Genomic DNA, 1,153,433 nt, shown 5'->3' with positions numbered 1-1,153,433 from the left:
AATACATAACACAAAAAAGTTCTGGAAACAAACATAAGCAAAACAAGACATAAATTGTAGCAAAAATTTCTTATGTCACTCTGTGAAATATGTGAAAACAATAGAAACAATATAAACAAAAGGTCCAAATTAAATTTAAAAGCTACTACACAGCAAAATATACAAAATGAAAAGATGAAATTCCAAATGGGAGAAAACATTAGGAAACTATGCAATTAACAAGAGGCTAATTTCTTAAATACACACATTTTTCTTACAACTCCATTAAAAAATCTACAAACAACTCAGACAGAAAATGAGCAGAAGACAAATCTCTAAAGAAGACACAGAGATGACAAAGAGGAAAAGAAAAACATGCTCACATTGCTAATCATTATACAAAAATAAAAGACAAAAATAAAATAATGTTTTACATCACAATATTGAGAAGGGCTTTCAAACAAATGTCTACAAGCAATAAAGAATGAGGTGGCTGTGGAGAAAATGGGACTCTCCAACGCTGTTGGTGGGAATGAAAATTGGTGAAACCACTTTGGAAACTGTATGGAAGTTCATTTAAAAAATAAAAATAGACTTATCATATGACACAGCAATCCAACTTCTGGGCATATAAAACATAAATCCTGAAAACAAAGAATCCTAGAGTAAAACATAAGAATTACACTCTGACTTTGGATTTAATATGATTCTACATATGTCTCCTCTGGCAAGGGAAGCAGAAGCAAAACTAACAAAATATGATTGTATCTCTCTAAACAGATATACGCTGCAGAATAAATGATCAATAAAATGAAAAGTCAAGAAACACAATGGGAGAATATATTTGAAATTATATTTTCCAATCTAGAGTTAATATCCAATATATATGGCAAACTCTAACCTCACAACAGCAACAAAAAAGACCAAAAATCCAATGAAAAAAATGTCCATAGGAACTGAATAGATTGATCTGAATCAATTTTCTATAGAAAATATACAGTTGGCTGAATGACACATGAAAATATGTTCAGAGTTTTAAATTATTAGGAAAGTCATAAACCAAGAATGAGACAAGACCTCACAAATGTCAGAAGGCTCTCATCAAAAAGAAAACAAATAAATATTGGTGAGATTGTGGAGAACAAGGAACATCATGGACACTGTTGATAGGAATGCAAATTATTGATTCCATTGCATATATACATCAAATTTTCCTCATCCATTTTTGTGTCAAGGGATGTTGGGTTTGTAGGCCCCTGTCTGAAGTCTCTAGAGAATAAGCCCATGGGCTGAACTGATAAACAAGCTGTGAGGATTGTCTCATATCCAGTCTGGATAAGAAATGGCCTTCTGAATGTATCCAGCATGGTTGGCTGGATAGCCTATGATGGGTAAGATCCTCAGAGGAGGACAACCTAAGACAGGCACAGCCGGCTAGATAAGAGATGGCCTACTTAATGGAGTTCCATGATGAACTTTAAAACAATCCTTGGTCATTTAAAATCCTGTGCTTACTGCAGGAGCATGGGGACATAAATAGCTTAAGATTATTAACATTGTTATAGTTTAGATGATATGTGAGGCATTGTGCATGTCCTATATAAACCCTTTTTCTAAGAATCAATAAAGAGAATTGCTTCGCTTCTCTCCACAGAGTGTTTGTGTGTATATGATATCATGCCACTGACAGGGTTAATTTAATTTGTTGGGAGTATCTTAAAAGTGTGTTGCATTATATACAATGCCATTTCTGCACCTATTGAGTTGATTATGTGAGTTTTATTTCTCATTCTCTTAGTGTGGCATGTCATCTTTTTTGATTTGAATATTTTGAAGTATCCTTAAACCCAGGTATAAATCCCTTTACTCATGTATGTGTATGATACATTAAATGTGTTATTGAATTCATTTTGCTTGTGTTATGTTGAGAATTTTGGCACATATGTTCATCAGGGATAATATTCTATACTTTTCATATAATGTCCTTTCTCTCATTTTTATGCAAATAAAGCTGGCATCAAAAAACGTGTTTGGAATCTTTCACCCCCTTCAAATTCTTGGAAGATTTGCGGAAGTATTGTTGAAAAAATTGTCTTCAAATGTATGACAGAATACACCAGTAAAGTCGTCTTGAAATTTTCTCTGGTTTGGGAAGTTTGAATTATTGATTTACTCATTCACACTTTTGCTCTATTTAAATTTCTTATATCTTTTTGATTCAGTATTGGAAGACAAATGTTACTGGGAATGTGTCTTTTGTTCTAAGTCATTCAAATCATTGTCTAGTGGTAACTACTTATGATGTTTGCATCTCTCCAGCATCAGTGGTAATATATTCACTTTTATTTCTAATTTTATTTTCTTAGTCAACGTAAACTTTTGCCACTTTATGTTTAAAAGAAACAGTCTTAGTTTTTTTTTTATATTTACAAATGTTTCTCTTGTTATTTGCCTTCCTCTCATTCATTCAATTTTCCTCTTTATTTTTTCTGTTTTCTCCTACATTTTGAGGTGAAAAGATAAGTACTGTGAATCTTTGTATTTCATTTATTACTGAATATTTTTTATTTAGATACTATTTATTTATATGTTTATTTATTTATTTATATATATGTTTATTTATTTATTTACATATGTATTCATTTATTTATCATTGAACTACTGCCATTTTCAGTGTGTCATTCTGTGGTCTATAGCAGAGTGTTCCCATACATGCTAACATTTGTGTACCTATTAAATGTTAGTTCATGGTATTTAACTTACTGCCCTGTGTCATACAAAAGAAATTTTAAAAAAATATATTTTTATATATAGAGGATAACATTTATAAATCTAAATATCCCAAGTATATCCCCTCACAGCCCCTTTCTGCCGTAATTATAAAATTGTTTAGTAGGTCTGCGAGTGTGCTTAAATTTTGTAGATGAAATCATTGTGTTCTCATCCAAATATTTTTTAACATTCCACATATTTCATGTCATGTGTTATTTTTCTTTCTCTTTCTGTCTAACTTCAATTAGAATGACAATTTTGGGGGATATCCATTTGGCTGCAAATGTCATTGTTTTATCATTTTTTATTGCAGAATATTTTTCCATTGTGTAAATATGGCATAATTTCTGTATACTGTCATCTGTTGTTGGACAATTAGGTTGCTTCCATGTTGTGGCTGTTGTATACAGCACTGCTGAGGACATTGTGGTGCAGGTGAGTTTTTTGAAATAGGGTTCCCTTTGATATATACCCAGAAGTGGGATTGCTGGTTCATATGTTAAGTTTATTTTTATCCATTAGAGGAATCCCCATACTGGTTTCCAAAATGACTGCACCAAACTACATTCCTACCAACAGTGTAGGAAAGTTCCCTTTCTCCACAGCTTCCCTAGCATTTATTGTTTGTGGACTTTTGAATGATGACCATTGTGACTACTGTGAAGTGATACTTCATTATACTTTTGAATTGCTCTACTCTGACATTGATAGTGAGCAATTTTTTTTTCATATATCTATGTGGCATTTGAATGTCCCTATTGGAGAATTGCTTGTTTATGGCTTCTGCACATTTTCAGATTGGGTTTCTTGTTTTTTTTATTATTATTAAGTTGTACGAAGTCTTTATATTATGGAAATTAAGCCTTTGTCAGTTGCATCACTTCTTAATATTTTCTTTAAACCTGTAAGTTGTCATTTTGCTTTGTTTATGGTTCCCTTTGCTGTGCAAAAGCTTATAAGTTTTATTAGGTCCCATTTATTAATTTTGCTCTTACATCCCTTCCCTGGGTAGTCTATTCTAGGAGATCATTGCTAAGGTTTATCTCAGAGTGTTTTGCCTATGTTTTCTTCTAGGTGATTTACTGTGTCTTCCTTATATTTACGTCTTCAAGCCATTTTGAGTTTATTCTTGTGTATGGAGTGAAGGAGTATTCTAACTCCATTGCTCTGATGCTGCTATCCAGTTTTCCCAACACCAGTTGGTTAAGAGATGGTCTTTTCTCTGTCATGTTCCTGGCTACTCTGTCAAAGGTTAATTGAACATAGGCCTACTGATTTATTCCTAGGCTCTCTATTCTGTTCCATTGGTCCATATGCCTGTTTCTATACCAATATCATGTCATTTTCATTATCGTAGCTCTGCAATAGTGTATGGAGACCTGGTGGGTTATTCCTCCAGCCTCTTTCTTTTACTTCAATATTGCTTTGGAAACTATGTATTTTTTATGACTCTATGTAAATCTTCAGATCATTTGTTTCAGTCCTAAAAAGAAATATTTTGCATAATTTGATAGGAAATCAAATTTTCTTGACTGAACGTTGTGGCTTGGAGTTCCAAGACTATATTGAATTGAAATTGAGAATGGGGAAACTTGTCTTGTCTCAGGTTTTTGTGAGAAGGGTTTCAGTTTTTCACCATTATGTTGCTGGCTATATATTTGTCATAAATAGCTATTATTATGTTGAGATATGGTCTCTCTGTATCCTCTGTGATAAGAACTTTATTTGCAGATAGGTTTTAAATGTGATCAAATGATTTTTCTGCATCAACTGAGATTCTCATGTGGTTTTTTGTCCTCTCTTTGGTGATATGGTGTATCACAATTGATTGATTTATTTGCATATGTTACACCATCCTTGTGTTCCTGGGATGAACCTAACTTGACCATGGTGTATGATCTTTTTTTACATGCTGTTGGATTCTGTTTTTTAATAATTTCTTAAGGACTTTTGCATCTATGTTTATCAATGATATTGGCATATAGCTTTCTTTTTAGGTAGTGTCTTTGTGTGGTTTTGTTATCAGGTTGATGTTTGCCTTATGGTGTGAGCTTGGGGGTACTCTCTCCATATCAAACTTTTGGAAGAATTTGAGGAGGACTGGTATGGATTTTTCTTTGTATGTTTGGTCAAATTCCCCAGTGATGCTATTTGGGTCTGAATTTGTGTTTGCAGAAATTTTTTATTTTATTGGCAATTCTATTCCGTTTCTGGTGATCTGTCTGTTCAAGTGGTCAATTTCTTCTTGATGCAATATTGGTGGGCTGAATATATCCAGAAACTTCTCCATTTCTTCTAGGTTATCCAGTTTGTTTCCATAGAGTTGCTCATGGTATTCCCTTATGATATTTTGCAAATTTGATATACACTTTGTAGTTTCCCCAATTTCAATTCTTATGTTATTTGTGTTCACTCTCTTTTCTTGTTGGTGAGCCTGCCTTGAGTTTTGTCAATTTTGTTTAGTATTTCAAAAAAGAGTTTGATTTTTTCTATTTTTTAGACTCTATTTCAATTATTTCTTCCTTTATCTTTATTATTTCCATCTTTCTGCTGACTTTTTGTTTTGTTTGCTCTTCTTTTCATGATTAGTGTACATAGAACATTAGATTATTTGTTTGAGATTGCTCTTCTACTTTGAGGAGGGCCTTGTCAGTCTGAACTTCCCTCTTAAGCCTGCTTTATTTGCATTCCATAAAATTTGCATAGGGTTTTGTCATATTTCTCGATATTTTTTAAATTCTTATTTTACTTCTTCAACTCCCCTACTTGTTTTAATACCATGTTGTTTAACCTACATGCTGTCATTTTTTCTCCCTTTTTTTCTGTGATTGATTTCTACCTTCATTATATTATACTCAGAAATGTAGCTTGAAATAATTTTTATGTTCTTAAATTTGTTGAGGCTTCTTCTGTGCCTGAGTAGATAATCTTTCCTAGAAGATGTTCCATGTGCACTAGAAAAGAATATATATTCTGTTTTGGGGAGAAGTACTGTTTTGAAAATATCAACCAACTCCAATTATTTCATTGTATCTTTTAATATCTTTGTTTCCTATTTAATTTTCTGTCTCAAAGACCTGTCTAGTGATGTAATGGGGAGTTATAGTCTCCTACTGTGATTGTGTTCCCTCCAACTTCTCCCTTTTTATCTATTAGTGACTGCTTTACGTATTTAGGTACCCCTATATTGAGTGCATGTATCTTAATGACTATAATTCCCCTCATTTTTTATTGCTCCTTTCATCATTATAACATGTCCTTGTTTATCTTTCTCTATGGCCTTTCATGTAAAGTCTATTTTGTGTGAAGTCAGTACTGCTAGTCCTGCTTTCTTGTCATATGCATTTGCATGGAATATATTTTTCCATCTTCTGGCTTTCAATTGATGTGTGTTCCTCTTACTAAAGTGGGTCTCTTGTATGCTTCATAATGTAGGGTCTTGTTATATTATCCCATCTGACAATATATATCTTTTGATCGAAGCAGTTACTCTATTAACATTTGTGATAATTATTGATAGACTGCTGTTTATTTCCATTTTGAGCTTCATTTCCCAGTTGATTTTGTATATCCTTTTTGTTCATTTCTTTTTCATTGTAAGCTTTTGATATATGGTTCCCCTGTTTTGTATGTATATTGACCAGTTACTATATATGTTTATTTGACTGATAAGGATACAAACTCTAACCCCTCCTACAGAGAATAGAAACAAGAAGAAAATACTCTGTATTGTCCTGTTTCACTCTGTGACAATTAAAAATTTTGATGTACTGTTTTACAACATCATGTATATTCTATTGTATGTCATTGCAGCTATTGCCAATCTAATTATGCCTTTCTCCTTTCTATAGCCTCCTGCTTCTTTTCTTTAGAGTAGATCTTTCATTATTTCTTTTTCTGTTGCTAAATTCTTTTAGTATTTGCTTTTATGGAAGGTATTTATCTCACCTTCTATTCTAAAGGATAGCCTTGCTTGATAAATTATCTTAGATTACAGCTTTCTTTCATTCAGGACTTTGAATATGTCTTGCCAATGCCTTCTGTCTTATAGTTGTGTAGGAAACGTGTTTACAAATATAATGTATATAATTATATGTATATATATGTAAAGAATACCTAGAAATGAAGCTAAAAAATAAGATGAAAACCTATACATTAAAAAAAAGAAAACATTGATGAATGAAATTAAATCTTATCCAAAGAAAGGAAAAGATCTCTTATGTTAATGATGTGAAAGTATGTGGTTGAAAAAACATTCTACCCAAAGCAATCAACATTTACTGTGATTCATGTAAAAATACCAATGAGATTTTTCCATTAAATAGAACAAATATTTTCAAAATTTATATGTTGCCACAAAGATCATGAGTTGCCAAAATAATCTTGAAAAATAGTATTAAATCTAATAGTGTAAAATACTCTGATGTTAAAGAGTCCTATAAAGCTTTTGTAATTTAAACAACATGATACTTGGTCAAAAACAGAGAGCAATCAATAGGAGAGAATAGAGCAACCAGATATAATCCCTCACACCTATGATCAATTAACCCATGAAATAGGAACCAAGAGTATAAAATGAAGAAAAGACATTCTCCTCAATAAGTAGTGCTGGGGAGATTGAACATGTGAAAAATAGATTAGAGTATTTCCTCACATTGTATACAATCCATGAGCACAGAATATCTTTCATTTAATTTGTTTACTTATATTTCTTGCACCTTTAATTTATAGATCTATGTTTAGATCTTTTATTTCACTTATCAATTTTATTCCTATTTTATTCTTTTTAGAATAAGTATACACACAATTGTTTTCCTAATTTCTCTTTCTGATAATTTGTTGTTAGTATATAAAAATGCAATAGATATTTGTATATTGATTTTGTATTCTGCAAGTTTACTAAGTTTGTTGACTGTTACAAGCACTCACTGGAGAAGTCTATGGGGTTTTCCACCTATGTATAATTATGTCATCTGTAAAAATTTTACTGCTTGTTTACAAGTTGGATGCCTTTTATATTTTTTCTTCACTAGATTTTCTGGCTAACACTTCTAGTAGTGTAATTTAGGACTTGTGAGAATGAGCTATTTTTTCTTATTACTGGACCAGAGGAACACCTTCCTGTATGTTAACATTGAACTTGATATTAGTCACGGGTTTTTCATAAATGGCATTTTTTATCTTTAGTTATATTCTATCCAGAGAGAATTTGTTAAGAATTTTTTGTATACAAAAGTTAAGATAAGTTCTGTCAATAATTATCCTACATTTTTTGAGATTATTTATTTTGAATTCTCTGTTTTCTAAGGGATGGTATCACATTTATTGATTTGCATATGTTAAATAAATTTTGTGGATCAGGACTAAATCCAACTTAACTATAGTTTATAATACTAAAAATATGCAATTTATTCAGGTTGCTAATATTTATTTAGAATGGAATATACACATACTGAATGAGAAATTTACATTGTAGCTTGAGTGTACATATATTTATTAAAAAATTTTTCACTCATTTTGAATTTGACTTATGTTTAATGGAATTTATTTCTAAATAATAAATATAACTTTTGGTAGAACTGGATTTACTACAGTTTACTGATACAGAACATAGCTATTATATACAATTAGTGCACAAAGCAGTGGCCTTAAAACACCGTATTATAATAACAATGCCAACTGTTTCAGGACTTGGGAACATATTGCTTCCTAAAATTCATTACCTGGTCTTATCCACCCCAACCCACATATAATGTTATTTCTTTGTTTTTTGATTGTTTTTTGGTTGCCCTTTAATGGAGTTACTGCTTATAGAACCCAGGATATTTTGCATAACTGAATTTATCAACATCATTTTGGAACACTTAACAGAAGCCACAAGAGTATGGATTATAAAGATGACAAGAAAATTTATTCCTTCTAGGGACTGAAAACCCTCTGAAAGAAAGAATGTCAAAAATAAACATTTGTAAGTGTACAAGATTTTCTCTTGTGCAATTTTAAAGTAGAAAATTAAATTACATTTGTTTTAATTATAGCACTGAATTACAAATTGAAACAAAAATTCCCCCCTTTGGGATTTCTTAAATTTGATTGATTATTTTAATTTAATTTTAATTCATAAATATTTAACATTTATTTACAAACATACCAAATAAACTGATATTTATTCTGCTGATGTTTTGAATATAGAGATACTTACTTTAAAGTACACCAAGAAATAAATACTTCCGTTTCCAAATCAAATTTTGTTTCACTTTAATTACAAATGATAATGAAATTGTTATACCTTTTCGATAAATGTTTTACTCAAATTTCACTTTAAATACCAAAACTTTAATATTATTTTATTTATTTTGTGCATATTTATACTCTGTTCACCAATCTGGTATAAATTTGTGTACAAAAGGAAGGAGATTGGTTTTATTTCAAATAACCCAAAATTAAATTATTTCAAAAGATTTTGTGGGGAAAATATTTGCACATCACATTATAAAAATAAACATTCTGTATGTTTCATTTTAACTGGATGAATGAGAAGGAAACACTCACTGAATTTTACACTTTGGTTGCTAGGAGACCTGTCATATTGTGATGTCACAACCACTCAGGATGAGAACCATTTTGATGGCCTAGCAGTTTAAATGTGCAGGCCTGCTAAAGCAGCATTTGAAGCTGCAGTGCTCAAAATCATTCAGATTAGAAAAGTAGCTATAGAAAAAGTTATTTGAGATGGAACATATTTCTTAAGAAATTCAAGATGTGTCTCGTAAAAATGGACAAACTGGTTCAGGAAACTCTGGTAGATCTCTATTGTGTGATCAAACATTCTCTGAGGACTTGGACTTGAGGTGTATGATTGAAGAAAATGCTTTTCAGACTTTGTCAGAAGAATCCTTGATAAAAAGACCATGTTACACACATTGTGTCTCAGAACCAGATGAAGATAATGATTTTCGTTATCTGACACTTCCAAGTAAACTCTGGAAAATGGCTTGGAGTGACCAATTTAAATCCATCTGTTGGGATGATAATGGAACTTCCATAGTGATTGACGAAGATGTCTTTAAGAAGGATGTTTTGGAAAGAATGGCCCCTTTCAGAATATTTGAAACTGGAAGTATGAAATGTTTAGTTAGACAGCTTATCTTTTATGAGTTTAATTAAGTACGGCAGAATTTTCAAAGATCTGCTTGTCTAGCTGACTTTCTGGCAGAAGAAATAGAAGTCTCTGTTTTAAGCAAGATATTCAGAAATTTTAGTTACGTCTTGGTAACTGATGTATAAAATTTTATTTTGTACATCACTCTGTGGTAATATAAATATGAAGGTAGGTTTTGAAAATTGTATAAAACTACAAAGGCTAAAATTCTTTATTTTTTCTAAAAATGAGAACAGTGCCTTAAGTATTCAAGATTTTGAGAAACTTTGCTAACAACTATAAATCTTATCAGAAACCTAAATAAAGGTATTAAAGCTGCTTTTCAAAATTGGCATTCACCGTTACTGCAAATGCTAACTTCTTAAAATGATGACTATACTATTTAAATGTGTATTTTCCAAATAAGGAACTTCAAAATATCGTCAGCAATTTTCATATTTTGATGATATTACCTTTGCATAGTAAAAGTGAAATCTGAGGTTTTATAGGTTATTCTTATTATAGTCTTGTGTTTTGGTTTAAAATATTACTAAAATCTTTCTCCTTTGGTTGTAACTTCAGTTCTATCATAATCCAAATATTAAATGAGGCTTTCCCCTGCTTTTAGAGAGAATAAAATGAAGAATTGGGATGAAAAATGCCTCTCTGGTATCTTCATTGGCTCAAGATGTGAACAAGAAGCTCTTTAAATGAGGGGGCAATGTTCGTAAACATAATTCTGATTTTATCGCTGACACTAGTTGAGAAAGTGCATTTTTACCTTCTCCAAATTTAAACATGCCTCTAATAAGAAAGCCCTCTACTGGCCACGTAATTGGTGATACAACTACCCAGATCAGAAGTGATTTTTCTCCTCCATCATCAATGTCATTTAGAACACCAGAACAAATTGCAGTGGATCAACGTGCTAATTTAAATCGGTTGACCACTGTCCACGGGCACTCTCAAAGCAGATACACTGAAGCAAATGGCTGTGTTTTGAACTTCATTACAACTACAACTTCTACTTCTCAGTAGAGCATCTTGTCTCCCATACAGAGGAATTAATTTGGACTGATGGTGGAGCCTTCTACTTTTCAAAATAGATATCACAACATATCTGCCAATAAATGTCATTTTTCTAAAGTTCAACCAGGGAGCAACCCACGGTTTCCAGTGACAGTGATAGCTGATACATCAGCTACCTCCCTTTCAAGGGCAACTCATCAGCCATCTTCAGTTTATGAATGTCATCCTAATTAAAACTGATCTACCAGAAGACTACCAGATTATGCAGGATTACAAAGATTAAATTTGATGTTGGTAAATGTTGACAAATATCTGCAATTTTCTTATTTGAACAATAAACTTAGATGTGTAACTTAATTATCCTTATTTTTTTAAAATAGTGTAAAAAGTTAAACGTGAGACTAAGTTACCATTTAAAGAATAAAAGAGATATTTGATTGATATGATCATTTAATGCAACATAATGGTATAAAATTAAATAATTTCTAAGGAAGAAGAAAAAATTGAAGAATTTGTAAAAAAATTAAACATGGAGATAGGGTAAATTACTAAGTGGTCTCTGGTTCATCCTGGAAAGTATTAAAAGAGTTAAGTTAGGATACATTAGAACAGGAGATAAATGCAGGAACCGGCCCAGGGATCATGGTCTCTATTATGTCATGCCTGGTATCATAAAAGTCACATGATATAGACTCAGATGTCACATTAAGCATGTGGTAGAATTTAAAAGCAATTTTATCTATGGTCTTCTTTGTGATGTTTTCAAAGCATTCCAATTTGTGATTTCTTTTCCTCCCCTCAAGAGTCTACACTATATTTTCAAGTGAATATTTTAAGTTACATTTATGATCCAGACAAAGACAAGCTTACATCCTAAAGGTGGCACTAAATGCCTTTCCAACTCTAAGCCCACAAACTCAACATAGTTTAGTCATTTCATTATAGATCTGACATCTTACTAATTTGGCATATCTTTATGTTTCACTGTTTCTGGAAATATATCCAGGCAAATATTTGTGGACCATATTAAATAAAACCTCACAACTTTGGCTCCAGCTCTTCCTTCGACTTAGGATGTCCTCCTTTTACCTATTAAGATTTTCCTAGTCTCAGCAGAGAAATCACCTCTTCAGGATATTAAATCTACTTTCCTGAAACAATAAAACTATCATAGTTTTCAAACTGTTTCATTATGTTCTTTACTCTTCACCACAAACTAGCTCTTTTCGTAGCCCAAGGACTAGTCACTCAAAACTGTAATTGGAGGTATGTACAGTAGACAAAGTATTATTTTCTTCTTAATTCATGTCTCCAGAGGCATAAATCATTCCATTATCACTTGCTGAATTTTTTCCTGTCTCTTCATCACCCACCCACTCCAAAATATATGATTTTCTTCCACATACAATTAAATATACTGATTTCTAATTAATTGACTTCCTAGAATCAGAGTGTATCCAGAAGAGACAGTGCCAATGCAAACATTTAATGTACGTTTATACACCCCACATAACTTGTGCCATTCTAACCTTCACACAGGAAGTATTTAAGAGGTACTAGACCCTTGGTTGGGGTGGGTGAATTCAGTAACTAAATTGCAATCTAAACTGTGTGGACTAAAAAGAGGTGACGGTGGTAGAATTAAAAATTTGTACAACTGCAAGAATATCAAATTTCTGCAGATACTAGGAAATATAAAATATTCATGGAATACTTTGACTATTTCCCATTAATTTAAAATAAAAGGTGAAACATTTTCAGAATGTGAAATGAGCTGAATTTCTGGGATAAGTGTAGGCAAGGTCAGGGAGCCTAAGGCTTCTGCTCACAATCATGCAGCCAGTGTCAGCGGATAAGACTGAAACGGCAACATTGTGTCCTGAAAATGTGTCACCTGTTGTGAAGATAGACTTTGATAATCTGGAAAATGGGTTAATGTGTCAGGGTAAGCTCTAGAAACATCCCACCAATATGACCTTTACCAAGAGATGAAAAGAGCCCACTTTCAGCAGGAGACCTGTGTCTGGACAGCAGTGGGGGTCCCTATAACACAAATATCAAGCTTTTAAATTTGTCAGCTCAACTCTGATGGTGGCTATGTTTTCGCTTATATTAGCAGTCTCGGGTTCAGATGGGCTGGTTCAGCAGCTAATTACCAGCTCTCTTATCAGACAGTGGGTCTTACCGTGATCATCTTAACAAGGTTCTACTCTGATAAGTCAAAAGCTACTGTTTACTTTCAGAATAAGAAATCCTAAAGAAAAATATTGTTTGTTTGTCCATCTATAGTTTTCTACCTGGGAAAAGTAGGCTATTTGCAAAAGTACAAAAGTTGGCTGGTGTTTTGAAAACTATTCTCTGAGCTCTGCCCACTGAATTCTTCCCACTAAATACTACAGATTTGTCTACCACTGTGTGTGTATGAGAAGATGGATTTTTAAGCAGTAACTAAGATTGTCTTAGTTGAGTCATCAGTGGATTATTCCTCTGCATCTTTCAGAATTTCTGTGAATTAAGAGTTTCATTGAGCCACCAGATTTTCTTCTGATCAGGGAGAGGTAGATTATATTTCTCCCAGTATACTAATTGTTACTGTTCATTGAATCCCGAGCTGATGCTAGGGCCAAGCCACTGAACCCTTGAATTGGGCTGAGGCATATACAGTCTCCAATCCCCAGAGCCCAGCACAGGACTGTGTCTCCTTTTTAATTTAAGCTTATGTCCAAGTTTATTTTTCTTTTAATTCTCATTGTTGACACAACTTATTTTGTATTTGAACACCCGTTGACTAATTTATAGAGACAGAACCGCTGATGTGTTCCCGTTCATCTACAAATAGCAATAACCTTCCTTTCATTGGACTACCTGAAATACAGTGAGCATAGTCATCATTTTGAAAGCAGTCCTCAGTCCTAATAATGCAGAACCTTTACACTTCTTTGCCAGCACTTGAGCGAGGATGTTTCTTATGGATCTCAAGGATTATTCTCACATCCCCTTATACATCCTTGAGAAAACACCATATTGTTATCCAAAATAATGTTTTTGTCAGTATTGCATTCCCATTGCAAAACAGTTAAGAACTGTAGGAGTTCTGAGATTTTACCATGCTGAGATTTTTAGCAACCTAGTATGTTCCTTTCTTACTGATGCTGTTGGGGAGATGAGACCTTTGGTCAGAGACAGTGAAATTGATCTCTCACAGCAAAAGCAGCCATGGTTAAATTTTGTATCCATTTCCTAATCTCAGATAATACACAGAGTGAAATTTTGACGCCTACAGAATCAGTGGGCTGTTATCATGAAGAAAGTTTAGAGCATGATAATACCCTAATTATATTAGTATCTTTATGTATATTTTATTAGAATCACTTATTTATTAGTATCCTTCTCTAAGATAAGTCTATCATGACTCAAGATTGCTTGCTGCAAAAACAATCATGAGAAATGACTTGGGAAACAATATCATTGTCTTTCCATTTTTCCTTCTGCTTTTATTGAGATATAATTGACATAAAACATTGTGTAAGTTTAGATGCACAGGGTAGATATTTGAGTTACATTATCATGAAGTAAATATTATAGCAACTTTAGGGAGAATTCATTATATCATTTAGATACAATATTAAAGAAATACAATTACTCCTTTTGTTGTGATGAGAAAACTTATGGTCTACTCTCTTAACAACATTCATATATAACATAAAGCATTATTCATTGTATTTATCATGTTAAAACGTAGCATCCCTTGAACACGTTTATTTTATGGCTGGAGGTTTGTATCTTTAGAGTGCATTAATCTAAATCTCCTTTTCCAACCCCTTCCTCTGTTAACTACAAATATGTTTTTTTCTATAAGTATGTCTGTTTGTTTTTGAAGTGTAGTTTAATGTATAACACTGTGTTCGTTTCTCTTACATAACATAATGTTTGCAAATTTTAATACAATTCAAATTGATCACAAGAATAAAACTAGTTATGATTTGTTGCTATTTAAAGATATTTCATAGTTATTGACTATTCCCCATACAGTACATTTCTGGTCCCTGACTCAATGAATTTGCAACTGGAAAATTTTCTCTCTTAATTTTCCTCACTATTTCTTTTTCTTCACCACATTTCACTCCTTCTTGTAAACAACCTGTTTCTTTCTATATCTCTAACTCCTTTTCTGTTTTGTTATGTTAATTTGTTTTAAATTCTTAACATGAGTAAAATAATTTAGCATTTGTCATTATCTGGGTAACTTATTTCACTTAGCATATTATCCTCTTGGTCTACCCAATTGTTGCAAATGATAAGAACTTATACTTTTTAGAGCTGAGTAATAACCCATTGAAATTTTATGTGTGTGTGTGCATATATAAATATATATATATATACTGTACATATATATATTTAGTGTACGTGCATATATATATAAATATAGATAAATCTTTAGTTGATATATTGTTCGATATATATATTATAAACAGACATTTTCTTTATCCATCATTTATTGATGAGAAATTAGTTTACTTCTATATCCTGGCTATAGTAAATAATGCTGCAGTGAATATAGGGTTGAATTTATCTTTTCTGAATGGTGTTTTTATTCTCTTGGAATAATTATCCTGATATGGAAATGTTGGATCATATTTCATTTTTTTTTTTGATAAAACTCCAGAGTGTTTTCCATAGTGGCAGTAAAAATTTACATTCACTCAAGCATTGCATCAGGGTTCTTTTTCTTACATCCTCACAAATATTTATATTTTTTATCATTTTGATCACTGTCATTCTGACAGGAGTGACATAATTTCTCATTGTGTTTTGGACTTGCATTTTTCTGATGGTTAGTGATGTTGACCATTTTCATGTGCCTGTTAATTACCTTTCCCCTACTATATATTCATTTTATTGTAATGGGCTAAATGACCATAACTGTCTGATTTCATTTATAGGCATTCTGTAGTGTTCCATTATTCTCTTGGTTCTGTGCCCATACCATATTCATTATTGTAGTTTGTATTACAGTTTAAAATCAGGGACAGTGATACTTCCTCTTTGTTCTTTGTAAAATTTGTTTGTGTTTTTAGTTTGTTTTTTTTTCATTTCTTTTCTTTTTATTGATTTCAACTCTTATGTGTTTACATGTAAATTTAAGAATTATATTTTGTGTCTGAAAATGCACTTTGTATTTTGATAGGCACTGAAATTAATTTGTGTATTTTCTTCACTAGTACTGTCATTTAAACAATATATTTTTCCTAATGTATGAACACTGTATATCCTTTCATCTGTTTCCATTAGCTTCAATTTCTTTTATAAATTATTTATAGTTTTCTGGGTACAGACATTTTACCTCCTTGGTTGGATGCATTTCTTGAATTTTTTTTTTTTTGTAATGCAACTGTAAATGAGACAGTTCCCTCACTTTCTCTATCTGTTAGCTTGTTGTTAGTGTGTAGAAATGCAAGATTTCTGTATGTTAATTTACATTCTGAAATTTTACCAAATGCATTGATAAGCCCTAGTAGTTTTGTGGCGTCTTCTTTAGGATTTCTTTTTAAAGTATTTCATCTGCAAACAGATACTTTTACTCCTTTTCTGAAATAGCTATATTTTATTAACTTTTACTTTGGATAGCTATGAATAGAATTTCCAATATTATACTGAATAACAGTGGTAAAAATGAGCATTCTTGTCTTCTTCCTGCTCTTACAGGAGATGCTTTCAGATTTTAATCAGTGAGTGTCATGTTAGCTGAGTTCTTGTCATATAAGACCTTAACTGTGTTGAGGTATGTTTCTTCATGCCCACTCTGAGGAGAAATACAATCATAAATAGATACTGAATTTATCAAAATATTTTATAACACTTTTGAGGAGACCATATAATTTTTATATTTCAGTTTGTTAGTTTGGTGTACCATATTGATTAATTTGTGGGTAATGAATCACTTTTGCATCCCTGGAATAAAAGGGACTGAATCATACTGTATAATTCTTTTAATGTATTGTTTGATTTGTTAACAATTTAGTGATGATTTTTTCATGTATACATTTCAGTAGTATTTAACCTGTAATTTTATGAGATATTTGTTCCTGCCTTAGTAGGAGTGTGACACAGAAATGTGGAAGCCTCCCTTCCTCTGCAAATTTTTGGAATTCTCTAAGAAGTATAGGTGATAGCTCTTCTCTAAATTTTTGGCAGGAGTCACCTGTGAAGATGTCTAGGCCTGTAATTTTGTTTCCTGGGAGATTTTGTTTAATTACTAATTCAATTTCATTAGTGCTAATCTGTTAAAATTTTCTATTTCTCATTCCATCCTGGAGAATACGTCTTTCAAAAAATCGTCCATTTCTTCTAGGGTTTCCATTTTAATTGGCATATAATTTGTTGTATCATCTTATGATGCTTTGTGTTACTTTGATATAAGCTGTAACTTCTCATTCATTTTTGAGCTTTTTAATCTGTACTCTCTTTTTTGCTCATTAGTCTCGTTAAAGCTTATCAGTTATATTTATATTTCAAAAGCAATTATGTAGTTTGATTAGATGTTTCTATTTTTAATATTTTTTAATTTATATTCTGACCTTTCAGCTGTCTTTCCATCAACTAACATGTTTGTTTATTATTTTTCTACATCATTTCTTTGTAAGATTACGTTATAAGAGAGAGATGTTTCTTATTTGTATAAGTGGGATTATTTTGCTATAAGCATCCCTATTAATACTTCTTTTCCTATACCCCATGGAATTTGTTTTTGTTGTCATATTTCTTTATAGATATTTCCTTTGATTCTTAGAGCAATCCTTTTTTGTTTAATATTGTATGATTTATCCTCCACACTTTACAATTTTTCTCAGGTTTTTCCTTTCAGTAAATTTCTATTCTCACAGAATCCATATGTTTCTTCACAAAATACAGAAAAAAATAATAAAATTTATACAAAATTGTGAAAGATCCAAATTTTCTAATATTATCTTTGAAAAATGAACAAACCTGTGGGTATTATCCTCCCTGACTTAAGAATATACTTCAAAGTTACACTAATCAAAACATCAAAATATATCACTTAAAGAGTCACATAGATTAATGGAACAAAGAGTCCTAAAATAAACCCACACTCATATGGTCAGTTAGTCTACAATGAAGGAGGCAAGAGTATACAATGGAAAAGGGGCAGTCTCTTCAACAAGTAGTTCTGGGAACACTGGACAGTACATGTAAAAGGAAGATGTAAGAGCACTTCCTTCCATATTATACAAAATAAGATAAAAATTGATTAATTTCCTAAATGTAAAACCTGAAACTACAAAATTTCTGACCAAGAACAGGAGCAGAACTGCCTTTGAGGTAAATCATAGCAATATTTACTTTTTATCTATCTCCTAAGTAAAAAAAAAAAGGAAAACTAACAATAACTGTTTTTAATTTTACTGAGGAAATAATAGATGTACTCGGTGATAAAGGGATTCCACTTCTTGTGTAAGTGTGAAGTGCAAAACATCTTGCATAGCAAAGGAAACCTTCAGCAAGATGTATGACAACACACAGAATAGAAGAAAGAGTTTCAGACAATGAAACCAACAAAGTATTAATCTCCATAGTATATATATAGCATATTAGAATCAAGAGTTAAAAAACAAAGACCCCAATTTAAAAACAGTTCAAATATCTTCATCGAAGCTTTTCAAAAACAGACATGTAGATGATTTTCATGCACATAAAAAGAAACATAGCTTTGCTATTAATTAGGAAATCCTAAATCAAAACCAGAATGAAATATAATCTCACAGCAACCAAAATGGCTATTAACAAAAAGTCTACAAATGACAAACATTAATAAGAATTTTGATAAAAGGGAACCCAGGTACACTGTTGGTGGAAATATATTTTGATGCATCCACTATTATAGAAGTGTGGACACTGCTCAGAAAACTAGAAATATAACCACTATATTTTGCAGCAATTCCAGTTTTTGGTATAAATCTCAAAGAAAATGAAAACATTAACTTTAAAGGATATACTACCCCCAATGTTCTTAACATCATCATTTGTAATAGCCAATGGTAGAAGCACAACTCAACTGCCCATAAGAAGATGATTGGATGAAGTAGATTTGAGATACGGATAAAGTAATAAATACTTAGTCATTGTCATATCAAAAAGTAAATTTCTGCCATTTGGAACAATGTGTCTGGACCCAGAGAGTGTTGCACATAGGAAAATATGTCATACAGAGAAAAACACTCTATGTTACCACTTTCATGAGGAAACTAAAGATATAAGGGAAACAATATTAAGAAAACAGGAACAGAATCACATATATATGTGTACTGTAACAAGTAGTGTTTTCCTGTGCAGACAGGGAAGAAGGATGGAGAAGACAGATATGTGTAAGCTATTAGTAATAAATTAGAGAACCAACAGGGCTATATTTACAACACAAAGAAATATTTTAATAATTTAATTGATTTATAAGAGATTATAGGGATATTTTATAGTAAAATGTGCATGAAGGTGGGAAAAACATTGAAGAAAAAAACCCAGGAAAATCAAAATATCTTGTAGTACTATGATATTAGGGGAGGTGATTTGTTCACTTTTTTTAGTGTTCTTATAATGTCCTTAGTAGAATTTAAGCTTTTAATTGAAAAAGTATATACTTTAAAAATTGACATAAGTTTAATCTATTTTTGTCTCTCCCCTTATATCTATAGTCAGTAAACCTTTCACATCTCAACAAAAAGAAATACAACACAAAACAAAACTCCAGAACACATGTGAAAATGTGAATTTGGTGGACTAAAACACACAAAGGAGGCTGAAGTGAGGGAAGAGCAGATTTGGTGTCTGCAACAAGGCCCCCTGACTAGGATATCTGAGTCCACAAGTTCAGAGTACCCAGCAGAAACAGGGTCTCAGTGGTTCACACAGCTTCGGCCCCCAACTGCACTATTACTCATGGTCACATGAAACTAGGAGGGAGACAAAATAGACACAGAATTTCCAAACTTTAGACACTCAGACATTCATGACTTTGTAACTACTCCCCATTCACAGTGGTGGAGACAAGATACCTTGCAACACTGGACATAGCAAAGGCACTTGCCTGATTCCAAATACCCACCAGTCTTTGCACCTTTCCTCAATGTGTACACTGAGTCTCAAGGGATATCAGATAAAAGGAAAAGATCGCCTTCCCAGTGACAGAAGTGACATTAACTACCAGAGAAGTCTAAGAAGTGACAATGAAAGCACATCTTTTATCCAGACAGTAGCGACTGGAAAGTGCCATTTTGAAATATTATCAGAGGTAGCTCAGGTAAGTAAAACCAAAAATTGTGCAATATTGCCAACAACCAGAATACAAAAAAAAGACCCCAACTCCCAATCTGTTATTTAGTGTCATCAGAGCAATAATTTATCAAGATCATGACCAATCACAGTAACATTATAGGGCACGAACACACACAGATACACAGACACAGACACCGACAGACACAGACATGCACACGCACCTGCACACACGCACACACACACACACACACACAATGTCAACCATGCAGTAAACTTAAAGTCATGGTATATTGCCATATAACTAATAGAGAATCCAAAGAGGTGTCATACAGAAACTCAATACAAAAACAATACTAAGAAATTAGTTTAGTGGGCTCACAAATAAATGAAATGATGATAAGGAATACATTACCAAAGAGACTGAAACTATAAAATAACCAAACATTGTTTGAGGACCAGGAGAACTTAATAAATGAGATGAAGAATGCAACAGAAAGCATTGGAAGTAGACTGTCTCTGTGGAAGAGAGATTAGCAAACTCACCAATACAAAATTAGAAATGATAAGAGAGGGCAGAGATACAAGATATTAAAAAGTGAGGAAATTCTACAGTAGCCTTCAGACTTCTTCTGGAAGTGCACTTTAGTGTGGAATCCTGGAGGGAGAATAATATTAGAAGGAAGCTGATGGTTTATTTAAAGAAGTAATAGTTGATAAATTCCTGAACCTGTGTAAGGAACTGATATACATGTCCGTGAGCCAATAAAACACCAATAACTTTAAGACAAAGGGACCTCTTTCAAGATAAGTCATATGCAAATTGTCAAGTCAATGACAGAGAAAAAATTTTAAAGGCAGCCAAAAAAAGTTATGATAATGTACAAAGGAACCCCCATTAGGCTCTCAGAAGATTTCTGAGCCGAAAACATAGGGCAAGGGTAAATAAAATTACATTTTCAAACTTCTGAAATAAGAAATATCTCACCCAGTAATACTTAGACAGTTATCACTTAGATATAAAGTGAAAACAAAGACATTACCTGACAAAGAAATCCTGAATGTGATAAAAAACAAAACCGGGACACCTAATAAGAGATGAAGATAAGACATCTTCTAAGAAATATAAAATGGCAAATATATTCAAAATATTTATCAAAATGCTAAGGGGATACCACGAGAAATTTGCAACTGTTTCTTTGGGTATGTTTTTAAATGCTACTATACTACATGGATTAAAGAGAGAAAATTAGGAAATCAGGGGCAATAAATATAGATACTTCAAACTGGTAACATGTTTACAAAAGTAAAAGAAATAATTTGAATCAGTAATCATAAAAGGAAAAGAGTAAAAATAAATCAATATTAAAGGAAGCTGCTATCAGCTGAAAAATGACTAAATAATACATGAGGTGTTTTATTTTTAATTGAAGTACAGTAGATGTACTATATTGTGTAGTTTCAGATGTACAGCATAGGTATTCTAACCACTTTGGTGATTATATTTCATTATGAATTATTGAAATGAATTTAACATACAATTATTTTAAGACATTGTGTATAATTCCATGATCTATACAGATTATCCTTGTTGCTTCTCTCCTTTATGTATACTACATTCGATCTGTCAATGTTCTACCATTAAATTCTCTTTCCTTTCCCTTTGGTAAACATAAGCTTTTTCCCATATCTTTAAGTCTGTTTAAGTCTTGTCTATCTAATCTCTTAACCACTCTATCATGTCTCTATCTATCTATCTATCTATCTATCTATCTATCTATCTATCTATCTATCTATCTAACTAACTTTACATTTATCTCTCATCTATCTATCTATGTATCTATCTATCTATCTATCTATTTATCTATCTATCTATCATCTATTTATCTACCTTTCTAACATGTATTATCCTTCTAACTATCTATTTATCTGTCATCTATCAACAGATAGCTATAGATAGATGTACACAGATATTTGTTATTCTTTATATTCCACATATAAATTGAATTATATTCTTTTGTCTTTGTCTAAGTTATTTCACTAAGCACAATATTTTGTAGGTCCATTCATGATGCTGAAATAGCAATATGTTACACTTTTTCATGTCTGAGTAATATTCCATTGCATATTTATAGAAACATCATATATTCTTAAGTCCATAGTCTACTGTGGACACTAGGATTGCTTCCCTGTCTTGCATATTATAAACAGTGCTGTTTTGAACATTGGTTCTTCTCAATTTAGGTTTTCTTCACCAGATTTTTTCTAGGAGATTTATTAGTGTGTCATGTGGTAGTTAACTTTTTCGTTTTTAAACAAATCTGAATACTGTTTTCCATACAAGTTACAACAATATACATTCCTACCAAGAGTATACAAGAGATTGGTTACCTCCACATAGTCTCCAACAATTTCTATCAGTAGAATTTTTCATAATAGCCATTTGACCAGTTTTAAGTGATACCTCATTGTGGTTTTTATTTGCAATTAACTAATATTTAGTAATGTTGAGCCATTTTATCACTTGCCTGTTACTCATCTGTATGTTTTCTTGGGAAAAATATTAACTCAGGTATTCTGCTCTTGTTTTTGATTGGGTGTTTGTTTTTCACCTTGAGTTGTATAAACTAAATCCACGTTACATCTATTAACCTATATCTATTAACCCCTGGTCACTTGCATTGTTTGCAAATATGTTCTCCAATTATAAAGGCAGTGTTTTCATTTCACATATAGTGTCCTTAGCTGTGCAGAAATTTTCAAGTTTGTTTAGGTCCCACTTGCTTATTTTTGCTTTTATTTCTTTTGCCTTAGGAGACTGAAATATGAAAATATTCCTATGATATATATACAATAGGGTATCACATATATTCCATTCTAGAAGTTTTATAGCATCAGGTCTCATATTTAGGTCTTTAATTCACTTGGAGTTTATTTCTGTATATGATGTCAGGGAATGCTCTCATTTCAATGTTTTACATGTAGATATCCAGCTTTCCAAACACCATCCATTGACGAGACTGTAATTTCTCCATTGTGTACTCTTGCCTCTTATATCATAGATTCATTGCTCATAGGTGTGTGGAATAATTTCTAGGCTCTCTATCTGATTTTATTGATTATATCTCTGTGCAAATGCCATGCTGTATTTATTACTGTAGGTTTATAGTATAGTAAGGTATCTGGGAGAGTTATACCTACAGATTTGTTGTTTTTACTCAAGATCATTTTGGCAATTTTTAATGGTTTCATGTTAAACTTAGAGTTATTAATTTTCTGGTTCTGTGGAAAATACTACAGCTTTGTAACAGGAATTGCACTAAATCTGTAGGTTTCTTTGTGTAGTACGGCCATGTTAACAATATTAACTCTTTCAATCCAAGAGCACAAGACATCTTTCCATTTCTTTGAATCATTTTTAATCTCTTAGTCAATGTTTTATAATTTTCAGTGTGTTGATCTTTCACATATGTGGTTACTTTATTCCAAGTTATTTGGGGTATAGTGTTTTAAATATTATTGCTTTCAAGGTCCATTATATGGTATCTCATGTTTAATACGTTGAAATGCAAGAGACTAATTTACATTAAACTTTTACCCTGCTCCCATGATGAAATTATTTATTGTTCATAATAGTCAGTGTGGAGCCCTAAGGACTCTCTATGTAGATTGTTATGCCATCAGTACTGGTGACAATTTTGCCTCTTTCTTTCCATTTTGCATTTCTTTTACTTCTTTTTCTTTTTCTTTTATTTTTTTCTATTACTATTGAACACAAGTGCTGAGAGTAGGAATCCTTGTCCTGTTCCAGAATTTACCCAGAAGGCTTTCAGCTTTTCCCCTGAGTATTATAAATTGTTATAAATGGCCTTTAGTATGTTGAGAGATGTTCCCATTGTACTCAATTTCATGAGATTTCTGATGATGAATGTATGTTGAATTTTGTCAAATGCTTTTTCTTTGTGTATTGACATTGTCTTGTGAATTTTGTCCTTCCTTTGTTAGATATGTGTCACGCTGATTGACTTGTGTATGTTGAACCATCCTAGTGACTCTGGAAGGAATCCAAGTGATCATCATGTATAATCCTTTCTATGTATTCCTGGATTCATTTGTTGATGTATTTCAAGCATTTTTGAGTGTATATTTATCAAGGATATTGGATATTCATTTTCATTCTTTTTTGTTAGTGTTTTGACTGGTTTTGTTATCAGGGTAATGTTGGCCTCATAGAATAACTTTGGGAATTTTCCTTCCTCCATCATTTTTTAAAATAGTTGGAGGTAAAGAGGTTTTAGTGAAGGCATCCAGGCATTTTGTTCAAGGGGTGTTTTTTAAATTATAGATTTTACTAAACTTATACCGATTGCTCTTTTCAAGTTCTCAGTATTCTTTTTATTCATTGTGGTTAGGCTGTACGTTTCTAGAAATATGTCCATTTCTTTTAGGTCATCCAATTTGTTGTCATGTAATAGCTGATACTGCTTTCATAATCATTTTTTGTATTTCTGTAGTATCAGATATTATTTCTACTTTTTCATTTCTTTCTTTGTTAGGGTCCAGTCTCTGTATTTCTTGATAAACCTGGCTAAATGCTTACCTGTTTGTTAATATTTTTAAGAAAAATTAAAGCTGTTGATTTTTTGATTTTAATTTATTTTTCAACTTTTATTTTATTTATTTTCAACATAATTATTAAAGATATCTCATTCTACTACCTGTGGGTTTTGTTTATTCTTATTTCTTGTTATTTTGTGTTGTATGCTTGGTCCTTTGTATGACGTTTTTCTTGTTCCTTGTAGAATACATGATTTGTTCTCATCTTCCCTCTTAGATTTGTGTTTGCTGCATCTGATACGTGTTATGAAAGTGTGTTTTCATTGTAATTTGTCTCCAGGTATGATTTTATTACCTCTTTGATTTCATCACCTCTTTGATTTCATCATTGACATTTTTATTTTATTTTTTAAAGGATGTGGTTTGACTTCATGTTTGTGATTTTCCTATTCTTCTTTGTAGTGTTGATGCACAGTATCATACTTTTGTGTATGGAAAAATATTTGCTGTAATCTATATTTGCTTAATGTCCCTGACGCTCATTTCATGACATAATATGTGGTTAATTCCTTAGATAACATCCTGTACACACTTGAATTGTTTATATGTTCTGCTTTTCTGATGCAGATTCCAATAGCTCACTTAGGTTCAAATGATCTAATATGTTAATAAGACCTCTGTTTCCTTACAGATATTCTTTCTGGATGATCTGGCCATCAGAATAGTGAAGTGTTCAACTCATCTACTATAATTTTTTTATAATGAATTAATTCTTTCATGTCTACTAAAATTTATTTTTATACTTGGGATCTATGGTGTTGGGTCCATATATAATTTAATGAGTGTAATACCCTTATTTTATCTATTTTTCTTTATATAATCTCATATTTTTTTCATTTTGGCCCTTATTTTAAAACATATTTTGAATGGGTTGAGCATTGCAATCTGCACTTTCTTGTCATTTCCATGGAATATCTTTTCCATTTTTTCCAGACTATGTTTATCTTCCACCATAAAGTGAGACTTTCTGTGGGGGATGCAAAGATGGTGGAGAAGAAAGATGCTCGTAGCTCACCCTTTCACACAAATGCACTAAGTGTCACATCCACAGACCCACTCAGTTAACCAGAGAACCAGCAGAACTCTGACAGAACATCGTCCTCTTCAATAGATAACTATGTGAAAAATATGGTGGGAGAAAAGGAAGAAAGAAGAAGAAAAGTCAAAACACAGTGGGACAGGTCCCACGGGGAGAGAGCATCATAGAAGGACTGGTGCTCATTCACAGTGTCTCCCCTCTCCAACTCAGAGATCGGCAGGATGGAGGGGGAGCCTCCTAGGCTTGGACCTGTACAGAGTATAAGTTGACTGACAGAACTAAGATAAACAGGCACAGAGAATCCCTGTGACACCCAGATGAAAACCCCCAGAAGCTGGGGGCAGGGCCATGCTGCCCGAGCAGGGTGGTAGATGGGAAATGGCTGCACTGTGGCGGCCCGGGAGAATGGAGTGGGCTTTGTGCCATGGCTATGGATGAATAGCACAGAACAACCTGGGCCCTTCATAAAACAACAGGGCAAATGTGCCCTGTGCGGGGAAGGGTGCAATTCGCATCTCTGAAAATCCACAGAAGTTTCTAGGTGAAGAGAGCTGGGCTCAGACACAGCCACCATAGCCTCCGGTGCTTTGTACCCAGTAGACAGTGGGGGCAAAACCTACATCTACACCTAAGGATTTAGCAGCATCAAGGGCCAGACTGAGACTTGTTGACAGCATGAGGCAAATATGATCCTACTGCCCTGGTTTCTCAGATAACTTGTCTGCCAAGACAAACAAGGAGCTGGATTTTGGCCCAGACCAGGGACAGGGCTGTTCCTCAGTCTTCCCTGAGCCCACTTCTGGTGTGCAAACCTGATGCAGAGCGTACAGTGGCACAGAGCAGCAGAGTGATCTGCAACCTGAAGGGGTGGGTGTACCCTCAAATTTGAGCTGGAATGCAGCCCCTGACCATGGTGCTGGGAGAGGGCATGATGCCAATCCTGCCTGGTCAGTCTGCATCATCTGACTGCAAAATCGGGCAGGGAAGTGACAAGCTAGCCCAGAGTAAAGAGAGCTGCTCCTGAACCAGTGTAGGGTGTAGGAGCGATCTGCTTGACAACATGCCCTGGGAGCAGCACAGATGAGGGCTCCAATGGAGGGTCTCTGGAAACAGCAAGCTGAGATTCCAAAACAGAATGAATACAGAAAGAATTCACATTAAAATACACACTCTCCAGCAGGACACAGACGACCCCCTTATTTTAATCTGTTTTTACCGGTTCCATTTTCTATTATCCTCTTAATTTTTACTTCTTATTCAATTATATATATCCCCATTTTAATCCCTTTGAAATTTTTAAAAATAATTTTATTATTATTATTTTTCAAAACTCTGCTTCAAATTTCTTTAAAATTATTCATTATACAATGTCTTCAAAGCTTTATTTCTCCCTTCTTTAATATTCTTTACCTCTCGCTCTTTTTTCTATTTTCTATGTTGTATTACTACATAGGCATTAGGTAGATATACTCCTTTAGGACAACAGTATATAACTGATACTCCATAAACCACAGTGCCAGAGAGGTAGTAGAAAGATGAAGAAGCAGAGATGCCATTTCCAATTAGGAGAACAAGAGAAATCCCCTGAAAGAATGATCAGTGAGATAGACATCGATATCCAACTAGATGAAGATTTCAAAATTGGAGTGATCTAAGTACTGAAGGAAATAAAAGAGATAGTGTTTAGAGACATAAAATATGTCAAAAATGAAATGGAAGCTATAAGGAAGAGCCGGGTAGAATAGGTAAACCCGTTGACTGAGATGAGGAATGATTTAAAGGTGTAGCAATGCTGACAATATAGTGCAGAGGAACGAATTAGTGACTTATAAGACAGGACAATAAAAAGCAACCAATCAGTAGAGCTACAAGAGAAATAACAAGAAACAAATTAAAAAACCATAAGGAACCTATGGGATAGTAGAAAACATGCCAAACTTGGCATGATAAATGTCACAGAAGGGGAAGAAAGATCAAAGTGGATTGCAAAGATTTTGTAGATATCATGACTGAGAACTTCCTAAACTTAAAGAAGGAATCAGATATCCAATACAGGAAGCTCTGAGTGCCCCAAACAGGAAGAACCCAAATACACCCATACCAAGACATATAATTAAGACGCCCAGAGTTAAGGATAAAGAAATGATCCAAAAGACACCAAGACAATAGCAAAGAGTGTGTTACAAGGGAATCCCCATAAGGCTTCCAGCTGATTTCACTGCACAAATACTACAGGCCAGAAAGGAGTGGCAAATTATATTCAAAGTCCTGAATGAAAAAAATTGTATACCCTAGGATACTTAAACCAGCAAGGCTATTCTTTTTGGTAGAAGGAGACATAAAGAATTTCACACACAAGAAAAATGTTCAAAAGTTCAGCAAAACTAGACCCATGCTAAAAGAATTATTGAAATGTCTTCTCTAAAAGGAAAAGCAGCAGGATGCAACAGAAATGTGAAACTCACAGCTGGAAAGGTGATAATTCATGAATTACAAATAAAATAAACACAAAATTTTAAAACAAGACTTGCAAATCATTGAGAGTGGGAGAGGGAGGCAGGAAAATAGAGAATTTTTTTTTTGGTCTTTCCATTTAAAATATTTTGTTCTCGGTAGGATGGGTTTGATATCATCTTACTATCCGTTTAATAAAATCAATTATAGTAATGGTGTAATGGACTTAAAAAAAGGGTAACAAGAAGACAAAAAATTACCAGGGTGTCACAAAATCGAAATAAATTTCATGATAATACAAAGGAAAATGACCAAACAATAAAAGGAACATGAAAGGAACAAAGAGGAAATAACAAATGAACTGCAAAGATAAGGTGAAACTGGCTATAAACACAAGCCTATCATCAACAATTGTAAATGTTAATGGACTAAATGCTCCAGTAAAACTCATTGAGTGGCAGGCTGGATGATAAAGCAAGAACCTTCAATATGCTGCATACAAGAGACTCACTTCAGAGAGAAGGACACATATAGATAGAGAGTGAAAGGTTGGAAAAGGGTATTCCATATAATTTGAAAAGCCTAAAAGCAGGTGTTGCTGAACTGATTTCAGACAAAATAGTCTTTAAAACAAAGGCCATAAAGAAAGATAAATAAGGACATATTATAATGATTGAAGGAGTGATACAATATGAGGATAAAACACTCATTAATACATATGCACCAAATACAGGAGCAACTAAGTACATAAAATAATTACTAACAGATATAAAGGGGGATTCATATTTGGAGATTTCAAAACTGCATTAACATCACTGGACAGATCATCGAGACAGAAAATAAATTAGGCAACAGAAAACTTAAATAATACAATAGAAATATTACACTTGGTGGATATTTTAAGAGCATTGCACCCCCCACAAAATAGGATATACATTATTTTCAAGTGCATGTGGGACATTTTCCAGGATTCATGATGTACTTGGGCAGAAAGAAACCTCAGCATTTCAAAGAAGATAGAAATTACCTCAAAATTCTTTACTGACCACAATGCCATGAAGCTAGTAATCAACAAAGAGAAGAAAAGGAGAACATTAGGAAAACATGGGGTTTAAAAAATATGTTATTCAAAAACCAATGGGTCAATGAAGAAATCAAAGTTGAAATGAAAAATTAGCTTGAGACAAAAGAAAATTAAAGCAAAACCCCACAAAATTTATGGGACACAGCAAAAGCAGTGATGAGAGGGGTGTTTATAGTGATACAGGCCATCCTCAAAAAAGAAGAACAATCACAAATAAACAATTTAACCCACCAGCAGAATGAACAAGAAAAAGGAGAACAAAAAACCCCAAAAGGAAGCAGAAGGAAGGAAATCATAAATATTGAGGAGAAAATAAATAAAATAGAGATTAAAAAGACCATAGGAAAAACTCAACCAATTCAAACCTGGTTTTTCCAAAATGTAAGTAAAATCGACAATCCTCTGTCCAAACTCAAAAAGAAGAAAAGAGAGAGAGTACAAATTACCAAAATAAGAATGGAGAATGTAGAAATTACTACAAAAAATTAGAAATACAAAATATCATACGAGAATATTATGAAAAGTATATTGAAACAAACTGTATAACCTAGAAGGGATGCACAAGTTTCTGGAAACATACTGTCCACCAAGACTTATCCAAGACATAACTGATCCCTTGAAAAAGCAGAGCACTAGAAATGAAATCAAAATAGCAGTATAAAACCTCCCTACAAATAACAGTCCAGGACCGGACGGATTCACTGTGGAATTCTACCAAACATAAAAGAAGAATTCATACCTGTCCTTCTCAAACACTTTCAGACGATTGAAAAGGAAATAATATTCCCAAAGTCACTCTGTGAAACATCAATACCACAACCAGGGAAATACACTAACAAAATCAAGATTATAGGCCAATATCACTGATGAATACAGACGCCAATATCCTCACCAAAATAGCAAAAAATAGAATTCAAGACAGAAAGATTATACATCATGACCAAGTGGGATTCATGCCAGGGACACAGGGGTGGTTCAACATATGGAAATCATTCAATATAATACAGCACATCAACAAGAGAAAGAACCAAAACCACATGATCATCTCAATTGATGCAGGAAAAGCATTTGATAAAATTCAACAAACATGTATGATAAAAATTCTCACCAAATTGGACAGAGAGGGAATATATTTCAACATCATGAAAGCTATAGATAACAAACCTACAGCCAGCATAGTACTCAATGGTGAGAAAGTCAAATTCTTCCCACTAAAATCTGGGACAGTAAAAGAATGCACACTATCACGACTCCTACTCAAGATAGACTTGGAAGTCCTAGCCACAGCAATCAAACGAGAGAGAAGTAAAAGGGATGAAAATTGGAAATGAAGAGGTAAAAGTCTCACTATATGCACAGAATTCGTTACCATATATAGAAAACTCTTAAAGATCCAGACAAAATTTACTACAGCTGATCAAAGAATTCAGCAAGGTAGTAGGTTACAAGATTTTGCTTCAAATATCAGTGGCATTTCTTTATGCAAAAGATTCAGATAATACTATAGAGCTATAGTCAACATGACAGCACTCTATTGGTAGAAAAACATACATATAGGTCGAAGGAACAGAATAGAGAGCCCAGAAATGAACCCACAAAAGTTTGGTCAATTAATCTGAGACAAAGAAGGCAAGAATTTACAATGGAATAGAGATAGTCTCTTCAGAAACTGGTGTTGGGAAAACTGGACAGCAGCATGTAATTCAATAAAGCTAGAACACTCCCAATGAAGCTAGAACACCATACAAAAAATATAAACTCAAAATAGGAAAAACACTTAAACATAAGACAAGATACAATAAAATTCCAAGAGGAAGATAAAGGCAAAGCGTTATCTGACATATGTCTGGAAAATTTTCTCGTAGAAGAGAAAAAAGCAAGAATAAATAAATGAGGCCTAATGAAACTTACAAGCTTCTGCACAGTAAAGGAACCGGAAGTAAAACAAAAAGACAACCTACGGAAAGGGAAAAAAATTTGCTTAAGAAACCGTCAAAGGCTTGATCTCCAGAGTATACAAGCAGCTCATCCAACTGAATAAGAAAAAATAAACAACCTAATCCAAAATTGATCAGAAGACCTAAACAAGCAATTCTCCAAGGAAGACATACAAATGATCAAAAGGCACATCAGAAAATGCTCAATATCACTGATTATCAGAGAAATGCAAATCAAAACTACAGTGAGGTATCACCTCACACCAGTCAGAATGGCCATCATTCAAAAATCCACAAATGACAAATGCTGGAGAGGCTGTGGAATAAAGGGAACCGTCCTTCACTGCTGGTGGCAATGCAGGTTGGTGCAGCCACTGTGGAATACAGGATGGAGATTCCTCAAAAGCCTAGGAATAGACTTACCATATAACACAAGAATCCCGCACCTGGGCATAAATCCAGAAGGAACCCAATTTCAGGAAAACACCTACACCCCAATGTTCATACCCAGCACTATTTACAATAGCCAAGACATGGAAACAGCATAAATGTCCATCGACATTTGACTGGATAAAGAAGAGGTGGTATATTTATACAATGGAATAGTAGTCACTCTTATAAACTGACAACATAATGACATTTTCAGCAACATGGATGGTCCAGGAGAAAATCAGTCTAAGTGAAGTTAGCCAGAAACAGAAAGAAAAATACCATATGAGATGGCTCATGTGTGGAATCTAAAAGCAAAACCAAACCAAACAAAAAAGGCATAAATACAAAACAGAAATTTACTCGCATGCAGAAAATACAAAGTGTTGGTTGCCAAGGGTTGTGGTGTGGGAAGATATAGGCTGGGTGGTCAAAAAACAGGATTGTACTATATAGCACAGGGAAACATATAAAAGATCTTACGGCAGCTCACAGGGGAAATAATGGAACAACAAATGTATATATGTTCGTTGTACATAAAAAATTGTGCTCTAAAATGGAATTTGAGACAACTTTGTAAAATGATTAAAAACCAATTTAAAAAAGTTAAAAAAGAAAAAACATGATCCTAAATATTACAGGTGTAAATATAAATTATAGAGTATAAACAACTATGCAGAAGAGTAGTAAAACAAAAGATTTTGTTTTTGTTTTCTTTTTAAGATAAGCAAATTCAAAATACCTCTAGAAAGATGCATCATGAAGAAAAGAGAGATGCTCCAAAATAATAAAGTCAGAATTAAAAGTGGAGAAATAACAATTGTTCCCTCAGATATACAAAAAAGGGAACATTTTGTCAACATTTACATGCCAATAAACTGGACAACATAGAAAAAAAGACAAATGTCTAGAAATAGACAGGAATAAGGTGAAACAAATAATTTGAACAAACTTATTTCTAGAAGAAAGATAGAATCTGCATTTAAAAAATTCGTTAAATACTAGGGCAGATTTTAACAACTTCAGTGGAGAACTGTACAAAAATATAAAGCAGAACTTATACTCTTCAACTATACAAAAATTGTGAAAATGGGGGAAACTCACAAATTAATTCTATAAAGCTTACATCACCCTGAAAGCAAAGCCAACAAAGTACAAGCAAAGAGAATTTGAAGCCAATAACTTTGGTTGATATAGATGCAAAAATTCAAAAAAAATATTATTAGAAAACTAAATCCAGCAATACCTAAAATGAATCATACTACATGATCAACTTTAATTCATTGCTGGGTCATAAGAGAGTTTGAAATTACATGAAATCAATCAGTTTTATACAGCACATTAACAAAAGAAAAAGGGAAAATGATGTGGTCATCCCAATAAATCGATAAAAAGCATTTCACAAACTTCAACTTTTATTCATTAAAACAGCAGCAACAACACCAACAACAAGAACAATAGGATCAACAAAAACAGAAACCACTTACAAAAGTAGGATTCAGGAAATAAATCTCAACATAACTAAAGTCATTAATTACAGAAAAACAGACAACAGAATATGCAAAAGTGAATAACTGAAAGCAAAGTTGAGGAATAAAACAAGGATGCCCACTCTCACCCTTTCAATTAAACACAGTATGGGAAGTCCTAGCAACAGCAATCGGACAAGAAAAAAATTTTTGAAGTTGGATTGAATGAAGTTAAACTGTTATTATTTTAGATGACACGATAATCTATACAGAGAACCCTAAAGATTCTCCACACCAAAACAACTAAAACTAATAAAGACATTTAGCAAAGTAGCATGATCCATGATTATTATACAAAAACTGTCACATTTCTTTACACTAACCATGAAATATTCCATAATTTTAAAAAACACATATGAAAGCAGATCAAAATGAAAAACCTATGAAAAAAACAAGATAATACAGTCAATAGGAAACTGATAAATAAATTTGAAGATGATGAAAAGAAATGGAAAGAAGTCTCAAGGTCTTAGTTTAGAGGAATTAATATTGTTAAAATATATATACTACATAATGTGTGTACAAATATAAAGTGATTCAGATTGAACTACATGATATTTTCCACAGAAGTTAAAACAGTCCTAAGATTTGTATAGATCTGAAAAAGAACCAGAACTGCAAAATAAACAATGAGGAAAAAGAACAAATTTGGAGGCATAAACCACAACCCTCCCATCTCAGACTATATTACAAAAACAGTAATTAAAACAGCACAATACTGGAAAACAAACAAACATCTATATCACTGGAACAGAACACAGAGGCAGAAATAAAACATCACACTTATGGTCAACTAAACCATGACAAAGGAAACAAAAATATACAATGCCTTATTTACAGATTTCAGCAAGAGATGTTGAGAAAGCTAGACAGCTGCATGTAAATCAATGAAATTAGAACACTCCCTCACACTGTATAAAAATAAACTCAAAATGTTTTAAATATCTGAATCTAATACATGACACAATATAACTCCTGGAAACTAACATATGCAAAAGAAGACAAAAATTGAAGCAAAATTTTCTTATGTCACTCTCCCAAGCTGAAAAGTATAAAAGCAAAATAAACAAATAGGTCCTAATTAAACTTAAAAGGTTCTACACAGCAAAATTAACAATATGTAAAGATGAACTTCCAAATAGGAGAAAACTTTTGGAAACAAAGCAATCAACAAGAGGCTAATTTCTAAAATACACACATCGTTCATACAACTCCATTTCAAAAATCTACAAACAACTCAGCCAGAAAATGAGCAGAAGGCATGTCTCAAAGGAGACACGCAGATGACAAACAGGAACATAAAAACGTGCTCACATTGCTAATCATTATACAAAGGCAAGACAAATATAAAATAATGTATTAACTCACACTACTGAGAAAGGCTGTCATCAAAATGTCTGCAAATAATAAATACTCGGGAGGTTGTGGACAAAAAGGGACTCTCCAATGCTGTTGGTGGGAATGAAAATTGGTGCTACCACTTTGGAAACAGTATGGAAGTTCTTTCAATAATAAAAATAGACCTAACATATGACACAGCAATCCCACTCCTGGGCATATAAAAAATAAAACCTGAAAACAATGAATCCTAGGGTAAAACATAAGAAGTACACTCTGTCATTGGACTTAATTTGATTCTACATATGTCTCCTCTGGCAAGGGATGCAGAAGCAAAACTTACAAAATATGATTGTATCACTCTAAACAGATTTACACTGCATAAGAAATGATCAATAAAATGAAAAGTCAACCAACACATTGGAAGAATATATTTGCATGTGATATTTTCCAATCAAGTGTTAATATGCAAATATATGGCAAATTCATACACCATATCAACAACAAAAATGACCAAACAATCCAATTAAATAAAATGTCCGTAGGAACTGAATAGACAAATCTGAATCAATTTTTTGTAGAAAACATACAGTTGACTAAATGACACATGAAAATATGTTCAGAGTTATAAATTATTAGGAAAGTCATAAACCAAAAATGAGACAAGACCTCACACTTGTCAGAAGGCTCTCATCAAAAAGAAAAGAAATAGATGTTGGTGAGATTGTGGAGAAAAAGTAACACCATGGACACTGTTGATAGGAAAGCAAATTATTGATACCACTGCATATATACATCAAATTTTCTTCATACATTTTCCTGTCAAGGGATGTTGGGTTTGTAGGCCCCTGTCTGAAGGCTCTATAGAATAAGCCCATGGGCTGAACTGATAAACAAACTGTGAGGAATGTCACATATTCAGGCTGGATAAGAAATGGCCTGCTCAATGTATACAGTATGGATGGCTGGATAGCCTATGCTGGGTAATATCCTTAGAGGAGAACAACCTAAGACAGGCACAGCCGGCTGGATAAGAGATCCCCTACTTAATGAAGTTCCGTGATGAACTTTAAAACAATCCTCGATCATTTAACATCCTGTGATTACTACAGGAGCATGGGGACATAAATCGTTTAAGATTATTTACATTGTTATAACTTAGATGATATGTGAGGCATTGTGCATGTCCTATATAAACCCTTTTTCTATGAATCAATAAACAGTGAACTGCTTCGCTTCTGTCCACACAGTGTTCGTGTGTATATGATATCATGCCACTGAGAGGGTTAATTTAATTTGTTGGGAGTATCTTAAAAGGATGTTTCATTATATATAATGCTATTTCTGCACCTATTGAGATGATTATGTGAGTTCTTTTACTCATTCTATTAGTGTGGCATGTCACCTTTATTGATTTGAATATTTTGAAGTATTCTTAAACCCAGGGATAAATCCCTTTACTCACGTATGTTTATGATACATTAAATGTGTTGTTGAATTCATTTTGCTTGTGTTTTGTTGAGAATTTTGGCACATATATTCATCAGGCATAATCTTCTATATTTTGCGTATAATGTCCTTTCTAGCTTGGTTATGCAAATAAAGCTGGCATCATAAAACAAGTTTGGAATCTTTCACCCCCTTCAAATTCTTGATAGGTTTGGGGAAGAATTGGTGAAAAATTGTCTTCAAATGTATGATAGAATTCACCAGTAAAGTCATCTTGTTAATTATTCCTGGTTTGGGAGTTTTGGATTACTGATTTACTCATACACACTTCTGCTATATTTAGCTTTCTAATTACTTCTTGCTTCAGTATTGGAAGACATATGTTTCTGGGTATATGTCTTTTATCCTAGGTCATTCAAATCGTTGGCTAGTGTTAAATTCTTATTATGCTATGCATACCTACAACATGAGTGGTAATATCTGCTCTTTTATTTCTACTTTTATTTAAGTCTTTATTTTCTTAGCCAACCTAAACTTTTGTCCACTTTATGTTGAAAGGAAACAGACTTAGGTATAATGTTTTTATCTTTTCATTTGTTTCTCTTGTTATTTGCCTTGCTTTCATTCATTCAAATTTCTTCTTTATTCTTTCTGTTTTCTCCTAGTTTCTTGATGTGTAAAGTTAAGTAGTGTGAATCATTGTATTTCTTTTATTATTAAATATTATTTTTTTAATTATTTATTTATTTATTTACATGTTTATTCATTTATTTATCATTGAATATGCCATTTACAATGTGTCAATCTGTGATGTATAGCACAGTGTCCCCGTACATGCATAAATTTCTGTGCCTATTAAACTTTATTTCATGATATTTAACTTACTGCCCTGTGTCATACAAAATAAACTTTGAAAACATCTATTTTTATATATAGTGGATAACATTTAGAAATCTACAGCTCCCAAATATATCCTCAACCAGCCCCTTTCTGCAGTAACCATATGATTATTAAGTAGATCTTCAAGTGTGTTTCAGTTTTGCAGATGAAATCATAGTGTTCACATGCAAATTATTTTTTTCAGGTTCTACATATGTCATGTCCTGTGTTATTTTTCTTTCTCTTTCTGGCTTACTTCAATTAGTATGACACTTTTTGGGGACAACCATTTTGTTGCAAATGTCATTGTTTTATCATTTTTTATTGCAGAGTATTATTCCATTGTGTAAATAATGCATAACCCCTGTATACTGTCATCTGTTGTTGGACAATTAGGTGGCTTCTATGTCGTGGCTGTTGTATATAGCACTGCTAAGAACATTGGGGTGCAGGTGTCTTTTTGAAATAAGGTTCCCTTTGATATATACTCAGAAGTGGGATTGCTGGATCATATGTTAAGTTTATTTTTATACTTTAGAGGAATCCCCACCCTTTATTCCACAGTGACTGCACCAAACTACATTCCTACCAACAGTGTAGGAGGATTCCCTTTCTCTACAGCTTCCCCAGCATTTATTGTTTGTTGACTTTTGAATGATGGCCATTGTGACTATTGTGAAGTGATACTTCATTATACTTTTGAATTGCCCTTCTCTGATATTGATAGTGAGCAATTAGTTTTTCATATATCTGTGTGGCATTTGAACGTCTCTATTGGAGAATTGCTTGTTTAGGGCTTCGGCCCATTTTCAGATAGGGTTTCTTTTTTCATTATTATTATTAGTTTGTATGAAGTCTTTATATTTTGGAAATTTAGCCTTTGTCAGTTGCATCATTTCTAAATATTTTCTTTAATCCTCTAGGTTGTCATTTTTTCTTGTTTATGGTTCCATTTGTTGTGCAAAAGCTTATAAGTTTAATTAGGTCCTATTTATTAATTTTGTTCTTACATCCATTACCTGGATAGGCTGTTCAAGGAGATCATTGCTGAGATTTATCTCAGAGTGTTTTCCATATGTTTTCTTCTAGGAGATTTACTGTGTCTTGCTTTACATTTAAGTCTTCAAGTCATTTTGAGTTTATTCTTATGTATGGGGTGAAGGATTGTTCTAACTCCATTGCTCTGATGCTGCTATCCATTTTTCCCAACACCAGTTGGTGAAGAGATGATATTTTCTCTGTCATAGTCTTGGCTACTCTTTAAAATTTTAATTGAACATAGGCCTGTAGATTTATTCATAGGCTCTCTATTCTGTTCCATTGGACCATATGCCTGTTTTGGTACCAATATCATGTTGTTTTGATTATTGTAGCTCTGCAATACTGTAGGGAGAACAGGCGGGTTATTGCCCCAGCCACTTTCTTTGTCTTCAATATTGTTTTGGAAATTATGGATCTTTTAGATTCTATATAAATCTTATGATCATTTGTTTCAGTCCTAAAAAGAAATGTTTTGAATAATTTGATAGGAACTCAGTTTAAGTCTGTGTATTGCCTTGTACAGTATGGCCATTTTAACAGTATTATTTCTTCCATTACAAGACCATTGGGTATCTTTTCAATTGTTCAAGTCTTTCTTGATTTCCTCAATCAATGTTTTCTTGTTCTCCATGTATAAATCATTCACCACCTTGGTTAGAGCTATTCTTAATCATTATATCCTTTAGGGTGCAGTTATAAAAGGGGTTGTTTCTGTACTTTGATTTCCTTTTGATACAATGGTAGTGTAAAGAAATGTAATTGGTTTTTGTAAATTAATCTGGCTACCTTAACCAGTTCCTTTTTTAGCCTAAGTATTTTTTTGTGAAGCTTCAGAATTTTCTATATATAGTGTCATGTCTGCATATCATGACAATTTTAACTGTTCTTTTCCATTCTCAATAGTTTTACTTATTTTACTTGCCTGATCATTGTGGCTAGGAATTCCAAGACTATATTGAATTGAAATTGTGAGAATGGGCATCCTTATCTTGTCTCTGGTTTTTGTGGAAAGGGTTTCAGTTTTTCACCATTGAGTATATTGCTGGCCATATATCTGTCATAAATAGTTTTATTATGTTGAGATCTGGTCCCTCTATGCCCACTGTGATAAGAACTTTTATTGCAAATAGATGTTAAATTTTATCAAATGCTTTTTCTGCACCTACTGAGATGATCATATCGTTTTTGTCTTCTCTTTTGTTGATATGGTGTATCACAATTGATTGATTGATTTGCATATGTTCAACTATTCTTGTGTTCCTGGGATGAACTTAACTTGTTCATGGTGCATGATCTTTTTTTTACATGATTTTGGATTCTGTTTGTTAATAATTTCTTAAGGACTTTTACATCTATGTTTATCAATGATATTGGCCTATAGTTTTCTTTTTGGGGTAGTGTCTTTGTCTGGTTTTCGTGTCAGGTTGATTTTGGCCTTATGGTGTGAGTTTGGGGGGTACTCTCTCCATATCAATCTTTTGGAAGAGTTTGAGGAGGACTGGTATGGATTTTTTCTTTGTATGTTTGGTCAAATTCCCCAGTGAAGTTATTTGGGTCTGAATTTTGTTTGCAGAGAATTTTTATTTTATTTATAATTCTATTCCATTTCTGGTTATCTGTCTGTTCTAATGGTTAATTTCTTCTTGATGCAGTATTGGTGGGCTGAATGTTTCCAAAAACATCTGCATTTCTTCCTGGTTATCCAATTTTTTTCCATACAGTTGCTCATGGTAATCCCTTGAGATATTTTGTGAATTTGTTGTATTCTTTGTAGTTTCTTCATATTCATGTCTTATATTATTTGTGTTCTCGCTCTTTTTTCTTGTTAGTGATCCTGTCCAGAGATTTGTCAATTTTGTTTAAAATTTCAAAAAAGTGTTTGATTAATTTTTTTTCTATTTTTAAATCTCTATTTCAATTCTTTCCTCCTTGATCATTAATTTTCCCTCTTTCTGATGACTTTGGGTTTTGTTTTCTCTTGTTTTCATGATTAATTTACATAGAACATTATTTATTTGAAATTGTACTTCTGCTTTGAGGAGGGCTTTGTCAGTATGAACTTCCCTTTTAAGCCTGCTTTAACTGTATTCCATAGACATTGTGTACTGTTTTGTCATATTTCTCAAGATATATTTTAAATTCTTCTTTTACTTCAACAACTCCCCCCTTTGTTATAGTACCATGTTGTTTAATCTGGGAGCTGTTATTTTTTCTCCCTGCTTTTCTGTGAAGGATTTCAAGTTTCATGACATTATACTCAGAAAAAAACGCTTGAAATAATTTTTATCTTCTTAAATTTGTTGAGGCTTATTCTGAGCCTGAGTACATAATCTTTTCTAGAAAATATTCCATGTGAACTGGAAAAGAATGTATATTCTGTTTTGGGGAGAAGTACTGTTTTGAAAGTATCAACCAACTCCAATTATTTTATCGTATCTTTTTGTATCTTTGTTCCCTTATTAATTTTCTGTCAGAAAGACCAGTTTAGTGATGGTAATGGGGAGTTATAACTCCTACTGTGATTGTGCTCCCATCCATTTCTCCCTATTTATCTATTAGTATTTGCTTTATGTATTTAGATGCTCATATATTGAATGTATATATTTTAATGAGTTTAATACCCTCATTTTGTATTGCTCCTTTAATCATTATATCATGTCCTTGTTTATATTTCTCTATGGCCTTTTGTTATAAAGTCTATATTGTGTGAACTCAGTACTGCTAGTCCTGCTTTCTTGTCATGTCCATTTGCATGAAATATACTTTTCCATCTTCTGACTTTCAATTAATATGTGTTCCTCTTACTAAAGCGGGACTCTTGTATGGTTTTTAATGTAGGGTCTTGTTATATTATCCCATCTGACAATATATAATTTTTGATTGAAGCACAAAGTCCATTAACATTTGTGATAATTCTTGATAGACTGGTGTTTATTTCCATTTTGAAGTTCATTTTCCAATTGATTTGGTATTTCCTTTATGTTTGTTTCATTTTCTTTTTGTGGCTTGATAACTTTTCTTTTATTATCTTTGTTTCTTTTTGGCTTTGTTACTTCATTGTAAGATTTTGACTTATGGTTACCCAGTTTTGTATGTGTATTGACCCATTATTATAAATTTTATTTTAACTGATAGGAATACAAACTCTAACCCCCCATATAGAGAACAGAGACAAGAAGAAAATACACCGTATTGTTCTGTTTCACTCTCTGACCCTTAAAAATTTTGATGTTCTGTTTTACAACATCATGTTTATTGTATTGTAAGACATTGTAGTTATTAACTTTCTAATTATGGCTTTCTCCTTTCTATAGCATCCTCTTCTTTTTTATTTAGAGTAGATCTTTCATTATTTCTTTTTCTTTTGCTAAATTCTTTTAGTATTTCCTTTTGTGGAAGTTATTTATATCTCCTTCTATTCTAAAGGATTGCCTTACTTGATAAATTATCTTAGATTAGAGTTTTCTTTCATTCAGGAATTTGAATATGACTTGCCACTGTCTTCTGTCTGTTGTATTTGTGTAGGGAGCGTGTTTACAATTATAATATATATAATTACATATATATGAATTGAATATATAGAAATGAAGTTAACAAATAAGGAGAAAACTTATACGATGGAAAATAGAAAACATTGATGAAGGAAATTAAAACTGATCCAAAGAAATGAAAAGATCTCTAATGTTAATGATGTGAAACAATGTGGTTGAAACAACCATTCTACCCAAAGCAATCTACATTTAGTGTGATTCATATCAAAGTACCCATGAGATTTTTCCATTTAATAGAACAGATAATTTAAAAATTTATATGTAACCACATAGATCATGAGTTGCCCAAATAAACTTGAAAAAGTGTATTAAATCTAATAGTGTAAAGTTCTCTGATGTTAAACAGTCCAACAAAGCTTTAGTAATTTAAACAACATGATACTGGCTCAAAAACAGACACCAATCAATAGAAGAGAATAGAGAAACTAGATATAATCCCTCACACCTATGATCAATTAACCTATGAAAATGGAAGCAAGAGTATAAAGTAAATAGACATTCTTCTCTATAAGAAAAGCAGGGGAGATTGAAAATATAAAAGATAGATTAGAATAGTTCCTAACAGTGTATACAATCCATAAGCAGAGAATAACTTTATATTTATTTTGTTTACTTATATTTCTTACACCTGTAACTTATAGATCTATGTTTAGATCTTTTATTTCACTTATGAAATGTATTCCTAGTTTATTCTTTTTGGTATAAATATACACACAAATGTTTTCCTAATTTCTCTTTCTGATAATGTTTTGTTACTATATAAAAATGCAATGGACATATGTATACTGTTTTTGTATTCTGCAAGTATACTAAGTTTGTTCATTATTCATAACAGTCACTGGAGGAGTATATGGTGTTTTCCATCTATGCATAATTATGTCATCTGTAAAAATTTTACTGATTTTTTACAAGTTGAATGAAATTTTTATTTTCTCGTGACTAGATTTTCTGGCTAAGACTTCTAGTAGTGTAATTTAGTACTTGTGAGAATGAGCTACCTTTTCTTATTACTGGACCAAAGGAAAACCTTCCTGTACGTTAACATTGAACTTGATGTTAGACATGGGTTTTTTATATATGGCTTTTATTATGTTTAGTTACATTCTATTTAGAGTGAATTTGTTAAGAATATTTTTTATAAAAAAGTAAAGATCACATCTGCGAATAATTTTCCTACATTTTTTGAGATTGTTGTTTTTGAATTCACTGCTTTTTAAGGGATTGTATCACATATATTGATTTGCATATGTTAAGTAATATTTATGAAACAGGACTAAATCCCTCTTAACTATAGTTTATAATACTTATAATGTGTAATGAATTCAGTTTGCTAATGTTTATTTAGAATCGAATGTACACATACTGAAAGAGAAATTTACATTGTAGCTTGAGTGTACATTAATTTATTTATAAATTTTATCCTTCATTTTGAATTTGGCTTATGTTTAATGGAATTTATTTCCAAATAAAGTATATAATTTTTTGTATAACTGAATTTACTACAGTTTACTGATACAGAACATAGCTATTATTTACAATTAGTGAACAAAGCACTTGCCTTAAAATGCCGTATTTTACTAACAATATCAAATGTTTCAGGCTGAGATACATATTGCTTCCTAAAATGTATTATCTGGTCTTTTCCACCCGAACACACATATAGTGTTATTTGTTTTTTGATTGTTTTGTTTGTTTGCCCCTTAATGGAGGCACTGCTTATTGAACCCAGGATCTTGTCCATAAGTGTATTTATCAACATCATTTTGGAACACTTAACAGAAGCCATGATGGTATGGATTATAAAGATGACTGAAAAATCTCTCAGTGAAAGAACGGCAATAATAAGCATTTGTAAATATACAATAAGATTTTCTCTTTTGTAATTTAAGAGTAGAATATTAAATTACAATTGTTTTACTTATAGAACTGAATTACAATTTTAAAAAAATTTCACCCTTTGGGATTTTTTAAATTTGATTCATGATTTTTATCGAATTTTCGTTCATAATAATTTACCATTTATTTATATGCAAAACAAATAAACTGATATTTATTCTGTTCATGTTTTGAATATACAGCTAGTTATTATAAAGTACACAAATAAATACTACTTCCATTTGCAAATGAAATTATGTTTCACTTTAATTACAAATGATTTTGAATTAGATATACATTTTCTGAACACATTTTACACAAATTTCACTTTAAATTCTAAAAGTTTAAAATTATTTTATATAGTTTTGCCTTATTAATTCTCTGTTCACAAATCTGGTATAAATTTCTGTACAAAAGAACAGAGATTTGTTTTATTTCATAGACCTCAAAATTAAATTATTTAAAAAGATTTCATTGGGATAATATTTGCAGATCACCCTATAAAAATAAACATCTTATATGTTTTATTTTAACTGGATGAATGAGAAGGAAACACTGGCTGAATGTTACACTTGAGTTGCTGGGAGACCAGTCGTTTTGTGATGTCACAGCTTCTCAAGTTGAGAATCATTGAGAAGACCTAGCAGTTTATCTGTGCAGGCCTACCAAAGCAGCATTTGAAGCTACAGTGCTCAAAACCATACATATTAGAAAAATTGCTGTAGAAAATTTATTTGAGTTGGCACATGATTCTTCGGAAATTCAAGATGTGTCTCTTAAAGATGGACCAACTGGTTCAGGAAACTCTGGTGGACTCTGTTGTGTGATCAAACATTTTCTGTGGACTTGGACTTGAGGTCTATGAGTGAAGAAAATGCTTTTCAGACTTTGAAGAATCCTTGATAAAAACACCATGTTACACATATTGTGTCTCTGAAACCTTTCCTTGTCTAACTTGGATACCAGCACAGTAAGCACAGCACACGCCACAGGATGCATTTTAGTATTTAGTGAATGAAAAATACATGTTGACTTTAAGCAAAATCTACTTTCCTGAAATAACAGGACTCTCATGGTTTTTGAACTATTTCATTATGGTCTTTACTCTTCACCACAGACTAGCTCTTTTCATAGCCCAAAGACTACTCAATCAAGACAGTAAGTGGAGGTAGCTACAGGAGACAAAGTATTATTTTCTTCTTAATTCATGCCTCCAGAGGCCTATGGCATTCCATTCTCATTTGCTGGATATTTTCCTGTCTCTTCATCACCCACCCACCCCAAAATAGCTGATTCCTTCCCCATACCAATAACTATACTGACTTCTAATTAATTTACTTCTTAGAATCAAAGCTATGTCTGGAATAGAGAGTGCCACTGCAAACATTTAATGTAGCTTTATACAACCCACATAACTTGTACCCCTTCTAACTTTCACACAGGAAGTATATAAGAGGTACTTGCCCCTTGGTTGGGGTGGTCGTATTCAGTAACTTAATTGCAATCTAAAATGTGTGGACTAGAATGAGGTGAGGGTGGTAGAATTAAAAATTTGTCTAACTGCAAGAATACCAAATTTCTGCAGATATTAGGAAATATAAAACACTCATGGAAGACTTTGACAATTTCCCATTAGTTTAAAATAAAAGGTGAAGCATTTTCAGAATGTGAAATGCCCTGAAATGCTGGAAAATTTATAGGCAAGGTCAGGATATCTAAGGCTTCTGCTCATAATCATGCAGCCAGTGTCAGCTGATAAGACTGGAATGGCAACACTGAGTCCTAAAAATATGTCACCAGTTGTGAAGAAAGCCATTGATAATCTGGAGAAAGGGCAAATTCGTCAGGGTGAGCTCTTGCAACATCCCACCAATATGACCATTACCAAGAGAAGAAATGAGACCACTTGCAGCAGGAGAACACTTTCTGGACAGCAGTGGATTTTCCTAGAACAGAAACATCAAGCTTTTAAGTTTGTCAGCTCAACTCTAATGGTGGCTATGTTGTTGCTTATATTAGCATTCTGGGGTTCAGATGGGCTGGTTCAGCAGCTAGTTTCCAGCTCCCTTATCAGACAGTGGGTCTTACCATGATCATCTTAACAGGGTTCTATACTGACAAGTCAAAATCTACAGTTTACTTCCAAAATTAGAAATTCTGAGGAAGAATATTATTTGTTTGTCCATCTGCAGTGTTCTACCTGGAAAAATCTAGACTATTGGCAAAAGTACAAAAGTTGGCTGGTGCTTTGAAAACTATTCTCTGAGCTCTGCCCACTGAATCTTCCCAGTAAATACTACAACTCTGTCTACCACTGTGTGTGTGTGTGAAATGGATTGTTAAGCTGTAACTAAGTTTGTCTTTGTTGAGTCATCAATGAATTATTCCCCTGAATTTGGAAGAATTTCTGTGAATTAAGAGTTTAATTGAGCCACCAGATTTCCTTCTGATCAGGGAGAGGTAGGTTATATTTCTCCCAGTATACTAATTGTTACCTTTTCATTGAATACCAAGCTGATGCTAGGGCCAAGCCACTGAACACTTCAATTGGACTGAGGCATATATATTCTCCAGTACCCAGAGCACAGCATAGGACTGTGTCTCCTTTTCAATTTAAGCTTATGTCTAATTTTTTATCTTCTAGTTCTCATTGTTGACACAACTTATTTTGGCTTTGAACACCCGTTGACTAATTTATAGGGACTGAACCACTGACTTATTCCCATTCACCTATAAATTGAAATAGCCTTATTTCCTTTGACTACCTGGAATAGAGTGAGCATAGTCATCATTTTGAAAGCAGCCCTCAGTGCTAATAATGCAGAACCATTACAGTTCTTTGCCCAATACTTGAAGAAGAATATTTGTTGTGGATCTCAGGGATTATCCTCACATCCCTTAATGCAACCATGGGAAAACACCACATTGTTATCCAAAATCAAGACTTTGTCAGTATTGTATTCCCATTGTAAAACAGTTAAGAATTGTAGGAGTTCTGAGATTTTACCATGCTGAGATGCTTAGCAACCAAGCATGCTCCTTTCTTACCGATGCTGTTGTGGAGATGAGACCATCAGTTAGAGACAGTGAACTTTATCAGTCACAGCAAGAGTGGCCAGGGTTAACATTTGTATCCATTCCCCAATCTCAGATGAATACACAGAGTGAAATTTTGATGCCTACTGACGCAGTGGGCTGTTAACATGAATAAAGTTTAAGGCATGTTCAAACACTAATTATATTAGTATCTTCATGTATTATTTAATAGATTCACCTAGATATTAGTATCTTTACCAAGGATAAGTATATCATGACTCAAGTTTACTTACTGCACTAACAATCGTGAGAAATGACATGGGAAAAAATGACCATTGACTTTCCATTTTTCCTTCTGCTTCTATTGAGATATAATTGGCGTAGAACATTGTGCAAGTTTAGGTGGATAGGACAGTGATTTGATTTACAAGTATCATGAAATAAATATCGTAGCAACTTTAGGGAGAATTCATTATCTCATTTAGATAAAATATTAAAGAAATACCATTTGTCTTTTGGTTGTGATGAGAAAACTTATTGTCTACTCTCTTAACAACATTCATATATAACATAAAGCAGTATTAATTTTAATTTTCATGTTACTATGGGTCATCCCTTGAATATGTTTATTTTACGGCTGGATGTTTTAGCTTTTGAGTGCATTAATCAAATTCTCCATTCCCAACCCCTGCCTCTGTTAACTACAAATCTTATTTTATTTTCTATAAGTATGTTTGTTTTTGAAGTGTACTATAATCTATAACAGTGTGTTAATTTCTCTTACACAACATACTGTTTGCAATTTTTAATACATTTCAAACTGATCACATAAATAAATCTAGTTTTGTTATGTTACTATTTAAAGATATTTCATAGTTATTGACTATTCCCCATACAGCATATTTCTTGTACCTGACTCATTTAATTTGCAACTGGAAAATTTTCTCTCTTAATTTTCCTCAACTATTTCTTTTTCTTCACCACATTTCCCTCTTTCTTGTGAACAACCTGTTTATTTCTATATCTATAGCTCCTTTTCTGTTTTGTTATTTTCATTTATTTTAAATAACAAGTATGAGTAAAACCATTCAGAATTTGTCATTCCCTGTCTGACTTATTTCACTTAGAATATTATCTTCTTTGTCTACCCATTTGTTGCAAATAACAAGAATTTATTCATTTTAGAGCTGAGTAATAACCCATTGTATTTTATGTGTGTGTGTGCATATTTTTATTTGTGTGTATATATATATAAATATAGATAAATCTGTAGTTAATAGATGTGTAGATATATATACTATAAACACACATATTCTTTATCCATTATCTATTAATGAGCAATTAATTTGCTTCTATATCCTGGCTATTGTAAATAATGCCACAGTGAATATGGGGTTGAATTTATCTTTTCTGATTAGTGTTTTTGTTTTCTTGGAATAAGTACCCTGATATGGAATTGTTGGATCATATTTCATTTTTAATTTTAAGATAAAACTCCATACTGTTTTCCACAGTGGCAGCACAAATTTACATTTACTCCAGCAGTGCATCAGGGTTGTTATTCTTACATCCTCCCAACACTTATATTTGTTATCTTTTTGATAATAGTCATTCTGACAGGAGCGACATAAAACCTCATTGTGTTTTGGACTTGCATTTTTCTGACCGTTAGTGATGTTGACCGATTTCATGTGCCTGTTGCTTACATTTTCCCCACTGTATATTAATTTTTAAAATAGGATAATTGACCATACACTCTGATTTCATTTTTAGAAGTTCTCTTGTGTTCCATTATTCTGTTTGTTCTGTGCCACTACCATATTCTTTTTAATACTGCAGCTTTGTATGATAGCTTAAAATCTGGGACTGTGATACATCCTGTTCGTACTTTGTCAAAGTTGTTTGTGTTTTTAGTTTGTTTGTTTTCTTTTCTTGTCTTTTTTTTTTTAGTGATTTCAACACTTATGTGTTTATATGTAAATTTAATAATTAATTTTTGTAAGTGTCTGAAAATGCCCTTGGTATTTTGATAGGCACTGAATTTAATTTGTGTATATTGTTGTCTACTACTGTCATTTAAACAATTTTTTTGTAATCTATGAAAAGTGTATATCCTTTCATTTGTTTGCATTATCTTCAATTCCTGTTATAATTATTTTATATGTTTCTGAGTACAGATCTTTTACCTCCTTGGTTGCATACATTTCTTGATTTGTTATGTAATGCAACTGTAAATGAGACAGTTCCCTCATTTTCTCTATATGTTAGCTTGTTGTTAGTGTGTAGAAATGCAAGATTTCTGTATGTTAATTTTACATTGAAATTTTACCAAATGTATTGATAAGCCCAAATAGATTTGTGGCATCTTCTTTAGGATTTCAATTTAAAGTATGTCATCTGCATACAGATTCTTTTACTCCTTTTCTTAATTAGCTATATTATATTTACATTTATTTTGGATTGCTATGGCTAGAATTTTCAATACTATACTGAATAAAAGTGTTAAGAGTGAGCATTCTTGTCTTCTTCCTGCTCTTAAAGGAGATGCTTTCAGCTTTTAATCAGTGAGTGTCATGTTAGCTGAGTTCTTGTCATATAAGAACTTAAGTCTGTTGAGGTATGTTCCTTATGCTCACTTTGAGGAGTAATATAATTATAAATAGATACTGAATTTTTCAGAACAATTTATGACTCTTTTGAAGTGACCATATAATTTTTATTCTTCAATTTGTTAGTGTGGTTTATCATATTAGTTAAATTGTGGTTAATATATCACTTTTTCATCCCTGGAATAAAATTAACTTAATAATAATCTATAAACCTTTTAATGTATTTTTTGCTTTGCTAACATTTTAGTAATGATTTTTGCATCTATGCATATCCATAGTATTTTACCTGTAATTTTATCAGGTATTTGTTCCAGTTTTAGTAGTAGTGTGATACAGAAAGTTGGGGTAGGAAGCCTTCCTTCCTCTGCAAATTTTTGGAATTTTCTGAGATTTATAGGTGATAGCTCTTCTCTAAATGTTTGTCAGAAGTCACCTGTGAAGCTCTCTAGGCCTGGAATTTTGTTTCTTGGGAGATTTTGTTTAATTACTTATTCAATTTCATTTGTGAAAATCTGTTCATATTTTCTATTTCTCATTCCGTCCTGGAGATTACGTCTTTCTAAGAAATTGTCCATTTCTTCTAGTGTTTCCATTTCAATTGGCATATAATTTGTGGTATATTCTTATGATGCTTTTTGTTATTTTGATATAAATGGTAACTTCTCATTTATTTTGGAGCTTATTAATCTGTACTCTCTATTTTGCTCATGAGTCTGGTTAAAGCTTATCAATATTATTTTTCATTCATAAGCCATTATTTAGTTTGATTAGATGTTCCTATTTTTAATCTTTATTTTATTTATTTATGTTCTGCCCTTTCAGCTGTTTTTCTTTCTACTAACATGTTTGTTTATTATTTTGCTGCATCTTTTTTTTGTAAGATTCTATTATAAGAGAGAGATGTTTCTTATTTGTATAAGTGGGATTATTTTGCTATAAGCATCCCTATTAATACTGCACTTTCTATACCCCATGGACTTTGTTTTTGTAGTCATATTTCTTTATATATTTTTTCTTTGATTTATATAGTAATCCATTTGTTGTTTAATATTGTATCCTCCACAATTTACAATTTTTCCCAGGTTTTTCCTTTTAGTAAATTTCTTTTCTAACAAAATCCATATGTTTATTCACAAAACAAGGAGGAAAATAATAAAATTTATTCAAAAATATGAAAGACCCAAATTTTCTAAAATTATCTTTGAAAAACCAATGAAACTGTGGGTATTATCCTCCCTGACTTAAGAACATACTACAAAGCTACAGTAATGAAAACATCAAAAAATGGCACTAAAGAGACACGTAGAACAATGGAACAAAACGAAGTGTCCTAATATAAACCCACACACATATGGTCAATTAACCTACAATGAAGGAGGCAAGATTATACAATGGAAAAAAAGCAGTCTCTTCAACAAGTAGTTCTGGGAATAATGGAGATTACATATAAAACGGAGATGTAAGAGCACTTCCTTCTATAGTATAAAAAATAAGATAAAACATGGATTAATTTCCTAAATGAAAAACATGAAACTATACAATTTCTTACCAAGAAGAGGAGCAGAACTGCCTTTCAGATAAATCATAGCAATATTTATTTTTGATCTAACTCATAAGTAGAAAAAAAGGAAACTAACATTAACAGTTTACAATTTTACTGAGGAAAATATAGATGTAATACGTGATAAAGCGATTCCACTTCTTGTATGAGTGACGTGCAAAACCTTTTGCAGAGCAAATGAAACCTTCAGTAAGACTTATGACAACTCACAGAATCGAATGAAGAATTTCAGACAATGAAACCAATATTTTGTTAATATCCATAATATATAAATAACATATTAGACCCAAGATTTAAAAAACAAACACACCAACTTAAAAAAGTTTAAGGATCTTCATGGAAACTTTTCAAAAACAGACATGTGAATGATTTTCATGCACATAAAAAGAAACATAACATTGTTATTCATTAGGAAAACATAAATCAAAACCAGAATGAAATATAATCTCACAGCAACCAAAATGGCTATTAAAAAAAGTCTTCAAATGACAAAAATTAATAAGAATATCGATAAAATGGAACCCAGGTACACGGTTGGTGGAAATATAAATTGATGCATCCACTATTATAAAAGTGTGGACAGTGACCAGAAAACTAGAAATAGAAGCATTTTATGTTGCAGCAATTCCAGTTTTTGATATAAATCTGAAAAAAATGAAAACGTTAACTTTAATGGATATATTACCCACAATGTTCTTAACAACATCATTTATAATAGTCAAGGATAGATGCACAACTCAACTGCCCATCAACAGGTGATTGGCTGAAGTAGATGTGAGATATAGATAACATAATAAATACTTAGTCATTGTCATATCAAAAAAAAAATTCTGCCATTTGGAGCAATGAGACTGGACCCAGAAAGTGTTACACATAGGAAAATATGTCATACAGAGAAAAACACTCTGTGTTATCACTTACACTAGGAAAGTAAATATATAAGAGAAATAATCATAAAAAACAGAAACAGAATCACATATTTATGTGTAGTGTACCAATAGTGGTTTCCTGTGGGGACAGGGAAAATGGAGAAAATAGAAATGTGCAAACAACTAGTTATATATTAAAGAAGCAAAAGGGCTATATTTACACCACAGAAAAATATTTTAATAATTTAAATGATTTAAGGAGATTATAGGCATATATTATAGTAAAATGTGCATGTATGTAGGAAAAACATTGAAGAAAAGAACCCAGGAAAATCAAAATATTTTGTAGTACTCTGATATTAAGGGCGGTGATTTGTTCAGTTTCTTCACTGTTTTTTAATGTCCTTTGTAGAATTTAAGCTTTTAAATGAAAAAGCATATACTTTTAAAACAGTGACATAAGGTTAAAATATTTCTGTCTCTCTCCTTAAATCTACAGTTAGTGAAACAATAGCATCTCAACAAAAATAACTAGAACATAAAACAATACTCCAGGACGCATATGTACAGCTGAAGTTTGGTGGGCTAAAACACATAAAGGTGGCTGAACTGAGGGAAGAGCAGATTTGGTGCCTGCGTCCAAGGCCCACTGACTAGGGTATCTGAGCCCAGAGCTTCAGAGTACCCAGTAGAAACAGGGTCTCAGTCATTCACACAGCTTCAGCCTCCAAATGCACCAGTACTCATGGTCACAGGTAACTAGGAGGGAGCCGCAATGGAGACAGATATTCCATCCTTCAGACACTCAGACATTCATGACACTGTCCCTACTCCCCATTCACAGTGGTGGAGACAAGGTACCTTGCAACATTGGTCATGGTAAAGGCACTTGCATGATTCCAACTACCCGCCTGTCTTTACAACTTTCCTCAATGTGTATACTGAGTCTCAAGGGGTATCACATAAAAGGAAGGGTTCACCGGCCCAGTGAAAACAGTGGCATTAACTACCAGAGATGTCTAAGGAGTGACAATGTAAGCAATCTTTTATCCAGACAATTGCGTCTGGAAAGTGCCAATTTGAATTATTATCAGAGGTAGCTCATGTAAGTAAAACCAAATATTGTGCAATATTTCAAACTGCCAGAAAACAGAAGAAAGAACTCCAACTTCCAATCTGTTATTTATTGTCATCATAGCAATTATTTATCAAGACCATGACCAATCACAGTAACATTATAGAGCATGCACACACACAGATACACACACACGGGCACCGACACAGATGCAGACACACACACACGTACACACACACGTGCACACACACACACACACACACAATGACAACCCTGCAGCAAACAAACTTAAAGTTATGGAATATTGCCATAAAAGTAATAGAGAATCCAGAGACATGTCATACAGTATCTCAATACAAAAATCAAAACTCAGAAAGCAGTTTAGTGAGCTCGGGATTAAAATAAATGATGATAAGAAATACATTACCTAAGAGACTCAAACTATAAAATAACCAAACATTATTGGAAGACCAGATGGACTGAATAAATGAGATGAAGAATGCAACAGAAAGCATTGGAAGAAGACTATCTTTGTGGAGGAGAGATTAGCAAACTCACAAATACAAAATAGAAATGATAGGAGATGGCAGACATACAAGATATTAAAAAGTGAGGAAATTCAACAATAGCCATCAGACTTCTTCAGGAAGTGCACACTGGAGTGAAATCCTGGATGGAGAAGAAAGTTAGAAGGCAGCTGATGGTTTATTTAAAGAAGTAATATTGATAAATTCCCAACCTGGGTAAGGAACTGATATACAATTCTGTGAGCCAACAAAACACCAATAACTTAAAGACAAAGAGACCTCTTTCAAGATACGTCATATGCAAATTGGCAAGTCAATGACAAAGTAAAATTTTAAAGGGAGCCATAAAAAGTTATGATAATCTACAAAGGGACACCCATTAGGCTATCAGCAAATTTCTGAGCAGAAAACATATGCCAAGGGTAAATAAAATGACATTTTCAAACTACTGAAATAAGAAATCTCTCACCTAAAAATACTCTACCTTGCACAGTTATCACTTAGTTGTGACGTGAAAATAAAGACTTTACGAGAGAAACAATGCTTGAATGAGATAAAAAAACAAACCTGAGATTCCTTACAAGAGGTGCAGAAAATAGCTCTTCTAAGAAAAATAAAATGGCAAAAATACGCAAAACATTGAACAAAATACTAAGCAAAGACCACGAGAAAGTTGCAACTGTTTCTTTGGGTATGTTTTTAAATGTTACTATTCTATATGGATTAAAGGGAGAAAAACTAGGAAATCAGTTGCAATAAATATTGATACATCAATCTTGTAAGATGTTCACAATAGTAAAAGAAAAAATTGGAATCTGTATTCATAAAAGGTAAAGAGTAAAAATAAAACAATATTAAAAGAAGATGCTATCAGCAGAAAAAGGATTAAATTATACATGAGATATTTTATTTTTATTTGAATTAAAGTCGATGTACTATATTGTGTTGTTTCAGATTTACAGCATAGTTATTCCAACCACTTTGTAGACTATAGTTCATTATAAATTATTACAATAATTGTAACATAAAATTATTATATGTTATTATGTATAATTCCCTGATCTATACAGATTAATCTTGTTGCTTATCTCCTTTATGTGTACTACTTTGTATTTGTCAATGTCCTACCATTAAATTTGCTTTCCCTTCCACTTTGGTAAACATAAATATTTTCCCGTATCTTTCAGTCTGCTTCAGTCTTGTCTATCTAATCTCTCTATCTCTCTACCATTTCTCTATCAATCTATCTGTCTGTCTATCTATATATCTATGTATCTATCTTTTTAACTATCTATCTATCTAACATGTATCTATGTATCTATACTTCTATCTATTTATCTGTCATCTATCAATAGATAGCTATTGATAGATGTACACAGATATTTGTTATACTTTAGATTCAACATAAGTTATATTATATGCTTTTGTCTTTGTCTAAGATACTTCACTAAGCACATTAATGATGCTGAAATAGCAATGTGCTATAATTTTTCATGGCTGAGTAATATTCCATTGTATATTTATAGAAGCATCATTTCTTCTTAAGTCCATAGTCTACTGTGGACTCTTGAATTGCTTCCCTGTCTTGCATATTATAAACAGTGCTGTTGTGAAGATTGGTTTTTCTCAATTTAGTGTTTTTCCCCAGATTTTTCCTAGGAGAGTTATTACTGGGTCTTATGGTAGTACTCTTTTTATTTTTAAAGTTATCTGAATATTGTTTTCCATAGAAGTTGTACCAATTTATATTCCTACAAAGAGTATACAAGAGGTTTGTTTCTTCCACATCTTCTCCAACACTTTCTATTTGTAGACTTTTTGATAATAGCCATTTGACCAGTGTGAAGTGATACCTCATTGTGGTTTTGATTTGCAATTACCAAAAATTAGTAATGTTGGGCATTTTTATCATTTGCCTGTTACTCATGTGTATGTTTTCTTTAGAAAAATATTAGCTCAGCTACTCTGCTCTCTTTTTGATTGGGTTTTTGTTTTTCATATTGAGTTGGGTAACCTATATCCATTTTACATCCATTAACCTACATCTATTAACCCCTGGTCACTTGCAATGTTTGCAAATATGTTCTCCAATTACACAGGCAGTGTTTTCATTTCAATGATATTTACCTTAACTGTGCAGAAGTTTTCAGGTTTGTTTAGGTGCCACTTGCTTAGTTTTGCTTTTATTTCTTTTGCCTTAGGAGACTGATATAAGAAAATATTCCTATGATATATATCCAATAGGGTATCACCTATATCCCTTTCTAGAAGTTTTATAGTTTCAGGTCTTATATTTAGGTTCTTAATACACTTGGAGTTTATTTTTGTATATGATGTCAAGGAGTGCTCTAATTTCACTGTTTTACATATACATGTCCAGCTTTCCCAACACCATCCATTGATGAGATAGTCTTTCCTCCATTGTGTACTCTTGCCTCTTTTATCATTGATTCATTATTCATAGGTGTGTGGAATTATTTCTAGGCTCTGTATCTGTTTTTATTCATTATATCATTGTGTCAATGTCATGTTGTTTTTATTACTGAATGACTGTAGGATAGTAAGGTATCCGGGAGATTATACCTTCAGATTTGTTGTTTTTCTCAACATCATTTTGGCAATTTTTAATGGTTTCATGTAAGACGTAGAGTTATTCATTTTCTGGTTCTGTGAGAAATACTACTTTCTAAACAGGAATTGCAATAAATCTATATGTTTCATTGTGTAGTACGGCCATGTAAACAATATTAACTCCTTCAATCCAAGAGCACAAGACATCTTTCCATTTCTTTGACTCATGTTTAATTTCTTTGTCAATATTTCTTTATTTTCAGTGTGTTGATCTTTCATAAATGTGGTTACATTTCTTCCAATATATTCGGGGAGATGAGATTTTAAATAATATTGCTTTCAACGTCCATTTTATGGTATCTCACAATTAATGTGTAGAAATGCAAGAGACTTATTTTCATTAATCTTGTACCCTGCTCCCTTGCTGAAATATTTTATTGTTCATAATGGTCTGTGTGGAGCCCTTAGGACTCTATGTAGATAGTTATGTGTTTTGTACTGGTGAGAATTTTGCCTCTTTCTTTCCATTTTGCATTTCTTTTACTTCTTTTTCTTTCCTTTTCCTTTCTTCTTTTACTATGGAACAGATGAGCTGAAAGTAGGAATCATTGTATTTTTCCCGAAATTACCCAGAAGGCTTTCAGCCTTTCCCCTAAGTATTATAAATTGTTATAAATGGCCTTTAGTATGTTGAGAGATGTTCCCAATGTACTCACTTTCATGAGAGTTCTGGTCATGAATGTATGTCGAATTTTGTCTAATGATTTTTCTGTGTGTATTGACATTGTCCTGTGTATATTGTCCTTCCTTTATTAGATATGTGTCATGCTGATTGACTTGTGTATGTTGAACCATGCTTGTGACTCTGGAAGGAATCCAACTGATCATCATGTACAATCTTTTATATGTATTGCTATATTAAACTGTTGATGTTTTTTGAGGATTTTTGAATGTATATTCATCAAGGATTTTGGCTTTACATTTTCATATTTTTTTGATAGTGTATTTCACTGGTTTTTAATATCATGGTATTGGTGGCCTCAATGAATAACTTTGGGAATTTTCTTTCCTCCTTCATTTTTTAAAATAGTTGGGAGGAAAGAGGTTTTAGTGAAGGCATCCAGGCATTTTGTTTTAGGGGTGTTTTTAAAATTATAGGTTTTATTTAACTTATAATGATTGCTCTTTTCTAGTTGTAAGTTTTCTCTTTATTCAGTGTTGGCAGGCTGTACGTTTCAAGAAATTTGTCCATTTGTTTAAGGTCTTCCAGTTCATTGTAACGTAACTGTTCAGAGTGCTTTCATAATCTTTGTTTGTATTTCTGCATTTTCAGATATTATTTCTTCTGTTTCATTTATTATTTTGTTTGGGTCCACTCTCTATATTTCTTGATAAGCCTGTCTAAATGCTTATCTATTTGTTAATATTTTTAAGAAAATAAATGCTGTTGATTTTATGATTTTTAATTTATTTTTTAATTTTTATTTTATTTATTTTCAACCTAATCATTAATGATTTCTCATTTTACTGACTTTGGGTTTTGTTTGGTCTTTTTTATAGTTATTTTGGGTGGTAAGCTTGGTCCTTTGTGTGAGTATTTCTATTTCTTGTAAAAGGCTATAATTGTTCTAAACTTCCCTCTTAGATTTGCATTTGCTGCATCCCATACATGTTATGAAGCTGTGTTTTCATTGTAATTTGTTCCCAGGTATGATTGTATTACTTCTTTGATTTCATTTTTGACCTTGTTTTATTGTATTTTCTTAAAGGATGTTGTTTAATCTCATGTTGGTGCTTTTCCTGTTCTTCTTTCTAGATTTGATGCATTCTTTCACACTTTTGTTTATGGAAAAGTACTTGCTGTAAACTATATTTGCTTAAAGTTCCTGAGGCCCTTTTCATGACATAATATGTGGTTAATTCCTTAGAAAACATCCTGTGCACAGTTGAGAAGCTTATGTATTCTCATTTTCTGATGCAGTGTCCAATAGTTCATTTAGGTTCAAATGATCTAATATGTCATTAAGACCTCTGTCTCCTTACAGATATTCTTTCTGGAAGAAATGGCCATCAGAATAGTGAGGTGTTAAACTCTTCTACTATTATTGCTTTATAATGAATTAATTCCTTCATGTCTACTAATATTTTTTAATATACTTATGATCTAAGGTGTTGGGTCCATATATAATTTAATGGGTGTAATACTCTATTTTAATATTGATCTCTTTTTCATTATATAATCTCATATATATCATTCATTGTGGCCTTTATTATGAAACATATTTTGTGTGAGTTGAGCATTGCAATCTGCACTTTCATATCATTTCCATGAAATATCTCTTCCATCTATCTCCAGGCTGTGTTTATCTTCCACCATAAAGTGAGCATTTATTGGGGGGGAGGCAAAGATGGTGGAGTAGAAGGATGCTCGTTACTCACCTTTTCCCACAAATGCACCAAGGCTCACATCCACAGACCCACTCAGCTAATCAGCTAACCTGCAGAACTCTGGCAGAACATTGTCCTCTTCAATAGGTAAAGATGCATAAAATATGTAGGAGAAAAGGAAGAAAGAAGAAGAAAAGGCAAAACAGAGTGGGACAGGTCCCACGGGGAGGGAGCAGCAAAGAAGGTCTGGTGCTCATTCACTGGGTCTCCCCTCTCCAACTGAGAGTTCGGCAGGATGGAGGGTGTGCTTCCAGGCCTTGGATCTGTACAGAGTATAAGTTGACTTACACAACTAAGTTAAACAGGCACAGATACCCTGCCCAAAATGCAGCCCAGAAGCTGGGGGCAGGGCCATGCTTCACAAGCTGGGTGGAAGATGGGGATTTCTGTACTGAGGCATTCCGGGGGAATGGATGGAGCTGTGTGCCATGGCTGTGGCTGTACAGGGCAGAACAACCTGGGCCCTCCATTAAACAACAGGGCAGTTGTGCCCTGTGGGGGAAAGGGTGCATACCCAATGCTGAAAATCCACAAAAGTTTCGAGGTGAAGAAACCTGGGGATCAGACACAGCCACCATACCCTCAGGTGCTATGCACCCACGTAGCAGTGGGGGCAAAATCTGCATCTACGCCTAAGGACATAGCAGACTTAATGGACAGATGGAGATTTCTCTAAAGCCTGAGGCAGATAAGATACATCTGCCCTGGTTCCTCAGAGAACTTGCTTCACCAAGACAAACAAGAGCTGGGTTTTGGGCCAGTCCAGGGACAGGGCTGTTCCTCAGTCTTCCCTGAGCCCACTACTGGTGTGCAAACCCGAGGCGGACTGTACAATGGCACAGAGCAGCAAAGAGACTGGCACCCTGAGGGGGCATGTTGCCCCCCATTTTTTGGGTTGGAATACAGTCCCTGACCATGACGCTGGGAGAGTGAGTGATGCCCACTCCTGCCAGGTCAGTCTGCAATAGCTGACTGCAGCATAAGTCAGCATAGTCACAAGCCAGACAACAGTAAAGAGAGCTGCTCTGGAAGCAGTGTTGGGGTTAGGAGCCATCTGCTGGCTGACAGGCACTGGGAGCATCACAGTTGAGGGCTCCAATGGAGGGCCTCTTAAAACAGGAAGATGATCTTCCAAAACAGGATGAATACAGAAAGACTTAACATTAAATGTACACAGTCTGCAGGAGGACACAGACCACCCCCTTGTTTTAATCTGTTTTTACCTGTTCCATTTTCTATTACCCTCTTAATTTTTACTTCTGACACAATTATATATACCCCCATTTTAATCCCTTTGAAATTTTTTAAAAATAATTTTATTATTAAAATTTTTCAAATCTCTGCTTCAACTTGCTCTTCTACTATGCATTATACAATGTCTTCAAATATTTATTTCCCCCTTCTTAAAAATTCTTTGTCTCTCTCTGTCTTGTTTCTCTTTTCTAAGTTGTATTACTACATAGACATTAGGTAGATAAATTCCTTTAGGACCACAGTAGATAATTGATACTCCAAAACCACAGTGCCAGAGAGGTAGGAGCAAGATGAAGAAGCAGAGAAACCATTCCCAATTAAAAGAACAAGAGAAAAACCATGAAATAATGAACAGTGAAATAGACGTCGATAGCCGACTAGATCAAGATTTCCAAATAGGAGTGACTAAATTACTGAAGGAAATAAAAGATAGTGTTCAGAGATATAAAATATGTTAAAAATGAAATGGAAGCTATAAAGAAGATCCGAGCAGAATAGGTAAACTCATTGACTGAGATGAGGAATGATCTAAATGCATCGCAGAGCTGACTAGATATCACAGAAAAATGAATTAGTGACTTAGAAGACAGGACAATAGGAAGCACACAATCAGAATATCTACAAGAGACACAACAAGAAACAAATGAAAAAAGCATAAGTGACCTATGGGATAATAGAAAGCATGCCAAAATTGGCATGATAGATGTCCCAGAAGGGGAAGAAAGGTCAAATGGGATTACAAAGGTGTTTGAAGAAATCATGACTGAGAATTACCCAAACTTAAAGAAGGAAAAAGATATCCATGTAAACGAATCTCAGAGTGTCCAAACAGGAATAACCCAAATAGACCCACACCAAGAAAAAAGATTAAGATGGCCAGAATCAAGGATAAAGAAATAATCTAAAGGCAGCAAGAGAAAAGCAAAGAGTTACAAGGGAAATTCCCATAAGTCTCCCAGCTGATTTCACTACACAAATACTACAGGCCAGAAGGGAGTGGCAAGATATATTCATAGTCCTGAATGAAAAAAATGATATAACCAAGAATACTGTAACCTCAAATGCTATCCTTTATGGTAGAAGGAGACATAAAGGATTTCACAGACAAGAAAAAGCTACAAGAGTTTAGCAACATTAAACCCATGCTAAAAGAAATTTTGAAAGGTCTACTCTAAAAAGAAAAGCAGCAGGATGCTACAGAAATGTGAAACTCACAGCTGGAAAGGTGATAACTCATGAATTATTAATAAAATAAAAAAAATATTAAAACAAGACATATAAATAATTGAGAGTGTGAGAGGGAGGCAGGTAAATAGAGAAATTTTTTTTGGTCTTTCATTTTAGCCTTTTTTCATTTTGGTAGGATGGGTTTGAGATATTGCTACTATCCATTTAATAAATGCAGTTATAGCAACGGTCTTAAAGACTTATATAAAAGGGTAACAACAAAACGAAATCTTACCAGAGTGTAACTAAAACTAAGTAAACTTCATGATAATACTAAGGAAAATGACCAAACCATAAAAGGAACATGAAAGGAACAAAGAGGAAATACAAATCTACTGCAAATATAAGGTCAAAATGGCAATAAACATAAATATATCATCGATAATTTCAAATCTTAATGGACTAAATGCTCCAGTTAAATGTCATAGAGTGGCAGGCTGCATAATAAAGCAAGAACATTCGATATGCTGCATACAAGAGACCCACTTCAGGGAGAAGGAAACATATTGATTGAGAGTGAACGGATGGAAAAGGGAATTCCATACAAATGGAAAAGCCATAAAAGCAGGTGTTGCAGTACTGATTTCAGACAAAAGAGTCTTTAAAACAAAGGCCATAAAGAAAGATAAAGAAGGACATTTTATAATGATTGAAGGAGTGATACAAGTTGAGTATAGAACACTCGTTAATACATATGCACCAAATAAAAGAGAACCTAAGAAAATAAAATTCTTATTTACAGATATAAAGGGGGATAGTGATGGGAATCTAATCCCATAGTTGGAGATTTCAACACTGCATTAACATCACTGGACAGATCATCGAGACAGAAAATAAATTAGGCAACACAGAAGTTAAATAATACAGTAGAAATATAACAGTTGCTGGATATTTTCAGAGCATTGCACAACCCACAAAATAATATATACATCCTTTAAAACTGCACATGGCACATTTTCCAGGATTCATGATATATTGGGCACAAAAGAAACCTCAGCAATTTTAAGAAGATAGAAATTACCTCAAGCATCTTTACTGACCAAAATGCCAAGAAGCCAAAAATCAATAAAATAAAAAAAAAGAACAAAAGGAAAACTTGGTGATTGAACAATATATTATTAAAAAACCAATGGGTCAATGAAGAAATCAAAGCTGAAATGAAAAAGTACCTTGAGACAAAAGAAAATGAAAGCAAAACCACACAAAATTTATGGGGCACAGCAAAAGCAGTACTCAGAGGGGAGTTTATAGTGATACAGGCCTTCCTCAAAAAAGAAAAACAATCACAAATAAACAATTTAACACAGCAGCAGAATGAACTAGAAAAAGAAGAAAAAATACACCAAAAGGCAGCAGAAGGAAAAAAACATAAATATTGTGGAAGAAATAAATAAAATAGTCATTGAAAAAACCATAGGAAAAAAATCAAGCATTCCAAAAGCTGTTTTAGAAAAAGAAAGTAAAATCGACAAACCTCTGTCAAAACTCAAAAAGAAGAAAAGAGAGAGTGTACAAATTAGCAAAATAAGATAGGAGAATGGAGAAATTGCAACAAATAAAATTGAAATACAGAATATCATGTGAGAATATTATGAAAATTTATGGAATCAAACTGGATAACCTAGAGTAGATGGACAAATTTCTTGAAACATACTGCCCACCAAGACTGAATCAAGAAGAAACTGACCCCTTGAACAAGCAGAGCACTAGAAATGAAATCAAAATAGCAATATAAAATCTCCCTACAAATAACAGTCCAGGACCAGGCAGCTTCACTGTGCAATTCTACCAAACATTCAAAGAAGGACTCATACCACACATTCTCAAACTCTCCCAGAATATAGGAAATGAAGGAATACTCCTAAAGTCATTCTATGAAGCCATAATCACCCTGATAAAACAACCAGGCAAAGACACTACCAAAAAAGAGGATTATAGGCCAATATCACTGATGAACACAGACGCCAAAATCCTCACCAAAATAGCAAATAGAATCCAACAAAACAGTAAAAAGATTATACATCATGGCCAAGTGGCGATCATGCCAGTGACACAGGGGTGGTTCAACATATGCAAATCAATCAGTGTAATACAACACATCAACAAGAGAAAGGACCAAAACCACATGATCATCTCAATAGATGCAGGGAAATCATTTGATAAAATTCATCAACCACGTATGATAAAAGCTCTCACCAAAGTGGGCATAGAGGGAACATAACTCAGCATCATGAAAGCTATAGATAACAAACCTACAGCTAGCATAGTACTCAATGGTGAGAAAGTTAAAGCCTTCCAACTAAAATCTGGGACAAGACAAGGATGCACTCTCACCACTCCTACTCAATATAATCTTGGAAGTCCTAGCCTCAGCAATCAAACAAGAGAGAGATGTAAAAGGGATGCAAATTTGAAAGGAAGAGGTAAAAGTCTCACTATGTGCAGATAATATATTACTATATATAGCAAATCCTACAAGATCCAGACAAAAACTACAATAGGTGATCAAAGAATTCAGCAAGGTAGCAGGTTACAAGACTAAGGTTCAAAATTCAGTGGCATTGCTTTAAGCCATGGGGTGGGGTGTGGGAAGAGATAGACTGGAGGGTCAAAATTGTACAATAGATAAACAGGATTGTACTGTATAGCACAGGGAAATTTATAAAAGATCTTATGGCAGCTCACAGGCGAAAAAATGGGACAACAAATGTATATATTGTTTAATCACCAAAAATCAGTGGCATTTCTTTATTCAGATAATTCTATAGAGCTAGAGTCAACATGACAGCACTGTACTGGGAGGAAAACAGAAATATAGGCCAATGGAACAGAATAGAGAGCCCAGAAATTAACCCACAATCTTTTGGTCAATTAACCTTCGACAAAGGAGGCAAGAAAATACAATGGAATAGAGACAGACTCTTCAGCAAATTGTGGGAAAACTGAACAGCAGCATGGAAATCAATGAAGCTAGAACACTCCCAATTAAGCTAGAACACGATACACAAAAATAAACTCAGAATGGATAAAAGACTTAAACATAAGTAAAGGTACAATAAACCTCCTAGAGGAAAATATAGGCAAAACATTATCTGACATATGTCTCGAAAATTTTCTCGTAGAAGGAAAAAAAGCAAGAATAAAAAAATGAGACCTAATGAAACTTACAACCTTCTGCACAGTAAAGAAACCGGAAGTGAAATAAAAAGACAACCTACGGAATGTCAAAAAATATTTGCATATGTAACCGACAATGGCTTGATCTTCAGAGTATATAAGCAGCTCATCCAACTGAATAAGAAAAAATAAACAACCCAATGCATAAATGGGCAGAAAACCTAAACAAGCGATTCTCCAAGGAAGTCATACAAATGATCGAAAGGGACATCAGAAAATGCTCAATATCATTGATTATCAGAGAAGTGCAAGTCAAAACTACAGGGAGGTATCAACTCACACCAGTCAGAATGGCCATCATTTAAAAATCCACAAGTGACAAATGCTGGAAAGGCTGTGGAGAAAAGGGAACCGTCCTTCACTGCTGGTGGCAATGCAGTTTAGTGCAGCCACTGTGGAAAGCAGGATGGAGATTCCTCAAAACCCTAGGAATTGACTTACCATATGACACAGGAATCCCGCTCTTGTGCATAAAACCAGAAGGAACCCTACTTCAGGATGACACCTGCACCCTATTGTTCATAGCCAGCAGTATTTAAAATAGCCAAGACATGTAAACAGCCTAAATGTCCATCGAAAGTTGACTGGATAAAGTAGAGGTGTTATATTTATACAATGGGATATTAGTCAGCTATATAAAATGACAACGTAATGCTATTTTCAGCAACATGAATGCTCCTGGATAAAATCAGTCTAAGTAAAGTAAGGCAGAAAGAGAAAGAAAAATACCATATGAGATGGCTCATCAGTGAAATTTAAAATTAAAAAAAAAGCACAAATTCAAAACAGAAATAGACTTGCAGACATAGAATACAAATTTTTGGTTACCATGGGGCAGGGGGTGGGAAGAGATAGACTGGAAGGTCAAAATTGTAGAATAGATAAACAGGATTGTACTTTATAGCACAGGGAATTCTATAAAAGATCTTACGGCAGCTCATAGAGGAAAAAATGGGACAACAAATGTATATATTTTCATTTTAACTGAAAAAATGTTCTCTAAACTGGAATTGGAGATAAATTTGTAAAATCAATTTAAATCAATAAAAAAAATTAAAAATAGAGAAAAACATTATCATAAATATTACAGGTATAAATATAATTTCTAGAGAAAAAACTATGCAAAGTAGTAGTATAACCAAAGACTTTGTTTTATGTTTCTTTTTAAGATAAGCAAATCAAAAAACCTCTAGCCAGGTGCATCATGAGGAAAAGATAGATGCTCCAAAGAAATAAAGTCAGAAATAAAAGAAGAGAAATAACTATTGTTACCTCAGATATACAAAAAGGGGATCAACTTGTCAACACTTACATGCCAATAAACTGGACAACTTAGAAGAAATAGACAAATATCTAGAAAGAGACAGAGATAAGGAGAAACAAATAATTTGAACAAACTGTTTACTAGAAGAAAAATATAACCTGCATTTAAAAAAATCGTTAAATAAAAGTGCAGATTTAAACAGCTCCCGTGGCGAACTGTACAAAAATACAAAGCAGAACTTATTCTCTTCAAACTATTTAAATATAATGAAGATGTGGGAAACACCCAAATGAATTCTATGAAGCTTTCACCACCCTGATATTAAAGCCAACAAACAAAGTACGGGCAAAGAAAATTTCAAGCCGATATATCTGATAGGTTTTGATGCAGAAATTCTACAAAATATTATTAGCAAACTAAATCCAGCAATACCTAAAATGAATCATACACCATGATCAAATTGGATTCATTGCAGTGTCACAAGAGCGGTTCAACATACACAAATCAATCAGTTTGATACAGAATATTAACAAAAGAAAAAGAGACAATGATATGGTCATCCCAATAAATCCATAAAAAGCATTTCATAAACTTCAACATTTATTCATTAAAACAGCAACAACAGCAAAAACAACAACAACAACAACAGCAACAATGACAGAAATCTCTTAGCAAAGTAAGATTCAGGAAATATATCTCAACATAAATAAAGTCATTAATTACAGACCCATAGACAGCATAATATGCAAAAGTGAAAAACTGAAAGCCAAATTAAGGAATAAGACAAAGATGCCAACTCTCACCATCTCTATTAAACACAGTATGGGAAGTCCTAGCAACAACAATCGAACAAGAAAATGTTATTCATGTTGGATTGAATGAAGTAAAACTGTTATTATTTTAGATGACTTGATAATCTATATAGAGAACCCTAAAGATTCTCCATACCAAAACAACTAAAACTAATAAAGACATTTAGCAGAGTAGCATTATTCATGATAAATATACAAGAATTGTCACATTTCTTTACACTAACAATGAAATATTCCATAATTTTAAAAAATGCATATGAAATCAGATCAAAAAATGATAAACCTATGAAAAAACCATGATAATAAAATCTATAGGACACTGATAAAGAATGTTAAAGATGGTGCAAAGAAATGGAAAGAAATCTCTAAGTCTTAGTTTAGAGGAATTAATATTGTTAAAATATACATACTACAAAAGATGTCTACAGATATAAAGTGATTCAGATCAAACTACGTGATGTTTTCCACAGAACTAAAAACAGTCCTATGATTTGTATAGAACTTCAAAAGAACCAGAACTGCAAAAGGAACAATGAGGAAAAAGAGCAAAGTGGAAGGCATAACCCATAACCCTCCCAGATCTCATATTATATTACAAAAATACAGTAAACAAAACAGCACAATGCTGGAAAACAAACAAACATCTATATCACTGGAACAGAACACAGAGGCAGAAATAAAACATCACACCTATGGTCAACTAAACAATGACAAGGAAACAAAAATATACAATGCCTTAAAGACAGTATTCAGCAAGTGATGTTGAGAAAGCTAGACAGCTACATGTAAATCAATGAAATTAGAACACTCCCTCACACTGTACAAAAATAAACGCAAAATGATTTAAATATCTGAATCTAATACATGACACAATAAAACCCCTGGAACCTAACATATGCAAAACAAGACATTAATTGTAGCAAAATTTTCTTATGTCACTCTCCCAAGCTGGAAAGAATAAAAGCAAAATAAACAAAAAGGTCCTAATTAAACTTAAAAACTACTACACAGCAAAATAAACAAAATGTAAAGATGAACATGCAAATGGGAGAAAACGTTAGGAAACAATGCAATCAACAAGAGGCTAATTTCTAAAATTCACATATCGTTCATACAACTCCATTTCAAAAATCTACAAACAACTCAGCCAGAAAATGTGCAGAAGACAATTCTCTAATGAAGACACACAGATGACAAAAAGTAACATAAAATCATGCTCATATTTCTAATCTTATACAAATGCAAGACAAAAAAATAATGTTTTACCTCACACTATTGAGAAGGGATGTCATCCAAATGTCTACAAATAATAAAAACTGGGGTGGTTGTGGAGAAAAAGGGACTCTCCAAAGCTATTGGTGGGAATGAAAATTGGTGAAACCACTTTGGAAACTGTATGGAAGTTCATTTAAAAATAAAAATACACCTATAATATGACACAGCAATCCCACTCCTGGGCATATAAAACACAGAACCTGAATACAAGGAATCCTAGGGTAAAAGATAAGATGTACACTTTGACATTGGAATTAATTTGATTCTACATATGCCTCCTCTGGAAAGAGAAGCAGAAGCAAAACTAACAAAATAAGGTTGGATCTCTCTAAACAGATTTTCACTGCAGAAAAAATGATCAATAAAATGAAAAGCCAACCAACACAATGGGAGAATATATTTTCAAGTGATATTTTCCAATCTAGTGTTAATATCCAAAATATATGGCAAACTCTTACCCCACAACAACAACAAAAAAGACCAAAAATTCAATTTAAAGAAATGTCCATAGGAACAGAATAGATAGATCTGAATCAATTTTCTTTAGAAACATACAGTTGGGCTAAATGACACATGAATATATGTTCAGAGTTATAAATTATTAGGAAAGTCATAAAACAAAAATGAGACAAGACCTCACACTTGTCACAAGGCTCTCATCAAAAAGAAAAATATAGATGTTGGTGAGATTGTGGAGAAAAAGGAACATCGTTGACTCTGTTGATAGGAATGCAAAGTATTGATTCCATTGCACATACACAACAAATTTTTTTCATCCATTTTTCTATCAAGGGATGTTGGGTTTGTCGGCCCCTATCTGAAGGCTCTAGAGAATAAGCCCATGGTCTGAACTGATATAAAAGCTGTGAGGAATGTCACATATCCAGGCTGGATAAGAAATGGCCTACTCAATGTCTCCAGTATGGATGGCTGGATACCCAGTGATGGGTAAAACCCTTGGAGGAGGAAACCCTAAGACAGGCACAGCCGGCTGGATATGAGATGGCCTTCTTAATGAAATTCCTTGATGAATTTTAAAACAATCCTTGATCATTTAACATCCTGTGCTTACTGCAGGAGCATGGCGACGTAAATGGCTTAAGATTATTAACATTGTTATAACTTAGATGATATGTGAGACATTGTGCATGTCCTATATAAACCCTTCTTCTAAGAATCAATAAACAGAGAACTGCTTTGCTTCTCTCCACATAGTGTTTGTGTGTATATGATACTGTGCCACTGACAAGGTTAATTTAATTTGTTGGGAGTATCTTAAAAGGATGTTGCATTATATACAATGCTCTTTCTGCACCTATTGAGATGATTATGTGGGTTTTGTTATTCATTCTATTAGTGTGGCATGTCATCTTTATTGATTTGAATATTTTGAAGTATCCTTAAACCCAAGGATAAATCCCTTGACTCATGTATGTGTATGATACATTAAAAGTGCTGTTGAATTCATTTTCCTTCTGTTTTGTAGAGAATTTTGGCACATATGTTCATCAGGGACAATATTCTATATTTTGCATATAATGTCCTTCCTAGCATTGTTATGCAAATAAAGCTGTCATAAAACAAGTTTGTAATCTTTCACCCCATCAAATTCTTGGAAGATTTGGGGAAGAATTGGTGGAAAATTGTCTTCAAATGCATGACAGAATTCACCAATAAAGTCGTCTTGAAATTTTTTCTGTTTTGGGAAGTTTGAATTACTGATTTACTCATACACACTTTTGCTTTATTTAACTTTCTAATTTCTTCTTGATTCAGTGTTGGAAGACATATGTTTCTGGGAATTTGTCTTTTGTTGTAGGTCATTCAAATCGTTGGCTGGTGTCAATTTCTTATGATGCTTTGCATCTCTACAACATCAGTGGTAATATCTTCTCTTTTATTTCTAATTTTATTTGAGACTATATTTTTTAGCCAACCTAAACTTTTGTCCAATTTATGTTTAAAAGAAACAGGCTTAGGTATATTTTTTTATCTTTTCAATTGTTTCTCTTGTTATTTCCCTTACTCTCATTCATTCATTTTCTTCTTTATTCATTCTTTTTTCTCCTAGTTTATTTAGGTGTAAAGATATGTAGTGTGAAACTTTGTATTTCATTTATTATTCAATATTTATTATTTATTTATTTTTTATTTATTATTATTTATTTATTTATTTACATATTTATTCATTTACTTATCTTTGAATTATGCCATTTACAATGTGTCAAACTGTGGTGTATAACACAGTGTTCGCATACATGTATACATTTCTGTGCCTATTAAAATTTACTTCACTCTATTTAACTTACTGCCTTGTGTCATACAAAAAATTTTGAAAATATCTATTTTTATATATAGTGGATAACATTTATAATACTACAGCTCCCAAATATATCCTCTCCCAGACCCTTTCCACAGTAATCATAAAATTCATTTGTAGATCTGTGAGTGTGCTTCAGTTTTGTAGATGAAATCATAGAGTTCTCATCCAAATTTTTTTTTAAGGTTTCATATTTGTCATGTCATGTATTATTTTTCTTTCTCTTTCTTTCTTACTTCAATTAGAATGACACTTTATGGGGACATCCATTTTGCTGCAAATGTCATTGTTTTATCATTTTTTATTTCAGAACATTATTCCATTGTGCAAATAAGGCATAAGTTCTGAATACTGTCAACTGTTGTTGGACAATTAGGTTTCTACCATGTCATGGTTGTTGTATATAGCACTGCTAAGATCATTGGGGTGCAGGTGACTTTTTGAAATCAGGTTCCCTTTGATATATACCCAGAAGTGTGATTGCTGGATCGTACGTTAAGTCTATTTTTATACTTAAGAGGAATCCCCATCTTAGTTTCCACAATGACTGCACCAATCTACATTCCTACAACAGTGTTGGAAGGTTCCCTTTCTCCACAGCTTCCCAGGCATTTATTTTTTTGCGGACTTTTGAATGATGGTCATTGTGACTATTGTGAGGTGATACTTCATTACAGTTTTGAATTGCCATTCTCTGATAATGATAGTGAGCAATTTTTTTTTCATATATCTGTGTGACATTTGAATGTCGCTATTGGAGAATTGCTTGTTTAGGGCTTCTGCCCATTTTCAGACTGGGTTTCTAGTTTTTTTTTTATTATCATTAGGTTTTGTGAAGTCTTTATATTTTAGTAATTAAGACTTCGTCAGTTACATCATTTCTAAATATTATCTTTAACAATGTAGGTTGTCATTTTTCTTTTTTTATGGTTCCATTTGCTGTGCAAAAGCTTATAAGTTTAATAAGGTCTCATTTATTAATTTTGCTCTTTCATTCTTTACGGGGTTAGGCTGTTCTACGAGATCATTGCTGAGATTTACCTCGGAGTGTTTTGCATATATTTCCTTCTAGGAGAATTACTGTGTCTTGACTTTCATTTAAGTCTTCAAGCCATTTAGAATTTATTCTTGTGTATGGAGTGAAGGGTGTTCTAACTCCAGTACTCTGCATGCTGCTATCCAGTTTTCCCAACACCAGTGGTGAAGTGATGGTCTTTTCTCTGTCATATTCCTGGCTATTCTGTCAAAGATTAATAGAACATGGGCCTGTAGATTTATTCCTAGGCCCTCTATTCTGTTCCATTGGTCCATATGCCTGTTTCTGTACCAATATCATGTCATTGTGATTATTGTATCTCTGCAATAGTTTATGGAGACCTGGTGGTTTATTCCTCCAGCCTCTTTCTTTTTCTTGAATATTGCTTTGGGAATTATCGATCTTTCATGACTCTATGAAAATCCTAGGATCATTTGTTACAGTCCTAAAAAGAAATGTTTTGCATAATTTGATAGGAAATTACATTAACTCTGTGGATTGCTTTGGGCAGTATGGCCGTTTTAACAATATTGTTTCTTCCTGTACAAGACCATTGGGTATCTTTTCAATTTTCATATCTTTTTTGATTTCCTTAATCAATGATTTCAAGTTCTCCATGTATAATTCATTCATCTCCTTGGTCAGATTTATTTTTAAACATTTTATAATTTTGGGTGCAGTTGTAAAAGCGGTTGCTTCTATAAATTTTTCTCCTGTTGATTCAATGGTAGTGTAAAGAAATGCAATTGGTTTTTGTATATTAATCTGGTTACCTTGCACAGTTCCTTTTCAGCCTAAGTAATTTTTGTGAACCATTTACAGTTTTCTATATATAGTGTCATATCTGCACATAGTGATATTTTATCTCTTCTATTCCATTAGAATATTTTGTTTCTTTTTCTTTCCTGATCTTTGTGGCTAGGAGATCCAAGACTATATTGAATTGAAATTGTGAGAATGGGCAACCTAGTCTTGTCTCAGGTTTTTGTGGGAAGTGTTTCAGTTTTTCACCATTGAGTATTTTGCTGGCTATATGTTTGTCATAAATAGCTTTCATTATATTGAGATATGGTCCCTCTATGCCCACTGTGATAAGAATTTTTATTGCAAATAGGTGTTAAATTTTATCAAATGCTTTCACTGCATCTACTGAGATGATCATGTGGTTTTTTGTCCTCTCTGTTTTTGATACGGTGTATCACAACTGATTGATTGATTTGCATATGTTCAACCATCCTTGTATTCCTGGGATGAACCTAACTTGACCATGGTGCATGATCGTTTTTTACATGATGTTGGATTCTGTTTGTTAATAATTTCTTAAGGATATTTACATCTACGTTTATCAATGATATTGGCCTATAGTTTTCTTTTAAGGTAGTGTCTTTATCTGGTTTTGGTATCAGGTTGATGTTGGCCTTATGGTGTGAGTTTGGGAGTACTCTCTCCATAGCAAACTTTTAGAAGAGTTTGAGGAGGACTGGTATGGATATTTCTTTGTACATTTGGTCAAATTCACCAGTGAAGCTATTTGGGTCTGAATTTTTGTTTGCAGAGATTTTCTATTTTATTGAAAATTATATCCCATTTCTGGTGATCTCTCTGTTCAAATGGTCAATTTCTTCTTGATGCAATAAAGTGGGCTAATATTTCCAGAAACTTCTCCATGTCTTCTTGGTTATCCAGTTTGTTTCCATACATTTGTTCATGGTATTCCATTATGATATTATGCAAATTTGTTGTACTCTTTGTAGTTTCTCCATTTTCATTTCTTATGCTATTTGTGTTCTCTCTCTTTTGTTGTTGGTGGGCCTGTACAGAATTTTGTCAATTATGCTTACTATTTCATAAAAGAGTTTGATTGATTTTTTCTATTTTTTAAACTCTATTTCAATTCTTTCTTCCTTGATCATTATTATTTCCCTCTGATTTTTTCTATTTTTTAAACTCTATTTCAATTATTTCTTCCTTTATCTTTATTATTTCCCTCTTTCTGCTTACTATTGGTTTTGTTTGCTCTTCTTTTCATGATTAGTTTACAAAGAATGTTAGATTATTTATTTGAAATTGCTCTTATACTTTAAGGAGGGTCATGTCACTTTGAACTTCCCCCCTTAGCCTGCTTTAATTGTATTCCATAGACTTTGCTGGGGAGATTGAAAATGTGAAAGATAGATTAGAGTATTTCTTCACATTGTATGCAATCCATGAGCACAGAATATCTTTTAATTATTTTGTTTACTTATATTTTTTCACCTTAATTTATAGATCTATGTTTAGGTCTTTTATTTCATTTATCAAATTTATTCCTATTTTATACTTTTTGGTATAAATGTGCACACAATTGTTTTCCTAATTTCTCTTTCTGATAATGTGTTGTTAGTATATAAAAATGCAACAGATATTTGTATATTGGTTTTGTATTCTGCAAGTTTACTAAGTTTGTGGACTATTTCTAACACTCACTGGAAGAGACTATGGAGTTTTCCATCTGTGTATAATTATGTCTTCTGTAAAAATTTTACTGCTTGTTTACAAGTAGGAGTCCTTTTATACTTTTTCTTGACTTGAAATTCTGGCTAGGACTTCTAGTAGTGTAATTTTTGACTTGTGAGAATGAGCTACTTTTTCATATTACTGGACCAGAGTAAAATATTCCTGTATGTTAACATTGAACTTGATGTTAGTCATGGGTTTTTCATATATGGCTTTTATTATGTTTAGTTGTATTCTATTCTAGAGCGAATCGGTACAACATGTTTTGTATACAAAAGTTAAGATCAGTTCTGTCAATAATTTTCCTACATTTTTTGAAATTTTTACTTTTGAATTCTCTGTTTTGTAAGGGATGGGATCACATTAATTCATTTGCATATGTTAAATATAATTTATGAATTGGGACTAATTCAAACTTTACTATAGTTTATAATACTTACAATATGCCATGAATTCAGGTTGCTAATATTAATTTAGAATGGTATATATGCATACTAAAGGAAAAATTTACATTGTAGTTTGAGTGTACATTTATTTATTTACAAATTTATTCTCTCATTTTGAATTTGGCTTATGTTTAATGGAATTTATTTCTAAATAAAGAATATAACTTTTGGTACAACAGGATTTACTACAGTTTACTGATACAGAACATAGCTAGTATTAACAATTAGTGCACAGAGCACTTGCTTTAAAATGCGGTATTATAATAACAATGCCAACTCTTTCAAGACTGGGAAAAATATTGCTTCCTAAAATGCATCACCGGGTCTTTTAAACACCAAACCACATACACTTATTTCTTTGTTTTTTGATTGTTTGTTTGCCACTTATTTGAGGCACTGCTTAATGAACGCAGGATCTTGTGCATAACTGTATTTATAAACATCATTTTGGAACACTTAACAGAAACCACAAGAGTATGAATTATAAAGATGACAAGAAAATGTATTACTTCTAGGGACTGAAACACCACTGTGTGAAAGAATGGCAAAAATAAATATTTGTAAGTATACAATAAGATTATCCATTGTGTAATTTTAAAGTTGAATATTAAATTACATTTGTTTTTTTAATAACACTTAATTACAATTTAAAACAAAAATTACCCCCTTTGGGATTTCTTAAATTTAATTGATTATTTTAATCTAATTTTAAATCATAAATGTTTACCATTTATTTATGAACATACCAAATAAACTGATATTTACTCTGCTCATGTTTTGAATATAGAGCTACTTATTGTAAAGAACACAGATAAATAACTACTACCATTTCCAAATCAAATTATGTTTCACTTTTATTACAAATGATAATGAAAATGTTATACATTTTCTGCAAAGATTGTAAACAAATTTATTTAAATTCAAAAACTTTAAAATTATTATATTTATCTTATGCATTATTTATACTCTGTTCACCAATCTGGCATAAATTTGTGCACAAAAGAAAAGAGATTGGTTTTATTTCATAGACCCCAAAATTAAAGTATATGAAAAGGTTTTGTGGGGATAATATTTTCAGATCACACTATAAATGTCAGCATCTATATGTTTCATTTAAACTGGATGAATGAGAATTAAACACTGGCTGAATGTTACACTTGGATTGCTAGGAGACCATTCGTTTTTGATATCACAGCTACTCAGGTTTAGAACCATTGTGATGGCCTAGTAGTTTATTTGTGCAGGCCTGCCAAAGTAGCATTTGAAGCTGCAGTTCTCAAAATCATGCAGATTAAAAAAGTAGCTGTTGAAAAGTTATTTGAGATGGCACATATTTCTTCAGAAATTCAAGATGTGTCTCCTAAAAATGGACCAACTTGTTCAGGAAACTCCAGTAGATCTCTATTGTGTGATCAAACATTCTCTGAGGACTTGGACTTGAGGTCTGTGATTGAAGAAAATGCTTTTCAGACTTTGTCTGAATAATCCTTGATAAAAAGAGAATGTTACACACATTGTGTCTCAGAATCAGATGAAGATTATGATGTTGGTTCTCTGACATTTCCAAGAAAACTCTGGAAAATGGCTGGTAGTGACCAATAAAAATCCATCTGGTGAAATGTTAATGGATCTTCCATAGTGATTGATGAAGTTATTTTTAAGAAGGAAGTTTGGAAAGAAAAGTCCCTTTCAGAATATTTGAAACTGAAAGTATGAAGTTTACTTAGACAGCTTAACCTTTATGGGTTTACTAAAGTGCAGCAGAATTTTCAAAGATGTGCTTGTCTAGCTGACTTTCAGGCAGAAGAAAAAGAAGTCTCTGTTTTAAGCAAGGTATTCAGAAATTTTAGTTACCACTTGGTTACTTAAATATAAAATTTTATTTTGTACATCAATCTATGGTAATATAAATGTAAAGCTAGATTTTGAAAATTGTATAAAATTACTAAGGCTAAAATTTTTTATTTTCTCTAAAAATGAGGACAGTGTCTTAAGTATTCAAGATAATGAGAAAAATTGATGGCAACTATGAATCTTATCAGAAATCTAAATGAAGGTATTAATGCTGCTTTTCAAAAGTGGCATTCACCATTACTGCAAATGCTAACTTCCTAAATTGGATGACTACACTATTTAAATGTGTATTTTCCAAATAATAAATTTTGAAATATCATCAGAAATGTTCACATTTTGATGATATTATCTTTGCATAGTTAATGTGAAATCTGAGGTTTCATAGGTTAGGCTTATTGTAGTCTTGTATTTTGTTTTAAAATATTACTAAAATCTTCCTCCTTTGGTGGTAGCTGCAGTTTTACCATAATCCAAATAATAAACGAGTCTGTCCCCAGCTTTTAGTGAGAATAAAAAGAAGAGTTGGGATTAAAAATGCCTCTCTGGTATCTTCATTGGCTGAAGATTTCAAAAAGAAACACTTTAAAGGAGGTGGTTATGTGGATAACCATAATTCTGATTTTGTGATTGACACTAGTGGAGAAAGTGCATTTTTACCTTCTGCAAATTTAAACATGCCTCTAATAAGAACACCCTCTACCAGCCACATAATTTGTGATACAAGTACCCTGATCAGAGATGATTTTTCTCCTCCATCATCAATATCACTTAGACCCCCAGAACAAATTGCAGTGGATCAACGTGCTATTTTAAGTCAGTTTACCACTGTTCACGGGCACTCTTAAAGCAGCTACACTGAAGCAAATGGCCGTGTTGTGAACTTCATTACAACTACAAATTCTAATTCTCAGTACAGCAACTTGTCTCCCATACGGAATAGTTATTTTGGACTAATGATGGAGCCTTCTATTTTTCCAAATAGATATCACAATATATCTGCCAATGAAGCTCGTTTTTCTAAACTTCAACCAGGGAGCAACCCACGGTTTCCAGTGCCAGTGATAGCTGATATATCAGCTACCTCGCTTCCAAGGCCAACTCATCAGCCATCTTCAGTTTATGAACGTCATCCTAATTACAACTGATCTACCAGAGGACTACCAGAGTATGCAGGATAACAAAGATTAAAATTGATGTTGGCAAATGTCGACAAATATCTGCATTTTTCTTATTTGAAAAATAAACATAGGTGTGTACCTGTATTTTCCTTATATTTTTTAAAATAGAGAAAAGAGTTAAACGGAGACTAAGTTACCATTTGAAGAAAAAAGAGATATTTGATTGATATGATCATTTGATGGAAAAATATAGGAGTAAATTTAAATAATTTCTTGTAAGGAAGAAGAGAAAATGGAAGAATTTGGAAGAAGACAAAAACATAGAGAGAGGGAAAAGAACTAAGTGGTTTCTGGTTCATCCTGGAAAGTATTATAAGTGTTAAGTTAGGATAGGTTGGAACAGGAGATAAATGCAGGTTCCGGCCCAGGGATCATGGTCTCTCTTATGTCATCCCTGGTATCATGAATTTCACATGATGTAGTCTCAGATGGCTTATTCTGCATGTGCTAGAATTTAAGAAGTAATTTTATCTATGGTCTTCTTTGTGCTGTTCTCAAAGCATTCCAATTGGTGTTTTCTTATTCCTCCCCTCAAGAGTCTACATTATATATTCAACTGAATATTTTATGTTACTTTTATTTTCCAGCCAAAGACAAGATTAATTCCTCAGGGTGGCACTTAATGCCTTTCCAAACGTAAGCCCACAAACTCAACATAGTTTAGTCATTCCTTCATAGACCTGGCACCTGACAACCTTGGCAGATCTTTATGTTTCACTGTTTCTGGTGATACATCCAGGTAAATGCTTGTCAACCATATTACATCCAACCTCAAAACTTTTGCTCCAGCTCATCCTTGGTCGTAGGATGTCCTCCTTTTATCTAGTCTGATTTTCCCTGTCTCAGCACAGAAACCACCTCCTTCAGATATTTTCTGTCTATCCCCCTTTCCTGGTCTAACATGGATACCAGCACAGTAAGCACAGAACTTGCCACAGGATGCATTTTAATATTTAGTGAATGAAAAATACATGTTTACTTTAAGCAAAATCTACTTTCCTGAAACAAAAAATCTCTCATGGTTTTCAAACTATTTCGTAATTATCTTTATTCTTCAATACAAACTAGCTGTTTTCATAGCCCAAGGACTAGTCAATCAAGACAGTATGTGAAGGTAGATACATGAGACAAAGTATTATTTTCTTGTTAATTCATGCCTCCAGAGGCCTAAAGAATTCCATTCTCTTTTGCTGGATTTTTTCCTGTCTCTTCATCACCCACCCACCCCAAAATAGCTGATTCTCTTCCCCATAGCAATAACTATACTGCCTTCTAATTAACTTCTTAGAATCAGAGCTTTATCCAGAAGAGACAGTGCCATTGCAAACATTTAATGTAGGTTTATACACCCCACATAAATTTTGACCCTTCAAACTTTCACACAGGTAGTATCTAAGAGGTACTTGACCCTTGGTTGGGATGGTCGTATGCAGTAACCAAATTGCAATCTAAACTGTGTGGAATAAAAAGAGGTGACGGTGGTAGAATTAAAAATTTGTCTAACTGCAATAATACCAAGTATCTGCAGATATTAGCAAATATAAATTATTCATGGAAGACTTTGACAATTTCCCCTTAATTTAAAATTAAAGGTGAAGCATTTTCAGCATGTGAAATGCCCTGAAATGCTGGAAAAATTGTAGGCAAGGTCAGGGAGCCTAAGGCTTCTGCTCACAATCATACAGCCAGTGTCAGCTGATAAGACTGGATTGGCAACATTGAGTCCTGAAAATGTGTCACCAGTACTGAAGAAAGCCTTTGATAATAGGGAGAATGGGCAAGTGGGCCAGGGTAAGCTCTAGCAACATCCCACCAGTATGACCTTTACCAAGAGAAAAATGCCCACTTGCAGCAGAAGATCTTTGTCTGGACAGCAGTGGTTGTTCCTACAACAGAAACATCGAACTTTTAAGTTTGTGAGCTCAACTCTGATGGTGGCTATGTTGTTGCTTACATTAGCAGTCTGGGGTTCAGTTGGGCCAGTTCAGCAGATAGTTTAAAGGTCTCTTATCAGCCAGTGGTTATTGCCATGATCATCATAACAAAGTTCAATACTGATATGTCAAAAGCCACAGTTTACTTTCATTATTAGAAATCCTAAATAAGAATATTATTTGTCCATCTGTAGTTTTCTACCTGGGAAAACTCGACTATTGGCAAAAGGAGAAAAGTTGGCTGGTGTTTTGAAAACTATACGCTGAGATCTGCCCACTGAATTATTCCCACTAAATACTACAAATCTTCCTACCACTGTGTGTGTGTGTGAAGTTGGATTGTTAAGCAGTAACTAAGTTTGTCTAAGTTGAGTCATCAGTGAATTATTCCTCTGCATCTGGCAGAACCTCTGTGAATTAAGAGTCTTATTGAACCACCAGATTTCCTTCTGATCAGGGAGAGGTAGATTATATTTCTCCCAGTATACTAATTGTTACCTGTTCATTGAATCCCGAGCTGATGCTAGGGCCAAGCCACTGAAACCTTGAATTGGACTGAGGCATATACATTCTCCAGTCCCCAGAGCCCAGCACAGGACTGAGTCTCATTTTTAATTTAAGCTTATGTCCAAGATTTTTCCTTTAATTCTCATTGTTGACACAATTTATTTTGGCTTTGAACACCCGTTGACTCATTTATAGAGACTGAACCGCTGATCTATTCCCGTTCAACTACAAATTGCAATAACCTTCCTTTCACTGATCTATCTGGAATAGAGTGTGCGTAGTCATCATTTTGAAAGCAGTCCTCAGTTCTAATAATGCAGATCCTTTTCAGTTGTTTGCCCAGCACTTGAGCGAGAATGTTTGTTGTGGATCTCAGGGATTATCCTCACATCCCCTAATGCAACCATGAGAAAACACCTCATTTTTAAACAAAATGAAAACTTTGTCAGCATTACATTCCCATTGCAGAACAGTTAAGAATTGAAGGAGTTCTGATATTTTACCATGCTGAGATTTTTAGCAAACTAGCATGTTCCTTTCTTACAGATGCTGTTTGGGAGATGAGACTTTTGGTCAGAGACAGTGAACATTATTACTCACAGAAAAGAAGCCATGGTTAATTTTGTATCCGTCCCCTAATCTCAGATGAATACACGGATTGAAATTTTGATGCCTACAGAAGCAATGGGCTGTTATCATCAAAAAAAGGTTAAGGCATGGTAAAACACTAATTATATTAGTATCTTTATGCATTATGTATTAGAATCCCTTATTTATTAGTATCTTTACCTAGGATAAGTCTATCATGACTCAAGTTTACTTGCTGTAAAAACAATCATGAGAAATGACATGAGAAACAATGATCATTGTATATCCATTTTTCCTTCTGCTTTTATTGAGATATAATTGGCATAATACATTCTGTAAGTTTAGGTGCACAGGGTAGACTTTTGTGCTACATGTATCATAAAATAAATATCATAGCAAATTTAGGGAGAATTCATTTTCTCATTTAGATACAGTATTAAAGAAATACAATTTGTAACTTTGTTGTGATGAGAAATCTTATGGTCTTCTCTCTTAACAACATTCATATATAACATAAAGCATTATTTATTGTATTTATCATTTTAATACATAGCATCCCTAGAACACGTTTACTTAACGGCTGGAGGGTTTTATCTTTCGAGTGCATTAATCTAATACTCCTTTCCCAAACCCTGTCTCTGTTAACTACAAATCTGTTTTTTTTATAAGTATGGTTGTTTGTTTTTGAAGTGTTCTTCAATGTATAACACTGTTTTAGTTTCTCTTACATAACATACTGTTTACAATTTTTAATACATTTCAAACTGATCACAAGAATAAACCTAGTTATGATGTGTTGCTATTTAAAGATATTTCATAGTTATTGACTATTCCTCATACAGTATATTTCTGGTCCCTGACTCATTTAATTTGCAACTGGAAAATTTTAACTCTTAATTTTCTCAACTATTTCTTTTTGTTCACCACATTTCCCCCTTTCTTGTGAACAACCTGTTTCTTTGTATGTCTATAACTCCTTTTCTGTTTTGTTATGTTAATTTGTTTTAAATTCCAAATATGAGTAAAATCATTTAGCATTTGTCATTGTCTGTCTGACTTATTTCACTTAGCATATTACCCTCTTGGTCTAACCATTTTCTGCAAATGTCAACAACCTATAATTTTTAGAGCTGAGTAACAACCCATTGAATTTTTATGTGTGTGAGTGCATATAGATATATATAGTGTGCATATATATATATTTATTGTGTGTGCATATATATATACAAATATAGATAAATCTGTAGTTAATTAATGGGTAGATATATATACTATAAACACATATTTTCTTTATCCATCATTTATTGATGAGCAATTAATTTGCTTCTATATCCTCTTTATTGTAAATAATGCTGCAGTGAATATACATTTGAATTTATCTTTTCTAGTTTGTGTTTTTATTTTCTGGGAATTGGTATCCAGATAAGGAATTGTTGGATCATATATCATTTTTAATTTTTAGATAAAAATCCATAGTTTTTTCCACAGTGGCAGCACAAATTTACATTCACTGAAGCATTACATCAGGGTTCTTTTTCTTACATCCTCACCAATATTTATATTTGTTATCTTTTTGATCATAGTCATTCTGAGATGAGTGACATAAAATCTCATTGTGTTCTGGACTTGCATTTTTCTGATGGTTAATGATGTTGAACATTTTCATGTGCCTGTTGATTACCTTTCCCCCACTGTATATTCATTTTTTGTAATGGGCTAAATGACCATAACTGTCTGATTTCATTTTTAGGCATTCTGTTGTGCTCCATTATTCTGTTTGTTCTGTGCCACTACCATATTCATTACTGTAGCTTTGTTTTATAATTTAAAATCAGGGACAGTGATACATCCTCTTTGTTTTTGTCAAAGTTGTTTGTGTTTTTAGTTTGTTTGTTTTCTTTTCTTTTCTTATTTTTAGTGATTTCAAATCTTTTGTGTTTACATGTAAATTTAAGAATTATGATTTGTAAGTGTCTGAAAATGTATTTTGTTTTTGATAGGAACTGAATTTTATTTGTGTATTTTCTTGGCTTGTACTGTCATTGAAACAATATATTTTCCTAATATATGAACACAGTATATCCTTTCATTTGTTTGCATTATCTTTAAATTCTCTTATAAATATTTTATAGTTTTCTGAGTACAGGTCTTTTACCTCCTTGGTTGGGTACATTTCTTGAATTTTATTTTGTAATGCAACTGTAAATGAGACAGTTTCTTCACTTTCTCTATCTGTTAGCAAGTTGTTAGTGTGTAGAAATGCAAGATTTCTGTATGTTAATTTTACATTCTGAAATTTTAACAAATGCATTGATAAGGCCTAGTAGTTTTGTGGCATCTTCCTTAGGATTTCTGTTTAAAGTTTTTCATCTACAAACAGATATTTTCACTTCTTTTCTGAAATAGCTATATTTTATTTAATTTTATTTTGGATAGCTATGGCTAAAATTGTCATTACGATATTGAATAACAGTGATAAGAGTCAGCATCCTTGTCTTCTTCCTGCTCTTACAGTAGATGCTTTCAGCTTTTAATCAGTGAGTGTCATGTAAGCTGAGTTCTTGTCATATATGACCTTAATTGTGTTGAGGTATGTTTCCTCATGCATAATTTGAGGAGAAATATAATTATAAATAGATACAGAATTTGTCAAAACATTTTATGACTCTTTTGAGGTGACCATATAATTTTTATTTTTCAATTTGTAAGTTGGATGTATCATATTGATTAATTTGTGGGTAATGAATCACTTTTGCATCCCTGGAACAAAAGGGACTTAATCATACTGTATAAACCTTTTAATGTACTGTTTGCTTTGCCAAGATTTTAGTGATGATTTTTGCATATACGCTTATCAGTAGTATTTAAACTGTAATTTTATGAGGTATTTCTTCCTGTTTTAGTAGTAATGTGATACAGAAATGTGGGGTAGGAAGCCTCCGTTCCTCTTGAAGTTTTTGGAATTCTCTGAGAAGTATAGGTGATACCTCTGCTCTAAATGTTTGGCAGAAGTCACCTAAGAAGCTGTCTAAGACTGGAATTTTATTTCTTGGGAGATTTTGTTTAATTACTTATTCAATTTCATTCATGATAATCTGTTAATATTTTCTATTTCTCATTCCATCCTGATGATTTTGTCTTTCTAAGAAATTGTCCATTTCTTATAGGGATTCCATTATAATGTCATATAATTTGTTGTATCATCTCATGATGCTTTGTGTTACTTTGATATAAGTTGTAACTTATCATTTATTTTGGAGCTCTTTACTCTATACTCTCTTTTTAGCTCATGAGTCTCATTAAATTTTATCAGTTATATTTATCTTTCAAAGCCATTATATAGTTTGTTTAGATGTTTCTATTTTTAATCTTTATTTTATTTATTTATGTTCTGACCTTTCAGCTGTCTTTCCTTCTACTAACAACTTTGTTTATTATTTTGCTGCATCTTTTGTTTGCAAGTTTATTTTATAAGAGAGAGATGTTTCTTACTTGTGTAAGTGAGATTATTTTGCTATAAGCATCCACATTAATACTGCTTTTGCTATACCCCATGGACTTTTTTTTGTTCTCATAATTCTTTATGTATTTTTTCTTTGATTTATGCAGCAATCCATTGGTTGTTTAATATTGTATGATGTATCCTCCACATTTTACAATTTTTCTCAGGTTTTTATTTTAGTAATTTTCTATTCTCATAGAATCCATATGTTTCTTCACAAAACAAGGAGAAAAATAATAAAATTTATGCAAAATTCTGAAAGACACAAATTTTATAAAATTAACTTTGAAAAATGAACAAAAATGTGGGTATTATTTTCCCTGACTTTAGAACATACTTCAAAGCTACAGTAATCAAAACATCAAAATATATCACTAAAAGAATCACATAGATCAATGGAACAAAATAAAGAGTCCTAAAATAAACCCACCCACATATGGTCAATTAGTCTACAATGAAGGAGGTGAGAGTATACAATAGATAAAAGGCAGTCTCTCCAACATGTAGTTCTAGGAAAACTGGACAGTGCATGTAAAAGGAAGATGTATGAACACTTCCTTCCATTTTATACAAAATAAGATAAAAATGGATTAATTTCCTAAATGTAAAACCTGAAACTATACAATTTCTGACCAAGAACATGAGCAGAACTGCCTTTGAGGTAAATCATAGCAATATTTATTTTTAATCTATCTCCTAAGTAAAAAAAAAATAAGGAAAAATAAAAATAACAGTTTATAATTTTACTGAGGAAATAATAAATGTAGTATGTGATACAGGGATTCCACTTCTTTTATAATTGTGAAGTGCCAAACCTTTTGCAAAGCAAAGGAAACCTTCAGCAGGACTTATGACAAAACACAGAATAGAAGGAGGAGTTTCAGACAGTGAAACCAAAAAGGTGTTAATTTCCATAATATTTATATAGCATATTAGACTCAATATTTAAAAAGCAAAGACCTGAACTTAAAACAGTTGAAGGGTCTTCCTGGAAAGTTTTCAAAAACAGACATGTGGATGATTTTCATGCTCATGAAAAGAAACATAATGTTGCTATTGATTAGGAAAATGTAAATCAAAACCGGAATGAAATATAATCTCACAGCAACCAAAATGGCTATTAAAAAAAGTCTTCAAGTGACAAACATTAATAAGAATGTTGATAAAAGGGAACCAAGTTACACTTATGGTGGAAATATAAATTGATGCATCCAGTATAATAAAAGTGTGGACAGTGCTAATGAAACTAGAAATAGAAGCATTATATGTTGCAGCAATTCCAGTTTTTGATATAAATCTGAAAAAAACTGAAAACATTGACTTTAAAGGATATATTACCCCAATGTACTTTACATCATCATTTATAACAGCCAATGATAGAAGCACAACTCAACTGCCCATCAACAGATGATTGGATGATGTAGGTGTGAAATATAGATAACATAATACTTAGTCATTGTCATAATAAAAAATAAAATTATGCCATTTGGAACAATGTGACTGGACCCAGATATTGTTGCACATAGGAAAATAAGTCATACAGATAAAAACACTCTATGTTACCACTTACATGAGGAAATTAAGATATAAGAGAAATAATCATAAAAATACAGAAACAGAATCACATATATATGTGTAATTTACCAAGTAGTGGTTTCCACTGGGGACAGGGAAGATGGATGGGGAAGACAGAAATATGCAAGCTATTAGTTATAAATTTGAGAAGCAACAGGGCTATATTTATAGCACAGAGAAATTTTTTTATGAATTTAAATGATTTTAAAGAGATTATAGGCATATATTATAGTAAAATGTGCATGCTTTTGGGAAAATATTGAAGAAAAGAACCCAGGAAAAACAAAATATTTTATAGTACTCTGATATAAAGGGAGGTGATTTGTTCACTTTCTTTCCTGTTCTTGTAATGTCCTTATTAGAATTTAAGTGTTTAAATGAACAAGTATAGACTTTGAAAAAAGTGACATAAGTTTAAATTATTTCTGTCTCTCCCCATAAAGCAACAGTCAGTGAAACGATCACATCTCAACTAAAATAACTACAACACAAAACAATACTCCAGAACACATGTGTACAGCTGAAGTTTGGTGGGCTAAAACACATAAAGGTGGCTGAACTGAGGGAAGAGAAAAATTGGTGTCTGCAACCAAGGCCCACTTACTAGGGTATCTGAGCCCAAAGTTTCAGAGTACCCAGTAGAAACAGGGTCTCAGTGATTCCCACAGCTTCAGCCTCCAGCTGCACCAGTACTCATTGTCACAGGTAACTAGGAGGGAGCCACAATGCAGACAGAATTTCCATCCTTTAGACCCTCAGACATTCATGACACTCTCCCTCCTCCCTATTCACAGTGGTGGAGACAATGTACCATGCAACATAGGACATGGCAAAGGCACTTGTCTGATTCCAACTTCCCACCTGTCTTTACATCTTTCCTCAATGTGTGCACTAAGTCTTAAGTGATATAAGGTAAAAGGAAGGGTTCACAGGCCCAGTGACATCAGTGGCATTAACTACCAGATTTATCTAAGAAATGACAATGTAAACAATCTTTTATCCAGACAGTAGCGACTGGAAAGTGCCATTTTGAAATATTATCAGAGGTAGCTCAGGTAAGTAAAACCAAATATTGTGCAATATTACGATCGACCAATAACAAAAGCAAGGACTCCAAATCACAATCGGTTTTTTAGTGTCAGCAGAGCAATAATTCACCAGGATCATGACCAATCACAGTAACACTATAGGGCATGCTCACACACAGATACAAACACACAGATATCGACACAGATACAGATACACATGCACAGGCACATGCACACACACACACACACACATACACTGTCAACCCTGCAGCAAACAAACTTAAAGTCATGGAATATTGCCGTATAACTAATAGAGAATCCAAAGAGATGTCATAGAGAAACTCAATACAAAAACAAAACTCAGAAAGCAGTTTAGTGAACTCAGGAATAAAATAAAAGTTGATAAGATATACATTACCTAAGAGACTGAAACTATAAAGCAAACAAACATTATTGGAGGACCAGATGAACTTAATAAATGAGATGAAGAATGCAACAGAAAGCACTGGAAGAAGACTGTCTTTGTGGAAGAGAGGTTAGCAAACTCACCAATACAAAACTAGAAATGATAGGAGAGGGCAAAGATACAAGATATCAAAAAGTGAGGAAATTCTACAATAGCCATCAGACTTCTTCAGGAATTGCACATTAGAGTGAAATCCTGGAGAAAGAAGAAAGTTAGAAGGCAGTTGATTGTTTATTTAAAGTAGTAATAGTTGATAACTTCCTGAACCTGTGTAAAGAACTGATATACAAGTCCGTGAGCCAACAAAACACCAATAACTTTAAGACAAAGGGACCTCCTTCAAGATACGTCATATGTCAATTGGCAAGTCAATGACAGTGTAAAATTTTAAAGGCAGCAAAAAAAAGTTATGATAATCTACAAAAGAACCCTCATTAGGCTTTCAGCAGATTGCTGAGAAGAAAACATACGCCAAGGGTAATTAAAATGACATTTTCATACTCCTGAAATAAGAAATCTCTCACCCAAGAATACTCTACATTGCAGAGTTATCACTTAGATATAAAGTGAAAATAAAGATTTTACCAGACAAACAAACCTGAATGAGATGTAAAAAACAAAACCGAGACACCTTAAAAGAGGTGCAGAAAAGAGGTATTCTAAGAAAAATGAAATGGCAAATATGCGCAAAACATTGAACAAAATACTAAGCAGAGACCACGAGAAAGTTGCAACTGTTTCTTTTGGTACGTTTTTAAATGTTACTATTCTATATGGATTAAAGGGAGAAAAATAGGAAATTAATTGCAATAAATATGCGTACATCAATCTGGTAACATTTTCACAACAGAAATAGAAATAATTAGCGTCAGTAATCATAAAAGGTAAAGAGTAAAATAAAACAATATTAAAGGAAGATGCTATCAGCGGAAAAAGGACTAAATTATACATGAGATGTTTTATTTTTAATTGAAGTACAGTAGATGAACTATATTGTGTAATTTCAGAAGTACAGCATAGTTATTCCAACCACTTTTTAGATAATATTGCATTATACACTATTACAATGTTAACATACAGTGATTATAAGTTATTGTGTGTAATTCTGTTTTCTATATAGATTATCCTTGTTGCTTATTTCCTTTATGTATACATATTTTTATCTGTCAGTGTCCTACTATTAAATACTCTTTCCCTTCCACATTTTTAAACATAACTTTTTTCCCGTATTATTCAATCTGCTTCAGTCTTGTCTATCTAATCTCTCTATCTATCTACCATGTCTCTATCAATCTACCTATCTATCTGTCTATCTATCTATCTGTCTGTCTATCTATTTTTCTATCAATCTATCTTTCTATGTATCTTTCTATCTATCTATCTATTTATCTATCTGTCATTTATCTATGATTATATCATTCTATGTATCTATTTGTCTGCCATCTATCAATCGATAGCTATAGATAGATATACACAGATATATGATATTCTTTAGATTCCACAGATAGATTAAACTATATACTTTTGTCTTTGTCTACGTTACTTCACTAAGCTCAATATTTACTAAGTCTTTTCATGATGCTGAAATAGCAATGTGTAATACATTTTCATGGCTGAGTAATATTCCATTGCATATTTATAGAAACATCATATCTTCTTAAGTCTGTAGTCTACTGTGGACTCTTGGAATGCTTACCAGTCTTGCATATTATAAACGGTGCTGTTGTGAACATTGGTTCTTCTCAATTTATGGTTTATTCCCCAGATTTTTCCTTGCAGAGGTATTACTGTTTCATATGGCAATTCTGTTTAAATATTTAAAGAAATCTGAATACTGTATTCCATAGATGTTGTACCAATTTACATTCCTACCAAGAGTATACAAGAGATTTATTTCCACCACAACGTCTCCAACACTTTCTATTTGTAGACCTTTTGATAATAGTCATTTGACCAATGTGAAGTGATACCTCATTGTGGTTTTGAACTGCAATTAACTAATAATTAGTAATGTTGAGCATTTGTATCACTTGCATATTACTCATCTGCATGTTTCCATTGGAAAAATATTAACTCAGGTACTCTGCTTTTGTTTTTGATTTGGTTTTTGTTTTTCACCATGAGTTGTGTAACCTAAATCCATGCTACATCTATTAACCTACATCTATTAACCACTGGTCACTTGCATTGTTTCCCAATATGTTCTACATTTAAACAGGCAGTGTTTTCAATTCATTAAAAGTGTCCTTAGCTGTGCAGAAGTTTTCAAGTTTATCTAGGTCCCACTTGCTTATTTTTGCTTTTATTTCTTTCACCTTAGGAGACTATGATATATATCCAATCGTGTATCACCTATATTCCCTTCTAGCAGTTTTATAGTATCAGGTCTTACATTTTGGTCCTTAATATACTTCTAGTTTATTTTTGTATATGATGTCAGGGAATGCTCTCATTTCACTGTTTTACATGTAGATGTGTAGCTTTCCAAACACCATCCATTGACGAAAGCGTCTTTTCTCTATTGTGTACTCTTGCCTCTTATATCATTGATTCATTGCTCATAGGTGTGTGGAATTATTTCTAGGCTCTCTATCTGATTTTATTGATTATATTTCTGTGCCGTTGCCATGCTGTTTTTATTACTGTTGCTTTGTTGTATAGTATGGAATCTGGGAGGTTTATACCTCCATTTGTTTTTTTTCCCAAGAACATTTTGATAATTTTTAATGATTTCATGTAAAACTTAGAGTTATTTATTTTCTGGTTCTGTGGGAAATACTAAATCTTCGTAACAGGAATTTCACCAAATCTGTACTTTTTTTGTGTAGTACGGCCATGTTAACAATATTAAATCCTTCAATCCAAGATCACAAGAGAGCTATCCATTTTTTGAAAGCCTTTTCATTTCTTTGTCAATGTTTTTTAATTTTCAGTTTGTAGATTTTTCATATACATGGTTACATTTATTCCAAGATATTCAGGGGGATGGGATTTTAAATAGTATTGCTCTCAACATCCATTTTATGGTATCTCATGATTGATGTGTAGAAATGCAAGAGATTACTTCACATTAATCTTGTGCCCTGCTCCCTTGTTGAAATTATTTATTATTCATATTAGCCTGTGTGGAGTACTTAGGACTCTATGTAGATTGTTATGTCATCAGTACTAGTGACAATTTTGCCTCTTCCTTTCCATTTTGCATTTCTTTTACTTCTTTTTCTTTCCTTTTCCTTCCTTCTTTCACTATGAATCAGAAGTGCTGAGAGTAGGAATCCTTGTCTTGTTCCCAAATTTACTCAGAATGCTTTCAGCTTTTCCCCTAAGTATTATAAATTGTTATAAATGGACTTTGGTATGTTGAGGGATTTTCCCATTGTACTCTATTTCATGAGCGTTGTGATCATGCATGTTTTTTGAATTTTGTTTAATGCTTTTTCTGTGTGTATTGACATGGTCCTGTTAATTTTGACCTTTCTTTATTAAATATGTGTCTTGCTGATTGACTTGTGTATGTTGAGCCATCACTGTGACTCTGGAAGGAATCCAACTGATCATCGTGTATAATCCTTTCTATGTATTGCTGGATTAATTTGTTGAGTTTTTTGAGGATTTTTGGAAGTATATTCATCAAGGATATTTTCTTTACATTTTCATTTTGTTTTTTGATAGTGTCTTTGACTGGTTTTCTTATCATGGTATTTGTGGCCTCATAGAATAACTGGGAATTTTCCTTCCTCCTACATTTTTTGAAACAGTTGAGAGGAAAGAGGTTTTAGTGAAGGCATCCAGGCATTTTGTTCAAGCGGTGTTTTTAAAATTATAGAATTTATTTAACTTATACTGATTGCTCTTTTCCAGTTTTCAGTTTTCTCTTTATTCAGTGTTGGCAGGATGTACATTTCAGGAAATTTTTCCATTTTTTAAGGTCGTCCAGTTGGTTGTCACTTAACTGCTCTGAGTGCTTTCATGATCTTTGTTTGCATTTCTGTGCTATCAGACTTTATTTCTTTTGTTTCATTTCTAATTTTGTTTGGGTCCACTCTCTATTTCTTGATAAGCTTGGCTAAATACTTATCAATATGTTAACATTTTTAAAAAAAACCTGTTGATTTTAGGAATTTTAATTTACTTTTTAATTTTTATCTTATTTATTTTCAGCCTAATGATTAATGATTTCTCGTTCTACTGACTTTGGGTTTTGTTTCTTCTTATATATAGTTATTTTGGGTGGTAAGCTTTGTCCATTCTGTGAGGTTTTTCTTTTACCTTGTAGAAGGCCTGAATTGTTTGAAACGTCCCTCTTAGATTTGCCTTTGCTGCATTCCATACATTTTATGAAGCTGTGTTTTCATTGTTATTTTTCTCCAGGTATGATTTTATTACCTCTTTGATTTCATCATTGACTTGATTTTATTTTATTTTTTTAAAGGATGTGGTTTAAACTCATGTTTGTGCTTTTCCTTTTCTTCTTTCTAGAGTTGATGCATAGATTCATAATTTTGTGTATGGAAAAATACTTGCTGTAATCCATATTTGCTTAACGTTCCTGAGGCTCATTTCATGACATAATATGTGGTTAATTCCTTAGATAAAATCCTGTGCACACTTGAGAAGTTTTGTGTTCTCCGTTTCTGATGCAGTCTCCAATAGCTCATTTAGGTTCAAATGACCTAATATGCCATTAAGACCTTTATTTCCTTACACATATTCTTTTTGGATGATATGGCCATCAGAATAGTGTTCTGATGTTCATCTCATCTACTATTATTGTTTTATAATGAATTAATTCCTTCATGTCTACTAATATATCTTTTTATACTTAGGATTTTCAGTGTTGGGTCCATATATAATTTAATGAGTTTAATGCTCTTTTTTTATTTTGATCTCTTATTCTTTATATAATCTCATATTTATCTTTAATTGTGGCCCTTATTTTAAAACTTTAAAAAGTTGAGCGTTGCAATCTGCACTTTCTTGTCATTTCCATGAAATATCTTTTCCATCTATTTCCTGGCTGTGTTTACTTCCACCATATTGTGAGACTTTTTGTGGGGGAAGCCAAGATGGTAGAGCAGAAGGATGCTCACAGCTCACCCTTTCCCACAAATGCACCAAGACTCATATCCATAGACCCTCTCAGTTAACCAGAGAACCTGCAGGACTCTTGTAGAACATTGTCCTCTTCAATAAATAAAGATGCAAAAAATCTGATAGGAGAAAATGAAGAAAGAAAGAAGAAAAGGCAAAACAGATTGGGACAGGTCCCACAGGGATGGAGCAGCAAAGAAGGACTGGCACTCATTCACTGGGTCTCCCCTCTCCAACTGAGAGGTTGGCAAGAAGGAGGGGTAGCCTCCAAGGTTTGGACCTCTACAGAGTATAAGTTGACTGACAGTACTAAGTAAAACAGGCACAGATGATCTCTGTGACACCCAGCCCAAAATGCAACCTGAGCTGGGGGCAGGGCCATGCTGCCCGAGCTGGGTGGAAGATGGGGTGGCTGTACTGAGGCAGCATGGGGGATTGGAGGGGGCTGTGTGCCATTCCTGTTGGTGCACAGGGCAGAACATCCTTGGCCCTCCATTTAACAACAAGGCAGACATGTCCTGGGAGGGGAAAGGTGCATTCTGAATCTCTAAAATTCCACAAAAGTTTCTAGGACAAGAGAGCTGGGACTCAACAGCAGCCACCATACCCTCTATTGCTTTGCACCCAGGCAGCAGTGAGAGCAATATCTGCATTCACTCCTAAGGACTTAGCAGCCTCAAGCACCAGATGGGGACTTGTCTACAGCCTGAGGCAGATAAGATACTTCTGTCCTATTTCCTCAGAAAACTTGCTCCACCAAGACAAACAAGGAGCTGGGTTTTGGCCCAGACCTCGGACAGGGCACAGATCAGTGGAGAGACTGGCACCCTGAGTGGGCTGGTGGCCCCCCACCTTTTGGGATGGAATGCAGCCCCTGACCATGTGGCTGGGAGAGGGTGTGATGCCCACTCCTGCCTGGTCATTCTGAAACATCTGACTAAGGCATCGGTTAGGGAAGTGACAAGCCAGCACACTGTAAACAGAGCTGCTCTGGAACAAGCGTTGGGGGAAGTAGTGGTCTGCTTGTTGACAGGCCTTGGGAGCAGCACAGATGATGGCTCCAATAAAGGGCCTCTGGAAAAAGCAAGCTGAGTTTCCAAAACAGGATGAATACAGAAAGACTTCACATTAAATTACACAGTCTCCAGGACACACTGATCACCCCTAGTTTCAAACTGTTTTTACCTGTTCCATTTTAAATTATCCTCTTAATTTTTACTTCTTAGGCAATTATATATACCCCTATTTAAGTCTCTTTGAAATTTTTAAAAAATATTTTTATTACTATTATTTTTCAAAATTCTGCTTCAACTTGCTCTTCTATTATGCATTATACAATGTCTTCAAACATTTGTTTCCCCTTCTTTAAAATTCTTTGTCTCCTTCACACATTCTTCTCTTTTTTATTTGTATTACTACATAGGCATTAGGTAGATAAACTGCTTTAGGACCACAGTAGGTAACTGATATTCCATAAACCACAGTCCCAGAGAGGTAGGGGCAAGATGAAGAAGCAGAGAAACCATTCCCAATTAAAAGAACAAGAGAAATCCCCTGAAAGAATGATCAGTGAAATAGACATCAATAGCCTACTAGATCAAGATTTTTAAAGAGGAGTGTTCAAATTACTGAAGGAAATAAAAGATAGTGTTTAGAGATATAAAATATGTTAAAAATGAAATGGAAGCTATAAAGAAGAGCTGAGTAGAAAAGGTAAACCTGTTGACCGAGATGAGGAATGATCTAAAGGTGTTACAAAGCTGACTAGATAACACAGAGGAACGAATTAGTGACTTAGAAGACAGGACAATAAAAAGCACCCAATCAGAAGAGCTACAAGAGAAACAATGATAAACAAATGAAAAAAGCATAAGAGACCTATGGGATAATAGAAAGCATGCCAATCTTGGCAGGATAGAATTCCCAGAAGGGGAGGAAAGATCCAAGGGGATTGCAAAGGTGTTTGAAGAAATCATGACTGAGAACTTCCCAAACTTAAAGAAGGAATCAGATATCCAAGTTCAGGAAGCTCAGAGTGTCCCAAAAAGGAAGAACTCAAATAAACCCACACCAAGATTTATAATTAAGATGGCCAGAGACAAGGATAAAGAAATGATCCTAAAGGCAGTAAGAGAATAGCAGAGAACGAGTTACAAGGGAATCCCCATAAGGCTCACAGCTGATTTCACAACACAAATTCTACAGACCAGAGGGGAGTGGCAAGATATATTCAAAGTCCTAATGAAAAAAATGATATACACTAGGACACTTTAACCAGCTAGTCTATACTTTCTGGTAGAAGGAGACATAAAGAATTTCACAGACAATAGTAATTTACAAGAGTTTAGCAACACTAGACCCATGCTAAAAGAAATATTGAAAGGTGTACTCTAGAAAGAAAAACAGCAGGATGGTTCAGAAATGTGAAACTCACACCTGGAAAGGTGATAGCTCATGAATTATAAATAAAATAATCACAATATTTTAAACAACACATACAAATAATTGAAAGTGGGAAAGGGAGGCAGGAAAATAGAGAATTCTTTTTTGGTCTTTCATTTTAAAATATTTTGTTCTTGGTAGGATGGGTTTGAGATCATATTACTATCCATTTAATAAAATCAGTTATATTAATGGTATAATAGACTTATACAAAAGGGTAAAAACAAAGCAAAAACTTATTCATGGGGTCACTAAAACTAAATAAATTTCATGATAATACCAAGGAACATGTCCGAACCAAAAAAGGAAGATGACATGAACAAAGCAGAAATACCAAATCAACTGCAAAGATAAGGTCAAAATGGCAATAAACACAAACATATCATTGATTATTTTAAAAGCTAGTGGACTAAATGCTCCAGTCACAGTCATTGAGTAGTAGGCTGGGTAATAAGGCAAGAACCTTCAGTATGCTGCATTCAAGAGACGCAATTCAAGGAGAAGGAAACATATAGATTGAGAGTGAAAGGATGGAATAGTGTATTCCATACAAATGGAAAAACCAAAAAAGCAGTTGTTACAGTACTGACTTCAGACAAAACAGTCTTTAAAGCAAAGGCCAGAAAGAAGATAAAGAAGGACATTTTATAATGATTGAAGGAGTGATAGAAGAATAGTATAGCACACTCGTTAATACATATGCACCAAATAGAGGACAACCTATACATTAAAAAATTAATAACAGATATAAAGGGGGATAGTGATGGGAATCTTATCATAGTTGGAGATTTCAACACTGCATTAACATCACTGGACTGTTCATCGAAAGACAAAATAAATTAGGCATTAGAGAAGCTAAATAATACAATAGAAATATTACAGTTGGTGGTTATTTTCAGAGCATTGCACCCACAAAAAATAGTATATACAATCTTTTAAAGTGCATATGGGACATTTTCCAAGATTCATGAAATACTTGGGCACAAAAGAAACGTCAGCAATTTTAAGAAGATAGAAATTACCTCAAGAATATTTACTGACCACAATGACATGTAGCTTGAAATCAACAACAGAGAAATACAGGAGAACAAAAGGAAAACATGGGGATTAAACAATATGTTAATAAATACAAATGGGTCAAAAAGAAATCAAAGCTTAAATGAAAATATACCTTGAGACAAAAGGAAATGAAAGCAAAACTACTCAAAATTTATGGGACACAGCAAAAGCAGTGTTGAGAGGGGAGTTTATAGTGATAGAGGTCTTTCTCCAAAAAGAAGAAAAATCACAAATTAACAATTAAACCCATCAAGAGAATAAACAAGAAAAAGGAGAACAAAAAACTCCAAAAGGAAGCAGAAGGAAGGAAATCATAAATATTGGGGAGGAAACAAATAAAATAGAGTTTAAAAAGACCATAGGAAAACAATCAACCAATCCAAAAGCTGGTTTTTTGAAAAAGTAAGTAAAATCGACAAACCTCTGGCCAAACACAAAAAGAAGAAAAGAGAGAGAGCACAAATTAGCAAAATAAGATAGGAGAATGGAGAAATTACAACTGATAAATTAGAAATACAGAATATCATACGAGAATATTATGAAAAGTATATGGAAACAAACTGGACAACCTAGAGGAAATGGAAAAGTTTCTGGAAACATACTGTCCACAAAGACTGAATCAAGAACAAACTGACTCATTGAACAAGCAGAGCACTAGAAATGAATCAAAATATCAATATAAAACCTCTCTACAAATAACAGTCCAGGAGCAGAAGGCTTCACTGCGGAATTCTACCAAACATGCATAGAAGAACTCATACCAGTCCTTCTCAAATTCTTCCAGAATATTGAAAAGGAAGGAACACTCCCAAAGCCATTCTATGAAGCCACAATCACCCTGATACCACAAACAGGCAAAGACAATACCAAACAAGACAATTATAAGCCAATATCACTTATGAACACAGACGCCAAAATTCTCACCAAAATAGTAGCAAATAGAATCCAGAAACACAGAATAAAGATTACACATCATGACCAAGTGGGGATCATGCCAGTGAAACGGGTGGTTCAACATATGCAAATTAATCAATGTAATATAGCACATCAACAAGAGAAAGGAACAAAACAACATGATCATCTCAATAGATGCAGGAAAATCATTTGATAGAATTCAGCACACACTTATGATAAAAACTCTCACCAAAGTGGGCATAGAGGCAACATATCTCTGCATCATGAAAGCTATAGATAACAAGCCTACATCTAGCATAGTACTCAACAGTGAAAAAGTCAAAATCTTCCCACTAAATTCTGGGACAAGACAAGGATGCACACTATCACCACTCCTATTCAACATAGACATGGAAATCCTAGCTACAGCAATCAAACAAGAGAAAGAAGTAAAAGGGATGCAAATTGGAAAGGAAGAGTTTAAAGTCTCCCTATATGCAGACAATATGTTACTATATATAGAAAACCCTACAAGATACAGGCAAAAACAACTACAGCTGATCACAGAATTCAGTCAGGTAGCAGGTTACAATATTATGGTTCAAAAATCAGTGGCATTTCTTTATGTTAATGATTCAGATAATAATATAGAGCTACAGTCAAAATGACAGCACTGTATTGGTAGGACAAGATACACATAGGCCAATGGAAATGACTAGTGAGCCCAGAAATGAACCCACAAACTTTTGGTCAATCAATCTTCGAAAAGAAAGCAAGAAAATACAATGGAAGGGAGACAGTTAGTTGGGAAAACTGGACCACACCATGTAAATCAATGAAGCTAGAACACTCCCAATGAAGCTAGAACACCATACACAAAAATAAACTCAGAATGAATCAAAGACTTATACATAAGACAAGATACAATAAACTGCCTAGAGGAAAATATAGGCAAAATATTATCTGACATACGTCTCATAAATTTTCACGTAGAAGAAATAAAAGCAAGAATAAACATTTGAGACCTAATGAAACTTACAAGCTTCTGCACAGTAAAGAAACTGGAAGTGAAACAAAAAGACAACCTACGGAATGGGAAAAAATTTGCATATGAAACCGACAAAGGCTTGATCTTCAGAGTATATAAGCAGCTCATCCACCTGAATAAGAAAAACTAAACAACCCAATGCAAAAATTGGTAGAAGACCTAAACAAGCAATTCTCCAAGGAAGACATACAAATGATCAAAAGGCACATCAGAAAATGCACAATATCACTGATTATCCGAGAATTGCAAATCAAAACTACAATGATATATCATCTCATACCAATCAGAATGGCAATTATTCAAACATGCACAAATGACAAATGCTGGAGAGGCTGTGGAGAAAAGGGAACCATCCTTCACTGCTGGTGGCAATGCAGTTTGGTGCAGCCACAGTGGAAAACAGGATGGAGATTCTTCAAAAGCCTAGGAATAGACTTACCATATGACCCAGGAATCCCACCCCTGGTCTTAAATCCAGATGGAACCCTACTTCTGGATTACACCTGCACCCCAATATTAATAGCCAGCACTATTTACAAGGCCAAGACTGGGAAACAGCTTAAATGTCCATCAAATTTGACTGGATAAAGAAGAGGTGGTATGTTTATACAATGGAATACTGGTTAGCCATATAAACACACAACATAACGCCATTCTCAGCAACAAGGACGCTCCTGGAGAAAATCAGTCTAAGTGAAGTAAGCCAGAAAGAGAAAGAAAAATACCATATGAGATGGCTCATCTATTGAATCTAAATACAAAACAAAACAAAAAATGCACAAATAAAAAACAAATAGACTCGCAGACATAGAATAAAAAGTTTTGTTTACCAAGGGGGTGGGGGGTGGGAAGAGATAGACTGGGAGTTTTAAGTTGTAGAATAGATAAACAGGATTGCACTGTATAGCACAGGGATATACATAAAAGATCTTACGCAGCCCACAGAGGAATTAATGGGACAACAAATGTATATAAGTTCATTGCAACTGCAAAATTGTGCTCTACACTGGAATTGGAGACAACTTTGTAAAATGACTGTAAATCAATAAAAAAATTAAAAAAAGAAAAAAACATGATCCTAAATATTACAGGTGTAAATACACATTAGAGAGAAAAAGAAAACTATGCAAAAGAGCAGTAAAAGCAAGATTTTTTTATGTTTTCATTTTAAGATTAGCAAAATCAAACAACCTCTAGCCAGGTCCATCATGAAGGAAAGAGAGATGATCCAAAGATAATAATGTAAGATATAAAAGAAGACAAATAACAATTGTACCCACAGACATATAAAAAAGGGATCATTTTGTCAACACTTACATGCCAATAAACTGGACAACTTAGAAAAAATAGACAAATGTCTAGAAAGAGACAGAGATAAGGAGAAACAAACAATTTGAACAAACTGTTTACAAGAAGAAAGATAGAATCTGCATTTAAAAAAAATTGTTAAATAGAAGTGCAGATTTAAACAACTCCCATGGAGAAATGTACAAAAATACAAGGCAAAAGTAATACTCTTGAAACTATTCAAAAATATTGAAGGGGAGGGAAACTCCCAAATTAATTCTATGAAGCATTCATCACCCTGATAGCAAAGCCAGCAAACAAAGTACAGGCAAAGGGAACTTCAAGCCAGTAAATTTGATAGATTTAGAAGCAAAACTTCTACAAAATATTACCAGCAAACTAAATCCAGCAATACCTAAAATGAATCATACACCATGATCAACTTGGATTAATTACAGGATCATGAGAAAGGTTTAACATACACAAATCAATCAGTTTGATACAGCACATTAAAAAAAGGAAAAAAGAAAATGACGTGGTCATTCCAAAAAATCCATAAATTGTGTTTCACAAAATTAAACATTTGTTCATTAAAAGAGCAACAAGAGCAACAAAAACAAGAACAACAACAGCAACAACAACAGAAGCCTCTTAGCACAGCAGTATTCAGGAAATATATCTCAACATAACTAAAGTCATTAATTACAGATTCAAAGACAACATAATACGCAAGAGTGAAAAACTGAAAGCCAAATTAAGGAATAAGACAAGGATGCCCAATCTCACTATTTCTATTAAGCACATTATGGGAAGTCCTAGCAACAGCAGTCAGAGAAGAAAAAATTTATTCAAGTTAGATTGAATGAAGTAAAACTGGTATTATTTTAGATGACATGATAATATATGTAGAGATCCCTAAAGATTCTCCAAACCAAAACAACTAAAACTAATAAAGACATTTAGCAAAGTAGCAGATTCATGATTAATATACAAAAACTGTCACATTCTTTACACTTACAATGAAATATAACAATTTTAAAAAATCAATAAGAAGTCAGATCAAAAAATGAAAAACCTATGGAAAATCAAAAATAATGAAACCTATACGACACTGATAAAGAAATTTGAAGAAGATGCAAAGAAATGGAAAGAAATCTCACGGTTTTAGTTTAGAGGAATTAATATTGTTAAAATACACATACAACAAATTATGTCTGCAGATATAAATTGATTCAGATTGAACTACATGATACTTTCCACAGAAGTAAAAACAGTCCTATGATTTGTATGGAACAGCAAAAGAACCAGAACTGCAAAAGAAACAATGAGGAAAAAGAACAAATTTGAAGGCATAACCCATAACACGCCCAGATCTCAGACCATATTACAAAGATACAGTAATCAAAAGAGCACAATGCTGGAAAACAAAGAAACATCTAAATCACTGGAACAGAACACAGAGGCAGAAATAAAACATCACACCTATGGTCAACTAAACAATGACAAAGGAAACAAAAATATACAATGCCTTAAAGACATTCTTAAGTAAGTGATGTTGAGAAAGATAGATATCTACTTGTAAATCAATGAAATTAGAACACTCCCTCACACTGTATAAAAATAAATTCAAACTGTTTTAAATATCTGAATCTAATACATGACACAGTAAATCTCCTGGAAACTCACATAGTCAAAACAAGACAAAAATTTTAGCAAAATATTTTCATGTCACACTCCCAAGCTGAAAACAATAAAAGCAAAATAAAAAAATAGGTCCTAAATTAAACTTAAAAGCTTCTACACAGCAAAATAAACAAAATGAAAAGATGAAGTTCCAAATGGGAGAAAGCTTTAGGAAACAATGCAATCAACAAGTGACTAATTTCTAAAACACTCAAATCGTTCATTCAACTCCATTTCAAAAATCTACAAACAACTCAGCCAGAAAATGAGCAGAAGAGAATTCCTTAAAAAAGGCACACAGATGACAAACAGGAACATAAAAAACGTGCACACATTGCTAATCATTATACAAAGGCAAGACAAAAATAAAATAATGTTTAACCTCACACTAATGAAAAGGGCTGTCATCCAAATGTCTACAAATAATAAAATCTGGGGAGTTGTGGACGAAAAGGGAGTCTCCAACGCTGTTGGTGGGAATGAAAATTGGTGCAACCACTTTGGAAACACTATGGAAGTTACTTTAAAAAATAAAAATACACTTATCTTATGACCCAGAAATCCCACTCCTGGACATATAAAACATAAAACCTGAAAACAAAAAATCCCAGGGTAAAAGATAAGAATTACACTCTGACATTGGGCATAATTTGATTCTTCATATGTCTCCTCTGGTAAGGGAAGCAGAAGCAAAACTAACAAAATATGATTGTATCACTCTAAACAGATTTACACTGCAGAAGAAATGATAAATAAAATGAAAAGTCAACCAACACAATGGGAGAATATATTTCAAGGGATATTTTCCAATCAAGTGTTAATATCCAAAATATATGGCAAACTATTACCCCAAAACAAAAACAGAAAGACCAAACGATCCAATTAAAAAAAAGTCTGTAGGAACTGAATAGATATATCTGAATCAATTTTCTGTATAAAACATACAGTTGGCTATTTGACACATGAAAATACGTACATAGTTATAAATTATTTGGAAAGTCATAAACCAAAAATGAGAGAAGACCTCACAATTGTCAGAAGGCTCTCATCAAAAAGAAAAAAAATAAATGTTGGTGAGATTGTGGAGGAAAAAGTAACACCTTGGACATTGTTGATAGGAATGCAAAGTATTGATTCCATGGCATATAAACATCAAATTTTCTTCATCAATTTTTCACTCAAGTGATGTTGGGTATGTAGGCCCCTGTCTGAAGTCTCTAGAGAATAAGCCCATGGGGTGAACTGATAAAAAAGCTGTGAGGAATGTCACATATCCAGGCTGGATAACAAATGGCCTACTCAATGTATCAAGAATGGATGGCTGGATAGCATATGCTGGGTAATTTCCTCAGAGGAGAACATCCTAAGACAGGAACAGCCAGCTGGATAAGAGATGGCCTACTTAATGAAATTCCGAGATGAACTTTAAAAAAATTCTTGATCATTTAACATCCTGCGCTTACTGCAGGAGCATGGGGACATAAATAACAAGATTATTAACATTGTTATAACTTAGATGATATGTGAGGCATTGTGCAAGTCCTATATAAACCCTACTTCTAAGAATCAATAAACAGTGAACTGCTTCGCTACTTTCCACACAGTGCTTGTGTGTATATGATATCCTGCCACTGACAGGGTTAATTTAATTTGTTGGGAGTATCTTAAAAGGATGTTGCATTATATACAATGCTCTTTCTGCACCATTTGAGATGATTATGTGAGTTTTATTTCTCATTCTATTAGTGTGGCATGTCACCTTTATTGATTTGAATATTTTGAAGTATTCTTAAACCCAGGGATAAATCCCTTTACTCATGTATGTGTTGTTGAATTAATTTTGCTTGTTTTGTTGAGAATTTTAGCACATATGTTCATCAGGGATAATATTCTATATTTTGCATATAATGTCCTTTCTAGCATTTTTATGCAAATAAATCTCGCATCATAAAATATGTTTGGAATCTTTCACCACCTTCAAATTCTGGGAAAATTTGGGGAATAATTGGTGAAAAATTGACTTCAAATGTAAGACAGAATTCACCAGTAAAGTCGTCTTGTAAATTTTTTCTGGTTTTGGAAGTTTGCAATATTGATTTACTCAAACAAAATTTTGCTCTATTTAACTTTCTATATACTTCTTGATTCAGTATTGGAAGACATATGTTTCTAGGAATTTGCCTTTTGTTTTAGGTCATACAAATCGCTGGCTAGAGGTAATTTCTTATGATGCTTTGCATCTCTACAACATAAGTGGTAATATCGTCCCTTTAATTTCTGATTTTATTTGAGTCTTTATTTCCTTAGCCAAACTAATCGTTTGTCCAGTTTATGTTTAAAAGAAACAGTCTTAGGTATTTTTTTTTATGTTTTCTATTGCTTGTCTTGTTAATTGCCTTACTCTCATTCATTCAAATTTCTTCTTTATTCTTTCTGTTTTCTCCTAGATTCTTGATGTGTAAAGTAGTGTGAATCTTTGTATTTCATTTATTATTAGATAGTTTTTATTTATTTATTTATTTATTTATGTATTTTTTATTTACACATTTATTCATTTTTTTATCTACACATTTATTCATTTTTTTATCATTGAATTACTGCCGTTTACACTGTGTCATCTGTTGTGTATAGCACAGTGTCCCCGTACATGCATATATTTGTGTGCCTATTAAACGTTACTTCATGATATTTAACTTACTGCCCTGTGTCATATAAGAGAAATTTTGAAAAAAATCTATTTTTATATTTAGTGGATAACATTTATAACTTTACAGCTCCCAAATATATCCTCTCACAGCCCCTTTCCACAGTAATCATAAAATTGTTTAGTAGATCTGTGAGTGTGTTTCAATTTTGTAGATGAATTCAAAGTGTTCTCAACCAAATTTTTTTTTAAGGTTCCATATATGTCATGTCATGCATTATTTTTCTTTCTCTTTCTGGCTTACTTCAATTAGAATGACACTTTTTGGGGACATCCATTTTACTGCAAATGTCATTGTTTTATCATTATTTAATGCTGAATATTAGTCCATTTTTTAAATACGACATAACTTCTGAATACTGTCATCTGTTGTTGGCAATTAGGTTGCTTTCATGTCTTGGCTATTGTATATAGCACTGCCAAGAACATTGCAGTGCAGGTGTCTTTTTGATTTAGGGTTCCCTTTGATATATACCCTGAAGTGGAATTGCTAGATCATATATTAAGTCTATTTTTATTCTTTTGAAGAATCCCCATCCTGGTTTCCATAATGATTGCACCAAACTACATTCCCTCCAACATTGTTGGAGGGTTCTCTTTATCCACAGCTACCCCAGCATTTTATGTTTGTGGACTTTTGAATGATGGCCATTGTGACTAGTGTGAGGTGATATTTCATTATAGTTTTGAATTACCCTATTCTGATAATGATAGTGAGCAATTATTTTTCTTATATCTTTGTGGCATTTGTGTGTCTCTATTGGAGAATGGCTTGTTTAGGGCTTCTGTCCATTTCAGATTGGGTTTCTTTTTTTTTTATTACTATTAGATTGTATGTAGTCTTTATATTTTAGAAATTAAGACTTTTTCAATTGCGTCAATTCTAAATATATTCTTTAACCCTGTTGTTTGTTATTTTGCTTTGTTTATGGTTCCATTTGCTGTGCAAAAGCTTATAAGTTTAATTGGGTCCCATTTATTAATTTTGCTCTTACATCCATTACATAGGTAAGCTGTTCTAGGAGATCATTGCTGAGATTTATCTCAGAGTGTTTTGCCTATATTTTCTTCTAGGAGATTTACTGTGTCTTGTCTTTCATTTAAGTCTTCAAGCCATTTTGAGTTTATTCTTGTGTATGGAGTGAAGGAGTTTTCTAAGTCCATTGCTCTGCATGGTGCTACCCAGTTTACACAACACCTGTTGGTGAAGAGATCTTCTTTTCTCTGTCATTTTCCTGGCTACTGTTTCAATGTAAAATTGAAGAAAGGCCTGTAGATTTATTCCTAGGCCCTCTGTTCTGTTCTTTTGGTCCATATGCCTGTTTCTGTACCAATATCTTGTCATTTTGATTGTTGTATCTCTGCAAAAGTATATGGAGACCAGGTGGTTTATTCTTCCAACCTCTTTCTTTTTCTTTAATATTGCTTTGGAAATTATGGATCTTTTATGGTTCTTTGTAAATCTTAGGATCATTTGTTTCAGTCCTTAAAAGAAATGTTTTGCATAATTTGAAAGGAAATCACATTAAGTCTGTGGATTGCCTTGTGCAGTATGACCATTTTAACCATAATGTTTGTTCCATTACAAGACCATTGGGTGTCTTTTCAATTCTTCAAGTCTTTTTTGATTTCCTCAACCAACGTTTTCTAGTTCTTCATGTATAATTCATTCACTTCCTTGGTCAGATTTATTCTTAAGCATTTTATAATTTGGGGTGTATTTATAAAAGTGGTTATTTCTATATTTTGTTTTCCTGTTGATTCAATGGTAGTGTAAAGAAATGTAATTGGTTTTTTTACATTATATTGGCTACTTTCCCATTTCCTTTTTTAGTCTAAGTAATTCTTTGTGAAGCTTTTACATTTTTCAATGTATAGTGTCAACTCTGCATATCGTGACAAATTTACCTTTTCTTTTCCATTCTGAAACTTTTAATTCTTTTTCTTGCCTGATCATTGTGGCTTGGAATTCCAAGACTATATTGAATTGAATCTGTGAGAATGGGCATCCTTGCCTTGTCTCAGGATTTTGTGGGAAGTTTTCAAATTTTCACCATTGAGTATTTTGCTGGCTATATGTTTGTCATAAATAGCTTTCATTATGTTGAGATATGGTCCCTCTATGCCCACTGTGATATGAAATTTTAGTGCAAATATGCCTTAAAATTTATCAAATGTTTTCTCTGCTTCTATTGGTATGATAATTTTTTTTGTCTTCTCTGTTGTTGATATGGTGTATCACAATTGATTGATTTATTTGCATATGTTAAACCATCTTTGTGTTCCTGGGATGAACCTAACTTGACAATGGTTTATGATCTGTTTTTACATGCTTTTGGATTCTGTTTGTTAATAATTTCTTAAGGACATTTACATCTAAGTTTATCAATGATAATGGCCTATAGTTTTCGCTGAGGGTAGTGTCTTTGTCTGGTTTTGGTATCAGTATGATTTTGGCCTTACGGTGTGAGTTTGGTAGTACTCTCTCCATATCAATCTTTTGGAAGAGTTTGAGGAGGACTGGTATGGATTTTTCTGTGTATGTTTGCTCAAATTCCCCAGTGAATCTATTTGGGTCTGAATTTTTGTTTGCAGAGTTTTTATTATTTTATTGATAATTCTATTCCATTTCTGGTGATCTGTCTGTTCAAACAGTTAATTTCTTCTTGTTGCAATATTGGTGTGCTGAATGTTTCCAAAAACTTCTCCATTTCTTCCTGGTTATCCAGTTTGTTTCCATACAGTTGCTCATGGCATTCCCTTATGATATTATGCAAATTTGTTGTACACTTTGTTGTTTCTCCATTTTCATTTCATATGTTAATGGTGTTCTCCCTTTTTTCTTGTTGGTAAGCCTCTCCAGTGTTTTGTCAATATTGTGTACTATTTCAAAAAAGAGTTTGATTGATTTTTCTATTTTTTAATCTGTATTTCAATTCTTTCTTTTTTGATCTTTCTTATTTCCATCTTTCTGTTGACTTTTGGTTTCATTTACTGTTTTATTCATGATTAGTTTACACAGAACGTTAGATTAGTTATTTGAAATTGCTCTTCTACATTGAGGAGGGCCTTGTCACTGTGAACTTCCCTCTTAAGCCTGCTCTAACTGTATTCCATAGACATTGTGTAGTGTTTTGTCATATTTCTCAAGATATTTTTTAATTTATTCTTTTACTTATTCACCTCCCCCCTTGTTACAGTACCATATTTTTTAATGTATATGCTGTCATTTTTTCTCCATGTTTTTCTGTGTTTGAGTTCTAGTTTCATGGTATTATACTCAGAAAAGTTGCTTGAAATAATTTTTATCTTCTTAAATTTGTTGAATCTTCTTCTGTGCCTGAGTACATAAAATTTCCTAGAAATAGTCCATGTGAATTGGAAAAGAATGCATATTCTGTTTGGGGAGAAGTACTGTTTTGAAAATATCAACCAACCCCAATTATTTTATTGTATCTTTTTGTATCATTGTTCCCTTATTAATTTTATGTCTGATAGACCAGTCTAGTGATGGTAATGGGGAGTTATAGCCTCCTACTGTGATAGTGTTCCCATCCATTTCTCCCTTTTTATCTATTAGTATTTGCTTTATGTATTTAGGTGCTACTATATTGAGTGCATATATCTTAATGAGTATAATACTCTCATTTTTTATTGCTGCTTTAATCATTATATCATGTCCTTGTTTACCTTTCTCTATGGCCTTTGTTGTAAAGTCTATTTTGTGTGAAGTCAGTTCTGCTTTTCCTGCTTTCTAGTCATGTGCATTTGCATGGAATATATTTTTCCATCGTCTGACTTTCAAATGATGTGTGTTCCTCTTACTAATGTGGCTATCTCGTATGCTTCATAATGTAATGTCTTGTTATATCATCCCATCTGACAATATATATCTTTTGATTTAAGCACAAAGTCCATTAACTTTTGTGATAATTATTGATAGACTGGTGTTTATTTCCATTTTGGACTTCATTTTCCAGTTGATTTTGTATTTAATTTTTGTTCATTTCCTTTTCTTTTTGTGGCTTGATAAGTTTTCTTTTACTATCTTGGATTCTTTTTGGCTTTGTGACTTCATTGTAAACATTTGACTTATGGTCGCCCTGTATTGTATGTATATTGAACCATTACTTAATCTGTTTATTTTATCTGCTAGGAATACAAATTCTAAACCCTCCTACAGAGAACAGAAACAAGAAGAAAATACTCTGTATTGTCCTGTTTCACTCTTTGACCCTTAAATTTTTGATGTCCTGTTTTAAAACATCATTTTTATTCTATTGTAAGACATCGTAGTTATTTCCTTTCTAATTATGACTTTCTCCTTTCTATAGCATCCAGCTTCTTTTTTATTTAGAGTAGATCTTTCATTACTTTTTTCTCTGTTGCTAAATTCTTTTAGTATTTGCTTTTGTGGAAGTTTTTTATCTCTCCTACTCTAAAGGATAGCCTTGCTTGCTAAATTATCTTAGCTTACAGCTTTCTTTAATTCAGGACTTTGAATATGTCTTGCCACTGCCTTCTGCCTGTTGTATTTGTGTAGGAAACATGTTTACAAATATAATATATATAATTATATATATATGTAATGAATAAATAGAAATGAAGTTAACAAATAAGGAGAAAACATATACGTTAAAAAAAATTGATGAAGGAAATTAAAATTGATCCAAAGAAATGAAAAGATCTCTTATGTTAATGATGAGAAGCAATGTGGTTGAAACAACCATACTACCCAAAGTAATCTACATTTAGTGTGATTCATGTCAAAATAACCATGAGATTTTTCCATTTATTAGAGCAAATAATTTCAAAATTTTACATAACCACATAGATCATGAGTTGCAAAAATAATGTTGAAAATGTGTATTAAGTCTAATAGTGTGAAGTTCTCTGATGTTAAACAGTCCTACAAAGCTTTAGTAATTTAAACAACATGATAAAGGCTCAAAAACAGACACCAATCAATAGAAGAGATAGAGCAACCAGATATAATCCCTCACAACTATGATCAATTAACCCATGATAAAGGAAGCAAGAGTATAAAATGAAGATTAGACATTCTCCTCATTAAGTAGTGCAGGGGATATTGAACATGTAAAAGATAGATTAGAATAGTTCCTCACATTTTATACAATCCATAAGCACAGAATATCTTTCTCTTTATTTTGTTTAATTATATTTCTTGCACCTGTAATTTATAGATCTATGTTTAGATCTTTTATTTCACTTATCAAATTTATTCCTATTTTAATCTATGTGTTATAAATATACACAAAGTTGTTTTCCTAATTTCTCTTTCTGATAATGTGTTGTTACTATATAAAAATGTAATGGATATTTATATATTGATTTTGCATTCTGCAAGATTACTAAGTTTGTTCATTATTACTAAAAGTCACTGGAGGAGTCTATGGAGTTTTCTACCTATGCATAATTATGTCATCTGTAAAAATTTTACTGCTTTTTTACAAGTTGGATGCCTTTTATATTTTTTCTTGACTAGTTGTTCTGGCTAGGTCTTCTAGTAGTGTAATTTAGGACATGTGAGAATGAGCTACTTTTTCTTTTTCCTGGAATAGAAGAAAACCTTCCTGTATGTTAACATTGAACTTGATGTTAATCATGGGTTTTTCATATATGGCTTTTATTATGTTTAGTTACATCTATCTGAAGTGAATTTGTTAAGAATATTTAAAAAAAAGTTAAGATCAGATCTGTCAATAATATTCCTACATTTTTAGAGATTGTTATTTTTGAATTCTCTGCTTATTACTGGATGGTATCACATATATTGATTTGAATATGTTAAATAATATTTATGAAACTGGACTAAATCCTGCTTACCTATAGTTTATAATACTTACAATATGCAATGAATTCAGGTTGCTAATGTTTATTTAGAATGGTATATACATATACTGAAAAAAAAATTTACATTGTAGCTTGAGTGTACATTTATCTGTTTAAAAATTTACCCTCTCATTTTGAATATGGCTTATGTTTAATAGAATTTATTTCTAAAAAAAAATATAACTTTTGGTAGAAGTGGATTTACTACAGTTTACTGATACAGAACAAAGCTCTTATTTAAAATTAGTGCACAAAACACTAACCTTAAAATGCCGTATTTTACTAACAATGCCAGCTGTTTCAGGACTGAGAAACATATTGCTTACTAAAATGCATAACCTGGTCTTTTCCACACCAAACCACATATAATGTTATTTTTTTTTTGATTGTTTGTTTGCCCCATAGTGGAGGCACTACTTATTGAATCCAGGATCTTGTGCATAAGTGTATTTATCAACATCATTTTGGAACACTTAACAGAAGCCCAAAGGGTAAGGATTATAAAGATGACAGGAAAATTTATTCCTTCTAGGGACTGAAAAACCTCTGAGTGTAAGAATGGCAAAAATAAATATTTATAAATATACAATAAGATTTTCTCTTTTGTAATTTTAAAGTAGAATATAAAATTGCATTTGTTTTACTTATAACACTGAATTAAAAATTAAAACAAAAATTCCCCCTTTGGAATTTCTTAAATTTGATCCATTATTTTAATCTAATTTTATTTCATAAATATTTACCATTTATATATATACATAAAAAATTAATTGATATTTATTCTGCTCATGTTTTGAATATAGAGCTATGTATTGTAAACTACACAGATAAATACATATTTCTATTTCCAAATCAAATTATGTTTCTGTTTAATTACAAATTATAATGAAAATGTTATGCATTTTCTGTACAGGTTTTGCACAAATTTCACTTTAAATTCCAAAACTTTAAAATTATTTTATATATTTTGTGCATTTAAACTCTTTTCACAAATTTGGTATAAATTTCTGTACAAAAGGATGGAGATTGGTTTTATTTCATAGACACCAAAATTAAATTATATAAAAAGATTTTGTGGGGATAATATTTGCAGATCAAACTATAAAGAAAGCATCCAATATGTTTCATTTTAACTGGATGAATGAGAAGGAATCAATGGCTGAACGTCACACTTTAGTTGCTAGGAGACCAGTCATTTTGTGATGTCACAGTTACTCAAGATGAGAAACATTGTGATGGCCTATCAGTTTATTTCTGCAGGCCTGCCAAAGCAGCATTTGAGGCTGCAGTGCTCAAAATCATGCAGATTAGAAAAGTAGCTGTAGAAAAAGTTATTTGAGATGGCACATGTTTCTTCAGAAATTCAGGATGTGTCTCGTAAAGATGGACCAACTGGCTCAAGAAACTCTGATAGATCTATATTGTTTGATCAAACATTCTCTGGAGACTTGGACTTGAGGTCTATGATTGAAGAAAATGCTTTTCAGAATTTGTCTGAGGAATCCTTGATTAAAAGACCATGTTACACACATTGTGTCTCTGAACCAGATGAAGATAATGATTTCGTTCTCTGACATTTCCAAGAAACCTCTGGAAAATGCCTGGGAGTGACCAATTTTAATCCATCTGGTGGGATGGTAATGGAACTTCCATAGTGATTGATGAGATGTCTTTAAGAAGGAAGTTTTGGAAAGAAAGGCCCCTTTCAGAATATTTGAAACTGGAAATATGAAAAGTTTAGTTAGACAGCTTAACCTTCATGTGTTTAGTAGAGTGCGTTAGAATTTTCAAATATCTGCTTGACTAGCTGACTTTCTGGCAGAAGAAAAAGTTGTCTCAGTTTTAAGAAATGGATTCAGAAATTTTAGTTACCACTTGGTAACATATATAAAATTACATTTCATACATCAATCTATGGTAATATAAATTTAAATATAGATTTTGAAAATTGTATAAAACTATTAAGGCTATAATTTTTTATTTTTTCTAAAAAATGAAGACAGTGCCTTTATTATTCAAGATTATAAGAAATTTTGCTTGCAACTATGAATCTTTCCAGAATTCTAAATAAATGTATTAAAGCTGCTTTTCAAATTTGCATTCACCATGACCACAAATGATAAATTCTTCAATTTGATGACTATAATATTTAAATGTGTATTTTCCAAATAAGGAACTTCAAAATATTGTCAGGAATGTTCATAATTTGATGATATAATCTTTGCAGAGTAAGCATTGAATCTGAGGTTTTATAGGTTAGGTTTATTGTTGTGTTGTATTTTGGTTTAAATATTACTAAAATCTTTCTCCTTTGGTTGTAGATGCAGTTCTACTGTAATCCAAATATAAAACTAGGCTGTCCCCAGCTTTCAGTGGGAATAAAAAGAAGACTTGGGATGAAAAATGCCTCTCTGTTATTTTCATTGGCTGAAGATTTCGACATGAAGCACTTTAAAGCAGGGAGTAATACGGATAATCATAATTCTGGTTTTGTGTCTGACACTAGTGGAGAAAGTGCATTTTTACCTTCTGCAAATTTAAACATGCCTATAATAAGAAAGCCCTCTACTAGCCACATAATTAGTGGTACAACTACCACGATCAGAACTGATTTTTCTTCTTCATCATCAATGTCAGTTAAACCACCAGAACAAATTGCAGTGGATCAACGTGCTATTTTAAATCAGTTGACCACTGTCCATGGGCACTCTCAAAGCAGCTACACTAAATAAATGGCCTTGTTGTGAACTCCATTACAACTACAAATTCTACTTCACAGTACAGCATCTTGTCTCCAATACAGAACAATTTTTTTGGACTGATGGTGGATCCTTCTACTTTTACAAATAGATATCACAAAATATCTGCCAATGAAGGTCATTTTTCTAAACATCAACCAGGGAGCAACCCATGGTTTCCAGTGCCAGTGATAGCTGATACATCAGCTACCTCTCTTTCAAGGCCAACTCATCAGCCATCTTCAGTTTATGAACGTCATCCTATTTAAATCTGATCACCCAGAACACTACCAGATCATGCAGGATAACAAAGATTAAAATTGATGTTGGCAAATGTCAACAAATATCTGAAATTTTCTTACCTGAACAATAAACATAGATGTGTACCTGTATTTTCCTTTCCTTATTTTTTTAAATAGAGTTGAGTTAAACAGGAGACTAAATTACCATTTAACGAAAATAAGAAATATTTGATATGATCTTTTGATGGAACAATATGGGAGTAAATTTAAGTAATTTCTCATAAGTAAGAAGAGAAAATGGAAGAATTTGGAAAATGTCTAAAACTTGGAGAGAGGGAAAAATACTAAGTGGTTTCTGGTTCATCCTGGAAAGTATTAAAAGTGTTAAGATAGGGTAGTTTGGAACAGGAGATAAATGCAGGAACCGGCCCTGGAATCTTGGTCTCTTTTATGTCATCCCTGGAATCATAAAGGTCACATGATGTAGTCCCAGATAGCATATTCAGCATGTGGTAGAATTTAAGAAGTAATTTTATCTATGGTCTTCTTTGTGCTCTTCACAAAGCATTCCAATTGGTGCTTTCATTTCCTGTCCTCAAGAGTCTATGCTATATTTTCTAGTCAATAATTTATTTTCCTTTTATGTTCCAGCCAAAGAAAAGCTTACGTCTTCAGGGTGGCACTTAATGCCTTTCCAAGTCTAAGCCCACAAACTCAACTTAGTTTAGTCATTTCTTATAAATCTGGCATCTGACTACCTTGGCTTTTCTTTATGTTTCTCTGAATCTGGTGATACATCCAGGCAAATGCTTGTCAACCATATTAAATCCAACATCACCAATTTTGCTCCAGCTCATCCTTGGACTTTGGATGTCCTCCATTTACCTACTTAGACTTTCCCAGCCTCAGCACAGAAACCATCTCCTACAGATGTTTTCTGTCTCTCCACCTTTCCTTGTCTAACTTGGATACCAGCACAGCAAACACAGCACATGCCACAGGATGCATTTAGTATTTAGTAAATGAAAAATACATGTTGACTTCAAGCAAAGTCTACTTTCCTGAAACAACAAAACTACCATGGTTTTCAAACTATTTCACTATGTTCTTTACTCTTCACAGCAAACTAGCTCTTTTCAAAGCCCAAGGACTAGTCAATCAAGACAGTAATTGGAGGTAGGTACAGGAGACAAAGTATTATTTTCTTCTTAATTCAAGCCTCTGGAGGCCTAAAGCATTCCATTCTCATTTGCTGGATTTTTTCCTGTCTCTTCATCACCCACCCACACCAAAATATCTGATTCTCTTCCCCATACTTATAACTATACTCCCTTCTAATTAATTTACTTCTTAGAATCAGAGACTTTCCAGAGGAGAGAGTGCCATTGCAAACATTTGCTGTAGGTTTATACACAACAAATAACTTGTGCCCATTCTAACCTTCACAGAGTATGTATGGGTGGTCTTATTCAGTAGCCAAATTGCATTCTATAATATGTGGACTAGAAGGAGGTCAGGGTGGTGGAATTAAATATTTGTCCAACTGCAAGAATACCAATTTTCTGCAGATATTAGGAAATATAAAATATTCATGGAAGATTTTGACAATTTCCCATTAATTTAAAATAAATTATGAAACATTTTCAGAATGTGAAATGCCCTGAAATGGTGAAAAATTTGTAGGCAAGGTCTGGGTATCTAAGGCTTCTGCTCATAATCATGCAGCCAGTGTCAGCTGATAAGAGTGGAATGGCAGCATTGAGTCCTGAAAATTTGTCTCCAGATATGAAGTCAGCCTTTGATAATCTGGAGAAAGGGCAAATGGGCCAGGTTACGTAAGCTCTTGCAACATCCCACAAATATGACCTTTACCAAGAGAATAAAAGAGCCCACTTTCAGTAGGAGAACAGTGTCTGGACAGCAGTGGTTTTTCCTAAAACAGAAACATCAAGCTTTTAAGTTTGTCAGCTCAATTCTGATGGTGGCTATGTTGTTGCTTACATTAGCAGTCTGGGATTCAGATGGGCTGTTTCAGCAGCTAGTTTCCCGCTATCTAATCAGACAGTGGGTCTTACCGTGATCTTCTTAACAAGGTTCTATACTGATAAGTCAAAAGCTACAGTTTACTTTAAAAATTAGAAATCCTAAAGAAGAATATTGTTTGTTTGTCCATCTGTATTTTTCTACCTGGAAAAGCTAGGCTATTGGCAAAAGTACGAAAGTTGGCTGTTGCTTTGAAAGTCATTCTCTGAGCTTTGCCCACTGAATTCTTCCCACTAAATACTACAAATCTGTCTACCACTGTGTGTGTGTGTGTGAAGATGGATTGTTAAGCTGTAACTAAGTTTGTCTTAGTTGAGTCATCAGTGAAATATTCCTCTGCATCTGGCAGAATCTCTGTTTATTAAGAGATTCATTGAGCCACCAGATTTTCTTCTGATCAGGGAGAGGTAGATTATAATTCTCCCTGTATACTAATTGTTACCTGTTCATTGAATCCCAAGCTGATGCTAGGGCCAAGCCACTGAAACCTTGAATTGGACTAGAGAAACACATTCTCCAGTCCCCAGAGCCCAACACATGCCCGTGTCTCTGTTATAATTTAAGCTTATATCTAATTTTTTTCTTCTAATTTTCATTGTTGACACAACTTATTTTGGCTTTGAACACCTGTTGACTAATTTATAGAGAGTGAACCACAGACTTATTCCCGTTCTCCTAGAAATTGCAATAACCTTTCTTTCCTTTCACTACCTGGAGTAGAGTGAGCATAGTCATCATTTTGAAAGCAGTCCTCAGTGCTAATAATGCAGAACCATTACAGTTCTTTGCCCAGCACTTGAGCAAGAAATTTGTTTTGGATCTCAGGGATTATCCTCACATCCCATAATGCATCCATGAGAACACCCCACATTGTTATCCAAAATCAACTCTTTGTCAGTATTGCATTTCCATTGGAAAACACTTAAGAATTTCAGGAGTTCTGAGATTTTACATGCTGAGATTTTTTGCAACCTAGCATGATCCTTTCTTACCGATGCTGTCGTGGAGATGAGACCATCGGTCAGAGACAGTGAACTATATAACTAACAGCAAGAGGTGCCAGGGTTAACTTTTGTATCCATTCACTAATCTCAGATGAATACACAGAGTGAAATATTGATGCCTACAGAAGCAGTAGGCTGTTAATAGGAAGAGAGTTTAAGGCATGGTGAAACACTAATTATATTAGTATCTTTATGTATTATTTATTAGAATCACTTATTTATTAGTATCTTTAAATAGGATAATTATATCATGACTCAAGTTTACTTGCTGCAGAAACAATCATGAGAAATGACATGGGAAGAAATGATCATTGTGTTTCCATTTTTCCTTCCACTTCTATTGATATATAATTGGCATAGAACATTGTGTAAGATTAGGTGCACAGGATAGTAATATGATTTACAAGTATCATGAAATAAATATCATAGCAACTTTAGGGAGAATTAATTATCATATTTAAATACAATATTAAAAAAATACAATTTGTGTTTTGGTTGTGATGAGAAAACTTAGGGTCTAGGCTTTTAACAACATTCATATATAACATAAAGCAGTATTAATTTTAATTTTCATGTTAATATGGGGCATCACTACAACACGTTTATTTTACAGCTGGCGGTTTGTAGATTTTGAATGCATTAATCAAATCCACCTTTCCCAACCCCTGTCTCTTTTAACTACATATCTAATTTCTTTTTTTATAAGTATGTTTGTATGTTTTTGAAGTGTACTTTAATCTATAAACTGTATTAGTTTCTCTTACACAACATACTCTTAGCTATTATTAATAGATTTCAAACTGATCACCAGAATATATCTAGTTATTATATGTTGCTATTTAATGATATTTCATAGTCATTTACTATTCCCCATACAGCACATTTCTTGTTCCTGACTCGTTTAATTTACAACCGGAAAATGTTTTCTCTTAATTTTTGTCAAATATTTCTTTTCCCTCATGCCATTTCCCTCCTTCATGTGAACAACCTGTTTCTTTGTATATCTATATCTCATTTTCTGTTGTGTTATTTTCATTTGATTTAAATTCCAAATATGAGTAAAATCATACAACATTTGTCATTCTTTGTCTGACTTATTTCACTTAGCATTTTACCCTCTTGGTCGACCCATTTTTTGAAAATGACAAGAACTTATTCTTTTTATAGCTGACTAATAACCCATTGTAATTTTATCTGTGTTTGTGCACATATATATATATATATATATACATATAAATATATAAATGTACATAACTCTTTAAAATATAAAAATAAAAAATTAGATGGGAAGATATATATTCTATAAACACATATTTTCTTTATCCATCATCTATTGATGAGCAATAAATTTTCTTCTATATCCTGCCTGTTGTAAATGATGCTGCAGTGAATATAGGTTTGAATTTATCTTTTCTGGTTAGTGTTTTTATTTTCTTGGAATATGTATCCATATATGGAAGTGTTGGATTATATTTTATTTTTAATTTCTAGGTAAAACAGCATACTGTTTTCCACAGTGGCAGCACAAATTTACATTCACTCCAGCAGTGCATCAGGGTTGTTTTTCTTACATCCTCACCAACACTTTTATTTATTATCTTTTTGATAATTGTCATTCCAACAGAACTGACTTAAAATCACATTGTGTTTAGGACTTGCATTTTTTTGGTTAGTGATGTTGACCGATTTCATATGCCTGTTGGTTACCTTTCCCCCAGTGTATATTCATTTTTTGTAATGGGCTAAATGACCATAAGTGTCTGATTTCATTTTTAGGCATTCTTTGTGTTCCATTATTCTGTTTGTTCTGTGCCACAACCATATTCTTTACATTACTGTAGATTTGTATTATAGTTTTAAATCAGGGAAAATGATACATCCTCTTTGTTCTTTTTTAAATATGTTTGTGTTTATTGTTTGTTTTCTTTCCTTTTCAGTGATTTCATTACTTTTGTATTTACATGTAAATCTTTGAATTATTTATTGTAAATTCTGAAAATGCCCTTGGTATTTTGATAGGCACTGAATTTAATTAGTGTATTTTCTTGGCTACTACTGTCGTTTAAACAATATTTTTCCTCATCAATGAACACAGTATATCCTTTCATCTGTTTGCATTATCTTCAATTTCTGTTATAAATATTTTATAGATTTCTGTGTACAGGTCTTTTACCTCCTTGGCTGGATATATTTCTAGATATATTTTTTGTAATGGAACTGTAAATGAGACAGTTCCCTCACTTTCTCTATCTGTTAGCATGTCGTTAGTGTGCAGAAATGCAAGATTTCTGTATGTTAAATTTACATTCTGAAATTTTACCAAATGCATTGACAAGCCATAGTAGTTTTGTAGTGCCACCTTTAGGATTTCAATTTAAACTATGTCATCAGCAAACAGATACTTTTACTCCAATTCTTAATTAGCTATATTATATTTACATTTAATTTGGAAAGCTATGGCTAGAGTTTCCAATACTATACTGAATAAAAGTGGTAAGAGTCAACATTCTTGTCTTCTTCCTGCTCTTAAAGGAGGTGATTTCAGCTTTTAATCAGTGAGTGTCATGTTAGCTGTGTTCTTGTCATATATGAACTTAACTGTGTTGAGGCATGTTTCCTCATGCTCAATTTAAGGAGAAATATAATCATAAACAGTTACTGAAATGTCAAAAACTTTTTATGACTCTATTGATGTGACCATTTAATTTTTATTCTTCAATTTGTTAGTGTGTTGTATCATATTGATTAATTTGTAGGTAATGTATCACTTTTGCATTCCTGGAATAAAAGGGACTTAATCATACTGTATAATGCTTTTAATGTATTTTTTGATTTGCTAACATTTTAGTGATAATTTTTACTACTATGCTTATCAGTAATATTTAACCTGAATTTTTTGAGGTATTTCTTCCAGTCTTAGTAATAGTGTGATACAGAAAGTTGGGGTAGGAAGCCTTCTTCCTCTGCAAATTTTTAAAATTCTCTGAGAAGTATAGGTGATAGCTCTTTTCTAAATGTTTGGCAGAAGTCTCCTGTGAAGCTGTCTAGGCCTGTAATTTTGTTTCTTGGGAGATTTTAATTACTTATTCAACTTCATTAGTGTTAATCTGTTAATATTTTCTATTTCTCATTCAATCCTGGAGATTATGTCTTTCTCAGAATTTGTCCATTTCTTCTAGGGTTTCCATTTTATTGACATAATTTATTGTATCTTTTTATGATGCTTTGTATTTCTTTGATATAAGCTGTAAATTCTCATTTATTTCTGAGCTTATTAATCTGTACTCTTTTTTTACTGATGAATCTGGTTAAAGTTTATCAATTTTATTTATCTTTCAAAAGCCATTATTTAGTTTGATTGAATGTTTCTATTTTTAATCATTATTTTATTTATGTTCTGACATTTCAGATCTTTCCTTCTACTAACAAGTTTGTTTCTGATTTTGCTACATCTTTTGTTTGTAATATTATGTTGTAAGAGACAGATGTTTCTTATCTGTATAAGTGAGTTTATTTTGCTTTAAGCATCCCTATTAACACTGCTTTTCTATACCCCATGGACTTTGTTTTTCTTGTCATTTTTCTTTATATATATTTCCTTTGATTTTTACAGCAATCCATTTGTTGTTTAATATTGTATGATTTATTCCCCATATTTTACTATTTTTCTTATGATTTTTCTTTTAGTAAATAACTATTCTCACAGAATCCATACGTTTCTTCACAAAACAAGGAGAAAAATAATAAAATTAATACCAAAATCGGAAAGACCCAAATTTTCTAAAATTAACTGAAAAATGAACAAAGCTGTTGGTATTAACATCCCTGGCTTTAGAACATACTACAAAACTACAGTAATATAACATCAAAATATATCACTAAAAGAGACACATAGATTAATTTAACAAAATAAAGATTCTGAAAATAAACTCACACACATATGTTCAATTAGTCTACAATGTAGTAGGCAAGAGTATACAATGGAGAAAAGACAGTCTCTTCAACAAGTAGTTCTGGGAAAATAGGACAGTACATGTAAAAGGAAGATTTATGAGCACTTCCTTCCATAGAATACAAAATAAGATAAAAATGGATTAATTTCCTAAATGTAAAACCTGAAAATATACAATTTCTGACCAAGAACATGAGGAGAACCTACTTTGAGATAAATGATAGCAATACTTACTTTTGATCTGTCCCCAAATTAAAAAAAAAGGTAAAATTAACAATAATACTTTTTAGTTTACTGAGTAAAAATTAGATGTACTACCTATACAGGGATTCTATTTCTTGTATAAATGTGAAATGCAAAGTCTTTTGCATAGCAAAGGAAACCTTCAACAAGACATATGACAACACACAGTATAGAAGGAAAAATTTCAGACTTTGAGACCAAAAAGGTGTTAGTATCCATAATATATATGTAGAATATTAGACACAATATTTTAAAACACAGGCCCCAACTTTTAAACAGTTTAAGGATCTTCATGGAAACTTTTCACAAACAGATATATGGAAGATTTTCATTCACATAAAAAGAAACATAATGCTGCTATTCATTAGGAAATCTTAAATCAAAACTAGAATGAAATATAATCTCACAGCAACCAAAATGGCTATTTAAAAAAGTCTTCAAATCACAAACATTAATAAGAATGTCGATAAAAGAGAACCCTGGTATGCTGTTGGTGGAAATATAAATTGATGCATGCACTATTATAAAAGTGTAAACAGTGCTAATGAAACTAGAAATAGAAGCATTATATGTTGCAGCAATTTCAGTTTTTGATATAAATCTGAAAAAAAATGAAAATATTTACTTTAATGGAAATATTACCCACAAAGTTCATAACATCATCATTTATAATAGCCAAGGATAGATGCACAACTCAACTGCCCATCAACAGATGATGGGCTGAAGTAGATGTGAGATATAGATAACATAATAAATAGTCATTGTCATATCAAAAAATAAAATTCTGCCACTTGGAACAATGTGACATGACCCAGAGAGTGTTGCCCATAGGAAAATAAGTCATACAGATAAAAACACCCTACATTATCACTTACATGAGGAAACTAAAGATAAAAGAGAAATAATCATAAAAAAACAGAAACAGAATCACATATATATGTGTAGTGTACCAAGTAGTGGTTTCCATTGGGGACAGGGAAGAAGGATGGGGAAGACAGAAATATGCAAGCTACTAGTTATAAATTAGAGAAGCAGCAGGGCTATATTTACAGCAGAGGGAAATATTTTTTAATTTAAATGATTATAAAGAAATTATAGGCATATATTATAATAAAATGTGCATGTATGTGGGAAAAACATTGAAGGAAAGAACCCAGGAAATTCAAAATATTTTGTAGAACTCTGATATTAAGGGAGGTGATTTGTTCACTTTCTTTCCTGTTCTTGTAATATCCTTATTAGAATTTAAGATTTTAAATGAAAAAGTATAGACTTTAAAAATAGTGACATAAGTTTAAACTATTTCAGTCTCTCCACTTAAATCTACAGTCAGTGAAACGATCACATCTCTACAAAAATAACTACAACACAAAACAATACTCCAGAACACATGTGTACAGCTGAAGTTTGGTGGGCTAAATCACATAACGGTGGCGGAACTGAGGGAAGAGCCTGGTTGGTGCCTGCGACCAAGGCCCACTGAATAGGGTATCAGAGCCCACAGGTTCAGAGTACCCAGTAGAAACAGAGTCCTAGTGGTTCACTAGCTTCAGCCACCAACTGCACCAGTACTCATGGTCAGAAGTAACTAGGAGGGAGTCACAATGCAGACAGAATTTCCATATTTTAGACACTCTAATATTCACGACATTCTCCCTACTCCCCATTTACAGTGGTGAAGAAAATGTACCTTGCAACATTGGACATGGGAAAGGCAGTTGCCTGATTCCAACTACACGCCTGTCTTTACAACTTTCCTCAATGTATGCACTGAGTCTTAAGGGATATTAGATAAAAGGAAGGGTTTACCAGCCAAATGACAATAGTGGCATTAACTACCAGAGTTGTCTAAAAGTGACAATGTAAGCAATCTTTTATCCAGACAGTAGAAACTAGAAAGTGCCATTTTGAAATATTATGAGAGGTAGCTCAGGTAAGTAAAACCAAATATTGTGCAATATTGCAAACACCAGAAAACAAAAGCAAGGACTCCAAATCCCAACCTGTTTTTTAGTGTCATCAAAGCAATAAATTACCAAGATCATGACCAATTACAGTAACATTATAGGGCATGCACACACACAGATACACACACAGACACACATGCACAGGCACACGCACACATGCACGCACACACACACACACACACAAATTCAACCCTGCAGCAAACAAACTTAAAGTAATTTAATATTGCCATATAACTAATAGAGAATCCAAAGAGATGTCATACAGACACTCAATACAAAAAACAAAACTCAGAAAGCAGTTTAGTGAGCTCAGGAATAAAATAAATGGTGATAAGGGATACATTACCTAAGAGACTGAAACTATAAAATAACCAAACATTATTGGAGGACCAGATGAACTTAATAAGTGAGATGAAGAATGCAACAGAAAGCACTGGAAGAAGACTGTCTTTGTGTAGGAGAGATTAGCAAACTCACTTATACAAAACGAGAAATGATAGGAGAGAGTAGAGATACAAGGTATTAAAAAGTGAGGAAATTCTACAATATCCAACAAACTTCTTCAGGAAGTGCACATTAGTGTGAAATCCTAGATGGAGAAGAAATTTAGAAGGCAGATGATGGTTTATTTAAAGTAGTAATAGTTGATAACTTCCTGAACCTTGGTAAGGAACTGATATACAAGTCCGTGAGCCAACAAAACACCGATAACTTTAAGACAAAGAGAACTCCTTCAAGACACGTCATACGCAAATTGGAAAGTCAATGACAGAGTAAAATTTTAAAGACTCAAAATTAGTTATGATACTCTACAAAGGAACCACCTTTAGGCTATCAGCAGGTTTCTGAGCAGAAAATATCGGCCAAGGGTAATTGAAATGCCATTTTCAAACTACTGGAATAAGAAACCTCTCACCCAAGAATACTCTACCTTGCATAGTTATCACTTAGATATAAAGTGATAATAAAGATTTTACCAGACAAACAAACCTGAATGAGATTAAAAAACAAAACCGAGACACCTTAAAAGGGGTGCAGAAAAGAGCTATTCTAAGAAAAATATAATGGCAAATATATGCAAAACATTGAACAAAATACTAAGCAGAGACCACGACAAATTTGCATCTGTTTCTTTGGGTATGTTTTTATATGCTGCTATACTATATGGATTAAAGGGAGAAAAATAGGAAATTAGTTGCAGTAAATATGCATACATCAATTTGGTAACATTTTTACAAAAGTAAAAGAAATAATTTTAGTCAGTAATCATAAAAGGTAAAAAGTAAAAATAAAACAATATTAAAGGAAGATGCTATCAGCAGATAAAGCATAAATTACACATGAAATGTTTCATTTTTAATTGAAGTACAGTAGATGTAGTATATTGTGTAGTTTCAGATGTACAACATAGAGATTCCAATGACTATGTTCATTATATTGCATTATAAATTATTACAATAATTTTAAAATAGAATTATTATATGTTATTGTGTATAATTCCCAGATCAATATAGATTATTCTTGTTGCTTCTCTCCTTTATGTATACTACTTTGAATCTGTTAATGTCCTACCATAATATTGTCTTTCCCTTCCCCTTTGGTAAACATAAATTTTTACCCATATCTTTCAGTCTGCTTCAGTCTTGTCTATCTAATCTCTCTATCTCTCTACCATGTCTCTATCTATCTATCTATCTATCTATCTATCTATCTATCTATCTATCTATATTTTTATCTCTCTATCATGAGCCTATGTATCTATCCTTCTATCTAAATATTTATCTGTCATCTATCAATAGATATCTATAGATAGATGTACACAGATATTTCTTATTCTTTAGATTCCACATTTAAATTATATTATGTAATTTCGTCTTTGTCTAAGTTACTTCACTAAGCACAATATTTACTAGGTCCATTCATGATGCTGAAATAGCAACGTGTTATACTTTTTCATGGCTGAGTAATATTCCATTGCATATTTATAGAAACATCATATCTTCTTAAGCCCATAGTCTACTGTGGACTCTTGGATTGCTTCCCTGTCTTGCATATTATAACAGTGGTATTGTGAACCTTGGTTCTTCTCAACTTAGTGTTATACCCCAGATTTTTACTAGGAGAGGTATTACTAGGTCATATGATAGTTTTCTTTTTAAATTTTTAAGAAATCTGAATACTGTTTTCCATAGAAGTTGTACCAATTTACATTCCTACCAAAGTATACAAGAGATTTGTTTCTCTACATCATCTCCATCATTTTCTATTTGTAGAATTTGTGATAATAACCATTTGACCAGTGTGAAGTGATACCTCATTGTGGTTTTGAATTGCAATATACTAATTAGTAATGTTGAGCATTTTTATCACTTGCCTGTTACTCATATGTATGTTTTCTTTGGAAAAATATTGTCAGGTACTCTGCTCTTTTTTTTCATTGGGTTTATGTTTTTCACCTTGAGTTGTGTAACCTAAATCCATGTTACATATTTTAACCTACATCTATTAACCCCTGGTCACTTGTATTGTTTGCAATTATGTTCTCCAATTACACAGGCAGGGTTTTAATTTCATTCATACTGTCCTTATATGTGCAGAATATTTCAAGTGTATTTAGGTCCCACTTGCTTATTTTTGCTTTAATTTCGTTTGCCTTAGGAGACTGATATAAGAAAATATTCCTATGATATATATCCAATAGAGTATTACCTATATTCTCTTCTAGCATTTTTATAGTATCAGGTCTTACATTTAGGTACTTAATACGCTTGGAATTTATTTTTGTCTATGATTTCAGGGAATGCTCTAAATTCACTGTGCTACATGTAGATGTCGAGATTTCCAAACACAATCCATTGACGAGACTATCTTTTCTGCATTGTGTACTCTTGCCTCCTTTATCATTGATTCATTGCTCATAGGTGTGTGGAATTATTTCTAGGCTCTCTATCTGTTTTTATTGATTATATCTCTGTGCCAATGCCATGCTGTTTTTATTACTGAAGGTTTGTAGTATAGTAAGGCATCTGGGAGTTTTATACCTCCAGATTTGCTGTTTTTCTCAAGATCATTTTGACAATTCTTAATGGTTTCATGTAAAACTTAAAATTATCTATTTTCTGATAATGTGGGAAACACTACAGCTCCGTAACAGGAATTGAAATAAATCTGTAGGTTTCTTTGCGTAGTACGGCCTTGTTAACAATATTAACTCCTTCAATCCAAGATCACAAGACATCTTTCCATTTCTTTGAATCATTTTTAATTTCTTTGTCAATGTTTTTTTAATTTTCAGTGTGTAGATCTTTCATATATGTGGTTACATTTATTCCAAGATATTCAGGGTGATGGGATATTAAATAGTATTGCTTTCAACGTCCATTTTAGTGTATCTTATGATTAATGTGTATAAATGCAAGAGACTTATTTACATTAATCTTGTACACTGATCCCTTGCTGAAATTATTTATTGTTCATATTAGTCTGTGTGGAGTCCTTAGGACTCTATGTAGATTGTTATGTCATCAGTAATGGTGACAATTTTGCATCTTCCTTTGAATTTTGCATTTCTTTTTCTTCTTTTTCTTTCCTTTTCTTTTCTTCTTTTACTATGGAACAGAAGTGCTGTGAGTAGGAATCTTTGTCTTGTTCCTGAATTCACCAAGAAGGCATTCAGCTTTTCCCCAAAGTATTATAAATCATTGTTAATGGCCTTTAGTAAGTTGAGGGATTTTCCCATTGTACTCACTTTCATGAGAGTTCTGATCATGAATGTATGTTGAATATTGTCTAATGCTTTTTCTGTGTGTATTGACATGGTCCTGTGAATTTTGTCCTTCCTTTATTAAATGTGTGTCCTGCTGATTGACTTGTGTATGTTGAAACATCCTTGTGACTCTGGAAGGAATCCTACTGACCATCGTGTAAAATCCTTTCTATGTATTGCTAGCTTAATTTGTTGATGTTTTTTGAGCATTTTTGATTGTATATTCATCAAGGATTTACATTTTTACATTTTCATTTACGTTTTCATTTTTACATTTACATTTACATTTTCATTTTTTTTTGTTGTGTCTTTGGTTTGTTATCATGATTTTGGTGGCCTCATAGAATAAAATTGGGAATGTTCTTTCCTCCTACATATTTTGAAATACTTGAGATGAAAGAGATTTTAGTGAAGAGATCCAAGCATTTTGTTCAAGGGGTGTTTTTAAAATTCTAGATGTTATTTAACTTATACTGATCGCTCTTTTCAAGTATTCTGTTTTCTCTTTATTCAGTGTTGGCAGGCTGTATGTTTGAATAAAATTGTCCATTTCATATGATATTCCAGTTGGTTGTCACGTAATTACTCACAGTGCTTTCATAATCTTTGCTTGCATTTATGTACTGTCAGACATTATTTCTACTGTTTCATTTCTTATTTTGTTTGGGACCACTCTGTATTTGTTGATAAGCCTGGCTAAATGCTTATCAAATTGTTAATATATTTAAGAAAAAAAAAGCTGTTGATTTTATGATATTTAATTTATTTTTTAATTTTTATTTCATTTATTTTCCACCTAAACATTAAAGATTACTCATTGTACTTCCTTTGGGTTTTGTTTGTTCTTATTTCTAGTTATTTTGGGTGGTAAGCTTGGTTTATTCTGTGAGGTTCTTTTTTCCTTGCAGAAGTCCTGAATTGTTCTAAACTTTCCTCTTATTTTTGCATTTGCTGCATCACATACATGTGATGAAGCTGTGTTTTCATTGTAATTTGTCTCCAGGTATGATTTTATGACCTCTTTGATTTCATCTTTGACCTTGTGTTATTTATTTTTTTAAAGGATGTGGTTTAATCTGATGTTTGTGCTTTTCCTGTTCTTCTTTCTAGAGTTGATGCATAGTTTCTTAATTTTGTGTATGGAAAAATATTTGCTGTAATCTTTTTGTAAAGTTCCTGAGGCTCTTTTCATGACATAATATGTGGCTTATTCCTCAGATAACATCCTGTGCACATTTGAGAAGTTTATGTGTTCTGCTTTTCTGATGCTGTGTCCAATAGCTCAGATTGGTTCAAATGATCTAATATGCCATTAAGACCTCTGTTTCCTTACAGATGTTCTTTCTGGATGATATGGCCATCAGAATTGTGAGGGGTTCAACTCATCTGCTATTATTGTTTTATAATGAATTAATTCCTTCATGTCTGCTAATATGTCTTTTTATATTTAGGATCTACGGTGTTGTGTCCATATATAAATTAATGAGTATAATACTCTATTTTTATATTGATCTCTATTCTTTACATAATCTCATATTTATCTTTCATTGTGGCCCTTATTTTAAAATGTGTTTTGTATGAGTTGTGCATTGCAATCTGAACTTTCTTGTCATTTCCATGAAATATCTTTTCCATCTATTTCCTGGCTGTGTTTATCTTCCAACTTAAAGTGATACTTTTTGGGGGTAAGCCAAGATGGTGGAGCAGAAGGATGCTCGTAGCTCACCCTTTCCCACAAATGCACCTAGACTCACATCCACAGACCCACTCAGCTAACCAGAAAACGTGCAGAACTCTGATAGAACATTGTCCTCTTCAAAAGATAAAGATGCAAAAAATCTGGTTGGAGAAAATGAAGAATGAAAGAAGAAAAGGCAAAACAGATTGGGACAGTTCCCACAGGGAGGGAGCAGCAAAGAAGGACTGGCACTCATTCACTGGGTCTCCCCTCTTCAACTGAGAGTCTGGCAGGATGGAGTGGGAGGCTCCAAGGATTGGACCTCTACAGAGTATAAGTTGACTGACAGAACTGAGTTAAACAAGCACAGAGGATCCCTGTGACACCCAGCACAAAATGCATCCTGGCAGCTGGGGGCAGGGCCATGCTGCATGACCTGGGTGGAAGATGGGGATGGCTTCACTGAGGCAGCCCGGGGGGAAAAAGGGGGCTGTGTGCCATTGCTGTGAGTGCACAGGGCAGAACAACATGGTCCCTCAATAAAACAACAGGGCAAACGTGCCCTGGGAGGGGAAAGCTACATTCCCCATTTCTGAAAATACACAAAAGTTTCTAGGTGAAGAGAGCTGGGGCTCAGACACAGCCACCAAACCCTCTGGTGTTTTGCACCCAGGCAGCAGTGAGAGCAAACCTGCATTCACCCCTAAGGTCTTAGCAGCCTCAAGTGCCACATGGGGACTTGTCTACAGCCTGAGGCAGATAAGATAGTGCTTTCCTATTTCCTCAGAGAGCTTGCTCCACCAAGATAAACAAGGAGCTTGTTTTTTGCCCAGAACAGGGACAGGGCACAGAGCAGTGGAGAAAATGTCACCCTGAGGTGGCTGGTTGCCCCCCAAATTTTGGGCTGAAATGGAGCCCCTGACCATGTGGCTGGGAGAGGGTGTGATGCCCACTCCTGCCTGGCCAGTCTTAAACATCTGACTGCAGCATTGGTCAGGGCAGTGACAAGCCAGGACAAAGTAAAGAGAGCTTCTCTGGAATCAGTGTTGGGAGTAGGAGTGATCTGCTTGCCTACAGGCCCAGGGAGCAGCACAAATGAGGGCTCCAATGGAGGGCCTCTGGAAAAAGCAAGCTGAGCTTCAAAAACAGGATGAATACAGAAAGACTTCACATTAAATTACACAGTCTCCAGGAGGACACAGGACACCCCCTTGTTTTAATCTGTTTTTACCTGTTCCAAATTATATTACCCCCTTAATTTTTACTTCTAAGGCAATTATATATACCCCCATTTTAATCCCTTTGAAATTTTTAAAAATATTTTTATTATTATTATTTTTCAAAATTTTGCTTCAATTTGCTCTTCTATTAGGCATTACACAATGTCTTCAAATATTTATTTCCTTTTCTTTAAAATTCTGTATTTCTGTCTCTCTTTTTTCTCTTTTCTAAGTTGTATTGCTACATAAGCATTAGGTAGATAAACTCCATTAGGACCACAGTAGATAAACTGATACTCCATAAACCACAGTGCCAGAGAGGTAGGAGCAAGATGAAGAAGCAGAGAAACCATTCCCAATTAAAACAACAAGAGAAATCCCCTGAAAGAACGATCATTGAAATGGACATCGATATACTACTAGATCAAGATTTCAAAAGAGGAGTGATCAAATTACTGAAGGAAATAAAAGATAGTGTTTAGAGATATAAAATATGATAAAAATGAAATGGAAGCAATAAAGAAGAGCCAAAGAGAATTGGTAAACACATTGACTGAAATGAGAAATGATCTAAAGGCATCGCAAAGCTGACTAGATACTGCAGATGAACGAATTAGTGACTTAGAAGACAGGACAATAGAAAGCACCCAATCAGAAGACCTACAAGAGAAACAATGAGAAACAAATGAAAAAAGCATAAGGCACCTATGGGATAATAGAAAGCATGCCAATCATAGCATGATAGAAATCTCAGAATGGGAGGAAAGATCAAAGGGGATTGCAAAGTTTTTTGTAGAAATCATGACTGAGAAATTCCCAAACTTAAAGAAGGAATCAGATATCTAAGTACAGGAACCTCAGAGTGTCCCAAACAGGAAAAACTCAAATAAACCCACACCAAGACATATAATTAAGATGGCCAGAGACAAGGATAAAGAAATGATCCTAAAGGCAGCAAGAGAATAGCAGAGAGTGAGTTATAAGGGAATCCCCATAAGCCTCCAAGCTGATTTCACTACACAAATACTACAGGCCAGAAGAAAGTGGCAAGATATATTCAATGTTCTGAATGAAAAAAATGATATACACTAGGATACTTTAACCAGCAAAACTATCTTGTATTGTCGAAGGAGACATAAAGAATTTCACAGAGAAGAAAATGCTACAAGAGTTTAGCAACACTAGACCCATGCTAAAAGAAATATTGAAATGTCTACTCTAAAAAGAAAAGAAGCAGGATGCTACAGAACTGTGAAACTCACAGCTAGAATGGTGATGACTCATGAACTAAAAATAAAATAAACACAAAATTTTAAAACAAGACATACAAATAATTGAGAGTGGGAAATGGAGGAAGGAAAATAGAGATTTTTTTTTGTCTTTCCTTTTAAAATATTTGGTTTTCAGTAGGATGGGTTTCAGATCATGTTACTATCAGTTCAATAAAAGAAGATAAATAATGGTCTAATAGACTTATATAAAATGGTAATAGAAAGACAAAACTTATTCACGAGTCGCTAAAACTTAATAAATTTCATGAAAATACAAAGGAAAATGACCAAACCAAAAAAGTTAGATGAAATGAACAAAGAGGAAATACCAAATCAACTGCAAAGATTAGGTCAAAATGGCAATAAACACAAACATATCATCGATGATTGTAAATGTTAATGGACTTAATGCTCCAGTCAAAAGTCATTGAGTGGAAGGCTGGATAATAAAGCAAGAACCTTCAATATGCTGCATACAAGAGACCCACTTCAGGGAGAAAGCAAATATAGATTGAGAGTGAAAGGATGGAAAAGGGTATTCCATACAAATGGAAAAGCCAAAAGAGGAGGTGTTGCAGTACTAATTTCAGACAAAAGAGTCTTTAAAACAAAGGCCATAAAGAAGGATAAAGAAGGATATTTTATAATGATTGAAGGAGTGATACAATATGAGGATAGCACACTCGTTAATACATATGCACCAAATAGAGGAATACCTAAGTACATTAAATAATTACTAACAGATATAAAGGGGGATAGTAATGGGAGTCAAATCATAGTTGGAGATTCAAACACTGCATTAACATCACTGGACAGATCATCAAGGCAGAAAATAAATTAGGCAAAAGAGAAGTTAAATAATACAATAGAAATATTACCCTTAGTGGATATTTCCAGAGCATTTCATCCACCACAAAATAGTATATACATTCTTTTCATGTGCACATGGGACATTTTCCAGAATTCATGATATACCTGGGCACAAAAAAACCACAGCAATTTTAAGAAGATAGAAATTACCTCAAGCAGCTTTACTGAACATAATGTCATGAAACTAGGAATCAACAACAGAGAAACAAAGAAGAACAAAAGGAAAACATGGGGATTAAACAATATGTTATTAGAAACAAATTGATCAAAGAAGAAATCAAAGGTGAAATGAAAAATTACCTTGAGACAAAAGAAAATGAAACAAAATCACACAAATTTTATCTGACACAGCAAAAGCAGTGTTGAGAGGGGAGTTTATAGTGATAAAGGCATTCCTCAAAAAAGAACAAACACAAATAAGCAATTTAACACATCAGCAGAATGAACTAGAAAAAGAAGAACAAAAAACCCCAGAAGAAAGCAGAAGGAAGGAAATCATAAATATTGGGGAGGAAATAAATAAAATAGAGATTAAAAAGACCATAGATAAGAAATCAACCAAACAAAAGGCTGGTTTTTTGAAATAGTAAGTAAAATCGACAAACCTCTGCCAAACCCAAAAAGAAGAAAAGAGAGATAGCACAAATTAGCAAAATAAAGAAAGAGAATGGAAAATTACAACAAAAAATAGAAATACAGAATATGATATGAGAAAATACTGAAAAGTATATGGAACCAAACTAGATAACCTAGAGGAGATGGACAATTTTCTGCAAACATACTGTCCACCAAGACTGAATCAAGAAGAAACTGACTCCTTGAACAAGCAGAGCACTAGAAATGAAATCAAAACAGCAATATAAATCCTGCCTACAACTAACAGTCCAGGACTGGCCGGCTTCAATGTGGAATTCTACAAACATGCATAGAAGAACTCAAACCATTCCTTCTCAAACTCTTCCAGAAGATTGAAAAGAAAGGAATACTCCCAAAGTCATTCTGTGAAGCCACAATCACCCTGATATCACAACCAGGCAAAGACACTACCAAACAAGAGAATTATAGGCCAATATCACTGATGAACACAGACGCCAAAATACTTACCAAAATAGTAGAATATAGAATCCAACAACACAGAGAAAAGATTATATATCATGACCAATTGGGGATCATGCCAGGGACACAGGGGTGGTTCAACTTATGCAAATCAATCACTGTAATACAGCACATCAACAAAAGAAAAGACCAAAACCGCATGATCTTCTCAATAGATGCAGGAACAGCATTTGATAAAATTCAACACTCACGTATGACAAAAATTCTCACCAAAGTGGGAATAGAGGCAACATAACTCAGCATCATGAAATCTATAGGTAGCAAACCTACAGCCAGCATAGTACTCAATGGTGATAAATTCAAAATCTTCACACTAAAATTTGGGAGAAGACAAGCCCAATGCAAAAATGGTCAGAAGACCTAAACAAGCAATTTTCTAAGGAAGACATATAAATGATCAATGACACATCAGATAATGCTGAATGTCACTGATTATCAGAGAAATGCAAATCAAAACTACAATGAAGTATCACCTCACACCAGTCAGAATGGCCATCATTCCAAAATCCACAAATGACAAATGCTGGAGAGGCTGTGGAGAAAAGGGAACCGTCCTTCACTGCTGATGGCAATGCAGTTTGGTGCAGCCACTGTGGAAAACAGGATGGAGATTCCTCAAAAGCCTATGAATAAACATACCATATGACCCAGGAATCCCGCTCCCGGGCATAAATCCAGAAGGAACCCTATTTCTGGATGACACCAGCACCCAAATATTCTTAGCCAGCACTATTTACAATAGGCAAGACATGGAAACACATTAATGTCCATCAACAGTTGACTGGATAAAGAAGAGGTGGTATATTTATACAATGGAATACTGGTCAGCCATATAAACCGACAACATAGCACCATTATCAGCAACAAAGATGCTCCTGGAGATAATCAGACTAAGTGAAGTAAGCCAGAAAGTGAAAGAAAAATACAATATGAAATGGCTCATTTGTAGAATCTAAATACAAAAAAAAAAAAACCAAAACAAAAAAGCACAAATACAAAACAGAAATAGACTTGCACACATAGAATGCAAAGTATTGGATGCCTAGGGGGTGGGGGTGTGAAGAGATAGACCTGAAGGTCTAAATTGCAGAATAGATAAACAGGATTATACTGTATAGCACAGGGAAATATTAACAGATTTTACGGCAGCTCACAGAGGAAAAAATGGGACAATAAATGTATATATGTTCATTGCAACAAAAAAATTGAGCTCTATGCTGGAATTGGAGACAACTTTGAAAATGAATGTAAATCAAAAAAAAAACCTGAAACAAGAAAAAAATGAACTTAAGAATTAGAAATATAAATATACATTAGAGAGAAAAATAAAAATGTGCAAAAGAGCAGTAAAAGCAAAGATTTTTTTACGTTTTCATCTTAACATAAGCAAAATCAAAAAACTTCTAGCTAGGTGCATCATGAAGGTAAGAGAGATGCTCCAAAGAAATAAAGTAAGAAATAAAAGAATACAAATAATAATTGTTACCTCAGATATGCTAATAAGGGATCATTTTGAGAAAACTTACTTGCCAAAAAACTGGACAAATTAGAAGAAATAGACAATTGTCTAGAAAGAGACAGAGATGAGGAGAAACAAATAATTTGAACAAACTGATTACTAGAAAATAGATAGAATCTGCATTTAAATAAATAGTTAAATAGAAGAGAAGATTTTAACAACTCCCTTGGATAACTGTTCAAAAATACAAATCAGAACTTATACTCTTCAAACTATTCAAAAATATTGGAGATGTGGGGAACTCCCAAATTAATTCTATGAAGCTTTAATCACCCTGATAGCAAAGCCAACAAACAAAGTACAGGCAAAAGGAAATTCAAGCCAATAAATATGATAGGTTTAAATGAAAAAATTCTAAAAATTATTATTACCAAATTAAATCCAGCAATACCTAAAATGAATCATACACCATGATCAACTTGGATTCATTGCAGGCTCACAAGAGAGGTTCAACATACACAAATGAATAAGTTTGTTACACCACATTAACAAAAGGAAAAGAGAAAACGACATGATCATCCCAATAAATCCATAAAAATTAATTCACAAAATTCAACATTTATTCATTAAAACAGCAAGAACAGCAACATGAACAACAACAACACCACCACCAACAACAGAAACTTCTTACCAAAGCAGGATTCAGGAAATATATCTTAACATAACTAAAATCTTTAATTACACACCAACAGACAAAATAATATGCAAAAGTGAAAAACTGAAAGCCAAATTAAGGAATAAGACTAGGATGCCAAATCTCAGCTTTTCTATTAAACACAGTATGGGAAGTCCTAGCAACAGCAATTGTACAAGAAAAAAAGTTATTCAACTTGGAATGAATGAAGTAAAACTGTTATTATTTTAGATGAATTGATAATCTATATATAGATCCCCAAAGATTCTCCCCAACTAAACAACTAAAACTAAAAAAGACATTAAGCAAAGTAGCATGATTCATGATTAACATACAAAAAGTCACATTTCTTTACACTAACAATGAAATATTCCATAATTTTAAAAAATCCATATGAAATTAGATCAAAAAATAATTAACCTATGAAAAAACCATGATAATAAAATCAGAAGGACACTGATAAATAAATTTGAAGATGTTGCAAAGAAATGGAAAGAAATCTCGAGGTCTTAGTTTAGAGGAATTAATATTGTTAAAATATGCATACAACAAAATATGTATACAGATATAAATTGATTCAGATTGAACTACATGATATTTTCCACAGAAATAAAATCAGTCCTAAGATTTGTATGGAACTTCAAAAGAACCAGACCTACAAAAGAAACAATGAGGAAAAAGAACAAATTTGGAGGAATAACCAATAATCCTCCCAGAACTCAGACTGTATTACAAAAATACAGTAATCAAAACAGAACAATGTTGGAAAACAAACAAACATCTACAACCCTGGAACAGAACACAGAGGCAGAAATAAAACATCACACCTATGGTCAACTAAACTATGACAAAGGAAGCAAAAATATACAATGCCTTAAAGGCAGTCTTCAGCAAATGATTTTGAGAAAGCTAGACAGCTACATGTAAATCAATGAAATTAGAACACTCCCTCACACTGTATAAAAATTAACTGTAAATGTTTTAAATATCTAAATCTAATACATGTCACAATAAAACTCGTGGAAACTAACATAGGCCAAACAAGACAAAAATTGTAGCAAAATTTTCTTATGTCACAATCCCAAGATGAAAAAAATAAAATCAAATTAAAAAGGTCCTAATTAAATTTAAAATTTCTGCACAGCAAAATAAACAAAATGAAAAGATGAACATCCAACTAGGAGAAAACATTAGGAAACAATGTAATTAACAAGAGGCTAATTTCTAAAATACACAAAACGTTCATACAACTCTGTTTAAAAAATCTACAAGCAACTCAGCCAGAAAATGTGCAAAAGGCAATTCTTTACAACAGACACACAGATGACAAACAGGAACATAAAAATGTTCTCACATTGTTAATCATTATACAAAGGCAAGACAAAAATAAAATAATGCTTTACCTCACACTACTGAGAAGGGCTGTCATCAAAATGTCAACAAATAATAAAGACTGAGGAGGTTGTGGAGAAAAAGGGACTCTCCAACGCTGTTGGTGGGAATAAAAATTGGTGAAAACACTTTGGAAATGGTATGGAAGTTCCTTTAAATAATAAAAATAGACCTATCATGACCCAGCAATACCACTTCTGGGCATATAATACATAAAACCTGAAAACAAAGAATCATATGGTAATATATAAGAAGTACACTCTGATATTGGACTTAACTTCATTCTACATATGTTTCCTCTGGCAAGGGAAGCAGAAGCAAATTTAACAAAATATGATTGTTTCACTCAAAACAGAAATACACTGCAGTAGAAATGATCAATAAAATGAAAAGTCAATCAACACAATGGGAGAATATATTTTCAAGTGATATTTTCCAATCAAGTGTTAATATCCAAAATATATGGCAAACTCTTACCCCAAAACAACAACAAAAAAAGACAAAATAATCCAATTTAAAAAAATGTCCGTAGAAACTGAATAGATAGATCTGAGTCAATTTTCTTTAGAAAACATACTGTTGGCTAAATGACACATTAAAATATGTTCAGAGTTATAAATTATTAGGAAAGTCATAAACCAAAAACGAGACAAGACCTCACACTTGTCACAAGGCTCTCATGAAAAAGAAAACAACAGATTTTGGTGAGATTGTGGAGAAAAAGGAAAACCGTTTACACTTTTGATAGGAATGCAAAGTATTGATTCCATTGCATATATACATCAGATTTTCCTCATCCATTTTTCTGTCAAGGGATGTTGGAATTGTAGGCCCCTGTCTGAAGGCTTTAGAGAATAAGCCCATGGGCTGAAATGATAATCAATCTGTGAGGAATGTCACATATCCAGGCTGGATAAGAAATGGCCTACTCAATGTATCCAGTATGGGTTTCTGGATAGCCTATGCTGGGTAAGATCTTCAAAGGAGGACAACCTGAGACAGGCCCAGCCGGCTGGATTAGAGATGGCCTACTTAATGAAGTTCCGTGATGAACTTAAAACAATCCTTGATCATTTAACATCCTGCGCTTACTGCAGGAACATGGGGACATAAATAGCTTAAGATTATTAACATTGTTATAACTTAGATGTTATGTGAGTCATTGTGCATGTCCTATATAAATCCTTTTTCTAAGAATCAATAAACAGAGAACTGCTTCACTTCTCTCCACACAGTGTTTTGTGTTTATATGATATTGTGCCACTGACAGGGTTAATTTAATTTGTTGGGAGTATCTTAAAAGGACGTTGCATTATATACAATGCTCTTTCTGCACCTATTGAGATGGTTATGAGAGTTTTATTTCTCATTCTATTAGTGTGACATTTCACCTTTATTTATTTGAATATTTTGAAGTATCCTTAAACCCAGGGATAAATCCCTTTACTCATGTATGTGTATGATACATTAAATGTTTTTTTGAATTTATTTTGCTTGTGTTTTGTTGAGAATTTTGGCAAATATGTTCATCAGGGATAATATTCTATATTTTGTGTATAATGTCCTTTCTAGCATTGTTATGCAAATAAAGCTGGCATCATAAAACAAGTTTGGAATCTTTCACCCCTTTCAAATTCTTGGAAGATTTGCTGAAGAACTGGTGAAAAATTTTCTTCAAGTGTATGACAGAATTCACCATTAAATTCGTCTTGTAAATTTTTTCTGGTTTGGGAGGTTTGGATTATTGATTTACTCATATGCACTTTTGCTCTATTTAACTTTCTAATTTCTTCTTGATTCAGTATTGGAAGATATATATTTCTGGGAATTTGTCTTTTATTCTAGGTCATTCAAACCATTGATTATTGGTAATTTCTTATTATTTTTGCATCTCTACAACATCAATGGTAATATCTATTCTTTTATTTCTAATTTTATTTGAGTCTTTATTTTCTTAGCCAACCTAAAAATTTGTCCACTTCATGTTTAAAAGAAACAGACTTAGATTTTTTTATCTTTTCAATTGTATATCTTGTTATTTGCCTTCCTCCCATTCATTCAATTTTCTTCTATATTCTTTCTGATTTCTCCAAGATTTTTGATGTGTAAAGATATGTAGTGTGAATCTTTGTATTTCATTTATTATTAAATATTTTTATTTATTTATTATTCATTTATGTATTTATTTATTTACATATTTATTCATTTATTTATAATTGAAGTACTGCCATTTAAGGTGTGTCAATCTGTTGTGTATATCACAGTGTCCCTATTCATGTATATATTTGTGTGCCTATTAAAGTAAACTTTACGATATTTCACATACTGCCCTGTGTCAAACAAAAGAAATTTTGAAAACATCTATTTGTACATATAGTGGATAACATTTATAAATCTATAGCTCCCAAATATATCCTCTCAGAGCCCATTTCCGCATTAAGCATAAAATTGTTTAGTAGATCTGTGAGTGTGTTTCAGTTTTGTAGATGAAATCATAGTGTTCTCATTCCAATTTTTTTAAGTCTCTACATATGTCTTGTCATTTATTATTTTTATTTCTCTTTCTGGCTTACTTCAATTAGAATGACACTTTTTGGGGACAACCAATTTGCTGCAAATGTCATTGTTTTATCATTTTTTATTGCAGAATATTATTCCATTGTGTAAATATGGCATAACTTCTGAATACTGTCATCCGTTGTTGGACAATTAGGTTACTTCCAGGTCGTGGCTGTTGTATATATCACTGCTAAGAACATTCTGGTGCAGATGTCTTTTTGAATTAGGGTTTCCTTTGATGTATACCAAGAAGTGGGATTGCTGGATCGTATATTAAGTCTAATATTATACTTTACATGAATCCACATTCTGGTTTCCACAATGACTGCACCAAACTACATTCCTACCAACAGTGTAGGAGGGTTCCATTTCACCACAGCTTCCCCAGCATTTATTGTTTGTGGAGTTTTGAATGATGGTCATTGTGACTATTGTGAGGTGATACTTCATTATCGTTTTGAATTGCCTTTCTCTGATAATGATAGTGGGCAATTTTTTTTCATAAATCTATGTGGCATTTGTATGCCTCTTTTGGAGAATTGCTTGTTTAGGGCTTCTGCCCATTTTCAGGTAGGGTTTCTTGTATTTTTTATTATTATTATTAGGTTGTATGAAGTCTTTATATTTTAGAAATTAACACTTTGTCAGTTGCATCATTTCTAAATATTTTCTTTAATCCTGTAGGTTGTCATATTGCTTTGTTTATGGTTCCTTTTGCTGTGCAAATCTTATAAGTTTAATAAGGTGTCATTTATTAATTTTGCTCTTACATCCATTACATAGGTAGGCTGTTCTAGGAGATCATTTGTGAGATTTATCTCAGATTGTTTTTCCTATATTTTCTTCTAGGAGACTTACTATGTCTTGCCTTATATTTAAATCTTCAAGCCATTTTGAGTTTATTCTTTTCTATGGAGTGAAGGAGTGTTCTAAATCCATTGCTCTGCATGCTGCTATCCAGTTTTCCCAACAGCAGTTGGTGAAGAGATCGTCTTTTCTCTGTCAAATTCTTGGCTACTCTGTCAAAGATTAATTGAACATAGGCCTTTAGATTTATTCCTAGGCCCTCTATTCTGTTCCATTTATCCATATGCCTGTTTCTGTACCAATATCATGTTATTTTGATTACTGAAGCTCTGAAATAATTTATGGAGACATTGTGGTTTATTCCTCCAGCCTCTTTCTTTTCCTTGAATATTGATTTGTGAATTATGGATCTTTTATGACTCTGCAAATCTTAGGATCATTTGTTAAAGTCCAAAAAAGAAATGTTTTGCATAACTTGGTTGGAAATCACATTAAGTCATTGGATTTCTTTCAGCAGTATGGCCTTTGTAACCATATTGTTTCTTCCATTACAAGACCATTGGGAATCCTTTCAATTCTTCAAATCTTTTTTGATTTCCTTAATCAATGTTTTCTAGTTATTCATGTATACGTCATTCACCTCCTTGGTCAGATATATTCTTAAGCATTTTATAATTTTGGATGCAGTTGTAAAAGCGGTTGCTTCTATATTTAGCTCTCCTGTTGATTAAAAGTTAGTGTAAAAAAATGCAATTGGTTTTTGTACATTTCTCTTGGTACCTTGCCCAGTTCCTTTTTCAGCCTAATTTTTTATGAAGCTTTTACAGTTTTCTATATATAGTGTCATGTCTGCATATCGTGACATTTTACATCTTCTATTCCATTCTAAATATTTTATTTTTTTTCTTGCCTGATCATTGTGGCTAGGATTTCCGAGACTATATTGAATTGAAATTGTGAGAATGGGCAACCTTGTCTTGTCTCAGGTTTTTGTGGGAAGGGTTCCAGTTTATCACCTTTGAGTATTTTGCTGGATGTATGTTTGTCATGAATAGCTTTCATAATGTTGAGATATGGCCCCTCTATGCCCACTGTGTTAAGAACTTTTATTTCAAATAGGTGTTAAATTTTATCAAATGCTTTCTCTGCATCTACAGAGATGATCCTATGGTGTTGTGACCTCTCTGTTGTTGATATGGTGTATCAAAATTGATTGATTTATTTGCATATGTTAAACCATCCTTGTGTTGCTGGGATGAACCTAAGTTGACCATGGTGCATGATCTTTTTTACATGCTGTTGGATTCTGTTTGTTAATAATTTCTTAAGAACATTTACATCTAAGTTTATCAATGATATTGGCATATAGTTTTCTTTGAGGTAGTGTCTTTATCCAGTTTTGATATCAGGTTGATGTTGTGTGAGTTTGGGAGTACTCTCTCCATATCAATCTTTTGGAAAAGTTTGAGAAAGACTGGTATGGATTTTTCTTTGTATGATTGGTCAAATACCCCAGGGAAGCTATTTGGTTCTGAATCTTTGTTTGCAGAAATTTTTTATTTTATTGATAATCATATTCCATTTCTGGTGATCTATCTGTTCAAATGGTCAATTTCTTCTCAATGCAGTAATGTTGGGCTAATGTTTCCAGAAACTTCCCCATGTCTCCTTGGTTATCCTGTTTGTTTCCATGCAGTTGCTCATGGTATTCCCTTATGATATTATGCAAATTTGTTGTACTCTTGTAGTTTCTCCATTTTCATTTCTTATGTTATTTGTGTTCTTTCTCTTTTCTTGTTTGTGAGCCTTGTCAATTATGTTTACTATTTCAAAAAAGGGTTTGATTGATTTTTTTCTATTTTTTAATCTCTATTTCAATTTTTATTCCTTGATCTTTATTATTTCCCTCTTTCTGCTGACTTTTGGTTTAGTTTGCTATTTTTTTTCATGATTAGTTTACAAAGAACGTTAGATTATTTATTTGGAATTGCTATTCATTATGGAGGGCCTTGTCAATATGAACTTCCCTCTTAAGCCTGCTTGAACTGTATTCCATAGACTTTGTGTAGTGTTTTGTCACATTTCTCAAGATATTTTTAAATTTCTTCTTTTAAATCTTCACCTCCCCCACTTGTTATAGCACCATGGTTTTTAATGTACATGCTGTCATTTTTTCTCCCTGTTTTAATGTGATTGATTTTTAGTTTCATGTTATTTTACTCAGAAAAGATGCTTGAAATAAGTTTTATCTTCTTAAATTTGTTGAGGCTTCTTCTGTGCATGAGTACATAAACTTTCCTAGAAAATGTTCTATGTGAACTGGAAAAGAATGTATATTCTTTTTTGGGGACAAGTACTGTTTTGGAAATATCAACCAAATCCAATCATTTTATCATATCTTTTAGTATCTTTTTTCCCTTATTAATTTATTGCCTGAAAGACCAGACTAGTGATGGTAATGCGGACATACAGTCTCCTATTGTGATTGTGTTCCCATCAATTTCTCCCTTTTTATCTATTAGTATTTGATTTATGTGGTTAGGTGTACCTACATTGAGTGAATATATCTTAATGAGTATAATACTCTCATTTTGTATTGCTCATTTAATCATTATATCATATCCTTGTTTATCTTTCTCTATGGCCTTTGTTGTAAAGTCTATTTCGTGTGAAGTCAGTACTGCTAGTCCTGAGTTCTTGTCATGTCCATTTGCATGGAATATATTTTTCCATCTTCTGACTTTCAATTGATGTGTGTTCCTCTTACTAAAGTGGTTTTCTTATATGCTTCATAATGTAGGGTCTTGTTATATTATCCCATCTGACAATATATAACTTTTGATTGAAGCACAAGGTCCATTAAAATTTGTGATAATTATTGATAGACTGGTGTTTATTTCCATTTTGAACTTTATTTTCCAGTTGAATTGTTATTTCATTTTTGTTCATTTCTTTTTCTTTTTGTGGCTTGATAAGTTTTCTTTTATTATCTTGGATTGTTTTTGGCTTTGTGACTTCATTGTAAGCCTTTGACTTATGGTTATCATGTTTTGTATGTATATTGAACCGTTACTATATCTGTTTGTTTTAACTGATAAGACTCCAATTTCTAACCCACCCTGCAGAGAACAGAAACAAGAAGAAAATACTCTGTATTGTCTTGTTTCACTCTCTGACCATTAAAAATTTTGATGTCCGGTTTATCAATATCATGCTTATTCTATTGTATGTGATTGTAGCTATTGCCTTTCTAATTAAGCCTTTCTCCTTTCTATAGCATCCTGCTTCTCTTTTTCTAGAGTGGATCTCTCATTATTTCTTTCTCTGTTGCTAAATTCTTTTAGAATTTGAATTTGTGAAAGTTATTTATTTCTCCTTCTATTCTAAATGATAGCCTTGCTTGATAAATTATCTTAGATTGCAGCTTTATTTCATTCAGAACTTGAATATGCCTGCCACTGCCTTCTACCTGCTGTATTTGTGTAGGAAATGTGTTTACAAATATAATATATATAATTATCTATGTATGTAAAAAATACCTACAAATGAAGTTAACAAATAAGGAGAAAACCTATACATTAAAAAATAGAAAACATGGATGAAGGGAATTAAAACTGATCCAAAAAAGTTAAAAGATATCTTATGTTTATGGTGTGAAAGAATGTGGTTGAAGCAACCATGCTACTCAAAGGAATCTACAATTAGTGTGATTTATGTCAAAATACCCATGAGATTTTTCCATTTAGTAGAACAGATAATTTCAAAATTTATATGTAACTACAAAGATCATGAGTTGCCATAATAATTTTGAAAAAGTGTATTAAATCTAATGGTGTAAATTTCTCCATTGTTCAACAGTCCTACAAAGCTTTAGTAATTTAAACAACATGATACTGACTCAAAAACAGACACCAATAAATAGAAGAGAATAGAGCAACCAGATATAAGCCCTCACACCTATGATCAATTAACCCATGGAAAAGGAAGCGAGTATAAAGTGAAGAAAATACATACTCCTCAATAAGCAGTGCTGGGGAGATTGGACTAGTAAAAATAGATTAGAATAGTTCCTCACATTGTTTATAATCAATAAGCACAGAATATCTTTCTATTTATTTTGTTTACTTATATTTCTTTCACCTGTAATTTATAGATTTATGTTTTGATCTTTTATTTCACTTATCAAATTTATTCCTATTTTATTCTTTTTGGTATGAATATACACACAATTGTTTTCCTAGTTTCTCTTTCTGATAATGAGTTGTTACTATATAAAAATGCAATGGATATTTGTATATTGACTTTGTATTCTGCAAGTTTCCTAAGTTTGTTCATTATTTCTAACAGTCACTGGAGGAGACTATGGAGATGCATAATTATGTCATCTATAAAATCTTTACTGCTTTTTTACAAGTTGGGTGCCTTTATATTTTTCTTGACTAGTTGTTCTGGCTAGGACTTATAGTAGTGTAATTTAGGACTTGTGAGAATGAGCTACTTTTTCTAATTACTGGACCAGAGGAAAACTTTCCTGTATGTTAACATTGAACTTGATGTTAGTCATGGGTTTTTCATGTATGGATTATATTATGTTCAGTTACATTTTATCTGAAGTGAATTTGTTAAGAATATTTTTATAAAAAAGTTAAGATGAGATCTGTCAATAAATTTCCTATATTTTTTGAGATTGTTATTTTTGAATTTTCTGTTTTTTAAGGGATGGTAGCACATATATTGATTTGCAGATGTTAAATAATATTTATGAATCAGGACTGAATCCAACTAAACTATAGTTTATAATACTTATAAAATGCAATGAATTCAGGTCACTAATGTTTATTTAGAATGGAATATACACACACTGAAGGAAAAATTTACATTCTAGCTAGTGCGTACATTTATTTATTTAAAAATTTTGTCTCACATTTTGAATTTGTCTTATGTTTAATGGAATTTATTACTAAATAAAGAATGAAAGATTTGGTAGAATTGGATTTACTACAGATTGCTGATACAGAACATAGCTATTATTTATAATTAGTGAACAAATCACTTGCCTTAAAATGCTGTATTTTAATAAATAGGCCAACTTTTTCAGGACTGAGAAACATAATGCTTCCTAAAATGCATTACCTAGTCTTTTCCACCACAACGGACATATACAGTTATTTCTTTGTTTTTTGATTCTTTGTTTGCCCCTTAATTGAGGCACTGCTTATTAAACCCAGGATCTTGTGCATAAGCTTACTTATCAACATCATTTTGGAACACTTATCAGAAGCCACAAGAGTATGGATAATAAAGATGACAAGAAAATTTCTACCTTCTAGGGACTGAAAAACTTCTGAGTGACAGAATGTCAAAAATAAACTTTGTAAGTATATTATAAGATTTTCACTTTAGTAATTTTAAAATAGAATATAAAATTACATATTTTTTATTATAGAACTCAATAAAAATTTAAAAGAAAAATTCCCCCCTTTGGGATTTATTAAATTTGATTGATTGTTTTAATCTAATTTTATTTCATAAATATTTACAATTTATTTATAAACATACCAGATAAACTGATATTTATTCTGCTCATGTTATGAGAGGAGAGCAACTTATTGTAAAGTACACAAATACCTACTTCCATTTCCAAATCAAATTATTTTTCAGTTTAATTACAAATGATAATGAAATTGATATACATTTTCTGTACAGGTTTTACACAAATTTCACTTTAAATTCCAAAACTTTAAAATTATTTTATATATTTTGTGCATTATTTATACTCTGTTCACAAATGTGGTATAATTTTGTGTACAAAAGGATGGAGATTGGTTTTATTTCATAGACCCCAAAATTAAATTATTTAAAAAGATTTTGTGGGGATAATATTTGCAGATCACTCTATAAAGAGAAGCATCCTATATGTTTCATTTTAACTGGATGAATGAGAAGTAAACAATGGCTGAATGTTACACTGGATTTGCTAGGAGACCAGACGTCTTGTGATGTCACAGCTACTCAGGTTAAGAACCATTGTGATGGCCTAGCAGTTTATATGTGCAGGCCTGCCAAAGCAGCATTTGAAATTGCAGTGCCCAAATAATGCAGATTAGAACAAAATATGTAGAAAAAGTTATTTGAGATGACACATGTTTCTTCATAAATTCAAGATGTGTCTCATAAAGATGGACCAACTGGTTCAGGAATTTCTGGAAGATCTCTATTGTGTGATAAAACATTCCCTGGGGACTTGAACTTGAGGTCTATGATTGAAGAAAATGCTTTTCACTCTTTGTCTGAAGAATTCTTGATAAAAAGACCATGTTACACACATTGTGTCTCTGAACCAGACAAAGATAATTATTTTCACTCTCTGACATTTCCAAGAAAACTCTGGAAAATGGCTGGGAGTGACCAATTTAAATCTATCTGGTGGGATGATAATGGAATTTCTATAGTGATTGATGAAGATGTCTTTAAGATGGAAGTTTTGGAAAGAAAGGCCCCTTTCAGAATATTTGAAACTGGAAGCATAAAAAGTTTAGTTACAGTGCTTAATCTTTATGGGATTAGTGAATTGCGACAGAATTTTCAAAGATCTATTTCTCCAGCACACTTTCTGGCAGAAGAAAAATAAGTCTCTGTTTTAAGCAAGGTATTTAGAAATTTTAGCTACCACTTGGTAACTTATATATAAAATTTTATTTTGTACATCAATTTATGGTAATATAAATGTAAAACTAGATTTTGAAAATTGTATTAAACTATTAAGTTTAAATACTTTATTATTTCTAAAAAAATGAGGACAGGGCCTTAAGAATTCAAGTTTATGAGAAACTTTGCTTGTAAATATCAATCTTAACAGAAATCTAAATAAAGGTATTAAGTCTGCTTTTGAGAAGTGGCATTCACCGTTACTGAAAATGCTAACTTCATAAATTTGATGACTAATCTATTCAAATTTGTATTTTCCAAATAAGGAACTTCAAACTATCGTTATGATGTTCATATTTTGATGTTACTATCTTTGAACTGAAAACATGAAATCTGAGGTTTTATAGTTTAGGCTTATTGTAGAGTTGTAGTTTGGTTTAAAATATTACTAAAATATACCTCCTATGGTTGTAGCTGCAGTTTTATCATAATCCAAATATTAAACAAGGCTGTCCCCAGATTTCAGTGAGAATAAAAAGAAGAGTTGGGATTAAAAATGCCTCTCTGGTATCTTCATTGGATGAAGATTTCAAAAAGAAGCATTTTAAAGCAGGGCGTAATGTGGATAAACATAATTCTGGTTTTGTGTCTGACACTAGTGGGGAAAGTGCATTTATACCTTCTGCAAATTTAAACATGCCTCTTATAAGAAAGCCCTCTACTAGCCACATAATTAGTGACACAAATACTCTGATCAGAGGTGATATTTCTCCTCCATCATCAATGTCAGTTAGACCACGAGTGCAAATTGCAGTGGATCAACGTGCTATATTAAATCAGTTGACGAATCTTCACGGGCACTCTCAAAGCAGCTACACTGAAGCAAATGGCCGTGTTGTGAACTTCATTACAACTACAACTTCTAATTCTCTGTACAGCATCTTGTCTACCACACAGAGTAATTATTTTGGACTGATGGTGGAGCCTTCTACTTTTTCAAATAGATATCACAACATATCTGCCAATGAAGGTCGTTTATCTAAACTTCAACAAGGGAGCAACCCACAGTTTCCAGTGCCATTGATAGCTGATACATCAGCTACCTCTATTTCAAGGCCAACTCATCAGCCATCTTCAGTTTATGAACTTCATACTAATTACAACTGATCTACCAGAGGACTACCAGATTATGCAGGATAACAAAGATTAAAATTGATGTTAGCAAATTTCGACAAATATCTACAATTTTCTTTTTTGAACAGTAAACATAGTTGTGTACCTGTAATTTCCTTATTTTTTTAAATAGAGTTAAGAGTTAAATGGGAGACTAAGTTACCATTTAAAGGAAAAAGAGATATTTGATTGATATGATCATTTTATGGAACAATATGGGAGTAAATTTAAATAATTTGTTACAAGGAAAAAGAGAAAGTGGAAGAAATTGGAAAAAGACTAAAACATGGAGAGAGTGAAAAGTACTAAGTGGTTTCTAGTTCATCCTGGAAAGTATTAAAAGTGTTAAGTTAGGATAGATTGGAACAGGAGATAAATGAAGGAACCGGCCCATGGATCATGGTCTCCCTTATGTCATCCCTGGAATCATAAAGGTCACATGATATAGTCTCAGATGGCACATTCAGCATTTGGTAGAATTTAAGAAGCAATTTTTCCTATGGTCTTCATTGTGCTGTTCTCAAAGCATTCCAACTGGTCCTTTAATTTCCTGCCCTCAAGAGTCTACACTATATTTTGTAGTCAATACTTTATGTTGCATTTATGTTCCATCCAAAGGCAAGCTTACGTCCTCAGGGTGGCACTTAATGCCTTTCCAACTCTAAGCCCACAAACCCAAATTAGTTTAGTCATTTCTTTATATATCTGGCATCTGACTACCTTGGCATATCTTTATGTTTCACTGTATCTGGAGATACATTCAGGCAAATGCTTGTCAACTATATTAGCTCCAACTCAACACTTATGCTTCAGCTCATCCTTGGACTTTGGGTGTCCTCCTTTTACCTTCTTAGACATTCCCAGTCTCAGCACAGAAACCACCTCTTCCAGATGTTTTCTGTCTATCCCCCTTTCCTTGTCTAACTTGGATACCAGCACAGTAAGCACAGCATACGCCGCAGGATGCATTTTTTTATTTTGTGATTGAAAAATATATGTTGATTTTAGCAAAATCTACTTTCCTGAAACAACAAATGTCTCATTGTTTTCAAACTATTTCATTATGGTCTTTACTCTTCACCACAAACTAGCTCTTTTCATAGCCCAAGGACTAGTCACACAAGATAGAAATTGGAGGTAGGTGCAGGAGACAAAGTATTATTGTCTTATTAATTCATGCCTCCAGAGGCCTAAAGCATTCCATTCTCATTTGCTGGATTTTTTCCTGTCCCTTCATCACCCACACACCCCACATTGTTGATTCTCTTCCCCATACCAATAACTATACTGACTTCTAATTAATTTACTTCTTAGAATCAGAGCTTTTTCCTGAAGAGACAGTGCCATTGCAAACATTGAATGTAGGTTTATACAACCCACATAACTTGTGCCCTTTCTAACCTTCACAAAGGAAGTAACTAAGAGGTAATAGCCCCTTGGTTGGGGTGGTCATATTCAGTAACCAAATTGCAATCTAAATTGTGTGGACTAGAAGGAGGTGAGGGCGGTAGAATTAAATTATATCAAACTGCAGGAAAACCAAATTTCTGCACATATTAAGATATATAAAATATTCATGGAAATCTTTAATAATTTCCCATTATTTTAAAGTAAGTGGTGAAGCATTTTCAGAATGTGAAATGCCCTGGAATGCTGGAAAAATTGTAGGCAAGGTCAGGGAGCCTAAAGTGTTCTGCCTACAATCATACAGCCAGTGACAGCCGATAAGACTGGAATGGCAACATTGAGTCCAGAAAATGTGTCACCAATTGTGAAGAAATCCTTTGATAGTCTGGAGAATGGGCAAATGGGCCAGGGAAATTCTAGCAACATCCCACCTATATGACCTTTACCAAGAGAAGAAAAGAGCCCACTTGCAGCAGGAGGACTGTTTCTTGACAGTAGTTGTTGTTCCTACAACAGAAACATCAATCTTTTATGTTTTTCAGCTCATGTCTGATGGTGAGTATGTTGTTGCTTATATTAGCAGACTGGGGTTCAGATGGGCTGGTTCAGCAGTTAATTTCCAGCTCTCTTATCAGACAGTGTGTTGTACCGTGATCATCTTACCAAGGTTCTATACTGATAAGTCAGAAGCTACAGTTTACTTTAAAAATTAGAAATTCTAAAGAAGAATATTGTTTGTTTGTCCATCTGTAAATATCTACCTGGGAAAATCTAGACTATTGGCAAAAGTACAAAAGTTCTCTGGTACTTTGAAAAGTATTCTCTGAGCTCTACCCACTGAATTCTTCCTATTAAATATTACAAATCTGTATACCACTGTTTGTGTGTGTGAAGATGGATTGTTAAAAAGTAACTAAGTTTTTCTTAGTTGAGTCATCATTGAATTACTCCTCTGCATCTGGCAGAATCTCTGTGAATTAAGAGTTTCATTGAGCCAACAGATTTTCTTCTGATCAGGGAGAGGTAGATTATACTTCTTCCAGTATTCTATTTGTTACCTGTTCATTGAATCTCGAGCTGATTCTAGGGCCAAGCCACTGAACCCTTGAATTGGACTGAGGCATATACATTCTCCAGTCCCCAGAGCCCAGCACAGGACTGTGTCTCCTTGTTAATTTAAGCTTAAGTCCAAGTTTTTTTTTCTTCAAATTCTTATTGTTGATACAACTTATTTTGGCTTTGAACACCCGTTGGCTAATTTATAGGGACTGAACCACTGACATATTCCTGTTCACCTAGAAATTGCAATAACCTTTCTTTCCTTGGACTACCTGGAAATTAGTGAGCATAGTCGTCATTTTGAAAGCAGTCCTCAGTCCTACTAATGCAGAACATTTACTTTTCTTTGCCCAGCAATTGAGCAAGAATATTTGTTGTGGATCTCAGGGATTTTCTTCACATCCCTAATGCAACCATGAGAAAACACCTCATTGTTATCCAAAATCAAGTGTTTGTCAGTATTACATTCCCATTGCAAAACATTTAGGAACTGTAGGAGTTCTGAAATTTTACCATGCTGAGATTTTTAGCAGCCTAGAATGTTCTTATTTACAGATGCTGTTGGGGAGATGAGACCATCTTTCAGAATCAGTGAAATTTATCAATCACAGCAAGAGCAGCCAGTTTTAAATTTGTATCCATTCCGTAATCTCAGATGAATACACAGAGTGAAATTTTGATTCCTATAGAAGTAATGTGCTATTAACATGAAGAAAGTTTAAGGTATGTTAAAAACTAATTTTATTGTTATCTTTATGTATAATTTATTAGAATCACTTATTTATTATTATATTTACCTAGGATAAGTATATCATGACTCAAGTTTACTTGCTGCAAAAACAATCATGAAAAATGAAATGGGAAAAAATGACCATTGAATTTCCATTTTTCCTTCTGCTTTTATTGAGATATAATTGGCATAGAACATTTTGTAAATTAAGGTGCACAGTATAGTGATTTGATTTAGAAGTATCATGAAATAAATATCATAGCAACTTTAGGGAGTATTCATTATCTCATTTAGATACAATTTTAAAAAAATACTATTTGTCATTTGGTTCTGAAGAGAAAACTTATGGTCTACTATGTTATCAACATTCATATAGAACATAAACCAGTATTAATTGTAATTTTCATGTTACTATAGGCATCCCTAGAACACTTTTATTTTACGGCTGGAGGTTTAAGATTTTTTGTGCATTAATCAAATCCTCCTTTCCCAAACTCTGCCTCTGTTAATTACAAATCTAATTTTTTTCTATGTTTGTTTATTTTTGAAATGTACTTTTATCATTAACACTGTGATAGGTTCTCTTACACAATTAACTGTTTGGTATTTTTAATACATTTCAAAATGATCACCAGAATATATCTACTTATGATATGTTGCTATATAAAGATATTTCATAGTTATTGACTATTCCCCATACAGTATATTTCTTGTCCCTGACTCATTTATTTTGCAACTGGGAAATTTTCTGTTTTAATTTTCTTCAAATATTTCTTTTTCCTCACCCCATTTCCCTCCTTGTTGTTAACAACCTGTTTCTTTGTATATCTATATCTCTTTTTCTCTTTTGTTATGTTCATTAGTTTTAAATTCCAAATATGAGTAAAATCATACAGCATTTGTCATTCTCTTTCTGACATATTTCACTTAGCATATTATCCTCTTGTTCTACCCATTTTCTGTAAATGACAAGAACTTATTGTTTTTAGAACTGAGTAATAATTCATTGTATTTTTATGTGTGTGTGTGCATATATATATATATTTATATATAGTACATATATATAAGTGTGTGTATATATTTATATATATAAATATAGATAAATCTGTAGTTAAGTTGGGTAGATATATATACTATAAACACACATCTCAATTATCCATCATCTATTGATGAGCAATTAATTTGCTTCTATTTCCTGTCTATTGTGGGTAATTCTGCAGTGAATATAGGGTTGAATTTATCTTTTCTAGTTAGTGTTTTTATTTTCTTGGTATAAGTATCCAGGTATGGAAATGTTGGTTTATATTTCATTTTTAATTTTTAGATAAGGCTCCATGTTGTTTTCCACAGTGGCAGCACATATTTACATTCACTCCTGCAGTGCATCAGGGTTGTTTTTCTTACATCCTCACCAACAATTATGTTTGTTATATTTTTGAAAATAGTCATTCTGACAGGAGTGACATAAAATCTCATTGTATTTTGGACTTGCCGTTTTCTGATGGTTAGTGATGTTGAGCGGTTTCATGTGCCTGTTGGTTACCTTTCCCCATCTGTATATTCATTTTTTGTAATGGGCTAAATGACCATAACTGATTTCATATTCAGGCATTCTTTGTGTTCCATTATTCTGTTTGTTCTGTGCCACTACCATATTCATTTTATCACTGTAGCTTTTTATTATAGTTTAAAATCAGTGGCAGTGATACATTCTTTTTGTTCTTTGTCAACCTTGTTTGTGTTTTTAGTTTGTTTTCTTTCCTTTCTTTTTTTTTTAGTAATTTGAAAACTTGTGTGTTTACATGTATATTTTACAATTATTTATTGTAAGTGTCTGAAAATGTCCTTGGTATTTTGATAGGCCCTGAATTTAATTTGTGTATTTTCTTGGCTAATACTGTCATTTAAACAATTTTTTTTCTCATCTGCGATCCCAGTGTATCCTTTATCTGTTTGCATTATCTACAATTTCTGTTATAAGTATTTTATAGTTTCTGAGTACAGGTCTTTTACCTCCTTGGTTTAATATATTTCTTTTTTTTGTTTTGTAATGCAACTGTAAATGAGACTGTTTCCTCACTTTCTCTATCTGTTTGCTTGTTGTTAGTGTGCAGAAATGCAAGATTTCTGTATGTTAAATTTACATTCTGAAATTTTACCAAATGCATTGATAAGCCCTTGTAGTTTTCTGGCACCATTTTTAGGATTTCTGTTTAAAGTATGTCATCTGCAAGCAGATTCTTTTACACATTTTCTGAAATACCTATATTTTATTTACTTTTATTTTGGATAGCCTATGGCTAGAATTGCCTATACTATACTGAATAAAAGTGAGCATTCTTGACTTCTTCCTGCTCTTATTGGAGATGCTTTCAGCTTTTAATCAGTGAGTGTCATGTTAGCTGAGTTCATGTCATATATGACCTTAACTGTGTTGAGGTATGTTTCCTCATGCCCAATTTGAGGAGAAATATTTTCATAAATAGATACTGAATTTGTCAAAACATTTTACGTCTCTATTTAGGTGACCATATAATTATTATTCTTCAATTTGTTAGTGTGGTGTATCATACTGATTAATTTGTGGGTATTGAATCACTTTTTCATCCCTGGAATAAAATAGACTTAATCATAATGTATAATCCTCTTAAAGTATTGTTTGATTTGCTTACAATTTAGTGATAATTTTTGCATCTATGCTTATCAGTAGTATGTAACCTGTAATTTTTTGAGGTATTTGTTCCAGTTTTAGTACTAGTGTGATACAGAAATGTGGGGAACGAAGCCTCCATTCCTCTCAGAATTTTTGGAATTCTCTGAGAAGTATAGGTGATAGCTCTTCTTTAAATGTTTGTTCAAAATCACCTGTGAAGCTGTCTAAGCCTGGAAATTTGTTTCTTGGGAGATTTTGTTTAATTACTTATTCAATTTCATTAGTGATAATCTGTTCATATTTTTTTCTCATTCCATTCTGGAGATTATGTCTTTCTAAGAAATTGTACATTTCTTCTAGGGATTCCATTTTATTGGCATATAATTTGTTGTATCTTCTTATGATGCTTTGTATTTCCTTGATACAAGCTGTAACTTCTCATTTATTTCTGAGTTTATTATTCTGTACTCTCTTTTTGCTCATGTGTCTGGTTAAATTTTATCAAATTTATTAATCTTTCAAAAGACATTAATTAGTTTGATTAACTGTTTCTATTTTAATCTTTATTTAATTTAATTATGTTCTGTCCTTTCAGTTGTCTTTCCTTCTACTAACAAGTTTGTTTATTATTTTGTTAAAATGCTTGGTTGTAAGAATATGTTATAAGAGAGAGCTGTTTCTTATTTGTATAAGTGGGATTATTTTACTATAAGCATCCCTATTAATACTACTTTTGTTATACCCCATGGATTTTGTTTCTGTTGTCATTTTTTATATATTTTTCTTTGATTTATACAGCAATCCATTTGTTGTTAATAATCTATTATTTATCTTCAACACTATAGTAATTTTCTCAGGTTGTTTCTTTTAGTAAATTTATATTCTCACAGAATCCAGAAGTTTCTTCACAAAAGATGGAGAAAAATAATAAAATATATACAAACATCTGAAAGACCCACATTTTCCAAAATTATATTGAAAAATGAACAAAGCTTTGGGTATTACCCTCCCTGAATTTATAACACACTACAAAGCTACAGTAATCAATACATGAAAATATGGCACTTTAAGAATAACATAGACCAATGGAACAAAATAAATAGTTGTAAAATAAACCCACACACATATGGTCAATTAGTCTACAGTGAAGGAGGCAAGAATATACAATGGAGAAAGACAGTCTCTTCAACAAGTGGTTTGGAGAATACTGGACAATACATGTAAAAGTAAAATATAAGAGCACTTCCTTCCATAGTATACAAAATGAGATAAAAATGGATTAATTTACTAAATGTAAAGCCCAAAAGTATACAATTTCTGACCAAGAGCAGGAGCACAACTGACTTTGAGATAAAACATAGCAATGTTTATTTTTAACCTGTCTCCAAAGTAAAAACAAAAATGAAAACTAACAATTACAGTTTTTAGTTTACTGAGGAAAAAATAGATGTTTGTGGTGATACAGGGATTCTACTTCTTGTATAAGTATGAAGTGCAAAACCTTTTGCAGAGCAAAGGAAACTTTCAGCAAGTCTTATGATATCAGACAGAATAGAAGGAAAATTTCAGACAATGAAACCAACAAGATGTTAATATCCATAATATATATATAGCATATTAGACTCAATATTTAAAAAACAAATACCCCAACTTAAAAACAGTTGAAAGATCTTCATGGAAACTTTTGAAAAACAGACATGTGGAAGATTTTCATGCACATAAAAAGAAAGTTAACGTTGCTATTTATTAGGAAACCATAAATCAAACCAGAATAAAATATAATCTCACAGCAACCAAAATGGTTTTAAACAAAAATTCTACAAACAACAAACATTAACAAGAATGTCAATAAGAGGGAACCCATGTACACTTTTGCTGGAAATATATATTGATGCATCCACTATTATAAAAGTGTGGACAGTGCTCAGAAAACTAGAAATAGAAGCATTATATGTTGCAGCAATTCCAGTTTTTGGTATAAATTTGAAAAAAGAAAACATTAACTTAAAGGATATATTACCCTCAAAGTTCTTAACATCATCATTTATAATAGCCAAGGATAGAAGCAGAACTCAACTGCCCATCAACAGATGATTGGCTGAAGTAGATGTGATATATATATATAACAAAATAAATGCTTAGTCATTGTCATATCAAAAAATAAAATTCTGCCTTCTGGAACAATGTGACTGGAACCAGAGAGTGTTGCACATAGGAAAATAAGTCATACAGATAAAAACAATCTACGTTCTCACTTAAATGAGGAAAATAAAGTTATAAGTGATATAATCATAAAAAAAGTGAAACAGAATCACATATGTATGTGTAGTGTACCAAGTAGTGGTTTCCTCTGGGGACAGGGAAGAAGGATGGAGAAAACAGAAATGTGGAAGCAACTAGTAATATATGAGAGAACTAAAAGAGCTATATTTATGGCACAGAGATGTATATTAAAAATTTAAATGATTTTAAAGAGATTACAGGCATATATTACAGTAAAATATGCCTGTAGTTGGGAAAAGCTTTGAAGAAAAGAACCCAGGAATATCAAAATATTTTGTAGTACTATAATATTAAGGGAGGTGATTTGTTTACTTTCTTTAGTGTTCTTAAAATGCCTTTAGTAGAATTTAAGCTTTTAATTGAAAAAGTATATATTTTTAAAAGTGACATAAATTTAAACTATTTTTGTCTCTCCCCTTACATCTACAGTCAGTAAAACGTTCACATCTCAACAAAAATATCTACAACACAAAGCAATACTCCAGAATGCACGTGAACAGGTGAAGTTTGGTGGACTAAAACATTCAAAGGAGGTGAAATGAGAGAAGAGCAAATTTGATGTCTGCAACAAAGGCCCACTTAATAGGATATCTGAGTCCACAAGTTCAGAGAAAACAGTAGAAACAGGGTCTCAGTGGTTCATAAAAATTCAGCCTCCAACTGCACCAGTACTTATGGTCACATGTAACTAGGAGGGAGCCACAATGGAGATAGAAATTCCATCCTTCACTCACTCAGACATCCATGACACTGTCCCTACTCCCCATTCACAGTGGTGGAGACAAGTTACCTTGCAACAGTGGACATGGCAAAGGCACTTGCCTGATTCCAAATACCCAACTTTCTTTACACCTTTCCTCGATGTGTACACTGAGTCTCAAGGGAAATCAAATAAAAGGAAGGGTTCGCAGTCCCAGTGACAACAGTGGCATTAACTACCAGAGAATTCTAAGAAGTGACAATGAAAGCACATCTTTTATACAGACAGTAGCGACTGGAAAGTGTCATTTTGAAATATTATCAGAGGTAGCTCAGGTAAGTAAAACCAAAAATTGTGCAATATTGCAAACAACCAGAAAACAAAAACAAGGACTCCAACTGCGAATCTGTTACTTAGTGTCATCAGAGCAATAATTTATCAACATCATGACCATTCACAGTAACATTATAGGGCACCTACACACACAAATAGACACAAACAGACACCGACACCGACAGACACAGACGCACACGCACCTGCGTGCACACACACACACACACACACACACACACAATGTCAACCCTGCAGCAAACAAACTTAAAGTCATGGTATATTGCCTTATAACTAAGAGAGAATCCAAATAGGTGTCATATACAAACTCAAAACAAAAAACTAAACTAAGAAAGCAGTTTAGTGAACTCAGGAATAAACGAAATGAAGATAAGGAATACATTACCAAAGTGACTGAAACTATAAAATAACCAAACATTATTGGAGGACAAGGAGAACTTAATAAATGAGATGAAGAATGCAACAGAATGCATTGGAAGTAGACTGTCTTTGTGGAATAGATTAGCAAACTCACCATTACAAAACTAGAAATGATAGGAGAGGGCAGAAATGCAAGATATTAAAAAGTGTGAAAATTCTACAATAGCCGTCAGACTTCCTCAGGAAGTGCACATTAGATTGGAATCCTGGAGGAAGAAGAAAATTAGAAGGAAGCTGATGGTGTATTTAACGAAATAATAGTTGATAACTTCCCGAACCTATGTAAGGAACTGATATACAGCTCCATGAGCCAACAAAACACCAATAACTTTAAGACAAAGGGACCTCCTTCAAAATACGTCATATGCAAATTGGCAAGTTAATGACAGAGTAAAATTGTAAATGCAGCCACAAAAAGTTATGAGAATCTACAAATGAACCCCCATTAGGCCATCAGCAAATATCTGTGCAGAAAACATAGGCCACGGGTAAATAAAATGACATTTCCAAACTAATCAAATAAGAAATCACTCACCCAATAATACTTACACAGTTATCACTTAGATATAAAGTGAAAATAAAGAATTTACCAGACAAAAAAAACCTGAATGAGATGAAAAATACAAATCCAGGTCACCTTATAAGAGGTGTAGAAAAGAAGTCTTCTAAGAAATATTAAATGGCAATAATATGCAAAACATTGAACAAAATGCTAAGCAGAGTCCATGAGAAAGTTGCAACAGTTTCTTTGGGAATGTTTTCAAATGCTGCTATACTACATGAATTAAAGAGAGAAAAATAGGAAATCAAGGGCAATAAATATAGATACAACAAACTGTTAAGATGTTCACAACAGTAAAAAATATAATTTGAAAGAGTAATCATAAAAGGTAAAGAATAAAAATAAAACAATATTAAAGGAAAATGCTATCAGCGGGAAAAGGACTAATTTATACATGAGATGTTTTAATTTTAATTGAAGAACAGTAGATGTACTATATTGTATAGTTTCAGATGTACAGCATAGTTATTCTAACCATTTTGTAGATTATATTGCATTATGAATTATTACAATAATTGTAACATACAATTATTTTAAGCTATTGTGTATAATTCCCTGATCTATACAGATTACCATTGTTTCTTCTCTCCTTTATGTATACTACTTTGTATCTGTCAATGTCCTACCATTAAAATCTCTTTCCCTACCACTTTGGTAAACATAAATATTTTCCCATATCTTTGAGTCTGCTTAAGTCTTATCTATCTAATCTATTTACCTCTCCATAATGTCTCTATCTATCTGTCTATCTAAATATCTATCTATCTATCTATCTATCCATCTATCTCTCTTTCTATCATGTATGTATGTATCTATCCTTCTATTTATCTGACATCTATCAGTAGATAGCTATAGATAGATGTACACAGATATTTGTTATTCTTTAGATTCCAAATATAAATTATATTATATACTTTTGTCTTTATCTAGGTTACTTCACTAAACACAATATTTACTAGGTCCATTAATGGTGCAGAAATATCAATGTGTTTTAATTTTTCATGGCTGAGTATTATTCCATTGCATATTTATAGATACATCATATCTTCTTAAATCCATAGTCTACTGTGGACTCTTGGATTGCTTCCCTGTCTTGCATATTATAAACAGTGGTGTTGTGAACATTGGTTCTTCTCAATTTAGGATTTTTCCCCAGATTTTTCCTAGGAGAAATATTACTGGGTCATATGGAAGTTAACTTTTTAGTTTTTAAACAAATCTGAATACTGTTTTCCATAGAAGTTGTACAAATTTACATTCCTACTAAGAGTATACAATAGATTTCTTACATCCAAGTAGTCTCCAACACTTTCCATTTGTAGACTTTATGATAATAGCCATTTGACCAGTGTGAAGTGATACCTCAATGTGGTTTTGATTAGCAATTAGCTAATAATTAGTAATTTTGAGCAATTTTATCACTTGCCTGTTACTCTTCTCTATGTTTTCTTTGGAAAAATATTAACTCAGGTACTCTGCTCTTGTTTTTGAATGTGTTATTGTTTTTCACCTTGAGTTGTGTAACCTAAATCCATGTTATATCTGTTAACCAATGTCTATTAACCCCTGGTCACTTGCGTTGTTTTCAAATATGTTCTCCAATTACACAGGCAGTGTTTTCATTTCATTGACTGTGTCCATAGCTGTGCAGAAATTTTCAAGTTTGTTTAGGACCACTTGCTTATTTTTGCTTTTATTTCTTTTGCCTTAGGAGACAGATATAAGAAAATATTCCTATGATATATATCCAATAGGTTGTCACCTATATTCCGTTCTAGACGTTTTATATTATCAGGTCTTACATTTAGGCCTTTAATACACTTGGAGTTTATTTTTGTATAGATGTCAGGGAATGCTCTAATTTCACTGTTTTACATGTAGATGTTCAGCTTTCCCGACACCATCCATTGACGGGAATGTCTTTTCTAAATTGTGTACTTTTGCATCTTTTATCATAGATTCATTGCTCCTAGGTGTGTGGAATTATTTTTAGGCTCTCTATCTGTTTTTATTGACTATATCTCTGTGCCAATGCCATGCTGTTTTTATTACTGTAGGTTTTTAGTATAATAAGTATCTGAGAGTTTTAAACCTCCAGATTTCTTATTTTTCCTCAATATCATTTTGGCAATTTTTAATGGTTTCTTGTAAAACTTAGAGTTATTTATTTTCTGGTTCTGTGGAATATACTACAGCTTTGCAACAGGAATTGCACAAAATCAATAGGTTTCTTTGGGTAGTACGGCCATGTTAACAATATTAACTCTTTCAATCCAAGAGCACAAGACTTCTTTCTATTTCTTTGAATCATTTTTAATTTCTTTGTCATTGTTTTATAATTTTCAGTGTGTAGATCTTTCACATATGTGGTTACATTTATTCCAATATATTCGGGGGAATGGGGTTTTAAATATTATTGTTTTCAACGTCCATTTTAAGGTATGTCATGTTTATAGTGTAGAAATGAAAGAGACTTATATACATTAATCTTGTATGCTGCTCCCTTGATGAAATTATCTATTGTTCATAATAGTCAGTGTGGAGACCTTAGGAGTCTCTATGTAGATTGTTATGCCAGCAGTTCTCGTGACAATTTTGCCTCTTTCTTTCCATTTTGCGTTTCTTTTACTTACTTTCTTTTCCTTTTCCTTTCTTATATTACTATTGAACAGAAGTGGTGAGAGTAGGAATCTTTGTCTTGTTGCCGAATTTACCCAGAAGGCTTTCAGCCTTTCCCCTGAGTATTATAAATTGTAATAAATGGCCTTTAGTATGTTGAGAGATGTTCCCATTGTACTCACTTTCATGAGAGTTCTGATGATGAATATATGTTGGATTTTGTCAAATGCTGTTTCTTTGTGTGTTGACATGGTCTTGTGAAATTTGTCCCTCTTTATTAGATATGCGTCATGGAGATTGACTTGTATATGTTGAACCAACCTTGTGAATCTGGAAGGACTCCAACTTATCATTGTGTATAAGTCTTTCTATGTATTGTTGGATTAATTTGTTGATGTTTTACGAGGATTTTTTAATATATATTCATCAAGGATATTGGATTTTCATTTTCCTTTTTTTTGTTAGTGTCTTTGACTGGTTTTGTTATCAGGGTAATGTGGACTCATAGAATAAATTTGGGAATTTTCTTTCCTCCTTCATTCTTTAAAATAGTTGGGGGGAAAGAGGTTTTATTGAAGGCATCCAGGCATTTTGTTCAAGGGGAGTTTTTAAAATTTTAGAAATTATTTAACTTATACACATTGCTCTTTTCAAGTTCTCAGTATTCTCTTTATTCAGTGTTGGCAGGCAGTGCGTTTCTAGAAATTTGTCCATTTCTTTTAGGTCATCCAGTTGGTTGTCACGTAGCAGCTCATAGTGCTTTAATAATTTTTGTTTGTGTTTCTGTAATATCAGAAGTTATTTCTACTGTTTCATTTCTTATTTTGTTTGGGACCACTCTCTGTATTTCTTGATAAGCCTGGCTAAATGCTTAACTGTTTGTGAATATTTTTAAGAAAAATTAAAGCTGTGGATTCTATGATTTGTAATTTATTCTTGAACTTTTATTTATTTTCAACAAAATCATTAAAGATTCCTCATTCTACTGCATTTGGGTTTTTTTTTGTTCTTACTTCTTTTTATTTTGGGTGGTATGCTTTTTCCTTTGAATGAGGTTTTTCTTGTTCCTTGTAGAAGGCATGATTTCTTCTCAACTTCACTCATAGATTTGTCTTTGCTGCATCCCATATGATTTATGAAGCAGTGTTTTCATTGTAATTTTCTCCAGGTATGATTCTATTACCTCTTTGATTTTATTATTGACCTGATTTTATTTTATTTTTTTAAAGGATGTGGTTTGACCTAATGTTTATGCTTTTCCTATTCTTCTTTCTAGAGTTGATGCACAGTTTCATAGTTTTGTGTATGGAAAAAAACTTGCTGTATTCTATATTTGCTTAAAGTTCCTGAGGCTCATTTCATGACATAATATGTGGTTAATTCCTTAGATAGTATCCTGTGCACACTTGAAAAGTTTATGTGTTCTCCATTTCTGATGCAGTTTCCAATAGCTCAGTTAGGTTCAAATAATCTAGTCTGCTATTAAGACCTCTGGCTCCTTACAGACATTCTTTCTGGATGATCTGGCCATCAGAATAATGAGCTGTTAAACTCATCTACTATTATTGTTTTATAATGAATTAATTCCTTCATGTCTACTAAAATTTCTTTTTGTACTTTGGATGTACTGTGTTGGGTCCATATATTATTTAATGAGTGTAAAACCCTATTTTTTTTATTGATCCCTTTTTCTTTATATAATCTCATATTTCTTTCATGTTAGCCCTTATTTTAAAATGTATTTTCTATGAGTTGAGCATTGCAATCTGCACTTTCTTTTCATTTTCATGGAATATATTTTCCATTTATTTCCAGACTGTGTTTATCTTCCACCATAAAGTGAGACGTTTTTGGGGGGAGGCAAATATTGTGGAGTAGAAGGATGCTTGTAGCTCGCCCTTTCCCACAAATGCACCAAGACTCACATCTACAGACCCATTCAGGTAACCAGAGTACCTGCAGAACTTTGACAGAACATTGTCCTCTTCAATAGATAAAGATGTGAAAAATCTTGTAGGAGATAAGGAAGAAGGAAAGAAGAAAATGCAAAATAGAGTGGGACAGGTCCCACGGGGAGGGAGCAGCAAAGAAGGACTGGTGCTCATTCACTGTGTCTCCCCTCTCCATCTGAGTGGTCAGCAGGACAGATGTGGAGCCTGCAAGGCTTGGACCTGTGCAAAGAATAATTTAATAGAACTAAGTTAAACAGGCACAGAGTATCCCTGTGACACCCAGCCGAAGATGCAGCCCAGAAGCTGGAGGCAGGGCCATGCTTCCCTAGCTGGGTGAGTAGATGCAGATTGCTGCACTGTGGCAGCCTGGGGGAATGGACTGGACTTTGTGCCACTGCTCTGGGTGCACAGGGCAGAACAACCTGGGCCCTTCATAAAACAACAGGGCAGATGTGCCCCATTGGGTGAAGGGTGAATTCCTCATCTCTGAAAATCCACAAAAGTTTCTAGGTGAAGAGAGCTGGGGCTCAGAGACAGCCACCATGCCTCTGGTGCTTTGCACCCAGGAGGCACTGGGGGCAAATCCTGCTTCTACACCTAAGGACTTAGCAGCCTCAAGGGCCAGATGGAGGGTTGTCTACAGTCTGATGCAGATAGGATCCTACTGTTCTGGTTCTTCAGTGATCTTGTCCACCAAGACAAACAGGGAGCTGTATTTTGGACCAGACCAGGGACAGGGCTATTCCTCATTCTTCCCTGAGCCCACTTCTGGTTTGCCAACCCAAGGCAGAGTGTAGCATGGCACAGAGCAGCAGAATGATCATCACCCAAGGGGGCAGGTGCCCCCCAAATTTCTGGCTGGAATGCAGCCCCTGAACATAATGGTGAGAGATGGCATGATGCCCAATCCTAGCTGGTCATTCTGCAACATCAGACTGCAGCATCGGGCAGGGCAGTGACAAGCCAGCCCAGAGTAAAGAGAGCTGCCCATTACACAGTGTTGGGTGTAGGAGCGATCTGCTTGCTGACATGCCCTGGGAGCACCACAGATGAGGGCTACAATGGAGGACCTCTGGAAACAGCAAGCTGAGCTTCCAAAACAGGATGAATACAGAATGATTTCACATTAAATGTACAGTCTCCAGGAAGACACTGAAAACCCCCTTGTTTTAATCAGTTTTTACCAGTTCCATATTCTATTACCCTCTTAATTTTTACTTCTAAGGCAATTATATATACCCCCATTGTAATCCCTTTGAAATATTTTTAAATATTTTTATTATTTTTATTTTTCAAAACTCTGCTTCAACTTGCTCTTCTATTATTCATTATAGAATGTATTCAAATATTAATTTATCCCTTTTTTAAAATTCTTTATATTTCTCTCTCTTTTTACTCTATTCTAAGTTGTATTAATACATAGGAATTAGGTAGGTAAACTCATTAAGGTCCACAGTATATAACTGATACTCCATAAATCACAGTGCCAGAGAGGTAGGAGCAAGATGAAGAAGCAGAGAAACTATTCCCAATTAAAAGAACAAGAGGAATCCCCTGAAAGAATGATCAGTGAAATAGACATCAATATCTTACTAGATCAAGATTTCAAAAAAGGAGTGATCAATTACTGAAGGAAATTATATAGATAGTGTTTAGAGATATAAAATATATCAAAAATGAAATGGAAGCTATAAAGAAGAGCTGAGTAGAATCGGTAAACTCATTTACTGAGGTCAGCAATGACCTGTAGGTGTAGCAAGGCTGACTAGATAATGCACAGGAATGAATTAGTGACTTAGAAGATAGGGCAATATTAAGCACCCAATAAGAAGATCTACAAGAGAAACAACAAGAAACAAATGAAAAAAGCATAAGGGACCTATGGGATAATAGAAAGCATGCCAAACTTGACATGCTAGAAGTCCCACACGGAGAGAAAAGAACAAAGGTGATTGCAAAGGTTTCTGTAGAAATCTTGACTGAGAACTTCCCAAACCTAAAGAAGGAATCAGATATCCAACTACAGGAAGCTCAGAGTGTCCCAAACAGGAAGAACCCAAATACACCCACACCAGGACATATAATTAAGATGGCCAGAGTCAAGAATAAAGAAATGATCCTAAAGGCAGCAAGAGGATAGCAAAGAGTGTGATACAAGGGAATCCCCATAAGGCTCCCAGCTGATATCACTACACAAATACTACAGGCCAGAAGGGAGTGGCAAGTTATATTCAAAGTCCTGAATGAAAAAAATGATATACCATAGGATAATTTGACCAGCAAGACTATCTTTTATGGTAGAAGGAGACATAAAGTATTTCACAGACAAGAAACAGCTACAAGAGTTTAGCAAGACTAGACCCATGCTAAAAGAAGTATTGAAAGTTCTTCTCTGTAAAGAAAAGAAGCAGGATGCTACAGAAATGTGAAACTCACAGCTAGAAATGTGATAAATCATGAATTACAAATAAAATGAACACAAAACTTTAAAACAAGACATAAATATCATTGACAGTGGGAGAGGGAGGAAGGAAAATAGAGATGTGCTTTTTTTTTTGGTCTTTCCTTTTAAAATTTTTTGTTCTCTGTAGGATGGGTTTGAGATCATGTTACTATCCATTAAATAAAAGCAGTTATATTAAATTTCTACTCAACTTAAAAAAAGGGTAAGAAGAAGACAAAAACTTATAAGGGAGTCATTAAAACTAAATAAAATTCATGATAATACAAAAGAAAATGACCAAACCATAAAAGGAATATGGAAGGAAAAAGCGGAAATAACAAATCAACTGCAAAGGTAAGGTCAAAATGGCAATAAACACAAACCTATCATCAATTATTTTAAATTTTAATGGGCTAAATGCTCCACTCGAATATCTTAGAGTGGCAGGCTGGGTAAAAAAGCAAGAACTTTCTATATGCTGCATACAAGAGACCCAGTACAGAGAGAAGGACACATATAGATTGAGAGTGATAGAATGGAAAAGGGTATTCCATACAATTGGAAAAGCCGAAAAAGCAGGTGTTGCAGTACTGAATTCAGACAAAATATTCTTTAAAACAAAGGCCATAAAGAAAGGTAAAGAAGGACATTTTATAATGATTGAAGGAGTAATACAATATGAGGATATCACACTCGTTAATACATATGCAACAAATAAAGGAGCACCTAAGAACATAAAATAATTACTAAAAGATATAAAGGGGGATTAATATTTGGAGATTTCAACACTGCATTAACATCACTGGACAGATCAAAGAGACAGAAAAAAATTAGGCAAGTGAGAAGTTAAATAATAAAATTGAAATATTACACTGGTGGATACTTTCAGAGCATTGCACCCCTGCAAAATAGGATATACACTCTTTTCAACAACACATGGAACATTTTCCAGGATTCATGATGTACTTGGGCACAAAAGAAACCTCAGCAATTTTAAGAAGATAGAAATTACCTCAAGCATCTTTACTGACCACAATGCCATGAAGCTAGATATCAACAACAGAGAAACAAAGGAGAACAAAAGGAAACATGGAGATTAAACAATATTTTATTAAAAAACCAAAGAGTCAATGAAGAAATCAAAGCTGAAATGAAAAAGTACCTTGAGGTAAAAGAAAATAAAAACAAAAACTCACAAAATTTATGGGACACAACAAAAGCACTGCTGAGAGGGGAGTTTATAGCAATATAGGCCTTCCTCAAAAAGAAGAACAATCACCAATAAACAATTTAACCCACCAGCCGAATGAACTAGAAAAAGAAGAGGAAATATCCCCAAAAGGCAGCAGAAGGAAGGAAATCATAAATTTTGGGGAGGATATAAATAAAATAGAGATTAAAAGACCATAGGAAATTATTCAACCAATCCAAAAGCTGGTTATTCAGAATAGTAAGTAAAATCGAAAAAACTCTGGCCAAACTCAAATAGAAGAAAAGAGAGAAAGCACAAATTAGCAAAATAATAAAGGAGAATGGAGAAATTACAACAAATAAAATACAAATACATAAAGTCATATGAGAATATTATGAATAGTATATGGAATCAAACTGTATAACCTAGAAGAGATGGACAAGTTTCTGGAAACATAGTGTCCACCAAGATTGAATCAAGAAGAAACTGACCCGTTGAACAAGCAGAGCACTAGAAATGAAATCAAAATAGCAATATAAAATCTCCCTACAAATAAAAGTCCAGGACCAGATGGCTTCACTGTGGAATTCTACCAAAGATACAAAGGACTCATACCACTCCTTCTCAAACTCTTCCAGAATATTGAAAAGGAAGGGATACTCCCAAAGTCATTCTATGAAGCCACAATCACCCTGATACCACAACCATGCAATGACACTACCAAAAAAGGGGATTTTAGGCCAATATCACTGATGAACACAAATGAAAAAATCCACACCAAAATAGTAGGAAATAGAACTCAACAACACAGAAAAAAAGATTATTAAACATGACCAAGTGGGGATCATGCCAGGGACACAGGGGTGGTGCAACATATGCAAATCAATCAATGTAATACAGCACATCAACAAGAGAAAGGACCAAAACCACATGATCATCTCAATAGATGTAGGAAAAGCATTTGATAAAATTCAAAACTCACATATGATAAAATTCTCAACAAAGTGGGCATAGAGGGAACATATCTCAGCATCATGAAAGCTATAGATAATAAACCTACTGCTAGCATAATACTCAATGGTGAGAAAGTCAAATTCTTTGCACTAATATCTGGGACAGTAAAAGGAATCACACTATCATGACTCCTACTCAACATAGACTTGGAACCTAGACACAGCAATCAAAGAATAGAGAGAGGTAAAAGGGAGGCAAATTGGAAAGGGAGAGGTAAAATTCTCACTAAATGCAGATAATATATTACTATATATAGAAAACCCTACCAGATCCAGACAAAATTTACTACAGCTGTTCAAAGAATACAGCAAGGTAGTAGGTTACAAGATTAAGGTTCAAATATCAGTGGCATTTCTTTATGCTAACAATTCAGATAATACTATAGAGTTACAGTTAACATGACAGCACTCTATAGGTAGAAAAACATACATATAGGCCAATGGAAAAGAATATAGAGTCCAGAAATGAACCCACAAAGTTTTGGTCAATTAATCTTTGACAAAGGATGCAAGAAATTACAATGGAAAAGAGACAGTCTCTTCAGCAACGGGTGTTGGGAAAACTGGAGAGCAGCATGTAAATCAATGAAGCTAGAACACACCCAGTTAAACTAGAACACCATACACAAAAATAAACTCAGAATGGATCAAAGACTTAAACATAAGACAAGATACAATAAACCTCCCAGAGGAAAATATAAGCAAAACTTTATCTGACATACGTCTCGAAAATTTTCTCATAGAAAAAATAAATTCAAGAATAAACAAATGAGACCTAATGAAACTTACATGCTTCTGCACAGTAAAGAAACCGGAAGTAAAACAAGAAGACAATCTATGGAATGGGATAAATATTTGAATATAAAACCGACAAAGGCTTGATCTCCAAAGTATGTAATCAGATCATTCAACTGAATAAGAAAAAATAAACAACCCAATCCGAAATTGGGCAGAAGACCTAAACAAGCAATTCTCCAAGGAAGACATACAAATGATCAAAAGGCACATCAGAAAATGCTCAATATCACTGATTATCTGAGAAATGCAAATGAAAACTAGAATGATGTATCATCTCACACCAGTCAGAATGGCCATCAATCAAAAATCCACAAATGAAAAATGCTGGAGAGGTTGTGGAGAGAAGGGAACCATCCTTCACTGCTGGTGGCAATGCAGTTTGGTGAAGCCAATGTGGAAAATAGGATGGAGATTCCTCAAAACCCAAGGAATAGACTTACCATATAACCCAAGAATCCCGTTCCTGGGCATAAATCCAGAAGGAACCCTACTTCAGGATGACACCTGCACCTCAATATTCAAAGCCAGCATTATTTACAATAGCCAAGACTTGGAAACAGCCTAAATGTCCATCGACAGTTGACTGGATAAAGAAGGGGTGGTATATTTATACAGTGGAATAGTAGTCAGGCTTACAAACCGACAACATAATGTCATTTTCAGCAACATTGATGGTCCTGGAGAAAATCAGTCTAAGTGAAGTAAGCCAGAAAGAGAAAGAAAAATACCACATAAGATGGCTCTTGTGTGGAATCTAAAAACTAAACCAAGTCAAACAAAAAACGCATAAATGCAAAACAGAAATAGACACGCAGGCAGAGAATACAAAGTTTTGGTTGCAAAGGGGGCGAGGGGTGGGAAGAGATCGGCTGGGAGGTCAAAACTGTAGAATAGATAAACAGGATTGTATTGTATAGCACAGGGAAATATATAAAAGAACTTACGGCAGCTCACAGGGGGAAAAAATGGGACAACAAATATATAAATGTTCATTGTAACTAAAAATTAGTGCTCTACACTGGTATTTGAGACAACTGTGTAAAATGATTAAAAATCAGAAAAAAAAGTTAAAAAAAGAAAAATATTGATCCTAAGTATTACAGGTGTAAATATAAACTATAGAGAAGAAGCAAATATTCAAAAGAGTAGTAAAACCAAAGATTTTGTTTTTTGTTTTCTTTTTATGATAAGCAAAATTAAGAAAACCTCTAGCCAGGTGGAAAATGAAGAAAAGAGAGATGCTCCAAAGAAATAAAGTCAGAAATAAAAGTGGAGATATAACAATTGCTTCCTTATTTGTACAAAAAAATGATCATTTTGTATACACTTACATGCCATTAAACTGGACAACTTAGAAGAAATAGACAAATGTCTAGAAAGAGACAGAGATAAGGAGAAACAAATAATTTGAACAAACAGATTACTAGAAGAAAGAATCTGAATTTAAAATAAATCATTAAAAAGAAGTGCAGATTTAAACAACTCCCGTGGACGACTGTACAAATATACAAAGGAGTACTTATAATGTTCAAACTATTCAAAAATAATGATGTGGGAAAATCTGAAATTGATTCTATGAAGCTTTCATCACCCTGAGAGCAAAGCCAACAAAGTACAGGCAAAGAGAATTTCAAGCCAGAATCTTTGATTGATATAAATGCAAAAATTCAAAAAATATTATTAGCAAACTAAATCCAGCAATACATAAAATGAATCACACACCATGGTCAACTTTATTAATTGCAGGGTCATAAGAGAGCTTGAACATACATGAAGTCAATCAGTTTGATACACCAAATTAACAAAAGAAAAGGGAAAATGACGTGGTCATCCCAATAAATCCATAAAAAGCATTTCACAAACTTCAACTTTTATTCATTAAAACAGCAGCAACAACAACAACAAAAACTAGAACAACAGAAACAAGAACAGAAACCTCTTACTAAAGTAGGATTAAGGAAATATACCTCAACATAACTAAAGTCATTATTTACAGACCCACAGACAATGTAATATGCAAAAGTGAATACCTGAAAGCCAAATTAAGGAATAAGACAAGGATGCCCACTCTCACCATTTCTATTAAACACAGTATGGGAATTCCTAGCAACAGCAATCGGACAAGAAAAAAGTTATTCAAGTTGGATTGAATGAAGTAAAACTGTAATTATTTTAGATGACCTGACAATCTATATAGAGATCCCTAAAGATTCTCCAAACCAAAACAACTAAAACTAATAAAGACATTTAGCAAAGTAGCATGATTCATGTTTAATATACAAAATCTGTCACATTCCTTTACACTAACAATGAAATATTCCATAATTTTAAAAAATCCATATTAAATCAGATAAAAAATGAAAAACCTATAAAAAACCCAAGATAATAAAATCAATAGGACACTGATAAAGAAATTTGAAGATGATGCAAAGAAATCTCAATGTCTTAGTTTAGAAGAATTAATATTGTTAAAATATACATATTACAAAAGATGTCTACAGATATCAATTGATTCAGATCGAACTACATATTTTCCACAGAAACAAAAACAGTCCTAAGATTTGTATGGAACTGCAAAAGAACCAGAACTGCAAAAGAAACAACGGGAATAAGAACAAAGTTTGTTGCATAACCCACAACCCTCCCAGATCTCAGACTAGATTACAAAAATACTGTAATCAAAACAGCGCAATACTGGAAAGCAAACAAACATCTATATCACTGGAACAGCACACAGAGGCAGAAATATAATATCACACTTATGGTCAATTAAGCTATGACAAAGGAAACAAAAGTATACAATGCCTTAAAGACAGTCTTCAGCAAGTGATGTTGAGAAAGCTAGACAGCTACAAGTAAATAAATGAAATTAGAACACTCCCTCACATTGTACAAAAATAAACTCAAAATGTGTTTAATATCTGAATCTAATACATGACACAATAAAACTCCTGGAAACTAACATAGGCAAAACAAGACATAAATTGTAGCAAAATTTTCTTATGTCACTTTCACAAGCTAAAAACATTAAAAGCAAAATAAATAAATAGGTCCTAATTAATCTTAAAAGCTTCTACACAGTAAAATAAATAGAATGAAAAGAAGAACTTCCAAATGAGAGAAGACAATAGGAAACAATGCAAACAACAAGAGGCTAATTTATAAAATACAAAAATCGTTCATATAACTCCATTTCAAAAATCTACAAACAACTCAGACAGATAATGGGCAGAAGACAATTCTCTAAAGAAGACACACAGAGACAAACAGGAACATAAAATCATGCTCACATAGCTAATCATTATACAAATGGAAGACAAAAATAAAATAATATTTTACCTTACACAAGTGAGAAGGGCTGTAATCAAAATGTCTGCAAATAATAAAGACTGTGGAGGTTGTGGAGAAAAAGGTAATCTCCAACGGTGTTGGTGGGAATGAAAATTGGTGCAACTATTTTGGAAACAGTATGGAAGTTCCTTTAAAAAATAAAAATAGACCTATCATATTACCCAGCAATCCCACTCCTGGGCATATAAAACATAAAACCTGAAAAAAAAAACTCCTAGGATAAAATATAAAAAGTACACTCTGACATTGGACTTAATTTGATTCTACATATATATCATCTGGCAAGGGATGCAGAAGCAAAACTAACAACATATGATTGCATCACTCAAAACAGATTTACACTGCAGAAGAAATGATCAATAAAATGAAAAGTCAACCAACACAATGGGAGAATTTATCTGCAAGTGATATTTTCCGGTAAAGTGTTAATATCCGAAATATATGGCAAACTCTTCTCCCCACGACAACAACAAAAAAGACCAAAAAATCCAATTAAAAAAATGTCCATAGGAACTGAATAGATATATCTGAATCAATTTTCTGTAGAAAACATACAGTTGGCTAAAGGAAACATGAAAATATTTTCAGAGTTATAAATTATTAGGAAAGTCATAAACCAAAAATGAGACAAGACTTCACACTTGTCAGAAGACTCTCATCAAAAAGAAAAGAACTAGATGTTGGTGAGATTGTGGAGAAAAGGAACACCGTGGACACTGTTGATAGGAATGCAATGTATTGATTCCATGGCATATATACTTCAAATATTCTTCATCCATTTTTCTGTCAAGGGATGTTGGGTTTGTAGGCCCCTGTCTGAAGGCTCTAGAGAATAAGCCCATGGGCTGAACTGATAAACAAGCTGTGAGGAATGTCACATATTCAGGCTGGATAAGAAATGGCCTACTCAATGTATCCAGTATGGATGGCTGGATAGCATATGCTGGGTAAGATCCTCAGAGGAGGACAACCTAAGACAGGTATAGCAAGCTGGATAAGAGATGGCCAACTTAATGAAATTCTGTGATGAAATTTAAAACAATCCTTGATCATTTAGCCTCATGTGCTTACTGCGGGAGAATGGGGACATAAATAGCTTAAGATTATTAACATTGTTATAACATAGATGATATGTGAGGCATTGTGCATATCCTATATAAACCCTGTTTCTAAGAATCAATAAAGAGAGAATTGCCTCGCTTCTCTCCACACAGTGTATGTGTGTATATGATATCGTGCCACTGACAGGGTTAATTTAATTTTTGGGGGGTACCTTAAATGGATGTTGCATTACATACAATGCTCTTTCTGCACCTATTGAGATGATTATGTGAGTTTTATTTCTCATTCTATTAGTGTGGCATGTCACCTTTATTGATTTCAATATTTTGAAGTATCCTTAAACCCAGGGATAAATCCCTTTTCCCATGTATGTGTATGATACATTAAATGACTTGTTGAATTCATTTTGCTTGTATTTTGTTGAGAATTTTGGCACATATGTTCATCAGGGTTAATATTCTATATTTTGCATATAATGTCCTTTCTAGCACTGTAATGAAAATAAAGCTGGCGTCATAAAACAAGTTCTGGAACTTTCACCCCCTTCAAATACTTGGAAGATTTGGGGAAGAATTGGTGAGCAATTGTCTTCAAATGTATGACAGAATTCACCAGTAAAGTCATCTTGTAAATATTTTCTGGTTTGGGAGATTTGGATTACTGATTTACTCATACAAACTTTTGCTCTATTTAACTTTCTAATTTCTTCTAGATTCAGTATTGGAAGACATATGATTTTGGGAATTTGTCTTTTGTTCTAGGTCATTCAAATTGTTGGCTTGTTCTAATTTCTTATGATGCTATTCATGTCTACACATCTACAATATATTCTCTTTTATTTCTAAGTTTATTTGAGTATTTATTTTCTTAGCCAACCTAAATGTTTGTCCACTATATGTTTAAAAGAAACAGACTTAGGTTTTTTTTTGGTTGTTATCTTTTCAATTGTTTGTCTTTTTATTTCCCTTACTCTCATACATTCAATTTTCTTCTTTATTATTTCTGTTTTCTCCTAGATTTGTATGTGCAAAGTTAAGAAGTGTGAATATTTGTATTTCTTTTATTATTAAATATTATTTATTTATTTATTTACTTACTTACTTATTTACTTATTTATTCATTTATTTATCATTGAGGTACTGCCATTTACAATGTGTCAATCTATGGTGTATTGCACAGTGTCCCACTTCATGCATATATTTGTCTACCTATTGAAGTAAACTTCACGATATTTACATACTGCCCTGTGTCATACAAAAGACATTTTGAAAAAATCTATTTTTATATATAGTGGAAAATATTTATAAGGCTACAGCTCCCAAATTTATCCTCTCATAGCCCCTTTTGGAAGTAACCATAAGATTATTAAGTAGATCTACAAGTGTGTTTCAGTTTTGTAGACGAAATCATAGTGTTCTCATCCAAATTTTTTTTCAAAGTTCTACATATGTCATGTCATGTATTATTTTTCTTTCTCTTTCTGGCTTACTTCAGTTAGAAAGACACTTTTTGGGGACATCCATTTTGCAGCAAATATCATTGTTTTATCACTTTTTATGGCAGAATATAATTCCATTGTGTAAATATGGCATGAATTCTGTATACTGTCATCTGTTGAAGAACAATTAGGGTGCTTCCATGTCGTGGCTGTTGTATATAGCACTGCTATGAAAATTAGGATGCAGGTGACATTTTGAATTACGGTTCTCTTTGATATATACCCAGATGTGTGATTGCTGGATCATATTTTAAGTCTGCTTTTATTCTTTTGAGGAATCCCCACCCTGTTTTCCACAATGACTGCACCAAACTACATTCCTACCAACAGTGTAGGAGGGTTCACTTACTCCACAGCTTCCCCAGCATTTATTGTTTGTGGAGTGTTGAATGATAGCCATTGTGACTATTGTGAGGTGATACTTCATTATAACTTTGAATTGCCCTTCTGTGATAATGATAGTGAGCATTTTTGTTTTCAAATTTCTATGTGGCATTTGTATGTCTCTAATGGAGAATTGCTTGTTTAGGGCTTCTGCCCATTTTCAGATTGGGTTTCTTGTTATTTTTTTTATTATTAGTTTTTATGATATCTTTATATTTTGGAAATTTAGCCTTTGTCTGTTGCATCATTCCTAAATATTTTCTTTAATCTTGTAGGTTGTCATTTTCTTTGTTTATGGTTCCCTTTGCTGTGCAAAAGCTTATAAGTTTAATTATGTCCCATTTATTAATTTTGCTCTTACATCCATTACCTGGGTAGGCTGTTCTAGGAGATCATTGCTGAGATTTATCTCAGAGTGTTTTGCCCATGTTTTCTTGTTGGAGATTTACTCTGTCTTGACTTACATTTAAGTCTTCAAGGCTTTTTGAGTTTATTCTTGTGTATGGAGTGAAGAAGTGTTCTAAATCCATTGCTCTGATGCTGCTGTCCAGTTTTCCCAACATCAGTTGGTGAAGAGATGGTATTTTCTCCGTCATATTCTTGGCTACTCTGCCAAATATTAATTGAACTTAGGGCTGTAGATTTATTCCTAGGCTCTCTATTCTGTTGCATTGGTCCATATGCCTGTTTCTGTACCAATATCATGTCATTTTGATTATTGTAGCTATGCAATAGTGTACGGAGAACATGCGGTTTATTCCTCCATCCTCTTTTTGTCTTAAATATTGTTTTGGAAATTATGGATCTTTTTTGATTCTATATAAATCTTATGATCATTTGTTTCATTCCTAAAAAGAAATATTTTGCATAAATTGATAGGAACTCAGATTACGTCTGTGGATTGCCTTGGGCAGTATGGCCATTTTAACAAATTTATTTATTCCATTATGAGACCATTGGGTATCTTTTCATTTCTTCAAATCTTTCTTGATTTCCTCAATCAAAGTTTTCCTGTTCTCCATGTATAAGTTATTCACCTCCTTGGTCAGAGTTATGCTTAAGCATTTTATATATTTTGGTGCAGTTATAAAAGGGGTTGTTTCCATACTTTGTTTTTCTGTTGATTTAATGGTAGTGTACAGAAATCTAATTGGTTTTTGTACATTACTCTGTGTACCATGCTCAGTTCCTTTTTTAGCCCAAGTAAATTTTTGTGAAGCTTTTACAGTTTTCTATATATCGTGTCATGTCTGCATATCGTGACAATTTTACCTCTTCTTTTCCAGTCTGAATCATTTTATTTCTTTTTCTTGCCTAATCATTGTGGGTAGGACTTCCAAGACTATATTGAATTGAAATTGTGAGAATGGGCATCCTTGTCTCCTCTCAGGTTTTTTGTGGGAAATTTTCCAACATTGAGTATTTTGCTGGCTATAAGTTTGTCATAAATAGCTTTCATTTTGTTGAGGTGTGATCCTTCTATGCCCACGGTGATAAGAAATTTTATTGCAAATAGGTGTTAAATTTTACCAAATGCTTTTTCTGCATCTACTGAGATGATCATATCATTTTTTTCTTCTCTTTTGTTGAAATGGTGTATCACAATTGATTCATTGATTTGCATATATTAAACAATCCTTGTGTTCCTGGGATGAACCTAATTGTCCATGGTGTATGATCTTTATTTTACGTGCTGTTGGATTCTGTTGGTTAATAATTTCTTAAGGACATATACATCTAAGTTTATCAATGATATTGGCCTATAGTTTTCTTTTTGGGGTAGTGTCTTTTTCTGGTTTTGGTGTCAGTTTGATGTTGACCTTATGGTGTGACTTTGGGAGTACTCTCTCCATATCAATCTTTTGGAAGAGTTTGAGGAGGACTGGTATGGATTTTTCTTTGTATGTTTGGTCAAATTCCCCAGTGAAGCTATTTGGGTCTGAATTTTGTTTGCAGACATTGTTTATTTTATTCATAATTCTATTCCATTTCTGGTGATCTGTATGTTCAAATGGTTAATTTCTTCTTGTTGCAATATTGCTGGGCTGAATGTTTCCAAAAAACCTCTCCATTTCTTCCTGGTTATCCAGTTTGTTTGCATACAGTAGCTCATGGTATTCCCTTATGATGTTTTGTAAATCTGTTGTAGTTTCTCCATTTTCATTTCTTATGTTATTTGTGTTGTCTCTCTTTTCTTGTTGGTGAGAATGTCCAGAGATTTGCCAATTTTGTTTACAATTTCAAAAAGTGTTTGATTGATTTTTTTATCATTATTTCAATTCTTTCTTCTTTCATCTTTATTTTTTCCCTCTTTCTGCTGACTTTTGGTTTTGTTTGCTCTTCTTTTCCTGATTAGATTACATAGAACATTAGATTATCTTTTTCAAATTGTTCTTATATTTTGAGGAGGGTCTTATCACTATGTACTTCCCTCTTATTCCTGCTTTAACTGTATTCCATAGACTTTGTGTAGAGTTTTGTCATATTTCTCAAGATATTTTTTAATTTCTTCTTTTAATTCATCACCTCCCCCCTTGTTTTAGTACCATGTTTTTTAATCTGGATGCTGTCATTTTTTCTCCCTGTTTTTCTGTGATTGATTTCTAGTTTCATGGTTTTATACTCAGAAATGATGCTTGAAATATTTTTTATCTTCTTAAATTTGTTAAGGCTTCTTCAATGCCTGAGTACATAATCTTTCCTAGATAATGTTCCATGTGCACTGGAAAAGAATGTATATTCTGTTTTGGGGAGAAGTACTGTTTTGAAAATATCCACAATCTCCGATTATTTTATAATGACTTTTAGTATCATTGTTCCCGTATTAATTTTCTGTGTGAAAGACCAGTCCAGTGATGGTAATGGGGAGTTACAGTCTCCTACTCTGTTTGTGTTCCCAGGGATTTCTCTCTTTTTATCTATAAGTATTTGCTTTTTTTTTAAGGTTCTCCTCTATTGAGTGCATATATGTTAATGAGTATAATATCCTCATTTTCTATTGCTCCTTTAACCATTATATCTTGTCCTTGTTTATCTTTCTCTATGGCCTTTCTTGTAAAGTCTATCTTGTTTGAAGTCAGTACTGCTAGTCCTGCTTTATTGTCATGTGCATTTGCATAGAATATATTTTTCCATCTTCTGACTTTCAATTGATGTGTGTTCCTCTTACTAAAGTGGGTCTCTTGTATGCTTCATAATGTAGGGTCTTGTTATATTATCCCATCTGACAATATGTATCTTTTGATTGAAGCACTAAGTCCATTTACATTTGTGATAATTATTGATAGACTGATGTTTATTTCCATTATGAACTTCATTTCCAGGTGATTTGGTATTTCCTTTTGGTTAATTTCTTTTTCTTCTTGTGGCTTGATAAGTTTTCTTTTACTATTTTGGTTTCTTTTTTCTTTGTGAATTCATTGTTAGTTTTTGATTTATGGTTACATTGTTTTGTATTTATATTGACCCGTACTATATCTGTTTATTTTAGCTGAAAAGAACACAAACTCATACCCATCCTACAGAGAACAGAAACAAGAAGAAGACTCCCTGTATTGTCCTCTTTCACTCTGTGACCCTTAAAATTTTGATGTCCTGTTTTACAACATAATATTTATTCTGTTGTAAGTCATTGTATCTATTGCCTTTCTAATTATGCCTTTCTCTTCTTTATAGTGTCCTGCTTCTATTTTATTTAGAGTAGATCTTTCATTATTTCTTTTTCTCTTGCTAAATTCTTTTAGTATTTGCTTGTGTGGAAGTTATTTATCTCTCCTTCAATTCTCAAATATAGCCTTGCTTGATAAAGTATCTTAGAATGCAGTTATATTTTATTCATGACTTTGAATATGACTTGTCACTGCCTTCTGCCTGCTGTATTTGTGTAGGAAACTACTTTACAAATTTTATGTATATAATTATATATATTTATGTAAAGAGCACCTAGAAATGAAGTTAATATATAAGGTGAAAATCTATACATTAAAAAACAGAAAACATTGATGAAGAAATTAAAACTTATCCAAAGAAATGAAAAGATCTCTTATGTTAATGATATGAAACAATGTGGTTGAAACAACCATAATACCCAAAGGAATCTACATTTAGTGTGATTCATGTCAAAATACCCATGAGAATTTTCCATTAAATAGAACAAATTTGAAAATTTATATATAATCACAAAGACCACGAGTTGACAAAATAATTTTGAATAAGAGTATTAAATTTAATGGTGTAAAGTTCTCTGATGTTAAACACTCCTACAAAGCTTTAGTAATTAAAACAACATGATACTGGCTCAAAAACAGACACCAATCAAAAGAAGAGAATAGAGCAACCAGATATATCTCCTCACACCTATGATCAATTAACCCATGGTAAAGTAAGCAAGAGTACAAAATGAAGACATTCTCCTCAATAATTAGTGCTGGAGAGATTGAACATGTAAAAGATTGATTAGAATATTTCCTCACATTGTATATGATCCATGAGCAAAGAATATCGTTCTATTTATTTTGTTTTCTTTTATTTCTTGCACCTGAAATTTATAGATCTATGTTAAGTTCTTTTATTTCACATACCAAATGTATTCCTATATTATTCTATTTGGTATAAATTAACACACAATTGTTTTCCTAATTTCTCTTTCTTATAATATGTTGTTACTATACAAAAATGCAATGAATATTTGTATATTGATTTTGTATTCTGCAAGTTTACTGAGTTTGTTCGTTATTTCTAACAGTCACTGGAGGTGTCTATGGAGTTTTCTATCTATGCATAATTATGTCATCTGTAAAAATTCACTGCTTTTTTACAAGTTGGATGACTTTTATATTTTTGTTGACTGATTGTTCTGGCTAGGACTTCTAGTAGTGTAATTTAGGACTTGTTAAAGTGAGCTAGTTTTTCTTATTACTGGACCAGAGTAAAACATTCCTGTATGTTAACATTGAAATTAATGTTAGTCATGGGTTTTTCATATATGGCTTTTATTATGTTTAGTTACATTCTATGAAGAGCAAACTTGTAAAGAATATTTTTATTAAATATTTATGATCAGGTCTGTCAATAATTTTCCTACATTTTTTGAGATTGTTATTTTTGAATTCTTTGTTTTCTAAAGGATGATATCACATATGTTGATTTGTGTATGTTAAATAATATTTGTGAATCAGGACTAAACACAACTTAACTATAGTTTATAATACTTGTAATATGCCATGAATTCAGGTTGCTAATATTTATTTAGAATGGAATTTATAGATACTGAAGGAAAAATTTTCTTTGTAGCTTGAGTGTACATTTATTTATTTAAAAATTTTATCACTCATTTTGAATTTGGCTTCTGTTTAATGGAATTTATTACTAAATAAAAATATAACTTTTTGTAGAACAGAATTTACTTCAGTTTACTGATACAGAACATAGCTATTATTTACAATTAGTGAACAAAACACTTGCCTTAAAATGCCGTATTATACTAACAATGTCAACTGTTTCAGGACTGAGAAATGTACTGCTACCTAAAATGAATTGCCTGGTCTTTTTCACCCCAAACCACATATACTGTTGTTTCTTTGTTTTTGATTGTTTGTTTCTTTGCCCCTTAATGGAGGCACTGCTTATTGACCCAAGGATCTTGTGCATAAATGTATTTATCAACATCATTTTGGAACACATAACAGAACCCACAAGAGTATGGATAATAAACATGACAAAAAAATTTATTTCTTCTAGCGACTGAAAAACCTCTGAGTGAAAGAATGGCAAACATAAATATTTGTAAATATACAATAATATGTTCTCTTTTGTAATTTTAAAGTAGAATATTAAATTATATTTGTTTTACTTATAGCACTGAAATAAAATTTAAAACAAAAATTCCCCCGTTTGGGATTTCTTAAATTTGATTGCTTATTTTAACCTAATTATATTTCATAAATATTTACCATTTATTTATAAACATAACAAATAAACAGATAGTTATTCTGCTAATATTTTGAATATAGAGTTATTTATTATAAAGTACACAGATAAATACATACTTCCATTTCCAAATCAAATTATTTTTCACCTTAATTACAACTGATCATGAAAATGTTATAAATTTTATGTAGAGGTTATAAACAGTTTTCACTGTAAATTCCAAAATTTAAAATTATTTTATATATTTTCTGCATTATTTATACTCTGTTCCCCAATCTGGTATAAATTTATGTACAAAAGAATGGATATTGGTTTTATTTCATAGACCCCAAAATTAAATTATTAAAAAGATTTTGTGTGGATAATATTTGCAGATCACACTATAAAAATAAACATCCTACATGTTACATTTTAACTGGATGAATGAGAAGTAAACACTGACTGAACATTACACTTGGGTTGCTAGGAGATCAGTCGTTTAGTGATGTCACAGCTACTCAGGTTGAGAACCATTGTGATGGCCTAGCAGTTTATCTGTGCAGGCCTACCAAAGCAGCATTTGAAGATGCAGTGCTCAAAATCATGCAGAATAAAAAGGTAGCTGTAGATAAAGTTACTTGAGATGGCACATTTTTCTTCAGAAATTCAAGTTGTGTCTCGTAAAGATGGACCAACTGTTTCAGGAACTCCGGTAGATCTCTATTGTGTGATCAAACATTCCTTGTGGACTTGGACTTGAAGACTATGATTGAAGAAAATGCTGTTCATTATTTGTCTGAAAGATCCTTGATTAAAAGTCCATGTTACACACATTGTGTCTCTGAACCAGATGAACATAATGATTTTTGTTCTCTGACATTTCAAAAAAACTCTGGAAAAAAGGTGCGAGTGACGAACTTAAATCCATCTGGTGGGGTGATAATGGACCTTCCATAGTGATTGTTGAAGATGTCTTTAAGAAGGAAGTTTTGGAAAGAAAGCCCCCTTTGAGAATATTTGAAATTGGAAGTAATTAAAGTTTAGTTAGACAGCTTAACCTTTATGGGTTTGGTAAAGTGCAGCAGAATTTTCAAAGATCTGCTTGTCTAGTTGACATTCTGGCAGAAGAAAAAGAAGTCTCTGTTTTAAGAAAGGTATACAGAAATTTTAGATACCACTTGGTAACTTATATATAAAATTTTATTGTGTAAATCAACCTATGGTAATATAAATGTTAAGATAGATTTTGAAAATTGTATAAAACTACTAAGGCTAAAATACTTTATTTTTTCTAAAAAATGAGGACAGTACCTTAAGAAGTCAAAATTATGAGAAACTTTGCTTGAAACTCTGAATCTTACCAGAAATCAAAATAAAGGTATTAATGCTGCTTTTAAAATGTGGCATAAACCATTACTGCAAATACTACCTTCTTAAATTTGATGACTATACTATTTAAATGTGTAGTTTCCAAACAAGAAACTTCAAAATATCGTCAACAATGTTCATATTTTGATGATATTATCTTTGCATTGTAAACGTGAAATCTGAGGGTTTACAGGTTAGGCTAATTTTTGGCTTATATTTTGATTTAAAATATTACTAAAAATTTTCACCTTTGGTTGTAGCTGCAGTTCTATCATAATCCAAATTTTAAATGAGGCTATCCCCAGATTTTACTTAGAGTATATAGAAGAGTTGGGATTAAAAATGATTCTCTGGTATCTTCATTGGCTGAAGATTTCAAAAAGAAGCACTTTAAAGCAGGGGGTAACGTGGATAATCATAATTCTGGTTTTGCGGTTAATGCTAGTGGAGAAAGTGCTTTTTAACCTACTGCAAATTTAAACATGCCTCTAATAAGAAGGCCCTCTACCACCCAGATAATTGGTGATACAACTACCCTTATCAGAGGTGATTTTTCTCCTCCATCATCAATATCACTTAGACCCCCAGAACAAATTGCAGTGGATCAATGTGCTATTTTAAATGAGTTGACCACTGTCCACTGGCACTATCAAAGCAGCTAAACTGAAGCAAATGGCCGTGTTGTGAACTTCATTACAACTAAATATTCTACTTCTCTGTACAGCATATTGTCTCCCATACAGAGCAATTATTTTGGACTGATGGTGGAGCCTTCTACTTTTCCAAATACATATCACAACATATCTACCAAAGAAGGTCGTTTTTCTAAACTTCAACCTGGGAGCAACCCACGGATTCTAGTGCCAGTGATAGCTGATACATCAGCTACCTCTCTTTCAAGGCCAACTCATCAGCCATCTTCAGTTTATGAACTTCATCCTAATTACAACTGATCTACCACAGGATTACCATATTATACAGGATAACAAAGATTAAAATGATGTTGAAAAATGTCGACAAATATCTGCAAATTTCTTGTTTGAACGATAAACATAGATGTGTAGCTGTATTTTCCTTTTATTTTTTTAATAGAATTAAGAGTTAAACGGGGAGTAAGTTACCATTTAAAGAAAAAAGAGATATTTGATTGATATGATCATTTGATGGAACAATATGGGAGTAAATTTAAATAATTTCTTGTAAGGAAGAAGAGAAAATGGAAGAATTTGGAATAAGACTAAAACATGGAGAGTGGGAAAAGTACTAAATGGTTTCTGGTTCATACTGGAAATTATTAAAAGTGTTAACTTAGGATAGGTTGGAACAGGAGATAAATGCAGGTACCAGCCCAGGGATCATGGTCTCTATTATGTCATCCCTGGAATCATAAAGATCACATGATGTAGTCTCAGATGGCACATTCAGCACGTGGTAGAATTTAAGAAGCAATTTTATCAATGGTCTTCTTTGTGCTGTTCTCAAAGCATTCCAATGGGTGCTTTCATTCCCTGCCCTCAAGATTCTACACTATATTTTCTAGTCAATCATTTATATTGCTTTTCTGTTCCAGCCAAAGGCCAGCTTACATCCTCAGGGTGGCACTTAATGCCTTTACAACTCTAAGCCCACAAACTCAACTTAGTTTAGTCAGTTCTTTATAAATCTGGCATCTGACTACCTTTGCATATCTTAATTTTTCACTGTATCTGGAGATACATTCAGGCAAATGCTTGTCAACTATTTTAGCTCCAACCACACCGCTTTTGCTCCAGCTCATCCTTGGAAGTTGTGTGTCATCCTTTTACCTACTTACACTTTTCCAGTCTCAGCACAGAAACCACCTCCTCCAGATTTTTTTTTGTTTATCCCACTTTCCTTGTCTAACTTGGATACCAGCAAAGTAAGCACAGCACATGCCAAAGGATGAATTTTACTATTTAGTGAATGAAAAATATATGTTGACTTTAAGCAAAATCTACTTTCCTGAAACAACAAAACTCTCATGGTTTTCAAACTATTTTGTTATGGTCTTTACTCTTCACCACAAACTAGTTGTTTTCATAGTCCAAGGAATAGTCACTCAAGAGAGTAAGTGGAGGTAGATACAGGAGAAAAAGTATTATTTTCTTCTTAATTCATGCCTCCAGAGGCCTAAAGCATTCCATTCCCATTTGCTGGAATTTTTCCTGTCTCTTCATCACCCACCCACCCCAAAATAGCTGATTCTCTTCCCCATACCAATAACTATACTGACTTCTAATTAATTTACTTCTTAGAATCAGAACTTTACCCAGAAGAGAAAGTGCCATTGCAAATATTTAATGTATGTTTATACACCCCACATAACTTGTGCCCCTTCTAACTTTCACACAGGAAGCATCTTAGTGGTACTAGCCCGTTGGTTGGAGTGGTCATATTCAGTAACCCAATTGCAGTCTAAAATGTGTGGAGTAAGAGGAAGTGAGGGTAGTGGAATTAAAAATTTATCTAACTGCAAGAACACCAAATTTCTGCAGATATTAGAAATATAAAATATTCATGGAAGACTTTGACTTTTTCCCATTATTTTAAAATTAAAGGTGAAGCATTTTCAGAATGTGAAATGCCCTGAAATGCTGGAAAAATTGTAGGCAAGTTCAGGGAGCCTAAGGCTTCTGCTCACAATCATGCAGTCAGTGTCAGCTGATAAGACTGAAATGGCAAGATTCAGTCCTGAAAATGTGTCACCAGTTGTGAAGAAAGCCTTTGATAATCTGGAGAAAAGGCAAATGGGCCAGGGTAAGCTGTAGCAACATCCTACCTATATGAAATTTACCAAGAGAAGAAAATAGTCCACTTGCAGCAGGAGAACTTTGTCTGGACAGCAGTGGTTTTTCCTACAACAGAAATTTCAAGCTTTTAAGTTTGTCAGCTCAAATCTGATTTTGGCTATATTGTTTCTTACATTAGCAGCCTGGGGTTCAGATGGGCTGGTTCAGCAGCTAGTTTCCAGCTCTCTTATCAGACAGTGGTTCTTACCACAATCATATTAACAAGGTTCTAATATGAAAAGTGAAAAGCTACAGTTTACTTTCAAAGTTAGAAATCCTAAATAAGAATATTATTTATTTGTCCATCTGTAGTATTCTACCTTGCAAAAGCTAGACTTTTGGCAAAAGTAGAAAAGTAGTCTGGTGTTCGAAAACTATTATCTGAGACCTGCCCACTGAATTCTTCCCACTAAGTACAACAAATATGTCTACCATTGAGTGTGTGTGTGAAAATGGATTGTTAAGCAGCAACTGTTTGTCTTATTTGAGTCATCAGAGAATTATTCCTCTGCATCTAGCAGAATCTCTGTGAGTTAAGAGTTTCAGTGAGCTACCAGATTTTCTTCCAATCAGGGTTAGGTAGTTTTTATTTCTCCCAGTATACTAATTGTTACCTGTTCATTGAATCCCGAGCTGATACTAGGGACATTATAATGAACCCTTGAATTGGACTGAAGTATATACATTTTCCTGTCCCCAGAGCCCAGCATAGGACTGTGTCTCCTTTTTAATTTAAGCTTATGTCTAATTTTTTTCATCTTATTCTCATTGTTGACACAATTTATTATGGCTTTGAACAGCGTTGACTTATTTATAGAAACTAAGCCACTTATTCCCCTTCAACTAGAAATTGCAATAACCTTTCTTTCCTTGGACTACCTGGAATAGAGTAAGCGTAGTCATCATTTTAAAAGCAGTCCTCAGACCTAATAATGCAGAACCTTTACAGTTCTTTGCCCAGCACTTGAGCGAAAATGTTTGTTGTGGATCACAGGGATTATCCTCACATCCCCTTTTGCAACCATGAGAAAACACCACATTGTTATCCAAAATCAAGTCTTAGTCAGTATTGCATTCCCATTGCATAACAGTTAAGAATTGTAGGAGTTCTGAGATTTTACCATTCTGAGATTTTTAGCAACCCATCAGGTTCCTTTATTACAGATGCTGTCGTGGAGATGAGACTTTCGGTCAGAGAAAGTGAACTTTATCACTCACAGCAAAAGTAGCCAGGGTTACCATTTGTTTCTATTCTCTAATCTCAGATGAATACAGAGTGATATTTTGTTGCCTACAGAAGCAGTGGGCTTTTAACATGAAGAAAGTTTAAGGCATGAAAAAACACTAATTTTATTAGTATCTTTATGTATAATTTATTAGAATCACTTATTTATTTGTATTTTTACCTAGGATAAGTATATCATGATTCAAGTTTTCTTGCTGCAAAAACAATCATGAGAAATGACATGGGAAAAAATGACCATTGGTTTTCCATTTTTTCTTCCACATTTATTGAGATATAATTGGCATAAAACATTCTGTAAGTTTAGGTGCACAGGATAGTGATTTGATTTACAAGTATCATTAAATAAATATCATAGCAACTTTAGGGAGAATTCATTATCTCTTTTAGATACAATTTGAAAGAAATACAATTTGTCTTTTGGTTGTGATGAGAAACATTATGGTCTACTCTCTTATCAACATTCATTTAGAACATAAAGCAGTATTAGTTGTAATTTTCCTTTTACTATGGGACATCCTTACAACACGTTTATTTTATGGCTGGAGGTTTGTAGATTTTGAGTGCATTAATCAAATTCTCCTTTCCCAACCTCTGCCTCTGTTGACTGCAAATCTAATTTTTTTCTATAAAAATGTTTCTTTGTTTTTGAAGTGTACTTTAATCTAAACACTGTGTTGGTTTCTCTTACACAACATACTGTTTGCAGTTTTTAATACATTTCAAGCTGCTCACCATAATATATCTAGTTATGACTTGTTGCTATGTAAAGATATTTTATTGTTATTTACTAATACCCATACAGTATATTTCTTGCCCCTGACTCATTTAATTTGCAACTGGAAAATTTTCTCTCTTGATTTCCCCCAACAATTTCTTTTCCTTACCCCATTTCCCTCCTTCTTGTTAACAACCTGTTTCTTTCTATATCTATAACTCATTTTCTGTGTTGTTATGTTCATTTGTTTTAAATTCCACATATGAGTAAAATCATTCAGCATTTGTCATTCTGTTTCTGACTTATTTCACTTAGCATATTACCCTCTTGGTCTACGAATTTGTTGCAAATGACAAGAAATTATTCTTTTTACAGCTGAGTAATAACTCATTGTATTTTAATGTGTGTGTGCATATATATATAGTGCATATAAATATGTAGTATGTGTATGTATATATAAATATTGATAAATCTGCATTTAAGTTGGGTAGATATATATACTATAAACACACATCTTTATCCATCATCTATTGATGAGCAATAAATATGCTTCTATATCCTGTCTATTGTGAATAATGTTGCAGTAAATATAGGTTTTAATTTATCTTTTCTAGTTAGTGTTATCATTTTCTTGGAATAATTATCCAGATATGGAAATGTTGGAATATATTTCATTTTTAATTTTCAGATATATCTCCATGTTGTTTTCCACAGTGGCAGCACATATTTACATTCACTCCAGCAGTGCATCATGGTTGTTTTTCTTACATCCTCACGAACACTTATGTTTGTTATCTTTTTGATAATAGTCATTCTGACAGGAGTGACATAAAATCTCATTGTGTTCTGGACTTGCATTTTTCTGATGGTTAGTGATGTTGATCGGTTTCATATGCCTGTTGGTTACCTTTCCCCCTCTGTATATTCAATTTTTGTAATGGGCTAAATGACCATAAGTGTCTGATTTCATTTTGAAGCATTCTTTGTGTTCCATTATTCTGTTTGTTCTGTGCCACTACCATATTCTTTTAATTCTGTAGCTTTGTATTGTAGTTTAAAATGAGGGACAGTGATACATCCTCTTAGTTCTTTGTCAAAGCATTTGTGTTTTTAGTTTGTTTGTTTTCTTTTCTTTCTTTTTTTAATTGATTTCAACTATTTTGTATTTACATGTAAATTTTAGAATTATTTATTGTAAATTCTGAAAATGCCCTTGGTATTTTGATAGGCAATGAATTTAATTTGTTTATTTTCTTGGCTAGTACTGTCATTTAAAATTTTTTCCCCTCATCTACCAACACAGTATATCCTTTCATCTGTTTGCATTATCTTCAATTTCTTTTGTAAAAATTATATAGTTATCTGAGAACAGGTCTTTTAACTCCTTGGTTGGATACATTTCTTGATTTTTTTTGTTTTTTGTAATCCAGCTGTAAAAGTGATATTTCTCTCACTTTATCTATTAGCTTGTTGTTAGCGAGTAGAAATGCAAGTTTTCTGTATGTTAATTTTACATTCGGAAATTTTACCAAATGCGTTGATAACTCCCTAGTAATTTTGTGGCACCATTTTAGGATTTCTGTTTAAAGTATTTCATTTGCAAACAGATACTTTTACTCCTTTTCTTAATTAGTTATATTTTATTTACTTTTATTTTGGGTAGCTATGGCTAGAATTTCCAGTACTATACTGAATAAAAGTGGTAAGAGTGAGCATTCTTGTCTTCTTCCTTCTCTTATTGGGGATGCTTTCAGCTTTTAATCAGTGAGTGTCATGTTAGCTGAGTTCTTGTCATATATGACCTTAACTATGTTGAGGTATGTTTCCTCATACCCACTTTGAGGAGAAATATATTCTTAAATAGATACCAAATTTGTCAAAAAATTTTATGACTCTATTGATGTGACCATATAATTTTTATTCATCATGTTGTTAGTGTGGTGTATCATACTGATTAATTTGTGGGTATTGAATCAATTTTGCAAACCTAGAAAAAAATGGACTTAATCATAATGTATAATCCTCTGAATGTATTGATTGAATTGCTAACAATTTAGTGATGATTTTGCATCTATGCTTATCAGTAGTATTTAATCTCTAATTTTTTGAGGTATTTGTTCCAGTTTTACTAGTGGTGTGATACAGAAATGTGGGGTAGAAAGCCTTCCTTCCTCTTGAAATTTTTGGAATACTCTGTGAAGTATAGGTGAAACCTCTTCTCAAAATGTTTGGCAGAAATCCCCTGAGAATCTGTCTAGGCCTGTAATTTTGTTTCTTGGAAGATTTGGTTTAATTACATATTCAATTTCATCAGTGATAATCTGTTTATATTTTCTTTCTCATTCCATTCTGGAGATTAGTTCTTTCTAAGAAATTGTCCATTTCTTCTAGGCTTTCCATTTTATTGGCATATAATTTGTTGTATCATCTTATGATGCTTTGTATTTCTTTGAAATAAGATGTAACTTCTCATTCATCTCTGAGCTTATTAATCTGTAACTATCTTTTTTGCTCTTGTATCTGGTTAAAGTTTATCAACTTTATTTATCTTTCAAAAGGCATTATTTAGTTTGACTTTATGTTTCTATTTTAATCTTTATTTTATTTAATTATGTTCTGTCCTTTCAGCTGTCTTTCCTTCTATCAAAAAGTTTGTTTATTATTTTGCTACAACATTTGCTGGTAACTATATTTTATAAGAGAGAGATTTTTTCTATTTGTATAAGTGGGATTAATTTGCTCTAAGCATCCCTATTAATACTGCTTGTGCTATACCCCATGGATTTTGTTTTGGTTGTCATGTTTTTTGTATATTTTTTCTTTCATTTATACAGCAATCCATTTGTTGTTAATATTGCATGATTTATCCTCCACACTTTAGTATTTTTCTCAGGTTTTTTCTTTTAGCAAATTTTCATTCTCACAGAATCCATAATTTTCTTCAAAAAACAAGGAGAATAATAATAAAATTTATACATAAATCTGAAAGACCCAAATTTTCTAAAATTATTTTGAAAAATGAACAAAACTGTGGGTATTACCCTCCCTGAATTTATAACATACTGCAAAGCTACAGCAATCAATACATCAAAATACGGTACTTAAAGAAACACATAGATCAGTAGAACAAAATAAAGAGTCCAAAAATAAACCCACACACCTAAGGTCAATTTGTCTACAATGAAGGAGGCAAGAGTATACAATGGAAAAAAGGCAGTCTCTTCAACAAGTAGTTCTGAGAAAAGTAGACAATACATGTAAAATGAAGATGTAAGAGCACTTCCTTCCGAAGTATAAAAAATGAGGTAAAAATGGATCAATTTCCCAAATATGAACACAAACTTATACAATTTCTGACCAAGAACAGGAGCAGAACTGATTCTGAGATAAATCATAGCAATGTTTATTTTTGATTTGTCTTCAAATTTCAACCATAAAGGAAAACTAACAATTACAGTTTTTAGTTTACTGAGGAAAAAATAGATGTATTATGCGATACAGGGATTCTAATTATTTTATATGTGTGATGTGCAAAACCTTTTCCAGAGCAAAGGAAACCTTCAACAAGACATGATATCAGACAGAATAGAAGGAAAAATTTCAGACAATGAGACCAAAAAGAAGTTAATATCCATAATATATATATAGCATATTAGACAAAATATTTAATAAACAAAGACCCCAACTTAAAAACAGTTGAAGGATCTTCATGGAAACTTTTCAAAAACAGACATGTGGATGATTTTCATGCACATAAAAAGAAACATATTGTTGCTATTCATTAGGAAATTAAAAATCAAAACCAGAATGAAATATAATCTCACAACAACCAAAATGGCTTTTAATAAAAACTCTACAAATGACAAATATTTATAAGAATATCAATAAGAGGGAACCCAGGTACACTGTTGGTGGAAATATAAATTGATGCATCCACTATTATAAAACTGTGGACAGTGCTCAGAGAACTAGAAATAGAAGCATGATATGTTGCAGCAATTCCAGTTTTTGGTACAAATCTCAAAAAAATGAAAACATTAACTTAAAAGATATATTACCCACAGTGTTCTTAACATCATCATTTATAGTAGCCAAGGATAGAAGCACAACTCAAATGCCTATCAACAGATGATTGGCTCAAGTAGATGTGAGATATAGATAACATAATAAATACTAAGTCATTGTCATATTAAAAAATAAAACACTGCAATTTGGAAATATGTGAGTGGACCCAGAGATTGTTGCACATAGTAAAATAAGTCATACAGAGAAAAACACACTATGTTGTCACTAAAATGAGGAAAATAAAGATATAAGAGAAATAATCAAAAAAAAAAACCAGAAACAGAATCACGTATATATGTATAGTGTACCAAGTAGTGGTTTCCTATGGGGACAGGGAAGAACGATGGAGAAGACAGAAATGTGCAAGCTGCTGGTAATAAATTAGAAAACCAAAAGGGCTATATTTACAGCACAGAGAAATATTTTAATAATTTAATTGATTTTAAAGTTGTTATAGGGATATATTATAGTAAAATGTGTATGTAGGTGTAAAAAACATTGAAGAAAAAACCCAGGAAAAACAAAATATTTTGTAGTACTATGATACTAAGGGATGTGATTTGTTCACTTTCTTTACTGTTCTTATAATGTCCTTAGTAGAATTTAAGCTTTCATTTGAAAAAGTATATACTTTTAAAAGTGACATAAGTTTAAATTATTTTTGTCTCTCCCCTTACATCTGCAGTCAGTAAAGCATTCACATCTGAAGAAAAATAACTACAACACAAAGCAATAATCCAGAACGCATGTGAACAGGTAAAGTTTGATGGACTAAAATACACAAATGAGGCTGAACTAAGGGAAGAGCAGATTTGGTGTCTGCACCCAAGGCCCACTGACTAGGATATCTTAGTCCACAAGTTCAGAGAACCCAGTAGAAACAGAGTCACAGTGGTTCACACAGATTCGGCCTCCAACTTCACCAGTGCTCATGGTCACATGTAATTAGGAGGGAGCCACAATGGAGACAGAATTTCCATCCTTCAGACGCTCAGACATTCATGACACTGTCCCTACTCCCCATTCACAGTGGTGGAGACATGTTACCTTGCAACACTGGACATGGCAAAGGCACTTGCCTGATTCCAAACACCCACCTGTCTTTACATGTTTCCTCACTGTGTACACTGAGTTTCAAGGGATATCAAATAAAAGGAAGGGTTCACAATCCCAGTGACAAGAGTGGCATTAACTACCAGAGAAGTCTAAAAAGTGACAATGAAAACATATCTTTATCCAGAAAATAGTGACTGGAAAGTGCCAGTTTGAAATATTATCACACTTAGCTCAGGTAAGTAAAACAAAAGCTGTGCAATATTGCAAACAACCAGAAAACAAAAACAAGGACTCCAACTCCAAATCTGTTATTTAGTGTCATCAGAGAAATAACTTATCAACACCATGACAAATCACAGTAACATTATAGGGCATGAACACACACAGATAGACACACAAAGTCACCGACACAGACACAGTCACACACGCACATGCAACTGCACACACACAAACACACAAAATGTCAACCCTGCAGCAAACAAACTTAAAGTCATGGTATATTGCCATATTACTAATAGAGAATCCAAATAGGTGTCATACAGAATCTCAATACAAAAAACAAAACTCAGAAAGCAGTTTAGTGAGCTCAGGAATAAATGAAATGATGATAAGGAATACATTACCAAAGAGACTGAATCTATAAAATAACCAAACAGTATTGGAGGACCAGGAGAATTTAATAAATGAGATGAAGAATGCAACAGAAAGCATTGGAAGTAGATTGTCTTTGTGGAAGAGAGATTAGCAAACTCACCAATACAAAACTAGAAATGATAGGAGAGGGTAGAGATTCAAGATATTAAAAAGTGAGGGAATTCTACAATAGCCATCAGACTTCCTCAGGAAGTGCACATTAGAGTGGAATCCTGGAGGGAGAAGAAATTTAGAAGGCAGCTAATGGTTTATTTAAAGAAGTAATAGTTGATAACTTCACGAACCTGTGTAAGAAGCTGATATACATGTCCGTGAGCCAACACCAATAACTTTAAGAAAAAGGGACCTCCTTCAAGATACGTCATATGCAAATTGACAAGTCAATGACAGAGTAAAATTTTAAAAGCATCCAAAAAAGTTATGATAATCTACAAATGAACCCCCATTACGCTATCAGCAGATTTCTGAGCAGAAAACATAGGCCAAGGGTAAATAAAATTACATTTTCAAATACTGAAATATAAAATCTCTCACCCAATAATACTTATACAATTATCACTTAGAGATACAGTGAAAATAAAGACTTTAACAGACAAACAATACCTGAATGAGGTAAAATAAACAACCGAGACAACTTATAATAGGTGTAAAAAAGAAGCCTTCTAAGAAATATAAAATGGCAAAAATATGAAAAACATTGACCAAAATGCTAAGGAGAGACCATGAGAAATTTGCAACTGTTTCTTTGGATATGTTTTTAAATGCTACTATTATATATGGATTAAAGACAGAAAAATAGGAAATCAGTTGCAATAAATATAGATACTTCAAACTGGTTACATGTTCATAGCAGTAAAAGAAATAAATTGAAACAGTAATCATAAAAGGTAAAGATTAAAAATAAAATAATATTTAAGGAAGCTTCTATCAGCGGATAAAGGACTAAATTACACATGAGATGTTTTATTTTTAATTGAAGTACAGTAGATGTACTATATTGTGTAGCTTCAGAAGTAAAGCATAGTTATTTTTACCAGTTTGTAGATTTTATTGCATTATGAATTATTAAAATGATTGTAACATACAATTATTTTAAGCCATTGTGTATAATTCCCTGACCTATGCAGATTATCCTTGTTGCCTCTCTCCTTTATTTATACTAGTTTGTATCTGTCAATGTCCTACCATTAAACTCTCTTTCCCTTCCGCTTAGGTAAACATAAATATTTTCGCATATCTTTGAGTCTGCTTAAGTCTTGTCTATCTAATCTCTTTACCTCTCCATCATGTCTCTGTCTATCTATTTATCTATCTATCGATCGATCTTTCTATCTATCTACCATGTATGTATGTATCTGTCCATCTATCTATTTATCTGTCATCTCTCAATAGATAGCTATAGATTGATGTAAACTGATAATTGTTATTCTTTAGATTCCACATATAAATTATGTTATATTCTTTTGTCTTTTTCTAAGTTACTTCACTAAGCACAATATTTACTAGGTCCATTCATGATGCTGAAATAACAATGTGTTATACTTTCTCATCACTTAGTAATATTCCATTGCATATTTATAGAAACATCATATCTTCTTAAGTCCATAGTCTACTGTGGACTCTTGGATTGCTTCCCTGTCTTGTATATTATAAACAGTGCTGTTGTGAACATTGGTTCCTCTCAATTTTGGGTGTTTCCCCAGATTTTTTCTATGAGAGGCATTACTGGGTCATATGGTAGTTAACTTTTTAGTTTTTAAAGAAATCTGAATACTGTTTTCCATAGAAATTGTAGCAATTTACATTCCTGCCAAGAGTATACAAGAGATTTGTTACCTCAACATCATCTCCAATACTTACTATTTGTAGACTTTTTGATAATAGCTGTTTGACCTATGTGAAGTGATACCTCATTTCAGTTTTGTTTTGTAATTACCTAATAATTAGTTATGTTGAGCAATTTTATCACTTGCCTGTTACTCATCTGTAAGTTTTCTTTGGAAAAATATTAACTCAGGTACTCTGCTCTTGTTATTGATTGGGTTTTTGTTTTTCAACTTGTGTTGTGTAATCTAAATACATCTTACATCTATTAACATACATCTATTAACCCCTGGTCACTTGCATTGTTTGCAAATATGTTCTCCTATTACACAGGCAGTGTTTTCACTTCATTGATATTGTCCTTAGCTGTGCAGAAATTTTCAAGCTTGTTTAGGTCCCACTTGCTTATTTTTGCTTTTATTTCTTTTGCCTTAGGAGACTGATATAAGAAAATATTCCTATGATATATACAAAATAAGGTTTCACCTACATTCCCTTCTAGACGTTTTATATTATCAGGTCTTATATTTAGGTCCTTAATACACTTGGAGTTTATTTTTGTATATGATGTCAGGGAATGCTCTCATTTCACTGTTTTACATTTAGATGTCCAGCTATCCCAACACCATCCATTGACGAGACTGTCTTTTCTCCATTGTGTACTCTTGCCTCTTTTATCATAGATTCATTGCTCATAGGTGTGTGGAATTATTTCTAGGCTCTCTATCTGTTTCTAATTGATTATATCTCTTTCCCAATGCCATACTGTTTTTATTACTTAGGTTTGTAGTATAGTAAGGTGTCCAGGAGAGTTATACCTCCAGATATGTTGTTTTTCTCAAGATCATTTTGGCAACTTTTAATGGTTTCATGTAAAACTTAGAGTTATTTAATTTCTGGTTCTGTAGAAAATACTACAGCTTCATAACAAGAATTGCACTTGATCTGTAGGTTTCTTTGTGTAGTACGGCCATGTTAACAATATGAACTCTTTCAATCCAAGAGCACGAGACATCTTTCCATTTCTTTGAATCATTTTTAATTTCTTTGTCAATGTTGTGTAATTTTCAGTGTGTAGATATTTCACATATGTTGCTACATTTAATCCAAAATATTTGGGGGAATGGGGTTTTAAATATTATTGCTTTCAATGTCCATTTTATAGTATCTCTTAATTAATGTGTAGAAATGCAAGAGACTTTTTTACGTTAATCTTGTACCCTGCTCCCTTAATGAAATTATTTTTTGTTCATAATTGTCAGTGTGGAGACCTTAGGACTCTCTATGTAGATTTTTATGCCATCAGTACTGGTGAAAATTTGGCCTCTTTTTCCATTTTGCATTTCTTTTACTTTTTTTTTCTTTTCCTCTTCCTTTCTTGTATTACTATGGAACACAAGTGGTGACAGTAGGAGCCCTTGTCTTGTTCCCGAATTTACCCAGAAGGCTTTCAGCCTTTCCCCTGAGTATTAAAAATTGTTATAATTGGCCTTTAGTATGTTGAGAGATGTTCCCATTTTACTCACCTTCATGAGAGTTCTGAAGGTGAATGTATGTTGAATTTTCAAATTCTTTTTCTTTGTGTATTGACATGGTCTTGTGAATATTGTCCTTCCTTTATTAGATAATTGTCATACTGATTGAATTGTGTATGTTGAACCATCCTTGTGACTCTGGAAGGAATCCAACTGATCATCATGTATAATCTTTTCTATGTATTGCTGGATTAATTTGTTGATGTTTTTCGAGGATTTTTGAATATATATTCATCAAGGATATTGGATTTTCATTTTCATTTTTTTTTTGGTAGTGTCTTTGACTGGTTTTGTTATCAGGGTAATGGTGGCCTCATAGAATAACTTTGGGAATTTTCCTTCTATCTTCATTTTTTAAAATAGTTGGGGGGAAGTGGTTTTAGGGAATGCATCCAGGCATTTTGTTCAAGGGGTGTTTTTAAAATTATAGATTTTATTTAACTTATACTGATTGCTCTTTTCAAGTTCTCAGTTTTCCCTTACTTCACTGTTGGCAGGCTGTACATTTCTAGAAAATTGTGCATTTCTTTTAGGTAGTCCAGTTTGTTGTCACGTAAAAGCTCATAGTGCTTTCATAAACTTTTTTTGTATTTCTGAAATATCAGATGTTATTTCTACTCTTTCATTTATTATTTTGTTTTGGTCCAGTCTCTGTATTTCTTGATAAGACTGGCTAAATGCTTACATGTTTGTTAAATTTTTAAGAAAAATTAAAGTTGTTGATGATATGAATTGTAATTAATTTTTCAACTTTTATTTTATTTATTTTCAACCTAATCATTAAAGATTTCTCATTCTACTGCCTTGGGTTTTGTTTGTTTTATTTCTTGTTATTTTTGGTGGTATGCTTGGTCCTTTGTATGAGGTTTTTCTTGTTCCTTGTAGAAGCCCTGGCTTCTTCTCAACTTCCCTCTTAGATTTGTCATTGCTGCAACCCATACATTTTATGAAGCTGTGTTGTCATTGTAATTTGTCTCCAGGTATGATTTTATTACCTCTTTGATTTCATCATTGAACATGTTTTATTTTATTTTTTTAAAGGATGTGGTTTGACCTCATGTTTGTGCTTTTCCTATTCTTCTTTCTACAGTTGATTCATAGTTTCATACTTTTGTGTATGTAAAAATACTTGCTGTAATCTATATTTGCTTAAAGTTCCTGAGGCTCATTTCATGACATAATATGTGGTTAATTCCTTAGATAACATCCTGTGCACACTTGAAAAGTTTATGTGTTCTGCTTTTCTGATGCAGTGTCTAATATTTCAGTTAGGTTCAAATTATCTAATATGCTATTAAGACCTCTGTTTTCTTACAGATATTCTTTCTGGATGATCTGGCCATCATTATAATAAGGTCTTAAACTCATCTACTATTATTGTTTTATAATGAATTAATTCTTTCATGTCTACTAAAATTTCTTTTTATACATAGGATCTACGGTGTTGGGTCCATATATAATTTAATGAAAATAATACCCTATATTTTGTTGATCTCTTTTTCTTTATATAATCTCAAATTTCTTTCATTTTGGCCCTTATTTTAAAAAGTATTTTGTATGAGTTGAACATTGCAATCTGCGCTTTCTTGTCATTTCCATGAAATAACTTTTCCATTTTTTTCCAGACTATGTTTATCTTCCATCATAAAGTGAGACTTTTTTTGGGGAGGAGGCAAAGATGTTAGAGCAGAAGGATGCTCGTAGCTCACCCTTTCACACAAATGCACCAAGACTCACATCCACAGACCCACTCAGCTAACCAGAGAACCTGCAAAACTCTGCCAGAACATTGTCCTCTTCAATAGATAAATGTGCGAAAAATCTGGTAGGAGAAATGAAGAAAGAAAGAAGAAAAGGCAAAACATAGTGGGACAGGTCTCACGGGGAGGGAGCAGCAAAGAAGGACTGGTGCTCATTCACTGTATCTCCCCTCTACAACTGAGAGTTCGGCAGGACGGAGGGGGAGCCTCCAAGGTTTGACCTTTACAAAGTATAATTTGACTGACACATCTAAGTTAACAGGCACAGAGGATCCCTCTGAAACACAGCCAAAAATGCACCCCAGATGCAGGGGGCAGGGCCTTGCTGCCCGAGCTGGGTGGAAGATGGGGATGGCTGCACTGAGGCATCCCAGTGGAATGGAAAAGGCTTTGTGCCATTGCTGTGGATGCAAAGGGCAGAACAACCTGGGCCTTCCATAAAACGACAGGGCAGATGTGCCCTGTTGGGGGAAGGGTGCTATCCCCATCTCTGGAAATCTGCAAAAAGTTCTAGGTGAAGAGAGCTGGGGCTCAGACACAGCCACCATACCCTCTGGTGCTTTGCACCCAGGTGGCAGTGGGAGCAAAACCTGCATCTACACCTAAGAACCTAGAGGCCTCAAGAACCAGATGGAGACTTGCCTACAGCCTGATGCAGATAGGATACTACTGTCCTGGTTTCTCAGAGATCTTGTCCACCAAGACAAACAAGGAGTTGGATTTTGGCCCAGAACAGGGACAGGGAAGATACTCAGTCTACCCTGAGCCCACTTCTGCTGTGCAAACCCAAGGCAGAAATTACAGTATCACAGTGCAGTAGAGTGATCGGCACCCTGAGGGTGCGTGTGTTCCCCCACATTTTGGGCTGGAATGCAGCCCCTGACCATGGTGCTGGGAAAGGTTGTGATGCCCAATCCTGCCTGGTCAGCCTGCAATATCTGACTGCAGCATCGTGCAGGGCAGTGACAAACCAGCCCATAGTAAAGAGAGCTGAACCTGACCCAGTGTTGGGTTTAGGAGCGATCTGCTTGCCGACATGCCCTGGGAGCACCACAGACGAGGGCTCCAATGGAGGGTCTCAGGAAACAGCAGGCTGAGCTTCCAAAACAGGATGAATACAGAAAAATTTCACATTAAAATTACACAGTCTCCAGGAGGACACTGACCACCCCCATGTTTTAATCTGTTTTACCTATTCCATTTTCCATTACCCTCCTAATTTTTACTTCTTATGCAATTATATATACCCCCATTTAAATCCCATTGAAATTTTTAAAAATATTTTTATTATTATTATTTATCAGATTTCTGCCTTAACTTGTTTTTCTATTATTCATTATACAATGTCTTCAAAGCTTTTGTTCTCTCCTCTTTAAAATTCTTCGTCTCTCTCTCTCTTTTTTCCATTTTCTAAGTTGTATTACTACATAGGTATTAGGTAGATAAACTCTTTTAGGACCGCAGTAGATAACTGATACTCCATAAATCACAGTGCCAGAGAGGTAGGTGCAAGATGAAGAAGCTGAGAAACCATTCACAATTAAAAGAACAAGAGATATCCCCTGAATTAAAGATCAGTGAAATAGACATCAATATCCTACTAGATCAAGATTTCAAAAATATAGTGATCATATTATTGAAGGAAGTAAAAGATAGTGTTTAGAGATATAAAATATGTTAAAAATGAAATAGAAGGTATAAAGAAGAGCCGAGAAGAATTAGTAAACCCATTGACTGAGATGAGGAGTGATATAAAAGCATCACAAAGCTGAATAGACAATGCAGAGAAAAGAATTAGTGACTTAGAAGACAGGACAATAGAAAGCACACAATCAGAATAGCTACAAGAGAAACAATGAGAAACAAATGAAAAAAGCATGAGATCTATGGGATAATATAAAGCATGCCAATCTTGGCATGATAGAAGTCCAAGAAGGGGAGGAAAGATCAAAGGTGATTGCAAAGCTGTTTGAAGAATTCATGACTGAGAACTTCCCAAACATAAAGAAGGAATCAGATACTCAAGTACAGGAAGCTCAGAGTGTCCCAAACAGGAAGAACACAAATACACCCACACCAAGACATATAATTAAGATGGCCAGAGCCAAGGATAAAGAAATGATCCTAAAGGCAGCAGGAAAATAGCAAAGAGTGAGATACAAGGGAGTCCCTATAAGTCTCCCAGCTAATTTCACTACACAAATACTACAGGCCTGAAGGGAGTTGAAAGCTATATTCAAAGGCCTGAGTGAAAAAAGATATACCCTAAGATACTTTAATAAGCAAGTCTATCCTTTTTGGTAGAAGGAGACATAAAGAATTTCACAGACAAGAAAATGCTTCAAGAGTTTAGCAACACTAGACCCATGCTAGAAGAAATATTGAAAAGTCTACTCTAAATAGAAAAGAAGCAGGATGCTTCAGCTGGAAATGTGATAACTCATGAATTACAAATAAAATGTGCACAAAATTTAAAATAAGATATACAAATCATTGAGAGTGGGAGAGGGAGGCAGGAAAATAGAGAATTTTTTTTTTTTAGTCTTTACTTTAAAAATTCTTTTGTTTTTGGTTAAATGGGATTGAGATCATGTTACTATCAGTTTAATAAAAGCACTTATAATAATGGTCTAAAAGACTTATAATGAAGGGTGACAACAAGACTAAAACATATCAGGGAGTCACTAAAACAAAATAAAATTCATGAAAATACAAAGGAAAATGACCAAACCATAAAAAGAAGGTGAAATGAACAAAGAGGAAATAACAAATCAACAGCAAAGATAAGGTAAAAATGGCAATAAACACAAACCTATCATTGATTACTGTAAATGTTAATGGAATAAATGCTCCAGTAGAAAGTCAAAGAGTGGCATGCTGTATAATGAAGCATGAACCTTCAATATGCTGCATACAAGAGAACCACTTCAGATAGAAGGACACATATACATTGAGAGTGAAAGGATGGAACAGGGAATTACATTCAAATAGGAAATCCAGAAAAGCAGGTGTTACAGTACTGATTTCAGACAAAATAGTCTTTAAAACAAAGGCCATAAAGAAAGATAAAAAAGGACATTTTATAATGATTGAAGGAGTGACACAAAATGAGAATAGCCCACTCTTTAATACATATGCATGAAAAAGAGGAGCACCTAAGTACATAAAATTATTACTTACAGATATAAAGGGGGATAGTGATGGGAATCTAATCATAGTTGGAGAATTCAACACTGCATTAACATCACTGGAAAGATCACTGTGACAGAAAATGAATAAGGCCACAGATAAGGTAAATAATACAGTAGGAATATTACACTTGGTGGATATTTTCAGAGCATTGCAACCACAAAAATAGAATATACAGCCTTTTCAAGTGCACATGGGGCATTTTCCACGATTCATGATATACTTGGACACAAAAGAAACCTCAGCAATTTTAAGAAGATAGAAATTACCTCAAGCATCTTTACAGACCACAAACCCATGAAGCTAGAAATCAACAACAGAGAAACAAAGGGGAACAAAAGGAAAACATGGAGATTAAAAGATATGTTATTAAAAAACCAATGGGTCAATGATGAAATCATAGCTGAAATGAAAAATACTTTGAGACAGAAGAAAATGAAAGCAATACCACACAAAATTTATGGGTCACAACAAAAGCAGTGCTCAGAGGGGTGTTTACAGTGATACAGGCCTTCCACATAAAGAAGAACAATTTCAAAAAATATTTAAACCACCAGCAGAATGGACTGGAAAAAGAAGAACAAAAAACACCAAAAGGCAGCAGAAAGAAGGAAATCATAAATATTGGGGAGGAAATAAATAAAATAGAGATTAAAAACACCATAGAAAAAAATCGACCAACCCAAAAGCTGGTTTTTCAAAAAAGTAAGTAAATTCAACAAATCTCTGTCCAAACTCGAAAAGAAGGAAAGAGAGAGACCACAAATTAACAAAATAAGGAAGGAGAATAGAGAAATAACAACAAATAAAGAAATACAGAGTATCATACAAAAGTATTATTAAAAGTATATGGATAACCTAGACGAGATGGAAAAGTTTCTGGAAACATACTGTCCACCAAGACTGAATCAAGAAGAAACTGACCCCTTGAACAAGCAGAGCACTAGAAATTAAATCAAAATAGCAATATGAAAACTCCCTACAAATAACACTCCAGGACAGGACGGATTCACTGCAGAATTCTACCAAACATACAAAGAAGAACTCATACCAGTCCTTCTCAAACTCTTCCAGAAGATTGAAAAGAAAGGAATACTCCCAAAGTCATTCTATGAAGCCAAAATCACCCTGATACCACAACCAGGCAAAGACACTACCAAAAAAGAGGATTCTAGGTCAATATCACTGATGAACACAGATGCAAAAATCCTCACAAAAATAGTAGCAAATAGAATCCAACAACACAGATGAAAGGTTATACATCATGACCAATTGGGGATTATGCCAGGGACACAGGGGTGGTTCAACATATGCAAATCAATCAGTGTAATACAGCACATCAACAAGAGAAAGGTCCAAAACATCATGATCTTCTCAATAGATGCAGGAAAATTCTTTGATAAAATTCAACACTCACGTTTGATAAAAAATCTCACCAAAATATCTCAGCCTCATGAAAGCTAAAGATAAACCTACAGCCAGCATAGTACTGAATGGTGAGAAAACTAAACCTTCCCTCTAAAATCTGAGACAAGACAAGGATGCACACTATCAGCATTCCAACTCAATATAATTATGGAAATCCTAGCCACAGCAATCAAACAAGAGAGAGAAGTAAAAGGGATCCAAATTGGGAAGGAAGAGGTAAAATTCTCACTATATGCAGGTACTATGTTACTATATATAGAAAACCCTGCAAGATCCAGACAAAAACTACTACAGCTGAATGAAGAATTCAGCAAGGTAGCAGGTTACAAGATTAAGGTTCAAAAATTATTGGCATTTCTTTATGCTAATGATTCAGATAACGCTATAGAGCTACAGTAAAAATGACAGCATTCTATTGGTAGGAAAACAGACATATAGGCCAATGGAACATTATAGAGAGCCCAGAAATGAACCCACAAACTTTTGGTCAATTAATCTTTGGCAAAGGAGGCAAGAAAGTACAATGGAATTGAGACAGTCCCTTCAGGAAATGGTGTTGGGAAAACTGGACAGCAGCATGTATATCAATGAAGCTAGAACACTCCCAATGAAGCTAGAGCACCATACACAAAAATAAACTCAGAATGGATCAAAGACTTAAACATAAGACAAGATACAATAAATCTCCAAAAGGAAAATATAGGCAAAATGTTATCTAACTTACGTCTCAAAAATTTTCTTGTAGATGAAATAAAAACAAAAATAAACAATTGAGACGTAATGAAACTTACAAGTTTCGGCAGTTAGAAACCGGAAGTGAAACAAAAAGACCACCTACAGAATGGGAAAATAATTTGCATATGAAACCTACAAAGGCTTGATCTCCAGAGTATATAAGCAGTTCATCCAACTGAATAAGAAAAAATAAACAACATAATACAAAAATGGGCAGAAAACCTAAACAAGCGATTCTCCAAGGAAGACATACAAATGATCAAAAGGCACATCAGAAAATGCTCAATATCACTGATTATCCGAGAAATGTAAATCAAAACAACAGTGAGGTATCACCTCACACTTCTCAGAATGGCCATCATTCAAAAATCCACAAATGACAAATGCTGGAGGGGCTGTGGATAAAAGGGAACAGTCCTTCACTGCTGGTGGCAATGCAGTATGGTGCAGCCACTGTGGAAAACAGGATGGAGATTCTTCAAAAGCCAAGGAATAGACTTATCATATGACACAGGAATCCCGCTCCTGGGCATAAATCCAGAAAAAACCCTATTTCACGATGACACCTGCACCCCAATTTTCATAGCCAACACTATTTACAATAGCCAAGATGTGGAAAAGGCCAAAATGTCCAACAACAGTTTGCTGAATAAAGACGAGGTGGTATATTTATACAATGGAATGCTATTCAGGCTTATAAACTGACAGCATAATGCCATTATCAGCAACATGGATGCTCCTGGAGAAAATCAGTCTAAGTGAAGTAACCCAGATATAGAAAGAGAAATACCATATGAGATGGCTCATCAGTGGAAACTAAAAACAAAACAGAACAAAAAACAAAACAAAACAAAATTCAAAACAGAAATAGACTCATAAATATAGAATACAATGTTTTGGTTGCCAAGGGGGCACGGGGCGGGGAGAGATAGACTGGGAGTTCAAAATTGTAGAATTGATAAACAGGATTGTACTATATAGCACAGGGAAATATATAAAACGTCTTACGGCAGCTCACTGAGGAAAAAATGGGAAAACAAATGTGTATATGTTCATTGTAACTGAAAGATTGTGCTCTTCGCTGGAATTTGAGTCAACTTTATAAAATGAATGTAAACCAATAAAAAAAGTTAAAAATAGAAGAAAACATGATCCTAAATATTACAGGTGTAAATATAAATTAGAGAGCAAAAAATCTATGCAAAAGAGTAGTAAAACACCAGATTTTGTTTTATGTTTTCTTTTCAAGGTAAGCAAAATCAAAAAACTTCTAGCCAGGTGCACCAAGAAGAAAAGAGAGATGCTCCAAAGAAATAAAATAAGAAATAAAAAGAGAAATAATAATTGTTACCACAGATATACAAAAAAGGGATCATTTTGTCAACACATAGATGTCAATAACCTGGACAAATTAGAAGAAATAGACAAATGTCTAGAAAGGGACAGAGATAAGGACAAACAAATAATTGGAACAAATTACTAGAAGAAAGATAGAATCTTCATTTAAAAAAATCGTTAAAAATTAGTGCAGATATAAATAGCTGCTGTGGAGTACTGTACAAAAATACAAAACAGGACTTATACTCTTCAAACTATTCATACATAGTGAAGATGTGGGAAACTCCCAAATTAATTCAATGAAGACTTCATCAATGTGATAGCAAAGCCAACAAAGTACAGGCAAAGAGAACTTCAAGCCAATATATTTGATTGATTTAGTTGCAAAAGTTCTACCAAATATCATTAGCAAAATGAATGCAACAATATCTAAAATGAATCATGCACTATGATCAACTTGGATTTATTGCAGGGTCACAAGAGAGGTTCAACATACACAAATCAGTTTGATACACCAAATTAACAAAAGAAAATGTGAAAATGACGTGGTCATCCCAATAAATCCATAAAAAGCATTTCACAAAATTCAACATTTATTCATTAAAACAACAACAACAGCAACAACAACAACAACAGCAGCAACAACAACAACAGAAACCTTTTGCAAAAGTAGGATTCAGGAAATAAATCTCAACATAACTAAAGTCATTAATTACAGACCCACATACATCATAATATGCAAAAGTGAAAAACTGAAAGCAAAATTAAGAAATAAGACAAGGATGCCCACTCTCAAGATTCCTATTAAACACAGTATGGGAAGCCCTAGCAACAACAATTGGAATAGAAAAATAATGTATTCAAATTGGTTGAATGTAGTACAACAGTCATTATTTTAGATGACATAATAATCTATATAGAGAACCCTAAAGATTATCCGCACCAGAACAACTAAAACTAATAAAGACATTTAGCAAGGTTGCATGATTCATGATTAATATAAAAACTGTCACATTTCTTTAACAATGAAATATTCCATAATTTTAAAAAAACCATATGAAATCAGATGAAAAATGAAAAACCTATTAAAAACCAAGATAATAAAATCAATAGGACACTGATAAAGAAAATTGAAGATGATGCAAGAAATGGAAAGAAATCTCAAGGTCCTAGCTTAGAGGAAATAATATTGCTATAATATACATACTACAAAAATGTCTACAGATATAAAGTGATTCAGATCGAACTACATGATATTTTCCATAGAAATAAAAACAGTCCTAAGATTTGTAAGGAACTGCAAGAGAAACAGAACTGTAAAAGGAACAAAGGGGGAAAAGAACAAAGTTGGAAGCATAACCCATAACCCTCCCAGATCTCAGACAATATTGCAAAAATACAGTAATCAAAACAACACAATGCTGGAAAACAAACATCTATATCACCGGAACGGAACACAGAGGTAGAAATAAAACATCACACCCATGGTCAACTAAACAATGACAAAGGAAACAAAAATATACAATGCCTAAAAGACAGTCTTCAGCAAGTGATGTTGAGACAATTAGACAGCTACATGTAAATCAATGAAATTAGAACACTCCCTCATACAGTACAAAAATAAACTCAAAATGATTTAATTATCTGAATCTAACACATGACACAATAAATCTCCTGGAAACTAACATAGACAAAACAATAGATAAATTGTACTGAAATTTTCTTATCTCACTCTCCCAAGCTGAAACAATAAAAGCAAAATATTCAAATTGTTCCGAATTAAAATTAAAAGCTTATACACAGCAAAATAAACAGAATGAAAACATGAAATTCCAAATGGGAGAAAACATTTGGAAAAAATGCAATCAACAAGAGGCTAATTTCTAAAATATACACATCATTCATACAACTCCATTACAAAAATCTACAAACAACTCAGCCACAAAATGAGCAGAAGACAATTCTCCAAAGAAGACACACAGATGACCAACAGGAACATAAAAACATGCTCATGTTGCTAATCATTATACAAAGGCAAGACAAAAATAAAATAATGTTTTACCTCACACTAGTGAGAAGGGTTGTCATCAAAATGTCTACAAATAATAAAGACTGCGGAGGTTGTAGAGAATAAGGGACTCTCCAACGCTGTTGGTGGGAATGAAAATTAGTGCAACCACTTTGGAAACAGTACGGAAGTTCCTTTTAATAATAAAAATAGACCTATCTTATGACACAGTAATCGCACTCCTGGGCATATAAAACATAAAACCTGAAAACAACGAATTCTACGATAAAATATAAGAAGTACACTGTGACATTGGATTTAATATGATTCTTCATATGTCTCCTCTGGCAAGGGAAGCAGAAACAAAACTAACAAAATACGATTGTATCACTCTAAAAAGATTTACACTACAGAAGAAATGATCAATAAAATGAACAGTCAACCAAGACAATGGGAGAAAATATATCCAAGTGATATTTTCCAATCAAGTGTTAATATCCAAAATATATGGCAAACTCATTCACCACAACAAAATAAAGACCAAACAATTAAATTAAAAAAAGTCCATAGGTACTGAATAGATAGATCTGAATCAATTTTCTGTAGAAAACATAGAGTTTGCTAAATGACACATGAAAATATGTTCAGAGTTATAAATTATTAGGAAAGTCATAAACCAAAAATTAGATAACACCTCACACTTGTTACAAAGCTCTCAACCAAAAGAAAAGAAATAGATATTGGTGAGATTGTGGAGAAAAGGGAACACCGTGGAAACTGTTGATAGGAATGCAAAGTATTGATTCCATAACATATAAACATCAAATTTTCTTCATCCAGTTTTCTGTCAAGGGATGATTGGTTTGTAGGCCCCTGTCTGAAGGCTCTAGAGAATAAGCCCATGGGCTGAACTAATAAACAAGCTGTGAGGAGTGTTACATATCCAGGCTGGAAAAGAAATGGCCTTCTGAATGTATCCTGTATGGGTGGCTGGATAGCCTCTGCTGGGTAAGATACTCATAGGAGGACAACGTAAGACAGGCAGAGCCGGTTGGATAAGAGATGGCCTACTTAATGAAGTTCCGTGATGAACTTTAAAACAATCCTTGATCATTTAACATCCTGTGCTTACTGCAGGAGCATGGGGACATAAATAGCTTAAGATTATTAACATTGTTATAACTTAGATGATATGTGAGGCATTGTGCATGTTGTGTATAAAACCTTTTCCTAAGAATCAATAAACAGAGAACTGCTTCGCTTATCTCCACACAGTGTTTGTGTGTATATTATATCGTGCCTCTGACAGGTTTAATTTAATTTGTTGGAAGTAACTTAAAAGGATGTTGCATTATATACAATACTCTTTCTGCACCTATTGAGATGATTATGTGATTTTTATTTCTCATTCTATTAGTGTGGCATTTCACCTTTATTGATTTGAATATTTTGAAGTTTCCTTAAACCCAGGGATAAATCCCTTTACTCATGTATGTGTATGATACATTAAATGTTTTATTGAATTCATTTTGCTTGTGTTCTCTTGAGAATTTTGGCCCATATGTTCATGAGGATTATATTATATATATTGCATATAATGTCCTTTCTAGCATTTTATGCAAATATAGCTGGCATCATATATTTAGTTTGGAAACTTTCACCCCATCAAATTCTTGGAAGATTTGGGGAAGAATTGGTGAAAAATTGTCTTCAAATATATGACAGAATATACCGGTAAAGACTTCTTGTATATATTTTCTGGTTTCAGAGGTTTGGATTACTGATTTACTCATACACAGTTTTGCTATATTTAACTTTCTAATTTCTTCTTGATTCAGTATTGGAAGACAGATCTTTCTGGGAATTTGTCTTTTGTTCTAGGTCATTCAAATTTTATCTAGTGGTTATTTCTTATGATGCTATGCATCTCTAGAACATCAGTGTTAATATCTTCTCTTTTATTTCAAATTTTATTTGTCTATATTTTCTTAGCCAACCTAAACTTTTGTCCACTTTATGTTTAAAAGAATCACACTTAAGTATATTTTTTGTTATCTTTTCAATTGTTTCTCTTGTTATTTGCCTTACTCTCATTCATTCAATTTTCTTCTTCATTCTTTCTGTTTTCTCCTAGGTTCTTGATGTGTAAAGTTAAGTAGTGTGAATCTTTGTATTTCATTCATTATTAAATATTATTTATTTATTTAATTTGTCTATTTATTTACTTATTTATTTTCTTATTTACTTATATATTCATTTATTTATCATTGAACTAATTCCATTTACAATGTGTCAATCTGTGGTGCATAACACAGTGACCCACTTCATGCATATGTTTGCATGCCTATTAAATTTAACTTCATGGTATTTGACATACTTCCCTGTGTCATACAATAGACATTTTGAAAATATTTATTTTTATATAAAGTGGATAACATTTATAACTCTACAGCTCCCAAATATATCCTATCCTTGCCCATTTCGGCAGTTACCATAAGATTATTATGTAGATCTGCAAGTGTGTTTCAGAGTTGTAGATGAAATCATAGTGTTCTCATCCAAATTTTTTTTTAGGTTTCTAAATGTGTCATGCCATGTATAATTTTTCCTTCTCTTTCTGGCTTAATTCAATTAGAATGACACATTTTGGGAGATATATTTTGCTGCAAATGTCATTGTTTTATCAATTTTTATGGCAGAATATTATTCCATTTTGTAAATAAGGCATAAATTCTGTATACTGTCATCTGTTGATGGACAATTAGCGTGCTCCCATGCTGTGGCTTTTGTATATAGCACTGCTAAGAACATTTGTGTGCAGGTGACATTTTGAATTAGGGTCCTCTTTTATATATACCCAGGAGTGGGATTGCTGGATAAGTTAAATATATTTTTATTCTTTTGAGGAATACCCATCCTGGTTTCCACAATGACTGCAACAAACTACATTCCTACCAACAGTGTAGAAGGGTTCCATTTCTTCATAGCTTCCCCAGCATTTATTGTTTTTGGACTTTTTAATGATGGCCATTGTGACTAATGTGAGGTGATAATTCATTATAGTTTTGAATTGCCCTTCTCTGATAATGAGAGTGAGCAATTTTTTTTTTCATATTTCTATGTGGCATTTGTATGTCTCTAATGGATAATGGATTGTTTAGGGCTTCTGCGCACTTTCAGATTGGTTTTCTTTTTTTTTTTTGTATTATTATTAGGTTGTATGAATTCTATATTTTGGAAATTTAGCCTTTGTCAGTTGCATCATTTCTAAATATTTTCCTTAATCCTGTAGTTAGTCATTTTGCTTTGTTTATGGTTCTCTTTGCTGTGCAAAAGCTTATAAGTTTAATTAGGTCCAATTTTAATAATTTTGCTCTTACATCCATTACCTGGGTAGACTGTTCTAGGAGATCATTGCTGAGATTTATCTCAGAGTGTTTTGCCTATGTTTTCTTCTTGGAGATTTACTCTGTCTTGCCTTACATTTAAGTCTTCAAGCCATTTTGAGTTTATTCTTGTGTATGGAGCGAAGGAGTGTTCTAACTCCATTGCCCTGCTTGCTGCTATCCGGTTTTCCCAACACAAGTTGGTGAAGAGATGGTCTTTTCTCAGTCATATTCTTGGCTACTCTGTCAAAGATTAATTGAACATAGGCCTGTAGATTTATTCCTAGTCTCTCATTTCTGTTGCATTGACCATATGTCTGTTTCTGTACCAATATCATGTCATTTTGATTATTGTAGGTCTGCAATAGTGTATGGAGACCAGGAGGTTTATTCATCCAGCCTCTTTCTTTGTCTTCAATATTGTTTGGAAAATTATAGATCTTTATTGTATCTATATAATTATTATGATCATTTGTTTCAGTCCTAAAAAGAAATGTTTTGAATAGTTTGATAAGAACTGAGATTAAGTCTGTGGATTGCCTTGGGCAGTATGGCCATTTTAACAATATTATTTCTTCCATTACAAGACCATTGGTTATCTTTTCAATTCTTAAAATCCTTTTTGATTTCCTCAAACAATGATTTCCTGTTCTCCATGTATAAGTCAATCACCTACATGGTCAGAGTTATTTTTAAGCATTTTATAGTTTTGGGTGCAGTTATAAAAGGGGTTGTTTCTATACTTTTTTTTCCTGTTGATTCAATGGTAGTGTAATGAAATCTAATTGGTTTTTGTACATTACACTGGCTACCTTGCTCAGTTCCTTTTTTACCCTAAGTATTTTTCGTGAAGCTTTTACAGTTTTCTATATATAGTGTCATATCTGCATATCATGACAGTTTTAACTCTTCTTTTACAGTCTGAATCATTTTATTTATTTTTCTTGCTTGATCATTGTGGCTAGGAATTCCAAGACTATATTGAAATTGTGAGAATGTGCATCCTTGTATTGTCTCAGGTTTTTGTGGAAAGGGATCCAGTTTTTCACCATTGAGTATTTGCTGGCTAAATATTTGTCATAAATAGCTTTCATTATGTTGAGATATGATCCTTCTATGCCCACTGTGATAAGAACTTTTATCGCAAATAGGTGTAAAATTTTATCAAATGCTTTTTCTGCATCTACTGAGATGATCATATCGTTTTTGTCTTCTCTTTTGTTGATATGGTGTATCACAATTGTTTGATTGACTTGCAAATGGTAAGCCATCCTTGTGTTCCTGGGATGAACCTAAGGTGTAAATGGTGCATGATCTTTTTTTACATGCTGTTGGATTCTGTTTATTAATAATTTCTTAAAGATATTTACATCTATGTTTATCAATGATATTGGCCTATAGATTTTTTGGGGGGTAGTGTCTTTTTCTGCTTTTGGTATCAGTTTGATGTTGGCCTATAGTGTCAGTTTGGGAGTACTCTCTCCATATCAATCTTTTGGAAGAGTTTGAGGAGGACTGGTATGGATTTTTCTGTGTATGTTTGCTCAAATTCCCCAATGAAGGTAATTGGGTCTGGATTTTGTTTGCAGAGAATTTTATTTTATTGATATTTCTATTCCATTTCTGGTGATCTGTCTGATCAAATGGTTAATTTCTTCTTGATGCAATATTGGTGGGTTGAATGTTTCCAAAAACTTCTCCATTTCTTCCTGGTTATCCAGTTTGTTTACATACAGTTGCTCATGGTAATCCCTTATGTTATTTTGCAAATTTGTTGTACTCTTTATAGTTTCTCCATTTTCATTTCTTATATTATTTGTGTTCTCTCTCTTTTCTTGTTGGTGAGCCTGTCCAGAGATTTGTCAATTTTGTTTACTATTTTAAAAAAGAGTTAGATTAATTTTTTTCTATTTTTAATCTCGATTTCAATTCTTCCTTCCATGGTCTTTATTTTTTACATCATTCTGCTGACTTTTGGTTTTGTTTGTACTTCTTTTCTTGATTAGTTTACATAGAAAGTTAGATTATTTATTTGAAATTGTTCTTCCTCTTTGACGAAGGCCTTACCACTATGAACATCCCTCTTAAGCCTGCTTTAAGTATTCCATAGAATTTGTGTTGTGTTTTGTCATATTTCTCAAGACATTTTGTAATTTCTTCTTTTACTTCATCAACTCTCCCCCTTGTTTTAGTACCATGTTTTTATTCTGGAAGCTGTCATTTTTTCTCCCTGTTTTTCTGTTTCATGGTATTATACTCAGAAAAGAGGCTTGAAATATTTTTTATCTTCTTAAATTTGTTGAGGCTTTTTCAGTGCCTGAGTTCATAATCTTTCCTAGAAGATATTCCATGTGCACAGGAAAAGAGTGCATTTTCTGTTTTGGGGAGAATTACTGTTTTAAAAATATCAACCATCTCCAATTATTTTATAATGTCTTTTAGTATCTTTGTTCCCTTATTAATTTTCTGTGTGAAAGACCAGTCCAGTGATGTAATGGGGAATTATAGTCTCCTACTCTTATTGTGTTCCCAGGGATTTCTGTCTTTTTATCTATTTGTATTTGCTTTATATATTTAGGTGCTACTATATTGAGTGCATATATATTAATGAGTATAATAATCCCATTTTGCATTGCTCCTTTAATCATTATATTATGTTCTTGTTTATCTTTCTCTATGGCCTTTCTTGTAAAGTCTCTATTGTGTGAAGTCAGTACTGCTAGTCCTGCATTCTTCATATGTACATTTGAATGGAATATAATTTTCCATCTTCTGACTTAAATTTGATGTGTGTTCCTCTCGCAAAAGTGGTTCTCTTGTATTCGTCATAATGTAGGGTCTTGTTATATTATTCCATCTGACAATATATATCTTTTGTTTGAAGTAATAAATCCATTAACATTTGCGATAATTATTAATAGACTGGTGTTTATTTCCATTTTGAACTTCATTTTCCAGTTGATTGGTATTTCCTTTTTGTTCATTTCTTTTTCTTTTTGTGGCTTGATAAGTATTCTTTTATTATCTTGGTTTCTTTTTTGCTTTGTGAATTCATTGTAAGCTTTTGACTTATGATTACATTGTTTTATATTTATATTGACCTATGATATTTCTGTTTATTTTAACTGATAAGAATACAACTCAAACCCATCCTGCAGAGAAGAGAAACTAGAAGAAAACACTCTGTATTTTCATGTTTCAGTCGGTGATGCGTAAAATTTTGACGTCCTGTTTTACAACATCATATTTATTCTGTTGTAAGTCATTGTAGCTCTTTCCTTTCTAATTATACCTTTCTCTTTTCTATAGCTTCCTGCTTCTTTTTTATTTAGAGTAGATCTTTCATTATTTCTTTTTCTCTTGCTTAATTCTTTTAGTATTTGCTTGTGTGGAAGCTATTTATCTCACCTTCTACACTAAAAGGTAGCCTTGCTTGATAAAGTATCTTAGATTACAGCTATTTTCATTCAGGACTTTGAATATGACTTGCCACTGCCTTCTGCCTGTTGTATTTGTACAGGAAATGTATTTACAAATATAATGTATTTAATTATATATATGTAAATAAAACCTACAAATAAGTTAACAAATAAGAAGAAAACCTATACATTAAAAACAGAAAATATTGATGAAGGAAATTAAAACTGATCTAAAGAATTGAAAAAAATCCCTTGTGTTAATGATGTGAAACAATGTGGTTGCAACAACCCTACTACCCAAAGCAATCTACATTTAGTGTGATTCATGTCAAAATACCCATGAGATTTTTCCATTTGATAGAAAAAAAATTTCAAAATTTATATGTAACCACAAAGATGATGAGTTGCCAAAAGAATCTTGAAAAAGTGTATTAAATATAATAGTGTAAAGTTCTCTGACGTTAAATAGTCCTACAAAGCTTTAGTATTTAAAACAACATGATACTGGCTCAAAAACAGACACCAATGAATTGAAGAGAAAAGAGCAATCAGATATAATCCCTCACACCTATGATCTTTTAAACCATGATAAAGGAAACAAGAGTATAAAATGAAGAAAAGACATTCTCTTCAATAATTAGTGCTGGGAGATTGAACATGTAAAAGATAGATTAGAATATTTCCTCACAATGTATACAATCCATGAGCACAGAATATCTTTGAATTTATTTTGTTTGCTTATATTTCTTGCACCTGTAATTTAAATATCTATGCTTAGATCTTTTATTTCACTTATCAAATTTTTCTTATTTTAATCTTTTTGGTATTAATTTACACACAATTTTTTCCTAATTTCTCTTTCTGATAATGTGTTTTTAGTATACATAAATGCAACGGATATTTGTATATTGATTTTGCATTCTGCAAGTTTACTAAGTTTGTTCATTATTTCTAACAGTCACTGGAGTAGTATATGGAGTTTTCTATCTATGCATAATTATGTCATCTGTAAAAATTTTACCGCTTTTTTACAAGTTGGATGACTTTTATAATTTTTCTTGACTACTTGTTCTGGCTAGGACATCTAGTACTGTAATTTAGGACTTCTGAAAATGAGCTAATTTTTCTTATTACTGGACCAGATGAAAACATTCCTGTATGTTAATTTTGAACTTGATGTCAGTCATGGGTTTCTCATATATGGCTTTTATTATGTTTAGTTACATTCAATCTAGAGCGAATCTGTTAAGAATATTTTTATAAAAAAAGGTAATATCCAATCTGTGAATAATTTTCCTACATATTTTCAGATTGTAATTTTTGAATTCTTTGTTTTCTAATGGACGATGTCACATATATTCATTTACATATGTTAAGTAATATTTATGAATGAGGACTAAACCCAACTTAACTATAGTTTCTAATACTTATAACGTGCAATAAATTCAGGTTGCTATTATTTATTTAGAATGGAATTTACAGATAATGAAGGAAAATTTTACATTGTAGCTTGAGGGTACATTTATTTATTTAAAAATTTTATCTCTCATTTTGAATTTGGCTTATGTTTAATGGAATTTATTTCTAAATAAATATATAAGTATTGGTAGAACTGGATTTACTACAGTTTACTGATACAGAACTTAGCTATTATTACAATTAGTGCACAAGACACTTGCCTTAAAATGCCGTATTATACTTACAATGACAAATGTTTCAGGACTGAGAAACATGTTGCTTCCTAAAATGCATTACCTGATCTTTTCCATCCCAACCCACATACACTGTTATTTCTTTGTTTTTTGATTGTTTGTTTCCCCCTTATTGGAGGCACTTTTTATTGAACACAGGATATTGTGCATAAGAGTATTAATCAACATCATTTTGGAACACATAACAGAAGCCCCAAGGGTATGTATTATACAGATGACAAGAAAATTTTTTACTTCTATGCACTGAGAAACCTCTGAGCGAAAGAATGGCAAAAACAAACTTTTGTAAATATACAATAAGATTGTCTCTCTTGTAATTTAAGGTAGTATATTAAATTACATTTGTTTTATTATAGCACTGAATTACAATTTAAAACAAAAATACCACCCTTTGGGATTTCTTAAATTTTAATGATCATTTTAATCTAATTTTATTGCATAAATATTTATCATTTATTTATAAACATAAAAAACAAACATATTTATTCTCATGTTTTGTATATAGAGATACATATTTTAAAGTACACAGATAAATAAATACTTCCATTTCAAAATCAAACTAAGTTTCACTTTAATTGCAAATGATGATGAAATCGTTATACCATTTCTTTACAGTTTTTACACAAATTTCACTTTAAATTCCAAAATTTTAAAATTACTATATATATTTTGTGCATTATTTATACTCTGTTCACCAATCTGGTATAAATTTGTGTACAAAAGGATGGAGATTGGTTTTATTTCATAGACCCCAAAATTAAATTATTTAAAAAGATTTTGTGGGGATAAGATTTGCAGATAACACTATAAACATAAGCATCCTATATGTTTCATTTTAAGTAAATGAATGAGAAGTAAACAGTGGCTGAATGTTACTCTTGGGTTGGTAGGAGATCAGTCTTTTTGTGATGTGACAGCTACTCAGGTTGAGAACCATTGTGATGGCCTAGCAGTTTATCTGTGCAAGACTGCCAAAGCTGCATTTGTAACTGCAGTGCTCAAAATCATGCAGATAAGAAAAGTAGCTGTGGAAAAATTTATTTGAAATGGCACATGTTTCTTCAGAAATTCAAGATGTGTCTCGTAAAGATGGACAAACTGGATCAGGAAATGCCGGTAGATCTCTATTGTGTGATCAAACATTCTCTGGGGACTTGGACTTGAGGTCTATGATTGAGGAAAATATTTTCCAGACTTTCTCTGAAGAATCGATGATAAAAAGACCATGTTACACACATTGTGTCTCTGAACCAGATGAAGATAACAATTTTCGTTCTCTGACATTTCCCAGAATACTCTGGAAAATGACTGGGAGTGACCAATTTAAATCCATCTGTTGGGATGATAATGGAACCTCTGTAGTGATTGATGAAGATGTCTTTAAGAAGGAAGTTATGAAAAGAATGTCCCCTTTCACTATATTTGAAACTGGAAGTATGAAAAGTTTAGTTAGAGGGCTTAAGCTTTATGGGTTTAGTAAAGAGTGGCAGAATTTTCAAAGATCTGCTTGTCTAGCTGACTTTCTGGCAGAAGAAAAATTAGTCACTGTTTTAAGCAAGATATTCAGAAATATTAGTTACGACTTGGTAACTTATATATAAAACTTTATTTTGTACATCAATCTATGGCAATATAAATGTAAAGCTAGATTTTGAAAATTGTATAGAACTACTAAGACTAAAATCCTTTATTTTTTCAAAACAATGAGGACAGTGCCATAAGTAGTCAAGATTATGAGAAACTTTGCTTGCAACTATGAATCATACCAGAAATCTAAATAAAGATATTAAAGTTGCTTTAAAAATTGGAATTCACCGTTGCTGCAAATGTTAACTTCTTAAATTTGATGACTATACAATTTAAATTTGTATTTTCCAAATAAGGAACTTCAAAATATCGTCAGCATTGTTTATATTTTGATGGTATTTTCTACGCACAGTAAACGTGAAATCTGAGGTTTTATTAGTTAGGCTTAGTGTAGTCTTGTATTTTGGTTTAAAATATTACTAAAATTTTTCTCCTTCGGTTGTAGCTGCAATTCTATCATTATCCAAATTTTAAACGAGTCTGTCCCCAGCTTTTAGTGAGAATAAAAAGAAGAGTTGGGATTAAAAATGCCTCTCTGGTATCTTCATTGGATGCAGATTTCAAAAAGAAGCACTTTAAAGCAGGGGGTAATGTGGATAATCATAGTTTTGGTTTTGTGTCTGACACTAGTGGAGAAAGTGCATTTTTACCTTCTGCAAATTTAAATATGAATCTAATAAGTAAGCCCCCTACTAGCCACATTATTGGTGATACAAATACCCCGATCAGAAGTAACTTTTCTCCTCCATCATCAATGTCAGTTAGACCACGAGTGCAAATTGCACTGGATCAACGTGCTATTTTAAGTCAGTTTACCACTGTCCACGGGCACTCTCAAAGCAGCTTCAATGAAGCAAATGGCACTGTTGTGAACTTCATTACAACTACAACTTCTAATTCTCAATACAGCATCTTGTCTCCCATACAGAGCAATTGTTTTGGACTGATGTTGGAGCCTTCTACTTTTCCAAATAGATATCACAACAAATCTGCCAGTGAAGGTCGTTTTTCTAAACTTCAACCAGGGAGCAACTCACAGTTTCCAGTGCCAGGGATAGCTGATACATCAGCTACCTCTCTTTCAAGGCCAACTCATCACCCATCTTCAGTTTATCAACGTCATCCTAATTACAACTGATCTACCAGAGGACTACCAGATTATGCAAGATAACAAAGAATAAAAATTGATGTTGTCAAATGTCCACAAATATCTGCAAATTTCTTATTTGAACAATAAACATAGATGTGTACCTGTATTTTCCTTATTTTTTTAAATGGAGTGAAAATTTAAATGTGAGACTAAGTAACCATTTAAGAAAAAATTATTTGATTGATATGATCATTTGATGGAACCATATGTGAGTAAATTTAAATAATTTCTTGTAAGGAAGAAGAGAAAATGGAAGAATTTGGAAAAAAACTAACACATGGAGAGAGACAAATGTACTAAATGGTTTCTGGTTCATCCTTGAAAGTATTAATAGTGTTAAGTTAGGATAGGTTGGAACAGAAGATAAATGTAGGACAAGCCCAGGGATCATGGTCTCTATTGTGTCATCCCTGGAAGCATAAAGTTCACATAATTTAGTCTCAGATGGCATATTAAGCATGTGGTAGAATTTAAGAAGCAATTTTATCTATGGTCTTCTTTGTGCTGTTCTCAAAACATTCCAACTGGTGGTTTCATTTCCTGAACTGAAGAGTCTACAGTATATTAACAAGTCAATAATTTATGTTGCTTTTACGTTCCAGCCAAAGACAAGCTTACGTCCTCAGGTTGGCACTTAATGCCTATCTATCTCTAAGCCCAGAAACTCAACTTTGTTTAGTCATTCCTTAATAAATCTGGCATCTGACTTCCTTGGCATATCTTTATGTTTCACTGTATCTGGAGATACATCCAGACAAATGCTTGTCAACTATTTTAGCTGCTACCTCACCACTATTGATCCAGCTCATCCTTGGAAGTTGTGTGTCATCCTTTTACCTTCTTAGACTTTCCCAGTCTCAGCATGAAACCACCTCCTCCAGATGTTTTCTGTCTATCCCCCTTTCATAGTCTAACTTGGATACCAGCACTGTAAGCACAGCACATGCCACAGGATGCAATTTAATATTTAGTGAGTGAAAGATACATGTTGACTTTATGGAAAATCTACTTTCCTGAAACAACAAATCTCTCATGCTTTTCAAACTATTTCGTTATGGTGTTTACTCTTCACCACAAACTAGCTCTTTTCATAGCCCAAGGACTAGTCACTCAAAACAGTAAGTGGAGGTAGGTAAAGTAGACAAAGTATTATTTTCTTCTTAATTCATGCCTCGAGAGGCATAAAGTATTCCATTCTCATTTGCTGGATTTTTTCCTGTCTCTTCATCACACAACCACCCAAAATAGCTGATTCTCTTCCCCATACAAATAACTCTACTGCCTTCTAATTAATTTGCTTCTTAGAATCAGAGCTTTGTCCAGAAGAGACAGTGCCATTTCAAACTTTTAATGTAGATTTATACACCCCACATAATTTGTGCCCCTTCTAACCTTAACACAGGAAGTATCTAAGAGGTACTAGACCCTTGGTTGTGGTGGTCGTATTCAGTAACGAAATTGCAATCAAATATGTGTGGAATAGTAGGAGGTGAGGGTGGTGGAATTAAAATTTGTCCAACTGCAAGATTACCAAATTTCTGCAGATATTAGGAAATATAATATATTCCTGGAAGACTTTGAGTATTTCCCACTTATTTAAAATAAAAAGTGAAGCATTTTCTGAATGTGAAATGCCCTGAAAGGCTGGAAAAATTGTAGGCAAGGTCAGGGTGTCTAAGGCTTCTGGTCATAATCATGCAGGCAGTGTCAGCTGATAAGACTGGAATGGTAAAATTGAGTCCTGAAAATGTGTCACCAGTTGTGAAGAAAGTCTTTGATAATCTGGAGAATGGGCAAATTGTCCAGGGTAAGCTCTTGGAACATCCCACCAATATGACCTTTACCAAGAGAAGAAAGAGACCACTTGCAGTAGGAGATCTGTGTATTGACAGCAGTGGTTTTTCCTACAACAGAAACATCACGCTTTTAAGTTTGTCAGCTCAAATCTGATGGTGGCTATGTTTTTGCTTACATTAGCAGTCTGGGGTTCAGATGGGCTGGTTCAGCAGCTAGTTTCCAGCTCTCTTATCAGACAGTGGGTCTTACTGTGATCATCTTAACAAGGTTCTATACTGATAAGCCAAAAGCTACAGTTTACTTTCAAAGTTCAAAATCCTAAAGAAGAATATTGTTTGTTTTTCCATCTGTAGTTTTCTCCCAGGGAAAATCTAGACCATTGGCAAAAGTACAAAAGTTGGCTGGTGCTTTGAAACCTATTCTCTGTGCTCTGCCCACTGAATTCTTCCCAGTAAATACTACAAATCTGTCTACCACTGTGTGTGTGTGAAGATGGATTGTTAAGCAGTAACTAAGTTTGTCTTAGCTGAGTCATCAGTGAAATATTCCTCTGCATTTGGCAGAATATCTGTGTATGAAGAGTTTCATTGAGCCACCAGATTTTCTACTGAACAGGGAGAGGTAGATTATATTTCTCCCAGTATACTAATTGTTAACTGTTCATTGAATCCCAAGCTGATGCTAGGGCCAAGCCTCTGAACCCTTGAATTGGACTGAGGCATGTACATTCTTCAGTCCACAGAGCCCAGCACAGGATTGTGTCTCCTTTTTAATTTAAGCTTACGTCTAAGTTATTTTTCTTTTAATTCTCATTGTTGTCACAACTTATTTTGGCTTTGAACACCCGTTGACTAATTTATAGAGACTGAACTACTGACTTATTCCTGTTCACCTAGAAATTTCAATAATCTTTCTTTCCTTGGACTACATGGAATAGAGTTTGCATAGTCATCATTTTGAAAGCAGTCCTCAGTCCTAATAATGCAGAACATTTACAGTTCTTTGCCCAGCTCTTGAGCGAGAATATTTGTTGTGGATCTCAATGATTATCCTCACATTCTCTAATGCAACCATGAGAAAACACCACATTGTTATCCAAAATCAAGTCTTTGTCAGTATTGCCTTCCCATTGCAAAACAGTTAAGAATTGTAGGAGTTCTGAGATTTTACCATGCTGAGATGTTTACCAACCTAGCATGTTCCTTTCTTACAGATGCTGTCATGGAGATGAGACCATAGGTCAGAGACAGTGAACTTTATCACTCAGCGCAAGAGCAGGAAGGGTTAAATTTTGTATCCATTCCCTAATCTCAGATGAATACACACAGTGAAATTTTGATGCCTACAGAAGCAGTGGGCTGTTAACATGAACAAAGTTTAAGGCATGGTAAAACAAATTATATTAGTATCTTTATGTATTATTTATTAGAATCACTTATTGATTAGTATCTTTACCTAGGATAAGTATATCATGACTCAACTTTACTTGCTGCAGAAACAATCATGAGAAATATCATGGGAAAAAATGAATATTGTCTTTCCATTTTTCCTTCTGCATCTATTGAGATATAAATTGCATAGAACATTGTGTAAGTTTAGGTGCACAGGATATTGGCTTGATTAACATGTATCATGAAACAAATATCATAGCAACATTAGGGAGAATTCATTATCTCATTTAGATTCAATATTAAAGAAATACGATTTGCCTTTTGGTTGTGATGAAAAAACTTATTGTCTACTTCCTTAACAACATTCATATATAACGTAAAGCAGTATTTATTGTAATTTTCATATTACTATGGGGCATCCCTTGAACACGTTTATTTTACGGCTGGAGGTTTATAGCATTTGAGTGCATTAATCAAATTCTCCTGTCCCAACCCCTGCCCCTGTTAACTACAAATCTAATTTCTTTCTAAAAGTATGTTTCTTTATGTAGTGAACATTAATTTATAAACTGTGCTAGTTTCTCTTAAACATCAATCTCTTTGCAATTTTTAGTACATTTCAAACTGATAACCAGAATATATCTAGATATGCTATGTTGCTATTTAAAGATATTTCATAGTTATTTATTATTCCCCATAGAGCACATTTCTTGACCCTGACTCATTTAATTTGCAACTGGAAAATTTTCTCTCTTAATTTTCATGAAATATTTCTTTTTCCTCACCCCATTTCCCCCATTCTTGTGAACAACCTGTTTCTTTGTATATCTATATCTCCTTTTCTGTTGTGTTATTTTCATTTGTTTTAAATTACAAATAAGAGTAAAATCATATATCATATGTCAGTCTATTTCTGAATTATTTCACTTAACAAATTACCCTCTTTGTCTACAAATTTGTTGCAAATGAACAAATTATTCTTTTTATAGCTGAGTAATAACCCATTGGAATTTTATCTGTGTGTGTGCATATATATATACATCTATATATACATCTATATGTAAATATAGATTAATCAATAAAATCAAAGATAAAAATATAGCTGTGTAGATATATATATTATAAACACACATTTTCTTTATCCATCCTCTATTGATGAGCAATTAATTTGCTTCTATATCCTGTCTATTGTATATAATGCTGCAGTGAATATGTGTTTGAATTTATCTTTTCTGGTTAGTGTTTTTATTTTCTTGGAATAAGTATCCAGATATGGAAATGTTGGATTATATTTCATTTTTAATTTTTAGAGAAAACTGCATACTGTTTTCCACAGTGGCAGCACAAATTTACATTCACTCCAGCAGTGCATCAGGTTTGTTTTTCTTACATCCTCACCAACACTTATATTTGTTATCTTTTTGATTATATTCTTTGTGACAGTGCTGACATAAAATCTCATTGTGTTTTGGACTTGCATTCTTCTGATGATTAGTGATGTTGACCGGTTTCATATGCCTGTTGGTTACCTTTCCCCACTGTATATTCATTTTTTGTAATGGTCTAAAGGACCATAACTGTCTAATTTCATTTTTAGGCATTCTTTCTGTGCCATTATTCCCTTTGTTCTGTGCCACTACCATATTCTTTTTATTACTGTAGCTTTGTATTATAGTTTTAAACCAGGAAAAGTGATACATCCTCTTTGTTGTTTGTAAAATAAATTTGTATTTATTGTTTGTTTTTTTCTTTTGTTATTTGTTTTAGTGATTTCAACAATTTTGTGTTTACATGTAAATTTTAGAATTATTTATTGTAAATTATGAAAATGCCCTTGCTATTTTGATATGCACTGAATTTAATTAGTGTATTTTCTTTGCTAGTACTGTCATTTAAACATTATTACCTCATCAATGAACACAATATATCCTTTCATCTGTTTGCATTATCTTCAATTTCTTTTATAAATATTTCATAGTTTTCTGTGTACAGTTCTTTAACCTCCTTGATTGGTTATATCTCCAGTTTTTTTTTTTTTTGTAATGCAACTCTAAGTGAGACAGTTCCCTCACTTTCTCTATTTGTTAGCTTGTTGTTAGTGTGCAGAAATGCAAGATTTCTGTATGTTAATTTTACAATATGAAATTTTATCAAATGCATTGATAAGCCCTAGTAGTTTTGAGGTGCCATCTTAAGGATTTCTGTTTAAAGTATGCCATCTGCAATCAGATACTTTTACTCCTATTCTAAATTAGCCATATTTTATTTACATTTATTTTGGATAACTATGGCTAGAATTTCCAATACTATTCAGAATAAAAGTTGAAAGAGTGTGCATTCTTGTCTTTTTCCTGTTCTTAAAGGAGATGAATTCAGCTTTTAATCAGTGAATATCATGTTAGCTGAGTTCTTGTCATATATGATCTTATCTGTGATGAGGTATGTTTCCTCATGCCCAATTTGAGAAGAAACTTACTCATAAATAGATACTGAATATTTAAAAATATTTTATGACTCTTTTGAAGTGAGCATATTATTTTTATTCTTCAATTTGTTAATGTGGTGTATCATATTAATTAATTTGTGGGTAATGAATCACTTTTGTATCCCTTGAATTAAATGGACTATTCATACTGTATAATACTTTTACTGTATTTTTTTCTTTGCTAACATTTTAGTGATGATTTTTACACCTATGCATATCAGTAATATTTAACCTGTAATTTTTTGAGGTATTTGTTCCAGTTTTAGTAGTAGTGTGATACAAAAAGTTGGGGTAGGAAGCCTTCCTTCCTCTGCAAATTTTTGGAATTCTCTGAGAAGTATAGGTGATAGCTCTTCTCTAAATGTTTGTCAGAATTCACCTGTGAAGCTGTCTAGGCCTGGAATTTTGTTTCTTGGGAGATTTTGTTTAATTACTTATTCAATTTCATTAGTGATAATCTGTTCATATTTTCTCTTTCTCATTCCATCCTGGAGATTATGTCTTTCTAAGAAATTGTCCATTTCTTCTAGGGTTTCCATTTTATTGACATATAATTTGTTGTATCTTCTTATAATGTTTTATATTTCTTTGATATAAACTGTAACTTCCATTTATTTATGAGCTTATTTATCTGTATTCTGGTTTTACTCATGAGTCTGGTTAAAGTTTATCAATTTTATCTATCTTTCAAAAGCCATTATTTAGTATGATTGAATGTTTCTATTTTTAATCTTTTTTATTCATGTATCTTATGACCTTTCAGCTGTCTTTCCTTCTACTAACAAGTTTGTTTCATATTTTGTTACATCTTCTGTTTGTACGATTATGTTGTAAGAGAGAGATGTTTCTTATTTGTATAAGTGGGATTATTTTGCTATATGCATCCCTATTACTACTGCTTTTGCTATACCCCATGGACTTTGTTTTTGTTGTCATTTTCTTTATATATATTTCCTTTGACTTATACAGCAATCCATTGGTTGTTTAATATTGTATGATTTATAATCCAAATTTTAGTATTTTTCTTTTGTTTTTTCCTTTAGAAAATTTCTATTCTCCCAGAATCCATATGTTTCTTCACAAAACAAGGAGATAAATAATAAAATTTATTCAAAATCTGAAGACACAATTTTTCTAAAATTATTTTTGAAAAATGAACAAAGCTGTGGGTATTACCCTCCCTGATTTTAGAACATACTACAAAGCAACAGTTTTCAAAACATCAAAATTTATCACTGAAGGACACACATAGATCAATGGAACAAAATAAAAAGTCCAGAAATAAACCCACACACATATGGTCAATTAGTCCACAATGAAGGAGGCAAGAGTATACAATGGAAAAATGGCAATCTCTTCAACAAGTAGTTCTGGGAAAACAGGACAGTACATGTAAAAAGAAGATGTATAAGCACTTCCTTTCATAGAATACAAAATTAGATAAGAATGGATTAATTTCCTTAATGTAAAACCTGAAACTATACAATTTCTGACCAAGAACATGAGGAGTACTGACTTTGAGATAAATTATAGCAATATTTATTTTTGATATGTCTCCTAATTAAAAAAAATAAAGGAAAATTAACAATAATAGTTTTAAGTTTACTTAGGAAAAATTAGATGTTCTACGTGATACAGGGATTCTTCTTCTTGTATAAGTGTGAAGTGCAAAACCGTTTTCAGAGCAAAGGAAACCTACAAGAAATATGACAACACATAGAATAGAAGGAAAAACTTCAGACAATGGGACCAAGATGGTGTTAATATCCATAATATATATGTAGCATATTAGACCCAATATTTTATAACACAGGCCCCATCTTAAAGACAGTTTAAGGGTCTTCATGTAAACTTTTCAAAAACAGACATGTGGATGATTTTCATGCACATAAAAAGAAACATAACGTTGCTATTCATAAGGGAATCATAAATCAAAACCAGAATGAAATATAATCTCACAGCAACCAAAATGGCTATTAGAAAAGTCTTCAAATGACAACCATCAAATGATAAAACAGAACCCAGGTACACTGTTGGTGGAAATAAAAATTGATGCATCCACTTGTATAAAAGTATAAACAGTGAACAAATAACTAGAAATAGAAGCATTATATGTTGCAGCAATTCCAGTTTTTGGTATAAATCTGTAAAAACATGAAAACATTAACTTTAAAGGATATATTACCCCCAATGTTCTTTACATCATCATTTATAATAGCCATGGATAGATGCACAAATCAACTGCCCATCAAGAGATGATTGGCTGAAGTAGATGTGAGATATAGATAACATAATAAATAGTCATTGCCATATCAAAAAATAAAATTGTTCAAATTGAAACAATGTGACTGGACCCAAAGAGTGTTGTATATATGAAAATAAATGATACAGACAAAAACACTTTAAGTTATAACTTACATGAGAAAATTAAAGATATAAGAGTAATAATCATAAAGAAACAGTAACAGAATCACATATATATGTGTACTGTTCCAAGTAGTGGTTTCCTTTGGGGACAGACAAGAAGGATGGGGAAGACAGAAATATGCAAGCTACTAGTTATAAATTAGAGGAGCAACAGTGCTATATTTACAGCACAGAAATATTTTAATAATTTAAATGATTTTAAAGAGATTATAGGCATATATTTTAGTAAAATGTGCGTGTATGTGGGAAAAATATTGAAGAAAAGAACCCAGGAAAATAAAATATTTTGTAGTACTATGACATTAAGGGGGGTGATTTGTTCAATTTCTTTACTCTTCTTATAATGTCCTTATTATAATTTAAGCATTTAAATGAAAAAGTATATACTTTTAAAAAAGTGACATGTTTAAATTATTTCTGTCTCTCCCCTTAAATCTACAGTCAATAAAACGTTCACATCTCAACAAAAATAACTAAAACACAAAACAATACTCCAGAACGCATATGTACAGCTGACGTTTGGTGGGCTAAAACACATAAAGGAGGCTCTACTGAGGGAAGAGAAGATTTGGTGCCTGCAACCAAGGACCACTGACTAGGGTATCTGAGCCAACAGGTTCAGAGAACCCAGTAGAAACAGGGTCCCAGTGGTTCACACAGCTTCAGCCTCAAACTGCACCAGTACTCATGGTCACAGGTAACTAGGAGGGAGCCACAATGGAGACAGACATTTCATCCTTCAGACACTCAGACATTCATGACATTATCCTAACTCCCAATTCATATTGGTGGAGATAAGTTACCTTGCAAAACTGGTCATGGGAAAGGCACTTGCCTGATTCCAATTACCCACCTGTCTTTGCACGTTTCCTCAATGTGTACACTGAGTCTCAAGGCATATCAGATAAAAGGAAGTGTTCACCATACCAGTGACAAGAGTGGCATTAACTACCAGAGAATTCTAAGAAGTGACAATGAAAGCACATCTTTATCCAGACAGTAACGACTGGATAGTGCCATTTTGAAATATTATCAGAGGTAGCTCAGGTAAGTAAGTAAAACCAAAAATTGTGCAATATTGCAAACTACCAGAAAACAAAAGCAAGGTCTCTAACTCCCAATCTGTTACTTAGTGTCATCAGAGCAGTAAATTACCAAGACCATGACCAATCACAGTAAAATTATAGGGCATGGTAACATACAGATACACAGACACAGACACCAAAACAGACACAGTCACACATTAGCACACACACGCACACACACACAATGTCAACCCTGCAGCAAACTTAAAGTCATGGCATATTGCCATATAATTAATAGAGAATCCAAATACGTGTCATACAGAATCTCAATACATAAAACAAAACTCAGATAGCAGTTTAGTGAGCTTAGGAATAAATTAAATGCTGATAAGCAATACATTACCAAAGAGACTGAAACTATAAAATAACCAAACATAATTGGAGGACGAGATGAACTCAAAAACTGAGATGAAGAATGCAACAGAAATCATTGGAAGCAGACTGCCTATGTGGAAGAGAATTTACCAAGCTGACCAATACAAAACTAGAAATGATAGAGGAGCGCAGAGATACAAGATATTAAAAAGTGAGGAAATTCTACAATAGCCATCAGACTTCTTCAGGAAATGCACTTTAGTGTGAAATCTTGGAGGGAGAAGAAAGTTAGAATGTAGCTGATGGTTTATTTAAAGAAGTAATAGTTGATAACTTCCCAAACCTGTGTAAGGAACTGATATACAAGTCCGTGAGCCAACAAAACACCAATAACTTTAAGGCAAAGAGACCTTCAAGATACGTCAGATGCAAATTGACAACTCAATGACAGAGGAAAATTTTAAAAGCAGCCAAAAATATTATAATAATCTACAAAGGAACCCCATTAGGCTTTCAGCAGATATCTCAGCAGAAAACATTGGCCAAGGGTAAATAAAATGACATTTTCGAACTCCTGAAATAATAAACCTCTCACGCAAGAATACCCTACCTTGCACATTTATCACTTAGCTATAAAGTGAAAATAAAGTCTTTACCAGACAAAAAAAACCTGAATGAGATGAAAAAACAGAGACACCTTACATGGGGTGCAGAAATGAGCTCTACTAAGAAAAATAAAAGAGCAAAAATATGCAAAACATTGAACAAAATGCTAAGTAGACACCATGAGAAATTTGCAACAGTTTCTTTGGGTATGTTTTTAAAAGCTTCTCTACTATATGTATTAAGAAAGAAAAATAGGAAATCAGGGGCAATAAATATATATACATCAATCTGGTAACAACTTCACAAGAGTAAAAGAACTAATTTGAGACAGTAATATTAAAAGTTAAAGAATAAAAATAAATCAATATTAAAGGAAGCTGCTATCAGCGGAAAAAGGGCTAAATTATACATGAGATGTTTTATTTTTAATTGAAGTACAGTTGATGTAGTATATTGTGCAGTTTCAGATGTACTGTTAAGGGATTCCAACCACTTTGTGGATAATATTGCATTATAAATTATGACAATACTTTTAAAATTAAATTATTCTAAGTTATTGTGTATAATTCCCTGATCTATACAGATTATCTTGTTGTTTCTCTCCTTTATGTATTCTATATTATATCTCTCAATATCGTACCATAAAATTGTACTTCCCTTCCACTTTGGTCAAGATAAATGTTTTCCCATATATTTCAGTCTGCTTCAGTCTTGTCTATCTAATCTCTCTTTCTTTCTACCATATCTCTATCAATCATTCAATCAATCAATCAATCAATCTGTCTATCTATCTGTCTATCTATCTATCTATCTATCTATCTATCTATCTATCTATCTATCATCTATCTATATATCTATCTATATATCTATCTCTCTATCATTTATTATCCTTCTATCTATTTATCTGTCATCTATCAATAGATAGCTATAGATAGATTTACATAGATATTTGTTATTCTTTAGATTCCAAACATAAATTATATTATATAGTTTTGTCTTTGTATAAGTTACTTCACTAAGCACATTATTTACTAAGTCCTTTCATGATGTTGAAATAGCAATGTGTTATACTATTTGATGGCTGCATTTTATACCATTGCATATTTATAGAATTATCATATCTTCTTAATTCCATAGTCTACTGTGGACTCTTGGGTTGCTTCCCTGTCTTGCATATAATAAACAGTGCTGTTTTGAACATTGATTCTTTTCAATTTAGGGTGTTTTTCCCAGATTTTTCTGTGGAGAGTTATTAATGTTTCATATGGTATTTGTCTTTTAGGTTTAAAGAAATCTGACTATTGTTTTCCATAGAAGTTGTTCAAATTTACATTCCTACCAAGAGAATTCGAGAGATTTCTTACCTCCACATCGTCTCCAACACTTTCTATTTGTAGACTTTTAGATAATAGCCATTTGAGAAGTGTGAAGTGATACCTCTTTGTGGTTTTGTTTTGCAATTACCTAATAATTAGTAATGTTGAGCAATTTTATCACTTGCTTGTTGCTCATCTTTATGTTTTCATTGGAAAAATATTAACTCAGTTACTCTGCCCTTGTTTTTGATTGGGTTTTTGCCTTTCACATTGAGTTGTGTAACCTAAATGCATGTTACATCTATTTACCTACATCTATTAAACCCTGGTCATTTGCATTGTTTACCAATATGTTCTCCAATTACACAGGCAGCATTTTCATTTCATTGATTGTGTCCTTAGCTGTACAGGAGTTTTCAAGTTTGTTTAGGTCCCACTTGCTTATGTTTGCTTTTATTTCTTTTACCTTTGGAGACTGATATAAGAAAATATTCCTATGATATATATCCAATAGTGTATCACCTATATTCCCTTTATCAGGTCTTATATTTAGGTCCTTAATATACTTGGAGTATATTTTTGTATATGATGTCAGGGAATGCTCTAATTTCACTGTTTTACATGTAGATGTCCAGCTTTCCCAACACCATCCATTGACGTGACATTTTATCCATTGTGTACTCTTGCCTCTTTTATCATAGATTCATTACTCATAGGTGTGTGGAATTATTTCTAGACTGTTTTTATTGATTATATCTCTGTGCCAATGCAATGCTGTTTTTATTAATGTAGGTTTGTAGTATAGTAAGGTATCTGGGAGTGTAATATCTACAGATTTGTTGTTTTTTCTCAAGATCATTTTGGCAATTTTTAATGGTTTTATGTAAAACTTAGTTTTTTTTTCTACTTCTTTGGAAAACACTACAGCTTTCTAACAGGAATTTGCTTAAATCTGCAGGTTTCTTTGTGTAGTACGACTATGTTAACAATACGAACTCTTTCAATCCAAGAGCACAAGACATCTTTCCATTTCTTTGAATCATTTTTAATTTCTTTGTCAATGTTTTATAATTTTCAGTGTGTAGACCTTTCCCATATGTGGTTACATTTATTCCAAGATATTCGAGGGGATGGGATTTTAAATAGTATTGCTTTCAACGTCCATTTTAGGGTATCTCATGATTAATGTTTAGAAATGCAAGAGACTTCTTTACATTAATCTTGTACCCTGCTCCTTTGCTGAAATTATTTATTATTCATAATAGTCAGTGTGGAGCCATTAGGACTCTTTATGCAGATTGTTATGCCATCAGTACTGGCGACAGTTTTGCCTCTTTCTTTCCATTTTGCATTTCTTTTACTTCTTTTTATTTTCCTCTTCCTTTATTGTTTTACTATGGAACAGAAATGGTGAGAGTAGGAGTCCTTGTATTTTTCCCGAATTTACCCAGAAGGCTTTCAGCTTTTCCCCCTGAGAATTATAAATTGTTTTAAATGGCCTTTATTATGCTGGGAGGTGTTCCCATTATACTCACATTCATGAGAGTTCTGATCATGAATGTATGTTGAATTTTGTCAAATGCTTTTTCTGTGTGTATTGACATGGTCCTGTGAATTTTGTCCTTCTTTTGTTAGATATGTGTCATGCTGATTGACCTGTGTATGTTGAACAATCCTTGAGATTCTGGAAGGAATCCAACTGATCATCGTGTATAATCCTTTCTGTGTATTGCTGGATTAATTTGTTGATGTTCTTTTGAGGATTTTTGAATGTATATTCATGAAGGATATTGGATTTTTTTTTTTTTTGGTAGTGTCTTTGGTTTTGTTATCAGGGTAATGGTGGCCTTATAGAATAAATCTGGGAATTTTCCTTCCTCCTGCATTTTTTGAAAGAGTTGGTGGGAAAGAAGTTTCAGTGAAGGCATTTTGTTCAAGGGGTGTTTTTAAAATTATAGATTTTATTTAACTTATACTGATTGTGCTTTTCAAGTTTTCTTTTTTGTCTTTATTCAGTGTTTGTAGGCTACACGTTTCTAGAAATGTATCCATTTCTTTAAGGTCGTCCAGTTTTTTGTCACGTAACTTCTCACAGTGCTTTCATAATCTTTTTTTGTATTTCTGTAATATCAAATGTTATTTCTACTATTTCATTTCTTATTTTGTTTGGGTCCACTCTGTGTATTTCTTGATAAGCCTGGCTAAATGCTTACCAGGTTGTTAATATTTTTAAGAAAAAAATCTCTTGATTTTAGGACATTTAATTTATTTTTTGATTTTTATTTCATTTATTTTCAAAGTATTCATTAAAGATTTCTTATTCTAATGCCTTTGGGATTTGATTGTTTTTATATCAAGTAATTTTGGGTGTTATGCTTGGTCCTTTGTGTCAGGTTTTTTTTGTTCCTTGTAAAAGGCCTTAATTGTTCTAAACTTACTTGATAGATTTACCTTTGCTGCATCCCGTACATTTTATGAAGCTGTGTTTTCATTGTAATTTGTCTCTAGGTATGATTTTATTACACCTTTGATTTCATAATTGACCTTGTTTTATTTTATTTTTTTTAAAGGATGTGGTTTAATCTCATGTTTATGCTTTTCCTGTTCTTTCCAGAGTTGATGCATTGTTTCATACTTATGAGTATGGAAAAATACTTGCTGTAATCTATATTTGCTTAAAGTTCCTAAAGCACTTTTCATGACATAATTTGTGGTTAATTCCTTTGATAACATCCTGTGCACACTTGAAATGTTTATGTGTTCTGATTTTCTGATGCTGTGACCAATAATCCAGTTAGGTTCAAATGATCTAATATACTATTAAGACCTCTGTTTCCTTACAGATATTCTTTCTGGTTGAACTGGCCTTCAGAATAAAGAGGTGTTAATTTCATCTACTATTATTGTTTTATAATCAGTTAATTCCTTCATGTCAACTAATATGTCTTTATATAATTTGGATCTATGGTGTTGGGTCCATATATAATTTAATGAGTGTAATAACCTATTTTAATATTGATCTCTTTTTCATTATATAATCTCATATTTATCTTTCATTGTGGCCCTTATTTTGAAACGTATTTTGTATGAGTTGATCACTGCAATATGCACTTTCTTGTAATTTCCATGAAATATCTCTTCCATCTATTTCCAGGCTGTGTTTATCTTCCACCATAAAGTGAAACTTTTTGGGGGCAGAGGCCAAGATGGTGGATTAGAAGGATGCTCGTTACTCACCATTTCCCACAAAGGCACCAAGACTTACATCCACAGACCTACTCAGCTAAGCAGAGAACATGCAGAACTCTGCCAGAACATTGTCCTCTTCACTATGTAAACATGTGGAAAAGCTGGTAGGAGAAAAGGAAGAAAGAAAGAAGAAAAGGCAAAACAGAGGGGGTCAGGTCCCCCGGGGAGGGAGCTGCAAAGAAGGGCTTGGGCTCATTCACTGGGTCTCCCCTCTCCAACTAAGAATTCGGAAGGATGGAGGGTGAGCCTCCAAGGCTTGGGTCTGTACAGAGTATAAGTAGGCTGACAGAACTAAGTTAAACAAGCAGAGACACCCAGATCAAAATGCAGCCTGGAAGCTGGGGGTAGGGCCATGCTGTACAAGCTGGGTGGTAGATGGTAATGGCTGCACTCTGGCAGCCAGGGGAAATGGAGGGGACTGTGTGCCATGGCTGTGGTTGCACAGGGCAGAACAACCTGGGCCCTCCATAAAACAATAGGGCATATGTGCCCTGTGGGGGGAAGGGTGCATAACCATGTCTGAAAATCCACAAAAGTTTCTAGGTGAAGATAACTGGGGATCAGACACAGCCACCATACCCTCTGGTAATTTGCACCCAGGCAGCAGTGGGGAAAAATCGGCATGCACCTCTGATGACATAGCAATCTTAAGGGCCAGACGGAGAATTCTTTACAGCCTGAGGCAGATCAGAACCTTCTGTCCTGGTTCCTCAGAAAACTTGCTTCACCAAGACAAACAAGGAGCCGGGATTTGGGCCAAACCAGGGACAGGGCTGTTTCTCAGTCTTCCCGGAGCCCACTTCTGGTGTGAAAACCCGAGGCAGACAGTACAGTGACACAGAGCAGTGGAGTGATCGGCACCCTTAGGGGGCGTGGGGCCCCTCACTTTTTGGGCTGGACCACAGCCCCTGAACATGGTGCCAGGAGATGGTGTGATGCCCACTTCTGCCTGGTCAGTCTGCAACAGCTGACTGAAGCATCTGGCAGGAGAGTGAAAAACCAGCCCAAGGCAAAGAGAGCTGCTCCAGATGCAATGTTGGGGGTAGTAGCGATCAGCTTGCCGACAGACACTGGGAGCAGCAGAGTTGAGGGCTCCAATGGAGGGCCTCTGATAACATGAAGATGAGATTCCAAAACAGGATGAATACAGAAAGACTTCACATTAAGTATACACAGTCTCCAGGAGGACACAGACCACCCCAAAGTTTTAATCTGTTTTTAACTCTTCCATTTTCTATTAACCTCTTAATTTTTACTTCTAAGGCAATTATATACACACCCATTTTAATCCCTTAGAAATTTTTAAAAAATATTTTTATTATTATTGTTTTTCAAAACTCTGCTTCAACTTGATTTTCTATTATGTATTATACAATGTCTCCAAACTTTTGTTTATCCCTTCTTTAAAATTCTCTGTCTCTCTCTCTCTTTTTTTTTCTAAGTTGTATTACCACATAGACATTAGGTAGACAAATTCCTTTAGGACCACATTAGATAACTGATACTCCATATACCACAGTGCCAGAGAGGTAGGAGCAAGATGAACAAGTAGAGAAACCATTCCCAATTAAAAGAACAAAAGAAATTCCCTGAAAGAATGATCAGTGAAATAGACATTGATATCCTACTAGATCAGGAGTTCAGAAGAGGAGTGATCAAATGACTGAAGGAAATAAAGTATTTAGAGATACAAAATATGTCAAAAATGAAATGGAAGCTATAAAGAAGAAATGAGTAGAATATGTAAACTCGTTGACTGAGATGAGGAATGATCTAAAAGTGTTGCAATGCTGACTAGATAATGCAGAGGAAAGAATTAGTGACTTAGAGGACAGGACAATTGAAAGCACCCAATTAGAAGAGCTACAAGAGAAACAATGAGAAACAAATGAAAAAAGCATAAGGAACATATGGGATAATAGAAAGCATGCCAATCTTGGCATGATACAAGTTCCAGAATGGGGGAAATATTAAAGGGGATTGCTAAGGTGTTCGTAGAAATAATGACTGAGGACTTCCCAAATTTAAATAAGGAATCAGATATCCAAGTATAGGAAGCTCAGAGTGTCCCAAAAAGTAAGAACCCAAATACACCCACACCAAGACATATAATTAAGTTGGCCATAGAAAAGGATAAAGAAATGATCCTAAAGGCAGTAAGAGAATAGCAAAGAGTGAGATACAAGGGAATCCCCATAAGGCTCCCAGCTGATTTCACTACAGAAATACGACAGGCCAGAAGGTACTGGCAAGATATATTCGTAGTCCTGAATGAAAAAAATGATATATCATAGGATACTTTAACCAGCAATGATATCCTTTCTGGTTGAAGGAGATATAAAGATTTCACAGACAAGAAAAAGCTACAAGATTTTAGCAATACTAGACCCATGCTAAAAGAAATATTGAAAGGTATATTCTAAAATCAAAAGCAGTAGGATACTGCAGGAATGTTAAATGCACAGCTGGAAAGGTGATAACTCATTAATCATAACTAAATTAAACATAAAATTAAAATAAATACATACAAATAATTGAGAGTGGGAGAGAGAGGCAGGAAAATAGAGATTTTTTTTGTCTTTCTTTTAAAATTTTTCTTTCTCAGTAGAATGGGTTTGAGATTTTGTTACTATCAGTTTAATAAAAGCAGTTATAATAATGGTATAAAAGACTTCTATAAAAGGGTAACAAAAAGACAAAAACATATCAGGGAGTCAGTAAAACTAAATAAAATTCATGATAATTCAAAGGAAAATGACCAAACCATAAAAGAAAGATGAAACGAACAAAGAGGAAATATCAAATCAACTGCAAAGATAAGGTCAAAATGGCAATAAATAAAAATATATCATCGATTATTGTAAATTTAATGGACTAAATGCTTCAGTCAAATGACATTGAGTGGCAGGCTGCATGATAAAGCAAGAACCTTCAATATGTTGCATACAGGAGACCCACTTCAGGGAGAAAACAAATATAGATTGAGAGTGAAAGGATGGAAAAGGGTATTCCATACAAATGGAAAAGCCAAAAGAGGAGGTGTTGCAGTACTGATTTCAGACAAAAGAGTCTTTAAAACAAAGGCCACAAAGAAGGATAAAGAAGGATATTTTATAATGATTGAAGGAGTGATACAATATGAGGATAGCACACTCGTTAATACATATGCACCAAATACAGGAATACCTAAGTACATAAAATAATTACTAACAGATGTAAAGGGGGATTGTGATGGGAATCTAATCATAGTTGGAGATTACAACACTGAATTAACATCACTGGACATATCACCGAGACAGAAAATGAATAAGGCAACAGAGAAGTTAAAAAATACAATAGAAATATGACACTTTGTGGATATTTTCAGAGCATTGCACCCCCCAGAAATTAGTATATAAATTCTTTTCATGTACACATGGAACATTTTATAGGATTCATGATGTACTTGGGCACAAAAGAATCCTCAGCAATTTTAAGAAGATAGAAATTACCTCAAGCATCTTTTCTGAACACAATGCCATGAAGCTAGAAATCAACAACAGAGAAACAAATGGAAACAAATGGAAAACATGGAGAGTAAACAATATGTTATTAAAAAACGAATGAGTCAAAGAAGAAATCAAAGCTGAAATGAAAAAGAACCTTGAGACAAAAGAAAAGGAAAGCAATACCACACAAAATTTATGGGACACAGCAGAAGCAGTGCTGAGAGGTGAGTTTATAGCCATACAGGCCTTCTTCAAAATAGAAGAACAATCACAAACTAACAATTTAACCCACCAGCAGAATGAACTAGAAAAAGAAGAACAAGAAACCCCAAAAGGCAGCAGAAGGAAGGAAATCATAAATATTAGGGAGGAAATAAACAAAATAGAGATTGGAAAAATAATTGGAAAAAAATCAACCATTCCAAAAGCTGTTTTTTTGAAAAAGTAAGTAAAAGCAACAATCCTCTGTCCAACCTCAAATAGAAGAAAAGAGAGAGAGCACAAATAATCAAAATAAGATAGAATGGAGAAATTACAACAAATAAAATACAAATACAGTATATCATACGAGAATATTATGAAAAGTTTATGGAACAACCTGGATAACCTAGAGGAGATGGACACTTTTCTGGAAACATAATGTCCACCAAGACTGATTCAAGACATAACTGATCCCTTGAAAATGCAGAGCACTAGAAATTAAATCAAAATAGCAATATAAAGCCTCCCTACAAATAACAGTCCAGGACCGGATGGCTTCACTGAGGAATTCTACCAAATATAGAAAGAAGAACTCATACCAGTTTTTCCCAAACTCTTGCAGAATAATGAAAAAGAAGGAGTACACCCAAAGTCATTCTGTGAAGCCACAATCACCCTGATACCACAACCAGGCAAAGACACTACCAAACAAGAGAATTATAGTTCAATATCACTGATGAACACAGACGCCAAAATCCTCACCAAAATAGTAGCAAGCAGAATCCAACAACACAGAAAAAAGATTATACATCATGACCAAGTTGGGATCATGCCAGGGACACAGGGGTGGTTCAACATATGCAAATTAATCAATGTAACACTGCACATCAACAAGAGAAAGTAGCAAAACCACATGATCATCTCAATAAATGCAGGAAAATCATTTGATAGAATTCAACACACACTTATGATAATAACTCTCACCAAAGTGGGCATAGTGGCAACATAACTCAGCATCATGAAAGCTATAGATAACAAACCTACAGCTAGTATAGTACTCAATGGTGAGGAAGTTAAAACCTTCCCACTAAAATCTGGGACAAGGATGCACACTATCACCACTCCAACTCAATATAAACTTGGAAGTCCTAGCCACAGCAATCAAACTACAGAGAGAACTAAAATGGATGCAAATTGGAAAGGAAGTGGTAAAATTATCACTATATGCAGATAATATGTTATTATATATCGAAAACCCTGCAAGATCCAGACAAAAATTACTACAACTGATGGAATAATTCAGCAAGGTAGCAGGTTACAAGATTAAGGTTCAAAAATCAGTGATATTTCTTTACACTAATGATTCAGATAATACTATAGAGCTACCGTCAACATGACAGCACTGTATTGGTAGGAAAACAGACATATAGGCCAATGGAATAGAACAGAGAGTCCAGAAATAAACCCACAAAATTTTGGTCAATTAATCTTTGACAAAGGAGGCAAGAAAATACAATGGAAAGGAGACAGACTCTTCAGCAGGTGATGTTGGGAAAACTGGACAGCAGTATGTAAATCAATGAAGCTAGAACACTCTCAATGAAGCTAGAACACCATACACAAAAATATCAGAATGGATCAAAGACTTAAACATAAGACTAAATACAATAAACCTCCTAGAGGGAAATATAGGCAAAACACTATCTGACATAAGTCTCGAAAATTTTCTCATAGAAAAAATAAAAGCAAGAATAATCAAATGAGACCTAATGAAACTTACAAGCTTCTGCACAGTAAAAAAACCAGAAGTAAAACAAAAACACAACCTATGGAATGGGAAATAAAATTTGCATATGAAACCAACAAAGGCTTAATCTTTAGAGTATATATGCAGCTCATCCAACTGAATAAGAAAAAATAAAAAAAACAATCAAAATGGACAGAAAACCTAAACAAGCATTTCTCCAAGGAAGACATACAAATGAACAAAATGCACATCAGAAAATGCTCAATATCAGTGATTATCAGTGAAATGAAAATCAAAACTACAGTGAGGTATCACCTCACACCAACAATGACAAGAACAACATTAAAAACGACAGAATCCTCTTAGCAAATTAGGATTCAGGAAATATATGTCAACATAACTAAAGTCATTAATTACAGACCCACAGACAACATAATATGCAAAAGTGAAATACTGGAATCCAAATTAAGGAATAAGAAAAGGATGCCCACTCTCACCATTTGTATTAAACACAGTATGTGAAGACCTAGCAACAGAATTCGGACAAGAAAAAAAGTTATTCATGTTGGATTCAATGATGTAAGTCTGTTATTATTTTAGATGACATGACAATCTATATAGAGAACCCTAAAGATTCTCCACACCAAAACAACTAAAACTAATAAAGACATTTAGCAAAGTGGCATGATTCATGATTAATATACAATAACTGTCACATTTCTTTACACTAAAAATGAAATATTCCATAATTTTAAAAACTCCATATGAAATCAGATCAAAAAATGATAAACCTATGAAAAACCCAAGATAATAAAATCAATAGGACACTGATAAAGAAATTTGACGATGATGCAAAGAAATGGAAAAAAATCTCAAGGTCTTAGTTTAAAGGAATTTATATTGTTAAAATATTCATACTACAAAAGATGTCTACAGATAAAGTGATTCAGATTGAACTACATGATATTTTCCACAGAACTAAAAACAGCCCTATGATTTGTATGGAACTGCAAAAGAACCAGAACTGCAAAAGTAACAATGAGGGAAAAGAACAAAGTTGGAGGCATGGCCCATAACCCTCCCAGATCTCAGACTATATTAAAAAATACAGTAATCAAAAGAGCACAATTCTGGAAAACAAAGAAACATCTATATCACTGGAACGGAACACAGAGGAAGAAATAAACATCACATCTATGGTCAACTAAACTATGACAAAGGAAACAAAATTATACAATGCCTAAAAGACTGTCATCATCAAGTGATGTTAAGAAAGCTAGACAGCTACATGTAAATCAATGAAATTGGAACACTCCAAGAAGAGGCAAGATGGCGGAGTAGAAGGACGCTCGTAAGTCACCATCTCCCACAAATACAGCAATACCCACATCTACAGACCCACTCAGCCAACCAGAGTACCTGCGGAATTCCGACAGAACATCTCCCTTTTCAAAAGATAAAGACGCCAAAAATCTGGTAGGGGAAAAGGAAAAAAGAAAGAACAAAAGGCAAAGCAGCACGGGACGGGTCCCGCGGGGAGGGAGTGGCAAAGGAGGGCTGGCGCTCGCTCACTGGGTCTCCCCTCTCCAACTGAGAGGCCAGCGGGACGGTGGGGGAGCCTCTGAGGCTCGGATCTGTACAGAGTAGACCTTGTCTGACAGAACTAAGTTAAACGGGCACAGAGCGTTTCCCCGACACCCAGCCTGAGACGCGGGCAGGCAGCGGTGTGCAGAGCCAGGCTGCACAAGCCGGGCGGAGGACAGAGGCGGCTGCACGGAGGCAGCCCCTGGGAACTGAAAGGGGCTGGGCGCCGTGGCTGTGGGTGTACAGGACAGAACAACCTGGGCCCTCCATAAAAAGGCAAGATTGATGTGCTCTCGGGGGAAGGGTGCATACCCCATCTCTGAAAACCCGCAGAAACTTTTCAGGGGAAGAGAGGTGGGGCTCAGGCACAGCCGCCATATTCTCCGGCGCTGAACACTCAGGCGGGGGCGCGGGCAAAACCTTCATCCACACTGAAGGGCTTAGCAGCCTCAAAGGCCAGACTGAGACTCGCCTACAGCCCGGGGCAGATAGGATCCATCCATCCTGGACCCTCAGAGAACTTGCTCCACAAAGACAAACAAGGAGCTCGGTCTTGGCTCGGAGCAGGGAAGTGGCTTTCCCTCAGTCTTCCCTGAGCCACCCACGGAGCACCGACCAGGGCAGAGCGCCAACCCGGGCGGAGCGCGCAGCCGCACAGAGCAGCAGAGCTACCAGCGGCGCAGGTAGAGGGAGAGTGGCCCCCGCCTGTCGGGCAGGAACACAGCCCCTGACTGAGGTGCTGAGAGAGGGCACGACCCGCCCTCCTACCTGGCCAGTCTACAACATCTGACTACGGCATCCGGAGGGGCAGTGACCCGCCTGCCCGCAGCAGAGGAAAGCTGCATCTTACCCCGTGTTAGGAGGAGGAGCGATCTGCTTGTCGACAGGTGCTGGGAGCAGCAAAGAAGAGGGCGCCAACTGAGGGCCTATGAAAACAAGCTGAGCTTCCAAAACAGGACGAAGACAGAAGTACTTCACATTAAAAGCACACAGACTCCAGGAGAACACCGACAACCCCCTTTTTTTGGTTTGTTTTTTGTTTGTTTTTTGTTTTTGGTTTGTTTTGTTTTGCTTTTTAATCTGTTTTTACCTGTTCTATTTTCAATTACTGTCTTAATTTTTACTTCTTAATTCATTTCTATTTCTCTTGGGTTTTGATGTCCTGTTATTGATTAGACACAGGCTTCAAACACATATATTCATCTCCCCACCCCCTTTTTTTTAAAAGGTTTTAAAATGATGTCTCCACCCGAATAATACTCTGCTTCAACCCGCTCTTCTATTATTCATTATACACTGTTTTCAAACCCTCTTTCTCCCTTCTTTTAAAAATCTTTCTCTCTCTCTCTTATTTTTTTCTCTTTTTTCTTTTTTTTCTTTTTCTTTTTTTTCTAAGTTCTATTCCTAAATAGGCATTAGATAGATAAAATCCTTAAGATCCAAAATAGACAACTGATACTCCATAAACCACAGTGCCAGAGAGGTATGAGCAAGATGAAGAAGCAGAGAAACTTTCCCAATTAAAAGAACAAGAGGAATCCCCTGAAAGAAAGCTCAATGAAATAGACATTGATAGCCTACTAGATCAAGGTTTCAAAAAAGGAGTGATCAAATTGCTGAAGGAATTAAAAGAGATAGTGCTTCGAGAAATAAAATATGTCAAAAATGAAATTGAAGCTATAAAGAAGAGCCAAGCAAAATGGGAAAACTCATTGACAGAGATGAGGAATGATCTAACAGCTGGGCAAAGCCGACTAGTTAATGCAGTGGAACGAATTAGTGATCTAGAAGACAGGGCAACAGAAAGCACCCATTCAGAAGAACTACAAGATAAGTAAATAAAATATAATGATAATAGCATAAGGGACCTATGGGATAATATAAAGCATCCCAATCTTCACATAATAGGGGTCCCAGAAGGAGAAGAAAGATCAAAGGGGATTGAAAAGGTTTTTGAAGAAATCATGACTGAAAATTTCCCAAACTTAAAGAAGGAATCAGATATCCAAGTACAGGAAGCTCAGAGGGTCCCAAACAGGAAGAAACCAAATAGACCCACACCAAGACATATCATAATCAAGATGGCCAGAGTCAAGGATAAAGAAATGTTTCTAAAGGCAGCAAGAGAAAAGCAAAGAGTGAATTACAAGGGAACCCCCATAAGGCTCTCAGCTGATTTCTCTACACAAACACCACAGGCCAGAAGGAAGTGGCAAGACATATTCAAAGCCCTGAATGAAAAAAAGATGCAGCCTAGGATACTTTATCCAGCAAGGCTATCCTTTAGGATAGAAGGAGAAATAAAGAGTTTCACAGACAAAAAAAGCTACAGGAATTTAGCAACACTAAACTCATGCTCAAAGAAATATTGAAAGGGATATTCTAAATAGAAAAGCATCAGGATGCTACAGAAATGAGAAACGTACAACTGGAAAGGTGATAACTCATGAATTACAAATAAAGAAAACATGAAATTATAAAAGAAGACATACAAATCACTGAAAGAGGGAGGCAGGGATATATAGAATTTTTTATCTTTTCTTTTAAATTTTTTTAACAGTAGGATGGGTTTGAGATCATGTTATTATCAGCTTAATAAAAACGGGTATAGGATAATAGATTTACAAAAAAGGGTAACCACAAGCCAAAAATTTACAAGGGAGTCACAAAAATTAAATAAAATCCATGATAATACAAAGGAAAATTACCAAACCACAAAAGGAAGAAGAAAGGAACAAAGAGGATATACCAATTCAACTGCAAAGATAAGTTCAAAATGGCAATAAACACATATCTATCATTAATTACTGTAAATGTTAATGGACTAAATGCTCCAGTCAAAAGACATAGAGTGGCAGAGTGGATAATAAAGCAAGAACCTTCAATATGCTGCATAAAAGAGACCCACTTTAGGGAGAAGGACACATATAGATTGAGAGTGAAAGGATGGAAAAGGATATTCCATGCAAATGAAAAAGCCAAAAAAGCAGCTGTTGCAGTACTGACTTCAAACAAAATAGACTTTAAAACAAAGGCCATAAAGAAATATATAGAAGGACATTTTATAATGATTAAAGGAGTGATACAAGATGAAGATATTACACTCGTTAATATATATGCACCCAATATAGGAGCACCTAAGTATATACAAGAATTACTAACAGAGATAAAGGGGGATATTGATGGGAATACAATCATAATTGGAGACTTTAACACTGCATTAACATCACTAGACAGATATTCCACACAGAAAATAAAAAAGGCAACAGAGAAATTAAATACTACAATAGAAAGACTAGATTTGGTGGATATTTTCAGAGCTTTACACCCCCAAAAATTAGAATATACATTCTTTTCAAGTGCACATGGAACATTTTCCAGGATCGAAATTGTACTTGGACACCAAAGAAACCACAACAAATTTAAGAATATAGAAATTATCTCAAGCATCTTTACTGACCACAATGCCATGAAACTGGAAATCAACAACAGAGAAACAAAGGAGAAAAAAAGAAAAGCATGGAGATTAAACAATATGTTATTGAAATAACAATGGATCAATGAGGAAATCAAAACTGAAATTAAAAAATACCTTGAGACAAATGATAATGAAAGCACAACTACTCAAAACCTATGGGACACAGCAAAGGCAGTGCTAAGAGGGAAGTTTATAGCGATACAGGCCTTCCTCAAAAAAGAAGAAAAATCTCAAATAAACAAGTTAACCCACCACCTGAATCAATTAGAAAAAGAAGAACAAAAAGCCCCAAAAAGCAGCAGGAGGAAGGAAATAATAAAGATCAGAGAGGAATTAAATACAATAGAGATTAACAAGACCATAGAAAAATCAACCAAACCAAAAGCTGGTTTTTTGAAAAAGTAAATAAAATCGACAGACATCTGGCCAAACTCACAAAGAAGAAAAAAGAGAGAGCACAAATTACAAAATAAGAAAGGAAAACTGAGAAATTACAACAAACAAAATAGAAATAAAGAATATCATACGAGAATATTATGAAAAACTATATGGAACCAAGCTGGATAACCAAGAGGAGATGGACAAGTTTCTGGAAACATACTGTCCACCAAAACTGAATCAAGAAGAAACTGAACACTTGAACAATCCGATCACTAGAAAGGAAATAGAAATAGCAATTAAAAACCTCCCTACAAATAAAAGTCCAGGACCAGATGGCTTCACCGGGGAACTCTACAAAACATACAAAGAAGAATGCATAACAGTCCTTCTCAAACTCTTCCAGATGATTGAAAAGGAGGGAATACCCACAAATACATTCTATGAAGCCACTATCACCCTGATACCAAAACCAGGCAAAGACACTATAAAAAAAGAGAATTATAGGCCAATATCACTGATGAACATAGACGCCAAAATCCTCACCAAAATTTTAGCAAATAGAATCCAACAACACATAAAAAAGATTATTACACCATGACCAAGTGGGATTCATCCCAGGGACACAAGGCTGGTTCAACATATGCAAATCAATCAATGTAATACATCACATCAACAAGAGAAAGGACAAAAACCACATGATCATCTCAATCGATGCAGAAAAAGCATTTGATAAAATTCAACACTCATTTATGATAAAACTCTCGCCAAAGTGGGTATAGAGGGAACATATCTCAACATAATAAAACCTATATATGACAAACCTACAGCCAGCATACTACTCAATGGTGAAAAACTCAAAAGCTTCCCACTAAAATCTGGGACAAGACAAGGATGCCCACTATCACCCCTCCTATTCAACATAGCCCTGGAAGACCTATCCACAGCAGTCAGGCAAGAGAAAGAGATAAAATGGATCCAGATTGGAAATGAAGTGATAAAAGTGTCATTATATGCTAATGACATGTTTCTATATATAGAAAACCCTAAAAGGTCCACACAAAAGCTACTAGATTTGATTGAAGAATTCAGGAAGGCAGCTGGTTACAAAATTAACGTTCAAAAATCAGTTACGTTTCTTTTTACTAATGATAAATCAACAGAAAAAGAAAGTAAAGAAACAATCCCCTTTAAAATAGCACCCAAAATAATAAAATATCTGGGAATAAATCTAACCAAGGAGGTGAAAGAATTATACACAGAAAACTATAAACCATTGATGAAGGAAATTAAAGAAGACTTTAAAAAATGGAAAGATATTACATGCTCCTGGATTGGAAGAATCAATATTTTTAAACTGGTCACACTGCCCAAGGCAATCTACAGATTTAATGAACTTCCTATCCAATTACCCAGGATATATTTCACAGAACTAGAACAAATCATAATAAAATTTATATGGAACCATCAAAGACCTAGAATTGCCAAAGCATTGCCGAAGAGAAAGAAAGAGGCCAGAGGAATAACTCTCCCAGACTTCAGACAATACGATAGAGCTACAGTCATCAAGACAGCGTGGTATTGGTAACAAAACAGACATATAGACCAATGGAACAGAATAGAGAAACCAGAAATGAACTCACAAACATTTGGTCAACTCATATTCGACAAAGGAGGCAAGAATATACAATGGAAAAAAGACAGTCTCTTCAGCAAATATTGTTGGGAAAACTGGACAGCAGCATGTAAAACAATGAAGCTAGAACACTCCCTTAAACCACATACAAAAATCAACTCAAAACGGATTAAAGACTTAAACATAACACAAGATAAATTAAACCTCCTAGAGGAAAACATAGGCAAAACATTATCTGACATATATTTCAAAAATTTTCTCCTAGAAGAAATAAAAGCAAGAATAAAGAAATGGGACCTAATGAAACTTAAAAGCTTCTGCACAGCAAAGTAAACCAGAAGTAAAACAAGAAGAAAACCTACAGAATGGGAGAAAATTTTTGCAAGTGAAACTGACAAAGGCTTGATCTCCAGTATATATAAGCAGCTCATATGACTCAATAAGAAAAAAATAAACAACCCAATCCAAAAGGGGGCAGAAGACTTAAACAAGCAATTCTCCAAGGAAGACATAAAAATGATCAAAAGGCACATGAAAAAATGCTCTATATCACTAATTATCAGAGAAATGCAAATCAAAACTACAATGAGGTATCACCTCACACCAGTCAGAATGGCCGTCAATCCAAAATCCAAAAATGACAAATGCTGGAGAATCTGTCGAGAAAGGGGAACCATCCTACACTGCTGGTGGGAATGCAGGTTGGTGCAGCCACTGTGGAAAACAATGTGGAGATTTCTCAAAAGACTAGGAATAGATTCAACATATGAGCCAGGAATCCCACTCCTGGGCTTGTACCCAGAAGGAAATCTACTTCAGGATGACACCTGCACCCCAATGTTCATAGCAGCACTATTTACAATAGCCAAAACAAGGAAACAGCCTAAATGTCCATCAACAGGTGACTGGATAAAGAAGATGTGGTATATTTATTCAATGGAATACTACTCAGACATAAAATCCAACAACATAATGCCCTTTGCAGCAACATGGTTGCTCCTAGAGAATGTCATTCTAAGAGAAGCAAGCCAGAAAGAGAAGGAAAAATACAATATGAGATCGCTCATATGTGGAATCTAAAAAACAAAAATACAAACAAACAAAGAAACAAAAACAAAGCATAAATACAGTTCAGAAATAGACTCATGGACAGAGAATACAGAATTGTGGTGAGCAGGGGGTTAGAGGGTGGGAAGGGATATATGGGGATTTCAAAATTGTAGAGTAGATAAACAAGATTACACTGTGTAGCACAGGGAAATATACACAAAATGTTATGCTAAATCACAGAGAAAAAAATGTGACAATGAGTGTGTATATGTCCATAAATGACTTAAAATTTGTGCTGAACATTGGAATTTGACCAAAATTGTAAAATGATTATAAATCAATACAAAATGTTAAAAAAAAACAAAAAAGAACACTCCCACACACTGTACAAATATAAACACAAAATGATTTAAATATCTGAATCTAATATATGACAAAATATAACTCCTGGAAACTAACATAGGCAAAACAAGACATAAAATGTAGCAAAATTTTCTTATGTCCCTCTCCCAAGCTGAAAACAATAAAAGCAAAATAAACAAAAGTCCTAATTAAACTTAAAAGCTTTTACCCAGCAAAGTAAACAAAATGAAAAGATGAAATTCCAAATGGGAGAAAACATTAGGAAACAATTCAATTAACAAGAGGCTAATTTCAAAAATACACACATCGTTCATAGAACTCCATTTCAAAAATCTACAAACAACCCAGCCAGAAAATGAGCAGAAGACAATTGTCAATGAAGACCCACAGATGACAAACAGGAACATAAAGATATGCTCACATAGCTAATCATTATACAAAGGCAAGACAAAAATAAAATAATGTTTTACCTCACACTAGTGAGAAGGGCTGTTAAGCAAATATTTACAAATAATAAATACTAAGGTGGCTGTGGAGAAAAAGGGACTCTCCAACGCTGTTGGTGGGAATGAATATAGGTGCAACAACATTAGAAACTGTATGGAAGTTCTTTAAAAAGTAAACATAGACCTATCATATGACCCAGCAATCCCAATCCTGGGCATATAAAAGATGAAACCTGAAAACAAAGAATCCTAGGGTAAAACATAAGAAGTACACTCTGACATTGGACTTAATTTGATTTTACATATGTTTCCTCTTGCAAGGGAGGCAGAAGCAAAACTAACAAAATATGATTGTATCACTGTAAACAGATTTACACTGCTGAAGAAATGATCAATAAAATGAAAAGTCAACCAACACAATGGGAGAATATATTTGCAAGTGATATTTCCCAAACTAGTGTTAATATCCAAAATATATGGCAAACTCTTACCCCACAACAACAACAAAAATACCAAACAATCCAATTAAAAAAATGTTCATAGAAATGAACAGATAAATCTGAATCAATTTTTTGTAGAAAACATAAGGTTGGCTAAATTACACATGAAATTATGTTCACAGTTATATATTATTAGGAAAGTCATAAACCATAAATGAGACAAGAACTCACAATTGTCAGAAGGCTCTCATCAAAAAGGAAAGAAATAGATGATGGTGAGATTGTGGAGAACAAGGAACACCGTGGAAACTCTTGAATAGAATGCAAAGTATTGATTCCATTGCATATATACATCAAATTTTTTTCATCCAGTTTTCTATCAAGGGATGTTGGGTTTGTAGGCCCCTGTCTGAAGGCTCTAGAGAATAAGCCCATGGGTTGAATTGATAAACAAGCTGTGAGGAATGTCACATATCCAGGCTGGATATGTCTATCCAGAAATGTCCTAATCAGTGTATCCAGTATGAATGGCTGGATAGCCTATGATGGGTAAGATCCTCAGAGGAGGACAACCTAAGATAGGCACAGCTGGCTTGATAAGAGAAGGCCTACTTAATGAAGTTCTGTGATGAACTTTAAAACAATCCTTGATCATTTAACATCCTGTGCTTACTGCAGGAGCATGGGGCATAAGTTGCTTAAGATTATTAACATTGTTATAACTTAGATGATATGTGAGGCATTGTGCATGTCCTATATAAACCCTTCTTCTAAGAATCAATAAACAGAGAACTGCTTCGCTTCTCTCCACACAGTTTTTGTGTGTATATGATATTGTGCCACTGACAGGGTTAATTTAATTTGTTGGGAGTATCATAAAAGGATGTTGCATTATATACAATGCTCTTTCTGCACCTATTGAGATGATTATGTGTTTTATTTCTCATTCTATTTGTGTGGCATGTCACCTTTATTGATTTGAATATTTTCCAGTATCTTTAAACTCAGGGATAAATCCCTTTACTCATGTATGTGTATTATAATTTAAATGTGTTGTTGAATTCATTTTGCTTGTGTTTTGTTGAGAATTTTGGCACATATGTTCATCAGGGATAATATTCTATATTTTGCATATAATGTCCTTTCTAGAATTGTTATGCAAATAAATCTGGCATCATAAAACAAGTTTGGAATCTTTCACCCCCTTCAAATTCTTGGAAGATTTGGGGGAGAATTGGTGAATAATTTCTTCAAATGTATGACAGAATTCAGCAGAAATGTCGTCTTGTAAATTTTTACTAGTTTGGAAAGTTTGCATTATTTATGTACTCTTACACTCTTTTGCCCTATTTAATTTTCTTATTTCTTCTTGATTCAGTATTGGAAGACATATGTTTCTGGAAATTTGTCTTTTGTTTTAGGTCATTCAAATCATTGGCTAGTGGTAATTTCTTATGATGATTTGCATCTCTACAACATCAGTGGTAATATCTTCTCTTTTATTTCTAATATTATCTGAGTCATTATTTTCTTAGACAACCTAAACTTTTGTCCACTTTATGTTAAAAAGAAACAGAGTTAAATATATTTTTTTATCTTTTCAACTGTTTCTCTTGTTATTTGACTTACTCTCATTCATTTAATTTTCTTCTTTATTCTTTGTTTTCACCTAGATTCTTGATGTGTAATGTTAAGAAGTGTGAATCTTTGTATTTCATTTGTTATTATATATTTTTTATTTAGTCATTATTTATTTATTTATTTATTTATTTATTTACATATTTATTCATTTATTTATCATTGAAATACTGCCATTTACAATGTGTCAATCTGTGATGTATAGCACAGTGTTCCCGTACATGCATATATTTGTGTGCCTATTAAAGTTTACTTCACGATGTTTAACTTACTGCCCTGTGTCATAGAAAAGATATTTTGAAAAAATCTATTTTTATATATAGTGGAAAGCTTTTGTAAATCTACAGCTCCCAAATATATAATCCCGCAGCCCTTTTCGGCAGTAATCATAAAATTGTTTATTAGATCTGCGACTGTGTTTCAGTTTTGTAGATAAAATCGTAGTGTTCTCATCCAAATTTTTTTTTAAGGTTCCAAATATGTCATGTCATGTATTATTTTTCTTTCTCTTCCTGGAATTTTTCAATTAGATTGACACTTTTTGGGGACATCCATTTTGCTTCAAATGTCATAGTTTTACCATTTTTCATTGCAGAATATTATTCCAATGTGTAATTATGGCATAACTTCTGAATATTGTCATCTGTTGTTGGACGAGAAGGTTGCTTCCATGTCGTGGCTTTTGTATATAGCACTGCTAAGAACATTGGGGTGCAGAAGTCTTTTTGAATTAGAGTTCCCTTTGATATATACCCAGAAGTGAGATTGCTGGATTGTATGTTAATTCTGTTTTTATTCTTTTGAGGAATCCCCATCCTGGTTTCCACAATGACTGCACCAAACTACATTCCTACCAACAGTGTAGGAGGGTTCCATTTCTCCACAGCTTCCCCAGCATCTATTGTTTGTGGACTTTTGAATGATGGCCACTGTGACTATTGTGAAGTGATAATTCATTATAATTTTGAATTGCCCTTCTCTGATAATGAAACTGAGCAATTTATTTTTTCATATATCTATGTGTCATTTGTGTGTCTTTATTGGAGAATTGTTTTTTTAGGGCTTCTGCCCATTCTCAGATTGGGTTTCTTTTTTTTTATTATTATTATGTTGTATGAAGTCTTTGTATTTTGGAAATTAAGACTTTGTCAGTTGCATCATTTTTAAATATATTCTTTAATCCTGTAGGTTGCCATTTTGCTTTTTGTCTGGTTTACTTTGCTGTGCAAAAGCTTATAAGTTAAATTAAGTCCCATTTACTAATTTTGCTCTTACATCCATTACCTGGGTAGGCTGTTCTAGGAGATCATTGCTGAGATTTATCTCAGAGTGTTTTGCGTATTAACTCTTCTAGGAGATTTACAGTGTCTTGCCTTTCATTTGAAACTTCAAGCCATTTTTTGGTTATTCTTGTGTATGGAGTGAAGGAGTGTCCTAACTCAATTGCTCTGCATGCTGCTATCCAGTTTTCCCAACACCATTTGGTGAAGAGATGGTCTTTTCTCTGTCATATTCTTGGCTACTCTGTCAGAGATTAATTGAGCTTAGGCCTGTATATTTATTCCTAGGCCCTCTATTCTGTTATGTTGATTATTGTAGCTCTGCAATATTGTTTGGAGAACTGGTGGTTTATTCCTCAAACCTCTTTCTTTTTCTTGAATATTGCTTTGGAAATTATGGATTTTTATGACTCTGTGTAAACCATAGGAGTATTTGTTTCAGTCAAAAAAGAAATGTTTTTAATAATTTGATAGGAAATCAAATTAAGTCTGTGGATTGCCTTGGGCAGTATGGGCATTTTAACAAAATTGTTTCTTCCATTACAAGTTCATTGGGCATCTTTCCACTTCTTCAGATCTTTTTTGAATTCCTCAATCAATGTTTTCTAGTTCTCCATGTATAAGTCATTCACCTACTTGGTCAGATATATTCTTAAACATTTTATAGTTTTGGGTGCAGTTAAAAAAGCAGTTGTTTCTATACTTTGTTTTCCTGTTGATTAAATGGTAGCATAAAGAAATGCAATTGGTTTTCCTACATTACACTTGGTACATTGCCCAGTTCCTTTTTTAGCCTAAGTAATTTTTTTGTGAAGCTTTTTCTTTTTTCTTTATATAGAGTCATGTCTGCTTATCATGGCAATTTTACCTCTTCTTTTCCAGTCTGAATGCTTTTATTTCATTTTCTGGCCTGACCGTTGTGGCTAAGATTTCCAAGACTATATTGAATAGAAACTGTGAGAATGGGCAAACTTGACTTCTCTCAGGTTTTTCTGGCAAGGGTTTTGGTTTTTCACCATTTAGTATTTTGCTGGCTATTTGTTTGTCATAAATAGCTTTCATTAGCTGAGATATGGTCCCTCTGTGCCCACTGTGATAAGGACTTTTATAGCAAATAGTGGTTAAATATTATCAAATGCTTTTTCTTTATCTACTGAGATGATTATGTGGTTTTTTGTCCTCTCATTTGTTGATATGTTGTATCAAAATTGATTGATTGATTTGCATATGTTCAACCATCCTTGTGTTCCTGGGAAATACCTAACTTGACCATGGTGTATAATCTTTTTTTACATGCTGTTAGATTTTGTTAGTTAATAATTCCTTAAAGACATTTACATCTGTGTTTATCAATGATATTGACCCATAGTTTTGTTTTGGGGTAGTGTCTTTGTCTGGTTTTGGTATCAGGTTGATGTTGGCCTTATGGTTTGAGTTTGGGTGTACTCTCCCCATATCAATTTTTGGAAGATATTGAGGAGGAATGCTATGGATTTTTCTTTCTATGTTTGGTCAAATTCCCCAGTGAATCTATTTGGGTCTGAATATTTGTTTGCAGAGATTTTTTATTTTATTGATAATTCTATTTCATTTCTGGTGATCTGTCTGTTCAAATGGTCAATTTCTTCTTAATGCAAAAATGGTGGGCTGAATGTTTCCAGAAACTTCTCCACTTCTTCCTGGTTATCCAGTTTGTTTCCATATAGTTGCTCATGGTATTCCCTTATGATATTTTCCAAATTATTTGCAGTATTTGTAGTTTCTCCATTTTCATTTCTTATGTTATTTGTGTTCTCTCTCTATTCTTGTGATGAGTCTGTCCAGAGTTTTGTCAATTTTGTTTACTATTTCAAAAATTTTTTGATTTTTTCTATTATTAATCTCTATTTCAATTCTTTCTTCCTTGATCGTTATTTCCCTCTTTTTGTTGACTTTTGGTTTTGTTTGTTCTTCTTTTCATGATTAGTTTACATAGAACATTAGATTATTTATTTGAAGTTGCTCTTCTACTTTGAGGAGAGCCTTTTCACTATGAACTTCCCTCTTAAGCCTGCTTTAACTGTATTCCATAAACTTTGCATAGTGTTTTGTCATATTTCTCAAGGGTTTTTTTTAATTTCTTATTTTACTTCATCAGCTCCCCCCTTGTTTTAGTACCATGTTGTTTAATCTACATGCTGTCATTTTTTCTCTCTGTTTTTCTGTGATTGAATTCTAGTTTCATGTTATTATACTCAGAAAAGATACTTGAAATAATTTTTATCTTCTAAAATTTGTTAAGGCTTCTTCTGTGCCTGAGTACATAATCTTTCCTAGAAAACATTCCATGTGCACTGGAAAAGAATGTATATTCTGTTTTGGGGAGAAGTACTGTTATGAAAATATAAACCAGATCCAATTATTTTATCATATCTTTTAGTATATTTGTTCCCTTATTAATTTTCTGTCTGAAAGACCAGTCTGGTGATGATAATGGGGTGTTATAATTTCCTACTGTGATTGTGTTCCCATCAATTTCTCCCTTTTCATCTATTAGTATTTGCTTTATGTATTTATGTGCTCCTGTTGTGAGTGCATATATCTTAATATGTATAAAGCCCTCATTTTGTATTTCTCCTTTAATCACCATATCATGTCCTTGTTTATCTTTCTCTATGGCCTTTCTTGTAAAGTCTCTTTTGTGTGAAGTCAGTACTGCTAGTCCTGCTTTCTTGTCATGTCCATTAGCATGCAATATATTTTTCCATCTTCTGACATTCAATTGATGTGTATTCCTCTTACAAAATTGGGTCTCTTGTATGCTTCGTAATGAAGGGTCTTGTTATATTATCCCATCTGACAATATATATATTTTGATTGAATCACTAAGTGCATTAACATTTGTGATAATTATTGAGAGAGTGGTGTTTATTTCCTTTTTGAACATTTTCCATTTGATTTTGTATTTCCTTTTTGTTCACTTCTTTTTCTTTTTGTGGTTTGATAAGTTTTCTTTTATTATCTTTGTTTCTTTTTGGCTTTGTGACTTCATTGTAAGCTTTTGACTTATGGTTAACCTCTTTTGTATGTATATTGACCCGTTATTATATCTGTTTATTTTAACTGATAGGAATACAAATTCTAACCCATCATAAAGAGAACAGAAACAAGAAGAAAATACTCTGTATTGTCCTGTTTCACTCTCTAACCCTTAAAAATTTTGATGTCCTCTTTTTTACATCATGTTTATTCTAATGTAATTCATTGTAGCTATTACCTTTTTAATAATGCCTTTCTCATTTCTATGGCATACTGCTTCTTTTTTTCTTAGAGTAGATTTTCATTATTTCTATTTCTGTCACTAATTTCTTTTAGTATTTGCTTTTGCGGAAGTTATTTATCTCTCCTTCTATTCTAAAGGATAGCCTTGCTTGATAAATTATTTTAGATTACAGCTTTCTTTCATTCAGGACTTTGAATATGTCTTGTCACTGTCTTCTGACTGTTGTATTTGTGCAGGAAATGTGTTTACAAATATAATGTATATAATTATATATATATGTAAAAACTACATAGAAATGAAGCTAATGAATAAGATGAAAAACTATACGTTAAAAAATAGAAAACATTGATGAAGGAAATTAAAACTGATTCAAAGAAATGAAAAGATCTCTTATGTTAATGATGTGAAACTATGTGGTTGAAACAACCATACTACCCAAAGCAATCTACATTTAGTGTAATTCATGTCAAAATACCCATGAGATTTTTGCATTAAATAAAAAAAATAACTTCAAAATTTATGTGTAACTACAAAGATCATGTGTTGTCAAAATAAACTTGAAAAAGAGTATTAAATCAATTAGTGTAATATTCTCTGATGTTAAACAGTCCTACAAAGCTTTAGTAATTTAAACAACATGATTCTGGCTCAAAAACAGACACCAATCAATAGAAGAGAATTGAGAAACCAGATATAACACCTCACACCTACGATCAATTAACCCATGAAAAATGAAGCAAGAGTATAAAATGAAGAAAAGACATTCTCCTCAATATGTAGTGCTGGGGAGATTGAACATGTGAAACATAGATTAGAGTATTTTCTGACATTTTATGCAATCCATGAGCACAGAATATCTTTTATTTCTTTTGTTTACTTATATTTATTACACCTTTAATTTATAGAACTATGTTTAGATCTTTTATTTCACTTATCAAATTTATCCCTTTTTTATTCTTTTTGGTATAAATGTACACACAACTGTTTTCCTAATTCCTTATTCTGATAATGTGATGTTAGTGTATAAACATGCAACATATATTTGTATATTGATTTTGTATTCTGCAAGTTTACTAAGTTTGTTCATTATTTCTAGCATTCACTGGAGGAGTATATGGAGTTTTCCATCTGTGTATAATTATGTCATTTGTAAAAATTTTACTGCGTTTTTACTAGTTGTAAGCCTTATATAATTTTTCTTGACAAGTTGTTCTGGCTAGGACTTTGAGTACTGTAATTTAGGACTTGTGAAAATGAGCTACTTTTTCTTATTACTGGACCGGAGGAAAACCTTCCTGTATGTTAACATTTAACTTGATTTTTGTCATGGGTTTTTAATTTATGGCTTTTATTATGTTTAGTTATATTTTATTTAAAGCAAATTTGTTAAGAATTTTTTGTATACAAAAGTTAAGATCACTTCTGTCAACAATTTTCCTACATTTTCTGAGATTGTCACTTTTGAATTCTCTGTTTTTTAATTGATGGTATCACATATATTGATTTGCATTTTTTAAATAATATTTATGAAACAGGACTAAACCAAACCTAACTATAGTTTATAATACTTATAATATGCCATGAAATCAGGTTGCTAATATTTATTTAGAATGTAATATACACATACAGAAGGAAAAATGTACATTGTAGCTTGAGTGAACATTTATTTATTTAAAAATTTTATCTCTCATTTTGAATTTCACTTATGTTTAATGGAAATTTTATCTAAATAAGAATATAACTTTTGGTAACTGAATTTACTTCAGTTTACTGATACAGAACATAGCTATTATTTACAATTAGTGCACAAATCACTTGTCTTAAAGTGCCATATTATACTAACAATGCCAACTGATTCAGGACTGGGAAAATAATGCTTCCTAAAATTCATTATGTGGTGTTTTCCACACCAACCCACATGTACACTTATTTCTTTGTTTTTTAATTGTTTCTTTGCCCCTTAATGGAGGCACTGCTTATAGAACCCAGGATCTTGTGCATAATTGTATTTATCAACATCATTTTGGAGCACTTAACAGAATCCAAAAGAGTATGGATTATAAAATGACAGGAAAATTTATTCCTTCTAGGGACTGAAAAACCTCTAAGTGAAAGAATGGCAAAAATAAACATTTGTATGTTTACAATAAGATTTTCTCTTGTGTAATTTTAAAGTAGAATATTAAATTACATTAGTTTTACATATAGCACTGAAGTACAATTTAAAACAAAAATTCCCCACTTTGAGATTTCTTAAATTTGATTAATTAAAGTTTTCTAAATTTAATTCATAAATATTTACCATTTGTTTATAAACATACCGAAAAAACTGACATTTATTCTACTCATGTTTTGAATATAGAGCTACTATTTTAAGGTACACAGATAAATAATTACTTCCATTTCCAAATCAACTTATGTTTCACTTTAATTACAAAAGATAATGAAATAGTTATAAATTTTCTGTACAAGTTTTACACAAATTTCATTTTAAATTCCAAAACTTTAAAATTATTTTATTTATTTTAAGCATTATTTATACTCTGTTCACCAAACTGGTATAAATTTGTGTACAAAAGGAAGAGATTGGTTTTATTTCATAGACCCCAAAATTAAATTATTTAAAAAGATTTTGTGGGGATAATATTTGCAGATCACACTATAAAAATAAGCATCTTATATGATTCATTTTAACTGGATGAATGAGAAGGAAACACTGGCTGAATGTTAATCTTGGGTTGCTAGGAGACAAGACGTTTTGTGATGTCACAGCTACTCAGGTTGAGAACCATTGTGATGGCCTACCAGTTTAAATGTGCAGGCTTGCCAGAGCAGCATTTGAAGCTGTAGTGCTCAAAACCATGCCGAATAGAAAAGTAGCTGCAGAAAAATTTATTTGAAATGGCACTTGTTTCTTCAGAAATTCAAGATAAGTTTCCTAAAGATGGGCCAACTGGTTCAGGAAACTCCAGTAGATCTCTATTTTGTGATCAAACATTCTCTGGGGACTTGGACTTGAGGTCTATGATTGAAGAAATTGATTCTCTGACTTTGTCAGAAGGATCCTTGATAAAAAGACCATATTACACACATTGTGTCTCTGAACCAGTTGGAGATAATGATTTTCGTTCTCTGACATTTCCAGGAAAACTCTGGAAAATGTATGGGAGTGACCAATTTAAATCCGTCTGGTGGGATGATAATGGATCTTCCATAGTGATTGATGAAGATGTCTTTAAGATGGAAGTTTTGGAAAGAAAGGCCCCTTTCAGAATATTTGAACCTGGAAGTATGAAAAATTTAGTTATACAGCTAAAGCTTTATGGGTTTAGGTAATTGCAGCAGAATTTTCAAAGATCTGCTTGTCTAGCTGTCTTTATAGCAGAAGAAAAAGAAGTCTATATTTTAAGCAAGGTATTCACAAAGTTTAGTTACCACTTGGTAACTTAGATATAAAATTTAATTTTGTACATCAATTTATGGTAATATAAATGGAAAGTTTTTGAAAATTGTATAAAACTACTAAGGCTATAATTCTTTATTTTTTATAAAAATGAGGATATTGCCTTAAGTAGTCAAGATTATGATAAACTTTGCTAGCAACTATGAATCTTAACATAAATCTAAATAAAGATATTAAAGCTGTTTTCAAAAGTGGCTTTCACCGTTACTGCAAATGCTAACTTCTTAAATTTGATGACTATATAATTTAAATGTGTATATACGAAATAAGGAATTTCAAAAATAGTCAGAATTGCTCATATTTTGATATTATCTTTGCATTGTAAACGTGAAATCTGAGGTTTTATAGGTTAGGCTTATTGTAGTCTTCTATTTTGGTTTAAAATATTACTAAAACATTTCTACTTTCATTGTAGCTGCAATTCTACCATATTTCAAATTTTAAATGAGGCTGTCCCCAAATTTTAGTGAGGATAAAAATAAAATTTGGGATTAAAAATGTCTCTCTGGTATCTTCATTGGCTGAAGATTTCAACAAGAAGCACTTTATAGGAGGGGGTAATATGGATAATCATAATTCTGATTTTGTGGCTGACACTAGTGGAGAAAGTGCATTTTTACCTTCTCCAAATTTAAACATGCCTCTTAACAGAAAGCCCTCTACTAGCCACATAATTGGTGATACAAATACCCCGATCAGAGGTGATTTCTCCTTCATCATCAGTGTCAGTTAGACCATGAGAACAAATTGCAGTGGATCAACGTGCTATTTTAAATCAGTTGACCACTATCCACAGGCATTCCCAAAGCAGCTACACTGAAGCAAATGGCCGTGCTGTGAACTTCATTACAACTACAAATTCTATTTCTCATTACAGCATCTTGTCTCCCATACAGGGCAATTATTTTGGACTGATGGTGGAGCCTTCTACTTTTCCAAATAGATATCACAACATATCTGCCAATGAAGGTCGTTTTTCTAAACTTCAACCAGGGAGAAACCCACGGTTTCCAGTGCCAGTGATAGCTGATACATCAGCTACCTCACTTTCAAGGTCAACTCATCAGCTATCTTCAGTTTAATAACGTCATCCTAATTACAATTGATCTACCAGAGGACTACCAGATTATGCAGGATAGCAAAGATTAAAATTTATGTTGGCAAATGTCGACATATATCTGCAATATTCTTATTTGAACAATAAATATAAATGTGTACCTGTATTGTCCTTATATTTTTTAAAATAGAGTAAAGATTTAAACGCGAGACTAAGTTAGTGTTTAAAGAAAAAAAGAGATATTTGATTGATATGATCATTTGATGGAACAATATGAGAGTAAATTTATATAATTTCTTGTAAGGAAGAAGAGAAAATGAAGAATTTGGAAAAAGACAAAAACATGGAGAGAGGGAACAGTACTAAGTGGTTTCTGGTTGATTCTGGAAAGTATTTAAAGTGTTAAATTATGATAGGTTGGAACAGGAGATAAATGCAGGAACCGACCCAGGAATCATGGTCTCTATTATGTCATCCCTGGAATCATAACAGTCACGTGATGTAGTCTCAGATGGCACAGTCAGCATGAGGAAGAATTTAAGAAGCAATTTTTCCTATGATCTTCTTTGTGCTGTTCTCAATGCATTTCAATTGGTGCTTTCTTTTCCTCCCCTCAAGGGTCTGCACTATATTTTCTAGTGAAAACTTAATGTTACTTTTATATGCCAGCCAAAGATATGCTTACATCCTCAGAGGGGCACTTAAAGCCTTTCCAAATCTAAGTCCACATCTCAACATAGTTTAGTCATTTCTTTATAGATCTGGCATCTGACTACCTTGGAATATCTTTATGTTTCACTGTATCTGGAGATATATCCAGGAAAATGCTTGTCAACCATATTAACTCCAACCTCAAAACTGTTGCTCCAACTCATCCTTGGACTTAGGATGTCCTCCATTTACCTACTTAGATTTTCCCAGTCTCAGCACAGAAACCACCTCCTCCAGATGTTTTCTGTCTATCCAACTTTCCTTGTCTAACTTGGATACCAGCAAAGTAAGCACAGCACATGCCACAAGATGCATTTTATTATTTAGTGAATGAAAAATACATGTTGACTTTAAGCAAAATCTACTTTCCTGAAACAACAAAACTCTCATGGTTTTCAAACTATTTCGTTATGGTCTTTACTCTTCACCACAAACTAGCTCTTTTCATAGCCCAGGGACTAGTCATTCAAGACAGTAAGTGGAGGTAGGTACAGGAGACAAAGTATTATTTTCTTCTTAATTCATGCCTCCAGGGGCCTAAAGCATTCCATTCTCATTTGCTGGATTTTTTCCTGTCTCTTTATCACCCACCCACCCCAAAATAGCTGATTCTTTTCCCCATAACAATAATTATACTGCCTTCTAATTAATTTACTTCTTAGAATCAGAGCTTTGTCCAGAAGAGACAGTGCCATTGCATATATTTAATACAGGTTTATAGACACCACACAACTTTTGCCACTTCTAACTATAACACAGGAAGTATCTAAGAGGTACTTGAACCTTGGTAGTGGTGGTCATATTCAGAAACTAAATTACAATCTAAAATGTGCGGACTAGAAGGAGGTGAGGGTGGTAGAATTTAAAATTTGTCCAACTGCAAGAATATAAAATTTCTGCAGATATTAAGAAATATAAAATATTCATGGAAGACTATGAGTAATTCCCTTTTACTTAAAATAAAAGGTGAAGCATTTTCAGAATGTGAAATGCCCTGAAATGCTGGAAAATTTGTAGGCAATGTCAGGGTATCTAAGGCTTCTGGTCATAATCATGCATCCAGTGTCAGCTGATAAGACTGAAATGGCAATATTGAGTCCTAAAAATGTGTCACCAATTGTGAATAAAGCCTTTGATAATCTGGAGAATTGGCAAATCGGCCAGGGTAAGCTTACGGAACATTCCACCAATATGTCCTTTACCAAGAGAAGAAAAGAGACCACTTGCAGTAGGAGATCTGTGTATGGACAGCAGTGGTTTTTCCTACAACAGAAACATCAAGATTTTAAGTTTGTCAGCACAACTGTGATGGTGGCTATGTTGTTGTTTACATTAGCAGTCTGGGGTTCAGATGCGATGGTTCAGCAGCTAGTTTCCACCTCCCTTATTAGACAGTGGGTCTTACCGTGATCATCTTAACAACGTTCTATACTGATAAGTCAAAAGCTACAGTTTACTTTCAGAATTAGAAATCCTAAAGAAGAATATTATTTGTTAGTCTATCTGTTGTTTTCTACCTGGGAAAAGCTAGACTATTGGCAAAGTACAAAAGTTGGCTGGTGTTTGAAAACTATTCCCTGAGCTCTGCCCACTGAATTCTTCCCACTAAATAATACAAATCTGTCTACCACTGTGTGTGTGTGAAGATGGATTGTTAAGCAGTAACTAAGCTTGTCTTAGTTGAGCCATCAGTGAATTATTCCTCTGCATCTGGCAGAATCTCTGTGAATTAAGAATTTCACTGAGCCATCAGATTTTCTACTGATCAGAGAGAGGTAGATTATATTTCTCCCAGTGTACTAATTATTACCTGTTCATTGAATCCCAAGCTGATGCTAGGGCCAAGCCTCTGAACCCTTGAATTGGACTGAGGCATATACATTCTCCAGTCCCCAGAGCCCAGCACAGGACTATGTCTCCTTTTTAATTTAAGCTTATGTCTTAGTGTTTTTTTCTTTTAATTCTCATTGTTGGCACAACTTAGTTTTGCTTTGAACACACGTTGACTAATTTATAGAGACTGAACCGCTGACTTATTCCTGTTATCCTAGAAATTGCAATAACCTTTCTTTCCTTGGACTACCTGGAATAGAGTGAGTACAGTCATCATTATGAAAGCAGCCCTCAGTCCTAATAATGCAGAACCTTTACACTTCTTTGCCCAGCACTTGCACAAGATTGTTTGTTGTAGATCACAGGGATTTTCCTCACATCCCCAAATACAACCATGAGAAAACACCACATTGTTATCCAAAATCAAACTTTTGTCAGTATTGCATTCCCATTGCAAAACAGTTAAGAATTGTAGGAGTTCTGAGATTTTACCATGCTGAGATGTTTACCAACCTAGCATGTTCCTTTCTTACTGATGATGTCATGTAGATGAGACAATCGTTCAGACACAGTGAACTTTATCACTCACCGCAATAGCAGCCAGGATTAAATTTTGTATACATTCCCTAATCTCAGATTAATACACAGAGTGAACTATTCAAACATACAGAAGCAGTGGGCTGTTAACAAAAAGAAAGTTTAAGGCATGATAAAACACTAATTATATTGGTATCTTTATGTATTATTTATTAGAATCACTTGTTTATTTGTATCTTTACCTAGGATAAGTATATCATGACTCAACTTTACTTGCTGCAGAAACAACCATGAGAAATGACATGGGAAAAAATGAACATTGACTTTCCATTTTTCCTCCTGCTTCTATTGAGATATAATTGGCCAAGGACATTGAGTAAGTTTAGGTGCACAGGAGAGTGGTTTGATTTACAATTATCATGAAATAAATATCATAGCAACTTTAGGGAGCATTCATTATCTTATTTAGGTACAATATTAAAGAAATACAATTTTTATTTTGGTTGTGATGAAAAACCTTAGGGTCTACTCTCTTAACAACATTCGTATATAACATAAAGCAGTATTAATTGTAATTTTTATGTTACTACGGGGCATCCCTAGAACATGTTTATTTTACAGCTGGAAGTTTGTTGCATTTGAGTGCATGAATCAAATTCTCCTTTCTCAACCCCTGCCTCTGTTAACTACAAGTCTATTTTTTTCTATAAGTATGTTTCTTCTTGAAGTGTACATTTATCTACAAACTGTATTAGTTTCTCTTACACATCATACTCTTTGCTATTTTTAGTACATTTCAAACTGATCACCAGAATATATCTAGTTATGATATGTTGCTATTTAAAGATATTTCATAGTTATTTACTATTCCCCATACAGCACGTTTCTTGTCCCTGACTCATTTAATTTGCAACTGGAAAATTTTCTCTCTTAATTTTTGTCAAATATTTCTTTTTCCTCAACCCATTTCTCCCCTTCTGGTGAACAACCAGTTACTTTGTATATCTATATCTCCTTTTATGCTGTGTAATTTTCATTTGATTTAAATTCCAAATACGAGTAAAATCATACAGCATTTGTCATTCTCTTTCTGACTTATTTCACTTAGCATTTTACCCTCTTGGTCTACCCATTTGTTACAAATGAAGAAATTACACTTTTTATAGCTGAGTAATAACCCATTGTATTTTTATCTGTTTGTGGGCATATATATGCATATATATATATTTATATATATAAATATAGATAAATCTATGAAATATAAAAATAAAAAATAGACGGGTAGATATATATACTATGAACATGCATTTTCTTTATCCATCATCTATTGATGAGCAATTAATTTACTTCTATATCCTGTCTATTTTAAATAATGCCGCAGTGAATATAGGTTTGAATTTACCTATTCTTGTTAGTGTTTCTATTTTCTTGGAATAAGTATCCAGATATGGATATGTTGGATTATATTTTTAATTTTGAGAGAAAACTGCATACAGTTTTCCAGTGTCAGCACCAATTTACACTTAGTCCAGCAGTGCACCAGGTTTGATTTTCTTACATCCTCACCAACACTTATATTTGTTATCTTTTTGATTATAGTCATTCTGAAAGGACTGATATAAAATCTCATTGTGTTTTGGACTTGCATTTTTCTGATGGTTAATGATGTTAACTGGTTTCATATGCCTGTTGGGTACCTTTCCCCAACTGTATATTCATTTTATGTAATGGGCTAAATGACCATAACTGACTGATTTCATTTTTAGGCATTCTATGTGTTCCATTATTCCCTTTGTTCTGTGCCCCTACCATATTCTTTTTTTACTGTAGCTTTGTATTTTAGTTTTAAATCAGGGAAAGTGATACATCCACATTTTCCTTTGTAAATTATGTTTGTGTTATTGTTTGTTTTCTTTTCTTTTCTTTTTTTAGTGATTTCAAGTCTTTTGTGTTTACATGTAAATTTTAGAATTATTTATTTTTAAATTCTGAAAATACCCTTGGTATTTTGATAATCACTGAATTTAATTAGTGTATTTTCTTGGCAAGTACTCTCATTTAAACAATATTTTGTTCCTTCAATGAACACAGTATATCTTTTCATCTGTTTGCATTATCTTCAGTTACTTTTATAAATATTTAATAGTTTTCTGTGTACAGCTCTTTTACCTCCTTGGTTGGATATATTTCCAGGTTTGTTTTTATAATGCAACTGTAATGAGACAGTTCCCTTACTTTGTCTATCTGTTAGCTTGTTGTTAGTGTGCAGAGATGCAAGCTTTCTGTATGTTAATTTTACATTCTGAAATTTAATTAAATGCATTGATAAACCCTAGTAGTTTTGAGGTGCCATCTATGGATTTCTGTTTAAAGTATGTCATCTGCACACAGATACATTTACTAATATTCTTCATTTTCTATATTATATTTACATTAATTTTGGATAGCTATGGCTAGAATTTCCAATATTATTCTGAATAAAAGTGGTAAGAGTGAGCATTCTTGTCTTCTCCCTGCTCTTAAAGGAGATGCTTTCAGCTTTTAATCAGTGAGTGTCATGTTAGCTGAGATCTTGTCATGTATTACCTTATCTGTGTTGAGGTATGTTTCCTCATGCCCAATTTGAGGAGAAACAGTCACAAATAGATACAGAATTTGTCAAAATATTTTACGTCTCTATTGATTTGACCATATAATTTTTATTCTTCAATTGGTTAGTGTGGTGTATCATATTGATTAATTTGTGGGTAATGAATGACTTTTGCTTCCTGGAATAAAATGGACTTAATCATAATGTATAATCCTTTAAATGTTATTTTTTGCTTTGCTAACAATTTAGTGATGATTTTTAAACTATGCTATCAGTAGTTTTTAACCTGTTATTTTTTGAGGTATTTGTTCCAGTTTTAGTAGTAGTGTGATACAGGAAGTTGGGGTAGGAAGCCTTCCTTCCTCTGCATATTTTTGGGATTCTCTGAGAAGTATAGGTGATAGCTGTTCTCTAAATGTTTGGCAGAATTTACCTGTGAAGCTGTCTATGCCTGGAATTTTGTTTCTTGGGAGATTTTGTTTAATTACTTATTCAATTTCATTAGTGGTAATCTTTTCATATTTTCTATTTCTCATTCCATCCTGGAGATTTTGTGTTTCTCAGAAATTGTATATTTCTCCTAGGTTTTCCATTTTATTTACATAAAATTAGTTGTATCTTCTTATAATGCTTTGTATTTCTTTGATATAAGCTGTAACTTCTCATTTATTTCTGAGCTTATTAATCTGAACTCTTTTATTACTCATGAGTCTGGTTAAATTTTATCCATTTTATTTATCTTTGCAAAGACATTTTTATTTTGATTGAATGTTTGTATTTTTAATCTTTATTTTATTTATGAATGTTCTGACCTTTCAGCTGTCTTTCCTTCTACTAACAAGTTTGTTTCATATTTTGCTACATCTTCTGTTTGTATGATTATGTTATAAGAGAGAGATGTTTCTTATTTGTATAAGTGGGATTATTTTGCTGTAAGCATCCCTATTAATACTGCTTTTGCTATACCCCATGGACTTTTTTTTTTCATTTTTCTTTATATATATTTCCTTTCATTTATACAGCAATCCATTGGTTGTTTAATATTATATGATTTATCCTCGACATTTTAGGGTTTCTCTTAGGTTTTTTCTTTTAGTAAATTTCTATTCTCACAGAATCCATATGTTTCTTCACAAAACAAGGAGAAAAATAATAAAATTTATACAAAAACTGGAAAGAACCATTTTTCTAAAATTATCTTTGAAAAATGAACAAAGTTGTGGGTATTATCCTCCCAAACTTTAGAACATACTACAAAGATACAGTAATCAAAACACCAAAATATATCACTAAAAGAGACACATAGATTAATGGAACAAAATAAAAAGTCCAAAAATATACCCACACACATAAGCTCAATTAATCTACAATGAATAAGGCAACAGTATACAATGGAAAAAAGACAATCTCTTCAAAGAGTAGTTCTGGGAAAACAGAACAGTACATGTAATAGAAAGATGTATGAGTAGTTCCTTCCATAGAATACACAGTAAGATAAAAATGGATTAATATCCTAAATGCAAAACCTGAAAATATACAATTTCTGACCATGAACAGGAGCAGAACTGCCTTTGAGAAAAATCATAGCAAAATTTATTTTTGATCTAACTCATAAGTTAAAAGAAGGAAAAATAACAATAACAGTTTTAACTATTACTGGGAAAAAATAGATGTAGTATGTGATACAGGGATTCCACTTCTTGTATAAGTGTGAAGTTCAAAACCTTTTGCAAAGCAAAGGAAACCTTCAGCAAGATTTATGACAACACACAGAATAGAAGGAAGAGTTTCACACAAGGAAACCAACATTTTGTTAATATCCATAATATATATATGTAGCATATTAGACCCAATATTTAAAAAACAAAGACCCCAAAATAAAAACCGTTTAAGGATCTTAATGGAAACTTTTCAAAAACAGACATGTGGATGATTTTCATGCACATAAAAAGAAACATAACATTGCTATTAATTAGGAAATCATAAATCAAAACCAGAATGAAATATAATCTCACAGAAACCAAAATGGATATTAAAAATATTCTTCAAAAACAAACATTAATAAGAATGTTGATTAAAGGGAACCCAGGTACACTGTTGGTGGAAATATAAATTGATGCATCCACTATTATAAAAGTGTGGACACTGCTAAGAAAACTAGAAATAGAAGCATCATATTTTGCAGCAATTCCAGTTTTTGATATAAATCTGAAAAAAATGAAAGCATTAAATTTAAAGGATATATTACCCCCAATGTTCATAACATCATCAATTATAATAGCCAAGGTAAGAAGCACAACTCAACTGCCCATCAACAGATGATTGGCTGAAGTAGATGTAAGATATAGATAACATAATAAATACTTAGTCATTGTCATATCAAAAAATAAAATTCTGCCTTTTGGAACAATGTGACTGGACCCAGAGACTGTTTCACACAGGAAAATAGGTCATACAGAGAAAAACACTCTACATTACCACTTACATGAGGAAACTAAAGGTATAAGAGAAATAATCATTAAAAAAATAGAAACAGAATCATATATATATGTGTAGTGTACCAAGTAGTGGTTTCCATTGGGGACAGGAAGAAGGATGGGGAAGACAGAAATATGCAAGCTACTAGTTATAAGTTAGAGAAGCATCAGGGCTATATTTACATCACAGAGAAATATTTTAATAATTTAAATGATTTTAAAGAGTTTATAGGCATATATTATAGTAAAATGTGCACGCATGTGGGAAAAACATTGAAGAAAAGAACCCAGGACAAACAAAATATTTTGTTGTACTCTGATATTAAGGGAGGTGAATTGTTCACTTTCTTTACTGTTCTTATAATTTCCTTATTAGAATTTAAGCTTTTAAATAAAACAGTATAGACTTTGAAAATAGTGATATATATTTAAACTATTTCTGTCTCTCCCCTTAAATCTACAGTCAGTGAAACGTTCACATTTCAACAAAAATAACTACAACACAAAACAATACTCCAGAGCACACGTGTGCAGCTGAAGTTTGATGGGCTAAAACACATAAAGGTGGCTGACTGTGGGAAGAGCAGAGTTGGTGACTGCGACCAAGGCCCACTGACTGGGGTATCTGAGCCCACAGGTTAAGAGTACCCAGTAGAAACAGGGTCACAGTGGTTCACACAGCTTCAGCCACCAAGTGCACCATTAATCATGGTCACAGGTAACTAGGAGGGAGCCACAATGCAGACAGAATTTCCATCCTTTAGACACTCAGACATTCGTGACACTCTCCCTACTTCCTATTCACAGTGGTGGAGACAAGTTTCCTTGCAACAATGGACATGGCAAAGACACTTGCCTGATTTCAAATTCCCACATGTCTTTACAACTTTCCTCAATGTGTGGACTGAGTCTCAAGGGATATCAGATAAAATGAAGGGTTCACCAGCCCAGTGACAACAGTGGCATTAACTACCAGAGTTGTCTAAGAAGTGACAATGAAAGCAATCTTTTATCCAGACAGTAGAAACTGGAAAGTGCAATTTTGAAATATTGTCAGAGGTAGCTCAGGTAATTAAAACCAAAAATTGTGCAATAATGCAAAATACCAGGAAACAAAATCAAGGACTCCAAATCCCACTCTGTTTTTTAGTGTCATCAGAACAATAATTTACCAAGTTCATGACCAAACTCAGTAACATTTTAAGGCAAGCACACACACAGATACACAGAAACAGACACTGACACAGACACAGACACACACGTGCATGCACACGGACACACGCATGGAAACACACACACACACAAAATATCAACCCTGCAGCAAACAAACTTAAAGTCATGGAATATTGCCGTATAACTAATAGAGAATCCAAAGGGATGACATACAGAAACTCATTACAGAAAACATAACTCAGAAAGCAGTTTAGTGAGCTCAGGAATAAAATAAATGGTGATAAGGAATACATTACCTAAGAGACTGAATCTATAAAATAACCTAACATTATTGGAGGACCAGATGAACTAAGTAAATGAGATGAAGAATACAACAGAAAGCACTGGAAGAAGACTGTCTTTGTGGAAGAGAGATAAGCAAACTCACCAATACAAACTAGAAATGATAGGAGAGGGCAAAGATACAAGATATTAAAAACTGTGGAAATTCTAAAATAGCCATCAGACTTCTTCAGGAAGTGCAAATTAGCATGAAATCCTGGAGGGAGAAGTAACTTAGAAGGCAGCTGATGGTTTATTTAAAATATTAATGGTTGATAACTTCCCGAACCTTGGTAAGGAACTGATATACAAGTCCATGAGCCAACCAAACACCAATAACATTAAGACAAAAATACCTCCTTCAAGATACGTTATATGCAAATTGGCAAGTCAATGATGCAGTAAAATTTTAAAGTCAGCCAAAAAAATTTTGATAATCTACAAAGGAACCCCCTTTAAGCTATCAGCAGATTTCTGAGCAGAAAACATATGCCAAGGGTAATTAAAATGACATTTTGAAACTACTGAAGTAAGAAATCTCTCACCCAAGAATACTCGAACTTGCACAGTTATTACTTATATATAAAGTGAAAATAAAGACTTTACCAAACAAACGTGAACAAGATGAAAAAAAACAAAACCAAGACACCTTAAAAGAGGTGCAGAAAAGAGCTATTCTAAGAAAAGTAAAATGGCAAATATACGCAAAACATTGAACTAAAGCAGAGACCACGAGAAAGTTGCATCAGTTTCTTTGGATATGTTTGGAAATGTTACTATTCTATATGTATTAAAGAGAGTAAAATAGGAAATCAGATGCAATGAATATAGATACATCAATCTGATAACATGTTCACAAGAGTAAAAGAAATAATTTGAGTCAGTAATCATAAAAGTTAAAGAGTAAAAATAAAACAATTTTAAAGGAAAATGCTATCAGCAGAAAAGGGACTAAATTATACATGAGGTGTTTCATTTTTAATTGAAGTACAGTAGATGTAATATATTGAATAGTTTCAGATATACAGCATAGTGATTCCAACCACTTTGTAGATTATATTGCATTGTAAATTATTATAATAATTGTAACATAAAATTATTAAATTTATTGTGTAAAATTCCCTGATCTATACAGATTATCCTTGTTGCTTATCTCCTTTATGTATACTACTTTGCATCTGTTAATGTCCTACCATTAAATTGACTTTCCCTTCCACTTTGGTAAATATGAATTTTTTCCCATATCTTTCAGTCTACTTCAGTCTTCTCTATCTAATCTCTCTATCTCTCTACCATGTCCCTATCAAACTATCTATCTATCTATCTCTCTATCTATCTATCTATTTGTCTATCTATCTATCTTGTATGTATGTATCTATCCTTCTATGTATATATTTATCTGTCATCTATGAATAGATAGCTATAGATAGATGTACACAGAGATTTGTTATACTTTAGATTCAACGTATAAATTACATTATATTCTTTTGTCTTCATCTAAGTTAATTCACTAAGCACTATATATATTAGGACCATTCATGATGCTGAAATAGCAATGTGTTATACTTTTTCATGGCTGAGTAATATTCCATTGCATATTTATAGATACTTCATATCATCTTAAGTCCATAGTGTACTGTGGACTCTTGGATTGCTTCCCTGTGTTGCATATTATAAATAGTGCTGTTGTAAACATTGGTTCTTCTCAATTTATGGTTTTTTCCCCAGATTTTTCCTAGGAGAGGCATTACTCTTTCATATGGTAGTTCTCTTCTGGTTTTAAATAAATCTGAATACTGTTTTCCATAGAAGTTGTAACAATTTACATTCCTACCAAGAGTATACAAGAGATTTCTTACCTCCACATCGTCTCAAACACTTTCTATTTGTAGACATGTTGATAATAGCCACTGACCATTGTGAAGTGATACTTCATTGTGATTTTGAAATGCAATTAACTAATAATTAGTAATGTTGAGCATTTTTGTCACTTGCTAGTGGCTCGTCTGTATGTTTTCTTTGGAAAAATATTAACTCAGGTACTCTGCTCTTTTTTTTAATTGTTTTTTTTTTTCACATTGAGTTGTGTAACCTAAATCCATGTTACAACTATTAAACTTCATCTATTAACCTCTGGCCTCTTGCATTGTTTGCAAATATGTTCTCCAAATACACAGGCAGTGTTTTCGTTTCATTCATAGTTTCCTTACATATGCAGAATTTTTCAAGTTTATTTAGGTCCCACTTGCTTATTTTTGGTTATATTTCTTTTACCGTAGGAAACTGATATTAGAAAATATTCCTATGATAGATATCCAGTAGAGTACCACCTATATTCCCTTCTAGCAGAATTAAAGTATCAGGTCTTATATTTAGGTTCTTAATACACTTGGAGTTTATTTTTGTATATGATGTCAGGGAATGCTCTAATTTCACTGATTTGCATGTAGAAGTCCAGCTTTCCAAACACCACCCACTGACGAGACTGTCTTTTCTCCATTGTGTACTCTTGTCTCTTTTATTATTGATTCATTGCTCATAGGTGTGTGGAATTATTTCTAGGCTCTCTATCTGTTTTTATTGATTATATCTCTGTGTCAATGCCATGCTGTTTTTATTACTGTAGGGTTGTAATATAGTAAGGTATCCAGGAGATTTATACCTCTAGATTTGTTGGTTTTTCTCAAGATCATTTTGACAATTTTAAATGGATTCATGTAAAACTTAGAGTTATTTATTTTCTGGTTCTGTGGGAAATACTACAACTTCGTAATAGGAATTGCACTAAATCTGTAGGTTTCTTTGTGTATTATGGCCATGTTAACAATATTAACTCCTTGAATCCAAGATCACAAGACATCTTTCCATTTCTTTGAATCATTTTTAATTTCTTTTCCAATGTTTTTTAATTTTCAGTATTTAGATCTTTCATATATGTGGTTACATTAATTCCAAGATATTCAGGGGGATGGGATTTTAAAAAATATTGCTTTCAACATCCATTTTAGGGTATCTCATGATGAATGGGTAGAAATACAAGAGAATAATTTACATTAATCGTGTACCCTGCTCCTTTGCTGAAATTATTTATTGTTCATATTTGTCTGTCTGGAGCCCTTAGGACTCTATGTAGATTGTTATATCATCAGTACTGGTGACAATTTTGCCTCTTTCTTTTCATTTTGCATTTCTTTTATTTCTTTTTATTTCCTTTTCCTTTCTTCTTTTACTATGGAACAGAAGGTCTGAGAGTAGGGATCCTTATCTTGTTCCTGAATTTATCCAGAATCCTTTCAGCTCTTCCCCTAAGTATTATAAACTGTTATAAATGTCCTTTAGTATGTTGAGAGATGTTCTGATTTTACTCACTTTCATGAGAGTTCTGATCATGAATATATGTTGAATTTTGGCTAATGCTTTCTCTGTGTCTATTGACACGGTCCTGTGAATTATGTCCTTCCTTTATTAAATATGCGTCATGCTGATTGCTATGTGTATGTTTTACCATCCCTGTGACTCTGGAAAGAATCCAACTGATCATCGTGTATAACCCTTTCTATGTATTGCTGGATTAATTTGTTGATGTTTTTTGAGGATTTTTGAATGTATATTCATCAAGGATATTGTGTTTACATTTTCATTTTTTTTTTTGGTAGTGTCTTTGGCTGGTTTTTTTATCATGGTATTCATGGCCTCATAGAATAACTTTGGGAATTTTACTTCCTCCTACATTTTTTGAAATAGTTGAGAGGAAACAAGTTTTAGTGAAGGCATCCAGGCATTTTGTTCAAGGGATGTTTTTAAAATTATAGATTTTATTTAACTTATACTGATTGCTCTTTTCAAGTTTTCAGTTTTCTCTTTATTCACTTTTGGCAGACTGTACATTTCAAGAAATATGTCCATTTATTTAAGGTTTTCCAAATGGTTGTCATGTAAATGCTCAGAGTGCTTTCATAATCTTTGTTTGCATTTCTGTACTATCAGACATAATTTCTACTGTTTCATTTCTTTTTTTGTTTGAGTCCACTCATTTGTTGATAAGCCTTGCTAAATGCTTATCAATTTGTTAATATTTTTAAGAAAAAAAGCTGTTGATTTTATGATATTTAATTTATTTTTTGACTTTTATTTTATTTATTTTCTACTGAATCATTAAAGATTTCTCATTCTACCGCCTTTGGGTTTTGTTTGTTCTTATTTCTGGTTATTTTGGTTGGTAAGCTTGGTCCTTTGTGTGAGCTTTTCCTTTTCCTTGAAGAAGGCCTGAATTGTTCTAAACTTCCCTCTTATGATTGCCTTTGCTTCATCCCATACATTTTATGAAGCTGTGTTTTCACTGTAATTTGTTTCCAGGTATGATTTTATTACCTCTTTGATTTCATCATTGACCTTGTTTTATTTAATTTTTTAAAGGATATGGTTTAATCTCATGTATGTGCCTTTCCTGTTCTTCTTTCTATAGTTGATGCATAGTTTCATACTTTTGTGTATTGAAAACTTCTTGCTGTAAACTATATTTGTTTAAATTTCCTGAGGCTCTTTTCATGACAAAGTATGTGGTTAATTCCTTAGAAAACATCCTGTACACACTTGAGAAGCTTATGTGTTCTCCATTTCTGATGCAGTGTCCAATAGCTCATTTAGGTTCAAAGGATCCAATATGTGATTAAGACTTCTGTTTCCTTACAGCTATTCTTTCTGGATGATATGTCCATCAGAATAGCGAGGTGTTAAACTCATAAACTATTATTTTTTATAATGAATTAATTACTTCATGTCTACTAATATTTCTACTTATAATTAGGATCTACAGTATTGGGTCCATATATAACTTAATGAGTGTAATACTCTATTTTTACATTGATCTCTTTTTCTTTATTTAATCTCATATTAATCTTTCACTGTGAACCTTATTTTAAAATGTATTTTGTATGATTTGAGCATTGCAAGGTGCACTTTCTTGTCATTTCCATCAAATAACTTTTACTTTTATTTCCTGGCTGTGTTTATCTTCCACCATAAAGTGAGAATTTTTTGTGGGGGAGGACAAGATGTTGCAGGAGAAGGATGCTCGTAGCTCACCCTTTCCCTCAAATGCACCAAATCTCATCCACAGACCCACTCAGCTATCCAGAGAATCTGCAGATCTCTGATAAAACATTGTCCCCTTCAAAAGATAAAGATGCAATAAATCTGGCAGGAGAAAAGGAAGAAAGAAAGAAGAAAATGCAAAACAGATTGGGACAAGCTCCACAGGGAGGGAGCAGCTAAGAAGGACAAGCACTCATTCACTGTGTCTCCCCTCTCCAACTGAGAGTTTGGCAGGATGGAGGGGGAGCCTCCAAGCCTTGAATCTGTACAGAGTATAAGTTGACTGACAGAACTAAGTAAACAGGCACAGACACCCAGCCCATGATGCAGCCCAGAAGCTGGGGGCAGAGCCATGCGGCATGAGCTGGGTGGAAGTTGGAGATGGCTGCACTGAGGCAGTCCTGGGGAATGCATGTGGCTGTATGCCATTGCTGTGGGTGCACAGAGCAAGACAACCTGGGCCCTCCATGAAGCAACAGGGCAGATGTGCCCTGTAGGGGGAAGGGTACTTAACCATCTCTGAAAATCTGCAAATGTTTCTAGGTGAAGAGAGTTGGGGTTCAGACACAGCCACAATACCTTCTGGTGCTTTGCACCAAGGCAGCAGTGGGTGCAAATTCTGCATCCACGTCTAAGGATTTAGAAGCCTTAAGGGGCCAGACGGAGACTTCTCTACATCCTGAGGCAGATAGGATTCTTCTAACCTGGTTCCTCAGAGAACTTGCATCACCAAGGTAAACAAGCAGCTGGGTTTTTGGCCAGATCAGGGACAGGGCTGTTCCTCACCCTTCCCTGAGCCCACTTCCGGTGTGCAAACCTGAGGCAGATCGTAGAGTGGCATAAAGCAGCGGAGCAACCGGCACCCTGATGGGGTGTGTGGCCCCCCACATTTTGGGCTGCAATTCAGCCCCTGACCATGGTGCTAGGAGAGGGCATGATGCACAATCCTGCCTAGTCAGTCTGCAACATCTGACTGCAGCATCAGACAGGGAAGTGACAAGCAGCCCACAGTAAAGAGAGCTGCTCCAGATGCAGTGTTGGGTGTAGGAGTGATCTGTTTTCAGACAGGCACTGGGAGCAGCACAAATGGGTTCTCCAATGGAAAGCCTCTGAAACAGGAAGATGAGCTTCCATAGCAGGATGAATAAAGAAAGACTTCACATTAAATGTACCCAGTATACAGGAGGACACAGACCACCCCCTTGTTTTAATCTGTTATTACCTCTTCCATTTTCTATTACCCTCTTAATTTTTACTACTTATTCAATTATATATACACCCATTTTAATCCCTTTGAGATTTTTAAAAAATATTTATTATTATTTTTCAAAACTCTGCTTCAACTTCCTCTTATATTATGCATTATAAATTGTCTTCAAACATTTATTTCCCCTTCTTTAAAATTCTTTATCTCTCTCTCTCTTTTTTCTATTTTCTAAGTTGTATTACTACATAGGCATTAGGTAGATAAACTCCTTTAGGACCACATTAGATAACTGATACTCCATAAGCCACAGTGCCAGAGAGGTAGGAGCAAGATGAAAAAGCAGTCAAACCATTCCCAAATAAAAGAACAAGAGAAATCCTCTGAAAGAACGATCAGTGAGATAGACATCAATAACCTACTAAATCAAGATTTCAAAAAAGGGGTGATCAAATTACTGAAGGAAATAAAAGATAGTGGTCAGAGATATAAAATATGTCAAAAATGAAATGGAAGCTATAAAGAAGAGCCGAGTAGAATAGGTAAACCCATTGACTGAGATGAGTAATGATCTAAAGGTATCTCAAAGCTGACTAGATAATGCAGAGGAATGAATTAGTGACTAAGAAGACAGGACAATAGAAAGCACAGAATCAGAAGAGCTACAAGAGAAACAATGAGAAACAAATGAAAAAAGCATAAGGGACCTATGAGAGAATAGAAAGCATGCCAATCTTGGCATGATAGAAGTCCCAGAGGGGAGGTAAGGTCAAAGGGGATTGCAAAAGTGTTTGAAGAAATCATTACTGAGAACTACCCAAACTTAAAGAAGGAATCAGATATCCAAATACAGGAAGCTCAGAGTGTCCCAAAAAGGAAGAACCCAAATACACTCACACCAAGACATATAATTAAGATGGCCAGAGTCAAGGATAAAGAAATGATCCTAAAGGCAGCAAGAGAATAGCAAAGAGTGAGTTACAAGGGAATCACTATAAGACTCACAGCTGATTTCACTAGACAAATACTAAAGGCCAGAATGGAGTGGCAAGATTTATTCATAGTACTGAATGAAAAAAAAGGTATACCCTAGAATACTTTAACTAGCAAGGTTATCATTTATGGTAGAAGGAGACAAAAAGGATTTTGCAGACAAGAAAAAGCTACAACAGTTTTGCAATACTAGACCCATGCTAAAAGAAATACTGAAAGTTCTACTCTAAAAAGAAAAGCAGCAGGATGCTACAGAAATATGAATCTCACAGCTGGAAATGTGATAACTCATTAATTATAACTAAAATAAACACTAAATTTTAAAACAAGATATACAAATAATTGAGAGTTTGAGAGGGAGGCAGGAAAATAGAGAATTTACTTTTTTGGTCTTTCTTTTACAAAGTTTTGCTCTTGGTAGAATGGTTTTGACATCTTGTTACTATCCGTTTAATAAAAGCAGTTATAGAAATGGTCTAAAAGACTTATATAAAAGGGTAACAACAAGACAAAAACTTATCAGAGTGTCACTAAAACTAAATAAACTTCATGATAATACAAAGGAAAATGACCAAACCATAATAGGACGATGAAAAAAACAAAGAGGAAATACCAAATCTACTGAAAAGATAAGGTCAAAATGGCAATAAACACAAACATATCATCGATTATTGTAAATGTTAATGGACTAAATGCTCCAGTCAAATGTCATAGAATGGCAGGCTTGATAAAACAGCAAGAACCGTGAATATGCTGCATACAAGAGACCCACTTCAAGGAGAAGGACACATATAGATTGAGAGTAAAAAGATGGAAAAGGGTACTCCATACGAATGGAAAAGCCAAAAAAGTAGGTGTTGCAGTATTGATTTCAGACAAAATAGTCTTTAAACAAAGGCCATAAAGAAAGATAAAGTAGGACATTTTATAATGATTGAAGGAGTGATACCAAATCAGGATAGCACACTCATTAATACATATGCACCAAATTGAGGAGTACCTTAGTACATAAAATAATTACTAACAGATACAAAGAGGGGTAGTGATGGGAATCTAATCATTGTTGTAGATTTCAACACTGCATTAACTTCACTGGAGAGATCATCGGGACAGAAAGTAAATTAGGCAACAGAGAAGTTAAATAATACAATAGAAATATTACAATTGGTGGATATTTTCAGAGCATTACACTCCCCACATAATAGTATATACATTCTTTTCAAGTTCACATGGGATATTTTCCAGGATTCATAATATATTTGGGCACAAAATAACCCTCAGAAATTTTAAGAAAATAGAAATTACCTCAAGTGTCTTTACTGACCACAATGCCATGAAGCTAGAAATCAACAAAAGAGAAACAAAGGAGAACAAATGGAAATCATGGATATTAAACAATATGTTATTAAAAAACGAATGGTTCAAAGAAGAAATCAAAGCTGAAATGAAAAATTACCTTGAGACAAAGAAAATGAAAGCAAAACCACACAAAATTTATGGGACACAGCAAAAGCAGTGCTCAGAGGGGAGTTTATAGTGATACATGCCTACCTCAAAAAAGAAGAACAATCAGAAATAAACAATTAAACCCAATAGCAGATTGAACTAGAAAAACAAGAAGAAAAAACCCCAAATGGCAGTGGAAGGAAAGAAATCATAAATATTGTGGAGGAAATAAATAGAGATTGAAAAAACCATAAGAAAATAATCATCCATTCCAAATTGTGGTTATTTGAAAAAGTAAGTAAAATTGACAAACCTCAGGCAAAACTCAATAAGAAGAAAAGAGAGAGAGCACAAATTAGCAAAATAAGATAGGAGAATGGAGAAATTACAACAAATAAAATAGAAATACAGAATATCATATGAGAATATTATGAATAGTTTATGGAACCAAACTGGATAACCTAGAGGAGGTGGACAAGTTTTTGGAAACATACTGTCCACCATGACTGAATCAAGAAGAAACTGACCCTTTGAACGAGCAGAGCACTAGAAATGAAATCAAAATAGCAATAATAAATGTCCCTACAAATAAAATTCCAGGACCGAACGGCTTCACAGTGGAATTCTACCAAACATACAAAGAACTCATACCAGGGTTTCTCAAACTCCTCCAGAAGATTGAAAAGGAAGGAATACTCCCAAAGTCATTCTATGAAGCCTCAATCACCCTGACACCACAACCAGGAAAAGACAATACCAAAAAAAAAAAATTATTGTCCAAAATCACTGATGAACACAGACGCCAAAATCCTCACCAAAATAGTAGCAAACAGAATCCAACAACACAGAAAAAAGATTATACATCATGACCAAATGGGGATAATGCCAGGGACACTGGGGTGGTTCAACATATGCAAATCAATCAATGTAATACAGCACATCAGCAAGAGAAAGGACCAAAACCAAATGATCATCTCAATAGATGCAGGAAAAGCATTTGATAAAATTCAACACCCACATATGATAAAAACTCTCACTAAAGTGGGCATAGAGGGAACATATCTCAGCATCATGAAAGCTATAGATAACAAACCTACAGCTAGCATAGTACTCAATGGTGAGAAAGTTAAAATCTTCCCACTAAAATCTGGGAAAAGACAAGGATGCACACTAGCACCACTCCAACTCAATATAAACTTGGAAGTCCTAGCCTCAGCAATCAAACAAGAGAGAGAATCAAAAGGGATGCAATTTGGAAACGAAGAGGTAAAAGTCTCACTATATGCAGATAATATGTTACTATATATAGAAAACCCTTTAAGAACAAGACAAAAAGTACCATAGCTGATCAAAGAATTCAGCAAGGCAGCAGGTTACAAGATTAAGGTTCAAAAATCAGTCATAATTCTTTATGCTAATGATTCAGATACTACTATCGAGCTACAGTCAACATGACAGCATTGTATTGATAGGAAAACAGACATATAGGCCAATGGAACAGAATAGAGAGCCCATAAATGAATCCACAAAGTTTTGGTCAATTAATCTTTGACAAAGGAGGCAAGAAAATACAATGGAATAGAGACAGACACTTCATCAAATGGTGTTAGGAAAACTGGAGAGCAGCATGTAAATCCATGAAGCTAGAACACTCCCAATGGAGCTAGAACACCACATACAAATATAAACTCAGACTGGATCAAAGACTTAAACATAAGACAAGATAAAATAAACCTCCTTGAGGAAAACGTAGGCAAAACACTATCTGAAATAAGTCTCAAAAATTTTCTCGTAGAAAAAATAAAAGCCAGAATAAACAAATGAGACCTATTGAAACTTACAAGCTTCTGCACAGTAACGAAACATGAAGTAAAACAAAAAGAACACCTATGGAATGGGAAAAATAATTTGCATATGAAACAGACAAAGGCTTGAACTTCAGAGTATATAAGCAGTTCATCCAACTGAATAAGAAAAAATAAACAAGCCAATGCAAAAATGGGCAGAAAACCTAAACAAGCGATTCTCCAAGGAAGACATACAAATGATCGAAAGGCACATTAGAAAATGCTCAATATCACTGATTATCAGAGAAATGCAAATCAAAACTACAGTGAGATATCACCTCACACAAGTCAGAATGGCCTTCATTCCAAAATCCACAAATGACAAATGCTGGAGAGGCTGCAGAGAAAAGGGAACAGTCCTTCACTGCTGGTGGCAATGCAGTTCGGTGCAGCCACTGTGGAAATCAGGATGGAGATTCCTCAGAATCCTAGGAATAGAATACCATATGACCCAGGAATCCCGCTCCTGGCCTTAAATCCAGAAGGAACCCTATTTCAGGATGACACCTGCACCCCAATTTTCATAGCCAGCACTATTTACAATAGCCAAGACATGGAAACTGCCTAAATGTCCATCGACAGTTGACTGAATAAAAAAGAGGTGGTATATTTATACAGTGGAATACTAGTTAGCCATAAAAACCAAAAACATAATGCCATTTTTAGCAACAAGGATGCTCCTGGAGAAAATCAGTCTAAGTAAATTAAGCCAGGAAGAGAAATAAAAATGCCATATGAGATTGCTCATCAGAGGAATCTAAAACAAATCAAAACAAAAAAAGCACAAATAAAAAATGAAATAGACTGCAGACATAGAATACAAAGTTTTGTTTGCCATGGGGTGGGGGGTGTGAAGAGATAGACTGGGAGGTCAAAATTATAGAATAGATAAACAGTATTGCACTGTAAAGCACAGGGAAAAGTACAAAAGTTCATACAGCAGTTCAAAGACAATAAAATGGGACAACAAATGCACATATGTTCATTTTAAATGAAAAATTTTGCTCTACTCTGGAATTGGAGACATCTTCGTAAAATGACTGTAAATCAATAAAAAAAGTTAAAAAATGAAAAAAAATTATCCTAAATATTACAGGGGTAAATATAAAATATAGAGAATAAAAAACTATGCAAAAGAGTAATAGAACCAAAGATTTTGTTTTATGTTTTATTTTGAGATAAGCAAATTAATAAACCTCTAGCCAGGTGCATCATGAAGAAAAGGTGGATGATCCAAAGAAGTAAATTAAGAAAAAAAGAAGAGAAATAACAATTGTTACTTCAGGTATACAAAAAAGGGATCATTTTGTCGAAAATTACATGCATAAAAACTGGACAACTTAGAAGAAATAGACAAATGTCTAGAAGGAGACAGAGATTAGGAGAAACAAATAATTTGAACAATCTGTGTGCTACAAGAAAGGTAGAATCTGCATTTAAAATAATCGTTGAATAGAAGTGCAGATTTAAACAACTCCCGTGGAGAACTGTACAAAAATACAAATCAAAACTAATACTCTTCAAACTATTCAAACATAGTGAAGATGTTGGAAACTCCCAAATTAATTCTATGAAGCTTTCATCACCCTGATATCAAAACCAACATAAAAATTACGGGCAAATGCAATTTCAAGCCATTATATTTGATAGAATTACACGCAAAAATTCTACAAAATATTATTAGCAAACTAAATCCAGCAATACCTAAAATGAATCATACACCATGATCTACTTGGATTCATTGCAGGGTCAGAAGAGAGATTCAACATTTACAAATCAATCAGTTTGATACACCAAATTAACGAAAGAAAAAGAGAAAAACAAATGGTCATCCCAATAGATCCATAAAAAGCATTTCATAAAATTCGACATTTATTCATTAAGACAGCAAATACAGCAACAACAAAAACAGCAACATCAGCAACAATGACAGAAACATCTTAGCAATGTAGGATTCAGGAAATATATCTCAACATAACTGAAGTCATTAATTACAGACCAACAGACAACATAATATGCAAAAGTGAAAAACTGAAAGCCAAATTAAGGAATAAGACAAGGATGTCCACTCTTACAATTTCTATTAAACACAGTATGGGAAGTTCTAGCAACAGCAATCGGACAAGACAAAAAGCTATTGAAGTTGGATTGAATGAAGTAAAACTTTTATTATTTTAGATGACATAATAATCTATATAGTGATCCCTCAAGATTCTCCAAACTAAAAGAACTAAAACTAATAAACACATTTAGCAAAGCAGCATGATTCATGATTAATATACAATAACTGTCACATTTATTACACTAAAAATTAAATATTCCATAATTTTATAAGATCCATATGAAATCAGAACAAAAAATGAAAAACCTATGAAAAAAATAATAAAATGAAGATAAAGAAATTTGAAGTGGATGCAAAGAAATGGAAAGAAATCTCAAGGTCTTAGTTAAGAGGAATAAATATTGTTAAAATATACATACTACAAAAGTTGTTTACAGATATAACGTGATTCAGATCGAACTACATGTTATTTTCCACAGAACTAAAAACAGTCCTATGATTTGTATGGAACAGCAAAAGAACAAGAACTGCAAAAGTAACAATGAGGAAAAAGAACAAAGTTGGAGGCATAACCCATAACTCTCCCAGATCTCAGACTATATTAAAAAATACAGTAATCAAAACAGCACAATGCTGGAAAACAAATAAACATCTATATCACTAGAATGGAACACACAGGCAGAAATAAGATATCACACCTATGGTCAACTAAACTATGACAAAGGAAACAAATATATACAATGCCTTTAAGACATTCTTCAGTAAGTGCTGTTGAGAAAGCTAGACAGCTACATGTTAATCAATGTAATTAGAACACTCCCTCACACTGTACAAAAATAAACTCAAAATTATTTATATATCTGAATCTAATACATGACAAAATAAAACTCCTGGAAACTAACATAAGCAAAACAAGACATATATTGTAGTAAAATTTTCTTATGTCACTCTCCCAAGCTGAAAATATTAAAAACAAAATAAACAAATAGGACCTAATTAAATTTAAAAGCTTCTACATAGCAAAATATATAAAATGAAAAGATGAACTTCCAAATGGGAGAAAACATTAGGAAACAAAGCAATCAACAAGAGGCTAATTTCTGAAATACACACATCTTTCATACAACTCCATTTCAAAAATCTACAAACAACTCAGACAGAAAATGAGCAGAAGACATTTCTCTAAAGAAGACACACAGATGACAAATAGGAAAAGTAAAACATGCTCACATTGCTAATCACTATAAAAAGCGAAGACAAAAATAACGTAATGTTTTACCTCACACTACAGAGAAGGGCTGTCATCAAAATGTCTTCAAATAATAAAGACTGGGGTGGTTGTGGAGAAAAAGGGACTCTCCATCGCTGTTGGTGTGAATGAAAATTGGTGCAACCACTTTGGGAACAGTATGGAAATTCCTTTATATAATAAAAATAGAGCTATCATGTGACGCAGCAATCCCACTCCTGGCATATAAAACATAAAACCTGAAAACAAAGAATCCTAGGATAAAATATAAGAAGTACACTGTGACATTGGATTTAATATGATTCTTCATGTGTCTCCTCTGGCAAGGGAAGCAGAAACAAAACTAACAAAATACGATTGTATCACTTTAAAAAGATTTACACTGCAGAAGAAATGATCAATAAAATGAGAACTCAACAAACACAATGGGAGAATATATATGCAAGTAATAATTTCCAATCTAGTGTTAAAATCCAAAATTTATGGCAAACGCTTACCCCACACCAACAACAAAAAGACCAAACGATCCAACTAAAAAAAAGTCCATATAAACTGAAGAGATAGATCTGAATCAATTTTCTGTAGAAAACATACAGTTGGCGAAATGACACATGAAATTATGTTCAGAGATATAAATTATTAGGAAAGTCATAAACCAAAAGTGAGACAAGACCACACACTGGCCAGAAGGCTCTCATCAAAAAGAAAATAGATGTTAGTGAGATTGTGGAAAAATGAAACCCCATGGACACTCTTGTTAGGAATGCAAAGTATTGATTCCATTGCATATATACATCAAATTTTCTCCATCCATTTTTCTGTCAATGGATGTTGGGTTAGTAGGCCCCTGTCTGAAGGCTCTAGGGAATAAGCCCATGGGCTGAACTGTTAAAAAAGCTGTGAGGAATGTCACATATCCAGGCTGGATAAGAAATGGCCTACTCAATGTATCCAGTATGGATGGCTATATAGCCTATGCTGTGTAAGTTCCTCATAGAAGGACAACCTAAGACAGGCACAGCCAGCTGGATAAGAGATGGCCTACTTAATGAAGTTCCGTGATGAACTTTAAAACAATCCTTGATCATTTAACATCCTGTGCTTACTGAAGGACCATGGGGACATAAATAGCTTAAGATTATTAACATTGTTATAACTAAGATGATATGTGAGGCATTGTGCATGTCCTATATAAACCCTTCTTCTAAGAATCAATAAACAGTGAACTGCTCCACTTTTGTCCACACAGTGTTTGTGTGTATATGATATCGTGCCACTGACAGGGTAAATTTAATTTGTTGGAAGTAACTTAAAAGAATGTTGCATTATATACAATGATTTTTCTGCACTTATTGCGAAGATTATGTGAGTTTTATTTTTCATTCTATTAGTGTGGCATGTCACATTTATTGATTTGAATATTTTCCAGTATCCTTAAACCCAGGGATAAATCCCTTTACTCTTGTATGTGTATTATACATTAAATGTGTTGTTGAATTCATTTTGTTTGTGTTTTGTTGAGAATTTTGTCACATATGTTCATCAGGGATAATATTCTATATTTTGCATATAATGTCCTTTCTAGCATTGTTATGCAAATAATGCTGGCTTCATAAATCATGTTTTGATTCTTTCAAACCCTTCAAATTCTTGGAAGAATTGTGGAAGAATTGGTGAAAAGTTGTTTTCAAATGTATCGCAGAATTCACCAGTAAAGTCATCTTGTAAATATTTTCTTATTTGGGAAGTTTGGATTATTGATTTATTTATGCACACTTTTGCTCTATTTAACTTTCTTAATTCTTCTTGATTCAGTATTGGAATACATATGTTAATGGAAATTTGTCTTTTGTTCTAAGTCATTCAAATCTTTGGCTTGTGGTAATTTTTTATGATGCTTTGCATCTCTACAAAATCAGTGTTAATATCTTCTCTTTTATTTCTGATTTTATTTGAGTCTTTATTTTCTAAGCCAACCTAAACGTTTTTCCACTTTATGTTTAAAAGAAACAGACTTAGGTTTTTTTTTAATCTTTTCAATTATTTCTCTTATTTGCCTTACTCTGATTCATTCAATTTTCTTCTTTTTTCTTTCTGCTTTCTCCTAGATTCTTGAGGTGTAAAGATAAGTAGCGTGAATTTTTGTATTTCATTTATTATTAAATATTTTTTATTTAGATACTATTTATTTATTTATTTACATATTTATTCATTTATTTATCATTCAATTATTGCCATTTACAATGTGTCAATCTGTGGTGTACAGCACAGTGTTCCCGTACATGCATACATTTGTGTGCGTATTAAAGGTTTCTTCATGTTATTTAAGTTACTACCCTTTGTCATAAGAAAGAAATTTTTAAAAAATCTATTTTTATATATAGTGGATAACATATAAATATACAGCTCCCAAATATATCCTCTCACTGCCCCTTTCCGCAGTAATCATAAAATTGTTTAGTAGATCTGCAAGTGTGCTTCAGTTTTGTAGGTGAAATCACTGTGTTCTCATCCAAATTTTTTTTAAGTTTCCACATATGTCATGTAATGTATTATTTTCCTTTCCCTTTCTGGCTTACTTCAATTAGAATGACACTTATTGGGGACATACATTTTGCTGCAAATGTCATTGTTTTATCATTTTTTATTGCAGAATAGTATTCCATTGTGTAAATATGGCATAATTTCTGATTACTGTCATCTGTTGTTGGACAATTAGATTGCTTCCATGTCATGGCTGTTGTATATAGCACTGCTAAGAACATTGGGGAGCAGGTGTCTTTTTGAATTAGAGTTCTCTTTGAAATATACCCAGAAGTGGGACTGCTGGATTGTATGTTAAGTCTATTTTTATTCTTTTGAGGAATCCCCATCCTGGATTCCACAATGACTGCACGAATCTACATTCCTACCATCAGTGTAGGAAGGTTCACATTCTCCACACCTTCCCAAGCATTTATTGTTTGTGAACTTTTGAATGAAGTCCATTGTGATTATTGTGAGGTGATACTTCATTATAGTTTTGAATTGCCCTTCTCTGATAATGAAAGTGAGCAATTTTTTTTTCATATATCTGTGTGGCATTTGTATGTCTCTATTGGAGAATTGCTTGTTTAGGGCTTCTGCCCATTTTCAGATTGGGTTTCTTGCTTTTTTTATTATTATTAAGTGGTATGAAGTCTTTATATTTTGGAAATTTAGCCTTTGTCAGTTGCATCATTTCTAAATATTTTCTTTAATCTTGTAGGTTGTCATTTTGCTTTGTTTATGGTTCCCTTTGCTATGCAAAAGCTTATAAGTTTAATCAGGTCCCATTTATTAATTTTGCTCTTACATCCATTACCTGGGTAGGCTGTTCTAGGAGATCATTGCTGAGATTTATGTCAGAGTGTTTTGCCTATGTTTTCTTCTAGGAAATTTACTATGTATTGCTTTTCATTTAAGTCTTCAAGCCATTTTGAGTTTATTCTTGTGTATGGAGTGAAGGAGTGTTCTAACTCCATTGCTCTGCATGCTGCTATCCAGATTTCCCAACACCAGTTGGTGAAGATATCGCCTTTTCTCTGTCATATTCCTGGATACTCTGTTAAAGATTAATAAAACATAGGCCTATAGATTTATTCCTAGACCCTGTATTCTGTTCCATTTGTCCACATGCCTGTGTCTGTACCAATATAATTTTGATTATTATATTTCTGCAATAGTTTGTGGAGATCTGGTGGTTTATTTCTCCAGCCTCTTTCTTGAATATTGCTTTGGAAATTATGGATCTTTTATGACTCTGTGTAAATCTTTGGATCATTTGTTTCAGGCCTAAAAAGAAATGTTCTGCATAATTTGATAGGAAATCACATTAAGTCTGTAGATTGCCTTTGACAGTATGGCCATTTTACCAATGTTGTTTCTTCCATTACAAGTCCATTGGGTAACTTTTCAATTCTTCAAATCTTTTTTGAGTTCCACAATCAATGTTTTCTAGTTGTCCATGAATAAGTTAATTAACTTATCAGATGTATTCTTAAGCATTTAATTGTTTTGGGTGCACTTATAAAAGCAGTTGTTTCTATACTTTGTTTCCCTGTTGATTTTTTGGTAGTGTAAAGAAATGCAATTTGTGTTTGTACATTACTCTGAGTACCTTGCCCTGTTTCTTTTTTAGCCTAAGTAATTTTTTGTGAAGCTTTTACAGTTTTCTCTATATAGGGTCATGTCTGCATATCGTGGCAATTTTACCTCTTCTATTCCAGTCTGAATAATTTTATTTCCTTTTCTTGCCTGATCATTGTGGCTAGGTCTTTCAAGACTATATTGAATTGAATTTGTGAGAATGGGCAACCTTGTCTTGTCTCAGGTTTTGATGGGAAGGGTTTCAGTTTTTCACTATTGAGTATTTTGCTGGCTATATATTTGTCATAAATAGCTTTCATAATGTTGAGATATGGTCACTCTATGCCCTCTGTGATTAGAACTTTTATTGCAAAAAGGTGTTAAATATTTTTAAATGCTTTTTCTGTATCTACTGAGATGATCATGTGGTTTTTTGTCCTCTGTTTTGTTGATATGGTGTATCACAATTGATTGATTGATTTGCATATGTTGAACCATCCTTGTGTTCCTGATATGTACCAAACTTGACCATGGAGTATAATATTTTTTTGCATGCTGTTGGATTCTCTTTGTTAATAATTTCTTAAAGACTTTTACATCTATGTTTATCAAGGATATTGGCCTATAGTTTTCTTTTGAGGTATTGTCTTTGTCTGGTTTTGATATCAGTTTGATGTTGGCCTTATGGTGTGAATTAGGGAGTACTCTCTCCATATCAAACTTTTGGAAGAGTTTGAGGAGGACTGGTATGGATTTTTCCTTGTATGTTTGGTCAAATTCCCCAGTGAAGCTATTTGTGTCTGAATGATTGCTTGCAGAGATTTTTTATTTTATTGATAATTCTCTTCCATTTCTTGTGATCTTTCTGTTCAAATGGTCAATTTCTTCTTGATGCAATAATGTTGGGTTAATGTTTCCAGAAACTTCTCAATGTCTTCTTGGTTATCCAGTTTGTTTCCATACAGTTGCTCATGGTATTCCCTTATGATATTATGCAAATTTGTTGTGCTCTTTGTAGTTTCTCCAATTTCATATCTTATGTTATTTGTGTTCCCCCTTTTTCTTGTTGGTGAGCCTGTCCAGATATTTGTCAATTATGTTCACTATTTCAAAAAATTGTTGATTGATTTTTTCTATTTTTAATCTCTATTTCAATTCTTTCTTCCTTGATCTTTATTATTTCCCTCTTTCTGCTTACTTTTGGTTTTGTTTGTTCTTCTTTTCATGATAGTTTACAAAGAACGTTAGATTATTTTTTTGAAATTGCTCTTCTTCTATAAGGAGGGCCTTGTCACTATGAAATTCCCTCTTAAACCTGCTTTAACTGTATTCAATTGACTTTGTGTAGTGTTTTGCCATATTTCACAAGATATTTTTTAATTTATTCTTTTAAATCTTCATCTTCCTCCCTTATTCTAGTAGCATGTTTTTTAATCTACATGCTGTCATTTTTTCTCCCTGTTTTTCTTTCATTGATTTCTAGTTTCATGTTTTTATACTCAGAAATGATGCTTGAAATAATTTTTATCTTCTTAAATTTGTTGAGGCTTCTTCTGTGCCTGATTACATAATCTTTCCTAGAAAATGTTCCATGTGCACTGGAAAAGAATATATAATCTGTTTTGGGGAGAAGTACTGTTTTGAAAATATCAACCAACTCCAATTATTTTATTGTATCTTTCAGTGTCTTTGTTCCCTTATTAATTTTCTGTCTGAAAGACCAATCTAGTGGTGGTAATGGGGAGTTATAATCTCCTTGTGTGATTGTGTTCGCATTGATTTCTCCCTTTTTATCTATTAGTATTTGCTTTTTGTGTTTAGGTGCTCCTATATTGAGTGCATATACCTTAATGAGTATAATACCCTCATTTTTTATTGCTTCTTTAATTATTATATCATGTCCTTGTTTATCTTTCTCTATGGCCTTTCTTGTAAAGTCTATTTTGTGTGAAGTCAGTACTGCTAGTCCTGCATTTTTGTCATGTCCATTTGCATGGTATATATTTTTCCATTTTCTGGCTTTCAAATGATATTTGTTCCTCTGACTAAAGTGGGTCTCTTGTATGCTTCATAATGTAGGATCTTGTTATATTACCCCATATGACAATATATAACTTTTGATTGAAGCACTAAGTCCATTAACATTTGTTATAATTATTGATAGACTGCTGTTTATTTAAATTTTGAACTTCATTTTCCAGTTGACTTGGTATATCTTTTTTGTTCATTTCTCTTTCTTTTTGTGGCTTGATAAGTTTTCTTTTTTATTATCTTGGTTTCTTTTTTGCTTTGTGAATTCATTGTAAATTTTGACTTATTGTTACCCTGTTTTGTATGTATATTCACCCGTTATTATATCAGTTTGTTTTAACTGATAAGAATCCAAATTCTAACCCATCCTACAGAGAACAGAAACAAGAAGAAAATTCTCTGTATTGTCCTGTTTCACTCTCTGACACTTAAAAATTTTGATGTCCTGTTTTACATCATGTTTATCCTATTGTAAGTCATTGTAGCTATTGCCTTTCTAAGTATGCCTTTCTCCTTTCTATAGAATCCTGCTTTTTTTTTTTAGAGTAGATCTTTCATTATTTCTTTCTTTGTTGCTAAATTATTTTAGAATTTGCTTGTGTGGAATTTATTTATCTCTCCTTCTATTCTAAAGGATTGCCTTGCTTGATAAATTATCTTAGAATACAGCTTTCTTTCATTCAGGACTTGAATATGTTTTGCCACTGCCTTCTGACTGTTGTATTTGTGTAGGACACGTGTTTAAAAATATAATATATATAATAATATATATATGTAAAGAATACCTAGTAATGAAGTTAACAAATTAGGAGAAAATCTATTAGTTAAAAAATAGAAAACATGGATGAAGGAAATTAAAACTGATCGAAAAAAGTGAAAAGATCTCTTATGTTTATGATGTGAAACAATGTGGTTGAAACAACCATACTACTCAAAGGAATCTACATTTAGTGTGATTCATGTCAAAATACCCATTAGATATTTCCATTTAATACAAAAGATAATTTTATAATTTATATGTAACAACAAAATCATGAGTTGCAAAAATAATCTTGAAAAAGTTTATTAAATCTAATGGTGTAAATTTCTCTGATGTTTAACAGTCCTACAAAGCTTTAGTAATTTAAACAACATGATACTGGTTCAAAAACAGACACCAATCAATAGAAGAGGATAGAGCAACCAGATATAATCCCTCACACCTTTGATCGATTAACCCATGAAAATGGAAGCAAGAGTATAAAATGTAGAAAAGACATACTCCTCATTAAGTAGTGCTGGAGAGATTGAACATGTAAAAGACAGAATAGAATAGTTCCTCACATTGTATACAATCCATAAGCACAAAATATCTTTGTATTTATTTTGCTTACTTATATTTCTTTCACCTGTAATTTATACATCTATGATTTGATCTTTTATTTCATTATCAAATGTATTCCTATTTTATTTTTTTTGGTATAAATATACACACAATTGTTTTCCTAAATTCTCTTTCTGATAATGTGTTGTTACTTTTTAAAAATGCAACGGATATTTGTATATTGATTTTGAATTCTGCAAGTTTACTAAGTTTGTTCATTATTTCTAATGGTCACTGGAGGAGTCTATGGAGTTCTCCATCTATGTATAATTATGTCATCTGTAAAAATTTTACTGCTTTATTACAAGTTGGATGCCTTTTTATTTTTTCTTGAGTAGTTGTTCTGACTAGAACTTCTAGTAGTTTAATTTAGGACTTGTGAGAATGAGCTACTTTCTCTTATTACTGGACCAGAGGAAAACCTTCCTGTATGTTAACATTGAACTTGATGTTAGTCATGGGTTTTTCATATATGGCTTTTATTATGTTTAGTTACATTTTATCTGAAGAGAATTTGTTAAGAATATTTTTATAAGAAGGATATGATGAGATCTGTCAATAATTTTCTACATTTATTGAGATTTTTAAATTTGAATTCTCTGTTTTGTAAGGGATGGTATCACATATATTGATTTGCATACATTATATAATATTTATGAATCAGGACTAAATCAAACTTAACTATAGTTTATAATACTTAAAATATGCAATGAATTCAGGTTGCTAAAATTTGTTTAGAATGGAATTTACAGATATTGAAGGAAAAATTTACATTTGTAGCTTGAGTGTACATTTATTTATTTAAAAATTTTATCAATCATTTTGAATTTGGCTTATGTTTAATGGAATTTATTTCTAAATAAAGGATAAGAGTTTTGGTAGAACTTGTGTTACTACAGTCTACTGATACACAACATAGCTATTATTTACAATTAGTGAACAAATCTCTTGCCTTAAAATATCGCATTTTACTAACAATGGCAACTGTTTCAGGACTGAAAAACATAATGCTTCCAAAATGCATTACCTAGACTTTTCCACCCCAACCGGCATATACTGATGTTTTTTTGTTTTTTGATTGTTTATTTGCCCCTTAATTGAGTCACTGCTTATTAAACCCAGGATCTTGTGCATAAGTTTATTTATCAACATCATTTTGGAACACTTAACAGAAGCCACAAGAGAATGGATTATAAAGATGAAAAGAAAATTTATTCCTTCTAGGGACTGATAAACCTCTGAGTGAAATAATAGCAAAAATAAACTTTTGTAAGTATACTATAAGATTTTCTCTTTTGTAATTTTAAAGAAGAATATTAAATTACATTTGTTTTATTATAGCACTCAATTACGATTTAAAAAAAAATTGTCACCTTTGGGATTTCTTAAATTTGATCCACTATTTTAATCTAATTTTATAGCATAAATATTTACCATTTATTTATAAACATACCAGATAAACTGATATTTATTCTGCTCATGTTTTGAATATAGAGCTACTGATTTTAAAGTACAAAGATAAATACCTACTTCCATTTCCAAATCAAATTATGTTTCGCATTAATTACAAATGATAATGAAATTGTTATATATTTTCTTTACATGTTTTACACAAATTTCACTTTAAATTCAAAAACTTTAAAATTATTTAATATATTTTGTGTATTATATATACTCTGTTCACCCATCTGGCATAAATTTGTGTAAAAAAGGATGGAGATTGGTTTATTTCATAGACCCCAAAATTAAATTATTTAAAAGATTTTGTGGGGATAAAATTTGCAGATCACACTATAAAAATTAGCATCTTATATTTCATTTCAACTGGATTAATGAGAAATAAGCACTGGCTGATTGTTACACTTGAGTTGCTAGGAGACCAGGCGTTTTGTGATGTCACAGCTACTCAGGTTGAGAACCATTGTGATGGCCTAGCAGTTTATCTGTGCAGGCCTGCCAAAGCAGCATTGGAAACTGCAGTGCTCAAAATCATGCAGATTTGAAAAGTAGCTGTAGAAAAATTTATATGAGATGACACATGTTTCTCAGAAATTCAAGATGTGTCTAATAAAGTTGGACCAACTGGTTCAGGAATCTGCGGCAGATCTCTATTGTGTAACAAAACATTCTCTGGAGACTTGGACTTGAGGTCTATGATAGAAGAAAATGCTTTTCAGAATTTGTTTGAAGAATCCTTGATAAAAAGTCCATGTTACACACATTGTGTCTCTGAACCAAATGAAGATAATAATTTTCATTTTCTGACATTTCCAAGTAAGCTCTGAAAAATGGCTGGGAGTGACCAACTTAAATCCATCTGATGGGACGATAATGGAACTTCCATAGTGATTGATGAATATGTCTTTAAGAAGGAAGTTTTGGAAAGAAAGGCCCCTTTCAGAATATTTGAAACTGGAAGTATAAAAAGCTTAGTTACACAGCATAACCATTATGGTTTTAGTAAACTACGGCAGAATTTTCAAATGCCTGCTTGTCTAGCAGACTTCCTGGCAGAAGAAAAAATGTCTCTGTTTTAAGCAAGGTATTTAGAAATTTTAGTTACTACTTGTTAACTTACATATAAAATTTTATTTTGTACATCAATCTATGGTAATATAAATGTAAAGATAGATTTTGAAAATTGTATAAAAGTACTAATGTTAAAATACTTTATTTTTTCTAAAAAATGAGGACAGTGACTTAAGTATTCAAGATTATGAGTAACATTGCTTACAACTATGAATCTTATCAGAAATCATAAAAATGTATTAAAGCTGCTTTTGAGAAGTGGCATTCACCATTACTGCTAATGCTAACATCTTAAATCTGATGACTATACTGTTTAAATGTTTGTTTTCCAAATAAGGAACTTCAAAGTGTCGTTAGTAATGTTCATATTTTGATGATATTATCTTTGCGTGGTAAACGTGAAATCTGAGGGTTTTATTAGGCTTATTGTAGTGCTGTATTTTGTTTTAAAATATTACTAAAACCTTTCTCTTTGGTTGTAGCTGCAATTCTATCATAATCCAAATTTTAAACGAGGCTTACCCCAGCTTTTAGTGAGAATAATAAGAAAAGTTGGGATTAAATATTCCTCTCTGGTATTTTCATTGGCTGAACATTTCAACAAGAAGCAATTTAAAGCAGAGGGTAATGTAGATAATCATATTTCTTGTTTTGTGGCTGACAGAAGTGGAGAAAATGCATTTTTACCTTCTACAAATTTAAGCATTCCTCTAATAAGAAAGCCCTCTACTAGGCACATAATTGTTGATAAAACTATCCCGATCAGAGGTGATTTTTCTCCTCCATCATCAATGTCAGTTAGATCACCAGAACAAATTGCAGTGGAACAACGTGCTATTTTAAATGAGTTGACCACAGTCCACGGGCACTATCAAAGTTGCTACACTGAAGCAAATGGCCGTGTTGTGAACCTCATTACAACTACAAATTCTACTTCTCAGTACAGCATCTTGTCTCCCATAAAGAGCAATTATTTTGGTGGAGCCTTCTACTTTTCCAAATAGATATCACAACATATCTGCCAATGAAGGTCTTTTTCTAAACTTCAACCAGGGAGAAACCCACGGTTCCAGTGACAGTGATACCTGATACATCAGCTACCTCTCTTCCAAGGCCAAATCATAAGCCTCTTCAGTTTATGAACGTCATCCTATTACAACTGATCTACCAGAGGACTACCCGATTATGCAGGATAACAAAGATTATAATTGATGTTGGCAAATGTCGACAAATATCTGCAATTTTCTTATTTGAACAATAAACATAGATGTGTAACTGTAATTTTCTTGTATTTTTTTTAAATAGAATTAAGAGTTAAAAGGGAGACTAAGTTAACATTTAAAGACAAAAAGATATTGGATTGATATGATCATTTGATGGAACAATATGGGAGTAAATTTAAATAATTTCTTGTAAGGAATAAGGCAAAATGGAAGAATTTGGAAAAAGACTAAAACATGGATAGAGGGAAAAGTACTAAGTGGTTTTTGGTTCATCATGGAAAGTATAAAAAGTGTTAAGTTAGAATAGATTGGAACAGGAGATAAATGCAGAAACTGGCCCAGGGATCATGGTCTCTATTATGTCATCCCTGGAATCATAAAAGTCACACTCAGATGGCACATTCAGCATGTGGTAGAATTTAAGATGTAATTTTATCTATGGTCTTTTTTGTGCTGTTATCAAAGCATTACAATTGGTGCTTTCATTTCCTGCCCTTAAGAGTCTACACTATATTTTGTAGTCAACACATTATGTTGCTTTTATGTCCCAGCCAAAGACAAGCTTATGTCCTCAGGGTGGCACTTAATGCCTTTCCAACTCTAAGAGCACAAACTCAACTTAGTTTAGTTATTTCTTTATAAATCTGGCATCTGACTACCTTGGAATATCTTTATGTTTCACTGTATCTGGAGATATATCCAGGCAAATGCTTGTCAACAATGTTAGCTCCAACCTCACCACGTTTTCTCTAGCTCATCCTTGGAATTTGGGTGTCCTCCCTTTATATACTTAGACTTTCCCAGTCTCAGCACAGGAACCACCTCCTCCAGATATTTTCTGTCTATCCCCCTTTACTTGTCTAACTTGGATACCAGCACAGTATCACAGCACATGCCACAGGATGTATTTTAGTATTTAGTGAAAAAAATACATGTTGACTTTAAGCGAAATCTACTTTCCTGAAACAACAAAACTCTCATGGTTTTCAAACTATATCGTTATGCTCTTTACTCTTCACCACATACTAGCTCTTTTCATAGCCCAAGGACTAGTCACACAAGACAGTAAGTGGAGGTAGGTACAGGAGACAAAGTATTATTTTCTTCTTTATTCATGCCTCCAGAGGCCTAAAGCATTCCATTCTCATTTGCTGGAATTTTTTTCTGTCTCTTCATCACCTTCTCACCCCAAAAGAGCTGATTCTCTTCCCCATAACAATAACTATACTGCCTACTAATTAATTTACTTCTTAGAATCAGAATTTTGTCCAGAAGAGACTGCCAGTGCAAACATTTAATGTAGGTTTATACAAACCACATAACTTTTGCCCATTCTAACATTTACAGAGGAAATAACTAAGGGATACTAGCCCGTTGGTGGGGGTGGTAATATTCAGTAACCAAATTGCAATCTAAAATTTGTGGACTAGAAGGAGGTGAGGGCAGTAGAATTAAAAATTTGTCCAACTGCAAGAATACCAAATTTCTGCATATATTAGGAAACAAAAAATATTCATGGAAGTCTTTGAAAATTTCCCATTAATTTAAAATAAATGGGGAAGCATTTTCAGAATGTGAAATGCCCTGAAATGCTGGAAAAATTGTAGGCAATTTCAGGTAGCCAAAGGATTCTGCTCACAATCATGCAGCCAGTGTCAGCTGACAAGACTGGAATGGCAATATTTAGTCCTGAAAATGTGTCACCAGTTGTGAAGAAAGCGTTTGATAATCGGGAGAATGGGCAAATGGGCCAGGGTATATACTTGCTACATCCCACCAATATGACCTTTAACAAGAGAAGAAAAGAGCCCACTTGCAGCAGGAGAACTGTGTCTGGACAGCAGTGGTTTTCCTACAACAGAAACATCAAGGTTTTAAATTTTTCAGCTCAATTATAATGGTGACTATATTTTTGCTTATATTGGCAGTGTGGGAATTCTGATGGGCTGGTTCAGCAACTATTTTCCAGCTCTCTTATCAGACTGTGGGTCTTACCGTGATCATCTTAACAAGGTTGTATGCTGATAAGTCAAAAGCAACAGTTTATTTTCAAAATTTGAAATCCTAAAGAAGAATATTGTTTGTTTATCCATCTGTAGTTACCAACCTGGGAAACCTAGACTATTGGCAAAAGTACAAAAATTGGGTGATGCTTTGAAAACTATTCTCTGAGCTCTGCCTACTGAATTCTTCCCACTAAATACTACAAATCTGTCTACCACTGTGTGTGTGTGCCAAGATGGATTGTTAAGCAGTCACTAAGTTTGTCTTAGTTGAGTCATCAGTGAATTTTTCCTCTGAATCTGGCAGAATCTCTGTGAATTAAGAATTTCACTGAGCCACAGATTTTCTTCTGATCAGGGAAAGGTAGATTATATTTCTCCCAGTATACTAATTGTTATCTGTTCATTGAATCCCGAGCTGATGTTAGGGTAAAACCAGTGAAATCTTTAATTGGACTGAGGCATTTACATTCTCCAGTCCCCAGAGCCCAGCACAGGCCTGTGTCACCTTTTTAATTTAAGCTTATGTCCAAGTTTTTTTTTTTTCTCATTGTTAACACAACTTATTTTGACTTTGAACACCCGTTGACTAATTTATAGAGACTGAACCACTGACTTATTCACGTTCACCTAGAAATTGCAATAAACTTTCTTTCCTTGGACTACCTGTAATAGGGTGAGCATAATCATCATTTTGAAAGCAGTCCTCAGTCCTAATAATGCAGAACCTTTACACATCTTTGCCCAGCACTTGAGCAAGAATGTTTGTTTTGGATCTCAGTGATTTTCCTCACATCCACTAATGCAACCATGAGTAAACACCACATTGTTATCCAAAATCAAGTCTTTGTCAGTATTACATTCCCATTGCAAAACAGTTCGGAACTTTAGGAGTTCTGAGATTTTACCATGCTGAATTTTTTAGCAACCTAGCATGTTGTTTTCTTACAGATGCTGTCGGGAGATGAGACCATCTGTCAGAGACAGTGAACTTTATCAATCACAGCAAGAGCAGCCAGTTTTAAATTTGTATCCATTACCTAATCTCAGATGAATACACAGAGTGAAGTTTTGATGCCAACAGAAGCAGTGGGCTGTGAAAATGAAGAAAGATTAAGGCATATTAAAACACTAATTTTATTATTATCTTTATGTATACTTAATTTGAATCACTTATTTATTAGTATCTTTACCTAGGATAAGTATATCATGACTCAAGTTTACTTGCTGCAAAAACAGTCATGAGAAATAACATGGAAAAAAATAACCATTGACTTTCCATTTTTCCTTCCACTTTTTTGAGATATAACTGGCATAAAACATTGTGTAAGTTTAGGTGCACAGTACAGTGATTTGATTTACAAGTATTATGAAATAAATATCATAGCAACTTTAGGGAGAATTCATTATTTCATATAAATACAATTTTAAAGAAATACAATTTGTCTTTTGGTTGTGATGAGAAACCTTATGGTCTACTATCTTAACAACATTCATATTGAACATAAAGCAGTATTAATTGTAATTTTCATGTTAGTACGGGGCATACCTAGAACACGTTCATTTTTTGGCTGGAGGTTTGATTCTTTTGAGTGCATTAATCAAATTCTCCTTTCCCACCCCTGCCTCTGTTAACTACAAATCTAATTTTTTTCTTTAAGTATGTTTGTTTGTTTTTGAAGTGTAATTTAATCTATAACACTATGTTTATTTCTCTTACACAAATAACTCTTTGCTATTTTTAATACATTTCAAACTGATCACAAGAAAAAATCTAGTTTTGATATGTTGCTATTTAAAGATATTTCATAGTTATTGACTATTCCCCATACAGTACATTTCTTGCCCCTGACTCATTTAATTTGCAACTGGAAAATTTTCTCTCCTAATTTTCCTCAACTTTTTCTTTTCCTCACCTCATTACCCTCCTTCTTGTTAACAACCTGTATCTTTGTATATCTTTATCTCCTTTTCTGTTTTGTTATGTTCATTTGTTTTAAATTCCAAATATGAGTAAAATCATACAGCATTTGTCATTCTCTTTCTGAATTATTTCACTTAGCATATTACCCTATTGGTCTACCCACTTGCTGCAAATGAAAAGAACTTATTCTTTTCAGAGCTGAGTAATAACCCATTGTATTTTTATGTGTGTGTGCATATATATATATATATATATATATATAGTGCTTATATATATATTTAGTGTGTGTGTATATATATATAAATTAGATAAATCTGTAGTTATTAGATGGGTAGATATATATACTATAAACACACATCTTCATTATCCATCATCTATTGATGAGCAATTAGTTTGCTTCTATATCCTGTCTATTGTGAATAATGCTGCAGTGAATATAGGGTTGAGTTTATCTTTTCTAATTAGTGTTACAATTTTCTTGGAATAAGTATCCAGATATGGAAATGTTGGATTATATTTCATTTTTAATTTTTATATAAAGCTCCATGTTGTTTTCCACAGTGGAAGCACAAATTTACATTCACTCCAGCAGTGCATCAGGGTAGTTTTTCTTACATCCTCACCAACACTTATGTTTGTTATCTTTTTGATAATAGTCATTCTGATAGGAGTGACATAAAATCTCATTGTATTTTGGACTTGCATTTTTCTGATGTTTAGTGATGTTGATCGGTTTCATGTGCCTCTTGGTTACCTTTCCCCAACTGTATATTCATTTTTTGTAATAGGCAAAATGACCATAACTGATTTCATTTTCAGGCATTCTTTGAGTTCCATTATTTTGTTTGTTCTGTGCCAATACCATATTGTATTTATTACTATAGCTTTTTATTATAATTTAAAATCAGTGACAGTGATATATCCTCTTTGTTCTTTGTCAAAGTTGTTTGTGTTTTTAGTTTGTTTTCTTTTCTTTCTTTTTCTTTTTGTATTTCAACTCTTTTGTGTTTTCATGTATATTTTAGAATTATTTGTTCCAAGTATCTGAAAATGCCGTTGGGATATTGATAGTCACTGAAATTTATCTGTGTATTCTCTTGGCTAATACTGTCATTTAAGCAATATTTTTTCCTCATCTATGAACACAGTATATACTTTATCTGTTTCCATTATCTTCAATTTCTGTCATAAATATTTAATAGATTTCTTTATACAGGTGTTTTACCTCCTTGTTTGGATACATTTCTTTTTTTTTTTTTTTGTAATGCAACTGCAAATGAGACAGTTCCCTCACTTTCTCTATCGGTTAGCTTGCTGTTAGTGTGTAGAAATGCAAGATTTCTGTATGTTAATTTTACATTCTGAAATTTTAACAAATGCATTGATAAGCCCTAGTGGTTTTATGGTACCGTTATTAGGATTTTTGTTTTAAGTATGTCATCTGCAAGCAGATACCATTACTCCTTTTCTGAAAAAGCTATATTTTATTTACTTTTATTTTGGATAGCTATGGCTTGAATTTCCAATACGATACTGAATATAATTGGTAAGAGTCAGCATACTTGTCTTCTTCCTGCTCTTATTGGAGATTCTTTCAGCTTTTAAACAGTGAGTGTCATGTTAGCTGAGTTCATGTCATATATGACCTTAACTGTGTTGAAGTAGGTTTCCTCATGCCCAATTTGAGGAGAAATATATTCATAAATAGATACTGAATTTGTCAAAACATTTTATGACTCTATTGAGGTGACCATATAATTACTATTCTTCAATTTCTTAGTGTGGTATATCATACTGATAAATTTGTGGGTACTGAATCACTTTTGCATCCCTGGATTAAAATGGACTTAATCATAATGTATAATCCTCTTAAAGTTTTGTTTGATTTGCTAACAATTTAGTGGTGATTTTTGCATTTATGCTTAACAGTATTATTTCACCTGTAATTTTTTGAGGTATTTGTTCCAGTTTTAGTATTAGTGTGATACAGAAATGTGGGTTAGGGAGCCTTCCTTCCTCTGCAAATGTTTGGAATTCTCTGAGAAGTATAGGTGATAGCTCTTCTCTTAATGTTTGAATGAATTCACCTGTGAAGCTTTCTAGGCCTGGAATTTTGTTTCTTGGGTGATTTTGTTTTATAACATTCAATTTCATTAGTGATAATCTGTTCATATTTTCTCTTTCTCATTCCATCCTGGAGAATATGTCTTCTAAGAAATTGTCCATTTCTTCTAGGATTTCCTTTTTAATTGTCATATAATTTGTTGTATTTTCTTATGATGCTTTGTGTTACTTTGATATAAGCTGTAACTTCTCATTTATTACAGAGTTTATTATTCTGTACTCTCTATTTTGCTCATGAGTCTGGTTAAATATTATCAATTATATTTTTCTTACGAAAGCCATTATTTAATTTGATTAGATGTTTCTATCTTTAATCTTTATTTTATTTATTTATGTTTTGACCTTTCAGCTGTCTTTCCTTCTGCTATCAAGTTTGTTTATTGTTTTGCTACATCTTTTGTTTGTAAGATTATGTTATAAGAGAAAGGTGTTTCTTATTTGTATAAGTGGGATTATTTTGCTATAAGCATCCCTATTAATACTTATTTTGCTATACCTCATGGACTGTGTTTCTATAGTCATATTTCTTTATATATATTTCCTTTGATTTATATGGCAATCCATCTGTTGTTTAATATTGTATGATTTATCCTCCACACTTTTCTATTTTTCCCAGGTTTTTTCTATACATAAATTTTTATTCTCACAGAATCAATGTTTCATCAAAAAACAAGGAAAAAGTAATAAAATTTATACAAAAATATGAAAGACCCAAATTTTCTAAAATTATCTTTGAAAAATAAACATAGTTGTGGGTATTATCCTCCCTGACTTTAGAACATACTGCAAAGCTACAGTAATCAAAACATCAAAATATGGCAAAAAGAGACACATAGATTAATGGAACAAAATAAAGAGTCCTAAAATAAACCAACACACACATGGTCTATTAGTCTACAATGAAGGAGGCAAGAGTATAAAATGGAAAAAATGCAGTCTCTTCAACAAGTAGTTCTGGGAACATTGGACAGTACATGTGAAAGGAAGATGGAAGAGCACTTCCTTCCATAGTATAGCAAATAAGATAAAAATGCATTAATTTTCTAAATGTAAAACTTGATACTAAAGAATTTCTGACCAAAAACAGGAGCAGAACTGCCTTTGAGATAAATCATAGCAACATTTATATTTGATCTATCTCCTAAGTAAAAAAAAGAGGAAAATTAACAACAACAGATTTTAATTTTACTGAGGAGAAAATAGAAGTACTCTGTGATACAGGGATTCCACTTCTTGTATAAGTGTGAAGTGTAAAACCTTTTGCAGAGCAAAGGAAATCTTCAGCAAGTCATATGACAACACACAGAATAGAAGGAATAATTTCAGACAATGGAACCAACATTTTGTTAATATCTGTAATATATATGTAGCATATTAGACAAATGATTTAGAAATCAAAGACCCCAACTTAAAAACATTGTAAGGATCTTCTTGGAAACTTTTCAAAACAGACCTGTGGATGATTTTCATGCACATAAAAAGAAACATATCGTTGCTATTCATTAGGAAAATGTAAATCAAAACCAGAATGAAATATAATCTCACAGCAACAAAATGGTTTTAAAAAAACTCTTGAAATGACAAAAATTAAAAAGAATGTTGATAAAAGGGAACCCAGGTACACTGTTGATGGAAATATAAATTGATGCATCCACTATTATAAAAATGTGAACAGTGCCCGTAAAACTAGATATAGAAGCATTGCATGTTGCAGCAATCCCAGTTTTTGGTATTAATCTGAAAAAAATGAAGGCATTAAATTTAAAGGATATATTACCCCCAATGTTCTTAACATCATCATTTATACTAGCGAAGCATTGATGCACCACTCAACCTCCCATCAACAGATGATTGGCTGGAGGTGTTGAGAGATATAGATAACATAATAAATACTTAGCCAATGTCATATAAAAATAAAATTCTGCATTTGGAGCAATTGGACTGGACCCAGAGTGTGTTGCATATAGGAAAATAAGTCATACAGAGAAAAACAATATACATTATCACTTACATGAGGAAACTAAAGATATAAGAGAAATAATCATAAAAAACAGAAACAGAATCATATATATATGCATAGTGTACCAAGTAGTTGTTTGCTGTGGGGACAGGGAAGAAGGATGGAGAAGACAGAAATGTGTAAACTACTAGTTATAATTTAGAGAAGCAACTCAGCTATATTGACAACAGAGAAATATTTTAATAATTTAAATGATTTTAAAGAAATTATAGGCATATATTATAGTAAAATGTGCATGTATGTGGGAAAATCATTGAAGAAAAGAACCCAGGAAATACAAAATAGTTTCTGATACTCTGATATTAAGGTAAGTGATTTGTTCAATTTCTTTACTGTTCTTATAATGTCCTTAGTAGAATTTAAGCTTTTAAATGAAAAAGCATATTCTTTTAAAAAAGTGACATAAGTTTAAATTATTTCTGTCTCTCCCCTTAAATCTACAGTCAGTGAAACGATCTCATCTGAACAAAAATATCTACAACACAAAACAATACTGCAGAACGCATGTGTACAGCTGAAGTTTGGTGGGCTAAAACACATAAAGAATACTGAACTGAGGGAAGAGCAGATTTGGTGTCTGCAACCAAGGCCCCCTGACTAGGATATCTGAGTCCACATGTTCAGAGAACCCAGTAGAAACAGGTTCTCAGTGGTTCACACAGCTTCGGCCTCAAACTGCACCAGTACTCATGATCACATTTAACTAGGAGGGAGCCAAAATGGAGACAGAAATCCCATCCTTCAGACACTCAGACATTCATGACACTGTCCCTAATCCCCATTCACAGTGGTGGAGACAAGATACCTTGCAACACTGGACATGGCAAAGGCTCCTGCGTGATTCCAAATACCCACCTGTCTTTACACCATTCCTCAGTGTGTACACTGAGTCTCAAGTGATGTAAGATAAAAGGAAGGATTCACCAGTCCAGTGACAACAGTGGCATTAACTACCAGAGATGTCTAAGAAGCGACAATGTAAGCAATCTTTTATCCAGACAGTAGCAACTGAAAATTGACATTTTGAATTATTATCAGAGGTAGCTTAGGTAAGTAAAACCAAATATTGTGCAATATTGCAATCTACCAGAAAACAAAAGCAAGAACTCCAAATCCCTAGCTCTTATTTAGTGTCATCAGAGCAATAATTTCCCAAGAGCATGACCAATTTCAGTAGCAGCATATGGCACACACACACACCGATACACACAGGCACCGACACAGATGCAGACACACACGCACACGCTCATGCACCCACACTCGTGCGCACACACACACACGCACACTCAAAATGTCAACCCTGCAGCAAACAAACTTAAAGTCATATAATATTGCCATATATCTAATAGGAATCCAGAGAGATGTCATACACAAACTCAATACAAAAAACAAAACTCAGAAAGCAGTTTAGTGAGCTCAGTATTAAAATAAATGATGATAAGGAATACATTACTGAAGAGACTGAAACTATAAAATAACCCAACATTATTGGAGGACCAGATGAACTTAGTAAATGAGATGAAGAATGCAACAGAAAGCATTGGAAGAAGACTGTCTTTGTGGAAGAGAGATTAGCAAACTCACCAATACAAAACTAGAAATGAAAGGAGATGACAGAGATACAAGATATTAAAAAGTTAGGAAATTCTACAGTAGCTGTCAGACTTCTTCAGGAAGTGCACATTAGAGTGAAATCCTGGAGGGAGAAGAAAGTTAGCAGGCTGTTGATGGTTTATTTAAAGAATTAATTGTTGATAACTTCCTGAACATGTGTAAGGAACCGATATACAAGTCCGTGAGCCAACAAAACACCAATAACTTTAAGACAATGAGACCTGATTTAAGATATGTCATATGCAAATTGGCAAGTCAATGACAGAATAAAATTTTAAAAGCAGCCAATAAGTTATGATAATCTACAAAGGATCCCCCATTAGGCTATCAGCAGATTTCTGAGCAGAAAACATATGCCAAGGTAAATAAAATGACATTTTCAAACTACTGAATTAAGAAATTTCTCACCTAAGAATACTATACCTTGCACAGTAATCTCTTACGTATAAAGTTGAAGCATTTACCAGACAAACAAAACCTGAATGAGATAAAAAAAACAAAACCGAGACACCTTACAAGAGGTAGAGAAAAATGCTATTCTAAGAAAAATAAAATGGCAAAAATAAGCAAAACTTTGAACAAAATACTAAACAGAGACCACGAGAAAGATGCAACTGTTTCTTTGGGTATGTTTTTAAATGCTACTTTTCTATATGGATTAAAGAGTGAAAAATAGGAAATCATTTGCAATAAATATAGATACACCAATCTGGTAAGATGTTCACAACAGTAAAAGAAATAATTTTAGTCAGTATTCTTGAAACGTAAAGAGTAAAAATAAAACAATATTAAAGGAAGATGCTATCAGCAGAAAAAGGACTAAATTATACATGAGATGTTTTATTTTTATTTGAAGTACAGTAGATGTACAGTTTTGTGTAGTTTCAGATGTGCAGCATAGTGATTCCAAACCACTTTGTGTATTATATTGCATTATAAATTATTACAATAATTGCAACATTAATTATTATATGTTATTGTGTATAATTCCCTGATCCATACAGATTACCCTTGTTGTTTCTCTCCTTTATGTATACTACTTTTTATCTGTCAATGTCTTACCATTAAATAGTCTTTCACTTCCAATTTGCTAAACATAAATTTTTCCCCATATCTTTCAGTCTGCTTCAGGCTTTTCTATCTAATCTCTCTGTCTTCCTACCATGTCTCTATCAATCTATCTATCTATCTATCTATCTATCTATCTATCTATCTATCTATATATATCTATGTATCTATCTATCATGTATCTATGTATCTATCCTTCTATCTAACTATTTATCTGTCATCTATCAATTGATAGCTATAGACAGATGTACAGAGATATGTGTTATTCTTTATATTACACATATAAATTATATTAGATACTTTTGCCTTTGTCTAAGTTACCTCACTAAGCACAATAATTACTAGGTCCATTCATGATGCTGAAAGAGCAATGTGTTGTACTTTTTCATGGCTGAGTAATATTCCATTGCATATTTATAGAAACATCATATCTTCTTAAGTCCATAGTCTACTGTGGACCCTTGGATTGATTCCCTGTCTTGCATAATATAAACAGTACTGTTGTGAACATTGGTTCTTCTCAATTTAGTGTTTTTCCCCAGATTTTTCCTAGGAGAGGTATTACTGGGTCATATGGTAGTACTCTTTTTACTTTTTAAATAATCTGAATACTGTTTTACATAGCAGTTGTACCAATTTACATTCTTACGAAAGTGTAAAAGAGATTTGTTTCCTCCATATATTCTCTAACACTTTGTATTTGTACTTTTTGATAATAGCCATTTGACCAGTGTGAAGTGATACCTAATTGTGGTTTTGATTTGCAATTACAAATAATTATTAATGTTGAACATTTTTAACACTTGCCTGTTACTCATCTTTATGTTTTCTTTGGAAAAATATTAACTCAGGCACTCTGCTCCATTGTTTTATTGGGTTTTTGTTTTTCACTTTGAGTTGGGTAACCTAAATCCATGTAACATCTATTAACCTACATCTATTAACCCCTGGTCACTTGCATTGTTTGCAATTATATTCTCCAATTACACAGACAATGTTTTCATTTCATTGATAGTGTCCTTAGCTGTGCAGAAGTTTTCAAGTTTGTTTAGGTCCCATTCGCATATTTTTGCTTTTATTTCTTTTGCCTTAGGAGGCAGATATAAGAAATTATTCCTATGATATATATCCAATATGGTATCACCTATATCCCCTACTAGCAGTTTTTTAGTATCAGGTTTTACATTTAGGCCCTTAATAAACTTGGAGTTTATTTTTGTATATGATGTCAGGGAATGCTCTCATTTCACTGTTTTACATGTAGATGTCCAGCTTTCCCAACACAATCCATTGACGAGACTGTCTTTTCTCCATTGTGTACTCTTGCCTCTTTTATCATTGATTCATTACTCATAGGTGTGTGGAATTATTTCTAGGCTCTCTATCTATTTTTATTGATTATATATCTCTGTCAATGCCATGCTGTTTTTATTACTGCAGGGTTGTAGAATAATAAGCTATTCGGGAGTTTTATACCTCCAGATTTCTTGTTTTTTCTCAAGATCATATTGGCAATTTTTAAAGGTTTCATGTAAAACTTAGAGTTATTTATTTTCTGGTTCTGTGGGAAATACTACAGCTTCATAACAGGAATTGCACTAAATCTATAGGTTGCTTTGTGTAGTACAGCCATGTTAACAATATTAACTCCTTCAATCCAAGAGCACAAGACATCTTTCAATTTCTTTGATTCATTTTAATTTCTTTGTCAATGTTTTTTAATTTTCAGTGTTTAGATCTTTCATATATATGGTTACATTTATTCCAAGATATTCAGGGTGATGTGATTTTAAATAGTATTTCTTTCAACGTCCATTTTAGGGTATCTCATGATTAATATGTAGAAATGCAAGAGAATTCTTTAAATTAGTCTTGTACCTGGCTCCCTTGATGAAATTTTTATTGTTCATAATAGTCAGTGTGAAGACCTTAAGACTCTATGTAGATTGTTACATCATCAGTACTGGTGACAATTTTGCCTCTTTCCATTTTGCATTTCTTTTACTTCTTTTTCTTTCCTTTTCCTTTCTTCTTTTACTGTGGAACAGAAGTGCTGTGAGTAGAAATCAATGTGTTGTTCCCTAATTTACCAAGAATGCTTTCAGCCTTTCCCCTAAGTATTATAAATTGTTATAAATGGCCTTTATTATGTTGAGAGATGTTCCATTGTAGTCCCTATTACGAGAGTTGTGATCATGAATGTATGTTGAAATTTGTCTAATGATTTTTCTGTGTGTATTGACATGGTCCTGTGAATTTTGTCCTTATTTTATTAAATATGTGTCATGCTGATTGACTTGTGTATGTTGAACCATCCTTGTGACTCTGGAAGGAATCCAACTCATCATCGTGTATTATCCTTTCTATGTACTGCTGGATTAGTTTGTTGATATTTTTTGTGGATTTTTGAATGTATATTCATCAAGAATATTGGCTTTACATTTTCTTTTTATTTTTTGTTAGTGTCTTTGACTGGTTTTGTTATCATGTTATTGGTGGCCTCATAGAATTACTTTGGGAATTTTCTTTCCTCCTTCATTTTTTGAAATAGTTGGGAGGAAAGTGGTTTTAGAGAAGGCAACCAGATATTGTGTTCAAAGGGTATTTTTAATATCATAGATTTTATTTAACTTATACTGATTGCTCTTTTCAAGTTTTCAGTTTTCTTTTTATTAAGTGTTGGCAGGATGTACGTTTCAAGAAATTTGTCCATTTCTTTAAGGTCGTCCAGTTGGTTGTCACGTAACTGCTCAGAGTGCTTTCATAATCTTTTTTTGTATTTCTGTAATATCAGATTTTATTTCTACTCTTTCATTTATTATTTTGTTTGGGTCAGCACTCTGCATTTCTTGAAAAACCTGACTTTATGCTTGTCAATTTGTTAATGTTTTTAAGAAAAAAGAGCTGTTGATTTAATGATTTTTAATTTATTTTTTAATTTTTTATTTATTTTCAACCTAATCATTAATGATTTCTCTTTCCACTGCCTTTGGGTTTGTTTGTTCTTATTCCTAGTTATTTTGGGTGGAAAGCATGGTCCTTTGTATGAGGTGTTTCTTTTTCCTTGTAGAAGGTCTGAATTGTTCTAAACTTCCCAGTTAGATTTCCCTTTACTGCAACCCATACATTGTATGAAGCTATTTTCATTGTAATTTGTTTGCAGGTATGATTTTATTACCTCTTTGATTTCATCATTGACCTTGTTTTATTTTAATTTTTTAAAGGATGTGGTTTAATCTCATGTTTGTGGTTTTCCTGGTCTTCTTTCTAGAATTGATGCATAGTTTCATAATTTTGTGTATGGAAAAATATTTGCTGTAAACTATATTTGCTTAAAGATCCTGAGGCTCTTTTCATGACATAATAAGTGGCTAATTCCTTAGAAAACATCCTGTGCACACTTGAGAAGCTTTTGTGTTCTCCTTTTCTGATGCAGTGTCCAATAGTTCATTTTGGTTCAAATTATCTAATATGCCATTAAGACCTCTGTTTCCTTACAGATATTCTTTCTGAATGATATGGCCATCAGAATAGTGAGGTGTTAAATTCATCTGCTATTATTGTTTTATAATGAATTAATTACTTCATGTCTACCAATATTTCTTTTCATACTTAGGATCTACGGTGTTGGGTCCATATATAATTTAATGAAAATAATACCCTATATTTTGTTGATCTCTTTTTTTAAGTAATCTCATATTAATCTTTCATTGTGAACCTAATTTTGGAACATATTTTGTATGATTTGAGCATTACAAACTGCATTTTATTGTCTTTTCCATGAAATATCTTTTCCATCTATTTCCTGGCTGTGTTTATCTTCCACCATAAAGTGAGACTTTTTTGGGGGGGAGGCCAATATGTTGGAGTGGAAGGATGCTTGTAGCTCACCCTTTCTCACAAATGCACCAAGACTCATCCAAAGACCCACTCAGCTAAACAGAGGACCTGATGAACTCTGATGGAACATTGTCCTCTTCAAAAGATAAAAATGCAAAAAATCTGGAAGAAGAAAAGGAGGAAAGAAAGAAGAAAAGGCAACACAGATTGGGACAGTTCCCATGGGGAGGGAGCATCTTAGAAGCACTGGTGCTCACTCACAGTGTCTCCCCTCTTCAACTGAGAGTTCGGCAGGATGAAAGGGGAGCCTCCAACGATTGGATCTCTACAGAGAATAAGTTGACTGACAGATCTAAGTTAAAAAGGAACAGGGGATCCCTCTGTCACCAACCCCAAGATGAATCCTGGCAGCTGAGTGCAGGGCCATGTGCAAGAGCTGGATGGCAGATGGGGATGGCTGCACTGAGGTAGCTTGGGGAAATGGAGGGGGCTGTGTGTCATTGCTGAGGGTGCACAGGGCAGAACAACCTGGGCCCTCCATAAATCTACAAGGCAGACATGCCCTGGGAGGGGAAAGGTGCATTCCCCATTTTTGATAATCCACAAAAGTTTCTAGGTGAAGAGAGCTGGGGCGCAGACACAGCCACCATACCCTCTGGTGCTTTGCACCCAGGTGGCAGCGGGAGCAAAACCTGCATCCATTCCTAAGGACTTAGCAGCGTCAAGCGACAGATGGGGCTTGTCTACAGTCTGAGGCAGATAGGATACTTCTGTCTTATTTCCTCAGAGAACTTGCTCTGCCAAGACAAACAAGGAGCAGTGTTTTGGCCTAAACAGGGACAGGTCTGTTCCTCAGTCTACCTTGAGCCCAATTCAGGTGTGCAAACCCGAGGCGGAGCGTACAGTTGCACAGAGCAGTGGTGAGACCGGCACCATGAGGGGGCTGGTGGCCTCCCACGTTTTGAGCTGGAACGCAGCCCCTGACCATGTGGCTGCGAGTGAGCATGATGCCCAATCCTGCCTGGTCAGTTTGAAACATCTGACTGCAGCATTGGGCAGGGCAGTGACAAGCCAGCCCACAATAAATAGAGCTGCTCTGGAACCAGTGTTGGGAGTAGGAGCGATCTGCTTGCTAACAGGCCCTGGGAGCAGCACATATGAGAACTCCAATGGAAGGCCTCTGGAAAAAGTAAGCTGAGCTTCCAAACAGGATCAATACAGAAAGACTTCACATTAAAAGTACACAGTCACCAGGAGGACACTAACTACCCCCTTGTTTTAATCTGTTTTTACCTGTTCCATTTTCTATTACCCTTTTAATTTTTACATCTCAGGCAATTATTTATACCCCATTTTAATCCCTTTGAACTTTTTTAAAATATATTTATTATTATTTTTCAAAACTCTGCTTTAACTTGCTTTTCTATTATTCATTTACAATGTCTTCAAACCTTTATTTCTCCCTCCTTTAATATTCTTTATCTCTCTCTCTCTTTTTTCTCTTTTCTAAGTTGCATTTCTACATAGCATTAGTTAGATAAAAACCTTTAGGACCACAGTAGATAAATAATAATCCATAAACCACAGTGCCAGAAAGGTAAGACCAAGATGAAAAAGCAAAGAAACAATTCCCAATTAAAAGAAAAAGAGAAATTCCTTAAAGAACAATCAGTGAATTAGACATCAATAACCTACTAGGTCAAGATTTCAAAAAAAGAGTGATCAAATTATTGAATGAAATAAAAGGTAGTGTTAAGCGATATAAAATATGTTAAAAATGAAATGGAAGCTATAAAGAAGAACCGAGAAGAATATGTAAAACCATTGACTGAGATGAGGAATGATCTAAAGGTTTTGCAAATCTGAATAGAGAACTCAGAGGAACAAATTAGTGACTTAGAAGATAGGACAATAGAAAACACACAATCAGAATATCTACATCAGAAACAATGAGAAACAATTGAAAAAGACATAAGAGACTTATGGGATAATAGAAAGCATGCCAAACTTGCCATGATAGAAGTCCCAGAAGGGGAGGAAAGATCAAAGGGGATTACAAAGGTGTTTGAAGAAATCATGACTGAGAACTTCCCAAACATATGGAAGGAATCAGATATCCAAGTAAAAGAAGCTCAGAGTGTCCCAAACAGGAAGAACACAAATACACCCAAACCAAGACATATAATTAAGATCGCCAGAGTAAGGATAAAGAAATAATCCTAAAGACAGCAAGAGAATAGCAAAGAGTGAGTTACAAGGGAATCCTCATAAGGCTCCAGCTGATTTCACTACACAAATACTACAGGCCTGTAGGGAGTGGAAAGATATATTTAAAGGTCTGAATGAAAAAAAAGATATACCCTAGGATATTTTAACCAGTAAGCCAATAATTTAGGCTAGAAGGAGACATAAAGAATTTCACAGACAAGAAAGAGCTACAAGAGTTTAGCAAAACTAGACCCATGCTAGAAGAAATATGGAAAGGTCTACACTAAATATAAAAGCAGCAGGATGCTTCAGAAATTTAAAACTCACAGCTGGAAAGGTGATAACTCATGAATTACAAATAAAATACACAAAAAATTTTAAAAGAAGACATACAAATCATTGAGATAGGGAGAGGGAGGAAGGAAAATAGAGAATTTTTTTTTTGGTCTTTCCGTTTAAAATTATTTGTTCTCAATAGGATGGGTTTGAGATCATATTACTAGCAGTTTAATAAAAGCAGTTATAATAATGGTCAAAACACTTATAAAAGTGGTAACAACAAGACAAAAACTTATCAGGGAGTCACTAAAACTAAATAAACTACATGATACTACATAGGAAAATGACCAAACCATAAAAGAAAGATGAAAGGAACAAAGAGGAAATACCTAATCAACTGAAAAGATAAGGTCATAATGGCAATAAACACAAACCTATCATCGATTATTGTAAATGTAAATGTATTAAATGCTCCAGTCGAATGTCATAGAGTGGCATGCTAGATAATAAAGCAAGAACCTTCAATATGCTGCATACAAGAGACCCAATTAAGAGAGAATGACACATATAGATCGAGAGTGAAAGGATGGAAAAGGTTATTCCATTCAAATGGAAAAGCCAAAAAAGCAGGTGTTACAGTACTAATTTCAGAGAAAATAGTCTTTAAAACAAAGGCCATAAAGAAAGATAAAGAAGGACATTTTATAATGATTGAAGGAGTGATACAAGATGAGGATAGCACACTCGTTAATACATATGCACCAAATTGAGGAGCACCTAAATATATAAAATAATTACTAACAGATATAGAGGGGGATAGTGATGGGAATCTAATAATATTTGGAGATTTGAACACTGCATTAACATCACTGGACAGATCATCACGACAGAAAATAAATTAGGCAACAGAGAAGTTAAATAGTACAATAGAAATATTACACTTGTTGGATTTTTCAGAGCATTGCAGCCCCCACAAAATAGGATATACATTCTTTTCAAGGGCACATGGGACATTTTCCAGGATTCGTGATATATTTGGGCACAAAAGAACCTCAGCAGTTTGAAGAAGAAAGAAATTACCTCAAGCATATTTACTAACCACAATGCCATGAAGCTAGAAATCAACAACAGAGAAACAAAGGAGAACAAAAAGAAATCAAGGAGGTTAAACAATATGTTATTAAAAACCAATGGGTCAATGAAGAAATCAAAGCTAAATTGAAAAAGTACCTTGAGACAAAAGAAAATGAAAGCAAAACCAAACAAAATTTATGGGACACAGCAAAAGCAGTGCTGGGAGGGGAGTTTATAGTGTTACAGGCCTGCCTGTATAAAGAAGAACAATCACAAAAAAAACAATTTAAACCACCAGCAGAATGTACTAGATAAAGAAGAACAAAAAACCCCAAATGGCAGCAGAAGGAAAGAAATCATAAATATTGGGGAGGAAATAAAATAGTAATTAAAAAGAACATAGGAAAAAAATCAACCAAAGCAAAAGCTTGTTTTTTGAAAAAGTAAATAAAATCAACAATCCTCTGTCCAAACTAAAAAAGAAGTAAAGAGAGAGAGCACAAATTAGCAAAATAAGGGAAGAGAACTGAGAAATTACAACAACTAAAAATGAAATACAGGATATCATACGAAAATATTATTAAATCTATATGGAAACAAACTGGATAACCTAGAGGAGATGGACAATTTTCTGGAAACATACTGTCCACCAAGACTGAATCAAGAAGAAACTGACCCCTTGAACAAGCAGAGCACTAGAAATGAAATCAAAATAGCAATATAAAACATTCCTACAAATAAAAGTCCAGGACTGGAAGGCATCACTGAGGACTTCTACTAAACATACAAAGAAGAACTCATACCAGTACTTCTCAAACTCTTCCAGAAGATTGAAAAGGATGTTATACTCCCAAATTCATTCTATGAAGCCACAATCACCCTGATACCACAGCCAGGCAAAGACACTACCAAAAAAGAGGATTATAGGCCAATATCACTGATGAACACAGATGCCAAAATCCTCACCAAAATAGTAGCAAATAGAATCCAACAACACAGATAAAACATTATACATCATGACCAAGGGGGATCATGCCAGGGACACAGGGGTGAATCAACATATGCAAATCAATCAGTGTAATACAGCACATCAACAAGAGAAAGGACCAAAACAAAATGATCTTTTCAATAGATGCAGCAAAAGCATTTGTTAAAATTCAACACCCACGTATGATAAAAACTCTCACCAAAGTGGGCATAGAGGGAACATATCTCAGCATCATGAAAGTTATAGATAACAAACCTACAGCCAGCACAGTACTTAATGGTGAGAAAGTTAAAATTTCCCACTAAAATCGAGACAAGTCAAGGATGCACTCTATCACTACTCCAATTCAATATAACCATGGAAGTCCTAGTCACAGCAATGAAACGAGAGAGAAGTAAAAGGGATTCAAATTGGAAAAGAAGAGGTAAAAGTCTCACTATTTGCAGATAATATGTTACTATATATAGAAAACCCTACAAGATCCAGAAAAAAACTACTACAGCTGACCAAAGAATTCAGCAGCAAAGCAGGTTACAAGATTAAGGTTCACAAATCACTGGCATTTATCTATTCTAACAATTCAGATAATACTATAGAGCTACAGTCAACATGACAGCACTGTATTGGTAGGAAAACAGACATATAGGCCAATGGAACAGAATAGAGAGCCCAGAAATGAACCCAAAACTTTTGGTCAATTAAACTTCAACAAAGGAGGCAAGAAAATGCAATGGAATTGAGACAGCCAATTCAGCAAATGGTGTTGGGAAAACTGCACAGCAGCATGTAAATCAATGAAGCTAGAACACTCCCAATGAAGCTAGAGCACCATACACAAAAATAAATTGAGAATGTATCAAAGACTTAAACATAAGACAAGATACAATATATCTCCATGAGGAAAATATAGGCAAAATGTTATCTGATATAAGATTCGAAAATTTTCTCAAAGAAATAAAAGCAAGAATAAACAAAATAGACCTAATGAATCTTACACGCTTCTGCATAGTAAAGAAACCAGAAGTGAAGCAAAAAGACAACGTATGGAATGGGAAAATAAATGTGCATGTGAAAGCTACAAAGGCTTGATCTCCAGAGTATATAAGCAGTTCATCCAACTGAATAAGGAAAAATAAACAATGCAACCCAAAAATGGGCTGAAAAACTAAACAAGCAATTCTCCAAGGAAGACATACAAATAATCAAAAGACACTTCAGACAATGCTCAATATCACTAATTATCAGAGAAATGCAAATCAAAACTACAGTGAGTTAACACCTCACAATAGTCAGAATGGCCATCATTCAAAAATTCACAAATGACAAATGCTGGAGAGGCTGTGGATAAAATGGTACTGTCCTTCACTGCCGGTGGCAATGCAGTTTAGTTCAGCCACTGTGGAAAGCAGGATGGAGATCCTTCAAAAGCCTAGGAATAGACTTACAATATGACCGAGGAATCCCGCTCCTGGACATAAATCCAGAAGGAACCCTATTTCAGGATGACACCTGCACCCCAATGTTCATAGCGAGCACTATTTACAATAGCCAAGACATGGAAACAGACTAAATGTCCATCGCAGTTGGCTGGATAAAGAAGAGTTGATATATTTATACAATGGAAGATCAGTCAGCCATATAAACCATCAACGTAATGCAATTTTCAGAAACATGGGTGCTCCTGGAGATAATCAGTCTAAGTGAAGTAAGCCAGAAAGAGAAAGAAAAATACCATATGAGATGGCTCATCAGTGGAATCTAAAAATAAAAAAACAAAACAAAAAAAGCACAAAATTAAAAGAGAAATAGACTCACAGACATAGAATACAATGTTTTGGTTGCCAAGGGTGTGGGGGTCAGGGAGAGATAGACTGGGAGGTCAAAATTGTAGAATAGATAAACAGGATTGTACTTTATAGCACAGGGAAATATATAAAAGTTCTTACAGCAGCTCAGAGAGGAAAAAATGGGACAAAAATATATATATGTTCATTGTAACTGAAAAAGTATGCTCTACGCTGGAATTGGAGAGAACTTTGTAAAATGAATGTAAACCAATAGAAAAAAGTTAAAAAAAAAAAGAAAAAAGCATGATCCTAAATATTACAGGTGTAAATATAAATTTGAGAGAAAAAAACTTGCAAAAAAGTAGTAAAACCAAAAATTTTGTTTAATGTTTTCTTTTTAAGTTAAGCAAAATCAAAAAACCTCTAGCCTGGTGTGTCATGAAGAAAAGAGAGATACTCCAAAGAAATAAAATATGAAATAAAAGAAGAGAAATAACAATTGTTAACTCAAATATACAAATAAGGGTTCATTTTGTCAACAATTACATACCAAAAAACTGGACAAATTAGAAAAAGTAGGCAAATGTCTAGAAAGAGACCAAGATAAGGAGAAACAAATAATTTGAAAAAACTGATTACTAGAAGAAAGATAGAATCTTCATTTAAAATTATCGTTTAATATCAGTGCAGATTTAAACAGCTCCCGTGGAAAACTGTACAAAAATATAAAACAGGACTCATACTCTTCAAACTATTCAAAAATAGTGAAGATGTGGGAAACTCCCAAATTAATTATATGAAGATTTAATCACCCTGAGAGCAAAGCCAACAAACAAAGTACGGGCAAAGGGAATTTCAAGCAAATATATTTGATTGAATTCGACGCAAAAATTCTACAAAATATTTTTAGCAAACTAAATCCAGCAATACCTAAAATGAATCATACACCATGATCAACTAGGATTCAATGCAGGGTCACAAGAGAGGTTCAACATACAAAAATCAATTAGTTTGATACACCACATTAACAAAATGAAAAGGGAAAATGATGTGGTCATAAATCCATCAAAGTATTTCACAAAATTCAACATTTATACATTAAAACATCAACAACTGCAACAACAACAACAGAAACCTCTTATCAAAGTAGGATTCAGGAAATATATCTCAACATAACTAAAGTCATTAATTACAGACACACAGACAAAATAATATGCAAAAGTGAAAAACTGAAAGCCAAATAAAGGAATAAGACAAGGATGTCCACTCTTACCATTTCTATTAAACACAGTATGGGATGTCCTAGCAACAGCAATCGGACTAGAAAATAATTTACTCTTATTGGATTGAATGAAGTAAAACTGTTATTTTAGATGACATGATAATCTATATAGAGATCCCTAAAGAATCTCCACACCGGAACAACTAAAACAAATAAAGACATTTAGCAAAGTTGCATGATTCATGATTAATATACAAAAACTGTCACATTTCTTTACCCTAAAAGTAAAATATTCCATAATTTTAAAAAATTCATATGAAATCAGATAAAAAATGAAAAAAACCTGTGAAAAAACCAAGATAATAAAATCAATAATACACTTATATATAAATTTGAAGATGATGTAAAGAAATGGAAAGAAATCTCAATGTCTTAATATAGAGGAATTATTATTGTTAAAATATATATACTACAAATGATGTCTACAGATATAAAGTGATTCAGATCGAACTACATGATATTTTCCACCGAAATAAAAACAGTCCTAAGATTTGTAAGAAACTGCAAATGACCCAGAACTGTAAAAGGAACAATGAGGAAAAAGAACAAAGTTGGAGGCATAACCCATAATACTCCCAGGACCAAGAATATATTACAAAAATACAGTAATCAAAACAACACAATACCAGAAACCATACAAACATCTATATCACTGGAAAAGAACACAGAGGTAGAAATTAAACATCACACCTATGGTCAACTAAACTATGACAAAGGAAACAAAAATATACAATGCCTAAAAGACAGTCTTGAGCAAGAGATGTAGAGAAAGCTAGACAGCAACATGTAAATCAATGAAATTACAACACTGCCTTACACTGTACAAAAATAAACTCAAAATGTTTTAAATATCTGAATCTAATACATGCCTGAATAAAACTCCTGGAAACTAACATATGCAAAACAAGAGATAAATTGTAGTAAAATTTTCTTATGTCACTCTCCCAAGCTGAAAACAATAAAACAAAATAATCAAATAGGTCCTAATTAAACTTAAAATCTTTGACACAGCAAAATATACTGAATGAAAAGATGAACTTCCAAATGGGAGAACACATTAGGAAACAGTTCAGTCAACAAAGGCTAATTTCTAAAATACACACATCGTTCATACAACTCCATTTAAAATATCTACAAACAACTCAGACAGAAAATGAACAGAAGAAAATTTTCTAAAGAAGACACACAGATGATAAACAGGAATATAAAAACATGTTCACATTGCTAATCATTATACAAAGGCAAGACCAAAATAAAATTATGATTTACCTCACACTAGTGAGAAAGGCTGTCATCAAAATGTCTATAAATAATAAAGACTGTGGAGGTTGTTGAGAAAAACGGACTCTCCAAAACTGTTGATGGGAATGAAAATTGGTGCAACCACTTTGGAATCAGTATGGAAGCTACTTTAAATAATAAAATAGATCTATCATATGACCCATCAATCCCACTCCTGGTCATATAAAACATAAAACCTGAAAACAAAGAATCCTAGGGTAAAACATAAGAAGTACACTTGACTTAATATGATTCTTCATATGTCCTCTGGCAAGGGAAGAAGAAGCAAAACTAACAAAAGATGATTGTATCAGTCTAAACAGATTAACAATGAAGAAGGAATGATCAATAAAATGAAAAGTCAACAAACACAATGGGAGAATATATTTGCAAGTGATATTTTCAAATCAAGTGTTAATATACAAAATAAATGGCAAACTCATACACCACTACAAAAAAAGACAAAATAATCCAATTAAAAAGAATGTCCATAGGAACTGAATAGATAAATATAAATCAATTTTCTATAGAAAACATACAGTTGGCTATATCACACATGAAAATATGTTCAGAGTTATAAATTATTAGGAAAACCATAAACCAAAAATGAGACAAGACCTCAAACTTGTCAGAAGGCTCTCATCCAAAAGAAAATAAATAAATCTTGGTGAGATTGTGGAGAAAAAGTAACACCATGGACACCGTAGATAGGAATGCAAAGTATTGATTCCACTGCATATAAACATCAAATTTTCTTCATCCAGTTTTCTGTCAAGCGATGTTGGGTTTGTAGGTCCCTGACTGAAGGCTCTAGAGAACAAGCCCTTGGGCTGAACTGATAAACAAGTGTGAGGAATGTCACATATCCAGGCTGGATAAGAAATGTCCTAATCAGTGTATCGAGTAGGGATGGCTGGATAGCCTATAATGGGTAAGATCCTCAGAGGAGGACAACCTAAGACAGGCACAGCTGGCTGGATAAGAGAAGGCCTACTTAATGAAGTTCTGTGATGAACTTTAAAACAATCCTTGATCATTTAACATCCTGTGCTTACTGCAGGAGCATGGGGCATAAGTTGCTTAAGATTATTAACATTGTTATAACTTAGATGATATGTGAGGCATTGTGCATGTCCTATATAAACCCTTCTTCTAAGAATCAATAAACAGAGAACTGCTTCGCTTCTCTCCACACAGTTTTTGTGTGTATATGATATTGTGCCACTGACAGGGTTAATTTAATTTGTTCTGAGTGTCTTAAAAGGATGTTGCATTATATACAATGCTCTTTCTGCACCTATTGAGATGATTATGTGAGTTTTATTTCTCATTCTATTAGTGTGGCATGTCATCTTTATTGATTTGAAAAATTTGTAGTATCCTTAAACCCAGGGATAAATCCATTTACTCATGAATGTGTATGATACATTAAATGTTTTGTTGAAAATTTTGGCACATATGTTCATCAGGGTTTATATTCTATATTTTGCATATAATTTCCTTTCTAACATTGTAATGCAAATAAAGCTGGCATCATAAAACTAGTTTGGATACTTTCACCCACTTCAAAATCTTGGAAGATTTGGGGAAGAATTGGTGAAAATTGTCTTTAAATGTGTGATAGAATTCACCAGTAAAGTCATCTTGTAAATATTTTCTGGTTTGGGAGGTTTGGAATACTGATTTACTCATGCACACTTTTGCTCTATTTAATTTTGTAATTTCTTCTTGATTCAGTATTGGAAGACATATGATTCTGGGAATATGTCTTTTGTTCTAGGTCATTCAAATTGTTGGCTAGTGGAAATTTCTTCTGATGCTATGCACCTCTACACATCTACAGTATCTTCTCTTTTATTTCTAATTTTATTCGAGTCTTTATTTTCTTAGCCAACCTAAACGTTTGTCCACATTTTGTTTAAAAGAAACAGACTTAGGTTTTATTTTTATCTTTTCAATAGTTTCTCTTGTTATTTCCCTTACTCTCATTCATTCAATTTTCTTTATTCTTTCTGTTTTCTCCTAGTTCTTGATGTGTAAAGTTATGTAGTGTGATTTTTGTATTTCTTTTATTATTAAATATGATTTATTTATTTATTTATTCATTCATTCATTCATTTATTTATTTACTTACTTATTTACTTATTTATTCATTTATTTATCATTGAAGTACTGCCATTTACAATGTGTCAATCTATGGTGTATAGCACAGTGTCCCGCTTCATGCATATATTTGTGTGCCAATTAAAGTAAACTTCATGATATTTACATACTGCCCAGTGTCATACAAAAGGCATTTTGAAAAAATCTATTTTTATATATAGTGGATAACATTTATAACTCTACAGCTTCCAAATATATCCTCTCCTATGCCTTGTCTGCAGTAACCATAAGATTATTAAGTAGATCTGCAAGTGTGTTTCAGTTTTGTATATGAAATCATAGTGTTCTTATCCGAATTGTTTTTTAAATGTTCTACATATGTCATGTCATGCATTATTTTTCTTTCTCTTTCTGGCTTACTTCATTTAGAATGTCACTTTTTGGGGACATCCATTTTGCTGCAAATGTCATTGTTTTATCATTTTTTATGGCAGAATATAAATCCATTGTTTAAATATGGCATAAATTCTGTATACTGTCATCTGTTGATGGACAATTAGGGTGTTTCCATGTCGTGACTTTTGTATATAGCACTGCTAAAGTCATAGGGTAGCAGGTGACATTTTGAATTATGGTTCTCTCTGATATATACCCAAATGTGGGATTGCTGGATCATATGTTAAGTCTAGTTTTATTCTTTTGATTAATCCCCATTCTGTTTTCCACAATGACTGCACCAAACTACATTCCTACCAATAGTGTAGAAGTGTTCCCTTTCTCCACAGCTTCCCCAGCATTTATTGTTTGTGGAGTTTTGCATGATGGCCATTGTGACTATTGTGAGGTGATACTTCATTATAGTTTTGAATTGCCCTTCTCTGCTAATGATATTGAGCAATTTTATTTTCATATTTCTATGTGGCATATGCATGTATCTAATGGAGAATTCTTTGTTTAGTGCTTCTGCCCATTTTCAGATAGGGTTTCTTGGGTTTTTTATTATTATTAGGTTGTATGATGTCTTTATATTTTGGAAATTTAGCCTTTGTCAGTTGCATCATTTCTAAATATTTTATTTAAACCTGTAGGTTGTCATTTTGCTATGTTTATGGTTCCCTTTGCTGTGCAAAATGTTTTAAGTTTAATTAGGTCCCATTTATTAATTTTGCTCTTACATCCATTACCTGGGTAGGCTGTTTTAGGACATCATTGCTGAGAATTATCTCAGAGTGTTTTGCCTGTTTTCTTCTAGGAGATTTACTGTGTCTTGGCTTACATTTTAGTCTTCAAGCCATTTTGAGTTTATTCTTGTCTATGGAGTGAAGTAGTGTTCTAACTCCATTGCTTTGCATGCTTCTATCCAGTTTTCCCAACATCAGTTGGTGAAGAGATGGTCTTTTCTCTGTCATACTCTTAGCTACTCTGTCAAATATTAATTGAACATAGGCATGTAGATTTATTCCCAGGCTCTCTATTCTGTTCCATTAGTCCATTTGCCTGTTTCTGTACCAGTATCACGTCGTTTTGATTATTGTAACTCTGCAATAGTGTATGGAGACAAGGCGGTTTATTGCTACAACCTCTTTTAGTCTTCAATATTGTTTTGGAAATTATGGATCTTTTTTGATTCTATATAAATCTTATGATCATTTGTTCATTCCTAAAAAAGAAATGTTTTGTATATTTTGATAGGCACTCCGATTAAGTCTGTGGATTTCCTTGGGCAGTATGGCCATTTTTACAATATTATTTCTTCCAATACGGGACCATTGGGTATCTTTTCAATTCTTAAAATCTTTCTTGATTTTCTCAATCAATGTTTTCTTCTTCTCCATGTGTAAATCATTCACCTCCTTGGTCAGAGTTATGCTTAAGCATTTTATAGTTTTGGGTGCAGTTATAAAAGGGGTTGTCTCTATTCTTTGTTTTCCTGTTGATTCAATGGTAGTGTAAAGAATCTTAATTGATTTTTGCACACTAATCAGTCTACCTTGCCCAGTTCCTTTTATAGCCTAAGTAATTTTTTTGTGAAACTTTTACACTTTTTTATATATAGGGTCATGTCTGCATATCGTGACAATTTTACCTCTTCTTTTCCAGTCTGAATCATTTTATGTCTTTTTCTTGCCTGATCGTTGTGGGTAGGACTTCCAAGACTATATTGAATTGAAATTGTGAGAATGGGCATCCTTGTCTTGTCTCAGGTCTTTGTGGGAAAATTTCCAGTTTTTCACAATTGAGTATTTTGCTGGCTATTTGTTTGTCATAAATAGCTTTCATTATGTTGAGATGTGGTCCTTACATGCCCACTGTGATAAGAACTTTTATTGCAAATATGTGTTAAATTTTACCAAATGCTTTTTCTGCATCTACTGAGATGATCATATCATTTTTGTCTTCTCTTTTGTTGATACGGAGTATCACAATTGATTGATTGATTTGCATATGTTAAACCATCCTTGTGTTCCTGGGATGAACCTAACTTGACCATGGTGCATGAGCTTTTATTTACATGCTGTTGGATTCTGTTTGTTAATAATTTCTTAAGGACATTTACATCTATGTTTATCAATGATATTGGCCTATAGTTTTCTTTTTGTGGTAGTGTCTTTGTCTGGTTTTGGTATCAGTTTGATTTTGGCCTTATGGTGTGAGTTTGGGAGTACTCTCTCCATATCAGTCTTTTGGAAGAGTTTGAGGAGGACTGGTGTGGATATTTCTTTGTATGTTTGGTCAAATTCCCCAGTGAAGCTATTTGGGTCTGAATTTTGTTTGCAGTGATTTTTCATTTTAATCATAATTCTATTCCATTTCTGGTGGTATGTTTCTTCAAATGGTTAATTTCTTCTTGGTGCAATTTTGGTAGTCTGAATGTTTCCAAAAACTTCTCCATTTATGCCTGGTTATCCAGTTTGTTTGCATACAGTTGCTCATGGTATTCCCTTATGATATATTGTAATTTTTTTGTACTGTTTGTAATTTCTCCATTTTCATTTCTTATATTATTTGTATTCTCTTTCTTTTCTTGTTGGTGAGCCTGTTCAGAGATTTGCCAATTTTGTTTACTATTTCCAAAAAGTATTTGATTGATTTTTTCTATTTTTTATCTTTATTTCAATTGTTTATTTTTTCATCTTTATTTTTTCCCCCTTTCTGCTGACTATTTGTTATATTTCCTCTTCTTTTCTTGATTAGTTTACATAGAACATTAGATTATTTATCTCAAATTGTTCTTCTACTTTGAGGGGGGTCTTGTCACTATGTACTTAGCTCTTAAGCCTGCTTTAACTGTATTCCATAGAGTTTGTGTAGTGTTTTGTCATATTTCTTAAGATATTTTTTAATTTCTTCTTTTACTCATCACCTCAACTCCTTGTTTTTCTACCATGTTTTTTAATCTACATGCTGTCATTTTTTCTCCCTGTTTTTCTGTGATTGATTTCTAGTTTCATGGTATAATACTCAGAAAATTTGCTTGAAATAATTTTTATCTTCTTAAATTTGTTGAGGCTTATTCAATGCCTGAGTACATAATCTTTCCTGGAAATTGTTCCATGTGCACAGGAAAAGAATGTATATTCTGTTTTGGGGAGAAGTACTGTTTTGAAAATATCAGCCATCTCCAATTATTTTATAGTGTTTTTTAGTAACTTTGTTCCCTTATTAATTTTCTGTGTGAAAGACAAATCCAGTGATGGTAATTGGGAGTTATATTCTCCTACTGTGCTTGTGTTCCCAGGGATTTCTCTGTTTTAATCTATTAGCATTTGTCTTTTTTTTAGGTACTCCTATATTGAGTCAGTATATATTAATTTGTACAATACCCTCATTGTTTATTGCTCCTTTAATCATTATATCATGTCCTTGTTTATCTTCCTCTATGGCCTTTGTTGTAAAGTCTCTTTTGTGTGAAGTCAGTACTGCTTGTCCTGCTTTCTTGTCATGTGCATTTGCATGGAATATATTTTTCCATCTTCTGACTTTCAATTGATGTGTGTTCCTCTTACTAAAGTGGGTCTCTTGTATGCTTCATAATTTAGGGTCTTGTTATATTATCCCATCTGACAATATATATCTTTTGATTGAAGCATTAAGTCCATTAACATTTGTTATAGTTATTGAAAGACTGGTGTTTATTTCCATTTTGAACTTCATTTTCCAGTTGATTTTGTATTTATTTTTGTTCATTTCTTTTTCTTTTTGTGACTTGATAAATTTTCTTTATTATCTTGGTTTCTTTTTGTCTTTGTGACTTCATTGTAAGATTTTGACTTATGGTTAACTTGTTTTGTATTTATATTGACCCATACCATATCTGTTTATTATAACTGATAACAATACAAACTAAAACCCATTCTACAGAGAAGAGAAACAAGAAAAAACACACTGTATTGACCTGTTTCACTCTGTGAGCCTTAAAAATTTTGATGTCTTGTTTTACGTAATTTTATTTATTCTTTTGTAAGTCATTGTAACTATTGCCTTTATAATATTGCCATTGTCTTTTCTATAGCATCCTTCTTCTTTTTTATTTAGAGCAGAATTTTCATTATTTCTTTTTCTCTTGCTAAATTCTTTTAGTGTTTGCTTGTGTTGAATTTATTTATCTCTCCTTGTATTCTAAAAGATATCCTTGCTTGATAAATTATCTTAGAATACCATTTTCTTTCATTCAGGACTTTGAATATGTCTTGCCACTGACTTTTGCCTGCTGTATATGTGTAGGAAACGAGTTTACAAATATTATGTATATAATTGTATATATATGTAAAGAACACCTAGAAATGAAGTTAACAAATAAGGTGAAATCATACACATTAAAAAACAGAAAACATTCATGATGGAAATTAAAACTGATCCAAAGAAGTGAAAAGATCTCTTATGTTAATGATGTGAAACAATGTGGTTCAAACAAGCATACTACCCAAAGGAATCTACATTTAGTGTGATTCATCTCAAAATAGCCATGAAATATTTCCATTAAATAGAACAAATAATTTCAAAATTTATATGTAATCACAAAGATCATGAGTTGCAAATATAATCTTGAAAAAGTGTATTAAATCTAATGGTGTAAATTTCTCTGGTGTTAAACAGTCCAACAAAGCTTTAGTAATTAAGACATTATATGGGCTCAAAAACAGACACCAATCAATAGAAGAGAATAGAGCAACCAGATAGAATCCCTCACACCTATGATCAATTAATCCATGGAAAAGGAAGCAAGAGTATAAAATGAAGAAAAGACATTCTCCTCAATAATTAGTGCTGGGGAGATTGAACATTGAAAAGATAGATTAGAATATTTCCTCACATTGTATACAATCCATGACAAAGAATAACATTTTATTTCTTTTGTTTACTAATATTTCTTGTACCTTTAGTTTATAGATCTATGTTTAGATCTTTTATTTCACTTACCAATTTATTCTTATATTATTATTTTTGGTATAAATTTACATAGAATTATTTTCCTAATTTCTCTTTCTGATAATGTGTTGTTACTATACAAAAATGCAACGGACATTTGTATATTGATTTTGTATTCTTTAAGTATACTAAGTTTGTTCATTATTTATTACAGTCACTGGAGGAGTCTATGGAGTTTCCTATCTCTGCATAATTATGTCATCTGTAAAAACTTTACTGCTATTTTACAAGTTGGATGACTTTTATATTTTTTCTTGACTAGTTGTTCTGGCTAGGACTTCAAGTAGTGTAATTTAGGACTTGTGAAATTGAACTACTATTTCTTATTACTGGACCAGAGGAAAACCTTCCTGTATGTTAACATTGAACTTGATGTTAGTCATGGGTTTTTCATATATACCTTTTATTACGTTTAGTTACATTCTATCTAGAGTGAATTTGTTAGGAATATTTTTATTAAAAAGTTATGGTCAGATCTGTCAATAATTTTCCTACATTTTTTGAGATTGTCATTTTATAATTCTTTGTTTTTTCAGGGATGGTATCCCATAGTTTCATTTGCATATGTTAAATAATAATTATGAATGAGGACTAAATTCAAATTAACTTTAGTTTATAATACATATAGTATGCCATGAATTCAGGTTGCTTATACTTATAAAGAATGGAATTTACAGATACTGAAGGAAAAATTTACATTGTAGCTTGAGGGTACATTAATTTATTTAAAAATTTCATCACTCATTTTGAATTTGGCTTATATTTAGTGGAATTTATGTCTAAATAAATAATTTAATTTTTGCTAGAACTGGATTTACTATAGTTTACAGATAAAGAACATAGCTACTATTTACAGTTAGTGCAAAATACACTTGCCTTAAAATGCCGTATTATACTAACAATGCCAGTTGTCTCAGGACTGAGAAACATATTGCTTCCCAAATGCATTACATGTTTTTTCCACCCCAACCCACATATACTATTATTGCTTTGTTTTTTGATTGTTTGTTTGCCCCTTAATGGAGGCACTGCTTATTGAGCACAGGATCTTGTGTGTAAGTGTATTTATGAACATCATTTTGGAACACTTAACAGAAGTCACAAGAGTATGGATTATAAAGATGACAAGAAATTTTATTGCATCTGGGGACTGATAACCCTCTGAGTGAAAGAATGGTAAAAAAAACTTGTAAATATGCAATAAGCTTTTCTCTTTTGTAATTTTAAAGTAGAATATTAAATTATATTTATTTTACTTATAACACTGATTTACAATTTAAAACAACAATTACCCACTTTGGGATATATTAAATTTGATAGATTATTTTAATCTAATTTTGTTTCATAAATATTTACAATTTATTTATAAACATAACAAATATACTGATATTTAGTCTTCTCATGTTTTGAATATAGAGCTACTTATCATAAAGCACACAGATAAATACCTACTTCCACTTCCAAATAAAATTATGTTTCACTTTACTTACAAAAGATGATGAAAATTTATAACTTTTCTGTACAGGTTTTACAAAAATTTCACTTTAAATTCCAAAACTTTAAAATTATTTCATATATTTTGTGCATTATTTATACTCTGTTCACCAATCTGCTATAAATTTGTGTACAAAAGGATGGAGATTGGTTTTATTTCATAGTCCCCAAAATTAAATAATTTTAAAAGATATTGTGAGGATAATATTTGCAGATCACACTATAAATATAAGCATCCTATATGTTTCATTTTTACTTTATGAATGAGAAGGAATCACTGGCTGAATGTTCCACTTGAGTTGCTAGGAGACCAGTCGTTTTGTGATGTCATAGCTGCTCAGGTTAAGAAACATTGTGATGGCCTAGCAGTTTAACTGTGCAGGCCTGCCAAAGCAGCATTTGAAGCTGCAGTGCTCAAAATCATGCAGATTTGAAAAGTACTTGTAGAAAAAGTTATTTGAGATGACACATGTTTCTTCAGAAATTCAAGATTTGTCTCGTAAAGTTGGACCAACTGGTTCAGGAAACTCCGGTAGATCTCTTTTGTGTGAACAAACATTTTCTGGGGACTTCAACTTGAGATCTATAATTGAAGAAAATGCTTTTCAGAATTTGTCTGAAGTATTTTTGATAAAAAGACCATGTTACACACATTGTGTCTCTGAAACAGATGAAGATAATTATATTCATTCCCTGATATTTCCAAGAAAACTCTGGAAATTGGCTGGGAGTGACCAAATTAAATCCATCTTGTGGGATGATAATGGAGCTTCCATAGTGATTGATGAGGATATCTTTAAGAAGGAAGTTATAGAAAGAAAGGACCCTTTCAGAATATTTGAAACTGGAAGTATGAAAACTTTAGGTAGACAACTTAAACTTTATGGGTTTAGTAAAGTGCAGCAGAATTTTTAAAGCTCTGCTTGTCTGACTGACTTTCTGGCAGAAGAAATAGAAATCTCTGTTTTAAGCAAGGTATTAAATAATTTTAGTTACCGCTGGGTAACTTATGTATAAAATTTTATTATGTACATAAAATTATGATAATATAAATGTAAAGTTAGCTTTTGAATATTGTATAAAACTACTAAGGCTAAAATCCTTTATTTTTTCTAAAAAAAGGGCAGTGCCTTAAGTAGTCAAGATTATGAGATAGTTGCTTGTAACTATGAATCTTACCAGAAATCTAAATAAACTTTAAAAGCTGCTTTTAAAAAGTAGCATTCACCCTTATTTCAAATGCTAACTTCTTAAATTTGATGACTATAAAATTTAAAAGTGTATTTTCCAAATAAGGAATATCAAAATATCTTCAACATTGTTCATATTTTGATGATATTTTCTTTGCATAGTAAACGTGAACTTTGAGGTTTTATAGGTTAGGCTTACTGTAGTGTTGTATTTTGGTTTAAAATATTACTAAAATATTTCTACTTTTGTTGTAGCTGCAGTTCTATCGTAATCCAAATTTTAAACGTGGCTGTCCCCTGCTTTTAGTGAGAATGAAAAGAAGAGGTGGGATTAAAAATGACTCTCTGGTACCTTGATTGGCTGAAGATTTCAAAAAGAAGCACTTTAAAGAAGGGGGTAATGTGGAAAATCATAATTCTGATTTTTGGCTGACACTCATGGAGAAAGTGCATTTTTACCTTCCGCAGATTTAAACATGCCTCTAATAATAAAGCCCTCTACTAGCCACATAATTGGTGATACAAATATCCCGATCAGAGGTGATTTTTATCCTCCATCATCAATGTCAGTTAGACCACCAGAACAAAGTGCAGTGGATCAACATGCTATTTTAAATCAGTTGACCACTCTCCACGGGCACTCTCAAAGCAAATACACTGAAACAAATGGCCGTGTTGTGAACTTCATTACAACTACAACTTCTAATTCTCAGTACAGCATCTTGTCTCCCATACAGAGCAATTATTTTGGACTGATGATGCAGCCTTCTACTTCTCCAAATAGGTATCACAACATATCTGACAATGAAGGTCGTTTTTCTAAACTTCAATCAGGGAGCAACCAATGGTTTCCAGTGCCAGTGATAGCTGATACATTAGCTACATCTCTTTCAATGTGAAATCATCAGCCATCTTATTACGTTTAGTTACATTCTATCTAAAGTGAATTTGTTAAGTATACTTTTATAGAAAACTTAAGATTAGAACTGTCAATAAATTTCCTACAGTTTTTGAGACTGTTATTTCTGAATTCTCTGTTTTTAAAGGTATGGTATCACATATATTACTTTGCGCATGTTAAATAATATTTATGAATCAGGACTAAATCCCTCTTAACTATAGTTTATAATACTTATATTATGCAATGAATTCAGGTTGCTAATGTTTATTTCGAATGGAATATACACATACTGAATTAGAAATTTACATTGTAGCTTGAGTGTAGATTTATTTATTCAAAAATTTTGTCTCTCATTTTGAATTTGGTTTATGTATAATGGATTTTATTTCTTATTTAAGAATATAAATTTTGGTTGAACTTGATTTACTACAGTTTACTGATAAAGAACATAGCTATTATTTACAATTAGTGAACAAAACACTTGCCTTAAAGTGCCGTAATTTACTAACAATGACAACTGTTTCAGGACTGAGAAACATATTGCTTCCTAAAATGCATTGCCTGGTTTTTTCCACCCCAACCCACATAGTCTCTAATTTCTTTGTATTTTGATTGTTTGTTTGCCCCTAAATGGAGGTAATGCTTATTGAACCCAGGATCTTGTGCCTAAGTGTATTTATCAACATCATTTTAGAACACTTAACAGAAGCCACAAGAGTATGTATTATAAAGATGACAAGAAAATTTATTCCTTCTAGGGACTGAAAACCTCTGAGTGAAAGAATGGCAAAAATAAACATTTGTAAGAATACTGTAAGATTTTCTCTTGTGTAATTTTAAAGTAGTATATAAAACTACATTTATTTTACATATAGCACTGAAATACAAATTAAAACAAAAATTCCCCCCTTTAGAATTTCTTTAATTTGATTGATTAATTTAATCTAATTTTATTTCATAAATATTTACCATTTATATATAAACATAACAAATAAACTAATATTTATCCTGCTCATGTGTTGAATATAGAGCTACTTATTTTAAAGTACACAGATAAAAAACTACTTCCACTTCCAAATCAAATTATGTTTCACTTTAATTACAAATGATTATGAAATAGTTATAAATTTTTGTAAATATTTTACACAAATTTCACTTTAAAATCCAAAACTTTAAAATTATTTTATATATTTTGTGATTATTTATTCTCTGTTCACATATCTGGTATAAATTTGCATACAAAATGATGGAGATTGGTTTTGTTTCTTAGACACCAAAATTAAATTATTTAAATAGATTTTGTGGGGATAATATTTGCAGATCACCGTATAAAATTAAGCATCATATATGCTTCATTTTAACTGGATGAATGAGAAGTAAACACTGGCTGAATGTTACACTTGAGTTGCTAGGAGACCAGTCGATTGTGATGTCACAGCTTCTCAAGTTGAGAACCATTGTGATGGCCTCGCAGTTTATCTGTGCTGGCCCGCCAAAGCAGCATTTGAAGCTGCAGTGCACAAAATTATGCAGATTAGAAATGTAGTTGTAGAAAATGTTATTTGAGATGGCACATGTTCCTACAGAAATTCAAGTTGTGTTTCCTAAATATGGACCAACTGCTTCAGGAATGTACAGTAGATCTCTATTGTGTGATCAAACATTCCCTGGGGTTTGGACTTGAGGTCTATGATTGAGGAAAATGTTTTTCAGACTTTGTCTGAAGAATCCCTGATAAAAAGGCCATGTTACTAATATTGTGTCTCTGAACCAGATGAAGATAATGATTTTCGTTCTCTGACATATCCAAGAAAACTCTGGAAAATGGCTGGGAATAACCAATTTAAATCCATCTGTTGGCATGATAATGGAACTTCCATAGTGATGGATGAAGATATATTTATGAAGGAAGATTTGGAAAGAAAGTCTCCTTTCAGAATATTTGAACCTGGAAGTATGAAAAGTTTAATTAGACAGCTTAACCTTTATGGATTTAGTAAAGTGCAGCAGAATTTTCGAAGATCTGTTTTTCTAGCTGACTTTCAGGCAGAAGAAAAAGAAGTCTCTGTTTTAAGCAAGGTATTAAGAAATTTTAGTTACCACTTGGTAACTTATATATAAAATTTTATTTTGTACATCAATCTATGGTAATATATATGTAAAACTAGATTTTTAAAACTGTACAAAACTATTAAAGCTGAAATACTTTATTTTTCAAAAAAATGAGGACAGTGTCTTATGTAGTCAAGATTATGGGAAATTTGCTTACAACTATGAATCTTACCAAAATTTAAATAAAGTTATTAAAACTGCTTTTAAAAAATGGCATTCACCATTACTGCAAACGCTAACTTCATAAATTTGATGACTATACTATTTAAATGGTATTTTCCAAATAAGGAACTTCAAAATATCGTCAGCAATGTTCATATTTTGATGATAATATCTTTGCATAGTAAACGTGAATTCTGAGGTTTTATAGGTTAGGCTTATTGTAGCCTTGTATTTCGGTTTAAAATGTTACTAAAATCTTTCTCCTTTGGTTGTAGCAGCAGTTCTATCATAATCCAAATTTTAAACTAGGCTGTTCCCTGATTTCAGTGAGAATAAAAGGAATAGTTGGGATTAAAAATGCCTCTCTGGTGGCTTCATTGGCTGAAGATTTCAAAAAGAGGCACTTAAAGCATGGGGTAATGTGGACACTCATAGTTCAGATTTTGTGGCTTACAATAGAGGATAAAGTGCATTTTTACCTTCTGCAAATTTAAACAAGCTTCTAATAAGAAAGCCCTCTACTAGCCACATAAATGGTGATATGAATACCCTGATCAGAGGTGATTTTTCTCCTCTATGATCAATGTCATTTAGACATCCAGAACAAATTGCAATGGATCAACGTGCTATTTTAAATCAGTTGACCACTATCCACGGGCACTCTCAAAGCAGCTACAGTGAAACAAATGGCCGTGTTGTGAACTTCATTACAACTACAACTTCTACTTCTCAGTACAGCATCTTATCTCCCATACAGTGCAATTATTTTGGACTGATGGAGGAACCTCCTACTTTTCCAAATGGATATCACAAAATATCTGCCAGTGAAGGTCGTTTTTCTAAACTTCAACCAGGTAGAAACCCACGGTTTCCAGTGCCAGAGATAGCCAATACATCAGCTACTTCTCTTTCAAGGCCAAATAATCAGCCATCTTGAGCTTATGAACGTCATCCTAATTACAACTGATTTACCAGAGGACTACCAGATTATGCAGGATAACAAAGATTAAAATTGATGTTGTCAAATGTCGACAAATATCTGCAATATTCTTATTTGAACAATAAACATAGATGTGTACCTGTATTTTCCTTATATTTTTTAAGTAGTCTTCAGTGTTAAATGGGAGATTAAGTTACCATTTAAAGAAAAAAAGAGATATTTGGTTCATATGATCATTTGATGGAACAATATGGGAGTAAATTTAAATAATTTCTTGTAAGGAAGAAGAGAAAGTGGAAGAATTTGGGAAAAGACTAAAACATGGAGAGAGGGAAAAGTACTAAGTGGTTTCTGGTTCATCCTGGAAAGTATCAAAAATGATAAATTAGGATATGTTGGAACAGGAGGTCAATGCTGGAACCGGCCCAGGGATCCTGGTCTCGATTATGTCATCCCTGGAATCATAAAGGTCACATGATGTAGTCCCAGATGGCACATTCATCATGTGGCAGAATTTAAGAAGCAATTTTATCTATGGTGTTCTTTGTGCTGTTCTCAAAGCATTCTAATTGGTGCTTTCATTTCCTGCCCTCAAGTGTCTACACTATATCTTCTAGTCAATACTTTAAGTTGCTTTTATATTCCAGCCAAATACAAGTTTAAGTCCTCAGGGTGGCACTATAAGCCTTTCTAAATCTAACCCCAGAAACTCAACTTAGTTTTGTTATTTCTTTAAAAATTTGGCATCTGAGTACCTTGGCATATCTTAATGTTTCACTCTATCTGGAGATACATACAGGCAAGTGCTTGTCAACTATGTTAGCTGCAACCTCACCACTTTTGCTTCAGCTCATCATTGGGCTTAGGATGTTCTCATTTTACCTACTTAGACTTTCCCAGTCTCATCACAGAAGCCACCTCCTCCAGATGTTTTCTGTCTATCCCCCCTTCCTTGTCTAACTTGGATACGGGAACAGAAAGCACAGCACATGCCACAGAATGCATTTTATTATTTAGTGAATGAAAAATACATGTTGACTTTAAGCAAAATCTACTTTCCTGAAACAACAAAACTCTCATGGTTTTCAAACTATTTCGTTATGGTCTTTACTCTTCACCACAAACTAGCCCTTTTCATAGCCCAAGGACTAGTCACTCAAGACAGTAAGTGGATGTAACTACAGGACACAAAGTATTATTTTCTTCTTAATTCATACCTCCAGAAGCCAAAAGCACTAAATTCCCATTTGCTGCATTTTTTCCTGTCTCTTCATCACCCACCCACCCCAAAATTGCTGATTCTCTTCCCCATATGAATAACTCTACTGACTTCTAATAAATTTACTTCTTAGAATCAGAGTTTTGTCCAGAAGAGACAATGTCATTGCAAACATTTAATGTAGGTTTATACACCCCACATAAATTGTGCCCCTTCTAACCTTCAGAAAGTTAGTATTTAAGTGGTACTTGATGGTTGGTTGGGGTGGTCATACTCAGTTACCAAATTGCAATCTAAAATGTGTTGACTCAAAGGAGGTGAGAGTGGTGGAATTAAAAATTTGTCCAACTGCAAGAATACCAAATTTCTGCAGATATTAAGAAATATAAAATATTCACGGAAGACTTTGTCTATTTCCCATTAAACTAAAATAAAAGTGAAGCATTTTCAGAATGTGAAATGCTGGAAAAATTGTAGGCAAGGTCGGGGAGCCTAAGGCTTCTGCTCACAATCATGCAGCAAGTGTCATCTGATAAGTCTGAAATAGTAAGATTGAGTCCTGAAAATGTGTCACCAGTTGTGAAGAAAGCCTTTGATAAACTGGAGAAAGGGCAAATGAGCCAGGGTAAGTTCTAGCAACATGGAACCATTTTGACCTTTACCAAGAGAATAAAAAGGCCCACTTGCAGCAGGAGAACTGTGTCTGCACAGCACTGTTTGTTCCTACAACAGAAACATCAAGCTTTTAAATATGTCAGCTCAGCTTAGATGGTGGCTATGTTGTTTTTTGCATTAGCAGTCTGGGATTAAGATGGGCTTGTTCAGCAGCTATTTTCCAGCTCTCTTATCAGACAGTGGTTCTTAGCGTGATCATCATAACCAGGATCTATACTGATAAGTAAAAATCTACAGTTTACTTTCAAAATTAGAAATTCTAAAGAAGAATATTGTTTGTCCATCTGTAGTTTTCTACCTGGGAAAATCTAGACCATTGGCAAATGTACAAAATTTGGGTGATGCTGTGAAAACTATTCTCTGTGCTGTGCCCACTGAATACTTCCCACTAATAACTACAAATCTATCTACCATTTTGTGTGTGTGTGAAGATGGTTTGTTAAGAAGTAACTAAGTTTGTTTTAGTTATCAGTGAATTATTCCTTTGCATCTGGCAGAATCTCTGTGAATTAAGAGTTTCACTGAGCCACCAGGTTTTCTTCCGATCAGGGAGAGGTAGATTATATTTCTCCCAGTATACTAATTGTTAACTTTTCATTGAATCCAGAGCTGATGCTAAGGTCAAGCCAATGAACCCTTGAATTGGACTGAGACATATATATTCTCCAGTTCACAGAGCCCAGCACAGACTGTGTCTTCTTTTTAATTTAAGCTTATGTCTAATTTTTTTAATTCTAATTGTTGACATAACTTATTTTGGTTTTGAACACCCTGTGACATATTTATAGAGACTGAACTACTGACTTATTCCAGTTCACCTAGAAATAGCAATAACCTTTCTTTCCTTGGACTACCTGGAATAGAGTGAGCATAGTCATCTTTTTGAAAGCAGTACTCAGTGCTAATAATGCAGAACCATTACACTTCTTTGCCCAGCAATTGAGCTAGAATGTTTGTTGTGGACATCAGGGATTATCCTCATATACCCTAATGCAACCATGAGAAAACACCACATTGTTATCCAAAATCAAGTCTTTGTCAGTATTGCATTCCTATTGCATAAAAGTTAAGAATTGTAGGAGTTCTGAAATTTTTATCATACTGAGATTTTTAGCAACCTAGCATGTTCATTTTTTACCTATGCTGTCGGGGAGATGAGCCCATAGGTCACAGACAGTGAACCTTATCACTCACAGCAAGAGCAGCCAGTTTTAAATTTGTATCCATTCCCTAATCTCAGATGAATACACAGAGTGAAATTTTGTCGCCTACAGAAGCAGCAGGCTGTTAAAATGCAGAAAGATAAAGGCATGGTAAAACACTAATTTTATAAGTATCTTTATGTAAAATATTTTAGAATCACTTATTTATTATTATCTTTACCTAGGATAAGTATATCATGACTCAAGATTACTTGCTGCAAAAACAATCATGAGAAATTTCATGGGAAAAATTACCATTGATTTTCCATTTTTTCTTCCGCTTTTATTGAGATATAATTGTCATAAAACATTGTGTAAGTTTAGGTGCACAAGATATTGATTTGATTTACAAGTATCTTGAAATTAATATCAAGGCAACTTTAGGGAGAATTCATTATATCATTTAGATACAATATAAAAGAAATACTATTTGTCTTTTGGTCATGATGAGAAACCTTATGGTCTAATCTCTTAACAACATTCATATAGAACATAAAGCAGTATTTATTGTAATTTTCATGTTACTACGGGGCATCCCTAAAACACGTTTATTTTACGGCTGTAGATTTGTAGCTCTTGAGTGCATTAATCAATTCTCTTTCCCAAACCCTGCCTCTGTTAACTACAAATCTAATTTTTTTCAGTAAGTATGTTTGTTTTTGAAATTTACTTTAATCTATAACACTGTGTTAGTTTCTCTTACACAACATACCCTTTGCTATTTTTAATGTATTTCAAACTGATCACCAGTATATATCTAGTTATGATATGTTGCTATTTAAAGTTATTTCATAGTCATTGACTATTCCCCATACAATACATTTCTTGCCCCTGACTCATTTAATTTACAACTGGAAAATTTTCTCTCTTCATTTTTTTCAGCTTTATATTTTCCTCACCCCATTTCCCTTCTTCTTGTGAACAACCTGTTTCTTTCTATATCTATAACTCCTTTTCTGTGTTGTTATGTTCATTTGTTGAAAATTACAAATATGAGTAAAATTATTCAGCATTTGTCATTTTCTTTCTGAGATATTTCACTTAGCATATTACCCTCTTTGTCTACCCATTTGTTGCAAATGACAAGAAATTATTCTTTTTATACCTGAGTAATTACCCATTGTAATTTTATGTGTGTGTGTACATATATATATATATATATATATACACACACATAGGGCATATATATACAGTGTGTGTATATATATATATATAAATATAGATAAATCTGTAGTTAATATTTGTAGATATATATACTATAAACACACATCTTCTTTATCCATCATCTATTGATGAGCAATTAATTTGCTTCTATATCCTGTCTATTGTGAATATTGCTGCAATGAGTATAGGGTTGAAATTATATTTACTAATTAGTGTTTTTATTTTCTTGAATTAAGTATCCAGGTATAGAAATGTTGGATTATATTTCATTTTTAATTTTTACATAAAGCTCCATGTGGTTTTCCACAGTGGCAGCACATATTTACATTCACTCCAGCAGTGCATCAGGGTTGTTTGTCATACATCCTCACCAACACTTGTTTGTTATCTTTTTGATAATAGTCATCTGACAGGAGTGACATAAACTCTCATTGTGTTTTGGTCGTGCATTTTTCTGATGGTTAGTGATTTTGATCAGTTTCATGTGCCTGTTGGTAACATTTCCCCCACTATATATTCATTTTTTGTAATGGGCCAAATGACAATAACTGTCTGATTTCATTTTCAGGCATTCTTTGTGTTCCATTATTCTGTTTGTTCTGTGCCACTACCATATTTTCTTTCTTATTGTAGATTTGTATTATAGTTTAAAATCAGGGAAAGTGATAAATCCCATTTGTTCTTTCTCAAAGTTGTTTGTGTTTTTAGTTTGTTTGTATTCTTTTCCTCCTTTTTTTTTGTGGTTTCAACTCATTTGTGTTTACATGTAAATTTTAGAATTATTTTTGTAAGTGTCTGAATATGCCCTCGGTATTTCGATAGGCACTGAATTTAATTTGTGTATATTCTTGGCTAATACTGTCATTTAAACAATTTTTTTCCTCATCTATGAACACAGAATATCCTTTCATGTGTTTGCATTATCTTCAATTTCTGTTATAAATATTTTATAGTGTTCTGAGTACAGGTCTTTTACCTCCTTGGCTGGATACATTTTTGATTTTTCTTTGGTGTTGCAAGTGTAAATGAGGCAATTCCCTCGCTTTCTCTATCTGTTAGCTTGTTCTTAGTGTGTAGAAATGCAAGATTTCTGTATGTTAATTTTACATTCTGAAATTTTACCAAATGCATTGATAAGACCTAGTAGTTTTGTGGCATCATTTTTAGGATTTCTGTTTAATGTATGTCATCTCCAAACAGATTCTTTTACTCCTTTTCTGAAATAGCTATATTTTATTTACTTTTATTTTGGAAAGCTATGGCTAGAATTTCCAATACTATACCGAATAAAAGAAGTAAGAATGAGCATTCTTGTCTTCTTCCAGCTCTTATTGGAGAGGATTTCAGCTTTTAATCAGTGAGTGTCATGTTAGCTGAGTTTTTGTCATATATGACCTTAAATGTGTTGAGGTATGTTTCCTCATGCCCACTTTGAGGAGAAATGTATTCATAAATAGATACTGAATTTGTCAAAATATTTTTTGACTCTATTGTGGTGTCCATATAATTTTTATTCTTCAGTTTGTTAGTGTGGTGTATCTGATTAATTTGTGGGTATTGAATCACTTTTGCGTCCATGGAATAAAATGGACTTAACCATAATGTATAACCCTCTTAATGTACTGTTTGATTTGCTAATATTTTAGTGATGATTTTCACATCTATGCTTATCATTACTATTTAACCTGTAATTTTTTGAAGTGTTTGTTCCAGTTTTAGTTGTAGTGTGATACAGAAATGTGGGGTAGGAAGCCTCCCTTCCTCTCGAAATTTTTGGAATTCTCTGAGAAGTATAGGTGATAGTTCTTCTCTAAATGTTTGCAGAAATCACCTGTGAAGCTGTCAAGGCTTGGAATTTTGTTTCTTGGGAGATTTTGTTTAATTACATATTCAATTTCATAAGTGATAATATGTTCATGTTTTCTTATTCATGCCATTCTGGAGATTAGCTCTTTCTAAGAAATTGTCCATTTCTCCTAGGGTTTTCATTTTATTGGCATGTAATTTGTTGTATCGTCTTACAATGCTCTGTATTTCTATGATATAAGTTGTAACTTCTCATTTATTTCTCAGTTTGTTAATCTGTACTCTCTTTTTTGCTCATGTGTGTGGTTAAACTCTAACAACTATATTTGTCTTTCAAAAGCCATTATTTAGTTTGATTAAATGTTTTTATATTTAATCTTTATTTTATTTAATTATGTACTGTCCTTTCACCTGTCTTTCCTTTACTAACAAGTTTGTTTTAAATTTTGTTACAACTTTTGTTTGTAAGAATATGTTATAAGATTGAGATGTTTCTTATTTGTATAAGTGGGATTATTTTGCTATAAGCATCGCTATTAATACTGTTTTTGTTATACCCCATGGATTTTGTTTCTGTTGTCATTTGTCTTTATATATTTTTTCTTAGATTTATACAGCAATCCATTTGTTGCTAATATTGTATGATTTATCTTCCATAGTTTAGTATTTTTCTCAGGTTTTTCCCTTTAGTAAATTTCTATTCTCACAGAATCCATAAGTTTCTTCACAAAACAAAGAGAAAATAATAAAATTTATACATACATCTGAAACACCCAAATTTTCTAAAATTATTTTAAAAAATGAACAAAGATGTTGTTATTACACTTCCTGATTTTATAACATACTACAGAGCTACAGTAATCAATACATTAAAATATGGCACTTAAAGAAACACATAGATCAATAATACAAAATAAACAGTCCAAAATAAACAAAATAAAGAGTCCAAAAATTAACCCACACATATATGGTCAATTAGTCTACAATGAAGGATGCAAGTGTACACAATGGAAAAAAAGCAGTCTCTTCAACAAGTAGTTCTGAGAAATCTTGACAGTATATGAAAAAGGAAGATGGAAGAGCATTTCCTTCCATAGTATACAAAATGAGATAACAATGGATTAATTTCCTAAATGTAAAGCCCGAAACTATACAATTTCTGACCAAGAATAGGAGCAGAACTGACTTTGAGATAAATTATAGCAATGTGTATTTTTGTTCTGTCTCCAAATTAAGAAAAAAGGAAAACAAACAATTTCAGTTTTTAGTTTACTGAGGAAAAAATAGATGTACTATGTGATATAGGGAATTTACTTCTTGTATAAATGTGAAGTGCAAAACCTTTTGCAGAGCAAAGGAAACTTTCAGCAAGACATATGATAAAAGACAGAATAGAAGGAAAAATTTCAGATAATGAGAACAAGATGTCAATATCCATAACATATGTATAGCATATTAGACTCACTATTTAACAAACAAAGACCTCAACTTGAAAACAGTTGAAGAATCTTCATGGAAACTTTTCAAAAATAGACATGTGGATGATTTTCATGCACATAAAATTATACATAACATTGCTATTCATTAGGAAAACATAAATCAAAACCAGAATGAAATATAATCTCACAGCAACCAAAATGGCTATTAACAAATAGCCTACCAATGACAAAAATTAATAAGAATTTGATAAGAGGGAACCCAGGTACACTGTTGGTGGAAATATAAATTGATGTATACACTAGTATAAAAGTGTGGACAGTGCTCAGAAAACTAGAAATAGGATCATTATATGTTGCAGCAATTCCTCTTTTTGGTATAAATCTGAAAAAAAGGAAAACATTAACTTAAAGGATATATTACCCCCAAAGTTCTTAACATCATCATTTATAGTAGCCAAGAATAGAAGCACAAATCAACTGCACATCAACAGATGATTGGCTGAAGTAGATGTTAGATATAGATAACATAATATATACTTAGTCATTGTAAATTAAAAAATAAAATTCCGCCATTTGGAACAATGTGAATGGACCCAGAAAGTGTTGCACATAGGAAAATAAGTCATACAGAGAAAAACACTATACATTGTCACTTAAATGAGGAAGATAAATATATAAGAAAAATAATCATAAGAAAACAGACAGAATCACATATATATGTGTAGTGTACCAAGTAGTGGTTTCCTGTGGAGAAAGGGAAAAAGGATGGAGAAGACAGAAACGTGCAAGCTACTAGTAATATATTAGAGAACCAACAGGGCTATATTTAGAGCACAGAGAAATATTTTAATAATTTAATTGATTGTAAAGAGATTATATGGATATATTTTAGTAAAATGTGCATGTAGGTGGGAAAAATATTGAAGAAAATAACCCAGGAATATCAAATTATTTTGCAGTACTATGACATTAAGGGAGGTGATTTGTTCACTTTCTTTTGTGTTCTTATAATGTCCTTAGTAGAATTTAAGCTTTTAATTGAAAAAGTATACACTTTTAAAAGTGACATAAGTTTAAATTATTTTTGTCTCTCCCCTTATATCTGCAGTCAGTAAAGCATTCACATCTGAAGAAAAATAACTACAACACAAAGCAATAATCCAGAACGCATGTGAACAGGTAAAGTTTGATGGACTAAAATACACAAATGAGGCTGAACTAAGGGAAGAGCAGATTTGGTGTCTGCACCCAAGGCCCACTGACTAGGATATCTTAGTCCACAAGTTCAGAGAACCCAGTAGAAACAGAGTCACAGTGGTTCACACAGATTTGGCCTCCAACTTCACCAGTGCTCATGGTCACATGTAATTAGGAGGGAGCCACAATGGAGACAGAATTTCCATCCTTCAGACGCTCAGACATTCATGACACTGTCCCTACTCCCCATTCACAGTGATGGAGACAAGTTACATTGCAAAACTGGACATGGCAAAGACACTTGCCCGATTCCAAATACCAACCTGTCTTTACACCTTTCCTCATTGTGCTAACTGATTCTCAAGGGATATCAAATGAAAGGAAGGTTTCGCCTCCCAGTGACAACAGTGGCATTAACTACCAGAGAAGTGTAAGAAGTGACAATGAAAGCACATCTTTTATCCAGACAGTAGTGACTGGAAAGTGCCATTTTGAAATATTATCAGAGGTAGCTCAGGTAAGTAAAACCAAAAATTGTGCCATGTTGCAAACTACCAGAAAACAAAAACACGGACTCCAACACCAGATCTGTTATTTAGTGTCATCAGAGCAATAATTTATCAAGATCATGACCAATCACAGTTACATTTTAAGGCACACACACTCACTGAAAGACACACACATACAGCGACACAGACACAGACAAACTCGCAGACGCACCTGAACACACACACACACACAATGTAAACCCTGCAGCAAACAAACTTAAAGTCATGGTATATTGCCACATAATACTCAATCTAAATAGATGTCATACAGAAACTCAATACACAAAACAAAACTCAGAAAGCAGTTTACCGAGCTCAGGAATAAATGAAATGATGATAAGGAATACATTACCAAAGAGACTGAAACTATAAAATAACCAAACATTATTGGAGGACTAGGAGAACTTAATAAATGAGATGAGGAATACAACAGAAAGCAATGGAAGTTGACTGTCTTTGTGGAAGAGAGATTAGCAAACTCAGCAATACAAAACTAGAAATTATAGGAGAGGGCAGAGATATAAGATATTAAAAAGTGAGGAAATTCTACAATAGCCTTCAGACTTCCTCAGGAAGTGCACATTAGAGTGGAATCCTGGAGGGAGAAGAAATTTAGAAGGCAGCTGATGTTTTTTTAAAGAATTAATAGTTGATAACTTCCTGAACCTGTGTAAGGAACTGATATACAATTCCGTGAGCCAACAAAACACCAATAACTTTAAGACAAAGGGACCTCCTTCAAGACACGTCATATGCAAATTGGCAAGTCAATGACAGGGAAAAAGTTTTAAAGGCAGCCAAAAACTTATGATAATTTACAAAGGAACCCCCTTTAGGCTATCAGCACATTTCTGAGCTGAAAACATAGGCCAAGATTAAATAAAATGACATTTTCAAACTAATGAAATAAGAAATCACTCACCCAATAATACTTACACAGTTATCATTTAGATATAAAGTGAAAATAAAGACTTTAACAGAGAATCAAAACCTGAATGTGTTGAAAAAAAACAAAACGGATACACCTTATAAGACGGGTACAAAAGAAGTCTACTAAGAAATATAAAATAGCAAATATATGCAAAACATTGACCAAAATGCTAAGGAGAGACCATGAGAAACTTGCAACTGTTTCTTTGGTTATGTTTTTAAATGCTACTATACTATATAAATTAAATACGGAAAAATATGAAATCAGTTGAAATAAATATTGATATTTCAAACTGGTAACATGTTTACAACAGTAAAAGAAATAATTTGAAACAGTAATCATAAATGGTAAAGAGTAACAATAAAACAATATTAAAGGAAGATTCTATCAGCAGAAAAAGGACTAAATTATACAAGAGATGTTTTATATTTAATTGAAGTATAGTAGATGTGCTATATTGTGTAGTTTCAGATGTACAGCATAGTGATTCCAACTACATTGAATATTATATTGTATTATGAATTATTACAATAATTGTAACATACAATTATTTAAAGTATTGTGTATAATTCCATGACCTATACAGATTACCCTTTTTGCTTCTCTCCTTTATGAATACTACTTTGTATCTCTCAATGTTCTACTATTAAGTATTCTTTCCCTTCCCCTTTGGTAAACATAAAGTTTTCTGCATATCTTTGAGTCTGCTTAAGTTTTGTCTACCTAATCTCTTTACCTCTCCATCATGTCTCTGTCTGTCTGTCTATCTATCCATCTATCTATCTATTTATCTATCTATCTATCTATCTATCTATCTATCTATCTATCTATCATTTATGTATATATCTAATCTTTTATCTATTTATCTGTCATCTATCAATAGATAGCTATAGATAGCTGTACACAGATATTTGTTATTCTTTAAATACCACATATAAATTATATACTTTTGACTTTATCTAGGTTACTTCACTAAGCACAATATTTTCTAGGTCCATTCATGATACTGAAATAGCAATGTGTTATGCTTTTTCATAGATGTCTAATATTCCATTGAATATTTAAAGAAACATCATATATTCTTAAGTCCATAGTCTACTTTGGACACTTGGATTACTTCACTGTCTTTCATAAAATAAACAGTGCTGTTGTGAATATTGGTTCTTCTAAATTTAGGGTGTTTTCCACAGATTTTTCCAAGGAGAGGTAATACTGGATCATATGGTAGTTAACTTGTTAGTTTTTAAACAAATCTCAATACTGTTTTCCATAGAAGATATACCAATTTGCATTCATACCAAGAGTATACAAGAGATTTGTTACCTCCACATCGTGTCCAATATTTACTATTTGTAGACTTTTTGATAATAGCTGTTTGACTAGTGTGAAGTGATACCTCATTGTGGTTTTGTTTTGTAATTACCTATTAAATAGAAATGTTGAGCAATTTTATCACTTGCCTGTTACTCATCTGTATGTTTTCCTTGGAAAATTAGTAATTCAGGTACTCTGCTCTTGTTTTCGATTGGGTTTTTGTTTTTCACCTTGAGTTGTGTAACCTAAATCCATGTTACATCTACTAACCTACTGCTCACTTGCATTGTTTGCAAACATGTTCTCCAAATACACAGGCAGCGTTTTCATTGCATTGATAGTGTCCTTAGCTGTGCAGAAATTTTCAAGTTTGTTTAGGTCCCACTTGCTTATTTTTGCTTTTATTTCTTTTGTCTTAGGAGACTGATATAAGAAAATATTCCTATGAAATATATCCAATAGGGTATCACCTATATTCTCTTCTGGCAGTTTTATAGTATCAGGTCTTTCATTTAGCTCCTTAATACACTTGGAGTTTATTTTTGTATATGATGTCAGGGAATGCTCTAATTTCACTTTTGCATGTAGATGTCCAGCTTTCCCAACACCATCCATTGATGAGACTTTCTTTTCTTCATTGTGTACTCTTGCCTATTTTATCATAGATTCATTGCTCATAGGTGTGTGGAAATATCTCTAGGCTTTCTATCTAATTTTATTGATTATATCTCTGTGCCAATGAAATACTGTTTTTATTACTGTAGGTTTTTAGAATAGTAAGGTATCCGGGAGGATTATACCTCCAGATTTGTTGTTTTCTGGTTCTGTGGAAAATACTGCAGCTTCGTAACAGGTATTGCACTAAATCCTTTGGTTTCTTTGTGTAGTATGGCCATGTTAATAATATTAACTCTTTGAATCCAAGACCACAAGACATCTTTCCATCTCTTTGAATCATTTTTGATTTATTTGTGAATATTTTACAATTTTCAGTGTGTAGATTTTTCACATATATGGTTACATTTGTTCCAAGATATTCGGGGGAATATGGTTTTAAATATTATTGCTTTCAACGTCCATTTTATGGTATCTCATGCTTAATATGGAGAAATGCAGGAGACTTCTTTACATTAATCTTGTACTCTGTTCCCTTGATGAAATTATTTATTGTTCATAATAGTCAGTGTGGAGCCCTTAGGTCTTTCTATGTAGATTGTTATGCCATCAATACTGGTGACAATTTTGCCTCTTTCTTTCCATTTTGTGTTTCTTTTTCCTCTTTTTCTTTTCCTTTTCCATTCTTCTATTACTATTGAACAGAAGTGGTGAGAATAGGAATCCTTGCCTTTTCCCCGAATTTACACAGAAGGCTTTCAGCCATTCTCATGGGTACTATAAATTGTTATAAATGGCCTTTAGTATGTTGAGAGATGTTCCCATTTTACTCACTTTCATGAGAATTCTGATCATGATGTATGTTGAATTTTGTCTAATACTCTTTTGTGTGTATTGAAATGGTCCTGTGAATTTTTTCCGTCCTTTATTAAATATGTTTCATGCTGATTGACTTGTGTATGTTGAACCATCCTTGTGACTCTGGAAGGAATCCAACTGATCATCGTGTATAATCCTTTCTATGTATTGCTGGATTCATTTGTTGATGATTTTCGAGGATTTTTGAATGTATATTCATCAAGGATTTGGCTTAACATTTTCTTTTTTGTTTTATTGATAGTGTCACGATGGGTTTTGTTATAATGGTATTGTTGGCCTCATAGAATAACTTTTGGAATTTTCTTTCCTCCTTCATTTTTTTTGAAATAGTTGTGACAAAAGAGGTTTTAGTGAAGGCAACCAGGCATTTTGTTCAAGGGTTATTTTTAAAATTATAGATTTTATTTAACTTATACTGATTGCTCTATTCAAGTTTTCAGATTTCTCTTTATTCAGTGTTGGCAGGCTGAACGTTTCAAGTAATTTGTCCATTTCTTTAATGTCGTCCAGTTGGTTGACACGTAACTGCTCAGAGTGCTTTCATAAACTTTGTTTGTATTTCTGTAATATCAGATATTATTTCTACTGTTTCATTTATTATCTTTTTTGGGTCCACTCTCTGTTTTTCTTGATAAACCTGGCTAAATGCTTATCAATTTGTTAATATCTTTAAGAAAAAATAGCTGTTGATTTTATGATTTTTAATTTATTTTTATATTTTTATTATATTTATTTTCAAAGTAATCATTAAAGATTTCACGTTCTACTGCCTTTGGGTTTTGTTTGTTCTTATTTCTCGTTATTTTGGGTGGTAAGCTTGGTCCTTTGTGTGAGGTTTTTCTTTTTCTTTATAGAAGGCCTTAATTTTTCTAAACTCCCTCTTAGATTTCCCTTTGCTGTATTCCATACATTTTATGAAGCTGTGTTTTAATTGTAATTTGTTTCCAGGTATGAATTTATTGCCTCTTTGATTTCATCATTGACATTGTTTTATTTTATTTTTTTAAAGGATGTGGTTTAATCTCATGTTTGTGCTTGTACTGTTCTTCTTTCTATAGTTGATGCATATTTTCATAGTTTTGTGTATGGAAAAATACTTGCTGTAAACTATATTTGCTTAAAGTTCCTGAGGCTCTTTTCATGACATAATATGTGGTTAGTTCCTTAGAATACATCCTGTGCACACTTGAGAAGCTTAGGTGTTCTCCTTTACTGATGCGGTTTCCAAAAGCTCATTTAGGTTCAAATGATCTAAACTGTCATTAAGACCTCTGTTTCTTTACAGATATTCTTTCTGGATGATATGGTAATCAGAATAGTGAAGTGTTAAACTCATCTACTATTATTATTTATAATGAATTAAATACTTCATGTCTACTAATATTTTTCTTATAATTAGGATCTACAGAGTTTTGTCCATATATAATTTTATCAGTGTAATACACTATTTTTACATTGATCTGTTTTTCTTTATTTAATCTCATATTTATCTTTCATTGTGAAACTTATTTTAAAACATATTTTGGATGATTTGAGCATTGCAATCTGCACTTTCTTGTCATTTCCATGAAATATCTCTTCCATTTAAAGATGCAATAAATCTGGTAGCAGAAAAGGAAGAAAGAAAGAAGAAAAGGCAAAACAGTTAGGGACAGGTTCCACGGGGAGGGAGCTACAAAGAAGGACTGGCACTCATTCACTGGGTCTCCCCTCTCCAACTGAGAGTTTGGCAGGAAGGAGGGGTAGCCTCCAAGCCTTGAATCTGTACAGACAGTAAGTTGAGTGACAGAACTAAGTAAACAGGCACAGACACCCAGCCCAAGATGCAGCCCAGTGACTGGGGCAGGGCCATGCTGCACGAGTTGGGTCGAAGTTGGGGATGGCAGCACTGATGCAGTCTGGGGGAATAGATGCAGCTGTTTGCCATGTCTGTGGGTGCACAGGGCAAAACAACCTGGGCCCCCCATAAAACAACATGGCAGATTGCCCTTTGGGGGGAAGGGTGCATAACTTTCACTGAAAATCCACAAAAGTTTCAACGTGAAGATACCTGGGGCTCAGACACAGCCACCATACCTTCTGGTGCTTTGCACCCAGGCAGCAGAGGAGACAAAGTCTGCATCCACGTCTAAGGATTTAGAAGACTTAAGGGCAAGAAGGAGACTTCTCTACAGCCTGAGGCAGATAGGACCCTTCGGTCCTCGTTCCTCAGAGAACTTGCTTCACCAAGACAAACAAGGAGCTGGGTTTTGGGCCAGACCAGAGACAGGGTGGTTCCTCAGTCTTCCCTGAGCCCACTTCTGGTGTGTAAACCTGAGGCAGAGCGTACAGTGTCACAGAACAATGAAGTGACCGGCACCCTGATGGGGCATGTGGCCCCCACATTTTGGGCTGGAACGCAGCCCCTGACCATGGTGCTGGGAGAGGGCATGATGCACACTCCTGCCTGGTCAGTCTGCAACATCTCACTGCAGCATCAGGCAGGGCAGTGACAATCAGGCCTCATTACAGAGAGCTGCTCCAGGTGCAGTGTTGGGTGTAGGAGCGATCTGCTTGCTGACAGGCACTGGGAGAAGCACAAATGAGGGCTCCAATGGAGGGCCTCTGAAAACAGGAAGATGAGCTTCCAAAACAGGATGAATACAGAAAGACTTCACATTAAATGTACAGTCTCCTGGAGGACACAGACCACCCCTTGTTTTAATCTGTTTTTACCTGTTCCATTTTCTACTACACTCTTAATTTTTACTTCTTATTTAATTATATATAACCCCATTTTAATCCCTTTGAAATTTTTTAAAAATATTTTTATTATTATTTTTTTCAAAACTCTGCTTCAACTTGCTTTCTAATATTCATTATACAATGTCTTCAAAGCTTTATTTCTCCCTTTTTTAAAATTTTTATCTCTCTCTCTCTTTTTTCTCTTCCAAGTTGTATTACTACATAGGCATTAGTTAGATATACTCCTTTAGGACCAGAGTAGATAACTGATACTAAATAAACTACAGTGCCAGAGAGGTAGTAGAAATATGAAGAAGCAGAGAAACCATTCCCAATTAATAGAACAAGAGAAATCCCCTGTAAGAATGATCAGTGAAATACACATCGATATCCTACAAGATCAAGATTTCAAAAATGGAGTGATCAAAGTACTGAATGAAATAAAACAGATAGTGTTTAGAGACACAAAATACATCAAAAATGAAATGAAAGCTATAAGGAAGAGCCGAGAAGAATAGGTAAACCCATTGACTGAGATGAGGAAAGATTTAAAGGTGTAGCAAGCTGACTATATAACGCAGAATAATGAATTAGTGACTTAGAATACAGGAAAATAGAAAGCACCCAATCAGAAGAGCTACAAGAGAAACAACAAGAAACAAATGAAAAAAGCATAAGGGAGCTATGGGGTAATAGAAAGCATGCCAAACTTGGCATAATAGAAGTCCCAGAAGGTGAAGAAAGATCAAAGGGGATTGCAAAGTTTTTGTAGAAATCATGACTGAGAACGTCCCAAACTTAAAGAAGGAATCAGATATCCAATACAGGAAGCTCAGTGTGTCTCAAACAGGAAGAACAAAAATATACACATACCAAGACATATAATTAGGATGGCCAGAGTCAAGGATAATGAAATGATTCTAAAGACAGTAAGAGAATAGCAAAGAGTGAGTTACAAGGGAATCCCCATAAGGCTCCCAGCTGAGTTTGCTACACAAATACTACAGGCCAGAAGGGAGTGCAAGATATATTCAAAGTCATGAATTGAAAAAAAAAGGATATACCCTAAGATACTTTAACCAGCAATGCTATCTTTTTGGTAGAAGGAGACATAAAGAATTTCACAGACAAGAAAAATCTTCAAGAGATCTGCAACACTAGACCCATGCTAAAAGAATTATTGAAAATTCTTCTCTAAAAATAAAGCAGCAGGATGCTACAGAAATGTGAAACTCACAGCTTTAAAGGTGATAACTCATGAATTACAAATAAAATAAACCCAAAATTTTAAAACAAGACATACAAATCATTGAGAATGGGAGAGGGAGGCAGGAAATAAAGAATTTTTTTGATCTTTCTCTTTAAAATTTTTCTTCTCGGTAGGATGGGTTTGAGATCATGTTACTATCCATTTAATAAAAGCAGTTATAGTAATGGTCTAATGGACTTATAAAAAAGGGAAACAAGAAGACAAATACTTATCATGGAGTCACTAAAACTAAATAAAATTCATGATAATACAAAAGAAACTTACCAACCATAAAAGTAAGATGAAAGGACAAAGAGGAAATACCAAATCATCTGCAAATATAATGTCAAATTGGCAATAAGCCAAAGCATATCATCAATTATTGTAAATGTTAATGGCCTAAATGCTAAAGTTGAAAGTCATAGAGAGGCAGGGTGGGTAATAAAGCAAGATCCTTCAAAATGTTGCATACAAGAGACCCACTTCAGAGAGAAGGACACACATAGATTGAGAGTGAAAGGACAGGAAAGGGTATTCCATACAATTTGAAAAGCCAAAAAGCAGGTGTTGCAGAACTGATTTCAGACAAAATAGCCTTTAAAACAAAGGCCATAAAGAAAGATAAAGAAGGCCATTTTATTATGATTGAAGGAGTGATACATTATGAGGATAGCACACTCATTAATACATATGCACCAAATAGATGAGCACCTAAGTACATAAAATAACTACTAACAGATATAAAGGGGGATTCATATTTGGAGATTTCAACACTGCATTTACATCACTGCACAGATCATCGAGACAGAAAATAAAATAGGCAACAGAGAAGTTAAATAATAGAATATGTGTAATAGTAATATTACACTTGGTGGATATTTTCAGAGCATTGCACCCCCCAAAAAATAGGATATACATTCTTCTCCAGTGCACGTGGAATATTTTCTGGGATTCATGATGTACTTGGATACAAAAGAAACCTCAGCAATTTTAAGAATATAGTATCTACCTCAAGTGTCTTTACTGACCACAATGCCATCAAGCTAGAAATCAACAACAGAGAAACAAATGAGAACATAAGGAAAACATGGAGATTAAACAATATGTTAGTAAAAAACCAATGGGTCAATGAAGAAATCAAAGCTGGAATGAAAAAGTACCTTGAGACAAAATAAAATGAAAGCAAAACCACACAAAATTTAAGGGACACAGCAAAAGCAGTGCTCAGAGGGGTGTTTAAAGTGATACAGGCCTTCCTTAAAAAAGAAGAACAATGAGAAAGAAACAATTTAACCCAACAGCAGAATGAACTAGAAAAAGAAGAAGGAAAAACCCCAAATGGCAGCGGAAAAAAAGATGTGATAAATATTGTGGAGGAAATAAATTGAATAGAGATTCAAACATCATAGGAAATAAATCAACCATTCCAAAAGGTGGTTTTTTGAAAAAGTAAGTAAAATCAACAAACCTCTTTCAAAACTCAAAAGGAAGAAAAGAGAGAGATCACAAATTAGCAAAATAATTTAGGAGAATGGAGAATTTACAACAAATAAAATAGAAATACAGAATATCATACGTGAATATTATGAAAAGTTTATAGAATCAGCCTGGATAACCTAGAGGAAATGGAGAAGTTTCTGGAAACATACTGTCCACCATGACTGAATCAAGAAGAAACTGACCCCTTGAACAAGCAGAGCACTAGAAATGAAATCAAAATAGCAATATAAAACCTCCCTAAATTTAACAGTCCAGGACTGGACAGATTCACTGAGGAATTCTACCAAACATACAAAGAAGAACTCATTCCAGTCTTTCTCAATCTCTTCCAGAAGATTGAAAAGTAAGGAATACTCCCAAAGTGATTCTATGAAGCCACAATCACACTGATACCACAACCAGGCAAAGACACTACCAACAAAGAGAATTATAGTCCAAAATCACTGATGAACACAGACGCCAAAGTCCTCACCAAAATAGTAGGAAATAGAATCCAACAACACAGAAGAAAGATTATACATCATGACCAAGTGGGGATTATGCCAGGGGCAAACGGCTGTTTCAACATAAGCAAATCAATCAATGTAATACAGCACATCAGAAAGAGAAAGGACCAAAACCACATGATCATCTCAATAGATGCAGGAAAAGCATCTGATAAAATTCAAAACCCACATATGATAAAATATCTCACCAAAGTGGGCATAGTGGGAACATATCTCAGCATCATAAAAGCTATAGATAACAAACCTACAGCTAGCATATTGGTGAGAAAGTTAAAATCTTCCCACTAAAATCTGGGAAAAGGAAAGGATGCACACTATCACCACTCCAACTCAATATAATCTTGGAAGACCTAGCCAGAGTAATCAAACAAGGGAGAGAAGTAAAAGGGATGCAAATTGGAAGGTAAGAGGTAAAACTCTCACTATATGCCAAAAATATGTTACTATATATAGAAAACCCTTCAAGATACAGACAAAAATTACTATAGCTGATCAAACAATTCAGCAAGGTGGCAGGTTACAAGATTAAGGTTCAAAAATCAGTGGCATTTTTTTACGCTAATGATTCAGATAATACTATAGAGCTACAGTCAACATGACAGCACTCTATTGGTAGGAAAACAGACATAGAGGCCAATGGAAAAGAATAGAGAGCCCAGAAATGAACCCACAAATTTTTGGTCAATTAAACTTTGACAAAGGAGGCAAGAAAATACAATGGAATAGAGACAGACTCTTAAGCAAATGTTGGGAAAACTGGACAGCAGCATGTAAATCAATGAAGTTAGAACATTCCCAATGAGGCTAGAACACCACACACAAAAATAAACTCAGAATGGATCAAAGAATTAAACATAAGACAAGATACAATAAACCTCCTTGAGGAAAATACAGGCAAAAGATTATCTGACATGTCTCAAAAATTTTCTCGTAGAAGAAGTAAAAGCAAGAATAAACAAATGACATAATGAAACTTACAAGCTACTGCACAGTTAAACGAAACTGGAAGCAAAACAAAAAGACAACATACGGAATGGGAAAAGAAATTTGCCTATGAAACCGACAAAGGCTTGATCTTCAGAGTATATAAGCAGTTCATCCAACTGAATAAGAAAAAATAAACAACCCAATCCAAAAATGGGCAGAAAACCTAAACAAGCGATTCTCCAAGGAAGACATACAAATGATTAAAGGGCACATCAGAAAATGCTCAATATCACTGATTATCTGAGAAATGCAAATCAAAACTACAGTGATGTACCACCTCACACCAGACAGAATGGCCATCATTCAAAAATCCACAAATGTCAAATGCTTGGGAGACTGTGGACAAAAGGGAACCATCTTTCACTGCTGGTGGCAATGCAGTTTGGTGCAGCCAATGTGGAAAACAGGATGGAGATTCCTCAAAAGCCAAGGAATAGACTTACCATATGACCCAGGAATCCCACTGCTGGGCATAAATCCAGAATGAAATCTAATTCAGGATGACACCTGCACCCCAATATTCATAGCCAGCACTATTTACAATAGCCAAGACATGTAAGCAGCCTAAATGTCCATCGACAGTTGACTGGATAAAAAAGAGGTGGTATATTTTTACAATAGAATACAAGCCAGCCATATAAACCGACAACATAACGTCTTTGTCAGCAACATGGATGATCTTGGGGAAAATCAGTCTAAGTGAAGTAAGCCAGAAATACAAAGAAAAATACCATATGAAATGGCTCATCAGTGGAATCAAAAAACAAAACATAAAAAGCACAAATAAAAAACAGAAATAGACTTGCAGTCATAGAATATAAACTTTTGGTTTCCATATGCCTGGGGGTGGGAAGAGATAGACTGGGAGGTCAAAATTGTAGAATAGATAAGCAGGATTGTACTGTATAGCACAGGGAAATGTATAAAAGATCTTACGGCAACTCAAAAATGAAAAATGGGATATCAAATGTATATATGTTTTTTGTAACTGAAAAATTGTGCTCTACACTGGAATTGGAGACAACTTTGTAAAATGTATGTAAATCAATAAAAATGTTAAAAAAAAGAAAAAACATTAACCTAAATATTACAGGTGTAAATATAAATTATAGAGAAAAAAACTATGCAAAAGAGTAATAAAACCAAATATTTTGTTTTATGTTTTCCTTTTGAGATAAGCAAATCAAAAAACCGCTAGCCAGGTGCATCATGAAAAAAAAAGGTAGATGCTACAAAGAAATAAATTAAGAAATAAAAGAAGAGAAATAACAATTGTTACCCCAGATATACAAAAAAGTGTTCATTTGGTCAGAACTTACATGCCAATAAACTGGACAACTTAGAAGAAATAGACATATGTCTAGAAAGAGACATAGTTAAGGAGAAACAAATAATTTGACCAAACTGTTTACCAGAAGAAAGATAGAATCTGCATTTTAAAAAATTTTTGAATAGAAGTGTAGATTTCAACAGCTCCTGTGGAGAACTGTACAAAAATACAAACCAGACCTTATACTATTCTTTGTATTCAAATATAGTGCAGATGTGGGAAACTCCCAAATTAATTCTATGAAGTTTCATCACCCTGATAGCAAAACCAATAAAAAAGTATGGGCAAAGGGAAATTCAAGCCATTATTTTTGATAGATTTACAAGCAAAAATTCTACAAAATGTTATTAGCAAACTAAATCCAGCAATACCTAAAATGAATCATACACCATGATCAACTTGGATTCATTGCAGTGTCACAAGAGAGGTTCAACATACACAAATCAATCAGTTTGATACACCACATTAACAAAAGAAAAAGAGAAAATGACATGGTCATCCCAATAAATCCATAACAAGCATTTCATAAAATTCAACATTTTTTCATTATGACAGCAACAACATCAACAACAACAATAACATCAACAACATCAACAATGACAGATACCTCTTAGCAAATTAGGATGCAGGAAATATATCTCAACATATCTAAAGTCATTGATTACAGACCAACAGACTACATAATATGCAAAAGTGAAAAACTGAAATCCAAATTAAGGAATAAATCAAGGATGCCCACTCTCACCATTTCTATTAAACACATTATGGGAAGTTCTAACAACAGCAATTGGACAAGAAAAAAATTTTTGGAGTTGGATTGAATGAAGTAAAACTGTTATTAATTTAGATGACATGATAATCTATATAGTGATCCCTAAAGATTCTCCAAACTAAAACAACTAAAAGTAATAAACACATTTAGCAAAGTAGCATGATTCATAATTAATATACAAAAACTGTCACATTTTTACACTAACAATGAAATATTCCATAATTTTAAAAGATCTATATGAATCAGACCAAAAAATGAAAAACCTATGAAAAAACCAACATAGTAAAATGATTAGAACACTGATAAAGAAATTTGAAGATGATGCAAGTAAATGGAAAGAAATCTCAATGTCTTAGTTTAGAGGAATTTATATTGTTAAAATATACATACTACACACTATGTCTACAGATATAAATTGATTCTGATCAAAATACGTGATATTTTCCACAGAACTAAAAAGAGTCCTATGATTTGTATGGAACTGCAAAAGAACCAGAATTGCAAAAGAAACATGAGGAATAAGAACAAAGATGGAGGCATGACCAATAACCCTCCCAGATCTCAGACTATATTACAAAAATACTGTAATCATAACAGCACAATGCTGGAAAACAACCAAACATCTATATCACTGGAATGGAACACAGAGACAGAAATAAGACATCACACGTATGGTGAACTAAACTATGACAAAGGAAATAAAAATATACAATGAATTTAAGACATTTTTCAGCAAGGGATGTTGAGAAAGCTAGAAAGCTACATGTAAATCAATGAAATTAGGACACTCCCTCAAACTGTACAAAAATAAACTCAAAATGATTTAAATATCTGAATCTAAAACATGACACAATAAAACTCCTGGAAACTAACATAGAGAAAACAAGACATAAATTGTAGAAAAATTTTCTTATGTCACTCTCCCAAGCTGAAAACAATAAAAACAAAATAAACAAAACGGTCCTAAATAAATTTGAATGCTTCTATACAGCAAAGTAAACAAAATGAAAAGATGAATTTCCAAATGGGAGAAAACATTAGGAAACAATACAATCAACAAGCGGCTAATTTCAAAAATACACACATCTTTCATACAACTCTATTTCAAAAATCTGCAAATACCTCAGCTAGAAAATGAGAAGACAATTCTCTAAAGAAGACACACAGATGACAAACAGGAAAAGAAAAACATGCTCACATTGCTAATCATAATACAAAGGCAACACAAAAATAGAATAATGTTTTACCTCCCAATATTGAGAAGTGATGTCATCCAAATGTCTACAAATAATACAGACTGGGGTGGTTGTGGAGAAATAGGGACTCTCCAACGCTGTTGGTGGGAATGAAAATTGGTGAAACCACTTTGGAAACTGTATGGAAGTTCCTTTAAATAATAAAAATAGACCTATCATTTGACACAGCAATCCCACACCTGGGCGTATAAAACATAAATCCTGAAAGCAAAGAATCCTAGAGTAAAATATAAGAAGTACACTCTGACATTGGACTTAATATGATTCTACATATGTCTCCATGGCAAGGGAAGCAGAAGCTAATCAAATAAAATATGATTGTATCACTCTAAACAGATTTGCACTGCAGAAGAAATGATCAATTAAATGAAAAGTCAACAAACAGAATGGGAGAGTATATTTTCAAGTGATATTTTCCAATCTAGTGTTAATATCCAAAATATATGGCAAACACTGACCCCAGAACAATAACAAAAAAGACTCAACAATGCAACTAAAAAAAGTCCATAGGAACTGAATAGATAGATCTGAATCAATTTTCTGTAGAAAACATATTTGGCTAAATGACACATGAAAATATGTTCAGAGTTATAAATTATTAGGAAAGTCATAAACCAAAAATGAGGCAAGACCTCAAACTTGTCAGAAGGCTCTCATCAAAAAGAAAAGAAATAGATGTGGGTGAGATTGTGGAGAGAAAGTACACCATGGAAACTGTTGATAGGATTGCAAAGTATTGTTTCCATTGCATATATACATGAAATTTTCTTCATCCATTTTTCTGTCAAGGGATTTTGGGTTTCTAGGCCCCTGTCTGAAGGCTCTAGAGAATAAGCCCATGGGCTGAACTGATAAACAATCTGTGAGGAATGTCATATATCCAGGCTGGGTAATATATGGCCTACTCTATGTATCAAGTATGGATGGCTTGATAGAATATGCTGGGTAAGATCCTCAATGGAGGACAACCTAAGACAGGCACAGCCGGCTGGATAAGAGATGGCCTACTTAATGAAGTTCCGTGATGAACTTTAAAACAATCCTTGATCATTTAACATCCTGTGTTTACTGCAGGAGAATGGGTACATATACAGCTTAAGATTATTAACATTGTTATAACTTAGATGATATGTGAGGTATTGTGCATGTCCTATATAAACCCTTCTTCTAAGAGTCAATAAACAGAGAACTACTTCACTTCTCTCCACACAGTGTTTGGGTGTATATGATATCGTGTCACTGACAGGGTAAATTTAAATTGTTGGGAGTATCTTTAAAGTATGTTGCATTATATACAATGCTCTTTCCTCACTTATTGAGATGATTATGTGAGTTTTATTTCTCATTCTATTAGTTTGGCATGTCACCTTTATTGATTTGAATATTTTGAAGAATCTTTAAACCCAGGGATAAATCCCTTTAGTCATGTATGTTTATGATACATTAAATGTGTTGTTGAATTCATTTTGCTTGTGATTTTTGAGAATTTTGGCACATATGTTCATCAGGGATAATATTCTATATTTTGCATATAATGTCCTTTCTACCATTTTTATGCAAATAAAGCTGGCATCATAAAACATGTTTGTAATATTTCACCCCTTTCAAATTCTCAGAAGATTTGGGGAAGAAATGGTGGAATATTGTCTTGAAATGTATGACAGAATTCACCAGTAAAATCGTCTTGTAAATTTTTCTGGTTTGGGAAGTTTGGATTATTGATTTACTCATAAACACTTTTGCTCTATTTAAGTTTCTTATTGCTTCTTGATTCAGCATTGGAAGACATATGTTACTGTATATTTGTCTTTTGTTCTAAGTCATTGAAATCGTTGGCTTGTGTTAATTTCTAATGAAGCTTTGCATCTTTATAACATCAGTGGTAAAATCTTCTCTTTTATTTATAATTTTATTTGAGTCTTTATTTCCTTAGCCAACCTAAAATTTGTCCGATTTATGTTTAAAAGAAACAGACTTAGGTTTTTTTTATCTTTTCAAATGTTTCTCTTGTTAATTTCCTTACTCACATTCATTCAATTTTCTTCTTTATTCTTTCTGTTTTCTCCTAGATTCTTGAAGTTAAAAGTTAAGTAGTGTGAATCTTTGTATATCATTTACTACTAAATAGTTTTTATTTAGATATTATTTATTTAGTTAGTTAGTTAGTTACTTAGTTAGTTAGTTAGGTATATATTTACATATTTATTCATCATTGAAATACTGCCATTTACTATGTGTCAATCTGTGATGTATAGCACTGTGTTCCCGTACATGCATACATTTGTGGGCCTATTAAATGATTCTTCAAGATATGTAACTTACTGCCCTGTGTCATACACAAGAAATTTTGAAAAAATCTATTTTTATATATAGTGAATAACATTTATAAATCTACAGCTCCCAAATATATCCTCTCACAGCCCCTTTCCACAGTAATCATAAAATTGTTTAGTAGATCTGCGAGTGTGCTTCAGTTTTGTAGATGAAATCATTGTGTTCTCATCCAATTTTTTTTTAAGGATCCACATGTTTCATGTCATGAATTATTTTTCTTTCTCTTTCTGGCTTATTTCAATTAGAATGACACTTATTGGGGACATACATTTTGCTGCAAATGTCATTGTTTTATCATTTTTTATTGCAGAATATTTTTCCATTGTGTAAATACGGCATAACTTCTGAATACTGTCATCTGTTGTTGGACAATTAGGTTACTTCCATGTCGTGGTTGTTGTATATAGCTAAGAACATTGGGGTGCAGGTGTCTTTATGAATTAGAATTCTCTTTGATACATACCCAGAAGTGGGATTGTTGGATCATACATTAAGTCTATTTTTATTCTTTTGAGGAATCCCCACCCTGGTTTCCACAATGACTGCACCAAACTGCATTCCTTCCATCAGTGTAGGAGGGTTCCCTTTCTCCACAGCTTCCGCAGCATTTATTGCTTGTGGATTTTTGAATGATGGCCGTTGTGACTATTGTGAGGTGATACTTCATTATAGTTTAAAGTTGCCCTTCTGTGATAATGACAGTGAGCAATTTTTTTTTCATATATCTGTGTGGCATGTGTATATCTCTATTGGAGAATTGCTTGTTTAGGGCTTCTGCCCATTGTCAGATTGGGTCTCTTGTTTTTTTTTATTATAATTAGGTTGTATGAAGTCTTATATTTTGGATATTAAGGCTTTGTCAGTTGCATCATTTCTAAAAATTTTCTTTAATCCTGTAGGTTTTCATTTTGCTTTGTTTATGGTTCCCTTTGCTGTGCAAAAGCTTATAAGTTTAATTAGGTACCATTAATTAATTTTGCTCTTACATCCATTACCTGGGTAGGCTGTTCTAGGATATCAGTGCTGAGATTTATCTCAGAGTATTTTACCTATGTTTTCTTCTAGGAGATTTTCTGTGTCTTGCCTTACATTTAAGCCTTCAAGCCATTTTGAGTTTATTCTTGTGTATGGAGTGAAGGAGTGTTCTAAATCCATTGCTCTGATGCTGCTATCCAGTTTTCCCAACACCAGTTGGTGAAGAGATTGTCTTTTCTCTGTTATATTCTTGGCTACTCTGTCAAAGATTACTTGAACATAGGCCTTTAGATTTATTCCTGGGCTCTCTATTCTGTTCCATTGGTCCAAATACCTGTTTCTGTACGAATATCTTGTCATTTTGATTACTGTAGCTCTGCAACAGTGTAAGGAGACCTGGTGGTTTATTCCTCCATCCCCTTTCTTTTTCTTTAATAGTGCTTTGGAAATTATGGATCATTTATGACTCTATGTAAATCTTAGCATCATTTGTTTCAGTCCTTAAAAGAAATATTTTGCATAATTTGATAGGAAATCACAATAAGTCTGTGGATTTCCTTGTGCATTGTGACCATTTTAACCATACTGTTTATTCCATTACAAGACCATTGGGTATCTTTTCAATTCTTCAAATGTTTTTTGATTTCCTCAATCAATGTTTTCTAGTTCTCCATGTATAATTAATTCACTTCTCTGGTCATATTTATTCTTAAGCACTTTATTATTTTCATTGCAGTTATTAAAGTGGTTGTTTCTAGAGTTTTTTTTCCTGTTGATTCAATGATAGTGTAAAGAAATGCAATTGGTATTTGTACTTTACTCTGGGTACATTGCCCAGTTCATTTTTTAGCCTAAGTAATTTTTTGTGAAGCTTTTATATTTTTCTATATATAGTGTCATGTGTGCATATGGTGAAAATTTACCTCTTCTTTTCCAGTCTGAACATTTAAATTCTTTTTCTTGCCTGATCGTTGTGGCTAGGAATTCCAAGACAATATTGAATTGAAATTGTGAGAATGGGCAACCTTGTCTTGTCTAAGGATTTTGTGGGAAGTTTTCAGATTTCCACAATTGAGTATTTGGCTGGATATATTTGTCATAATTAGCTTTTATTATGTTGAGATGTGGTCCCTCAATTCCCACTGTGATAAGAACTTTTATTGCAAATAGGTGTTAAATTTTATCAAATGCTTTCTCTGCATCTACTGAGATGATCATGTGGTTTTTTGTCCTCTCTGTTGTTGATATGGTGTATCACAATTGATTGATTGATTTATGTATGATAAACCATCCTTTGTTCCTGGGATGAAACTAACATGACTATGGTGTATAATCTTTTTTACCTGCTGTTGGATTCTGTTTGTAATAATTTCTTAAGGACATTTGCATTTATGTTAATCAATGATATTTGCCTATAGATTTCCCTTGGGGTACTGTCTTTGTCTGGTTTTGGTATCAGATTGAAGTTGGCCTTACAGTGTGAGTTTGGGAGTACTCTCTTTATATTAATCATTTGGAAAAGTTTGAGGAGGACAGGTATGTATTATTTTTTGTATGTTTGCTCAAATTCCGAAGTGAAGCTATTTGGGTCTGATTTTGTATACAGAGATTTTTTATTTTATTGATAATTCTATTCGATTTCTGGTGATCAGTCTGTTCAAATGGTTAATTACTTCTTGATGCAATATAGGTGGGCTGAATATTTCCAAAAACTTCTCCATTATTTCCTGGTTATCCAGTCTGTTTCCAAACATTTGCTCATGGTATTCAATTATGATATTATGCAAATTTGTTGTACACATTTCAGTTTCTCCATTTCATTTCTTATGTTAATTGTGTTCTTTCTCTTTTCTTGTTGGTGAGTCTGTCCAGAGTTTTGTCAATTTTGTTTGCTATTTCAAAAAAGTTTGATTGATTTTTTCTATTTTTTAATCTGTATTTCAATTCTTTCTACCTAGATCTTTCTTATTTCCCACTTTCTGCTGACTTGTGGTGTTTTTACTAATCTTTACGTGATTAGATTACATAGAATGTAAGATTATTTATTTGTAATTCCTTTTATACATTGAAGAGGGCCGTGTCAATTTGAACTTCCCTCTTAAGCCTAATTTAACTGTATTCCATAGACTTTGTGTAGTGTTTTGACATATTTGTCAAGATATTTTTTAATTTCTTCTTTTAATTCATCACCTCCCCCACTTGGTATAGAATCACATTTTTTAATGTACATGCTTTCATATTTTCTCACTGTTACTCAGTGGTTGAATTCAAGTTTCATGGTATTATACTCAGAAAAGTTGCTTAAAATAATTTTTATCTTCTTAAATTTATAGAGGCTTCTTCTTTGCCTGAGCAGATAATCATTCTTAGAAAATGTACCATGTGCACAGGAAAAGAAAGTATATTCTGTTTTGGGGAGAAGTACTGCTACATTCATAACCTGGGCTGGGATTATGGTTTGGTTTGAGGCACAGGATGCGCAACAGCTCTGTGGTTGCCTTCGTGCACCCGTGCCACAAGCATGAGAGGACAAGGAAGAGTGGTCCAAGTCCACAGCATGAGAAGATGAAGCATTTCCTTCAGCACTATCTCCCAAAAGCAGATGATAAATTTTGGTTGGCACTGGCATGGTACAGCACCAAAGACACCAAGGTCGGTCTGCAGGATCATTCCAGAAGACCCTGATGTATAACATCCACTGGTATGTTTCCACTGGTGTTTCTGTAGACAGACAAGCTCTGGGAAGAAATAGTTTCATTGGGAACTTCCCATGGCACTAGAGAGCACAAGTGCACTCTCAGTTTGCTGTTTTGGAAACACTCCAAATTGACATAGAGAAGAATGCAGAGCTGAGAAATTTTAGAAGCATCATTTCCACAAGAGGAAGTGTCCTGTGCACTTTCCCCTTTGCGAGATAAGCGTAATCAAAATGAGGCTATGCTAATCGAAATACTACGGGGTGTTCATCACAACTAAGGCAACACCAGCAACTGGAGATATACCAGACAACACACACAGGAACAGGACATGGCATCAATGTCTAGGAGAAATTGTCCTCACAGATATCCCATGGAATTGCGTAGAAACCAAGAGTCTAAAATTTTGACTTAACAAAGCCCTAGAAATCTACATTAGATACCTGAATTTACCTGACCAGTAGAGATGAAGAAGTACAGTAAAAGAAACAGGAAGTACCATTTTCAGTTCAAAACGGATTGAAGGCCCAAAAGATAAGCTTTCAAACAACTAGACTGCAAAATGCTATCCAGAGCAAGTATTGAAAACGGAGGTGAAGGAAACACTGAAGAACAACAGTGTCTCAGAATCACAAAAGGCAGAATACCAGAAATGGGGAAGAGAAAGTCTAACGATGAGCCAAATAATATAAGAAAACTCAATGGATGAGATAATATCAGGTCTAAAATTCAGTCCTAAGCAAACTAGATAATGCAGAGGGACGCATGAATGACTGTGAAGACAGGGGAACAGAAATCACTCGGTCAGAAGCAGAATAAGGAAAGCAAGTGCAAACCAATGAAAATATTGCTGTTGAATCCTGGGGTAAGACAAGGCATGAAAGACTAGGATTCATAAGAGTCCCAAATGGAAAACAAGAGATAAAGGAACAAAAAATATCTGAAAAGATATTTGTAGAAAAATCTGACTGAAACTTGCTGAAAGCGAGGAAAGAATCATCTATGCAAATTCAGGAAGTACACAGCGTCCAAAGTAGGTGGAATCCCAACAGACCTCCCAGCAGTTGTGTGACTCAAATCAACAAAGTTCATGAGCATCCCAGTGACTTAAAATGCGCCTGGAGGAAAGAAACATAGTCACCAGAGAACTTCCAGAGGGGTTTCAGCTGATATCTCGGCAGCAATCGTGCAGGACAGGGAGGAGTGCCAGGACATAGGCCATATCCTGAAAGGGAAAATGCTGCCATCTAGGGTAGTCTATGCCACATGACTGCCATTTCTAATAATGGCAGAGCTAGAGAATTCCACAGACCGGCAAATCTTAAAAGAATTCAGCAGTTAGAAACTTATCCTAAAAGAAAGGTTGAGAAATCTACCCTGAATAGAAGAAGAGCAAGATTAACTGGAAAGAAGAAAAGCATTATTGGAAATGCAAGAAGAGCATGAGTTCCAAAGAAGAAACAAGAAGAAGGCCAGGAGGACATCAAAACCCGAGTATGGAGAGGGAAGCAGGAAATCATATGTGATTGGAAGCACTATATTAAGAGAATCAGCTTATGCTGATTCTCTGAAGTGAATGGAGTGATGCATAGTCTGATGCGTCTGCAAAACAAACAGGAAGCAGACAAACAAATAATCAAACAAACAAACAAACTAGCATCAAAAGCGTACGGTTGGCTGACATATAACAAGGGAACCAAGAATATTCAAAAGAAAATACCCAAGGTGAAGTCAAGGATCATTCAACACTCATCGACCCTGTATTGCGGCTTGCATGTATTCAACACACTTGTTTTTGGAATTCAGAAGCGTGCATTTATATTCATAAATATTGATTTCTAAGAGAAAATCGTGACTTAAATCAAATGATGATTTGGAATAAAATGGATTCATAGTTTGTGATATAGATTTGCAAGTATTTCAACAGAATGAATGAATGCCATATTTTACCCTACGTCGAGAGGAAATGGAATTAGCCAATGACAAAGAAAATTAGCTGTGCAAAAGTGTACTAAGAGCAAAAGACACAGACAGTGAAGTGCACTTTAGGATTGGTTTAATTGCTAGAAATTTCAGACCCCATGAAACAAATGGTTCCATGTCCTGAAAGTGCGGGAGTTTCAGCAGAAATCAAACGATAGATATGCATTCTGGGTGTATGGATATCACAGGAACATAAGTTTCATTTAGTGAGTCTCTGTGTACTGTGAATTGTTACAAAGTATAAAGGCATGTGAAAACATCAACTAAAAATGGACACACTTCCCTCCGTTTGGGCTGTGAATACAGAAACGAACAAAAGGAATGAGGGAAGAAAAAAGGCCCATGGGATGCTAGTGGGGAGATTCACGTTTACCTTAGGAACCATTCGTTGGATGCAGCCCTTCCACCAACAATGACAACATGCAGCAACCTTTGGGGATGGCAATTACCGGTTGATTTCCAGGTGGAATGTTGGTGTGTAACACAAGGCTTGTTGTGGATGGTGGATCCTAGGTAAACGGGCAGAGCTCTGTGGGTGGATCAGTGTGATGGAGGGGCTGGAAACCTGTGTGGAGCTTGACTTAGGTCTTTGGTCCGGGAAACTGTGTAAGTTCGAGATACTGCTGCTGCCCAAAGACCTGAGTTCACGGGTCAGTTTCCAGAACCTGAAAGGGCAGACAGTGGAAGATCTGCCTGTCATCAGCTTACTGGTGAGGCTGCGAGGTTCTTTCAGACTTGCTCAGTCCCGGTGGAGTCGACTTTATGGGAGACACCAAGAGAAGCTGGCCGGAAAGCTGGCTGCACGGATTGAGGAGAGATGCGAACACATTGATGAGAGACGTTCTGCTACAATGGAGAATACTGGCCTGGAGACAGCTGTAGAGGATGCCAGGCTCGCAAGACATTCATGAGACATATTGAACCTCGCTGATACTGGCAGAAACATACGGAGTGCCAACGTGGACTTGAGGAAGTTCCTCGATTCTCTGCTCCAAGTACGGGTCCAAGATCCCTGAAGTCTAAAAGAGAAGAGATGGCAGAGATGATCAAAACGCTCATGTTCTTGGAAGAGGTCGTGACAATCCACACGTCCCAAGGGGCATTTCCAAGCCACTCAGACCTAAATGCACCAAGCCCAGGTAAGCCTTTTTCCCAGGTTTGGGCCTAGCTATCAAGCACTTGCTCTTCCCTCCCCTCCACTCAGGCTTCCACTTGGAAGGATCAGTACCTGAGCTGCAATGAAGCCAGTACGAGAAGAGCAAGCCCCTCCTAGGATCAGAGTTCCTCCAGCTTCACACTCTGTGAACAACAGTGAACTCCTAAAGGTCAAAGAGTCTCGACTGAAATAGATAGGAATTGAATACTTAGCTCACACAAAGAAACGATGGCCTTCCGCTAGATTCAGCAAATGCTGGGTTTATGTCTTCTCTGGGGTGAAGGGAGTGTGGTAAGTGAGGGGAATCATTGACTGAACTTGTATATGTATTAGGCCTCAGTTTTTCAAGACAGTATAGGTACATAGTATAAGTCAGATAGTGAACTGAACCGTAAAAGTCGCCAATGACATTAAAGACACAGATTATGTGGACCATCTTTCACTTGATTCAAGCCCTGGGGGGCACTATATCATGGGGTTGTAGACTTGGTTGCCTTAAATTGCTTTACCCAACATGATCGGATGATTAAGCGTTCTCATCACTGATAGAAGAACACCTGGTTCTCAATACCCTAGCATAGCTGCAGCAGGGTTCTCATAACTATAATGCCTGTAGGTGATTTTGGATTCAATCCTAAATGTATATATTTGGTTTGTTTTCTCTTGTATTTTCCTAGAGAGGGATGTTAGCCCTTGAAATGCCAACATTGGCCAGTAGGTGTCATTGGGAGTAAAGGGCACAACATGCACAAGTAAATCCAAGGTTGGGGGTTATTTCATATTTCCAATAGGTATTTCATGGTTCCTGTTGGTTTCGGAGGTTTCAACAGTAAAGAGCTGACATGAGCCCTTTAACAGTTTGGACTGCTAGTTTGCATTCTATCTGTCTATGTTTTCCTTAGAGCTGACAATATGTTACCAAAATTGACAAGTCTGGCTTCTAGGTCGATTTAGTATGTTTCAAAAACTCACTTCATTTTCGTATAACTCCCAAAACATGTAAATCAATTCTATTAAACTACTTAAAGACTGCAAATGGGATATCAACACAATGTCAAAACTGGAGTCTTCGGACAATCCCTCCCACCACATCTGTATAGAAACTAAGAGCTAAAAAAATCACATTTCTGTGAAATGTATCTGGAAAGTGTTGATTCATCGATGCCCAGTTGGCAGAGAAGCAGGGCAACCTGCGCTCACTTTCTGCCATGTACACAGCAATGGAAACATCCACTCACCCAGCCCTTGGCACAGGACACTTGCCGAAGAGAGGTCTGTTATTCCAAAGACAGAATGAGGCCTCAGAACACCTGGAAGCAGTAGAAGGCAAATCAGGGAATGGAAGCCAGTGCAGGGTCTGACCCCCGGTGATGGAGAAGCAATGGTGAAACTCTGTTTAACTTGGACGCACACTCTCAAGCAGACAGGAGACATGGGATTGAAGGTGATGCGCTGAGTGTTAGAAGAGTGCACAGCAGATGCTTGGCTGACAGAACTCAAAGAAACCAGCGCAAAATATCCCCACAGTTGATTCTGAGACCAAGATGCGAGCTGCCAAATTTGAGGCAGCAGAGGCAGCGTTCAGTGAGCGATAGGGCTACGGATGATGGCACACGCTGAGTCTCAGGGATCTGGAGTGCGTTGTGGGATGTGGTGGGTCCTATCAAGAGAGCAAACCGACCTGTGACCCCAATGATAAAGAAACCACACTGGTGAACGTGGTTGAGATTATCGATATGTCCCATGGCCACACCCAGTGCATCTGCAGGACCAGGGACCAATTGGGCATGTTGCCAATAGAGCACGTGTGGGGCTGAATCAGAGATATCATGCATCTGGTCTGAGGGATCCAGGGGGCCTTGGGTTTGAAATCAGAATGAAAAGCCTTAGGATCTGCTACTTTAATAACCTGGGCTGGGATTATGGATTGTTTTGAGGCACATGATGCACAAGAACTCTGTGGTTGCCTTCGTGCACCCGTGCCACAAGGGTGAGAGGACAAGGAAGAGTGGTCCAAGTGCACAGGGTGAGAAGAGGGAGCATAACCTTCAGCATTATCTCCCAAAAGCGGATGCTACCTTTTGGATGGCACCGGCACGTTAAGGCACCGAGGACACCAAGGTCGGTCTACGGGATAATTCCAGCAGGCCCTGATGTGTGACATCCATAGATATGCTTCCACTGATGTTTCTGTAGACACAGAAGCTTTGGGAAGAACTGGTTTCATTGGGAAATTCCCGTGGCACTACAAAGCACAAGCGCACTCTCAGTTTGCTGTTTTGGAAACACTCCAAATTGACATAGAGCAGAATGCAGAGCTGAGAAACATTAGAAGCTTCATTTCCACAAGAGGAAGTGTCCTGTGCACTTTCCCCTTTGCGAGATAAGCGTAATCAAAATGAGGTTATTCTAATCGAAATACTACGGTGTGTTCATCACAACTAAGGCAACACCAGCAAATGGAGATATACCAGACAACACACACAGGAACAGGACATGGCATCAATGTCTAGGAGAAATTGTCCTCACAGAAATCCCATGGAATTGCATAGAGACAAGGGTCTAAAATTTTCACTTCACAAGCCCTAGAAATTTACATTAGATACCTGATATTACCTGACCAGGAGATATGAAGAAGTACAGTAAAAGAAATAGGAAGTACCATTTTCAGTTCCAAAGAGATTGAAGGCCCAAAAGATAAGCTTTCAAACAACTAGACTGCAAAACGCTATCCAGAGCAAGTATTGAAAGCGGAGGTGAGGGAAACACTGAAGAACAACAGTGTCTCAGAATCACAAAAGGCAGAATACTTGAAAAGGGGAAGGGAAAGTCTAACGATGAGCCAAATAATATCAGAAAACTCAATGGATGAGATAATATCAGGGCTAAATATCAGTCCTAAGCAGACTAGATAATGCAGAGGGACGCGTGAATGACTGTGAAGACAGGGGAACAGAAATCCCTCGGTCAGAAGCAGACATAGGAAAGCAAGTGCAAAAGAAAGAAAACATTGCTGTTGAATCCTGGGGTAAGACAAGGCATGAAAGACTAGGATTCATAAGAGTCCCAGATGGAAAAGAAAGAGATAAAGAAACAAAAAATGTCTGAAAAGTTATCTGCAGAAAAATCAGACTGAAACATGCTGAAAGCCAAGAAAGAACCATCTATGCGAATTCAGGAAGTACACAGCGACCAAAGGAGGTGGAATACCAATAGACCTAGCAGCAGCTGTTTGATTCAAATCAACAAAGTTCATGAGCATCCCAGTGACTTAAAATGCGCCTGGAGGAAAGCAACATAGTTACAAGAGAACCTCCAGAGGGGTTTCAGCTGATATCTCGGCAGCAATTGTGCAGGACAGGGAGGAGTGCCAGGACTTAGACCATATCCTGAATGGCCAAATGCTGCCATCTCCGGAAGCCTATGCCACATGACCGCTGTTTCTAATAACAGCAGAGCTAGAGAATTCCACAGACCGGCAAATCTTAAAAGAATTCATCAGTTCGAGAAAAAAAAAAAAAGAATTCAGCAGTACGATTCTTATCCTAAAAGGCAGGATGAGAATTCTCCCCTGAATAGAAAAGCAGCAAGATGAAATGGAAAGAAGAAAACCATTATTGGAAATGCAAGAAGAGAATGAGTGGCAAAGAAGAAACAAGAACAAGGCAAGGAGGACATCAAAACCATAAAGATGGGAGAGGGAAGCAGGAAATCTTAGGTGATTGGAAGCACTATCTTAAGTTAATCCGCTTATATGACTCTCTGTTTGAAGCGAACGGAGAGATGCATGGCCTGACGTGTTTGCCAAACAAACGAGAAGCAGACCAACAAAGAATCCAACAAACAAACTAGCACCAAAAGGGTACGGTTGGCTGACATATACCAAGGGAACCATGATTATTCAAAAGAAAATACTCAAGGTGATGTCAAGGATCATTCAGAAGGCATCGACACAGTATCGCGGCTTGCATGTACTCAGCACACTTGTATTCGGAAATCAGAGGCGTGCATTCATATTCGTAAATATTGATTCAAAAGGGCATAGCGTGACCTAACCCAAATGCCGATTTGGAGTCCAGTGGATTCCTAGTCCTTGATATAGACTTGCAAGTCTTCCAACAGAATGAATGAATGACATATTGTACCCTACGTGGAGAAGAAATGGCATAAGCCTATAACAAAGACAAGTAGATCTGCAAAAATGTATTAAGAGCAAAAGAGACAGATTGTAAAGTGCACATTGGGGTTGGTTTCATTTCTAGTAATTTCAGCCCCCATGGAACCAATGGATCCGTGTCCTGAGAGTGCGGGTGTTTCAGCAGAAATCAGGCGACGCATATGTATTCCGGGTGTACGGATATTACAGGAACATAAGTTTCCTTTAGTGGGTCTCTGTGTACTGTGAACTGTTAGAAAGTTTAATGACGTGTGAAACCATCAACTGAAAATGGACACGCTTCCCTCCATTGGTACTGTTCATACAGATCTGAACATAAGGAAAGAGGGAAGAACAAAGGCCCATGGGACTATAGTGGGAAGAATCACATTTACCTTAGGAACCTCTGGTCCGATGCAGCCCCTCCCACAACACTGACAAGATGCAGCAGCCATTGGGGATGGCCGTTACCGGTTGGATTCCAGGTGGAATGTTGGTGTGTACCACGAGGCTTGTTGTGGATGGTGAATCCTAGGTAAACGGGCAGAGTTCTGTGGGTGGATCAGTGTGATGGAGGGGCTACCGCCCTCTGTGGAGCTTGGCTTAGGTCTTTGGTCCGGGAAACTGTGTAAGTTCGAGATACTGCTGCTGCCCAAAGACCTGAGTTCACGGGTCAGTTTCCAGAACCTGAAAGGGCAGACAGTGGAAGATCTGCCTGTCATCAGCTTACTGGTGAGGCTGCGAGGTTCTTTCAGACTTGCTCAGTCCCGATGGAGTCGACTTTATGGGAGACACCAAGAGAAGCTGGCCGAAAAGCTGGCTGCACGGATTGAGGAGAGATGCGAACACATTGATGAGAGACGTTCTGCTACAATGGAGAACACTGGCCTGGAGACAGCTGTAGAGGATGCCAGGCTCGCAAGACATTCATGAGACATATTGAACCTCGCTGATACTGGCAGAAACATACGGAGTGCCAACGTGGACTTGAGGAAGTTCCTCGATTCTATGCTCCAAGTACGGGTCCAAGATCCCTGACGTCTAAAAGAGAAGAGATGGCAGAGATGATCAAAACGCTCATGTTCTTGGAAGAGGTCGTGAGAATCCACACGTCCCAAGGGGCATTTCCAAGCCACTCAGACCTAAATGCACCAAGCCCAGGTAAGCCTTTTTCCCAGGTTTGGGCCTAGCTATCAAGCACTTGCCCTTCCCTCCCCTCCACTCAGGCATCCATTTGGAAGGATCAGTACCTGAGCTGCAATGAAGCCAGTACGAGAAGAGCAAGCCCCTCCTAGGATCAGAGTTCCTCCAGCTTCACACTCTGTGAACAACAGTGAACTCCTAAAGGTCAAAGAGTCTCGACTGAAATAGATAGGAATTGAATACTTAGCTCACACAAAGAAACGATGGCCTTCCGCTAGATTCAGCAAATGCTGGGTTTATGTCTTCTCTGGGGTGAAGGGAGTGTGGGGAAAATTTGACTGAACTTGTATGTGTATTAGGCCTCAGTTTTTCAAGACAGTATAGGTAAATAGTATAAGTCAGATAGTGAACTGAACCGTAAAAGTCGCCAATGACATTAAAGACACAGATTATGTGGACCATCTTTCACTTGATTCAAGCCCCCGGGGGCACTATATCATGGGGTTGTAGACTTGGTTGCCTTAAATTGCTTTATCCAACATGATCGGATGATTAAGCGTTCTCATCACTGATAGAAGAACACCTGGTTCTCAATAGCCTAGCATAGGTACAACAGGGTTCTCATAGCTATAATGCCTCTAGGTGATTTTGGATTGAAACCAAAATGAATATATTTGGTTTGTTTTCTCTTGTATTTTCCTAGAGAGGGATGTTAGCCCTTGAAATGCCAACATTGGCCAGTAGGTGTCTTTGGGAGTAAAGGGCACCACATGCACAAGTGAATCCAAGGTTGGGGGTTATTTCATGTTTCCAATAGGTATTTCATGGTTCCTGTTGGTTTCGGAGGCTTCAAAAGTAAAGAGCTGACATGAGCCCTTTAACAGTTTGGACTGCTAGTTTGCATTCTATCTGTCTATGTTTTCCTTAGAGCTGACAAAATGTTACCAAAATAGACATGTCTGGCTTCTAGGTCGATTTAGTATGTTTCAAAAACTCACTTCATTTTCGTATAAATCCCAAAACATGTAAATCAATTCTATTAAACTTTTTAAAGCCTGCAAATGGGATATCAACAAAATGTCAAACCTGGAGTCTTCGGACAATCCCTCCCGTCACGGCTGTATAGAAACCAAGAGCTTAACTAAAATCACATTTCTGTGAAATGTATCTGGAAAGTGTTGATTCATCGATGTCCAGTTGGCAGAGAAGCAGGGCAACCTGCGCTCACTCGCTCCCATGTACACAGCAATGGAAACATCCACTCACCCAGCCCTTGGCACAGGACACTTGCCGAAGAGAGGTCTGTAATTCCAAAGTCAGAATGAGGCCTCAGAACACCTGGAAGCAGTAGAAGGCAAATCAGGAAATGGAAGCCAGTGCAGGGTCTGACCCCCGGTGATAGAGCAGCAATGGTGAAACTCTGTTTATCTTGGACGCACACTCTCAAGCAGACAGGAGACATGGGATTGAAGGTGATGCGCTGAGTGTTAGAAGAGTGCACAGCAGATGCTTGGCTGACAGAACTCAAAGAAACCAGCGCAAAATATCCCCACAGTTGATTCTGAGACCAAGATCCGAGCTGCCAAATTTGAGGCAGCAGAGGCAGCGTTCAGTGAGGGATAGGGCTACGGATGATGGCACATGTTGAGTCTCAGGGATCTGGAGTGCGTTGTGGGATGAGGTGGGTCCTATCAAGGGAGCAAACCGACCTGTGACCCCAGTCATAAAGCAGCCATACTGGCGAATGCTTTTGAGATTATCGACATGTCCCATGGCCACACCCAGTGCATCTGCAGGACCAGCTATAATGGCATGTTGCCAATAGAGCACGTGTGGGGCTGAATCAGAGATATCATGCATCTGGTCTGAGGGATCCAGGGGGCCTTGGGGATGAAATCAGAATATAAAGCCTTAGGATCTGCTACTTTCATAACCTGGGCTGGGATTATGGATTGTTTTGAGGCACATGATGCACAAGAACTCTGTGGTTGCCTTCGTGCACCCATGTCACAAGGATGAGAAGACAAAGAAAAGTGGTCCTAGTCCACAGCATGAGAAGTGGGAGCATATCCTTCAGCATTATCTACCAAAAGTGGATGCTACATTTTGGATGGCACTGGCAGGTTACGGCACCGAGGACACCAATTTCGGTCTGCGGGATCATTCCAGCAGTCCCTGATGTGTGACATCCATAGATATGCTTCCACTGCTGTTTCTGTAGACACAGAAGTTTTGGGAAGAACTGGTTTCATTGGGAAATTCCCGTGGCACTACAAAGCACAAGCGCACTCTCAGTTTGCTGTTTTGGAAACACTCCAAATTGACATAGAGAAGAATGCACAGCTGGGAAACTTTAGAAGCCTCATTTCCACAAGAGGAAGTGTCCTGTGCACTTTCCCCCTGCGAGATATGCGAAATCAAAATGAGGTTATGCTAATCGAAATACTACGGTGTGTTCATCACAACTAAGGCAACACCAGCAATTGGAGATATACCAGACAACACACACAGGAACAGGACATGGCATCAATGTCTAGGAGAATTTGTCCTCACAGAAATCCCATGGAATTGCGTAGAGACAACGGTCTAAAATTTTAACTTAACAAAGCCTAGAAATTTACATTAGATACCTGATATTACCTGACCAGGAGATATGAAGAAGTACAGTAAAAAAATAGGATGTACCATTTTCAGTTCCAAAGAGATTGAAGGCCCAAAAGATAAGCTTTCAAACAACTAGACTGCAAAACGCTATCCAGAGCAAGTATTGAAAACGGAGGTGAGGGAAACAGTGAAGAAAAACAGTGTCTCAGAATCACAAAAGGCAGAACACCAGAAAAGGGGAAGAGAAAGTCGAACGATGAGCCAAATAATATCAGAAAACTCAATGTATGTGATAATATCAGGGCTAAACTTCAGTCCTAAGCAGACTAGATAATGCAGAGGGACCCGTGAATGACTGTGAAGACAGGGGAACATAATGCATCGGTCAGAAGCAGACATAGGAAAGCAAGTGCAAAAGAAAGAAAACATTGCTGTTGAATCCTGGGGTAAGACAAGGCATGAAAGACTAGGATTCATAAGAGTCCCAGATGGAAAAGAAAGAGATAAAGAAACAAAAAATGTCTGAAAAGTTATCTGCAGAAAAATCAGTCTGAAACATGCTGAAAGCCAAGAAAGAATCATCTATGCGAATTCAGGAAGTACACAGCGTCCAAAGGAGGTGGAATCCCAATAGACCTAGCAGCAGCTGTTTGATTCAAATCAACAAAGTTCATGAGCATCCCAGTGACTTAAAATGCGCCTGGAGGAAAGCAACATAGTCACAAGAGAACCTCCAGAGGGGTTCCAGCTGATATCTCGGCAGCAATCGTGCAGGACAGGGAGGAGTGCCAGGAAATAGACAATATCCTGAATGGCCAAATGCTGCCATCTAGGGAAGCCTATGCCACATGACCTCTGTTTCTAATAACGGCAGAACTAGTGAATTCCACAGACCGGCAAATCTTAAAAGAATTCATCAGTTCGAGAAAAAAGAAAATAATTCAGCAGTTCGATTCTTATCCTAAAAGGCAGGATGAGAATTCTCCCCTGAATAGTAAAGCAGCAAGATGAAATGGAAAGAAGAAAACCATTATTGGAAATGCAAGAGGAGAATGAGTGGCAAAGAAGAAACAAGAACAAGGCAAGGAGGACATCAAAACCCTAAAGATGGGGGAGGGAAGCAGGAAATCATAGGTGATTGGAAGCACTATCTTATGTGAATCAGCTTATATGACTCTCTGTTTGAAGCGAACGGAGAGATGCATGACCTGACGTGTTTGCCAAACAAACGAGAAGCAGACCAACAAAGAATCCAACAAACAAACTAGCACCAAAAGGGTACGGTTGGCTGACATATACCAAGGGAACCATGATTATTCAAAAGAAAATACTCAAGGTGATGTCAAGGATCATTCAGCAGGCATCGACCCAATTTCGCAGCTTGCATGTACTCAGCACATTGTATTCGGAAATCAGAGGCGTGAATTTATATTCATAAGTATTGACTCAAAAGATCATAGCATGACCTAACCCAAATGCCGATTTGGAGTCCAGTGGATTCCTAGTCCTTGATATAGACTTGCAAGTCTTCCAACAGAATGAATGAATGACATATTGTACCCTACGTGGAGAAGAAATGGCATAAGCCTATAACAAAGACAAGTAGCTCTGCAAAAGTGATCTAAGTGCAAAAGAGACGGACAGTAAAATGCACATTGCGGTTGGTTTCATTTCTAGGAATCTCAGCCCCATGGAACCAATGGATTCATGTCCTGAGAGTGCGGGTTTTTCAACAGAAATCAACAGACGGATATGTATTCCGGGTATACGCATATTACAGGAACATATGTTTCCTTTAGTGGGTCTCTGTGTACTGTGAACTGTTAGAAAGTTTAATGACGTGTGAAACCATCAACTGAAAATGGACACGCTTCCTTCTTTTGGCACTGTGCATACAGATCTGAACAAAAGGAAAGAGGGAAGAACAAAGGCCCATGGGACTATAGTGGGAAGAATCACATTTACCTTAGGAACCTCTGGTCGGATGCAGCCCCTCCCCCAACACTGACAAGATGCAGCAGCCATTGGGGATGGCCGTTACCGGTTGGAATCCAGGTGGAATGTTGGTGTGTACCGCGAGGCTTGTTGTGGCTTGTGGATCCTAGGTAACCGTGCAGAGATCTGTGGGTGGATCAGTGTGATTGGGGTGCTGCCGCCCTCTGTGGGGCTTGGCTTAGGTCTTTGGTCCAGGAAACTGTGTAACTTCGAGATACTGCTGCTGCCCAAAGACCTGAGTTCACGGGTCAGTTTCCAGAACCTGAAAAGGCAGACAGTGGAAGATCTGCCTCTTATCAGCTTACTGGTGAGGCTGCGAGGTTCTTTCAGACTTGCTCAGTCCCGATGGAGTCGACTTTATGGGAGACACCAAGAGAAGCTGGCCGAAAAGCTGGCTGCACGGATTGAGGAGAGATGCGAACACATTGATGAGAGACGTTCTGCTACAATGGAGAATACTGGCCTGGAGACAGCTGTAGAGGATACCAGGCTCGCAAGACATTCATGAGACATATTGAACCTCGCTGATACTGGCAGAAACATACGGAGTGCCAACGTGGACTTGAGGAAGTTCCTCGATTCTCTGTTCCAAGTACGGGTCCAAGATCCCTGACGTCTGAAAGAGAAGAGATGGCAGAGATGATCAAAACGCTCATGTTCTTGGAAGAGGTCGTGAGTATCCACACGTCCCAAGGGGCATTTCCAAGCCACTCAGACCAAAATGCACCAAGCCCAGGTAAGCCTTTTTCCCAGGTTTGGGCCTAGCTATCAAGCACTTGCTCTTCCCTCCCCTCCACTCAGGCATCCACTTGGAAGGATCAGTACCTGAGCTGCAATGAAGCCAGTACGAGAAGAGCAAGCCCCTCCTAGGATCAGAGTTCCTCCAGCTTCACACTCTGTGAACAACAGTGAACTCCTAAAGGTCAAAGAGTCTCGACTGAAATAGATAGGAATTGAATACTTAGCTCACACAAAGAAACGATGGCCTTCCGCTAGATTCAGCAAATGCTGGGTTTATGTCTTCTCTGGGGTGAAGGGAGTGTATTAAGTGAGGGGAATCATTGACTGAACTTGTATGTGTATTAGGCCTCAGTTTTTCAAGACAGTATAGGTAAATAGTATAAGTCAGATAGTGAACTGAACCGTAAAAGTCGCCAATGACTTTAAAGACACAGCTTATGTGGACCATCTTTCACTTGATTCAAGCCCCCGGGGGCACTATATCATGGGGTTGTATACTTGGTTGCGTTAAATTGCTTTACCCAACATGATCGGATGATTAAGCTTTCTCATCACTGATAGAAGAACACCTGGTTCTCAATAGCCTAGCATAGGTGCAGCAGGTTCTCATAGCTCTAATGCCTCTAGGTTATATTGGATTCAAACCTAAATGTATATATTTGGTTTGTTTTCTCTTGTATTTTCCTAGAGATGGATGTTACCCCTTGAAATGCCAACATTGGCCAGTAGATGTCATTGGAAGTAAAGGGCACCACATGCACAAGTGAATCCAAGGTTGGTGGTTATTTCATGTTTCCAATAGGTATTTCATGGTTCCTGTTGGTTTCGGAGGCTTCAACAGTAAAGAGCTGACATGAGTCCTTTAACAGTTTGAACTGCTAGTTTGCATTCTATCTGTCTATGTTTTCCTTAGAGCTGACAAAATGTTACCAAAATTGACATGTCTGGCTTCTAGGTCGATTTAGTATGTTTCAAAAACTCACTTCATTTTCGTATAAATCCCAAAAGATGTAAATCAATTCTATTAAACTATTTAAAGACTGCAAATGGGATATCAACACAATGTCAAAACTGGAGTCTTCGGACAATCCCTCCCGCCACGGCTGTATAGACACCAAGAGCTTAACAAAAATCACATTTCTGTGAAATGTATCTGGAAAGTGTTGATTCATCGATGCCCAGTTGGCAGAGAAGCAGGGCAACCTGCGCTCACTTTCTGCCATGTACACAGCAATGGAAACATCCACTCACCCAGCCCTTGGCACAGGACACTTGCCGAAGAGAGGTCTGTTATTTCCAAAGACAGGATGAGGCCTCAGAACACCTGGAGGCAGGAGACGACAAATCAAGGAATGGAAGCCAGTGCAGGGTCTGACCCCTGGTGATGGAGCAGCTAAGGTGAAACTCTGTTTAACTTGGACACACACTCTCAAGCAGACAGGAGACATGGGATTGAAGGTGATGCGCTGAGTGTTAGAAGAGTGCACAGCAGATGCTTGGCTGACAGAACTCAAAGAAACCAGCGCAAAATATCCCCACAGTTGATTCTGAGACCAAGATCCGAGCTGCCAAATTTGAGGCAGCAGAGGCAGCGGTCAGTGAGGGATACGGCTACGGATGATGGCACACGCTGAATCTCAGGGATCTGGAGTGCGTTGTGGGATGTGGTGGGTCCTATCAAGAGAGCAAACCGACCTGTGACCCCAATGATAAAGCAACCAAACTGGCGAAAGTGGTTGAGAGTATCGATAGGTCCCATGGCCACACCCAGTGCATCTGCAGGACCAGGGACCAATTTGGCATGTTGCCAATAGAGCACGTGTGGGGCTGAATCAGAGATATCATGCATCTGGTCTGAGGGATCCAGGGGGCCTTGGGGTTGAAATCAGAATGTAAAGCCTTAGGATCTGCTACTTTCATAACCTGGGCTGGGATTATGGATTGTTTTGAGGCACAGGATGCGCAACAGCTGTGTCATTGCCTTAGTGCACCCGTGCCACAAGGATGAGAGGGCAAGGAAGAGTTGTATAAGTCCACAGCGTTAATAGATGAAGCATTACCTTCACCATTATCTCCCAAAATCAGCTGCTATATTTGCATGCCACTGACACTTTACAGCACCGAGGACACCAAAGTTGATTTTCGGGACCATTCCAGCAGTTCCTGATTAATGACATCCGTAGATAAGCTTCCAATATTTCTTGTGTCGACAGAGATATTCTGGGAAGGACTTTTTACATTGGGACCTTCCCATGGCACTAAGAAGCATAAGCGCAGTGTCAGTTTGCTGTTTTGGAAGCACAGCAAAATGACATAAAGCTGAATGCAGAGCTGAGAAACTTTAGAAGCTTCATTTCCACAAGAGGATGTGTCCTGTGCACTTTCAGAATTATGAGATAAGCGTAATAAAATTAGGTTATATTAATTGAATTAGTATGGGGTGTTCATCACAACAAAGTCAACACCAGCAATTGGAGATATACCAGAAAACACACACAGGAACAGGACATGGCATCAATGTCTAGGAGAAATTGTCCTCACAGAAATCCCATGGAATTGCATGGAACGAAGTGTCTAAAATTTTCACTTAACAAATCCCTAGAAGTCTACATTAGATACCTGATATTACCTGACCAGTAGATATGAAGAAGTACAGTAAAAGAAACAGGAATTACAATTTTCAATTCCAAAGAGATTGAAGGCCCAAAAGATAAGCTTTCAAACAACTAGACTACAAAATTCTACCAGAGCTTGTATTGAAAACGGATATGAGGGAAACACTGAAGCACAACAGTGTCTCAGAATCACTAAAGGCAGAATACCAGAAAAGGGGAAGAGAAAGTCTAAAGACGAGCTAAATAATATCAGATAACTCAATGGATGGGATAATATCAGGACTAAAATTCACTCCTAAGCAGACTAGATAATGCAGATGGATGCGTGAATGACTGTGAAAACAGGGAACAGAAATCCCTCGGTCAGAAGGAGACATAGAAAAGCAAGTTCAAATCAATGAAAACTTTGCTGTTGAATCCTGGGTTATGACAAGGCATGAAAACTAGGATTCATAAGAGTCCCAGATGGAAAAGCAAGAGATTAAAAAAAAAATTCTTAAAAGATATCTGTAGATAAATTATACTGAACCTTCCTGAAAACCATGAAAGAATCATGTATAAGAATTCAGGAAGTACACAGCATCCAATGGAATTTGAATCCCAATAGACCTACCAGCAGCCAGATGATTCTAATCAACATAGTTCATGAGCATCCATGTGATATAAAATGCACCTGGAGGAAAAAAATGAAAAAAATGCACTTTGAGGAAAGCTACATAGTCACAATGGAAACTCCAGAGCGCTTTCAGCTTATATCTCGACAGTAATATTTCAGGACAGGTAGGAGTGTCAGGATTTAGACCATATCCTGAAAAGGAAAATGCTGCCATCTAGGGTAGCCTATGCCACATGACCACCACTTCTAATAAAGGCAGAGCTAGAGAATTCCACAGACCGGCAAATCTTAAAAGAATTCAGCAGTTCGAAACTTATCCTAAAATAATGATTGAGAAGTCTTCACTGATTAGAAAAGCAGCAAGATGAAATGGAAAGAAGAAAACTATTATTGGAAATGCAAGAAGAGCATGAGTTGCAAAGAATTAACAAGAAGAATGCAAGATGACATCAAAACCCTATAGATTGGAGAGGGAAGCAGGAAATCATAGGTGATTTTAAGCACTAACTTAAGTGAATCTGCTTATATGACTCTCTTAAGTGAACGGAGAAATGCATGGCCTGATGTGTTTGCAAAACAAACAAGAAGCAAACAAACAAACAATCAAAGAAACAAACAAGAATCTAAAGGGCACGGTTGGCTGACATAAAACAATGGAACCATGAATATTCTCAACAAAGTACTCAATGTGATGTCAAGAATTTTTCAGCACTCATTGACCCAATATCATAGCTTGCATGTACTCAACACACTTGTATTCAGAAAACAGATGCGTGCATTAATATTCATAAATATTGATTCATAAGAGCATATCGTGACCTAATCCAAATGCCTATTTGGAATTAAATGGATTCATAGTTCGTGATATAAACTTGGATGCCTTCCAACAGTTTGAATGTATGCCATATTCTACCCTACGTAGAGAAGAAATGGCATAAGCCTAAAACAAAGACAAGTAGCTCTGCAAAAGTGTATTAAGAGCAAAAGAGGCAGACAGCAAAGTTCACATTGGGGTTGGTTTCATTTCTAGGATTTCAGCCCCCATGGAACCAATGGATCCATGTCTTGAGAGTGCGGGTATTTCAGCAGAAATCAACAGACGGATATGTATTCCGGGTGTATGGATATTACAGGAACATAAGTTTCCTTTAATGGGTCTCTGTGTACTGTGAACTGTTAGAAAGTTTAAAGACGTGTGAATGCATCAACTGAAAATGGACACGCTTCCCTCCGTTGGTACTGTGCATACAGATCTGAACAAAAGGAAAGAGGGAAGAACAAAGGCCCATGGGACGCTAGTGGGTAGAATCACATTTACCTTAGGAACCTCTCGTCGGATGCAGCCCCTCCCCCAACACTGACAAGATGCAGCAGCCATTGGGGATGGCAGTTACCGGTTGGATTCCAGGTGGAATGTTGGTGTGTACCGCGAGGCTTGTTGTGGCTGGTGGATCCTAGGTAACCGGGCAGAGTTATGTGGGTGGATCAGTGTGATGGAGGGGCTGCCGCCCTCTGTGGAGCTTGGCTTATGTCTTTGGTCCGGGCAGCTGTGTCAGTTCGAGATACTGCTGCTGCCCAATGGCCCGTGTTCACGGGTCAGTTTCCAGAACCTTAAAGAGCAGACAGTGGAAGAAATGCCTGTCATCAGCTCACTGGTGAATCTCCGATGTACTTTCAGAATTGCCCAATCCTTTTGAATTTGACTTTATAGGAGACTCGAAGAGAATCTGGCAGAAAAGCTAGCTGCACGGATTGAGGAGAGATGCGAACTCATTGATGAGAGTTGTTCTGTTACAATGAATAATACTGGCATGGAGACAGCTGTAGAGAATACCAAGCTTGGAAGACGTTCATGGACATATTAAGCCTCGTTGATACTGTCAGTAACATGTTGAATGTGAACGTGCACTTGAGGAAGGTACTGAATTCTCTGCTCCAAGTACGGGTCCAAGATTTCTTCCATCCAAAACAGAAGAGAAGCTAGAAATGATAGAAGTTCTCATGTTCTTGGAAGATGTCTTGAAATTCCAAACTTCCCTCGGGGCATTTACATACCACTCAGACGACCAAGCACCAAGCCCTGGTAAGCCTTTTCCCAGGTTTGGCCCTTGCTCTCAAGCACTTGCTTTTCCTTCCCCTTCACTCAGTTATCCATTTCAGAGAATCAGCCCTTGAACTGCATTGAAGCCAGTAGGAGCACAGGAAGACCCTCCTAGAATCAGAGTTCCTCCACCTTCAAATTCTGTGCACAACAGTGAACTCCTCCGTGGTCAACTACTCTAGACTAAAATAGGTTGGTTTGAATTCTTAGCTCACACTGTGAAATGATGACCTTCCCCCAGATTCAGATCATGCTGGAGTTATATCTACTTTGGTGTGAAGGGTGTTTTGTAAGTGAGTGGATTCTTTGCCTGAATTTGAATATTTATTTATCCTCAGTTTTTCAAAACAGTATTTGTAACTATTATAATTCTGTTATTGAAATGAAGTGTAATTGTTGGCATAGATATGTAGTGACACATTTTTTGTGGACCATCTTTTCCCTTCAGTCAAGTATCGGGTGTAGGATATAATGTGGTTGCCATATTTGTCAGGTTTAATTGTGTTTCTCAACATAATTGGACGATTAAACATTCTCATCTTTCATAGAAGAGCACATGATTCTCAATAGCCTAGCAAAACTGCAGCAGTGTTCTCATATCTATAATGTCTCTAAGTGCTATTGAAACCAAGCCTATATAAAAATAAATTGTTTGGGTTTATTTGTGCTTTCCTAAATAGCAATGTTGCCCCTTGAATCGCCAACATTGACCAGTATGTGCCATTATTAGGAAAGGGCACCACATGAACAATGGAAACCCATGGTTGTGGTTGTTATTGATTCTAAGAATTATTTCACTGTTTTTCTTAGTGTTGGAAGCACCAAGAGAAAAGTGTTGACCTGCCTCCTTCATGACTTTTGGCTGCTAATTTATATTTTCTGTGTATTTTTCTTATTTGGGTATTTCAAGCTGATACCTAAATATGGCAACTCTGTCTTGCAGTTAGATTTAGTATATTTCTAAAACTATCTTTATTTTGATACACTTCCCATAGTATGTAATTCAATTCTGTTAACTATTTGAAAGTCTGCAATGGAGGTATGTACACATTGTCAGACTTGGAATCTTCGAACACATCCTTCCACCATTGATATAGAGAAAAATAGCTAAACAAGGATCAAGTGTCTGTGAGTTATGTCTAAATTGTGTTAATTTATCCATGACAAACTGGCAGAGTACCAGTGCAAACTTCGCTCACTCTCTCCCATGTATACAGCAAGATAAACATCCACTCTCCCGGCCCTTGGCTCAGGATCCCTGCTGAATAATGGCCAAACATCTCGTACTTCAAAAGTTCTCACATAACCTGGAAAGAGTAGAAGGCAAAGTAGAGAATGGAAATCAGTGCAGGACCTGACCTTGGGGGAAGGAGCAGTAAAGGGGAAACTGTGTTTTACTGGGATGCACACTCTAAAGTGGACAGGTCATTTAAGATGGAAGACGATGTGCTGAGGGTTAAAAGAGTGCATAGTGGACGTTTGATTGACATAACTGAAAGCAATAATCACAAAATTTCTCTGCAATTGATTCCCAGACCAAGACTGCATCTGCCAGTTTTGAGCTAGGAGTGCCTGTGGAATCTGTGTTAGGGGTGTGGCTGATGTCACAAATTTATTCCCAGGGGTTTAGAGATTGTTTTGGGCTGTGGTTTGTACTATCTAGAGAACAGATCTGCCTGGGTCCTCTCTTAATATTAAATCTGCTGGCATATGTGTTGTGGATTAGCTTAGTAACCCAGGGCCTTAGTCACAGCATTTTCACATCCACAGTATAATTGCTCATTTTCTCCATAAAGGAGAAATGGTCTCAATCAGTGCCATCTTTATCTGGTTTCTAGAATCCAGGGCAATTTAGTGTTGAAATAAGATTCTATAGCCAAAAGATCTGCAACTTTCTTAGGCAGGATTGAAATTTCTTATTGTCCAAAGCAGAGGTTTTTGAAATGCTCCATGCTTGCCTTTGAGTTCCCATGCCTTATTGACAAGAGTTCTTGGAGCAGAGATCTGCTGAAAAATAGGAGAATTTGAAGCCTTTCCATCAACCTTGCCTACCACATGCTAATGCAACTATAGTTGTGGTGCTGACCCAGTACTACACTAAGGACCCAATTGTGGCACTGCAGGATTGTTTCAGCAGGATCTAATGTGTAACATCATTAGATTTGTTTCCACTTTTGTTTTTGTTTGCAGAGAACCTGAGGGAACCCATTATAAAATTTTGACTTTTCCGTAGCAACAGTAAGGACGAATGCACTTTCATGAGTGTGTATTGGAAAAATTCCCTCTCCACATATCCAGCCTGCAGCCCAGAAACCATTTGGAAACCTCTATTCCAGCAAAAATTAGTAGTCCCAGCACTGTCAGAGCTATGATAAACATTTAACCAAAATGACACTCTGCTAACTTTACTAGAATAGGTTATATTCACCACAACAAAAACCGCAGTAGCAATCATAGATATAACAGGCAACAGACACAGAAGGAATGCATGGCATCATTACATACCAAAAACAATCCTCACAGCATTAAAACTAAATTTGCACAGAAATGATTTCACTTACAAAAGCCGTTCAAGTCTATAATAGATAACTGATAATCCTTAACCCATAGCGATAGAGAGATATAATAAAGTTAAAAGAACTATTCCAAATTTTCAAAAGACAGGAGTCTCCTGAAAGAACATCCAATGTATTAGACCCCCAAAATTTACTAGAACATGACTTGAAAAGGGAGGACATAAAAACACTGAAGGAAATCTTGAGTCTATGAATACAAATGCAGGCTAGAATAAATGGAAAGAGAAACACTTTAGATGAGCCAAATATAATCAGAAAACTCAATGGTGAGAATAGCTAAGCTAAAGACAGTCCAAATCGGACTAGATAATGCACAGGAACAAATAAATGACTTAGAAAACAGGATAACCGCAATTACTCAGTCAGAACACGACATAGAAAAGCTAGTGAAAACCAATGCAAGCAATGCAACTGAAACCTGGGATAAGAGAAAACATACCAGTGTATGACTCATAGGGATCCCACATGGAAAAGAATAAAGACAAATGGTTTGAAAAGATGTTTGAAGAAATCAGACTGAAATTTTCTTAAACCAAATATAGAACCGGCTATCTCAACACAGCAAGCACAGAGCGTCCAAGCATAATGAACCCCAGTAGGCCTACAACAATATATATTCTAATTTAAATGGCAAAAATTGATAATAAGGAAATGATTCTAAATGTACCAAAATAGAAACAAGTGCATTGCAAGAGAACTTTTTAATGTCTTCAGCTGATTTCTCAACAGATAGATTGGTAATTTTTTCTTCCCTCTTTCGTTTTGTGTTGATCTCTATTCCAAGAACTGATGAAAGGCAGATTCCTTCAATCTAAACAAGATGAGTTGGCAGAGATTCTAAAAGTGTTCAAGTTCTTGGAAGAGGTCATCAGAATCAACACATCTCAAGGGGCTTTTTCAGACAATACAAGAGACCATGCACCAAGCCCTGTTTATCCTTTTCCCAGGAGTGGGCCAGTGTATTAAGACTTGCTGTTCCTTCACACTCAACCAGCCATGCAGGTATACCCTCAGTCTGCTACTGCAGGAGAATTAGAGCCAGGTCCAATTTTACCAATACTGTAGGGAGAACCTGAGCCTGCTACTGCAGGAGACACAGCACTGTGTCCCATTTCACCAATCTTTCAAGGAGGCCCTAAGCCTACTCCTGCAGGAAACTCAGAGCCGAATCACATTCCACCAGCTGTGTAGGAAGACCATCATGCCTTCACTTGCAATGGATCCAGGAATGTGTCCAATTACACTAGCCTTGTAGGGAGACCTTGAGCCTGTTCCTGCAGGAGAAACAGATCTCTGTCATAGTCCACCATCCCTCCAGGAAGATGCAGGGCCTCCTCCTGCAGGAGACTCAGGAATTGGTCCAATTTCACCAGTCCTGCAGGAAGACTCTGAGCCAATTCCTGCAGGAGACCCAGGACTGGGTCCCATTCCATCAATCATGCACTAAGACCTTGAAGTGGGTCCAATTCCACTAGCCTTGCTGGGTGACCCACAAGCCTGATCCTGCAGGAAAATTAGAGATATGTCATATTCCAGAAGCCCTGCAGGAAGACTGAAAGCCTGCTTCTGCAGGAGACCCAGGAATAGGTCCAAATACGCCAGCCTTACTGGGAGAGCACAAACCTGATCCTGCAGTTGATACACAGTGAGGTACAATTCCAACAGCCCTGCAGGGATATCCTGAGGCCACTTCGGCAGGAAACACATGACTGGGTCACATTCCAATACCCCAGAAGTGAGACCGTGGGCCTGCTACTCCAGGAAACCCAGAACTTCGTCCCATTCCACCAAACCTGTAGTCAAACACTAAGACTGCATCTGTAGAAAACACAGTGTGGGTCACATAACACCAGCCCTGTAGTGAGACTACAAACCTGCTCCTGGGGGAGACCAAGCCATTCACAGAGAATATGAGCCAGCTCCTGCAGAAGAACAAGAGTTGTGTGACATTCTACCAGCTCTGCAGGTAATCCATAGGCTTGCTTTTGCAGGAGACAGACATCCCAGTCCAATTCCATCAGCCTCTCCAGGGAGAACCCCAGCCTCCTCCTGCAGGAGAGCCAGAACTAGATCCCATTCCACCAACCCTGCATGGAAACACTGAGCTTGCTCCTGCAGCATACCAACAGCCAAGTCATATTCCACAAACCCTGCAGGGAGACACTAAGCCTGCAATTGTAAGAGACCCAGGACTGGGACCAATTCCAACAGCTCTCCAGGGAATCCCTCACCTGCTCCCATAGGAGACTAAGAGCCATCAGTTCTGGTGGGGTCCCTGAGCTTGCATCTGCAAAAGAACCACAGGGTGGAGTCACATTCCACCAGCCCTGCAAAGAGAACAGAACCTGCTACTGCAGGAGACACAGGACTAGGTCCCATTCCACCAACCTTGCAGGGATACCCTGAGCCTTGGACCAAGGAATGGGACTAATTCTGCTAACCTTCTAGGGAGACCATGAGCTTCTCCTGCAAGAGAACCAGAGATGGGTCATATTACAGTATTCTTCCAGGAAGACCCAAGGCCTGCTCCTGCAGGAGATGCAAGAACAGGCCCAATTCCACCAGCCTGAAGGCAGAGTCCAAATCTGTTCTGGCAGGTGACCTAGAGAAGGGGCCCATTCCACCAGCCCTGCAGGGAGACTCTGAGCCTACTACTACAGGAGACCCAGGAATGGGTCCCACTAAACCAACCCTGAAGGGAGACACAGAATCTATACTTGCAGGAACCACAGAGCCAGGACACATTTCATCAGCCCTGTAGTGACCCCTGAGCTGGGTCCAATTACACTATCCTTGCAAGGAGACTCTGTGTCTACTCCTGAAGCAGAACCAGTGATGGGTCATGTTCCAACAGCCCTGCAGGAAGACCTGGAGCTGCTTCTGCAGAAGACTCAGGACAGGGTCTGATTCCACCATCCCAGCAGTGAGAAAACTAGCCTGCTCCTGCAAGTGACCAAGGTCTGAGTCATATTCAAGTAGCCATGCAAGAAGAACATAAGCCTGCTGTTGCAGGAAACTCAGAACCATGTGCCATTCCAGCAACACTGCAAGGAGACTCTGAGCCTGCCCCTGCAGGAAACAGAAACCCAGTCACATTCCACAAGCCCTACAGGAATACCAGGGCCTGCACATGCAGGAGACCCAGGCCTGGGACCAATTCTACCAACCCTGTGGAAAGGCCCTGAATCAGCTCTAGCATGAGACTAAGAGCCATGTCACATTCCACCAGCCCTTCAGGTAATTTATCAGCCTGCAATCTACACCTTCAAAAGACCCAAGAATTGGACCAATTCCAATGGCACTGCAGGGAGACCATGAGCCATGTCCAATTCCACAAGCCCTGCAGGAAGGCCCCGAGCCTACTCCTGCAGGAGAACCTGAGATTGGTCATGTTGCAACATGAGCCTGCTCCTCCAGGAGACCCAGGACTATGTCCCATCCACCAGCCCTGAAGGGAAACCCTGAGTCTGTCCCTTCAGGAGAACCACAACTGGGTCACATTTCACTAGCAATGCAGGGAGACTTAGAGCCTACACCTTCAAGACACCCAAGAATTGGAACAATTCCAGCAGCACTGCAGGGACATCATTAGCCAGGTCCAATTCCACTAGCCCTGCATGTAGACCCCGAGCATGCTCCTGTAGGAGACCCAGCACTGGGTCTCATTCCACAAGGCTTGCAGGGAGAAACTCTGCCTGTTTCTGCAAGAGACCAACAGCTGAGTCACATTTCACCAGCCCTGAAGGGAGACCCCAGTCCTACACCTGCAAAGGACCTAAGACAGGAACAAAATCGACTAGCCCTGTAGGGGGACCCTGAGCCTGCTTCTGAAAGAGAATCAGAGATGGGTCATATTCCAACAACCCAGCAGGGACAGTCCAAGCCTGCTCCTGCAGGAGTTATAGAGAAGGGTGAAATTGCAAAACCTTGCAGGGACACCCTGAATCTGCTGCTGCAGGAGAAAAATGATGGGGTCTCATTCCACAAGCCTTACAAGGATACCCTGAGCCTGGTCTTGCATGAGATCCTGAGCTGGCTCCTGCAGGAGACCCAGGACTGGGTCCCATTCTAACTACTCTGCTGGGGAACCCGAGCCTGAACCTGCAAATCACACAGAACCGTGTCACATCCCACCAGCTCTGCAGACTGTAAGACTAGCCCTACAGGAGATCTAGAGCCAGGTTACATTACCAGTCCTGCAGGGAGACCCTGAGCCTGATTTTGTAGCTCCCCCTGCACCTACACACATATTTCTATGAGACCCAGAGCCAATTCAGGCATCACCACCCCTACGGGCTGAGATGTCTCTGCAACCACAAACACTGTCATCTAATTCTAAGAATCAACCCACTCCCAGACCTGAACTTTACTTCCCTTCTTCTGGCATTATTTTTGTTTGTTTTTTCCGTCATTTCCTTGTTTTCTTTCATGTCATTTAGAGTACCATCTATTTTTATGTTTTAAGTTTACCATAATAAAATTTAGATGTTTTTCCATTTTAAATTGTGCAATTCAGGAGCATTAAGTGCATTCACAATGCTGTGTAACCATCGTCACTGTCTAGTTTCAGACTATTTCTTTCCTCAAAATAAAACCCCATATCCAAAGCACACATTCTCTTTTCTCCCTCCCCCAACCCCTGACAAGCCCTAATCCTCTTTCTCTCTGTGTGTCTTTCCCTACACTGGATGTTCCCTATCAATGAAATCATACAAAAGGTGGCTGTTTGTGTCTGCTCTCATATTTTAACAAGGGATTGGTGTTTTTTTTTTTACTTGAAGTAGCATTTTGGTTATTTCAAAGGGAAATCCAGGTGGATTAAAGATGAGATGTACAAGATGAATATTTTTAGTAACTATGTGCATAATCTCAAGATAGGCACTGCTATTCTATGTGTGAACCCAGAGCCAGGAGGGAGATGCTTAGCTCTTCCTGTGGCAAAACATAACCTAACAAAATAAAAAAAAATAATAATAATCAAAATCCATGAAAGACAAACCACAACATGGAAAAATCATTTTTCATAACCTAAAGTCAGAGAAAGGTTTCACATCCCTGTGGTCCAAAAATATCTTGAAACACTGTGTTCTAAACAGAAACAGAACAAACACATGCAATTCCAACAAGAGGCAATGCAGGTGGCCAGTGTATATTAGAGATGCTCGACCTCTCAAGTGAGAATTCACGAAGATGTTCACACTTCTGAGACAGCATTGGTCAACATCACACTGGCAGGCCTTTAGCCTGGTGACAACCAGCTCTAGTGACAACATGAGGAGGCAGAGGCCACAGTAGATCCCCTGGAGTGAAGAGTGAGCAGACTCTCCTCTCTGGGAGAACAGTATGCAGGATGTATCACAGTTCCACAAGTGCACCACTTTCCGAGCAGTGCTAATGCTTAGTGTTGATCATACTAAAATTCTTGCACAATTTTTCAAAGATGTCTTTTCAAGGATGTTCATCACAGTCCTGTTTAAACTACTAGGGAAATGGAAGCAACACTAATGTTCATGGAGAGGGGGTGGGATTCATCAGTTCTGGTTCACATGGAGGAATGATTGTTGTGCAGCTGGAAAAATGAGTGCTAGGTCTTTACCTGATGTCAAGGAAGCCCTCAGTTTGGATGCCTGTTAATCCATCATCTACATCCAAGTTGCCATCTCTATGACCACATATGTGTCAAATCATCATAGATGTAAATGAATCTTGTGGTGTGTGAGAGACAGAAGCAGAGAGAATGAGAGAGATAGAGACTGAGAGATGTTCACCAAACCATTAATGACTGTCACTTCTGGGAGTGGGATTTGCAAATCTCTGCACTTTTCCTTTAGGCAACATTTCAAGCGTTTATAATGTATCTATATTGCTTTACTAATTCTAAGGTATTAAAAGCATATGTTACTTGAGATTCATTCATATTTCATCTATAGAATAAAATTTATTATTTTTATTTTAAAATATTTGTTACAAGTACAATCAGCATTTATGAGAGTAAAATGATAAATTCTAAAGAATTAAGAATCAGATAAAGAACAAAACCTTTTGGTGACTCAGACACAGGCCAGCTAGTTGGCAGTAAATGGCAGGGTGGGACAGGTTTCTCCAGAAGGTTGTGTATGTTCTGAATCAGCATCCAATAGAGGCAAGGAAAAATTACAAGACATGTACGCTGAAAACTACAACAGCTTGTTGAGAGTAATTAAGAAAGACCTAGCCCTATTTTAAAATTTGAAGGAGCCAAAATGGCAGAGTAGACAGACTCACAGCTTGACCTCTCCCACAAATACTCAAAGAATTACATCTACAAAAATATTGAATTGCACAGAAACCTCCTGAACTCTGGTAGAGTGTCTCTTATTTTGAAATACAGGAAGATTCTCACAAAATTTGGTAAGGAATAAAAAGAGAAAAGAAAAATTCAGTGCAGAACTGATCCTGCAGGGAAAGAGTAGCATAGGAAGAAAGGCACCCTCACACTGGGACACAACCTCTCTAGCTGGGAGATCAGCTAGGAAAGAAGCAGAGCTTCAAAGGTTTGGAGGAGACAGTGGCAACTGCATGGCAGGCAGAACTGGGGAAAACTGACACAGAGGTCCCTGTGATGACCAGCCCTAGACATGAGCTAGCAGGGATGAGCCAGAACTGGCTACTGGAGTCAGTGAAGAGCCCAGGCAGAGTGCTGGGTCACACTGCAGAGAGGCAGCCTCAGGAAACTAGAGGGCAGTGTGAGCTCTGGCTGTGTGTGTGTGTGTGTGTGGAACAGAACAGACTGAAACTCTCATAAAAAAGCACCAATGTTGGTATAATGGGGGAGGAATGAAACACAGCTGTGCCAAAGTCACTTTCTCCACTTGGCTCCACTGTTGGTGTGTTCTCATGAGAAGAGAAATGGGGCTTGGTGTTAGCCAACACTGCTGCACACAGGCAGAGCTGAATGTTGACTCCATACCCTGTGCCATTGCAACTTCACAGGCAGGAATGAGATTTGTTTACAGCCCCAGGCAGAGAGGGTGTATTTGCTGTATCTGGTCACTTTGTGGATCCACACCTCTGAGACTTACAGGCGGTGAGTGGAGTTCTGACTCAAGAAGGGTGGCCAGTGAGGGTATTTAAAACAGGGTGGTGTATGGTTCCATATGTGGGTGCGGGATTGGGGTTTGAGCTGAACCTGTAGTGGACCACAAATTCATGTGTGTGACTGCACACTTGCTAAGGCAGGTCCAAGGGACTGACACTGCTGGATCTGCACTGATGTTTCCTGGGGCTCAGTACCTGAGGGGCACCAGAGTAGGTGGCTGACATTCCCATAGCTAAGGCAGGGATAAAGCCAACATCAACAAATAGTACTTTGTAAGTCTGCATAAAAAGTGACAGGCAACACCACAGAGAGAACTCCCCAGTGAACATCTTCTGCCTATTTTTCTTCACAACTGAATTGCTCCAACCCTGCCTACTACATATCACAGCTCAGAAACGGGTCTAAAAGAAATACATAGAGCCAGAGAAATATAAGTAAAATAAAGAAGCCAAGGAACCACTTTCAATTAAAAGAACAAGAGAAATCCCCTGAAAGAACAATCAGTAAAATAGACTTTGATAGTCTACTAGACTTCAAAAAGTGAATGATCAACTCACTGAAAGAACTAAAAGAGACTATCAATAGAGACAGAAAACTTTAAAAAGAAAATTTAAACTATAAAGTAGAGCTAGTTAAAAATAGAAAATTCAACTACAGGCAATCAAAAGAAGACTAGATAATGCAGAGGAATGAATAAATGGCTTAGGAGACAAGATAAAAGAAATAACCCAAAAAGAACAGCAGACAGAAAAGTCAATAAAAACCAATTAAAGCAAGATAATATAAAGTGTGCCAGCCTATGCATAATGATGAGTCCCAGAAGGAGAAGAAAGAGAAAGGGGGATTGAAAAGATAGTTAAAGAAATTATGACTGAAAACTTTCCAAACATTAAGAAGGAAAGAATTATCCAAGTACAGGAGGCAAAGAGGGTCCCAAACAAGGAGAAACCAAACAGACCTACACCAAGACATATTATAGTTAAAATGGTTAAAGTTAAATAAAATATTCTAAAGGCAGTGAGAGAAAAACAAAGTGTTTGTTACAAGGGAGTCCCATAAGCATTCAGCAGATTTCACTACCTAAAATCTTCTGGCCAGAAGGGAGTGGCAAGATATATACAAAGTCCTGGATAAGAAAAGGCTGCAAACTAGGATATTCTATCTAGAAAGACTATCCTTTAGAACAGAAAGAGAGAAAGAATTTCACAGACAAGCAAAAACTAAAAGAATTCAGCAGTACTAAATCTATGCTAAAAAAATTTGAAAGTTCTAATCTAAATAAAAAATAAACAGGAAGCTATGGAAATTAAGAAACCATAATTGGAAATGCGATAAATACAGTGAGTTGCAAGGGAAAACATGAGGATATAAATAAGTCAGTAAGTCAATAAAGAAAACAAGGAAGCAAACAAGAAAGGGAGAATAGCAAAATCATGAAAGGTGGAAGAGGAGAGCAAGAGAATATATTTTTTTCTCTTTTTTTTTTCTTTTTTCTCTTTGTCTTCTTTCTTTTTAGGATGCACTTGAGCCCACATGACTATCAACTAAAACCAAACAGATGAAGTAAGTGGTTACCATACTTGAATGACAATATAACCACAAATCAGAAGTATATAATAGAGTCATAAAACCCAAAAAGAAACCAAGCTAATAGAAAAGGAATTTATCAAACCACAAAAATAAAAATAATTAAAAGAAAGATCAAATAATTACCAAAATCAACTGGAAAACAAATTTCAAAATGGCAATAAACCCACATCTATAAAATAACTACTATAAATGTCAATGGACTAAATGTTCCAATCAAAAGAAAAAGAGTGAAGGAGGAGGAAAGATGGTGGAGTAAAAAGATGCTCAGAGCTCACCCTCTCCCACAAATTCACCAAGAGTGACATCCACAGACACACCCACCACCCAGAACACCTGCTGAACTTTGACAGAATATTGGCTTCTTCAAAAGATAAAATTTTCCACAAATCTGGTGGGAGAACAGTAGAAAAGAAGAAAAAGGAAAATAGTTCTGGACCATTCCAATGGGGAGGGAGCAGCAAAGAAGGAATAGCATTAATACACTGGGTCTCCCCAACTCCAATGGCCAGGTCAGCAGGATGGAGATGGAACCTCAGAGGCTCAGATCTGTATAGAATAGACTTTGACTGACAGAACTAAGGTAATTGGGCACAAAGGGTCCCAACGATCCCCAGCCCTAGACGCGAACCAGCAGGTGTGGGATGGGACAGGCTGCCTGAGTTGAGCAGAGGACTCGGGCTGACTCTACAGAGGAAACCTTGGGGGACTGCAATGTTCTGTGTGCCATGGCTGGGAGAGTATACAGAACAGCCTGGGTCCCCCATAAAATACAAAATAAAAAAGGCAGAAAACACTGCTGGTGTGCCCTGGGGGGAAGGGGAGCCATAGCCTTTGTGTCCGCAGACCCACAGTGCCATTATTGGAGACTTCTTGGGAGAAGAGAGTCAAGGCTCAGCCATAGCCACCATATTTTCTGGTGCATGGTTCCCAGGTAGAGGAGGGGTCAAAACCCAAATCCCTACCTAGGGGCTCCACAACCTCATAGGTGGGAATGAGATTTGTTTACAGTCCCAAGAAGAAGGGACCATTACACACCGATGCCTCTCTGAGTTGGCTCTTCTAAGACAAATGCACAAGAAGCAGTGTTCTGGAACAGAGCAGGGGTGAGGGCTAGTGCAGCTGTTTCCTCTGAGTCCACCTACAAAGCATGGACCTAATGCGGCAGGGGAGCTACCTGCCAACTACCTTGCACAAGTGTGGTCCTGGGACCAGGCATCTGGTGGGGGGTGCAGACCACCCATTTACCGATGCTGGGACACAGACCAGGGGCACGATTAGACGGCCTCTGGAACCAGCAAGTGGAGTTTTCACAGCAGGATATGGGCAGGAGTGTGACAACCACAGAAAAAAAGGAGCTCCTGTTCAATAGCCAGGGCAGATTCAGGCCACCAGAACACCAGCCACACCACCAAAAAAGGGGATAACAGGTAAAAGGCGTTGAAGGAAGACTTGGCAAACACCCATAGTTAAAAATAACCTTATGACAAAATTATTAAGAGTGTATATTCTTGAAGAAAGACCAAGATAGTGGAGTAGAAGGATGCTTGTATCTTATCCTCTCCAATAAATTCACCAAGACTGACATTCACAGACACACCCATCCACTCAGGACATCTGCTGAACTTTGATAAAACATTGCCATCTTCAAAAGACAAAATGTGCCACCAATCTGGTAGGAGAAAAGGAAAAAAGAAGGAAGAAAATGCAAAATGGCTTGGGGTTGGTCCTTTGAAGAGGGAGCAGCAAAGGAGGGATAGTGCTGGTTGACTGGGTCTCCCTCTTTCCAACGGAGAGGTCAGCAGAATGGACAGGGAACCTCTGAGGCTCAGATGTGTACAGAACCACCCTTGACTGACAGAATTAAGTTAAATGGGCACAAAGTGTGTCAACAACTCCCAAACCTAGAAGTGAATCAGGGGTGGGGAGGGACAGGCTGCTGGATCCAGGCAGACTCTGGTTGACTGCACATAGGTAACCCTGGGGGACTGCAGTGTGCTGTGGACAACTGCTTGGATTGTATACAGATCAGAACAGCCTGGGCCTCCCATAAAATAAGAAAAAAAATAAAGCAGACCAATATTGCTGGCTTGCCTGGGGGAAGGGGTGTTTTGTCCTTTGTTTCTGCTGACTCACGGCAACATAACTGGTGATTTCTCAGAATAAGAGAGATGAGGCTCAGCCACAGCCATCATACCCACCCAGGCAGACATGGGGTTGAAACCTGACTATGTACCTGGCAGTTCTGCAAACTCATAGGTGGGACTGAGACTTGTTTACATCCCCAGACATATAGGAAGTTTCTGTCCTGGTGCCTCTACGAACTCATACCTCTAAGACAAATGAACAAGGAGCAAAGTTCTGGCAAAGAGCAGGGACTAGGGCTGGTGTGGCCATTTGCCTCAAGCCCACCCACAGAGTGTGGAACAGATATGGAGTGGAGAGTAGCACTGAATAGGGGAGCAACCAACCCAACTACTGTGGAAGACTGCTGCACCTGGACACGGCATTGGGAAGGGGCACAACCTGCCCACCTACCATGCAGGAGTGCAGCACCAAGATGCAGCACTGGGAGGAGATGTGACATGTCTACCTACAGGCACTGGGAGCAGCACAGACCAAGGGTGTGACCAGAGGGTCTCTGGAAACAACGAGCTGAGTTCATGAAGCAAGGCAAGGGCAGGAGCTGTGACAACCACAAAACAAAGAGGAGTCCCCATTCAATAGCCAGGGTAGGCTCTGGTTAACAGGTTAATGGCCACATCATTAACCAAAGGGATAACAGACAAAAGGCACAGAAGTAAGACTTGGTAACCACACATATTTAAGAAGGACCTCTTGATAAAATTACTGAGGGCACACAATCTCCACAGGAACATACTCTTTTCTTTTTCTGTTCCATTTTCTTTTACTTTTTAAATGTTACTTCTTAAATAATTTTTATATTTCTATTTTTAATCCCTTTTAAAATTTTCTTTTAAAATACTTTTATTATTATCTTTCCATTTGTCAAATTTCATTTTTATCCTTGTTTTGTTCTTCTGTTGTGATTATACTCTGTTCTCAAATATTTTTTCTTCCTTTAATATTTTAAAAATTCATCCCAACTCAATTGTTATCTTGTTTCAATATGTTCTTCTGTTATTGATTATATTGCTTTTAAAACTAATTTCTTTGTGCTTAGTTTTATTTCTGCATCCACTTTATAGATAAATAAATAAACTCTTAAAAGACCACAGTAGATAATTTATACTCCATAAGCCATAGTGCCAGAGAGATATAAGCAAGATAAAAAAGCAGAGCAACCTGTCTCAATTAAAAGAACAAGATAAACCCCCTGAAAGAACAATCAATGAAATAGACATTGATAGTCTACTAGATGATTTCAAAAAAGGAGTGATCAAAGTACTGAAGAAACTAAAAGAGATTGTGTATAGAGACAGAGAATATGTCAAATAATGAAATTGAAACTCTAAAGAGGAGCCAGTGAAAATTGGAAAACTCATTTGCTGAGAGGAGAGTTGAGGTAAAGGCTGTAAAATGTAGGCTGGATAATTGAGAGGAATGAATATGTGACTTAGAAGACAGGACAACAGAACAGCTGAGAGACAACAAATAAAAACCAATGAAAGCAATATAAGGGACCTATGGAATAACATAAAGCATGCCAACCTACTCATAATGGGGGTCCCAGAAGGAGAAGAAAGAACAAAGGAGATTGAAAAGATATTTGAAGAAATCATGACTGAAAACTTCCCAAACCTAAAGAAGACATCAGATATCCAAGTACAGGAAACACAGAGTGTCCCAAACAAGGAGGACCCAAACAGACCCACACCAAGACATATTACCATCAGGATGACCAGGGTTGAGAATGGGAAATGATTCTAAAGGCAGTAAGAGAAAAACAAAGAATGAGATACAAGGGAACCCCCATAATACTTTCAGCTGATTTCTCTACAAAAACAGTACAGGCCAGAAGGGAGAAGCAAGGTATATTCAAAATCCTGAATGAAAAAATGATGCAACCTAGGATACTTTATCCAGCAAGGGTATCCTTTAGAATAGAAGGAGAGATAAAGAACTTCACAGACAAGCAAAAACTAAAAGAAGTTAGCAACACTAAACCTATGCTAAAGGAAATATTGAAAGACCTACTCTAAATAGAAAAGAAGCAGGATGCTACAAAAAGGAGAAAACCATAATTGGAAAGGTGATTGCTACAATGAATTACAACAGAATAAACATGAAATCATAAAAGAGGGCATCTAAATCATTAAGGGTGGGAGAGGCGAGCAAGAAAATATACAGGTTTCTCTCTCTCTCTCTTTCTCTCTGTCTCTCTCTCTTTTTTGCTCTTGGTAGGATGGGTTTGAGCTTATATTACTATCTGTTTAAAACAAACAGATATAGTAATGGGTTAATATATGTACAAAGTAGGGTAACCACAAGCCAAAAAGTTACAATAGAGTCACAAAACTAAAAAGACACCAAGATAATAAAAAGGAAAATTATCAAACCACAAAAAGAAAAAGTAAGGAACAAAGAGGAAATACAAAATGAACTGCAAAACAAAGTTCAAAATGTAATAAACACATTTCTATCAATAATTAATATAAATGTCAATGGACTAAATGCTTTAATCAAAGGACATAGAGTGCAGAGTGGATAATAAAGAAAGTATCTACAATACACTGTATAAAAGAGACCCACGATTGGGAGAAGGACACACATAGATTGAAAGTGAGAGGATTAAAAAAGATATTCCACACAAATGGAAATGACAAGAAAGCAGGTATATCAACAGTGATTTCAAATAAAATAGACTTTAAAACAAAGATTATAAAGAAAGATTAAGAAGGACATTTTATAATGATTAAAGGAGTCATAGATGAAGATATTACACTCATTAACATATATGAACACAACATAGGAGCACCTAAATACATAACAGATAAAAAGAAAATACTAACAGATAAAAAGGGAAAATTTGATCGGAATACAATCACGGTAGAAGACTTTAATAATCCATTAACATCACTGGACAGATATTCCATTCATAAATTTAATAAGACAACATAGAAATTAAATGATACAATAGAACAATTTGTCTTGGGTAATATTTTCAGAACATTATATTTCCCTAAAATAGAACATACATTCTTCTCAAGTGCACATGCCATATTTTCTAGGATAGATCATATACTTTGGCACAAAAGAAGCATTAACAATTTGAAGAAGATAGAAAATATTTGAAGCAACTTTTTCTGACCACAATACCATGAAACTAGAAATGAACTACAGAAAAATAAAGGAGAAATAAATGACAGTATGGAGGTTAAACAACATACTACTTTAAAAAAAATGGGTGGATGATGAAATCAAAGAAGAAATAAAAAACACACTGAGACAAATGATGATGAAAACACAACCACACAGAACCTATGGGATCCAGAAAAGGCAGTGCTTAGAGGGAAGTTTATAGCGAGAGAATCAGGTCTACCTCAAAAACGAGGAACAACTGCAATAAACAATCAAACTTACCACCTAAAAGAATTAGAAAAAGAAGGGCAAAAATAACAAAAGTAAGCAGAAAGAAGGAAATAATAAAGATCAGGGAGGAAATAAATAAAATAGAGATATAAGAAACATTTGAAAAAATCAAGCCAAGAGATGGTTTCTTGAAAGAGTAAACACAATTGACAAAATTATGTTCTATGCTGGAAATTGACACAACAATGCAAACTGACTATAACTCAATAAAATAAAAATTAAAAAAAATAAATATATTAACAAAAGAAAAAATAAAAGGTAGTTTCTACTCACCAGACTGGAGGAGGGGACTGCAACCCATGCTTGGTCACACCCCATGGGAAAGCCTGGGGTCAGGATCGGAGGAACAGGGTGCTGTGGACATGATCTCTCACAGGGTTTCTTCAGGAGGGGAGTGTGAGGCATGTGAGCAGGCTGAGGACTGGCCATTTGAGTAAGTTCATGGGCTCTGGGGAGGAGGGACTCCCCCAAGTGTCTGGACTTGACTCTGGGTGAGTTGGGCAGGTGGACAGTGGCTCAGTGTGATTCCAAGTCCAGTGGAGGAGGTAGTGAGTTAGATCTAGAAGGACTCCTTCTGGGGTGGGAGGGCCCACAAGGGAGGCAGGAGGCCAAGTCCAGGTGACTGAGAACAGGTTGTGTCCTGCATAGGGCTGCAGGGCAGATGAAAGCATCCAGTCTACAGAAGGTGGAAACACGGTCCATACAAGGGCTCAGCTCAGATGTCACCTCCTCAGAGTAGCCTTCTCTGCCTGCACAGTCTACAGGGACAGCCTCCTCCACGCACATCTCCCCAGCAGACAACTGCTCCATTTCCTGCATAGCATTCAGGACCCGGGCCCCTGCTCCGTACCCAGCCATGGTTCCGCTGCCCTGAGGAAAAGCCCTCACAGGAGCCATAAAGCCCTACACGACCTGGGCCCCACCTCTCTGTCTCCTCTGGCACCACTGTCTCCACCTGGCCCTCTTCTCCTCCACTCCTGCACTCCTGACTTCCCCCAGCCCTATGTGCTCTCCAGAGCACATGTCCCTCCTAACATCCTGTGTGTGCTCACTGTGTCTAATCCAATGCATGCCTCCCACCCAGGTCAGTATCCAGCACACAGTAGGGCTCAGTAACTAGAGAATGAATGACTCTAACCATGACTGCTGGGAAGGCTTTTGTCTGTGGCCTACAGTGATCACACACCCGTCACACAATCTCTGAGGTCCTACTGTGTGTTGGGTGGGTTCCAGATACCGGGCACAGCAGGTAGTGAAGCAGTCAGGTCTCCATCCTCATGCAGCAGACAGCCTGGTGGGGGACACAGAGAAAATTAAGTAAAATATACACAATGTCCGGAGGTGATATGTTCCATGGAGAAAAATAAGGTCAGGGAGGACATTTGAGCAGATTCCTGGAGATGTTTAAGAAGCAGGCGGAGAGAGATCCTGGCTGAAAGAGCAGCCATCCCAAAGGCCCTAAGGGCAAAGTGGGATGTATGTGGAGGGTCTTAGTTATCCGTGTGAGTTCTTAGTCCTGCCTTGAATATGTATGTTGCTTTTATTTGTAAATCTTGATTTCACCTTTATAGCAAATTAACCTGCATCATCAATCTGCATAATTTAGCCAACTCTGTTTCAGGAGTTGTGGGCACAATGGCAGGCTAATTACTTGGGTTGGTAAAGAATTACCAGCGTCTGAGAAGGGTTTAGGAAAGTTCAATAGGGACACTGCTATAGGCAATATCAGGCCACACAGGCAAGAGGTGCCTACACGAGCGTCAAGGTTGAGTGTGTGGGGTCTGTTATTGGGGGGGTGGTGTGCACACAAGGAGGAGGGGGCTGCATGATCAATTCATACACAGGTACCTGGTTGGTTGTGAGATCTGTCAGGGGCTTCTCTGAACAAAAGGCTTTACCACTTTAATAAGGGAAGGATGTGAGGCCTCTCTTCCTGGGGCAATGAGGTTTCATAGGGTAAACACACAGCAAGAGAAGATGTTTTATAGCTTGTGGAAATGCAGGTGTGCAAAGGGTCCTGCAGTGGGGAGTGGGAGGTAATGGGCCACTGGGCTCTAGGCACACAAAGAGCCCATGGGTGAGGGTGTATGACTCTGAAGAGTGGCTGCCAGCTTCACACCAGGGACTTTATGTGGAAAGAGGAGAATCTAGGTTATCGGCACGTGTCTACTCAGTGACCTCCCTAAGCCTAGCTCCGTCAGGCACCAGATGGCTGTGAAATGAACATGAAGGTCCCCACCCTGAGGACCCCAATGAATGAACATCTTGATATCCTCAAGCCCCTTCCCCTGCACCACCGCCCCACCACATCTGGGTCTCAGGCTTTGACCCTGACATCAGTGGCATCTTCGTTCCCGACATCCAACTACTCTGGACATCTCTGTGATGAGCTGTTCCATGTCAGCAAGCCCCAAACTGAGCTCTGCCTTTACCCCATGATTGCTTCCTTCCTGTGAAGCCCCTCGTGAAGGAGCCATCACTAGCAGGATCCTACAGCTCTGAGGCTCTGCCTTCCCCACCCCTCCAATGTCTCCCACCCCATGATCCCCTCTGGAGGTCCCTATTATCCTCTCCCTCACACTTCAGTCTTGGGCTGCACAACAAATCCCTCTTCACAACCTCCCAAAAGACAGGTCCAGGTCCACTTGGGGACACTGAGGTGACACAGGCGGGTGTTGCTGGGAATGAAGAGCAGGATACTGTAGCAGAGGAGAGGAAAGGGCTCCCAATCCACCAGAACACACGCTAAAGTGGTGACAAGACACCCATAAAGGGTGAGGCAGGCATCACACTGTAGCCCCGCCCTCTGTTCCCCCAGGGTGCCCTGTGTTTCCTGCTTTGGTCTAGGGGACTCCCCCCCTCACTCTCTGTTAGAGGGGTGCCCATTCATTCATTCACACCCTCATTAACCATGTACATGGGTCCTGCTCAGTGCCAGGCCTCAGCTAGATGACAGCTCATCCTTGGGGACACAGCTCAGATCTCACCTCCTCCATGAAGCAGTTCTGGATTCCCACCCCCCCTGAAGCTCCTCTGGCCTCAGTTGAGACCACTAGGGCTGTGACCACACTCTGATTACATCCCAAGTCTGTGATCTCTGTGAAAGCCCTGGGCCCAATGTAGAAAGAGACTCAGAAAAATGGGGCCAAAAGGGGCTAAGAAAAATGTTACTAGTTCTCTATTACACAGAAGGGCACTGAGCAGAGAGAGGGCAGTGTCCAACCAAAGCCACAGAGGAGGGTCTCAGTGAGCCCTCCCATGGCCCTGTTACTAGTTCTCTGTTACAGATGAGGACACTGAGCCACAGAGAGGGAGCAGAGCCCTGCTATAGACTTGGCCCCATGGCCTGTGTCCTTTATGACTAGCTCCATGCTGCCAGTAGGGGTGTGGGCCTGGAATGGACGTTGAAAGCAGCCTGACCCCCAGGCCCCCTTCATACACAAAGTCAGTCTCAGGAAACACCCCTCAAGACCTACCCTATACCCCTGGGATTGGGACCTGATTGCTGTTCCTGGAAGCTGGCTGGGCTTCCCTGTGAATTGCCCCAGGAGATGCTTGGGACAGCCACAGGGCCCCTGAGGCTTCCTGTCCCCAGCTGAGCAGCTCTGGTCCCCTTGACTGTCCCTGGCCCAGGCCTGATTACATGACGTTTTGGCCGGGTAGCCAGCTGTGGAGATGACGAAATGGGGGCAACATGCAGGTACATGCAGAGGTTCAGTTATTCACTCAACAATCATTGATTCAGGCTTTGCAGTGTGGCTGGCCTGGGCCCAGGCCTGGGTGTCCAGTAGTGAATACAGTCAACCCCTTGAGCCTTCTGGGAAAGCAGTCCTCAGAGAAAAGGGCCCTCAGTGCACCCATCATGCTCCCCATGAACAATCACCCTGAGATGAGGCTGCGGCCATGGGTCCCAGAAGAGGATGAAGGGAGGAGGAAAACCCAGAATGGGCACTGACCATGAGCCTGGACACTGGAACCAGATGACCTGGGCTCTGTAATCTGGGGTGGTCACCTCAGCTGTTCTCTCTCTGCCTCAGTTACTTCTGCAGTAATGGGTGATAATGCCCGTCCCTGCCCCACAGATTTTTATGAGGAGTCAGTGAGCTTCTCTAAGGCGTGTAGGACAGTGCCTGGCTATGGGTCAGGATCCTGCTCACCTCACAAGAGTCTGTCCCACTTTAAAGATGATAAAGCCAAAGCTAAGGGGGTTATGAGACCAGCCTGGGCTAGCCCCCTTCTCATGGTCTGCAGTCCAGGTCTCCTGCTTTTACATCATACCTCTACCCCCATATCCACCCAGCAAAGTAGATGCTGAGAATCTGAACAAATCAGAGTATGAATGGAGGCACACCCTCTCCCCAACTTGGGCTCTTGGGGTGGTGGGCAGGTTGGGGATATCGGTCTCCTCCAGACTGTCCAGGAGGCCCAGCATGTCGGTCACCTCATTTCCACTCAACACGGAGTAGGTGTGTGGCCAAGGGCCAGAGGGCGCTGGAGTAACCCAGGGTGGGTGGATGCTAGGTAGGTGTGGGAGGCACAGAGTGGCCCCTGGAAGACAGTGTCCAGGCAGCCAAGGTGCGATGAATGAGGGTCCCCAAAAGGGGCAGAGGACAGAGTCCAGCCTGGACACCACCCCCTGCTGGACCCTGATCTGGGGTGAGAATTGGGACAAGCCAGGGCCCTGCTGGGACTCTACATCCAGCAAAGAGGTGAGGAAAAGTTAAGGAGAACGTGCTCCCTGTGTGAGGGCACTGCTTCCAGGATCCTGGAGGTTCCATAGACCCTTGTGAAGTGGCTGCTGTTTCCAGCCCCATGTGGGCAGAACTGAGGCAGGGAGGACAGAGTGACTCAGGACAGAGCTAGGATTCATCCAGGAGTGTGTGCTGAGCCTCTTGCTAAGAGCAGCCTCTGGGCATCATGGACTCAGGAAGTATCTTGTCGTCCCTCTTAAGGCTCTTGGCATGTTAGGCAGGAAAGGTCCCAGTGCCCATACCTGGGCCTCTCTGGGTGATTCTGACATGTGGGATCATGATGGTCGTGAGAAAGGAGAGAGAATGTGGGCTGGGCGTCAGGTCTGCATCAGACCCTAATGATGTCCCTAATGTTGTGTGACCTGGAAACTCCCTGACCTCTCTGTGCCTGGCTTTCCAGCCCTGACTCAGAGGACTGCTGTGATTGGCACACAGTAGGACCTCAATCAGAGGAAAAAGCCAGCCCTTCCCCAGGAACCTCTCCTCTTACATTCCCAAAGCTAAGCCCATGTTCCACACATCACCAGAGCTGAAACTTGACAAACAGGGCAAGTGAAATCCAGCAACTCCTCCCTCCTGCCTGAGGCCCTTCCCTCCTCAGTGACAGTGGCTCAGAGCAGGTCTCTGCATCCCAGAAGTCTGAACTGAGCCTTGTGACCTGGAGGAGTCCCTGTTCCACACAACTTTGTTTCCAGGTCCTTCCAACAAGACACAAGAGCACCTGGTCAGTGTCTTAGCTGCAAGGTCCTCCCTTTGCAAATTGCCCCATCACATCCGGGCTAGATGATGTGAGTTCCAGAGCACATGACCATCCAAATGATGACTTCAGGGAAACATCCCTGCCCACACTGCACTCTTCAGAGCCCACCTTCTAAAATAAGGGGTAGTGACCCACGGTTGTGCACACTTTTATCAGAACACAGCCCTCACCCACCCACCATTGGAAACACGTGAGAAGCAGAGATTCCCAAGTGCCTGGACCCCTGTCATCCAGAAAGCAGAGGGTAGGATAACAGTCAGAAGGGGAGAAAGTACTTTCAGACTATATATCTGATAAGGGGTTAACACCCAAAACATATAAAGAACTCTTACAATTCAACAGCAAAAAACAAGCAATCTGATTTAAAAAGTGGGCAGAGGAACTGAATAGACATTTTTCCAAAGAAGTCACACAGATGTCTAACAGGTACATGAAAAGGTGCTCAACATCACTCACCATCAGGGAAATGCAAATCAAAACCACAATGAGATACCCCCTCTCACCTGTCAGGGTGGGTGTCATCAAAATACAAGAGATAATAAGTGATGGTGGTGGTGTGAAGAAATGGGAAACTTGTGCAATGTTGGTGGGAATGTAAATTGGTGCCATCACTCGGGAAAAGAGTAAGAAGGCTCCCCCAAAATTTAAAATTAGAACTTCCATATGATCCAGCAAGTCCACTGCAGGGAATATATCCAAAGGAAATGAAATCACTATGTCAATGAGACAACTGCACCCTCATGTTCACTGTATCATTATTTACTATAACCAAGATATGTAAACAACCTAAGTGTCCATCAGCAGATGAATGGGTACAGAAAACGTGATGCATATATGTGTATAGAAAATGGAATCTTATTCAGACATTAAAAAAGTGAAATACTGCCATTTGTGACAACTTGGGTGGACCTTCAGGGTATTATGCTAAGTGAAATAAATAAGACAGAAAGACAAATACCTATGATCTCATTTATATGTGGAATCTACAAAATAAACCGTAACACATAGAAACAGAGATCAGGTTGGTGGTTGCCAGAGGTGAGTCAGGGGGTGATTGAAATTCGGGAAGATAATCAAAATGTACAAACTTCCAGTTAGAAGATAAACAAGTCCTGGGGACATAATGTACTGCAAGGTGACTGTAGTTAACAGCACTGCGTTGTGCATTTGATAGTTAAGAGAGTACCTCTTAAAATTTCTCATCACAAGGAAAATAGTGTGTGACTATGGGTGATGACAGACGTCAAGTAAACTTAATGCACTGATCATTTCACAATATGCACATGTAACAAGGCATTATGCTGCACACCTAAAGCCAACAAAGTTATGTGAAAATTGTATCTCAGGAATACTTATGTCAGGAAGCGGGGGTGCGAGCCTGGACTACCTACTGCAGGAGCTGCCTTTGCCCTCCAACAGCAGAGGGTGGTAGTTGTGACAGGGACTGTAGGTCCCTCAAAGCCTAGAATGTTTACTGTCTGGACCTTCACAGGGAGAGAGTGCAGACCCTGCCCTGGAAGGCAGTGGTCATGGCAGCAACAACGGCCTGCCTGTATGCAGGCTCAGCCCAGACAGCTCCTGTGCTCTGCTGTCACCGCATTTACTTCCCTCCACACCCTCAGAGGGAGAGGCTTCAAAGTTCTCATTTTACACATGAGAAAACTGAGGCTCATTTGCTTTGAATTATTGACAAATTGGTGGGGGAAGCTTTGAACTCCAGTGTTCTGATTTCAAAGCCACATCTCAGTCCTGATTTTTAGAAGGTGGAGGTCCAGGCACTGGGGACCCTCCACCTTCCTCACTTGTAGTCGTACTCCAGGGCTGCCACCCCCAAGGCGTCTGGGTGAACACATTTAATCCGCTTACTCTGCACCAGCTGAGCCCTTGGCTGCCAGTCTGTTGTCACTGCCTGAAACCAGCTGAGGTTTTACAAGTGAACCATCACCCCCTGCCAGCCCACCTGCCCTGCCATGTGGGGCAGACCCCTCCCAGCCTGGACATTCTAAACCCTTAGCTCACACATTTGCACAACTGCATCAAAAGGGCCCTACTCCCTGTGTGGAGATATCGACAAGGGGAAGGGAGGGGAGTTTGGGGTGGCCGCTTACTGTGAAGGTGACACATGACAGGGACATGTTCATGTCCATAATAGCACTCAATTTGAAGCTTAGAACATGGTCAGAGCGAGGGGTAAAAGCTGAGAGGCTACAAGGTTGCCTAGAAAGGGGCTTGACTATTGAATTGTAAATGTGTAATTTAATTTAAAAATTAGCCCCCTGGGTGATAAGAATTTGCCCCTAAGGCCAGAATTGGCCACCTGACCCCTGGGAACCCCTCAATTCCAGAATGTAATCATCTGAGCATGGAGGGGGCTTAAATTGGAGTGCTGTCCTCTCAGTCATGGTGCACCTGCCCACGTGTGCACCCATGATCTGCAGTGCTCACAAATCAAGGAGGTCCAGGTCATAAGGAAGGGATGACAGACTGTGAGGTCACACGTGTGCCCCTACAGGGGTGAATGTTGTATAGAGAAAAGTACCCCACTCTCACCTCCAGGAGGGGTGATTGAGGGAGCAGGACTCCTGAGCCCCTAGGCTTAGCAAGCATCCTGGCTGAGGGTGGGGAGGCTGTCCACTCTGAAGTCATAGGTCAGATGGTAGATTGGGGTCCCACCCCCACATCTCACCATTGAGACCGTCTAGTCTGCTTTCTCTGTAAACTGGAACCCAGTCACCCTCACCCTCAGAACTGGGGGCAGCCTGTGTAAATTACAACACAAAGCCCTGGGCTTTTTCAGGTGCCCGGGGGTGCCCAGCCCCCCTAGGCCTGGCAGGTGGGAGAGGAGAGGTGTGGGTTAGCAGGTGTGACAGCAGAGCTGAGACTTGGCTGAGTGAATGCACTCTAATATCCAGGAACTGGGAGCTACCAGTAGCAAATCTGTTCAATGAGGCCATGTGTACTCTCCCTTGTCATTTACAATCCCCTGTTTGAACAGAGGCCTCTGAAGTCTATTAGCCACATTGTTGCCTGTCACCTCACTGTTGCAGTTCCAGGGTCTCCATTTAGCCAGCTTGAAGGAATAGTCAAACTTTTTCTTAAAACCACTGACAGAAAACCAAAGTGGCTTAAAGAAGCAAACAGGGCAGGAGAGAATGACTTACCTAACTGAGACGTCCACAGGGAGATAGCTTCAGGCATGTCTGTACCTGGTGCTCAGTGACATCAACAAAAGTCATCCTTCCCCACCTCTGGGCTCTGCCACTGTTGTCATCTTCACATGGCTCTGCCTTTATGAAAGCAAATAGTCACCAACTGCCACAGGCTGACATCACCACCCCTCAACTCCCAACTGAAATAGAACTTCTCTGCTCCCAGGATTCCAGCAACGAGGCCTGACCTCCGTGGAGCCTGATTGGGCTGGTGCTCAGCCTTGAGCCAATCACAGTGGCCAGGGAGGATGGAAAATGCTGATCGGCCAGATCAAGGCCATGTGACAATCCTCTCCAGGAAACCTGTGAGCTGTTCACCTGTTTCCAGCTTGGGAGATAGTGATGTCTCCCAGAGGATCCTGCTTCTAGCACAATCTGCTGGTGGCACAATGAGCTGGAATGAGCCAGTCTGCTTGGTGACAAGTGACAGGTCACTTAGTGGTTCCTTGCTCCAGGGAGGGAGGCATGTCCACACAGTATTGGGGCTTCAGAGCCAGAATGTAGTAGAAAAGCCTCCTGGTCTCCCAAAACGTGGGAAAGTGAGCAGTGACACTGGAAAGGCACTCCTCTCTGTGGCCCTTGGCTTTCTCCTTGTTACAGTGGAGAGTGCAGTGCTGCCCCTGACAGCCCACTTCCCTGCTGGGAGGCCTTTGCAACAGGTGGAGAGTGCTTGGAAAAGCCCATTTATTCTGAGGAACTGTTATTGCTCCTGGTGGGATCATTATTTTCATGTCACTTGTGACGTGGGCCCTGAGGGGTCCCTGATCTGGAGGCACCGACACCCACAGAAACTTGGCCCAGTATTGCTGTTCATTCAACAATGACTTACCAAGCACCTTCTGTGTGCCAGATTCCCAGGGTAGAGCAGTGATGTTGACAGGACAGGTCCCTGCCTCACCTCATCTCTGCATCCCAGGTGGGGTCACCAGAGTGGGAGTTCAGGAAGCAGAGGACGTGTCCGAAGTCTTGTGGGAACCCCTGGGTTTTTCTCTGTGCTGAGGGCACTAGCAGCACACCGATTGTGGGACTCAGTACCCGCAGGACCCAGCATTGATGGGAAAAGGAGAGGGGCATTTCTACAAGCCCATCCTCACTAACCCCAGGCTCTGGAGGGCAGCTCCAGTCTGCTCAAACCCAGGGGGCAGCTTCCGCCATCCTGATCACCCTCGGGTATTACTCCCCGTTCAGTTGCAATTTTCCCTGTGGCAGCTACACTCAGAATATGTGTTTGTTTCTCTCCCATGTGGTTAAGTGGACTTCAGATGCATGATAGCGATGGAGTGGCTAAGCCTCTGGGCAGATTGCTGGGTGACCCGCGGAATTTGCTGCACATGGTGAGCTCCCTTCTGCCAACCAATGGGCCAGGCCCCACCACTGTTCTGTCTGTTCTACCTCACTTAATCTGCACAGACACTCTGTGCGGGACATCCTGTTATCCCCCATCTCTGCTGACCTTGGGTGGGCAAAGCTTGGGTTTGAGAAAGTTGCCCAGGTCACATGGTTGACAAGTGGGGAGCTGGGGATTTGCACCCTGGCCCCAGGAGTCTGGATCATGGAAAGGGCTGGGTGGGGCAGCTTATTGCAAAAGGAAGTCCTGCCCAAGCCCCTCCCATGAGAGCCCACACAACAGCACATGTAGCAGAGTCACCATTTCCTGGACCAGACGGACAGAACCTCAAAACTTCTTTGCAGATTGTTTCCATGTTCTTTTGCAAGCACAGAAAGGCCGCAGGCCAGGGAAGGATAAGGCCAAGAGTGTTTTCATTGGGGAGAGTGAAGGACAAGTGTGAAGAAACACAGCACTCCCAGCAGCCCTCTCGGCAGAGCCTGCCACTGGGTGAGCAGCTACCGTGACTACCTACCATAACCCTGTGAGGTTCATGCCTGTACAACTCTGCCTGTGAGAAGAGCAAAGTGAAGCTCAGAGAGGTGTGGGGACATTCCAAAAACGAACAGATATGGTGGGATCATCACCACCATGCTGTGCTGGGACAGGCAGTCACCTGTCACACTGCTCATGCATGGCCTGCTGGGAGTAGTTAAGGCCTGATAGGAGCACAGGAACACTGTGGTGAAGGTGATGTTTCTACCTGGGACAGCTGGTACTGGGGACTCTAGCTGATTCTTCATTGTGCCTGCTTTGAGTGTCAGCATGTTGCAGCCTCATTTAGGGGAAGGGCTGTCACCTTTCCACACCGGTGCAAAAGAGCATGTACACACTGGCATCACCATAGACCACTGGCAGGATCAGGATCTGGAGCTCAGAGCAGAAACTGCCAACACCTCAGGAACTGGTGCAAGAGGAGGACCTGAGTCCCCCCGAAACATTTCTAGTTTTAAAAACATAATTCATTAGGGGGAAGTGATAAACAATTGATTCCTTCAAAATATTCTGTTATCCAAGGAACAATAGCACCTCAGCATTGTAAGAGGATTAACACAGTCATTAATAACCATCACTATAGGTATGAGAAAACAGAGTGTTAGGAGTTACAAAAGGGTCTCAAGATCATGCAGGTCAGAACTGAGAACCGTCCAAAGCATGTGCTGCATGATAGCCTCTCTAAGCTACCTGATGCTTGGTCTGCTCCTGACACAGGGCAGATGGTTCTGAGAAAACCACACTCCTCAGGGGACCCCAGGGAGTTGACAGAGTTGAGTTTGGGTTCCTGGTCATCTAAGTCTGGATTTTGAGAGATTCTTCTGCACCTGTCCTTCCTCCAGAACAGAATCTGATTCCGGCGGGATTCCAAGGACTGAGGCATGTGCCAGGCAAGAGAGCAGGCATGGCCGGATGAGAGCATCACCAGTGCCATTAAAAAAGAGGCCAGGGCACTGAGATTTCCAGTGATTTAGCATCATGGCTGGGAGGGGTCATGTGTTCTACAGTGAGTTCCGAGTATCCTGCACCGCCCTCGAGGACCTGCAGGGGGTGCACGAAGCCAGCGTGTCTTAGGTAGCGGTGCGCATGCACAGTCCGCATCAGCAGCCAGCGTCTTCCCTGGGGGCGGAGCTTGTTTTCCTCAGGACTGAGCGGGCGGCGTCAAGGAGGCACCGGGACCGCGCTGCCTGCGTGTCTGCGGGAGGAGGATGCTCCCCGCTCTCTGAAGTTACGCCGGTTTCCCACGGCCTGAGCCCGCTTCCTGCCGGGGTGTGTGTGGACCTGACCGAGCTGGGGCCCCGGCCGGCAGGGCAGGAGGGGACGGGTGCGCTGGCGGGCCCTCTTCGACTATTCTCCTCGCCCGCCGGGAGCGGGTGAGTGTCCGTGTCCATCGGGGCCACTGGGGTGTCCGTGCCCCTGGTCCTGACCTCCCGGGTCCCCCCCTCCCCCGTGTGAACGGAGGTGTGTACACCAAGGGTCAGAGCGGAGTCGCCTATGTAATGGGAAAGGGGCTGAGAACGTACTGAGAGTTAAAGAGAAGTGTGTAAAATCACATTGTTAATTTTTATATTTTAAGTGTGTCAAAGTCAGAGTTTATCATGCTTTTACTTTCTTGTCTTAAAAGGAATGCAATCATTTAGTTTATACTTAAAATATGCTTCTCAGCTTATCTCATTTTCAAGTCAAAATACTGCCATGGTTGACATTTTCTCATAATATAGTGACAATCTTAAACATGTGTGAATATAAACTCATTGAAAAAATCTTGCAGTATTCCATGGTGAGTAGTCTTGTTAAAAATAATATTCAGGCCATTACTAAATTATTACAAAAATATAAATTTTTTGAAGCACTTTTAGAAGTTCCACACACAGTGGTATTTTTAAAACACCAACCACTGCATAGTGCTTAAGATCATTTAAGATGAAATATATTCAAACCTAAAACTTTAGAATACTCAAAAGGCAGGGTAATGGCTGTTTTTTCATTGCAAATACATTTTTTTCTTCATAAGTGCAAAATACGAAGGTATTCAGCTAAATTTTGTATATCTTTATTCAAAAGTTGAAATTAGAATATAATCTCCTTATTTTTTATTTTAAGGCTATTTCCCATAAAAATTGGTATTTTTATCTGTAGGACCTTAATTGTCTATTCATTTGTTTTTTTCTTTTGGTTTATTTTCTTTAACAGAGAGTGCATTCTTGTGTCTTGTTAGAGTTTTTAATTCTCCTAACTTATTCCAAGACTTTCTGACACTGATAGTAAATAATGGGAGAGGCCTTATAGTAACTGTGCATCTTATCATGTAGTCAGGATGTTTTTTTTTTGGATAACTTTTTTTTTACAATTTCCACTTGGTTCACAATATTATCCCATTATGACAACTCAATAAAAAATTGTAATCTGTTTACACCAAGACACTTATGTCAGCAAAGTGCTTTTGCTGATATGATTTTACGTTAGATTATAATATAATATTTGATTTGATTTACATATAGACTAATACCTATTTTATATATTTACACACATATATGAATATCTGCTAAATGCCATTAATTTGCATGGGGTGGTAGCTGATAACATGTGATCTTTCTGACCATTGGCTATTCTTATGTGTGTCTAACGTACTTCTTAGAACAGATACTAGAACATCACACCTCTCATTATACAGTATTTTAAAGGTTATATTTTATTTTACTTATTTTAAAACATTTTTTATTGAGTAATAGTCATTTTACGGTTATGACAAATTCCAGTGTAGAGCACAATTTTTCAGTTATACATGAACGTACATATATTGTCACTTTTTTATTTTTTGGTGTGAATTACAACAAGATCTTGCATATATTTAAGATTCCACACATGAGTAATCTCACATGGTATTCCTCTTTCTCTTTCTGTTCTGCTCCACCTAGAATAACATTCTTCAGGAGCATCCATATCTCTGCAAATGGCATTATGTAGTCAGTTTTTGTGGCTGAATAGTATCCCATCATATAAATATCCCACATCTTTATCCAGTCATCTGTTGATGGACATTTTAGGCTGTTTCCATGTCTTAGCTGTTGTAAATAGTGTAGAAAAATCAGCTGAAAACCTTATGGTGGTTCCCTTGTAACTCACTCTTTGTTTTTCTCTTGCTTCCATTAGGATCATTTCTTTATCCTTGACTCTGGCTATCTTGATTAGGATATGCCTTGGTGTGGGTCTGTTTCGGTTCTTCCTGTTTGGGACCCTCTGAGCCTCCTGTGCTTGGATATGATTCCTTCTTTAGGTTTGGGAAGTTTTCAGTCATGAGCCCTTCCCATACCTTTTCAACCCCCTTTGTTCTTTTTCCCCTTCTGGAACTCCTATTATGCATACATTGGCACAGTTTTTTTTACCCCATAGGTCCCGTATATTGTTTTGTTTTTCATTTGTTTTTCTCTCAGCTGTTCTGATTGGGTGCTTTCTGTTGTCCTGTCTTCTAGGTCACTTATTTATTCTTCTGTATTTTCTTGTCTGCTTTGCACAGCCTTTAGGTCAGCTCTCATCTCAGCCAATGAGTTTACTAATTCTACCTAGTTCTTCTTTGTAGTTTCTATTTCATTTTTGAACATTTTATATACCTAAACACTATTTCTTTTAGTTCCTTCAGTACTTTGATCACTCTTTTTTTTAAATCTTGATCTAATAGACCATCAATGTCTATTTCCTTGATCATGCTTTCAGGGGATTTCTCTTGATATTTTAATTGGGAGTGGTTTCTCTGCTTTTTCACATTGCTCATATCTCTCTGGCACCGTGGCTTAAGGAGTAGCAGTTACCTACTTATCCTGGAGATGGTGTGCCCTTAATGATTTTATTGAGAGGTCTTTGTGTCTTTGCCCTGCTTCATGAACTCAGCTTGCTGTTTCATAGGCCTTCTGTTGGTGCCCTCAACTGTGCTGCTCTCAGTGGCTCTTGGCCAGCAGATTGTGCCCCCTCCTAACAGTAGGTCAGGAGCTGAGCTCTTACCCAGTGGGTGGGCAGGTCACTCCCCCTCCTGATGCCACAGTCAGATGCTGTGCTTGGGGGGAAGCAGGTGGGCAGATCACACCCCGTCCCAGCACCGTGGTCAGGTGCTGTGTTCCTGCCAGGAAGGTGAGTGGCTGCCCACCTGCCGTCTCCTGGTGCTGGTCGCTCCGCTGCTCTGTGCAGCTGCCTGCTCTGCCTCGGGTAGGCGGTCTGTAGTTGGGCTCGTGGAAGACCACGGAACAGCCCCGCCTATGCTCTGTTCCAAATCTGAGCTCCTTGTTTCCCTTGGCAGCACAAGTTCTCTGAGGTGTCAGGGTAGAAAAATCCTCTCTGCCTCAGGCTATAAACAAGTCTCAGTCCTGCCTAAGAGGTTGTGGGGCCCCCATGTGCAGATTCAGGTCTCAGCCCCGACCCCGCCCGGGCACTATGCACAGGAGGAGATGGTAGCTGTGGCTGAGCCCTGCCTCTCTTCTTGCGAGATGTGCCAGTAATGGCACAGGTCTGAGGAGACAAAGGCTTCAGCACCCCTCCCCCCAGGGCACATGCCTGTTTATAGTTTTGTTTACCTTCTGAGCTAAAATTTACCTGACAATGAAATGTATAAATTAGGCTTTTGAGGTTCATCTTTGCATCAGTTGTTGATTCTTTTTTATTGTTGAATTTATTCCATTGTTTGAATATACTATCATTTGTTTTATCCATTCTCCTACTGATAAATACTTAGGCTTTGGATATCTTTTTTTGCAAGCAAACATTTTTTAAAAAAATGCAAATATAATATACATGCTTAAACGTGAACATATCTTAAGTATACAGCTCAGTGATTTTTCACAAATTAAACACATCTATGTAACCTTCATCCAGTCAAGAAACAGAACATTGCTGTTCCACTTTGGGTTTCTTCCCAGATACTATGGCATCTCTTTGATGGATTCACCATCCTAAATTCAGCCACCATGGATTGGTTTTTTTGGCTTTTGAAATTTTTAGTCCCTTACATTCCACTCAACATTATGTAAGATTCATCCACTAGAGTTTTCTTTAAACTAGTATATTTATTTTTATTGCTTTAAAGTATACAACTTGTATGCATGTGCCACCACTTATGGTTATGTATTTATTGTTGACAGGTGTTTGGGTCATTTTCTATTTGGGGCTATAACAAATAGTGATTATGAGAATTTTCTGGATGTCCTTTTGTGCTCAGATGTAGAAGCTTCTGAAGGGTACACAGGGAGTGTGTGTGTGTGTATGTATGTATATATGTGTGTGTGTACATATATACACACACACATATATATATATATATACATATAACTTTCAAAAAGCCTATTTTCAAAGTATTTGTAAGAATTTATATTCCCACTGGCCATGTGTAAGAGTCCCCATTGCATGTTGCCCTCACCAATGCTTCATATCACTTAACAACTAACTATTCTAGTGGATGTCTAATGGTGATCCAAGTGTGGTTTTAGTACGTATTTTTATTATTACTAAAGAGGTCAGCCCCTTTTCATAGCTTATTTGGATTTTTTTTTTTTTTTGTGAAGCACCTGTTCAATTTTTTTGCACATTTTAATATTGAGGTTTTGCCTTTTTCTCCACTGGTTTTTGTTCTCTATTTGCCCTAGATACAAGTCTTTTGTTGGATATAGGTATAGAAAATATATTTTCCCACCGTGTGGCTTTTCACTTTCTTAATGGTATCTGTTGATAAAAATAATTCTGAATTTTACTGAAGTCCAACTTAAAACTCTTCTTTTATGTTTAGTGCTGTGTCCTGTTTAAGAACTCTTTGCCATTTCAAAGTCATTAAAATATCTCCTACACTATTTTCTAGATGCTTTATTTTGGTGGAGGATTAGGTTATTTATTTTAATGGAGGTACTGGGAGTTGAACCCAAGACCTTATGCATGCTAAGCACACATTCCACCTGAGCTTTACCCTCCCCCAGATGCTGTGCTTTATGTTTCAAATTTATTAGATTTATAATCTATCTAAAATTACTGTTCATGTATGGTACAGGGTTTAATTCAATACTGTTCCATTGGTCTATATGTCTAACTTTAGGTAGTTATCACATAGACTTAATATTGTTTTATAATAAGTTCTTTAACATTGTTCTTTAATATCAGCTTGGCTATTGTTGGCTCTTCAAGCTTCTCTATGTATTTAGAATCAGCTTGTCAAGTTCTACAAAAAAACAGTAACAACAATTAAGTTTTGGGGATTTTGATGTGCACATATAAATCTTTGAATCAGTTGAAGGGGAACTGACATCTTTAAAATGTTGAGCCCTCCAATCCATAAATTTGGATTACCTCCCCTATACTTGTTTTTATCACTGCTGTAACAAATTATCACAAATTTTGCAGCTTAAAGCAACACAAACATTATTTTATGGTTCTGTAGGTCAAGTCAGGAACAGATATCACTTGGCTAAAAATCAAGATGTCAGCAGGGCTCTATGCCCTTCTGTAAGTCAAAGGAAGAATATATTTCCTTGTCTTCTCCGGCTTCTAGAGTTCACCCACATTTCTTTACCCATGGCCCTTCCTCTATCTTCAAAGCTAACAGCTTTACAGCTTTCTAATCCTTCTTCCAAAGTCATATCTTTCTGACCACATCTGGGAAAGATTTTCAATTTTTAAGGACTCCTGTTGTTAGAGTAGGCCCATGTAGATAATCCAGGCTAATCTCCCTGTCACAGAGTCCTTAACCTGATACATCTGCAAAATCCCCTTTGCCATGTAAAATAACATATTCACAGATTTCAGGATTAGAATATGGATATAGGTAGGGGTCAGTGTGGTGCACTATTCTGTTTATCAAACTGTTTAACATTTGACGCTTTCTGACAAACGTACAAGGTAGAAGATCCTGATCATGTTTAGAATGCTTCCTCTGCAAAATACTGGGCACTGAGTTTATTTGAAAGGACTGAAAATAATATTACCACAGGAATGGTTTCCTAATTCTACTGACATTTACTTACTTTATACTTAAATACCCAAAATGGTCAGCCAGGTGTGGGATCTTGGCAAATAAAATAAAAGTATAATTCAAGCTTTTATCACTGAATTTATTAGCTAATTCTATTTTAGAAACAGACAGAAAATAAAACAATTTAGAGTAAGTCTGCTTACTTATATATTAAGTGAACATAAAGTTTTAAAAGCATGTCTGAATATGGGATAAAGTGAGCATCATAAAATGTAATGTTAATATTTAGTACCTGCAAATCTCAAACTCCCAAGTCATAAACAAGTTCATACTGTATAGCACAGGGAACTATATCCAATACTGTTTTGTAGTAACTTAAGGTGAAAAAGAGTATGAAAATGAATATATGTACGTTCATGTATGACTGAAGCATTGTGCTGCACACCAGAAATTGACACAACATTGTAAACTGACTACATATATATATATTTGAAAGGACTGAAAGGACTATATATACCAAGAAAAAAATTAGATTGCTAACCAACAAAAAATCTGTCAGTAATATAATGCTAGAAACACTGAGACACAAAAGAAAATTTCAGGCATACATCTGTTTATAAAGTCATAGAAAAAATAGTGCCTATGCAAGTCCCTGATAAGCATGAGAAAATAGGAAAGGCAATACAAAAGTTCAAAATGCTTTGCTATGTAAGAGCTGCAAGATGACTCAGACACAAACTTAAGTGGTCAAAATGTCTATATAATTAATGATAAAGTAATTGAGGACATCATTTTAAATGAGATAAAAATAGCTGCTCAATTTTCATATTACTAAAGCAAGTCATTTCTGTTTATAGTAGGTTTATATTATTTTTATATGTATTTATACTTTATAAAGACATCAAATTAGATCCTGGCTGATAACTGACAGTGGAGCAACTGATTGATTTAAATGGGCATCATAGGCTTATCAGATTTCATATGCTTTAAATATACATTAGTTTTTAGCTGTCAGGAAGACTTCAATTTTCATTTATTCTAACATAGCTGTGCCACAGGCAGGTTACTCTGTATTTACAATGGAGGATCACGATAGATATAAAGATATCAAGCCTTATTGATCTTCATAGGGGTGCTTTTATAAGAAAAGGAGAATAAAATAAGGAAAATCTAAAATACTTCTTTTTTTATAGTGTTCTAACAGTTTTATCTTTTATTTTTTTACTGAGTTATAGTCCATTTACAATGTTGTGTCAATTTCTGGTGTACAGCACAATTTTTCAGTCCTTTATGAATATACATATATTTGTTTTCATATTTTTTCACCATGAGCTACTACAAAATCTTGAATATATTTCCCTGTGCTATACAGTATAAGCTTGTTTATCTATTCTATATATACAGTCAGTATTTACAAATCTTGAACTTCCAGTCTGTCCCTACTCACACCACTCCCCCCTGTAAAATACTATTAAATCAACATATATTTTTGAAGAACTATGAAAAATGGGAAACTATAAGTTGTTTCTTTAAATTGGAGCAAAGAGAACTACTTTAACTGGGAAAATAGTTAAAATCTGGCAAGTTTTATGATTTCATGTTCACCCCTGACAGCTTTTCTTTCCTCCTTTCTCCTTCAATCTTTATTGGATCTTCTAAAGAATTAAATTACAAAAAAAGAAAAAAAGAAAGAAAGAAAATTAAGAAACAGTTCTGCATCTAAAATAACCTCCTAACTGGAAAGATGGTATACTTTGTGAAAAAGTTACAGCTGCCAACTTATGATCTATGTCTCTGTCCACACTGCCTTACTTGTTAGGAAGGGTCTTAAAAAAAAGTAAAGAAAAATAGCAAATTATAATGGCTTTTACATTTTAAATTCTTTTCTATGTGTCTACAATCTGCTCTATCATGAGTTATTAAGATAAACATTATCAGCTATACTCTACTTTCCTATCATGCACATTGTGACTCTGAGAAGCACGCATGCTCTATCTTACCATCTGCAGGTGGTGTACAGGTTAATGCAGTTCTCTTGAAAATATATGGTTTGTAGTCTAGTTGTCTAACTACTACACAATGGAAAAGATGTAGAACTACTGTTACCACTGCCCTCAGTCTCTGTCATTTACCTTAAACATACCTGGAAAAGTAGATTCAAAAACTCATTGGCAAGAACATTTTTCACACTCCAGATCTGATATTCTTCTAGAGTTAAGATGGCCATTCTGAAAGAGAAACTATATTTAAGAATACCTTAAATCTTCATTTTCTTATACTATTTGAATTAAATTTATTTTATTAAACTTGCAATAGTCATTTGTCTGAAAGAAAACTAATGATTTAATGTAGATGCTATGTATTCATCTGAAAGTAGGCCAGCAAAAGTAAGTTCAAAAGTAACCAAACTCTGAAGTAGTCAGTCATAACATGGGCAATTTATCACCAAAAATCTTCTTCCTCCAGTAAGACCTGGGAAATAACTCACAGTATCTTCTGGTTCAAGGTGAAGTTTACTAACAGAACCCACAAAAGGCTCTGGGTAGAGAAAAAGGACTATTTACTAACTTTGAAAGCATTTTTCCAAACTCTTTGGATTATGCCCTTTGACCCTAACAACTTTCTAAGATCTTTAAAACATCTGGCAATATTATTAGACTTCTTAAGAGATTTAAAAGAACTAAATATATATAATAAATGAGTATCAATATTAACATTTCCTCAAAATAAAATTTAACATTACTTTCACAAGTTGAGTAAAGCAGTATTTTTTTTTTTTGGTGTCAAAGTGTACCAAAAATTACATTTATATACAGTAGACAATATTTCTTGGCAGGCAAAAATATAACCAAATGCTTCTTACTTCATGTTTTGAACAATCACCTTAACAATCCTAGATGAATAATAAAGTTCTTAGTGTTTATTACTTAATTATATTTTTATTATCTAATGATTTATTATTTAATGATATTTAATTATATTTACTATTAATGATATTCATGTATTCATTCAATATATATTACCATTTATTACAAGAAAAGATTTTAAAGCACTGTGATGGTAATTATTGGCTTTCATGATGCAACTTCCATTGAAGTATATTAACACCAATGTAATGGTACAAAATAATGGGTAATATTGTCACCATCTAGTCACCAGTGAATATGGGTAATAGGTTTGGTTGAAAGGTCCAAATTCTATTCTAAATTTTTACCATTTCATTATTATGGTTACACGGAGATGGAGAAGCTAAATGATCTTTTTTTTTTTTAATGTTCAAAAGTACAGCCATAAGAAGAAACTCGGTGTTATATAAAAATAGACAGCAATGGTAACCTCCATACTTATCAAACACCCAGAAGAAAGGCGATGGAAATTGTATCTCTACATAAGGTATTTCCTAATAGAAACTTTCCTGTTTTTCTGTTTTCATATATACCAAATAGAAATGGCTACTTTAGTTTTGGGCAGAAAAGTAAATGAAGACAGTTATCTGAATTGCCAAACAAAGATCAAGCGCTGAAAAATTCATTTCTATTGTTTATTTCTATTGAGTGTCAGTTAATAAGACTATGATGATTTCTTCTGGATTTGTGATTGAAAAACATGTTACTTATTTTTCTAAGCCTGTGTAAGACCACTATGGTCTACATCCTACCATCTGCAACTTGGTACATGTCAACATTTGAATAGAAAGGGTCAAATTAACTCATATGTGTCTCACATATATGGATTATCTTCAGTTTCACAGGGATACATAGACATTAAGGCAAACCTATTATAATATCTTTAATAAATGTTGTGAAACTAAAAAATTCAAGGCTTTATTCTTTGTAAAGTACATGCTTGTTTCTGCTATTATACACTTATTCTGGCTGCTATTAAAGAACTTAGGACAGACCCTCACCAATATTATTGAAAAAAATTTTAAAAACTATAAACACCACCCAGATTGAGATAAAAAATAATTTCCAACATCCCAGATATCCTATGGTCCTTCTCAGTTAAATCACCCATCTCCAAAATCACTATTGTAACACTTATTAAAATTAGTTCTGTCTCTCTTCTAGAACTTCATATAAATTAAATTGTACAATGTGTTCATTTATTCTGTGGCTTCTTTTGCTCAATATAAGTTTTGTCTTACCATAATGTATTAAACTGGGAGAAGTAAAGATTATAAACTACAGATGGCAAGGGCTGTCTCTACTTAATTTTTACAAAATGCCTAGCTCATAAAATATATTTTTATGTAAATAACACTTAATGGAGTTTTTTAAAGGTCAAATGGGCTTTCCTTAGGGACAACTTGGAGTTATTGTAACCACAGGTCCAAATAAGCATTTAGCAGGGATGATGTAGAAGAGATTCAAGTATGTATATGTAAGGTATGTATACCAATCCAGAATATAATGTATTTTTAGAAAAGAATAAATTAGTCTCTGCTAGACTCACCTTTGTGGTGTCATGTGCATTCTATGTGTCTTCTACAATGTTGGATAGATCCACAAGTAATTCCTTTAAACCCAGAAACCCAAATCAGTAGTTAGGAAAGAGAAGGTATCATTTTTATTAGCCAGTAGCTGAAGTATAAAATATTTTCGGTCAAGTTTTTTTTTTTTTAATTCCAGAAATAGATTGCTTGTTTGCCATAAAAATTTATGACAATTTTCCAGTGGTTTCATTTTTTATTTTTACATAATACATACAGTTTACTAAATTTTCTAAGGCAAATTCTCTTCCCAATTTTGCATCTTTGGCTATGAATATTTTGAGAAGCATAATATAGAACCTAGAAGTAGTAAGAAATATTTTTCTCAACCTCTTTTAAAAAATTCTTCACTCTATGTTCCTGTTGGAAGTTTACATGCAAGATGTATACAATCAGACTTTACCAGGGTATCATCGGTGCAGTTGTCCTTCCAGACCTCTGTGCAACCACGTGTCTCTCAGTTCAAGCCTAGAGAGAACTCCATCACCGTCAACATCAAATACCTTGAAGCAAACTAAAGAAAAGAAACTCTTATGGAGGAAAATTACTTTTATATTCTGAAGTATAATACATTTTATTACAAGCTGCCCTAATGAAATTACTTAGTTCCTCAAACAACTACATTCTGGATTAAGTTCTTATTTGGAGGAGATTGTGTCATTAAAGTCCTTTGAACTTGTAGGAATTCCTGTACACTTCACAAGTCTCTCTCCTTATATCATTAGCCAGCTTAGAGAACTCTATCCTTCACCTAAATCTAAAGTTAAATTTCTTGCAAACTGAAAAAGAAGGGCCAAGTTACTATACAATATCTCACAGATTTTGAGAAGGTAATTCAAGCTTTTAAATTAATTTCTAATATTTATAACTGATCACTTCAGAGTTGATTCTTACAATGCTGAAAATATTCCATCTACATTAAGAATCAACAAAAAGCTGCTACAGTCAGCCCCCTGTATCCATTGGTTCTGCATTCACAGGTATAAACAATAGATCAAAATATATATATATATATAAATTTTCCCAGAAAGTTCTCAAAAGCAAAACTTGAATTTGCTATGCACTGACAACTATTCACATATCATTTACATTGTATTTACAAATAATTACATTGTACTAGGTATTACAAGTAACCTAGAGATGATTTAAAGCATACAGGAGGATGTGCATAGGTTATATGCAAATACTATGCCATTTTACATAAGGACATGAGCATCCATGGATTTGGTATCTGAAGGGGGTCTCAGAACCAATCCTCAGCAGATAATGAGAGATGACTGTATAAAGATTTTGCCTCTCCAATGTAATTAATGTGCGCCCAATATTTTTGCCTAAGAACAATTTCAAATCTTCAATGAAGTTTATATACAACAAGCTAAAAACCCAAAATATCAGCACTTTGCTAATTAACAACAATATCAGCAAAATTGCTAGTTAGTCTAGTTGGTTAACTTCCACTAGTCCACTGGCAAAAAAATAAATTTAAAAAAAATTTAAGACAACAATTAACCTCAATTGAGAAACAAAGACTTCAGCCTCTTTAATACCAGAACTTTAATGTGAACAAATAATCTAACACAAAGCCAGGTTAGAGTAATGGTATACTATCAGGGAAGATAAAAGAAATCTAAATTTTTAAGATTAAGTAATTATCTACTTCACACACCCATGTAATAATTATGCTATTAAATTAACTGAGTGCATCACAGTACAACATTACTAAAGAATATTGAACTATTAATTATCATACCCAAAATATGCAGTATTTGTGAAGCTATATTTTAGAAAGATGCAGAGATAATGACCCTAGTGAATATGTAAGAATTAGGTTCCAATTAAATGTAAACTGCTGCATTTTTCTAAACAAATATGGTTAAGATTTATGAATATAATATGCTTATAAATTATGCCATAATATTTTAGCTAGGTTTAAAAGATAAATTTAGTATTTAATAAAATTGCTTTATCATAAATTTAATTTTGCTAATAAAATATCAATATACACAGTGATAGAAAATAAGTTGGAATTCAAGTTAAGCATGACAAATTTTCTATATAGACTACCAGAAAATATTTTCTATATGCTTAACATTTTCAAACACATCATGACTGATGTAGTTCATTTATCACGAATTGCACATTTATCTGGAAAATCAACCATTATTAATAACAAAGATCTTAAATTACTCCACAGTAAAAAAGAATAGATGATTGAACATTTACACTGACCTCAGTAAAACCTCAGCAAGAGATTGCTATTTGCAAAAGGGATGAAAATTCAAGCCTTAATCAGACGATTTTTCACATGAATGGATGCTAATTTTTTTCTCTGTATAGCTTCCAAATTTTGTGATGTTTAACACACTTACATTTCTGTCTTTCAGCCAGAGGTCCTCTGCAAAAAGCTGATAGCCCACAGGATATCTCCTTAAAATCTATGTGGCTGTCATGATTTTCACCAAAAGCATTAAATAAACCTGTAAAATAGGAACACAGAATAAATCACAGCCAACAAACTTCCTGTTAATAATGACATGCTTATGAAAGGAGGCATGACTCGCATAAACTGATTTAGTTTTTAAAAGTTATCAGTAGTTTCCACTGTCTTAGGAAGTTTGTTTTTTTTTTCCCCCTGGCATAATTATAACCAAAATTTAACTTCCTAGAAGAAAATACTATCATTTAGTGTTTGGTTTTGTCTGCATACCTGTCTCTATCTTATATTAATTCCAAAAGTCAAAAGTGATTGTAGAATGTAAAAAACAAAACTGTATTTTAAAAATTTAACTGGAAAAAAGTCAGAGACGACAATTACCTAATTTGGAAAGATTAAGAAGAAAAAGGAAAAAAGAAGAAGAAAAGTTGAACTCTATCAAAGATATAATGTGTTGTTATTAATGAGTTTCATACAGCTCCTTCATGAAGCAAAGAAAACTAACACACTATAAGAGACAGAAATTCTGTACTGCAGTCTTCATTGTACCACTTAATCTGTATAACTAAATATATTAAATTTCAGAAATAAAGGGCAATTTATAATCTAATCCTGTGGTTTTTAAACCTTTCATAAAAAATAAATGGAATCATTTTATTTTCAAATGAAATGATTTCTCAATCTCTAATTATAAAACGGTAAAAACATAACTGCACTGCTGAAGTAGAAGCCCTGTCTGTTCTAGCTCCCCTAACAAATATTTCTAAAACACACTAGAAACCTGAAGAATACAGACGATCTATTTCAAGAATCTAGTTCTGTGTCCTCAAAGAGCAGAAAATTGAAGCTAAGAAGTAGTTAAATGACTTGCTAAAAGTAAGAAATTTTTTTAAAAAGGTCTGAATCAGAAGAAGAAACCAAGCTTTCAGATTTCAAATACAGTTTTTGTGATTATCACACACAACTGCTCCTTGTAAACCTCATTTAATATATATAGTAGTGAAAAGATTAGAGCTAAGTGGGGACCTTAGAGATGGTCTAGTCCAGTGGTTTCTCTTAATTTTTTAAGGGTGGGGGAGGGATACAGCAGTGGAACCTTCTTCTATATAAAAGAAATACAATAGACATTCCTCAGCTGAGGAAGAGGTGGGGTCAAGTGTGGAAGCTAGAGCTTTGCCTATTCAGTGTCCACCACCCTGACCCTGCACCAGACGCTGAGGCACCGCACTGGAGCACAGTTTCATAATGATTGTCTTGGTCAAACTGATTTTATATATGAGAATATTCAGGTGCAGAAAGGTAAACCGACTTACACAAGGCTCCAAAGGTGGAACAAGGCTCACGTGTTTAGCAAAGAACATTTGTAGAAAATAGAAGGATTCCCACCTTCACTCAGAGATGGACGAATTGGTGGTGAAGGCAATGAGCCAAATGTCTCTAAATCAAATCATCCAGTTCGGGATTGAGCCCTCAGCAACCAATAGCATTTCTCCAGATGAATGATGTCTGATTCTTCCACTGACAATCAAATCAAACAAGATTATAAAATCTCACTCTTCTCTTCTGGACAATTAATTAGTTCATCCTGATAATGTAACTTCTAAATATACATTTTAATTTCCCAGTTAAACTGTTAAAAAACTACCTAAAACAAAAACTCTGAAAGACAAATATATTGTATCTAAAGTGGCATGAAAATTCAATTCAAATTAACATAAAAGAGGCTTTAAAATGGGGAAAAAATTTGCAATTTCCCATTAAGCAGGCTGTTTAATTCCAACATGTAAAATAATAAACTAAGATACTTATTTTTTGCTTCCCACACTTTTATCTGTATTCGCTTTGGTGATTTTAATCTCTATCTTGGATTTGAAAATTCTTGATCATAGTCTCTCCTGGCTACACAGGTAACACACTAATAGCAGAAACTATGTTTGATTTATCCTGTCACTATGGTAACCACTTAAACATTTAATACTTATTAAATAAATGTACAAAGGGGATAGACCTAAGCTTCTCCTTCTTGGTCCTAAAATTCTTACTACCCCTCCTATAAAGGCAGGAGCCTCCTCTGTAGGACAGAGTGTAAATGTATCTCCTGAGAAGGATTCCCCAACAAGGGCTGTCTTTACAGCATGCTTTTAGATGTTTTTATGGGACATTTCAATAAAAGGATCAAGGACCTAAGCTTCCCAGTATGGTGGGAGTTGTGATGGGCATGGGAGGATGCTCACTTGGGAGGATGAGATGTTAAAGACACTAACAGTGAAAAGGACAGGGCAAGATGAAGGGCGATTGGGAAACAGGACCACAGAGATGTGACATCTAATTCCCACTGTCATCTGAGTGATACCTACTTGAAAGAAACATTTCTACAGTTAAATTCTACAATGGGGTTTATTTAAATGAAGCACACATATACTCAATGAGTAGATCACATAATTTTTAGAGATTCAGAGTGCAGTAGCATTTTCAGAGTACTTTTTACATCAATAACTAGTATTTATAAATTCCTGTGTGCTAAATAAGTATGTGGAATTATTTCCGTTTTGCTTTTAGACTTACTACAGCTTAACCTATTTACTGCACTGATACAGAGTAATTTTTCTAATGAATAAAAATGATAATGTACAACCTTGTTAAAGATTCTTTAACTTCACCATCACCAGATTTATGAACATTTAGGCCTATGTGTCAGGCCCCGTTTCTTACCAGCTTTTTCACCAACACCTTACATTGAGGTTATATTGCATTACCCAGAGGTCAGGAAATGTTCTTTCATACAGCTACATCTTTATTAGGCCCTGTGTCCTCTGAGGAGGAGAAACCTTCTCCCCACTTTCACATCCTTCCATTTTACAGCCTAAACACTAATCCTTCTCTAAACACATTCTAATGCTTTCCAACCTCACCAGCTATCCCAGGATTTTAACTTCTCTCTTCTGCAACTGTCCCCCACTATATATAGTATCCAATATTCAAGTGAATTATGAGTCCTCATTTACAGGTCTGTGGCCTCTCTAGATTACAAAGTATTTGGATTCAGTAACCTTGTGCTTTTATCACTGTTGCTGTTAGAGTTCCTTTCATAGGACCTGATACATAGTAACCACACAATAAATACTTCCTGAATGAATGAATGAATGAATGAATGAATAGCCAAGGCAATCTTCACAGCCAAGGCTTCCCCAACCCAGCTCAGTATTCTTTCTGTTATATCAAAGAGACTCTGCCCCATGAAACAATAGATACTGCACATTTTAACAAATGTATACAATTATTAGGAACTATTATTAGAACAGAGACTAGCACTACTGTTCTCATAGTTATGTCACATAAGTAGTGTATTAAAGCTCGTTCTGATTTCTTGTTTATACAAATCAGCTATGTCTGTCACCTGTTTAAATATTAGTAATTTAGAAAACAAAAGTTATTGATTTATCTACTCATCAGAAAACATTACGACAGATTTACATACCTCTTATGTCAGTTTATATACCAACTGGAAAAGAAGGGGTGTACAGTCAACTCTGAGAGTATAATTGCCTGCAAAATAAATAAGAGAGAATTTTAATACCTCCAAATGGACTTCAAACCTGTATTTAATTCTAACTTTATTTTCTAATTATAAACAATATATAACAGATTTCAAATTGAAGGCATCATTCCTGGAGAATTAAAAATAGGGTGGACCCTACAGATTATCATATTCAGTGAAGTATGTCAGACAGAGAAAGGCAAATATCAAATTCTATCACTTATATGTGGAATGTAAACAAACAAAAAATGATACAAAAGAACTTATTTACAAACCGGAAATAGATTCACGACATAGGAAAGAAACTATGGTTACCCAAGGGGAAAGGGGGAAGGGAAGAGATATGTTAGGATTTCAGGATTAACAGATATACACTATTATATATGAAACAGATAACCAACAAGGACCTACTGTATAGCACAGGGAATTATATTCAGTATCTTATAATAACCTATAATGGAAAACAATCTAAAACAATGTGTATGTATATGTATATGTATATGTATATGTATATGTATATGTATATGTATATAACTGAGTAACTTTGCTGTACACCTGAAACTAATATTACAAGTCAAATGTACTTCAGTAAAAAGAAATAAATAAAATTTTAGAATAGATAGATAGGTAGGGTGATAAATAGACAGACAGGCAGACAGTCTGGCTAAAACTAAAACACAAGGTGGAAATAACACTTCAGGAGCCAGAGAGGCTGCAGCACACACTCAGGATAGGAGACTGCAGAGGCGGACTCTGCTGCTAAGGCTCCTGCAGTAACAGTAAGGGTCATTGCTCATTATGGCAGCAGTACCTAGGGGTCTTTGGCAAAGGAAGTGGTAAGGCCATAATGTTCATGTTTTTATTCATTCATTCAATTCAATGTCAAGACTTTAGACTAGAGGATGTCAGTAACTAACATGTGTCCTGTGACATTTACCTAGAAATAACCATAATACGATGAAAGCCTACAGATGCACATGCCACATGTCAGGGTCAAAAGGAAGTCTGTAGTGGGTGCTTATTTCAGAGTTGTTCCAATACATACAGGAACTATTTCTGTATGAAATATTTTAGCCCAACTTTTAAAAATAGCTCCGCAGGAAGAATGTCAAAAGTACTAAAGTTTTAAGTAGTAATCCAAGATAGGCAAATGGTAAATATACTAAAGAAATTAGGATCAATAGCTTAGCTATGAATCATAATGATTCATTTGAATCATTATAATGTTCTCTCTGGTAAAATGGAGAAATGGAGGTATTATTGAGGCATCTCATAGAAAGAGGATAATCCTAGTTTATGAGTTGGACTTGACAGACTTAAATACTGGTATACTATTTAATGACAATCTGAAATAAAATTTACCTTCTGTGTATGAGTCTGCATTGATATATGCAACCTCTCTCTCGTGGTGTGTTTTCACATTCTCCTGTAGTTGAAGCAAAGCAGTCACTTAACTCACAGCGTTTACAATTGTGGAAATACAAGCAAAACAAATTAATTCAGTAAAAGAGTGGTTTGCAGGTGCCATTATAAATCAAACACCTATGCTTTTGACCATAATTTTAAGAAAATAGTATTAACTGGTTGATAATGCAATTAAAACAAGAAAGAAAAATATTAGTGATGCTGTAGCCACTGTTCATAGCAGCAGCAGGGACACCCAGAGGAAAATTGCCCCTGATCCCCTGCACCAGAATATGAAGGGGGAAGTCTCCAGATGCTCAGCATCACCCTGGATCTACTGGAAGAGGACTGCTCAAAGTAAGGCCTGGAAATCTGTATTTTTAAAAGTTGTCCCTGGCAATCCTTACAGACATTAAAGTATGAGATCCCTTGATGCTGGGGATCCAAGTAACTTTACCATATTAAAAGTGAGGAAGTTGGAAATTAGATTTATCAAGAATTTTTTGAAAGAGAAGATATTGATGAAAAAGAAAAATATAGGAGGGGAGGATAGAGAAAAAACTAGAGGGAGGGAAGAGTGGCTATTAGGACAAAGACATTTCTCACACATACATGCACACACGCACACACATTCTAGAAAAATACAGCAGAAGAAGACTAATGCCATCACACACATGGGAATATGCAGAGAGAACTCTTTTCTTCTCTCTGTTTCTCTCTCTCTCTCTAGCTTGCTACCTTATAAAAGCAGTTACAGTAAAAACATTTAAAGCTGTGAGTGGTCATCCCACAAATGAGAATTCTCACCTCTGCACTTGGCCACATGGGATAGATGACAGCTGATTCTGCTGCAGAGTTTCCATTATGACAGAGCTACAGTAGAAATAAAAAAGATTCCTTAACTATATGTAAAGGTAAATGTGCTGCTGAATATGATCAAGATAGTAGAAAATGGGAAACAATATTCAAATTGTCTTTTAACTCACATGAATTTAAATTAATGCAAGGCATATTATCTTGTATCTTGGATTTATTTTATCTGTATTTTAAGCTGCTTAAATTATAGAAAGACACATGTATTTCTATATACATGTATTCAAAAGAAATTACATATTTCTAAAAGTAGATGTCCTTAATGAATAAGATCTGATTCATCTAAATAAGTGTATTATGAAATGCATGTTCATAACACCAACATAATAATAAGACTTTGCCATATAAATGGAATCAAATGTGATACAAGTAACTGTGATTTTATTCCCATACTTATTTGATTCATATTATTATTTTAAAGTATGCAGAAATGAGTCAGAAGGAAAGCATTTTAAAAACCAGACACAATAATAAGAAAGATATGACATTCTTTAAATCAATTCTATAAAATTTGGACTCATAAATGATGAACAAAACAGAGGATAGTCACAGGAAAGTGCTTTTTGGTGCGCCTGCCTTTAAAAAAATACACAAGCCTACCTTGAACATGTAAGAACTTAGAGTTACTGGACAGAGAGCCTAAGGGAAGAAGATGAAAGAAGGGGGTCTATGAGAGACACTTTAAAATAAAGCATTAAGAGCCAGTGACAAATGAAAATTAATCATAATTGAATTAAAAATAAATCCTTGAAATTTTAGAGTAATTCAATTTACAAAACCATTGTACTATACTTCCCAACCAGGCACTTTTGTAAATGGTAAAATACACCTATGGTTACAATTTAGTGTGGAATCCATAAAGGAGAGACTATAATCAGAGTATAGTCATCTTAAAAGAGCATGTTGTTTTCCTGGATAGAAGAAATCCAAGGAAACTGTAAAAAATTGAAAATTAATGCCAAGGATCTAAATCAGATTTTCAATAAGCTAATTCACTTGTCAGAAGCAGCTTCCTAGGTTTGACTATTTTCTGAGCTTACAGATTTTACTTACTTATCACAAAACAAACATAAATAGAAACAAAAAATATTTTAAAATTAATGAAAAAATTGGTTTGTGCTTAGTAATTAAGAGGTTGTTCTGTTTTGCCAAACTGATGTAAAAGCAAAACCAAACTCTATTTCTTAAATTTTCTTGTTTTTATCCAAATTAAAACAGTATCAGGTAATGGAACACATCTGTGATTACCCTGAGATACTTGTTGACCAAGAAGATATGTTTACTGTCTTAGTTACCTCAGTCCATTTGTGGAACCCAGAAGTCCAAATTTTTCTGCATCCCAGCTGGCAAAAATGGCAGTTCTTCTCGGTCTCCAGCCTGTAATCATTGTTAACATATATGGTTAGGTACACCTGCCTAAAAACAAAGGAAAATTCACTGAAGTCACTTTCTGTCATCACTTGCCAATGAAACATTATTTACCTCTACTAATCAGTTTTCCAAAATTCTGGACAACTTCTTATAAATCAGCAGTTCCACTGGTTAGGTCAATACCTCCAAATACCCAGAATTCCTGATGATCTCCCAGAATAACACATCTGTCTGGAAAGGAAGGCATTCAAAAGAATGACAACTTAGAATGTATTATAAAGAGCAGTAATTTATGTTTTTAAATTAAACTTCCTCCTGCTTGAGTTTCCTCCATAGAAAACCATTAAGGTAGTGTCTCCTTTTAGAATTTACCTTTTTTTCCCCACATTTAATTATATCACATCAACCAGGAAAAAAATATTAAGAGTTGATTAAGATTTATCTTCTCTTACTCCTGTAATCTTTGTAAAAACAAAATGTTTTAAGACATTTTAAAAAATTCACCAATTCACCAAGTTTCACAGGTCCTCAGGTAGTTCTGATTAAATCGTACATGCTTGTGATTTTCTTGATGTTATGAACATGCATTTTAACCTTCCTAGAATTTCACAAAGGGAACAAATTACTTCACATAGAGTATTATGTCTAACAGGTTCCTTCCAATGTTTTATTATAAGTCTCAGAAGTACAGAAAACTGTTTAATAGGATGATAAATTCCCATATGCCCACCACCTAAACTCAATCATTGTTAATACTGTTGAACTATTTGCAAGCGAGTTGCGCAAATCATGACAGTTCTCTCCTATGTATTTAAGAATGCACTTAACGGTGAAATAAAAAAAATCAGTATTTTATATTTTTCCTCCTTCATAGCTCCATTGTTGGTATTTATTTAAACTTCAAAGTTATTACTCAACGTGAAAAACAATCTTGTTCTTAGCAATTTTTTTTAAAAAAAAATTTGTATTTGTCCATTTAGAGCTCAAATCAATTAAGGGATATAAGCCCCAGGTGCTTTTTTTGATAGTTTGACCAGGGAAAATTTCTGTTTCTGACTTTTCTCTTAAACTGTTACTGAAGCTACATGCTCTGTTTTCCTTGTGTCTGTATGTATCTGTTTATAAATCACATTTTTCATTGTGTACCTCTAGAGGGTATTAATACATGAGATAATAAAGTCTCCTATGTTAAAGGAACTCCGTTCTAATTGAGTTAAATAAACACTTTTTAAAAAATTCTTATAAAATAAAACAACTTCTAATACCTTAAGAGTTCTGAAATTTTAAAACAAGCTTCTTACAGAACTTATAAAATACTTGCAGAATCCAAATTCACATTGCTAAGGCAAATCATTAACCAACAAGGCTCATTCAACCATTTTAGTTTAATAAAAAACAGCTATCTCCTCTCTGATTCATCAGTGTGAATTTTCCCTTTCCCTCTACATTTCAAGCCAGTCAAACTAAAGTTCTGATCATGCCATGCTGTTTCCCAGCCCTGCACAAGCTGTCCTCTGTAGCTGGTGTTTACTGCCTGTCTTGATTCCGTGGAAAACTTACTGTTTGTGTAAAATTAAGCTCAATGAGCACATGTTCCGTGGTCATGCCTCCTTAACACCAGGGCTGTTTGGGGTTAGTAACGGTAAAGACTATTGTGGTAAGCGCACGGGGCCATGTAGCAGTTACGCGTTCACCACTGTGACCACTTAACCCACCCCCACAGAAATGACCGGTGAACTTCGTTCCTTTCCCCCTTCTCTCCTACTCCTTCCCTTAAGTTGACCTAGTATTTTGCATGCACAGTGTTTTGACAGTTATCTGAAACACTGTTTTAAGCCGTCAGTTGAAAAGGGAAGACAAAACGTTACACCTGGCCCGGACGAGAGGGGTGTGGAGTGGCCCAGAGGAAGCCGAACGGGGCGCGCGGCCTCGGATCACAACACAGCCCCGTTCCTTCCCGAGTTTCGCAGCCGGGAAAGAAGAAGCCTGGGGCCCGGACAGCATCGGGGCCTTCGTGGGAGGCCGAGGGAGGGACGGAGAACCGCGCAGGGTTGGGGAGGGGCCTGTAGGGACTCACCGTCTGTGCAGCGGCTCCTGACCCACAGCTGGGCGGGCGGCGGTGGCGGTTGAGGCGGCGGTACCGGCTGAAGGGGCTGAGGCGGCAGCGGCGGCCGTACCGGCTGAGGCGGCTGGGTGGTCGCCGGCTGCGGTGCCGGCTTAGGGGGGCTGAGGTGGCGGCGGCGGCGGCTGGAAGGACTTGAGGGACTCGAAGGCCTTTGCCAGCTTTACCAGGGTCATCATGGCGGCCTCCCGCCACGCGGGGTTAGCCCCCGGAGTCGCCGGGCCGACTGGCGGCTCCGGTCAGCAGCGGTGGCAGTGAACGGAGCTTGGCCGCCAGCAGTTGCGGACCCCAAGCGCGCGGCCATCTTGGAGCCGTCCCGACAGTCCCCGCGGCCCTGCGTCCTGCCATGCTTGGCCGGTGGGGCGGGGCCGGGCCGCGGGATTGACAGCCGGAGGCAGCGGCCTCCGCCAATGGCTGCCTCGCTCGCCCCTTGGGCTCAAAGAGCCGCCAGGGCTGCTGGAGTCACTGCCGTTCTTCTTGGCGAGGGGCGGGGGGTACTGCACGGAGATCGGGAGGGCGGTTGGAGGGCGGGGTTGTAAGGCAAGGCGAGGAGGGTGGGGAGGGCGGGTGACTTGTGATTGAGGGTCTCTCTCGGTGAGGGGCGTCCCCGGATGACGCATAGCATGTGGCAGGGAGGCCGGGCAGTGGGCTGGGAGCCCAAGACCCCCGCGGGGCGCTTGCCCACCCCGCGGCGCGGGCGGAGGGCCGGCTCGCCGGACAGCCTGCTATAATATGTTGACTGTTACATATTTGGCCTTACCCTTGTTAGTAGCCTCAAATCACTCCTTGTTCACCTTCAGGATCATTACCATAGATATACTTCTGACAATCCTCGTACTTAACTATGTTCCCTCATGCTACAGGGGCATGCACATGCTATTCTCACTCTTAGAAATAATCTTTTACAGATCAGTCCCCTACTCCCCTCAAGGGATTTGCCTATCTAATTCCAATCACTCTCATTGCTCAGCTAATTTGTGAATTCACAAAGCCCATTACATTAACATAATTCCTTAACACCATGTAATTCTCCTTTATCACAATTATTAAAGTATACTTTATAATAACATAAAAACTCTTCCATGCATGAAGGTTGATATACAACAATTAAGTTCACTGTATGAAGTTGTAAGTACATATACTGTATATTATGAAAAATGTTAAGGAATTACATACTATAGTTAAGTTCATTCATATTTTTTCATAGAAATATGGAAATATTTATTCCAAGTTGGATCATCACTATATGTGTGCGTGTATATATGTATATATCTTTCATCCTTCATTCACATTATAAGTTCTGATAAAATATTGCCAACAATTAACTTTTATACCAAGGAAGGAAAGAAGGAAAGAGGAAGGAAGGAAAGAAGGAAATGGAGGGGTTTTAGAACTCTTGAGATTGAGACATAGTAGATAAAAACTCAGATCTGTACATTTGTATATGATAATTATTTTCCTGAAATTATATAAAAACGCATAAAGAAAACTGAAAGCTAAATATAAAATTATTTACAACCCAAATTTGAGTTTAATTTATATCTTCAATTGATATGCATTTTTTTTAAATTTAATACTACACTGTTCCATTGCTATAATCAAATTCATATACAGAAAACTATATATGATATATAATCCTCTCACCATTTATAACATCTCTGAAAGCATTTTTGAAGTAGAATATTTTATATTTAAAGTTTTTATCATTAGAAAGGCTTTGAATATTTTAACACTATTAGATTTAATTTACTTCGTCGTATTATTTTTTCCAATACATGTGAAATAATATCTTATATGGTTTTGATTCATTCTTTAAGTAGTTTGTTAATATTGTGTAATAAGTGAATTCATGGAATATTGTTATAGAGTTAGACATTTTTATTTGAAGATGTCATCTTTTGTAGTATAATAATAAGGCCATTATTGTAGGAATGTGAAGGAGTTAGACATTGCTTTTAGTAAAATCATCACTCTAACGGGCATATTGGCAATAGCAGCATGTGGTGAAGATCATGTCAATTTTTTGTAAATTTTTAACAAATTCTGAAATCACTCTGGTTGCTTGCAAATTTATAAAACACAATTACTTAGTGGAAGAACAAGGCTGTAATCAGTGCATGACAAAGGAATGCTGCTTAATAAATAAGTGAGAAGAATTAAGTTTAATTCAAGGAAAGCAGCATTCTTAAAATATTTTGAATTGATTCGAGAAACAGAGATTTTGTGATTATTTAGCAGAGTTTATATAGACATTTATGTGTGTGTGTGTGTGTATCCTTCATCTCTGTATCAATTCAAATAAGATTTTGCCAAAAAAATAAATTTTAGAGCCAAAAATACCAATCAAAAAGAAAGAAAAGAAGAGGGAAGGAAAGCAGGAAGGCAACTTAACATCAAAAAATTTCATCATTATTTAGAGTAAAGATCTATATCAACTAAACATTTGTATTGTGACCTCCACATTCCACTAAAACTTATGTCATTTACCTACAAATATAAGCTTTTATTTGCTTCTACAATAAATAATACATAAATTTAATGAAACTGCAGCTCAAAAGACGGAAATACCATTAGAAATTCAGTCATCCAGTGCAGTAGCTAAAGCATGGGTATGACCTGACTCTAAGCAATCAGAGAACAACCAAGAAAATGTGCCAAACTGTTGGATATCCAGATTTGTTCCCAGGGCAGGGAAATAGGCATATCAAGATAAGTAAAAGAATATACCATGTTTAAAGCTTAATTATAATGCAAAATAGATATATATCTATATCTATTTCAAAATGTTAAATTTAAAAGTGGACCAGAAAAAAAAATAAACAAAATTACTTCAATAGAGAAAACAAAGAATAGCCTTGTCTTCTTCTAGTAAAGACTGACTAGCCACAAAATATTATGGAAATAGCTATAAAGCTTTGAGAAAAATATTATAATTCTATAACTGTGTTACCACTAATGTTGTTATGTTTGTAGTTAAGCCAAAGTAATACTAAGACATTCAAAGAATCAGAAGGAATGGTAACTATATATTTATCCTAAAAAATAAATATAAATACTAAGAAAAGGATACATTTTTTAAAATTTAAGAAGTACGATATGATTATATAAATGCTATGTTAAAGGGTATTGAATCTACAGGTAGACAAAATAAGGATCACGTCTATTTTGAAAATATTTCAAAATAAATGCCAATAAATAAAAGTAATTCTTAAAATGATACTTCCGTCTAAATTGTTTGATTTCGTAAATGCATGTTACATTATATCAATTTGCATTATTGATTATTATATGGTTAATAACACAGATACAATTAAAAGAAAATTATAAAAAAGTTGAGATAGCAAAAATAACTTTCTTTTCTAATATTTACAAATAAAAGATTTAACAGTGAATTTTTTATCAATCATAAGTCTTTATGTTTTCAGTAAAATATAAAATTATAATGGAGAAAAAAGTAAGCAAAAAATGATTCAAATAAAAATGTTAAGGGGAATAATCGTTTATAACATTTGCCATCTACCTCTGCTTGGTACTATAACCAATCACAAGCCACTGTAGCCGCTGACCTCCAACACTCCCTAAAAGTTCACAGTGGAGATCAGGAATGGAGCACTTTGTGCTGTGGGAAAACTGACAAAATAGAGCTTCAGATAGATGTTTTCAGGAGATTTTATAAGTCCCAATTCTTGCATCTCCTTATATCTAGAAGAGCACTAAATTCATTAATGGTGACGTCTGCTCCCCATAACTGGCAAAAGAACTCAATGTGTGTTTGATTGCACGTACTCCCCTTCACTAAAATTACATATATAATATTGAATTTCCCCCTGCCTCTTCAGAAAAGGTCCTAAGAGCCATCTGAGGTGCTGTCTCCTAGATTATAGTCCTCAGTTTGCCCAAATAAAACTTAATCCACAACTCTCATGTTATACAATTTTATTTTAGTAAACAGCATGTATATTAAAATAGTTCAAAACATTGATTAACAATTGGTGAAAAGATACCTCTGCCTATATAATTTCAAATTGAAATAAAAAAAAACTGGGCCACCATGATAATGAATCTGTGTAAGGAGAGACATTTTCAGCATGATGAAAGGAAGATAAATCACTCTAAGCTTAAAACTATGCATCTGGACAAATTAGCAGTTGTGAGAGTAATAACCAAATATACTTCTAGAAATAAAAAGGATGAAAAAAAATTTACACCCAGACATCTTCACAGAGAGAATTTCTGGAGGATGTACTTCAGCCCAGTCTGCTTGATGATCCATGAACTGGTCCAACACAGAGGGGAAGGAGACCATAGAAAGAAGCAGAGCCCTGCAGCTTAGTGGGCAGCAGGTTTTATCAGCAAGATAACTTACTTATGAGACTTGTCTTGAGCAGCCACAAGAGTCTCCCTGCAACCCCACCAGAATCTTAAAAGTTTATATAGAAGCCTTAAAATACTGTCCGATGGTCTCGGCAACAAGCACATTACTGTCACAAGGCTGAGTACTTGGTGGGGCTTCTGCAGGGAAGGCAAGCGAAACACATTCCAGTAGTCATGTCCTCTTGATGATCCCTTCAAGACTGATCCCTATCAGGTATAAGTAGTGGGGAAAAAGAAGAAAAGGAAAACAGAGTTAATGACTTGTTGGATATGTAAAACATTTTAAAATTTCTGTGCAAAATTTATAATTAAAATAATGAGTATATTTTTAATGATACCATTCTGGAAGTCTCTATATCAAAGATTAAATTTAGTTAATTATGGGCTTGTGAGTAATATTTTTTCTGTTTCTATATTTCATAATCTATATTATTCACTAAAGATTTTTAAGAATTTAATTACAAAGTTAAATCATTTCAAATGTATAAAGAGATATTAGAATGGTTATTTTAATAGAAAAATGACAGTGTGAAGCATTAAAAACAATGTAACAACGTCAGTAAAGCTGAGTAATTATATTTCTTATGGTTTTCAAAAATAAAAAGTTACTTTGTTATTAATAATTATATTTACAGTCTTTGAAAACCATCAAGGATTCTCAATATAGAATGTCTAATGTTCATAAAGCAAAATTGTGTGCATAAGTTGATTCTAGGACAAAAATATACATATATATAATATACACACACATAATACCCAGGAATTACATACAAAAAAGAATGTTTAATTCTTTATTTGTTACATTACAGTAAGATCTGATTTTTTTTTTTGCATTTCTAAATTATGAAACATTTGATACATACAGGTTATGATTATAAAATATTTATCCATTACTCTACCACCCAAACTGAGAAATAAAACATGACATTTCCAATATATTTACCCTTGCTCATTTATGTTGCTTAAAACTAAAACTGATATAACTACATTTTATAGTAATAGATATTTCTTTCTGGTGTTTCTTTTTCTATATTTTTATTTTCAATAATTTTTGCAGCATGTTTAAGTGTTCCTCTTGCAAATATCCTAGAGATTTCCCCCAAATATCTGAGAATTTATGCATTTTAATGTCTTTTAATAGGAAAATTGACTTAATTTAGGCTTATCCATATGTATTATTGTCTAATTTATTTATGACTTTATTTTGTTTTCCACATATAACTTTGTTCATTAATTTTCTTTTTTTTGAGTGACTTTCTTTTGTTTTTCCTTCAGATGTGTTTTTCAGGCATTAAACACCTCATTCGTTATACCACTGAAGATAATTTCATTTACTTCATACTTGTATAATATTTTGGCTATTTCTAGAATTTAAAATTCAAGATGACTTTTCTACAAAACATACATTTCAAGAAGCTGTCTTCTAATCCAGTTTTGCCAATATTATATAAAAAACAACCTGTTTATTGTTATTTTCTGACAGTTATTATTCTATCCTACACAAGGATAGTTAAATTTTTTCTGATTATATATTTTTATATATATTTTCTACTTTATATCAAGAAAATAATCATGTTAACTGTTTTTTATATTATAAATTCATTATGGTATTTTGCTCCATCTTTGGAAATTAGTTTCTGCTATTTAAAGGATTATCTAGTCCATATTTTGACTTTGTTCACTTTACTTTTTGATATAGCACCAAAGGCATGATCAACGAAAGGAAAAATTTCTAAGCTGAACTTTAAAAAAAATTACAATTTGTTTTCTTTGCAAAAGACATTGTCAAAAGGATGATAAGACGCCACAGATTGGGAGGATGCATATTCAAAAGATATATCTGATAAAAGGCTATTAGCCAAAATATACAAAGAATTCTAAAAAGCTCAACAATAGAACATTAAACAACCTGATTTAAAAAATGAGCAAATTACCTGAGCAGATACCTCACCAAAGATGATGACAGATAGCAAACATACGAAAATATGTTCAGCATTATATGCCATTAGGAAACTACAAATTAAAACAAGAAGATACTACTACATACCTATTAGACTAACCAAATCTAGAACACTGACAACACCAAACACCCTGCCAAGATGTAGAGCAACAGGAACTCTTACTTATTGCTGATGGAAATACAAAATGATTAAAACAGTTTGGAAGGTAGTTTGGCAGTTTCTTACAAAACTAAATGTGCTCTTACCATAAAATCCTTCAAGTCTACTCTTTACAGTTTACCTAAAGGAGCAGAAAACTATGTCCACATGAGAACCTACACAAGGATATTTACATCAGATTTGTTTGTAATTATCAAAACATGGAAGCAACAAAAATATCCTTCAGTAGGAGAATGGATAAACCATAGCACAATCAGACAATGGATTATTATTCAGTGCTGAAAATAAATGAGCTATTACGCCATAAAAAGGTAATATAGATCCTTAAATGTATAATGATAAGTGAAAGAAGCCAATCTACAAAGGCTATGAATTATTTGATTCCAACCTCATGATATTCTGGAAAAAACAATACTATGGAGATAATAAAAAGATGAAAATTTGCTAAGTGTTATGAGAAAGGGAAGATTGATTAGGTAAAGCATAGAGGATTTTTAGGGCAGTGAAACAATTGTGTGTGGTACTGTAACAGTGGGTAAATACCATTGTACACTTGTCCAGACACATAGAGTATTCAACACCAAGAGTGAGTCCAAAGGTAATTATGAGTGATTATAATGTGCCAGTGTAGATAAGTATATATTTATATATGCTGCTGGGTCCTATAGATCCCAGGACATGGGCTTTCTCTGGGAAGAATGATTGTTGCATCAGGGTCTTGGTCCTCTCACATATGTAGATATAGGGTAGACTGATAAAAAAAGAATGTCTGGATATTGAGAAACTCAAAATTAAAGTGAGAAGATTTACAATAATAAAAACCAACTAATCCCTTGAAGATTTCTAGAGTAATTAGACAAAAAAGAACAGGGAGGATTTTCTTATAGAGTTTCCAACCTTTGTCTAACAATTTGTACACCTCACAGAATATATATTTTTAAATGTACATATAAAAATGACAAAAAATAACTATATAGTAAGTCAGAAAGGAAGAGTCCACAAATTTCATGATGCTAAAGTTCTACTATTTTCATAAAAATAAGTAAGATAAAATTTAAACAACAAAAATGGCTAATTGTCTGGCTAACTGAAATTTATGAACCTTCTTTTTGAGATTAACTAAAACATGTACTTTATTATTAAAGCCCTTAATGTGCTTTTATTTTTATCCTATTTACCTCTCTTTCTTCACTACGGAGTATCCTGAGATTTTAAAATGCATTCTCCTGCTTTTCTTTATAATTTCTTGAACACACTTATATATAAATAAAATGATATCATTTAGTTTAAGTTGCCATTTATATTTATTAAATGTTATATTGTTGTTCAATTTCCCCTGAAACATTCTCTTTAATGCAATTTTTATATTTAGAATTATTAATTTTTATAAAACTGAAATTTTTATAATGCAACTTAAAAATTACTCCATTAATCCATTTTCCAAAAAGTGGATATTTGAGTTATCTACAATGTTTGATTACTATAAGCAATGGTGTTATAAACATACTTGTATATTTATCTTGGTGCACACTGAACACAGGCAGAAGGTTTAAGGTAACTTAGGAAAGAAATTGCTAGATTTCGTGTGTTGAAACCTTTAATTTATAAGGATATTATAATTTTCTGAAGTTAATGTAATAGAGGGGAACAAATCTGACTCTATATTAGATCTGTTCCTTTAGCTTTGACCACTGTGCCCTGTTTCCTAGGCTTGGTCTTGCTAGCTTTACACTCACATAAAGATAACAAGCTGTAGAATAGAGAATAACATTTGTTTGTTGGAGGTTTACAGGGACACCATGAACTGACCCACATGGACAGCTGCAAGAACAAAGAATTTCTACAGCTAGAAGTTTGCAACAACCAACCATACACCCTCCCTTGTTTTTTGTTTGTTTGTTGTTGTTGTTCGTTTTTGTTTTTGTTTTGTATAAAAGAAGCCTGTATTGTGACTGGACCTGGATGGTTCTCCAAGACATTATTCAGCCATCCTCTCAGTCTGCCAGCTTTCCAAATAAAGTCGCTATTCCTTGCCCCAACACCACGTCTTTTGTACTTAAAGTTTAAAGTTTAAACTTAAAGTTTCACGTTTGGGTAAGTGTTTTTCTAACTTTTCTGCTAAGTGTTACTGTCTAATATTTATGGCTGGAATTTACACTCACCTAAATTTCTTCAAGAATAACTTGACTATCGTTGGCTGTGTCTTTTTCCATATAAATTTTAGAGTAAGTTTGTTGAGTACCATTCAAACCTCTGCCAGCATTTAATCATAGAGATTAAATTTGTGAATCACTTTGGTAAGATTTTATATGGTTAAAATATAGGCTTTCCATATATTCATGAAGAAGCTATATTTCTCCAGTTACTTTTGTATCTTTAATGCATTTCCACACAGCCATATTTTTTTTCTGATGGCTCACAAGACTTTTATTTGGTGAAATTCTTTTCTTCATATTTTCTGTGGTTAAAATTATATCTGTTTATTGTATTTCTAACATTTTGTTTCTAGGCATAGAAATACACCTGATATTTAGTCCCTGAAAACTACTCTTTTATATCTATTTTTTTAACGTAAACAGTTTATATTATTTCTTTCAGATTCTAGTAAATAATACATTTGATTCTGTTTCTTACTAAGTTCTTAAGTACCTCCCTTACAATGATGAATGGAAGAGGTCATAGAGGATATTGTTACCTTGTTTCTAATTTTGAATTTAATGTTTTTACCTTTTTTGTATTAATCACAATAGTTTACTTTGGGTGTTTTTTTTTCCCAGATATTCTTTGTCAGAATAAAGAAGTTCTTTCATTTCTTGTTTTCTAAGAGCTTTTTATTAGGAATATTATTGGACTTTAATCACGTACTTTCTCTGCATCTTCTGAAATGATCAATTGCTTTTCCCCTTGTAGTTTTGTAATCTATTAATGTGCCATACTACATTAATTTATTGTATACAGGCAAACTAATTTGCATTGTTGGAATAATCCCATTTATTTTTACAGGTCAATTTTGCCTACAGATTCATATTTTTCTACTGTATTTATTTAGTTTTCTTCTGTTATTTTGTGTGATAGTAAATATGAGACAGTTTACGCTTTAAGAATTAAATATGCAATGCTGAATCTCACTTTTTTCATAAGGGGTACATGAGCTCAAACTATTTAAATTGTGAGTTATGAACAAGTAACATTTAGTCAACCTGTGATGAAAGAGTCATGGTGAAAAAACGCCCACTATAAAACTATGTAAAGTGAACGCTAGGTCCTTGCTTCACCTAATCCACATAACTGGATGTTTACATTTGCTTTTCTCACAGGAGGGTACATCCTTCTTTTAATTTTATATTTATATATAATATGCTGGAAGGAGCATATTCTTGTCAGAGATTTTATAGTTACTAATAATTTAATCTAATTTTAAAGGGGTCCATGTCAAAGTGTACCAAATAACTACTTCCAGAGATTTGAGTTGTGACCATAATCACTGAAAATACACAGTTAATTTATGCCAAATGACTTTCTATTATTAGTGTACATATGTACATGAAAAGGTTGTTTTAGTAAATTTAGTACATTATACAAGGACTAACAATACAAAGGTCCCTAAACATTTAAATTTTCATTAGTAATATATTTATGTGTGATCATTGTTTTAATCACGTAATACTGTTTATTGCTCATACATGATATACCAAAATCATGAAAGACATAGCTCTAAGGACTAGAGGTGTATAATATAAAATAAGAGTGCGCTTTATTTTAAGGAGTTAACAGTTACATATTAATGGCTTTAAGTCTAGCATATATTTCTTTCTCTTAGTGGCCTTGAATTTTTATATTTACATTGCCTATTTGTCATTTTTTGAGCCAACTCAGATGAAACACAAACACAACTCTAAAAAAATACCTAAACACACTGACATAAATTTTTTTTAAATCAAGAAGCAACTCCATCACTGTCTTCCATGTTTATGTAAACTGGTTAACTACACAGGGAGCTTACAGGGCCTTCTGAGGAGAATAATTTGCCTATACTTTGATGATCACTTAAGAAATTGTCATGGATACATTTGGTAGAATATAATCATTCATATTACTACATTTATTGCATTAATGTTTTCATTGTTTCTGCCTTTGTTGCTTGGTTCTTAAATTATAGTTAAATAATTATGAAGCCTCTGTTTCCTTAAAAGAGGGAACACATATTTATACTCCTGTAAATATTTTTAAATACAAGATCTAAAAAGAAAAACATATCTGATATTGCAATCACTGTAAAACACAGATTCATTTGTGTCTGTCAGCTATGGGTCTGCAACAAAACATCCCATAACTTAGAGGTTGATAAAGATAAATATTCTTATGCACTGACTAATTGTTCAGCTGGGGTTCTAACTCAAACTGCTGACCCACAGGGCCAGCTCTGCTGAGACCTCTGATGCCCTCACTTTTGTTTAGTTCTAGGACATGGGTTCAGTTCAGGTCTAATCTTAAGTGCCTTTGATTTGTTTGAAACCAATCAGCCTACTCAGCATGTCTTCATGGTAGAGGTAGAGTACAAGAGAGAAAGCCCAGTGCATAGGCACATTTCAAGCCTTGGCTTGCATCACATCATATCTGCTGATAGCCTAAGGGCCAAAGCAGGTTACAAGTTCAAGCCCAAAAGTAGGAGAAGATAAATACTCCTCATGTGGAAATATAATGGCAAAGGATATTCTAATATGCACCATAACCTTCTCTGACCTCCACTCAAAAGTTCCCCACTGAAAATTAGAAGCTTAATTGTAATGGTTAGTAATTTTAAAAAAGATATTTTTTAGAAAAAGGACTCTATATTAATGCTTTCTATATCACTGACATTTAAGACAGTGCTGGTCACGTATTAGGCACTCTCTAAATGTTTACTGGCTAGCTGGCTGGGTGACCTGGTGTCAGACACATAGACATGTTATCAATATAATAATGTCCAACTAAAAGAAAGTTACATTATTGTACCAAGAACTGGATTGTCTTGCTCACGCAGTTTTTAAAAAATATGCATATAAAATATAATATACAGTATAATTCACTCAGTTCACAATATGAAACACAACAATGAAGGTAATATTCCCACTGGATATTCCCCATTGACATTCTCTGATGTATTAACTCTCCTGGAAGGAGTTGCATTAATTATTAGATATTTAATTAGATTTTCACTAATGGTGTAAACACAATATGAAAATTCACTTTGATTTGCATTGTCATTTAGATTCACTAATCAACTGAGAGATATGAACAATCATGGCAGGAGACTGAAACTTCAGCATTGAGGGGTTTTTAATATATGCTTGGCATCATTAGATGAACATATATTCTCGATTACAGAATGTGAAATTCCATTAAATTACCCCATATGAGTCAATGCCCAGAGGACCATTTTTGATCAGGGTAGAATAACTCATTTTCTAGGAACTTAGGATGGAAAATTTCATATTTTAATGAAAAGTAACATCATGAATACTCTTTATTCCCTCACTGTAAAAGGCAGGAACTGTTATTCCCCTTCAGTAAGTATAACAGTTGCTTGAAAGAATAAACAGAATTTGAATTTAAAAACTAGAAAAATTCTTTGTTTTTGTTTGTTTGTTTTTTTTTGTGATTTAGATTCCACGTATGAGCGATCTCATGTGGTATTTTTCTTTCTCTTTCTGGCTTACTTCACTAAGAATGACATTCTCCAGGAGCATCCATGTTGCTGCAAATGGCATTATGTTGTCAGTTTTTATGGCTGAATAGAATTCCATTGTATAAATATACCACATCTTCTTTATCCAGTTACCTGTTGATGGACATTTAGGCTGTTTCCATGTTTTGGCTTTTGTAAATAGTGCTGCTATGAACATTGGGGTGCAGATGTCAACCTGAAGTAGATTTCCTTCTGGATACAAGCCCAGAAGTGGAATTCCTGGGTCATATGGTATGTCTATTTCTAGTCTTTTGAGGAATCTCCACACTGTTTTCCATAGTGGCTGCACCAAACAGGACAGAAGTAGACTCACAGACAGAGAATACAGACTTGTGGTTACCAGGGGGGTGGAGGGTGGGAAGGGTAGACTGGGATTTTAAAATTGTAGAATAGATAAACAAGATTACACTCTAGCACATGGAAATATACACAAAATGTTATGATAACTCACAGAGAAAAAAATATGACAATGAGTGTGTATATGTCCATTTTTGACTGAAAAATTGTGCTCTTCAATGGAATTTGACACAACATTGTAAAATGATTATAAATCAATAAAAATGTTAAAAAAAGAAAATAAAAAATAAAAAAATAATAAAAAAACTAGAAAAATTCTGTACTTTTTACTTATTTTGCCAGTGATTTTCTTTATAATTATTAGTAGTAAAAATCACAAAGTCAATTGGGATCTATGTCCCCCCTTTTTTTTTAGTATCGGCTAAATGAGCTAACCCTGCAAATAACACATTATCTTTGCCCACAACAGGCATGTGTGTGTGTGCCCCCACATACACAACACAATATATACACACACCCTCCTTAATACTATTTATTGTACTATAAAATCTCCTAAGATTAGGACCAAAGTCATTGTTTTGAACTCTATGTCTCTGATGAAAACACAGAAATGAATTCTTCACTGCCTCTCCTATGAAACAGTCATTGTCAAACACTTGCACTGCTCTGTAACTACTGACTACATGTCTTTCACTATCTTAATAAGACCACATACTCCCAACATCAGGCACTGTGGTTTGAACCTCAGTCTATATACCGTGTACATAACAAAGCCTAGCCCAGATTTGTTTAAAATCTGTTTTCTGCAATAGGGCCATAGGTTTGATTGGGATAGTCTCTTGCAAAGTCTCCTTTGATTTTTCTTTAAAATGAATTTCTAATTCCTCAGTTGTCTTAGTTATGATAAGGTTTACAAACCCAAATGAATTTGGAACACACCATAATCAACATTTGTATGAATGAATCATAGAAATATGTGCACAATTGGTAAAATATATACCACAGTGGTTGGTGTAAGTAGTCAGTTTTATTACAAAAAACAATAATAAAATAAAACAGGCACATGAAAAGTTCAGTAAATTATACAAAATTTTATTTATGATCTATATAATTTTTCTTACTTTATCTGGGTAATTTTCTATTTTATCTATCGAATGATAGGATTAAGAAAGATAATTTTGAAATTTCTCTTCATTTCCAAGAAAAATATAGTAGAACTTAGAAATCTATATATTAATGGCATTTGCATTTATTTATACACAGTTCCTATGTGTTTCTGGTTAGAAGTAGAAATTACTCGCTTAAATGTGTGCTGGTTTCCACTGTTCACTAGCTAAAATTGAAGTAAATAACTATTAAAAGTAATAACTATTTAAAATTCAAAGCACTGAATTTTTTTCCAACTAATTTTATCAGAGCAGCAGTTACATAAGATTTAAATCTATATTTATATTTCTCTTGGTAGTACATGAACTTCAGAATTCCATGTAATAGAATTTGTAAACTATCCACCTCTTTGTCTGTATGTGTCATGAACATTAAATTATTAATATATTATCTTAGAAGTTACAAGTAAGGATTTAGTTAACAAATGATTATTGAATTTTTTATGTAAATTTTGTGTCCTGCAGTGTAAAAATTTGAAATCTACAATCATAGACTATAGAACAAGCAGATATACACAAGACAAGTTAAGCCCACACTGTTTCAAGAGGCTTCTATTTTTAAAATGTATTAAATATTTATTTTCACAGATTGATGTGTTTAGGCAAATCGTTTTAAAATATGTTGTCACAATTACTTTGGAAACAACAATAATTTTTATCACTGTCATAATTTTCAGTGTATATTCACATGTGATTCCAACAACTATGACACTGAGTTGCTGAAGCAAAATCAAACATTTTAGAAATAAAGAAATTAAATTATAGGAAAGTTAATTGACTTGCAGCAATTTTTTGCACTGTCATCTTGGCTAAGCTAGAATAGTTTACAAGAATCCCCTATGCTGTATGATACTTTGTTAACTGGCCCAAATAAGAAAATCTTTTTACAAATTTTGGAAGGGGAAAATAAAGCAGCTCATCTGAAATCTGTTATTTTAGAGGTACGGGTAACCAACAAACAGATACATGTGGATTCTAGCTAGTTCTTGCTGTCTTTCGCTCCACACCCACATCAACTTCCCAAATGAAAATCTTGCTGACCAAGAGCCACTGAGACCCAACAGATAATTGGAGACAGCAGCTTTTCATAATCTTTTCCACCTTTGCAGACCCACTTGGGCAGCCCAAACTGCTTTATTTCAAAGGGTTGGATATTGTCTTTTCTCTGAACCTCCAATTCTCCCTTTTAGAAATTTATGACCCCAGCAATACACACAATTTGGGGAAGTGCTATCACATATCTAACCCTTTTTTACATAATACTCATATTTGTTTTCATTTTCAGATTGAATATGACTGAGACATAACTTTGATGAGATCACACTGTTATTAAATGTCAGTATTGAAAATAAAATATTTCTTACTATTTCTCAATCTTGAAAGAAAAAATATTTCCAAAAAAAAAAAGAGGATTTGTTAGGGTATGTATTTACTCATAAAGAATTTGGGAGCAAGAATAAGAGATTTCAAGAGAGAAAGAAGTGAGAAAAAAGAAAATAATCTAGCAGGAGAGAATAATTCATGCTTAAGAATGTTTTCATGGTACCCAATGCTAACTGCCAGGTGGCTGGTTATATCAGAAAACACTGGTATAATTGATAACATGGAAAACTTTCAAAGCTTCATGCTCTTAACTTTCATTGAGGATAAAAATGTCCTGATTTTGTATATAGGCTAGATATCCTCATATGTGTGTGTGTGTGTATGTATGTGTGTGTGTGTATATATATATATATATCTCCAAATTTCAGTGGATTAAACAACAAAGATTTAGAATTTACTCTAGCAAAGTCTGTATCCAGATAAGAAGCGAGATGAACTGTTCCACAACCAGCAACTCAGTGATTCAGAACAAGGAAAGTACCACCATCTTGAAGCAACATCATATGGAGCTTACTGCCTCCTCATGGGCATCTCAGAAAAAGAGGCACCTGCAGAGCCATTGCTGGTTTTTCCATGCTTTGTGCCAAAACTTATACATGTAAATTTGACTCATGGCCATTGGACAAAGCTAATTACATGACCTCAGTTATCTTCAAGTGGATAAATAATATAGTCTTGCTTGTGCACAGAAAGGATACTAATGAACACTGATAATAATTTTTACATAAAGCTTAATATTTGAAATATTTGACTTTGGCAAAGGGCTTTATGATATTGGGTATATTATCTGTTAAATTATCTGTTCCTCAATTTTCTCACTAATAAAATGGAAGGCAGTAATATTCCACTATTAGAACAATTAGGGGATCAAATGCAGGCATATAGCACTCAATAATATTAAACATTATCAAAATCATCATTATCATCATCATCATTCTCTATATCTCTAGTCTTTGACAACATGTATCACTGAGGCTGATAGATTTTGACAAAAAAATAAAATATTAGAGTTGAAAAGAATTTTAGAAATTACGTACTCTGGTCCTGCCCTTTCATTTATGAGAAAAGAGATGTCCATCAGTTAAGTGACCTTCCTGGGCCCAAATCTCCTTAACAGCAAAATTGGAAACAGATGTCTAAGTCCAGTGTCCTTTGTTCTCAAGATAGGGAAATTAGAACTTTCTATCAAGCATAGACTGAAGATATCCAACTCTTTTGTATATTGCTAAATCTGTTCCATGTTACCTTTGCTCATTTTACTCCATCGATTAATTGACATTTTGTAATTAATTAAAATCTTCCCAAAGGTGCAAGCTTAATGACTTTATAAGCATGGCAGAAATATGTTGATATAGTAAAGTGCTTATTGCCTGAGCAAATGCATTTTCCAATTTCAAAGAACTAGTCACCCAAGGAAATTTTGCATACTGTGCTAAAAATTAGGGATATTCATGGGGGGAAATGAACAAGAAAAAAATAAAAAGAGAAACTGTTAATAGATAAGTTTACTTAAAATATTTAATTATTGAAAGAAAGTAGTATTTGACTTATAATGATGCAAATGATTTTTTATTCTCCCATTTCCACCAAAACAGAAAAAAAGATGCTATTAGAATTGTATGGATCAATAAAACCGTACAGAACACAAAATAAAGAATATAACTAATATTCTTGCCATTATGAACTTTCTCTGGGGAAGAAATTTGTACCATCTGGAAATATATGAATAAGACAGAAAAGGCCAGGTGACAAAAACACATAAAATTGCTTAATAAATGGATAAAACTTAAAATGCTAAATGCCAAAATGTCAAAATTCCACTTCAAGTTTAGAAATGCTATTTTAAAAGACTTTCCAAAGCATTTTACCAGTTTTTCTATGAAATCAAAAATTCCCTTTTAATCACCTACAGATGCACAAGAACCTCATTTAGACTCACAAAAAGACCAACCAAGAAATATGTTTGCTATATCCATGGCATGTTGCTGACACAAATGAGAAAAAAAGAGAGAGTGATGACTTTGTGTGTGTGTGTGTGTGTGTGTGTGTGTGTGTGTATGCATGTGTTTGGGGAGGGGCAGGAGGTTTGAAGGTGAAGTAGACAGGGAAAAAGAGGCTTTGATTATGGTGTTTTAAACTTAAAAGATAATAAAAACACTGATGTAAATTTATTTAAATCTGCAATGTTTCATCATTACAAAGAATGGAAATCAAAATGCATTAAGATTAAAGAAATCTAGATGCTAAAAATAGATAGATGTTTTGCATAAATGAACTACATCTAAAAACTGTTATTCTCATTAATGTGTATTAAGAATCACAATTTCAATTTATTTGTCATTTATTCCTGAGTTAAATGAAAAATAAAATTAAAAAGTCACAATACACTCTGTTATATCTTTCAGAACAGAATGTGTCTTTAAACAGAACAACTTTCAAGCAATGAATTGGGGGAAGTACATAAGGCAGAAGTCAGAAATGCTAGGTAGGAAAGTACTGTAGTTGACCAGGAGAGAATGTAAAGTGTTATAAAAAGCTGGATTTATTGAAGAATTTTTAAGGAGATAGAATTGATGGGCTTATGTACTATTTAAAATTAGGACATGAAGTTGACAAATATAGATTGACCTTCATTCAAGATTCTTGCTGGAGTAACTGAGTCAAAGGATTGACTTACAACAATAGAGAGAGTGGGGAAGAGATAAGAAGATAGGGAAATGCACCAAGTGTAGTGAATTCAGTATAAGATATGTTGGGTAATCTGTGCCTGATTTTAGAAGGCATATGCAATTTCGGTATATAAATGAGTACTAGTTTAAACCACAGATTTTGATATTATTCTAAAACTGTATATAAAGGACGATCCTCAAGAAGACCAGCATTTTAGGCATTATAGGGGATGGTAAATTCAAATTTTTTAGAGACTCTTAAAGAATCATATTAAAGATGAAAAAGCCTGGAAAGAATAGTGGATTTGATAAAGAAAAGAAAAGGCTATATATTAACTGATGAGGCCTGCAAAATACCACAAACTAAGTGGCTTAAGCAGCAATTTATTGATTAGGATGCTAAAAGTCTGAGATCTAGGTTTTAGTGGGGCTGATTCCTTCTAGGGTTTCTCCCCTAGTTTCTGGTGGTTTTCTGGCAGTCCTTAGCATTCCTTGGTGTGAAGAAGCATTGCCCCAATCTCTACCTTCATTTTCACGTGGCATTGTCCCTGTGTCCATATGTATCCATGCTCTAATATTCCCATTTCACAGGGACTCTGGTCATATTAGGTTAGAGGCCCACACTAGTCCAGCATGATTTCATCTTCACTAATCACACCTTCAACAGCTCTATTCCATATAAGGTCACATTCTGAGGCAGCCAAATTTTAGACTTCAGCATACAAATTATACAGGGACACAGTTCATTCTATAACAAAATTCTTGCTCAGTGGTAGAGTGCATGCTCAGTATACACAGGATCCTGGGTTCAATTCCCAGTATCTTCATTTAAAGACACAAACAAACAAACAAATGATAAATAGATAGATAGATAAACAAATAAATAAATACCTCCCCCATCAAAACAAAATTTAAAAAATATGATCACAAGGAAAGTCATTTTTACTAACCAGTTTCAATTGGTGGTAGAGGCTGATGTTGAAAATCATTTACTTAGTTTAAAACATAAACTAGAGACAATAAATTTAAACTCATTTAAAAAGGCACTTGGATTTGAAGTGAAGGTCAAATATAAAGACACGGTTAGAAGAGGGAGATTGATCTTGAATTAAATATGAGAAAAAGATAGATGTTCATTTTTTTATTTAATTTGGCCTACCTTGAAATTTCTTTTGAGAAAGTATTCTGTGGAGATAGACCTGGGCTGCCTGGATCTATTTCTGGAAGTAGCATTGTCTAGCAGAATGAGTAAGAGATTTTGAGTCACAAGATTCACTGTGTGGTTCTGGATCTAAAATCTAAACTGTGCAACTTTGAACATGTTTACTGACCTCTCTCGGACTCACTTCTCTTCAATTGTAGATAATAGCATTCCTGTACCAGAATGTTATGAAAATTAAATATTATAATGTTGTCTGAATGCACTTTTATCAAAATATTATATGTGAATAATATTTTTATATTGTCAGCATCATTTTATTCTGTCTAGCTATAAAGCTTTTATAAACATTTAGAAAATGCAGAATTTGACTTCCTCTGATTGCCAGAGCATAAGAAGGATTGTTAGAAACATAACCATCCTACCAAAATTGTACAACTTTTTGTCTTAAATTACTAAAGGAATGTATTACTATAAAAATGTGTTGTATTGTGGCAATGGCAGAAACAATTCTTAAGAAAACTTTGTGAACCTCACTCAAGACACAGAATGTGCAAACCAAATGGGCAGCAAAACAGAAATATTTTTGAATTTAATAAAATAGTACAATTGCATTCTGGTGCATGGACATCATCCCACAGGAAATATTAATAGCTATTATACTCACATTTATAATTCAATAAAATGTAATTTTATATCCTTTTTAAAATCAGAAAACACTAATAAGATAGATTGATTAAATTAGATGTGAGTAATGACTATGATGCCAATGAGAAAATGGTAAACCACAATGTTGTTTCAATCACAAAAGCCCTCGGTGTTTGCTTCCCCAAAATAAAGCAGATAGTGCCCTTTAAAGATTGATAAGAAAATTTTGAAATTGTGAATTTTCTCATCTTAAAGTGCTCTTTTCTATACAGTGAATTAAAATGTGTTAAATTTATATTCTATTTACCTGTAACATCAGGTTGTCTGACAGACTATAAGACTGCATAATTTATCCAAAAGTTTAATTGAATTAAATTAAATATCTAAGGAGATATATTATATATATATATATATATATATGTATATATATATATATATAATAATATTATATATATATGTATATGTATATAAAAAATACTAAAAAGTAGCTTATTTTGGGGGGGGTACACATTGTAAGAGGAGTAGAAATCTATCGTGTCATATTCCAGAGCATTCTGTGCCCACCATCCCCTCCAGCCATCCACAGGTAGTGTGATTGCCCTGATCACCTACTCCAATTACCCCGCAAGCAAGCTGCATGTAAGGAGCATGACCTCAGTGTTTCACATACAAAAGGGAAACTTAAATCTTCTTAGTGCTGTACTTAGACATTTACCTGAATCCGTCATTCTAGCCAGTGGCAGAATTCTCCAGTTGAGTATGCTATGGAGTTTCCTATTGAAACACTCATCTTCACCCAGCATCTTCATGATGTGTACATGTTAGTGATCAAAATGCTCAAGTACACTTCTACAAGAAAGTACATGTATTGAGGAACACATAAAAAAAGAAGTACCCTAAACTCATTTGCCTTATTGATTGAGTATATTTACATGTTGTCTCTTTCCCGAAACAAGTGGAAACACTTTTTCTTCTACTTTCCTTTTGAATGCAAATTACTAAGGATTTATCTCCTGGAAAATGGGAAGAATGTATTACTCACCTCTACAGTAAAGTGTATAGTATAATACATTATAGTATAATATAATATGTAGCATATATGTTATAGTATGTATAACATAACATATTCTATATGTGGCATGTGTATGTGTGGTAAAGTTGTTCATGCTGGTTGTTGAAATACTTGTCATCTTCTCATTGTACTATGGGTGCCTGGGGGTCTGTAACACATCACAATTTTATGTATATTTTGTTCTCTCCTAAAGTAATTATCAGGACTAACACAGATCTTCATATGCATTAAGTCCGATCAAAATTTACTCAATGAATAGTATCATCCAAATGTATTTAAAATAAAATACAACTACCTGTCCCATGCTCTAAGCACAGGCTTAAAGGAACCAAAAATAATTATAACAATCTCATAACATCCTGAAGGCCTTCAGTGTCGAGGACTGAGAAGTGTCTAAAGTTTCTTTAGAACAGAGTTCATCTCTTTCACAATAGATCAATTTTGCTTTTGGCATCTGATAGTTTCTCCTCTGAATGAGCAGCTGACTTACTGAGAGCAAGTGACGTTAGAGCAGAGGAAGGCAGGACACAAATGCTTACTCTTGATTCTGAAACTCACTTTTCTTTTCTGTGAGACAAGGGTTGAGAGTCATAAAACTACAGGTTTATAAGAGGATTTACACTGATTCTTTGTTAAAGGAGTTGTGGGCCAGACTGCCAGTTTTCTATCATTCAATGTCTGCTGCTCCTTTCCTGGGTAGAAATGATAGTTGTTCTTATCTGGGAACATTTCCCAGCATGACTTGTAGCTAGATTTAGTGACTAAATTGTAGTCAGCCACATATAAAAGTAAGTGTTGTTCTTTGAGTACAATTTTAAAGGGTTTCAATGCCCTTCTTCATCCTTCTTTTCAGCTGCCCCGGATACATATGCGCTGGCTTGAGGACCAGCATATTGAAAGAACTTGAAAATGGAATCCCACTTCCACCCTACTGCCCTCCTTAACAGAAAAGCAACAGGACTGGTTCCTGACATTGTGCCCTGTGGAGCTGTCATTACAGCTTAATCACTCCACTCACCAGAGAACTCAACATATCACATCACATGTCTTAAGACTATTTAGGATGATGGCACACATTCCAAGCCAACTTTATGATTTCCTTATTGGTGATCTCCTACTATTGAAAAGTAAAATGTCCTCCCAAAGTTTGTTTTCTGACTTTGGTTATTTTAAGTGTCCACTATCAGATTGCCATTCTCCCCTCTCTTTTCTCATGTTCTCCTCTGAATGGATAGCCATCCCTTTGTCATCATTTTGTCTAGTTTTCTAATATCCTAACCATTCTCTTAATTTCCAGTTCCATCTCCTGTATACAAGGAAAATTATTCTGGAAGACACTTCCCTGAAACATGAGTTTCAACAGAAACTTGGGGGCAAGGGTTCTGCCCATACAGTGAGAACAAGCAATTATAACCTTAAGAGAGCATGGGAATTCTGATGTCACTACTCCGTGATTCTTTATTTTCAGTCAATAAATAACATGTACCTCTGATGATGGCTGTATGGTCAGGCAACCCAAGATGGCTGCTCTCTATACATCTCCTGCTTGACTGGTGCCTGCTTCACCTACACACAACTCACATGACTGATCTTCCTTCATATTTGTCCCAGGCCCCAGCTAATGACTGTTCTAGATTTAGAGCGGAACTCACCACTATGCTTATCATAGGGGTGGTAAGAGGCATGACCCTCTGCTGATTACCCTGGTAACCAATGAGCCAACCTGACATCAACTCCCCTATAACTGGTAACCTTTTCTTCCCTACCAGGAGCAAAGACTGCCATCATGTCCTGCCCTCCAGCTCCCACACATGGCAGGATTTTGCTCCAGGACTTTGCTTCAGATGTGCAGGATCACCCTAATCATTAAACTATTGATTATCTCTGTTGCTGACTCTGGGCTTTTTCTCAGGTCTTGAAGCTGGGCAACTACAGGGCTTGTAGACCTGCAGGGTGCAGTCCAGTGCTGACATAGCTAATTAATATCCTCACATAAAACACTTTGTTTTTATAAACATAATGTAACTAGTAGCCAAATTGGGTTCAAAAGAATAGAAATACATGGAGATCAGAAGCAACCTTAGCTCTAGGGTTCCTCAGTGGGATATCATGTTACAGCACAAGGCTTGTGGGGAGAAATGAATAGCAGGCACAGCTTTGTCCATCTCTTATCTAATTCTCAATAGTTCCTTCTGCTATTGGACCAAACTGGGATGTGTCTATGTCCATCCAAATACTATCCCTTTCTGAAACTCTTATGAAAATTTCAGTGCACAGTCATGTTAATTATGATGTTTCACTCATGATGCCACTTAAACATATCATCATCTTGCATTGTTTCAAAATATTGAAAGTATGTAATTACTGTAATTATTTATGTTGCCTTATTTTAGCTGTAATGGCTATATGTTTTTCCAGGTTTATTTTCTTCAATTGTAAAACTGCTCAAGCAAAGTAGATCTACCCAGTGTTTCACAATGATACCCTGTACACTCTGCCTTCCCAAAATGTTACTTTAAATATTCTATTTGAAGAGTTTTCTCTCTCTTCTCACTCTGTGAGAATAGTGTTCATCCTTCAAAAAGCAGTCAATGCCGGTGACTCCAAAAGTGTCATTCCTCTCACAAAAGAGTATCTGACCTTGTGCCTATGCTTTTTCTCAGAAAAAAACATGAATTTGCATAATTTGTTTGGAAGTTTCTATATACAGGTATATCTTATTTTATTGTGCTTCACTTAACGGTACTTTGCAGATATTGAGTTTTTTCCTTACAAGTTGAAAGTTTGTGGCAACCTGATCTCTGGAAGTCTATCACTGCCATTTTTCCACATTGTATCTCTCTGTCACACTTTGGTAATTTTACCAGTATTTCAAACTATTTCATTGTTATTATATTTGTTATGGCGACCTGTGGTCTTTGATGTTACTATTGTAATTGTTTCAGGGTGCCATGAACCCCACCCACATGAGATGAAAACCAGATTCACAGATGATGTGTGTGTTCTGACTGCTCCATTGACTTGACTGTTCCCCCCTCTCTCTTTCTTTTCTTGGGCCTCACTATTTCCTGAGACACAATAATATTTAAATTAGATGAGTTGATAAACCTACAGTGGCCTCTAAGTGTTCAAGTGAAAGAGGAATCAATCAATATTTCACTATCAATTATTATTTATTGTTATTTTAAGAAATTGCCAGACATCTCAACTTTCAGCAACTGCTAGCCTGATCTGCCAGCATCGAGGCAAGACACTCCACCAGTAAAAAAATTATGACTCACTGAAGTCTCAGATGATGGCTAACAGATTTTAAAGTATTTTTAATTAAGATATGTGTATTGCTTTTTAGATATAATACTATAGCAAGCTAAATAGACTACAGTGTAGTATAACAAATTTTATATGCACTTGGAAAACAAAAAAATTATGTGGCTCATTTTACTGTGATATATGCTTTAGTGTAGTTGTCTGGAATTGAACATGCAATATCTTTGAGATATTCCTGTATACATTCTTGTATCATGTATCTAATTATGTCCCTATGAATCTAGTTTCACATCTACCCATATATCACTTAGTTTGTAAATGTTAAGAAAGTTAATACAATTTTAGGTACCACTTCACACCTACCGGGATGGCTATCATTAAAAAAGAAAAAAGACAAGCAATAACAGGAAAGAATGTGAAGAAATTGGAAAAACCATACATTGCTTTGAGTCGGGGGGATGTAAATTGTGAAGACAATTTGTAAGGCAGCTGGTTCTTCAAAAAGTTAAAGAAAGAATTATCATATGATCCAGCAACTCCACTGTTATGCCCAAGAAAATTTTAAAAATACGTTCAAAAATTTGTACACAAATATTCACAGCATCAATATGCATGATATCCCAAAATGAAAACAAGCCAAAGTCTATCAATAAGAAATTGGGTAAATAAAATGTGGTATATCCATACAATACAACATTATTTGGCCATAAACAGAATGAAGTTCTGATTATGCTAAGTGAAAGGAGTCATACACAAAAAGCCATATATTGGATTCCATTTATATGAAATGTTTGGAATAAGTAGGACGATAGAGAGAGAAAGTAGGTCAGTGATGGTCAGGGGCAATAACCAACTGATATATGGTTAAATAGAGGACTGACTAAATTATAAATAATAAGATAAAGGGGTACTTTGAAAAAATCCAATCCAATTTTCCTCTTTTTGTTTATTATTTTTGTTGGCCTTCTTTTTCCCTTTTAAATTTTTTAGTTTCTTTCTTTCTTTCTTTCTTTCTTTCTTTCTTTCTTTCTTTCTTTCTTTCTTTCTTTCTTTCTTTCTTTCTTTCTTTCTTTTCTTTCTTTCTTTCTTTCAACTGAAGTAAAGTCAGTTTACAAAGTTGTGTCAATTTCTGGTGCACAGCATAATGTTTCTGTCATATATGTATTCATGCATATATTTGTTTTCATATTATTTTTCATTTTAGGTTGCTACAAAATACTGAATATACTTCCCTGTGCTATAGAGAAGAAGCTTGTTGCTTATCTATTATATATATAATAGTACATATATCTACAAACTCCTAATTTATTCATTCCCAACTCCTTTCACCCTAGTTACCATAAGTTTACTTTCTATGTCTGTGAGTCTATTTCTGCTTTGTAAAGAAGTTCATTTGTGTCTTTATTTTTAATTTGTTTTAGATTCCACATATGAGTGATATCACATATAATTTTTTTTTTCCTTTCTGGCTTACTTCACCTAGAATGATAACCTCCAAGTCCATCCATATTGCTGCAAATGACATTCTTTTATTCTTTTTATGGCTGAGTAGTTATCCATTGTATAAATATTCCACAGTTTCTTTATCCTGCCATCTGTCAATGGACACTTAGGCTTCTTCCATGTCTTGGCTATCTGTATATAGTGCTGCTATCAACACTGGGGTGCATGTATCTTTTTGAATTAGAGTTATCTCCAGATATATGCCCAGGAGTGGGATTGCTGGATAATATTGTAACTTTATTTTTAGTTTTTGTTAAGGAATCTCCATACTGTTTTCCATAATAGTTGTACCAAACTACATTCTCACCAGCAGTGTGTGAAGGCTCCCTTTTCTCCACACTCTCTCTTGCGTTTATCATTCATGGACTTTTTAATGATTGCTTTTGGTAGTGTGACCACTTTAACAATATTAATTCCTCCAATCCAAGAACATGGGATATCTTTCTATTTCTTTGAGTTATCTTCAATTCCCTTAATTAATGTTTTCTAGTTCTCCTGATAAAAATCATTCCCCTCCTTGGTCAGATTTATTCCTAAGAATTTTTTTTAATTGGATGAGATTTTAAAAGAGATTGTTTCTTTATTTTCCTTTTCTGATATTTCATTGTTAGTGTGAAGAAATGCAAATGACTTGTCTATGTTAATCTTGTATCCTGCTACCTTGCCAAATTTTTTATTGGCTTTATTAGTTTTCGTGTAGAGCCTTTAAGGTTTTCTATATATTGTATCATGTAATCCACATTTAGTGACAATTTTACTTCTTCTCTTCGAATTTAGATTCCTTTTATTTCTTTTTCTTGTCTAATTGCTGTGGCCAGTACTTCCACTACTCTGTTGAATAAAAGTGATGAGAATGGGCATCTTTGTCTTGTTCCAGATTTTAGAGGGAAGGTTTTCACCTTTTCACTGTTGAGTATTATGCTGGCTGTGGGTTTGTTATAAATAGCTTTCATTATGTTGAGATATGTTCCTTCAATGCCCACTTAGGTAAGAATTTTTATCATAAATGATTTTTGAATTTTATCAAATGCTTTTTCTGCATATATTGAGATGATCATGTGATTTTTGTCCTTTCTTTCGTTGATGTGGTGTATCACATTGTTTGATTTGTGTATATTGAACCATCCCTGTGATGAATCCCACTTGATCATTGTGTATGATATTTTTATGTGTCGTTGGAGTCTGCTAATATTTTGTGAGGAATTTTTGCATCTATGTTCATCAATGATATTGGCCTATAATTTTCTTTTTTGGTAGTATATTTATGTGGTTTTGATATTGGGGTGATGGTGTCTTTGTAGAATGAGTTTGGTAGTATTCCCTCCTCTTCAATCTTTTGGAAGAGTTTGAGAAGGATCAATAGGAGTTCTTCTTTGTATGTTTGGTAGAATTCCCCAGTGAAACCAAATGTAAATTTTCTTTGCATTCTTCATAGGATGTGTTAGAGCCTTTATGACTACCACTCTAAAGCAAATAGATATACTAATGGGCTAACATAATTAAAAAACAGAGTAACCACAAATCAAAAACAGGGTACACAGACCTATGGTTGATGCCAAACACATCCCCAATGTGCACCAAATTTCCACTCATTTGTCTTAGAGGCACAGTTCCACAAAGGCACCAGGAGAGCAAATCCACCACCTCTGCCTGGGACTAGAATGACAGTCTTGCCTGTGATGTTGCAGGGCCCCTGAGTAATGGTTCATGTTTCAGCCCCTCCTCTGCCCAGAAGACGAGCACCAGCAGTTGTAACGCTCCAGAGCATGCTGAGAAGATGGCTGTGACTGAACCCCGCATCTCTTCTCACAAGAATGCTCATCAACATTGGTGCAGAGCAACACCCTGTGCACTAGTAGAGATGGCAGCTATGAAGGTTGCAATGCACCCCTCATCCCACATGCAATGGTGCTTTCTATGGAGGGACCCAGATTGATTTGCACTCTCTTCTAGCCACAGCCCACACCACACTCCAGGCTCCTGAGGCTGCCTGTGTGCAGTCAACCCCAGTCCTCTCCCCAGGCTCATCCGTGGAAGCCTGAGTTCCAGCAGCCCAGCCCAGCCTGTCCCCACTGGCATGCATCTTAGGCTAGAATTCAAAGGGACTCTCACTGCTGGTTTCTCTTAGTTCTTTCTGCTAAGTAGCTGTTGCTGCCTCCTCTGAACCTCTGAAGCTCCTGTTCTGTCCCTGTGGATCTCCTTGCTGGAGAGGGAGCTTCCCAGGTTGAGGGCACTTTCCTTTCTATGCTGCTCTCTTTCTGTGAAGAATATCATGCACCAATTTCCTTTTTCTTTCTTCTTTTTCCTCTACCTGGTTTTGTGAGGCTTTCCTTGTATTTCCAAAGTAAGAGAAATTATGTCAAATTTCAGGAGTTATTCTGTGTGAATTGTTCTGTATTTGTATATAATTTTTTTTGTGTTCATGAGACAGGGTGGGCCATGTGTCCTTCTACTCTGTCATCTTGTCAATCCCTTTTCTGGTTTCTAATTACCATACATTTTCTTAACAAATAACACCAAGTGTAAGTGCATAGCAGTTATATGACTGTCCACTGCTGAGCTTCCCTAAAGAGTCTTAAAGAATGTGAATGGATCTACACTTAAAAGTGCAAGTTTTCAATCTTTGATCTCAATTTTTCAAAGGCATTCCTTGCAGTTGCAGTCAATGCTTGGCTGTGTGGCTGAAATGCATGAATTCAGTCGGTGGGTTTATTGACGTTGAACAGCAGGAACTTGTAAATACAGACAGTTGAAATTGTCAGATTACTGATAAGCCCTTGCATGGGTAAGCAGTTGAAAGTCCCCTGCAGTCAGCCTTGCAGAGAAATCTCTAGTAAAATGGTAGAATTTCTTAACTTTTTCTCCCCGTTTTCTGCCCTTAAGAAGTCAAATACAATTCCTTGGTTTGACCCATTTTAATTATTCACAAGAAATACCATGCACAAAATTTTGCAAATGATGATTTAAGATTAATATAAAATAAGGAGAAACAAAATATGAGGTCAAGCTATGGCCAAAGGTGCTATTTTAAATACCAACATCTAAAATTTAATATGAAAATATCCTATCTTTTGTTTCTAAAGTTATTAAATGGAAATAATTCACCTTATCCCACAGGAAAACCACATAACATTCAGATATGAAGATGCAAATATGTCTAAGTCCTTTTTAAGACTCAAAGAAGCTGAATCATCTATAGAAGCAAGTACTGATATTGCCAAGTACTGCACTTCTTTCCATTAAGGCTTTTTAAAATTTGCTCATGACAGGTAGCTGAAGTATATTTCAAGTTAGTGTGTTATTTTTTCTTTCTAATTTGTTGGTAGAGATTTCATATCCTTTCACTCATATCAATTTTTATTTAACATGCAAAATCATTGCAGGGGAATGAGCAAACTGCATAAATGATGGTCATTTATTTAGATGGCCAAACTCCCTTAGCCACGCACCTCCCTTTAGCATAGTTTAATTTAGTATAGTTTAATTTTGTACTGAGAAACAAAGCTGACCTTATGCTTGTGTTTCAGAATTTGTATTTATGCAAGTTTAGTAAAACAGGAATAATTCTATTTGTATTATATTATTACAAACTTTCAAAAGTGTATCTCAAAAAAGTAACTATTTTTATTATTAAGAGATATCCCAACAAGACGTCATAAAAAATGACATCTAGAACAGACTGTGAAATAAATATTTTAAGGAACAATTAGGCCCTTTGTCCCATTCAATTTCTTGCTGATTAATTTTAACTACCATTAATTGAATTTATCTTCAGCATGCTGAGTAAAAAAATATCTTAAAATCAAATGTTTTGTATGGGAAATATTTTTTCTATTTCTACTGTTACAATGGTGAAATAAAGAGACATTATATCCTGAGTTTTTGCTGGTGATTATCATAGTTAGAGGAAAGTGGGTAAATGATAAAAATAAATAGTAGTAAATATTTGTTTAATCAGTCTATGTTTAAGTAACTTTTGTTGTCCAGATATAATAAAAAGTCAATAGTTTAAAGTCCTGTTTCTTCCTTCATTATTTATGTGTTCATAGAAAGTTTATTTAATATTCTTAAACCTTGATGTTTTCACCTTGGGAATAAAAAGCTAAAATAAATTCTGGGTACAATAGAACTAGTGTTGGAGAATTAAGGAAAGAATTTATTTTAGGGCCTGACATGTAACAGTTTGACTACAAATCGTTCCTTCCTTCCCTTCTTTTTCTCTTTAACTCTCTCTCATCTTCCTCTCTCCCTCTCTTCCCTACGTTCTCCTTATTCCTTCCTGAATTTAATAATCAGATTTACTAGCTAGCAGGACCATTTTACTACCTCTGTAGATCCAGTCATCCACAATTATAGCCATGTTATTCCACATTATATTAGTGTTAAGCACACATATAGATTACTTTTATCAAATATGCAACTTATACTTTTGATTTTAAGTTAATTAGCTATTTAATTCAGATTGTCCATCATTTCTTAGAAGTCACTGAGTATTCTTTCCAACAATTAAATGAGATATGTAACCAATGGAATTTTTTCAACAGAATAGTGAAATTGAGTTTTAACAGTGACATGCAATAGTTTTGTGGATATTTATTGATAGAATTTTGTAAGATCTCTTCTGTAATGTATACAGTATTTACATTTTTCCACCTGTCAAAGAACTCCAGGATTTGATAAGAGAGGTTCTAATGGATCATGTGTTAAACTGCATTGGTTGCTTGATCCTTATAAAAGCATGTTTAGTCATTGCTGTTTTTGGTAGTGGCTTTACCAAAAATTCTGACAAATTTAATTGTGATAGTTAACAAATAATTGATAGATTATGTGTTATCATATAACATAGAATGAATAATTGAATACAAAAAATTCAACATGACTACTTCTACTCTATTGAAGTGTTCATATTGACAACTACCATCTCCTTACACAATAGTTGCATTTAGTTAAATGTCTTGAAAAACATTATTTGGAAAACTCAAGGTCGTAGGGAGCCAGAACCTTTAATGTGCAATTCATTTTCACAATTTATGGTTCTAAGAGAGTTGCTCCAAGTCAAGATGAGGGAATCTGTTAATCAAAATTGGCAGAGAGTACAGAGAGGATTGCTTCAAGGTAGTTTTCTTTTTTCAAAGACACACAGGCATTGTGTGAACAAGACACTTCTGTTGTATTTGTTTTTGAGTTAAGATTTTATTGATGAATTCTGATCAAAATAATTTATACATTTTAAACTTGCTCTGAATGAAGGGAAAATCTGCACAAGATGGATTGGTTAGATTGAACTTTGTATTCTCTTTTGACAAGTGTGTGTCCCTATACTTTTGCATATAGATTAAGAACAATATTTCAAGGCATTCTCACCAACAGCAAGCAGATCTCCAATTTAGAGTGTCTTGTCTTGCTTTTAATTTGCTTTTAGTGTGTACCTTATTCTAGTTGGGAAGTTGTAGTCTCACTTCTGTAAGTGGAATAGTGAAGCTGTTTATATATCTGAACTTGTTATATGTTGGTATCATTGTGTCTGTTGGGGACTGGGAAATAAATAAGCTTAATAAATTGATTCAATTTTGAGTGTGTTTGAATTTAATGAAACCTAAATTGTACTGATTAATTCTCAACACTATAATTACAGGTTAATTTCAGATCACTGAATTGTTTTACTTACATCAGGGCATCACAGATAGGCTAGAATGATATGTTGTAATATTTTGGATACAGTTATTTTGGTTTTCACACTAATTAAAAGTTTTACCTCCATCTCTGCCAAGGACAAAGGGACAAGAATACAGTTGTTTAGAAAATGATACATTTGTAGACCATCTGATGTTTCCATAGAACTGTATGAGCATTTGCTTATAAGAAGGAATTATGCTCCTCTTTTTACTGTACAGATTAAAGACAAGTCAGGAGAGAAAATATTAATACAGACAATGAGAGGGCAAAAGCAATATGATTTGTTAATTACTACAGGAATGTAAAATAAAGGTGAAAATGTACATCAGTGAATGTTAAGCTAAATCTTGAATTGTGAAACAAGCTACAACCATGTAATTAAGCTGAACTATTTACAATTGTTCAAATGCTTTAAATTTTTTTAATCTCAAATCTTTGCTCAGGCAAAGAATGTTCTTGCCTGTTTCCTATTAGCTTGTTATTTATTTTGAAGATTTTTCAGAATTGCTCCATATTATCCTACTGTAACTCTCCTCTGAACTACCCTCAGTAGAATTAAATGTTTCTTCCATTGTGCTCCCTTAGTAGCCAGTACATACCTTTATCATATAACTATTCAGATACTTGTTTATCTCTTCAGTTTGACCTTAATCCCCTAGAAGTCAAAGCTTTGTACTATTTTTTCCATATCTACATTACCTAGTGCATGCTCCCAGATTTTATTCCTCTACTCAAACCTTACTATTGAATCTATACTGGAAGTATCTTCTCTAGACACTCTTTGGGGAACCTGTTTTTATGACTTATACTATCAGCCCAAGACATCTCTCATTATACCTCTAACTTCAATCTGATCACCTCCTCTGAAGTTTGACCTATACTCAGCTTTCCATCTGACATCTCTGCTTTAGTGCCAGAAACGATGTCTCTAACACATTTTGCAAACTCATCTCATTCCTTCCATAAACTATGTCCCCTGTTTTGCTGCTTAAGCTCAGGTTTAGGGGTCATCCTTGATACTTCTGTATTCCTTAGTCCTCACATAAAAAATATCACCAATTCCTGATAATTATATTTTCAAAAAACACCTTCATGATCTTCAACATCATGGCCACCACCCAGCATCTTCTAATATATTCCTCTCCTTTTATTCACTGAATTTCAGTTGCACTGGACTCTGGTGTACTGAAGACTGTGACTTTTACCCATCTCAGTACTTAAATGTGATGATATTCTATCAGAAAAAACATGAATTTGAATTCTTGGGCATGGCTATATCCTTCTCTTCACTCAGCTCTCAGGTTGATTTACTTCTTTTAAGGACAATACTGGGCTACATATTCTATACAAGAATCTGCTACCCTGATTGTTTTCTTACAGAGAATTTGTCTCTTTCTTAGTGCTTAAAATCTCATTATTTTTTATTCAGGTCTACCTTTATTATATAATATTCATTTCCCCATTCTAATTTAAAAAACACGAAGATAGTAATCATCTCACCATTATGTACCAAACACGTAGAACAAAGCCAAGCACATAAGAACACCATAAATATTTGTTAAAAAATGAATGCATAGATTGAGAAAGAATCAAGAGAAACACCATAATCAGAAGGATAGAGGATGCTATAATACAAGCTTCATGGAGGGAAGCATATTTTGTTTTAAACATTATATCCCTTTGTCTAAGGACATTCTGATGTGTTATATGTATTTAATATTTGTTGAATAAATGTAAGAATTTAGAAAGCAATGCTTAAAGCAGTTTTGAATGACAGCATCAATGTCAGGATATAGATTCAAGAAAAATAAAATTAAATTCTTCCACATCCATGAGAAACTTCAGTTTTTACAAAAGTTCTGCTAACTATATTCACTGCCTTATCAATCAGTGAATAAAAGGGGTAAAAGCAGTTTTTTGTGTCACTGTATAAGATAATGTAATTAAGATAATGAAGAAGCAGAAACAACTTAAAATCAAGGAACACAGTAATAAATGGACTAATTATCAAAATGACTTTCATGGAGAAGAAAAAATAACAAAAAGCACTCATTTTAAATTTTGATCTGTAAGTAACAAAAGCAAAAACAAGAATTTAAAGAAAAAAATTAAGTATGCATTTAATGGTATAAAACTTCTATTAATATTGGTTTTCTTCATACAGTAGTTATCCAACTGCAAAACTGCAATAATAGCTTTCACATTTATTTCTTCTTAAAGTCTATGCTTTAGGCTAATTTCTCCTATCCCATTTCTGTTTCTTTTCACTCTTTCCAGAAGACAATGGAAAAGATTTCTAAATAACTACAGCATTTGCCCAGTTCACAATGGAGGAAAAAATGAACAGCGTAAGGAGCTAAAAATCATCTATAGTTTGAGTTTTAACTTTCAGATGATAAACAACACTCAATCTATTCTAGATTCTATTTTAGAAAGAACGAGAGGAGTAAATATGACATAATTAAATGCCCATCCAATTAAATTTCAGAAATACACATAAATAGATTTTTAAAAAAGTTATCATAAAAGCATAATTTAAATTACAACTTAAAAAAGGCTTAAATTTTATCCAATTAAGGTACACATAACTTAGTATAAAGTTCAGTGTGAGGATCTTATTAAATAAGTGTTTTTTCTAAGTCTTCTCAAAAAGCAAGAACATTATATTTCTTTCCATATGCTTAATGATATTTGTTTTGTAGTGTACTCTGATAGACACTAAAAAAATTCCTTTTATGGGCCCCAAGATTCCTGACATCACAAGGAAATGATTCATTTACAACTTGGGTAACAGATGAGTTTTTTAAGAAGTGATTTGGGGCTATTGTTAATAACAAGGTACATGAAAGCTTCTTTATAAAACTAAAATTGTATAATAAAGGAGGGTTTATTATAGTAAATGGTAAATGTATAATGTAAGTTTTTTCATGGAATCCCACACTTGGGACCTGGGCCTATTTTTTTCACTTTGAATAACAGATTCTACCCTAAATCATTTGAAATCTGTTCCCTGTAAATTTTAAATTGGATAACATTATTTTGTTTTAATAGAGTAGTGTAAATTTAAGCACAACCATTCTGTTTCAATTATAGAAGTGTCATTGGGATTTCATTACACAATTTGAAAGACTGACAGCAAAAACCACCTGCATGTTCCTGATCTGGTAAGGAAGGCCTGGCTCCTCTAGACCAGGGTTTCTGGACTTTGGCATTATTGCCATTTTGGATGGGATTGTGCTTGTGTGTGTGTCTGTGGTGGGGGGGAGTGAGGAGGGATGCTGACTTGTACATTTTATGACATTTAGCAGCATCTTATATGAAATCGCAATAGCATTTCACTCCTAGTATGACAATCAAAAATCTTTCCAGATCTTACCAAATGTCCCAGGGGAGAATTACTCCAGGTGGAGACCTACTGCTTAAAAACAAAAAACAAAAAACAAAAAAACTCTGAGAAACCCACCTAGCCACTTAAAAGCATAATCCTTCAGCCTCTCTTCCTTGGAAACCTGGTGGAATCAGTGCTGCAGCTGTCACCCATTCCCTACGAAAATCCCTGCCTTTGTCTGAAGTAGTAAAGCTGAGATACTGCATTCAAGAGCTCACTACCAAGCAGTGAGCAATCTCCTCTCTACAAACATCATGGACTCAAGTCAGGAGCCCTTTATCCCTTGCCCTCTTCCTCCACCCTCTAAGGTAGATGGAGGTAATAACCAGATGTGCTTTATTCAATCTATGGTTTCTGCTAATAGCCACATTAGAGAAATGAAGCTGCTCTTATTGGTTTAAAAACTGATCCCCATACATAGAGTGCAAACAGAGACTGAAGAAAGAGGCAAACCTCTCCAGACTGGTATGTGGCAGGTTTAATAAGCATGGGAAGTTACATATGAGGTTTGTCTTGGGTGGCTATGGGACAAATAGACTTCTGAACCTGCCCATCAGAATCTTAAAAGTTTATTTGGAGGCCTTTACTGGATTCAGTCACATGTACTTTCCAGATGTTCTCCATCATACATTGCTTTCTCAAGGCTGTGTCCTTGAAAACAGCTCCAGCTGTGGGAGAGGTGGTCAGAAGTTACATGGCAAGGGCAGAGGAGAGGGTGAGGAGCCTCTGATTGGTGGGTCCAGCTCATGAGTCAGCTGAAGTCACATCCTCTCATTGATGACCTCCAATATCTCTTTGTTTCTTTTTTGAAGCTCAAAGATCAATCTTTACCTAAGCTTTGGTTAAGGACCTGTATGTGTTAATAAGCCAGGCCTGTTGACATTTTATATCTATTTAAAAGACCATGGTGATGTGTCCTTCCATGGATTGTGATCACATGTAACCATAGGTCCACAGTTTCTGCTCTGGAGAAAATAATAAATAGGAACAGTGCAGAATCCCACCTTTAGATGAGCAGCTACCTTCAGAGGTGGCTGACAGAGGACAAGGTCAATAAGCAGGCTAATCCACTCTCATCCATCCTCTCTAAGAAAGAAGCAACCTCAGCTCAGGGTCTCTAGAATTTCTAACAGGTGAAGAAAGCCACATTCTGGCAGAAGGCATGAATAATGAACTTAATATCTAGATCTCACTTGACATTTAATTTGTCAAGGAAAACTTATCGAAATAATTTTGTCCTATTCCTGTTGATCAGTGTTGTATCAGTTATTTTGTGTTGAATAAAAGAAACACCAGGAAACTTAACAACTTAAAAAGATAACCACTACTTCTGTCAGGTTCTCTAGGTCAAAGCAAGTCATAGACAAGCCCAGATTCACAGAACTGAGATGCAGATTCCATCTCTTGAATAGGAGGTGCTGTAAAATATGTTAGTCATTTGTTTTGTAATTTTTCTTAGATGTTCTGAATTTCATTAATTTTGCAGTTAAAATAATTAAATGAGGTGTTTTTCAAAGTAAGAAAATATCCTTAATTTTGGCAGGAGCTATGAAATTTATAATATGGATTTGCACAACGTTTATAAATGATTCTATTTGAAGAGCAGACATAGACAATTGTATTTTATAAAGCACCAAGCCCAGGAATAAGGTACTGCTTCTAGGAAAATTGAGTGCAAGCCTTTTTCCTACTTATTTCTTTTTCTTCCTTTGTTCTTTCCAGTCAAATTCTTGATACATGAATGTCTTCAGGTGGTAGAACAGAAGTAAATTTTAAAATAACATTGAATAAATATTTTACTATATCCTCTTACACAGTTTCCTGTAATATTAATCTATAGGTTTATTCACTTTTAGGGGAAATCATGATTCCATTAATATGCCCAGGATCTTTTAAAGAGTGTTTTCGGTTCTTATTCAGATAACAGATGCTCTGAGGCTATTTAAACTACATAACTTTCTCTCTGCCATGCCAACAATTATAAGCACTTTGCTTATGGCTTATTTCTGTAGCTTTTAATATATAAAAATTCTAAATTATATGATTTTATATTTGGTGTCTGTGTATTTGCAAACATACTCTTCACATGGAGATTTTGCTTATAAGCTTAAAAATGACCAAAATATTCATATAAAATTATAGATTTAGGAGCCCTATATAGTTTGCTAATCTATGATCATATATATATATTACATATTTTTCTCTTAAAAAGATAAGATATATTACAAATGTACTCTAAGACTGTAGATCTAAGAATAAAGGCTTATGCCACAAAGAAATAAAGCACAGTAGGAAAAAGGACATGAAGAAGGGATATAAGAAAGATTGAAGCCATTAAGTAAGAAAGGACAGTAGAAAAGAGGATGAGGAGGAGAATGATATAGAGTAGTTTAAAAAAATAACAAAAAAACAATGTATATGTTTTCTTTCCTCCTTTTCATAGTTTTATGTGCTTTTATTGTTTTCAGAGTAAGCCACACAGTAAAGGAAAACCCACATTCTATTGCTGAATACTCAAGCATGCTTTGAAAGTAGCCATGGTTTAAACTGTGTGGGACAGCAGAATAATTCGGTGGACTTGAGCTCAGTTCTAGTCCTACCCCGACATTTGCCATCTGAAATGAGCTGAGGAAGCCTCCCTGAAACTCATTTTCTTCAACAGGAAATTGAACATGATAATAGTTCCCTGTTAGTGTCAATGTAAATTTTGAATTTCTTTTTTTAAATGCAATCTTTTCTTGAGGTGAGTAGGGGCCAAGGTAATTTGGTCTGTTTTTTTTGTTTGTTTGTTTGTTTAATGGAGGTCCGGGACTGAACATAGGACCTCGTGCATGCTAGGTATGCACTCTACCACTGAACTCTACCCTACCCCTCAAATCTGAATTCTTGAAAAATTAAAATTTGTACAGAACAGTGTAATAGTCCAATAAAGGTTAGATATTTTACAAATATACACCAACATATTTTTGAGGAACCACTTTTTATTCTGTTTCTGGTATACAAGAAATTTTTATATTTGAAGTAAATAAAATATATGCAGATACTTGAGAAGTCAACCTCCCAACCTTTACTCAAACTTTAAGCAAATATGTCTAGATTGTTTAAAACTTCAGGGATGTCAAAAAATTTCAGTTGCATCTTGCTGATATTTGTTTTTTTTGACAAAATCAAGTTTAAAAAATGTTAGTGTACAGTTGATTCACCAATAATTAAATACTTAAAAAATGCTTTTTCCCTCTTGTTCATCTGGACTGGAACTCAAAGCTTTCACAATTCAGTTCTCATATTGATTCCTTTGGACACATTTCTCTGACTTCTTTAAGTACCCGGTGTCCTATCTCTGTGTCTAGACAACTTTTTCATAAGACACAAGATGCTGGAGTAGTGTGTGTGTGTGTGTGTGTGTGTGTCTGTGTGTGTGTGTGTGTGTGTCTGTGTGTGTGTATGTATGTGTGTGTAAAATTTTTTAGAAATTATCTAATAGATAATATCACTGCCTTAGAGAAAATGCTCCACTGAAGATCAATTGCAATTAGCAGAAAACCTAAGACTTTTTCATGGCCAAATTGAGCCCATATTATTCCTTCACATCCACCCCATAAAACTTGTCATTGTTTTCTTCAATCCCACTAACATTTTCTCCTCTTTTTCTCTCTTTCTCTCTCTCTCTCCCTCTTCTTCCTCCCTTTTCTTCTTCAATTCTTTAGAAACCTCAAGCCACTATCCTCTTTGGAAATTAAGCCTGACACTCTCTTCTCCCAATATCCTGTTGTGGCTGAGTGTCCATTTGTCACACCCCAGCTTGAACTGTAACTCCCTAAGAGAAGCCATTCAGAATGCTAGCTCTAAAGTAGCCATGAAAACTTCCTCACTCTATACCTCTCCCCCTTATTTCTTCTTTACTTTTTTTATTTTTTGCATTCTGAAATTACTTTACTTATTTTCTTTCATTTAGAGTGTCTCTCTCCCAGTTAGAATGTAAGTTCTTGGAATGCAAAAATTCCACAGCCCTTTAGTATAGAGAAAATGTGTGATGAATACATTATATATATATTTGAATGACTAACCTTTTGAATCAATAGATGTATGAATATATAAATAAGGGCTGGAGAGGGGACAGGGAGACACACTCTGACTTACTCCATTCATAATTATTTCCTAAAGAATGGGTGAGTGATTTATCTCCTGGAACATGTCTAAGTCAGCATTACACTCCTATGTGTGTGTGGGAAGGAAGTTTATTATGACATCACTGAGTGGCTCACTCGAATCTCCTTTTATCCTGAAAATGTTTAGATATATCTGCTGTGGTACACACAGAAAAAGTGATAGAGAAAACTGCCCACCACTTAGTTTACTCCCTTCCAAGTCCATTATATTTTTCAATTTAAATATGAGAGATAATCAATACACTGGGTGCACTCCAGATGTTTTTAAGACAGTAAACTGTAAATGTGATATGACCTGAGATTGAAAAAAGAAAACTGTGTGCAGAGGGATCAGTGAATTTCAGTGCCATCACTGAGCAGAAGTAGCAAGAAGGATTTTGAAAGCAGGGAATGCAGCTTTTTCCTAGGGGCATTCTAAGCTTTGAGCAGTTTCTGCTTTTTTTCCCTTCCAAAAATATTAAATGATCTTACCAATGTTATTCATCTTTCTTACAGTAATTATATTTCACATATTTACCATGGCTGATTCTACTAGAACCTGAGCTAACCTACCACAAGGAAATCATTCTGAACAGAGACACAGTAAATTACCACAAGGTATGGGTTAAAGCAGTTTCTGAAAAAAGTATCTATTTTACTCAGGAAAGAACTTAGAGGGAAATTGGATTAATTCTTTTCAGGAAGCAGAAAATGTTTATTTAGTTATCTGCTTAGACATCAGGCATATAATGAAATTATAGATAGATATGCACGTATATGTATATAAAGTCCTGCTCTTCTTTTCTTCAAAAATCCTAGACTTTCTATGAAGTCTTTTCTATTAGCTTCATTACATTCACCCTTTTATTCATTTATCTATAAATAAAGTTGTATTATAAAATTACCAAATGCCAGGCACTAATCTATAGTAGTGAATACACAGGTCCTTAGCCTCACAGAGTTTACACTGTATTGGAAATTATTAGCTGGCATTTAAGAGCACTCCTGATACTCCAGCAGTCTTAGTTCTTTGGTGGGCATTATGTTAATATCATTTCTCATTCAAAGGACAAGGAGATGAAGTCTCATACCATGCAAATCACTTCTTCAAGATCATCAAGCTAGTAAGCATCAAATATGAGATTTAATCCCATCCAGGTTGCCCATGCCCACGAGTCCAGCTGCCATGCTAACAGACTCACCTTTTTAACACATATTCTTCTAATACATATTATCTATGCTACTCACATGTTTCCTTGATTTTTTTAGTAAATGTAATATTTTAATGGTGAAAATAGAAAACAACACAGAAATTTGGAAAATGGAGAAAATATTCATATTGACACCATGTTATAACTATTATTCTCTAAATATTCTCATGTTTCAATCTGTTAACTCTTGGAATCATAGTTCATGAGCAATTTCACCTCCTGTCTTTTCCTTTTTATTATAATGTTTCTATTATGTTACATGCAATTCACATACATTTTATTATAATGTTTCCACAATGCTACACAGAGTTCATAATCATTATTTTTAGAGGCCACTTAAATGTCTATTGAGTTGATATAGCATAATATAATTAATAATCTCATTGGTAGATATTTTACTTCACTGCAGGGAAGAATCATATAAAAAAGTCTTTAGAATTTCAATTCAAGTTAAATTGAACATGTACAATTGTTGACATCTTTATGGTAACTAGCCTTCCAGGTACTGATATGTCTCCAAAAATGCACTTCAACAAACATTTCGTGTAGCCTAACATTCACCACTCCCTGTGATAGGTCTTAAAGATGTCTCATTGGTGGGAAACAGTCTCTAAACTTAAGAAGCTTCTAAATCAGTCACAGGTGACAGAAATCCAAAACAGTATGAGCAAGAACATATCAAAATGCAGCAAGTCTAATAATGTGGTGTGATGAAAATGGATGTGATAGAAAGGGCTTTGGAAAAGGTGATATTTACACAGAAATCTGAAAGGGCGGTAGAAATTAGTGGCTTAGGATGAGCCTGCTTAGACTGCTATAACAAGATACCACATGTTGGGTGGCTTAAACAACAGGCACACTTATTTCTATACCATTCTGGAGGCTGGCAGTCTGATATCTAGTTGCCAACAGGTTGGTCTCTGGGAGACCTCTCTTTCTGCCTTGTAGATGATGATCTGCTCTCTGTGTCTTCATATGTCCCCTTTTTTGTATGTACATGGAGAGAGACCCAGTATCTTTTTCTCTTTTGATAAAGACAGAAGTCCTGTGGGATTAGGGTCCTACCCTAATGACTTAATTTAACTAATTACCTCATAAATGTCCTATGTATGGCCACAATTACATTGGGGGTTAGGACATCATATGGCATCATATGAATTTTAGAAAGACACAATTCAGTCCACAACAAATAAGCAGAAGTGTGGAGATGAGAAATGAGTTAAATCCTGAGGAAGGGAAGGGATAGATAGATAGGTAGGTAAAGTTCATCAATAATACATTTAGAAAATTGTTTTAAAAATTTATGATGGGGAGAGAAGAAACTAGTAAAATAACTGCATACTATCTTAGAGGAGATTAAGTTGAAATTTCCAGCAAAATTAACAATCACAGTTTGAACAAGTCGCTTAAAACAAGAAAGGAAATCAATTATTTAACAGCATTTTTAGTTTATAGATTTGCTTCTAGTTAGGGTCAAGTATGAATAATTAACTTAGTTGATTACAAAATCATTCTGAATAATCTGCTCATATTTTTAAAGATAATATGAAAACTATAATCTTAAAATGTGAGAGAAGAGAATATATAGAGAGACAAAAGAAGATTGTTAACAAGAAATATGTACCTCCAACAGAAGTCTCTAAAGAAATTAACTAAACCTTTGTCAGGGCAGGAGACTGGAATAAGATTATAGACTCAGATTCCTCTTTTGACCAATATTTGGACAAACTTGATCAGATTGATAAAGATGGAAAGATGACATCTGCCTTAAACTTATTATCTAATAATGATGTACAAATGTTTTCAAAGGCTGTCTGTATTTCAATATATGAAATCTCTTTCTGTATTATGGGAGTTAGAGTTCAAAAAATCTTCCTTTGTGGACTCACAATATATGTTAATATGACAGCTAAACTTTTCACATATTTTTAGAAAACGAAAGTGATTTATTAAATACAATTTTAAAAATTTGATTTATAAAAGAGCTGGAGGTGGCAACCCACAATAAATTAATCTATTGTGAACTATGAAAATGTTAATCAGCTTGATGTAAACATCTGTGGTTCACAGAAATGGCCTGGAATTATTTATCAGTGTCATTTCTCCTTTCTGCCTCACCTAACTCCAGTTAATGACAGGAACTCGCATATCTTTGTCATTACATAGGGAATAGAATATGTGCCAAAACATACAGCTCAGGGTTTAAAAGTTAAATTGCATGAATATTTATGAATACACTGTCTAGTATACAAAAATTCTAAAATACCTGAATGATTGAGATTTAGCATTCAACTTGACAGAGTGAGAAAATGTTAGCTTTAAATTTAAAACAAAATAACTACCATTTCTTAAACTGTTAGACTGTACTAACAGCTTTACTGCCCCTATTTAATTTAACTGTGCAAAACATTTTATTTAAAAAATACTGAAGAATGCATGGAAATGCAAATTGATGGTAAGTTATAAAGCCAGAATTTGAAATCGAGTAGATCTGATTCAAGATGCCATGTTCATTTTTCTCATCTGCAAAATTGAAAAAATATATACCATGTCCTCCTTAACTCACGTTATATTGAGGTTCAAATGTAAGAGTGAAAATATTGTAAATTGTGACATCTAAATAGTTGTATAATTATTTATTTAGCTATGGGTGATGGTTGCTAGTACAAGCTAATAACAACTTAAAACTCATATGTATGTGGATAGTTGAGTTAGAATGAAGTTCTTCAGTGAATTAACAGGAATTAGTGAAAACTAGTTTTGTGGTTAAGTTCATCAAATCATTGAAGAAGAAATGTTTGAAAAGTCCTTTAAATCACATAAAGAAGGTAGATGTTTGATCCAATTCCAAATCAATATCCCTTCCTCCTTTAAAAATATATGTCTAATTCCCAGCTCACTTTACCAATATTTTCCCTAATCTTTCAAACCTCTATGGCATTCTTCTCTGGTGTTTCTATATGAAAAGCTTCCTGGATGTTTGTTTTATATTGTTCTAGTACTTATCAAAATATTCATTTTTAATTAACATTTCCTATCTCTGTTTCCTAAGGCTGTTATGTAACTATATCTATGATACCAGAGAGATCACGGACTTTGCTTCTGTAAGTCACAAAACCCTTCAACTAATTATCCTGCAATTAGCAATGTACAATGAAGAAGTAAGTTCTTAATATTTGCTTGTGGTTGACAAGTATTATGACAATGCAATTTTCTGAAAAGATTACCAGCTCACTGGGAGTATTTAACAACCTGGGGCCTGACATAATGGACAATATTGCATTCATATCTAACATCATGAGGCCCACTATAATATAAGTGATGAAACTAAGCAAATAGATAACTGATAGAGACTTTATGCATGGATTAATGTCTTTGAAAAATCTTTATTAGTGTATTTGTACCTCCAGTATGTCTGAAAAATGTAGGTAATAATCTACCTTCTGGAACAGCACTGAATATATATATATGTATATGTGTGTATATAAATATATATATGTATATGTGTATATATATGTATGTGTATATATATATGTGTGTATATGAATATATTTACTTAGTTTCACATCCACACATCCACAAGCAAACATACAAAATATCCATTATATATATTTGTAAACTTATATAGAGGACTTCCTTTTTTATGTGTGAACTATTCACGTGGTATCTTATTTTTAAAACACAATATGCATATAAGAAAGACTGCATTACACATATCCATATGTAGGAGCCAAAGCGATTGTTGATCTTTTTTTTAAATAGAACTGTTATTCCATGATCTCTTATTTCTAAATCCAGAACTCTCTTCCCTACTGTCCTGTGAAGGGGAAAGTGGAGTGTGTGTTGGAGAGCAGAATTAGATAAGAGGCCTTAGTAAATCAAAGAATGAAAACTCATCATGTTGTCCTTAGATATGTGACATACAATTTAACCACATTCATCAAAGGAAAAGCATTCAGGAAAAATTTTAAGTCCCCTAGTTCCATTTGTTAAAGGTGATATAAGTTGATCTTTTTTATTGCTTTATTTATTTATTTTTTTGAAAAATGAATTTTCCTCATGGAAGAAATTTGCCCTGACTTGGAAAACAGCTTGCCATCAAACGTGTTCACCAGATATTTACAAGCTTGATGCATTAAAGGGAAGGATGTTTGCATACAAATCTTTTCAAATTTTCTTGGATGTAATGCCAGAAGGGTTTGATTTGTATGAGATTCTACTTGATGGAAAACAGGGCAGAGCTATCACATGGTTCCCAGTAGGCTTACACCCAACAGCATGAAAACTTGGAAGTCTGCCTGTATTACCTTATGTGATGACTGCAGAGCTCAATCACATTTAAGATTTAATATCATTGGCAAGATGCCTCCAGCAGCCACCGAATAATATGGAGTAAGAATGTCTTAATCTCCAAAAGATTGCTGCCTTGTGAAGTAAATTACTCTAGTTACATTAACAAGTTAACTAGGTACAAGGTGAGAATATAAAATCTTACAATTTAACTCTGGTTCATATATATTCAAAAGGTAGCAGGATAAAAGCAATGGATAGGCTAAGAAGAAGCAGGGAGAAATTTGTGATGTTTGGACACCAAAGAAGACTGAAATTTATGAGAAAGAAGTATCAGCCTAGTGTACAAAGTCGGGTCTCCTTTGGCTCTAATAGTAAGTTTGTCATTTATAAGTAGTGTGATCTTGCACAAGTAACTTAAATTCTTTATTTCTGTTTTCTTGATTGTAGAATTAGATTAATAATGAAATCTAGCTCATGGAATTTTCAGGGAGGTTTAAAAGGATAAAATACATTAAATTATTAGAATATCTAGACTTTTATACTATAGTTTGATATTATTATCATTATCAAAGTCACTAAAGTTAGGAATTAAAAGTGATCATTTTCTTTACTTTTCTATGTGTAACTTCTATTGTTACCACAATTTCTTTATTTCTTAATGCCTACATTCAGTTCAAGCTCTAAAGAGAAAAGACTAAAATTTTTCTATTATTTTAAATGGTTAATAACATATTCTTTATAATGGAACAAAGTCTCTTATTCTTTATCCTAAAATGACCCACTAAAATGTAAACTGTGAGTTACAGAGAATTTGGTAAATCTAAAAACTCACCTTGCTTTTTATTTTAACAACATTAAATTAAGATGAATGCAAAGATTCTTTAATCCGGAAATAAAGATGAGAGATGCATCAGTACATATTTGGAGATTGAAGCCAAAAAATTAGTAATTTTGGACATTAGGAAATTTAAATCCTAGGACATTATTTAAGAACGTACAACTGCTAGACTGACACTAAAACACAAACACTGGTGTGGAGGCTACCAATTGTAAAGCTAGTATTCATAAACACTAAGGACTTCTCTCACAATACTTTGATATTTTTTTCCCTAAAGTGTGACCAAGGATAGAGTATTTATCGAGACTTAATTGTGATAAATATCAGGATTATGTGTTTTTCTGAAATCCATCAATGAAACATAATGAAATAATCTATAACTACTGATTTAATATTTCCCCTGTTATTTGATTGTGAATATGGGGGGTGGAGAATAAAATTTAATAAAATTTCAATCACATAGATGCAATAGCATTCAATCTCAACATCCCAAACGAGTTGTTCAAAGCAGATAGTCATATATCAAATCACTGATATGCTCATCCAGGACAATGACCTTAGCATTTGTCATCTTGTCACTCGTAAAAACCCTCAAGACCTCGAGGCAGAAATATCCATTTTCCTGCCCACAAAGTCTTGTCTCAGATAGGTTGATTTAAATTCTCATGTATTTAGAATCAATTGGAGACTTTTCAATAAAACTAAAATTATATAGCAGTTCTGAAAAGAATTTTGCTATCAGAGGAAACACAGCAGTAATGAGATAGAGAAAAAAATAATAAAAAAAACCCCTTGCATTTACTTGGCATTAGTTTTGGCTATTTAGATTCTGCTTTCAAAGGATGTCCGTGATAATTATTTTTCTTTGTTTTCCTTCGGATTGGCTCTTCATTTGACAATTACTGTGTAAGCTCTATGTTTTGAATATGTGCATGATTGACAACAGCAAAGAGGAAGAAATGGTCACTTAACTTGAAACTCCACAGGAAAACAGGACACTCATATAGAGATGATTTTAAGAGCTGAATATATGTTATTCTGTTTGAAAATCATTGTACTGAGAGAATTTTAATAATATTTTAATTAATGTGCGAAGAGAAGGAAGTCTGCATTTATGGTACTTGTACAATATTAGCTTTGATTTCACGTCTTTTATAAATATATTTTCTACAGTAACATATTTGGTTCATTGACAGTCATTTATATTACTATTAGATGATAATACATGAATGAAATTGTAGTTAAATGCATAAAATATTGCTACATGAGGCAAAAATTCTAAAACAAATGTATTAAAGCTGTCTCCCATTCTGTCTGACACTCCAGTTGATCTCTGATATTTAGGTTACCATGACAACATGAAATTTGTGTACTACTTAACATTTAAGAATTTATTTTTTAATTTTTATCCTTATTTGATTTTTTAATATATTAAACGATAATTTCTCATAAATTTCTGTTATATATCAAAATAATAAAAGATTTGAGCATCTTAAAATGTTCTAATAAGTTATTATAAATATTATTTTAATAAGTTATATAATTACTGTTTATGAGTTACAACAAATTATATAATTAATAAAAATATATATGTATTTAGTTTTCTGACAAATTATTAAAATACTATAATAAAGGACACAAAAAATTATGGCAAATGTTTTTCCCTTATGGAATACTTCTTTATTCCTAATAATAAAGTTAATCCTAAGAATTTACAGCAGCCCTGATATTTAATAATTTAGTCCATACACACACATGCAGACACACATACACTCACACACTAACACACAAAAATCATATACTGGCCAATGTTAAAGGCTCCTTCTTAAGAAGACAGTGTCATATCTAACACTGTTTTGTTGTTTTGGTGGTTGAAACTCTCCCAGTAGGGACTTTGCTTTATTTGTAACCCTCTTCCCAAAATGCCATCACAAGGAAATGATTGATTCAACTGTGGCTAAAGAGTTTATGAGTGATTTGTTCACAACTTATTTCTATTTTTCATTTTGTGAAGATCAATGGAAGTCAGCAGTTGTGATACTTAAAAATCTAAAAAGCATTAAGTGCACCACCACATAGTAGGTCCAGAAATATTCCCATGTGTGTTTATCAACTTTACTTATACAAAATCCTACAGCAAAACTCCAAAAAAGGGCTCCATCTTTTCATCTCCTGCTCCTGGGAAGGCGGTGGGGATACTCAGCCTGAGGGGCAAATCATATTAAAATAAAAGTTAAAGAAATGAAGAACAATCTTATACAATGCCCAAAATAATATAGACCTTGTTTAGAACTATTACCTATTAAAGGACATGTGAAAAGCAAGAATAACTACAAATAAACAAACACACTTTGACCCCAACAGTCTGTCTTTCCTTCCCACTTATCTGTTAAAAACCACAAATAAACTTAATAAGGATATCAGTGTTTTCAGATGGCACCTTAAACTCAGGGAATGACCAATATTCAGCCCAATTGGCTTAGTTTGCTGGAGATTGTCTTCAAAGAGAACATAAGAGAAAATACTTGGTGTTTCAGGGAACATTATTTCTTCCTGATGAAAAGGGAGAGTAGTAAGAAAGATTTCCTCTACACACTCCTTCCTTGCTGCTTTCAGATGTTGTTAACTGAGGATGTAATACTGAAACCCCAGCACCATCTGATGAATGGAGGAGTAGCCAGAATACTCAGCAGAATGCTTGAAAAGGATTCCATCATTCCATCACTGGAGCACGCTCTGTGAGATTCTCTTTTTCTAAAATCTCTATTAAAGGAAAGCATACAAGTGCCTACAGTAGAAGCCAAAATTATTCAGATTTTCTACAACTTGAAGACAACACATCCTCACTGAATCAGATGCCCATTTGGAAATCAGATTCAGGATTACACATATTTGTTGATTTTCTCCATTCTCTTATTCCACTAGAAAGCAGTTTTGGTTAATTTGTGAAACAAGAAAGAATTTGAAGCCATAGGAAATATATAAATTATGATGGCTATAGAATCTGCTTGCCCTCATTTTGTCCATTTGTAATTTTATCTGGTACCCTTCTTTTCTCTATTTCACTTACTTTTACTGCTTCATTTTCATGTGCTTTATGCAATCAACTAACAATTCATATTACCATATTTGGTTGGGCAAGATAAGAAATGATTACCCATGCTAATCCAAATAGCATAACATTCAACTATCAATGAGTACACATGTATAGCATATAATTTTGTGCCTTATCTTTATTTTTGCAACTATGCTCTGTTTACCATGATATTAAAATTACTTTGATGCCTTCTACTGGTGCCAATTGAGGACAGAAAGTGGACAAAGATAGAACACATTCAGGAAAAAGTCAGAGCATACCACAAAAATGCAACAAATTAGAAAGCTAGAAGGTGAATAGTAACTACTTAATCCAGTTCCATTCATGAGAAAACTAAGATAAGAGACACAAAGCAGTATCAATTCCTTGTGGTGGTATAGTCAAGAAATGAATCCAGGTTCCTATTTACTGACATGGTCCTCTCTTATTTGCATTACATGGCATGCTTTCAAATGGAGCATCTTGGGTGTGACATGATTTTCCCTGTTGATAAGCCAAGGCAAGTTAGCCTTACCTATGTAAAATATTAAATGAAGGATGGATGCAGAAATGAGCGAACAAAAGAGTGAAACTAAAAGAACAATTTAATTTAATTCAAAACAGTACAGATAGATTTTCTTTTTAATCCTCTCTTCTCCCAATTCCCTGTTTGAACATTTCTTCTGGGCATTATCTTATTTAATTATAATTATTTGTTGATGCCTTCTTGCATCTGTATGTATATTTTTTAACTCTGGCCTTTCTATTCATGTAAAGGCCAGGCATTTTTTCTAGGATCTAGGAAGATTGTGTAAATAAACTGACATATTGCCCCTTCTCATGTATCTTTCACTCTAATGTGAGAAATAAATAATAACAAATAAATATATAACTTAACATTGGGTATTTTCCATGTGCCAGGCACTGTTTTAAGCCCCTTAGATAAAGTAACATTATCACTATCAAGGTAGTATTATTAGCCTCATTTTTAGGGTTATGGAAACCAGAGCACAGAGTGGTAAGGTAAAATTGCTCAAGGTCACATAACTACTAAAAAGTAAAACCCAGAAAATATGGCTCCAAAAAATCTGTACTCTTAACCACTATGCTGTGACAGTTCTCCATGTAAGAAGAGTTCTGAAAACAAATTAGAGTTTAACTTGTTAAGAGAAAATAGAATGAATGTTTGAAAGGTGAGAGAGTTTTTATTTAATGAAATAGAGGCATGCACCCCAATGTTCATAGCAGCAATATATACAACAGACAAGACAAGGAAGCAACCTAAATGTCCATTGATAGATGACTGGATAAAGAAGTTGTGGTATATTTATACAATTGAATGCCACTCAGTGATTAAAAAAAAAGAATAAAATAATACCATTTGCAGCAACATGGATGGATCTGGAGATTGTCATTCTAAGTGAAGTAAGCCAGAAAGAGAAAGAAATATACCATATGATATTACTCATATGAGGAATCTAAAAAAAAAAAAAAAGGAAAAAAGAAAAGAAAAGAAAAGAAAAAGGAAAAAGAGGGCACTAATGGGCTCATCTACAAAACAGACACAGATTTTCAGACATAGTAAACAATCTTATGATTACTGGGGGAAATGATTTAGGAAGGGATAAATTTGGAAGTTTGAGATTTGCATATGGCAACAGTTACATATAAAAATAGATTAAAAACAGATTTCTTTTATATAGCACAAGGAACTATATTCAATATTTTGCAATAACCTTTAATGGAAAAGTATATGAAAGTGAATATAGGTATGTATATATGCATGACTGGGACATGATGCTGTACACCAGAAACTGATACATTGTAACTGACTATACTTCAATTAAAAAAATGAAATAAAATAAAAAAATAGGAGAGCCTCAATGAGAAGATAAGGGAGTTAGCCAAGTAACTAGATGAGAAATAACTTCAAAGCAGTCTACAAAGTTAAAGCCTTACTGTGGGATGTGCTTCCTGTGGTCAGGGCATAATCAGGAAAACACCTTGGATGATCTGCAGATGGCGGATGAGTCAACAGAGCGAAAATTGACCAGATCATGTCAGACTTTTTATTGCAGTATGTTTTTTATGAGTAATGAAAATATTTTGAGGAACTCGGAGCAACTAAGTAGCACATTCAGATGAAAAGGATTAGTTAGTCTGGGAAATAGCATATAGGCACTAAAAGTGAAAGAAGAAGAATCAATAAATATTTGAGCTTTAACAGAAGAGGTGGTGAATTGTGGTCAGTTTTTTTTTTTTACATTTATATTACAATTTTCTGGACACTGAATATGAGGGGTGGAAATAGCCTAGAGTATTCTGACTTTAAGTTATTTGACCTTAGCCCACAGGTAAATGACAGTGCCAGGTACTGTCGTCAGGAAGCCTAGGAGAGAAGCAGATTTGAGGGTAGGGTAAACATGCAATTTGTGAATCTGTAACTTTGAGACACCTGTTTTTCCTACATTGTTTTGTGTGGTAGCCTCTGGTACTTAGCAGAGACCTAATTTTACATTTTATTTAATCTACTGAAGTTAAACTTAAATTTAAAGCTGCTACTCAACTCACTGAAAAATTTTCCTTGTATTTGGATCAACTTAGGTTGTGACTCTACTTTCTGAACTGCAAATTTTATAAAATCCAAATACAGATCAAGTAATTGATGAAAATCTAGTATCTGAATTGGATATCTTTTAAGTGTAAAATACATGCTAGTTTTCAAAAATTTGAGTTGAGTACCCCATAAAATATATTGTCTTCCATTCATTGGAGATATTGAGATTGGAGATATTGAGTTTGGAGATACACATTTTGAAAGCATCAGTAAAAACACGATGTTGAAGCTTTGGAACTTAATCATTTGATTCAAGAGTGTGGTTAGCAAGGAGTAACATCTTCCCATGGTTTGACAATGTGATCATGGTGAGCACCTGGCTTCTTCAGAGGAGGTCTGGTTTGCTTATCTGTGTTCAGGAGTTGGAGGATGGGTGGGGAAGGAAGGGAGAGGAAGTAGAGCTTTTATCCTGTTTGTTTTCATACAATCTTAGAAATATAGCTAGATGCTTAGATTTAGTCCTTTTCACCCACCATTCTTCAGTACATCTAGACCAATTTTGGCAAGATAAAACTAACCCTCAAATCATTTAGCTAATTTTCAAAAATTTTCCCAGAAAAGTAGTGATTAATTAAGATTAGGATTTAAATACATTTCAATGTATAATTCAGCAATGATTCCATTATCCTCAGGGTGACCAGATGCCCAGGTTTTCACAAGCCTGCTCTAGTTAGAAGCTTCTTGTATGATTTAATTATCAATAGTGTTCCTTTTCAACCTAAACTGTTTCCTGATTCATATGATATATTATCTGTTCACCCAAATTATTCTACTGTTTTTCTTTAGTCTGATGAATCAAGGTTTTTTTGTTAGTTTATTTCATCTGGTTTTCTGTTTTTGCCTTTATTTTGTTTTTTGGTTTTGTGCTTTACTTTGTTTAATTTCACATTTTTATTTTATATTACCTAATACCTTTCTTATTGTTTTCTGTTCATCTCCACCACATTAAGTTATATCAGGTCAGCATCAATTCTTACTTGGATTATGCAATCAGACTCTTAACTAGTGTTCCTGCCACCTCATCTCATTACTCTAATCCTATCAACACTGCAGGACTGATTTTTCTAAACTACTATAAAGGAAGTAAATGTGAACGACTCAGAATTGCAGAAAATGAAGAGATTGACAAAAGAAAGACAGAACTGGAGGTGAGACCAGCCTCACAATGTGCTGACATTTAAATTTGACCTTGATAAAGAGACAGATATTTCCCCATGGGGGTGAAAATTGAAAAGAAAAGGCAGAGACTCTGATAAGGAAGAAAAGAAGTTAAAACCAGGAGAAGGTTGTAGACCTTCCTGACATAGGACTGTTCAGTTTATGCTTTCCTGCTACAAAGCTCTTAAACATTTTTTTTAATCTATACTCAGAAAACATTTTTTGCAGAATAATGTTTATTTTTTACATAGATGCATACTAAATGCACTATAAAATGTGATAAATCAACAATGATATTCCAAACAAAGACACACTCAAAACTGAAAAGAGATTTCTAGTGACAAATTGTCTAGCTTGTACAATGTCACATGGGGCATCTTTGAGTCACTTGCTGTGTTTTGATGGACCCCAAGCAATTTACATTCCCCTACCTATGCCAATCAACACAAGTAAAAATGTAGCATTTTCTGCAACTCCTCTATCTGTTTTGCATATGCAATATTTCCAAGTATTTTAAAATCCTCTCTAATATAGCCTTTATCTTTTCCTAAGCATGATTTCTGTGTTGTAACAGTATTTAAGGGCTGCTTGTTTGTTTGCCAGAATAACTGGCACACTAAAAGACTGGAAACATAAACAAAGAATAATGTAACTTTCTAAGAATGATCCCTTTGCTGCTTTTATCTACCAACCACAAGTCATTTATTCTTTTTTTAGTGAGGCCAGCACACATTCAGTAGAATATATTTTATGGAAATAATTTTCTAATTAATAATTTGGTGTTTTAAATAATTACATTAATGACCAGAGATTCTTAGCATGTTAAAATGCTAAACGTAGCCACTTCTTCCAAAAATACACACCAGGTTCATGGCATCATTGAGGCCACTTTCATTAGGGCATGGGTGTAATGAGGTAGGCAGAGTAATTGGGAATTGGGAAATCAGAACAAGACTCTTAATTCTGCTAAGAAGATCCCCAGAATAGGGACTTTCTTTTATTTACTGCTGTGTTCTAGCATCTAGACCAAAGCCTGACTATAAAACTATTTATTAGCACTAAATAAGCACTGATGAATGAACTCAAGGATACCAAGCACAGCAGTTCTTCAGTTTTCTCATCTGATGTTAAAGGGTCATATCAAAGAATTCTGATGTTTCTGTTGCATCCTATATTCTATAGTTTAGCTAACAAAACAATGTTAAATGTTATTTTTGTTGCCTATCATTTTCCCTATATCATTCTTTCTTCCTTCCTTTCCTTTCCTTCCTTTTCTTCTCTTTATTTATTTCTCTTTTGTCCTCTCCATCTTTGTCTGTTTTCTTTTTTTTTCTCTTTTTTCTTTCTTATTAACACCTTAAAGATAGTAGCACTGAATCTTTTCAAGTTTAAATAGCATGAGTGATCTTTGCTTAGAAGTAGATGACAAGTTGTGGTCCAGAAAAAAGGAAACAAGGAGCCCTTCTATGCCTTTCAGAGAATGCACAGAACATAGGAAACACTTCTTTTCACATAGAAAAGGAAAAGCTGTCAGCCCTGAGACAGGGAGGTGCTGAGATACAGGTAGAAATGATTGATCATTAACTCAATTTTTGGCCTATCTCTCCTCCCTGGAGAACAGGGGATGAGGCAGAAAGTTCCAAACTTCTGATAATGGCTTGGTCTTTCTGGTGACCAGCTCTGATGCTGAAGCTATCCAAAAGCCACCAAGAATTTACTCATTAGAACAAAAGATATTCTCATCATCCAGGAAGTTACAAGAGATTTAGAAGCTCTGTTTCAGAAATTGGCAGCAAAGACCAAATATATATCCTATGTTTCATATATATTCATACACTCAAGATAAGAAAATGTATTTAATAATTAAAATAATATGCCTTCAATGAGCATTTTATCTGTATTGTAATGTCAATAACCATAATCACTCATTTGGAAAGTACTATTTTAGTCCTTAGTTTTACAGATAGGGAAACTAACACATAAAGGCTTTAAGTTACTTGATTATATCTAGAATATGCCTGAGCCAGAATTCCAGTCCATGCAGTTTACTCTAGAGATTACTATTTTAAACATTTGTACATTTATGTAGTGATAGCTGCAATTGTTTGGATAAAATAATTATGAAATATTTTAAATAAGATTCTTTAGATAAGTGGCTTTTCATGGTTCTACTGCACAACATCATACAGTGATGTCTGAGTTTACCATATTGAATGAAAAATAATAATATTGTTTTTTAAAATCATAAGTAGAAGGTTTGCCGGAAGTGTTAATAATTTCCTGGAAGTGCTATAACACTTGAGTAAAGAAGTTGTTTTGATCTATGTGCTATATTTATTACTTTACAAGAAAGAACAATTCTGAGAATATCAGAGAGTGAAAGTTTAATTTGAATATATCACAAAAACATACATGATTTTGTAGATTGAAACAAATCTATGTCTGGGGACTCATTAAAATAATTTGTTATCTTTTCCTCCTAATGAATTATATGAATAGCAATAATTACATATCCTATAGTACTACCATCAATGACAGTTCATTTTTTTCTATAAAGTAATTTAAGATAGAACAGCTGATCAAAATATTCATATTGATGAAAAATATTTTTAATGTATTAATGTCCATATGCATAAAATAAAACCTTCATGTAGTGTCATGTAAAGAGTAAAACATATTGAAATCAGATGGGTTTTCCCACCCACAGGCTTAGTCTTCTACATTTCTAATGAAATCATCAAGACATAGAAAATAACTAAAATTTTCTATCAGCAAAATAGATTAAAATTTACTTACAGATTTGACATTTAAAAAATTACTCCCAGAAGAAAACAAGTAAAGCCAGCTTCAAAAATTTGCCAACCAAAAAATCTGTAAAGCAGAATTGAACACATAGGAATCAAAGAATGACCAAATTCATGACCTCCAATATCACACTAGATGAGAAAGATTATTATTCTTATTCAGATTTATTAAGAAAATTCTCAATTCTGTAGGAATCCCTGCTGGGTGCAGAAAAAAAATTCACCCATTCAGGACACAAATCTCATTGAAGTTCTTAGTCTAGCCCAGTCTTCCATGTGCTTATTTGGCTGTGCAAGGCACTATGGGACCATTTTCATGAGTTTTTGATAATGCAGGCCACTGGGCTATTAATCCCAGCTTGTGGACTTTGTTGTAGATAAATTCAATGACTTTGTCTTCAGAAAAAGAAATTTTTACTGCAGGATGAATTTACCCACCTTGGCTACATCAGTATCCAGCAACTTCCTTCCTGTTCATCAGTCATTAGCCTCATCTGAGGGCTGGACAAATCAAACACCCTCAGGATGGCAGAGAAAAAAGATGAGAAGAACTGGGACTTTGTTGATGCCACTGCATGTCAACAAATAAGGTTTCAAGATATCCTGTCTCTAAGTGTCTTGTATACAAATAATATACATACAGTTAAATGCAAATTGTCTTGGAGTCTTCTGTTATTTGAAATCTAACAATATGTACTGGTCTGTTGTGCTTGATTCTCTAGAAAATTTCCTGAAGGACTTTATTGCCTTATAATATTGTTTCTGGGATGTAGAAGGTTTGTATCTAACTCTTGAATTTTATAAACTATGGCCTAAAGCTTAAAATCTGTACCTTAATATATTCTAACTTTTATTTTTAAACAGCAAAATTTGCAGTACTGAGATATGCTCCTCTAATTTTTGTACCTTCTTTATTTATTAAATACTTTGTGAAAGGAGCAAAACAAGCTGAATTAGTGATTTTCATGTTACATGTTGCAACATCAAGTAAAATATTCACTTGCAGCTTAGACTAATCATGAAAAAATTCCAAGTTTCCTGGATAAAATATAATCCTTGCCATTCAGTGGTCAGAGATAAATTTATTATGGTTATTTATGTTGTTATATTTTATTTTATCTAAACAATCTTCCAATCCCCCAAATGTGAGGTTTTTTGCTTGTGTTTTTTCTGCAATCTGACACCTATAGGTGAGAGAGAAAAGCCCTACACTCATTTCTTTCTTTATGCACATTCTCTTAAAGCATTCTCAAATATATATCATGCCTCTAAAGAGAACCATAGTACACCCTCTGAAATTTTCCTGGTTCCCTTACCAGGCACATCTCCAGCATCATGTTGATAGGCCATTTCAGAGTGTCAGCATCAGTGATTTTATGCTTACACTGTAGGGAAAACTGAATATGTAGTTAGGTGATGCAACCAACCTATATCCTTTAGCTTGACCATGATAATTTCAGTTAGACTTCATCAAACTATATGCACTTGGTTTTGTTTGTCTAAAGCTAAAGAATAACAAAGAAATACAACATTGAATATCTTTGTAGGACAGATGTTTTATCAGGAAAATATATGTGCTTCTTCTTTTTTTTTTTTTTTTGCCTGTTACAGCAGAGCCTCTAAATACTCCACAAACAATATATAAAAAATGAAACCAATGCATTTGTCAATATCTGAAATGTTGTCATAAGGAGAAGCCAAGAACTTAGATATATTGGGAAAGTCTTTAAAAACATGAGGAAAACAGATTAAATGGAGATACACATCTTGAATAATCCTTTATAATAAAAAAAAAAGAAGAAAAAGACTCTAGAGGGAATGTATAGAACTATTGTGTATTCATTTTAAAGGTTCTACTTGTTGGTACTTTACTTAAGACTCACTCCCTAGAATTCTAACTAGAGCACTCAGCTTTTCTTTTGTGAAATGGCATTCCCATTCCACTCTCTTCTTGAGTTTGATAGGAATGATTAATCTTAAGCTCCGTGAAGGACTCCCATTCTCCTAGCCACAGAATTCAGTTCTGAGATGACCAGAAAATCTAATCCAGGTCACGTGACATTGAGAACACTTAGCTAAGGCAGCAAGGAAAGAAGCATTGTCTAACTCCTTGAGAACAATAGAATATTGGACTGGTTGGAGTAGCATAGGGATTTTAGGAACTCCTATGTATATTTTACTCATTAGATAAGCTGTCTTAATGGTGAAAGTGACTCAAGGAGGAGAAAAATGCCCAAAACATCACAGAATGCACAGAAATAAAGCAAAATTTCTGAGGATGTGTGAATGTGGAAATTAGCATTCAAAAGAATCCAGGTCTCTTTAAGGTTTTCTGCTGTGATCTAATCAGTTACCTTTTTATTTAAATGAGTTTATATACATTTATTTACAAACATTTCATATATTAAATATATTATGTATATAGTCATATTTAACTATAAGACTCTTAAATTTTTCAAAGACCAAGTTCAAAATTGAGACTATCAGTAAGCCTTAGAAGTAAATGAAACAATACTGAATTCAGATTTCTAATCACTTAATAATGATGAAATAACATTGCAATATCATTTATTCTAAATACTGTACATAGTATAGTATATATATGTTTTTATTTATTTTAAAATTTTGTTTATATATATAGATATAAGCAATCAAAAATTTCAAGAAGGCAATTTTGCTGAACTTTTAATATGTCTCAAACATTGTTCTAAATATTTTCCCATATTAAATCATGTAATCTTTAAAACAGCACAATGAATTAGATTTCTTTATTATCTTGATATTATAGGAAAACATACCCAATATATTGGGCATCAGCATCCAGGAAATTAACATTTATTTGTTATATAAATAATAGTTTGATTGTGAAAAGGGATTGCAGGAGGTAAAGTATAAAACCAGTGTATCACAGGTTAAGATTTAAGTTTTACCCATTATGTTAGAATAGCTGTATTTTTGTTTTTCCTCTCACTATTGCAGACTTGTAGTACAAGAATTAAGTACATATTTCCCAATTCTACTTTCTACATGCTTTCAATATCCCCAGTTCCCCCAACAGAGATATTCTAATGCTTTGGGCATGAATAATTGAATATATGTGTCTACACACATATGTTGAATATTATGTATCCTTTTAAGTATAATGTATTTTTTTTGCATATCTTCATTGTTTACATGCATAAATGGGATTGAGAAATGATAATACAATGACATTTTATTTTTCTTCTTGTTTTTACTCAACTTCATGTTTTAAGATTCATCAAAATGCTCTGAGGGCCTCTAGTTTATACATATCTGTTTTGCTACCTATTATGGCATCATATGTATTACACATATCCTATATTTGCATTGTTATTTTTAGTAATCACTAACAAGAATGGTTCCAATTATTTGCTTCCACATAGAATGCTGTAATAAATATCTTGAAAATATACACTAAAGGACATATCATGTACAGAATATGTACAGAGGTCTCTCTTTGCTTTGCTTATTAGTGAGATTTGTTTTCTTTGCATTTGGTCTCTATTGTTTTTTATTATGTTAATATAAACTTGTATAGTGTAGATGTGAAGTATTTTTCAGATACTAATTTTGCAAATACCTTCATTTCTCTATCATCTCAGCTTATTTTCCAGTTGTGCCTTTGATTGAACAACAATATTAAATTTGCCAATACTGAACCAGAATTTTTAAATTTTGGCCTTGTATATGTGCTTTCAAATGCTTTATTAAAATCCCTTACTGAACACAATGTTGCATATAGTTTCCTTGGTTTTATTCTATTACCTTTATGATTTTACTATTCTCATATAGGTCTTTATGTATCTTGATATGTAGAAATCAAAAGTTATAATCTTCTCTGTGATTCAGTTTTTCCATCACCTTCCCTTAAACAAGCAGCACTTTGCCCAATTTTTGTGATATTTTTATCACAGAATAGATTCATTCAAATGTGTTTTATTTCTATTTTAAAAATTTCCATTTTATTTCAAGTAGCTGATTTGTTGACTGTGATGTTTATACTACATTGTTTTATTTCTTTAAAATATGACATCTTCTCAGGTAGGAAAAGCCTTCCAGGTTCTTTTTTTTTTTTAATGATTGAACTATTATTAAATAGATGCCCTTGTGTATGTAAGTTGAGTATTTACTAAAAATAATTTGTCAGGAATTATAATTTAAACTTCACTGAAGTTATGATGAAATGGGTGACCTGGTCTTCTTGTCAATCTTAAGAAAATATGGAATGAGCAAATGCAATCTGCAATACATAAAATAGATGAGCAATAAGGATTTACTGTATAACATGGGGAATTATACCTAATATCTTGTAATAACATATACTGGAATAAAATCTGCAAATATACTGAATCACTATGCTGCATACCTGAAAGTAATACCAAGAAAACCCATATAAAAGTTTCTAGCACATTTAACTTTTACAGAAAGTTATATATGATTTACAATCTTAAAATAGCTACCCTCTGTTCACTGCATTAATAGGATAATATTCTTTAAGTACTTTGCTGTATCTATTTAAATATAAACAAATATGAAGCACTTCCTGAAGTTGGTGTCCCAATAGGGTAGAATAGATTTGGACTACCCCATACAGCCTCATTCCTACAGATATTTTATTATTATTTGGCATGGCAGCCCCCTGTGAGCCCAAATTCAACAGCTGCTTTTTATTTGATATGAGTCAGAATGTAGAGTGGAAATTTTTACCCCAGGACACGTGTTAAAAATCATCAGCCATAATTGTTTAGTACCAAAACTGCTTGAGCCAATAACAACAACTGGGGCAAATGGGAAGAAGACCAAAAGACTTAAAAGGAAAAATTGTAAAATAGGACATCCATAGGGGGTTTTAAATAGCTCTGATATATTCCTGAGAATGCGGAAGGTCATGTATTGGGCAGTTTTTAAGCCCAGGAGGAACTGAGAAGGTCTTAATATCTCACTTCTGGCTGATATTGAAATTCCAAAATGAGAGATGAAGCATAGCTGTAAACTGAAGGAGCATTAAAGATGTGTCTAACATGCACATAAAACCCCTCAGCAATATCCAGGAGACTTATTGGAACATAGCATTTAAGTAAAATGTGTGAAGTTATTAAGTGACCGCTAAGCTAACAAAAGAGATAGTTCTGCTGACAAGTGATATAGAACAAAGACTTTATAGATTTGTTCAGGAAATGTACCAAAAAAAAAAAAGCAGTAAGAACAAAAATTTTTTTTCCACAATTGCCAAATTATATTACTTTAAATGTTCAGTTTTCAAAAAAATAAGAACAAGTTTATGAGACATGCAAAGAATCACAAAACTGTGCTACACAATAGGGAAAAAAGAGTAAAGAAACTGTCCCTGAGAAAACTTAGATGTGGGATACACTTTACAAAGACTTTATATCAACTTCCACAAATATCTCCCAAGAACAAAAGTAAATCATGTTTCATGAACTTAAGGAAAATATGAGAGTTATGCCTTGCCTAATATAAAAATGTTTCCATATACTTATAGATGACATGTGAGTGGATACAGAAATTACAAAGGATTTCACACACACTGAAACACAATTAGAAGTAACAAATGAGTTTAGCAAGATTGTTGGATATCAAATCAGTACAAAATATTATTTGAAATTCTATACAATAGCAGTGGACAAATTCCATACATTTATGATCTTGCATATAAAAGATTAAAATGTTTAAAATCTATTTATCAAAAGAACTACAAGACTTGTACTCTGAAAACTGTAAAACCTCTTTTAAAGAAATTAAGATAAACTTACATAAGTGGAAAGGGATATCATATTCATAAATTAGCAAACAATATATTTGAAGCATCAGTAGTTCCCAGACTGATTAAGATTCAGTGAATTCCCTATTGAAATTCTATCAAACTTTTTCACAGAAATTGATAAACTGACTGTAAAATTGATATGGAAATTCAAGGGCCCAGGATACCACGAAAATGGAAAAGATAAACAAAGGTAGAAGACTCACATTTCCCAATTTCAAAACTTTCTATAAATTACATTATTCAAGATGGTGTGGCACTCTCAGAAGAATAGAGATCAAGTTAACATAACCCACCTCTTGATAAACAATGTTGGAAGGATTACAATTCAAATGATATTAAAAGAAAAACATAGTTATTAACAACTTGTGAGCCGTGAAAGTATAGTACAGAATCAAATATATTGAACAAAATAAAGAACACTTAAAGGAGGATATTAATTCTGAAAATGATCTATTCCATAATTTGGAAAATGTTTGGGAAATTGTTTTGAATTCTCAGAAGAATGTTATTGATTAAGTGACATGGGGAACAATTTGAAAAGGTTTCCCTAAATTCACAGGACAAGATGAAATTAACAGAAATATGATGCAAGTATCTGTAGAAGCTGTAAGCTGGTGATTCTAAAATGCAGATTACAGGTGATTACTGATAGAACAGAACAAAAAGGGAAGAAGTGGTAGCCAAAATTATAGTGTGGATATGTTTTCTAGACAAATAAAAATGTTTAAAAATCATTGCATGTGTAATGAAATGCTCACTATGTTACATGTAATATAATTCTTAAGACACCTACATGTAAACAAAGAGGAGAGACGAAGGAAGTTCATCCCATAAAATATATAACAGAAAAGTCAAAGATAAAGGTTAGCTTCATACTAAAAATAGCAAATAAACAAACTCATATTCCTCACATTTTCTTTTGAAAAACAAAATGATAGAAGAAAAAACAAACTCACAGCATCATCCATAGTTTAATTTTGAAAATAAAAGCTTATGATCAGATATTCCTTTTCAAGGTAAAATCCACTTAAAGTAAACAGGATTCAAGAAGAATTTGAAGCTGTTTACTTTGCCTAAAAAAAAATCATAAAGATCTATTTTAACCAATTGATAGAAAAATGAAAATTAACACTCATAAATAGAAAGATTGATTAAAATGTCTAACAATGAAAAAGGCTTAGTGATAATTCAGAGATGATATAAATAATTGTTAACTTTATTAGAACTGTAATAGCAAATTATAATTAATTAGATAATATCTATAGCATATTGGGCTATTAAAACTAAAATTGATTGTGATTATTATGTATTTATTTCTTACATGGTTGTAACAAACATATACACCCCCCCTTTTTTTTTGTTATCTATTCTTCTACTTTGTGGGAATTTCTATCAAAATGTGTCATTTACCATTCCTGAAATTAGGCACATTGAGGTTGTTTCAAACATGTTCTCAAATTGTCCCAAGATATATGAGTCTTTGGAATATGGACTGGTTTATTGACTCACTTCTAATGAATATAATGTGTCAGAAGTTACATTGTATAACTTCTGACTCTAAGAAAAAGGAAACGCATCTTCCTTCCACCTGGATCTCTTGTTCTGGAACTTTTGAGCTGACACATTAAAAGCCTGATTACCCTAAGCATCATACTGAGGTCAGGTGATGAGACCACATGGAGAAAGAGAGATATGCCGTAGAATTCCTGTCTATTCTGTCCCTAATCTGTCCAACTCCCTCTAACTTCAATCTGCAGACATATGAGTGAGAGAGACTTCAGATTACTTCAGACCCCTGCCTCTCAGATGCCCTGGCAGATGTCAAGTGAAGCAGGCAATGCTTCCCCATCATTCCCTGTCTGAATCACTGACCCACAGAACCAAAAAGCAAAATGAATTTTCACAACTAAAGTTTGGATAATTTGTCAAGAAGCAGTCACTGCAAAACACAGAGACCAACATTTCTGTTAGAATGTAACTTCCACAGATTGCAATTGGTTTAAGGATGATTATGTGGTTTAAGTTAAGCAAGACAGAATTGGGATTGCTTGATTAATTTGATTTATCTTGATTGATTCTTTTTTCTGTGTGGTAGAAGTAGACATATATGGATTTTCAAGGTGGAATTTGGAAAGGGGGTTCTCTCTACATGTGAGGTCCTGAAAAATAAATTCTTTGTTAAACTGGAACTCTATGAGCATCAGTCATAAAAATTAAGAGAGGGTGTCTCAGAAAGAAGTCAGAAACGAGATACAGAAAATGATACAAGTTGCTAGTGACATATTTGAAGCCTGGAATCCATTCTCACCTGAAATAAGCACTTTTCCTCTCGGTTGGCCTGCTCCCAATTGTCAGGAGTGTACTCTCTTTTAGTACCTTTTTACTTTAATAATAAACATCTTGCTTATATCACACTTTCTGTCTCTCATTAATTTTTTTTTCAGTTCACCAAGAACCATGGTAATTCTTATTTCCCTTATCACAGTATCTATCCTTCTCAATGTATGGACTGATAAGTAATCTTTTATGGCTTAAACTAGTTTGAATCAATGTCACTTTTAACCAAACGGTTAGTGAATAATGCAGCAGTAAAACATGTTTTATTGTCCTCTTACAAATCTGAATCTCACAGATTTCTTCCAAACAGTATTCAATTTCTATCAGTGTTGTTCCTCAGTAATTCTCCAAAGGGACATAATACCCTATGAGAGCAGCCCTAGATCAAAGAAAAAAAAAAGTCAGTTTAATTTATTTGGTTATAATACAAATTTGGGAACACTTTTTTCTAAGGAAGTTGCTTTTTAAAAAATTTGGATCTGACACAATTGTGATTTATTACAAGTCAAAAAACCCCAGAAAATATCAAAAGTTTGAGCAATTGACAATGGATATTTGAAAATGGATAATTGAAAAGAGATATTTGACAGTATCTGATTTCCATACTCATAAAGGAAGACAAGAAGGGTTGCAGATGCACTTTCTCATCTATTGATATTATGCTATCAGATCCTAATAACATATCTGATGTTGTATATAGTTTCAGATGCATTAAAAAGCTATTTTTAAGATATTCAAAAATTAATTTTTGTAAGTTTATTAAAGGAATATACTCAAAATGCTTCCTTCTTTAAAATATTAAAAAACTATTTGAGAATTAATATTTTAAGAGACTAGTTTTATTCTCCATTTCAAACTTGGGGATTGTAAATAAATAGAAAGATGTATGAAACTCAGTTTTAGAAAAAATATGGATAACCATATATATTATTCTACAATATTCTTTTCTTTCTTGTTTTAAACCTGAAGCTGCCAGTCATGTTTTCCATAGGACATATATTCTTCTGATTTTATTCCTTTTAAAATCTAGCTTTTCCCTTAGGGAAAAATATTTATATTTTTAAAAAATCTGGAATTTCTCAACAGAGTCAAGGAACCATGCTGTATGAGTCAAGGGTACAAATGGTGTCTCTTTCCCTGTACTTATCCCACCCAATCAATCTGCATGAAACACTGATGCATGGCAAATTCCAGAATATAAAAAATATAGTGTCAAAAGGAATAAAGCATGACAACAAGAGTGATGAAAGATTCACTTTTCTGATTGTGTGCACATTCTCCATTTCCCCATTGTATTGTCATTAACTTCTCACACTATGTAACAGTGCAGAGTGGCCAGAAGTTGGTGAACTATCCTTTCCATCAGAAAGCATACATGCATAAACAAACAAACAAACAAACAAATAAGTACAACTGCAAAACACAAAACCCCAAAAAATAAGGAAAGAGAAGAGGAGTAGAGGGGAGATGAAGATCATAAGAGATAATGCTGTCAAAAACCCACTAGCATAAATATTAAACACACAGGAAAGAGAAGCAGGTGTGACCCAGAAAGAGAGCAATTGACTTAAGATACAGGAGAGATTAAGTCTTGGAAGGATAACACAGAAAGTAGATTTTCCTATCACACATTTGACAGGATTGTTTAATAAATGTTAATTTCTATTTTATTCTTACAACTGTATCCTACACAGCAAAGAGTGAGAGACCATGGTAACCCTCCTCAAAGTCAGAGAAGCATTGTGTCCTGGGAATTGTGGCTATTCTGGACTTAAAAGGACAATGGTTAGAAACTAATTTTAATATTCAAATTTTAGAATTACAGTATTCCAAAATGTGTAAAGGCAAAAAGGGTATAAATGAAAGACAGCTGTATGGCCGAAAATGATGATGTTCATAGAGTAATTTCCTAAGTTCTGGCTCTATTACTACACACTTCATTTGTTGCTGTGCATCATTTGTTGCTGTGCCCCATCTCTGGGCCTTGCCCAGAGCCTTCTGAGCTAAAGAGAGATAAGCTGTCAGATGTTGAAGTAGTTGATCAAGACAAAAGGCCAGATGAATGTAACAGTAAAGCCTTCTATCACTTGCTGAGGTGACACAGTTAGAGGTTAAACAGGAGAAAGTGCCAGTTCCCATGGTGGTTCACTTTCCCCCAGGATATTGCCCAAGACAATGGTCAGGTGGATCAGTGAAAATATTTGTCTTAATTTCCAAGGAGCCCAAAACCAAATGCTCCTGTCACGTTGGGCCTGAGGTCTGTGGGGAGCCATAGGGTAAGGGCAAGGATAGCATGGAGAAAAATATTTTCAAGGGCCCCTGATAAGGTTAACTTGGCAGAGGTGCCTGAGAACCTCCCCTGCAGTAAGACCCTGATGATGAAGCCTCCAAGAAGAGGGCCTGGGCCAGGAAATGAGGTAAGTGTAAAGGCATGCATGACTAGGGGCCTTGGGTTCTGAGACTGCAATTCATTGGCTGGGCTGAGCAGCTTTCCCTTGTGAGTTTCCTCAAGTAAATCCTTTGCAATTGCCTATAGTTGGACTTAAATTAGACATAGGTTTTTGGCTTGGAGCCTGACAACCTCAATTCTGTCTATGTGAATGATAGTAGTGACAGGACATTAGCCAACTAGTTTGGATGCTTTCAAAATGAGCAGAGACCCAAGATTATGTGCTGAATAGATCATGTCAGGGAGAGAGTGTGTGTGTAGGGGAGTGCATTGTCTAACATACCAGCCAGTGAAAGTCCCCAAGGGTCAAATATAAAAATGCCAGTGAGGAGGAAACATCTCCCTATTGAGTAACTGGGCTGAATAGAATAAATATTTCTCACCACATAAGGAAGAGGTGTTAATATACAAGTGATTTGATTTAAGGAAATTACAGCAACATAATATTTCTTAACCTGAAAGATATTCAACAAAAATATACCCATTATACAACTATAAAAATATAACAGTGAGTATTGTATTCAGCAGAATGTTACAACCTCATGTTCACCACAAACACAGGACTTTTCTGATTATTATTATTATTATTTAACAACATGTCAAGTGATAGATTTTACAAAGGGGACCTAATTTATGTTATCGCAGAAAAGACATAATGTCTCAAGGATACGTAGGAGATATTCTGAAAAGTGTATCCCAGGTGACAAATATGTGGACTACAAGATACCAAGTATCCTGGGCTGCTGGACGGTCTAGATGAGGCCTCTCTGGGCCAAGCCTGATGGCAGGAGATAAAAGTGGAGAGGCAATCAGATATTCTTTTTTGATATAAAATTTAAAACTCTCAGAGAAATGATCACTCATGACATTTTCTTTTATTGTACCATATGTGTCCCCCCTTATAACTATTAACCTAAGTTATGAAATATTTTTTAGTGATATGTACTAATGATTTCCTAGAAAGGCATTATAATATTTTAGTGATATGTACTAATGATTTCCTAGAAAGGCAATATAATATAAACTCTAGAAACCTACAAGATTACTTTTTTAAGATTTATAGTAATGACTTTTTACTGTATGATTTTTCGTGATTTGAAAAATGTGCATAAATTTCCCAAATTGTGAAAATAGTTTGATTTCCAGTTATTCTTTGCCTTTCTATTTTTCTCTGAATGTTAAGCTATCATCTGAACAATGAAGCTGTCTGATCCCTCACAGCCAAAATGAAAGAGACCCTTAGAAATGTAGTCCTTCCCTGAGAAAGCAAGAATATGCAGCTTCACTTATAAGGGAACCCAGAACATCTTAAATTTACCAACCTCACAAAGAATACAGGGATGTGATATTGGAATGAATGGCTAGAAGTAATTATAAAACATTCATCCTTACAACCTTAACAGGTTTACTCCCATTTAGAAATTTCCAATGCATGAGAAATCAGATATGTCAATGTACGAACTTTTAATTCCTTATCATTAAGGGAATATGCTTCACGTTTCATTGTAATTTACTAAGTTCTTTCTGAAACTGCATTTCATGTTCTTCTTACACCTATCTGTGGGATAAAGTGAGCAAATGTTTTAATTCCAATTTTGTACGTATGGAAATCAAAGCTGAGAGAGATAGGAAATAATTTTCTCCAATTTCTTGAAACCAGTCAGTGACCAAATTGGGTTTCAAATCTAAGTCTTTCTTTTTCAAACACTTAATGGCCTAAATAAATAATTGGATCTGAAGTGCTGTAAAGTTAACCCAAGCAACAATAGATTTTCTCTAAGAAGCTTAATTTTCATGGGAAAATTATTGTGCACATGTGGGTAGATAATGTCATCCAATGTAGCTCAAAGCAGCAGAAAGGATAGGTCAAAAGAAAAAACATTTAGAGATGATAAATAATCATCATTCAAGAATACTGTAAATATTTTCTTAGCTATATAAGCAAACATAAAATTGGAGAGTTGAAATTACTTAAGACTAGAAGTAGAAGAAGAATCAGATGGCTTTTTTCAGGTTCTCAACATCAATTATAACTTTTTCTTTGTGATTAGTTAAAAGGATATTATTTCTTCCCATCCAACTTCTGCAAGGAGAGTTAGGCAGTCTTTGCCTGTGACTCATAGTAGCTGGTAAATAAGAGGTGCTCAACAAACATTTCTCAAAAAAATAGTCTTAGAGAATGTTTTTAGTGCTCTTCATTTTTGAAGTTCTTGTTTATTCTTATCTCCAAAACAGACAGACAGCATAAAAATAAAAAAAAAAGGGTCATTGTTTTGGAATATGATGTATGTTTTAGCTGTTGTGTGTGCAATTAACAGAACAACGCCCCCATTCTCTCTTGACCCAAGAATCACAGCTGAGCCCAACATGTGGCATCACCGAGTGACACACACACACAAATCTTCATAAAATATAGTAATGCATTTCTCACATAAATTATATTTATTGGCTATTCATCAAGTCACAGGTTGTTTCCCTAAGTTTTCACGATTCAGGACTTGGGACAGTTTGGTTTGGGCAGCTGTTCATCATTATTGCCCTAATTGTCAGTCATTAAATTTGCCCTGTTTTTTTTAATAACCTATGTGTTCATGCACACTTGGTGTAACAATGATCAAACCTACACTTAATCAATTATCACTTTTTTATTGTAAATTATTTCTAAATAATTTTGAAAAAAAATTCACTTAACTCTTGCAACATCTCTTAATGAGGGAATCAGATCACCAGTATTGTCTTTTTTGGTTTTTTGTTTGTTTTTGATTTGCCAATGACCAGCACTGAGAGGTTGCTGGCTTTATTTTATTTTTTTTAAATTAAGGTATAGTTGATTTACAATATTGTGTTAATTTCAGTTGTAAAGCATAGTGATTTAGTATATATATATATATATATAATTTTTCAGACTCCTTCCCATTATTGGTTATTACAAGAGATTGAATAGTGTTCCCTGTGCTATACCTTGTGTGTCTGTTGATCCCAGACTCCTAATTTATCCCTCTGCTGCCTTTTCCCCTTTTGTAACCATAGTTTGTTTTCTATGTCTCTAAGTCTGGTTCAGTTTTGTAAATATGTTCATTTGTATCATTTTTAGATTCAGCATATAATATGATATTTGATTTTCTCTGGCTTCAGATAATATGATCATCTCTAGGTCCAAAAGTAATTAATAAAAACCATTATTATTTTCTAATCAATTCTCTCATTTGTTGGACTCAACACTTGTAGATTTTAACTTTAAATTTTTAACTCTTCCCAAGGAACCCTACAAGTTCATAGTACATAATATTCTGTATCTTAGTTATAGTGAAATTTAGATTCACAATTTCTCTTGCTAGTATGAAGAAAAATGTTTTCAAACTATAATAAATTCACATGACCATCTCATGTAAGAATATCACTGATTTTTCTGGTTCTTAATTCCTTGTAAATGCATAAAACTCAAGAGGTGTCCTATGAATAATATTTCCTAAGGAAATAAAAAACATTTTTTTTTAAATTTTAAAATATTGAGTGAGAGAGAAACCTTCTGTCAGAAGTGAAAAGTTATGCTATGTAGATATTTTCCCATGACATATCAAAATTTAGTGACTTAAATTTCACATCTACCTGTTATTTTTTGCAAGGTTTTGATTCAGTTTGGAGGTCTTGCTATTCTGAGTTGAGTTGGACTGACATTGCTAAAGGTTCTCTCTCCTGTATAATAAGCTTATGGGTTAGTAATGAACAGATCAGACTTGGCTGGCTTTAGCTGGGGTGACAACCCTGCTTGATGCGGTCACTTAGCTGCCAGGAAGCTAGTCTCAGCTCATTCTCAGGTTGATGGTGAGGATTAAAGAGAGAGTAGGTCATGTCATGAACAGGACAAACAAAAGTGCACTCTTCTATCTTCAATGAATTTTCAGCTTATATCACACTTGTTAACATTGTTTTGACCAGAGCTTGAAATGTAGAAATGTCCATTGTCAAAGGGAAGAGCAGAAAATTACAAAGAAAATGACAGGATTTAGAAAAGAATTAATGAGACTATGAATGAAATTAGCCTACCACAAAAGGTGATTCACTTGTTAATAACAATGTTGAAGACATATCTTCTAAGACAGGGACTGATTCTCCATTGAATGGTGAAGACAGTAATAATAATAATAATAGTAATAATAATAATAATAATAATAATAATAACAACAACAACAACAACAATAATAATGGAACAGATATAACAAAGCAGAAACAGACTCAGATACAGAGAACGGACTGTTGGTTGTCAGGAGAGAGGGGTGTGGGGCGGGACAAAGCTAATATAAAGGATTATGGAATACAAGCTACTATGCATAAAACAAGATACAAAAAGACCTAATGGATAGCAAAAGGAAAAGAGTCACTATTTTATAATAGCTTTGTATGCTGTATAATCTATGAAAATATATAATTTCCATGCTGTACAACTGAACTAATATATTGTAAGTCAAAAATACTTCAGTTAAAAATAAAAGAACTTAGTGAATGTAATGAGGGTCATTTGGTTTTTTACCATAAAGTAATTACCATACAATAATTACTAGCTTCCTGATCGCATTAATAATGGCTACAAATTTCAGTTAGAGGCAACCTAGGAACCTCTAAGAAGTCAAAGAAAACACATATTTTGCATGATTGACAAGTCTTTCCTTCCAAAATACACTCATACTTCAATTTTTAAAAAAAAAAACTCTTTATTGAGAGCCTGGAAATACAATTATGTTCAATTCAGAGTCATTGCAATTGAGTTGGCAATTGAAATATAAAGAAATCCATGTGCCAATAGAGCTAAATATATGAATTCTATGGAATGCTACATAATCAGAAATTAAACTTTGCCACATATATGCCTTACTTTAAAAGTCTTTATTGAAATATAAAAATGATAAGACAAGTGCATAAAACTTAACTTTACAGCTTGATGAGTCTTCACAAATTGAAATCACTGACATAACCATCTCTGGGATGCTTTTGAATGTTTTCTCTCTGTTGTCTCCTTCTTTCCCCTTATTATTGGCAAATATTTAGAATAGCAAGTGCATGTAGTGCAAAATGTGTGGCTCACACTAGACCAGATGGCTGACAGTGTTTTTTTTCCAGATGCATTTTTCTTGGGAGACATTAAAATGTAGTATACTTGTTATCAGTGCATTGCCTCTCTGCTGCAAACCACCCTTAAATGACTGCTCTGAAATAATATATCTGGACCCTGTAGATGTTTCTCCTGTGGCAGATGGCATGCTTTGTTAGTAGAGAGTACCAGAGAGACAATAAAGTAAGAAAGGGGTTTCTCTTCCAAGTCTGATCTGTTTTCCTAGGCAGGCTCCTGCACCATGTCAACTTCCAAGCTCAGCAGAGGGCATAGCTCCTCCAGTCCCTTGACTCTAGAAGTACCTGACTTATAAGCAGCTCAGGATATTCCTTGGGGGTAGATTTCTCCAGCAACTCCACAGTGGCTTCTTAGTGGGGATTTTCCAGCAGGGTACCTCCTATTAAAAATTTCTTCCTGTACTCCCTGGGAGGCTTGTGGCCTCAGTGAACTTCTCCACTCTCTCATGAGCCATAGATATACCCACCATCTAAAAAGAGGTCTGGGTGTTCTCCACACTTCAGGAAATGAGTCTTTCCCTGTAGTTCATGAACTCATCTCTAGGAGATCTTGTTGTTGTTCTTTTATCTGTTATTCCTAGATTTTTTATAGGACCCTTTACACTTTAGTAGATGATTCCCTGTTATAGTTAATACTTTTAATTAAAATGTCCACATTCAAGGTACCACATGGTTCCTGCCTCTGGATTAGTGCTTGACTGATGTGGTTGCTTCCTTCAGGGTCCCAGAGCTCTTCTGATTCAAGACATGATTCACAGTAGTAAAGTTGTGTGCACTTTGCATAGTAATATTTGTCAGTTTAATCTATGAACTTTAAAATATCTGTCAATGAATATTAAGCTCAACTAAGTAGAATATTAAAATCAACCTAAGATTTTGGAAACATAATTACTGAAATTACATTGAAAGAAAGAAGCAAATGTTATTGAAAAGCAAATCAAAAGGGAGTGGGAAGGAATAAATTGGGAGTTTGAGATTTGTTGAAACTACTATGTATAAGATAGATAAACAACAAGCTTATACTGTTTAGCACAGGAAACTATGTTCAATATTTTTCAGTGACCTATAATAAAAATAATATGAAAAGGGATATATGTATTTATATGCCTGATTGAAATATTATGCTGTACACCAGAAATTGATACATTGTAAACTGACTATACTTACATTAAAGAAATCATCAGAAATGTATATTATTTGAGTACAAATACCGAGACATATTTTGTTTTATCATTTGGATATATAATAGCATCAGAATATAATTTTAAATTGTATTTATTTGTTATTTATGTATGTTCATACAGTTAATTAGTTGATTCATTGATTTGTACACTATATTTCACTGGGTGATCCAAATTCTAGCCAGGAAAAGCATACTTTACACTGTATAACTGACCTTGTTACCTCCCTTCTCTGATTTCTCTTAACCCCTTTTGCAGATCATTCACTCCTCTAAATTATACATAATTTTTTTAGGCACGTTGATATCTTTATTCTGGTTCCACCTGGTCTCAAACACCTGGGAGACACCCCATTTCCTAAAGATGATCATGTATTTTCTCTGACAGAGTTTAATGCTTCCCTTCATCTTTGGCCTTTAGCAGTATGAATTTAATTCTATGTTGTTTTTTAATTCATTATTTGTTGAAAATTCTTGACCATTCATTTTGCAATATTTTTTTCCTCATTCTTTTACTTTCTTTTTCCTTCTGGAACTTCAATTAAATATATTTCAGACTGATTGGCCTACATCTCTTGGATACTCTGTTCTTTTAAATTTAAATTATTAAAATTTTCCAAGAATTTCCTCTTTTTTTTCATTTGAGTAATGTCTGTTGACCTATATTCAAGTCTACCAAGGCTCTCCTTGAATGTGTCAGGCCTACTGATGAGCCTGTCAAAGGCGTTCTTCATCTCCTTCGCTGGGCATGTGTTTAAATTTACTCCTAGCCTGCTCTTTGACATTTTCTTATTGTTTCCATTTCTCTGCTGAAATGACCCATCTATTCATGAATAGCTTCAAGTCTTTTCACTGGAACTTCTGATGTATTAATCATAGTGATTTTATATCCCCTGTCTGATTTTCACTTCTATTATTTGTTTTATCTTTCAACAGTGGATTTTTTTCTTTCAATTTCATAGGTCTCATAACATTTATTTGAAATCTACATATTCCATGTAGGGGGTCAGAAGCCTAAGTAAATAATGTTTAAGGCTGGAAATAGGCACGCCTCTTTTCCTGCTAGGCTTTCTTGGGGAGCTGGGCTGTTTTTCTGTTTTGCTGGTTGTTTCAATTACCTCAGGTTCCTTCAGTGTCACCTTGTGGTTAGAATGGGAGCTAGACTGACAGACAATCTGAGTTTTATTCTGGAATGTGCTTGGTCCACCTTCATTTGTAGATGTTTCCTGTGACCCTGCACCTTGGTTCCTGTGTGCTCTTACCCCTCTGCTGGGGGTTGGTCTGCTGTTGCTTATTTGTCCTGGTTACTCCAGATGGTGAGGAACAAAGAGGCTTTCCACATTTTCCTCATTTAGTATCAGTCATAGGTAGCTCACATGTCTCTGAGTCTTTGGAGCCAAGTTTCCTTGGTGATCCTGCTCAGCATTCCATGGTAAAAAAATCTTTAATTTTCTGAAACAAGGAGAATGTCTGCCTGTCTCCATTAATCAAACTCTGAGTTTTCACCTGCTGAAAGTGACAGGATTTACTGCCCTTTATTTTCAGCATCTTAAGACATTATTCCACTGGGGAAAGCATCCAGGTAAGAATTGTTTTCTCCCTCAGCAGTGCCATTCCAGGGCAACAGGAACACACCAGCTGAGGGATGTTTTCTCCACTCTTTCCTGCCCCCAGGCTTTTTCACAAGCAAACAGTGAGGTCCATGGAGAAGGGGCTGCAACCATCTGTGTTCCCAGGACTCCACACTCTCCCAACTGGGAGTGCTCAGCTTTGAGCAGTTCATTAAGGAGTTATTTGATACTTTTGTATCTGTTTGCATGGCCACCTTGTCTCCTTCTGTTACCCTAAAATGGGGAAAGAAAAGGCCCCAGTTCTTGACTTACCCGAAAGGTAAGAATTCACATGGGAGATGAATGCATTGTGCAGTGAAATATTTTATTAGGAAAGGTGAAGTACCTCTCCAAGAACAGGAGGCAGGCTGATCCAAGTGCAGACAGCAATGGTCTTTGCTCCCTTCTCTTGTACCCTCACTTAGAGGTGGTCTTTTGATTGATTGATGGCTCTTGCCCCTGGAGTGCTCAGTCATGTTTGTCCCCTTTTGTGAATGCCCTTATCCATGATGAACACAGAAAAACCCACAGAGGGGCCTGAAACTCAATACTAATTATATTACAATGAACACTGGTCTTGTCCGGTTAGGTTCTTGTCACTACCATGCAGTTCCAGCCTTTTAGCTCTAACTGGTTTCTTGCTGGCACTCACTTAAAAGAAGTAAAGTCCCTTTATGCTGGAAGCAGGCATGCCACCATCTTCCGGACCATCCTCCCTCTCCTCCACCTGTCTGCCTCGTGCCCCTGCTTATCTAACTACCTAACACTTCCAGTGCTCTGGGAGAGGTGAGGGATTGCCAGTGTCTTGTCTGTCTGGAGGTTCATGCCAGCATTCCTCAAATTCTACCCTGATGATATCCCTTCAAAGTCAGCACTCTGATGGGTTCAGCAGCAGTGTGATTTTGCAGATTTCCCAGCTTCTTCTTATGGTCTGATAAGTATGACACTCTTTCCATGTGTCTATCCTTAGATGGAACCAGGTCTCGGTAATACATGTGATTAAATCACTAATTATTCATGGTTACCAAGATTTCAGGTACTTTTGGTTATTATGTTATTAATATTTCATGATGAAATCAAAATAAAGATGTGTTCTCCTTTGAAATATGCCAAAATATAGCTTAAAATCTAAATGTATTATTTTTATTCCATTAAATTAAAAAATACAGTTCCTGTCTATTTAAAGTAATAAGAAAGAGATTTGGGATTTTCTACATATACTTAGCGGAACCTATGTACTTTGAAATATTTGACAACTTTTTATTGAATTTTTTATACGTATTGCACATATGAGGGTATCTATTAGCTACATATGACATAAAGTAAAATAATACTCTGATAATCATTTAAAAATATACGATGGCAAAGACACTTGAAGCCCTTGGAGGCTCCTCCCCACTAAATTCTCCTTTTTCTCTAGAGGTAACTCCTACCATGAGTCCTATGTTAACCAGTTCTTTGCTAGTCTTTGTATTTTTAATGTAAATGTATGTATCTGTAAAACATGCCATTTATTTTTGCCTGTTTGGAATTTTACATAAATTAAGCCATACTGCATACATATATGACAGAGTCTGGAGTTCCATCTGTGTTAATATCTATGTCTATAAGTGTGGACTTTCAGAACAGGGACTCAAGAGCCAGAAGGCCTTGTTTTGAATATTATATCATTAATTAAACAGCCTTCATAGAGAAGTTCCTTAACTTTCCTGTCCTGTTTCTTTGTGTGTAAAGCATATTGTCATATTAATTAAACAAATTAATGCAGTGCATTCATATAGCTAACTAATGCAGCTCAAGGCTATATGACCCTTTAAATTGTAAAGCCCCTCCTTTTTGAAGCGGCTTTATTTAAGAAATAGAAGACAAATTATAAATATCAGTGACAAACTAAAATATTAACTACAATAAGAAAAAAATCACAATTATAAGTATATTTCTAAATGTAACAAAAATAACTGCCCATATAAACACATTCTATGACTATTTTCAGGTCCCTGGAAAGGCTTGTACAAATGAGGTGCTCGGAAACAAATTCCATCAGCTTCATGGCAAGTCTGACTCTGCATATTTAAAACACTTTGAATAATAGTTCTGTAAAAGTGAGTGATATTTTTATGTATTTTTATTGCGCATGTTAATAGAATGTTTTTACAGTATTGTTTCCTTAAGTGAAATAAAATATAATTAATCTAACTAATTACATGTATCATCAAATAATATTGTCACATAGAATTTTCATAGTTTTGGTTTTAGTTTTCTTTTGTTGTTGTTCTCAAAGTTTATTGTTGCAGGGATTAAAACTAATGCTGTTATTCACTCGTGCAGTTAAATAACTTCAGGCACATTTAAGACACGGAATGCAAATTTGAAGCTTATCTTTCTGCAGTCAGGGGTGGGGGACGAGGGAGGGAAACACGCTTCAGCTCCGGGGGAGGGGGCTGTTTGCGAGTGTATGCGATGCGCGGTCCATATCTGGGGATGCCCGCGGGCAGCGGGGTTACCGCGGGGCGATCACATCTCCCAGCTGCCGCCCTGGGTCTCTAGACCCCGCACGCTTGGCACGACCAGCAGCGCCCCAGCCCCTTCCACTCCAATTCGGACTCGCGGGTGGGCGTCAGAGGGCGCACATATTTCCCGCTGGAGACCTTTTTTCTCTCTGATTCGGACAGCCCAAAGCCCCAGCTCCGGGAGCCAGGCTCTGACCCCGGACACTCGCCAGCCCTGCACTGGGGCCCGCGTGCCAGGACCTGAGGCCCCAACCTGCCTGGAGAGGGTCTACGTGGGGCCAGGGCCGGCCACGTGGGCAGTCCTCCCTTCCACGCCAGGCCTAGATGCTGGATGTCCCCGCACCGCGTGTCCCGCCGCCCCTGCCCAGGTCCGAATCCCGGCTGGGCGACTTTCTGGGCGTCGCAGCCACGTTAGGGACAGGGGTGCGCATCGCTGAACGGTGGCGCCCGCGCCGGGCTTACGTTGGAGCGGGAGCGGCGGAGCGGCCTCGGGCGCAGCCACGCCGCCTGTGCCCGCGGCGCGGGGCGCTCTGGTCTCGTCCTGGAGTTACTTTCTCTCTCGGTCCCAACCCTGCCAGCACCCCTCCCGGCCTGGCCCCAGCTTCGCGAGGCCCCTCCCCTACTCTCCCCTCCCTCTCCCCTCCCCTTACCGCCTCCTCGCCCTGCTCTCCGGCTGCCTTCCCGCCGCTCCCACCCCCTGTCCTCCCTCCCCTCTCTCCAGCGGCCTTCCCCGATGGCCGGCGAGAAAACCAGCCCCCACCCGAGCCGGTAGCTGGCGCCCCACGGCGGCCAGACCAGGCGCAGAGGGCAGAGATCCGGCTCCCAGTTACCCAGCGCGGCGCCCAGGAGTGGGAGCGCGCGGCCACTCCTGGCTGGGGGATCAGCTGCGCCGCCTCGTGGTAGCTTGTCTGCCAAATAACGCATTGCTTCACTTTTTGTTTGCTACCAATTTGAAATAAAAATTTTAATTCCTGTACATTTCGGTTTCTACTGTGTTTCTTTGAATTGATACATGAAAATTTTTTACTTTAGGAAAGAAAGGTGTTAAGAGTAATGTATCTATCAAATTCAATATATATATATAATTTATATTGCACTGTGCTATTTTAAATATCTAAGTAAATAGGCCAGTAAGAAATTTCCATAATTTTTAGAAAACCACATAAATTTTAAGGTAATAGTATTTCTTTGACCTTCAATAATTAGAAGCTTGCCTAAATTACTTTTATTGCTATTTTATAAACATATATTGTGTACACATTAAAAGCTAGGAAAATAGTTTTCACAATATTGCCAAGTAAAAATCATACTGACATAATCAAACTTAGAAAGGAAATGACTTTAATGTCACTGTATATCAAAGCAATGTATATTACACAGAAAACTGCATTTAAAATGTACTATGCGGAGACCATGTTATTTAGAACCGTGAGTACAAACTTAATATGAAATGGGAAAATAAACTTAACTATAAAATTGATCACATTGTAACAGACAGAATTTATCTTTTAGATAGTGACAAAAGCCTGTGGTTAAACACAGGTCTGAAATTCAGCTACTGGAGTCCAGTGTAATCACACCTGATGTTCACTGCCTTGTGCATTCTGACTGAAAAGTGTTCATCACCTACAGTTTGTCAAACCTTGTGATTATTATTTTCACACAATATATAACAGTCAATTAGCAGTAGCCATACAATTTTCAAAATTTTAGAAATGTACTACAAATTTTCTTCCCCCCCAGTTCCCTTCTGTACTGTTTTGAAAATAAAATTAGCAATCAACTCAATATAATACACCATTTTAGGTTTTTCCAATTAACTTTCCAGATACTAGCACCCTAAGGCAACTGTTTAATAGTGTTGAGGCCTATAAAGATTTACTCACTGAGGAAATATTTATGGAGTGTCTATTAGCAGCAAGACTATAGAGATGTTATAGGGGTTCTGAATAAGTCAAGATTTTGTCCCTGAATATAGGAAGTGTCTGTTCTAAGGCCATAGCTCTCCCTGGTGACTGAGCATCACAATCACACATTTGATTTCCTCTGTTTAAGATTGGGAGAATGCTGAGAAAATCAAAGAGTAAAACTCAGAATTGCTGAATCAGGATGGAGGTAAAGAGTAGAATTGATGAATCTGTGTTAAAGAAAAACTCAACAGGTGATTTTGATGTTTGGCTAAAGTAGTGGAGAATTGGGAAAGAGGAAGATGGGTTAGTAATTGTAAAATCACAAGAGCAGGTCAGTTCTGGAGTCTGACTGGTTGCATGCCAATCTTAGACCATTGCTTTGACAGATGTCTTATTCTGCTGGGCTGCTGTGACAAAATCCTACCACATTAGTGACATAAACCACAAAAATGTCTTTCTCACATTTCTAAGGCTAAGTCCAAGATCAAGGTATGAGCACGTTAATGTCCTGGGTGAGGGCCCCACCTTATGGCTCATAGCAAGTCTTCTCCTGTGTTCTCAAATGATGGAATGGGTGAGAGATCCCTGTGGTGTCTCTTTTCTAAGGACACTGACCCAATCTTGGGGGCTTCACCCTCACAAACTAATCACCTCGCACAGGCACCAGGATTTCAACAGGTGAACTGTGGGATGGGGCACACAAACATTCAATCCATAGTGGTAGATGACCCCCAAACTTAATTTAACATCAGTATGATTCAGTTTTCTTGTATATAACATGGGGCTAATAGTAGTGCATTTTAAAAAAATAGTTTAAAGGATGAAATTTATTTATTTAAATTCTTAATCACAGTGCCTGATATATTTAAGTGATCAATAAATATTTATCGAGTTTTACTTTAAGTGTAGTGAAAAGATCCATGCTTTATTCAAAGTGAAGAAGCAATATTAAAATATGACTTATTCAGAAATGCTGTCTGGAATGGTGATAGTATAGTTGAGACTGGAAGATTCTGCTTCCACTTAGAAGAAAGAGGAAAAAACATGAAAAGATATATAAGTTAGAAGTGATAACACAATATTCTGATTGAGACAATATCTAAATTAAAGGGATTTCCTGTTGCAGAATGACACAGATAGCAAAATAAGATACTTTAATAAATATTCTCAAGGTTATATTTTTGGATAATTTTCAATTCATTGGGTGAAGGGATCTTGATTATGGCAGATAGCGAAGGGCTGTGCTTTCTAGATAGCCATATAGGAAAATGGTGGAAAACTAGTTTATTTCAGGTCTTAAGGGTTATTTTTAAAACATTATTTGAAAATAGACTTTAAAAATACGTTATGCAGCTTGGGATAAAAGAATATATAAATGTAATTACAAATAACAGATATACTTTGTGTTCGGATGATCATTTCCAGTTATTTTCATCCAGCAAAGGGGTTCATCTTTGTTCTGATGTGGTCCCCTGAGCTTTTGTGATTGTGACAAAGCTTTCTCATACTTGCATTACTGTGTGCTTGTCTATCTTTTTATTTTTTTTAAATTTTTTATTGATTTATAATCATTTTACTATGTTGTGTCAAATTCCAGTGTTCAGCACAATTTTTCAGTCATTCATGGACATAAACACACTCATTGTCACATTTATTCTCTGTGAGTTATCATAACATTTTGTGTATATTTCCTGTGCTATACAGTGTAATCTTGTTTATCTATTCTACAATTTTGAAATCCAAGTCTATCCCTTCCCACCCTCCACCCCCCGGTAACCACAAGTCTGTATTCTCTGTCTGTGAGTCTATTTCTGTCCTGTATTTATGCTTTGCTTTTGTTTGTTTGTTTGTTTTTGTTTTTTAGATTCCACATATGAGTGATCTCATATGGTATTTTTCTTTCTCTTTCTGGCTTACTTCACTTAGAGTGACGTTCTCCAGGAGCATACATGATGCTGCAAATGGCATTATGTTGTCGTTTTTTTATGGCTGAGTAGTATTCCATTGTATAAATATACCACATCTTCTTTATCCAGTCCCCTGTTGATGGACATTTAGGCTGTTTCCATGTTTTGGCTATTGTAAATAGTGCTGCTATGAACATTGGGGTGCAGGTGTCATCCTGAAGTAGATTTCCTTCTGGATACAAGCCCAGGAGTGGGATTCCTGGGTCCTATGGTAAGTCTATTCCTAGTCTTTTGAGGAATCTCCACACTGTTTTCCATAGTGGCTGCACCAAACTTCATTCCCACCAACAGTGTAGGAGGGTGGGCTTGTCTATCTTACACACACTGGTTATCTTATTGTTATACTTCAGGTCATAGAGAATTATTTTTGGCTTGTGAGATTTTTCAAAATATTTTTAACTTGAATCATCCTGAATTGATATCTGCAGAGGTTTGACCTCTTCCATATGATACCCGGCCATGTGTCCACTACCTATCTTGGTGTTAAATGGACAGATGACTCTGGCTTTTCTGTTTGGAATCTCTGTTCTACTGTGTAAATGCTCGCCCAGGAACCCTGTTTTTCATGATAGCCTGCGGTGGTGTTGGGGGTGTTATCACACAGAAGGGCTACATGGTGATGTCTTTGTTAGAGTCTAAGCCCCAGATCCTCTCCCATTGTCCAGGTCATGAGGCTTTTCCTGTAAATCAACAAAAGCTCCCCCTGGGAGCTTCAGAAACATGATATGCATAATCTTCTATAATATGACATTGAGAAATGTTATTTTATTTGATAGTTATTAAGAATATAATCTTCTTGAGCTAAATAATATGGAAGCCAGAACACAAAGGATGTTTCCTTTTCTCTTCAGCCCCTCCTCATCTTCACCCTCTCTTTGACTTTCTTCATGAAGAGAATATTTTCATCATTTGAGACCTAGATTCAACTGCCCCATAATAATTTTTTTTGATTTCCATCATTCTGTGTCTATCAGTTGGAAGGAAGCCATTTTTAACAGAAATGCACATGTTGTGAATACAGGTAAATTCAGAAACAAAATAGAGTAGATTTTAGAGACATGCTTTGTGGATATTGCTAAGTCCCTGGATACTACCTTATTTTAAAAATACAGGGATAAAAAATAACAGATGAGGGAAAGTTTTCTTAAACAAATGATGCTGACACAATTAGTTACAGATTAGAAAAAGAAGTAAAGATGGATACTTACTTCCTTAAAAAGAAATTTGATAATGAAACTTACAAGCTACTGCAGAGCAAAGGAAACCAGAAATAAAACAAGAAGAAAACCTAAGGAATGGGAGAAAATTTTTGCAAGTGAAACTGACAAACGCTTGATTTCCAAAATATATAAGCAGCTCATACACTCAATAAGAAAAAAATAAACAACCCAATCCAAAAATGGGCAGAAGACCTAAACAAGCAATTCTCCAAGGAAGACATACAAATGATCAAAAAGCACATGAAAAAATGCTCAATATCACTAATTACCAGAGAAATGCAAATCAAAACTACAATGAGGTATCACCTCACACCAGTCAGAATGGCCATCATTCAAAAATCCACAAATGACAAATGCTGGGGAGGCTGTGGATAAAGGGGAACCCTCCTACACTGCTGGTGGGAATGCAGTTTGGTGCAGCCACTGTGGAAATCAGTGTGGAGATTCCTCAAAAGACTAGGAATAGACTTAACATATGATCCAGGAATCCCACTCCTGGGCTTATATCCGGAAGGAAATCTACTTCAGGATGACACCTGCACCCCAGTTTTCATAGCAGCACTATTTACAATAGCCAAAACATGGAAACAGCCTAAATGTCCGTCAACAGGGGACTGGATAAAGAAGATGTGGTATATTTATACAATGGAATACTACTCAGCCATAAAAAAACGACAACATAATGCCATTTGCAGCATCATGTATGCTCCTGGAGAACGTCACTCTAAGTGAAGTAAGCCAGAAAGAGAAAGAAAAATACCATATGAGATCGCTCATATGTGGAATCTAAAAAACAAAAACAAACAAACAAACAAAAGCAAAGCATAAATACAGGACAGAAATAGACTCACAGACAGAGAATACAGACTTGTGGTTACCAGGGGGGTGGAGAATGGGAAGGGATAGACTTGGATTTCAAAATTGTAGAATAGATAAACAAGATTACACTGTATAGCACAGGGAAATATACACAAAACATTATGATAACTCACAGAGAAAAAATGTGATGAGTGTGTATATGTCCATGAATGACTGTAAAATTGTGCTGAACACTGGAATTTGACACAACATAGTAAAATGATTATAAATCAATAAAAATGTTAAAAAAAATAAAATGAGATGATGCAGGTGAAAATATTTTAGAAGCTATCAAGTTATCCTGAAATGAAAAAAAATACCACTGTGATTGTTTATTCCCTAAAAATAATGGAGCCGATATTTAGCTTGGATACTATCAAAATAAACCCAGAAATGACTTTCTGTAATCCTTTTATATACAATATGATTTAGGTTTATGTGTCCATATAGAAGCAACTTGAAGCCAATAAGATAGTTGATAACTTGGAATTCAAAAACTATTTAGTAAGACAGCCAGTATGAAACAAAAGGAACTTTTAGGAGGATGGGTTCTTAAGAGATTTAAGGATAAAATGTATGAAATAAGTCACGAAATTCCCTTGAAACACCTCTAAGAATCACTGACATTTTAATTATGAATTTTAGTGATGAACAATGTTTATTGCATTCTTACTTTTCCAGTCACTGTTCTGAATCTTTTACGTACATTTATTTCTTTAAATCCTCGAACAACCCTATGTGTAAATGTAAATGATTAAAATTTTTGTTTTATAGATGAAGAAAGATTAGGTAATTTATATAGGGATGATATATTATATTATTTTATATTATATTATATTATATTATATTATATTATATTATATTACACGTTTATTAACAGTCAACCCTTATAATTTATATACTAGGGACAATTTTGAGCATGTATTTATGTATATATAACACATATAAAAATTCAGTGCTCACCACAACACTGTGAGATTGTGTTATTAGCATTTCCATTTTATAGATATGGCCCACAAGATTATACAGCTTGTGTGAAGTCACACACCTGGTAAGTGACAGCGCATCAGGCCCAGAGACCTCGCGCAAACCCTGGGATAAGCAGGTCCTCGTCTATCTCACTGAGGAGAGTGGTGATGTCCGGGGAACGCTGGCTGGCTGCTCTGTTCCAGAGCTCTTCACCACGCCACGTGCATTTACTGTTAATGCCCACCGGGCACCACATCCGCAGCAGAGATGAGCCTCTGCTCTCTAGGAAACCACATCACAGGGGAGAGCCCGATTTGCTGAGAACATTGATGCTGCCTCTGTGTTGTAAGGGGTTTTGCACCATACATTTCGTGTAAGTTCATGGACTTTGGTCTTTTGCTATCTGGGATTTTAGTGTCTGTGGTCCCCAAATTCCTACAGATGTCTGCCTGTGCTGTCTTCCTCATCGTAATCATTGCGGGCGTTTATTTAATCCTGCTACTTAGGGTGCTCCGTGCCCAAGTTGTGCTCACATGATTTCATCCAGAAGCCAGCATGTTTCCTTCACCAATTCTTGAAAAGAGGTCTAGGGCTCAGTGAGGGTGAGTGATTTGGCCAAGTCGGGCTATGGCACAATAAACCTGGGAAATGAACTCACTATCGTCCCTGTAATCAGCCAGGATACCCCCATTCTGTCACACTTGGGGTAGAACAGTTGAGGTTTACCAGTTGACAAAAGAAGCCATCTGTCACTTCTATGTCCAGATACATAGAGAAAGTTACTTTGAAACAGATCCAGTTGAACATAACTTTTGTGGTTTTTGTTTCCCTCAGGGAAGATTATGACAACACTTGACACTGTTTTCATTTTTATTGAGGTATAATTGATGTACAAAAAACGTTTACATGTTTAATGTGCACATTTTCATTAGTTTGGACAGACATTCATACTCCTATGGTACCCTCACCACAGTCAAGGAGCTAAACGTACATCACCTCCAGAAACGTCCCTGTGTCTTCTGGGAGATGCTTTTTGGCAACAGTGGCTACTGAAAAGGTCAGGACATTTGCGGAGGGAAAAAGCCTGCTGGGACAGTGAGCCCCAGACCGTCACTTCCCTTTGTGGTTCAGTGTTAGCAGAACTTCTTTGATGAATGATGTCCACTGGTAGTTAAGGGAATCAGTGAAACTCAACATGAAGAACAGTGTGTTAATGTGGACTGGTGTCCTGAGCCCCAGAGCGGCCGTCTCCAGGTTTGTGGGGATGAGATTTCTGTGTAAAACAGCACATCAAAGCTCAGGGATCAAGACAGCAATCGCCTGTTACTGCTGTCAATCAAAGGTTAGCCGTGTGGCTCTGCTGACCTGGCCATGCATGATGGATCATAGCTTGGCTTTGCGTGTTTCTCTGATGGGTTGGCTGGGGACAACCTTCATCCTGGAGACCTCACTCACTATGGGGTCTGGTGACAGGGGTGACATGCCTCTCTTCACTCAGCTGGCTGGCCTGGGTGTGTCCAACTGGCAGCAGCAGGATTCAGTGAGGATGAGAAGGAGGGTGCAAGACCCACGGATCCTAGATTTAGAGCTGCCATATGTGACGTCCTCCATTTTCTGTTGATCAAAGCAAGAGACAAGACCATCCCAGATTCAAGGGGTAGAAGAATAAACTCATTTCTTGCTGGAAGGAGCTGCTTTGATGTGATGCCACACGTCAAATAGCAGTGGATTAGGGAAGGGTAGGAAACTGTGCCCCCCCTTTATTTTTTTTTTTGAAGCACCAAGATAATAATGTGTGTGACTTAGGAACAATGGCTGTGCAGGTCCCTTTTGATTAAAAAGCTGCAACTTCAAGAACTAGAATGTGTGATGCACACAGAAATCTGTGAAGAAATGACTTTGCAGGAAGAATTTTCAGGAACACCACAATGAAGCTTTGGCAGAGGCAAAAACAGTGAAATGAATCCTCCAATTTCCTCTTCACCTGATACTTAGAAACATGATTGATTCTTTTTTTAATGGTCTATGATTTTTTTTATTAAAGTATAATCAGTTTACAATGTTGCATCAATGTCTGATGTACAGCATAATAATTCAGTCATACATATACATACGTATATTCCTTTTCATATTCTTTTCCTCTAGAGGTGACTACAAGACACTGAATAATGTTCCGTGTGCTGTACAGAAGAAACTTGTTATTTATTTACTTTATATATACTAGTTAATATTTGCAAACATTGAACTCCCAATTTATCCCTTCCCACCCCCTTTCCTCCCTGGTAACTGGGAGTTTGTTTCCTATGTCTGTGAGTCTGTTTCTGTTTTATACATAAGTTCATTAGTTTCTTTTTCCTTCTTTTAGACTGCACGTATGAGTGACATTGTATGGTACTTGTCTTTCTCTTTCTGGCTGACTTCACTTAGAAGGATGATGATCTCCAGCTGACAGACCATTTTCAGTGGAAGAGTTCTGAGTTCTTGGGATGATTCAAGCCCAAACTGGGTTTCATGAGAGAGAGATGGATGTCTTGATATACTTCAAATGATGGATGCTGAAACAACTGATTTGAAAAATAAAAGATTTCACAATACTCATACCCCTTAGTTGGTACACGTGTTTGTCTCAGGGACACAAATGTTTGAGATTTTGACATTTGTCAACGATTATAACTGAACTGCATTCTCTTACATTCTCCCATCACGTCTTCTCAGCTACAGAGTTTATTATCTTTTTATTCCTGTTTTGACAGTTTGTTTTTTATAGTTTTAGCATAAACTTACAAATATTATGCTACCACGTTGACAGAATACATTTAACTGTGTTTAAGTTGTTCAATCTTAAAATCTAATTATTTATGATCATACATTTTATATTACCCATCACAAAGTGAATGCTAACAGAATACAGTTATTTTTAACTGAGAGCCAAAGTGATTTAAAAAATAAAAGTAAATGAACAGTTTCTAAAAATAATAAAAAGCTAACATTATATGACATGGAGTCAATGATTACTTGGCAGTTTCAATACTTTTATTTTTATTTTTTAACAATTTCTTTTGATTTATAATCATTTTACATTGTTGTGTCAAATTCCAGTGGAGAGCATTTCAGTTATACATGAACATATATATATATTCATTGTCACATTTTTCTCTGTGAGCTACCATAAGATCTTGTATATATTTGCCTGTGCTATACAGTATAATCTTGTTTATCCATTCTACACTTTGAAATCCCAGTCTGTCCCTTCCCACCCACCCCCACCTTGGAAACGACAAGTTTGTATTCTATGTCTATGAATCTGTTTCTGTTTTGTATTTATATTTCATTTGTTTTGTTTTGCTTCTTAGATTCCACATATGAGTGAGCTCATATGGTATTTTTCTTTCTCTTTCTGGCTTACTTCACTTAGAATGACATTTTCCAGGAACATCCATGTTGCTGCAAATGGCGTAACTTTGTCCATTTTTTATGGCTGAATAATATTCCATTGTATAAATATACCACTGCTTCTTTATCCAGTCATCTGTTGATGGACATTTAGGCTGTCTCCATGTCTTGGCTATTGTAAATAGTGCTGCTAGGAACAATGGGGTACAGGTGTCATCCTGAAGTAGGGTTCCTTCCGGATATATGCCCAGGAGTGGGACTCCTGGGTCATATGGTAAGTCTATTACTAGTCTTTTGAGAAATCTCCATACTGTTTTCCACAGTGGCTGCACCAAACTGCATTCCCACCAGCAGTATAAGAGGGTTCCCTTTTCTCCACAGCCTCTCCAGCATTTGTCATTTGTGGATTTTTGAATGATGGCCATTCTGACTGGTGTGAGGTGATACCTCATTGTAGTTTTGATTTGCATTTCTCTGGTAATTAGTGATATTGAGCATTTTCCCATGTGCCTATTGATCATTTGTATGTCTTCCTTGGAGAATTGCTTGTTTAGGTCTTCTGCCCAGTTTTGGACTAGGGTGTTTGTTTTATTCTTATTAAATCGTGTGAGCTGCTTATATATTCTGGAGATCAAGCCCTTGTCGGTTTCATTTGCAAAAATTTTCTCCCATTCTGTAGGTTGTCGTTTTGTTTTACTTACAGTTTCGTTTGCTGTGCAGGAGCTTGTAAGTTTTGTTAGGTCCCATTTGTTTATTCTTGCTTTTATTTCTTCTAGGAGAACATTGTTGAGATGTATGTCAGATAATGTTTTGCTTATATTTTCTTCTAGGAGGTTTATTGTATCTTGTCTTATATTTAAGTCTTTGATCCATCTTGAGTTGATTTTTGTGTATGGTGTAAGGGAGTGTTCTAGCTTCATTGCTTTACATGCTGCTGTCCAGTTTTCCCAACATCATTTGCTAAAGAGACTGTCTTTATTCCATTGTATATTCTTGCCTCCTTTGTCAAAATTGAGTTGACCAGAAGTTTGTGGATTCATTTCTGGGCTCTCTATTCTTTTCCATTGGTCCATATGTCTTTTTTTGTACAAATACCATGCTGTTTTGATGACTATAGCTCTGTAGTATTCTCTGAAGTCTGGGAGAGTTATTCCTCCAGCCTCTTACTTTCTCTTCAGTCATGCTTTGGCAATTCTAGGTCTTTTGTGGTTCCATATAAATTTTATTATGATTTGTTCTAGTTCTGTGAAATATGTGCTGGGTAATTTGATAGGGGTTGCATTAAATCTGTAGATTGCCTTGGGCAGTGTGACCATTTAACAATATTGATTCTTCCAATCCAGGAGCATGGGATATCTTTCCATTTTTTTAACTCTTCTTTAATTTCCTTCATCAACAGTTTATACTTTTTGTGTATAAGTCTTTCACCTCCTTGGTTAGATTTGTTCCTAGGTATTTTATTACTTTGGGTGCTATTTTAAAAGGGATTGTTTCTTTACTTTCTTTTTCTGTTGATTCATCATTAGTGTAAAGAAATGCAAGTGATTTTTTTACGTTAATATTGTAACCTGCTACCTTGCTGAATTCTTTGATCAGCTCTAGTAGTTTTTGTGTGGGTCTTTTAGGATTTTCTATATATAATAACATGTCATTGGCATATAGTGACAGTTTTACCTCTTCTTTTCCAGTTTGTATCCCTTTTATTTCTCTCTCTTGCCTGACTGCTGTGGCTTCCAGGACTATGTTGAATAGGAGTGGTGATAGTGAGCATCCTTGTCTTGTCCCAGACTTTAGTGGGAAGCTTTTGAGTTTTTCACCATTGAGTACTATGCTGGCTGTAGGTTTGTCATATATAGCTTTTATGATGTTGAGATATGTTCCCTCTATACCCACTTTGACGGGAGTTTTTATCACAAATGGGTGTTGAATTTTATCAAATGCTTTTACTGCATCTATTGAGATGATCATGTGGTTTTTGTCTTTTCTCTTGTTGACGTGACATATGACATTGATTGATTTGCATATGTTGAACCACCTTGTGTCCCTGGGATGAACTCCACTTGGTCATGATGTATAATCTTTTTTATGTGCTGTTGGATTCTATTTGCTAATATTTTGGTAAGGATTTTTTTGTCTATGTTCACCAGTGATATTGGCCTACAATTCTCTTTTCTCGTGGTGTCTTTGCCTGGTTTTGGTATCAGGGTGATGGTGGCTTCATAGAATGAGTTTGGGAGTATTCCCTCCTTTTCAGTCTTCTGGAAGAGTATGAGAAGGACTGGTATGTGTTCTTCTTTGTATGTTTGGTAGAATTCCCTGGTGAAGCCTTCTGGTCTTGGACTTTTATTTGTAGGGAGATTTTTTATTGCTAATTTGAATTCATTTCCAGTGATTGGTTTGTTCAAGTGGTCAGTTTCTTCTTGGTTCAGTCTTGGTGGACTGTATGTTTCCAGAAATTTGTCCATCTCCTCTAGATTATACATTTTGTTTCCATATAGTTTTTCATAATATTCTTGTATGATATTCTGTATTTCTATTTTATTTTTTGTAATTTCTCCATTTCCTTTCTTATTTTGCTTATTAGTGCTTCTCTCTATTTTCTTCTTTGTGAGTTTGGCCAGAGGTTTGTCAATTTTATTTACTTTTCAGAAACATCAGCTTTTGATTTGACTGATGTTTTTTCTATGGTTTATTTTAATCTCTATTTTATTTATTTCCTCCCTGATCTTTATAATTTCCTTCCTTCTGCTGCCTTTTGTGGTTTTTTGCTCTTCTTTTTCTAGTTCTTTTAGATGGTGGGTTAGATTGTTCATTTGAGATTGTTCTTTTTTGAGGAAGGCCTGTATCACTATAAAATTCCCTCTTAGCACTGCCTTTGCTGTGTCCCATAAATTTCATGCGGTTGTATTTTCATTTTCATTTGTCTCAAGATATTTTCTAACTGCTGATTTGATTTCATCATTGACTCATTGATTTTTTTAATAGCATGTTGTTTAATCTCCATGCTTATTCCTTTTTTTCTCCTTTGTTCCTCTGTAGTTGATTTCTAGTTTCATGGCATTGTGGTCAGTAAAGATGCTTGAGATAATTTCTATCTTCTTAAAGTTGTTGAGGCTTCTTTGGTGCCCAACTACATGATCAATACTAGAAAATGTTCCATGTGCACTTGAAAAGAATATATATAATAATATGACATGGAGTCAATGACTACTTGGCAGTTTCAATACTTTTAAAATTACTTTATGGAAACATTATATATTATGGAGTATTTGGGAAAGGGGAGAAAAGTACAAATTGAATTTAACCATAATCAAACACTCAGAAAGCTATGAATATCTTGATGTTAATAGCATCCTTCATAAAGAATATTTTATTCTCTAAAGGTAGTACATTTGTGGCAGAGTTAGTGTTCACCAGATGCTCCTGCATCCCTGTCATTTCCTAGGATCTCTTGAATGTGTGTGTGGGCTTGGGGTCCAGTTCTGGAGGATGGATGTGGTGACAAAACATGCTTCACCCTCTGGGCATGCCAGCTCGGGCTGGTGTAGCTTCTTCACCCCTCCCTTCTTAAACACAGTGCCCTTGGGGACCACATGTGCCACTGACATGGCTTCAAGATGAAGAAGGGTTCCCTGACCCTTGTCTGCCTTTGTGTGTATGAGTGATCCAAAACTGAAAGCTCTGTCTTTGACTGCCAAATGGCCGATCCTATCCTAATAAATGCCATGTCTCAAAAGTGTGATCATTCTACATATTAACTTTGTATTTCAGCTTTTTTTTACTGAACATTATATAGTAATACATACAGGTGAGATATATATATATACACTTAAAATAATAATTTAATTAGCCATAAATATTGTGTGTATATACATTTACATATAGTATTAATAGCATTGGTAAAATAATATACACATATACTACTATTTGTGGTCAGTTAAATTATTATTTTACTACTATTTTAAAATAAACATATAAATAGTAGTGTAGTGTGTGTATATATATATATATATATATTTTTTTTTTATTTTATTGCAGGCATTCAGACGTATAAATGTCACATACATTTTATTCCTGAGCACACAAATGGATGCATTTTAAGTGTCAGCCTATATATTGTCAGACTATGTGATCACATCTTCTGAAACTAGGAAATTCATGCTTAGTTTCTCCTTTCCTGTGGAGTGACTGTATTTTTGGATGTCTCCTAATGAGGATCAAAGTGGGCTTCACATGTACTGTAGAGTCTTTCCTATTAAGCCAAACTATCCCAAGCATGCTTTTCAAATTTAGTTGAAAGCTCTTTATCACTTTTGAGTAATGCTGTAATAGATGGACAAAAATGTCACTGTATTTTGGTGGCTAATTAGATTAAGTGATACTTTTTTAGATTCAGAGTGTAAAACGCTGCATTTTAATAATCCACACTACTCCAATCACAAGCACCTTAATATCTTATTTATTTCATTCGAATTTTTCAAATATACCATTCATTTCATCAAACTATGGAAGAAAGGAACATGACTAAGTCAATAGTAAAGTTGTACAGTGAAAAATGCCCTTTCTGAATGAATAGTACGTTTTCAGTTTTGTATGCCAGCATTTGTATTTTACATAATGTTGGATATATTGGACTTTTGCCAAATTCAAAAAAATTTGGTAATTTTTAATATCCTGTTTTTAGTTTTTTGTTGTTTTTGTTTGTTTGTTTTGCCAGCATTGATTTATGAATCTGTTAACTATATAACAGAAAATGTTTGTAAACTAAGGGAGTGGCAATTATTATATGTTATGATCTGCTCTATCAGTTACCATAACTTCTTGCAAGTTGCCTCCCACTGCATCTGACTTGACATTTGTGGCTCAGTGTATGATAGGGCTTGGTCTTTTCCCAGAAACAAGTCACCAAAAGAATAAAGATTTAACCTAAAAATATTTCCTGGACAAGAAATGTGGATTATTTCATCCTTAAAGGAAACTCATATACACTTAAGGAGCCATATTTTTTCTAAAGATGAGTTTATTTCTGTTCTACTTTAACATAAGGCATTTCAGAGATTTACTGGTTTCTACAGCAAGTGTCTAGCTGTATTTTATAATAAATGAGCATAAACTCAAGACTGCAATGGAAATTATTCCTTTGTGATTTTTAAGTGAAGAAATTCCAGAAATAAGTAGACCCACAAGAAGTGTATAGACATGCAACAGAGTGTGACCCATTGTGCTGCCTGGCAAAATCACTGTGACATCAAGGGTTTGGAGACGTTTCATAATAAGCTAAAAGAGTATAAGCCAGCAAGACAGTCACCAAAACCTCAAGAATTTTAGCAATTTTAGTCAAGCAAAGTTTCCATTGCTTTGATCTCCATCTCAAGCACTGAAGGAAGTCTGGCACTGCCATCTTGCACTATAATTGTTATTATGATATCTTACCCTGATGGTGGTCCTGCGATATTTCACTTGGCCTAAGATGAGCCAAAAAGACATAGGCTGATCAGTGAAGTAACATCTGGGCAGGAAGAGGGAAAATCTAACAGGGCAAACTCTGAGAGCTAAGCCAACAATGCTAGGAGGGTAGTTACCAGGCTGACCTCGCTCCAGGTGATAATTTACATTAGCATTCCATCAGGAGGAGGAACGGTTTGGAGAAATGAATCATTTTCTAGTTCTTTCTGAGTCTTTGGTTTATTAAATTTTAATCAATGGTTAACACATACAATACTAGATATCCAACACACCCTCAAATATTAGAGTCCAAACTATCTGTCATTCTGCTTCAATCCTTGACAAAATTTGTAGAGCAAATGTAAGATTAATTACCAAACAAATCTCTCATTCTCCACCTACTCCCAATTATGCTCACCAAATATTCATATTTTCATCAAATATTTGTCAGACTTGCATTCACTCTTCAGAAAATGAGCAAAGAGATTGAAGGGATTCTGTTCATGAGAACTTAGAAAAATATTTGCGACAGGACTTCCAACCTGGTAAATGTCCTGCAGTGCCCAGCTCTTGACTGAAATATTTGTTATACATGCTCCCAAAACTATTTTTAGATGAAGTAGAGTAATAGACAAATTGCGGAGACAGATAAGTAGATGTGAAAACAGACAGACATACTTATTTAGAGATAAAGAGACAAAGCATGCAAGCATAAAGGGTATAAAACTTTGAAAGTCAAAATTTTAAAAATCTGTCATTTATATCCATTATTGCTGATGTTTGTAGATGTCATCTTGAATTTGAAAAGCATGTTTTCTAAAGACATACAAAACTTCCTGTAAGTCCGAATTCTAAATATCCTTGTCTTACATATCATTATTCGAGTTGGTCTTGATCTGTTATTTATATCTTAATCCACTTAACCAATGGATTTATCCCTAAAAGCAGGAATACTCAAGTGTGTCCAATGGGAATGCATTTGGAGACTTATTCTTTGGCTCAAAAAAAATGTTACTCTAGAAAAGTATCTTTTTTTGAAATATTTTACTCTAAATATAAAATATCTGCATACCTTGGCATGGTCAGAAGTAGTAATTCTATGTGCTTTACTTATCAGAAAAAAAATCCAATTTTAATATTCTTTGGTCATTGCCAAAGTGATGTAGAGAAATACCCTCCAGCAGTCCTGAAGACCTTGTCCATAAAGAATGCTCAATAAATTCATTAGTGTTAATGTTTTTATATTTGGGCAAAGAAGCACAATATTGATCAACTATTATCAGAGCTATGAATTTCTCAATACACTATGTTTCTTTTAAAGAAAAGCAATTATTCAATTTAGTTTGTAATTCTTTTAAAAACACATCATTGCTTAATTTTCCTTACATATGTTTTTATGCAAAAAAAAAAAAAAAAGAGAGAGACAAATGACCCTGAGTAAAATTCTCTTGGGAATTAACACTGACTGAGTGCTTTAGTATGCTATCTCCTTTTTCACCTGCACATCTGAAACTAAGTCATGCTGGAAAATGTTTTTACTTTTTCAATTGTAGCCACTTAAAGCATAACAAAATTTATTAGGTTTTGAATACTGCTTCTCTTCATGATGATATATTGGACATTATAACAGGCAAAGGAAGAATAATAAGCCAATCATGGCCACTGAAAATAGATATTAATAATGTAATGCTCCTATTGACTTATGTGATGTTTCATAAAAAATGTCTTTGCTGATTTCTAAAATTAGTCAAGCACACTAAGGGTTTAAAAAAAGATTAAATGAGCCAAAATGTATTTTAAGCAAAAGGTGTTTTTGAAAGTTTAAAAAAAATTCTTTAGGAAATTCTACTCATAACTACACTATTAGATTCCTTTGCAGTAAAAATGTATATTTCAAAAGAGATTTACTGGAGTGATATCAGCAAGATAGTGGAGTAGGAAGTTTCAGGCCCAGGTTCCCCTACAGAAGCATGGAGTTAACAACATATGGCCCAAAGTGCCTTTGGGAGAACGCCAGAAACCAGGTAAGATATTGCAGCTCCCTGGATGAGTGCAAAGCCAGAAGGCACTGGGCAGAAGCCAGGAGGAAGGTTCCTTGCATCTGCCCACCACACCCTGTCACAGCAAAGCCTGATCTGGATAAAATCGCCAACCCCCAGGCTCATCTCTCTACTCAGAAGAGAAAAAGAAGTGTGCACTGTGAGTCAATGGTCCAGCTTTCCAGAGGGCTACCCAAGGGATGGGTCTCATCTGGCCTGACTCAGAGCACCAACATGATTGGCAGTTTGGGGCCAGGTTGAGGGCCACCAAGACACAATCGGAGAGACCACCTTACTGCAGATGGACACCAAGGAGGAGCAAGAGCTTACACGATCCAGAGAAGGGGGTAAACTTCTTTAGCTGGGGAATATTCGCACAAGCTCAGAAAAGATACAGCTTCAGAAAAGGTTTTAGGTACTCCCCAAATCTCCAGCCAAGCTTACAGTCAAGGTCTTCCCCTGAGTGAAGGTATGAAGACAGTAAAACTGAGAGGTGTGGCTGTTGGTTTGTTTGTTTGTAATTAAAAAAAATTTTTAAGACATTATTTCTTTTAGAGCAGATTTAGGCTCACAGAAAAACTGAAGGGAAAGTACAGAGATTTCCCATATACCCCCTGCCCCCACACATGCACAGCCTCCCCCGTTATCCACAACCCCCATCAGAGCGGTTCATTTGTTAAACCTGGTGAAACTACACTGGCACATCCTAACCAGACATCATTGACATCACAGGTCACTCTCGGTATTGTACATTCTGTGGGTTTGGACAAATGTGTGATGACAACTATCAATCACTATGTAGCCTATAGATATTTTCGCTGCCCTAAAAGTCCTCTGTGCTCAATCTATTTATCCCCTGACCCCCAACTTGTGGTAATCAATAATTTTACTGTCTCCATAGTTTGCCTTTTCCAAAATATATAGGAATCTTACAGAACATAGCATTTTCAAATTAGCTTCTTTCACAGGAATATGCATTTGAAGTTCTGCATGTATTTTCATGGCTTCATAGCTCATTTCTTTTTAGTGCTGAATATTATTTCATTGTCTGGACATACAGCTGTTTATTTATCCATTCATCTAATGAAGGACATCTTCCAAGTTTGCTTCCAAGTTTTGGCAAATATGAATAAATATGCTATAAAAATCTGTGTGTAGGTTTTTGTGTGGACATAAGTTTTCAGATCCTTTGGGTGAATACCAAGAAATGTGATTGTCGGATAACATGGAAAGTGTATGTTTAGTTTTCTAAGAAACTGCTAAAACTATCTTTCAAAGTGGCTATACTAATTTGAGGTCCCACCAACAACAAATGGGAGTTCCTGTTGCTCCACATCCTTGCCAGCATTTGGTGTTGTCAGTGTTCTGGATTTTGGCCATTCTAATAAGTGTGTAATCATATCTCATTGCTATTCTGATTTGCATTTCCCTGATGACATATGATATGCAGCATATTTTCATGTGCTTATTGCCACCTGTACATCTTCGTTGGTGAGGTGTCTGTTAAGGCTCTTGACCCATTTTTTAATTGGTTTGTGTTCTTACTGAGTTTTAAGAGTTCTTCAAATGTTTTGGGTACCATTCTTTTATCAGACATGTCTTTACCAATGTCATCTCCCAGTGTATGGCTTATCTTCTCATTCTCTTGACACTGTCTTTCACAGAGTAGAAGTTTTTAATTTTAATAAAATCCAACCTGTCAACTATTTATTTTAAAAATCATGCCATGGGTATTGCATTGCCATACCCAAGGTCATTGAGACTTCCTCCTATGTTATCTTCTAGGACTTTTATTTTATATTTACCTAGTAGGTCTGTTGTTTTACATTTAGTCCTGTGATCCATTTTGAGTTATTTTTTGTGAAGGCTCTAAGGTCAATGTCTAGATTCATTTTTCAAAGTGTGGATGTCCAGCTATTCCAGCGCCATTTGCCGTTGCTTCTTCACTGATGAGCAGTTGACTATATTTATGTGAGTCTGTTTCTCGGCTTTCTGTTGTGCTCCATTGATTCTTTTGTCTATTACTTTGTCAAAACCACACTGCCTCGATTACTGTAGCTTTATAGTAAGTCTTGAAGTCAGAGAGTGTCACTCTTCCAACTTCATTCTTCTGTGATATTGTGTTGGATGTTCTGGGTCTTTTGCCTCTTCATATAAACTTTAAAGTCAGTTTCTATATATATATCCATGAAATTGTTTGCTGAGATTTTGATTGGGAGGAAGAACTAACAGTTTGAAAATACTGAGTCATCCTGTCCATTTATTAAGGTCTTGTTTGATTTCTTTTGTAAGTATTTTGTAGTTTTCCTCATATAGATCTTGTAAATCTTAGGTAAATTTATACCTAAGTATTTCATTTTATTGGTTACTAATATAAATGATATTGTGGATTTAATGCCATATTTAATGCCATTCATTTTATTGGTTACTAATATAAATGATATTGTGGATTTAATGCCATACTTGTTCATTGCTGGCATATAGGAAGGCAATTAACTTTTGTATATCAACCTTATATCCTGCAACTTTGCTATAATCACATCTGTTTTTTCGAATGCCCAAATCTCAACAAAATACCACAAAGTATACAAAGAAGCTGGGGGAAGTAGCCTAATCAAATGAACAAAATAAATCTCCAGAAACTGACTATACAGAAACAGATCTGCAAATATTTCACAAGGAATTCAAAATAACTGTCTTAAAGATGCTCGATAAGCTAAAGATAACTTGGATAGACAACTAAATACAATCATGATGACAATGAATGCACAGATTGGGAATATCAAGAGAGACAGAAACTATGAAAAAGCACCAAATAGAAATTCTGATGCTAAGGAATGCAATAACTAAATTGACATTTTCTCTAGAGAGATTCAGAAGCAGATATCATGAAAAAGAGAGAATCAGACTTAAAGACAGGTCACTTGAATATTTAATCAGAGATACTAAAAGAAAAAAAATGAAGAAACACAAGAGAAATTAAGAGTCTATGAAATAATGCCAGGAAAGCAATAGATTCATGATGTATATGAAATAGCAAGAAACAGAGAGCCTATCTGAATAAATAATGATCAAAACTTTACAAACTTGAGGAAGGAAATGGAAGTGCAAATTCAAGAAACTCTACAAATTCCAATTAACATAAATCCAAAGAGACTAACACCAACAGATTATAATCAAACTGGCAAGTCACAATCAAAAAGAGAATCTTGAAAACAGCAAAAGAATAATGATTCATTACATACAAGGGAGCTTCTATAAGATTATCAATGGATTTCTCAGCAGAAATCTTGCAGACCAGAAGGGTATGGGTTGATAAATTCAAAATACTAAAAGAAGACAAAAACAAAAACACCAACCAAAAATACAGCATCCAGTAAACTGTCCTTCAGAATGACAGATATTTGCATTTTCATGATGATTAATGCCATTGAGCCCCTTTCCTATACCTGTTGACCACTTGTATGTCTTCTTTGGAGAAGTGACTACTCAAGTCTTTCTGCATTATTAAATCAGGTTATTTACTGTTTGGCTTCTAAGCTGTAAGAGTTCTTTATATATTTGGATATTTACACCTAATCAGATACATGTTTGCAAATATTTTCTTCAGTTCCATAATCTGACGTTTCATGCTGTTTACTTCTTTTGCTGTGCAGAAGCTTTTTAATTTGATGCAATCCCACTTGTTATTTTTTGCTTTTATTTCATGTGTTTTGGGGGTCATATCCAAAAAAAAACATTGTCCAGACCAATGCCAAGAAGACTTTACTCAATGTTTTATTTTGGTCGTTTTAAATTTTCACATCTTACATTTAAGTCTTTAATCCATTTTGAGTTGATTTTTGTAAAAGGTGTGTAAGAATCCCGTATAATTCTTCTGCATGTAGCTTTGCCAGCAACATTTATTGAAAAGACTATCTTTCCCCAGTGTGTGTTCTTGGTAACATTGTTAATGGGTATTATCAAAAAGACAAATGATAAGTGTTAGTGAAGATGTGGAGGAAAGGAATCCTTGTATCTTGTTGGTGGGAATGTAAATTGGTACAACCCCTACAAAGACAGAATGGGAGTTCTTCAAAAAATTACAGATAGATCCAGCAATCCACTTTTGGTTATATATTTTTAAAAAGATGAAATTAGTATCTTGAAGAAATATCTGCACTCCCATATTAATTGAAACATCTTTGACAATAACCAAATTTGAACATAACTTAAACATGTGTCAACAGACAAATGTTAATAAACAAATTTGTGCTAATGAACAAACAACTTTAATATGTGTGGATGTATATATACATTCATGTTTTATTTATATACATATAATTGTATATGTGCAAATGATACACACACAAATGAATGTTATTCAGTCTTAAAAAAAGAAGGAAATCTAGCCATTTGTGACAACATGGATCAACCTGGAAGACATATTCCTAAGTGACATATGTCAGACACAGAAAGACAAATGCTCCATGATCTCACTCATATGTGGAAACTAAAATAGTCAAATTCATAGAAGCAGAACAGAGAATGGTGGTTACCAGGGACCAGGGAGAGGGGGAACAGGGAGATTTTGATTAAGGATATAAAGTTTCAGTTAATTAGGATCAATAAGTCCTGGAGACCTAATGTAAAGCATGGTAACTATAGTTAACATTTCGTTTCATACTTGAACTTTGATGGAAGGGCAAGTCTTAGGTAATCTCACTACATACACTAAAATGAAATCTATGTGAAGTGATGGATATATTCATTAACTTGAGTGTGGTGGTTACCTCATAAAGTATATGTATATTGAACGTCAAGTCATATACCTTAAATATATACAATATTTATCTGTCAGTTATACCTTAATGAAACTGGAAAAAAATGGAGACATTAATACTTTCCAAGATAAACAAAAGCTGAGAGTATTCATCACCACTGCCCTAGCCCTAGCAGAAACACTAGAAGTATTCCTTCAAGTAGAAATGAAAAGATGCTAGACAGAAACATAAAAACATATAAAATTATAAGGCTATGTGGTAAAGGAGATATATACACAAGTAAATAATCCTGTAGCATTGTAGTGTTGATAGTTATATCACTTTTTATTCTGTACATAATTTAAAAGATAAAATCATAGAAGTAGCTATAAATCTCTGTTAATGTTACACACTATAAAAGATGTCACTTGTGAAATCAGTAAATAGAGCAGGTGGTAAGGGTTCAACTTTATTCTTGTGCATGTTGGATATACAGCCTCTGGGTACCAGTTTTGCAAGATGAAAAAGCTCTAGAGATCTGTTGCACAATGATGGGACTATAGTTAGTACTGTTAAACTGTACTGAACTCTACACTTAAAAATGGTTAAAATGGTAAATTTTATGTGATGTGTTTTTTTTTACCACAATTTCTTGAAAAATTAAAAACGTGATTTTTAAGTAACTACAGTGTTTGGTGTTAACCCCCTGCCTCCAAGAAGTCGTATCATAATTTGCACAGTGCTATATACTCCAGACTGGTAATTGTCTGAGGACCCATGAAGGTCCTTTACAGAGGACCTCGGGGGGTCAAAATTATTTTTCAGTATACAAAGATATCATTTGCCTTTCATATTTTTATTCTGTTTCATGTGCACAGTGCAGGCTACATGACAAATCCACAATTATTTGGAAAGGCTATTAAAATATTCTTCTTTTTTTAACTACATATTTATACCAAGTCCACATCTCTTCATATAATTCCACCAAAAAACGTACTGTGCTATAGTGGATGCAAATGCAGATATGAGAATCCAGCATCTTCTATTAAGCCAGAACATTAAAGAAAAGTTTACAAAAATCATGTAAAACAATGCCACTTTTATCTTTATAGATGTTGGGAGAAAAATCTTTGTATTTATCTTTTAAAAATAAATGAATAGTCATTTTGCATTAAAAATGTTTATATCACTATGTACAGTGTGGATTATTGTCATTTAAAAATAAATTAATAATACAAAACAATATGAATATACTTAAAGCTACTAAACTGTACACTCAAAAATGGTTAACATTGCAAATTTTAGGGTAAGTGTACTTTACCACAATTAGAATTAAAAATGAATTAATAAATATTTTAAAGTTACCCAGTTTTAATTTCTAATAGTATGAACACCAATAGTAGATACAATTGACATAAACAAAACACTCCTTCAAGCTCTAAGTTTTGAATGGGAATGTGTTCTGAGACCACAAAGTCTGAGAAAAGCTACTCTCAACCATTCCTGCTATTTTAGCTGATTATTACATTAGAATTAAAATCTGTTGCAAAAATGGAAAGAAGCTCAGTTCCTTCAAAAAAAATTTCACAATTATCTTGAAACAAATGAAAATTGACTTTTTTATTACTCATCAATTCAGTTTTTTAAACAAAGGCTGTGACAGCTCTGCCAGCAATAATAAAAATAGCTGATGTACTTGGTAACTGAAATTAGCTTTTCCATCACCTGATGGCACAATTCAAGTTTTTCTCTTCTGTTTGTAAAGTGTGATGTCTGCTGAGTTTTCATGCATGAGACAGAGGCATATAAAGCTTTTCTCCAAAAGAGAGAAAATGGATAATCTCCTCAGTAAACACAACAAATTTCAATTTTTAAATAAATGGTTGGTATATGTGGCATGTAATAGATCTGAATTTCTCATCTATAATGACTGGATAAAGAAGCTGTGGTATATATATACAATGGAATACTACTCAGCCATAAAAAAAAATGAAATAATGCCATTTACAGCAACATGGATGGACCTGGAGAATGTCATACTAAGTTAAGTCAGTCAGAAAGATAAAGAAAAATGCCATATGATATCACTTATATGTGGAATGTAAAAAAGACAAATGAACTTATGTATGAAATGGAGACAGACTCACAGACTTAGAAAACAAACTAATGGTCACTTGGGGGAGGGAGTGGGAAAGAATATACTGGGAGTTCGACAGTTGCAGATACTAACTACTATATATGAAATAGATAAACAGGTTTATACTGTATAGCACAGGGAACTATATTTGATACCTCATAGTAGCTTATGGTGTAAAGGAATTTCAAAATAAATATTTGTATATTTATGTATAACTGGAACATTGTGCTGTACACCAGAAATTGACACAACATTGTAAACTGACTATATTTCAATAAAAAGAAATACAAAAAAAAAGTAAATTGCCTTTCCATTGTGATCACAGCAAGCAGCAGTTTTCTTTCATGTAGCTTGAAAACAACACTATTATAATAAAAGTCACTGAGAACAAAAAGATGACTTACTGCCTTGGTCAAGAAACGTGAGTGTTAACAATTGTTTGGTGTGTTGCTAACTCGTTGTGTTGGTATTAGTCTGGTCCGTAAAAATAAATACACCTCTTCCTAAGGCAACCAAAAACATTACTGCTACAGAATTTGGGAAAATCTATTTTTACTTTTACTAATAAATCAGACGTTGAATGATGGTGGGTGTTCACAGAAGCTCTCCGTAAACAACCACACTCACAGCTGTTTCATGAGGCCCCTGGCTTCTCTTAAAAGAATGGACACAACAATTTTTTTGTATGAAAAGTCACATAGTAATTACACATGTGGCTCTGGGTGAAGGGAATCTCTATAGCAACTACTCAGCTCTGCCATGGTGTTGGAAAAACAGCCATCAGCAATGCAGCCATGAATGCAGATGGCTGTATTTCAATAAAACTTTATTTATAAAAATAAGCTGGAGGGGGGCAGATTTGGTCCATGGGCCGCAGTTCAAGGAACCTTGTCTTAGACCCTTGCTTTCTGTTTCTTCCCATCAGTAAATGACTGTGTGTTGTAATCAGGGCATTGCTGTATATTTCCATGCCAGATTTGACTCATTTAAGCCAGTAACAACAACAAAGTGTTGACATGAATAGATCACCAGCAATTCATAAAACATATTTGAAACACTGTTGCTCTTTATTCACAAAATGCTCCCTTACACCTTTTTGATTTTGGCTCAGAAAATGAAACTTTCCAGCTCACGTATGTAAACTGACTTCAGTTAGCTTAACCATCCACTGACAGTGACAACTCAGTTAATGGGGAGTACTTTGCAAAACCAGTCAAGGTTGAAAAGAATGTTTCTCCCATCTTCTATACTTGCTAAAGGTCACATATAGAAAATAGAATTTCCCAAATTCCCCACCCACCTAAGAGTATACCCTGCCATCAGCAAGTCCCTCACAGTCATAAACACTGGTCTAGTGTGGCCAGTTAGAAACTTACTGCATTTTGCAGTCCAATGGCTCGGCAAAAACAATTTTTATTTTTACCTTGTGTATCAACCTGTGTGAAAATCTTTCCATGTCAGAGAAGCAGTAGGAGGCAAACATTAAAGTCCTTTTTTATTATTATTATTTTACTGTTAGAAAAAAAGGCTTCAAAACATTGTCTCCTCTCAAAATGTGGACAACTGAATGATCAGCGGGGGTTAGCCTGAGGTTACTCCACTGCAGTAAATGTTCACACGTTACCACATTCTTCATACTAGATTACCATTATCAATGGCTCCATCCATACAGAAGCACTGACATTCACAAACCGGGGGCGAAATTCAAAGTCCACTGAGGGCGAGGAATCGAAGTTTGATTTTTCAAACTGCTGTAGAAATCAGTTTTCTTTTTTCTCTATTTTTCCTCTTGTCTCTTGTCCTGCTCTGGTCTCTCTCCAATGTATTCAAAGTCTGGAGGTCAAAAACTTCCAAGATTCTGAACTCTTCTCTCTTATCACATGCAAGATTCTTTTCATATCTTTCGAGGCCATCAGTAGTTTAGTTCCACAGTTGTTATCCCATCCCAGGAGGTTTTCTCAATTCAGGGCAAAGTAGGCACCTTACCTTGAAGGCCTCTAAAGGTCTCAACCATGTCTTTGCTCAGATTGAGATTTTTATTCATAATAATACACTAATTCATACTATCCGCCTATCAAAATCCGGTTCCAATTTCAAATCCTGAAGTTATCCTTTTTCTTATCCTGAAACAGACTGCCAGACATTTCCCCAGCAAAGATGGTTTATTTGGAGTCAGCAGAGAATTACAAATCAGGGTCTGCAGTATTGGGAGCCACATGCAAGTCTCCACAGGGCAAGGGGAGGAGCCGCTTTTATAGAGGGGAAAGGAAGTTGGGGGGTGCTGCAGTAAACAAAGAGCCCATGGCTTTTCAATGGCTGAGTCCTTGCTAGGAAAGAAGTGGAGACTTCCTTCTTCCTGTTGGGCTCTGCCTGAGAGCACCCCTGCTGGTCTCCCGGCTCTACTTAAGTGAGGTTTCTGTTTATTAATTTCTTACACTATCTACCGACCACTTGATTTCTGTCCCTTCTTATCTCAAAGCTGTCTCACACCAAGTGAAAACCAAAGTTCTTACAATGAACTACATTTAATGATCTGGCACCCCATTATCCAATGCTCCCTCTGTCTTTGCTTCATCTACTATTTTGCCCCTTTAAACATATTCCTGCCACAGGACATTTGCACTTGACTTCCCTGCTGCCCGAATGTGCTTTTCCAGGTACCTCTATGGCCAATTCAGTCCTTCATTTCCTTCAGATTTCTACCCAGTGAGTCCTTCACTGAGTGCCCTGCAGAGATTCCTCAACTGACCCTGACTTGCCCAGTAACACTTTCTTCCTCAATGCTCCTGCTTAGCTTTCTTTTTAATATATTTACTTTTTACCTTGCTTACTGTCTGCTCTACTGCATTTTAAGCAATGCTGGAACAGGTATCTCATCAGTTTTGTTCAGTTTTGTATGAACAGCCCCTAGAAGAGCATCTGAAACAAAATGCCCTGTGAATGTTTGCTGGGGGAACGCATGTCATAAGCATGACTTAACCACTAACTTTCCGCCTTGTTTCCTGGTCTTTATTCCCTGCACAATGCTAATCAGCCCCAGTTAGATTGTCAGGGCTTGAGGTCATGGCCTCGGTTTCATCTTTTTGAATTCCTGACACAACTAGAACAGTGCTGAGCATATGAAAAAATTTCAATATATATATAGGTTTTGATCTTTAAGGTGTTGTAACTGAAAAAAATATCTAAAGTAAAAAAAAAAATGTAAATTTTCCAGAAATAGAACAAGCTCACTATTTGTCTGAGAAGTTCTGGGAAATATAGTTCTGGTTAGAATGAAAAATTCAAGAACCAATTTCCATTTATTACTGTCTCTTCTCAGTAACGCTGTACCCCTATTTAAACACTGAGCCTGAATAACTCAAGACATTGTGAAATGCGAGGAAGATGAAGGTAAGAACATCAACAGAAAACCAGAATGGACGAGGGGAGCTTTGTAAAACCTTTAATGAAACTGATGCCAATCTTCCTTTGAGCATGAAACAACTTAATTAAAATGTCCCCTTACCAGTTTCAGAATCTCTAGTGTTACAGTTTAATTATATGCAAACTGAAATTTTGTTTGTGTTAAATATTTTGCTCCACTTAGAAGTATTATTCCCTAGCCCTTAAATTATACACAGTGACCTCAGTATAGCAGTTAGAAAAACCTCTGCTTTAAAGCAGGAACCATAGCTGGTGCAATAATAAATCAGCTCCAGTTAGTGCAGTAGTGATGACCGAGCAGCCTCCAGACGTTAGAAATCTGTGGGTCCATACTTAACCAAGCTCACCTACAGGGAATGTGGACCTGTCTCCAGTGTAGGTGTCCAGCTCATTTTTGTGGTCTGCTGCTCTGTGTGTGAGAGTCCACCCTGATCTCCGGCCTTTCTGCCAAATAGCCTCGCCAAATTGGTTCTCAGATGGAGGCACTGCTGCTGTGATGTGACGTTTTAAAGAACAGAGCTCTGAATCTGTATATTCTCGTTTGGGCAACAATTAGAATTTCTCCACAAAGAAGTAAGATTCAGAACTGAACCTGTCCCTGCCCTATAACTTTTGCACCTTTGGACGTAGCCAGTGCTCAATAAATTGAACTAAAGGTGAGTTTCATACCCTCCTTGTCACTGAGCCAACATTTTCAAAAGCCAGACCTCACTTACAACTACCAGGAAGTATAGAAGTCACGTTACACAACATCGCTGTTCTTAGATAGTCTCAAGGAAATTCCCTGCTATTACCAGGGAATAAATCTTCCTTCTCACAGTAATATTTTCTCCCCTACATTCAGGAATTATCCAGCATCCCTATACTGAAAGAGAAGGAAGTTCTATAGAATCACTTGCTTATGATTTTTGCTTTGGAAGCCTTCTTGTCTATTTCCTGCAAAGAACTGAGGAAGAAATTTATCATGTTTTCCTTTGTATTTCAAAAGAAAAAGAGGGAATTCATGATTGAATATTAATAAGGGGCCACAGTCCCTGCCCTGGGGCCCTAGGCTTAATCTGAACGGGCCAGAACACCCCACCACCTGCCATGTTTTTCAGGAAAATCCTTCTGGTGATCAGAGGTAACTTTCATTGTCCATTCATGGTCAAATGACTCATATCAGGTAAGCTGAAGGAATTTTCTTGAAAAACCATCTCATACGATCAGGCATCTATACTTTGGGGTATAAATATTGCTGAATAAATTTCCAGTCTAGCTCTTTTTACTCCTGTGTCTTCAAGTGACTTAAATTACATTTCTGAACTTCACATGCAGTGCAGTCGTCAAAATAATTCTTTTTTTAACAGAGAATTTATTAGGATTAAATGAGATGATGCTTCTGACAGTATTTTGAAAATGCAAAGCACTCTCCAGCTCTTAGTTACGATTTCCATTTTTAAATTTGCTTCTCTTTTGTATAATCCTCTCATCCTAGTGAACCCAATTGGCATGTTTTCACTATTGCATAATAATGACCAAGATCACTATTTTAATTTTCTATATGGCAGCTCTGATCATGTTTATCCCTATGAATAGCTCCATGGCATCTACTAAGTTGATGATCCTCTGACAGGTATATTCATATATTTTAAAACACATTTATTGTTGTATAGTTCCTGTATAAATTAGGATTTTGAAACTGCACCACTTGGGGAGTGATGGAAATGTTAGCAATCTTGATTGTGTGCTGGTTTCATGGGCATGTACATCTATCAAAATTCATCCAGTTGTACATCTCAAATATGTGTAGTTTATTGACATACTTATTTTTAAGAACCATTTTTTTTGTATCTTCTCTATGTTTTATGCCTCACCCCTGGAAAATTACAGTGGGGAACATTCTAGAAATTTACTAATGACACCTCAGTGACAGATGCTCAACACAAACTAGTAGAGGAAAATGAGCTTTCATGAAATGGCATGACTAGAAGCCATGGCTCGGGGTCTAACCAGTATCACATTCATTTTAGTCAAGCTGGACGGCCTCAGATACAGACAAAAATATTCTCTTCCTTAGACGTCAGATTTTCAGATGATTTCTCTGGTGTCAGTACTCAATGGCCAGTGGTCCAAAATGGACTTTATCACTGCCAGTGTGAATGACTTAACAAAAACTACAATTAATTTTGATTGTTTGCAAAGGCAGTAATAGTACCTCTGGATATCCTCACAAAGCATCTGATGCAGTCTAGACATGGCCTGTGCATTCCAGTATTTGAATTACTTTTTGACAACATTTTAAAGAATTTATCATTTCTTCAACTAAGGTCTTGTAAATTCCTCTCTTATGCCAAGTACAAAATATATTTTCTTTGGCATATGCAGAAATGTAACTTAAAGCATATATACCTGGGGTTATAACTCTCTGAGCCATTAAAAAAAAACTACATTGAAAAAGTTGCTTTTCTTTCCATTACATGCACCTTCTGTTTCATAGTCTGAGAACAAATCAAGTTCTCTTTGACAATTTGAACACAGAAAATTCCATGATATTGTGATGGATATATACTTAGATTCAAAGAGAGCTGAGATCTGTTTTAGACTGGAATGGTGTTTTTGTTTTGATACAGTTAGGCATCTTAAATATATGCTGTTGAATTTAGGATTTTAGGTGGAAGGAACCATTTCTTTGTTACTGATTTAATAAACTGTATACATTGTAGTACCTACATTCCAAGGAGCTTCATTGTAAAGTTAGATGCTGTGCCCTCTAGAAGTCCGTCATAAACTTCTTACACTGTTACAGGTTCTCTTTTTGGTATTCTTACAATATCCCAAGCACATCACTACATTTGCGTTTAATACATTTTCTCTGTTTATGTGAGTTTTCCTTCAGATGTGAGCTCTTTGAGTGGCAGGTTTTTCTTACTCATCTTCAAAACTCTTGGACTCAGTCATAGCATTTGGCATGCAGGATACACAGCACCAAGCCGGAGGTGATTAAGTGAATGAATTAAAAAATAAACTGTGGTCTACCATCTAAAGTCAAAGTGGTGCAACTACTATTGATTTTGACTCATTCTTATTTCCTTATTCATTCTACTCATCACCATTCTAAGTGAGATTATCACTTAATGCTTTATTAACCTAAAGAAAATGTATTTGAGTCTTTTTCAGAAACTACTCTAACAGGGTTTGGATTCAGGAGTGTGCTTGTAAATCTTTAAGAGTTGGCTCTGGAGAGGAGAAAAGGAAAGACAGAGAGAGAGAAAGGAAGGAAGAAAAAAGAAGAAAAGAAAGAAAGGCAGACTTGATTTGTAGCATTTCTGACCTACCACGTACCGTGGCCAGTTTAAAGCGACCAACATGCCACCAGCACAGAGCTGGGGAGAGAGTCACCACTGGCTCTCCTGAGCAGCAAGGACCCTCCAGGTCCTCCCTGGGGGCCTCTACACCCTCTCCTGTGTCACTCACTCCAACCAGCTTCACTCAGTTGATTTCTTCTCCAGGTTTTCAGTCTCCTTTTTCAGGGACTGACTTCTATGTAGAGAAGTCATGTCAACATTAGAGCAGTAGGTTGCAAGATTCCTTAAAAATGTTATCTTTAAATAGAATCTTTAAGATCACCAGTCAACCACGAGAAAAAAATTACAAGTTACTTTTGGGGGGAAGCATATTTTAAAACTCATATAAAAGTATGATGAGTATGAGATGGATTTTTGGAATCTATTTTGGTTTGTGTTGGGGAAGGTTGTATTATAGTTGATACATTTACTCTTTTTGAGGGGAAAAGCAGATCATAATCTCTAAAAAAATTCTGTATTGTTTGATAACTACTTCCTTCCTGATTTTTCAATTAACTTAAGCTTAGATTGCCTCTGGTAGAAGAACTCTGGAGCTTTAGACATTTGAGATAAACCACATCTTTATATATTTATGTATTTAAGGTATCTTGGTTTCTGGCCTACAGTTGTTAGAATCAAATGAGAAAAGACTGCTCAGGAATTCTTTGAGCATCCGACCAACTGAGGTTTTGAAAGAAACCAAGGAGAATGAGAGCTACTTAATTTGTAAGCTGACTTCTGGTGACTCACTGTTTGTGTGTTTGTTTTATTACCATCAGGGCTAAATGGAAAAATGGTAAAATTGTAACACATTTTATTAGTAGTGATAAAGTCCTGTGATTATTCTAAATCACAGTAGTGATTAATGTACAAGGGAGAAAAGAGATTTCAAATAGACATTTGTGAATATCTTCACTATCCATGCTGCCAAAAATTATTTGAAAGTGTTTAAAAATTCTTTAAAATCTTGAAATATATAAAACTTCCAATAGTCAAAATGTGCACTTTGGTAACAATGCATTTCTAGTTTTGCTGGGTACAAGTCACCTGTGGAGTTCAACAAACAGTATCATCTTCTTCCAGAGTTCAAACTCAGTATGGTCTTAGAAGAAACAAGATAATTCATCAATTTCTGTGTGTACATATTAAGTTCATGTCTCTCTGAAAAAGGAGCAAACAGAGATAAACACCTTGAGCATTGGGGTGTCACAAAGCTCTAATCCCACAGTCAGGCTGCTACTGCATTCAGACTGCAGGTAAATTAAAGATGAAGCAGTATGATTTTAATTGATTTGTACCAGGCAACACGTGATAAAAAACTGTAACTATCAGGTGAAATGAAAGTAATAATCTGAATATCCCAGGGCCCTCGGGTGCAAGCTCAGGAGTCGTGTTCACTTTTGTGGAATGAAGACCAGGAAGGTTAATTATGATTAACACAGCTGTTTACTAAACTCTATTGAGACCAAAAATTGTGCATTATATTTAGACAATTATATAGTCATATATACATTTATACAAATATGTATATATATGTGGTGTAAAGAAAAATGTCACTGAAAGATATTTTTATAACTCAAAGTAAATTTTTTTTAATTGAAGTATAATCAGATTACAACATTGTGTTAAATTCTGGTGTGCAGCACAGTGATTCATTCATACAAGTACATTTCTTTTCATATTCTTTTCCATTTTAGTTATTACAAGATATTGAATATAGTTCCCTGTGCTATGCAGTAGAAATTTGTTTTTTATTTTACATATATAGTAATGTGTATCTGCAAATCCCAAACACCCAAGTTTTCCCTCCCTCCACCCTTTCACCCTGGTAACCATAAGTTTGTTTTCTATTTTAGTCTGTTTCTGTCTGGTAAATAATTTCTTTTGTGTCATGTTTTTAGATTCCACATATAACTGATATCATATGGTATCACTTTCCTTTCTCCTTCTGGTTTACTTCACTTAGTATGACAATCTCTGGTCCATCCATGGTGCTGCAAATGTCATTATTTTATTCTTATTTATTGCTGAGTAGTATTCTATTGTATATATATACCACATCTTAGACTACAATGAGGTACCACCTCTCACCAGTCAGAATGCCCATCATTCACAAGTCCCAAATGACAAATGCTGGAGAGGCTGTGGAGAAAAGGGAACCCTCTTCACTGCTGGTGGGAATGTAGTTTGGTGCAACCATTATGGAAAACAGTATGAAGATTCCTCAAGAAGCTAAAAATAGACATACCCTATGACCCAGCAATCCAACTCCTGGGCATATATCCAGAAGGAACCCTAATTCAAAAAGACACCTGCACCCCAATGTTCAGAGCAGCACTATTTAAAATAGCCAAGACATGGAGACAGCCTAAATGTCCATTGACAGATGAAAGGATACAAGGTAAATGTTGATTGTATTTTTATATTATGAAGTCTAGATTTTACCAATTTGTACGAGTTGAAACATGAAAGGCATGTATTTCATTTGCCTTATTTTCAAGACCAAATTTATTTCTTCCTAATGTTGCTGTTACATATAACTGATGGTTAACATGTGAAAACCTTTGGAATCACTTAGTTTAATGTGAATCCAGCTTAATTAAATTCAGCAGATTATCCAGTTTTCTTTAATTCTAAGGTGTCCAGGTTTAGCATTTCCTATTTTGCCTGTTCCTAACTTTATCCCCCAAATTGATTGACTAAATGAAAGTGTGTTCAATTAAAGCAATACAGAGCTGTTTTAGACATTGTAAGTAACATACATACAAAACTAAAGGGGAAAAAACACCAAAAGTTATTGGGCAATAAAAATTTCAAAAACAAAATTGTTCCTAATTAAATAATATCTGTGTCAGGTTGAACTGCATAAATGGCATGCCTTTATGAATTATGTAATATATAATATTAGGGAGAAAAAAATGATAATCATACAGTGTATATATTATATTATATTATATAGTATTTCTATAATCTTAGAGAAAAGTGAGAACACTGCTAAGGTATATTAACCGCTTTTCATGTGTCCAAATACACTCTGCTAAGCACTTTACATGAATTATCTGGGTCATTATCTCCAATTTTTTTGAATCTTTTTTTTATTGAGTTATAGTCAATTTACAATGTAGTGTCTATTTCTGGTGTGCAGCACAATTTTTCAGTCATACATGAATATACATACATTCATTTTCATATTCGTTTTCACCATGAGCTACTACTACAAGATCTTGAATATATTTCTCTGTGCTACACAGTATAAACTTGTTTATCTATTCTATATATACCTGTCAGTATTGAACTCCCAGTCTGTCCCTTCCCATCCCCTTCTCCCCTAGCAACCACAAGTTTATATTCTATGTCTGTGAATCTGTTTCTGTTTTATATCTAAGTTCATTTGTCTTCTTTTTTTTTTAGATTCCATATATGAGTATTTTTCTTTCTCTTTCTGGCTTACTTCACTTAAAATGACACTCTTCAGGAACATCCATGTTGCTGCAAATGGCTTTATGTTCTTTTTTTTATCTGAGTAATATTTCATTGTATAAACATACTACAACTTCTTTGCCCAGCCATCTGTTGATGGACATTTAGGCTATTTCCATGTCTTGGCTATTGTAAATAGTGCTGCTATGAACATTGGGGTGAAGGTGTTTTTTTGAATTAGGGTTTCTTCTGGATATATGCCCAGGAGTGGAATTGCTGGGTCTTATGGTAAGTCTTTATTTAGTCTTTTGAGGAATCTCCATACTGTTTTCCACAATGGCTGCACCAAACTGAATTCTCCAATACTTTTTCACAAAATAGATTTTATTTCCATTTGCAGTTGAAGAATTTGAAACACAAAGTAACTTGTCAAACGTCATAGAGCTGGGAAAGGTTGGGTTGGGAGTCAAACCCAGGTTTAGATGCCAAACTCTGAGTTCCAAAACAACACTGTTACCTCAGGGACATTTTGGTCACAATGTAGGCATGGGTTTCTGAACACTTGGGTTCAGAGGTCAGCCAGTTTTGGCCCGTGGATCAAATCCAGTCTGCTGCCTGTTTTGCAAATTTGATGGAACACGGCTACAGCTGTTGGTTTATGTACTGCCTCTGGATGTTTCACTGCAACGGAGTTGAATAGCTTCGGCAAAGACCTCACCACCTGCAAAGCCTACGATGTTTGCTACCTGGCTCCTTACAAGAAAAGTTCCCTGACCTGTGCTTCAGATTTCCAGTCTGCAATTTCAAATCAAATTTCTATGTTTTTAGACATCTACTGCATTTTTCACTTATCTAACTTAGTTAATATGGTTGAAATAATCATTATCTATTTAATAAATACATCAATATTTTGTGATTAAAACTAAAATTCTAACAGTTGCTCTAAAGAGAAACTAACAAGAAAGAATGGAAACTGTCACCAGTTATCGCCGAGCTAGGATTTTTTCTTATTACCTCCCATAATAAAAATTGCTATTTTACATGAACGAGTTATTTACTACTATTACAATTCAACCCAAGAACTTTTCTAGCTTAAAAGTGTGCATGCTGGGGCTAAAACATAGCTAGTATATTTCATAAAGTAACTGATAAAACCCTAAAGAAATCAAAATAAAAATGAGACATCACTGACTTCCTTAAAATAAGTAGAAAATAAGCCATCAACAGTGACTTAAATTTTACTGAAGGAGTTAATTACTTATAGGAAACTTAGTTATCAGAAATAATGTTAGTCATTTTGGAAATAATGAAGAGGCCCTTTGTTTATTACAAAAGATACAGCACTGTAATTATTTTTGCAGATTTATTTATTCTACATTAAATTTAAATTTGTCGGCAGATTCCTTTGCATTAGAAGGTTAAAAAAATAAGCATAATAGACTTTCAAGTAACAGTTCACAGAAAAGCTCGTGGGCCCCCCCTGGACCAGTTTCATACAGTGCATCCTCTTGGTAAGTTCACCACCATCTAGCATCTGGTCTTTTTATACAAAGAGCTGATATGACAGTCCACTGAGTGCATTCCTCTCTTGTGAGCTGGCACGCATTAAGTTCACAGACATGATTGCATAAAACTAAATTGCTATTTTATTTATGTTCATTCAAGAAATGCAACTGCTGAGCAAATGAGGCTCTGATTTCTCTTTCCTAATAGTTTGGGAAACTCCTGCAGAAGATCTCCCCACAAGTACTTAGACAGCATCACTTTCAATGCCTGTTGGACCCATTGCCCCTTTATTCATGTTTTCAAGGCCTTCCTGACACAAATATTCAAGTTACTTAAGAGCACAGTGGGGGTGGTCAGGTTCCTCTAACCAAGCGTCCTGGGAGGATGGGTCCTAAACAGATCTCTGCTCTTAACAAAATGCCACATAGTCCCTCACAAGATATAAGAGAGAAGGGAAAAATGACTATTGCCATGTTCTTTTGAAGATGACTGACCAGAAGAGTGTATTGTTTAAAAATTCAATATTATTTAAATATTTAGAATAGTAGAATGTGTCCAAGTTTTTATATATGGTGCCAAGGATATTGGACTTTGCACTGTGTGGAGAGGGTGATCTTGAAGTGACAGCAGATTCATCTCTGCTCATCACCTGTCCATGTGGTGAAACAGGCTGGGAAGTGGTGGGGCAGACCAAGAGACCATTCTGACTTAGGATGGGCACATGTTACAGAACACAGGTCAGTTTCCTTTTGGACAAGTTGAGTTTCAGATGCCTTCATTTAACCTGTCATAAGCAAAAATTCTGTGCTTTGTACATTCAGAGCTTATGCTCTGTTTTACTGATACCATACACCCTTGTCAAATCTAGAAGCTGGTTCTCATCGCACTTGAGTTTAAATTTTTTTTATTTATTATTATTTTTTTATTGAGGTATAGTCAATTATGAACTGTCAGTTTCTGGTAAACAGCATCATGTCGCAGTCATGCATGTATTTACATATTTTCATTTTCATTAAAGGTTGTCACAAGATATTTAATATTGTTTTTAATCTATTTTTATATCTAGTGGTTAACATTTGCAAACCTCAAACTCCCAACTTTATCCCTTCCCACTCACTGTCCCCTGGTAACCATAAGACTGTTGACCATATCTGAGTCTCTTTCTGTTTTGTAGATGAGTTCATTAATGTCCTCTTTTTCCTTTTCTTTTCCTTTTTTTTTTTTTTTTAGATTACACATATGACTGATATCATATGGTATTTTTCTTTCTTTTCCTGGCTTACTTCACTTTTTATAACAATGCCATGAATTGGGTGCTGTTTCTTGGTTTTACAGCACAGAATACTTAAGTAACCTGTTCGATGTTACTTAACTAGTAAGGAAGGAGTGAAGAAACAAATTCCCACGTGACTGGCTGTTAATCATATACCTATAACTGTTGCTGGTTTTGCCCTTATATTCCTAGAAATGAACAGTAGCTTGTTTTGTTTTGTTTCTAACATATCAAGTGTTGTTTTGTAACATGATGAGACCACACTCGTGTTCCTGATGAGAACAAAAAACAGGCAAAGCACCATGGTCCACGGATGGTTGTTACTTGTTTGGATGTAAGTGATGCTGAATCTGGGCTGACTCACACCACTAACACATTTTCATGAAAATATGTAATTGTTTTAATCTGATCCTCTAAAGTAACTTTACGGAATTTGTTTCCATAGCACCAGATTCACTTTTCAACTGACAACAAACATGACTCACTTCATTTCAGTTAATTAGTTTGGTTACAAGCTACTGAAAACAGAGGCTTTGAGGCAGGAAAGCCTTTCAATCCTAGCTCTCTGAGCCGATGCATCCAAAAAGGACTGGAAATCACAAATTCTGCTGTGAATTGCTGCAAAATGGACCAGCGAGTGGACAACAAATGCAGATTTTCTTTTCCTCTATAAAACCCTTTTCAAGGATTCAAGGATTTAAAGACAGGAAAGTGAATTAAGACTCTGCCTGCTTGAAACCCAGCAAAACTACCTGAGGAAATAAGTAGAAATTTTCCTCTTTTAAACCTAATCACCAGGATTTTTATTTGTGGCTCACAAGCAACAATACCAAAAGCATAATTATCATAATGAATTTGTTTTGGACCACCTAAATTTATTAAGCAAATACTAAAAGATGTGAAGAGAGAAATAGACAATAATGCAATATTAATAGGGGGTTTCAATACACCAATGTTGGTAAAAAGTAGGTCACCCAGACAGAAAATCAACAAGAAAATATATAAACTGAAACATACATTAGACCAAACGGACACAGACAGAGCATTTCATCCAGCAGCACCAGAATGCACATTCTTCCCAGGAGCACACAGATCGTTCTCCAGGGTGGATTATACAATAAGACACAAAACAAGTCTTTGCGAATTCAAGAAGACCGAAATCTTCTGAAAGAATCTCTTCCACACTGGTTGGAAAAACTGGACAGCCACATGCAAAACAATGAAACTGGACCATTACCTTACACTATACACAAAAATTAACACAAATAGATAAAGTCTGAAGCTGTGCCAAGTAGATTTTCTTTTTTTGTTTTGCAGATTTAATGGATTAAACTATAATTTTTAAAGAGATACAAAGAAAATTTAGGTGTAGTAAATTTGTGAAGAAATCATCTGGTAGCCAGCCTTGTATCCAATTATGAAATAGTTATATTATTTTTTTCTTGAAAGAGGACGCTATTTACAAAAACATTTTCTCCTTTTCCTCTGGTGGATGTCAGATACAGCTTCACAGAGGAGGTGACAGTGAAACAGGATTCGAAAGATGCATTGCAGTCAAATACGGTTTTTACCATCAGGTGGGTGTGACTGATGAAATAGATGTTCTTAATAGTAACATGACCAGCACACTCCTCCCCGGGCCGTCATCCGGAAGGACTCGCCGAGCCCAGAGCCTGGCGTGTCTGAGACTGCGTCAGCCCCAAACCAGAGCTGACCAGGATGTGCCCAGCCCCCAGACGTTTACAGAGTGGGTAAGTGGTTAATAGGCTTTGGAGGAAAAAGAAAAAAGGAGGGCTATGACTTGAGCCGAAATCCACACAGTAAAAGCTGATTCTTATGCTATTATTTGTTTTGCAGCTGAAACGATTAAATATTCTCCAGAACATCAATTTATGGTCCTATTGACCTGGACCACTTTAAAATATTTAAGTGTAGTTAGAGCCATCAAAAATGCACTATGTAACGTTCAGTAGAATTTTAGCATTAATGTGTCTTGTTATTTTTAATGACCAATAATGGCAAACCTTTTTTGGATAAAGAAATTTCTAGTGTATGCAGATAGCCACACGTCAGTCACTGGGCCTCAGACCTCCTCCAGGCCTTGGGACACAAAAAGCAAGTGTGACCCTCGCGTTCCCATTTGTAACACAAGGGGCTAATTGATTCTGCTATTCCTCTATCCTTAAAAATCCCCCAGTTTCTAAAATTCTTTTATAGTCATGAAGTTTTACAATACACCTTCATAAAATATTGCTCATCAGGACTAACAATGTATATCTGTCATACTTTAGGGTTAGGAGTTAATGCTGCCCAAACAAATCGATTTCAGATAATCGGCTAGAAAATGTAAATTACTCTATAAGCTCAGTGAAATTTCAGTTCAGAATCTGGAGATGGTTTACTAAACTATTTGAAATGCTGGCTTTAAAATGTACAGAGTATAAGACTGAGAAGAATCAAGAAAATTTTGAATCCTGACTAATTATTACACATTTACTATTTTCTAGGAACAATTCTAATGCTTTGGGTGAAGAAGGATATTTAACTTTTGAAAGAACACTATGATATAGGAACCAATAATATTTTTATTTTGCAGATGAGAAACCGAGACACGGGAAACCTAAGTAACATGCCGATGGCATGTTGGCAAACGAGGCTAAAACAGATTTGAACCCTGGTGTGTTACCTACAAATATTACATGATAAACCAGTGTGTTATACTGCACTCATAGAAGAGCAAAAAGGGAACACTTGACTTAAAAAGTGGCAAAATAGATTAAAGTTAAGATACTATAAGGAGGGCAGGGTATAGCTCAGTGTTGGAGTGCATGCCTAGAATGCACAAGGTCCTGGATTCAATCCCCAGTACCTCCTCTAAAAGTAAATAAAGAAATAAACATACTTACCTCCCTCCCCCCAAAATTAAAAATAAGAGATTAAAAAAAAGATATTATAGTTCTGGCATGAGGATAGACAGTTGAGAAATGGAACTGAAAAGGTGGCCCAGAAGCAAACCACACATACATGTTGATACAGAAGGTACCAGAAGTAGTGGTTTTCAACCATAATTGCTAGAGAGATGATAGCTTATTTAATACGTGATGTTGGAAACATTGGATGTCCAAATGGAAAAACAAAATATAAAAGAGTATTTACTTTGTATTATGCAAAAATAGAATCTAGATAGAAGAAACATAATTTAAAAGAATATATAACCTGGGAAAAGACGAATTTTTAAAATAATTATGTGTACATCATACGCAGACAGTCTGCCACACACATCCACCCACAAGTGAGAAGCACAATTTAATTCACTACGTGGAAATCTGGAATCTCTGGATAATAAAAGAAGATAAAACAGAAGCTGTGAACTGCAAAATTATGTTAGCGTTACATATGACTAGACAAGATTTAGTATCTGAATGCATTAAAAGTTTCTAAAAATAAAAACAAAGCATAACTAAAATCAACCAAGGATTTGAACAGACAAATTACAGAAGGAGAATTGGGATGACCAAAAAATCCCCGTATTTTCCAAGCTCGAGATTATTCGAAATTAAGGAAATTATTTCTTTTTTTATTTTTATTTTTTTTATTGAGTAATAGTCAGTTTACAATGTTGTGTCAATTTCTGGTGCATCGCACAATTCTTCAGTCATATATGAATATACATATATTCATTTTCATAATCTTTTTCGTAAAATATTTATTAAGGCAGTGAGACACAATTTCACATCTATCAATGGTAAAAATGTAAACATATGGTATAGATATGTAAAAGAAGATTTTATATATGATAATATCAACTAGGCACATACTTGGAGAAGCAGAACCTTGCTTACATTGCTAGTAAGCATACATATATAAGAATAACTATTTTGGAGAACATGGCGTTTAGCAATATCCTCCAGAGTCATCCACATACATGAAGGATCTGTAATTCTTTGTGCAAAGATACCGATTAAAGAATGATTTTAATGTTGAAAAACAAAACAACCTACATTTGGGGTAATAGAGAAATGAATTTTCAATTATTCTACATTTTCTAATATCCATGACATTGTAAATGTGTAGATACTAAAACACTCTGTATTTAGTAATATAAATCTTGAAAAATGAAAGACTAAAAGAAAATCAAAAAGGAATATGCATACCATAGTGTCATTTACATAAATATGAAAACAATAAAGTAACGTTATGTCTGTGAATGTATCATTATAATTTTGGATATTGATTAGAATATACATGATTATTTATTTATTTGTTGAATGGAGGGACTGCGGATTGAACCTGTGACCTCGCGCATGCTAAGCACACACTCTACCACTGAGCTGTACCCTCCCCCTCAAACATCTTCTATTACTTGCTCTTTTCTCTCACAGAGCTCAGCCCTAAAACAGAAACTTTGGCCAGAAAGAGAACAAAAAAAGAGATACTGGGGTAGGTCCTCGGGACTGACACAGCAGTTGTAGAACATCACATGTCTCAGTATGTGGTTGTGTCCTTGGAATTGAGGTGCCGGCTGCAGGGGAATAGAAAAGGTCCTGTTTTTCAACAGCCTGGCACCTTCTTCCCTTTGTTGATAACCAGCCTGAATCAGGAAGCCTGTCTAATCATCTCTCTCAATAAGATTTGATTTCAGCAAAGCTATTTTGAAAGATACGAATTGAAATTGCAGAGATTAAATATATCTTAAGTAATATATCTAAGGAAGTTACTTGACTTGGAAATACAGGGTAAAACAAAGGAAAAAGGCAATGCACTCATCAAGTAGGTTGTAACATCTTATAAATATCACATTTTATTTACAAATAATTATATAATGATGACATATATTATGTGTATATTATACATAGACATACACACGCTGATTTTTCATTTTAAAATGCAGTGCCCAGATCTTGGTTTCTAAAATGGTGGTGAGGTGACTAGCATCCTTCCAAATTTCATGTCCACCCAGAACCTCAGAATATGACCTTATTTGGAAGTAGGGTTCTTGCCGACGTCATTACTTAAGATGAGGTCATACTGGATTAGGGTGCACCCTAGATCCAATAACTGGCATCCTTAGCAAAACAGGGGAAGACATGGAGAGACATGCAAGAAGGAGGTTTCTGTGATGACACCAAACCAAAGAGAGCCAGGTCACCAGCAGCCACCAGGGCTGGGAGACAGGCACAGAACAGACAGGGACACAACCTTGCTCACACCTTGACTTCAGACTTCTGGCCTCCCAACTGTGAGAAAGTCATTTCTACTGTTTTGAAGCCCCCCAGCTTGTGGTAACGTGCTAGGAATAGAAGTCCTAGGAAACTAATAGGGCTCCATGGAGGCAGGGCTGGTCCTAGGGTGGAGGCAGTGAAACTACAAGATGAACATTATCCTGCAGTCCATCAGATACAAAGTATGCAAGTGAACATGTTAGGTAGTTAGATTAGTGGGAGGCACCTGACAGGTAAGGTGGAGGAGAGGGAGGCTGGTCCATTAGATGTTGGTGTGCCCGCCTTCAGCATAAAGGGACTTTATTTCCTCAAAATGAGTGCCAGCAAGAAACTGGATAGAACCTGAAAGCCATGACTGTGCAGTAGCAACAAGGGTCTAACCAGACATGACTCAGTGCTCATTGTGAAATAATCAGCATTGTGGTTGAGGCACCCCCTTGGGTTTCTCTGTGTGCATCGTGGGTAAGGACACGTGCGAAAGGGGACAAGCATGACTCAGCACTCCAGGGGCAAGAGCCATCAGTCAGTCAAGAGACCACCTCTAAGCAAGGGTGTAAGAGGAGAGACAAAGCCCACTGCTTTCTGCCCTTGGATCAGCCCGCCTCCCGTTCTTGGAGGTGTTAAATAAATCCTTTAAAATCTTTCACTACACAGCACTGCATGTCCTGTCTGAATTCTTATCTTTTGGGTATGACAAGAACTGAGGTCTTTTCTCTTCCCCTTCTGGGGCAACAAACACACACAAACACAAAGCAAAAAGTCATGATGTGTACGTCAAAGGGCCCCAGGAGCCAATTGGAGAGGACTCGCAATGGCAAAATTTGGAACAACTGAACAATGCAATAATGATAATATTAGATTATAATGCAAAAAATAGAGTAAATCTCCATGAGGTTTCTATATTGCATAAAGCAGTGTAGAAGAAGAGGCAAATCTTTCTTCAGAAGAATTCTCATTAAATATTGTAGAGGAATTTGCAGCAGGTGAGATCCATTGACAGGCATTAGAACCCATAGGTAGGAAACTGAAGGAAAAACAGGGTCTTTGTGTAGTCGCCAAACTTGCTCTATATGGTGTGGTTTTAATATATGAACACAAATTCTGCAATGCCCTTCCCTCAGCAGGTGCAGCTTCAATCCCCTTCCCTGTAGTGTGGGCTGGACTTAGAGACTGTGCTTCTGGGAGAATGGAAAGAGAAAACAGAAGGAAAGAAACTGGACAGACACCGACTTAACCCGTGATCAAAGCCAGTGCCCCCCGTGCAAGGTCATACTGATACCACGTCACTCTTATAGGATGCAGTGAGAAGGGCAGCTGTGATGTTCTTCCTCAGAATCTAAAACCTCTGTGAGAGCAGGCAGAGAGCTAGATATGAACAGAGAAAAGGGGACGCAGGCCAAATGGCAGGAATTGGGCAGAAAGGAGGGGCACCGGCCAAATGCAGGAAACCCTTCACCATGCAGACACCAGAGGTCCCTGGGCAGAGAAAGACAAGCAGGTACCTCTGGGCTGATAAGCGGTCACACACTTTGGGGTAGCAAGGGGTCTGGAATCGACAAGGAAAGGTGGGAAAAGGCAGGAATCTCCAGTGTCTGAATGTAACCTCTTGCTTATTATGTCCTCATTTCAATAAAATTAGCCTTGTAGATTAGAACCACCCATCACGCACCGACATCATGACACTTCTGATCCAGACTAAATAAGAACAAAAATCCTTCCTCCCTTCAGGAAGCTGGAGTTGCGATGAAAATGAGGGAATAGGACCCCAAATCCTTCCCTCCCCAATGAGTATTCTGTCCATTCATTTTTACACTCTATGTAACCAACTTCTCAAAGAAACTCAGGGCAGCTGCTCACCTGAGCCTGCCCACCTCCCGTTGAGAGTGTGTATTCCATCCTCACTTTGCTTTCTTAATCTCCACATCTTGTCTCTGAATTCTCTCTGGGATGGGACAAGAACCTGGACACTGGTTACATCCACCAGCAACATCTTCATCTGTGCCTAGAAATGTTGGACACGGCCAAGGAGGGACATTAACTAAGGAGTATTTCCAGGAGAGTAGTGAAGACAAGGAAAGACTGAGAAATGGTCTCATGTTGACAGAGGCTATGGAGACCTGAGCACTAAATGCAGTGTGGGATCTGGGGATTAGATCCCAGATTAGATTAGACAGGAAAAATAAAAAGGCAGCAGAAACATTGGTGAAGCCCAAACAAAGCCAAAATTTTAACTAGTAATACTGTATACATGTTAATTTCTTAGTTTTGACAAATAGATCAACACTATAAAGCTGAATGAAAAGTAAACCAAAACTCTCTATTATCTTTGCAGCTTTTCAACAGATCTAAAATTATTCCAAAATTAAATGCTCAAAAAATGCATGGTATCAAAATTTTGATATATAATTAATTTCAGACTCTGTAAAGTTCAAACACTTATCATCTTAATTATATATGGGGTTGATCAAAAGCCTATAGCCAAGTAAACAAATTGCTCAAGGTCATGGAGCATATTAGCAACAGAGGAAAAAGTTTTACCAAAGATGAAAGGCTTTGGAAAGAGTCAAAAAATGTTTCCTTGAAATAAAAGAACTAGAATGACTAATAATGTATATGGAGCCACACATCAGAAAGTCTCATCCAAATTTTTTTTACAAGTGTTCAGTAGCTTCCCAAGTATTGTGGATGTCATATTCAACTTAGTGCTCCACTAAAACTTCAGCAAAGTTTAATTTTAACGCTTTTTAAAAATGTTGTTAAACTTTACATTTCTCTACCATAGGACACAGAAGATTTATGGATAATTTCAGAGGAAATGGCCCTTAGAATTGGGTGAGTGAATTCATGCTGAAATGTTTGATTAAAATGAGAAAGAGGACTGACTAATCATTCTGCAGCTAAGGTTCTCAAAAGGTTTGAAATGCTCTGTAACTATTCTAAATGGATTAAGGTAGCTGGATTTTTCATGAAATGCTTTGAAAAAATATCTTATTTAGAAGCAGTTTTAACTCTATGCCATAATATTTCTTTACTTATGTTTTCATATTTTTATTACAGATTCCCTCATATCTTAATGTCTAGTTACTAAATTTTGAGTAATAAAAACCAGCAAAATAAAAACTGAGCAATTGTTTTCCAATAAGGAAAATGGTATTCAAATAAGATCAATACGTCAAATCGTAGCTGGGATTCTCAGAGCCCAATCTGCATACAGAAATGATTGAGAATGTTTCTTTGCAAATTATCTTTGCTACAATTTATTTGGGGAAAGATATTATTAGTCAAAAGATGAAACTTAACTCTTTTCAGTGATCACAAATTAACTTTAAGCCATGAACATTGTAGCTCCACACTCATTCACAAAACTGTGCGGTTTCTTTTGACTTTGGACTTTTTATAAACATTTTATAGGTGACTTCTGTGATTTGTCACTGAAAGTGATGGATTACAATTTAGATTGTGCTGCTAAATTATCTTGCATTCCCTTCTAATCTGCCTCCAACTACAACCAGCCAAGAGCCTTTAGGATAGTGTCATGAGGTGTATTCCAGCACACAGGTTCTGACTCATCAGAGCTGTGCACAAATGCCTTTTAAGTGAAGAAAGAATATGGATCAGTTTTCATCTTAGCCTCTGACATGATGCTGACATAAAGAGAATTTTTAAACACTTGGTAGAGTTGCTAATTTTTCCTTACAATGCTGTGATGGTCTCTTTCTACCAGCAAGTCCTGATTGACTGCAGTGGGCTATTTGCTTTAATAGAACACATGTCTAATACTGTTCATTGTCCAGAAAGATGAAACCCTGCTTTTATTGACTCATTATCTCTACAAAGGCTATGAGCTTAGTTGTATCTATTTTTCTGTTCTGAATCTTTCCCATTTATTGAGAAGAGATTCATGTTTAGGAAAAAAACCTGTCAGTGGACATTTAGGTTGCTTCCATTTCTATATATAAAAATAGATAAAACACCAAACTTCTTCTGTATAGCACAAGGAACTATACTCAACATCTTGTAATAGCCTTTAATGGAAAAGATTATGGAAATGAATATATGTATATATACGCATGACTGGGACATGATGCTGTGCACCAGAAATTGACACATTGTAATTGACTACACTTCAATTAAAAAAAGGAACAAACACCAGGGACTGTAAACTCAAATGCTTCTAGGGTCCAGGCTGATAACAGAAGCAAAGGAGACCAGCAGGGGTTCCACCCAGGACACCCCCCTTTTATAAGAGGCAGTGTGACTTAGCAAAAGCTGAGTGTGGCCTTGAGGGAAGACATTTCTAACACTGGCAGATGCTCTCCCGTGTCAGGCAGCGCCAGAAATGAATATTTTTATTTGAATCTTCTGATTTTTCAATGCTGAGTCCATGTTTCTTTTAAGCTGCTTAAGCCAAACTGTAACATGTCTGCAGGTTGGAATTAGCTGGCCACCACTTGGAGCCCACTGGTAATTCATGATTACCCTTTATAGCAATTCTCTCATAATTCATTGGAAGTTGAAGCTGAAATTCTCCCTAAATCCTTTTTTCTAATGTTAAAGTGAGATTGTTAAGGACTAATCCATGTAAAAATGAGCATTTCTGAAAATCTAGAAATAGATACATACTATTGAAGTTTTTTCAATTATGTTTTGAGAACCCTAGAGTTCAGAGTGATGTTAACAGGGGTTAAAGACTGTAGATTCCAAAGACAGGCTTGTGAAGACTTTATAGTCACACTGCAAGCCTCTCAGAATCTTTAGTATTTATGCCAATATTAGGGTATTTTCCCTGAATTCCAAGTGGTCATAGGAAGTAAGATATCACTCCAAGAATGTTCCATTTCACTTTACTTAAACAGAGCTGACTACGTCGAGAAACAGAGATAAGAAGAAAGACAAAGGTTTTCTCAGGCACCCATCAGAAAACAGAATTTTAATAGCAAGACCAATCACAGCACAAACATCTCATGAGCTCTTCCTCACTCATCTCATTTTTCTCTATAATTAATTCTCATTCAGTTGATTTTGGGTTAGCTTTTGTGAAGACATCTGTCTCAGGAGCTGGAAATCCTGACTCAGGCACTCAGACCACACTGACCGGGTGCTCATGGTGGTGCCAGGCTCCAAGGTGTCCCCAGGGAGATAACACAGACACCCTCAGCCCCAAAGCCATGCACAGCCCGTGTGGAGCCATCATTCTTCAAGACTCAATTCTGATAACTTATTATAGTAACAAACAACATAAGATCAGAGGGTTATAGAATCCTTTTGTAAGGTCTCATGACACTAAACTATTGAATCAATCTTTTGATTACCCTGAGGGTGAAACAAGATTACGGACAGTGAAGACACTGACAAATTTCTAGTGCCTTCCAACTCATCCAGTGAACCATACGTCACAAAGTCCAGCAATCCACACAGATCTTTAAACCATGAAGCAACATACTCTGTAATATCAACTAAGTCACAAAGCCAGTCTTTGGACATGAACACCTGTACGCATCCGTCTACCTTGAAAAGTACATAAATTTTGAATCGTGTAGGAACATAATAGATACAGAGAAAATTTAGCTCCTTCATTTGATATGACATTGTGACTTAATAAAATGATCATAACAGCAGTGTACTAATTAAATACACCGTAAATATGCAACACATGCAGCTAACTCAAGCTTTCCTCCCTTTTGAAGGTGGAAAGTCAAACTCGGTGCTCTCCCATGGCCAAGTGCTAATCTTCAAAAATGGTTTGCATGTAAAAAGTCCAACCTCTGTATTATTCTGAGTTTGGGGCCTGAAAGTCATTGTGATGTAAGTCATGAAAATAAGTCATGGAAATCGACCTGAAAACAAGAAACCACTCCAGGCTTTGGAAGCATAAGAACATTCAAAACGAATACAGGGGCGGGTAGTAATTGCTAAGAATTCTCACTCTTCTGCTAAAAACAACACAAACAAAGAAGTACGTTGCTGTTGTGAAGTGAGTGTATCCTGGTCACACACAAGCCTGTGCTCGCTGGGCGACAAAGCAGGCTGGGCTGCTCCGCGCTGCTTTTCTTAAACCAGACTGAAGGCGGTCATTTTCCTTCCAAACTATTGAGTTTCCCTTTTTATAGTTCACAGACTTTTTCAAATAATAATGGTGTACAGTTATAGGCTTGTCTTTAAACATGCACACAGTTACACACAAACCCAAATATACAAATCTTGTCCACATAATACATGGACCATAATAAAGGTATATGATTTTAACTGTAGTTTACAACTAGCAAAAATATTTTATATAAACATGAATATGTGAGCTAAACCACAACAGTGACCCAGATCTTTTGTGCTCTCTTTATATATACATATAATTTAAATCTTTTCAATCCTAGTTCTTTAGTTCAATTTCCTATTAGCCCAAGGTCTTAAAGTCAATTAGTTGTATTAAAACTACAATTTAAGTTGAAAGTATCAAATGAGTTATATTGAAACTGCAATTTAAGTTGATCTATCGAAATGTTCAGATTCAACATTTTTCAAAGAAATGATATTTTAAAATTGATCCAGGTGGTAAAAAGCAGAGAAACACTTATGGGGAACATTGTCTGAGATTCACAGAAACAAATCTTTTGAAAAAAGGCAGTATAATTGAATATAGTTAAGCAAATGTTTACGTTCCATGAATTTAAGTGATTTGATCATTTATCAGACCCATACAAGCAATAAGAGAAACTGAGAAAGTTCAAAGAAATGGAAAGAAAAAAAGAAATACGAATCAAACGTAAAAGAAAATGTTACATTTGCATAATAACTCACACTGTGGCAAGATCAAAGATTACAAAGAATACATGCAAATACTTTTATAGGAAATTATTAAGCTGGTGCATAGTGTTCAAGGATTTACCTTAATTAGTAATAGTACATGAACTTGAATTCTTACTCTTTTTGTATTTATTTTACAATATACTAAAAAAAAGTTTACTAATTTTATTTGTGCCGTTTGATGACTTTCTTATTCCTATTTCTTAGTTTTTGTTGTTCTGAAGTAGCAATCAGCCATTTTTATCACAATTTTCCTGAGCTGGCAGTTTCTGTGATGGAAATTTTTCTCTTCACAAAGAAAATATTTTTCTTCTGTCTTCCCTAAGAATTTCTGGAGTTCCCTTATCTTAGAGATAGATGAACAGCTGTTTCATAATAACGGGTCTTTTGAATATAAATGATTACATGATTTAATATACTGATCTATTCCAGAGACATGCAACTGAGTATAAATCACGTTTTGCTCAGGAAATGTTTAATATTGCATAACAGAGGAAGATTATAAACCTTGGCAGTCTAGACACAGTCTGTTCTGGAGAACAGGGTCTTTTCTCCAAGGGCTGAGCTCTGGGCAGGAGTCTGAGTTCACAGAAATGTCCAGGAGAAGGAGTTCAAGGTCACGGGCACACTTCTCGCTGTGCGTCTGTGCTGTTTTCTGTAGCGCTTCCCCGTGCAGACTGTGGGTCAGGCTAACGGCTCAAATATACAATTTAACACTTTGTTCCCATAACATAAAGCTTTGTCTCACAGTTTGACCTCATTGATTTGTGTACATTTTTGGAACTTACTTACTCTGTATGAAAGAAAAGAAGAAAAAAGCACCCACTCATATCTAAGCCTCAACAGTAGGAGGTCATGAACTTGCAGAAGGCAAACACCAAAGGACTGAAAGGACCGGTGCCTGCCAGGCAGGTGGGTGCCCGAAATTAAAAATGCGCATTAAGACTCGTTCCTGCAGGCATTATGCAAACCAGACGTTAGTTTGAGATTTGCAGACACTAACTGCTATATATAAAATACACAAACAACAAGTTCATACTGTAAAGCACAGGGAACTATATTCAATATCTTGCAGTAACCTGTGGTGAAAAAGAATATGAAAATGAATGTATGTATGTGCACATATGACTGAAGCATTAGGCTGTACGTCAGAAATTGACACAACATTGTAAACTGACTATACTTCAGTTATATATATCTATATATAAAAAAAGTTATCTTTTATCCTCAAGTCATGAAAACCCAGGTTTAAATATTTAAATATCTGCATGTATGTCTTTCTTTTGGATAGTGTGTCCATCTGTTTTGAATTACATATCCCTGTAGTACATATAGACAGATCTGTTTGCCAGATAAATCCCTACGAGAGAGTCTCCAGGAAAGTTGTCCAGAGATTCAAAGGGAAATGATTGCAATTAAATCATCCCTGGCAGTTACTGATGCTTTTTTATAAAGTGAAAGAGGAGGCTTTTCTCACAGAGCAGCACACTGAGATCTGGTATCATTTGGCAACTCAGCTAGGACTTATCATTTGGCAACTCAGCTAGGACTCAGAAATGAATACATTCACAAACACACTTGCAAACCACTTCTGCAAGGAAGGCAGACATGTGGAGAATCACTTTCAAAGCCAAATGAGAATAACATCAGTCATGCCGGATGTGACACAGGGCAGGTTTTCACTCGTGTGGTTGAGAATGACTGGCCAATGATTTATTTTTTAATTGAAGTGTAGTCAGTTACAGTGTGTCAATTTCCAGTGTACAGCATCATGTTTCAGCCACACATACACCTACATATATTCAATTTCATATTCTTTTTCATTACAGTTTACTTTAAGGCATTGAATATAGTTTAGTGTCTGGAAATCTTGGAGTCCCAATTTATCCTTCCCTCCCCCCTTTCTCCTCTGGTAACCATGAGTTTGCATTTGATTTTTATAAAATGACTGTGAACGAGTGAAAATTCTATTGCTGTATAGTGAAAACAACCCTCACCACACTCAGAACCAAGGAAGACAAGACTGGCACAAGGGATCTGTGAAATTCACTTGTTAGGCAGCACAATTCATTTAACTACATTGAGGGCTTTCTGTGGGTTATTGCCCTGGAACTCCACCATGTAAATTGCGTGCATGTGTGTGTGTGTGTGTGTGTGTGTGTGTGTGTGAAACAAAACTACAGTAGAAACTCTTTTTTAAAACTGAGCATAAATACAATAGAGATTAACAAGACCATAGAAAAAATTAACCAAACCAAAAGCTGGTTTTTTGAAAAAGTAAATAAAATCGACAAACCTCTGGCCAAACTCACAAAGAAGAAAAAAGAGAGAGCACAAATTAGCAAAATAAGAAAGGAAAATGGAGAAATTACAACAAACAAAATAGAAATACAGATTATCATACGAGAATATTATGAAAAACTATATGGAACCAAACTGGATAACCTAGAGGAGATGGACAGGTTTCTGGAAACATACTGTCCACCAAAGCTGAATCAAGAAGAAACTGAACACTTGAACAATTCGATCACTAGAAAGGAAATAGAAATAGCAATTAAAAACCTCCCTACAAATAAAAGTCCAGGACCGGATGGCTTCACAGGGGAATTCTACCAAACATACAAAGTAGAACTCATACCAGTCCTTCTCAAACTCTTCCAGATGATTGAAAAGGAGGGAATACTCCCAAACTCATTCTATGAAGCCACCATCACCCTGATACCAAAACCAGGCAGACACTACAAAAAAAGAGAATTATAGGCCAATAACACTGATGAACATAGACGCCAAAATCCTCACCAAAATTTTAGCAAATAGAATCCAACAACACATAAAAAAGATTATACATCATGACCAAGTGGGGTTCATCCCAGGGACACAAGGCTGGTTCAACATATGCAAATCAATCAATGTAATACATCACATCAACAAGAGAAAGGACAAAAACCACATGATCATCTCAATCGATGGATAAAAAGCATTTGGTAAAATTTAACACCCATTTATGATAAAAACTCTCGCCAAAGTTGGTATAGAGGGAACATATCTCAACATAATAAAAGCTATATATGACAAACCTATAGCCAGCATAGTTCTCAATGGTGAAAAACTCAAAAGCTTCCCACTAAAATATGGGACAAGACAAGGATGCCCACTATCACCACTCCTATTCAATATATTCCTGGAAGTCCTAGCCACAGCAATCAGGCAAGAGAAAGAAATAAAAGGGATATAAATTGGAAAAGAAGAGGTAAAAGAGTCATTATATGCTGACGACATGTTACTATATATAGAAAACCCTAAAAGGTCCACAAAAAAGCTACTAGAGCTGATCGAAGAATTCAGCAAGGTAGCAGGTTACAAAATTAATGTTCAAAAATCAGTTGCCTTTCTTTACACTAATGATAAATCAACAGAAAAAGAAAGTAAAGAAACAATCCCCTTTAAAATAGCACCCAAAGTAATAAAATATCTGGGAATAAATCTAACCAAGGAGTCGAAAGAATTATACACAGAAAACTATAAACCATTGATGAAGGAAATTAAAGAAGACTTTAAAAAATGGAAAGATATTCCATGCTCTTGGATTGGAAGAATCAATATTGTTAAAATGATAACACTGCCCACAGCAATCTTCAGATTTAATGCAATCCCTATCCAATTACCCAGGACATATTTCACAGAACTAGAACAAATCATAATAAAATTTATATGGAACCATCAAAGACCTAGAATTGCTAAAGCATTACTGAAGAGAAAGAAAGAGGCTGGAGGAATAACTCTCCCAGACTTCAGACAATACTATAGAGCTACAGTCATCAAGAAAGCATGGTATTGGTACCAAAACAGACATATAGACCAATGGAACAGAATAGAGAGCCCAGAAATGAACCCACAAACTTTTGGTCAACTCATCTTTGACAAAGGAGGCAAGAATATACAATGGAATAAAGACAGTCTCTTCAGCAAATGGTGTTGAGAAAACTGGACAGCAGCATGTAAAACAATGAAGCTAGAACACACCATTACACCTTATACAAAAATCAACTCAAAATGGATTAAAGACTTAAACATAAGACAAGAGACAATAAACCTCCTAGAGGAAAACATAGGCAAAACATTATCTGACATACATTTCAAAAATTTTCTCCTAGAAGAAATAAAAGCAAGAATAAACAAATGGGACCTAATGAAACTTACAGGCTTCTGCAGAGCAAAGGAAACCAGAAATAAAACAAGAAGAAAACCTTTGGAATGGGAGAAAATTTTTGCAAGTGAAACCGACAAAGGCTTGATCTCCAAAATATATAAGCAGCTCATACGACTCAATAAGGAAAAAATAAACAACCCAATCCAAAAATGGGCAGAAGACCTAAACAAGCAACTCTCCAAGGAAGACATACAAATGATCAAAAAGCACATGAAAAAATGTTCAATATCACTAATTATCAGAGAAATGCAAATCAAAACTACAATGAGGTATCACCTCACGCCAGTCAGAATGGCCATCATTCAAATATCCACAAATGACAAATGCTGGAGAGGCTGTGGAGAAAGGGGAAGCCTCCTACACTGCTGGTGGGAATGCAGTTTGCTGCAGCCACTATGGAAAACAGTGTGGAGATTCCTCAAAAGACTAGGAATAGACTTACCATAGGACCCAGGAATCCCACTCTTGGGCTTGTACCCAGAAGGAAATCTACTTCAGGATGACACCTGCACCCCAATGTTCATAGAAGCACTATTTACAATAGCTAAAACATGGAAACAACCTAAATGTCCATCAACAGGTGACTGGATAAAGAAGATGTAGTATATTTATACAATGGAATACTACTCAGCCATAAAAACCAACAACATAATGCCATTTGCAGCAACATGGATGATCCTAGAGAATGTCATTCTAAGTGAAGTAAGCCAGAAAGAGAAAGAAAAATACCATATGAGATCGCTCATATGTGGAATCTAAAAAACAGAAACAAACAAAAGCAAAGCATAAATACAGGACAGAAATAGACTCACAGACAGAGAATACAGACTTGTGGTTACCAGAGGGGGTAGAGGGTGGGAAGGGATAGACTGGGATTTCAAAATTGTAGAATAGATAAACAAGATTACACTGTATAGCACAGGGAAATATACACAAAATGTTATGATAAATCACAGAGAAAAAAATGTGACAATGAGTGTGTATATGTCCATGAATGACTGAAAAATTGTGCTGAACACTGGAATTTGACACAACACTGTAAAATGATCATGAATCAATAAAAAATGTAAAAAAAAACCAAAACTGAGCATAATTTTACTCACAATAAAGTATGATGCAAAGGAGTCCAGTTTTCAGAGTAACTGTGATTCCAGAATAAGAAAAAGAGATTCCATCTATTGTTCAAATCATTATAAGACAGTAGACAATTCTGATGGGATAATGCATGGATAAATCTAGACAAAAAGCTGAAGATTTGGTCTTAGATAATAAGGGGAGAGAAAAGGATCCTTGTTTATTTTAGTATGTATAGCTTTTGTGATGACACTGAAATTTATAGCTTTTGGAATTCTGGGTTTTCTGAAATGGAAATCTTTTTCCCAGACATAAGTGAAATGTCCCAGATCAGAGAAGGGGAAAGATAAAAAAGAGCCAGCTTCACTATTTCAACTTGAAAATTTATTTAAGTTTAAGAATTTGGAGTCTGTGCCATTACTAAGTCAATCTCTTAGGTTAATTAAAAAATATAACATATGCACACCCATGTTCATAGCAGCATTATTCACAATAGCCAAAAAGTGGAAGCAACTCCGGTGTCCATGTATGAATGAATGGAAAAACAAAATATGGTACATGTATGCAGTGGAATATTATTCAGTCTTGTAAAAGAAACGAAATTCTGGCACAGGCAACAACATGGATGAACCTTGAGGACATTGTGCTTTGGGTTTTAAACCAATCACAACAAGATATATAATGTATGATATCATTTATCTGAGGACCCGAGAGTAGTCAAATTCATAGAGAAAGGAAGTAGATGGTTGCCAAGAAGAGCAGAAAGTGTAAGTGGGGAACAGCTTAAAGGGCACAAAGCTTCAGTTTTGCAAGATGATAAGTTTCTGGCGATTATGTGCACAAGGTGAACACGCTTAACACCACTGGCCTGCACACTGAAAATTGGTTAAAATGGTAAATTTCATCTGACATATATTTCACCACAACTAATAAAAAATAGACATTCTCACCACAAAATTGAGTCTTTGGGGTTACTGAGCTTTTAATATTATGCACACACAAATATGGTAAGTGATTGATTACATTTTCTTCTCTAGTTGAACAAAAATTTTAAAAATATTAAGCAGAAGAAGCAATTTTCTAAGTGCAACGCCATTAGGCAAAAAGATGCGAATTTTTGATGGAGTCGTTTCTACCTTTTTAAACCAAAGAATGATTCACACTGGACGGCTTATCACAAGAGAGCAACAGTGGGGGCTGCAGGAGTCATAGCCCGTCCACAGGAAGACTTCAACAGCGACTCCTTCTGGAGTTGGTAAGAAAAGAAAGGTTGTACTCTGAGTACTCATTTATAGTTGCTGTGAACTGAATCAGATGTTGCTGAATCAAATTGGAAAGAAAAGCATGAGAAAGCCGACTGGTAGAAAATTAAGACCTGCCTTTTTTTTTCCTTTTTAACCTTCTTTCCTTGTTTAGTTGCTGCAATGTCTAATATCAAATCAGGGGATACAATGAATTGGATAATTTATTGTTGTGGCGTTAAGAGTGGGAGGGTGAAGGAAGATTCATGGAGTGTTTACAAGGCTAATCCTAATCCATTTACGGGTTGAGGATCCTCCCAACAGCTGGCTTCAAGCTACTAAAGTGGAATCACGGAGAGGGACTGGAGAGGGATGAGCTCGGGTAGCTCCTCTAGCCCTTTCAGACGACCCCAGTGCCCCACTAATGGGAGTCGGGTCATTTATGCACAAAGAGTACTGGCTTTTTAGTTACATAGGCCTCATGTGTGCAGTTCATTCTCAACTGGTTCAAAAATAATTATATGCGGGTTGAAGTTCCTAAGATGGCAGAGGAGAAGGACCCTGAGCTCACCTCCATCATGGGCACCCCGAAATTACAATTATTTACAGAACAACTATTGATGAAAAAGACCAGAACCTACCAGAAAAGATCTTCTACAGCCAAAGATACAAAGAAAGAGCCACAATGAGATGGGCAGGAGGGGCAGAGTAATGCTGGAGTCAAGTCCTGCACCCCAAGGCGGGCAACCCACAGACAAGAGAGTAACTACGATTGCTGAGGCTGCCCCCAAGGAGCAAGGGCTCCTAGCCCCACATCAGGCCCCCCAGCTCAGGGGTCCTGCACAAGGAAGATGAGCCCCCAGAATGTTTGTCTTTAAATTTAAAATTTAAAATTCAAAAATAAGCAATTCCATTCTGGGGAATATATCTGAACTAAAAAACAACAACAACATTAATTCAAAAAGATACATGCACCTCAATGTCCATAGCAGCTTTATTTACAATAGCCAAGGTATAGAAGCAACCTTAGTGCCCAACAGCAGATGACTGGGTAAGGAGTGGTGTAAATGTATACAATGGAAGATTATTCAGCCATTAAAAAGAAATAAATTTTGCCACTTGCGGCAATATGGATGGACTAGAAGGTATTATGCTAGTGAAATAAGTTAGAGAAAGACATATCTTTTGATATCACTTATATGTGTTATCTAAAAAATAAAACAAACTAGTGAATACAACAAAACTAGACAGATCCACAGATACAGAGACTAAACTACTGGTTACTATTGGAGAAAGGGAAGGGGGTGCAAAACACGGGTAGGGAGTTAGAAGGTACAAACTACTGGGTATAGAATAAATAAGCTACAAGGATATATTGTACAACACAGAGAATATTGTCAATATTTTATAATAACTATAAATGGAGTACAATCTATAAAAATATTAAATCATTATATTATACACCTGAAATTAGTATAATATTATGACTATACCTCAAAAAACTCAAATAATTACTCATAGTATATAAATATAAAATATTTATGTAATATGTAAGTGAATAGAAACTACATTTCTAAATTTAAATATGTACACATATTGAGTGAGAGAAAAATAAAGCAAATAAAATGAGAAATCAAAGTGGTATCAAGGATAAAACATAAATCAACCATTAAATGCACAAAAAGAGCTATACCTAATAAGTCAACAAATAAAAGATATAAAATACTATCCAGTTAATCCCCAAAGAGGCCAGAAAAGAGGAGGAAATATCAAAGGAAAAATGGGACAAATGAAAAAAAAGCATGAGAATAAAATGAAACTCAACACATCCATAATCACATTAAGTGTAAATGTCTAAAAAACCCCCACTAAATGCAGAGATTCTCAGATTAGATGAATAAACAGTATCCAATTGCATGTTACCTGCAAGAAACTCACTTTAAATAACAACCAAAGAGTTTTACAATAAAAGGATAGAAAACAATCATGTTAACATTAGTCAAAAGAAAACTGTAGTGGTTGTATTACTATCAGAGAAAATAAGTTTTAGAGCAAAGAATTTTACCTGGGATAAAGAGGGTCACTTTTTAATGATAAAAGAGCTCAGTTTATCAAGAAGGCATAGTGAACTCAAATATTTATGTCCCTCATAAAAGAGCTTCAAGATTTACAAAGCAGCAACTGACAGAACTGGGGGAAAATAGATAAATCCACAATTACAGCTGAAGACTTCAGCACCACTCCCTCAGTAACTGACCGAGCGAGTAGACAGAAAATCAGTAGAAACATACAAGTTAGCCTAGACTGCCTGGGCAGAAGTCATTGCTGCACTTTTCTCAAGCTTTGTAGTTGAAATTTAATAATGCCGTTAAGAGGTTATAGGAGAAAAATGATTTTGTGGGCTTAAGTTCAAATAGGAGAGAGCTAGTAACTTTTATTTAGAAATTTAACTATAACTTTGGTGTTACATACCCTCATATTATGTTTCAGTTGATTTAATTTATATAAATATAAATTTATACAAATTTATTTAACCTGTGCTGCTTTGCAGAATTCAATAATATTTATGGATAAAAAATGTTCATTAAGTGATTCTTATATAACTACTATTAAGAAAATGAGATATAGTGTAAGCAGTATATATATTAAAGTCAGAAAATGTACTAAGTATGCTTTCTAGTACTCATGATCAAAATTTGTTTTCAATTAGAGAGAGCTTAAATACTAATCTTAAATACTAATTACTCCCAGATAAGATTTCTGCCAATCATTAATAATACATTTAGAATCTAAATCCCGATTTTAATCAGAGCTTTCTGGACCACAAAGTAATGACAAAATACAATTAGGAAAAAAATCCTTTTAGGGAACTCATTGCTAATTCTATATATAATTATAAGAACTTGATTTGGTCTTAGCAACTTTTCAATGAAAAATTGAAACACAATCTTTCAGTGTAATGTATTCGTGTCTGATAATTAGGTAAGTAATTCTTCCATTAGACCACACTTCCTTTGTGATGGCTAGCCTCATAAAGATGGTGTGAAATTACTTTATCACACTTAATCCTTGGAAGCGCATTTACTTTACACAGGCAACACATTTTCAAGGTATCACATGTAAGTAAATCTTAGCTAAAGTGAGGTGATGACATAGGTGTATTTGTCTTTCAGACCTTGTGACTGCTTTTGACACAAGATCCCATGGGTGTATAATTTTTTCTGGAGACATTCTGGGTCACCAACCTGTGTAGCACAGGGAACTGTATTCAATGTCTTACAGTGACCTATAATGAAAAAGTATATGACAAAGAGTCTATGTATGTCTGTGTATGACTGAAACATGCTGTACACCAGAAATTGACACAACATTGTAAACTGGCTGTACTTCAATAATAAATAATAATAAAATAAAATACAATGATTAAATAAAAAATTAATTTCCTTTTTCTTTTTTTAAAATTTTATGTTTTAATTAAAGTGTAGTTGATTTACAATGTTAGTTTCAGGTGTATAGCAAATCGATTGAGTTATGCATATACATACATATATTTTCAGATTCTTTTCCATTATAGCTTTTATAAGAAATTGAATATAGTTCCCTGTGCTATACAGCAGGTCTTTAAAATTAATTTCTATTGAAATTAAATAGTGTGTGAACACAGGTGAATGCTAACATCACAGAATGAGATGCATATCCATAGGTGTAACATGCAGTGAATTGATGCTCTAGGTCAACTTGAGGTGTTTACATAGGATTACAGAGCTAGCATAGACCATTAGAACACTTGGAAAAATTCCAGATGACCTAAGAATTTAGGAGATACCTCTGGCCCAAATCATGGCAATAGTAGAGAAAATGTATTGAAAGAGCTAACTAAAAGGTATGATTGGGGTATATAAAAATACAACCATCAAAAAAATGCTCAATATCACTATTTATCAGAGAAATACTGGTCAAAACTACAGTAAGGTATCACCTCACACCAGCCAGAATGGCCATCATTCAAATGTCCACAAACAATAAATGCTGGAGAGGCTGTGGAGAAAAGGGAACCCTCCTACACTGAAGGTGGGAATGCAGTTTGGTGCAGCCATTATGGAGAACAGTATGGAGAGTCCTCAAAAGACTAGGAATAGACTTACCACATGATTCAGCAATCCCACTTCTGGGCATATATCTAGAGGGAACTCTAATTTTAAAAGATATATGTACCCCAATGTTCATAGCAGCACCTTATTACCTTATTCAATAGCCAAGATACAGAAGCAATCTAAATGCCCATAACAGGTGATTGGATAAAGAATTTGTGGTATATTTATACAATGGAACACTACTCAGCCATAAAAATAATAAAATAATGCCATTTGCAGTAACATGGATGGACCTGGAGATTATCATTCTAAGTGAAGTAAGCTAGGAAGAGAAAGAAAAATGCCATATGATATCACTCATATGTGGAATCTAAAAAAGAGAAAAACAGAGGACACTAGTGAACTCATCTACAAAATAGAAACAGACTTGCAGACATAGTAAACAATCTTTTGGTCACTGAAAGAAAAAGGTTAGGAAGGGATAAATTTGGGAGTTCGATATTTGCAAACATTAGTCATTACATATAAAAGTAGATTAAAAAAACAAGTATCTTCTGTATAGCACAGTGAATGATATTCAATATCTTGTAATAATCTTTAATGAAAAAGAGTGAAAACAAAAACAAATATATGTATGTATATGCATGACTGGGGCAAGATGCTGTACACCAGAAACTGACATATTGTAACTGTACTTCAGTAAAGTAATAAAATAAAATCTAAAGTAATAAAATAAAATCAAAAGAAATGACCATGTGTAGAATTAAAAATATATGATTATCTCAAAAGATTATAAGCTGAGCAGAGAGTGCAAATCCCTGAATGGACAAAAGTTGTGAAGTGGCTGTACCCCCATCTGAGAGCAGGGAATAAAGGCCAAGGAATCAAATTTTCTGAAATGACCCAGACTCAAAACTCTACAAAGCAGAAAGTCAGATTCAGTATTAGAAACCAAGGTTAAAGTTTCCACTCGAGATAGAACACTTAAGCAATAGATACCCAACCACTTCAAGGTGCAGACACTTCTCATGCTGGCTTAGGACTGGTTTAGAGTGGGAGGTGGATCAGGGAGTGATATGATGAAGAAAACCATAAAATTGTTGAAATACTGGACAGAAAGCAGTGGGAAGAGAAAAATAACAGTAACTAATATAATATAAGCATGAAAGAAAAATAACATTCAAATTGCAAATGCAAAATAAAATTCTTAAACACAAAAATATTTAATGATAAGAAAGACGGCTGTCAAAATGTACAAGTCAAATATGAATTTATTCTACATGCAATTAGGTAAGCACTGACAATGATTTAAAAGTAAACAATTCCACTCTTGAATATACAGCTGAAAAAGGCAAAAACATGAATTCGAAAAGGTACATGAATCCTAATGTTCATAGTAGCATTATTTACAATTGCCAAAGTGTTGAAGCAACCTGACAGTCCATCAACAGAGGACTGGATAAAGAAGATGTGGTGTATATATAATGGAATACTATTCAGCCATAAAAAGAATGAAATTTTGCCATTTGCAGCAACATGGATGGACTTGGACGGCATTATGCTAAATGAAATAAACCAGACAGATAAAGACAAATACTGTATAATATCATTTATACATTGAATCTAAAAAATACAGCAAACTAGTGAATAAATCAACAAAAAAAAAGCAGATTCACGGACATAGATAAAAAACTAGTGGTTATCCGTGGGGAGAGATAAGGGGATGAGGGGCAATATAGGGATGGGGAAAAAGGGGTTTTATCAGATTATATGAAATCATCTGTGTGGAACTTATGAAACCTGTAAAGCACTATAATATTTAAAGAACCTTTTATTCAATAAAAAAGACAAAAAACTAAAATAAAAATGAGCAGGTTTATATGGCTTAGAGATAAAATATGACACCATAATTTTATTTTAAAGTGGTACTTACAGAAGATGAAAAGATTTTGACATCAATAGGCATGAAGAAAATGCAGATTAAAACCACTATAGGCTATCACCGCATGTTTATTATAACAGACAGAATTAAAAGTACTGATGACATACACATATATGACAATACATATACACCCACATAGCTACACACATCCATACTAAGCTCTCATAAATGGGTTTTTTTAAGCATCTTTTTTAGGGGGCTGTAATTACATTGATTTTATTAATTTATCTCTAATGGAGGTACTGGGAATTGAACCCAGGACCTTGTGCATGCTAAGCACTCACTCTACCACTGAGCTACACCTTCCCCCTCATAAATTGCTGATAGCAATGCAAAATAGTGTAACTACTCTGGAAAAATCTGTTGGCAATTTCTTATAGAGTTAAACATAGACTACCACACGACCTGACAATGATGCTCACTAGTATACGCCCCTGAGAAAAGAAGATTTATGTTTACACAAAAACCTGTATATAAATATTTACAAAAACTCTGTTAAATCTTCAAATGCGGAAGCAGCTCAAATGTTCTTCAACGAGTTAACATATTTAAAACAAAACCAAAAGCTTTGCCACGTCCATACAAAGAATGCTACTGAACAATAAAAAGGAATAAACTATTGATGCATGCAACAGCTCGATTGGATCACAGGCGTATTATTTTGATGGAGAGTAGCTTGTCTTAAAAGATTACATACTATGTGAATCTACATATATTAACCTTCATCATGAAGCTCAAACTTCACAAGGTAAGGGTGAAAAACAACCCTTGGGGAGTTTACGACTGATTATTCCTCGAGCTCATACAGGTGGAAAACATTTAGATTCCATTGACATGACATGGTCTAAAAGTAAAAGCTGTGACCCTGGCCGTGGACTGGGGCATTCCTGTCCCACGTGGACGTGGGTTCAACTCCTCCCACCCACACCCCATCATCAGTCCTGCCAAGGGAACCGGAGGGTCTGTGCCCATCAGTAAACCAGCAACACATAGAGATCTGGTAGAATTAAACTCAAATTCACTCTTATCCAAAACATTTTATTAACTACAAACTATTTAAATATTCCAAATAAACACAGATTATCAAACTGGAAGAATGCAAAATAAAACTTTATGCTGTCTGTGAAAAAGCCAAATTAAATATCTTTAATACAAAGAAAAAAGTTCGATTATAAGTAAAATATTGGTTAAAGAGGTCATATACCACACGACCAGTAATCATAACAAAGGTAGAGTGGTTACATTAGTATCATACCACATAAGCTTAAGGGAGAGGAATATTATTAAGTATAAAGGAGAACACCAATCAATTAACATTAAGACATAGGAATCCTGGATGTCTATATATTCAACAATCAAACTTCAAATACATAAGCAAAGAGTTGACAGAACTTGAAGGAGAATTAGACAAATGTCACTCCTCTGTTATTAAATGATAGAAAAGACAAGAAATCTTTAAAAACTAAGATTAACACAACACCATCAGCTAACTTGACCTACTGTATAAAATTCTAAAGCATTTATAAAAAAATTATCAGAACTGAAAAATGAGTAAATCAAGAGAATTTTATTTTTATATGCTAACAATAACAAAATGGAAAATGAAATTTTGAGAAATAGCATGTATAATAGAATCTGGAAACATAAAAGACTTAGAAATAATGTAACAAAACATGTGCAAGATGCTGAAAATGATAAAACATCACTGAGAGAAAATAAAGATGACTTAAATTAATGAAAATTTATACCAGATTCATAAATTGAAAGATTCAATATTATTAAGTTGTCAATTATCACATGATTGACTGATAGATTCAGTGCAGTCTCAGTTACAATATTAAGCTAATTCTAATATTTATAGGAAAATCCAAGCTGTAATATACAAAGAGGTATCTAGACAAAATAATTTTGAAAAAGATGTTTATTTGACTGATACTACCTGACTTTAAAAAACCCAGTGAGTCGAGAAACAGCACACTTTTCAAACTGCAGACTCATCTTTTTAATAAAGTTTGAAATGCAACTAGATTAATGTTTAGAAAAATTAATCTTGAGCCAGACACTATACAGAAAAATTAATTCAAAATGAGCCAAAGAGTGAACAAACAAACAAAAAACTAAAATTACACAATTTATAGAAGAAAATATGATTGAAAATTTGCAACTCTAAAAGGGGATAGGTAAATAGTTGTGGCACATCCATGTAGTGGAATACAACTCTGAAGTAGGAAGACTGAATTACTGATACATTCATTACAGTGTATGAATTTCAAAAGAATGATGCTGAAAATACTCAGTTGGACACAAAAGATTGCATACTGTCTGACTGAATTTACATAAAATTCTATAAACAAAAAATTTATTCTTTAGTGATTAAAAGCAGAAGAGTGGTTTCCAGAGGCCAGGAAAGAAGAAATAATTAACTGCAATGAGGCAGAAAAAAGCTTGTTACAATGATGAAAATGTCCTATATTCTGATTATGGTGTTGGTTATACTGATTAAATATAAAAATGTAATGAGCTACATACTGAAAAATAATGTTTTACTTTACATATTATGTCCTTCTATAAATTTCATGCAAAAGGTTATACTTAATGATAAACAAAACCAGATAAAAATAAAATAATATCTATAGATTTGTAAGACTGTTAAACTGAAAATGAAAAATCAATAGATTCTAGAAAATTCTGAATTATCAAAATTGGTTAAATACGGAGAATGTCTGAATAAACCAGCAACCTGTAACTTAATTGCACTGATAATAAGAATCCTTCCCAACACCCCATGCCCAAAACACCATGCTCAGTTGGTTATATCAATCTTTTAAGTAGCATATTATCTTTATTTATTTATGAACATTCAGAGTAAACTAAGGAACAAAGCAAACAACCTTAGCTTGTGAGGCTAGTAAAAACCTCATACCACACTTGACACTGGACCAAGTCAGGAAAGAAAAGAAAGTTGTAGGTTTATTGACCAAAGCAGTCTAAACCCAAGCTGTTGAATATGGTAGCCACAAGCCACACGTAAGCTACTGAGCACCTGAAACGCGGTTAGTCTAAATTAAGATGTGCTGTAAGTTTAAAGTACTTAGTATGAGAGATGCATGTAAATTTGTCAATAAGAATGTTTATACTAATTATATTGAAATGATGATAGTTTGGATATATTGGGTTAAATAAAACATACTTATTATTATTAATAGCAATTTACCTGTTTCCTTTTTGATTATTTTAATATAGTAAATATAAAATTATATAGATTGCTCATATTCGTGACCTGGATATTATTTTTATTGAAAAGTTCAGTTCTGCAGTGTGGTGAGCATAAAGGTCTATGCTCTATACCCTAGAATATGGGAATATGATATGTGACGTGGAAAAAGAGACTTAGCAGATATTATGAAGTTTACAGGCCATAAAATAGGAGATGACCCAGTGGTAAGCAGGTAGAACATATCGTATCACATGAGTCCTTAAAAGCGGGCACGTTCTCCCGCTGCAGCCAGTGAAGTGGGCTGAAGGAGAAGCTGGAGTCAGAACTGCCACCCCAACTGGCAATGGCAAAAGCCCCTCCCCTTTCTACATCAACAAAGCTTAGATGAGAACCCTGACTGCTCCTCCACATGGTAAGAATGTAGCACCCCTCTCCATTCTGCCACTGGAATAGTGCCAGAGGAAATTAGTTAAAATAGAATATTTAAGGAAGATCTACACTCTCACAACATAATGTCCCAAATGTCTAGGTTTCAATAAAAAAAAATCCCTTATTAAACCAAGAAACAGGAAAACTTTACTTGAATGAGAAATGACAATCAACAGATGTCAACAGCAAAATGACACAGATATTAGGGATCCTGGAGGAAAAGGAGAAAGAGGGTGGGGCTGAAAAAGTACTTAAATAACTAATAGCTGAAATTATCCTAAATTGGCCAAAGAGCTTAAACCTACAGATTCCAGAAGCTGAGCAAGGATTTATCCAAAAAGGACAAAGCCAAAGAAACCCAAGCCAAGACATGCCACAGTCAAACTGCTGGAAACTGAAGAAAAAGAAAAGAATCTCAGATGCAGACAGAGGGAAACCACCTGCAGGGGGAGCACAGTTCAAAGGACTTCACGCTGGAAACGATGGAGACCAGCAGGAAGTGGCAGGACATATTTCAAGTGCTGAGAGAAAAGAACTGTCAGCTCTGAATTCTATTTCTAGCAAAAATACCCTTCAGAAATGAAGCAGAGGTCAAGGCAGACTCAGAGAATTCAGATGGAGGAAAACCAAGAGAACTTGTCATCAGCGAACCTACGCTAAAAGAACAGCTAATGTAAGTGCTTGCAAGCAGAAAGGAAACGATAAAAAAGCATCTTGGGACATCAGGAAGGAAGAAAGAACAATGGGAAAAGTAAAAATATGGGTAAATACAATATCCTTTCCTTCTCCTCTCGAGTTTTCTAAATCATGCATGAATCTTTAAACAAACCACCAACAAATAGTTAAATTCCACACAGATTAAAGACATAAATGTAAAAAGCAAACATTAAAGAATGCAAGAGAAAATGCTGATTATCAAAGCAAATACTGGTTTCCTAAATAAGGCCCCCAAAGCCAAGAGGTCAGAGGACAAAAATGATCAATGTGAGGACATTGAAATATTTTCATGAAGTGGCAATGTTACAAAAAATAAGAGTGAATCTTCTGATTTTCATAACCTATTTGTGCATGTTTAAGCAACAAAGAATTGATATCTTCATCTTATAAAGATCCACTGCACATCAAGCTTTTAAAACCTGAATAATTAAATAAAAAATGGCCTAGCCTAGGAAAGGGCAGATTCTTAAAATGGGATGCCAAATGAACAACAGACAAAATTTGCTCCATCTAACTAGTAATCAGCAAAATGAAAATTAAAGTGTCATTGAAATTTTTCCCTCTCTTAAAATTGGAAAACTTTAAAGAATAACAGAATGTCAAGTGTTGATGGTGATATGAGATAAAATAAAAACTCTAATGTACTTCTTGTATAAATGTAAGTCAGTACATTTTGAAAAGTATTTACTGATGCCTGGTAGAGTCAAAGGTGCACTTAAACCATCAACCAGCAGCTGTACCCTGAGAAGGTGGAGGAACACTTACCTAGTGGGGAACTCTCACACAATTGCCCCCAAAAGAAAGTTTATAGTTATATGCATATAATGGTGAAGACCAAAGAGAGAGAGAGAGAAACTAACACAATGGCTCTGAACAGGGAAATGGACACGTCTAGGGGAAGTGTCCCACCTAAATTCACGTAATTAGTAAGGGATTCAAGAACCAAAGCCTGCTTGGATTGGCACTGGGCCCCCTGTGGCACACCTGGGAAACCACGTTTAACAAAATATTCACAAACAGCCAACCTGCAGGATGTAGGAACCACACCAAGGGATTCCCAAGCAAGAAGGGAATTAATAAGAGCCAAATTTATGTGTAAAACTCAGTCTCAGACACAGTAAGATTAAGTAGCACACACCCTCTTTTGTCTTTCTTTTCTGTGCTGGCAACTCATTAATTCAATACATATTTACTGAATCCCTTGAACACAGTAAATGTGCCCAGTTCGCTGGTATCTGTTTAATTAGGAGTTAATCAAATAGACTGTTTGTTGGTTCACAACCTTGGGAGCTTCTCGGGTGAAACCTGAAACCGCCCCCTTACTCGGAACATAAGGAGAGAAGAAAGAGGCAGATCCTTCAGCTTGGTAGTTCGAAAAAGCAATGGCACTTACACGTGGGGTTTATCTCCAGTGGCCACAAGACAAGATCTCTGTCTCCACTTGCAGAATCTCAAAAGTTCATGGAGGATTAACGGGGTGCAGCCCGCACACCATCCAGATGGTCTCCGCAACGCGCTCTCTCGGGGCTGCATCCCCCAAAGCAGCTGCTGCTGCGGGAACAAGGAGCGGCACCGACACTCCAAGGACGGGGCGGAGGAGCAGCTGCAGGTCGCTGGGTCCGGCTCCAGGGGCGGCCGGCGGCCCCGTCCTCCCCGGGACCTCCTCCACCACTGCTCCCTGTTTCTGTGTTTCTTCTCAGCAGTAACACAGGTACCCACTTTCTGGGGTGACGTGGTTCTTCCAGGTACCATGTGGATGAGCTGGGTGTCGGGAATAGAAGACAGGTGAAATGTTTTGACCTGTGGAGTTATAGTCTTTCTTGGATTCTACTTCAGAAGCTACGTTCAGAAGCTGAATTTATATCATGTTTGCCTGTAGCAAAGAGTTGTGTGGAAATTTTTCTGTTGGCTTGTGTCCTTTTCTACAGAAAAAAAGGACTCAATGGCAGGATTCCAGTCCAGCTGGTGTAATACATTTTTTTTTTCTGACATGGTATTAGAACTTTTGTCTCTCTAATACATGTTAATTCATTTTATGTGTCCTCTGTTCAGGAATGCCTACTCGGAAACTCCTCATGTATTAATTTAAAAGTGATGATTGGATTCCTTACACATCCCACTGTGTTTCGCTCTAACCACATCTGCAGTCAAGACTGGATCAAGAAGTCTGCAACATCTTAATATATTTCCCAATATAAGAAGTGAAAAAAATTATCTTCGCCTCTTTGGAATTCTTTTATTTTTCTTTGAAATTCTTTAAATTCATAGCTATTTCAGAAATAGCAAATCAGAGAAGGATTTTCCCGTTGTTTAATGGTTTACTTATAAGAGTTAACAACTTCATGCATATTGGCCCCCAGTGTTATGATACCATTTTAATTTGGAAACAGATGACCATTACTTCACAGTGATGCATTCTGCAGATTTATAGAATCATAAACCTGATGGCATTTGAGATGTTCAGAATGGCGAGCTGTAATGAGCATCAGTATAATTGTAACAGAAAAGTTATCACATCTCTCAATTGTTTTATGTGTTTAGCAGCTTTGGTGTTTTTCTCTCAGTGAGTTCACTGAAAGTCAGAAGGGCTGTGGAAATTCTGCACGTAAGTGCTAAGTAGCCCTTAATGATTCGATGAGCTCAAACTTGAACCACCTCTCAGTCAAAAGGCAAAATAGCAATTTCTCTTAGTGATTCTTGAAAGCCCTACAGTGAGTCAATAAATTCAGTTGATTAAAATAATATAATAAAAGATAACTAGTGATCCTCTTCACATTCAGATGGTTTTCCTCTTTCCCCTGCCTAAATACTGATTCCTAAATTCAATAAACAATCTTTCAACTGAGGGCCATTGATTACCAATTAGAAAATTAGTAAAAATATGTGCCCCTCTGTAGGAAAAATATCCTACTGCTGATGAATCAGTGATATGATCTCTTTTAAAAACAAGAGATTATTATTATGCTATTATTATTATTTCCAGCTAAAAAAATGGATAGTTTTTACTCTTGCCAACATTCTCATTTTAAAACTTAGAATCCATATGAGCATATCAACGTCTCAATGCATATTAGTCCCTTTTCATTTGAAATACAGTCATCTTTCCACTACTCACAAAAATAAGAGGAAAGTATTGTGGATAATTCAGTGATGTCCAGTTCCAGATGCAGCCCCAGTTTCATTCTTGTGCAATTGGCAGGTCTTACAGTGGGTCATGATCCCATAATGCTTGCATCTGAACTCAATATTGCTGACTATAAGCCCTATATCTCTGTTCATATATCTCTAGGGCAATAAATAGATCTATAGGATTAATTAATATTGCACAACTGAAACTTTGTCCCCTTTGGCTAATCCTTCCCTGTTTTCCCCTCCCTCCTAGACCTTGGAAACCACCATTCTATTCTCTGTTGCTATGAGTTTGACTATTTTAGACCCCTCATACAAGTGGGGTCATGTAGTATTTGTCCTTCTATGCCTGGTATATTTCACTTAGCATAAAGTTCTCCAGGTCCATCCATAGTGTCACAAATGGCAGAATTTCCTCTTTCTTTAAGGCTGAGTAATATTCCATTGTATATGTAGAGCACATTTGTTTAAAAAATCTGTTCATTCACTAATGGACATTTAGGTTATTCCTGCATATTGACTATTGCAAATAATGTTGTAGTGAAGGTTAGAGAGTAGATATCCCTGCTAAGAGTGATTTCATTTCCTCCAAATGAATACCCAGAAGTGGGTATTTTGCTGGATTATGTGCTAGTTTTACTTTTTCTTCTCTGATGAACTGTTTTCCATAGTTGTTGCACCAGTTTACAATACCACCAACAGTGTTCAAGGCTTTTCTTTTCTCCACATGCTCACCAACACTTGTTATCTTTTTTTAAAGTTATTTTATTGATGTATGGTCAGTTCATAATGTTGTGTCAATTTTGAGTGCACAGTATAGTAGTTCAGTCATATATATACATACATTATTTGTTTTTGTATTCTTTTTCATTATAGGTTATTACAAGATATTGAATATAGTTCCCTGTGCTATATGGAAGAAACTTGTTAATTTATTTTATATATAGTATTTAGTATCTACAAATCGTGAACTCCCAATTTATCCCTTCCCACCCCTCTTCCCCCTTGGTCACCATAAGTTTGTTTTCTATGTCTATGAGTCTCCTTCTATTTTTTTTAAATAAGTTCACTTGTCTTTATTTAGAGTCCACATATGAATGATATCATATGATATTTTTCTTTCTCTTTCTGGCTGACTTCACTTAGAATGAAAATCTCCAGGTCCATCCATGTTGCTGCCAATATCATTATTTTATCCATTTTTATGGCTGAGTAGTATTCTGGTGTGTGTATGTGTGTGCATATATCACAACTTCTTTATCCAGTCATCTGTCAATGGACATTTAGGTTGTTTCCATGTCTTGACTATTGTAAATAGTGCTGCTATGAACTTTGGGGTGCATGTTATCTTTTTAAATTAAAGTTCCCTCTGGATATGTGCCCAGGAGTGCAATTGCTGAATCATATTTTTAGTTTTTTGAAGAATCTCCATACTGTTTTCCATAATGTCTGCACAAAACTACATTCCCACCAACAGTGTAGGAGGGTTCCCTTTTCTCCACACCATCTTCAGCATTTATCATTTGTGGACATTTTAATGATGGTCATTCTAACTGGTGTGAGGTGATGATAATAACCAACTTAAGAAGTATGAGATGATACCTCTTTGTGGCTTTGATCTGTGTTTCCCTGATGATTAGTGATGCTGAGGAATTTTCATACACCTCTTGTCCATTTGTATGTCTTTGAAAAAACATCTATACAGTTTCTGTGCCCATCTGGTCTGGTATTTTGTTTTTTGAGTTGTAGGAGATTCTTATATGTTTTGGATATTAACCTTTAACCATGTATATGGTTTGCAAATCTTTTTCTCCCTTTTCACTATAGCATTTTCAAATTTCATCTATGTTGTAGTATCAGTTCTTCATCTCTTCTTTGGCCAAATAATTCTCTATTGTATAGGTATACTACATTTAGTTTATATATTTTTCAGTTAATACACATCTGGGTTGCTCCCACCTTTTGGCTATTGTGAGTAACTGAAATCATATCTATCATTTTTCTGACCACAGCAATATGAGACAAGAAATAAGAAAAAAACCTACAAAAAACTAAAAACATGTACAGGCTAAACAGTATAATGCTAACCAACAAGGGGATCACTAAAGAAATCAAAAAAGAAATTAAAAAAATCTAGAGACTAATGAAAATATAAACACAATGATCCATAACATACTGGACATAGCAAAGCAGTTCTCAGAGGGAAGTTTACAGCGATATAAGCCCACCTCAGGAAACAATAAAAATCTGAAATAAACCACCTATCTTTACACATAAACAAACTAGAAATTGAATAAACAAAACCCAAATTTAGTATAAGGATATAAATATTAAAGACAGAGCTGAAATAAAAGAAATAAAGACTAAGAAAATAATAGACAAGGTCAATGAAACTAAGGGCTCATTCTTGAAAAGATAAACAAATTTGACATATCTTGAGCCAGACTAATCACTGGGAAAAAAGGTGGAAGGGCAAATGAATAAAATCAGAAATCAAAAAGGAGAAGTTGAAGCTTGCATCATAGATATACAAAGGATTATATAACCCTTACTATGGACAATTATTCATCATTAAAATAGAGAACATAAAAGAAATGGACAAATTCCTAGAAATTGACTGAACCAGGAAGAAATAGAAAATGTGAACAGACCAGTAATGAAATTGAAAAGCCCAGGATTAGATGGCTTCACAGATGAATGTTACCAAATATTTAGAGAAGAGTTAACACTCATATTTCTTAAACTATTCCAAAAAATTACAGATTAAAAATGCATCCAAAACCAATCTGTGAGACCAACACAGATTGTGGTATCTCTGATACCAATGCCAAACAAGGATAAGACAAAAAAATTATAGGCCAATACTACTGATGAATATAGATGTCAAAATCCTCAAAAAATTTTAGCTAAACAAATTGAATAATACATTAAAAGGACCATACAACATGATCAAATAAGGTTTATCCTAGGGCTACAATGATGGTTTAATGTCTGAAAATCAATCAGCGTGACACACCACATTAACAAATTGAAAAATAATAATTATTTGATTCTTTCAATAAATGTAGAAAAATATTTTGACAAAATTCAGCACCTATTTATGATAAAAAAAAAATCTCTCAACAAAGTAGCTATAAAGGGAACATACCTGGACATAATAATGGTCATACAGGAGAAGCCCACAGCTAGCATCATCATTAACAGTGAAAAGCTGAAAACATTTTGCCTAAGATGAGGAAAAAGACAAGGATGCCCACTGTTGCTACTTTTACTCAATGTATTGTTGGATGTCCTAGCCACAACAATCAGACAAGAAAGAGAAATAAATGACATCCAAATTGGAGGGAGAAGATAAAGTAAAACTATCACTGTTTACTGATGACATGATACTAGACATAGAAAATTCTAAAGATGCCAGCAAAAAAATCTACTAGAACTCACCAGTGAACTCAGCAAATTTGCAAGATACAAAATTAATATACAGATGTCTGTTACATCTCTATACTCTAACAATGATCTGTCAAAATAAGAAATTAAGGAAACAATACCATTTATAATTGCATCAAAAGGTATAAAATACCTAGGACTAAATGTAACTAAGTAGGTAAAAATCCTGTACTTGGGAAACTAAAAGACACCAATGAAAAAATTGAAGACAACATAAATAGATGGAAAAATATAATGTGTTTGTGGAAAAAAAACAATCCTGAGAAAGAAGAACAAAGCTGGAGATTTCCTGGCTGTAAACTATACTAAAAAGCTACAGTAATCAAAACAGTATGGTACTGGTACACAATCAGACACATAGGTCATTGGAACCTAACAGAGAGCCCAGAAATGAACCCACACCTGTATAATCAATTAATCTATGACAAAGGAAGGAAAAATATACAATGGGGAAAACACTGCCACTTCAACAATGTTGTTGGGAAAACTGGACATCTATATGCAAAAGAACCATATTGGACTACTCTTTCATACCACGCACATAAATAAATTCAAAATAAAGTAGAGACTTAAATCTTAAATGTAATTTCTGAAACCATAAAACTAGATCACATAGACAGTGTGCCCTTTTACATTGGTCTGAGCAATATATTTTTTGATATGTCTCCTTAGTCAAGAGAAACAAAAGCAAAAACAAATGGGACTGCATCAAACTAAAAAGCTTTGCACAATGAAGGAAACTATCAACAAAATGAAAAGGGCCCCTACCAAATGGGAAAAGATATTTGCAAATGATATATCTGTTAAGGGCATAATATTCAAAACATACAATGAACTAATAAAACTGAACTTCAAAAAATAACTCCATTAAAAATGGGAAGAAGAACTGAATGGTCATTTTTTCCAAATAAGACCTAATAGATGGCCAGTAAGCACAAAAATATTCACAATATGACTAATTGTCTGGAAAATGCAAATCAAAACCACAATGAGATACCACCTCATTCCTTTCAGAATGGCTATTATCAAAAAGACAGAAAATAACAAGTGCTGAGGATGATGCGGAGAAAAGGGAGCCTCGGGCACTGTTACTGGGAATGTATATTGGGGCAGCCACTGAAGGAAACAGGGTGGATATTCCTCCAAAAATTAAAAATAGAGCTACCATATGACCCAAAAAATCCACTCCTGGGTATTTAGCTGAAGAAAATGAAAATACTAATTGAAAAAGAAACATGGACCCCTTTGTTCATTATAGCATTATTTATAATTGCCAAGATATGGAAGCCTTTTCAATGTCCATCAATTGATGAATGGATAAAGAAGCTGTGCTGTATGTGTGTGTTTGTGTTTATATACAATGGACTATTACTTAGCTACAAAAAATGAAATCTTGACATTTGCAACAACATGGATGTATCTACAGGGTGTTATTCTAGTTAAATATGTCAGATAGAGAAAGAAAAATGATTTTATTTATATGTGACATTTAAAAAGGACTGCAAATAAACATAACTAAACAGAACAGAGTTAGTTCTAGATACATAGAAGAAACAAGTGGTTGCCAGAGGGGAGAGGGGTGGAGGGAGGAGAGAAATAGGTGAGGGAGATAAAGAGGTACAAACTTCTAGTTGCAAAATAAATGAATCATGGATGTGAAATTTGCACTGTGGGGGATATAGTCAATAAATGTGGAATATCTTAGTATGGCAACAGATCATAACTAGACTGATAGTGGTGACCATCTTAAAATGTATAGAAACATGGACTCACTATGCTGTATACTGGTAACTAATGTAGTGTTGTAAGTCAACTGTACTTCAAAAACATATGAAGAAGTATGTAAACAAACTCATACAATAAGAGATCAGATTTGGGTTTACCAGAGGCAGGTGTTCAGAGGAGGAAGAACTGGATGGAGGTAGCCAAAAGGAATAAACTTCCAGTGAGAAGATAGGTTAAGTATGATGGAATGTAATGCACAATGTGATAAATATAATTAACACTGTTCTATGTTTAAATGAAAGTTGTTGAGAGCAAATTCTAAGCGGTCTCATCAGAAGGAAATTTTTTTCTATTTCTTTAGCTTTGTATCTATGTGAGTTGATGGGATTCTGTAAACTTATTGTGATAACCATTTTATGATGCATGTTAAGTCAAATCATTATGCTGTACACCTGAAACTGGTACAGTGCTGTATCTCAATTACATGTGAATAAAACTGGAAGAAAAAAAGTTTTAGCTCCATGTAAAATTTCAAGTTTGATACTGAAGTTCTCTTTCTTCAGCTCTATAGCAAAAGAAAATCCATTGTTTTCTTAACATCCATTGTTGCTGTTGAAAAGTCTGATGTCATATTAATTTCCTCTTCCTTTCTGAGTGATTTTTTTTTCTCTCTGGAATTTTTGAGGTTTACCTTTCACTTTGATATCCTAAGTTTTTATAACATGTTTATGGATTTGGGGTTTTTTTCTGGTCCTCTCTATCCTGTTTAGCATTACTCAATTTGACACTTTTAAAATTGACTTTAACTTAGAAAATTCTCTATCATCTAAAAATTATCATTTTCTCCACATTGCTTTCTACTCTCCTAGTGCTTTCATTATACAGAAATACGACCTCTACTTTCGCCACTCATATCCCTGAAGATATTTCTCATTCTTTACATTTCTTTATCAACCTAATTTCTTGGCAGAGTTTTATCGATTGCATTTTCCAGCTTCTAGCTCTAAAACGGCAGTAGTGAAGATGTGATACTCAGAGTATCACATGTGAAAATTTCATCAACGCCTGTCTTTCATCAGTGGCCCTCAGGTCTCATTTGCCATTTCCCTCCCTTATTTACATCATTTCTGTCTCTACAAGCCTGTCTCATAATTTTGTATTACATATTGGAATACATAAATTACCTCCTGAAGCATTTTCTGTTTCACCATCTTCTTTTAAATAAGAACTCTCCAAGTATTTATTTTCTTACTCATCCATTTTGTGCTATGCAAATTTTTAGGTGTGAACAAAAAAAATTAAATTGAATATCTAGAATATTTAAAACTAATTTGCAATTGTCATACTTCTTGTTTCAGTTGCTGAATTTAATTTCAAACTATTTGATTCTAATTTTGGATATATTTTTCTTCTCTAAAAGTGTGTGTATATTTGTATTCTTTTATCTTAAAACTGAGTAATTAGAGACAATATGTTCTTAACATAGGAAGGTGATAACTAAATGTCTATCCAAATCCTTTTGGACATAGCTTGCTTTCAATTGTACTCATAAAATGTGTCAAGATATATTTTTCTTCTGCTATTAGTACCTTGGAAATCATTAATCTCGGATATTAGAGAAACACTGACTAAGCTACTAATTTCAAATGACACATTTGTATCTGTCATTTAAATTGATAGAGCTATAATGGAGTGTAATAGTAAAAAAGGTACCTTCTTTATCACTGAATATTTACTGATTATTGAATTACTTAGCTAATGCAACCATGAGCCTTGAAGTTGCTTAGAATAGCTAAATATCAGAGTCATAACAATAAAGGTAGATGATCTGTTTAAGTAGATGTAACCTTTTTTAGGGTAATATTTTATCTTTTGTGTGAAGTTTTTGCATCTAAATTTGGAAATCAAACATTTTTTCCCAGAAAAGCGTTAAGGCAATGAGTAGTCCTGAAATCTATAGCTGAATCAAATATCCTGGGAAATCTAACAAGAAAAAATAGGCAACAAGGATGTTAAAACATGCACTGTTCTGCATAGGGATGTTACACGGCGTTTGTCTCTGTGCAAAAGCCATAGTTTGAGTAATTGAAGAACTGGGGGGAGAAATGTTAACTTTTATTTATTTCATTAATCTTATACTATTATTTTGCATAAATTGATAAACGAACTTGTGTGTGTCTGTGTGTGTGTAGAAGAGAAAGCATGATACTGAGAGAATTTTTAATTAAATGGGAAAAAACTGCATTCATGCCAGTTGTCTAACAAAATGACAGCAAGTTTATTTCTGAAAGAGAAAGCATTCATTTGGTTGCAGTGAAAGGACTCTAATGATAGTATTTCTAAGATCCAAAAGGAAATTTGGAATGAACATGGCTACTTCCCAAACTGAAACACTTTGAACGTGGGATGTACCTTCAAATATATATCCTTAAAAGGATCTCTCTGATGCAAAACAGCTAACGTTTCTGTCCATTTTAAATCAGAGAAATACATTTTAAATTTCACTTCCTTTTACCCTGTGTGAAAAAATAACTCTTCCTCTTTTGGGGGGAGAAACAGTAATAATCACACAGAGGTACCCTTGTGATTTCAGCAGCTCAGTAGATTTTACATATTAACAAGTTTTTAAATTATGAGTTTTTAAGGATATTCAATCATGCATAAGATTGCAATATTTAATTGCATAACTAACAGGATCTATGATAATGATTGAATGGTTTCTTCAATACAAAGTGAATTTTATGTTTAATTTAAATGTAAAGATCAAATTTGCCTGGAATGCTCAGGGAGTGGAAAAATCAGTTTTCCTTAAATTGGATTAATTGCTTCATTTCTTTGTTATATATTTTATTCATACCATTGCTTAATTTTTTATATTTAAATGGACGTTGGTGGAATTATTTGTATAATTTAAAAAATGTCTGAAGTACAGTCTTCGCTCAGATTTCTTTGGTCAGAACAGAGCCACCTTTTGCTGCAATGCTATGTCTGTATATAACACATCTAAATGATGCATTTGCCCATCTTCCGTGATATGCATTGTCCTACTGTAGATAATAATCCACTTAAAACAATTGATAATTTACTATTAAGTATGAGGCATTATTTAGGGCCAACATTAAACACCAAAGTGCACATAACACAGCTCCTGGTTGCAGGACCAGTGCCCAGCAGAGTTTCCTGCTCCAGACTGCATCAGCTTGATGTCTTCTTTTTCCTTCCTTCCTCCCTCTCTCCCTTCCTCCCTCTCTCCCTTCCTTCCTCCCTCTCTCCCTTCCTCCTTCCTTCTTTCCTTCCTTCCCTCCTTCCTTCCTTTCTCTTTCTTTCTTTCTTTCTTTCTTCCTTCCTTCCTTTCTTTCTTTCTTTCTTTCTTTCTTTCTTTCTTTCTTTCTTTCTTTCTTTCTTTCTTTCTTTCTTTCTTTCTTTCTTTCTTTCCTTCTTTCTTTCTTTCTTTCCTTTCCTTTCCTTCTTTCTTTCTTTCCTTCTTTCTTTTCCTTCTTTCCTTCCTTCCTTCCTTCTTTCCTTTCTTTCTTTCTTTCTTTCTTTCTTTCTTTCTTTCTTTCTTTCTTTCTTTCTTTCTTTCTTTCATTCTTTCTTTCATTCTTTCTTACTTCCTTTCTTTCTTTATTTCTTCTTTCCTCTCTTTCTCTTTCTTTTCCTTTTTGTTAAAAATATAAGTCTTTTTTTAATTTCATTTTATTGAGTTATAGTCAGTTTACAATCTTGTGTCAATTTCCAGTGTAGAGCACAATTTTTCAGTTATACACGAACATACATATATTCATTGTCATATTCTTTTTCACTATGAGCTACCACAAGATCTTGTATATATTTCCCTGTGCTAGACAGTATAATCTTGTTTATCTATTCTACATATACTGTCAGTATCTACAAATCTCGAACTCCCAGTCTGCCCCTTCCCACCCCTCTCCCTCCAACAACCATAAGTTTGTATTCTATGTCTGTGAGTCAGTATCTGTTTTGTATTTATGTTCATTTGTCTTTTTCTTTTTCTTTTTTTTAATAAGCCTTTAAACAGGACACACACTTATGGGGAATTTGTTATTTGTGCAAGAAAATGTATGCAGTGAATTTTAAAGCTGCTTGTAACAGTGGCCTCAGTGACTGTGTACCCTGGAGGAGGTAGCCTTAGTTCTGCTCTGCAGGTGAGCCAATGAGACCCACAGAGAGAAGTAACATAAAATTCTGGCACAGCAGATGAAGTGTTTTATTACTTTCGTGAGTAGGACCACCAAGGTAACATATGGTTAAGCAGTTAATTAATAAATGCTTCCTAGTGAAATAATAATGGTCAGCACCATTCAGTTTTTCCACAATGTCTAAATGTATATTATAATATTTCCCAATTTTGAGAGGCATAAACAGTTCAAAATATAAGTAATGCTCCGATCTATATGCATGTTGGATTGCACAGTCCTCTCTGCAGTGGAGAAGGCCTTTAGCTTTAAAGGGGTGCCTGTGGTGAGAGGAAATATAGCTGAGGATAATGGAGACAGTGGGAATTCATACACTTCATATGAATCTCGCACCCACTTCCTTGAAAGCCATCTAACCAAGGTCCATGATGCATTTCCATGATGTTGTTAATTGCAGCTAAGGGTCATCTGGACAGACAGGAGCTACAGTTTCCAGGTTCCTCTGCAGCTGGATGGAGCCATGTGACTAGTCCTCACCCACAGAACAAGAGGACGGATGTGCCTCACCTCCAAGTCAATATGAGCATGAAGAGGGGAACTTTCTCTGCCATCTCCTCCCCCATGTGCTGACTCGCAGAAACTGACAGCATCTCCAGGACTGATCCCTAAGTGATAGCTGAAGACGGAAACCACCCCCAACCCCTGATGAAGAACACTTGGATTGTGCAGTCATGTGAACAAAGAATACATTTTTATTGTAAAAAGCCTCTGACATTTTCAAACATGAGAGTCAGAAGAGCTCTTATTGGCTCATCGAATACAAGTTACTTCCACCGCGAGCCCTGTGGTCACTTTTGACCTTCAAGGTGTGTGATTGACTTATTTTGATTTTTATTGGTTCTTATTTAGAGTTAAAATAAGAGTAAAAGAGAATTATTCAATATAAGGAAAGAAGAAAATTGTAAATGATGCCAGACAAATTAAAAGCCAATCAAAGAAGAAAGCTAGGAATTTGCTAGAGTACTTTCAACGAGTCAGTGAGAAATGCAGGCAGAAAAAAAATATGGAGGGTTCTATACGACATCCCCACTGGACACTAATTGATTTAACACTCTCAGAATGAAAATATACAAATTCACAATCAAACAGGGGAAAACGTGCACCAGAGTGTGTTGAAGAATCTCTGTCAAAATACAAACAGGTTGTAGGCACTATTTTTCCCCCTTGGCACACCAGAGTAAGGTTGAAATCCAATAAAAGAAAACAAATGTAAAAACACAGGGCTCAGAGATGTGAGTGAAATATTTCCAAAGCTCTACAAAGACTATTTGGAAAACTGTGTACCTGAATCAGCACATTGCAATTCAGAAGATGCTCTTACAAAGCTTGAAATAATTTCATCATGTAAAGAAAAAGAGCTGAAACAGTAGGAAATGCTGTCAGTCTCCAAGGAATTACAAAGAACGACTTCCAGAAGCTTCCTTCTGGAAAGGCAGGAAGAGTCCATGAGTGGCTGAGCTAGCATCCTTCCTGTGGGCCAAAACGTTATCTAAATAAAGCCTTCTTCCTACGCGTGTGAAGTTCAACCAACTTCTGAAACCAGAGGAAAGCCAAGTTACTACAGATCTCAACGGAAGAAAAGATCTCTCACAGCAAGTTTAGAACATCTGATTATGAACTACGTGATAATGTAAGTGCCACTCTGATGATTTAGTGCCTGCGCCACACTGGCTTTTCCGTGGTTTTGAGAGATTCTCTGTTTTAACTCCACAGAGAGTCATTTTATTCCTCTGAAATGCAAGGTGATAGCTAAGGCTCTGAGATGACATATACATAAAAAGTGTGTGGGACCTTTTTCTTTCTTTTTAAATAGTTGTGATTTTTATTTCCAAATCATCCTGTTTACAGCATGTGATGAATTTTTAGTGGATATTTTAACCTACACTTCTTTTGCATGGATTAGGAAAAAAAAATTTAAAATTAAATATTTTAAAAGAAAAACTCCCTCATCTTTTTTATCCATGTTCTCGGCTCCAGTGTTTTTAGTTTTTCTCCAGTTTCTCAGGAAGGAAACCCCAAGGCAAGCTGTGCTCCGTAAAAAAGAGCTTTCCCCATTTCTTCAGTGACTGCCCTGATGTTCAGGTGCTGTATTTCTGGAGATTAAACCAGATCCCAGAACTCTATTTCAAAATTCTTCTAAATGAAGCAGGAATGAATGCTCTGGACTAGCTAATGACAGTGCCACTTCCCTTCATGGATCTTTACATCTGTCTCCTTCTGAACATCTGTACATCCACCCGCATGGTAAACTTAACTTGAGAATAGATATGAATATGCCTGTACGTGTGATGGAATCCTGGTTTGCTTGAACAGAGCACAGTGACAAGCTCATGTGATTCTTTTTTTTTTAACACCTTTATTGTGATATGGTTCCTGTACAGTAAACTACACCTTTCTCAGATGTATACTTGGATGAATTTTGTTAGATGTCTACACCCATGATACCATCACCACAGTCAAGATATAGTTAGCATTTCCATCACTCCCCAAGAGGTGCAATTTTCTTTTCTTTTTTTTAATATACATTTTCTATTCAATTATAGTTGGTTTATAATGTTGTGTCAACTTCTGATGTACAGCACAGTGATTCAGTCAGACATGAACATAAAGATAGTCTTTTCCACATTCTTTTTCACTGCAAGTTACTACAAGATATTGAATATAGTTCTCTTTGCTATATGGTATGAACATTTTGTTTGTCTATTTTATAAATATTAGTGTCTGCAAATCTCCAACTCCCAATTTATCCCTTCCCACGCTCTTCCCCCCCCCCCAGGTAACCATAGTTTGTTTTCTATGTCTGTGAGTCTTTGTTTTGTAAATAAGTTTGTTTTTCTTTTTTTGTTGCTCTTAAGATCCATGTATAAGCGATGTCATATGGTATTTTTCTCTTCCTGGCTGACTTCACTTAGGATGACAGACCACGCTTCAATGGACTTGTAAAAGCAGAAGGCTTGACAGAAGTCATCTAGCCCAGTCCCTCATTCTGTGTTTCAGGAAACTGAAATCTAGAGAAGTGAGGTGATTTGCCCAAGGTCGTATGGGAAATCGGTGACAGAGCTAGAATAAAAACTGTCGTTGCATTCCCCTTGTGTCATAAGACAGTGACTTTCATGGCTGGATAATGACCTGCCCATAAAGATTCCTGAGAGCATGGGAGGAATGTCCGTGTTCCACTTATGGCCATTATCCTCAAATCAAAGTCTGTATAACAGTCACCAGGGACAATGGTTTTAAAATGTGGTTTTCCTGGACACTGTGGCCAAATATTCTGAGCTGAGAAGTTCAGTATGGGACAAAGCATCTGCTCAGAGGTGGGTGTCCCGCACACCACCCTTTACAAAGCAGCTCATGCTGAGCAAGTAACTTTCTGTGACGTCTTTCACATCCTTGCTTCAGCCAAGCTCAGGAAACTCAAGTTCAACATGTTTTTATTTATTAACAATGAGTTATTTATTTATGAACAATGAGTAGTGTACTCAGGACCCATTTTACCATTCAGATGATGGCTTCCATTATTTTAAATACTTCTCAAAATACATACGCCATCATCCGATACACCAGGGCTTATGTAATTATACCCGTGAATTATTTAAGAGTCCGGATAATTCATGTAGGGTTTTTATTGGCACTTGGACATTTATAACTTATACAGATAATTCTTCATTGACCTTGATAACTTACTCTGAGGAAGGTGACTTCTCTACTTAGAGTTGTCTTTTCTGTAGAAAATAAACAGCTCATTTAATTTGCCCAATAACAAATGGAAGTATTTCATAGACTCACTCAAAGACATAACCCAATCCTGTGAAATGTTCATACTTTAAATGGAAGAAATTACAGTGACTTTTTTCAAAGGCTATTTACAGACTGGTTAAAATTTAAATATTGATACAAGCACTCAGGTCTGTCTCACATGGAAATTCATTTTAATTCTCCACTAAGATCGAGAATTTACAGGCATCACCTGGAAAAACAAATGCCAGCATCTTCGTCATTCTTTCCTGTTAGATGTTCACACTGTGTTAACCTAGTCTTTGTTCCCCACGTTATGGGAGGAAAGGTGATCTTACTGAACGTGTGTGGTTTTACATGATTCTAAATCAACAACGCCCAATAATTTCTGCAGAATTAAAGTATAAATTCCTATGTGGAGAATAAGAAAATAATTTGGTTTCACACAATGTTCCTTAAGAGAGATTTTACAGCTTTTCTGCCGACTTTCATCTCTTAAGTAACATAAACACCTCATCCCACAGAAGAACTGAAAATGTAATGTGTTATAACACAGAGTAGATTTACAGAAAGCATTTTTAGCCAGAACTACTGAGTCATAAAAGAGATAAAGTGCTAATTAACTTACCCGAGACTGCTGATATTATATGAGAAAAGCAAATACTTGTATCTGAGATTTTCTCTTTATTCAGGACTTTTTGTCCAGAAAGATAAATGTTTGAATATCTGATATAGTAAATAATTCTGGGACTAGAACCTCATACATTGTTTGCCATTCTTACTAGCTTTCTCACAAGGGATGGCATTATTTTAGACAATTTTATACTTCCTATCATGAATTTTATAGCATAGTGTCATAACTCTGTTAACTCTAATGCAGCTTTGTGCCCAAATTGAGAAGCTACATACCTTTAAAACAATCTTCTGTTCGAAAGGAAATATTAAACTCAAATTACCCTTCTGAATTTGCACTGTGTTTTAGCCTCTGTGTCAAAATACAATTGATGTTCTGTATGTTGATACTATACATAGCCAGCTTAGACATTTATTGTTTCTAACAAATTCTCTGGGAATGATTTAGCTTCTTTTTCATGCTGATAATTATATAATTGATACATGTTACTCTTGTTTCCCCCTCTTTATGTTCCTGGAAAATTTCCAAATATCTACTTTTATCAAAAGTAGAAATCAGAATGCAAAACTCCCATGTATCTATCAATCTTGTACAATAATAATCAACTCATAGATGGTCTTATTTTAAAGCATAATGACACAACATCACACCTAAAAATTGTTTACATGATTTCTTATCATCATCAACTGTTTAACCAGTGTTCAGTGTCCTCAGCTGTCACATGTATCTGTATTTTTACAACAGCTTTATTGAGGCACAGTTCCATCGAATGAACCCCGCCATTTTTAAGGGTACCATTCAGTCATTTTTAGTATATTTGTGAAGTCATGCAACCATAATCACCATCCCCATTTTAGAATATTTTCATCAACCCCGAAACAAACCTCATATTTAATCCCCTGGCCACTAGCAACTCCTAATTTCCTTTATGGATTTGCCTCTTCTGGACAGTTCACATAAATACAATTAATATATGTTAAGATTTTTGCAACTTCCTTGACTTAGCACATATTTTCAAAGCACATCCACATTGTAGCACATATCAGTGCTTCATTTTTCCCCCAAAACCTATTTTATAACAGGTGCACAGAACCAGGACTATGAGCAATCTGCTAAATGAACCCAAAATTCATTTTTCTGTTTATGAGTTAAGTTACCACACCTGTTGGTTAGAGGGTGAGTTCCAAAAGTAGGCTATTTTGAGAAATAAAGCCTGAGGGTGGAGAAAACAACACAATAAGACAGGGAGACACAGGGCTCTTCACAGGAGGGGCCCACAAGCTCTCTGGCCACAGCTCTCATGGGTGGGGCATAGCCAGCTGTGCACAGCACATTCCTACGGACACAACAGAGCCCTATGTTAAATACCTAGAAAATCTGTCAGCCTGTTGTTAAACATAGCCACTGTTATGAATTAATTTGCAGAAACTTATAATTAATAATTATATTAAAACAGAGGTAATAAATACTCACAATTCCTCACCTTTTAATAATTTTGCTACTTTCTACTAATATCTTTGCTACTGAGGTTATTTAAGTCCATTACAGCTAACACAGAAATACCATGTGATGGTGTGCTACTCTCATCCCTTCTTACTTTGTTTTAAAGCCAAATATTATTCCATTTTACAGATATGCCATATTTTGTTTAGTCATTCATCATATGATAGACAGTTGAGTCATTTCCATCTTTCTTCCTACTAAATAAACATTCATGCACAAGTTTTAATGTGGACGTATTTCAGCTCAGTTGGTCGTATACCTAAGAGTGAAATTCCTACGTTATAAGAGTGTTTAATGTTTTAAGGAACTGCCAAACTGTCTTCCAAAGTGTCTGCACCGTTTTACATTCCCCACCACCAATGGAGGAGGGTATTAATTCCTCCACAACCTCGCTGACACGAGTGATAGTCTGTCATTTTGATTCTAGCTAACATAGTGGGTATGAAGTGAATCTCACTGTGGCTTTGATTGTATTTCCCTAATGACTAGTGGTATTTGGCAAACTTTCATGTGCTTATTGGCCATGTGTGCATCATCATTGGAAAAATATGTCTCCTAAGCCTTTCCTAATTTTAAAATTATTCATCTTTTGATGATGGTTGAGCTGTAAACATTCTCTATATAATTTGAATTTAAGTCTCGCATCAGATGTATGATTTGCGAGTATCATTTCTCATTCTGCGAGTTGTCTTTTCAATCTCCTGCTGGGGTTCTTTGAAGCACAACATGTTTAATTTTAATAATGTCTACTTTATATGTTTTTTTTCTTTTGTTGCTTATGCTTTTGTGATTAAGTGATTAAGGGATCGCTAAATGATTCAAGGTTATGAAATATTTCTACTTGATTTTCTTCTATCAGTTTTATTGTTTTGTTCTTACTTTTAGGTCTTCAATCCACTTTGAGTTAATTTTTGCACAAACCATGAAGTACAGGTCCAACTTTTTTTTTTTTGCATATAGATTCCCAAGTGTTTAGGAACCATTTGTTGAAAGACAATTTTTCCTTCATTGTCTTAGTACCCTAAGTCAAAAATCAGTTGACCATAAAGGTGAGAGTTTATTTCTGGATACTCAATTCTGTTTCTCTGATCTCTATGTCTAGTCTTATGCCAACATAATCCTGTTTTGATTACTGAAGTTTGTAGTAAGTTTTGAAATTGGGACGTGTGAGTCTTCCAACTTTAATTTTTAAAAATTGTTTTGGTTATTCTGGTCCTCTTGCATTTCCAAATGATTTTTAAGATCAACTTGTCCATTGCTGCATATAGAAAAACATCTGAGTTCTTGGTAAGAAATCACCTTGTATTTGTAGATCAATTTTGAGGAGTATAGTATTTCTGTGTGCTAACATTGAAGAAGCAAAATAAAAACAAGATGGCAATTTCATTTACAACAACATCAAAAAGTCTAATATACTCAGGAATAAATTTTAAAAACTAAATGTAAAACTTCGACTCTGAAACCATAAAAATTATTTTTTATGGTTCAGAAAGAATCATAAAAGAAATGAAAGGAAACTTAAATCGGGAAACCGTTTCAAATTCATAGGTCAAACTTAATATTATGAAAATTTCAATACTTCCCAAATTGGTTGAAATGAAATATTTTACGGGTACAGAATTCTAGGTTGATAACTATTTTCTCTCATGAATTTTAACATTTTTCACTTTTTTAAAAATATTTCTGGTGCTGTTGAGAAATCTGTCAGTTTAATACTCACTTCCTTGTAGGTAAACTTTTTTTCTTTTTCTTTCAAAATAATTTTTTTGTTTCTACAGTTTTATTGCAGTATTTACATTTATTTTTGTTTTTGTTTATCCTGTTGGGTATAGATTGTGACTTAATACCTGTGGATCCTTATCCTTCTTCAGTTTTGGAAAATTCAACATGTTATAATTACAAGTGTAACTTCACCTTCCTTCTCTCTCTCCTATCCTTTGAAGGCACTCATTAGACAAATGTTAGATATTCTTAATTTTCCTTCATAGGTTTCAATGTTTCAAAAAATATTTTCCATCTCCCCTAAGTGAAAATTATAGACAATTTGGGGGGTGTCTTCCGTTCACCAGTTTTCTTTATGTTGAGTCTGAAGAAGTCCACTCATCTTGTTTGTTTGCTTTTTTCCCCAGCTATCTAAATTTTTTTTCCTAAATGTTTCATTTGGTTCTCTTTCAAATCTGCCTGGTCATTTTTGATAGTCTCTTACTGGTCATTTTTGTGACCTCAGTTGTCTTACCTTTAAACATTCATACGTGATTATTTTATATTCTGCTACTGATGTTTGCAAGTCTGAAGTCCTCAGGGGGATGCAGGTCTCCCCATCCAACCTACTGATTCTCACTCCTCATGGAGGTTTTGTCCTGGGCTTGGTGGCCTTTAACTCTAAACTCTAATGCCATTGGTTTTCATCAGTGGCAGCCAGAGGCCCTTATTTCTGCGATACCCTGTGACGGTCTTTGTCAGGAACCTGGGGATGCCACCAACCTTGGGCACTTTAACCCTTTTGTAGGACTTCAGACTTAAAGCCACAGTCTCGAGTCAGCTATAACGACCTGCCTGGACCCAGACCTAGGAATCCAATGACAGTGCAGATGTGGGGTTTGTTCACAGAGTGAGCTGTTATTAGCAGTTTCTCGGTGCTCAAGATTTTGCTCCAGCTTTATTTGCTTATTTGTTTGAACAGGAGGAACTTTGCAGTTTCCTTGGCCAGAAATGTCTTTAAAACATCTCTCATCCAAAAACTAGTTGTTTTGTATGAGGACTTTTCATAGTGTCTTATTTGTCAGACTAACAAAAACATGTGTTGTTATATTTTTTAAATATTAATTTTATGTTTTTTAACGAATTTAGACAGGTGTATCTACCCATAATTTTAGAATAATGACAGAGCCCAAATATTATGAAAGTTATCTGAGTTAGTGACTTACAGATAAAACGTTTCTGATAAATGCCAATTACTGTCATTGCTAGCATCAGTATTAATATCACAAATTGTTTATGTATATCAGGCCTCAAACTAAAGCTCAGAACTTCTCTGATGATATCCAGTGTTTCCAACAGTTCATGTTGTTTTGACCAATCAAGTGCAATACAGGTGTTTTATAAGTGTCCTACTAGAATGTTATGTTATATCTTATTACATGTAAAAGCCAGGAAATACTGATAGAATTTCAAAAATACAAAGTTCTCAAAAATTATTACTTATGCTATTTTAATAAAACAGTTTATGTGATATAAAAAGTGGTTTATATTGAAGTAAGAATTGGAAAGAGATTAGAAAAATTTAATCTAGCCAAGTTTAGGCTGATTAATTTGTTCACTCAATGGATATTTCTGGAGCCAGAATTTGTGGGGAATAAAAACCAACAGTGCATTTCATGGTATGTAGAATCACTTAAAAAACATTGCTTGAGCCAAGAATATTTATGGTATGATTCAGGATACAGGCACCTCAAGGACTTAGTTTTTTTTTTCCTGGAATGGTAAGAATTGTAAATACATACAAATTGGTGCATATGCCAGGAAGTATGCAAAATATTGTGTATGTAAGATCCAAATTAATGCTGTGAATTAAACCAACAAAATGGGTTCAGTGATTACCTATGATTTTTCTGATGAGAAAATTTGAACCTAGAGATTATGTAAATTTCCCAAGGTCACCCTCCTCGCAACAGACATGGATTAGCCCTCATCCCCTTAGGCTTCAGAATTTATGCTTCTAGTTACTACACAACGTCCCTCTGTATCACTGAATTAGATTCAATAATTAAAGGGCACGACACAAGCTCCTGATACTCCGTATGGAAAGACGTATGCCACCTTGGAGAGAAGACAAAGGTGTCAGAGTGGAAGCGTGTTTGAGGTGGATATGGGAGCAAGCAAGTCTGAGCCGGGGCATTGGCACAGAGGAACTGACCACGCTCAGATCCCAAGGCTGGAGAGCAGGATGACCTGTTCAGAAAGGCAAAGGGTCCGGGGCAGTTGACGCTTTACTGAGAACACCAGCAGGTGAACAGACAGATTGAGACCAGCGTGTGGAAGGCTCTGAAGCCAAGATAAGAAACTTGAATAACTTTCCCAGTAGGCACATTTACAAGCCAGTGAACCTTTTGTAGGGGACAGAAATGAGACGTGACTTGGATTTTAGTGGGTGACTTTAGCAGCATCCTCAAGACAGTGAGCTGAGAACTTCTATGCAGGTAGAGCACTTAAAATGTTATAATGTTATTGACAGGGCATAAGTATCAAAGGAAGGGGCCAGAGCTGTGGAAATGGAATCTTTCCAGCCATAAAAGTGTTATACATTTTTAAGCTCCTAACCCATTTCCAAATTTATGAAACTATTGTGTTCTTCTTTAGATCTAATTAAAATGTAACTTTATATAATTTGATAATATTCCATATTTCCTTCTGTGGCAATTTAATGTTCAAGTAGTAGAAATATCTGGAGTGCGTATATTAAATTTTGGTTCATCTTTTCATGGTTGAGTTGTAAACGTTCTTTATATACTTTGAATCTATGCCTCACATCAGATGTATGATTTGCGAGTATTTTTTCTTATTCTGCGAGTTGTCTTTTCATTATTTTAAACAATGTTTTACTTCCTATCATGAATTTTATAGCATGGATTTTATAAATTTCAGTTCTTATTTATATTACTCAGATGTTAAACCCCAAATCTAATCTAATTTGGGGGGAGCGTATAGCCCAGTGATAAAGCACAGGTTGAGCATGCATTGAAGTCCTGGGCTCAGTCCTCAGACCCTCCACTAAAAACATTTTACACACATAAATTATAAATTCAGATTGGAAACCGAAGAATTTACACTTCAATTGGTACTCCATGTTTGGCAGTCTTTTCTGAGGTCTTTGTGAAATAACATTGTGAGTGTTGTACTGTCAACAGCTGATGAAAATACTTTTAGACTTGTATGCATTAGCAAAGCTAAGAGAGTGATGAAAGGAAACATCTGTTAATCACTTCCATAGTTGATCATTTCAATATTAAATTACAAGATGCATAACTTGGTCTCCACGTATCCTGCAGTACAAAATAAACACCGAAATGCAGAAAAATTTCAAAACTGTAAAATCGTGCCCCAATGTGGTCAAGCACCAAATGCAACACAGAGTGTCATTGCAACAGTCATGTTTTCTTTTTTTGATTCTTCACACTGTCTTCTACTCTGTCTCAGGAGGAGTATGAAACATTCCTGAGCCATGAAGCATGTAAAGAAAAATCAGCATCTCCCAGAAGATCAGTTTATCACATTACCGTATTTCTTATTCATGAAGTTTGATCTAATTGCCTCAGCATAGAAGTGTATTATTTTACAGATCATAATGATGCATGAATGTAATTATATTAGTGATTTTCACATATTAGCAAAATAATGTCTGTCTTTAGCAGTGAAACAGTGTTTGATTTCTTTGAAATGCAACGTACAAATTACATGCATATTAAAATTATTACATTCATTTCAATAGCTTATGATACTATGACAAGTGTAAATTATAAATATTTTTATATATACTGTTTTCCTCTTGAATACATGGTTTCAATGCATTTAGGTGACTTTATAGTTCACATAGTTTACCATCAACATAATTCCTGTTTCCAAATAATTTCCTAGATTTCTGTCTTTATTAAGCCTTTAAAATTTCCTGTCCTTCTGTCCAAAGTCCAGGCATACATTATCCAAAAGTCAAATAGCATATTGTCAGTCAAACTGAAAGACATCAACCCTTCCAAAATAGCCTTTCAGATTATTACTTCCATCAGTTGCATTATGATGCCATTTCTCTGAAAAATAATTGTTTTTTTAAATTATTTGAATAGTCTCTTCAAATTTTAAGTCTCACTTATTTTCTTGGCCAGTGAGCACCAACTGATCAGAGCTCAAAATGTGAGGACTGGCTGACTTTTCAGTCAAACTGTGGAAGAACTAGTTTATGACACCTTCCTTTGTTGCTTCTTTTTTTGTAATTTATTTAAAAAAAAAATCCTGAACACAGCATAGTAACAAAAATTACAAGCTAGTCTCAAACTGCTATGTTAAGGAGGAGGAGACTAATAGCAAATTACTGGCCCACTGGCCCTTTAAAAATCACCCTGTCTATTTCTGGGCCCTCTGTTCTGTTCCTTTGATCCTCATGTCTGTTTTTATGCCAACACCATGCTGTTTTGATGACTGTAGCTCTGTAGTGTTGTCTGAAGTCTAGGAGGGTTATTCCTCCAGCTTTGTTCTTTTTCTTCAATATTGCTTTGATAATTCAGGGTCTTTTGTGATTCCAGATAAATCTTAGGGTTGTTTGTTCCAGTTCTGCAAAAAATGTTCTGGATAATTTGATGGGGATGACATTAAATTTGTAGATTGCCTTGGGCAGTATGGCCATGTTAACAATATTGATTCTTCCAATCAAAGAATATAGGATGTCATTCCATTTCTTTAAGTCCTTTGTAGTTTCCTTAATCAATGTTTTGTAATTCTCCATTTATAAGTCACTCACCTCCTTGGTCAGATTTATTGTTAAGTATTTTATTGTTTTGGGTGTAATTTTAAAAGGGATTGTTTCTTTACTTTCTTTTCCTGTGGATTCATTGTTAGTGTAGAGAAATGTAACTGAATTGTGTATGTTAATCTTGTATCCTGCTACCTTGCTGAATTCTTTTATTACCTCTAGCAGTTTTTGTGTGGAGCTTTTAGGGTTTTCTATATATAGTATCATGTCATCCGCATAGAGTGACAATTTTACCTCTTCTTTTCCAATTTGTATCCCTTTGATTTATTTTTCTTGCCTGATTGCCATGGCTAGGACTTCCAAGACTATGTTGAACAGAAGTGATGAGAGTGGGCATCCTTGTCTTGTCCCAAATTTTAATGGGAATGTTTTCAGTTTTTCACTCTTGAGTACTATGCTGGCTGTAGGTTTGTCATAAATAGCTTTTATTATTTTGAGATATGTTTCCTATAAACTCACTTTGTAAAAAGAGTAAAATAATGTCATCTGCAGTAACATGGATGGACCTAGATATCATCATTCTAAGTGAAGTCAGCCAGAAAGAGAAAGAAAAATACCATATGACATCACTTATATGTGGACTCTTAAAAAAAAAAAAAAGGACACTATGAACTCACCTACGAAACAGAAAGAGACTCTCAGACATAGTAAACAATCTTATGGTTACTGGGGAAAGGGAGTGGGAGGGGATAAATTTGGGAGTTTGAAATTTACAAATGCTAGTCATATACATAAAAATAGATTTTTTTAAAAGATTCTTTTATAGAGCACAGGGAACTGTGCTCAATATCTTGCAATAACCTTTAATGGAAAAAATATGAAAATGAATATATGTATGTATATGCAAGACTGGGACACTGTGCTGTAGACCAGAGATTGACACATTATAATTTACTGTACTTCAATAAAAAAATAAATAAACCTATCTAAAGTATTTAACTTTAAGGAATAACATCTTTTTAACAGCTTTATTGAGGTATCATCATTAAACACAAAACGGCACATATTTAATGTGTAGATTTTGATGTGTGGACACAGGCATACATGCATGAAACCATCACACAGTCAAGATGAGAGACACATCAGTCACCTCCAATGGTCCCCTTATGTCCCTTTGGGTTTTGTTTGTGTTTTGGTGTGTGTGTGTGTGTATGCTAATATTTAATATGCAATTTTAAGCTATTTCAGACATGAACTAGTTCAACCTAAACCCAGTAGAGTTAGTGAAGATATTCAAGCAAGGATTTTACTTGCATGCTTACTTTTGGATTGAGTTCCTCCCACCTTTGGAATCTGAATTTGCCTTTTCCTAACATCTAAGGTCTGTATGATGCACACGTGGGAGTCTATGTGCTGAAATCCGTGTGCAGGAACTCGTTTTTAGAGGGAAGCATGGAGACGTGGTCTCATTAAGAAAATCCACGTGTGCGGTTGAAAGTGATCTCAAGCTGTGCCTCAGAGGTTATGGACTGTGCCATCACGGACAATAGACCCTGGGACATCCATCACTGCCGTGTCGGCCCCCTTTGCTCAGTCCAGAGAGGGTGTGATGCTACATCCCAAGACCCTAATCCTTTTGTGTTAAGAGTGCCATTCGGCGCCTTTTATCTTTTTTTTTTTTACATTTTTTATTGATTCATAATCATTTTACAGTGTTGTGTCAAATTCCAGTGTTCAGCACAATTTTTCAGTCATTCATGGACATATACACACTCATTGTCACATTTTTTTCTCTGTGATTTATCATAACATTTTGTGTATATTTCCCTGTGCTATACAGTGTAATCTTGTTTACCTATTCTACAATTTTGAAATCCCATTCTATCCCTTCCCACCCTCTACCCCCCCCCCCCCCCCCGGTAACCACAAGTCTGTATTCTCTGTCCATGAGTCTATTTCTGTCCTGTATTCATGCTTTGCTTTTGTTTGTTTTTGTTTTTTAGATTCCACATATGAGCGATCTCATATGGTATTTTTCTTTCTCTTTCTGGCTTACTTCACTTAGAATGACATTCTCTAGGATCATCCATGTTGCTGCAAATGGCATTATGTTGTCAGTTTTTATGGCTGAGTAGTATTCCATTGTATAAATATACCACATCTTCTTTATCCAGTCACCTGTTGATGGACATTTAGGTTGTTTCCATGTTTTGACTTTTGTAAATAGTGCTGCTATTCTTAATGGATAAATTAGCATTCCTTCAGAACAGCTCCGGAAAACATGACCAGGATGCTCTGGGACTATTTAATGCGATGAAAGCCAGTTAGATACAAGGATGTCTGTGAACTAAATCAATAATACAACATTCAGAATGTACCTCTTTCTCTTTTTCCCAGGCAATTTTGAAGTTGAACAATAGAATAGGAATCAGGAACTGGTGTTCAATCCTGCAGGTCACTGATTACCATTTTATTTATCATAAACTGATAAAGATTTCTCTAAAACTCTATTATAGTAACTTTAATTATAGTAATTTAAGATATCATCTCTCCTTGCCTAAAGTGATTTTTTTAATGATAACAGGATCTGTGACCCACTTATAAGCCACCAGCAGGAATCCCTTCTGGATTTAAAATGATGAAAGGAGCTGCCTTCACTCACAGAGCAGCAGACAGAGGGGTTCTATCATTTTCTCTCTTTCTTCCTTCCTTTCTTCTTTCTTTTCTTCTCTCCTTTCTGTTCCTTTTCCCTCACCTCTTATTCTTCTTCCTCCTCCTTCTCTGCCTCTTCCTCTCTTTTCTTTCCCATCTCTTTTCCATTTTTCTGGTCACTCTACTGACATCATGACAAAATTCATTTTATAATGGAATCAGCACAGAATTGATACTGCCAATACCCATTTCTCCCCCCAGATGTAGCTATAAAATTATGACTGACACCACGCACCAGACTACAGTGAAGCCTGTGAGCCCGTGCTTCTATTAAAATGTAAATATGAATTATGAGCATTTGGGGGAAATAGAGGTGTCTCTGGGAGTTCCTTTTTGTATTAATAGATGCAAGGATGTCTATGAACTAAATCAGTATTACAACATTCAGAATTTACTTCTTTCTCTTTTTTTCAGCTCTTTTGATGTTAAACAATATGTAGCACTTTTAAATGAGGAAATAGTGATCAATCCTGCAGGTCACAAATTACCAATATATTTATCATAAACTGATAAGGAGTATTTTTGGAAAATATAGATGTCTCTAAGAATTGTTTAGACTATTAAGCAAGTTTTACTAATGGCTAAAAGAGAAAACCGGATGGGGTAATAGTAGTCTACCTCAGTAGGAAGATGGCTAAGGGGAACTCAGAGGCTCCTGTTGTGTATAGTTGGATGGAATTTGGTGGTTTTCTTAGGTGGTTAAGTTACAGTCACATTGGAGAAGTCAGAAGAGCAGAGACACTGAGACCCAGAAAGACTGCTTAGGTGGGAGATGCTTCCTGGCTTTAGGGAATAAAATATGAAATATCTATACCATGAAATGCATGTATGCTAATTCCTGGTAAAAAGGAGTCTTAATGTATTACTTTAAATGTGCAGCAGGAGACTGTCAACTGCTAAATTCAAGAAAACACCTTCTTCGTAATATAAGGTATGAGGTTAGAACTGAAATACTAAGTTTTAAAGTTCTCATCACAAGAAAGAAAATTCTGAAACTGCACATGGCATATGTTAACTAGATTTACGGTGGGAGCATATTAAAACACAAATATTTAATCTTATGTCATGTATCTGAAACTGAAGCATGTTGTATGTCAATTATATCTAGAAAAATGAATTAAAATACTAAATTCTCACACATAGTATTGCAGTGAAATAATTGCTACCATCAACTCCTTTGTCCCCCAAAAGAAAATTCTGAGTCAGAAGTTTTACAAAATAAGAGGGCTCTTAAAAGATAATTTTCAAAAATAGAAAAATCATAATTGTCACACACATAAAAATAAACATGGGTTAAAATGTTTTATTTAGCTCAATAATGACTGAAATGGTAATGAGCTGCAACCAACTGAAAGGAGAATCCAAACAATAAACATCATAAACATAGAATATTGAAATGAATGGGTGACAGCTGGGAAGGGAAGTCAGTTTTTCCTCCACTGAACAGAATTACATGTTCACAGGCAGGAATTATGTTGCATTGCTAGCTGCTGTCTAGAACTTAGAAAGCTATAAAATAACTGCCATAGAAACAGAAATACATAAGCTGCAGTGCATACTTTTCCAGTGAGGTACACTCTTTTTCTGGACTCTGACATTTTTTATTAGTTGTTTCATGATATAAGTGACAGGTAAATAGATTAATGTTTTTAAATGATGGGTAGAGGAATTAAGGAATGAATGAATGAATTAATAAAAGACACTGGAAAATGTTTTTCATGACCTCTGATCATCCCTCATTTGTTCTCAAATAAGAACACATGCTCATCTCACTTTTCTTCCAAATTTTGTCTCCTTATCATGACTTCATTTCCATATATATATTTTTCCTGTTAGCCAATCACGTGATTTCACTCTTTTGCTCCCATTTCCTATTTTTTTCTCAACCTTTTTAATTCCCCAGTCTTAAATTTTTCTCTTGAGCTTTTGTATAATATCCACCTTTATTCCTGAATAATGATTCAATGGCTGAAAGTAAAAAAAGTGGAAAGCACCTAAAACTTCAATATATATAAAGTAAAAGCAAAAGCTTAAAGGAGATGGCATTTCTATATTCCTTCTCCCTACATTGGTTCCTCATTTTAAGTATATTTCCACTCTCTAAATACTTTTAAAATCCTCTCTTTTATTTTTACTATTGAGTGATAGATCAGAAGAGCTAAGTTAAAAATCATGTTCAAAGAACAAATCAAGGAATTGAATTTAAATTGAACTGAACTGAAATGCCTCATGTTGGCTTGTTGAAGAACACAAGGATGGAAGTGTGGGAGAGAGTTGCAAATGATGAGAGAAAGCAAAGGCTGTAAGCAAACATCTGATGTTTCTCTTTCTCTTTAAGGGGTAGGAACACCATGATTATTTAACATACATATGCACTGTGAAATTATTACCATAATCAAATTAACACACCCAACATCTCATGTATTTACCATCTTATTTCATGGTGAGGACACTTTAAGATCTACCCTCTTGACAGATTTCATAATCCAGCATCATCAACTAAAATCACCATGCTGTTCTTGGATCTTCAGAACTGATTCATCTTAGAACTGAAAGGTTGTACCCTTGACCTACATCTTGCCTTACCTGGTGTCTCAACCAGCCCTTGGCAACCATCATTCTACTCTTTGGTTGTATGTCTTTGACTTTTTTGGATTCCACATATAAGTGATATCACATAGTATTTTTCTTTCTGGGTCTGACTTTATTTCACTTAGCATAAAATCAGCAAGTTTATCCAAGCTTTCTTTCTTTTTATGGTTGAATAAATAATATTCCATCCTTTACTATATTTTCTTTTTTTTTCAGTTGAAATACAGTTGAGCTATAGTATTATATTAGTTTCAGGTGCACAACAGATTGTTTAATATTTTTATAGATCATACTCCATTTAAAGTTATGACAAAATAATAGTTATATATCCTTGTTCCTTATTTATTATATATATATTAGTCTGTGTCTTTTAATCTCTTACCCCTACCTGGCCCATCCCACCTCCCCTCTCCCAACTAGTAACTGCTAGTTTTTTTTTCTATATCTGTGACTCTGTTTCAGTTCTGTTATATACATTTCTTTCTTTTATTTCTTAGCTCCCACATGTAATTGATAACACAGAGTATTTGTTGTTCTCTGTCTGACTTATTTCACTAAGCATAATACCCTCTAGGTCCATCCACTTTGTTACGACTGGCAAGATTTCATTCTTTTTTCATGGCTGAATAGCACTCCATTGTATTCCACATCTTCCTTATCCATTCATCTGTTGATGGACACTTAGGTTCCTTCCATATCTTGGCTATTATAGATGATACTGTTATGAGCATTTGGCTGCATGCCTCTTTTCACATTCATGTTTCCATTTTCTTTGGCTATATACCTGGCAGTGGAATTGTTGGACGATATGGTAGTTCTATTTTTATTGTTTTGCAGAACCTCCATATTACTTTCCATAGAGGTTGCACTTATTTAGAATCACACAAACAGTGTGCAAGGGTTCCCTTTTATGCACATCCTCACCAACATTTGTTAGTTGTAGACTTTGTGATGATAGCCATTTTGACAGGTGTGAGGTAATATCTCATTTGTGGCTTTGATTTGCATTTCTCTGATGATTAATGTTTAGCCTTTCTTCATGTGCCTGTTGGCCATCTGTCTGTCTTCTTTGGAGAAATGTCGGTTCAAGTCTTCTGCCCACTTTTTAATTTGGTTTTGGTTTTAATACAGAGTTATTTGAGCTGTTTTTGTATTATGGGTATTAACCACTTATTTGTCATATTATTTTGCAAATATTGTCTCCCCTTCAGTGCATTGTCATCTAATTATGTCAATGATTTCTTTTCTGTTTTTAAGTTTCAAAGCTTTTAGTTTACTAAAAGTTCAAAGATTTTAAGTTTAATTAAGTCCCATTCATTTATTTTTGTATTTGTTTATTTTGTCTTAGAAAATAAATCATATATGTATATATATATGTATATATGTGTTTGTGTATGTGTGTGTGTGTATATATATATATATATATAAAATATATATAGCTATGATTTACATCAAGGCATGTTCTCCCTATGTTCTAAGAGTTTTATGGTTTCATCTTATATTTGGGTCTTTAATCCACTTTGAGTTTATTTTTTATGTGGTGTGAGAAAATGTTGCAACTTCATCCTTTTACATGTCGCTGTCCAATCTTTCCAGCACTACTTACTGAAGAGGTGATCTTTTCTCCATTGTATATTCTTGCCTTCTTTGTCCTAGATTAACTGACTATAAGTGTGTGGGTTAATTTCTGGGCGCTTTATCCTGTTCCATTTATCTGCGTCTGGTTTAGTGCCAGTGCCATACTGTTTTGATTACTATAGCTTTGCAGTATAGTCGGAAGTCAGGGAGTGGGATTTCTCTAGCTCCGTTCTCTTTTTTGTAATGGCCATCTTAACAGGAGTGAGGTGATCTCTCATTGTAGCATTCTTTGTTTATAACTACTTTTCTGTTTGTACTTGCTTGATTCTCTACCTTGGATTGCAGGCTGATTTAGAGCAACACTAGGTCTATTTGTCTTTTTTTTTAAACTAATGTATTATTTTTGTTAAGATTTCTGTTAGACTCACACTGACGAAAAATTTTCTGTCTAGAAATTACCAGAAATTATGTTTTAGTCTATACTAAATCAATTTAAGTACTTGCAAAAAAAAAAAAACTTTTATGAGTTATGCAGAATGCAAGTATCCTTTTACAATTCATTCTGATAGTTCAAAGATATTTTATTTGCCATGAGTTTCTTATGAGTTAAGTTTTGCTCTTGCTTGATTACAAAGAACAAGCAGAGTGAGTAATGGAGGGTGAATAATAGCCATCAAAATTTTACATTTATTTTCATTATGCACCATTTTTGAAAGTAAGAAAGATTAAAATGAGAAGTACCCCCAAATTAGAATTGGTAAATATACTTGCATTTACAGTGTTACATGTTATGTTCTTTTTCATTTAAAGAACACTAGATAATGATTAGAAAATATTACTGTTTCTGCCTCCCAGATGTGGGGAGACATGGGGGAAATCCCATAACCCCTGTCTGTGTATCAATCTTTCCATTTTTATTGTGCATTATTTTTCTAGTTTTATTGAGACATAATTGACCTTTAACACTGTATTAGTTTAAGGTGTACAACATAATGATGTAACATATGTATGGATTGCAAAATGATTACCACAATAAGTTGACATCCATCACTTTACATGGTTACAGAAATTTTTCTTGTAATCAGAACTTTATGATTTATTCCCTTAGCAACTTTCAAATGGGCATGGTTATTAAATGCAGTCACTATATTTACATCACATCTCCAGAACTTACTTATCTTATAACTGAAACTTTGTAACTTTTGACCACCTGATGCATCATTTGTTGGCCATTTGTACACCTTCTTTGGAAAAATATCTATGCAAGTCTTTGCCCATATCATAAATGGCAGCAGTATTTTTTGTCATTGAGATACAGGCATATCTTAAACATTTTGAGCATTAACTGCACATCAGATATGTGGTTTGGAAACATTTTGTCCATTGCAGAGATTGCTTTTTCATTTTCTGATTGTTACCTTTGCTGTACAGAAATGTTTTAGTCTCACGTAGTCCTACTTGTTTATTTTGCTTTTGTTCAGGTGTCATATCCAAAAACTTTCCCACCTGGAATGTAATGGTTTCAGGCCTTATGCTTAATCCTTTAATCCCTTTCCAGTTGGTTTTTCACATATGGTACAAGAGCGCAGTTTTATTCTCCTGTATGTGGCATCCAGTTTTCCCAGCACATTTATTGAAGGATTATCCTTTCTGCATTGTGTATTCTTAGAGCCCTTGGCACAGATTAGTCAGCCTTTTGTGCGTGGGTTTATGTGGGCTCTCTATTATGCTCCGTTGGTCTCTGTGTGTGTGTTTATGCCAGTACCACACTGTGCTGATTGCCAGAGCTTTCATAGGTTGAAGTCAGGCATTGTGATGCCTCCAGCTTTGATCTTCCTGCTCAAAATTGCTTTTTGCCTTTTTGGGGTCTTTTGTGGCTCCATATGAATGCTTAAATAACTTTTTCTGTTACTTTGAAAAATGCCATTGTAATTCTGACAGGGACGGCATTAATTCTCTAGATTGCTTTGGATGGTAGGGACGTTTTGAAAATGTTGCCAAATAATCTTTCTACATCAATTGAGATGATTATATGATTTTTATATTTCATTTTGTTAATGTGATGTCACATTTAGTGATTTGTGTACATTGAGCCACCCTTGCAGCTCAGGGGTAAATTACGTGTGATCACAGTGTGTGATCCTTTGATGAAACCATTGAATTCGATTCACTATTGTTTTGTCAAGGATATTTAAATCTATGGTTATCAAGAATATTGGCCTATAACTTTCCAGTCTCATAGTGTGCTTCTCTGGCCTTCATATGAGGGTAACGTTTGCTTTGTAAAATGAGTTTGGAAGTCCTCTCTCTTCATTTTTTGGATGAGTTTAAGAAGGATTGGCATTAGTTCTTTAACTGCCTGGTAAAATCCATCTAGGAAGTCATCTGCTAGCGGGCTTTCCTCATTGAGAGGATTTTGCGTACTGCTGCCAACCCCTCACATGTGATTGATCTGATCACATTTCCTCTTTCTTTGTAATTCAGTCTTGGGAGAGTGTAAGTTTCCAGGAACTTATTGCTTCTAGATTATTTCATTTATGGGTGTCTAATTGCTGATAGTAGCCTCTTATGATTCTTTGTATTTCTGTGATACCAATTGTGATATCTCCTGTTTCATTCCTGACTACATGTATTTGATCTCCTATCTCTTTCTCTTGATTAGCATAGTTAAAGATTTGCCAATTTTGTTTATTTAAAAAAAAGAATGCTTATTGCTCTTTATCTTTTCTGTTGGTTTTTTCTGGTCTCTATTTTATTTCTGCATGTTCTAATATTTATTTCTTTTCTCCTGCTAAGCTTATGCTTAGTTTTTTCTTCTTTTTTCAGTTCCTTGAGGTGTAAAAGTTAGGTTACATATTTCAAATCCTTCTGTTTTCTTAACACTTCTTTTCCCGGATACTAGCTCTCCAGACTATTCATCCATCTGATCTCCTCAGTGTTCTGGGCAGGAAATGGAGGAACTGGGCCCCTTGGGTGCATCCCACATGGGAAGGGAACCTGGGTGCTCACTGCATGCTCACATTCTCCTGTGGGAGGAATCCCAGGCCAACAGCATCTATCTGGGTATTGAGATGTGCCGCCTTTGAGAAGAGATGATGCTGATAAAGTAAAACCGCTTTCCCCACCCTCTTCAATGCACCCATTCTTGGATTTTTTTGCTCCAACAGCATGACAGGACCTCTCTGCTGGACTCCCAGGTTATTGACATCACACAAGTGTGGAATTTTTAAAAATAGAAATGCTTGGATAATATTCCACATGAATTTCTTGAATCCTCTGTTTTTCTTTAGAAGCACACATATTTGTGTGATCTTGCATGCTAAGTGGTTTAAGTAGATTTAATTATTGAGATCAATTTGGAAGACAGTATTTAGATACAAACTTGGGAAATATCGTCTTTCCATTTAAAAAATTCATTTTGTTATATATATATATATATATATTATCAAATATAATATATATATATATATATATTATCAAAAGATAATTTTTCCCAATCTTTAAATATTCTTTTAAACAGAATATTTTTTAATTTTCTGTTTAAAGAAATAAACATTGCGTTTTGTTAGAAAAAATGTATGATTGCTTTTGACTTATGCTGACACCTCCATTTGGGATAAGACACACACAGATATTTAATAGATGGTTCACTCAGCTCAGTTGGAATAATTTTTTGAAATATTTATTTTTAGAATGTATTATTATACTTCATTTTAAGATGTTTTATTCATTTTGAATGAGAGCATATAATATTTCTTTATTCTCTCTTCTGAGGGACAGATTCTCTTGTATTTGTTATAAAGGGAGCCACACGGAGATTATTCAGGGGAATAAATGGATCCTGGAGAAGACAAGACAAGACCTTCCACGAGAGAGTCTATATATTTTTAAGAACAGCCCGTTTTTAAATCTCAGGAAATAAAGTTTTATAGAATGTCATCTGGAATTTGGTTTTCAGAACTGAAGTCTCTTTTCACTTCTTGATATTTTTAGTGTTACTTAGTTTTACCCAGTTTGATGATGTGGGCTGTGATGGAAATGTGTCATATGAAAACTCCACTTTTCCCTCATAGCTAGGTGAGTGAAAAACACTGAGGTACAAAATTCACAGGAAAAGTCAGAGTTACCCGAAAAATTATAACTGAAGAAATGCCCTTATCTATTTGATTAAGTCTCTCATCTTTTTTATCCAGTCCTCATTCTCTGAAGGAATTAAACTGCAATGGTAGGAGGGACTTTTTATATTTATCCAAAAAATAATATTAACCTTGGTATCCAATGATATGCAGGGATATTAGCCAGATTATAAGCATTTTCAGTGCTAATTAATAATGCAGAAGACATGTTTCTGTTAATTTATAAAATTTTTCTCTTAAACGTATTGCTGGCAGGTGGCTATCAGGGAGTGTGTAGGCACGAGGGGAAGATGAAGAGTTAGGACACGTAAAATCTTAGTGGCATTTCCACTGCAGAGAGTTGGTGCTATTTGCTTTCTTAGGATACATGCAAATCAGCGAGACTAGGGCTACTTTAGTGTAAGACAGGATGGGAATGTTCAGGAGAGTGAGCATCTGCTTGGGGATAGAGCAGAGAATGAAGCTAAGCACAATTATATGATTTATCATGGGTATTATTCAAATAATGAACACAATTCTTAATACAGAAGACAACAGTAGTTTCTTACATAGAGAAGAATATGTACATTGTTAACTTTCATGCTCTAGAGAATAAAGAGGTGAAGCTCAGGTTTAAATGATAACTTTGAACTTACTAGATATGTGATTATTGTTTGCTGGCAAACATTCTCTGAACCTAAGTTTCTCCATTTATGAAATGCAGCTAACAATACTGAATTTTTAAGCTTATTGTTTGAACCAAATGATGTACCATATGTAAAAATATTCAGAACATGCTAACACTCTGTCCAAATAGTACTCTTTATATTTATAAATACACAAAGGTACCATGTTTCCATAAATTCCCTGTTAAAAGCTCTACAGCACCTCTCTGGCAGTCTTGAAAAAATGTGGTCTAGCATGGCCAGGGTCATGTCCATTTTTTTAAATCCTAACTTTCCCTACCCATAAAGCTATAAAATCTATAATAAGATTGATTTCCATAATTCCAACACATCCTTTTGTTGTCTGTATATTTTTATAACACATCATCTGAAAAGAAGATAGAAAATGAAGGAAGCAGATTCTTCCGATGGATGTGATGTCTTATGAAAAACTCACCTTTTCAATGATTGCCTGAATTACTTCCTTTGGTCAGGGTTCCTAGTAGAGATATGTCACCCTTCATTCCTCCATGGTTCCCTTAGTTTAAAACCTACTTTTTTAGTACACTGACATCCTCCTCTTTTCTGCACATTATTAGATACACAGAGTGTGTTAGTGAGCATTATCTCCTGTGTTCTGATATCCTGAAAGGGCTGAAAGAAAAATTCTGGCAACCAAGAATATTATACTTAGCAAAACTGCTCTTCAGAAATGAAGGGGTGATAAATACTTCCACAGATGAACAAGAACGGAAGGATTTCATTATCATTAGACCTGACTTACAAGAAATACTAAGGGTAGTTCTTCAAGTTGAAATGAGAGCAACAATGTGAAAACATGTAAAAGGATAGAAGTCGCTGGTGAAGGGAAATGAAAAGTCAAATTCCAAGCACTTTAATATTTAATGGTGTTGAGTAAATCACTTTTAACTTTATTGCAAAAGTTAAAGGCAAAATTATCAAAAGTAACTGTAGATATAATAATTTGCTAATGTTTACAGAATATGAAAAGCTGTAAATTGTGACATGAATAGCCTAAAATGTTGGAAAGGAGAAGTAAATTGTAGAGTTTTTTATGTGATTGAAGTTAAGTCGCTATTAGTTTAAAATGGAGTGTTATGTTTTGTGTAAAACTCATGGTAGCAACAAAGAAAGCTCTAGTAGGTACAAAAAAGCTAAAAAGGAAGAAATCCAAGCATACCACTTCAAGAAAAACCAACAAATCTTAAAGGAAAACAGCAAGAAAGGAAGAAAGGGACAGGAAAATACAAAGCATCAGAAAACAACGAAACAGCAATACTAAGTCATCACTTACCATTATCTACCTTACTTAAATTAACAACACTTTAAATGTAAATAAATTTAATTTTCCTATCAAAACACAGAGAGTGACTTAATGGATAAAAAAGCAGGCTCCAACAATATGCTGCCTACAAGAAACTCACTTTAACTTTAAGAACTTGAAGACTGAAAGGGAAGGAGTGAAAAAAGATATTTCACATAAATGGTACCTGAAAGGTAGTAGGGGTGGCCCACACTTACACCACACAAAATAAGCTTTCATTCAAAAATCTGTATAAGAGACAAAGAAGGTCACTATAAAATGACAAAAGGGACAATTCATGAAGAGAGCATTTTAACACACATACATGTATATGCGCCCAACACTGGAGCACATAAATACATAAAGCAATAAAATTAAAAGATGAAATATACAGCAATACAAAGATAGCAGGGAACTTCAACACCCACTTTTGATAATGGATAGATCATTCAGGCAGAAAATCAATAAGGAAACTTCAGGCTTGAATTACACCACAGACCAGGTCTACCTAATGGATGTAAACAGGATGTTCCACCCAACAGCAGCAGAATATACATTCTTCCAAAGTGCACAAGAAACATTCCCCAGGCTAGATCATATGCTAGGCTACAAAATAAGTCTTAACAAATTTCAGAATATAAATACCATAATAGTATGAATCTAGTAATCAATAATAGAAGGAAAATTGAAAAAAAAAGATAAATATGTGAAAATTAAATAACACACTTCTGCACAATCAGTGAATCATAGAAGAAATCTAAAGGGAAATCAAAAGTGTCTTGAGAGGAACAAAAATGTAAATAGACTCAAACTTACTGAGTGCAGCCAAAACTGCAGTTCTGAGGGAAGTTCATAGTAATAAATGCCTATGTTATGCAAAAGAAAGATACAAAATACATAACCTAACTTTACAACTCAAGAAACTTAGAAAATGAAGAATACAGCAAGCACAAATCTAACAGGTAGAATGAAATAATAAATATTGGAGCAGAAACCAATGAAATTAGAGAGTGAAAAACAATAGATAAGAACAATGACAGTGAGTCAGTTTTTTGAAAAGATAGAATTGACAGACCATTAGCCAAAGAGAGAAAAAGAGGAGATTCAGGTAAATGAAACTGAAATGAAAGAGGATACATTGCCACTGATACCACAGAAATATGAAATTATAAGAGGCTACTATCAACAATTAGATGCCAACAAATTGGATACTCTAGAAGAAATAAATTCCTGGAAACATACACTCTCCCAAGACTGAATTATGAAGAAAGAAAACGTGAACAGACAAATAATGAATGAGATAACTGAATCAGTAAGGAAAATCTCAGCAGAGAAAATCCCTGGGCCAGGTGTCTTCAACTGTGAGCTCTTCCAAAACATATACACATCCCCATGTTTACTGCAGGGTTATTCACAATAGCCAGGATAAGGAAACTACCTACTTGTAGGTCGATGGACAACTGGATTGAGAAAATGTGGTGTATGCATGGTGGACGTGAATTAGCTTTCAAAATGAAGGAAGTCCTGCTGACAGTAACAACTTGGATGAAACTGGAGGACAGCATTCTAAGTGAAATAATCCAGAAACAGAAAGACGGAAACTGTATGCCACTTATACGTGAAGTCTTAACTTTTCAAACACATGAAATGAAGAGAGTGGAATGGTGGTTGCCAGGGGGCTGGGAGATTGGATGAATGATGAGATTTTGGTCAGAGGGTACAGAGTTTCAATTATGCAGGATGAGTGAATTCTGAATACCCAATGCACAACATGTTGACTGTAGTTAATAATTCGTTACTATACATTTGAAATTTGCTAAGAGAGTAGAGTGTTTTAAGAACCAGAAAAAAGACAACTATGTGAGATATGATGTATATGATAATTCGCTTTATTGTGGTAATCATTTTGCAGCATATAGCAAAATATCACACTTTACAATTGAACATATATGATTTTTATTTTCAGTTGTATTTAAATAATGCTGGGGAAAAAATACAATGAAATTTGTAATATAACAATATGTAACACTTTGGCAGCAAAATCAGATTGATTTAATAAAAAAATCTTTTCTTAGTTGTGTACACTCATCAGTTCTCAAGTTTTGCTTGTGAGAGTAAACAAAACATACATGTTAAGCAAAAGAAACTGTTTTTCTTGCTACAAATGTGGATCGCATTTTACTTTTACTCTTGAGTCCCAGATAATTATTCATGAATTAAATTGAAGGATGATCTTCTGTTTGGAAGCCTTTATAAGATATAATTTTGTGATTTAGAAGTAACTAGAGGTTTATGTAATCAATGTAGCTTGTAATTTGAATAGGTAATTAAACTCATACATTTAGTTTAACAAAAGACATTGAGATTAAACAATGTTCCACCCTCTTCCAGTGGTATTATTATAATTATTTTTTCTCCCTTGTGGCTTTAACATTCCAAAAATTATTCTTAAATTGTGTATTTCCTTTTGCTGAAATGACGCATGCCTGGCATGGGCTAAATTCAATTTTTCCTTAATTATAAAATTGCAATTTCAACAGAGCACAATTTAAGGATCTCTTATAAATCTACTTTTCATTAATACATAGCATCTCTTTTGATAAAATGAAGATTGAGATTCACGTGTGGAAATATTCCAGGTTCTCTCCTGTTCTACAGAGTCCTCTCCCATTTTTTTTTTTTCCTTATTGCTGGATGAACAGAACTGGACAGACGCTTTGCTGCAGGAGCCTGTGGGGTGATGGACAGGTGGGCTCTCTGGTACAGATTTTACAGGTGTGAGGGCTGAGCTTCCACTCAGAGAGCAGAGAGCATTCAGTGAGGGACAGAAAAACAACTTTGCAGGGATGCAGTGCCTGCCACACACCTTCTGGTGATGTATAGTCACAAAAGAAAAGCGCCAGACCTGCCTGTACAGCCTCCTCAAAGGGTTTCTCTGCAGTGGGAAGAAGGGAAAAGGTTAGATGACAGCACAAGGCAGGGATGGTGGCAGGGGGAGTGATATAGCCTCTTCCTCCCACCTAAAAATGTGGAATGGATCCCTAAGCGGCTTTCTTCCTGCCAGCTCTCCCCTCTTCATAGATGGTGCAAATCATGGTTGTAAAAGACATTCTTTTATTTCTTTTGCAGTCTCACTTCACTCTAGCAGAAAGCACACACATGTCTGACTTGCTGCTACCAGTCATCCTAAGATTCCTTTTATTAGAGCTTGCCCAGTTACAGGGGAACACTTTTCCATTGACTCTTTGAATTGGGTGAGATATTCTCTCGCACAGCGCTTCTTTCCAGAAACGTTTCATTTATGCAACTGAAAAATTGTACTTTCAGCAATACTCTCTTTTGGATAAAATGGCAAACATGAAGCAACAACAGCAAACCAAAAACATCATATCAGTTCCCCCTTTTTGGATGTACTTAGTATTTGATATAAACTAGCAGTGCTTTTTTTTTTTTTTTTGGATCCTGAGCTTTATAGATAAAAGATGTAATTGATGTCATTTTCACTGTCTGCATCATCGATGCAAATGCACTGATGGCGCTGTAGCACTCAGTCCTGTGCTTAACACCTGAAATCTCTTGTTAACTGGTCAAAGACAAGTAGGCGAGAAAGTAAGGAAATAAAGAAGCTGTCTCTGGTGCAGCAGAGCTGAGGAGAGATTAAGTGGCATTGTTTTGCTGTTAAACTGTCTTCCTAATTCGGCCATATTGGGGAGGGTATTGTAGACACTCTCTGTCTTTCCCGGAAACCACTAAGGAGGCTCTTAGCTTGCGCTGGGCATCTTGTTAGCAGCGGCCCTACCCGAGTGAACTATTCAGGCAACTAATGTGAGGTGCAATCAAATCACCTCCACAGTGATCCAGTCCAACCTCTGTAATGTCCTCACTACACTGAAACAGAAGACAAGACACCTGGAAAGATGGAAAATGATGGAAGAGAAAAGAAAAGAAGGGAAGTCCTGAAAAGGATTTACTAAGAGACATGAAGTGGGGGAGAAGGTGGTGAGGAGAGATAAACTGGGAGTTTGAGATTTGCAGATACTGACTGGTATACATCAAACAGACAAACAAGTTTATAGTGTACAGCACAGGGAACTATGTTTGATATCTTGTAGTAGCTCATGGTGAAAAAATATGAAAACAAGTATATGTATATGTATGGATGACTGAAGCATGGTGCTGTACATCAGAAATTGACACAACATTGTAAGCCGACTCTACTTCAATAAAAAAAAGAAACAAGAAGAGACATAAAGGGCTTCAGTATAATAATTTCTTCTTTTTGCCCTTCACTAGTCCCTTACAGGTTAAATGTTGTAACATAGATCATAACATTCATTATGCGCTCATTGAAATTTACATATGGTCACTGCGCTCATTTTTGTGACTTTAAGACACTGTTAAGGTCAATTTTGTACACTACCTTCTATACTAAACATTGGTTCACTTAATCAATCAGTTTTATTTCTCAGTTAAATGTCAATCCAACTCTACAGCTGAAGAAACAAACCTCACATATATTATATAGTTTTCCCAGGACATGAAACTAATAAATTAAGATTGAAGCCTGAATCAGTTTGATGCCAGACCTCACATTCTTTCCACCACACAACATTTCCTCTCTCAGGTCTCAGGACTTATACATGAATGTGCCTTTTTTTTAATTGAAATATAATCAGTTACAATGTGTCAATTTCTGGTGTACAGCATCATGTCCCAGTCGTGTGTATAAACACACATATTCATTTTCATATTCTTTTTAATTAAAGATTATTACAATATATTGAATATAGTTCCTTGTGCTCTACAGAAGAAATTTGTTTTTTTATCTATTTTTATGTATAGTGCTTACATTTAGAGTCATGCCATGGTTGCTATGAGTTCTTATTTCCACTACGCCCTCATTTATTTTAAACACCAAATACATGCAATGATAAAGCTGCTCATTTTTGTTGGCATTTTAGATACTTTATTATACTTTTTAATTCTGTTAATGTGTGGACTGTTTCATAGGGTAACAAAACTTTGAATACACAGGCCCATAATGTTCCCAATGTATTTCTCATATAATTGAATACAATACAGAAAAGGAAAAAATGATTATCTTGGAGGAGGCTGGTGAGGCATTCTTTGGTGGTCAGATCCAAGCTAAGAGCTTGAGATGTACAAATGAATAGCTGAAGACACGTGATTTGCACCAGCCATCACTTGGGGTAGAATTCCTATTTTTCCACCATCAGTTATGTGACAGCCACAACTTACTTCCAGCCTCAGAGTCTGAGATTCCTGGTCTGTAAAGTCAGCATAATGAGACTTACCCACATTTTAGAAGAGTAAATTAAATGACTCGAGATTAAAGTGTGAGAGCAGTATCCTGAAATGTGAGAAAGCCACACGAAGTATTCATGTTAGAAACAGAGACATGGTAATATAAGTGATCAAGGCACAGAGCCAGGAAAGTGACAGGGGCTGGATGAGGACAGAAGGGTGCCGGGTCCAGCCCCTGAAGTTAGTTAGACTATGGCGCCACCCCACGTAGCAGAACTGACAGTCCTCTAACTAAGTCCCTCTGCCTTAGTTACACATAAGCATTTTTACTGTTTTATTTTCTTTTGCTGAAGAAGTTCACTCACGTTCAGAAGGGCTGGAATAGAATACACGTTGAAGCTACAGGTATTTCAAGGTCACTGGATGTATTTCCTACTTTTTATTATCTGAGCCCTCTGAACAATTTCCCTCCTCATTTACACGTCAAATAAATGGTTGAAAGTAAATACATGATAAGGTTTTAGCTCATCTTTTAGGACAAATTCAGAATAAATCTTTGTTGTAGAAAAGCAGATTCAAGAAGGGATTTAGCATAACTTGTTAACAGATGTGCACTCTGGTTTTTAACATCTCTGGTCATACTTAGTAAAGCTGCCATCAGCTTTGATAATTTTTAAGACTATTTTTTTCTGTCTTATAAACAGAAAATGTATGTATATTTGCATATAAAATTTTCTTTAAAAATGCCTGTTACTGCATCTGTTAGTCTTCAGGTCATAATTATCAAGTTCATCTTCGTTGCCTTCATTACAGCATCTTATCAACAGGAAATCATTGAATGTTTTCAACGTGGGTGTGTTACCCCAAAAGGCGAAGGGGAAAAGACTCCAGTTCTTGCCTCACCTGAAAGATAAGAATTCAAACGGGAGACAGAAGCATTGGTAGCCAAGATTTAAAGGTTTTGTTTCAAAGCAAAGGGAAAGTACACCTCCAGAAACGGGAGGCGGGCTGATCCAAGGACAGAGAGCCGTGGGCTTTGTCCCTCCTCTTACACCCTCACTTAGAGGTGGTCTCTTGATTGATTGACAGCTCTTGCCCCTGGAGTGCTGAGTCATGCTTGCCCCCTTTTGTGCCTGTCCTTACCCACTACGCACACAGAGGAACCCAAGTGGGAGCCTAAGTGGCAATGCTGGTGGTATTACAATGAGCACTGGGTCATGTCCCATTAGGTCCTTCTCACTACTGCACAGGCTTTAACTGGTTTCTTGCAGACATTCATTTAGAGGAAGGCAAGCCCCTTTATGCTGAAGGCATGGATACCGCCATCTTCCAGACCATTCTTCCTCCCCTCCACCTGTCTGCCCGGTGCTCCCACTTATCTAACTACCTGACAGAAGCACGTGAACCTGGAGGCAGATTTTCAGGTTTACAGAGTTGAGGCAATGCTAACAAATGTACCGCAGTCTCAAGTTAACTCAGTGTGGTCTTGAGAAATGCAATTTAGGGAAAGAGATCCTTGTGTTTATGAAAAATGAATTTCTCTCAATGCATGGGAAAGAAACCCGAATCTGGCTCTGCAATTTCTTTGAAATATTATTACAACAGTGTGGGAGATGCCACCTTCCTTCCCTCATCTTCCCTGTTGTTAACATGGAGAGCAGTGTACATGGTAGAAAGTACGTCAACCAAGGTAGGGCTGTCTTCTCACATTGATGCCTCCTTAAGGCAGAGTTTAAATTCAGATAACCTGCACCAGGGATGAAAATGTTTAAGAGGAAAGTCCCACTTTATGATCCAAAGAGTAATTCAAGAAACTGATTTAAAAGATTGCCTTCGTGTCTTTGTGGTAGTGTTGCAGTGGTTATGATCATGTTTGAATTAAATGTTTCCTGATGGAAATCTGACTCATTAAGCTACCCACAGACATCTGAGAGGCCAGCAACTTACATAACTAATTCAGTTAAATGTGGTGCAAAGAAGCAGGGACATCTACAATTTTATGGTGAAAAAGAAAGAGGGATGTTTTTTGTTTTTTTGAGATTTTTTCCACTGACATTAAAAAAAATGATCAACTCAGGGCAAAAATCTTTATTATTTCTGTGCACATCAATAACATTGTCATTCTAACCATCAGTTTTTGAGATAGAATATTAATAAGACAGGACTAGGCCCATGTTTTTAGAAATGAATATTTTATTTTATTTATTTATTTATTTATTTTTTAGAAATGAATATTTTAAAACAGAAGTAAATTTTAAAGCTTGATATTGCAAATGTCTTTGCATTAAAATGCTTTTAGGAAAGCTTCTCCCTGTTCATAGTTTCCTTTTCACTTGAGACACAGAAAAAAGGGGCACACTTCCATGTGCACATTTTCAGGTTAATGGATTTAATGTTTGGAGCCGGGACTTTGAAACTGGGTTCCTAACCCTTTGTCAGGGCCTCTCAACCCACACACACACACACCAACTCTTCAGGGGCAGAGCAAACACAAAGTTCTAAAAGAGTTTCACAATAATTTGGTTTAGTCAAGTTAAAGAGTAGAGAAGTAATTGCTAAGCAGTGAAAGCTCTTGCACAAGGTTAAACATGGAATTTAGTTCTGCTACCTTTTCAGGATTATTTACTCTGAATTTATCCGATGTTTGATTTATGTATCTATCATAATGGCATAATTTTATGGTCCAACCCCAGCTTCCTAATAAACTTCTAAAGTACCATTACAAGTTACATAGAGCAAATATTTCATAAATTTTTATTGCTTATAAAGCAATGGGAATAATGAAGCTTTCACATAAGATGACAACTCAATGGGAGAGAATTTCTAAAATGCAGAGCCCTGTGCTGGTAATCAGAAAGCTCTCAGAAATGGCTTAAGATTTACACAACTTTGGATCTCCTGTGGTGACAGTTTTACTCCATGACTTTACTAAGCACTTATCTGATGCCTGCTAAACACCTTGTGTTTCCTCTGGGCTGAGAACAGAGGAAGAGAAAGCTACAAGAGCCTAGTTCTTGAGGGCTTCCTGGGGAGGAAGTGTGGACTGGACTGCACATCATGTATTAATTTGGCTTAATTTGATTGATTTTCATTAAACAGTAGTGTCCTAGTATTTTGAATTAGCCATTGACATTATTAATGATTAGGAAAAAGCCAACAAAATTCCTAATATTCATCACTTCTTTGAGTACATTTATAGGGACTTTCAAAACAGAACTCTCATTGCAAAGATCCTTGGTTAGAGCAAATCCTGTAAAAGCTAAGTCATTTCTACCTTGGAAAGTATTCATTTTATATTTAACATGTTTAGATAGCCTTTTCTGGACTATATTGTGGAGATCTGGTTCAAATTTGGTTTTTTAACTTTTTTTTTTGAATTGAGGTATAGTTGATTCACAATGTTAGGTAGTTTCAGGTGTACAACAGATTGATTCACAATTCTTAAAGATTATATTCATTTATAGTTATTGTAAAATACTGGCTATATTCCCCATGCTGCACAGTATATCCTTGTCTGTTTCCTGTAATAAACATTTATTTTTCCAATCCCCAACTTATAAATTTCATCTAAAATTAGATTTGATATCAAGGAGAAACCTACAGCATTTTCCTTTTCATTTTGAGTTTTAATATCTCATTTCCTTAACTTATACTCTTTGATTTCACCAAAAAAAAGTGATCAGGTCAATTAAAACCACACAATCATAGAAAAGTTATTTGAAGGTAAAAAATATCCTCCTACAGAAACATGTTATATTGGAATTGTTTTCAAAAGCCTTTAAAGATTGATGTCTGAACTCCATGGGGACTCACACTTGCCCTTCCTAATGGGTTGATCAACACTTTCAAACTAAATTCTTCAAACTAAAAAGTCCAGCTGTAGGAGAGATTTTTCAGTAAATCCAGCACCTGAAATTGTTGGATTGCCATGCAACCATAAAAAAGTATAGTTGCCATAATTATATGGGAAAGTGTGTATGATATTTAAGTAAAAATCACAGAACACAACATTTTTCTGCCTTCCTTCTAATTCCCAGGTCAGCTCAAGAGTTTTGTACGTTATTAGTTTCCACAGGGAAAAAACTCTGATATGTTCTCAGACAAAATATAATCCTCAAGCCACACACTTTCAATACTACTTACTATAGTAAAGAATACATTTTTATCCAATGGAAGGTTGATTTAAAAAAAAAAAACTGGAGAGGGTTACTTGATCTTTTTAAATTATTCTTGGAGCTCAAACTTCTCTTTCTACCAAGGTAGCTTATATTATGGAACTAATGTCTAGAATTTTTTTCTTATTTGGTTTGACATCACATCCTTGGAAAACTAAGTGAGGGTCAGGTATAAGGCTCTCTAGTGGGTATGAACATGAAACCACAAGCTCAGATGTGCAAGAAATAAGATCACATTTATTTATTTTTTAGCTAATACATCTCCTCCAAGTCCACTACCTTCCACACAGGCGAGAAATTAGTATCAGTCATTACTCCTGGGATGTCCTCTGAAAACACCCACCCAACTTCCTTTCATCTACACTTTCATTCCCCTCAAATACCAGGATAATAAACTAAAACAAGAGTGAGTATTGTCTTTAATGGGAGGAGGAAATATCTGAGGAGAATAAAAACAAAGTAATATTTCTCTAACTTATCTAGCCACACTAGTGTGGACTGGGGACTTAGACACAAATGAAAGAGGACCAAACTACCCTTAAAGCTCTCTGCTCAGCATGCCTCTCTTTTCTTTCCTGTGTAGCTAGATTTGCATGACTTTTGAAAGCCAAGTGAAAGCTTGGAAATGGAAATATTACACGGAACTTGTATTTGATGTTGCAGGAACTAAATCTCTTAAGATATAAGTGATGCTTACTGTAAAAAAATACATATAAAATTTGTTCATTCATTAATCCATTCATTAAGTAAACATTTTGAATGACCCCACCTCCTGGTACTCATGCCTTTAGTAAGCCCTCGTCCTTATGATGGGTGGAGAATTTTGTTTTGCTTCTACTGAAGAGACTATGGCAGAGGAGATGGGATGGCACTTAGAGGTTAGATTAGAAGTGGACTGTGGCTTCTGTTTTGGGCACCCCGCTCACTCTCTCCTCATTCTCCATGGAAGAATCCAGCTACCTGGTCATGCGAGAACTTGACCACGAACAAAGACCTGGCAACATACACAGGGTGAGCTTGGTGGAAGATGTTCCTTGAGGTCGAGCCTTCAGAAGGAAACTAACCTGACATCTTGACTGTACCATAGGAGAGACCTGGGTCAGAGATGCTCAACTAAGCTGTGCCCAAGATCCCTGCCCCACAGAGACAGGACATGATTAATGTTTGTTAACCTGCTGGGTTCTGGGGCAACATCTTACACAGCAATACTTTCCAATACACCATGGCTTTATACCTCCTTTCCAACAGTGTTCTAGGCTCTCAAAATCTCCTATTAAAAGAAAGACACAAAGAGAAAAAGCATAAAGGTCCATAAGGTAAAATTACAGAAAATTCTTAAATACACAAAGATTGTGATGCAAGATGTCTCAATACTGACATTGATTTTTTGCAGATAATCAATTCTTCTCTTTTCTAGCCATAGTTTCTTCTCATTAGATACATGCCAAGAATAATTTTATAAACGTGAATTAGGGATAAAAGTTATAATTCTATGGTGATATGGAAGAATTTGTTCTAACTTTAAATCTTTACATCTCACATTGAAAGTCCTACATTAGCTTGATCTGCTATTTGCTTGAGAGCAAACGGCTTGCTTTGTTGCAGGATGTTAGATGGTTTTGTTGTCTTTTTTCAAAAGCAAACAACTTGTCTTTCTGGTGATGTGGGACATCTTGACATTCTTGCGGTAGCTGTGATCGTCAGAGAGAAGCTACCTTGACAGTTTATGCTACATATACTTGTACAGATTTCCTTCCAGGTGAAAAGGGAGGCAGTTAATATGTAAGATGCCATTTATGTAAGTATACAAAAGCTTCTATATGAAATAGTCTTTGTTTTGCTTAACTCAAGAGTGGACTAAAGGTAAATGAATACAAACAGATCCAGGAGAAACCTAAAGACAAAACCAGAAATTGAACGTTAAAATTTGTCATCTTTTCTTTTCAAGCTGTTTACTGAGCGTGCATTAAACGTTCGAACTGATGATCATGAAATCAGGGTAGGTACCCAACATGTAGCTGTAGATTATATTTGCCTGTACTGAGGCATCGGTCATTTAGATAATATTTAATTTTTCATTAGGACCTCAATTTTTCAAAATGGTATTAGTCGAAGGCGATGATTAAAAACTGTAATTTTGCTTATTATTTTTGTGTTACTCTTGGTCTCTGGTGTCATAGGAACGCCTAAAGATGACAGTTAAACCACGTGTTGGAGATCTGTCAAGACTGTCTTGTAGCTATTAGCCCATATATGATAGATCCTCTCCGTTGCGCATAAGCCCCGCCCTCCTGCAGCGCTGCCCCCACAAGACGTCAGAATTGCATCGCTCCTCCGGTCCGTTGGCTGCCATAGAGATTTCCTTTCTCATCTCTTATCTGTTATTAGCAAACCAATTAGATCCAAGGACAGAACCCTTTCTGCAACACTTACGTAGGTTTATAACAGAGATTGAGTGATAACCAAATGATACCTGCTGAAATTAAATGCTTGCTGAGGGGGAGATGGGGTAATGCCTTTAGTTCAGGTATTTTACTCAATTCCTTTTTCTTCTGAGATAAAACACAAAGTGATCCTACAGTTTTCATGGGCATTGGGATATTTTCTATTTCTATAGTGCTTTGCTTAAAATGATGGGCTAGGTGGTAATAAAGAGATGTTAAACTACAATTTATTGCTTAGCTATGATTTCTTTTGTCATTGCAAAAGGAAATGAATTAGCCAAGTCCAGTCCCCAAAACAGATAAAACAGCTTGAATATGTGACTTGAAGCAGCTGTCTAACCTCAAATGAGATTCAAATCTTACACTGTTTCTTAATCTATTTAACAGTTTCATTTTATTGAAGTTTAAATTCCTTTAATAATAAAAGTCAGCTATATTAGAATTCACCTGGCACTTCCAGACTCTGCTAAGAGAAGGAATCAAAAACTGATTTTTTTCCTGCACATATGGAATCAGATCACACTAGTTCAGAAATAGCCATCTTACATGTAATATTTCATAAGAAAATAACCTAAATAAGTTTGCATATAATGTGCTTTGATTTTTCTAACACTTACTTGCTAGAAATTTAATTCTCAGTGATTTATAATATAAAGAAGTTTTCTGACATCAGCAGTTTGGGTTCATAATGAGACAACTATAAGATACAAGGAATCACTCACATTTTGCTGTCTATAGATTAACACATTATTTAAAATATACATGAAATGTTCTTTCAGTTCTTGCTGTTAGATAAGATGTATTAATTTTACAAATTGGTGGCCCACCAAGGGATTCTGTACTAATAAAAAAAAATTTAAATGATCATAGAAACTCTCTGAGAAACAAGTTTTTTCTTAAATCATTTGCCTCCTAACCAGATCTTCTCAGTATAATTATTTATATATTCTATTATAAAAATAAAAATATATTTGATAAGAGGATGCTGTCTCAAGAATTTCCTGGGAGTGCTATTAATATAGAGTATAAGCAATAATACAAAGTTCCTCAATTCTGAATGTATCTGGGCCAAAAATCTCAGATAGGAATTATTGACCTGTGATTCTGTATCAGATAGACTATCCTAGGAAATTATCCTGAAATGCAGGCAAAATCGTAGTTACTTTCACCTTAATTCCAGACATATTTACATCATTTAATAACTGACAGCAGAAATTGTCCAATAAGAGGTGATAAACAGGTTACACATCTGGTAAAATATATGCCTTATGGAATGTTTAACAGACACTTAATATGAGCTTATGAAAGTGAATTACGTAGTATACCAGAAAAGTTTCAGCTATATTTTAAAAAGTGACTTAAATATGATTTGTCAAATTCTCACATATAGAAGTGCAAAGTAGGCAATTTAGACCTAAAATTGTGGCCCCATGACTCTCAGGTTCCTAGGTTCTTTCTGCCCCACTGTTTTTAGTGTGCTACTTCAGGTCCAAGGTGGCTGCCTATGCACCAGCCACCACATTCATACTGCAGTGAGCAGGAACTGACAGGAAGATGTGTTGTCTCTATTCACTGTTAAGAGACTTCCTGGAAAGTGCACATACTGCAAGATCTCTCATACACACTTAGTTAGGAATACCTAATATTCCTAAAGTTATAAGGCAGTCCAGGAGAGCCTAGCTGTAGAAAAGTTCATTCAGAAAGAAGGGGAGATGAACGTAGTTTGTGTTTTGGAGGGGAGGAGACAACAGAGGGATAGCAGTCTTTGCACACATGGCAAGAATTGACATTGTAATATTAAACAGAATAAAACAGTTTGAATAATTTAATTGGCAAGGTATCAAATAAATACTGCTTGGAGAAAAGACTGAGAGTAAATGTCACAAATTTTAAACAACATTTCCTCTAAATGGGAGCAGAATAAGTCATTTGGTTGGCTTTGTTATAGTTTTTCTGTATTTCCCACATTGCCTTTTTGGTGAGCTTTTATTGCTTCTGTAATTTAAAAAAACACTAACTTCCCACTGCAGTCCCCCAAAATGTTACGAGATGGGCTGTCAGTTGGAAACATAAATGTAGAAAGGAGGGCAAACTTCGAGCTGGTTAATTCAAAAGATTCAAAGGGTAGAAGTGACTTAACAGTAATTATTAGATTTAAGAAGAGAACCAGAGAGGAGGGAGCATGGGCTTGAGCATGAAGTTTGCCTCATATCAAAGGTAACTGTGGATTTATCCAAACCTAGAGGCAGCCGGAGGACTTGTGAAGACCCAGGAGTCTAAGGCTTGAGGCTCAATCAGAACATCAGAGCACAGCTCCCTGTCACCATCAAGCAAACAATCTGGAGTGAAATAATAGCTACGCATTCGTGGGGGAGCTGCAAGAGACAGAGACTCTCTGAGCTGCAACAAAGGAAGATCTGAGACTGTGGGTGGATCTGACACTGAGAAAAAACCCCTGGCAAACAAACAGCCCTCATAGTAAACCCAGTGAGCACCGTGGGTAACCATGACAACGGAAAAAACTCAACCCGAACCCAAATCCTGACCTGATTGATACAAACTCCCAAACCTAGAAGATAGAAAGGCATGTCCATTTCTAGTCGTGAAACTGCTGATCTTAGTCTCTGTGGTCCTGTATGATATGTATGTCTTGGAAGAAAAGGCGCACTAAAGGGAGAGAAAAATCAGACCCCGAGGCCAAGACAATCAATGGACACATACTCAGATATGACACAAAAGTGGAAAATAGTTGAGAACTTGTTATATTTAACTTTTAAACTTGTTACATTAGAATTTCTAAAGGAAAAAGTATATAACATGCCAGAACAGATAGGTAACTTTAACAGAAAAATGTAAAATATATTAGCTACTATATATAAAAGTGGATAAAGGCAAGTTTCTTCTGTAATGCACAGGGAACTGTATTCAATATCTTGTAATAACCTTTAATAAAAAAGAATATGAAAGCAAATATATGTGTGTGTATCACTGGGACATTGTGCAGTACACCAGAAATTAGCACATTGTAACTGACTACAATTCAACTGAAAAAAAGAAATAAAAAAATAATTAGAGCTGAAAACAAAAAAAGGGAAAATCAAGCAGAAATGACAGAGGTTAAAAAAAAACTCAGTAAAAGAAACAAATAATGTCTTTAGCATTCTTACAAGCAGATAACGCACCTGAGGATATTATCCGTAGATAGCTCAGTAAGAGTTGTCTAAACTGAAACATAAAGAAAAAAAAAGAGAGTGACAAAAAGAGAACAGAGCATTCCACCTCTATGGGCTAGATAAATTACTGAAACCTCAGGAGATAAGACAAAGAGAGCAAAATGTGACAAAAGAAATATTTGAAGGAATACTGACTGAAGGATTTTCCTAAAATAATGACAACAAACAATTCAAAGTTCTAACACTGAACATGATAAGTACAAATACACACACACAAGGAAACACACACACCCCTTGATATATCATACTTAAACTATTGGGAAAAAAGATGAAGATAAAATTCTTAATTTGCCCAGAGGGAAAAGACACATTGCAGTCAAAGGAAGGGAGAGAAGCAGTAGAGGGCAGTTCTTATCAGAACTCATATATAACAGAAGAAAAAGAATTGAAATCTTTAAAATATTGAGAGAAAAGCATCTGTCAAAGCAGAATTCTATACCTAGCAAAAACAGTTTTCCTCAAAACTACAAGAGAAATAAAGAATTTGTCAAACAGACAAAAAATAGAGAATTCATCTCCAGCAGACACATACTTTAACAAATGTGAAGTGTATTTCTTCAGGCAAAATTCAGACATCATCCAGAAACCTAATCAACACAAGGAAATGAGGAGGGTTGGAAATGTAATAAATGAGGGCAAACAAGGGTGATTGTTTTTGTTTCTAATTGTTCTTAAAATGCTGCCTGTCCAAAGCAAAAATGGCAGCAATGTATATCTTGTGTTGACAGCATATGTGAAAATGTATGGTGACAGTACAAATGATGGCAAGATGGGCAGGAAATATAATTGTGTAATGTCTTTACACAGCATGTGAAGAAATATAATAGTATCTGAAAGTGGATTCTGATTAACTAGAGATGCATATTATAAATCTTGGGGTATACCAAATGTGGTATGTAACTATTAAGTTGAATGAACATAAGTCTGAATTATTAAAAAGTGCTCAATTAAATCCAAACAATACTAACCAAGGGAAAGAACAAAAAAGCGGAGAGGACATACATAATGCAACTATCAAATAATATATCAAATATATCAAAAATCACTAAAATGTAAATGATCCAAACATGATAGATCAAAGATAGATAGACAGATAAGATAAATGCATATACATGCATGCATTACATAGCTACATAGCTGTGTGGTCTATGCATGAATTAGTGAATGTACATATATTTCTGAGTTCTTTTCACTGAGAAGGGATTACAAGCAATAATACCCCTGTTGCACATCTAACATCCAGACCTTGGTTTCCAAATACTCTTCTTCAGTAAAAGGAACCCAGATGCTGCCTTCTAAATACTATTCTGTAATAAAAAGAAACCTTATGAAGTGCTTGATTCCAGGACTGGATGAGGGAAAATCCGACGTGAACTTGGAACATTGTGTGGTGTCAGAACACGAGGATGTGCACAGAGAAAGATGGTAGCACATAGAAAAGACACAGAAGGCATCCCAGAAGAGATCCTCTTAGCTAAAGCTTGGATAATTCCAACAAAAAAATAAGTAACAATCATATTGATTATAATTCAGAAAATAAGTCCATAATGATGTAAATTTTGAATAAATAAATATATCAGGGAAAGGGGCAGTTCATACTACAAAAGAATTCCACTTGTTAAATTTAATATGACTGAGGTCAACAAGAAAGCACTATTAGAAAACCATAATATTAATTTTTGAATCTTAAAATCAGTGAGTGGAAATTTGAAGAGAAGAAAGATATTTGCACAGTCTCAGTGTATTTCCCCTAAGATGTTTACTAATTACAATGGGAAAACTAGTGCTCTACAGTGGACAAACCTGGCAGATATTTTCTTAACCAACTGGGCAGTGTAAAGACACATCACCACCCTGGGTCCCTGAAAAAAATACACTGAGAACAGTGTAACATTTCTGTGATGTTCATGTCAAAAATTCATGACCTCAAGCAGATCATAAGAAGACATCAGACAAACCCACTTTGAGGGACATTCTACAAAATGATTGACCAGTATTCTTTAAAAGTATGAAAAGCAAAGGAAGATGAGAGAGTTTCACAGACTTGAGGAGACTGAGGACACGTGACCACTGAAGGCAATGTAAGACCCTGGATCAGATTCTGGAGTAAGAAAAGGACACTGGCAGAAACACTGGTGAGATCTGAAAAAGGCCTGTAGTTTTGTTAGTATTATTACACCAATACTAATATTTGTTAAAAAAAAATTACCACAGTTATGTAGGATTTTGACATCGGGGGAAGCCGGGTACAGGGTGTACAGCAGCCTTCTGTCAAATCTTTGCAATTGCTCCGGAGATCTAAAATTATTTCAAAAAGAAAAGTTTTTTATAAATCACTGAAAAAAAATGTAATGAAAACCTATGTGAGACTGAAAGGTTTAAGAAAGTAACATTCAATAAGATAGTTCAAACTGAAAAATTTAAAAAGCTTCTCAGAGACTCTGACTTGCAGGGAATTGAGAACCAACAAGATAAACTCTCTGTAATACAAGCCTTCCACCAATATTAACCTTCAACTTCAACTGAAGACCATAGAGAGCCAGGGGCAATCTAAGACCAGGTGAAATCTCCTGACAAGCCTGCAACGGGCCTGCAACACCACATTCACCTTCACAGACCCCACCCTGTCCTTGAAGCTCTCCAAAATTCTCTCTCATTCCCTACTTGCCATTCCACGGTGTTGGCTTGGTTTTATTGCAGCTCTATGCCACTACCATTGTCATCTGACTTCTTGCTCCAAACACATGAGCACTGCCCTCAAGTTTGCCTCCCTCCACTCCTCCTCCTCTAGCACAGGCCACCAAACAATGAGGGGACATTGAACTCAGAACAGAGCATATGACTTCTTCCAACCACAACTCAGAGCTGTTGCCACATGCCATGGAGATTTGGAAAGATTAGAGGAATTGGTAAGTAATTAGTAAGATTTAGGCCAAAAAAAAATTTCAAGCTAAGAGAAGAACAAAAGCAAAAAACAAAAAACAAACAAAAGCGAAAAAACTAAAAAGACCCTGAATTGCCAAGATAATCTTAAGACAAAAGATCAAAGCTGGAAATATCACAGTGCCTGTTTTTAGACTGTATTACAAAGCTACAGTAATCAAAACAGTATGGCACTGGCATAAAAAGACAGAGATCAATGGAACAGGATAGAGAGCCCATAAATTAACCCATACACTTGCAGTCAATTAATTTATGACAGAAGATGCAAGAATATACAATAGAGAAAAGACAGTCTCTTGAAAAAGTGTGCTGGGAAAACTGGGCAGCACGGTGTAAAAGAATGAGATTAGAAATCCCCGCACACCAAACAGAAAAATAAACTCAAAATGGATTCACAACCTAAATGTAAGTCCTGAAACCATGAAACTCCTAGAGGAAAATATAAGCAGAAGATTCTTTCATATAAATCACAGCAATATTTTTTTTTACTTTGTCTCCAAAGGCAAAAGAAATGCAAATGCAAAACAATGGGACCTAAATAAAATTAAAATTAGCCTAATTAAAATTAAAAGCTTTTGCACAGCAAAGGAATCCATCAACAAAACAAAAAGACAACCTTCCGAATGGAGAACATATTTGCAAATAATATGACCAATAGGGGTTAATACCACAATATATTAACAGCTCACACAACTCAACTTCAAAAAAACAAACAATTCAATTTAAAAATGGGCAGAAGACAAGAACGGACTTTTTTTCCAAAGAAAAAGCAGCACACAAATAACAGCTCAACATTGCTAATCATCAGGGAAATGCAAATCAAAATCATAATGAGATACCTCGCACCTGTCCACATGCCTATCATCAAAAAATATACAACTAACAAATGTTAGTGAGGTGTGGAGGAAAGGGACCCCTTGTACACTGCTGATGTGATTGTAAATTGGTGCAGCCACTATGGAAAACAGTACAGAGGTTCCTCAAAAAATTAAAAATAAGACTACCGTATGATCAAGCAACTCCACTGCTGGATATATATCCAAAGAAAATGAAAACACTAATATAAAAAGATACAGATATGCCAATGTTCATAGCAGCATTATTTACAATAGACAAGATATATAAGCAACCTAAATGTCCATCAACAGAGGAATGAATAAGGAAGATGTGTTCTGTCTATCTATCTATCTATCTATCTATCTATCTATGTATCTATCTACAATGAAATATTACTTGGTCATAAAAAGGATGAAATTCTGCCATTTGCAACATGTGGATGGGTCTAGACATTATTATGCTTAGTGAAATAAGTCAGACAGAGATAGATCAATACTCTGTGTTATCAGTTGTATGTGGAATCTAAAAAATAAAACAAAGCAATGTATATAACAAAACAAACAGACTCACAGATATAGAGAACAAACTAGTGGTTACCAGGGGTGGGGGGGTAAAGTAGGATTACGGAATTAATAGACAGAAGCTACTATATATACAAAAAATAAGCAATAAAAACATATTGTACAGTACAGGGAAATATAATCATTATTTTGTAATAACTTTAAATGAAGCATAATCTATAAAAATACTGACTCATGATGTTGTACATCTGAAACTAAAAAAAATTTTAAACCAACTTTACTTCAGTTTTTTTAATGTTAAAAAAAGATCTTAAGCTGCATAACCATTATTATGAAGTTTAAAGTTAAAGCAACTTTTCCAATGGAGTTACATATCAATCAGGAAAAATGGATAATAATAAAAATAAAAATAAAATATCTTTGTGACTAAATTTAAAATAAATTTCTATTGCAGTCATAGAAAACTTTATAATCATTAGTTGAATAATTTCTTTCTTTACTCATTAGTACACTAGACATATTTAAAGTGTAAACAGGGAAAGAGACTGTAAAATTACTGATTTAAAGGTTAGGTTAACAAATCTTTCAATTTACTAGATTTGAATGTGAAAATTTTTGTTTATTAACCTAGTAGTGACTAAGAATAGACTTGCTTTCAAGTAAATTGTTTTTAATGAACAGAAAAATCAATTCTTAAAAATAGCATTGAATCTTTGTTCCTTGTTTATAAATACACTCACAGGAAAAACTGTTTCATCACAAAACAATTATTAAATTGATGAAAAGTAATTCTAGAGAACTTCAGATGGAAACAAAATAAACACACTAGACAGATTAAGCAAAAAAAAAATTTAAAAAACACTGGTCTATTCATGAACACTAACTTCATTTAAAGAAAATGAAATTCTTCCTATGAGAAAATTGATGCTCACAGTCTTTAATCAAAAGACAAAAATTGGTTATTTTTTTCCTTTGAGAATCATTAAACAGAAAATTTTCTAGATTGAAAGCCACTGATAGATTAACTCTTTAAACTCCCCAGCAATTTATAAATGTTTGTTAATACACCTTAGAAATTACTTTTCTACAAGATATTGAACTTCAGCATTTCATTAGAATGAATGTCAGAATTGTTGACTTGTGGGGGGGTGCTATCTGAGTCAATAATAAAACCAATGGCTTCAAATTACTTAAAGGAGAACAAAGAGGCTGTTGTACATGCAGAATGAGGCTCTCACGGTTGCCTCCCTGCTGGCATCTTGATCCTGTCCTTACAAGCCTGAAATCAACAAGTCTCAGGCGGCCAGTTCTTTAATGTGAACATTGAAATAGGTTGAAAAGACTGCTTTTCCAAAAGCAGGTAACACAGGATTGTGCCCTGCAGTGCTGTATGATACAATTCAGAAAGAGTTGTATTGCCACTTAAATTGTGGACATATGGAAGGGGATCAAACCAGGCCAGCAGGCATCGCGGGAGAGCTGCCAAGAAGGTCTTACAGCACAATGTATCATTGTCACCTTTGCTTCACTAAGATAAAAGCTTAACAAGGAGCAAGTGATTCGTTCTGGTGGTGATTACAGAAAGGGAGAGAAGCTTTTGGAGGGAAGCTATAAAAAGAGTAGGCTGCAAGTTTGAAGTGAAGCACTGTTAATTTGGAGACTTTCATCCTTCCTAGACTCCACGAGTGATGACACTGCTTTGAGAAATGGGTTTGTGCAAGAAGTTGTGTGTGGCTGAATGCAGAACAGTAGACACTCAGTTACCCTCTGCGTTAAGATGGGCTGATAATCTCAAGGCCTTCAGCAGAGATGTACCAGCCCTGGTGATTTTTACTGACACTTGGATGTTCACACACAGCCATGAAGACAGGGGAGGACCATGAAGTATTTTCAGCAGCAATTTTCTTTAAAACAATTGTTTACCTGTAAGGGTCAGCACTTAGACGTAAGTCTTTATTTGACTTCTCATGAACAGATCATTTAGCCCTTGAAAATCTTTAAAATACGAATCTAAGGATGATTTTTTATGGGGCGTAGATTATGGATATAAAGTCTGTTGATCTAAAATGAATAGGCGGCCTGTTATTTCTCCAGTAAAAATGGGTTGATGTGGTATCAGCAAAGAATTGCAATTTGGAGTCTGCAACCATGGTAAGCCACCTGCAAGTCCCCTATAAAAGGAGAGGAGAACTCTATCGTAAAGGAAAACAGGAAGGTGTGAGAGCTGTAGTAAACCAAGTGTCCACTGGAGGAAGGGAGAATCTGAAGTGCAGTGACTTTTCATTGACTGAGCTGTGACAGCCTCTCACTGGCTGAGCTCTTGCCAGGCAGGCAGAGGAAGTCCTTCTTCTTGCTGTTTGGCTCTGCTCTCATGGTAGGGTGTGAGCACTCCCCTTTCTGGTTGTCTGATTATTTTACCTAAGGTTTCTGTCTATTACTTTTTACATTTTTTATAATGAAAGAAAAGTTAAGATAAATACATAGAGGGCATATTAAAATAGAAAAAAATACACTTTATATTTCTAATTAAAAGGATAAGGCAAAGATGGATCACAGAGCTTCCCTTCCCCAATACTGAACACAAAAAGCAATCATTCTAATAATGAATAAATGATTTATCAACAACAGATAAGGAATGGAGAATAATCTCATATGTAAACTCTGACATGGTTTAACCTGACTTCAAATCCTCTGTCTCCCAGAAACAATATAACAGTTGAGAATAATCCCACTTTATCACGCAAACACTATTTGGAAAGAAACAAATGCAGAATTGAGTAATAATATTACTGGTGATTTCAGGGATCTCCTTGAGAACATAATGATCTTGAGTCTTAGCTTTAACCTTCTGGAATATAAATTAATCTCTCCAAACCTGTATAAACCCAGGCTCCAGTTTTATAGCACAGAGATATTTCCAAAGTTATGGATCTCATCATTCCTGGAAATGTAATAACATACCTCCAGAATTATTTAGGAGTCTACCTGCTGAAGTAACCATTTGACTGTCAAGGAGATAAGTATTACTGGTCTTTCTTCTGGCTTCTTGTATCAAGGGTGTGCAATTTCATTCTGATTTTGCAGTCTCTTGCAGGCTACTTATGTTGAGTTTACTCACTTATAAGTCAATTTTCTTTCCTTCCGTATTGATTGTGGAGAGGCTTTCAACAGAATTTTAATTTTTTTTACTAATAAAATAGCTACTCTCACTAAGTGTTTACTATACTGATACAATTTCCTCATGAACAATGAGCAACTACTATTATTGTTCCAATTTTACAGATGAAGAAACTGAATTAGGAGAAGATAAATACAATTGCCCCAAATCATGCAGCTAAGGAATGAAGGATGAGGGATTAAAAACAAATGCACTGACCTCTACTACCTTAGCATCTCAGGAGATGCTACCATAGCATCTATTAAAAACCCCACAAGCCAAAACCTGACCGTATTTCAGAGCTACCTCTCAATGGGGAAGGCAACATGAATTTGAGGGGAGTCCCCCCAAATTAGATTACCTAAATAAGAAAGTGGAGTGACTTTTTAAAAATTCTAAAATAGCAGATTTTCCAACAAAGAATCTAAAAGTTTCTTCTGAGATTTCTCTGTCCACTATTTCTTAGCATATATATATATATATATATATATATATATATATATATATATATATATATTGAAGTATATAGTCAGTTTACAATGTTGCATCAATTTCTGGTGTACAGCATAATGCTTCAGTCATACATGAATATATATATATATATATTTTTTTTCTTTTTCATATTCTTTTTCACCACGAGTGCTACAAGATATTGAATACAGTTCCCTATGTCCACAATTTTTGCTGTCAGGTTACCAAAAGGTAGCGAGAATACAATACCATATCCTCAATCCCTGGCTTGGATAGGAAGATAAACAAGACTGGAGAAAAGTTGAAGAGGGTCACTGAGACTTCATCATAATTGAATCAAAGAGGTGGATGAATTGTTTCTCATGAAGCATGAACAAGATGTCAATGAATGGTCTGGAAACTGTACCAGGAAGCCACGTGCACCAAAATGGTTTGAGAAAGCAGTGTAACATGCAAAAGACTGATGGAGAAGCCAGCCTAGACATAGCCCAGAGCCTCCTCCCTTCCTCTCTCTCAGTATAATTATTCTTTGTGGTGTTATGGGCTGAACATTGATGTCTCCTTCGAAATTCATGTGTTGGAATTCTACGCCCCAAGGTGATGGTGTCAGGGAGGGGAGCGCTGGGGAGGTGATTAGGTCATGAGAGTGGAGCCCTTAGGAATGGGAGCTATGTCTGTATGAAGGAGCCCCATCGCCAGAACTCCCTGAGCCTTCCCACCCTGTGAGGAAGAAGGTAACCATCTGCCAGCAGGAAGAGGTCCTCACTGGAAGTGGACCACGCTGTCACCCTGACCTTGAGCTTTCAGCCTCCAGAACAGTGAGAAGAAAATTTCTGTTGTTGACCAAGTCGCTGGCACTTTGTTATAGCAGCCCAAACAGACTGAGATGTGTTGTAAGAATACTTAACACAAGACCTGACCTCTTAAAAACTTTTAGGCAATATCCAGGGGTGATGATTTCACAAGTGTCTACTTATTCCCAAAATCGCTGAGTCATACACATTAAATGTGTGCAGGTCTTTATATGTCAAAGACGTGACATATTTTTTTGTACATGAGAAAAATCAATGAAAATAGAAACCATGGAACAAGCAGTGGGTGCCCTCCTACAAAAATAGTAGAGAGAAAAATAAAATAGTACTAAAAATTTAAAAAGTAGTGAAAATAGTAAAATGGTAAAAGTAAACTAATTTTCTGTTTTTGAATTTCAGAATTTGATAAAGGCAACAAATATATATCTCTACCTGGTAATTAAAACCCTTGTAAGTTGTTTTAAAAATTATTGATGGTAAAGTACAAGAAATCAAAGGTGAATTAAAATACAAAATTCAAGAAGGAAAACAGTATCCATGGTAAGAGGACTCGGGGAGAACACAGAATATATTTGAATATAGAACTAATCTTACTTGGGAGTACAGAACGTTCTAACTGAAATGTGATGAAATATCAGCATATATGACCAAGCTGTCCCATGTCTATTGGAGGAAGGGTACACCTTGACCTGTTTGGGTTTTATCCTAGAAAAGCAACAATTGTTGAACAACAACAAAAAAAATGGTGAATGTAATTAACAAACCTTACCAATAAGAAGAGAAAAATACTTCAAAAAGACAAAAAATTAAACATATTTTAAAAAAACATTCACTAAGGATTGAATAAGGAAATTCTCAAACTTGATAAAATGGTACAAAACAGAGACCTCAAGAGACAACAAAATTAATCATAAAATATAGAATTTTTACCACTGCATCCAGAAAGACTTTTATTTTTTCTTGTTTGAATTTTTATAATGAAGCCACATTAGTTGTGTAATTAAAAGTAGCTTTTTTAAAAATCTGTTGTAAAAATTATTGCAGAGTAGAAATAATGGAAGTATGCTGACATTAATATTTGTTGGTTTTCTCTAGGCATACTTATGCACAGTTTGACTCAATTATTCCCTTGCTTATTAAAAGAATGTTCTAATAACTGTAAGAAAACACTTTTCACTATTTGAGACAAACAATTTCAAATAATTTGAAGATAGCCATATTAAAGTTTGTATTTTAGAAATGGACAAAATTGGAAATAAATGAATTCAAACTCATGGTGGCTAATTCCTCTAGATACTTATTTTAAATGTGAATTACACAAGGAAAAATACTCATATTGGTTGCTTTGTTTTTTATACAGAGGAATACGTGGATTTTTTCCTTCTAACTAAAATTGGCAGTTAATTTCTGAGTCCTAGAAGCAAGTCTGAAATGGAAACACACACACACACATAGATGCACAGGGTAAAGTACAGTCATTTTAATGATTGTGTACTTTTGTTCCAAAGGATGTGTGTTAGCAAATAGATTAATATATGTATTTGAATATAAAGATAATGATACATATTCATGTATTGTCTAAATACTTGATTAGGAATGTCCTTCAACCAAATGGTGAATTTCTTGCTCTTTTGTGGAGTTTATCATACTTTTTTCTCATCCAACTAGTTTCATCTTGACAGGGTACTTTTAATGGTGAAAACCCTTATAATTAATGTATAACTTCCTTCTTCTTCAGCTGAAGTAATTTTAGTTCTTATAAAGTATTTATTCTGAAATTCGAAAGTTTCCATTTTCTGGCCTAGAGATGACAACTTTTTAATAGGAACATGGAAACGTAATGAGTCTTAGTCTCCTGGGCTCTGGGCCCTTTCTGAAAACACAGTGTTATAATTCCATGCCCCTGCAAGCCTTGCATGGTGAAATGGGGATTTCTTTTTCATCCACAGAGGAGAACTAAGGCACTAGGTGAATGTTCTAGGTCTTATGAGCCCTGTGGGTGCGGGCTAGTGACAGGAGGAGGCTTCCAACCCATAAAGACAAGGCTCCAGTGGAGCATCCTCTGCTCTGGGTCAAAACCAGGGGAGCGAGTTTATGTGCTGGCCTTGGCCATGGTGTCCAGGCGGCTCCATGGCCACTGACTAATTCCACTTACACAGAATGGCTGGTTGGGGAAAATCAGAGTAAGTCCCCTCAAGATGGCTGCTGGCTCCCTCCATCTCTCTGTTCATGAATTCATTGATATCAATAACATGCTCTTTTGATATAGTTGCCACAGAATATATTCAGCATTGTTTTTCTACCTGATCTAGAGGCTAAATTCACAAGTTGGTGGATTGGAGACCTCATTAATTTCTTTCTTTATTACCATTTTCTCCTTAAGAACTAGTGATAGTTAAAATGCATAATCCACAACTGATCATCTCTTTCAGATATAGTGACATTCTCAATGGTTCAAAGCAGTTAAAAAAGTCATTCCAACACATTCGTCATTGTTTCTCCCCATTACTCTACTGATTTCTCAGCCAGACAAAGCAATTGAAAACCAGAATGGTTTACAAGCACAGATTTGCCCTATATTTTCTTTCTACCCCCACCTGCAAAAAGAAATGACATCATTTTCTCAGTGAGAATGGAGAAATCAAGCTACTTTCCCAATCACTCTGTTCCTGTGGTCAGGAGGGCTTACCTGCTGTCCTCTTTCCATTATGGATTAATGCTTTGGAAGACGGTGCCCTAAGGTGCCAAACCTGGAATCAAGGATCTACTTCTAGAGAACACATTGCCTTGTGACATCCCATAGGAAATGCAGTTTAGTCTTAATTGGCTTAAGTGAAGTTCAGGCTACCATATGATATGATATAATTTATTGCAAAGACTTCAAAAATTCAGGTTCTAGAAAGTTCAGTGTTTCTGGTAGGATCCAGTTGCAAGACACAGAAACCTTTCTGTTTATCTATTTTTTTTCTTTTTAGGTTAGACTTTATTTTATCACCCAGATTTTTATTTATTTTTATTTTTATACTTATTATTTTTATATATTATATTTTTATTTTTATATTTATTATTTTTATATATTATATTTATTTTTATTTCTGAGGATTGGGGTTTTTAGGATGTAGGGGTGCTAATTAAGTTTATTTATTTTAATGGAGGTACTGGGGATTGAACCATGGACCTTGGTCATGCTAGGCATGCATTCTACCACTGAGCTATGCCCTCCCCCCTGTTTATCTTAAGTTAATTTAACAAAAGTAACAAAGTGGTGGCATGTGTCAGAGGCAGGGCCCTGAGAAATGACCTCCAGGACAACACTGGCACATTGGCTTCCCAGGGGTGTCTACCAACCAGGGTGGTGGAGACACCCCCGGAACACACACTTTGCCCCCTGCTTGGCATCCGTGAAGGCAGAGACTGGAAAGCTGGACATTATTGCAGAAAAAGACCACAGTTCCAAATTTCACACAAGTGCATCAATTTGATAGAACCTAATTTTCAATCAGAATCCTAGCCACAGGACAGCACAGAAAATGACATTTAGTTTTGCAGCCTCTGTAGTTCAGGAAGGCACAAGAAAAGAGGTCATTGCAGACACAGAAACCAGTTCATCTCCTGTACTGTGTAATCCCAACCCCTCCAATTCTGGTCTTTAAGATCTTCTATGATTTTACCTCCTTTATTTCCAACTGTGCCTCCCACCCACTATACCTTTAGAAAACATTTTTAAGATCAACAGTCTCTAGTTTATTACTAATAGAAAGAAATTTTCAGAATTTACAAATACTTATATCATTCATTGCCAGGAAAGTTTTGATTTGAAGGCATTACCCATGTCTTCTTTTCACACTGTATACATTGATTTATTGAAATATTGAATATTGAAATATTGATTTCCTTTTCTTGTGATTTTGCTTCCATTCAAATGCCAGTTTTAAGCTGACACTTGAAAATACCCAGTGGAATATTTCCTTCTTCGGTTTACTTAAGATGGCTTATTGCCTTATGGAGAAAATACAAAATTAAGATTAAGTATTATAAGGATCTCAGCTTAACATCCAAGCTATAGTACAAGAGATAGTATTATTAAATATAACTGTATGATTGAGAATCATCTATAGCACTGTGATTCGTGTTATATTATATTTTGGAGTTACAAGCTTAAAATAAGAAGCCACCTTATTCAGCTCTTCGGCCTTTCTTATGAATTTGCTCCACTCTTTACAACAGAACATTGTATAATTCAGTTGCACATTCCCAAAGTATATGTGCTGTAAGAAAACTTATATTTTAATCTAAAAAAACTTACACAGATAAATCAAAACTCTTGTCAAATATTTAATACTCCCTCCACCCAACGTGAACAATTTTGTATGAAATAACTTACAATGATGTTTGTTGTACACAGTTTCAGCAGCAGATGAAATTGTTAGAGCAGGCAGATAGCTGGATACGAGCAGAGAAAGAAGAGACACAGGCCAAATGCAGGAAACCCCACATCATGGAAGCACCAGGGGTCCCTGGGCAGAGAAAGAAAAGCAGGAACCTCTGGGCTGATAAGTGGTCACAAATCTGGGGATGATAAGTGGCCCAGAGGTCGGAATGGAAAAGTGGGAAAAGGCAGGGATCTCTAGTGTCTGAATGTAAACTTTTGCTCATTATGCCCTCATTTCAATAAAATTAGCCTTGCAGATAAGAACTACCCATCATGCACTGATTCCATGACACTTCCGATCCAGACTAAATAAGAACAAAAATCCCTCCTCCCTTTAGGAAGGTGGGGTTGGGATGAAAATCAGGGAATACGACCTCAGACCCTTCCCTCCCTAGTGAATATTCCACCCATTCATTTTTACACCCTCTGTAACCAACTTGCCAAAGAAATTTGGGGCAGCCGCTCGCCTGAGCCTGCCCACTCTCCCCTTCAGAGTGTGCTCTCCAACTTTTAATAAATTTTCACTTCACTGTTTGAACCACTACGTCTTGTCTCTGAATTCTTTCTAGGATGAGACAAGAACCTGGAACACTGGTTACATCCACCGGCAACATCCTCACAGTGCGTTTTTCTTGGCGTGATGCAGAATGCACAGACACCTAGACTGTGTGAAACAAACAAACTGAAATGACGCCTCACATCATTGACTAAGGAGGAAGAAACAAGGTCCTGGTTGTGAATCATAAACTATTTAGGGTCTGGGTAACCAGGAGTTAGAGGAGGATCTGCTGACGGCATTTAGGTCTTCCTTCTGCTGTGATATTGAAGGAGTAGGAAACAAAATAACAAACTGGCTTCATGGCCATTACGGTCCCCTCTGCCTAGACAGTCTTTACTGAGAATAGCTTCACCCCAGATGCCACACCCCAGGAAGGAGGTAATGGGCTGATAATCTCATAAGAATGGACAGACCCTCTGGAGTTCCTCCAAGAAGGAGGGAAGATTCACCAAGGCTAAGAGGAACGTAGCACCCTGTAAAATGCCCTGATTCTTATCACATTTTCTGTTCCATCCAGATTTTCAATAAAACCTCAGGACCCCAATCCAAGAGGGCTTCTCAGTTTCTAAGGCATTAGCCTGTTGCGACTCCCCTTTTCCTGGCAAAGCAATAAAGCTCTTCTTTTCTGATTTCCCCAAAACTCTGCCTCTGAGTCCTAATTCGGTTTTCAGAGTACAGAGGCCAGTTTTGCAGGATCGGTATTCACTGAAATACTGGAGCGCCTCTCTCAGGCAAACTGAATTCCTTTATAAGGTTTCCTGAGTATACTGCAAAATTTCCTCTCTCTGTGTCTTTGATTATCATTTTTCCTTTTCATCTGTCCTAAACCTACCCTTTCTTTAGTGCAAAAGTCTCTTCCTAATCACTGGTTAAAGTTTTATTTCTCTTAGAAGATCATTGACCTTTGAAATCAGTCTCTTTTTGATCATCTTTGTCTCTCTCACTTACAATTGTAACACAGTGTCATGAATACGGGAGCCCAATAAACATCTAAAAATATAACAAAAGCAATTTTGTAATTTGTACCACTAATTTCCTTCACACATACTTTATGTAATGTGAACTTCACTGTTAATAAACAAATACCACTCCTAGGGAATTGATTTTCAAAATGTTTTCAAGGTTCAGGGCATTTTATTCAAGCAAAAAAATGTACCCAGATGACTAGTAGACTTCAAGGATTTTCTGATTGAGGCGGTATCCACAATCCCAGTGTTAACCCATGGCCACCCCCCTAGACACACAGAGGCCCTGATGGAAATTCCTTAGACCCACTCAAAATACAGTGTTATAAACCACATCCCATGTGAGTGTGTGTGTAAGTATTCTTGAAGGCACAGTAACATCCAGGAGCATTGTGGAGTTATTACTTAACTGGATTCACAGGATACTCTATAATAACTAGGACCTAGATACTTTAATTCCATACATTCTTACCTGTCCTGCATCAAAGCTGAGGAAGATGGAGGTAAAGAATGGATACATAGAAAATAGACCAGACAGAAAAGAAAGGAAAAAGAAAGGAATGAAGAGAAAGAAGAAAACTAAATGGCTGTGGGAATTACGGGATGGAAGGATGGGACTTCCTGCATGGGAGAAGGGAAAAGAAAAATAAGAAAAGAAATATGATACAGATCAACACCTCATGAAGGAAGCTTCCAGAGTCCCTAATTCATCCCCTGGACTAGGTTAAATACTTCCCTTCGTTTTCCTTGTCATATTCTGAATAGTCCTATTATTTGGAAACAGTCATAGAATTCATAGAACCATTCATAGTTTATAAAACAAATTAAATTCTCTTTATATATGTACAGAGAAAACACACCTCACAAAGAGTGGACCATTATTTCTAGTCCCCATCATACTCAAAAGGCGAGCTGTTCCAAATCTGACACCATTTTCCTCTCATCTAAAACATCTGTCTGTTGTACTCTACTTTAAAATTGTATGTAACGAAACACTACAGGTTGATGTTATCAGGATTTAGTAAATAAGATAAAATAAAATGGTTACTACTGAGCCCACAAGATTTCACAGGTTGTTTCAATTAGGAAAAATGCTATTGGTTTTATGTCCTATTCATGTAGCCAGATTTTTTTTTATATTTCTTCTTCCATCCACAGAATACAATATGTTTTTATGTAGCCCCAGTATTCTTCACAAACTGCCTAAAGTGTGATATATTGTGAACTTTCTATTGTATTTCTTTTAAATATATATATATATATATGTATATAACATTTATTTCATCAAATTGATATTGCTCCTTTCTGAAATGTTATATTGGTTGAGATTTGCAGAAGGAAGACAAGATCATCCTATTTGCAGGATTTTGCACACATAATAATTGCTACTTACTATTATCTGGCTGTAGAAGGTAGAAAACCAGTAAGTGTGGTGCTGTATTCTTGTCAAGTATGTTTGGGTTATCAGGTGGTTACAGTAGGGGATTTACAAATGGAAAGTGCTTTCTTTTCCATTTTATAACCAACCACTGATTCATCATCTGACCTTTCCATTGACCTCTCTGTATCTCAGTTCAGCTGGGGAATTAGGGGAAAATTAGAATTTTGCTGACAGCTAGATGTTGCATCGTATCTGAATATATTACACAGAAATTACACATAGCTTTCTTATCTTTCGCTATGCAAAAAACTTGACAATGACTAAAAAATATTTCTGCTTCACTAAGTGTTTACTGTTCTATTAAAATGTGTCTCATACCTAAGGAAAAAACCTTTAAATAATTATTACATTTCAATTTAAATGAGTGACTTATTAACTTAGAATATTTATCTTTAACATAAACATGAATGCATTCATTTACTATTAATGTAAAATATACCTTATATTTGTCTTGTTATATACACCTTGTAGGTGTAACATTGATGTGTATGTGCACGTACAGGGAGGACCAGACTGAGCTGGAACTTTCTCCATGGCTGTGCTGCCTGAACCGAGTCAGCATCTGATACCTAGTAGGGACTTAATACATGTTTGTTGAATGAAGGAAGGAAGGAATGGGCAAAATATCTATCGTTACATCGACAATTATGTAAATAATGTCATACTTGAATATGAAAAGGAAACGTGTCTTTGTTCATGTCACAAAAAGTCCTCAATACACCCTCATTCTACAGGGCAATGAAGGAGTGATACGGAAATTGAGGAGGACACAGTGGGGCCTTCCCAGAAACAAAATCCTCCCCATCATCCCCATTTCTTATTTATAGAAAAAGACTTTAGTCTTCAGGGTCTTCTCTGAGTTGTAAGAGCAGACTGAAGCAGTAATTAATTAGGGAAGTGAGGAAACCCAAAACAAAGGAAACACAGTGGCCTTGAAGGTAACAGTGGGGCCAATTGGGAATTGAAATTCTTCATCCGTAACATAGGCTTTAAGTAAATAATAAAACGCATCAGTCATGGCTTTTGTTCTCTCGTAGAAACGAGCTAAGAGAGCACAAGACCCTGACTTACTGGTGTGCTTTGCAGGGACACACAGATCCATCACAGGTGCCAGTGACACCTGGACTCACAAGCTGGTGCCCAGAGGTCTGCAAGGGAGATCTTAATCCCAAAGCTGAAATCACAAAATCCTCCCTCCCATTGATCTTTGTGCCTTTAAAAATCTTGTGCCCCAGCCAGGAGGCCAGTCAGCAAGATGGATTTGAGAGAAAACTAAGTCTCCCATCTTCTGGGTTGGTGGCCTCTTGATCAATAAACCTTGCTCTGCTCCAAACTCTGATGTTTTGTTTTGCTTGGCCTCACTGTGCACTGTGCACTGTGCACTGTGCGGGTGGAGGGAGACAGAATAGCAATAAAGGCTGCTATTTCAACATGGAGACTACTAGCCCCACTTCAACGTCGATTCCACTTTCAGAACCCCTGCGATGCCCCCTTTGAAACATGTTATTCTTTAGTCACTTAAGAAATTAACAAAGAGTTTTGAGCAAAATTAACTAAGGACTTGAGTTCCTATTAATGTTGATGGATAGTTTGGGCCAATTAACTTACATCCTAATATTCCACTCTCCGTGTGTGAGATACAGGTACAGACAACTGTGAATGAAAAATCTTGCCAGACATATCAGTAAACAGAGGATGTGACAGCCATCAAGCCATCAGCTGCTGCCACCACCCCGTACAGTGAGTGGGGGGAAACTCAGGATGCAGACAAGCAGGCAGCCCCAGTGGTGCCCCCTGAGGGGACCCAGGCTGCAAAAGGACAGGACACTGGTCCTGGATCACTAAAGTGCACATCAAAGGAATGATTCCAGTGAGCCCAGAACTTTGCACCTTCTCATACATAGAAAAGTGCTACATTCCTTAACTTCATATGTCTGGTTTTCTTTAATTAACAGTAATCTTTTGATGTTCCAACTACCTGGTCTTTGTTATAAAAATTCCTATATATTCTGGCTCACTCCCACCTCTTCAGAGCAGTCCCGCAGAGCGATCTGAGAGGCTGTTATCCCGGGCTTAAGTCCTCAGAAATGTCCACTGAATAAAACATAACTCAGCTTTTAGATTGTGCACTTTATTTCAGTCAACACAACAAATTTGGGAAAGAGCAAGCATATTTTACAGCATTGACATATCCCTGGAATCCACTAAGGAAATTTTTAAGACAAATAATTAAATATACACAGAATCAGCTACTAGCCCATGTCAAAATATCTGAAAAATTTGATCTATTCATTTGGATTCCATGAGGGAAAGTTCACTCCCACCGTTTGTTTTACTGAACAACAGAATAAAGAGTCCAAGGCAATAGCCCACATCTGCAGGTCTTCACTATTTGATGGTTGCTGACTCCACTGAGGCTACAATTAAAGCACTGGACTCCCAGAAAAATGCATCCACCATGTACACACACGGGCACATGCACAACATTTTCAGGATATCCTTAAGCATCTTGAAATTGGACTTCAATTCAAAAGAAGTCAGAAACCCATCTACTGAGCAGAAGACACAGAACATGTCTTCCCCACTCCTCACTTCTCCATGTCAAGAAGCACCTGTTAGAGCAATACTACTGGACCCCTCACTCGCTCCTATATGCATCCTGAGCCTTGGGGAAACGTTAGTTCTTGGATTGTTTGGTGACATCCATTGCAACATGTTCCCTACTTGGGTGCGAGGTTTACCTTATCAAACTCTGCAGAAACTGAGTAGTTATTTCCTGTTGTTGCATTTGCTCCCCAAGCCTCCATGAGGCAAAAGTCCAGGATCTATGTATTCGGTCTACAAACTCTTTTCTAATCTCAGATGCATTATGCCAGTGAATAACTTAGGAAGGGTAAGGGGGTGAGTGTGTTGGGGTAAACAGGACGCAGTAGAAGGCCGTTTTGGTCATAGATCAAAGACTTTTCTTTAAGCAGCTCTATCCATAAAGTAGCTCCATCAGTTGCAAACTTAGAAAGTAGACAAAGGTGCTATTTATCAGCCTCCTATTACCTTAAAACCAAACATATAAGTACTTCTACATGGCAGAATAAAAGGAAGAACATGAAGCAAATTATAACTAATTTTATGATATTTGGTGAAATTTGTGAAACTCTTTTCTTTATAAGCTCAAGCCAACACATTCTGTTATACCAAAGAATTTTTAAAAAATTCTAATTGATTTTCTATCAATGGTACCCATTAAATCAAACACTTTAAAACAAAAAGTTACTTTAAATTTTATTAATTTCAAGTTTTCATTCACAGGTAAGTAAAATGAAAATATAAAAATAATAATGTATCACATAGATAGATAAATGCTAGTCCTAGAGTTCAGATCTAATGCATCTCAGTTATATTCTTTCAATTGTCTTTTAAAAAAAATCCTTTCATTCTGTACAGAAAACAAAGTGGAGGATAAACTCAAGTTGTGTAATTACTAGTCTCATTCAGCTGGGCTACTATAACAAAACACCACAAACTGTGTGGCTTACACAACAGACACTTATTTCTGACAGTTCTGGAGGCTGGAGAGTCCAAGATCAAGGTGCTGGCAGACTGGGTTCAAGGTGAGAACCTTTCCCCCTCCTGGCTTTTACTGTAGACAGCTGCCTTCTCGTGGGCCTTTCTTGGAAGCTTGCATGCTGAGAGAGATTTGTAAGGGCTCTCATCCCCTCATAGGGGCCACACACTGTTGACTCCACTAAACCTAAAGGCCTCAGCTCCTCAGAGCATCACATTGGGGGTTAAGGTCTCAAAATATGAATGAAATTGGATGGGGACAGAAATACTCAGTCCATAAAAGTTACCACTTCCATTTTAGATTATATATAAAATCCTGTATTTACCCACACTCATATATATGCATGTGTATGTACGTACCTGTGAATCTATTCCTATATTCTGTCAACTGAAATAAATGCACAGCCTAAAAGCTGAGAGTTATGTTTTATTTGGTGGACATTTCTGAGGACTTAAGCCCAGGATGACAGCCTTTCAGATAGCTCTGAGGGGCTGCTCCAAAATGGTAGGGGAGGGGCCAGGATATATAGGAGTTTTACAACAAAGACCAGGTAGTTGGAACATTAAAATGTCACTTGTTACCTAAAGAAAACCAGGCATCTCCAGTTAAAGAATTTAGTGCTTTTCTATGTAGGGGAGGAAGCAAACATTTGGGCCCATTGAATTCATTCCTTTGACAAGCACCTAGCCATCTAGGGCCAGCGTCCTGTCCTTTCTTATTCTGAGTCCCCTCAGGGTGCACCACTGTGAGTGGCTGCAGAGGCTGGGCTGCAGGGATGTCCTCACTAGGAGGTGGGGCAGGCGCTGATGACTTGATGGCTTCAGCCTTCTTTGTTTACTGATACGATTTACAGTATTTTTTATTCACAATTCAGATACCTATATATGCATATATATGTATGTGTGTATATATACCCGTATATGCACCCACATATATACATGCATATGTACTTGTGTGTGTGTGTGTATATTCCGATATTCACACACATACATGCATGTACATATGTACATATATATGTTTACACACACAATGACTCCTTTCACACCATGTTTATTCTTGGTGTGCTGTGACTCAGATTCTTATAGACATTGGAGAATAAACAATTAAATAATATTGACTGCCACCTGTAGCAGTTTGGCAGTTAGAAGAATAAAGTCCTAAACATCTATCTTTGAATTCTTCTCTTTGTTTCCTTTTTGTACCTAGCCTTTAGGATTGACCATTTAAATAGATATTTTTGCTCTGCCTTCTGGGCATCACACTTAAATTGTTCAGTAAAATGAGTTGTCTATGAGAACTGCATCAGAATCATGTTCTAAAAGTGCCTCTGTTGTTTCTGTTTTATTAACCCTCATGTGGCAGCACATGGAAAGAAGCTAGTTTACTTCCCCTACATCTTCCAAAATCCTGGGGGTTTTTTGCAGTTACTCCATCTTTCAAGCTAGACAGTCATTTTATTACACTTATGCTGTCAGTTTCAAGGTCTAAATTATGTGCAAAACTTGAATTGTTGGTGTTTACATTTCAATAGACATGCAAGGCTTTTTCAGTTTTTGAATATACTTAATCATATATTTCTTGGTTTTTTTGTTGTTTTTTTTTTTCATTCTAAATGATATGTTAGTTGTCAGGAAGGTCACCTGATTTCCTAAGTACACTGAGGGAGGCACTGCGTTATTTTTCCCAAGTGTTGCTCGTGTATTTCCATTTGAAATTAATCACTTAGTACTAATTCACATAGATGCAAAATGGAAGAGAAAGTAACGTGATCGGTTCAAAGTTTTGACCAAAACAATAACCAATTTCTTCTCTAGTCAAACAAACTGCAATGGTAATCAAATCATTCCATGGATTGATCAGACTTTCCAGCCTCTAGCTACTCAAAAATTCAGACTCACTTAGACCTTACCTTTACTTTGAACAGATCAGTTAGTTCCTGCTGATTTCCAGAATGTGGGGAAGCTGGCTAAATGAATCGGACTCTGGCGTTCGGTTTGCCCTTTTTAGAAATAGTCAAAAATCGGTAATTAGGATATCCAGCTGAGAGGCATATTTTTCACTGCTTAGAATAGTCTTATTTTTCAAATTTTCTAGTTAATTGTGCAATTTTTAGTACCTCAATTTATTGAGCACAAATAGGTTTAAATGAAAAAAATGTGTTTTGCAAACTCAAGAGTTGTTGCCAAAAGATCAGCCCCTTCCCTGATGAGACAAATAACTCAGAGATCAGGTCTCAGAGCTTAGAAGGAAAGAGGCAGCTTTACTACTGTGCAGGGCAAAGGGGACTCACAGCAGGCTGGTGCCTTCACAACTGGAGCCCACCTTGGGGATGGGGTGGGGTGGGGTGGTTACAGAGCCATAGTTCAAACAATAAAGCATTGGGAACAGTCAACAGAGTCATTTTCTCATCAGGAGACTTAGAGAGGCATCATGATGCCTCCAGGTGACCAGTTCTAAGGAAGCCAGTTGTCACCTTTTCGATCTCTTTGTCTCATAAGCACTCAAGGTGCAGTCTTCTTGGTATTTAGGCTACTTTGTAAGGTTACTGTTCTGTGACCTTCTCCCCGGAGATCAACTCAGAGACCAAGCATGATTATAGCTTCTGATACTGGACTGAAGTAGAAACAGTAAGATCAATAGTTTTAGTTTTAACAGTGAGCCTGGAACTGTGAGTAGCAACTGATCAGGCAGGTCAGTTGACCATTTTAAGGGCAAGCATAAGAATAAGCCATCTGTTAGCCTAAATGTGGCCATTTAATTGTTCCCCCTTCACTGTGACCTTGTCCGATTTGGGCTGGTTGGTATTCGGGTACAGAATGCCCTGGGAAGCTTCTGCTCTCTTTGTTCAAAGGACTATATAATCTTTTAGTATCAACCAAATTTAAAAATGAGAATGGGGAACAATGAAATCCTTTTAAAAGGACAGAGATTGAAGGTAAATTTTTCTTACCTATTTAAAGTGTTCCTGCTGAATCATAAAGTGAATGTTCTAAAAATCTGTCTTTTTTCCTAATATTCAGTGTTGTGGATTTTAGCAGCATCACCTGTGGCTCTGTGACTCAGCCATCTCTTTCCATCACACATCACACCTCCCGATGTGGGTTCATTACTGTGAGCCATCATAGGCTGAAATCCACTGCTATAATCTTGCTATTTATTACCAGCCATTTAGAAGTTGCTTAAGATTAAAAATATTTATCTTAAAGTCTAAAAGTATATTTTCATCGTCCCCTTAACACAATCAAGATGGAAATCTTTGGACAGTGAAACTAAATGGCAATTTTTTTTTAAACTTCTTTCTCCTAAAATTGATTTTACACTAAGACCACATCATCACACAACACTTGCAGGCTTCCTAAAAGTGGTATGCTATGATGTACAAGTGGAAAAGCTTTCCTGCTGAAATGCAAGACTTAAAACTAGAATTTGAATGACATTAAAGAGTCAGTTTCCATGAGAAACACCACTCTGGGCTACTTTATAATTCTCCACCTTATGTTTTCTTTTTCCTCTTTGAAGTGTGTTTACTTTTGGCATGTGCCTTTTCCCAATGTATTGAATTTTCCTTATAGGTCCAAGATAGATTCTTGTCATAGGTTAATTTTGACTTAACAAACCTGCCTCTATGCTTTAACTGAACTAGGGTGAAGGCCATTTCCCAAGCCCATGTCTGCATTAATTTTGAATTTACATTAAGTCATACATGCTTCAAAAAAGCATCTTTGTAAATGAACATGTCTGGTGGCTGTTGGTCACTAGAGGACTTGCTTTATAATTTAATGAACTCCATTGCTTTTATTTAATGAATCCAAACGTTATATTTCCAGGTTAACACTGGAATCCATTATCCAAATGCTGTGGTGGGTGTCCCCAATGCATGATTCCTTCTTTGAAAGATGACCGGCAGTTGAGCTATAGAAATGTGCTGTCATAAGTCATCTGTGCTTGTAATTGGTTTTCAGAACTGGTTTCACTATTTTACCTTGTTTTGTTTCATATTTTGCAATGTATCAAATATATTATGTTTAACTGTCTTTTTGACAACTACACTTTTATTACTTTTACTCTTTAGCTCACTTACCTTCTTTTTCCCTCATCGCTTTTCCTAGGTATCCTCCAAGGAAAAGAAAATGTTTTTATTGAGGCTAAAATATGGATATCAGAAGGTATTTGGCTGCCAGCTAATTCCCACCCAGGAAAGAGTTTAGTGGCTCAAGTAACAAAATGTTATGTGTACTCAGGACAACTTCCAGTTAAATTCCAATGCCATTTTGACTTTTCCTTCTGTAATAGTTTACTCATCATCTCATGGCTCTCAGATTACTGGGAGAAAAGCATACAAGTTTATTTAATATAAATTTTATGTGACAAGGTATTGCAGGAGAGAAGTTCTTGTCTTGTTACCGAAAGAATTCAGAGAAAAGATGCAGAGGTTAAGAAAACAAAGCAGGACTTATTAAGGGATGGGTAGTACGCTCTCAAGGAAGGAGCGGGCAGACCCGGTGGGTGGCTGCCCCGAGGGTCCTTGGCAAGCTTGTTATATGAGTGCAAAAATGAACGGGCAGGATTCATTGGTGGGGAGGGGTTTGGGGTCATCTTCCTGACTTCCATCCCAGTTCTACCTTCCCAGGTGTGAAGAAGGGATTTTTCATCCTTATTTATTCTTGATTGGGAAGTTGGATGAGGTCATAATGATCGAAAGGTTACATTCAGATGGTGGGGATTCCTGTCCTGTCCCACACTTCTGCCTCCAGGACACTGATCAGCACAGAAGGTGTAGTTTTTTAATGAGTCCAGTGTATCCTGTTTTTCTTGGCCTGTCCAAGAACCCCCATTGTTCACAAGATGTATCGTTTTCTGCCATTTGCTTGTGTCCCCCTTTCTCTGCTCATATCTAGCTACCTGCCTTCTCTAACAAAGAGAGCCTTCCTAAAGAAATAAAGACCCCGAGAAAGAGACCCACATATTTTATGTGGGGTTTGGTGAAGAATGGGCAGTCACGTGGAGCTATGATAGGTTAGGAAGTGGGGGATAATTGTAGTAAAATGTTGACTGTTGTTTGGTTTCTTCTTGACATCCCTTTGTTTTCAAGTATAAGGATGCTCCTTTCCTCCGGGAACAGGGAGGGCGCCTCTCACATGAGGGTTTTAGGACCTGTTTCAGGGAAGAAGGGCTGGGGCAGGGAGGGGGGATGTCAGTGTAGCCTTCCTGTTTCTGCTCTTTTCCCAAAATCCTTCAGCTTAAAAAAATGTCATATGCCAAGTTTCTGTATATGGGGGTCGCATGTCCTGAACCTCATCAATGATACCAGTCCAGGAAAGAGACTCCTTTCTTCACATTGATCTCTTTTTAATACCTGAGCATCCTTCCTGGAAGTCTATCCCTAGACGTCCCCTCAGATCTCATGGTCGTGGTCAGTTGACATGCTCGTTCTGTAACCCTGTTGGCTAGAGAGACGGCATTGCCGTAACGGGCTATGACTTTGCCACGTTTTCTTATTGTGATTTGAAAGGAGTACAACACAAAGCCATACAACACCTCCAAAAAAAAAAAAAGATTCTTTGTGCAAAACATACAAGGATATGTGGATAGGATGTGGCTGAGTGACTTCTCCACAGACTCTAAGCTCCCTGAAAGCAAATTCTATGAGTCCCTTATTCAGTGCAGAATCTCAACAGCTTATGAATTTATGAATAATGCAGATACTACTATTGATAAGAATACGATGTCTAGTCCTTGAAAGGCAAAACAGGAGGCATACAACCCAATCTCAGAGGCACTGTAAGAACAGAACACAGTCTTTGTTACAACGGGATGCGGTATCTAGAGATTCTGGGGCTTGATTTTAATGTCACTGACGACCTCCAGTTTGATGAATCTAGTGGTCAGTTTTGAGTTATGTTACTTGAGTGAAGAGCAGGGTTTGACCTGTGGTCATTTCTTCCTCTGTATGTACGCTCTTCTTTGGACCGTCAGGGTTTCACACTGTCTTGTTTATTCCCTTTCACAGGCTACTCACTTCAAACTACTTTAATTGTCCTCCTGACTCACCTCTTAATCCTGAGTGCCCCATGGCTCAGTCCTCACCCCCCCCTTACTTTTCCAATTGCATTCATTCCCTTGATGGTCTTTCCTGTCTCTCAACTTGATATATTATCCTATTTGCTAAAGAACATCCAAAATCCAAAAATTTGCTGATGTGTTTCTGTTATTTTTCTTTCTTTCATTTTCTTTTCTTTCTACTTCATATTAGTTTTATTTGTTGCAGACCACGGTAGAAACAAATGAAACAAATTTGCTGCTGGGATGGCAGAATTACTCACAGCAGTCTTGGAAGAAATATGCCCATTGGGAGAAATGACACAATTCGATTCAACAAATATTTGTGTTGTGCCTATTCTGTGAATGACACGGAGCTGAGAAGCCAAATGGGAACCAGTCTCACTCTCAGGATGCTTATCTCAGTGCCCAGAGACTGTCAGCACACCAACAGCTATAACCAGGAAAGAAGGCAGCGTAACCCTACATCTGCTCCTTACCTAGAAACTTGCTCCCTGTCTCCGCTGCCTGAGAAAAAGCAAAACAAAACCAAAACAAACTACAAGAGCAATTTTTTCCCCTCAGAACTGCTTCCTCCCCTGCTCTTTAATTCCAAAAGCTTGAAGGAATTTCTCATACTTACTCTGCTCACTCCTTCATCTCTTAACATCTGCGTTAGATCAGCTCATGTGTGCTGAAGTCAACCCTGTAAGTGTGAATGGACACTAGCCCCTTCCTTGGGCAGCCTCCCTGATGCATTGGTGCTGAACCCGCTCTTCCTTCTCAGATGCCATCTCTTTGTTCTCTGTTCTCTCTTCTTTGTTCATTGCTCATCTCTTAACAGCAAAATGAGAAGATCTTGGCTTGGCGTAAATGTATGTGAAAGACTTTTGTTTGATACAAGCCATACTAACAGTCAGCAGTATGAAATATTCATGGAAAACCCAAAGCAAGTAGTAGTTTCTAGGGACACTTGATACAGGAAAAATGGGGCACACAGGAAAGAATTCAAGAGCAAGCCATTGTTGAGTAAAAGTAGATTTATTCAGAGAGAGGAACACACCATAGACTGAATTGAAGCCATCTCAGAAGGCAGGAGAAAGGCCACAAGGTGTTTAAAGCAAAAGTAGATACACACTCCATAGATAGAGTACAGGCTGTCTCCAAAGGCCAGGGAGTGAGAGGCTGTGAGGTGCGGAGTTGTTAGTTTTTATGGGTTGTGTAGCTTCATACACTAACAAGTGGGAAGATTGTTCCAATTACTTTGGGGAAAAGGCTGAGATTCCCAGGAACTGGGCCATTGCCCAATTTTGTATTTTTATGGTCAGCCTCGAAAGTGTCATGGCACCTGAGGAAGTGCCATTTACTGTGTGAACATATTATAGTAGCATATAATGAAGCTCAATGTCTACTCAAAGTCAAATCTCCTGCCATATTGGGCCTTAAGGCCTACTGGGAGTTGATTCTCCTGCCATCTTGATGTTGATGGCTGTGTCATGCCTTTAATGGCTGTGCCCTGTCCCCTTCCCTTCTGAAGCCAAACCAAAGCATTTGGTTGACTTACAAGTTCCATGTTAAAGAGTTATGAACCAATTAAACAATGTGCCCAAGAAGGCAACTAAGTCAGACATCAAGGGGGCCTGTAAAGTGAGTCACACAATGAACAGTTGATGATACAGGTTATATTTAGACAAAGAAGGGAACATAATTACTGACTTTAAACATTTGAAGGCCATGTGTGGTGGTGAGACAGGAGGAGAGTGGACAAGGCAAAACCATTAAAAGAATGACGCAGCCATTAACACCAAGATGCTGGAGGACTTGGACCTTTAGCTTCAATAGATGCTCATTGAAATACAACAGCTGTTAAATGGTCCTCCTGCAGGTGCCAGGACAGGTTGAAGGCTGGTCATAAAAGGTCAAAGGGTGAGAGATGGGAATCACATCCCCTTCCCCAAAGTAGCCAGGATAATCCTCCCACCTGTAAGTGTATGAAGTTCTGAGCCCCTAAAAACCAACAACCCCCACACCTCATGGCCTTTCTCCTACCTTTTAACACAGCCTGCACTCTGCTATGGAGTACGTATCTTTCTGAATAAATCTACCTTTTCTCAACTGTGGCTCGCTCATGAATTCTTCCTTGTGATGAGCCAAGGACCCACTGTTGGTGGGGTGTCTTCTAGGGACTCAGCTGAGACCTGGGGCTCAGCCATCCTCTCCCCCCATGTCTTTCTGTATCACTGGTGGGATTGTGAGTGGTGGGCAGAAATCTCTTTAGGAGAGATCCAAAAGACTTCCTAATAATTTGGACTAGATTAAAAGCCTCTTCTAATGTGGAAATGCTACAATTACTAAAGCAAAATCAAACAAGAGTTTAATAGAAAACATGCATGGGAAAGACTCAGGAAAGCTACGTAGCTCACTACAGTGGCCGAAGCCCTCCAGTTGAACGCCTTAAATATCATCTTTAGCTAAAGACAGAAGAGGGTTTGGGGGGTTGCGGTTTGGGATTTCAAAAAGAAAGAAGGTAATTCACATGAAGTTGGAAAAGCAAATGTTTGGTAAACAAATGTTTGCTAAGCCAGGCAGAGACAATGGAACGCAGAGAGGAATTTTAACAAACGGACTTTGCTAGGCTCCTCCCTATTCATCCTCACCTGTGCTCTATGGTGGTGCTCCCTTCATGGATTAGGTCCTCTACCTATGGTGTTTAGACAGGTACAGTGAGGGAAGGAAAAAGACTTCCTGAATCTTTGGAGCCTTGATTGTTTTTAGCTCAAAATAACCCACATGCCAAAGATATACTTTCGGGTGGCAAATTTTGCTCCCCTACAACATACATATCCATACATAGATGGATGTGAGCATGTGTGTATATATATGCATGTGCACATGATGGGCTTGCACATGTATATTCATCATACATAAATTTTACACACTTTCATATATAAATCCATATAGGTGTCAACTGAAAAAATGCACACCTAAAAATTGATAATTATGATTTACTGATTTATTCAGTGGAGGCCTTAAGCCCAGGAGACAGCCTCCCAGATAGCTCTGAGGGACCGTTCTGAAGAGACTACGGAGGAGGCAGGATACACAGAAGTTTTTGCAAAAACCAGGTAATCAGAACATCAAAAGATTACTATTAATGAAAGAAAACCAGACATCTCAAGTTAACAAATTTAGCACCTTTCTATGCGTGGAAATATACAAGAGTCTGGGCTCACTGAAATCACTCCTTTGCTATCTGCCTTAGCTATCCTGTACCAGTATCCTGTTCATTTCCATCCTGAGTCCCCTCAGGGGGCACCACGGGGGGCGGCTGCAGTGGTTGATGGCTTGATGGCCACAGCATCCTACGTTGACTGATATGGTAGGTGACACTCTTTGTCTACATATGTAAATATATATATGATATGTATACTTAAGCTTGCCAATGAAAGAGTACAATTCCAGTTGGTACATAGTTTCTCTTGACCTCTTCTTACCCTCAGGTCCTCTTACTTGATATAATTCTGTGTCTAAATTTAATTTTGAATAAAAACTTACTGCATTTAATTGATTATTGTTTCAAGTATCTTATAGCATGAAAAATACTATGCACAGCTTTTGCTTTTAGAATAATTTTAAATGTTTATTGCCTGTGGTGTGAAGAGGGAAGTTGGGGTGTTAAGGTCAGAGACTACATTCAAGGCTATTAATAGAGCAGTCTTAATGAATCAGATACAGCCTGTAATCCATGAAATAATAGATTATCATGGAATAAGTGAGTTAAGTACTAATTAAAAGCGAGCAACAATAATTTAGGGAAACATAATTTCATGGTAACATTTATTCCTGCCAAGAAGCATTCTCATCTTTAAGGAAACAAATGATTGTCATTAACTCGGTGTAGGTGTCTATTATATGTTGTTACCATCAAATGATGTATGTTGGGAATGCGAGGTTATCTTTTATGTACAGATGTTTTTGCTTCTATTAAGATACAGTTCAATATAGAAATTACAAATTGTTCATATTGTGCAAGCCCTTCAAGGTCATGGTTCAATTTAAACATTCATTAAGTTTTGTTTATGTTTCCAAAGTAGATGTGAATGTTCACCACCAAGCTACAAAATTAATAAGAACAATTGATGGTGAATCCTAGACACACACCATTAAAATGAGAGTTGGGCTGAATCATTCCAAGCAAAATAAAGTGCAGCCAGTAGAGCTAAGGTAAGATTCTAAAATGGAAACAGTAGTGTTCTCACAGATCTTCTTAGACTCATCTTTCTCTCCTGCCCCAGAGACTGGTGCTGGGTTGCAAGTTCCCTGAAGGCAGAGATGAAGTGGTTTGAACATTTAAATGTCACCCAGCACCCAATACATTACTTAGGGCAGAGCACAGGGTGGATGAATCACTAATCTGATTTCCAAAGTTGTGGGTGGAATGTGTTTTGTATTTTCCCTGGTAAGGTACTCCTATTTTTTAAACCCATATCCACAAAGTATGTGAAAATATATAAAAATCGCACAGTAAAAATGAACCGAGAGATTTCCCAGTATTAGTGAGGTACTCTGTGAACCTCCTGTGGCTCCAGAAAATCCTGTAAGTAGGTCTCAAGATCTTTTCCCACGAGAGGATGTGAAGTCTGTTCCCGTTCAATGATCTTATTCTCCAAGCCACTGGAGAACAGCACGTGGAATTTCAGGGACTGGGATAAAATCCATGAGGTCTTTCTTCCCAGATATTTCACCTGATAATCAAGCATTCAGAATTCATGGAGCCGCTACTGAAAGCCCTTTGAGTCAGGGAGGCATATACTGAGCTTTCCCGCAAACTGCGATGTAATCATTACCATGTGTTTTGAGAACAATAATACATTTTCTTTAGCATATCTGACAATGAAGAATTTTTCTCCTTTTGCTATTTTTTTAAGTTGGATAAGAGCTTCTGTTACCCCCAAAAGGGGACCCTTGTCATAACCGAAAAATAAGAATTCAGATGGGAGACAGCAGCTTTGTGTAGTGAAAGAGTTTAAAGGGGAAAGTATACCTCCAAGGGTGGGAGGTGTGCTGCTCCAAGGGCAGGTAGCAGTGGCCTTTGTTGGGTCCCCTCTCTTATACCCTCGCCTACAGGTGGTCTCTTGATTAACTGTGGACTCTTCCCCCAGGAGTGCTAAGGCATGCTCATCCCCTTTTGTGCATGTCTTTACCCACGATGCACACAGAAAGACCCATTGAGGGGACCTTAAACTGCAATGCTGATTATATTACAGTGAGCATCGGGTCATGACTGGTTAGGTCCTTGTCACTACTACGCAGTTGCAGCTGTCAGATTCTAACCAGTTTCTTGCTGGCTCTCATTCAGAGGAAGTAAAGTTCCTTTATGCTGGAAGTGGGCATGCCAGCATCGTCTAGATCATCATCTCTCTCCTCCACCTTACCTGCCTGATGCCCCCACTTATCCAACTACTTAACACTTCTATGAAACTTGATTATTCACTATTAATTTTGTTGAGAGGATTAGATGAGCTCATGTTTTTAAGGTACACAGCATTGTGCATGACACATAGTGAATATTCATATAGCTATGCTGACCGTGATAATGATGATAATAATCATCATTATTTTCAGCTCACTTTTCCGTAGCTGTCTGATCCTCACCAAGTCAGTGACAGGTGGTCAGTCACTCCTGTCTACGCTGCAGTTTGGCACAGCTCTCTCTTCATCCATCTCTTTCATGTACACTTTTCCTCTTTACCTTTATCAGTTTATTTTTTATTACATGATGTGAAAGATTAGACCCTCATACAATTGATATCTTAAAACATCTTTTCACAATCTTAATACTACCTCTTTCTTTAGTGTGGATTTCATTATCTTCGTTGAAAATGCATTAAAAATGTGTTAACCATTATAAGAAGAGGGGGTGGATGTGCTTTGCAGCTCTACCCAGGGGGGTTTTCAAACGAAGCCCCTGTCTCTCTCCCAGCTCATCCCTGGAGAATCAATGTAATAAAAAAAAGTTAAGAATGGACATGTGTTGTAGAAATAATTAACGAGTCTTCATCAGATAAGACAGATTAAGAAACACTGCTCTCAGCCATAGGGGCATAATGTGTGGGTCTGAGCATCTAACACTGGTACTGACACTTCCACTGTGTTACCGTGTTAGCCACAAGGGTGATGACTCAACCCATGTACACCTGTTTCATTACCACACATGGGCATGACTCCTCTCACATAAGGCTATTTGGAAGAAATTAGCAAAAGATGTGAAACATCCACAGAATGCTGAGGCTGTAGTAACTGGTGAAGGAATGATCTTTCCCTTTTGTACCCCTCACCCCCCACACATCATGGGTCCCCCCTAACAATTTCAATGACCTATTGGCTTTGTTATAAATAACAGGCACACCCAGAAGCGTTTTTATTTTCTGACTTTCTTGCACACCAGTCCTTTTGTCTTCTCTGCTTGGAACTGTTTTCAAGTCTAGAATTTCAACAACAACCAGAGATGGAGAAGGATGGACTATTTTAGAGGAAAGAAAGTTTGCAGTGACATCTACCAAAGTTCGTAGATACTAAGGCACATTTTTCTAAATGTTTTAACTTGTTGAAATTGGGCTGCATCTTCTAATGAACACCTTACAATTGGTGCAGAAAGGCAACAGTCTCGTTAATTTTCATTTCTGGAGAATCGCTCAGGTATTGGACTCACTAGCATCAGATCCAGCCCACTGTGCTTCAACATATAAAACTGTCCAAGAGGTGACGTGAAGTCATCCGTGAACCCTTAGAAACCCAGTGGTAGTGACAAAGGGATGAGTAATGTGGTGATAAGATGTTTATTAACACTGCTCCAGCAGGAATGGAAAATAGGCCAGCTCTTCACTACTGTAAATCCTGCTTTGAGCCCACACCACAATTAAGTTTAGTATTTTTATGGGCATTTTTAAAGAACTGATGACAGCCCAGATAAGATGATGTAAAAAATCACCAACAATGTGCATAAACTGAAAAATGATTCAGACTCTGAAAATTTAATCATAATTTAAGCAGTTTATTTGCTTGTTTTTCCTTTTTCTGTATACACAAAAGCATATAATGAAATGTATGTTAAATTAGGCTTTTCAGCTTCATATATATGTGAAGTTCAAATAAATATAAAATTTCTAAATAAAAAGAAAACATGTTTCGTGGTTTAACTGAAAACTGTTTATTCTTGAAAATGATGCTTACAATTCTGTCTGCCTTCAATTTTGAAATAAATGGCATTCAACTTTCTCTTCTCAATATCAGTGAAAGTTTTATTTTTCTGTTTATTAGTTTTCATCCATTTTCCTTTCTCAGTACCCTGTTTTATATAGTTTTAGCTACTTCTCAGTCAATAAATGAGCAAATTTATTACAGTGGATTCCAATTAGAATTCCTTAAATGAGTCTTCTGTCTCTCTCTCTTAAAATATTAAAAAATGTAATGCAAGAATCTGAGCTATTCTGACTCTATTTACTTGATTACCCCCCTAGCTCTTTTACATACAAACACAATATCTAATCTGCTCTGTGTCACACTTCATCTCCATTCTTGCCTTCTTAACCACTGGTTCCTATTTCACATAATTATTCTCAATGGTAGTGGCTTAAGATGAACTTACTCGGGAATGCAATTTGAAAATACCAAAAAGTTACAAAGATCAAATATGCATATGCTAGAATTTCTCATAACGGGACATTAAAATTCAGGAAGTACCACTATGATCATTTTCTTAGTAATCTCAGGCTGACACACAAAATATCACAGATGAAATGGCTTTTAAAAAACAGACATTTATTCTCAGTTCTGGAGGCTGAGAAGCCCAAGATCAAGAACATGGAATTACTGGCCAATCTAGACCTTGACAAGAGCTCTCTCTTTATGTTGCAAATAGTCAAGTTCTTAAGTGTCTTCCCATGACCCTTTCTCTGTGCATTCACTTGGAGAAAGAGACAAAAGAGAGAGAGAGAGAGATTTCTCTCTTTATAAGTTCACAGACCCATGCTGAGTGTCCCATCATTGACTTAATCTAATATTAATTACCTTCCAAGGCTCTTTCTTCAAATACCATCACATGAGGGGAGTAAGGCTTCAATACACTAACGGGGGTGGGGCCACAAGCATTCAGTCCATAACAGTCAGTAAAGAATGTTAATTAGGTAGTAATACTTGAAAAAAATCAGAAATTGGAGCTCTTTTGAACTTTTTTACAGAGTGGAGTAAAATGATGAAAATGGTGTTTTAGAAAGATTCTTTTTAGGATACAGGACGTAATAAATCAGGAGACTTGAAGTAAATCCCATTAGAAAAACAGTCTTATGAGCTGCGCAGAAGGCAATGAGGAATTCACATTAGGATGGTGACATCTCTAAAGCCCCAGCCCCTGCAATGATCGGGTCTCGTCTTTGGTATATTCACCCTGTGCGGAGTACTTTAAAAAGCACGATGAATGCACTGTTTCATTTGATTTTCAACAATCCTATGATGCAGGTGCTATTATGCTTTTCATTTTTATAAATGAGACACCAGTTTCAGAAAGATTAGTAATGCCCTGCTTCTCCAAGGGAAGGGTTAAATGAACGTAAAAAGAGGGTAGCACATGATAGTTACAAGATGGTAAGTTAGGAACTACTCAATTACAACTGAAAACTGAATTCTCAAGTTTATTGGAGAGAAAGCAGAAAAAGAGAGCTTTAGGGTAAGGGGACAGGCAGGAAGATATGAGGAGGGAGGGTAAGAAGCCAGAAATGAGACTGAAAGACTTTCAAAGTAGGTAGCAATGAACAAGAGCATGTTATGTATGGAAAACTAATAAGTAGGATGAGTTTTTAAATGGTAGATGAATTCCCCATATCATAAAAACGTCATGGAAGATAAAGACAAGGGAAATAGAGGTTCTGAAAGAAGTTGTCCAGGATATAAATGGTTGCTTCCAATTTTTTTTTATCAGCAGATATATTTCAGTTTAAAAAAAAGTTGCCTTCTAGAAGACTCAAACTAAATTTTCTTAAACTAAAATAAAATAGATACCAAGCCTGGAGTGCGGGTCTAGTGTGTCTTACTCTGGATGGAGTGTAAATCTTGTTAGTCGCTCTCAACTGAGCTCAGATCAAAGAGCAACAGAACTGAACTACAAAAGCTGATTCTGTTAAGAAAATAAGCCACAATCTTCAATTAAGAGAGAGAGGCTTGTAGAAAGTGCAAACAGAAAACAAGCCGTTAGGTACAGTCACGTTGCTGGTTCCCCGTCACCACTATCCATCCACACAGGAATTTTCATCCCGCAAAACTAGACTCATGAAATAATAGCAGTCCATTTTCCCCTGTTGCCAATCTGTGCAATCACCATGCATTTTTCTATCTGCTTTACCATGAATCTTCTCATTACTTTTTTTTTTAAACTCACAAATCTAATTTTAATTTTTATTTTTTTGGAAAAGAACCATAAAATCCAGCTACCCCACTTCTGGGGACCTACGCAAAGGAAATGAAAACAGTTTCTGGAAGAGGTAACCACACCCCATGTTTACTGTAGCAATATTCACAATAGCCAAGATATGGCAACAGCCTAGCAGACTGAGTGTCCATTGATGGAAGAAGGTCTAAAGGCAGTGTGGTGTGAATGCACGATGGAATCATACGTAGCCTTAAAAAAGAAGGAAATTCTACCATTTGCAACAACATGGATGAACTTACAGGAATCTGCTAAGTGAAATAAGCCAGACACAGAAAGACAGATACTGCAAGACCTCACTTACACGTGGAGTCTGAAAACTTTGAGGTTATGCGTAGCGTAACTGGCAAGCCACTAACCCAGAGCCTTTTGCAAACCCGTGATGGGGAGCTGCTTGAGATGCTTTTGTATTATGGGGGTGACTCCATCTTGACCTCAAGAAAGAGAAATCTGATGACTCTAGATTTATCAGGAAAAAAATGTATGTATGTATTAAATGCCCTGGGTAATGAATATATTCAATAGGATATTTCAATTTTTTTTCACAGTGCCATTAAGTGTAGTCACTTATCATTTTTGAAGAAGATGACAGATTCGGACACATTTACAATGTTGTACCAGAGAAAGAGCTCTGACAGTCGTCCCCAGTGCTCAAGTGTTGGCTTCACTGTTCTTCAAAGCACCCTCTAACATTTTAATATATTTCAATTGTTTGATGTTTCTTCCTTAGAATAAGCCTAAACAACCTCCACTGAACTTCCTATTTCTATATGTATGAAGCAAAATAGAGCATCGCCTGACACCCCTTCAAACATTTGAAGATGGCCACATTTCCTTGGGGACTAACTCCTTCCACTCCCCACTCCACACCACACTCTGAAAGCCTCCTCCTTATCTCTTCTGTGGCCCTGAGAATCTTCACTATCCCTTCCTAGATCAGTGTCTCTCAGTCTTGGTTGCACACAAGAATTACAGAGGGACATTTTGAAAAAATCCCAGACCCAGACCCCTGCCCTGAATCAGGTAAATGAAAATCTCTGGGGATGGAATTAGAAGTACCAGCACTTTAAAAGCTCACAGATAATTTCAACGTGCAGCCAAGATTGAAAACTGCTGTTCTAGATGTGCTCTGCTCTGCAAATTTTACTTTTAAAATCTGACACTCTAAATTGCTCTAACAATGTGTTTCTACTCCAGAAAACTTAATCTGAATTGAAAAGTGAATCAAGTGGGGAAAAAATGTTTGATGTAAGGGAACCCTTCCAAAATCTGACTTGTTGAATTACAGCCTTCCTCAAAGTTCTATTTTCATCCTTCTTTTCCTGCTAAGTCCAGTTTCCCTGGGAGTTCTCATCTGCTCCCATGAATTCTGGTGCCTTGTACCTGCAAACTGCTGAGATCCAAACTCTCATGTCCGATCCAACTATGAATCATGTTAAATGATAATTTTCCAAAAATGGTAAAATCGTGACTCTTGTAAAGATATAAAAATAAACCCATGTTAGAGATTTTATTTCACTCATGAGACAACCAGAACTAGCAGACATTACATATAATATATCAGTTCACAAAGAGGTAAAAATAATGACAGTGTATAAAGAAATGTTGAAATAAATGTGTAAATAGAGGCAAAAGTCATTTTTGCCATAGGAATGGAGATGTGGAGAGTTGGGAGTGGAAGGCACTTGAAACTTTGGCGGCCAGGACAGAATCTGTATGTCAATCAGTTCCGTCCAATTTAGTTCAAGACTAGAATTCTTTAATCAAAAGTTGTGCTCAATGGAGTCAACACGTAGCATCTCACTGAGAGATTTTTTTTTGACAGTTGGAATACCCACTTTTAAAGAAGTGAACTCATCATTGCCTCTTGCTCCCCAGAATCCATTGCCAACACATCTTTCAAGGACAATCACTTGCTGGAGAGGCTGTGGAGAAAAGGGAACCCTCCTACATTGTTGGTGGGAATGTAGTTTGCTGCAGCCATTATGGAAACCAGTATGGAGAGTCCTCAAAAAACTAAATACAGACTTACCATATGACCCAGCAATCCCAATCCTGGGCATATATCCAGAGAGGACCCTAATTTGAAAAGATACATGCACCTCAATGTTCATAGCAGCACTATTTACAATAGCTAAGACATGGAAACAACCTAAATGTCCATCGACAGATGACTGGATAAAGAAGTTGTGGTACATTTATACAAAGGAATACTACTTGGCCATTAAAAAGAATGAAATAATGCTGTTCCCAGCAACATGGATGGACCTGGAGATCGTCATTCTAAGTGAAGTAAGCCAAAAGGAGAAAGAAAAACACCATGTGATATCACTCATATGTGAAGTTAAAAAGAAAAAAAAGAAGATGACACAAATGTACTCATTTACAAAACAGAAACAGACTCGCAGACACAATAAACAATCATGGTTACCAGGGGAAAAGGGGTGGGAAGGGATAAATTGGGAGTTTGATATTTGCAAATACTAAATACTTTATATAAAATAGATAAATACAAAACTGTATTCAGTATCTTGTAGTAACCTCTAATGAAAAAGAACATGAAAAGGAATCTATGAGTGTATATGCATGACTGCGGCACGATGCTGGACACAAGAAGTTGACACATTGTAACTGACTATACTTCAATTAAAAAAAAAAAAAGGACAGGCACTGTGTCTCATCTGCCATTATATCTTCAGTGCACAACATAGTGCTTGTTACACTGTGAGACTTCAAAAATGTGGAGCAGATGAGTAAGTAGAAAATGCTCTTTAAATTCACTAACCTACACGTACAGAAATTTACAGCCATATTCCACCATCTTCCTTCCAATCTGTTCTTGTCCATGTAAAATATATGAGATAAACATACATTCACACCCCCTCAAGTTAATGATGACTGCTTGTTTGAATAAGCAAGTGGCTGTTTCTCACACCTATTTCACGCTAATAGTTTCATGCAGAACAGGAACGAGGGAGGAGGGTTGGACTAGAAGGAGTTTCAGGTTCAAATTCTAGATAGTGGAATTTGCGGGGTTATCTTAGAGATGCTCAGTAAGTCCTCGATTTTTGATTGATTAAATCGTGAAACTTGCAAGACAATGTTAATCCCATACCCACAGTTTCAGCAACACTGGGAAGATTAAGAAATCAAAAGGGTTATCAGCCTGGTGATTTACAGAGAAACTTAGAACTGATTTGTCATTTGAAAGAGATAGAGGCTTTTAAGTTTTTAAGAGATTAACACTGTAAGGGGTACCTTCTCTTGATCTAAGCTGTAGACTTCTGTTTTTCTACTTATTATCTTAAGATAGATCTTTCAAGCAATGCAATTATCTGCTCTTAGGACTGTGACTGTCTGTGGCTATTTCTGCTACTTTTGTAGTACACTGTGATCATCTTTTACTAAAACCACAGAAATAATCACCACTATTTTAAATAACATGATTAAATAAATTAATGTTTCAGTTAGGTTGTTTCAAAAATCATAACAACACAATATTTTTCTTATAGACTTAAAAGTGGAAAACCAAATGGAAGTTGAAAATCAACTTTTTTAAACATAGGGGATCATTTTAATTCTAGGAGTTATAGCTGCACTTAATGTATTTCTTTATGGTGAGAGAGTACTTGATTCCTGTAATCATATAAATGGCTTATAAAAAATCAGAATTTTAATATTAATGGAACTAGAGGTATCTGAGGCCGCATGACTAGACTGTAGGATTTATTTTATTTACAGTTTATTTTTCTTATGCAGTCTATCTCAATAAAATCCCTAAATTATTTTTATCTATTTGAATTAGCACTTGTGATTTTTACTGTAACAATTCTTTACATCTAATCTACTAATTTCAACTAAGTAAATTATTTTCTTTAATATTCAGAAGATAATGAATTAAGTCCTGCTAGCACAATCCACAATAGTGTGGATTTTAGTTGCTGATTTAAATAAAGTGAAGCATTCTAAATTTGATGATTTCATAAAGGGCATTTTCTAACCAAATGGCCTGCCTAGATTATAGAGGTAAATATGATGGAAATATAACACTGCATTTTGACTCAAAGGTTTAACCTTTAGGCTTAAAAATAAATGATCTGGAGACAGATATTTGTCACATAGACACCTTTACAATTCAGAAAGGAGACTGATTTTTACACTATATGTGGGTAGTGCCCCCTGGTGGAAATATGCTAAAAAGAAAAACTTTAATAGTTAAATGCTGTGTAACTTTTCTTTTTAATCTAAAATCTGACTCAAAGATTTGAGTTGGTATTATGGAAATAATAAACGCTATGCTAATTATTAAAATGAATTAATTAGTATTTGATATAAACTTCAAGGTAGTACCTTAAAATATTTACAGTAAAGCAGCTGGATTGCACATGGTAATAGTTCAGTAGAAGTTCCTTGTGGCTCATTTCATGGATTCTATCGAGACACTGGATAGTGGGACCTACACTAATTTGCACGCAGAATCTGCCTTGCGAACTGAAATCGATGCATTAAGTACTGCAAAATATTAATTAACTCACTCACACTGGGATATTTGCTGTCATGCCCCATTAGTCACAAAGCAACACTAGTGAACATTCTGTATTCTTCAGCCACACCCCCAAAATACTCAATATTCACACGGAGTATGTAGAAATTTGCACCGTAAAGCCCTGTCAAAATCTGAGTAAGTGGCATGAAACTCAATTTAAAGGATTAAAGGTAAAGTGTTGGACCTTCTGGTTCGAGGGAGTTAAATTATTCTGAAGCAGTATCAGTAAGTTAATTCGATAGCAAACTGTTTCACTGCTTCAAAGGCTTATTTGTTCTTGTCCCTGGCTGTGGAAGGCAGAAATTTAAAATATATACTGGAAGTCTGAAATGGTATACCTGTATCAAAATGTAAACATTTGGTTGGGGTAGCCCACAAATATTTTTCATATATAAAAAAAGCAATGCTCTAAGGTCTTGGACTTTGACTATATAACATTTACAATAGAAGCAAATTTCCAGAAGCTGTGAAGTATCTATTGTGAAGAATCATTATGTATGACTATCAGTCACAGATTATATGCAAGAAGGAAAAGTTTAAAAAGTGCATTTTGGCTTCTTCATAAGAAAAGGTTTGAATATGTATGTATGCGAAAATGTTCATACAGAGTGACTTCAAAACCTTTATTTCAGTCTTCTATTCTGATTATACATACAAGCACTTGAAAGTCAATGATAAATTCAGCTACTATATTTTCAAGTGTTTATTTCATATTCTGTTTAAAGAGCCATAAAAATAATACAGTGATTTGAGGGCTAAATTCCTTGGAGTAAATCAAGAGGCATGCAGAAATGAATATCATTATTCCAAAGTGAGTATTTAAATACAAAGTGAAAATTAAACATGCTTACAAGCTCTCAGATCTTTGAGGCATATTTTAGTGTGCATCACTTTCCAAATGTAGGAATAACTTTTTTATATTATTGTTTAAAAAGTTATTTCTGTGATGATGAAAAATAACAATAGATAATGTTATTATCCAGGACATACATTCCCTTTCTCTCTCTCTGTCTCCCTCTCTGTGTGTGTCTCTCTCATGCAGTAGAATCTTTCATTGAATTCTTTCAATTGATGTCAAATAAAGCTAGAATATGTTAGTGATTATTAAAGAAAATGAAGCTTGTGTTTACTTTTACTTTCAAACTGATCTGAAAATTCTTTTGACTGTGGATATTGTAAATGAAATCGATCCATTTGAAGTGGATAGGACTTTAGCAAAACTCCATTTGCTGTTACAAAAGAGCTAAGTCTTGAGGTAATCTAACTATTTCTTTTTCTGTACTGCCAAGCAAGAGAAGTCGTATACAATGGGAGCTCTTGGTAAGACTATATGCCCTGGATATAGTCTTATAAGTGCAGCTAAAAGCAAAGATATTAAATTGTAACAATGCCTTTTGGAGGTAACATTTACTTTGGGCTCAATGATAAGTGTTTTCTCATCTTTTGAAACCGGTCAGTTGGCAGCTATAGCATTTTTATTTGGCACGTAAGTCAATAAAAGTACTAACTTTCCCAATATAGCTAGCTCCTGCTTTTCATCCATTCTGAGAATTTTTGATCCCATCAAAGAAAAATTCTTATTTGACAGATTCCTTTCGTAAACAGCAAAGCTGATCACAAAGTTGAAATTTGATTAACAAAATTTAGATCAGGAAGAAAATATCCATGCTTTATGCCCAGTGCTTGGGAATGCATCCAGGTTCATTTGACTTGATTTAGGTAAAGCTCTACCTGAGATTCTGCCACACTGCTCTGGTATCAGAGAGTCTGCTAATAATCTACGTGGAGTCTTACCCTTCACTCCAAACATCATTAAAAACATCATACTCAGCAACGCTACACAGGTTTTCTGCACTACAGCTTTTGCATCTGTATTTATAAGTGACATTGGTCCACAACTTTTCATTCTTATCTTGTCCTTGTCTGATTTCAGTTCAACGGTTATTTCAGCTACATAAAAACAGTTGGGACATATGCTATCACTTATGTATGGAATCTGAAAAAAGGACAAAGTTATTTACAAAACAGAAAGAGACTCACAGTCACAGAAAACAAATTTATGGTTACTGGGGGAGAAGGGGATGGGAGGGGATAAGTTGGGAGTTTGAGATTTGCAGATACTAACTACTACATGTAAAAGAGATAAACAACAAGTTCATACCCTATAGCACAGAGAACTATATTCAACATCTTTTCATAACTTATGGCGAAAAGAATATGAAAACAAACATGTATGTTCACATATGACTGAAGCATTATGCTGTACAACAGAAATTGACACAACACTGTAAACTGACTAGACTTCAATAAATATATACACTAAAAAATAGAAGATAACAAAATAACAACAAAAAAAAGTTCCTGACAAGGATGGCATAAATATATGCAAATACAGTTCTTTCCCCAGTGGAAAAAAAAAATAGGTGGGAGATTTTTACCTCCTTTTCTATCTCTAAAAGAGTTTCTATAAGATGAGATTATCTGTACCTTAAATGATTACAGAGTGTGCCTCTAAATCTGGCATATTATTTTCTAATAATTTGTATAACCTTCACTGCTTCTACGAAAGCAGGCATTCTTATTTTTACAGATTATACTGATGTAGCCAAGCTGAATCTAATACAGCTCTGAAAACTTCTCAATGACTGATTTTTGAATCCTTGTATATCTTGACGGGGTAACAAACATTTTGCAAATATAGCAATGTTGTATATTAGTACCAGAATATTTTCTAAGTAAATAATAGAAAGATGACGACCTGCAAAATGAACAAGCGATTCACAAAATAAATACAAATTTTAAAAAACACATTTAAAAAAAAAATCTCCAAATTGAGATATCTCTCTCTTAGAAAAAGTTAAATAATGGAAACAGTGCAAATAATGTGCCAATAGCCACTTTTTATATACAACTAGTGGCAATATAAATTGATACCATCCTATTTTGTTACCTAGTCCAAACTCGGTCCACTCACTGCACAACAGGCTAGTAAATCAGGAGACAATTGTTGAGGCAAGGAATAGCAGCTTTATTCAGAAAGCCAGCAGACTGAGTATATGGCAAGCTAATGACTTGGAGAACCATGTTACTCAAGTCAGAATTCAGGCTTCTTTTATACTAAGAAGGGGAGGGGGTGTGGTTGGTTGTTGCAAACTTCTTGGTGCAGGCATACTTTGTTCTTGTAACTGTCCATGTGGATCAGGTCATGGTGTCCCTGTAAAACCTCTAATACAAGAAATATTATTTTCTATTCTGCAACTTGTTATCTTTATAGGAGTGCAAAAGTGTTAACATCCTTAAAGTTCAGAGCCTTGGGAACAGACTCTCCTGTCTATTTCAGGCTAAAGGCAATATTCTTTTACAAAATATGTGGAGCCAGCAAGACTGAGCCTAGAAAAAAGGACATAGGGTTAAAGCCAAAGAAACAGACCTAATCTGGAGTCAGACTTGTTCTTTTCTATTATAATTTCTTGTAGTTATTGGTGAGTTTTTTTTTTAATATCTCTAAGGTCTTGGAGGAAAGATAATTATCACTATAATGAAGATAAGAATATTAGCATCAATGCTGGCTTTGTTATCCTTCTAACACCTATTCTAAGCTTTTGAAATGGAGTAGGATCTAAGAAATGCTTAATTGTGTCTGAATCCCTGAAGTATACCAGCATTTCACATATTGAAAAGTTACATTTGCATATCTGTCCTTCTAGTTAAGTTGTAAATGTTCAGCATCTTAAATTATTCCACTTATAATATAATGTAAACCAAAAAATTGACATCTTCCAGGAGCACAAAGTTACAGTAGTAACTGAACTCAAGGGTAAACTTTGTGGACAATGAATCCTTTGTCCAATAGTCTATGGTAAACTTCACTTTTTCCCATCTTCCTGGAACTGCAGTCTATGGAATACCTTTCTGGAGTGTTAATATTGGGAAAGTTTCTCCAGCTTGTTAAAACTAGTCCTTTGACCTTGTTTAAGGAAGCATGGCACCTATTCTAAATATCTTGATATGAAGGGTAGAACTTGATGATTAATTAGCTTAGCTCAACGTAAAATATAGATTTATTTGGAGAAGCTTCAATAAGAAAATTTGAAAAGAGCTTGCCATCATATTTTTTTTCCACTGGACCTGAGGAGACAAATGTAGCCCGTGATGGTGATTTAATGAGGCAATCAGCAGCGTGTCACACCTGACTGATGTGTCCTTTCAAGAGTCTGGCAGGCAACGTGACCACCAAATCTCAGACAAATTTTTCCCAAAGACCCTCTGACTAATCAGCCCCCAGAAAATTCTTTCAGTCAATTGTCTTTTCTTTTGTCCTTGAAACAGTGATTTTTGTTGTTGTTGTTCAGCCCCTCTGTTTTGAATTGAACAGCACACAATGACCTCAAGATGTTATTTATGATACAGAGCTACAGGTACCTTTCAAAATGTCAAATGTGGAGTCTGGTGGCAAACAGTGATTTCTCCGTGAAGAGCTAGGTAAGAAAATAATAAATGCATTTTTTGCAAAGTGCCCATCTTAATAGCTACCAACCTATCCTAAACACCATGAAGTGTATGATTGTACTGTGTCAGAGTACAGTTATCCCCTCTCCTTAACCCTGACCTCCGTGGGTGTGGACTTGGTGCTGCACACACCAGGTACACACATCAGCTGACTCTCACTGCAATTCAAAGGGGGAATCAGACGATGCAGTCTCAAAGTTAACATGTGGCTTTTCTCATCATCTGTGCATTTTGGAATGTTTTTACTCAAAGTTTTACCAAGTTAAAAGACATATGTGCAATTCAACATGTGATTCCTGCACTGCCTCTGAGGGTCCTCCCACATGGGAGAGAGGTCATGTAGACGGTGGTGACTGACAAGGTGCAGAAATGACCTGTGGTTCCTCTAAAGTCTTGCGGCTCAGAGGCCAGTCCATGAATCAGCGATCCGGCCATCATTTGGGAGCTTGTTACAAATGCAGACTCTCAGGACCCAAAACTACTGATTCAGAATCTCCTTTTAGTAAGATCGTCAAGTGAATTGCATGAGCATGAAAGCGGGAGACACTAATTTAAAATGTTCCTTTGAAGTGTTTGAATATAGGAAACCAATGGCTGCTTGACTTACCAGCCACACAGCTTATGCTGATCCCATAACCTTTCTAAGCCTCGGGTTTCATATCGGTTACTCTTGCAACATCATCTGTGCTGACACTGGAATGGAGTTGTAAGATCAAATCATGGCCCACAGGAAGGTGTCTGACCCCTGGAGATAAGGTCATCAAGTATGTCATCATTATTAATTTTTCTAGTAGGGAGCTCTCTTTCCATCAGTTGAGGAATATTGATTTTCCAATACCTTAAGTATTTCCAATACTTAAGTTAAACGTAGTTTTTCTATGAAAGTATAGTAAAGCTTTTTGTCTAATGCTCTTCCATATCTGCTCCATCTTTGCTGCCACGCACGTGGAAGGATTTTACGTCACTGCCCCCGACGCCTTCTGTTGGGCAAAGTCACGTGACCAGTCTGGCCAGTGGCACTGGGCTACAGTGTCACTTTCAGGTAAGAACATTTATTTATCAATGTAAGACTGTGCAAGTGTCGCTTCTCTCTTCAGTGTGATTCTTTTAAATGGTGGATGTTTGATCAATCTGAGTCCCCGAGTGAGGAGGATGTGGGGTGTCCCCTGTTGGCATTTGGTGAACATGCATCATGAGTGAGAAATAAACGTGTCTGGCTTTAAGCCCCTGAGATTTTGGAGTAGGTTGTTAATACACCATGAAGAGTCGATTTGACGACAGAAGCATCTACTCTGCAGTGCTCACCTTCAAGAATGCAGGCTGGTTTTAGACATCAGGATATCTTCACAAAATAAATACTCTAGAAAAACAAAAAAGATGTTGTGAAAATGTTTACAAATACTCAATCTGATTCATTTGAACAACCACTTACTCTCTGATTCAGCCTTGCCACATCAATCTACCCTATAGAGCTGACCTAAATCTATCTTCCTTACGACTCCTGAGACTAAGATTTCTGTAGTTCCTCTTTCTGACTGTATAGTCTAGCTCAGAATTGCATACACAGCTCATGAGTTCTTCCATATTTCAAGGAAAACATTGATAATTGATGGCAGTAAGTTTTCTTGAAGAAACAAGACGCATGCTCTTACAAGCATTTTTAACTCAGAAATTTTGCAAGCCTGTAAATAACCCATCAGAGTAAACCAGAAAGATGTAATAAATTTGCAATCATTGGTCCAAATTCTTCAGCTTAATGTCCTAAGTAAACACCCCTAAAATCTGGTCTCGCTCCTTTAATTTTAATTTGTTTCATACAAGTCCTCAAAAAAAAAAAAAAACAAACAAACCTTTTCTCAAACCAGAACACCTTCCATACTATTCTCCAGCAAGTAAAATACATTAACATGAGGTCTGATTGAGAATGTCTGTCAAGAGTTTACTAAGTAGATTACAGTGCAGCTAGCAACCTGTTGAAAACTGATTTCAAAAACTACCCAGCCCTCGTCCTGAGATACTTGTGGTCCCAGGTATGAAAAGACTAGGTGGTTCACCCAGCCTTATTAATGAGAAGTATAAGAAAAGTTAAGAATGGGCAAACCAGCTAGGTTTCTCAGAGATCACAGCACTCAGAGAACCTAAAATACCAGGCCAGCATGACTCTGAGTGTGTGAGATTGTGGCTCTGCAGTTGTAACAGTCAAGGGCTAAGAGAAACAGAAATGTTATTAACAACCATGGCAGTAGTGACTATTACACGTTGAGTTCTTACTCTGCAGCAAGTACTGTGAGAAAGCCTTTCCTTGCATTTACTTTTCCCACATCCTTATGAGATAGGTTTTATGATGATTCCTACTTTACGGATGGGGAAACTGAAACTCAGAGAGTTTGTTAAACTTGCCCAAGGTCACGTAGCAAATAGATATTGAAAACTGGACTTTCTGTCTCTAGGACTTACATGCCTAGCACCTTTCTCCAGATTGCTCTAGGCAGAGAGAAAGTTGCAGTCAACCTCTGGAGTAACGGGGGGAAAATCAATAACTGAGGAAGAGTTACACCTCAGCTGTGGTTGCAATTCAGTTTCAAGTGTACACTTGACCTTGAATAGGATCTCTAAAGTGCTTTTCCAGCCGAGATCTGGTGACAGTCACACATTTCACCTTACACTGACACTCTACTGAACAGCAACTGAGTAACTCACTTTCTATGTCTGCAATCATTTTATGTGTTTCAAATATTTGCCATTGGCTGAATCTCTGCACACATATGTTTTCTAAAATAAAGAATCCTTTTCTCATGGAAGCAGTAACTTGCTATCCATCTTTGTTATTTGTGATTTTTATGTATTGATTTTTCTCAACAGCCAATCTTCAGGAAAACTGGAGTTCTCATTTTTCTCAGTTGGCTCTAATTATTAAATCTTACAAAAATATTTCTAAGTAGTTCATCAATTATTCAATATTTAGTTCCAATTAGTAAAAAAGTTTTCCACGGTCCAATTTTCAATATTTATACATCTTGGAAGTTGAGAAACTAAAGATGGCACTGAAGGAGTTTGAAAGTGACACTAAGATTAGAACTAAGGAATTCTGAAGGCATTTGGAGTATATTTTATGTTTGTGAGCAGAAAGAATGTTTATTAACATAATTTTACTTGGTATATTTCGTGATATGCCACGATAAATTCAGAAAGTAACTAGTGTATTGAGAAAACATTACTTTGGTTATTAAAGGCTACAATTTACATCTACCAGTTGATACAACTTTGAGTGTTTCCTGTAATTTTTTTGGAGGTGTCAGTTACTCATCTCTAGAACTGCCCTGACAAGTGCATGAAATTTTATACAATGAGATTAGTTACATGAAAGCCCTTAGACGCTAAATTATTATTAAAAAAAAGTTTTGCTCTTATTGTGAATGCTGATTTTCCTTTGAATATCTGTTGTTAACTCTACAGGGACTAAAAAATATGTGTAGCCCAGAGTAGTTGTCTTATTAATTAAAAAATAACCAGATTAAGGCCTGTTCACTACTTGCCTATTTTGCCTTTATGAACACAGTATGCGATGCATATACTTTGTCTGTCTCTGCACTTGACTGCAGTCTGTAAGATCTGGTAAGACCCAAAGAGGAAATAGAAAATGTGTGTGCGTATGTGTGTAAGATTAGGTATAAAAAGAGATGATAAGATTACTAACTTTTGACAACCTCAATGTAAATCTTTTCAATGTTACCTAGTGAATATTTATTCAAAGGGAGCTTATTATTACAATTGAATGTATAAAATATAATTATTCATTATATTTTTCTATGATAAATTGTTAGTAAACTGTTGTGAAGTAGCCGAATACAATGAACTTTATAACGTTATGTGTATTCCTTTGAATTTTTTTTAGTATGTGACAATTTTAAGGACTGTAATATTTTGGTGAGAAATGACTATATGCTTTACTATTAGGGTAGCAGTATTTTGAAGTCTCATAATTAGATTCAATTGACTCTTCAGCATCCAAACCATGGGATAAGTTCCAAAACAGAGAAGTATTGTCACTAATTTCATTCACAGAAGCAACTTGAATAGTTTTATTTACTTTGTGTCCATAGTAAACAAGCTTCTAACCTCAGAGCTATTTCAGAATGTAATTACTTAAAATGCATTTCCATTAATATGGGTTTCATTACTGAGAGTATATGGGGATGACTAGATAAGAGACGGATTTTTTTCAGGTAATTCATAGTTATAATTAACAATATGCAAAATTAGGATCACCTAATTTTGAAAATAATGACAGTTTCTTAGCAAAATTATTCTGCTTTATAAAATGTACTCAGTGTGATTCCCAAACCAAACCACACCCTCTTTGTAATAACATTTAAATTTTTAATTACAAAATTAATTTTCCAGACTAGCAGGCTGAAATCAGATACTACAAAATTTATGTTGCCTTTTTCCCCTGGGTTAGTTATCTAAATAACTCAGCTGTTTGCCATCTTTAGAGATAGGTAGACTGACAGCAAAGCAGAGCCAGAAGGTGACCTCTAAAGGTCCTCTTCTGAAATGGCTTGCTGTATGTTCTCAGGATGTATCATTGTTTTTGAATAATTTAAGTCATACTTTAGTATTTAAAAGTCATTTAAAATCGTTCATTGAATTATAACAAAGTTACAGAAGAGTAAATGAACCATAAGTAAGCAGTTCAATCAGTTGCCACAATGTCAAGTCCCCAGCGTAGCAAACTCACAGGTCAAGGACAGGATGCCGTGTGCCACGGTGCCGGTTTGTGCTCCCTCCCAATTCAAACTTATCTCATCTCCAAACTTCTCATATCTTAGAGTGGTTTTACTGTTTTGTTTTGTTTTTTCAGCTTTTTAATACTTACACAAAAGTGTGCTTTTTTAAAAGGCTTTTTTTCGCTCATTATTTTCGTGAGATTACTGTGTGATTTACATGTAGCAATTCATTCTTTCTCATTGTTTTGCATCATCATGCTTTATCCATCCATCTGATTTTTTGATCCACTTGCTAATCTTTTTATGTGTTTTAATCTTCTATTGGAATTCTATTTCATATCCTCTGGTTGTGTGTACCTAGGAGTTGAGTTGCACAAATATATTAAGTCATATGAGATGCTGACAAGCAGCTTCCCAAAGGGATGGAACATAATTTACACTCCCAAGAGTGTCTAGTAATTCCTCCATTACTACAATATTGCCAATACGTGGTCTTAACAGCACCATCTTTTTCGTCTTCTCTTTAGTGGATGGTGTATGCTGGTGGCTTGCAATGGGTTTTGTTGGCATTTCCCAAATGACTAATGAAGCTGACAGTCTTTTCACACTCTTATTGGCTTTCTAGAATCTTCACCTATGAAGTTGCCTGTTTAAGATTCTTGCCCATTTTGCTATTAAATTGTCTCTATTTTCCTAGTTACTTGAAAAATTTCTTAATATATTCTAGATGTGTTTAATTTCAGGTCAAAGTGTTCTCAGCATCTTCTGTAACTTTGTGCCTCGATTTTTCACTTTCTTCATGGTGTCTGTAGTGAAATGAAGTTCTTAATTTTAAAATAGTTCAACACAACAATCTTTTCCTTAAGCTTTAGTTGTGCTTTTCATATTTTGCTTATGAAATATTTCCCCATTCCAAGGTAATGCAAGAATCATCTGTATTATCTAGATGTTTCATCCATGTGATATTGATGGTTTTAAGATGGGGTCAGATTTATTTCCATATGTACGTCCAATTTACCTAGCACAAGTTTTTGAAATTCTCAACTATCTTAACTCCTCTGCTCTGATGTCCTTGTCATAAATCAGGTGTCCATATCATCTGTGGGTCAGTTTATGAACTTCATTCTGTCATATATGAGTCCATTTTCATGACAAACATGGACCTGTATTTCTTGTTTTGTAATATTTTTGTTAGGGTTTGTTATCAATATTTCTGCTGGATCATAAAGTGAGTTGAGAAGTTTCACTCTTTTTCTAATAATATTCAGAAAAGTGTGGGTGTGTGTTTTATTTTTCCTACATTGTTTGCAAGAATTCAGCAATGAAGACAACTAGAACAAGAGTGTTCTTCATGGAAAAGCTTTAAATTTTAGATTCAATTATTTTTACTAAAAATAGAAAACTATATATATGTTCCATTTTTCTTCTTCAATTGTATTTTTCTAGGATATTTTCCTCTAGGATATTTTTATTTCCTTTACTATTTCTTATTTATTGCTATAAAATTATTCACTGGTATTAAAAAGTCTGTCAAAATTTATGAACCATGTAATGCCTATATTGTCTGCAGTAATATCTCCTTTTCATTCCTGATATTAATAATTATGTCTTCCCTCCAATTTTTTTCTCACCAAATCAATCAAAGTTTATCAATTTTATTGGTCCTTTCAAAGAATGTCTTTCTTTCAATTAATTTATCATGTTTGATCAATTTAATTACTTTTCTCTATTATTTTTACCACTCCCTTTCTTTTCTTCTAATTATGCCTCTGAATGCAGTTAATTTTCCTCTAAGCTTTGATTAAGCTTCATCCTACCAGTTTTGATATGCTGTTTGCATATTATTATGCTGTTGAAAGTATTTTTTGATTTCCATGGTGATTTCTTTTTGACCCACTGGGTTTTCAGAAGTCTGTTGCTTTCTAGTTATTTGTGGATTCTGTATTTGAGAATTTGCATACTCACTAAAATGTATTCATAACCCCAAACTCAATACTCTGATTGATTTACTGGTCATCAGCAGACTTGCACAGATTGCTGAGAAATTTTAGACATGATGCCTATGTCCCATCCAAGGCAGAACCAGGGCGCATGCTGCCCTTTTGTTTCAGGTCTCATATGGAAATGACCAGAGGACAGATCAGGGAGGAAGTGAGGAAGCCCTGGTTCGGGGCCATTGGACCACATTTGAATCCCACCTCTGACACCTGTTAGTGGGGCAGCCCCTGGCAAGTCACTTAACATCTGAACATCCCTTGCAAATAAAGAAAAAAGAATCTACCAGGATAAGTATTTTTGGTATTTAAGAGTATAATTGATGTGAGGGATGGATAAATATGAATATATTCCCTAGAAGTGATGATACAGTATTTATTTATCCAGTGTTCATTTTAAAGAACATGACTCTTGAAAATAAGGAGAATTGATCTGTTTCTTTTTCTTAAATAAATTTCTAGCTTCATTGATTTGTCTCCCAGATTCTTTTAATTTTGTTGTCATTTTATGGCCCCTATGTTTCAATCTTGGTGAATGTCCCAAGCACACAGTTGTGTTGGTGGTGTGTTATGGGCTGAATTATGTCCCCTCACATCTTCACCCCTTCGTGGCTACCTGGTACCCCCTCTCTGGCACTTTACTAGGTGTTCTCAGTAGTGGAGCAACTGCTCAGCTGTTCAGCTGTTGGTCTTTAACTAGCCCACTGTTGCTGGAAGATGAATTCAAGTTAAATTTTTCTTATAATGTCATCTAATCTGTCTATACTGTTATAGTTCTACATAATTTGGCAAAACAGAACAAGAGAATTGTATTTACTCCCTCTGCATACGCCTGAATGTAAATTTACACCGTGAAACTGACTGCTGGGCTATTATTAACTCCAGAACGCTGGGAGAGCTTTTTTTTCTTTTTTTTTTGGATCAGCGTAACAGTCAGGGTTGACAAGGTGGGCTGCACCATGGAAATAAACCCCAAATGTAGTGACTTCAAACGAACAATTTTTTTTTTTTCCTTCTCAATTATTCACACTTCATGGGTATCTAGTTAGTGGGGAACTCTGCTGCTGCTTGATTTCATCAAAGACACAGACAGATATGGAACATTTCTAATCACAGGGAAGAACTGAAAAAGACCCGACAGGTGACGTTCTGGATGTAGCACGCCTTTGCTTGCATGCTGCTGACCAAGTGGCATATTTGGACCTTACTTCAAGGAGGCAGGGACAGTAAACCTCATTATGTGATGAAGAGAGGAAGCAGAACATCTGTGAACAGCACTAATGGCTGGTAAACCAGTTTTCCTGTGACCAATGGCCACCATTTCCTAGGAACTGAAAGACGAAGGGTGGAGAATCTGTTACGTCCTTGTTTTCATAGTCTCTGATGGAATTGTATTCATTTTTTATTGCTGACATAACAAAGTCCCACCAACTTGATTGCTGAAGACAAAGCAGATTGGCTATTTTCCAGGTCTCTAGGGGAAAATTCACAAGTTTAACCAAGCTAAAATCAAGGTGTCAGCAGGCTGTGTTTCTCTCTGGGAGAACTAAGGGGGAACCCATGTCTTGCTCACTTGAGTTGTTGGCAGAAGTTAAGTTCTCTGTGGCTGTAACACTGAAGCCTCTGGTTTTGCACTGGCTAAAAAGTGAGGGCCACTGTCAGCTGCTAAAGGCTGTCACAGTCCTTGGTTCATGGCCCTTTCTTCATCTCCAAGGCCCACAAAGGGAAATGGTAGTAGAGATCCCCCATCTCTCTCCCCCTCTCTCATTCTCATGTTATATATATATACACACATACATATAATTTATACGTACACTTTAATTTACAAGTACTGAAATAGAATTTTTTTCGAAATGCTATTTGTGCTTGATTAATCTCAGTTAGCTGAGTGAGGGCTATCTGGTCCTATGTATGGAGAAATACAACCACAGTCAAGCACTTCATTCTTTTCCTTTGATACTGATGAATCCTGATCCTTTAAAAATAAACTTAACATTTTATAAAGCATGAAATAGAATAGTCTACGTTAGTAAATGAAAGAAAGGGTTTCAATAATGTGCTTTTCCCCCCATGATTCAAGGAGTCTGGCTGAATAATCAACTCAAATATTGAGGAATGGATTCTGTGTAGGGTGGAAATTGTGGCTAGAGTTCTCAGGCATCATGTGGCTTCCAGACAGGTCTCACCCACATTAGTCCATAACATTTCCACAACTGCTCTGTGATGCAGGCAGGGCAGGAATAATTAACCCAGTTTTGCAAGTGAGGAAGTTGAGACTTGGAAGTGGACACACCCACGGTTTTAGAGCTAGCTGTGGCAAAGTAAGAAATCCCTTAATTCAGGTCTCTGTTGTTTTGCTTAAATCTTTTTAGAAGACATTTTCCTGGACATTAAAGGATAACAAATAGGCTGATATTTTCACTCCAAATTCTGTGGCCTTTGTTTCAGAGAATTGTCAGCTGTACAGAAATAGCAGAAGATGGTTCCTCACCTCACATGAAGAGTTAGGGTTAGAGTTAAGGTGATGCATTGTCTGATTGGCACATGGTCAGTTCCAATGCAGAAGATCTCAGAACCCACTGCAGAAAGCTGTGTTCTGCTTTGTGACTTACTAGCTGTACAATTGCGGGTAAACAATCACCACTCTGGAAAATACATGTTATTGATATCTTACCTGATTTATTGTTTCACGACTATCAAAATGTCTATGTGGAAGTGAGTTTCTATAAGCTGAGATAAGATGTAGTGAGAAGCCCTTGCACATGGCATTGCTGAAGCTGATCAGCATTCTCTTTCTATTAAAACAATTAAATCCTTCATCTGAAGATAAATCATCTCGTGGACCATATGACATCACCCTGGTGGATAATCTGCCAATGTTCTGCTAGTTCCAGACGTTTCACACATCTTCCTCTGATAGAAGGGAACTGTGGGTTATGAGACAGTACCTTCCATGGGTCATTGGTGCACGGCACCATCTCTGAAAGCCTTGTCACCAGGAAGAGGACAAATGCCTGCCCTCCCTCCATGAGTGCAATGGATCCGTGTAAACACAGCCACGCCACTCCTCACGGCGTGTGTGCATCAGACTCCTCGCACTTAGTTTACGCTTTTAGTGTTCATTACCTACTGTTAGTCTAACCCCTGTTTTGTGGGTTTTGAAGCTTCATCTCACATGTCATCCATCAGACATCATGAAATCACCATCAGGTATACTGTGTCGGAACTCCAGAAATGGTAACCGTTTTCTTCTTCTCATTTTAATTCATCTCATTTTATTTCATTTCAGAGTAACAGTAAAATTTAGAACTCATTCTGATCGAGATCAATTCACTGCTTGAAACTAATATATTCATGTCCAACTATCATTTTTAAAAAGTTATCCGTGACTGGGACATTGTGCTGTGCACCAGAAATTGACATGTAACTGACTGTACTTCAGTTTAAAATAACTGAATAAAAAACACAAATGTAGTTGGATAAATAAATAAATAAACAAATATTTCTTGGGTCTAATAAAATGCATCAATTTATTTTTAAAAAATTATCCTTTAAGATGAAATTTTGTCTCTTATCCCTGAATTTTCCCAATTTCTGTTCTCTCCTTTTCTAAGAATTCTACTTCCCTCTCTTTTTTAAAGCAAAGTCTTCTGAGATATTTAACAGATAGTTCAAGTACCATAAGAATCCACAAAATTGTGCTCATAATAACAAATGACATTAGAGCATCTAATGTAATATTAATTATTATTTAAATATTGTATTAAATATTTATATTATTTAAATATATTCAAATGCATATGCTGAGTGTTTGCTTAGACATGAAGTCTCCTCTCAAGGAAATCATTTTTTAACTGTAAGAAACATATGTGTAAAATCAAATTCTAGTTTAGCATGTTGAGTATCAATAAGGATTTGTAGAAAACAACGAAAGCACAGAGCAGGTGTAATTAACCCACGCTAGTAAGTAAGAAAATGATTCACAGAAGAGGTGATATTTAGGTTGATTCTCAAAGGATTATTTTAGTGAGATGCAGACCTGAGTAGAGAGTAGGGTGAAAACATGTTGCAGGCAAAAATAATTGTATGATTTATTGTTATCTATTGCTGCATCACAGAGCATAACCTGTTAGGTGGTTTGAAACAGCACACATTTGTTATCTTACAGCATCCCCGTGGCAGGAGTCTGGGCATGCCTAGCTGAGTCCGTCTACCCAGGGTCTCATGTCGCTGCAGTCAAGGTGTTGTCCTGGTCTGCATTCTCATCTGGAGGCACGACTGGGGAAGAACTGGTTTCCAAGCTCATTCAGTTTGTTGGCAGAATTAATATTCTTGTGGCTGGTTGGCTGATGTCCTGATTTGTCACTGGATGGAGCCAGGGGTCTGAAAGCTTCCTTAAGCTCCCTTCTCCATGGGCATTTCAAACGTGGATGTTTGCCTCTACAAAGCCATAAAGGTAGCCACTCACTTTTAAGGGCTTTCATCTGATTAAGCCAGGCCCACCTGAGACAGTCTCCCTTTTTATTAACTCAGAATCAACTTATATGAGACTTTAACTACATCTGCAAAATCCCTTAACCTTTACTATATAATGTAACTTGATCACAGGAGTGATAGCCCCACTTTTGCCAAATGTTATTGATTAGAAACAAATGAGTTTCCAACCACAATCCAGGGACAGGAGTTATACAAAAGCATGCCCACCAGAGTTTGGGAATTATTGGCAGTACCCTGGGGTCTGACTGCCATAATGAGCAAAGATCGGTGCTCAGAAATGATATAATATTGCACACCTGCAATTACTACATGCAGTAGAGAGAGAATGTAAGAGGTGGAGGAGGGTGAAGATCACAGCCTATGAACTTTGAGTGTCTTGTGAAAGAGTTTGGATTTGGTGCTTCATGGGATAAGAAACCATTGCAGAATATTCACAGAGTAGAGCTTGGGTACAACCAGCCTGGAAGCACTGAGCAAGGCAGAGGACAGACCAATTTGGAAGGAGGGAGACCACTTAGAACATCCTCACAATTAACCAGCCGAAGGAGGATATACAGAAAAAGAGAAACCAGATATACAAATCTATTTAAGAAAAATGATTACCAGGGGCTTTGAAGATGGGAAAGAGGGAAGGGTGCGAGGTGACTAATTTTTGTCTGAGCTGGTTATAATCTCTGGAACAGGGGCCTCCCAACCTGAGTTTGAACATTGACAAATTGTCCTATCATTGTGTCAAAAAGTACTTAATACAAATCACTCTGTTGAGAATTTCACGTAAATTCAAATATTTACTAGATGCATCATCCAACTCAAGGAATGTATCAGACACAGAATGTAAAAGACTGGATGCGTAAGGCTGTGTGCAGTATCGTATCTGATGGACTGTAATGGCGAGATGTCTAGAGTTTATGCTAGCTGTAATTTGGTTTTAAAAGGATAGTAAGTAAAGGCTAGATTCAGATATGAAAATTGGGGGTAATACAGGGATTTTTGAGTGAAGGTTAAAGAACTTGCACTTTGTTTTATAGGCAGTGGAGAAATCGATGGTTTTGAAACTCAAGGGGGACACTACTGAAACAGTGCTTTCTGAACATTAATTTGCAAATTGATGAGCAAGTTTTAGGTTTGATGGACAATGTCTGGAGACAGGAGAATATTTTAAAGAAAATATTATAATCTAGGGTTGAAGACATATGGATTCGGGCCAGTGGGATTGGAAAATGATTGTCGAGAACCTTCACCCAAACTGCACGAAGTTTGTGGTTGCAGGAAATTGCCACAATGGGTCCTTCTTACTTGGTATCTTCACTTTCTAACCAGCATTTTAAGTGCATCCCCATCATACAGATCAGAACCACCATCAGTACACGTTCCACTTGTCATATGCTTTGGGCTTTACCCTTGTGGTCAAAGAATAAGAGTTGATTCCTGTTGTTTCTTAGAAATGCGTACCCTTCTTCACCCAAAGGCTACAGCATCCTGCGTTAGTGGATAATATTTATTTTACTAATAGTACTAAAATTGCTATTGAATGTACATTACCTGTAGATAATATTATGAACACTCAATAAGAGTTATCCCTTTGAATAAACCATTTGGTTATAAACCCAATGACTGGAGAAGAAGCTGAGGTGAAATAACTTGCTAAACTCATAACTCTGGTTAGTAGCAGAGTCTGGATTCTAGCCTGCAACATGCGCAGATGTCTACTGCAGAGACACGGTCTTGACCGCTATGGGACTCTCCTTAATTTGACACTGTAATCAAAACACTCATGCAATGGAAACATTTAATGGGTTCCATTACTTTAATTGGTTCTCTGTATCCTTCCTGTGGGATTCTCATCCCACTAACTCTTTCTGCAGATGAATTATATGGCCTTTCCACCTTATGTTATTTCCCCCAAGTGGGGAAAAATTAACTATTAATAAAGATGATTTAATATAGTTTTTTGCATAGTAAATTGGAAAGGGGAGGAAGGAATCTGTCATCTGAGAAGAAATCTATTCAAAAATATATTTCTGTGTTGACAAGTTTGAAACATAATAATAATCTAATTTTGATTATTATAGTTGTCATGGGCCAAACTCGCATACAGCCCATTCAGTGAAATGCTCCCCGTGTTATAATCTAAAGTCGCTAAGAAGTCACGTATTCAATGATAAATTTCTCCATTGTCTACGAAGCCATGATAGCCTTCCTTTTCCACTTAGAGCATTTTCTCTAAGAGCATGTGAGGACATCAAACCACATCATAAGCAGGCAGCCTCAAAGGTATAGACAGGATGAATCACTTTTAGTTACTCATTCATTCAATCATTTGTCCTTTCCATGAGGATATCTTGAGCAATGGATGTGATGACTATATTGGCAGTGCGGAAGTGAAGACAAGCTAGCCAATTGCTTTTGTCTTCCTCGGGGCTGACTTTGAATTACCTTACTGATTTAGAAGAGGAGGACAGAGAAGGAGGTGACTCCAATCCCTGCAGAGTTTCTTCCCTCATTTGATAAAGGGAGCTGTCAAGAGAGATGGCCGATATCGGGGCTGTGGCAGGAAATCATTTCCTTGTGAGGACTCACCTGGAGTCTGGGCAGAGGATGAGAAGAAAGTGTGGAAACTCCCTGAAAGGCAGGAAGATGCTGAGTAGATTGATAATTGTCCACTGATTTTCTGTTTGTTCAGTGAAGAATGTTCCCTTACCCCAGTTATCAAGCTAGAACAGACTTAAAACAATATAATACTTGTTATAAAACAAAAAACAAAGAAAAAGATTTAGGCAATGGGAGAATTAAGGTGAAAGAGATGTCTGTTGCCCACATTAACTCAATGACCAAAAAGAGTGAATTAATGTAATTAGCCAAGGTATTTTGACAAGACTGTCAAATGGCTTAATTAAAATGAACTTTTTCTTATGTTTGTAACACTCAAAATGCCTTGTTGAGGTAAATCGAGTTACACTCCTCTCCTCTTCACTTGACAGGTAAGGAACACGAGTTTATTACCATATTTTTTGTGGATGGATAGTAACACTTAACTTTCCTAACAGTTGCTGGTCCATTTAACCTATTTCTTGTTTCAAGAAGGAGATACTTTTATCACTAGTCTCAATAACCCTTATTGGTTTATATCATACATAACCTGGAAAAAATGGAGATTCAAAAACACAAAGAGATTGGCAAATTAACTTTTCAGCTAGAACTAGTCAGTGGGGCATTTTCTGACTTTAGAAGGGTTTGTTTTCCAGCAAGTGTGAAAAGTGCCCTATGCCTTCCTTAAACCACCACGGAACATCTCAGTCCACTCTTGGGAAAAACAAGACTGCCCTAGAATGTAAAGAATTTTAACAGGCTTCTTAGTCACCATCATCTGTGTGAATATTATGAAAAATCCACTGAAATTCATTCACTTATTAAAACTTTTTTTAACTTAATTATAGTTAGTTACAGTGTGTCAATTTCTGGTGCACAGCACAATGCCCCAGTCATGCAAATATATATACATATAGTCATGTTCATATTCTTTTTCATTAAAGGTTATTACAAGATATTGAATATGGTTCCATGCTAGACAGAAGAAATTTGTTTTTATCTATTTTTATATATAATGGTTAACTTTTGCAAATCTCAAACTTCCTAATTTATCCCTTCCCATCCCTAATTCAAAAAGACATATGCACCCCATTGCTCACAGAAACACAAGAACAATAGCCAAGACGTGGAGGCAACCTAAATGTCCATCAACATACGACTGGGTAAGGAAGTCATGGTATATTTATACAATGGAATACTACTCAATGATTAATAATAATAATAATAATAATAATAATAATAATAATGCCATTTGCGGCAATATGGGTGGATCTGGAGGTCATCATTCTAAGTGAAGTCAACCAGAAAGAGGAAGAAAAATACCATATATCACTCATATGTGGAATCTAAATCAAAAAAAGAAAAGAAAAAAGAGGCCACTAATGAACTCATCTACAAAACTACAAAAATGTAGCTACTTATACTGCTTATTACTAAATGAGGCATGTGTAATTAGCCATTCTCTGCATTATTACCTTAAAACCATTCAGTGCATCCTGTTTCCCCGTGATTCTCCAACAGATCCTGGAGGTCTGGGGACCATAACCTATAATCTGGAAAACATGAATTCTGAATCTGTACTACAAAGGATTTCTGTAAGGAAAAATTGAGACAATTACACAAAATATGTAAACATAGGGCACTGCTTCATCCATCCTTCCATCAGCAGACAATTTATACTAGTCTCCCACCTAGGATTGTACCATCTGAGATTGTTTTAGTGTAGATGTCTGTCTGGGTACTTTGCACATCATTTTACCACCTGTCATTATTGGAAGATATGTTGACTTTTAAATTAATTTCATGTGGTCCAGACCCACAGTTTTGTAGGAGCAATGCTCCTTATCAAATGAAATTGAATATTAAAGGGGCTTTTGTGTACATTTTTAAGTGAGTTTATTGAATAGCATATTGAACTTTTTTTACGTATAATGCACAATCGATTTCTCACCAGTAAACTACATCTCAACACCGAAGCTCTTAGACAGCCCCAGATGTGGACTCTGCCTCAAAACATTAAGATCTGGCATCCTTTTATGCTTATAGTATTGGAAACTTCGTCATGATACACTGTAAACAGATGAAAGATGATCTACCAGTTTTGTGAAAAATACAAACAAAAGGGATAAATATATAAATAACAGAGCAGTCACCTTGGCTCTTCCCTTCAGTCTGGTTGGCAGGAACATGAAATGTTTACACATCTGGCCTTTAGATGCACCTAGAACATTTGTTTAAAATCTAAAGAACCAGTTTAGTCCTCCAGATAGTGAAAGCTATGTGTCTGCTCTATTTTTCTGTCTGGGGAAATTTTGCAAGTCAGTTTTTTCACAACCATCCCAGAGTGAGCACAGTGGGCTGAGTGCCCGAGCACCCCTGTTTCAGTGACTCTGACTCTGAGGAAAGAGGGGAACTCCATACATTTCTGGGCCATTTTTTCTAATACGTCGAGGCTGCCAACTCAGCATGGAGCTTGGTAGTGCAGCAAAGGGTACCATGTGTTTGAAACTGTATTTTTACCATCTCCAGTTTTTAAGATCTTTGTCTTTGGGAGCATTTCATAAGTAGGCACTAAGCAGTTTTTTGGGTTTTTTTTTTTCCTTGCCTGCAATGGTTAGATAAAGAGGATTCTAACATTTTTTTAGATCTTAAAGCTGCCTCGATGACATTGCTCTGCATTTTAAGGAGATGCTTGGAAAAATAAAGCACTATAATTTTTAAAGATCCACTAACATTCACTTACCTTCTATAAATGTGCTGTAATAGTTCACGGAAACTGAAAGGTTTCAAAATGACTTCTGAGCATTTCTTGGAAGGGTTCAGAGTAACTTTCATGTTTGAATGAAACCTACTTTCTGAGACGCTGTCTACAGATTCTGGATGTAATTTTCTAAGGTGGAATACTTTGTCCCATTTTTTTGTCTCCATTCTTCCAGCAGTAATTTCGTCTGTGAAGGATGACACACGTCTGTGGACCCACACAATAGGAGATGATGACAATGGGAAACTACCCTCATGGCACAATGTATTGCTCTGCGTCTCCTAAACTCCAAGAGTAAAAGACCTTTTTTTCCAGCACTGTATAATTTTCACACATCTTCCTCTTCACTAAATGCCTCATTAGCTTTATCTTAAGTGGGTTTTGTTTACCTAGAAATTTGTATGCTTCGTGAAATAAGATGATTTTTCAAAGTGACAGAAACGCAGCATTCCCACTGTTCTACTTAGAAATCTGTTGCTAAGAGTGTTCTGTTTGAAAATCAGAGCACAAATTGGGTCCTTCCTCTCAGTGCTGTTGGGTTAAAGTCTTCCTCAGACCTCTCTCCGTGTGACATCCCATTAGCTCACCCTGGTTTGGATTAGAGCCAAGCTGCCGTCTCCAACCCCATGATTGATTCTCTGCTTCCCGGTGCACAGCATGTGCCCCTGACCGGCTTCAAGTGTTTGTTTGACCTTCTGTGTCTGTTCCACGACAGCCCTCACTTTGGGAGTGTGCACTGTCTACTTTGTATGCTAGGTGTTAACCAGACGTACAATAGGAAGGTGAGAGGATGGCTCCAATCTTACCTAAAGCTTGTACGCCTGTGGTGACCGTTTTTCTAAACCCAAAATTGAGACAAATTGGTTGACAAATATGAATAAACTTGTGGGCACAGAGGGAGATAATATTTTAAGATAGAACAATCCTGGAAAAAAGCCCACAACACTGAGTTCAGACACAAACAAACCCAAATGCAGACACACACACACATCCTTGGTTCCAAGCACAGCCACCCCATCCTCCTCAGCAGAAATTACCACTGATCGATGGTAATTTTACAAGTTTACTCTGCATAGAGTTATCTATACACTGCGTGCAAATTCCTTTTCAGCCAATTTAATTTACTCACGTTTTTGAACGCATCTCAAAGACACAGTTAAATATTAGATACTTTCCTACAAATTCCATGAGCCCCAATATTTTAATCTTATGTTTATATATAGCATCTTATAAATTTTATAAATATTTTAATTTTATGCTTATATATAGCAATTTATGAATCTTGTAGTCAATAAAAATCTGAAGCCCTTCATTAGTAGGATTTCACACTTATTTTCTGATTTCCAAACACTCAGACTTTGTGTAGATTCCATAGTATTGCATTTTGTTCAATAAGACAGTAGACAAAATACTGTTTTGCACAGGTGATGTATAATCTCACAACACATTAAGTATTAAAAGAATAATTGCTGGCATCACCCTGACATATTTTCTGTAAGAACACACACATACACCCCACACATATACACATGTATTTATATATTCTATTTAAAATTGTAGATCAATTTTTGAGTTTTTATACTGCTTTTAAGTAACAAATATTTCCAAGTAGCTTAAAAAGCAGTTGCCACAATCAAGACAAGGATTTCACAGTGTATTTGCCAATAAAAGCATTTCAAATAATTTATGTTCAGTTGTGCAGGGTTTTTAAGGGTCCACGCAGACAGCTGCGAGTTATCTTGGAGAATCTATAACGAAGGTAACTCTTATGAGACTTACTCCCTCCCATATGGAAAAAATATTACAGCCTTGACATTGATGCACGCAATATATTTCTAAGATGACATTTACACAATACCGTTCTTGCCAGTAAAAAGTAACACTCCAAAGAAGAAAGTGTTTCTATAGTATGGTACAATATGCCACAAGAGGTCTAATGTTCCAATTTCTACACTTTTTCTACTCATTCTCTGAACAAGTCAGTATTAACCTGATGGAAATATTTTTTAAATAATCCAGTATGTGTAGCACTAAAATATTCATTTAATCTAAGGAAATTTAAAAGGTGATCAAATGTGATTTGTGTGAAAAATACAGTGCAATGTTTATTACCTTCATGTTTCATTTCACCTTTACGTCTCTGAGCTGTTTGCAACTATGTGCACAATGCTGTGACTCTGACCTCCCAGAAGCACTCTTGGCACCTTCCGCCCTTGCCAGCCCCCGATGCTGAACTAGATGGGTGGCATCTCCAGGCTCTTTTGCTGTCTGGCTTCTGAGGTGTGTTTGGACAATGGGTGACATGGGGTGGAGCTCAGAGGCAGTAGAATGAGGTGGGAAGTGGATCCCAGCTCCCTGCCTACTGGGAGGTGCACCTTTATAGGAGGTTGCTGGGTAGTTCCCTGCTGGAACTGGAACCTCTCCAGTCCCCATAACTGCTGTCTTCCTGGGTCCTGCAGCCAAGGGTAGAGGCAGCTCCCTGCTGTGCAAGCTTTGAGAACACCCATCCCTTACCATTGTCCCATAGCCTGTCTATGGATCTGTAAAGAGTCCCTTCATTCAATCTGTCTGTTTTTTTAATTAAGTATGGTCAGTTACAATATGTCAATTGCTGGTATGCAGCATAATAGTTCAGTCATACATATCAATACACATATTCTTTTTCATATCAGTTACTACAAGATGTCAAATATAATTCCCTGTGCTATACAGTAAAAATATGTTGTTTATCTAGTTTATATATAATAGTTAGTATCTGCAAATCTCGACCTCCCAATTTATCCCTTTCTACCCCCTTTGCCCTGGTAACCATAAGTTTATTTTCTATGTCTTTGAGTCTGTTTCTGTTTTATAAATAAGTTCATTTATCTTTTATTTAGATTCCACATATGACTGATAGCATATGGTATTTTTCTTTCTCTTTCTGGCTTACTTCACTTAGAATGACAATCTCCAGGTCCATCCACGTTGCTGCAAATGGCATTATTTTATCATCTTTTATGGCTGAGTAGTATTCCATTGTATAAATATATTACAACTTCTTTACCTAGTCACCTGTCAATGGACATTTAGACTGTTTCCATGCCTTGGCTATTGTATATAGTGCTGCTATGAACATTGGGGTGTTCATATTAAAATTAGAGTTCCCTCCAGATATATGGCCAGGTGTGAGATTGCTGGATCATAGGGTAAGTCTGTTTTTAGTCTTTTGAGGAATCTCCATACTGTCTTCCATAATGGCTGCACCAAACTACATTCCCACCAGCAGTGTAGGAGGGTTCCCTTTTCTCTACACACTTTCCAGCATTTATTGTATGTGGACTTTTTAATGATGACCATTCTGACTGGTGAGGAGTGAGATATTTATACAAAGGAATATTACTCAGCCATAAAATATTAAAAAAATGCATTTGTGGCAACATGGATGGACCTGCAGATCATCATTCTAAGTGAAGTCAGCCAGAAAGAGAAAGAAAAATACCATATGATATCACTTATATGTGGAATCTGAAAAAAAGGGGGGAGAAAGGACACAAATGAACTCATCAAAACAGAAACTGACTCATAGACAAAGTCAACAATGTTATGATTACTGGGGAAAAAGGGGTGAGTAGGGATAAATTTTGGTGTTTGAGACGTGCAAATGTTAACCACTATATATTAAAATAGATAAAAATCAGATTTCTTCTGTGTAGCACAGGGAACTCTATTCAATATCTTGTAATAACCTTTAATGAAAAAGGATATATGCATGTATATGCATGACTGGGACGTTGTGCTGTACACCATAAATTGACACACTGTAACTGACTGCACTTGAATAAAAAAACTGCATTCACTTTTGAACCACAGAGTTCTTTAGTGTCTTTCATCCTCACGTGTCCACTTTAAAGTGCACCAAACTCCAGAGATTCAGAAAAAAAGAATCTTTATTTCCTTTATGCAAAGTTTCAAATTATATCTTCTCTTCAAACAGAGCCAGAGCTTTCCATAAATGTTTCTAAGTGAGACCAATCTCAGGGTCAGCAAATCAGTATAGTTTAAATCTTCTGGGACAGAAATGGAGAAAAGTTGTTGTCTTCATGGACGTTAACAGGTATATTTTTAGGGTTTTTTTTTAAATATGGCAAGAGTGTATCTATGAAAATACTCTAAATTTATTTTTCTTAGTCCTGTCTGTTGAATTTGGCTTCCTACAAGTTTGATCATTCTTTTCCGTACTTTCTCTTCTCCAAGTTAACTATTTACTGTTTCATTATAATACTAATCAAGTCCATTTAAGGCACTGAGTTTCCCTCCAAATCATCCAAAACTCTTCTTAAATCATCCAAAAACCTGATGATCATTCCCTTTATTCCTCTGGGCCACATTCAAGAGACATATTTTCCTAAGAGCAAATTTTATTTGATTCTTTGAAAGTTGGGCTTACTCTATGACTTACTGCTTGGTAAGTTCCTGCTGCAAATATTTAAATTAAATCATCATGGACTGTGGACCCAGCAATAAAGTATACTGTTTAATAATAATTTCCCATTTTAAAACCTGTTATAAAATACATTTATTCCATTTATTTTTGTAATGTTTAGAGGGAGACAAAATGATTGTCCCCGTCTTACATCCATACAAAAATTGAAAGGTTATGAGTGGATTAAACCAAGGCCATCTGATTGCTGAGTGGTAGACAGGGAATCTAAGACTCAGGGCTTCCTTCTCAGAGTCTTCTGGTCTCTGTCTGGTACCAGCCTCTGGTTGGTACCACTGCATCACTTCAAGGTGGTAACTGGGAACAGTATGGTCCGGTCTGTTTAATGCCTGGTGATAACTTTAGTGAACATATAAAGATGTGAAGTAAATAGTACATGGTAGACACAGATGAACTCTAGTGAGGGACATTCAGACATCTGACCCCAAAGTAGAGTTAATCTGAGTTGTTGGCAGCTTTTAGGAGAGATTGTATTTTAGAAATAGTCAGCTACTGAATTTGAACTCTATCTTGCCCCTAATACAATATTTTATTGATGGGGAAACACAGAGCAAAATGTTCATCCAAAGCAATGGGATAAGTGGTCCTAGGATCAGACACAGGACCCTGGGTTGCTAACTACAAGAGCTCACAAGGTAGCCCACAGCTAAGTGGTTGACTTAAATGAACTATAGTAGCAGACCTAGAATAAATCCAGTTTATCCTGATTGTCTGAGTCTGTTTAGAGTGTCAACTCGGTGATTATCTCAGATTAAAAACAGTATTGCACTGTAAAGAGAACACAGGTTGGAATGCACACAGACAGGGTCCAAAACCCTGCTCAGTCCCTTTTCATCTGGAGACCTGGAGCAACTTAATGTCACCAAGACTCAGATTTCTTAACGTTGGCGCAGATACAATAACTTTGTGTGCAGGCCAGATACCTACCATACATAAGCTCGTTCCTATTTACCATGGGAGTATTTCATGTTAGTTTCTTTCACGTAGAAAGACCATTGTGAAGACAAAACCTCCATCCTGGCTTTGCTGTGAAAAGGCCATTTAGCCTTAAATGAGTCACTGCCTCTCTCTGGGTGTCATCGTTAAAATGAAGTGGCAAACCGACACCACAGGGAATCCCATCTCACACCTGGCAAATGTGTTCTCCTCAAAAGACAGCAAATAGCAGGTCTTGGTAAGGATGTGGAGAAAAAGGAATCCTCCTGCACTGCTGGTGGGAATGCAAATTGGGGCAGCCACTATGGACAGCAGTATGGAGGTTTCTCAAAACATTAAACACAGAACTACCATATGATCCAACAATTTCACTTCTGGATATTTACCTGAAGGAAACAAAAACACTAACTTGAAAAGATACATACACCCCAATGTTCATAGCAGCATTATTCATGATAGCCAAGATAAGGAAGCAAACTAAATGTCCATCAACAGATGAATGGATAAAGAAGACTTGGTGTATGTATGATAGAATCTTATTTCACCATCAAAAAAGGAATTTTTCCATTTGTGACAACATGGCTGGATCTAGACGGTGTTACACTAAGTGAAATAAGTCAGAGAGGGAACGACATATATCATATGATCCCACTTGTATGTGGAATAGGAAAACAAAACAAAAAAACTGAAAACAGACTTGGGGTACAGACAACAAACTGGTGGTTACCAGAGGAAAGGGGGTTGAGATGGGGGTAAAATTAGTGAAGGAGACCAGACCTCTAGTTACAAAATAAATAAACCACAATGGCATAACATACAGCATAAGGAATATAGTCCATAACATGGTAACAGCTCTGTGCGGGGACAGATGGTTACTGAACGTATCATTTCACAATGTTTGCAAATGTCAAACCACTATGTAATACACCTGAAACTCATATAATATTGTGTGGCAACTATATTTCAATTAAAAAGAGAGAAAAAATGAAATAAAATTACCTTTTAAGACTTTAGATTTAAACAGAAAAATCAAAACAAAACGAAATGGCCTCTTTTTCCAACTAGGCAACTACTCTTCTTTAATGATTTGCTTCTAAGTTGCTAGAATTTAGTTCCATAATCTTTTAGTCTCTTTACACAAACATTTTCAAACACTTGTTCTCAGTGTATCCATAAATAAATGCTCCATAAAATCAGCTATATTCCTAGCTACTAGCTCTCTACGGACTTTTACATCTAAATAGCATAATCTCTTATATCAGCTCAGCTGCGAACTAACCAGACTATTTACAGCCTAAACTATAAGGAAAGATCATTTGGTGTGAGAATAATTTACAGAAGAGTAAGATCCTCTGTGTTCATCAGAGTCGGTGCTGCCTATCTGTTCTTAACAGATTCTGCCACATGGTTTAATTGACTTTAGCTCAAAACACCCAAATGGGGAGACTTTAACAAAAGATACAGCTGCTATATCATCTAGTAAGTGCAAAGTCAATAGCAATTTAAGGGAAATAGCTGGTAATCAGAATAAATTATAACTGGGATTATTTTTTGCAAAGTTTGCCCAAGTTATCATTCAGGGGTGGAATATACCTGTATTTTTAAGACTTTTATTTTAAAGTTGGAATAAACTCCAAGCACAGGAAATGCTTGTTTGCTAAGAACAGAAATAAGTCATGTTTTGTCCATCACAAGCACACTGGGCTATGTGATCCACAAATCTCACATTCAGGCAAGGTCAAAGCACACATTCTCACATCACCTTCGGAAACTTTGTAGCAGGGCTGGGTGTAAATTCACCTTTAGGTTATGAGCAGGTAATTTGTCATTCCTCTTAGAAAACAGAAAATGGTTTTTGGAGGTTGGTTCTGTGCTGTGATAAATTTTTAACCTTTACTGGGACCTCACCTAGCACAGAGCCGTGTGTGAGTAAACGTCCCCATAGTTTGCGTCGCACAGCTGTCATTGTTGGGCACCAGATGATTATCCCCACAGCTGTTTCCACATTTTAAGAAGGAAGCATGGAAACTGAAGACAGTTTGTAATGAAAGAAAGAACAGAAGAAAAGAAGTGGGGAGGGCAAGAAGGAGTTATAAATTAGAGCCTAAAATGACAGATCAAGAGATTAGAATCATCTGGGTTTGCGTGCCCCCCAAACTCATGTATTGACATTCTAACCCTAGTACCTTAAGAATGTAACTGTATTTGAAGAAAGGTCTTTAAATAGTAACCAAATTAAAATGAGGTCATTAGGGTGGGCCCAAATCCAATGTAATATGTCTTTATAAAAAGATTAGGACAGAAACACAGGGAGGGAAGACCATAGGAAGACACACGGAGAATTCGGCATCTACAAGCCAAGGAGGGAACTTTCAGAAGAAACCAACCCTGCTAACACTTTGACCTCAGACCTTTAGCCTCCAGAACTGCGAGAAAATACATTTTTGTTGTTTAAGCCACACACCCAGTCTCTGATACATTTTCGTGGTAGCTGGACCAAACTGAAACACCGAGCAATGGAAGGGATACTGTGTGTCAATTTAATACTTGTGTTTGACTATCAGAAGTTTCACTTAATGGATAACTTTCATCAGCTGTCTTAGATGTACATAATTAGATGACGTGAAAGGGGCAAAGAATTGGACTTTCTAGTCATTTTGTTAAGTTGAATACATTGTAATAAATTAGACTGAAATATTCATCATAACTTTTTGTTCATGAAAGTGTTGATATCAACTCATAGACAAAAAAAAAATACTGCCATTCAAAGATCAATCAAGTGATATCACCGAATAGATACATGGACAATGTCTTCAGTCCTGATTGTGAAAATCACCTTTGAATACACAACAGCCTGACTTGAGTGAGGGCTTTATCTTAAGTCTCAGTATGGATAATGGGATCTTCTCAGGCCCTACTCAAACGTCACCTAAAAAACCTGAAGGTCTTCTACACTTGCCCATTTCTTAAATATGTAATGGAAAATAACAGAACCATTAAAGTGAGGGGAAATTTACACAACAGTGAATCAAGCCTCTTAGGAGATTGAATTCTTGATGTTGTAAATATCAAGATTTAAGTGAAAAAGACTTTAAATTCAAGAGGATTTATTGGCTTATTCAACCAAAAATTCTAAGGAAGGAGTTTAAGTGTGCTTTGATCCTGAGGGTCCCTAGATTGCCAGATTTCTGTCTTTAGTTTACAATAATTCTCTCAGCACGGTTATCCTTCGTATGCCAAATATATCCTCTAGTGTCTTTCTACATCATAATAAAATAGGTGCCACTGTTACAAGCTTTATGTTCAGAGAATATATTCTCATAACATTCAGACAACTGGTCCAAGTGTGGCCATCAACCAGCATCATGAGGAGATGGTTCTTCTAAGTGAAGTCAGCAGAAGGAGAAAGAAAAATGCCATCTGATGTCACCCATATGTGGAATCTAAACAAAGAAAAAAGAGGACACTGATGAACTCATCTAAAAAGCAGAAACAGACACATAGTCAACAATCTAATGGTTACAGGGGGTAAGGGAGTGGGAATGGATAAATGGGGAGTTTGAGATTTGCAAAGGTTAACCACTATATATAAAAATCGATAAACAAGAAGTTTCTTCTGTAGAGCACAGGGAACTATATTCAATATCTTGTAGTAACCTCTACTGAAAAAGAATATGAAAATGAATGAATATATGTATATATATGTATGACTGGGACATTGTGCTGTACACCAGAAATTGGCACATTGTAACTGATTGTATTTCAATTAAAAAAAAAGCATCAGCATAATTCCCTACGTGACTGTGAAAAGTTCAAATTCTAGGTAATTTGTCCGGTAATTAGAAAAGGTAACTTACCAATTTATCAGATCTCTGAATAAGAATTTCTGGGATCGGGGCTCCAAAATCTGTCTTAAATCCTTCAAATGATGTTGATAAACACTACATTTTGAGAAGCTCTGTTCTAGAGCAATTGTTTCAAACCTGGTTTTATATAAGCTATCACCTGGGGGAGGTTTTAAAATAATACCATGGCCTAAGTTGCATCTCAGAGATGCTAATTTTGTTGATCTGAGGAAGGGACAGGACCATGCAGCCTTTGCTCTGAATGCAGGTTTCATTTACACATTTAGTTAAATAACAAGAGTCCCCAACAACTAAAATTTCTGGTGCCACGACTTATTAACTGCCTGTCATTGCATAGAAAGTAAACTCCACTGCCACTTCTTCAGCCCACAGATCCCTATGAAGATAACAAATGCGCATTAGGATCAGTGACCGGTCACATCACTCTACAGCAGCTCTGTGGTTACTGCACATCTGTTACTCAGGTCACAGACGTAGACTGCAAAGTGGTCTCTCAGTGATAACCCCACATAGTGTCATAAAGACGGATAATCAATGCAGGAGATTGGCCAACAAAGATAAGAGGGCAGCAAAGAAAGGAAAAGTGAAAATGCTGAAAGTGAGCTATAGATCAAGTGTAAATGAATAGTAAGAGAATTAGCTGATCGTGGGAATGTTGAGTCCCGCTATTGCTCCAGATTCTATTCAATCTTTCTTTTTTAATTGAAGTACCATCAGTTACAATGTGTCAGTTTCTGGTGTACAGCATCATGCCCAGTCAGGTATATACATACATAGATTCATTTTCATATTCTTTTCCATTAAAGGTTATCACAAGCTATTGAATGTAGTTCCCTGTGCTCTACAGAAGAAATTTGTTGTTTTATCAGTTTTTATATGCAGTGGCTAAGATTTGCAAATCTCTAACTACCAAATTTATCCCTTCCCATCCCCTTTTCCATAAACTCTAGACATGAAGTCAGAGGAACTTACCGAAGGCAAAGTTATAACATAAATGAGGAAAATGGTTGTGGGGAAAAAAAACCGGATGAAGGTGTCCCTGAGGAAGTGTCAGTGGCACAAAAATTCACATTAAATAAACTCCTGGAGGTATCTCACAATGTGGAAAGTCCAAAGGCTAAAACATTGGAAGCTGATCTAAACTCGGAGAAGGGTATGAAAATTTGCCAGAGCACAGAAAACTGCACGTTCCCTAACATGTTTTAGAACGAGAAGGCAAGCACTGTTCCAATTACTTCTGATAAATTTTCCACAAAGAAAGAAAACATTATTCTCAATATTTATGACACTTAAAATTGCAGTGTCATAAACATTAGTTTCACTTAAAAAATGTACCCAACATTAAATAAACAGTAAGAGAGTTTTATAATATTTTGACAAAAAATGGTTAAAGGTCAGGGAGCCAGTGTAATTTTTCCAATGATTGTTAAGACCGCTTTGCACTGAGGGAGCTGAGTGGGCATTTCTGCAGGTCTGTGCTACCATGTGAACTGGGGACTGCCTGCACCCAGAACTCCCTGGCAGTGGGTGGGGGTCCTCCAAAGTAGGGCGGAGGACCACCGATCCGAGCAGCAGCTCTCACAATGAGCTTCTTGAATGTTAGCATCGATATCAGTACCTTATCATTTACTAGAAATGTAATGTCATGGGTTCCAGCCCACTAGGGGTGGGGCCCAGGAATTTGTGTTTTATTTAACAAGCTCTCCAGGTAATCATCATTCAAATGCATGCTAAAGATGAAGGATCACTGATGCAGAGAATAGAGTGCTTCCCTTACCCAGAGGTCAGCATGAGGGGCAGCCTTTTCCAGGCATCCTGTGTGGTCCAGTCCTTAACTGAGACACTCAGCACTCACTATTGTCACTGAGAAGGTGGCCGCTGGGAGGAGTCCAATAATATCTACTCTAACTCTTTTCTTATAAGCTTCTCAAAAAAAAAAAGAAAAGCTTTAAAATTAAAAGGGAAGAAAATCTAAGAAAGGCATGGTTTTTAAGTAGGCATGCAAGTTATTGAAATTTGATAACTGTGTTTCATAAAAAATGTTTCCTGATTCCACTGAACTGAAAGTGTAACGGAGGTACTGCTTAAAGGAACTGATCCACAGACAATATACTGACCTAGGAAGCTTCCTTTCCAGGATCCTTGTGTCAGGCAGCATCTAATGTAGCAGGGAGAGAGGAGCTCTGAAGAGCTGTGCAAGGTGAGAGACGTTTATAGGTCATGCATGAACAATGAAGTTAGCTGGGGCCTTGGTGATGGGTTAAAACAGGGTTACCCTATGGAGAAGGGCCTTCATGGCACGAGGTCCTGGGTTCAATCCCCAGCACCTCCATTAAAAAATAAATAAATAAACCTAATTACCTCCCCCACCCCCCCAAAACAACAACAACAACAAAATTTTTTAAGTGCACCAGGAAACTTTTGGGAGTGAAGAATGTTTATTATCCTGACTGTGGTGGTGGACTCACAGGTGTATACCCATATGCCAAGATTTATCAAATAGTACTCTTCATAACCAGTTTGTTGTAGTCAGTTTTACCTCAGTTGAAGTTTTATGAACTAGAGAAAAAGAGAGAGAGAAAGAAATAACTTTGTCCCATAAATTGACACATATTAAGATGATGTTAACTCTCAATTTTCTGTTATTTTTGCTGTTTTTTCTCCATCAGCAATTGAATTGACAACTTACGCCTAATTTTTATGAAGATTATTTACCATACACCCATAAGTTTTGTAATTTTTTCCCATAATTTGCTAGTAAACTAAAGTATAAAATAGTACTAATATCAAAAATAATTTCCAAATTCTTTAGAAACAAATGCACTTGGTTTATTTCTTGGATCTCCTGATTTCAAAAGAATAATTAGCAAATTAAACATAGGATTCTGAAGTAAATGTTAAACATTTTAACATACATCAGCCTTCATAGTTTCACAAAATTATATTTTAAAAATTATAGTTGGATATTTAGATGAAGATAAATTAAATAAGATGGTATTAAAATGATCCACAAATAGTCAAAATATGAACCAAAGTATACTAGTATATTTAATATTTTCCCTTAAAAATTACCCAATAGACATGTAACATTTTATTCCATTCCTTTCAAGCAAACGAATGACTGGTTTTCAAAAACTAACACGAAAAGCCATCATATGTAATCATTTGCAAAACAAGGAAAAGAAAAGTAAAGAAGGAAAGGAAGAAATTAACCTGGACTGAGCGCTCATCAACTGCCAGGAACCATGTGAAGTTCTTTATATACGATGTTTCATTTAATCAAGAGTCAATCCAGAGCTTAGTCAGCAGTTTAAAATTTAATACCAAAGCTTCAGTCTGGAATATTGGTCATGTTCAAGATCCAATGACAAAAGAGTAAATATTGGTTTTTTTTTTACCATAACACAGTGCTTAATATAGTGCCAGATTTATTGTGGATGCTTAATATGTTTTCTCTTGATGAATGCATGTATTGTCCACTTACCCTAATTTTTAATTCCCACTAAGAATATTACAGCAAGAGACAGATAATATGTGTCTACAGAATATTCCATTTAAGAGATGAGAGAACCCTAACTGGTTGGCTGTCTGGTCACAAAAACAAAGACCAGCTCACCCTCACCCCCCAAAAAACGAAAAGTACTGTGAAAAGAGTCCATTAGAAAGCCCAGTGGCAGCGGCTGCATCCCCATGCCCAGGGAAGGTAATTGTAGGACTTCCCCCTAACAGGGAACACCTGTGACTGAAGATAGCTTTGTGGACGTGTCTCTCGAGCTCCCCCAAACACACAGAAGGGTTCCGGAATACTGAGCGTGGGGAGGTTCCACTAAAGGTCGGTAGCACGTGGTTTCTAATGGAATAATTTAGCTCATCTCCCCTGAGTGTTTTCCTGAGTCTGGATTCCAGGGAAAGCTAGGGTGTTGTGCTGGAAAGCCCAGTGGCAGCGACAGTGTCCCCAAGGTCAGGGAAGTTATTTATCAGAATTTCCCCTGAGAGAGAACCCCTGTGAATGAAGATAGCTGCGTGGAGTAGTCTCACGTGCTCCCCCACACACAGCGAATGGTTCCGGAATCCTGAGCGTGGGGAGGTTCCACCAACGGTTGGCAGCATGTGGGTTCTAACGGGAACCCTTAGCTCATCTTCTGAGTATTTTCCTGATTCTGGCTGCCAGGGAAAGCTAGGGGTTGTGCTGGAAAGCCCAGAGGCAGTGAATGCATCCCCAAGGTAAGGGAAGGTATTTATCAGAATTTCCCCTAACAGGGAACACCTGTGACTGAAGATAGCAGTGTGGAGTTGTCTCTCGAGCTCCCCCTCTCACAGAGAATGGTTCCGGAATCCTGAGGGTGGGGAGGATCCACCAAAGTTCGGCAGCACGTGGGTCCTAACGGAATCCCTAAGCTCATCTCTCCTGATTGTTTTCATAAGTCTGTCTGCCAGGGAAAACAAGGGGGTTGTGCTGGAAATCCCAGTGGCAGCGGCTGCATCCCCATGCTCAGGGAATGTAATTATCAGAAGTCCCCCTAACAGGGAACACTTGTGACTGAATATAGCTGCTTGGACGTGGTCTCAAACTCCCCCACGCACACAGAAGCGTTCCGGAATCCTGAGGGTGGGGAGGTTCCACCAATGGTCGGCAGCACGTGGGTTCTAATGGAATACCTTAGCTCGTCTCCCGTGAGTGTTTTCCAGAGATTGGCTGGCAGGGAATGCTAGGGGGTTGTGCTGGAAAGCCCAGTGGCAGCGGCTGCCTCCCCAAGGTCAGGGAAGGAATTTATCAGAGTTTCCCCTAACAGGGAACACCTGTGACTGAAAATAGCTGCGTGGAGTTTTCTCTCGAGCTCCCCCACGCACAGCGATGGTTCCAGAATCCTGAGCGTGAGGAGGTTCCACCAACAGTCGGCAGCGCATTGGTTCTAACGGAAACCCTAAGCTCGTCTCCCCTGAGTATTTTCCTAAGTCTGGCTGCGAAGTAAAGCTAGGGGGATGTGCTGGAAAGCCAGTGGCAGCGGCTGCATTCCCATGAGCAGGGAATGTAATTATCAGATGTCCCCCTAACAGGGAACACCTGTGAATGAAGATAGCTTCGTGGACGGCTCTCTCGAGCTACACCACACACAAAGAAGCTTTCCGGAATCCTGAGCGTGGGGAGGCTACACAAACGGTCGTCTGGGCGTGGGTTCTAATGGAATACCTTAGCTCATCTCCCCTGAGTGTTTTCCTGAGTCTGGCTGCCAGGGATAGCTAGGGTGTTGTGCTGGAAAGGCCAGTGGCAGCGGCTGCGTCCCCAAGATCAGGGAAGTTATTTATCAGAATTTCCCCTAACAGAGAACCCCCGTGTCTTAAGATAGCTGTGTGGAGTTTTCTCTCGAGCTCCCCCACGCACAGAGAATGATTCCGGAATCCTGAGCATGGGGAGATTCCACCAACGGTCTGCAGAGCGAGTGTTCTAACAGAATCCCTTAGCTCGTCTCCCCAGAATGTTTTCCTATGTCTGGCTGCCAGGGAAACCTAGGGGTTTGCTGGAAAGCCCAGTGACAGCGGCTCCCTCCCCATGTCCAGGGAAGTAAATAATCATTCTTCCCCCTAACAGGGAACAACTGTGACTGAAGATATCTGCGTGGAGCTGTCTATCGTGCTCCCCCACGCACACAGAAGTTTTCCGGAATGCTGAGCATGGGGAGGTTCCACCATTGTCGGCAGCGCGTGGGTTCAAATGGAATTCGTAAGCTCGTCTCCCATGAGTGTTTACATGAGTCTGGCTGCCAGGGAAAGCTAGGGGTTGTGCTGGAAAGCCCAGGGACAGCGGCTGCCACCCTAAGGTCTAGTAAGGAATTTATCAGAATTTCCCCTAACAGGGAACACCTGTGACTGAAGATAGCTGCGTGGACGTATCTCTCGATCTCCCCCACGCCCACAGAAGGTTTCCAGAATCCTGAGCGTGGGGAGGTTCCACCAACGGTCGGCAGCTCGTTGGTTCTAATGGAATCCCTTAGATCTTATCCCCTGAGTGTTTTCCTGATTATGGCTACCAGGGAAAGTTAGGGGGTTGTGCTGGAAAGCACAGTGGCAGCGGATGCCTCCCCAAGGTCAGGGAATGTATTTCTCAGAATTTCCCCTAACAGGGAACACGTGTGACTGAAGATAGCTGCGTGGAGTTGTCTCTCGAGCTCCCCCACGCACAGAGAATTGTTCTGGAATCCTGAGCTTGAGGAGGTTCCACCAACTATCGGCAGCGCGAGGGTTCTAATGGAATCCCTTTTCGTCTCACCTTAGTATTTTCCTATGTCTGGCTGCCAGGGAGAGCTAGGGGGTTGCTGGTATGCCCAGTGATTACAGCTGCTTCCCCATGTTCAGGGAAGTAAATTATCGGTCTTCCCACTATCAGGGAACACGTGTGACTGAAGATACCTGTGTGGAGCTTTCTCTCGTGCTCCCCCACGCACACAGAATGTTTCCGGAATCCTGAGCGTGGGAGGTTCCACCAAAAGTCGGCAGCGCGTGGGTTCTAATGGAATCCCTTAGCTCGTCTCCCCTGAGTGTTTTCCTCAGTCTGGCTGCAAGGGAAAGCTAGGGGGTTGTGCTGGAAAGCTCAGTGTCAGCGGCTGCCTCCACATGTCCAGGGAAGGAAATTATCGGACTACCCCCTAACATTGAACACCTGTGACTTAAGATAACAGCATGGAGGAATTTCTCGAGTTCCCCAATGCACACAGAAGGTTTCCAGATTCCTGAGAGTGTGGAGGTTCCTCCAACTTTTGGCAGCGCAATGGATCTAATGGAATCCTTAACTCATCTCCCCTGATGGTTTTCCTATGTGTGGCTGCCAGGGAAAGCTAGGGGGTTGCTGGAAAGCCCAGTGACAGCGGCTGCTTCCCCATGCTCAGGGAAGGTATTTATCAGACTTCCCCCTTACAGGGAACACCTGTGAGTGAAGATAGCTGCGTGGAGGATTTTATCGAGCTCCCCCACGAACACAGAATCTTTCCAGAGTCCTGAGCATGGGGAGGTTCTACGAACGTTCGGCATGGCGTCGGTTGTAATGGAATCATTTACCTCGTCTCCCCTGAGTGTTTTCCTGAGTCTGGCTGCCAGGGAAAGCTAGGGGTTTGTGCTGGAAATCCCAGTGGCAGCGGCTGCCTCCCCAGGGACAGGGAAGTTATTTATCAGACTTTCCCCTAACAGGGAACACCTGTGACTGAAGATTGCTGCGTGGTGTTGTCTCTCGAGATCCCCCCAAGCACAGAGAATGGTTCCGGAGTACTGAGCATGGGGAGGTTCCATCAAAGGTCGGCAGTGCGTGGGTTCTAACGGAATCCCTAAGCTCGTCACCCCTGAGTGTTTTCCTATGTCTGGCTGACAGGGAAAGCTAGGGGTTTGTACTGGAAAGCCCAGTGGCAGCAACTGCATCCCCATGCTCAGGGAAGCTAATTATCGGAAGTCCCCCTAACATGGAACAACTGTGACTAAATATAGCTGCGTGGACGTGTCTCTGGAGCTCCCTACGCACACAGAAGCATTCTGGAATCCTGAGCGTGGGGAGGTTCCAAACACGGTTGGCAGTGCATGGGTTCTAACGGAATCCCTAAGCTCGTCACTCCTGAGTGTTTTCCAAATTCTGGATGCCAGGGAAAGCTAGGGGGTTGTTCTGGAAAACCCAGTGGCAGCGTCTGCATCCCCAAGGTCAGGGAAAGTATTTATCAGACTTTTCCCTAAAATGGAACACCTGTGACAGAAGATAGCTGCGTGGAGTTTGCTCTCGAGCCCTCCACACACAGAGAATAGTTCAGGAATCCTGAAAGTGTGGAGGTTCCACCAAAGGTCGGTAGCGCATGGGTTCTAATGGAATCCCTTAGCTCGTCACCTCTGAGTGTTTTCTTGAGCATGGCTGCCAAGGAATGCTTGGGGGTTGTGCTGGAAAACCCAGTGGCTGCGGATGCCTCCCCAAGGTCAGGGAATTTATTTATTAGAGTTTCCCCTAACAGGGAACACCTGTGACTGAAGAGAGCTGCTTGGAGTTTCTCTTGAGCTCCCAAACGCACAGAGAATTTTTCCGGAATCCTGAGCGTGGGGAGGTTCCACCAACGGTCGGCTGCTTGTGGGTTCTAACGGAATTCATAAGCTCGTTTCCATTTAGGGTTTTCCTATGTCTGGCTGCCAGGGATAGCTAGGGGGTTGCTGGAATTCCCAGTGACAGCGGCAGAATCCCCATGTTCAGGGAAGGAAATTATCGGTCTTCCCCCTAACAGGGAACAACTGTGAATGAAGACAGCTGCGTGGAGCATTCTCTCATGTTCCCCCACGCACACAGAAGGGTTCCGTAATACTGACACTGGGGAGGTTCCACCAACGTTTGGCAGCACGAGGGTTCTAACAGAATCCCTGAGGTCCTCTCCATTGAGTGTTTTCCTAAGTCTGGCTGCCAGGGAAAGCTAGGGGTTTGTGCTGGTAAGCCCAGTGTCAGCAGCTGCCTCCACAAGGTCAGGGAAGGTATTTATCAGACTTTCCCCTAACAGGGAACACCTGTGATGGAAGATAGCTGCATGGAGTTGTCTCTCAAGCTCCCCCACGCACAGAGAATTTTCCTGGAATCCTGAGCTGGGGGATGTTCCAACAACGGTAGACAGTTCGTGAGTTCTTATGGAATCCCTCAACTCGTCTCCCGTGAGTGTTTTCCGAAGTCTGGCTGCCAGGGAAAGATACGGGGTTTTGCTGGAAAGCCCAGTGACAGTGGCTGCATGCCCATGCTCAGGGAAGTTAATTTTCGGAAGCCCCCCTAACAGGGAACACCTTTGACTGAAGATAGTTGCTTTGAAGGTTTTCTCGAGCTCCCCCACGCACACAGAAGCGTTACGGAATCCTGAGCGTGGGGAGGTTCCACCAACTGTCGGCAGCAGTGGGTTCTAATGGAATCCCTTAGCTCGTCTCCCCTGAATGTTTCCCTGAGTCTGGCTGCCAGGGAAATCTAGGGGATTGTGCTGGAAAGCCCAGTGGCAGCGGCTGCTTCCCCAAGGTCAGGGAAGCAATTTATCAGACTTTCCCCTATCAGGGAACATCTGTGACTGCAGGTAGCTGCGTGGAGTTGTTTCTTGATATCCCCCATGCACAGAGAATTGTTCCAAAATCCTGATCGTTGGGAGGTTCCACCAACGTTTGGAAGCGCGTGGGTTCTAACGGAATCCCAAAGCTCGTTTCCCCTGAGTTCTTTCTTTTCTTCTGGCTGCCATGAAATGTTAGGGGGCTGTGCAGGAAATCCCAGTGGCAGCGGCTGCCTCCCCAAGATTAGGGAATTTATTTATCGGACTTCCCCCTAACAGGGAACACCTGTGAGTGAAGATAGCTGCTTGGAGGGTAATCCCTTGCTCCCCTGCACATACAGAAACATTCCGGAGTCCTGAGATTGGGGAGGTTCCACCAAAGTTCTGCAGCACGTTGGTTTTAATGAAATCCCTGAGCTCGAATCCCCTGATTGTTTTCCTTAGTCTGGCTGCCAGGAAAATCTAGGGGGATGTGCTGGAAAGCCCAGTGGCAGCGGCTGTCTCCAGAAGTTCAGATAATATATTATCAGACTTCCCCTAAAAGGGAACACCTGTGACTGAAGATAGCTGCGTGGAATTGTCTCTCGAGCTCCCCCACGCACAGAGAATGGTTCCAGAATCCTGAGAGTGGGGAGGTTCCAACAACGGTCGGCAGCGTGTGGGTTCTATCCGAATCCCTTAGCTCATTCCCCTGAGGGTTTTCCTATGTCTTGTTGCCAGAGAATGCTAGGGGTTTGCTGGAAAGACCAGTGACAGCAGCTACCTCTCCATGTTCAGGGAAGGAAATTATCGGTCATCCTCCTAACTGGGAACACCTGTGACTGAAGATAGCTCTGTGAATGTGTCTCTCGTGCTCCCCCACGCACACAGAAGCGTACCGGAATCCTGAGCGTGGGGAGGTTCCACCAAATTCGGCAGCGCGTGTGTCCTAATGGCATCCCTTAGCTCGTCTCCCCTGAGTGATTTCCTGAGTCTGGCTGCCAGGGAAAGCTAGGGGGTTCTGCTGGAAATCCCAGTGGCAGTGTCTGCATCCCCATGGTCAGTGAAGTTAATTATTGGAAGTCCCCCTATCAGGGAACACCTGTGTCTCAAGATAGCTGCATGGAGTTATCTGTCAATCTCCCCCACGCACAGAGAATGTTTCCGGAATCCTGAGCGTTGGGAGGTTCCACCAACGTTCGGCAGTGCTTGGGTTCTAACGGAATCCCTAAGCTCATTACTCCTGAGTGTTTTCCTAGTCTGGCTGCCACGGAATTCTAGGGGGTTCTGCTGGAAATCCCAGTGGCAGCGGCTGCATCCCCATGGTCAGGGAATTTAATTATCGGAAGACCCCCTAACAGGGAACACCTGTGACTGAAGATAGCTGCGTTTAGTTGTCTCTCGAGCTCCCCCACTCACAGAGAATGGTTCTGAAATCCTGAGCGCGGGGAGGTACCATCAAGGGTCGGCAGCACGTGGGTTCTAACGGAATCGTTAAGCTCATATCCCCTAAGTGTTTTCCTAAGTCTGGCTGCCAGGGAAAGTTAGGGTTTGTGCTGGAAAGCCCAGTGGCATTGACTACATCCCCATGCTTAATGATGGTAATTATAGGACTTCCCCCTAACAGGGAACACCTGTGAATGAAGATAGCTGCGTGGAGCGGTCTCTCATGCTAAACCACACACAGAGAATTGTTTCGGAATCCTAAGCGTGGGGAGGTTCCAATAACGGTCTGAAGCATGTGGGTTCTAATGGAATCCCTCAGCTCGCCTCCCCTGATTGTTTTCCAACGTCTGGCTGCCAAGGAAATCTAAGGGTTTGTGCTTGAATCCCAAGTGGCAGCGGCTGCCTCCCCATGCTCAGGGAAGTTATTTATCAGACTTTCCACTTACAGGCAACACCTATGCCTGAAAATAGCTGCGTGGGTGTTCTCTCATGCTCCCCCACGCACACAGAATGGTTCCAGAATCCTGAGAATGGGGAGATTACACCAAAGGTCGGCAGCGCGTGGGTTCTAAAGGAAATCGTTAGGTCGTCTCCTCTGAGTGTTTTCATGAGTCTGGCTGCCAGGGAAAGCTAGTGGGATGTGCTGGAAAGCCCAGTGGATCGGCTGCATCCCCATGCACAGGGAAGGTAATTATAGGACTTCCCTATAAAAGGGAACACCTGTTACTGAAGATAACTTCGAGGAGTGGTCTCTCCTGCTCCCCCATGCACAGAGAATGGTTCCGGAATCCTCAGCCTGGGGAGGTTACAACAAAGGTCGGCAGCTCGTAGGTTCAAATGGAATCCCTTAGCTCGTCTCCCCTGAGTGTTTTCCAGATTCTGGATGCCAGGGAAAGCTAGTGGGTTGTGCTGGAAAGCCCAGTGGCAGTGGCTGCATCCCCATGCTCAGGGAAGTTAATTATAAGCGTTCCCCCTATCAGGGAACATCTGTGACTGAAGTAGCTGCGGGGAGTTGTCTCTAGAACTCCCCAACGCACAGAGAATGGTTCCTGAATCCTCAGCCTGGGGAGGTTACAACAAAGGTCGGCAGCTCGTAGGTTCAAATGGAATCCCTTAGCTCGTCTCCCCTGAGTGTTTTCCAGATTCTGGCTGCCAGGGAAAGCTAGGAGGTAGTGCTGGAAAGCCCAGTGGCAGCAGCTGCCTCCCCAAAATCAGGGAAGTTATTTATGAGACTTTTCCCTAGCAGGGAAAACCTATCACTGAAAATAGATGCGTGGGAGTGTCTCTCGAACTCCCACACGCACACAGAACTGTTCCGGAATCCTTAGCGTGGGGAGGCTCCACCAACTGTTGTCAGCATGTGGGTTCTAATGGAATCCCTTATCTCGTCTCCCCTGAGTGTTTTCCTGATTCTGGCTGCCAGGGAATGCTAGGGGGTTGTGCTGGTAAGCCCAGTAACAGCAGCTGCCTCCCCATGCTCAGGGAAGGTAATTATTGTACTTCCCCCAAACAAAAACACCTGTGACTGAAGATAGCTGCATGGAGTTGTCTCTCGAGCTCCCAAACTCACAGAGAATGCTTCTGGAATCCTAAGCGTGGGGAGGTTCCATCAACGGTCTGCAGCGCGTGGGTTCTAATGGAATCCCTTAGCTCATCTCCCCTGAGAGTTTTCCGTCTGACTGCCAACGCAAGCTAAGGGATTGTCCTGGAAACCCAAGAGGCTGCGGCTGCGTCCCCAAGGTAAGGGAAGTTATTTATCAGAATTTCCCCCATCAGGGTACACCTGTGACTGAAAATAGCTGCGTGGAGTTGTCTCTCGAAATTCCCCACACACACAGAAGTGTTCCAGAATCCTGAGAGTGGGGAGGATCCACCAACCGTTGGCAGCACGTGGCTTCTAATGGAATCCCTTAGCTGAAATCCCCTGAGTGTTTTCCTCAGTCTGGCTGACAGGGAAATCTAGGGGTTTGGGCTGAAAATCCCAGTGGCAGCAGATGCTTCCCCAAGGTCAGGGAAGGTATTTATCAGACTTTCCCCTAACAGGGGACACATGTGAATGAAAATAGCTGTGTGGTGTTTTCTCTTGAGCTCCCCCACGCACTGAGAATGATTCCGGAATCCTGAGCGTGGGGAGGTTCCACCAGCGGTCGGCAGTGCGTGGGTTCTAACCGAATCCCTTAGCACATCTCCCCTGAGTGTTTTCTTAAGTCTGGCTGCCAGGGAAAGCTAGGAGGTTGTGCTGGAAACCCCAGTGGCAGCGGCTGCATCCCCATTTAAATGAAGCTAATTATAGGACTTCCCACTAAAAAGGATCACCTGTGACTGAAGATAGCTTTGTGGAACTGTCTCATGTGCTTCCCCACGCACAGAGAATTGTTCCAGAATCCTAAGCATGGGGAGGTTCCACCAAATGTCGGCAGCGATTGGGTTCAAACGGAATCCTTAGCTCGTCTCCCCTGAGTGTTTTCCTAAGTCTGGCTGCCAGGGAATGCTAGGGGGTTGTGCTGAAAAGCCCATTGGCAGCGGCTGCATCCCCATGCATAGGAAAGTTAATTATAGGACTTCCCCCTAACAGGGAATACCTGTGACTGAAGATAGGTTCGTGGAGCCGTCTCTCGTGCTCCACCACGAACAGAGAATGGTTCTGGAATCCTAAGCGTGGGGAGGTTCCACCAACAGTCGGCAGCACGTGGGTACTAATGGAATCCCTTAGCTCGTTTCCCCTGAGTGTTTTCCAACATCTGGTTGCCAAGGAAAGCGAGGGGGTTGTGCGGGAAAGCCCAGTGGCAGCAGCTGAACCCCCATGCTCAGGGAAGGTAATTATAGGACTTCCCCCTAACAGGGAATACCTGTGAATTAAGATAGCTGCGTGGTGCGGTCTCTCGTGCTCCCCCACAGACACAGAACGTTTCCAGAATCCTGAGCATTGGGAGGATCCACCAAAGGTCGGCAACGCGTGGGTTCTAATGGAATTCCTTTGCTCGTCTCCCCTAAGTGTTTTCCTGATTCTGGCTGCCAGGGAAAGCTTGGGGTTTGTGCTGGAAAGCCCAGTGGCAGCGGCTGCCACCCCAAGTTCAGGGAAATAATTTATCAGTGTTTCCCGTAACTGGGAAAACCTGTGACTGAAGATAGCTGTGTGGACTGATCTATCGAGCTCCCCCACGCACACAGAAGTGTTCCGGAATCCTGAGCGTGGGGAGGTTCCACCAAAGGTCAGTAGCACGTTGGTTATTAAGGAATCCCTTAACTCGTCACCCCTGTGTGTTTTTCTAAGTCTGGCTGCCAGAGAAATCTTGGGGTTTGTGCTGGAAGGCCCAGTGGCAGCGTCTGCATCCCCATGCTCTGGGAAGGTAATTATAGGAATTACCCCTAACAGGGAACACCTGTGACTGAATACAGATGTGTGGAGCGGTCTCTCATGTGACCACATGTACAGAGAATGGTTCCTGAATATTAAGCGTGGGGAGGTTCCACCAACTGTCGGTAGCGCATTGGTTCTAACGGAATCCCTTATATCGACTCCCCTGAGTGTTTTCTTGAGTCTGGCTGCCAGGGAAAGCTAGGGGGTTGTGCAGGAAATTCCAGTGGAAGCGGCTGCCTCCCCAAGGTCAGGGAAGGTATTTATCAGACTATCCCATAACAGGGAACATCTGTGACTGAAGATAAATACGTGGATGTGTCTCTCGAGCTTCCCCACACACACAGAAGGGTTCCGGAATCCTGAGCGTGGGGAGGATCCACCAACGGTTGTCAGCACGTGGGTTCTAATGGAATCCCTTAGCTCGTGTCCCCTGAGTGTTTTCCTATATCTGACTGCCAAGGAAAGCTTGAGGTTTGTGCTGGAAATCCCAGTAGCAGTGGCTGCATCCCCATGCTCACGGAAGGCAATTATAGGGAATGAAGGTGTGTAACACGAGGCTTGTTGTGGCTGGTGGATCTTAGGTAACCGGGCAGAGATCTGTGGGTGGATCTGTGTGATAGAGGGGCTGCTGCCCTCTGTGGAGCTTGGCTTAAGTCTTTGGTCCTGGAATCTGTGTAAGTTGGAGATACTGCTGCTGACCAAAGACCTGAGATCACGGGTCAGTTTCCAGAACCTAAAAGGGCAGACAGTGGAAGATCTGCCTGTAATCAGCTGACTGGTGAGGCTCCGAGGTATATTCAGACTTGCCCAGTCCAGTTGAAGTCGACTTTATGGGAGACACGAAGAGAAGCTGGCCGAAAACTTGGCTGCACGGATTGAGGAGAGATGCGAACACATTGATGAGAGATGTTCTGCTACAATGGAGAATACTGGCATGGAGACAGCTGTAGAGGATACAAGGTTTGAAAGACATTCATGAGAATTTTTGAACCTCGCTGATACTGGCAGAAACATACGGTGTGCCAATGTGGACTTGAGGATGTTCCTCAATTCTCTGCTCCAAGAACGGATCCAAGATTCATGACGTCTAAAAGAGAAGAGATGGCTGAGATGATCAAAACACTCATGTTCTTGGAAGAGGTCGTGAGAATCCACACGTCCCAAGGGGCATTTACAAGCTATTAAGACCAAAATGCACCATGACCTGGTAAGCCTTTCCCCAGGTTTCGGCCTAGCTAGCAAGCATATGCTCTTCCCTCCCCTGCACTCAGGCATCCATTTGGAAGGATCACAACCTGAGTTGCAAAGAAGCCAGTACTAGAAGAGCAAGCCCCTCCTAGAATCAGAGTTCCCCCAGAATCACACTCTGTGAACAACAGTGAACTCCTTAAAGGTCAAATAGTCTCGACTGAAACAGATAGGAATTGAATACTTAGCTCCCACAAAGAAACGATGGCCTTCCATTAGATTCAGCAAATGCTGGGTTTATGCCTACTCTGGGGTAAAGTGAGTGTGGTAAGTGAGTGGAATCATTGACTGAACCGTAATATGTATTAGACCTCAGTTTTTCAAGACAGTGTAGGTAAATATTATAAGTCAGATAGTGAAATGAACTGTAAAAGTAGCCAATGACATTAAAGACACTGCTTACGTGGACAGTCTTTCACTTGAGTCAAGCCCCTGGGGCACTATATCATGGGGGTGCAGACTTGGTTGCGTTAAATTGCTTTACACAACATGATCGAATGATTAAGTGTTCTCATCACTGATAGAAGTACACCTGGTTCTCAATAGACTAGCATAGCTACAGCAGGGTTCTCACAGCTATAACGGCTCTAGGTGCTTTTGGATTCAAACCTAAATGTATATATTTGGTTTGTTTTCTCTTGTATGTTAAAAGAGAGGATGTAACCCCTTGAAATGTTAACATTGTCCAGTAGGTGTCATTGGGAGTAAAGGGCACCAAATGAAAAACTGAATCCTAAATTGGGGGTTATTTCATGTTTCCAATATGTATTTCATGGTTTCTGTTGGTTTCGGAGGCTTCAACAGTAAACAGCTGACATGACCCCTTTAACAGTTTGGACTGCTAGTTTGCATTCTATCTGTCTAGGTTTTCCTTAGAGATGACAAATTGTTACCAAAATTGACAAGTCTGGTTTCTAGGTCGATTTAGTGTGTTTCAAAAACTAACTTCATTTTCGTATAACACCCAAAACATGTAAATCAATTCTATTAAACTTTTTAAAGACTGCAAATGAGATATCAACACAATGTCAAAACTGGAGTCTTCGGAAAATCCCTCCCACCACGGCTGTATGGAAACAAAGAGCTAAACAAAAACCACATTTCTGTGAAATGTATCTGGAAAGTATTGATTCATCGATACCCAGTTGGCAGAGAAGCTGTGCAACCTGCACTCACTCGCTCCCATGTACACAGCAATGGAAATATCCACTCACTCAGCCCTTGGCACAGGACACAAGCCGAAGAGAGGTCTGTTACTTCCAAACACAGGATGAGGCCTCAGAACACCACGAAGCAGGAGAAGGCAAAGCAGGGATTGGAAACCAGTGTGGGTATGACACCAGGTGATGGAGCAGCAAAGGTGAAACTCTCTTTATCTTGGACGCACACTCTCAAGCGGACAGTAGACATGGGATTGAAGGTGATGCACTGAGTGTTAGAAGAGTGCACAGCAGATGCTTGGCTGACACAACTCAAAGAAACCAGTGCAAAATATCCCCACAGTTGATTCTGAGACCAAGATCCGAGCTGCCAAATTTGAGGTAGCAGAGGCAGCGGTCAGGTAGGGAATGGGCTACCAATGATGGTACACGCTGAGTCTCAGGGATCTGGAGTGCGTTGTGGGATGTGGTGGGTCCTATCAAGAGAGCAAACCGACCTGTGACTCCAATGAGAAAGCAGCCAAACTGGCGTGCGCCGTTGAGATTATCGATATGTCCCATGGCCACACCCAGTGCATCTGCAGGACCAGTGATCAGGTTGGCATTTTGCCAATACAGCACTTGTGGGGCTGAATCAGTGATATACTGTGTCTGGTGTGAAGGATTCAGGGAGCCTAGGGTTTGAAATCAGAACGAAAAGCCTTAGGATCTGCTACATGCAAAACCTGGGCAGGGATTATGGATTGGTTTGAGGCACAGGATGCACAACAGCTCTGTGGATGCTTTCGTGCACATGTGACACAAGGATGAGAGGACAAGGAAGAGTGGCCGAAGTCCACAGAATGAGAAGAGGAAGCATATCCTTCAGTATTGTCTCCCAAAAGCCGATGCTATATTTTGGATGGCACCGGCACGGTACGGCATCGAGGACACCAAGGTAGGTCTGTGGGATCATTCCAGCAGGCCCTGATGTGTGACATCCATGGATGTGCTTCCACTGGTGTTTCAGTAGACAGAGAAGCTCTGGGAAGAACTGGTTTCACTGGGACATTCCCGTGGCACTACATAGCACAAGCTCAGTCCCAGTTTGCTGTTTTGGAAACACTCCAAAATGACACAGAGCAGAATGCAGAGTTGAGAACCTTTAGAAGCTTCATTTCAACAAGAGGAAGTGTCCTCTCTACTTTCAGAACTTTGAGATAAGCGTAATCAAATTGAGGATATGCTAATCGAAATAGTATGGGATGTTCATCACAACAAAGTTAACACCAGCAATTGGAGATTTACCAGTCAACACACACAGGAACAGGACATGGCATCAATGTCTAGGAAAAATTGTCCTCACAGAAATCCCATGGAATTATGTAGACACAAGGGTCTAAAATATTTACTAAACAAAGCTCTAAAAGTCTACATTAGATACCTGATATTACCTGACCAGAAGAGACGTAGAAGAACAGTAAAAGAAAAAGGAATTACCATTTTCAGTTCCTAAGATATTGAAGGCCCAAAAGATAAGCTTTCAATGATCTAGACTGCAAAACGCTATCCAGACCAAGTATTGAAAACGGAGGTGAGGGAAACACTGAAGAACAAAAGTGTCTCAGAATCACAAAAGGCAGAATACCTGAAAAGGGCAAGAGAAAGTCTAAAAACGAGCCAAAAAATATCAGGAAACTCAATGGATCTGATAGTATCAGGGCTAAAATTCAGTCCTAAGCAGACTAGGTAATGCAGAGGGACGCATGAATGACTGTGAAGACAGGGTAATAGAAATCCCTCGGGCAGAAGCAGACATAGGAAAGCAAGTGCAAACCGATGAAAACATTGCTGTTGAATCCTGGTGTAAGGAAAGGCATGAAAGACTAGGATTAATAAGATTCCCAGATTGAAAAGAAAGAGATAAAGAAACAAAAAATGTATGAGAAGTTATCTGTAGAAAAATCAGACTGAAAATTGCTGAAAGTCAACAAAGAATCATCTATGCGAATTCAGGAAGTACACAGCATCCAAAGGAGTTGGAATCCCAATAGACTTACCAGCAGCTGTATGATTCAAATCAACAAAGTTCATGAGCATCCCAGTGATTTAAATTGCGCCTCGAGGATAGCAACATAGTCACAAGAGAACATCCAGAGGGATTTCAGCTGATATCTGGGCAGCAATATTGCAGGACAGGGAGGAGTGCCAGGACATAGACCATAGCCTGAATGGCAAAATACTGACATCTATGGAAAACTATGCCACATGTCCACAATTTCTAATAACGTCAGAGCTAGAGAATGCCACAGACCAACAAATCTTAAAAGAATTCAGCAGTTCGAAACATATCCTAAAAGATAGGTTGAGAATACTCCCCTGAATTAAAAAGTAGCAAGATGAAATGGAAAGAAGAAAACCATTATTGGAAATGCAAGAAGAGCATGAGTGGCAAAGAAGAAACAAGGAGAAGGAAAGGAGGACATCAAAATCCTACATATGGAGAGGGAAGCAGGAAATAGTATGTGATTGGAAGCACTATCTTAAGTGAATCAGCTTATATGACTCTCTGTTTGAAGTAAATGGAGAGATGCATGTCCTGACGTGTTTGGAAAATAAACGAGAAGCAGACCAACAAAGAATCACACAATTAAGGAAGCATCAAAGGGTACGGTTGGCTGACATTTCCCAAGGGATACATGATTATTGAAAAGAAAATACTCAAAGTGATGTCAAGGATCATTCAGCACGCATCGACCCAGTATCGCGGCTTGCTTGTACTCAGCACACTTGTAATCGGAAATCAGAGGCATGCATTTCTATTCTTCATTATTGATTCATAAGAGCATATCGTGACCTAAACTAAATGCCAACTTGGAATCAAATGGTTTCCTAGTCGGTGATATAGTCTTGCAAGTCTTCCAACAGGATGAATGAATGACATACACTACCCTACGTAGAGAGGAAATGGCATAAGCCTATAACAAAAAAAGTAGCTCTGCAAAAGTGTACTAAGAGCAAAAGAGACAGAAAATAAAGTCCACATTGGGGTTGGATTCATTTCAAGGAATTCCAGACCCCATGGAAAAAATGGATTCATGTCCAGGGAGTGCGGGTGTTTCAGCAGAAATCAAACGACGTATATGTATTCCGGGTGTACAGATGTTACAGGAACATAAGTTTCCTTTAATGGGCCTCTGTGTACTGTGCAGTGTTAGAAAGTTTAAAGAAGCGTGAAACCATCAACTGAAAATGGACACACTTCCCTCCTTTAGTACTGTGCATACAGAACTGAACAAAAGGAAAGAGGGAAGAACAAAGGCACATGGGACTTTAGTGGGTCGAATCACATTTAACTTAGGAACTTCTCGTCAGATGCAGCCCATCCCCCAAACACTGAAAAGATGCAGCAGCCATTGTGGATGGCAGATATCAGTTGGATTCCAGGTGGAATATTGGTGTGTACCACGAGGCGTGTGGTGGCTGGTGGATCCTAGGAAACCGGCCAGAGTTCTGTGGGTGGATCAGTTTGAAGTTTGCGCTGTCGCCCTCTGTGAAGCTTTGTTTAGGTCTTTGTTCCGGGAAGCTGTGTCAGTTCGAGATACTGCTGCTGCCCGAAGACCTGAGTTCATGGGTCAGTTTCAAGAACCTGAAAGGGCAGACAGTGGAAGATCTGCCTGTCACCAGCTTACTGGTGAGGCAACGAGGTGATTTCAGACTTGCCCAGTCATGTTGAAGTCAACTTTAAGGGACACACGAAGAGAAGCTGGCCGAAAAGCTGGCTGAACAGATTGAGGGGAGATGCGAACATATTGAATAGAGATGTTCTGATACAATGAAGAATACTGGCCTGGAGACAGCTGTAGAGGATACCAGGCTCGAAAGACATTCATGAGACTTATAGAACCTCACTGATACTGGCAGAAACATACGGAGTGCCAACGTGGGCTTGAGGATATTCCTCAATTCCGTGCTCCAAGAACGTGTCCAAGATCCCTGACATCTAAAAGAGAAGAGATGGCAGAAGTGATCCAAACGCTCCTGTTCTTGGAAAAGGTCGTGAGACTCCACGCGTCCCATGGGGCCTTCCCAAGACATTCAGACCAAAATTCACCAAGCCCAGGTAAGCCTTTTCCCAGGTTTGGGCCAAGCTAGCAAGCACTTGCCCTTCCCTCCCTTTCACTCAGGCATCCATTTGGAAAGATCAGTACCTGAGCTGCAATGAAGACAGTAAAAGAAGAGCAAGCCCCTCCTAGAATCAGAGTTCCTCCAGCTTCACACTCTGTGAACAACAGTGAACTCCTTAAAGGTCAAATAGTCTCGGCTGAAATAGATAGGAATTGAATACTTAGCTCACACCTAGAAACGATGGCCTTCTGCTAGATTCAGCAAATGTGGTGTTTATGTCTTCCCTGGGGTGAAGGGAGTGTGGTAAGTGAGGGGAATCTTTGACTGAACTTGAATCTGTATTAGGCCTCAGTTTTTCAAGACAGTATAGGTTAATAGTACATGCCAGAAAGTGAACTGTACTGTAAATGTCGCCAATGACATTAAAGACACAGCTTCTGTGGATCGTCTTTCACTTGAGTCAAGCCCCCGGGGGCACTATATCATGGGGGTGCAGACTTGGTTGCGTTAAATGGCTTTACCCAACATGATCGGATGATTAAGCGTTCTCATCACTGATAGAAGAACACCTGGTTCTCAATAGACTAGCATAACTGCAGCAGGGTTCACCTAGATATAATGCCTCTAGGTGCTTTTGGATTCAAACCGAAATGTATATATTTGGTTTGTTTCCTCTTGTATTTTCCTAGAGAGGGATGTTACCCCTTGAAATGCCAACATTGGCCAGTAGGTGTCATTGGGAGTAAAGGGCACCACATGCACAAGTGTATCCAAGGTTGGGGGTTATTTCATCTTTCCAATAGTTATTTCATGGTTCCTGTTGGTTTCGGAGGCTTTATCCGTAAAGTGATGACATGACCCGTTTAACAGTTTGGACTACTAGTTTGCATTATATCTGTCTAGGTTTTCCGTAGAGCTGACAAAATGTTACCAAAATTGACAAGTCTGGCTACTAGGTCGATACAGTGTGTTTCAAAAAATAACTTCATTTTCGTATACTCCCAAAACATGTAAATGAATTCTGTTAAACTTCTTAAAGACTGCAAATGAGATATCAACACACTGTCAAAACAGGTGTCTTCGGACAATCCCTCCCACCACGGCTGTATAGAAACAAAGAGCTAAGCAAATATCACATTTCTGTGAAATGTATCTGGATAGTGTTGATTCATCGATGCCCAGTTGACAGAGAAGAAGTGCAACCTGCCTCACTCGCTCCCATATACAGAGAAATGGAAACATCCACTCACACAGCCCTTGGCACAGGACAGTTGCCGAAGAGAGGTCTGTTACATCCAAAGACAGGATGAGGCCTCAGGACACCTGAAAGCAGGAGAAGGCAAAGCAGGGAATGGAAACCAGTGCAGGGTCTGACCCCAGGTGATGCAGCAACAAGGGTGAAACTCTGTTTACCTTGGACGCACACTCTCAAGCGGACAGGAGACATGGGATTGAAGGTGATGTGCTGAGATTTACAAGAGTTCACAGAAGATGCTTGGCTGACAGAACTCAAAGAAACCAGCGCAAAATATCCCCACAGTTGATTCTGAGACCAAGATCCGAGCTGCCAAATTTGAGGTAGCAGAGGCAACGGACAGTGAGGGATAGGGCTACGGATGATGGCACACGCTGAGTCTCAGGGATCTGGAGTGCGTTGTGGGATGTGGTGGGACGAATCAAGAGAGCAAATCGAACTGTGTACCAATGATAAAGCAACCACACTGGCCGCGCGTTTGAGATTACCGATATGTCCCATGGCCACACACAGTGCATCTGCAGGACCAGGGACCAATTGGGCATTTTGCCAATAGAGCACGTGTGGGGTGAATCAGAGCTATTGTGCATCTGGTCTGAGGGATCCAGGGGGCCTTGGGTTTGAAATCAGAATGAAAAGCCTTAGGATCTGCTACATTCATAACCTGGGCTGGGATTATGGTTTGGTTTGAGGCACAGGATGCACAACAGCTCTGTTGTTGCCTTCGTGCACCCGTGCCACAAGGATGAGAGGACAAGGCAGTGTGGTCCAAGTCCACAGGGTGAGAAGAGGAAGCGTTTCCTTCAGCACTATCTCCCAAAAGCGGATGCTACATTTTGGATGGCACCGGCACGGGACGGCACCGAGGACACCAAGGTAGGTCTGCGGGATCATTCCAGCAGGCCCTGATGTGTGACATTCATGGATGTGCTTCCACTGGTGTTTCAGTAGACAGAGAAGCTCTGGGAAGAACTGCTTTCATTGGGACATTCCCGTGGCACTACAAAGCACAAGCGTACTCTCAGTTTGCTGTTTTGGAAACACTCCAAAATGACATAGAGCAGAATGCAGAGCTGAGAACTTTTAGAAGCCTCATTTCCACAAGAGGAAGTGTCCTGCGCACTTTCAGAACTGTGAGATAAGCGTAATCAAAATGAAGTTATGCTAATCGAAATAGTATGGGTTGTTCATCACAACAAATGCAACACCAGCAATTGGAGATATACCAGACAACACACACAGGAACAGAATATGGCATCAATGTCTAGGAGAAATTGTCCTCACAGAAATCCCATGGAATTGCATAGAGATAAGGGTCTAAAATTTTCACTTAACAAAGCCCTAGAAGTCTACACTAGATACATGATATTACCTGACGAGTAGAGTTGAAGAAGTAAAGTAGAAGAAACAGGAAGTACCATTTTCAGTTCCAAAGGTATTGAAAGCCCAAAGATATGCTTTCAAACAACTAGACTGCAAAACGCCCTCCAGACCAAGTGTTGAAAATGGAGGTCAGGAAAACACTGAAAACAACAGTGTATCAGAATCACACAAGGCAGAACACCAGAAAAGGGTAAGAGAAAGTCTAAAGACGAGCCATAAAATATCAGAAAACTCAATGGATGTGATAATATCAGGGCTAAAATTCAGTCCTTAGCAGACTAGATAATGCAGAGGGACGCGTGAATGACTGTGAAGACAGGGGAACAGAAATCCCTCGGTCAGAATCGGACGTAGGAAAGCAAGTGCAAACCAATGAAAACATTGCTGTTGAATCCTGGGTTAAGACAGGGCATGAAAGACTAGAATTCATAAGAGTCCCAGATGGAAAAGCAAGAGATAAAGGAACAATAAATGTCTGAATATTTATCTGTAGAAAAATCAGACTGAAACATGCTGAAAGCCAAGAAAGAATCATGTATGCGAATTCAGGAATTTCACAGCATCCAAAGGAGTTGAAACCCAAATAGACCTACCAGCAGCTGTATGATTCAAATCAACAAAGTTCACGAATATCCCAGTGATTTAAAATGCACCTGGAGGAAACAACATAGTCACAAGGGAACCTCCAGAGGGGTTTCAGCTGATATCTCGGCAGCAATATTGCAGGACAGGGAGGAGTGCCAGGACACAGACCATACCCTGAATGGCCAAATGCTGCCACCTAGGGTAGCCTATGCCCCATGACCACCATTTCTAATAACGGCAGAGCTAGGGAATTCCACAGACCGGCAAATCTTACAAGAATTCAGCAGTTCAAAACTTATCCTACAAGAATGGTTGAGAAATCTAACCTGAAAAGAAAAGCAGCAAGATGAAATGGAAAGAAGGAAGCATTATTGGAAATGCAAGAAGAGCATGAGTGGCAAAGTAGAAACAAGAAGAAGGCAAGGTGGTCATCAAAACCCTAAAAATGGGAGAGGGAGGCAGGAAATCATAGGTGATTGGAAGCACTCTCTTAAGTGAATCAGCTTATTGGACTCTCTGTTTGAAGCGAAAGGAGAGATGCATGGCCTGACGTGTTTGCAAAACAAGCAAGAAGCAGACCAACAAAGAATCAAACCAACAAACAAGCACCAAAAGGGTACGGTTGGCTGACATATACCAAGGGAATCATGATTATTCAAAAGAAAATACTCAAGGTGATGTCAAGGATCATTCAGCACGCATCGACCCAGTATCGCGGCTTGCATGTACTCAGCACACTTGTCTTCGGAAATCAGAGGCGTGCATTCATATTCGTAAATATTGATTCATAAGAGCATATCGTGACCTAACCCAAATGCCGATTTGGAATCAAATGGATTCCTAGTCCGTGATGTAGACTTGTATGTCTTCCAACAGGATGAAGGAATGCCATATTCTACGCTACGTAGAGAAGAAATGTAAGAAGCCTATAACAAAGGCACGTAGATCTGCCAAAGTGTACTAAGAGCAAAAGAGACAGACAGTAAAGTGCACATTGGGGTTGGTTTCATTTCTTGGAACTTCAGCCCCCATGAAACAAATGGATCCATGTCCTGAGAGTGCGGGTGTTTCAGCAGAAATCAGGCGACGCATATGTATTCCGGGTGTACGGATATTATAGGAACATAAGTCTCCTTTAGAGGGTCTCTGTGTACTGTGAACTCTTAGAAAGTTTAAAGACGTGTGAAACCATCAACTAAAAAGGGACCCACTTCCCTCCATTGGTTCTGTGCATACAGATCTGAACAAAAGGAAAGAGGGAAGAAGAAAGGCCCATGGGACGCTAGTGGGTAGAATCACATTTACCTTAGGAACCTCTGGTCGGATGCAGCCCCTCCCCCAACACTGACAAGATGCAGCAGCCATTGGGGATGGCAGTTACCGGTTGGATTCCAGGTGGAATGTTGGTGTGTACCGCGAGGCTTGTTGTGGCTGTTGGATCCTAGGTAACCGGGCAGAGTTCTGTGGGTGGATCAGTGTGATGGAGGGGCTGCCGCCCTCTGTGGAGCTTGGCTTAGGTGTTTGGTCCGGGAAGCTGTGTAAGTTCGAGATACTGCTGCTGCCCAAAGACCTGAGTTCACAGGTCAGTTTCCAGAACCTTTAAGAGCAGACAGTGGAAGATCTGCCTGTCATCAGCTTACTGGTGAGGCTCCGAGGTACTTTCAGACTTGCCCAGTCCTGGTGAAGTCGACTTTAGGGGAGACACGAAGAGAAGCTGGGCGAAAAGCTGGCTGCACGGATTGAGGAGAGATGCGAACACATGGATGAGAGATGTTCTGCTACAATGGAGAATACTGGCGTGGAGACAGCTGTAGAGGATACCAGGCTCAAAAGACATCCATGAGACATATTGATCCTCGCTGATACTGGCAGAAACATACGGAGTGCCAACGTGGACTTGAGGAAGTTCCTCAATTCTCTTCTCCAAGAACGGGTCCAAGGTCTCTGACATCTGCAAGAGAAGAGATGGCAGAGATGATCAAAACGCTCCTGTTCTTGGAAGAGGTCGTGAGAATCCACACGTCCCAAGGGGCATTCCCTAGCCATTCAGACCAGAATTCACCAAGCCCAGGTAAGCCTTTTCCCAGGTTTGGGCCTAGCTAGCAAGCACTTGCCCTTCCCTCCCTTCCACTCAGGCATCCATTTGGAAGGATCAGTACCTGAGCTGCAATGAAGCCATTACGAGAAGAGCAAGCCCCTCCTAGAATCAGAGTTCCTCCAGCTTCACACTCTGTGAACAACAGTGAACTCCTTAAAGGTAAAATAGTCTCGGCTGAAATCGATAGGAATTGAATACTTAGCTCACACCTAGAAACGATGGCCTTCCGCTAGATTCAGCAAATGTGGTGTTTATGTCTTCCCTGGGGTGAAGGGAGTGTGGTAAGTGAGGGGAATCTTTGACTGAACTTGAATCTGTATTAGGCCTCAGTTTTTCAAGACAGTATAGGTAAATAGTACATGTCAGAAAGTGAACTGTACTGTAAAAGTCGCCAATGACATTAAAGACACAGCTTCTGTGGATCGTCTTTCAATGGAGTCAAGCCCCCGGGGGCACTATATCATGGGGGTGCAGACTTGGTTGCGTTAAATGGCTTTACCCAACATGATCGGATGATTAAGCGTTCTCATCACTGATAGAAGAACACCTGGTTCTCAATAGACTAGCATAACTGCAGCAGGCTTGTTCTAGCTATAATGCCTCTAGGTGCTTTTGGATTCAAACCTAAATGTATATATTTGGTTTGTTTCCTCTTGTATTTTCCTAGAGAGGGATGTTACCCCTTGAAATGCCAACATTGGCCAGTAGGTGTCATTGGGAGTAAAGGGCACCACATGCACAAGTGTATCCAAGGTTGGGGGTTATTTCATCTTTCCAATAGTTATTTCATGGTTCCTGTTGGTTTCGGAGGCTTCAAAAGGAAAGAGTTGACATGACCCCTTTAGCAGTTTGGACTAGAAATTTGCATTCTTTCTGTCTAGGTTTTCCGTAGAGCTGACAAAATGTTACCAAAATTGACAAGTCTGGCTTCTAGGTCGATACAGTGTGTTTCAAAAAATAACTTCATTTTCGTATAACTCCCAAAACATGTAAATGAATTCTGTTAAACTTCTTAAAGACTGCAAATGAGATATCAACACACTGTCAAAACAGGTGTCTTCGGACAATCCCTCCCACCACGGCTGTATAGGAACAAAGAGCTAAGCAAATATCACATTTCTGTGAAATGTATCTGGATAGTGTTGATTCATCGATGCCCAGTTGGCAGAGAAGAAGTGCAACCTGCACTCACTCGCTCCCATGTACAGAGCAATGGAAACATCCACTCACCCAGCCCTTGGCACAGGACACTTGCCGAAGAGAGGTCTGTTACTTCCAAAGACAGGATGAGGCCTCAGGACACCTGGAAGCAGGAGAAGGCAAAGCAGGGAATGGAAACCAGTGCAGGGTCTGACCCCTGGTGATGGAGCAACAAGGGTGAAACTCTGTTTGCCTTGGACGCACACTCTCAAGCGGACAGGAGACATGGGATTGAAGGTGATGAGCTGAGATTTACAAGAGTGCACAGCAGATGCTTGGCTGACAGAACTCAAAGAAACCAGCGCAAAATATCCCCACAGTTGATTCTGAGACCAAGATCCGAGCTGCCAAATTTGAGGTAGCAGAGGCAACGGTCAGTGAGGGATAGGGCTTCGGATGATGGCACACGCTGAGTCTCAGGGATCTGGAGTGCATTGTGGGATGTGGTGGGTCGAATCAAGAGAGCAAACCGAACTGTGTACCAATGATAAAGCAACCACACTGGTCGCGCGGTTGAGATTACCGATATGTCCCATGGCCACACCCAGTGCATCTGCAGGACCAGGGACCAATTGGGCATTTTGCCAATAGAGCACGTGTGGGGCTGAATCAGAGCTATCGTGCATCTGGTCTGAGGGATCCAGGGGGCCTTGGGTTTGAAATCAGAATGGAAAGCCTTAGGATCTGCTACATTCATAACCTGGGCTGGGATTATGGTTTGGTTTGAGGCACAGGATGCGCAACAGCTCTGTGGTTGCCTTCGTGCACCCGTGCCACAAGGATGAGAGGACAAGGAAGAGTGGTCCAAGTCCACAGCGTGAGAAGAGGAAGCATTTCCTTCAGCACTATCTCCCAAAAGCGGATGCTACATTTTGGATGGCACCGGCACGGGACGGCACCGAGGACACCAAGGTAAGTCTGCGGGATCATTCCAGCAGGCCCTGATGTGTGACATCCATGGATGAGCTTCCACTGGTGTTTCAGTAGACAGAGAAGCTCTGGGAAGAACTGCTTTCATTGGGACATTCCCGTGGCACTTCAAAGCACAAGCGCACTCTCAGTTTGCTTTTTTTTAAACACTCCAAAATGACATAGAGCAGAATGCAGAGCTGAGAACCTTTAGAAGCCTCATTTCCACAAGAGGAAGTGTCCTGCGCACTTTCAGAATTGTGAGATATGCGTAATCAAAATGAAGTTTTGCTAATCGAAATAGTATGGGATGTTCATCACAACAAATGCAACACCAGCAATTGGAGATATACCAGACAACACACACAGGAACAGGATATGGCATCAATGTCTAGGAGAAGTTGTCCTCACAGAAATCCCATGGAATTGCGTAGAGACAAGAGTCTAAAATTTTCACTTAACAAAGCCCTAGAAGTCTACATTAGATACCTGATATTACCTGACCAGTAGAGATGAAGAAGTACAGTAAAAGAAACAGGAAGTACCATTTTCAGTTCCAAAGATATTGAAGGCCCAGAAGATAAGCTTTCTAACAACTAGACTGCAAAACGCTCTCCAGACCAAGTGTTGAAAATGGAGGTCTGGAAAACCCTGAAGAACAACATTGTCTCAGAATCACAAAAGGCAGAATATCAGAAAAGGGGAAGAGAAAGTCTAAAGACGAGCCAAAAAATATCAGAAAACTCAATGGATGTGATAATATCAGGGCTAAAATTCAGTCCTTAGCAGACTAGATAATGCAGAGAGACGCGTGAATGACTGTGAAGACAGGGGAACAGAAATCCCTCGGTCAGAAGCAGACATAGGAAAGCAAGTGCAAACCAATGAAACATTGCTGTTGATTCCTGGGTTAAGACAGGGCATGAAAGACTAGAGTTCATAAGAGTCCCAGATGGAAAAGCAAGAGATAAAGAAACAAAAAATGTCTGAAAATGTATCTGTAGAAAAATCAGACTGAAACTTGCTGAAAGCCAAGAAAGAATCATCTATGCGAATTCAGGAATTACACAGCATCCAAAGGAGGTGGAACCCCAATAGACCTACCAGCAGCTGTATGATTCAAATCAACAAAGTTCACGAATATCCCAGTGATTTAAAATGCACCTGGAGGAAACAACATAGTCACAAGGGAACCTCCAGAGGGGTTTCAGCTGATATCTCGGCAGCAATATTGCAGGACAGGGAGGAGTGCCAGGACACAGACCATATCCTGAATGGCCAAATGCTGCCACCTAGGGTAGCCTATGCCCCATGACCACCATTTCTAATAACGGCAGAGCTAGGGAATTCCACAGACCGGCAAATCTTAAAAGAATTCAGCAGTTCAAAACTTCTTCTAAAAGGAAGGTTGAGAATACTCCCCTGAATAGAAAAGCAGCAAGATGAAATGGAAAGAAGAAAACCATTATTGGAAATGCAAGAAGAGCATGAGTGGCAAAGAAGAAACAAGAAGAAGGCAAGGAGGACATCAAAACGCTAAAGATGGGAGAGGGAAGCAGGGAATCATAGGTGATTGGAAGCACTCTCTTAAGTGAATCAGCTTATTGGACTCTCTGTTTGAAGCGAAAGGAGAGATGCATGGCCTGACGTGTTTGCAAAACAAGCAAGAAGCAGACCAACAAAGAATCAAACCAACAAACAAGCACCAAAAGGGTACGGTTGGCTGACATATACCAAGGGAATCATGATTATTCAAAAGAAAATACTCAAGGTGATGTCAAGGATCATTCAGCACGCATCGACCCAGTATCGCGGCTTGCATGTACTCAGCACACTTGTCTTCGGAAATCAGAGGCGTGCATTCATATTCGTAAATATTGATTCATAAGAGCATACCGTGACCTAACCCAAATGCCGATTTGGAATCAAATGGATTCCTAGTCCGTGATGTAGACTTGTATGTCTTCCAACAGGATGAAGGAATGCCATATTCTACGCTACGTAGAGAAGAAATGTAAGAAGCCTATAACAAAGGCACGTAGATCTGCCAAAGTGTACTAAGAGCAAAAGAGACAGACAGTAAAGTGCACATTGGGGTTGGTTTCATTTCTTGGAACTTCAGCCCCCATGAAACAAATGGATCCATGTCCTGAGAGTGCGGGTGTTTCAGCAGAAATCAGGCGACGCATATGTATTCCGGGTGTACGGATATTATAGGAACATAAGTCTCCTTTAGAGGGTCTCTGTGTACTGTGAACTGTTAGAAAGTTTAAAGACGTGTGAAACCATCAACTAAAAAGGGACCCACTTCCCTCCATTGGTTCTGTGCATACAGATCTGAACAAAAGGAAAGAGGGAAGAAGAAAGGCCCATGGGACGCTAGTGGGTAGAATCACATTTACCTTAGGAACCTCTGGTCGGATGCAGCCCCTCCCCCAACACTGACAAGATGCAGCAGCCATTGGGGATGGCAGTTACCGGTTGGATTCCAGGTGGAATGTTGGTGTGTACCGCGAGGCTTGTTGTGGCTGTTGGATCCTAGGTAACCGGGCAGAGTTCTGTGGGTGGATCAGTGTGATGGAGGGGCTGCCGCCCTCTGTGGAGCTTGGCTTAGGTGTTTGGTCCGGGAAGCTGTGTAAGTTCGAGATACTGCTGCTGCCCAAAGACCTGAGTTCACAGGTCAGTTTCCAGAACCTTTAAGAGCAGACAGTGGAAGATCTGCCTGTCATCAGCTTACTGGTGAGGCTCCGAGGTACTTTCAGACTTGCCCAGTCCTGGTGAAGTCGACTTTAGGGGAGACACGAAGAGAAGCTGGGCGAAAAGCTGGCTGCACGGATTGAGGAGAGATGCGAACACATGGATGAGAGATGTTCTGCTACAATGGAGAATACTGGCGTGGAGACAGCTGTAGAGGATACCAGGCTCAAAAGACATTCATGAGACATATTGATCCTCGCTGATACTGGCAGAAACATACGGAGTGCCAACGTGGACTTGAGGAAGTTCCTCAATTCTCTTCTCCAAGAACGGGTCCAAGGTCTCTGACATCTGCAAGAGAAGAGATGGCAGAGATGATCAAAACGCTCCTGTTCTTGGAAGAGGTCGTGAGAATCCACACGTCCCAAGGGGCATTCCCTAGCCATTCAGACCAGAATTCACCAAGCCCAGGTAAGCCTTTTCCCAGGTTTGGGCCTAGCTAGCAAGCACTTGCCCTTCCCTCCCCTCCACTCAGGCATCCATTTGGAAGGATCAGTACCTGAGCTGCAATGAAGCCATTACGAGAAGAGCAAGCCCCTCCTAGAATCAGAGTTCCTCCAGCTTCACACTCTGTGAACAACAGTGAACTCCTTAAAGGTCAAATAGTCTCGGCTGAAATCGATAGGAATTGAATACTTAGCTCACACCTAGAAACGATGGCCTTCCGCTAGATTCAGCAAATGTGGTGTTTATGTCTTCCCTGGGGTGAAGGGAGTGTGGTAAGTGAGGGGAATCTTTGACTGAACTTGAATCTGTATTAGGCCTCAGTTTTTCAAGACAGTATAGGTAAATAGTACATGTCAGAAAGTGAACTGTACTGTAAAAGTCGCCAATGACATTAAAGACACAGCTTCTGTGGATCGTCTTTCAATGGAGTCAAGCCCCCGGGGGCACTATATCATGGGGGTGCAGACTTGGTTGCGTTAAATGGCTTTACCCAACATGATCGGATGATTAAGCGTTCTCATCACTGATAGAAGAACACCTGGTTCTCAATAGACTAGCATAACTGCAGCAGGCTTGTCCTAGCTATAATGCCTCTAGGTGCTTTTGGATTCAAACCTAAATGTATATATTTGGTTTGTTTCCTCTTGTATTTTCCTAGAGAGGGATGTTACCCCTTGAAATGCCAACATTGGCCAGTAGGTGTCATTGGGAGTAAAGGGCACCACATGCACAAGTGTATCCAAGGTTGGGGGTTATTTCATCTTTCCAATAGTTATTTCATGGTTCCTGTTGGTTTCGGAGGCTTCAAAAGGAAAGAGTTGACATGACCCCTTTAGCAGTTTGGACTAGAAATTTGCATTCTTTCTGTCTAGGTTTTCCGTAGAGCTGACAAAATGTTACCAAAATTGACAAGTCTGGCTTCTAGGTCGATACAGTGTGTTTCAAAAAATAACTTCATTTTCGTATAACTCCCAAAACATGTAAATGAATTCTGTTAAACTTCTTAAAGACTGCAAATGAGATATCAACACACTGTCAAAACAGGTGTCTTCGGACAATCCCTCCCACCACGGCTGTATAGGAACAAAGAGCTAAGCAAATATCACATTTCTGTGAAATGTATCTGGATAGTGTTGATTCATCGATGCCCAGTTGGCAGAGAAGAAGTGCAACCTGCACTCACTCGCTCCCATGTACAGAGCAATGGAAACATCCACTCACCCAGCCCTTGGCACAGGACACTTGCCGAAGAGAGGTCTGTTACTTCCAAAGACAGGATGAGGCCTCAGGACACCTGGAAGCAGGAGAAGGCAAAGCAGGGAATGGAAACCAGTGCAGGGTCTGACCCCTGGTGATGGAGCAACAAGGGTGAAACTCTGTTTGCCTTGGACGCACACTCTCAAGCGGACAGGAGACATGGGATTGAAGGTGATGAGCTGAGATTTACAAGAGTGCACAGCAGATGCTTGGCTGACAGAACTCAAAGAAACCAGCGCAAAATATCCCCACAGTTGATTCTGAGACCAAGATACGAGCTGCCAAATTTGAGGTAGCAGAGGCAACGGTCAGTGAGGGATAGGGCTTCGGATGATGGCACACGCTGAGTCTCAGGGATCTGGAGTGCATTGTGGGATGTGGTGGGTCGAATCAAGAGAGCAAACCGAACTGTGTACCAATGATAAAGCAACCACACTGGTCGCGCGGTTGAGATTACCGATATGTCCCATGGCCACACCCAGTGCATCTGCAGGACCAGGGACCAATTGGGCATTTTGCCAATAGAGCACGTGTGGGGCTGAATCAGAGCTATCGTGCTTCTGGTCTGAGGGATCCAGGGGGCCTTGGGTTTGAAATCAGAATGAAAAGCCTTAGGATCTGCTACATTCATAACCTGGGCTGGGATTATGGTTTGGTTTGAGGCACAGGATGCGCAACAGCTCTGTGGTTGCCTTCGTGCACCCGTGCCACAAGGATGAGAGGACAAGGAAGAGTGGTCCAAGTCCACAGCGTGAGAAGAGGAAGCATTTCCTTCAGCACTATCTCCCAAAAGCGGATGCTACATTTTGGATGGCACCGGCACGGGACGGCACCGAGGACACCAAGGTAGGTCTGCGGGATCATTCCAGCAGGCCCTGATGTGTGACATCCATGGATGAGCTTCCACTGGTGTTTCAGTAGACAGAGAAGCTCTGGGAAGAACTGCTTTCATTGGGACATTCCCGTGGCACTTCAAAGCACAAGCGCACTCTCAGTTTGCTTTTTTTTAAACACTCCAAAATGACATAGAGCAGAATGCAGAGCTGAGAACCTTTAGAAGCCTCATTTCCACAAGAGGAAGTGTCCTGCGCACTTTCAGAATTGTGAGATATGCGTAATCAAAATGAAGTTTTGCTAATCGAAATAGTATGGGATGTTCATCACAACAAATGCAACACCAGCAATTGGAGATATACCAGACAACACACACAGGAACAGGATATGGCATCAATGTCTAGGAGAAGTTGTCCTCACAGAAATCCCATGGAATTGCGTAGAGACAAGAGTCTAAAATTTTCACTTAACAAAGCCCTAGAAGTCTACATTAGATACCTGATATTACCTGACCAGTAGAGATGAAGAAGTACAGTAAAAGAAACAGGAAGTACCATTTTCAGTTCCAAAGATATTGAAGGCCCAGAAGATAAGCTTTCTAACAACTAGACTGCAAAACGCTCTCCAGACCAAGTGTTGAAAATGGAGGTCTGGAAAACCCTGAAGAACAACATTGTCTCAGAATCACAAAAGGCAGAATATCAGAAAAGGGGAAGAGAAAGTCTAAAGACGAGCCAAAAAATATCAGAAAACTCAATGGATGTGATAATATCAGGGCTAAAATTCAGTCCTTAGCAGACTAGATAATGCAGAGAGACGCGTGAATGACTGTGAAGACAGGGGAACAGAAATCCCTCGGTCAGAAGCAGACATAGGAAAGCAAGTGCAAACCAATGAAACATTGCTGTTGATTCCTGGGTTAAGACAGGGCATGAAAGACTAGAGTTCATAAGAGTCCCAGATGGAAAAGCAAGAGATAAAGAAACAAAAAATGTCTGAAAATGTATCTGTAGAAAAATCAGACTGAAACTTGCTGAAAGCCAAGAAAGAATCATCTATGCGAATTCAGGAATTACACAGCATCCAAAGGAGGTGGAACCCCAATAGACCTACCAGCAGCTGTATGATTCAAATCAACAAAGTTCACGAATATCCCAGTGATTTAAAATGCACCTGGAGGAAACAACATAGTCACAAGGGAACCTCCAGAGGGGTTTCAGCTGATATCTCGGCAGCAATATTGCAGGACAGGGAGGAGTGCCAGGACACAGACCATATCCTGAATGGCCAAATGCTGCCACCTAGGGTAGCCTATGCCCCATGACCACCATTTCTAATAACGGCAGAGCTAGGGAATTCCACAGACCGGCAAATCTTAAAAGAATTCAGCAGTTCAAAACTTCTTCTAAAAGGAAGGTTGAGAATACTCCCCTGAATAGAAAAGCAGCAAGATGAAATGGAAAGAAGAAAACCATTATTGGAAATGCAAGAAGAGCATGAGTGGCAAAGAAGAAACAAGAAGAAGGCAAGGAGGACATCAAAACGCTAAAGATGGGAGAGGGAAGCAGGAAATCATAGGTGATTGGAAGCACTCTCTTAAGTGAATCAGCTTATTGGACTCTCTGTTTGAAGCGAAAGGAGAGATGCATGGCCTGACGTGTTTGCAAAACAAGCAAGAAGCAGACCAACAAAGAATCAAACCAACAAACAAGCACCAAAAGGGTACGGTTGGCTGACATATACCAAGGGAATCATGATTATTCAAAAGAAAATACTCAAGGTGATGTCAAGGATCATTCAGCACGCATCGACCCAGTATCGCGGCTTGCATGTACTCAGCACACTTGTCTTCGGAAATCAGAGGCGTGCATTCATATTCGTAAATATTGATTCATAAGAGCATACCGTGACCTAACCCAAATGCCGATTTGGAATCAAATGGATTCCTAGTCCGTGATGTAGACTTGTATGTCTTCCAACAGGATGAAGGAATGCCATATTCTACGCTACGTAGAGAAGAAATGTAAGAAGCCTATAACAAAGGCACGTAGATCTGCCAAAGTGTACTAAGAGCAAAAGAGACAGACAGTAAAGTGCACATTGGGGTTGGTTTCATTTCTTGGAACTTCAGCCCCCATGAAACAAATGGATCCATGTCCTGAGAGTGCGGGTGTTTCAGCAGAAATCAGGCGACGCATATGTATTCCGGGTGTACGGATATTATAGGAACATAAGTCTCCTTTAGAGGGTCTCTGTGTACTGTGAACTGTTAGAAAGTTTAAAGACGTGTGAAACCATCAACTAAAAAGGGACCCACTTCCCTCCATTGGTTCTGTGCATACAGATCTGAACAAAAGGAAAGAGGGAAGAAGAAAGGCCCATGGGACGCTAGTGGGTAGAATCACATTTACCTTAGGAACCTCTGGTCGGATGCAGCCCCTCCCCCAACACTGACAAGATGCAGCAGCCATTGGGGATGGCAGTTACCGGTTGGATTCCAGGTGGAATGTTGGTGTGTACCGCGAGGCTTGTTGTGGCTGTTGGATCCTAGGTAACCGGGCAGAGTTCTGTGGGTGGATCAGTGTGATGGAGGGGCTGCCGCCCTCTGTGGAGCTTGGCTTAGGTGTTTGGTCCGGGAAGCTGTGTAAGTTCGAGATACTGCTGCTGCCCAAAGACCTGAGTTCACAGGTCAGTTTCCAGAACCTTTAAGAGCAGACAGTGGAAGATCTGCCTGTCATCAGCTTACTGGTGAGGCTCCGAGGTACTTTCAGACTTGCCCAGTCCTGGTGAAGTCGACTTTAGGGGAGACACGAAGAGAAGCTGGGCGAAAAGCTGGCTGCACGGATTGAGGAGAGATGCGAACACATGGATGAGAGATGTTCTGCTACAATGGAGAATACTGGCGTGGAGACAGCTGTAGAGGATACCAGGCTCAAAAGACATTCATGAGACATATTGATCCTCGCTGATACTGGCAGAAACATACGGAGTGCCAACGTGGACTTGAGGAAGTTCCTCAATTCTCTTCTCCAAGAACGGGTCCAAGGTCTCTGACATCTGCAAGAGAAGAGATGGCAGAGATGATCAAAACGCTCCTGTTCTTGGAAGAGGTCGTGAGAATCCACACGTCCCAAGGGGCATTCCCTAGCCATTCAGACCAGAATTCACCAAGCCCAGGTAAGCCTTTTCCCAGGTTTGGGCCTAGCTAGCAAGCACTTGCCCTTCCCTCCCCTCCACTCAGGCATCCATTTGGAAGGATCAGTACCTGAGCTGCAATGAAGCCATTACGAGAAGAGCAAGCCCCTCCTAGAATCAGAGTTCCTCCAGCTTCACACTCTGTGAACAACAGTGAACTCCTTAAAGGTCAAATAGTCTCGGCTGAAATCGATAGGAATTGAATACTTAGCTCACACCTAGAAACGATGGCCTTCCGCTAGATTCAGCAAATGTGGTGTTTATGTCTTCCCTGGGGTGAAGGGAGTGTGGTAAGTGAGGGGAATCTTTGACTGAACTTGAATCTGTATTAGGCCTCAGTTTTTCAAGACAGTATAGGTAAATAGTACATGTCAGAAAGTGAACTGTACTGTAAAAGTCGCCAATGACATTAAAGACACAGCTTCTGTGGATCGTCTTTCAATGGAGTCAAGCCCCCGGGGGCACTATATCATGGGGGTGCAGACTTGGTTGCGTTAAATGGCTTTACCCAACATGATCGGATGATTAAGCGTTCTCATCACTGATAGAAGAACACCTGGTTCTCAATAGACTAGCATAACTGCAGCAGGGTTGTCCTAGCTATAATGCCTCTAGGTGCTTTTGGATTCAAACCTAAATGTATATATTTGGTTTGTTTCCTCTTGTATTTTCCTAGAGAGGGATGTTACCCCTTGAAATGCCAACATTGGCCAGTAGGTGTCATTGGGAGTAAAGGGAACCACATGCACAAGTGTATCCAAGGTTGGGGGTTATTTCATATTTCCAATAGTTATTTCATGGTTCCTGTTGGTTTCGGAGGCTTCAAAAGGAAAGAGTTGACATGACCCCTTTAGCAGTTTGGACTAGAAATTTGCATTCTTTCTGTCTAGGTTTTCCGTAGAGCTGACAAAATGTTACCAAAATTGACAAGTCTGGCTTCTAGGTCGATACAGTGTGTTTCAAAAAATAACTTCATTTTCGTATAACTCCCAAAACATGTAAATGAATTCTGTTAAACTTCTTAAAGACTGCAAATGAGATATCAACACACTGTCAAAACAGGTGTCTTCGGACAATCCCTCCCACCACGGCTGTATAGGAACAAAGAGCTAAGCAAATATCACATTTCTGTGAAATGTATCTGGATAGTGTTGATTCATCGATGCCCAGTTGGCAGAGAAGAAGTGCAACCTGCACTCACTCGCTCCCATGTACAGAGCAATGGAAACATCCACTCACCCAGCCCTTGGCACAGGACACTTGCCGAAGAGAGGTCTGTTACTTCCAAAGACAGGATGAGGCCTCAGGACACCTGGAAGCAGGAGAAGGCAAAGCAGGGAATGGAAACCAGTGCAGGGTCTGACCCCTGGTGGTGGAGCAACAAGGGTGAAACTCTGTTTGCCTTGGACGCACACTCTCAAGCGGACAGGAGACATGGGATTGAAGGTGATGTGCTGAGATTTACAAGAGTGCACAGCAGATGCTTGGCTGACAGAACTCAAAGAAACCAGCGCAAAATATCCCCACAGTTGATTCTGAGACCAAGATCCGAGCTGCCAAATTTGAGGTAGCAGAGGCAACGGTCAGTGAGGGATAGGGCTTCGGATGATGGCACACGCTGAGTCTCAGGGATCTGGAGTGCATTGTGGGATGTGGTGGGTCGAATCAAGAGAGCAAACCGAACTGTGTACCAATGATAAAGCAACCACACTGGTCGCGCGGTTGAGATTACCGATATGTCCCATGGCCACACCCAGTGCATCTGCAGGACCAGGGACCAATTGGGCATTTTGCCAATAGAGCACGTGTGGGGCTGTATCAGAGCTATCGTGCATCTGGTCTGAGGGATCCAGGGGGCCTTGGGTTTGAAATCAGAATGAAAAGCCTTAGGATCTGCTACATTCATAACCTGGGCTGGGATTATGGTTTGGTTTGAGGCACAGGATGCGCAACAGCTCTGTGGTTGCCTTCGTGCACCCGTGCCACAAGGATGAGAGGACAAGGAAGAGTGGTCCAAGTCCACAGCGTGAGAAGAGGAAGCATTTCCTTCAGCACTATCTCCCAAAAGCGGATGCTACATTTTGGATGGCACCGGCACGGGACGGCACCGAGGACACCAAGGTAGGTCTGCGGGATCATTCCAGCAGGCCCTGATGTGTGACATCCATGGATGAGCTTCCACTGGTGTTTCAGTAGACAGAGAAGCTCTGGGAAGAACTGCTTTCATTGGGACATTCCCGTGGCACTTCAAAGCACAAGCGCACTCTCAGTTTGCTTTTTTTTAAACACTCCAAAATGACATAGAGCAGAATGCAGAGCTGAGAACCTTTAGAAGCCTCATTTCCACAAGAGGAAGTGTCCTGCGCACTTTCAGAATTGTGAGATATGCGTAATCAAAATGAAGTTTTGCTAATCGAAATAGTATGGGATGTTCATCACAACAAATGCAACACCAGCAATTGGAGATATACCAGACAACACACACAGGAACAGGATATGGCATCAATGTCTAGGAGAAGTTGTCCTCACAGAAATCCCATGGAATTGCGTAGAGACAAGAGTCTAAAATTTTCACTTAACAAAGCCCTAGAAGTCTACATTAGATACCTGATATTACCTGACCAGTAGAGATGAAGAAGTACAGTAAAAGAAACAGGAAGTACCATTTTCAGTTCCAAAGATATTGAAGGCCCAGAAGATAAGCTTTCTAACAACTAGACTGCAAAACGCTCTCCAGACCAAGTGTTGAAAATGGAGGTCTGGAAAACCCTGAAGAACAACATTGTCTCAGAATCACAAAAGGCAGAATATCAGAAAAGGGGAAGAGAAAGTCTAAAGACGAGCCAAAAAATATCAGAAAACTCAATGGATGTGATAATATCAGGGCTAAAATTCAGTCCTTAGCAGACTAGATAATGCAGAGAGATGCGTGAATGACTGTGAAGACAGGGGAACAGAAATCCCTCGGTCAGAAGCAGACATAGGAAAGCAAGTGCAAACCAATGAAACATTGCTGTTGATTCCTGGGTTAAGACAGGGCATAAAAGACTAGAGTTCATAAGAGTCCCAGATGGAAAAGCAAGAGATAAAGAAACAAAAAATGTCTGAAAATGTATCTGTAGAAAAATCAGACTGAAACTTGCTGAAAGCCAAGAAAGAATCATCTATGTGAATTCAGGAATTACACAGCATCCAAAGGAGGTGGAACCCCAATAGACCTACCAGCAGCTGTATGATTCAAATCAACAAAGTTCACGAATATCCCAGTGATTTAAAATGCACCTGGAGGAAACAACATAGTCACAAGGGAACCTCCAGAGGGGTTTCAGCTGATATCTCGGCAGCAATATTGCAGGACAGGGAGGAGTGCCAGGACACAGACCATATCCTGAATGGCCAAATGCTGCCACCTAGGGTAGCCTATGCCCCATGACCACCATTTCTAATAACGGCAGAGCTAGGGAATTCCACAGACCGGCAAATCTTAAAAGAATTCAGCAGTTCAAAACTTCTTCTAAAAGGAAGGTTGAGAATACTCCCCTGAATAGAAAAGCAGCAAGATGAAATGGAAAGAAGAAAACCATTATTGGAAATGCAAGAAGAGCATGAGTGGCAAAGAAGAAACAAGAAGAAGGCAAGGAGGACATCAAAACGCTAAAGATGGGAGAGGGGAGCAGGAAATCATAGGTGATTGGAAGCACTCTCTTAAGTGAATCAGCTTATTGGACTCTCTGTTTGAAGCGAAAGGAGAGATGCATGGCCTGACGTGTTTGCAAAACAAGCAAGAAGCAGACCAACAAAGAATCAAACCAACAAACAAGCACCAAAAGGGTACGGTTGGCTGACATATACCAAGGGAATCATGATTATTCAAAAGAAAATACTCAAGGTGATGTCAAGGATCATTCAGCACGCATCGACCCAGTATCGCGGCTTGCATGTACTCAGCACACTTGTCTTCGGAAATCAGAGGCGTGCATTCATATTCGTAAATATTGATTCATAAGAGCATACCGTGACCTAACCCAAATGCCGATTTGGAATCAAATGGATTCCTAGTCCGTGATGTAGACTTGTATGTCTTCCAACAGGATGAAGGAATGCCATATTCTACGCTACGTAGAGAAGAAATGTAAGAAGCCTATAACAAAGGCACGTAGATCTGCCAAAGTGTACTAAGAGCAAAAGAGACAGACAGTAAAGTGCACATTGGGGTTGGTTTCATTTCTTGGAACTTCAGCCCCCATGAAACAAATGGATCCATGTCCTGAGAGTGCGGGTGTTTCAGCAGAAATCAGGCGACGCATATGTATTCCGGGTGTATGGATATTATAGGAACATAAGTCTCCTTTAGAGGGTCTCTGTGTACTGTGAACTGTTAGAAAGTTTAAAGACGTGTGAAACCATCAACTAAAAAGGGACCCACTTCCCTCCATTGGTTCTGTGCATACAGATCTGAACAAAAGGAAAGAGGGAAGAAGAAAGGCCCATGGGACGCTAGTGGGTAGAATCACATTTACCTTAGGAACCTCTGGTCGGATGCAGCCCCTCCCCCAACACTGACAAGATGCAGCAGCCATTGGGGATGGCAGTTACCGGTTGGATTCCAGGTGGAATGTTGGTGTGTACCGCGAGGCTTGTTGTGGCTGTTGGATCCTAGGTAACCGGGCAGAGTTCTGTGGGTGGATCAGTGTGATGGAGGGGCTGCCGCCCTCTGTGGAGCTTGGCTTAGGTGTTTGGTCCGGGAAGCTGTGTAAGTTCGAGATACTGCTGCTGCCCAAAGACCTGAGTTCACAGGTCAGTTTCCAGAACCTTTAAGAGCAGACAGTGGAAGATCTGCCTGTCATCAGCTTACTGGTGAGGCTCCGAGGTACTTTCAGACTTGCCCAGTCCTGGTGAAGTCGACTTTAGGGGAGACACGAAGAGAAGCTGGGCGAAAAGCTGGCTGCACGGATTGAGGAGAGATGCGAACACATGGATGAGAGATGTTCTGCTACAATGGAGAATACTGGCGTGGAGACAGCTGTAGAGGATACCAGGCTCAAAAGACATTCATGAGACATATTGATCCTCGCTGATACTGGCAGAAACATACGGAGTGCCAACGTGGACTTGAAGAAGTTCCTCAATTCTCTTCTCCAAGAACGGGTCCAAGGTCTCTGACATCTGCAAGAGAAGAGATGGCAGAGATGATCAAAACGCTCCTGTTCTGGGAAGAGGTCGTGAGAATCCACACGTCCCAAGGGGCATTCCCTAGCCATTCAGACCAGAATTCACCAAGCCCAGGTAAGCCTTTTCCCAGGTTTGGGCCTAGCTAGCAAGCACTTGCCCTTCCCTCCCCTCCACTCAGGCATCCATTTGGAAGGATCAGTACCTGAGCTGCAATGAAGCCATTACGAGAAGAGCAAGCCCCTCCTAGAATCAGAGTTCCTCCAGCTTCACACTCTGTGAACAACAGTGAACTCCTTAAAGGTCAAATAGTCTCGGCTGAAATCGATAGGAATTGAATACTTAGCTCACACCTAGAAACGATGGCCTTCCGCTAGATTCAGCAAATGTGGTGTTTATGTCTTCCCTGGGGTGAAGGGAGTGTGGTAAGTGAGGGGAATCTTTGACTGAACTTGAATCTGTATTAGGCCTCAGTTTTTCAAGACAGTATAGGTAAATAGTACATGTCAGAAAGTGAACTGTACTGTAAAAGTCGCCAATGACATTAAAGACACAGCTTCTGTGGATCGTCTTTCAATGGAGTCAAGCCCCCGGGGGCACTATATCATGGGGGTGCAGACTTGGTTGCGTTAAATGGCTTTACCCAACATGATCGGATGATTAAGCGTTCTCATCACTGATAGAAGAACACCTGGTTCTCAATAGACTAGCATAACTGCAGCAGGCTTGTCCTAGCTATAATGCCTCTAGGTGCTTTTGGATTCAAACCTAAATGTATATATTTGGTTTGTTTCCTCTTGTATTTTCCTAGAGAGGGATGTTACCCCTTGAAATGCCAACATTGGCCAGTAGGTGTCATTGGGAGTAAAGGGCACCACATGCACAAGTGTATCCAAGGTTGGGGGTTATTTCATCTTTCCAATAGTTATTTCATGGTTCCTGTTGGTTTCGGAGGCTTCAAAAGGAAAGAGTTGACATGACCCCTTTAGCAGTTTGGACTAGAAATTTGCATTCTTTCTGTCTAGGTTTTCCGTAGAGCTGACAAAATGTTACCAAAATTGACAAGTCTGGCTTCTAGGTCGACACAGTGTGTTTCAAAAAATAACTTCATTTTCGTATAACTCCCAAAACATGTAAATGAATTCTGTTAAACTTCTTAAAGACTGCAAATGAGATATCAACACACTGTCAAAACAGGTGTCTTCGGACAATCCCTCCCACCACGGCTGTATAGGAACAAAGAGCTAAGCAAATATCACATTTCTGTGAAATGTATCTGGATAGTGTTGATTCATCGATGCCCAGTTGGCAGAGAAGAAGTGCAACCTGCACTCACTCGCTCCCATGTACAGAGCAATGGAAACATCCACTCACCCAGCCCTTGGCACAGGACACTTGCCGAAGAGAGGTCTGTTACTTCCAAAGACAGGATGAGGCCTCAGGACACCTGGAAGCAGGAGAAGGCAAAGCAGGGAATGGAAACCAGTGCAGGGTCTGACCCCTGGTGATGGAGCAACAAGGGTGAAACTCTGTTTGCCTTGGACGCACACTCTCAAGCGGACAGGAGACATGGGACTGAAGGTGATGTGCTGAGATTTACAAGAGTGCACAGCAGATGCTTGGCTGACAGAACTCAAAGAAACCAGCGCAAAATATCCCCACAGTTGATTCTGAGACCAAGATCCGAGCTGCCAAATTTGAGGTAGCAGAGGCAACGGTCAGTGAGGGATAGGGCTTCGGATGATGGCACACGCTGAGTCTCAGGGATCTGGAGTGCATTGTGGGATGTGGTGGGTCGAATCAAGAGAGCAAACCGAACTGTGTACCAATGATAAAGCAACCACACTGGTCGCGCGGTTGAGATTACCGATATGTCCCATGGCCACGCCCAGTGCATCTGCAGGACCAGGGACCAATTGGGCATTTTGCCAATAGAGCACGTGTGGGGCTGAATCAGAGCTATCGTGCATCTGGTCTGAGGGATCCAGGGGGCCTTGGGTTTGAAATCAGAATGAAAAGCCTTAGGATCTGCTACATTCATAACCTGGGCTGGGATTATGGTTTGGTTTGAGGCACAGGATGCGCAACAGCTCTGTGGTTGCCTTCGTGCACCCGTGCCACAAGGATGAGAGGACAAGGAAGAGTGGTCCAAGTCCACAGCGTGAGAAGAGGAAGCATTTCCTTCAGCACTATCTCCCAAAAGCGGATGCTACATTTTGGATGGCACCGGCATGGGACGGCACCGAGGACACCAAGGTAGGTCTGCGGGATCATTCCAGCAGGCCCTGATGTGTGACATCCATGGATGAGCTTCCACTGGTGTTTCAGTAGACAGAGAAGCTCTGGGAAGAACTGCTTTCATTGGGACATTCCCGTGGCACTTCAAAGCACAAGCGCACTCTCAGTTTGCTTTTTTTTAAACACTCCAAAATGACATAGAGCAGAATGCAGAGCTGAGAACCTTTAGAAGCCTCATTTCCACAAGAGGAAGTGTCCTGCGCACTTTCAGAATTGTGAGATATGCGTAATCAAAATGAAGTTTTGCTAATCGAAATAGTATGGGATGTTCATCACAACAAATGCAACACCAGCAATTGGAGATATACCAGACAACACACACAGGAACAGGATATGGCATCAATGTCTAGGAGAAGTTGTCCTCACAGAAATCCCATGGAATTGCGTAGAGACAAGAGTCTAAAATTTTCACTTAACAAAGCCCTAGAAGTCTACATTAGATACCTGATATTACCTGACCAGTAGAGATGAAGAAGTACAGTAAAAGAAACAGGAAGTACCATTTTCAGTTCCAAAGATATTGAAGGCCCAGAAGATAAGCTTTCTAACAACTAGACTGCAAAACGCTCTCCAGACCAAGTGTTGAAAATGGAGGTCTGGAAAACCCTGAAGAACAACATTGTCTCAGAATCACAAAAGGCAGAATATCAGAAAAGGGGAAGAGAAAGTCTAAAGACGAGCCAAAAAATATCAGAAAACTCAATGGATGTGATAATATCAGGGCTAAAATTCAGTCCTTAGCAGACTAGATAATGCAGAGAGACGCGTGAATGACTGTGAAGACAGGGGAACAGAAATCCCTCGGTCAGAAGCAGACATAGGAAAGCAAGTGCAAACCAATGAAACATTGCTGTTGATTCCTGGGTTAAGACAGGGCATGAAAGACTAGAGTTCATAAGAGTCCCAGATGGAAAAGCAAGAGATAAAGAAACAAAAAATGTCTGAAAATGTATCTGTAGAAAAATCAGACTGAAACTTGCTGAAAGCCAAGAAAGAATCATCTATGCGAATTCAGGAATTACACAGCATCCAAAGGAGGTGGAACCCCAATAGACCTACCAGCAGCTGTATGATTCAAATCAACAAAGTTCACGAATATCCCAGTGATTTAAAATGCACCTGGAGGAAACAACATAGTCACAAGGGAACCTCCAGAGGGGTTTCAGCTGATATCTCGGCAGCAATATTGCAGGACAGGGAGGAGTGCCAGGACACAGACCATATCCTGAATGGCCAAATGCTGCCACCTAGGGTAGCCTATGCCCCATGACCACCATTTCTAATAACGGCAGAGCTAGGGAATTCCACAGACCGGCAAATCTTAAAAGAATTCAGCAGTTCAAAACTTCTTCTAAAAGGAAGGTTGAGAATACTCCCCTGAATAGAAAAGCAGCAAGATGAAATGGAAAGAAGAAAACCATTATTGGAAATGCAAGAAGAGCACGAGTGGCAAAGAAGAAACAAGAAGAAGGCAAGGAGGACATCAAAACGCTAAAGATGGGAGAGGGAAGCAGGAAATCATAGGTGATTGGAAGCACTCTCTTAAGTGAATCAGCTTATTGGACTCTCTGTTTGAAGCGAAAGGAGAGATGCATGGCCTGACGTGTTTGCAAAACAAGCAAGAAGCAGACCAACAAAGAATCAAACCAACAAACAAGCACCAAAAGGGTACGGTTGGCTGACATATACCAAGGGAATCATGATTATTCAAAAGAAAATACTCAAGGTGATGTCAAGGATCATTCAGCACGCATCGACCCAGTATCGCGGCTTGCATGTACTCAGCACACTTGTCTTCGGAAATCAGAGGCGTGCATTCATATTCGTAAATATTGATTCATAAGAGCATACCGTGACCTAACCCAAATGCCGATTTGGAATCAAATGGATTCCTAGTCCGTGATGTAGACTTGTATGTCTTCCAACAGGATGAAGGAATGCCATATTCTACGCTACGTAGAGAAGAAATGTAAGAAGCCTATAACAAAGGCACGTAGATCTGCCAAAGTGTACTAAGAGCAAAAGAGACAGACAGTAAAGTGCACATTGGGGTTGGTTTCATTTCTTGGAACTTCAGCCCCCATGAAACAAATGGATCCATGTCCTGAGAGTGCGGGTGTTTCAGCAGAAATCAGGCGACGCATATGTATTCCGGGTGTACGGATATTATAGGAACATAAGTCTCCTTTAGAGGGTCTCTGTGTACTGTGAACTGTTAGAAAGTTTAAAGACGTGTGAAACCATCAACTAAAAAGGGACCCACTTCCCTCCATTGGTTCTGTGCATACAGATCTGAACAAAAGGAAAGAGGGAAGAAGAAAGGCCCATGGGACGCTAGTGGGTAGAATCACATTTACCTTAGGAACCTCTGGTCGGATGCAGCCCCTCCCCCAACACTGACAAGATGCAGCAGCCATTGGGGATGGCAGTTACCGGTTGGATTCCAGGTGGAATGTTGGTGTGTACCGCGAGGCTTGTTGTGGCTGTTGGATCCTAGGTAACCGGGCAGAGTTCTGTGGGTGGATCAGTGTGATGGAGGGGCTGCCGCCCTCTGTGGAGCTTGGCTTAGGTGTTTGGTCCGGGAAGCTGTGTAAGTTCGAGATACTGCTGCTGCCCAAAGACCTGAGTTCACAGGTCAGTTTCCAGAACCTTTAAGAGCAGACAGTGGAAGATCTGCCTGTCATCAGCTTACTGGTGAGGCTCCGAGGTACTTTCAGACTTGCCCAGTCCTGGTGAAGTCGACTTTAGGGGAGACACGAAGAGAAGCTGGGCGAAAAGCTGGCTGCACGGATTGAGGAGAGATGCGAACACATGGATGAGAGATGTTCTGCTACAATGGAGAATACTGGCGTGGAGACAGCTGTAGAGGATACCAGGCTCAAAAGACATTCATGAGACATATTGATCCTCGCTGATACTGGCAGAAACATACGGAGTGCCAACGTGGACTTGAGGAAGTTCCTCAATTCTCTTCTCCAAGAACGGGTCCAAGGTCTCTGACATCTGCAAGAGAAGAGATGGCAGAGATGATCAAAACGCTCCTGTTCTTGGAAGAGGTCGTGAGAATCCACACGTCCCAAGGGGCATTCCCTAGCCATTCAGACCAGAATTCACCAAGCCCAGGTAAGCCTTTTCCCAGGTTTGGGCCTAGCTAGCAAGCACTTGCCCTTCCCTCCCCTCCACTCAGGCATCCATTTGGAAGGATCAGTACCTGAGCTGCAATGAAGCCATTACGAGAAGAGCAAGCCCCTCCTAGAATCAGAGTTCCTCCAGCTTCACACTCTGTGAACAACAGTGAACTCCTTAAAGGTCAAATAGTCTCGGCTGAAATCGATAGGAATTGAATACTTAGCTCACACCTAGAAACGATGGCCTTCCGCTAGATTCAGCAAATGTGGTGTTTATGTCTTCCCTGGGGTGAAGGGAGTGTGGTAAGTGAGGGGAATCTTTGACTGAACTTGAATCTGTATTAGGCCTCAGTTTTTCAAGACAGTATAGGTAAATAGTACATGTCAGAAAGTGAACTGTACTGTAAAAGTCGCCAATGACACTAAAGACACAGCTTCTGTGGATCGTCTTTCAATGGAGTCAAGCCCCCGGGGGCACTATATCATGGGGGTGCAGACTTGGTTGCGTTAAATGGCTTTACCCAACATGATCGGATGATTAAGCGTTCTCATCACTGATAGAAGAACACCTGGTTCTCAATAGACTAGCATAACTGCAGCAGGCTTGTCCTAGCTATAATGCCTCTAGGTGCTTTTGGATTCAAACCTAAATGTATATATTTGGTTTGTTTCCTCTTGTATTTTCCTAGAGAGGGATGTTACCCCTTGAAATGCCAACATTGGCCAGTAGGTGTCATTGGGAGTAAAGGGCACCACATGCACAAGTGTATCCAAGGTTGGGGGTTATTTCATCTTTCCAATAGTTATTTCATGGTTCCTGTTGGTTTCAGAGGCTTCAAAAGGAAAGAGTTGACATGACCCCTTTAGCAGTTTGGACTAGAAATTTGCATTCTTTCTGTCTAGGTTTTCCGTAGAGCTGACAAAATGTTACCAAAATTGACAAGTCTGGCTTCTAGGTCGATACAGTGTGTTTCAAAAAATAACTTCATTTTCGTATAACTCCCAAAACATGTAAATGAATTCTGTTAAACTTCTTAAAGACTGCAAATGAGATATCAACACACTGTCAAAACAGGTGTCTTCGGACAATCCCTCCCACCACGGCTGTATAGGAACAAAGAGCTAAGCAAATATCACATTTCTGTGAAATGTATCTGGATAGTGTTGATTCATCGATGCCCAGTTGGCAGAGAAGAAGTGCAACCTGCACTCACTCGCTCCCATGTACAGAGCAATGGAAACATCCACTCACCCAGCCCTTGGCACAGGACACTTGCCGAAGAGAGGTCTGTTACTTCCAAAGACAGGATGAGGCCTCAGGACACCTGGAAGCAGGAGAAGGCAAAGCAGGGAATGGAAACCAGTGCAGGGTCTGACCCCTGGTGATGGAGCAACAAGGGTGAAACTCTGTTTGCCTTGGACGCACACTCTCAAGCGGACAGGAGACATGGGACTGAAGGTGATGTGCTGAGATTTACAAGAGTGCACAGCAGATGCTTGGCTGACAGAACTCAAAGAAACCAGCGCAAAATATCCCCACAGTTGATTCTGAGACCAAGATCCGAGCTGCCAAATTTGAGGTAGCAGAGGCAACGGTCAGTGAGGGATAGGGCTTCGGATGATGGCACACGCTGAGTCTCAGGGATCTGGAGTGCATTGTGGGATGTGGTGGGTCGAATCAAGAGAGCAAACCGAACTGTGTACCAATGATAAAGCAACCACACTGGTCGCGCGGTTGAGATTACCGATATGTCCCATGGCCACGCCCAGTGCATCTGCAGGACCAGGGACCAATTGGGCATTTTGCCAATAGAGCACGTGTGGGGCTGAATCAGAGCTATCGTGCATCTGGTCTGAGGGATCCAGGGGGCCTTGGGTTTGAAATCAGAATGAAAAGCCTTAGGATCTGCTACATTCATAACCTGGGCTGGGATTATGGTTTGGTTTGAGGCACAGGATGTGCAACAGCTCTGTGGTTGCCTTCGTGCACCCGTGCCACAAGGATGAGAGGACAAGGAAGAGTGGTCCAAGTCCACAGCGTGAGAAGAGGAAGCATTTCCTTCAGCACTATCTCCCAAAAGCGGATGCTACATTTTGGATGGCACCGGCACGGGACGGCACCGAGGACACCAAGGTAGGTCTGCGGGATCATTCCAGCAGGCCCTGATGTGTGACATCCATGGATGAGCTTCCACTGGTGTTTCAGTAGACAGAGAAGCTCTGGGAAGAACTGCTTTCATTGGGACATTCCCGTGGCACTTCAAAGCACAAGCGCACTCTCAGTTTGCTTTTTTTTAAACACTCCAAAATGACATAGAGCAGAATGCAGAGCTGAGAACCTTTAGAAGCCTCATTTCCACAAGAGGAAGTGTCCTGCGCACTTTCAGAATTGTGAGATATGCGTAATCAAAATGAAGTTTTGCTAATCGAAATAGTATGGGATGTTCATCACAACAAATGCAACACCAGCAATTGGAGATATACCAGACAACACACACAGGAACAGGATATGGCATCAATGTCTAGGAGAAGTTGTCCTCACAGAAATCCCATGGAATTGCGTAGAGACAAGAGTCTAAAATTTTCACTTAACAAAGCCCTAGAAGTCTACATTAGATACCTGATATTACCTGACCAGTAGAGATGAAGAAGTACAGTAAAAGAAACAGGAAGTACCATTTTCAGTTCCAAAGATATTGAAGGCCCAGAAGATAAGCTTTCTAACAACTAGACTGCAAAACGCTCTCCAGACCAAGTGTTGAAAATGGAGGTCTGGAAAATCCTGAAGAACAACATTGTCTCAGAATCACAAAAGGCAGAATATCAGAAAAGGGGAAGAGAAAGTCTAAAGACGAGCCAAAAAATATCAGAAAACTCAATGGATGTGATAATATCAGGGCTAAAATTCAGTCCTTAGCAGACTAGATAATGCAGAGAGACGCGTGAATGACTGTGAAGACAGGGGAACAGAAATCCCTCGGTCAGAAGCAGACATAGGAAAGCAAGTGCAAACCAATGAAACATTGCTGTTGATTCCTGGGTTAAGACAGGGCATGAAAGACTAGAGTTCATAAGAGTCCCAGATGGAAAAGCAAGAGATAAAGAAACAAAAAATGTCTGAAAATGTATCTGTAGAAAAATCAGACTGAAACTTGCTGAAAGCCAAGAAAGAATCATCTATGCGAATTCAGGAATTACACAGCATCCAAAGGAGGTGGAACCCCAATAGACCTACCAGCAGCTGTATGATTCAAATCAACAAAGTTCACGAATATCCCAGTGATTTAAAATGCACCTGGAGGAAACAACATAGTCACAAGGGAACCTCCAGAGGGGTTTCAGCTGATATCTCGGCAGCAATATTGCAGGACAGGGAGGAGTGCCAGGACACAGACCATATCCTGAATGGCCAAATGCTGCCACCTAGGGTAGCCTATGCCCCATGACCACCATTTCTAATAACGGCAGAGCTAGGGAATTCCACAGACCGGCAAATCTTAAAAGAATTCAGCAGTTCAAAACTTCTTCTAAAAGGAAGGTTGAGAATACTCCCCTGAATAGAAAAGCAGCAAGATGAAATGGAAAGAAGAAAACCATTATTGGAAATGCAAGAAGAGCACGAGTGGCAAAGAAGAAACAAGAAGAAGGCAAGGAGGACATCAAAACGCTAAAGATGGGAGAGGGAAGCAGGAAATCATAGGTGATTGGAAGCACTCTCTTAAGTGAATCAGCTTATTGGACTCTCTGTTTGAAGCGAAAGGAGAGATGCATGGCCTGACGTGTTTGCAAAACAAGCAAGAAGCAGACCAACAAAGAATCAAACCAACAAACAAGCACCAAAAGGGTACGGTTGGCTGACATATACCAAGGGAATCATGATTATTCAAAAGAAAATACTCAAGGTGATGTCAAGGATCATTCAGCACGCATCGACCCAGTATCGCGGCTTGCATGTACTCAGCACACTTGTCTTCGGAAATCAGAGGCGTGCATTCATATTCGTAAATATTGATTCATAAGAGCATATCGTGACCTAACCCAAATGCCGATTTGGAATCAAATGGATTCCTAGTCCGTGATGTAGACTTGTATGTCTTCCAACAGGATGAAGGAATGCCATATTCTACGCTACGTAGAGAAGAAATGTAAGAAGCCTATAACAAAGGCACGTAGATCTGCCAAAGTGTACTAAGAGCAAAAGAGACAGACAGTAAAGTGCACATTGGGGTTGGTTTCATTTCTTGGAACTTCAGCCCCCATGAAACAAATGGATCCATGTCCTGAGAGTGCGGGTGTTTCAGCAGAAATCAGGCGACGCATATGTATTCCGGGTGTACGGATATTATAGGAACATAAGTCTCCTTTAGAGGGTCTCTGTGTACTGTGAACTCTTAGAAAGTTTAAAGACGTGTGAAACCATCAACTAAAAAGGGACCCACTTCCCTCCATTGGTTCTGTGCATACAGATCTGAACAAAAGGAAAGAGGGAAGAAGAAAGGCCCATGGGACGCTAGTGGGTAGAATCACATTTACCTTAGGAACCTCTGGTCGGATGCAGCCCCTCCCCCAACACTGACAAGATGCAGCAGCCATTGGGGATGGCAGTTACCGGTTGGATTCCAGGTGGAATGTTGGTGTGTACCGCGAGGCTTGTTGTGGCTGTTGGATCCTAGGTAACCGGGCAGAGTTCTGTGGGTGGATCAGTGTGATGGAGGGGCTGCCGCCCTCTGTGGAGCTTGGCTTAGGTGTTTGGTCCGGGAAGCTGTGTAAGTTCGAGATACTGCTGCTGCCCAAAGACCTGAGTTCACAGGTCAGTTTCCAGAACCTTTAAGAGCAGACAGTGGAAGATCTGCCTGTCATCAGCTTACTGGTGAGGCTCCGAGGTACTTTCAGACTTGCCCAGTCCTGGTGAAGTCGACTTTAGGGGAGACACGAAGAGAAGCTGGGCGAAAAGCTGGCTGCACGGATTGAGGAGAGATGCGAACACATGGATGAGAGATGTTCTGCTACAATGGAGAATACTGGCGTGGAGACAGCTGTAGAGGATACCAGGCTCAAAAGACATTCATGAGACATATTGATCCTCGCTGATACTGGCAGAAACATACGGAGTGCCAACGTGGACTTGAGGAAGTTCCTCAATTCTCTTCTCCAAGAACGGGTCCAAGGTCTCTGACATCTGCAAGAGAAGAGATGGCAGAGATGATCAAAACGCTCCTGTTCTTGGAAGAGGTCGTGAGAATCCACACGTCCCAAGGGGCATTCCCTAGCCATTCAGACCAGAATTCACCAAGCCCAGGTAAGCCTTTTCCCAGGTTTGGGCCTAGCTAGCAAGCACTTGCCCTTCCCTCCCCTCCACTCAGGCATCCATTTGGAAGGATCAGTACCTGAGCTGCAATGAAGCCATTACGAGAAGAGCAAGCCCCTCCTAGAATCAGAGTTCCTCCAGCTTCACACTCTGTGAACAACAGTGAACTCCTTAAAGGTCAAATAGTCTCGGCTGAAATCGATAGGAATTGAATACTTAGCTCACACCTAGAAACGATGGCCTTCCGCTAGATTCAGCAAATGTGGTGTTTATGTCTTCCCTGGGGTGAAGGGAGTGTGGTAAGTGAGGGGAATCTTTGACTGAACTTGAATCTGTATTAGGCCTCAGTTTTTCAAGACAGTATAGGTAAATAGTACATGTCAGAAAGTGAACTGTACTGTAAAAGTCGCCAATGACATTAAAGACACAGCTTCTGTGGATCGTCTTTCAATGGAGTCAAGCCCCCGGGGGCACTATATCATGGGGGTGCAGACTTGGTTGCGTTAAATGGCTTTACCCAACATGATCGGATGATTAAGCGTTCTCATCACTGATAGAAGAACACCTGGTTCTCAATAGACTAGCATAACTGCAGCAGGCTTGTCCTAGCTATAATGCCTCTAGGTGCTTTTGGATTCAAACCTAAATGTATATATTTGGTTTGTTTCCTCTTGTATTTTCCTAGAGAGGGATGTTACCCCTTGAAATGCCAACATTGGCCAGTAGGTGTCATTGGGAGTAAAGGGCACCACATGCACAAGTGTATCCAAGGTTGGGGGTTATTTCATCTTTCCAATAGTTATTTCATGGTTCCTGTTGGTTTCGGAGGCTTCAAAAGGAAAGAGTTGACATGACCCCTTTAGCAGTTTGGACTAGAAATTTGCATTCTTTCTGTCTAGGTTTTCCGTAGAGCTGACAAAATGTTACCAAAATTGACAAGTCTGGCTTCTAGGTCGATACAGTGTGTTTCAAAAAATAACTTCATTTTCGTATAACTCCCAAAACATGTAAATGAATTCTGTTAAACTTCTTAAAGACTGCAAATGAGATATCAACACACTGTCAAAACGGGTGTCTTCGGACAATCCCTCCCACCACGGCTGTATAGGAACAAAGAGCTAAGCAAATATCACATTTCTGTGAAATGTATCTGGATAGTGTTGATTCATCGATGCCCAGTTGGCAGAGAAGAAGTGCAACCTGCACTCACTCGCTCCCATGTACAGAGCAATGGAAACATCCACTCACCCAGCCCTTGGCACAGGACACTTGCCGAAGAGAGGTCTGTTACTTCCAAAGACAGGATGAGGCCTCAGGACACCTGGAAGCAGGAGAAGGCAAAGCAGGGAATGGAAACCAGTGCAGGGTCTGACCCCTGGTGATGGAGCAACAAGGGTGAAACTCTGTTTGCCTTGGACGCACACTCTCAAGCGGACAGGAGACATGGGACTGAAGGTGATGTGCTGAGATTTACAAGAGTGCACAGCAGATGCTTGGCTGACAGAACTCAAAGAAACCAGCGCAAAATATCCCCACAGTTGATTCTGAGACCAAGATCCGAGCTGCCAAATTTGAGGTAGCAGAGGCAACGGTCAGTGAGGGATAGGGCTTCGGATGATGGCACACGCTGAGTCTCAGGGATCTGGAGTGCATTGTGGGATGTGGTGGGTCGAATCAAGAGAGCAAACCGAACTGTGTACCAATGATAAAGCAACCACACTGGTCGCGCGGTTGAGATTACCGATATGTCCCATGGCCACGCCCAGTGCATCTGCAGGACCAGGGACCAATTGGGCATTTTGCCAATAGAGCACGTGTGGGGCTGAATCAGAGCTATCGTGCATCTGGTCTGAGGGATCCAGGGGGCCTTGGGTTTGAAATCAGAATGAAAAGCCTTAGGATCTGCTACATTCATAACCTGGGCTGGGATTATGGTTTGGTTTGAGGCACAGGATGCGCAACAGCTCTGTGGTTGCCTTCGTGCACCCGTGCCACAAGGATGAGAGGACAAGGAAGAGTGGTCCAAGTCCACAGCGTGAGAAGAGGAAGCATTTCCTTCAGCACTATCTCCCAAAAGCGGATGCTACATTTTGGATGGCACCGGCACGGGACGGCACCGAGGACACCAAGGTAGGTCTGCGGGATCATTCCAGCAGGCCCTGATGTGTGACATCCATGGATGAGCTTCCACTGGTGTTTCAGTAGACAGAGAAGCTCTGGGAAGAACTGCTTTCATTGGGACATTCCCGTGGCACTTCAAAGCACAAGCGCACTCTCAGTTTGCTTTTTTTTAAACACTCCAAAATGACATAGAGCAGAATGCAGAGCTGAGAACCTTTAGAAGCCTCATTTCCACAAGAGGAAGTGTCCTGCGCACTTTCAGAATTGTGAGATATGCGTAATCAAAATGAAGTTTTGCTAATCGAAATAGTATGGGATGTTCATCACAACAAATGCAACACCAGCAATTGGAGATATACCAGACAACACACACAGGAACAGGATATGGCATCAATGTCTAGGAGAAGTTGTCCTCACAGAAATCCCATGGAATTGCGTAGAGACAAGAGTCTAAAATTTTCACTTAACAAAGCCCTAGAAGTCTACATTAGATACCTGATATTACCTGACCAGTAGAGATGAAGAAGTACAGTAAAAGAAACAGGAAGTACCATTTTCAGTTCCAAAGATATTGAAGGCCCAGAAGATAAGCTTTCTAACAACTAGACTGCAAAACGCTCTCCAGACCAAGTGTTGAAAATGGAGGTCTGGAAAACCCTGAAGAACAACATTGTCTCAGAATCACAAAAGGCAGAATATCAGAAAAGGGGAAGAGAAAGTCTAAAGACGAGCCAAAAAATATCAGAAAACTCAATGGATGTGATAATATCAGGGCTAAAATTCAGTCCTTAGCAGACTAGATAATGCAGAGAGACGCGTGAATGACTGTGAAGACAGGGGAACAGAAATCCCTCGGTCAGAAGCAGACATAGGAAAGCAAGTGCAAACCAATGAAACATTGCTGTTGATTCCTGGGTTAAGACAGGGCATGAAAGACTAGAGTTCATAAGAGTCCCAGATGGAAAAGCAAGAGATAAAGAAACAAAAAATGTCTGAAAATGTATCTGTAGAAAAATCAGACTGAAACTTGCTGAAAGCCAAGAAAGAATCATCTATGCGAATTCAGGAATTACACAGCATCCAAAGGAGGTGGAACCCCAATAGACCTACCAGCAGCTGTATGATTCAAATCAACAAAGTTCACGAATATCCCAGTGATTTAAAATGCACCTGGAGGAAACAACATAGTCACAAGGGAACCTCCAGAGGGGTTTCAGCTGATATCTCGGCAGCAATATTGCAGGACAGGGAGGAGTGCCAGGACACAGACCATATCCTGAATGGCCAAATGCTGCCACCTAGGGTAGCCTATGCCCCATGACCACCATTTCTAATAACGGCAGAGCTAGGGAATTCCACAGACCGGCAAATCTTAAAAGAATTCAGCAGTTCAAAACTTCTTCTAAAAGGAAGGTTGAGAATACTCCCCTGAATAGAAAAGCAGCAAGATGAAATGGAAAGAAGAAAACCATTATTGGAAATGCAAGAAGAGCACGAGTGGCAAAGAAGAAACAAGAAGAAGGCAAGGAGGACATCAAAACGCTAAAGATGGGAGAGGGAAGCAGGAAATCATAGGTGATTGGAAGCACTCTCTTAAGTGAATCAGCTTATTGGACTCTCTGTTTGAAGCGAAAGGAGAGATGCATGGCCTGACGTGTTTGCAAAACAAGCAAGAAGCAGACCAACAAAGAATCAAACCAACAAACAAGCACCAAAAGGGTACGGTTGGCTGACATATACCAAGGGAATCATGATTATTCAAAAGAAAATACTCAAGGTGATGTCAAGGATCATTCAGCACGCATCGACCCAGTATCGCGGCTTGCATGTACTCAGCACACTTGTCTTCGGAAATCAGAGGCGTGCATTCATATTCGTAAATATTGATTCATAAGAGCATATCGTGACCTAACCCAAATGCCGATTTGGAATCAAATGGATTCCTAGTCCGTGATGTAGACTTGTATGTCTTCCAACAGGATGAAGGAATGCCATATTCTACGCTACGTAGAGAAGAAATGTAAGAAGCCTATAACAAAGGCACGTAGATCTGCCAAAGTGTACTAAGAGCAAAAGAGACAGACAGTAAAGTGCACATTGGGGTTGGTTTCATTTCTTGGAACTTCAGCCCCCATGAAACAAATGGATCCATGTCCTGAGAGTGCGGGTGTTTCAGCAGAAATCAGGCGACGCATATGTATTCCGGGTGTACGGATATTATAGGAACATAAGTCTCCTTTAGAGGGTCTCTGTGTACTGTGAACTGTTAGAAAGTTTAAAGACGTGTGAAACCATCAACTAAAAAGGGACCCACTTCCCTCCATTGGTTCTGTGCATACAGATCTGAACAAAAGGAAAGAGGGAAGAAGAAAGGCCCATGGGACGCTAGTGGGTAGAATCACATTTACCTTAGGAACCTCTGGTCGGATGCAGCCCCTCCCCCAACACTGACAAGATGCAGCAGCCATTGGGGATGGCAGTTACCGGTTGGATTCCAGGTGGAATGTTGGTGTGTACCGCGAGGCTTGTTGTGGCTGTTGGATCCTAGGTAACCGGGCAGAGTTCTGTGGGTGGATCAGTGTGATGGAGGGGCTGCCGCCCTCTGTGGAGCTTGGCTTAGGTGTTTGGTCCGGGAAGCTGTGTAAGTTCGAGATACTGCTGCTGCCCAAAGACCTGAGTTCACAGGTCAGTTTCCAGAACCTTTAAGAGCAGACAGTGGAAGATCTGCCTGTCATCAGCTTACTGGTGAGGCTCCGAGGTACTTTCAGACTTGCCCAGTCCTGGTGAAGTCGACTTTAGGGGAGACACGAAGAGAAGCTGGGCGAAAAGCTGGCTGCACGGATTGAGGAGAGATGCGAACACATGGATGAGAGATGTTCTGCTACAATGGAGAATACTGGCGTGGAGACAGCTGTAGAGGATACCAGGCTCAAAAGACATTCATGAGACATATTGATCCTCGCTGATACTGGCAGAAACATACGGAGTGCCAACGTGGACTTGAGGAAGTTCCTCAATTCTCTTCTCCAAGAACGGGTCCAAGGTCTCTGACATCTGCAAGAGAAGAGATGGCAGAGATGATCAAAACGCTCCTGTTCTTGGAAGAGGTCGTGAGAATCCACACGTCCCAAGGGGCATTCCCTAGCCATTCAGACCAGAATTCACCAAGCCCAGGTAAGCCTTTTCCCAGGTTTGGGCCTAGCTAGCAAGCACTTGCCCTTCCCTCCCCTCCACTCAGGCATCCATTTGGAAGGATCAGTACCTGAGCTGCAATGAAGCCATTACGAGAAGAGCAAGCCCCTCCTAGAATCAGAGTTCCTCCAGCTTCACACTCTGTGAACAACAGTGAACTCCTTAAAGGTCAAATAGTCTCGGCTGAAATCGATAGGAATTGAATACTTAGCTCACACCTAGAAACGATGGCCTTCCGCTAGATTCAGCAAATGTGGTGTTTATGTCTTCCCTGGGGTGAAGGGAGTGTGGTAAGTGAGGGGAATCTTTGACTGAACTTGAATCTGTATTAGGCCTCAGTTTTTCAAGACAGTATAGGTAAATAGTACATGTCAGAAAGTGAACTTTACTGTAAAAGTCGCCAATGACATTAAAGACACAGCTTCTGTGGATCGTCTTTCAATGGAGTCAAGCCCCCGGGGGCACTATATCATGGGGGTGCAGACTTGGTTGCGTTAAATGGCTTTACCCAACATGATCGGATGATTAAGCGTTCTCATCACTGATAGAAGAACACCTGGTTCTCAATAGACTAGCATAACTGCAGCAGGCTTGTCCTAGCTATAATGCCTCTAGGTGCTTTTGGATTCAAACCTAAATGTATATATTTGGTTTGTTTCCTCTTGTATTTTCCTAGAGAGGGATGTTACCCCTTGAAATGCCAACATTGGCCAGTAGGTGTCATTGGGAGTAAAGGGCACCACATGCACAAGTGTATCCAAGGTTGGGGGTTATTTCATCTTTCCAATAGTTATTTCATGGTTCCTGTTGGTTTCGGAGGCTTCAAAAGGAAAGAGTTGACATGACCCCTTTAGCAGTTTGGACTAGAAATTTGCATTCTTTCTGTCTAGTTTTTCCGTAGAGCTGACAAAATGTTACCAAAATTGACAAGTCTGGCTTCTAGGTCGATACAGTGTGTTTCAAAAAATAACTTCATTTTCGTATAACTCCCAAAACATGTAAATGAATTCTGTTAAACTTCTTAAAGACTGCAAATGAGATATCAACACACTGTCAAAACGGGTGTCTCCGGACAATCCCTCCCACCACGGCTGTATAGGAACAAAGAGCTAAGCAAATATCACATTTCTGTGAAATGTATCTGGATAGTGTTGATTCATCGATGCCCAGTTGGCAGAGAAGAAGTGCAACCTGCACTCACTCGCTCCCATGTACAGAGCAATGGAAACATCCACTCACCCAGCCCTTGGCACAGGACACTTGCCGAAGAGAGGTCTGTTACTTCCAAAGACAGGATGAGGCCTCAGGACACCTGGAAGCAGGAGAAGGCAAAGCAGGGAATGGAAACCAGTGCAGGGTCTGACCCCTGGTGATGGAGCAACAAGGGTGAAACTCTGTTTGCCTTGGACGCACACTCTCAAGCGGACAGGAGACATGGGATTGAAGGTGATGTGCTGAGATTTACAAGAGTGCACAGCAGATGCTTGGCTGACAGAACTCAAAGAAACCAGCGCAAAATATCCCCACAGTTGATTCTGAGACCAAGATCCGAGCTGCCAAATTTGAGGTAGCAGAGGCAACGGTCAGTGAGGGATAGGGCTTCGGATGATGGCACACGCTGAGTCTCAGGGATCTGGAGTGCATTGTGGGATGTGGTGGGTCGAATCAAGAGAGCAAACCGAACTGTGTACCAATGATAAAGCAACCACACTGGTCGCGCGGTTGAGATTACCGATATGTCCCATGGCCACACCCAGTGCATCTGCAGGACCAGGGACCAATTGGGCATTTTGCCAATAGAGCACGTGTGGGGCTGAATCAGAGCTATCGTGCATCTGGTCTGAGGGATCCAGGGGGCCTTGGGTTTGAAATCAGAATGAAAAGCCTTAGGATCTGCTACATTCATAACCTGGGCTGGGATTATGGTTTGGTTTGAGGCACAGGATGCGCAACAGCTCTGTGGTTGCCTTCGTGCACCCGTGCCACAAGGATGAGAGGACAAGGAAGAGTGGTCCAAGTCCACAGCGTGAGAAGAGGAAGCATTTCCTTCAGCACTATCTCCCAAAAGCGGATGCTACATTTTGGATGGCACCGGCACGGGACGGCACCGAGGACACCAAGGTAGGTCTGCGGGATCATTCCAGCAGGCCCTGATGTGTGACATCCATGGATGAGCTTCCACTGGTGTTTCAGTAGACAGAGAAGCTCTGGGAAGAACTGCTTTCATTGGGACATTCCCGTGGCACTTCAAAGCACAAGCGCACTCTCAGTTTGCTTTTTTTTAAACACTCCAAAATGACATAGAGCAGAATGCAGAGCTGAGAACCTTTAGAAGCCTCATTTCCACAAGAGGAAGTGTCCTGCGCACTTTCAGAATTGTGAGATATGCGTAATCAAAATGAAGTTTTGCTAATCGAAATAGTATGGGATGTTCATCACAACAAATGCAACACCAGCAATTGGAGATATACCAGACAACACACACAGGAACAGGATATGGCATCAATGTCTAGGAGAAGTTGTCCTCACAGAAATCCCATGGAATTGCGTAGAGACAAGAGTCTAAAATTTTCACTTAACAAAGCCCTAGAAGTCTACATTAGATACCTGATATTACCTGACCAGTAGAGATGAAGAAGTACAGTAAAAGAAACAGGAAGTACCATTTTCAGTTCCAAAGATATTGAAGGCCCAGAAGATAAGCTTTCTAACAACTAGACTGCAAAACGCTCTCCAGACCAAGTGTTGAAAATGGAGGTCTGGAAAACCCTGAAGAACAACATTGTCTCAGAATCACAAAAGGCAGAATATCAGAAAAGGGGAAGAGAAAGTCTAAAGACGAGCCAAAAAATATCAGAAAACTCAATGGATGTGATAATATCAGGGCTAAAATTCAGTCCTTAGCAGACTAGATAATGCAGAGAGACGCGTGAATGACTGTGAAGACAGGGGAACAGAAATCCCTCGGTCAGAAGCAGACATAGGAAAGCAAGTGCAAACCAATGAAACATTGCTGTTGATTCCTGGGTTAAGACAGGGCATGAAAGACTAGAGTTCATAAGAGTCCCAGATGGAAAAGCAAGAGATAAAGAAACAAAAAATGTCTGAAAATGTATCTGTAGAAAAATCAGACTGAAACTTGCTGAAAGCCAAGAAAGAATCATCTATGCGAATTCAGGAATTACACAGCATCCAAAGGAGGTGGAACCCCAATAGACCTACCAGCAGCTGTATGATTCAAATCAACAAAGTTCACGAATATCCCAGTGATTTAAAATGCACCTGGAGGAAACAACATAGTCACAAGGGAACCTCCAGAGGGGTTTCAGCTGATATCTCGGCAGCAATATTGCAGGACAGGGAGGAGTGCCAGGACACAGACCATATCCTGAATGGCCAAATGCTGCCACCTAGGGTAGCCTATGCCCCATGACCACCATTTCTAATAACGGCAGAGCTAGGGAATTCCACAGACCGGCAAATCTTAAAAGAATTCAGCAGTTCAAAACTTCTTCTAAAAGGAAGGTTGAGAATACTCCCCTGAATAGAAAAGCAGCAAGATGAAATGGAAAGAAGAAAACCATTATTGGAAATGCAAGAAGAGCACGAGTGGCAAAGAAGAAACAAGAAGAAGGCAAGGAGGACATCAAAACGCTAAAGATGGGAGAGGGAAGCAGGAAATCATAGGTGATTGGAAGCACTCTCTTAAGTGAATCAGCTTATTGGACTCTCTGTTTGAAGCGAAAGGAGAGATGCATGGCCTGACGTGTTTGCAAAACAAGCAAGAAGCAGACCAACAAAGAATCAAACCAACAAACAAGCACCAAAAGGGTACGGTTGGCTGACATATACCAAGGGAATCATGATTATTCAAAAGAAAATACTCAAGGTGATGTCAAGGATCATTCAGCACGCATCGACCCAGTATCGCGGCTTGCATGTACTCAGCACACTTGTCTTCGGAAATCAGAGGCGTGCATTCATATTCGTAAATATTGATTCATAAGAGCATATCGTGACCTAACCCAAATGCCGATTTGGAATCAAATGGATTCCTAGTCCGTGATGTAGACTTGTATGTCTTCCAACAGGATGAAGGAATGCCATATTCTACGCTACGTAGAGAAGAAATGTAAGAAGCCTATAACAAAGGCACGTAGATCTGCCAAAGTGTACTAAGAGCAAAAGAGACAGACAGTAAAGTGCACATTGGGGTTGGTTTCATTTCTTGGAACTTCAGCCCCCATGAAACAAATGGATCCATGTCCTGAGAGTGCGGGTGTTTCAGCAGAAATCAGGCGACGCATATGTATTCCGGGTGTACGGATATTATAGGAACATAAGTCTCCTTTAGAGGGTCTCTGTGTACTGTGAACTGTTAGAAAGTTTAAAGACGTGTGAAACCATCAACTAAAAAGGGACCCACTTCCCTCCATTGGTTCTGTGCATACAGATCTGAACAAAAGGAAAGAGGGAAGAAGAAAGGCCCATGGGACGCTAGTGGGTAGAATCACATTTACCTTAGGAACCTCTGGTCGGATGCAGCCCCTCCCCCAACACTGACAAGATGCAGCAGCCATTGGGGATGGCAGTTACCGGTTGGATTCCAGGTGGAATGTTGGTGTGTACCGCGAGGCTTGTTGTGGCTGTTGGATCCTAGGTAACCGGGCAGAGTTCTGTGGGTGGATCAGTGTGATGGAGGGGCTGCCGCCCTCTGTGGAGCTTGGCTTAGGTGTTTGGTCCGGGAAGCTGTGTAAGTTCGAGATACTGCTGCTGCCCAAAGACCTGAGTTCACAGGTCAGTTTCCAGAACCTTTAAGAGCAGACAGTGGAAGATCTGCCTGTCATCAGCTTACTGGTGAGGCTCCGAGGTACTTTCAGACTTGCCCAGTCCTGGTGAAGTCGACTTTAGGGGAGACACGAAGAGAAGCTGGGCGAAAAGCTGGCTGCACGGATTGAGGAGAGATGCGAACACATGGATGAGAGATGTTCTGCTACAATGGAGAATACTGGCGTGGAGACAGCTGTAGAGGATACCAGGCTCAAAAGACATTCATGAGACATATTGATCCTCGCTGATACTGGCAGAAACATACGGAGTGCCAACGTGGACTTGAGGAAGTTCCTCAATTCTCTTCTCCAAGAACGGGTCCAAGGTCTCTGACATCTGCAAGAGAAGAGATGGCAGAGATGATCAAAACGCTCCTGTTCTTGGAAGAGGTCGTGAGAATCCACACGTCCCAAGGGGCATTCCCTAGCCATTCAGACCAGAATTCACCAAGCCCAGGTAAGCCTTTTCCCAGGTTTGGGCCTAGCTAGCAAGCACTTGCCCTTCCCTCCCCTCCACTCAGGCATCCATTTGGAAGGATCAGTACCTGAGCTGCAATGAAGCCATTACGAGAAGAGCAAGCCCCTCCTAGAATCAGAGTTCCTCCAGCTTCACACTCTGTGAACAACAGTGAACTCCTTAAAGGTCAAATAGTCTCGGCTGAAATCGATAGGAATTGAATACTTAGCTCACACCTAGAAACGATGGCCTTCCGCTAGATTCAGCAAATGTGGTGTTTATGTCTTCCCTGGGGTGAAGGGAGTGTGGTAAGTGAGGGGAATCTTTGACTGAACTTGAATCTGTATTAGGCCTCAGTTTTTCAAGACAGTATAGGTAAATAGTACATGTCAGAAAGTGAACTTTACTGTAAAAGTCGCCAATGACATTAAAGACACAGCTTCTGTGGATCGTCTTTCAATGGAGTCAAGCCCCCGGGGGCACTATATCATGGGGGTGCAGACTTGGTTGCGTTAAATGGCTTTACCCAACATGATCGGATGATTAAGCGTTCTCATCACTGATAGAAGAACACCTGGTTCTCAATAGACTAGCATAACTGCAGCAGGCTTGTCCTAGCTATAATGCCTCTAGGTGCTTTTGGATTCAAACCTAAATGTATATATTTGGTTTGTTTCCTCTTGTATTTTCCTAGAGAGGGATGTTACCCCTTGAAATGCCAACATTGGCCAGTAGGTGTCATTGGGAGTAAAGGGCACCACATGCACAAGTGTATCCAAGGTTGGGGGTTATTTCATCTTTCCAATAGTTATTTCATGGTTCCTGTTGGTTTCGGAGGCTTCAAAAGGAAAGAGTTGACATGACCCCTTTAGCAGTTTGGACTAGAAATTTGCATTCTTTCTGTCTAGTTTTTCCGTAGAGCTGACAAAATGTTACCAAAATTGACAAGTCTGGCTTCTAGGTCGATACAGTGTGTTTCAAAAAATAACTTCATTTTCGTATAACTCCCAAAACATGTAAATGAATTCTGTTAAACTTCTTAAAGACTGCAAATGAGATATCAACACACTGTCAAAACGGGTGTCTCCGGACAATCCCTCCCACCACGGCTGTATAGGAACAAAGAGCTAAGCAAATATCACATTTCTGTGAAATGTATCTGGATAGTGTTGATTCATCGATGCCCAGTTGGCAGAGAAGAAGTGCAACCTGCACTCACTCGCTCCCATGTACAGAGCAATGGAAACATCCACTCACCCAGCCCTTGGCACAGGACACTTGCCGAAGAGAGGTCTGTTACTTCCAAAGACAGGATGAGGCCTCAGGACACCTGGAAGCAGGAGAAGGCAAAGCAGGGAATGGAAACCAGTGCAGGGTCTGACCCCTGGTGATGGAGCAACAAGGGTGAAACTCTGTTTGCCTTGGACGCACACTCTCAAGCGGACAGGAGACATGGGATTGAAGGTGATGTGCTGAGATTTACAAGAGTGCACAGCAGATGCTTGGCTGACAGAACTCAAAGAAACCAGCGCAAAATATCCCCACAGTTGATTCTGAGACCAAGATCCGAGCTGCCAAATTTGAGGTAGCAGAGGCAACGGTCAGTGAGGGATAGGGCTTCGGATGATGGCACACGCTGAGTCTCAGGGATCTGGAGTGCATTGTGGGATGTGGTGGGTCGAATCAAGAGAGCAAACCGAACTGTGTACCAATGATAAAGCAACCACACTGGTCGCGCGGTTGAGATTACCGATATGTCCCATGGCCACACCCAGTGCATCTGCAGGACCAGGGACCAATTGGGCATTTTGCCAATAGAGCACGTGTGGGGCTGAATCAGAGCTATCGTGCATCTGGTCTGAGGGATCCAGGGGGCCTTGGGTTTGAAATCAGAATGAAAAGCCTTAGGATCTGCTACATTCATAACCTGGGCTGGGATTATGGTTTGGTTTGAGGCACAGGATGCGCAACAGCTCTGTGGTTGCCTTCGTGCACCCGTGCCACAAGGATGAGAGGACAAGGAAGAGTGGTCCAAGTCCACAGCGTGAGAAGAGGAAGCATTTCCTTCAGCACTATCTCCCAAAAGCGGATGCTACATTTTGGATGGCACCGGCACGGGACGGCACCGAGGACACCAAGGTAGGTCTGCGGGATCATTCCAGCAGGCCCTGATGTGTGACATCCATGGATGAGCTTCCACTGGTGTTTCAGTAGACAGAGAAGCTCTGGGAAGAACTGCTTTCATTGGGACATTCCCGTGGCACTTCAAAGCACAAGCGCACTCTCAGTTTGCTTTTTTTTAAACACTCCAAAATGACATAGAGCAGAATGCAGAGCTGAGAACCTTTAGAAGCCTCATTTCCACAAGAGGAAGTGTCCTGCGCACTTTCAGAATTGTGAGATATGCGTAATCAAAATGAAGTTTTGCTAATCGAAATAGTATGGGATGTTCATCACAACAAATGCAACACCAGCAATTGGAGATATACCAGACAACACACACAGGAACAGGATATGGCATCAATGTCTAGGAGAAGTTGTCCTCACAGAAATCCCATGGAATTGCGTAGAGACAAGAGTCTAAAATTTTCACTTAACAAAGCCCTAGAAGTCTACATTAGATACCTGATATTACCTGACCAGTAGAGATGAAGAAGTACAGTAAAAGAAACAGGAAGTACCATTTTCAGTTCCAAAGATATTGAAGGCCCAGAAGATAAGCTTTCTAACAACTAGACTGCAAAACGCTCTCCAGACCAAGTGTTGAAAATGGAGGTCTGGAAAACCCTGAAGAACAACATTGTCTCAGAATCACAAAAGGCAGAATATCAGAAAAGGGGAAGAGAAAGTCTAAAGACGAGCCAAAAAATATCAGAAAACTCAATGGATGTGATAATATCAGGGCTAAAATTCAGTCCTTAGCAGACTAGATAATGCAGAGAGACGCGTGAATGACTGTGAAGACAGGGGAACAGAAATCCCTCGGTCAGAAGCAGACATAGGAAAGCAAGTGCAAACCAATGAAACATTGCTGTTGATTCCTGGGTTAAGACAGGGCATGAAAGACTAGAGTTCATAAGAGTCCCAGATGGAAAAGCAAGAGATAAAGAAACAAAAAATGTCTGAAAATGTATCTGTAGAAAAATCAGACTGAAACTTGCTGAAAGCCAAGAAAGAATCATCTATGCGAATTCAGGAATTACACAGCATCCAAAGGAGGTGGAACCCCAATAGACCTACCAGCAGCTGTATGATTCAAATCAACAAAGTTCACGAATATCCCAGTGATTTAAAATGCACCTGGAGGAAACAACATAGTCACAAGGGAACCTCCAGAGGGGTTTCAGCTGATATCTCGGCAGCAATATTGCAGGACAGGGAGGAGTGCCAGGACACAGACCATATCCTGAATGGCCAAATGCTGCCACCTAGGGTAGCCTATGCCCCATGACCACCATTTCTAATAACGGCAGAGCTAGGGAATTCCACAGACCGGCAAATCTTAAAAGAATTCAGCAGTTCAAAACTTCTTCTAAAAGGAAGGTTGAGAATACTCCCCTGAATAGAAAAGCAGCAAGATGAAATGGAAAGAAGAAAACCATTATTGGAAATGCAAGAAGAGCACGAGTGGCAAAGAAGAAACAAGAAGAAGGCAAGGAGGACATCAAAACGCTAAAGATGGGAGAGGGAAGCAGGAAATCATAGGTGATTGGAAGCACTCTCTTAAGTGAATCAGCTTATTGGACTCTCTGTTTGAAGCGAAAGGAGAGATGCATGGCCTGACGTGTTTGCAAAACAAGCAAGAAGCAGACCAACAAAGAATCAAACCAACAAACAAGCACCAAAAGGGTACGGTTGGCTGACATATACCAAGGGAATCATGATTATTCAAAAGAAAATACTCAAGGTGATGTCAAGGATCATTCAGCACGCATCGACCCAGTATCGCGGCTTGCATGTACTCAGCACACTTGTCTTCGGAAATCAGAGGCGTGCATTCATATTCGTAAATATTGATTCATAAGAGCATATCGTGACCTAACCCAAATGCCGATTTGGAATCAAATGGATTCCTAGTCCGTGATGTAGACTTGTATGTCTTCCAACAGGATGAAGGAATGCCATATTCTACGCTACGTAGAGAAGAAATGTAAGAAGCCTATAACAAAGGCACGTAGATCTGCCAAAGTGTACTAAGAGCAAAAGAGACAGACAGTAAAGTGCACATTGGGGTTGGTTTCATTTCTTGGAACTTCAGCCCCCATGAAACAAATGGATCCATGTCCTGAGAGTGCGGGTGTTTCAGCAGAAATCAGGCGACGCATATGTATTCCGGGTGTACGGATATTATAGGAACATAAGTCTCCTTTAGAGGGTCTCTGTGTACTGTGAACTGTTAGAAAGTTTAAAGACGTGTGAAACCATCAACTAAAAAGGGACCCACTTCCCTCCATTGGTTCTGTGCATACAGATCTGAACAAAAGGAAAGAGGGAAGAAGAAAGGCCCATGGGACGCTAGTGGGTAGAATCACATTTACCTTAGGAACCTCTGGTCGGATGCAGCCCCTCCCCCAACACTGACAAGATGCAGCAGCCATTGGGGATGGCAGTTACCGGTTGGATTCCAGGTGGAATGTTGGTGTGTACCGCGAGGCTTGTTGTGGCTGTTGGATCCTAGGTAACCGGGCAGAGTTCTGTGGGTGGATCAGTGTGATGGAGGGGCTGCCGCCCTCTGTGGAGCTTGGCTTAGGTGTTTGGTCCGGGAAGCTGTGTAAGTTCGAGATACTGCTGCTGCCCAAAGACCTGAGTTCACAGGTCAGTTTCCAGAACCTTTAAGAGCAGACAGTGGAAGATCTGCCTGTCATCAGCTTACTGGTGAGGCTCCGAGGTACTTTCAGACTTGCCCAGTCCTGGTGAAGTCGACTTTAGGGGAGACACGAAGAGAAGCTGGGCGAAAAGCTGGCTGCACGGATTGAGGAGAGATGCGAACACATGGATGAGAGATGTTCTGCTACAATGGAGAATACTGGCGTGGAGACAGCTGTAGAGGATACCAGGCTCAAAAGACATTCATGAGACATATTGATCCTCGCTGATACTGGCAGAAACATACGGAGTGCCAACGTGGACTTGAGGAAGTTCCTCAATTCTCTTCTCCAAGAACGGGTCCAAGGTCTCTGACATCTGCAAGAGAAGAGATGGCAGAGATGATCAAAACGCTCCTGTTCTTGGAAGAGGTCGTGAGAATCCACACGTCCCAAGGGGCATTCCCTAGCCATTCAGACCAGAATTCACCAAGCCCAGGTAAGCCTTTTCCCAGGTTTGGGCCTAGCTAGCAAGCACTTGCCCTTCCCTCCCCTCCACTCAGGCATCCATTTGGAAGGATCAGTACCTGAGCTGCAATGAAGCCATTACGAGAAGAGCAAGCCCCTCCTAGAATCAGAGTTCCTCCAGCTTCACACTCTGTGAACAACAGTGAACTCCTTAAAGGTCAAATAGTCTCGGCTGAAATCGATAGGAATTGAATACTTAGCTCACACCTAGAAACGATGGCCTTCCGCTAGATTCAGCAAATGTGGTGTTTATGTCTTCCCTGGGGTGAAGGGAGTGTGGTAAGTGAGGGGAATCTTTGACTGAACTTGAATCTGTATTAGGCCTCAGTTTTTCAAGACAGTATAGGTAAATAGTACATGTCAGAAAGTGAACTTTACTGTAAAAGTCGCCAATGACATTAAAGACACAGCTTCTGTGGATCGTCTTTCAATGGAGTCAAGCCCCCGGGGGCACTATATCATGGGGGTGCAGACTTGGTTGCGTTAAATGGCTTTACCCAACATGATCGGATGATTAAGCGTTCTCATCACTGATAGAAGAACACCTGGTTCTCAATAGACTAGCATAACTGCAGCAGGCTTGTCCTAGCTATAATGCCTCTAGGTGCTTTTGGATTCAAACCTAAATGTATATATTTGGTTTGTTTCCTCTTGTATTTTCCTAGAGAGGGATGTTACCCCTTGAAATGCCAACATTGGCCAGTAGGTGTCATTGGGAGTAAAGGGCACCACATGCACAAGTGTATCCAAGGTTGGGGGTTATTTCATCTTTCCAATAGTTATTTCATGGTTCCTGTTGGTTTCGGAGGCTTCAAAAGGAAAGAGTTGACATGACCCCTTTAGCAGTTTGGACTAGAAATTTGCATTCTTTCTGTCTAGTTTTTCCGTAGAGCTGACAAAATGTTACCAAAATTGACAAGTCTGGCTTCTAGGTCGATACAGTGTGTTTCAAAAAATAACTTCATTTTCGTATAACTCCCAAAACATGTAAATGAATTCTGTTAAACTTCTTAAAGACTGCAAATGAGATATCAACACACTGTCAAAACGGGTGTCTCCGGACAATCCCTCCCACCACGGCTGTATAGGAACAAAGAGCTAAGCAAATATCACATTTCTGTGAAATGTATCTGGATAGTGTTGATTCATCGATGCCCAGTTGGCAGAGAAGAAGTGCAACCTGCACTCACTCGCTCCCATGTACAGAGCAATGGAAACATCCACTCACCCAGCCCTTGGCACAGGACACTTGCCGAAGAGAGGTCTGTTACTTCCAAAGACAGGATGAGGCCTCAGGACACCTGGAAGCAGGAGAAGGCAAAGCAGGGAATGGAAACCAGTGCAGGGTCTGACCCCTGGTGATGGAGCAACAAGGGTGAAACTCTGTTTGCCTTGGACGCACACTCTCAAGCGGACAGGAGACATGGGATTGAAGGTGATGTGCTGAGATTTACAAGAGTGCACAGCAGATGCTTGGCTGACAGAACTCAAAGAAACCAGCGCAAAATATCCCCACAGTTGATTCTGAGACCAAGATCCGAGCTGCCAAATTTGAGGTAGCAGAGGCAACGGTCAGTGAGGGATAGGGCTTCGGATGATGGCACACGCTGAGTCTCAGGGATCTGGAGTGCATTGTGGGATGTGGTGGGTCGAATCAAGAGAGCAAACCGAACTGTGTACCAATGATAAAGCAACCACACTGGTCGCGCGGTTGAGATTACCGATATGTCCCATGGCCACACCCAGTGCATCTGCAGGACCAGGGACCAATTGGGCATTTTGCCAATAGAGCACGTGTGGGGCTGAATCAGAGCTATCGTGCATCTGGTCTGAGGGATCCAGGGGGCCTTGGGTTTGAAATCAGAATGAAAAGCCTTAGGATCTGCTACATTCATAACCTGGGCTGGGATTATGGTTTGGTTTGAGGCACAGGATGCGCAACAGCTCTGTGGTTGCCTTCGTGCACCCGTGCCACAAGGATGAGAGGACAAGGAAGAGTGGTCCAAGTCCACAGCGTGAGAAGAGGAAGCATTTCCTTCAGCACTATCTCCCAAAAGCGGATGCTACATTTTGGATGGCACCGGCACGGGACGGCACCGAGGACACCAAGGTAGGTCTGCGGGATCATTCCAGCAGGCCCTGATGTGTGACATCCATGGATGAGCTTCCACTGGTGTTTCAGTAGACAGAGAAGCTCTGGGAAGAACTGCTTTCATTGGGACATTCCCGTGGCACTTCAAAGCACAAGCGCACTCTCAGTTTGCTTTTTTTTAAACACTCCAAAATGACATAGAGCAGAATGCAGAGCTGAGAACCTTTAGAAGCCTCATTTCCACAAGAGGAAGTGTCCTGCGCACTTTCAGAATTGTGAGATATGCGTAATCAAAATGAAGTTTTGCTAATCGAAATAGTATGGGATGTTCATCACAACAAATGCAACACCAGCAATTGGAGATATACCAGACAACACACACAGGAACAGGATATGGCATCAATGTCTAGGAGAAGTTGTCCTCACAGAAATCCCATGGAATTGCGTAGAGACAAGAGTCTAAAATTTTCACTTAACAAAGCCCTAGAAGTCTACATTAGATACCTGATATTACCTGACCAGTAGAGATGAAGAAGTACAGTAAAAGAAACAGGAAGTACCATTTTCAGTTCCAAAGATATTGAAGGCCCAGAAGATAAGCTTTCTAACAACTAGACTGCAAAACGCTCTCCAGACCAAGTGTTGAAAATGGAGGTCTGGAAAACCCTGAAGAACAACATTGTCTCAGAATCACAAAAGGCAGAATATCAGAAAAGGGGAAGAGAAAGTCTAAAGACGAGCCAAAAAATATCAGAAAACTCAATGGATGTGATAATATCAGGGCTAAAATTCAGTCCTTAGCAGACTAGATAATGCAGAGAGACGCGTGAATGACTGTGAAGACAGGGGAACAGAAATCCCTCGGTCAGAAGCAGACATAGGAAAGCAAGTGCAAACCAATGAAACATTGCTGTTGATTCCTGGGTTAAGACAGGGCATGAAAGACTAGAGTTCATAAGAGTCCCAGATGGAAAAGCAAGAGATAAAGAAACAAAAAATGTCTGAAAATGTATCTGTAGAAAAATCAGACTGAAACTTGCTGAAAGCCAAGAAAGAATCATCTATGCGAATTCAGGAATTACACAGCATCCAAAGGAGGTGGAACCCCAATAGACCTACCAGCAGCTGTATGATTCAAATCAACAAAGTTCACGAATATCCCAGTGATTTAAAATGCACCTGGAGGAAACAACATAGTCACAAGGGAACCTCCAGAGGGGTTTCAGCTGATATCTCGGCAGCAATATTGCAGGACAGGGAGGAGTGCCAGGACACAGACCATATCCTGAATGGCCAAATGCTGCCACCTAGGGTAGCCTATGCCCCATGACCACCATTTCTAATAACGGCAGAGCTAGGGAATTCCACAGACCGGCAAATCTTAAAAGAATTCAGCAGTTCAAAACTTCTTCTAAAAGGAAGGTTGAGAATACTCCCCTGAATAGAAAAGCAGCAAGATGAAATGGAAAGAAGAAAACCATTATTGGAAATGCAAGAAGAGCATGAGTGGCAAAGAAGAAACAAGAAGAAGGCAAGGAGGACATCAAAACGCTAAAGATGGGAGAGGGAAGCAGGAAATCATAGGTGATTGGAAGCACTCTCTTAAGTGAATCAGCTTATTGGACTCTCTGTTTGAAGCGAAAGGAGAGATGCATGGCCTGACGTGTTTGCAAAACAAGCAAGAAGCAGACCAACAAAGAATCAAACCAACAAACAAGCACCAAAAGGGTACGGTTGGCTGACATATACCAAGGAAATCATGATTATTCAAAAGAAAATACTCAAGGTGATGTCAAGGATCATTCAGCACGCATCGACCCAGTATCGCGGCTTGCATGTACTCAGCACACTTGTCTTCGGAAATCAGAGGCGTGCATTCATATTCGTAAATATTGATTCATAAGAGCATATCGTGACCTAACCCAAATGCCGATTTGGAATCAAATGGATTCCTAGTCCGTGATGTAGACTTGTATGTCTTCCAACAGGATGAAGGAATGCCATATTCTACGCTACGTAGAGAAGAAATGTAAGAAGCCTATAACAAAGGCACGTAGATCTGCCAAAGTGTACTAAGAGCAAAAGAGACAGACAGTAAAGTGCACATTGGGGTTGGTTTCATTTCTTGGAACTTCAGCCCCCATGAAACAAATGGATCCATGTCCTGAGAGTGCGGGTGTTTCAGCAGAAATCAGGCGACGCATATGTATTCCGGGTGTACGGATATTATAGGAACATAAGTCTCCTTTAGAGGGTCTCTGTGTACTGTGAACTGTTAGAAAGTTTAAAGACGTGTGAAACCATCAACTAAAAAGGGACCCACTTCCCTCCATTGGTTCTGTGCATACAGATCTGAACAAAAGGAAAGAGGGAAGAAGAAAGGCCCATGGGACGCTAGTGGGTAGAATCACATTTACCTTAGGAACCTCTGGTCGGATGCAGCCCCTCCCCCAACACTGACAAGATGCAGCAGCCATTGGGGATGGCAGTTACCGGTTGGATTCCAGGTGGAATGTTGGTGTGTACCGCGAGGCTTGTTGTGGCTGTTGGATCCTAGGTAACCGGGCAGAGTTCTGTGGGTGGATCAGTGTGATGGAGGGGCTGCCGCCCTCTGTGGAGCTTGGCTTAGGTGTTTGGTCCGGGAAGCTGTGTAAGTTCGAGATACTGCTGCTGCCCAAAGACCTGAGTTCACAGGTCAGTTTCCAGAACCTTTAAGAGCAGACAGTGGAAGATCTGCCTGTCATCAGCTTACTGGTGAGGCTCCGAGGTACTTTCAGACTTGCCCAGTCCTGGTGAAGTCGACTTTAGGGGAGACACGAAGAGAAGCTGGGCGAAAAGCTGGCTGCACGGATTGAGGAGAGATGCGAACACATGGATGAGAGATGTTCTGCTACAATGGAGAATACTGGCGTGGAGACAGCTGTAGAGGATACCAGGCTCAAAAGACATTCATGAGACATATTGATCCTCGCTGATACTGGCAGAAACATACGGAGTGCCAACGTGGACTTGAAGAAGTTCCTCAATTCTCTTCTCCAAGAACGGGTCCAAGGTCTCTGACATCTGCAAGAGAAGAGATGGCAGAGATGATCAAAACGCTCCTGTTCTTGGAAGAGGTCGTGAGAATCCACACGTCCCAAGGGGCATTCCCTAGCCATTCAGACCAGAATTCACCAAGCCCAGGTAAGCCTTTTCCCAGGTTTGGGCCTAGCTAGCAAGCACTTGCCCTTCCCTCCCCTCCACTCAGGCATCCATTTGGAAGGATCAGTACCTGAGCTGCAATGAAGCCATTACGAGAAGAGCAAGCCCCTCCTAGAATCAGAGTTCCTCCAGCTTCACACTCTGTGAACAACAGTGAACTCCTTAAAGGTCAAATAGTCTCGGCTGAAATCGATAGGAATTGAATACTTAGCTCACACCTAGAAACGATGGCCTTCCGCTAGATTCAGCAAATGTGGTGTTTATGTCTTCCCTGGGGTGAAGGGAGTGTGGTAAGTGAGGGGAATCTTTGACTGAACTTGAATCTGTATTAGGCCTCAGTTTTTCAAGACAGTATAGGTAAATAGTACATGTCAGAAAGTGAACTGTACTGTAAAAGTCGCCAATGACATTAAAGACACAGCTTCTGTGGATCGTCTTTCAATGGAGTCAAGCCCCCGGGGGCACTATATCATGGGGGTGCAGACTTGGTTGCGTTAAATGGCTTTACCCAACATGATCGGATGATTAAGCGTTCTCATCACTGATAGAAGAACACCTGGTTCTCAATAGACTAGCATAACTGCAGCAGGCTTGTCCTAGCTATAATGCCTCTAGGTGCTTTTGGATTCAAACCTAAATGTATATATTTGGTTTGTTTCCTCTTGTATTTTCCTAGAGAGGGATGTTACCCCTTGAAATGCCAACATTGGCCAGTAGGTGTCATTGGGAGTAAAGGGCACCACATGCACAAGTGTATCCAAGGTTGGGGGTTAGTTCATCTTTCCAATAGTTATTTCATGGTTCCTGTTGGTTTCGGAGGCTTCAAAAGGAAAGAGTTGACATGACCCCTTTAGCAGTTTGGACTAGAAATTTGCATTCTTTCTGTCTAGGTTTTCCGTAGAGCTGACAAAATGTTACCAAAATTGACAAGTCTGGCTTCTAGGTCGATACAGTGTGTTTCAAAAAATAACTTCATTTTCGTATAACTCCCAAAACATGTAAATGAATTCTGTTAAACTTCTTAAAGACTGCAAATGAGATATCAACACACTGTCAAAACGGGTGTCTCCGGACAATCCCTCCCACCACGGCTGTATAGGAACAAAGAGCTAAGCAAATATCACATTTCTGTGAAATGTATCTGGATAGTGTTGATTCATCGATGCCCAGTTGGCAGAGAAGAAGTGCAACCTGCACTCACTCGCTCCCATGTACAGAGCAATGGAAACATCCACTCACCCAGCCCTTGGCACAGGACACTTGCCGAAGAGAGGTCTGTTACTTCCAAAGACAGGATGAGGCCTCAGGACACCTGGAAGCAGGAGAAGGCAAAGCAGGGAATGGAAACCAGTGCAGGGTCTGACCCCTGGTGGTGGAGCAACAAGGGTGAAACTCTGTTTGCCTTGGACGCACACTCTCAAGCGGACAGGAGACATGGGATTGAAGGTGATGTGCTGAGATTTACAAGAGTGCACAGCAGATGCTTGGCTGACAGAACTCAAAGAAACCAGCGCAAAATATCCCCACAGTTGATTCTGAGACCAAGATCCGAGCTGCCAAATTTGAGGTAGCAGAGGCAACGGTCAGTGAGGGATAGGGCTTCGGATGATGGCACACGCTGAGTCTCAGGGATCTGGAGTGCATTGTGGGATGTGGTGGGTCGAATCAAGAGAGCAAACCGAACTGTGTACCAATGATAAAGCAACCACACTGGTCGCGCGGTTGAGATTACCGATATGTCCCATGGCCACACCCAGTGCATCTGCAGGACCAGGGACCAATTGGGCATTTTGCCAATAGAGCACGTGTGGGGCTGAATCAGAGCTATCGTGCATCTGGTCTGAGGGATCCAGGGGGCCTTGGGTTTGAAATCAGAATGAAAAGCCTTAGGATCTGCTACATTCATAACCTGGGCTGGGATTATGGTTTGGTTTGAGGCACAGGATGCGCAACAGCTCTGTGGTTGCCTTCGTGCACCCGTGCCACAAGGATGAGAGGACAAGGAAGAGTGGTCCAAGTCCACAGCGTGAGAAGAGGAAGCATTTCCTTCAGCAATATCTCCCAAAAGCGGATGCTACATTTTGGATGGCACCGGCACGGGACGGCACCGAGGACACCAAGGTAGGTCTGCGGGATCATTCCAGCAGGCCCTGATGTGTGACATCCATGGATGAGCTTCCACTGGTGTTTCAGTAGACAGAGAAGCTCTGGGAAGAACTGCTTTCATTGGGACATTCCCGTGGCACTTCAAAGCACAAGCGCACTCTCAGTTTGCTTTTTTTTAAACACTCCAAAATGACATAGAGCAGAATGCAGAGCTGAGAACCTTTAGAAGCCTCATTTCCACAAGAGGAAGTGTCCTGCGCACTTTCAGAATTGTGAGATATGCGTAATCAAAATGAAGTTTTGCTAATCGAAATAGTATGGGATGTTCATCACAACAAATGCAACACCAGCAATTGGAGATATACCAGACAACACACACAGGAACAGGATATGGCATCAATGTCTAGGAGAAGTTGTCCTCACAGAAATCCCATGGAATTGCGTAGAGACAAGAGTCTAAAATTTTCACTTAACAAAGCCCTAGAAGTCTACATTAGATACCTGATATTACCTGACCAGTAGAGATGAAGAAGTACAGTAAAAGAAACAGGAAGTACCATTTTCAGTTCCAAAGATATTGAAGGCCCAGAAGATAAGCTTTCTAACAACTAGACTGCAAAACGCTCTCCAGACCAAGTGTTGAAAATGGAGGTCTGGAAAACCCTGAAGAACAACATTGTCTCAGAATCACAAAAGGCAGAATATCAGAAAAGGGGAAGAGAAAGTCTAAAGACGAGCCAAAAAATATCAGAAAACTCAATGGATGTGATAATATCAGGGCTAAAATTCAGTCCTTAGCAGACTAGATAATGCAGAGAGACGCGTGAATGACTGTGAAGACAGGGGAACAGAAATCCCTCGGTCAGAAGCAGACATAGGAAAGCAAGTGCAAACCAATGAAACATTGCTGTTGATTCCTGGGTTAAGACAGGGCATGAAAGACTAGAGTTCATAAGAGTCCCAGATGGAAAAGCAAGAGATAAAGAAACAAAAAATGTCTGAAAATGTATCTGTAGAAAAATCAGACTGAAACTTGCTGAAAGCCAAGAAAGAATCATCTATGCGAATTCAGGAATTACACAGCATCCAAAGGAGGTGGAACCCCAATAGACCTACCAGCAGCTGTATGATTCAAATCAACAAAGTTCACGAATATCCCAGTGATTTAAAATGCACCTGGAGGAAACAACATAGTCACAAGGGAACCTCCAGAGGGGTTTCAGCTGATATCTCGGCAGCAATATTGCAGGACAGGGAGGAGTGCCAGGACACAGACCATATCCTGAATGGCCAAATGCTGCCACCTAGGGTAGCCTATGCCCCATGACCACCATTTCTAATAACGGCAGAGCTAGGGAATTCCACAGACCGGCAAATCTTAAAAGAATTCAGCAGTTCAAAACTTCTTCTAAAAGGAAGGTTGAGAATACTCCCCTGAATAGAAAAGCAGCAAGATGAAATGGAAAGAAGAAAACCATTATTGGAAATGCAAGAAGAGCACGAGTGGCAAAGAAGAAACAAGAAGAAGGCAAGGAGGACATCAAAACGCTAAAGATGGGAGAGGGAAGCAGGAAATCATAGGTGATTGGAAGCACTCTCTTAAGTGAATCAGCTTATTGGACTCTCTGTTTGAAGCGAAAGGAGAGATGCATGGCCTGACGTGTTTGCAAAACAAGCAAGAAGCAGACCAACAAAGAATCAAACCAACAAACAAGCACCAAAAGGGTACGGTTGGCTGACATATACCAAGGAAATCATGATTATTCAAAAGAAAATACTCAAGGTGATGTCAAGGATCATTCAGCACGCATCGACCCAGTATCGCGGCTTGCATGTACTCAGCACACTTGTCTTCGGAAATCAGAGGCGTGCATTCATATTCGTAAATATTGATTCATAAGAGCATATCGTGACCTAACCCAAATGCCGATTTGGAATCAAATGGATTCCTAGTCCGTGATGTAGACTTGTATGTCTTCCAACAGGATGAAGGAATGCCATATTCTACGCTACGTAGAGAAGAAATGTAAGAAGCCTATAACAAAGGCACGTAGATCTGCCAAAGTGTACTAAGAGCAAAAGAGACAGACAGTAAAGTGCACATTGGGGTTGGTTTCATTTCTTGGAACTTCAGCCCCCATGAAACAAATGGATCCATGTCCTGAGAGTGCGGGTGTTTCAGCAGAAATCAGGCGACGCATATGTATTCCGGGTGTACGGATATTATAGGAACATAAGTCTCCTTTAGAGGGTCTCTGTGTACTGTGAACTGTTAGAAAGTTTAAAGACGTGTGAAACCATCAACTAAAAAGGGACCCACTTCCCTCCATTGGTTCTGTGCATACAGATCTGAACAAAAGGAAAGAGGGAAGAAGAAAGGCCCATGGGACGCTAGTGGGTAGAATCACATTTACCTTAGGAACCTCTGGTCGGATGCAGCCCCTCCCCCAACACTGACAAGATGCAGCAGCCATTGGGGATGGCAGTTACCGGTTGGATTCCAGGTGGAATGTTGGTGTGTACCGCGAGGCTTGTTGTGGCTGTTGGATCCTAGGTAACCGGGCAGAGTTCTGTGGGTGGATCAGTGTGATGGAGGGGCTGCCGCCCTCTGTGGAGCTTGGCTTAGGTGTTTGGTCCGGGAAGCTGTGTAAGTTCGAGATACTGCTGCTGCCCAAAGACCTGAGTTCACAGGTCAGTTTCCAGAACCTTTAAGAGCAGACAGTGGAAGATCTGCCTGTCATCAGCTTACTGGTGAGGCTCCGAGGTACTTTCAGACTTGCCCAGTCCTGGTGAAGTCGACTTTAGGGGAGACACGAAGAGAAGCTGGGCGAAAAGCTGGCTGCACGGATTGAGGAGAGATGCGAACACATGGATGAGAGATGTTCTGCTACAATGGAGAATACTGGCGTGGAGACAGCTGTAGAGGATACCAGGCTCAAAAGACATTCATGAGACATATTGATCCTCGCTGATACTGGCAGAAACATACGGAGTGCCAACGTGGACTTGAGGAAGTTCCTCAATTCTCTTCTCCAAGAACGGGTCCAAGGTCTCTGACATCTGCAAGAGAAGAGATGGCAGAGATGATCAAAACGCTCCTGTTCTTGGAAGAGGTCGTGAGAATCCACACGTCCCAAGGGGCATTCCCTAGCCATTCAGACCAGAATTCACCAAGCCCAGGTAAGCCTTTTCCCAGGTTTGGGCCTAGCTAGCAAGCACTTGCCCTTCCCTCCCCTCCACTCAGGCATCCATTTGGAAGGATCAGTACCTGAGCTGCAATGAAGCCATTACGAGAAGAGCAAGCCCCTCCTAGAATCAGAGTTCCTCCAGCTTCACACTCTGTGAACAACAGTGAACTCCTTAAAGGTCAAATAGTCTCGGCTGAAATCGATAGGAATTGAATACTTAGCTCACACCTAGAAACGATGGCCTTCCGCTAGATTCAGCAAATGTGGTGTTTATGTCTTCCCTGGGGTGAAGGGAGTGTGGTAAGTGAGGGGAATCTTTGACTGAACTTGAATCTGTATTAGGCCTCAGTTTTTCAAGACAGTATAGGTAAATAGTACATGTCAGAAAGTGAACTGTACTGTAAAAGTCGCCAATGACATTAAAGACACAGCTTCTGTGGATCGTCTTTCAATGGAGTCAAGCCCCCGGGGGCACTATATCATGGGGGTGCAGACTTGGTTGCGTTAAATGGCTTTACCCAACATGATCGGATGATTAAGCGTTCTCATCACTGATAGAAGAACACCTGGTTCTCAATAGACTAGCATAACTGCAGCAGGCTTGTCCTAGCTATAATGCCTCTAGGTGCTTTTGGATTCAAACCTAAATGTATATATTTGGTTTGTTTCCTCTTGTATTTTCCTAGAGAGGGATGTTACCCCTTGAAATGCCAACATTGGCCAGTAGGTGTCATTGGGAGTAAAGGGCACCACATGCACAAGTGTATCCAAGGTTGGGGGTTAGTTCATCTTTCCAATAGTTATTTCATGGTTCCTGTTGGTTTCGGAGGCTTCAAAAGGAAAGAGTTGACATGACCCCTTTAGCAGTTTGGACTAGAAATTTGCATTCTTTCTGTCTAGGTTTTCCGTAGAGCTGACAAAATGTTACCAAAATTGACAAGTCTGGCTTCTAGGTCGATACAGTGTGTTTCAAAAAATAACTTCATTTTCGTATAACTCCCAAAACATGTAAATGAATTCTGTTAAACTTCTTAAAGACTGCAAATGAGATATCAACACACTGTCAAAACGGGTGTCTCCGGACAATCCCTCCCACCACGGCTGTATAGGAACAAAGAGCTAAGCAAATATCACATTTCTGTGAAATGTATCTGGATAGTGTTGATTCATCGATGCCCAGTTGGCAGAGAAGAAGTGCAACCTGCACTCACTCGCTCCCATGTACAGAGCAATGGAAACATCCACTCACCCAGCCCTTGGCACAGGACACTTGCCGAAGAGAGGTCTGTTACTTCCAAAGACAGGATGAGGCCTCAGGACACCTGGAAGCAGGAGAAGGCAAAGCAGGGAATGGAAACCAGTGCAGGGTCTGACCCCTGGTGGTGGAGCAACAAGGGTGAAACTCTGTTTGCCTTGGACGCACACTCTCAAGCGGACAGGAGACATGGGATTGAAGGTGATGTGCTGAGATTTACAAGAGTGCACAGCAGATGCTTGGCTGACAGAACTCAAAGAAACCAGCGCAAAATATCCCCACAGTTGATTCTGAGACCAAGATCCGAGCTGCCAAATTTGAGGTAGCAGAGGCAACGGTCAGTGAGGGATAGGGCTTCGGATGATGGCACACGCTGAGTCTCAGGGATCTGGAGTGCATTGTGGGATGTGGTGGGTCGAATCAAGAGAGCAAACCGAACTGTGTACCAATGATAAAGCAACCACACTGGTCGCGCGGTTGAGATTACCGATATGTCCCATGGCCACACCCAGTGCATCTGCAGGACCAGGGACCAATTGGGCATTTTGCCAATAGAGCACGTGTGGGGCTGAATCAGAGCTATCGTGCATCTGGTCTGAGGGATCCAGGGGGCCTTGGGTTTGAAATCAGAATGAAAAGCCTTAGGATCTGCTACATTCATAACCTGGGCTGGGATTATGGTTTGGTTTGAGGCACAGGATGCGCAACAGCTCTGTGGTTGCCTTCGTGCACCCGTGCCACAAGGATGAGAGGACAAGGAAGAGTGGTCCAAGTCCACAGCGTGAGAAGAGGAAGCATTTCCTTCAGCACTATCTCCCAAAAGCGGATGCTACATTTTGGATGGCACCGGCATGGGACGGCACCGAGGACACCAAGGTAGGTCTGCGGGATCATTCCAGCAGGCCCTGATGTGTGACATCCATGGATGAGCTTCCACTGGTGTTTCAGTAGACAGAGAAGCTCTGGGAAGAACTGCTTTCATTGGGACATTCCCGTGGCACTTCAAAGCACAAGCGCACTCTCAGTTTGCTTTTTTTTAAACACTCCAAAATGACATAGAGCAGAATGCAGAGCTGAGAACCTTTAGAAGCCTCATTTCCACAAGAGGAAGTGTCCTGCGCACTTTCAGAATTGTGAGATATGCGTAATCAAAATGAAGTTTTGCTAATCGAAATAGTATGGGATGTTCATCACAACAAATGCAACACCAGCAATTGGAGATATACCAGACAACACACACAGGAACAGGATATGGCATCAATGTCTAGGAGAAGTTGTCCTCACAGAAATCCCATGGAATTGCGTAGAGACAAGAGTCTAAAATTTTCACTTAACAAAGCCCTAGAAGTCTACATTAGATACCTGATATTACCTGACCAGTAGAGATGAAGAAGTACAGTAAAAGAAACAGGAAGTACCATTTTCAGTTCCAAAGATATTGAAGGCCCAGAAGATAAGCTTTCTAACAACTAGACTGCAAAACGCTCTCCAGACCAAGTGTTGAAAATGGAGGTCTGGAAAACCCTGAAGAACAACATTGTCTCAGAATCACAAAAGGCAGAATATCAGAAAAGGGGAAGAGAAAGTCTAAAGACGAGCCAAAAAATATCAGAAAACTCAATGGATGTGATAATATCAGGGCTAAAATTCAGTCCTTAGCAGACTAGATAATGCAGAGAGACGCGTGAATGACTGTGAAGACAGGGGAACAGAAATCCCTCGGTCAGAAGCAGACATAGGAAAGCAAGTGCAAACCAATGAAACATTGCTGTTGATTCCTGGGTTAAGACAGGGCATGAAAGACTAGAGTTCATAAGAGTCCCAGATGGAAAAGCAAGAGATAAAGAAACAAAAAATGTCTGAAAATGTATCTGTAGAAAAATCAGACTGAAACTTGCTGAAAGCCAAGAAAGAATCATCTATGCGAATTCAGGAATTACACAGCATCCAAAGGAGGTGGAACCCCAATAGACCTACCAGCAGCTGTATGATTCAAATCAACAAAGTTCACGAATATCCCAGTGATTTAAAATGCACCTGGAGGAAACAACATAGTCACAAGGGAACCTCCAGAGGGGTTTCAGCTGATATCTCGGCAGCAATATTGCAGGACAGGGAGGAGTGCCAGGACACAGACCATATCCTGAATGGCCAAATGCTGCCACCTAGGGTAGCCTATGCCCCATGACCACCATTTCTAATAACGGCAGAGCTAGGGAATTCCACAGACCGGCAAATCTTAAAAGAATTCAGCAGTTCAAAACTTCTTCTAAAAGGAAGGTTGAGAATACTCCCCTGAATAGAAAAGCAGCAAGATGAAATGGAAAGAAGAAAACCATTATTGGAAATGCAAGAAGAGCACGAGTGGCAAAGAAGAAACAAGAAGAAGGCAAGGAGGACATCAAAACGCTAAAGATGGGAGAGGGAAGCAGGAAATCATAGGTGATTGGAAGCACTCTCTTAAGTGAATCAGCTTATTGGACTCTCTGTTTGAAGCGAAAGGAGAGATGCATGGCCTGACGTGTTTGCAAAACAAGCAAGAAGCAGACCAACAAAGAATCAAACCAACAAACAAGCACCAAAAGGGTACGGTTGGCTGACATATACCAAGGGAATCATGATTATTCAAAAGAAAATACTCAAGGTGATGTCAAGGATCATTCAGCACGCATCGACCCAGTATCGCGGCTTGCATGTACTCAGCACACTTGTCTTCGGAAATCAGAGGCGTGCATTCATATTCGTAAATATTGATTCATAAGAGCATATCGTGACCTAACCCAAATGCCGATTTGGAATCAAATGGATTCCTAGTCCGTGATGTAGACTTGTATGTCTTCCAACAGGATGAAGGAATGCCATATTCTACGCTACGTAGAGAAGAAATGTAAGAAGCCTATAACAAAGGCACGTAGATCTGCCAAAGTGTACTAAGAGCAAAAGAGACAGACAGTAAAGTGCACATTGGGGTTGGTTTCATTTCTTGGAACTTCAGCCCCCATGAAACAAATGGATCCATGTCCTGAGAGTGCGGGTGTTTCAGCAGAAATCAGGCGACGCATATGTATTCCGGGTGTACGGATATTATAGGAACATAAGTCTCCTTTAGAGGGTCTCTGTGTACTGTGAACTGTTAGAAAGTTTAAAGACGTGTGAAACCATCAACTAAAAAGGGACCCACTTCCCTCCATTGGTTCTGTGCATACAGATCTGAACAAAAGGAAAGAGGGAAGAAGAAAGGCCCATGGGACGCTAGTGGGTAGAATCACATTTACCTTAGGAACCTCTGGTCGGATGCAGCCCCTCCCCCAACACTGACAAGATGCAGCAGCCATTGGGGATGGCAGTTACCGGTTGGATTCCAGGTGGAATGTTGGTGTGTACCGCGAGGCTTGTTGTGGCTGTTGGATCCTAGGTAACCGGGCAGAGTTCTGTGGGTGGATCAGTGTGATGGAGGGGCTGCCGCCCTCTGTGGAGCTTGGCTTAGGTGTTTGGTCCGGGAAGCTGTGTAAGTTCGAGATACTGCTGCTGCCCAAAGACCTGAGTTCACAGGTCAGTTTCCAGAACCTTTAAGAGCAGACAGTGGAAGATCTGCCTGTCATCAGCTTACTGGTGAGGCTCCGAGGTACTTTCAGACTTGCCCAGTCCTGGTGAAGTCGACTTTAGGGGAGACACGAAGAGAAGCTGGGCGAAAAGCTGGCTGCACGGATTGAGGAGAGATGCGAACACATGGATGAGAGATGTTCTGCTACAATGGAGAATACTGGCGTGGAGACAGCTGTAGAGGATACCAGGCTCAAAAGACATTCATGAGACATATTGATCCTCGCTGATACTGGCAGAAACATACGGAGTGCCAACGTGGACTTGAGGAAGTTCCTCAATTCTCTTCTCCAAGAACGGGTCCAAGGTCTCTGACATCTGCAAGAGAAGAGATGGCAGAGATGATCAAAACGCTCCTGTTCTTGGAAGAGGTCGTGAGAATCCACACGTCCCAAGGGGCATTCCCTAGCCATTCAGACCAGAATTCACCAAGCCCAGGTAAGCCTTTTCCCAGGTTTGGGCCTAGCTAGCAAGCACTTGCCCTTCCCTCCCCTCCACTCAGGCATCCATTTGGAAGGATCAGTACCTGAGCTGCAATGAAGCCATTACGAGAAGAGCAAGCCCCTCCTAGAATCAGAGTTCCTCCAGCTTCACACTCTGTGAACAACAGTGAACTCCTTAAAGGTCAAATAGTCTCGGCTGAAATCGATAGGAATTGAATACTTAGCTCACACCTAGAAACGATGGCCTTCCGCTAGATTCAGCAAATGTGGTGTTTATGTCTTCCCTGGGGTGAAGGGAGTGTGGTAAGTGAGGGGAATCTTTGACTGAACTTGAATCTGTATTAGGCCTCAGTTTTTCAAGACAGTATAGGTAAATAGTACATGTCAGAAAGTGAACTGTACTGTAAAAGTCGCCAATGACATTAAAGACACAGCTTCTGTGGATCGTCTTTCAATGGAGTCAAGCCCCCGGGGGCACTATATCATGGGGGTGCAGACTTGGTTGCGTTAAATGGCTTTACCCAACATGATCGGATGATTAAGCGTTCTCATCACTGATAGAAGAACACCTGGTTCTCAATAGACTAGCATAACTGCAGCAGGCTTGTCCTAGCTATAATGCCTCTAGGTGCTTTTGGATTCAAACCTAAATGTATATATTTGGTTTGTTTCCTCTTGTATTTTCCTAGAGAGGGATGTTACCCCTTGAAATGCCAACATTGGCCAGTAGGTGTCATTGGGAGTAAAGGGCACCACATGCACAAGTGTATCCAAGGTTGGGGGTTAGTTCATCTTTCCAATAGTTATTTCATGGTTCCTGTTGGTTTCGGAGGCTTCAAAAGGAAAGAGTTGACATGACCCCTTTAGCAGTTTGGACTAGAAATTTGCATTCTTTCTGTCTAGGTTTTCCGTAGAGCTGACAAAATGTTACCAAAATTGACAAGTCTGGCTTCTAGGTCGATACAGTGTGTTTCAAAAAATAACTTCATTTTCGTATAACTCCCAAAACATGTAAATGAATTCTGTTAAACTTCTTAAAGACTGCAAATGAGATATCAACACACTGTCAAAACGGGTGTCTCCGGACAATCCCTCCCACCACGGCTGTATAGGAACAAAGAGCTAAGCAAATATCACATTTCTGTGAAATGTATCTGGATAGTGTTGATTCATCGATGCCCAGTTGGCAGAGAAGAAGTGCAACCTGCACTCACTCGCTCCCATGTACAGAGCAATGGAAACATCCACTCACCCAGCCCTTGGCACAGGACACTTGCCGAAGAGAGGTCTGTTACTTCCAAAGACAGGATGAGGCCTCAGGACACCTGGAAGCAGGAGAAGGCAAAGCAGGGAATGGAAACCAGTGCAGGGTCTGACCCCTGGTGGTGGAGCAACAAGGGTGAAACTCTGTTTGCCTTGGACGCACACTCTCAAGCGGACAGGAGACATGGGATTGAAGGTGATGTGCTGAGATTTACAAGAGTGCACAGCAGATGCTTGGCTGACAGAACTCAAAGAAACCAGCGCAAAATATCCCCACAGTTGATTCTGAGACCAAGATCCGAGCTGCCAAATTTGAGGTAGCAGAGGCAACGGTCAGTGAGGGATAGGGCTTCGGATGATGGCACACGCTGAGTCTCAGGGATCTGGAGTGCATTGTGGGATGTGGTGGGTCGAATCAAGAGAGCAAACCGAACTGTGTACCAATGATAAAGCAACCACACTGGTCGCGCGGTTGAGATTACCGATATGTCCCATGGCCACACCCAGTGCATCTGCAGGACCAGGGACCAATTGGGCATTTTGCCAATAGAGCACGTGTGGGGCTGAATCAGAGCTATCGTGCATCTGGTCTGAGGGATCCAGGGGGCCTTGGGTTTGAAATCAGAATGAAAAGCCTTAGGATCTGCTACATTCATAACCTGGGCTGGGATTATGGTTTGGTTTGAGGCACAGGATGCGCAACAGCTCTGTGGTTGCCTTCGTGCACCCGTGCCACAAGGATGAGAGGACAAGGAAGAGTGGTCCAAGTCCACAGCGTGAGAAGAGGAAGCATTTCCTTCAGCACTATCTCCCAAAAGCGGATGCTACATTTTGGATGGCACCGGCATGGGACGGCACCGAGGACACCAAGGTAGGTCTGCGGGATCATTCCAGCAGGCCCTGATGTGTGACATCCATGGATGAGCTTCCACTGGTGTTTCAGTAGACAGAGAAGCTCTGGGAAGAACTGCTTTCATTGGGACATTCCCGTGGCACTTCAAAGCACAAGCGCACTCTCAGTTTGCTTTTTTTTAAACACTCCAAAATGACATAGAGCAGAATGCAGAGCTGAGAACCTTTAGAAGCCTCATTTCCACAAGAGGAAGTGTCCTGCGCACTTTCAGAATTGTGAGATATGCGTAATCAAAATGAAGTTTTGCTAATCGAAATAGTATGGGATGTTCATCACAACAAATGCAACACCAGCAATTGGAGATATACCAGACAACACACACAGGAACAGGATATGGCATCAATGTCTAGGAGAAGTTGTCCTCACAGAAATCCCATGGAATTGCGTAGAGACAAGAGTCTAAAATTTTCACTTAACAAAGCCCTAGAAGTCTACATTAGATACCTGATATTACCTGACCAGTAGAGATGAAGAAGTACAGTAAAAGAAACAGGAAGTACCATTTTCAGTTCCAAAGATATTGAAGGCCCAGAAGATAAGCTTTCTAACAACTAGACTGCAAAACGCTCTCCAGACCAAGTGTTGAAAATGGAGGTCTGGAAAACCCTGAAGAACAACATTGTCTCAGAATCACAAAAGGCAGAATATCAGAAAAGGGGAAGAGAAAGTCTAAAGACGAGCCAAAAAATATCAGAAAACTCAATGGATGTGATAATATCAGGGCTAAAATTCAGTCCTTAGCAGACTAGATAATGCAGAGAGACGCGTGAATGACTGTGAAGACAGGGGAACAGAAATCCCTCGGTCAGAAGCAGACATAGGAAAGCAAGTGCAAACCAATGAAACATTGCTGTTGATTCCTGGGTTAAGACAGGGCATGAAAGACTAGAGTTCATAAGAGTCCCAGATGGAAAAGCAAGAGATAAAGAAACAAAAAATGTCTGAAAATGTATCTGTAGAAAAATCAGACTGAAACTTGCTGAAAGCCAAGAAAGAATCATCTATGCGAATTCAGGAATTACACAGCATCCAAAGGAGGTGGAACCCCAATAGACCTACCAGCAGCTGTATGATTCAAATCAACAAAGTTCACGAATATCCCAGTGATTTAAAATGCACCTGGAGGAAACAACATAGTCACAAGGGAACCTCCAGAGGGGTTTCAGCTGATATCTCGGCAGCAATATTGCAGGACAGGGAGGAGTGCCAGGACACAGACCATATCCTGAATGGCCAAATGCTGCCACCTAGGGTAGCCTATGCCCCATGACCACCATTTCTAATAACGGCAGAGCTAGGGAATTCCACAGACCGGCAAATCTTAAAAGAATTCAGCAGTTCAAAACTTCTTCTAAAAGGAAGGTTGAGAATACTCCCCTGAATAGAAAAGCAGCAAGATGAAATGGAAAGAAGAAAACCATTATTGGAAATGCAAGAAGAGCACGAGTGGCAAAGAAGAAACAAGAAGAAGGCAAGGAGGACATCAAAACGCTAAAGATGGGAGAGGGAAGCAGGAAATCATAGGTGATTGGAAGCACTCTCTTAAGTGAATCAGCTTATTGGACTCTCTGTTTGAAGCGAAAGGAGAGATGCATGGCCTGACGTGTTTGCAAAACAAGCAAGAAGCAGACCAACAAAGAATCAAACCAACAAACAAGCACCAAAAGGGTACGGTTGGCTGACATATACCAAGGGAATCATGATTATTCAAAAGAAAATACTCAAGGTGATGTCAAGGATCATTCAGCACGCATCGACCCAGTATCGCGGCTTGCATGTACTCAGCACACTTGTCTTCGGAAATCAGAGGCGTGCATTCATATTCGTAAATATTGATTCATAAGAGCATATCGTGACCTAACCCAAATGCCGATTTGGAATCAAATGGATTCCTAGTCCGTGATGTAGACTTGTATGTCTTCCAACAGGATGAAGGAATGCCATATTCTACGCTACGTAGAGAAGAAATGTAAGAAGCCTATAACAAAGGCACGTAGATCTGCCAAAGTGTACTAAGAGCAAAAGAGACAGACAGTAAAGTGCACATTGGGGTTGGTTTCATTTCTTGGAACTTCAGCCCCCATGAAACAAATGGATCCATGTCCTGAGAGTGCGGGTGTTTCAGCAGAAATCAGGCGACGCATATGTATTCCGGGTGTACGGATATTATAGGAACATAAGTCTCCTTTAGAGGGTCTCTGTGTACTGTGAACTGTTAGAAAGTTTAAAGACGTGTGAAACCATCAACTAAAAAGGGACCCACTTCCCTCCATTGGTTCTGTGCATACAGATCTGAACAAAAGGAAAGAGGGAAGAAGAAAGGCCCATGGGACGCTAGTGGGTAGAATCACATTTACCTTAGGAACCTCTGGTCGGATGCAGCCCCTCCCCCAACACTGACAAGATGCAGCAGCCATTGGGGATGGCAGTTACCGGTTGGATTCCAGGTGGAATGTTGGTGTGTACCGCGAGGCTTGTTGTGGCTGTTGGATCCTAGGTAACCGGGCAGAGTTCTGTGGGTGGATCAGTGTGATGGAGGGGCTGCCGCCCTCTGTGGAGCTTGGCTTAGGTGTTTGGTCCGGGAAGCTGTGTAAGTTCGAGATACTGCTGCTGCCCAAAGACCTGAGTTCACAGGTCAGTTTCCAGAACCTTTAAGAGCAGACAGTGGAAGATCTGCCTGTCATCAGCTTACTGGTGAGGCTCCGAGGTACTTTCAGACTTGCCCAGTCCTGGTGAAGTCGACTTTAGGGGAGACACGAAGAGAAGCTGGGCGAAAAGCTGGCTGCACGGATTGAGGAGAGATGCGAACACATGGATGAGAGATGTTCTGCTACAATGGAGAATACTGGCGTGGAGACAGCTGTAGAGGATACCAGGCTCAAAAGACATTCATGAGACATATTGATCCTCGCTGATACTGGCAGAAACATACGGAGTGCCAACGTGGACTTGAGGAAGTTCCTCAATTCTCTTCTCCAAGAACGGGTCCAAGGTCTCTGACATCTGCAAGAGAAGAGATGGCAGAGATGATCAAAACGCTCCTGTTCTTGGAAGAGGTCGTGAGAATCCACACGTCCCAAGGGGCATTCCCTAGCCATTCAGACCAGAATTCACCAAGCCCAGGTAAGCCTTTTCCCAGGTTTGGGCCTAGCTAGCAAGCACTTGCCCTTCCCTCCCCTCCACTCAGGCATCCATTTGGAAGGATCAGTACCTGAGCTGCAATGAAGCCATTACGAGAAGAGCAAGCCCCTCCTAGAATCAGAGTTCCTCCAGCTTCACACTCTGTGAACAACAGTGAACTCCTTAAAGGTCAAATAGTCTCGGCTGAAATCGATAGGAATTGAATACTTAGCTCACACCTAGAAACGATGGCCTTCCGCTAGATTCAGCAAATGTGGTGTTTATGTCTTCCCTGGGGTGAAGGGAGTGTGGTAAGTGAGGGGAATCTTTGACTGAACTTGAATCTGTATTAGGCCTCAGTTTTTCAAGACAGTATAGGTAAATAGTACATGTCAGAAAGTGAACTGTACTGTAAAAGTCGCCAATGACATTAAAGACACAGCTTCTGTGGATCGTCTTTCAATGGAGTCAAGCCCCCGGGGGCACTATATCATGGGGGTGCAGACTTGGTTGCGTTAAATGGCTTTACCCAACATGATCGGATGATTAAGCGTTCTCATCACTGATAGAAGAACACCTGGTTCTCAATAGACTAGCATAACTGCAGCAGGCTTGTCCTAGCTATAATGCCTCTAGGTGCTTTTGGATTCAAACCTAAATGTATATATTTGGTTTGTTTCCTCTTGTATTTTCCTAGAGAGGGATGTTACCCCTTGAAATGCCAACATTGGCCAGTAGGTGTCATTGGGAGTAAAGGGCACCACATGCACAAGTGTATCCAAGGTTGGGGGTTAGTTCATCTTTCCAATAGTTATTTCATGGTTCCTGTTGGTTTCGGAGGCTTCAAAAGGAAAGAGTTGACATGACCCCTTTAGCAGTTTGGACTAGAAATTTGCATTCTTTCTGTCTAGGTTTTCCGTAGAGCTGACAAAATGTTACCAAAATTGACAAGTCTGGCTTCTAGGTCGATACAGTGTGTTTCAAAAAATAACTTCATTTTCGTATAACTCCCAAAACATGTAAATGAATTCTGTTAAACTTCTTAAAGACTGCAAATGAGATATCAACACACTGTCAAAACGGGTGTCTCCGGACAATCCCTCCCACCACGGCTGTATAGGAACAAAGAGCTAAGCAAATATCACATTTCTGTGAAATGTATCTGGATAGTGTTGATTCATCGATGCCCAGTTGGCAGAGAAGAAGTGCAACCTGCACTCACTCGCTCCCATGTACAGAGCAATGGAAACATCCACTCACCCAGCCCTTGGCACAGGACACTTGCCGAAGAGAGGTCTGTTACTTCCAAAGACAGGATGAGGCCTCAGGACACCTGGAAGCAGGAGAAGGCAAAGCAGGGAATGGAAACCAGTGCAGGGTCTGACCCCTGGTGGTGGAGCAACAAGGGTGAAACTCTGTTTGCCTTGGACGCACACTCTCAAGCGGACAGGAGACATGGGATTGAAGGTGATGTGCTGAGATTTACAAGAGTGCACAGCAGATGCTTGGCTGACAGAACTCAAAGAAACCAGCGCAAAATATCCCCACAGTTGATTCTGAGACCAAGATCCGAGCTGCCAAATTTGAGGTAGCAGAGGCAACGGTCAGTGAGGGATAGGGCTTCGGATGATGGCACACGCTGAGTCTCAGGGATCTGGAGTGCATTGTGGGATGTGGTGGGTCGAATCAAGAGAGCAAACCGAACTGTGTACCAATGATAAAGCAACCACACTGGTCGCGCGGTTGAGATTACCGATATGTCCCATGGCCACACCCAGTGCATCTGCAGGACCAGGGACCAATTGGGCATTTTGCCAATAGAGCACGTGTGGGGCTGAATCAGAGCTATCGTGCATCTGGTCTGAGGGATCCAGGGGGCCTTGGGTTTGAAATCAGAATGAAAAGCCTTAGGATCTGCTACATTCATAACCTGGGCTGGGATTATGGTTTGGTTTGAGGCACAGGATGCGCAACAGCTCTGTGGTTGCCTTCGTGCACCCGTGCCACAAGGATGAGAGGACAAGGAAGAGTGGTCCAAGTCCACAGCGTGAGAAGAGGAAGCATTTCCTTCAGCACTATCTCCCAAAAGCGGATGCTACATTTTGGATGGCACCGGCATGGGACGGCACCGAGGACACCAAGGTAGGTCTGCGGGATCATTCCAGCAGGCCCTGATGTGTGACATCCATGGATGAGCTTCCACTGGTGTTTCAGTAGACAGAGAAGCTCTGGGAAGAACTGCTTTCATTGGGACATTCCCGTGGCACTTCAAAGCACAAGCGCACTCTCAGTTTGCTTTTTTTTAAACACTCCAAAATGACATAGAGCAGAATGCAGAGCTGAGAACCTTTAGAAGCCTCATTTCCACAAGAGGAAGTGTCCTGCGCACTTTCAGAATTGTGAGATATGCGTAATCAAAATGAAGTTTTGCTAATCGAAATAGTATGGGATGTTCATCACAACAAATGCAACACCAGCAATTGGAGATATACCAGACAACACACACAGGAACAGGATATGGCATCAATGTCTAGGAGAAGTTGTCCTCACAGAAATCCCATGGAATTGCGTAGAGACAAGAGTCTAAAATTTTCACTTAACAAAGCCCTAGAAGTCTACATTAGATACCTGATATTACCTGACCAGTAGAGATGAAGAAGTACAGTAAAAGAAACAGGAAGTACCATTTTCAGTTCCAAAGATATTGAAGGCCCAGAAGATAAGCTTTCTAACAACTAGACTGCAAAACGCTCTCCAGACCAAGTGTTGAAAATGGAGGTCTGGAAAACCCTGAAGAACAACATTGTCTCAGAATCACAAAAGGCAGAATATCAGAAAAGGGGAAGAGAAAGTCTAAAGACGAGCCAAAAAATATCAGAAAACTCAATGGATGTGATAATATCAGGGCTAAAATTCAGTCCTTAGCAGACTAGATAATGCAGAGAGACGCGTGAATGACTGTGAAGACAGGGGAACAGAAATCCCTCGGTCAGAAGCAGACATAGGAAAGCAAGTGCAAACCAATGAAACATTGCTGTTGATTCCTGGGTTAAGACAGGGCATGAAAGACTAGAGTTCATAAGAGTCCCAGATGGAAAAGCAAGAGATAAAGAAACAAAAAATGTCTGAAAATGTATCTGTAGAAAAATCAGACTGAAACTTGCTGAAAGCCAAGAAAGAATCATCTATGCGAATTCAGGAATTACACAGCATCCAAAGGAGGTGGAACCCCAATAGACCTACCAGCAGCTGTATGATTCAAATCAACAAAGTTCACGAATATCCCAGTGATTTAAAATGCACCTGGAGGAAACAACATAGTCACAAGGGAACCTCCAGAGGGGTTTCAGCTGATATCTCGGCAGCAATATTGCAGGACAGGGAGGAGTGCCAGGACACAGACCATATCCTGAATGGCCAAATGCTGCCACCTAGGGTAGCCTATGCCCCATGACCACCATTTCTAATAACGGCAGAGCTAGGGAATTCCACAGACCGGCAAATCTTAAAAGAATTCAGCAGTTCAAAACTTCTTCTAAAAGGAAGGTTGAGAATACTCCCCTGAATAGAAAAGCAGCAAGATGAAATGGAAAGAAGAAAACCATTATTGGAAATGCAAGAAGAGCACGAGTGGCAAAGAAGAAACAAGAAGAAGGCAAGGAGGACATCAAAACGCTAAAGATGGGAGAGGGAAGCAGGAAATCATAGGTGATTGGAAGCACTCTCTTAAGTGAATCAGCTTATTGGACTCTCTGTTTGAAGCGAAAGGAGAGATGCATGGCCTGACGTGTTTGCAAAACAAGCAAGAAGCAGACCAACAAAGAATCAAACCAACAAACAAGCACCAAAAGGGTACGGTTGGCTGACATATACCAAGGGAATCATGATTATTCAAAAGAAAATACTCAAGGTGATGTCAAGGATCATTCAGCACGCATCGACCCAGTATCGCGGCTTGCATGTACTCAGCACACTTGTCTTCGGAAATCAGAGGCGTGCATTCATATTCGTAAATATTGATTCATAAGAGCATATCGTGACCTAACCCAAATGCCGATTTGGAATCAAATGGATTCCTAGTCCGTGATGTAGACTTGTATGTCTTCCAACAGGATGAAGGAATGCCATATTCTACGCTACGTAGAGGAGAAATGTAAGAAGCCTATAACAAAGGCACGTAGATCTGCCAAAGTGTACTAAGAGCAAAAGAGACAGACAGTAAAGTGCACATTGGGGTTGGTTTCATTTCTTGGAACTTCAGCCCCCATGAAACAAATGGATCCATGTCCTGAGAGTGCGGGTGTTTCAGCAGAAATCAGGCGACGCATATGTATTCCGGGTGTACGGATATTATAGGAACATAAGTCTCCTTTAGAGGGTCTCTGTGTACTGTGAACTGTTAGAAAGTTTAAAGACGTGTGAAACCATCAACTAAAAAGGGACCCACTTCCCTCCATTGGTTCTGTGCATACAGATCTGAACAAAAGGAAAGAGGGAAGAAGAAAGGCCCATGGGACGCTAGTGGGTAGAATCACATTTACCTTAGGAACCTCTGGTCGGATGCAGCCCCTCCCCCAACACTGACAAGATGCAGCAGCCATTGGGGATGGCAGTTACCGGTTGGATTCCAGGTGGAATGTTGGTGTGTACCGCGAGGCTTGTTGTGGCTGTTGGATCCTAGGTAACCGGGCAGAGTTCTGTGGGTGGATCAGTGTGATGGAGGGGCTGCCGCCCTCTGTGGAGCTTGGCTTAGGTGTTTGGTCCGGGAAGCTGTGTAAGTTCGAGATACTGCTGCTGCCCAAAGACCTGAGTTCACAGGTCAGTTTCCAGAACCTTTAAGAGCAGACAGTGGAAGATCTGCCTGTCATCAGCTTACTGGTGAGGCTCCGAGGTACTTTCAGACTTGCCCAGTCCTGGTGAAGTCGACTTTAGGGGAGACACGAAGAGAAGCTGGGCGAAAAGCTGGCTGCACGGATTGAGGAGAGATGCGAACACATGGATGAGAGATGTTCTGCTACAATGGAGAATACTGGCGTGGAGACAGCTGTAGAGGATACCAGGCTCAAAAGACATTCATGAGACATATTGATCCTCGCTGATACTGGCAGAAACATACGGAGTGCCAACGTGGACTTGAGGAAGTTCCTCAATTCTCTTCTCCAAGAACGGGTCCAAGGTCTCTGACATCTGCAAGAGAAGAGATGGCAGAGATGATCAAAACGCTCCTGTTCTTGGAAGAGGTCGTGAGAATCCACACGTCCCAAGGGGCATTCCCTAGCCATTCAGACCAGAATTCACCAAGCCCAGGTAAGCCTTTTCCCAGGTTTGGGCCTAGCTAGCAAGCACTTGCCCTTCCCTCCCCTCCACTCAGGCATCCATTTGGAAGGATCAGTACCTGAGCTGCAATGAAGCCATTACGAGAAGAGCAAGCCCCTCCTAGAATCAGAGTTCCTCCAGCTTCACACTCTGTGAACAACAGTGAACTCCTTAAAGGTCAAATAGTCTCGGCTGAAATCGATAGGAATTGAATACTTAGCTCACACCTAGAAACAATGGCCTTCCGCTAGATTCAGCAAATGTGGTGTTTATGTCTTCCCTGGGGTGAAGGGAGTGTGGTAAGTGAGGGGAATCTTTGACTGAACTTGAATCTGTATTAGGCCTCAGTTTTTCAAGACAGTATAGGTAAATAGTACATGTCAGAAAGTGAACTGTACTGTAAAAGTCGCCAATGACATTAAAGACACAGCTTCTGTGGATCGTCTTTCAATGGAGTCAAGCCCCCGGGGGCACTATATCATGGGGGTGCAGACTTGGTTGCGTTAAATGGCTTTACCCAACATGATCGGATGATTAAGCGTTCTCATCACTGATAGAAGAACACCTGGTTCTCAATAGACTAGCATAACTGCAGCAGGCTTGTCCTAGCTATAATGCCTCTAGGTGCTTTTGGATTCAAACCTAAATGTATATATTTGGTTTGTTTCCTCTTGTATTTTCCTAGAGAGGGATGTTACCCCTTGAAATGCCAACATTGGCCAGTAGGTGTCATTGGGAGTAAAGGGCACCACATGCACAAGTGTATCCAAGGTTGGGGGTTATTTCATCTTTCCAATAGTTATTTCATGGTTCCTGTTGGTTTCGGAGGCTTCAAAAGGAAAGAGTTGACATGACCCCTTTAGCAGTTTGGACTAGAAATTTGCATTCTTTCTGTCTAGTTTTTCCGTAGAGCTGACAAAATGTTACCAAAATTGACAAGTCTGGCTTCTAGGTCGATACAGTGTGTTTCAAAAAATAACTTCATTTTCGTATAACTCCCAAAACATGTAAATGAATTCTGTTAAACTTCTTAAAGACTGCAAATGAGATATCAACACACTGTCGAAACAGGTGTCTCCGGACAATCCCTCCCACCACGGCTGTATAGGAACAAAGAGCTAAGCAAATATCACATTTCTGTGAAATGTATCTGGATAGTGTTGATTCATCGATGCCCAGTTGGCAGAGAAGAAGTGCAACCTGCACTCACTCGCTCCCATGTACAGAGCAATGGAAACATCCACTCACCCAGCCCTTGGCACAGGACACTTGCCGAAGAGAGGTCTGTTACTTCCAAAGACAGGATGAGGCCTCAGGACACCTGGAAGCAGGAGAAGGCAAAGCAGGGAATGGAAACCAGTGCAGGGTCTGACCCCTGGTGGTGGAGCAACAAGGGTGAAACTCTGTTTGCCTTGGACGCACACTCTCAAGCGGACAGGAGACATGGGATTGAAGGTGATGTGCTGAGATTTACAAGAGTGCACAGCAGATGCTTGGCTGACAGAACTCAAAGAAACCAGCGCAAAATATCCCCACAGTTGATTCTGAGACCAAGATCCGAGCTGCCAAATTTGAGGTAGCAGAGGCAACGGTCAGTGAGGGATAGGGCTTCGGATGATGGCACACGCTGAGTCTCAGGGATCTGGAGTGCATTGTGGGATGTGGTGGGTCGAATCAAGAGAGCAAACCGAACTGTGTACCAATGATAAAGCAACCACACTGGTCGCGCGGTTGAGATTACCGATATGTCCCATGGCCACACCCAGTGCATCTGCAGGACCAGGGACCAATTGGGCATTTTGCCAATAGAGCACGTGTGGGGCTGAATCAGAGCTATCGTGCATCTGGTCTGAGGGATCCAGGGGGCCTTGGGTTTGAAATCAGAATGAAAAGCCTTAGGATCTGCTACATTCATAACCTGGGCTGGGATTATGGTTTGGTTTGAGGCACAGGATGCGCAACAGCTCTGTGGTTGCCTTCGTGCACCCGTGCCACAAGGATGAGAGGACAAGGAAGAGTGGTCCAAGTCCACAGCGTGAGAAGAGGAAGCATTTCCTTCAGCACTATCTCCCAAAAGCGGATGCTACATTTTGGATGGCACCGGCACGGGACGGCACCGAGGACACCAAGGTAGGTCTGCGGGATCATTCCAGCAGGCCCTGATGTGTGACATCCATGGATGAGCTTCCACTGGTGTTTCAGTAGACAGAGAAGCTCTGGGAAGAACTGCTTTCATTGGGACATTCCCGTGGCACTTCAAAGCACAAGCGCACTCTCAGTTTGCTTTTTTTTAAACACTCCAAAATGACATAGAGCAGAATGCAGAGCTGAGAACCTTTAGAAGCCTCATTTCCACAAGAGGAAGTGTCCTGCGCACTTTCAGAATTGTGAGATATGCGTAATCAAAATGAAGTTTTGCTAATCGAAATAGTATGGGATGTTCATCACAACAAATGCAACACCAGCAATTGGAGATATACCAGACAACACACACAGGAACAGGATATGGCATCAATGTCTAGGAGAAGTTGTCCTCACAGAAATCCCATGGAATTGCGTAGAGACAAGAGTCTAAAATTTTCACTTAACAAAGCCCTAGAAGTCTACATTAGATACCTGATATTACCTGACCAGTAGAGATGAAGAAGTACAGTAAAAGAAACAGGAAGTACCATTTTCAGTTCCAAAGATATTGAAGGCCCAGAAGATAAGCTTTCTAACAACTAGACTGCAAAACGCTCTCCAGACCAAGTGTTGAAAATAGAGGTCTGGAAAACCCTGAAGAACAACATTGTCTCAGAATCACAAAAGGCAGAATATCAGAAAAGGGGAAGAGAAAGTCTAAAGACGAGCCAAAAAATATCAGAAAACTCAATGGATGTGATAATATCAGGGCTAAAATTCAGTCCTTAGCAGACTAGATAATGCAGAGAGACGCGTGAATGACTGTGAAGACAGGGGAACAGAAATCCCTCGGTCAGAAGCAGACATAGGAAAGCAAGTGCAAACCAATGAAACATTGCTGTTGATTCCTGGGTTAAGACAGGGCATGAAAGACTAGAGTTCATAAGAGTCCCAGATGGAAAAGCAAGAGATAAAGAAACAAAAAATGTCTGAAAATGTATCTGTAGAAAAATCAGACTGAAACTTGCTGAAAGCCAAGAAAGAATCATCTATGCGAATTCAGGAATTACACAGCATCCAAAGGAGGTGGAACCCCAATAGACCTACCAGCAGCTGTATGATTCAAATCAACAAAGTTCACGAATATCCCAGTGATTTAAAATGCACCTGGAGGAAACAACATAGTCACAAGGGAACCTCCAGAGGGGTTTCAGCTGATATCTCGGCAGCAATATTGCAGGACAGGGAGGAGTGCCAGGACACAGACCATATCCTGAATGGCCAAATGCTGCCACCTAGGGTAGCCTATGCCCCATGACCACCATTTCTAATAACGGCAGAGCTAGGGAATTCCACAGACCGGCAAATCTTAAAAGAATTCAGCAGTTCAAAACTTCTTCTAAAAGGAAGGTTGAGAATACTCCCCTGAATAGAAAAGCAGCAAGATGAAATGGAAAGAAGAAAACCATTATTGGAAATGCAAGAAGAGCACGAGTGGCAAAGAAGAAACAAGAAGAAGGCAAGGAGGACATCAAAACGCTAAAGATGGGAGAGGGAAGCAGGAAATCATAGGTGATTGGAAGCACTCTCTTAAGTGAATCAGCTTATTGGACTCTCTGTTTGAAGCGAAAGGAGAGATGCATGGCCTGACGTGTTTGCAAAACAAGCAAGAAGCAGACCAACAAAGAATCAAACCAACAAACAAGCACCAAAAGGGTACGGTTGGCTGACATATACCAAGGGAATCATGATTATTCAAAAGAAAATACTCAAGGTGATGTCAAGGATCATTCAGCACGCATCGACCCAGTATCGCGGCTTGCATGTACTCAGCACACTTGTCTTCGGAAATCAGAGGCGTGCATTCATATTCGTAAATATTGATTCATAAGAGCATATCGTGACCTAACCCAAATGCCGATTTGGAATCAAATGGATTCCTAGTCCGTGATGTAGACTTGTATGTCTTCCAACAGGATGAAGGAATGCCATATTCTACGCTACGTAGAGAAGAAATGTAAGAAGCCTATAACAAAGGCACGTAGATCTGCCAAAGTGTACTAAGAGCAAAAGAGACAGACAGTAAAGTGCACATTGGGGTTGGTTTCATTTCTTGGAACTTCAGCCCCCATGAAACAAATGGATCCATGTCCTGAGAGTGCGGGTGTTTCAGCAGAAATCAGGCGACGCATATGTATTCCGGGTGTACGGATATTATAGGAACATAAGTCTCCTTTAGAGGGTCTCTGTGTACTGTGAACTGTTAGAAAGTTTAAAGACGTGTGAAACCATCAACTAAAAAGGGACCCACTTCCCTCCATTGGTTCTGTGCATACAGATCTGAACAAAAGGAAAGAGGGAAGAAGAAAGGCCCATGGGACGCTAGTGGGTAGAATCACATTTACCTTAGGAACCTCTGGTCGGATGCAGCCCCTCCCCCAACACTGACAAGATGCAGCAGCCATTGGGGATGGCAGTTACCGGTTGGATTCCAGGTGGAATGTTGGTGTGTACCGCGAGGCTTGTTGTGGCTGTTGGATCCTAGGTAACCGGGCAGAGTTCTGTGGGTGGATCAGTGTGATGGAGGGGCTGCCGCCCTCTGTGGAGCTTGGCTTAGGTGTTTGGTCCGGGAAGCTGTGTAAGTTCGAGATACTGCTGCTGCCCAAAGACCTGAGTTCACAGGTCAGTTTCCAGAACCTTTAAGAGCAGACAGTGGAAGATCTGCCTGTCATCAGCTTACTGGTGAGGCTCCGAGGTACTTTCAGACTTGCCCAGTCCTGGTGAAGTCGACTTTAGGGGAGACACGAAGAGAAGCTGGGCGAAAAGCTGGCTGCACGGATTGAGGAGAGATGCGAACACATGGATGAGAGATGTTCTGCTACAATGGAGAATACTGGCGTGGAGACAGCTGTAGAGGATACCAGGCTCAAAAGACATTCATGAGACATATTGATCCTCGCTGATACTGGCAGAAACATACGGAGTGCCAACGTGGACTTGAGGAAGTTCCTCAATTCTCTTCTCCAAGAACGGGTCCAAGGTCTCTGACATCTGCAAGAGAAGAGATGGCAGAGATGATCAAAACGCTCCTGTTCTTGGAAGAGGTCGTGAGAATCCACACGTCCCAAGGGGCATTCCCTAGCCATTCAGACCAGAATTCACCAAGCCCAGGTAAGCCTTTTCCCAGGTTTGGGCCTAGCTAGCAAGCACTTGCCCTTCCCTCCCCTCCACTCAGGCATCCATTTGGAAGGATCAGTACCTGAGCTGCAATGAAGCCATTACGAGAAGAGCAAGCCCCTCCTAGAATCAGAGTTCCTCCAGCTTCACACTCTGTGAACAACAGTGAACTCCTTAAAGGTCAAATAGTCTCGGCTGAAATCGATAGGAATTGAATACTTAGCTCACACCTAGAAACGATGGCCTTCCGCTAGATTCAGCAAATGTGGTGTTTATGTCTTCCCTGGGGTGAAGGGAGTGTGGTAAGTGAGGGGAATCTTTGACTGAACTTGAATCTGTATTAGGCCTCAGTTTTTCAAGACAGTATAGGTAAATAGTACATGTCAGAAAGTGAACTGTACTGTAAAAGTCGCCAATGACATTAAAGACACAGCTTCTGTGGATCGTCTTTCAATGGAGTCAAGCCCCCGGGGGCACTATATCATGGGGGTGCAGACTTGGTTGCGTTAAATGGCTTTACCCAACATGATCGGATGATTAAGCGTTCTCATCACTGATAGAAGAACACCTGGTTCTCAATAGACTAGCATAACTGCAGCAGGGTTGTCCTAGCTATAATGCCTCTAGGTGCTTTTGGATTCAAACCTAAATGTATATATTTGGTTTGTTTCCTCTTGTATTTTCCTAGAGAGGGATGTTACCCCTTGAAATGCCAACATTGGCCAGTAGGTGTCATTGGGAGTAAAGGGCACCACATGCACAAGTGTATCCAAGGTTGGGGGTTATTTCATCTTTCCAATAGTTATTTCATGGTTCCTGTTGGTTTCGGAGGCTTCAAAAGGAAAGAGTTGACATGACCCCTTTAGCAGTTTGGACTAGAAATTTGCATTCTTTCTGTCTAGTTTTTCCGTAGAGCTGACAAAATGTTACCAAAATTGACAAGTCTGGCTTCTAGGTCGATACAGTGTGTTTCAAAAAATAACTTCATTTTCGTATAACTCCCAAAACATGTAAATGAATTCTGTTAAACTTCTTAAAGACTGCAAATGAGATATCAACACACTGTCAAAACGGGTGTCTCCGGACAATCCCTCCCACCACGGCTGTATAGGAACAAAGAGCTAAGCAAATATCACATTTCTGTGAAATGTATCTGGATAGTGTTGATTCATCGATGCCCAGTTGGCAGAGAAGAAGTGCAACCTGCACTCACTCGCTCCCATGTACAGAGCAATGGAAACATCCACTCACCCAGCCCTTGGCACAGGACACTTGCCGAAGAGAGGTCTGTTACTTCCAAAGACAGGATGAGGCCTCAGGACACCTGGAAGCAGGAGAAGGCAAAGCAGGGAATGGAAACCAGTGCAGGGTCTGACCCCTGGTGGTGGAGCAACAAGGGTGAAACTCTGTTTGCCTTGGACGCACACTCTCAAGCGGACAGGAGACATGGGATTGAAGGTGATGTGCTGAGATTTACAAGAGTGCACAGCAGATGCTTGGCTGACAGAACTCAAAGAAACCAGCGCAAAATATCCCCACAGTTGATTCTGAGACCAAGATCCGAGCTGCCAAATTTGAGGTAGCAGAGGCAACGGTCAGTGAGGGATAGGGCTTCGGATGATGGCACACGCTGAGTCTCAGGGATCTGGAGTGCATTGTGGGATGTGGTGGGTCGAATCAAGAGAGCAAACCGAACTGTGTACCAATGATAAAGCAACCACACTGGTCGCGCGGTTGAGATTACCGATATGTCCCATGGCCACACCCAGTGCATCTGCAGGACCAGGGACCAATTGGGCATTTTGCCAATAGAGCACGTGTGGGGCTGAATCAGAGCTATCGTGCATCTGGTCTGAGGGATCCAGGGGGCCTTGGGTTTGAAATCAGAATGAAAAGCCTTAGGATCTGCTACATTCATAACCTGGGCTGGGATTATGGTTTGGTTTGAGGCACAGGATGCGCAACAGCTCTGTGGTTGCCTTCGTGCACCCGTGCCACAAGGATGAGAGGACAAGGAAGAGTGGTCCAAGTCCACAGCGTGAGAAGAGGAAGCATTTCCTTCAGCACTATCTCCCAAAAGCGGATGCTACATTTTGGATGGCACCGGCACGGGACGGCACCGAGGACACCAAGGTAGGTCTGCGGGATCATTCCAGCAGGCCCTGATGTGTGACATCCATGGATGAGCTTCCACTGGTGTTTCAGTAGACAGAGAAGCTCTGGGAAGAACTGCTTTCATTGGGACATTCCCGTGGCACTTCAAAGCACAAGCGCACTCTCAGTTTGCTTTTTTTTAAACACTCCAAAATGACATAGAGCAGAATGCAGAGCTGAGAACCTTTAGAAGCCTCATTTCCACAAGAGGAAGTGTCCTGCGCACTTTCAGAATTGTGAGATATGCGTAATCAAAATGAAGTTTTGCTAATCGAAATAGTATGGGATGTTCATCACAACAAATGCAACACCAGCAATTGGAGATATACCAGACAACACACACAGGAACAGGATATGGCATCAATGTCTAGGAGAAGTTGTCCTCACAGAAATCCCATGGAATTGCGTAGAGACAAGAGTCTAAAATTTTCACTTAACAAAGCCCTAGAAGTCTACATTAGATACCTGATATTACCTGACCAGTAGAGATGAAGAAGTACAGTAAAAGAAACAGGAAGTACCATTTTCAGTTCCAAAGATATTGAAGGCCCAGAAGATAAGCTTTCTAACAACTAGACTGCAAAACGCTCTCCAGACCAAGTGTTGAAAATGGAGGTCTGGAAAACCCTGAAGAACAACATTGTCTCAGAATCACAAAAGGCAGAATATCAGAAAAGGGGAAGAGAAAGTCTAAAGACGAGCCAAAAAATATCAGAAAACTCAATGGATGTGATAATATCAGGGCTAAAATTCAGTCCTTAGCAGACTAGATAATGCAGAGAGACGCGTGAATGACTGTGAAGACAGGGGAACAGAAATCCCTCGGTCAGAAGCAGACATAGGAAAGCAAGTGCAAACCAATGAAACATTGCTGTTGATTCCTGGGTTAAGACAGGGCATGAAAGACTAGAGTTCATAAGAGTCCCAGATGGAAAAGCAAGAGATAAAGAAACAAAAAATGTCTGAAAATGTATCTGTAGAAAAATCAGACTGAAACTTGCTGAAAGCCAAGAAAGAATCATCTATGCGAATTCAGGAATTACACAGCATCCAAAGGAGGTGGAACCCCAATAGACCTACCAGCAGCTGTATGATTCAAATCAACAAAGTTCACGAATATCCCAGTGATTTAAAATGCACCTGGAGGAAACAACATAGTCACAAGGGAACCTCCAGAGGGGTTTCAGCTGATATCTCGGCAGCAATATTGCAGGACAGGGAGGAGTGCCAGGACACAGACCATATCCTGAATGGCCAAATGCTGCCACCTAGGGTAGCCTATGCCCCATGACCACCATTTCTAATAACGGCAGAGCTAGGGAATTCCACAGACCGGCAAATCTTAAAAGAATTCAGCAGTTCAAAACTTCTTCTAAAAGGAAGGTTGAGAATACTCCCCTGAATAGAAAAGCAGCAAGATGAAATGGAAAGAAGAAAACCATTATTGGAAATGCAAGAAGAGCACGAGTGGCAAAGAAGAAACAAGAAGAAGGCAAGGAGGACATCAAAACGCTAAAGATGGGAGAGGGAAGCAGGAAATCATAGGTGATTGGAAGCACTCTCTTAAGTGAATCAGCTTATTGGACTCTCTGTTTGAAGCGAAAGGAGAGATGCATGGCCTGACGTGTTTGCAAAACAAGCAAGAAGCAGACCAACAAAGAATCAAACCAACAAACAAGCACCAAAAGGGTACGGTTGGCTGACATATACCAAGGGAATCATGATTATTCAAAAGAAAATACTCAAGGTGATGTCAAGGATCATTCAGCACGCATCGACCCAGTATCGCGGCTTGCATGTACTCAGCACACTTGTCTTCGGAAATCAGAGGCGTGCATTCATATTCGTAAATATTGATTCATAAGAGCATATCGTGACCTAACCCAAATGCCGATTTGGAATCAAATGGATTCCTAGTCCGTGATGTAGACTTGTATGTCTTCCAACAGGATGAAGGAATGCCATATTCTACGCTACGTAGAGAAGAAATGTAAGAAGCCTATAACAAAGGCACGTAGATCTGCCAAAGTGTACTAAGAGCAAAAGAGACAGACAGTAAAGTGCACATTGGGGTTGGTTTCATTTCTTGGAACTTCAGCCCCCATGAAACAAATGGATCCATGTCCTGAGAGTGCGGGTGTTTCAGCAGAAATCAGGCGACGCATATGTATTCCGGGTGTACGGATATTATAGGAACATAAGTCTCCTTTAGAGGGTCTCTGTGTACTGTGAACTCTTAGAAAGTTTAAAGACGTGTGAAACCATCAACTAAAAAGGGACCCACTTCCCTCCATTGGTTCTGTGCATACAGATCTGAACAAAAGGAAAGAGGGAAGAAGAAAGGCCCATGGGACGCTAGTGGGTAGAATCACATTTACCTTAGGAACCTCTGGTCGGATGCAGCCCCTCCCCCAACACTGACAAGATGCAGCAGCCATTGGGGATGGCAGTTACCGGTTGGATTCCAGGTGGAATGTTGGTGTGTACCGCGAGGCTTGTTGTGGCTGTTGGATCCTAGGTAACCGGGCAGAGTTCTGTGGGTGGATCAGTGTGATGGAGGGGCTGCCGCCCTCTGTGGAGCTTGGCTTAGGTGTTTGGTCCGGGAAGCTGTGTAAGTTCGAGATACTGCTGCTGCCCAAAGACCTGAGTTCACAGGTCAGTTTCCAGAACCTTTAAGAGCAGACAGTGGAAGATCTGCCTGTCATCAGCTTACTGGTGAGGCTCCGAGGTACTTTCAGACTTGCCCAGTCCTGGTGAAGTCGACTTTAGGGGAGACACGAAGAGAAGCTGGGCGAAAAGCTGGCTGCACGGATTGAGGAGAGATGCGAACACATGGATGAGAGATGTTCTGCTACAATGGAGAATACTGGCGTGGAGACAGCTGTAGAGGATACCAGGCTCAAAAGACATTCATGAGACATATTGATCCTCGCTGATACTGGCAGAAACATACGGAGTGCCAACGTGGACTTGAGGAAGTTCCTCAATTCTCTTCTCCAAGAACGGGTCCAAGGTCTCTGACATCTGCAAGAGAAGAGATGGCAGAGATGATCAAAACGCTCCTGTTCTTGGAAGAGGTCGTGAGAATCCACACGTCCCAAGGGGCATTCCCTAGCCATTCAGACCAGAATTCACCAAGCCCAGGTAAGCCTTTTCCCAGGTTTGGGCCTAGCTAGCAAGCACTTGCCCTTCCCTCCCCTCCACTCAGGCATCCATTTGGAAGGATCAGTACCTGAGCTGCAATGAAGCCATTACGAGAAGAGCAAGCCCCTCCTAGAATCAGAGTTCCTCCAGCTTCACACTCTGTGAACAACAGTGAACTCCTTAAAGGTCAAATAGTCTCGGCTGAAATCGATAGGAATTGAATACTTAGCTCACACCTAGAAACGATGGCCTTCCGCTAGATTCAGCAAATGTGGTGTTTATGTCTTCCCTGGGGTGAAGGGAGTGTGGTAAGTGAGGGGAATCTTTGACTGAACTTGAATCTGTATTAGGCCTCAGTTTTTCAAGACAGTATAGGTAAATAGTACATGTCAGAAAGTGAACTGTACTGTAAAAGTCGCCAATGACATTAAAGACACAGCTTCTGTGGATCGTCTTTCAATGGAGTCAAGCCCCCGGGGGCACTATATCATGGGGGTGCAGACTTGGTTGCGTTAAATGGCTTTACCCAACATGATCGGATGATTAAGCATTCTCATCACTGATAGAAGAACACCTGGTTCTCAATAGACTAGCATAACTGCAGCAGGGTTGTCCTAGCTATAATGCCTCTAGGTGCTTTTGGATTCAAACCTAAATGTATATATTTGGTTTGTTTCCTCTTGTATTTTCCTAGAGAGGGATGTTACCCCTTGAAATGCCAACATTGGCCAGTAGGTGTCATTGGGAGTAAAGGGCACCACATGCACAAGTGTATCCAAGGTTGGGGGTTATTTCATCTTTCCAATAGTTATTTCATGGTTCCTGTTGGTTTCGGAGGCTTCAAAAGGAAAGAGTTGACATGACCCCTTTAGCAGTTTGGACTAGAAATTTGCATTCTTTCTGTCTAGGTTTTCCGTAGAGCTGACAAAATGTTACCAAAATTGACAAGTCTGGCTTCTAGGTCGATACAGTGTGTTTCAAAAAATAACTTCATTTTCGTATAACTCCCAAAACATGTAAATGAATTCTGTTAAACTTCTTAAAGACTGCAAATGAGATATCAACACACTGTCAAAACGGGTGTCTCCGGACAATCCCTCCCACCACGGCTGTATAGGAACAAAGAGCTAAGCAAATATCACATTTCTGTGAAATGTATCTGGATAGTGTTGATTCATCGATGCCCAGTTGGCAGAGAAGAAGTGCAACCTGCACTCACTCGCTCCCATGTACAGAGCAATGGAAACATCCACTCACCCAGCCCTTGGCACAGGACACTTGCCGAAGAGAGGTCTGTTACTTCCAAAGACAGGATGAGGCCTCAGGACACCTGGAAGCAGGAGAAGGCAAAGCAGGGAATGGAAACCAGTGCAGGGTCTGACCCCTGGTGGTGGAGCAACAAGGGTGAAACTCTGTTTGCCTTGGACGCACACTCTCAAGCGGACAGGAGACATGGGATTGAAGGTGATGTGCTGAGATTTACAAGAGTGCACAGCAGATGCTTGGCTGACAGAACTCAAAGAAACCAGCGCAAAATATCCCCACAGTTGATTCTGAGACCAAGATCCGAGCTGCCAAATTTGAGGTAGCAGAGGCAACGGTCAGTGAGGGATAGGGCTTCGGATGATGGCACACGCTGAGTCTCAGGGATCTGGAGTGCATTGTGGGATGTGGTGGGTCGAATCAAGAGAGCAAACCGAACTGTGTACCAATGATAAAGCAACCACACTGGTCGCGCGGTTGAGATTACCGATATGTCCCATGGCCACACCCAGTGCATCTGCAGGACCAGGGACCAATTGGGCATTTTGCCAATAGAGCACGTGTGGGGCTGAATCAGAGCTATCGTGCATCTGGTCTGAGGGATCCAGGGGGCCTTGGGTTTGAAATCAGAATGAAAAGCCTTAGGATCTGCTACATTCATAACCTGGGCTGGGATTATGGTTTGGTTTGAGGCACAGGATGCGCAACAGCTCTGTGGTTGCCTTCGTGCACCCGTGCCACAAGGATGAGAGGACAAGGAAGAGTGGTCCAAGTCCACAGCGTGAGAAGAGGAAGCATTTCCTTCAGCACTATCTCCCAAAAGCGGATGCTACATTTTGGATGGCACCGGCACGGGACGGCACCGAGGACACCAAGGTAGGTCTGCGGGATCATTCCAGCAGGCCCTGATGTGTGACATCCATGGATGAGCTTCCACTGGTGTTTCAGTAGACAGAGAAGCTCTGGGAAGAACTGCTTTCATTGGGACATTCCCGTGGCACTTCAAAGCACAAGCGCACTCTCAGTTTGCTTTTTTTTAAACACTCCAAAATGACATAGAGCAGAATGCAGAGCTGAGAACCTTTAGAAGCCTCATTTCCACAAGAGGAAGTGTCCTGCGCACTTTCAGAATTGTGAGATATGCGTAATCAAAATGAAGTTTTGCTAATCGAAATAGTATGGGATGTTCATCACAACAAATGCAACACCAGCAATTGGAGATATACCAGACAACACACACAGGAACAGGATATGGCATCAATGTCTAGGAGAAGTTGTCCTCACAGAAATCCCATGGAATTGCGTAGAGACAAGAGTCTAAAATTTTCACTTAACAAAGCCCTAGAAGTCTACATTAGATACCTGATATTACCTGACCAGTAGAGATGAAGAAGTACAGTAAAAGAAACAGGAAGTACCATTTTCAGTTCCAAAGATATTGAAGGCCCAGAAGATAAGCTTTCTAACAACTAGACTGCAAAACGCTCTCCAGACCAAGTGTTGAAAATGGAGGTCTGGAAAACCCTGAAGAACAACATTGTCTCAGAATCACAAAAGGCAGAATATCAGAAAAGGGGAAGAGAAAGTCTAAAGACGAGCCAAAAAATATCAGAAAACTCAATGGATGTGATAATATCAGGGCTAAAATTCAGTCCTTAGCAGACTAGATAATGCAGAGAGACGCGTGAATGACTGTGAAGACAGGGGAACAGAAATCCCTCGGTCAGAAGCAGACATAGGAAAGCAAGTGCAAACCAATGAAACATTGCTGTTGATTCCTGGGTTAAGACAGGGCATGAAAGACTAGAGTTCATAAGAGTCCCAGATGGAAAAGCAAGAGATAAAGAAACAAAAAATGTCTGAAAATGTATCTGTAGAAAAATCAGACTGAAACTTGCTGAAAGCCAAGAAAGAATCATCTATGCGAATTCAGGAATTACACAGCATCCAAAGGAGGTGGAACCCCAATAGACCTACCAGCAGCTGTATGATTCAAATCAACAAAGTTCACGAATATCCCAGTGATTTAAAATGCACCTGGAGGAAACAACATAGTCACAAGGGAACCTCCAGAGGGGTTTCAGCTGATATCTCGGCAGCAATATTGCAGGACAGGGAGGAGTGCCAGGACACAGACCATATCCTGAATGGCCAAATGCTGCCACCTAGGGTAGCCTATGCCCCATGACCACCATTTCTAATAACGGCAGAGCTAGGGAATTCCACAGACCGGCAAATCTTAAAAGAATTCAGCAGTTCAAAACTTCTTCTAAAAGGAAGGTTGAGAATACTCCCCTGAATAGAAAAGCAGCAAGATGAAATGGAAAGAAGAAAACCATTATTGGAAATGCAAGAAGAGCACGAGTGGCAAAGAAGAAACAAGAAGAAGGCAAGGAGGACATCAAAACGCTAAAGATGGGAGAGGGAAGCAGGAAATCATAGGTGATTGGAAGCACTCTCTTAAGTGAATCAGCTTATTGGACTCTCTGTTTGAAGCGAAAGGAGAGATGCATGGCCTGACGTGTTTGCAAAACAAGCAAGAAGCAGACCAACAAAGAATCAAACCAACAAACAAGCACCAAAAGGGTACGGTTGGCTGACATATACCAAGGGAATCATGATTATTCAAAAGAAAATACTCAAGGTGATGTCAAGGATCATTCAGCACGCATCGACCCAGTATCGCGGCTTGCATGTACTCAGCACACTTGTCTTCGGAAATCAGAGGCGTGCATTCATATTCGTAAATATTGATTCATAAGAGCATATCGTGACCTAACCCAAATGCCGATTTGGAATCAAATGGATTCCTAGTCCGTGATGTAGACTTGTATGTCTTCCAACAGGATGAAGGAATGCCATATTCTACGCTACGTAGAGAAGAAATGTAAGAAGCCTATAACAAAGGCACGTAGATCTGCCAAAGTGTACTAAGAGCAAAAGAGACAGACAGTAAAGTGCACATTGGGGTTGGTTTCATTTCTTGGAACTTCAGCCCCCATGAAACAAATGGATCCATGTCCTGAGAGTGCGGGTGTTTCAGCAGAAATCAGGCGACGCATATGTATTCCGGGTGTACGGATATTATAGGAACATAAGTCTCCTTTAGAGGGTCTCTGTGTACTGTGAACTCTTAGAAAGTTTAAAGACGTGTGAAACCATCAACTAAAAAGGGACCCACTTCCCTCCATTGGTTCTGTGCATACAGATCTGAACAAAAGGAAAGAGGGAAGAAGAAAGGCCCATGGGACGCTAGTGGGTAGAATCACATTTACCTTAGGAACCTCTGGTCGGATGCAGCCCCTCCCCCAACACTGACAAGATGCAGCAGCCATTGGGGATGGCAGTTACCGGTTGGATTCCAGGTGGAATGTTGGTGTGTACCGCGAGGCTTGTTGTGGCTGTTGGATCCTAGGTAACCGGGCAGAGTTCTGTGGGTGGATCAGTGTGATGGAGGGGCTGCCGCCCTCTGTGGAGCTTGGCTTAGGTGTTTGGTCCGGGAAGCTGTGTAAGTTCGAGATACTGCTGCTGCCCAAAGACCTGAGTTCACAGGTCAGTTTCCAGAACCTTTAAGAGCAGACAGTGGAAGATCTGCCTGTCATCAGCTTACTGGTGAGGCTCCGAGGTACTTTCAGACTTGCCCAGTCCTGGTGAAGTCGACTTTAGGGGAGACACGAAGAGAAGCTGGGCGAAAAGCTGGCTGCACGGATTGAGGAGAGATGCGAACACATGGATGAGAGATGTTCTGCTACAATGGAGAATACTGGCGTGGAGACAGCTGTAGAGGATACCAGGCTCAAAAGACATTCATGAGACATATTGATCCTCGCTGATACTGGCAGAAACATACGGAGTGCCAACGTGGACTTGAGGAAGTTCCTCAATTCTCTTCTCCAAGAACGGGTCCAAGGTCTCTGACATCTGCAAGAGAAGAGATGGCAGAGATGATCAAAACGCTCCTGTTCTTGGAAGAGGTCGTGAGAATCCACACGTCCCAAGGGGCATTCCCTAGCCATTCAGACCAGAATTCACCAAGCCCAGGTAAGCCTTTTCCCAGGTTTGGGCCTAGCTAGCAAGCACTTGCCCTTCCCTCCCCTCCACTCAGGCATCCATTTGGAAGGATCAGTACCTGAGCTGCAATGAAGCCATTACGAGAAGAGCAAGCCCCTCCTAGAATCAGAGTTCCTCCAGCTTCACACTCTGTGAACAACAGTGAACTCCTTAAAGGTCAAATAGTCTCGGCTGAAATCGATAGGAATTGAATACTTAGCTCACACCTAGAAACGATGGCCTTCCGCTAGATTCAGCAAATGTGGTGTTTATGTCTTCCCTGGGGTGAAGGGAGTGTGGTAAGTGAGGGGAATCTTTGACTGAACTTGAATCTGTATTAGGCCTCAGTTTTTCAAGACAGTATAGGTAAATAGTACATGTCAGAAAGTGAACTGTACTGTAAAAGTCGCCAATGACATTAAAGACACAGCTTCTGTGGATCGTCTTTCAATGGAGTCAAGCCCCCGGGGGCACTATATCATGGGGGTGCAGACTTGGTTGCGTTAAATGGCTTTACCCAACATGATCGGATGATTAAGCATTCTCATCACTGATAGAAGAACACCTGGTTCTCAATAGACTAGCATAACTGCAGCAGGGTTGTCCTAGCTATAATGCCTCTAGGTGCTTTTGGATTCAAACCTAAATGTATATATTTGGTTTGTTTCCTCTTGTATTTTCCTAGAGAGGGATGTTACCCCTTGAAATGCCAACATTGGCCAGTAGGTGTCATTGGGAGTAAAGGGCACCACATGCACAAGTGTATCCAAGGTTGGGGGTTATTTCATCTTTCCAATAGTTATTTCATGGTTCCTGTTGGTTTCGGAGGCTTCAAAAGGAAAGAGTTGACATGACCCCTTTAGCAGTTTGGACTAGAAATTTGCATTCTTTCTGTCTAGGTTTTCCGTAGAGCTGACAAAATGTTACCAAAATTGACAAGTCTGGCTTCTAGGTCGATACAGTGTGTTTCAAAAAATAACTTCATTTTCGTATAACTCCCAAAACATGTAAATGAATTCTGTTAAACTTCTTAAAGACTGCAAATGAGATATCAACACACTGTCGAAACAGGTGTCTCCGGACAATCCCTCCCACCACGGCTGTATAGGAACAAAGAGCTAAGCAAATATCACATTTCTGTGAAATGTATCTGGATAGTGTTGATTCATCGATGCCCAGTTGGCAGAGAAGAAGTGCAACCTGCACTCACTCGCTCCCATGTACAGAGCAATGGAAACATCCACTCACCCAGCCCTTGGCACAGGACACTTGCCGAAGAGAGGTCTGTTACTTCCAAAGACAGGATGAGGCCTCAGGACACCTGGAAGCAGGAGAAGGCAAAGCAGGGAATGGAAACCAGTGCAGGGTCTGACCCCTGGTGGTGGAGCAACAAGGGTGAAACTCTGTTTGCCTTGGACGCACACTCTCAAGCGGACAGGAGACATGGGATTGAAGGTGATGTGCTGAGATTTACAAGAGTGCACAGCAGATGCTTGGCTGACAGAACTCAAAGAAACCAGCGCAAAATATCCCCACAGTTGATTCTGAGACCAAGATCCGAGCTGCCAAATTTGAGGTAGCAGAGGCAACGGTCAGTGAGGGATAGGGCTTCGGATGATGGCACACGCTGAGTCTCAGGGATCTGGAGTGCATTGTGGGATGTGGTGGGTCGAATCAAGAGAGCAAACCGAACTGTGTACCAATGATAAAGCAACCACACTGGTCGCGCGGTTGAGATTACCGATATGTCCCATGGCCACACCCAGTGCATCTGCAGGACCAGGGACCAATTGGGCATTTTGCCAATAGAGCACGTGTGGGGCTGAATCAGAGCTATCGTGCATCTGGTCTGAGGGATCCAGGGGGCCTTGGGTTTGAAATCAGAATGAAAAGCCTTAGGATCTGCTACATTCATAACCTGGGCTGGGATTATGGTTTGGTTTGAGGCACAGGATGCGCAACAGCTCTGTGGTTGCCTTCGTGCACCCGTGCCACAAGGATGAGAGGACAAGGAAGAGTGGTCCAAGTCCACAGCGTGAGAAGAGGAAGCATTTCCTTCAGCACTATCTCCCAAAAGCGGATGCTACATTTTGGATGGCACCGGCACGGGACGGCACCGAGGACACCAAGGTAGGTCTGCGGGATCATTCCAGCAGGCCCTGATGTGTGACATCCATGGATGAGCTTCCACTGGTGTTTCAGTAGACAGAGAAGCTCTGGGAAGAACTGCTTTCATTGGGACATTCCCGTGGCACTTCAAAGCACAAGCGCACTCTCAGTTTGCTTTTTTTTAAACACTCCAAAATGACATAGAGCAGAATGCAGAGCTGAGAACCTTTAGAAGCCTCATTTCCACAAGAGGAAGTGTCCTGCGCACTTTCAGAATTGTGAGATATGCGTAATCAAAATGAAGTTTTGCTAATCGAAATAGTATGGGATGTTCATCACAACAAATGCAACACCAGCAATTGGAGATATACCAGACAACACACACAGGAACAGGATATGGCATCAATGTCTAGGAGAAGTTGTCCTCACAGAAATCCCATGGAATTGCGTAGAGACAAGAGTCTAAAATTTTCACTTAACAAAGCCCTAGAAGTCTACATTAGATACCTGATATTACCTGACCAGTAGAGATGAAGAAGTACAGTAAAAGAAACAGGAAGTACCATTTTCAGTTCCAAAGATATTGAAGGCCCAGAAGATAAGCTTTCTAACAACTAGACTGCAAAACGCTCTCCAGACCAAGTGTTGAAAATGGAGGTCTGGAAAACCCTGAAGAACAACATTGTCTCAGAATCACAAAAGGCAGAATATCAGAAAAGGGGAAGAGAAAGTCTAAAGACGAGCCAAAAAATATCAGAAAACTCAATGGATGTGATAATATCAGGGCTAAAATTCAGTCCTTAGCAGACTAGATAATGCAGAGAGACGCGTGAATGACTGTGAAGACAGGGGAACAGAAATCCCTCGGTCAGAAGCAGACATAGGAAAGCAAGTGCAAACCAATGAAACATTGCTGTTGATTCCTGGGTTAAGACAGGGCATGAAAGACTAGAGTTCATAAGAGTCCCAGATGGAAAAGCAAGAGATAAAGAAACAAAAAATGTCTGAAAATGTATCTGTAGAAAAATCAGACTGAAACTTGCTGAAAGCCAAGAAAGAATCATCTATGCGAATTCAGGAATTACACAGCATCCAAAGGAGGTGGAACCCCAATAGACCTACCAGCAGCTGTATGATTCAAATCAACAAAGTTCACGAATATCCCAGTGATTTAAAATGCACCTGGAGGAAACAACATAGTCACAAGGGAACCTCCAGAGGGGTTTCAGCTGATATCTCGGCAGCAATATTGCAGGACAGGGAGGAGTGCCAGGACACAGACCATATCCTGAATGGCCAAATGCTGCCACCTAGGGTAGCCTATGCCCCATGACCACCATTTCTAATAACGGCAGAGCTAGGGAATTCCACAGACCGGCAAATCTTAAAAGAATTCAGCAGTTCAAAACTTCTTCTAAAAGGAAGGTTGAGAATACTCCCCTGAATAGAAAAGCAGCAAGATGAAATGGAAAGAAGAAAACCATTATTGGAAATGCAAGAAGAGCACGAGTGGCAAAGAAGAAACAAGAAGAAGGCAAGGAGGACATCAAAACGCTAAAGATGGGAGAGGGAAGCAGGAAATCATAGGTGATTGGAAGCACTCTCTTAAGTGAATCAGCTTATTGGACTCTCTGTTTGAAGCGAAAGGAGAGATGCATGGCCTGACGTGTTTGCAAAACAAGCAAGAAGCAGACCAACAAAGAATCAAACCAACAAACAAGCACCAAAAGGGTACGGTTGGCTGACATATACCAAGGGAATCATGATTATTCAAAAGAAAATACTCAAGGTGATGTCAAGGATCATTCAGCACGCATCGACCCAGTATCGCGGCTTGCATGTACTCAGCACACTTGTCTTCGGAAATCAGAGGCGTGCATTCATATTCGTAAATATTGATTCATAAGAGCATATCGTGACCTAACCCAAATGCCGATTTGGAATCAAATGGATTCCTAGTCCGTGATGTAGACTTGTATGTCTTCCAACAGGATGAAGGAATGCCATATTCTACGCTACGTAGAGAAGAAATGTAAGAAGCCTATAACAAAGGCACGTAGATCTGCCAAAGTGTACTAAGAGCAAAAGAGACAGACAGTAAAGTGCACATTGGGGTTGGTTTCATTTCTTGGAACTTCAGCCCCCATGAAACAAATGGATCCATGTCCTGAGAGTGCGGGTGTTTCAGCAGAAATCAGGCGACGCATATGTATTCCGGGTGTACGGATATTATAGGAACATAAGTCTCCTTTAGAGGGTCTCTGTGTACTGTGAACTGTTAGAAAGTTTAAAGACGTGTGAAACCATCAACTAAAAAGGGACCCACTTCCCTCCATTGGTTCTGTGCATACAGATCTGAACAAAAGGAAAGAGGGAAGAAGAAAGGCCCATGGGACGCTAGTGGGTAGAATCACATTTACCTTAGGAACCTCTGGTCGGATGCAGCCCCTCCCCCAACACTGACAAGATGCAGCAGCCATTGGGGATGGCAGTTACCGGTTGGATTCCAGGTGGAATGTTGGTGTGTACCGCGAGGCTTGTTGTGGCTGTTGGATCCTAGGTAACCGGGCAGAGTTCTGTGGGTGGATCAGTGTGATGGAGGGGCTGCCGCCCTCTGTGGAGCTTGGCTTAGGTGTTTGGTCCGGGAAGCTGTGTAAGTTCGAGATACTGCTGCTGCCCAAAGACCTGAGTTCACAGGTCAGTTTCCAGAACCTTTAAGAGCAGACAGTGGAAGATCTGCCTGTCATCAGCTTACTGGTGAGGCTCCGAGGTACTTTCAGACTTGCCCAGTCCTGGTGAAGTCGACTTTAGGGGAGACACGAAGAGAAGCTGGGCGAAAAGCTGGCTGCACGGATTGAGGAGAGATGCGAACACATGGATGAGAGATGTTCTGCTACAATGGAGAATACTGGCGTGGAGACAGCTGTAGAGGATACCAGGCTCAAAAGACATTCATGAGACATATTGATCCTCGCTGATACTGGCAGAAACATACGGAGTGCCAACGTGGACTTGAGGAAGTTCCTCAATTCTCTTCTCCAAGAACGGGTCCAAGGTCTCTGACATCTGCAAGAGAAGAGATGGCAGAGATGATCAAAACGCTCCTGTTCTTGGAAGAGGTCGTGAGAATCCACACGTCCCAAGGGGCATTCCCTAGCCATTCAGACCAGAATTCACCAAGCCCAGGTAAGCCTTTTCCCAGGTTTGGGCCTAGCTAGCAAGCACTTGCCCTTCCCTCCCCTCCACTCAGGCATCCATTTGGAAGGATCAGTACCTGAGCTGCAATGAAGCCATTACGAGAAGAGCAAGCCCCTCCTAGAATCAGAGTTCCTCCAGCTTCACACTCTGTGAACAACAGTGAACTCCTTAAAGGTCAAATAGTCTCGGCTGAAATCGATAGGAATTGAATACTTAGCTCACACCTAGAAACGATGGCCTTCCGCTAGATTCAGCAAATGTGGTGTTTATGTCTTCCCTGGGGTGAAGGGAGTGTGGTAAGTGAGGGGAATCTTTGACTGAACTTGAATCTGTATTAGGCCTCAGTTTTTCAAGACAGTATAGGTAAATAGTACATGTCAGAAAGTGAACTGTACTGTAAAAGTCGCCAATGACATTAAAGACACAGCTTCTGTGGATCGTCTTTCAATGGAGTCAAGCCCCCGGGGGCACTATATCATGGGGGTGCAGACTTGGTTGCGTTAAATGGCTTTACCCAACATGATCGGATGATTAAGCGTTCTCATCACTGATAGAAGAACACCTGGTTCTCAATAGACTAGCATAACTGCAGCAGGGTTGTCCTAGCTATAATGCCTCTAGGTGCTTTTGGATTCAAACCTAAATGTATATATTTGGTTTGTTTCCTCTTGTATTTTCCTAGAGAGGGATGTTACCCCTTGAAATGCCAACATTGGCCAGTAGGTGTCATTGGGAGTAAAGGGCACCACATGCACAAGTGTATCCAAGGTTGGGGGTTATTTCATCTTTCCAATAGTTATTTCATGGTTCCTGTTGGTTTCGGAGGCTTCAAAAGGAAAGAGTTGACATGACCCCTTTAGCAGTTTGGACTAGAAATTTGCATTCTTTCTGTCTAGTTTTTCCGTAGAGCTGACAAAATGTTACCAAAATTGACAAGTCTGGCTTCTAGGTCGATACAGTGTGTTTCAAAAAATAACTTCATTTTCGTATAACTCCCAAAACATGTAAATGAATTCTGTTAAACTTCTTAAAGACTGCAAATGAGATATCAACACACTGTCAAAACGGGTGTCTCCGGACAATCCCTCCCACCACGGCTGTATAGGAACAAAGAGCTAAGCAAATATCACATTTCTGTGAAATGTATCTGGATAGTGTTGATTCATCGATGCCCAGTTGGCAGAGAAGAAGTGCAACCTGCACTCACTCGCTCCCATGTACAGAGCAATGGAAACATCCACTCACCCAGCCCTTGGCACAGGACACTTGCCGAAGAGAGGTCTGTTACTTCCAAAGACAGGATGAGGCCTCAGGACACCTGGAAGCAGGAGAAGGCAAAGCAGGGAATGGAAACCAGTGCAGGGTCTGACCCCTGGTGGTGGAGCAACAAGGGTGAAACTCTGTTTGCCTTGGACGCACACTCTCAAGCGGACAGGAGACATGGGATTGAAGGTGATGTGCTGAGATTTACAAGAGTGCACAGCAGATGCTTGGCTGACAGAACTCAAAGAAACCAGCGCAAAATATCCCCACAGTTGATTCTGAGACCAAGATCCGAGCTGCCAAATTTGAGGTAGCAGAGGCAACGGTCAGTGAGGGATAGGGCTTCGGATGATGGCACACGCTGAGTCTCAGGGATCTGGAGTGCATTGTGGGATGTGGTGGGTCGAATCAAGAGAGCAAACCGAACTGTGTACCAATGATAAAGCAACCACACTGGTCGCGCGGTTGAGATTACCGATATGTCCCATGGCCACACCCAGTGCATCTGCAGGACCAGGGACCAATTGGGCATTTTGCCAATAGAGCACGTGTGGGGCTGAATCAGAGCTATCGTGCATCTGGTCTGAGGGATCCAGGGGGCCTTGGGTTTGAAATCAGAATGAAAAGCCTTAGGATCTGCTACATTCATAACCTGGGCTGGGATTATGGTTTGGTTTGAGGCACAGGATGCGCAACAGCTCTGTGGTTGCCTTCGTGCACCCGTGCCACAAGGATGAGAGGACAAGGAAGAGTGGTCCAAGTCCACAGCGTGAGAAGAGGAAGCATTTCCTTCAGCACTATCTCCCAAAAGCGGATGCTACATTTTGGATGGCACCGGCACGGGACGGCACCGAGGACACCAAGGTAGGTCTGCGGGATCATTCCAGCAGGCCCTGATGTGTGACATCCATGGATGAGCTTCCACTGGTGTTTCAGTAGACAGAGAAGCTCTGGGAAGAACTGCTTTCATTGGGACATTCCCGTGGCACTTCAAAGCACAAGCGCACTCTCAGTTTGCTTTTTTTTAAACACTCCAAAATGACATAGAGCAGAATGCAGAGCTGAGAACCTTTAGAAGCCTCATTTCCACAAGAGGAAGTGTCCTGCGCACTTTCAGAATTGTGAGATATGCGTAATCAAAATGAAGTTTTGCTAATCGAAATAGTATGGGATGTTCATCACAACAAATGCAACACCAGCAATTGGAGATATACCAGACAACACACACAGGAACAGGATATGGCATCAATGTCTAGGAGAAGTTGTCCTCACAGAAATCCCATGGAATTGCGTAGAGACAAGAGTCTAAAATTTTCACTTAACAAAGCCCTAGAAGTCTACATTAGATACCTGATATTACCTGACCAGTAGAGATGAAGAAGTACAGTAAAAGAAACAGGAAGTACCATTTTCAGTTCCAAAGATATTGAAGGCCCAGAAGATAAGCTTTCTAACAACTAGACTGCAAAACGCTCTCCAGACCAAGTGTTGAAAATAGAGGTCTGGAAAACCCTGAAGAACAACATTGTCTCAGAATCACAAAAGGCAGAATATCAGAAAAGGGGAAGAGAAAGTCTAAAGACGAGCCAAAAAATATCAGAAAACTCAATGGATGTGATAATATCAGGGCTAAAATTCAGTCCTTAGCAGACTAGATAATGCAGAGAGACGCGTGAATGACTGTGAAGACAGGGGAACAGAAATCCCTCGGTCAGAAGCAGACATAGGAAAGCAAGTGCAAACCAATGAAACATTGCTGTTGATTCCTGGGTTAAGACAGGGCATGAAAGACTAGAGTTCATAAGAGTCCCAGATGGAAAAGCAAGAGATAAAGAAACAAAAAATGTCTGAAAATGTATCTGTAGAAAAATCAGACTGAAACTTGCTGAAAGCCAAGAAAGAATCATCTATGCGAATTCAGGAATTACACAGCATCCAAAGGAGGTGGAACCCCAATAGACCTACCAGCAGCTGTATGATTCAAATCAACAAAGTTCACGAATATCCCAGTGATTTAAAATGCACCTGGAGGAAACAACATAGTCACAAGGGAACCTCCAGAGGGGTTTCAGCTGATATCTCGGCAGCAATATTGCAGGACAGGGAGGAGTGCCAGGACACAGACCATATCCTGAATGGCCAAATGCTGCCACCTAGGGTAGCCTATGCCCCATGACCACCATTTCTAATAACGGCAGAGCTAGGGAATTCCACAGACCGGCAAATCTTAAAAGAATTCAGCAGTTCAAAACTTCTTCTAAAAGGAAGGTTGAGAATACTCCCCTGAATAGAAAAGCAGCAAGATGAAATGGAAAGAAGAAAACCATTATTGGAAATGCAAGAAGAGCACGAGTGGCAAAGAAGAAACAAGAAGAAGGCAAGGAGGACATCAAAACGCTAAAGATGGGAGAGGGAAGCAGGAAATCATAGGTGATTGGAAGCACTCTCTTAAGTGAATCAGCTTATTGGACTCTCTGTTTGAAGCGAAAGGAGAGATGCATGGCCTGACGTGTTTGCAAAACAAGCAAGAAGCAGACCAACAAAGAATCAAACCAACAAACAAGCACCAAAAGGGTACGGTTGGCTGACATATACCAAGGGAATCATGATTATTCAAAAGAAAATACTCAAGGTGATGTCAAGGATCATTCAGCACGCATCGACCCAGTATCGCGGCTTGCATGTACTCAGCACACTTGTCTTCGGAAATCAGAGGCGTGCATTCATATTCGTAAATATTGATTCATAAGAGCATATCGTGACCTAACCCAAATGCCGATTTGGAATCAAATGGATTCCTAGTCCGTGATGTAGACTTGTATGTCTTCCAACAGGATGAAGGAATGCCATATTCTACGCTACGTAGAGAAGAAATGTAAGAAGCCTATAACAAAGGCACGTAGATCTGCCAAAGTGTACTAAGAGCAAAAGAGACAGACAGTAAAGTGCACATTGGGGTTGGTTTCATTTCTTGGAACTTCAGCCCCCATGAAACAAATGGATCCATGTCCTGAGAGTGCGGGTGTTTCAGCAGAAATCAGGCGACGCATATGTATTCCGGGTGTACGGATATTATAGGAACATAAGTCTCCTTTAGAGGGTCTCTGTGTACTGTGAACTGTTAGAAAGTTTAAAGACGTGTGAAACCATCAACTAAAAAGGGACCCACTTCCCTCCATTGGTTCTGTGCATACAGATCTGAACAAAAGGAAAGAGGGAAGAAGAAAGGCCCATGGGACGCTAGTGGGTAGAATCACATTTACCTTAGGAACCTCTGGTCGGATGCAGCCCCTCCCCCAACACTGACAAGATGCAGCAGCCATTGGGGATGGCAGTTACCGGTTGGATTCCAGGTGGAATGTTGGTGTGTACCGCGAGGCTTGTTGTGGCTGTTGGATCCTAGGTAACCGGGCAGAGTTCTGTGGGTGGATCAGTGTGATGGAGGGGCTGCCGCCCTCTGTGGAGCTTGGCTTAGGTGTTTGGTCCGGGAAGCTGTGTAAGTTCGAGATACTGCTGCTGCCCAAAGACCTGAGTTCACAGGTCAGTTTCCAGAACCTTTAAGAGCAGACAGTGGAAGATCTGCCTGTCATCAGCTTACTGGTGAGGCTCCGAGGTACTTTCAGACTTGCCCAGTCCTGGTGAAGTCGACTTTAGGGGAGACACGAAGAGAAGCTGGGCGAAAAGCTGGCTGCACGGATTGAGGAGAGATGCGAACACATGGATGAGAGATGTTCTGCTACAATGGAGAATACTGGCGTGGAGACAGCTGTAGAGGATACCAGGCTCAAAAGACATTCATGAGACATATTGATCCTCGCTGATACTGGCAGAAACATACGGAGTGCCAACGTGGACTTGAGGAAGTTCCTCAATTCTCTTCTCCAAGAACGGGTCCAAGGTCTCTGACATCTGCAAGAGAAGAGATGGCAGAGATGATCAAAACGCTCCTGTTCTTGGAAGAGGTCGTGAGAATCCACACGTCCCAAGGGGCATTCCCTAGCCATTCAGACCAGAATTCACCAAGCCCAGGTAAGCCTTTTCCCAGGTTTGGGCCTAGCTAGCAAGCACTTGCCCTTCCCTCCCCTCCACTCAGGCATCCATTTGGAAGGATCAGTACCTGAGCTGCAATGAAGCCATTACGAGAAGAGCAAGCCCCTCCTAGAATCAGAGTTCCTCCAGCTTCACACTCTGTGAACAACAGTGAACTCCTTAAAGGTCAAATAGTCTCGGCTGAAATCGATAGGAATTGAATACTTAGCTCACACCTAGAAACGATGGCCTTCCGCTAGATTCAGCAAATGTGGTGTTTATGTCTTCCCTGGGGTGAAGGGAGTGTGGTAAGTGAGGGGAATCTTTGACTGAACTTGAATCTGTATTAGGCCTCAGTTTTTCAAGACAGTATAGGTAAATAGTACATGTCAGAAAGTGAACTGTACTGTAAAAGTCGCCAATGACATTAAAGACACAGCTTCTGTGGATCGTCTTTCAATGGAGTCAAGCCCCCGGGGGCACTATATCATGGGGGTGCAGACTTGGTTGCGTTAAATGGCTTTACCCAACATGATCGGATGATTAAGCGTTCTCATCACTGATAGAAGAACACCTGGTTCTCAATAGACTAGCATAACTGCAGCAGGGTTGTCCTAGCTATAATGCCTCTAGGTGCTTTTGGATTCAAACCTAAATGTATATATTTGGTTTGTTTCCTCTTGTATTTTCCTAGAGAGGGATGTTACCCCTTGAAATGCCAACATTGGCCAGTAGGTGTCATTGGGAGTAAAGGGCACCACATGCACAAGTGTATCCAAGGTTGGGGGTTATTTCATCTTTCCAATAGTTATTTCATGGTTCCTGTTGGTTTCGGAGGCTTCAAAAGGAAAGAGTTGACATGACCCCTTTAGCAGTTTGGACTAGAAATTTGCATTCTTTCTGTCTAGGTTTTCCGTAGAGCTGACAAAATGTTACCAAAATTGACAAGTCTGGCTTCTAGGTCGATACAGTGTGTTTCAAAAAATAACTTCATTTTCGTATAACTCCCAAAACATGTAAATGAATTCTGTTAAACTTCTTAAAGACTGCAAATGAGATATCAACACACTGTCAAAACGGGTGTCTCCGGACAATCCCTCCCACCACGGCTGTATAGGAACAAAGAGCTAAGCAAATATCACATTTCTGTGAAATGTATCTGGATAGTGTTGATTCATCGATGCCCAGTTGGCAGAGAAGAAGTGCAACCTGCACTCACTCGCTCCCATGTACAGAGCAATGGAAACATCCACTCACCCAGCCCTTGGCACAGGACACTTGCCGAAGAGAGGTCTGTTACTTCCAAAGACAGGATGAGGCCTCAGGACACCTGGAAGCAGGAGAAGGCAAAGCAGGGAATGGAAACCAGTGCAGGGTCTGACCCCTGGTGGTGGAGCAACAAGGGTGAAACTCTGTTTGCCTTGGACGCACACTCTCAAGCGGACAGGAGACATGGGATTGAAGGTGATGTGCTGAGATTTACAAGAGTGCACAGCAGATGCTTGGCTGACAGAACTCAAAGAAACCAGCGCAAAATATCCCCACAGTTGATTCTGAGACCAAGATCCGAGCTGCCAAATTTGAGGTAGCAGAGGCAACGGTCAGTGAGGGATAGGGCTTCGGATGATGGCACACGCTGAGTCTCAGGGATCTGGAGTGCATTGTGGGATGTGGTGGGTCGAATCAAGAGAGCAAACCGAACTGTGTACCAATGATAAAGCAACCACACTGGTCGCGCGGTTGAGATTACCGATATGTCCCATGGCCACACCCAGTGCATCTGCAGGACCAGGGACCAATTGGGCATTTTGCCAATAGAGCACGTGTGGGGCTGAATCAGAGCTATCGTGCATCTGGTCTGAGGGATCCAGGGGGCCTTGGGTTTGAAATCAGAATGAAAAGCCTTAGGATCTGCTACATTCATAACCTGGGCTGGGATTATGGTTTGGTTTGAGGCACAGGATGCGCAACAGCTCTGTGGTTGCCTTCGTGCACCCGTGCCACAAGGATGAGAGGACAAGGAAGAGTGGTCCAAGTCCACAGCGTGAGAAGAGGAAGCATTTCCTTCAGCACTATCTCCCAAAAGCGGATGCTACATTTTGGATGGCACCGGCACGGGACGGCACCGAGGACACCAAGGTAGGTCTGCGGGATCATTCCAGCAGGCCCTGATGTGTGACATCCATGGATGAGCTTCCACTGGTGTTTCAGTAGACAGAGAAGCTCTGGGAAGAACTGCTTTCATTGGGACATTCCCGTGGCACTTCAAAGCACAAGCGCACTCTCAGTTTGCTTTTTTTTAAACACTCCAAAATGACATAGAGCAGAATGCAGAGCTGAGAACCTTTAGAAGCCTCATTTCCACAAGAGGAAGTGTCCTGCGCACTTTCAGAATTGTGAGATATGCGTAATCAAAATGAAGTTTTGCTAATCGAAATAGTATGGGATGTTCATCACAACAAATGCAACACCAGCAATTGGAGATATACCAGACAACACACACAGGAACAGGATATGGCATCAATGTCTAGGAGAAGTTGTCCTCACAGAAATCCCATGGAATTGCGTAGAGACAAGAGTCTAAAATTTTCACTTAACAAAGCCCTAGAAGTCTACATTAGATACCTGATATTACCTGACCAGTAGAGATGAAGAAGTACAGTAAAAGAAACAGGAAGTACCATTTTCAGTTCCAAAGATATTGAAGGCCCAGAAGATAAGCTTTCTAACAACTAGACTGCAAAACGCTCTCCAGACCAAGTGTTGAAAATAGAGGTCTGGAAAACCCTGAAGAACAACATTGTCTCAGAATCACAAAAGGCAGAATATCAGAAAAGGGGAAGAGAAAGTCTAAAGACGAGCCAAAAAATATCAGAAAACTCAATGGATGTGATAATATCAGGGCTAAAATTCAGTCCTTAGCAGACTAGATAATGCAGAGAGACGCGTGAATGACTGTGAAGACAGGGGAACAGAAATCCCTCGGTCAGAAGCAGACATAGGAAAGCAAGTGCAAACCAATGAAACATTGCTGTTGATTCCTGGGTTAAGACAGGGCATGAAAGACTAGAGTTCATAAGAGTCCCAGATGGAAAAGCAAGAGATAAAGAAACAAAAAATGTCTGAAAATGTATCTGTAGAAAAATCAGACTGAAACTTGCTGAAAGCCAAGAAAGAATCATCTATGCGAATTCAGGAATTACACAGCATCCAAAGGAGGTGGAACCCCAATAGACCTACCAGCAGCTGTATGATTCAAATCAACAAAGTTCACGAATATCCCAGTGATTTAAAATGCACCTGGAGGAAACAACATAGTCACAAGGGAACCTCCAGAGGGGTTTCAGCTGATATCTCGGCAGCAATATTGCAGGACAGGGAGGAGTGCCAGGACACAGACCATATCCTGAATGGCCAAATGCTGCCACCTAGGGTAGCCTATGCCCCATGACCACCATTTCTAATAACGGCAGAGCTAGGGAATTCCACAGACCGGCAAATCTTAAAAGAATTCAGCAGTTCAAAACTTCTTCTAAAAGGAAGGTTGAGAATACTCCCCTGAATAGAAAAGCAGCAAGATGAAATGGAAAGAAGAAAACCATTATTGGAAATGCAAGAAGAGCACGAGTGGCAAAGAAGAAACAAGAAGAAGGCAAGGAGGACATCAAAACGCTAAAGATGGGAGAGGGAAGCAGGAAATCATAGGTGATTGGAAGCACTCTCTTAAGTGAATCAGCTTATTGGACTCTCTGTTTGAAGCGAAAGGAGAGATGCATGGCCTGACGTGTTTGCAAAACAAGCAAGAAGCAGACCAACAAAGAATCAAACCAACAAACAAGCACCAAAAGGGTACGGTTGGCTGACATATACCAAGGGAATCATGATTATTCAAAAGAAAATACTCAAGGTGATGTCAAGGATCATTCAGCACGCATCGACCCAGTATCGCGGCTTGCATGTACTCAGCACACTTGTCTTCGGAAATCAGAGGCGTGCATTCATATTCGTAAATATTGATTCATAAGAGCATATCGTGACCTAACCCAAATGCCGATTTGGAATCAAATGGATTCCTAGTCCGTGATGTAGACTTGTATGTCTTCCAACAGGATGAAGGAATGCCATATTCTACGCTACGTAGAGAAGAAATGTAAGAAGCCTATAACAAAGGCACGTAGATCTGCCAAAGTGTACTAAGAGCAAAAGAGACAGACAGTAAAGTGCACATTGGGGTTGGTTTCATTTCTTGGAACTTCAGCCCCCATGAAACAAATGGATCCATGTCCTGAGAGTGCGGGTGTTTCAGCAGAAATCAGGCGACGCATATGTATTCCGGGTGTACGGATATTATAGGAACATAAGTCTCCTTTAGAGGGTCTCTGTGTACTGTGAACTGTTAGAAAGTTTAAAGACGTGTGAAACCATCAACTAAAAAGGGACCCACTTCCCTCCATTGGTTCTGTGCATACAGATCTGAACAAAAGGAAAGAGGGAAGAAGAAAGGCCCATGGGACGCTAGTGGGTAGAATCACATTTACCTTAGGAACCTCTGGTCGGATGCAGCCCCTCCCCCAACACTGACAAGATGCAGCAGCCATTGGGGATGGCAGTTACCGGTTGGATTCCAGGTGGAATGTTGGTGTGTACCGCGAGGCTTGTTGTGGCTGTTGGATCCTAGGTAACCGGGCAGAGTTCTGTGGGTGGATCAGTGTGATGGAGGGGCTGCCGCCCTCTGTGGAGCTTGGCTTAGGTGTTTGGTCCGGGAAGCTGTGTAAGTTCGAGATACTGCTGCTGCCCAAAGACCTGAGTTCACAGGTCAGTTTCCAGAACCTTTAAGAGCAGACAGTGGAAGATCTGCCTGTCATCAGCTTACTGGTGAGGCTCCGAGGTACTTTCAGACTTGCCCAGTCCTGGTGAAGTCGACTTTAGGGGAGACACGAAGAGAAGCTGGGCGAAAAGCTGGCTGCACGGATTGAGGAGAGATGCGAACACATGGATGAGAGATGTTCTGCTACAATGGAGAATACTGGCGTGGAGACAGCTGTAGAGGATACCAGGCTCAAAAGACATTCATGAGACATATTGATCCTCGCTGATACTGGCAGAAACATACGGAGTGCCAACGTGGACTTGAGGAAGTTCCTCAATTCTCTTCTCCAAGAACGGGTCCAAGGTCTCTGACATCTGCAAGAGAAGAGATGGCAGAGATGATCAAAACGCTCCTGTTCTTGGAAGAGGTCGTGAGAATCCACACGTCCCAAGGGGCATTCCCTAGCCATTCAGACCAGAATTCACCAAGCCCAGGTAAGCCTTTTCCCAGGTTTGGGCCTAGCTAGCAAGCACTTGCCCTTCCCTCCCCTCCACTCAGGCATCCATTTGGAAGGATCAGTACCTGAGCTGCAATGAAGCCATTACGAGAAGAGCAAGCCCCTCCTAGAATCAGAGTTCCTCCAGCTTCACACTCTGTGAACAACAGTGAACTCCTTAAAGGTCAAATAGTCTCGGCTGAAATCGATAGGAATTGAATACTTAGCTCACACCTAGAAACGATGGCCTTCCGCTAGATTCAGCAAATGTGGTGTTTATGTCTTCCCTGGGGTGAAGGGAGTGTGGTAAGTGAGGGGAATCTTTGACTGAACTTGAATCTGTATTAGGCCTCAGTTTTTCAAGACAGTATAGGTAAATAGTACATGTCAGAAAGTGAACTGTACTGTAAAAGTCGCCAATGACATTAAAGACACAGCTTCTGTGGATCGTCTTTCAATGGAGTCAAGCCCCCGGGGGCACTATATCATGGGGGTGCAGACTTGGTTGCGTTAAATGGCTTTACCCAACATGATCGGATGATTAAGCATTCTCATCACTGATAGAAGAACACCTGGTTCTCAATAGACTAGCATAACTGCAGCAGGGTTGTCCTAGCTATAATGCCTCTAGGTGCTTTTGGATTCAAACCTAAATGTATATATTTGGTTTGTTTCCTCTTGTATTTTCCTAGAGAGGGATGTTACCCCTTGAAATGCCAACATTGGCCAGTAGGTGTCATTGGGAGTAAAGGGCACCACATGCACAAGTGTATCCAAGGTTGGGGGTTATTTCATCTTTCCAATAGTTATTTCATGGTTCCTGTTGGTTTCGGAGGCTTCAAAAGGAAAGAGTTGACATGACCCCTTTAGCAGTTTGGACTAGAAATTTGCATTCTTTCTGTCTAGGTTTTCCGTAGAGCTGACAAAATGTTACCAAAATTGACAAGTCTGGCTTCTAGGTCGATACAGTGTGTTTCAAAAAATAACTTCATTTTCGTATAACTCCCAAAACATGTAAATGAATTCTGTTAAACTTCTTAAAGACTGCAAATGAGATATCAACACACTGTCGAAACAGGTGTCTCCGGACAATCCCTCCCACCACGGCTGTATAGGAACAAAGAGCTAAGCAAATATCACATTTCTGTGAAATGTATCTGGATAGTGTTGATTCATCGATGCCCAGTTGGCAGAGAAGAAGTGCAACCTGCACTCACTCGCTCCCATGTACAGAGCAATGGAAACATCCACTCACCCAGCCCTTGGCACAGGACACTTGCCGAAGAGAGGTCTGTTACTTCCAAAGACAGGATGAGGCCTCAGGACACCTGGAAGCAGGAGAAGGCAAAGCAGGGAATGGAAACCAGTGCAGGGTCTGACCCCTGGTGGTGGAGCAACAAGGGTGAAACTCTGTTTGCCTTGGACGCACACTCTCAAGCGGACAGGAGACATGGGATTGAAGGTGATGTGCTGAGATTTACAAGAGTGCACAGCAGATGCTTGGCTGACAGAACTCAAAGAAACCAGCGCAAAATATCCCCACAGTTGATTCTGAGACCAAGATCCGAGCTGCCAAATTTGAGGTAGCAGAGGCAACGGTCAGTGAGGGATAGGGCTTCGGATGATGGCACACGCTGAGTCTCAGGGATCTGGAGTGCATTGTGGGATGTGGTGGGTCGAATCAAGAGAGCAAACCGAACTGTGTACCAATGATAAAGCAACCACACTGGTCGCGCGGTTGAGATTACCGATATGTCCCATGGCCACACCCAGTGCATCTGCAGGACCAGGGACCAATTGGGCATTTTGCCAATAGAGCACGTGTGGGGCTGAATCAGAGCTATCGTGCATCTGGTCTGAGGGATCCAGGGGGCCTTGGGTTTGAAATCAGAATGAAAAGCCTTAGGATCTGCTACATTCATAACCTGGGCTGGGATTATGGTTTGGTTTGAGGCACAGGATGCGCAACAGCTCTGTGGTTGCCTTCGTGCACCCGTGCCACAAGGATGAGAGGACAAGGAAGAGTGGTCCAAGTCCACAGCGTGAGAAGAGGAAGCATTTCCTTCAGCACTATCTCCCAAAAGCGGATGCTACATTTTGGATGGCACCGGCACGGGACGGCACCGAGGACACCAAGGTAGGTCTGCGGGATCATTCCAGCAGGCCCTGATGTGTGACATCCATGGATGAGCTTCCACTGGTGTTTCAGTAGACAGAGAAGCTCTGGGAAGAACTGCTTTCATTGGGACATTCCCGTGGCACTTCAAAGCACAAGCGCACTCTCAGTTTGCTTTTTTTTAAACACTCCAAAATGACATAGAGCAGAATGCAGAGCTGAGAACCTTTAGAAGCCTCATTTCCACAAGAGGAAGTGTCCTGCGCACTTTCAGAATTGTGAGATATGCGTAATCAAAATGAAGTTTTGCTAATCGAAATAGTATGGGATGTTCATCACAACAAATGCAACACCAGCAATTGGAGATATACCAGACAACACACACAGGAACAGGATATGGCATCAATGTCTAGGAGAAGTTGTCCTCACAGAAATCCCATGGAATTGCGTAGAGACAAGAGTCTAAAATTTTCACTTAACAAAGCCCTAGAAGTCTACATTAGATACCTGATATTACCTGACCAGTAGAGATGAAGAAGTACAGTAAAAGAAACAGGAAGTACCATTTTCAGTTCCAAAGATATTGAAGGCCCAGAAGATAAGCTTTCTAACAACTAGACTGCAAAACGCTCTCCAGACCAAGTGTTGAAAATGGAGGTCTGGAAAACCCTGAAGAACAACATTGTCTCAGAATCACAAAAGGCAGAATATCAGAAAAGGGGAAGAGAAAGTCTAAAGACGAGCCAAAAAATATCAGAAAACTCAATGGATGTGATAATATCAGGGCTAAAATTCAGTCCTTAGCAGACTAGATAATGCAGAGAGACGCGTGAATGACTGTGAAGACAGGGGAACAGAAATCCCTCGGTCAGAAGCAGACATAGGAAAGCAAGTGCAAACCAATGAAACATTGCTGTTGATTCCTGGGTTAAGACAGGGCATGAAAGACTAGAGTTCATAAGAGTCCCAGATGGAAAAGCAAGAGATAAAGAAACAAAAAATGTCTGAAAATGTATCTGTAGAAAAATCAGACTGAAACTTGCTGAAAGCCAAGAAAGAATCATCTATGCGAATTCAGGAATTACACAGCATCCAAAGGAGGTGGAACCCCAATAGACCTACCAGCAGCTGTATGATTCAAATCAACAAAGTTCACGAATATCCCAGTGATTTAAAATGCACCTGGAGGAAACAACATAGTCACAAGGGAACCTCCAGAGGGGTTTCAGCTGATATCTCGGCAGCAATATTGCAGGACAGGGAGGAGTGCCAGGACACAGACCATATCCTGAATGGCCAAATGCTGCCACCTAGGGTAGCCTATGCCCCATGACCACCATTTCTAATAACGGCAGAGCTAGGGAATTCCACAGACCGGCAAATCTTAAAAGAATTCAGCAGTTCAAAACTTCTTCTAAAAGGAAGGTTGAGAATACTCCCCTGAATAGAAAAGCAGCAAGATGAAATGGAAAGAAGAAAACCATTATTGGAAATGCAAGAAGAGCACGAGTGGCAAAGAAGAAACAAGAAGAAGGCAAGGAGGACATCAAAACGCTAAAGATGGGAGAGGGAAGCAGGAAATCATAGGTGATTGGAAGCACTCTCTTAAGTGAATCAGCTTATTGGACTCTCTGTTTGAAGCGAAAGGAGAGATGCATGGCCTGACGTGTTTGCAAAACAAGCAAGAAGCAGACCAACAAAGAATCAAACCAACAAACAAGCACCAAAAGGGTACGGTTGGCTGACATATACCAAGGGAATCATGATTATTCAAAAGAAAATACTCAAGGTGATGTCAAGGATCATTCAGCACGCATCGACCCAGTATCGCGGCTTGCATGTACTCAGCACACTTGTCTTCGGAAATCAGAGGCGTGCATTCATATTCGTAAATATTGATTCATAAGAGCATATCGTGACCTAACCCAAATGCCGATTTGGAATCAAATGGATTCCTAGTCCGTGATGTAGACTTGTATGTCTTCCAACAGGATGAAGGAATGCCATATTCTACGCTACGTAGAGAAGAAATGTAAGAAGCCTATAACAAAGGCACGTAGATCTGCCAAAGTGTACTAAGAGCAAAAGAGACAGACAGTAAAGTGCACATTGGGGTTGGTTTCATTTCTTGGAACTTCAGCCCCCATGAAACAAATGGATCCATGTCCTGAGAGTGCGGGTGTTTCAGCAGAAATCAGGCGACGCATATGTATTCCGGGTGTACGGATATTATAGGAACATAAGTCTCCTTTAGAGGGTCTCTGTGTACTGTGAACTCTTAGAAAGTTTAAAGACGTGTGAAACCATCAACTAAAAAGGGACCCACTTCCCTCCATTGGTTCTGTGCATACAGATCTGAACAAAAGGAAAGAGGGAAGAAGAAAGGCCCATGGGACGCTAGTGGGTAGAATCACATTTACCTTAGGAACCTCTGGTCGGATGCAGCCCCTCCCCCAACACTGACAAGATGCAGCAGCCATTGGGGATGGCAGTTACCGGTTGGATTCCAGGTGGAATGTTGGTGTGTACCGCGAGGCTTGTTGTGGCTGTTGGATCCTAGGTAACCGGGCAGAGTTCTGTGGGTGGATCAGTGTGATGGAGGGGCTGCCGCCCTCTGTGGAGCTTGGCTTAGGTGTTTGGTCCGGGAAGCTGTGTAAGTTCGAGATACTGCTGCTGCCCAAAGACCTGAGTTCACAGGTCAGTTTCCAGAACCTTTAAGAGCAGACAGTGGAAGATCTGCCTGTCATCAGCTTACTGGTGAGGCTCCGAGGTACTTTCAGACTTGCCCAGTCCTGGTGAAGTCGACTTTAGGGGAGACACGAAGAGAAGCTGGGCGAAAAGCTGGCTGCACGGATTGAGGAGAGATGCGAACACATGGATGAGAGATGTTCTGCTACAATGGAGAATACTGGCGTGGAGACAGCTGTAGAGGATACCAGGCTCAAAAGACATTCATGAGACATATTGATCCTCGCTGATACTGGCAGAAACATACGGAGTGCCAACGTGGACTTGAGGAAGTTCCTCAATTCTCTTCTCCAAGAACGGGTCCAAGGTCTCTGACATCTGCAAGAGAAGAGATGGCAGAGATGATCAAAACGCTCCTGTTCTTGGAAGAGGTCGTGAGAATCCACACGTCCCAAGGGGCATTCCCTAGCCATTCAGACCAGAATTCACCAAGCCCAGGTAAGCCTTTTCCCAGGTTTGGGCCTAGCTAGCAAGCACTTGCCCTTCCCTCCCCTCCACTCAGGCATCCATTTGGAAGGATCAGTACCTGAGCTGCAATGAAGCCATTACGAGAAGAGCAAGCCCCTCCTAGAATCAGAGTTCCTCCAGCTTCACACTCTGTGAACAACAGTGAACTCCTTAAAGGTCAAATAGTCTCGGCTGAAATCGATAGGAATTGAATACTTAGCTCACACCTAGAAACGATGGCCTTCCGCTAGATTCAGCAAATGTGGTGTTTATGTCTTCCCTGGGGTGAAGGGAGTATGGTAAGTGAGGGGAATCTTTGACTGAACTTGAATCTGTATTAGGCCTCAGTTTTTCAAGACAGTATAGGTAAATAGTACATGTCAGAAAGTGAACTGTACTGTAAAAGTCGCCAATGACATTAAAGACACAGCTTCTGTGGATCGTCTTTCAATGGAGTCAAGCCCCCGGGGGCACTATATCATGGGGGTGCAGACTTGGTTGCGTTAAATGGCTTTACCCAACATGATCGGATGATTAAGCGTTCTCATCACTGATAGAAGAACACCTGGTTCTCAATAGACTAGCATAACTGCAGCAGGGTTGTCCTAGCTATAATGCCTCTAGGTGCTTTTGGATTCAAACCTAAATGTATATATTTGGTTTGTTTCCTCTTGTATTTTCCTAGAGAGGGATGTTACCCCTTGAAATGCCAACATTGGCCAGTAGGTGTCATTGGGAGTAAAGGGCACCACATGCACAAGTGTATCCAAGGTTGGGGGTTATTTCATCTTTCCAATAGTTATTTCATGGTTCCTGTTGGTTTCGGAGGCTTCAAAAGGAAAGAGTTGACATGACCCCTTTAGCAGTTTGGACTAGAAATTTGCATTCTTTCTGTCTAGGTTTTCCGTAGAGCTGACAAAATGTTACCAAAATTGACAAGTCTGGCTTCTAGGTCGATACAGTGTGTTTCAAAAAATAACTTCATTTTCGTATAACTCCCAAAACATGTAAATGAATTCTGTTAAACTTCTTAAAGACTGCAAATGAGATATCAACACACTGTCGAAACAGGTGTCTCCGGACAATCCCTCCCACCACGGCTGTATAGGAACAAAGAGCTAAGCAAATATCACATTTCTGTGAAATGTATCTGGATAGTGTTGATTCATCGATGCCCAGTTGGCAGAGAAGAAGTGCAACCTGCACTCACTCGCTCCCATGTACAGAGCAATGGAAACATCCACTCACCCAGCCCTTGGCACAGGACACTTGCCGAAGAGAGGTCTGTTACTTCCAAAGACAGGATGAGGCCTCAGGACACCTGGAAGCAGGAGAAGGCAAAGCAGGGAATGGAAACCAGTGCAGGGTCTGACCCCTGGTGGTGGAGCAACAAGGGTGAAACTCTGTTTGCCTTGGACGCACACTCTCAAGCGGACAGGAGACATGGGATTGAAGGTGATGTGCTGAGATTTACAAGAGTGCACAGCAGATGCTTGGCTGACAGAACTCAAAGAAACCAGCGCAAAATATCCCCACAGTTGATTCTGAGACCAAGATCCGAGCTGCCAAATTTGAGGTAGCAGAGGCAACGGTCAGTGAGGGATAGGGCTTCGGATGATGGCACACGCTGAGTCTCAGGGATCTGGAGTGCATTGTGGGATGTGGTGGGTCGAATCAAGAGAGCAAACCGAACTGTGTACCAATGATAAAGCAACCACACTGGTCGCGCGGTTGAGATTACCGATATGTCCCATGGCCACACCCAGTGCATCTGCAGGACCAGGGACCAATTGGGCATTTTGCCAATAGAGCACGTGTGGGGCTGAATCAGAGCTATCGTGCATCTGGTCTGAGGGATCCAGGGGGCCTTGGGTTTGAAATCAGAATGAAAAGCCTTAGGATCTGCTACATTCATAACCTGGGCTGGGATTATGGTTTGGTTTGAGGCACAGGATGCGCAACAGCTCTGTGGTTGCCTTCGTGCACCCGTGCCACAAGGATGAGAGGACAAGGAAGAGTGGTCCAAGTCCACAGCGTGAGAAGAGGAAGCATTTCCTTCAGCACTATCTCCCAAAAGCGGATGCTACATTTTGGATGGCACCGGCACGGGACGGCACCGAGGACACCAAGGTAGGTCTGCGGGATCATTCCAGCAGGCCCTGATGTGTGACATCCATGGATGAGCTTCCACTGGTGTTTCAGTAGACAGAGAAGCTCTGGGAAGAACTGCTTTCATTGGGACATTCCCGTGGCACTTCAAAGCACAAGCGCACTCTCAGTTTGCTTTTTTTTAAACACTCCAAAATGACATAGAGCAGAATGCAGAGCTGAGAACCTTTAGAAGCCTCATTTCCACAAGAGGAAGTGTCCTGCGCACTTTCAGAATTGTGAGATATGCGTAATCAAAATGAAGTTTTGCTAATCGAAATAGTATGGGATGTTCATCACAACAAATGCAACACCAGCAATTGGAGATATACCAGACAACACACACAGGAACAGGATATGGCATCAATGTCTAGGAGAAGTTGTCCTCACAGAAATCCCATGGAATTGCGTAGAGACAAGAGTCTAAAATTTTCACTTAACAAAGCCCTAGAAGTCTACATTAGATACCTGATATTACCTGACCAGTAGAGATGAAGAAGTACAGTAAAAGAAACAGGAAGTACCATTTTCAGTTCCAAAGATATTGAAGGCCCAGAAGATAAGCTTTCTAACAACTAGACTGCAAAACGCTCTCCAGACCAAGTGTTGAAAATGGAGGTCTGGAAAACCCTGAAGAACAACATTGTCTCAGAATCACAAAAGGCAGAATATCAGAAAAGGGGAAGAGAAAGTCTAAAGACGAGCCAAAAAATATCAGAAAACTCAATGGATGTGATAATATCAGGGCTAAAATTCAGTCCTTAGCAGACTAGATAATGCAGAGAGACGCGTGAATGACTGTGAAGACAGGGGAACAGAAATCCCTCGGTCAGAAGCAGACATAGGAAAGCAAGTGCAAACCAATGAAACATTGCTGTTGATTCCTGGGTTAAGACAGGGCATGAAAGACTAGAGTTCATAAGAGTCCCAGATGGAAAAGCAAGAGATAAAGAAACAAAAAATGTCTGAAAATGTATCTGTAGAAAAATCAGACTGAAACTTGCTGAAAGCCAAGAAAGAATCATCTATGCGAATTCAGGAATTACACAGCATCCAAAGGAGGTGGAACCCCAATAGACCTACCAGCAGCTGTATGATTCAAATCAACAAAGTTCACGAATATCCCAGTGATTTAAAATGCACCTGGAGGAAACAACATAGTCACAAGGGAACCTCCAGAGGGGTTTCAGCTGATATCTCGGCAGCAATATTGCAGGACAGGGAGGAGTGCCAGGACACAGACCATATCCTGAATGGCCAAATGCTGCCACCTAGGGTAGCCTATGCCCCATGACCACCATTTCTAATAACGGCAGAGCTAGGGAATTCCACAGACCGGCAAATCTTAAAAGAATTCAGCAGTTCAAAACTTCTTCTAAAAGGAAGGTTGAGAATACTCCCCTGAATAGAAAAGCAGCAAGATGAAATGGAAAGAAGAAAACCATTATTGGAAATGCAAGAAGAGCACGAGTGGCAAAGAAGAAACAAGAAGAAGGCAAGGAGGACATCAAAACGCTAAAGATGGGAGAGGGAAGCAGGAAATCATAGGTGATTGGAAGCACTCTCTTAAGTGAATCAGCTTATTGGACTCTCTGTTTGAAGCGAAAGGAGAGATGCATGGCCTGACGTGTTTGCAAAACAAGCAAGAAGCAGACCAACAAAGAATCAAACCAACAAACAAGCACCAAAAGGGTACGGTTGGCTGACATATACCAAGGGAATCATGATTATTCAAAAGAAAATACTCAAGGTGATGTCAAGGATCATTCAGCACGCATCGACCCAGTATCGCGGCTTGCATGTACTCAGCACACTTGTCTTCGGAAATCAGAGGCGTGCATTCATATTCGTAAATATTGATTCATAAGAGCATATCGTGACCTAACCCAAATGCCGATTTGGAATCAAATGGATTCCTAGTCCGTGATGTAGACTTGTATGTCTTCCAACAGGATGAAGGAATGCCATATTCTACGCTACGTAGAGAAGAAATGTAAGAAGCCTATAACAAAGGCACGTAGATCTGCCAAAGTGTACTAAGAGCAAAAGAGACAGACAGTAAAGTGCACATTGGGGTTGGTTTCATTTCTTGGAACTTCAGCCCCCATGAAACAAATGGATCCATGTCCTGAGAGTGCGGGTGTTTCAGCAGAAATCAGGCGACGCATATGTATTCCGGGTGTACGGATATTATAGGAACATAAGTCTCCTTTAGAGGGTCTCTGTGTACTGTGAACTGTTAGAAAGTTTAAAGACGTGTGAAACCATCAACTAAAAAGGGACCCACTTCCCTCCATTGGTTCTGTGCATACAGATCTGAACAAAAGGAAAGAGGGAAGAAGAAAGGCCCATGGGACGCTAGTGGGTAGAATCACATTTACCTTAGGAACCTCTGGTCGGATGCAGCCCCTCCCCCAACACTGACAAGATGCAGCAGCCATTGGGGATGGCAGTTACCGGTTGGATTCCAGGTGGAATGTTGGTGTGTACCGCGAGGCTTGTTGTGGCTGTTGGATCCTAGGTAACCGGGCAGAGTTCTGTGGGTGGATCAGTGTGATGGAGGGGCTGCCGCCCTCTGTGGAGCTTGGCTTAGGTGTTTGGTCCGGGAAGCTGTGTAAGTTCGAGATACTGCTGCTGCCCAAAGACCTGAGTTCACAGGTCAGTTTCCAGAACCTTTAAGAGCAGACAGTGGAAGATCTGCCTGTCATCAGCTTACTGGTGAGGCTCCGAGGTACTTTCAGACTTGCCCAGTCCTGGTGAAGTCGACTTTAGGGGAGACACGAAGAGAAGCTGGGCGAAAAGCTGGCTGCACGGATTGAGGAGAGATGCGAACACATGGATGAGAGATGTTCTGCTACAATGGAGAATACTGGCGTGGAGACAGCTGTAGAGGATACCAGGCTCAAAAGACATTCATGAGACATATTGATCCTCGCTGATACTGGCAGAAACATACGGAGTGCCAACGTGGACTTGAGGAAGTTCCTCAATTCTCTTCTCCAAGAACGGGTCCAAGGTCTCTGACATCTGCAAGAGAAGAGATGGCAGAGATGATCAAAACGCTCCTGTTCTTGGAAGAGGTCGTGAGAATCCACACGTCCCAAGGGGCATTCCCTAGCCATTCAGACCAGAATTCACCAAGCCCAGGTAAGCCTTTTCCCAGGTTTGGGCCTAGCTAGCAAGCACTTGCCCTTCCCTCCCCTCCACTCAGGCATCCATTTGGAAGGATCAGTACCTGAGCTGCAATGAAGCCATTACGAGAAGAGCAAGCCCCTCCTAGAATCAGAGTTCCTCCAGCTTCACACTCTGTGAACAACAGTGAACTCCTTAAAGGTCAAATAGTCTCGGCTGAAATCGATAGGAATTGAATACTTAGCTCACACCTAGAAACGATGGCCTTCCGCTAGATTCAGCAAATGTGGTGTTTATGTCTTCCCTGGGGTGAAGGGAGTGTGGTAAGTGAGGGGAATCTTTGACTGAACTTGAATCTGTATTAGGCCTCAGTTTTTCAAGACAGTATAGGTAAATAGTACATGTCAGAAAGTGAACTGTACTGTAAAAGTCGCCAATGACATTAAAGACACAGCTTCTGTGGATCGTCTTTCAATGGAGTCAAGCCCCCGGGGGCACTATATCATGGGGGTGCAGACTTGGTTGCGTTAAATGGCTTTACCCAACATGATCGGATGATTAAGCGTTCTCATCACTGATAGAAGAACACCTGGTTCTCAATAGACTAGCATAACTGCAGCAGGGTTGTCCTAGCTATAATGCCTCTAGGTGCTTTTGGATTCAAACCTAAATGTATATATTTGGTTTGTTTCCTCTTGTATTTTCCTAGAGAGGGATGTTACCCCTTGAAATGCCAACATTGGCCAGTAGGTGTCATTGGGAGTAAAGGGCACCACATGCACAAGTGTATCCAAGGTTGGGGGTTATTTCATCTTTCCAATAGTTATTTCATGGTTCCTGTTGGTTTCGGAGGCTTCAAAAGGAAAGAGTTGACATGACCCCTTTAGCAGTTTGGACTAGAAATTTGCATTCTTTCTGTCTAGGTTTTCCGTAGAGCTGACAAAATGTTACCAAAATTGACAAGTCTGGCTTCTAGGTCGATACAGTGTGTTTCAAAAAATAACTTCATTTTCGTATAACTCCCAAAACATGTAAATGAATTCTGTTAAACTTCTTAAAGACTGCAAATGAGATATCAACACACTGTCGAAACAGGTGTCTCCGGACAATCCCTCCCACCACGGCTGTATAGGAACAAAGAGCTAAGCAAATATCACATTTCTGTGAAATGTATCTGGATAGTGTTGATTCATCGATGCCCAGTTGGCAGAGAAGAAGTGCAACCTGCACTCACTCGCTCCCATGTACAGAGCAATGGAAACATCCACTCACCCAGCCCTTGGCACAGGACACTTGCCGAAGAGAGGTCTGTTACTTCCAAAGACAGGATGAGGCCTCAGGACACCTGGAAGCAGGAGAAGGCAAAGCAGGGAATGGAAACCAGTGCAGGGTCTGACCCCTGGTGGTGGAGCAACAAGGGTGAAACTCTGTTTGCCTTGGACGCACACTCTCAAGCGGACAGGAGACATGGGATTGAAGGTGATGTGCTGAGATTTACAAGAGTGCACAGCAGATGCTTGGCTGACAGAACTCAAAGAAACCAGCGCAAAATATCCCCACAGTTGATTCTGAGACCAAGATCCGAGCTGCCAAATTTGAGGTAGCAGAGGCAACGGTCAGTGAGGGATAGGGCTTCGGATGATGGCACACGCTGAGTCTCAGGGATCTGGAGTGCATTGTGGGATGTGGTGGGTCGAATCAAGAGAGCAAACCGAACTGTGTACCAATGATAAAGCAACCACACTGGTCGCGCGGTTGAGATTACCGATATGTCCCATGGCCACACCCAGTGCATCTGCAGGACCAGGGACCAATTGGGCATTTTGCCAATAGAGCACGTGTGGGGCTGAATCAGAGCTATCGTGCATCTGGTCTGAGGGATCCAGGGGGCCTTGGGTTTGAAATCAGAATGAAAAGCCTTAGGATCTGCTACATTCATAACCTGGGCTGGGATTATGGTTTGGTTTGAGGCACAGGATGCGCAACAGCTCTGTGGTTGCCTTCGTGCACCCGTGCCACAAGGATGAGAGGACAAGGAAGAGTGGTCCAAGTCCACAGCGTGAGAAGAGGAAGCATTTCCTTCAGCACTATCTCCCAAAAGCGGATGCTACATTTTGGATGGCACCGGCACGGGACGGCACCGAGGACACCAAGGTAGGTCTGCGGGATCATTCCAGCAGGCCCTGATGTGTGACATCCATGGATGAGCTTCCACTGGTGTTTCAGTAGACAGAGAAGCTCTGGGAAGAACTGCTTTCATTGGGACATTCCCGTGGCACTTCAAAGCACAAGCGCACTCTCAGTTTGCTTTTTTTTAAACACTCCAAAATGACATAGAGCAGAATGCAGAGCTGAGAACCTTTAGAAGCCTCATTTCCACAAGAGGAAGTGTCCTGCGCACTTTCAGAATTGTGAGATATGCGTAATCAAAATGAAGTTTTGCTAATCGAAATAGTATGGGATGTTCATCACAACAAATGCAACACCAGCAATTGGAGATATACCAGACAACACACACAGGAACAGGATATGGCATCAATGTCTAGGAGAAGTTGTCCTCACAGAAATCCCATGGAATTGCGTAGAGACAAGAGTCTAAAATTTTCACTTAACAAAGCCCTAGAAGTCTACATTAGATACCTGATATTACCTGACCAGTAGAGATGAAGAAGTACAGTAAAAGAAACAGGAAGTACCATTTTCAGTTCCAAAGATATTGAAGGCCCAGAAGATAAGCTTTCTAACAACTAGACTGCAAAACGCTCTCCAGACCAAGTGTTGAAAATGGAGGTCTGGAAAACCCTGAAGAACAACATTGTCTCAGAATCACAAAAGGCAGAATATCAGAAAAGGGGAAGAGAAAGTCTAAAGACGAGCCAAAAAATATCAGAAAACTCAATGGATGTGATAATATCAGGGCTAAAATTCAGTCCTTAGCAGACTAGATAATGCAGAGAGACGCGTGAATGACTGTGAAGACAGGGGAACAGAAATCCCTCGGTCAGAAGCAGACATAGGAAAGCAAGTGCAAACCAATGAAACATTGCTGTTGATTCCTGGGTTAAGACAGGGCATGAAAGACTAGAGTTCATAAGAGTCCCAGATGGAAAAGCAAGAGATAAAGAAACAAAAAATGTCTGAAAATGTATCTGTAGAAAAATCAGACTGAAACTTGCTGAAAGCCAAGAAAGAATCATCTATGCGAATTCAGGAATTACACAGCATCCAAAGGAGGTGGAACCCCAATAGACCTACCAGCAGCTGTATGATTCAAATCAACAAAGTTCACGAATATCCCAGTGATTTAAAATGCACCTGGAGGAAACAACATAGTCACAAGGGAACCTCCAGAGGGGTTTCAGCTGATATCTCGGCAGCAATATTGCAGGACAGGGAGGAGTGCCAGGACACAGACCATATCCTGAATGGCCAAATGCTGCCACCTAGGGTAGCCTATGCCCCATGACCACCATTTCTAATAACGGCAGAGCTAGGGAATTCCACAGACCGGCAAATCTTAAAAGAATTCAGCAGTTCAAAACTTCTTCTAAAAGGAAGGTTGAGAATACTCCCCTGAATAGAAAAGCAGCAAGATGAAATGGAAAGAAGAAAACCATTATTGGAAATGCAAGAAGAGCACGAGTGGCAAAGAAGAAACAAGAAGAAGGCAAGGAGGACATCAAAACGCTAAAGATGGGAGAGGGAAGCAGGAAATCATAGGTGATTGGAAGCACTCTCTTAAGTGAATCAGCTTATTGGACTCTCTGTTTGAAGCGAAAGGAGAGATGCATGGCCTGACGTGTTTGCAAAACAAGCAAGAAGCAGACCAACAAAGAATCAAACCAACAAACAAGCACCAAAAGGGTACGGTTGGCTGACATATACCAAGGGAATCATGATTATTCAAAAGAAAATACTCAAGGTGATGTCAAGGATCATTCAGCACGCATCGACCCAGTATCGCGGCTTGCATGTACTCAGCACACTTGTCTTCGGAAATCAGAGGCGTGCATTCATATTCGTAAATATTGATTCATAAGAGCATATCGTGACCTAACCCAAATGCCGATTTGGAATCAAATGGATTCCTAGTCCGTGATGTAGACTTGTATGTCTTCCAACAGGATGAAGGAATGCCATATTCTACGCTACGTAGAGAAGAAATGTAAGAAGCCTATAACAAAGGCACGTAGATCTGCCAAAGTGTACTAAGAGCAAAAGAGACAGACAGTAAAGTGCACATTGGGGTTGGTTTCATTTCTTGGAACTTCAGCCCCCATGAAACAAATGGATCCATGTCCTGAGAGTGCGGGTGTTTCAGCAGAAATCAGGCGACGCATATGTATTCCGGGTGTACGGATATTATAGGAACATAAGTCTCCTTTAGAGGGTCTCTGTGTACTGTGAACTCTTAGAAAGTTTAAAGACGTGTGAAACCATCAACTAAAAAGGGACCCACTTCCCTCCATTGGTTCTGTGCATACAGATCTGAACAAAAGGAAAGAGGGAAGAAGAAAGGCCCATGGGACGCTAGTGGGTAGAATCACATTTACCTTAGGAACCTCTGGTCGGATGCAGCCCCTCCCCCAACACTGACAAGATGCAGCAGCCATTGGGGATGGCAGTTACCGGTTGGATTCCAGGTGGAATGTTGGTGTGTACCGCGAGGCTTGTTGTGGCTGTTGGATCCTAGGTAACCGGGCAGAGTTCTGTGGGTGGATCAGTGTGATGGAGGGGCTGCCGCCCTCTGTGGAGCTTGGCTTAGGTGTTTGGTCCGGGAAGCTGTGTAAGTTCGAGATACTGCTGCTGCCCAAAGACCTGAGTTCACAGGTCAGTTTCCAGAACCTTTAAGAGCAGACAGTGGAAGATCTGCCTGTCATCAGCTTACTGGTGAGGCTCCGAGGTACTTTCAGACTTGCCCAGTCCTGGTGAAGTCGACTTTAGGGGAGACACGAAGAGAAGCTGGGCGAAAAGCTGGCTGCACGGATTGAGGAGAGATGCGAACACATGGATGAGAGATGTTCTGCTACAATGGAGAATACTGGCGTGGAGACAGCTGTAGAGGATACCAGGCTCAAAAGACATTCATGAGACATATTGATCCTCGCTGATACTGGCAGAAACATACGGAGTGCCAACGTGGACTTGAGGAAGTTCCTCAATTCTCTTCTCCAAGAACGGGTCCAAGGTCTCTGACATCTGCAAGAGAAGAGATGGCAGAGATGATCAAAACGCTCCTGTTCTTGGAAGAGGTCGTGAGAATCCACACGTCCCAAGGGGCATTCCCTAGCCATTCAGACCAGAATTCACCAAGCCCAGGTAAGCCTTTCCCCAGGTTTGGGCCTAGCTAGCAAGCACTTGCCCTTCCCTCCCCTCCACTCAGGCATCCATTTGGAAGGATCAGTACCTGAGCTGCAATGAAGCCATTACGAGAAGAGCAAGCCCCTCCTAGAATCAGAGTTCCTCCAGCTTCACACTCTGTGAACAACAGTGAACTCCTTAAAGGTCAAATAGTCTCGGCTGAAATCGATAGGAATTGAATACTTAGCTCACACCTAGAAACGATGGCCTTCCGCTAGATTCAGCAAATGTGGTGTTTATGTCTTCCCTGGGGTGAAGGGAGTGTGGTAAGTGAGGGGAATCTTTGACTGAACTTGAATCTGTATTAGGCCTCAGTTTTTCAAGACAGTATAGGTAAATAGTACATGTCAGAAAGTGAACTGTACTGTAAAAGTCGCCAATGACATTAAAGACACAGCTTCTGTGGATCGTCTTTCAATGGAGTCAAGCCCCCGGGGGCACTATATCATGGGGGTGCAGACTTGGTTGCGTTAAATGGCTTTACCCAACATGATCGGATGATTAAGCGTTCTCATCACTGATAGAAGAACACCTGGTTCTCAATAGACTAGCATAACTGCAGCAGGGTTGTCCTAGCTATAATGCCTCTAGGTGCTTTTGGATTCAAACCTAAATGTATATATTTGGTTTGTTTCCTCTTGTATTTTCCTAGAGAGGGATGTTACCCCTTGAAATGCCAACATTGGCCAGTAGGTGTCATTGGGAGTAAAGGGCACCACATGCACAAGTGTATCCAAGGTTGGGGGTTATTTCATCTTTCCAATAGTTATTTCATGGTTCCTGTTGGTTTCGGAGGCTTCAAAAGGAAAGAGTTGACATGACCCCTTTAGCAGTTTGGACTAGAAATTTGCATTCTTTCTGTCTAGGTTTTCCGTAGAGCTGACAAAATGTTACCAAAATTGACAAGTCTGGCTTCTAGGTCGATACAGTGTGTTTCAAAAAATAACTTCATTTTCGTATAACTCCCAAAACATGTAAATGAATTCTGTTAAACTTCTTAAAGACTGCAAATGAGATATCAACACACTGTCGAAAAAGGTGTCTCCGGACAATCCCTCCCACCACGGCTGTATAGGAACAAAGAGCTAAGCAAATATCACATTTCTGTGAAATGTATCTGGATAGTGTTGATTCATCGATGCCCAGTTGGCAGAGAAGAAGTGCAACCTGCACTCACTCGCTCCCATGTACAGAGCAATGGAAACATCCACTCACCCAGCCCTTGGCACAGGACACTTGCCGAAGAGAGGTCTGTTACTTCCAAAGACAGGGTGAGGCCTCAGGACACCTGGAAGCAGGAGAAGGCAAAGCAGGGAATGGAAACCAGTGCAGGGTCTGACCCCTGGTGGTGGAGCAACAAGGGTGAAACTCTGTTTGCCTTGGACGCACACTCTCAAGCGGACAGGAGACATGGGATTGAAGGTGATGTGCTGAGATTTACAAGAGTGCACAGCAGATGCTTGGCTGACAGAACTCAAAGAAACCAGCGCAAAATATCCCCACAGTTGATTCTGAGACCAAGATCCGAGCTGCCAAATTTGAGGTAGCAGAGGCAACGGTCAGTGAGGGATAGGGCTTCGGATGATGGCACACGCTGAGTCTCAGGGATCTGGAGTGCATTGTGGGATGTGGTGGGTCGAATCAAGAGAGCAAACCGAACTGTGTACCAATGATAAAGCAACCACACTGGTCGCGCGGTTGAGATTACCGATATGTCCCATGGCCACACCCAGTGCATCTGCAGGACCAGGGACCAATTGGGCATTTTGCCAATAGAGCACGTGTGGGGCTGAATCAGAGCTATCGTGCATCTGGTCTGAGGGATCCAGGGGGCCTTGGGTTTGAAATCAGAATGAAAAGCCTTAGGATCTGCTACATTCATAACCTGGGCTGGGATTATGGTTTGGTTTGAGGCACAGGATGCGCAACAGCTCTGTGGTTGCCTTCGTGCACCCGTGCCACAAGGATGAGAGGACAAGGAAGAGTGGTCCAAGTCCACAGCGTGAGAAGAGGAAGCATTTCCTTCAGCACTATCTCCCAAAAGCGGATGCTACATTTTGGATGGCACCGGCACGGGACGGCACCGAGGACACCAAGGTAGGTCTGCGGGATCATTCCAGCAGGCCCTGATGTGTGACATCCATGGATGAGCTTCCACTGGTGTTTCAGTAGACAGAGAAGCTCTGGGAAGAACTGCTTTCATTGGGACATTCCCGTGGCACTTCAAAGCACAAGCGCACTCTCAGTTTGCTTTTCTTTAAACACTCCAAAATGACATAGAGCAGAATGCAGAGCTGAGAACCTTTAGAAGCCTCATTTCCACAAGAGGAAGTGTCCTGCGCACTTTCAGAATTGTGAGATATGCGTAATCAAAATGAAGTTTTGCTAATCGAAATAGTATGGGATGTTCATCACAACAAATGCAACACCAGCAATTGGAGATATACCAGACAACACACACAGGAACAGGATATGGCATCAATGTCTAGGAGAAGTTGTCCTCACAGAAATCCCATGGAATTGCGTAGAGACAAGAGTCTAAAATTTTCACTTAACAAAGCCCTAGAAGTCTACATTAGATACCTGATATTACCTGACCAGTAGAGATGAAGAAGTACAGTAAAAGAAACAGGAAGTACCATTTTCAGTTCCAAAGATATTGAAGGCCCAGAAGATAAGCTTTCTAACAACTAGACTGCAAAACGCTCTCCAGACCAAGTGTTGAAAATGGAGGTCTGGAAAACCCTGAAGAACAACATTGTCTCAGAATCACAAAAGGCAGAATATCAGAAAAGGGGAAGAGAAAGTCTAAAGACGAGCCAAAAAATATCAGAAAACTCAATGGATGTGATAATATCAGGGCTAAAATTCAGTCCTTAGCAGACTAGATAATGCAGAGAGACGCGTGAATGACTGTGAAGACAGGGGAACAGAAATCCCTCGGTCAGAAGCAGACATAGGAAAGCAAGTGCAAACCAATGAAACATTGCTGTTGATTCCTGGGTTAAGACAGGGCATGAAAGACTAGAGTTCATAAGAGTCCCAGATGGAAAAGCAAGAGATAAAGAAACAAAAAATGTCTGAAAATGTATCTGTAGAAAAATCAGACTGAAACTTGCTGAAAGCCAAGAAAGAATCATCTATGCGAATTCAGGAATTACACAGCATCCAAAGGAGGTGGAACCCCAATAGACCTACCAGCAGCTGTATGATTCAAATCAACAAAGTTCACGAATATCCCAGTGATTTAAAATGCACCTGGAGGAAACAACATAGTCACAAGGGAACCTCCAGAGGGGTTTCAGCTGATATCTCGGCAGCAATATTGCAGGACAGGGAGGAGTGCCAGGACACAGACCATATCCTGAATGGCCAAATGCTGCCACCTAGGGTAGCCTATGCCCCATGACCACCATTTCTAATAACGGCAGAGCTAGGGAATTCCACAGACCGGCAAATCTTAAAAGAATTCAGCAGTTCAAAACTTCTTCTAAAAGGAAGGTTGAGAATACTCCCCTGAATAGAAAAGCAGCAAGATGAAATGGAAAGAAGAAAACCATTATTGGAAATGCAAGAAGAGCACGAGTGGCAAAGAAGAAACAAGAAGAAGGCAAGGAGGACATCAAAACGCTAAAGATGGGAGAGGGAAGCAGGAAATCATAGGTGATTGGAAGCACTCTCTTAAGTGAATCAGCTTATTGGACTCTCTGTTTGAAGCGAAAGGAGAGATGCATGGCCTGACGTGTTTGCAAAACAAGCAAGAAGCAGACCAACAAAGAATCAAACCAACAAACAAGCACCAAAAGGGTACGGTTGGCTGACATATACCAAGGGAATCATGATTATTCAAAAGAAAATACTCAAGGTGATGTCAAGGATCATTCAGCACGCATCGACCCAGTATCGCGGCTTGCATGTACTCAGCACACTTGTCTTCGGAAATCAGAGGCGTGCATTCATATTCGTAAATATTGATTCATAAGAGCATATCGTGACCTAACCCAAATGCCGATTTGGAATCAAATGGATTCCTAGTCCGTGATGTAGACTTGTATGTCTTCCAACAGGATGAAGGAATGCCATATTCTACGCTACGTAGAGAAGAAATGTAAGAAGCCTATAACAAAGGCACGTAGATCTGCCAAAGTGTACTAAGAGCAAAAGAGACAGACAGTAAAGTGCACATTGGGGTTGGTTTCATTTCTTGGAACTTCAGCCCCCATGAAACAAATGGATCCATGTCCTGAGAGTGCGGGTGTTTCAGCAGAAATCAGGCGACGCATATGTATTCCGGGTGTACGGATATTATAGGAACATAAGTCTCCTTTAGAGGGTCTCTGTGTACTGTGAACTCTTAGAAAGTTTAAAGACGTGTGAAACCATCAACTAAAAAGGGACCCACTTCCCTCCATTGGTTCTGTGCATACAGATCTGAACAAAAGGAAAGAGGGAAGAAGAAAGGCCCATGGGACGCTAGTGGGTAGAATCACATTTACCTTAGGAACCTCTGGTCGGATGCAGCCCCTCCCCCAACACTGACAAGATGCAGCAGCCATTGGGGATGGCAGTTACCGGTTGGATTCCAGGTGGAATGTTGGTGTGTACCGCGAGGCTTGTTGTGGCTGTTGGATCCTAGGTAACCGGGCAGAGTTCTGTGGGTGGATCAGTGTGATGGAGGGGCTGCCGCCCTCTGTGGAGCTTGGCTTAGGTGTTTGGTCCGGGAAGCTGTGTAAGTTCGAGATACTGCTGCTGCCCAAAGACCTGAGTTCACAGGTCAGTTTCCAGAACCTTTAAGAGCAGACAGTGGAAGATCTGCCTGTCATCAGCTTACTGGTGAGGCTCCGAGGTACTTTCAGACTTGCCCAGTCCTGGTGAAGTCGACTTTAGGGGAGACACGAAGAGAAGCTGGGCGAAAAGCTGGCTGCACGGATTGAGGAGAGATGCGAACACATGGATGAGAGATGTTCTGCTACAATGGAGAATACTGGCGTGGAGACAGCTGTAGAGGATACCAGGCTCAAAAGACATTCATGAGACATATTGATCCTCGCTGATACTGGCAGAAACATACGGAGTGCCAACGTGGACTTGAGGAAGTTCCTCAATTCTCTTCTCCAAGAACGGGTCCAAGGTCTCTGACATCTGCAAGAGAAGAGATGGCAGAGATGATCAAAACGCTCCTGTTCTTGGAAGAGGTCGTGAGAATCCACACGTCCCAAGGGGCATTCCCTAGCCATTCAGACCAGAATTCACCAAGCCCAGGTAAGCCTTTCCCCAGGTTTGGGCCTAGCTAGCAAGCACTTGCCCTTCCCTCCCCTCCACTCAGGCATCCATTTGGAAGGATCAGTACCTGAGCTGCAATGAAGCCATTACGAGAAGAGCAAGCCCCTCCTAGAATCAGAGTTCCTCCAGCTTCACACTCTGTGAACAACAGTGAACTCCTTAAAGGTCAAATAGTCTCGGCTGAAATCGATAGGAATTGAATACTTAGCTCACACCTAGAAACGATGGCCTTCCGCTAGATTCAGCAAATGTGGTGTTTATGTCTTCCCTGGGGTGAAGGGAGTGTGGTAAGTGAGGGGAATCTTTGACTGAACTTGAATCTGTATTAGGCCTCAGTTTTTCAAGACAGTATAGGTAAATAGTACATGTCAGAAAGTGAACTGTACTGTAAAAGTCGCCAATGACATTAAAGACACAGCTTCTGTGGATCGTCTTTCAATGGAGTCAAGCCCCCGGGGGCACTATATCATGGGGGTGCAGACTTGGTTGCGTTAAATGGCTTTACCCAACATGATCGGATGATTAAGCGTTCTCATCACTGATAGAAGAACACCTGGTTCTCAATAGACTAGCATAACTGCAGCAGGCTTGTCCTAGCTATAATGCCTCTAGGTGCTTTTGGATTCAAACCTAAATGTATATATTTGGTTTGTTTCCTCTTGTATTTTCCTAGAGAGGGATGTTACCCCTTGAAATGCCAACATTGGCCAGTAGGTGTCATTGGGAGTAAAGGGCACCACATGCACAAGTGTATCCAAGGTTGGGGGTTATTTCATCTTTCCAATAGTTATTTCATGGTTCCTGTTGGTTTCGGAGGCTTCAAAAGGAAAGAGTTGACATGACCCCTTTAGCAGTTTGGACTAGAAATTTGCATTCTTTCTGTCTAGGTTTTCCGTAGAGCTGACAAAATGTTACCAAAATTGACAAGTCTGGCTTCTAGGTCGATACAGTGTGTTTCAAAAAATAACTTCATTTTCGTATAACTCCCAAAACATGTAAATGAATTCTGTTAAACTTCTTAAAGACTGCAAATGAGATATCAACACACTGTCGAAACAGTTGTCTCCGGACAATCCCTCCCACCACGGCTGTATAGGAACAAAGAGCTAAGCAAATATCACATTTCTGTGAAATGTATCTGGATAGTGTTGATTCATCGATGCCCAGTTGGCAGAGAAGAAGTGCAACCTGCACTCACTCGCTCCCATGTACAGAGCAATGGAAACATCCACTCACCCAGCCCTTGGCACAGGACACTTGCCGAAGAGAGGTCTGTTACTTCCAAAGACAGGATGAGGCCTCAGGACACCTGGAAGCAGGAGAAGGCAAAGCAGGGAATGGAAACCAGTGCAGGGTCTGACCCCTGGTGGTGGAGCAACAAGGGTGAAACTCTGTTTGCCTTGGACGCACACTCTCAAGCGGACAGGAGACATGGGATTGAAGGTGATGTGCTGAGATTTACAAGAGTGCACAGCAGATGCTTGGCTGACAGAACTCAAAGAAACCAGCGCAAAATATCCCCACAGTTGATTCTGAGACCAAGATCCGAGCTGCCAAATTTGAGGTAGCAGAGGCAACGGTCAGTGAGGGATAGGGCTTCGGATGATGGCACACGCTGAGTCTCAGGGATCTGGAGTGCATTGTGGGATGTGGTGGGTCGAATCAAGAGAGCAAACCGAACTGTGTACCAATGATAAAGCAACCACACTGGTCGCGCGGTTGAGATTACCGATATGTCCCATGGCCACACCCAGTGCATCTGCAGGACCAGGGACCAATTGGGCATTTTGCCAATAGAGCACGTGTGGGGCTGAATCAGAGCTATCGTGCATCTGGTCTGAGGGATCCAGGGGGCCTTGGGTTTGAAATCAGAATGAAAAGCCTTAGGATCTGCTACATTCATAACCTGGGCTGGGATTATGGTTTGGTTTGAGGCACAGGATGCGCAACAGCTCTGTGGTTGCCTTCGTGCACCCGTGCCACAAGGATGAGAGGACAAGGAAGAGTGGTCCAAGTCCACAGCGTGAGAAGAGGAAGCATTTCCTTCAGCACTATCTCCCAAAAGCGGATGCTACATTTTGGATGGCACCGGCACGGGACGGCACCGAGGACACCAAGGTAGGTCTGCGGGATCATTCCAGCAGGCCCTGATGTGTGACATCCATGGATGAGCTTCCACTGGTGTTTCAGTAGACAGAGAAGCTCTGGGAAGAACTGCTTTCATTGGGACATTCCCGTGGCACTTCAAAGCACAAGCGCACTCTCAGTTTGCTTTTCTTTAAACACTCCAAAATGACATAGAGCAGAATGCAGAGCTGAGAACCTTTAGAAGCCTCATTTCCACAAGAGGAAGTGTCCTGCGCACTTTCAGAATTGTGAGATATGCGTAATCAAAATGAAGTTTTGCTAATCGAAATAGTATGGGATGTTCATCACAACAAATGCAACACCAGCAATTGGAGATATACCAGACAACACACACAGGAACAGGATATGGCATCAATGTCTAGGAGAAGTTGTCCTCACAGAAATCCCATGGAATTGCGTAGAGACAAGAGTCTAAAATTTTCACTTAACAAAGCCCTAGAAGTCTACATTAGATACCTGATATTACCTGACCAGTAGAGATGAAGAAGTACAGTAAAAGAAACAGGAAGTACCATTTTCAGTTCCAAAGATATTGAAGGCCCAGAAGATAAGCTTTCTAACAACTAGACTGCAAAACGCTCTCCAGACCAAGTGTTGAAAATGGAGGTCTGGAAAACCCTGAAGAACAACATTGTCTCAGAATCACAAAAGGCAGAATATCAGAAAAGGGGAAGAGAAAGTCTAAAGACGAGCCAAAAAATATCAGAAAACTCAATGGATGTGATAATATCAGGGCTAAAATTCAGTCCTTAGCAGACTAGATAATGCAGAGAGACGCGTGAATGACTGTGAAGACAGGGGAACAGAAATCCCTCGGTCAGAAGCAGACATAGGAAAGCAAGTGCAAACCAATGAAACATTGCTGTTGATTCCTGGGTTAAGACAGGGCATGAAAGACTAGAGTTCATAAGAGTCCCAGATGGAAAAGCAAGAGATAAAGAAACAAAAAATGTCTGAAAATGTATCTGTAGAAAAATCAGACTGAAACTTGCTGAAAGCCAAGAAAGAATCATCTATGCGAATTCAGGAATTACACAGCATCCAAAGGAGGTGGAACCCCAATAGACCTACCAGCAGCTGTATGATTCAAATCAACAAAGTTCACGAATATCCCAGTGATTTAAAATGCACCTGGAGGAAACAACATAGTCACAAGGGAACCTCCAGAGGGGTTTCAGCTGATATCTCGGCAGCAATATTGCAGGACAGGGAGGAGTGCCAGGACACAGACCATATCCTGAATGGCCAAATGCTGCCACCTAGGGTAGCCTATGCCCCATGACCACCATTTCTAATAACGGCAGAGCTAGGGAATTCCACAGACCGGCAAATCTTAAAAGAATTCAGCAGTTCAAAACTTCTTCTAAAAGGAAGGTTGAGAATACTCCCCTGAATAGAAAAGCAGCAAGATGAAATGGAAAGAAGAAAACCATTATTGGAAATGCAAGAAGAGCATGAGTGGCAAAGAAGAAACAAGAAGAAGGCAAGGAGGACATCAAAACGCTAAAGATGGGAGAGGGAAGCAGGAAATCATAGGTGATTGGAAGCACTCTCTTAAGTGAATCAGCTTATTGGACTCTCTGTTTGAAGCGAAAGGAGAGATGCATGGCCTGACGTGTTTGCAAAACAAGCAAGAAGCAGACCAACAAAGAATCAAACCAACAAACAAGCACCAAAAGGGTACGGTTGGCTGACATATACCAAGGGAATCATGATTATTCAAAAGAAAATACTCAAGGTGATGTCAAGGATCATTCAGCACGCATCGACCCAGTATCGCGGCTTGCATGTACTCAGCACACTTGTCTTCGGAAATCAGAGGCGTGCATTCATATTCGTAAATATTGATTCATAAGAGCATATCGTGACCTAACCCAAATGCCGATTTGGAATCAAATGGATTCCTAGTCCGTGATGTAGACTTGTATGTCTTCCAACAGGATGAAGGAATGCCATATTCTACGCTACGTAGAGGAGAAATGTAAGAAGCCTATAACAAAGGCACGTAGATCTGCCAAAGTGTACTAAGAGCAAAAGAGACAGACAGTAAAGTGCACATTGGGGTTGGTTTCATTTCTTGGAACTTCAGCCCCCATGAAACAAATGGATCCATGTCCTGAGAGTGCGGGTGTTTCAGCAGAAATCAGGCGACGCATATGTATTCCGGGTGTACGGATATTATAGGAACATAAGTCTCCTTTAGAGGGTCTCTGTGTACTGTGAACTGTTAGAAAGTTTAAAGACGTGTGAAACCATCAACTAAAAAGGGACCCACTTCCCTCCATTGGTTCTGTGCATACAGATCTGAACAAAAGGAAAGAGGGAAGAAGAAAGGCCCATGGGACGCTAGTGGGTAGAATCACATTTACCTTAGGAACCTCTGGTCGGATGCAGCCCCTCCCCCAACACTGACAAGATGCAGCAGCCATTGGGGATGGCAGTTACCGGTTGGATTCCAGGTGGAATGTTGGTGTGTACCGCGAGGCTTGTTGTGGCTGTTGGATCCTAGGTAACCGGGCAGAGTTCTGTGGGTGGATCAGTGTGATGGAGGGGCTGCCGCCCTCTGTGGAGCTTGGCTTAGGTGTTTGGTCCGGGAAGCTGTGTAAGTTCGAGATACTGCTGCTGCCCAAAGACCTGAGTTCACAGGTCAGTTTCCAGAACCTTTAAGAGCAGACAGTGGAAGATCTGCCTGTCATCAGCTTACTGGTGAGGCTCCGAGGTACTTTCAGACTTGCCCAGTCCTGGTGAAGTCGACTTTAGGGGAGACACGAAGAGAAGCTGGGCGAAAAGCTGGCTGCACGGATTGAGGAGAGATGCGAACACATGGATGAGAGATGTTCTGCTACAATGGAGAATACTGGCGTGGAGACAGCTGTAGAGGATACCAGGCTCAAAAGACATTCATGAGACATATTGATCCTCGCTGATACTGGCAGAAACATACGGAGTGCCAACGTGGACTTGAGGAAGTTCCTCAATTCTCTTCTCCAAGAACGGGTCCAAGGTCTCTGACATCTGCAAGAGAAGAGATGGCAGAGATGATCAAAACGCTCCTGTTCTTGGAAGAGGTCGTGAGAATCCACACGTCCCAAGGGGCATTCCCTAGCCATTCAGACCAGAATTCACCAAGCCCAGGTAAGCCTTTTCCCAGGTTTGGGCCTAGCTAGCAAGCACTTGCCCTTCCCTCCCCTCCACTCAGGCATCCATTTGGAAGGATCAGTACCTGAGCTGCAATGAAGCCATTACGAGAAGAGCAAGCCCCTCCTAGAATCAGAGTTCCTCCAGCTTCACACTCTGTGAACAACAGTGAACTCCTTAAAGGTCAAATAGTCTCGGCTGAAATCGATAGGAATTGAATACTTAGCTCACACCTAGAAACGATGGCCTTCCGCTAGATTCAGCAAATGTGGTGTTTATGTCTTCCCTGGGGTGAAGGGAGTGTGGTAAGTGAGGGGAATCTTTGACTGAACTTGAATCTGTATTAGGCCTCAGTTTTTCAAGACAGTATAGGTAAATAGTACATGTCAGAAAGTGAACTGTACTGTAAAAGTCGCCAATGACATTAAAGACACAGCTTCTGTGGATCGTCTTTCAATGGAGTCAAGCCCCCGGGGGCACTATATCATGGGGGTGCAGACTTGGTTGCGTTAAATGGCTTTACCCAACATGATCGGATGATTAAGCGTTCTCATCACTGATAGAAGAACACCTGGTTCTCAATAGACTAGCATAACTGCAGCAGGGTTGTCCTAGCTATAATGCCTCTAGGTGCTTTTGGATTCAAACCTAAATGTATATATTTGGTTTGTTTCCTCTTGTATTTTCCTAGAGAGGGATGTTACCCCTTGAAATGCCAACATTGGCCAGTAGGTGTCATTGGGAGTAAAGGGCACCACATGCACAAGTGTATCCAAGGTTGGGGGTTATTTCATCTTTCCAATAGTTATTTCATGGTTCCTGTTGGTTTCGGAGGCTTCAAAAGGAAAGAGTTGACATGACCCCTTTAGCAGTTTGGACTAGAAATTTGCATTCTTTCTGTCTAGGTTTTCCGTAGAGCTGACAAAATGTTACCAAAATTGACAAGTCTGGCTTCTAGGTCGATACAGTGTGTTTCAAAAAATAACTTCATTTTCGTATAACTCCCAAAACATGTAAATGAATTCTGTTAAACTTCTTAAAGACTGCAAATGAGATATCAACACACTGTCGAAACAGTTGTCTCCGGACAATCCCTCCCACCACGGCTGTATAGGAACAAAGAGCTAAGCAAATATCACATTTCTGTGAAATGTATCTGGATAGTGTTGATTCATCGATGCCCAGTTGGCAGAGAAGAAGTGCAACCTGCACTCACTCGCTCCCATGTACAGAGCAATGGAAACATCCACTCACCCAGCCCTTGGCACAGGACACTTGCCGAAGAGAGGTCTGTTACTTCCAAAGACAGGGTGAGGCCTCAGGACACCTGGAAGCAGGAGAAGGCAAAGCAGGGAATGGAAACCAGTGCAGGGTCTGACCCCTGGTGGTGGAGCAACAAGGGTGAAACTCTGTTTGCCTTGGACGCACACTCTCAAGCGGACAGGAGACATGGGATTGAAGGTGATGTGCTGAGATTTACAAGAGTGCACAGCAGATGCTTGGCTGACAGAACTCAAAGAAACCAGCGCAAAATATCCCCACAGTTGATTCTGAGACCAAGATCCGAGCTGCCAAATTTGAGGTAGCAGAGGCAACGGTCAGTGAGGGATAGGGCTTCGGATGATGGCACACGCTGAGTCTCAGGGATCTGGAGTGCATTGTGGGATGTGGTGGGTCGAATCAAGAGAGCAAACCGAACTGTGTACCAATGATAAAGCAACCACACTGGTCGCGCGGTTGAGATTACCGATATGTCCCATGGCCACACCCAGTGCATCTGCAGGACCAGGGACCAATTGGGCATTTTGCCAATAGAGCACGTGTGGGGCTGAATCAGAGCTATCGTGCATCTGGTCTGAGGGATCCAGGGGGCCTTGGGTTTGAAATCAGAATGAAAAGCCTTAGGATCTGCTACATTCATAACCTGGGCTGGGATTATGGTTTGGTTTGAGGCACAGGATGCGCAACAGCTCTGTGGTTGCCTTCGTGCACCCGTGCCACAAGGATGAGAGGACAAGGAAGAGTGGTCCAAGTCCACAGCGTGAGAAGAGGAAGCATTTCCTTCAGCACTATCTCCCAAAAGCGGATGCTACATTTTGGATGGCACCGGCACGGGACGGCACCGAGGACACCAAGGTAGGTCTGCGGGATCATTCCAGCAGGCCCTGATGTGTGACATCCATGGATGAGCTTCCACTGGTGTTTCAGTAGACAGAGAAGCTCTGGGAAGAACTGCTTTCATTGGGACATTCCCGTGGCACTTCAAAGCACAAGCGCACTCTCAGTTTGCTTTTCTTTAAACACTCCAAAATGACATAGAGCAGAATGCAGAGCTGAGAACCTTTAGAAGCCTCATTTCCACAAGAGGAAGTGTCCTGCGCACTTTCAGAATTGTGAGATATGCGTAATCAAAATGAAGTTTTGCTAATCGAAATAGTATGGGATGTTCATCACAACAAATGCAACACCAGCAATTGGAGATATACCAGACAACACACACAGGAACAGGATATGGCATCAATGTCTAGGAGAAGTTGTCCTCACAGAAATCCCATGGAATTGCGTAGAGACAAGAGTCTAAAATTTTCACTTAACAAAGCCCTAGAAGTCTACATTAGATACCTGATATTACCTGACCAGTAGAGATGAAGAAGTACAGTAAAAGAAACAGGAAGTACCATTTTCAGTTCCAAAGATATTGAAGGCCCAGAAGATAAGCTTTCTAACAACTAGACTGCAAAACGCTCTCCAGACCAAGTGTTGAAAATGGAGGTCTGGAAAACCCTGAAGAACAACATTGTCTCAGAATCACAAAAGGCAGAATATCAGAAAAGGGGAAGAGAAAGTCTAAAGACGAGCCAAAAAATATCAGAAAACTCAATGGATGTGATAATATCAGGGCTAAAATTCAGTCCTTAGCAGACTAGATAATGCAGAGAGACGCGTGAATGACTGTGAAGACAGGGGAACAGAAATCCCTCGGTCAGAAGCAGACATAGGAAAGCAAGTGCAAACCAATGAAACATTGCTGTTGATTCCTGGGTTAAGACAGGGCATGAAAGACTAGAGTTCATAAGAGTCCCAGATGGAAAAGCAAGAGATAAAGAAACAAAAAATGTCTGAAAATGTATCTGTAGAAAAATCAGACTGAAACTTGCTGAAAGCCAAGAAAGAATCATCTATGCGAATTCAGGAATTACACAGCATCCAAAGGAGGTGGAACCCCAATAGACCTACCAGCAGCTGTATGATTCAAATCAACAAAGTTCACGAATATCCCAGTGATTTAAAATGCACCTGGAGGAAACAACATAGTCACAAGGGAACCTCCAGAGGGGTTTCAGCTGATATCTCGGCAGCAATATTGCAGGACAGGGAGGAGTGCCAGGACACAGACCATATCCTGAATGGCCAAATGCTGCCACCTAGGGTAGCCTATGCCCCATGACCACCATTTCTAATAACGGCAGAGCTAGGGAATTCCACAGACCGGCAAATCTTAAAAGAATTCAGCAGTTCAAAACTTCTTCTAAAAGGAAGGTTGAGAATACTCCCCTGAATAGAAAAGCAGCAAGATGAAATGGAAAGAAGAAAACCATTATTGGAAATGCAAGAAGAGCACGAGTGGCAAAGAAGAAACAAGAAGAAGGCAAGGAGGACATCAAAACGCTAAAGATGGGAGAGGGAAGCAGGAAATCATAGGTGATTGGAAGCACTCTCTTAAGTGAATCAGCTTATTGGACTCTCTGTTTGAAGCGAAAGGAGAGATGCATGGCCTGACGTGTTTGCAAAACAAGCAAGAAGCAGACCAACAAAGAATCAAACCAACAAACAAGCACCAAAAGGGTACGGTTGGCTGACATATACCAAGGGAATCATGATTATTCAAAAGAAAATACTCAAGGTGATGTCAAGGATCATTCAGCACGCATCGACCCAGTATCGCGGCTTGCATGTACTCAGCACACTTGTCTTCGGAAATCAGAGGCGTGCATTCATATTCGTAAATATTGATTCATAAGAGCATATCGTGACCTAACCCAAATGCCGATTTGGAATCAAATGGATTCCTAGTCCGTGATGTAGACTTGTATGTCTTCCAACAGGATGAAGGAATGCCATATTCTACGCTACGTAGAGAAGAAATGTAAGAAGCCTATAACAAAGGCACGTAGATCTGCCAAAGTGTACTAAGAGCAAAAGAGACAGACAGTAAAGTGCACATTGGGGTTGGTTTCATTTCTTGGAACTTCAGCCCCCATGAAACAAATGGATCCATGTCCTGAGAGTGCGGGTGTTTCAGCAGAAATCAGGCGACGCATATGTATTCCGGGTGTACGGATATTATAGGAACATAAGTCTCCTTTAGAGGGTCTCTGTGTACTGTGAACTGTTAGAAAGTTTAAAGACGTGTGAAACCATCAACTAAAAAGGGACCCACTTCCCTCCATTGGTTCTGTGCATACAGATCTGAACAAAAGGAAAGAGGGAAGAAGAAAGGCCCATGGGACGCTAGTGGGTAGAATCACATTTACCTTAGGAACCTCTGGTCGGATGCAGCCCCTCCCCCAACACTGACAAGATGCAGCAGCCATTGGGGATGGCAGTTACCGGTTGGATTCCAGGTGGAATGTTGGTGTGTACCGCGAGGCTTGTTGTGGCTGTTGGATCCTAGGTAACCGGGCAGAGTTCTGTGGGTGGATCAGTGTGATGGAGGGGCTGCCGCCCTCTGTGGAGCTTGGCTTAGGTGTTTGGTCCGGGAAGCTGTGTAAGTTCGAGATACTGCTGCTGCCCAAAGACCTGAGTTCACAGGTCAGTTTCCAGAACCTTTAAGAGCAGACAGTGGAAGATCTGCCTGTCATCAGCTTACTGGTGAGGCTCCGAGGTACTTTCAGACTTGCCCAGTCCTGGTGAAGTCGACTTTAGGGGAGACACGAAGAGAAGCTGGGCGAAAAGCTGGCTGCACGGATTGAGGAGAGATGCGAACACATGGATGAGAGATGTTCTGCTACAATGGAGAATACTGGCGTGGAGACAGCTGTAGAGGATACCAGGCTCAAAAGACATTCATGAGACATATTGATCCTCGCTGATACTGGCAGAAACATACGGAGTGCCAACGTGGACTTGAGGAAGTTCCTCAATTCTCTTCTCCAAGAACGGGTCCAAGGTCTCTGACATCTGCAAGAGAAGAGATGGCAGAGATGATCAAAACGCTCCTGTTCTTGGAAGAGGTCGTGAGAATCCACACGTCCCAAGGGGCATTCCCTAGCCATTCAGACCAGAATTCACCAAGCCCAGGTAAGCCTTTTCCCAGGTTTGGGCCTAGCTAGCAAGCACTTGCCCTTCCCTCCCCTCCACTCAGGCATCCATTTGGAAGGATCAGTACCTGAGCTGCAATGAAGCCATTACGAGAAGAGCAAGCCCCTCCTAGAATCAGAGTTCCTCCAGCTTCACACTCTGTGAACAACAGTGAACTCCTTAAAGGTCAAATAGTCTCGGCTGAAATCGATAGGAATTGAATACTTAGCTCACACCTAGAAACGATGGCCTTCCGCTAGATTCAGCAAATGTGGTGTTTATGTCTTCCCTGGGGTGAAGGGAGTGTGGTAAGTGAGGGGAATCTTTGACTGAACTTGAATCTGTATTAGGCCTCAGTTTTTCAAGACAGTATAGGTAAATAGTACATGTCAGAAAGTGAACTGTACTGTAAAAGTCGCCAATGACATTAAAGACACAGCTTCTGTGGATCGTCTTTCAATGGAGTCAAGCCCCCGGGGGCACTATATCATGGGGGTGCAGACTTGGTTGCGTTAAATGGCTTTACCCAACATGATCGGATGATTAAGCGTTCTCATCACTGATAGAAGAACACCTGGTTCTCAATAGACTAGCATAACTGCAGCAGGCTTGTCCTAGCTATAATGCCTCTAGGTGCTTTTGGATTCAAACCTAAATGTATATATTTGGTTTGTTTCCTCTTGTATTTTCCTAGAGAGGGATGTTACCCCTTGAAATGCCAACATTGGCCAGTAGGTGTCATTGGGAGTAAAGGGCACCACATGCACAAGTGTATCCAAGGTTGGGGGTTATTTCATCTTTCCAATAGTTATTTCATGGTTCCTGTTGGTTTCGGAGGCTTCAAAAGGAAAGAGTTGACATGACCCCTTTAGCAGTTTGGACTAGAAATTTGCATTCTTTCTGTCTAGTTTTTCCGTAGAGCTGACAAAATGTTACCAAAATTGACAAGTCTGGCTTCTAGGTCGATACAGTGTGTTTCAAAAAATAACTTCATTTTCGTATAACTCCCAAAACATGTAAATGAATTCTGTTAAACTTCTTAAAGACTGCAAATGAGATATCAACACACTGTCGAAACAGTTGTCTCCGGACAATCCCTCCCACCACGGCTGTATAGGAACAAAGAGCTAAGCAAATATCACATTTCTGTGAAATGTATCTGGATAGTGTTGATTCATCGATGCCCAGTTGGCAGAGAAGAAGTGCAACCTGCACTCACTCGCTCCCATTTACAGAGCAATGGAAACATCCACTCACCCAGCCCTTGGCACAGGACACTTGCCGAAGAGAGGTCTGTTACTTCCAAAGACAGGATGAGGCCTCAGGACACCTGGAAGCAGGAGAAGGCAAAGCAGGGAATGGAAACCAGTGCAGGGTCTGACCCCTGGTGGTGGAGCAACAAGGGTGAAACTCTGTTTGCCTTGGACGCACACTCTCAAGCGGACAGGAGACATGGGATTGAAGGTGATGTGCTGAGATTTACAAGAGTGCACAGCAGATGCTTGGCTGACAGAACTCAAAGAAACCAGCGCAAAATATCCCCACAGTTGATTCTGAGACCAAGATCCGAGCTGCCAAATTTGAGGTAGCAGAGGCAACGGTCAGTGAGGGATAGGGCTTCGGATGATGGCACACGCTGAGTCTCAGGGATCTGGAGTGCATTGTGGGATGTGGTGGGTCGAATCAAGAGAGCAAACCGAACTGTGTACCAATGATAAAGCAACCACACTGGTCGCGCGGTTGAGATTACCGATATGTCCCATGGCCACACCCAGTGCATCTGCAGGACCAGGGACCAATTGGGCATTTTGCCAATAGAGCACGTGTGGGGCTGAATCAGAGCTATCGTGCATCTGGTCTGAGGGATCCAGGGGGCCTTGGGTTTGAAATCAGAATGAAAAGCCTTAGGATCTGCTACATTCATAACCTGGGCTGGGATTATGGTTTGGTTTGAGGCACAGGATGCGCAACAGCTCTGTGGTTGCCTTCGTGCACCCGTGCCACAAGGATGAGAGGACAAGGAAGAGTGGTCCAAGTCCACAGCGTGAGAAGAGGAAGCATTTCCTTCAGCACTATCTCCCAAAAGCGGATGCTACATTTTGGATGGCACCGGCACGGGACGGCACCGAGGACACCAAGGTAGGTCTGCGGGATCATTCCAGCAGGCCCTGATGTGTGACATCCATGGATGAGCTTCCACTGGTGTTTCAGTAGACAGAGAAGCTCTGGGAAGAACTGCTTTCATTGGGACATTCCCGTGGCACTTCAAAGCACAAGCGCACTCTCAGTTTGCTTTTTTTTAAACACTCCAAAATGACATAGAGCAGAATGCAGAGCTGAGAACCTTTAGAAGCCTCATTTCCACAAGAGGAAGTGTCCTGCGCACTTTCAGAATTGTGAGATATGCGTAATCAAAATGAAGTTTTGCTAATCGAAATAGTATGGGATGTTCATCACAACAAATGCAACACCAGCAATTGGAGATATACCAGACAACACACACAGGAACAGGATATGGCATCAATGTCTAGGAGAAGTTGTCCTCACAGAAATCCCATGGAATTGCGTAGAGACAAGAGTCTAAAATTTTCACTTAACAAAGCCCTAGAAGTCTACATTAGATACCTGATATTACCTGACCAGTAGAGATGAAGAAGTACAGTAAAAGAAACAGGAAGTACCATTTTCAGTTCCAAAGATATTGAAGGCCCAGAAGATAAGCTTTCTAACAACTAGACTGCAAAACGCTCTCCAGACCAAGTGTTGAAAATGGAGGTCTGGAAAACCCTGAAGAACAACATTGTCTCAGAATCACAAAAGGCAGAATATCAGAAAAGGGGAAGAGAAAGTCTAAAGACGAGCCAAAAAATATCAGAAAACTCAATGGATGTGATAATATCAGGGCTAAAATTCAGTCCTTAGCAGACTAGATAATGCAGAGAGACGCGTGAATGACTGTGAAGACAGGGGAACAGAAATCCCTCGGTCAGAAGCAGACATAGGAAAGCAAGTGCAAACCAATGAAACATTGCTGTTGATTCCTGGGTTAAGACAGGGCATGAAAGACTAGAGTTCATAAGAGTCCCAGATGGAAAAGCAAGAGATAAAGAAACAAAAAAGTCTGAAAATGTATCTGTAGAAAAATCAGACTGAAACTTGCTGAAAGCCAAGAAAGAATCATCTATGCGAATTCAGGAATTACACAGCATCCAAAGGAGGTGGAACCCCAATAGACCTACCAGCAGCTGTATGATTCAAATCAACAAAGTTCACGAATATCCCAGTGATTTAAAATGCACCTGGAGGAAACAACATAGTCACAAGGGAACCTCCAGAGGGGTTTCAGCTGATATCTCGGCAGCAATATTGCAGGACAGGGAGGAGTGCCAGGACACAGACCATATCCTGAATGGCCAAATGCTGCCACCTAGGGTAGCCTATGCCCCATGACCACCATTTCTAATAACGGCAGAGCTAGGGAATTCCACAGACCGGCAAATCTTAAAAGAATTCAGCAGTTCAAAACTTCTTCTAAAAGGAAGGTTGAGAATACTCCCCTGAATAGAAAAGCAGCAAGATGAAATGGAAAGAAGAAAACCATTATTGGAAATGCAAGAAGAGCACGAGTGGCAAAGAAGAAACAAGAAGAAGGCAAGGAGGACATCAAAACGCTAAAGATGGGAGAGGGAAGCAGGAAATCATAGGTGATTGGAAGCACTCTCTTAAGTGAATCAGCTTATTGGACTCTCTGTTTGAAGCGAAAGGAGAGATGCATGGCCTGACGTGTTTGCAAAACAAGCAAGAAGCAGACCAACAAAGAATCAAACCAACAAACAAGCACCAAAAGGGTACGGTTGGCTGACATATACCAAGGGAATCATGATTATTCAAAAGAAAATACTCAAGGTGATGTCAAGGATCATTCAGCACGCATCGACCCAGTATCGCGGCTTGCATGTACTCAGCACACTTGTCTTCGGAAATCAGAGGCGTGCATTCATATTCGTAAATATTGATTCATAAGAGCATATCGTGACCTAACCCAAATGCCGATTTGGAATCAAATGGATTCCTAGTCCGTGATGTAGACTTGTATGTCTTCCAACAGGATGAAGGAATGCCATATTCTACGCTACGTAGAGAAGAAATGTAAGAAGCCTATAACAAAGGCACGTAGATCTGCCAAAGTGTACTAAGAGCAAAAGAGACAGACAGTAAAGTGCACATTGGGGTTGGTTTCATTTCTTGGAACTTCAGCCCCCATGAAACAAATGGATCCATGTCCTGAGAGTGCGGGTGTTTCAGCAGAAATCAGGCGACGCATATGTATTCCGGGTGTACGGATATTATAGGAACATAAGTCTCCTTTAGAGGGTCTCTGTGTACTGTGAACTCTTAGAAAGTTTAAAGACGTGTGAAACCATCAACTAAAAAGGGACCCACTTCCCTCCATTGGTTCTGTGCATACAGATCTGAACAAAAGGAAAGAGGGAAGAAGAAAGGCCCATGGGACGCTAGTGGGTAGAATCACATTTACCTTAGGAACCTCTGGTCGGATGCAGCCCCTCCCCCAACACTGACAAGATGCAGCAGCCATTGGGGATGGCAGTTACCGGTTGGATTCCAGGTGGAATGTTGGTGTGTACCGCGAGGCTTGTTGTGGCTGTTGGATCCTAGGTAACCGGGCAGAGTTCTGTGGGTGGATCAGTGTGATGGAGGGGCTGCCGCCCTCTGTGGAGCTTGGCTTAGGTGTTTGGTCCGGGAAGCTGTGTAAGTTCGAGATACTGCTGCTGCCCAAAGACCTGAGTTCACAGGTCAGTTTCCAGAACCTTTAAGAGCAGACAGTGGAAGATCTGCCTGTCATCAGCTTACTGGTGAGGCTCCGAGGTACTTTCAGACTTGCCCAGTCCTGGTGAAGTCGACTTTAGGGGAGACACGAAGAGAAGCTGGGCGAAAAGCTGGCTGCACGGATTGAGGAGAGATGCGAACACATGGATGAGAGATGTTCTGCTACAATGGAGAATACTGGCGTGGAGACAGCTGTAGAGGATACCAGGCTCAAAAGACATTCATGAGACATATTGATCCTCGCTGATACTGGCAGAAACATACGGAGTGCCAACGTGGACTTGAGGAAGTTCCTCAATTCTCTTCTCCAAGAACGGGTCCAAGGTCTCTGACATCTGCAAGAGAAGAGATGGCAGAGATGATCAAAACGCTCCTGTTCTTGGAAGAGGTCGTGAGAATCCACACGTCCCAAGGGGCATTCCCTAGCCATTCAGACCAGAATTCACCAAGCCCAGGTAAGCCTTTCCCCAGGTTTGGGCCTAGCTAGCAAGCACTTGCCCTTCCCTCCCCTCCACTCAGGCATCCATTTGGAAGGATCAGTACCTGAGCTGCAATGAAGCCATTACGAGAAGAGCAAGCCCCTCCTAGAATCAGAGTTCCTCCAGCTTCACACTCTGTGAACAACAGTGAACTCCTTAAAGGTCAAATAGTCTCGGCTGAAATCGATAGGAATTGAATACTTAGCTCACACCTAGAAACGATGGCCTTCCGCTAGATTCAGCAAATGTGGTGTTTATGTCTTCCCTGGGGTGAAGGGAGTGTGGTAAGTGAGGGGAATCTTTGACTGAACTTGAATCTGTATTAGGCCTCAGTTTTTCAAGACAGTATAGGTAAATAGTACATGTCAGAAAGTGAACTGTACTGTAAAAGTCGCCAATGACATTAAAGACACAGCTTCTGTGGATCGTCTTTCAATGGAGTCAAGCCCCCGGGGGCACTATATCATGGGGGTGCAGACTTGGTTGCGTTAAATGGCTTTACCCAACATGATCGGATGATTAAGCGTTCTCATCACTGATAGAAGAACACCTGGTTCTCAATAGACTAGCATAACTGCAGCAGGGTTGTCCTAGCTATAATGCCTCTAGGTGCTTTTGGATTCAAACCTAAATGTATATATTTGGTTTGTTTCCTCTTGTATTTTCCTAGAGAGGGATGTTACCCCTTGAAATGCCAACATTGGCCAGTAGGTGTCATTGGGAGTAAAGGGCACCACATGCACAAGTGTATCCAAGGTTGGGGGTTAGTTCATCTTTCCAATAGTTATTTCATGGTTCCTGTTGGTTTCGGAGGCTTCAAAAGGAAAGAGTTGACATGACCCCTTTAGCAGTTTGGACTAGAAATTTGCATTCTTTCTGTCTAGGTTTTCCGTAGAGCTGACAAAATGTTACCAAAATTGACAAGTCTGGCTTCTAGGTCGATACAGTGTGTTTCAAAAAATAACTTCATTTTCGTATAACTCCCAAAACATGTAAATGAATTCTGTTAAACTTCTTAAAGACTGCAAATGAGATATCAACACACTGTCAAAAGAGGTGTCTCCGGACAATTCCTCCCACCACGGCTGTATAGGAACAAAGAGCTAAGCAAATATCACATTTCTGTGAAATGTATCTGGATAGTGTTGATTCATCGATGCCCAGTTGGCAGAGAAGAAGTGCAACCTGCACTCACTCGCTCCCATGTACAGAGCAATGGAAACATCCACTCACCCAGCCCTTGGCACAGGACACTTGCCGAAGAGAGGTCTGTTACTTCCAAAGACAGGGTGAGGCCTCAGGACACCTGGAAGCAGGAGAAGGCAAAGCAGGGAATGGAAACCAGTGCAGGGTCTGACCCCTGGTGGTGGAGCAACAAGGGTGAAACTCTGTTTGCCTTGGACGCACACTCTCAAGCGGACAGGAGACATGGGATTGAAGGTGATGTGCTGAGATTTACAAGAGTGCACAGCAGATGCTTGGCTGACAGAACTCAAAGAAACCAGCGCAAAATATCCCCACAGTTGATTCTGAGACCAAGATCCGAGCTGCCAAATTTGAGGTAGCAGAGGCAACGGTCAGTGAGGGATAGGGCTTCGGATGATGGCACACGCTGAGTCTCAGGGATCTGGAGTGCATTGTGGGATGTGGTGGGTCGAATCAAGAGAGCAAACCGAACTGTGTACCAATGATAAAGCAACCACACTGGTCGCGCGGTTGAGATTACCGATATGTCCCATGGCCACACCCAGTGCATCTGCAGGACCAGGGACCAATTGGGCATTTTGCCAATAGAGCACGTGTGGGGCTGAATCAGAGCTATCGTGCATCTGGTCTGAGGGATCCAGGGGGCCTTGGGTTTGAAATCAGAATGAAAAGCCTTAGGATCTGCTACATTCATAACCTGGGCTGGGATTATGGTTTGGTTTGAGGCACAGGATGCGCAACAGCTCTGTGGTTGCCTTCGTGCACCCGTGCCACAAGGATGAGAGGACAAGGAAGAGTGGTCCAAGTCCACAGCGTGAGAAGAGGAAGCATTTCCTTCAGCACTATCTCCCAAAAGCGGATGCTACATTTTGGATGGCACCGGCACGGGACGGCACCGAGGACACCAAGGTAGGTCTGCGGGATCATTCCAGCAGGCCCTGATGTGTGACATCCATGGATGAGCTTCCACTGGTGTTTCAGTAGACAGAGAAGCTCTGGGAAGAACTGCTTTCATTGGGACATTCCCGTGGCACTTCAAAGCACAAGCGCACTCTCAGTTTGCTTTTCTTTAAACACTCCAAAATGACATAGAGCAGAATGCAGAGCTGAGAACCTTTAGAAGCCTCATTTCCACAAGAGGAAGTGTCCTGCGCACTTTCAGAATTGTGAGATATGCGTAATCAAAATGAAGTTTTGCTAATCGAAATAGTATGGGATGTTCATCACAACAAATGCAACACCAGCAATTGGAGATATACCAGACAACACACACAGGAACAGGATATGGCATCAATGTCTAGGAGAAGTTGTCCTCACAGAAATCCCATGGAATTGCGTAGAGACAAGAGTCTAAAATTTTCACTTAACAAAGCCCTAGAAGTCTACATTAGATACCTGATATTACCTGACCAGTAGAGATGAAGAAGTACAGTAAAAGAAACAGGAAGTACCATTTTCAGTTCCAAAGATATTGAAGGCCCAGAAGATAAGCTTTCTAACAACTAGACTGCAAAACGCTCTCCAGACCAAGTGTTGAAAATGGAGGTCTGGAAAACCCTGAAGAACAACATTGTCTCAGAATCACAAAAGGCAGAATATCAGAAAAGGGGAAGAGAAAGTCTAAAGACGAGCCAAAAAATATCAGAAAACTCAATGGATGTGATAATATCAGGGCTAAAATTCAGTCCTTAGCAGACTAGATAATGCAGAGAGACGCGTGAATGACTGTGAAGACAGGGGAACAGAAATCCCTCGGTCAGAAGCAGACATAGGAAAGCAAGTGCAAACCAATGAAACATTGCTGTTGATTCCTGGGTTAAGACAGGGCATGAAAGACTAGAGTTCATAAGAGTCCCAGATGGAAAAGCAAGAGATAAAGAAACAAAAAATGTCTGAAAATGTATCTGTAGAAAAATCAGACTGAAACTTGCTGAAAGCCAAGAAAGAATCATCTATGCGAATTCAGGAATTACACAGCATCCAAAGGAGGTGGAACCCCAATAGACCTACCAGCAGCTGTATGATTCAAATCAACAAAGTTCACGAATATCCCAGTGATTTAAAATGCACCTGGAGGAAACAACATAGTCACAAGGGAACCTCCAGAGGGGTTTCAGCTGATATCTCGGCAGCAATATTGCAGGACAGGGAGGAGTGCCAGGACACAGACCATATCCTGAATGGCCAAATGCTGCCACCTAGGGTAGCCTATGCCCCATGACCACCATTTCTAATAACGGCAGAGCTAGGGAATTCCACAGACCGGCAAATCTTAAAAGAATTCAGCAGTTCAAAACTTCTTCTAAAAGGAAGGTTGAGAATACTCCCCTGAATAGAAAAGCAGCAAGATGAAATGGAAAGAAGAAAACCATTATTGGAAATGCAAGAAGAGCACGAGTGGCAAAGAAGAAACAAGAAGAAGGCAAGGAGGACATCAAAACGCTAAAGATGGGAGAGGGAAGCAGGAAATCATAGGTGATTGGAAGCACTCTCTTAAGTGAATCAGCTTATTGGACTCTCTGTTTGAAGCGAAAGGAGAGATGCATGGCCTGACGTGTTTGCAAAACAAGCAAGAAGCAGACCAACAAAGAATCAAACCAACAAACAAGCACCAAAAGGGTACGGTTGGCTGACATATACCAAGGGAATCATGATTATTCAAAAGAAAATACTCAAGGTGATGTCAAGGATCATTCAGCACGCATCGACCCAGTATCGCGGCTTGCATGTACTCAGCACACTTGTCTTCGGAAATCAGAGGCGTGCATTCATATTCGTAAATATTGATTCATAAGAGCATATCGTGACCTAACCCAAATGCCGATTTGGAATCAAATGGATTCCTAGTCCGTGATGTAGACTTGTATGTCTTCCAACAGGATGAAGGAATGCCATATTCTACGCTACGTAGAGAAGAAATGTAAGAAGCCTATAACAAAGGCACGTAGATCTGCCAAAGTGTACTAAGAGCAAAAGAGACAGACAGTAAAGTGCACATTGGGGTTGGTTTCATTTCTTGGAACTTCAGCCCCCATGAAACAAATGGATCCATGTCCTGAGAGTGCGGGTGTTTCAGCAGAAATCAGGCGACGCATATGTATTCCGGGTGTACGGATATTATAGGAACATAAGTCTCCTTTAGAGGGTCTCTGTGTACTGTGAACTGTTAGAAAGTTTAAAGACGTGTGAAACCATCAACTAAAAAGGGACCCACTTCCCTCCATTGGTTCTGTGCATACAGATCTGAACAAAAGGAAAGAGGGAAGAAGAAAGGCCCATGGGACGCTAGTGGGTAGAATCACATTTACCTTAGGAACCTCTGGTCGGATGCAGCCCCTCCCCCAACACTGACAAGATGCAGCAGCCATTGGGGATGGCAGTTACCGGTTGGATTCCAGGTGGAATGTTGGTGTGTACCGCGAGGCTTGTTGTGGCTGTTGGATCCTAGGTAACCGGGCAGAGTTCTGTGGGTGGATCAGTGTGATGGAGGGGCTGCCGCCCTCTGTGGAGCTTGGCTTAGGTGTTTGGTCCGGGAAGCTGTGTAAGTTCGAGATACTGCTGCTGCCCAAAGACCTGAGTTCACAGGTCAGTTTCCAGAACCTTTAAGAGCAGACAGTGGAAGATCTGCCTGTCATCAGCTTACTGGTGAGGCTCCGAGGTACTTTCAGACTTGCCCAGTCCTGGTGAAGTCGACTTTAGGGGAGACACGAAGAGAAGCTGGGCGAAAAGCTGGCTGCACGGATTGAGGAGAGATGCGAACACATGGATGAGAGATGTTCTGCTACAATGGAGAATACTGGCGTGGAGACAGCTGTAGAGGATACCAGGCTCAAAAGACATTCATGAGACATATTGATCCTCGCTGATACTGGCAGAAACATACGGAGTGCCAACGTGGACTTGAGGAAGTTCCTCAATTCTCTTCTCCAAGAACGGGTCCAAGGTCTCTGACATCTGCAAGAGAAGAGATGGCAGAGATGATCAAAACGCTCCTGTTCTTGGAAGAGGTCGTGAGAATCCACACGTCCCAAGGGGCATTCCCTAGCCATTCAGACCAGAATTCACCAAGCCCAGGTAAGCCTTTCCCCAGGTTTGGGCCTAGCTAGCAAGCACTTGCCCTTCCCTCCCCTCCACTCAGGCATCCATTTGGAAGGATCAGTACCTGAGCTGCAATGAAGCCATTACGAGAAGAGCAAGCCCCTCCTAGAATCAGAGTTCCTCCAGCTTCACACTCTGTGAACAACAGTGAACTCCTTAAAGGTCAAATAGTCTCGGCTGAAATCGATAGGAATTGAATACTTAGCTCACACCTAGAAACGATGGCCTTCCGCTAGATTCAGCAAATGTGGTGTTTATGTCTTCCCTGGGGTGAAGGGAGTGTGGTAAGTGAGGGGAATCTTTGACTGAACTTGAATCTGTATTAGGCCTCAGTTTTTCAAGACAGTATAGGTAAATAGTACATGTCAGAAAGTGAACTGTACTGTAAAAGTCGCCAATGACATTAAAGACACAGCTTCTGTGGATCGTCTTTCAATGGAGTCAAGCCCCCGGGGGCACTATATCATGGGGGTGCAGACTTGGTTGCGTTAAATGGCTTTACCCAACATGATCGGATGATTAAGCGTTCTCATCACTGATAGAAGAACACCTGGTTCTCAATAGACTAGCATAACTGCAGCAGGGTTGTCCTAGCTATAATGCCTCTAGGTGCTTTTGGATTCAAACCTAAATGTATATATTTGGTTTGTTTCCTCTTGTATTTTCCTAGAGAGGGATGTTACCCCTTGAAATGCCAACATTGGCCAGTAGGTGTCATTGGGAGTAAAGGGCACCACATGCACAAGTGTATCCAAGGTTGGGGGTTAGTTCATCTTTCCAATAGTTATTTCATGGTTCCTGTTGGTTTCGGAGGCTTCAAAAGGAAAGAGTTGACATGACCCCTTTAGCAGTTTGGACTAGAAATTTGCATTCTTTCTGTCTAGGTTTTCCGTAGAGCTGACAAAATGTTACCAAAATTGACAAGTCTGGCTTCTAGGTCGATACAGTGTGTTTCAAAAAATAACTTCATTTTCGTATAACTCCCAAAACATGTAAATGAATTCTGTTAAACTTCTTAAAGACTGCAAATGAGATATCAACACACTGTCAAAAGAGGTGTCTCCGGACAATTCCTCCCACCACGGCTGTATAGGAACAAAGAGCTAAGCAAATATCACATTTCTGTGAAATGTATCTGGATAGTGTTGATTCATCGATGCCCAGTTGGCAGAGAAGAAGTGCAACCTGCACTCACTCGCTCCCATGTACAGAGCAATGGAAACATCCACTCACCCAGCCCTTGGCACAGGACACTTGCCGAAGAGAGGTCTGTTACTTCCAAAGACAGGGTGAGGCCTCAGGACACCTGGAAGCAGGAGAAGGCAAAGCAGGGAATGGAAACCAGTGCAGGGTCTGACCCCTGGTGGTGGAGCAACAAGGGTGAAACTCTGTTTGCCTTGGACGCACACTCTCAAGCGGACAGGAGACATGGGATTGAAGGTGATGTGCTGAGATTTACAAGAGTGCACAGCAGATGCTTGGCTGACAGAACTCAAAGAAACCAGCGCAAAATATCCCCACAGTTGATTCTGAGACCAAGATCCGAGCTGCCAAATTTGAGGTAGCAGAGGCAACGGTCAGTGAGGGATAGGGCTTCGGATGATGGCACACGCTGAGTCTCAGGGATCTGGAGTGCATTGTGGGATGTGGTGGGTCGAATCAAGAGAGCAAACCGAACTGTGTACCAATGATAAAGCAACCACACTGGTCGCGCGGTTGAGATTACCGATATGTCCCATGGCCACACCCAGTGCATCTGCAGGACCAGGGACCAATTGGGCATTTTGCCAATAGAGCACGTGTGGGGCTGAATCAGAGCTATCGTGCATCTGGTCTGAGGGATCCAGGGGGCCTTGGGTTTGAAATCAGAATGAAAAGCCTTAGGATCTGCTACATTCATAACCTGGGCTGGGATTATGGTTTGGTTTGAGGCACAGGATGCGCAACAGCTCTGTGGTTGCCTTCGTGCACCCGTGCCACAAGGATGAGAGGACAAGGAAGAGTGGTCCAAGTCCACAGCGTGAGAAGAGGAAGCATTTCCTTCAGCACTATCTCCCAAAAGCGGATGCTACATTTTGGATGGCACCGGCACGGGACGGCACCGAGGACACCAAGGTAGGTCTGCGGGATCATTCCAGCAGGCCCTGATGTGTGACATCCATGGATGAGCTTCCACTGGTGTTTCAGTAGACAGAGAAGCTCTGGGAAGAACTGCTTTCATTGGGACATTCCCGTGGCACTTCAAAGCACAAGCGCACTCTCAGTTTGCTTTTCTTTAAACACTCCAAAATGACATAGAGCAGAATGCAGAGCTGAGAACCTTTAGAAGCCTCATTTCCACAAGAGGAAGTGTCCTGCGCACTTTCAGAATTGTGAGATATGCGTAATCAAAATGAAGTTTTGCTAATCGAAATAGTATGGGATGTTCATCACAACAAATGCAACACCAGCAATTGGAGATATACCAGACAACACACACAGGAACAGGATATGGCATCAATGTCTAGGAGAAGTTGTCCTCACAGAAATCCCATGGAATTGCGTAGAGACAAGAGTCTAAAATTTTCACTTAACAAAGCCCTAGAAGTCTACATTAGATACCTGATATTACCTGACCAGTAGAGATGAAGAAGTACAGTAAAAGAAACAGGAAGTACCATTTTCAGTTCCAAAGATATTGAAGGCCCAGAAGATAAGCTTTCTAACAACTAGACTGCAAAACGCTCTCCAGACCAAGTGTTGAAAATGGAGGTCTGGAAAACCCTGAAGAACAACATTGTCTCAGAATCACAAAAGGCAGAATATCAGAAAAGGGGAAGAGAAAGTCTAAAGACGAGCCAAAAAATATCAGAAAACTCAATGGATGTGATAATATCAGGGCTAAAATTCAGTCCTTAGCAGACTAGATAATGCAGAGAGACGCGTGAATGACTGTGAAGACAGGGGAACAGAAATCCCTCGGTCAGAAGCAGACATAGGAAAGCAAGTGCAAACCAATGAAACATTGCTGTTGATTCCTGGGTTAAGACAGGGCATGAAAGACTAGAGTTCATAAGAGTCCCAGATGGAAAAGCAAGAGATAAAGAAACAAAAAATGTCTGAAAATGTATCTGTAGAAAAATCAGACTGAAACTTGCTGAAAGCCAAGAAAGAATCATCTATGCGAATTCAGGAATTACACAGCATCCAAAGGAGGTGGAACCCCAATAGACCTACCAGCAGCTGTATGATTCAAATCAACAAAGTTCACGAATATCCCAGTGATTTAAAATGCACCTGGAGGAAACAACATAGTCACAAGGGAACCTCCAGAGGGGTTTCAGCTGATATCTCGGCAGCAATATTGCAGGACAGGGAGGAGTGCCAGGACACAGACCATATCCTGAATGGCCAAATGCTGCCACCTAGGGTAGCCTATGCCCCATGACCACCATTTCTAATAACGGCAGAGCTAGGGAATTCCACAGACCGGCAAATCTTAAAAGAATTCAGCAGTTCAAAACTTCTTCTAAAAGGAAGGTTGAGAATACTCCCCTGAATAGAAAAGCAGCAAGATGAAATGGAAAGAAGAAAACCATTATTGGAAATGCAAGAAGAGCACGAGTGGCAAAGAAGAAACAAGAAGAAGGCAAGGAGGACATCAAAACGCTAAAGATGGGAGAGGGAAGCAGGAAATCATAGGTGATTGGAAGCACTCTCTTAAGTGAATCAGCTTATTGGACTCTCTGTTTGAAGCGAAAGGAGAGATGCATGGCCTGACGTGTTTGCAAAACAAGCAAGAAGCAGACCAACAAAGAATCAAACCAACAAACAAGCACCAAAAGGGTACGGTTGGCTGACATATACCAAGGGAATCATGATTATTCAAAAGAAAATACTCAAGGTGATGTCAAGGATCATTCAGCACGCATCGACCCAGTATCGCGGCTTGCATGTACTCAGCACACTTGTCTTCGGAAATCAGAGGCGTGCATTCATATTCGTAAATATTGATTCATAAGAGCATATCGTGACCTAACCCAAATGCCGATTTGGAATCAAATGGATTCCTAGTCCGTGATGTAGACTTGTATGTCTTCCAACAGGATGAAGGAATGCCATATTCTACGCTACGTAGAGAAGAAATGTAAGAAGCCTATAACAAAGGCACGTAGATCTGCCAAAGTGTACTAAGAGCAAAAGAGACAGACAGTAAAGTGCACATTGGGGTTGGTTTCATTTCTTGGAACTTCAGCCCCCATGAAACAAATGGATCCATGTCCTGAGAGTGCGGGTGTTTCAGCAGAAATCAGGCGACGCATATGTATTCCGGGTGTACGGATATTATAGGAACATAAGTCTCCTTTAGAGGGTCTCTGTGTACTGTGAACTGTTAGAAAGTTTAAAGACGTGTGAAACCATCAACTAAAAAGGGACCCACTTCCCTCCATTGGTTCTGTGCATACAGATCTGAACAAAAGGAAAGAGGGAAGAAGAAAGGCCCATGGGACGCTAGTGGGTAGAATCACATTTACCTTAGGAACCTCTGGTCGGATGCAGCCCCTCCCCCAACACTGACAAGATGCAGCAGCCATTGGGGATGGCAGTTACCGGTTGGATTCCAGGTGGAATGTTGGTGTGTACCGCGAGGCTTGTTGTGGCTGTTGGATCCTAGGTAACCGGGCAGAGTTCTGTGGGTGGATCAGTGTGATGGAGGGGCTGCCGCCCTCTGTGGAGCTTGGCTTAGGTGTTTGGTCCGGGAAGCTGTGTAAGTTCGAGATACTGCTGCTGCCCAAAGACCTGAGTTCACAGGTCAGTTTCCAGAACCTTTAAGAGCAGACAGTGGAAGATCTGCCTGTCATCAGCTTACTGGTGAGGCTCCGAGGTACTTTCAGACTTGCCCAGTCCTGGTGAAGTCGACTTTAGGGGAGACACGAAGAGAAGCTGGGCGAAAAGCTGGCTGCACGGATTGAGGAGAGATGCGAACACATGGATGAGAGATGTTCTGCTACAATGGAGAATACTGGCGTGGAGACAGCTGTAGAGGATACCAGGCTCAAAAGACATTCATGAGACATATTGATCCTCGCTGATACTGGCAGAAACATACGGAGTGCCAACGTGGACTTGAGGAAGTTCCTCAATTCTCTTCTCCAAGAACGGGTCCAAGGTCTCTGACATCTGCAAGAGAAGAGATGGCAGAGATGATCAAAACGCTCCTGTTCTTGGAAGAGGTCGTGAGAATCCACACGTCCCAAGGGGCATTCCCTAGCCATTCAGACCAGAATTCACCAAGCCCAGGTAAGCCTTTTCCCAGGTTTGGGCCTAGCTAGCAAGCACTTGCCCTTCCCTCCCCTCCACTCAGGCATCCATTTGGAAGGATCAGTACCTGAGCTGCAATGAAGCCATTACGAGAAGAGCAAGCCCCTCCTAGAATCAGAGTTCCTCCAGCTTCACACTCTGTGAACAACAGTGAACTCCTTAAAGGTCAAATAGTCTCGGCTGAAATCGATAGGAATTGAATACTTAGCTCACACCTAGAAACGATGGCCTTCCGCTAGATTCAGCAAATGTGGTGTTTATGTCTTCCCTGGGGTGAAGGGAGTGTGGTAAGTGAGGGGAATCTTTGACTGAACTTGAATCTGTATTAGGCCTCAGTTTTTCAAGACAGTATAGGTAAATAGTACATGTCAGAAAGTGAACTGTACTGTAAAAGTCGCCAATGACATTAAAGACACAGCTTCTGTGGATCGTCTTTCAATGGAGTCAAGCCCCCGGGGGCACTATATCATGGGGGTGCAGACTTGGTTGCGTTAAATGGCTTTACCCAACATGATCGGATGATTAAGCGTTCTCATCACTGATAGAAGAACACCTGGTTCTCAATAGACTAGCATAACTGCAGCAGGCTTGTCCTAGCTATAATGCCTCTAGGTGCTTTTGGATTCAAACCTAAATGTATATATTTGGTTTGTTTCCTCTTGTATTTTCCTAGAGAGGGATGTTACCCCTTGAAATGCCAACATTGGCCAGTAGGTGTCATTGGGAGTAAAGGGCACCACATGCACAAGTGTATCCAAGGTTGGGGGTTAGTTCATCTTTCCAATAGTTATTTCATGGTTCCTGTTGGTTTCGGAGGCTTCAAAAGGAAAGAGTTGACATGACCCCTTTAGCAGTTTGGACTAGAAATTTGCATTCTTTCTGTCTAGGTTTTCCGTAGAGCTGACAAAATGTTACCAAAATTGACAAGTCTGGCTTCTAGGTCGATACAGTGTGTTTCAAAAAATAACTTCATTTTCGTATAACTCCCAAAACATGTAAATGAATTCTGTTAAACTTCTTAAAGACTGCAAATGAGATATCAACACACTGTCAAAAGAGGTGTCTCCGGACAATTCCTCCCACCACGGCTGTATAGGAACAAAGAGCTAAGCAAATATCACATTTCTGTGAAATGTATCTGGATAGTGTTGATTCATCGATGCCCAGTTGGCAGAGAAGAAGTGCAACCTGCACTCACTCGCTCCCATGTACAGAGCAATGGAAACATCCACTCACCCAGCCCTTGGCACAGGACACTTGCCGAAGAGAGGTCTGTTACTTCCAAAGACAGGGTGAGGCCTCAGGACACCTGGAAGCAGGAGAAGGCAAAGCAGGGAATGGAAACCAGTGCAGGGTCTGACCCCTGGTGGTGGAGCAACAAGGGTGAAACTCTGTTTGCCTTGGACGCACACTCTCAAGCGGACAGGAGACATGGGATTGAAGGTGATGTGCTGAGATTTACAAGAGTGCACAGCAGATGCTTGGCTGACAGAACTCAAAGAAACCAGCGCAAAATATCCCCACAGTTGATTCTGAGACCAAGATCCGAGCTGCCAAATTTGAGGTAGCAGAGGCAACGGTCAGTGAGGGATAGGGCTTCGGATGATGGCACACGCTGAGTCTCAGGGATCTGGAGTGCATTGTGGGATGTGGTGGGTCGAATCAAGAGAGCAAACCGAACTGTGTACCAATGATAAAGCAACCACACTGGTCGCGCGGTTGAGATTACCGATATGTCCCATGGCCACACCCAGTGCATCTGCAGGACCAGGGACCAATTGGGCATTTTGCCAATAGAGCACGTGTGGGGCTGAATCAGAGCTATCGTGCATCTGGTCTGAGGGATCCAGGGGGCCTTGGGTTTGAAATCAGAATGAAAAGCCTTAGGATCTGCTACATTCATAACCTGGGCTGGGATTATGGTTTGGTTTGAGGCACAGGATGCGCAACAGCTCTGTGGTTGCCTTCGTGCACCCGTGCCACAAGGATGAGAGGACAAGGAAGAGTGGTCCAAGTCCACAGCGTGAGAAGAGGAAGCATTTCCTTCAGCACTATCTCCCAAAAGCGGATGCTACATTTTGGATGGCACCGGCACGGGACGGCACCGAGGACACCAAGGTAGGTCTGCGGGATCATTCCAGCAGGCCCTGATGTGTGACATCCATGGATGAGCTTCCACTGGTGTTTCAGTAGACAGAGAAGCTCTGGGAAGAACTGCTTTCATTGGGACATTCCCGTGGCACTTCAAAGCACAAGCGCACTCTCAGTTTGCTTTTTTTTAAACACTCCAAAATGACATAGAGCAGAATGCAGAGCTGAGAACCTTTAGAAGCCTCATTTCCACAAGAGGAAGTGTCCTGCGCACTTTCAGAATTGTGAGATATGCGTAATCAAAATGAAGTTTTGCTAATCGAAATAGTATGGGATGTTCATCACAACAAATGCAACACCAGCAATTGGAGATATACCAGACAACACACACAGGAACAGGATATGGCATCAATGTCTAGGAGAAGTTGTCCTCACAGAAATCCCATGGAATTGCGTAGAGACAAGAGTCTAAAATTTTCACTTAACAAAGCCCTAGAAGTCTACATTAGATACCTGATATTACCTGACCAGTAGAGATGAAGAAGTACAGTAAAAGAAACAGGAAGTACCATTTTCAGTTCCAAAGATATTGAAGGCCCAGAAGATAAGCTTTCTAACAACTAGACTGCAAAACGCTCTCCAGACCAAGTGTTGAAAATGGAGGTCTGGAAAACCCTGAAGAACAACATTGTCTCAGAATCACAAAAGGCAGAATATCAGAAAAGGGGAAGAGAAAGTCTAAAGACGAGCCAAAAAATATCAGAAAACTCAATGGATGTGATAATATCAGGGCTAAAATTCAGTCCTTAGCAGACTAGATAATGCAGAGAGACGCGTGAATGACTGTGAAGACAGGGGAACAGAAATCCCTCGGTCAGAAGCAGACATAGGAAAGCAAGTGCAAACCAATGAAACATTGCTGTTGATTCCTGGGTTAAGACAGGGCATGAAAGACTAGAGTTCATAAGAGTCCCAGATGGAAAAGCAAGAGATAAAGAAACAAAAAATGTCTGAAAATGTATCTGTAGAAAAATCAGACTGAAACTTGCTGAAAGCCAAGAAAGAATCATCTATGCGAATTCAGGAATTACACAGCATCCAAAGGAGGTGGAACCCCAATAGACCTACCAGCAGCTGTATGATTCAAATCAACAAAGTTCACGAATATCCCAGTGATTTAAAATGCACCTGGAGGAAACAACATAGTCACAAGGGAACCTCCAGAGGGGTTTCAGCTGATATCTCGGCAGCAATATTGCAGGACAGGGAGGAGTGCCAGGACACAGACCATATCCTGAATGGCCAAATGCTGCCACCTAGGGTAGCCTATGCCCCATGACCACCATTTCTAATAACGGCAGAGCTAGGGAATTCCACAGACCGGCAAATCTTAAAAGAATTCAGCAGTTCAAAACTTCTTCTAAAAGGAAGGTTGAGAATACTCCCCTGAATAGAAAAGCAGCAAGATGAAATGGAAAGAAGAAAACCATTATTGGAAATGCAAGAAGAGCACGAGTGGCAAAGAAGAAACAAGAAGAAGGCAAGGAGGACATCAAAACGCTAAAGATGGGAGAGGGAAGCAGGAAATCATAGGTGATTGGAAGCACTCTCTTAAGTGAATCAGCTTATTGGACTCTCTGTTTGAAGCGAAAGGAGAGATGCATGGCCTGACGTGTTTGCAAAACAAGCAAGAAGCAGACCAACAAAGAATCAAACCAACAAACAAGCACCAAAAGGGTACGGTTGGCTGACATATACCAAGGGAATCATGATTATTCAAAAGAAAATACTCAAGGTGATGTCAAGGATCATTCAGCACGCATCGACCCAGTATCGCGGCTTGCATGTACTCAGCACACTTGTCTTCGGAAATCAGAGGCGTGCATTCATATTCGTAAATATTGATTCATAAGAGCATATCGTGACCTAACCCAAATGCCGATTTGGAATCAAATGGATTCCTAGTCCGTGATGTAGACTTGTATGTCTTCCAACAGGATGAAGGAATGCCATATTCTACGCTACGTAGAGGAGAAATGTAAGAAGCCTATAACAAAGGCACGTAGATCTGCCAAAGTGTACTAAGAGCAAAAGAGACAGACAGTAAAGTGCACATTGGGGTTGGTTTCATTTCTTGGAACTTCAGCCCCCATGAAACAAATGGATCCATGTCCTGAGAGTGCGGGTGTTTCAGCAGAAATCAGGCGACGCATATGTATTCCGGGTGTACGGATATTATAGGAACATAAGTCTCCTTTAGAGGGTCTCTGTGTACTGTGAACTGTTAGAAAGTTTAAAGACGTGTGAAACCATCAACTAAAAAGGGACCCACTTCCCTCCATTGGTTCTGTGCATACAGATCTGAACAAAAGGAAAGAGGGAAGAAGAAAGGCCCATGGGACGCTAGTGGGTAGAATCACATTTACCTTAGGAACCTCTGGTCGGATGCAGCCCCTCCCCCAACACTGACAAGATGCAGCAGCCATTGGGGATGGCAGTTACCGGTTGGATTCCAGGTGGAATGTTGGTGTGTACCGCGAGGCTTGTTGTGGCTGTTGGATCCTAGGTAACCGGGCAGAGTTCTGTGGGTGGATCAGTGTGATGGAGGGGCTGCCGCCCTCTGTGGAGCTTGGCTTAGGTGTTTGGTCCGGGAAGCTGTGTAAGTTCGAGATACTGCTGCTGCCCAAAGACCTGAGTTCACAGGTCAGTTTCCAGAACCTTTAAGAGCAGACAGTGGAAGATCTGCCTGTCATCAGCTTACTGGTGAGGCTCCGAGGTACTTTCAGACTTGCCCAGTCCTGGTGAAGTCGACTTTAGGGGAGACACGAAGAGAAGCTGGGCGAAAAGCTGGCTGCACGGATTGAGGAGAGATGCGAACACATGGATGAGAGATGTTCTGCTACAATGGAGAATACTGGCGTGGAGACAGCTGTAGAGGATACCAGGCTCAAAAGACATTCATGAGACATATTGATCCTCGCTGATACTGGCAGAAACATACGGAGTGCCAACGTGGACTTGAGGAAGTTCCTCAATTCTCTTCTCCAAGAACGGGTCCAAGGTCTCTGACATCTGCAAGAGAAGAGATGGCAGAGATGATCAAAACGCTCCTGTTCTTGGAAGAGGTCGTGAGAATCCACACGTCCCAAGGGGCATTCCCTAGCCATTCAGACCAGAATTCACCAAGCCCAGGTAAGCCTTTTCCCAGGTTTGGGCCTAGCTAGCAAGCACTTGCCCTTCCCTCCCCTCCACTCAGGCATCCATTTGGAAGGATCAGTACCTGAGCTGCAATGAAGCCATTACGAGAAGAGCAAGCCCCTCCTAGAATCAGAGTTCCTCCAGCTTCACACTCTGTGAACAACAGTGAACTCCTTAAAGGTCAAATAGTCTCGGCTGAAATCGATAGGAATTGAATACTTAGCTCACACCTAGAAACGATGGCCTTCCGCTAGATTCAGCAAATGTGGTGTTTATGTCTTCCCTGGGGTGAAGGGAGTGTGGTAAGTGAGGGGAATCTTTGACTGAACTTGAATCTGTATTAGGCCTCAGTTTTTCAAGACAGTATAGGTAAATAGTACATGTCAGAAAGTGAACTGTACTGTAAAAGTCGCCAATGACATTAAAGACACAGCTTCTGTGGATCGTCTTTCAATGGAGTCAAGCCCCCGGGGGCACTATATCATGGGGGTGCAGACTTGGTTGCGTTAAATGGCTTTACCCAACATGATCGGATGATTAAGCGTTCTCATCACTGATAGAAGAACACCTGGTTCTCAATAGACTAGCATAACTGCAGCAGGCTTGTCCTAGCTATAATGCCTCTAGGTGCTTTTGGATTCAAACCTAAATGTATATATTTGGTTTGTTTCCTCTTGTATTTTCCTAGAGAGGGATGTTACCCCTTGAAATGCCAACATTGGCCAGTAGGTGTCATTGGGAGTAAAGGGCACCACATGCACAAGTGTATCCAAGGTTGGGGGTTATTTCATCTTTCCAATAGTTATTTCATGGTTCCTGTTGGTTTCGGAGGCTTCAAAAGGAAAGAGTTGACATGACCCCTTTAGCAGTTTGGACTAGAAATTTGCATTCTTTCTGTCTAGTTTTTCCGTAGAGCTGACAAAATGTTACCAAAATTGACAAGTCTGGCTTCTAGGTCGATACAGTGTGTTTCAAAAAATAACTTCATTTTCGTATAACTCCCAAAACATGTAAATGAATTCTGTTAAACTTCTTAAAGACTGCAAATGAGATATCAACACACTGTCGAAACAGGTGTCTCCGGACAATCCCTCCCACCACGGCTGTATAGGAACAAAGAGCTAAGCAAATATCACATTTCTGTGAAATGTATCTGGATAGTGTTGATTCATCGATGCCCAGTTGGCAGAGAAGAAGTGCAACCTGCACTCACTCGCTCCCATGTACAGAGCAATGGAAACATCCACTCACCCAGCCCTTGGCACAGGACACTTGCCGAAGAGAGGTCTGTTACTTCCAAAGACAGGATGAGGCCTCAGGACACCTGGAAGCAGGAGAAGGCAAAGCAGGGAATGGAAACCAGTGCAGGGTCTGACCCCTGGTGGTGGAGCAACAAGGGTGAAACTCTGTTTGCCTTGGACGCACACTCTCAAGCGGACAGGAGACATGGGATTGAAGGTGATGTGCTGAGATTTACAAGAGTGCACAGCAGATGCTTGGCTGACAGAACTCAAAGAAACCAGCGCAAAATATCCCCACAGTTGATTCTGAGACCAAGATCCGAGCTGCCAAATTTGAGGTAGCAGAGGCAACGGTCAGTGAGGGATAGGGCTTCGGATGATGGCACACGCTGAGTCTCAGGGATCTGGAGTGCATTGTGGGATGTGGTGGGTCGAATCAAGAGAGCAAACCGAACTGTGTACCAATGATAAAGCAACCACACTGGTCGCGCGGTTGAGATTACCGATATGTCCCATGGCCACACCCAGTGCATCTGCAGGACCAGGGACCAATTGGGCATTTTGCCAATAGAGCACGTGTGGGGCTGAATCAGAGCTATCGTGCATCTGGTCTGAGGGATCCAGGGGGCCTTGGGTTTGAAATCAGAATGAAAAGCCTTAGGATCTGCTACATTCATAACCTGGGCTGGGATTATGGTTTGGTTTGAGGCACAGGATGCGCAACAGCTCTGTGGTTGCCTTCGTGCACCCGTGCCACAAGGATGAGAGGACAAGGAAGAGTGGTCCAAGTCCACAGCGTGAGAAGAGGAAGCATTTCCTTCAGCACTATCTCCCAAAAGCGGATGCTACATTTTGGATGGCACCGGCACGGGACGGCACCGAGGACACCAAGGTAGGTCTGCGGGATCATTCCAGCAGGCCCTGATGTGTGACATCCATGGATGAGCTTCCACTGGTGTTTCAGTAGACAGAGAAGCTCTGGGAAGAACTGCTTTCATTGGGACATTCCCGTGGCACTTCAAAGCACAAGCGCACTCTCAGTTTGCTTTTTTTTAAACACTCCAAAATGACATAGAGCAGAATGCAGAGCTGAGAACCTTTAGAAGCCTCATTTCCACAAGAGGAAGTGTCCTGCGCACTTTCAGAATTGTGAGATATGCGTAATCAAAATGAAGTTTTGCTAATCGAAATAGTATGGGATGTTCATCACAACAAATGCAACACCAGCAATTGGAGATATACCAGACAACACACACAGGAACAGGATATGGCATCAATGTCTAGGAGAAGTTGTCCTCACAGAAATCCCATGGAATTGCGTAGAGACAAGAGTCTAAAATTTTCACTTAACAAAGCCCTAGAAGTCTACATTAGATACCTGATATTACCTGACCAGTAGAGATGAAGAAGTACAGTAAAAGAAACAGGAAGTACCATTTTCAGTTCCAAAGATATTGAAGGCCCAGAAGATAAGCTTTCTAACAACTAGACTGCAAAACGCTCTCCAGACCAAGTGTTGAAAATGGAGGTCTGGAAAACCCTGAAGAACAACATTGTCTCAGAATCACAAAAGGCAGAATATCAGAAAAGGGGAAGAGAAAGTCTAAAGACGAGCCAAAAAATATCAGAAAACTCAATGGATGTGATAATATCAGGGCTAAAATTCAGTCCTTAGCAGACTAGATAATGCAGAGAGACGCGTGAATGACTGTGAAGACAGGGGAACAGAAATCCCTCGGTCAGAAGCAGACATAGGAAAGCAAGTGCAAACCAATGAAACATTGCTGTTGATTCCTGGGTTAAGACAGGGCATGAAAGACTAGAGTTCATAAGAGTCCCAGATGGAAAAGCAAGAGATAAAGAAACAAAAAATGTCTGAAAATGTATCTGTAGAAAAATCAGACTGAAACTTGCTGAAAGCCAAGAAAGAATCATCTATGCGAATTCAGGAATTACACAGCATCCAAAGGAGGTGGAACCCCAATAGACCTACCAGCAGCTGTATGATTCAAATCAACAAAGTTCACGAATATCCCAGTGATTTAAAATGCACCTGGAGGAAACAACATAGTCACAAGGGAACCTCCAGAGGGGTTTCAGCTGATATCTCGGCAGCAATATTGCAGGACAGGGAGGAGTGCCAGGACACAGACCATATCCTGAATGGCCAAATGCTGCCACCTAGGGTAGCCTATGCCCCATGACCACCATTTCTAATAACGGCAGAGCTAGGGAATTCCACAGACCGGCAAATCTTAAAAGAATTCAGCAGTTCAAAACTTCTTCTAAAAGGAAGGTTGAGAATACTCCCCTGAATAGAAAAGCAGCAAGATGAAATGGAAAGAAGAAAACCATTATTGGAAATGCAAGAAGAGCACGAGTGGCAAAGAAGAAACAAGAAGAAGGCAAGGAGGACATCAAAACGCTAAAGATGGGAGAGGGAAGCAGGAAATCATAGGTGATTGGAAGCACTCTCTTAAGTGAATCAGCTTATTGGACTCTCTGTTTGAAGCGAAAGGAGAGATGCATGGCCTGACGTGTTTGCAAAACAAGCAAGAAGCAGACCAACAAAGAATCAAACCAACAAACAAGCACCAAAAGGGTACGGTTGGCTGACATATACCAAGGGAATCATGATTATTCAAAAGAAAATACTCAAGGTGATGTCAAGGATCATTCAGCACGCATCGACCCAGTATCGCGGCTTGCATGTACTCAGCACACTTGTCTTCGGAAATCAGAGGCGTGCATTCATATTCGTAAATATTGATTCATAAGAGCATATCGTGACCTAACCCAAATGCCGATTTGGAATCAAATGGATTCCTAGTCCGTGATGTAGACTTGTATGTCTTCCAACAGGATGAAGGAATGCCATATTCTACGCTACGTAGAGAAGAAATGTAAGAAGCCTATAACAAAGGCACGTAGATCTGCCAAAGTGTACTAAGAGCAAAAGAGACAGACAGTAAAGTGCACATTGGGGTTGGTTTCATTTCTTGGAACTTCAGCCCCCATGAAACAAATGGATCCATGTCCTGAGAGTGCGGGTGTTTCAGCAGAAATCAGGCGACGCATATGTATTCCGGGTGTACGGATATTATAGGAACATAAGTCTCCTTTAGAGGGTCTCTGTGTACTGTGAACTGTTAGAAAGTTTAAAGACGTGTGAAACCATCAACTAAAAAGGGACCCACTTCCCTCCATTGGTTCTGTGCATACAGATCTGAACAAAAGGAAAGAGGGAAGAAGAAAGGCCCATGGGACGCTAGTGGGTAGAATCACATTTACCTTAGGAACCTCTGGTCGGATGCAGCCCCTCCCCCAACACTGACAAGATGCAGCAGCCATTGGGGATGGCAGTTACCGGTTGGATTCCAGGTGGAATGTTGGTGTGTACCGCGAGGCTTGTTGTGGCTGTTGGATCCTAGGTAACCGGGCAGAGTTCTGTGGGTGGATCAGTGTGATGGAGGGGCTGCCGCCCTCTGTGGAGCTTGGCTTAGGTGTTTGGTCCGGGAAGCTGTGTAAGTTCGAGATACTGCTGCTGCCCAAAGACCTGAGTTCACAGGTCAGTTTCCAGAACCTTTAAGAGCAGACAGTGGAAGATCTGCCTGTCATCAGCTTACTGGTGAGGCTCCGAGGTACTTTCAGACTTGCCCAGTCCTGGTGAAGTCGACTTTAGGGGAGACACGAAGAGAAGCTGGGCGAAAAGCTGGCTGCACGGATTGAGGAGAGATGCGAACACATGGATGAGAGATGTTCTGCTACAATGGAGAATACTGGCGTGGAGACAGCTGTAGAGGATACCAGGCTCAAAAGACATTCATGAGACATATTGATCCTCGCTGATACTGGCAGAAACATACGGAGTGCCAACGTGGACTTGAGGAAGTTCCTCAATTCTCTTCTCCAAGAACGGGTCCAAGGTCTCTGACATCTGCAAGAGAAGAGATGGCAGAGATGATCAAAACGCTCCTGTTCTTGGAAGAGGTCGTGAGAATCCACACGTCCCAAGGGGCATTCCCTAGCCATTCAGACCAGAATTCACCAAGCCCAGGTAAGCCTTTTCCCAGGTTTGGGCCTAGCTAGCAAGCACTTGCCCTTCCCTCCCCTCCACTCAGGCATCCATTTGGAAGGATCAGTACCTGAGCTGCAATGAAGCCATTACGAGAAGAGCAAGCCCCTCCTAGAATCAGAGTTCCTCCAGCTTCACACTCTGTGAACAACAGTGAACTCCTTAAAGGTCAAATAGTCTCGGCTGAAATCGATAGGAATTGAATACTTAGCTCACACCTAGAAACGATGGCCTTCCACTAGATTCAGCAAATGTGGTGTTTATGTCTTCCCTGGGGTGAAGGGAGTGTGGTAAGTGAGGGGAATCTTTGACTGAACTTGAATCTGTATTAGGCCTCAGTTTTTCAAGACAGTATAGGTAAATAGTACATGTCAGAAAGTGAACTGTACTGTAAAAGTCGCCAATGACATTAAAGACACAGCTTCTGTGGATCGTCTTTCAATGGAGTCAAGCCCCCGGGGGCACTATATCATGGGGGTGCAGACTTGGTTGCGTTAAATGGCTTTACCCAACATGATCGGATGATTAAGCGTTCTCATCACTGATAGAAGAACACCTGGTTCTCAATAGACTAGCATAACTGCAGCAGGTTGGCCTAGCTATAATGCCTCTAGGTGCTTTTGGATTCAAACCTAAATGTATATATTTGGTTTGTTTCCTCTTGTATTTTCCTAGAGAGGGATGTTACCCCTTGAAATGCCAACATTGGCCAGTAGGTGTCATTGGGAGTAAAGGGCACCACATGCACAAGTGTATCCAAGGTTGGGGGTTATTTCATCTGTCCAATAGTTATTTCATGGTTCCTGTTGGTTTCGGAGGCTTCAAAAGGAAAGAGTTGACATGACCCCTTTAGCAGTTTGGACTAGAAATTTGCATTCTTTCTGTCTAGGTTTTCCGTAGAGCTGACAAAATGTTACCAAAATTGACAAGTCTGGCTTCTAGGTCGATACAGTGTGTTTCAAAAAATAACTTCATTTTCGTATAACTCCCAAAACATGTAAATGAATTCTGTTAAACTTCTTAAAGACTGCAAATGAGATATCAACACACTGTCGAAACAGGTGTCTTCGGACAATCCCTCCCACCACGGCTGTATAGGAACAAAGAGCTAAGCAAATATCACATTTCTGTGAAATGTATCTGGATAGTGTTGATTCATCGATGCCCAGTTGGCAGAGAAGAAGTGCAACCTGCACTCACTCGCTCCCATGTACAGAGCAATGGAAACATCCACTCACCCAGCCCTTGGCACAGGACACTTGCCGAAGAGAGGTCTGTTACTTCCAAAGACAGGATGAGGCCTCAGGACACCTGGAAGCAGGAGAAGGCAAAGCAGGGAATGGAAACCAGTGCAGGGTCTGACCCCTGGTGATGGAGCAACAAGGGTGAAACTCTGTTTGCCTTGGACGCACACTCTCAAGCGGACAGGAGACATGGGATTGAAGGTGATGTGCTGAGATTTACAAGAGTGCACAGCAGATGCTTGGCTGACAGAACTCAAAGAAACCAGCGCAAAATATCCCCACAGTTGATTCTGAGACCAAGATCCGAGCTGCCAAATTTGAGGTAGCAGAGGCAACGGTCAGTGAGGGATAGGGCTTCGGATGATGGCACACGCTGAGTCTCAGGGATCTGGAGTGCATTGTGGGATGTGGTGGGTCGAATCAAGAGAGCAAACCGAACTGTGTACCAATGATAAAGCAACCGCACTGGTCGCGCGGTTGAGATTACCGATATGTCCCATGGCCACACCCAGTGCATCTGCAGGACCAGGGACCAATTGGGCATTTTGCCAATAGAGCACGTGTGGGGCTGAATCAGAGCTATCGTGCATCTGGTCTGAGGGATCCAGGGGGCCTTGGGTTTGAAATCAGAATGAAAAGCCTTAGGATCTGCTACATTCATAACCTGGGCTGGGATTATGGTTTGGTTTGAGGCACAGGATGCGCAACAGCTCTGTGGTTGCCTTCGTGCACCCGTGCCACAAGGATGAGAGGACAAGGAAGAGTGGTCCAAGTCCACAGCGTGAGAAGAGGAAGCATTTCCTTCAGCACTATCTCCCAAAAGCGGATGCTACCTTTTGGATGGCACCGGCACGGGACGGCACCGAGGACACCAAGGTAGGTCTGCGGGATCATTCCAGCAGGCCCTGATGTGTGACATCCATGGATGAGCTTCCACTGGTGTTTCAGTAGACAGAGAAGCTCTGGGAAGAACTGCTTTCATTGGGACATTCCCGTGGCACTTCAAAGCACAAGCGCACTCTCAGTTTGCTTTTTTTTAAACACTCCAAAATGACATAGAGCAGAATGCAGAGCTGAGAACCTTTAGAAGCCTCATTTCCACAAGAGGAAGTGTCCTGCGCACTTTCAGAATTGTGAGATATGCGTAATCAAAATGAAGTTTTGCTAATCGAAATAGTATGGGATGTTCATCACAACAAATGCAACACCAGCAATTGGAGATATACCAGACAACACACACAGGAACAGGATATGGCATCAATGTCTAGGAGAAGTTGTCCTCACAGAAATCCCATGGAATTGCGTAGAGACAAGAGTCTAAAATTTTCACTTAACAAAGCCCTAGAAGTCTACATTAGATACCTGATATTACCTGACCAGTAGAGATGAAGAAGTACAGTAAAAGAAACAGGAAGTACCATTTTCAGTTCCAAAGATATTGAAGGCCCAGAAGATAAGCTTTCTAACAACTAGACTGCAAAACGCTCTCCAGACCAAGTGTTGAAAATGGAGGTCTGGAAAACCCTGAAGAACAACATTGTCTCAGAATCACAAAAGGCAGAATATCAGAAAAGGGGAAGAGAAAGTCTAAAGACGAGCCAAAAAATATCAGAAAACTCAATGGATGTGATAATATCAGGGCTAAAATTCAGTCCTTAGCAGACTAGATAATGCAGAGAGACGCGTGAATGACTGTGAAGACAGGGGAACAGAAATCCCTCGGTCAGAAGCAGACATAGGAAAGCAAGTGCAAACCAATGAAACATTGCTGTTGATTCCTGGGTTAAGACAGGGCATGAAAGACTAGAGTTCATAAGAGTCCCAGATGGAAAAGCAAGAGATAAAGAAACAAAAAATGTCTGAAAATGTATCTGTAGAAAAATCAGACTGAAACTTGCTGAAAGCCAAGAAAGAATCATCTATGCGAATTCAGGAATTACACAGCATCCAAAGGAGGTGGAACCCCAATAGACCTACCAGCAGCTGTATGATTCAAATCAACAAAGTTCACGAATATCCCAGTGATTTAAAATGCACCTGGAGGAAACAACATAGTCACAAGGGAACCTCCAGAGGGGTTTCAGCTGATATCTCGGCAGCAATATTGCAGGACAGGGAGGAGTGCCAGGACACAGACCATATCCTGAATGGCCAAATGCTGCCACCTAGGGTAGCCTATGCCCCATGACCACCATTTCTAATAACGGCAGAGCTAGGGAATTCCACAGACCGGCAAATCTTAAAAGAATTCAGCAGTTCAAAACTTCTTCTAAAAGGAAGGTTGAGAATACTCCCCTGAATAGAAAAGCAGCAAGATGAAATGGAAAGAAGAAAACCATTATTGGAAATGCAAGAAGAGCACGAGTGGCAAAGAAGAAACAAGAAGAAGGCAAGGAGGACATCAAAACGCTAAAGATGGGAGAGGGAAGCAGGAAATCATAGGTGATTGGAAGCACTCTCTTAAGTGAATCAGCTTATTGGACTCTCTGTTTGAAGCGAAAGGAGAGATGCATGGCCTGACGTGTTTGCAAAACAAGCAAGAAGCAGACCAACAAAGAATCAAACCAACAAACAAGCACCAAAAGGGTACGGTTGGCTGACATATACCAAGGGAATCATGATTATTCAAAAGAAAATACTCAAGGTGATGTCAAGGATCATTCAGCACGCATCGACCCAGTATCGCGGCTTGCATGTACTCAGCACACTTGTCTTCGGAAATCAGAGGCGTGCATTCATATTCGTAAATATTGATTCATAAGAGCATATCGTGACCTAACCCAAATGCCGATTTGGAATCAAATGGATTCCTAGTCCGTGATGTAGACTTGTATGTCTTCCAACAGGATGAAGGAATGCCATATTCTACGCTACGTAGAGAAGAAATGTAAGAAGCCTATAACAAAGGCACGTAGATCTGCCAAAGTGTACTAAGAGCAAAAGAGACAGACAGTAAAGTGCACATTGGGGTTGGTTTCATTTCTTGGAACTTCAGCCCCCATGAAACAAATGGATCCATGTCCTGAGAGTGCGGGTGTTTCAGCAGAAATCAGGCGACGCATATGTATTCCGGGTGTACGGATATTATAGGAACATAAGTCTCCTTTAGAGGGTCTCTGTGTACTGTGAACTGTTAGAAAGTTTAAAGACGTGTGAAACCATCAACTAAAAAGGGACCCACTTCCCTCCATTGGTTCTGTGCATACAGATCTGAACAAAAGGAAAGAGGGAAGAAGAAAGGCCCATGGGACGCTAGTGGGTAGAATCACATTTACCTTAGGAACCTCTGGTCGGATGCAGCCCCTCCCCCAACACTGACAAGATGCAGCAGCCATTGGGGATGGCAGTTACCGGTTGGATTCCAGGTGGAATGTTGGTGTGTACCGCGAGGCTTGTTGTGGCTGTTGGATCCTAGGTAACCGGGCAGAGTTCTGTGGGTGGATCAGTGTGATGGAGGGGCTGCCGCCCTCTGTGGAGCTTGGCTTAGGTGTTTGGTCCGGGAAGCTGTGTAAGTTCGAGATACTGCTGCTGCCCAAAGACCTGAGTTCACAGGTCAGTTTCCAGAACCTTTAAGAGCAGACAGTGGAAGATCTGCCTGTCATCAGCTTACTGGTGAGGCTCCGAGGTACTTTCAGACTTGCCCAGTCCTGGTGAAGTCGACTTTAGGGGAGACACGAAGAGAAGCTGGGCGAAAAGCTGGCTGCACGGATTGAGGAGAGATGCGAACACATGGATGAGAGATGTTCTGCTACAATGGAGAATACTGGCGTGGAGACAGCTGTAGAGGATACCAGGCTCAAAAGACATTCATGAGACATATTGATCCTCGCTGATACTGGCAGAAACATACGGAGTGCCAACGTGGACTTGAGGAAGTTCCTCAATTCTCTTCTCCAAGAACGGGTCCAAGGTCTCTGACATCTGCAAGAGAAGAGATGGCAGAGATGATCAAAACGCTCCTGTTCTTGGAAGAGGTCGTGAGAATCCACACGTCCCAAGGGGCATTCCCTAGCCATTCAGACCAGAATTCACCAAGCCCAGGTAAGCCTTTTCCCAGGTTTGGGCCTAGCTAGCAAGCACTTGCCCTTCCCTCCCCTCCACTCAGGCATCCATTTGGAAGGATCAGTACCTGAGCTGCAATGAAGCCATTACGAGAAGAGCAAGCCCCTCCTAGAATCAGAGTTCCTCCAGCTTCACACTCTGTGAACAACAGTGAACTCCTTAAAGGTCAAATAGTCTCGGCTGAAATCGATAGGAATTGAATACTTAGCTCACACCTAGAAACAATGGCCTTCCGCTAGATTCAGCAAATGTGGTGTTTATGTCTTCCCTGGGGTGAAGGGAGTGTGGTAAGTGAGGGGAATCTTTGACTGAACTTGAATCTGTATTAGGCCTCAGTTTTTCAAGACAGTATAGGTAAATAGTACATGTCAGAAAGTGAACTGTACTGTAAAAGTCGCCAATGACATTAAAGACACAGCTTCTGTGGATCGTCTTTCAATGGAGTCAAGCCCCCGGGGGCACTATATCATGGGGGTGCAGACTTGGTTGCGTTAAATGGCTTTACCCAACATGATCGGATGATTAAGCGTTCTCATCACTGATAGAAGAACACCTGGTTCTCAATAGACTAGCATAACTGCAGCAGGGTTCACCTAGCTATAATGCCTCTAGGTGCTTTTGGATTCAAACCTAAATGTATATATTTGGTTTGTTTCCTCTTGTATTTTCCTAGAGAGGGATGTTACCCCTTGAAATGCCAACATTGGCCAGTAGGTGTCATTGGGAGTAAAGGGCACCACATGCACAAGTGTATCCAAGGTTGGGGGTTATTTCATCTTTCCAATAGTTATTTCATGGTTCCTGTTGGTTTCGGAGGCTTCAAAAGGAAAGAGTTGACATGACCCCTTTAGCAGTTTGGACTAGAAATTTGCATTCTTTCTGTCTAGGTTTTCCGTAGAGCTGAAAAAATGTTACCAAAATTGACAAGTCTGGCTTCTAGGTCGACACAGTGTGTTTCAAAAAATAACTTCATTTTCGTATAACTCCCAAAACATGTAAATGAATTCTGTTAAACTTCTTAAAGACTGCAAATGAGATATCAACACACTGTCAAAACAGGTGTCTTCGGACAATCCCTCCCACCACGGCTGTATAGGAACAAAGAGCTAAGCAAATATCACATTTCTGTGAAATGTATCTGGATAGTGTTGATTCATCGATGCCCAGTTGGCAGAGAAGAAGTGCAACCTGCACTCACTCGCTCCCATGTACAGAGCAATGGAAACATCCACTCACCCAGCCCTTGGCACAGGACACTTGCCGAAGAGAGGTCTGTTACTTCCAAAGACAGGATGAGGCCTCAGGACACCTGGAAGCAGGAGAAGGCAAAGCAGGGAATGGAAACCAGTGCAGGGTCTGACCCCTGGTGATGGAGCAACAAGGGTGAAACTCTGTTTGCCTTGGACGCACACTCTCAAGCGGACAGGAGACATGGGATTGAAGGTGATGTGCTGAGATTTACAAGAGTGCACAGCAGATGCTTGGCTGACAGAACTCAAAGAAACCAGCGCAAAATATCCCCACAGTTGATTCTGAGACCAAGATCCGAGCTGCCAAATTTGAGGTAGCAGAGGCAACGGTCAGTGAGGGATAGGGCTTCGGATGATGGCACACGCTGAGTCTCAGGGATCTGGAGTGCATTGTGGGATGTGGTGGGTCGAATCAAGAGAGCAAACCGAACTGTGTACCAATGATAAAGCAACCACACTGGTCGCGCGGTTGAGATTACCGATATGTCCCATGGCCACACCCAGTGCATCTGCAGGACCAGGGACCAATTGGGCATTTTGCCAATAGAGCACGTGTGGGGCTGAATCAGAGCTATCGTGCATCTGGTCTGAGGGATCCAGGGGGCCTTGGGTTTGAAATCAGAATGAAAAGCCTTAGGATCTGCTACATTCATAACCTGGGCTGGGATTATGGTTTGGTTTGAGGCACAGGATGCGCAACAGCTCTGTGGTTGCCTTCGTGCACCCGTGCCACAAGGATGAGAGGACAAGGAAGAGTGGTCCAAGTCCACAGCGTGAGAAGAGGAAGCATTTCCTTCAGCACTATCTCCCAAAAGCGGATGCTACATTTTGGATGGCACCGGCACGGGACGGCACCGAGGACACCAAGGTAGGTCTGCGGGATCATTCCAGCAGGCCCTGATGTGTGACATCCATGGATGAGCTTCCACTGGTGTTTCAGTAGACAGAGAAGCTCTGGGAAGAACTGCTTTCATTGGGACATTCCCGTGGCACTTCAAAGCACAAGCGCACTCTCAGTTTGCTTTTTTTTAAACACTCCAAAATGACATAGAGCAGAATGCAGAGCTGAGAACCTTTAGAAGCCTCATTTCCACAAGAGGAAGTGTCCTGCGCACTTTCAGAATTGTGAGATATGCGTAATCAAAATGAAGTTTTGCTAATCGAAATAGTATGGGATGTTCATCACAACAAATGCAACACCAGCAATTGGAGATATACCAGACAACACACACAGGAACAGGATATGGCATCAATGTCTAGGAGAAGTTGTCCTCACAGAAATCCCATGGAATTGCGTAGAGACAAGAGTCTAAAATTTTCACTTAACAAAGCCCTAGAAGTCTACATTAGATACCTGATATTACCTGACCAGTAGAGATGAAGAAGTACAGTAAAAGAAACAGGAAGTACCATTTTCAGTTCCAAAGATATTGAAGGCCCAGAAGATAAGCTTTCTAACAACTAGACTGCAAAACGCTCTCCAGACCAAGTGTTGAAAATGGAGGTCTGGAAAACCCTGAAGAACAACATTGTCTCAGAATCACAAAAGGCAGAATATCAGAAAAGGGGAAGAGAAAGTCTAAAGACGAGCCAAAAAATATCAGAAAACTCAATGGATGTGATAATATCAGGGCTAAAATTCAGTCCTTAGCAGACTAGATAATGCAGAGAGACGCGTGAATGACTGTGAAGACAGGGGAACAGAAATCCCTCGGTCAGAAGCAGACATAGGAAAGCAAGTGCAAACCAATGAAACATTGCTGTTGATTCCTGGGTTAAGACAGGGCATGAAAGACTAGAGTTCATAAGAGTCCCAGATGGAAAAGCAAGAGATAAAGAAACAAAAAATGTCTGAAAATGTATCTGTAGAAAAATCAGACTGAAACTTGCTGAAAGCCAAGAAAGAATCATCTATGCGAATTCAGGAATTACACAGCATCCAAAGGAGGTGGAACCCCAATAGACCTACCAGCAGCTGTATGATTCAAATCAACAAAGTTCACGAATATCCCAGTGATTTAAAATGCACCTGGAGGAAACAACATAGTCACAAGGGAACCTCCAGAGGGGTTTCAGCTGATATCTCGGCAGCAATATTGCAGGACAGGGAGGAGTGCCAGGACACAGACCATATCCTGAATGGCCAAATGCTGCCACCTAGGGTAGCCTATGCCCCATGACCACCATTTCTAATAACGGCAGAGCTAGGGAATTCCACAGACCGGCAAATCTTAAAAGAATTCAGCAGTTCAAAACTTCTTCTAAAAGGAAGGTTGAGAATACTCCCCTGAATAGAAAAGCAGCAAGATGAAATGGAAAGAAGAAAACCATTATTGGAAATGCAAGAAGAGCACGAGTGGCAAAGAAGAAACAAGAAGAAGGCAAGGAGGACATCAAAACGCTAAAGATGGGAGAGGGAAGCAGGAAATCATAGGTGATTGGAAGCACTCTCTTAAGTGAATCAGCTTATTGGACTCTCTGTTTGAAGCGAAAGGAGAGATGCATGGCCTGACGTGTTTGCAAAACAAGCAAGAAGCAGACCAACAAAGAATCAAACCAACAAACAAGCACCAAAAGGGTACGGTTGGCTGACATATACCAAGGGAATCATGATTATTCAAAAGAAAATACTCAAGGTGATGTCAAGGATCATTCAGCACGCATCGACCCAGTATCGCGGCTTGCATGTACTCAGCACACTTGTCTTCGGAAATCAGAGGCGTGCATTCATATTCGTAAATATTGATTCATAAGAGCATATCGTGACCTAACCCAAATGCCGATTTGGAATCAAATGGATTCCTAGTCCGTGATGTAGACTTGTATGTCTTCCAACAGGATGAAGGAATGCCATATTCTACGCTACGTAGAGAAGAAATGTAAGAAGCCTATAACAAAGGCACGTAGATCTGCCAAAGTGTACTAAGAGCAAAAGAGACAGACAGTAAAGTGCACATTGGGGTTGGTTTCATTTCTTGGAACTTCAGCCCCCATGAAACAAATGGATCCATGTCCTGAGAGTGCGGGTGTTTCAGCAGAAATCAGGCGACGCATATGTATTCCGGGTGTACGGATATTATAGGAACATAAGTCTCCTTTAGAGGGTCTCTGTGTACTGTGAACTCTTAGAAAGTTTAAAGACGTGTGAAACCATCAACTAAAAAGGGACCCACTTCCCTCCATTGGTTCTGTGCATACAGATCTGAACAAAAGGAAAGAGGGAAGAAGAAAGGCCCATGGGACGCTAGTGGGTAGAATCACATTTACCTTAGGAACCTCTGGTCGGATGCAGCCCCTCCCCCAACACTGACAAGATGCAGCAGCCATTGGGGATGGCAGTTACCGGTTGGATTCCAGGTGGAATGTTGGTGTGTACCGCGAGGCTTGTTGTGGCTGTTGGATCCTAGGTAACCGGGCAGAGTTCTGTGGGTGGATCAGTGTGATGGAGGGGCTGCCGCCCTCTGTGGAGCTTGGCTTAGGTGTTTGGTCCGGGAAGCTGTGTAAGTTCGAGATACTGCTGCTGCCCAAAGACCTGAGTTCACAGGTCAGTTTCCAGAACCTTTAAGAGCAGACAGTGGAAGATCTGCCTGTCATCAGCTTACTGGTGAGGCTCCGAGGTACTTTCAGACTTGCCCAGTCCTGGTGAAGTCGACTTTAGGGGAGACACGAAGAGAAGCTGGGCGAAAAGCTGGCTGCACGGATTGAGGAGAGATGCGAACACATGGATGAGAGATGTTCTGCTACAATGGAGAATACTGGCGTGGAGACAGCTGTAGAGGATACCAGGCTCAAAAGACATTCATGAGACATATTGATCCTCGCTGATACTGGCAGAAACATACGGAGTGCCAACGTGGACTTGAGGAAGTTCCTCAATTCTCTTCTCCAAGAACGGGTCCAAGGTCTCTGACATCTGCAAGAGAAGAGATGGCAGAGATGATCAAAACGCTCCTGTTCTTGGAAGAGGTCGTGAGAATCCACACGTCCCAAGGGGCATTCCCTAGCCATTCAGACCAGAATTCACCAAGCCCAGGTAAGCCTTTTCCCAGGTTTGGGCCTAGCTAGCAAGCACTTGCCCTTCCCTCCCCTCCACTCAGGCATCCATTTGGAAGGATCAGTACCTGAGCTGCAATGAAGCCATTACGAGAAGAGCAAGCCCCTCCTAGAATCAGAGTTCCTCCAGCTTCACACTCTGTGAACAACAGTGAACTCCTTAAAGGTCAAATAGTCTCGGCTGAAATCGATAGGAATTGAATACTTAGCTCACACCTAGAAACGATGGCCTTCCGCTAGATTCAGCAAATGTGGTGTTTATGTCTTCCCTGGGGTGAAGGGAGTGTGGTAAGTGAGGGGAATCTTTGACTGAACTTGAATCTGTATTAGGCCTCAGTTTTTCAAGACAGTATAGGTAAATAGTACATGTCAGAAAGTGAACTGTACTGTAAAAGTCGCCAATGACATTAAAGACACAGCTTCTGTGGATCGTCTTTCAATGGAGTCAAGCCCCCGGGGGCACTATATCATGGGGGTGCAGACTTGGTTGCGTTAAATGGCTTTACCCAACATGATCGGATGATTAAGCGTTCTCATCACTGATAGAAGAACACCTGGTTCTCAATAGACTAGCATAACTGCAGCAGGCTTGTCCTAGCTATAATGCCTCTAGGTGCTTTTGGATTCAAACCTAAATGTATATATTTGGTTTGTTTCCTCTTGTATTTTCCTAGAGAGGGATGTTACCCCTTGAAATGCCAACATTGGCCAGTAGGTGTCATTGGGAGTAAAGGGCACCACATGCACAAGTGTATCCAAGGTTGGGGGTTAGTTCATCTTTCCAATAGTTATTTCATGGTTCCTGTTGGTTTCGGAGGCTTCAAAAGGAAAGAGTTGACATGACCCCTTTAGCAGTTTGGACTAGAAATTTGCATTCTTTCTGTCTAGGTTTTCCGTAGAGCTGACAAAATGTTACCAAAATTGACAAGTCTGGCTTCTAGGTCGATACAGTGTGTTTCAAAAAATAACTTCATTTTCGTATAACTCCCAAAACATGTAAATGAATTCTGTTAAACTTCTTAAAGACTGCAAATGAGATATCAACACACTGTCGAAACAGGTGTCTCCGGACAATCCCTCCCACCACGGCTGTATAGGAACAAAGAGCTAAGCAAATATCACATTTCTGTGAAATGTATCTGGATAGTGTTGATTCATCGATGCCCAGTTGGCAGAGAAGAAGTGCAACCTGCACTCACTCGCTCCCATGTACAGAGCAATGGAAACATCCACTCACCCAGCCCTTGGCACAGGACACTTGCCGAAGAGAGGTCTGTTACTTCCAAAGACAGGATGAGGCCTCAGGACACCTGGAAGCAGGAGAAGGCAAAGCAGGGAATGGAAACCAGTGCAGGGTCTGACCCCTGGTGGTGGAGCAACAAGGGTGAAACTCTGTTTGCCTTGGACGCACACTCTCAAGCGGACAGGAGACATGGGATTGAAGGTGATGTGCTGAGATTTACAAGAGTGCACAGCAGATGCTTGGCTGACAGAACTCAAAGAAACCAGCGCAAAATATCCCCACAGTTGATTCTGAGACCAAGATCCGAGCTGCCAAATTTGAGGTAGCAGAGGCAACGGTCAGTGAGGGATAGGGCTTCGGATGATGGCACACGCTGAGTCTCAGGGATCTGGAGTGCATTGTGGGATGTGGTGGGTCGAATCAAGAGAGCAAACCGAACTGTGTACCAATGATAAAGCAACCACACTGGTCGCGCGGTTGAGATTACCGATATGTCCCATGGCCACACCCAGTGCATCTGCAGGACCAGGGACCAATTGGGCATTTTGCCAATAGAGCACGTGTGGGGCTGAATCAGAGCTATCGTGCATCTGGTCTGAGGGATCCAGGGGGCCTTGGGTTTGAAATCAGAATGAAAAGCCTTAGGATCTGCTACATTCATAACCTGGGCTGGGATTATGGTTTGGTTTGAGGCACAGGATGCGCAACAGCTCTGTGGTTGCCTTCGTGCACCCGTGCCACAAGGATGAGAGGACAAGGAAGAGTGGTCCAAGTCCACAGCGTGAGAAGAGGAAGCATTTCCTTCAGCACTATCTCCCAAAAGCGGATGCTACCTTTTGGATGGCACCGGCACGGGACGGCACCGAGGACACCAAGGTAGGTCTGCGGGATCATTCCAGCAGGCCCTGATGTGTGACATCCATGGATGAGCTTCCACTGGTGTTTCAGTAGACAGAGAAGCTCTGGGAAGAACTGCTTTCATTGGGACATTCCCGTGGCACTTCAAAGCACAAGCGCACTCTCAGTTTGCTTTTTTTTAAACACTCCAAAATGACATAGAGCAGAATGCAGAGCTGAGAACCTTTAGAAGCCTCATTTCCACAAGAGGAAGTGTCCTGCGCACTTTCAGAATTGTGAGATATGCGTAATCAAAATGAAGTTTTGCTAATCGAAATAGTATGGGATGTTCATCACAACAAATGCAACACCAGCAATTGGAGATATACCAGACAACACACACAGGAACAGGATATGGCATCAATGTCTAGGAGAAGTTGTCCTCACAGAAATCCCATGGAATTGCGTAGAGACAAGAGTCTAAAATTTTCACTTAACAAAGCCCTAGAAGTCTACATTAGATACCTGATATTACCTGACCAGTAGAGATGAAGAAGTACAGTAAAAGAAACAGGAAGTACCATTTTCAGTTCCAAAGATATTGAAGGCCCAGAAGATAAGCTTTCTAACAACTAGACTGCAAAACGCTCTCCAGACCAAGTGTTGAAAATGGAGGTCTGGAAAACCCTGAAGAACAACATTGTCTCAGAATCACAAAAGGCAGAATATCAGAAAAGGGGAAGAGAAAGTCTAAAGACGAGCCAAAAAATATCAGAAAACTCAATGGATGTGATAATATCAGGGCTAAAATTCAGTCCTTAGCAGACTAGATAATGCAGAGAGACGCGTGAATGACTGTGAAGACAGGGGAACAGAAATCCCTCGGTCAGAAGCAGACATAGGAAAGCAAGTGCAAACCAATGAAACATTGCTGTTGATTCCTGGGTTAAGACAGGGCATGAAAGACTAGAGTTCATAAGAGTCCCAGATGGAAAAGCAAGAGATAAAGAAACAAAAAATGTCTGAAAATGTATCTGTAGAAAAATCAGACTGAAACTTGCTGAAAGCCAAGAAAGAATCATCTATGCGAATTCAGGAATTACACAGCATCCAAAGGAGGTGGAACCCCAATAGACCTACCAGCAGCTGTATGATTCAAATCAACAAAGTTCACGAATATCCCAGTGATTTAAAATGCACCTGGAGGAAACAACATAGTCACAAGGGAACCTCCAGAGGGGTTTCAGCTGATATCTCGGCAGCAATATTGCAGGACAGGGAGGAGTGCCAGGACACAGACCATATCCTGAATGGCCAAATGCTGCCACCTAGGGTAGCCTATGCCCCATGACCACCATTTCTAATAACGGCAGAGCTAGGGAATTCCACAGACCGGCAAATCTTAAAAGAATTCAGCAGTTCAAAACTTCTTCTAAAAGGAAGGTTGAGAATACTCCCCTGAATAGAAAAGCAGCAAGATGAAATGGAAAGAAGAAAACCATTATTGGAAATGCAAGAAGAGCACGAGTGGCAAAGAAGAAACAAGAAGAAGGCAAGGAGGACATCAAAACGCTAAAGATGGGAGAGGGAAGCAGGAAATCATAGGTGATTGGAAGCACTCTCTTAAGTGAATCAGCTTATTGGACTCTCTGTTTGAAGCGAAAGGAGAGATGCATGGCCTGACGTGTTTGCAAAACAAGCAAGAAGCAGACCAACAAAGAATCAAACCAACAAACAAGCACCAAAAGGGTACGGTTGGCTGACATATACCAAGGGAATCATGATTATTCAAAAGAAAATACTCAAGGTGATGTCAAGGATCATTCAGCACGCATCGACCCAGTATCGCGGCTTGCATGTACTCAGCACACTTGTCTTCGGAAATCAGAGGCGTGCATTCATATTCGTAAATATTGATTCATAAGAGCATATCGTGACCTAACCCAAATGCCGATTTGGAATCAAATGGATTCCTAGTCCGTGATGTAGACTTGTATGTCTTCCAACAGGATGAAGGAATGCCATATTCTACGCTACGTAGAGAAGAAATGTAAGAAGCCTATAACAAAGGCACGTAGATCTGCCAAAGTGTACTAAGAGCAAAAGAGACAGACAGTAAAGTGCACATTGGGGTTGGTTTCATTTCTTGGAACTTCAGCCCCCATGAAACAAATGGATCCATGTCCTGAGAGTGCGGGTGTTTCAGCAGAAATCAGGCGACGCATATGTATTCCGGGTGTACGGATATTATAGGAACATAAGTCTCCTTTAGAGGGTCTCTGTGTACTGTGAACTGTTAGAAAGTTTAAAGACGTGTGAAACCATCAACTAAAAAGGGACCCACTTCCCTCCATTGGTTCTGTGCATACAGATCTGAACAAAAGGAAAGAGGGAAGAAGAAAGGCCCATGGGACGCTAGTGGGTAGAATCACATTTACCTTAGGAACCTCTGGTCGGATGCAGCCCCTCCCCCAACACTGACAAGATGCAGCAGCCATTGGGGATGGCAGTTACCGGTTGGATTCCAGGTGGAATGTTGGTGTGTACCGCGAGGCTTGTTGTGGCTGTTGGATCCTAGGTAACCGGGCAGAGTTCTGTGGGTGGATCAGTGTGATGGAGGGGCTGCCGCCCTCTGTGGAGCTTGGCTTAGGTGTTTGGTCCGGGAAGCTGTGTAAGTTCGAGATACTGCTGCTGCCCAAAGACCTGAGTTCACAGGTCAGTTTCCAGAACCTTTAAGAGCAGACAGTGGAAGATCTGCCTGTCATCAGCTTACTGGTGAGGCTCCGAGGTACTTTCAGACTTGCCCAGTCCTGGTGAAGTCGACTTTAGGGGAGACACGAAGAGAAGCTGGGCGAAAAGCTGGCTGCACGGATTGAGGAGAGATGCGAACACATGGATGAGAGATGTTCTGCTACAATGGAGAATACTGGCGTGGAGACAGCTGTAGAGGATACCAGGCTCAAAAGACATTCATGAGACATATTGATCCTCGCTGATACTGGCAGAAACATACGGAGTGCCAACGTGGACTTGAGGAAGTTCCTCAATTCTCTTCTCCAAGAACGGGTCCAAGGTCTCTGACATCTGCAAGAGAAGAGATGGCAGAGATGATCAAAACGCTCCTGTTCTTGGAAGAGGTCGTGAGAATCCACACGTCCCAAGGGGCATTCCCTAGCCATTCAGACCAGAATTCACCAAGCCCAGGTAAGCCTTTTCCCAGGTTTGGGCCTAGCTAGCAAGCACTTGCCCTTCCCTCCCCTCCACTCAGGCATCCATTTGGAAGGATCAGTACCTGAGCTGCAATGAAGCCATTACGAGAAGAGCAAGCCCCTCCTAGAATCAGAGTTCCTCCAGCTTCACACTCTGTGAACAACAGTGAACTCCTTAAAGGTCAAATAGTCTCGGCTGAAATCGATAGGAATTGAATACTTAGCTCACACCTAGAAACGATGGCCTTCCGCTAGATTCAGCAAATGTGGTGTTTATGTCTTCCCTGGGGTGAAGGGAGTGTGGTAAGTGAGGGGAATCTTTGACTGAACTTGAATCTGTATTAGGCCTCAGTTTTTCAAGACAGTATAGGTAAATAGTACATGTCAGAAAGTGAACTGTACTGTAAAAGTCGCCAATGACATTAAAGACACAGCTTCTGTGGATCGTCTTTCAATGGAGTCAAGCCCCCGGGGGCACTATATCATGGGGGTGCAGACTTGGTTGCGTTAAATGGCTTTACCCAACATGATCGGATGATTAAGCGTTCTCATCACTGATAGAAGAACACCTGGTTCTCAATAGACTAGCATAACTGCAGCAGGCTTGTCCTAGCTATAATGCCTCTAGGTGCTTTTGGATTCAAACCTAAATGTATATATTTGGTTTGTTTCCTCTTGTATTTTCCTAGAGAGGGATGTTACCCCTTGAAATGCCAACATTGGCCAGTAGGTGTCATTGGGAGTAAAGGGCACCACATGCACAAGTGTATCCAAGGTTGGGGGTTAGTTCATCTTTCCAATAGTTATTTCATGGTTCCTGTTGGTTTCGGAGGCTTCAAAAGGAAAGAGTTGACATGACCCCTTTAGCAGTTTGGACTAGAAATTTGCATTCTTTCTGTCTAGGTTTTCCGTAGAGCTGACAAAATGTTACCAAAATTGACAAGTCTGGCTTCTAGGTCGATACAGTGTGTTTCAAAAAATAACTTCATTTTCGTATAACTCCCAAAACATGTAAATGAATTCTGTTAAACTTCTTAAAGACTGCAAATGAGATATCAACACACTGTCGAAACAGGTGTCTCCGGACAATCCCTCCCACCACGGCTGTATAGGAACAAAGAGCTAAGCAAATATCACATTTCTGTGAAATGTATCTGGATAGTGTTGATTCATCGATGCCCAGTTGGCAGAGAAGAAGTGCAACCTGCACTCACTCGCTCCCATGTACAGAGCAATGGAAACATCCACTCACCCAGCCCTTGGCACAGGACACTTGCCGAAGAGAGGTCTGTTACTTCCAAAGACAGGATGAGGCCTCAGGACACCTGGAAGCAGGAGAAGGCAAAGCAGGGAATGGAAACCAGTGCAGGGTCTGACCCCTGGTGGTGGAGCAACAAGGGTGAAACTCTGTTTGCCTTGGACGCACACTCTCAAGCGGACAGGAGACATGGGATTGAAGGTGATGTGCTGAGATTTACAAGAGTGCACAGCAGATGCTTGGCTGACAGAACTCAAAGAAACCAGCGCAAAATATCCCCACAGTTGATTCTGAGACCAAGATCCGAGCTGCCAAATTTGAGGTAGCAGAGGCAACGGTCAGTGAGGGATAGGGCTTCGGATGATGGCACACGCTGAGTCTCAGGGATCTGGAGTGCATTGTGGGATGTGGTGGGTCGAATCAAGAGAGCAAACCGAACTGTGTACCAATGATAAAGCAACCGCACTGGTCGCGCGGTTGAGATTACCGATATGTCCCATGGCCACACCCAGTGCATCTGCAGGACCAGGGACCAATTGGGCATTTTGCCAATAGAGCACGTGTGGGGCTGAATCAGAGCTATCGTGCATCTGGTCTGAGGGATCCAGGGGGCCTTGGGTTTGAAATCAGAATGAAAAGCCTTAGGATCTGCTACATTCATAACCTGGGCTGGGATTATGGTTTGGTTTGAGGCACAGGATGCGCAACAGCTCTGTGGTTGCCTTCGTGCACCCGTGCCACAAGGATGAGAGGACAAGGAAGAGTGGTCCAAGTCCACAGCGTGAGAAGAGGAAGCATTTCCTTCAGCACTATCTCCCAAAAGCGGATGCTACCTTTTGGATGGCACCGGCACGGGACGGCACCGAGGACACCAAGGTAGGTCTGCGGGATCATTCCAGCAGGCCCTGATGTGTGACATCCATGGATGAGCTTCCACTGGTGTTTCAGTAGACAGAGAAGCTCTGGGAAGAACTGCTTTCATTGGGACATTCCCGTGGCACTTCAAAGCACAAGCGCACTCTCAGTTTGCTTTTTTTTAAACACTCCAAAATGACATAGAGCAGAATGCAGAGCTGAGAACCTTTAGAAGCCTCATTTCCACAAGAGGAAGTGTCCTGCGCACTTTCAGAATTGTGAGATATGCGTAATCAAAATGAAGTTTTGCTAATCGAAATAGTATGGGATGTTCATCACAACAAATGCAACACCAGCAATTGGAGATATACCAGACAACACACACAGGAACAGGATATGGCATCAATGTCTAGGAGAAGTTGTCCTCACAGAAATCCCATGGAATTGCGTAGAGACAAGAGTCTAAAATTTTCACTTAACAAAGCCCTAGAAGTCTACATTAGATACCTGATATTACCTGACCAGTAGAGATGAAGAAGTACAGTAAAAGAAACAGGAAGTACCATTTTCAGTTCCAAAGATATTGAAGGCCCAGAAGATAAGCTTTCTAACAACTAGACTGCAAAACGCTCTCCAGACCAAGTGTTGAAAATGGAGGTCTGGAAAACCCTGAAGAACAACATTGTCTCAGAATCACAAAAGGCAGAATATCAGAAAAGGGGAAGAGAAAGTCTAAAGACGAGCCAAAAAATATCAGAAAACTCAATGGATGTGATAATATCAGGGCTAAAATTCAGTCCTTAGCAGACTAGATAATGCAGAGAGACGCGTGAATGACTGTGAAGACAGGGGAACAGAAATCCCTCGGTCAGAAGCAGACATAGGAAAGCAAGTGCAAACCAATGAAACATTGCTGTTGATTCCTGGGTTAAGACAGGGCATGAAAGACTAGAGTTCATAAGAGTCCCAGATGGAAAAGCAAGAGATAAAGAAACAAAAAATGTCTGAAAATGTATCTGTAGAAAAATCAGACTGAAACTTGCTGAAAGCCAAGAAAGAATCATCTATGCGAATTCAGGAATTACACAGCATCCAAAGGAGGTGGAACCCCAATAGACCTACCAGCAGCTGTATGATTCAAATCAACAAAGTTCACGAATATCCCAGTGATTTAAAATGCACCTGGAGGAAACAACATAGTCACAAGGGAACCTCCAGAGGGGTTTCAGCTGATATCTCGGCAGCAATATTGCAGGACAGGGAGGAGTGCCAGGACACAGACCATATCCTGAATGGCCAAATGCTGCCACCTAGGGTAGCCTATGCCCCATGACCACCATTTCTAATAACGGCAGAGCTAGGGAATTCCACAGACCGGCAAATCTTAAAAGAATTCAGCAGTTCAAAACTTCTTCTAAAAGGAAGGTTGAGAATACTCCCCTGAATAGAAAAGCAGCAAGATGAAATGGAAAGAAGAAAACCATTATTGGAAATGCAAGAAGAGCACGAGTGGCAAAGAAGAAACAAGAAGAAGGCAAGGAGGACATCAAAACGCTAAAGATGGGAGAGGGAAGCAGGAAATCATAGGTGATTGGAAGCACTCTCTTAAGTGAATCAGCTTATTGGACTCTCTGTTTGAAGCGAAAGGAGAGATGCATGGCCTGACGTGTTTGCAAAACAAGCAAGAAGCAGACCAACAAAGAATCAAACCAACAAACAAGCACCAAAAGGGTACGGTTGGCTGACATATACCAAGGGAATCATGATTATTCAAAAGAAAATACTCAAGGTGATGTCAAGGATCATTCAGCACGCATCGACCCAGTATCGCGGCTTGCATGTACTCAGCACACTTGTCTTCGGAAATCAGAGGCGTGCATTCATATTCGTAAATATTGATTCATAAGAGCATATCGTGACCTAACCCAAATGCCGATTTGGAATCAAATGGATTCCTAGTCCGTGATGTAGACTTGTATGTCTTCCAACAGGATGAAGGAATGCCATATTCTACGCTACGTAGAGGAGAAATGTAAGAAGCCTATAACAAAGGCACGTAGATCTGCCAAAGTGTACTAAGAGCAAAAGAGACAGACAGTAAAGTGCACATTGGGGTTGGTTTCATTTCTTGGAACTTCAGCCCCCATGAAACAAATGGATCCATGTCCTGAGAGTGCGGGTGTTTCAGCAGAAATCAGGCGACGCATATGTATTCCGGGTGTACGGATATTATAGGAACATAAGTCTCCTTTAGAGGGTCTCTGTGTACTGTGAACTGTTAGAAAGTTTAAAGACGTGTGAAACCATCAACTAAAAAGGGACCCACTTCCCTCCATTGGTTCTGTGCATACAGATCTGAACAAAAGGAAAGAGGGAAGAAGAAAGGCCCATGGGACGCTAGTGGGTAGAATCACATTTACCTTAGGAACCTCTGGTCGGATGCAGCCCCTCCCCCAACACTGACAAGATGCAGCAGCCATTGGGGATGGCAGTTACCGGTTGGATTCCAGGTGGAATGTTGGTGTGTACCGCGAGGCTTGTTGTGGCTGTTGGATCCTAGGTAACCGGGCAGAGTTCTGTGGGTGGATCAGTGTGATGGAGGGGCTGCCGCCCTCTGTGGAGCTTGGCTTAGGTGTTTGGTCCGGGAAGCTGTGTAAGTTCGAGATACTGCTGCTGCCCAAAGACCTGAGTTCACAGGTCAGTTTCCAGAACCTTTAAGAGCAGACAGTGGAAGATCTGCCTGTCATCAGCTTACTGGTGAGGCTCCGAGGTACTTTCAGACTTGCCCAGTCCTGGTGAAGTCGACTTTAGGGGAGACACGAAGAGAAGCTGGGCGAAAAGCTGGCTGCACGGATTGAGGAGAGATGCGAACACATGGATGAGAGATGTTCTGCTACAATGGAGAATACTGGCGTGGAGACAGCTGTAGAGGATACCAGGCTCAAAAGACATTCATGAGACATATTGATCCTCGCTGATACTGGCAGAAACATACGGAGTGCCAACGTGGACTTGAGGAAGTTCCTCAATTCTCTTCTCCAAGAACGGGTCCAAGGTCTCTGACATCTGCAAGAGAAGAGATGGCAGAGATGATCAAAACGCTCCTGTTCTTGGAAGAGGTCGTGAGAATCCACACGTCCCAAGGGGCATTCCCTAGCCATTCAGACCAGAATTCACCAAGCCCAGGTAAGCCTTTTCCCAGGTTTGGGCCTAGCTAGCAAGCACTTGCCCTTCCCTCCCCTCCACTCAGGCATCCATTTGGAAGGATCAGTACCTGAGCTGCAATGAAGCCATTACGAGAAGAGCAAGCCCCTCCTAGAATCAGAGTTCCTCCAGCTTCACACTCTGTGAACAACAGTGAACTCCTTAAAGGTCAAATAGTCTCGGCTGAAATCGATAGGAATTGAATACTTAGCTCACACCTAGAAACGATGGCCTTCCGCTAGATTCAGCAAATGTGGTGTTTATGTCTTCCCTGGGGTGAAGGGAGTGTGGTAAGTGAGGGGAATCTTTGACTGAACTTGAATCTGTATTAGGCCTCAGTTTTTCAAGACAGTATAGGTAAATAGTACATGTCAGAAAGTGAACTGTACTGTAAAAGTCGCCAATGACATTAAAGACACAGCTTCTGTGGATCGTCTTTCAATGGAGTCAAGCCCCCGGGGGCACTATATCATGGGGGTGCAGACTTGGTTGCGTTAAATGGCTTTACCCAACATGATCGGATGATTAAGCGTTCTCATCACTGATAGAAGAACACCTGGTTCTCAATAGACTAGCATAACTGCAGCAGGGTTCACCTAGCTATAATGCCTCTAGGTGCTTTTGGATTCAAACCTAAATGTATATATTTGGTTTGTTTCCTCTTGTATTTTCCTAGAGAGGGATGTTACCCCTTGAAATGCCAACATTGGCCAGTAGGTGTCATTGGGAGTAAAGGGCACCACATGCACAAGTGTATCCAAGGTTGGGGGTTAGTTCATCTTTCCAATAGTTATTTCATGGTTCCTGTTGGTTTCGGAGGCTTCAAAAGGAAAGAGTTGACATGACCCCTTTAGCAGTTTGGACTAGAAATTTGCATTCTTTCTGTCTAGGTTTTCCGTAGAGCTGACAAAATGTTACCAAAATTGACAAGTCTGGCTTCTAGGTCGATACAGTGTGTTTCAAAAAATAACTTCATTTTCGTATAACTCCCAAAACATGTAAATGAATTCTGTTAAACTTCTTAAAGACTGCAAATGAGATATCAACACACTGTCGAAACAGGTGTCTCCGGACAATCCCTCCCACCACGGCTGTATAGGAACAAAGAGCTAAGCAAATATCACATTTCTGTGAAATGTATCTGGATAGTGTTGATTCATCGATGCCCAGTTGGCAGAGAAGAAGTGCAACCTGCACTCACTCGCTCCCATGTACAGAGCAATGGAAACATCCACTCACCCAGCCCTTGGCACAGGACACTTGCCGAAGAGAGGTCTGTTACTTCCAAAGACAGGATGAGGCCTCAGGACACCTGGAAGCAGGAGAAGGCAAAGCAGGGAATGGAAACCAGTGCAGGGTCTGACCCCTGGTGATGGAGCAACAAGGGTGAAACTCTGTTTGCCTTGGACGCACACTCTCAAGCGGACAGGAGACATGGGATTGAAGGTGATGTGCTGAGATTTACAAGAGTGCACAGCAGATGCTTGGCTGACAGAACTCAAAGAAACCAGCGCAAAATATCCCCACAGTTGATTCTGAGACCAAGATCCGAGCTGCCAAATTTGAGGTAGCAGAGGCAACGGTCAGTGAGGGATAGGGCTTCGGATGATGGCACACGCTGAGTCTCAGGGATCTGGAGTGCATTGTGGGATGTGGTGGGTCGAATCAAGAGAGCAAACCGAACTGTGTACAAATGATAAAGCAACCGCACTGGTCGCGCGGTTGAGATTACCGATATGTCCCATGGCCACACCCAGTGCATCTGCAGGACCAGGGACCAATTGGGCATTTTGCCAATAGAGCACGTGTGGGGCTGAATCAGAGCTATCGTGCATCTGGTCTGAGGGATCCAGGGGGCCTTGGGTTTGAAATCAGAATGAAAAGCCTTAGGATCTGCTACATTCATAACCTGGGCTGGGATTATGGTTTGGTTTGAGGCACAGGATGCGCAACAGCTCTGTGGTTGCCTTCGTGCACCCGTGCCACAAGGATGAGAGGACAAGGAAGAGTGGTCCAAGTCCACAGCGTGAGAAGAGGAAGCATTTCCTTCAGCACTATCTCCCAAAAGCGGATGCTACCTTTTGGATGGCACCGGCACGGGACGGCACCGAGGACACCAAGGTAGGTCTGCGGGATCATTCCAGCAGGCCCTGATGTGTGACATCCATGGATGAGCTTCCACTGGTGTTTCAGTAGACAGAGAAGCTCTGGGAAGAACTGCTTTCATTGGGACATTCCCGTGGCACTTCAAAGCACAAGCGCACTCTCAGTTTGCTTTTTTTTAAACACTCCAAAATGACATAGAGCAGAATGCAGAGCTGAGAACCTTTAGAAGCCTCATTTCCACAAGAGGAAGTGTCCTGCGCACTTTCAGAATTGTGAGATATGCGTAATCAAAATGAAGTTTTGCTAATCGAAATAGTATGGGATGTTCATCACAACAAATGCAACACCAGCAATTGGAGATATACCAGACAACACACACAGGAACAGGATATGGCATCAATGTCTAGGAGAAGTTGTCCTCACAGAAATCCCATGGAATTGCGTAGAGACAAGAGTCTAAAATTTTCACTTAACAAAGCCCTAAAAGTCTACATTAGATACCTGATATTACCTGACCAGTAGAGATGAAGAAGTACAGTAAAAGAAACAGGAAGTACCATTTTCAGTTCCAAAGATATTGAAGGCCCAGAAGATAAGCTTTCTAACAACTAGACTGCAAAACGCTCTCCAGACCAAGTGTTGAAAATGGAGGTCTGGAAAACCCTGAAGAACAACATTGTCTCAGAATCACAAAAGGCAGAATATCAGAAAAGGGGAAGAGAAAGTCTAAAGACGAGCCAAAAAATATCAGAAAACTCAATGGATGTGATAATATCAGGGCTAAAATTCAGTCCTTAGCAGACTAGATAATGCAGAGAGACGCGTGAATGACTGTGAAGACAGGGGAACAGAAATCCCTCGGTCAGAAGCAGACATAGGAAAGCAAGTGCAAACCAATGAAACATTGCTGTTGATTCCTGGGTTAAGACAGGGCATGAAAGACTAGAGTTCATAAGAGTCCCAGATGGAAAAGCAAGAGATAAAGAAACAAAAAATGTCTGAAAATGTATCTGTAGAAAAATCAGACTGAAACTTGCTGAAAGCCAAGAAAGAATCATCTATGCGAATTCAGGAATTACACAGCATCCAAAGGAGGTGGAACCCCAATAGACCTACCAGCAGCTGTATGATTCAAATCAACAAAGTTCACGAATATCCCAGTGATTTAAAATGCACCTGGAGGAAACAACATAGTCACAAGGGAACCTCCAGAGGGGTTTCAGCTGATATCTCGGCAGCAATATTGCAGGACAGGGAGGAGTGCCAGGACACAGACCATATCCTGAATGGCCAAATGCTGCCACCTAGGGTAGCCTATGCCCCATGACCACCATTTCTAATAACGGCAGAGCTAGGGAATTCCACAGACCGGCAAATCTTAAAAGAATTCAGCAGTTCAAAACTTCTTCTAAAAGGAAGGTTGAGAATACTCCCCTGAATAGAAAAGCAGCAAGATGAAATGGAAAGAAGAAAACCATTATTGGAAATGCAAGAAGAGCACGAGTGGCAAAGAAGAAACAAGAAGAAGGCAAGGAGGACATCAAAACGCTAAAGATGGGAGAGGGAAGCAGGAAATCATAGGTGATTGGAAGCACTCTCTTAAGTGAATCAGCTTATTGGACTCTCTGTTTGAAGCGAAAGGAGAGATGCATGGCCTGACGTGTTTGCAAAACAAGCAAGAAGCAGACCAACAAAGAATCAAACCAACAAACAAGCACCAAAAGGGTACGGTTGGCTGACATATACCAAGGGAATCATGATTATTCAAAAGAAAATACTCAAGGTGATGTCAAGGATCATTCAGCACGCATCGACCCAGTATCGCGGCTTGCATGTACTCAGCACACTTGTCTTCGGAAATCAGAGGCGTGCATTCATATTCGTAAATATTGATTCATAAGAGCATATCGTGACCTAACCCAAATGCCGATTTGGAATCAAATGGATTCCTAGTCCGTGATGTAGACTTGTATGTCTTCCAACAGGATGAAGGAATGCCATATTCTACGCTACGTAGAGAAGAAATGTAAGAAGCCTATAACAAAGGCACGTAGATCTGCCAAAGTGTACTAAGAGCAAAAGAGACAGACAGTAAAGTGCACATTGGGGTTGGTTTCATTTCTTGGAACTTCAGCCCCCATGAAACAAATGGATCCATGTCCTGAGAGTGCGGGTGTTTCAGCAGAAATCAGGCGACGCATATGTATTCCGGGTGTACGGATATTATAGGAACATAAGTCTCCTTTAGAGGGTCTCTGTGTACTGTGAACTGTTAGAAAGTTTAAAGACGTGTGAAACCATCAACTAAAAAGGGACCCACTTCCCTCCATTGGTTCTGTGCATACAGATCTGAACAAAAGGAAAGAGGGAAGAAGAAAGGCCCATGGGACGCTAGTGGGTAGAATCACATTTACCTTAGGAACCTCTGGTCGGATGCAGCCCCTCCCCCAACACTGACAAGATGCAGCAGCCATTGGGGATGGCAGTTACCGGTTGGATTCCAGGTGGAATGTTGGTGTGTACCGCGAGGCTTGTTGTGGCTGTTGGATCCTAGGTAACCGGGCAGAGTTCTGTGGGTGGATCAGTGTGATGGAGGGGCTGCCGCCCTCTGTGGAGCTTGGCTTAGGTGTTTGGTCCGGGAAGCTGTGTAAGTTCGAGATACTGCTGCTGCCCAAAGACCTGAGTTCACAGGTCAGTTTCCAGAACCTTTAAGAGCAGACAGTGGAAGATCTGCCTGTCATCAGCTTACTGGTGAGGCTCCGAGGTACTTTCAGACTTGCCCAGTCCTGGTGAAGTCGACTTTAGGGGAGACACGAAGAGAAGCTGGGCGAAAAGCTGGCTGCACGGATTGAGGAGAGATGCGAACACATGGATGAGAGATGTTCTGCTACAATGGAGAATACTGGCGTGGAGACAGCTGTAGAGGATACCAGGCTCAAAAGACATTCATGAGACATATTGATCCTCGCTGATACTGGCAGAAACATACGGAGTGCCAACGTGGACTTGAGGAAGTTCCTCAATTCTCTTCTCCAAGAACGGGTCCAAGGTCTCTGACATCTGCAAGAGAAGAGATGGCAGAGATGATCAAAACGCTCCTGTTCTTGGAAGAGGTCGTGAGAATCCACACGTCCCAAGGGGCATTCCCTAGCCATTCAGACCAGAATTCACCAAGCCCAGGTAAGCCTTTTCCCAGGTTTGGGCCTAGCTAGCAAGCACTTGCCCTTCCCTCCCCTCCACTCAGGCATCCATTTGGAAGGATCAGTACCTGAGCTGCAATGAAGCCATTACGAGAAGAGCAAGCCCCTCCTAGAATCAGAGTTCCTCCAGCTTCACACTCTGTGAACAACAGTGAACTCCTTAAAGGTCAAATAGTCTCGGCTGAAATCGATAGGAATTGAATACTTAGCTCACACCTAGAAACGATGGCCTTCCGCTAGATTCAGCAAATGTGGTGTTTATGTCTTCCCTGGGGTGAAGGGAGTGTGGTAAGTGAGGGGAATCTTTGACTGAACTTGAATCTGTATTAGGCCTCAGTTTTTCAAGACAGTATAGGTAAATAGTACATGTCAGAAAGTGAACTGTACTGTAAAAGTCGCCAATGACATTAAAGACACAGCTTCTGTGGATCGTCTTTCAATGGAGTCAAGCCCCCGGGGGCACTATATCATGGGGGTGCAGACTTGGTTGCGTTAAATGGCTTTACCCAACATGATCGGATGATTAAGCGTTCTCATCACTGATAGAAGAACACCTGGTTCTCAATAGACTAGCATAACTGCAGCAGGGTTCACCTAGCTATAATGCCTCTAGGTGCTTTTGGATTCAAACCTAAATGTATATATTTGGTTTGTTTCCTCTTGTATTTTCCTAGAGAGGGATGTTACCCCTTGAAATGCCAACATTGGCCAGTAGGTGTCATTGGGAGTAAAGGGCACCACATGCACAAGTGTATCCAAGGTTGGGGGTTAGTTCATCTTTCCAATAGTTATTTCATGGTTCCTGTTGGTTTCGGAGGCTTCAAAAGGAAAGAGTTGACATGACCCCTTTAGCAGTTTGGACTAGAAATTTGCATTCTTTCTGTCTAGGTTTTCCGTAGAGCTGACAAAATGTTACCAAAATTGACAAGTCTGGCTTCTAGGTCGATACAGTGTGTTTCAAAAAATAACTTCATTTTCGTATAACTCCCAAAACATGTAAATGAATTCTGTTAAACTTCTTAAAGACTGCAAATGAGATATCAACACACTGTCAAAACAGGTGTCTTCGGACAATCCCTCCCACCACGGCTGTATAGGAACAAAGAGCTAAGCAAATATCACATTTCTGTGAAATGTATCTGGATAGTGTTGATTCATCGATGCCCAGTTGGCAGAGAAGAAGTGCAACCTGCACTCACTCGCTCCCATGTACAGAGCAATGGAAACATCCACTCACCCAGCCCTTGGCACAGGACACTTGCCGAAGAGAGGTCTGTTACTTCCAAAGACAGGATGAGGCCTCAGGACACCTGGAAGCAGGAGAAGGCAAAGCAGGGAATGGAAACCAGTGCAGGGTCTGACCCCTGGTGATGGAGCAACAAGGGTGAAACTCTGTTTGCCTTGGACGCACACTCTCAAGCGGACAGGAGACATGGGATTGAAGGTGATGTGCTGAGATTTACAAGAGTGCACAGCAGATGCTTGGCTGACAGAACTCAAAGAAACCAGCGCAAAATATCCCCACAGTTGATTCTGAGACCAAGATCCGAGCTGCCAAATTTGAGGTAGCAGAGGCAACGGTCAGTGAGGGATAGGGCTTCGGATGATGGCACACGCTGAGTCTCAGGGATCTGGAGTGCATTGTGGGATGTGGTGGGTCGAATCAAGAGAGCAAACCGAACTGTGTACCAATGATAAAGCAACCACACTGGTCGCGCGGTTGAGATTACCGATATGTCCCATGGCCACACCCAGTGCATCTGCAGGACCAGGGACCAATTGGGCATTTTGCCAATAGAGCACGTGTGGGGCTGAATCAGAGCTATCGTGCATCTGGTCTGAGGGATCCAGGGGGCCTTGGGTTTGAAATCAGAATGAAAAGCCTTAGGATCTGCTACATTCATAACCTGGGCTGGGATTATGGTTTGGTTTGAGGCACAGGATGCGCAACAGCTCTGTGGTTGCCTTCGTGCACCCGTGCCACAAGGATGAGAGGACAAGGAAGAGTGGTCCAAGTCCACAGCGTGAGAAGAGGAAGCATTTCCTTCAGCACTATCTCCCAAAAGCGGATGCTACATTTTGGATGGCACCGGCACGGGACGGCACCGAGGACACCAAGGTAGGTCTGCGGGATCATTCCAGCAGGCCCTGATGTGTGACATCCATGGATGAGCTTCCACTGGTGTTTCAGTAGACAGAGAAGCTCTGGGAAGAACTGCTTTCATTGGGACATTCCCGTGGCACTTCAAAGCACAAGCGCACTCTCAGTTTGCTTTTTTTTAAACACTCCAAAATGACATAGAGCAGAATGCAGAGCTGAGAACCTTTAGAAGCCTCATTTCCACAAGAGGAAGTGTCCTGCGCACTTTCAGAATTGTGAGATATGCGTAATCAAAATGAAGTTTTGCTAATCGAAATAGTATGGGATGTTCATCACAACAAATGCAACACCAGCAATTGGAGATATACCAGACAACACACACAGGAACAGGATATGGCATCAATGTCTAGGAGAAGTTGTCCTCACAGAAATCCCATGGAATTGCGTAGAGACAAGAGTCTAAAATTTTCACTTAACAAAGCCCTAGAAGTCTACATTAGATACCTGATATTACCTGACCAGTAGAGATGAAGAAGTACAGTAAAAGAAACAGGAAGTACCATTTTCAGTTCCAAAGATATTGAAGGCCCAGAAGATAAGCTTTCTAACAACTAGACTGCAAAACGCTCTCCAGACCAAGTGTTGAAAATGGAGGTCTGGAAAACCCTGAAGAACAACATTGTCTCAGAATCACAAAAGGCAGAATATCAGAAAAGGGGAAGAGAAAGTCTAAAGACGAGCCAAAAAATATCAGAAAACTCAATGGATGTGATAATATCAGGGCTAAAATTCAGTCCTTAGCAGACTAGATAATGCAGAGAGACGCGTGAATGACTGTGAAGACAGGGGAACAGAAATCCCTCGGTCAGAAGCAGACATAGGAAAGCAAGTGCAAACCAATGAAACATTGCTGTTGATTCCTGGGTTAAGACAGGGCATGAAAGACTAGAGTTCATAAGAGTCCCAGATGGAAAAGCAAGAGATAAAGAAACAAAAAATGTCTGAAAATGTATCTGTAGAAAAATCAGACTGAAACTTGCTGAAAGCCAAGAAAGAATCATCTATGCGAATTCAGGAATTACACAGCATCCAAAGGAGGTGGAACCCCAATAGACCTACCAGCAGCTGTATGATTCAAATCAACAAAGTTCACGAATATCCCAGTGATTTAAAATGCACCTGGAGGAAACAACATAGTCACAAGGGAACCTCCAGAGGGGTTTCAGCTGATATCTCGGCAGCAATATTGCAGGACAGGGAGGAGTGCCAGGACACAGACCATATCCTGAATGGCCAAATGCTGCCACCTAGGGTAGCCTATGCCCCATGACCACCATTTCTAATAACGGCAGAGCTAGGGAATTCCACAGACCGGCAAATCTTAAAAGAATTCAGCAGTTCAAAACTTCTTCTAAAAGGAAGGTTGAGAATACTCCCCTGAATAGAAAAGCAGCAAGATGAAATGGAAAGAAGAAAACCATTATTGGAAATGCAAGAAGAGCACGAGTGGCAAAGAAGAAACAAGAAGAAGGCAAGGAGGACATCAAAACGCTAAAGATGGGAGAGGGAAGCAGGAAATCATAGGTGATTGGAAGCACTCTCTTAAGTGAATCAGCTTATTGGACTCTCTGTTTGAAGCGAAAGGAGAGATGCATGGCCTGACGTGTTTGCAAAACAAGCAAGAAGCAGACCAACAAAGAATCAAACCAACAAACAAGCACCAAAAGGGTACGGTTGGCTGACATATACCAAGGGAATCATGATTATTCAAAAGAAAATACTCAAGGTGATGTCAAGGATCATTCAGCACGCATCGACCCAGTATCGCGGCTTGCATGTACTCAGCACACTTGTCTTCGGAAATCAGAGGCGTGCATTCATATTCGTAAATATTGATTCATAAGAGCATATCGTGACCTAACCCAAATGCCGATTTGGAATCAAATGGATTCCTAGTCCGTGATGTAGACTTGTATGTCTTCCAACAGGATGAAGGAATGCCATATTCTACGCTACGTAGAGAAGAAATGTAAGAAGCCTATAACAAAGGCACGTAGATCTGCCAAAGTGTACTAAGAGCAAAAGAGACAGACAGTAAAGTGCACATTGGGGTTGGTTTCATTTCTTGGAACTTCAGCCCCCATGAAACAAATGGATCCATGTCCTGAGAGTGCGGGTGTTTCAGCAGAAATCAGGCGACGCATATGTATTCCGGGTGTACGGATATTATAGGAACATAAGTCTCCTTTAGAGGGTCTCTGTGTACTGTGAACTGTTAGAAAGTTTAAAGACGTGTGAAACCATCAACTAAAAAGGGACCCACTTCCCTCCATTGGTTCTGTGCATACAGATCTGAACAAAAGGAAAGAGGGAAGAAGAAAGGCCCATGGGACGCTAGTGGGTAGAATCACATTTACCTTAGGAACCTCTGGTCGGATGCAGCCCCTCCCCCAACACTGACAAGATGCAGCAGCCATTGGGGATGGCAGTTACCGGTTGGATTCCAGGTGGAATGTTGGTGTGTACCGCGAGGCTTGTTGTGGCTGTTGGATCCTAGGTAACCGGGCAGAGTTCTGTGGGTGGATCAGTGTGATGGAGGGGCTGCCGCCCTCTGTGGAGCTTGGCTTAGGTGTTTGGTCCGGGAAGCTGTGTAAGTTCGAGATACTGCTGCTGCCCAAAGACCTGAGTTCACAGGTCAGTTTCCAGAACCTTTAAGAGCAGACAGTGGAAGATCTGCCTGTCATCAGCTTACTGGTGAGGCTCCGAGGTACTTTCAGACTTGCCCAGTCCTGGTGAAGTCGACTTTAGGGGAGACACGAAGAGAAGCTGGGCGAAAAGCTGGCTGCACGGATTGAGGAGAGATGCGAACACATGGATGAGAGATGTTCTGCTACAATGGAGAATACTGGCGTGGAGACAGCTGTAGAGGATACCAGGCTCAAAAGACATTCATGAGACATATTGATCCTCGCTGATACTGGCAGAAACATACGGAGTGCCAACGTGGACTTGAGGAAGTTCCTCAATTCTCTTCTCCAAGAACGGGTCCAAGGTCTCTGACATCTGCAAGAGAAGAGATGGCAGAGATGATCAAAACGCTCCTGTTCTTGGAAGAGGTCGTGAGAATCCACACGTCCCAAGGGGCATTCCCTAGCCATTCAGACCAGAATTCACCAAGCCCAGGTAAGCCTTTTCCCAGGTTTGGGCCTAGCTAGCAAGCACTTGCCCTTCCCTCCCCTCCACTCAGGCATCCATTTGGAAGGATCAGTACCTGAGCTGCAATGAAGCCATTACGAGAAGAGCAAGCCCCTCCTAGAATCAGAGTTCCTCCAGCTTCACACTCTGTGAACAACAGTGAACTCCTTAAAGGTCAAATAGTCTCGGCTGAAATCGATAGGAATTGAATACTTAGCTCACACCTAGAAACAATGGCCTTCCGCTAGATTCAGCAAATGTGGTGTTTATGTCTTCCCTGGGGTGAAGGGAGTGTGGTAAGTGAGGGGAATCTTTGACTGAACTTGAATCTGTATTAGGCCTCAGTTTTTCAAGACAGTATAGGTAAATAGTACATGTCAGAAAGTGAACTGTACTGTAAAAGTCGCCAATGACATTAAAGACACAGCTTCTGTGGATCGTCTTTCAATGGAGTCAAGCCCCCGGGGGCACTATATCATGGGGGTGCAGACTTGGTTGCGTTAAATGGCTTTACCCAACATGATCGGATGATTAAGCGTTCTCATCACTGATAGAAGAACACCTGGTTCTCAATAGACTAGCATAACTGCAGCAGGGTTCACCTAGCTATAATGCCTCTAGGTGCTTTTGGATTCAAACCTAAATGTATATATTTGGTTTGTTTCCTCTTGTATTTTCCTAGAGAGGGATGTTACCCCTTGAAATGCCAACATTGGCCAGTAGGTGTCATTGGGAGTAAAGGGCACCACATGCACAAGTGTATCCAAGGTTGGGGGTTAGTTCATCTTTCCAATAGTTATTTCATGGTTCCTGTTGGTTTCGGAGGCTTCAAAAGGAAAGAGTTGACATGACCCCTTTAGCAGTTTGGACTAGAAATTTGCATTCTTTCTGTCTAGGTTTTCCGTAGAGCTGACAAAATGTTACCAAAATTGACAAGTCTGGCTTCTAGGTCGATACAGTGTGTTTCAAAAAATAACTTCATTTTCGTATAACTCCCAAAACATGTAAATGAATTCTGTTAAACTTCTTAAAGACTGCAAATGAGATATCAACACACTGTCGAAACAGGTGTCTCCGGACAATCCCTCCCACCACGGCTGTATAGGAACAAAGAGCTAAGCAAATATCACATTTCTGTGAAATGTATCTGGATAGTGTTGATTCATCGATGCCCAGTTGGCAGAGAAGAAGTGCAACCTGCACTCACTCGCTCCCATGTACAGAGCAATGGAAACATCCACTCACCCAGCCCTTGGCACAGGACACTTGCCGAAGAGAGGTCTGTTACTTCCAAAGACAGGATGAGGCCTCAGGACACCTGGAAGCAGGAGAAGGCAAAGCAGGGAATGGAAACCAGTGCAGGGTCTGACCCCTGGTGATGGAGCAACAAGGGTGAAACTCTGTTTGCCTTGGACGCACACTCTCAAGCGGACAGGAGACATGGGATTGAAGGTGATGTGCTGAGATTTACAAGAGTGCACAGCAGATGCTTGGCTGACAGAACTCAAAGAAACCAGCGCAAAATATCCCCACAGTTGATTCTGAGACCAAGATCCGAGCTGCCAAATTTGAGGTAGCAGAGGCAACGGTCAGTGAGGGATAGGGCTTCGGATGATGGCACACGCTGAGTCTCAGGGATCTGGAGTGCATTGTGGGATGTGGTGGGTCGAATCAAGAGAGCAAACCGAACTGTGTACCAATGATAAAGCAACCGCACTGGTCGCGCGGTTGAGATTACCGATATGTCCCATGGCCACACCCAGTGCATCTGCAGGACCAGGGACCAATTGGGCATTTTGCCAATAGAGCACGTGTGGGGCTGAATCAGAGCTATCGTGCATCTGGTCTGAGGGATCCAGGGGGCCTTGGGTTTGAAATCAGAATGAAAAGCCTTAGGATCTGCTACATTCATAACCTGGGCTGGGATTATGGTTTGGTTTGAGGCACAGGATGCGCAACAGCTCTGTGGTTGCCTTCGTGCACCCGTGCCACAAGGATGAGAGGACAAGGAAGAGTGGTCCAAGTCCACAGCGTGAGAAGAGGAAGCATTTCCTTCAGCACTATCTCCCAAAAGCGGATGCTACCTTTTGGATGGCACCGGCACGGGACGGCACCGAGGACACCAAGGTAGGTCTGCGGGATCATTCCAGCAGGCCCTGATGTGTGACATCCATGGATGAGCTTCCACTGGTGTTTCAGTAGACAGAGAAGCTCTGGGAAGAACTGCTTTCATTGGGACATTCCCGTGGCACTTCAAAGCACAAGCGCACTCTCAGTTTGCTTTTTTTTAAACACTCCAAAATGACATAGAGCAGAATGCAGAGCTGAGAACCTTTAGAAGCCTCATTTCCACAAGAGGAAGTGTCCTGCGCACTTTCAGAATTGTGAGATATGCGTAATCAAAATGAAGTTTTGCTAATCGAAATAGTATGGGATGTTCATCACAACAAATGCAACACCAGCAATTGGAGATATACCAGACAACACACACAGGAACAGGATATGGCATCAATGTCTAGGAGAAGTTGTCCTCACAGAAATCCCATGGAATTGCGTAGAGACAAGAGTCTAAAATTTTCACTTAACAAAGCCCTAGAAGTCTACATTAGATACCTGATATTACCTGACCAGTAGAGATGAAGAAGTACAGTAAAAGAAACAGGAAGTACCATTTTCAGTTCCAAAGATATTGAAGGCCCAGAAGATAAGCTTTCTAACAACTAGACTGCAAAACGCTCTCCAGACCAAGTGTTGAAAATGGAGGTCTGGAAAACCCTGAAGAACAACATTGTCTCAGAATCACAAAAGGCAGAATATCAGAAAAGGGGAAGAGAAAGTCTAAAGACGAGCCAAAAAATATCAGAAAACTCAATGGATGTGATAATATCAGGGCTAAAATTCAGTCCTTAGCAGACTAGATAATGCAGAGAGACGCGTGAATGACTGTGAAGACAGGGGAACAGAAATCCCTCGGTCAGAAGCAGACATAGGAAAGCAAGTGCAAACCAATGAAACATTGCTGTTGATTCCTGGGTTAAGACAGGGCATGAAAGACTAGAGTTCATAAGAGTCCCAGATGGAAAAGCAAGAGATAAAGAAACAAAAAAATGTCTGAAAATGTATCTGTAGAAAAATCAGACTGAAACTTGCTGAAAGCCAAGAAAGAATCATCTATGCGAATTCAGGAATTACACAGCATCCAAAGGAGGTGGAACCCCAATAGACCTACCAGCAGCTGTATGATTCAAATCAACAAAGTTCACGAATATCCCAGTGATTTAAAATGCACCTGGAGGAAACAACATAGTCACAAGGGAACCTCCAGAGGGGTTTCAGCTGATATCTCGGCAGCAATATTGCAGGACAGGGAGGAGTGCCAGGACACAGACCATATCCTGAATGGCCAAATGCTGCCACCTAGGGTAGCCTATGCCCCATGACCACCATTTCTAATAACGGCAGAGCTAGGGAATTCCACAGACCGGCAAATCTTAAAAGAATTCAGCAGTTCAAAACTTCTTCTAAAAGGAAGGTTGAGAATACTCCCCTGAATAGAAAAGCAGCAAGATGAAATGGAAAGAAGAAAACCATTATTGGAAATGCAAGAAGAGCACGAGTGGCAAAGAAGAAACAAGAAGAAGGCAAGGAGGACATCAAAACGCTAAAGATGGGAGAGGGAAGCAGGAAATCATAGGTGATTGGAAGCACTCTCTTAAGTGAATCAGCTTATTGGACTCTCTGTTTGAAGCGAAAGGAGAGATGCATGGCCTGACGTGTTTGCAAAACAAGCAAGAAGCAGACCAACAAAGAATCAAACCAACAAACAAGCACCAAAAGGGTACGGTTGGCTGACATATACCAAGGGAATCATGATTATTCAAAAGAAAATACTCAAGGTGATGTCAAGGATCATTCAGCACGCATCGACCCAGTATCGCGGCTTGCATGTACTCAGCACACTTGTCTTCGGAAATCAGAGGCGTGCATTCATATTCGTAAATATTGATTCATAAGAGCATATCGTGACCTAACCCAAATGCCGATTTGGAATCAAATGGATTCCTAGTCCGTGATGTAGACTTGTATGTCTTCCAACAGGATGAAGGAATGCCATATTCTACGCTACGTAGAGAAGAAATGTAAGAAGCCTATAACAAAGGCACGTAGATCTGCCAAAGTGTACTAAGAGCAAAAGAGACAGACAGTAAAGTGCACATTGGGGTTGGTTTCATTTCTTGGAACTTCAGCCCCCATGAAACAAATGGATCCATGTCCTGAGAGTGCGGGTGTTTCAGCAGAAATCAGGCGACGCATATGTATTCCGGGTGTACGGATATTATAGGAACATAAGTCTCCTTTAGAGGGTCTCTGTGTACTGTGAACTGTTAGAAAGTTTAAAGACGTGTGAAACCATCAACTAAAAAGGGACCCACTTCCCTCCATTGGTTCTGTGCATACAGATCTGAACAAAAGGAAAGAGGGAAGAAGAAAGGCCCATGGGACGCTAGTGGGTAGAATCACATTTACCTTAGGAACCTCTGGTCGGATGCAGCCCCTCCCCCAACACTGACAAGATGCAGCAGCCATTGGGGATGGCAGTTACCGGTTGGATTCCAGGTGGAATGTTGGTGTGTACCGCGAGGCTTGTTGTGGCTGTTGGATCCTAGGTAACCGGGCAGAGTTCTGTGGGTGGATCAGTGTGATGGAGGGGCTGCCGCCCTCTGTGGAGCTTGGCTTAGGTGTTTGGTCCGGGAAGCTGTGTAAGTTCGAGATACTGCTGCTGCCCAAAGACCTGAGTTCACAGGTCAGTTTCCAGAACCTTTAAGAGCAGACAGTGGAAGATCTGCCTGTCATCAGCTTACTGGTGAGGCTCCGAGGTACTTTCAGACTTGCCCAGTCCTGGTGAAGTCGACTTTAGGGGAGACACGAAGAGAAGCTGGGCGAAAAGCTGGCTGCACGGATTGAGGAGAGATGCGAACACATGGATGAGAGATGTTCTGCTACAATGGAGAATACTGGCGTGGAGACAGCTGTAGAGGATACCAGGCTCAAAAGACATTCATGAGACATATTGATCCTCGCTGATACTGGCAGAAACATACGGAGTGCCAACGTGGACTTGAGGAAGTTCCTCAATTCTCTTCTCCAAGAACGGGTCCAAGGTCTCTGACATCTGCAAGAGAAGAGATGGCAGAGATGATCAAAACGCTCCTGTTCTTGGAAGAGGTCGTGAGAATCCACACGTCCCAAGGGGCATTCCCTAGCCATTCAGACCAGAATTCACCAAGCCCAGGTAAGCCTTTTCCCAGGTTTGGGCCTAGCTAGCAAGCACTTGCCCTTCCCTCCCCTCCACTCAGGCATCCATTTGGAAGGATCAGTACCTGAGCTGCAATGAAGCCATTACGAGAAGAGCAAGCCCCTCCTAGAATCAGAGTTCCTCCAGCTTCACACTCTGTGAACAACAGTGAACTCCTTAAAGGTCAAATAGTCTCGGCTGAAATCGATAGGAATTGAATACTTAGCTCACACCTAGAAACGATGGCCTTCCGCTAGATTCAGCAAATGTGGTGTTTATGTCTTCCCTGGGGTGAAGGGAGTGTGGTAAGTGAGGGGAATCTTTGACTGAACTTGAATCTGTATTAGGCCTCAGTTTTTCAAGACAGTATAGGTAAATAGTACATGTCAGAAAGTGAACTGTACTGTAAAAGTCGCCAATGACATTAAAGACACAGCTTCTGTGGATCGTCTTTCAATGGAGTCAAGCCCCCGGGGGCACTATATCATGGGGGTGCAGACTTGGTTGCGTTAAATGGCTTTACCCAACATGATCGGATGATTAAGCGTTCTCATCACTGATAGAAGAACACCTGGTTCTCAATAGACTAGCATAACTGCAGCAGGGTTCACCTAGCTATAATGCCTCTAGGTGCTTTTGGATTCAAACCTAAATGTATATATTTGGTTTGTTTCCTCTTGTATTTTCCTAGAGAGGGATGTTACCCCTTGAAATGCCAACATTGGCCAGTAGGTGTCATTGGGAGTAAAGGGCACCACATGCACAAGTGTATCCAAGGTTGGGGGTTAGTTCATCTTTCCAATAGTTATTTCATGGTTCCTGTTGGTTTCGGAGGCTTCAAAAGGAAAGAGTTGACATGACCCCTTTAGCAGTTTGGACTAGAAATTTGCATTCTTTCTGTCTAGGTTTTCCGTAGAGCTGACAAAATGTTACCAAAATTGACAAGTCTGGCTTCTAGGTCGATACAGTGTGTTTCAAAAAATAACTTCATTTTCGTATAACTCCCAAAACATGTAAATGAATTCTGTTAAACTTCTTAAAGACTGCAAATGAGATATCAACACACTGTCAAAACAGGTGTCTTCGGACAATCCCTCCCACCACGGCTGTATAGGAACAAAGAGCTAAGCAAATATCACATTTCTGTGAAATGTATCTGGATAGTGTTGATTCATCGATGCCCAGTTGGCAGAGAAGAAGTGCAACCTGCACTCACTCGCTCCCATGTACAGAGCAATGGAAACATCCACTCACCCAGCCCTTGGCACAGGACACTTGCCGAAGAGAGGTCTGTTACTTCCAAAGACAGGATGAGGCCTCAGGACACCTGGAAGCAGGAGAAGGCAAAGCAGGGAATGGAAACCAGTGCAGGGTCTGACCCCTGGTGATGGAGCAACAAGGGTGAAACTCTGTTTGCCTTGGACGCACACTCTCAAGCGGACAGGAGACATGGGATTGAAGGTGATGTGCTGAGATTTACAAGAGTGCACAGCAGATGCTTGGCTGACAGAACTCAAAGAAACCAGCGCAAAATATCCCCACAGTTGATTCTGAGACCAAGATCCGAGCTGCCAAATTTGAGGTAGCAGAGGCAACGGTCAGTGAGGGATAGGGCTTCGGATGATGGCACACGCTGAGTCTCAGGGATCTGGAGTGCATTGTGGGATGTGGTGGGTCGAATCAAGAGAGCAAACCGAACTGTGTACCAATGATAAAGCAACCACACTGGTCGCGCGGTTGAGATTACCGATATGTCCCATGGCCACACCCAGTGCATCTGCAGGACCAGGGACCAATTGGGCATTTTGCCAATAGAGCACGTGTGGGGCTGAATCAGAGCTATCGTGCATCTGGTCTGAGGGATCCAGGGGGCCTTGGGTTTGAAATCAGAATGAAAAGCCTTAGGATCTGCTACATTCATAACCTGGGCTGGGATTATGGTTTGGTTTGAGGCACAGGATGCGCAACAGCTCTGTGGTTGCCTTCGTGCACCCGTGCCACAAGGATGAGAGGACAAGGAAGAGTGGTCCAAGTCCACAGCGTGAGAAGAGGAAGCATTTCCTTCAGCACTATCTCCCAAAAGCGGATGCTACATTTTGGATGGCACCGGCACGGGACGGCACCGAGGACACCAAGGTAGGTCTGCGGGATCATTCCAGCAGGCCCTGATGTGTGACATCCATGGATGAGCTTCCACTGGTGTTTCAGTAGACAGAGAAGCTCTGGGAAGAACTGCTTTCATTGGGACATTCCCGTGGCACTTCAAAGCACAAGCGCACTCTCAGTTTGCTTTTCTTTAAACACTCCAAAATGACATAGAGCAGAATGCAGAGCTGAGAACCTTTAGAAGCCTCATTTCCACAAGAGGAAGTGTCCTGCGCACTTTCAGAATTGTGAGATATGCGTAATCAAAATGAAGTTTTGCTAATCGAAATAGTATGGGATGTTCATCACAACAAATGCAACACCAGCAATTGGAGATATACCAGACAACACACACAGGAACAGGATATGGCATCAATGTCTAGGAGAAGTTGTCCTCACAGAAATCCCATGGAATTGCGTAGAGACAAGAGTCTAAAATTTTCACTTAACAAAGCCCTAGAAGTCTACATTAGATACCTGATATTACCTGACCAGTAGAGATGAAGAAGTACAGTAAAAGAAACAGGAAGTACCATTTTCAGTTCCAAAGATATTGAAGGCCCAGAAGATAAGCTTTCTAACAACTAGACTGCAAAACGCTCTCCAGACCAAGTGTTGAAAATGGAGGTCTGGAAAACCCTGAAGAACAACATTGTCTCAGAATCACAAAAGGCAGAATATCAGAAAAGGGGAAGAGAAAGTCTAAAGACGAGCCAAAAAATATCAGAAAACTCAATGGATGTGATAATATCAGGGCTAAAATTCAGTCCTTAGCAGACTAGATAATGCAGAGAGACGCGTGAATGACTGTGAAGACAGGGGAACAGAAATCCCTCGGTCAGAAGCAGACATAGGAAAGCAAGTGCAAACCAATGAAACATTGCTGTTGATTCCTGGGTTAAGACAGGGCATGAAAGACTAGAGTTCATAAGAGTCCCAGATGGAAAAGCAAGAGATAAAGAAACAAAAAAATGTCTGAAAATGTATCTGTAGAAAAATCAGACTGAAACTTGCTGAAAGCCAAGAAAGAATCATCTATGCGAATTCAGGAATTACACAGCATCCAAAGGAGGTGGAACCCCAATAGACCTACCAGCAGCTGTATGATTCAAATCAACAAAGTTCACGAATATCCCAGTGATTTAAAATGCACCTGGAGGAAACAACATAGTCACAAGGGAACCTCCAGAGGGGTTTCAGCTGATATCTCGGCAGCAATATTGCAGGACAGGGAGGAGTGCCAGGACACAGACCATATCCTGAATGGCCAAATGCTGCCACCTAGGGTAGCCTATGCCCCATGACCACCATTTCTAATAACGGCAGAGCTAGGGAATTCCACAGACCGGCAAATCTTAAAAGAATTCAGCAGTTCAAAACTTCTTCTAAAAGGAAGGTTGAGAATACTCCCCTGAATAGAAAAGCAGCAAGATGAAATGGAAAGAAGAAAACCATTATTGGAAATGCAAGAAGAGCACGAGTGGCAAAGAAGAAACAAGAAGAAGGCAAGGAGGACATCAAAACGCTAAAGATGGGAGAGGGAAGCAGGAAATCATAGGTGATTGGAAGCACTCTCTTAAGTGAATCAGCTTATTGGACTCTCTGTTTGAAGCGAAAGGAGAGATGCATGGCCTGACGTGTTTGCAAAACAAGCAAGAAGCAGACCAACAAAGAATCAAACCAACAAACAAGCACCAAAAGGGTACGGTTGGCTGACATATACCAAGGGAATCATGATTATTCAAAAGAAAATACTCAAGGTGATGTCAAGGATCATTCAGCACGCATCGACCCAGTATCGCGGCTTGCATGTACTCAGCACACTTGTCTTCGGAAATCAGAGGCGTGCATTCATATTCGTAAATATTGATTCATAAGAGCATATCGTGACCTAACCCAAATGCCGATTTGGAATCAAATGGATTCCTAGTCCGTGATGTAGACTTGTATGTCTTCCAACAGGATGAAGGAATGCCATATTCTACGCTACGTAGAGAAGAAATGTAAGAAGCCTATAACAAAGGCACGTAGATCTGCCAAAGTGTACTAAGAGCAAAAGAGACAGACAGTAAAGTGCACATTGGGGTTGGTTTCATTTCTTGGAACTTCAGCCCCCATGAAACAAATGGATCCATGTCCTGAGAGTGCGGGTGTTTCAGCAGAAATCAGGCGACGCATATGTATTCCGGGTGTACGGATATTATAGGAACATAAGTCTCCTTTAGAGGGTCTCTGTGTACTGTGAACTGTTAGAAAGTTTAAAGACGTGTGAAACCATCAACTAAAAAGGGACCCACTTCCCTCCATTGGTTCTGTGCATACAGATCTGAACAAAAGGAAAGAGGGAAGAAGAAAGGCCCATGGGACGCTAGTGGGTAGAATCACATTTACCTTAGGAACCTCTGGTCGGATGCAGCCCCTCCCCCAACACTGACAAGATGCAGCAGCCATTGGGGATGGCAGTTACCGGTTGGATTCCAGGTGGAATGTTGGTGTGTACCGCGAGGCTTGTTGTGGCTGTTGGATCCTAGGTAACCGGGCAGAGTTCTGTGGGTGGATCAGTGTGATGGAGGGGCTGCCGCCCTCTGTGGAGCTTGGCTTAGGTGTTTGGTCCGGGAAGCTGTGTAAGTTCGAGATACTGCTGCTGCCCAAAGACCTGAGTTCACAGGTCAGTTTCCAGAACCTTTAAGAGCAGACAGTGGAAGATCTGCCTGTCATCAGCTTACTGGTGAGGCTCCGAGGTACTTTCAGACTTGCCCAGTCCTGGTGAAGTCGACTTTAGGGGAGACACGAAGAGAAGCTGGGCGAAAAGCTGGCTGCACGGATTGAGGAGAGATGCGAACACATGGATGAGAGATGTTCTGCTACAATGGAGAATACTGGCGTGGAGACAGCTGTAGAGGATACCAGGCTCAAAAGACATTCATGAGACATATTGATCCTCGCTGATACTGGCAGAAACATACGGAGTGCCAACGTGGACTTGAGGAAGTTCCTCAATTCTCTTCTCCAAGAACGGGTCCAAGGTCTCTGACATCTGCAAGAGAAGAGATGGCAGAGATGATCAAAACGCTCCTGTTCTTGGAAGAGGTCGTGAGAATCCACACGTCCCAAGGGGCATTCCCTAGCCATTCAGACCAGAATTCACCAAGCCCAGGTAAGCCTTTTCCCAGGTTTGGGCCTAGCTAGCAAGCACTTGCCCTTCCCTCCCCTCCACTCAGGCATCCATTTGGAAGGATCAGTACCTGAGCTGCAATGAAGCCATTACGAGAAGAGCAAGCCCCTCCTAGAATCAGAGTTCCTCCAGCTTCACACTCTGTGAACAACAGTGAACTCCTTAAAGGTCAAATAGTCTCGGCTGAAATCGATAGGAATTGAATACTTAGCTCACACCTAGAAACAATGGCCTTCCGCTAGATTCAGCAAATGTGGTGTTTATGTCTTCCCTGGGGTGAAGGGAGTGTGGTAAGTGAGGGGAATCTTTGACTGAACTTGAATCTGTATTAGGCCTCAGTTTTTCAAGACAGTATAGGTAAATAGTACATGTCAGAAAGTGAACTGTACTGTAAAAGTCGCCAATGACATTAAAGACACAGCTTCTGTGGATCGTCTTTCAATGGAGTCAAGCCCCCGGGGGCACTATATCATGGGGGTGCAGACTTGGTTGCGTTAAATGGCTTTACCCAACATGATCGGATGATTAAGCGTTCTCATCACTGATAGAAGAACACCTGGTTCTCAATAGACTAGCATAACTGCAGCAGGGTTCACCTAGCTATAATGCCTCTAGGTGCTTTTGGATTCAAACCTAAATGTATATATTTGGTTTGTTTCCTCTTGTATTTTCCTAGAGAGGGATGTTACCCCTTGAAATGCCAACATTGGCCAGTAGGTGTCATTGGGAGTAAAGGGCACCACATGCACAAGTGTATCCAAGGTTGGGGGTTAGTTCATCTTTCCAATAGTTATTTCATGGTTCCTGTTGGTGTCGGAGGCTTCAAAAGGAAAGAGTTGACATGACCCCTTTAGCAGTTTGGACTAGAAATTTGCATTCTTTCTGTCTAGGTTTTCCGTAGAGCTGACAAAATGTTACCAAAATTGACAAGTCTGGCTTCTAGGTCGACACAGTGTGTTTCAAAAAATAACTTCATTTTCGTATAACTCCCAAAACATGTAAATGAATTCTGTTAAACTTCTTAAAGACTGCAAATGAGATATCAACACACTGTCAAAACAGGTGTCTTCGGACAATCCCTCCCACCACGGCTGTATAGGAACAAAGAGCTAAGCAAATATCACATTTCTGTGAAATGTATCTGGATAGTGTTGATTCATCGATGCCCAGTTGGCAGAGAAGAAGTGCAACCTGCACTCACTCGCTCCCATGTACAGAGCAATGGAAACATCCACTCACCCAGCCCTTGGCACAGGACACTTGCCGAAGAGAGGTCTGTTACTTCCAAAGACAGGATGAGGCCTCAGGACACCTGGAAGCAGGAGAAGGCAAAGCAGGGAATGGAAACCAGTGCAGGGTCTGACCCCTGGTGATGGAGCAACAAGGGTGAAACTCTGTTTGCCTTGGACGCACACTCTCAAGCGGACAGGAGACATGGGATTGAAGGTGATGTGCTGAGATTTACAAGAGTGCACAGCAGATGCTTGGCTGACAGAACTCAAAGAAACCAGCGCAAAATATCCCCACAGTTGATTCTGAGACCAAGATCCGAGCTGCCAAATTTGAGGTAGCAGAGGCAACGGTCAGTGAGGGATAGGGCTTCGGATGATGGCACACGCTGAGTCTCAGGGATCTGGAGTGCATTGTGGGATGTGGTGGGTCGAATCAAGAGAGCAAACCGAACTGTGTACCAATGATAAAGCAACCACACTGGTCGCGCGGTTGAGATTACCGATATGTCCCATGGCCACACCCAGTGCATCTGCAGGACCAGGGACCAATTGGGCATTTTGCCAATAGAGCACGTGTGGGGCTGAATCAGAGCTATCGTGCATCTGGTCTGAGGGATCCAGGGGGCCTTGGGTTTGAAATCAGAATGAAAAGCCTTAGGATCTGCTACATTCATAACCTGGGCTGGGATTATGGTTTGGTTTGAGGCACAGGATGCGCAACAGCTCTGTGGTTGCCTTCGTGCACCCGTGCCACAAGGATGAGAGGACAAGGAAGAGTGGTCCAAGTCCACAGCGTGAGAAGAGGAAGCATTTCCTTCAGCACTATCTCCCAAAAGCGGATGCTACATTTTGGATGGCACCGGCACGGGACGGCACCGAGGACACCAAGGTAGGTCTGCGGGATCATTCCAGCAGGCCCTGATGTGTGACATCCATGGATGAGCTTCCACTGGTGTTTCAGTAGACAGAGAAGCTCTGGGAAGAACTGCTTTCATTGGGACATTCCCGTGGCACTTCAAAGCACAAGCGCACTCTCAGTTTGCTTTTTTTTAAACACTCCAAAATGACATAGAGCAGAATGCAGAGCTGAGAACCTTTAGAAGCCTCATTTCCACAAGAGGAAGTGTCCTGCGCACTTTCAGAATTGTGAGATATGCGTAATCAAAATGAAGTTTTGCTAATCGAAATAGTATGGGATGTTCATCACAACAAATGCAACACCAGCAATTGGAGATATACCAGACAACACACACAGGAACAGGATATGGCATCAATGTCTAGGAGAAGTTGTCCTCACAGAAATCCCATGGAATTGCGTAGAGACAAGAGTCTAAAATTTTCACTTAACAAAGCCCTAGAAGTCTACATTAGATACCTGATATTACCTGACCAGTAGAGATGAAGAAGTACAGTAAAAGAAACAGGAAGTACCATTTTCAGTTCCAAAGATATTGAAGGCCCAGAAGATAAGCTTTCTAACAACTAGACTGCAAAACGCTCTCCAGACCAAGTGTTGAAAATGGAGGTCTGGAAAACCCTGAAGAACAACATTGTCTCAGAATCACAAAAGGCAGAATATCAGAAAAGGGGAAGAGAAAGTCTAAAGACGAGCCAAAAAATATCAGAAAACTCAATGGATGTGATAATATCAGGGCTAAAATTCAGTCCTTAGCAGACTAGATAATGCAGAGAGACGCGTGAATGACTGTGAAGACAGGGGAACAGAAATCCCTCGGTCAGAAGCAGACATAGGAAAGCAAGTGCAAACCAATGAAACATTGCTGTTGATTCCTGGGTTAAGACAGGGCATGAAAGACTAGAGTTCATAAGAGTCCCAGATGGAAAAGCAAGAGATAAAGAAACAAAAAATGTCTGAAAATGTATCTGTAGAAAAATCAGACTGAAACTTGCTGAAAGCCAAGAAAGAATCATCTATGCGAATTCAGGAATTACACAGCATCCAAAGGAGGTGGAACCCCAATAGACCTACCAGCAGCTGTATGATTCAAATCAACAAAGTTCACGAATATCCCAGTGATTTAAAATGCACCTGGAGGAAACAACATAGTCACAAGGGAACCTCCAGAGGGGTTTCAGCTGATATCTCGGCAGCAATATTGCAGGACAGGGAGGAGTGCCAGGACACAGACCATATCCTGAATGGCCAAATGCTGCCACCTAGGGTAGCCTATGCCCCATGACCACCATTTCTAATAACGGCAGAGCTAGGGAATTCCACAGACCGGCAAATCTTAAAAGAATTCAGCAGTTCAAAACTTCTTCTAAAAGGAAGGTTGAGAATACTCCCCTGAATAGAAAAGCAGCAAGATGAAATGGAAAGAAGAAAACCATTATTGGAAATGCAAGAAGAGCACGAGTGGCAAAGAAGAAACAAGAAGAAGGCAAGGAGGACATCAAAACGCTAAAGATGGGAGAGGGAAGCAGGAAATCATAGGTGATTGGAAGCACTCTCTTAAGTGAATCAGCTTATTGGACTCTCTGTTTGAAGCGAAAGGAGAGATGCATGGCCTGACGTGTTTGCAAAACAAGCAAGAAGCAGACCAACAAAGAATCAAACCAACAAACAAGCACCAAAAGGGTACGGTTGGCTGACATATACCAAGGGAATCATGATTATTCAAAAGAAAATACTCAAGGTGATGTCAAGGATCATTCAGCACGCATCGACCCAGTATCGCGGCTTGCATGTACTCAGCACACTTGTCTTCGGAAATCAGAGGCGTGCATTCATATTCGTAAATATTGATTCATAAGAGCATATCGTGACCTAACCCAAATGCCGATTTGGAATCAAATGGATTCCTAGTCCGTGATGTAGACTTGTATGTCTTCCAACAGGATGAAGGAATGCCATATTCTACGCTACGTAGAGAAGAAATGTAAGAAGCCTATAACAAAGGCACGTAGATCTGCCAAAGTGTACTAAGAGCAAAAGAGACAGACAGTAAAGTGCACATTGGGGTTGGTTTCATTTCTTGGAACTTCAGCCCCCATGAAACAAATGGATCCATGTCCTGAGAGTGCGGGTGTTTCAGCAGAAATCAGGCGACGCATATGTATTCCGGGTGTACGGATATTATAGGAACATAAGTCTCCTTTAGAGGGTCTCTGTGTACTGTGAACTGTTAGAAAGTTTAAAGACGTGTGAAACCATCAACTAAAAAGGGACCCACTTCCCTCCATTGGTTCTGTGCATACAGATCTGAACAAAAGGAAAGAGGGAAGAAGAAAGGCCCATGGGACGCTAGTGGGTAGAATCACATTTACCTTAGGAACCTCTGGTCGGATGCAGCCCCTCCCCCAACACTGACAAGATGCAGCAGCCATTGGGGATGGCAGTTACCGGTTGGATTCCAGGTGGAATGTTGGTGTGTACCGCGAGGCTTGTTGTGGCTGTTGGATCCTAGGTAACCGGGCAGAGTTCTGTGGGTGGATCAGTGTGATGGAGGGGCTGCCGCCCTCTGTGGAGCTTGGCTTAGGTGTTTGGTCCGGGAAGCTGTGTAAGTTCGAGATACTGCTGCTGCCCAAAGACCTGAGTTCACAGGTCAGTTTCCAGAACCTTTAAGAGCAGACAGTGGAAGATCTGCCTGTCATCAGCTTACTGGTGAGGCTCCGAGGTACTTTCAGACTTGCCCAGTCCTGGTGAAGTCGACTTTAGGGGAGACACGAAGAGAAGCTGGGCGAAAAGCTGGCTGCACGGATTGAGGAGAGATGCGAACACATGGATGAGAGATGTTCTGCTACAATGGAGAATACTGGCGTGGAGACAGCTGTAGAGGATACCAGGCTCAAAAGACATTCATGAGACATATTGATCCTCGCTGATACTGGCAGAAACATACGGAGTGCCAACGTGGACTTGAGGAAGTTCCTCAATTCTCTTCTCCAAGAACGGGTCCAAGGTCTCTGACATCTGCAAGAGAAGAGATGGCAGAGATGATCAAAACGCTCCTGTTCTTGGAAGAGGTCGTGAGAATCCACACGTCCCAAGGGGCATTCCCTAGCCATTCAGACCAGAATTCACCAAGCCCAGGTAAGCCTTTTCCCAGGTTTGGGCCTAGCTAGCAAGCACTTGCCCTTCCCTCCCCTCCACTCAGGCATCCATTTGGAAGGATCAGTACCTGAGCTGCAATGAAGCCATTACGAGAAGAGCAAGCCCCTCCTAGAATCAGAGTTCCTCCAGCTTCACACTCTGTGAACAACAGTGAACTCCTTAAAGGTCAAATAGTCTCGGCTGAAATCGATAGGAATTGAATACTTAGCTCACACCTAGAAACAATGGCCTTCCGCTAGATTCAGCAAATGTGGTGTTTATGTCTTCCCTGGGGTGAAGGGAGTGTGGTAAGTGAGGGGAATCTTTGACTGAACTTGAATCTGTATTAGGCCTCAGTTTTTCAAGACAGTATAGGTAAATAGTACATGTCAGAAAGTGAACTGTACTGTAAAAGTCGCCAATGACATTAAAGACACAGCTTCTGTGGATCGTCTTTCAATGGAGTCAAGCCCCCGGGGGCACTATATCATGGGGGTGCAGACTTGGTTGCGTTAAATGGCTTTACCCAACATGATCGGATGATTAAGCGTTCTCATCACTGATAGAAGAACACCTGGTTCTCAATAGACTAGCATAACTGCAGCAGGGTTCACCTAGCTATAATGCCTCTAGGTGCTTTTGGATTCAAACCTAAATGTATATATTTGGTTTGTTTCCTCTTGTATTTTCCTAGAGAGGGATGTTACCCCTTGAAATGCCAACATTGGCCAGTAGGTGTCATTGGGAGTAAAGGGCACCACATGCACAAGTGTATCCAAGGTTGGGGGTTATTTCATCTTTCCAATAGTTATTTCATGGTTCCTGTTGGTTTCGGAGGCTTCAAAAGGAAAGAGTTGACATGACCCCTTTAGCAGTTTGGACTAGAAATTTGCATTCTTTCTGTCTAGGTTTTCCGTAGAGCTGAAAAAATGTTACCAAAATTGACAAGTCTGGCTTCTAGGTCGACACAGTGTGTTTCAAAAAATAACTTCATTTTCGTATAACTCCCAAAACATGTAAATGAATTCTGTTAAACTTCTTAAAGACTGCAAATGAGATATCAACACACTGTCAAAACAGGTGTCTTCGGACAATCCCTCCCACCACGGCTGTATAGGAACAAAGAGCTAAGCAAATATCACATTTCTGTGAAATGTATCTGGATAGTGTTGATTCATCGATGCCCAGTTGGCAGAGAAGAAGTGCAACCTGCACTCACTCGCTCCCATGTACAGAGCAATGGAAACATCCACTCACCCAGCCCTTGGCACAGGACACTTGCCGAAGAGAGGTCTGTTACTTCCAAAGACAGGATGAGGCCTCAGGACACCTGGAAGCAGGAGAAGGCAAAGCAGGGAATGGAAACCAGTGCAGGGTCTGACCCCTGGTGATGGAGCAACAAGGGTGAAACTCTGTTTGCCTTGGACGCACACTCTCAAGCGGACAGGAGACATGGGATTGAAGGTGATGTGCTGAGATTTACAAGAGTGCACAGCAGATGCTTGGCTGACAGAACTCAAAGAAACCAGCGCAAAATATCCCCACAGTTGATTCTGAGACCAAGATCCGAGCTGCCAAATTTGAGGTAGCAGAGGCAACGGTCAGTGAGGGATAGGGCTTCGGATGATGGCACACGCTGAGTCTCAGGGATCTGGAGTGCATTGTGGGATGTGGTGGGTCGAATCAAGAGAGCAAACCGAACTGTGTACCAATGATAAAGCAACCACACTGGTCGCGCGGTTGAGATTACCGATATGTCCCATGGCCACACCCAGTGCATCTGCAGGACCAGGGACCAATTGGGCATTTTGCCAATAGAGCACGTGTGGGGCTGAATCAGAGCTATCGTGCATCTGGTCTGAGGGATCCAGGGGGCCTTGGGTTTGAAATCAGAATGAAAAGCCTTAGGATCTGCTACATTCATAACCTGGGCTGGGATTATGGTTTGGTTTGAGGCACAGGATGCGCAACAGCTCTGTGGTTGCCTTCGTGCACCCGTGCCACAAGGATGAGAGGACAAGGAAGAGTGGTCCAAGTCCACAGCGTGAGAAGAGGAAGCATTTCCTTCAGCACTATCTCCCAAAAGCGGATGCTACATTTTGGATGGCACCGGCACGGGACGGCACCGAGGACACCAAGGTAGGTCTGCGGGATCATTCCAGCAGGCCCTGATGTGTGACATCCATGGATGAGCTTCCACTGGTGTTTCAGTAGACAGAGAAGCTCTGGGAAGAACTGCTTTCATTGGGACATTCCCGTGGCACTTCAAAGCACAAGCGCACTCTCAGTTTGCTTTTTTTTAAACACTCCAAAATGACATAGAGCAGAATGCAGAGCTGAGAACCTTTAGAAGCCTCATTTCCACAAGAGGAAGTGTCCTGCGCACTTTCAGAATTGTGAGATATGCGTAATCAAAATGAAGTTTTGCTAATCGAAATAGTATGGGATGTTCATCACAACAAATGCAACACCAGCAATTGGAGATATACCAGACAACACACACAGGAACAGGATATGGCATCAATGTCTAGGAGAAGTTGTCCTCACAGAAATCCCATGGAATTGCGTAGAGACAAGAGTCTAAAATTTTCACTTAACAAAGCCCTAGAAGTCTACATTAGATACCTGATATTACCTGACCAGTAGAGATGAAGAAGTACAGTAAAAGAAACAGGAAGTACCATTTTCAGTTCCAAAGATATTGAAGGCCCAGAAGATAAGCTTTCTAACAACTAGACTGCAAAACGCTCTCCAGACCAAGTGTTGAAAATGGAGGTCTGGAAAACCCTGAAGAACAACATTGTCTCAGAATCACAAAAGGCAGAATATCAGAAAAGGGGAAGAGAAAGTCTAAAGACGAGCCAAAAAATATCAGAAAACTCAATGGATGTGATAATATCAGGGCTAAAATTCAGTCCTTAGCAGACTAGATAATGCAGAGAGACGCGTGAATGACTGTGAAGACAGGGGAACAGAAATCCCTCGGTCAGAAGCAGACATAGGAAAGCAAGTGCAAACCAATGAAACATTGCTGTTGATTCCTGGGTTAAGACAGGGCATGAAAGACTAGAGTTCATAAGAGTCCCAGATGGAAAAGCAAGAGATAAAGAAACAAAAAATGTCTGAAAATGTATCTGTAGAAAAATCAGACTGAAACTTGCTGAAAGCCAAGAAAGAATCATCTATGCGAATTCAGGAATTACACAGCATCCAAAGGAGGTGGAACCCCAATAGACCTACCAGCAGCTGTATGATTCAAATCAACAAAGTTCACGAATATCCCAGTGATTTAAAATGCACCTGGAGGAAACAACATAGTCACAAGGGAACCTCCAGAGGGGTTTCAGCTGATATCTCGGCAGCAATATTGCAGGACAGGGAGGAGTGCCAGGACACAGACCATATCCTGAATGGCCAAATGCTGCCACCTAGGGTAGCCTATGCCCCATGACCACCATTTCTAATAACGGCAGAGCTAGGGAATTCCACAGACCGGCAAATCTTAAAAGAATTCAGCAGTTCAAAACTTCTTCTAAAAGGAAGGTTGAGAATACTCCCCTGAATAGAAAAGCAGCAAGATGAAATGGAAAGAAGAAAACCATTATTGGAAATGCAAGAAGAGCACGAGTGGCAAAGAAGAAACAAGAAGAAGGCAAGGAGGACATCAAAACGCTAAAGATGGGAGAGGGAAGCAGGAAATCATAGGTGATTGGAAGCACTCTCTTAAGTGAATCAGCTTATTGGACTCTCTGTTTGAAGCGAAAGGAGAGATGCATGGCCTGACGTGTTTGCAAAACAAGCAAGAAGCAGACCAACAAAGAATCAAACCAACAAACAAGCACCAAAAGGGTACGGTTGGCTGACATATACCAAGGGAATCATGATTATTCAAAAGAAAATACTCAAGGTGATGTCAAGGATCATTCAGCACGCATCGACCCAGTATCGCGGCTTGCATGTACTCAGCACACTTGTCTTCGGAAATCAGAGGCGTGCATTCATATTCGTAAATATTGATTCATAAGAGCATATCGTGACCTAACCCAAATGCCGATTTGGAATCAAATGGATTCCTAGTCCGTGATGTAGACTTGTATGTCTTCCAACAGGATGAAGGAATGCCATATTCTACGCTACGTAGAGAAGAAATGTAAGAAGCCTATAACAAAGGCACGTAGATCTGCCAAAGTGTACTAAGAGCAAAAGAGACAGACAGTAAAGTGCACATTGGGGTTGGTTTCATTTCTTGGAACTTCAGCCCCCATGAAACAAATGGATCCATGTCCTGAGAGTGCGGGTGTTTCAGCAGAAATCAGGCGACGCATATGTATTCCGGGTGTACGGATATTATAGGAACATAAGTCTCCTTTAGAGGGTCTCTGTGTACTGTGAACTGTTAGAAAGTTTAAAGACGTGTGAAACCATCAACTAAAAAGGGACCCACTTCCCTCCATTGGTTCTGTGCATACAGATCTGAACAAAAGGAAAGAGGGAAGAAGAAAGGCCCATGGGACGCTAGTGGGTAGAATCACATTTACCTTAGGAACCTCTGGTCGGATGCAGCCCCTCCCCCAACACTGACAAGATGCAGCAGCCATTGGGGATGGCAGTTACCGGTTGGATTCCAGGTGGAATGTTGGTGTGTACCGCGAGGCTTGTTGTGGCTGTTGGATCCTAGGTAACCGGGCAGAGTTCTGTGGGTGGACCAGTGTGATGGAGGGGCTGCCGCCCTCTGTGGAGCTTGGCTTAGGTGTTTGGTCCGGGAAGCTGTGTAAGTTCGAGATACTGCTGCTGCCCAAAGACCTGAGTTCACAGGTCAGTTTCCAGAACCTTTAAGAGCAGACAGTGGAAGATCTGCCTGTCATCAGCTTACTGGTGAGGCTCCGAGGTACTTTCAGACTTGCCCAGTCCTGGTGAAGTCGACTTTAGGGGAGACACGAAGAGAAGCTGGGCGAAAAGCTGGCTGCACGGATTGAGGAGAGATGCGAACACATGGATGAGAGATGTTCTGCTACAATGGAGAATACTGGCGTGGAGACAGCTGTAGAGGATACCAGGCTCAAAAGACATTCATGAGACATATTGATCCTCGCTGATACTGGCAGAAACATACGGAGTGCCAACGTGGACTTGAGGAAGTTCCTCAATTCTCTTCTCCAAGAACGGGTCCAAGGTCTCTGACATCTGCAAGAGAAGAGATGGCAGAGATGATCAAAACGCTCCTGTTCTTGGAAGAGGTCGTGAGAATCCACACGTCCCAAGGGGCATTCCCTAGCCATTCAGACCAGAATTCACCAAGCCCAGGTAAGCCTTTTCCCAGGTTTGGGCCTAGCTAGCAAGCACTTGCCCTTCCCTCCCCTCCACTCAGGCATCCATTTGGAAGGATCAGTACCTGAGCTGCAATGAAGCCATTACGAGAAGAGCAAGCCCCTCCTAGAATCAGAGTTCCTCCAGCTTCACACTCTGTGAACAACAGTGAACTCCTTAAAGGTCAAATAGTCTCGGCTGAAATCGATAGGAATTGAATACTTAGCTCACACCTAGAAACGATGGCCTTCCGCTAGATTCAGCAAATGTGGTGTTTATGTCTTCCCTGGGGTGAAGGGAGTGTGGTAAGTGAGGGGAATCTTTGACTGAACTTGAATCTGTATTAGGCCTCAGTTTTTCAAGACAGTATAGGTAAATAGTACATGTCAGAAAGTGAACTGTACTGTAAAAGTCGCCAATGACATTAAAGACACAGCTTCTGTGGATCGTCTTTCAATGGAGTCAAGCCCCCGGGGGCACTATATCATGGGGGTGCAGACTTGGTTGCGTTAAATGGCTTTACCCAACATGATCGGATGATTAAGCGTTCTCATCACTGATAGAAGAACACCTGGTTCTCAATAGACTAGCATAACTGCAGCAGGGTTCACCTAGCTATAATGCCTCTAGGTGCTTTTGGATTCAAACCTAAATGTATATATTTGGTTTGTTTCCTCTTGTATTTTCCTAGAGAGGGATGTTACCCCTTGAAATGCCAACATTGGCCAGTAGGTGTCATTGGGAGTAAAGGGCACCACATGCACAAGTGTATCCAAGGTTGGGGGTTAGTTCATCTTTCCAATAGTTATTTCATGGTTCCTGTTGGTTTCGGAGGCTTCAAAAGGAAAGAGTTGACATGACCCCTTTAGCAGTTTGGACTAGAAATTTGCATTCTTTCTGTCTAGGTTTTCCGTAGAGCTGACAAAATGTTACCAAAATTGACAAGTCTGGCTTCTAGGTCGATACAGTGTGTTTCAAAAAATAACTTCATTTTCGTATAACTCCCAAAACATGTAAATGAATTCTGTTAAACTTCTTAAAGACTGCAAATGAGATATCAACACACTGTCAAAACAGGTGTCTTCGGACAATCCCTCCCACCACGGCTGTATAGGAACAAAGAGCTAAGCAAATATCACATTTCTGTGAAATGTATCTGGATAGTGTTGATTCATCGATGCCCAGTTGGCAGAGAAGAAGTGCAACCTGCACTCACTCGCTCCCATGTACAGAGCAATGGAAACATCCACTCACCCAGCCCTTGGCACAGGACACTTGCCGAAGAGAGGTCTGTTACTTCCAAAGACAGGATGAGGCCTCAGGACACCTGGAAGCAGGAGAAGGCAAAGCAGGGAATGGAAACCAGTGCAGGGTCTGACCCCTGGTGATGGAGCAACAAGGGTGAAACTCTGTTTGCCTTGGACGCACACTCTCAAGCGGACAGGAGACATGGGATTGAAGGTGATGTGCTGAGATTTACAAGAGTGCACAGCAGATGCTTGGCTGACAGAACTCAAAGAAACCAGCGCAAAATATCCCCACAGTTGATTCTGAGACCAAGATCCGAGCTGCCAAATTTGAGGTAGCAGAGGCAACGGTCAGTGAGGGATAGGGCTTCGGATGATGGCACACGCTGAGTCTCAGGGATCTGGAGTGCATTGTGGGATGTGGTGGGTCGAATCAAGAGAGCAAACCGAACTGTGTACCAATGATAAAGCAACCACACTGGTCGCGCGGTTGAGATTACCGATATGTCCCATGGCCACACCCAGTGCATCTGCAGGACCAGGGACCAATTGGGCATTTTGCCAATAGAGCACGTGTGGGGCTGAATCAGAGCTATCGTGCATCTGGTCTGAGGGATCCAGGGGGCCTTGGGTTTGAAATCAGAATGAAAAGCCTTAGGATCTGCTACATTCATAACCTGGGCTGGGATTATGGTTTGGTTTGAGGCACAGGATGCGCAACAGCTCTGTGGTTGCCTTCGTGCACCCGTGCCACAAGGATGAGAGGACAAGGAAGAGTGGTCCAAGTCCACAGCGTGAGAAGAGGAAGCATTTCCTTCAGCACTATCTCCCAAAAGCGGATGCTACATTTTGGATGGCACCGGCACGGGACGGCACCGAGGACACCAAGGTAGGTCTGCGGGATCATTCCAGCAGGCCCTGATGTGTGACATCCATGGATGAGCTTCCACTGGTGTTTCAGTAGACAGAGAAGCTCTGGGAAGAACTGCTTTCATTGGGACATTCCCGTGGCACTTCAAAGCACAAGCGCACTCTCAGTTTGCTTTTCTTTAAACACTCCAAAATGACATAGAGCAGAATGCAGAGCTGAGAACCTTTAGAAGCCTCATTTCCACAAGAGGAAGTGTCCTGCGCACTTTCAGAATTGTGAGATATGCGTAATCAAAATGAAGTTTTGCTAATCGAAATAGTATGGGATGTTCATCACAACAAATGCAACACCAGCAATTGGAGATATACCAGACAACACACACAGGAACAGGATATGGCATCAATGTCTAGGAGAAGTTGTCCTCACAGAAATCCCATGGAATTGCGTAGAGACAAGAGTCTAAAATTTTCACTTAACAAAGCCCTAGAAGTCTACATTAGATACCTGATATTACCTGACCAGTAGAGATGAAGAAGTACAGTAAAAGAAACAGGAAGTACCATTTTCAGTTCCAAAGATATTGAAGGCCCAGAAGATAAGCTTTCTAACAACTAGACTGCAAAACGCTCTCCAGACCAAGTGTTGAAAATGGAGGTCTGGAAAACCCTGAAGAACAACATTGTCTCAGAATCACAAAAGGCAGAATATCAGAAAAGGGGAAGAGAAAGTCTAAAGACGAGCCAAAAAATATCAGAAAACTCAATGGATGTGATAATATCAGGGCTAAAATTCAGTCCTTAGCAGACTAGATAATGCAGAGAGACGCGTGAATGACTGTGAAGACAGGGGAACAGAAATCCCTCGGTCAGAAGCAGACATAGGAAAGCAAGTGCAAACCAATGAAACATTGCTGTTGATTCCTGGGTTAAGACAGGGCATGAAAGACTAGAGTTCATAAGAGTCCCAGATGGAAAAGCAAGAGATAAAGAAACAAAAAATGTCTGAAAATGTATCTGTAGAAAAATCAGACTGAAACTTGCTGAAAGCCAAGAAAGAATCATCTATGCGAATTCAGGAATTACACAGCATCCAAAGGAGGTGGAACCCCAATAGACCTACCAGCAGCTGTATGATTCAAATCAACAAAGTTCACGAATATCCCAGTGATTTAAAATGCACCTGGAGGAAACAACATAGTCACAAGGGAACCTCCAGAGGGGTTTCAGCTGATATCTCGGCAGCAATATTGCAGGACAGGGAGGAGTGCCAGGACACAGACCATATCCTGAATGGCCAAATGCTGCCACCTAGGGTAGCCTATGCCCCATGACCACCATTTCTAATAACGGCAGAGCTAGGGAATTCCACAGACCGGCAAATCTTAAAAGAATTCAGCAGTTCAAAACTTCTTCTAAAAGGAAGGTTGAGAATACTCCCCTGAATAGAAAAGCAGCAAGATGAAATGGAAAGAAGAAAACCATTATTGGAAATGCAAGAAGAGCACGAGTGGCAAAGAAGAAACAAGAAGAAGGCAAGGAGGACATCAAAACGCTAAAGATGGGAGAGGGAAGCAGGAAATCATAGGTGATTGGAAGCACTCTCTTAAGTGAATCAGCTTATTGGACTCTCTGTTTGAAGCGAAAGGAGAGATGCATGGCCTGACGTGTTTGCAAAACAAGCAAGAAGCAGACCAACAAAGAATCAAACCAACAAACAAGCACCAAAAGGGTACGGTTGGCTGACATATACCAAGGGAATCATGATTATTCAAAAGAAAATACTCAAGGTGATGTCAAGGATCATTCAGCACGCATCGACCCAGTATCGCGGCTTGCATGTACTCAGCACACTTGTCTTCGGAAATCAGAGGCGTGCATTCATATTCGTAAATATTGATTCATAAGAGCATATCGTGACCTAACCCAAATGCCGATTTGGAATCAAATGGATTCCTAGTCCGTGATGTAGACTTGTATGTCTTCCAACAGGATGAAGGAATGCCATATTCTACGCTACGTAGAGAAGAAATGTAAGAAGCCTATAACAAAGGCACGTAGATCTGCCAAAGTGTACTAAGAGCAAAAGAGACAGACAGTAAAGTGCACATTGGGGTTGGTTTCATTTCTTGGAACTTCAGCCCCCATGAAACAAATGGATCCATGTCCTGAGAGTGCGGGTGTTTCAGCAGAAATCAGGCGACGCATATGTATTCCGGGTGTACGGATATTATAGGAACATAAGTCTCCTTTAGAGGGTCTCTGTGTACTGTGAACTGTTAGAAAGTTTAAAGACGTGTGAAACCATCAACTAAAAAGGGACCCACTTCCCTCCATTGGTTCTGTGCATACAGATCTGAACAAAAGGAAAGAGGGAAGAAGAAAGGCCCATGGGACGCTAGTGGGTAGAATCACATTTACCTTAGGAACCTCTGGTCGGATGCAGCCCCTCCCCCAACACTGACAAGATGCAGCAGCCATTGGGGATGGCAGTTACCGGTTGGATTCCAGGTGGAATGTTGGTGTGTACCGCGAGGCTTGTTGTGGCTGTTGGATCCTAGGTAACCGGGCAGAGTTCTGTGGGTGGATCAGTGTGATGGAGGGGCTGCCGCCCTCTGTGGAGCTTGGCTTAGGTGTTTGGTCCGGGAAGCTGTGTAAGTTCGAGATACTGCTGCTGCCCAAAGACCTGAGTTCACAGGTCAGTTTCCAGAACCTTTAAGAGCAGACAGTGGAAGATCTGCCTGTCATCAGCTTACTGGTGAGGCTCCGAGGTACTTTCAGACTTGCCCAGTCCTGGTGAAGTCGACTTTAGGGGAGACACGAAGAGAAGCTGGGCGAAAAGCTGGCTGCACGGATTGAGGAGAGATGCGAACACATGGATGAGAGATGTTCTGCTACAATGGAGAATACTGGCGTGGAGACAGCTGTAGAGGATACCAGGCTCAAAAGACATTCATGAGACATATTGATCCTCGCTGATACTGGCAGAAACATACGGAGTGCCAACGTGGACTTGAGGAAGTTCCTCAATTCTCTTCTCCAAGAACGGGTCCAAGGTCTCTGACATCTGCAAGAGAAGAGATGGCAGAGATGATCAAAACGCTCCTGTTCTTGGAAGAGGTCGTGAGAATCCACACGTCCCAAGGGGCATTCCCTAGCCATTCAGACCAGAATTCACCAAGCCCAGGTAAGCCTTTTCCCAGGTTTGGGCCTAGCTAGCAAGCACTTGCCCTTCCCTCCCCTCCACTCAGGCATCCATTTGGAAGGATCAGTACCTGAGCTGCAATGAAGCCATTACGAGAAGAGCAAGCCCCTCCTAGAATCAGAGTTCCTCCAGCTTCACACTCTGTGAACAACAGTGAACTCCTTAAAGGTCAAATAGTCTCGGCTGAAATCGATAGGAATTGAATACTTAGCTCACACCTAGAAACAATGGCCTTCCGCTAGATTCAGCAAATGTGGTGTTTATGTCTTCCCTGGGGTGAAGGGAGTGTGGTAAGTGAGGGGAATCTTTGACTGAACTTGAATCTGTATTAGGCCTCAGTTTTTCAAGACAGTATAGGTAAATAGTACATGTCAGAAAGTGAACTGTACTGTAAAAGTCGCCAATGACATTAAAGACACAGCTTCTGTGGATCGTCTTTCAATGGAGTCAAGCCCCCGGGGGCACTATATCATGGGGGTGCAGACTTGGTTGCGTTAAATGGCTTTACCCAACATGATCGGATGATTAAGCGTTCTCATCACTGATAGAAGAACACCTGGTTCTCAATAGACTAGCATAACTGCAGCAGGCTTGTCCTAGCTATAATGCCTCTAGGTGCTTTTGGATTCAAACCTAAATGTATATATTTGGTTTGTTTCCTCTTGTATTTTCCTAGAGAGGGATGTTACCCCTTGAAATGCCAACATTGGCCAGTAGGTGTCATTGGGAGTAAAGGGCACCACATGCACAAGTGTATCCAAGGTTGGGGGTTAGTTCATCTTTCCAATAGTTATTTCATGGTTCCTGTTGGTTTCGGAGGCTTCAAAAGGAAAGAGTTGACATGACCCCTTTAGCAGTTTGGACTAGAAATTTGCATTCTTTCTGTCTAGGTTTTCCGTAGAGCTGACAAAATGTTACCAAAATTGACAAGTCTGGCTTCTAGGTCGATACAGTGTGTTTCAAAAAATAACTTCATTTTCGTATAACTCCCAAAACATGTAAATGAATTCTGTTAAACTTCTTAAAGACTGCAAATGAGATATCAACACACTGTCAAAACAGGTGTCTTCGGACAATCCCTCCCACCACGGCTGTATAGGAACAAAGAGCTAAGCAAATATCACATTTCTGTGAAATGTATCTGGATAGTGTTGATTCATCGATGCCCAGTTGGCAGAGAAGAAGTGCAACCTGCACTCACTCGCTCCCATGTACAGAGCAATGGAAACATCCACTCACCCAGCCCTTGGCACAGGACACTTGCCGAAGAGAGGTCTGTTACTTCCAAAGACAGGATGAGGCCTCAGGACACCTGGAAGCAGGAGAAGGCAAAGCAGGGAATGGAAACCAGTGCAGGGTCTGACCCCTGGTGATGGAGCAACAAGGGTGAAACTCTGTTTGCCTTGGACGCACACTCTCAAGCGGACAGGAGACATGGGATTGAAGGTGATGTGCTGAGATTTACAAGAGTGCACAGCAGATGCTTGGCTGACAGAACTCAAAGAAACCAGCGCAAAATATCCCCACAGTTGATTCTGAGACCAAGATCCGAGCTGCCAAATTTGAGGTAGCAGAGGCAACGGTCAGTGAGGGATAGGGCTTCGGATGATGGCACACGCTGAGTCTCAGGGATCTGGAGTGCATTGTGGGATGTGGTGGGTCGAATCAAGAGAGCAAACCGAACTGTGTACCAATGATAAAGCAACCACACTGGTCGCGCGGTTGAGATTACCGATATGTCCCATGGCCACACCCAGTGCATCTGCAGGACCAGGGACCAATTGGGCATTTTGCCAATAGAGCACGTGTGGGGCTGAATCAGAGCTATCGTGCATCTGGTCTGAGGGATCCAGGGGGCCTTGGGTTTGAAATCAGAATGAAAAGCCTTAGGATCTGCTACATTCATAACCTGGGCTGGGATTATGGTTTGGTTTGAGGCACAGGATGCGCAACAGCTCTGTGGTTGCCTTCGTGCACCCGTGCCACAAGGATGAGAGGACAAGGAAGAGTGGTCCAAGTCCACAGCGTGAGAAGAGGAAGCATTTCCTTCAGCACTATCTCCCAAAAGCGGATGCTACCTTTTGGATGGCACCGGCACGGGACGGCACCGAGGACACCAAGGTAGGTCTGCGGGATCATTCCAGCAGGCCCTGATGTGTGACATCCATGGATGAGCTTCCACTGGTGTTTCAGTAGACAGAGAAGCTCTGGGAAGAACTGCTTTCATTGGGACATTCCCGTGGCACTTCAAAGCACAAGCGCACTCTCAGTTTGCTTTTCTTTAAACACTCCAAAATGACATAGAGCAGAATGCAGAGCTGAGAACCTTTAGAAGCCTCATTTCCACAAGAGGAAGTGTCCTGCGCACTTTCAGAATTGTGAGATATGCGTAATCAAAATGAAGTTTTGCTAATCGAAATAGTATGGGATGTTCATCACAACAAATGCAACACCAGCAATTGGAGATATACCAGACAACACACACAGGAACAGGATATGGCATCAATGTCTAGGAGAAGTTGTCCTCACAGAAATCCCATGGAATTGCGTAGAGACAAGAGTCTAAAATTTTCACTTAACAAAGCCCTAGAAGTCTACATTAGATACCTGATATTACCTGACCAGTAGAGATGAAGAAGTACAGTAAAAGAAACAGGAAGTACCATTTTCAGTTCCAAAGATATTGAAGGCCCAGAAGATAAGCTTTCTAACAACTAGACTGCAAAACGCTCTCCAGACCAAGTGTTGAAAATGGAGGTCTGGAAAACCCTGAAGAACAACATTGTCTCAGAATCACAAAAGGCAGAATATCAGAAAAGGGGAAGAGAAAGTCTAAAGACGAGCCAAAAAATATCAGAAAACTCAATGGATGTGATAATATCAGGGCTAAAATTCAGTCCTTAGCAGACTAGATAATGCAGAGAGACGCGTGAATGACTGTGAAGACAGGGGAACAGAAATCCCTCGGTCAGAAGCAGACATAGGAAAGCAAGTGCAAACCAATGAAACATTGCTGTTGATTCCTGGGTTAAGACAGGGCATGAAAGACTAGAGTTCATAAGAGTCCCAGATGGAAAAGCAAGAGATAAAGAAACAAAAAAATGTCTGAAAATGTATCTGTAGAAAAATCAGACTGAAACTTGCTGAAAGCCAAGAAAGAATCATCTATGCGAATTCAGGAATTACACAGCATCCAAAGGAGGTGGAACCCCAATAGACCTACCAGCAGCTGTATGATTCAAATCAACAAAGTTCACGAATATCCCAGTGATTTAAAATGCACCTGGAGGAAACAACATAGTCACAAGGGAACCTCCAGAGGGGTTTCAGCTGATATCTCGGCAGCAATATTGCAGGACAGGGAGGAGTGCCAGGACACAGACCATATCCTGAATGGCCAAATGCTGCCACCTAGGGTAGCCTATGCCCCATGACCACCATTTCTAATAACGGCAGAGCTAGGGAATTCCACAGACCGGCAAATCTTAAAAGAATTCAGCAGTTCAAAACTTCTTCTAAAAGGAAGGTTGAGAATACTCCCCTGAATAGAAAAGCAGCAAGATGAAATGGAAAGAAGAAAACCATTATTGGAAATGCAAGAAGAGCACGAGTGGCAAAGAAGAAACAAGAAGAAGGCAAGGAGGACATCAAAACGCTAAAGATGGGAGAGGGAAGCAGGAAATCATAGGTGATTGGAAGCACTCTCTTAAGTGAATCAGCTTATTGGACTCTCTGTTTGAAGCGAAAGGAGAGATGCATGGCCTGACGTGTTTGCAAAACAAGCAAGAAGCAGACCAACAAAGAATCAAACCAACAAACAAGCACCAAAAGGGTACGGTTGGCTGACATATACCAAGGGAATCATGATTATTCAAAAGAAAATACTCAAGGTGATGTCAAGGATCATTCAGCACGCATCGACCCAGTATCGCGGCTTGCATGTACTCAGCACACTTGTCTTCGGAAATCAGAGGCGTGCATTCATATTCGTAAATATTGATTCATAAGAGCATATCGTGACCTAACCCAAATGCCGATTTGGAATCAAATGGATTCCTAGTCCGTGATGTAGACTTGTATGTCTTCCAACAGGATGAAGGAATGCCATATTCTACGCTACGTAGAGAAGAAATGTAAGAAGCCTATAACAAAGGCACGTAGATCTGCCAAAGTGTACTAAGAGCAAAAGAGACAGACAGTAAAGTGCACATTGGGGTTGGTTTCATTTCTTGGAACTTCAGCCCCCATGAAACAAATGGATCCATGTCCTGAGAGTGCGGGTGTTTCAGCAGAAATCAGGCGACGCATATGTATTCCGGGTGTACGGATATTATAGGAACATAAGTCTCCTTTAGAGGGTCTCTGTGTACTGTGAACTGTTAGAAAGTTTAAAGACGTGTGAAACCATCAACTAAAAAGGGACCCACTTCCCTCCATTGGTTCTGTGCATACAGATCTGAACAAAAGGAAAGAGGGAAGAAGAAAGGCCCATGGGACGCTAGTGGGTAGAATCACATTTACCTTAGGAACCTCTGGTCGGATGCAGCCCCTCCCCCAACACTGACAAGATGCAGCAGCCATTGGGGATGGCAGTTACCGGTTGGATTCCAGGTGGAATGTTGGTGTGTACCGCGAGGCTTGTTGTGGCTGTTGGATCCTAGGTAACCGGGCAGAGTTCTGTGGGTGGATCAGTGTGATGGAGGGGCTGCCGCCCTCTGTGGAGCTTGGCTTAGGTGTTTGGTCCGGGAAGCTGTGTAAGTTCGAGATACTGCTGCTGCCCAAAGACCTGAGTTCACAGGTCAGTTTCCAGAACCTTTAAGAGCAGACAGTGGAAGATCTGCCTGTCATCAGCTTACTGGTGAGGCTCCGAGGTACTTTCAGACTTGCCCAGTCCTGGTGAAGTCGACTTTAGGGGAGACACGAAGAGAAGCTGGGCGAAAAGCTGGCTGCACGGATTGAGGAGAGATGCGAACACATGGATGAGAGATGTTCTGCTACAATGGAGAATACTGGCGTGGAGACAGCTGTAGAGGATACCAGGCTCAAAAGACATTCATGAGACATATTGATCCTCGCTGATACTGGCAGAAACATACGGAGTGCCAACGTGGACTTGAGGAAGTTCCTCAATTCTCTTCTCCAAGAACGGGTCCAAGGTCTCTGACATCTGCAAGAGAAGAGATGGCAGAGATGATCAAAACGCTCCTGTTCTTGGAAGAGGTCGTGAGAATCCACACGTCCCAAGGGGCATTCCCTAGCCATTCAGACCAGAATTCACCAAGCCCAGGTAAGCCTTTTCCCAGGTTTGGGCCTAGCTAGCAAGCACTTGCCCTTCCCTCCCCTCCACTCAGGCATCCATTTGGAAGGATCAGTACCTGAGCTGCAATGAAGCCATTACGAGAAGAGCAAGCCCCTCCTAGAATCAGAGTTCCTCCAGCTTCACACTCTGTGAACAACAGTGAACTCCTTAAAGGTCAAATAGTCTCGGCTGAAATCGATAGGAATTGAATACTTAGCTCACACCTAGAAACGATGGCCTTCCGCTAGATTCAGCAAATGTGGTGTTTATGTCTTCCCTGGGGTGAAGGGAGTGTGGTAAGTGAGGGGAATCTTTGACTGAACTTGAATCTGTATTAGGCCTCAGTTTTTCAAGACAGTATAGGTAAATAGTACATGTCAGAAAGTGAACTGTACTGTAAAAGTCGCCAATGACATTAAAGACACAGCTTCTGTGGATCGTCTTTCAATGGAGTCAAGCCCCCGGGGGCACTATATCATGGGGGTGCAGACTTGGTTGCGTTAAATGGCTTTACCCAACATGATCGGATGATTAAGCGTTCTCATCACTGATAGAAGAACACCTGGTTCTCAATAGACTAGCATAACTGCAGCAGGCTTGTCCTAGCTATAATGCCTCTAGGTGCTTTTGGATTCAAACCTAAATGTATATATTTGGTTTGTTTCCTCTTGTATTTTCCTAGAGAGGGATGTTACCCCTTGAAATGCCAACATTGGCCAGTAGGTGTCATTGGGAGTAAAGGGCACCACATGCACAAGTGTATCCAAGGTTGGGGGTTAGTTCATCTTTCCAATAGTTATTTCATGGTTCCTGTTGGTTTCGGAGGCTTCAAAAGGAAAGAGTTGACATGACCCCTTTAGCAGTTTGGACTAGAAATTTGCATTCTTTCTGTCTAGGTTTTCCGTAGAGCTGACAAAATGTTACCAAAATTGACAAGTCTGGCTTCTAGGTCGATACAGTGTGTTTCAAAAAATAACTTCATTTTCGTATAACTCCCAAAACATGTAAATGAATTCTGTTAAACTTCTTAAAGACTGCAAATGAGATATCAACACACTGTCAAAACAGGTGTCTTCGGACAATCCCTCCCACCACGGCTGTATAGGAACAAAGAGCTAAGCAAATATCACATTTCTGTGAAATGTATCTGGATAGTGTTGATTCATCGATGCCCAGTTGGCAGAGAAGAAGTGCAACCTGCACTCACTCGCTCCCATGTACAGAGCAATGGAAACATCCACTCACCCAGCCCTTGGCACAGGACACTTGCCGAAGAGAGGTCTGTTACTTCCAAAGACAGGATGAGGCCTCAGGACACCTGGAAGCAGGAGAAGGCAAAGCAGGGAATGGAAACCAGTGCAGGGTCTGACCCCTGGTGATGGAGCAACAAGGGTGAAACTCTGTTTGCCTTGGACGCACACTCTCAAGCGGACAGGAGACATGGGATTGAAGGTGATGTGCTGAGATTTACAAGAGTGCACAGCAGATGCTTGGCTGACAGAACTCAAAGAAACCAGCGCAAAATATCCCCACAGTTGATTCTGAGACCAAGATCCGAGCTGCCAAATTTGAGGTAGCAGAGGCAACGGTCAGTGAGGGATAGGGCTTCGGATGATGGCACACGCTGAGTCTCAGGGATCTGGAGTGCATTGTGGGATGTGGTGGGTCGAATCAAGAGAGCAAACCGAACTGTGTACCAATGATAAAGCAACCACACTGGTCGCGCGGTTGAGATTACCGATATGTCCCATGGCCACACCCAGTGCATCTGCAGGACCAGGGACCAATTGGGCATTTTGCCAATAGAGCACGTGTGGGGCTGAATCAGAGCTATCGTGCATCTGGTCTGAGGGATCCAGGGGGCCTTGGGTTTGAAATCAGAATGAAAAGCCTTAGGATCTGCTACATTCATAACCTGGGCTGGGATTATGGTTTGGTTTGAGGCACAGGATGCGCAACAGCTCTGTGGTTGCCTTCGTGCACCCGTGCCACAAGGATGAGAGGACAAGGAAGAGTGGTCCAAGTCCACAGCGTGAGAAGAGGAAGCATTTCCTTCAGCACTATCTCCCAAAAGCGGATGCTACCTTTTGGATGGCACCGGCACGGGACGGCACCGAGGACACCAAGGTAGGTCTGCGGGATCATTCCAGCAGGCCCTGATGTGTGACATCCATGGATGAGCTTCCACTGGTGTTTCAGTAGACAGAGAAGCTCTGGGAAGAACTGCTTTCATTGGGACATTCCCGTGGCACTTCAAAGCACAAGCGCACTCTCAGTTTGCTTTTCTTTAAACACTCCAAAATGACATAGAGCAGAATGCAGAGCTGAGAACCTTTAGAAGCCTCATTTCCACAAGAGGAAGTGTCCTGCGCACTTTCAGAATTGTGAGATATGCGTAATCAAAATGAAGTTTTGCTAATCGAAATAGTATGGGATGTTCATCACAACAAATGCAACACCAGCAATTGGAGATATACCAGACAACACACACAGGAACAGGATATGGCATCAATGTCTAGGAGAAGTTGTCCTCACAGAAATCCCATGGAATTGCGTAGAGACAAGAGTCTAAAATTTTCACTTAACAAAGCCCTAGAAGTCTACATTAGATACCTGATATTACCTGACCAGTAGAGATGAAGAAGTACAGTAAAAGAAACAGGAAGTACCATTTTCAGTTCCAAAGATATTGAAGGCCCAGAAGATAAGCTTTCTAACAACTAGACTGCAAAACGCTCTCCAGACCAAGTGTTGAAAATGGAGGTCTGGAAAACCCTGAAGAACAACATTGTCTCAGAATCACAAAAGGCAGAATATCAGAAAAGGGGAAGAGAAAGTCTAAAGACGAGCCAAAAAATATCAGAAAACTCAATGGATGTGATAATATCAGGGCTAAAATTCAGTCCTTAGCAGACTAGATAATGCAGAGAGACGCGTGAATGACTGTGAAGACAGGGGAACAGAAATCCCTCGGTCAGAAGCAGACATAGGAAAGCAAGTGCAAACCAATGAAACATTGCTGTTGATTCCTGGGTTAAGACAGGGCATGAAAGACTAGAGTTCATAAGAGTCCCAGATGGAAAAGCAAGAGATAAAGAAACAAAAAAATGTCTGAAAATGTATCTGTAGAAAAATCAGACTGAAACTTGCTGAAAGCCAAGAAAGAATCATCTATGCGAATTCAGGAATTACACAGCATCCAAAGGAGGTGGAACCCCAATAGACCTACCAGCAGCTGTATGATTCAAATCAACAAAGTTCACGAATATCCCAGTGATTTAAAATGCACCTGGAGGAAACAACATAGTCACAAGGGAACCTCCAGAGGGGTTTCAGCTGATATCTCGGCAGCAATATTGCAGGACAGGGAGGAGTGCCAGGACACAGACCATATCCTGAATGGCCAAATGCTGCCACCTAGGGTAGCCTATGCCCCATGACCACCATTTCTAATAACGGCAGAGCTAGGGAATTCCACAGACCGGCAAATCTTAAAAGAATTCAGCAGTTCAAAACTTCTTCTAAAAGGAAGGTTGAGAATACTCCCCTGAATAGAAAAGCAGCAAGATGAAATGGAAAGAAGAAAACCATTATTGGAAATGCAAGAAGAGCACGAGTGGCAAAGAAGAAACAAGAAGAAGGCAAGGAGGACATCAAAACGCTAAAGATGGGAGAGGGAAGCAGGAAATCATAGGTGATTGGAAGCACTCTCTTAAGTGAATCAGCTTATTGGACTCTCTGTTTGAAGCGAAAGGAGAGATGCATGGCCTGACGTGTTTGCAAAACAAGCAAGAAGCAGACCAACAAAGAATCAAACCAACAAACAAGCACCAAAAGGGTACGGTTGGCTGACATATACCAAGGGAATCATGATTATTCAAAAGAAAATACTCAAGGTGATGTCAAGGATCATTCAGCACGCATCGACCCAGTATCGCGGCTTGCATGTACTCAGCACACTTGTCTTCGGAAATCAGAGGCGTGCATTCATATTCGTAAATATTGATTCATAAGAGCATATCGTGACCTAACCCAAATGCCGATTTGGAATCAAATGGATTCCTAGTCCGTGATGTAGACTTGTATGTCTTCCAACAGGATGAAGGAATGCCATATTCTACGCTACGTAGAGAAGAAATGTAAGAAGCCTATAACAAAGGCACGTAGATCTGCCAAAGTGTACTAAGAGCAAAAGAGACAGACAGTAAAGTGCACATTGGGGTTGGTTTCATTTCTTGGAACTTCAGCCCCCATGAAACAAATGGATCCATGTCCTGAGAGTGCGGGTGTTTCAGCAGAAATCAGGCGACGCATATGTATTCCGGGTGTACGGATATTATAGGAACATAAGTCTCCTTTAGAGGGTCTCTGTGTACTGTGAACTGTTAGAAAGTTTAAAGACGTGTGAAACCATCAACTAAAAAGGGACCCACTTCCCTCCATTGGTTCTGTGCATACAGATCTGAACAAAAGGAAAGAGGGAAGAAGAAAGGCCCATGGGACGCTAGTGGGTAGAATCACATTTACCTTAGGAACCTCTGGTCGGATGCAGCCCCTCCCCCAACACTGACAAGATGCAGCAGCCATTGGGGATGGCAGTTACCGGTTGGATTCCAGGTGGAATGTTGGTGTGTACCGCGAGGCTTGTTGTGGCTGTTGGATCCTAGGTAACCGGGCAGAGTTCTGTGGGTGGATCAGTGTGATGGAGGGGCTGCCGCCCTCTGTGGAGCTTGGCTTAGGTGTTTGGTCCGGGAAGCTGTGTAAGTTCGAGATACTGCTGCTGCCCAAAGACCTGAGTTCACAGGTCAGTTTCCAGAACCTTTAAGAGCAGACAGTGGAAGATCTGCCTGTCATCAGCTTACTGGTGAGGCTCCGAGGTACTTTCAGACTTGCCCAGTCCTGGTGAAGTCGACTTTAGGGGAGACACGAAGAGAAGCTGGGCGAAAAGCTGGCTGCACGGATTGAGGAGAGATGCGAACACATGGATGAGAGATGTTCTGCTACAATGGAGAATACTGGCGTGGAGACAGCTGTAGAGGATACCAGGCTCAAAAGACATTCATGAGACATATTGATCCTCGCTGATACTGGCAGAAACATACGGAGTGCCAACGTGGACTTGAGGAAGTTCCTCAATTCTCTTCTCCAAGAACGGGTCCAAGGTCTCTGACATCTGCAAGAGAAGAGATGGCAGAGATGATCAAAACGCTCCTGTTCTTGGAAGAGGTCGTGAGAATCCACACGTCCCAAGGGGCATTCCCTAGCCATTCAGACCAGAATTCACCAAGCCCAGGTAAGCCTTTTCCCAGGTTTGGGCCTAGCTAGCAAGCACTTGCCCTTCCCTCCCCTCCACTCAGGCATCCATTTGGAAGGATCAGTACCTGAGCTGCAATGAAGCCATTACGAGAAGAGCAAGCCCCTCCTAGAATCAGAGTTCCTCCAGCTTCACACTCTGTGAACAACAGTGAACTCCTTAAAGGTCAAATAGTCTCGGCTGAAATCGATAGGAATTGAATACTTAGCTCACACCTAGAAACGATGGCCTTCCGCTAGATTCAGCAAATGTGGTGTTTATGTCTTCCCTGGGGTGAAGGGAGTGTGGTAAGTGAGGGGAATCTTTGACTGAACTTGAATCTGTATTAGGCCTCAGTTTTTCAAGACAGTATAGGTAAATAGTACATGTCAGAAAGTGAACTGTACTGTAAAAGTCGCCAATGACATTAAAGACACAGCTTCTGTGGATCGTCTTTCAATGGAGTCAAGCCCCCGGGGGCACTATATCATGGGGGTGCAGACTTGGTTGCGTTAAATGGCTTTACCCAACATGATCGGATGATTAAGCGTTCTCATCACTGATAGAAGAACACCTGGTTCTCAATAGACTAGCATAACTGCAGCAGGCTTGTCCTAGCTATAATGCCTCTAGGTGCTTTTGGATTCAAACCTAAATGTATATATTTGGTTTGTTTCCTCTTGTATTTTCCTAGAGAGGGATGTTACCCCTTGAAATGCCAACATTGGCCAGTAGGTGTCATTGGGAGTAAAGGGCACCACATGCACAAGTGTATCCAAGGTTGGGGGTTAGTTCATCTTTCCAATAGTTATTTCATGGTTCCTGTTGGTTTCGGAGGCTTCAAAAGGAAAGAGTTGACATGACCCCTTTAGCAGTTTGGACTAGAAATTTGCATTCTTTCTGTCTAGGTTTTCCGTAGAGCTGACAAAATGTTACCAAAATTGACAAGTCTGGCTTCTAGGTCGATACAGTGTGTTTCAAAAAATAACTTCATTTTCGTATAACTCCCAAAACATGTAAATGAATTCTGTTAAACTTCTTAAAGACTGCAAATGAGATATCAACACACTGTCAAAACAGGTGTCTTCGGACAATCCCTCCCACCACGGCTGTATAGGAACAAAGAGCTAAGCAAATATCACATTTCTGTGAAATGTATCTGGATAGTGTTGATTCATCGATGCCCAGTTGGCAGAGAAGAAGTGCAACCTGCACTCACTCGCTCCCATGTACAGAGCAATGGAAACATCCACTCACCCAGCCCTTGGCACAGGACACTTGCCGAAGAGAGGTCTGTTACTTCCAAAGACAGGATGAGGCCTCAGGACACCTGGAAGCAGGAGAAGGCAAAGCAGGGAATGGAAACCAGTGCAGGGTCTGACCCCTGGTGATGGAGCAACAAGGGTGAAACTCTGTTTGCCTTGGACGCACACTCTCAAGCGGACAGGAGACATGGGATTGAAGGTGATGTGCTGAGATTTACAAGAGTGCACAGCAGATGCTTGGCTGACAGAACTCAAAGAAACCAGCGCAAAATATCCCCACAGTTGATTCTGAGACCAAGATCCGAGCTGCCAAATTTGAGGTAGCAGAGGCAACGGTCAGTGAGGGATAGGGCTTCGGATGATGGCACACGCTGAGTCTCAGGGATCTGGAGTGCATTGTGGGATGTGGTGGGTCGAATCAAGAGAGCAAACCGAACTGTGTACCAATGATAAAGCAACCACACTGGTCGCGCGGTTGAGATTACCGATATGTCCCATGGCCACACCCAGTGCATCTGCAGGACCAGGGACCAATTGGGCATTTTGCCAATAGAGCACGTGTGGGGCTGAATCAGAGCTATCGTGCATCTGGTCTGAGGGATCCAGGGGGCCTTGGGTTTGAAATCAGAATGAAAAGCCTTAGGATCTGCTACATTCATAACCTGGGCTGGGATTATGGTTTGGTTTGAGGCACAGGATGCGCAACAGCTCTGTGGTTGCCTTCGTGCACCCGTGCCACAAGGATGAGAGGACAAGGAAGAGTGGTCCAAGTCCACAGCGTGAGAAGAGGAAGCATTTCCTTCAGCACTATCTCCCAAAAGCGGATGCTACATTTTGGATGGCACCGGCACGGGACGGCACCGAGGACACCAAGGTAGGTCTGCGGGATCATTCCAGCAGGCCCTGATGTGTGACATCCATGGATGAGCTTCCACTGGTGTTTCAGTAGACAGAGAAGCTCTGGGAAGAACTGCTTTCATTGGGACATTCCCGTGGCACTTCAAAGCACAAGCGCACTCTCAGTTTGCTTTTCTTTAAACACTCCAAAATGACATAGAGCAGAATGCAGAGCTGAGAACCTTTAGAAGCCTCATTTCCACAAGAGGAAGTGTCCTGCGCACTTTCAGAATTGTGAGATATGCGTAATCAAAATGAAGTTTTGCTAATCGAAATAGTATGGGATGTTCATCACAACAAATGCAACACCAGCAATTGGAGATATACCAGACAACACACACAGGAACAGGATATGGCATCAATGTCTAGGAGAAGTTGTCCTCACAGAAATCCCATGGAATTGCGTAGAGACAAGAGTCTAAAATTTTCACTTAACAAAGCCCTAGAAGTCTACATTAGATACCTGATATTACCTGACCAGTAGAGATGAAGAAGTACAGTAAAAGAAACAGGAAGTACCATTTTCAGTTCCAAAGATATTGAAGGCCCAGAAGATAAGCTTTCTAACAACTAGACTGCAAAACGCTCTCCAGACCAAGTGTTGAAAATGGAGGTCTGGAAAACCCTGAAGAACAACATTGTCTCAGAATCACAAAAGGCAGAATATCAGAAAAGGGGAAGAGAAAGTCTAAAGACGAGCCAAAAAATATCAGAAAACTCAATGGATGTGATAATATCAGGGCTAAAATTCAGTCCTTAGCAGACTAGATAATGCAGAGAGACGCGTGAATGACTGTGAAGACAGGGGAACAGAAATCCCTCGGTCAGAAGCAGACATAGGAAAGCAAGTGCAAACCAATGAAACATTGCTGTTGATTCCTGGGTTAAGACAGGGCATGAAAGACTAGAGTTCATAAGAGTCCCAGATGGAAAAGCAAGAGATAAAGAAACAAAAAATGTCTGAAAATGTATCTGTAGAAAAATCAGACTGAAACTTGCTGAAAGCCAAGAAAGAATCATCTATGCGAATTCAGGAATTACACAGCATCCAAAGGAGGTGGAACCCCAATAGACCTACCAGCAGCTGTATGATTCAAATCAACAAAGTTCACGAATATCCCAGTGATTTAAAATGCACCTGGAGGAAACAACATAGTCACAAGGGAACCTCCAGAGGGGTTTCAGCTGATATCTCGGCAGCAATATTGCAGGACAGGGAGGAGTGCCAGGACACAGACCATATCCTGAATGGCCAAATGCTGCCACCTAGGGTAGCCTATGCCCCATGACCACCATTTCTAATAACGGCAGAGCTAGGGAATTCCACAGACCGGCAAATCTTAAAAGAATTCAGCAGTTCAAAACTTCTTCTAAAAGGAAGGTTGAGAATACTCCCCTGAATAGAAAAGCAGCAAGATGAAATGGAAAGAAGAAAACCATTATTGGAAATGCAAGAAGAGCACGAGTGGCAAAGAAGAAACAAGAAGAAGGCAAGGAGGACATCAAAACGCTAAAGATGGGAGAGGGAAGCAGGAAATCATAGGTGATTGGAAGCACTCTCTTAAGTGAATCAGCTTATTGGACTCTCTGTTTGAAGCGAAAGGAGAGATGCATGGCCTGACGTGTTTGCAAAACAAGCAAGAAGCAGACCAACAAAGAATCAAACCAACAAACAAGCACCAAAAGGGTACGGTTGGCTGACATATACCAAGGGAATCATGATTATTCAAAAGAAAATACTCAAGGTGATGTCAAGGATCATTCAGCACGCATCGACCCAGTATCGCGGCTTGCATGTACTCAGCACACTTGTCTTCGGAAATCAGAGGCGTGCATTCATATTCGTAAATATTGATTCATAAGAGCATATCGTGACCTAACCCAAATGCCGATTTGGAATCAAATGGATTCCTAGTCCGTGATGTAGACTTGTATGTCTTCCAACAGGATGAAGGAATGCCATATTCTACGCTACGTAGAGAAGAAATGTAAGAAGCCTATAACAAAGGCACGTAGATCTGCCAAAGTGTACTAAGAGCAAAAGAGACAGACAGTAAAGTGCACATTGGGGTTGGTTTCATTTCTTGGAACTTCAGCCCCCATGAAACAAATGGATCCATGTCCTGAGAGTGCGGGTGTTTCAGCAGAAATCAGGCGACGCATATGTATTCCGGGTGTACGGATATTATAGGAACATAAGTCTCCTTTAGAGGGTCTCTGTGTACTGTGAACTGTTAGAAAGTTTAAAGACGTGTGAAACCATCAACTAAAAAGGGACCCACTTCCCTCCATTGGTTCTGTGCATACAGATCTGAACAAAAGGAAAGAGGGAAGAAGAAAGGCCCATGGGACGCTAGTGGGTAGAATCACATTTACCTTAGGAACCTCTGGTCGGATGCAGCCCCTCCCCCAACACTGACAAGATGCAGCAGCCATTGGGGATGGCAGTTACCGGTTGGATTCCAGGTGGAATGTTGGTGTGTACCGCGAGGCTTGTTGTGGCTGTTGGATCCTAGGTAACCGGGCAGAGTTCTGTGGGTGGATCAGTGTGATGGAGGGGCTGCCGCCCTCTGTGGAGCTTGGCTTAGGTGTTTGGTCCGGGAAGCTGTGTAAGTTCGAGATACTGCTGCTGCCCAAAGACCTGAGTTCACAGGTCAGTTTCCAGAACCTTTAAGAGCAGACAGTGGAAGATCTGCCTGTCATCAGCTTACTGGTGAGGCTCCGAGGTACTTTCAGACTTGCCCAGTCCTGGTGAAGTCGACTTTAGGGGAGACACGAAGAGAAGCTGGGCGAAAAGCTGGCTGCACGGATTGAGGAGAGATGCGAACACATGGATGAGAGATGTTCTGCTACAATGGAGAATACTGGCGTGGAGACAGCTGTAGAGGATACCAGGCTCAAAAGACATTCATGAGACATATTGATCCTCGCTGATACTGGCAGAAACATACGGAGTGCCAACGTGGACTTGAGGAAGTTCCTCAATTCTCTTCTCCAAGAACGGGTCCAAGGTCTCTGACATCTGCAAGAGAAGAGATGGCAGAGATGATCAAAACGCTCCTGTTCTTGGAAGAGGTCGTGAGAATCCACACGTCCCAAGGGGCATTCCCTAGCCATTCAGACCAGAATTCACCAAGCCCAGGTAAGCCTTTTCCCAGGTTTGGGCCTAGCTAGCAAGCACTTGCCCTTCCCTCCCCTCCACTCAGGCATCCATTTGGAAGGATCAGTACCTGAGCTGCAATGAAGCCATTACGAGAAGAGCAAGCCCCTCCTAGAATCAGAGTTCCTCCAGCTTCACACTCTGTGAACAACAGTGAACTCCTTAAAGGTCAAATAGTCTCGGCTGAAATCGATAGGAATTGAATACTTAGCTCACACCTAGAAACGATGGCCTTCCGCTAGATTCAGCAAATGTGGTGTTTATGTCTTCCCTGGGGTGAAGGGAGTGTGGTAAGTGAGGGGAATCTTTGACTGAACTTGAATCTGTATTAGGCCTCAGTTTTTCAAGACAGTATAGGTAAATAGTACATGTCAGAAAGTGAACTGTACTGTAAAAGTCGCCAATGACATTAAAGACACAGCTTCTGTGGATCGTCTTTCAATGGAGTCAAGCCCCCGGGGGCACTATATCATGGGGGTGCAGACTTGGTTGCGTTAAATGGCTTTACCCAACATGATCGGATGATTAAGCGTTCTCATCACTGATAGAAGAACACCTGGTTCTCAATAGACTAGCATAACTGCAGCAGGGTTCACCTAGCTATAATGCCTCTAGGTGCTTTTGGATTCAAACCTAAATGTATATATTTGGTTTGTTTCCTCTTGTATTTTCCTAGAGAGGGATGTTACCCCTTGAAATGCCAACATTGGCCAGTAGGTGTCATTGGGAGTAAAGGGCACCACATGCACAAGTGTATCCAAGGTTGGGGGTTAGTTCATCTTTCCAATAGTTATTTCATGGTTCCTGTTGGTTTCGGAGGCTTCAAAAGGAAAGAGTTGACATGACCCCTTTAGCAGTTTGGACTAGAAATTTGCATTCTTTCTGTCTAGGTTTTCCGTAGAGCTGACAAAATGTTACCAAAATTGACAAGTCTGGCTTCTAGGTCGATACAGTGTGTTTCAAAAAATAACTTCATTTTCGTATAACTCCCAAAACATGTAAATGAATTCTGTTAAACTTCTTAAAGACTGCAAATGAGATATCAACACACTGTCAAAACAGGTGTCTTCGGACAATCCCTCCCACCACGGCTGTATAGGAACAAAGAGCTAAGCAAATATCACATTTCTGTGAAATGTATCTGGATAGTGTTGATTCATCGATGCCCAGTTGGCAGAGAAGAAGTGCAACCTGCACTCACTCGCTCCCATGTACAGAGCAATGGAAACATCCACTCACCCAGCCCTTGGCACAGGACACTTGCCGAAGAGAGGTCTGTTACTTCCAAAGACAGGATGAGGCCTCAGGACACCTGGAAGCAGGAGAAGGCAAAGCAGGGAATGGAAACCAGTGCAGGGTCTGACCCCTGGTGATGGAGCAACAAGGGTGAAACTCTGTTTGCCTTGGACGCACACTCTCAAGCGGACAGGAGACATGGGATTGAAGGTGATGTGCTGAGATTTACAAGAGTGCACAGCAGATGCTTGGCTGACAGAACTCAAAGAAACCAGCGCAAAATATCCCCACAGTTGATTCTGAGACCAAGATCCGAGCTGCCAAATTTGAGGTAGCAGAGGCAACGGTCAGTGAGGGATAGGGCTTCGGATGATGGCACACGCTGAGTCTCAGGGATCTGGAGTGCATTGTGGGATGTGGTGGGTCGAATCAAGAGAGCAAACCGAACTGTGTACCAATGATAAAGCAACCACACTGGTCGCGCGGTTGAGATTACCGATATGTCCCATGGCCACACCCAGTGCATCTGCAGGACCAGGGACCAATTGGGCATTTTGCCAATAGAGCACGTGTGGGGCTGAATCAGAGCTATCGTGCATCTGGTCTGAGGGATCCAGGGGGCCTTGGGTTTGAAATCAGAATGAAAAGCCTTAGGATCTGCTACATTCATAACCTGGGCTGGGATTATGGTTTGGTTTGAGGCACAGGATGCGCAACAGCTCTGTGGTTGCCTTCGTGCACCCGTGCCACAAGGATGAGAGGACAAGGAAGAGTGGTCCAAGTCCACAGCGTGAGAAGAGGAAGCATTTCCTTCAGCACTATCTCCCAAAAGCGGATGCTACATTTTGGATGGCACCGGCACGGGACGGCACCGAGGACACCAAGGTAGGTCTGCGGGATCATTCCAGCAGGCCCTGATGTGTGACATCCATGGATGAGCTTCCACTGGTGTTTCAGTAGACAGAGAAGCTCTGGGAAGAACTGCTTTCATTGGGACATTCCCGTGGCACTTCAAAGCACAAGCGCACTCTCAGTTTGCTTTTCTTTAAACACTCCAAAATGACATAGAGCAGAATGCAGAGCTGAGAACCTTTAGAAGCCTCATTTCCACAAGAGGAAGTGTCCTGCGCACTTTCAGAATTGTGAGATATGCGTAATCAAAATGAAGTTTTGCTAATCGAAATAGTATGGGATGTTCATCACAACAAATGCAACACCAGCAATTGGAGATATACCAGACAACACACACAGGAACAGGATATGGCATCAATGTCTAGGAGAAGTTGTCCTCACAGAAATCCCATGGAATTGCGTAGAGACAAGAGTCTAAAATTTTCACTTAACAAAGCCCTAGAAGTCTACATTAGATACCTGATATTACCTGACCAGTAGAGATGAAGAAGTACAGTAAAAGAAACAGGAAGTACCATTTTCAGTTCCAAAGATATTGAAGGCCCAGAAGATAAGCTTTCTAACAACTAGACTGCAAAACGCTCTCCAGACCAAGTGTTGAAAATGGAGGTCTGGAAAACCCTGAAGAACAACATTGTCTCAGAATCACAAAAGGCAGAATATCAGAAAAGGGGAAGAGAAAGTCTAAAGACGAGCCAAAAAATATCAGAAAACTCAATGGATGTGATAATATCAGGGCTAAAATTCAGTCCTTAGCAGACTAGATAATGCAGAGAGACGCGTGAATGACTGTGAAGACAGGGGAACAGAAATCCCTCGGTCAGAAGCAGACATAGGAAAGCAAGTGCAAACCAATGAAACATTGCTGTTGATTCCTGGGTTAAGACAGGGCATGAAAGACTAGAGTTCATAAGAGTCCCAGATGGAAAAGCAAGAGATAAAGAAACAAAAAATGTCTGAAAATGTATCTGTAGAAAAATCAGACTGAAACTTGCTGAAAGCCAAGAAAGAATCATCTATGCGAATTCAGGAATTACACAGCATCCAAAGGAGGTGGAACCCCAATAGACCTACCAGCAGCTGTATGATTCAAATCAACAAAGTTCACGAATATCCCAGTGATTTAAAATGCACCTGGAGGAAACAACATAGTCACAAGGGAACCTCCAGAGGGGTTTCAGCTGATATCTCGGCAGCAATATTGCAGGACAGGGAGGAGTGCCAGGACACAGACCATATCCTGAATGGCCAAATGCTGCCACCTAGGGTAGCCTATGCCCCATGACCACCATTTCTAATAACGGCAGAGCTAGGGAATTCCACAGACCGGCAAATCTTAAAAGAATTCAGCAGTTCAAAACTTCTTCTAAAAGGAAGGTTGAGAATACTCCCCTGAATAGAAAAGCAGCAAGATGAAATGGAAAGAAGAAAACCATTATTGGAAATGCAAGAAGAGCACGAGTGGCAAAGAAGAAACAAGAAGAAGGCAAGGAGGACATCAAAACGCTAAAGATGGGAGAGGGAAGCAGGAAATCATAGGTGATTGGAAGCACTCTCTTAAGTGAATCAGCTTATTGGACTCTCTGTTTGAAGCGAAAGGAGAGATGCATGGCCTGACGTGTTTGCAAAACAAGCAAGAAGCAGACCAACAAAGAATCAAACCAACAAACAAGCACCAAAAGGGTACGGTTGGCTGACATATACCAAGGGAATCATGATTATTCAAAAGAAAATACTCAAGGTGATGTCAAGGATCATTCAGCACGCATCGACCCAGTATCGCGGCTTGCATGTACTCAGCACACTTGTCTTCGGAAATCAGAGGCGTGCATTCATATTCGTAAATATTGATTCATAAGAGCATATCGTGACCTAACCCAAATGCCGATTTGGAATCAAATGGATTCCTAGTCCGTGATGTAGACTTGTATGTCTTCCAACAGGATGAAGGAATGCCATATTCTACGCTACGTAGAGAAGAAATGTAAGAAGCCTATAACAAAGGCACGTAGATCTGCCAAAGTGTACTAAGAGCAAAAGAGACAGACAGTAAAGTGCACATTGGGGTTGGTTTCATTTCTTGGAACTTCAGCCCCCATGAAACAAATGGATCCATGTCCTGAGAGTGCGGGTGTTTCAGCAGAAATCAGGCGACGCATATGTATTCCGGGTGTACGGATATTATAGGAACATAAGTCTCCTTTAGAGGGTCTCTGTGTACTGTGAACTGTTAGAAAGTTTAAAGACGTGTGAAACCATCAACTAAAAAGGGACCCACTTCCCTCCATTGGTTCTGTGCATACAGATCTGAACAAAAGGAAAGAGGGAAGAAGAAAGGCCCATGGGACGCTAGTGGGTAGAATCACATTTACCTTAGGAACCTCTGGTCGGATGCAGCCCCTCCCCCAACACTGACAAGATGCAGCAGCCATTGGGGATGGCAGTTACCGGTTGGATTCCAGGTGGAATGTTGGTGTGTACCGCGAGGCTTGTTGTGGCTGTTGGATCCTAGGTAACCGGGCAGAGTTCTGTGGGTGGATCAGTGTGATGGAGGGGCTGCCGCCCTCTGTGGAGCTTGGCTTAGGTGTTTGGTCCGGGAAGCTGTGTAAGTTCGAGATACTGCTGCTGCCCAAAGACCTGAGTTCACAGGTCAGTTTCCAGAACCTTTAAGAGCAGACAGTGGAAGATCTGCCTGTCATCAGCTTACTGGTGAGGCTCCGAGGTACTTTCAGACTTGCCCAGTCCTGGTGAAGTCGACTTTAGGGGAGACACGAAGAGAAGCTGGGCGAAAAGCTGGCTGCACGGATTGAGGAGAGATGCGAACACATGGATGAGAGATGTTCTGCTACAATGGAGAATACTGGCGTGGAGACAGCTGTAGAGGATACCAGGCTCAAAAGACATTCATGAGACATATTGATCCTCGCTGATACTGGCAGAAACATACGGAGTGCCAACGTGGACTTGAGGAAGTTCCTCAATTCTCTTCTCCAAGAACGGGTCCAAGGTCTCTGACATCTGCAAGAGAAGAGATGGCAGAGATGATCAAAACGCTCCTGTTCTTGGAAGAGGTCGTGAGAATCCACACGTCCCAAGGGGCATTCCCTAGCCATTCAGACCAGAATTCACCAAGCCCAGGTAAGCCTTTTCCCAGGTTTGGGCCTAGCTAGCAAGCACTTGCCCTTCCCTCCCCTCCACTCAGGCATCCATTTGGAAGGATCAGTACCTGAGCTGCAATGAAGCCATTACGAGAAGAGCAAGCCCCTCCTAGAATCAGAGTTCCTCCAGCTTCACACTCTGTGAACAACAGTGAACTCCTTAAAGGTCAAATAGTCTCGGCTGAAATCGATAGGAATTGAATACTTAGCTCACACCTAGAAACGATGGCCTTCCGCTAGATTCAGCAAATGTGGTGTTTATGTCTTCCCTGGGGTGAAGGGAGTGTGGTAAGTGAGGGGAATCTTTGACTGAACTTGAATCTGTATTAGGCCTCAGTTTTTCAAGACAGTATAGGTAAATAGTACATGTCAGAAAGTGAACTGTACTGTAAAAGTCGCCAATGACATTAAAGACACAGCTTCTGTGGATCGTCTTTCAATGGAGTCAAGCCCCCGGGGGCACTATATCATGGGGGTGCAGACTTGGTTGCGTTAAATGGCTTTACCCAACATGATCGGATGATTAAGCGTTCTCATCACTGATAGAAGAACACCTGGTTCTCAATAGACTAGCATAACTGCAGCAGGGTTCACCTAGCTATAATGCCTCTAGGTGCTTTTGGATTCAAACCTAAATGTATATATTTGGTTTGTTTCCTCTTGTATTTTCCTAGAGAGGGATGTTACCCCTTGAAATGCCAACATTGGCCAGTAGGTGTCATTGGGAGTAAAGGGCACCACATGCACAAGTGTATCCAAGGTTGGGGGTTAGTTCATCTTTCCAATAGTTATTTCATGGTTCCTGTTGGTTTCGGAGGCTTCAAAAGGAAAGAGTTGACATGACCCCTTTAGCAGTTTGGACTAGAAATTTGCATTCTTTCTGTCTAGGTTTTCCGTAGAGCTGACAAAATGTTACCAAAATTGACAAGTCTGGCTTCTAGGTCGATACAGTGTGTTTCAAAAAATAACTTCATTTTCGTATAACTCCCAAAACATGTAAATGAATTCTGTTAAACTTCTTAAAGACTGCAAATGAGATATCAACACACTGTCAAAACAGGTGTCTTCGGACAATCCCTCCCACCACGGCTGTATAGGAACAAAGAGCTAAGCAAATATCACATTTCTGTGAAATGTATCTGGATAGTGTTGATTCATCGATGCCCAGTTGGCAGAGAAGAAGTGCAACCTGCACTCACTCGCTCCCATGTACAGAGCAATGGAAACATCCACTCACCCAGCCCTTGGCACAGGACACTTGCCGAAGAGAGGTCTGTTACTTCCAAAGACAGGATGAGGCCTCAGGACACCTGGAAGCAGGAGAAGGCAAAGCAGGGAATGGAAACCAGTGCAGGGTCTGACCCCTGGTGATGGAGCAACAAGGGTGAAACTCTGTTTGCCTTGGACGCACACTCTCAAGCGGACAGGAGACATGGGATTGAAGGTGATGTGCTGAGATTTACAAGAGTGCACAGCAGATGCTTGGCTGACAGAACTCAAAGAAACCAGCGCAAAATATCCCCACAGTTGATTCTGAGACCAAGATCCGAGCTGCCAAATTTGAGGTAGCAGAGGCAACGGTCAGTGAGGGATAGGGCTTCGGATGATGGCACACGCTGAGTCTCAGGGATCTGGAGTGCATTGTGGGATGTGGTGGGTCGAATCAAGAGAGCAAACCGAACTGTGTACCAATGATAAAGCAACCACACTGGTCGCGCGGTTGAGATTACCGATATGTCCCATGGCCACACCCAGTGCATCTGCAGGACCAGGGACCAATTGGGCATTTTGCCAATAGAGCACGTGTGGGGCTGAATCAGAGCTATCGTGCATCTGGTCTGAGGGATCCAGGGGGCCTTGGGTTTGAAATCAGAATGAAAAGCCTTAGGATCTGCTACATTCATAACCTGGGCTGGGATTATGGTTTGGTTTGAGGCACAGGATGCGCAACAGCTCTGTGGTTGCCTTCGTGCACCCGTGCCACAAGGATGAGAGGACAAGGAAGAGTGGTCCAAGTCCACAGCGTGAGAAGAGGAAGCATTTCCTTCAGCACTATCTCCCAAAAGCGGATGCTACATTTTGGATGGCACCGGCACGGGACGGCACCGAGGACACCAAGGTAGGTCTGCGGGATCATTCCAGCAGGCCCTGATGTGTGACATCCATGGATGAGCTTCCACTGGTGTTTCAGTAGACAGAGAAGCTCTGGGAAGAACTGCTTTCATTGGGACATTCCCGTGGCACTTCAAAGCACAAGCGCACTCTCAGTTTGCTTTTCTTTAAACACTCCAAAATGACATAGAGCAGAATGCAGAGCTGAGAACCTTTAGAAGCCTCATTTCCACAAGAGGAAGTGTCCTGCGCACTTTCAGAATTGTGAGATATGCGTAATCAAAATGAAGTTTTGCTAATCGAAATAGTATGGGATGTTCATCACAACAAATGCAACACCAGCAATTGGAGATATACCAGACAACACACACAGGAACAGGATATGGCATCAATGTCTAGGAGAAGTTGTCCTCACAGAAATCCCATGGAATTGCGTAGAGACAAGAGTCTAAAATTTTCACTTAACAAAGCCCTAGAAGTCTACATTAGATACCTGATATTACCTGACCAGTAGAGATGAAGAAGTACAGTAAAAGAAACAGGAAGTACCATTTTCAGTTCCAAAGATATTGAAGGCCCAGAAGATAAGCTTTCTAACAACTAGACTGCAAAACGCTCTCCAGACCAAGTGTTGAAAATGGAGGTCTGGAAAACCCTGAAGAACAACATTGTCTCAGAATCACAAAAGGCAGAATATCAGAAAAGGGGAAGAGAAAGTCTAAAGACGAGCCAAAAAATATCAGAAAACTCAATGGATGTGATAATATCAGGGCTAAAATTCAGTCCTTAGCAGACTAGATAATGCAGAGAGACGCGTGAATGACTGTGAAGACAGGGGAACAGAAATCCCTCGGTCAGAAGCAGACATAGGAAAGCAAGTGCAAACCAATGAAACATTGCTGTTGATTCCTGGGTTAAGACAGGGCATGAAAGACTAGAGTTCATAAGAGTCCCAGATGGAAAAGCAAGAGATAAAGAAACAAAAAATGTCTGAAAATGTATCTGTAGAAAAATCAGACTGAAACTTGCTGAAAGCCAAGAAAGAATCATCTATGCGAATTCAGGAATTACACAGCATCCAAAGGAGGTGGAACCCCAATAGACCTACCAGCAGCTGTATGATTCAAATCAACAAAGTTCACGAATATCCCAGTGATTTAAAATGCACCTGGAGGAAACAACATAGTCACAAGGGAACCTCCAGAGGGGTTTCAGCTGATATCTCGGCAGCAATATTGCAGGACAGGGAGGAGTGCCAGGACACAGACCATATCCTGAATGGCCAAATGCTGCCACCTAGGGTAGCCTATGCCCCATGACCACCATTTCTAATAACGGCAGAGCTAGGGAATTCCACAGACCGGCAAATCTTAAAAGAATTCAGCAGTTCAAAACTTCTTCTAAAAGGAAGGTTGAGAATACTCCCCTGAATAGAAAAGCAGCAAGATGAAATGGAAAGAAGAAAACCATTATTGGAAATGCAAGAAGAGCACGAGTGGCAAAGAAGAAACAAGAAGAAGGCAAGGAGGACATCAAAACGCTAAAGATGGGAGAGGGAAGCAGGAAATCATAGGTGATTGGAAGCACTCTCTTAAGTGAATCAGCTTATTGGACTCTCTGTTTGAAGCGAAAGGAGAGATGCATGGCCTGACGTGTTTGCAAAACAAGCAAGAAGCAGACCAACAAAGAATCAAACCAACAAACAAGCACCAAAAGGGTACGGTTGGCTGACATATACCAAGGGAATCATGATTATTCAAAAGAAAATACTCAAGGTGATGTCAAGGATCATTCAGCACGCATCGACCCAGTATCGCGGCTTGCATGTACTCAGCACACTTGTCTTCGGAAATCAGAGGCGTGCATTCATATTCGTAAATATTGATTCATAAGAGCATATCGTGACCTAACCCAAATGCCGATTTGGAATCAAATGGATTCCTAGTCCGTGATGTAGACTTGTATGTCTTCCAACAGGATGAAGGAATGCCATATTCTACGCTACGTAGAGAAGAAATGTAAGAAGCCTATAACAAAGGCACGTAGATCTGCCAAAGTGTACTAAGAGCAAAAGAGACAGACAGTAAAGTGCACATTGGGGTTGGTTTCATTTCTTGGAACTTCAGCCCCCATGAAACAAATGGATCCATGTCCTGAGAGTGCGGGTGTTTCAGCAGAAATCAGGCGACGCATATGTATTCCGGGTGTACGGATATTATAGGAACATAAGTCTCCTTTAGAGGGTCTCTGTGTACTGTGAACTGTTAGAAAGTTTAAAGACGTGTGAAACCATCAACTAAAAAGGGACCCACTTCCCTCCATTGGTTCTGTGCATACAGATCTGAACAAAAGGAAAGAGGGAAGAAGAAAGGCCCATGGGACGCTAGTGGGTAGAATCACATTTACCTTAGGAACCTCTGGTCGGATGCAGCCCCTCCCCCAACACTGACAAGATGCAGCAGCCATTGGGGATGGCAGTTACCGGTTGGATTCCAGGTGGAATGTTGGTGTGTACCGCGAGGCTTGTTGTGGCTGTTGGATCCTAGGTAACCGGGCAGAGTTCTGTGGGTGGATCAGTGTGATGGAGGGGCTGCCGCCCTCTGTGGAGCTTGGCTTAGGTGTTTGGTCCGGGAAGCTGTGTAAGTTCGAGATACTGCTGCTGCCCAAAGACCTGAGTTCACAGGTCAGTTTCCAGAACCTTTAAGAGCAGACAGTGGAAGATCTGCCTGTCATCAGCTTACTGGTGAGGCTCCGAGGTACTTTCAGACTTGCCCAGTCCTGGTGAAGTCGACTTTAGGGGAGACACGAAGAGAAGCTGGGCGAAAAGCTGGCTGCACGGATTGAGGAGAGATGCGAACACATGGATGAGAGATGTTCTGCTACAATGGAGAATACTGGCGTGGAGACAGCTGTAGAGGATACCAGGCTCAAAAGACATTCATGAGACATATTGATCCTCGCTGATACTGGCAGAAACATACGGAGTGCCAACGTGGACTTGAGGAAGTTCCTCAATTCTCTTCTCCAAGAACGGGTCCAAGGTCTCTGACATCTGCAAGAGAAGAGATGGCAGAGATGATCAAAACGCTCCTGTTCTTGGAAGAGGTCGTGAGAATCCACACGTCCCAAGGGGCATTCCCTAGCCATTCAGACCAGAATTCACCAAGCCCAGGTAAGCCTTTTCCCAGGTTTGGGCCTAGCTAGCAAGCACTTGCCCTTCCCTCCCCTCCACTCAGGCATCCATTTGGAAGGATCAGTACCTGAGCTGCAATGAAGCCATTACGAGAAGAGCAAGCCCCTCCTAGAATCAGAGTTCCTCCAGCTTCACACTCTGTGAACAACAGTGAACTCCTTAAAGGTCAAATAGTCTCGGCTGAAATCGATAGGAATTGAATACTTAGCTCACACCTAGAAACGATGGCCTTCCGCTAGATTCAGCAAATGTGGTGTTTATGTCTTCCCTGGGGTGAAGGGAGTGTGGTAAGTGAGGGGAATCTTTGACTGAACTTGAATCTGTATTAGGCCTCAGTTTTTCAAGACAGTATAGGTAAATAGTACATGTCAGAAAGTGAACTGTACTGTAAAAGTCGCCAATGACATTAAAGACACAGCTTCTGTGGATCGTCTTTCAATGGAGTCAAGCCCCCGGGGGCACTATATCATGGGGGTGCAGACTTGGTTGCGTTAAATGGCTTTACCCAACATGATCGGATGATTAAGCGTTCTCATCACTGATAGAAGAACACCTGGTTCTCAATAGACTAGCATAACTGCAGCAGGGTTCACCTAGCTATAATGCCTCTAGGTGCTTTTGGATTCAAACCTAAATGTATATATTTGGTTTGTTTCCTCTTGTATTTTCCTAGAGAGGGATGTTACCCCTTGAAATGCCAACATTGGCCAGTAGGTGTCATTGGGAGTAAAGGGCACCACATGCACAAGTGTATCCAAGGTTGGGGGTTAGTTCATCTTTCCAATAGTTATTTCATGGTTCCTGTTGGTTTCGGAGGCTTCAAAAGGAAAGAGTTGACATGACCCCTTTAGCAGTTTGGACTAGAAATTTGCATTCTTTCTGTCTAGGTTTTCCGTAGAGCTGACAAAATGTTACCAAAATTGACAAGTCTGGCTTCTAGGTCGATACAGTGTGTTTCAAAAAATAACTTCATTTTCGTATAACTCCCAAAACATGTAAATGAATTCTGTTAAACTTCTTAAAGACTGCAAATGAGATATCAACACACTGTCAAAACAGGTGTCTTCGGACAATCCCTCCCACCACGGCTGTATAGGAACAAAGAGCTAAGCAAATATCACATTTCTGTGAAATGTATCTGGATAGTGTTGATTCATCGATGCCCAGTTGGCAGAGAAGAAGTGCAACCTGCACTCACTCGCTCCCATGTACAGAGCAATGGAAACATCCACTCACCCAGCCCTTGGCACAGGACACTTGCCGAAGAGAGGTCTGTTACTTCCAAAGACAGGATGAGGCCTCAGGACACCTGGAAGCAGGAGAAGGCAAAGCAGGGAATGGAAACCAGTGCAGGGTCTGACCCCTGGTGATGGAGCAACAAGGGTGAAACTCTGTTTGCCTTGGACGCACACTCTCAAGCGGACAGGAGACATGGGATTGAAGGTGATGTGCTGAGATTTACAAGAGTGCACAGCAGATGCTTGGCTGACAGAACTCAAAGAAACCAGCGCAAAATATCCCCACAGTTGATTCTGAGACCAAGATCCGAGCTGCCAAATTTGAGGTAGCAGAGGCAACGGTCAGTGAGGGATAGGGCTTCGGATGATGGCACACGCTGAGTCTCAGGGATCTGGAGTGCATTGTGGGATGTGGTGGGTCGAATCAAGAGAGCAAACCGAACTGTGTACCAATGATAAAGCAACCACACTGGTCGCGCGGTTGAGATTACCGATATGTCCCATGGCCACACCCAGTGCATCTGCAGGACCAGGGACCAATTGGGCATTTTGCCAATAGAGCACGTGTGGGGCTGAATCAGAGCTATCGTGCATCTGGTCTGAGGGATCCAGGGGGCCTTGGGTTTGAAATCAGAATGAAAAGCCTTAGGATCTGCTACATTCATAACCTGGGCTGGGATTATGGTTTGGTTTGAGGCACAGGATGTGCAACAGCTCTGTGGTTGCCTTCGTGCACCCGTGCCACAAGGATGAGAGGACAAGGAAGAGTGGTCCAAGTCCACAGCGTGAGAAGAGGAAGCATTTCCTTCAGCACTATCTCCCAAAAGCGGATGCTACATTTTGGATGGCACCGGCACGGGACGGCACCGAGGACACCAAGGTAGGTCTGCGGGATCATTCCAGCAGGCCCTGATGTGTGACATCCATGGATGAGCTTCCACTGGTGTTTCAGTAGACAGAGAAGCTCTGGGAAGAACTGCTTTCATTGGGACATTCCCGTGGCACTTCAAAGCACAAGCGCACTCTCAGTTTGCTTTTTTTTAAACACTCCAAAATGACATAGAGCAGAATGCAGAGCTGAGAACCTTTAGAAGCCTCATTTCCACAAGAGGAAGTGTCCTGCGCACTTTCAGAATTGTGAGATATGCGTAATCAAAATGAAGTTTTGCTAATCGAAATAGTATGGGATGTTCATCACAACAAATGCAACACCAGCAATTGGAGATATACCAGACAACACACACAGGAACAGGATATGGCATCAATGTCTAGGAGAAGTTGTCCTCACAGAAATCCCATGGAATTGCGTAGAGACAAGAGTCTAAAATTTTCACTTAACAAAGCCCTAGAAGTCTACATTAGATACCTGATATTACCTGACCAGTAGAGATGAAGAAGTACAGTAAAAGAAACAGGAAGTACCATTTTCAGTTCCAAAGATATTGAAGGCCCAGAAGATAAGCTTTCTAACAACTAGACTGCAAAACGCTCTCCAGACCTAGTGTTGAAAATGGAGGTCTGGAAAACCCTGAAGAACAACATTGTCTCAGAATCACAAAAGGCAGAATATCAGAAAAGGGGAAGAGAAAGTCTAAAGACGAGCCAAAAAATATCAGAAAACTCAATGGATGTGATAATATCAGGGCTAAAATTCAGTCCTTAGCAGACTAGATAATGCAGAGAGACGCGTGAATGACTGTGAAGACAGGGGAACAGAAATCCCTCGGTCAGAAGCAGACATAGGAAAGCAAGTGCAAACCAATGAAACATTGCTGTTGATTCCTGGGTTAAGACAGGGCATGAAAGACTAGAGTTCATAAGAGTCCCAGATGGAAAAGCAAGAGATAAAGAAACAAAAAATGTCTGAAAATGTATCTGTAGAAAAATCAGACTGAAACTTGCTGAAAGCCAAGAAAGAATCATCTATGCGAATTCAGGAATTACACAGCATCCAAAGGAGGTGGAACCCCAATAGACCTACCAGCAGCTGTATGATTCAAATCAACAAAGTTCACGAATATCCCAGTGATTTAAAATGCACCTGGAGGAAACAACATAGTCACAAGGGAACCTCCAGAGGGGTTTCAGCTGATATCTCGGCAGCAATATTGCAGGACAGGGAGGAGTGCCAGGACACAGACCATATCCTGAATGGCCAAATGCTGCCACCTAGGGTAGCCTATGCCCCATGACCACCATTTCTAATAACGGCAGAGCTAGGGAATTCCACAGACCGGCAAATCTTAAAAGAATTCAGCAGTTCAAAACTTCTTCTAAAAGGAAGGTTGAGAATACTCCCCTGAATAGAAAAGCAGCAAGATGAAATGGAAAGAAGAAAACCATTATTGGAAATGCAAGAAGAGCACGAGTGGCAAAGAAGAAACAAGAAGAAGGCAAGGAGGACATCAAAACGCTAAAGATGGGAGAGGGAAGCAGGAAATCATAGGTGATTGGAAGCACTCTCTTAAGTGAATCAGCTTATTGGACTCTCTGTTTGAAGCGAAAGGAGAGATGCATGGCCTGACGTGTTTGCAAAACAAGCAAGAAGCAGACCAACAAAGAATCAAACCAACAAACAAGCACCAAAAGGGTACGGTTGGCTGACATATACCAAGGGAATCATGATTATTCAAAAGAAAATACTCAAGGTGATGTCAAGGATCATTCAGCACGCATCGACCCAGTATCGCGGCTTGCATGTACTCAGCACACTTGTCTTCGGAAATCAGAGGCGTGCATTCATATTCGTAAATATTGATTCATAAGAGCATATCGTGACCTAACCCAAATGCCGATTTGGAATCAAATGGATTCCTAGTCCGTGATGTAGACTTGTATGTCTTCCAACAGGATGAAGGAATGCCATATTCTACGCTACGTAGAGAAGAAATGTAAGAAGCCTATAACAAAGGCACGTAGATCTGCCAAAGTGTACTAAGAGCAAAAGAGACAGACAGTAAAGTGCACATTGGGGTTGGTTTCATTTCTTGGAACTTCAGCCCCCATGAAACAAATGGATCCATGTCCTGAGAGTGCGGGTGTTTCAGCAGAAATCAGGCGACGCATATGTATTCCGGGTGTACGGATATTATAGGAACATAAGTCTCCTTTAGAGGGTCTCTGTGTACTGTGAACTGTTAGAAAGTTTAAAGACGTGTGAAACCATCAACTAAAAAGGGACCCACTTCCCTCCATTGGTTCTGTGCATACAGATCTGAACAAAAGGAAAGAGGGAAGAAGAAAGGCCCATGGGACGCTAGTGGGTAGAATCACATTTACCTTAGGAACCTCTGGTCGGATGCAGCCCCTCCCCCAACACTGACAAGATGCAGCAGCCATTGGGGATGGCAGTTACCGGTTGGATTCCAGGTGGAATGTTGGTGTGTACCGCGAGGCTTGTTGTGGCTGTTGGATCCTAGGTAACCGGGCAGAGTTCTGTGGGTGGATCAGTGTGATGGAGGGGCTGCCGCCCTCTGTGGAGCTTGGCTTAGGTGTTTGGTCCGGGAAGCTGTGTAAGTTCGAGATACTGCTGCTGCCCAAAGACCTGAGTTCACAGGTCAGTTTCCAGAACCTTTAAGAGCAGACAGTGGAAGATCTGCCTGTCATCAGCTTACTGGTGAGGCTCCGAGGTACTTTCAGACTTGCCCAGTCCTGGTGAAGTCGACTTTAGGGGAGACACGAAGAGAAGCTGGGCGAAAAGCTGGCTGCACGGATTGAGGAGAGATGCGAACACATGGATGAGAGATGTTCTGCTACAATGGAGAATACTGGCGTGGAGACAGCTGTAGAGGATACCAGGCTCAAAAGACATTCATGAGACATATTGATCCTCGCTGATACTGGCAGAAACATACGGAGTGCCAACGTGGACTTGAGGAAGTTCCTCAATTCTCTTCTCCAAGAACGGGTCCAAGGTCTCTGACATCTGCAAGAGAAGAGATGGCAGAGATGATCAAAACGCTCCTGTTCTTGGAAGAGGTCGTGAGAATCCACACGTCCCAAGGGGCATTCCCTAGCCATTCAGACCAGAATTCACCAAGCCCAGGTAAGCCTTTTCCCAGGTTTGGGCCTAGCTAGCAAGCACTTGCCCTTCCCTCCCCTCCACTCAGGCATCCATTTGGAAGGATCAGTACCTGAGCTGCAATGAAGCCATTACGAGAAGAGCAAGCCCCTCCTAGAATCAGAGTTCCTCCAGCTTCACACTCTGTGAACAACAGTGAACTCCTTAAAGGTCAAATAGTCTCGGCTGAAATCGATAGGAATTGAATACTTAGCTCACACCTAGAAACGATGGCCTTCTGCTAGATTCAGCAAATGTGGTGTTTATGTCTTCCCTGGGGTGAAGGGAGTGTGGTAAGTGAGGGGAATCTTTGACTGAACTTGAATCTGTATTAGGCCTCAGTTTTTCAAGACAGTATAGGTAAATAGTACATGTCAGAAAGTGAACTGTACTGTAAAAGTCGCCAATGACATTAAAGACACAGCTTCTGTGGATCGTCTTTCAATGGAGTCAAGCCCCCGGGGGCACTATATCATGGGGGTGCAGACTTGGTTGCGTTAAATGGCTTTACCCAACATGATCGGATGATTAAGCGTTCTCATCACTGATAGAAGAACACCTGGTTCTCAATAGACTAGCATAACTGCAGCAGGGTTCACCTAGCTATAATGCCTCTAGGTGCTTTTGGATTCAAACCTAAATGTATATATTTGGTTTGTTTCCTCTTGTATTTTCCTAGAGAGGGATGTTACCCCTTGAAATGCCAACATTGGCCAGTAGGTGTCATTGGGAGTAAAGGGCACCACATGCACAAGTGTATCCAAGGTTGGGGGTTAGTTCATCTTTCCAATAGTTATTTCATGGTTCCTGTTGGTTTCGGAGGCTTCAAAAGGAAAGAGTTGACATGACCCCTTTAGCAGTTTGGACTAGAAATTTGCATTCTTTCTGTCTAGGTTTTCCGTAGAGCTGACAAAATGTTACCAAAATTGACAAGTCTGGCTTCTAGGTCGATACAGTGTGTTTCAAAAAATAACTTCATTTTCGTATAACTCCCAAAACATGTAAATGAATTCTGTTAAACTTCTTAAAGACTGCAAATGAGATATCAACACACTGTCGAAACAGGTGTCTTCGGACAATCCCTCCCACCACGGCTGTATAGGAACAAAGAGCTAAGCAAATATCACATTTCTGTGAAATGTATCTGGATAGTGTTGATTCATCGATGCCCAGTTGGCAGAGAAGAAGTGCAACCTGCACTCACTCGCTCCCATGTACAGAGCAATGGAAACATCCACTCACCCAGCCCTTGGCACAGGACACTTGCCGAAGAGAGGTCTGTTACTTCCAAAGACAGGATGAGGCCTCAGGACACCTGGAAGCAGGAGAAGGCAAAGCAGGGAATGGAAACCAGTGCAGGGTCTGACCCCTGGTGATGGAGCAACAAGGGTGAAACTCTGTTTGCCTTGGACGCACACTCTCAAGCGGACAGGAGACATGGGATTGAAGGTGATGTGCTGAGATTTACAAGAGTGCACAGCAGATGCTTGGCTGACAGAACTCAAAGAAACCAGCGCAAAATATCCCCACAGTTGATTCTGAGACCAAGATCCGAGCTGCCAAATTTGAGGTAGCAGAGGCAACGGTCAGTGAGGGATAGGGCTTCGGATGATGGCACACGCTGAGTCTCAGGGATCTGGAGTGCATTGTGGGATGTGGTGGGTCGAATCAAGAGAGCAAACCGAACTGTGTACCAATGATAAAGCAACCACACTGGTCGCGCGGTTGAGATTACCGATATGTCCCATGGCCACACCCAGTGCATCTGCAGGACCAGGGACCAATTGGGCATTTTGCCAATAGAGCACGTGTGGGGCTGAATCAGAGCTATCGTGCATCTGGTCTGAGGGATCCAGGGGGCCTTGGGTTTGAAATCAGAATGAAAAGCCTTAGGATCTGCTACATTCATAACCTGGGCTGGGATTATGGTTTGGTTTGAGGCACAGGATGCGCAACAGCTCTGTGGTTGCCTTCGTGCACCCGTGCCACAAGGATGAGAGGACAAGGAAGAGTGGTCCAAGTCCACAGCGTGAGAAGAGGAAGCATTTCCTTCAGCACTATCTCCCAAAAGCGGATGCTACATTTTGGATGGCACCGGCACGGGACGGCACCGAGGACACCAAGGTAGGTCTGCGGGATCATTCCAGCAGGCCCTGATGTGTGACATCCATGGATGAGCTTCCACTGGTGTTTCAGTAGACAGAGAAGCTCTGGGAAGAACTGCTTTCATTGGGACATTCCCGTGGCACTTCAAAGCACAAGCGCACTCTCAGTTTGCTTTTTTTTAAACACTCCAAAATGACATAGAGCAGAATGCAGAGCTGAGAACCTTTAGAAGCCTCATTTCCACAAGAGGAAGTGTCCTGCGCACTTTCAGAATTGTGAGATATGCGTAATCAAAATGAAGTTTTGCTAATCGAAATAGTATGGGATGTTCATCACAACAAATGCAACACCAGCAATTGGAGATATACCAGACAACACACACAGGAACAGGATATGGCATCAATGTCTAGGAGAAGTTGTCCTCACAGAAATCCCATGGAATTGCGTAGAGACAAGAGTCTAAAATTTTCACTTAACAAAGCCCTAGAAGTCTACATTAGATACCTGATATTACCTGACCAGTAGAGATGAAGAAGTACAGTAAAAGAAACAGGAAGTACCATTTTCAGTTCCAAAGATATTGAAGGCCCAGAAGATAAGCTTTCTAACAACTAGACTGCAAAACGCTCTCCAGACCAAGTGTTGAAAATGGAGGTCTGGAAAACCCTGAAGAACAACATTGTCTCAGAATCACAAAAGGCAGAATATCAGAAAAGGGGAAGAGAAAGTCTAAAGACGAGCCAAAAAATATCAGAAAACTCAATGGATGTGATAATATCAGGGCTAAAATTCAGTCCTTAGCAGACTAGATAATGCAGAGAGACGCGTGAATGACTGTGAAGACAGGGGAACAGAAATCCCTCGGTCAGAAGCAGACATAGGAAAGCAAGTGCAAACCAATGAAACATTGCTGTTGATTCCTGGGTTAAGACAGGGCATGAAAGACTAGAGTTCATAAGAGTCCCAGATGGAAAAGCAAGAGATAAAGAAACAAAAAATGTCTGAAAATGTATCTGTAGAAAAATCAGACTGAAACTTGCTGAAAGCCAAGAAAGAATCATCTATGCGAATTCAGGAATTACACAGCATCCAAAGGAGGTGGAACCCCAATAGACCTACCAGCAGCTGTATGATTCAAATCAACAAAGTTCACGAATATCCCAGTGATTTAAAATGCACCTGGAGGAAACAACATAGTCACAAGGGAACCTCCAGAGGGGTTTCAGCTGATATCTCGGCAGCAATATTGCAGGACAGGGAGGAGTGCCAGGACACAGACCATATCCTGAATGGCCAAATGCTGCCACCTAGGGTAGCCTATGCCCCATGACCACCATTTCTAATAACGGCAGAGCTAGGGAATTCCACAGACCGGCAAATCTTAAAAGAATTCAGCAGTTCAAAACTTCTTCTAAAAGGAAGGTTGAGAATACTCCCCTGAATAGAAAAGCAGCAAGATGAAATGGAAAGAAGAAAACCATTATTGGAAATGCAAGAAGAGCACGAGTGGCAAAGAAGAAACAAGAAGAAGGCAAGGAGGACATCAAAACGCTAAAGATGGGAGAGGGAAGCAGGAAATCATAGGTGATTGGAAGCACTCTCTTAAGTGAATCAGCTTATTGGACTCTCTGTTTGAAGCGAAAGGAGAGATGCATGGCCTGACGTGTTTGCAAAACAAGCAAGAAGCAGACCAACAAAGAATCAAACCAACAAACAAGCACCAAAAGGGTACGGTTGGCTGACATATACCAAGGGAATCATGATTATTCAAAAGAAAATACTCAAGGTGATGTCAAGGATCATTCAGCACGCATCGACCCAGTATCGCGGCTTGCATGTACTCAGCACACTTGTCTTCGGAAATCAGAGGCGTGCATTCATATTCGTAAATATTGATTCATAAGAGCATATCGTGACCTAACCCAAATGCCGATTTGGAATCAAATGGATTCCTAGTCCGTGATGTAGTCTTGTATGTCTTCCAACAGGATGAAGGAATGCCATATTCTACGCTACGTAGAGAAGAAATGTAAGAAGCCTATAACAAAGGCACGTAGATCTGCCAAAGTGTACTAAGAGCAAAAGAGACAGACAGTAAAGTGCACATTGGGGTTGGTTTCATTTCTTGGAACTTCAGCCCCCATGAAACAAATGGATCCATGTCCTGAGAGTGCGGGTGTTTCAGCAGAAATCAGGCGACGCATATGTATTCCGGGTGTACGGATATTATAGGAACATAAGTCTCCTTTAGAGGGTCTCTGTGTACTGTGAACTGTTAGAAAGTTTAAAGACGTGTGAAACCATCAACTAAAAAGGGACCCACTTCCCTCCATTGGTTCTGTGCATACAGATCTGAACAAAAGGAAAGAGGGAAGAAGAAAGGCCCATGGGACGCTAGTGGGTAGAATCACATTTACCTTAGGAACCTCTGGTCGGATGCAGCCCCTCCCCCAACACTGACAAGATGCAGCAGCCATTGGGGATGGCAGTTACCGGTTGGATTCCAGGTGGAATGTTGGTGTGTACCGCGAGGCTTGTTGTGGCTGTTGGATCCTAGGTAACCGGGCAGAGTTCTGTGGGTGGATCAGTGTGATGGAGGGGCTGCCGCCCTCTGTGGAGCTTGGCTTAGGTGTTTGGTCCGGGAAGCTGTGTAAGTTCGAGATACTGCTGCTGCCCAAAGACCTGAGTTCACAGGTCAGTTTCCAGAACCTTTAAGAGCAGACAGTGGAAGATCTGCCTGTCATCAGCTTACTGGTGAGGCTCCGAGGTACTTTCAGACTTGCCCAGTCCTGGTGAAGTCGACTTTAGGGGAGACACGAAGAGAAGCTGGGCGAAAAGCTGGCTGCACGGATTGAGGAGAGATGCGAACACATGGATGAGAGATGTTCTGCTACAATGGAGAATACTGGCGTGGAGACAGCTGTAGAGGATACCAGGCTCAAAAGACATTCATGAGACATATTGATCCTCGCTGATACTGGCAGAAACATACGGAGTGCCAACGTGGACTTGAGGAAGTTCCTCAATTCTCTTCTCCAAGAACGGGTCCAAGGTCTCTGACATCTGCAAGAGAAGAGATGGCAGAGATGATCAAAACGCTCCTGTTCTTGGAAGAGGTCGTGAGAATCCACACGTCCCAAGGGGCATTCCCTAGCCATTCAGACCAGAATTCACCAAGCCCAGGTAAGCCTTTTCCCAGGTTTGGGCCTAGCTAGCAAGCACTTGCCCTTCCCTCCCCTCCACTCAGGCATCCATTTGGAAGGATCAGTACCTGAGCTGCAATGAAGCCATTACGAGAAGAGCAAGCCCCTCCTAGAATCAGAGTTCCTCCAGCTTCACACTCTGTGAACAACAGTGAACTCCTTAAAGGTCAAATAGTCTCGGCTGAAATCGATAGGAATTGAATACTTAGCTCACACCTAGAAACGATGGCCTTCCGCTAGATTCAGCAAATGTGGTGTTTATGTCTTCCCTGGGGTGAAGGGAGTGTGGTAAGTGAGGGGAATCTTTGACTGAACTTGAATCTGTATTAGGCCTCAGTTTTTCAAGACAGTATAGGTAAATAGTACATGTCAGAAAGTGAACTGTACTGTAAAAGTCGCCAATGACATTAAAGACACAGCTTCTGTGGATCGTCTTTCAATTGAGTCAAGCCCCCGGGGGCACTATATCATGGGGGTGCAGACTTGGTTGCGTTAAATGGCTTTACCCAACATGATCGGATGATTAAGCGTTCTCATCACTGATAGAAGAACACCTGGTTCTCAATAGACTAGCATAACTGCAGCAGGGTTCACCTAGCTATAATGCCTCTAGGTGCTTTTGGATTCAAACCTAAATGTATATATTTGGTTTGTTTCCTCTTGTATTTTCCTAGAGAGGGATGTTACCCCTTGAAATGCCAACATTGGCCAGTAGGTGTCATTGGGAGTAAAGGGCACCACATGCACAAGTGTATCCAAGGTTGGGGGTTAGTTCATCTTTCCAATAGTTATTTCATGGTTCCTGTTGGTTTCGGAGGCTTCAAAAGGAAAGAGTTGACATGACCCCTTTAGCAGTTTGGACTAGAAATTTGCATTCTTTCTGTCTAGGTTTTCCGTAGAGCTGACAAAATGTTACCAAAATTGACAAGTCTGGCTTCTAGGTCGATACAGTGTGTTTCAAAAAATAACTTCATTTTCGTATAACTCCCAAAACATGTAAATGAATTCTGTTAAACTTCTTAAAGACTGCAAATGAGATATCAACACACTGTCAAAACAGGTGTCTTCGGACAATCCCTCCCACCACGGCTGTATAGGAACAAAGAGCTAAGCAAATATCACATTTCTGTGAAATGTATCTGGATAGTGTTGATTCATCGATGCCCAGTTGGCAGAGAAGAAGTGCAACCTGCACTCACTCGCTCCCATGTACAGAGCAATGGAAACATCCACTCACCCAGCCCTTGGCACAGGACACTTGCCGAAGAGAGGTCTGTTACTTCCAAAGACAGGATGAGGCCTCAGGACACCTGGAAGCAGGAGAAGGCAAAGCAGGGAATGGAAACCAGTGCAGGGTCTGACCCCTGGTGATGGAGCAACAAGGGTGAAACTCTGTTTGCCTTGGACGCACACTCTCAAGCGGACAGGAGACATGGGATTGAAGGTGATGTGCTGAGATTTACAAGAGTGCACAGCAGATGCTTGGCTGACAGAACTCAAAGAAACCAGCGCAAAATATCCCCACAGTTGATTCTGAGACCAAGATCCGAGCTGCCAAATTTGAGGTAGCAGAGGCAACGGTCAGTGAGGGATAGGGCTTCGGATGATGGCACACGCTGAGTCTCAGGGATCTGGAGTGCATTGTGGGATGTGGTGGGTCGAATCAAGAGAGCAAACCGAACTGTGTACCAATGATAAAGCAACCACACTGGTCGCGCGGTTGAGATTACCGATATGTCCCATGGCCACACCCAGTGCATCTGCAGGACCAGGGACCAATTGGGCATTTTGCCAATAGAGCACGTGTGGGGCTGAATCAGAGCTATCGTGCATCTGGTCTGAGGGATCCAGGGGGCCTTGGGTTTGAAATCAGAATGAAAAGCCTTAGGATCTGCTACATTCATAACCTGGGCTGGGATTATGGTTTGGTTTGAGGCACAGGATGCGCAACAGCTCTGTGGTTGCCTTCGTGCACCCGTGCCACAAGGATGAGAGGACAAGGAAGAGTGGTCCAAGTCCACAGCGTGAGAAGAGGAAGCATTTCCTTCAGCACTATCTCCCAAAAGCGGATGCTACATTTTGGATGGCACCGGCACGGGACGGCACCGAGGACACCAAGGTAGGTCTGCGGGATCATTCCAGCAGGCCCTGATGTGTGACATCCATGGATGAGCTTCCACTGGTGTTTCAGTAGACAGAGAAGCTCTGGGAAGAACTGCTTTCATTGGGACATTCCCGTGGCACTTCAAAGCACAAGCGCACTCTCAGTTTGCTTTTTTTTAAACACTCCAAAATGACATAGAGCAGAATGCAGAGCTGAGAACCTTTAGAAGCCTCATTTCCACAAGAGGAAGTGTCCTGCGCACTTTCAGAATTGTGAGATATGCGTAATCAAAATGAAGTTTTGCTAATCGAAATAGTATGGGATGTTCATCACAACAAATGCAACACCAGCAATTGGAGATATACCAGACAACACACACAGGAACAGGATATGGCATCAATGTCTAGGAGAAGTTGTCCTCACAGAAATCCCATGGAATTGCGTAGAGACAAGAGTCTAAAATTTTCACTTAACAAAGCCCTAGAAGTCTACATTAGATACCTGATATTACCTGACCAGTAGAGATGAAGAAGTACAGTAAAAGAAACAGGAAGTACCATTTTCAGTTCCAAAGATATTGAAGGCCCAGAAGATAAGCTTTCTAACAACTAGACTGCAAAACGCTCTCCAGACCAAGTGTTGAAAATGGAGGTCTGGAAAACCCTGAAGAACAACATTGTCTCAGAATCACAAAAGGCAGAATATCAGAAAAGGGGAAGAGAAAGTCTAAAGACGAGCCAAAAAATATCAGAAAACTCAATGGATGTGATAATATCAGGGCTAAAATTCAGTCCTTAGCAGACTAGATAATGCAGAGAGACGCGTGAATGACTGTGAAGACAGGGGAACAGAAATCCCTCGGTCAGAAGCAGACATAGGAAAGCAAGTGCAAACCAATGAAACATTGCTGTTGATTCCTGGGTTAAGACAGGGCATGAAAGACTAGAGTTCATAAGAGTCCCAGATGGAAAAGCAAGAGATAAAGAAACAAAAAATGTCTGAAAATGTATCTGTAGAAAAATCAGACTGAAACTTGCTGAAAGCCAAGAAAGAATCATCTATGCGAATTCAGGAATTACACAGCATCCAAAGGAGGTGGAACCCCAATAGACCTACCAGCAGCTGTATGATTCAAATCAACAAAGTTCACGAATATCCCAGTGATTTAAAATGCACCTGGAGGAAACAACATAGTCACAAGGGAACCTCCAGAGGGGTTTCAGCTGATATCTCGGCAGCAATATTGCAGGACAGGGAGGAGTGCCAGGACACAGACCATATCCTGAATGGCCAAATGCTGCCACCTAGGGTAGCCTATGCCCCATGACCACCATTTCTAATAACGGCAGAGCTAGGGAATTCCACAGACCGGCAAATCTTAAAAGAATTCAGCAGTTCAAAACTTCTTCTAAAAGGAAGGTTGAGAATACTCCCCTGAATAGAAAAGCAGCAAGATGAAATGGAAAGAAGAAAACCATTATTGGAAATGCAAGAAGAGCACGAGTGGCAAAGAAGAAACAAGAAGAAGGCAAGGAGGACATCAAAACGCTAAAGATGGGAGAGGGAAGCAGGAAATCATAGGTGATTGGAAGCACTCTCTTAAGTGAATCAGCTTATTGGACTCTCTGTTTGAAGCGAAAGGAGAGATGCATGGCCTGACGTGTTTGCAAAACAAGCAAGAAGCAGACCAACAAAGAATCAAACCAACAAACAAGCACCAAAAGGGTACGGTTGGCTGACATATACCAAGGGAATCATGATTATTCAAAAGAAAATACTCAAGGTGATGTCAAGGATCATTCAGCACGCATCGACCCAGTATCGCGGCTTGCATGTACTCAGCACACTTGTCTTCGGAAATCAGAGGCGTGCATTCATATTCGTAAATATTGATTCATAAGAGCATATCGTGACCTAACCCAAATGCCGATTTGGAATCAAATGGATTCCTAGTCCGTGATGTAGACTTGTATGTCTTCCAACAGGATGAAGGAATGCCATATTCTACGCTACGTAGAGAAGAAATGTAAGAAGCCTATAACAAAGGCACGTAGATCTGCCAAAGTGTACTAAGAGCAAAAGAGACAGACAGTAAAGTGCACATTGGGGTTGGTTTCATTTCTTGGAACTTCAGCCCCCATGAAACAAATGGATCCATGTCCTGAGAGTGCGGGTGTTTCAGCAGAAATCAGGCGACGCATATGTATTCCGGGTGTACGGATATTATAGGAACATAAGTCTCCTTTAGAGGGTCTCTGTGTACTGTGAACTGTTAGAAAGTTTAAAGACGTGTGAAACCATCAACTAAAAAGGGACCCACTTCCCTCCATTGGTTCTGTGCATACAGATCTGAACAAAAGGAAAGAGGGAAGAAGAAAGGCCCATGGGACGCTAGTGGGTAGAATCACATTTACCTTAGGAACCTCTGGTCGGATGCAGCCCCTCCCCCAACACTGACAAGATGCAGCAGCCATTGGGGATGGCAGTTACCGGTTGGATTCCAGGTGGAATGTTGGTGTGTACCGCGAGGCTTGTTGTGGCTGTTGGATCCTAGGTAACCGGGCAGAGTTCTGTGGGTGGATCAGTGTGATGGAGGGGCTGCCGCCCTCTGTGGAGCTTGGCTTAGGTGTTTGGTCCGGGAAGCTGTGTAAGTTCGAGATACTGCTGCTGCCCAAAGACCTGAGTTCACAGGTCAGTTTCCAGAACCTTTAAGAGCAGACAGTGGAAGATCTGCCTGTCATCAGCTTACTGGTGAGGCTCCGAGGTACTTTCAGACTTGCCCAGTCCTGGTGAAGTCGACTTTAGGGGAGACACGAAGAGAAGCTGGGCGAAAAGCTGGCTGCACGGATTGAGGAGAGATGCGAACACATGGATGAGAGATGTTCTGCTACAATGGAGAATACTGGCGTGGAGACAGCTGTAGAGGATACCAGGCTCAAAAGACATTCATGAGACATATTGATCCTCGCTGATACTGGCAGAAACATACGGAGTGCCAACGTGGACTTGAGGAAGTTCCTCAATTCTCTTCTCCAAGAACGGGTCCAAGGTCTCTGACATCTGCAAGAGAAGAGATGGCAGAGATGATCAAAACGCTCCTGTTCTTGGAAGAGGTCGTGAGAATCCACACGTCCCAAGGGGCATTCCCTAGCCATTCAGACCAGAATTCACCAAGCCCAGGTAAGCCTTTTCCCAGGTTTGGGCCTAGCTAGCAAGCACTTGCCCTTCCCTCCCCTCCACTCAGGCATCCATTTGGAAGGATCAGTACCTGAGCTGCAATGAAGCCATTACGAGAAGAGCAAGCCCCTCCTAGAATCAGAGTTCCTCCAGCTTCACACTCTGTGAACAACAGTGAACTCCTTAAAGGTCAAATAGTCTCGGCTGAAATCGATAGGAATTGAATACTTAGCTCACACCTAGAAACGATGGCCTTCCGCTAGATTCAGCAAATGTGGTGTTTATGTCTTCCCTGGGGTGAAGGGAGTGTGGTAAGTGAGGGGAATCTTTGACTGAACTTGAATCTGTATTAGGCCTCAGTTTTTCAAGACAGTATAGGTAAATAGTACATGTCAGAAAGTGAACTGTACTGTAAAAGTCGCCAATGACATTAAAGACACAGCTTCTGTGGATCGTCTTTCAATGGAGTCAAGCCCCCGGGGGCACTATATCATGGGGGTGCAGACTTGGTTGCGTTAAATGGCTTTACCCAACATGATCGGATGATTAAGCGTTCTCATCACTGATAGAAGAACACCTGGTTCTCAATAGACTAGCATAACTGCAGCAGGGTTCACCTAGCTATAATGCCTCTAGGTGCTTTTGGATTCAAACCTAAATGTATATATTTGGTTTGTTTCCTCTTGTATTTTCCTAGAGAGGGATGTTACCCCTTGAAATGCCAACATTGGCCAGTAGGTGTCATTGGGAGTAAAGGGCACCACATGCACAAGTGTATCCAAGGTTGGGGGTTAGTTCATCTTTCCAATAGTTATTTCATGGTTCCTGTTGGTTTCGGAGGCTTCAAAAGGAAAGAGTTGACATGACCCCTTTAGCAGTTTGGACTAGAAATTTGCATTCTTTCTGTCTAGGTTTTCCGTAGAGCTGACAAAATGTTACCAAAATTGACAAGTCTGGCTTCTAGGTCGATACAGTGTGTTTCAAAAAATAACTTCATTTTCGTATAACTCCCAAAACATGTAAATGAATTCTGTTAAACTTCTTAAAGACTGCAAATGAGATATCAACACACTGTCAAAACAGGTGTCTTCGGACAATCCCTCCCACCACGGCTGTATAGGAACAAAGAGCTAAGCAAATATCACATTTCTGTGAAATGTATCTGGATAGTGTTGATTCATCGATGCCCAGTTGGCAGAGAAGAAGTGCAACCTGCACTCACTCGCTCCCATGTACAGAGCAATGGAAACATCCACTCACCCAGCCCTTGGCACAGGACACTTGCCGAAGAGAGGTCTGTTACTTCCAAAGACAGGATGAGGCCTCAGGACACCTGGAAGCAGGAGAAGGCAAAGCAGGGAATGGAAACCAGTGCAGGGTCTGACCCCTGGTGATGGAGCAACAAGGGTGAAACTCTGTTTGCCTTGGACGCACACTCTCAAGCGGACAGGAGACATGGGATTGAAGGTGATGTGCTGAGATTTACAAGAGTGCACAGCAGATGCTTGGCTGACAGAACTCAAAGAAACCAGCGCAAAATATCCCCACAGTTGATTCTGAGACCAAGATCCGAGCTGCCAAATTTGAGGTAGCAGAGGCAACGGTCAGTGAGGGATAGGGCTTCGGATGATGGCACACGCTGAGTCTCAGGGATCTGGAGTGCATTGTGGGATGTGGTGGGTCGAATCAAGAGAGCAAACCGAACTGTGTACCAATGATAAAGCAACCACACTGGTCGCGCGGTTGAGATTACCGATATGTCCCATGGCCACACCCAGTGCATCTGCAGGACCAGGGACCAATTGGGCATTTTGCCAATAGAGCACGTGTGGGGCTGAATCAGAGCTATCGTGCATCTGGTCTGAGGGATCCAGGGGGCCTTGGGTTTGAAATCAGAATGAAAAGCCTTAGGATCTGCTACATTCATAACCTGGGCTGGGATTATGGTTTGGTTTGAGGCACAGGATGCGCAACAGCTCTGTGGTTGCCTTCGTGCACCCGTGCCACAAGGATGAGAGGACAAGGAAGAGTGGTCCAAGTCCACAGCGTGAGAAGAGGAAGCATTTCCTTCAGCACTATCTCCCAAAAGCGGATGCTACATTTTGGATGGCACCGGCACGGGACGGCACCGAGGACACCAAGGTAGGTCTGCGGGATCATTCCAGCAGGCCCTGATGTGTGACATCCATGGATGAGCTTCCACTGGTGTTTCAGTAGACAGAGAAGCTCTGGGAAGAACTGCTTTCATTGGGACATTCCCGTGGCACTTCAAAGCACAAGCGCACTCTCAGTTTGCTTTTTTTTAAACACTCCAAAATGACATAGAGCAGAATGCAGAGCTGAGAACCTTTAGAAGCCTCATTTCCACAAGAGGAAGTGTCCTGCGCACTTTCAGAATTGTGAGATATGCGTAATCAAAATGAAGTTTTGCTAATCGAAATAGTATGGGATGTTCATCACAACAAATGCAACACCAGCAATTGGAGATATACCAGACAACACACACAGGAACAGGATATGGCATCAATGTCTAGGAGAAGTTGTCCTCACAGAAATCCCATGGAATTGCGTAGAGACAAGAGTCTAAAATTTTCACTTAACAAAGCCCTAGAAGTCTACATTAGATACCTGATATTACCTGACCAGTAGAGATGAAGAAGTACAGTAAAAGAAACAGGAAGTACCATTTTCAGTTCCAAAGATATTGAAGGCCCAGAAGATAAGCTTTCTAACAACTAGACTGCAAAACGCTCTCCAGACCAAGTGTTGAAAATGGAGGTCTGGAAAACCCTGAAGAACAACATTGTCTCAGAATCACAAAAGGCAGAATATCAGAAAAGGGGAAGAGAAAGTCTAAAGACGAGCCAAAAAATATCAGAAAACTCAATGGATGTGATAATATCAGGGCTAAAATTCAGTCCTTAGCAGACTAGATAATGCAGAGAGACGCGTGAATGACTGTGAAGACAGGGGAACAGAAATCCCTCGGTCAGAAGCAGACATAGGAAAGCAAGTGCAAACCAATGAAACATTGCTGTTGATTCCTGGGTTAAGACAGGGCATGAAAGACTAGAGTTCATAAGAGTCCCAGATGGAAAAGCAAGAGATAAAGAAACAAAAAAATGTCTGAAAATGTATCTGTAGAAAAATCAGACTGAAACTTGCTGAAAGCCAAGAAAGAATCATCTATGCGAATTCAGGAATTACACAGCATCCAAAGGAGGTGGAACCCCAATAGACCTACCAGCAGCTGTATGATTCAAATCAACAAAGTTCACGAATATCCCAGTGATTTAAAATGCACCTGGAGGAAACAACATAGTCACAAGGGAACCTCCAGAGGGGTTTCAGCTGATATCTCGGCAGCAATATTGCAGGACAGGGAGGAGTGCCAGGACACAGACCATATCCTGAATGGCCAAATGCTGCCACCTAGGGTAGCCTATGCCCCATGACCACCATTTCTAATAACGGCAGAGCTAGGGAATTCCACAGACCGGCAAATCTTAAAAGAATTCAGCAGTTCAAAACTTCTTCTAAAAGGAAGGTTGAGAATACTCCCCTGAATAGAAAAGCAGCAAGATGAAATGGAAAGAAGAAAACCATTATTGGAAATGCAAGAAGAGCACGAGTGGCAAAGAAGAAACAAGAAGAAGGCAAGGAGGACATCAAAACGCTAAAGATGGGAGAGGGAAGCAGGAAATCATAGGTGATTGGAAGCACTCTCTTAAGTGAATCAGCTTATTGGACTCTCTGTTTGAAGCGAAAGGAGAGATGCATGGCCTGACGTGTTTGCAAAACAAGCAAGAAGCAGACCAACAAAGAATCAAACCAACAAACAAGCACCAAAAGGGTACGGTTGGCTGACATATACCAAGGGAATCATGATTATTCAAAAGAAAATACTCAAGGTGATGTCAAGGATCATTCAGCACGCATCGACCCAGTATCGCGGCTTGCATGTACTCAGCACACTTGTCTTCGGAAATCAGAGGCGTGCATTCATATTTGTAAATATTGATTCATAAGAGCATATCGTGACCTAACCCAAATGCCGATTTGGAATCAAATGGATTCCTAGTCCGTGATGTAGACTTGTATGTCTTCCAACAGGATGAAGGAATGCCATATTCTACGCTACGTAGAGAAGAAATGTAAGAAGCCTATAACAAAGGCACGTAGATCTGCCAAAGTGTACTAAGAGCAAAAGAGACAGACAGTAAAGTGCACATTGGGGTTGGTTTCATTTCTTGGAACTTCAGCCCCCATGAAACAAATGGATCCATGTCCTGAGAGTGCGGGTGTTTCAGCAGAAATCAGGCGACGCATATGTATTCCGGGTGTACGGATATTATAGGAACATAAGTCTCCTTTAGAGGGTCTCTGTGTACTGTGAACTGTTAGAAAGTTTAAAGACGTGTGAAACCATCAACTAAAAAGGGACCCACTTCCCTCCATTGGTTCTGTGCATACAGATCTGAACAAAAGGAAAGAGGGAAGAAGAAAGGCCCATGGGACGCTAGTGGGTAGAATCACATTTACCTTAGGAACCTCTGGTCGGATGCAGCCCCTCCCCCAACACTGACAAGATGCAGCAGCCATTGGGGATGGCAGTTACCGGTTGGATTCCAGGTGGAATGTTGGTGTGTACCGCGAGGCTTGTTGTGGCTGTTGGATCCTAGGTAACCGGGCAGAGTTCTGTGGGTGGATCAGTGTGATGGAGGGGCTGCCGCCCTCTGTGGAGCTTGGCTTAGGTGTTTGGTCCGGGAAGCTGTGTAAGTTCGAGATACTGCTGCTGCCCAAAGACCTGAGTTCACAGGTCAGTTTCCAGAACCTTTAAGAGCAGACAGTGGAAGATCTGCCTGTCATCAGCTTACTGGTGAGGCTCCGAGGTACTTTCAGACTTGCCCAGTCCTGGTGAAGTCGACTTTAGGGGAGACACGAAGAGAAGCTGGGCGAAAAGCTGGCTGCACGGATTGAGGAGAGATGCGAACACATGGATGAGAGATGTTCTGCTACAATGGAGAATACTGGCGTGGAGACAGCTGTAGAGGATACCAGGCTCAAAAGACATTCATGAGACATATTGATCCTCGCTGATACTGGCAGAAACATACGGAGTGCCAACGTGGACTTGAGGAAGTTCCTCAATTCTCTTCTCCAAGAACGGGTCCAAGGTCTCTGACATCTGCAAGAGAAGAGATGGCAGAGATGATCAAAACGCTCCTGTTCTTGGAAGAGGTCGTGAGAATCCACACGTCCCAAGGGGCATTCCCTAGCCATTCAGACCAGAATTCACCAAGCCCAGGTAAGCCTTTTCCCAGGTTTGGGCCTAGCTAGCAAGCACTTGCCCTTCCCTCCCCTCCACTCAGGCATCCATTTGGAAGGATCAGTACCTGAGCTGCAATGAAGCCATTACGAGAAGAGCAAGCCCCTCCTAGAATCAGAGTTCCTCCAGCTTCACACTCTGTGAACAACAGTGAACTCCTTAAAGGTCAAATAGTCTCGGCTGAAATCGATAGGAATTGAATACTTAGCTCACACCTAGAAACGATGGCCTTCCGCTAGATTCAGCAAATGTGGTGTTTATGTCTTCCCTGGGGTGAAGGGAGTGTGGTAAGTGAGGGGAATCTTTGACTGAACTTGAATCTGTATTAGGCCTCAGTTTTTCAAGACAGTATAGGTAAATAGTACATGTCAGAAAGTGAACTGTACTGTAAAAGTCGCCAATGACATTAAAGACACAGCTTCTGTGGATCGTCTTTCAATTGAGTCAAGCCCCCGGGGGCACTATATCATGGGGGTGCAGACTTGGTTGCGTTAAATGGCTTTACCCAACATGATCGGATGATTAAGCGTTCTCATCACTGATAGAAGAACACCTGGTTCTCAATAGACTAGCATAACTGCAGCAGGCTTGTCCTAGCTATAATGCCTCTAGGTGCTTTTGGATTCAAACCTAAATGTATATATTTGGTTTGTTTCCTCTTGTATTTTCCTAGAGAGGGATGTTACCCCTTGAAATGCCAACATTGGCCAGTAGGTGTCATTGGGAGTAAAGGGCACCACATGCACAAGTGTATCCAAGGTTGGGGGTTATTTCATCTTTCCAATAGTTATTTCATGGTTCCTGTTGGGTTCGGAGGCTTCAACCGTAAAGTGCTGACATGACCCCTTTAAAAGTTTGGACTGCTAGTTTGCATTCTGTCTGTCTAGGTTTTCCGTAGAGCTGACAAAATGTTACCAAAATTGACAAGTCTGGCTTCTACGTCGATTGAGTGTGTTTCAAAAAATAACTTAATTTTCGTATAACTCCCAAAACATGTAAATGAATTCTGTTAAACTTCTTAAAGACTGCAAATGAGATATCAACACAATGTCAAAACAAGTGTCTTCGGACAATCCCTCCCACCAAGGCTGTATAGAAACAAAGAGCTAAGCAAATATCACATTTCTGTGAAATGTATCTGGATAGTGTTGATTCATCGATGCCCAGTTGGCAGAGAAGAAGTGCAACCTGCACTCACTCGCTCCCATGTACAGAGCAATGGAAACATCCACTCACCCAGCCCTTGGCACAGGACACTTGCCGAAGAGAGGTCTGTTACTTTCAAAGACAGGATGAGGCCTCAGGACACCTGGAAGCAGGAGAAGGCAAAGCAGGGAATGGAAACCAGTGCAGGGTCTGACCCCTGGTGATGGAGCAACAAGGGTGAAACTCTGTTTACCTTCGACGCACACTCTCAAGCGGACAGGAGACATGGGATTGAAGGTGATGTGCTGAGATTTACAAGAGTGCACAGCAGATGCTTGGCTGACAGAACTCAAAAAAACCAGCGCAAAATATCCCCACAGTTGATTCTGGGACCAAGATCCGTGCTGCCAAATTTGAGGTAGCAGAGGCAAAGGTCTGTGAGGGATAGGGCTTCGGATGATGGCACACGCTGAGTCTCAGGGATCTGGAGTGCGTTGTGGGATGTGGTGGGTCGAATCAAGAGAGCAAACCGAAATGTGAACCAATGATAAAGCAACCAAACTGGTTGCGCGGTTGCGATTACCGATATGTCCCATGGACAAACCAAGTGCATCTGCAGGACCAGGGTCCAATTGGGCATTTTGCCAATAGAGCACGTGTGGGGCTGAATCAGAGATACCGTGCATCTGGTCTGAGGGATCCAGTGGGCCTTAGATTTGATATCAGAATGAAAAGCCTTAGGATCTTCTACATTCATAACCTGGGCTGGGATTATGGTTTGGTTTGAGGCACAGAATGCGCAACAACTCTGTGGTTGCCTTCGTGCACCCGTGCCACAAGGATGAGAGGACAAGGAAGAGTGGTCCAAGACCACAGTGTGAGAAGATTAAGCTTTTCCTTCAGCACTATCTCCCAAATGCGGATGCTACATTTTGGATGGCACCGGCACTGTACGGCACCGAGGACACCAAGGTAGGGCTGCGAGATCATTCCAGCAGGCCCTGATGTGTGACATCCATGGATGTGCTTCCACTGGTGTTTCTGTAGAGAGAGAGCTCTGGGAAGAACTGCTTTCATTGGGACATTCCCGTGGCACTTCAAAGCACAAGCGCACTCTCAGTTTACTGTTTTGGAAACACTCCAAAATGACATAGAGCAGAATGCAGAGCTGAGAACCTTTAGAAGCCTCATTTCCACAAGAGGAAGTGTCCTGTGCACTTTCAGAATTGTGAGATAAGTATAATCAAAATGAAGTTATGCTAATCAAAATAGTATGGGTTGTTCATCATAAATAATTCAACACCAGCAATTGGAGATATACCAGACAACACACACAGGAACATGACATGGCATCAATGTCTAGGAGAAATTGTCCTCACAGCAATCCCATGGAACTGTGTAGAGACGAGGGTTTAAAATTTTCCCTTTTCAAAGCCCTAGAAGTCTACATTAGATTCCTGATTTTATCTGAACAGTAGAGGTGAAGAAGTACTGTAAAAGAAACAGGAAGTACCATTTTTAGTTCCAAAGAGATTGAAGGCCCAAAAAACAAGCTTTCAAACATCTAGACTGCAAAACACTATCTGATCTTGTATTGAAAATGGTGGTGAGGCAATCACTAAGTGCAACAATGTCTCAGAATCACAAAAGACAGAGTACCAGAAAAGGGGATGGGAAAGTTTAAAGACGAGCCAAATAATTTCAGAAAACTCAATGGATGAGATAATATCAGGGCTAAAATTCAGTCCTAAGCAGACTAGATAATGCAGAGGGAAGCGTGAATGACTGTGAATACAGGGTAACAGAAATCCCTCGGTCAGATGCAGACATAGAACAGCAAGTGTAAACCAATGAAAACATTGCTGTTGAATCGTGGGGTAAGACAAGGCATGAAAAACTATGATTCATAAGTGTCCCAGATGGAAAAGCAAGAGATAAAAAACAAAAAATGTCTAAAAAGTTATCTGTAGGAAAATCAGACCGAAACTTGCTGAAAGCCAAGAAAGAATCATCTATTCGTATTCAGGAAGTACACAGTGTCCAATGGAGGTGGAATCCCAATAGACCTACCAGCAGCTGTATGATTCAAATCAACAATGTTCATGAGCGTCCCAGTGCTTTAAAATGCCCCTGGAGGAAACAACATGGTCACAAGAGAACCTCCAGAGGGGTTTCAGCTGATATCTCGGCAGCAATATTGCAGGACAGGGAGGAGTGCCAGGACATAGATCACATCCTGAATGGGAAAATGTTGCCATCTAGGATAGCCTATGCCACATGACCCCATTTCTAATATCGGCAGAACTAGAGAATTCCACAGACTGGCAAATCTTAAAAGAATTCAGCAGTTCAATTCTTCTTCTAAAAAGAAGATTGAGAATACTCCCCTGAATAGAAAAGCAGCAAGATGAAATGGAAAGAAGAAAACCATTATTGGAAATGCAAGAAGGGCATGAGTGGCAAAGAAGAAACAAGAAGAAAGCAAGGAGGACATCAAAACCCTAAAGATGGGAGAGGGAAGCTGGAAATCATTGGTGATTGGATGCACTCTCTTAAGTGAATCAGCTTATATGACTCTCTGAAGCAAACGGAGAAATTCATGGCCTGATGTGTTTGCAAAACTAACGGGATGTAGACGAACAAAGAATCAAACCAACAAACAAGCACCAAAATGGTACGGTTGGCTGACATTTACCAAGGGAACCATGATTATTCAAAAGTAAATACTCAAGGTGATATCAAGGATCATTCAGCACTCATCGACCCAGTGTTGCAGCTTGCATGTACTCAGCACACTTGTATTCGGAAATCAGAGGCGTGCATTCATATTCGTAAATATTGATTCATAAGAGCATATCGTGACCTAACCCAAATGCCGATTTGAAAGGCAATGGAGTCCTTTTCCGTGATATAGACTTGCAAGTCTTCCAACAGGATGAATGAATGCCATATTCTACCCTACGTAGATAAGAAATGGTATAAGCCTATAACAAAGTCAAGTAGCTCTGCAATAGGGTAATAAGTGCAAAAGAGACAGACAGTAAAGTGCACATTGATGTTGGTTTCATTTCTTGGAATTTCAGCCCCCATGAAACAAATGGATCCATGTCCTGAGAGTGCGGGTGTTTCAGCAGAAATCAGGCGACGCATATGTATTCCGGGTGTACGGATATTACAGGAACATACGTTTCCTTTATTGGGTCTCTGTGTGCTGTGAACTGTTAGAAAGTTTAAAGACGTGTGAAACCATCAACTGAAAATGGACACACTTCCCTCCGTTGGTACTGTGCATACAGATCTGAACCAAAGTAAAGAGGGAAGAAGAAAGGCCCATGGGACGCTAGTGGGTAGAATCACATTTACCTTAGGAACCTCTCGTCGGATGCAGCCCCTCCCCCAACACTGACAAGACGCAGCAGCCTTTGGGGATGGCAGTTACCTGTTGGATTCCAGGTGGAATGTTGTTGTGTACTACGAGGCTTGTTGTGGCTGGTGGATCCTAGGTAACCGGGCAGAGTTCTGTTGGTGGATCAGTGTGATGGAGGGGCCACATCCCTCAGTGGAGCTTGGCTTAAGTCTGTTCCGGGAAGCTGTGTAAGTTCGAGATACTGCTGCTGCCCAATGGCTTGTGTCACGGGTCAGTTTCCAGAACCTTTAAGAGCAGACAGTGGAAGAAATGCCTGTCATCACCTCACTGGTGATTCTCCGAGGTACTTTCAGAATTGCCCAATCCTTTTGAATTTGACTTTATAGGAGACACGAAGTGAATCTGGCCGAAAAGCTGGCTGCACGGATTGAGGAGAAATGCGATCTCATTGATGAGATTTGTTGTGCTACAATGAATAATACTGGCATGGAAACAGCTGTAGAGGATACCAAGCTTGGAAGACATTCATGGACATATTGAGCCTCGTTGATACTGTCAGTAACATGTTGAATGTGAATGTACACTTGAGGAAAGTACTTAATTCTCTGCTCCAATTACGGGTCCAAGATTTCTTCCATCCAAATCATAAGAGAAGGTAGAAATGATAGAAGCTGTCATGTTCTTCGAAGATGTCTTGAAATTCCAAACGTTCCACAGGGCATTTACAAACCACTCAGACGACCAAGCACCAAGCCCTGGTAAGCCTTTTCCCAGGGTTGTGCCTTGCTCTCAAGCACTTGCTTTTCCCTCCCCTTCACTCAGTTATACATTTCAGAGAATCAGCCCTTGAACTGCATTGAAGCCAGTAGGAGCACAGGAAGACCCTCCTAGATTCAGTGTTCCTCCACCTTCACTTTCTTTGTACAACAGTGTACTCCTCCATGGTCAACTACTCTCGACCAAAATAGGTTGGTTTGAATTCTTAGCTCACACTGTGAAATGATGACCTTCCCCCAGATTCAGATCATGCTGGGGTTATATCTACTTTGGTGTGAAGGGTGTTTTGTAAGTGAGTGGATTCTTTGCCTGAATTTGAATATTTATTTATCCTCAGTTTTTCAAAACAGTATTTGTAACTATTATAATTCTGTTATTGAAATGAAGTGTAATTGTTGGCATAGATATGTAGTGACACATTTTTTGTGGACCATCTTTTCCCTTCAGTCAAGTACCAGGTGCAAATATGTGGTTGCCATATTTGTCAGGTTTAATTGTGTTTCTCAACATAATTGGATGATTAAACATTCTCATCTTTCATAGAAGAGCACATGATTCTCAATAGCCTAGCAAAACTGTTGCAGTGTTCTCATATCTATAATGTCTCTAAGTGCTATTGAAACCAAGCCTATATAAAAATTCATTGTTTGGGTTTCTTTGTGCTTTCCTAAATAGTAATGTTGCCCCTTGAATCGCCAACATTGACCAGTATGTGCCATTATTAGGAAAGGGCACCACATGAACAATGGAAACCCATGGTTGTGGTTGTTAATGATTCTAAGAATTATTTCATTGTTTTTATTAGTGTTGGAAGCACCAAGAGAAAAGTGTTGACCTGCCTCCTTCATGACTTTTGGCTGCTAATTTATATTTTCTGTGTATTTTTCTTATTTGGGTATTTCAAGCTGCTACCTAAATATGGCAACTCTGTCTTGTAGTTAGATTTAGTATATTTCTAAAATATCTTTATTTTGATACACTTCCCATAGTATGTAATTCAATTCTGCTAACTATTTGAAAGTCTACAATGGAGGTACGTACACATTGTCAGACTTGGAATCTTCGAACACATCCTTCCACCATTGATATAGAGAAAAATAGCTAAATAAGGATCAAGTGTCTGTGAGTTATGTCTAAATTGTGTTAATTTATCCATGCCAAACTGGCAGAGTACCAGTGCAAACTTCGCTCACTCTCTCCCATATATACAGCAAGATAAACATCCACTCTCCCGGCCCTTGGCTCAGGATCCCTGCTGAATAATGGCCAAACATCTCTTACTTCAAAAGTCAGAAAGAATTCTCACATAACCTGGAAAGAGTAGAAGGCAAAGTAGAGAATGGAAATCAGTGCAGGACCTGACCTTGGGGGAAGGAGCAGTAAAGGGGAAACTGTGTTTTACTGGGATGCACACTCTAAAGTGGACAGGTCATTTAAGATGGAAGACGATGCGCTGAGGGTTAAAAGAGTGCATAGTGGACGTTTGATTGACATAACTGAAAGCAATAATCACAAAATTTCTCTGCAATTGATTCCCAGACCAAGACTCCATCTGCCAATTTTGAGCTAGGAGTGCCTGTGGAATCTGTGTGTTAGGGGTGTGGCTGATGTCACAAATTTATTCCCAGGGGTTTGGAGATTGTTTTGGGCTGTGGTTGGTACTATCTAGAGAACAGATCTGCCTGGGTCCTCTCTTAATATTAAATCTGCTGGCATATGTGTTGTGGATTAGCTTAGTAACTCAGGGCCTTAGTCACAGCCTTTTCACATCCACAGTATAATTGCTCATTTTCTCCATAAAGGAGAAATGGTCTCAATCAGAGCCATCTTTATCTGGTTTCTAGAATCCAGGGCAATTTAGTGTTGAAATAAGATTCTATAGCCAAAAGATCTGCAACTTTCATAGGCAGGATTGAAATTTCTTATTGTCCAAAGCAGAGGTTTTTGAAATGCTCCATGCTTGCCTTTGAGTTCCCACGCCTTATTGACAAAAGTTCTTGGAGCAGAGATCTGCTGAAAAATAGGAGAATTTGAAGCCTTTCCATCAACCTTGCCTACCACATGCTAATGCAACTATAGTTGTGGTGCTGACCCAGTACTACACTAAGGACCCAATTGTGGCACTGCAGGATTGTTTCAGCAGGTTCTAATGCGTGACATCATTAGATTTGTTTCCACTTTTGTTTTTGTTTGCAGAGAACCTGAGGGAACCCATTATAAAATTTTGACTTTTCCGTGGCAACAGTAAGGACGAATGCACTTTCATGAGTGTGTATTGGAACAATTCCCTCTCCACATATCCAGCCTGCAGCCCAGAAACCATTTGGAAACCTCTATTCCAGCAAAAATTAGTAGTCCCAGCACTGTCAGAGCTATGATAAACATTTAACCAAAATGACACTCTGCTAACTTTACTAGAATAGGTTATATTCACCACAACAAAAACCGCAGTAGCAATCATAGATATAACAGGCAACAGACACAGAAGGAATGCATGGCATCATTACATACCAAAAACAATCCTCACAGCATTAAAACTAAATGTGCACAGAAATGATTTCACTTACAAAAGCCGTTCAAGTCTATAATAGATAACTGATAATCCTTAACCCATAGCGATAGAGGGATATAATAAAGTTAAAAGAACTATTCCAAATTTTCAAAAGACAGGAGTCTCCTGAAAGAACATCCAATGTATTAGACCCCCAAAATTTACTAGAACATGACTTGAAAAGGGAGGACATAAAAACACTGAAGGAAATCTTGAGTCTATGAATACAAATGCAGGCTAGTATAAATGGAAAGAGAAACACTTTAGATGAGCCAAATATAATCAGAAAACTCAATGGTGAGAAAGCTAAGCTAAAGACAGTCCAAATCGGACTAGATAATGCACAGGAACAAATAAATGACTTAGAAAACAGGATAATCGCAATAACTCAGTCAGAACACGACATAGAAAAGCTAGTGAAAACCAATGCAAGCAGTGCAACTGAAACCTGGGATAAGAGAAAACATACCAGTGTATGACTCATAGGGATCCCACATGGAAAGAATAAAGACAAATGGTTTGAAAAGGTATTTGAAGAAATCAGAATGAAATTTTCTTAAACCAAAGATAGAACCGGCTATCTCAACACAGCAAGCACAGAGCGTCCAAGCATAATGAACCCCAGTAGGCCTAGAACAATATGTATTCTAATTTAAATGGCCAAAATTGATAATAAGGAAATAATTCTAACTGCACCAAAATAGAAACAAGTGCATTGCAAGAGAACTTTTTAATGTCTTCAGCTGATTTCGCAACAGATAGATTGGTAATTTTTTCTTCCCTCTTTCCTTTTGTGTTGATCTCTATTCCAAGAACTGATGAAAGGCAGAGTCCTTCAGTCTAAACAAGATGAATGGGCAGAGATTCTAAAAGTGTTCAAGTTCTTGGAAGAGGTCATCAGAATCAACACATCTCAAGGGTCTTTTTCAGACAATACAAGAGACCATGCACCAAGCCCTGTTTATCCTTTTCCCAGGAGTGGGCCAATGTATTAAGACTTGCTGTTCCTTCACACTCAACCAGCCATGCAGGTATAACCTCAGTCTGCTACTGCAGGAGAATTAGAGCCAGGTCCAATTTTACCAATACTGTAGGGAGAACCTGAGCCTGCTACTGCAGGAGAGACAGCACTGTGTCCAATTTCACCAATCTTTCAAGGAGACCCTAAGCCTACTCCTGCAGGAGACTCAGAGCCGAATCACATTCCACCAGCTGTGTAGGAAGACCATCATGCCTTCACTTGCAATGGATCCAGGAATGTGTCCAATTACACTAGCCTTGTAGGGAGACCTTGAGCCTGTTCCTGCAGGAGAAACAGATCTCTGTCATATTCCACCATCCCTCCAGGAAGATGCAGGGCCTCCTCCTGCAGGAGACTCAGGAATTGGTCCAATTTCACCAGTCCTGCAGGAAGACTCTGAGCCAATTTCTGCAGGAGACCCAGGACTGGGTCCCATTCCATCAATCATGCACTAAGACCTTGAAGTGGGTCCAATTCCACTAGCCTTGCTGGGTGACCCACAAGCCTGATCCTGCAGGAAAATTAGAGATATGTCATATTCCAGAAGCCCTGCAGGAAGACTGAAATCCTGCTTCTGCAGGAGACCCAGGAATAGGTCCAAATACGCCAGCCTTGCTGGGAGAGCACAAACCTGATCCTGCAGGTGATACACAGTGAGGTACAATTCCAACAGCCCTGCAGGGATATCCTGAGGCCACTTCGGCAGGAAACACATGACTGGGTCACATTCCAATACCCCAGAAGGGAGACCGTGGGCCTGCTACTCCAGGAAACCCAGAACTTAGTCCCATTCCACCAAACCTGCAGTCAAACACTAAGACTGCATCTGCAGAAAACACAGTGCGGGTCACATAACACCAGCCCTGTAGTGAGACTACAAACCTGCTCCTGGGGGAGACCAAGCCATTCACAGAGAATATGAGCCAGCTCTTGCAGAAGAACAAGAGTTGTGACATTCTACCAGCTCTGCAGGTAATCCATAGGCTTGCTCCTGCAGGAGACAGACATCCCAGTCCAATTCCATCAGCCTCTCCAGGGAGAACCCCTGCCTCCTCCTGCAGGAGAGCCAGAACTAGATCCCATTCCACCAACCCTGCATGGAAACACTGGGCTTGCTCCTGCAGCATACCCACAGCCAAGTCATATTCCACAAACCCTCCAGGGAGACACTGAGCCTGCAACTGTAAGAGACCCAGGACTGGGACCAATTCCAACAGCTCTCCAGGGAATCCCTCACCTGCTCCCATAGGAGACTAAGAGCCATCAGTTCTGGTGGGGTCCCTGAGCCTGCATCTGCAAAAGAACCACAGGGTGGAGTCACATTCCACCAGCCCTGCAAACAGAACAGAACCTGCTACTGCAGGAGACACAGGACTAGGTCCCATGTCACCAACCTTGCAGGGATACCCTGAGCCTTGGACCAAGGAATGGGACAAATTATGCTAACCTTCTAGGGAGACCATGAGCTTCTCCTGCAAGAGAACCAGAGATGGGTCATATTACAGTATTCTTCCAGGAAGAACCAAGGCCTGCTCCTGCAGGAGATGCAAGAACAGGCCCAATTCCACCAGCCTGAAGGCAGAGTCCAAATCTGTTCTGGCAGGTGACCTAGAGAAGGGGCCCATTCCACCAGCCCTGCAGGGAGACTCTGAGCCTACTACTACAAGAGACCCAGGAATGGGTCCCACTAAACCAACCCTGAAGGGAGACACAGAATCTACACTTGCAGGAACCACAGAGCCAGGACACATTTCATCAGCCCTGTAGTGACCCCTGAGCTGGGTCCAATTACACTATCCTTGCAAGGAGACTCTGTGCCTACTCCTGAAGCAGAACCAGTAATGGGTCATGTTCCAACAGCCCTGCAGGAAGACCTGGAGCTGCTTCTGCAGAAGACTCAGGACAGGGTCTGATTCCACCATCCCAGCAGTGAGAAAACTAGCCTGCTCCTGCAAGTGACCAAGGTCTGAGTCATATTCAACTAGCCATGCAGGAAGGACATAAGCCTGCTGTTGCAGGAAACTCAGAACCATGTGCCATTCCAGCAACACTGCAAGGAGATTCTGAGCCTGCCCCTGCAGGAAACAGAAACCCAGTCACATTCCACAAGCCCTACAGGGATACCATGGTCTGCACATGCAGGAGACCCAGGCCTGGGACCAATTCTACCAACCCTGTAGAAAGACCCTGAATCAGCTCTAGCATTAGACTAAGAGCCATGTCACATTCCACCAGCCCTACAGGTAATTTATCAGCCTGCAACCTACACCTTCAAAAGACCCAAGAATTGGACCAATTCCAATGGCACTGCAGAGAGACCATGAGCCATGTCCAATTCCACTAGCCCTTCAGGAAGGCCCCAAGCCTACTCCTGCAGGAGAACCTGAGATTGGTCATGTTGCAACATGAGCCTGCTCCTCCAGGAGACCCAGGACTATGTCCCATCCACCAGCCCTGCAGGGAAACCCTGAGACTGTCCCTTCAGGAGAACCACAACTGGGTCACATTTCACTAGCAATGCAGGGAGACTTAGAGCCTACACCTTCAAGACACCCAAGAATTGGAACAATTCCAGCAGCACTGCAGGGACACCATTAGCCAGGTCCAATTCCACTAGCCCTGCATGTAGACCCCGAGCATGCTCCTGTAGGAGACCCAGCACTGGGTCTCATTCTACAAGGCTTGCAGGGAGAAATTCTGCCTGTTTCTGCAAGAGACCAACAGCTGAGTCACATTTCACCAGCCCTGAAGGGAGACCCCAGTCCTGTACCTGCAAAGGACCTAAGACTGGAACAAAATCGACTAGCCCTATAGGGGGACCCTGAGCCTGCTTCTGAAAGAGAATCAGAGATGGGTCATATTCCAACAACCCAGCAGGGACAGTCCAAGCCTGCTCCTGCAGGAGTTATAGAGCAGGGTGAAATTGCAAAACCTTGCAGGGACACCCTGAATCTGCTGCTGCAGGAGAAAAATGATGGGGTCTCATTCCACAAGCCTTACAAGGATACCCTGAGCCTGGTCTTGCATGAGATCCTGAGCTGGCTCCTGCAGGAGACCCAGGACTGGGTCCCATTCTAACAACCCTGCTCGGGAACCCGAGCCTGCACCTGCAAAACACACAGGACCGTGTCACATCCCACCAGCTTTGCAGACTGTAAGACTAGCCCTACAGGAGACCTAGAACCAGGTTACATTACCAGTCCTGCAGGGAGACCCTGAGCCTGATTTTGTAGCTCCCCCTGCACCTACACACATACTTCTATGAGACCCAGAGCCAATTCAGGCATCACCACCCCTACGGGCTGAGATGTCTCTGCAACCACCAACACTGTCATCTAATTCTAAGAATCAACCCACTCTCAGACCCGAACTTTACTTCCCTTCTCCTGGCATCATTTTTGTTTCTTTTTTCTGTCATTTCCTTGTTTTCTTTCATGTCATTTAGATTACCATCTATTTTTATGTTTTAAGTTTACCATAATAAAATTTAGATGTTTTTCCATTTTAAATTGTGCAATTCAGGAGCATTAAGTGCATTCACAATGCTGTGTAACCATCATCACTGTCTAGTTTCAGACTGTTTCTTTCCTCAAAATAAAAACCCGTATCCAAAGCACACATTCTCTTTTCTCCCTCCCCCAACCCCTGACAAGCCCTAATCCTCTTTCTCTCGGTGTGTCTTTCCCTACACTGGATGTTCCCTATCAATGAAATCATACAAAAGGTGGCTGTTTGTGTCTGCTCTCATATTTTAACAAGGGATTGGTGTTTTTTTTTTTTTTACTTGAAGTAGCATTTTGGTTATTTCAAAGGGAAATCCAGGTGGATTAAATATGAGATATACAAAATGAATATTTTTAGTAACTATGTGCATAATCTCGAGATAGGCACTGCTATTCTATGTGTGAAACCAGAGCCAGGAGGGAGATGCTTAGCTCTTCCTGTGGCAAAACATAATCTAACAAAATAAAAAAATAATAATAATCAAAATCCATGAAAGACAAACCACAACATGGAAATATCATTTTTCATAACCTAAAGTCAGAGAAAGGTTTCACATCCCTGTGGTCCAAAAATATCTTGAAACACTGTGTTCTAAACAGAAACAGAACAAACACATGCAATTCCAACAAGAGGCAATGCAGGTGGCCAGTGTATATTAGAGATGCTCGACCTCTCAAGTGAGAATGCAAGAAGATGTTCACACTTCGGAGACAGCATTGGTCAACATCACACTGGCAGGCCTTTAGCCTGGTGACAACCAGCTCTAGTGACAACATGAGGAGGCAGAGGCCACAGTAGATCCCCTGGAGGGAAGAGTGAGCAGACTCTCCTCTCTGGGAGAACAGTATGCAGGATGCATCACAGTTCCACAAGTGCACCACTTTTCGAGCAGTGCTAATGCTTACCATTGATCATACTAAAATTCTTGCACAATTTTTCAAAGATGTCTTTTCAAGGATGTTCATCACAGTCCTGTTTAAACTACTAGGGAAATGGAAGCAACACTAATGTTCATGGAGAGGGGGTGGGATTCATCAGTTCTGGTTCAGATGGAGGAATGATTGTTGTACAGCTGGAAAAATGAGTGCTAGGTCTTTACCTGATGTCAAGGAAGCCCTCAGTTTGGATGCCTGTTAATCCATCATCTACATCCAAGATGCCATCTCTATGACCACATATGTGTCAAATCATCATAGATGTAAATGAATCTTGTGGTGTGTGAGAGACAGAGGCAGAGAGAATGAGAGAGATAGAGACTGAGAGATGGTCACCAAACCACTAATGACGGTCACTTCTGGGAGTGGGATTTGCAAATCTCTGCACTTTTCCTTTAGGCAACATTTCAAGCATTTATAATGTATCTATATTGCTTTACTAATTCTAAGGTATTAAAAGCATATGTCACTTGAGATTCATTCATATTTCATCTATAGAATAAAGTTTATTTTTTTATTTTAAAATATTTGTTACAAGTACAATCAGCATTTATGAGAGTAAAATGATAAATTCTAAAGAATTAAGAATCAGATAAAGAACAAAACCTTTTGGTGACTCAGACACAGGCCAGCTATTTGGCAGTAAATGGCAGGGTGGGACAGGTTTCTCCAGAAGGTTGTGTATGTTCTGAATCAGCATCCAATAGAGGCAAGGAAAAATTACAAGACATGTACGCTGAAAACTACAACAGCTTGTTAAGAGTAATTAAGAAAGACCTAGCCCTATTTTAAAATTTGAAGGAGCCAAAATGGCAGAGTAGACAGACTCACAGCTTGACCTCTCCCACAAATACGCAAAGAATTACATCTACAAAAACATTGAATTGCACAGAAACCTCCTGAACTCTGGTAGAGTGTCTCTTATTTTGAAATACAGGAAGATTCTCACAAAATATGGTAAGGAATAAAAAGAGAAAAGAAAAATTCAGTGCAGAACTGATCCTGCAGGGAAAGAGTAGCATAGGAAGAAAGGCACACTCACACTGGGACACAACCTCTCTAGCTGGGAGATCAGCTAGGAAAGAAGCAGAGCTTCAAAGGTTTGGAGGAGACAGTGGCAACTGCATGGCAGGCAGAACTGGGGAAAACTGACACAGAGGTCCCTGTGATGACCAGCCCTAGACATGAGCTAGCAGGGATGAGCCAGAACTGGCTACTGGAGTCAGTGAAGAGCCCAGGCAGAGTGCTGGGTCACACTGCAGAGAGGCAGCCTCAGGAAACTAGAGGGCAGTGTGAGCTCTGGCTGTGTGTGTGTGTGTGGAACAGAAAAGACTGAAACTCTCATAAAAAAGCACCAATGTTGGTATAATGGGGGAGGAATGAAACACAGCTGTGCCAAAGTCACTTTCTCCACTTGGCTCCATTGTTGGTGTGTTCTCATGAGAAGAGAAATGGGGCTTGGTGATAGCCAACACTGCTGCACAAAGGCAGAGCTGAATGTTGACTCCATACCCTGTGCCATTGCAACTTCACAGGCAGGAATGAGATTTGTTTACAGCCCCAGGCAGAGAGGGTGGATTTGCTGTATCTGGTCACTTTGTGGATCCACACCTCTGAGACTTACAGGCAGTGAGTGGAGTTCTGACTCAAGAAGGGTGGCCAGTGAGGGTATTTACAACAGGGTGGTGTATGGTTCCATATGTGGGTGCGGGATTGGGGTTTGAGCTGAACCTGTAGTGGACCACAAATTCATGTGTGTGACTGCACACTTGCTAAGGCAGGTCCAAGGGACTGACACTGCTGGATCTGCACTGATGTTTCCTGGGGCTCAGAACCTGAGGGGCACCAGAGTAGGTGGCTGACATTCCCATAGCTAAGGCAGGGATAAAGCCAACATCAACAAATAGTACTTTGTAAGTCTGCATAACAAGTGACAGGCAACACCACAGAGAGAACACCCCAGTGAACATCTTCTGCCTATTCTTCTTCACAACTGAATTGCTCCAACCCTGCCTACTACATATCACAGCTCAGAAACGGGTCTAAAAGAAATACATAGAGCCAGAGAAATATAAGTAAAATAAAGAAGCCGAGGAACCACTTTTAATTAAAAGAACAAGAGAAATCCTCTGAAAGAACAATCAGTAAAATAGACTTTGATAGTCTACTAGACTTCAAAAAGGAAATGATCAACTCACTGAAAGAAATAAAAGAGACTATCAATAGAGACAGAAAACTTTACAAAGAAAATTTAAACTATAAAGAAGAGTTAGTTAAAAATAGAAAATTCAACTACAGGCAATCAAAAGAAGACTAGATAATGCAGAGGAATGAATAAATGGCTTAGGAAACAAGATAAAAGAAATAACCCAAAAAGAACAGCAGACAGAAAAGTCAATAAAAACCAATTAAAGCAAGATAATATAAAGTGTGCCAGCCTATGCATAATGGTGAGTCCCAGAAGGAGAAGAAAGAGAAAGGGGGATTGAAAAGTTAGTTAAAGAAATCATGACTGAAAACTTTCCAAGCCTTAAGAAGGAAAGAATTATCCAAGTACAGGAGGCACACAGGGTCCCAAACAAGGAGAAACCAAACAGACCTACACCAAGACATATTATAGTTAAAATGGTTAAAGTAAAATAAAATAGTCTAAAGGCAGTGAGGGAAAAACAAAGTGTTTGTTACAAGGGAGTCCCATAAGCATTCAGCAGATTTCACTACCTAAAATCTTCTGACCAGAAGGGAGTGGCAAGATGTATTCAAAGTCCTGAATAAGAAAAAGCCTGCAAACTAGGATATTCTATATAGAAAGACTACCCTTTAGAACAGAAAGAGAGAAAGATTTTCACAGACAAGCAAAAACTAAAAGAATTCAGCAGTACTAAATCTATGCTAAAAAACAATTTGAAAGTTCTAATCTAAATAAAAAATAAATAGGAAGCTATAGAAATTAAGAAACCATAATTGGAAATGCGATAAATTCAGTGAGTTGCAAGGGAAAACATGAGGATATAAATAAGTCAGTAAGTCAATAAAGAAAACAAGAAGGCAAACAAGAAAGAGAGAATAGCAAAATCATGAAAGGTGGAAGAGGAGAGCAAGAGAATATATATTTTTTCTCTTTTTTTTTCTTTTTTCTCTTTGTCTTCTTTCTTTTTAGGATGCACTTGAGCCCACATGACTATCAACTAAAACCAAACAGATGAAGAAAGGGGTTACCATACTTGAATGACAAGATAACCACAAATCAGAAGTATATAATAGAGTCATAAAACCCAAAAAGAAACCAAGCTAATAGAAAAGGAATTTATCAAACCACAAAAATAAAAATAATTAAAAGAAAGAAACAAATAATTACCAAAATCAACTGGAAAACAAATTTCAAAATGGCAATAAACCCACATCTATAAAATAGCTACTATAAATGTCAATGGACTAAATGTTCCAATCAAAAGAAAAAGAGTGAAGGAGGAGGAAAGATGGTGGAGTAAAAAAGATGCTCAGAGCTCACCCTCTCCCACAAATTCACCAAGAGTGACATCAACAGACACACCCACCACCCAGAACACCTGCTGAACTTTGACAGAATATTGGCTTCTTCAAAAGATAAAATTTTCCACAAATCTTGTGGGAGAACAGTAGAAAAGAAGAAAAAGGAAAATAGTTCTGGACCATTCCAATGGGGAGGGAGCAGCAAAGAAGGAATAGCATTAATACACTGGGTCTCCCCAACTCCAATGGCCAGGTCAGCAGGATGGAGATGGAACCTCAGAGGCTCAGATCTGTATAGAATAGACTTTGACTGACAGAAATAAGTTAATTGGGCACAAAGGGTCCCAACGATCCCCAGCCCTAGACGCGAACCAGCAGGTGTGGGATGGGACAGGCTGCCTGAGTTGAGCAGAGGACTCGGGCTGACTCTACAGAGGAAACCTTGGGGGACTGCAATGTTCTGTGTGCCATGGCTGGGAGAGTATACAGAACAGCCTGGGTCCCCCATAAAATACAAAATAAAAAAGGCAGAAAACACTGCTGGTGTGCCCTGGGGGGAAGGGGAGCCATAGCCTTTGTGTCCGCAGACCCACAGTGCCATTATTGGAGACTTCTTGGGAGAAGAGAGTCAAGGCTCAGCCATAGCCACCATATTTTCTGGTGCATGGTTCCCAGGTAGAGGAGGGGTCAAAACCCAAATCCCTACCTAGGGGCTCCACAACCTCATAGGTGGGACTGAGATTTGTTTACAGTCCCAAGAAGAAGGGACCATTACACACCGATGCCTCTCTGAGTTGGCTCTTCTAAGACAAATGCACAAGAAGCAGTGTTCTGGAACAGAGCAGGGGTGAGGGCTAGTGCAGCTGTTTCCTCTGAGTCCACCTACAAAGCATGGACCTAATGCGGCAGGGGAGCTACCTGCCAACTACCTTGCACAAGTGTGGTCCTGGGACCAGGCATCTGGTGGGGGGTGCAGACCACCCATTTACCGATGCTGGGACACAGACCAGGGGCACGATTAGACGGCCTCTGGAACCAGCAAGTGGAGTTTTCACAGCAGGATATGGGCAGGAGTGTGACAACCACAGAAAAAAAGGAGCTCCTGCTCAATAGCCAGGGCAGATTCAGGCCACCAGAACACCAGCCACACCACCAACATAGGGGATAACAGGCAAAAGGCGTGGAAGGAAGACTTGGCAACCACCCATAGTTAAAAATAACCTTATGACAAAATTATTAAGAGTGTATATTCTTGCAGAAAGGCCAAGATAGTGGAGTAGAAGGATGCTTGTATCTTATCCTCTCCAATAAATTCACCAAGACTGACATTCACAGACACACCCATCCACTCAGGACATCTGCTGAACTTTGATACAACATTGCCATCTTCAAAAGACAAAATGTGCCACCAATCTGGTAGGAGAAGAGGAAAAAAGAAGGAAGAAAATGCAAAATGGCTTGGGGTTGGTCCTTTGAAGAGGGAGCAGCAAAGGAGGGATAGTGCTGGTTGACTGGGTCTCCCTCTTTCCAACGGAGAGGTCAGCAGGATGGACAGGGAACCTCTGAGGCCCAGATGTGTACAGAACCACCCTTGACTGACAGAATTAAGTTAAATGGGCACAAAGTGTGACAACAACCCCCAAACCTAGAAGTGAATCAGGGATGGGAAGGGACAGGCTGCTGGATCCAGGCAGACTCTGGATGACTGTACATAGGTAACCCTGGGGGACTGCAGTGTGCTGTGGACAACTGCTTGGATTGTATACAGGTCAGAACAGCCTGGGCCTCCCATAAAATAAGAAAAAAAATAAAGCAAAGCAATATTGCTGGCTTGCCTGGGGGAAGGGGTGTTTCATCCTTTGTTTCTGCTGACTCACGGCAACATAACTGGTGATTTTTCAGAATAAGAGGGATGAGTCTCAGCCACAGCCATCATACCCACCCAGGCAGACATGGGGTTGAAACCTGAATATGTACCTGGCAGTTCTACAACCTCATAGGTGGGACTGAGACTTGTTTACATCCCCAGACATATAGGAAGTTTCTGTCCTGGTGCCTCTACGAACTCACACCTCTAAGACAAATGAACAAGGAGCAAAGTTCTAGCAAAGAGCAGGGACTAGGGCTGGTGTGGCCATTTGCCTCAAGCCCACCCACAGAGTGTGGAACAGATGTGGTGTGGGGAGTAGCACTGAATAGGGGAGCAAACTACCCAACTACTGTGGAGGACTGCTGCACCTGGACATGGCATTGGGAAGGGGCACAACCTGCCCACCTACCATGCAGGAGTGCAGCACCAAGATGCAGCACTGGGAGGAGAAGTGACATGTCTACCTACAGGCACTGGGAGCAGCACAGACCAAGGGTGTGACCAGAGGGTCTCTGGAAACAACAAGCTGAGTTCATGAAGCAAGGCAAGGGCAGGAGCTTTGACAACCACAAAACAAAGAGGAGTCCCCATTCAATAGCCAGGGTAGGCTCTGGTTAACAGGTTAATGGCCACATCATTAACCAAAGTGATAACAGACAAAAGGCACAGAAGTAAGACTTGGTAACCACACATATTTAAGAAGAACTTCTTGATAAAATTACTAAGGGCACACAATCTCCACGGGAACATACTCTTTTCCTTTTCTGTTCCATTTTCTTTTACTTTTTAAATGTTACTTCTTAAATAATTTTTATATTTCTACTTTTAATCCCTTTTAAAATTTTCTTTTAAAATAATTTTATTATTATCTTTCAATTTGTCCAATTTCATTTTTATCCTTGTTTTGTTCTTCTGTTGTGATTATACTCTGTTCTCAAATATTTTTTCTTCCTTTAATATTTTAAAAATTCATCCCAACTCAATTGTTATCTTGTTTCAACATGTTCTTCTGTTATTGATTATACTGCTTTTAAAACTAATTTCTTTGTGCTTAGTTTTATTTCTGCATCCACTTTATATAAATAAATAAACTCTTAAAAGACCACAGTAGACAATTGATACTGCATAAGCCATAGTGCCAGAGAGATATAAGCAAGGTAAAAAAGCAGAGCAACCTGTCTCAATTAAAAGAACAAGATAAGCCCCCTGAAAGAACAATCAATGAAATAGACATTGATAGTCTACTAGATGATTTCAAAAAAGGAGTGATCAAAGTACTGAAGAAACTAAAAGAGATTGTGTATAGAGACAGAGAATATGTCAAATAACGAAATTGAAACTCTAAAGAAGAGCCAGGGAAAATTGGAAAACTCATTTGCTGAGAGGAGAGTTGAGGTAAAGGCTGTAAAATGTAGGCTGGATAATTGAGAGGAATGAATATGTGACTTAGAAGACAGGACAACAAAACAGCTGAGAGACAACAAATAAAAACCAATGAAAGCAATATAAGAGACCTATGGAATAACATAAAGCATGCCAACCTACTCATAATGGGGGTCCCAGAAGGAGAAGAAAGAACAAAGGAGATTGAAGAGATATTTGAAGAAATCATGACTGAAAACTTCCCAAACCTAAAGAAGGAATCAGATATCCAAGTACAGGAAACACAGAGCGTCCCAAACAAGGAGGACCCAAACAGACTCACACCAAGACATATTACAATCAGGATGACCAGGGTTGAGAATGGGAAATGATTCTAAAGGCAGCAAGAGAAAAACAAAGAATGAGCTACAAGGGAACCCCCATAAGATTTTCAGCTGATTTCTCTACAAAAACAGTACAGGCCAGAAGGGAGAAGCAAGGTATATTCAAAGTCCTGAATGAAAAAATGATGCAGCCTAGGATACTTTATCCAGCAAGGGTATCCTTTAGAATACAAGGAGAGATAAAGAACTTCACAGAGAAGCAAAAACTAAAAGAAGTTAGCAACACTAAACCTATGCTAAAGGAAATACTGAAAGACCTACTCTAAATAGAAAAGAAGCAGGATGCTACAGAAAGGAGAAAACCATAATTGGAAAGGTGATTGCTACAATGAATTACAACAGAATAAACATGAAATCATAAAAGAGGGCATCTAAATCATTAAGGGTGGGAGAGGCGAGCAAGAAAATATGCAGGTTTCTCTCTCTCTCTCTCTCTGTCTCTCTCTCTTTTTTGTTCTTGGTAGGATGGGTTTGAGCTTATATTATTATCTGTTTAAAACAAACAGATATAGTAATGGGTTAATATATGTACAAAGTAGGGTAACCACAAGCCAAAAAGTTACAATAGAGTCACAAAACTAAAAAGACACCAAGATAATAAAAATGAAAAATATCAAACCACAGAAAGAAAAATTAAGGAACAAAGAGGAAATACAAAATGAACTGCAAAACAAATTCAAATTGTGATAAACACATTTCTATTAATAATTACTATAAATGTCAATGGACTAAATGCTTTAATCAAAGGACATAGAGTGCATAGTGGATAATAAAGCATGTATCTACAATACGCTGTATACAAGTGACCCACGTTAGGGAGAAGGACACACATAGATTGAAAGTGAGAGGATTGAAAAAGATATTCCACACAAATGGAAATCACAAGAAAGCAGTAATATCAACAGTGATTTCAAATAAAATAGACTTTAAAACAAAGATTATTAAGAAAGAGTAAGAAGGACATTTTATGATGATTAAAGGAGTCATAGATGAAGATATTACACTCATTAACATATATGAACACAACATAGGAGCACCTAAATATATAACAGATAAAAAGAAAATACTAACAGATAAAAAGGGAAAATTTGATCGGAATACAATCACGGTAGAAGACTTTAACAATCCATTAACATCACTGGACAGCTCTTCCATACATAAAATTAATAAGACAACATAGAAATTAAATGATACAATAGAACAATTTCTCTTGGGTAATATTTTCAGAACATTATATTTCCCTAAAATAGAACATACATTCTTCTCAAGTGCACATACCACATTTTCTAGGATAGATCATATACTTTGGCACAAAAGAAGCATTAACAATTTGAAGAAGATAGAAAATATTTGAAGCAACTTTTTCTGACCACAATACCATGAAACTAGAAATTAACTACAGAAAAATAAAGGAGAAATAAATGACAGTATGGAGGTTAAACAACATACTACTTTAAAAAAAAATGGGTGGATGATGAAATCAAAGAAGAAATAAAAAATACGTTGAGACAAATGATGATGAAAACACAACCACACAGAACCTATGGGATCCAGAAAAGGCAGTGCTTAGAGGGAAGTTTATAGCGAGAGAATCAGGTCTACCTCAAAAACGAGGAACAACTGCAATAAACAATCAAACTTACCACCTAAAAGAATTAGAAAAAGAAGGGCAAAAATAACAAAAGTAAGCAGAAAGAAGGAAATAATAAAGATCAGGGAGGAAATAAATAAAATAGAGATATAAGAAACATTTGAAAAAATCAAGCCAAGAGATGGTTTCTTGAAAGAGTAAACACAATTGACAAAATTATGTTCTATGCTGGAAATTGACACAACAATGCAAACTGACTATAACTCAATAAAATAAAAATTAAAAAATAAATATATTAACAAAAGAAAAAAGAAAAGGTAGTTTCTACTCACCAGACTGGAGGAGGGGACTGCAACCTATGCGGGGTCACACCCCATGGGAAAGCCTGGGGTCAGGATCGGAGGAGCAGGGTGCTGTGGACATGATCTGTCACAGGGTTTCTGCAGGAGGGGAGTGTGAGGCATGTGAGCAGGCTGAGGACTGGCCATTTGAGTAAGTTCATGGGCTCTGGAGTGGAGGGGCTCCCCCAAGTGTCTGGACTTGACTCTGGGTGAGTTGGGCAGGTGGACAGTGGCTCAGTGTGAGTCCAAGTCCAGTGGAGGAGGTAGTGAGTTAGATCTAGAAGGACTCCTTCTTGGGTGGGAGGCCCCACAAGGGAGGCAGGAGGCCAAGTCCAGGTGACTGAGAACAGGGTGTGTCCTGCATAGGGCTGCAGGGCAGATGAAAGCATCCAGTCTACAGAAGGTGGAAACACGGTCCATACAAGGGCTCAGCTCAGATGTCACCTCCTCAGAGGAGCCTTCTCTGCCTGCACAGTCTACAGGGACAGCCTCCTCCACGCACATCTCCCCAGCAGACACCTGCTCCATTTCCTGCACAGCACTCAGGACGCGGGCCCCTGCTCCGTACCCAGCCATGGTTCCACTGCCCTGAGGAAAAGCCCTCACAGGAGCCATAAAGCCCTGCACGACCTGGGCCCCACCTCTCTGTCTCCTCTGGCACCACTGTCTCCACCTGGTCCTCTTCTCCTCCACTCCTGCACTCCTGACTTTCCCCAGCCCTGTGTGCTCTCCAGAGCACATGTCCCTCCTAACATGCTGTGTGTGCTCACTGTGTCTAATCCACTGCATGCCTCCCACCCAGGTCAGTATCCAGCACACAGTAGGGCTCAGTAAGTAGAGAATGAATGACTCTTACCATGACTGCTGGGAAGACTTTTGTCTGTGGCCTACAGTGATCACACACCCGTCACACAATCTCTGAGGTCCTACTGTGTGTTGGGTGGGTTCCAGATACCGGGCACAGCAGGTAGTGAAGCAGTCAGGTCTCCATCCTCATGCAACAGACAGCCTGGTGGGGGACACAGAGAAAATTAAGTAAAATATACATAATGTCCAGAGGTGATATGTTCCATGGAGAAAAATAAGGTCAGGGAGGACATTTGAGCAGATTTCTGGAGGTGTTTAAGAAGCAGGCGGAGAGAGATCCTGGCTGGAAAAGCAGCCATCCCAAAGGCCCTAAGGGCAAAGTGGGATGTATGTGGAGGGTCTTAGTTATCCGTGTGAGTTCTTAGTCCTGCCTTGAGTATGTATGTTGCTTTTATTTGTAAACCTTGATTTCACCTTTATAGCAAATTAACCTGCATCATCAATCTGCATAATTTAGCCAACTCTGTTTCAGGTGTTGTGGGCACAATGGCAGGCTAATTACTTGGGTTGGTAAAGAAATACCAGTGTCTGAGAAGGGTTTAGGAAAGTTCAAGAGGGACACTGCTATAGACAACATCAGGCCACACAGGCAAGAGGTGCCTACACGAGCGCCAAGGTTGAGTGTGTGGGGTCTGTTATTGGGGGGGTGCTGTGCACACAAGGAGGAGGGGGCTGCATGATCAATTCATGCACAGGTACCTGGTTGGTTGTGAGATCTGTCAGGGGCTTCTCTGAACAAAAGGCTTTACCACTTTAATAAGGGAAGGATGTGAGGCCTCTCTTCCTGGGGCAATGAGGTTTCATAGGGTAAACACACAGCAAGAGAAGATGTTTTATAGCTTGTGGAAATGCAGGTGTGCAAAGGGTCCTGCAGTGGGGAGTGGGAGGTAAGGGGCCACTGGGTTCTAGGCACACAGAGAGCCCAGGGGTGAGGGTGTATGACTCTGAAGAGTGCCTGCTGGCTTCACACCAGGGACTTTATGTGGAAAGAGGAGAATCTAGGTTATCGGCACGTGTCTACTCAGTGACCTCCCTAAGCCTAACTCTGTCAGGCACCAGGTGGCTGTGAAATGAACATGAAGGTCCCCACCCTGAGGACCCCAATGAATGAACATCTTGATATCCTCAAGCCCCTTCCCCTGCACCATCGCCCCACCTCATCTGGGTCTCAGGCTTTGACCCTGACATCAGTGGCATGTTCGTTCCCTACATCCAGCTCCTCTGGACGTCTCTGTGATGAGCTGTTCCATGTCAGAAAGCCCCAAACTGAGCTCTGCCTTTTCCCCATGATTGCTTCCACCCTGTGAAGCCCCTCGTGAAGGAGCCACCACTAGCAGGATCCTACAGGTCTGAGGCTCTGCCTTCCCCACCCCTCTGATGATTCCCAGCCGATGATCCACTCTGGAGGTCCCTATTATCCTCTCCCTCCCACTTCAGTCTTGGGCTGCACATCAAATCCCTCTTCAAAATCTCCCACAAGACAGGTCCAGGTCCACTTGGGGACACTGAGGTGACACAGGTGGGTGTTGCTGGGAATGAAGAGCAGGATACTGAAGCAGAGGAGAGGAAAGGGCTCCCAATCCACCAGAACACACGCTAAAGTGGTGGCAAGACACCCATAAAGTGTGAGGCAGGCATCACACTGCAGCCACGCCCTCTGCTCCCCCATGGTGACCTGTGTTTCCTGTTTTGGCCTAGGGGACTCCCCCCCTCACTCTCTGTTAGAGGGGTGCCCATTCATTCATTCACACCCTCATTAACCATGTACATGGGTCCTGCTCAATGCCAGGCCTCAGCTAGATGACAGCTCATCCTTGGGGACACAGCTCAGATCTCACCTCCTCCATGAAGCAATTCTGGATTCCCACCCTCCCTGAAGCTCCTCTGGCCTCAATTGGGACCACTAGGGCTGTGACCACACTCTGATTACATCCCAAGTCTGTGATCTCTGTGAAAGCCCTGGGCCCAATGTAGAAAGAGACTCAGAAAAATGGGGCCAAAAGGGGCTAAGAAAAATGTTACTAGTTCTCTATTACAGAGAAGGGCACTGAGCAGAGGGAGGGCAGTGTCCAACCAAAGCCACAGAGGAGGGTCTCAGTGAGCCCTCCCATAGCCCTGTTACTAGTTCTCTGTTACAGATGAGGACACTGAGCCACAGAGAGGGAGCAGAGCCCTGCTATAGCCTTGGCCCCACGGCCTGTGTCCTTTATGACTAGCTCCATGCTGCCAGCAGGGGTGTGGGCCTGGAATGGATGTTGAAAGCTGCCTGACCCCCAAGCCCCCTTCATACACAAAGTCAGTCTCAGGAAACACCCCTCAAGACCTTCCATATACCCCTGGGATTGGGACCTGATTGCTGTTCTGGAAGCTGGCTGGGCTTCCCTGAGAATTGCCCCAGGAGATGCTTGGGACAGCCACAGGGCCCCTGAGGTTTCCTGTCCCCAGCTGAGCAGCTCTGGTCCCCTTGACTGTCCCTGGCCCAGGCCTGATTACACGGGGTTTTGGCCGGGTAGCCAGCTGTGGAGATGAGGAATTGGGGGCAACATGCAGGTACATGCAGAGGTTCAGGTATTCACTCAACAATCATTGATTCAGGCTTTGCAGTGTGGCTGGCCTGGGCCCAGGCCTGGGTGTCCAGTAGTGAATACAGTCAACCTCTTGAGCCTTCTGGGAAAGCAGTCCTCAGAGAAACGGGCCCTCAGTGCACCCATCCTGCTCCCCATGAACAATCACACTGAGATGAGGCTGCGGCCATGGGTCCCAGTGGAGGATGAAGGGAGGAGGAAAACCCAGAATGGGCACTGACCATGAGCCTGGACACTGGAACCAGATGACCTGGGCTCTGTAATCTGGGGTGGTCACCTCACCTGTTCTCTCTGTGCCTCAGTTACTTCTGCAGAAATGGGTGATAATGCCTGTCCCTGCCCCACAGATTTTCGTGAGGAGTCAGTGAGCTTCTCTAAGGCGTGAAGGACAGTGTCTGACTATGGGTCAGGATCCTGCTCACCTCACAAGAGTCTGTCCCACTTTAAAGATGATAAAGCCAAAGTTAAGGGGGTTATGAGACCAGCCTGGGCTAGCCCCCTTCTCATGGTCTGCTGTCCAGGTCTCCTGCTTTTACATCATACCTCTGCCCCCATATCCACCCAGAAAAGTAGTTGCTGAGAATCTGAGCAAATCAGAGTATGAATGGAGGCACACCCTCTCCCCAACTTGGGCTCTTGGGGTGGTGGGCAGGTTGGGGATATCGGGCTCCTCCAGACTGTCCAGGAGGCCCAGCATGTCGGTCACCTCATTTCCACTCAACACGGAGTAGGTGTGTGGCCAAGGGCCAGAGGGCGCTGGAGTAACCCAGGGTGGGTGGATGCTAGGTAGGTGTGGGAGGCACAGAGTGGCCCCTGGAAGACAGTGTCTAGGCAGCCAAGGTGTGATGAATGAGGGTCCCCAAAAGGGGCAGAGGACAGAGTCCAGCCTGGACACCACCCCCTGCTGGACCCTGATCTGGGGTGAGAATTGGGACAAGCCAGGGCCCCGCTGGGACTCCTCATCCAGCAAAGAGGTGAGGAAAAGTTAAGGAGACCGTGCTCCCTGTGTGAGGGTGCTGCTTCCAGGATCCTGGAGGTTCCTTAGACCCTTGTGAAGTGGCTGCTGTTTCCAGCCCCATGTGGGCAGAAGAACTGAGGCAGGGAGGACAGAGTGACTCAGGACAGAGCTAGGATTCATCCAAGAGTGTATGCTGAGCCTCTTGCTAAGAGCAGCCTCTGGGCATCATGGACTCAGGAAGTGCCTTGTCGCCCCTCTTAAGACTCCTTGCATGTTAGGCAGGAAAGGTCCCAGTGCCCATACCTGGGCCTCTCTGGGTGATTCTGACATGTGGGATCATGATGGTCCTGGGAAAGGAGAGAGAATGTGGGCTGGGCGTCAGGTCTGCATCAGACCCTAATGATGCGCCTAATGTTGTGTGACCTGGAAACTCCCTGACCTCTCTGTGCCTGGCTTTCCAGCCCTGACTCAGAGGACTGCTGTGATTGGCACACAGTAGGACCTCAATCAAAGGAAAAAGCCAGCCCTTCCCCAGGAACCTCTCCTCTTACATTCCCAAAGCTAAGCCCATGTTCCACACATCACCAGAGCTGAAACTTGACAAACAGGGCAAGTGAAATCCAGCAACTCCTCCCTCCTGCCTGAGGCCCTTCACTCCTCAGTGACAGTGGCTCTGAGCAGGTCTCTGCATCCCAGAAGTCTGAACTGAGCCTTGTGACCTGGAGGAGTCCCTGTTCCACAGAACTTTGTTTCCAGGTCCTTCCAACAAGACACAAGAGCACCTGGTCTGTGTCTTAGCTGCAAGGTCCTCCCTTTGCAAATTGCCCCATCACATCTGGGCTAGTTGATGTGAGTTCCAGAGCACATGACCATCCAAATGATGACTTCAGGGAAACATCCCTGCCCACACTGCACTCTTCAGAGCCCACCTTCTAAAATAAGGGGTAGTGACCCACGGTTGTGCACACTTTTATCAGAACACAGCCCTCACCCACCCACCATTGGAAACACGTGAGAAGCAGAGATTCCCAAGTGCCTGGACCCCTGTCATCCAGAAAGCAGAGGGTAGGGTAACAGACAGAAGGGGAGAAAGTACTTTCAGACTATATATCTGATAAGGGGTTAACACTCAAAACATATAAAGAACTCTTACAATTCAACAGCAAAAAAAAAAGCAATCTGATTTAAAAAGTGGGCAGAGGAACTGAATAGACATTTTTCCAAAGAAGGCACACAGATGTCTAACAGGTACATGAAAAGGTGCTCAACATCACTCACCATCAGGGAAATGCAAATCAAAACCACAATGAGATACCCCCTTCTCACCTGTCAGGGTGGGTGTCATGAAAATATAAGAGACAACAAGTGATGGTGGTGATGTGAAGAAAATGGAAACTTGTGCAATGTTGGTGGGAATGTAAATTGGTGCCATCACTCGGGAAAAGAGTAAGAAGGCTCCCCCAAAATTTAAAATTAGAACTTCCATATGATCCAGCAAGTCCACTGCAGGGAATATATCCAAAGGAAATGAAATCACTATGTCAATGAGACAACTGCACCCTCATGTTCACTGTATCATTGTTTACAATAACCAAGATATGTAAACAACCTAAGTGTCCATAAGCAGATGAATGGGTACAGAAAACGTGATGCATATATATGTATATAAAATGGAATCTTATTCAGACATTAAAAAAGTGAAATACTGCCATTTGTGACAACTTGGGTGGACCTTCAGGGTATTATGCTAAGTGAAATAAATAAGACAGAAAGACAAATACCTATGATCTCATTTATATGTGGAATCTACAAAATAAACCGAAACACATAGAAACAGATATCAGGTTGGTGGTTGCCAGAGGTGAGTCAGGGGATGATTGAAATTCGGGAAGATAATCAAAATGTACAAACTTCCAGTTAGAAGATAAACGAGTCCTGGGGACATAATGTACTGCAAGGTGACTGTAGTTAACAGCACTGCGTTGTGCATTTGATAGTTAAGAGAGTACCTCTTAAAATTTCTCATCACAAGGAAAATAGTGTGTGACTATGGGTGATGACAGACGTCAAGTAAACTTAATGCACTGATCATTTCACAATATGCACATGTAACAAGTCATTATGCTGCACACCTAAAGCCAACAAAGTTATGTGAAAATTGTATCTCAGGAATACTTATGTCAGGAAGCGGGGGTGCGAGCCTGGACTACCTACTGCAGGAGCTGCCTTTGCCCTCCAACAGCAGAGGGTGGTAGTTGTGACAGGGACTGTAGGTCCCTCAAAGCCTAGAATGTTTACTGTCTGGACCTTCACAGGGAGAGAGTGCAGACCCTGCCCTGGAAGACAGTGGTCATGGCAGCAACAACGGCCTGCCTGTATGCAGGCTCAGCCCAGACAGCTCCTGTGCTCTGCTGTCACCGCATTTACTTCCCTCCACACCCTCAGAGGGAGAGGCTTCAAAATTCTCATTTTACACATGAGAAAACTGAGGCTCATTTGCTTTGAATTATTGACAAAGTGGTGGGGGAAGCTTTGGACTCCAGTGTTCAGATTTCAAAGCCACATCTCAGTCCTGATTTTTAGAAGGTGGAGGTCCAGGCACTGGGGACCCTCCACCTTCCTCACTTGTAGTCGTACTCCAGGGCTGCCACCCCCAAGGCGTCTGGGTGAACACATTTAATCCGCTTACTCTGCACCAGCTGAGCCCTTGGCTGCCAGTCTGTTGTCACTGCCTGAAACCAGCTGAGGTTTTGCAAGTGAACCATCACCCCCTGCCAGCCCACCTGCCCTGCCATGTGGGGCAAACCCCTCCTAGCCTGGACATTCTAAACCCTTAGCTCATACATTTGCACAACTGCATCAAAAGGGCCCTACTCCCTGTGTGGAGATATCGACAAGGGGAAGGGAGGGGAGTTTGGGGTGGCTGCTTACTGTGAAGGTGACACATGACAGGGACATGTTCATGTCCATAATGACACTCAATTTGAAGCTAAGAACATGGTCACAGCGAGGGGTAAAAGCTGAGAGGCTACAAGGCTGCCTAGAAAGGGGCTTGACTATTGAATTGTAAATGTGTAATTTAATTTAAAAATCAGCCCCCTGGGTGATAAGAATTTGCCCCTAAGGCCAGAATTGGCCACCTGACCCCTGGGAACCCCTCAATTCCAGGATGTAATCATCTGAGCATGTAGGGGGCTTAAATTGGAGTGCTGTCCTCTAGTCATGGTGCACCTGCCCACGTGTGCACCCATGACCTGCAGTGCTCACACATCAAGGAGGTCCAGGTCATAAGGAAGGGATGACAGACTGTGAGGTCACATGTGTGCCCCTGCAGGGGTGAATGTTGTATAGAGAAGAGCCCCCCACTCTCACCTCCAGGAGGGGTGCTGGAGGGAGCAGGACTCCTGAGCCCCTAGGCTTAGCAAGCATCCTGGCTGAGGGTGGGGAGGCTGTCCACTCTGAAGTCATAGGTCAGATGGTAGATTGGGGTCCCACCCCCACATCTCACCAGTGAGACCGTCTAGTCTGTTTTCTCTGTAAACTGGAACCCAGTCACCCTCACCCTCAGAACTGGGGGCAGCCTGTGTAAATTACAACACAAAGCCCTGGGCTGTTTCAGGTGCCCGGGGGTGTCCAGCCCCCCTAGGCCCGGCAGGTGGGAGAGGAGAGGTGTGGGTTAGCAGGTGTGACAGCAGAGCTGAGACTTGGCTGAGTGCATGCACTCTAATATCCAGGAACTGGGAGCTACCAGTAGCAAATCTGTTCACTGAGGCCATGTGTACTCTCCCTTGTCATTTACAATCCCCTGTTTGAACAGAGGCCTCTGGAGTCTATTAGCCACATTGTTGCCTATCAACTCACTGTTGCAGTTCCAGGGTCTCCATTTAGCCAGCTTGAAGGAATAGTCAAACTTTTTCTTAAAACCAGTGACAGAAAACCAAAGTGGCTTAAAGAAGCAAACAGGGCAGGAGAGAATGACTTACCTAACTGAGACGTCCACAGGGAGATAGCTTCAGGCATGTCTGTACCTGGTGCTCAGTGACATCAACAGAAGTCATCCTTCCCCACCTCTGGGCTCTGCCACTGGTGTCATCTTCACATGGCTCTGCCTTTATGAAAGCAAGATAGTCACCAACTGCCACAAGCTGACATCACCACCCCTCAACTCCCAACTGAAATAGAACTTCTCTGCTCCCAGGATTCCAGCAACTAGGCCTGACCTCCGTGGAGCCTGATTGGGCTGGTGCCCAGCCCTGAGCCAATCACAGTGGCCAGGGAGGATGGAAAATGCTGATCGGCCAGATCAAGGCCATGTGACCATCCTCTCCAGGAAACCTGTGAGCTGTTCACCTGTTTCCAGCTTGGGAGAGTGTGATGTCTCCCAGAGGATCCTGCTTCTAGCACAACCTGCTGGTGGCACAATGAGCTGGAATGAGCCTGTCTGCTTGGTGACAAGTGACAGGTCACTTAGTGTTTCCTTGCTCCAGGGAGGGAGGCATGTCCACACAGTATTGGGGCTTCAGAGCCAGAATGTAGTAGAAAAGCCTCCTGGTCTCCCAAAAGGTGGGAAAGTGAGCAGTGACACTGGAAAGGCATTCCTCTCTGTGGCCCTTGGCTTTCTCCTTGTTACAGTGGAGAGTGCAGTGCTGCCCCTGACAGCCCACTTCCCTGCTGGGAGGCCTTTGCAACAGGTGGAGAGTGCTTGGAATAGCCCATTTATTCTGAGGAACTGTTATTGCTCCTGGTGGGATCATTATTTTCATGTCACTTGTGAGGTGGGCCCTGAGGGGTCCCTGATCTGGGGGCACAGACACCCACAGAAACTTGGCCCAGTATTGCTGTTCATTCAACAATGACTTACCAAGCACCTACTGTGTGCCAGATTCCCAGGGTAGAGCAGAGATGTTGACAGCACAGGTCCATGCCTCACCTCATCTCTGCATCCCAGGTGGGGTCACCAGAGTGGGAGTTCAGGAAGCAGAGGATGTGGCCGAAGCCTTGTGGGAACCCCTGGGTTTTTCTCTGTGCTGAGGGCACTAGCAGCACACCGAATGTGGGACTCAGTACCCGCAGGACCCAGCATTGATGGGTAAAGGAGAGGGGTATTTCTACAAGCCCATCCTCACTAACCCCAGTCTCTGAAGAGCAGCTCCAGTCTGCTCAAACCCAGGGGGCATCTTCCGCCATCCTGATCACCCTCTGGTATTACTCCCCGCTAAGATGCAATTTTCCCTGTGGCAGCTACACTCAGAATATGTGTTTGTTTCTCTCCCATGTGGTTAAGTGGACTTCAGATGCATGATAGCGATGGAGCGGCTAAGCCTCTGGGCAGATTGCTGGGTGACCCGCGGAACTTGCTGCACATGGTGAGCTCCCTTCTGCCAACCAATGGGCCAGGCCCCACCACTGTTCTGTCTGTTCTTCCTCACTTAATCTGCACAGACACTCTATGCGGGACATCCTGTTATCCCCCATCTCTGCTGACCTTGGGTGGACAAAGCTTGGGTTTGAGAAAGTTGCCCAGGTCACATGGTTGACAAGTGGGGAGCTGGGGATTTGCACCCTGGTCCCAGGAGTCTGGATCATGGAAAGGCCTGGGTGGGGCAGCTTATTGCAAAGGGAAGTCCTGCCCAAAACCCTCCCATGAGAGCCCACCCAACAGCATATCTAGCAGAGTCAGCATTTCCTGGACCAGATGGACAGAACCTCAAAACTTCTTTGCAGATTGTTTCCATGTTCTTTTGCAAGCACAGAAAGGCCGCGGGCCAGGGAAGGATAAGGCCAAGAGTGTTTTCATTGGGGAGAGTGAAGGACAAGTGTGAAGAAACACAGCACTCCCAGCAGCCCTCTCGGCAGAGAGTGCCACTGGGTGAGCAGCTACCGTGACTACCTACCATAACCCTGTGAGGTTCATGCCTGTACAACTCTGCCTGTGAGAAGAGCAAAGTGAAGCTCAGAGAGGTGTGGGGACATTCCAAAAACAAACAGATAAGGTGGGATCATCACCACCATGCTGTGCAGGTGTCACACTGTCACACTGCTCATGCATGGCCTGCTGGGAGTAGTGAAGGCCTGATAGGAGCACAGGAACACTGTGGTGAAGGTGACGTTTCTACCTGGGACAGCTGGTACCGGGGATTCTAGCTGGTTCTTCATTGTGCCTGCTTTGAGTGTCAGCATGTTGCAGCCTCATTTAGGGGAAGGGCTGTCTCCTTTCCACACCGGTGCAAAAGGAAGAGCATGTACACACTGGCATCACCATAGACCACCGGCAGGATCAGGATCTGGAGCTCAGAGCAGAAACTGCCAACACCTCAGGAACTGGTGCAAGAGGAGGACCTGAGTGCCCCCTGAAACATTTCTAGTTTTAAAAACATACTTCATTAAGGAGAAGTGATAAACTGTTGATCCCTTCAAAATATTCTGTTATCCAAGGAACAATACCACCTCAGCATTGAAAGAGGATTAACTCAGTCATCAATAACCATCACTATAGGTATGAGAAAACAGAGTGTTAGGAGTTACAAAAGGGTCTCAAGATCATGCAGGTCAGAACTGAGAACCATCCAAAGCATGTGCTGCATGATAGCCTCTCTAAGCTACCTGAGGCTTGGTCTGCTCCTGACACAGGGCAGATGGTTCTGAGAAAACCACACTCCTCAGGGGACCCCAGGGAGTTGACAGAGTTGAGTTTGAGTTCCTGGTCATCTTCTAAGTCTGGAATTTTGAGATTCTTCTGCACCTGTCCTTCCTCCAGAACAGAATCTGATTCAGGCGGGATTCCAAGGACTGAGGCATGTGCCAGGCAAGAGAGCAGGCATGGCTGGATGAGAGCATCACCAGTGCCATTAAAAAAGAGGCCAGGGCACTGAGATTTCCAGTGATTTAGCATCATGGCTAGGAGGGGTCTTGTGTTCTACAGTGAGTTCCGAGTATCCTGCACCGCCCTCGAGGACCTGCAGGGGGTGCACGAAGCCAGCGTGTCTTAGGTAGCGGTGCGCATGCGCAGTCCGCATCAGTAGCCAGCGTCTTCCTTGGGGGCGGAGCTTGTTTTCCTCAGGACTGAGCGGGCGGCGCCAAGAAGGCTCCGGGACAGCGCTGCCTGCGTGTCTGCGGGAGGATGCTCCCCGCTCTCCGTCTGAAGGTACGCCGGTTTCCCACGGCCTGAGCCCGCTTCCTGCCGGTGTGTGTGTGGACCTGACCGAGCTGGGGCCCCGGCCGGCAGGGCAGGAGGGGACGGGTGCGCTGGCGGGTCCTCTTCGACTATTCTCCTCGCCCGCCGGGAGCGGGTGAGTGTCCGTGTCCATCGGGGCCGCTGGGGTGTCCGCGCCCCTGGTCCTCACCGCCCGGGTCCCCCCTTCCCCCGTGTGATCGGAGGTGTGTACACCGCGGGTCAGGAGCGGGGACGCGTATGTAATAATGGGAAAGGGGCTGAGAAAGTACTGAGAGTTAAAGAGAAGTGTGTAAAATTACATTATGTTAATTTTTATATTTTAAGTGTGTCAGAGTTTATCATGCTTTTACTTTCTTGTCTTTAAAGGAGTGCGATCATTTAGTTTATACTTAAAATATGCTTCTCAGCTTATCTCATTTTCAAGTCAAAATACTGCCACGGTTGACATTTTCTCATAATACAGTGACAATCTTAAACATTTGTGAATATAAACTTATTGAAAAAATCTTGCAGTATTCCATGATGAGTTGTTTTGCTAAAAATAATATCCAGGCCATTACTAAATTATTACAAAAATATAAATTTTTTGAAGCACTTTTAGAAGTTCCACACACAGTGGTATTTTTAAAACACCAACCACTGCATAGTGCTTAAGATCATTTAAGATGAAATATATTCAAACCTAAAACTTTAGAATACTCAAAAGGCAGGGTAATGGCTGTTTTTTCATTGCAAATACATTTTTTTCTTCATAAGTGCAAAATACGAAGGTATTCAGCTAAATTTTGTATATCTTTATTCAAAAGTTGAAATTAGAATATAATCTCCTTATTTTTTATTTTAAGGCTATTTCCCATAAAAATTGGTATTTTTATCTGTAGGACCTTAATTGTCTATTCATTTGTTTTTTTCTTTTGGTTTATTTTCTTTAACAGAGAGTGCATTCTTGTGTCTTGTTAGAGTTTTTAATTCTCCTAACTTATTCCAAGACTTTCTGACACTGATAGTAAATAATGGGAGAGGCCTTATAGTAACTGTGCATCTTATCATGTAGTCAGGATGGTTTTTTTTTGGATAACTTTTTTTTTACAATTTCCACTTGGTTCACAATATTATCCCATTATGACAACTCAATAAAAAATTGTAATCTGTTTACACCAAGACACTTATGTCAGCAAAGTGCTTTTGCTGATATGATTTTACGTTAGATTATAATATAATATTTGATTTGATTTACATATAGACTAATACCTATTTTATATATTTACACACATATATGAATATCTGCTAAATGCCATTAATTTGCATGGGGTGGTAGCTGATAACATGTGATCTTTCTGACCATTGGTTATTCTTATGTGTGTCTAACGTACTTCTTAGAACAGATACTAGAACATCACACCTCTCATTATACAGTATTTTAAAGGTTATATTTTATTTTACTTATTTTAAAACATTTTTATTGAGTAATAGTCATTTTACAATGTTATGACAAATTCCAGTGTAGAGCACAATTTTTCAGTTATACATGAACGTACATATATTCATTGTCACTTTTTTTTTTGCTTTGAGTTACCACAAGATCTTGCATATATTTAAGATTCCACACATGAGTGATCTCACATGGTATTCCTCTTTCTCTTTCTGTTCTGCTCCACCTAGAATAACATTCTTCAGGAGCATCCATATCTCTGCAAATGGCGTTATGTAGTCAGTTTTTGTGGCTGAATAGTATCCCATCATATAAATATCCCACATCTTTATCCAGTCATCTGTTGATGGACATTTTAGGCTGTTTCCATGTCTTAGCTGTTGTAAATAGTGTAGAAAAATCAGCTGAAAACCTTATGGGGGTTCCCTTGTAACTCACTCTTTGTTTTTCTCTTGCTACCTTTAGGATCATTTCTTTATCCTTGAATCTGGCTATCTTGATTAGGATATGCCTTGGTGTGGGTCTGTTTCGGTTCTTCCTGCTTGGGACCCTCTGAGCCTCCTGTGCTTGGATATGATTCCTTCTTTAGGTTTGGGAAGTTTTCAGTCATGAGTCCTTCCCATACCTTTTCAACCCGCTTTGTTCTTTTTCCCCTTCTGGAACTCCTATTATGCATACATTGGCACAGTTTATATTACCCCATAGGTCCCGTATATTGTTTTGATTTTCATTTGTTTTTCTCTCAGCTGTTCTGATTGGATGCTTTCTGTTGTCCTGTCTTCTAGGTCACTTATTTATTCTTCTGTATTTTCTTGTCTGCTTTGCACAGCCTTTAGGTCAGCTCTCATCTCAGCCAATGAGTTTACTAATTCTACCTAGTTCTTCTTTATAGTTTCTATTTCATTTTTGATACATTTTATATACCTAAACACTATTTCTTTTAGTTCCTTCAGTACTTTGATCACTCTTTTTTGAAATCTTGATCTAATAGACCATCAATTTCTATTTCCTTGATCATGCTTTCAGGGGATTTCTCTTGATCTTTTCATTGGGAGTGGTTTCTCTGCTTCTTCACATTGCTCATATCTCTCTGGCACCATGGCTTAAGGAGTAGCAGTTACCTACTTATCCTGGAGATGGTGTGCCCTTAACGATTTTATCGAGAGGTCTTTGTGTCTTTGCCCTGCTTCACGAACTCAGCTTGCTGTTTCATAGGCCTTCTGTTGGCACCCTCATCTGTGCTGCTCTCAGTGGCTGTTGGCCAGCAGATTGTGCCCCCTCCTAACACTAGGTCAGGAACTGAGCTCTTATCCAGTGGGTGGGCAGGTCACTCCCCCTCCTGATGCCAGTCAGATGCTGTGCTTGGGGGGAAGCAGGTGGGCAGATCACACCCCGTCCCAGAACCGTGGTCAGGTGCTGTGTTCCTGCCAGGAAGGTGGGTGGCTGCCCACCTGCCCTCTCCTGGTGCTGGTCGCTCTGCTGCTCTGTGCAGCAGCCTGCTCTGCCTCGGGTAGACAGTCTGTAGGTGGGCTCAGGGAAGACCACGGAACAGCCCCACCTACACTCTGTGCCAAATCTGAGCTCCTTGTTTCCCTTGGCAGCACAAGTTCTCTGAGGTGTCAGGGTAGAAAAATCCTCTCTGCCTCAGGCTATAAACAAGTCTCAGTCCTGCCTAAAAGGTTGTGGAGCCCCCACGTGCAGATTCAGGTCTCAGCCCTGCCCCCGCCCGGGCACTATGCACAGGAGGAGATGGTAGCTGTGGCTGAGCCCTGCCTCTCTTCTTGCGAGATGTGCCAGTAATGGCACAGGTCTGAGGAGACAAAGGCTTCAGCACCCCTCCCCCCAGGGCACATGCCTGTTTATAGTTTTGTTTACCTTCTGAGCTAAAATTTACCTGACAACGAAATGTATAAATTAGGCTTTTGAGGTTCATCTTTGCATCAGTTGTTGATTCTTTCTTATTGTTGAATTTATTCCATTGTTTGAATATACTATCATTTGTTTTATCCATTCTCCTACTGATAAATACTTAGGCTTTGGATATCTTTTTTTGCAAGCAAACATTTTTTAAAAAAATGCAAATATAATATACATGCTTAAACGTGAACATATCTTAAGTATACAGCTCAGTGATTTTTCACAAAGTAAACACATCTATGTAATCTTCATCCAGTCAAGAAACAGAACATTGCTGTTCCACTTTGGGTTTCTTCCCAGATACTATGGCATCTCTTTGATGGATTCACCATCCTAAATTCAGCCACCATGGATTGGTTTTTTTGGCTTTTGAAATTTTTAGTCCCTTACATTCCACTCAACATTACGTAAGATTCATCCACTAGAGTTTTCTTTAAACTAGTATATTTATTTTTATTGCTTTAAAGTATACAACTTGTATGCATGTGCCACCACTTATGGTTATGTATTTATTGTTGACAGGTGTTTGGGTCATTTTCTATTTGGGGCTATAACAAATAGTGATTATGAGAATTTTCTGGATGTCCTTTTGTGCTCAGATGTAGAAGCTTCTGAAGGGTACACAGGGAGTGTGTGTGTGTGTGTATGTATGTATATGTGTGTGTGTGTACATATATACACACACACATATACATATATAACTTTCATTCAAAAAGCCTACTTTCAAAGTATTTGTAAGAATTTATATTCCCACTGGCCATGTGTAAGAGTCCCCATTGCATGTTACCCTCACCAATGCTTCATATCACTTAACAACTAACTATTCTAGTGGATGTCTAATGGTGTTCCAAGTGTGGTTTTAGTACGTATTTTTATTATTACTAAAGAGGTCAGCCACTTTTCAGAGCTTATTTGGACTTTTTTTTTTTTTGTGAAGCACCTGTTCAATTTTTTTGCACATTTTAATATTGAGGTTTTGCCTTTTTCTCCACTGGTTTTTGTTCTCTATTTGCCCTAGATACAAGTCTTTTGTTGGATATAGGTATAGAAAATATATTTTCCCACCGTGTGGCTTTTCACTTTCTTAATGGTATCTCTTGATAAAAATAATTCTTAATTTTACTGAAGTCTAACTTAAAACTCTTCTTTTATGTTTAGTGCTGTGTCCTGTTTAAGAACTCTTTGCCACTTCAAAGTCATTAAAATATCTCCTACACTATTTTCTAGATGCTTTATTTTGGTGGGGGATTAGGTTATTTATTTTAATGGAGGTACTGGGAGTTGAACCCAAGACCTTATGCATGCTAAGCACACATTCCACCTGAGCTTTACCCTCCCCCAGATGCTTTGCTTTTTGTTTCAAATTTATTAGATTTATAATCTATCTAAAATTACTGTTCATGTATGGTACAGGGTTTAATTCAATACTGTTCCATTGGTCTATATGTCTAACTTTAGGTAGTTATCACATAGACTTAATATTGTTTTATAATAAGTTCTTTAACATTGTTCTTTAATATCATCGTGGCTATTGTTGGCTCTTCAAGCTTCTCTAAGTATTTAGAATCAGCTTGTCAAGTTCTACAAAAAAACAGTAACAACAATTAAGTTTTGGGGATTTTGATGTGCACATATAAATCTTTGAATCAGTTGAAGGGGAACTGACATCTTTAAAATGTTGAGCCCTCCAATCCATAAATTTGGATTACCTCCCCTATACTTATTTTTATCACTGCTGTAACAAATTATCACAAATTTTGCAGCTTAAAGCAACACAAACTTATTATTTTATGGTTCTGTAGGTCAAGTCAGGAACAGGTATCACTTGGCTAAAAATCAAGATGTCAGCAGGGCTGTATGCCCTTCTGTAAGTCAAAGGAAGAATATATTTCCTTGTCTTTTCCGGCTTCTAGTGTTCACCCACATTTCTTTACCCATGGCCCTTCCTCTATCTTCAAAGCTAACAGCTTTACAGCTTTCTAATCCTTCTTCCAAAGTCATATCTTTCTGACCACATCTGGGAAAGATTTTCAATTTTTAAGGACTCCTGTTGTTAGACTAGGCCCATGTAGATAATCCAGGCTAATCTCCCTGTCTCAGAGTCCTTAACCTGATACATCTGCAAAATACCCTTTGCCATGTAAAATAACATATTCACAGATTTCAGGATTAGAACATGGATATAGGTAGGGGTCAGTGTGATGCACTTTTCTGTTTATCAAACTGTTTAACATTTGATGCTTTCTGACAAACTTATAAGATAGAAGATCCTGATCATGTTTAGAATGCTTCCTCTGCAAAATATTGGGAACTGAGTTTATTTGAAAGGAATGAAAATAATACTACCACAGGAATGGTTTCCTAATTTTACTGACATTTACTTACTTTATACTTAAATACCCAAAATGGTCAGCCAGGAGTGGGATCTTGGCAAATAAAATAAAAGTATAATTCAAGCTTTTATCACTAAATTTATTAGCTAATTCTATTTTAGAAACAGACAGAAAATAAAACAATTTAGAGTAAGTCTGCTTACTTATATATTAAGTGAACATAAAGTTTTAAAAGCATGTCTGAATATGAGATAAAGTGAGCATCATAAAATGTAATGTTAATATTTAGTACCTGCAAATCTCAAACTCCCAATTTATAAACAAGTTCATACTGTATAGCACAGGGAACTGTATCCAATGCTGTTTTGTAGTAACTTATGGTGAAAAAGAGTATGAAAATGAATATATGTATGTTCATGTATGACTGAAGCATTGTGCTGCACACCAGAAATTGACACAACATTGTAAACTGACTACATATATATATATTTGAAAGGACTGAAAGGACTATACATACCAAGAAAAAAATTAGATTGGTAACCAACAAGAAATCTGTCAGTAATATAATGCTAGAAACCCTGAGACACAAAAGAAAATTTCAGGCATACATCTGTTTATAGAGTCATAGAAAAAATAGTGCCTATGCAAGTCCCTGATAAGCATGAGAAAATAGGAAAGGCGATATAAAAGTTCAAAATGCTTTGCTATGTAAGAGCTGCCAGATGACTCAGACATAAACTTAAGTGGTCAAAATATCTATGTAATTAATGATAACAAAGTAATTGAGGGCATCATTTTAAATGAGATAAAAATAGCTGCTCAATTTTCATATAATTAAGCAAGTCATTTCTGTTTATAGTAGGTTTATATTATTTTTATATGTATTTATATTTTATAAAGACATCAACTTAGATCCTGGCAGATAACTGACAGTGGAGCAACTGATTGATTTAAATGGGCATCACAGGCTTATCAGATTTCATATGCTTTAAATATACATTAGTTATTAGTTGTCAGGAAGAGTTCAATTTTCATTTATTCTAACATAGCTGTGCCACAGGCAGGTTACTCTGTATTCACAATGGAGGATCATGATAGATATGAAGATATCAAGCCTTATTGATCTTCATAGGGGTGCTTTCATAAGAAAAGGAGAATAAAATAAGGAAAATGTAAAATACTACTTTTTTTATAGTGTTCTAACAGTTTTATCTTTTATTTTTTAACTGAGTTATAGTCCATTTACAATGTTGTGTCAATTTCTGGTGTACAGCACAATTTTTCAGTCCTTTATGAATATACGTATATTTGTTTTCATATTTTTTCACCATGAGCTACTACAAATTCTTGAATATATTTCCCTGTGCTATACAGTATAAGCTTGTTTATCTACTGTATATATACCTGTCAGTATTTACAAATCTTGAACTTCCAGTCTGTCCCTACTCACACCCCTCCCCCCTGTAAAATACTATTAAATCAACATATATTTTTGAAGAACTATGAAAAATGGGAAACTATAAGTTGTTTCTTTAAATTGGAGCAAAGAGAACTACTTTAACTGGGAAAATAGTTAAAATCTGGCAAGTTTTATGATTTCATGTTCACCCCTGACAGCTTTTCTTTCCTCCTTTCTCCTTCAATCTTTATTGGACCTTCTAAAGAATTAAATTACAAAAAAGAAAAAAAGAAAGAAAGAAAGAAAATTAAGAAACAGCTCTGCATCTAAAATAACCTCCTAACTGGAAAGATGGTATACTTTGTGAAAAATTTACAGATGCCAACTTATGATCTATGTCTCTGTCCACACTGCCTTACTTGTTAGGGAGGGTCTTAAAAAAAAAGTAAAGAAAAATAGCAAATTATAATGGCTTTTTCATTTTAAATTCTTTTCTATGTGTCTAAAATCTGCTCTATCATGAGTTATTAAGATAAACATTATCAGCTACACTCTACTTTCCTATCATGCACATTGTGACTCTGAGAAGCAGGCACGCTCTAACTTACCATCTGCAGGTGGTGTACAGGTTAATGCAGTTCTTTTGACAATATATGGTTTTGTAGCCTAGTTGTCTAACTACTACATAATGGAAAAGATGTAGAACTACTGGTACCAGTGCCCTCGGTCTCTGTCATTTACCTTAAACATACCTGGAAAAGTAGATTCAAAAACTCATTGGCAAGAACATTTTTCACACTCCAGATCTGATATTCTTCTAGAGTTAAGATGGCCATTATGAAAGAGAAACAATATTTAAGAATATCTTAAATCTTCATTTTCTTACATTATTTGAATTAAATTTGTTTTATTAAACTTGCAATGGTCATTTGTCTGAAAGAAAACTAATGATTTAATGTAGATGCTATGTATTCATCTGAAAGTAGGCCAGCAAGAGTAAGTTCAAAAGTAACCAAACTCTGAAGTAGTCAGTCATAATGTGGGCAATTTATCACCAAAAATCTTCCTCCAGTAAGACCTGGGAAATAACTCACAGTATCTTCTGGTTCAAGGTGAAGTTTACTAACAGAACCCACAAAAGGTTCTGGGTAGAGAAAAAGGACTATTTACTAACTTTGAAAGCATTTTTCCAAACTCTTTGGATTATGCCCTTTGACCCTAACAATTTTCTAAGATCTTTAAAACATCTGGCAATATTATTAGACTTCTTAAGAGATTTAAAAAAACTAAATATATATAATAAATGAGTATCTATATTAAGATTTCCTCAAAATAAAATTTAACATTACTTTCACAAGTTGAGTAAAGCAGTATTTTTTTTTTTTGGTGTCAAAGTGTACCAAAAATTACATTTATATACAGCAGACAATATTTCTTGGCAGGCAAAAATATAACCAAATGCTTCTTACTTCATGTTTTGAACAATCACCTTAACAATCCTAGATGAATAATAATGTTCTTAGCTTTTATTACTTAATTATATTTTTATTATCTAATGATTTGTTATTTAATGATATATAATAATATTTATTATTAATGATATTCATGTATTCATTCAATATATATTACCATTTATTATAAGGAAAGATTTTAAAGCACTGTGATGGTAATTATTGGCTTTCATGATGCAACTTCCATTGAAGTATATTAACACCAATGTAATGGTACAAAATAATGGGTAATATTGTCACCGTCTAGTCACCAGTGAATATGGGTAATAGGTTTGGTTGAAAGGTCCAAATTCTATTCTAAATTTTTACCATTTCATTTTTATGGTTACACGGAGATGGAGTAGCTAAATGATCTTTTTTTTTAATGTTCAAAAGTACAGCCATAAGAAGAAACTCGGTCTTATATAAAAATAGACAGCAATGATAACCTCCATACTTATCAAACACCCAGAAGAAAGGCGATGGAAATTGTATCTCTACATAAGGTATTTCCTAGTAGAAACTTTCCTGTGTTTCTGTTTTCATATATACCAAATAGAAATGGCTACCTTAGTTTTGGGCAGAAAAGTAAATGAAGACGGTTATCTGAATTGCCAAACAAAGATCAAGCCCTGAAAAATTCATTTCTATTATTTATTTCTATTGAGTGTCAGTTAATAAGACTATGATGATTTCTTCTGGATTTGTGATTGAAAAAAATGTTACTTATTTTTCTAAGCCTGCGTAAGGCCACTATGGTCTACGTCCTACCATCTACAACTTGGTACATGTCAACATTTGAATAGAAAGGGTCAAATTAACTCATATGTCTCACATATATGGATTATCTTCAGTTTCATAGGGATACATAGACATTAAGGCAAACCTATTATAATATCTTTAATAAATGTTGTGAAACTAAAAAAATTCAAGGCTTTATTCTTTGTAAAGTACATGCTTGTTTCTGCTATTATACACTTATTCTGGCTGCTATTAAAGAACTTAGGACAGACCCTCACCAATATTATTGAAAAAAAAATTTTAAAAACTATATACACCACCCAGATTGAGATAAAAATAATTTCCATCATCCCAGATATTCTATGGTCCTTCTCAGTTAAATCACCCATCTCCAAAATCACTATTGTAACACTTATTAACATTAGTTCTGTCTCTGTTCTAGAACTTCATATAAATTAAATTGTACAATGTGTTCTTTTATTCTGTGGCTTCTTTTGCTCAATATAAGTTTTGTCTTACCATAATGTATTAAACTGGGAGAAGTAAAGATTATAAACTACAGATGGCAAGGGCTGTCTCTACTTAATTTTTACAAAATGCCTAGCTTATAAAATATAATGTTTTTATGTAAATAACACTTAATGGAGTTGTTTAAAGGTCGAATGGGCTTTCCTTAGGGACAACTTGGAGTTATTGTAACCACAGGTCCAAATAAGCATTTAGCAGGGATGATGTAGAAGAGATTCAAGTATGTATATGTAAGGTATGTATACCAATTCAGAATATAATGTATTTTTAGAAAAGAATAAATTAGTCTCTGCTAGACTCACCTTTGTGGTGTCATGTGCATTCTATGTGTCTTCTACAATGTTGGATAGATCCACAAGTAATTCCTTTAAAACCAGAAACCCAAATCAGTAGTTAGGAAAGAGAAGGTATCATTTTTATTAGCCAGTAGCTGAAGTATAAAATATTTTTTCGGTCAAGTTTTTTTTTTTTTTTTAATTCCAGAAATAGATTGCTTGTTTGCCTTAAAAATTTATGACAATTTTCCAGTAGTTTCATTTTTTTTTTACATAATACATTCAGTTTATTAAATTTTCTAAGGCAAATTCTCTTCCCAATTTTGCATCTTTGGCTATGAATATTTTGAGTAGCATAATATAGAACCTAGAAGTAGTAAGAAATCTTTTTCTTAACCTCTTTTAAAAAATTCTTCACTCTATGTTCCTGTTGGAAGTTTACATGCAAGAAGATGTATACAATCAGACTTTACCAGGGTATCATCGGTGCAGTTGTCCTTCCAGACCTCTGTGCAACCACGTGTCTCTCAGTTCAAGCCTAGAGAGAACTCCATCACCGTCAACATCAAATACCTTGAAGCAAACTAAAGAAAAGAAACTCTTATGGAGGAAAATTACTTTTATATTCTGAAGTATAATACATTTTTTTACAAGCTGCCCTAGTGAAGTTACTTAGTTCCTCAAACAACTACATTCTGGATTAAGTTCTTATTTGGAGGAGATTGTGTCATTAAAGTCCTTTGAACTTGTAGGAATTCCTGTACACTTCACAAGTCTCTCTCCTTATATCATTAGCCAGCTGTGAGAACTCCATCCTTCACCTAAATCTAAAGTTAAATTACTTGCAAACTGAAAAAGAAGGGCCAAGTTACTATAGAATATCTCACAGATTTTGAGAAGGTAATTCAAGCTTTTAAATTAATTTCTAATATTTATAACTGATCACTTCAGAGTTGATTCTTACAATGCTGAAAATATTCCATCTACATTAAGAATCAACAAAAAGCTGCTACAGTCAGCTCCCCGTATCCATTGGTTCTGCATTCACAGGTATAAACAATAGATCAAAAAATATATATATATAAATTTTCCCAGAAAGTTCTCAAAAGCAAAACTTGAATTTGCTATGCACTGACAACTATTCACGTATCATTTACATTGTACTTACAAATAATTACATTGTATTAGGTATTACAAGTAACCTAGAGATGATTTAAAGTATACAAGAGGATGTGCATAGATTATATGCAAATACTATGCCATTTTACATAAGGACATGAGCATCCATGGATTTGGTATCTGAGGGGGTCTCAGAACCAATCCTCAGCAGATAATGAGAGATGACTGTATAAAGATTTTGCCTCTCCAATGTAATTAATGTGCACCCAATATTTTTGCCTAAGAACAATTTCAAATCTTCAATGAAGTTTATATACAACAAGCTAAAAACCCAAAATATCAGCACTTTGCTAATTAACATCAATATCAGCAAAATTGCTAGTTAGTCTAGTTGGTTAACTTCCACTAGTCCACTGGCAAAAAAATAAATTAAAAAAAAATTTAAGACAACAATTAACCTCAATTGAGAAACAAAGACTTCAGCCTCTTTAATACCAGAACTTTAATGTGAACAAATAATCTAACACAAAGCCAGGTTAGAGTAATGGTATACTATCAGGGAAGATAAAAGAAATCTAAATGTTTAAGATTAAATAATTATCTACTTCACACACCCATGTAATATTTATGCTATTAAATTAACTAAGTGCATCACAGTACAACATTACTAAAGAATATTGAACTATTAAGTATCATACCCAAAATATGCAGTATTTGTGAAGCTGTATTTTAGAAAGATGCAGAGATAATTACCCTAGTGAATATGTAAGAATTAGGTTCCAATTAAATGTAAACTGCTGCATTTTCCTAAACAAATATGGTTAAGATTTAGGAATGTAATATGCTTATAAATTATGCCATAATATTTTAGCTAGGTATAAAAGATAAATTTAGTATTTAATAAAATTGTTTTATCATAAATTTAATTTTGCTAATAAAATATCAATATACACAGTGATAGAAAATAAGTTGGAATTCAAGTTAAGCAAGACAAATTTTCTATATAGACTACCAGAAAATATTTTCTATATGCTTAACATTTTCAAACACATCATGATTGATGTAGTTCATTTATCATGAACTGTACATATATCTGGAAAATCAACCATTATTAATAACAAAGATCTTAAATTACTCGACAGTAAAAAAGAATAGATGACTGAACATTTACACTGACCTCAGTAAAACCTCAGCAAGAGATTGCTATTTGCCAATGGGATGAAAATTCAAGCCTTAATCAGATGATTTTTTACATGAATGGATGCTATTTTTTTTCTCTGTATAGCTTCCAAATTTTGTGATGTTTAACACACTTACATTTCTGTCTTTCAGCCAGAGGTCCTCTGCAACAAGCTGTTAGCCCACAGGATATCTCCTTAAAATCTATGTGGCTGTCATGATTTTCACCAAAAGCATTAAATAAACCTGTAAAATAGGAAGACAGACAGAATAAATCACAGCCAACAAACTTCCTGTTATTAATGACATGCTTATGAAAGGAGGCATGACTCGCATAAACTGATTTAGTTTTTAAAAGTTATCAGTATTTTCCACTGTCTTAGGAAGTTTATTTTTTCCCCCTGGCATAATTATAACCAAAATTTAACTTCCTAGAAGAAAATACTATCATTTAGTGTTTGGTTTTGTCTGCATACCTATCTTTATCTTATATTAATTCCAAAAGTCAAAAGTGATTGTAGAATGTAAAAAATAAAAATGTATTTTAAAAATTTAACTGGAAAAAAGTCAGAGACCACAATTATCCTAATTTGGAAAGACTAAGAAGAAAAAGGAAAAAGGAAGAAGAAAAGTTGAACTCTATCAAAGATATACTGTGTTGTTATTAATGAGCTTCACACAGCTCCTTCATGAAGCAAAGAAAACTAACACACTATATTATAAGAGACAGAAATTCTGTACTGCAGTCTTCATTGTACCACTTAATCTGTATAACTAAATATATTAAATTTCAGAAATAAAGGGCAATTTATAATCTAATCCTGTGGTTTTTAAACTTTTCCTAAAAAATAAATGGAATCATTTTATTTTCAAATGAAATGATTTCTCAATCTCTAATTATAAAAAGGTAAAAACATAACTGCACTGCTGAAGTGGAAACCCTGTCTGTTCTAGCTCCCCTAACAAATAAATATTTCTAAAACACACTAGAAACCTGAAGAATACAGACTATTTCAAGAATCTAATTCTGTGCCCTCAAAGAGCAGAAAACTGAAGCTAAGAAGTAGTTAAGTGACTTGCTAAAAGTAAGAAATTTTTTTAAAAAGGTCTGAATCAGAAGAAAAACCCAAGCTTTCAGATTTCAAATACAGTTTTTGTGATTATCACCCACAACTGCTCCTTGTAAACCTCATTTAAAATAAATAAATAAATATATATATATAGTAGTGAAAAGTTTAGAGCTAAGTGGGGACCTTAGAGATGGTCTAGTGGTTTCTTAATTTTTTAAGGGTGGGGGAAGGATACAGCAGTGGAACCTTTTTCTATATAAAAGAAATACAATAGACACTCCTCAGCTGAGGAAGAGGTGGGGTCATGTGTGGAAGCTAGAGCTTTTCCTATTCAGTGTCCACCACCCTGACCCTGCACCAGATGCTGAGTCACCGCACTGGAGCACACTTTCATAATGATTGTCTTGGTCAAACTGATTTTATATATGAGAATATACAAGTGCAGAAAGGTAAACCGACTTACACAAGGCTCCAAAGGTGGAACAAGGCTCACGTGTTTAGCAAAGAACATTTGTAGAAAATAGAAGGATTCCCACCTTCACTCAGAGATGGACGAATTGGTGGTGAAGCCAATGGGCCAAATGTCTCTAAATCAAATCATCCAGTTCGGGATTGAGCCCTCAGCAACCAATAGCATTTCTCCAGATGAATGATGTCTGATTCTTCCACTGACAATCAAATCAAACAAGATTATAAAATCTCACTCTTCTCTTCTGGACAATTAATTAGTTCATCCTGATAATGTAACTTCTAAATATACATTTTAATTTCCCAGTTAAACTGTTAAAATCTATCTAAAACAAAAACTCTGAAAAACAAATATATTGTATCTTAAGTGGCATGAAAATTAAATTCAAATTAACATAAAAGAGGCTTTAAAATGGGAAAAAAATTTGCAATTTCCCATTAAGCAGGCTGTTTAATTCCAACATGTAAAATAATAAACTAAGATACTTATTTTTTGCTTCCCACACTTTTATCTGTATTCGCTTTGGTGATTTTAATCTCTGTCTTGGATTTGAAAATTCTTGATCATAGTCTCTCCTGGCTACACAGGTAACACACTAATAGCAGAAACTATGTTTGATTTATCCTGTCACTATGGTAACCACTTACACATTTAATACTTATTAAATAAATGTACAAAGGGGATAGACCTAAGCTTCTCCTTCTTGGCCCTAAAATTCTTACTACAGCTCCTATAAAGGCAGGAGCCTCCTCTGTAGGACAGAGAGTAAATGTATCTCCTGAGAAGGATTCCCCAACAAGGGCTGTCTTTTCAGCGTGCTTTTAGATGTTTTTATGGGACATTTCAATAAAAGGATCAAGGACCTAAGCTTCCCAGTATGGTGGGAGTTGTGATGGGCATGGGAGGATGCTCACTTGGGAGGATGAGATGTTAAAGACACTAACAGTGAAAAGGACAGGGCAAGATGAAGGGCGATTTGGAAACAGGACCACAGAGATGTGATATCTACTTCCCACTGTCATCTAAGTGATACCTACTTGAAAGAAACATTTCTACAGTTAAATTCTATAATGGGGGTTATTTAAATGAAGCACACATATACTCAATGAGTAGATCACATAATTTTTAGAGATTCAGAGTGCAGTAGCATTTTCAGAGTACTTTCTACATCAATAACTAGTATTTATAAATTCCTGTGTGCTAAATAAGTATGTGGAATTATTTCCATTTTGCTTTTAGACTTACTACAGTTTAACGTATTCATTGCACTGATACAGAGTAATTTTTCTAATGAATAAAAATGATAATGTACAACCTTGTTAAAGATTCTTTAATTTTACCATCACCAGATTTATGAACATTTAGGCCTATGTGTCAGGCCCCGTTTCATACCAGCTTTTTCACCAACACCTTACATTGAGGTTATGTTGCATTACCCAGAGGTCAGGAAATGTTCTTTCACACATCCACATCTTTATTAGGTCCTGTGTCCTCCGAGGAGAAACATTCTCCCCACTTTCACATCCTTCCATTTTACATCTTAACCACTAATCCTTCTCTAAACACCTTCTAATGCTTTCCAAACTCACCAGCTACACCAGGATTTTAACTTCTCTCTTCTGCAACTGTCCTCCACTGTATATAGTATCCAATATTCAAGTGAAGTATGAGTCCTCATTTACAGGTCTGTGGCCTCTCTAGATTACAAAGTATTTGGATTCAGTAGCCTTGTCCTTTTATCACTGTTGCTGCTAGAGTTCCTTTCATAGGACCTGATACATAGTAACCACACAATAAATACTTCCTGAATGAATGAATGAATAGCCAAGGCAATCTTCACAGCCAAGGCTTCCCCAACCCAGCTCAGTATTCTTTCTGTTATATCAAAGAGACTCTGCCCCATGAAACAATAGACCCTGCACATTTTAACAAATGTATACAATTATTAGGAACTATTATTAGAACAGAGACTAGCACTACTGTTCTCATAGTTATGTCACATAAGTAGTGTATTAAAGCTCGTTCTGATTTCTTGTTTATACAAATCAGCTATGTCTGTCACCAGTTTAAATATTAGTAATTTAGAAAACAAAAGTTATTGATTTATCTACTCATCAGAAATCATTACAACAGATCTATTTACATACCTCTTTTGTCAGTTTATATACCAACTGGAAAAGAAGGGTTGTACAGTCAACTCTGAGAGTATAATTGCCTGCAAAATAAATGAGAGAATTTTAATACCTCCAAATGGACTACAAACCTGTATTTAATTCTAACTTTATTTTCTAATTATAAACAATATATAACAGATTTCAAATTGAAGGCATCATTCCTGGAGAATTAAAAATAGGGTGGACCCTACAGATTATCATATTCAGTGAAGTATGTCAGACAGAGAAAGGCAAATATCAAATTCTATCACTTATATGTGGAATGTAAACAAACAAAAAAAGATACAAATGAACTTATTTACAAACCAGAAATAGACTCATGACATAGAAAAGAAACTATGGTTACCCAAGGGGAAAGGGGGAAGGGAAGAGATATGTTAGGAGTTCAGCATTAACAGATATACACTATTATATATGAAACAGATAACCAACAAGGACCTACTGTATAGCACAGGGAATTATATTCAGTATCTTATAATAACCTATAATGGAAAAGAATCTAAAAACTATGTATATGTATATGTATATGTATATGTATATGTATATGTATATGTATATGTATATGTATACAACTGAGTAACTTTGCTGTACACCTGAAACTAATATTACAAATCAAATGTACTTCAGTAAAAAGAAATAAATAAAATTTTAGAATAGACAGATAGGTAGGGAGATAAATAGACAGACAGGCAGACAGTCTGGCTAAAACTAAAACACAAGGTGGAAATAACTCTTCAGGAGCCAGAGAGGCTGCAGCACACACTCAGGATAGGAGGCTGCAGAGGCGGACTCTGCTGCTAAGGCTGCAGCTCCTGCAGTAACAGTAAGGGTCATTGCTCATTATGGCAGCAGTACCTAGGGGTCTTTGGCAAAGGAAGTGGTAAGGCCATAATGTTCATGTTTTTATTCATTCATTCAATTCAATATCAAGACTTTAGGCTAGAGCATGTCAGTAACTAACATGTGTCCTCTGACACTTACCTAGAAATAACCATAATATGATGAAAGCCTACAGATGCACATGCCACATGTCAGGGTCAAAAGGAAGTCTGTAGTGGGTGCTTATTTCAGAGTTGTTCCAATACATACAGGAACTATTTCTGTATGAAATATTTTAGCCCAACTTTTAAAAACAGCTCCACAGGAAGAATGTCAAAAGTACTAAAGTTTTAAGTAGTAATCCAAGATAGGCAAATGGTAAATACACTAAAGAACTTAGGATCAATAGCTTAGTTATGAATCATATTGATTCATTTGAATCATAATAATGTTCTCTCGGGTAAAATGGAGAAATGGAGGTATTATTGAGGCATCTCATAGAAAGAGGATAATCCTAGTTTATGAGTTGGAGTTGATAGACTTAAATACTGGTATACTATTTAATGACAATCTGAAATAAAATTTACCTTCTGTGTATGAGTCTGCATTGATATATGCAACCTCTCTCTCCTGGAGTGTTTTCACATTCTCCTGTAGTTGAAGCAAAGCAGTCACTTAACTCACAGTGTTTACAATTGTGGAAATACAAGCAAAACAAATTAATTCAGTAAAAGAGTGGTTTGCAGGTGCCATTATAAATCAAACACCTATGCTTTTGACCATAATTTTAAGAAAATACTATTAACTGGTTGATAATATTAATGCAATTAAAACAAGAAAGAAAAATATTAGTGATGCTGTAGCCACTGTTCATAGCAGCAGCAGGGAGACCCAGAGGAAAACTGCCCCTGATCCCCTGCACCATAATATGAAGGGGGAAGGCTCGAGATGCTCAGCATCACCCTGGATCTACTGGAAGAGGACTGCTCAAAGTAAGGCCTGGAAATCTGTATTTTTAAAAGGTGTCCCTGGCAATCCTTACAGACATTAAAGTATGAGATCACTTGATGTTGGGGATCCAAGTAACTTTACCATATTAAAAGTGAGGAAGTTGGAAATTAGATTTATCAAGAATTTTTTGAAAGAGAAGATATTGATGAAAAAGAAAAATATAGGAGGGGAGGATAGAGAAAAAACTAGAGGGAGAGAAGAGTGGCTATTAGGACAAAGACAAGACATTTCTCACACATACATGCACACACGCACACACATTCTAGAAAAATACAGCAGAAGAAGACTAATGCCATCACACAACATGGGAATATGCAGAGAGAACTCTTTTCTTCTCTCTGTTTCTCTCTCTCTCTCTAGCTTGCTACCTTATAAAAGCAGTTACAGTAAAAACATTTAAAGCTGTGAGTGGTCATCCCACAAATGAGAATTCTCACCTCTGCACTTGGCCACATGGGATAGATGACAGCTGATTCTGCTGCAGAGTTTCCATTATGACAGAGCTACAGTAGAAATAAAAAAGATTCCTTAACTATATGTAAAGGTAAATGTGCTGCTGAATATGATCAAGATAGTAGAAAATGGGAAACAATATTCAAATTGTCTTTTAACTCACATGAATTTAAATTAATGCAAGGCATATTATCTTGTATCTTGGATTTATTTTATCTGTATTTTAAGCTGCTTAAATTATAGAAAGACACATGTATTTCTATATACATGTATTCACAAGAAATTACACATTTCTAAAAGTAGATGACCTTAATGAATAAGATCTGATTCATCTAAATAAGTGTATTATGAAATGCATGTTCATAACACCAACATAATAATAAGACTTTGCCATAAAAATGGAATCAAATGTGATACAAGTAACTGTGATTTTATTCCCATACTTATTTGATTCATATTATTATTTTAAAGTATGCAGAAATGAGTCAGAAGGAAAGCATTTTAAAAAACAGACAAAATAATAAGAAAGATATGACATTCTTTAAATCAATTCTATAAAATATGAACTCATAAATGATGAACAAATCAGAGGATAGTCACAGGAAAGTGCTTTTTGGTGCACCTGCCTTTAAAAAAATACACAAGCCTACCTTGAACATGTAAGAACTTAGAGTTACTGGACAGAGAGCCTAAGGGAAGAAGAAGAGAGAAGGGGGTCTATGAGAGACACTTTAAAATAAAGCATTAAGAGCCAGTGAAAAATGAAAATTAATCATAATTGAATTAAAAATAAATCCTTGAAATTTTAGAGTAATTCAATTTACAAAATCATTGTACTATACTTCCCAACCAGGCACTTTTGTAAATGGTAAAATATACCTATGGTTACAATTTAGTGTGGACTCCATAAAGGAGAGACTATAATCAGAGTATAGTCATCTTAAAAGAGCATGTTGTTTTCCTGGATAGAAGAAATCCAAGGAAACTGTAAAAAATTGAAAATTAATGCCAAGGATCTAAATCAGATTTTCAATAAGCTAATTCACTTGTCAGAAGCAGCTTCCTAGGTTTGACTATTTTCTGAGCTTACAGATTTTACTTACTTATCACAAAACAAATATAAATAGAAACTAAAATATTTTAAAATTAATGAAAAAATTGGTTTGTGCTTAGTAATTAAGAGGTTGTTCTGTTTTGCCAAACTGATGTAAAAGCAAGACCAAACTCTATTTCTTAAATTTTCTTGTTTTTATCCAAATTAAAACAGTATCAGGTAATGGAACACACCTGTGATTACCCTGAGATACATGTTGACCAAGAAGATACGTTTACTGTCTTAGTTACCTCAGTCCATTTGTGAAACCCAGAAGTCCAAATTTTTCTGCATCCCAGCTGGCAAAAATGGCAGTTCTTCTCGGTCTCCAGCCTGTAATCATTGTTAACATACATGGTTAGGTACACCTGCCTAAAAACGAAGGAAAATTCACTGAAGTCACTTTCTGTCATCACTTGCCAAGGAAACATTATTTACCTCTACTAATCAGTTTTCCAAAATTCTGGACAACTTCTTATAAATCAGCAGTTCCACTCGTTAGGTCAATACCTCCAAATACCCAGAAGTCCTGATGATCTCCCAGAATAACACATCTGTCTGGAAAGGAAGGCATTCAAAAGAATGACAACTTAGAATGTATTATAAAGAGCAGTAATTTATGTTTTTAAATTAAACTTCCTCCCGCTTGAGTTTCCTCCATAGAAAACCATCAAGGTAGTGTCTCCTTTTAGAATTTACCTTTTTTTCCCCACATTTAATTATATCACCTCAACCAGGAAAAAAATATTAAGATTTGATTAAGATTTATCTTCTCTTACTCCTGTAATCTTTGTAAAAACAAAATGTTTTAAGACATTTTAAAAAATTCACCAACTCACCAAGTTTCACAGATCCTCAGGTAGTTGATTACATCGTAAATGCTTGTGATTTTCTTGATGTTATGAACATGCATTTTAACCTTCCTAGAATTTCACAAAGGGAACAAATTACTTCACATAGAGCATTATGTCTAACAGGTTCCTTCCAATGTTTTATTATAAGTCTCAGAAGTACAGAAAACTGTTTAATAGGATGATAAATTCCCATATGCCCACCACCTAAACTCAATCATTGTTAATACTGTTGAACTATTTGCAAGCGAGTTGCACAGATCATGACAGTTCTCTCCTATGTATTTAAGAATGCACCTTACGGTGAAATAAAAAAAAAATCAGTATTTTATATTTTTCCTCCCTCATAGCTCCATTGTTGGTATTTATTTAAACTTCAAAGTTATTACTCAACGTGAAAAACAATCTTGTTCTTAGCAATTTTTTTTTAAAAAAATGTGTATTTGTCCATTTAGAGCTCAAACAGTTAAGGGATATAAGCCCCAGGTGCTTTTTTTGATAGTTTGACCAGGGAAAATTTCTGTTTCTGACTTTTCTCTTAAACTGTTACTGAAGCTACATGCTCTGTTTTCCTTGTGTCTGTATGTATCTGTTTATAAATCACATTTTTCATTGTGTACCTCTAGAGGGTATTAATACATGAGATAATAAAGTCTCCTATGTTAAAGGAACTCTGTTCTAATTGAGTTAAATAAACACTTTTTAAAAAATTCTTATAAAATAAAACAACTTCTAATACCTTAAGAGTTCTGAAATTTTAAAACAAGCTTCTTACATAACTTATAAAATACTTGCAGAATCCAAATTCACATTGCTAAGGCAAATCATTAACCAACAAGGCTCATTCAACCATTTTAGTTTAATAAAAAACAGCTATCTCCTCTCTGATTCATCAGTGTGAAGTTTCCCTTTCCCTCTACATTTCAAGCCAGTCAAACTAAAGTTCTGATCATGCCGTGCTGTTTCCCAGCCCTGCACAAGCTGTCCTCTGCAGCTGGCGTTTACTGCCTGTCTTGATTCCGTGGAAAACTTACTGTTTGTGTAAAATTAAGCTCAAAGAGCACATGTTCTGTGGTCATGCCTCCTTAACACCAGGGCTGTTCGGGGTTAGTAACAGTAAAGACTATGGTGGTAAGCGCACGGGGCCATGTAGCAGTTACGCGTTCACCACTGTGACCACTTAACCCACCCCCACAGAAGTGACCGGTGAACTTCGTTCCTTTCCCCCTTCTCTCCTACTCCTTCCCTTAAGTTGACCTAGTATTTTGCATGCACAGTGTTTTGACAGTTATCTGAAACACTGTTTTAAGCCGTCAGTTGAAAAGGGAAGACAAAATGTTACACCTGGCCCGGACGAGGAGAGGGGTGGGGAGTGGCCCAGAGGAAGCCGAACGGGACGCGCGGCCTCGGATCACAACACAGCCCCGTTCCTTCCCGAGTTTCGCAGCCGGGAAAGAAGAGGCGTGGGGCCCGGACAGCATCGGGGCCTTCGTGGGAGGCCGAGGGAGGGACGGAGACCCGTGCAGGTTTGGGGAGGGGCCTGCAGGGACTCACCGTCTGTGCAGCGGCTCCTGACCCACAGCTGGGCGGGCGGCGGTGGCAGTTGAGGCGGCGGTACCGGCTGAAGGGGCTGAGGCGGCGGCTGCTGAGGTGCCGGCTGAGGGGGCCGAGGCGGCGGCGGCTGCGGTGCCGGCTGAGGGGACTGAAGCGGCGGCTGCTGAGGTGCCGGCTGAGGGGGCTGAAGCGGCGGCGGCTGCAGTGCCGGCTGAAGGGGCTGAGGCGGCAGCGGCGGCGGTGCCGGCTGAGGCGGCATCGGCGGCGGTACCGGCCGAAGGGGCTGAAGCGGCGGCTGCGGTTCCGGCTGAGGGGGCCGAGGCGGCGGCGGCTGCGGTGCCGGCTGACGGGGCTGAGGCGGCGGCGGCTCCAGTGCCGGCTGAGGGGGCTGGGCGGGTGGCGGTGGCGGTAGAGGCTGCGGTGCCGGCTGAAGGGGCTGAGGCGGCTGTTCCGGCTGAGGGGGCCGAGGCGGCAGCAGTGGCGGTACCGGCTGAGGGGGCTGAGGCAGCGGTGGTGCCGGCTGAGGGGGCCGAGGCGGCGGCGGCTGCGGTACCGGCTGAGGCGGCTGTTCCGGCTGAGGGGGCCGAGGCGGCGGCGGCTGCGTTGCCGGCTGACGGGGCTGAGGCGGCCGAGGCGGCGGTGCCGGCTGACGGGGCTGAGGCGGCAGAGGCGGCGGTGCCGGCTGACGGGGCTGAGGCGGCCGAGGCGGCGGCTGCGGTTCCGGCTGAGAGGGCCGAGGCGGCGGCGGCTGCGGTGCCGGCTGAGGGGGCTGAGGCGGTATCGGCGGCGGTACCGGCCGAAGTGGCTGAAGCGGCGGCGGCTCCAGTGCCGGCTGAGGGGGCTGAGGGGGCTGAGGCGGCAGCGGCGGCGGTACCGTCTGAGGCGGCTGTTCCGGCTGAGGGGGCCGAGGCGGCAGCAGTGGCGGTACCGGCTGAGGGGGCTGAGGCAGCGGTGGTGCCGGCTGAGGGGGCCGAGGCGGCGGCGGCTGCGTTGCCGGCTGACGGGGCTGAGGCGGCCGAGGCGGCGGTGCCGGCTGACGGGGCTGAGGCGGCAGAGGCGGCGGTGCCGGCTGACGGGGCTGAGGCGGCCGAGGCGGCGGCTGCGGTTCCGGCTGAGAGGGCCGAGGCGGCGGCGGCTGCGGTGCCGGCTGAGGGGGCTGAGGCGGTATCGGCGGCGGTACCGGCCGAAGTGGCCGAGGCGGCGGCGGCTGCGGTGCCGGCTGAGGGGGCTGGGGCGGCATCGGCGGCGGTACCGGCTGAAGGGTCTGATGCGGCGGCGGCTGCGGTGCCGGGTGAGGGGGCTGAGGGGGCTGAGGCGGCAGCGGCGGCGGTACCGTCTGAGGCGGCTGTTCCGGCTGAGGGGGGCGATGCGGCGGCGGCTGCGGTGCCGGCTGAGGGGGCTGAGGCCTCGGCAGCGACTGCTGGAAAGACTTGTGGGACTCGAAGGCTTTCGCCAGGTTTTCCAGGGTCGCCATGGCGGCCTCCCGCCCCGCGTGTACAGCGCCCGGAGTCGCCGGCCCGACCAGCGTCTCCGGTCAGCAGCGGTGGCAGTGAACGGAGCTTGGGGCCGCCAGCCAGTGCGGACCCCAAGCGCGCGGCCATCTTGGAGCCGTCCCGACAGTCCCCGCGGCCCTGCGTCCTGCCACGCTCCGCCGGTGGGGCGGGGCCGGGCCACGGGATTGACAGCCGGAGGCAGCGGCCTCCGCCAATGGCTGCCTCGCTCGCGCCTTGGGCTCAAAGAGCCGCCACGGCTCTTGGAGTCACTGCGTTCTTCCCAGCGAGGGGCGGGGGTTACTGCACGGAGATCGGGAGGGCGGTTCGGGGGCGCTATTGCAAGGCACGGCGAGGAGGGTGGGGAGGGCGGGTGACTTGTGATTGAGGGTCTCTCTCGGTGAGGGGCGTCCCCGGATGACGCATAGCATGTGGCAGGGAGGCCGGGCAGTGGGCTGGGAGCCCGAGACCCCCGCGGGGCGCTTGCTCACCCCGCGGCGCGGGCGGAGGGCCGGCTCGCCGGACAGCCTGCTATAATATGCTGACTGTTACATATTTGGCTTTAGCCTTGTTAGTAGCCTCAAATCATTCCTTGTTCACATTCAGGATCATTACCATAGATAGACTTCTTACAATCCTCGTACTTAACTATGTTCCCTCATGCTACAGGGGCATAGGCATGCTATACTCACTCTTAGAAATAATCGTTTACACATCAATCCCCTACTCCCCTCAAGGGATTTGCCTATCTAATTCCAATCACTCTCAGTGCTCAGCTAATTTGTGAATTCATAAAGCCCATTACATTAACATAATTCCTTAACACCATGTAATGCTCCTTTATCACACTCATTAAAGTATACTTTATAATAACATAAAAACTCTTCCATGCATTAAGGTAGATATTAAACAATTAAGTTCACAATATAAAGTTGTAAGTACATATACTTTATATTATGAAAAATGTTAAGGAATTACATACTATAGTTAAATTCATTCATAATTTTTCATAGAAATATGGAAATATTTATTCCAAGTTGGATCATCACTGTATGTGTGTGTGTGTGTGTATATGTATATATCTTTCATCCTTCATTCACAATATAAGTTCTGATAAAATATTGCCAACAATTAACTTTTATACCAAGAAAGGAAAGAAGGAAGGAAGGAAAGAAGAAAATGGAGGGGTTTTAGATCTCTTGAGATTAAGACATATTAGATAAAGACTCAGATCTGTACATTTGTATATGATAATTATTTTCCTGAAAGTATATAAAAACACATAAAGAAAACTGAAAGCTAAATAAATATAAAATTATTTACAACCCAAATTTGAGGTTAATTTATATCTTCAATTGATATGCATTTTTTTAAATTTAATATTACACTGTTTCATTGCTGTAATCAAATTCATAAACAGAAAACTATATATGATATGTAATCCTCTCACCATTTATAACATCTCTGAAAGCATTTTTGAAGTAGAATATTTTATATTTAAAGTTTTTATCATTAGAAAGGCTTTGAATATTTTAACACTATTAGATTTAATTTACTTCATTGTATTATTTTTTCCAATACATGAGAAATAATATCTTATATGGTTTTGATTCATTCTTTAAGTAGTTTGTTAATATTGTGTAATAAGTGAATTCATGGAATATTGTTATAGAGTTAGACATTTTTATTGGAAGATGTCATCTTTTGTAGTATAATAATAAGGCCATTATTGTAGGAATGTGAAGGAGTTAGACAATGCTTTTAGTAAAATCATCACTCTAAAGGGCATATTGGCAATAGCAGAATGTGGTTAAGATCATGTCAATTTTTTGTAAATCTTTAACAAATTCTGAAATCACTCTGGTTGCTTACAAATTTATAAAACACAATTACTTATAGGAAGAACAAGGCTATACTCACCGCATGACAAAGGAATGCTGCTTAATAAATAAGTGAGAAGAATTAAGTTTAATTCAATGAAAGCAGCGTTCTTAAAATATTTTGAATTGATTGGAGAAACAGAGATTTTATGATTATTTATTTAGCAGAGTTTATATAGACATTTATGTGTGTGTGTGTGTGTGTATCCTTCATCTCTGTATCAATTCATATAAGATTTTGCCAAAAAAATAAATTTTAGAGCCAAAAATACCAATCAAAAAGAAAGAAAAGAAGAGGGAAGGAAAGCAGGAAGGCAACTTAACATCAAAAAATTTCATCATTATTTAGAGTAAAGATCTATATCAACTAAACATTTGTATTATGACCTCCACATTCCACTAAAACTTATGCCATTTACCTACAAATATAAACTTTTATTTGCTTCTACAATAAATAATACATAAATTTAATGAAACTGCAGCTCAAAAGACGGAAATAGCATTAGAAATTCAGTCATCCAGTGCAGTAGCTAAAGCATGGGTATGACCTGACTCTAAGCAATCAGAGAACAACCAAGAAAATGTGCCAAACTGTTGGATACCCAGATTTGTTCCCAGGGCAGGGAAATAGGCATATCAAGATAAGTAAAAGAATATACCATGTTTAAAGCTTAATTGTAATGCAAAATACATATATATCTATATCTATTCCAAAATGTTAAACTTAAAAGTGGACCAGAAAAAAAAATAAACAAAATTACTTCTATAGAGAAAACAAAGAATAGCCTTGTCTTCTTCTATTAAAGACTGACTAGCCACAAAATATTATGGAAATAGCTATAAAGCTTTGAGAAAAAATATTATAATTCTATAATTGTGTTACCACTAATGTTGTTATGTTTGTAGTTAAGCCAAAGTAATATCAAGACATTCAAAGAATCAGAAGGAATGGTAACTATATATTTATCCTAAAAAATAATAATAAATACTAAGAAAAGGATACTTTTTTAAAATTTAAGAAGTAAGATATGATTATATAAATGCTGTTTAAGGGTATTGAATCAACAGGTAGACAAAATAAGGATCACGTCTATTTTGAAAATATTTCAAAATGAATGCCAATAAATAAAAATAATTCTTAAAATGATACTTCCGTCTAACTTGTTTGATTTTGTAAGTGCGTGTTACTTTATATCAATTTGCATTATTGATTATTATATGGTTAATAACACAGATACAATTAAAAGAAAATTATAAAAAAGTTGAGATAGCAAAAATAACTTTCTTTTCTAATATTTACAAATAAAAGATTTAACAGTGAATTTTTATCAATCATAAGTCTTTATATTTTCAGTAAAATATAAAATTATAATGGAGAAAAAAGTAAGCAAAAAATAATTCAAATAAAAATGTTAAGGGGAATAATCGTTTGTAACATTTGCCATCTACCTCTGCTTCGTACTATAACCAATCACAAGCCACTGTAGACGCTGACCTCCAACACTCCCTGAAATTTCACAGTGGAGATCAGGAATGGGGTACTTTGTGCTGTGGGAAAACTGACAAAATAGAGCTTCAGATAGATGTTTTCAGGAGAAGATTTTATAAGCCCCAATTCTTGCATCTCCTTATATCTAGAAGAGCACTAAATTCATTAATGGTGACGTCTGCTCCCCATAACTGGCAAAAGAACTCAATGTGTGTTTGATTGCACGTACTCCCCTTCACTAAAATTACATATATAATATTGAATTTCCCCCTGCCTCTTCAGAAAAGGTCCTCAGAGCCATCTGAGGTGCTGTCTCCTAGATTATAGTCCTCATTTTGCCCCAAATAAAACTTAATCCACAACTCTCAAGTTATACAATTTTATTTTAGTAAACAGCATGTGTATTAAAATAGTTCAAAACATTGATGTAACAATTGGTGAAAAGATACCTCTGCCTACATAATTTCAAATTGAAATAAAAAAAACTGGGCCACCATGATAATGAATCTGTGTAAGGAGAGACATTTTCAGCATGATGAAAGGAAGATAAATCACTCTAAGCTTAAAACTATGCATCTGGACAAATTAGCAGTTGTGAGAGTAATAACCAAATATACTTCTAGAAATAAAAAGGATGAAAAAAAATTTACACCCACACATCTTCACAGAGAGAATTTCTGGAGGATGTACTTCAGCCCAGTCTGCTTGATGATCCATGAACTGGTCCAACACAGAGGGGAAGGAGACCATAGAAAGAAGCAGAGCCCTGCAGCTTAGTGGGCAGCAGGTTTTATCAGCAAAATAACTTACTTATGAGACTTGTCTTGAGCAGCCACAAGAGTCTCCCTGCAACTCCACCAGAATCTTAAAAGTTTATATAGAAGCCTTAAAATACTGTCCGATGGTCTCGGCAACAAGCACATTACTGTCACAAGGCTGAGTACTTGGTGGGGCTTCTGCAGAGAATGCAAGCGAAACACATTCCAGTAGTCATGTCCTCTTGATGATCCCTTCAAGACTGATCCCTATCAGGTATAAGTAGTGGGGAAAAAGAAGAAAAGGAAAACAGAGTTAATGACTTCTTGGATATGTAAAACATTTTAAAATTTCTGTGCAAAATTTATAATTAAAATAATGAGTATATTTTTAATGATACCATTCTGGAAGTCTCTATATCAAAGATTAAATTTAGTTAATTATGGGCTTGGGAGTAATATTTTTTCTGTTTCTATATTTCATAATCTATATTATTCACTAAAGATTTTTAAGAATTTAATTACAAAGTTAAAATCATTTCAAATGTATAAAGAGATATTAGAATGGTTATTTTAACAGAAAAATGACAGTGTGAAGCATTAAAAACAATGTAACAACATCAGTAAAGCTGAGTAATTATATTTCTTATGGTTTTCACAAATAAAAAGTTACTTTGTTATTAATAATTATATTTACAGTCTTTGAAAACCATCAGGGATTCTCAATATAGAATGTCTAATGTTCATAAAGCAAAATTGTGTGCATAATTTGATTCTAGGACAAAAATATACATATATATAATATACACACACATAATACCCAGGAATTACATACAAAAAAGAATGTTTAATTCTTTATTTGTTACATTACAGTAAGATTTGATTATATTTTTTATTTGCATTTCTAAATTATGAAACATTTGATACATACAGGTTATGATTATAAAATATTTATCCATTACTCTACCACCCAAACTGAGAAATAAAACATGACATTTCCAATATATTTATCCTTGCTCATTTATGTTGCTTAAAACTAAAACTGATATAACTACATTTTATAGTAATAGGTATTTCTTTCTGGTGTCTCTTTTTCTATATTTTTATTTTCAATAATTTTTGCAGCATGTTTAAGTGTTCCTCTTGCAAATATCCTAGAGATTCCCCCCAAATATCTGAGAATTTATGCATTTTAATGTCTTTAATAGGAAAATTGACTCAATTTAGGCTTATCCATATGTATTATTGACTAATTTATTTATGACTTTATTTTTTTTCCACATATAACTTCGTTCATTAATTTTCTTTTTTTTGAGTGACTTTCTTTTGTTTTTCCTTCAGATGTGTTTTTCAGGCATTAAACACCTCATTCGTTATACCACTGAAGATAATTTCATTTATTTCATACTTGTATAATATTTTGGCCTTTTCTAGATTTTAAAATTCAGGATGACTTTTCTACAAAACATACATTTCAAGAAGCTGTCTTCTAATCCAGTTTTGCCAATATTATATAAACAACCTGTGTATTGTTATTTTCTGATAGTTATTATTCTATCCTACACAAGGATAGTTAAATTTTTTCTAATTATATATTTTTATATACATTTTCTACTTTATATCAAGAAAATAGTCATGTTAACTGTTTTTTATTTTATAAGTTCATTATGGTATTTTGCTCCATCTTTGGAAATTAGTTTCTGCTATTTAAAGGATTATCTAGTCCATATTTTGACTTTGTTCACTTTACTTTTTGATATAGCACCAAAGGCATGATCAACGAATGGAATAATTTCTAAGCTGAACTTTAAAAAAAATTACAATTTGTTTTCTTTGCAAAAGACATTGTCAAAAGAATGATAAGACGCCACAGATTGGGAGGATGCATATTCAAAAGATATACCTGATAAAAGGCTATTAGCCAAAATATACAAAGAATTCTAAAAAACTCAACAATAGAACATTATACAACCTGATTTAAAAAATGAGCAAATTACCTGAGCAGATACCTCACCAAAGATGATGACACATAGCAAACATACGAAAATATGTTCAGCATTATATGCCATTAGGAAACTACAAATTAAAACAAGAAGATACTACTACATATTAGACTAACCAAATGTAGAACACTGACAACACCAAACATCCTGCCAAGATGTAGAGCAACAGGAACTCTTACTTATTGCTGATGGAAATACAAAATGATTAAAACAGTTTGGAAGGTAGTTTGGCAGTTTCTTACAAAACTAAATGTGCTCTTACCATAAAATCCTTCAAGTCTACTCCTTACAGTTTACCTAAAGGAGCTGAAAACTATGTCCACATGAGAACCTACACAAGGATATTTACATCAGATTTGTTTGTAATTATCAAAACATGGAAGCAACAAAAATATCCTTCAGTAGGAGAATGGATAAACCATAGAACAATCAGACAATGGATTATTATTCAGTGCTGAAAATAAATGAGCTATTAAGCCATAAAAAGATAATATAGATCCTTAAATGTATAATGATAAGTGAAAGAAGCCAATCTACAAAGGCTATGTATTATATGATTCCAACCTCATGATATTCTGGAAAAAACAATACTATGGAGAGAATAAAAAGATGAAAAGTTGCCAAGTGTTATGAGAAACGGAAGATTGATTAGGTAAAGCATAGAGGATTTTTAAGGCAGTGAAACAATTATGTGTGGTACTGTAACAGTGGATAAATACCATTGTACACTTGTCCAGACACATAGAGTATTCAACACCAAGAGTGAGTCCAAAGGTAATTATGAGTGATTATAATGTGCCAGTGTAGATAAGTATATATTTATATATGCTGCTGGGTCCTATAGATCCCAGGACATGGGCTTACTCTGGGAAGAATGATTGTTGCATCAGGGTCTTGGTCCTCTCACATATGTAGATATAGGGTAGACTGATAAAAAAAGAATGTCTGGATATTGAGAAACTCAAAATTAAAGTGAGAAGATTTACAATAATAAAAACCAACTAATCCCTTGAAGATTTCTAGATTAATTAGACAAAAAAGAACAGGGAGGATTTTCTTATAGAGTTTCCAACCTTTGTCTAACAATTTGTACACCTCACAGAATATATATTTTTAAATGTACATATAAAAATGACAAAAAATAACTATATAGTAAGTCAGAAAGGAAGTGTCCACAAATTTCATAATGCTAAAGTTGTACTATTTTCATAAAAATAAGTAAGATAAAATTTAAACAACAAAAATGGCTAATTGTCTGGCTAACTGAAATTTATGAACCTTCTTTTTGAAATTAACTAAAACATGTACTTTATTATTAAAGCCCTTAATGTGCTTTTATTTTTATCCTATTTACCTCTCTTTCTTCACTACGGAGTATCCTGAGATTTTAAAATGCATTCTCCTGCTTTTCTTTATAATTTCTTGAACACACTTATATATCAATAAAATGATATCATTTAGTTTAAGTTGCCATTTATATTTATTAAATGTTATATTGTTGTTCAATTTCCCCTGAAACATTCTCTTTACTGCAATTTTTATATTTAGAATTATTAATTTTTATAAAACTGAAATTTTTAGAATGGAACTTAAAAATTACTCCATTAATCCATTTTCCAAAAAGTGGATATTTGAGTTATTTACAATGTTTGATTACTATAAGCAATGATGTTATAAACATACTTGTATATTTATCTTGGTGCGCACTGAACACAGGCAGAAGGTTGAAGGTAACTTAGGAAAGTAATTGCTAGAGTTCGTGTGTTGAAACCTTTAATTTATAAGGATATTATAATTTTCTGAAGTTAATGTAATAGAGGAGAACAAATCTGACTCTATATTAGATCTGTTCCTTTAGCTTTGACCACTGTGCCCTGTTTCCTAGGCTTGGTCTTGCTAGCTTTGCACTCACATAAAGATAACAAGCTGTAGAATAGAGAATAACATTTGTTTGTTGGAGGTTTACAGGGACACCATGAACTGACCCACATGGACAGCTGCAAGAACAAAGAATTTCTACAGCAAAATGTTTGCAACAACCAACCATACACCCTCCCTTGTTTTTTGCTTGTTTGTTGTTGTTGTTTGTTTTTGTTTTTGTTTTGTATAAAAGAAGCCTGTATTGTGACTGGACCTGGATGTTTCTCCAAGACATTATTCAGCCATCCTCTAGGTCTGCCAACTTTCCAAATAAAGTCGCTATTCCTTGCCCCAACACCACATCTCTTGTACTTAAAGTTTAAAGTTTAAACTTAAAGTTTCACGTTTGGGTAAGTGTTTTTCTAACTTTTCTGCTAAATGTTACTGTCTAATATTTATGGCTGGAATTTACACTCACCTAAATTTCTTCAAGAATAACTTGACTATCATTGGCTGTGTCTTTTTCCATATAAATTTTAGAGTAAGTTTGTTGAGTACCATTCAAACCTCTGCCAGCATTTAATCATAGAGATTAAATATGTGAATCACTTTGGTAAGATTTTATATGGTTAAAATATAGGCTTTCCATATTCATGAAGAAGCTATATTTCTCCATTTACTTTTGTATCTTTAATGCATTTCCACACAGTCATATTTTTTTTTCTGATGGCTCACAAGACTTTTATTTGGTAAATTTCTTTTCTTCATATTTTCTGTGGTTAAAATTGTATCTGTTTATTGCTTTTCTAACATTTTGTTTCTAGGCATAGAAATACACCTGATATTTAGTCCCTGAAAACTACTCTTTTATATCTATTTTTTTAACATAAACAGTTTAGATTATTTCTTTCAGATTCTAGTAAATAATACATTTGATTCTGTTTCTTACTAAGTTCTTAAGTACCTCCCTTACAATGATGAATGGAAGAGGTCATAGAGGATATTGTTACCTTGTTTCTAATTTTGAAGTTAATGTTTTTACCTTTTTTGTATTAATCACAATAGTTTACTTTGGGTGTTTTTTTTCCCAGATATTCTTTGTCAGAATAAAGAAGTTCTTTCAGTTCTTGTTTTCTAAGAGCTTTTTATCACGAATAGTATTGGACTTTAATCACGTACTTTCTCTGCATCTTCTGAAATGATCAATTGCTTTTCCCCTTGTAGTTTTGTAATCTATTAATGTGCCATACTACATTAATTTATTGTATACAGGCAAACTAATTTGCATTGTTGGAATAATCCCATTTATTTTTACAGGTCAATTTTGCCTACAGATTCATATTTTTCTACTGTATTTACTTATTTTTGTTCTGTTATTTTGTGTGATAGTAAATATGAGACAGTTTACGCTTTAAGAATTAAATATGCAATGCTGAATCTCACTTTTTTCATAAGGGGTACATGAGCTCAAACTATTTAAATTGTGAGTTATGAACAAGTAACATTTAGTCAACCTGTGATGAAAGAGTCATGGTGAAAAAACGCCCACTATAAAACTATGTAAAGTGAACGCTAAGTCCTTGCTTCACCTAATCCACATAACTGGATATTTACATTTGCTTTTCTCACAGGAGGGTACATCCTTCTTTTAATTTTATATTTATATATAATATGCTGGAAGGAGCATACTCTTGTCAGAGATATTATAGTTACTAATAATTTAATCTAATTTTAAAGGGGTCCATGTCAAAGTGTACCAAATAATTACTTCCAGAGATTTGAGGTGTGACCATAATCACTGAAAATACACAGTTAATTTATGCCAAATGACTTTCTATTATTAATGTACATATGTACATGAAAAGGTTGTTTTAGTAAATTTAGTACATTATACAAGGACTAACAATACAAAGGTCCCTAAACATTTAAATTTTCATTAGTAATATATTTATGTGTGATCATTGTTTTAATCACGTAATACTATTTATTGCTCATACGTGATATACCAAAATCATGAAAGACATAGCTCTAAGGACTAGAGGTGTATAATATAAAATAAGAGTGTGCTTTATTTTAAGGAGTTAACAGTTACATATTAATGGCTTTAAGTCTAGCATATATTTCTTTCTCTTAGTGGCCTTGAATTTTTATATTTACATTGCCTATTTGTCATTTTTTGAGCCAACTCAGATGAAACACAAACACAACTCTAAAAAATTACCTAAACACACTGACACAACTTTTTTTAAATCAAGAAGCAACTCCATCACTGTCTTCCATGTTTATGTAAACTGGTTAACTACACAGGGAGCTTACAGGGCCTTCTGAGGAGAATAATTTGCCTATACTTTGATGATCACTTAAGAAATTGTCATGGATACATTTGGTAGAATATAATCATTCATATTTTTACATTTATACCATTGATGTTTTCACTGTTTCTGCCTTTGTTGCTTGGTTCTTAAATTATAGTTAAATAATGATGAAGCCTCTGTTTCCTTAAAACAGGGAACACATATTTATACTCCTGTAAATATTTTTGAATACAAGATCTAAAAAGAAAAACATATCTGATATTGCAATCACTGTAAAACACAGATTCATTTGTGTCTGTCAGCTATGGGTCTGCAACAAAACATCCCATAACTTAGAGGCTGATAAAGATAAATATTCTTATGCACTGACTAATTGTTCAGCTGGGGTTCTAACTCAAACTGCTGACCCACTGGGCCAGCTCTGCTGAGACCTCTGATGCCCTCGCTTTTGTTTAATTCTAGGACATGGGTTCAGTTCAGGTCTAATCTTAAGTGCCTTTGATTTGTTTGAAACCAATCAGCCTACTCAGCATGTCTTCATGGTAGAGGTAGAGTACAAGAGAGAAAGCCCAGTGCATAGGCACATTTCAAGCCTTGGCTTGCATCACATCATATCTGCTGATAGCCTAAGGGCCAAAGCAGGTTACAAGTTCAAGCCCAAAAGTAGGAGAAGATAAATACTCCTCATGTGGGAATATAATGGCAAAGGATATTCTAATATGCACCATAACCTTCTCTGACCTCCACTCAAAAGTTCCCCACTGAAAATTAGAAGCTTATTTGTAATGGTTAGTAATTTTAAAAAAGATCTTTTTTAGAAAAAGGACTCTATATTAACGCTTTCTATGTCACTGACATTTAAGACAGTGCTGGTCATGTATTAGGCACTCTCTAAATGTTTACTGGCTAGCTGGCTGGGTGACATGGTGTCAGACACATAGACATGTTATCAATATAATAATGTCCAACTAAAAGAAAGTTACATTATTGTACCAAGAACTGGATTGTCTTGCCCATGCAGTTTTTAAAAAATATGCATATAAAATATAATATACAGTATAATTCACTCAGTTCACAATATGTAACACAACAATGAAGGTAATATTCCCACTGGATATTCCCCATTGACATTCTCTGATGTATTAACTCTCCTGGAAGGAGTTGCATTAATTATTAGATATTTAATTAGATTTTCACTAATGGTGTAAACACAATATGAAAATTCACTTTGATTTGCATTGTCATTTAGATTCACTAATGAACTGAGAGATATGAACAATCATGGCAGGAGACTGAAACTTCAGCATTGAGGGGTTTTTAAAATATGCTTGGCATCATTAGATGAACATATAGTCTCGATTACAGAATGTGAAATTCCATTAAATTACCCCATATGAGTCAATGCCCAGAGGAACATTTTTGATCAGGGTAGAATAACTCATTTTCTAGGACCTTAGGATGGATAATTTCATATTTTAATGAAAAGTAACATCATGAATACTCTTTATTCCTTCACTGTAAAAGGCAGGAACTGTTATTCCACTTCAGTAAGTATAACAGTTGCTTGAAAGGATAAACAGACTTTGAATTTAAAAACTAGAAAAATTCTTTGTTTTTGTTTGTTTGTTTTTGTTTTTGTGATTTAGATTCCACGTATGAGTGATCTCATATGGTATTTTTCTTTCTCTTTCTGGCTTACTTCACTAAGAATGACATTCTCCAGGAGCATCCATGTTGCTGCAAATGGCATTATGTTGTCAGTTTTTATGGCTGATATAGAATTCCATTGTATAAATATACCACATCTTCTTTATCCAGTCACCTGTTGATAGACATTTAGGCTGTTTCCATGTTTTGGCCGTTGTAAATAGTGCTGCTATGAACATTGGGGTGCAGATGTCATCCAGAAGTAGATTTCCTTCTGGATACAAGCCCAGAAGTGGGATTCCTGGGTCATATGGTAAGTGTATTCCTAGTCTTTTGAGGAATCTCCACACTGTTTTCCATAGTGGCTGCACCAAACAGGACAGAAGTAGACTCACAGACAGAGAATACAGACTTGTGGTTACCAGGGGGGTGGAGGGTGGGAAGGGTAGACTGGGATTTTAAAATTGTAGAATAGATAAACAAGATTACACTCTATAGCACATGGAAATATACACAAAGTGTTATGATAACTCACAGAGAAAAAAATGTGACAATGAGTGTGCATATGTCCATTTTTGACTGAAAAATTGTGCTGAACACTGGAATTTGACACAACATTGTAAAATGATTATAAATCAATAAAAAATGTTAAAAAAAGAAAATAAAAAATAATAAAAAAACTAGAAAAATTCTGTACTTTTTACTTATTTTGCCAGTGTTTTTCTTTATAATTATTAGTAGTAAAAATGACAAAGTCACTTGGGATCTATGTCCCCCCCCTTTTTTTTAGTATCGGCTAGATGAGCTAACCCTGCAAATAATACATTATCTTTGCCCACAACAGGCATGTGTGTGTGTGCCCCCACATGCACAACACAATATATCCACACGCCCTCCTTACTACTATTTATTGTAGTATAAAATCTCCTAAGTTTAGGACCAAAGTCATTGTTTTGAACTCTATGTCTCTGATGAAAACACAGAACTGAATTCTTCACTGCCTCTCCTATGAAACAGTCATTGTCAAACACTTGCACTGCTCTGTAACTACTGACTACATGTCTTTCACTATCTTAATAAGACCACATACTCCCAACATCAGGCACTGTGGTTTGAACCTCGGTCTATATACCGTGTACATAACAAGGCCTAGCCCAGATTTGTTTAAAATCTGTTTTCTGCAATAGGGCCATAGGTTTGATTGGGATAGTCTCTTGCAAAGTCTCCTTTGATTTTTGTTTAAAATGAATTTCTAATTCCTCAGTTGTCTTAGTTATGATAAGGTTTGCAAACCCAAGTGAATTTGGAACACACCATAATCAACATTTGTATGAATGAATCATAGAAATATGTGCACAATTGGTAAAATATATACCACAGTGGTTGGTGTAAGTAGTTAGTTGTATTACAAAATACAATAATAAAATAAAACAGGCACATGAAAAATTCAGTAAATTATACAAAAAGTTTATTTATGATCTAAATAATTTTTCTTACTTTATGTGGGTAATTTTCTATTTTATCTATCAAATGATAGGATTAAGAAAGATAATTTTGAAATTTCTCTTCATTTCCAAGAAAAATATTGTAGAACTTTAAAAATCTATATATTAATGGCATTTGCATTTATTTATACACAGTTCCTATGTGTTTCTGGCTAGAAGTAGAAATTACTGGCTTAAATGTGTGCTGGTTTCCACTGTTCACTAGCTAAAATTTAAGTAAATAACTATTAAAAATAATAACTATTTAAAATTCAAAGCACTGAATTTTTTTTCCAACTAATTTTATCAGAGCAGCAGTTACATAAGATTCAAATCTATATTTATATTTTTCTTGGTAGTACATGAACTTCAGAATTCCATGTAATAGAATTTGTAAACTATCCACCTCTTTGTCTGTATGTGTCATGAACATTAAATTATTAATATATTATCTTAGAAGTTACAAGTAAGGATTTAGTTAACAAATGATTATTAAATTTTTTATGTAAATTTTGTGTCCTGCAGTGTAAAAATTTGAAATCTACAATCATAGACTATAGAACAAGCAGATATACACAAGACAAGTTAAGCCCACACTGTTTCAAGAGGCTTCTATTTTTAAAATGTATTAAATATTTATTTTCACAGATTGATGTGTTTAGGCAAATCGTTTTAAAATATGTTGTCACAATTACTTTGGAAACAACAATAATTTTTATCACTATCCTAATTTTCAGTGTATATTCACATGTAATTCCAACAACTATGACACTGAGTTGCTGAAGCAAAATCAAACATTTTAGAAATAAAGAAATTAAAGTATAGGAAAATTAATTGACTTGCAGCAGTTTTTTGCACTGTCATCTTGGCTAAGCTAGAATAGTTTACAAGAATCCCCTATCCTGTATGATACTTTGTTAACTGGCCCAAATAAGAAATTCTTTTTACAAAGTTTGGAAGGGGAAAATAAAGCAGCTCATCTGAAATCTGTTATTTTAGAGGAACGAGTAACAAACAAACAGATACATGTGGATTCTAGCTAGTTCTTGCTGTCTTTCGCTCCACACCCACATCATCTTCCCAAATGAAAATCTTGCTGACCAAGAGCCTCTGAGACCCAACAGATAATTGGAGACAGCAGCTTTCCATAATCTTTTCCACCTTTGCAGACCCACTTGGGCAGCCCAAACTGCTTTATTTCAAAGGGTTGGATATTGTCTTTTCTCTGATCCTCCAATTCTCCCTTTTAGAAATTTATGACCCCAGCAATACACACAATTTGGGGAAGTGCTATCACATATCTAACCCTTTTTTACATAATACTCATATTTGTTTTCATTTTCAGATTGAATATGACTGAGACATAACTTTGATGAGATCACACTGTTATTAAATGTCAGTATTGAAAATCAAATATTTCTTACTATTTCTCAATCTTGAAAGAAAAAAATATTTCCAAAAAAAAAAGAGGATTTGTTAGGGTATGTATTTACTCAAAAAGAATTTGGGAGCAAGAATAAGAGGTTTCAAGAGAGAAAGAAGTGAGAAAAAAAGGAGATAATCTAGCAGGAGAGAATAATTCATGCTTAAGAATGTTTTCATGTTACCCAATGCTAACTGCCAGGTGGCTGGTTATATCAGAAAATACTGGTATAATTGATAACATGGAAAACTTTCAAAGCTTCATGCTCTTAACTTTCATTGAGGATAAAAATGTCCTGATTTTGTATATAGGCTAGATATCCTCATATGTGTGTGTGTGTGTGTGTGTGTGTGTGTGTGTGTGTATGTGTGTGTGTGTGTATATACACACACACATATATATATCTCCAAATTTCAGTGGATTAAACAACAAAGATTTAGAATTTACTCTAGCAAAGTCTGTATCCAGATAAGAAGCGAGAGGAACTGTTCCACAACCAGCAACTCAGTGATTCAGAACAAGGAAAGTACCACCATCTTGAAGCAACATCATATGGAGCTTACTGCCTCCTCATGGGCATCTCAGAAAAAGAGGCACCTGCAGAGCCATTGCTGGTTTTTCCATGCTTTGTGCCAAAACTTATACATGTAAATTTGACTCATGGCCATTGGACAAAGCTAATTACATGACCTCAATTATCTTCAAGTGAATAAATAATATAGTCTTGCTTGTGCACAGAAAGGATACTAATGAACACTGATAATAATTTTTCCATAAAGCTTAATATTTGAAATATTTGACTTTGGCAAAGGGCTTTATGATATTGGGTATATTATCTGTTAAATTATCTGTTCCTCAATTTTCTCACTAATAAAATGGAAGGCAGTAATATTCCACTATTAGAACAATTAGGGAATCAAATGCAGGCATATAGCACTCAATAATATTAAACAGTATCAAAATCATCATTATCATCAACATCATTCTCTATATCTCTAGTCTTTGACAACATGTATCACTGAGGCTGATAGATTTTGACAAAAAAATAAAATATTAGAGTTGAAAAGAATTTTAGAAATTACATACTCTGGTCCTGTCCTTTCATTTATGAGAAAAGAGATGTCCATCAGTTAAGTGACCTTCCTGGGCCCAAATCTCCTTAACAGCAAAATTGGAAACAGATGTCTAAGTCCAGTGTCCTTTGTTCTCAAGATAGGGAAATTAGAACTTTCTATCAAGCATAGACTGAAGATATCCAACTGTTTTGTATATTGCTAAATCTGTTCCATGTTACCTTTGCTCATTTTACTCCATCGATTAATTGACATTTTGTAATTAATTAAAATCTTCCCAAAGGTGCAAGCTTAATGACTTTATAAGCATGGCAGATATATGTTGATATAGTAAAGTGCTTATTGCCTGAGCAAATGCATTTTCTAATTTCTAAGAACTAGTCACCCAAGGAAATTTTGCTTACTGTGCTAAAAATTAGGGATATTCATGGGGGGAAATGAACAAGAAAAAATTAAAAAGAGAAACTGTTAATAGATAAGTTTACTTAAAATATTTAATTATTGAAAGAAAGTAGTATTTGGCTTATAATGATACAAATGATTTTTTATTCTCCCATTTCCACCAAAACAGAAAAAAAGATGCTATTAGAATTGTATGAATCAATAAAACCTTACAGAACACAAAATAAAGAATATAACTAACATTCTTGCCATTATGAACTTTCTTTGGGGAAGAAATTTGTACCATCTGGAAATATATGAATAAGACAGAAAAGGCCAGGTGACAAAAACACATAAAATTGCTTAATAAATGGATAAAACTTAAAATGCTAAATGACAAAATGTCAAAATTCCACTTCAAGTTTAGAAATGCTATTTTAAAAAACTTTCCAAAGCATTTTACCATTTTTTCTATGAAATCAAAAATTCCCTTTTAATCACCTACAGATGCACAAGAACCTCATTTAGACTCACAAAAAGACCAACCAAGAAATATGTTTGATATATTCATGGCATGTTGCTGACACAAATGAGAAAAAAAGAGAGAGTGATTACTTTGTGTGTGTCTGTGTGTGTGTTTGTGTGTGTATGCATGTGTTTGGGGAGGGGCAGGAGGTTTGAAGGTGAAGTAGACAGGGAAAAAGAGGCTTTGATTATGGTGTTTTAAACTTAAGAGATAATAAAAACACTGATGTAAATTTATTTAAATCTGCAATGATTCATCATTACAAAGAATGGAAATCAAAATGCATTAAGATTAAAGAAACCTAGATGCTAAAAATAGATAGATGTTTTGCATAAATGAACTGCATCTAAAAACTGTTATTCTCATTAATGTGTATTAAGAATCACAATTTCAATTTATTTGTCAATTATTCCTGAGTTAAATGAAAAATAAAATTAAAGTCACAATACACTCTGTTATATCTTTCAGAACAGAATGGGTCTTTAAACAGAACAACTTTCAAGCAATGAATTGGGGGAAGTACATAAGGCAGAAGTCAGAAATGCTAGGTAGGAAAGTACTGTAGTTGACCAGGAGAGAATGTAAAGTGTTATAAAAAGCTGGATTTATTGAAGAATTTTTAAGGAGATAGAATTGATGGGCTTATGTACTATTTAAAATTAGGACATGAAGTTGACAAATATAGATTGACCTTCATTCAAGATTCTTGCTGGAGTAACTGAGTCAAAGGAGTGACTTCCAACAATAGAGAGTGGGGAAGAGATAAGAAGATAGGGAAATGCACCAAGTGTAGTGAATTCAGTTTAAGATATGTTGGGTAATCTGTGCCTGATTTTAGAAGGCATATGCAATTTCGGTATATAAATGAGTACTAGTTTAAACCACAGATTTTGATATTATTCTAAAACTGTATATAAAGGATGATCCTCAAGAAGACCAGCATTTTAGGCATTATAGGGGATGGTAAATTCAAATTTTTTAGAGACTCTTAAAGAATCATAATAAAGATGAAAAAGCCTGGAAAGAATAGTGGATTTGATAAAGAAAAGAAAAGGCTATATGTTAACCGATGAGGCCTGCAAAATACCACAAACTAAGTTGCTTAAGCAGCAATTTATTGATTAGGATGCTAAAAGTCTGAGATCTAGGTTTTAGTGGGTCTGATTCCTTCTAGGGTTTCTCCCCTAGTTTCTGGTGGTTTTCTGGCAGTCCTTAGCATTCCTTGGTGTGAAGAAGCATTGCCCCAATCTCTACCTTCATTTTCACGTGGCATTGTCCCTGTGTCCATGTGTATCCATGCTCTAATATTCCCTTTTCACAGGGACTCCGGTCATATTAGGTTAGAGGCCCACACTAGTCAGTCCAGCATGATTTCATCTTCACTTATCACACCTTCAACAGCTCTATTCCATATAAGGTCACATTCTGAGGCAGCCAAATTTTAGACTTCAGCATACAAATTATACAGGGACACAGTTCATTCTATAACAAAATTCTTGCTCAGTGGTAGAGTGCTTGTTCAGTATACACAGGATCCTGGGTTCAATTCCCAGTATCTTCATTTAAAGACACAAACAAACAAACAAATTATAAATAGATAGATAGATAAACAAATAAATAAATACCTCCCCCATCAAAATAAAATTTAAAAAATATGATCACAAGGAAAGTCATTTTTACTAACCAATTTCAATTGGTGGTAGAGGCTGATGTTGAAAATCATTTACTTAGTTTAAAACATAAACTAGAGACAATAAATTTAAACTCATTTAAAAAGGCACTTGGATTTGAAGTGAAGATCAAATATAAAGACACGGTTAGAAGAGGGAGATTGATCTTGAATTAAATATGAGAAAAAGATAGATGTTCTTTTTTTTATTTAATTTGGCCTACCTTGAAATTTCTTTTGAGAAAGTATTCTGTGGAGATAGACCTGGGCTGCCTGGATCTATTTCTGGAAGTAGCATTGTCTAGCAGAATGAGTAAGAGATTTTGAGTCACAAGATTCACTGTGTGGTTCTGGATCTGAAATCTAAACTGTGCAACTTTGAACATGTTTACTGACGTTTCTCGGACTCACTTCTCTTCATTTGTAGATAATAGCATTCCTGTACCAGAATGTTATGAAAATTAAATATTATAATGTTGTCTAAATGCACTTTTATCAAAATATTATATGTGTATAATATTTTTATATTGTCAGCATCATTTTATTCTGTCTAGCTATAAAGCTTCTATAAACATTTAGAAAATGCAGAATTTGACTTCCTCTGATTGCCAGAGCATAAGAAGGATTGTTAGAAACATAACCATCTTTCCAAAATAGTACAACTTTTTGTCTTAAAATACTAAAGGAATGTATTACTATAAAAATGTGTTGTATTGTGGCAATGGCAGAAACAAATCTTAAGAAAACTTTGTGAACATCACTCAAGACACAGAATGTGCAAACCAAATGGGCAGCAAAACAGAAATATTTTTGAATTTAATAAAATAGTACAATTGCATTCTGGTGCATGGACATCAACCCACAGGAAATATTAATAGCTATTATACTCACATTTATAATTCAATAAAATGTAATTTTATATCCTTTTTAAAATCAGAAATCACTAATAAGTTGGATTGATTAAATTAGATGTGAGTAATGACTATGATGCCATTGAGAAAATGGTAAACCACAATGTTGTTTCAATCACAAAAGCCCTCGGTGTTTGCTTCCCCAAAATAAAGCAGATAGTTCCCTTTAAAGATTGATATGAAAATTTTGAAATTGTGAAATTTCTCATCTTAAAGTGCTCTTTTCTATTCAGTGAATTAAAATGTGTTAAATTTATATTCTATTTACTTGTAAAATCAGGTTGTCTGACAGACTATAAGACTGCATAATTTATCCAAAAGTTTAATTGAATTAAACTAAATATCTAAGGAGATATATTATATATATATATATATATATATATATATATGTATATTTATATACATATATATATATAATATATATATGTATATGTATATAAAAAATACTAAAAAGTAGCTTATTTTTTGGGGGGTGCACATTGTAAGAGGAGTAGAAATCTATCGTGTCATATTCCAGAGCATTCTGTGCCCACCATCCCCTCCAGCCATCCACAGGTAGTGTGATTGCCCTGATCACCTACTCCAATTACCCTGCAAGCAAGCTGCATGTAAGGAGCATGATCTCAGTGTTTCACATACAAAAGGGAAACTTAAATCGTCTTAGTGCTGTACTTAGACATTTACACTGAATCTGTCATTCTAGACAGTGGCAGAATTCTCCAGTTGAGTATGCTATGGAGTTTCCTATTGAAACACTCATCTTCACCCAGCATCTTCATGATGTGTACATGTTAGTGATCAAAATGCTCAAGTACACTTCTACAAGAAAGTACATGTATTGAGGAACACATAAAAAAGGAAGTACCCTCAACTCATTTGTCTTATTTATTGAGTATATTTACACCTTGTCTCTTTCCCAAAACAAGTGGAAATATTTCTTCTTCTACTTTCCCTTTGAATGCAAGTTACTAAGGATTTATCTCCTGGAAAATGGGAAGAATGTATTACTCACCTCTACAGTAAAGTGTATAGTATAATACATTATAGTATAATATAATATGTAGCATATATGTTATAGCATGTATAACATAACATATTCTATATGTGGCATGTGTATGTGTGGTAAAGCTGTTCATGCTGGTTGTTGAAATACTTGTCATCTTCTCATTGTACTATGGGTGCCTGGGGGTCTGTAACACATCACAATTTTATGTATATTTTGTTCTCTCCTAAAGTAATTATCAGGACTAACACAGATCTTCATATGCATTAAGTCCGATCAAAATTTACTCAATGAATAGCATCATCCAAATATATTTAAAATAAAATACAACTACCTGTCCCATGCTCTAAGCACAGACTTAAAGGAACCAAAAATAATTATAACAATCTCATAACATCCTGAAGGCCTTCAGTGTCGAGGACTGAGAAGTGTCTAAAGTTTCTTTAGAACACAGTTCATCTCTTTCACAATAGATCAATTTTGCTTTTGGCATCTGATACTTTCTCCTCTGAATGAGCAGCTGACTTACTGAGAGCAAGTGACGTTAGAGCAGAGGAAGGCAGGACACAAATGCTTACTCTTGATTCTGAAACTCACTTTTCTTTTCTGTGAGACAAGGGTTGAGAGTCATAAAACTACAGGTTTATAAGAGGATTTACACTGATTCTTTGTTAAAGGAGTTGTGGGCCAGAATGCCAGTTTTCTATCATTCAATGTCTGCTGCTCCTTTCCTGGGTAGAAATGATAGTTATTCTTATCTGGGAACATTTCCCAGCATGACTTGTAGCTAGATTTAGTGACTAAATTGTAGTCAGCCACATATAAAAGTAAGTGTTACTTGTTCTTTGAGTACAATTTTAAAGGGTTTCAATGCCCTTCTTCATCCTTCTTCTTTTCAGCTGCCCCAGATACATAAGCGCTGGCTTGAGGACCAGCATATTGAAAGAACTTGAAAATGGAATCCCACCTCCACCCTACTGCCCTCCTCAACAGAAAAGCAACAGGACTGGTTCCTGACATTGTGCCCTGTGGAGCTGTCATTACAGCTTAATCACTCCACTCACCAGAGAACTCGACATATCACATCACATGTCTTAAGACTATTTAGGATGATGGCACACATTCCAAGCCAACTTTATGATTTCCTTATTGGTGATCTCCTACTATTGAAAAGTAAAATGTCCTCCCAAAGGTTGTTTTCTGACGTTGGTTATTTTAAGTGTCCACTATCAGATTGCCATTCTCCCCTCTCTTTTCTCATGTTCTCCTCTGAATGGATAGCCACACCTTTGTCATCATTTTGTCTAGTTTTCTAATATCCTAACCATTCTCTTAATTTCCAGTTCCATCTCCTGTATACAAGGAACATTATTCTGGAAGACACTTCCCTGAAACATGAGTTTCAACAGAAACTTGGGGGCAAGGGTTCTGCCCATACAGTGAGAACAAGAATTATAACCTTAAGAGAGTATGGGAATTCTGATGTCACTACTCCGTGATTCTTTATTTTCAGTCAATAAATAACATGTACCTCTGATGATGGCTGTATGGTCAGGCAACTCAAGATGGCTGTTCTCTATACATCACCTGCTTGACTGGTGCCTGCTTCACCTACACACAACTCACATGACTGATCTTCCTTCATATTTGCCCCAGGCCCCAGCTAATGACTGTTCTAGATTTAGAGCGGAACTCACCACTATGCTTATCATAGGGGTGGTAAGAGGCATGACCCTCTGCTGATTACCCTGGTAACCAATGAGCCAACCTGACATCAACTCCCCTATAACTGGTAACCTTTTCTTCCCCACCAGGAGCAAAGACTGCCATCATGTCCTGCCCTCCAGCTCCCACACATGGAAGGATTTTGCTCCAGGACTTTGCTTCAGATGTGTAGGATCAACCTAATCATTAAACTAGTGATTATCTCTGTTGCTGACTCTGGGCTTTTTCTCAGGTCTTGAAGCTGGGCAAGTACAGGGCTTGTAGACCTGCAGGGTGCAGTCCAGTGCTGACATAGCTAATTAATATCCTCACATAAAACACTTTGTTTTTATAAACATAATGTAACTAGTAGCCAAATTGGGTTCAAAAGAATAGAAATACATGGAGATCAGAAGCAACCTTAGCTCTAGGGTTCCTCAGTGGGATATCATGTTACAGCACAAGGCTTGTGGGGAGAAATGAATAGCAGGCACAGCTTTGTCCATCTCTTATCTAATTCTCAATAGTTTCTTCTGCTATTGGACCAATCTGGGATGTGTCTATGTCCATCCAAATACTATCCCTTTCTGAAACTCTTATGAAAATTTCAGTGCACAGTCATGTTAATTATGATGTTTCACTCATGATGCCACTTAAACATATCATCATCTTGCATTGTTTCAAAATATTGAAAGTATGTAATCACTGTAATTATTTATGTTGCCTTATTTTAGTTGTAATGGCTATATGTTTTTCCAGGTTTATTTTCTTCAATTGTAAAACTGCTCAAGCAAATTAGATCTACCCAGTGTTTCACAATGATACCCTGTACACTTTGCCTTCCCAAAATGTTGCTTTAAATATTCTATTTGAAGAGTTTTCTCCCTCTTCTCACTCTGTGTGAATAGTGTTCATCCTTCAAAAAGCAGTCAATGCCGGTGACTCCAAAAGTGTCATTCCTCTCACAAAAGTGTATCTGACCTTGTGACTATGCTTTTTCTCAGAAAAAAAATTGAACTTGCATAATTTGTTTGGAAGTATCTATATACAGGTATATCTTATTTTATTGTGCTTCACTTAACGGTACTTTGCAGATATTGAGTTTTTTCCTTACAAGTTGAAAGTTTGTGGCAACCTGGTCTCTGGAAGTCTATCACTGCCATTTTTCCACATTGTATCTCTCTGTCACACTTTGGTGATTTTACCAGTATTTCAAACTATTTCATTGTTATTATATTTGTTATGGTGACCTGTGGTCTTTGATGTTACTATTGTAATTGTTTCAGGGTGCCATGAACCCCACCCACATGAGATGAAAACCAGATTCACAGATGATGTGTGTGTTCTGACTGCTCCATTGACTTGACTGTTCCCCCCTCTCTCTTTCTTTTCTTGGGACTCACTATTCCCTGAGACACAATAATATTTAAATTAGATGAGTTGATAAACCTACAGTGGCCTCTAAGTGTTCAAGTGAAAGAGGAATCAATCAATATTTCACTATCAATTATTATTTATTGTTATTTTAAGAAATTGCCAGACATCTCAACTTTCAGCAACTGCTAGCCTGATCTGCCAGCATCGAGGCAAGACACTCCACCAGTAAAAAAATTATGACTCACTGAAGTCTCAGATGATGGCTAACAGATTTTAAAGTATTTTTAATTAAGATATGTGTATTGCTTTTTAGATATAATACTATTGCAAGCTAAATAGACTACAGTGTAGTATAACATAAATTTTATATGCACTTGGAAACCAAAAAAATTATGTGGCTCATTATACTGTGATATGTGCTTTATTGTAGTTGTCTGGAATTGAACATGCAATATCTTTGAGATATTCCTGTATACCTTCTTCTATCATGTATCTAATTATGTCCCTATGAATCTAGTTTCATATCTACCCGTATATCACTTAGTTTGTAAATGCTAAGAAAGTTAATACAATTTTAGGTACCACTTCACACCTACCAGGATGGCTATCATTAAAAAAAAAAAAAAGACAAGCAATAACAGGAAAGAATGTGAAAAAATTGGAAACACCATACATTGCTTTGAGTCGGGGGGATGTAAAATAGTGAAGCCAATTTGTAAGGCAGCTGGTTCTTCAAAAAGTTAAAGAAAGAATTATCATATGATCCAGCAACTCCACTGTTATGCCCAAGATAATTTTAAAAATACGTTCAAAAATTTCTACACAAATATTGACAGCATCCATATGCATGATAGCCCCAAAATGAAAACAAGCCAAAGTCTATCAATAAGAAATTGGGTAAATAAAATGTGGTATATCCATACAATACAACATTATTTGGCCATAAAAAGAATGAAGTTCTGATTATGCTAAGTGAAAGGAGTCATACACAAAAAGCCATATATTGGATTCCATTTATATGAAATGTTTGGAATAAGTAGGACGATAGAGAGAGAAAGTAGGTCAGTGACGGTCAGGGGCAATAACCAACTGATATATGGTTAAATAGAGGACTGACTAAATTATAAATAATAAGATAAAGGGGTACTTTGAAAAAATCCAATCCAGTTTTCCTCTTTTTGTTTATTATTTTTGTTGGCCTTCTTTATCCCTTTTAAATTTTTTAGTTTCTTTCTTTCTTTCTTTCTTTCTTTCTTTCTTTCTTTCTTTCTTTCTTTCTTTCTTTCTTTCTTTCTTTCTTTCTTTCTTTCTTTCAACTGAAGTAAAGTCAGTTTACAAAGTTGTGTCAATTTCTGGTGCACAGCATAATGTTTCTGTCATATATGTATTCATACATATATTTGTTTTCATATTATTTTTCATTTTAGGTTGCTACAAAATACTGAATATACTTCCCTGTGCTATAGAGAAGAAGCTTGTTGCTTATCTATTATATATATAATAGTACATATATCTACAAACTCCTAATTTATTCATTCCCACCTCCTTTCACCCTAGTAACCGTAAGTTTACTTTCTATGTCTGTGAGTCTATTTCTGCTTTGTAAAGAAGTTCATTTGTGTCTTTATTTTTAATTTGTTTTAGATTCCACATATGAGTGATATCACATATAATTTTTTTTTTCTTTCTGGCTTACTTCACTTAGAATGATAACCTCCAGGTCCATCCATATTGCTGCAAATGACAATCTTTCATTCTTTTTATGGCTGAGTGGTTTTCCATTGTATAAATATTCCACAGTTTCTTTATCCAGCCATCTGTCAATGGACACTTAGGCTTCTTCCATGTCTTGGCTACCTGTATATAGTGCTGCTATGAACACTGGGGTGCATGTATCTTTTTGAATTAGAGTTATCTCCAGATATATGCCCAGAAGTGGGATTGCTGGATAATATTGTAACTTTATTTTTAGTTTTTGTTAAGGAATCTCTATATTGTTTTCCATAATAGCTGTACAAAACTACATTCTCACCAGCAGTGTGTGAGGGCTCCCTTTTCTCCACACTCTCTCTTGTGTTTATCATTCATGGACTTTTAATGATTGCTTTTGGTAGTGTGACCATTTTAACAATATTAATTCCTCCAATCCAAGAACATGGGATATCTTTCTATTTCTTTGAGTTATCTTTAATTCCCTTAATTAATGTTTTCTAGTTCTCCTGATAAAAATCATTCCCCTCCTTGGTCAGATTTATTCCTAAGAATTTTTTTAAATTGGATGAGATTTTAAAAGAGATTGTTTCTTTATTTTCCTTTTCTGATATTTCATTGTTAGTGTGAAGAAATGCAACTGACTTGTCTATGTTAATCTTGTATCCTGCTACCTTGCCAAATTTTTTATTGGCTTTATTAGTTTTCGTGTAGAGCCTTTAAGGTTTTCTATATATTGTATCATGTAATCCACATTTAGTGACAATTTTACTTCTTCTCTTTGAATTTAGATTCCTTTTATTTCTTTTTCTTGTCTAATTGCTGTGGCCAGTACTTCCACTACTCTGTTGAATAAAAGTGATGAGAATGGGCATCTTTGTCTTGTTCCAGATTTTAGAGGGAAGGTTTTCACCTTTTCACTGTTGAGTATTATGCTGGCTGTGGGTTTGTTATAAATAGCTTTCATTATGTTGAGATATGTTCCTTCTATGCCCACTTAGGTAAGAATTTTTATCATAAATGATTTTTGAATTTTATCAAATGCTTTTTCTGCATATATTGAGATGATCATGTGATTTTTGTCCTTTCTTTCATTGATTTGGTGTATCACATTGTTTGATTTGTGTATATTGAACCATCCCTGTGATGAATCCAACTTGATCATTGTGTATGATCTTTTTATGTGTCATTGGAGTCTGCTAATATTTTGTGAGGGATTTTTGCATCTATGTTCATCAATGATATTGGCCTATAATTTTCTTTTTTGGTAGTATATTTACGTGGTTTTGATATTGGGGTGATGGTGTCTTTGTAGAATGAGTTTGGTAGTATTCCCTCCTCTTCAATCTTTTGGAAGAGTTTGAGAAGGATCAATAGGAGTTCTTCTTTGTATGTTTGGTAGAATTCCCCAGTGAAACCAAATGTAAATTATCTTTGCATTCTTCATAGGATGTGTTAGAGCCTTTATGACTACCACTCTAAAGCAAATAGATATACTAATGGGCTAACATAATTAAAAACAGGATAACCACAAATCGAAAACAGGGTACACAGACCTACGGTTGATGCCAAACACATCCCCAATGTGCACCAAATCTCCACTCATTTGTCTTAGAGGCACAGTTCTACAAAGACACCAGGAGAGCAATCCACCACCTCTGCCTGGGACTAGAATGACAGTCTTGCCTGTGATGTTGCAGGGCCCCTGAGTAATGGTTCATGTTTCAGCCCCTCCTCTGCCCAGAAGACGAGCACCAGCAGTTGTAACGCTCCAGAGCATGCTGAGAAGATGGTTGTGACTGAACCCCGCCTCTCTTCTCACAAGAATGCTCATCAACATTGGTGCAGAGCAACACCCTGTGCACTAGTAGAGATGGCAGCTATGAAGGTTGCAATGCACCCCTCATCCCACATGCAATGGTGCTTTCTATGGAGGGACCCAGATTGATTTGCACTCTCTTCTAGCCACAGCCCACACCACACTCCAGGCTCCTGAGGCTGCCTGTGTGCAGTCAACCCCAGTCCTCTCCCCAGGCTCAACCGTGTAAGCCTGAGTTCCAGCAGCCCAGCCCAGCCTGTCCCCACTGGCATGCATCTTAGGCTAGGATTCAAAGTGACTCTCACTGCTGGTTTCTCTTAGTTCTTTCTGCTAAACAGCTGCTGCTGCCTCCTCTGAACCTCTGAAGCTCCTGTTCTGTCCCTATGGATCTCCTTGCTGGAGAGGGAGCTTCCCAGGGTGAGGGCACTATTCTTTCTATGCTGCTCTCTTTCTGTGAAGAATATCATGCACCAATTTCCTTTTTCTTTCTTTTTTTTCCTCTACCTGGTTTTGTGGGGCTTTCCTTGTATTTCCAAAGTAAGAGAAATTATGTCAAATTTCAGGAGTTATTCTGTGTGAATTGTTCTGTATTTGTATATAATTTTTGGTGTGTTCATGGGACAGGGTGGGCCATGTGTCCTTCTACTCTTGTCATCTTGTCAATCCCTTTTCTGGTTTCTAATTGCCATACATTTTCTAAACAAATAACACCAACTGTAAGTGCATAGCAGTTATATGACTGTCCACTGCTGAGCTTCCCTAAAGAGTCTTAAAGAATGTGAATGGATCTACACTTAAAAGTGCAAGTTTTCAATGTTTGATCTCAATTTTTCAAAGGCATTCCTTGCAGTTGCAGTCAGTGCTTGGCTGTGTGGCTGAAATGCATGAATTCAGTCGGTGAGTTTATTGACGTTGAACAGCAGGAACTTGTAAACACAGACAGTTGAAATTGTCAGTTTACTTATAAACCCTTGCATGGGTAAGCAGTTGAAAGTCCCCTGCAGTCAGCCTTGCAGAGCAATCTCTAGTAAAATGGTAGAATTTCTTAACTTTTTCTCCCCATTTTCTGCCCTTAAGAAGTCAAATACAATTCCTTGGTTTGACCCATTTTAATTATTCACAAGAAATACCATGCACAAAATTCTGCAAATGTTGATTTAAGATTAATATAAAATAAGGAGAAACAAAATATGAGGTCAAGCTATGGCCAAAGGTGCTATTTTAAATACCAACATCTAAAATATAATATGGAAATATCCTATCTTTTGTTTCTAAAGTTATTAAATGGAAATAATTCACCTTATCCCACAGGAAAACCACATAACATTCAGATATGAAGATACAAATATGTCTAATTCCTTTCTAAGACTTAAATAAGCTGAATCATCTATAGAAGCAAGTACTGATATTGCCAAGTACTGCACTTCTTTCCATTAAGGCTTTTTAAAATTTGCTCATGACAGGTAGCTGAAGTATATTTTAAGTTAGTGTGTTATTTTTTCTTTCTAATTTGTTGGTAGAGATTTCATATCCTTTCACTCATATCAATTTTTATTTAACATGCAAAATCATTGCAGGGGAATGAGCAAACTGCATAAATGATGGTCATTTATTTAGATGGCCAAACTCCCTTAGCCAAGCACTTCCCTTTAGCATAGTTTAATTTAGTATAGTTTAATTTTGTACTGAGAAACAAAGCTGACCTTATGCTTGTGTTTCAGAATTTGCATTTATGCAAGTTTAGTAAAACAGGAATAATTCTATTTGTATTATATTATCACAACCTTTCAAAAGTGTATCTCAAAAAAGTAACTATTTTTATTATTAAGAGATATCCCAAAAAGACGTCATTAAAAATGACAACTAGAACAGACTGTGAAATAAATATTTTAAGGAACAATTAGGCCCTTTGTCCCATTCAATTTCTTGCTGATTAATTTTAACTACCATTAATTGAATTTATCTTCAGCATGCTGAGTAAAAAATACCTTAAAATCAAATGTTTTGTATAGGAAATATTTTTTCTATTTCTACTGTTACAATGGTGAAATAAAGAGACATTACATCCTGAGTTTTTGCTGGTGATTATCATAGTTACAGGAAAGTGGGTAAATGATAAAAATAAATAATAGTAAATATTTGTTTAATCAGTCTATGTTTAAGTAACTTTTGTTGTCCAGATATAATAAAAAGTCAATAGTTTAAAGTCCTGTTTCTTCCTTATTATTTATGTGTTCACAGAAAGTTTATTTAATATTCTTAAACCTTGATGTTTTCACCTTGGGAAAAAAAAAGCTAAAATAAATTCTGGGTACAATAGAGCCAGTGTTGGAGAATTAAGGAAATAATTTATTTTAGGGCCTGACATGTAACAGTTTGACTACAAATCGTTCCCTCCTTCCCTTCTTTTTCTCTTTAGTTCCCTCTCATCTTCCTCTCTCCCTCTCTTCCCTACTTTCTTCTTATTCCTTCCTGAATTTAATAATCAGATTTACTAGCTAGCAGGACCATTTTACTACCTCTGTAGATCCAGTCATCCACAATTATAGCCATCTTATTCCACATTATATTAGTGTGATAAGTACACATATAGATTACTTTTATCAAATATGCAACTTATAGTTTTGATTTTTAGTTAATTAGCTATTTAATTCAGATTGTCCATCATTTCTTAGAAGTCACTGTGTATTCTTTCCAACACTTAAATGAGATATGTAACCAATGGAATTTTTTCAACAGAATAGTGAAATTGAATTTTAACTGTGACATGCAATAATTTTGTGGATATTTATTGATAGAATTTTGAAAGATCTCCTCTGTAATGTATACAGTATTTACATTTTTCCACCTGTCAAAGAACTCCAGGATTTGATAAGAGAGATTCTAATGGATCATGTGTTAAACTGCATTGGTTGCTTGATCCTTATAAAAGCATGTTTAGTCATTGCTGTTTTTGGTAGTGGCTTTACCAAAAATTCTGACAAATTTAATTGTGATAGTTAACAAATAATTGATAGATTATGTGTTATCATATAACATAGAATGAATAATTGAATACAAATAAATCAACATGACTACTTCTACTCTATTGAAGTGTTCATATTGACAACTACCATCTCCTTACACAATAGTTGCATTTAGTTAAATGTCTTGAAAAACATTATTTGGAAAACTCAAGGTCGTCGGGAGCCAGAAACTTTAATGTGCAATTCATTTTCACAATTTATGGTTCTAAGAGAGTTGCTCCAAGTCAAGATGAGGGAATCTGTTAATCAAAATTGGCAGAGAGGTACAGAGAGGATTGCTTCCAGGTAGTTTTCTTTTTTCAAAGACACACAGGCATTGTGTGAACAAGACACTTCTGTTGTATTTGTTTTGAGTTAAGATTTTATTGATGATTTCTGATCAAAATAATTTATACATTTTAAACTTGCACTGAATGAAGGGAAAATCTGCACAAGATGGATTGGTTAGATTGAACTTTGTATTCTCTTTTGACAAGTGTGTGTCCCTATACTTTTGCATATAGATCAAGAACAATATTTCAAGGCATTCTCACCAACAGCAAGCAGATCTCCAATTTAGAGTGTCTTGTCTTGCTTTTAATTTGCGTTTAGAGTGTACCTTATTCTAGTTGGGAAGTTGTAGTCTCACTTCTGTATGTGGAATAGTGAAGCTGTTTATATATCTGAACTTGTTATATGTTGGTATCATTGTGTCTGTTGGGGACTGGGAAATAAATAAGCTTAATAAATTGATTCAATTTTGAGTGTGTTTGAATTTAATGAAACCTAAATTGTACTGATTAATTCTCAACACTATAATTACAGGTTAATTTCAGATCACTGAATTGTTTTACTTACATCAGGGCATCACAGATAGGTTAGAATGATATGTTGTAATATTTTGGATACAGTTATTTTGGTTTTCACACTAATTAAAAGTTTTACCTCCATCTCTGCCAAGGAAAAAGGGACAAGAATACAGTTTTTCAGAAAATGATACATTTGTAGACCATCTGATGTTTCCATAGAACTGCATGAGCATTTGCTTATAAGAAGTAATTATGCTCCTCTTTTTACTGTACAGATTAAAGACAAGTCAGGAGAGAAAATATTAATACAGACAATGAGAGGGCAAAAGCAATATGATTTGTTAATTACTACAGGAATGTAAAATAAAGGTGAAAAGGTACATCAGTGAAGGTTAACCTAAATCTTGAATTGTGAAACAAGCTATAACCATGTAATTAAGCTGAACTATTTACAATTGTTCAAATGCTTTAAATTTTTTTAATCTCAAATCTTTGCTCAGAATGTTCTTGCCTGTTTCCTATTAGCATGTTATTTATTTTGAAGATTTTTCAGAAATGCTCCATATTATCCTACTGTAACTCTCCTCTGAACTACCCTCAGTAGAGTTAAATGTTTCTTCCATTGTGCTCCCTTAATAGCTAGTACATACTTTATCATATAACTATTCAGATACTTGTTTATCTCTTCAGCTTGAACTTAATCCCCTAGAAGTCAAAGCTTTGTTCTATTTTTTCCATATCTCCATTTCCTAGTGCATGCTCCCAGATTTTATTCCTCTACTCAAACCTTACTATTGAATCTATACTGGAAGTATCTTCTCAAGACACTCTTTGGGGAACCTGTTTTTATGACTTATACTATCAGCTCAAGACATCTCTCATTATACCTCTAACTTCAATCTGATCACCTCCTCTGACGTTTGACCTATACTCAGCTTTCCATCTGACATCTCTGATTTAGTGCCAGAAAAGGTGTCTCTAACACATTTTGCAAACTCATCTCATTCATTCCATAAACTATGTCCCCTGTTTTGCTGCTTAAGCTCAGGTTTAGGGGTCATCCTTGATACTTCTGTATTCCTTAGTCCTCACATAAAAAATATCACCAATTCCTGATTATTATATTTCCAAAAAACACCTTCTTGATCTTCAACATCATGGCCACCACCCAGCATCTTCTAATATCTTTCTCTCCTTTTATTCACTGAATTTCAGTTGCACTGGACTCTGGTGTACTGAAGACTGTGACTTTTACCCATCTCAGTACTTAAATGTGATGATATTCTATCAGAAAAACATGAATTTGAATTCTTGGGCATGGCTATATCCTTCTCTTCACTCAGCTCTCAGGTTGATTTACTTCTTTTAAGGACAATACTGGGCTACATATTCTATACAAGAATCTGCTACCCTGATTGTTTTCTTACAGAGAATTTGTCTCTTTCTTAGTGCTTAAAATCTCATTATTTTGTATTCAGGTCTGCCTTTATTATATAATATTCATTTCCCCATTCTAATTTAAAAAACACGAAGATAGTAATCATCTCACCATTATGTACCAAACATGTAGAACAAAGCCAAGCACATAAGAACACCATAAATATTTGTTAAAAAGATGAATGCATAGATTGAGAAAGAATCAAGAGAAACACCATAATCAGAAGGATAGAGGATGCTATAATACAAGCTTCATGGAGGGAAGCATATTTTGTTTTAAACATTATATCCCTTTGTCTAAGGGTATTCTGATGTGTTATATGTATTCAATATTTGTTGAATAAATGTAAGAATTTAGAAAGCAATGGTTAAAGCAGTTTTGAATGACAGCATCAATGTCAGGATATAGATTCAAGAAAAATAAAATTAAATTCTTCCACATACATGAGACACTTCAGTTTTTACAAAATTTCTGCTAACTATATTCACTGCCTTATCAATCAGTGAATAAAAGGGGTAACAGCAGTTTTTTGTGTCACTGTATAAGATAATTAATCAAGATAATGAAGAACCAGAAACAACTTAAAATCAAGGAACACAGTAATAAATGGACTAATTATCAAAATGACTTTCATGGAGAAGAAAAAATAACAAAAAGCACTCATTTTAAATTTTGATCTGAAAGTAACAAAAGCAAAAACAAGAATTTAAAGAAAAAATTAAGTATGCATTTAATGGTATAAAACTTCTATTAATATTGTTTTTCTGTCACTTCATACAGTAGTTATCCAACTGCAAAACTGCAATAACAGCTTTCACATTTATTTCTTCTTAAAGTCTATGCTTTAGGCTAATTTCTCCTATCCCATTTCTGTTTCTTTTCACTCTTTCCAGAAGACAATGGAAAAGATTTCTAAATAACTACAGCATTTGCCCAGTTCACAATGGAGGAAAAAATGAACAGTGTAAGGAGCTAAAAATCATCTATAGTTTGAGTTTTAACTTTCAGATGATAAACAACACTCAATCTATTCTAGATTCTATTTTAGAAAGAACAAGGGGAGTAAATATGATATAATTAAATGCCCATCCAATTAAATTTCAGAAATACACATAAATAGATTTTTAAAAAAGTTATCATAAAAGCATAATTTAAATTACAACTTAAAAAAGGCTTAAATTTTATCCAATTAAGCTACACATAACTTAGTATAAAGTTCAGTGTGAGGATCTTATTAAATAAGTGTTTTTTCTAAGTCTTCTCAAAAAGCAAGAACATTATATTTCTTTCCATATGCTTAATGATATTTGTTTTGTAGTGTACTCTGATAGACACTAAAAAAATTCCTTTTATGGGCCCCAAGATTCCTGACATCACAAGGAAATGATTCATTTACAACTTGGGTAACAGATGAGTTTTTTAAGCACTGATTTGGGGCTATTGTTAATAACAAGGTACATGAAAGCTTCTTTATAAAACTAAAATTGTATAATAAGGGAGGGTTTATTATAGTAAATGGTAAATGTATAATGTAAGTTTTTTCATGGAATCCCACACTTGGGACCTGGGCCTATTTTTTTCCCTTTGAATAACAGATTCTTCCCTAAATCATTTGAAATCTGTTCCCTGTAAATTTTAAATAGGATAACATTATTTTGTTATAATAGAGTAGTGTAAATTTAAGCACAACCATTCTGTTTCAATTATAGAAGTGTCATTGGGATTTCATTACACAATTTGAAAGACTGACAGCAAAAACCACCTGCATGTTCCTGATCTGGTAAGGAAGGCCTGGCTCCTCTAGACCAGGGTTTCTGGACTTTGGCATTATTGCCATTTTGGATGGGATTGTGCTTGTGTGTGTGTCTGTGGTGGGGGGGAGTGAGGAGGAATGCTGACTTGTACATTTTATGACATTTAGCTGCATCTTATATGAAATCGCAGTAGCATTTCACTCCTAGTATGACAATCAAAAATCTTTCCAGATCTTACCAAATGTCCCAGGGGAGAATTACTCAAGGTGGAGACCTACTGCTTAAAAAAAAAAAAAAACAAAACTCTGAGCAACCCACCTAGCCACTTAAAAGCATAATCCTTCAGCCTCTCTTCCTTGGAAACCTGGTGGAATCAGTGCTGCAGCTGTCACCCATTCCCTACGAAAATCACTGCCTTTGTCTGAAGTAGTAAAGCTGAGATATTGCACTCAAGAGCTCACTACCAAGCAGTGAGCAATCTCCTCTCTACAAACATCATGGACTCAAGTCAGGATCCCTTTATCCCTTGCCCTCTTCCTCCACCCTCTAAGGTAGATGGATATAATAACCAGATGTGCTTTATTCAATCTATGGTTTCTGCTAATAGCCACATTAGAGAAATGAAGCTGCTCTTGTTGGTTTAAAAACTGATCCCCATACATAGAGTGCAAAGAGAGACTGAAGAAAGAGGCAAACCACTCCAGACTGGTATGTGGCAGGTTTAATAAGCATGGGAAGTTACATATGAGGTTTGTCTTGGGTGGCTATGGGACAAATAGACTTCTGAACCTGCCCACCAGAATCTTAAAAGTTTATTTGGAGGCCTTTACTGGATTCAGTCACATGTACTTTCCAGATGGTCTCCATCATACATTGCTTTCTCAAGGCTGTGTCCTTGAAAACAGCTCCAGCTGTGGGAGAGGTGGTCAGAAGGTACATGGCAAGGGCAGAGGAGAGGGTGAGGAGCCTCTGATTGGTGAGTCCAGCTCATGAGTCAGCTGAAGTCACATCCTCTCATTGATGACCTCCAATAGCTCTTTGTTTCTTTTTTGAAGTTCAAAGATCAATCTTTACCTAAGCTTTTATTAAGGACCTGTGTGTGTTAATAAGCCAGGCCTGTTGACATTTTATATCTATTTAAAAGACCATGGTGATGTGTCCTTCCATGGATTGTGATCACATGTAACCATAGGTCCACAGTTTCTGCTCTGGAGAAAATAATAAATAGGAACAGTGCAGAATCCCACCTTTAGATGAGGAGCTACCTTCAGAGGTGGCTGACAGAGGACAAGGTCAATAAGCAGGCTAGTCCACTCTCATCCATCCTCTCTAAGAAAGAAGCAACCTCAGCTCAGGGTCTCTAGAATTTCTAACAGGTGAAGAAAGCCACATTCTGGCAGAAGGCATGAATAATGAACTTAATATCTAGATCTCACTTGATATTTTATTTGTCAAGAAAAACTTATCGAAATGATTTTGTCCAATTCCTGTTGATCAGTGTTGTATCAGTTATTTTGTGTTGAATAAAAGAAACACCAGGAAACTTAACAACTTAAAAAGATAACCACTACTTCTGTCAGGTTCTCTAGGTCAAAGCAAGTCATAGACAAGCCCAGATTCACAGAACTGAGATGCAGATTCCATCTCTTGAATAGGAGGTGCTGTAAAATATGTTACTCATTTGTTCTGTAATTTTTCTTAGATGTTCTGAATTTCATTAATTTTGCAGTTAAAACAATTAAATGAGGTGTTTTTCAAAGTAAGAAAATATCCTTAATTTTGGCAGAAGCTATGAAATTTATAATATGGATTTTCACAACGTTTATAAATGATTCTATTTGAAGAGCAGGCATAGACAATTGTATTTTATAAAGCACCAAGCCCAGGAATAAGGTACTGCTTCTAGGAAAATTGACTGCAAGCCTTTTCCCTACTTATTTCTTTTTCTTCCTTTGTTCTTTCCAGTCAAATTGTTGATACATGAATGTCTTCAGGTGGTAGAATAGAAGTAATTTTTTAAAATAACATTGAATAAATATTTTACTATATCCTCTTACACAGTTTCCTGTAATATTAATCTATAGGTTTATTCACTTTTAGGGGAAATCATGATTCCATTAATGTGCTCAGGATCTTTTAAAGAGAGTTTTCAGTTCTTATTCAGATAACAGATGCTCTGAGGCTATGTAAACTACATATATTTCTCTCTGCCATGCCAACAATTATAAGCACTTTGCTTATGGCTTATTTCTGTAGCTTTTAATATATAAAAATTCTAAATTATATGATTTTATATTTGGTGTCTGTGTATTTGCAAACATACTCTTCACATGGAGATTTTGCTTATAAGCTTAAAAATGACCAAAATATTCATATAAAATTATAGATTTAGGAGCCCTATAAAGTTTGCTATTCTATGATCATATATATATTACATATTTTTCTCTTAAAAAGATAAGATATATTACAAATGTACTCTAAGACTGTAGATCTAAGAATAAAGGCTTATGCCACAAAGAAATAAAGCACAGTAGGAAAAAGGACATGAAGAAGAGATATAAGAAAGATTGAAGCCATTAAGTAAGAAAGGACAGTAGAAAAGCGGATGAGGAGGAGAATGATATAGAGTAGTTTAAAAAATAACAAAAAAAGTATATGTTTTCTTTCCTCTTTTTCATAGTTTTATGTGCTTTTATTGTTTTCAGAGTAAGCCACACAGTAAAGGAAAACCCACATTCTATTGCTGAATACTCAAGCATGCTTTGAAAGTAGCCATGGTTTAAACTGTGTGGGACAGCAGAATAATTCGGTGGACTTGAGCTCAGTTCTAGTCCTACCCCGACATTTGCCATCTGAAATGAGCTGGGGAAGCCTCCCTGAAACTCATTTTCTTCAACAGGAAATTGAACATGATAATAATTCCCTGTTAGTGTCAATGTAAATTTTGAATTTCTTTTTTTAAATGCAATCTTTTCTTGAGGTGAGTAGGGGCCAAGGTAATTTGGTCTGTTTTATTTGTTTGTTTGTTTGTTTAATGGAGGTCCGGGATTGAACATAGGACCTCGTGCATGCTAGGCATGCACTCTACCACTGAACTCTACCCTACCCCTCAAATCTGAATTCTTGAAAAATTAAAATATGTACAGAACAGTGTAATAGTCCAATAAAGGGTAGATATTTTACAAATATACACCAACATATTTTTGAGGAACCACTTTTTATTCTGTTTCTGGTATACAAGAAATTTTTATACTTGAAGTAAATAAAATATATGCAGATACTTGAGAAGTCAACCTCCCAACCTTTACTCAAACTTTAAGCAAATATGTCTAGATTGTTTAAAACTTCAGGGATGTCAAAAAATTTCAGTTGCATCTTGCTGATATTTGTTTTTTGACAAAATCAAGAGTTTAAAAAATGTTAGTGTACAGTTGATTCACCAATACTTAAATACTTAAAAAATGCTTTTTTCCTCTGGTTCATCTGGACTGGAACTCAAAGCTTTCACAATTCAGTTCTCACATTGATTCCTTTGGACACATTTCTCTGACTTCTTTAAGTACGTGGTGTCCTATCTCTGTGTGTAGACAACTTTTTCATAAGACACAAGATGTTGGAGTAGTGTGTGTGTGTGTGTGTGTGTATGTATGTGTGTGTAAAACTTTTTAGAAATTACCTAATAGATAATATCACTGCCTTAGAGAAAATGCTCCACTGAAGATCAGTTGCAATTAGCAGAAAACCTAAGACTTTTTCATGGCCAAATTGAGCCCATATTATCCCTTCCCATCCACCCCATAAAACTTGTCATTGTTTCCTTCAATCCCACTAAAATTTTCTCCTCTTTTTCTCTCTCTCTCTCTCCCCCTCTTCCTTCCTTCCTTTTCTTCTTCAATTCTTTAGAAACCTCAAGCCACTATCCTCTTTGGAAATTAAGCCTGACACTCTCTTCTCCCAATATCCTGTTGTGGCTGAGTGTCCATTTGTCACACCCCAGCTTGAACTGTAACTCCCTAAGAGAAGCCATTCAGAATGCTAGCTCTAAAGTAGCCATGAAAACTTCCTCACTCTATTTCTTCTTTACTTTTTTTTATTTTTTGCATTCTGAAATTACTTTACTTATTTTTTTTCATTTAGAGTGTCTCTCTCCCAGTTAGAATGTAAGTTCTTGGAATGCAAAAATTCCACAGCCCTTTAGTATAGAGAAAATGTGTGATGAATACATAGTATATATATTTGAATGACTAACCTTTTGAATCAATAGATGTATGAATATATAAATAAGGGCTGGAGAGGGGACAGGGAGACACACTCTGACTTACTCCATTCATAATTATTTCCTAAAGAATGGGTGAGTGATGTATCTCCTGGAACATGTCTAAGTCAGCATTACACTCCTATGTGTGTGTGGGAAGGAAGTTTATTATGACATCACTGAGTGGCTCACTCGAATCTCCTTTTATCCTGAAAATGTTTAGATATATCTGCTGTGCTACACACAGAAAAAGTGATAGAGAAAACTGCCCACCACTTGGTTTACTCCCTTCCAAGTCCATTATATTTTTCAATTTAAATATGAGAGATAATCAATACACTGGGTGCACTCCAGATGTTTTTAAGAAAGTAAACTGTAAATGTGATATGACCTGAGATTGAAAAAAGAAAACTGTGTGCAGAGGGATCAGTGAATTTCAGTGCCATCACTGAGCAGAAGTAGCAAGAAGGATTTTGAAAGCAGGGAATGCAGCTTTTTCCTAGGGTCATTCTCAGCTTTGGGCAGTTTCTGCTTTTTTTCTCTTCCAAAAATATTAAATGATCTTACCAATGTTATTCATCTTTCTTACAGTAATTATATTTTACATATTTATCATGGCTGATTCTACTAGAACCTGAGCTAACCTACCACAAGGAAATCATTCTGAACAGAGACAGAGTAAATTACCACAAGGTATGGGTTAAAGCAGTTTCTGAAAAAAGTATCTATTTCACTCAGGAAAGAACTTAAAGGGAAATTGGATTAATTCTTTTCAGGAAGCAGCAAATGTTTATTTAGTTATCTGCTTAGACATCAGGCATATAATGAAATTATAGATAGATATGCACGTATATGTATATAAAGTCCTGCTCTTCTTTCTTCAAAAATCCTAGACTTTCTATGAAGTCTTTTCTATTAGCTTCATTACATTCACCCTTTTATTCATTTATCTATAAATAAAGTTGTATTATAAAATTACCAAATGCCAGGCACTAATCTATAGTAGTGAATTCACAGGTCCTTAGCCTCACAGAGTTTACACTGTATTGGAAATTATTAGCTGGCATTTAAGAGCACTCCTGATACTCCAGCAGTCTTAGTTCTTTGGTGGGCATTATGTTAATATTATTTCTCATTCAAAGGACAAGGAGATGAAGTCTCATACCATGCAAATCACTTCTTCAAGATCATCAAGCTAGTAAGCATTAAATATGAGATTTAACCCCATCCAGGTTGCCCATGCCCACGAGTCCAGCTGCCATGCTAACAGACTCACCTTTTTAACGCATATTCTTCTAATACATATTATCTATGCTACTCACATGTTTCCTTGATTTTTTAAGTAAACAATATTTTAATGGTGAAAATAGAAAACAACACAGAAATTTGGAAAATGGAGAAAATATTCATATTGACACCATGTTATAACTATTATTCTCTAAATATTCTCATGTTTCAATCTGTTAACACTTGGAATCATAATTCATGAGCAATTTCACCTCTTGTCTTTTCCTTTTTATTATAATGTTTCTATTATGTTACATGCAATTCACATACATTTTATTATAATGTTTCCACAATGCTACACAGAGTTCATAATCATTACTTTTAGAGGCCACTTAAATGTCTATTGAGTTGATATAGCATAATATAATTAATAATCTCATTGGTAGATATTTTACTTCACTGCAGGGAAGAACCACATAAAAAAGGTCTTTAGAATTTCAATTCAAGTTAAATTGAACATGTACAATTGTTTGACATCTTTATGGTAGCTAGCCTTCCAGGTACTGATATGTCTCCAAAAATGCACTTCAACAAACATTTCTTGTAGCCTAACATTCACCACTCCCTGTGATAGGTCTTAAAGATGTCTAATTGGTGGGAAACAGTCTCTAAACTTAAGAAGCTTCTAAATCACTCACAGATGACAGAAATCCAAAACAGTATGAGCAAGAACATATCAAAATGCAGCAAGTCTAATAATGTGGTGTGATGAAAATGGATGTGATAGAAAGGGCTTTGGAAAAGGTGATATTTACACAGAAATCTGAAAGGGCGGTAGAAATTAGTGGTTTAGGATGAGCCTGCTTAGGCTGCTATAACAAGATACTACATGTTGGGTGGCTTAAACAACAGGCACACTTATTTCCATACCATACTGGAGGCTGGCAGTCTGATATCTAGTTGCCAACAGGTTGGTCTCTGGGAGACCTCTCTTTCTGCCTTGTAGATGATGATCTGCTCTCTGTGTCTTCATATGTCCCCTTTTTTGTATGTACATGGAGAGAGACCCGGTATCTTTTTCTCTTTTGATAAAGACAGAAGTCCTGTGGGATTAGGGTCCTACCCTAATGACTTAATTTAACTAATTACCTCATAAATGTCCTATGTATGGCCACAATTACATTGGGGGTTAGAACATCATATGGCATCATATGAATTTTAGAAAGACACAATTCAGTCCACAACAAATAAGCAGAAGTGTGGAGATGAGAAATGAGTTAAATCCTGAGGAAGGGAAGGGATAGATAGATAGGTAGGTAAAGTTCATCAATAATACATTTAGAAAATTGTTTTAAAAGTTTATGATGGGGAGAGAAGAAACTAGTAAAATAACTGCATGCTATCTTAGAGGAGATTAAATTGAAATTTCCAGCAAAATTAACAATCACAGTTTGAACAAGTCGCTTAAAACAAGAAAGGAAATCAATTATTTAACAGCATTTTTAGTTTATAGATTTGCTTCTAGTTAGGGTCAAGTATGAATAATTAACTTAGTTGATTACAAAATCATTCTGAATAATCTGCTCATATTTTTAAAGATAATATGAAAACTATAATCTTAAAATGTGAGAGAAGAGAATATATAGAGAGACAAAAGAAGATTGTTAACAAGAAATATGTACCTCCAACAGAAGTCTCTAAAGAAATTAACTAAACCTTTGTCAGGGCAGGAGACTGGAATAAGATTATAGACTCAGATTCCTCTTTTGACCAATATTTGGACAAACTTGATCAGATTGATAAAGATGGAAAGATGACATCTGCCTTAAACTTATTATCTAATAATGATGTACAAATGTTTTCAAAGGCTGTCTGTATTTCAATATATGAAATCTCTTTCTGTATTATGGGAGTTAGAGTTCAAAAAATCTTCCTTTGTGGACTCACAATATATGTTAATATGACAGCTAAACTTTTCACATATTTTTAGAAAATGAAAGTGATTTATTAAATACAATTTTAAAAATTTGATTTATAAAAGAGCTGGAGGTGGCAACCCACAATAAATTAATCTATTGTGAACTATGAAAATGTTAATCAGCTTGATGTAAACATCTGTGGTTCACAGAAATGGCCTGGAATTATTTATCAGTGTCATTTCTCCTTTCTGCCTCACCTAACTCCAGTTAATGACAGGAACTCGCATATCTTTGTCATTACATAGGGAATAGAATATGTGCCAAAACATACAGCTCAGGGTTTAAAAGTTAAATTGCATGAATATTTATGAATACACTGTCTAGTATACAAAAATTCTAAAATACCTGAATGATTGAGATTTAGCATTCAACTTGACAGAGTGAGAAAATGTTAGCTTTAAATTTAAAACAAAATAACTACCATTTCTTAAACTGTTAGACTGTACTAACAGCTTTACTGCCCCTATTTAATTGAACTGTTCAAAACATTTTATTTAAAAAATACTGAAGAATGCATGGAAATGCAAATTGATGGTAAGTTACAAAGCCAGAATTTGAAATCGAGTAGATCTGATTCAAGATGCCATGTTCATTTTTCTCATCTGCAAAATTGAAAAAATATATACCATGTCCTCCTTAACTCACGTTATATTGAGGTTCAAATGTAAGAGTGAAAATATTGTAAATTGTGACATCTAAATAGTTGTATAATTATTTATTTAGCTATGGGTGATGGTTGCTAGTACAAGCTAATAACAACTTAAAACTCATATATATGTGGATAGTTGAGTTAGAATGAAGTTCTTCAGTGAATTAACAGGAATTAGTGAAAACTAGTTTTGTGGTTGTTAAGTTCATCAAATCATTGAAGAAGAAATGTTTGAAAAGTCCTTTAAATCACATAAAGAAGGTAGATGTTTGATCCAATTCCAAATCAATATCCCTTCCTCCTTTAAAAATATATGCCTAATTCCCAGCTCACTTTACCAATATTTTCCCTAATCTTTCAAACCTCTATGGCATTCTTCTCTGGTGTTTCTATATGAAAAGCTTCCTGGATGTTTGTTTTATATTGTTCTAGTACTTATCAAAATATTCATTTTTAATTAACATTTCCTATCTCTGTTTCCTAAGGCTGTTATGTAACTGTATCTATGATACCAGAGAGAACACGGACTTTGCTTCTGTAAGTCACAAAACCCTTCAACTAATTATCCTGCAATTAGCAATGTACAATGAAGAAGTAAGTTCTTAATATTTGCTTGTGGTTGACAAGTATTATGACAATGCAATTTTCTGAAAAGATTACCAGCTCACTGGGAGTATTTAACAACCTGGGGCCTGACATAATGGACCATATTGCATTCATATCTAACATCATGAGGCCCACTATAATATAAATGATGAAACTAAGCAAATAGATAACTGATAGAGACTTTATGCATGGATTAATGTCTTTGAAAAATGTTTATTAGTGTATTTGTACCTCCAGTGTGTCTGAAAAATGTAGGTAATAATCTACCTTCTGGAACAGCACTGAATATATATATATGTATATGTGTGTATATAAATATATATATGTATATGTGTATATATATGTATGTGTATATATATATGTGTGTATATGAATATATTTACTTAGTTTCACATCCACACATCCACAAGCAAACATACAAAATATCCATTATATATATTTGTAAACTTATATACAGGACTTCCTTTTTTATGTGTGAACTATTCACGTGGTATCTTATTTTTAAAACACAATATGCATATAAGAAAGACTGCATTACACATATCCATATGTAGGAGCCAAAGCGATTGTTGATCTTTTTTTTAAATAGGACTGTTATTCCATGATCACTTATTTCTAAATCCAGAACTCTCTTCCCTACTGTCCTGTGAAGGGGAAAGTGGAGTGTGTGTTGGAGAGCAGAATTAGATAAGAGGCCTTAGTAAATCAAAGAATGAAAACTCATCATGTTGTCCTTAGATATGTGACATACAATTTAACCACATTCATCAAAGGAAAAGCATTCAGGAAAAATTTTAAGTCCCCTAGTTCCATTTGTTAAAGGTGATATAAGTTGATCTTTTTTATTGCTTTATTTATTTATTTTTTTTGAAAAATGAATTTTCCTCATGGAAGAAATTTGCCCTGACTTGTAAAACAGCTTGCCATCAAACGTGTTCACCAGATATTTACAAGCTTGATGCATTAAAGGGAAGGATGTTTGCATACAAATCTTTTCAAATTTTCTTGGATGTAATGCCAGAAGGGTTTGATTTGCATGAGATTCTACTTGATGGAAAACAGGGCAGAGCTATCACATGGTTCCCAGCAGGCTTACACCCAACAGCATGAAAACTTGGAAGTCTGCCTGTATTACCTTATGTGATGACTGCAGAGCTCAATCACATTTAAGATTTAATATCATTGGCAAGATGCCTCCAGCAGCCACCGAATAATATGGAGTAAAAATGTCTTAATCTCCAAAAGATTGCTGCCTTGTGAAGTAAATTACTCTAGTTACATTAACAAGTTAACTAGGTACAAGGTGAGAATATAAAATCTTACAATTTAACTCTGGTTCATATATATTCAAAAGGTAGCAGGATAAAAGCAATGGATAGGCTAAGAAGAAGCAGGGAGAAATTTGTGATGTTTGGACACAAAAGAAGACTGAAATTTATGAGAAAGAAGTATCAGCCTAGTGTAAAAAGTCGGGTCTCCTTTGGCTCTAATAGTAAGTTTGTCATTTATAAGTAGTGTGATCTTGCACAATAACTTAAATTCTTTATTTCTGTTTTCTTGATTGTAAAATTAGATTAATAATGAAATTTAGCTCATGGAATTATCAGGGAGGTTTAAAAGGATAAAATACATTAAATTATTAGAATATCTAGACTTTTATACTATAGTTTGATGTTATTATCATTATCAAAGTCACTAAAGTTAGGAATTAAAAGTGATCATTTTCTTTACTTTTCTATGTGTAACTTCTATTGTTACCATAATTTCTTTATTTCTTAATGCCTACATTCAGTTCAAGCTCTAATGAGAAAAGACTAAAATTTTTCTATTATTTTAAATGGTTAATAACATATTCTTTATAATGGAACAAAGTCTCTTATTCTTTACCCTAAAATGACCCACTAAAATGTAAACTGTGAGTTACAGAGAATTTGGTAAATCTAAAAACTCACCTTGCTTTTTATTTTAACAACATTAAATTAAGATGAATGCAAAGATTCTTTAATCCGGAAATAAAGATGAGAGATGCATCAGTACATATTTGGAGATTGAAGCCAAAAAATTAGTAATTTTGGACATTAGGAAATTTAAATCCTAGGACATTATTTAAGAACGTACAACTGCTAGACTGACACTAAAACACAAACACTGGTGTGGAGGCTACCAATTGTAAAGCTAGTATTCATAAACACTAAGGACTTCTCTCACAATACTTTGATATTTTTTTCCCTAAAGTGTGAACAAGGATAGAGTATTTATCGAGACTTAATTGTGATAAATATCAGGATTATGTGTTTTTCTGAAATCCATCAATGAAACATAATGAAATAATCTATAACTACTGATTTAATATTTCCCCTGTTATTTGATTGTGAATATGGGGGGTGGAGAATAAAATTTAATAAAATTTCAATCACATAGATGCAATAGCATTCAATCTCAACATCCCAAACGAGTTGTTCAGAGCAGATAGTCATATATCAAATCACTGATATGCTCATCCAGGACAATGACCTTAGCATTTGTCATCTTGTCACTCGTAAAAACCCTCAAGACCTCGAGGCAGAAATATCCATTTTCCTGCCCACAAAGTCTTGTCTCAGATAGGTTGATTTAAATTCTCATGTATTTAGAATCAATTGGAGACTTTTCAATAAAACTAAAATTATATAGCAGTTCTGAAAAGAATTTTGCTATCAGAGGAAACACAGCAGTAATGAGATAGAGAAAAAAATAATAAAAAACCCCTTGCATTTACTTGGCATTAGTTTTGGCTATTTAGATTCTGCTTTCAAAGGATGTCCGTGATAATTATTTTTCTTTGTTTTCCTTCGGATTGGCTCTTCATTTGACAATGACTGTGTAAGCTCTATGTTTTGAATATGTGCATGATTGACAACAGCAAAGAGGAAGAAATGGTCACTTAACTTGAAACTCCACAGGAAAACAGGACACTCATATAGAGATGATTTTAAGAGCTGAATATATGTTATTCTGTTTGAAAATCATTGTACTGAGAGAATTTTAATAATATTTTAATTAATGTGCGAAGAGAAGGAAGTCTGCATTTATGGTACTTGTACAATATTAGCTTTGATTTCACGTCTTTTATAAATATATTTTCTACAGTAACATATTTGGTTCATTGACAGTCATTTATATTACTATTAGATGATAATACATGAATGAAATTGTAGTTAAATGCATAAAATATTGCTACATGAGGCAAAAATTCTAAAACAAATGTATTAAAGCTGTCTCCCATTCTGTCTGACACTCCAGTTGATCTCTGATATTTAGGTTACCATGACAACATGAAATTTGTGTACTACTTAACATTTAAGAATTTATTTTTAATTTTTATCCTTATTTGATTTTTTAATATATTAAACGATAATTTCTCATAAATTTCTGTTATATATCAAAATAATAAAACATTTGAGCATCTTAAAATGTTCTAATAAGTTATTATAAATATTATTTTAATAAGTTATATAATTACTGTTTATGAGTTACAACAAATTATATAATTAATAAAAATATATATGTATTTAGTTTTCTGACAAATTATTAAAATACTATAATAAAGGACACAAAAAATTATGGCAAATATTTTTCCCTTATGGAATACTTCTTTATTCCTAATAATAAAGTTAATCCTAAGAATTTACAGCAGCCCTGATATTTAATAATTTAGTCCATACACACACATGCAGACACACATACACTCACACACTAACACACAAAAATCATATACTGGCCAATGTTAAAGGCTCCTTCTTAAGAAGACAGTGTCATATCTAACACTTGTTTTGTTGTTTTGGTGGTTGAAACTCTCCCAGTAGGGACTTTGCTTTATTTGTAACCCTCTTCCCAAAATGCCATCACAAGGAAATGATTGATTCAACTGTGGCTAAAGAGTTTATGAGTGATTTGTTCACAACTTATTTCTATTTTTCATTTTGTGAAGATCAATGGAAGTCAGCAGTTGTGATACTTAAAAATCTAAAAAGCATTAAGTGCACCACCACATAGTAGGTCCAGAAATGTTCCCATGTGTGTTTATCAACTTTACTTAAACAAAATCCTACAGCAAAACTCCAAAAAAGGGCTCCATGTTTTCACCTCCTGCTCCTGGGAAGGCGGTGGGGATACTCAGCCTGAGGGGCAAATCATATTAAAATAAAAGTTAAAGAAATGAAGAACAATCTTATACAAGGCCCAAAATAATATAGACCTTGTTTAGAACTATTACCTATTAAAGGACATGTGAAAAGGAAGAACAACTACAAATAAACAAACACACTTTGACCCCAACAGTCTGTCTTTCCTTCCCACTTATCTGTTAAAAACCACAAATAAACTTAATAAGGATATCAGTGTTTTCAGATGGCACCTTAAACTCAGGGAATGACCAATATTCAGCCCAATTGGCTTAGTTTGCTGGAGATTGTCTTCAAAGAGAACATAAGAGAAAATACTTGGTGTTTCAGGGAACATTATTTCTTCCTGATGAAAAGGGAGAGTAGTAAGAAAGATCTCCTCTACACACTCCTTCCTTGCTGCTTTCAGATGTTGTTAACTGAGGATGTGATACTGAAACCCCAGCACCATCTGATGAATGGAGGAGTAGCCAGAATACTCAGCAGAATGCTTGAAAAGGATTCCATCATTCCATCACTGGAGCACGCTCTGTGAGATTCTCTTTTTCTAAAATCTCTATTAAAGGAAAGCATACAAGTGCCTACAGTAGAAGCCAAAATTATTCAGATTTTCTACAACTTGAAGACAACACATCCTCACTGATTCAGATGCCCATTTGGAAATCAGATTCAGGATTACACATATTTGTTGATTTTCTCCATTCTCTTATTCCACTAGAAAGCAGTTTTGGTTAATTTGTGAAACAAGAAAGAATTTGAAGCCATAGGAAATATATAAATTATGATGGCTATAGAATCTGCTTGCCCTCATTTTGTCCATTTGTAATTTTATCTGGTACCCTTCTTTTCTCTATTTCACTTACTTTTACTGCTTCATTTTCATGTGCTTTATGCAATCAACTAACAATTCATATTACCATATTTGGTTGGGCAAGGTAAGAAATGATTACCCATGCTAATCCAAATAGCATAGCATTCAACTATCAGTGAGTACACATGTATAGCATAAAATTTTGTGCCTTATGTTTATTTTTGCAACTATGCTCTGTTTACCATGATATTAAAATTACTTTGATGCCTTCTACTGGTGCCAATTGAGGACAGAAAGAGAACAAAGATAGAACACATTCAGGAAAAAGTCAGAGCATACCACAAAAATGCAATAAATTAGAAAGCTAGAAGGTGAATAGTAACTACTTAATCCAGTTCCATTCATGAGAAAACTAAGATGAGAGACACAAAGCAGTATCAATCCCTTGTGGTGGTATAGTCAAGAAATGAATCCAGGTTCCTATTTACTGACATGGTCCTCTCTTAATTGCATTACATGGCATGCTTTCAAATGAGCATCTTGGGTGTCACATAATTTTCCCTGTTGATAAGCCAAGGCAAGTTAGCCTTACCTATGTAAAATATTAAATGAAAGATGGATGCAGAAATGAGCTAACAAAAGAGTGAAACTAAAAGAACAATTTAATTTAATTCAAAACAGTACAGATAGATTTTCTTTTTAATCCTCTCTTCTCCCAATTCCCTGTTTGAATACTTCTTCTGGGCATTATCTTATTTAATTATTATTATTTGTTGATGTCTTCTTGCATCTGTATGTATATTTTTTAACTCTGGCCTTTCTATTCATGTATAGGCCAGGCATTTTTTCTAGGATCTAGGAAGATTGTGTAAATAAACTGACAAATTGCCCCTTCTCATGTATCTTTCACTCTAATGTGAGAAATAAATAATAACAAATAAATATATAACTTAACATTGGGTATTTTCCATGTGCCAGGGACTGTTTTAAGCCCCTTAGATAAAGTAACATTATCACTATCAAGGTACTATTATTAGCCTCATTTTTAGGGTTATGGAAACCAGAGCACAGAGTGGTAAGGTAAAATTGCTCAAGGTCACATAACTACTAAAAAGTAAAACCCAGAAAATATGGCTCCAAAAAATCTGTACTCTTAACCACTATGCTGTGACAGTTCTCCATGTAAGAAGAGTTCTGAAAACAAATTAGAGTTTAACTTGCTAAGAGAAAATAGAATGAATGTTTGAAAGGTGAGGGAGTTTTTATTTAATGAAATAGAGGCATGCACCCCAATGTTCATAGCAGCAATATATACAACAGACAAGACAAGGAAGCAACCTAAATGTCCATTGATAGATGACTGGATAAAGAAGTTGTGGTATATTTATACAATTGAATGCCACTCAGTGATTAAAAAAAAAAAGAATAAAATAATACCATTTTCAGCAACATGGATGGATCTGGAGATTGTCATTCTAAGTGAAGTATGCCAGAAACAGAAAGAAAAATACCATATGATATTACTCATATGAGGAATCTAAAAAAAAAAAAAAGAGAAAAGAAAAGAAAAGAAAAGAAAAAGGAAAAAGAGGGCACTAATGGACTCATCTACAAAACAGACACAGATTTTCAGACATAGTAAACAATCTTATGATTACTGGGGGAAATGATTTAGGAAGGGATAAATTTGGAAGTATGAGATTTGCATATGGCAACAATTACATATAGAAATAGATTAAAAACAGATTTCTTTTATATAGCACAAGGAACTATATTCAATATTTTGCAACAACCTTTAATGGAAAAGAATATGAAAATGAATATAGGTATGTATATATGTATGACTGGGACATGATGCTGTACACCAGAAACTGATACATTGTAACTGACTATACTTCAATTAAAAAAATGAAATAAAATAAAAAAATAGGAGAGCCTCAATGAGAAGATAAGGGAGTTAGCCAAGTAACTAGATGAGAAATAACTTCAAAGCGGTCTGCAAAGGTAAAGCCTTACTGTGGGATGTGCTTCCTGTGGTCAGGGCATAATCAGGAAAACACCTTGGATGATCTGCAGATGGCGGATGAGTCAACAGAGCGAAAATTGACCAGATCATGTCAGACTTTTGATTGCAGTATGTTTTTTATGAGTAATGAAAATATTTTGAGGAACTCTGAGCAACTAAGTAGCACATTCAGATTAAAAGGATTAGTTAGCCTGGGAAATAGCATATAGGCACTAAAAGTGAAAGAAGAAGAATCAATAAATATTTGAGCTTTAACAGCAGAGGTGGTGAATGGTGGTCAGTTTTTTTTTTTTTACATTTATATTACAATTTCCTGGACACTGGATATGAGGGGTGGAAATAGCCTAGAGTTGTCTGACTTCAAGTTTTTTGACCTTAGCCCACTGGTAAATGACAGTGCCAGGTACTGTAGTCGGGAAGCCTAGGACAGAAGCAGATTTGAGGGTAGGGTAAACATGCAATTTATGAATCTGTAACTTTGAGACACCTGTTTTTCCTACATTGTTTTGTGTGGTAGCCTCTGGTACTTAGCAGAGACCAAATTTTGCATTTTATTTAATCTACTGAAGTTAAACTTAAATTTAAAGCTGCTACTCAACTCACTGAAAAATTTTCCTTGTATTTGGATCAACTTAGGTTGTGACTCTACTTTCTGAACTGCAAATTTTATAAAATCCAAATACAGATCAAGTAATTGATGAAAATCCAGTATCTGAATTGGATATCTTTTAAGTGTAAAATACATGCTAGTTTTCAAAAATTTGAGTTGAGTACCCCATAAAATATATTGTCTTCCATTCATTGGAGATATTGAGATTGGAGATACACATTTTGAAAGCATCAGTAAAAACACGATGTTGAAGCTTTGGAACTTAATCATTTGATTCAAGAGTGTGGTTAGCAAGGAGTAACATCTTCCCATGGTTTGACAATGTGATCATGGTGAGCACCTGGCTTCTTCAGAGGAGGTCTGGTTTGCTTATCTGTGTTCAGGAGTTGGAGGATGGGTGGGGAAGGAAGGGAGAGGAAGGAGAGCTTTTATCCTCTTCGTTTTCATACAATCTTAGAAATATAGCTAGATGCTTACATTTAGTCCTTTTCACCCACCATTCTTCAGTACATCTAGACCAATTTTGGCAAGATAAAACTTACCCTCAAATCATTTAGCTAATTTTGAAAAATTTTCCCAGAAAAGTAGTGATTAATTAAGATTAGGATTTAAATACATTTCAATGTATAATTCAGCAATGATTCCATTATCCTCAGGGTGACCAGATGCCCAGGTTTTCACAAGCCTGCTCTAGTTAGAAGCATCTTGTTTGATTAAATTATCAATAGTGTTCCTTTTCAACCTAAACTGTTTCCTGATTCAGATGATATATTATCTATTCACCCAAATTATTCTACTGTTTTTCTTTAGTCTGATGAATCAAGGTTTTTTTGTTAGTTTATTTCATCTGGTTTTCTGTTTTTGCCTTTATTTTGTTTTTTGGTTTTGTGCTTTACTTTGTTTAATTTCACATTTTTATTTTATATTACCTAATACCTTTCTTATTGTTTTCTGTTCATCTCCACCACATTACTTTATATCAGGTCAGCATCAATTCTTTCTTGGATTATGCAATCAGACTCTTAACTAGTGTTCCTGCCTCCTCATCTCATTACTCTAATCCTATCAACACTGCAGGACTGATTTTTCTAAACTACTATAAAGGAAGTAAATGTGAACGATTCAGAATGGCAGAAAACGAAGAGATTAACAAAAGAAAGACAGAACTGGAGGTGAGACCAGCCTCACAATGTGCTGACATTTAAATTTGACCTTGATAAAGAGACAGACATTTCCCCATGGGGGTGAAAAGTGAAAAGAAAAGACAGAGACTCTGATAAGGAAGAAAAGAAGTTAAAACCAGGAGAAGGTTGTAGACCTTCCTGACATAGGACTGTTCAGTTTATGCTTTCCTGCTACAAAGCTCTTAAACATTTTTTTAATCTATACTCAGAAAACATTTTTTGCAGAATAATGTTTATTTTTTACATAAATGCATACTAAATGCACTATAAAATGTGATAAATCAACAATGTGATTCCAAACAAAGACACACTCAAAAATGAAAAGAGGTTTCTAGTGACAAATTGTCTAGCTTGTACAATGTCACATGGGGCATCTTTGAGTCACTTGCCGTGTTTTGATGGACCCCAAGCAATTTACATTCCCCTACCTATGCCAATCAACACAAGTAAAAATGTAGCATTTTCTGCAACTCCTCTATCTGTTTTGCATGTGCAATATTTCCAAGTATTTTAAAATCCTTTCTAATATAGCCTTTATCTTTTCCTAAGCATGATTTCTGTGTTGTAACAGTATTTAAGGGCTGCTTGTTTGTTTGCCAGAATAACTGGCACACTAAAAGACTGGAAACATAAACAAAGAATAATGTAACTTTCTAAGAATGATCCCTTTGCTGCTTTTATCTACCAACCACAAGTCATTTATTCATTTTTTAGTGAGGCCAGCACACATTCAGTAGAATACATTTTATGGAAATAATTTTCTAATTAATAATTTGGTGTTTTAAATAATTACATTTATGACCAGAGATTCTTAGCATGTTAAAATGCTAAATGTAGCCACTTCTTCCAAAAATACCTACCAGGTTCATGCCATCATTGAGGTCACTTTCACTAGGGCATGGGTGTAATGAGGTAGGCAGAGTAATTGGGAATTGGGAAATCAGAACAAGAATCTTAATTCTGCTAAGAAGATCCCCAGAATAGGGACTTTCTTTTATTTACTGCTGTGTTCTAGCATCTAGACCAAAGCCTGACTATAAAACTATTTATTAGCACTAAATAAGCACTGATGAATGAACTCAAGGATACCAAGCACAGCAGTTCTTCAGTTTTCTCATCTGATGTTAAAGGGTCATATCAAAGAATTCTGATGTTTCTGTTGCATCCTATATTCTATAGTTTAGCTAACAAAACAATGTTAAATGTTATTTTTGTTGCCTATCATTTTCCCTATATCATTCTTTCTTCCTTCCTTTCCTTTCCTTCCTTTTCTTCTCTTTGCTTATTTCTCTTTTGTCCTCTCCATCTTTGTCTGTTTTCTTTTTTCTCTTTTTGCTTTCTTATTAACACCTTAAATATAGTAGCACTGAATCTTTTCAAGTTTAAATAGCATGAGTGATCTTTGCTTAGAAGTAGATGACAAGTAATGGTCCAGAAAAAAGGAAACAAGGAGCCCTTCTATGCCTTTCAGAGAATGCACAGAACATAGGAAACACTTCTTTTCACATAGAAAAGGAAAAGCTGTCAGCCCTGAGACACAGGGAGGTGCTGAGATACAGGTAGAAATGATTGATTATTAACTCAATTTTTGGCATATCTCTCCTCCCTGGAGAACAGGGGATGAGGCTGAATGTTCCAAACTTCTGGTAATGGCTTGGTCTTTCTGGTGACCAGCTCTGATGCTGAAGCTATCCAAAAGCCACCAAGAATTTACTCATTAGAACGAAAGATATTCTCATCATCCAGGAAGTTACAAGAGATTTAGAAGCTCTGTGTCAGAAATTGGCAGCAAAGACCAAATATATATCCTATGTTTCATATGTATTCATACACTCAAGATAAGAAAATGTATTTAATAATTAAAATAATATGCCTTCAATGAGCATTTTATCTTTATTGTAATGTCAATAACCATAATCACTCATTTGGAAAGTACTATTTTAATCCTTAGTTTTACAGATAAGGAAATTAACACATAAAGGCCTTAAGTTACTTGATTATATCCAGAATATGCCTGAGCCAGAATTCCAGTCCAGGCAGTTTACTCTAGAGATTACTATTTTAAACATTTGTATATTTATGTAGTGATAGCTGCAATTGTTTGGATAAAATAATTATGAAATATTTTAAATAAGATTCTTTAGATAAGTGGCTTTTCATGGTTCTACTGCACATCATCATACAGTGATGTCTGAGTTTACCATATTGAATGGAAAATAATAATATTGTTTTTTTAAAATCATAAGTAGAAGGTTTGCTGGAAGTGTTAATAATTTCCTGGAAGTGCTATAACACTTGAGTAAAGAAGTTGTTTTGATCTATGTGCTATATTTATTACTTTACAAGAAAGAATAATTCTGAGAATATCAGATAGTGACAATTTAATTTGAATATATCACAAAAACATACATGAGTTTGTAGATTGAATCAAATCTATGTCTGGGGACTCATTAAAATAATTTGTTATCTTTTCCTCCTAATGAATTATATGAATAGCAATAATTAAATATCCTATAGTACTACCATCAATGACAGTTCATTTTTTTCTATAAAGTAATTTAAGATAAAACAGCTGATCAAAATATTCATATTGATGAAAAATGTTTTTAATGTATTAATGTCCATATGCATAAAATAAAACCTTCACGTAGTATCATGTAAAGAGTAAAACATATTGAAATCAGATGGGTTTTCCCACCCACAGGCTTAGTCTTCTACATTTCTAATGAAATCATCAAGACATAGAAAATAAGTAAAATTTTGTATCAGCAAAATAGATTAAAATTTACTTACAGATTTGACATTTAAAAAATTACTCCCAGACAAAAACAAGTAAAGCCAGCTTCAAAAATTTGCCAACCAAAAAATCTGTAAAGCAGACTTGAACACATAGGAATCAAAGAATGACCAAATTCATGACCTCCAATATCACACTAGATGAGAAAGATTATTATTCTTATTCAGATTTATTAAGAAAATTCTCAATTCTGTAGGAATCCCTGCTGAGTGCAGAAAAAAAATTCACCCATTCAGGACACAAATCTCATTGAAATTTTTATTCTAGCCCGGTCTTCCATGTGCTTATTTGGCTGTGCAAGGCACTATGGGACCATTTTCATGAGTTTTTATAATGCAGGCCACTGGGCTATTAATCCCAGCTTGTGGACTTTGTTGTAGATAAATTCAATGACTTTGTCTTCAGAAAAAGACATTTTTACTGCAGAATGAATTTACCCACCTAGGCTACATCAGTATGCAGCAACTTCCTTCCTGTTCATCAGCCATTAGCCTCATCTGAGGGCTGGACAAATCAAACACCCTCAGGATGGCAGAGAAGAAAGATGAGAAGAACTGGGTCTTTGTTGATGTCACTGCATGTCAACAAATACCGTTTCAAGATATCCCGTCTCTAAATGTCTTGTATACAAATAATATACATACAGTTAAATGCAAATTGTCTTGGAGTCTTCTGTTATTGAAATCTAACAATATGTACTGGTCTGTTGTGCTTGATTCTCTAGAAAATTTCCTGATGGACTTTATTGCCTTACAATATTGTTTCTGGGATGTAGAAGGTTTGTATCTAACTCTTGAATTTTATAAACTATGGCCTAAAGCTTAAAATCTGTACCTTAATATATTCTAACTTTTATTTTTAAACAGCAAAATTGGCAGTACTGAGATATGCTCCTCTAATTTTTGTACCTTCTTTATTTATTAAATACTTTGTGAAAGGAGCAAAACAAGCTGATTTAGTGATTTTCATGTTACATGTTGCAACATCAAGTAAAATATTCACTTGCAGCTTAGACTAATCATGAAAAAAATCCAAGTTTCCTGGATAAAATATAATCCTTGCCATTCAGTGGTCAGAGATAAATTTATTATGGTTATTTATGTTGTTATATTTTATTTTATCTAAACAATCTTCCAATCCCCCAAGTGTGAGGTTTTTTGCTTGTGTTTTTTCTGCAATCTGACACCTATAGGTGAGAGAGAAAAGCCCTACACTCATTTCTTTCTTTATACACATTCTCTGAAAGCATCCTCAAATATATATCATGCCTCTAAAGAAAAGCATAGTACATCCTCTGAAATTTTCCTGATTCCCTTACCAGGCACATCTCCAGCATCATGTTGATAGGCCATTTCAGAGTGTCAGCATCAGTGATTTTATGCTTACACTGTAGGGAAAACTGAATATGTAGTTAGGTGATGCAACCAACCTATATCCTTTAGCTTGACCATGATAATTTCAGTTAGACTTCATCAAACTATATGCACTTGGTTTTGTTTGTCTAAAGCTAAAGAATAACAAAGAAATACAACATTGAATATCTTTGTAGGACAGATGTTTTATCAGGAAAATATATGTGCTTCTTCTTTTTTTTTTTTTTTTTTGCCTGTTACAGCAGAGCGTCTAAATACTCCACAGACAATATATAAAAAATGAAACCAATGGATTTGTCAATATCTGAAATGTTGTCATAAGGAGAAGCCAAGAACTTAGATATATTGGGAAAGTCTTTAAAAACATGAGGAAAACAGATTAAATGGAGATACACATCTTGAATAATCCTTTATAATAAAAAAAAAGAAGAAAAAGACTCTAGAGGGAATGTATAGAACTATTGTGTATTCATTTTAAAGGTTCTATTTGTTGGTACTTTACTTAAGACTCACTCCCTAGAATTCTAACTAGAGCACTCAGCTTTTCTTTTGTGAAATGGCATTCCCATTCCACTCTCTCCTTGAGTTTGATGGGAATGATTAATCTTAAGCTCCGTGAAGGACTCCCATTCTCCTAGCCACAGAATTCAGTTCTGAGATGACCACAAAATCTAATCCAGGTCACGTGACATTGAGAACACTTAGCTAAGGCAGCAAGGAAAGAAGCATTGTCTAACTCCTTGAGAACAATAGAATATTGGACTGGTTGGAGTAGCATAGGGATTTTAGGAACTCCTATGTATATTTTACTCATTAGATAAGCTGTCTTAATGGTGAAAGTGACTCACAGAGGAGAAAAATGCCCAAAACATCACAGAATACACAGAAATAAAGCAAAATTTCTGAGGATGTGTGAATGTGGAAATTAGCATTCAAAAGAATCCAGGTCTCTTTAAGGTTTTCTGCTGTGATCTAACCAGTTACATTTTTATTTAAATGAGTATATATACATTTATTTACAAATATTTCATATATTAAATATATTATGTATATAGTCATATTTAACTATAAGACTCATAAATTTTTCAAAGACCATGTTCAAAATTGAGACTATCAGTAAGCCTTAGAAGTAAGTGAAACAATACTGAATGCAGATTTCTAATCACTTAATAATGATGAAATAATATTGCAATATCATTTATTCTAAATACTGTACATAGTATAGTATACATATATTTTTATTTATTTTAAAATTTTGTTTATATATATATATAAACAATCAAAAATTTCAAGAAGGCAATTTTGCTGAGCTTTTAATATGTCTCAAACATTGTTCTAAATATTTTCCCATATTAAATCATGTAATCTTTAAAACAGCACAATGAATTAGGTTTCTTTATTATCTTGATATTATAGGAAAACATACCCAGTATATTGGGCCTCAGCATCAAGGAAATTAACATTTATTTGTTATATAAATAATAGTTTGATTGTGAAAAGGGATTGTAGGAGGTAAAGTATAAAACCAGTGTATCACAGGTTAAGATTTAAGTTTTACCCATTAGGTTAGAATAACTGTATTTTTGTTTTTCCTCTCACTATTGCAGACTCGTAGTACAAGAATTAAGTACATATTTCCCAATTCTACTTTCTACATGCTTTCAAAATCCCCAGTTCCCCCAACAGAGATATTCTAATGCTTTGGGCATGAATAATTGAATGTATGTGTCTACACACATATGTTGAATATTATGTATCCTTTTAAGTATAATGTATTTTTTTGCATATCTTCATTGTTTACATGCATAAATGGGATTGAGAAATGATAATACAATGACATTTTATTTTTCTTCTTGTTTTTACTCAACTTCATGTTTTAAGATTCATCAAAATGCTCTGAGGGCCTCTAGTTTATACATATCTGTTTTGCTACCTATTATGGCATCGTATGTATTACACATATCCTACATTTGCATTGTTATTTTTAGTAATCACTAACAAGGATGGTTCCAATTATTTGCTTCCACATAGAATGCTGTAATAAATATCTTGAAAATATACACTAAAGGACATATCATGTACAGAATATGTACAGAGGTCTCTCTTTGCTTTGCTTATTAGTGAGATTTGTTCTCTTTGCATTTGGTCTCTATTGTTTTTTATTATGTTGATATAAACTTGTATAGTGTAGATGTGAAGTATTTTTCAGATACTAATTTTGCAAATACCTTCATTTCTCTATCATCTCAGCTTATTTTCCAATTGTGCCTTTGATTGAACAACAATATTAAATTTGCCAATACTGAACCAGAGTTTTTAAATTTTGGCCTTGTATATGTGCTTTCAAATGCTTTATTAAAATCCCTTACTGAACACAATGTTGCATATAGTTTCCTTGGTTTTATTCTATTACCTTTATGATTTTACTATTCCCATATAGGTCTTTGTGTATCTTGATATGTAGAAATCAAAAGTTATAATCTTCTCTGTGGTTCAGTTTTTCCAACACCTTCCCTTAAACAAGCAACACTTTGCCCAATTTTTGTGATACTTTTATCACAGAATAGATTCATTCAAATGTGTTTTATTTCTATTTTAAAAATTTCCATTTTATTTCAAGAAGCTGATTTGTTGACTGTGATGTTTATACTACATTGTTTTATTTTTTTAAAATATGAAAATATGACATCTTCTCAGGTAGGAAAAGCCTTCCAGGTTTTTTTTTTAAATGATTGAACTATTATTAAATAGATGCCCTTGTGTATGTATGTTGAGTATTTACTAAAAATAATTTGTCAGGAATTATAATTTAAACTTCACTGAAGTTATGATGAAATGGGTGACCTGGTCTTATTGTCAATCTTAAGAAAATATGGAATGAGCAAATGCAAACTGCAATATATAAAATAGATGAGCAATAAGGATTTACTGTATAACATGGGGAATTATACCTAATATCTTGTAATAACATATACTGAAATAAAATCAGCAAATATACTGAATCACTATGCTGCATACCTGAAAGTAATACCAAGAAAACCCATATAAAATTTTCTAGCACATTTAACTTTTACAGAAAGTTATATATGATTTACAATCTTAAAATAGCTACCCTCTGTTCACTGCATTAATAGGATAATATTCTTTAAGTACTTTTCTGTATCTATTTAAATATAAACAAATATGAAGCACTTCCTGAAGTTGGTGTCCCAATAGGGTAGAATAGATTTGGACTACCCCATAGAGCCTCATTCCTACAGATATTTTATTATTATTTGGCATGGCAGCCCCCTGTGAGCCCAAATTCAACAGCTTCTTTTTATTTGATATGAGTCAGAATGTAGAGTGGAAATTTTTACCCCAGGACACGTGTTAAAAATCATCAGCCATAATTGTTTAGTACCAAAACTGCTTGAGCCAATAACAACAACTGGGGCAAATGGGAAGAAGACCAAAAGACTTAAAAGGAAAAATTGTAAAATAGGACATCCATAGGGGGTTTTAAATAGCTCTGATATATTCCTGAGAATGTGGAAGGTCATGTATTGGGCAGTTTTTAAGCCCAGGAGGAACTGAGAAGGTCTTAATATCTCACTGCTGGCTGATATTGAAATTCCAAAATGAGAGATGAAGCATAGCTGTAAACTGAAGGAGCATTAAAGATGTGTCTAACATACACATAAAACCCCTCAGCAATATCCAGGAGACTTATTGGAATATCGCATTTAAGTAAAATGTGTGAAGTTATTAAGTGACCGCTAAGCTAACAAAAGAGATAGTTCTGCTGACAAGTGATATAGAACACAGACTTTATAGATTTGTTCAGGAAATGTACCAAAAAAAAAAAAAGCAGTAAGAACAAAAATCTTTTTTTCCACAATTGCCACAATATATTACTTTAAATGTTCAGTTTTAAAAAAAAAAAGAACAAGTTTATGAGACATGCAAAGAATCACAAAACTGTGCTACACAATAGGGAAAAAAAGAGTAAAGAAACTCTCCCTGAGAAAACTTAGATGTGGGATACACTTTACAAAGACTTTATATCAACTTCTACAAATATCTCCCAAGAACTAATGTAAATCATGTTTCATGAACTAAAGGAAAACATGAGAGTTATGCCTTGCCAAATATAAAAATGTTTCCATATACTTATAGATGACATGTGAGAGGATACAGAAATTACAAAGGATTTCACACACACTGAAACACAATTAGAAGTAACAAATGAGTTTAGCAAGATTGTTGGATATCAAATCAGAATAAAATATTATTTGAAATTCTATACAATAGCAGTGGACAAATTCCATACATTTATGATCTTGCATATAAAAGAATAAAATGTTTAAAATCTATTCATCAAAAGAACTACAAGACTTGTACTCTGAAAACTGTAAAACCTCTTTTAAAGGAATTAAGATAAACTTACATAAGTGGAAAGGGATATCATATTCATAAATTAGCAAACAATATATTTGAAGCATCAGTAGTTCCCAGACTGATTAAGATTCAGTGAATTCCCTATTGAAATTCTACCAAACTTTTTCACAGAAATTGATAAACTGACTGTAAAATTGATATGGAAATTCAAGGGCCCAGGATACCACGAAAATGGAAAAGATAAACAAAGGTAGAAGACTCACATTTCCCAATTTCAAAACTTTCTATAAATTACATTATTCAAGATGGTGTGGCACTCTCAGAAGAATAGAGATCAAGTTAACATAACCCACCTCTTGATAAACAATGTTGGAAGGATTACAATTCAAATGATATTAAAAGAAAAACATTGTTATTAACAACTTGTGAGCCGTGAAAGTATAGTACAGAATCAAATATATTGAACAAAATACAAAACACTTAAAGGAGGATATTAATTCTGAAAATGATCTATTCCATAATTTTGAAAATGTTTGGGAAATTGTTTTGAATTCTCAGAAGAATGTTATTGATAAAGTGACATGGGGAACAATTTGAAAAGGTTTCCCTGAATTCACAGGACAAGATGAAATTAACAGAAAAAAGATGCAAGTATCTGTAGAAGCTGTAAACTGGTGATTCTAAAATGCAGATTACAGGTGATTACTGATAGAACAGAACAAAAAGGGAAGAAGTGGTAGCCAAAATTATAGTGTGGATATGTTTTCTAGACAAATAAAAAAGTTTAAAAATCATTGCATGTGTAATGAAATGCTCACTATGTTACATGTAATATAATTCTTAAGATACCTACATGTAAACAAAGAGGAGAGACGAAGGAACTTCATCCCATAAAATATATAACAGAAAAGTCAAAGATAAAGGTTAGCTTCATACTAAAAATAGCATATAAACAAACTCATATTCCTCACATTTTCTTTTGAAACACAAAATGATAGAAGAAAAAACAAACTCACAGCATCATCCATAGTTTAATGTTGAAAATAAAAGCTTATGATCAGATATTCCTTTTCAAGATAAAATCCACTTAAAGTAAACAGGACTCAAGAAGAATTTGAACCTGTTTACTTTGCCTAAAAAAAAATTCGTAAAGATCTATTTTAACCAATTGATAGAAAAATGAAAATTAATACTCATAAATAGAAAGATTGATTAAAATGTCTAACAATGAAAAAGGCTTAGTGATAATTCAGAGATGACATATATAATTGTTAACTTTATTAGACCTGTAATAGCAAATTATAATTAATTAGATAATATCTATAGCATATTGGGCTATTAAAACTAAAATTGATTGTGATTATTATGTATTTATTTCTTACATGGTTGTAACAAACATATACACCCCCCCCTTTTTTTTTGTTATCTATTCTTCTACTTTGTGGGAATTTCTATCAAAATGTGTCATTTACCATTCCTGAAATAAGGCACATTGAGGTTGTTTCAAACATGTTCTCAAATTGTCACAAGATATATGAGTCTTTGGAATATGGACTGATATATTGACTCACTTCTAATGAATATAATGTGTCAGAAGTTACATTGTATAACTTCTGACTCTAAGAAAAAGGAAATGCAACTTCCTTCCACCTGGATTTATTGTTCTGGAACTTTTGAGCTGACACATTAAAAGCCTGATTACCCTAAGCATCATACTGAGGTCAGGTGATGAGACCACATGGAGTAAGAGAGAGATGCCATAGGATTCCTGTCTATTCTGTCCCTAATCTGTCCAACTCCCTCTAACTTCAATCTGCAGACATATGAGTGAGAGAGACTTCAGATTACTTCAGACCCCTGCCTCTGAGATGCCCTGGCAGATGTCAAGTGAAGCAGACAAGGCTTCCCAATCATTCCCTGTCTGAATCACTGACCCAGAGAACCAAAAAGCAAAATGAATTTTCACAACTAAAGTTTGGATAATTTGTCAAGAAGCAGTCACTGCAAAACACAGAGACCAACATTTCTGTTAGAATGTAACTTCCACAGATTGCAATTGGTTTAAGGATGATTATGTGGTTTAAGTTAAGCAAGACAGAATTGGGATTGCTTGATTAATTTGATTTATCTTGATTGAATCTTTTTCTGTGTGGTAGAAGTAGACATATATGGATTTTCAAGGTGGAATTTGGAAAGAGGGTTCTCTCTACATGTGAGGTCCTGAAAAATAAGTTCTTTGTTAAACTGGAACTCTATGAGCATCAGTCATAAAAATTAAGAGAGGGTGTCTCAGAAAGAAGTCAGAAACGAGATGCAGAAAATGATACAAGTTGCTAGTGACATATTTGAAGCCTGGAATCCATTCTCACCTGAAATAAGCACTTTTCCTCTTGGTTGGCCTGCTCCCAATTGTCAGGAGTGTACTCTCTTTTAGTACCTTTTTAATTTACTAATAAACATCTTGCTTACATCACACTTTCTGTCTCTCATTCATTTTTTTTTCAGTTCACTGAGAACCATGGTAATTCTTATTTCCCTTATCACAGTATCTATCCTTCTCAAGGTATGGACTGATAAGTAATCTTTTATGGCTTAAACTAGTTTGAATCAATGTCACTTTTAACCAAACGGTTACTGAATAATGCAGCAGTAAAACATGTTTTATTGTCCTCTTACAAATCTGATTCTCACAGATTTCTTCCAAACAGTATTCAATTTCTATCAGTGTTGTTCCTCAGTAATTCTCCAAAGGGACATCATACCCTATGAGAGCAGCCCTACATCAAAGGTAAAAAAGTCAGTTTAATTTATTTGGTTATAATACAAATTTGGGAACACTTTTTTCTAAGGAAGTTGTTTTTTAAAAAATTTGGATCTGATACAATTGTGATTTATTACAAGTCAAAAAACCCCAGAAAATATCAAAAGTTTGAGCAATTGACAATGGATATTTGAAAATGGATAATTGAAAAGAGATATTTGACAGTATCTGATTTCCATACTCATAAAGGAAGACAAGAAGGGTTGCAGATGCACTTTCTCATCTATTGATATTATGCTATCAGATCCTAATAACATATCTGATGTTGTATATAGTTTCAGATGCATTAAAAAGCTATTTTTAAGATATTCAAAAATTAATTTTTGTAAGTTTATTAAAGGAATAAACTCAAAATGCTTCCTTCTTTAAAATATTAAAAAACTATTTGAGAATTAATATTTTAAGAGACTAGTTTTATTCTCCATTTCAAACTTGGGGATTGTAAATAAATAGAAAGATGTATGAAACTCAGTTTTAGAAAAAAATATGGATAACCATATATTTTATTCTACAATATTCTTTTCTTTCTTGTTTTAAACCTGAAGCTGCCAGTCATGTTTTCCATAGAACATATATTCTTCTGATTTTATTCCTTTTAAAATCTAGTTTTTCCCTTAGGGAAAAATATTTATATTTTTAAAAAATCTGGAATTTCTCAACAGAGTCAAGGAACCATGCTGTATGAGTCAAGGGTACAAATGGTGTCTCTTTCCCTGTACTTATCCCACCCAATCAATCTGCATGAAACACTGATGCATGGCAAATTCCAGAATATAAAAAATATAGTGTCAAAAGGAATAAAGCATGACAACAAGTGTGATGCAAGATTCACTTTTCTGATTGTGTGCACATTCTCCATTTCCCCATTGTATTGTCATTAACTTCTCACACTATGTAACAGTGCAGAGTGGCCAGAAGTTGGTGAACTATCCTTTCCATCAGAAAGCATACATGCATAAACAAACAAACAAACAAATAAGTACAACTGCAAAACACAAAACCCCAAAAAATAAGGAAAGAGAAGAGGAGTAGAGGGGAGATGAAGATCATAAGAGATAATGCTGTCAAAAACCCACTAGCATAAATATTAAACACACAGGAAAGAGAAGCAGGTGTGACCCAGAAAGAGAGCAATTGACTTAAGATACAGGAGAGATTAAGTCTTGGAAGGATAACACAGAAAGAAGATTTTCCTATCACACATTTGACAGGATTGTTTAATAAATGTTAATTTCTATTTTATTCTTACAACTGTATCCTTCACAGCAAAGAGTGAGAGACCATGGTAACCCTCCTCAAAGTCAGAGAAGCATTGTGTCCTGGGAATTGTGGCTATTCTGGACTTAAAAGGACAATGGTTAGAAACTAATTTTAATATTCAAATTTTAGAATTACAGTATTCCAAAATGTGTAAAGGCAAAAAGGGTATAAGTGAAAGACAGCTGTATGGCCAAAAATGATGATGTTCATAGAGTATTTTCCTAAGCTCTGGCTCTATTACTACACACTTCATTTGTTGCTGTGCATCATTTGTTGCTGTGCCCCATCTCTGGGCCTTGCCCAGAGCCTTCTGAGCTAAAGAGAGATAAGCTGTCAGATGTTGAAGTAGTTGATCAAGACAAAAGGCCAGATGAATGTAACAGTAAAGCCTTCTATCACTTGCTGAGGTGACACAGTTAGAGGTTAAACAGGAGAAAGTGCCAGTTCCCATGGTGGTTCACTTTCCCCCAGGATATTGCCCAAGACAATGGTCAGGTGGATCAGTGAAAATATTTGTCTTAATTTCCAAGGAGCCCCCAAACCAAATGCTCCTGTCACGTTGGGCCTGAGGTCTGTGGGGAGCCATAGGGTAAGGGCAAGGATAGCATGGAGAAAAATATTTTCAAGGGCCCCTGATAAGGTTAACTTGGCAGAGGTGCCTGAGAACCTCCCCTGCAGTAAGACCCTGATGATGAAGCCTCCAAGAAGAGGGCCTGGGCCAGGAAATGAGGTAAGTGTAAAGGCATGCATGACTAGGGGCCTTGGGTTCTGAGACTGCAATTCATTGGCTGGGCTGAGCAGCTTTCCCTTGTGAGTTTCTTCAATTAAATCCTTTGCAATTGCCTATAGTTGGACTTAAATTAGACATAGGTTTTTGGCTTGGAGCCTGACAACCTCAATTCTGTCTATGTGAATGATAGTAGTGACAGGACATTAGCCAACTAGTTTGGATGCTTTCAAAATGAGCAGAGACCCAAGATTATGTGCTGAATAGATCATGTCAGGGAGAGAGTGTGTGTGTAGGGGAGTGCATTGTCTAACATACCAGCCAGTGAAAGTCCCCAAGGGTCAAATATAAAAATGCCAGTGAGGAGGAAACATCTCCCTATTGAGTAACTGGGCTGAATAGAATAAATATTTCTCACCACATAAGGAAGAGGTGTTAATATACAAGTGATTTGATTTAAGGAAATTACAGCAACATAATATTTCTTAACCTGAAAGATATTCAGCAAAAATATACCCATTATACAAATATAAAAATATAACAGTGAGTATTGTATTCAGCAGAATGTTACAACCTCATGTTCACCACAAACACAGGACTTTTCTGATTATTATTATTATTATTATTTAACAACATGTCAAGTGATAGATTTTACAAAGGGGACCTAATTTATGTTATCGCAGAAAAGACATAATGTCTCAAGGATACGTAGGAGATATTCTGAAAAGTGTATCCCAGGTGACAAATATGTGGAATACAAGATACCAAGTATCCTGGGCTGCTGGAGGGTCTAGATGAGGCCTCTCTGGGCCAAGCCTGATGGCAGGAGATAAAAGTGGAGAGGCAATCAGATATTCTTTTTTGATATAAAATTTAAAACTCTCAGAGAAATGATCACTCATGACATTTTCTTTTATTGTACCATATGTGTCCCCCCTTATAACTATTAACCTAAGGTATGAAATATTTTTTAGTGATATGTACTAATGATTTCCTAGAAAGGCAATATAATATAAAGTCTAGAAACCCACAAGATTACTTTTTTAAGATTTATAGTCATGACTTTTTACTGTATGATTTTTCGTGATTTGAGAAATGTGCATAAATTTTCCAAATTGTGAAAATAGTTTGATTTCCAGTTATTCTTTGCCTTCCTATTTTTCTCTGAATGTTAAGCTATCATCTGAACAATGAAGCTGTCTGATCCCTCACAGCCAAAATGAAAGAGACCCTTAGAAATGTAGTCCTTCCCTGAGAAAGCAAGAATATGCAGCTTCACTTATAAGGGAACCCAGAACATCTTAAATTTACCAACCTCACAAAGAATACAGGGATGTGATATTGGAATGAATGGCTAGAAGTAATTATAAAACATTCATCCTTACAACCCTAAAAGGTTTATTCCCATTTAGAAATTTCCAATGCATGAGAAATCAGATATGTCAATGTATGAACTTTTAGTTCCTTATCATTAAGGGAATATGCTTCACGTTTCATTGTAATTTACTAAGTTCTTTCTGAAACTGCATTTCATGTTCTTCTTACACCTATTTGTGGGATAAAGTGAGAAAATGTTTTAATTCCAACTTTGTGAGTATGGAAATCAAAGCTGAGAGAGATAGGAAATAATTTTCTCCAATTTCTTGAAACCAGTCAGTGACCAAATTGGGTTTCAAATCTAAGTCTTTCTTTTTCAAACACTTAATGGCCTAAATAAATAATTGGATCTGAAGTGCTGTAAAGTTAACCCAAGCAACAATAGATTTTCTCTAAGAAGCTTCATTTTCATGGGAAAATTGTGCACATGTGGGTAGATAATGTCATCCAATGTAGCTCAAAGAAGCAGAAAGGATAGGTCAAAAGAAAAAACATTCAGAGATGATAAATAATCATCATTCAAGAATACTGTAAATATCTTCTTAGCTATATAAGCAAACATAAAATTGGAGAGTTGAAATTACTTAAGACTAGAAGTAGAAGAAGAATCAGATGGCTTTTTTCAGGTCCTCAACATCAATTATAACTTTTTCTTTGTGATTAGTTAAAAGGATATTATTTCTTCCCATCCAAATTCTGCAAGGAGAGTTAGGCAGTCTTTGCCTGTGACTCATAGTAGCTGGTAAAGAAGAGGTGCTCAACAAACATTTCTCAAAAAAATAGTCTTAGAGAATGTTTTTAGTGCCCTTCATTTTTAAAATTCTTGTTTATTCTTATCTCCAAAACAGACAGACAGTATAAAAATAAAAAAAAAGGGTCATTGTTTTGGAATATAATGTATGTTTTAGCTGTTGTGTGTGCAATTAACAGAACAACGCTCCCCATTCTCTCTTGACCCATGAATCACAGCTGAGCCCAACCTGTGGCATCACCGAGTGACACACACACACAAATCTTCATAAAATATAGTAATGCATTTCTCACGTAAATTATATTTATTGGCTATTCATCAAGTCACAGGTTGTTTCCCTGAGTTTTCACAATGATTCAGGACTTGGGACAGTTTGGTTTGGGCAGCTGTTCATCATTATTGCCCTAATTGTCAGTCATTAAATTTGCCCTGTATTTTTTAATAACCTATGTGTTCATGCACACTTGGTGTAACAATGATTAAGCCTACACTTAATCAATTATCACTTTTTTATTGTAAAATATTTCTAAATAATTTTGAAAAAAAATTCACTTAACTCTTGCAACATCTCTTAATGAGGGAATCAGATCACCAGTATTGTCTTTTTTGGTTTTTTGTTTGTTTTTGATTTGCCAATGACCAGCACTGAGAGGTTGCTGGCTTTATTTTATTTTTTTTAAATTAAGGTATAGTTGATTTACAATATTGTGTTAATTTCAGTTGTAAAGCATAGTTTTTTCAGACTCCTTCCCATTATTGGTTATTACAAGAGATTGAATAGAGTTCCCTGTGCTATACCTTGTGTGTCTGTTGATCCCAGACTCCTAATTTATCCCTCTGCTGCCTTTTCCCCTCTTGTAACCATAGTTTGTTTTCTATGTCTCTAAGTCTGGTTCAGTTTTGTAAATATGTTCATTTGTATCATTTTTAGATTCAGCATATAATATGAGATTTGATTTTCTCTGACTTCAGATAATATGATCATCTCTAGGTCCAAAAGTAATTAATAAAAACCATTATTATTTTCTAATCAATTCTCTCATTTGTTGGACTCAACACTTGTAGATTTTAACTTTAAATTTTTAACTCTTCCCAAGGAACCCTACAAGTTCATAGTACATAATATTCTGTATCTTAGTTATAGTGAAATTTAGATTCACAATTTCTCTTGCTAGTATGAAGAAAAATGTTTTCAAACTATAATAAATTCACATGACCATCTCATGTAAGAATATCACTGCTTTTTCTGGTTCTTAATTCCTTGTCAATGCATAAAACTCAAGAGGTGTCCTATGAATAATATTTCCTAAGGAAATAAAAAACTTTTTTTTAAATTTTAAAATATTGAGTGAGAGAGAAACCTTCTGTCAGAAATGAAAAGTTATGCTATGTAGATATTTTCCCATGACCTATCAAAATTTAGTGACTTAAATTTCACATCTACCTGTTATTTTTTGCAAGGTTTTGATTCAGTTTGGAGGTCTTGCTATTCTGAATTGAGTTGGACTGATATTGCTAAAGGTTCTCTCTCCTGTATAATAAGCTTATGGGTTAGTAATGAACTGATCAGACTTGGCTGGCTTTAGCTGGGGTGACAACCCTGCTTGATGCGGTCCCTTAGCTGCCAGGAAGCTAGTCTCAGCTCATTCTCAGGTTGATGGTGAGGATTAAAGAGAGAGTAGGTCATGTCATGAACAGGACAAACAAAAGTGCAGTCTTCTATCTTCAATGAATTTTCAGCTTATATCACACTTGTTAACATTGTTTTGACCAGAGCTTGAAACATAGAAAAGTCCATTGTCAAAGGGAAGAGCAGAAAATTACAAAGAAAATGACAGGATTTAGAAAAGAATTAATGAGACTATGAATGAAATTAGCCTACCACAAAAGGTGATTCACTTGTTAATAACAATGTTGAAGACATGTCTTCTAAGACAGGGACTGATTCTCCATTGAATGGTGAAGACAGTAATAATAATAATAATAGTAATAATAATAATAATAATAACAACAACAACAACAATAATAATGGAACAGATATAACAAAGCAGAAACAGACTCAGATACAGAGAACGGACTGTTGGTTGTCAGGAGAGAGGGGTGTGGGGCGGGGCAAAGCTAATATAAAGGATTATGGAATACAAGCTACTATGCATAAAACAAGATACAAAAAGACCTAATGGATAGCAAAAGGAAAAGAGTCACTATTTTATAATAGCTTTGTATGCAGTATAATCTATGAAAATATATAATTTCCATGCTGTACAACTGAACTAATATATTGTAAGTCAAAAATACTTCAGTTCAAAATAAAAGAACTTAGTGAATGTAATGAGGGTCATTTGGTTTTTTACCATAAAGTAATTACCATACAATAATTACTAGCTTCCTGATCGCATTTATAATGGCTACAAATTTCAGTTAGAGGCAACCTAGGAACCTCTAAGAAGTCAAAGAAAACACATATTTTGCATGATTGACAAGTCTTTCCTTCCAAAATACACTCATACTTCAATTTTTTAAAAAAAACTCTTTATTGAGAGCCTGGAAATACAATTATGTTCAATTCAGAGTCATTGCAATTGAATTGGCAATTGAAATATAAAGAAATCCATGTGCCAATAGAGCTAAATATATGAATTCTATGGAATGCTACGTAATCAGAAATTAAATTTTGCCACATATATGCCTTACTTTAAAAGTCTTTATTGAATTATAAAAATGATAAGACAAGTGCATAAAACTTAACTTTAGAGCTTGATGAGTTTTCACAAATTGAAAGCACTGACATAACCATCTCTGGGATGCTTTTGAATGTTTTCTCTCTGTTGTCTCCTTCTTTCCCCTTATTATTGGCAAATACTTAGAATAGCAAGTGCATGTAGTGCAAAATGTGTGGCTCACACTAGACCAGATGGCTGACAGTGTTTTTTTTCCAGATGCATTTTTCTTGGGAGACATTAAAATGTAGTATACTTGTTATCAGTGCATTGCCTCTCTGCTGCTAACCACCCTTAAATGACTGCTCTGAAATAATATATCTGGACCCTGTAGATGTTTCTCCTGTGGCAGATGGCATGCTTTGTTAGTAGAGAGTACCAGAGAGACAATAGAGTAAGAAAGGGGTTTCTCTTCCAAGTCTGCTCTGTTTTCCTAGGCAGGCTCCTGCACCATGTCAACTTCCAAGCTCAGCAGAGGGCATAGCTCCTCCAGTCCCTTGACTCTAGAAGTACCTGACTTATAAGCAGCTCAGGATATTCCTTGGGGGTAGATTTCTCCAGCAACTCCACAGTGGCTTCTTAGTGGGGATTTTCCAGCAGGGTACCTCCTATTAAAAATTTCTTCCTGTACTCCCTGGGAGGCTTGTGGCCTCGGTGAACTTCTCCACTCTCTCATGAGCCATAGATATACCCACCATCTAAAAAGAGGTCTGGGTGTTCTCCACACTTCAGGAAATGAGTCTTTCCCTGTAGTTCATGAACTCATCTCTAGGAGATCTGATTGTTCTTTTATCTGTTATTCCTAGATTTTTTATAGGACCCTTTACACTTTAGTAGATGATTCCCTGTTATAGTTAATACTTTTAATTAAAATGTCCACATTCAAGGTACCACATGGTTCCTGCCTCTGGATTAGTGCTTGACTGATGTGGTTGTTTCCTTCAGGGTCCCAGAGCTCTTCTGATTCAAGACATGATTCACAGTAGTAAAGTTGTGTGCACTTTGCATAGTAATATTTGTCAGTTTAATCTATGAACTTTAAAATATCTGTCAATGAATATTAAGCTCAACTTAGTAGAATATTAAAATCAACCTAAGATTTTGGAAACATAATTACTGAAATTACATTGAAAGAAAGAAGCAAATGTTATTGAAAAGCAAATCAAAAGGGAGTGGGAAGGAATAAATTGGGAGTTTGAGATTTGTTGACACTACTATGTATAAGATAGATAAACAACAAGCTTATACTGTTTAGCACAGGAAACTATGTTCAATATTTTTCAGTGACCTATAATAAAAAATAATATGAAAAGGGATATATGTATTTATATGCCTGATTGAAATATTATGCTGTACACCAGAAATTGATACATTGTAAACTGACTATACTTACATTAAAGAAATCATCAGAAATGTATATTATTTGAGTACAAATACCGAGACATATTTTGTTTTATCATTTGGATATATAATAGCATCAGAATATAATTTTAAATTGTATTTATTTGTTATTTATGTATGTTCATACAGTTAATTAGTTGATTCATTGATTTGTACACTATATATGACTGGGTGATCCAACTTCTAGCCAGGAAAAGCATACTTTACACTGTATAACTGACCTTGTTACCTCCCTTCTCTGATTTCTCTTAACCCCTTTTGCAGATCATTCACTCCTCTAAATTATACATAATTTTTTTAGGCACGTTGATATCTTTATTCTGGTTCCACCTGGTCTCAAACACCTGGGAGACACCCCATTTCCCAAAGATGATCATGTATTTTCTCTGACAGAGTTTAATGCTTCCCTTCATCTTTGGCCTTTAGCAGTATGAATTTATTTCTAGGTTGTTTTTTAATTCATTATTTGTTGAAAATTCTTGACCATTCATTTTGCAATATTTTTTTCCTCATTCTTTTACTTTCTTTTTCCTTCTGGGACTTCAATTAAATATATTTCAGACTGATAGGCCTACATCTCTTGGATACTCTGTTCTTTTAAATTTAAATTATTAAAATTTTCCAAGAATTTCCTCTTTTGTTTTCATTTGAGTAATGTCTGTTGACCTATATTCAAGTCCACCAAGGCTCTCCTTGAATGTGTCAGGCCTACTGATGAGCCTGTCAAAGGCGTTCTTCATCTCCTTCACTGGGCATGTGTTTAAATTTATTCCTAGCTTGCTCTTTGACATTTTCTTATTGTTTCCATTTCTCTGCTGAAATGACCCATCTATTCATGAATAGCTTCAAGTCTTTTCACTGGAAATTCTGATGTATTAATCATAGTGATTTTATATCCCCTGTCTGATTTTCACTTCTATTATTTGTTTTATCTTTCAACAGTGGATTTTTTCTTTCAATTTCATAGGTCTCATAACTTTTATTTGAAATCTACATATTCCATGTAAGGGGTCAGAAGCCTAAGTAAATAATGTTTAAGGCTGGAAATAGGCACGCCTCTTTTCCTGCTAGGCTTCTTGGGGAGCTGAGCTGTGTTTCTGTTTGGCTGGTTGTTTCAATTACCTGCCATGCATGGCTAACCTCAGGTTCCTTCAGTGTCACCTTGTGGTTAGGATGGGAGCTAGGCTGACAGACAATCTGAGTTTTATTCTGGAATGTGCTTGGTCCACCTTCAGTTGTAGATGTTCCCTGTGACCCTGCATCTTGGTCCCTGTGTGCTCTTATCCCTCTGCTGGGGGTTGGTCTGCTGTTGCTTGTTTCTTTGTCCTGGTTACTCCAGATGGTGAGGAACAAAGAGGCTTTCCACATTTTCCTCATTTAGTATCAGTCATAGGTAGCTCACATGTCTCTAAGTCTTTGGAGCCAAGATTCCTTGGTGATCCTGCCCAGCATTCCATGGTAAAAAAAATCTTTAATTTTCTGAAACAAGGAGGATGTCTGCCTGTCTCCATTAATCAAACTCTGAGTTTTCACCTGCTGAAAGTGACAGGATTTACTGCCCTTTATTTTCAGCATCTTAAGACATTATTCCACTGGGGGAAGCATCCAGGTAAGAATTCTTTTCTCCCTCAGCAGTGCCATACCAGGGCAACAGGAACACACCAACTGAGGGATGTTTTCTCCACTCTTTCCTGCCCCCAGGCTTTTTCACAAGCAAACAGTGAGGTCCATGGAGAAGGGGCTGCAACCATCTGTGCTCGCAGGACTCCACACTCTCCCAACTGGGAGTGCTCAGCTTTGAGCAGTTCATTAAGGAGTTAGTTGATACTTTTGTATCTGTTTACATGACCACCTTGTCTCCTTCTGTTACCCTAAAAGGGGGAAAGAAAAGGCCCCAGTTCTTGACTTACTCGAAAGATAAGATTTCACATGGGAGATGCATGCACTGTGCAGTGAAATATTTTATTAGGAAAGGTGAAGTACCCCTCCAAGAACAGGAGGCAGGCTGATCCAAGTGCAGACAGCAATGGTCTTTGCTCCCTCCTCTTGTACCCTCACTTAGAGGTGGTCTTTTGATTGATTGATGGCTCTTGCCCCTGGAGTGCTCAGTCATTTTTGTCCCCTTTTGTGAATGCCCTTATCCATGATGAACACAGAAAAACCCACAGAGGGGCCTGAACTTCAATGTTAATTATATTACAATGAGCACCGTGTCTTGTCCAGTTAGGTTCTTGTCACTACCATGCAGTTCCAGCCTTTTAGTTCTAACTGGTTTCTTGCTGGCACTCACTTAAAAGAAGTAAAGTCCCTTTATGCTGGAGGCAGGCATGCCACCATCTTCCGGACCATCCTCCCTCTCCTCCACCTGTCTGCCTCGTGCCCCTGCTTATCTAACTACCTAACACTTCCAGTGCTCTGGGAGAGGTGAGGGATTGCCAGTGACTTGTCTGTCTGGAGGCTCATGACAGCGTTCCTCAAATTTTACCCTAATGATAGCCCTTCAAAGTCAGCACTCTGATGGGTTCAGCAGCAGTGTGATTTTGCAGATTTCCCAGCTTCTTCTTATGGTCTGATAAGTATGACACTCTTTCCATGTGTCTATCCTTAGATGGAACCAGGTCTTGGTAATACATGTGATTAAATCACTAATTATTCATGGTTACCAAGATTCCAGGTACTTTTGGTTATTATGTAAATAATATTTCATGATGAAACCAAAATAAAGATGTGTTCTGCTTTGAAATATGCCAAAATATAGCTTAAAATCTAAATGTTTAATTTTTATTCCATTAAATTAAAAGTACAGTTCCTGTCTATTTAAAGTAATAAGAAAGAGATTTGGGATTTTCTACATATACTTAGGGGAACCTATGTACTTTGAAATATGTGACAACTTTTTACTGAAATTTTTATACGTATTGCACACATGAGGGTATCTATAAGCTACATATGACTTAAAGTAAAATAATACTCTGATAACTGTAGAATTAATAATCATTTAAAAATATACGATGGCAAAGACACTTGAAGCCCTTGGAGGCTCCTCCCTACTAAATTCTCCTTTTTCTCTAGAGGTAACTCCTACCATGGGTCCTATGTTAACCAGTTCTTTGCTAGTCTTTGTATTTTTACTGTAAATGTATGTATCTGTAAAACATGCCATTTATTTTTGCCTGTTTGGAATTTTACATAAATTAAGCCATACTGCATACATATATGACAGAATCTGGAGTTCCATCTGTGTTAATATCTATGTCTATAAGTGTGGACTTTCAGAACAGGGACTCAAGAGCCAGACGGCCTTGTTTTGAATATTATATCATTAACTAAACAGCCTTCATTGAGAAGTTCCTTAACTTTCCTGTCCTGTTTCTTTGTGTGTAAAGCATATTGTCATATTAATTAAACAAATTAATGCAGTGCATTCATATAGCTAACTAATACAGCTCAAGGCTATATGACCCTTTAAATTTTAAAGCCCCTCCATTTTGAAGCGGCTTTATTTAAGAAATAGAAGACAAATTATAAATATCAGTGACAAACTAAAATATTAACTACAATAAGAAAAAAATCACAATTATAAATATATTTCTAAATGTAACAAAAATAACTGCCCATATAAACACATTCTAGGACTATTTTCAGGTCCCTGGAAAGGCTTGTACAAATGAGGTGCTCGGAAACAAATTCCATCAGCTTCATGGCAAGTCTGACTCTGCATATGTAAAACACTTTGAATAATAGTTCTGTAAAAGTGAATGATATTTTTATGTATTTTTATTGCGCATGTTAATAGAAATTTTTTACAGTATTGTTTCCTTAAGTGAAATAAAATATAATTAATCTAACTAATTACATGTACCATGAGACAATATTGTCACATAGAATTTTCATAGTTTTGGTTTTAGTTTTCTTTTGTTGTTGTTGTTCTCATAGTATATTGTTGCAGGGATTAAAACGAAGTTGAAACTAATGCTGTTATTCACTCGTGCAGTTAAATTCCTTCAGGCACATTTGAGACACGGAGTGAAAATTTGAAGTTTATCTTTCTGCAGTCAGGGGTGGGGGACGAGGGAGGGAAACACGCTTCAGCTCCGGGGGAGGGGGCTGTTTGCGAGTGTATGCGGTGCGCGGTCCAGATCCAGGGATGCCCGCAGGCAGCGAGGTTCCCGCGGGGCGATCACGTGTCCCAGCTGCCCCCCTGGGTCTCTAGACCCCGCACGCTTGGCACTACCAGCAGCGCCCCAGCCCCTTCCACTCCAATTCGGACTCGCGGGTGGGCGTCAGAGGGCGCATATCTGTCCCGATGGAGACCTTTCCTCTCTCTGATTCGGACAGCCCAAAGTCCCAGCTCAGGGAGCCGGGCTCTGACCCCGGACACTCTCCAGCCCTGCACTGGGGCCCACGTGCCAGGACCTGAGCCCCCAACCTGCCTGGAGAGGGTCTACCCGAGGCCAGGGCCGGCCACGTGGGCAGTCCTCCCTTCCACGCCAGGCCTAGATGCTGGATGTCCCCGCACCGTGTGTTCCGCCGCCCCTGCCCAGGTCCGAATCCCGGCTGGGTGACTTTCTGGGCGTCTCAGCAACGTTAGGGACAGGGGTGCGCATCGCTGAACGGTGGCGCCCGCGCCGGGCTTACGTTGGAGCGGGAGCGACGAAGCGGCCTCGGGCGCAGCCACGCCGCCTGTGCCCGCGGCGCGGGGCGCTCCGGTCTCGTCCTGGAGTTACTTTCTCTCTCGGTCCCAACCCTGCCAGCACCCCTCCCGGCCTGGCCTCAGCTTCGCGCGGCCCATCCTCTCCCCTCCCCTTACCGCCTCCTCGCCCTGCTCTCCGGCTGCCCTCCCGCCGCTCCCATCCCCTGTCCTCCCTCCCCTCTCTCCAGCGGCCTTCCCCGATGGCCGGCGAGAAAACCATCCCCCACCCGAGCCGGTAGCTGGGGCCCCACGGCGGCCAGCCCAGGCGCAGAGGCAGCGATCCGGCTCCCAGTTACCCAGCCCGGCACCCTCCAGCGGGAGCGCGCGGCCACTCCTGGCTGGGGGATCAGCTGCGCCGCCTGGTGGTAGCTTGTCTACCAAATAACGCAGTTGCTTCACTTTTTGTTTGCTACCAATTTGAAATAAAAATTTTAATTCCTGTACATTTCGGTTTCTGCTGTGTTTCTTTGAATTGATACATGAAAATTTTTTAATTTAGGAAAGAAAGGTGTTAAGAGTAATGTATCTATCAAATTCAATATATATATTTAATTTATATTCACTGTGATATTTTAAATATCTAAGTAAATAGGCCAGTAAGAAATTTCCATAATTTTTAGAAAACCACATAAATTTTAAGATAATAGTATTTCTTTGACCTTCAATAATTAGAAGCTTGCCTAAATTACTTTTATTGCTATTTTATAAACATATATTGTGTACACATTAAAAGCTAGGAAAATAGTTTTCACAATATTGCAAAGTAAAAATCATACTGACATAATCAAACTTAGAAAGGAAATGACTTTAATGTCACTGTATATCAAAGCAATGTATATTACACAGAAAACCGCATTTAAAGTGTACTATGCGGAGACCATGTTATTTAGAACCGTGAGTACAAACTTTATATGAAATGGGAAAATAAACTTAACTTTAAAATTGACCACATGGTAACAGACAGAATTTATCTTTTAGATAGTAACAAACGCCTGTGGTTAAACACAGGTCTGAAATTCAGCTGCTGGAGTCCAGTGTAATGACACCTGATGTTCACTGCCTTGTACATTCTAACTGAAAAGTGTTCATTACCTACAGGTTGTCAAACCTTGTGATTATTATTCTCACACAATATATAACAGTCAATTAGCAGTAGCCATACAATTTTCAAAATTTTAGAAATGTACTACAAATTTTCTTCCCCCCCCAGTTCCCTTCTGTACTGCCTTGAAAATAAAATTAGCAATCAACTCAATATAATACATTATTTTAGGTTTTTCCAATTAACTTTCCAGATACTAGCACCCTAAGGAAACTGTTTATTAGTGTTGAGGCCTATAAAGATTTACTTACTGAGGAAATATTTATGGAGTGTCTATCAGCAGCAAGACTATAGAGATGTAATAGGGGTTCTGAATAAGTCAAGATTTCGTCCCTGAATATAGGAAGTGTCGGTTCTAAGGCCATAGCTCTCCCTGGTGACTGAGCATCACAATCACACATTTGATTTCCTCTGTTTAAGATTGGGAGAATGCTGAGAAAATCAAAGAGTAAAAATCAGAATTGCTGAATCAGGATGGAGGTAAAGAGTAGAACTGATGTATCTGTGTTAAAGAAAAACTCAACAGGTGATTTTGATGTTTGGCTAAAGTAGTGGAGAATTGGGAAAGAGGAAGATGAGTTAGTGATTGTAAAATCACAAGAGCAGGTCAGTTCTGGAGTCTGACTGGTTGGATGCCAATCTTAGACCATTTCTTTGACAGATGTCTTATTCTGCTGAGCTGCTGTGACAAAATCCTACCATATTAGTGACATAAACAACATAAATGTCTTTCTCACAGTTCTGAGGCTAAGTCCAAGATCAAGGTATGAGGACGTTAATGTCCTGGGTGAGGGCCCCACCTTATGGCTCATAGCAAGCCTTCTCCTGTGTTCTCAAATGATGGAATGAGTGAGAGATCTCTGTGGGGTCTCTTTTCTAAAGGCATTGACCCATTCTTTGGGGCTTCACCCTCACAACCTAATCACCTCCCACAGGCACCAGGATTTCAACAGATGAACTGTGGGGTGGGGCACACAAACATTCAGCCCAGAGCGGTCGATGACCTCCAAACTTTATTTAACATCAGTATGTTTCAGTTTTCTTGTATATAACATGGGGCTAATAGTAGTGCATTTTAAAAAGATAGTTTAAAGGATGAAATTTTATTATTTATTTAAATTCTTAATCACAGTACCTGATATATTTAAATGATCAATAGATATTCATCGAGTTTTACTTTAAGTGTTGTGAAAAGATCCATGCTTTATTCAAAGTGAGGAAGCAAAATAAAAATATGACTTATTCAGAAATGCTGTCTGGAATGGTGATTGTAAAGTTGAGTCTGGAAGATTCTGCTTCCACTTAGAAGAAAGAGGAAAAAACATGAAAAGATATATAAGCTAGAAGTGATCACACAATATTCTGATTAAGACAGTATCTAAATTAAAGGGATTTCCTGTTGCAGAATGACACAGATAGCAAAATAAGATATTTTGATAAACATTCTCAAGGTTATATTCATGGATAATTTTCACTTCATTGGGTGAAGTGATCTTGATTATAGCAGATAGCGAAGGGCTGTGCTTTCCAGATAGCCATATAGGAAAATGGTGGAAAACTTGTTTATTTCAGATCTTAAGGGTTACTTTTAAAAGATTATTTGAAAATAGACTTTAAAAATACGTTATGCAGTTTGGGTAAAAGAATATATACATGTAATTAAAAATACCAGATATACTTTGTGTTTGGATGATCGTTTCCAGTTATTCTCATCCAGCAAAGGGGCTCATCTTTGTTCTGATGTAGTCCCCTGAGCTGTTCTGCTTGTGACAAAGCTTTCTCATACTTGCATCCCTGTGTGCTTGTCTGTCTTTTTATTTTTTTTAACATTTTTTATTGATTTATAATCATTTTACAATGTTGTGTCAAATTCCAGTGTTCACCACAATTTTTCAGTCATTCATGGACATATACACACTCATTGTCACATTTTTTCTCTGTGAGTTATCATAATATTTTGTGTATATTTCCCTGTGCTATACAGTATAATCTTGTTTATCTATTCTACAGTTTTGAAATCCCAGTCTATCCCTTCCCACCCTCCACCCTCCTGGTAACAATAAGTCTGTATTCTCTGTCTGTGTGTCTATTTCTGTCCTGTATTTATGCTTTGTTTTTGTTTGTTTGTTTGTTTTTGTTTTTTAGATTCCACATATGAGCGATCTCATATGGTATTTTTCTTTCTCTTTCTGGCTTACTTCACTTAGAATGACATTCTCCAGGAGCATCCATGTTGCTGCAAATGCCATTATGTTGTCGGTTTTTATGGCTGAGTAGTATTCCATTGTATAAATATACCACCTCTTCTTTATCCAGTCACCTGTTGATGGACATTTAGGCTGTTTCCATGTTTTGGCTATTGTAAATAGTGCTGCTATGAACATTGGGGTGCAGGTGTCATCCTGAAGTAGTGTTCCTTCTGGATACAAGCCCAGGAGTGGGATTCCTGGGTCATATGGTAAGTCTATTCCTAGTCTTTTGAGGAATCTCCACACTGTTTTCCATAGTGGCTGCACCAAACTGCATTCCCACCAGCAGTGTAGGAGGGTGGGCTTGTCTATCTTACACACACTGGTTATCTTACTGTTACACTGCAGGTCATCGAGATTTTTTTTTGGCATGTGAGATTTTTCAAAATATTTTTAACTTGAATCATCCTGAATTGATATCTGCAGAGGTTTGACCTCTTCCATATGATACCCGGCCATGTGTCCACTACTTGTCTTGGTGTTAAATGGACGGATGGCTCTGGCCTTTCTGTTTGGAATCTTTGTTCTACTGCCTAAATGCTCGCCCAGGAACCCTGTTTTTCATGATAGCCTGTGGTGGTGTTGGGGGTGTTATCACGCAGTAGTGCTACACGGTGATGTCTTTGTTAGGGTCTAAGCCCCAGATCCTCTCCCATTGTCCAAGTCATAAGGCTTTTCCTGAAGTCCACAAAAGCTCCCCCTGGGAGCTTCAGAAACATGATATGCATAATCTTCTATAATATGACATTGAGAAATGTTATTTTATTTGATAGTTATTAAAAATATATTCTTCTTGAGCTAAATAATATGGAAGCCAGAACACACAGGATGTTTCCCTTTCTCTTCAGCCCCTCCTCCTCTTCACCCTCTCTTTGACTTTCTTCATGGAGAGAATATTTTCATCATTTGAGACCTAGATTCAATAGCCCCATAATAATTTTTTTTTGATTGCCATCAATCTGTGTCTATCAGTTGGAGGGAAGCCATTTTTAACAGAAATGCACATGTTGTGAATACAGGTAAATTCAGAAACACAATAGAGTAGATTTTTGGAGCCATGCTTTGTGGATATTGCTAAGTCCCTGGATACTACCTTATTTTAAAAATACAGGGATAAAAAATAACAGATGAGGGAAAGTTTTCTTAAACAAATGATGCTGACACAATTAGTTACAGATTAGAAAAAGAAGTAAACATGGATACCTACTTCCTTAAAAAAAAATTTGATAATGAAACTTACAAGCTTCTGCAGAGCAAAGTAAACCAGAAATAAAACAAGAAGAAAACCTACGGAATGGAAGAAAATTTTTGCAAGTGAAACCGACAAAGGCTTGATCTCCAAAATATATAAGCAGCTCATATGACTCAATAAGAAAAAAATAAACAACCCAATCCAAAAATGGGCAGAAGACCTAAACAAGCAATGCTCCAAGGAAGACATACAAATGATCAAAAAGCACATGAAAAAATATTCAATATCACTAATTATCAGAGAAATGCAAATCAAAACTACAATGAGGTATCACCTCACACCAGTCAGAATGGCTGTCATTCAAAAATCCACAAATGGCAAATGCTGGAGAGGCTGTGGAGAAAGGGGAACCCTCCTACACTGCTGGTGGGAATGCAGTTTGGTGCAGCCACTATGGAAAACAGTGTGGAGATTCCTCAAAAGACTAGGAATAGACTTACCATATGACCCAGGAAACCCACTCCTGGGCTTGTATCCAGAAGGAAATCTACTTCAGGATAACACCTGCACTCCAATGTTCATAGCAGCACTATTTACAATAGCCAAAACATGGAAACAGCCTAAATGTCCATCAACAGGTGACTGGATAAAGAAGAGGTGGTATATTTATACAATGGAATACTACTCAGCCATAAAAACCGACAACGTAATGGCATTTGCAGCAACATGGATGCTCCTGGAGAATGTCATTCTAAGTGAAGTAAGCCAGAAAGAGAAAGAAAAACACCATATGAGATCGCTCATATGTGAAATCTAAAAAACAAAAACAAACAAACAAAAACAAAGCATAAATACAGGACAGAAATAGACTCATGGACAGAGAATACAGACTTGTGGTTACCAAGGGGGTAGAGGTTGGGAAGGGATAGACTGGGATTTCAAAATTGTACAATAGATAAACAAGATTACACTGTATAGCACAGGGAAATATACACAAAATGTTATGAAAAATCACAGAGAAAAAATGTGACAATTAGTGTGCATATGTCCATGAATGACTGAAAAATTGTGCTGAACACTGGAATTTGACACAACATTGTAAAATGATTATCAATCAATAAAATATGTTAAAAAAAATTGAAACGAAATGTTAAAGGTTTTGATGGAATTGTTGCAACAATAAGGGAATGAGTGAAATATATCGGGAAATGTATTATATTAGAATGAAAAAGGGTTTTCTAATCATAAAGTTGACATAAAGAATGAAAAAAATCCCAGTCAAAAATGTTCTACACAAAACTTCAAAGATGAGGAATACATTAAAAGTAAAATTGAAGAACAAACATGAAAAATAGTAAACTCAAAACGTAAGAACTGGAAAAGATAATAAATAATTCTTAGAGGGTACTTCCTAATCATTACCAAATATATGAACAAAAACATTTAAATAACACCTATAGTAAGAGAGACTGAAAATGTGCAAATCACGGCTTAAGAAGACAGGTGCACCATCCACTCCTGGTCATCCTCATTCACTGCTGCTGAGACAGTGAAGACACCACTTTTGACTCTAATTTACAGGTTGTGGTTTCCTGACCTCAAGAGATCTGTCAACTTTTCTTCCCTTTACCCATGCATTTCCACTGTATATCTAGCCTCTCGTCTTCAGACCTATCAGGATATTTGACCTCCTTTGATTTGGGCATTTTTCTCTCTGCTTGCTTCTTTGTTCTTCTTTCCTGTCTTTATTCCTATTTCAGTTCATGATTGACAAGGTCAGCAGTGTGTGTAGGGGCTTAAAAGCCCGGCCTCTGGAGGAAACCTACTGGTGTCTGAGCCTAGCTCTGCTAACTAGGGGCCAAGTGAAACTAAGATGACTTTACTTCTCAGTATCCTCTGCTCTAAAATGGGAGGATTGTAGTAGTCTCTTGTCATTGGTTTGTTATAAGATCAAATATGTCAATATGTATGGATTACTTAGATTAAGTATCTGGCATATAATAGCTGCTATGTAAGTAGGATTCAAATGCACTGATGATCTGTTTTTTCATTTTGCATACATAGTTTGGGTTATTATATTTCAAGCTGACAGTGTTTTGTAATTCAGTGTTTCTTCTTTAGAGAAACATATTGATCATTCTTTCTAGATTTTTAATTTTTAAAAATTCATAAAGATTCCATTAGCCAAAGTGATATATGGCTTTATTTTAATATACTTAACTTTTCATTTTTATGTACTCCATACATAATTTATTTTTAATAACAACTTTATTGAAATATAATTCTCATGTGATAAAATTAACCCCCATAAATGTGCAATTTAGTTATTCCCAGTATATTCCCAACATTATTCAGTCTTGAAAGCTATTAAACTTTAGAATAATAGGATTCCATAGCTATTAGTGGTTATTTCTTGCACCCTACCCCCTCAGCTCCTGGTAAGGCTAAACTATTTCCTGTCTCAATAGTTTAGGCCATTCTGGACATTTTCTTATAAACTGATCCCTACAACTGGAGGCTGCTTTCGTTATCATAATGTTTTCAAGATTCATTTATATTGTAGTATATATCAGTACTTTATTCCTTTTAATTGTTAAAAAAAATTCTATTGTATATAGGTGTTCAATTTTGCTTTTGCCCATTCATCAACTGATAGCTTTTTGAGTTGTTTTCACTTTTGGTTACCATAAACATTCGTGTATAGCTTGTGTGTAGACATATGTTTTTATTATTTTGGATATATGCCTTGGAATGCAATTGTTACACACATAATAACTCTGTGTTTAAATTTTGAGGAACTGTCAAACTGTTATTTAGAGTGGGTACACCATTTAATATTCACACCAACAAAGCTGAAGTTTCCAACTTTTCCACATCCTTCCAAAAGTTGTTATTGTCCTTTTTTTTCATTTTAGCCATCCTAGTATGTGTGAAGTTGTATCTCATAGTGATTTTTATTTTCATTTCCCTAATGACTAATGAGATTGGATATTTTTTAATGTACTTATTTTTTATGTGCAGTGTGTAAATTTTTTTTGTACAATATTTATTAAAATCCTTCAAGATGTACTGCAGATAATGGTTATCATGTCTCTTTTCATGCCAATACTATTTTTTTTTTTGGCCTGGGGGCACTGGCTAGAACTTGGGAGTAACAGGCACCTTTGTCTTTCTGACTTAAAAAATAATGATTTTAGTGGTTCACTGGTAATTAGTACATGTATTTGTAGAAATGCTTTTTCAGGATAATACAGTGCCTTTGCATTCCTAGTTTACCAAGAGGTTTTTTATAAAAAAATTATTATGAATAGATGTTCACATTTAAGGCTTTTTGTATATCTGCTAAGATGATTATATAGCTTTTATAATTAAGCTCCTAACATGGTGAATTACATTGATACCTTTTCAAATATTGAACAGTCTTTTATTTCATTCTTGAGGTAAACCCTACTTGGTTATGAAATATCAAGTACATTCTAAATTGTATTTGCATATATTTGGGATTTTTGTATCAATATTCAAAAGTGAGATAATTTTCCTTTCTTGTACTAGTTTAATGCAGTTTGTATATCAGAATTTTCCTGCCTTTGTAAAATGAATTTGTTAGCTTTCTTTTTCTATTCTTTGAAACTGTTTATATAAGTTAGGAATTATTTATTCTGTAAATGTTTAGTAAATTATATGACATTCTTTTGGGAAACATATTGGATATTTTTATTTTAAAAATTACTATTGTCAACTGCTGTAGCAGATGTTCTTAAGATCCAGAATTTATATCTAAATCTTTAGATGAAACCTTCCTTAGATATATGGTCCCTAATAATCTCCCTTAGATTGCCCTTAGATGACTTTTTAGCACTTGGAGAATATCATGTCTCTTCTGGTTACACACATTCTATTTTTTTCTAAAAATCTTCAAAAATTTTACATTGTTCTTTATTGAGTTTAATCTCATTAGTTTTGATTCATCATTACAGCTAACTGGGGTGTTTTAATTTTTATTTTGTTTATATTATTTAAAACATTTTTTTGTCTTTAAAATATCTTATTTTGAAACAACTTTAGAGCCACAGGGAGTTGTAAAGAGAGTTTAGAAACTTCTATTTACTCTTCTTTCTGTTTCCTCCAAAGGTTACATCTTACACAATTATAGTACAACATCATAACCAGAGGTTTGACATTGGTACAATGTAAGTGCAGTTCTCCGTTATTTCATCCCGTGTGTGGATTTCTGTAATCACCACTACAGTCAAGATACAGAACTGTCTCATTATTGCAAAGATCATTTCTACGCTATTTCTTTATAATTACACACTCCCCCTCCCCTCCACTATTCCTGACCTCTGACAGCCACTCATCTGTTTCCATCTCTATAATTTTATTTTGAGGATTCTTGGTATATACTAGATATGAGTCCTTTGTCAGATGTGTGTAATTTCTCCCATCACATAGCTTGCCTTTTCATCTTCTTCCCAGGGTCATTTGCTGAGCAAAAGTTTTAACTTTTGATGAATTGTCTTTTTGATTCATTGATTTTTCTCTATTTTTTATTTTACATTTCATTAATTTCCTCTATTTCCTTTCATTTGCTTGATTTGGGTTTATTTTTATCTTCTTCTAGGTTATTAAGTTGAGAACTTAGATTATTGATTTGAGACTTTTTCTCTTTTCTAAAATTTTTCCTTTTGGCACTGCTTTAGTTATGTTCCACACACTTTAATATTCTGTATTTTCCATTTTCATCCGGTTCATATAGTTTTTAGTTTCCCTGAGCCTTCCTCTTTGATCCATAGATTATTTAGAACCATGTTTTTAGTTTCCAAGTGTTTGGGGGAATTTTCTCGTTACCCATCTGTTGCTGATTTCTGGGTTAATTCCATTGTAGTCAGAAAACATTGTCTGTATGGTTTTGGTTCTTTTAAAGTTGTTGAGGTTTGTATTATGGTCAGTATTAGGTTTATTTTGGTCTTCTGTGCACTTGAAAACAATGTGCATTCTGCTCCTGCTGGGCAGAGTGCTCTCTTCCTGTTGGTTAGACCCTGCAGGTTGATAGTATTGTTGAGTCCTGTATCCTTGCTGAGTTCCCCTCTACTTGTGCCATCAGTTTCTGAGAGAAGGGATTGAAGTCTGCAGCTGTAACTGTGCACTCTTCTACTTCTCCTTATGGTTTTTGCTTCATGTACTATGCAGCACTGTTCTTTGGTACATGCACATTTAGAATTGCTATGTCTTCTTGATGGATTGACTTTTGATCATTATTTGATATCCCTGTCTGTAAGCGGTAATTTTCTTTGCCATAAATTTTACTTTATCTGATAACAATATGTCCACTCATACTTTCTTTGATTAATGTTTATGTGGAATATCTTTTTTCATCTTTCTAGTTTTAACCTACATATAGGCATACCTTCGAGATGTGGTAGTTTTGGTTCCAGACCACTGCAATAAAGCAAATATCACAAGAAAGCCAGTCATATGAAATTTTAGTTTCCCAGTCCATTTAAAAGTTATGTTTATACTGTGCTGTAGTCTGCTAAGTGTGCAATAGCATTATGTCTAAAACAACAATGCATGTACCTTAATTTAAAAATCTTTTATTACTAAAAAATTCTAACCATCACCTGAGCCTTCAGTGAGTCATGGTAGTTACATCAATGTTCTGTGATCACAGATCTCCATAAAAAAATAATAATGAAACAGTTTGAAGTGGTGTGAGAATTACCAAATGGTGACACAGAGACACAAATTGAGCAAATGCTGTTGGAAAAGTGGTGCTGATAGACTTGCTTGATTCTGAATTGCCAGAAAACTTCAATTTGTGAAACTCAATAAACTGAAGGGTTACTACCCTTCAGTATACAAGTATGTTTGTATACTGTTAAATTGAAGAGTTTCTTATAGACAACATAGAGCTCAGTCATTTTTTTTAATTGACTTTTTAACTGGTGTGTTTAGACCACTTAGATTAATTGTGGTTATTGATTAGTCCTTTTTTCTGTTTGTTCTGCTTTTCACTTCTCTGTTTTGCTTTACCTGACTTCTTGTGGATTACCTGAAAATGTTTTAGAACTTAATTTTGACTTATCTGTGGTGTTTTTGAGTGCTTCTCTTTGTGTATCATTTTTTTTTAAATTGAAGTTGGGTCAGTTTACAATGTTGTGTCAGTTTCTGGTGTACAGCATAGTAGTTCAGTCATACAGATATATTCATTTTCATATTCTTTTCATTATAGGTTACTTCAAGATATTGAATATAGTTCCCTGTGCTACAGTTCTTTGTGTATCTTTTTAAGTGTTTACTGTAAGTATTACATTATATACACATAAATTTTCTTAGTCTGCTGGTGTCAACACTTACCAGTTTGTTATGATAGTCTTGTATGTTTCCTCTTCACACATTGAGAAGCGCATCAGCATTATAATTTTTGCTTCAACTATCAAACAAAATTTAGCAAACACAGGAGGAGAAAGAAACTGTAATTGTCCATATTTGTAATATTTTTATTGTTCTTCCTTCCTTCCTGATGTTCCAGGATTCCTTCTTTTATCATTTCCCTTTGTTTTATCCATTCTTTTAGAGTATATATGTTGGTTGACATATTCTGTTAGTTTTGTTCATCTGAGAATGTCTTATTTTCCTATTTAAAACTTTTTTTATTTATACAACATTGTAAGCTGAATATACTTCAGTTAAAAATATATACGTAAAGTAAAAATATTTTCTTTTATTGAAGTATAGTCCATCTACAATGTTGTTACTTTCTGGTGTACCACAGAGTGATTCAACTTTATATATATTGGCCATTATGAGATACTGAATTCCCTTGCTGTTCAGGAGGACCTTGTTATTTATCTATTTTATAGATAACAGCTGATTTGCTCTTCATTTTTGAAGGATATTTTTGCTGAATACAGAATTCTGAGTGGGCAGTTCTCTCAAAACTTAAAAAATATGTAACTTCCTTTTGGGCTCTCTGATTTCTGATGAGAAATTTCCTGGAGGCATTCAGAATTTTTCCTTTGGTTTTTAGTTTTTAGTTGTTTGACTATAATATGTCAGAGTGGACTTCTTTGGGTTAAGATCCTGTTTGGAGTTTGTTCAGTCTTAAATATTTAGGTTTGTTTATTTATTATTTATTTTTATTTATTTATGACAAATTTGGCAAAATTTTAGCCATTATTTCTTTGAATACTTTTCCAGCCCTACTTCCTTGTCCTCTCTGGGACACAGAATGCATGAATGTCATATTCATTGATATTGCGCCCATCTGTCCCTGAGGCCCTGTTCATTTTTCAGTCTATTTTCTCTTTGTTTTTCAGATTGGGTAATTTCTATTGTCCTGTCTTCAAGTTCAGTGATTCCTCTGTTCTTTTCTGTTGTTGAGTCCATGTATTGAGATTTTTATTTCAGGTATTATGTTATTTGGTTCTAAAATTTCCATGTGGCCTTTTACCTTTGCTGTGATTTTGTGTATCTTTGCTGACTTTTTTGTTTGTTTGTTTTTCATTTGTTTCAGGTGTGTTTATAGTTGCTCACTGAAACATTCTGTGATGGCTTTTAAAGCCTTGTTTGGTAATTGTTACCTGTGTCATGCCAGTGTTAGTATCTGTCCATCATCTTTTCTCATTTCAGTTGAGATGTTCCTGGTTCTTTCTATGTTGAGGGAATTTTTGTTATTCAGTGCTGGACATTTTGGATATTATATTATGAGTTTCCAGGTCTTATTTAAATATTATGTTTTAGTAAGTCATTTCTGTTATTGTTCCAGCAGGGAGAAGGGGATAATGCCAGTTAGGAATTGAAGCTCAGATTTTAATCTTGGCCTTTGCTGACACTCATTTGGGGAGGGGCTCCATGTTACTGCTGATTGTGGACAAGAGTTCGGGCTTCCCCCCAAGGCCTCTGCAGGTACCATCTGGCTGGGATGGCAAGGGGTGCCCTGCTGTCATTGGTGGAATTCCTGATGTTCCACTGGGCCTCCTATCATAACCCCAACATGGAGGCAGTGAGGGGGATGGAGGTTCTGGTTCCACATGTGATGTCTACACTGCAGGTGGGGGCTTGTTTTCCTTTAATGCTTGGCTGGAGTCAGGCAGTTACTGGTAAGTTTTCTGTGTTTCCACTGTCCCTTCATCTCCTTTGGCTAGAGAGAGCAGGCTTTCTGGGGACCTTTTTCATTTGCTCCCATTGGTGTTTCTGGGTTGTTGGCTTCCCTGGCACCTAGCGTGGGATGCATGAGACAAAAAGAAAACTCAGGAAGTCACCACTGTGTAGTTCCTCAGGTCCAGATCCCTGGCCAGTCTGACACATTCTCTTCACCTCTCAGCATTTCTTATGTTTATTTCAAATATAAAGCCTAGGGAGTCTAGCCATGTTTAGTGGGAGGAGTAGGGAAAAGTATGTTTATCCATCTTTCCAGAAGCAGAAGTCCAAATTTAATTAACTTTGAATGGATAATACATTCATGTGACATACAAGTTGAGTGGTATAAAAAGAAGTTACAGTGAAATTAACATTCTCCTACCCAATTCCACTCTTGGATGGCAGTAGTGTTTCTGGTTACTTGTGCTTCCTTCTGAGGTAACTTTACAGATATCAGCAGACGTACACAGATGCACTGTTACCCAGGTGGTGGCATACTGCATACACCGTATCACATCCTGTTTTTTTCTCATAACACTTCATTTTAGTGAACCTTCTGGATTCATACAAGAAGAACTTCTTCTCCATTTTTCATGGCCTCATGCTGTTTCAGTGCATGGAGATGCTATGTGTATGTAACCACTTGCACTGTTTAGGTGTTGGTCCTGTTACCTGATATATTTATTTTCCCTTCCATCTTAGTGTCTTCTGCACATTTCTTGTGTTTTCTGTGTACACCTGAGTCAGGGTCCTGTGTAAGCTGAAGTTTGTTGGAGACAGCTGCTGGTGACTGAAGTCTTCATTCTATGATAAGTCATCTGTATACTCCATAAGTATTTGGAGATACTCATTACAGCTGCTCTCCTAGAATTGGTTCTCCATCATGTCCACAAGGGCTCTTTGGTCCACAGCTTGCTTTTCATAGGTGCCAACAAAAGATTTTGAGTATAAGCTCTATACACCCTTATTCACTTTCATGGGTTTAGGTGCTTCCACATAATACTTAACAGAATTTATGTGCTTTGTTCTTATTTCTAAAGGGCATGGAAACAAAGGTCTACTATGATTTGGGGTCAGAGTACTTGTATCTACCTTTTGGGAAAGATAAGATTTACTTTGTTATCATTTAAATTTTTGAGCTTGGTAGTTTCATTCTTACTAAATTAGCACTTTTTCTTTAGGGTGGTGATTTTTTCTTTTGAGTAGAAATATTGCCCTCAAATTCTTGGTGAACTTGAGTAAAGTCATGTATTGAAGAACCTTTTTGCCTTTGCCTCTTTACAGTCTTTCATGTTCACTTGGAAGTTTAATTCTAAATCCATGCATAATTAAGTTTGATCTTGCACAGAGGATGGAGTCTGGAACTTGCACTGTTAGACTGGAATTTTTACTGATAGACTGTGTGAGGATGTTTTTTTAATTTCAATTTTTTAATTTGATATTTCCAAATATGTAAAACATCAAGATACTTACACCAGTTATCTCAAATGAGACCATGCAAAGCAATTTTATAGTATATACAACAATCATTCCCCCATTCAGATTTGCTACTTTATACAACTATGTGATTGACAGAAAATTGAATGGCATGTGCCTAATTGGAAAATTTCACCTTGTTTACAAAAAAAAGGAAGAAATTAAGAAAACTCAAAATCAAACATGTAGGATACTTGCTAGTTTGTGTCTGCAAGTCAATTTAGAAACTTTTTTTTTAATTTAGTAGGCACATGGGACTGAAAACTTTAGCTGCCCAGTTTTATCCAACTACCTGACAGAAAGCAGCACAAATGACAGTCCCAACACTGTAAACTTTGAAAGACTGAGAGAGTAGGCACTATTTTTTATCTGTATTAGATTCAATTGTTAAGCCTGCAAATGTAGGCTTTTTTCTCTTAACAGAAATAAATCTTCTCAGGGCCTTTCCTCTAGCTTCAGTGGGCTGGGTTCAAGAATAGTGAAGAACCCCTCATTTGAAATTTAAAGTGTGACAACTCTGAAGTATTCTGATGCATTATACAAAATTTTGCTAGTTTCATAGACCAAAGACAGGTGGTTTGCTAAATGGCACTGAAGAAAATCCTGACCCAAGTGGCACTATTGGTTCAAATGTTACTGGCCAAAGAAAATGATACAACAATATTTATAGGCTCAACTTTAAGAAATGGTTGACATTAATACTGTACATATTTTACACATCAAATACATAGTCCAAGAGTTTATAAAAGAAATTCATGCATTATTACCTCTAAGAATATCAATGTGCAAGATACCCAGCCCCTCCCAGTACTTGTGACATTTCAGGTGGACAGTGTTATATACAAAAACAATTCAATTTCTCTGCTGTGTTCAGTATATAATTTAAAGAAACTTCAGAGATTACTGAGGAAAAAATTTGGTCCGCTGAAGATTGACAACACATGTCAATCTGTGGGATTTTTGAATATTTCCTTTTTTTAAAAAACACCCAGAACACATAACCTCTGTAGAAAGAAAAATATAAAAATTCTGGAAGATCATGTCTGATCACACTACATAATTTAGAATGAAATGTCACTGGTTTAAAGTGTTTCTGTCTTACTCATTCCTTTGACAGCATTAATTTGTGAAGTAATACTCGTACTTAGCTCAGCTGCTTTTATGGAACAAGAGCTCAGCTTCAAAATTGTGGCACTGATTTTCCTTATAACAGCACTATTTTCAGCAGCAATTATATTTTTAAAGTTTAACAATTTGTAGAACAAATGTCTAAATACACTTATTCCAACTTTATACTCAACAGTTATGATCTTTACAAAAAGCTAATATCTACATAGAGAACCATCTTTTACTTGCCCCATCTCATCTCTGACTTGGTTGAGGAAGTACAGGCATTTCAGACTAGGTATTTATGTGTTTTAGATGGGATACTTGGATTTATGTGAATATAAAAATAAGACAAAATAATTCTTAGTCAGGTACATTCCAGTGTCCCTGTAGTTAGTTACATGATAAATAGTACCTACCTGCTGACCACCTACAAAAGATGAGACATTCTGAGGCACCCTAACAATCTAGGTCTGTAACAGCTGAACAAGAAGGTCATTTTACTCAATTGTGATGCAGTCACCACTGACTGGTATTTAAGGTGTTTACTAGTAACCAGCAAGTTTAACTAAAGAGATGTCACTAAATTCAAACTGAAAATATATATTTAAATGCAGCAATTTACATTGAGGGAAATATGGTTCTTGTGTATTCTGTGTAAAGAGAGATTATGAATAAAGGGAATTGGCATCTGAGCACTCTATTTCAATTCCATGAATACAGGTTCCATGATAAGATATCTGCTACATGCATTTTGCTTACAGTAAACGGTCTAAAAATCACCAGCTCTATAGAGTTAAACTCTGTATTAAAGGACTATTGAATTACAGGGGAATTGGCCATATCAGGTAGCTAGTGACATAGTACCAGTTGTGAAAATTGAGAAAAACGAGTTGACAAATGGATTCATTGAATATGTTAATATTATGAAAGAGAAAACAATTCACGGGGATAATATACCCACAAGTAAGCTGATCTGACAAAAACCACAGACTGACATCAAATGGATAAAAAATACTGGGGAAAAAGTGAAAATGTCAACCAAAATAACAAGGTGGGTGGGTTGGGTGGGAGAGCACATTGAAGGCATCTAAAAAAAATTCCACATGGCTTTGGCTTATTAAAATATTTTACACTATTTTTTTAAGAAGATTTGAAAACACCTAAAAATCATGCAGATTGTTAAAAAAAAAATCTCGCATGGCAAATTCAGTTTGTAAGCGTCATTCAGATATTTGCCAAGGAAAATAAAGAAACCTCTGCCCACGAGATTGCACATGATGAAAGAGGTCCTTCCAGCCCTGTCTATCTTATGCTAGATGGCAGCCCAGAGGTTCGCTGTGCAGCAGCTACAAACAAGGTGTTACTGTCTGGAAGGGAAGGGACTGTGGAGTTTCCACTGGTTGGCGAGCAACGCAGCTTTAATTATTCCAGATACTCTGCATGTACAGGCTTATGACACTGGAGAACTTTGATGGCATCCTTTACTTTGAACCACTCTGTCTTCCTTCCTGTATTAACAGAATCTTCCCAGTCTTCTAATATTTCAGTGACAGTAAGGACATAAGACATATGTCCTGTGCTTTCTGTCTTGGTTCTCAAATATGCCCAGGAGTCTGCCTGACTTTCCTTTGACTCCAGCCTCTTGGTAAGCCTCCCTCACGGCAGCACTGGCAGGCTCCTCCCTGGGCTCCAGTCCTTCACCAGGGCCAGTCCACTGGTCTGGGACCGACGGCTGCCCACCAGCAGCACGTCGTCCTCCTGCTCGCTCAGGAAGCACAGGGACGCCGCCCGCTTCTTGAAGCCATCGCGGTCCTAGGTCCACGGCCGGTCGGGCTTGGACCTCATCACAGAGGCGGGCTCTCGCTGCCGCGGCTCCTGCGGAGGCCGCCACCCCGCCCGGGGGTGGGGGCGAGGGCGAGTCGGGGCGCATGGCACAAGGAGATGGCTGCAGGGGCTCCCGCCGGTCGGGCAGCAGCGCCGCGGCCGCGCGGGCGTCTGGGGTCGGCTGCGGGCCTTCCCGCCAGGGCCCTCTCACGTGCTGTGTGTGCACAGGTGGCTGCGCGGTGCCCGTCAGTGCGCCGTCCCTGTCGGGGCCTGTGTTCAGGGACGGGTGTGTTTGTGTCTGCAGTTGCTGCAGTCCGTTCCGGCCCTCCAGACCTCCCCAGCCCCACTCTCGGCCTCGTGGTCCTGACATGCCTGCTGCTTCTGCCTTGGATGCTTTCTCTGGGCTCCGCCCCCAGCATGTCCACATCACGCCTGCTGCCTTAGTCCTGCAGAAATCCTGCCCTTTGGATTTGAGCCACCTTCTGTAAATTGAAAGCTTCTGGACTAAGTGCGGCAGTGAGTTGGAGTCAGAAGAGGAGGTGAGCAAAGTGATTTCTGTCCTGTACTTATTTTTTTCTAACTTTTCAAGCTATTACTTCAAGATGCCTTTCTGAGGACAAGGATTAAAATTCACTCCCTTAGCTTTGTTGCTATTCTTCATTTCTAATCAATTGGGAACTACAAATAATCTACTTTTAAAAATTGTGGTATATGTTTTCTCATTTGTTTTGGAATAAATTTGGTGAAGATGAGTTTATGGGAAAGCAAAGTGTGACCAGGGGTTAGGAATTTAAATTGAAAATTGAATCTTCATGAAGCTTTCCACATTTCATTGGATGTTATATTCTACAGTGAAGTTTCTTATGATTATTAACTATAAGTATATTCCTAAATATCGTGGTTAAACTGTTATTAAAATAATATATCATAAAGCCATTAATATTTTTACATAATACAGTTGTTTGATTATTGAATTTTTCTTGTCAGATATTAGTAGGCAACCTCTTAGTTTTTTCTTCTAGTGATTTTGTAACAAGAATAAAAATATATTTTAAATCTGTGTGACACAGTTTTATTAAAATGACTTGAGAGTGTATGAGCATTTTTCAGTTTACTTTCTTCTTTTACATTATATTTTTAATTTTGTGTCCTTCTACATTGTATTCTAAAATTTGGAACCAATTGATATGTGCTTTTCACTTCACTATCATGAGGGATGTTTTTTCAGATGAAACTGAAAAATTTACTAATTCATCTTTTGTCAGTATTAAAAGCAGACCAGCTAAGTTCCCTTGTGCCACACTAAAATAATACCAGAACATAAGAAAGGTTTCTGTATTACTTTATGTGCTCTGTGATAGTGTCTTTTCTGTGAACACACTCAGCTCCAAATAAGACCCTGACATTGAAAATTTACTTGTACATACACAGGGGTTATATTATGCTTCCTTGATCCTTGAAATGAGTATGGATGCAGACAGAAATCTTTGTGCTGTTCTCCCTAAGGTATTGCCATCAGAGAGACAGCAAAGGTGGCTGACCAAGCCCAAAGGAGGGTGCTGAGGGGAATTGATGACCTGGCCTTTTTCATAGTCATAGATAAACCCACATATGCCACAAAGGTAAACTCCCCACCGGGATTTTCTTCTGTAAGTGTATCACCAAGAACAGAGCAGTAGGATGAATCATGCAAAATGGTAGATTTCATAGCAATTGTACTTGTGAGCTGTGTATTCTTGTGTTGGAAAAGAGGTTTTGTATGGGGTATTTTTCAAAATTGAAGTATAGTTGATTTACAGTGTTGTGTTAGTTGAACAAGGTATTTTTCATGTGGGGTATCAAGTGAATTTACAAAACCCCGGAATGCAGGATTGACTCTGGGAATGCTGGGCTTCATGTGAGAGCAAGACCTGCTTCTGGGGAAAATTGCAGGTTGACTCACTAACCTGTCAGATGTAGAAGAGCTCTAGATTGATTAATTAAAAAGAAGCACTAAAATTGTTTAACTAGGTATTTGTTCTAAAAACCTCCAAACTCCAAATGGAATGGTATGGCAGATTAGCTGTACTTTTCCATCTGTTACTCCACTGTTAAGATGATAATTTGTACTTAGAGATGTGAAGTAGAATATAAACAATTATATAACTTAATATTTCTGGTAAAGTGTCTGTTATTTCTTTACATAAATTAACATTCACCCAGTGCAAAGGACCTGTTTTCTCTAATAACTCCGTCTCTTCTGGTCCAGTCCTTTTAAAACTGTTGCTCTTACTGACATGGACTGAAGCTTGACATAGTTTGATTTCTCTTGCTTTAGTAGCCAATAAGACATGGAATAATTGGAGACTGGGATCTAATAGAGAAGTTCATGGAACAAGTTATTTTTAATTTTCCCTGAGCTGAACCTGAGGGCCATCACTTTTTGATGGTGAGTAACTGGGACTGAGAGAAGAGCCCTTTGGATTCTGGGTTTCTTAGATTACAAACCCAGGATATTCTTCTCTGGGGAGCTTTTAGTTCCCACTAAAGATCTCTGTATGAGTTGGAGTGCTTTTTGGGCAAATAACAGAAGGCTCAACCAAAATGTCCAAAACCAAAGAGGGCTTATTATCCCACAAAACAGGATGCCAGAGTCAGGCCACTCAGGGTTGGTTACTTGAGCAGCTCAGAGGTGGAGGTGAGAACCCAGCCTAATTCACCTGTTTGGACTGTTGTGCTGGTTCCCCTCAGGCCCCAGAGTGGCTGCCCGAGTTCCTGTACTGGCTCTCAGTGTATTTACATTCAGAGTTTTAGAATTAAGGCTCCCTTCCTCAGAAACCTTCCTGGCAGAATTGCCCTGTCTCTCTGTGCCCAGTGTTGGCCCTAGAGGGGAATGAAATTACTTCAGTACATTTTGATAAGTCAAGATTCTCTCCTGTTGCTGATGAGTGGACCAAGTCTCATTACCTGGCCCCAAGAGGTAAGTACCTAAACCGGCCTCCAGCAACAAGGAATGAGGAGGGAGGAATGGGTTTGGGTAGGAAACCACCTGTGTAGTTAGGTGTCCTCCTGAAATAACTGGATGGTTCTGACCTTTGCTTCTTACAGCAGAGGGAGCTGAGTCAAGGTGCTATTTTGCCAAGGTTAAATCTCACTGTAAAACTGAGCTGAGTTATGGGCCCTGATATTGTGGATGTAATTGACCTTGTTCAGATGAAATGAAACAATACAGAGAAATGAAGAGAAGTGTCTCTTGGTTGTGGAGTCTGTTTTCATTGTTCTATGTTCTTTTCAAGTTAAAATTAATTACACGTATAAAACACTTACTTTAAGGATAGCAATTGCATGTAACCTAAGCTGCACATTAAAACCTACATAATTTAGCTTTGGATTTTTTCCATGCTAGTGCATTTTCAAATGGTCCCTGATCCAAATTATATAATTCTTTCTAGTGTTAAAGATGGAATATGCTTTAGAATTATCTGGCTTAAAATATATTAAGTACAAGGCAGTTATGGTAGTTAGTGGAATCTATATATTTTGTGTCTATTAAATCAAATCCTTGAAAGTGCTGTAAGCTTTTTCTTGGCTGCATCTTCACAACTAGGAATTGCCACATCCAAGTACTGTGTTTCACAGGCCACTGTGTATTTTGTCTCCTGTGTATGTACGATGGTTTATGTAAAATACATGGAGCCAGGAAACTGACAGTATGTCTGAGTGGCTTTGTCTTTACAGCCAAAACAAATTACAGACTCCCACCTGCCATGCTTGGCATGTTCCCTTCTCTCGTACATCACATAACTACCTGTGGGTAGGACTCCAGGCATGGGCCTGGGGCCCAGCTGCCTCTCTCTGCTGCCCCATACCGCTCTGCTCAGAGGGAGTCTGAGTCTTAGGCCCATGGAGCAATGCAACCACCAGGACACAGCCCACAGGAAATTTTTCCTACCAGGAATTTTTCTGCTCTAGCTGGCATATACAGTGCAGTAAAATAAAACCAATTGCTGGGAAGGAATTGGAGGTGTTTGGTATGAATATGGAAAAGCTTAAGTCCTTTGCCAAAAATGAGTATCTGAAGTGAATGTTCAAAAATAATCAAGTTTATTACATTAAACATAACAAAATATTGTGTTACATGTATTGTACTTTGAAGTTAGCAGGAGGGTTTGCTGCATGGTGTGACAGAGGAAGTTATTAGAAGGGTGGGTGTTTCTCAGGCTTATGTCCTTTGTCATCAGTTAATGGGATGATTAAAGGGGAGTGAAGCAGGTACAGGGATTTGTGGCCATATCCAGAAATTCATTGAAGACATTTACTGAGCCACTACATCAGCTAATGGCTTCTTGGTGTAAAAGAGTCTAAAAGTCTTAAATTAAAGTTCCCTCAGTAGCCTATGAAATTGTCCCTTCTGACTGCCATGACAGATGTCTGCACATCCATGGTGGGAATGAGCTCAGTACGGCTCATGTTTTTCAAGAAGTTTCAGAGACTCATCTCATGTTGGTCACGTGGACTAAGCAGATAGCGAATGGGAACCACGCTCTTTTCTCTAATACTGAATTGCCCAGTGTTCAAAACAGAATCATATATTTTAAAGAACTGCAGTGTTCTGGAGGGGAAATTGAATTGTAACTTTAGAGGAGATTTGCAAACTTTTTGAATATGGATCAGGGGAGGAAGAGCAAGCAGCAGTGCTGCCCAAGGATGCTGGGAACCAGGAGCTCTGCCATCCACCTGAAAGCAGGAAAGATGGGTGTTGCAGCTCAGGGATGGAAGATCACCCTTCCTTTATCCTTTTGTTCCAATCAAGTCCTCAGTAGCCTGTGTGCTGTCCACCCACATTGGCAAGGGCAGGTCTCCTTAATCTACTGCATGCTAAGCTCTTCCAGAGACACCCTCTTAGACACACCACAGAAAGAATGGTTTACCAGCTCAGGGTATCCCTTAGCCCAGTCAGGCTGACACATAAAATTTACCATGACATGTGGTTTGTCCTGGCTTACCACAGTAACTCCCTTCCTGGTTCATGAGGGTGGCTCAGACCTGCTCTGTCCAGTACACTAGCATTGGCCGGTGAGGAGCTGGACTTCCTTGGCCCTGCTGAGTCTGTTACTGCTGGCCCGTGTTCGTCCCATTTTCAGTGTATTGTCATCTCCGCTCCTACTTGCCCTTCCTTGAGGATTTATGTTTTTAAAAATGTTTCTTTACTGCAGTTATGGAGAGGTTTGGGACTTGAGCAATATTAGTTGCATGTGTTCAGCTAGCTTTCTTTATCCAGAAATATGGATTGATTTTTATAGTACTGACTAATTATTCATTTTTGAATTAATACTTGATGATATTTTACCATTATTATGAATAAAAATGCTTATGTAACTTGTATTCATGTGAAGTTTTAATCATGTGCTTCAGTATTTAAAAAATAAGAAAAACTTGATATCTCCAATATAGATTATTTTATTATATAAATAATGGTTTTTGGAAGGTTTTATTTAAATTAGTCCTCTAAAGGAGCAATTACTGGTGGTAAACATAGGAGAAAATGAGGATTGAGTAAAACATAGATTTATGATTATGGTTCTGAGAACCCAGAAGAATGTGTCTTTAATAATGCTGAATTTGATTCAGGAAACAGGAGAACCTAATTTTATTGTAAACATTCTCTTAATGGAAGTGTGTAGATTTTAATGTAAATTATTCACAGATGGTGAATTCTTTGGCAGCAAGTACTGAAGTGTAAAAATCAATGATTTAAGCAAGTTAAAGGTTTTATTTTTCTTAAAGACATTTGTACTAGGGAGGGCAGTGCTGGTATGTCAGCTTCCTGGTGTCACTAGGGATCTGTGTGCTCTAGTATATTTAGCATACGGCTTCCATTCTAAGATTGCCTTAGATCACAATTTAGCTGCTGCAGCTCCAGTCATCACCTCCATATTCCAGGAAAGAAGGGGTTAAGAGCAGAAGTGGGCCTACTACATTATTCTACCTTCAATCTTGTAAGGAGCTTTCCCAGAAGACACATCCAACAACTTTTGCTTCTTATTGGCCAGAACTTACTTAGCCATCCCTGTCCACCAAGAAGTCTGGGAAATGCTGTTTTCTGGGCCTGTGATTGATCAGTGCTCTGTCATTAAGGCAGAAGGCAGAATAGATACTGTGTAGGGAAACTGCAGTGCCTGCCATAATGATGTGACTACAGGTATGAAGACAGTGGCAGAACAGTAATTCAGCTGTCTTCACAACTGTGGTTGGATATGGAAAGTGTTTTCCAAGTTACAGAGCCAACAGGCTAGGGAAAAGCCACACCAGCATGTGCTGCATCTTCTGCCCTGGGCTGAAGTCTTTATTCTGTTAGCTTCTCTGTCTGTGGAGAAATAAACCAGGAAGTTGTATTGGGAGTTTCTGTGGCCTGCGCACACAGGCTGTAACTCATGGTTTCACAACTCTTGTAAAGAATTTTTTTTCTTATTATAGAACTATAAGTGTGATTTAGAAAATTTGGAAGATGCTTGTGGGACTTTTCACACTCCTATCCCATTATGTTAAATATTAACATTTAGTATAGATATACTTATTCTTTTCACTCATGTTTTTATATGATTTTGCATTCAATATTGTGTCCTCCACCCCTCTCCCCCATTTTCTTGTGCGGTTTTCATAATACTCATTTTAATGGTCATACAATCATGTATCCAGTGGTTGTTTCCTATCTGTTTAGCAGCCCCACTATTTTTAGATGTTTACTTTTGTTTCCAGTTTCTTGGTTTTGTAAGACATAACATAAAGTAATCTTTGCACATTTTTTCTATATTTAGAGCATTTTTATATTAAGAATATAAAAAATTATATATATATATATAATTTGGTGGTTCAGATGTGTTAATAATTTTGAATCTCTGGTATACAATTTCACACTGAAATCTTCAATGTACAAGAAGCCACATTATTTGAACTCTTAGGATTGATTAATATCATTTTTGATTACTTGACTTTTTAATTTGCAGTTTGAATAACTTTGATCTTAAACATTTTTTCATGTATTTATTAATTGTATTTCCTCCTTTGTGAATTGCCTATTCATGTCCTGGGTTTTGTACATATCAGTGTTTTATTGCTTTTATTGTTGCTATGATTTCTTTGAACATTTTTTTACTTAAATTTTTCTTTTGTGCTAAAATGCACATACCATAAAATTTACCATTTTAACCATTTCTGAATGTACAGTTTAGTGAGTTGAGTACATTGACATTGTTGTGCAAACATCAACACCATCCATCTCAGGAACTTCTTCATCTTCCAAATTGAAACTCTGTCCCCATTAAAGAACAACTCTCTTTCCCCCTCCCCCAGCCCTAGCCCCCACCATCCCCCCTCTGTCTCTATGACTGTAACAATTCTGGGTCCTCATATAAGTGGAATCATCCAGTATTAGTCCTTTCATGACTGGTTTATTTCATTTGGTATAAAGTCTTCAGGGTTCAGCCACATTGTAGCAAGTGTCAGAATTTCCTTTCTTTTTTAGGGCTGAATAATATTCTGTTATATGTATGGCCAAATCTGTTTATGGTGTGAACTCTTTCATATAACAGATAAGAAGTTTTTGTCATAAGCAGATACTTTTTTTCTCACTTGATTTTTTGTAGGTTATGTTTTTGAACATCTATAATTGTAAATTTTTATGTAAGTAGACCTACTTTCCTTTGATGTTTATATATAGTTTTCATTGATCTGGGATTTATTTGGAACATCACTTGACACTGAATTTAAACCCAGGAAGAATCCAGAGCCAGGGTTAATCTACTTCTTGTTGGAATGTCTTCTATAGGCTCACTTTTTTTTTTAAGCCAGGCAGGAAGGAAACATTGCATGACTATGCTCCCATTTTGCATACCTTTCTAGCCTTCCTCTCTTCATCCTATTTCCCCCTCTAATCAGTTTAAATGTTATGTTTATAAAATTAACTTATTAAGGTGCTTGGATTCCTCTTCAAGGTAAGAGAAGACTCTATGTCTCTGGAGTTAATACATTCAATTTCTTCTGGTCTGAGATATATTGTTGATATTACAGTTGATTGTTCATACATTCAGCCCTTGCTAAGGGCCCAGCCCTCTCCCCACCAAGTATTTGCATGAATTCACTCACTTATTTAATCCCACAGACAATTGTGAGGTAGATAGTTATTAGGCCTGTTTTTCAGGTTGATAGGAGGTGCCAAAAGGAGATATATTGTAACCTAAATATTGGAATCCACAGCTATTCTTGATGTGCTTTAAATGAAAGAAAACTGAAAAAAAAATCTGAAATAGTAATCACTAACACAGTGCTAAATGTGTACTGGGAACATTAAGGTATTAACTAATTTGATCTCAGCCCCTTGAGGTAGGCACAATAAAATAAGTAATGTGTTGTTGAATGACTTTTAGATCACTTACAATCTGCTTTTGATGACTTTATTATTTCTTGTCTATGTCTTAAGATTGCTTTCTCTCTCCCATTCAGGGAGTGTATTGATTCTAATTAGAGCAATTAAAACTTACTTGGGGCATGATGTTTGAGCTTTGTATCAGACAGGAGTATAAACTAAAGCCCCCAGCTAGTTGATAACCAGATTAGATTATTTGCTTGAAGAGTTAGCATACACACAGCACAGAATTCAAAAGGTGCAGAAGGATTCCCAGTGTAAGAGTGTCTCCCTCCCACTTCTGTGTTGCCTTCCAGATCCCCTTCCTGGAGGAAACCACCTTTACTGGTGCTTAACCAGCAATAATTATGTGCAGGCACATGGCTTACACATAAACTTGTTTCATAAAATGGTAACAAAATAGACATACTATGGTACATTTTGATTTTTACTTTAAAAATTTTAGAAATTATAATTTGAAATGTATGAAATTTACCCACTTAACACAGTTTTAAATGTATCATTTGGTAATGTTACCTACATTGACATTATGGTGTAACAGACCTCTAGAACTTCTCCATCTTGCAAGATCGAAACTTTGTGCCCATAAACAGCTCCTCACTTCTCTCCCTCATATACCTTGTTTTTTAAAAAATTATTGTAGATACAGAAGTATATTTAAGCATGTGTATGTATGGAGAGGCCTATTTTCATGTAGCAAATTTATAGTAGATATTGTTTCATATCTGCAGACACACTGCCCATCCTTTTTAATTGCTGCAAAATGTTACATTTTATGGATGTGACCTAATCTGTGTAATCAGTTCCTAGTTACGTGCAGTTATGTTGTTTCTGACCTTGGAAGCTGTCACAACCGTGTACCTCTCTGAGGCACCTTGTTTTAGATGTCCTTTGGCTTGACAATGGAATTTGATTTTGTCTCATAGTCTTAGTTCAGAGGCTTTCTCTTCAGTAGGTGAGTTTCTCACTGGTACATGCTGATGATTTTAGTGATAATAATGCACTTTCACTGAGTACGTTCCCCATGCCAGGTGCTGCGATAAGCACTTTGTTTAGACTCCTGTGAAGTAAGTGCTAATTATTCATGGAGAGAGGAAATCACTTTCTGAACTTGGTAAAATCGAAGGTGGGGTGTAGCTTTGCTGATTGGAGTTGGAGCTCTCCCATTGCCCGTGCTGACATGGCCTGGGCTGTGTGGCAGGCGTGTGTGGTCCCAGCTGCTTTTCTGGTGCTGTGCTTTCTGGTTTTAGTGTGTTTTATTTATGTATGGATATTTTAAAACTCAGGCTTGGCTTTCTCTTTGGTTTCTATTGGGTGCATATTAGTTCTGATAATTGGTAAAACATATTTTAACTTAACTGTACTTTTGCATAAGATACTTACCTGTATTTGTTTAGGGATGATTACTTCCTACTGTGCTTAGTGACCAAGTTGGTACATGTCCACATTTCTTACCTCCTCCTCCTTTCTTCTATCACATGCTTTTGATTGTTTATGTTAGTGAACTTACTCTGATATTTATGTTTGTGACTTTATGTTTACTGGTGTCTCTGCTGCTCTACCAAGAAAACAATATCTTTTGATTCCATGACACAAGGGCATCAGTGTCTTTATATTTTTCTCCTTTCCATCTGTGCCTGTCAACTTGAATACTATTCCTGTTGTTTTAATTTATAATATTTACATTCTGTTCTATAGCTATAGATTCTGCCAGAAAAGAAGAGCATTTATCCCTACCTCTTAAATGGACTACTTGCTCACTGTAAGTCTTTGGCTGTACTTTATGCATTCTTATTGTTTGGCTAAAGCTTATTGTCTGATGGTTAATTCATGAAGGGTTCATAGAAACCAAATTCTCTCAATTGTGTGTTTAAAGGTATTTTGTTTTTGCAACAGACTTGATTGGCAGTGTGGCCAGATGTAGAATTCTGGAGTCATATTTTCCTGCCAGAAGAGTCTGTAAATATGGCCCCGTGTGTCCCAGTGTCCTGCATGCAGCTGTGCCAATGGCCGAGACAGGCTGCCCTTTCCTGCTTTAAGAGTATGTGGCTCTGCTCAATAAGCCTAAAAAAACACCATAGGCTGAGTGGCTTCAACAACAGACATTTGTTTTCTCACAGCTCTGGGGGCTTTAGGTCAGAGATCAAGGTGCCATCACAGTTGGTTTATGGTGAGATCTCTCTTCCTGGCTTGCAGACGGCCTCCTTCTCACCAGGTCCTTATGTGGCTCTTCCTCTGTGTGTGAGTGAGAGCTCCCTGATCCCTCTGCCTTTTCCTGCAGATATGTTAGTGCTGTCCTGTGACCTCACTGATCCTGGATTACCCCTCTAGGGGCTTCATCTCCAAACACAGTCACATGAGTGTTGCAGTTTCAGCATAGGAGTTTTGGGACACACAGTTCAGTATATAACAAAGGGTAATGTGGATTTTTATTTATTTATTTTTTTGTCAAAAGGCCTAGATTTTTTTCCTTTCTTTGTTTTTTTCTCTTTTTTTCTCTCTTTTTTTCCCCAGTGTAAATATGTGATGTAAATCCATATTTATTAACATGGAAAAATGTTCAACATATTGCTGAATGACAAAAAGCAGGTTTATTTATTTTTATCTTTCTGTAATCCTGTTAATTTCCTCCTATTAGATAATAGTTATTATTTTAAATAGACATTTCAAAAAATTCAGATATCTATGTCATGATTTTCATCTGCTTTTTTTTATATTTTTCTGGGTACATGTTTTTTATCTGCCATTTGTTTTTTCCTATTTTCTCTCTCCCCTCTCTTTTTCTATGAGTGTTTTTATATGGTGTTTGGCTAGTCTCTTTGTGTTCTTTCCTCATCTTTGAGTGAGGGGAACTCTTCCTGAACTGGCTGTGTGTACGAGTTTAGGCTGTGTGGCGGGCAGCGTCTGGGTGAAGTAGCTTCACTCCAAACCTTGTCTTTCTCACAGCAGATGGTGGAGGTGTAACTTCTCACCTTGCCGCCTGTGCTCTGAGGGAACATGCCTGTGTATAGATTTTAATGTAAATTCTTCACAGATGGTGAATTCTTTGGCAGCAAGTACTAAAGTGTAAAATCTCCTCAGGGCCTTTCCTCTAGCTTCAGTGGGCTGAGCTCAAGAATGGTGAAGAACCCCTCATGTGAAATTTAAAGGATCCTGTATATGCTGCTGTTACGAATAAAATCTTTTTGTTCATTATTGTCTTCTTAGTGAAATCCTTCTAAAAGTCGAGTTTGACACATATAACATCCTTGGTCCCCTTAAAAATATAATGGAAATCTCCAGAGATTCAGCTAATGGGCAGAGTTATCAACGTATGCGTTAAAGTCATGATATGCAAAATTTACAAGATATCCAAAAATTTGTTTTTAAATATTTCTCAAGTAAATGTTTATTTTAATATTCAGTTTAATATTTATTTAATCAATTTAAAGAAATTTCAATGTCTATATGAGTTGTTTTGAAAAGAACACTGGTTATCTTCCAAATTTAAGTTATCAGTAGAAGTTTAAAAGATTAAAAAAAGATTACATTTCTATCTGTCATACTCCAGTTATTTCCATTTGTTCTTATTTTAGGCCTTTGTCTGCAAGTGCAAATAGATAGTAAATATCTTGCTTCTTTCCCTCATATAATTAAAGATCATAATTGATTTAGCCTGTTCATTTGCTCAGAGTAGACTAGTTACGTTGTGGTAACATTCAGTTCCAAAGTGTTAGCAGGTTTACAGTCAGAAAACTTTACTTCACTCATGCTGTTCACATTGTGGGTTCGGGCTCCTCTCCAGGACATCTTACTTGGAGGGGAGACTCACATGCAGGTTTAAAGCTTCTGCCTGGAAGGAAGGCTCACATCCTCATTTATCTGGCTCTGCCTGACTTCAGGGGCTCAGGGAATACAGGTCTACCATGGGCCTGAGAGGAGAAAGAACACAGTTTTGAACAGTATTGATGACTGTCTCACCCATTTCTGGACACTCAATTTGTTTTCGACCTTTCTACAATTTTAGGGAGTTCTGTAATGAATATTCCTTTTTTTTTTTTACATTTTTCCTACCATTTTTTTTTTTAAATGGAGGTAGTGGGGATTGAACCCGGGACTCTGTGCACGCTAACCACACACTCAACTGCTGAGCTCTACCTGCCTCCACCTCCCCACGACTATTCTCATACACATTTTTTCTGTAGTTATTTCTTCAGTACAAATTCCCAGGAGTGGAATTACTGGGTCAAGAATACGAATGTTATAATGACCCAATACGTATCACTATATTGCTTTTCAACATTATAGGCAATAGATGGACCTACTTGATTCCCCAGGAGCCACTTGATAGTCATCCTGGTGCTCCCATTGTCTTAAAAATATGGACAGTCAAATCTTCATTCTCGCCTGTGATTTTGTAAGTATTTCTTTGTTTTGAAATATTATTACTTCATATTGAGAAGTTGAAATTGTTTTAACAGTGAAAACAGTTTGAAGAGTCATAACAGTTTAGAAATCTACCCTTCTTCTGTTTAGTATCAATTTGCAGTGCCAGCCTTAGTTCACTGATGTGGCCGGTTCAATGCAATCTTTCTAGTCCTTTCTCTATGATGTCTACCAATCTATCACCTGTGCATACAAATGCTTTTCTTTCAGGGACAATAAAACAGTACCTGGGTTTAACCAGCATTTCTTTGAAAATGATTGAATTAGCAAGGATCATACTTGCATTCAATCACAGACTCTGGTGAATTGAAATAAATATTTTGAAAGGAAATTGGGTAGCTTTCTAAATTACTAGGAAGACTGGTGGGGGGTAGGGAAACTGGGTTCAAAAAATAGACAGAACCCTTCACAGTCAAAATCTGCCCTTGTGAACAGCCTGGTGGAGGACACTTTGCTGTGATCATTGCTCCTTCAATACAACCGTTGCCAGAAACGCCTCTTTTGGCACATGACAGGGATCCAGTTACTCCCCCAATTCCTCTACTGTCTTTGGTAGCCAGACGTTGACGCTGCGGTATCTGCATCCTCTCCAGGCTCATTTCTGCTGGATTCAGACGCCCAGGGGACATGTGATTGGCCAAGAACAATCCAAGTGTCCAAAATGGGAACTGCAAAATAGAGGCACAGTGTCCTGCAGCCAGAGCTGGGACCTGACCACCCAGGCTCCCACAGGAAGGTGCTCCCCAGAGTGAGGGGCTTCAGAAGTGGGACAAAACAAACCAAAAACTAAACAAATAACAACAAAGATGAAACAAATATTTACTGTGATCAGCAAAATTAGACATCTTGACAATTTCCTTTAGTATATGCCATCCCCCACCCCAATCCCCCAACAAAGCCTCATTGAGATTGTTCTGTTCACTTCCTCTGCTCTTTAACCTCTGGAATTTAAAAAACTTTGCTTTTCTTTGTTTTCTGCTTAGAAAGAGAGTATTCATTTAAAATTTCCTTTGATGAGACACATCCTTCTGCTTTTAGAGTCTCTGATGCATTCTCTTTCTCGTATTTTGGTTATGTCATCCCTTACAAAATCTACATAGTATATCTAGAAATTTGTTGCAAGATACCCACTTTCTCTGGTTCAGGGGAAGAGGAATGAATAGGTGGAAAATTGCCAATATGCCAGAGATGAAGACACAAAAAGAAACAGGGCTTTATTCCTCCAGTGGGTCTGGTGGAAAAAACAAACAATCCCAGGGCACACAGAAGCTGGATAAAAGGAGCCGGTGCAGAGTGCTCCAGGCGCATGATCAACACGGTGACTTGTCCTACTTGGGAAAAATTTCAGAGGACAGAAAACTTTCAGAGGAGAGATACCTTAGTTGAGGATTTCTTTCAGCATGAAGTCTGTCACGTACAGAAAAGAAGCATCTCATATAGGGAACTTTGCCACGCTGCTCTCCCTAAGAAGTTTCCTCTGAGATGTGAATTTTATAAGAAGGGAATAAATAATGTAGAGTCAGTCACCACATTCAAAGACTCTTTAGCGTGAGTTATCTAATGTTGAGTAATTTTCTAAACTTATTAGTAAGCTTCTGGTACAAACTCATCATTGCCCCAAATAATCATTGTTGAAGTAATGAAAGTTTTCAGAAAGGAAAGAGAACATTCATATTCACTCATGTTAGAGGTGCGTATTTCAAACTTTGCCCCCTTTAAAGTCAAATAAACCCATTTCCAACACTATGTCTTTTTTTAGTCATTGAGATAGTGAGATGTTTACTTTCAATACAAATGTCTCAATACCACATAAACCACCAACACAGTTTTGAAAGAGCAGAGCTTTTTTGTAGAGTTTGCAAAATCACCAATGTTCAGAACAGGAAGTGGGTCTTCCTCTGGTCTACAGCCAAGTTCAAATATTAACTTGACGGGCACCCAGCTTTCCCTCCACTTCCTTATTCTTGTCCCCTCTGACTTATTAATGACTGTGCAGGGCAGTTGGGGTTGGGAAACATTGATCTGATCTAAATATCTCATTTGTCAGAGGATGAAGTTCAAGCTGAGAGACGTTAAGTGACTCAAATCTACTTGGCTACAAAGTCAAAAGCAAAGATGGTGAAACCTGAAATCTAGCTCACACTGGGTTTAGTTGAAAGTGTAGTGGAGAATCTAGTTTGGAGTTCAGGTTAGTTAAATATTTCTTAGGCAAGCAAACTTGAACTCAAATGTATGAAGGCTTCAGGAAGATGTTTTCAGCTCAACTTTCAAAAAAAAAAAAAAGCTAATGTTCCCAATGGAATCAACTGTCTTTCATGATAGTGAATTCCTCCTGTATATATGTTTTCTTCCAGAGGATTATGAGGACGGAGAGGTGGCTTGGGAGTGGTCATGGCTTTGGACCAAAGATTCTCCTGGAAGGCACTTGGTCAGATGATCTACCCCAGAGGGCATTCCATTTCTGCCACTGCTGAATTCTTTGATCTGCAGAAGTGCACTTATTTGTCCTCACCAGAATTCTGTGATGCTCACCTGAGGTTGTATGTGGAAAATCACAAGGATTGTTGTCCACTAGTTCACAATGTGCAATTTGCACTGTTGTTAGTCATCAAAGATGTTATTATTTTTGAATAATGGGCACTGAACTGAAAACATTCTGATTGTTCGGGCGGCTCTCAGAAAATGGCAGTAACAAGAATAACGGCAAAAGCATCCTTCAAGTTACTCTTGGGAGTGAATTCTCAGGGCACATATCAGTAGATCTTTCTCCGACTCTTTGGAATGTGTTCAACTCCCATTACCTGTGACTAGATCACTAGGTTATCCCGTGCAACTAATGAAAAGCAATAAGGCTTCAGAATGTTTATTGCTATGTTTTACCTCACTGCTTAATTATTCTGAGTTACCGTATGTCCAGACTCAAACACAAATCGGCATGATTACGCACAGCGCTCTATTGTGTTGAAGGGGCAGGATGCCAGTCTATAAATATGACCCTGTCCTTTAGAAATTAGAGGAATAACAAAGCCAGGAGAGGGTTTATGACTCTTTGAAGTCCAGAAATATGGAAGAAAGAGAGAAACAGAGACAGAGACAGGGAGGGAAAGTGGTGGGGTCTGAGGGGACAGGCGGGTGAAGAAAAGAGAGAACTTGAAGGGGCTCATTTCCACAATACGGAACTCAGAATTTCTTTTTCTCTGGTGTGCAATAAAGGAACCCAGCATGTAAGGATTAGCTCAACTTGAGTTGAAGGCACCGATCTCTTTATGAAAAATCTTTCAAAGGAAAAAACATGACATGTTCTGGCACTAGGAAGACGGTGCCAGGAAGCACATTCAGCGATTTACTTTCCAAGTGGGAAATATCATTAGATCTAAATACCACGTTGTTTGAAGAACATGTCAGTGCACAGACTTGTTCTTAACACTGCTGAGCATTATTTCCGTCTGGTCTCATATCATGGATTGCTTACAATATTGTCTTTTGGTTTTATCTCTGATGGATTAATATCCTCTCAATAAATGAATATGCTTAGTGTGAGGAAACTAGGTAACTTGTCCTTTACTGATAAGCCATACAAATTGAATCACTTTGCTGTACACTTGAAGCTAACATTGTAAGTCAACTACATTTCAATAAAAAATAAAATTTAAGATAAATAAATAAATAAATAAATAAATAAATAAATAAATAAATAAGACATACAGGAACACTATAAGCAGAAAAAAATTCAACAATTTATCTAATTACAAACTCCAGTATCTTATGGGAAAATAAATAAAATTCCTGTTGATGAAACTTTAAAAAGACATTAAAATATTGTATTAAAGTTGAATTTTATGAAAAAAGAGGAAAAAACTCATTTTTTGAAAATACCTACAATTGTTAAAAATCAGATTTCTTGCTTGAGGAAAGAGTGAGGGAAAAAACTTACAAGTATTTATTGAGTCAGTCTTACAGAGGAAACATTTATGAATCTCACTATTATGTGATAAAGCATCATCTATACTCTAGCTAAATGACTCATACTTAGTTACCAATTACAGTAAAAATAAATTTCTAAAGAGTCAGAAATATTTGCCACCCTCACAACCACACACCTACATCTTTCCAAAGTGTTATCAGTAGAAAAACACATACTGCTAAAATCAAGATTTCAGATTTAAGCTTCCTGCTTTGAAATACCCAAAGGCATGATTATCTAGTACCGTGGAAACCATACTTTGTTTATGCATCAGGGCTGCTCACTGGAGACAGATTTCTGTTCTGGCTTCTCCTACAGTCATCACAGCAAAGATAAGAGCCAGGTTATGTGATTACTAAGGAGAGAAAGTAACAGATTTGAAGACTGTGGGAAATAGGTGATCTGCCCTACAGGAAAATAACTATAAACTAGATAAAAGAGTGGATAATTATTTAAATAATAAAATAAAATAAAATAAAACAGAAAGTAATGTATAACATGTATGCAACTAAGAGATGGGAACATAACATTCAATGAGAAGCATACTTAATGTGGTTAAAAATCATTCCTTTCTCCTAGTCTGGGGAGGGATTCCCAAATGCAACGTGAGTGGCTCATGTATGTTCACACAGGGGGCGCTGTGTTAGCATCCTCCACCATCAGGTAGGTTGCAGAGTCAAGGAAGTGGGTCAAGAGCCTGAGTGCCTGGAGTCTCATGCTGTCCAGGCAATGCCTTAAACTCAGCCTTCCCAATGTGGTCTCATCTGCTAATGTCCTCCCTCATCTCTCACCATCCCCTCTTCCGACTGGAAACAGCACAGGTCCTAGAGCAGGGACAATGGCAAGAACATCCCTGAGTCATTAGGAATTGGATCACAGAGAAAAAACTTGTTGACCATCTACTATGCACCAGACACTGTTCTAAGTGCACTGTAATCACTGGTGAACAAAGCAGACAAAGCTCTCTGCCCTCAGGGAGCTTACCTTCTGGAGGAAACCTACAATACACGATATATAAGTGAGCAAACGATAACTGTTGCAGAAAATTAAAAACAAAAGTAGTCAAATGTAAGAGCGAGAGAGCCTAGGATATGAGCTCCGTTTGTAATTCCGGTCATGTGTTTAGCGTGGCGCTCACTGGAAGGGTCCTCTTGAAGCAGGTGACATGTAGGGTTAGCGGTTGTTCCCGTGGACTGAGTGGTTGAAGCGCATTTCAGGTGGGGAACAGCCTGCTCGGAAGCCCTAAGGAGGTCTTCGTGCAGCACTAGGCTTTTGCTGGGAGGGAAAGAGGAGACTTGCAGGGTTTTGAGCAGGGGAGGGACATGGTCTGATCGGCATTTCACGGTGATCACTCCAGCTGTTGAATGAGACACCAAGGAGGAAAGGCAGGAGGCTATCGAGCCAAGTCAGTGAAGAATAATGTCTTCATCCCAGGTGTAGATGTGGAGAGGGTGGGAAAGGGCTGGATTCCAGGGAGTAAGTCATTATGGAACCAGCTGGTAAAAACTGTGTTCTTTAAGTTCCATAAAAAGGACCCTTATAGATAAAACTGGAATCTTCAGTCACTGAATAATTCTGTTTTCTGAGTTATTAGCATGCATGTAGTTGCAAAAACAAACAAGTGAAAAAAACAAAAAACAGAGCTAATTTAATTTGCTTCTGGCCTAATCTTAATCATTACCTAAAAAGTTTTTAGGACTTCTGATACAAACAACAGGGGTCATTGATCTTTTCGGGGTTACCAACCACCTTCAGCTTTGATAATTTTCTAGGAGGACTCAACAAAACCTCCCTGAAAGCTGTTTTACTCACAATTAAGGTTTACTACAGAAAAAGGGTAGATCATATCAGCAGAGGGGAGAAACACGGAGAACAGAATCCAAGAATTCCAGACACAGAGGTGCTAGCTGTCTTCTCCCCATAACAGCATGTGGTGATGCACATTGCTTGTTCCCAACCAGGGACACTCACTTGAGCCCTGACATCCAGAGGCTTTTTAGGGGCTCTGTCTTGTAGATATGGTTCATGCGGCCAGCCTTAATCCCCAGCCCTCCTCCCTGCCAGTAGTCTAGCTGATATGGCAAGACTGCAAATCTCCACCATGAATCACACTGTTACACCATCTAACATGGCTCAAAGCTCCCAGGTAAACAAGAAGTACATTCCAAGAGCTTAGCAGCCACCTCCCAGGAACTGAGAACAAAAGCCAGACCTCTCTTGCGAAGGTGAAATTCTTCACTACACATCCTTAACCAGGGGTCTCATGTTTTCTGCCAACATCCATGAAATCATAGCAGGCTAACTTGGTAGTCTGCAGTTAGAGCAAAGCCTCAGACCTTACAGTTCTTGGCAGGAAAATGAGTAGGGATTCACTGAAATATATATCTAGAAGAGGAGGGAAGTGGGGGGTCACATCGTAGATTCCTTTTATGTTTTTCTAAGAGGTTGAACTTTGATTTTAGCCCATTCAGTTTACATATTTGTAGACAGACCGGTCCATGTCAGTAACATTTTTTTTCTTACACAGCATCCAACACTCCATACACTTAGAAGCAAAGTCTGCAAGTTGTTGGAGCGATTCAAGTTCAGGACTTTTCAGAAAGTGTTCTGGAAGTCTAGAGAGTGAAGGCTTTGAAGATGTTGGTAAAAGAGACTGAATTAAAGATGCAGAGGATATCAGCTGGAGTAGTGAGTTGTGAGGGAAGCCTACTAGTGATGGTGGGAAAAAAAGGTCCAGAGGAATAGTAAACAGAGAACAGGTGTTAAAGGAATAGATGAGGGAGGTCTGGAATGAGAGAAGTGTCTGATGAGAGATCAGCATACTAGAGTTTCCAAATTCATGAACTGACCGGAAGAACTAATGGCAATATTCAGGATCAACCACCAGTGTGGGTTGTTAAGACTAACTATGAGCAAAATTTTAGACTAAGAAGGCATAGTCCAGGCATACCTTATTTTATTGCACTTTGCAGATACTGCATTTTTTACAAATTGAAGGTTTTGTGGCAACCCTGCATTGAGCAAGTCTTTCAGCCTCATTTTTTTCTAACAGCATTTGCTCACTTCATGTCTTGTGTCACATTTTGCTAATTCTCACAATATTCCAAACCCTCCATGAGCAAAAAGATTACAACTTGTTAAAGCCTCAGGTGATGGTTAACATTTTTCAGGAATAGAGTATTTTTTAATTAAGGTATGTACATTCTTTTTTTAGACATGCTATTGCACATTTAATAGACTACAGTAGAGTGTAAATATATCTTTTTATTGAAGTGTAATTAATTTACAATGTTGTTAGTTCCTGATGTACAACAAAGTGATTCAGATACACGCACATTTATATATTCCTTTTCATATTTTTCCATTATAGGTTATTACAAGATATTGAATGTAGGTCCCTGTGCTATACAGTGGGACCTTGTTTATCTGTGTTATATATAGTAGTTAATATCTGCTAATCCCAAACTCCTAATTTATGCACTGAGAAACAAAACAAAACCAAAAAAGCATGTGATTTGCTTTACTGTAATATTTGCTTTATTGTGATGTTCTGGAACCAAATTTGGAATATCTCCAAGGTCTTCCTTTAAATTTGGAACTAGGATTGAAGACACAAAGACATTGAAGTCACTGAAATGGGTGTGAGGCATCAAGAGAAAGGAAAATAACATACAAATATTTACAATAATGTTAGATTCCAAGAAGACCTATAGTAAAGAAATGTTTAACTTTACTTTTTCTATATATTGCAGACTTATCAGGGAAAGCATTATTAAAAAATGCTGAGTTTAGAAAAAACTGATCTACAATAATACTAAGGTTTGTTTTTTTTTCCTTCTTGGGAGAAACTGAATTAGTTTACTGAGATATTCTGCATTGGTCAGCATAAGTAATGTTAGCTGCTATAATAAACAACCCTGAAATCACAGTGGCTTAGCATGTAAAGTGTTTACTTCTTGTGAGTGCAAAATTCAAAGCCATGGAGCTTCACCCTGTGTCTCCTTTAGGGGGCTCTCCCCCAAGAAGTGTGCCAGATACTTGGCATCCTTCCATTTTCCAACTCCAGCATCTCAGAGTCCTTTGCCTTCAAGCTCAG

At 38.1% G+C, this 1,153,433-nt stretch overlaps 1 protein-coding gene, 4 long non-coding RNA genes and 1 pseudogene across 7 annotated transcripts; 3 read left to right on the top strand and 3 right to left on the bottom strand.

Annotated features, from left to right (window-relative positions):
* The first annotated feature begins 253,075 nt into the window (after window positions 1-253,075).
* Window positions 253,076-254,683, top strand: LOC140694204 (uncharacterized). 2 transcript variants are annotated; one of them, XR_012069955.1, is made up of 2 exons: window positions 253,076-253,286; window positions 254,357-254,683. It is a non-coding gene; the product is annotated as an uncharacterized lncRNA (long non-coding RNA). The 2 variants fall into 2 exon arrangements; XR_012069956.1 differs by having other exon boundaries at window positions 253,170-253,411.
* Window positions 254,684-322,172: 67,489 nt separating this feature from the next.
* Window positions 322,173-325,748, top strand: LOC140694206 (uncharacterized). The gene is made up of 3 exons (XR_012069959.1): window positions 322,173-322,358; window positions 323,272-323,413; window positions 325,692-325,748. It is a non-coding gene; the product is annotated as an uncharacterized lncRNA (long non-coding RNA).
* Window positions 325,749-359,212: 33,464 nt separating this feature from the next.
* On the bottom strand, window positions 359,213-364,395 carry LOC140694205 (uncharacterized). 2 transcript variants are annotated; one of them, XR_012069957.1, is made up of 4 exons: window positions 364,140-364,395; window positions 360,827-360,898; window positions 359,661-359,772; window positions 359,213-359,451 (listed from the first exon to the last, which is right to left on the bottom strand). It is a non-coding gene; the product is annotated as an uncharacterized lncRNA (long non-coding RNA). The 2 variants fall into 2 exon arrangements; XR_012069958.1 differs by lacking the exon at window positions 359,661-359,772 and having other exon boundaries at window positions 359,231-359,451.
* Window positions 364,396-364,673: 278 nt separating this feature from the next.
* Window positions 364,674-1,041,529, bottom strand: LOC140693658 (uncharacterized). The gene is made up of 19 exons (XM_072957373.1): window positions 1,041,525-1,041,529; window positions 1,038,115-1,039,825; window positions 1,036,549-1,036,632; window positions 1,036,148-1,036,267; window positions 1,035,961-1,036,042; window positions 1,035,267-1,035,305; window positions 1,034,601-1,034,666; window positions 1,033,740-1,033,803; window positions 1,032,307-1,032,374; window positions 1,030,227-1,030,358; window positions 1,028,759-1,028,866; window positions 1,026,796-1,026,906; window positions 1,026,350-1,026,412; window positions 1,024,041-1,024,105; window positions 1,013,017-1,013,142; window positions 393,492-393,644; window positions 392,627-392,734; window positions 371,479-371,551; window positions 364,674-364,785 (listed from the first exon to the last, which is right to left on the bottom strand). The coding sequence occupies exons 1-3, from the start codon at window positions 1,041,527-1,041,529 to the stop codon at window positions 1,036,624-1,036,626; spliced, it is 1,725 nt and encodes a 574-aa protein (XP_072813474.1). The 3' UTR covers window positions 364,674-364,785; window positions 371,479-371,551; window positions 392,627-392,734; window positions 393,492-393,644; window positions 1,013,017-1,013,142; window positions 1,024,041-1,024,105; window positions 1,026,350-1,026,412; window positions 1,026,796-1,026,906; window positions 1,028,759-1,028,866; window positions 1,030,227-1,030,358; window positions 1,032,307-1,032,374; window positions 1,033,740-1,033,803; window positions 1,034,601-1,034,666; window positions 1,035,267-1,035,305; window positions 1,035,961-1,036,042; window positions 1,036,148-1,036,267; window positions 1,036,549-1,036,623.
* A 90,493-nt stretch (window positions 1,041,530-1,132,022) lies between these two features.
* On the bottom strand, window positions 1,132,023-1,132,565 carry LOC140694090 (diphosphoinositol polyphosphate phosphohydrolase 2 pseudogene; annotated as a pseudogene).
* Window positions 1,132,566-1,133,020: 455 nt separating this feature from the next.
* LOC140694207 (uncharacterized) lies at window positions 1,133,021-1,147,843 on the top strand. Its single transcript, XR_012069960.1, has 3 exons — window positions 1,133,021-1,133,083; window positions 1,145,236-1,145,344; window positions 1,147,728-1,147,843. It is a non-coding gene; the product is annotated as an uncharacterized lncRNA (long non-coding RNA).
* The last annotated feature ends 5,590 nt before the right edge of the window (window positions 1,147,844-1,153,433 follow it).

Source organism: Vicugna pacos, unplaced genomic scaffold (assembly GCF_048564905.1).
Source record: "Vicugna pacos unplaced genomic scaffold, VicPac4 scaffold_20, whole genome shotgun sequence".
NCBI classification, from domain to species: Eukaryota; Metazoa; Chordata; class Mammalia; order Artiodactyla; family Camelidae; genus Vicugna; species Vicugna pacos.
Note: the sequence above shows the minus strand (reverse complement) of the source record. Positions and strands in the feature narration are given on the sequence as shown.